Here is a 1,153,433-nt window from a genome sequence, read left to right as displayed (position 1 = left end):
CTATTGCCCTACCCTCACCGGGTATAAATCCAGTTAACTCCTCAGGCAATAATGGAACTGTTCTAGTCTGTCACAGCTGAAGAGCCAGTTCTAAATCTTTTCAAGTAAATTTTCCTCTTTTAAACTTGTGCTGTCTGAGCAGTTTTAAATATGACTACCCGAGCAAAGAAATTTCTCAAGCACAGTAGGTTTTAATTATGACAGCTTAAATTATTTGCTCAGGTAAATTAAAGACTTTGCTTTATTTCCAGATAGTTTTCTGACTCAGAACCATTTCTACTTTATCTGATAAATCCTTTGCATGGTGCTTTAGTGACATTTAGTTTTTTGTTTGTCATCATGAACCACTTCTCCAGAGCACTGCAGGAAATGCCCTCCTACTTGCTGTACACAGAAGCCCAAAGCATTAATCTTGTGCCTTTCAGCTAGAAATGGACCTTGAAAAATTAATTCCAGGGCATCTTGCCCCAGCAGTTTAGAGCAAATATAGAGCAGTGTGCTCCACTGGAGATTACCATGCTGGTGGTAGAACTGGTAGGAGAGACCTTCTGTCCACAGCTCACCTGCTTCTGTGAGCAGTCTGTGAACCTCCTGCAATTTATTGTATAATAATATTCTGAAATCCGATTTAAATAAGTTACAATAAATAATGATGCACACAGTAAGCCACTTGTCATAACTGCAAAGTACACACAGGCTTCCGAGTGGAAAAACGGGGACAGGATTATGAAGAAACCTCTAAATTCAGTGTTTGAGGAGAGTTAACACAAAATGGAAGGAGGGACTGTCTTGTGAATGGCTTGGAAGCATAAACAGCAGAGGAAAGGAGAATTTATGAAAAGACATAAAATTTAGAGAGGCTATGGAAGATGAGGAATGGTCATAACAAAATTATAAAAGCTACTGCATTTGGTGCTTTAAAATCAGATTTTACAAGGTAATAGGGAAGGAAGAAGAGGCAAAGTGCTGAAAGGAGCACTCTGACTCCTTAATCCTGAGGCTAGCTGAGCTTCACTTATGCATCTTAGCAGCAGTCACCTAGGCTGATCTAAATTACATTGATAGCAACAGCTCCCTGAAGACAAGAGTTATGCTCCCTGCGTTGCAAGGCTGACAAGAGGAGGAACAAAAGGTTTTGAAATGAATGTGAGGTTCACATAATTTAATTCAAATAGATTAGCCATTTGAGAAATGTTTCGCTCTCTCAAGGAGACTGGAAGTACTGGAACAAATTTCTGCTTTACTGCCACTTCCCTCAGTAGAATTTTATCAAGTTTAAATTTGGGCTGCACCAGATAGAGGGAGAGGCAGAGTTCTCACATTTTGCTCTGTGGTGGATCAGTGCTGAGTTACTTCAGGGCCTTTGCTGGAATAAAGGTTATTTCACTCTCCAATTTATGTGAAAATATTTTATAATCTATTTTTCCATCTTTTCCATTCTATTCTCTGAAGAATTGCTTAAAGATATTTTATCAGAATCTAAGAAAGCTTGCAGTAATCCAACCCAAGAATGAACAGTTCTATTTACAGGACTGGTACTTCTCAGCTGGCCACCCTTACTTTGCAGTAGCTTCATCTCTGTGAAGTCGAGGTGTATCTTTCCCTTCAGTGAACTGAATAAATAGGTGGTATCATTTCAGAAGAACCTGTGATGAGTTATCATCTTTCACTGCTAGAACAGCTTGCAGAGGAAATTTGATTTCTGTGGGAAGAAAGATAATTCAATATATTTAAATTTTCAAAAGACATACCATAGATACCAGGTCGAGGGAGGGGATTCTGCCCCTCTGCTCTGCCCTGCTGAGACCCCACCTGCAGTGTTGCCTCCAGCTCTGGGGTCCCCAGCACAGGAAGGACATCAGGCTATAAGAGTGACTCCAGAGGAGGCCACCAGGATGATTAGAGGGATGGAAAACCTCTGCTTTGAGGAAAAGCTGAGAGAATTTCGGGCTTTGGCTTCAGGGTGACCTAGTTGCAGCCTTCCAGTACCTACAAAGGGGCCTACAAGAAGGGTGGAGAGGGACTTTTTACAAGAGCATGTAGTGACAGAACAAGAGGGAATGGCTTCAAACTGAAAGAGAGTAGGTTTAGATTAGATATTAGAAAAAAACTCTTTACTGTGAGAGTGGTGAGACACTGGAACAGGTTGCCAGAGAAGCTGGGGATGCCCCATCCCTGGAAGTGTTCAAGGCAAGGTTGGATGGAGCTTTGGGCAACCTGGTCTAGTAAAGAGTGTCCCTGCTCATGGCAGGGGGGTTGGAACAAGTTGCTCTTTAAGGTCCCTTCCAACCCAAACCAGTCTGTGATTCTATGATTACAGTGAAAAATCAGTAAAATATGTCACATGGCCTTTATTAGATTAAAATTTATTTCTACCAAAACCAGATCATCTATTGTTTTCAAAGACAACTTCTTGAATACGTGTGGGAACAGTGAGTTCATGAAAAGTTACCAGAATTTTTTAAAAAAAATTATTATCGAGTGTAGAGTACACTGACATAAAAGAAATGATAGGATAAGAGAAATCTGAGAAGACCCTCGAAAAAGAGGGCAAATTGATTAATAAAATGTTTTCTGGCAGAATTGCAGAACTGGTGAAGAAGTTCCGGTTTAAATCAGATTTTACTGTTTACAAATTTCATGTGCTGTTTGAATAAAATGATGGAAAATTCTCCACTGACTCTTGGCTGGCAGTAGCAGCCAAAGCAGATGCAGAATGTTTTAAGCAGAAAGGAAGATCAGTGAAATTCTTCTTTCTGGTACTTTAATAAAATCTATAAAAATTGTATTAAATGTAAATAAGTGGATAATAACTTTCCATGTCTTTTGGAACTCTAAAAGAGTTGCTAAGTGGCCAAAGATTATATCCAAAAGCTAGTTTCAAAAGTGATACATACCAAAGTAAGCACATGATTGCATTTGTCCAAAAATTATGATTTTTCCCATTCATCAATTTTAAATTAGAAGAACATTTTAAGTAGTAAAATTTGACATTAAATCATGCCCTATGCACAATGATCCTATTTATTTAATTAGTAAAGTTTATGTTTCAAAGTTCTAATCAACAATCTCATAAATGTATTAGTTTTGGCAGGCAAATATGAATAAAAAATTCATCAAACACAAATCACACTTCTTCAGAGGTCAGCTCTGAGTAGTTCAGGCTATCAACACCAAGACAGAAGAAAAGAATGAAATGTGGAAATAGGTAGAAAAAGAATAGGGAGAATGTACTCAGACATTTTGGATACTTTTAAGTTACTATTAAGTGTATCTTACTATTATCTTACTATTAAGATACTATTCAGTGTATCTTACATGCTCCAGAAAAATGGTAAAATTACCTTAAGCAGGAATATGTAAGAGCTCTTAGGAATTCCAAAAGCCTGGAGAATTGTGACTGTAGCTCTTATATTTTAGAGGAAGAAAGTAAGATCATGAGAATTAGATTTTGCTCATCTTCAGTTTTCAGGAAATCATTGGAACAAATATTCAAGTAAACTAACCACATAGATGGAAGATAGGACGTGAATATGCACCAACACAGATTTATCAAGAGCAAATCATATTAAATCAATTTAGTTTCTTTCTGTCATAGCTTGTAAGAGTGGAGAAAAGAAATGCATTCCATGCACCTTGACTTCAGTAAGGCTTTTGATGCTGCTGCAGATTATATTCACTAGCAAGATAAGAAAATGCAACCAAACTGAAAGTACTAAAAAAACCAGCTGGAAAAGCACACTCAAGGGGCACCCAATGTTGTGCATTATCAAACTGGAATAATATACTGATAATTCCCAAAAAATTTGTTCTGAACCTTGTACTATTTTTTTAATGAGCCAACCAATAGAAGAGAATAGAAATATTTACTTTACAGATGCCACCCATTTTGGAAAAGTAGCAGTCCTTTATGAGATGGATTCAAACATAAAATGATTCTGATAGACGGGAGAAATCAGTCAAAAAAAGAGAACAAAACACAGTACAACTTTTTAAAAGTCTCCACTTGCATAGGCAGGGAATGAATTCTCACGTTGTGAATGGGCACCACCTCAAAATTACTCATTGTGCAGAAAAGACCTGTAGGAAAGGGAACGTATCGAAAACTCAGTGTGACAATGTCATTTTGTTTTCAGAAAGCCTGGCACACTACTGGGATATAAAATGTGAGTTTGTCAGTAAAACATGTGGCATAGCCTTTCTACCACACAGTTGTCTGCCCAGCTCTGGCACTACACTGGAATAAAAATTCAGACCTGTCAGTCAGTGATAGGAGAATAGCAGAAAGGCTGATCAGTGATCAAGAAAACATGGGTTAAAATTAAACACTGGAAGTTTTGGAGTTGTTAGAGAGGAAAAGGAGAGCTGAGGGAGCAAGTTAGTCTTCCTTTATATAAATGTTAGTCTGAAGGAAGGAAAAAGCTGTTCTGTAGTTCTCTCTACATATTATTATTACATGTATGAATTGATGTGTCAGTGCTGTTAGTCTTATTTCTGATATTTGTCAGAAAGTGGCATTTGTCATTGCAAAAGTCCTAAAACATATCTATGTTGGAAAGGTAGTGCTCACCATACATAAAAAGTACTTGCCCACTCTTAAAACGCTTAAAAGTGTTAATATAAAATATTCCTCTTTTTAACACCTGTAGTAATGAGGGACATGTAAAAAAAAAAGTTAGAAAAATAGATGCTGTCAAATACTCATAAGGTGCAAATGGAATTAGTTTAGTTGAAATTACACAACCTAATAAAATGCTAATTTAGAATTTTTCTACTGGAATAAAACTATATTAATGAGTACTAGTGCATGTTTGTTAAACTGTTCCATTCTAAGAGATTCATGCTATCAGAACTTGGACAACAGTTAAGTGAAGTGCCTGCTTACAAAATCTAATCATGCAAAAAACCTCCAGACTGGGATGCCAGTTTAGTAATGAAAATGGTACTGATCAGAAAAAGTGAAGATGTTACTCCTGCAAGGAGAAAATTAAAATAACCAGTAAAAGACCAGAAGAAATGCAGAGCAGATGACTGTGGGTGGTAAGGAATACTAGGAGGAAATCACAGGGGCAGAACGGGCCATTGAAGTTCCTCTGTTAAATAAAGTTACTTGCTCTGCAGTGACCAGTGGTTCTATAACTTCAGAACCTCAGAAATTTAGAGAACTGTGAGTTTGGCTCAACATCTCCCAAACTAAGCATTTAAACTAATGATCAAAACTCTACTTTCTTTCTAGAAAGCACTATTCTTCCTGATCGCACAAGCCTCTATTTGCAGAGATGGAAGAATGTGGCCCAAGAATCCACTGAATCATAAAATCAAGATTTCTGGGATTATGTGGTGCTCAAGGCATCTACTCCTGAAAAAATAAATACCCAGAGATAGACAGGTAGATATGCCATTTTTTGAAAGAAACTGCATTATGCAAAGTGATGATGCACAAATGAGAATTCCCACTATAACTCCAGCACAGAAAGCATGAAGACCTACCAAAAAGGATAGTACCTTGGTTATTTGTAATGCTCTGACTCTAATTTACAATTCAGAAAATCTTAGTTGTGAGCTTTTGGCTAACCTAATTTACGGACTTCTTGAAGTACTTCTAATCAGGAAGAAAGCATAACAATTTTTTAATCATGTTGACGTCTTCTAAAAACAACAAGGTAGAATTACATATTTAATGTTGTCATAAACTTAAATATTTTGCTAGATACTTATAGTACAATTTTAAAATGAAAAAATATATGGTAAAAATAACTAAATGAAAATTGGTAGTAGAGACATAAGGAAAATCCTTGTCAAAAATGTTAGAAGCTGATTCTGATAACTTCATTCACAACACCATAGATCAGGATCTGCCCCACTCAAGTAAGTGGGACTAGATTTAAGTGTAAAATCAGGAAGAATTATATTTGATAATGCCCTAAGTTATTAACTATTCTGTAATATTAGAGTAAATAGGGTGGGAACACATCTTTCACACCTGCTAATAGAACAATTGTGTTATCTCAGAGCCTTCTTGAAAATCACTGAAGATAATTATAATCTTCTGAACAGCTTTAGTGCACCTGGAGTTATGGTTTCAGGAAGGAGATGCATGAAAGACTAAGAATATGCACAAAAGTCAGAGTACTCTTACTGTGAGGGGAACATGGCTCTTGCACATTTTTCTGGACTCTCTTCCTTGCATTTGCATTCTAATGCATGTATTTCATCAACGTGCAATTGTAAACATACCCTTCAGAAAAATGACCTATTGATGGGTTCCCCAAAAAGCCTCTACTGCCTATAATGTGTAATTTAATTTCAGTTTCTATCTGAAATTAATTATAAGCACCGCGAAACATCATAGAGAATTGCATTCTCTGTTTCTTTTTTTAATTTTTTTTTACTAGAGGTAATAAATTCCTGCTGATTCTTTTTGAATTATGTTTATGTTTTTACTGATATGAAACTTTAACTGATAACACTAGTGAGGCAGCAATAAGCAATGTAAAATATACATGAATGCACTTATTCATGGTTTATGATTAACCATAAAAAACACTAGGATTTTGAAGAGCTTATCTTTTTCTAGCGTCCTTTATTGTGTCTCCAAGGCTTGGTATTTTATATATTAGTTAAAATATATGCTACTCTTACCATGAATGGAAATTAAAACTACAATTTATTTACGGGACACTTTTATAGCCACATATATGTGTACGGCTGGTCATAACCCTGTATGAGGCTGAACGAAAAAGATTTGACTGTAAAATATGTCACCCCTCATATCATAGGTTTTGCTGCAATACTGCATAGAATGCATAAAAACCAGTCACTTCCAAAGCCCATGATATTTCTAGTATATAGAGGAATACATTTTCCATCTGTAGAATTGCTTTCTTACTGCATCTTTTTCCAGCTCTGTGTTAAGGACTTGGACTTTAGAATATCAAACATGATATTTTACCAGCTTTTTTAATAGACTTTGTTACAACTCCATCTAGTCTCAGAGCTTTCTCTTCCACTTTCAGATAGCCCTAGGCTGAATGAAAAATCTAAAGTCAGGGTTTTGTCTCAGGCTGGGTAGCTTGACTTGGCATCCAATATCTGATATACTTCAACAATTGAGAAGACACAAGCTCCTAAGCTTTGAAGTTCAGTAATGCTTGAAAGAAAGCCCTGAGGCAAATACCAGAGTCAAAGAAGTTAAATCTGTTCTGGATAGGTGAGGCAATACCCCATAGCTACCAAGGGAGATTTAATTAATAAAAACATGCTAGCTCCCTGTCATTCTGCACCAGAATATCCTCTTGTGACCTCTGTCAAGAAATTTGATGTTAAACAACAATTCAAATTAAATCCTTTATTCAAGATATAACTTCTGTTTAGAAAAGAAGATTGGTTACTTTTGGAATTCAAAAAAACAATTATCCAAAGTAGAGTGAAAACAGTAGCAGCTGAATGCCTAAAAGACCTTTCAGATGTTGGGAGAAGAGACATAAGTCAGAAAAAGAAGAAAAAACATACCTCGTAAGTGTTCTGTCCTTTACAAAGCATATTGTTACTCTGCTTAGCCTCTTCAACTCAATGATCCATGAAGGCTAATGTAGTTTCCAATTTCTTGTAGAAATTGCTGAATTTCTGCTTGTCCATGACAAAACACTGCTCTTGGGGGAAAATAAATAAATAAATAACATATCAAATTTATCTACATGGATAATGTTGGAATAGAGTCAGTCATCCAAAAAGAAACTTCATCTGAAACATATCCATTAGGTACTTCTGTATCTCAGTGTCCCCAGTACCTCTGTTTTAGCACACAAGTCCATTGAGAAATATATCAAAATACGAAAACAGTTTTAATTTTTTCTTGCTCTCCAACTTCTTTGCTGCCTCTTGTTTATTCTTATCCCTTAAATTTATTTTTCTTCTTCCTTTGTCTTCTCAGTTTATCAGGCAACTTTATAACCTATTTAGTTTTGCTTGTCTATTCTCTTCTCTCAAAACTATTTATCTTTTTTGAGTGTTATGTAAATTCTTTCAAGAACCACATAATCAAATACATTTCATCACATACCAATGAGTGAAATTTCTGGAATATGATGAATAGTTACAAAGGACATTTATTACAGGAGCATCATTTACTTGGTTTGCTAAAGATATCGTCACATGTAGAAATATAAATTCTGAGTATTCTGCCTGCCCTCTTCTTTACCAGAGATAAATACACACCCTTTCAGCTCATGTCAATAACAACTTCAGCACTGGACATTTCTTTGGGTTTAATGACCCTTTCCAGGGTTGTGGATCGTTGGTTCCCAGGAGGTTGTTAATTCTCAGAAAAAGCTCTGTTCCTCTGTTTTTACTGCTTAAATATATTGTGTGTAGAAATGCTATATAACATAAATACTGGAAGCAAGTTACCAGCTGAGCAGAAAGTGGTATGGCTCAAATTGACTTTAGCTTATGCTAGATGGCAGTTGGATGTTAGCAAGTGCATCCACTGCTCGTCCTTAATTTAATCAAAATTTCAGGGTAAGAGACTGCCTTTTACTTTTCCTGTATAAAGGACCTAACGATGATTTGTCTTGAGAGCATCAAGGATGCACTTTTGAATCATAAAATGAATAAACCCTAACAACTTACATATTCCCTGTAATTTTTACCTCTCAAAAATTGCATTTTGGCGCTTTGAACTGAAAGTAGACATGCAGTTTTAACCAGGCACTGATTAAATTGAGTTATTAACCCCTCAATAACAGCGTTCATAATGAAAATATAGAGAGATCACTAAGTGTATTGCCTATTAAGAGCAAGATCTAAAATAAATTTTAGATTATTTGGGGAGGTGTTTGTTTGCTTTTAACATAGTGTTATTTTTCTTTCCTTTTATTTTGTAGGCAACTCTCTAAGTCTCATCTTTTTTAATAGGACAGTCAGAATTAAACCACTGCATTTATTATAGTCTGAGCTGGGTTTGGAGTTCAATGTGCAACATTTAATTAACAGGCGAAGCACAGTAGTAAAATAGACTCAGGTAGACTCCTAAAATTAAAAGAAAATAATTAAAGAGAAACTAACAATAACAACTCCATTAGAGTTTATTCTTACATATTTCTTTTGGAAAGACCATTTTTTTTTCAGTTTAAATCTCACTGGCTGTTAGTTTCTTCTTTCTTCAGAGTTGCTTTTGCAATATAATAATACAATTATCTTGCTTTTGCAAGATAATAAGAGAGTGCAGGAATGTCTTTGCTGTGGAGATCTCCAAGTTATTAACATAAAATTCATCCAGCTATTTTTGTCCTGCTTTTGTCCTGTCATGTTTTCATTAGCTTGCATGCAAGTTTTACAAAAAGTGAAGGAGCTTAAATTAAATCCTACAGGAAGCCAGAATGCCGAGTGAAAGGCTACAGTAACTTATTTTCATCTAGATTAGCACATTCTGTGCTAAATTTTGATCAGTTTACCTGCCTTTTAGACTGCTGATTCCCTTGTTAGAGAGTGATAATACACACAGACAACCATATCAGTCTTCTAGATACAAGCTATTGTAGTCCTTTGGCAGCTGAGTGACCAACCAGAATTGCTTTTCAAATCTGTGTGGATTGCTCAAGTGCTCAGTGAAGATGTATTGAAGTCCTCAGAGCTAGGTATTCCGCATAAATTGCTATGCCACACTTCCACAAGTCACTGTGAACTACACTGAGGATAATGGCCAATGCTAAGTTAGACCAGATGAAGAATCAGTTCTGAAAATACAGAGCAGTCAAAAATGAAGACATCTGTTTTTTGGTGGTCATGAGATACTCAACATTCTGCCACAAATAAGCATGTAACTGTTTCACAGGAAATTAATGCACATACAATGTGATATGAACATCTGATTAAGTAGTGTGTAGCTAGATTGATTTAATGTAAGATTGATTTAATGTAAGATCTTCAAGCAGCTTGTGTGTGACCTGAGGCATGCCTGGAGGCCTTAGACAGGAAAGCTCTTCAGTCATCCCATGTTCTGCTTCTGGGTGAGTGTCTGACTTCCTAAACCCCAGGTTCTCCATGGAGCAAAATGTGTAAGCCATATTGGGAAACCTAAACAAGGTTCAACGCTTCTGCTTCTCCAAAAATGCTAAATTCCATAGACTTTCCGAATGTTTTTGACAGATTTAAGGTCACATAATTCACAAGGACAATTTATTAGAAACATGGCAGGCCACCTCCCTCACCCTCTCCTAGTTATTTGAACAGTGGCTTAGTGGTTCGATTTCTCAGAATGCATGGACTCCTACATTCATTTTCATTCTCTAGGTGATAATATAGAAAAAAATAATTTCCTGAAAACTGCTCAAGTTACCAAGTGAGGTTTCAGGTTTGGAAAAGGTACACAGCTTCTCCTTTTGAAGCTGGCATCTCTTTCCTTATTGAATGAGGCATATTGGCTAAAACAAACCCTAGTTGCACAGCCTGATGGTTAAATCCTCTTTTCAGTAAGAAGGATGAAGATAATGATTAGCTCATCTCAACTCTGTATTTTAAATAAGAGGAATGAGTGTGCTGGGCAGTTTTTAAAGTTTTCAAGACTTAGAGGACGACTTGAGGGAAGAAAATCACAGACACATCTTTGCTTTCCATTTTCAGATTCTCATTCTCTCTCTACATAGAGACTAGGTACACAACTTTCAATATTAAGATATACCTTGAGATTAAGGTCCTGGCATATTTTCTTCAGTTGAGCTTAAAGTCTTCATTCTACTCCCATCCCCAACATATTCTATACCTCTGAGATTCTACTTGATCTAGTTTATAATGTTGTTTGGGTCTTTTTAGGGAACAAAATAGTTCATAACCACAGCAAAGTGAGGTAGGAAAAAAAAGGAGATTTGAGTGAAGAAGGACTGATTTTTTTCCCCTTCTACAAATTTACAGTATGAAAAATACAGTTCAAGTCAGTCTTTAGCAATTCATCCATTCAGTCCAACACAGAAAAAGAATTTATTACTGGATCAATTTTAGGGAGGGAGAGGAGATATGTGTGGGCATATATGTAATTTTTTAACCCAAAATTTAGTTCTGTGAAAATCATTTCTCAGCTTTACTTTGGTTTAAAAAATAATCACATTCTGTCAGGCTTTATTGCCATACATTACAATTATATATAGTCTTAAGTATACATAAAAACATTGCTATTGAAATGCACACAACTATTATTCAGATAAAAATCTTCCTTTTGAAAAATCACATTTTTAACAAATGCAATTTTCCAATAAGATATGCTTCTGGCCTTTGTTGCAATATTAGTAGACATTAATCCTTTTGGTAAACTGAATCATGACATTGGATTCAAAATCTTGAGGTTTTTCACACATATACAAAAGGATTTCCAGGTAAGTTCAAAATATACTTTGTCAGCCTCTAATAACAACAAAGAAAAATTGTAGTCAGCAATGAAAAATATTTCTGACTCAAGGAAGACTCGTAGCTTTTTCAGTTTATTACACTGTTACTGCTTTTGCCAGCATTCTTTCCTCTCCAATATTTTCCATTCTTTGTTAGAAAAATCTAATTCCCCTTAGACAAGTTTCCTAATTAAAAGTAATCTTTAGTGCAAACACAAAAAGGAGCTTTTCTGTAACTACCCTTTCCCTTTCTGAGGAAGAGAATAAATGTGGCGATGTACATTGTCTATCTACCTCATGTCTAGTGACAGAAACATTAATTCCAAGCACATTTTTATTTCAGCCACTTATTTGCACCCTGTTAGTGCATGAAGAGCAATATTTCTGTGGAGTTATGGTGACATCAAGTGGCTGCCTATACATTCCCAGCAAATATATCAATATACACTCCAGCCATTAGAGAAGAAGCCAACATAGGGAACTACCATTAGGTAACATTTAGAATATCTTATCTCTTTGATATATTAACTGAACTCCCAGTTCCATGTGATGGATTGAAATCTTAATTTTAGATGTATCATCAGGGGGTGTATCATTAAATGCTGTTAACAAAAATCAAACCATTGTATTTCATTCTTGAGATAGAGCTCAAAGGCAAGAGACTGACACTGAGATGAAAACCGGTGCCCAAAACCAAATCATCTAAACTGCTCTCTTTTACCCTGTGCTAAAACATACCTGAGTGACTCAGTGAGCCTCTGTGCAACCATTAGGAAAATGGAGAGGCTGATAATGATCTTCTGATAGGATTTTTGCGATTGAGTTAACGAGTTAATATCTACAGCTTTACTTGCATCTTCTGGTTCAACGACATGAGTATGAAGACGTCCATTTTAGGAGTCTCCAGTGAGTGCATTTTCTTCACCAGCTTGTTTTTACACTCACTTCCCTAACAGGGTGACTTCTCCATCGCCTTTCCTACAGTCAGCTCTTTCTTCTGTTCGCTGCCCTCATCCTCTCAAAACCAATGCAATCACTCTCCATTCTTCTTTAATGTCACATCAGAGTTTGTTTCCTGTTTCAAGGCTTACTTGACTCCACTTGTTTGGATGGCCTACGAGAGAGGTTAGCCAGGGAATAAAGGTTCAATATGAAGTCAATAAAAGATACTTTTACTATTGACCAGAGAGGAACTACAGAATTCAGGCTCATCACAATATTGCCAAAATGATAGCTGAGAAGCACAAAGGGAATATTGAATGGAGTTTGCTTGAATTTAAATGTACTGATACAAAATTACAAGTTAACTCACAGTTTAATAACAGTGCAGTATAATACAGTAGCTGTATAATACTGACTGAATAATACTGACTGAAGTTGTGGAAAAGATGACAGTTGGTTTCTTCAGTTTGAGGAAAACCTTTAATATTGACATCTTTCTTGACTAGTCCACATTTTTCAATGTATTATAATGGCTTCACCTTTGTAAGTGAACCATATTTACCTGAAAAGATTATTTATTGTGTAGAATATATAATGTGTGTGTATATATAGATAGATAGATATTTGTATGTATATATTTGTGGTGGTTGTTTGGTTTCTTGTTGTGTGATTCTCAGAATGCAAATTATTAGCTTTGGTACACCAAGCCTTATTTGCACAATTAAGATGCAAATTCAGTGTTAGCAAAGAAAGAAAAATTCAGGTTTGAAGTGTATATTCTTTAGTGGGGGCTCTCATAAAAATATTATGTATGAGAAGCAGTGTGGGATAAAAAATCACATGACTGCATTGCTCTGGAAGATATACAAAATAAAAAGCATTAATCAGTCTGCTCACAGGACTATTTAAAGCAGAAATCCCATTAAGTACTTAAATTGATTTATTTTTCCCTCCCCCAAAATAATAAAATAAAATCCTCAAGTGTCTATTAAATCAGACAATAAATAAGTGTAGGTAGGTAAAATCCTTGGGGAAAGGAAGGACCTTAAGGCCATCTGATTCATATTTCATACCTCTTCCATTTCTCCATCTTTTTTTCATCCTTGTTGAAATTCATACATACGCAATGTCATAAGCTACTGTTGGTTTGGATTCAATTTATTTTTCAGAAAAAAAAAATTAAGTGAACTGAGGCCAAAATAGTCTAGTGAAATAATTTTGATTTTCATTTATATTCACTGCCATGTCTCTCCACTGAAGTTAATGCATTTTCCCTGAAAGGTAATTCATTTCAATTTAAATCAATACAGCATCTTTGAACTAATGCCTTCCAGAGATGCCATGTTTGAACAAACAGTGGTATATTTGTGTAAATTGCAAATTTTATTGGTAATTGCACCAAAAAATAGGTGCACAGAAAAATACTTTTGCTTCTAAACAATACAAAGTATAAACACTAATAATTCATATTTTGTTTTCTTGTTTTGCTTTGGTAATCAAGGGTATTATGGACTTTGACATAAAGGAGGGAAAGGAAAAACTATTTATATATCTAAACATAAATGGGTCTAGTTTTTGTCTAAAAATGAATCAGTGCTTTCATGAAAGGATTGACTATTTTTTGAGATTTTTTTTTTTTCCTTACCTCTCAACATACCAGGGAAGACTGGTCCAGGGTGGTACAAGGAACATAAAAATCCACATTGTTTTAAATTTCCATTTCCTAACCCACACAACATAACCTCTCAGGTAACACTTAATGGGGGGGTGTACATATATGAGAAGAGAATGTTTTTACCTCTTAATTTCTTGTTTAGCTCAAGCCAGTAATGTGTGTGGTCAAACAAGAGACAAGAAAACCCCGATTTATAAATTATTTGACTGTCATTCTTGAGTTCCTCTTGTAAATAATCTGAAAGACTTCGAGCAGTGGTTTTCAGTCTGTAAAAATTACTATCCCCTTTGAGGGATCAAAGGGATTATAAAACACTGGAAAATGTCACATCAGTCGCCGATTGTTCAGTTCCTTCAAGGGAGTTGAGGAAAGCAGCAGCTGTGACTGCTGGCTGGAAAGGCTCCCACCAACCCGGGAACTGGGAATGACCTTGAATTGCTGGCAGTGGCTCAGATTCTTTATGACACTGTCCTTGAGAAAACTGAGGACTTCGCTGATAACGATATTTTGAAGTAGAATATGAACTGCAACAAGGGCTTAAAGCTGTTGGTGACAGTTTGATCCTGTTTAAACCAGTTGGTACCCGACTGATCCAGTCTGAACTCGTTGGAGCCAGTTTGATCCAGATTAAACCAGTTGGAATCGGTTTGATGTGGTTGGAACCAGTTTGAACCGTTTTGATGAGGTTGGAACCAGTCACAGCACCGAGCCTGTCAGAGTTCAAGAAGTGTTTGGACAATGCTTTCAGGTACATGATGTGATTCTTGGGGTCTCCTGCACAGGGCCAGGAGTTGGACTCGATGTGTCCCTTTCAACTCCACCTATTCTGTGATTGTATGATTCTATGATCTGGTTTTAACCACTTGGAAACTGTTTGACCCCATTTGAACCAGTTGGTGCTGGTCTGATCCAGTTTGAACCATCAACTTTACTTACCTAAGATGTTTCAAAAGAAGATCCCCCAGACTAATGTTAGGAAGTTAGCTGGTTAGCTCATCACGTGGGGCAATCACCCAAATTCTCAAGTATATATGTTTCCTCCTCCTTTTTTTTCATACTATTATCTCCCTTAACCCATCATGTGGTCCTCATCCTTTCCGGAGAAAGCGTGCAGAGGGATGCTGATGGGAGACATATTAAGAATTTTACTGTAAGCACTTTTTTTTCCCCCATTACTCTATTTTTACTATCTCGCTATCTTTCTGTGTCCCGTTCACTATATGGATAGGTATTGATCTTTAAATATAATACCTCTTTCTGTATGCTTTTGACAGCTTTTTCATTTATTAATTTTATTTTGTTTTATTTTTTTTAGAAGCCAGGAGTACTTAACACAGTTCTTCCTTGAGATATCATTAAAATATGCTAACTAAGGTAAATGTGTAAGAAGGAATGCAGACATTTCTAAAGGTTATGATCTATGACAACACTTCTTAGCTTTAAAGTTACTTTAATTGAATTAATTGTAGCATTGAAGAAACTGAAGAACAAAGACAGCCCTGACTCTGAATGTATTAAGGGGAAATACTTGACCTTTTCAATATGTTACATTTTGATTGTCAGTCAGATTGTTGGAGATCTCCTAATAATAGTTTCTTAATTTTTTTCTCCATGAAAAATAAGATAGGTGTGTCAGAAAACTGAAGTACAGCTGAGATAATTGGAAATATCCAAGTGTGAAGTGTTCAAGTATACGTGCACGCACTCTACCATAAGTCAGAGGATGCTAGCAATGGGTGTTTAATTCTGTTGGAAAAGGTTTTAGCAAAAAGGAAAAGCTAGACCAAGTTAAACTTAATTTGTCATATCAGAATCACAGAATCATAGGTTGGTCTGGTTTGGAAGAGACCTGAAATAAAGAATGTCTTGCTGCAATGTCCTGCCAAGGTCAGGGATACCCTTCACTAGACCAAGTCCCTCAAAGTCCCATTCAGCCTGACCTTGAACACTTCCAGGCATGGGGCATCCAGAACTTCTCTGGGCAACCTGTGCCAGTGTCTCACTCCCTTGCAGTAAAGAATTTCTTCCTGATATCTAATCTAAACCTACCCTCCTTCAGCTTAAAGCCATTTCTCCTTGTCCTGTCACTACATGCCCTTGGAAAAAGTCCCTCTCCATCTTTCTTGTAGGCCTCTTTTAGGTACTGAAAGGCTGCTATAATGCTAATTTCAAACTCATTTTGGTTTGCAGAATCTTAAAGAGACCTTTCTTCATAAGTTTTTTTCTCTGATAAAGACTGTTCACTACTATTGACATGAGAATAAAACCCATTTGTAATATAATGTAATTCAGGTTATTTATTGATAGACCTGTCTGAGAAATGGAGGTGCCTTTTAATTTTTTATTTCTTAGTACCTCTTTTAACTCAGTAAGATTTAATCGATTTTCTCAAAGGACCGGCAGGAATTTCACACGTCATGGGATTTACCTGAGGATATAAACTTCTCTTCTACCTCCTTCTTTACTTTCATAACTGGGTACATACTGTTCCTGTTCTTGTCTTGCATTTTGTTGTGTGCACTCTCTACAGCTCCATGACCCTGCCTTTATATGTTACTGGTTCCACAGTTACTTGATATTTTTGGGTCTCCTGGCTCCTCATTGTTCTGTGAATTATGTATCAAAAGTAAGGTAAAGGGCCCTTTCTCAGCCTAGGAGAGTTAGTACTTTCTCCCTTACAGTTTATGTAGCCTTACTACAGACTGAAGAGTTCAGGAATAGCTTCCCCAGTATGCCACAACTGCTAAGGAAAAAAAAATCCAGGTGGCAAACTGTCTTTTTAGCTGCTTCTCTTATTTAGCTCTCGCTGGAAAACTTTACTGCTAAAAAATTTTCCATTTCTCTCTCTTTAAATCAAAACAAAACAAAAGTAGGTACTGAGAGAGTTCCTGATGTTTACTTATTTATTGAAGAGTTTAAATTTCACTTTACATGCAAATCTTCCCTAAACCCTCTGAGGTTAGGATAGGTGCATTTATGCAGAGCCAATATCTCTTTCTGTAGTGTTGTAATTCTGTGCAAAATGAAAACAAAAATTATTTTCCATATACAGATTAGAGCATGCTTGGGGGCAAAAATCTGGGCTTGTTTTCTGCTGGTGAAGAATTTGTTTGTAGGCCACATAGGTACCATATTTCTGGGCTGCTGCTGCATCTCTAAACTCCCTGTAAATTGTCTATAACAAATACTCGGATTTTCAGCTTTGATATCTGATTTGTGCTTTCCCCATGAAAAGTTAAAAGGTCAGTAAGTGTTTTGAACTGGTTCAGCATAATTTAGTAATACTTCATTTCACATTGTCAAAACATTCAGAAAAAGCCCCCAAACATTCCCGTGACTGTATGGGGAGAATAAACATATTGTAAATAACTTCCTAACCTCATTTTAAATTGCCATTTTCTGGACTTCGGTTTTCTAAGTGGAAAAACACTTCACATTCAGCGCATCACCAGATCACTTCAACCTCTTTGAAAATGCATTTCAGGAACCTTGATGGATCTCTTGCTCAGCAATTGGCCTTGGGAAAGTATACACTTCATGGTAAGCCGAGTGCCACATACAGTAATCCGTCAGAAAGGGAACAGCAAATGTAATGGAAGGTTGAAACAGATCATTTAGCATTGTGACATTATTTGTGAATTTGGCACTATGAGAGAGATTTTTGTTGTGCATATGGTTGATGTTGATATGAGGTTATGAATGTGACTGGCTGTATCCCAGTGTCTGAAGAGTTTTGAAGCATAACTTGACCTGGATCTCTCTCTCTGCAACCTTTTAAGACTGGGACTGATAGCATCTCCTGCATAAGATGCTCCCCTGAAGTGAAGTTGAATGGTTATGATGAATTTCCGATCGCCTACAAAGCAATTTGGGAGGAACCCAGCCTCACTTTTATTAACCCCAGAGGTCTCCCCATTTGTTTGACTTTTCCAGTCTGTATCTTTCTTCAGCTGTCCAGCTAAATTGACAAAGCACAGAGTCCTGTTCCATATAGCATGTGTCTTTGCAGGAATCCCTTTAAAAGCTTTAGCACTTAGGAAAAATCAATAGCGCTTATGATATCTTGCAGGTCTCCCCTCTCCTGCACTCTAAATTCTCATCAGCCTGTTATTAACTGTTGGGAAAAGACAGTAAACATTGCATTTTAAAAGCACTCGTGTGGCATTTCACTTAAATAACGTTGCCTATCCTCCCTTAATGAATTTAGTGGAACTGTGTTGTTGGTATATTTAGAAAGAGAAAGAAGAACTGTGCAAAATGTACTGCAGGCACAGAGCCAAGTGTATCTATTATATAAAAATCCTCTATGTTCATTGAAGTAAAATGAGCTCATAGAAATACTGATATTTTAAATAACACTTTAAAATATGAATGGCCGTAAAGATAATCAATAATACTTTCCTACAAATATCCTTAAAAGAAGAAAAAAGAAAGCTTCACAAGATTAACCTGTGCAATATTGCAGAAAAGAAAATGTAGACATAAAAAAAGCAGTGAAAAGATGAAGAAACAATTACACAGTTGAACTGCACTAAGATAGGTATTTAGGAAACAAAACCACTGAATGCAGAAACACTTCAGTTTCAAGCATCTAGTCCCCAGGTGTTGTCTTATGGTTTATAGACCTGTGAAGTTACTGGGAAAGGGACCTAGAAGAATTGGACTTGGACTATGTTCCTTATGACAGGAACTAAAACCAAAGGGTTTTACATCAGGATAGTGAGTATGTTCACCTGCTATTCACACTTCAAAGTCTCTACTTGTTATGTACATCTGTTGCATTCCTATACAAATTATAAACATTTTTTAAATAGGGAAAAGGATGATACTTTTTCTTTTCTTTTTTTCCTTAATGTTGTGTCATATCAGTCAGAACCACAATGTAGAGTATATGGATCCCAGTTTCAATCACCTAATTTTCTCTAATAACCTCAACTTTTCATCACTAGAGAAACCCACCTAATTATCAGTTCTTTGGCCACTTCAGCAGTGCTCGTGCATCTGTTAAGGGAGAGTGGGGAATTCCCATTCTGCACCTCAAAGTTTTTTTCCTTAAAAAAGGAAAAACATTAAAGATGCTTTTATTCCAGAATGAGAGTGCAGACATATGTATGATTCTGTAGTCTAGTGATGATGACATTTCCTGGAAAGGGACAAGTTTTGATCATGCAATATTTCTGGATGTTTGTAATCATCCTTAATGATTAAACAGTCCTTGGAGATGAGTCTGTAAGCTGACTGCACATCTTCTTCCAGAGTTAGTCCTGTATGTCATGCTGAAGAGATATGATCACATAATGAATCTTTTTTCTTGATATATTTATTTTTCTGCTGCGATAAGAGTCATCCTTCCCAAACCAGTTTGGTGCTCAGATCATGTTTTGCCAATGTGAAGGGGAAAGGTTAAAACTCACTGGGCATAAATCCAAGGCTTCTGCAAGGTGATTGCTCTGTCTTCGCATGGTGGTGGAGAGGCCAGCCTGCCTCGACTGAGTTTTAAAGGAAAGCTTTTGTATGAGGCCCTATTTTAGTAAAAACACCTGTCAGAGTTACATGCATATCCTCAGAGGAGACAAGGAGGGGAAAGCCTAGATTTATGACCCATATTGTTCTTTTACTTGCAGCACAAGGTGACGTATAAAGCAAAAGTACGTTGAGATTCCTGTCTGTTCATACCTACAGTGACATTACACTTGATTGCTTTGTCAGTCACGCTGCTGCAAGACATATTCTGTACTCTCAACCCAGTCAGTGACATGAAAAATAAATAAAAAATAAAGGGAAATAAAAAAAGGGTCTTTTAAAACAGATTACAAATATTTACATTGGCATAAGTGAGAAATTTGAAGAAATGGCCCTCTATATGACAGAGAAAAGACATATTGAGCAGGCTTCACAAATGAAGAAGCTGTAAAGTGGAATGACACCTTTCATTTTATTTATAGCCTAGATCTGGCATGTTTACTATCAGATTGAAATACAGGGTGAGTTCTTCTGAATCTGCTTCTTGTGGAGCAATATCTTCTTTCCTCTGTCTCATATTACTTTTATCATCAATATCAGCAATCTTTTACCCCTTCTTAAACACAGAAATTAGTAACATTTCACGCCTACTCTGCGAAACTAGGGGTTTTTTTGGCATTTCCTATGCCAAAGAATGTAATGTGAAGCCTAGGCGAGAGAATTCTGGGCTTATAAATACAAGGAGCTTCGATCTTTCTCCTTTCAGTCACCTTTGCTGCCCTACAGAGAAGATGACTTCACGCTGACTTCAGCAGCTTTAAGATCTGTCTCTAGTTTGATCACATCATCTCATTTTTTCCTATGTACTCTATACAGTATATCACATCATGTTAAATTTTATCTATTCCATACTACCTTCTGAAGTAGGTGTGCCCACACTGTTCTCCTTCATTGCTCCAATGTGTCACACGGGTCTCTGGCATTCCTGACCATCTCAGTTTCAATTTCAGATCATTACAAGAGTACCTTAATAAAAACACATTGACTTGTTCTTCTTTATAGAGTTATTTGAATTGTAGGTACTCTAGGCAAATCTCTCCTGTGACAGAATACAAATATGCTAATATTTCTGAACCTGTGTAATAAATACAACCACTCAGCCAGCAGAACACAATTGGACATCAGAGAAGGCCTGACTTTAATCACTGGTATTCAATAGCCACAAAGTCACCTAAGGATTACTGTCATGACTTAGAAGAAAAAAAATAAAATAATTATTTAAAATACAAGGAAGCATTTTTGGGGGAGAATTATACCTTAAAAAGTAAATAAAGTGGATTGCAATATCTTAAACCATAGTACACTGTGGTTAATTAAGACAAAGAAATCTATCAGATAGATGCAAATTCTTCTATTTAGATATCAAAATCCCAGTATATGCTTAAAATCCATGCTCTGTTGTAGTGATTTTGATACTTCTATTGGATATCAAAAAGACTTCACTTTTCTTCCTGGAAGTAAACTTTGTATATGTCAAACAAGAAAAGAACAGACATCTTTTAAACTTTACATAAAAATTTCACTGTTTATGAATAGAGTTTTATTTCTTCTATCTTCAAATTATAAGCGTAATCCTCCTAGACTAAAAACCTCTCTTTTTACTACATAATTGAACCAGCTTGTCCTTCCTCTGTATCATCACATTGTATTTATGTCATCCCGCTACGTTTATTTTTTTATCCTTCTTTACCTTTTAGTATTTTAGAGACTATTATAAGGTAAAGTTGTCTTCAAAATTCATCTTCTACATGTACAAGGATCAGAATCGTTCTGTCAGTGTACCACGAAAAACCCTTTTTTACGATCCATAGATAAATGTCTCTCCAGATAGCAAACTATTCATCCCTCTTGAAACAACTTCTCCAAATTAACTTTAAATCAAAACACAGGATAGGTTTGTTTTGTACCCAGTACCCATACGAACACACAGTTTAACATGATGGGTAGTCTTTAGCATGATGCTCCAAAGGGCCACAGCAGACCTCGTTGATCAGGACGGTATCTACATTCGATACCGTACTGATGGAAGTCTATTCAATCTAAGGCGACTGAAGGCCCACACCAAGACCTTAAACCATCTTGTCCGGGAGCTGCTTTATGCTGATGACGCTGCCCTTGTTGCCCACACAGAAGCAGCCCTGCAGCGTTTAACATCCTGCTTTGCAGATGCTACTGAGCTCTTTGGGTTGGAAGTCAGCTTAAAGAAGACAGAGGTCCTCCATCAACCTGCACCTCAGGAAGTCCCCCATCATCCCCACATCACCATTGGCCAATCAGAGCTCAAATCAGTCCAACAGTTTAATTACCTTGGTAGCCTCATCTCCTCAGATGGTAAGATCGACGGAGAGATAGACAATAGGTTAGCTAAGGCATATAGTGCTTTTGGAAAACTCCACAAGAGAGTATGGCGTAATAAACACTTAAAGAAAAGCACCAAGATCAGTGTTTACAAAGCCATAGTGTTGTCTACTCTCCTATACGGCTCCGAATCATGGGTCATCTACCGCCACCACCTGCGTCTCCTAGAACGCTTCCATCAACGCTGCCTCCGTACAATCCTTAACATCCGCTGGTCAGATTATGTGACCAATACATCTGTACTAGAGCAAGCAGCTGTCACAAGTATTGAGGCCATGTTACTGAGAACGCAGCTGCGATGGGCAGGGCACGTCTCAAGGATGAAGGACCACCGCCTCCCTAAGATCCTGCTCTATGGTGAACTTGCCACTGGCTGCCGCATGAGAGGAGCCCCGAAGAAAAGATTCAAGGGCTCCCTGAAACAACATCTCAGCCTTGGCCATATTGATCACCATAACTGGTCTACTCTGGCCTCCAATCGGGAGGCCTGGAGACACGCCATCTATAACGCAGCTGTCTCCTCCGAGAACACATGCAGGATCACTCTCGAGGAAAAAAGGCAACGCAGAAAGAACCGTTTCTTGCAAAATACACCATCTAAGGAGTCTTTCTGCTGCGTCTTTTGCAATCGGATATGTCTGTCACGTATTGGCCTCATAAGCCACCAGCGTGCTTGCAGCAAATGTGGATAGTGCCTTCCCAAATCTTCGTTCGCGAAGCCTAGCCATGATATAAGTCTTTGTTTAAAGGGAACTGAAGTATATAGCTGAGGCATAACAGCAAAGATATTTGAGGGTAATTGGCCAGTGTCCAGTGATATCAACATGCCCTTCCTAGTTTTATGAGAGTAACAGTGAAAAAATAAGAAGTTGGAAAAACAAGAATGGGCTACTTTTTCATGTATAACATCAATTTCTCTGGTTTTATTGCATTCAGAGCATCTATAGGTTAAAGTCAAAGACTGTCAGTTTAAATTTTGTGCAAATGCACAAACTGATTTTAAAAAAAGCTTACTTTAAATCTGACAGGGGGACAGTAGGGTAGCTAATGAGTCACTGGAGAACATCATAAATTGTGACACAAGAGAGAGGGGGTAAGTCATGTATTGCTTTCCTTGATGTTGTGTTATAATACAAACATTTTACAAAGTACCTCACAGTCACGCTGAAACAAGCTGGTCTTCATCTTTTCCAATATAGAAGATGTGAATTCTCAAAATAGCTTTTCAGCAGGTTTTTTTGTATGCAATTTTATCCTGCACTGCAGGAACATCAACTTACCTCTCAGTGATGGACACTGCATTTCCTTTACAAATGCTCGGGTTAAACAGGAGTTACTAATCTTTGTTCATCCACAGGTCTTCTAATCAGACAAAGGACTGACAAAAAAACCCACCCAAACCCAATCAAAACAGAAACAGGAAAAGCTCCAAACAAACACACAACAGACAGAGAAACTAAATCCATTGGGAAAACCTTGTTTGTCATCATCTGCCACAGTTCTGCCCACTCTGATGGGTAATCATTTCACACAGTTTCTCCAGCTATCTTTGTCCTGTGGGAGAGATGACAGTGCTTTTCATCCAGTCTCCAAACTAGGAAAAATTGTGGTCAAATATTCACGACTGCCAACTTCAAAGCAATTTTTCCATGGCAACCATACCTCAAAAGGCTGGAACTGCAGAACTTGCCAATTAGCAACTCCAAAGGGGGCCATTAGCTCCTTCAAAAACATAACGGACACTGTCTTTAATCACCATTTGTTTTCAGCCTTACAGCAAGCACTCCATGAACACTAACCATGCAAGTGTAAGGCTGACTACTTAAAAAGAAGTTGATGTTGCATGAAAAGAACAACACACATCAAGCTACATTTTTTAATAAAGAACAATTATCCTCAGTAAATCATCACTTCTAATTTATTGTTGTTTAATTAAGCAAGTCGTATTTTCTCATTATTGCCAGTGGTAAACCATGCATAACAGCCACAGAATTTGATGTCAGTAGGAGTCCTTAGTTATACAAGTGCCATAAAGCAGGGAGTATCTGCATAAATATGGACCTGTAGAATGGACTGTCTATCTGTCTAAGGCTTCTGTTCGTAAAGAGAAGACATATCAAAGAAAATAAAAATATAAGATAGGGAACATAGAGAAATCAGGAATTTGGCTCCTTAGCTCATAAAATCTTTGACTCCATTGCAGTCTATGGAAAGTTATGTCATTATTAGCCATGAAGCTTAGATCTATATTTATTTAATCTATATTTATTTAAGATTTTTCTAGATATAAACAGTAAAACCCAAACCTTTGTAATTAAAAAACCCCGTCCTGTATTTTCATTAGCTCTTTTAAAGTAATTATTTCTCTATTCACATAAATGATGCGCCATGTCCTTTAGAGATCACACGTATTTCATCAATAGCAGCAAGAAAATCATGAACTTTACCCATTCATTTAAAAAAGATGTCATTTTTGAAGCCAAATTATACCCATTACCACTTGCACTGTATCACTGCTAACTAATTTATCACTGCTAACTAATTTATCACTTACCATTCTGTCATAAAACCCCAGTTATCCAGATCATCTGACGTTGCTGGCAGTGTTCATGTCACTTTGACATCTGGTGCATTTGAAAGGAATAGCTGTGCAAATTTTGAACTTGTAACCAACCTGGGGACCTCTCCATGCAGCAGAGGGGCATTTTCTTTTACACAAAATTGGGATCATTTTGGAAGAAATGAAGGACACAGGATGTCATATGAAACCTTCCCAAATGCCAGTGCATAAGCTGGCTGCTGGTTGGTTGTCTCATCACCATTGCAGGCTATGACACTCCACAGAGCTTTTATGCTGTTACTGACCCATGAGACTCTACAAAATAGCCCAGACTCCTTGTCAAAAGCATAAGAGACAGCAGGGCCAACTGAGCAAAGCCCTGAGTTGGAGTATGAGTCTTGACAGGTCAGGGGAGCAATGGAAGGAAAATAAGATCATATTTTAGCAATTTAAAGATGATTTTCACGCATATTTTCTTCTGTCCAGTAAAAGCCTAAGGAATGCATAACTGGTTTGCCAGAAATGCTGCTAATTGAAGTTTCTGGTACTCCTATTTGAATAATTCCAGTGTCTTAAAAAGAGGTTCCAGTGTCTTAAAAAGAGGTTCCAGTGTCTTAAAAAGAGGTTCAGCTGTTCTGAAACACTGAGGACCAAACCCAAATAAATGATGCTTCTTTTATTATCATGTCTAAGTAAGGCAGGAAGTTTCATTATGAGCACTTCTGAGATGTTGTTATGTTTGCATGTGCCTGTTCAGTGTCTGTATTACAATCATCTACATGCTTACTGCTTACACAAACACACAGAGGCACAAACACTCTGAAAGGAAGCTAATGCAATTTCATGGCATTCCAGTGGGATAGGCAGTGCACATTTTCTTGTTTATTCCTTACTATCATTTCACTGTTAGCTGCCTAGCTTTACAGAGGAAGAGATATTATTTCTAGTCCAGACGACGTTATGTTTTTAAAATTTATTTCCTACAAGCAAAGCCTGATGATGTGCCCTTTCTCTGAAGCTGACATCTGGTGCTGGAGATGTCAGTCTCAATGAAGTTCTTAAGTCATGTGAGCTACTCACTCTGAGAGAAGATTAAAGAAATGATCAATAAGAGAGAAGAAATAGATCAATTATATTCTTCTCTTCACTTCTTCTTTCTCCTCATGTTTGGGGTTTTTTTTTTGCATGTTCTTTCTTTGAAAGACCGGGTTGAAAAAGATGCAGTAATGAAATTTTTAAACAAAGAAAATACTATGTCATCTTTTTTTTGACACATACAAGATGTTTTTAAAAGTAGCAGTCGTGAAAAAAAACCAAACAACTCCTTGCAAAGCCGACAATGCCAAATTAATAACAGATGACATCTTTCTGTTGTTTGGTGTTTTTTTTCCTTTGTACTACATGAAAATCCACAGCAAAGGTATTTTCCCAAAGGTATGCTGCTGACATTACAAGTGATGATTATGGATGCCTTCACAGCACAGGTCTGTGTTGCCTTTGTAGGTCTGTTTTGTACATGATGTTGCTTCTCCTCTACTGTGGGTGTCCCTCATATCCCATGGGAGCTCTGAGCACATGAGTCCTGAGGAGCTGTGCACCAGCTACTGCAGAGACTGACAATATGTAGGTAGATAAGAGGAAATCTCTATTTACCACATCACCATCCACTGCTGATAACATTTCTGGTCCAGACCCAACCTTATCTTCGCTCTACTATGATATGGTTGAAACAAAGAGAGAGAAAAAATATTTTGAGAATTGCAATTTTGCCAAATGTACCCCTCCCCTCCAAAAAAACTTAGATCAAACTATTAACATTGTTATGTCAATACAGATAGGCATAGCCAGATGTGGGCATTTTTCAGCTATTCCTAGGAAAACAACTCCTGACTTGAAGCTCTTTGTTAGCGTTCCACTATAAAGCACAACCTTGACTAATGTGCCCTCACAGATTCAAGGTGCTTTTCCATTAAACATTTAAAGATTTGCTGGACCAGGACTAACAGTTCATCGTGTGAAGCATCTCCAAGGAATGCCCTTGGTCCAATCTCATGCATCTCGTGCTTTCTTTCACAATAGCTGTTCATGTCATTTGTACAAACTGGTAGATTTTCCCCATTGACATGGGAGCACAACTTGTTTGGTGGGATCTATAATCTGGTCCCAGAGGAAACACTTACCTGTTACTCATATAGCCTTGGTAAAGGTAATTAAAATCCACTGCAAACCTCTCACATGCTCTTTCTATCATCACACTCATTACTCTATCCAGAAAATATTCATTCAATACCCGTGATACGATGTTACACAGCACTACTGCTTAGCATCTATGACCACCAGTTTTTTTAAAAGGAAACTAAACAGAAATTAAATTAGCATGGTCCTATTCTATGTTTTTGCCAAGACAAATGCATCCCAAGAGTCATGTCCTACCGCTCTAGTCCCAATGAATATGTAACAATCATCTGCCTTCACAGTATTCCGGTTTTCCCTTTTCCTGTTCCTAACAAATGAGTACATATGTGTTGTATTTAGCAGTGTACTGTCTTTTCTATTTGTGCCCTTACACCTTATTTCTTTTAACATGGGTTTCATTTATAGCATAACTTTATAGCAGTTATATCAAGAACCAAATATTTCTAAAGCATTCACATCACTCATGTGAATTCCTTTACTATGAATCAATATCAGAATCAATCCCAGGCCATTTTGAGCTCACTCGCATCCTTTTATTTCCCTTCAGACACAGTGCCAATAATTCTATTAACTTTCTTGCATGAGCTGTGTGAATACACTATCACATTCAGCACCTCCTGCACCAAAAAGCTGAGTTTCAATGTCACAGTGTCACTAATCCTGTGTCAGAAATACCCTTGCTAGTAGCATTGTCAAACATCACAATTAAGACAGCAACATTTCCTGTAGCTGTATCCTTGACCTGGGGTCTCCTAGAACAATCTTTATTGGTCTTTTTTTTTTCCTTTCTTGCTTCTTTCTCCCCTTTCTCTTGTGCCATTCACGCTGCAAAGCTGACGCAGGTAAGGCCCTCTGTAGTGCTATTCTAAGAGGCCCCAAAAGCTGAGACTTTAGAAGCACTTTCCAAGTCATGAGCCCATCACTGGAGTTTAGAGCACATGTGTACCATGTTCAGCTTCATGGAGCAAGGAAAGATGAGGTGTCTTCAGGCTGTTGTTAAGGGCTCCCAGGCTCCAGTTTACACACAGTGTACAACAAAGTCACACCTTCCTTCCTTGGCAGCCTATTTGCCTTAAAAGGGACTTTTAGCCTGGGGATCATAGCTGTAAGCTATCCATTTCTGGTGTTCCAGTCCTTCAGGATTTCAGACTCAAATTTCCATGTATCACCTACGAGGGTTTAGTTGTCGCATTCAGAATGCTCTGAAACTTATCCTAAAAGCTTTCTCTCTGCAGTCTTTCCCCTGCCCCCCCTCTAAATTCTAGTCTTCAATTGCAACTCCATGCCTTCATTCCTTTCATGAAACAAATGGGGACTTCTAACTTGCAAATCATCTGTCACTCAGTTCCTTTCTTAAAATTGTGCCTTCACAAAGCCCTTATACATAAAATCACTCTCTGTGCTAGTGTAGTCTTTTCAATTTCCCTCAGAACTGATGTCTCTCTTTAAAATTGATTTCCTATGGAGGTGTTGTTTGGTTTTTTTTTTTTTTTGGTAGTTACATTTTTGACTTTTCAATGCCACACAGTTTTGTCTTGTCAGTATTCTTAATAACTGCTTACACATACCTAATCCTCTAGGTACTGACAGGTTGCTAAACCTCCCTTTTTGGACCGTTACCTTTGAAAGAGACAGGTATTTAAATAATTTATTTCAGTTGTTTCCCCTTTTAGTATAGCTATTATTCACTCAGTTACATGTGTATGTAACTGCAAAGGGCTATAACAAATGTTTGGGGTTTTTTTTAAGCATATAATGTTTTTGTCTCACTGATCTACCTTATCTGTACTACACATATCTCACTTCTTCCATGTGATATAGATAAAAATGTGAAAAATGCATGCAGTGTCAGTAATAATAAACTCACCTCCTCAGGATAAAGAGTATCATACATCCTTCACACCTGGAGGATACACTAGTAGAACATTGCCTAAACTATTGAAGCCATCAGTGTTGAAGAATAAACTGTATTTTCCTAGTTCTCTAGTTTTTTTTAACACAATATCTATTTTTAAACATTGTTATCATTTAAACGTGTATTTTTTCAAAGACCAGCAGGTGATTCAAAGAAAAGTCTTTCTTCTTCATCATTTGTCACACATTATCCCGGCACTTGTAATTTCACACACCTTAATCGCACACCTTAAAGCAAAAATTCCATCTTCACTGTGTCAGAGCTCATTATCAGCTGCTTTCTGATGGCCTCACACACTGCTACAGTCAATGCTCCCTCTTGGAACCATATCAATTGAACAAGAGCAGAAAATCCTACATAAAAATTATTATGTGCAGCTGTGAAAAATATACTTTTTTCCAAGTAAATGTTCTAACACAGATTTATAAGGGGCCTGCTTTGACTTTTATTAATTAATGACACTTGGCTGTTGTCATTCTCTACTGTTAATGGACAAGAAATACATAAGCACATTTCTGACACATTATACCATACCTGTCAGTAAATAAATATATATATATGACAGCAGCACTACGATATACATGAGGGCTAGTAAGGAAAAGTGTCTCTGAAGCTGCCTAAATTAAAACTTGAAGAAATAAAAATGGGATTTGGATTAACTGAAATATATTCATATCCTTACATGATATGGAAAAACCAAAGGTAGCCAATTACATGAAAATTTGCACATCAGTAAAGTATTATCTCATATTTCTACAGGATTATTGTAGCATTTTGCTGCTTTTTTTTTTCCATGTCTTTTGGTATAATATCCCAAGAATCTAAGCATTTCTGGAGTGGATTTTCCACTGATTTGCTTTATAAAAAGGTCCCAAATATTTTTCAGAAAATGAAAGTTTCATCATATACCCTTCCCCATCTTTGGTAGCAATAACAACACTGCATCATTACAACAGATTAAAAGTCCAGATAAAGAGGAAAAAATGAAACTTGGAGAAAACACAGGCTAAGCTATATTTTTAAGTTTGTTGTGAGAATGGTACTAAACTCCAAGTAGCCATGTACCAGCTTGATTTTCATAGCTTACCCCCTCACCTAGCTAGGATTTCATGGGTGCAAAGCAGAATTACTGTAGTTACTTTCCTTCCAGTATGAATGGATGAATCCAGGAGGGAGAACTGAGTCTATTTTGCAGAATTGCTCCAGAATTCTGCAGAACCATAGATTATTTTAGGTTTCAGGGAGCCTTTGACCATCTTCTGGTCAAATCCTCCCTTATGGTTACGAAGGTGGGGACATGTACACACTACAGGTGCGAGTGGAATGTGAATCAGAGCAGTGATATGCTCTGGTATTACACAGTTCTCTCCTTGAGAGTCCAGTTGTGAAAATATTACACAGTTAGAAAAGGTCTTTAGAACAGGTTAGAACATTTTTTGAGGAAAAAAACCCCCAAAAAATATGCGGCACTACTCATTCAGTCGATCCCTGGTGCAGACTATTATACTGCTGGTTTGATTTGCCACTACAGGCTGAAAAATTCATCAGTCGTCTTCCAGAGATATCACATCAGTTTCAGCTTTGATTGTGACAGCTTAATTTTAGCAAAGATGATGAACTCCTTTCACATTTTACCTGATTATTTTTTTAGACTGATGTAGAATCAGTTTCTTTCATCGGTCAGAACAAGGAAAAGTAAAATGACACAAAAAAAGAAAAAAATATTCTCTTTCAGATTTGAATTCATCCTTTGGCTAAATATGCAAAAGAATATCAATTTAAATATATACCACAGAATCACAGAATATGCAGAGTTGGAAGGGACCCACAAGAATCATCAAATACAATTCCTGGCCCTGTACAGAACCATCCCCAAGAGTCACCATGTTCCTGAGAGTGCCATCCAAACACTTCTTGAACTCAGGTTTGGCGCTGTGACCACTTCCCTGGAGAGTCTGTTTAGTGCCCAACCACCCTCTGGATGAAGAGCTGCCTTCTAATACCCAACCCAAACCTCCCCTGACACAACTTCAGGCTCCTATCACTGATACCCCCAGAGCACAGTGCCTGTCCCTCCTCTTCCTCTCACGAGGAAGTTGTAACTGCAGTGAGGTCTCCCCTCAGTCGCCTCTTCTCCAGGCTGAACACATCAAGTGCCCTCAGCTGCTCCTCAAGGCCCTTCAGTATCTTCGTTGCCCTCCTTTGGACACTCTCTAATGACTTGATATATTTCTTATATTGTGGTGACCAAAACTGCACACAATACTCAGGGTGAGGACACAGTGCAGAGCAGAGCGGGACAATCCCCTCCGTCGACTGATTGGCATACACATTTATTCTTTGACTTTTACAGTTTTCACAGAATATTCTCAGTTGGGAGGGACCCCCAAGGATCATCAAGTCCAGCTCTTAAATACTGGGATCCCAGCCTGTACTGGGATCAAACTCACAAACTTGGTGCTATTAGCACCGTGCTCTAACCACCTGAGCAAAAATCTTCATCTCTCAGTGATCCTGAACCCCTCACCTACCTTTTCTTCCATGCCTATAGATGTTCCTGACCGCTGAGGATTTACAGTGGATCTGTGGATTGTGGACAGCACAGGACAGTTTTTCTGTGTAGAAGACCTCTCTGATTCGTGAGATTCCCTACCCCTACACATTTGTGCATATTAAGATCTAGGGGGCACAGTGAGTAGTGAGAAGATGAGGATGTGAAGCTACTGAAGACCCAGAGCCTTCCATGATTCTTTTTATGAAATGGAAACAGGATTTGTGTATATTCACCTACCTCTTCCTGACATGAGATTAACCTTCCATAGCCTCAGGAATTCCTTGTAAGCATGAGATAGTAATAGAGGGAGCTTTTGGGGGAAAAAAAATTAAAAAGAAGAAAAGCCTGCTTTAAAGAAATGGACTCATTCTTTTTCAACATCTAAATATTAGGTCTAATCTCTTGCTGGGTGATTTTTATTTGTTTGTTTTCCTGAATCTTAATGCAATAATGTAGACTAATTTAAAAAGGAAGAAACAAACAGCTAAACCAAGGGATAATCTGGAAGATGCAGCATCACAAACAAAGAAAAGAAAACCACAACCAACAGAGCTATTATCTAGGAAGATCTTTTCTATTTGAAAGATTGTGAACTATAAAATGTATAATATTTTTTAGGAACCAGCTCAATTTTTTTTCCATGGTGTTCTCCTTTTCACTGCTGTGGTGGGGAACCAGCCCACCCTTATTTTCCCAACTCTGTGTTATGCCCTGCTGGTGAAACTGCACTAGGTAGTTTGCTATTCCTCTTAGAAATCTCTTGCACCTGCAGGCAGGGGTATTCACAAGTACAAGGCAGCTCTTTCCCTGACATGTGCTGAACCCGAAGGGTGTATAATGAAAAGCGTTAGCATTCTGCTTATGACAGAGAGTCCCTGGGAGTGACCTTCAAAAATGTGCAAACATGTAACTCGCTGGTATTACACAGCTCCCCTGGGACCGCCCTACCCAGAGTGCAGAGATTGCAACAGAGCTCCCAAAGCTGTTTTGCTTCGAACTGCAGCCTTGCAGGAACTCAGCTTTGGAGACCCACAGCCCACTCCCCGGAAGGCCTAATGGTCACCGTGAACCTTATGGGATGTAGCCTAAGGATTACTCTGCACTGAAGTGTTGCTGGCGTATTTGCCCGTTTCTTTCTGCCCCCAGAAAAATTCTGAATGGCCTAAAAATGCTGAGGATCACTGAGACTCAAGCTCTTCGTGCTGTGAGGTCTGCATTTTTTTTGTAGGGTTAACAGAGAGCACCCTTTCATGGAACAAAGCTTGACCTGGACAGCTATCAGCGGGCTCTTACTTTACTGAGGATCTGGCTGCATCCTGCAAACTGTGTGGTGCCAATGCATATAGAAGTCTCTGGGGAAGTTCACTCTGTGTTATATGGCCTATAAGTTGTTACATTACAGTTTCTTTGTCTGTCTTATCCTAAAACCATCAAGACTTTACCTTGTAAAATGCACTTAACATTTTCTAGAGATTCCCTAGATTGGGTAGGTCAGCAGGATGCCTTTGTTAATGTAGCAATCTACTTGTGCAACACCAATTTTTTCCATAACAATAGTTATTTTAGAGGGAGACATTTATTCCTTTTGTGTACATAAAAGTATTTTTAGGATACAGTACAAATGCTTCAATCTATTTTCTTTTGGAATGCAAACTTACTGAATATAATTCATTTATTAATGAAGCTACAACTGTGCAGACAGGGGTCTACTAAATTGAAACAGATGGAACCAACAGATTTAATATAACTGGCACTATCAGACTTGCTTGTTCAAAATGAATTAACACATAAGAGCAACTCCTTCATTTAATTTTCCAACATTTCACTTCCTATCTTATATAATTAAGTCTTTTGGGGGCTAGTGTGGTGGTGGGAGACAAGTAAAAAATCCATAACTCAGCTGTGGATTACATTGCCAACAATGGTATTTTCAGTAGTACAAAGTGCATGAAAAGAAAACACTTTTGCTTAGTACCTCAGATAAAAGGATACATGTTTCAGGACATATATTTTCTGCCTTATGAGAGAAAATAGAACATTACCAACTATTATTTAAGTATACCTGACTGGAGGAATGGGCACAAACAACACAGATGCCTGAGATACCACCAGTTTCCTTGTGTTCTGAACCCCAGCAGTTCAGCCTTGCTTGGTAGTGTAACTGTGGCTTCTTGATTTTGGAGAATTGAGCAAGTAGCTTCACACAGCCTCTGTGGTGCTAGTGCTGTACTCCATGTTCTGATAGACTAGAGAGACAAAAGCCTAGTTATAACTTTGAAGATTCAGAAATCTTCAGCCACACAGAATAAACTACAATATATCTCCCCATATAACTATAATAGTGTGCAATAGGTCCAAGAGAAAAAGAGAGAGCACACAATGCAGTACAAGAACAGTTTTTCTTTTAGATGTATGCACTTAGAAGACCCAGAATAAAAAGTGAGAAGCAAAATCTAAGTGAAAGAAAATTGTTTTCAGAAGCCCCAGGGTTCAGAATAGAGCTGTGGAAGACAACAAGTGAAACCTCATTTCAAATATGTTCAGATACAGGAAAAGGTCTGATCTGGGTCTCACTGAAAAATAGAAGAAAGAAAAAAATCACAGAAAAAAAGCATTTCCAAATGCAGATTTAGGAGTTTCAGCATTGCTTATATTCTGAAGAAAAAAAGAGGCACAAGGAGATTTACACAAAGGCCAGGATGTCCTTAGGGAAATCTCAGTGAAGGAAAACCATGGCACCTGGTAGTGAAACTTATTCTGCATATTAAATGAGGTCATGAAAAAGCAGTTGTGCCAGTGATCAAAGCCTCTCTGGAGAACTCAAGAAAAGACATCCAAATGAGGGAGCACAAGTACTGTCCAGACTAACTAAAATGTTAATGAAAAGACTGTTCCACGGTAGAGGTCAGATGTTCTGTAGGTGAAAACAAAAGAAATATGTCCTGGGGCGATTATTGATAGGAGCACATTCATCTTTGTAGATATTAATAGCGATGAGCAGAAGTTTCCAACTCACCTCAGCCTTAAAGGTAGATGATAACAGCATTGAAAGACCCTAATCTTCACTGGCACAGTCACTCAGAGATTGTATAGTGTGGCAAATGAAATAAAATAAAAAAAATCCAACAACTCCGCTTAGTTCATGAGACAGAATATAAGCCCTGTGAATGGCACTTTTTTTCAGCTAGGCCAACTCTCTTAATTGGATTTGGGTATGTATAAGAGCACACTTATTTTATACATATATTTGTGTGTGTGTGCGTGTATAAGTGCATATATATATATGTGTGTGTGAATGCTTTTTTTGGCAATCCATCTACCGAACTGGTTACATGAAGACAAGTACATGCAGCCTCAAGCAGACCTTGTACTTCTAAGCTTTGAAGTGTAATGTACATAATCAGTTTTTCGGGACAGTGACAGCATAACTTATGCAAAAAGAACAATCGAAGTATTTAGAACAAAAGTAGCAAAGCAGAAAATAATTCTAAGAATGAAAGTGTGTGACCATGGTGCAGAACTGAATTTTTTATTGATACGTATGTTTTTAAAGAAGTTAATTAGACAAGGTTCTAGATTGTGTATTTAAAGTGTTGAAATAAAATTAAAATTTTGATAAATATTCATCACATCCCTCAAAAAGTTGAGGTAGGGACTAGTTTTGTCAACTGACTGGTTGTAATTTAGAAAGTCTGAGGGCATCCTGTCTGTGTTCCCAGTTTCTGTGCCATTTAAAGTGATTTGCAGCTATGATGAAGTTAGATATACCTATGATTCTGAGGATAACAGAGATTTTTTTTTTCATGCTGCTTATGCAATAGGAAACTCTCTTTATCACCTTTCACCTAAGTTTAAATTAGTAAATAAATCACTGTTTGTTTTGAATCTTATCTTCATAAAGCTTTACTTGAATAATTAAACAAATAGTGTGACTAATGAGACCAGGTCTCATTAGTGGTAAGACCACCATTCAGGGCAAAAAAGCCTAAATAATTGCTGCAGCATAAAGTCTAGAATCTGTAAGAAGGATATTCTTGCAGCCTTCACTCTCTCTGGGGAATTGCTCATCATTTCCATTTTATTCAAGAAGAAATTGAAACAGAGAGTCCAAGCCATCTTTCAGAACAGATGTAAGCAGTAAGTTAGATGAATACTGCTTTCTTAGGAATTTAACAGAGGAATTCTCTGGCAGTGTTCCAAACACATGTTTTCTGTCACTCTGTCAGACTAGAAAACTGGGGGACTCCTGTGTAACCAGGACCAGAGAGAAGAGAAGAGTAAAAAGGGAATGAAGGCATAAGGACGAGTCAGGACAGCATCTAGACTGCACAGTGTGATCTGGAGCAGATTTAACTACCTGAAATTAAGAGTATCTTCCTGCAAGAGATTTCCTCACAGCTGAGCAGGGTGGCTCTGCAGCTTTAGTTAATCCCATGAATTGTGGAGTGAAGGAAATATCCCAACCCCTCCAACATTAACCAATTCTCACTGCTTTCAGCTCATAGCAGTGACATTCAAGATGTTCTAGATATTCAGGATCAAACCACTGACACCACACTCCATGTGAGTTTATCTTTATTAACAAGTGATGTGTGCACAATACCAGGCAGTCGTGGCACTATCCTGGGAGAAACTGAGCATTGAATATAATTACTTTCTGATTGACACAGGAGGCCTCTATTCCTGTTACAAGCAACTAGTTATCTCTGCCTGTATCCCATGGAGACATCCATGGTGGAAGAGCTCTTTTTCTGACAGTGTTTCATACTCTCAGTTTGAGAGGGGGGCGCTTGCAGTTTTCAAATAATCCTGGGAACATGCAGCATGTGTGCTCCTTATAAGAACTCCTACAGAAGCAACACCCTTTTGCATCCCTTAGGATGTTTTATTCATGAATTGTTTGTGCTCACACAGATTTAAAAGCTGGAAAAAGTATATAAGTTATAGACACTACACCAATGGCATTGGGTGGTAGTTTTCATTAGGAAAAAATCATATCCAAAACACTGCAAAACTATTTTAATTCTTGCAATAAAAAAATTAATAAAACCTGATTTTTTTTTGTAAGGTTTGGGGGTTTTTAATGTCTTGGATCAGAGTATGACAAGAAATCTAAAAAGCTTCGCTTTCTCCGAGTTTCACCCAAACAAGAATCTAATTGTTGGAATAGGTGCTGAGAAATTTGAACAAGTCATGACCAGCTCTGGAAACGACACCACGTGATTATAAATATTTGAATTATGTTTAGTATGACCATGTCTTCTTTCCCTTAATTTTTTTCTTTGGTAAAATAACAATAGAGCTGACAACTGATTGCCTACAAAGTTCTTTGTTTTAGCCACTAACAGACACAACCTGTGAGCTCCCATACTGAGAAGTCTCTAGGCAAATCTCCTGCCACCAAATGAACAGAAGAGAGGGAAGGAGAGAATAGCATGACCTACAGATACAGAGTTTAGTGTATACTAACAGGGAAGTTAGTCTATTATTGATTCCCTGAGAAATTGCAGAAAAAAGAATGAGAAACTTGATGTCATACTTACAGTTTCCAGTCTGACAATTAAATCAAGCAAGGGTTTCATTACTTTCAAAAATTATTGTATCCACATCCTCACTTGTATTTTTTGCAGAGAAAAAGCAAGACTTCATGTCCTCTGCTTCCACAAGCAAAAGATCAGGTGGCAAAGCTGAATGTTGTGTTTTAGTACATCTGAAAGACTCTTTACTAATAGGACCTGATAATAACTGAGCAAGTGATTAATTAAGAACTTTTGCTATCTTGCTAAATGTAAGCACTTATGTTGAAGCTCTAGTTTTACAACAAATTATGTTATAGATGTATTAAGCTCTCAAAGCAAGTCTTTTCTATCTGGCTTTTTTGTTCTTCCTTCAGAGCATAAATGTAATTACTTGAATCGTTTAATATAATTGCATCCTGAATGTATAATATCAGGCTTCATTCATACTACTGTAGCTCCTGGCATCTTCTTAATTAAATTAATAAAAACAAGCAGAGATATTATTGCATAGTAAATACCCAATATAATCGTTTCCTAATAGTGGAGAAATCACACATTCTTTTTTAATACAATAGTTCCATTACTCTAAAGAACATCAGTTTAGACCTCTGATGTACCATTTACACATTTTGACCAGAAGCGATTATCCAGTTAGTGCACTGTATACAACAAAAATTACTATGTTTCCCATGTACAAAAAGAGCATAATTTTCAAAACTAGATAATTCACATGTTCAAAGTCCTACTGAAGCTGTGAGAGAATAAGTTAAAAGAGGCAGATTAAATAGACTGTGCAGCTGTTGCTGTTGGACCAAGAATTCCTCTTTCCACATGAATGGCTTTATCACAGACTCTGGAGACATGTATCTCTCTCTGGCTCTCCAGGAAATTTTCTACTTCATCTGACCTATTTAAATCATAAGGAAATGTCCCTATGACTAAACACATGAATCTTTTTTATTTTTTTTCCTATAAAGATGTTTTATAAAAAATGGAACAAAAATCAGAAGGAAAGATAAAGAGTGGGACTTTGCAATGCCTGATAGCCTGACCACTAAAAGACTTTGATGAGAGCAGTGGATTCAAGATTCATCAAGTAGAAGAATATATTGATCAAGGTATTCCAGACTTAGGATGAGCAAATTAAATAGATTTCCATTTGCCTGCATTTTATGTCTAAGTTGAAAATAACACAAAAATAATTGCTTTCAAAACCAAAAGAAAAAAAAAATCTTTGACTTTAAGTTAGAGCAAAAATCCCACTGTTTTAAGTTAGAGTAAAAATCAATTGAGGTAAGAGTGCTAATTACAACTGATTTTCTCTTTTATACTGTTGGAGAAGCGGTCCCCAAAAGCTACTTCAATAGATTTAAGTACAATCCTACACTGTCACTCTCTGATGTCCTCCATAAATAGTGAATACAGCACAATAAGAGAGATATTTTTAGCTTTACGATAGGGATTCTGGACTTATTTATAATTGTAAAGAATGCCAATTAAAATTTAACTGTAAAGTCTTAATGTTAAAATAATACTTGTTTTAAGTATATAAATGTCACACTCTGAAGATACATTGTTTTGAAATTCAGAATGAAACAGCCACATTATACCTGTTCTATAGTTGAATGTTCAATTTCTTTACTGTAGCAGCACATTAATGCAGGGGTTTTTCCTAATATTATAAGTTGGTATGCATATAATTATGCACATGAGCTTGTAGGTATGTTTTTGTAAGCTCTGTTGGTTATTTTTATGTCAGGATAACTCACCTTGGCAGTCGTGGCTACTGGAAGGAGGGTACTAATAGACATCATGATCACAGTTCAGTCTGCATTGCAAAAGTTACTTTTTCACGGGTACTGGCTTCTGCTTAGGCAAGACAAATGTTCCTGATAGCAGCCCCAGTGATGACACCTGGCGTCTTATTAAACAAATGCAGTGACAACTAACTCTTCAAGCCTTACTAATGAGTGTATAAATGTGATTAATACGTCCAGTCACCCTCGTGCAAAACCTAATTTATATGTTTATTCATACGTCTTAGCTACTGTATTTATATATTTCTTGTATAGTTCTCAATAAATGCACAGACTCAGGACAATCTTTGGTTTGTATCAAACCATGACTTAAGTCTATAGTGGAAATAAGATTAGCAGGTATAATATTATGGAATGGGTCAAATACTTTACTGACTAACACCTGACGTTCACATCTCCAGGAGCAGGTGTAGTGCCTTCATAATACCCTTTCATACACAAAACATAATCTGCAGTTATATTCTGTCATTTCACTTCAACTTTCAGGATATTATCACGTAAGGTTTATCATTCTTCTTGCAAACATGTTATCTGCAAGTTAGTGTGGCTTTTTCAACAGCCTATCCATGGCAGGTAACAAAATTATTTGCCAGTCCACTGTCACAGAGGATATAAATAAAAGGAGATGCAAACAGTGTTCATTTCCCCCATGAGAAATGGTCTTTGAAGCAGATAGGCAAGGCAATGAATATTATTAAGGAATATGGTTCAACAGGTTGCTGTGGTAGATTATTTACCCTCAAAAGCTGTGAGTTACAGTGTCCTCCATGTCAGCAAACATTTACCGTGGACTTAACATGACCCAGGCCTAGCAGGCAGGGTTTATTCTGCTCTTTCTCCTCAGTAATTGTGATTAATTGTGTTCACATTCGAACAGAAACTGAAATTTTGCTGAATCTTGCCTACTTTTAGCTCAGAACTACCTGCACTACCTCTAATTCATTCTCTCTTCTTCCCTTTTTTTCATATTTTTTTTAGATAAACAATCATGCTAAGACCACTAAAGAAAGAATCTTTAAAAAAATCACATCATTAAGACTATTCAGGTATTCATGAAGTACTGAAATATGGATAATGACTTGAGTATGTCAGTAAAATGATCATCTGTCCCCAATTAATATTGATGCATTGCCATTGTGAAGGCTTTTAATGATCACATTACTAGGAAATTATTGCCGCTCATATAATTTGTCCTTATAATCATGTATTTATCATAGATACAAAAGACAAGTTCCCCAAGAGGACTATTAAAGCCCATATTCTGCTGATTCTTAATTGGTAGAGAAGAGAGTCTTTACACTTATGTGGGAACAACTGTCTTTTTATCAACACAAGTCTCTCTTTAATTACAGTATATCTGTACTACATATACCTTATGTTTTATGGGCTTGGGATGCTACAGCATTTCTGAAAAATATCTGTATAGGGTGGAATAGATAACCTGTTAGGCAGGAATCAGGCTGAATAACTTTCTGAAATTGTCCTTAGAGGGGAAAGTGATGAACTAAGAATATTAATAGCTTTTTTTCTCAGCCTACTTTTTAGACCAGCTCTATATGAGGCTATTCAATTACACATCACTTCCATAGCTCATGGCTACGGGGACTGGATCCCAAAATAATGCCACAGGTATCTGAATGCTGTGTTCAATACCCTAAATAGATTTCAGACCACTGAATTTTATAGGCTTAGAGATAAAATGGAGATACCATGGCTAATCACTAAATCTCACTCTGCAAAATTAGTTCCCTTGTCTCGTATAATTGCCTGTCTCCATAAATAGATTGCAACTGAATGTTGCATCTTCTGTCTAGTTATGTCTGTAAATTAATAATATACATGTCCACTCGGTATACTTTTTATTATGATTAAAAATCCTGGAGTCCAGAAGTTATAGTTTGTTGGCTAGTAGTAATTTAGAGAGTTATCTCAAGGATCCACTCCCCCTGCAATTACAAAATGTGTCAGACTTGAGGCCTACTAAATGTGAAATTCAGTGGGTCTGTTTCTGCACTCCTAGGACATGCACAGCCATCCATCTCAGAGGGTATTTTGTTTATGACTACAGTGCCACACACAGCTATAAACCAAGAACTTTGAATTGTGAAGCCATTGTTGCAGCTGCCCTTGGGGTTTTTTTGTTTTTTTTTTTTTAATTGTAAGAAAAAGTTACTGGTTAAATTCTGCTCAGATGGTTGTTCTACTTATTAAAATTAACATGAAGAGAATGTTCTCTATTAAGTATTCTAACTCTGAAATTTCCCTTGGATTCACGCTCACCGTGATTCACTGGGATCCTTTCTTACAGAGGAGGCAGCAAAGACTTTCAATGCAAACCTGAAAAGTGGATTAAGGCTGCAGTTTATTGAGAGACATACACACGTACCAGGGAGATGCGGGGAGAAACTTGGCAGGTCTCAGCAACATCTTGGGATGTTCCTCCTTGGCATGTCACAGCGGGTTAACATCACAGCCTCTTCAGCTTGGAGAGCCAGGAGAAGACACAGCTCTCCCTGCTCTACCTGGGGTTATTGGCAGGTGCCCATTGTCAGCAGTTGCCAGAAATTGGGCCCACTTGAACCAGCAGCGACAACTAATCTCCAGTTCTGCTTTACTAGCTATTTATGACAAGCCAAATGATAATCTTTGTATCTACTCTCTCCCTGCCCCTGACAAGATTGTCCAGACGGTGCTGTATAATGAGACTCTGTGCACCTCGCTCTGCAAGCTCTCTCATGAAATCACCAACTCTCCCTTAACTCTCTTAAAGATTGTTTGGAAGATTGACTGCATCTTTTTTTGCCTTGGGTTCTATGTTTTTATTATACAATGTTCAGCTTTCTTTTTTTTTTTTTTAATATAGTTCTTTATTATAAAAAATCCTTTTTTTATTATTATGTTTTTCCTTGGGGATTTTTTTTTTGTGTTTACCTCTAATTGTGTGTCTAGATTCCCCCAGGGAACTTGAGTGGGCTCTGTAATACAACATGTGTCCAGCTTTATAAGCTAAGATTATAGGTTTGTTCTGTATCATACTTCTAACTAAAATAAGGTACCTATATGCAAGTTTATACACACATATATATTAATTGCCAACTACCATCTCTTTCTTTCCCTCAAAACTTTTCGGGGGTTTTTTAGTGGCTTTTTTTTGTTTCTTTCATAAAAATAAAATGTATCTGTGCTGACAGAAATTGCAATCATCCTTTGTAAGAGAATCAAAATAGCTGATAGCCTAGTAAATCCCAATGAAATCACTTAAAGCTTAGCAGAAACCTAACCCCAGTCACTGCAATTATAATTCTAAGGCAAATTATAATTTCAAGGCAAAAAGCTTACATGATGCCTGAAGCTGGAGAATAGATTTTACCTTCTAAGTGGACGTATGAAAATATTCCTACATATTCTAAAGTACATTTGATTGAACAAAATCAGTAACTGGACGGATACATTTTCCTCTCTCTTTTTTTCCCATCTCTCTAAAAAAACCCAAAAAACCAAAGAAAAACCTAAAAACCAAATGCAAGCCAACTAAAAACAAATAAACAAATAGAACAAAACCTGAACAAAAACCCAACACTGTACTGAAAATGTATCTCCTCTGACTAAAAATGAAACTTTTAAACCTCAGGCAATTTTCAAAAAAGTGAATAAAACAAAGCACTAGAATTATGAAAATGAGGAAAAACAATGTGGTGTCACATTACTATCCGGAATAGGACAATCAGAATGTTTGTTTCACCAGAAAGATTTTAATTTTGAGTATATGAAACCAAGAATGTCATTCACAGACTTATCAAAAACAAGTTCTTACCCTCTGGTCACGGCATATCCTAGGTCATATGCTCCCAACCTTTGCTGCTGACATGATTATCCCACATAAATAGTTAAACTCCCAGGTGAGGATCTCAGTTGCAAGGTTAAGGAGTCATGCTAACCTATTTGCTCATGGGCTCAATTAACACATAGGTGTATTGTGTATCATGACCCACATCCAGTAGGAAATGCTGCAACTCTTTGAATTCTAAATACTCTGAGGTCTGTTTCTTATAACAGGTTTCTGAGGGCAAGAGATCTTGGGTCAAATCCTTGATCTAAATAAGATATGGCTTGTGTCCCTTTCCATGGGCTTTCTCAGAGACTTGCTTCTGTTGCACAGCCTGGGATGAACCTTTTTGTTGGAGCTGGAAAACATGTTAAGTATGCACTGTGTTAGAGGGGAAGCTTAATGTCTGGTATACTCTCCGTACAGATCAACCAGCAAGAGTCAAACCTTCTCTCCTGGGGAAATGAGTCCCTTTTCCACCCCTCTTGATATTGTCTCATTCTCACAGGAGCTGTAGATTCAGGTAAGTTTAGGCAATTGGAATTCCACCCATAAATTTCAAATTTTCATGTGCCAGGATATGCAGGTCTGTGACAGTCAAAACTCCTGCAGAACCTCAGTCTCCTGTCCGTGCTTTACCACTGTATTCCTCACAAACTTTTTCCATCTGGATAGCCCAGATGTTGTAAGTACCTTCTTAAATCATCACATAGAGAAGTGGAGGCTGTGTAAAGATGGGTATGAGGAGACAGTCCTCATTCACCTTGGTTTCCATAACGTGCCTGTTTACACAGAAGGGTTACCGTGTGTGTGGGAGGCTGGGGCAGCTTCAAGAGGCCTCAGAAGAGTATTTCAAATGCACTTAAGTGAGTTGATGCTTGGGGCAGAACCATCAGGAAGGAGCAGAGGAAGTGGTATTCACTCTCAGCAGTACTTTGGAGCTGTGATTATAACTGTAGTCTTTGTGTCCTTCCTCCTTCATGGAGGCCTGGAATAAATTGTATGAGTTTATATGCAACACTTAATGAAAACTGTGTTTCTTCCTTTTTTTTTTTTAATCTTTATTCCCCTCAGCCCCTGCTCTTCTTTTGCCATGTGTTGCTCTTCTTTTGCCATTCTCACAGATCTATGAAAAGAATATAGTCATCTCTTGTTTTGCCTGTGGCACAGCAATACAGGCATTTAAGTTCTACTGATCTCAGCACTAAAGGCATCACTATGCTTCTTGAGTCAGGTGGATCACTGACTGGATTTCACATCATGGACAAATAAACTGAGAGAAACAACAGCAACGATAAATGTTTTTTCATCTGTCTGTATGGCTGAAAACACAGCTTGACACCACTTTAACAAGTACAGAGTTGACTTGAGCTACAAATTTGAATTCACAGCTGCAGTTTTCCTAGGGTCCAAGATACACTGCATCAAAAGTTTTGATATTGCCCAATGTCTCAGAACCTTTCCATTCCCCTGAAGTGTCTGTAGTGACTAAGTAGCTTTTAACTGCATTTAAAAGGCAAATGTGTTAAATGATGTAGGGATTTATTTTTTTTTTCTTTTTAATGAAAGAAATGTGAAAATATCTCCTATAGTTGTTCTGACAGGTTGCATGCCAGTTTCAGCTAGATACAATTTAAGGCAGACAAGTTATAAACCCTGAAAAATGGGGTTTATAGTAGAAACAACTGACCCTGAACTTCAATGTCGTGTGCACAATGCTATAATAGCTGCCACTTGGCACTCACTTTCCATCTCTCACTTCAGTCAACAGATAAAAAAAAATATGCTGCTCATTTATTAGCTTGGAGGTTGGGCTGCCCATGCATGGAAATTTAGTTTCTCCTTCTCCTCTGGCTGCTGCATAACCTGCATCTAAGATTCAGCAATCAGAGAGATGTAAGCTTGACTTTGCTTCTTCTGAAGTCAAGGTGGCTGCATGTAAGATTGTCAATTTGCACATAAAGTCTTGTGGGCTTGGAAGGCTTCTTTAGGTTTGGCCAGCATTAGACAATTTGTTTCCAAGACCTTATTCAGCACTTCTTCAGTAAGAAAGCACCAGGTAAAGAAATATTACAGCAGTATTACTCAATATCTTGGTGGGGTAAGAGGTAGGATGCTTCAGTGGGAAACAACAATTTGCCAGAAGTGTTTGCCTAACTGGAATATCTTGGGAAAAAAACATATGACTATCTGTTTGTCCCACTTCTCCAGCTCTTGGGTTATGGGCAGCCACCTAATAAGCGGGGACAGCTCTCTTTCTGTCCTATCAGCAACCTGCCAAATTTCCCAGAAGGAGACATTAAAAACCATACAGCTTTTCTTCATCCCTTTCACTACCAAGACACAAGAGGTTTCCCAGCTGTTCTCCCTCTCCCTTCTCTGGCCTGTAGTGCCACATCTAGGGAAGGTGTAGGGCAAGGGGTACCCAGATTAAATTGCTGCTGTAGCTTGTGAGGAAGGAGAGGTGGGTTGTCCTGTGACTGCAAGAATGAAACTGCATTTTCCATTGATAACCCAAAGCAGATGAAGCTACAAAACTGGTGATCTCTTTGAAAGGGAACACACTACAAGTAGGGATACAAGTAGTACAGTGGGATGCTGCAGAACAGGCAGAAATAATTAATGAAGACTATAACAGAGACTGCGTAGATACAATTGATCTAATTAGGAAACAGAACTGATTGCTGGGGAGAGAAAAGCGGACAGGAGAGTTCCACCTCCACGGGCTTTCCTTTCTCTTAAATTAGGGTACTCCCATCAACTCATTACTAGTAATTTCAGAGATCTCAGAGCCTGAAAAGGTAAAAATTATGAACAAGGTGTTTTTATCTTATATTTCTGTAAGAAAAAAGAAAAGGTACTTGGGATAGGAATCTACAGAGAGTATTGATACTAGAGATAACAAAGGGAAGGATGCAAACTTGTATTAAGCTTGTTTCAGAACAGACGACACAAATAAAGTCCTAAAACTGGCTTTTAAAATTTAAAAGAGTAATCTGTAGTTCTGTGCACCTAGAGAAGATCTGTTTTTAATCAGATAGGCAAGGCAAATTCCCAAATAATACATCAGAGGAGTCCTTCTCATTAGGGGGTTGACCTTTTCCCAACTGATATTAGAAAAAGCTCTGTTATCTCCATACATTTATATACAAATACTGAAAATCTGTGAGCCTGCATCATTTTAAAAATGTACATGATTCTCTTCATATCTGTAGTATCATTTTTCACATGAAGTCAATACCTGACCCAAATGACACTGAACAAAGAAATTAAGAAAAAAGCCTCTATCTCAGCATGAACAGCCTAACTTTCAACATTCATCTCCAGTGCACTCTTGAAAAAAGGAGTCATTAAATGTTCCTTCCCATAAAGCAGAGGAATTAATAGCAGTTGGGTTTAAATACTGCTTACATTGTTTAGCAGACAGTCTTTTATAATGTCGAGTTAATGAGAATGCCAGTCAAGGAGGACTACTGTATGCTAAAACATGCAAATGAGACATTAGCATAGTGAAGTTGCTGTCATCTTTACATCCTGTGACTTGGTGCCAATCTGTGAGAACTTTTTCAGAAAATGGCCAGGTTTCAATGAAAAAGACAAACTTAAGTGATTTACTAAATTCACAGTGTTTGTTACTTCCATGACAGCTGAGGGAAGAAAGCAAAGCCAGAACATGCTCAAGCATAACTCTATTTTGTCTAATCTGCACCAAAAGCACAGTTCATGACATCTTGAACAGAATGTGATTGCAACCAAGTAATAATTAAATTTGAAAAGAACTACCCAGTGATCCCTGAAAGCCATGAATTACAGAAATAGCTTATAACTCTGCTTTTACAAGCACGTTTTGTTTGTACTTTAAGAGCTGATTTTTTTATTTTTATTTTTTAAATTTAATGTGGAGGGAAAGTGGCAGCAGCATAGCCAGACTCTGCAGCAAGGAGTCAGGAAAATCCCCCAAGCTTAGCAAAACCAGGGTTCTAGTGGAGCCCTGGATTTGATGGAGGTTGTGCAGTTTTAACTAGAAAATTCTTTCTCCAGGCTCTGCACAGAGGTATTTATAGTGCTGTCATATAATGATTAACCGTCAAAGATAAGTTTGCTCTGTGAACAGTAATTGGGATGCCTGATCCTCATCCTGCTACGCTGAACCTATATTTTTTAACTTAAAGACCTAGTCCTGGTTAGGTTTTCTGGGGTAGTGGAGGAGGGTTCTTGACAAGGAGGGATGTGAAGTGTGTGATTAGTCTGAAAAACTCTGTGGCTTCATGCTCTACAGGAAAATAACATTTCGTTCCAAAGGGCCTGATGTATAACAGTGGCAAAGCTACCTCTTCCCAAAAGTTCAAGACTTGTGAGGCTCTGGTTTACATCTTTGGAGCACCAGTATCCAAAGGATATTTGTGAAATACTATACAGCAATTTTTCACTTGGCCTGACCTGACACCTTTCTTGGGAAAATATTTTACATTCCAGAAAATTCAAATTTCCTTAGCTGATGTGGGGAGCTTGTCTGGGTGTTTGTTTTATTGTGGATTGAAAGCTCATAAGTTACTACCTTTTTTATTTGCATTTTCACCTTGAAAATCTGTTTCTGTCCCTGATATATCTACAATTATTTAAGGGGAATTATTTATTTTAATGCCACCTGAGTTCAGAATGATTCATGCTCTAATAAATATCAAAAGGTATCCTGATGACTATCTCATTACTGTAAAGAGTTTCATTATTATAAAAATTATTATTTTAATATTACCTCAAATGTAAGGTGCCTAAGGCATATGCCATGTACACATTGTATGCATTTAATTCTTTGACATAAATTTTAATTTAACAGCATTATACCATTCCCTGCTTCAGCCATACATTGTTCTGTTACCCTTGCTTTTTTAATATAATGGGAATTTTAGGAGTAATTTCATTTTTTTACAATATTGATGAAGAAAGACTGCTAAATCCTCAATGCATTCCTTTCTTTCCCCGTGGAAAATAAATTAAAAAGAAAAGGACACATTCTGTATATTATAATTCTGTTTACATTTCTGGTCTCATCAAGGTGGAAAAGAAGGTTTTCTTTCGTGCTTTTAAAGAAATTTGAGTCAATAACATGAAACATGGAAAGAATCAGAAGGGTTGCAGGGCCTCGTGTAAAAAGAGAGAGAGACTGTCCTTGGAATTTTCTTCCTTTTAACACGGACCAAAGTTTCGCTTCTACAATAACTGTAAATATATTTTATCAACTTGCAATATTTGTCAGTATAACAATTTCAGTTCTTCGCTCTTCCCTCATCATACTGGGGAGGCTACAACTTTCCCACAAGGTTTTAGTAAGACAGCGTTTGGGGTTCTGTGGGGTTTTTTTTAATATTGAAAGTAAGCAAAGCTTAGCCCAAGCTGCAATCCTTCAAAAACCAATAAGGAATGTGCCAAATAAATGCACAATGAAGAGAGAGGCTGAAAGGCTCAACCTTCCTCCTCCTGCTGCAAACCACAGCGGGACTGAAAAATAACTGGTAGCACTTGGCTTTCTTGCTCTCTCCTTTGCCCCTTCCTGAATGGGGACTCTCCCCAGGCCACTGAACCTCCTTGTCTTTACAGTTGCTGAGCGCTTTGCCCCCAGATCCTTTGGATGTTCAAGTGAGATGTATTTCCCGGATACTGGGAATCTGACTGATTGCCTGCTCTGAAAGACTAAAAGCAGTTTATTCCCACTGGGCTGAACTGGCTGCAGTAAAGCTTTTTCCTCTTCTTTAAAGCACTGGGAGGCCCTGCTGAATTAAAGAAAGTTTGTCATCTTGACATTAAAATGAAATGTAGAAGGTAGTGCGCTGCCAGTGCAGATTAAGAGTAAAATTTCAGACCCACAGAGGTAAAAAAAAACCCATGGGAGATCACTTAGGAGACCATTTTGCTTTCAGGGGGATGTTTCCCACATTATTGCCTGAATGGCACCCTGGGACACCACTGGATGATGCCTCGTTATAGATCATTGCCCTTGTGCCTGTAGGAGTACCTGTTAAATGACCAGTGAGTGAGAAAATTGTTTTAACCTCATTATGTGTCAAATTAATACAGTCATATCTTAAAACTTATTCTCTTATTTGTCTTCTATCCCTCTATTCTCCATGAACAATCCAAACCCCATTTCAAGTTCTGTGGGCATCTCACTGCCAGCGGCCTTTCTCCTGCTGCTGAAACTACTCAGTTCCATAAATTAGCACTGACTTGGAACAACACAGGAGCCTTCAGACTTCATTTGCAACATCTTTTCTAGGGTAGAATATCTATTTTATGTTAGCTATTTCAGTGTTTCTTTAACAGAGCATTTATTTATTATCTTTTGTGTTTGGGGTTTGTTTTTTTGTTTCATTTTTGTTTGTTTGTTTGTTTGTTTTTATTTATTTGTTTTTTTTAACTGCTGTTTCTGAGATTATTTGAGGGATGACCCTGTTTATGCTGTGTGTATACTTATTAGGAAATAAATTTTCAGCAGAAAAATTTTCTAGGAGTCAAGAATGTGAGATTCTAGAGTCTTCTTTTTCTTTGTGAAATGTGTTGCACCTGAGATGGGAGGCTCTAATTAGGTTTTCTCCCATTAGCACTAAAATATGACAGAGGTTTAGAGACTGTAGTTTGATTTTTAACAGAGCTAGGCTTGAAAAATGTATTACTTTGAAAATTGAAACCCTTGGACTCTTCTGGCTTGGGAAGCTATTGGAGGAACTTGGATAAAACCTTGGTGGGTTTTGGATAAATTCTTGGCAGCCAAAGCCGTGGGAAAGAAATCGGAAGTGTTCTTAACTACAGTGTTCCTATGCATTTACTTAACATTTAATTCAGAAGTATAGTGATGTAAAATTCACCAGGGAACTAACAAATATATGCATTACTACTGACTTGACAAATACGTATTTGTGAGGAACTGCTACATTTTCTAGGAAAGCTGGAATTTAAAGAATTTATTGTTTAAAACTTACTGTAGTCATTTAAAAAGCAGATGAGGTTAAAAGAGATTATGAGCTTTTGTGTTGTTTAGATAAAAGAGGTTCTATCATTTTAATAGAAGATGAAGTTAATGTTTTGAAAATTTTCCAACTTTATAATTAACTTGACTTACATATTCTTTCAGTAACATTTAAACAGTTGTTGTTTCCAGTCAAGTAGATGGTTTTGTATTGTAGCAGCTGAAAATGAGCAAACTAAAAGGTGTTAGTAGCATATTTCTGTCAGCCATGAATCACAGAATCATGGAATCAATAGAATCATAGAGGTTGGAAAGGACCTCTTAGATCATCAAGTCCAACCATTAACTTAGCACTGTCACCTCACCAAGCTTTGAAAGAGTTTTCTGTGCACCCGGTGGAGCAACAGTAGTGTGCCATGACACAAAAGGAGGTCTCCTTTTTGTCTTCAGAGCAACAAAAAGGAGCCCTCTCTATTCTGAGCTTTGTTAAAGGATGTGTGGAGCTTTTGGGCCACTGCAGCAGCCTGAGAGTTAGAATTTTGGCTTAGCTACATCAAATTCTAACAGAGCAGTAAGTATCCCGGTACCCAGGCATGAATGAATTAATGAATTCTTGAGTCAGAGGTTGTTTCTTTGTCCTGTGTAGGACTTCTATGAATCCATTCATTTTTTTAAAAAAAACAAAACCATATAGATTTTGTCATTGCAAAGTTTTTTGGTAAAGATACATTAGAGGTAGATAAGATTTGGGAAGAGAAATTCAGTGTTAAGACCACAAGGAAAACTCAGGTAATTATCTGTAAAATTTAATGAGTTTCATCAAGAGGCGACTGTATTTCCAGAGGTAGATTCAGGGTCAGGATATATGGGAAGGAAAAAATCCTTTCAGTTGAAACAGAATGCCCCAAGCCTGTCAGTTTTTAAGAGGCATTTGGAAAATGTCCTTAATAACATGCTTTAATTTTTTGTCAGTCTTGAAGTGGTCAGGCAGTTGGACAAAGTGATCATTAGATGGTCATTGTAGGTCATTTCCAGCTGAAATAGTCTTCCATTCTATTGTGTTGTTTTCTATTCTATAGCAGACGAGAGAAGGGAGAAAACGCAGATCTATTTTTGATCCTCAGGGAAGTGTTTCAGGCACAATTTTCTTTTCATTACTTCATTTAGTCAAGAAACAGTCATCCTCCCTTCTTCAGAGTAGCAAGGGGCATGACAGAGCCCCAGTGTCCTGGGGAAGGTTGTGACAGTGACTGCTGACCTGCAGGTTAACCGTGGATTAACAGCTGCACAGCTCCTCACTGTCATGAACAAAGCAACAATATGCCTGTGGCTGAAAGCTCACAGTCTTTCCAAATTAGTTAGAATGATCTGAAATTGCCATTAACAAGGGTGGGGGTATTGTCTTATTCCACACTAAAGTATTAATCCATTAATCTGTGCTATAGGAGCCAGAAGATTGAGATTGGCCATCAGTTATTTACAGACACTTGCCATATACTGATCATTAATGTATATTTATATGCATATTGAATTTTCTTAGAATTTTCTGAAAGGTTTTCATTTTTTTTTCGAAGAGTTTAGTATTGTGTCTTGTTCAGAAATGGTATTTTTGATAATTTGATTAATTGGTATTTTGTTGATTTTGATCACCCCTTGCCTAATGTTTCAGTTTTCAAAATAGTTTCCAGCTGTTTTCAAGGATCTTTGAAATAATCCTACACAGGATAACAAATAATAATAATAAGTGATGACTTCAAAAGAGGGAAAAATGCTAGCATAGCCTTTTTTCTTTGATTTCCATCACTGTGTTAAATAAAAGATATGAATTTTTTTGAGCCCATGGGCATTTAATTATTCAGCTGATAGTGGACTGTTATGGGAAAAGAAAAGCATGCCTACAGTCCTGTTCTTAATTCCACAGCCTACAGTGGAGGGATGCAGTCTGTAATTCATTTGTACAGTAAATATATATTCTTTAAGTAAGACATGATGCTTCAGTAAAACGAAGACAATTTCTGTAATAAAAGCTGAGGAGTTGAATCTGATTCAGGGAAACACAACCACAGCAGAGGAAATGAGGAGAGACTTAATTCCACTGACAGTTTTTGGAAGCTTTCTGTCTTTGGAGCACATGGGAAGACAGAATGCACTTGCAGGATCCACAGAACAGATGGAGAATCTCTGATTCAACTCGAATTAGATGAGTATTGGCTTTCAGAGAATTTCAGGTAATCCTATTTTATGTTTCTAGTTTTTACTTTGGGTGGGGTTTTGGCCTGGTTTTTGTTTCACAGAGGCAGTAATTGGTATTTTTTTTGTAACATGTTTTGAAGTTCTCGTTCTACACGAGTCCATATGAATCCAATGGAAAGATTTTTCTTTGCATTTTCTGGATGCAGAAGAAAGAACAATAAATGATTGGGAAAGTACAGGACCATGTCATAATTTCCATTTGTTTCTCTTTTATGTGTGTGAATGCAATTCTGAGACTTTCATTTTGATAAATAAAACTTGAGAGTGAGACTTTGCTGGTTAAGATAATGCTTTCCCAATACTTCTTTCTCTGTTATGTTCTTCGAGCTTTCTCCTACCTATACTTTGGAAGCCTGTAGCAATACAAAATAAATTTAGAACTTAATGGTAACAACTCCGTCTTTGAAGCAGCTTATTTAGTAGAAAGACCCTCTGCTCTGTGCAGCAACTATTGAGAAGTACCAAGAACTTTCACACAGCATGGTCAGATAGGTAGATTTTATCCTCTTTATGTCCCTTCATCTAATTTGAGCAGTCTGCATACCTTCTCAATAGCAGCTGTGTTTAGATATGCATAAAAACACCAGCCAGGTTTAAGAATAAGTGAATAAAATTCAAAATTGAGAAAATACTAGACCTCAGTTCTACAGTGCAAACTTACATTAAAAGAAACCTGTGCTGGGGATTAGAGGACCTGTGAGGTGAAACTGTGGTCTTGTTTCTTTGCTCATAGCAGAAGAATAAACTTACAAGCCTTGTCTGCCATTCCAGGTTCTGGAAGAAAGTATCCTACAGCGTATGCATATTCTGCTTATTTAGCTTTTTTTTTATACCCATCCACACACCATCATTTCAAGTGTTGTGTTTGCTGTCATATCTCACTCTTTAGTCCCTTGTTTCCCAAATATTTCTGATGCCCTTTCTCAATCAGCTGGCTGTAGTCTCAAGGTCTCAGTTATCTACATCAAGGAGTTTCTCTCAACACTGCAGTCAGGGTATCTCACTGTTAACTGGTCTAGATCCACTCTCTGCAATCCCCTATTTCTGCATCCTAGTCTTTTTGCCAGATTTGCCCACCCTTCTGCTTCTTATTCCTCCTTTCAGTTCCTCCCCAGTCAGGGGACTTCATCCTCACAGCCGAAAAGTTTCCAATAATTTTTTTAATTCCTCACCCTACAAATTCCAGATCATCACTGTCCTAGTCATCCTTTATTATCCTTCTCTCACCTTCTTTTCACAAACCCTACAGCTTTTTCTGTTCTCACTTCCAGTTAACTGCTGTTTTCTTCCTTTGCATGAACTATATATCTCCTCTCACTTTTTTCTATTTAATAATCACTCCCCATCATCCTGCAGTCACTATCTTGCCTGCCACAAGGGAAGGATCACTCAGAGGACAGAAGATACAAATGAGAACCTGAGCTTCTGCCTTCCATAACTCATAATGCACTTGACTGTCCCAGAAAATTACAGTTTGGACAATAAAACTCTGCATGAGACAGTGGAAAATATTTGCTCTTCTACATCAACATTCAGCACTTTTTATGGTACTAACAGCATGGAAAGGAAAACCTGCACAATTTTCCTTCAAAGAAGGAAAAATGTGAGTGCTGAAAGCCTGCTGCACTACACCTGCTGATCCATCCTGCATTTAATTTTCTTTCTATTCCTGCTCTCCTTGCCAGTGGGGAAGGCTAAATAATGTCAATGTCTTCTCAGTCATCCTCATCACAAATGATCGTTCAGTGTGGCCTGTGTTAATCATTCTCACCCATCTCCATCTCTCACTATTAGATTAATAGTTGCCAATTATGCATACTCTCCCCTGCACAGCTATTGTTTACACATCCTCTAATTCTCTTCATTAGACCAGTGAGTGGGCATAATTATGGTTATAAGTTATCCATCCATTTTCTCAAGGACAGTGAGAAATGTAGTAAAGCAAGAATTTGGTTCCATGATAACGTCTAGGACTAATAAAAAGGAAATTTAGGCTTCACAGAGCCTCATCACATCCAGTGAGAACATTTATCTCTTGCTCATCATGTGTGTTCAATATGCAAATTCATTGCAGTTTTAGAAATTGTAGAGACATACACAAAGAGAAGAGGTGCCTGCTGCTGCTGCCTTGATCCTCACCAGTTGCCATTTTAACAGGAAAAATATGTGAATGATAATAACTTTGCTTTTTAGCATGTAATAGCTATGGCAGATAATGAGTAGTGGCAAGGTGCTTAATCTTTCTCTCAGCATTTTTGAGAAAAGCTGGAGGGTAAAGGTGATAGAAAGGTCACAGAAGGGGCATGTTGTTTATTCACTGAGATGAGCAAACAGAAAACTCAATTACAGTTCAGCTAAAAATCTCAGTGAGTTTTAAGAGGCAGTTCTTTAAAAAATGAAAGATTGCATTCCATTTTCTTTCTGGTCCTTTAAGTAAATCACTGTCGTCATCTGCTCTATAATGTGACTCTGTTAAAGGTGTCTAACTTTCTCTTTTATTTTTTCTCCTTAAGAACAGAATAATTTCTTTATTCCTGAAAAGACACAAGTGTGGCTTGTCACAGACAGAGAAGAAGCAAAGCTCTCCTTTCTATAACAGAAACCTTCATAAGGCATCTATTCCAATAAATAAAAGCCAAAAAATTTGTTCAGTATCTCATTTATTAAAAAGACAGTAACAACAAACATTTGGTTCATATTTCTCATTAGCAGATATTCTCAAATAAAAATAATGAGGCATATTGAACAATTAGTTAGCAAGTGCAAATCTCTCCATAATTGCAATCCAAAATTTATTTACAAATAAGATGGCTTGCCCAGTCCAGGAAAAAAGGGTGAATATTTTGTAATTAATTATTTTTCATCTGGAGCTCCCATTTGATCAACATATAAAATCATAATCCAAATATAAATGGAACAGCATGTAATAACCCTTCTACAAAATGGGAAGAAAATTAACTGTTCATGTTAACTAATAAATTAGTGCTTCTTAAAGTCATCCCTCTTTCACATTTAAGAAAAATATCAATCTATTAACCTTACATGGTATTCAGATTTTATTCTTTAAAGAGTTTCAACGATCTGCTCCCATTTCCTGTCCAAATAACGACAGTGGCCCATATGCTTCCCCAGTAAGCCAAGTTCACCACTGAGCATTTGTGTGGTTTGACTCCTGGGAGGCCCTGTAGAACAGACACTAATTCTGGAGTTTAAATTTACTGGGAATTTTAGCAGCAACTTGTGCATTATGTAAAGGAATCATGGTGCAGTGGACAACACACTTGGAAAAGTGCTGTTAGGGAAGCATTATTCCAAAGGAATTAATGGTATTTAGATAGAATTTAGCTATCCCTCTAGATAGGGTCATATATAGGAGGATGGCCAGCTGTGGGCCTGAGGCCAATAATATTCATATCTGACCAATATTGTCTTGAATTTCTGCTGTTCTAGGCTGTATTAACCTCATTCATTGGTAGTTCAAACACAATTTTTTCCTCCTATACCTCTTTACCCTGCATAAACAGACTTAAAGTTTGGACTTTTGTGGCACTTTGCCTCTTGATCTGATGGTTTCCATGATTAGCTTCCACGACTACAAACAGTGCACTTGAAAAAGTAAAGCCTGGAATGGTTCACTGAAGCTGGACTACTTTGGGGGTGAAAAAGGAATTGAAATAAAATTACAAAGAAATAAAATGGCTGGAATATCTCCAGAATGCTGTCTATAGAGATTACAATCTGGTCTGCACAAAGGGATTCATAATTTCTTCTGTGATCTGTGGTCCAGACTTTCATTTAGAAAAGAATCAGAGAATTCTTAGAGTTCAAAGGGACCTCTGGAGACCATCTAGTCCAACCCCATTGCCTAGGCAGGATCACCTGGAGAAGGTTGAACTAGAACATGTCCAACTGGACTTTGAATGTCTCCAGAGAGGGAGACTCCAAAAAGATGCACAAGGATGGATCCCCATCAAGTCTCAGTCTGAAGATCTCATCTATTGGTGAAAGCAAAGATAGCTGCAGGACAAAGAAAAATATCATAACACCAAAAAAAAGTAATTTTTCCAAAGCAGTGAACTCCTGATATTTTTATTTAAATGAAAGTAGAGCACACAAATAAATTAGCTAAAGCCAAACACACTTGACATGCTCGACATAAGAGTGTTTCATTCTATGATCAAATAACTTGGATTGAATCTGATTATATGTGCAGAAGTTGTGTTGGAGACAAATGGTCCAAAAAGCATGGAACCAAAATATCCCATAAATTGATTTCTAATTCAAGAAGCAATAAGTACTGACCAGTTAAAGATCCTGGTTTGGATAGAACTGTGAGTTAAGTTCTGATGAGGTTTTTGCAAAGTGATATTTTAGGGTACGTAATATATGTGATAATACTTTCATAAATGCCCTGTTATTCTTTCCAGTTTATTTGGATTAGCAGAAACTCAAGTGACTTGCAGCTGAAAAAGGATGGCATTCAAAAGAGAAATGGTGTCTTGAAAATAAATCCAGGCCTTCTGGTTTGAAATGACAAGCTACGTTGTAATTATCTCAAAAGTGTCTCGAGGGTTTTTAGGATTTGTCCCTGAAATTGTGCATTCCATTCATGCAATTCCAGTGGAAATCTATATCAAGATATTACAGCTACAAACTCCCATTTAAATGTTATTTGGGGCAACAAGATCCACAGGGTTAATTAAGAAAGCATTATATAGTCCACTACTAAGGGATGGGCTAATGACTGCGGGCCAGAGGGGACAGAACCAGTTACACAAATATGGGACCTGAGAGGATGGTTTAATGGGGGCAGCAGTAAAGTGAGAGCAGAAAAATTTTACTACCCACTGATGGTCAATAGCTTTCTTAACACAACATCTGTGACAGCCTGCATGGCTGTGATCAGCAGCAGTCACCCTAGGTTAAAAATCTGACTGAATAAGAGTCCCAGAAATATTTTCACTCTAAAGCAAATAAGTTACTCTGAACATCTCTCCACAAGAAACTGCCTCTATTGTGTAAAAAAATCATTAATCAAATAATTCAGCTCAAATTATTCTTTGTACATGGAATGGAGTAAATGAAACTGTGCTGATTTCATAATCTGAGTATCATATCTACTAATGCAACTCCTGGACTGGAAGTAGGTTTTAAGACCATTCTTAGAGTTTGAAAAGTTGATGTTGAACTCCGATATCATCACTTAAGAAATTTTATTTTTTTTTTAATTTTATGCAAAAAGCGAGAGCATTCAATAATAGAAGGCTTAGCTTTGATGCAGAATGAGCAGGCTGTAATTTCACATAAATCCATTTTGACAAAATGAAAATGCAAAGCCCAAGAAACATTGAAAATACGTTTTCATCCAAAATAATTACAGTCATTGGCTTTTTTATGCCAGTAAGTACTGAAATTTGTCAGACTTGTATTTCTTGCAGACACAACAAATTTGAAAGTCAAAAGAGAGGACAAATGCTGCATCTGGAGTAACAATACTAGTAATGGTATACTCGGTACCTGTTACCATTTTTAGAGGAAGGAATTGTATCAAACAAAAAGCAGTGAGCCATAATAAGAAAGCAAAGCCTTTGATGAAACAGAGATTGAAGGATCAAGTATTGTAGTCAGCATGAGCATCATCACTCTTGCTGTCCGATCAAGTAGATATGGCACAACTCAAATTATACCAATTGCCTTATCCTGATGTGTTTTTCTGGTTCTTTTATTTTCAGTTAAAAGGATGGTGATTCAGATATCATTATCATACCAGTGTTCCTAAGAAATGTTTGTTTAGACAATTATTGGATTCTCAAATGATTTCTCAAGATCCGAGAGCTCTAGACATATGTGTATTTCTTTTTCTATATTACTTATTAAATTCCTCCTTACATACTCTAAACAGATCCCAGAATTTAATTTTTTTTCATTTTATACAGTATACTTGTAGTAAAGAGGAGAAATATTGAATTCAGTAGCATCATAACTCAAGAGAAAAATTATTCTCTCTCATTAAGCTATGCAACTTTATGAGAAAACAAATAATTCAGGAGCACCAAAATATGTTTCCTACACCTTTAAGGTTATGAACTTGTGGGTTCTTTCCCATAAGAAAATAAGCCTGGAATTGAGCTTTTCTTTCACTAAGGGTTAACACAGACCTTCTTACCTTTCTCCATCCATTTATTTTTTTCCAGAACTCATTAAAAATTACTATATTTTTAACATTTGCCACTCTCAAATTTCTTTTACATTGATGTGAGAGATACTGTAAGAAGAAGATCTCTACGTGTGTTCATAAATGCACACAAACATAAACACATGCAGTGTTCATTTTCTTAAGCTTTGTTTGTTTGAAAAGCAGAAAAAGAGGTAACTGAATTTCCCTTTTTTTAAAATAGTTCTTGAGGAAAGTGACAATAAAAACATGAATTGATGGTCTAGCTTTAACAGTTAAAACTTGCATCTAAATTTGTTTACTTAAAAATGTGACAATGTTGAGCTCAGTATAATCAAGGATCATAACTAGTTGCATCTGTGTGATGATGCACCACAAATATCACAAAGATACAAAAAAAATTACATATCTTCTATTCTTTTTAAATTATTGTCCCTGATCAACTACAGTTAAAGACATATTCAGCCTAAATCTCCTTCTCCAGCCCACAATATCACAACTAGTTAAACAGATACACAAACATACTTTGCAGATCATATACACAAATGAAGGAAAAAACAGAATTGGGACAGTGAAAAAAATAAAATAGAGAAGAATGCCAGAAAACTATCATGGATCACACCCTAAAATGCCTAATGGGTCCCCCCGAGGGTCTGTCATTGCAGTTAGGGGTGTTCTAGTGTTTCTCCTTACCTACCTCCTGCCCTACCCACTTATTTGTTTCAGATGTGCTACCATTAAAAACAGTTAGGATGTTTTGTGGGCTGATTTATTATTTATTTTAGCTGTGCTTTATGGACTACCAGGAAGGAATCAGTTATCTGTGTTACAGACAATGCCAAACGAGTGGGATTTCCCTCTCCAATGTCCCCCTATTAAAGCTGTGACCCCTGTGATCCCTCTACAGTTCAGCTTTTGGGATTGGTTTGTGAAGAAAGGAAAGGTTAAAGCAAACTTTTACCTTTCACACCTGCAAAGTTCAGCCAAAAGCACAAAGAACTCGCCAGAAGAAAAACGTTCAAGCTTTACCAGCTCTCCTGGTAAATTCCTGAGATGTGTAAACCATATAAAACTTTAAACAGCGTTAAAAATAATAACGAAGCATTGATCATGCTCTTTAACATGATGGAGCAAAGCAGCTGACAGGCCTAAAAGGGTCTAGATGACATCTAAATTTACCATGGACCTTATATACTGATGCTTGCTGACTGCCACAGTGACATCAGCACTGGAGAGCATAGCAGCAGGACTGGGGCAGTGGCATTGCAGCACCAGCTCTAGAAGTAAAGGCTTAAACATCCTGATGCATTTTTGTGGGAAGAGAGAATGGTATCCCAGTATAAGCACTAGCAAATATAATATATTAAACAAAACTGAGCCACTCTTTTTCTTGATTTCTAAAACAGGAGTCCAAATACTCTGTTGTTAAAATAGTGTATATTGTCCCATGTAAACCTTGAACCATCTCTGATTTCTGCTAATATTCTAAGTGAAATACCACTTTATATATTTTAAAGTACTTTTAGAGAGAAAAAACCCAAAAACAAACAAACCCCCCCCCCCCAAACAGAGCCAAAACAAATGCACAGATGTTTCCTCCTACAGAAGCAAACAGAGTCAAAATGTTTACTGGTATCTAGCACCTGATCTTACTCCTACTGAAGGAATATTGTCATTCACTTTTTGGACTATTGCTTTCAGTTAAGTCTAAAGATAGTCAAATGAGGCAGACATTCTTTATACCCGTTTCCTAATGAGTAAAGCAAAAATTTGAAAGATAAAGTGTAAAAGATTATAAAATAAAATAATCCCATTTTTTCAGTTAATTCCAGTGCAATATTAGGGTTCCAGGGATAGAAGGTTATCTACTTTATATCAGTAAACTCCTTAATTTTTATTTTTTTTTGGCTTCTATCATCCTCCTGCAATATATGTAGGAAACTTTAAAGATCCCTATAGTTCCACTGAAAAAAAAAAAAGTAATCTTTTCTGTGTGTTAAATACATGGAAAATAAATTATGCTGTTTACATTATCTGTATGACCACTATGCAGATAACCTATGGAACACCTTACTGAAACATGTGATCAAGTCTGTATTTTGTGTTTTATATTTCACTCCATGAATTTTACTAGCAAAGTAGAATTTAATGGAAAGTTCAAAGTCCCAAAGCCCAAACATGAAGTGGAGCTTACAGTCAGAAAGCTTAATCCAAATTCCATTGAAATGTGTGATTAACTCTCTTAGAAATCACCGAGTGTGATCACTGACCTATCACCCAGTTGCAAATAATAAACAGAACCCTTTAAAAGATGGATAGTCCCCTTAGCCAGTGGGCCAGAGATGTCCTCAGGTGGCTGGAAGCAGCACAGTTTTATTACTGCAGTGTTCTGCCCCAGATAACTGCACTTATTTGCCCTGGCTACCTCATTCTATCTGCTCACACAAAGATTCAAGTGATCCTATTTTTATGTCTTCCAGCCTTTGGGCTGTCTTATTCACAGATCCCTTCAGTAGCCCTGGCTTGCATGAAAACCTGCTATTTTAATGCTTCTTTCTGGGACCAACAGCTGAAAAATTCTTTCACTGGCTCACTCATAGCATTTCAGCATCGAAATAACAGTAGCAGAAAACATACATGTATTTCCTTAGATATCACTTGCAAACATCTGCAACTGAAAAGTAGGAGGGTTTTCAGCAGTTATATTTTTTTTTTGACCTTCCCTATTCCACCACAAATACTAGCAAAAGACTGTTTTGGACATCTAACAAAGAAAACTGCAATCCCAAGGTACCACGGTGGCAGTAACAAGTTGTTCCTGACCCTGGCTGTATTTCTTGTCATTATACCATTTTGGTGGGTGCAGCTGTTGAACTTCTTGCTCCAGAGGCACATTCTGCCTTCTGTACTTGTGATTTGTGTACATGACACAGCTGTTGGCAGACTGGAAGCATCCAGGGTTTGCACACAGATGATCCAGATAATATGTGAAGAAAGAACAGAGGCAGACATATAATATTGCACAAAGAGGAAATAACATAAACTTTCAGTAGCTGTGAGTTTGTCATACCCATTCCTTGGGTTGGAGAGGGAATATCTATAATTTTATATGTTTGTACAGCTCCTAGCAAAATGGGATGCTGTGCCATTTGGCCTCTAGATGGTACCAGAATATAAAGGTTTAATAATGTACTATTTTTTTGTCTCTGGAGTCCAACTTTTTAAAATCTCTCCAAGCCTAAAATTCTACAAGTCTGTGCCTTTTTTTTTTTTGGTAGAGTTCTCTATCCATCATTAATTCCTAGTTTACTATCAGTATATTCTCTTGCTTCAATTATGTTTGTTGGCTTGCTTTTTACGTGTGAACATATTTTAGTCTTATAAAAACAGTTCCTAACAGCCACATTTATACATTAAAGAGCTCAATTATCACAGTTAAAATTAATTGAATGTTAACACTTTAAACATTCATAAAGTAAACTAATTTCTTAATTTTATGGACTTTCTCACTGTGAGACACTCCCAAAAGCTCACAGAGTAAAAATTAAATAAAGAGCTCAATTAAATGGTACACAATTCTGGAATAAATGTTTTCATGCCAGCTTTATGCTTGTTCCATTTGACTCTTAAATCATCCTAACATTTTTATATTATCACTTTTGTCACATGGAGGCCATCTTAAAATTCTCAGTACCTCGTTCAGCTCATACTATTTCTGGTTCTGTTTCTTTTACTTTTATCTGATTCAGTGTGAAGCCTTTGTTTCCACCAGTAGCTTTCAGGGGCCTTTTGGGTCAGGCACGTTTACTCTTCTCATCTCTCGATAGCAACTACCTGAAAACCTGTACAGCTCTGTGGCCAATTTGCTTTCAGAGCCCACAAGCCCACGACAATCTTTAGCAAATGAGAGTGAGACTAAAGAAAAGTGAAGCAGTCAGCTTGATGTGTTAACTTTGTTTCAAACAGATAATCATCAAATAAATACATATTGTTTCGACTGCAATACAGTGACTGGCTGTCTTATTGTATTTTTTTTTTTTTTACCAGAACACATGTTAGGTGTTTTAATACATTTCACTTCCTCAGGTGGGTAGCTTGATAATATTTTTCCTCAGGGACAAAAAAGGAACTCGATCATCCTTGTAAATCTGACTTTACTTACCCACTTACTCTGAGTAAAGTAGGAAATGCACTGGAGCCAAAATGAAGTTAAAAGAACAATACTAAATGTCCTCATATTTAAAGGCTATATATTTGGGGAAAAAAATAATTTCAGGGTTTAGTTGTAAAATGTTCCTCTCTGTTGTTCAACTGTAAATCAGAAGGAACGCCACTGGTTTTAGTGCAGTCATTCCATGTTTATACTCTTGTAAATAAGAATAGCACCTAGCCTTCTGTCAAACTCTAGGTACAGATCTTCATCTCCCACATTTTTTTCCTGACCTGAGCAGGGCAGCCTGGAAAGACTTTCATGTCAGGCGGGTAATGTCTCATGCAAGTCTCCACTACAGCACCCATTCACTAAAGAAAAGTCAACACCTTTTCTTTTTCCTCTCTTTCTCTTCAGGACAGGAAACCCATCTCACTGCCAGTCAGGACTCTCAGAACTCCCCATTTCAACATACCCCTGCCTCTTCTTTAGAAAATCTTAGTTTAAAAGTCAAGAAATTTCCTTTAATTTGAAAGGTATGTTTTCCTCAGCAAAAAGCTCAGGCATGTCATATGCATTTGAAGACAATTATTATTTACACATAAATACTTAGATTTTCTTATCAGCTGCCTATTTTGCAATAAAGTCCAATAATACTTTAAAACAATATCATAATGTCAGATAAAAAAATTTTATGTATATTACCCTGGAAAAAGAAAAATAATTGCATAATATGTGCTCAATTTGCTAGTGAACAAAAGTGCTCATTTCTTTCTCCAGCTGTCAGATCAGTTCACTCCAGCTCACTGATCAGCTGATTCTTAATTGTGGAATGGTAAAGAGGCTGTTGGATGAAAGCTAAAGACAGCACATATCCTAGTTATCCTGGAGATCCTCTCTTGCTGTCATGAAGGTAAATCCAGATGGAAAGAACCCGACAGTGCCTGTAAGTGGGGTGTCTGAACACCTCACAGCCCAATCAGAGCTGTCACTATGATTACATGTCTAGGTGCTGAGCAAAACAGGGCTTGGGGGGGTGCTGGCAACGTGCACACAAAGTCCAGGCACTCACAGCTGGTGGGCACATTTTGGAATGTGTCTGACATCACACATTTGCACCTCAGGAGCAGTGACCTGCAAGGTGTGCTGTGACTCAGCACCTTGCACTGTGTGGTGCACATTTGCCTGTCCAAACTGAAGGGAATGTGGATATCCCATCCTGGATGTCTGGATGGTGTTCGATGGTCCACGAGAGAAGTTCACAAAAAACTCAGAACCTGCAATCTCGTTCAGCAGAGCTCACTTGTTAATCGTTTGTTTTAACTGCAGATTTACTGTCTCTACCTCTGAGGCTCCAGGAGCATAAATACAAATTAATGAAGGAATTCAGGTGCCCCAAATTGCCAATAGATAGAGAGGAGTAGAATTTTTAAATACAAATGTTTGAAGAATTTTAGACATATCTCATTGCTGTTATTACATCCTGGAAAATGTAGAACAATTTCAGGTGTTATTAGCTTTATTCCTCTGTGGAAGCAGTTTCACATTCATATTTTGATTACATTTACCACGAGGACCAAAAAATTATTTTGCTAATAACTTTTTTTTCTGTGTCTGTACCTTTTTCCCTGTGTAATTAGGCAGCTACTTTCTCACCTTTTCAGATGAAGCCCAAGGAGGAGGCTTGCTTAAAATTGCAACACCGAAAAATCAGAAGACATTCAAGAAAACCTTTCAAAGAAACAAAGGAACAGAACACTTATGTCAGGTAGGCACAAGGAACCATATCTGACAAATGTGGAGAGTGTACAGCATGTGATTTTTCAGTGTCTCTCTTTAGCACATGCTAGTGGCTGCAGAAAGAATCTGAAATAAGTATTTTGCCATGAAAAGACAGCAGTACACAAGCAAAAATAGTTGTATACATCACTTTGTTATTATTGTATTATTCTTTTTTTTTTTTTTGGTAATTTAAAGTGCTGTCTTTGGTTTCACATGTAAGATATTGATTGGACAAGAACACTGCACTGCTTTTGTCACTCAATAGTCATCCAAACGCAGATACCACAGATTCATTTTAGTGTTACATTTATGGACTGAGTAGCAATGTAAACTATACAATCCCAACGACTACGAGAAAGCCTAGGGCATTCCCTCCCTCCCCCACCTCAAATGAATGGTGCATTATAGATTTCTGAGAAAGAAACAAACAACCCAGGCAGGAATATAATTGGGCCAAGGAAATACTCGGCGGGTGCAGAAGAGTGATCACTCGGCAGATACACACGATAGCTCTGGTGATTGATACCGTGTCAAAGATCAGGAATAGGAGACATCAGAAAAGAAAACCTTTGGGTACTGTCATACTATAAAGAAGAGAGATACATGTAGGATTGATTGTGAATGGCTATCAAAGGTACGAGGGAGCCGTGGCTCAGAAGGTGACAGAACAGGGAGAGCAATGGGAAGCACACGTTGGTATAAAAGGTTTAGTTAGAGGAAAGACAGCTAAGAAAAATTATTCTAATGGTTTCTATATGTTCCTCTCTTTCTATGATCGACAGTGTATATGAAGTTCTTGTGCTGCATTTAACATTCAAAAGAAAAAGTCAATATTCATGTACAAAAAATTTTTAAAAATCAGGTCGTGATCATCCATATGATTATATTACTTGATTCAGAACATTATTTAAGGCTCTACAAAATCAGAAAACTAAGGTGTGAAAACAAACATGGGAGAAAAGGGTTGAAATTGCACATTTATACTTATAGACAACTCTGTTGTTAAAAGGTAGATGGCTTTGTTTTTTATTAGGTTACTTAAGAGATTTTCAGTTTATCTGATGGCTCCCTGGTCTCTGTAGGGAAGAAAAAACCCCTGAAAAATAAATAACAGGAAGTTAAAGAAGCACATCTCACTATTTATTTTGATTTTCTCACTCTCTTGAAACCATGCTGTATTCTTTTCTTCTCTGATCAAACAGCTTCCAAACATAATGAATAACACCTCTCAGTTGCAAGCAATGCTTCAACAGCAGATCAATATAGACACACAATAGAAGATAAAAGATTTGGTTTAGAAGTTGCTAAAGGATTAGTGATAAAATACATATATTAAACTCAATGAAAAATGCTACGATGCTGTCAATATATGTAGCATTATTTTCACAGCTGTTTTTGCCCTTGGACTAGTAGTAAAGACTTTCATTTATCAATTTGCATTTAATATGGCAGTTCACTTGAGTCCTAGCCATAACAAGCCAATTGACACAAACTCTCTGATATGGGCCAATACTGGCTCAGAAATCCCCATGAAGAATGCCTTGAGTCGCAGCTAGTGCCCAGGAGTCCCTCTCTCTGGGAAATCTGTGTGTTTTAAGTCATTGCTAGAAATAACCCTCTCCTAACTCCTCATTCATAACTATGCAGTTGTTCACATTAGCATCTTTTTATCATATGCTACCTTTTAAGAACCTGTAGTTAAATAGTGAGACAGAAATACCTCGCCCATATGGAAAGATTTTCTTTCTATGTTGGCCAGTAAATCATAGAAAAAAATCATGAAATATGTACATTTGTACTCGTGTTGCTTTTCATATACAGTGTTGACAGGCATGACTGAGTTGGAGTCTCACAGACTTCAGCGTTTTTGTAAAATTTACATTTGCTCTTGAAATCTATCAAAGGAAATTAAACTACAAAACTGACATTGAAAGGTATATCAGTGTGTTATAGATGACTGTGTATATTAGGACTGTTTAAAACATTCTGGCAGTTCCAGTGATAGCCCTTCTACCACTCCTGGATGGCGAGACACTCAGATGTGACTCTGAGAGGATTAGGGAGCATGGTTTCATCCAGTTCCACTTCTGTCCAGCTTTTGAAAGTTCACATTTAACAACTTTATTTATGCGATACAGGGTAGTTATTAACTGTTCTAGATTCAAGACAAGAATCCTATCTCATTTATAGCTCTTCAGGCTCCTGTGTGAGTACTTACATGAAGCAAGTGAGAATTGTTAAGATAAGAAAGGGCTCAGGCCCTCAAATGTAAGTTACAATCATGAAAATTATTTTATCCGATCCATCCTGGTTTTGATCACAGAGCAAGACTATAGCACTTTTACATCCCACAAGAAAATCTACTTTAGAGACCTATTCAAGATGAGTCCTTCACTTGTCACGATAACATGTACTACAACAACAACAAAACACCAAAACCATAAAAAATGAATGGCAAGAAAGATATGGCAATTAAAAAAAATACACTTCTATTAGGCAACAAAGATGACAATATTCATGTCCAAACCAATAGGACAAAATTTACATTTTCATTAGTAAAACTTCAAAAATCACTGGAATACAGAAATGATTTTACTCTTCTGTTTCATTCGCATGATGTGTATTTAGCATGACAGGAGATGGAAAGGTGAGGAAAAAGAGTACTGATATATTTTATGTATTGTACAGTGGCAAACCCCTGTTTTCTGGTTTAGAGACCTCATTGGTACATGTAGTTTCTCTGCCCCCCTCACTCCAGGTGAGAATACCTCTCCTTGGACTCTAATGCAGAATGGCAACCAACTATGTATGTGGAAAACAGTGAGAATAAGTCACAAGATCATGTTTTTATTGGTTTCTGTAAAAGAGCATGGAAATTGTATTTTTTTTCACAGAGTGTTTATCATTGCTAAAAATTGATCTAAGGACACTGTGGATATTACTACAGCCTTTATTAAGCACCAGCATTAGGACTGTGTTCAAGGTAGTAGCAAGAAGATCTCTGTGGGTCTAAGAATTATGTTGCTGAGATACGTGTATTGGGCACAATTTTTTATTGGCACAAAGGGAATCCAATTTCCAGGTTCATTACCCAAAACAACACAGAAATTTGAAACAAGAAAACATTTTAGTGCTTGAACTATAGATCAAACTATAATTCATAGTCCACATTCCCTCATGGATTGTGAGGATAAGAAGGGGAAGGAAAAAAGCAATTTTTCTGCCCACTTGATCGATGTTCTATTTGACCTCTGAAATGCCCTCTTGCCATAACCTTTTAAATACCATCTGCTCTTTTTGTGAAGAGTGTGATGGGAAGGAGTCACTTCCAGACAGCAATTGATTATAAAAGCATTAATCAAGCACATGGATTATCTGTAGCATGACATTGTGTGCTGTAGTTAAGCAATTTCACCTTAAATGTGATTGGAAAGGTTAATCCTGTTTCTCAAGACTAATTTAGACTTTGTATCAAATAAACTCAGGACATGGCAAAAACAGCTGCAGCAAACAGGAACTGAAAAATTGTCTGCTTCCATTAGGGAGTCTTGTAAACTTTGGCTCTGAGAATGGGTAAGCAGCAGGTCTGTAGGCATGTCCTTCAGTTTTTCCAAATCGAGTGGATTTTTCTCCCTCTTTCTGCAAGTCGAGGTAGATTTGTTTTTCCGTATTAAGTATTCTCAGTGAACATTACCCATTGAGTTCATTTCTACCACTGAAGGATTGCAAAGTCCTTTTGTGTCATGCATTTACCCTCAAGAGGTCTAACACAAACTTCCCACTGTGCCCAGGTGGGCAGATCACAGTGGAGGCAGACGTAAGGGGCTTGGAGAAGGCAGCATCCAGACCCAGATCCTAGGGCCCTGCTTTGGCTGCTCTTCCTCATTAACACTCCCCTTCACGTTTTTGGGTAGCATCAGAGAAGTTAGCTCATGTAGGTATGGCAATTGCTGATAGAGTATGCTGCAATAAATACGTGTCAAGTGTATTGTAAGGCTGAGGTAATTTATTTTTATCTAGGGCTCCAAACAGGCTGATTATACTATGAAAAATTAGGATATTCTGTTCTTTTCTCCCTATCTGTTGTCACTGTCTTCAGATAGTGCAATTTGCAATTAATAAAGTGATCTGTCATTGCTATTACAGTTAAAGTAATCACTAGGGAGCTTGGCAATGGTCACTTCAGACAGCTTGGGGAGGGGGGGAGTGAATGTCTGTGACAAGGGCCAGCAAAAAAGGCTTCAGTCCTGTCATACAGGTTTGAGGGAGTTGGATCACAGGTGAAACATGGATGCTCAAACTGCCATTGAAGTCTGAATTCGTATTCTGCTTGGATAATTTCCCTTCCTGCAGTGCTTTGCCGATTTCTTGTGCCCATCTATTGAAACTTATTGTGCTTCCCACAAAAGTCACTGGGTACAGAAGTGGTTTTCAGCCTCCTCTGTCCAGCAGACAATATTGAAAAATAAATTTACTGGGGGGAGTGTCTTGTTTTATTCTTCACATCTGCCTCCCATGTAATTGTTTAATTTCCTGTTTCTGCAGACAACATCAGGGCACTATGCAGCCTGTAAATTACGAACATGTATCACGGATGAAAGTCCTCACCTCAGAGACATAAATACCACAGATCAGAAGCAATAAAAGTCCAAAGAATAAATGCCAACACAGCACCAAGAGTGTCAATAACCTTTCTAAACAGAAGCCCTGTATCCCCATTACATTATCCTATATATAAACAAAAGTGATATAAAACTTCTTGTTGAGCAAGACTAAATGTTATAATGCTGCTCCCAAAGAGAAATGTGGAGTTCAGTGCCATTTACTGTTTCTGTTGATTGATTTTTTCCTAAATTGAAAACACTCTGATATAATAAAAAATAGAAGCTTTGTGCTCGTACACATAAAGCAGATCAGTTACTAGCACTTCAGGTTTCTCAGATGTGACAAGAAATCATGGTCCCAAAACACCCATTGCTGGAATTTCTCTCTATTTCTAGTCTCTTTTTCAATTTAAAAATAATCCATGTGCATGTTCAACCAGCAGAAATAAAGCACAGTTTGAACATCTCATCAGTGTCACCGCAGTCCTCCTCTCGAGAGCAAAACCCAGCGGCAGATGCAGTGGGGGGACTGACAGATACCTCATAATTCAGACATCTCCCTAGAATGCTCTGTAAGGTATAGGCTTCCTGACATTGTCCTGGCATACCACTACCATTCAGGCAATACCTGTTCTTCTGAAGAGTTTCCTTTGCAGACCCATGTTGTGTTTGGATACCAGAAAAGGTAAGAGAAGTGGTTGCAAGGGCTGGTGAACAACCAGGTTGGAAGCAGAAAGATCACCCACTTCTGACTCTACTGTGCTCATTTGTTCCTTTGTTTTTGTACTCCAGGTTTTCTTTCCAAATGGAGCAAAAAACCAAAACAAAACCCAACAATTAAACCGCCGAAACCAAACCAAACCAAACCAAAAACCACAGAAACCAGAAAAAACAAAACCAAAACCCAAACAACAAACAAACAAAAACCAAAAATCAAAACTAACCAACCAACCAAACAAACCCCCCCCCCCCAAATCCACTTTTGTGTTATTATGTAGATCTGTAGAAGGAAGAAACTCAAGCGTCGATTTTCTTCCAGATCAGATCTCAACTTGAGAACCAGTTGCAGGCAAAAGGACTGAAGATTCTTGTGAAATGGAATTAATTCAGGAGTCTGATTCATAAATGGTTTTGAGAAAGCCCATTGTTTTCAAGTTAGCTTTTATTAAAACTCCATTTAGGAGCCCAAATCCCTTCAAGAATAAAGAATATAAGATGCTGGATATTTTACTTGCTCTTTTTATGGTACAAATGACTACAAAACTTTGAGGGCAATAGCAGGAAATTTGTGTCCTCACACTGAGTGAAGTAGTATAGACAAGAACTTGACAATTGAAGTTCAGTGTCACTGCTTCCTGATCAGACCTGTCCACCAACTGAAAGATGCCCCAAATTCATCTGACTGATCTTTAGGCTTTAAATCAAGGTGCCTAAGATAGGAGTATCATCAGAGTAAAGCTGTGTGCCCTTGTACGCCCCAGCAGGTGTGATGCACCGTTCCAGCATCATTCATTCCTTTAGAAAAATCCATTTCAATACACCTTCCAGTGGTTAGTAATTTTTGAACTGTCTTGTATCCAGTATTGTTTGTCCTCTTGACCTTTCTAATTACTTATAAAGCAGTCTAATGATGTAACTCATGATCATGGGTGGAATAACTTTTTCTAAGGATATCAAAATCATTGGCTGCAGATCAAGACACTGTCTTCCCCAGAATATTTCCATGTCTTTAAATGTAATCAATCAAGACTTTAAATAGGAATAATGCATTTACTCTCACAAACATTATATTTTCATTTAAATATTTAAAATATTTATTTCAATTGATGTATAAAATATCATATGAACTCCTGCCTTCAAGCACTGTCTGCTTACAGGTACTGGCAGAAGACAGCAGACAGTCTGTAAGCACATCTGTCAGCAAGTGCTAACACATATCTGGCAACTGTAAGAGAAAGTGTGTGGGGGACATCTTCTTGCTTTTACTCCTTTTTTTTAGAGCACTTTCTGATGTCTTTTAGAACTGACGCAAGCAATACCAGAAAATGGTTCTTCATAATTTTTTCTTGCTCTTCAGAATACACTCTTCCCACAGAGAATATTTTCTTCAATTCCTCAACACAGGCTAACTGTATTGGCAAGTCCTGTAATTAGATCTCAGACAATAGCAGGAAAAGGGAGCCAGCAGAGCAGCAGAAATACCTCCAAAAAGGAGCATAATTAGAAACTTAAACTAAGGAACGATGAATATCTGCATGAGAGAACTACAAATTCATTCAAACAGTTTTCTACTGTTCATTTAACATCTATTACTGAAAATTAAACTGTGCAGGTCTCCGTTGTTGAAATTATTATTCTTCACTATTTTGGTTGTTGACGTGAGGAGTTTAAAAATGTTCACTTGCTGGTACAGTCTACTCTGTGGAGACTGTGTATGAAGGGACACAGGTAAATGTCAGAGGACAGTTAACAAAGCAAATTGTTACCTCCTATTTCTAGGTGTGGGTAATTTTTATTCTTTTAAATTTGACTATTAAGCTACGGGAAGGTAAAACAAGATAGACTGGGAGAATTATGCCAGATTGCAATGAGTTGAGGGGGGGAAAAGAAGAGACAAAAATTGTTGCCATCTCTCGCAAACATAATTTTGGATCTTATGCCAAAAATAATGCATTTAAATAAGTGCCTGTCAAGTAAGCAATGTTTATTCAGCCAGTTGAAATTAATGACTCTCAGATGCTTGCCATAAAATATGAAGCTGGTAATAGGAAAAAAGTACATGAAGTAGAGAAAAACGATCCTAAAATAATGTTTCAGGTTTCCGTAACCTGAGGGAGAGTTTACATACTAAAAGAGAAAAATATTAAACCAAGACCACTAATCCCACCTCTCTCTTCACTGCAGCATAAGTGTTAATTTCAGGCTTTCACTGACTTTAATGGACAGGAGTCTGTGGAGAATCCTGACCTTGAGCCAAGTCTGTCGTGTGGTCAAACTGACACTCGGTGAATAGCAGGGGAGACTCTTTGAACTGAATGAATTTGGGTCAATACTTAAAGCTATTTTATAACCTTGCTGTAAATCTTTTGACTGCTGATGTAGTGAAAACCTGCAACAGTTGCTTCTCTTTTCTTACACCTTGAGAGCTCCTCTAGTCCCCACACTTGGTCAGACATTTTTGCATCACTTCATGGCTACTTGTGGTAAACTCTTGCCTGAAACATTGCCTGGAAAAACATATTAGCAATTTAATCTAATAGGAAACTAGAGCCTTTTTGCTCATATAACATAAGCACTATGTAGTTGCCACCTGAAAGTCTAATGAGCTTTTGGTTTTTCACTTAAAATGTACGAATATAAGTTAATACAGTGGTAGACTGAGATGTTAGTTAACATCACCTCTGCTGTCTAACAGAGCCTCATCCAAGACCTGTCCCCTCGATGAGAAGAAATATATATACAGTTATCAAATGTGTACCTGTAATTTCTGGGGTTAATTTACATTCCAGCATAGCAATTTCGACTGACATGACATGGCAGGATTGGGATGCTACCAAGCTCCACTGCTCAGTAGAGCATTTGTCAGCTGGAACACCCTCTACTTAGGAGGTGAATGACAGCAAGCTTGGGAGGGAAGGGGGTATTTCACAGGCAGTCACAACAGGTAAAACCTTTCCTCCAGGTTTTCAGTAGGGTTGCCACCATACTAGTACTAATATTTCAGAAGAGAAGGCTTTTTTCATTTGCATCTCAACTGAAATACAATACAGAGGGGGTTGTTGGGGTTTTTCTTTTCTTTTTTTTTTTTTCTAACCAAAGGAGCTTTAAGATTGATACAGGGTGGAAGAAATGAAATGGAGAACATACCAGATAAAAATGCCAGAGGCCAAATCAAACAAATGTCTGCACTTGGCGCTTAGATATTACAGCAATAGAAATATTATAGATTTTTTCCAGCTCCAGGGACAGCTTATACATTTGCATTAAGTCTTTGGATATGATGTATAACAGCACACAGAGCAGAGAAGCACAGCTTTTCTGCTTACAGGAGAGTGCCTTGCTTTTTTTCTTTGAGTCCCTGTGATATTTGCACTCTCTGCCATGCAGTGGTCCCCAAGCTGGCACCAAGAGGATCAGAGAGCTGTTTTGGCCTGATAGATGCTGGGAGTACCCCAGGTCAGGACACAGGTCCTGTTCACTGCCAGATGTGAGTTCACTCACTGGGACAAGATAAGCAACCAAATTAAGCATGACTTCCCATTCCTGCTCCCCACCTCCTAACCCCAACCCTGTACAGGAGGTAGGCAGCACCACCCACCATCAGATTTGAAGGGTAGAGGTTTGGGTTTTGGTTAATTCCATTATGTTGGAGCACGCTAACCATGCTTCAGGAGCCTTAGATGTGCAACATGTGCGTTATGAGTCCCCAAACAGCTTCAGACTGCAAGGTATGCAACTTGACTCAGGTCACGCAGTCTTTGACTGTGCATACTAAGAGAAAGGCAGCTGCCCAGATATATTCTGTGGATCTAAAGTGGATTCGCATTTAGGTAAGATCTTCCTACCAGCATTTTAAAAGCATCTAGACCTATAAAGTTTATGCATACCGAGAGACTGTATCCCCTGAGGACAAAGTAGACTGGAGGGTTTGCAAATTTTAAGCTTAAAATTGCCCATTCTTGTCTACAGGCACTTATCAGGCTTAATTGCAATTCTGAGCACATTTTTCTTTCACTTACAAATCTATTTCAGTAAATTGCATTCATAACACCTTATTAAGATTAGTAAAAAAATCTCACACACCGCACCAAAAACTGAATTTTAAAGAAGCCCCCATCCCAAGTGTTTGGCTGAAAAAAAGTGGAAAAAAGATTGAGGTCATCAGCCAGAATACAAATCAGTTGTTGGCGTAGAAAATTATATGCTCTTGTGGCTTAGTGAAATAAGAAGTGATATATCTGAATATCTGAAAGAGTACTCTGAGCTTTTCCTGAGCTACCTAATAGTCAGACTTTCCTTTCTAACAATACCTTCTTTTTACAGGGACTAAAACGTTATTTAAACAATTATATGCTATTAAGTAAAAGATGAATTACAGAGAAAATTGCACCATTAGTAAAATTTAAGTTCTTAACTTCATGTAATAAAAGATGGTAACCTTTTTGTAATGGCATTTCAATTTACCATTTATTATAAAAGTCTAATTTGGAAGGTAAAATGAATTCTAGTTCCAGTCTTATTACTCTGGCTGTTACATTTCTATGAGAGTTACAATTCATAACACAGCTCCAGAAAAATTAAGGAAGACTATTTTAAAATAATGTAAGATCTTGGCTACAGCACTGAAATATATTAGAGATTATATTCTTGTTTAAAAAGCTAAGGAAATACATTTATACATAAAGAATACAGAGCAATGTTGATATTTTAAATGCATCTCCTATCAGTCTTGTTTTAATAGAATCACAGAGTGATCTGGGTCAGAAGGAACCTTAAAGATCATCCAGTTCCAATCCCCCTGCCATGGGCAGGAACACCTCCCACTAGACCAGGTTACTCAGAGCCCCATCCAACCTGGCCTTGAACACTTCCAGGGATGAAGCATCCACAACTACTCTGGACAAGCTGTTCCAGTGCCTCACCACTTTCATAGTAAAGAATTTCTTCCTAATATCTCATCAAAACCTGCCCTCTTTCGGTTTAAAGTTATTGCCCTTGGGAAAAAAAAAATCAAAGGCATGTAGTTCCTAAAGCTTGCCAGCGTACAGGCCTAACTGGGTGAAGTCACTGGGGCACTGTATCAAGCATCACCAAATTAATTGGTGAGAAATGAGGTTTGGGCCAAACAGCCAAAGGTGAAAAATTTGTAAAATAGGTAAACCCTTAATGTTACTTTTGCTGTATGCTTTGAGACTTTTATTCTACTCTTCTATGAAAAACTTTTTGCAACAATTGGTGAGTGCACCTATGTCATTGTGGCTTTCTTCCTCAGCCTCTAGACTGCCAGGACATGGAGAGGTGGCCTGCAGAAGGATCTGGGCTGGTTTTGCCTCAGTTGTGATGGATCCAAAGGCCATCTTGACTTACTGGGGATAAGAGGTGTATGACATGCCACTGCCACACCTACAGCTGCCCACAGCACATGGCAATGTGCTCAGTCAGCAATGCCCTCAGCTGCAGCAAGGAGCACACCAGACCTGGCTTGCAACCAGCTCTTAATCCCTACTTCACCTCTCTTTCTTCCTTCTGTCACTACGACATTCCAAAAGGGAAAAAATATTTTAAAATCTGATCTAAAATAACCAGGTTTCAGAATTCTAGTAAGAACGGGTTATTTCTAAATCCAGTGCATTGCTAGATTTCAGCAAGTTTGCAGAAATAGAGATGTGTTTTTTAAATTGACTCATATTTGTCTTTATTTTCACCATTACTTCCCTGTCTTGGTGGTGCACTTCCTGCATGTTTTATGATTTTCATGCTAATAGGACCACATAATTAAGGACAAATCTTTTATTTTAAAAATAACTAAAATTTCTCAATGCAAAACTTGGAAATCTTTTTTAGTCAGACAGAGAAGAAGGGACAATACCTGAAACACCTCAGTCCACCAGATGTTTCCCCATGAAACTGTCACCATGAAAAAGTTAACATGAGCACACAGAGGTACCTGAGACACCACAGCATGTAACAAGAGTTCTGGTACTAGAGCAAGTAATGACCTTTGGTATTTTAAAGCTATTTGATGGAGGGAGAGCATACACATACATGCTGTACCATCTTAAAAGGCTGACTTTTTAATGCTGACAGGTATTCCTTAGTGAAATTTCACAAAACAAGTTTAAAATCCAGCCAAAGAACATTTTGGAATAAAAGCCAGAAGTGTGGATTTTGCCCACCTGGGAACCCTCAGTTTCTTACGCTCCGCTTTGCTTCAGTGTTCACAGGAAACTCAAAATGTAGGAAACTAAATGTTGGTTATTTCTTTATAATATTACAAGTTGACTGGAGTTGAACTATCACCTCTATCCTGCCTACTATTGAAGAAAGCCTTAGCATCTGTCTTCTCCTCTTTTTGTTTAGCAAAAACACTTAGCAAATATAACCTTACAATACTGTAAGCAAATACTAAAAATGATTCATGGTGGTTTTTCACTGGCTTTGGGTTTTTTGTTTTGTTGGGTTTTTTTTTCCCCAGTGTTTTTGGATTTTGTTTGGATTTTTTTGTAGTTTGGGGGGTTTTGTCTGTTGTTGAGAGGTTTTTTTTTATTAAACACCTTGGACCGGTGCCCTGGGAATTATAATGTATGCTTAGACTACAGAATTCAGTCCACTGGTTGTTCAGCTTATATGGTTAGGCAAACAACTGTACAGGATCTCCTCTAACACCCTCTGAAATTCAAGAGAAAGCTCATCAGCTTTGCACAATGAAAAGCAATGATCTCTGCAATCACAGGTTATACTTGCAATCAATGGCTATACTTTACAGAATAATTTTCATTTTTATGAAGAGAGAGGAGTTCCTGATAATGGTGTGCCTATGCTGTTGTGGTGGGTTTTTTTTACAAGATACATATTCATCAGGTACCACCCTGATATTACTATCATTTGCTTACAAGGGCAAATGAATAATGCCAGCACCATTATTCCTTTTTGGACAATCCTCAGTGGTGCTCTATTCTGGTGCAAGTCATGATTTGAAACAACAAAACTAACTTTGTCTTTAGAGTAACAGAAGATATGTAAGAATGTAAAGATGGATTTGCCTCATCAGTGACTAGAAAGCTGTTTTGGGTTTGGGTTTTTTTAAATCTTTTTATTTTTAAATCTGAGTTTAATGTGGATAGGGATATTTCAGAATCTTATACAAACAGAGCATGACAGACTTCCTTATCCATCCTTCTTAACTTTCTAATAAACCAGAAAAAGGATGTTCATCCCCAAAGAATATTTTAAATAATTTTATTGATTAAATATGCTTAATTTTAATACAGCTGGCAACATTAGGCAGACACAGAAGTACATTTATTTTATCTAGTCAGTTGTAACTGAAAAAAGAGATTAAAAATTACTGAAGTGTTTTGCAGCAGCTGCGTGTCTTTAGAAAAGAAAGCAAAACCATGTTGTGTAAATATTCCGGCATATTTTAAAATAACCTGATTTCTAGTCATTTAAGAAATATAGATTATGTAGAGAAATTGTAGATCAACCAAGGTATTTTTAGCCATAAAACAAACATTTGTATGTATTTGGGTACTCAGGACAGGTTACAAAATGATAGGTCTGGAAAAGATGCCAACTTCTTCACTCACTGCTACTACCACTCTAGATTAGGAGGACAAAGTACAGTGCAGTCACACTCCAGTGACCAGATGCTCTGTTGATACCAGACATCCCAGACCACCTGTTTTCACATCCCTACACACACTTTAGTCTGTCATTCAAAATAGTCTTGTGCTGCAATTTGGCGTTGGATATGACTATTGCTCTGGCAGTGAGCCAGACCAAAGCACAACACACTCTATCTGTCAGTAAAATCCAAGCAAAACTATGCAAAGTGACAAAACCTACACTTCCATTTTTATGAGAAAATGTTTACAGAGAGACAGAGAGAAGGAAGAGGAAGATGACTGAAGGAAAATAAGTGAAATGGTTAAATTTCTGTTGTTAATGCATAATCCATTCCTGTTAGCATTTTAAATTTTCTAGTTCCTAAACATCTCAGCCACTCTGTCCCTCAGAATTCTCCAGATGATCCACAAAACACATGCTCATCACAATGCCATGAACATCCTACAAAACTGGAACAACACCAAGGGAGATACCAGCAGTCCCACTCTTTGCTAATACGATTCCTAGAGAGAAGAAAATCTATTACAGCCACTCCCCTCCTTTTTTTACATCAGATACATATTAAAGAAAATCTTTATAATATTGTAGCTTCCTGGAATATAAGTAGCATTTGGGCTTTTGCACTTTTGTCTGAGAAATTTCAGATAGTTATATGGATGGATGGATGGATGGATGGATGGATGGATGGATGGATGGATACAGAGCACAGTTGAGCAGCTTGAGAATAGTAAGTCTTACACACATAGAAGGCAGGGGTCTTTTGTCTAGGAGTTCTGCACCTCAGCAGAGGAGAAATTCCCCCAGTCTAGCAGCTCAGCTGCAACAGTGGTACCTAGAAATCCTGAAACAATGGAGAAATTTTTCTTTCCTTTTTTTTAAGCTACCCAGCTTTATACCCCTTCTAAGAGAATAGTGTCTCAACACTCCTTCAGGGAGAGCAGTAAGGTTAGGTTAAAACACTGCCAAATCCAGACATGGCCTAATCAGTCTGGCTTTAAATTCACTTATGAAGCTGTAGCATAAATGTCAGAGCTGTGCAGAAAAGTTGCACTTGCTGAAAATTCATGAGGCAGAAAAATTTTTGCTGACACATCAAGACCCAGAAGAGGATAATATAACCTTTTATAAAACCTTATTTCTCCTGGCATCTTCTGCTCTCCTGTTTTGTGAGAATACAGCCATTGCATATTCTGATGTTCTTATGCTTCCAGCAGTTTTCCTTGCTGGAGCTGTGTGATGCTGGGGTCATGGTCAGGCTGGACAAGCAAGTCCTGTCTCCTTGATTTGCCTGAAGCTGAGTGACCTGGCTCTGGTTATCAGAGGACACCAGCACTTTCACAGAAGGAATCTCCTGAGACAGGAAAGTCACTGTGTGTGTGTGCGTGTGCGTGTGCGTGTGCGTGTGCGTGTGCGTGTGTGTGTGTGTGTGTGTGTTTGTGTGTGCGTGTGTGTGTGTGTGTGTGTGTGTGTTTGTGTGCCTGGACAAACCCTCAGAAATGAGCTCGCCTTGTAGCAGTAGGAACGTTTTTTTTTAAACCCATGGACAACTGTTTACCCAGAAGATCAGGAAGTGGAAGAAACACTAGAAGAAAAATGAGAATACAGTAGCACAGGAAATTGCTGCAATGATTGTTTTCCCCTTAATTTTTTCATTTGCATCGAACAGGTTTGACTGCGACATTTAATATGTTCTTTGTGGAGTTTGGGAGCTTTCTGCTTCCTCTCTACATAGAAATAAGTGTTACCTTCTCTAAGGCATCATGGGCATTTTCGTTAAAAATAATTAATAGTGAAAGTATATGGGAAACTAAAAAACCAATAATTGCATAAATAAATTGTGTAACTTTATTCAGCAAAGCAAAAACATCTGCTTACTTTTGGCAATAGTTCACAAAATACATTATGAAGAATATTTTACACAGTTGAAAGACAGGCATTAAGGTTATTATAGAGCTGAATATCATATCTACTCATTTCTCCAGCAGAAACTGGCAGTCCCCTGAGGGAATGTCACCTGGAACACAGGGCTTCAAAGCTTCCTCTGTGAATTCCTGTGAGTCCTCTTGCTGTGGCTCATACACAGAAATACTGAACACACTCTTAGAGATATTGACTCCCTGGTTGAGGATTTTGATTTTTTTCTCAAAGGAATTAATTAGCATTTTAGCAAACATTTCACTTTACTGCAGTCAGCATTCTAGTACCTTATTGAAACCACCACTCTATATGAAAAGTTAAGGTATTTTTAAATTGAGAAAATGCTATCTATAAATGGAAATGGATGGTGATTTCTTTTTTTCATTGCTTTACTGCTCAGGAAAAAATTAATAATAAAGTTTTGAGATAATTTTTTCTCTCTTGGCTTTGTGAGTAAGAAGAAATCTAGATTATTCTATCCCCATGTTCCTCATTTTATCATCAAGATCTAGGATATAAAAAATTTGCTCAGAGATACTCTGTAAGATTTGCAGAGACTTCAGTCTATTGTTACCTACAGTTGTCTAGGTGTATGGGCTCCACTTGTAATCCATCTACAGCTCTACCTAGGAAAAGTCAGTAGTAAGTTGTTTAAGCATCCAGTGGTTTTGTTACTTAACATCTTCTTAGGTGACTCATGGCACTGTTTTCTTGCCTAGGCCTCAGCAAACCTTAAGAGTTTGCTTCCAAATCAATTCCCTGTCAGGTAAAAACAAAACAAAACAGAAAAGAAAAAGGCATTCAAACTCAGAGCTTCAAGGGACTGCTTTCATTTCTCCCTTCCCTTTGCTGTTAGGGGGATGGACTTGAGGGTCCAACCCTGCAGAACTGAGGCCAAGCAGCTGGTGAGTGTCTGCCAGTGTTCCTTCAAGAATCTGTTTCGCTTTGGATAAGACAATTACTATTTGCTGAGAGAAGAGAGGCTCTGATCTGGAAGTTCAGAGAAGATTAAGGGTTCCCAGCCCTTGCTCTCATCCATATGTGTGCAACACACATATTGCTGAAGCGACAGGTTCACCCTCTGAATATAAATTCAGGTCTGTCTCCCGAATCAAGGCTCTCCCAGACCTTCACATAGAGATTAGTGTCCATGACATTAAGCATTAGGGGCCAGTGTTACCTAATCTCAATGTTCTTCCTTTATTTCTGTCATTCAAATCTTTATTCCAAAGGAAAGGGAGGGGGAAGCTACTTGTCTTTTTTCCCAGATTTTCCTCATCTAGCCAAAAATTGTGGGAAAACCATTATGAACTACCTCTCAATGCTTTATTATTATTGCTCAAGGTATTATAATTTCAATTTCATGATGGTTTCTATCACCTTTGGCCTTGCGTGTCAAAAGAGTTTGCTTTAAAAGACTTTTTTGTTTGTTTGTTTTTACAAACATAGTTTTTATGGAATTTTAGGGGTAAGTTTGCAGTTTTTCAAAGAAGAAAAGCCAAAGTGTCCTGGCCATTTGCATTAATCGAAGTCACAATGAATAATGAGGAAAATAGAAATGTTAAAAAAGGTACCTCACTCCCAAGGTGAGACAAGCACCACATGGAACAGAACAGGCAGCTGAGAGTCAGGCTTTTGTTGAGTGCATGATGAGGATACTTAAACAATTACGGTTGCAGTCACAAGCATTATTCAATTTCATCTTAATGCTTGTTTTGTAATTTCTCGTGTTGTAATTCCCGTGAAGCAGTCACAGATCATAAAACTAATAGGTAGGGAAGAAAATGTTGTGGGTTGTCTAATAAGACTGGCTATCAAACTAATTATGAGTTGTTAGACAAGCTCTCTCAAGGCTTGTGCACAACATGTTTAACTGTAATCAGGGGGTAATAAAGTTCAGAGGTATTTCTATCAAAGAAGATGGCCTTCAAAATAGAGATGTGGGAGATTCTATTGAATACTTTAAATTAGATATAGATTAGTCACAAATCACTGAGAGAGCTTAACAAGAAATCAAAACCAACACCTTGAGTATGGAAGCTCCTTGTCAATACACAGCTCGCTAATGTGTGACATGATCAACACTTCAATATATTCCACTCCACTCATCCAATGATGCTTTGGATGAGCTGAGGTGATATGTTCACTCTCTGATACAGCACTCAAACACAACTAAGTACTCCAGCAAACATTATGCTACTAGAATTATTTTTTTAGTCACTTCTGTCACTCCAGACGATTACCAGTTAAAATATTTGCAGTAGGACTATTTACATTTTCTCTTATCATAGAAAAACAAATCACAGATGTGGTCTGATCTAAAGTTTACTTTAATGACTGTGGGATTTCTAATTGTCTTGAGGGCTTTGGATGCAACTATTTCTTCAGCTAATTATATATTGTCATTTAGATGGCATCATCATTCAAAATAAATTTTCCCCTCAGTTCACCTTAGCTAACTTTCCTATATTTCTTTTGCTCTCCAGCTGTATGACAAAATGATTCAGATCCACCCTTAAGCTTGCAGGACAGAATTCATTTGTGATACTCTCAGGCACATTGTATCACTCCTGGGGATGGTCTTGTGCAAGGCTAAGAGTTGGTCTAGGAGATCCTTGTGGGTCTCTTCCAACTCAGCATATTCTGTGATTCTGTGATTTTGTGATAGGAAATTTCTCTGATGATTTGAACGTATATGGCATCTTACATCTTTTGTTGTTGTTGTTGTTTGGTTTGTTGTTTGATTTGCTGGTTTTTTTTAACTTGGAGTGAAAAATAGAGAAACGCCACATCTATAAATTGTATGACTGTCTGAATCTCCAGTGTCAGGTCGGATTTTTATGTCTTCAGCAGATCCTACCTTCACAAGAAGTAAGCAATATAAGCTATATTCCTGCAAAGCATTTGAACATATATTTTACATAAAATAACCCAAATGTCCCGTTTAACATGGATGGAGTTAAGGTGAGCTTATTCACAAAGGTTTTTTCATATGTCAGCCTAGATTCTCCACCTTCTTCTGCGACATATTTTCCAGAAGGCTTTCTAGCAGAAACTGCAGCTTTAACTGAATCCAGACTCACAAAAAAACCCAGGAGTGTTCAGTAGCAGAGTTGTACATGGAAAAGGTCATTACTGCATCAATCACATTCGTCCCACACAGATTTCTCAGGTCTTATGTCCTCTTTTTCCTAGAACACACACCTAAACTCTTGTGTACTGCACCCTCTGCAGGATAAAATACACAGCATTTCAGAGGGAAGGGGAAAAAAGGAAATCTTACAGGGATAGTAGAGAGATTATTATCTGCCGTTGAAAATCTAATTGCTGGTTTAGGCAGTTAGTTTTCAATCATGTATTTGTTAAACAATAGGGTAGGTTCAAGCCATTCGAACAGATGTCAGATTGAAATATTGCTAAATGAATGGAACTGTGCTTTTTTGCTGTGCAAGAAGCAGGAGTCAGGCTGGCTGGTTGCTGAAGGAAAACTGAGAGACCTTTCTCAGTCTGTAATCAGTGTGCTGTCAACATATCACTAATCCAAACTGCACAATGCTAATTAAACTTACATCTTACATAGCATGCAAGCGATAAGTATATTTTAAATGGTACTCGCTATCTTTTTTCTGTAATTCTGACAGTTTTTAAGTGCCTCATGACTGACAGATTTCTGTAAGTATAAAATTGTGTATCAGAGGGGAATAGTAAGTAAAGCTAGAATTTCAAAGTGAATAAAATGTTCTTGACTGCTCTTAGTTTAGGGAACAGAGAAACACAACCCCAGTTCTGAATTTTTTAAGTTTTCTTAGGCAAAGTAAGAGTTCATGATTGATAAAAACAGGTTTAATTTAGAGATACACACAATTTAATAATACTTCAAAATGTGACATAGACTTGCATTGTCTGCTGAAGGATTAATTTGATTACTAGCACTTTGTCTTACACTTCAGTACAGTCTTGGACTCTTCAGGACAGTTCATTTTTCAGTGCTATTATTAAGAAAATGGTAAATAGGAACCAGTTACCTTTCTTCTAATCACCGGTGAATATTGCTTTCTGAGTTTCACTTCTAGCTAACTTGGTTTGTGAAAGGAATGAAACACCCTCTTGTAGCTTAGGCTTTCCAAGGTGATGAGCAAACTATCAGAAACATAGTCCAAGAATTACATCTTTTTTGAGAAAATACTTTTCTTTTTAGTAGGATGATTACATGACTGTCTCAGTTTTCAGTGTTCATCAAATCTGTTAATATATTACTAGTACAGGAACAGTAAGATTCCTTCATTGGCAGTGGCATTTTGAGGAACAGTTATTTAGGAACACTTCAGCCACTTGAATAGCAGAATGGCTACATAAACACAGTTTCTATTAAATTGGTGGAAATACCTTCCTAAACTAACTTTTGCTTTCTTATATTACAGTCTCTGTGGGAAAGCTTAGACTTTGTCTCACAAGTCAGAGTGAAATGCTCAGAGTTATGTTCCTTTGCATAAGACCTTCTGCATAAAAGAAGTAGGGTGCCAAATATTCATCTTCATCATTTTTCCTACTAAAAGATTGAAATCTGTAAGTAGTAGAGCAACAAAGAGGAAAATAACTTTTATGAAAGGCATCCTTCTGTAGAGTAATGGATAAATGGAGTGGGACAAATTTTTTTTCTGAGGCAGTTCCAATAAAGTTGGATGATTTACAGCAGGGATGAATTTGGTTCACTGTCTTCCATGCACTGATGAATTCTTTCAATGGGAGCTTCTCTTAGCAACTGTAACCACAGTCTGATGGCAGAGAATTGAGTCTATGATAAACTTACTATAGAATATAGTTGAAATGAAGTATTATACCTCTCCATACTAGCCTGTTATTATGGAGGTGCTTATCTGAAATTATCATGATGAGGCAGAGAGTTGAAAAAAAAAAGCCAATCTCATTTTTGGAAATGGAGAAGAAATCAATGAGGTAGTGCTTTTCATTTCTATTTCCATTAAGAGGCACCTGACCTTACTTGTCAGATCTTTAAAAGAGAGATTCTTAAGAAAGAATATATTCACTATACAATGTGAAAACACATTATTGCATAATGGTATCAGTTTGTAATAATTAAATAAAGAATGGCAATTATATTTCATTCTGAGAACATAACTTCAACTTTTGCATCAATCATTTCTTGTGAGAAAACTAAAAAATCCCAGTCTTGTCTTTTGGAGAGTGTTATTGATCACTGAAATTTACACACAAAAAAAAAAGCTATAGCAACCACATCCTGTCTTTGTCTTCCTATACCATTCAGCTTTGGATTTTTTTTTTCCTTTATTTTGGTTTAAAGCTCCTTCTGTGTTTCTTTTTGTCAATCTTAACATGCTTACTTAGGAGTTGGGATTTTCCCTCACAATGCTATAGTCTGTCACAATATACTTATAGTGTCTCTCTGTGCTGAACAGTTTTGTGACCAAATAAGGAGTAGAGTAACAAGAAAATAAAATGTCTCTCTAGTAATAAATATTGGATTACTAAGAGAACTCAAATATTTAAATATTTGAAGAAATCAACAATGGAAGAACCACTGTGGGGGTGGGGGTGGGGGGGGTGAGTGTGGGAGGTGAAAGCATACAATAAGAAAATAATCCAAATGTTTAAAAGGTTATTTGGCCTTTTAAAGGTATTATTCAGTGAAGAAGATGATAAAAAGGGATTATTTTCCTACCACTATTAATTACCTTTTCATCTTACTGTATTAATTATTCAGTCTCCATAAATTCCTGATCAAGACAAGGAAAAAAAACCCAAAACACCACAGCTTCCTCTTCAGGACAATTCAGAGAATGTTTTGACTTACTCTTTTCCATTCTCTCTTTACTGAGTGTAGAAAGCTTGAGGAAACTGGACAACTTGTTCATGTACCTCATGACAAAACTTAAGCATTCCCTGTGAAACTACTAAACTTCAAAATAGATTCATTTGCCCATTTCAGCAAGTGATATGATACAGTGATGGGCATATTAAAGAAGCAAACAGCAAAGCATTTTTCATGAATACCAACTACTCTGAAAAAAAAAATGCAATTGTCAAGAAGCAAAACTAGTTAAGATCATAATGGATCTTTCTCTGGGATGATGGTTACTTGGCACACAGCTTCATGCCTAAACCATAAAAATGTGTGTGCGTGTATAACTAGGTATGTGAATATGTAGAGTTAGGAAGATTTGACATGGCTGTCTCAGTCACAGCCTTCTCCCATACATGTTTCTGGTTTATATCTTAACTGGGAAAATACTCCCTTCAGTTGTGCTGGGCACTCAGCTTTTGCAATCCTGTCACACATTTTCTGGTGTAAAATACATGCCTCCTGTGATATCCAGCTTATAAAAATGAGCTGCAGGAATTTAGGAAACCCTCAACATTCTCTTGAACAAAGCAGGAGAGGAATACACTGAGCAGCTCTTAGATTTAAGTATCACCCAAAGGGTGCATAGATCATTTGTGTATAATGCAGGATGGCTGAATAATGGAGGATGTTACTCCTTTAAGGAGTAGTATTATTATTCCAGAATTTTCTCATGTATGAAGCTTTGCCAGGGTCATGCACGTCAGTTCTCCATTTAGCAGCTCAGGTAGGTGAGCATTTGCCTGCTTTTGGAGCTCAATATATGACCAGTCATTTTGTTCCAGATTAATTTAACACTTTGAACCAAAAAAACCCCAAAAATTCTTTCATATTACCTAGCATTTTGCTGAAACTTGGCCTTGTTAAAAAACAAACTCTTTGTAGGTACATTTTTAACTCTTGGCATGTATGTCACAAAAAAATGGAAAGGATGTTGAGATACTTCCAGATACCGTTCAGCACACCAGATGTAAGGGAAATTATAAGACAACTATAATTTTTTCTTCCTTTCCTTTCTCCTCATACTAAACTTTGGCCATTGATGTTTTACATTAGCCTAACATGTTTCTGTTTTATAAGAAAAGGATTTAAACCAATGATTATCAAATTACACTCACTGCCAAGTAATCTGCTGTTGATTTATCTGGGTTGTGGCTCATACAAGAACCAGATAAGGTCTAGTAAGATCAAGGTTAAGGTAAAGCAAACAAGTACTGCTGAAGCTAAGCAGACTCTCCTCGAAGCGTTTGGCCACTTTGCTACAGTGGTGACTTTTACAATCCATATTTTTGCAATCTCCCTTTCCCATTAGCTCAGATGGCCTGTCCAGTCAACTTTTCACTCTTTCGTCATGCAACACACATTCTCCATCCAGCTTCCCATTTGGAAAGTTGCTTTTTATCATTTTTATGCCAATGTTAATATTCTATAGTCATTAAATGTTTTGGTTAAAAAGGAAAGAAAAAAAAAAGAGGAAAAAAAGGGGAAAAAAAGAGAGGAAAAAAACGGGAAAAAAAGAGAGGAAAAACAACCTTACCACCACCACTGCTAAATGAAGAGCACAACATTATCCCATTGTCAATAGTGAACGACTTTACAAACTAACATAACTCCAAATAATAGATAAGATGAACCTGAACTGCCCTAATGTGATGCTTGCAAAGCTTGGAGCAGGGACTCCTGACAGCTCAGCCACCAACCTGTGACTCCAGGGGACTACTGGGAATCCCCAAAGGAAAGAACGATAACCCTTCTTCACTCCCCAGGATTAAATAATCCTAAAAGGCAACTAAGAAAAACGGTTGGTTCTGGAAATTCACTGGGGTGGCTTTACCTCTTATGTAAGAAAGGCAGCACAAGGTGAGGTTGCTGGAACTGTGTGCATTTTGTGCAGGTTTGCTCAGCAGCAGATCGGTTCTCCGGCCGTTAAATGTCAAGCACCTACACTATAAATTATTTCTCAATGTCTAAACAGAATTTCAGAGATATCCCCATCATTACATATGGATTTAGTGCTCAGCTTGTTCTGGTATGATTTAGGAACACCAGTTTTTGCCACTTGCCTCCTTCTGCAGATAACTAGAGTGAAGGAAAGAAAGAGAAGTTTCATGTAGAAAGAAATTGCTTGAAGGTCCTTAAAATAAATGATTTTTCGTGTTTTCAGGCTTTGAAGCAAAGGAGATTGTAAGCCTGTTTTGTAAAAATGTACACCAAAATCCTTTCCCTGTTGTCAGCTGCAATAACTTAGAATATTTCTCTTTTTTGCTTACATGGAAGTTTGTACTTAAAGGTAAAAAAAATATTTATTTTAATCCTAGAAGCCCAAAGATAGTGTATCTAAAAAAAGAGGGAAATTTTAAAATTTTTTTAAAGAGAAAAAATAATAGGATAAAGGGGAGCAGAAAAGCAAAAGAAATAAAATTGCATGAGTACGAAACTTATTTTGCAGTGCATTAGCAAACTGTTCCTGCTAGTTCTTGCACCCATTTAAAACCATGGAAAGAGTGGCCCTGCTAATGATGGTAATAGACCCAAAATAAAATTACAGCTAATTCATCTTCTAATAGAACACACTCTGAACTGTAGAAAAATCTGGTTTAGGTATCCAAGAAAAATAACTCTTCTCAGCATTTGATGATGTCTCTAAATTTCACTAATCCTGCAATATGAGTGATGTATGCATTCAATATCATGTATTTTCAATCTGTATTAGAGGAAGATTTTTAAGGAACATAATTTTTGTAAAGATCAAACATAAAAGAAAAAAATAATTGTTATTAATACATTAAATTAAGACGCTAGAAAAAAATACCTTTCACATTATTTGGAAAAAAAATTAAGAATTTTTCATCAACATCAATAAAAGAGATGACAAATTGGCAGACAAATGGAATTTAAATGACTCCGTACTCTCAAATACCAATCTTTCTACTCTTAGATTAAAAGAAAGATATGGGACTAAGGGTCTATTGATTTGAATTATTTTGGAGCAAGGGAGAAAAACAGATTCCAACCACAAATTTCCCATTGAGTGAAAGGCCAGTAACCTGTTGTCTTCTTTAATGATGAGCTCCAGCTTCAGCTTTTGTGACCAAAGCACTAATGAAAAAGGAAATGAGACCATCTCTGAAACAAATAAGGCTCAAATCATTTAAGCCCAAAACACTAAAGAATTAAGTGCTATAAGGAAACAAACATATAACCAAAGAAAATTTTTCAACTCTGTCATCATAAACTTTTTGAAAATACATTGGCAAGGTATGGTATTTGTTCAAAACATACATTTTTTTTTCCGGGTATTATTTTAGAGTCATAGAAAAAGAGGAGGATTTTAGGAGCTCTCAGTATTACCTGAAGAATAAGTGTCAGAAAGCAAAACTCATGATCTGCCGACTGTTGGAGATTTGTCTATCTAAATAAAAATTAAGAAAATAAAAATTGTAGTGTCTTCTATCTCTCTAAACAAGCTAGTCAGTACAGCTGCACAATTTGCCAAACATGGAGATCTGTCCTAGCAGTTTCAAACACATGGATGAAAAGGAAAAGTTAAGACTACATTGACAATTAAAATTCATGCAGTTTGTACACTGAAATGTTTGAGTTCTCCCCTAGTCCCTTCCATATCCCTATTTCCACATAGCTCTATTCTAATCCTATATTGTTATTGATTGATTATATTATTTTTCTTTTCCCCCTAGACAGTTTTAAAATATACACATCTTGATAGCTTAGATGCTTAATTTGGAAATTGATGCAGGAGACTCTTAGCCCCTCTCCAATTATATCTTGTGAAACAGACTCTCTGGAGATTTTCAATAAAATGTTCTTTCATTATCACTCAAATTACATCTTCACGTTTATTGACAATAATCCTGAAGAGGGTGAGTTTCTGCCATAAATCAACTTTCACCATCAGGAGTAAGGATTTCATGAAAACCCGCATTAAAAATGTACCACAGAAAGTATAGAATTTTATTTCTGCAGAATGCTATTGAGTAAATGACTATTATATTGCACAAATCACTGTTATAATATTGGGGGAAAATAGCCTCATTTACCATGAAACAGCATTCAAAAGCTGAAATGATAACCTTGTGGATTTAATGATGGGTTATTAGCCAAACATCGGTTCAGAAATTCATTTAGGGAATAAAAAAACCAAACAGACAAAAAAAAAAAAAAAGCCAGATTGTGAGCAGGATTTCAGCAGATATTTCTAGTGTTTGCTGTGATGGATGAGTATTCAGGGATTTACATTGCTTCAGTGATAGTATCCTGTTCAGTCTGGACACCTGGGGAAAGACACACATAGAGACAAATATATTTAGATGGTTTTTTTCTCCAATGAACTTCTGATTTTCACTACCTACTTCCAAGCCAGAATACTTTTAGGATGTGGTTGACAAGCTTCCATAATTTGCTCAGCTTCACTCAGACTCAGAGTGACTTGAATTCTTAAAATTAAAAATTAACATCTTAGCTAAAATTTTGAGGTTTTTTTAGTTCTCACTTGGCATTTAAGTAAAAACATTTAGCACAAGTAAGTGGCAATTTAGAAAATAGCAATTGCAAAAAAAACCCCAAACAAACAACTAAGAATAAAAAATTAATATAAAACCCCAGATATCTTAGCTAGGTAAGAAAGAAGTTGATTTCATATTTTGAAATCAAACTTGGCTAAATTTTCTATAAACAATCTGAAAAATCCAAACATTTTATCTGGTCCAGAGCTAACAGGGAAATAGAAATTTTTTCATTCAACTTAAGACTGTTTTTTTCTTTACATTTTTGCTCCTCAGACATCACATTAGAAATTCACACAACTCTCACTGTAGTGTCACATTTTTACACAAGTTAATTCCACGTTGCTGAAACAATGCAAGCTGGAGAAGAACTGGTCTTGAATTCAACATAAAATTATTCATTACTCATTATTATATAGAATAACCCCCTTCTTTATTTTGTCAATCCCACGATTTGTGTTTAAGTCTCTTAGTGATTTGGGCAGATACTTCGCATGAACAAAGAAGGTAATATTGTATGGGAAACTGTTGTGACCACAAGTGTTGTACCTCCAAGGTACTGGTGCCCGGCAACTGGTGGCCAGTTGTGTTCTCAATGGTCCCTTAGGGAATTTTCATTGCTACTTGGTTTACAAAAAGATGTTTAGCTCTAAATTCACCCAGTCATCTTTTTGTTTTCATGATAGACATGTCTTCCTCTCAGCTCCTGTAAAAAATAATGAATAATATTCTCTGATTTTACTGTGCAACTCACAGGGGAGTTTTTTATACTATTCATGAGGATTCACAAGTTTAGAGTTTGCAATCAGCAAAAGTTTTGGACTTCGTTTTAAGTACTTTTCCTTTTGTAAAAATGCATTGGATACACCCTGGAATAGCAGGAATCAGAAAGAAAATTAAAAAGCAACCAAATCCACTTTAAGAACAATTTGAGCTTTCAGGGCAGTCTTGCTAGACCCTACTGCTCAAATCTGGAATTCCAAATTCATGAGACTGGAAACACAAGATTAGAAAATTTCAACCTCTTTTTACTCTCAGGCCCAGTGATAAGCAGACAATAGCTGGGCACAGGATGAATGTCACCTATGCTAGTTCACAAAATACAGATGTATCCTAAACTCTTCGCAATTTTCTGAGGTTTACCTGCATTCAGCTATCTGGAATATTTTTTAAATATGCATAAGTGTCTTAAAGATGGCCCTCTCTTTCCTCTTAGCTAGCTTTCCTCCAACCATAATTTATGGTGTTATCAACCTGATTTACAGTGAGTTTCACTCTCTTTTGTTCTTGTCACTTGCAGTGGCACATGGATGCCTAAATTTAAAAGAGGGAAGGAGGGAGAATTTGTGTTAACAGGTAGGTAGGTGTTCACTCCTTGTTATGAAAATTTGTCTTCTCTACTCACCACCATTTGGCCAGGCCAGCTGTTCAGAGTTCAAATCCTAGCCCTCTACTCAGAAAAGAGGCTGTAGAGGACATACCTTACTGAACCCACCTGGACTGGTCAAGTCTGGGTTTCTCAAGACAAAGCCCAGAAAATTCATAGCCTAAATAGGAGGTGGTGCAACATATTTTGTCCCTCCCCGAACAAATGAAGATGAACTAAAAGGAGGAGAAGTAATATTGCGTGAGCTCTCTCATCTCACGAACATATATGCAGAAAAGATGGAAGTGGCTTCAGGTAACATCTGATCACATTTGTACAGTCCAACAAGGCTATGGGGTTCCACAGCCCTGAAGAACATCTGGCCCCAGAAGGAAGAGCACTCCTAAAAACTAAAATCACTTTATGTTCCATAAAATAAGTCAATGAATAGGCTAAAGGAAATAAAACTCATCAGCAGGAAGATGGGGTGAAACACTGTTAGGAGGATTTGAAGATGAAGTATCCAGGAGAGGAATCAATCCTCCTGGGAAACAGTAATTGTTTGTTCCTTTGCAATGCTGCTTTTCATTTATAGTTATTGAATATTGAGTACTGAACACTGATTGATCCCATTATTTCCCCCTATCTCCCCTCCTTAAAAAATATGTTTAGATCAGGCCATCAGGTTTGCAAGAGCAGGTATTCATGTGTCTGAGGAAACCAGGGGTTGGGATGTTCCCAGCACAGCAGAACCTTGTCTTTCCCTGGCTTTTCTTAAAGAAGAATGATTGGAGTGTCTCAGCATGTTGTAATGTGTGTGTCCAAGAGACCAAGCGCTCACAAAGTGGCTATAAATTGCCTCTTGGGATTGGCCTAAAAAATCTGGGGTTTCTATAATCTTCTTTGCACAGAACAGTTCTCAGCTGTACCTGATGTCAAAAAGATCAGTCCTTAGCATACAATCTTCAACTCTCCATTCTCACTCCAAAGTAATTTCTAGCATAAAATCAGCTTACAGTAACTAAAACCTAAGATGCAAGCTAGTAAAATATTTATAATCAATTTATTTCTCTTTAAAACACTTGACTGAGGAAAAGAAAATGAAATGAAGGAGAGTAACATTGGAGCAGCAAGATAATAAGCTTCAGACACCTCTTATTGTTGACATAATGGGATAATGTGGTAATTACATTAGTTCAAATACATGATACTTGAGTAGTGGAAGCATAATCTGACCTCTCAGGTTGAGCTACACAAATGTTACTTGACCCTTCTTTCCATGCATTTCCGTGCCTCTGGATATATGCTAAAAAAGAACCAAAGATAAACTGAGTTGTGCTGTGACACAGTTTCTTAATCAGATGTCATTTCCACACAGAACCAGGCTAGGAAAGACATGCAATTGATAAAATAACTAGATTTTCAGCATGTTATCCACTAGAGATTTGAAACTGGATGTTAAAAGCACTTTGAGCTGATGAACTTATCACAGTTTGCTAGTTTGTATCTTGATTAACTGGGTATTAAAAATCATTTTACTAAACTTGGAGAAGAAAAAACAAACAAACAAAACAGACTGTTTTATTGTGCAGGAACCAAATAAAGGGTCTAAGGTAACTAAGAATGCAGTCACATAATCCCAAATGTTTATTGAATGTGATTCACAAAGTATATAAAGAATACATCAAAAATAGGTAAAGCAGGGGACTGTGGGTCTAATAGTATTTCACTGGACTGTGCTAAATGCACTGGTTGCAACCTGCCTTTTTATAATGCTGTAAAATATTTCAATCTGTTTTAAGAGCATCATTAATAAAACACCTACGTGAATTCAACTGGAAAATACTGAATTACTCAGGGTTACAGTGTATGGTTCCTAGAAACCGTAATTTTAAAAGGCTTTGCATAAATTGAGCAGAACGAAGAGGTTATTGGACTACTATAACTGTGACAAAGCAAAGCACTCTTATTTTATGTCTACATTTAAGTGTGATTTTCATTTCATGCCTAATCTGAAGAACATATTAAATGCTATGGTATAGGTATATATGCAACTATGCTATTGTTCAGCTCATTTTTCTATAACTTGCTTGTTTTGTAACCTTGTGTGTTAGAAGAAGCAAACATATATTTAGATTAATTCTGAATAGGCTAGATTGTCTGTGTGAGGCTAGAAATAACACACAGTGTTGCTAAGCCAATCAGAAAGAGACTGATCAATAATGATATATTGATCAATTTTCATTCTGCTGCAACAACATCAGATTGAGTGATTATATCTACATCAACCATTTAGTATAACAGAAACAAAGTAGTAGTAAAAGGGCATAATTATAGAATCAATTTCTTCCTGCTTTGAAGCTAGTTTTCTCAGAAAAGGCTGCACTTTCCTAAAGCAAATTTCAAGATTAACATTCCAGGCTGTTTCATACAAAGTTTAAAGTTTTGATAGCATTAAAATATAGCTTACCAAAGGTCTTCTTTAAAATACATTTTTCATATACTTTCCCCAGAAGGAATCGAATGAAATTCTCTCACCTTTCAAACAGAGGATGTAAAGTAGTCATATACAAAACCATTCTTCAGCTGAGGATGCTGAATACTGTTATTATTTTTCATCCCTTTCTCACTTCTTGATTCAGGGTTTTCTAAGCTGACATTAGGTTTTCCTGCTATTTAGAGGACTCAGGAAAAATTAGAATTTAAAAAAAAAGAGAGAGAGAAAGAGGAAAAAAAATAACTTCTGAATACCTTTTTTTTTTTGTAGCCTATTATAAACCATACTAATTAAAATTCATTTGTGAGTATGCTAGGATTTACTGCTAACTCTTCAGTTTGGATCTATGTTGGTAAACTAGTGATCAGAATTATTAGACATTACTATTTTCTTCATTGTCCCCATACTTTTATGCAACCATTCCTTTCCTCTTCTTTCTATTTTTTTTCTACTTTTCTCCTATGTATATCAATTAAAAGTATCCACACTACCAACAAGGGAAATACTTTCTTATCAAAATCAGGGGCTGCATGGAAGAGAGTGACTCTGCACTGGTAGTTAGCAGAGCAGTCATTAAGAGGTCAGCAGACAAGGGAATGACTAGTCATGCTTTGTTTAATTCAGACTAAAATTGTCAAATTGTATTCTTGTTTGAATATTCCTAGTCTGTTGCTTTATGCATCTACCTAATGCAATCTTTCTGAGCCATTTTAATGGCACAGCTACTTTATTGCCAATAAAAATTATAATACAGCTGAGGAATGTTAAATATAGAGAATGAATCTCAGAGGTAAAGACCTGAGGTGACTAGTCAAGGATGTTTCTAGAGAATAATCCATTTTCTTTCTTCTCTTTCTTTGCTGGGTCCCTATATGACCAACAGCTTTGTTCAATTTACTTAAAAATCAGAAAAGGTTACTAAGCCTGGAGACCAGACTCCAGTAACAGAAATTCTTGAGTCATGAAGTTGGTACCTAGCCCACAAATAAAGCATAGTTAATATTAAGGATTTGGGATTAAGCAGAATAGAGTCACAAGGCTTCCTTAATTTTCTAAAGATATTAAGTGTATCAGAGATGGTATATTATTATTTGGTGATGGCTGATAGTTAAGGTCCTTTATATTGCCTAGTAAAATGGATTATTTTTTATTTCATTGTACAAAACAATATGAAGTTATGATAAACGTCTCTCCTTGTCTTTCAGAAGTGCTCCCCTGGAAACAGAGACCAAGATATTTTACAGACAAGAAGGTTTTTGCAAAGAAAGCAGAACAAAAATCTAGAAAACCGTTCAGTACCTGCAGTACTCTTGTGCTAGTGTACTTTTATTTCCTGATCCCAGTCTCTGCTACTCCAACCAGCAACATTTTGTGGATTTGCTTTTGAAAAAACAAACGTGTTATCATTCTTATTCTCCAATTTAATATTCTTCACTTTTCCCCCGATTTTAGAATTTGTTATGAGCTGGTTGACTTCACTGCAGTCTGTCTGAATGCAGCAATCCAGCCACATGCAGAGCATTGCAGAATTGGAGCCTAACAAAGAATGGTAAAACACAGTGTAAAATATAATGTGAAAGTCAATGTCTATGTAACAGAATAATTGCTCTCCACGTGTATGGACCAGAATTCAGCTATACCTGCTGAATACTAATACAGTGTGGGGTTTGGGGACATTATACTTGATTTCTTTGGCAGTGTATGCAGAACACAATGAACTGCTAAGCAAAAAATACAGATTGCACTTGTGGATCATATGCATTCCTATTATAAATTAATTTCTCTTCTTTTCTTCTAAAAACATCACCATGAATCTGTGTTCTGCCAAAAATTTTGTCAAAGCAAGTGTTTTTATTCAATCCTGTGCTTCACCAATGCCCCTAAACACCTTTCTCTCTTGCTTTTTATTCCAATCTGTACATGTTCCTGTGAAAAAAAAATCACCTTCCTATTTATACTCATGGGGTTTTTTTTCTTTCTTTTACAGTGTACAATTTCCCCAAAATATTGCAATATTTTGTGGTCTCTGTTAGATGGTGGGAGAGATGGACAAAACGTCTCTTTTGCAGTTGGATTTGATTGTGGAGTCTCTCAATCCTGTTGCATATAAGTCTTTAAGGAATTACAGCATTTTTATTCTCAGAAAGGCAACTCTATTGCCAGCACACCCTTGCCCAAGTTGTAATGGAAGAATAATCAAGTACATTTTTTTGCACTGTTCTTTTAACATCTTCCTACTTAAGCATGGGAGATTAGCTAACACTGACTTCTGGTTCTTTCTTTCTGAGATGAGCAAATAAAAGTCCCTGCTGTTGTCACTTCATCCCATCCTCCCATGATGGATCAATACTTCTCTGCCAGCCTGTCAGGGGAGGACAGCAGCAATCTGGACTTATATTATAGAGCTCTCAGGAGGGAGATGTTAGGAAAAAAAAAACAAAACAAAACCAGAGCTGCATACAACTGCTTGTCATGCCAGCTGTTAGACTCTAAAAATATAGAATTAAGAAAAATCCTTTAACGGAGGTAGATCACATATTCTGTTCACAGTTTTGCTATGTTTCCAAAAACTGTGGTTTACATGTGCAACATTTGCAGTGTTACAGAATGTCCCCAGTTAGTTCAAATTGAAATCAAAATCAGCTCCAAAATTTGGAATTTGGAAACTTCATTGGACCATAACTCCCTGCTCAATTACAAATTGTGAGAGTTTGAACGTGTCATGTGAACAAATAGCACTTTGGCATTTCCCCCAAGTAGCCAAGGCACTTCAGACTCCTTTCACAGTCTAGGCAGCCTTCTGCACCTAAAAAAGTACCCTGAACTACCCAGCATTTTGTGGACTCTGGGCACTAAACAGCAGCAGTAAATTTGCCAAGCACGAGTTACACAAAAAAAATATATCTAGAAAAAAAAGATATCTAGAAAGCACAGCCAACAGATTTAATGTCAGCCAAAAGTGAGCACAGCACATCCGCTAAAGTGCACTTACTGCAATTCTCTGTGTCCTAACCCAAACTCTTAACCTCCACAATAGGGTGGTCTGGCTGTCTTGGAAGTGAATCTTTCTTAAATTACAGATTGAAGATGTGAGAATTACAGTTTTTGTCTGCAGACCCTAACTATATAGTACAGCTACCAAGAGTAAAGTGAAATAAATAAATTGTTCTCAAACACAAATTGTTCCTTTAATTCTTGGTGCACCTCCTCAATTTCTAAAAGTAAGAGTCTGGCTCTGAGTTTTTAGATCTACAATTATCAAGGAGTCATAAGTATTAAACTCTTGTGGACAATCCTCCATCAAAAATATGTAGGTTCTCCTGTAACAAAGTAAGACTTTAAAAGTCAGGCAAAACTCCAAGAAAAAGGAAATTAATTAAATTTAATCTACTCCTAGCTGCAACTGATTCTTCATCTCAGGAAAATGGATTTGAAATATCAGAATTTTCACTAACAATATGTTTAAGTTCTTTAGAGTCTACATGTTGTCACATGTAACAAAAGTTCACAGAGGTTTTTTTCATGCTGCATTTCATAGCTGCATTTGTTAGTGCAAAAACTCATTAAAATTCCCTGTACATCTTATGGACAGCATGCAGACAGTATCAAAAAGAATAAATAAATCTATGAGAATTGAATAAGACCCGAGGAAGGAAAACGCTGATTCCGTAGTTGTAGAAAATTTATAAGTATCTGATATACAAATGTTTTCTATATTACTTAAACCCTCCGAAAGGCATAAAGACTGGTGCTCATATTTGCTGGTAAGTCAATCTTTCTTTCAGACATCAAGAGATGACCTCTTAAGACCCAAAGATTTATCAAGTCAGCAGTTTATTCCCTTAGGCCACCATCTTCAGCCTCTTCCTCTTCCAGTCACGTCGGTTGAAGGACTTTACAAACCCCCATGAGGAAATGGACTAATCTACTTCTTTCTAAAGGACAGGAATGATACCTATACTGACTGCACTTTATGGGATGAGAAAGCTAATAAAGGGAAGGAGACTACATTTATTGGTGAAAGATTCAGTGTGATGTTTGTATTATAAGAGACAGAGTTAGAGTGCTGTAGCTGTCAATCAGAAAAAGGAGTACTGTTGCCCAGCAGCAGCAACCACTACTTGGAAATTTTCGAGAAAATTCATCCATCTTTTTACTTTATGGGCGCAAAACTTCCCTGAGTTGGTATAAAAAATACAGGCCTTTAATCTTTCTTTTCTCTCTCCTGTATCAGTTGATTCTTTAACAGGTAAAATACACATGACAATTTAAAGATGTGGGGAAATTAGATGGAAATCCCCAATATTTTTTTTAATAATATGACTCTTATTCATTTGTATTGTATAATAGTCCATTTTTTTATTTTTTTTTGCTGTCTGTTTTAAAAAAATCACCTATTCAGTTCACATTGTTATTTGTAAATACTATCACTGTAGAAAGGAAAGGGCAACACAGGCACTGCAGTACCTTCATCAATATATATACAAAATCATTTCTTACATATTCAGATAACCTGGATAGGGAATTATATGAAAGGAAAAAAAAGACTGTCTCCTTTAGACAGTCACTAATTTCTAATAAGTGGATCCAAATGAACTTTCTACCCATTAATTGAGTGAAAAACTCTGTGTTATTCTTTTCAGGCAATTGTATAAGTAGATCTGTTGGTGGTCACAACTTCATGTGGATGTCTCTCTTATAAGGGCTCACTTCCTGTATTTTTTCATTTGCCATTTTTTTAAGAAATGCAAACAAAACTTATCTTCATTCCCCTTTCTTCATATTCCTCCACCATGAGATTTGTCTTTTTTAGTCATGGCAGAGAGCATCTAATTTTCAGGTTCAGAAGTGCTCCATTATCTACTCTGTTGGCTTGCTACTGTGCTGAAAAAGTGTTGCCATGGGGAAGGGTAGAGATCAACCTACAGGGCTCTGATAAGCAATCCTTTATTTTACAAAATTCTATGTACCCTGTCAGTTTAGGAATCTAACTTGAAAATACATAAATCAAACTGATGGGAATTAAAAAAAATTTGCCCCACCCAGTTCAGATTAATAAATAGGGGATCTTAAATAAATAATATTAATAATAAATAATTTCCTGCCTCATTCTCTGTTGCCAAGTTTAGAGAGAAGATATGACTATGTAAGATAGTTTAAACTGAGGAGTTCTTGGATGTGCTGCAGGGAACTCGGAGGGAGAGCAGATTCCTCATTGCCCAGGATGGACAATTTGACTGCATCAATTGAAATAAAGTGGCAATGATAGGCCAACACAACACAGAAACATGTTGCAAGGGAATCATGTTTAAAGGGTGCAGCAACACTTTAACAACTGAATTATGTTTCATGAATCATAATGGGACAAACTGGTAATGGTGCTATGTAAATAAACACATTTTCTTTCAGTTCTGGGATCTTCTATCCTTTACAGTCACAAGTTGCCAGATGCTTGGAAAATTGCATGGAAGGAAGCAACCACTCCAGAAACTTTCCATGGATCCAGGACATTTTGAAAGTCTCAGTGTGTCCCATTATTCAATAGAAACTTCATGAACTTCACAGCAGCCTTTTGCATTCCCACAGCATCTTAAACTGACTGAACTCGTCTGCTTGTTCCAACAGCTTTGCTGCGATATACTTGGGTTCCTGTTTCTCTGAAATTTCAGAGAACCCAATGAAGAACACATTCATGGCTTTCTACAGTAGGTTTGTCAATTAATGACAAGCAGATTAAATTAGAATGGCCAAAATGAAGCCTTACCAGACTGCTAAAAGGAGTGTTGTAGCTTAAAGAAAAGAAGTAAAAATATCCTAGCAATATGAAAAGCATTCATGCAGGCTATGTTCCAATTTCCCTACTGAAGTACTAGACGTAGCAGAAGATACTTATAAATACACAACATGCATATGGAACCCATACAAACCATCTGCAAGTCCCTGATTTTAATTAGTTTGCTGGCTACATAGAAAATCTGGAAATCTGACAGAAGTGTTTGGGTCACTCAAGTTAAAATTCAGGATTCACTCACAAACAGCTAAAACAGAGTTACTTGATGATAGGAATACAAAGTTTATTTGTTAAGTTGCTTTGTATGCTGGGGAGGTTTTAAAGCAAATTACTGTATACAAAGTTTGTTAAGTCATAAATTCTGGTATTGTTTGCTGTCTCAGAACCAGTACAAAATACATATTTTAGTTTAAACATCTGAGCAAAACATCTGTTACCTGTTGTTATATTTTGGACCTGGAACTCTGCCTCCTTTTCAACAGATCCTCACTACGTGCTTTACAGTCTGCAAGTGTCTTAAAAGTACACAGCAGATGCTGCTTAGTGTTGGACTGCATGACTTCCCATTGCCCAAGACAGCAAATCTTTTTTTAATTCATCACATAACATAAGGATGCTTCCATAATTGAGCCTTTAACACAACTAAGCCATCTAAAGAGACAGTCATGCCTCAGAAATGCCTTACAAAAGTTCTCTTTTCTCTGTTTTTTTCCATGAGAGCAGAGGTCGACAAAAAAATCTGTTTCTTCAATCCTCCCACTAAATAACTCTGTGAAACCCATTTCTGTGTGTCCACCATTGGCTATAATGAAATTGGCTGGATTAAGACTTTGAATACAATTTTGTCTGCATCACTCATGTAAGAACTGTGTTCACTCTGGTTTGCTTTCACCAGTGTTCTCAGTATAAGGTAGAATGAGAAGCTGACATTATCATTAATAATATTTTTTCCATTGTATGGTGATTTTGCAAAGGAAACTAAAATGTATATTCAGTTAATGAAATCCCTGGGTTTCATTAGGAAATCCAGGAAAATATTTCAAGACTTACACTGGCCCAAAAAGGTTAAATAAACGTTCCTGTAGTCATTTTCTGACTTTTCAAAGGACTGGCAACTACCAGCTGAGAGGTAAGAGGAAGCAGCCTCCTAAACTACATCTTTGTTGTAACTTTATCCTGTGTTCTGGTGTATTTATGTTAAAACCACTGTTTTTCAGGCTCCATTCTACTCTGTATCTACCTACCGCATCTACTCAAATGAAATCTTGCTTTTATGGTGACAGGGAAACAGTTGAGAACATTAAAATCCTTCTGCAGTATCCCATAAATGTACTGAAAATATAAAAAATGACCTGGAAACCAGATCCCAAGTCTTGCCTGGGAGTAGAGAAAGATCTGTTCTCACCAACCAGTGTCCTCTGAGGCATCACTCCAAGTCCCATCAGTGACTCACTATTGCCACAAAGTCACTGCAAGGTCCCACTCCCTCCATTGACTTCATCACGCTCATTAAGAACAGAAATTTTAAATCCAGCAAAGTAGTACATTGCTCTGCAGAGATTTCTGCCACAGACTTCAATGCAGAAATTCTGTTTCAGCAGGGCAAAGAAAAATAATACATGAAACAAAGCTACAACATCTTTTGCCTGATTTGCATTACACTTCCCTAAGCACTTGACTAAAGGACTGAGTCTGGAAGTGATTTTGTTTAGTACAAAAATACATATATTACACACTTATGAAAAAAAGATGACAGAAGATGAAAAAAAAAGCATGACAATCAGCCTGAATGCTTTCAACCTCCTTTCTCTTTGTAAATTGTTCATATAACTTAGAATGAAAATTAGTTCTGACTCTCTTAATGTGAATATGTAGACATTCAAAGGCCTATAAGCCGCTGATGAACTGTCAACATTTCAGACATTAAATTCTTGTTTTCGGTTTCTTAACAGCTTTGTACATTGCTTTTCAGCTAAAACTGGCAAGATAATATGTCTAATATAAATATCACTAAGATAAACTAAGCTGATTTAGCACCAAACTTCAAATTTGAAGTTACTGTACTTCCTTCATCCATCTAAACTGGGTGTCTACTCCTCTCCTACTCTGTCCTAGTGTAAAATTAAATAAATAGATTATCCTACCATCTTAGGTAGGAAATAAAAGCACTGAAAAAAACCCACAAAATAGTGACAACATGGAAATGTTGCTCTGTCTGATGCCAGACTGGTAACTGCTGTCTTCTTCTAAGGCTAAGTTAGACTAAATAGTTTAAACCACTGAACAATAGAAGTCAAGGGAAGATGACTTCCACCACGAGGAATCAGACACCAACAGAAGGCAGCTGAAATGGTGGCTTCTGCAGCCAAAACCTCTGTGGAGAACTGCATGGGAATTTGGCTAATGTGTTTAAAGTGGTTCTGGGGTCAAATGGAGAGTCCTCATACAGACATGAGTGCCACTTGCATGCAATGGTTAGGAAGATATTTTCTGAATTCTGTTTTGCTATGGTTTTTTTTTTCTTTTAATTTGTTTTGTGTTTTTTCTATTGGTTGGTTCGTGGTTTTTATCTCATAAGTTTTTTAAAATTAATTTTACTCCTGTAAATGCTGCATCTCTTTCCAAATGCCAGCCACTGTATCCAATCTAATTCACTTGTCCATCTCTCATACGCTTCCATTTTTGTCTTGCTGATTCCTCTTTTTCAGTGGCTTTCAGGGCTGGACTTATTTCTGTGGTTTTTGGGGATTACTGATTTTCTCTACCAGAGTCTTCCCTGCCAATGAAAATATAAGCTTCTTTGTACTTACAAATTCAACGTTATAAGCAAAAACTCTTTTTTTTTTTTCCACCTTTATGTCCACATTGGAAGTGGAAGTCTCAGCTTTGCTTCATTCCTGACTGCAGTCTCATAGAAGAGGTTTCAGAAAGCTTCCAAATTTGCATATCTGGAATTCCACATCTGTTGCAAGTCACTCTAAAGCCTCATAATTAACAATTCAGAGATTTGACTTCCTGGGTGGAACAGATAACCCAAAGTGTTTGCATTCCTTACAGGTATGCAGCAACTTTCCAAAATTTTTCTGTCTTTCAACTGTAGCTTATCAAACAAATGCCTCAACATATCAGCACCAGGATAAAGAAAACCTGATTTCTATCCTACTTAATACCGTTTCCATTCACTTTTGTGAGGGTTTTCTTAGGGGGAATTCCTTCCCCTCTTTCCCCTCGGTTTCCAATTATTGTGGAACTTCGCATTCTGGAGAGTTTGTCCTCTATTCTTCAGGCCTTTCCTCCAAATTCTTCAGTATTTTCGTTTATAAACCCGCTGTTCCACCTGCTTTTTGTTATTCATGTTTGTAAGCATTGATTTGTGGGGAATCATTGCATATAGGCAGAAAATTACTGAATATTTGACAAAGTAATATAAAGGGATTCAACCAGAAAGTAGTTCACACCTTCTCAACAGCAAGTTATCTTTTACTACCTGGTGGATTAGACTCTGCCTAGGAAATGGGAGTGGCCTTGCTGTCTTGGTTGAGAGTGAGCATTCAAGACAAACTATTCAGGTCTGGGTGGAACACAGCTGCACAGAAGCACCTCTTGTATAATTGGAAACACCCAAGAGAAGGTTTAGGAAGCAATTTCTTCCTGTTATTTGCTGTCTTTTAAGTGAGATGAATGTCCAATTCTAAAAGAATGGATTGACTCAGCATAAGTGACTACACCAATGTAGGGCACACTCAGGTTGCTGGCAAGTGTATTTTTAAAAGAGCTAAAAAGTTAAATCATATTACTGCTGAGACACTGCCTTACACAAGGGACAAAAATAGCGTGATTTTTTAACAGGTCCTAAGTGATTTAGGATAAAAACCCCCGTTGTCTTTTCATAGGATTTGCATTATTTGTGACTACAGTTTTGCAGGTATTCAAGTACCCAGTACCCAATAAAATCAAGAGATCACTTCAAGCTTTGAAAAATGCGTGATTTGAAACATGTTGAGTAGGTTCTTACCACTAATTCTAGATTCGTTATTTTTTAACAAATGTGTGTATACATTTTATGCAGAAATAAAGGACATGATAAGTTCATAAGTAAAATAGCTCTATTCATACAAACTACTATGGTCATGCCAATTAATCAGTCAAATGCTAGTGCAGTAAGAATTCCTGAAAAACCAGTGTTCTAAAAGTACTGAGGATGTTGTCTTATCTCTTCACTACCTGAAATTTGATTGCTTTGCTTTGGGAAGGAAGTTTATCAACATCTGTGTTATAGCTGACTTGAAATTGTTCTTAATGCTTTTCTAAGAAATGTATTGCTCTCATATCAGTATGTGCTAATTTCAGTTTCTGATATCCCTGGTATCATGGGATCTTAGCCCTCTGACTAAAATAGCTTTTTCTGAAAGTTTTTTTCTTTAAATTGTAAACAGGAAGAAAATTCTTTCTATATTCAACCTTTCATTCCTATTCAGGTGGCTGATTGACTTTGTTTACCTTAAACTAACAACTTTAATGATTTGACAAAAAAACAGTCAGAAATGCAAGGTCCAGGCACTTCTTACCATTTGCATTAGTTAACTGATAAAACATTAAGTTTTTCTTCAGGGTTCCAAAATGCCAATAAAGATGTCCTTCACCAAAAGGAGTACAGCTGAAATGGGATTCAGCTGGCATTCTGGTCAGAGAAGTTTTCCTTGGGGGCCTTTTCATTGCTTTAACACTAATCTGTGACAAAAAGGCCTTGTCAGATTCTTATTGCATTTAAGAAGCTTTTCGTGAGATTTGTATTGATTTGGAATAAGGCAACTGACAACATTGCAATAAATTTTTACTACTTAGTACTGATCAATATGGATTTTTTCAACCTTTCTCAAGAAAATTGCTTTCTATTGCTTCAGATATGGCCAAGCTGCTCCTAACTTAATTATATCTCATGCAACAGGTCATGCACTTTTTCTAGTTCTAGTTTCTGACATGAAACAATTTTTAATAGTCTAGGAAAATTTTTGTGTCTACAACAAAAAAAAAAACCAAAAGCCTGCTGTCCTAAAAAGACTATGTGAGTAGCAATATTTCGTTAAATGTGCACCATGCACACCAGATAAAATGCTTTTGCTGTACAAAAAAACCTTAATATTGTTACCACTACAAAGTCTAAACTACAACCTCTTCAAGGTCTTTCTCTAACCTGATTAGCAGCTAAAGGGCATGTGAGTGTGTTTTAGTTTACTCAACTGAGGATGCAACATTAGAGTTAACACTGCATTTTAACTCTATCTGGAGGGTCCCAGCTGTGTGTTAGAGTAAGCTCCATGTGTTTGGCACACAGTGATGTGGAGACCTCTGCCCACATAAATATCTGAGCCACAAGTAGTATTGAAGCATAGGCTGTCTCTGAGTGAGGCACGTGCGGAGCTATGAGCACAAGAATGAGAACTTCTGTGTTGAGGAGCTGATACCCATACTATCCATGCTTCAAGGGGTTTAGGATCTGATATCCATACCATCCATGCTTCGAAGGGTTTACTTTGGGCTGGTCCCACGGAGTTTATGTGTATTCAAGGGTGACAACTGCTTGCAGTGCATCCTTCAGCTTAGTCTCGTCATAAAAGAGGGCTGTTTGTACTCACCAAAGTGTCAATGCAAACCAAAGCCCAGACGCTTGGAAAGGGTATACCTTCCAAAAGTATGCTTTTGATCCATATGAAAATGCTGCTGATAGATATGTATGTAGGTTAATAAACAGCTTATTCAGGCACCACTAAGGTGCTAATGGACCAAGGGAATGAAGGAGGGATCTTGCCTTATGGATCAAAGTGCTTAAGTTGGCTGTTAGTGCCTGAGTATATGCAGCTCTGATAACGCTGAGGTGTCAAAACCATATTATTTAATGATAGTGACCTCCAGGCTTCTTCCTACAAATGCTCCTAAATTGTACATGTCTTCACCTTTAACAGCACAGTGATTTCCAGGATATGCCCCTCAAAATTCTAAAATCTTGAGAACAAAATGCAGGTAGTGAGTTACCTCATCTGTCCATGTTCCTTGATGAGCCAGATGCCTCACACAACACTAATTTGAGCTATCCACTGCAGAATGATTCTCAGTGGATATTTTTTTCTTCTTGAACTCTATTTAAAATGCAGTTAAGTTCTTTGGGGAGAAAATGGGGTATAACAAATATGCAACCAAATTAGAAACCACTAGCCTTTGTAAAAAATTAATCCAGCACAGCAAAATAAATATAGTTTCTTCTCCTCATGTGTGAAGAAAATAATAAACTACATAAAAAATAATAATACTATGTAAACTATCACAGAGCTTTGATATGCTCAGCAGGAATTGCCAAGTCTCATTGACTCATGAGAGAAATTTAGGCAGGTGAGTATTTGCAGGAAAACATAGAAAAATCCATTCACAGTCAGCATTTTAGCAAAACTCATGATAAATGAATCAACTAATGGAAAACCATTTTTATTTGCCCATCTTCAGTCACCTGTTACTATGCTTGAATAGACTGATTTTAGAGAGTAAAATTAGCTTCTTGCATTGTCTCAGCATCAGAGAATATCTGATCAAAGAACTTGTCTAATACTGGAGTTAATAATGAAAATATACAGAACTACACAGTACATCTTGTGACTTGTAGGCATCTATTTTCAATTCAAATTTAGAAAAAAAACCACAAAATGCTCTTTCTTCCTTTAGAAAACAGTATTTTGATTGAACACATTCAATATCTCCCTTGCATGAGAAATATCTGTAAAACAGTCCAATACTAATTATTAAAATTACAGTGACTTCAGTAACCACGGTTGTGTCACTGAGTGGTTTTCCATCTGTTTTCCGAACTATCCAGTTGCAACTAATATTATAATTTTAATTCAGATTGAAAGACCCTCAAGTCCCCCCTTCTCATCAGACAGATGTGGATATTTGCTTTGGCATGGCTGTAACCTATCCAGTTGTGAAATAAATGGATTATTTAAATTACTTTTGTTAGGTTTAAATAATCACAGTGGCAGTTGGGGCATGTGTAGTTCAAGCTACAACTCAGTAGCTTTTAAAGTGTCTGCCAGTTGTGAAGCAGTGCATGGCAGAGTTATCAGGCTGTCGTGAGGACCTCTTCTCTTGTTAACCTTGTAAAATCTATGAAACTGAATTGAGAAATCAAACAAAGTTACTACTTGAGATACAGTTTATATATGTACTCTATTATAGTTCTATTTCACTGAAGTCAAATAATTGAATTCTTAATCAGAGTTTCATTTCAGCGGTATATGAGATTCCAATTAAAATTGACTTTTGGGCAGTTCCTGGCTGAAAAGTGTAGCCGTTACCAAAAATCAAAAAAGACACCCACATTATTTTCATTTCTCTAAGAAAATAAGATGAATTCCTGAAAAAGTTTATGGTATGTCTCTTCACACAAACATGCATCTTGTAGGAGTACATGCAACAGCTTGCATGTCACAGTTCATGTTTTGATAAAAGAGGCTTTAGCTTCTACCAATATCTATCCAAACCTGAATCCGTGTGCATAATAATGCACACAAAAGATTGTGCCAAATGAAATGTGCTTACTGGACTGAAAGCATTAGTCAGTAAATAGTGAGGATTGAATTCATTATGTTGCTACTGCGTTAGCTATGAATTAAATATGAAAATTAGAAATAAAGAGAAACAGGGAAAAAAAAGGGGGAGGTAAGAAATAGAAGATGGTAAATGAGAGTAGTTGTTTTCATCTTCCCCAGTTTCTTACATTCCTTAATAAAATAGGCAGTTAAGCCAAGTTCATTACAGGGAGATGCTGTCCCTGAATACAGCCCTCTTGCTATTAAGAAAATAACCTGACTGCTACTGCTGTAATCAGAAAAAATGAGGAAGGTAGAACTGCCCCAGCAACAGGGATTTTTCCACATTATTCTGATTGCTATAAATAATAACCTGGTAGCTTCTGATAGCATTTAGCAGCTCTAAAGAAGCCACGGATGAAGGAGTAGCAGAAAGAAAACAAAAAGACCATCATCACAAGGATAACAAGTTCCCAAGCACAGACATTTCTCCCTGTCAGAACAATCTCCAGATGAATGTCTATTTCTAGTATTTTTCTTATGGAAAGCATGCAAAATAATTTAATTTACATTTTAAAACAGTGAAAATGAAAACTCAGTGAGTTGAACATACCCTTTTCTCCAATGTTTTGGTTCATTCACAAATTTCTCAGTGTTAAAAAAAAGGTGTTCTTTCTTTCAAAATTTTATACAAAGAAAGCTATCTTGAGTCAGCTTTTGTTGTAGAGCAGCCCTTGGCTACAGTTAGAGACAAAGCCTGGTATAACTTAGACAGAAGTTTAAAGTATTTTCAAATACTTCTTGCATGGTGATCTGACAAGGTAAAAAGCCTCCAAGAAAATGTTCTCAGGTTCTTCCATGTTTCATGAGAGATTTTTTTTCCCCCTAAGAGTCTCTCAGCATTGGATATTGCATGCAACTGACAGGTTAAGCAGGATAAACAACACTTGGAGCACTATCATCAGAAACTGGATTTATCAAATCTTTAAAGTATCATAAATCTGTGTCAAACAAAGTGAGATACCATCCCAAAGATATACATGTAAGCCTATATTTCTTCATATAAGTTGTTAAATAACTCTCTAAGACTCTAATCATAATGAAAAGAAAATATATTAACAGTCTGCCATTTTACCCACAGGCAAATCATAATGATATCCCCGCTAATTAAACCAAGATTCATTAAAGTGTTTCTCATTATCATTTGCAATATTTTATGATAATTATCTGCCTTTTATATAACAAATTAAATTAATGTTTTTAATAACACCTTTAACCTTAGCTTAGGTAATTTTAAATGACAACGTAATGAGCAGACTTTAATGCATATTTTAATTGCCCATCACATTAATTATTTTATAATGAAATAATTTGGGTAACTTATTCTCATTATTTGTTCTTTTTGCATTGCAATTAAACACTTGATATGCTTCATGAGCAATGTTAACACAGCCTTACATTAGTTCAGCTGCATTAGTGTGTTTATAAAATACCATCATTGAAGGATTTTACAAGTGATGTTTAGTATTTCTATTCCTCTTATGCTGCTCTGATTGAATTAGATTATGCTAGTGAAGCAAAAGAAAGGTTGAGTCCCATTTTACCATCAGGTAATAAGCTATGACATCATCTCAGCAAAATAGGAGCACCACCACCGATTAATAATGACACTGAAAAGCACAAGACTTGAGCAATAGGTGGTGCTGAGCAATAGGACAAGAGGCAAAAGGTGCACAGGAAGCTCCATCCGAACATGAGGAAGAACTTCTTTACTGTGGGGGTGGCACAGCATGGGAACAGATTGCCCAGAGAGGGTGTGGAGTCTCCCTGCCTGGAGATATTCAAAAGCTGTCTGGACACAATCCTAACACACTCTATGATGACCCTGCTTGAGCAGGGAGGTTGGACCAGATCACCCACTGTGGTCTCCCTTCCAATCTTACCCATTCTGTCATTCTGAGGCCCTTCTGTGACTTGGACCTAAATCATCTACTTTACAGACACCTGGTACCATCTGTGTGGGTCACTTACAGCTGAACCATTTAAATTCACAATCTCGGAAGAGCCTGTTCAAAACTGAGGTTTGCTGAGCCAGACGTGGCTCACAGAGCAGAAACCAGCAGTGTCTGACAGCACACTTTTCTCTCAGTGTCTCAGTGTTGAAGTGTCTTCCTCACTATCCCATCATCTGAGCACAGCAGCTTATCCAAAGCACATGGACCTTAACACTGTATTAGTCAGCTCGTAGTGCAAACTTCCTTTATTTCACTTACTCAAATATCTGTTGGCTGGTAAACAGGCAAATAGAAAATAATGCATTTTGTATTAATCACATTTATATCTTCACTTTTTAAGAAGAACGGCTTAAGGATGTAAACAGAAGAGAGATTAAAAGAAACCATTTCTTGCTGACAGATAACACAGTAGCTGTCACATTGGCAGAACTAAAATAACAGGATGGCAGCTGCAAACTGATCATGGAGAGCAGGGGAAGCACATAGTGCAAGCAAGTTCTAGGTAGTTTTCTTGGAATTTGCATGACACATAATAATAATAATGATAATAATAATAACAACATCATTTACTTATCAAAGGTACATTTCGGGTTTTTTTTCATGACCCCAGCTGAGTTGCTTAGCACAGCAGAACTGATATTATACTAATACACCCATTTTCGGAGTGCAATTCAACATATTCCTCACTTAAACTGGCATACAAATAAACTGAATTTTTACAAGTTCATTTAGATGAGTGCCAGATATTTCACTCACTAATTTTAGAAGTCAAAAAAATCAATGTTTTCATAGGTATATGATACGACAATGCTAAATTTCAAAGGAGTTGGGTAACTCAGATAACATAAATTCTCATTAGAGCTACTTCATTTCACACTGCACTGAAAGGCTTTCCCTTGTTGGGCCAATCTTTTTTATTGAATGGCTATTCCGCTAATATAGAAACGGTGTAGATTAAGTTTGCTCTGACTTTACCTCTTCAATATGGGGGGGTGACAAATGGCTTCTGCTTGACAGCATTCTTAATGTTACTGCTGCAGCAGGTGTCACCAAGCCGTTTCCTATTTTCTTAGCAGTTTCAAATCCCAAAATATTTACTGTAGAATTTTCTCAGAGCTGATTTATGGCACGCAACACACATAATTTCTCATAACAAGAAATTTCAGAAGAGAAGAAGGTGTGCTTACAAGTCTCTGTGAATATGACTTAGGTGATTAAAGGACTGTACTTGATAGAAGTACAATAGCTTCTCAATCACTGCAAAATGCATTTTGCAGCATTTCCAGAGTCTTAGAGCCCAGTCAAACACTTGACTGATGCTGGTATTTAAATGTGTCTAGACATAAGCTATAAGTACCTGGATAGACTTGACCATAACATATACTGATCTTCATTTCACATAAACCCGTCAGTTTTAGGGAAAAACATCCCCATGCTCACAACAAAGAACACAGGAATAAATAAGAGAGATCTTACAGAAAGCCTAGTTATTCACATGATCAGTGTAGAGAAAAGCAAACCATCTTCTCTTTCCCCCTTCATGCAGTTAGACAGAATGGCACATTGATTCAGCCCTTCCTGAGTGAAGGACTGTGCCACCACATGTTTAACACTGAAACAGGATCTTATTTTAGAACTGCTAAATGGGGTTGTGCATATCTTACAATTCAGGTGTGTCCTGCCACCTGAAAAGGGACAGAGCAGAAGTAGCTAGAATGCACTTAAAAGCACTGAAGTAAGATTTCTGCCTGCAAACAGAAAATCCCACACTGCATGGACTTGGAAATCACTAAGGCAGGAGCCTGCAGGACTTGTTAACACTCAATGGATGGGATTTATCTCGCTCATCTTCTGGTATCATTGTAGAGACAACTCCATCTGGGCTGAGGAACTGGTTCCCTTTTAATGTTAATGGAGAAAAGCAGACAACTTTCAGATATGGTGCTTTTGATCTGCTAAGATATTTAGTGCAGGATATGTGAGCAGGACTGGATAGTGATGGTGGTTCCTTTTCATTGATGAAAAAAAAAGTAGGTGGCTAGTGAGCTGTAGATATCTAAGTGTTAGAGTTACAAGCTAGGTAATTCCCACATGTGTTATCTGTTCTTGGATTTATGAAGATATGAATAAAACCTCTTCATCTCTCCTTACAACCTCAAACGTACAACATCAACATACCAGTTAGAAGGCTGGGTGTTTAAAGTTTGTGAAAGATGTGTCTGATGAACAGCAAGAGAAACTTAGAAGTGTGATATGAGGAAAAGAAGAATAAAGCAGTATTGCTACGAAGAATTCCTTTTGGGCACAAACTAATCTCACAAAGGATTCTCCCTCTCCCTCATAGGGTCATCCATAAAGATCTTACCCTTCTCGGGATTATAAGTGCCGAAGATTCCAAGACTTCTATGATCCCACCATCTCCTCTAGCTCCAACTTTACCTTGCACTCTGAATCATTAAAAATGTCAGATTTGAGACTTTTCTCCTTTGGCATAGAAAATACAAGCAGCACGTAAAACTGTCACTGTCATTTTCTTCCCTCATTTTTCAGAAATGAAGAGTGAAGCAAGGTTTTGAAAGAGATGTATAAATTCATTCAATATTTTTTTAACTTTTAAAAACAATAAGTAAAAGCAAGTCACTTGAAATCCTAACAGTCTTTTGAAAATCTTGGTATTGGCATGTTTCTTTAAATAAACAATTCTAAAAACACTTTCAGAATTATGTTTCCTTTAGGTTCCTAGAGGTAACTTTGTTCAGGTATCGTTACAAATTAGTATGTGGTTTGTGATTCTAAGCATTTCTGTATTATACATAACTGATTTCCAGAAAGAACACATACCTTTCTGTTTTAAATCCACATTTTCAGCATCTAAATTAAGCAACCAGAAGAGGATATGACACATAAGGACCCTTCAGAAATATGCAATATATTATCACCTGATGAGGACATTCATGAACTCCATTTGAAATACAATATTTTGTCCCATAGAAAAATAAAAGTGAGTACATGTATATGTATCTATATATGTGTGTATATAGATATATATATATATGCAGGTATTTACAGAAATTTCAGCATTGTAATATATTAATAAAATCAGTTATAAAATCTATTTACTCCACTGAGAGAAAATGAGAATATCAATATTTTTAAAGTATGATTAAAAACATAAACTTCTGATGCTGCTCTACATGGAAGAATAGATAAATCTAATAGGTAAAAGTATGCACACACTTTACATCAAATGCAAATGAACCTTCAAAAACAAAAAAAAAAGAAAAAGAAAATCACTATATAATTCTGCATATGTATATATATATATATTTAAAAAAAAAAGCATCTTGCAAAAGAGAACTTTCCAGTAGCCTGAAAACTAATGTCACCTCATAAGAATCCACTTGCACTCCAAGGAGTGGTACATATAGAACATTTAAAGGAATAAACCTTTCACAAGCCATAATTGCAAAGAAAGCTGAAGAAACATTGGCTACACCTATCACCTTTTTGTTTCCACTTAGGCAAATCCATTTTTCCATGAGAAAATTTAAAGTTGGATTATTTATGAAACATAAAGGAAAAAAAGGAAGCTGCAGCGAAAGATATTTAAAGCTGTCTGATGATACACACGTCCACCAAAATTACAAGCATCGTGGTGCCGAAAGGGCAGTGACAGTATGAGGCCCTGATCAATTGGATCTGAGAATTCATGTATTTTCCACCAGTCAAATCTAATATCGATGTCTCCAGCTCTGTACCAGCAGGTTTCATTATAACCTGATGTATGACAGTCACTCACAGAATGTGCCAAATTCAAACAAATTGTAACACCTTGTAACATTTGCTGATAGTCTGCAACTGGTACTCCTTCAAGTGCATTGAGCAATTTATTTTTAAGTTATTTACATATACTCTGTCAGCAGAACATTAAAAACCTCTGTTTTGATAATATAAGTGGACTCAGTTAAATCTGAGGCATAGTTTCAATACTGTTTTTATAATGGTGTTTGTAACAGACTGTTGCTAAACATGGTGATTTAAGAAAACCTCCTGCATAAAATAACTTCCAAATTTACCTTTTATCTAAAACTTTTGGAAAATTATGGTCTCCTACAAGACTAGAAGATTATCTCTGTCTTCCATCAAAAGCTACCACCAGAAGAATTGAGACATTCTTTTTTTGAATGCAAGTTCCATTTAGTAGATGACAAAAACAAAACAAAACACTAAAACTCAATATAAAGACTAAGATGTCCTTTACTATTCTGAAAATATATTCTTAAGTTACATGATAATGACACATTTTGCTGGTACTCATGAACACTGGACAAAAACAGAAACCTTTTCATCCTCTTGGAAGAGTATATGCTATTTTAAGGGTTTTGCAAGGGAGTTATAAGCCTATGAAAGTTGTGCTGCTTATGAGAATTAATATAAAGTATTATTTCTAATACAGAATTAGAGAGATGTACCTTCCAAAGCAAACAAGTGAGCGCACAAAAACATAGACACAAAGTAGTTGTAACAGTTGTTTCATTTCTGAACTGTTTATTTCTTTATTACTTTTCAATATTTTATTTTTTATGCCTTGCACTTTCATTGAAATCCTCCCCAAACACTTTACCCAGAAGTTACAAGAATTTCGACATCAAATTATTGGGTTTTAACCTTCTAGGTCAATGAAATATTTACTGCAGTTACATTTTACTCTAGGTATAATTTTACAGTATTTTACTAAAATTACAGAGGTGTATCAATGACCTACTAATGCTCACATTTGCAGTAAGTCATACTTTTATTAATATTTGGCCAGCCCTGGTTAATTTTAGCTGCTGGCAGCTTGGCACCTTACTTTTTAAAATTCACGGCTAAGTTCAAGTTTGCAAATAGTTCTGTGAGTGCTGTAACAAACAAAACCTGATTGCAATGACTTGTGTATTGTTGTTTGACATGACCATGGGAAAGGACACAGACTTCGATTGGAAACATTCTCATTTTTATTAAGTAAATGTTAAACAAAATCTCTTGTATGTGGAATGACACTGGATTTCATGGAAGAGTATTTAAACCTGGGATTTGTTCCATGTTCTAGTATGGAACTCAGGTACTTTTTCAGACACAGAAAGTAACTGATGTAGTCAGATTTAAGAAAAAAATCCCAAAGTTCTGAAATACATTCATTAGACATATAAATATAAAACTTAGAAACTTCAGTCTGTACCAAGCTTTCAATTAGTTGTTTTATTTTTATTATTATTTGATTGTCTAATTAATGCATTCATTTTAAAACTGAATTTAAATACGTGGTTATGTACACTTTTGCATGCATGCACTGACATATCTTCTTGTTTAGTTGTTTCTTTAATCTCACATGTACAGTAAGCTCTGCTGTTTTTCAGGGAATTGAAAGACATCTCTAATCTGTTGTGACTTCTAATAGAAGAGACTAATGAAGATATGCAACTTGGTAGATGTGGTTATATCCACAGCGTGGAAAAAGGGTAAATCCAATACTGGGCTGCAGTGATGGAAGGAGAAAAAAAATTGACACAGAAACTCATCAAAGAAAGAAATGCTTATCTGTGAATATTATATATTGTTAGCAAGTATCATGAGAAAACATATTAGCAATTTTCCGTGTAACACAATCCTTAATTACATAAGAAACATATTTTGTGCTACCCTGTGAGTGTCACCTTCTGAAAAGTCAGCGGTAAAATTCCTATTTAACAGTTTGAACTGGGGGAAAACCTCCTACAAACTATAAGTTGTACTGCTTCTTGCATTCTGTTCCACAAAAATCTGCTCCACCTCGATTTCTTTTCCCCTTGGATGATGACTTCAAAGAACATGAAGCAGGTTTCCTTTCCTTTCAAGACGTCCCAGGGAAGTGGTGAAACTTCATTGTAAAAGGTAGGTGTCTGGAACAGTAACAAAATATTTGTAGGGGTGCAGCATCTGAAGTTTAAGACCTCAAAAGTCTATTTGTTTTTCTGCTTTTGTGGAAATCAAAACATCCACAATCCTCCTTATCATTGATGTACAAGTTTAGGAATAATAATATATATATAACCTCACTCAGAAACTTCTTGGGTAATTTGCACAGTTCATCCAGAAAAAAAAAGTTTTCTTTCATCAGTCTCAGAGGAAGAATTATTACACTCATGAACCACACCAGGATAAAAAGATTTAATCTAATTAAATTTTCCTTTAATCCTAAATCTCCTCTCTCATGGAGATTTTATCAAGAGCTATTTTTCCTTCCTAGAAAAGATTCATTACTTGTACTCTAGTAACAACATTTTCTTTTCAACTTTGCATGTTTGAACCATAAATGAAAAGCACAGAGGAACTTTTTCCCCGTGTTTCAAGAGCTGCTATGCCGTCTGAGATGTCTCAATATACATAAAGCCCCACTTTCCAATCATAGATTTTGCTCTAATAAGACAAAACTAATATTAGCTGTAAATGTCTCAAGCTCAAATGGCAGGTTTTTTGTGACACCTCTACTTACACATGAAAAAAACCCCACCAAAAAAGTCATACACAGACCTTTATGTATCATTATTTAAAGCCATGAATAATTCCTCACTTCCTAAAAATTCTGAGTGTGGATTGCTTTTCCATGCTTTTGGAGCATGACCTTTTGTAAAACAGCAGCATTTTTAAATTTTGGCATAGCTTATGGAGCTTCTTCAGAGGGTCTGTTCCCCAGTGTCCAGCTCTCCTCTAGTCTGAACTGCAGCTCTAGTTTCAATTTTTTTATCGTTCAATCTTGTTGAAACTTTGAAACACTCCCAGCAGCTCTATTTAATTATCTGTATGCAAATAGGATCCATAAAACTAAGGTTGCTCTATATACATTTAAAATGTTGAGTGGGAATAATTGGGAGTTTTCTTTCTCCTATTTCTTCCTCCAGAGGAAGACTGTGCAACAGCACAGTCTGGAGTTCAAGGAACCTGACTTAACCATATGAAAACACTTTTCTGCTGTGAGGGTGGTTGAACACTGGAACAGGTTGTCCAGGGAGGTTGTGGGGTCTCCATCTCCAGAGATACTCAAAACCTGACCAGACACAACCCTCAACAATCTGCTCTGGCTGATCCCCTGATCCTGGTTGGACCAGATGATCTCCAGAGGTACCTTCCAAACTCATCTGTTCTGTACTTTTGTAATTACTGCAAAACAAGGGAGAAAAAAGGTTTTCTTTCTTTCATTTTACAAAAGAAAACAGGAGCAGTCACAGCTAGGGTGGGTGACATTTAAGAGTCACTGATGAGCTAACATATGTGCTTGAAAACACTGCATTTTGGTCTCAAAATAGTTTACCACTACAATAATTTCCAGGGGATATTTTAATTTACTTTTAAAGTGATGCTCTGCAACAGATGCATATATTCAAGTCAGCTGTCATGAAAATAAATTCCACTTAATCTTAAAAAGCAAAGAAGAGTCTCTGATGTTGTTGTTCCAGGGTTCACCATACTGAATGCTTTCCACTGAGATGACCTGGCCAAGCTGAGAGATAAGAGGGAAAGAACATCAGTATATTCTACTTCTGTTCTATGCATCATTTGCAGATGGCAATTCATTAAGATGTCCATGTAAAACATGAACAGTTATATGAGGCGGTTTTATTAGATGCCATGAATTTCCAAAATTCCTCTCTGGATCCAATGTTATTCTGTATTCTATTCACAGCAGGAAAAAAATCAAATTGAGAAGGAAAAGCAGATGCAGCATCGCCTTTGTTAGTTTTATACTTCAAAAACTCCTTAGGCATACTACATTTTTCACAGAGCAAATAGTTTTATTAACAACAGTAATCTCTTATTACTAGTTGAAGACACCCAATTTAACACACTTGTTATTTCTGACAGCAAGAGTTTTGAGCAGTAACCCTGAATGCCAAAAATGACTATCCATGCCACACATAAGAAAAAATTGTCATTGGAAGTGTCCTTTGGAAAAAAAAAATGGAAGAAGAAAAAAGCCTGCCTTTCATTCCCAATAACTACAATAACTATATTAAATATAACAATTAACCTGTTCTCTGGCAGATCTGCAACCATCATCATCTTTTCCAAATCTCACAACTGTGCATTTTAAGCTTCAAGATTAATGTATTCCGAGAACACACTGAAGAATAAAGGCATTTTGTGGCTGTCTGGTGTTAGGCATCCTCCCATCATCCTAAAGTGTAATCCCCTGGAGTGATTATGTGCGAATAATTTAGAAAAGTGCACAGTGCCTGAGGTTTATAGGCATAATGTAATCCAATATTTGTTCAGTGGTATGTCCACAGCGCTCCAGATAGACTGTAATGATCTTCCTGAAGGCACAGCAGATAGTTCACGTGCATATGGACCAATTTTTCACCTGAGAGCCATGTTTTTCTTTTCATAAAAACAAAGACTGCAGTATAACAACTATCGAACTTCTTTCCTAGTGTACATTAAAAATAAAAGACAGAAAAAAAAAATGTAACCCAATAAAAAAAAAAAAGAAAAAAGACCACAAATAAAAAAAAAATATCATGTCCAATTTCCAATGTCTGTAATGTCCGTAGCACTTAGGATCTTAAATGTCATTGACTTCTAGAAAGAGAGTTCAAGTGCTCAAGCCTCTTTCGGAAGTGTTATGTGACCTCCTAAGTCATGTAGGAGACGTGTTATGTATTTATTATCTTTCATTCTAAGCCGAAATTTGCACAATGGTGTGAATTATCACCATGCCACTAAAAATAGCTCATTTCTTTTCCTTTCTCCCCTAGATCCGTCTTTTGTGGAAGAGCACTTTTTTCCATATAAAACATATTTCCTTCAGAAACATCACTGAGAATCTCATCTTTACAGATGCCAGAAACACCAAATTAAATCTGAGTTGTTTATGGATCTGTGGAAAATAAACATTAAAGGACAACAGCAGAGTCAAAAAGCAAATTTATGTTTGTGAGGTTACACTTTAGAATGTTTGTGAAGACTGATATTTTTCCAGCTTTATTTAATGTCTACATCAAATTTTCTTTGTGTGAAATATTTTAGTTATTTTTACAATAAGTCTCCTGCCGAGACTTCATTTAAAAATGAAGTCCTATGTCAAAAAGCTGTACAGATGTTTGGTTGTTTTGGTTTGGGTTTTTTGATTTTTTTTTCCCTGTTGCTTCACTGTGCTCATTTCTTTTAACATATTTTCTTGCCCTTTAGTTGATCTCGAATGATTACTTTCACTTATAAATTTAAGGAAAAAGAACTAAAGTAAAATTTTACAATCAAAGTTAATGCTGAGGAAGAAGGAAGAAAAAGAAACCTCTTAAAATATTTTTCCATAGTTCTAGTTTATCAGAAACATGAGAATTATCTTCATAATTGTAAAAATGTCATTTTGTTAAGGCCAGGATATTTGATTCCATCCTACAGAAGAAAGTGAAATATGTAAGTGTAAGCCAGATGTCACATCCGTGGCCTTCTTGTGCTAAAGTAAATTTAGATCTGAATCTTAATTTTTTTTTTGAGAAATATTGGCAATTTTAGTCTAGATTGGTTATTATTGTTAATATTTCACTGTTTGTATTAGAGGATTGTGGTTGTAGGATCCTGTATCTTCCAGAGCCAGCTTCTATGTTCCAAGGTAAAGCAATATTCAAAGAAATTAAGTTAACTTCTTCCATTAAAAAATGGAGAGATAATCTGGATTCAGGTAAGGATTTTAATAGCAGCTCCCAATTTTGCATGTGATGATTTAGTGTTTTCTCTGGAGGCTCATATTTAGCTTTTCATATCATTTAGTATTTCTGATGAAAGTAGGACTTAAATTTCCCCCATCGTCATCTACTGAATTAGGATCAGTGCTGATTATTTATATTTGGATTATCTACAATAATCTTTCAGAAAGGAGACAAGATTTTAACAGGCTGGTTGATGTTTTCTCTGCATAATTATCTTCAAATTTTATTTAATACTGAAGCTCCACTATGACAAAATGCTTAAATTGATTTCTTCAGTATTGCTGCATACTTTCTACATTCATCTTAATAAAACTTTAGAAATGTTAATATAGGCTAATACATTTATAGATGCTCCCAAGGTGCTATTTACATGCTAAAATTGAGATACTGACTGTGCTTGTTTATTCCTATATATAGAGTATATATTCATCACAGTAAAATACTTACATTATATCAAAACAATTGTTCATATCAGAAGAGAATCAACTAAAAGATATATCTGGCCTTCCTTTTTCACACCGTGTAGTGCCTTCTGAAGTCGATTTTAACCCAATGTGCTAGTTTTAGCTGGGATAGAGCTAATTTTCTTCACAGTAGTTAGTAGAGGGCTTTTATTTTGGTTTTGTGCTGATGACAATAAAGATGTTTTTGTTATTGCTGAGCAAGGCTTGCACAGAGACAAGGCCTTTTCTGCCTTTCACACTGCTGTGCTGGCAAGGAGACTGGAGGTACATGGGAAACTGGGAGGAGACACAGCCAGGACAGGTGACCCCAACTGACCAAAGGGATATTCCAGATCATATGACATCATGCTCAGTATATAAAGTGGGAGGAAGAAGGAGGAAAAGGGGAGATGTTTGGAGTGATGGCATTTTTCTTCCCAAGTCATTCTTATGCGTGATGTTACACCCTGCTCTCCTGGAGATGGCTGAAGGAAAAAGCAAACCATTTTGTTTAGGGAAATACACCCTCATATTTCAAACACTTATTTCAAAATACGGTAGCTCTTGGCTGCATAATTTTATATTTTACTTATGTGTCTTTTTGTATTGAATATTTTATATTTATTGAATTTCTGTAAAGGACAAGAGTTACAAAAAGAAATGGAAAAATATTCTTTCTGAAAAACAAAAAATTATAAGGATTATTAATGCATCTCTAAGTTGAAGTTGTCTATTTCCACGTCACCTATTTTCAAATGTACTGTTTGTAATATTTAGAATCCATTTGTATGGTTTACTTTAAAAAAATCTTTGTTTTTTCTTTCTTGCTTTATCTGTCTGAGCAAACAGATGACAACATATTCCCTTTTCTCCTTCACATGAATTTAGTTTTTTCTTCTCTTCTTTTGATGGCCTTAAGCCATACTCTATTCAAAAGAGAATTTTTGAACTATCAGCTCATTCCTCTTCTCTTCTGTTAAGAGATTTTAATCAATACACGCAATTCCTTGTGTAACAATGGCACTTGCAGTTATAAAGGGAATCTCATGCTGGATTATCTACTTTTGCTTCAGAATCTGACCAGGGAGAAATAATTCCAGCCAGCAATGTTGGCTCCTGAATACCTTATTAACTTTGCTCACTATCGCTCTGCTCAGTAGTGTTACCAGGTTCAGTCCACCACACAGCTGAGCCTTGTGCAGCACAAAGAGAGAGAGAGAAACACCCTATTGCCCCACCTTGAAGCAACCTCCAAAGTCCCACACTGGCTCCTAAAAGTTGTCAGCACCCCAAACACACAGCCCCCAAGGTGAGGGGCTTTCATCCACAACTCCTCTATACCAACAAGGGTGGTGGGGGATTCTAAATGCTGGCCTTGAACGGGGAAGTCAGCTGCAGGTCAAATTGGCAATGATCCCTGACTTTGACATGACAAAAAGACACCTTTTCCTCCCCCCCGCCTCAAGCAAAGCACACATGGAAGAGGATAGAGCTCTGGAGATTTACCCCAGCCCATGACTTCTCAGTGGCACTGAATTCAAAGTTCAGATCCCAACCTGACTGTCTTGCTATGGACTTTAGTGATTGCAGGTTTGTGCCAATGTGCAGCATTGGTTGGTTTTGTAGGGGCTCTCTTAACATCCTACTGTCTTCAAAGAGAATCTGTGACCCCAAAAATCAGACCCACTAAAACGTCACTGCTCTGTGAAGAGAGTAGATAGGAAAATATAGAAGCGCCTTGGAGTGTACTTTCAAACCTTCTGATAAAGTCCACCCAGGAGCAGCTGTAAATGGACTGGATAAGATATATAAAGACAGAAGCTGTGTATCCCAGTCCATTCATTTACAGTTCCTAAGTGTTCAACAATAACCACTCCTTTTTCAAAGGTATGAGTAACGCCAGTTTTGAGCATGGATTTGTGAAAATATGGGTTGATCCTTCCCTTGAGAAATGTTTGCCTAAGAAAGCTTATTTAAAGACCATGTGGCAACACTTCAATCATTCTCTTATGCAAAGTAAATTGAGTTCAGAAAGCTAATTCCCCCTTTGTTTGGGTTACTTTTCAAAGCGCCTGTTACATTCTAAATACAAAACCTTGGATTCAATCCAACTTGCACCTTCTGGGCCTTGAATTACAAAGCAGTCAAACTCTAGCTTCCTTCAAAGGTCAGCTTATAACTCTGATTTTCAAGCAATGCAAAGGAGCACAGTGCACGCTAGAAAGACAAAATTAGGAAAAAAAACCAAAAGAGAACACAACAAAAAACTAAACCCATAACAAACAAACAAGCAACCCTTTGATCGATATCAGGCAGAAACAATTTTTCAACATTTTGCCACACAACATAACATTTCCAGAAACAGCAATTTGTTTTGAATTTTGTTTTTCTCTTGCCTCTTTTCTAAGCTGCTTTATCTGTGTGTTGCAGTAGCAGACAGACAGCTCTCGCAAGTGTCATACCATCACTCACAGGGAAGAAAAACCCTGGAAAACGTTTCAAAGTTTTGTTGTCTCAGACATAGAGAATACAAATCCATTAACTCTAATGTGGTTTGAGTAGCACACAGTAGGATAATACTTCATATGTTTTGGTAAGATCTATGAATGACTGCAACACATTGCTGTGTCTGCTTATATGTATTACAGGAACACATTATATCACAAGGATAAGAAATGTAAGGAAAAAGTATACATGAGAAAAACAACTCTTTTTTTTCCTAGAAGGTTTTCAGCAATACCTCAAATCTGTTTAGAAAAAGTAATTAATTAATGACATTTTTAAGCTTCAAAGTAAGATTGAGAGTTAAATCAGCTTCAATAGGTTTGCAGTAATTGTCATTATAACCATGAGAAGTGTAGAAATGAGCACTTACTATTCTGTGCACCTACACAACTTCTTTCTTTGTACAACACATTTTATTAAATCCTTGATTCAACCTTCTGATCTTTAGCATTATAAATCTTTGAGCAAGCTACAGGAGAAACTCAGGCAGAAATTTAATTAGCCAAGATGTTTAAACACAACATACAATAACACAGTTCAGAATTTGTAACAGCTTCGAACTTAAAAGGTAGAGCTCAGCAAAGACTGATTCTCTGTTTTCGTTGCTTTTAACAGAAAGCTAGCTGGGGTCTTGTTCATTTTATTCAATGGTAACATAATGTAATTGCAATATTTTAAAAAAAGGCATCTCAAAGTCAACAAAATACAAAGCTCTAACAAAGGAGAATTAAACATAGATCAGTCTGAAGAGGACCCAGGCCAATTTATAATTTATGTGTGGAGTAAATGAGCTGTAAACACACACAGACACACACACACTAAGTACTCCCAGGTCTAAGGAATGAACTTGATGATTTCTTGCTGTACTGCCTTTGCAGAAATTTCCTGTGTTCTTGCTCTCACAGTATGGGTATCACTTTTCATAGCCCAACAAACTTACGAAAATCTGGGCTGCAGTCCTGGCTGACACCCAGTCCCCAGCACACTCAGGTGTTGCAGCCCCTGTTCATCCCATGCACCCACCTGGTGCTCAGTGGCATCTGGAGTTCCACAGAATCCCCTGCCCTCCCCAGGGACTCCAGTGCCAGGCTGGCGCACAGCACTACCTTGGTGAGGAGAAAGAGTTTGGGTCACCCATCAGAGGAACAGACATAGAACAGCCTTTACTACCTTTCCCCCCTTGCCCCACATGCTTTTCTGCTGAAAACCTGTCTTAAACCCCACAACACAGGTTTTATTTTTCGAAAAGATGAGAGAGCTGGTGAGCATGATATTTACCATCCCTCCCATACCAAGAAAAAAACAGATTTTATGGTATGGTGCCTTATCAAATGGCTTCTTTTTTATTTTATTTTATTTTATTTTATTTTATTTTATTTTGCAGGGGGGAATAAAAGAAAAAAAAAAGGAAAAGAGTTCATGACTATAGAAACAGAGGCAGATATAAAACCAAAATCTTTGACATACATATACTAGACCCCATGCAGCTCTGTAATAGCAATTTTCTCTATTTCTGATTGTTCCTCTTTCCCTTGGTACTCAATCTGAAAGTCCAATTTGCCAGAATAATGTATCTGGTGTGAGAGACAATTTCTACGACTGAAGTAACTGTTCCTTAGCAACCAGAAATGCTCTAGGAACAGCTTTCATTTTCCCCCATACCCACTGAGATACAGAATAATTGTCGGAATAATTATAACACATTTGTGATGATTTACATAGTTTTTATATAATTATTTGTAGTACTAGTCAGTGAAAAGAAAGGGTTAATTTAGCACAGCCAAGATCCGCATGATTTATAGATAGCCACCAGAAATCAGAATGAATTACAGTTGGCCAAGCTTACAGATTTCAATCCCAGTAAACACATTGCTCTTTCTCATTTGTATCACTGTAACAGGGAGAGATATCCTTGACTTCTTCCTCTCTCCTCCTCCCCTTAGGTCACAGTGCTGTTGTGCCAGGTGCTGCAGACAGACATGCACGTCACCTGAAGACCTGACTATAGAAATACAGAAGCCATACAGAGCACCAGAAAAGGAGACTGTGGTCCTTCTCAGTTTACAAAGTGGGAAACCAAGAGAACAGAGCTGAGGTACCAGGGATTGGGAGCTCTTGGACACAAATGTAGCAGATGGTTTAGGAAGCTTCATAGTTTCAGTTCTCGCTGTTGGAGACAACCCATAATACAGTCCTTAGTCCCATGCTATAGCCAAGGTCATGCAGCTGAGGCTGTGTCTCCAGGACACTGCAAAATGATTTTAGTACAGGCTGCCACCCCCTCCAGTGCTCCAGTGGGAGGCATGTTCCCTTCCCCATCCCTTGCAGCCAGGTGGCTGCGTGGTAAGCTGCTTTGAAGGTCTGTCAGACTATTACAGCCAAAGAGAGCAAATGCACTGCCAGGTTGGCAAGGTGATCTAATGCACTGCATAACTAATACTGTCACAGAGGTGAGGCTGGAATGTCTCACGGGAAGGGAAGGGGAAGACAGGTGGGTCCACCCCTTTACGTGCCAGCTCAGTTTCATCATTTAGGCAGGTTATGAAGCTGTAGCTCTACAGAGGAGACCCTGTACCCTGAGTGCTGCAATGGCTGACTCATGGGTGTCTGCAAATACAAATCTGCCACATCAGCAGTTGAAACCCCTCTGAAATAAAATCATTTCAGGTGACGGAGTGGCCAGGCCTTCTGCATTCCCTCCTGTCATACAGTTTTTCAACACTAAAGCCAGTATAAAAAGAACACCTTACCACTAAACCATATTTCCACAGTTCCTTCCAATTAAAAAAAAAAATTGAAAAAGAGACGAGATTCAAATTAAAAACTTCATCAGCAGTCACAAAATTCACAAAATTTGCAGGACAGAGCAACAGCCATTAGCAATTCCCACAGTGAAGCTGTCAGTAACAGATGAAAAAAATATATTTCCTACTATGAAAACACTGAAGATACGTATTGCATTACTAACCTACAGTAGGGAAGAGTTGTTAAAATCCAGGAGAACTATGTACACAAAGCTGTTTTATTGTCAGAGCTCATAGTGAGGACCTCCTTACTATGACAGGAATTGTTCCTGATGCCAGTGTTTGCTTTCTCTTTTTTTTTTTTTTAGCCAGTGCAAATCTCCAGGATTAAACTAACATAAGGAATGCTCACCTTCAGCCTACAGGATATTTACTTTTTCAGGTGGATATGACAGCTTGTCATTCCACTGTCTGTGGAAGACAAAAGACTCCGACAGTGTCATTGCATCAGTATTATTTACTTAAAATTAGGTGCCTTTCACATGTTGACCGTTTCTGCCACCTTCTGCCTTCCAAACATTTCTGTTTTGATTGGATCCCAAAACAGTGTATTACTGCATTACAGTTTCCCTCTAGTTTGTGTGCCAAAATGGCCCTAGGCTCTGGTCTCCCAGGTAGCTGTAATATCCTTTTGTAAACCTTCCGTGAATGATTATGGTAAATCTTGCTTGCAGCAGTTTATGTTCCCTCTAGCACTTTTTCCACCCACCTGTCTGTGCTTTTCTTTTTCTTTCTGATTTTCAATTCCCTATTTTACCCTATACCCTACAGCCTAACAGGCTGTCATAATGCACTTCTTTTTCCCCTGCTGTGTCTCTCTATGTCAGTGAAACAGCATGATTTTCGAACCTCTCAAGATAAGTAATTTTTGTGCTAAAAACATCAATATAAGCATTTACAAAAATCAAAATTGCATAAGTAAAATCGTTTTAGAAATAGCTTAGGTGCTGCTATGCATCTCAATTGCATTTAAAAATGGAACTATTGTTCTTGCTTTCATTAAGCTCCTATAACAAAGCCAGTGTTTCAAATGCTGAAATAAAATTGATGCCCAAGTTAATATCAAGCTTTAAAGATATCATAAGTACTTCATGAGGCTAATAGTGTTTACTTATTTTAAAAGGACAAAATCTAAATTATTTCACTCAGCACAAATAGATACAAACTTAACACAATTGTGCCACTTGAAAACTGTTGTGCAAGTTCAGTGTTAAAAGCAAACATTTAAGACTTTGGGGGAAGATGGGCTAGAGACAGCAGACTACCCGTCTTGTGTATCCTGACTAATTCCAGTGAAATACAGGATCTTTTCAATGTTCGTGGTAACAGCAGACACAGCTCCACACCACAGCCGGGGGTACTGATCTCAGTCTTAAGAGAACTGCTGCTAAAATTGGCCCCAAATCCTAATATAGCTCAAACTTCTGATGTTCAGATTTAGTAAAAAAATAAAGGACACTGACCGCTTATTCAGTCACTGGCCTAATATTGTCTTCTGTACCTCAAAGCCTTTTACACAATTATAAGTGATGCGTGTACAGGAATTACTTTAATTACAAGAGAAAGCAATCATTTCTAGAATGGAATGCAGCAACTGCTTAACATCATGCACCATGTTGCTCCAAAACACTTTTAGCTGGAAAAGTGGAAATTATCATCCACACTCAAAAAATTATACGGATTATTTGGGTGTGTAGTGACTGGATTTTAGCTGGGAGTCCCAGATTAAACTGTGTCTTTTGAAACCATACATGGGAAAACAAGAATGATTCTCAAACTGAGAACTTAAGTAGTCAATAAATAAGAATTTGATTATTAGCTCCATATCATAGAAATCCAAAGTAACATTGACAGTGGGCTTTTGTTTTTGAAATGAGGACTTCATCTAATTTTCCTCCCTATTTTAAAAACTAGCTTCATAATATATATATGAAATTGTAACTTAAATAGCTAGAATATTTGCTTTCTGGGCACCTAACTTATTTTAGCTAGTCAAAGTTGACTGCTGACATCTCTTAATTTACCCTGTTGACATGGATTGCACACTATTATCACAAGCAAGGGAACCATCCTCGAAGACTTCACCTAAGCAGAACTTTAAACTAACAATGTTTTTGTTTTCTAAATATCTTTTTTTTTATGAACTAGTTCTGCCAGCTTGTCAGTTCTTCAAAAAAATTGAATTGTTGAAGTTTTTCTGTGGTCTTTCAAAAGTGAGTGATATAGTAAGCAGTTCACTACACTGGAAATTTCACCTTTGTATAGACTCCAGAACTGGGGTTTGCTTTCCTCCACTGGGCAAATATCCATTTGCCTTTCAAGAAAAAGCAATTTGAATGCTGGATTGTCAGTAGAAAACTGTATGCTTCCATTTCTTGGTCTTTCTATGGGAGCAAGAAGAGTATAATTTGAACTACTGTACAACCAGGGAATAAGGTTTGTGAAATCTGATCTTGAATTCCTTGCACTTTCGCAGTCTACATAATACATTTACTATCGCACCCAGTGGAGGAGGAGGTGACTGGGGAAATATCATCGGGTAAAACTTTTTCCATCAAGTTTTTACTCCAGATGCTTGGTCATGTTAATGGAAAATAGTCTTCCTCTCCTGAATATTATTAGGAGGGTGGTTTGTTTGATTTGGGTTTTTTCCCCTCCCCTAAAGTTCTCCCTATCTGATCTTTTGCTTTTCCTTTTTTTTTTTTTTTAGGTTTGTAGTCACACACAATTCATTCTTGTTCTTTCTTAAGAGTGCTGTATGTGGCTCTTTGGGGTTTTGTTTTGGTTGGCCTTTGCTGTGGTTTTATTTTCCCTCCCACAGGAAGAAGCCGTTATGTTGGCTGAAAGTCTCTTGCTGCCTCTGCGTCCCTATAGCAACAAAATTGCACTGTGAAAAGGTTTGTTTTCTTGTTTCCGTGTTTATTGTCAAACTATGGAAAAGTTTATCGCACAAATCTAAATATTATTAAAATATCGGACACTAGTAGGTTTAGTGTAGCATGAAATACCATTCAGCACTGCTAACTCACAGGCACTAATCAGCCAATAGAAAATAAGAAGGGAGCCACAAAATATTAATTTTTTCTTTCTACTTTTTTTTTTTTTTTGTTACAGCACAAGATCCAGTCCTGTGAACATACAAGATTAACACCTCCGGGGGAAAAAAAGCAACCCACAAGCTTAAAAATACAAAGTCAAATGCCCACAAAATTAGTGCATCCTCACAGTTCAGCTGGAAATTCTGGGTCTTAACAGCAAAAACTTAAACCCAGGTGCTTTGTTGCTTTCCATTCTGCTGCAAACATCATGGTTTCTTTAGTCTGGATTCCCTTGTGTTTCACTAGAATTATAGCTAGAGCTAGAAGCAGACAGAGAGTAAATAGGGAAAGATAACAGGTCCCAGCTGTTTCACACTACATGATCAGCAACACCAGCTGCACCAGGTAGTCCTAACAAAGTGCTAGTGGAACTTACTTTGAGGAGATGAGGTTTGGCGTTTCCTTGCTGTATTTCAAATGCAATCTTTCAAGAGATCAACACGAAAATGAAATCACAATATTCCTAAAGCTGTACTAAAATTGTCTTTTAATACAGTTTATTTTTTCAGCATTAATAAAAAAATTCTTGATTTTCTAAGGTAGTTGTTTTGCCTCATTATCTTACAGTTCTGTGTAAACTCCCATTTCCTTCTGTAAGTGGTTCATGGTGGTAGAACGTGGTCAAAAGGCCCATTAAAAAGACTGAAGTTTGTAAAGCTTAAACTGAGAAAATCTTTGTAGTTTAGCTCCTTGTTCACCTCCAAGAAAAAAATAAAGCTGCAAAGTATCCACAGGTATGACAAAATGAGCAGAGGAATGATACAGAAAGTTGCCATAAGAGTACTCCTAGTATCAAGAAAAAGACATATTTTTTCCCCCAACATAATTCTGAACAGATACCTCATCTTCCAGAACAGTAGGAACAGAAATATGAGGTTATGAAAGAGTTAGAACTGATTATTCTGAAGAAGCTGAAAACTTCACCAGTCCCTAGAGGTCAAATGCTACTTGTGAATATGTGGTATGAAAAAGAGCATGAATCATGGTTGTCTTGTTGGTTTTTTTTCTGATAAAATATATTGTATTTTTCTACTTGCTGGAGCAGGTGGACATGCCCAGAAGGAGCTGTGCCCAGTGAAAAGCCCACACAGGAGCAGGTTTATCCAGAAAGGGGGGATTGCAGCCTTCTCCAGTCCACTCTGGAGAAGGGGAAAACTGTGAGGAGGAAGGAGCAGTAGAGACATGATGTTACAGACTGACTGCAACCTTCATGATTCATCCCCCTTTGCCTCTCATGTTGGGGGAAGAGAAAGAAGAATTTGGGGATGAAGGAGTGAAGTTGACCCTGGGGAAAAAGGGGAATGGGAGAAAGCATTTGTGTAATCTTACTTTGTTTCTCACTATCTAATTCTCTTCTAATTCTCTGTTAATTAAATTAATTTTTCCCAAATAAAATCTAGTTTGTCCATGACAATAACTTGTAAGTGACCTTCTTGACTTTATCTTGACATCACCTTTTTCTTATTATTCTCTTCCCCTGTCCTGTTAAAGAAGAATGAGAGTCCAGCTGGATGGACGTCTGGCAGCCAGACTTGTGCAACCCACCACAGCACTATAACAGTTTGGGTGGTTGTATTATGGGTCAACTTTCATTATATGACTCTTTTCTAAAAGAGGCTATTTCTGTAGCCTTTATGTCTTTCACTTGGCTAAATCACTGCCCTGGCTGTGTGCACAGTGGAGCTTTATACATCTGAGTTTCTTCCTCATTTCCACTATTATCATAAGCAAAGTCTGGCACTGTGTATACTTCTTAAAAGACATACAGAAGATTGATGCCTAAATGAGAGTAGCAGTTCAACTAAATTATTGAATCATAAGCTAGATTTAATCAAATGACACTTTCTTTTAGTTGTTGTATTGGTTTCAAATGTTTCATTCATGAAGGCAGGAGGAAAGCCACCAATTTATGTGATGGAGACTCAATTTAACACTTCTTCCATAAAACTGAAGTTTATGAAGTTAGCTACATAAATCATTAGTGCTGGAAATCTGCTGAAATATCACATTGGAAATTGTCAGTACCTTAAAAGGCCTCCATCGTGTACTCCCATCCGTGGTAATACCAAATTGGATGGGATATAAATTTTTCTTCTGTGCAGTCAAACTTAAGCTTGACAACATCAACCATATATTCTACAGGTTCAGGCTGTTCCCAACAGTGTGCATTAAGGAAATGATTAAGGAAATGTCTCATAGCATTGGGACGCCAAAGCCAGAGAAGCAGAGTACAAAGCCAAAAGCTCTTGAAACATGGTGGCTCTACTATTGAAACAGAACAAAGCCAAACCCCACAAAGTGGTCATACTTCTTCATCCCAAGCAACAGACACCAGAATGGAAGAAAGAAAGAAGAAAAGAAATAAGGAAACTCCTGGCAAATGGCAGAATAAAGCCATAAGTCCTCAAATTTCTTGAGGCTCCAGTTACAATGGGCAGCATTATACAGATATGTTGAGCTCTCAGGGAAGAGAGCTCATCACCAGATTCCTCCCAGGAAGAGCTATAGGTAGTTCTAATTACCAAATGTCCACTCAACTTCTTTTCTGTTTTTTGTTGAGCTGTGATACTCATTGCTTTGTTTTCTTTCTCCAAATATACTGTATTTAAGAGTTTATCATGTTCTGCAATGCAGGAAATAAATGACAGAATATACAAAATGGAGTCAAGAACAATCCCAGGGATACAAAATTCAACAGAGCAAACATGTAGGAACTCCTAAATTATCATAAAAGCTATGAAATTTAACTCATTGAAAGTATCCAAGAGATAATTTATGCAATGAAGACTCAGACAACTCAGTAGAGGCACAAAGTAAAATCTTTGAGAATAGTTTCCAGGCGACAAAACTTGGCTACTCAGACTATTGCTAAACATTGGCACTTTGTGGCTATATGATATAATGTCTACATTAATTGGTCTAAGTGCATTCTCCCCTGACAAAGATAAGCTACTTCCCTTTTACACACAGCTTTGATTTTCCTCTTTAGCCACTCTGCCAACAGCTATCCATTTTCTATAAACATTGAGGCAGTCATGAGTAAGCTATGGCAATTTTTAGTTTTCACTCAATGATTTCCAGCGACATAAATATTCAGCTGGGTTTTCTCTCATTCAACCCAGCATTTGTAGTGAGGTTTCTATTTTTCTTTAAACCTAAATTAATCTAAAAAATCCACCTCACCTATCTATGATAGAATATTTTTTAAAACATAAAAGACGTAATTTAATTTTAATTTAATTCCATTACATTGACTACTTGTATGTTACCCTAGTGATAGCTGACTCCTTCTAAGAACTCAGACATATGTGTGAGTCATGGCTTCTGTTGCCTTAAGGGTTTTTTTGGTTTTTGATTTTTGATTTTTAATTTATAGGTTTTAGAAGTAATCACGTAGATTTCAGAAACAACTGGATTTATTCCCTCACCCTTTAGCACAGCAGTTATACCCGCACTCAACCCTCTTACCCCATTCCATATTTCCCATATCAGGTCCCCCTAAATTCCAGTAGCATATTTAGTCTTCTTTTCGAGGCAGACCATTTTGTTTAAGAACCTCTGCTCCCTGGCCTGGACCACCAGACATCACCCAGAACTTTGGACAAGCTCCAAGGACAATGTGCCCTGAAGAAGAGGATGATGATGAAAGAAGGGTCCCAAAATGACCCCAGACTCAATTCCCAAGGTGTGGGTAGGGGGGTGGAATGGGGCAAAGGCTGGGGGGTGGATAAATCAGGGATTGGATGGACATTATTATAAAATTGTAACACTGGGTCAGGGGGACCACGCGCGTGACTTGTAACCCCAATGCCTGAGAGGCATCATTAAAACCTTCCCTTCCCTTACCTCCAAATTAAGTTGCCCTGGAGTTTTTTTCCTTAGGCAACATTTCCCTTTACAGAAGCTGTGTTGACTCTCAAGCAATATTTTTCACCCTTAATGGCCTCTTCTCAAGGTTTCAGCTGTAAAGAGCTCTGACTTCTCTCTAGGAAGCCCCTCCACATTGTTTCAGCCTGGCTACTTTCTTTCACTCCAGCTGTTCCAGAGTGCTCATTCTAAAAAATGGTGTCCCTTATTGCTTTTCTGGTGAGACTTCTGCAAGCACAGTGCCTCAGGGATCAGCTCTCAGATATCTGCTTGTCTTCCCAATATCCGCAAGAGGGGCCTTCCAGGCTCACTGTTTGGTTCTGCAACATTCATTCTGCAGGTGTTCTCTTCGCCTTTGTAACATACCATCAAGGAATTCAAGAAACCATAATTGTATTTGAAGTAATAACATTTTATATCAAAATTTAAGTAGGACAAGAGTTGTTACTGTTTTAGAGACACAATCTGTGAGTGACACAATGAAGTCTTGCCACATCTGAGAGCTGCAAGGACCTTCTTGCAGGCTTAAAATTCCAAGCACGGATATATCACGCACTGTGTTTCCTTGGGCAGGAAAGGGTAGTGAGGAGGAAGACAGACTCACAAAATTAGGGGAGAAAAAGTGACAGAAAAGAAATCCTATGACCTGACAAAAAAGGAGCAGTGGGAAGCAGAGAGAAGTAGGAGGAGAAATGCTTTTCAATTAAAATAGCTGTTTGCAAGGGAATTTCCTAAGCATTTGACATTCAGGAAATATTAGTTCTTTCTAAAGTGTTTCAAAACACATTGGACATCACTGGATTTCTCCAGTTTACAAAAACCTGCCTGTTAAATGAAATAAGGAGTTCATGTAATTAAAGATATTTAAATAATAATAAGAAAATCAAATTGTCTCTGTTTTTTAAAAAAATTCAAATTAATATAAGAAAATTTGTGGTTTAGACCCACTAAAATAAAGTATTTGATTTATTACAAAAATCTATTCTTAAAATTGAGACTGGTTTTTTCAACTAGAGTCTTCTGTGGTGTTCAATTCTTGTTTTCTTTATAAACTAACTTTTATTATTTTAACGACTTTAGTTAGCAAATGTCCTCCTAAGAGCTGTGCTTCTTTATGCTCTGAGGTACTCTGATTATCTTGTATTCATAAACACACATAAGGATATGTGCAATTAGCAGAACTATTAGCATTGAATCTATTTTATGCCTCTGTGAATATCAGTAGAAAATAACATTGATTTTGTTTCATAAGTACAGTTGCATAAAATTATCTCTATATTTCTCTTAGAATGCTCATCAATACATACTGCATATTCTACAATTATACAAGTATACACTTTGAATTTATGTCAGAACAGAAGATATTAATTGATTCACACCACACCCTAGAAGCAATTTGGAATTGATGCTCATCATATTTCAAATGCACTACGGTTTCCAACTGTCATTAGTAGAAAGAACAACTCATGCATGAAAAATGCTCACAGAAAACTCTACATGGAACATGAAGATATAATTATACGTTCTCCACTCTGCAGCAAGCTCCTGCCTATCCATACAGCACATATTGCATGGTAATTTCAAATTATTCTTCTAGTTTTCTTATTACTTGCACATCAGTTTTGCATCAGCCTAGCTGTAGCTAAATCAGTGATGATGCATCAAATCTGTTCTTAGTTTCTAAACAAACTAAGCTTATTTTCTGGTTTCAGTTCAAGGCTAGTGCCTTTGCAAGAAGCGATATAAAGACCTAAATTTTGTGTTTTGCTCAATGGCTGTTATGGGTACACTGTGGTTCCCAAGGATCTGTTGGAGAATATGATAGAATAAAGAATAAAATTCCCATAACTCTTGGTTTTTGGGTTGGCTTTTTTTTCATGTTTCAGATCAACACTTTGCTCTGTTCCAGGTAAGTTTACTAAAATTGTTGTATCTGAGACAAAAACAGCTACAGATGGACTGAACTGTGAAAAACTGAGAAGGAGGCTCAGACATCCTTCATTTATCCTTAGCTTTAAAAGAAATATATGGACTTATCAACTGCTGCTTTGGTTTAGGCAAGACAACTAATTCCAGTTAGAATATAATGGAGAAAACTGGTTAGAAAACAATGAAGGTTTTGGGGTTTGTTTGTTTGTTAGTTTTAATGCAGTCCAGAAAAGGGGAGGATTCCTTCTTTTTCCTGTGCACAATAACTCAAATAAACCAGGCATTCATATCTCTGAATGTTCCCAAGACCCAGAGCATTCTTCAGGATTCATTAACAGCTGTGCAACTCTGGTATCAATATTTTGGTGGATTAGTGTTTTTCTTTCTCCATTATTAGAAGTAGAGTCATTATTCCTCTTCACTTCCTCCCATCTTTATGCAGTTATTCACTGATCCCAAGGTCACAAGGTGTCATGTAATTTAATTATTCTAAATTTGCTATTGTTTTATCACTGGAGTGCATTGCCCTTTATTCTTTCTATTCCAAGTGATGTGCCGTGCAGCAGATTTCCACCTAGACCCAAAACAGTAGCAAGATTTGACAATTTTTTTGAGGATTTCTCTGCTCAGCAACTGCATTCACATTGGAAAAATGGGACAACTTAAATAAATGAGAGAATAACAGTCCACAGCCAAAATTCCAACTACGCTGATTAAATGAAGCCCATGGTTAAAAATAGACCACTTTGGTTGTATTAAAAGAGATGGCAACCACTCAACACATTTCTGGAGTTAACTGTATAGAATTTAGATTAAGCTTGCTTTGGAGTTGGAAAGTCCCAGCACCACTATCTTGAGATTTAAGATATCAAGCATTTCCAATACTAGTATTTTCTGATGATTGCTTGTAGGGAACGGCAACATTTTGAAGCTGACCTTTTTCACAACTGTGAAGGACAACATATCTGTTTAATAAATCCCAAAGGTGGGAACCATCATTTTATGAAGTCCATCTAGGATAAGATAAAGGCCTGAGGTTATAACAAAGGCACCTTAATAGCTGGAGATGTGAATCATGCAGTCCACTTGCTATGGTCATAAAGATATAATTGAAAGATGTATCACTACCATCATCCTCCTTCAAACCATAAAGTCTTGTGAATTTATAATTGATCTAAATGAGACAGTTTAAAGATATTAAAAAAAAAAAAGCCTAACGATCATTTAGCTAAAGAACTTTTTGGTTTTGTTGTGCACCACAGATCTGATGGTGACTCTGGGCTGTACCTGTGTAGAAACCTGAACAGCTTGTTGCATTTGAGGTTTGTGAAATAGTGATTAATTCAGCAACACTTTTTAAATCATGTGGTACTATACCGCTTCAATAAATGTGAGACTGAGTTTAATATTTCTGCTCATTTTTGTGAAGAACTCAGAGTTAGCAAGTAGCCTGTGGGAAACTGATTTTCATAGTATTTATCACTGGCATAATAACACATCTACAGTTTATGATTCATACGACTTATCAGGTGCTGGATCATACTGACCCAAGAAAGACACAATGCACTTCTTTCCCCTGATAAAGTGGCAGCAGAACTAACCTTCTATGCCACAGGGTACCTTATACTCTATTTGTTAACACTGGAGGAATTAGTCAGTCATGAATGAGTAACTGCTGCTACTGATGGGATTTTTATTATATAGTTGACCATAGCACTGTGTTATTAGTACCAAATAAAAAAAACATTTAGGTGACAAGAGATGGTGTGATGGGTCCCCAGGAACATTCTGCAACGTCTGCTCTTGTCATCTGAGCTCCCATGTCGGTGTCTGGAAGAACAGCTGCCATCAGTATTCATTCCCCTTCCCTCAACTCTTTAAGGGAGTTTTTTTATATTTTTTCCCTTTTAACATCTTTGGGTCCATATCAACAGTTCTGTTAGTGAAAATATTAAAGAGCGAAGCATGAATGATAAATCTCACTTTTTGTGTTGCTATCAGCACATTCCCTTACACTTTTTCAATGTGTTCACAGAATAAAGAACTACAGGGAGAATTTTGAATAGTAAATTAAATCTAAAGAAGGATCATTGTGGAAAAAAGCCTATACCTGAAAAATGAGTCTTTCAGTACGGGGAGGACAGTTAAGGCAGTGACAGAGTCAGGAGACAAACAACCTAATTTTCTTCTGCCTTGTCTTATGACTAAATTTCCACTCAAACTACAAAGCCTGGAAGCTTCAGCAAAAGCAGCGACAGTTTAATGAGTAGCAGGTCAGATGCAGAAGATAAGTACAAGTCAGACACTACCTAAAGGAGGGGGTGGGGAGAAGGCAGAGAAAAATTAAAAAAAAGGAACTAGATTGTGTTTCAATATTGTACGGAAATTTCCAAGTCAGACATCCTCTGTTAAGTTTTGGTCATTCCCCTCATACTTTACTTTCTTCTAGCACAAGCAGTAGGGGGGAGGAAATGGATATATCTGTTTGAACAAGTAATCTGGTGCCTATTTCACTTCTGTTTCTGCTACTTTCATGTGCATGACTTATTGACTATATTGCACAGACAACAGAAGCTATAGAAGTGGCTTGCTGAATTCTTGATATATTGGTTTTATTACTTTAGTTGCTTTTTTTCCTCTGTATGGTGGAAATTCCAGAAGCTAGCATGGGATCCATCAAAACAAGGGGATTAAGTTCACTAATGTAGGCATGGGGACCAGAGTTAGTCATTTCAGCTTTCCTCAGTAGGCGAAAACTGCTACTTCAAGGCGTGATTCCTTACACCCCTAAGTAGGCAACAATCTTAGAATAAGAAATATCATCTAAAATTGTTTGTTTCTTCCTTGAGTATGAAGAAAGTCTGACATGACTGGCTCAGAGGTAGGTGCTGCATTGTAAATGGCTGAACTATCTCTACAAAGAAAATAACAATGTTTATTCTAGGATCAGGTCCTTGATCCTGAAAATTGGTTCTTCTTTTTTTTTTTTTTAGTAGATCTTGTTTTGTATTAGGCAGGCTATATATTCCCTTTTAATCTCTTGGTTCTATTGGACCTGCAATAACTTATGCACTCCATTAAGCACAATCTTCCTCCATAAGTACTCCTACAAGCTTTAGAAGAATTACTCTCTAAATACATGACTTTACAGTGTGAGCAACATTAACAAGACTACGTCAAAATTAAGGAATAGATTGTTTATATTATTCATTCAGGTGAACTCAATACTACACATATGTATTACTTTTGCAGTTGTCACCGTGAATATCCACACTACTCAAAATCAGACAAGAAAAGATGTAAAATTTAAAAAATGTATGGTTTCCTTTCTACCTTCGTGGGGTTAAGAAAATATTGTACAGTGGGATGACCTTCTGACTTCTAAATGAATATATTTAAGTGTCTTTTTAAATATGGAGAGATACTTTTTGACCTGGTGTTGTACTGCTCTATAATTACTTCCATCAGGAAAAGAATAATTAGAGCAGAAAAAAGCACAAAAACTAGAAGCCAGAATTTAAATGCTAAATAATGAAGGCCAACTATTAATTTATAGTTAGCGAACTAAACTGTCCCAATCCACATATTAATATTTCATATATATTTTGAAGAAATTAAGGAAACATTGAGCATGCATAAAATTTACAGCTAGCTATTAATATCAAAGCTCAGTATTTAATGCATAAATAAATCAATCTAGAAGTCTGGTTATGAGGCATAGGGAACATTTTTGATATTTTGAACATATAATGTGTTCAGTTACTGCTCAGGGATTAATTTAATTTTAAAAATGTAAAGAGCTTTTCTGTGGTGCCACCGAAGCAACAGAACAATTAATTTTTCCAGCCTTTCAGTTTTACATATAAGGTTGGGGAAGCAGGGAGTATGTTCTGTTGAGGTATATGACTAAATTTGAAATACCCCTTTTTGGCTAATCTATACTGCACCCATACATTTCCTAAAAACTTGCAAAAGAGAGGTTTGCTTATTCTAGCTGGATATTAGTGCATGCTTGGAATACAAAGATTTCTAAAGAAGCAAATTTCAAGGTGAATGGCAGGAACAGGGATGCATTTCCGGATAGAGAATGCAAGAAACAACAGAAAACCAGCATAAGGCCTGGTTTTGTCCAAATAGAATGTGTTGAGAAAAACTAGGTGAAGAAGGTGAAAAATGAGGGCACGGTGATCAATTCACACAGTAGAATTTCCTGCCAAGGAGGCTGTATAAGTGGATGGTAGTTTGCTGCTACAGGGGTTTATGTAGACCAGGAAATCACAGAGAACCCCAAACCTTGTAGATTTTCTGTAGTATTGTTCCAACTCTGATTTTCCAAGTTTGAATCTCCCCATTCGGGCAAGCAGTGTTTAGTGGAATGTGTCCCTGCCCATTTCAGGAGACTTAGAATTAGATGATCTTTAAGGTCCCTTTTAATCCAAACTATTCCATGATTATCTGATTCTATGACATTGATTATCTGTCACTGACTAATCACCAGTGAGTGTAAACTGCTGATGTAATGGCTGGTGACCAAATAGACTTTGAAGGCTTTTTCTGTGGAGTGTGGAAAGGATAGGAGGCAGGAAGATGTATCCAAAGAGAAGGGTGCTGCAGAAAGAATCACAATCCATCACCTATTCTGACATCTGTCCTGATGGCCTGTGTGTCCAGCTATAATGAAGAATCCAGATGGAGTGAGTATCCAAAGCAGGAGCTAAATTTTCAAAACTCTTGTGCTGCTCATGCGCAGCTTTTATTATTGACCTAGAATTCGGAGTAAATGAAAGGATAATGCTGATTTTACCTCCCTTAATAACTGGACCCAAAACCAGAGAGAAAAACAGCTTTATTTATCCATCTGTCTCCTTAATATCGTCTACATTTGATAGGTCGGAATTTCACTTTTGCTTCTGCTAATTAAGTAAATCTTTCCAAATTGTTTTTTACCCTGCCCAAAAACATGAGTTAGATTCATACAACTCCTTTTGGGAAAAAAAATTTAAGCACATCTTCAAGTCATGTGCCTTTCTCCAGCTTCCTTTTCAATCACTTCATTTTAATAGTTTTCACTTTTAATCTTTCACAAGACTAATGGTCTGCCTATCTGCATACTATAACATCAGTATTACAGTTCTTGTATGCTATTATTCCTCCCTAGCTGAGTCACCAGGTCACCAGGACCAAAGTGAGCTGAATGCTTGTGCACTTATCTCTACCACAAGTTCTCAGCATCAAAAAGAAACACTTAGATCCAAATAGAAGCCATTTTAACCAGACCAAATCTAGGGGTTGTCCACTTAAAATTCTCCCTCTCAGCTGAACTGGAGATTTTAATTTCAGTGGAAGAACTCCATATATGCCACAGATTCCCTTCTGCTCTAATCATTCAACTTTCCCTTTTTCAGCCCTCTTCAGTCCTGTCTTTACTCATGATGAACAGAAGTCATTTGGCTCTCCCAAGAGCCTCTTCAGTCTAATTTAAGGTCTTCATCAAAAGTTCATTGCCCAAAATAATTTAGCAATTGTCTCTATTATCCCACACACTCACAAATACATTCCAGGCCACACCAGACTTATAACAGTCTTGAAAATATTTCACATTTAATCATTTAAGTACTACGCTGAACAAGGAGCTCCATTACTAACTGTTCAGAGAAAAGGTCTTACCAATAAAAAGTAGGAGAGAGAATACACACCACAAAATAATTGTGCCTGTTAATTCAAAATTCTGAATGTGACATTTCAAAAAATATTTGTGGCTGCGGTGGTTGTGAATTGGAAGATACTTGTGATATTGACATTATAAAATTAAATTGTTTTGCATATTTTTTTTCTGTACTCAAAATGAGAATTCTAGCAAATCATTTCAGGTTAAAAAACCCAGTATCTATTTTTGTGTTGCATAAAGGACAGCACTCACACTAAAGACAACTTTTCTGTACTTTGGCTCAAACAATCATAAATAACAAGAATTCTGTAACAAATACGAATGTCATTTTACTTGAGCTTTTTTCATCTTTATTTGTTCCCAAACCTAAAGTAAGACAATGATTGATGGATGTGTGAAAACAATATTCCCACTCCCAGGGTTGCCCTTTAGCAATCTCTCTGTACTCTTGTGCCATTTCAAACAATCACAGACTCTGTTGAGATATTAAAGAAGATGTTTATTGTTGCCTTAAACCAAATGCAATATTTTAATTTAAAGTCTATGTTGATTCTCATTGTAATGGATAAAATTATAACAATTTATAGAAAATGCAGAACTCCAGCCTCACTTAATCCACAGAATCAGTTAGATTGGACTAGGAACTTACTTCTAATGCCCCATGTTATCATTTCTTTTTCTTTTTTGCCCTAAGCAGAGACCATGATGAGCTTGGAAAAACATGACAGGATAGGCAGAGCTTTGCTTTTTCCAAGAAAAAAACAGCCTAGTGGGAATTACGGCTTTTTAGATTCTTCATGTGGCCATGTGAAAAATATTTTTAACTTTTTTTTTTAATCATTCTATCTAGAAACAATGCTAAAAATAGGGAACTTTAATCATAACAGCAAGACTAGTTGTATCAGTGAGATAATTCGCCCTCATAAGACAGGATCAAGCTTTGATCACTGTAGTTGGAGGATGATTACATTATAAGCATCTACTGCAAATGAAAATGTCCTTTGCTGGAAGTTTAATTTTTTTTATATTATCTAAAATTACATTTAAAACCCAAATATTGTGTTTCTCATTCAGCTTCATGTCAAACTGACAGAAAAAAGTAGTTAAATTGTTAATTCAATTGCAATTATTTCTTTTCAGCTACAAATAGTTAAATTATTCAAAAATGTACTTTTTCTTTGTCACTAACTTTGAAATTACCTGTCTGGTAGTTATGAAAAGCAGCCAAAATATAAGAAGGGCTGCATGTAAGTGTGGATGACTTAAAGCCTACTTTTTCTCATAATATACTGCATGGCAAAGGTCTTTCCTATCTTGTAAGTTTTGCTGCCTGCATCACAGGAGCAGTTTAATGGCCCTTCTGTATTACAAACCACCCTGGATTATAAAATCTTCAACGGGACAAGAAAACAAACTAAACTTAAAACAGGAAAAGAAAATTCAATATTAGCAGGTCAACATTCATTTACATTTCTCAGAACAGCATCGAGCAATTGTAGAGGCTAATCAGAATCTGCTTATAAGAAATATATAGAAGTTTAAATGGTAAAAGACTGAAGGATCCAATATGTGACAAAGTCATGAAGAAATAGTAAAATGAACATTCTGATGTGATATTTTCAGTTCTTCAAGTATTTTGATTTTGTCACCTGTTCTACTTTTCACGGGCTTTTTCTCATTTATAAATTTAAGTTTATAAGGAAAGGACACTGAAAAAATACAAACAGAACTAATAAAAATAGCCTGAAGGGCAAAATACACAAATGGATGGAAAGAAGCCAAGCAGATCTGCAATATACTGACTGCTTTATACATTTCACCTTGGCTGAGTTCATGGTTTCCAAGGGAATTGATCCAAAGTTGTCTTCCTTAATAGTATTAGAAGAAAAATGTAAAACATACATTGTAAATAAAACTGTTGGTCTAAAATAACTTAGACAATTGCAAACAAAGGATGCTACGCTATATGTATTACTCTTCTGTTGTTTTAGATTCTCTCACTAAAAATAGTACCCTGTCTATTTACAAGAGGTGCAGCTTACATTTTCAAGGACAGTGCTGTAGAAGGTCTGAAGGGCCTTCTTTCTTTTCTGTTCCTCTACTGCCAGGCAGTAGTCGTAGGAGGAGAAACGGAGAATGTAATTCTCCTTGAAAACACACCAAGATTCACACTGTGAAGAAACAATTCTGCAATCCTGAATTATGAAACCATCATATGGCCTTGGAGCTGCCTGAGTTAGGAGGTAGCTCCCATTAGGGGCTGACAAAATGCCATCTTTGTCTCGGAGCAGCGGCGGAAGTGCAAGACGTAAATGTTCCTTTGCAGCAACCAGCCAAGCCGTCAGATCTGAGCAGGTCTGATTCTGCCCAGGACTGCAGAAGATGACAGATGGATGCAGAGGTGCTGCTCACCCAAAAAAGGCATCTCATGCACCTTTGGGAAGGTTTGGACAAACTACCTTCTCCCAGCAAAGGAGGCAAAGCCTGAGCTCCCAGTGTCATGTAGCGAGTCAATAACTACGCAATCCCAGTGGAGGCAGAAAACTGGAATGCTTTATTGGACTTACAGCTTGATATTTAAGGGGTTCAGGATCTACATATTCAACAGGGAGCATGCATATTCGTTCTATTACAATTGGGGGGGTTCACAAGGATGAGGTAAGGGAAAAAAACAGGTTGACAAATCTTGGGGTCTTACAAATAACCTCATGGGAAAAACCCATTTTATCTTAGGGCATTTTACAGGGGAGGAAGAGGTATTTGGGTCTACAGGATGCAAAGGGTCCAGAGAATACACATGCAAAGTGGGGGGAGCACAATGGGTTTTATGTAGAGGTCTGATGAGATCAGGATGTGGACTCTCTGGCTCGGGCAGGGCATGTCACACCCATGGTATCTTGTTTGCTTCTTACATCGAGGTTTTTTCCCCAACTTCATAGCCCATTCAAATCTCTCTCTGCAGATACCATGTTTTGGAATGCAACAGTGTCACTGTCCCAACATACCAAAAAGTAGGGTCATAGCCAACCTCAACAAAATGAATAACTTCAGAAGACCTAGTCCCAGTGGTGGGTATGTTTGAGCAGGTTTTCAAGATCAAGAGTTATATTTGAAAATGAGATTTCCACAGAAAATGAGATTTCCACAGAGAAAAGTACTCAGTTAATAACATGAGTTTTATTAAAAATAAAGGTCCTAATTCCTCAGTTCATCACTCCAGGATTACATTAATGAATTTCCATATCCAGTGAAAAACTCTTTAGGTTTGCACCATCCTAAACCCAGAGTAATAGAGTTTTTGCCCATTATGTGTGGGAAGTAAGTGAATAGGAGAACACTTTCAGTGGTGGAAGGCAAGGTTTGGGTGGGAGTGGAATCAGGGAGTCAGCCTTTCTACTTCGCCTTCTCCATCTTCCACTTTTGTATAGTACAACCACCTTCCTCTGTTTTAAATATTTTATAAACACTGTGTGAAATTAATTTGCTGATCAAGTGCCTAATGCAAATATCATTTTAATTGTCTGTAGGTTAAGTTGAATGAACTTGAATGAACAATTTTTCACAAAATGAAAGAAAGGAGGAACAGATGGAGAGTGTAATAATATCTAATTATTATTACTGATAAGATTGACATTCACTGAAATTTTATATTTTATGACTCAACTGTTTAAACAAGAAAATGTTAATGCAAATCAGTTAATGTTTTATTTTGAGGACTTAGAAAAACCACTGGCTTGTAAATCAGTTGTCAATGTTTAGCTTTGTAATGAAATATAACTTTTTTTTTAAGCTACAGCAGCTTCACTTACTGTACCAGAGCACTTTACTCTTCATCTACAATGTGGAAAGAAGAACTGCATGTTTACCGTCTTCATTGGTTTTATTCATAGCACTAAATTCAACATTTATGAGATTGAGCCATAACACACAATCCTACCATCAAGTCAGAAACAGCAGGGAACAGAGAGGAAAGGGTTCTTTACTGCACCAAATCCACAGCAGAAGGTTCTCTGAGCAGTGGAATTAGTGTCCATATGTACTTGTGAGTAGCTTTACAGATACATTGCTTTTGTTTTTCATTATAGCACAGGCCAAATAAAATTAAACTACTCCTGGAGTTGGTCAGACCAGGAAATGAAAAATGTTTCCATTAGATGCAAGGGAAGGCAAGATTAAGATAAAAGGTTTCATCCATTTTTGGCAGATGAAAGTGTGTAAGTGAACGTATAACTTTTATTTTGCCCTCATATATGGAAACTTCTAAGGGGTGAGCCCAAGAGCTGTTATTGCCTGTTGCCCACAACACATGTGAACATAATGAGGTTAAGGATAAAGGAAACCCTCAAAATCGCTAAAAGTGCTCTCAGAAACTTTCTCAAAAGAATATAGTTCTTACTGTAAATCTGCTGCAGGAGTCTTTCTGTTGCCTCTTTTCCATCTCTATGCAGTAAGACAGGAGCAGTTTAGGAGCAGTTAATGCCAGTATGTGTCAGCTCCTTCTCCTGGAAGCAGCCCATAAGATGCTGAGAATTGTTTTGGACCCTAATGGTTCCAGATTTAGCCAAATAATATTCAGTAATATTTTCTTCCAGATGTGCAATTATATGAACACATAATTCTGCACATCGATACTAAATAGGCAAAGGGAAGGGAAGGAGTCTTCTGACCTCAGCACACTTATGCAATAGTGATATTTCTCTAACTGGCAGGGACTGATCTTCACTCATCCTGCTGTAATCACAGGTTGATGCAAACCCAAAGAACTCATGTAGGTCTTTTCACTTGGATCGCCAATTCCAAAAGCCTAAAAAAAAAATTTTTTTGAGGATTGTTTGTGCACTCCAGTCATAAAAATTTGAAGCATGTGGTTTCTCTGACACCATAGATAAGCAGAGTGATAGAAATTACAGACATGGAAACATATATAAAAAAAAATTAGCAGGTTGTAACAGATTTTACTATTACCCAGTTTAAATTATCTAATGTAGTCAAATTACTTCCAGTGATATTTTGGCACTGCTTTACTCTCAGTTTTACTCAGACTCATGAAATAAAGATGAGTAGACTGAAGAAAATGTTAATTAAATAAAAATTCATTAGAAAAAGAGAAGGCATTCTAACCAGAAAATGGTGACAGAGAAGCAGTATATGGTGGTTTACATGGAAATTAATACGGCAAGGAACCATATATTTCTATCAAATTCCAAGTGCTCTGAAGTTTTTAGGCTTACACCGTTGACAGGATGGGAATCAACACCTTTTAGAAGCAAAGCACCAAAGGAAATATCCAACACACCATAAATAAAGGTTTAGCGACTTGACAAAGAAAATTGTGACATGGTTTCGTCTGTGCAGACAAGAAAATATCACCAGCAAAAAGCAGAGTCCAGATTCTGTCGTGGTTGTGGGCACGTGTGGATGCTGTTAAACGAGTAATTGTTTAAAAAAGTATAAAAAGCATTTAAAACAACTGGCAAGGAGGAGCATAAATACTTGCTTTATATTATTAGATAGAGCCAGGGATAAATACCAGTGTTAAAAGGAAAAAAGTTTCCAGTGAAAATGAGATGGCAAGAGACATTGCTAAAAAAAATCCTAATACTCCAAACAAACAAAACCCCAACCATTTCTCTTTGCTAAAAATACAGGTAGATATATATAAAAAAAAAGCCCAGAACATACATTAATTCTGACTGTTAAAAAGATGATTCATAATGTTTTCATATTGAGACATAACAGCTCAGAGGGACTGCTTACTGAAATACTGTAGGTAATAGAATAAGGGCTGGTAAATCATGGAAAAAAATCAAGTTATAATTATTTTAAAACAGCTGAGGTTCTAACTCTACCTAGAAATACACAGAACACACTAGTTTATATATTCAAAGGATCCCCACATACAGCAGCACACCTATGACATTCACAGAGCACTTTGTGTCATGCTTTGAAAGATGGGTCTCTTCGAGACTAACAGATGACAAAAGCAACTTAACTCAGATAAATGAAGAGTTCTGTTGACTTTGATGAGCCTTTATCATGGGTTTTTACACATCATGCAGTATGAGAAATGATAAGGAAAAGAGCAAACTGAAGCAAAGGTGTATATGTGTGTCTGTCATCAGCAAATTCAAGCCTGGAAACAACACCAGCGGGTGATTCCTAATGGAAATATCTCAGCTTCACGAGACAACTTTGAAAGTCTTTAACAAACAGGATTCTTAGTCAAAAATAATATATAGTGAATAAAAACAAATAAAAAATATAAAAACATCATAAGTTGAGGAAAGCAAAGCTTCCAGAATAAATGATCAGTCAGACAAATGAACTATGGATAACAGAGTGAAAAATATGGCACAGTAGAAAGCTACCATTACTTCAGAAGACACTGACAAGGCAACAAATATCAGGCCTGTGTTCATTCCAATAAAAGCAAATAAACTGTATTTTGACCAAAACTGAGTGATACAGCCTTACTGTCTATAGTTTGGAGTAGCATTATCACTCTCCTATGAATGAGACATAAACTTTCCCCATTAGAGAAGGAGTATTAAAGGGAAACATTTTATGTATTGCGGTTTACAGGAAGGGAATTTAATTGCAACATAAAAATCTTTTACACTTACACCACAATTTACCAACAGGTGCAGACAAACCTGTTTCATGTTGTTTCTTTGGTCAGGCATCACCACCTCCCTCAAGGGACAATGAACAAGTCCCATCTCTGTTTTCCCTCCCTGTTCAGTGCCTGTCAAGTATCGTGTGAATAAGCATATAAATGACTAATTTTCTTTTTATTTTCCATGGCATTTAAAACTCTGTTTGATCAGCATTAAAAAATCTTCTAACAGAAGTCAGGTTGAAGTTAATGACAATTAAGCTGTTTATTTTTGCACTAGGTTAGAAATATTACGCCATACTCTTTTGTGGAGTTTTCCAAAAGCATTATATGCCTTAGCTAACCTGTTGTCTATCTCTCCGTCGATCTTACCATCTGAGGAGATGAGGCTACCAAGGTAGTTAAACTGTTGGACTGATTTGAGCTCTGATTGTCTACTCTCCTATACGGCTCCGAATCATGGGTCATCTACCGCCACCACCTGCGTCTCCTAGAACGCTTCCATCAGTGCTGCCTCCGTACAATCCTTAACATCCGCTGGTCAGATTATGTGACCAATACATCTGTACTAGAGCAAGCAGCTGTCACTAGTATTGAGGCCATGTTACTGAGAACGCAGCTGCGATGGGCAGGGCACGTCTCCAGGATGAAGGACCACCGCCTCCCTAAGATCCTGCTCTGTGGTGAACTTGCCACTGGCTGCCGCATGAGAGGAGCCCCGAAGAAAAGATTCAAGGACTCCCTGAAACAACATCTCAGCCTTGGCCATATTGATCACCATAACTGGTCTACTCTGGCCTCCAATCGGGAGGCCTGGAGACACACCATCTATAACGCAGCTGTCTCCTTTGAGAACTCACGCAGGATCACTCTCGAGGAAAAAAGGCAACGCAGAAAGAACCGTATCTTGCAAAATACACCATCTAAGGAGTCTTTCTGCTGCGCCTTTTGCAATCGGATATGTCTGTCACGTATTGGCCTCATAAGCCACCAGCGTGCTTGCAGCAAATGTGGATAGCGCCTTCCCAAATCTTCGTTCGCGAAGCCTAGCCATGATGATGAGGTTAGAAATATGAGGTATGATCAAAGGCTACAATAAAGGCACTGTCCTTCAAATGTGAGTGATTTTCCTCCTTCACTAGTAATGAATGAGATATAAAGGGTTTTTTCTTGTTTGTTGTTAGTATTAAATTATTGCTAAAATTCTATTACTATCTATTACTAAGCAATTGTCAAAATGATCACAGAATTCCCACAGAATAACACAGATTACTGATATCACAGCCTTCAGAGAAACCATTCCTGCAGTCCTATTCAGCTTCAGTAGACGTGTGTGTGTGTCTGTTTATCCTTAAGGAGCATGGAGCAAAACTGCATCTGTTTCAATATAAATAAATATTTATTTTTATGCCAATTTTATACCTCTACCGCACTAAGTTAAGAAAAAGAAAAAAAAGAAAAGAAGACAGAAACAGGTGTTAAATGCTGCAAGAAGAATTTTTTGAGATTTCTCTAGGGTGAAAAAAAAATAATCCAAGAATGAGTTTTCCCATTTGTCCATGCATCAACAAAAACAGAAACTTCAAATGTCTCAAGAATACTGTTTAAACAGGTATGTTACGTAATTTTGAAGAAGTTATCTCTAGCATTACTACATGTGACATTTTCCCCCCAAAAAACTAATAACTTTTAAAGTGCTATTTAAATCTCTTATAACGGAAAGATAATTAATTAAAAAAATAATCTGAACATTATTCCGCTATCATTTACTGAAGATTTAGTGCAGTCTGATGGCCTTTGATACCCCACCATTTTTTAGATGGTTGTATTTTAAATCATTAACTTCTGTGAATATATTTGTTCATTAAGTCTACATAAGCAGCAAGACCACTACAAAAGATTCACCTGCTCTGAAGGGAGCAGAAGAAACAGCAGCAACCAGCAGCTCCACTGGGGTCTGGTTCTTTCACACCTGTGAGATAAAATAAACAGTGAGGAATCAAAGAGGCAAAAGACAGTCAATCTCTATTTCAGGCTTCCCATGTATTTGCACTAATTACTTGACTGAGCAACTCCTTCAGTCTGGCCCAATAAGCATTCAAATATTCATTGCAAAGAGGACTTAAGTGCCATAGTTTATTCTGTGGGCTGGGAAAACCAGGGAGGTAAATTTTCGTTTCCATTCAGCCTGAGAAGACTCACAGAATCCTACAATAGCCCGAGTTGGAAGGGACTCACTGGGATCATCAAAGTCCAACTCCTGGCCCTGCACAGGAGCTTTGAACCTCAGTTGTCCAAGTAACTTGGAGACGTTCTGGTACATTCTTTTCCTCCACTCTAGAACACAGAGAGATTCCTGAGTATGAATAAATATTACCTGTCCAGTTTAATGTTGACATTGCAGAGTGCAAATGTGTTTGTGAGAGACAATAAAGATTTTTACAGGAGAAGTGGGTGCAAATTCGAAGTTTTCTCATCAGATTTCCTATGCAACCCCTGGAAAGGTCCTTCAAAGCTCTCCTCTTCAGTGTGGAATATGAATCTGCAAAATATTCTGCCTGGAAGAAGTAGAAATTTTTTTTAAAAGCAAAGTAAAACAAAACACACAAAAGGAATAAGTATATTAAGAATTTGTCCAAATCTCCCTCCTTTATAAACAACCAATCTAAACAAAAACAAAGAGAAAAATAAGCAGCAGCATTCCACTAGACATTATCTTCAATATTCTTTTTCTTTCCCCCCATATAAGGAGACAATAATGAGAAAAAGCAGAAACACAGAACATTCAAAGATGAGAGAAAGAAGACAATATGTGAAAAAGGCCTGGGAAATATAATAAAATAACTAAAATAAAATAGTTTGGTGTAAGAAAGGTTAACCTAGAAATGTTACCAAAAGTACTCATAAAAGTAGATGGTGTCAAGATGGTCTCTAATAAAGAAACCTCTTCTGTTAATATCCACAGAAGGAACAGTAAATTAACTTAAACAAAAGGGAAGAATTTATAACTGATAGCAATTGCCCTTTTGTACAATACATTAATGATACCTCCTTTCATCTTTTTCCATAAAAATAATAAATAGGTTCAAACCACACCATACAAAGAGTCTGAGGTATAACTATCTCCTTTATGAAAGAACATGTGCCCTCTAGTAGAGAAAAAAAAGATGAATGTGACTAAAAGGAGTTCCAATGGAGAAAAATCATCATTGTCCTCTCTGAGATTTTTGCTATAACCTTGGAAACCAGTGATGCCCCTCTCTACCCTGGAAAATATAGACCTGAACTGATGGGAAGTGGCTGAAAAATGTCTCCACCCTAAATGGAGCCTCACAAAAAAAAATCTAAAATCTGGTTCTTCCTTCTCAAACCTGAGGGAAACATCACGATTGAGTTTGCTTAGAGCTGAATAGGAGTTTAAATATGGATTTTCTTAATGGCCATGAATTGTCACTCTTGAGTAACGTGAGTTTCATAAGCAGTATATGTAGTGAAGCTGAGTCAGTACGGTTACTAAGTTGTTTTAAAGGCCAAAGTTAGAATTGCCTGAGAGTGCCACTTTGAAATAAGAGTAATTTGGACAGCAATTTTAGTGAAGCTAAAGGTCAACCTAATTATTTTTTTTTTAAACTAATATTATTTTTTTAAAAATTAAATGGTCTAGAGACTTAATAGTTTTAATTACAATAAAATCATAACTTCATGGTAAAACATGGAGAAGGCAGGGTGCTTGTTATTTAAATCTAGAGAAAAAATCAAAGACATAAAATGCCTGCATGGGTCCATATGCCTTGGGTTCTGGGAGAGCTGATCCCTCTGTACATTTTGATGAGATGAAGTTCTCTTGTACACTGCAGTCTAGTACTTGCTTTTGATGCCTATTAAATACTGAAGTGGTTTTTTGAATACTTAGAAATTTTAAAATCCTCTGCAGCAGTGAGGGAAAAAAAGAAAATGTTTCACCACAGCAAGGAGAAAATTCCTTTTCTATAGTAATTGAGAGAGAGGCTGGGGCACTAAGAAGAGGGGTGGAAAAAAGCCCCTTTTTTTCATATCTTTTCTTATTTACTTTCAAACTACTTATAAAGATAGGAATATTTTTTTTTTATTTTATACCTCAAAATACAGTTATTCTGTGAGATAACAGCATGAATCTAACTTAGTGGCTATATTTTCAGTACTAAAACATGTTAAACTTTTATCTGCAAAGCCACTTTATGGTATAATTATTAACTGAGTTAAAGCTTGTTGTTATAAACGGATTTCTTCACCTTGTATACACATATGAATGGGACAAGAAAATGCAGAATATGACTTGCTGGACAGAGCAGAGAATAAAATAAAATAAAAAAAACCCAAAAGAGTGTTGTACCTCAAATTCCTGAACTGCTACTGGCATCAGACAGGAATCAGATCAATCCCATTTTCACTGACATGGTGAATTACAATCTCAAAATCTGATAGACACATTCAACCCAAATTCTTCCCCCTAATTTCATAGTCCTTCCTTTTTCTTGTCTTGATCTGACCTATTCCTGCATCCCCAATAAAATCTCCACCACATTTTCCAGCTGTGATATTATATTTTACTGTTCTGCACTTCCTTTGGGGCCCTTTCTTTTCTAATTATCACACTAAGTAGATCTGGCTTTCTTGCTCACAGCTTGATCACTTTTTTCATGTGTGATACCATCTGCCTAATAGGCTTTCTTATCTGGCTTGGGGGGGAGGGGGACTGCCATTGTAGATTCTGCTGTATATCCCTAGCGATTTTAATCCATGTTTTCTTATCATTAAAAAAAAAAAAAAGAAAACCAACAAAAAAAACCCTTCTCATTTTATAGCTGATTTTAGCAACAAGTTTTTTACTGACATGTAACAGAATATGCCTTTTCTGCATTATGTTCATATGAAGCTCATAGCCAGTTATAATTTTTTTCTATTCAAATGTGTACATTCAAATAGAGATAGTCATTACATGCATGCCCTAAAAGAAGAATCTTTCTTTTTTTCTGTCTACTGGTAGAGCAAAAATCTCACCTAGCACAAAACAGAGTTGATCTGATTGATCGTACAGATATTAATAATGCAATTACGAGAGCAGACCTAATAATTTTATGATGATTGTTTCTGTTAGACAAATTAATAATAGAAATGCTCCAAGAAATTAAATACTCAGCTGCCAGCGGGGAGCACACATGCCTGGGGCTGAATTGAGATGAGCTTGTACAATTCCACATCCCTTCTGGAAGGAGGATCCTGCTCTTTGTGTGCAACAATGCCCATGGCATAAGAGCCACAATATCACCATCTAATTTATTTACTGTGTGATTCATTGATTAATCATTTCTTTGCATTCCATGACACAGAATACTGCACAGAAGCATTTGCTAACGGACACAGAAACACCTCCTCCCCAGTACGACTGGGCTTCTGTGTCAAGAGAACTGTGGGAAAACTAGAGAGACAATAATAGCAGAACAAATTTGTTCTGCAAATTTTACTTTCACAGGGGATTGTCTTAGTGTTTGATTTTGTGAAATAAGTTATAATTGATTCTTGCAGGTAGAAGACAATATAATTCAGAATGTGACAGAAAACAGGAAAATAATGAACGGTATCCTTATTTTCTGAGGCTCACATTAAAAACCAGCACTTAGAACATGTTATCATACTTTTTCTCACACTTTATGAAATCCTGACCATCTCAGATTTCATGCCCAAGTACCTCTTGATTTCTAGAGGACCAAAAATGTATTCACAGTAAATCACTGATACACTGAAACCTTTGCATAAATGGCATCATGTTTATATAAAATCTGTGTTAAGAACGTGGCTGTGACCATCTAGCTTCAAACTGAGGAATCTTCACTTTTTTCAGTTGAATGTTCTATTTGTTGTTACACCATAAAACCTACTAGACAGAACATCAGATATACTTGTAACTTGACGGAATGCCAGTGACTTCACTGATTTTACCCCAGCAAGAATTTAGGCCTGAAGTTTTGGGACATATCAAAACACATATGCAAGGAAATGGCAGTTAAAATAATGCCAATTTATCACATCAATGGCCAAGCAGCAAAAGATTTTTGAAGCCTTCTCAGCAGGTCTGATAGATGAGATAAGGCATCCATAATTGTTCAAGTATCAGTTGTGTGGCATATGTCTCACAGATGCTTGCTTTGATTAAGGTCATAAAAGTTTAAGACTAACTCCTTACCTTTGACTGGTATGAATGTATAGAATCATCATTTCCTGTTTCAGTTGATGCTTTCATGTTGGAAGAAATCCATTTACCACACTTACCACTGCAACTAAGTCAAAGCTACCTTGTCCTCATTGCTATTTAAACCCAAATCAGCCACCCCAAATAGACACATGACAGACAGGATGATCTGCCAGTTCACACAGCACAGAGCTGGTGTAGGGGCCACACAAGAATATGATGAAGAATTTCTTCACCTGAAAGGGAAATGTAGTGGTATTCCAGTCACCTGGGTGCACTGCTGTTTCAGCTGAAATATGCTTCAGCGCACCACACAATTATTCAGCCATCTGCACAGTGCCAGTATAACACACAGGGAACTTGGATATAGCCACAAATACATTAATTGTACTGGTAAACCTTTTTCACAAATCAATACTGTTCCTCTACACTAACAAAGCAACAGAAGTCAGTAAATCTCAGTTATTCATTAGTTCTGAAATCAAAGGTTCCACACATAGCTCCATTTTCATTACTGTTGCTTTATTTGATATCTCTGTGGATATTGAATAGATTCTCACAAGTATTCTGATCCACTCAACTGAATTGTTTGACTTTTTACCCATGTTTCTCAAGAGACTGGAGTCTGACACAATTCCATATCTATTACCTGTAGGTTAGCCTGAGTACCTGTGAAAGACATTCCTTCATTTAGCTTTGACTTAGAGGAGCCTGTTAATTTTAGAACTGCACTGTGAGTAGGACATCTGGTAGGAGACAGTACAGCTGTTCAAATACTGGACACCCAGTTGTATATAACCTTATGGTCCAGTTGTATATAACCTTATGGTCGTGTCCACATCATTCTTAGATTTATCAACCATCACGCAAAAAATATTCCACTCAGTGAAAAAGAAACCAGCACTTTTCTGTCTCATCAGGAAGATTGGACTAAACTTTGACATGGGAAGATTGTAGCAGGCAGAGGTAAAATAAAGTTATAATGAAAGCATAAGAGAGAAAAAACTCCAAAAAAACCCCAAAAGTAGCTTAAAAAGTAACAATAAAAAAAAATTGGAAAAAAAATGCAGGAGCCAGATTATCAGCATCTAAAAAGATAGTATGCCTGAAATAACATTGATTTTTTCCACAAAATTAAAAAAAATAGGGAGGGAGGGAGAGAGGGTAAAAAAAAAATATAATATGGGGAGATTCTCATCACTCTACTACCTTACATGGAAATTCTACTATCTTTCAAAATACTGGTATCAGTACTGTTTTGTAAGAAAAAAGGAAAGTTTTCCCAGAAATGTCTTAATTTTAGAAGCTCTTCTGCTTTTCAGAATGATAGTTGTAACTATGGTAGTAGCAATAACTGGTAAATGAAGTGTAAAAGATAACACTGCTTCTTTCCTTTACACTTTTCTGTTAAGTTACAAATTATTCTGCTGTAGTTCCTCCCTTTTTTTTTTTGAGACACAAATAAATATTCCAGATTAAGAAAGCTGCAAATTGTGTGTCTCTTTTTTCTGATGATTACCTTTTAAATACAAGATTTTACTTTTCCTGATTGCCTTCCCGAACTGCCTGATAAGTTTTACATAGGGAAAACTCCTAGTCCCAACAAGGGAGAAGGCCAGAGAAAAATGTTCCATCTGAACTTGAAGAAAGCAATTTATTGCAAGAACCTACAGGCATTGTACCCTCTGATACAGAGCAGTTGCATCAGGTTCTAAAATCTTGAAGGATACCAGCTGAAAAGCTAAAATTAGTAACCTTTGAACCTACATTTCAGAGTATTTTTCTTAGGTCTTTTCCTAACCCAGGGAAAGATAGTCAGCTTCATTATTCAGGCTTAGAGAGGTGAAGTATTTAAGACAGCATTATTAAAACCACATAATCCATTCCAGCATTTCTAATTATCTTAATGATGATGGATGTGAAAGAAAAAATAATTAAAAACATTATAACTTCATGATATCTCTTTGTAACATTTTAAAAACATGTTTGACTTTTAACACTGTTAGTTTTGGTAGAAGAAATTAAGCGCTGACTTTCTTTTTTTATTTTTTTTTATTTTAAAATTTATTCACCCAGCTTAATGAGCTGTCCAATCTCGCAGAGTCCCAGAATCAGATCTCAAACAGCACTAGCAACCAAAAAAACCTGTGATGTGGACTGCAGGCCTCATATTAATAACTTAGACCCCTGAGTGAGTGTTTAGCAAGCATGGAAACCACCTGAAAGTGAGTGGGCACTCCCAGTGCAGGGTGATGCCACCTGCACCACCTCAGCCTGAACAGTGTGGTGTCTGTTGCTGCCAACACAGATCCAGAAATGTGGTAGCTCCTCTGAAGCTGAATATTCTCAGGAAGCCACCTCCGAGTGAATCAGAGCTGCTCACAAAAGCACACACCAAAAATGCTAAGCAGTGATCTCTGGTACCAAAAATATATCAGTGTATCATAATAATCAAGCCAAATGAAGCAGAAGTTTATGAAACAGGTGGGTTTATGTTTTAGGGGTTTTTGGGGGGAGAAGGAGGTTGCTGGCTTGTTTGGTTGCCTTGGTTTGCTTTGTCGTGTTGGGGGGTTTTATGCCAGGAAACATTAAAGCCAGGCTTTTTACACTTCTCAGACTGTGGTAACTCACTAGCTGCCACAGGCAGAACCTCATCCTAAATTTAAAGGGCAGTCTAAGGAGTTTCCTCCTTTCCCACTGAAATTCTATTCAAAGATGAAGTGGGGAAAGCTAATCAGGCCAAAGACAGGAATTCTACTTCTGTGTGAGCTGGGAGACACTGGTACCCTGAGCTACCCTATGCATTCAACATCACAGTGTCTTCTGAGACTACAGAGTCATTTCATCATTAAAACAGAGTAAAGGGGACAGAGAAGTCAGGACTTCTCCCCCTGTGTAAACCTCTGTGCTATAAAGTTACCTACCTACCCTCTTCCTAAATCCTGGAAGGTTTATCTAAATCTTATATCTAACTCTCAGGTCCTCTCCATCGTGAATGTTTTGCTGCTGTAACGCATATTAAGAAAAAATATCACTTATAAAATTTAACAACTAAAATAAAACTTGTTACTCCAATGAATATTGCTCTGCTGAGTGAAACAGCACATAGAGCTACGTGGAACACACCCAAGCACTTTTCTAGAGGAACTATAATAATCATCATATCTGTACCAGTGAAAGTTTGCTACAGAAACCTGCAGGTTTTAAAACCTGTCTTAGAGTCCGGAACACAGACTCTAACTGTAGTCCTGACATTACTTGTAAGCAGGTTGATGGTTGGACTCAGTCTTAGAGATCTTTTCCAACCTTAATGATTCTGTGATTCTATGATAACACCACAGTCCCCCTCCCAGGGGGAAATCTTGCATTACAAGTTAGACAGGCATCAGAAAAAATTTCACCAGTAAGCACAGAAGTGCTGTCATCTAAGAACTTTTCTAAGGAAAAAATTATAATTATTTAAAATAGAAGGAAAGAATGTAAAATTTGTTTATTCTGATCTTTGCCCATATTCAAACAGATTGTTGAGGAAAAAAAAGGCAACTAAAATATTGTTTTAATTCCATTCAGTTTCTTCAAAACATTCTATATATTGTAGGTACTTTGATCTGCTACAGGGACCCACTTGCCAGAATCTCCATCACACTCAAATGGTAGATGTGCAGTGTTACCATAGAAATGGGAGAGCACCACAGAAAAAAAGACAGATAATCATGTGTGTATCTTGAACGAAGACACAATATCTATGCATCCGAAAGCAGCATGCTGGGATCACTCCCTAAAATGATGATGGAGTTGCCTCTAAAATTGCTGTTCATGATATCTGCAGTGTTTACAGTGACTGACTCCAAGACAGAGTGCAAATAGGAAACAAAGGAAAACCTTCACTAAGACTCACTGCAGAGGATACACATGGATCAAGTGGGAAAAAGCAGCGTATGTATACTAAGCAAATTATAAGAGTAGAAAAAGAAAAAAAGAGACTAATTCAGAGAATGAGAAACTGAAAAAATTATGAGTGAAGTAAAAGTGAGAACTGAAGGGAGAGTGGAGGGTGAAAAACTTGACAACAGAAAACATAGAGAAAACAGACTCAAATGGGAAAGAAAAATGAGAAGCAGTGCAGGAAAGTGAACAGAAAGAGGAAAAGCAGAGATAAGAATAACAATGAGAAAACGCCTAGGAGAAAATAATGGAAAAAGAGGTATTGAGAAGAAAAACAGAGGAGGAAATGGTAAAATTTAAGAGGAATTGGAGCACCAGTTGACATTGAAGAAGCTACATATCCCTTAATTTGAAGACATAAACTCCAGATATATATTACTTTTTAAATATTAATAACAAAGCAATATTGTGTCTCACAGTAACATTTCTTTTTCAAAGTTCATTGATATTAATAACACAGTAAGGAGAGTTTACAAAATTTAACCACACTTTATTTCTGGAAAATGATCATTCATTTTTTTTGTAATATTTACCCATGTCTCTCAGTTTTATTATGTTTCCTCATTAGGGAAAAAAAAACAAACCAACAAACCACAAGCAAAATTTTGGCCTGAGATTAAAACCCTAAACCCCTGATAGGTACCTGGCCAGGTTTTTAGACTTTTGAGGGACTCTAGTAGGAGTTGACAGCAGAGTTCTGTTTGCTTGTTTACATGCTTAAATAAAGGACATAGATCTCTGTGGATGTTTGTTTCCTTTTTTCTTCAGTTCAGGTCTAAACCTTACATGGATAGTTCTTAGTGACGATAAAAGAGCACGTACAATTTTTACATACAAAACCAAATATGCTAGCTTAGCATTTTTGTTTCTGTTTAAGTTTAACATCTTTATAACTTTTAAACAATGGTATTTATTCTTACACTTTAAAAAATGAAGTTACCTATATTTTTGGAGAGAAAGAAAAGCTTAGAGTTATTTTAATATTTTTAGCTTGACAACTCTCTCAGTTCTTTTACCAGACTAGAGACTTTATCAGACCTTTTCAGAACTTTTGTATCTTTCTAATGTGTTTTATGATGAAATAGTATCATAAGAAGACTTTCTTAAAGAATTTAAATAATCTGAAACCGGAGACAGCATAAATTTACAAATGCTTCAAAAACAATAACAAAACCAAAATCAGTAATCAGTTTATTTGCTTTTACTTAATCCAACCTATTTACCTAAAAAACTAGAGATTTATGAAATTAAATAACCTTAGCTTCCCAAATTGAAAAAAAAAATAAATAAAACCCCACTTCTGTTATTTCTACAAAAAGATATTTCTGCTCCTCTGTAATGATGTATTCTTGTTTTGACACAACACAGTGTGAAAATTAAGTCCAGAATATCAGACAATGAAAAATTCAGGATTAAAGCATTGTGTACCTGAAGGCCTGACAAATGATAAATTAGGAAGGGAACCAATCTGTTAACTTTTCCCATGCTACACTCAGGGACAAATCTCTGAAGGCGCTTCCACTGTTGTCAAAGTTTCATTAAGACACAGAATCTTTCCCAGGGTTCTCCAGGTGCCAGTTTGATGGATGTGCACTACACTATCTGTTTCTGGGCACTGAAGTGGGTTGTAATACCTACTCTACAGCTGTCAGGTGTTTGTTAACTTTAGCATTTAAACAACAAAGACCACGTAAATACAGGCTAAAAATACAGAGTAAACAAAGGCATAAAGTTGTGCAAGAAAAACACCACCTGGAGAAGTCCATAAGTCTGGAAAATTAAGATTGCTGCAGGGAGAAATTAATTTTCTGTTCTCTTTCCACTGCACTTATAAGACTTTCAAACAGAGTTTCTGGAATGACTTTTTATAAGTTTTACACAGTTTTCAGAAAATTGAATTCATTTGCAGCCCAGACTTAATACTCTAAAGCATAAATTTACTATTGTCCCATTTTTATCTTGCTATAGTCTCATTATAAAACCAAAAATACGTATAATAAAAATGTTTTAAAACATTAGGCCTAACTGACAAGTCATTTTCCATAGGTATGAAAATAAATTGTCAGAAGGAAAATCAGCCTAAAAATACATAAATCTTTTTGTAATGTTAATTATCTTACTTGTAACATAGCCTCTGTCAAATTCCCAAAGAGAATATAGTTATAATGAAGGTTTGACCTTCTGCTTGTATAACCAAATATGCAATAGCAATATTCCTTTTCTCCCATACCTATCACTTTAATGTTTATAATTGAAAATACATTTATTCATTTAAAGAATATGGTTACATTATTAAAGTTTTAATTGAAAGCCTTATAGAAAGACAGTGCATCAGTAATGTAGTTGTCATTGCAATTCCTTGTGAATAGAATTCATTGCAATGCATAAATTAATTTGTAACCATTGTAACCAACAGCATCCCAATGAAATCACAAATATATTGAGCAGAATTAGCAACTCTGGAACACACAGCAGTTATGTTAGTAGCCTTGTTATGCAATTAACTTGTCAGTAGAAAGAAATTATATGAATATCTGAAGAGCCCTTAGTAGTCTGAAGTTTTAGTACTAGCAAGGTATATGAACAAGATTTACTCAGTTTGCATTTGAACAAGTTACTTTGCAGAATGATGATAACCTTTAAGATTTTAACCACCCACCAAATGTTTCAAAAATCTACTCACAGGACATGCTTGTGATCCATGCTAAGAAAATACATTTATTGGTTTCACATAACGATGTTTAGTGTATTGATCTATTTAAATGAAAGTGGTTAAACTCTACAAACTTAAATATAAACATATACATTCCAACTTTTGGGAAGGCAAATACAGACACTTCTGCTGAAAGATGAAACACTGATTTCCAAAGTATTCATCTTAAATACTCTGCTGCAAGTTCAAATTCTCAAGAAAATGGGAAACAGGATGAAAGGGGCCTTCTCCTGTATTAGGTGAGTACACCAGACATTTGCTTCTGCAGTTCTGCAGCAGAACTAATATTGCAGCAGAACTATTGTTGCAAGCAGTTAAAATTCCCAGCACATATTTTTTTCTGGTCTCATTGCTCTGAGAATTTGGAACCTGCTTTTAATTTCCCTCATAAATTCACATGTGCTGAGGTTATCCTTATTTGTCTTTTGACAAGTGTTATCTGTTAGCTGAGAGAAATTTCCCCCTGCTCCATGCTTGTCTTTTATACATTTAAACACTGCTTCTATTTTTCTAGATCCTTTCTTTGCCCCTATAAGCAAGGCTCCCACTTCCTCAATCATTCTAATACTCTTTCACTTAATCTTCCTGAACACAGGCAACAAGAATTACACAAGGTGCTGCAAGTGATACCTCTTCTGTCTCCCGTATAAAAGAGAAAAAAAGACTCTATTTATACTGGAAATAGTTCACTCAGTACAACTTCCACAACCAGGGAAACAACCTCCCCTTTGGTGCCAGTGGCTTTAATCCAGAGATAGGGATCTTTGATGGGGGTCTCAAAATGCTGGGCAAAACAATACCAGTCACTTCAGAAGATTTGGGGGACAAGCCCCTGAATCCTGTGCTGTTTTCTTCCTCTCCGATTTTTTTTCTGTCTTCTGAAACTGTAGAAAGAAACATTAATCTCATTCTTTCAAGTATGGGTTTTTTTTTTTTTCTATCACCCAGTACTTTGCTGTTGGTGAAGCTTCCCTGAGCCTGGAAAATGTCTGTATGCTGATTCTGTGCACTGTTCATTCTATATGTTTCATATCATGCTAATTCTGTGATTCTATCTGACTTCCTATGTATTCTGCTCTCAAGAGATTCAAAATAAAATTAGTTTCCCAAAAGTTAGTTAAATATCATGCTTGTCTTATTTTCTTAGTTCTTATTTATCTCTGATGCCACTCCACATCTTCCTTCTTTACAAATTTGATGGGACATGAGCACGTATTTTATTGTCTTCTAGTCTGGAGTAATTTTGGCAACATCTGTCCATCTTGCAGGCTTTCTGCTTTTACCTAAGGGAAGATGATGTTACACACAAGAGCTCTGTAAAGAACTGCACTGAAGAACTGTTACTTCTTCAAACATTTCTCCTGCATGAAGACTCTTCAGAATTCTGAGCTGAATGCACTTCCCCCCGAAATTCATATGAGGTAATATCAAATGCTATAAGCAAAAGAAGCCATATTTTCCTCCATTTATATACATACACATATAGATCTGTAAATATATATACGAATATTTGGAATACTAGAACCTTCAATTTTCATTCAGAAGCTTTTAGATTTGTTCCTTCTTTACAGTGATATCAGCTAAGGAAGATTTCTGTTTGGCATGCTGAAATTATTTTGACTTGAGAGACAAAAAGGGCTACACAGTTAACTACCTGTGGATTCATATTTGTATCACACTATTTTATTTAAAAGCAGGTGTTTTATAGCCCCTGGCTTCCAAAAATTCCTTCCTCCCAAGTATACTGAGCACTGGTTGGAAATTATGTTTGAGTTGACAGGTCTTTTCCTGGCACCAGAGGAAAGGGGACAGGGAGTGCCCTTATTCCTCCAGCCTCACTTGTCCCCTGCTTGCTGGAACAACTCTGAAAGGAGAAATGGGCAAGGGAACTCTAGGATAGATAAAACTGTCCATTTCCTGAGCAAATACTCTAAACATTATGAAATCTGATAAAGACTACTTTGCATGTATAAAACATGTGTTTATAAACACAACCACCCCATTTTCTTAACAGTGGTCTCATTTTAAAGGGAAATGTGATACATGGTTATAGCTGTGGATACTACATAAAGAAGGTCTTGGCTCAGGTGCCCATAAGGGAGGGTACACTGCACAATTTTTTTTTTAATTTTATTTTATTTTTAATATCTCAGATTATAGGGGTGGCAGGGATGGGCCATATGAGTAAAATAACACCTTAGATCACAAATAGTGACCCTGGCCAAGGACTTATTCTCTCTCTAGGATCCTCTTTCCAGCTGTGAACAGCAGATGTTACTCAAGGTGCCACCTGACTGTGGTGCCCAAGACCTACAGAGAGACCGACCCACCATGAATCTGTCTGGGCTAAACTTCTGGGTTGCTTAATCCTCAACCTCAGCTACCTTTTAAGGTAGATATTGCATCACTCAGCCAGTAGATCTCTGAATCTTTCAGTGCCTAGCACTGGGATGTGAGTGTTGGGGGATATTTTACCTTTAGCAAGTATTCACACACAAAAATGATCTATGCTTCATGAAATGTTCTCTTACTCATGAAAGAAAAAAGCTGCAGGGCAAAAAATGTTCTGCTTCTTTGAGAACTCACAAAGTGTGATTTTCTGGAGGTGATCATTTTTAGCAGAGCTGTAGCCACTGCACACACAGCAGAAAAATTTCCCTAGCCAAAGCTCAAGCTTTCTGCTATGTGAATCAATCTCTTTTGTCTTCTTTATTCTTTACTGTAAATATATATTTAAATGTGCTTTATCCATATCTCTAGTATTCCCCAACATTATTATCTTTGGATAGCCTCATTAGATGGTAGGAAAAAGGATGCCATACACACCATCATACTTTAAAAGAGACTCACATTTCCTTTGCAATTTACCCTGAGAGAAGGGTGGATAACAGCAGTGATATGAAAATTATGGCTACCTATTTTTCCTAATGATTAGTCACCACAAAAAAATTGCTTATAATCTGAGTCATAACTGGCCTTAAGAGTGAACGTAATGCTTCTGATTTGTAAAACATCTGATTTATGTCATTTATCCATGCCTCTCCTACTGTTTGTTTTCAAGCTTTTGTACATCTACCGTAAAATAATAAAATTAAATATCGTAAACCCTGCTTTGGAAGGCCATTCTCACAGCATCCTGAATAAATGATCTGAATCACATGCAGCATTTTATAATTCAGTAAGAGATGAAAAACAATAAAACTGATAGGAAAGCTAGGCATTCTAGGAATATTTTGTTCTATTACAGTCCATCATGGTGGTATTTTGCACATTGATGTTACTCAGTTTTAAAGGAGTGACGTTTTTATCTAGGCAGTAAGGTTCAGTCAATTTATGCCAGTAGATTTTTCTGCCTTCTTAAACAGGGGCAAAAGCTAGAATTTAAGCTCTGACTCAAGTATGTCAAACATAACGTGCTGCAGATTGAGTCTGCTGTAGGGAATTAGAAGATTTAAATTGTGATAAAATGGGATCGATTTCACTGGTTATAAAGAAGAAAAGTTACTTTCTGTAACAAAAATGAGAAGAAAGAGAGAGAGAAGAAATCACTTGGAGAATTGCTTTTCTTCTGACATGATCATTGGAGTCTTGGAAAAAGATTAGCAATTCTAAGAGTAGGACGTGGTGCTTTTGAGTTTCACAGACACTTTTTCTTCGTGTTTTACAGTTCTATACATGGAAGTCAAAGAGAAAAAACAATTAAGTAAAATACTGCCCTGTTGCATATATCCTGGGAAAACTATTTAGAAAACTGTGGTAAGTTGCTCTGAAATTTTGGCATTACTTATTTCATCAGGATAAGAACAATTGTATTTTGGAGAACATTTTAGCAAGACATTAGTTAATAACACTGGATTTGAAAGAGAATGGAAACGTGACGTTCCCTACTTTTTCCTATAGGTGATCCCTTTGCCAAGACTAATTCTCAGCATCTGTAAACTGCAGTCAGTTTGCTCAAAATATGTTACAAGTGTTAACATGAGGAACTCTGAGACCAAACACTCCTTTAAACATGTATTTAATCAATTACAGATTTAGCTTTGGACAATGTTATATTAAGCATTTACTGGAATAATATATGTGTTTGGAAATGGAAGTAGAAAGCTAAGGTTTACTCTGTGTTTACACTATTGCAGTTGATGATTAACGCACGCATTTAGTGTGCATAAAAATTAAGGGAAGAGGGGAATTTCTTTTACATATAAATACATAAATAAATTTGTAAATACATAAATAAATAAGAAAGAGAATTATAATAAAAAACACAAGTATAAGGAAATTTCTGATTACAAGGCTTACACTTATTCCTGTAGGTCCCTGATTTCATCACTATGATAGAGTTTGTTTACAAACTATTGAGTGTTTGAGAACAAACACAGAGTGGGGTTCATAGTGAAAAAAAGAAAAACTTCTATGTCCTTTTGGGTACATCTGTATGCACACAAATTTATAGAAATTTGTATATAAATAGAGACAAATATTGCTATGGCATTCAACAGCCTATTAAAAACAAAACTGATTTAAATATTATGTCTAGATTACCTTCTTAACATGCCTGACCCCACTGTCTGAGCCATGCAACCTGACTTGCACTGTGACCAGAGAAATTGTGTCAGCCATTCTCTGTACTGGAAAGCCAGTCCAAGTCTCACTGCTGTAACCCACATAAACATGTTCCTAATGTATTCCATGTATTATACGTTGTAAAACTATGTCATGTATCAGAACAAGATAGTAGATGTCGACACTGAAATGTCTGATAATTCTATAAACCTGTTCATAAATTAATTAGTAATAAGAAATAAAATAAAATAAAACAAAATGAAATAAAATAAACCAGAATAAAAATGCTAATAGCCACATTCATAACCACTTAGAAAAACCAGATCTGGAATAGATTTCTTATATTTTGGAGAAGACAAAGTCTATTGATTGTATACTAGAAAAGTAAAATCTAAGAAATTGCAAGCAAATTCTTGTTTACAGAAAAAATATGATAACTTCTTGCAATTACCTAATGGAGAATGTTAAAAAATGTTCTAAAACCCTCTAAAAATAGAGTATAAATGTTCAATAGATAAGAGAAGGAACCACCAAAAAAAGCTGGTGTATGAACCGCAGGAAGCTACAGTAGGTGTCTGAAGCAGTTGATGATTTTCAAAAGAACAAAGAGAATGTGAGGGGCTGTTAATAAGTCTTTCAGGAGAGCTGGACTTGAACCACATAGTGCTTGGTCTGCAAATACTGTGTTTAAAAATCAATCCTTTGCTTCACAGGAAGCCAATGTACTTTTGTCAAAATTAGAGCAACATGAACATCTGTCTTGGAGCCAGTTAACCATCTCACTGCCTGTACTTTTCTGGTGTTCCCTTTCCTCCCATAAGAGTAGGAGAGTAAAATTATACACATCTGCAGAAACCCAAAGGTTAATACATTTACAGCAGTGTGTCTGCGTGAACACACTTTAGAATCAGAGATAGAAAATTCAGGCAGTCGTCAGGGCAAGACAGAACTTGAGGATACAGGGCCTCAAATCAGAAACTGAAGCCTGTACAAAGTTAGAAGCAATAAAAAATGTTGAGGATAAGTGAGAAAAAAGCAACATGGGATGCCAATTCGCATCTTCAAGGTTACCTTTCAAAATATTTTAAATATGCTGTTAGGAAGCACTAACTACAAGATGTTAATGCCAGCACTGAACTTTTAATTTCTACCTTCGGTTAGATTTTCTTCCAAAGACAGGTTTTGAGAGAAAACTTTTTATTGTGTTTTGTTTGGTTTTTGTTTTTTTGTTTTTTTTTCCTATTCATAGAGACATTAATACTGTAGGAAAAAAAAAAAAAAAAAAAAAAAGAAAAGAAAAGACCTTCCTACCAGGAATATTTTTTCTTTCAAAATATTTTTAAACAGAACCATTACTTTCCAAATGATTAAATGCCCACTGCTACAACCATTGGTCAATGGATGAATCCATCTCTTCTTTGAACTCATGTGTGATTTGTACAGGGGAGTATGATCAGGTTCAGCTCTGCCTTCTGAATTCTGCTCTGGGGACCACCTGGCAAAAATCTTGAATTTGACTCATTCCTTCCAATGGCATTGCCACTTCCTTCCCTGGGGCAGGATTTTGCCCAAGCTATTTACAGAACCATTTTGATGCCATGCAAAAAATCTCATTACAAGAGGGAGAGAGGCATGCAAGTGAAATATTCCTACAGCAAAGTCTGTCACACTTGAGACTCAGTGGAGCAGCCCCATCATGAATATTGTGTAACAGTGGGCATCCAAGCAAAAGAGATGAGATGCTTCATCTCAAAAGCACATCAAATTCTTTTGCAGCAGTGCCTGGTACAAGCTAAAGTTTGCAACAAGCACTGCCACATCTACCAAAGGCATGTTTATTTACCATTGCCCAAGCCTTTGTAAATCACAAACACTTACATACCTGTTAGGGACCTTTCAATGCAGTGCTATGTGGCAGGTTTCATCTTGGGCTAGAAATAATAATATTTCAAGCTCTTAAGAGAAATTAGCCAGACCTTAAGAATAAAATCCTTGCATGAGAAAAAAAAAAAACAAACCAACCAACAAACCAACCAAACAAAAACAGAAAAAAAAAGACCCCTAAGAAAGAAGAATTACAGATACCAGCTGATTCAGCTGCCCCTTGAAACTAAGAATAGCCAAATAAAAGAACTTTATGGGCTTGCAAGCTCAAGATTAATCTAATGATCATTTTCAATTTCATTTCCTGTTTGCTGCTATTAAGTAGCTGGGTTGTTGTTCTTTTTCAAGAATGCGAAGAGAACAGTGAACCTGCATGTGGATTTTGGTATTTTGGGCAACCCTTTCCTCTTACTGGAGGGACTGAATTGCAAAGAGTGCACTGAAAACCACCTAACTCCATTTCTGCCCATACAGTACATTGATCACAGGTCTTTCTCACATGGAAATCACCTTCTGCTCTCTCTCCTATACACCAAATCTTTCTGAGTAAAAAAAGAAAGTCAATGAAACAAGGAAGGTGAAAATACAGACCCTTGCCTGCTTTAACATAATTATGTTTTCTTGTGGTAAGACACAGTACTTTCATTTCTTCCCTGGATAGTGGCTCATTAATCATTTTAGAGTACTCTTTCTAAGCTAAAATTCAGCCTTATAACACACCTTGTGGGAGAGTCCCAGGACACTAAATCTTGGTGCATTAAGGGTCAATAATAAATGATATTAATCCTCTACACATGAATAAAAGGCACTTTAATAAGTAGCGAAAACAATAAACAAGACTGAAAGGAATGTGATTATGACAACTTGTCATGGAATATTAAATAATGTAGCATTGATATAATTAAGGATCAGAGATAGGGATACATCAAAATAACTTATGCTAATTATTTCATTTGAGAGTTAAGAAATATTGCATATGTATCTAGACCCATATTTGTGTCCTTATTTACATATTTATAGCATTTTAACTATACTAGCACAATGGCTATTTCCATTTTGCTCCTTACAGAGCCTCCCTGCAGCGCTAATCAAATCCTGACATCTGACTCTAACACTAAGAGTTTTAAAATAATTAAGCACTTTAACCTAATGAACTTGCATTTTAATCCACTGTATTTGTTTAGAGAAAACCCAGGAGGCCAGTAATGAGATATGGAGTTTTACACTCATTTATAGTGAATGTTCAGCTTAAGCCCAGGTCAGGAGCAAGACAGATCTGAAACTTCATCTTCAGTCATAACACAGCAAAGCGATGGCAGAGCACATTATATGAGATTAGATTTTTCTTGCTCTAATAAAATGCATTAGTTGTTTCAATACAGTCTTGTGTAGAGCTCCCCAAACTAAAAACTCAATTGACTTAAACTGATGCTTGCAGCAGGCCAAATACTGAATGGAAATGAAGCCTGTGCAAGAATTTTATGACAGTGGCTGTGCCAGAAAAGGGTAAGCATGCAGCTGAAACAGGAAAGGGGAGCTTGCAACTGCCATTGGACATCAGTCCCAATGCCAGTTTTATCCACCCTGCATTCCTTTACCCAGAATGATAATGCCAAGGGCTCAAGGCAGGCTTCTGGCGTGCTCAGATCCGTGTCAGCAGGCAGGTAAAGAGATCCACAGGGAAACACATTATCTGGCTATTCACAGCAAGCCTCACCAAGGGAAGGACACACAAGCTGGCTATGTTTCCTCAGTTTCATAAAAGTTTACCTCTCAAAGAGGCTAAAAAATTCCAGGAAAGAGATAGTTTTATAGATTTACCATCCATGCCTACTTTTTTTTTTTTTTTTTTTTTTACTTTTACCCTGCATCCCACCAAAAAATTTAGGAATTTATATATTCTTATGTACCAGTGAAGCAAGCCAAGACTATCAAACAGGAAAGTAAGACGCTATCTGCTTTCCAAACAATTACTTCTCTGTATATGATTCAGAGAGAGGAGTTAAACCTTAGTCTTACAGGAGTGTCTCCTAGCCAAGAGGATTTGTTTATTCCTGTGTGACCACTCTGGAGATTTCCTGCGCAGAGTTCTTCTCTTTTTTTTTTTTTTTGCAACAATAAAACACTTTTCATCATCATGGCTCTGCAGCCTCTTGACACAGCAATGCATCAGACACTAAGATTGAAGACACTGGGGCTGCGGGGTGGGATGAATCCTGCAGGACATACTGAGACATCCCCATTGCTGAACACCCAACAGACTGACAGCTGGAGCATTTCCCCAGGCTATAGAAGGCTGGTTTAAGTTTCCGTGCTCCTTCAGAGTGTGCTTTGAGGTAGCTGGATTATCTCTGATGATATGGAAATGAAGACACCTAGTCATGAATGCACAGTGCAGCTTCTAAGCATTCAAAAGTAACAGGCTGTTTCCCTCTGCTAAGCATCATAGCAATATTCCTGTTACCTGTCCTGGTTTTCTAGTTTCTCCTTTTAGTTACATTCTCACCACACCTATGAAGAGTGGAAGATTTGGGAATTGCTGCATTTGGCAGCCTAATCTCTCAAGAAATTTCCAGATTTTTCTTGATAGTTTTTAAAAAAACACTAGCAAATGTTGTAGAGCGTATAGAGAAGATAGTGATACAAATGTGAACTGGCAACACCAAATGCCAAGTTATCCCTCTAGCAGCACACTACATGGTCAAAGGTGGGATGCAGTGGGAAATAGAAGAGACTCTACCAACAGGTGACCAAGCAACAAAAACAGTAGGGAATACCCAAATCATCAGGGATGGGGCTCTGCTTCCCTTCAAATAAAATAGGCTATTGATACAATATGCTTTTCATTTCTTTCAATACGTTTTCCTTTGATAATTTTGAAGGAAACATTATCGCACTGGAAAGGGCTTCAATGAAATAACAGTCAAAAGAACCTTTTTCATTCTGTTTGATAGATCATAGCAAAAAAAAAGTGAATTTAAGGCAGTTCATTGTACTAGTATTAAGTTGCTTTTAAGCTCTGAGATGAGACTCATTGTACTAGTATCAAGTTTCTTCAAAGTTTTGAGAAGAGACTCGTGGTATCTTTTGCTCTTCGTTTTCCTTTGTTCTTTATTTTTCTGAAGGATTAATACTTACTACATCACTTCCATATATTCGTGCTCAATACTTCATATGAGAACAGCTTGGTTTGTTTCTGTAAGTCTGCCTGGCTACAAGTCTGCTGTTAAACACTCACTTTAGGTTTGGAAAGCAAGGAGCAGAAAGATCCACAAAACCATTCACAAAATTAGCTGCAACAGGAGCAAACCAGAAAGTTAAATATTTGTACATATAACTTGAAAAGCCAATGTTAACTGTTTTTTTTATTGTTAATGCAATCACTGAGGTTTTGGTAGAAGAATTGTAGCCTACTGAGATCACTATATAGAGTCAAAGGCCTCTGATAAGAGCACTTATGTGGATTATCCATTTATACTCAAATAGGTTATCTAGAAGAAATATAATCAAAGAGCCCTCCAACCTGAGTTGCAGATTTAGCTCAGATGATTTTTTTTCCCCCACGCTTTTAAGTCCTTTTTTTTCTCATGTAATCTCAGCATTCTGGTTACCACCCACCATCACCATTGTCATGAGTTTTCAAGGCTAACCCAAGTCAGAAATTCAATGTGCATGTGAAAAACTGATGCTAAGAATCACACACCACTAAATGCACCCTTAAAGCATGCATTAATTTCAGAAAGAAATGAAATTACTATTTCTGTATTATATAATCATCTCATGTTTGCAATAAAAAAAATCAGGAAAAATGTGTTGTTTCTTCCTGACGTTTTTTAGTACAAACACAAGACGATTTCATGCTAAATATGAAAAATTGCATCCAAAACTTATGAAAACAAATATATATTCTGATGAAGCAGATGTGCTACTGGCATCTGGTATTTATGTATATATGTGTGTGAACATGTATGATTTTTTTTTTTGTTTAGGAGCTTTAAAATTGCAAAAATTGTAAGCTTGAAATTAATTTCCTTATGTCATCTCCAGTTGAAATAATTGAAATGCACAGATGAACATTGTTTTGTAACACTTCCTTCTTTGCAACAAATCATTCTACTAATGAAACAATGCTATTGTATATTGAATTTTACATTAAACATTGAATTAAGACAAGTCAGTTATATACATTATCAGAATAATTTCTGACATATTGTAGAGCAGGTAACATATTTAAAGTGTAGATGAAACTGAACTCCTTGTGGATTAATGATGTGGCAAACATTTATTCTTATTTGATGGTTATCCCAAGCAGCTCATACAGGTTGAGCTCCAGGTATTAGTCACAATTCAGGGGCAATGGACCTCCAGAAAAGCCAAATGCAACACATCCTTGTGACATTCTGCACTGAAGACCTGATGAAATATTAATCACTCAGGCTCCACATGCAAAATGTAACAAAAAAGAAAGTCAGAATAAGAAAAAAATAGCACAGCAGGGGTGCTGTATATTAACATCAACAAGCCACTTTGAAAGGCTAAAGCAAAATGCAGCAACCCTAGCCCCACATGTTTGTAATTTTAAAACTCTTGTCGCAGCTAAGTAATAGCATGGTCACAGCAGGAGACACCAAAATTAAAGGTAAAAGCTCTCCTAAGGGGTGAAGAGAAGACGTAATAGTGCCAAAACCGCACTTAGCTTTTTTTTTCCTTTTTGAAAGACAGAGAGAGCACAAAGCAGAAGAACTAGATTCATTACAAAGATTCATTTGATACAATTATTACTTCCTCTGTGACTCCTGAAAGCCTTTGACTATCATCTGCTGCTGCAGTGGTTGCCTGTGGTCTAGACATTTGGTCACTCATATGTACGTTGACTTTTACCAGAGCAGTGTTCTGCAAGTGTCACAGGTCTTCCCAGCTCAAGGAGTCTGTTAAAAGAAATTCTTCCAGAATCTATGATGATCTTCATTAAATGAAAAAAAAAAATTAAAAAAAGAAATAATGAAAGGAAATTAAAAAGGAACACAGTCGTTGTAGTTGTGAAAATATTTGTGCACAAGAGAAATTTTGCAATGTTTCCTAATGCTTTAAAAATTTTCTCTCATTACAAAAAAAAAACAAAAAAAAAGAGAGAAAAATAGTAATTTACACCTCGACTCTCTCTTCCAAATGTGCTTCTAACACAAAATATTGCAAGATCAGGTTAGCATCAATCTGACTTTGATTTCACTGATTACATAGTCCAGTGATTAAAATCCACATCTTGGATTTTCTGGAGCCTTGGATGTCAGGAAAAGCCTTCAAAATATCTTCAGAAGACACTCTTCATTTCACTACTTTCATTAAAAGTTTTATTAGATATTGCACAACTATTACATTATCTAACAGGCTTATATCACATTAGAAATTACGTATTCAATTTTATTATCTAGAATTTATATATATATACTTACATATAAAACTTTATACTCAATTTATATATTTAATTATACTTTTCTAGATAAAGGTGTCTCATGGCAGGGGGATAGGAACTAGATGATCTTTAAGGTCTCTTCCAGTATGGTAATTTTTTTCCCAAATACCAGCCTTGTTGGTTCATCAATAATAAGGATATAGTAAGTATTGTCCCATTGAGGCCATCAACTTATTCCTTATGACCACACAGTTTAGTCCACAGGCCTGTTTCTCATATTGTCTGAGTAGCATATTTGGATCAGATGCATGTCATTGTTCTCAAGTTTTATTTAGATTCTTAAACAACTTATGTACTTAGAAGATTTCAACCATTCAACGTCATCAGGATTTCCAGTAAGCATTATTATCTGTGAATCTGCCCTCTTAACAAAAGCCTACAGCAAATTTTTCTGGATGTGATCATCCACTGGTGAATTAGACGAGCCAGTGTGTTTTTTCCAGCTACAAAGCTACATGAGAATATTTGTACATTAATCCCTTGCTTAAATACTGATCCCAGTTATAGAAAACACCATCAAGTGAGAATTTTATAGCCACACATTGTCATACTGTGGTCATCAGTTCTCATCTTTGTGTCTTTACATAAAGAACCAACAAACAGAAGCAATTTCAGTTTAGGATTATTACTGGTGCTCATTGTTGCTCGGAAGGTCTTTACTTATTGTGAAACTCCAGCTACAGTAGTCAAGCTATCAGTGCTACAAACAGTGACACACAGACAGCTTTTCACACAAAACACGGATGGTTAATTGACCTTGCGGATTTCAAAAACTGTTATCAGATTGCAGATCAAACCCACTCACTGCTAATGAAATTTAAAACATATAAAGATTATCATTAATGTGAAGGAGGGAAAAAAGCAAACATGGATAGCACCTTTGTTAAATTATGCATTGGTTTAAACAAAATCAGGAAGGAAAAAAAATAGAAAGAAACAAGACAATTAAATCATAGAGGTTGATATTTTTTTCTATTGTGTGATTTCATATTGGTTGGTAAAGTATAATGTAGGAAGGGTGAGAGAAAAGGGGCACTGTGGCTGGACAAGTAATAATTGAGGAGCATTTTGGGGTGTCCAGTTAAATTGCTCACAACAGTGAAATTCCCCTTTTTCTCTGATGCAGCCTCAGTCGGTTCTGTAATAGCTGATTATGAAGCCTTGCTGCATCTCGTATTGGATTGATTTTTGTGCCAAATGCATGAATGAAATGGGAACTTTCAAAAGAGTGAGAGAATATCAGTTAGGGATCAGCCAAAAAAATCATTACAATTCCCTTTTTCTCTAAATTGAAACTCTTCTACAAACAGCACACCAAAGGCTCCTGCCATCTGACCTCCACCCTGTCAATACCAAAAGAGAGGTTTTGCAGGCTTCTTGTAGCCCAGTAGATGCAATGTTTTATACTTCCTAATGAAAGGACCCAGACTTTTTATTCACTTGACAACACAGGGCCACAGGACAAGCACGGGCTCATCCCAGAGCACCTAAGGCACAGTGCCAGGCTGCCATGGAATTTGCTGCTGGCAGGACAATGGTGACTTGCTGAGACTCCTGGTACCTTGTCCTGCTGAACTTTTGGGACCTGGAGGAAAAGAAGAAAAGCGGAAGAAAGAATGGTGGCTATTAGCAAATTTTTGCACAAAACTTTATAATCTATTATCAAAGAGATTTTTCTGCATTAACTAAATAATTTGGCTGCAGGCATTAATAGTATTGTTACTGGACTGAAGGTAACTGACTATATTGTCTTGATCAATCTCTTAAAATTTTAATTAGACTTATAATAAATTCCTACCTCTGCATATAAAGTGTTTTCTCTTTTGCCATAAGAAGATTCTCAAATTAACATCCTTTCCCACCTTTCAGTTTTGTTTTCAGTAGGTCTATTTACCATCATTTTTTTCATAGAGCACTGCACCTCCTCTTCCTTTTGCAAATGTCTGTCGTCTTTCCGGCTTAGAAGATTGAGAAAGAAATTCTCCTCAATCAGCTCATGCAAGACAACTGTACTGTTAGTGTTTATGAGATTAGGAGTGGCTGGAGATAACTTCTAAAAAATTATAAAAGGAAGAATTATTATGTGCTTTTATGATGACATGAATTTTTTGGAGTTCTTTGGGTTTGATTTTACATTTTTAAAAGGCAAATATTGGCCCATGCTGGAAATTCCATGTCATAAGGAAAAGATTCACTGTAATGAAACCTATTTTATAAACAAAGAAAAATATCCTAAATTTGTTAGTCCTGAAAACTAAAGCTTGCAGGAAAGAACTTTTTCAATTTATTTGCAAAGTTTAGTATTGTCATCAGCAAAAAAAAAATACAAAAAATAAATCCCGCCGCAAATAAAACATAAGTAACCCAGTTCTAGAATTGAACCAGAATTTGACTCATTAATTTACATTGATTAGGGGTAAAAATTAGCAGGGAGAATCATAATCCACTTATAAATTTATTACAGTACAAGTCTAGGTGGTAAATGGGATTTTGTGATGCTTTATCCCTACAGATTATGCAAACTTCACCACAGTCTGAGTGCTCTGAAACAGAGTAGGTTCAGTGAAATTAAAGATTGGCTGTTTTCCTTTGGCAAAGATTCTAGATCTTTTTTTCCCCAAATGTCATAAAATTACAACAGCAACTTACAAATTAAAAAAAAGGTTATAATTAAATATTACTCATACCCTTCTGTTTTTCTTAAAATACACTAAATTAATCCATTGTGCTCCTCATATTAAAATTACATATGTACCTAAGAGCATCTGCAAAGAAATTACCCATTTTATAAAGAACTCTATGAAGAGAAAATAGTACACAAATTCTTATAGGTACTTTTTTATGAAGTGATTTACACCTATATTTAAGTGCAAGTTTCTTATATATCCTATACATATAATATTACCTCTAATAATGGTTATGAATCTGTGTAGTTGTTTACCAGTTTCATAACCACCGTGTGTTCATATGATTGATTTTTAAGTACCAACTTTCTGATAAAGACTAAATAATGAACACAACACCTAAAGGTCTCTCAACTTAGAGGACATGGAGACCTCTTGATTAGGAATATGGGAAATTACACAAAAAAGAGTTTTAGATTGACCAAGGGTATGCAGCTGGGCAATGGTGCAATCAACCAGTAAGACAAATAAGATATGTTACTATGAGATAACAAATGCCCCACAGGTACTGGTAAATTCAGAAGCCTGGAATAAACAAAAATATCATTGCTACATGTAATAAATTCAGGTTTATGTTAAGAAAAATAGCAATATACAGAACTTTTTACTCCAGGAAAACACTGTTTTCCATTAGAATAGTCCTGGAAATGTAACAAGTAATATTTTTACTAACACCACCAAAATGGTAATCAAGCCAAGAGTATGCAAAAGAATTTTCTTCATTTTAATGTATAAAAGCTATCAGATCTTTGGTTTTGTGTAATAACTATTTGTTAAATTTGAATACTCAGCCTGGAGTAGGCCACTGTGCTTAAGAGCAACCAAGACACCATTTTTTAGCCATGAATTGCCACAGTGGGGAATCATGAATAATATTTTTTAAGTCAACAGGAATTTCTTTTCATTTAATTTCTCCATAAACCCAGAATGCACTATTTTCTCAGTTTCAGTTACCATCTAAAATTGGACGTTTCAGTAGAAGAAGTACATTTTATTGCGTAAACTGACCAAGGGGATATTCCACACCACATGCTGCCATGCTCAGCATATAAAGCTCAGAAATAAGAAGAAGGAAGGGAGAGATGTTCGGAGTGATGGTATTTGTCTTCTCAAGTCACCATTACACAAGCTGGAGCACGGCTCTCCTGGGGATGGCTGGACATCCACCTGCCCATGGGAAGCAGGGAATGAATTCCTTGTTTTGCTTTGCTTAGGCATGGGTTTTGCTTTCCCTGTTAAACTGTCCTTAATACAGCCTATGAGTTTCTGCACTTTTACACTCCTGATTTTCTCCCCCAGTCCAATGTGGGGCAAGTGAGGGAGCGGTTGGGTGGTACTTGTTTGCTGGTTGGGGTTGAATCACAACAGACAGGCTCCATGGTGGAGGGAGTGATGGCAAAACAATCTATCGGCCAAATCAAGTTTGCATGAGTAGAAAACAGATTAATTTATCTCTTTGAACTCCTGTCTACAGAACAAAGAGAGTGCTTGCTTGTTCTTTTTTTTTTTTTTAGGTAATTTGCATTTTCTCCAGAATCAAAGCAGCTTCTCCCTCTCATGTCACAGTACAAAAAGGCTGATCATCTGGAGACAATATACGTGTGAGACAGAATATATCGTTCACAAAGTGTTATTTTAATAATTCATTCTTGAGTTGTCAAAGGGAAGCCATGCTTTAGAAGTTCTTTCTTTGTGCACAGCTGTCAGTTTAAAACAGGTAACACTAGGTAGGAAGAAAAACAACCGCTGGGTGGGCTCTCCTGAGTACTGAAATTGGGCCTTTTTCTGGTTTTCTTGTCTATATCAGGAATTCACCTGCAGTCCACCAAGTGAAGAATTGTAATGGGCTACCCATGGAGGAGGTGGAGTCACTATCCTGGAAGTGTTCAAGAAATGACTGGAGGTAGCTCTGGTGTAGTCGATAAGTTGGTGTTCGGTCAAAGGTTGGACTTGAGGATCTTGGAGGCCTTTTTCAACTGTAGTGGTTCTATGATTGTAAGTCAGAACCAGATGAACAACAGCACATTTAAAAACAGACTGGTGGGTTCCCAGGGTTAAATCACAGCTTGGACGCTGCAGCCACAGCCATGAATTGCTGGTCGGGTCTGCGCCATCAATGCCCAGTGAGGGCCATTACTGCTTTCTCATTCTGGACCTAACTCACCAGGGTAGCTTGGGGCTCCTCAGAACCTCTTGGCCCAACAGCAAGTCCTTAATAAAAGTGGAAAAAGGGCAGACATCAGCCCACATGGATGTTGGGTCAACTGATGCTGCTGGCACCGGAGTCTGGAGCCACCCCAGAAAGCTTCTGGTTAGAAGCATCAATGAGACATTATGACCCACAGCCTTCCTCATGACTACTGCTTCTGATCATGTACTATAAGTGCTATAAAACTTGGTCCTCTCAGGGCAGCAAAGGAGGAATGCAAGAAAACAAGATACTTTTGATGTTTTTTTCCTGGGTAGGCAGACCATTGTTGACCATATTTGGGACATATTTAGCAGAAGGAAAAAGGAGCAAAACACAAGCTGAAACAGCTGTAGCTTTTATTGCATCAACTCAGTCCTACTGCATGGGGTAAATAAGGAATTTTATAAGAAAGGCTAATAAGCAGAAGGACTGGTGACATAAAATAGAACAGTTAACTGGCACAGCTTCCTCTCTTGAGCCATGGTTGTACTTCAATAATAAAACGAAACTGAAAAATAAAATAAGAATTGTAGTCTAGACCATGTGAGATCACATTCTAAAACATTTATAGAGAAATGTTTAATTTTTAAACATATAGGTCCTAGGTTACTGAGAAGAAATGGCAACATACAAAATTAGCAGATAAGGTATAAAAATGGCTGTTTCAGTGAATGGCTCTCTAGAAAATACTGTAGAGTAGTGACTAAGAAATAGTTTTCCACACCAGTACTTTACAGCTCATTGGAGAGCTTTATTATCAGTTATAAAAAAAAAAGATAAAAAAATTTAATTTTTTTATGTAATGATACATTTACATAAACTTAGCATTCACATTTTTATTTCCTATAAAATCATGTATTTTCTTATGAATATCTTAGATTCCTGGGACCAATGAAATGGCAATCAGAAATAAAAATGTTACAGATGCAAGGAAATTAATCTAAGTGGCACTGTATGGGGGGGAAAAAACCCAATAAATCAAAATTGTGACATCAGTTAAATTAGTCAATGCAAAAATAGAGAAACAAACAGTAAACAAAAAATTAATTTGGGACATGGGCTAAAGCACACTGAAGTCTATGGAAAGACTTCCTTTGACAATGGTCACTCAAGCACCTCATAGGGAGAATAGTGGGAATCTTATTCTGAGTATATCATTCAAAACTATTTCACTAAATTGAGTTTGAGTAAAATCACTAGGCATTATTCAAAAGAAAACACTGTTTGATTTAAGATAGACAAAACTTTTCTGAAATTCACTAATACTTGAACTATTAAAAACATATATACTGAAAGGTATTTAATAGTAAAGAGACATTAAGCTGCCTGACCTCTTATAGAAAACAGATTGTTTCCAATATTTACAAGTACGGCCTATTTCATGGAATTTTGCCAGCATTGAGAGGAAAAATTTCAACTTGGACCAAGTAGAGTCATTTAAGCAACTTACTTTTACTGGTTTTATATATTTGTTCCTGATTTACTACAAAGCCTTATGTACACAGCTGGAAGGGATTTTTTTGCCTATTTAAGGAATTGTAAACTACAAAAATACAGCTTTAAGTTTTAAGGTACATACAGGTTAAATCTGAAACTGGTCTGTTATTTTAAAAATCTGTATTAGTCAGAGAAAAAGTTTTACTTATTTGCTAGTCACTGAGGATTGATGAATTTTCATGCTGAATGGGGGAAGCAAAGGCAAGTATGAACATTCATCAGAAGACAAAATCTTCATTCAAGACCAAGGATCCAAGACCTGGCATTCCTCAAGGAATGCTAACTTGGCCTGTAATTGAAGTAGAAAAGTTGTCCTGTTTAGTTGTAACAAAATGCTGAAGTAAAGAAAACTTGTCAATTTTTACTGTTTGGAAATTTAATTATTTACACACCTAAAAGATTCCTATTCTAAATTCGCAGTTCCAATTTAGATCTAAAGGCTTCTCATCAGCAACACCAAATACAAGCTCCTAAAGAGCCTGAAAACTGGGAATATGTGCTTTGAAAGTCAATGTGTTGCATCCAGGTCTTTAAGGATAGTGTGATACAAGACTTCAGCTCCAAGGTAGATATAATACTTCAAAGAGTGAGATGAGATTTATATCCAGTACCCAAGGGCTCCTATCTTAGGCAAAAATCAATTGTCCTAAAACAAATGTCCTTATGTCCTGCAAAAATTAAATAAAGACATAAATAAGTGCATCTATTTTGTGTATCTATGAGAAAGTACTATAAAATAAATGGTTCTTTTTTCCACTGAAACATGGGAATGAACTCAGCAGTGTGGAATTTTGTTGTGGCAGCTCAGTCTCAGAAGGACGCTCACTCACTTTCCCCCAGTGGGATGGGGGAGAGAACAGGTTGTGTAATAGTGAGAAAACTCATGGTTGATATTAAGTCAGTTTAACAGGTAAAGCAAAAGCTGCACATGTAAGTGAAGCAAAACAAAGGATTCATTCCCTGCTTCCCACCAACCAGCAGGGGTTCAGCCATTCCTGGGAAAGCGGAGCTCCATCACACATAACGGTGACATGGAAAGACAAATCCCATCACTCCCAGTGCCCTTCTTCCTTCTCCTTCACCAGCTTTTATTGCTCAGCATGACTTTATATGGCATGGAATATCCCTTGGATCAGTTGGAGTCACCTGTGTCCCCTCCCAACTCCTGGTGCTTCCCCAGCCCACTCATCAGCTGGCACTACAAGAGCAGAGCAGGCCTCGACTCTGTGCAAACGCTGCTCAGCAGTAAATAAAACATCCCTGCGTTATCAACACTGCTTTCAACACAAATCTGAAACACAACCCCATACCAGCCACTGGGAAGAAAATTAACTCTATCCCAGCCAAAACCAGCACAACTTAAAACAAAAAATAAATCACGCTTCTAACATGTACCTTCTTAATTGTAATGAAATTTATTTTCCCCTATAACAACAACAGCAACAAGAAGAAGTTACAGAAAAACAGATGAGGAAATTAAATCCAAACATTGTGTTAAATATGATTAACGTTGTGACATAAACTGACAAAAGCCAGGAAATTGAAAGCTGAGGCTGACACTCTATCTATTACGCTCTCTGTTTTTCCACGGCGTGACTTAAAGCCAGAGTTACAGCCTTAACTTTAAATTTCCTGTCTTTTGTCAGTTTGTGTCACAACCTTCATCTTACTTAAACATAGGGTTTGTGCATTTAATTGTATATTGCCCTTTTATTGAAATGAGAATCAACAGTAAAATCAGAACCTTTTGAAAATAGTTTTGAAAAAAGCCCTGTATGAGTTTGAAGTTGTCCAAGTCTTGCATTTGACCTTTGCTCCTTATTTTCTTCAAATAAAAGTTAGCAGTAAATTTTAATTTCCTACTAAATTGTAAAAACAAACATCTTCTCTTTTCTAACAAAGATATTTCATTTATAAACCACATGTGATCAAAATAAATCTCTAGGAGAAAATAGAAAAATCTATTTCCATTGGAGAAACTATTTTTCTTTATCATGATTGTTATTTATTGCATCCGTAGATCCATCTCATACTAATAATTATATTTTCTGGTGTATGGCAAAAAGTTTATAGTAACTGTTTCTTTGGAATTAAACATATGACTGTAAATGCTCTGCATGGGCCTCAGATTCCTTGTATAAATAAGACAGTAACTTTCAAACAAAAATTATTACTGTAGCATCATTTGAAAACTGCAGAAGTAGGTGATATGTTCTAAATAACATCAGCAGTTTCAAAGCATTAAAGAAAAGCTCAAGAATGTTTGTATATATTCTATTTCCTTCAGAGAAATAGAAAAAGCAAAGCCAAATTAATTCCTAACATATATCTTGCTGCTTGTAACTTTCTATTTTATTCCCGAGGCTTACAGTTTTCCCATCTCTTTGTAGATATTAGGTTAACACACAGAGATGATAATTTAAAAGATAAAGAATACAACTTTGTTGAGCTACACTACAGATTACATTTACAATTGTTTGGTAGAGGTATATATATATTTTCTAATAAAAACTCCTAAAGATTTTAAGTATACTGAGGCAACCTAACCCTTATTTACTGGTAAAATATTTCACTGTTTTAAAAGTAGTATAAAGTAACAAAGTAATAATAATGTCTGTGTAAGAGAAGAAAATCAGTCAAAGGAATCTTATTAGTTTTAATTCAACCAGTGAATAGATAGGAAAGAGCATATTAGAAATCTCTTTCTGCAAGACAGTGACATCGTATATGAAGAAGCTAGATTATTTCATATATGATTAAAGGGACACATTTATCCAGTGAATTCACCGGAATTACACCAAGAATCTTCCTTTGGGAATAATTTTACCTGGTGATGCAGATCATTCTCTGGTATAAATCCCCCAGCTACTTTGACTTGATTTAATGAAGCTCCTTTATTCTATAGAGCTCATCTCTCTTCATTTAAAGGCAGGTCAAAGTGCCAAGTTTTGATGCAGATGACAAAAATCCCACCAAAAATTACCACCTTAGGTAACTGAAAAAATATATATTTTTTTTTTGACCCCCAAATGTAAGTAATTGAAAATCAAATGTGCAGAATTTTTGACTGTTCATCTCCTCTTGGTTTTATCTTCCAAAGTCCTATAGAATAAAATCATAGAATAGAATAGAGTCATAGGTTGGAAAATCATAGGTTGGAAAAGAGCTCTGAGGTCATCAAGTCCAACCCTTGATCCAACACCCCCGTGGTTACCAGACCATGGCACTAAGTGCCACATCCAGTCTCATCTTAAAAACCTCCAGGGACAGTGAATCCACCACCTCCCTGGGCAGCCCATTCCAATGCCTGATTACCCTCTCTGGAAAGAATTTCTTCCTAATATCCAACCTAAACCTCTCCTGGCACAGCTTAAGACCATGCCCTCTTGTCTTGCTGATAGTTGCCTGGGAGAAGAGACCAACCCCCACCGGCTACAACCTCCTGTCAGGGAGTTGTAGAGAGTAACGAGGTCTCCCCTGAGCCTTCTCTTCTCCAGGCTGAACAACCCCAGTTCCATCAGCCTCTCCTCACAGGACTTGTGCTCAAGTCCCTTCACCAGCCTTGCTGCTCTTCCCTGGACCTGCTCCAGCACCTCAATGTCCTTCCTGAACTGAGGGGCCCAGAACTGGACACAGCACTCCAGGTGTGGCCTCACCAGCACTGAGTACAGGGGAAGAATCACTTCCCTGGTCCTGCTGCCACACTGTTCCTGATCCAGGTCAGGATGCCATTGGCCTTCTTGGCCACCTGGGCACACTCTGGCTCATATTCAGTTTCCTGTCAATCCAAACTCCCAGGTCCCTCTCTGCCTGGCTGCTCTCCAGCCACTCTGTCTCCAGCCTGTAGCTCTGCATGGAGTTGTTGTGGCCAAAGTGCAGGACCCGGCACTTGACCTTGTTGAACCTCATCCCGTTGGAATCAGCCCAACTCTCCAGTCTGTCCAGGTCCCTCTGCAGAGCCCTCCTGCCTTCCAGCTGATCAACACACCCCCAACTTTGTGTCATCTGCAAATTTGCTAATGGTACACTCAATCCCCACGTCTAGATCATCAATAAAGACATTAAACAGAACTGGGCCCAACACTGAACCCTGGGGGACATCACTAGTGACCGGCTGCCAGCTGGATGCAGCACCGTTCACCACCACTCTCTGGGCCCGGCCCTCCAGTCAGTTCTTTGGTACATACCATAAGAAGACTCCAACTCTTTATCTGCTGCTCCATGGCATTTGAAATAATACCATTGTAGAAATAGATATGGGTACAGATGAAGCAAATGGCTCATTTCAGGCAGAAACCGCATTGTATGTGAACATGCTTTCTCCAGTCTGAAATGGAATTACCTTTGATTTTACATTAAGGACACAACTGATTTATATGTAAAACCTATGCTTCTTCTCCCTATGGGCTGCTGTTGGATAACTTGCTCTTTCACAATTTTTGCAAATCTTGCATGTGCAGTAAAGATTTTTTGGCAATAGTTTAGAGGCTTTCTCCCCCACAACTTCTTATGAACTCCATCTGGCCAGAATGAAAGAATCTAAGTTGAACAGTACATCAAATCCCCAAGTGATATACTCCTTAATCCATTGTTTCTCATAATGTTTCAAAGAATTATGTCTGAGTAAGGAAATTGAGGGCTTAGTAATACATTGGTAATTAACACAGCAGATGTTGTATAAGTCTAGGCTGCAACAGCATTTCTCTCTGAAAAGAAAATAAGTATATTAAACAACAATAGAGACATTTTAGTGGCACTATTTTAGGGATTTTTAAAACAGTTTAGTCTTATAAATGACTTATTTCATGTCTGAAATAAAAATATCCAGCAGTCCTCACAATCTGCTCTTTGCTTTTTTTTTTTTTTTTGCTTTTTCTTCTTTTTTTTCTTTTCTTATTTCATTTAAGTTCAAAACAAATCCATATTTACTGTGATTTATTGGGTAACACTGTAAGAAATGCAAGACAGTAACCTCAGGCAAACCATATGTAGTGAACAGGTTCCAGAGACACTTTATTGCTTTCTACCAGTGGTAGGTTAGCACTGGCAGCCTTCCTTCTGAATAGGTTACAACTGCTATCAGATACATCTGTTCAGCATTTTACTGCAAAGAGAATGTAATGCCAAAACAATGCTAAACCTCGATTGCCCATTTCCTGAGATTACTGCTCTCAAAAAGTTCGCATAAAGTTTTGGTCTCGGTAATTTTAACATCTGACAATATTTTAATTTCATACATTATCCATAAACTTCTGCAGAAAGTATAACTGTAATTAGGATAATCGCTGTCATCTGCCAGCAGAGAAAAGAGATTCCAGAAATAATTTATTTTTATTTTAATGTGGAAATCTTACTTTTCTATGCTCATCTAGCCTCTTAGATTTTTCTTGACAATTTTTTTATCCTTTTCTAATGGAGAAATCATTTTGATTTCATATTGTAAAGGTTAGCTATTTTCAATAACATTTTGACAGGCATTTCATTTTGCAATGGACAATTTTAATAAAGACTTTCTACTGTTTCCACAACACAAGCCTGTATAGCCTTATAACATACACTCAAGACAGTCCTCAGGTGCTGAGACAACCAAAAAAAAAAATCACCATACAGACAATCATAACATTAAAGTCAATCTCACTTAATTTGTCCTCGTCAATGTCATCCCATCTCTCTAGATGATCATGACAAGAAGAGACCACTCTGAGGCGTCATGGGGGTGATGCCCTGCACAGGACAAATCATTCAATCCTATTTAAGCACAAGGCTTCTCCAGCCTCCATGGTTTACTTACAGGTGACTAGTCTTAGTGTTATTATTGAACTATCCTTAGGCAGTCCATTGTTCTGCCCAAAATCGTAAAATCATAGAATGGCCTGAGTTGGAATTCAAAGATCATGTGGAACCCTCAAGTCCTACTCCACAGAGCTGCTCTCAGAGTTCTTCCCCCATTCTGTGCTGATGTTGCACTGGGACTTGTTGAACTTCATGATGTTTTCATGGGCTCACTTCTCAAGCTTGTCCAGGTCCCTGTGGATGGCATCCCATCCTTCAGGTGTGGCAACTGCACCACTTTGTGTCTTCTGCAAAACTTGCTGATGCCACTATGTGATTGATAAAGATATTAGGGAGCCCCAGTGCCAGGACAGAGCCCTGAGGGACACCACTTGTCACCAGCCTCAGTCTCAGCCTGGACATAGAGACATTGTCCATACTCTCTGGCTGTATCCACCCATCCAGTGTGCAAAATGCTTGAAAAATGAACAAAAAATAGATGAAGAATGATCAGAGCAACAATCTTACTTTTATATTCCTGTCCTAATTCTATGTCCAAACAGAAGTGAACTGGTGTCTGACATAGGTGAAAAACTACCTGTAGGTAAGGTTGAGTCATTTTTCAAAGCACAATGCACTAGTTTTAGCAGTGTTTTCAATGATACATTTAACATTGGAGAACAACTAGCTCCACTAATTTTTTATAAAGATGAAGAAGACTTTTATGTTTCCATCAGATATTGAACATGGCACTTACATTTTTATTTCATTATTCCTCCATACCAGATTTTCCTGGAAGGGTGGGAGACAAACACAAAATTTATATATTATTATAGGTATTTTTTACTACTACCACTTTCAATAGTCAAGACTGTGAGGTTTGATGACGGCATTTTTATGGGTTTCCAGAGATACAAGAAGGATCATAGTTATTGTTCTTGTAAATGCAACATCTTTTATTCCTATGAAAATTTCCAGTTCACTCTGTTGTATAGGAAATATTTTTTTGTGATCCAAAAATTCAACAGTTCCATAATATCTCCAATTAAGCATAAACTCTTCTCAAAAATATTCTGCTAGTCCAGATGTGTGTGTGATGATGTATATCTGCTAAAAAAGCTAACAGATTTTCCATAGTGTTTAGGAATGAAGCCGATAGACTACAACCCTTCAGACTCTGAAAAGCCAGGGGAATAACAATTTTACTTATATCCTGAAATGGAAAAAGGAATTGAACAAAACTTTCTCTTTTCCTGTTTCATCTGTATAATGTACACAGGAAGCCAAATCGTTTTAGTCTGAATTCTATGTTAAATGTATAAATTGCCGTCTTTCGTCTTCTTAATGCATAAAATTTCTCCAGAGTTTATCCAGAACTCATATATGAAGACAACTCATTTTTTAAATACATTACTTTTTGTTCTCTTCAGATATAATAGCATTTTTGAGTTAAACAATTTTCAGGTTTTAATTTCCATAAGCCCTTTGAGAAGCAAAATAGAAAAAAGCAAAATGGTGTATTTACTGTGATGTTTCAATAGTAGCAGTCAGTCAACTAAGCAAAGGACAGTGGTCCAGAAAGTTACAAAGGTCCTGGTGACAGAAGCTCCAATCACTATATATTAACCTAGTCTGATAAAATAGCTGAGGTGAATATTTGCTCTAAGTCAATCTCTGTTATGTGTTTAAAATATATTTTGTCTGACAACTAGAATTAAAACTGATTCAGTTGTCACAGCATTCAACAGTAACACTGTAGCTGATCTGTGTGAAATGAGGGGTTAGGGCACATTTCTTAGAGCAGATTTCTGCTGAATTACCGTGCATTGACAGACACTGGAGCAAACTCTGAGAATTCTTGCATTTCTTTATCACCATGACTATATTTCACCTCTGATTCCACCACCCAACACAATCAAAGCTGTAACTATCTTTTTTTCATCAAATAGATAAATATCAGTCTCATCAGTCTCTGAATCAAAGAAGTCAATAGCCATTTTACCACTGCCCCCGAAATGCTCAAGTTCAGTCTAATTCTTTTGCAGTTGAAGAAGCATCCAGGAAGGAATTTTTTGCTCTCCTGTGAGAAAATACTCATAAATTCTCCAACACTATAATTACTGGCAAAGTCATACAAAGCAATTAACATCTTCGGCTTCTTTCTAAATCAGTGCAACTCGAAGCTGATATTGAGGGAAACACATTAAGCAGGCACTCAAACCATAGAGAAATAATTTGTGCTTAAGCATATACTTTCAAGGTTTTTCTGAGTGTTTGATTTCTGCACATCTTGGCCTCAGAATTTAGCTGGGTCAGGACTTACAAAAATTTCACAGTCACTTTTGTACCACTCAACATGGCTCTTAATTGATGGCACTCACCTATGTTCTAGTCCAAAGCAGCTCACACTCGTAAAACTGGGATGAAAACCAGACCGTGCTCCACTCTGAGTTAATATAATTGTTCATAAGTGAAAGGATAGTGAACTGTCCTGCAGCCACACATCAGATGGTAGCAGTAAAACAAAGAGAGGTTACCATGATTCTGAGTCATGAAAGCCCAAAACAATGCTACAAGCAGTAGCCTAAATGAAACCAAGACAAAAGGCTTCACAATGCAACAAAAAATGGTACTAGAGTGGCTGAAACTACAGTAGTAACTCCTATGTTACTGCATATTAATTCGTTTCGAAAAAAAATAGATGTGTGATCTACTCGGGTTGCAAACTCTGAACAACGTACCTCTTCTGTTTGTGGGATATTTAGAAGAGGTTAAATCTTTTGCATCATGAACTGAAAAGCTTTCTCCAGCAGCAAATGACTATTTGGCAGTAGCACACTGTAAATTTTAGGTTTAAATGCCAGAATTGTTGAAAGTTCATTTTGTATGTTGAGGAAAGAAGTAGTAAATTCTATATATGAGCAGGCACGGACCTAGTCTGATTTACTGTGTATATTTATGATTTTCTTGTTTTCATAAACAGTGATTATCTTAATGTTAAGCAGAACACTTTATGAGTGAAAGACATCAACAGAAGCGAGTCTAGTCTAATCTCAGCCACTGGACAAGCTGTTAATAGATATTCAAATCTCAGTGCAGCTACATTTACTTTCCCCTGCTAAGTATAAACCTGTTTGGTATTCACTGCAGCTGGTGTTACTAGAATGATGCTAATGATAGTTTATCTGCTTCCCATTCCTTCATAGCTCAATTCCTATATTTAAATCAGACATGCCAAAAAGAAAATTACACAATATATCCCTGATCTAAAGTTAATCTTCAGTTTCGGCATCATCCACCTGAACGTGGAAAAATATCCCACCTTTTAGCAGAAGCAATTGCTGTCATAAACACTCATATAGATGCTTTCATTTTTTCTTCAGTCATTGACTTTTATTCTGCAACAAAAAATTTTTCTGTTTGTGCAAATAAGAGGTTGATTTTGTTGCTCTTTATTAGTAAAACTAACTTGTTGCCTTACACAGTATGTAACTTGCAGTAATTTGATTTTCATTAGTAATTTCAACAACTCTGAACCTTCCCATTAACTCTGGGACTACTAGGTATTTTTTGAAACTTGTCCCTTTGTTGCTTTCAGCTCAATTTCCGTACTTTCAACATTCTCTCTGTTCTAAAAAACCTGAAGGTTCTCACCTGCCTTAGTTCCCTGTCACTGACAGGGATCTTCCTGCAACAGAATCCCTCTCCAGCATCTCAACCAGCTCTACATCATGAAACAATAAACTAATCAGTCCAGGGTACCACCTGAACCATCCAAGTACACAGAAGTGCACGATGGAGGACTGGGCTTTGCAACTGGAAACTTCCTCCACTTCAAATCGTGCTAAACTTGGCACAGAAACTTAAATCTTCCACAGAACACCACTGCTTGAATCATTAGGCCAATATCCAAATGAATATAGCAACAACAACAATAAAAAAAGATTAATGTTCTCAATTAAAATAAATATATGGTTTTACAGTATCCTAATAAGTTTGTCCTGAAAAGTTCCAGCAAGGTTTTTGGATACCCACCCTGTTCCTGGGATCCAAGGTAATATGGTGAGCTGTAGAGGTGTTTCAGCTTTCTCAGAGCCAGCTGACTATGGCTGTTACAATGTGAAATATTTCTTGTATTGTTTTGTGCTGTACACTCCAGGAAGAATAATTTTGGACCCACAAAATTATCGTTAATCCTCTTCTCTATGAAATCCATCCAGATCTACCTGCCAGTCCCACACCTCCAATGCAAGCATAAATACTGAGAGATGAGTGAATCACTAGCACTGAACCACTGATATGACTTGGATCTTTATCATGATAATTTTAATTTATAAGAAAAATGCAACAAATCTCTTATTAAAACTCTAAAGATATCTCTCTACAACATAAAACCTACAAATTTGCCCTATCATGTAGCTAAATTAATATTATTTTTGCCTGTAACATTTCTAAAATTAAAAAAAAAAACACAAAGTTTATGCACTTCACAATTGTCATTTTTATGTAACCTTTGTGCATTCTGTTTCAGTTGCAATGTTGATTATATTCCAAACGCATAAGAAAGCTACAGTGCACAATTTATTTACAAAAGACAAGTATACAGAAATACATATTTATAGCATAGCAGATTGGCAAATTATTTTTCATTCAACTTGATGAAATTAATAGTATTTTGCAATGCAGTGAATAAAAATCATTAATTCACCATGATGATTGATTACTGTGAAAAAAGGAAAACAAATATACATTTGCATCTCTAACAGTAAATTTTCATGACAATTTTGCAAGGCTGTATTGTGCAGTAACATTAAAACGGTTTGTAGTAAATAACTTCCTACTCTTCCTATTAAATTAAGGTTGGGTGAAGCCAAATACTTTCTTGACTTACACTTATTGACATACTGGCTCACAAGGAGTTACTATTTTTTTCTGTTTATATCGCCATGTATATTCGTTATTTATCCACATTATGTGTTTCACTATTGCCAAAGGAATTTGCCTTCAACTGTAAAACTTGTGTTAAAAAAGAGAATTAGATGTGGATAGTAAGCCATAAAGAGAAAAGGAAATAAAAATTCACGTGTTGGTTAGGTAGCTCTGCTCAAGTAAACTTGAGTAAGACAGTTTTTCTAATACTAATTCCTATCAGGTTTTGTTTTTCTCTCAGATACCCACCTCTCTTCTCAACCATAGTATAGAACCTCATGTTTAGTGCAATATTCTTTGGTTTCATCTAGCAATGGAGAAAGACTACTTTTGCTCCACTTTAAATTTCTCCTTCTGTAAGTTCTGGTATTCCTTTGTGGGAAAAGTTGTTTAAAATTTTATTTTAAATATCCAACATTTTATAACCCCAATGAAATGATCAAAGTTGAATATGAAAAATCTCATGGAAAGCATGAATATATAACAAACAAAACACAAATAACACAAATTTATACAAGGATGTAGAGTATCAAACAGTTTATCACGAAAATGTATCCTTTGAATGACATTTGGAGTCTGGGATTCCAGCCAAAAAGAAAAGGCTTTTAGGTTATGTTGTTTCAAGATCAAAAGATCAAAAGTTTTTTATAATTTGTCAAGTAAGAGCCAACAGATTTACAGTGTGTTTTGTCCTGTCCTTTCAGCCTTCAAGAAAATATTAGGCTGGAAGACAACAGAAATAGTCAGGAAAAAAAAAAGTATAATGTAATAAATATATTAGAGATATAAAAATATTTTATAACATTTATTTTACTGAATGATTTTGTAGATTATAAGAAAATAGATAGCTCAAACAAACAGGGATGTCTTGATAATTTATTGTATGTCTATCCAGATAGGCATCTTTAGGAGTGCTAATGCAGTTAAGAATATGAGGGATAATTAATTTTATGTTGTACAACTTCGTTTCATCTTGAAAATGGTAACATGAAAGATAAAATGAGAAGTGCAGATGCATAAACCTCAGGTCTAATTTTATAGCTTCATTGAGCCGGACTTATGTATCCTTTGTACTTTCATACATTAGGTCACATGGTTATGGCTCAATGCAAATAAAATACAATTGGAATTTAGGACCCTTATTTTGTCTTATGCTTTCAAGATAACTCAGCAATCCATGCTGGCACAGATGAATGAGGACATAATGATTTCTGGGGCCTATTTGAACACAGCATTTGTTCCTTAGTAGACTGAGGAGTACTCTATTCAAGACTTATATTCCCTCACCCAACCTTTATATATATATATCTACCCAAGCTAAGTCTAACCTTCTGACTTCCAGGTTAGACTGCCTTGACAGTGGAGATATCACCAGCTAGCAAGATCCAACTTCTTTTCAGACATAATAAAAAGTTCAAGTCCTGCCCTAAAGCAAAAAAAAATAAAAATATTTAGTGGAGTAGCACAATGTTTAATAATTAGAACAACTTTCAAGGCAATAATAACAACTAGGCTAGAAAGGAAAAACTGAAACCTGTAAAGCAAGCAACTTTTTTATAAGTGTGCATGCTACAGTAGTTTTAAATGTCTTCTTTTGCTGGTTGCTATTGTTTTATTCTCAGACAGCTATAGATGAATTTATTAGCCAAGAAATACGCTTGTTGCTCGTGTACTTGATGACAAGGCTTAAGGCTGAAGGTGAGACTTAGCAGTGGGAAGCAACACAAGGGCTGGAGTTTGAACAAAGGAGAGCTGCCAGCCCAAGTAATCATCTATTCTGCACAGACCATGTGTACATCATTCCCATACCAGGAATGTTTCACATGGACAGCTCAGGAAAAAGTGGTGTGAGCTGATCTCCAATGTCTTGTTCTTTGTGCAAATTTTACGCTCATGTTGAAACACCATGAAACACAGATTTTCTTGCTTGTTAAGGTTATAAGCTCTCTGGTTTGAGGTGTAAATGATGGTCCATGGCAGTGGTCTAGGAAATGCTGACCCCTTCACAGACTACTCTGTTTCTGCTTTCTCTCTTACCTGCCCAAACTCTCCCAGGAGCTCAGAAGCAGAGATGGAATCTTCTGTATTTAGAATGCACATGGAGCAATAATGAGCGATATAGTACATATTTTGCATACTGTACTGGGATTTATTTCTTATGTATGCCTGTATATTTTAAAATAAGATACTGATATGAAAAACAAGTTTGCAATGAAGATAATAATTATGAGAGGTTTTTAAAGTTTAATCTTATACCGGTGGATTCGGAAAAGGATTTCTCTCTGCAGTATTGTCTTTACCTAGACAGCAGGCTCTAATTCTTCATGTGCTGTTGTCATTTATGTTAATGAAACCTCTTCTAGTACTTTTCTGTCTTAAATATTTGTATGCAGAACAAAACACCAACAAACCTGGAATTTTAATTTACTGATACACATTAGCTCCTTTGTGCCAGATGATGACATCAAGTCAGCCTACTAAAAGCACAGGATTTACTTACCCTGGTGTCTAGGATGTCAGAAAACGTATCTCAGATATTAGGGCATATTCTTAGTTCAATAATTTTGAAATGGCATGGTCATTTCATTACGCCTTAGGCTGGCAAAACCAAGGTTTGCAAAATGCACCTCTATGTTAAAAGATGTGGTGGAGTTATCAGACCTTCAGCCACATTTCTTAGAATTCTGTTGGAGCAAAAGTCTTTGCAAAAAACAATATGGCTTTGGCTGCACATTCACAGGTTGGGAATCTGAGAGTGAAAGGAAATGAGCTGCAGTGCTGGAGAGAAACTGAGGAGCATTAAAATGCGTGGATTCTGCTCAAAGCCCCTCTGCATTCTTTTATGTGCATAGGAGACCCCATGCCATGCTAGAATGTAGTGAATAAATATCTGTTTGTGAAACACACCTCTCATCACATAATAGAATACAAAGATAGAGATATAGATATAAATATCAGCTGATTTATTTAGCAAAGGAGGAGAAAATTGAAGGAAAAACCTCGTTAAAAAGAATAACATCCTGCCATTTCATTTAAACTTTGTTGTCTGACACTTCTGTTCTTTACTGGCCAAAAAGAAACAGAATTATTAAAGCCCTTTTAGATCCTGTTAGGATTTTTCAAATGTCATTCTAAAGGGTAAAAGGCAAGCAATGCTATTGACTAGTGAATGTGGTGCTCTGTGTCTTTGTTGCATAATCCATAGTCTTTTGGTTGCAGTTCCTCTGATATGTGCATTCAGTATAAATTCAGAGTATGTGATAGATATACTCTCTGCAGCTAAAAATAGCTACAGCCTGAATCAGAGAATCATTCTGCTTACTCTTTTTGTGTACAAGTGCATGAATCAAACCTCGTAGTAAAACAGACTGGTAGCAGATACTTCCTTTGCTTTCTGTGTATTCTACCTGTAAATGTAGAAAATACCTCCTCACACTAAAATTTAAAAAAAAAAAGTAACATTGGCATCATAAAGTTCTGTAAAGCTAAAAATAAATCACTGTTCTTCCACTAGTAATTGTTTGGGGTTTTTTTTATATATTTATTTCCTAATATTGGAATATGTACTTTGGGGACTGTAGGATTTTTTTTTTTTTAAAAATGGGACCAGTAAGAACTCTATAGAATTGCTTTTCCATCTCTAAGTCATGAACACACACACATAAAACATAAAACACTTCATATTTGACCTGGAAAGTCTGTGAAAGTAGTGACCAGCCTAATAGGTCTTCTCACTTCCTCTCTTATTAAGGTAATGTTCTCCTTTTTACTCCTTTGTTTTGCTTCTTTTTTCTTTTGTTTTGTTTTCCAAGGTTCAGTATGTCCAATATGCTTTTTTTGTGTCAAAACTTCTCAGAAGGTGCCAGAGATGCAAGATGCCTTCTTGGTCATATCCATGATAAGTTAATATCTATACCTACAACCTCATCAAATAGGTTGTATTAGTCGAGTGTCTTAAATTCTAACATAACTATGTATGTGAAACAGCTGTACAGTGTTTGAGGTTATCTATAGACCAAATTTGACTACACATTTCTCCTTTTAGAGCAAATTTGATAGAGAATAAGAAACTAGAAGGGATCTTTCATCAAGTTAGGGTCTGGCTCCTTTTTCCAGGTACTTAACTTTGTGAACAAAGTGATAAAAACATCCGTAAAGGGACTCTGAAACATAGGACCTAGCCAAAGAATAGTAACTAGGGAGCAGGAAAACGTGTGTCATGGATTGCAGAGGAAGCACTTGTAGACTTTAAGACTCAAAAAACAGGACCAATCTCAGAAAGTGAAGCTCTGTAAAAAGCACATGAAAACTAGTTTTATTTGTACAGATTCTAGACTTAATTCTACTGAGCTGGCAGCTTAAGGTATGACACCCTCCCTCCCAAAACAGCTGCTAATTTTCTTTGCTTTTCCCCTTCCCGATGCACAAGGTGGATTTCTTTTAGATAAAAATCCAGCATTTTGGAGGCTGATATGGATTGTCTCTGGCAGTACAGGTAGGATTTTCTCAATTAGGTGATTGAAGGTAGGTCCTTAATATCCTACCGTAATTTTTAAATCTGTTGGATAATTTTATTAAAATTGTATTTTGTCATGTCAGTATTATGCTTCACTGACTTACAAACCTAGGCAAGAGTGTTCCTATGGGTTTTTTTGGTTGGTTGGTTGGTTTTGTTTTGTACAGTTGCTAAAGTCTTGCCTTAAAATCATTATCTGAGGTGACAAAGAGTGAAAGGACAAGTCTTCAAATATACTTCAATTAGATCAGAGGAGATACTCACTTTAGAACATGAATATATCAAGTCATAACCATTTACTGAGATTCTTATGGTATTTTTAATCTCTACAGTCTAATAAAATTAAACCCTGCATTTCTGTTGGCACAAGACCCAGCAGTAAAAATAATACTGTACATTGAAGTGTCCTTCCTCCTTTTTGCAGATTATAAAAGGGGAAGAGAGGGAACCCTACTTCTTTAAAGGGAATTACAGAGTTTAAAAACCTAACTCAAATAAACCAGATCTCCAGAGCAGCAACTTCCTCTGGCTGTTTGTCAAAAACTTGAATATTTACACAAGGTCAAAATAGTGTGGTGGGAAGGGATTTACTCTTTTTTTCTCTATATTAGATTGGATGTTTAAATTCAAGGTCTAGACTTTTTCATTTACATCTGCAGTACCTCTGGCAAAGAAAACAACATGTTCTTTTTCACAGTGTATATGAACGTGTACATACTGTTACATTTCAATAAACTAGTGTTTACAAGCAGACAGTAAAATACTAAGAAAACAATGTTAATAACAGTCCAGATATCAGATTCTGTATTAAATCTTCAGTTATTAGAGCTTGCTGTGGAAACACAGCAGTTTAAGTGTTGAGTATTAAACAGTTCATGGTGTGCTATAAATTTCAGATGCATTTATATTATATAGTACTGTGCAAATCATAATCTGAAAGTCAGTTTCATTTGTGCAGTGTGTGCTTTAGTAGAAGAAAAACAGTTCAAGCATGTGTGTCTTCCATTTTTATAAGGATTCTAAAGGATTATTTAAGTTGAATGAAAAGCAGCTTCTAATGAAATTTGAGCTGTAGCATGAAGCAAGGATCACAAGCAATAGCTGAGCTGGCTAAGCACTTAGTAAAATTCTAACTTTCTCAGGTTTATGACCAATTTAAATATATTCTCAAACATTCCGTTGGTGGAGGGGCACACGGCTAAATTGCCTTATGGAGTGCTGGGAGCAATGCTATCACTTTACTTGGTTCTGTGTTAAGGGATTTGAGTTCAGTCAGTTCTCAGCTACTGATGACTTCAATCCATGATTACTTCAGCAAGCAACAGAGCTGCCTTTGATTTGGCCACAGGGAAGGAGCACCTTCCTTGGGTTTGCCTGCAAATGAAAAGCAGTGAGGAATCTGGAAAGAGAAGGGAAGGTGCAAAGGGAGGAGAACATTTGATTCACTACTTGCTCTTTGCTTCTCAAGAAGTCTCTCAGTTGAGATGGAAAGAGTGGATCCATCAAAACTCTAGTTTCCCTGGGAGGTACAAAGAGGACTAAGCCCTGTGCTGATATGGCTGGATGTTAAAGGAGCTTCATAAAGCAATTCTGGAATTGTTCTGCCCGTTGCAGAGATGGAGTGTAAAATGTACTTCTCTCTAGTAAATATAGAGCATTCCATCTTTTACTTTGACAAAATCTAATACTCTTCAAATTCTGGTGCATAAAAAATTGAATAAAAAATAACAGTAATAAAGAATATAAAGGGGAAAAAAAGAAAACATGGGGGAAAATGGAGAGGGGAAAAAAACAAACCAAACCAAACCAAACCAGAAGAACTGAGGGAAAAAGGAAAAACAGAAAACAAAACCCACTATGATTTTTTGTCAAAACATCATGAGCCAGTGCTAGAGGAAATGGAAAAGTTTTACCGAGATAAGTCAGCAACCAAATTTCCAGCCCCACACAAAAACATTTAGCATTTCTTGCGGCAAGATAGGAACTAACCAAACTGCTGACTGAAGTAATCAGGCAATAACCAATTTGTTTAGTTAGTTTAAACATATTTAGCAAAATACTGATTTAAAATTTACCAAGGTATAAATTAAATAGACTAACAGTGCTGGAATTGTCACAGTTTTGAAGCTCCCCAGAGGCAACAATCAGTCTGTGAGGAACGAGGGAGTAAAGAAAACCTGCAGTCATAGAGATTTGAGAGGACATAAAGGTACTTCTACAAATAAGGGATGGGACCAACTAGAGAAAAGCTGTGTTGGAGACTCCAGCAAATAAAAACTGATTTCTTAGAGGGTCCCCCTCCCCCCTTCTCCTCCAGGTCATCCCTACAGCCCCGCTGGGGCAGTCACACCTTGCAACACTTATGCTGTTAAAGGAGCACTGACACACAATTTTATTTAATCACATTCTCTTTCTTCTTTGGATAATGCCATTCTTATGCAACTTTTTACCAACATCCACCTTTATGAGTTATTCCTCAGCTAGTAATTAAAAAAAGAAAACAAACAACAACAACAACAAAGAAATTGGTTTATAATTTGTATCCTCATTCATTATTTTGAAAAAGGACGTGCCTTCCCACGGACAGGAGTTCTGAACCTTGCCTCAGGTACAGGATACGGCCAAAAGAATAGGATCCTGAATAAAAATATAGGTTGGCAGACTTTAGAAGTAGACTGGTTTATTTATTTTGAAATGGTATCCAGGGCTCTTTACAAGAAAAAATAATACAGCACTCGGTAGAGGATCCAGCCTGACTATTAGATCTGAAACAGATCACAGGAATATTTCTTTTATCCTGTACAAAACTTCTGACGTTTTGGGATTAACAGATACATTCTAGCAAACTGTGCTGTAGAGATTAACACCTTCTCACTCTTCTTTGCCACAGTTTACCAGTATCACAAGAGAGTCAGGAGAAACTCTCAGTGACAGAGTATTTGAGCTAAAACAATATACACGTTTTCTCCTGCTAGCGCTGTTGAGAGGCAGAAAGCTCTTGGGACAGAATTCAAACCTGGGGTTAAAACCCTAAACTGCAAAGGCAAGGTTTGACAGTGCTCATGAAGAGGAGTAAACACGTTGGTTCAAGAGAAGTTTTGCCATAAGGTAAAAGTATTGTGCATATTAAACATAGATCCAAATGTACAGCATTAACTTAACAAAGGGCTAGTTCCCATGAGTACAAGAGAATGCAACATCTTCTGATAACTACTCATCTAGCAACACTTGAGAGGTAACACAAGGGCTGACCCTTTGTTGAACTCACCCGACCGGGTTGTCAAAGTCACAAGGAAAATGAGAAGGCGAAGGACCTCGAACTGGTTCAAGAAGTCAATCCTTTTTTGGAGAACAAATGCAGTTCAGGAATTTACTCAAGAAATTGCACTCAGATAAAAATCACTCCAACAGTTTATAAAAAAACCCGAATTCCTGGGTTCCAAGGCAGGGTGAGGACAGACTCAAGCGAAATAATGAATGTAGAAGTTTTGGCTGTGCAAACTTAGTGGATAGTTAATGTATTGTGGTCCCACCATTAAACAATACTTTGATACACCTGTCTGGTCAGCATTTTTGGCACCAGCCATGAACTCCAAAAGCAACAGTGGGAGTTTAAACTGATCCAGGTGAAAAACTATAGGAATTACAGGTGGAATTGCATTGTCTGTCAGGATCAGTGACAGCCCAGACCTGATCCTACCTGAGCTATGATCAAAATTAGAACAAAAGTAAGAATAGCCCTGTAGAGAGAAATGCTGCGCAGTAAATATTGTTTTGATAGTACATTTTTTCATGGAGGATCACCTTTAATAACACCACAGATGCTATTCTTAAGTTATCCTTGCCTATTTAAGGCTTATTTATCTTACACAATATAATCTAGAAAAAATTACTTGCCAGAACAGCCTACACTACTCATGTCAAAATTCCTCATCGACATCACTGTTTATTATCCTAGTAAAACATGTTCTCAAGCAAGTCTGTTTTAGCCTGAAGATTAGGGCTGCTGATGGTCTTCATACTGGAGTTATCATCATTTTTTATCCTTGGGGAATACACAAAGTATCATATATTTCCATTATGCACTTGGTATATAAGTCTTTAAAATACACCTGCAAAGTGTAAAATGATTCCTATGTTCTCAAGCAGATTTATCACCCCAGCGATGGTAGATAACAAAACAAGTGGTTAAGGAGTCCAATTTTATTTAGATTCTTCTAATCCTACTTGGTTTTTTTTTCTCAACAGGCAACTACAACAGAGGTAGTAGATTTGTTTCCAACTAAATCACCTATAATAAAAGGTCACACACATTTATGATGCCAGGGGAGAAGTGTCTGAACTGAACGTTAGATACAACTGATTCTGATCTCATGTAATTAAAAATATACTAACTCCATTCTTGGAGAAATTCCTCTGCTGGATGGCTGTGTTTTGGAGTATTTCTGATAACTAACATGCTGTGACAGGCCAGGGAAACAAGGCTGACATTAGAGAAATACCATCCAAAGGCTTGGTATTTAAAATGGCTGGGCCAGACAGCAAAAAGGCTCCTCATCAGACTACAGAAAAACAAGAACAGACTGTTAGAAATGCTTTTGTCTCTGCTCCCATCCAAGGGCAATCTGATACCCAGAACTCTCTGTACCCAGCAAAGAATCTCAAAATGTCTTTTTCTGGGGAGAGTCTGGCTGAAGGTCCATGAAAGCCAGTGAAGATTTTGCCACTGACAATCTTATGCTTGGCTTATGCAGTCTTTTAACATCATCTAGGGTGCTTTCTTGATACCTGTATTGTTATGGCCAAAAATATTTATACACCTAAATATACTTGGAAACACAAAAATGCTTATAAGGACTGTATAGACATACCATGTCAAGAGGAAGTTCTGTGACATAGCTTATCTTTTGCATGCAAAGACTTGATTGCCGCTGGGCATTGGCAGGCACAGATCTCTGGAAGCTGCATCTCCTTCCTGCAGGAGGTAAGGCAGCACTGCACAGAATGACCTGGTGAATGATTAATTCTCCTGGGTCTACCGAGCCTCTTTCACAGGAGAAAAAAAGCAGCTTTAAACAAGGAAGAAACCTCTTTTAGTTCTTTTTCTGTGACAGTTGTTCTAGTAGGAAAATTAGGCAACACCCTTAAGAGAGCTATAAAAGTCTCCCACACAGAGGGAAATATAACACACAGAGGCTAGGCTGCAGTCTGTTCCAGTCCCACCATTATTTTTGTTTATCCAGTGAGAGTTCCATGTAAAAGGCAGCAGCAATCAAAAGACAAGGACACAGATCTCCCCCTTTCCTGTTTGAATTTCCTCCTTACTGGGACACGACACAAAGTCCTGCCCTTGACCTAGAGTTTGGTTCATCTCCTGAAAAGCCAAAAAAAAGGAAATTAAATCCTTTGAGAATTAGGAGAGCACTGAACCTGTCTTCTACTATATAGAAGACAGATGACTGCAGTGGAATTTCTCTATGATTTGCTGTGTGAAGAACCCAGTCATAGAGACATACATATATTATGCTTTGAGTAGGTCTGTCAGATAGGTCCTGTTGACAGCTTTCAGCACCAATAAGTTTTCTTTCTGAATAATCCCCAGTGCCCAGACCCCTCACCTGCTCAGGCTGAGCAAAAAGACCAGTGGCACTGAGGAAACTCCTTAGTGTTATGGAGCAAGGAAGTGGAAAGGTTTGGTACAGGTTGGTAATAGGGCACACAAAGTCCAATTTCACTTTTGCCACTGATTGTAACAGGGTATTGATTCAGTACTGGGATTACAAATGAAAGAGTGACTCACTTATAATTAATAGCAGTCTATTGTAGATATTGACTCTTAGCACTCTGTTGATGCAGTTATTATAAAATAAACACTTAAATCTAGCCTATGGATTCTGTAGGCTTAGGCTTGGACCAAATCTGTACTACTAAAGTCCCACCTTTAGCAGAGCAGATTGATATATATTTCCAGAAAATTAAAAAATTAAACTGGACTTTCAGCCATAAATCAAATCTCGTCCTTGGTAATGGACCTACTGGACAAGTTTACAGTTCAAATTCTTGAAACTTAAAAAAAAAACACTCCTAAACTCCCTTATCTAAAAGCTTTATAGGTTGTTAACTGCTTTGTAAATAAATCTCCAGTACCTGGATCATATTTTTTTTGCTATCATTTGGGACTGAAGACACTGCTAAACAGCACAGAGCTAATGAAAACACACCTGGCAAAGAGGACAAAATTCCCAGCTCCAGCAACAGACAGCGTTCCAGTACTGCAGTGCTGATGCACAAGTCCCTGACTCACCCCATTCAAAAACGATACCAAAGGTTCTGGCAGATCTTTTGTAGCAACTTACAGTGATTACTACAGTATAAAAGTGAACAACTGACTAAACACAGGAGCCAGTTGCTGACAGATGATAGGAATAATTTTTCAAGCAAATCTTTGAATAGTGAAGGCTTGGAATATAAACTGCCGAGCCTGATTTCGTTGACTGACAATTTTTGGTATTTGAGTAGGTAAAGAGCTGTGAAAATTCTTCACTTCATAAGCATTTCGAAAGTGGTTTCTGACATATAAACTTTTGGCAGCAATTTTCAAGGGGGTCATCTAAAATGACTGATATAGTAGTTAGTGTGATGCAGGCGTAGCACATTTAACAGTCACTGAGCTTCGAATATGACACAGTGTGATACTAATTGCAGCACTGCAAGCAAGGTATAAAGGAGTTGCTCAGAGTGCTTGACATATACTTTATGACTTTGAAAAAAGAAAGAGGCTTCAACTGGTAAAATCAGGACATGGTACAATACCTCCACTTCATTTTACAGATGAGAAAATGCCATGTACTAGCATGACCAAGACCATTGAAAAAGAAAAATAAGATAAATTCCAACTTATTTTAGCTTTTTTTAGATCCCAGGTCACATTTATTCTATTCTCAAATGTCACAAAATTATTACAGCATATTGTAGTTTAGGTTTTCCTACACATTATGAAATATGGAAGCTGAAGCAGTAAGGTTTGGGTTCTGGGACCAGCTCCCATGCCAAAAACTCAGTGGTGTGAAGAATTGCTTCTGTTGCATTTTGTTTTATTATAGCAATGTAAATGATTTATATTGGAAGAGACCTTGGCTCCATGGTTTTAATTCAGTTCCACTGATGGATTTTCACTTGAACTACTCAATGCACACAAACTTAGTGAGCTGGTTTTATGAAGAGTTTTGCAGCTACAGAAAGGCTAATTGGATTGAACCATGAAATTCTTCCTGGAAATATTCTTTCTGAAGGGAACCTGCTGAGCCTTCCAATCATGTTCTGTACAGTTATGCAAAGTCTGATCAAGAAAAACTACCTTAGGCTTTAAACCAATAGATGGAAAATATTTCAAAACTGACCTTTTCTTCTTTTACAAGGGTATTGCCAATGAGGTTTCCACAGCATGTCTATATTTTTAAAAACTTACAGTGAATTTTCTGAAAAATAATTTTTTTTAAAAAAAGAAATTAAGTACTTGCCCAGAGCAGGTTTTCAAGTTTGGTTTTTTTTTTCTCCTGTCTGCCTCCTAATGAATTTAGTCTTTAAGCCTCTGAGTTCTATTCTGATTTTTTTTTAAGCTTTTAGAGCAAACAATACCTCAAATCTCAGATTCATTAATCATTTTGAGGCCTGATATTCATTTAGACAGGCTGACAGATCTGGAGGATGTCATGGCGGGAGACAAAGTACACATTTTGCATCTTTCTGGTTTTGTCTTAATTCTTCATGCTTATGTTTACCTTTGGGTGTTTGAGGCTTAATAAAACTGTGAGCAATCATCTTTTCTGTTTATCTTTTGATTGTTTTATATAAACTACTTTCTTTCTGTGCTAAAATACCTGTTCAGTTCAGGGTTGGCCTGATCATTTATAGCATGTAGGATATGTGATTATCTTTCAACCAGAGGCTCTAATGCTTGAACCTGTGAAGCAGCAGCTCCAGTCCTTATTCTTTCTCGTGGACACTTCTATTTGCTCTGCTAGAAATCTCAGGGGTCGTGTTTAGTATTTGCTGTTCTGCATGACCCACATGTAGGTGGCACATGTACATCCATGTAATTCAGCTCCAGAGCCTGGCCCAAGGGTCAGGGAGCAAGACACTGTTCACATTGATAAAGTGGCAGCAGATCACAGCAGCATTGGAGTGCTGATATGACTTCAGTTTGCTATTAGGGGATTAAAGTCTTGCCCAGTGATAAATCAAGTGCAGCAACAGAGCAAAGTTGAACAGGAACTGCATCAAATGGCAAATTGCAGTGCAATAGGCAACTGAATTGGTTTGAAATGCTTATTGCTGGTGTGCATTTATAAAGAACCTTTAAGGTCTTTGCAAGGATTCATTGATTTTCAGCTTGAAATGCACAGTGTCCTAACCCTTCATGATGGCATTTTTTCCTGGAATTATGACATCTCTGAAGTGGTGAAGACTTAACAGAGCACAATCTTAACTCTGTCCTTTCAGTTAGTCCTCCTCAGAACAAGTTTCTCCAACATTTAATTTGGCCTATGAGCACTTCTTCATCCACAAGTTTGGAGACATGCCCCTGCTGCATCTCACTGTCCTGCCAGGGAGAGAGCCAGTTTGGCACCATCACTCTGCGTTTATGCCAATTATTACAAAATAAAAAAAAAAGACATAAACCAATAAAACATGCAGGGACCAAATGGAAGACTAGACCCTTGCCCAGAGAGTGAAGAATCAGGACCCTAAAACATGCCCCTGTGAGCTCTTGCATCGAAGTCCAAACTCAGCCAAGTCCTTGGTGGTCAAAGGGAGATTTCAGCCCCTCTTTTCAGCAGAAATTAGGAAACTGTGCTCTGTCCTCTCTGGCTGACAAGGGATCTCACCAACCACACGAGCAAGCAGGTTTTGTGTCTTAACAAAGCTTCCCACAACATGTAGGAGGTGCTGGATCTGGGGCCAGAGCAGTTCTGCAATGACCAGAGAGATGTTTCAGCCATTGCAGTCAAGGCACAAATGAACTTTGAGATGATTTCACTTGTCAGATAAAGGAAATATATCCAAATGTGCTTTATCAAGCACACGAATGTCTTTTTTATTCTTTAACACATTTATATCCATGACCTAGGTCTCAGCACATGTAAACCTGATTAGACTGGAATACTGCATGATAAATCATTTTTTAATGATGTTTCTGATCACAAACTGAGCCTATTTGTGCAATAATTGCAACAAAGAACACCCGATCATGTGTCAGGACACTGTGTAAACAAAATGTCCTCTCCCTCAAATTAAATCTCAAATGAGGGTACGGACAGAAGAGTAAAAACTGTGAGCTTTAAGGAATTATAAGTCATATATAAAGTTTCATACTCTTTTTCTACATACACTTTAATGATTATTTTCCAGTGCTGTGGAAGTTGCTAAAAAAATGTGGGTTTGTTCATTTTAATATGGAAAAGGATTTTTTTACACTCCAGGGTGATCCATTAGGTTAAGCTGTATTTTAATGATCTGATTTACTCAGAGTATTTGAAACACCACGAAGACTTGCCATCCATCCTATTAAGCCCAGCATCCAACATTAGTAGCAGAAGAACATGGATAAGCAAATCAAATGAAAGCTGTGAAGAAAGTTGCACAGAAGCTGCATAAATGAGATCTGTATATCTGAAAGGCTCACGGGAAGGATAAATTATTTCAAGACTGATTTAATGCAAAGACACAAGCTGAACAAGCTGAATGATTTTTCTCATTTTTCAGTTCTCTAAAATGAGGAACAATGTTGACTCATTAATTTACCTGAAGTGATAGACACATGGAAAAAAGTGAAAAAAATCAGCCAAGACGAATAAAAAAACCAGCCATTAATTCAATGCAGAGGAAGGGTAGACGGATGATGTTACTTTTGCCAGTAGTAACCAAAGTTAACAGCCTGGTCATAATATTTAAACTTAAATAATAAGCCCGCTTTAGTCATTTGGGTTTATTTTTCCTTTTATAAAAAGTAAGATATAAATTTTATGGACAGTAAGGGAGAGAAAATTAACTGAAGTAGTTCTGGAGCTGAAACCAATAAAAAATTGTACCGTGGGACACATTGAACAAATATGTCTATCAGCAAGTTTCTCTTACAAACCTAAGTGAGATTTGCAGTGTAGAGAGCCTGTAAGATTCTTCAGAAGGCAAGCTGGGGGTCTGTCATTGACACAACAGAAAGACAACAATGCTGTGGCAAACAAAGCTTTGGGTTTACTCAGAAACAAAGCCTGAGCCTACATCAACGACTTTGTACTCATTTCCAATCTCCACATAGCTCACAAAAAAGCCTCAAGTCTCGTATGTTGTAGAAAGATTCAATAATAAAACCATTAACGTTTTCAACTATTTTCAAATACATCTTTTGGGTCATAACACAGAGTTGGAAAAATAAGAAAAATTGGTTTCTTGCAGATTCTGGGAGAAGTAACAAAACCTTGGTAAGAATAGTAGAATCTAACACAAGTACAAATAAAAAGAAACAAGTTTCCAAGGCAGATTGACTTAGTGTGATCAATCATTATTTCATACACTTATCGTTACACCGAGATGTCTTTAGCTTTTTTTAATACTTGGGATAGAAAAGCATTTGAGCATTAGCATCCGCCTCAAATATCTAGAAAATAATCCTTACAACTCAATATATGCATTTAATATGTATTTTTGTATGCTTTTACAATACAATTGCTGCTTATTTCTTCATGAGAACTTCTGTGTTCTCTTCTGGTCCTATTTTTTTTTTAAGGTACAGCCTTCCCTGACCTTAATTTATTTAAGTCTGGGAAAGCATTAGCAAACAACCACCAAGTAACTTCTTATGTGAAACCACCATTTTTCTGTCTATATTTATGGTTGTTTCCACTGATAGACACAAAATTTTACTAACTGAGAGTTACCCAGTTGCATTTACCCAATTGAAGGTAAGTTATTTATACAAATTTACAGCATTGATTTCCAGATTATAAATTAGCATTTTAGGAATAGTAGGAATACTAGTAGTAGGAAAAGAAATAGTAGGAAAATACTTGAAGACATTGGTTTGAAATTTCTAGCTAGTCTTTTTCTTAGTGAATAGTCTGTTGGATATTGAACAAAGGAAATTATATCTTGAAATTACAATATCTACCATTTTAAAAAATTGAATGGTTTAAGATATTTTCCTTAAAAATGAACCCATTGTTTTCAGCAGCTTGAGAAACCACCCTTACTGTAAATTGGAAATGAGGATCAATAAATCCAAGCTACCAAACCCAGTCAAACCTTGACCACTTCCCAGAGTAGTGACAGAATTTCAGGTTGCTCTAGGACTCCTTATATGAGGCTAAAATTTTGAAAACTCTTGTGTGCCTGCCCCACCATCAAGCTTCCAGGGTTAAGTTTAAGAAATCAACCCCTGCACAGGCCACTGCTGCCCCCTCTTGCCACTTTTCCTGTCTGCTCATCTGCCCTGCTTGAGAGTTTCAGGGGTTGGACTTCTCAGTCACCACAGGAAGCATCAGAAACCAGCCTTCAATTATTCCATTAATTATGGACTGATGGGAGATGCAGTCTTTGCAGCAAGAGCTCACTCAAAGGTCCTCATCTGAAGCCTGGGAGCCACTAGGTGCCAAAATGGATTAAATCCTAAAAAAATTAACACCTTTCATTCCCCTAGTGCCCTTAGGAATAACAGGCTTGCTTCTCCTTTTCAACGGGAGTGCTTAACAAAACCCTATTTAGCTTAATTGACCAGCTAAACCTGATCCAGCAAAACTGTTCAGGAAACAGAAAAGAGAAAACCTATATGAAAGTTCCCTGCTAACGAAGCTTCCTTTCAACTATTTAAAATAACTAAATCATTTGTTTCAAGTACCGAATATAAAGAGTTGGTCTTTAACTAGCTAATGCATCAATAAAACAACATTCATTTTCTTGGTAGCTTCATCATTTTCAATAAAACTAAAGGTAATGACAAAAAGCACAGCTCTAGGCTCACTTGAATTGATAGACAATGAGAAAGAGAAATTCGACATGCTGTCTTTTTTTGGGGGGGGGGGGCAGTCAGCCAGGTCCCCAATTGATTGGTTTTTTGTTTACCTGGCAACAGATCAGTGTAAAGGCTGGGGGGACTAACTTTCTCTATCACCGACCAACCTGCCAAAAAAAGGAAGCAGTGTCATATCGCATCAATAGGTCAGCAACACTTTCTTTGTGGAAAACCAGATTTCCAATCCCACAAAACCACCCCAGGAGAATTCACTGACCAGATGCCATGTTTCGTCAGGAGTTACCACAAATGCCGTGCAACAGTCCCTAATCCAAAGTATTTAATCGATTTCAAAATCACTATCTATTAGATTTCTCTTTTCATAATAGAGAAATTTTTTCATAAAAGCCTTCATACTGCCTAGGCAACTAGTTTAATGCTATATTAGGATCTGTATCTTTAGTGACCCAGAGGGTTTGGGGCTTTTTTTCCCTGAGGTTTTTTGGTTCTGCATTGTGAATGCAGGCAAGTAGATAAAGGCACAGACATGCAATAATTATGTAGCATTTCATCCTGCTATTGATCTGTGCTCAAAACTCCTATTGATATGCAGGATCAGGCACATCTTTGCCAGATGGGATTTGTCCAGACTAACCCCTTGAAATTTCAGAGGGCTATGTAATGGCAACGCTCACCACCTTAATTGAAAAAGTAACACTGAAAATTCATTGTAAGCTCAGATTTGATCAAATCCTCAGCAAGACAGTCCAGGAAAGAATGATACAAGATTCCTGTGTACCATTATACATGATACCCTCTCCCCATCCTAACACAGGCAGAAGGATTACAGAGCACGGGCCACATGACACTGGCCTGACTCACCAAAACAAAGGAATATTTTATTTTCATGCCTATTTACTTTGTCTGCCTGTCAGCCTGTCAAACAGGAACCATCTGTGACTATAAGGAAAACCAGTCCCCTGATCAAAGCACTGAAATACAGTGAGCAGAGTAGTAGTAACATCAAAATGATGATTATGAAGGTCCCCATAATCTAACACGAACCACCTGTGAATTTTCTGGATTGAAATGAGAGTGGGAATAGTTCAGCAGGTGCCTTTAGGCTGAGAGGCCAGCACAGCTGAAAAAAGAATAATTGGTCCCTTTGAGTTAACATGACTCCAATCCTCTATTTAAACAGTACCGTCTTTTTGAGCATGCTCCACTACAGGTCCTGAGATTAGCCTTTCTGAGGTTGTTATGGTACTAGTCTGTTGTGGTGGCTGCAGTCCCGTGTTGTCATCAACATTCTTTTCTATTAAATCCCAAAGATGCCAGGAAATAGGAGCTTTTTTACCTTCCCATAGGTTTCTGCTGTGTCCAGAACATATATTTTGTGCTGAAACAAAAGAAATCGTTTCCCATACCAATGTACCAAATTACCATTCCTGGTGTACTGCTATTTTTCATTAGTAACACCAGCTGAAGTGTTCTGTAAATCAAATTATCCCAGTACTGTTTACATTTCCTTCTATAGCCCTCCTCCTGTCTTTTCAGTTACATCCTTTCCAGATTCCCTCTTTACTTCCTGCTATCCATGATGGCAATGAAAACCCCAATAACTTATTTCTGTGGATTATGATTAGTTTAAGTACGAACAGCATACCATTGATAACAAAGGAAAATCTATACGCCACTGATGTTCTTTAGCCCAGTAAAGAGAGAAAGAGGCACTCCAGGGTGCAGTTCCCTACCATATGATCCCTTTTGACTGCAATGCAGTTGTTTACATCGGCTGCACAGAACCAGACACAAAAACTGCAGACTCTGAATTCCTCCTCTGCACTGTTCTGTCCCAAGGGAAGAGCCAGGCCACGGGAAAGCCAAACAAGTGATGGGAGTCCCAAGGCCAGGATCACCTTCTACTAAGGCAGGACGAATAACCTGCACTTGTGAGGCTCTGTCTCCAGCAACCTGAGAGAATCAGTTCCTCCTTCTCATCACTTATTATGGGCCCAGGACAACAATGGCTTTTGCTCTACCAAAGGTCTGTATGGCGTCACTGCATCAATGCCATGTGTTTTCCATCCATATAATTAATAATTAAAATAAAATACCATCTGTTTAATAATAATTCTTCAGCAGAGGATCTGAGGGTTCTTTTTCTTAACTGTATTCATACCACTTTTGGCATACCTAAAAACATGTAAAGTCTGTGCATTGGGGGAGCACAAGTAAAGCAGGTACTCAGGTTGGAGGATATTTGAACATATTAAAAACACACGGTTCAGTGAAGATTCAGAAACATGAATTTGGAAATAGCACATCACACATCACCACAGATTTAGCTACATAATTCCTAGACTCACCCACCTCTTACAGAAACATCCTGTGCATTCGGTTTTGAGGATGGTTGAGGTTTCTCTGCTGTCTCTGCTTGGACAAAAAGTTCTTCTCTCCAGAGTAAAACAACTATTCAGTACCAGTGCCTTGGTAACTGCAGAAGAGTGTTTCAAGTCCTATTATTTAGTCTTTTTCTCAGCCATAATCAACTGTCCCAGAGCTCAAAAGACTAAGCACAACAGCAATGACACCAGTACAATGAGACCCATTCACAGCCACTAATGATGGTTGGTTTAACAAATAAACAGGAACTGGCTGACAGGTACCATTATACCACTTTATACCTTATTTATTTGTATAGTAAGCCCAGCAATAACATTTCTCTGGTAAAGTATAACCCAAAAAACCGCTTTTTTCCGGACAAAATAAACAAAACAAAGCAAACTCCTGCACACATTCATGACAAATGGTAAATGTCACTCTGAAAAGCCTGATATATGGAGAATAAACAAGCACTGAGGGTTTTTTTTCTGAACCAAACAGCCTGGAAAAGTAACATTGGCCTCTTCTTCTTGGATTCTCTAAACTACAATCTTAGACTCTTCTGTTATCACTTTACTTTCTAATTTTCAGATACACACAGAAATGTTTTCCTGGTTTTTCCTTTTCTCTTCGGAACTGAGAGCCTGTGTTGCAGAAAGCCCTGGGATCGTGATTTTTCAGAGATTGAATTGTCTTCCGTATTTAAAAAAGTGTTCAATCTGAAGCCAGGATTAAGGTCTCAGGCAGGGCAGGGTTCAAAGGATTCAGTGGCTGTGTATCACTCTGGGCTGGTTTTGTGCTGTTGCTAAGATTTTAGTTGCCAATAAGACAGCAGGTGTTCCTAGTTTTAACTCACAACTGGAAAAGGAGAAAAAAGAATGGGGGAAAGCAAACTTCTTAAATGGGATTGTTGGGTTAAAAAGAAAATTGACTTGGTTACACCCATGGGGAATTATAGATAGTGTATTTATAATGAAAATAGATTTGTCATGAATAACGCTCTCAAAGTTCATTTTTACAAATCTTAAAAATCTTCAGTGAGTTCTTTTTCCAAAAAAAAAAAAAAATCCCAGTATAAAATCTCAAAGATGTATTCATGGATACAAGAGAGATGCTATTTCATTCTCTCTAAAAGCTATTTCCTATCATCTTTCTTGAATACCTTTTTAACCAGTGTGGATCATGTCTGCACTCAGCAGTGACACGGAAACAGAGGCTAAAAGCTCTGGAATAAGAAACAGCCTGGGTTAGCAAATGGCACTGAAACTTATGTGACTGGAGAGTGCTCGAAAAACTCAAGCTCTAACATCAAAATTCCGTGCTGTGCTATTAACAGCCCAGGTCATTGCCAGCTCTGGCTCAGCTCTGAGGTGAAAACCTCACGTAGCAAGGCAAACAACACTCCAAAGACCTTGTAACACTGAGAGGTCAACTGGTCAGCACAGCCATAAAAGACGTCTGCTGACTTAGAAGTGCAATGCGCTGTTTTGGAAACAGGACTCTGCATCTTTTCCTCAGTCATGTATTTTAGTGGAACACTTCTGGTAATGGAGAGGCAATTGAAGGCCAAAATAATCAAGGGATCACCCTAATGTTTTTGAGATAATATCACTGTTTGCAATTGTTCTCTTTTAAGCAAAGACAGAGGGAGTGGGTTTTCACACCCAGGCTTTCTTTGCTGTCCATTACAGCCCTCCTGGACAGGTACAACTATGCCAGAAGAATAAAAACTGCAGACTGAGAAAGGACGAAGCTGACTTTCCTGATGAGCTGAACTGGATGTTCCTCAGCTGCAAGCTGCAATTACAGCCTTGCAGTATAAATTCCTCTATGTAATCTCCGCACAACACTAATTAAGTCAGGGGGTTTTGTTGTCTCTTTTTTCACATTATTTTCAAGATACACTCAGCATATTTAGCTTTTCTGAGTTTCTGAATGGTCATGAGACACAGGCCTGTGTGACACCAAGCACTGGAGAAGTTTAGAGCAGGCAGGGGAGAGCTCGATCAAGGAGCAGTACCAGAACATCTGCCTACATGAGCCTCAAGGCCAGTGGTCCCTCATTTTTGACCTTCTTGGTTTTTGCCTTCCCAGTATCTTTTTTTATAGAAGAACATTAACTGTAACTCCACAAAAATCCAAGCTGCTTCAGGAAAAAGTACCAAGAGCAACAAGAGGCACAGAAAAGGAATTTACACAGGAAGCAGGGAAAGGCTGATAATGGCATCTCAAGAAACAGATATTGAAGTTTATGTGCTATGGTAATCAGTACACTTAAGGATGAGTATAACTAAACAGAAACAGAAGAAATCTGTTTTATCTGTTGAAATCAGCCAATTAAAAAAAGGAGAGGGAAGCAAGACAGTTTTACATCTCAGTATCACTCTAATAAATCCTACTACAACCTCCAAAAAGAAATAATAAGATGCAATTTGTGCTTGGAATATAAGCATATAGTTGTGTGAAATATTCGCTGTATTAAAATTAATAGGAAACACCAAGGTCTGTATTTCACACAGTGTGCACAAAACAGATTTATACTACACAACCAGTGACCAAATGCACTCATGAATTTGCAGCCTTCCTGGGGGATTCTTTCTTTGCTATGGTATTAACCTTAGGTTTTTATTCCGTATTTGTAGAACATCATACGGTTTGTCATCACTACTTTGTGTACTCTTACAAGTCTGATTAAAATCTTGAAGAAGATGGCAAACATCAGAGAAATAAACAGGATAGAGCAGGTAGAACCTGAGGGAGGCTGAAGGGGTATAGAACCCGGGCTGCCAGTAAACAGCTTCACATTATTTCTACTGAAAAAGTGACCACTGACCCAAAGGCTGAAAAACTATAACTGGTTGATGAAAAGAGGCAATAATTAAGGAGTATCTACCTGCCCTTTATTCAGGAAAGGGACAAAGAATATGTTTCCTTGTCGTATACAGCATGTAACATTGTCCCGAATAATACTGATTGAAACTTTTTCATTGGTACTTATACCTTTTTTTTTAATTAGCTACTTGTCTAGAAACCTACCTTCTACTACTATAGCACTGCAACTTCTAGAGTCTTAAAAACTCTCATATGTTCTGATTCTTAAACATTATTATGCATCTGTTTCCACATTCCTTCTATCCAGTACATACAGGTGCAGTGCTTCTCATCCTCATGTACCTTTCCAGAACCTCTGAAAACCATTAAAGAAATGCTAGGAAAGAAAGAAAAACCTGCTTAAGAAAGATGGTAAATTTGCTTTTTAATCAAACACAGTTTACTTAGTGAGCAGGTAAAGTATGTAAGATGCTATTAGCTGTATAAGAAAAGGTTTATCTTAATATTTAGTATGTGTGTCCTTACCCTGTTCTAATTTCCATACTAGAAAGCTGAAGACTTCTGCTGCTGGTCATTAATTATTTACCTGTTATTAAGTGGAACACTGATACCCCATTCATTAGGTTACATAGGTGCAACTTCAGTACCAGTTTGTCTGCATAAATAAATAGATTATGTGTTTTGACATTCTTGCGTACTTTGCCTTCCTATCCCACAGCTGAGTGAAAGGCAGGAAAGGGCCCTGATCTCTCCCTGTCTGGAGAATACAAACAGATTGAGAAGTGCATCATCTGCATGTGTTACTGCAGCAGCCTTCCCTTTGTTGTCAAACTCAACTCAGATTCATTCCAAAATATCCAAGTCCAAACCTAATTTCTGGCAGGACCTACAGGATATAATATGTCTCCTTGGCATTCATTTGCTACAAGAAAGTCTCCAAAGGACAATGAATGACAGCCAAACTGATTAGCAGTTCCAGTGAGTGAAGGTCAGTAAGTGTAACATCTGCCTTGCTGGTGCTGGCCTACATATTCATGTGCAACATTCTGCTCATCCAGAGGTCACAAAAACTCACAGAATGAACAAGATCCCACTGGAACACTCTGCTTCCATAGGCATGCAGGCACATCATTTTTTTGCTCATTCAGTAAGTTGTTTTTCTTTTTTAACTTGACAGATTGAAGGAGCTACATCACTCAAAATTACTCTTTTTTTCAATTTGTTTTTTAAATTTGATAATGCAAAGATAAGGGGGAGGAGAACAGCAAGTATGGTGTGTATATATATATATATTTGTATATTTCTTCTACCTTTCACAGCACATGCTGATTCACTGAGAAAAATTGCTATAACTTCCAAAGCACCTTTCCTATTAAAAAAAAAAAAAAAAAAAAAGCAAAAAAGGCTGCCTCAAGCTTTTTTTGGATCATTATGTCATATAAATTAACATAGCTCTGTCATGGATTAATGCTGAATACCTGTCCCCTATGCTTATGAAAAATAAAATTTAAAAATGACAGTTGTAAGTCACACAATTGAGTAAACAATTTCTACAACAAATCTCAAATGCTTTTGAAACTGCACTGCTCCCCATGCCATGATCCAGGAGAATGATCTAGTCCCACCATGAAGGACCTGAAAAATTGCATTCCAAGAGTATTTTTTAAAAGTTTTAGCATGTATTGCACTACTTAATGAGTCCACATCCAGATTTTACAACTTGAAAAGATCATTTTGCATTCAAAGACACAAAATACCAATGAGCTTCAAAACACATTTTGCAAAGGTCAGACTCTTTCCTCTGGAAATTCGGAAACATAGGACACAGTGGGCATGAAATATTTTATAACAAAAAGAAACGAACAAAAATAGGTATTTCTTCAGCTGACAACCATTTTCATTTCAAAAACTGCTTTCATAGTTTGAGACAATCTTCCCGAAGTTTGTTTAAGATTTTATCTTTAATAGACCCTACAGAAGTCATTTAGTGCATCGGTACATTCAACACACCCTGAGTAAATTAGTTTTCAGGATTCAACAGCCCAGACATGGATTTCCATACAGCAGGTAGTGGAGCCAAAGTGTCCAAGTTAAAACTGCTCTGGAGGGGGTACATTTTCCAGCACAATCTTGGTAAAAATCCTCAGCACCCCAACACTGACAAGCAGCCCTTCAACACCATGAAAGATGATCGTTGCTAAAAACGGGAAGAACTACAGAGTTCTTATTACATGTGGTTTTTCTAACAGCTTTTCTCGAGTTATCACCACACGTTCTCATTCCATGTCATGCTTTCATGGTATTACTACTATACATCAAAATTAGGGAAAAAAAACTTCATCAACACAGGGCATAAAATGCTTTGGACTTTTGATGAAGACTCTAAAAGAGATAAGACAACATCGTATCTAACATCATTAGTTAACTTAAACTCTGCACTTAACAGCTAGAAACTTCTCATACTTAAATTTGTCACAGTGAAGAAACAGGAGGAGTACATCCAAGTGTAATTAGAGTATTACAAAAGCAGACTTTGAAAGGCATAAGCAGTAGAAGGCATTAATAGTTGTGTGAGGTGACTCCAGCAGCTAGGCTGGAGAAATCAGTTCCATAGAGATGGGTGAAAATTAATTTGAGTTGTGCCTGAGGCAACAAGAGAAAAAGTTACATTCCCTTTCTCAGTCCAATTTTATATTCCTGTAAGAAGCTGGTATTTTCTGGTTTTGTGTTATATTAGCTAAACACAATAGAATGAAGAGACATTAAAATGAGACACAGAGATAAGGTCACATCTCCATTCACTGCAAACAACGCAGAAAAAGTGTAGTGAGAGATATTCTTTCTATGCAGACAGTGTGAAAAAGAGAGTATTTTTCTTATTTGCCTACTACAATTTCACACATACCCCATACAGTTTCTGAGTCCTCTGACTGAAAATTAAGCATTGAAGTTTACTCATTAAACAGCTGTAGCTTTCCACTCACAGGGTCCTTAATGCACTATGTAAAGTTTCATGAAAATTTCAATGCAAGGGAAGATATTTCTGTTCTTCATTTACAGTAAATTAGAGGAACGGTCTGTTCCTTTGATCTTTACCCTTCAAATAAATAAATGAGCAGCTTTAATTAATTAGCAAATACTAAGTGTTTGTTATTAATGATCATTCTCTTGACATTGTCCTGGATTATATCAACAGTTTATTAGAGCAAAAAATTATGAAAGCCATGATTAATAGTTGTGTTTATTATAGTACATTCTAATTAGTCTACAGATAACGTGCTCCGCTGTTGTAGCTGCTTACATAAATATAGCATAAGAGAAAGATGCATAACGTAAATAAATTGAAGAATGCAATTGCAGGAGTCATCCTGGCTCCACAATATTTCAGGAATGCTCTATTTAGCAAGGATTACCCAGCTGGAATAGCAACAAAAGAAGAGAGGGTGACTACATCAGAGGAAGAGAGAGGAAGGAGGAGAGAAAAATGTTTTCAAGTAGAGCCAAAGAACAGAGTTGAGTGAAGGAAAGGAAGGAGGAACAGCTGCAAGAAGCAGAAAAATTTTACACAGTGTCCAAAACCTGCTGATTGTTCTGTCTTCTAACTGATGCCTACAACTCTACAGTCAATTAACTACACTTCCATTTGATGAATTTCCCTTGTTTCTATGCCAAATATTGTGGGTTTTGGGGGTTGGAAGTGAGTTTTCATAAAAAGTCCACATGAGATTTAAGCATGCCGGAGGGAAGATATTACACATGGCCCATTTTGTTAATCATTTCTGAGATAGGAAAAACGTAGCTTTGGTTTGATTCCCCTTTGCCCACTCTGTTGTGTGCAAAAGCACATTCTAGCTTAGGTTGACAGCTGACTTGCTAGAGACCAAAGACAGACTTTAGGTTACCCACAGGCACAGATAATACAGCTACTCAGAGAGCTGGCTGAACATCTTTTACTGAAAAATTTATTATACAGAAAATGGCTTCTCCATCAATTTTTACACTGAAAAAAAATTGCTTTCAACAAGCCTCTAAAAAGATAATTTTATATCACTGATAATCCATTGGAAAAAAAGGTATTTTATCTCTTTTCATATAAATCTTCATTTTCCAACATTGCTGAAAAAATGCAGCTTCTGAGTAACATGAGTAAAGGCATAGAAGATGTGCTCCTGAGCAATGGTCCATTGAAAAATGAAAAAGTAGATGAGTTCACCACTCTATTAAATAAGAAAGCCCTCTCCTTCTGCCTGAGAGAAATCAAGCAGTCATAGTCATCTGCCAGCTTTCAGAAAACAGTTCACTTCCGTTACTTGAAATTAGATTATTAAGTGTTTCTTTCCCGAATCATCACTTCAAGGACCAAACTCTATGTACTTCAGCTTCAAGATTTGTGTAACAGCTACTTGTCCTTTAAAACCAGCAAACTAAAAATATTTGTTTGGTCGCACATTTCTAGGACTGCAAACTTCACTTCAAAATTCCTTTTATAAAAGTTGCTATATGCTTCTTTTTATACTCCAGCCATTATTTTTTAATCATTGAAATGCATGGGGAGTGTAGGTAGCAGAGAGGAAATCTTGCTCTCTCCCAAGCCTTTGGGGCCAGGTATGCCTGCCAGCATGATGTTTGCCAAGCAAATATTGAGTCTTATTTGAGCACAGTTTTTGCTCTAAACTTCAAGACTCTCACTCACATGCTTAACTTAAAATATTTCAGAGGAATTGGGGAGATTGCTGGAAGTATATTTTTACCTGATAACTCATGACCAGCGTAGGAGTCAATGCAGGAATGAAGTGATGTATCAGATAAAGATATGCTGTGTACTCTTAGGAAATGGGTTTGGGTTTTTCAGTAAGTAATGTTTTCAGACTTGTAATCTCATATTTTTCCTAAGTTAACGTGTGGTAAAAAAACACACTTTGGCTTTCATCTAAATAATACATAAGGAAAAATGACTCTAAGCTAAGCATCTTATTAAATCTAAAAGTCATTGGTTGAGTCAGTGAATTATATGCAGTGAATTAGGCAGAACAAGGTATTTTTTATTATTTTTTTATTTTTATTACAACTTTTGAAGGAAACTATAAGGCCTTCATATTATGTGTCTGCTAATAATTACCAGTAATGTGATTAAATTCATGTTTAATGCTTATCTAAATTAGCTCATTAGCCTGTATGGGTGTTTCAAAACCTCCAAAGACTGAAAAATACTCAGTTTCCATTATAGTCCTGATACTGATCTCACAGACTGTGGCTACCATACTCATTACTCTCTGTATACATGGAATATCACTTGTTTTAAGCCAATTATTATGCAAATCCCAAGACCTTGCTTGCCACTCCTCAGTGACAATGTAACCTTGTTTGGCTTAAATAATCATTTGGGAGACATTTACACTGTGAATGAATATTACAGATCTTTTATAGCAAGGAACTATATTTTCTTTCATCAGATAGTAACAGGAAACCATAAACATCAATCAGAAGAATAATTTCAGTTTCCCTGCAAATAAATTCTGATGCCTCAATATCTTTTTCTGGACTATGTGGTACTAGATAAAAATAACAGACTTCTCTAAGTTAGTCTTGTTTATTCCTCCTATTTTTCTTATATTGAGAAACTTCTTACCATGGACTTATTTCAGTGATATTAAGTTGCCTCAACTTTGTTGCATTCCTTCCAACTCAAGAGAGTATAAAAATATAGTAAGAGAGAAATATTTTCAGAATCAATAGCTATAAAAAATAATTAACTGATAAAACAACTTATGTCTTGTAAAACCATAACAGATGCATAGTTATATACCAATATCAAATAAAACTTTTTTATAAAGATGTGCAAATAAATACCTATATAACTTTAAAATTATTATAGATATACCAAATATATTGATTTTATTTTCTCTATTTCTTTTAATATAACAGCTAGTTTTTTCATTCTGCATGACTTTTTGAAAAAGATCTGAATTTTATTCTCAATTTTCGTGGGAACAAAGTTCAATCTGTGTATGAAATCCAGTCTTAAAATCCAGACCGAAAAATTTTTACATTTTGTTTAGAGCAATTATTTAAAGCATAGATTATGATAATATACTATTTATCAACATACTATAGTATTCTTTTTTTTTTAGCATAATGCACATTGTAACTTCATTTCTTGGAACGTACTGTATAACCAAAAAAAAATAAAAACCCAACAACTTCATGGTATTCATTAAAACTACAAATTAAGGTATAATTAAGTGGATTCCTGCTGGCAAAGCACTGAAACAAATTGATAGAGGAAAGCTTTTTGCTCTAACTTCTCCTTAGTGAGGAAAACACTAACTGTATTAATAGTGCTGCATTAAAATATCGAGCTGTATAAAACTGCCATCATTCAGACCTGCTGGCACAGCAGTTTGTTATTAGATAAGCCTCTAAACTTTTATTTGCTCACTCTCCTCTCTAGCCCTTTCTACTCATTTCATGAACAAATTTAGTAACCAGTTCTGAAATCCATATTGAAGTAAAAAAAATTGCTAAATCTCTTCCTCTTTGCTATCAGTGGTTCCCACATTTCAATATTTTTTCTTCAGAATAGCTATTGTATGTTGCATCTATTCAATAGCCTGAATTGTTTCAGAGCCAAAATACAAAACCAAAAAAGACTGTAGTTAAGCAGAACAGATTCTGTTGTCTAGTAACCATTATACTTCCAGCCATTACAATTCTAACGTGATCCACATAACCATGGGGAAAACAAAAAAAAATCAATCAAAATTACTCCTCTATCTGATGAAGGCAATTCGTTTTCAATATCTGTAAATTTCAAATCCAGGACCATTCCCTGTCTATGAGAAACTTCTTTCCCAAGTGGGCATCAAAACCAAGGCCTCCTGTCCTTGCTGTGGAGGTCACTAGCACTTGAGGTAATTGAGAAAACCTCACCTTTGGCAATCAGGAGCAGCCTCTTAAGCTTCTCCGAAACACTTCAATTTAGATGCAGTGATTGTTTCAATAATTAGTGGAATTCACATCAGTATCTTCTTGTGCCTCCCTGTAATATGAAATTTTATAAAATGGAAAGACTGGAAACTTGTGGTACTTCCCTGGAAAAGATAATTTCTATCTTTCTCAGTAAAACATTCTCAAGCAGTACAGTATTCATGGAACCCAAACCTCTCCCCAGGGAAAAGAGTCCATCTATTTTATTTCCAGGTTCAATTTTCACTGCAAGCGACTTGGTTATGCCCTCTTTTTGCTATTTGTACAATGTAATCATTTATAAATTAGAAATAGCACATATACATCTTATCCTTCAAATAAATTATTCCAAGCCATTCCATTTGTATGTTTATGCATCCAGGAAAACACATAAATAAAAATAATGTATTCTACACATGATGAAAAGTATATTGGTCTCGCTCAAGCTTGCATTTGTATTTGGATGGAGTCATAGAATCACAGAATACTTTGGATTGGAAGGGACCTTTAAAGGTCATCACATCCAACCCCTCTGCAATGAGCAGGTACAGTTGCTCAGAGCCCCATCCATCCTGAACTTGAATGTTTCCAGGAATGAGGCATTAACCATCTCTTTGGGTAATCTGTGCCAGTTTTCTCACCTTCACTGTAAAAATTTTCTTCCTTATTTTGAGTCTAACTCAACCCTCTATCAGTTTGAAAACATTACATCTTGTCCTATTGCAAGAGGCCCTGCTAAAAAGTCTGTTCCCACCTTTCTTATAAGTCCCCTTCAAGCACTGAAAGGTCCCAGTGAGGTGTCCCCAGAGCCTTCTCTTCTCCAGGCTGAACAACGCCAGCTCTTTCAGCCTGTCTTCACAGGAGAGGTGTTCCAGCCCTCTGATCATCTTTCTGGCTCTCCTCTGGACTCATTCCAACACCTCCTTGTCCTTTTTATGCTGGGGGCCCCAGAGCTGGATGCAGCACTGAAGGTGAGGTCTTGTGAGAGCAGAGTAGGGGAGTAGAATCACCTTCCTACACCTGCTGGCCACACTGCTTTGGATGCAGCCCAGGATGTGGTTGGAAATAGAGAGGGAGGTACCTTTCACCTTTGCATCAATCAGCTTTCATAATGACAAACAGAAGTGTTACAATCCCACAAAGCAACCTCCAGCTGGGACCTTTCTGTCTGCCCTTGCCTCCTTCTATCAGGGATGATTTGCCCCAGAGACCCCTCATGATGCAGCAATTCAGAAACAGTCCAGTTCTTGCCCTGCATCTTCCCATCAGTTTTTGGGGCCAAGGTACCAAAGTAAGCATGAACACAACTAGAGATTATCTGCGAGAAAAGACTAACAGATTGTTTTGTAGGTTGAAGAAAAATTACAGCTACAACCAGATACCTAATTTTTCATTAATATATTATAGCACTTTTTAGAAAAAATTGTTTGGCTTCTTCTTGGCTGATGAACTTATACCATGGTGCCTGGAAAACTTCCTTAGCCTATGTGAGGGGGGGAAGTTGGCTCTTATATGTACTGGAAAGTCTATTTGGATTCAGTGTGGCATACAGAGATGCTCAATATATGCTGTAAAATACCAGGGAAGTACATGGAGGCACAGGTTGTTATTATAACAGAGAAAATATTTCAATTCATTTTAGAAAGTTGACACACAAAAAAATTTGAGTCTTTGTTCATTTGAAATGCTTTTTCCCCTCAAGAACTATACAACTTACATACAAAGAATTTCATAAATATTATTAATACAGTTTTAAGAAATCTTTAGATTTTTGTGATAAATATGAATCTTAATTTATTGTCCTCTCTGAAAGCAATGTACCTTTTGAAAAACTAGTTTCTAGATAGATTTAATTTCACTGTTCAAAAACGTTAATGATTTTTACCCTTAAAGATAAATACTTCTTCAAGAAAGATCTTAATAATATTTTCTGAAAATGATTTTTCGTATACACTGGTAATAAAAAATTAGTTAGCTTGACTTATTTCCTTATTTCTAAAATACTATATTTCTGTTGCCAGAACAGGATCGTAAGGAGATATATTTTAGAGGCTGACTCCTCTAGTTAGTTTTCCATTCCATCAGCGTTCATGTAAGGACCATTTGTACTGAGCTGCCAGAGAACACATCAAAGAACATTTCCTGCTGTTACCAGCAAGAATATTTATCTTATCACCTTACTGAAGCCTGGAGTTTACTTTTTGAAAGGAATATCTTGTTTTCACTTCTAAAGCTTAATCACCTGCTATACACTTTCACTACAAAATGAGACCTTAGGTTCACATTTCACTAATGAATATGCAGTACTTCATAGAAACTATTTTTTTGTCTAACCATGTGTTGTAAGTATATATACTTTAATTGTAGTGAAAGGTTTAAATTACTGTTAACTATGTCTGAAAATAACACTTTTCATTTGCTATTATTTTTTTAATCTGTCAGAACACTAATATGTTAAACATTAAGTAGTTTCCGATTTTATTCCAGGAGACAATTATATGTTTTATGCAAATAAGCAGATTTGGGGAGGAAACATGAATTTTTTTTATCTAAATCACAAGTGAGGAAATGTTAAGAAAATATTTGAATCATATATGAAAGAATACATAGAATATATAAACATGTAAGAACACCTTAATTTTGGATCCTTATACAGTTGTAACGTGTACATTTTTCTAAACATCATATAAAAGTTAGGAAAAATATTTATGCCTTTATGTAAAAAAGGGTTTGGTACAACTGACAAAATCATTAAGAAAAATGTTTACTCTGTTAACTGTTTCCACTTCTGCAAATGAAAACAAGACTGTAAAAGAAAACAAGAGAATTCAGAAGTGTCACACTATATCTGTGTGGCTGGTGGCTATTTGGCTCTGATCTGGTATGTATTAACAGATCCCAAAGACGTGCAGCTATTCATTTGAAATTCAAAATGTCTGCAGAACAGTACCACTCTGTAGGAAATACAATCTGTTATAATAAAATATTATTCAATAATGACTTTGATAGTTTAGGACAGTTGATTAATGAGCCCTCTGTCTAATAAAAAATAAATCGAATTTTGGTAATTATTCATTTACAGGAACTGTAAGAGACTCTGTGTGTGACTGTATCACCTAGCCCTTGTTTTGCAGGGAGAGGAATCAATGTTTTCATTTACTTATCACCCAGGTAGGGCATCTACCAGCAATTCTGATACCTCAGTAAAATTCATTTGTGTATCTATATGAATAACATCATGCACAATAAGCATGCACAATAACAGATGTGCCAAGAAAAAAACCCAAAAACAGTCTACTGTGGTAACTTTAGAAGAAATCATTTAATCTGTTTTGGCTCTTAGGATCTCACTATTCTGCCAGTACATGAGCAGGTTTTCTCTTTGATTTTCAAAATAAGTAACGGGATCTTCAGCTGAGAAAGGAGCACCTGCTGGATTGTGCTGTGCACTCCAGAGTGTTCAAAATATATGCATGGATAAAAGACTGCAGGCAAGCTCTGTCTAGCTATGTATCTGAAGTACAGATACAAGTATTTTCTTTTCCATCTGTAGAAGAGAAAGTACCACAATCTTACAGTGCACTTTATATGTTATCCTGCCACAAAGAGGCAACCTGCTGGGATTAATTGGAAATGCATAGGAAAGCTGCCTCAGCCTCATAGCACTGCTGAGCCTTGTCATCCTAATGCCAGCAAATGTGGAGATGCTACTGGCAATCCTCCACACTTAGCAAAAAAAAAAAAAAAAAGAAAAAAGAAAAAAAAATAGATACCCTTTGGATGCTGACAGTGTGATATGAAACAGAATAGCAGAAACAAGCCATACACTTCTGTCTCTTGCTTCAAACTTGCCAAGGTGTTGCTTACTTTGCAAGCAATATCACTTTACCTAGCAGAAACACCATAAATGGGATAAAAAGGAAACAACATTATATTTACCAGGATTTTCTTAAGTTATCTGCTTCTCCAAGGCACTTGAGAAATTACTATCCTAGTAAAGGAAAATGGAATAACAGCCTCATTTGCAAAAGTCACATTTTGCAAAACGTTCCACAGCCCTTTGGGTGATAAGAGAGAAAACTGGTTGTTGTAAACAAATAAAAAGTGGATTTGGGTGGGAGCTATCAGAAGAAAAACAGGATTGGCAGTGGGTGCGAAAAGATGGGAGAAAAGATTCATGGATCTGGTAAATACAGGAAATTGGGAGGGGAAAAAAAAGGTAGTAATTGAGAAAGCATAAGATTAGGTTCATGTCTGAAGTTTCAGACAATATTGGAAAGAAGGGGAATAAAAGGGCAGGAAAAAAGAGGGAGTAAAAAAGAGAGGTCTATCAAGGCAAGGAGACTGCAAAAATCTTGAACAAGGGCTGAGATGAAGAACTTTAGAGGGCAGACTGCAAGCTGAAGAGCAGAACAAGTGACCTTCTGATTTGCTCTTATAAACATGGGGCTGCAAAAGCCAGCAGGGAAGTGGTGGAAACAGAAGGAGGCTGGAATAGGCAAAGACAAGAAGTTTCATTTAGCAAGGGCGACAGAAATAGGTGGCCATGATAGCATAGCCCATTCAAGTGCTTGGGATGAAATCATGAACTTCACACATGTCTAAATTGCTACGCCCAGGATTTCTTTCTAGTTCCCAGGTTCATATGTGTAATCCAGGTGCATCCCAGCCAGCCACTGGACCCAAGTGGCATGGAAAAGAAAACCAGTGTGTATGGTTATGGCAGAATCCTTAGGATGCACAACACAGTCAGGATGGGGCAGCACAAGGATTGCTACCATGGGGTAAATCAAAGAGAGCAGCAGCCCTACCTCATCTTCCTGGCACAGAGATCCTAAGTAATACAGGATCCTGCATAGTATGAAATTGGTGTAGAGTATTCATGAAAGAAGAGTTACATAAAAGGGAAGAGGAGTGTAAAAATTATGAACACACCTAAGCTTGCAATTTTCTATGCAACACATTTTAGCTTTATTACAAGATTGAAATGTGCAACCACCAGAACATGCACTTAAAATGCTTCCAAGGGATGCTTATTGTAGCACTTGCCTAAAGCTATCAGCAAATATTTATGAAATGCACCAGCTGAGTGTGTCCAAGCATACCAGTAACAGTTTGTACACAAAAATGGGGAGCTGCTACTCTTACTCCTTATCCTGTTAGGGCTGGTAGAAAACATCCATATAATGACTTTAGTATGTTCCAGCTGTGGAGGTGAAATATGAAATGTCACTTCTTTTCTATTTGCTTTTTTAATAGACTCATGAAATTGAACCCCCTCCATAAAATTTAGTTTGTTGGTTTTGGTTTGTTGTTTTTGTTTTTTTTTTAAAAGGAGAAGTGTTGTGGTTTGACCCCAGCCAGAAACCAAGCACCACCCAGCCACTCTCTCACTCCCCCAGAGTTGGTTTGCAGGAAAGAACTGGAAGAATAGAAGTGAGAACACTCATGGGCTGAGATAAAGAGAGTTTAATAGGTAAGGCTAGAGCTCAGCAATGACAAAAACATCTCTGTATTATCAACACCATTTTCAGCACAAATCCAAAACACAACCCCCTCCCATACCAGCCACTGTGAAGAAAACTACCCCAGCTAAAACCAGAGCAGAAGTAGGAAAACCTAGACAACAGCTCATCACATGCTTAACAAAACCACTAGACTTCTAAGTGATAGTAGGTCAATATTAAAATATCTAGAAGTACCACAAATCTGTGTGAAATTGTCCATTATTCTGCATTAAAAGGACGGTGTGAATAGTGTACACTAAACAGTCTGAATTTAATAGTTAGTATAAGTGTTAACTCATCACAGTGATCCATCAGTTAGGAACAGACAATAAATGAAAACCAGAGAGCATCTAAAGGGAAAGGCAAGGCATATCAAACTAAAGAAAAGCAAAAAAAAATAAAATAAAAATAAAATAATAAAAAAACCGCACAAAATATAGGGTGCTTAATCACAAGAGTGCTTACCTAATCGAAGCATGTTTTTACAAAAACATTCTATGCAAATGCTATATATGTTTTAAATAACGGTGGTTTTTTCATTTGAGTTACGGTTTTTTTGTTTGGTTGGTTGTTTTTGGGGGTTTTGTGGTTTTTTTGGTAATCTTGCTTTATCTTCCTATCTTGCTATCAATAATGGGAATATTTTAACTAAGAGAGGTTGAGAAAAGGAAAAAAAAAAAAATAGAAGCCACTGCACCTTTCTTAGGATTGGGGCATTTATGATTGGAGGTTATATCTATGTATGCACACAAAGGGAAATGGATGAATAATTACCTCATGCAGATTGATGGAGTGCCATCTTGGAATTAGAGGAAAATACCACCTCCTTTCTATTCACACATTCTTGTTCACAACAACAATTCTAGCATGAATTAATGTCAAGCATAATGGGATGGGTCTCATGCAGAAATTTGTGTTCATATTTTCAGGATCAGATACTAAAACAAGCAGGTGCTTCTGAATAAGTTCTCACACTACTGTCAGAAGAATTAAAGGTGGCAAACAGACCTACTACACAGAAAGTCTAAAGAAGTCTCCCTTTATTTCAGAAAGGACAACACTGTAGATGAGAACAATACTGTCCCCATCAGTCACTCACTCCCAAGCTGCTTTCATGTATGTAACTGGTCAGAGACCAGTTCCCTTAGTTTCTGCACATGTAAAGGTCCAGAAATCAGAATAGAGTTTTATGTTAATTTTTTTCACCACCCCTTGTTCTTCAGTCAAGATTGTATGAATTCATCAAGAGATAAAGACTTTCCCCCTTGTTGCCTCTCTCATGAGCTTGTTTTATTTTGTTCTTCAGCTGAGAAACTTCCACTTGAACAAACTTTCCTCCTCTTTCTCACTATTGGTGACAACTGGACTATGCCAGCCCTGTGAATTTTCCCAGCACAAATTCCTTCTTCAGCAATTGTTTATAACATCAGTTGCCTCTTTTTTTATTGTTACTGTCTGGATTGGGTTTTTTTGATAAGTAGTTTATTATGAGTAGTTATGCCGTGTAGTAGGCAGAGCACGGTATCATGTAGACTCACGAACCCCACAGACTCTTTCAGAATTATTTAGCTGCAGATATCTATAGCCTGAATCATCTCAAAGTCTAATTTAAGCAAAGCAAAACCCAACAGTATAAAGAAGCAACAACTGTAATAACATATATCAGAAAGAGTGATCTTCCTTACTGTTATCAACAGATACAGACAGATGTAATAAATACCAAAATTTACATGGAGTGAAAGTTTTTTTTAATAGTGCTGAAGTATTACATTTTGGTTCATGGTTCATTTTGTTTAATTTTAAAACCAGGATTTAAAGATTATTTACATTAGATTTACCATAAAATTATTATATGATAAGTAACCTAAACATTTGTTTCTCATAGTAATGTAATATCAATATCAAACATTTTGATATTATTGACACATAATATATTAATATAAAAATAATTTTTTTTCCACTTCTCCTCCACCAACGAGTTTTCTTAGCATCTTACCTGCTTCTAATCCATATTTAAATCTTCTTCCCTTCCCTTTTTATTTCACATCAGGGACCACTCGGGGTAGTAACAAGTGCCTACTTCTCTCTGATTTCAGCTATTACAAATAAAAGTAGTATTTAACAGGTAAAAGCCTCAACTGGCTATTTTTGGTAAATTTAAATCTACTTTCAGTTTTCCAGCTAGTGCAAATACCACACATCAAACCAAAGATTGCACTTAATGTGAGAACAGTCACAGTCATTAACGACAACATTAAAAGATGCACAGAATTGAAGAGCCACTGTCTAAAAATTACTTTTACTTCAGTCTTAAGGTTTAAAAAAAATTTCTAAGTTAAAGGTGTTTGCAGAGCAAACGTGTATAAGATGTACTGCACACTGTGAGTGAGATCAAGCATTGGAGTCATGAAGCCCAATTCCCCAACACAAGACTCTGGTCAAAGTCAGCTCAGTAAATCAGGTCAGATTTTTATACTCTTCAGTCTTTACAAGCCGTAGGAGACTTGGGCCTTCCACTTTACATGACATAACTGGGCTGGATACACCTAGTCTATTATTATTCTTTTCCCCCTAACTCTGCAGCCAGTGCTCTATAAATCACGTCAAAACACTCCTTTTAAACTTATTACCTTTTGAAGTATTTTCCCTAGGTGTCCATCCAGCTTCATGCAAAAAGGTTTTGAAATTTTTAGCCTCATCTTTTCATGTGCTTAGTATTAATGTTTTTCAAGGTATAAGTTTCAGGAACCTGAGATTCAATCAAATGGTAGGCGAGAATGATTTTTCTCCTAGAGTGCAGAGGTAAAAACCAAACTGTTTTCCTATTCTTATCAATCTGTCTTCAAATCATGTCTTTGGTGAGAAATTTTGGGAGGAGAGGAAAGGGAATGCTTCCTGTCTAAAAAAACCATTTTCCACAGAGGAGCATTCCAATTTCTTTACCTCCTATACAATACATTTTTAATACTCAGTAGTACAGTCATTTAGATCAGTAAGAATTGTTCCTATACATAGTTCCCTTTATGTCATGAAAGTTTCTATGTTGGATAATTTAATAATACGACAAAAAATAAGAAATATTTCACCCTAAGTATAATCGATAGGATTAACTATATTAGTCTGCTATGAACACTTTTGACTGAAAGTATTCAAAACTGCTCATTTGAAAAAGAAAAGCTAATACATTTGAGGTGGAAATTGGCTAACATGAGACAGTATTACAAGTCTATAGAAACCCTCTGCCCCTGAAAATAAGGTGAGATAAGGAAAAAAATTAATTGAATCACTCTTAACAATGCAGTTTAATGACTCAGGTTATCTACTCCATTTTCCTCTGGGTATTCACTACTTCAAACCAGTTTTTTTCTATTCAGTAAGTGTTGAAGCAGGACATAACTTCTAGCCTTTTCCTAACATTTCATTTTGGTATAAGAAATCAGAGTGAATACGTATTAAAGATTCTCATCAAATCTATTTCCAAAGTTACAGGCTTCTTCAAGTTGTTAGTAAAGGAAAAAAAAAGCATTATAATCTTCTATGTTGCTGATTGGTGAGTTTTTGCTTTACATTTTCTGCATCTACGTTTATGAAACTTTTTTTAAGTGTATTTTTCTAATTAATTAATTTTCTATTATTATATTCACTTCTTTAACAATTATTAATAACATTTTTGAAGCTCCTTTGCTCCAGACACTATAAATAAATTAACCATTTTCAGAAGAATATAAAAGTTGATTGTATGCTTTCACACCTCAAGTGTACATCTTCAAAGTTACTTGACCAGAATGAAAAGAAACCTAAATTTGAAAGAATTTTTTACACTATATTTGAAAGAAATGTAATCAAAACCAGCTTTATTTCTTACCACTGACTGACTTTACTGCTGAATAGACTTGTGATTTCACTGTGTCATTAAAGCAGAATATTCACAGGTGTAAAGAACAATTGCTTCCCTGAACAATCTGCTTTCAATTCCTCACACAAGTCCTGTCTTTTCTGTTAATCACAAGACAAACTTTGGTCTATGATGCCCATATGTATTCAGATTAATGATTCAAAAACTTGACTTTATTTATCATTCACTTGGAAAGAAGAAAGTCAATGCAGATATAGAATTTGAATACCAAGAACAAAGAAAAAAAAGAAGAGTTAGTGATGATCACAGCTGGTAAAAAATATTGTGTTGGAAAGAAGAATATACATTTGAAAATTTCAAAAATTATGAGTACAAATTACATATAGAAGCAGAAGGATTACCAGAATACATTATTGGTTGAGAAAGACTACGACAGATTCCAGTTTGTATACATAAGTTGTTTTTTTTAATCATTTTAGAGACAGCTACAGGTGCATTGGAGGGCAGATGCTGTCTTACAAGGATGTTCTTTAATAGTTGCACTTTTAATAGTGCTTAAAAAGGTAGGTCAGTGTACTTACAAACAGAAAATGTTATCAGTGGCCCAAGATATTTTCTTCCCATGTTTTCCCACTTACCTTTGCTCTACTATGAGCAAAATGTGTATGCAGAAATTGTGATACCCAGCACAGCAAGAAGGTACAACTCAGAAGATGACACACCACCAATCACTATTGTGTTATGACCTAAATACATTATCTTTAAAATAATATCCTTATGAGTATGAGTAGAGTCATTTAAAAGTAGTTAGCCAAACATTTCATTTTCAAAATGTCTCTCAATAGCAAAGGTTTCATTCTCTGACAATTATAATTCTCAGTCTACTTTATTATCCCAAGACAGAGACCATATAATTAAATTAACTGTGACTTCGCAACTAATTTTCAGATTTTAAAAACCCATATGGTACCTTTCATGGGATATTTAATCTGTTCATTCATTAAAAACTTTGACCCCACAAGTATTTTCCTCAGTTCAATTAAAAATCTATTAGAATATTCGTCCATGCATCAGTGTCATGTAATCATCACCACTCGACACAAGCCAAACATGACAAGTGAGAACTGAGGAAACCTTAGTGTTAATTTCAATAACACAGTATGAAGTTTTTTATAGTGAACATTTTACTCTTTGTTTCTTTTTTTTTTTTCCCCAATTTCAAATGTTTATCATTATTTTCATCTTTCTGAGCACATACCTGTTCCAAACCCTCACTGGTGAGCACCAAAGCTTAACAAGCCTGTAAGAAAGCACAGGTCGAATGTTTGGAGCTAGACATTATGTTGGACTACAGAGGAAACATGGGTGAATGCCCCTATATGTGTTTACTTAATCACTTCGATTTGGTCCCTGTTTTACTCTTATCTGCCATTTTTAAACTGTCCAGAGGCTGACAACAGCAAGTCTGATGCTCTGTCTCTGTGTCTTCTTCCACGTCATCACTCCCTGGCCACTGTGCAAGAGCTACATGTGTTTGGTCTCATGTTACAAAAAAAGATAAATGTGGGTTTGTGGAGCAGTCCTCTCCTTATTCAAGATATATGTCAGTATTAACAATAAAACTAATGAACCCCCAACTCTTTTCCAGTATATATTGTATTCAAATATTGAGGTAGAAGCAATATTGCACAGTCACTTCGTTTTGAAAAGATTAAACCAGCTTGTCCAGAGATTAAGGACATCAACACAACAAACAGTGTAATTTTTGCCAAACAGGTGTATTTTATGCCTCACAGTGCCAGACTTCTGCAGATGCAGGGCAAGGAAGGATGTGTACACATAATGGGAACAGAAAGGAGCTCCAGCTGATGCCTCCAGACCAAGACAAATGAAGTCTCCACTTCCCAATGTACTGCAAGAGACAGAAAAGAGACCAATGCTTGTGGGAGGCACAGTGTGGGAGGGTGGCAAGCCTTGACCTTTTCTTTCTTTCCTCCTGCACCATCATATTTTGAGTTATTTCCTCCCTGTTGTTGTGACATATCATTATCAATCTTGGTTGATAATTTATGATTAGTTTTATAATAACCTTTCTTCCTCCTTCTCCTCACTTGTCTTTACTGCTTTTTGATACTTCCTTATTCATGCAGAGAGCAAGTTCTCAGGATCATTACCATCCTGCTTCCCTTCAAAAGAAGTTCCATTGTGCTGCTGCTCACAAGTTTCTGATTCAATATTGCCTTTTTTGCCTCTATTTTATTTTCACTTCAGGGGTCAAAAAGGGCTAATAGCCTTGAAGCTTCTCTTTTTTTTATGTGCAACATCTCAAAGCTCACTCAGCAAAAAAAAGAGTAAGATTTTATCTAATGACAGTATAAAACTTTTATGTCTCAGACTTAATCACATGCAAATAAAAAAAACCTTTTCCATTTCCTCAATCTATTGTAAACCTACTAACCAGATTTACATTTAGACAGTGAATGTCACTCAAGGTAAACCACACCATACCTGACATTTGTAATTCTAATCTAGGTAACATTTGGGGTATGTAAATTATTAGAAATTATGGAAAGGGATTTGAATGCTCTGTACACTTAACGAAAAACACTGCTTAAAGTGTTTCAAAAATAATTAACAATGATCAGCCATAGCAATTTCCAAAAATACTATTCCATTGATTTTATGATCATTTTAAGGAATTAATATGAAATTTAAAACATTTTCTTAGATTATTGTTGCTCTACTGCTAGATTGAATGAGACAGTTCTTTTCAGTCATTTTCTGTTCACTTTTCTGCAATAAATTTCAGTGGATTAATCTGAAAAGGTAAACAAGAAACATGCTTCAAAGACAAGGCTCAGCACACTGCAGTATTTGTTAGTTCTTTATAATACCTATAGAAAATGTCCATTTTTAAGGGTACTATAATACAAGAAAGTAGAATAGGGAAAGGAAAGGTTCTCTCTTCACCAATTTTATCCTGGAGAACTCCCTAGAAATACAGCAATTTCAAAATTGAGTTGAGCATTAATAGAAAACTTATAAAAATAACTGCAGATGATTCAACATCAATTATACTGTTGAATGGATGTGCTTGTGCTTGAAGTTGCACCATTCTGTGGCCTGTGTGAAAAGGGACTACAGAAAAAAAAGGCATTTTTCATAAAAGCTGATTTTTAATTTTCTGTTATTTTCAACCATATACATTTGAGAGTGCATAGAAAAGGTAAAGTCCAGCCAAGAAAAAAAATAATCAAGCAGATACAGGGAGTACCTGAAGAATATAGAGCTCCCTGTGAAGCAAATGCATGGTAACAGTTTTCTAGAGATGCTCTCCATAAGGTTTTTTTTTTTATTTCTAGTGTATGTAAACATTTATAAAGAGACTCTTATGAAAATTGGGCATCAGATTGAAAAGACAAATTTTAATAAATGAGATTGATAAAAACATCAGGTGAAATAACGTCTAACACATGGAAAACTTTCACTCAAATTTTAATCAGCACACTGCAAAAAACAAACAAACAAAAAGCCATAGTTTGCCCAAATAATATGCATAATACATGGACTAATTTTGGTTTTAATACAAGATATAATGTACTTATGAAGTACAAATGCACATTTTTGTATTACATAGAATTTATATTTAGTACAGCAGTGCTATTCAGCCGTTTAAAACTAAAATACTCAGAGGGGAAAAAAATAGCAAAGCCCACAAAAAGTTATTTCAACATCATCATATATTAACTCTTATTTCCCTACAAAAGTCACAAAACTGTAGTTTCTACTAGCAGCCAGACTCTTGTTTTTTCCCAGGGGGGATAAAAATACCTGATTTTAATTGTCTGCTAAAATCTTTCAAGGTTCTTGCTCTAAGTAATTTGAATGGCAATGTCCAGAATTCTGAAACATACCAGGATCTCTGCAAGTTGCATATATAATATGACCCAAAGAATTGACAAAATATAAATACTATAAACAATATATTATAAACAACATTATTGAGATAAACAGAGTATTATTTAGGGAAATAGTTGATAAACATTTCAGTAGAAGCTTCCTCATGAAATATGCCTGATTTGAATATATGGAAGTTTCAACATAAAGTGTTGAATTTTGGTTTCATCCGTTCTGATTTAGTAAAAGAAAATTTTCTTTGCACCAATAATGCCTCTTCAAGAAGGAAGTGAGGTGTCCTTGCAACGGATCAGTCAGTGAAAACATGATGTCTTTGAAAGGGTAAATCAAATGCGGATGCAGAGGAAATTCCCTGGTATGAAAACTCTTACCATCGAATAAGTCACAGGTAAATATTGAAAAGGAAAAAAAAAATCAGTAGAAAATAATTTGAGACCACAGAGTAAATGAATTTGAAATATTAGAAACAAAGGCAATATTAAAATAGAGCAAAATTGGAAGGTGGGGAGAACAAACCCACATTTAATTCTGGCAAATATCTGCAGCCAGGGAGGAGACATTGCCAGCTGGCTATCAGTTGTAAATGGAAATATGTTCTAACAACTGTTCTGGGTGGCATCATAGTGAAACAGTTTCTTCTGTCTTCTAAAACGGTGCCTATCTTGGGTAGAACCATATGTGCACATCCACAAAAATCTTACAGTTTCAGGGAAACTTACGTTTTAGGAAGGCTGGATAAAATGAAGAAAGAGTCATGAATTCAGGAAAGTACAGGCAGCCAGTGAAAACTGTGTGCTTGCAACAAACTGACCAGCTCTCACTTGAAAGGTTTCTGTGGAGATTCCAAAGTTTTCCACAGAATTTTACCAGAATAATATTCAACATGATGAGTCAGTTTCTAAACCTAAGCACATACGATGTGGACAAGGACAACTCTTCTGTTTTCAATATGGTTTCCAGCTAAGATTGTGTTCCAGAAAAGAGAAGCTTTCTTACCATTTTCAAGCATGGCACACTCCTGGGGAAAAAAAAAAAACCACGTGAGAACAAAAGTTTGACGTTACTGAAGAATAAAAAGAAAAACATACATCGGTAATTACTAGATTATGTACAACTCTGCAAGTAGGTAACACTCTAGAATTGTTCACGGATTTACTTTAAAACTGCATGTGGTACACAGCATATAATTTCTTTTTTTAGGTGATTTATACATTTCTAAACAGTTTTATTCAGAAGCATATTTTCAAAAGCATAGAAATACCTATAAACATCCTATTTTCTGAAGTCCATTGAAAGTGTGTTATTTAAATTCTCTAGTGGTTTTGATATTTGTCCTTCACTGCAGGATTGAGGTACCACAAAAAGCATTTGACTTTTTGATAAAGCATCTTTGAATAATCAGTATTCAAAGATATTCACCGGTGCATATTACTTTTTAAAACTGACAGACTTCTAAAAAGATATAAAAAACAAAAGTGAAGACCTGCAGGACAATCATAGTTATTTCCAGTTCTCAACTATTGTCAGACCTATTCACGGGCAACCTCCCTACTATTATTCTCTGCTTTCTTAAAGACACGCTGGAAATCACCACACTGAACCAGCAAGCTCCACTTTTTTGTAGGATTTGAAGTCATCATGATGCTGGTGCATGTAGGACAAAACTGTCTTTACTTTTTACAGGAGTCTGGGCTTGACATTCAAGAGGGCTCAACTGGTTTGGCTTCAGGGAAAGTAGCCCTTTGTAAACAGACTTGGCACACTGAATACTGAGCACTTACCAAATTCTGACCAATTTGCAAACATTGAACACTTGCAAATCTGCTTGTGCTGTTTAAAAAGAAATTCTGGTATAGAGGAAAGAGTTCACTGCTCCAGTTAAGGAAACAATTTTTTTGTGATCATGAATTGATAAAGTGTTCCCTGGGTCACCTCTCTCCAACCATAGCATCTGAAGAAGTTCTATTTCTGTCTCACCCTCAAATCTCTCTGCTTGTCATGTAGTTTCAGAAGCACGTTTGATATGAGCCACAGGACAATCTTAAGCAATTGTTGTTTCTTTTCCATAACACCTGCTTACGGCTGCCCCTGCTTATTAAATTGGAAGGGGAAAGCATAACAAAGGGGAGAATATTGCTGGCTTCCTTGTCCAGTTATGGAATTCACAGAAAAGCAGAGTAAGAGTTCAACATGGAAGTTCTTGCTACCCTCTATAAATATGAGATTGTTCAGCTAAGGAGAAAAAGAAAAGAGTTGCAAATTAATGATCTACTCTCAACTTTCCTATAATTTGCCCCAGCCCTTGATTACCCAAAGGGCCAAAGTAACATGTTCCATTTTGCAACTGCCCCTGTAAACCACAAAGAGGGGAAAAAAGAGGTATGTTATGTTTTTCTTCTATTTTTCAACATAAGCATTTTCCAGAGGTTACACAAAATGGAGGTATTAAGTTCTTGGATTTAACAGCAGTACAGTGTGTGTCTCTTCCTTTCTGCAAGAAACTGCAAATGTTCTCTGTCTACTTTATAACACCCAGTTTTCAGAAAAGGTGGGAAGCAGAATGTGATAAAGACAGCTAATAAGGTTTGACCTACTGTGAAAAAATATAAAAGGCTTTTGATGTTTTCAAGACAACACACAGTGAGATAAACAGTTTGAGGGTTGAGCTTCCACCTCAACACAGATTTAATAGCTTTGGAAAGTAATAGATGGTTAGAGACAAAGCTAACACAAATGGCTTTCTTCTGAATTCATACTTTTGATAAGGGTGCACGTACTTGCAAAATATACAAGACATTTAACTGCTAGAAATGCCTCTGCAGAACTAAAGATTTCCAAGTGACTTGTAGCTCTGACACACCTCTGCACTGGAATAGTCTTGCTTTTCATTTCATTTTCGCCTATCCCGCCCCTCAGCTGCTGACTCAGAAAGACATCACTACTTCAATTACACACTGGAGATGCTTTCAAGCCTCATCCCTTTTCCTTCATAGAGGTGAGAATAAGAAAAAAAACCTATTAAAAATGGAAGCTAAGGCTATTTTTTTTTCTGTAAGTTCAGGATGTTGGCCCTGGATATATTTATGTTTCAAGCCTTAGTCTGGACATCCCCTTCCCTCCCCACTCCCAGGAGATATGTATTAGTTTGCTGTATGCTTTGCTTGTTAGCAGGAAAGGAACTACCAGTTCTACCACTGTGATATCATCCAAGGCATGCAAGATATTTTTTTTTATATATATAGCATTCACCCAACTTATCTCCACTTCCCAGCCAGTCCAGGACACTAGCAGCAACCTTCATAGTCTCTCGTCTTAAAACAAAAAATATCTTTTTCCTCCAGTTTGTCTGGGTATTTTTTATACTTCTTTCTTGGACCATTTCCCAGGCTCGTGTATTCTCCCTACATTGCTTCAGTTAATTACTTATATTTGATGGCCACCGCTGCGGAGCACTATTACTTATTGCCACTTGTGAACTGCTATAATGTAGGGTGTTCGTCACTTACACCAAGGTCACAGCCAGCCCTGTTATCATTTGGTTGCATTCCCTATCCAGTAATATTGATGATGGTATAGCGTGAAGCATTTTCAGCTCGCACTGACTCCGTACGAGCGAGCGCCGTGTATTCACCTTACCTTCCTTCTGCTGAGTAAGCCTTTAGTTCTCAGCAGTGCAGTGCTGCAAATGTTAACTGTAAGTCATCTGGGGGAGCTGGGAAGCAGCATAAAAATTCAGTTGCTGCAGCTTTTGTAGCTTGGAAGGTGACATTGGTCATTTTTCCCCTCAAGCTTTTGCTGCTTACTGCTAATCTTTTCCATCTACTGGTCCTTGCAAGTGGGAGTAAAAATAAAGTGTCTCATTCTTTAATGACAAATATGACATAATCTTTTTTTAATTTAGAAGGACATTGCTACCTCTTACATTCTAGAAATTTACCTTCTTACATTTTCAGGGTCTTGATTACCAGCATTCTACTTTGGTCTATCAATAATATTAACAGCTCTGCTAACAGTTCATAGTTAAAAGTTTGAGAGATTTGACTCCAGATGGACTTAAAAGCTTCCACCTGCTTTCATCCTATCCTGCTGCTGTGCTTTAACAAGCCCTTATTAACCCTTGTATATATTTTTTTCTGCATCCCTCTGAGTTGCACACTGTCCCCAGTTCCTAAAAGCTGGCATTCTGCAGCCATTTGGTTGTATCATACATAGTCTCTTTCTCAAGAAGGATGATGAGTATACAAGGCTCCATATTTTTAGTTTCTTGATATTAGCAAGCTGGATAAGATCATTCAGAATGTTTCTGAACAAAGGAAAAAAAGGAGCCAACCTTCACTGAAGCTGCAGACACCATTCAGCTCAGCAGCATGCTGGCCAAGCAGATACCTTGTCTGGCTCTCAAGTACGACACCCCTGTCAGTGCTGTTGGACCAGTGACTGACACGGCTGTGGCACTGGGCCAGTCTCCAGGCTTCCTCATGCCTCACTTTTCCCATCTGAATATGGAAAAGACAGTAACTCGGAATTCCTGCTTTGCATTTTTTCCCCCCAGCAGCACTTAGGAAAAAAAAAAGCCAAAGCAACAAACCAAATCACCCCCACGAGAAGTTTCCATACAAAGTCGTAGCACATTACCTGTGTTCTCAGATGACTTCCCTTTTATTTAAGGTGTGAGGTCTTTAAACCAGGAATACATTTCAATTTGTTTCAAAAACCATTAGTGCAGTAGTCAAATAAAATATGCTAATCCACACTCTTAAGGTTTCAGGCTCTACAGACAGAAGAGCATTTTTCTGTCTTTAAACAAGGCTACACAAAAAATGTCAAAAGCAAAGACAGATATGAAATCAGGTTTTTCCAAATTGCAATCTAAGGCATAGGTCAGTAGCCTGTAAGTTTTATCTAGTAATTCAAGGTTTTTTATCCATATCCCAGAAGAGATTATGGCACAAAAAGTACAAAGTGAACTCAAACCAAGGGCACAGAGTTTATTTAGGAAGTAATATTGAAAAGTTCACGAGTATAAACAGCCAAAAATGATATTTAGTGTGTCTATGGTGATTCAGAAAAATCTCAACTTGCCTGAAGAACATTAGATAGACTTTAGAAAGTACTACTAGAAATACATTATTAAAAGTCAGTTTAAAATTTAGCTGGTACAAAGCTTTCCCCAAAATTCAACCACTGTTTAATTTAACACTCCACTTAGCTTGAATAGAAGCTCAAAATCAAAGTTATCTATATTAAAAATAATATTTGCTCATTATTCCGATCACTACAGCCAGATATTGTTGGATAATTTAATCTGTAATGGTAAAAAGTATCTATTTAATTAAGAAAGAAGGGAGAACAAAAAGACTAGAACCAATACATACTGGTGAGGAAGATAGGTCCAGGAATGAAAAATAAGACATTGTTTAGACTAGAGTGGTAGCAGGTAGAAAGGATTTGGGTTCAGCCTCTGAAGGACACTGACTTGGTCGATGTGTACCCCTGTATCTATTCAGATAAAAAAAACCAAAAAACAAAAAACAAAACAGCCACTGCAGCTGAAATATAAGTTAACTTCATAATCAGCAAACAGTTTGTGACAGATACAGTATATAGGCACATCTGTTCCATAAAGGAAATGGTCTTGAAAACCTTGGTCATTTTATTAAGTCAAATCTCACTCTTTTAAATAACTTAGGAAAGTTATATAATTCCCTACTATGTTATTTCCTGCATATATAATCAAGTAGACAAAAGGCAAAGTTTAGAATAATTCAGGCTGATTTAGAGCAGATCTGTCAACCCAGACAAACTTCCAGCTATGGCAGCACAGTGAGCAGTGTACTGAAGAAATACTATTGTATGTAAAACAGAATGTCATGTTGGCAAACCCTATAATCAGGAAAAAATATAATTTACACCTACAAGGGAGAATACTAGCCACAAAATAGCTAGGTTATAATTCTAAAAATTAACTAATTTGTTTTTTCCAATAACTACTTCTAATTAAATACTACCTTTTTTTAAGCAACAATAATGTACGAAAATGTTTTCAGACATTAGGCAGAGAGCAGAAATAGAATGACAGAACTCAGCCCAAAAATTGTATAGAACTGTATGTTTCTACAAAGTACAGGAAAAAATATTGGTTACATATTTGCCTAGCTCTAGACAAGAGCTCATTACAGTCTGATAACATGCTGGATTTTAAGCCCTTAGATAGTCTCAGTCTTATTCACAAAAACATTTAGATTTAGCATCTCAAATACCTAAAATGATCACAAGTATATGCTGGTAAATCTCCAATAAAGCACTACTTTGTCATCATGTCTGCTTAGAAAAAACATATTCCAGTTAAAAATTTCCTTTTATTAGATATTAAACATTCTATCAATATGAAAATATTAAGACTGACAAGTGGAACCACATCTGTAAACACTTATAGAAGTTGTTGTACATGGTTATTTGAAGATTGACTTGTTAATATGAGGGCTTTTTCTTATTAGCTGAGTTATCTTAGTGTACTCTATTTCCTCAACTGAGGTAAAAATGAAGACATTTCCCCCAAACTCCTAATGGTGAGTTTGAATGAATTCTAATACATTCTTAAGGTTAGGCTGAACTTGCCCTTTCTGTAATTTGTTTTCCAATCTTGTCAATTATGCATGCATTCTATCCATATCTTCAACCACTAAGCTTGCTTAGTTAAATAGAATTATTATTTAATGAACTTTTTTTATGTTTGATGCTTTATTTAATGAGACATGAGGTTATGAATTTACTCCTTGTTCTTTCCCTCTCACAAGACGACATTAGCAGAATATAATTGACCAGATCCTTAACCAATATAAATTAACTCCCTTGAATCAAAACCAGTTTGCAACAACTACATCAAGAGTCTCAACATGAAAGAAGCTTATCTAAAGCAAGGTGACACATTTAATTAGCCATAGTACAACTGTATGTGTATTATTGCATAAAATTAAGACCATTGCTCGCTCAAGTAAAAGAAAAAAAAAAAATCTAGAGATGGTGTTTTGCAGCATTAGATTTCATTCTATTCCTGATAAAGTAGTAACTCCCATCAGCTAACTCGATGTATAGGCTGCTTCCTAAAGACATGCATGAGTCACTGTCTGGAACTTATCCTTTTAAAGAAAATCATCAACACTTATAGAGAAAGCCATCTCTGTGAGTGTTTCCTTCCTCAAATTAAAGATAGCCAGCTTGGCAAATGCTCAGAGTTGGCTGTCAAAAGATTTGACAGACTTAATAGGGTTACAAACTGAATGCCAAAACAAAAATGGATTGGAAGATTACAGCAATCTCACTAACAAGAGTGGGACCAGACTAGTCGTACATTCTAGGAATACATTACAGAAACTAAAAATCATTTAAAATAGGTAATTAGAGGTAGGGCTATAAACAACATCAATCCCAAATATTTTTCTTTTAATTCCTTGTAGATCCTAATCTATCATTTCAGGGACAAAAAGGAACAGATATTACCGTTTTGACCTTAACCATCAAGAAGAATCTAAAGTGTTCCCAAAGAGATTCTGTTGCAGGTTGTCTCTGGCTTTAAGAAGGTTTGAAGGCAAACAAAACACCATGAGAGCAGAAGAGTTTATTTTGAGTGGCCCAAACTTCAAGAAAATTCTCACTCCTGGTAAATACTTGTCCACAACTGCTAGCTCTTTACCTGAATGTCCTTCAGACCACATGAAGGCAAACTGCTGTCAAGCTCTTTTATTCTCACCTGTTCAGCAACTCTAGTAAATCCATTTTCTCTAATTTGTTTTTGTTGATACTGTTAGTTTTTTCCCCCACTGCCTCTAAGAGTGGGACTTTCTATTTCTACTGCAAAATACCACCATCAGCAATATCTGTAACTATCTCTAGGAAAGTAAGTGTTGATGTCTCTCTTGGTTTTCTTCAAATGGTTGCTATTCCTCCAGGTGGCCTGATGTTTGTTTGCACTTACTATATAAAACTTGTTAATTTAGCATAGGGAAAAAAATATTAAAGCACAGAATTATAGACCTTGTGGCCCTTATTCTTCTCCTCTATAAATACTGGACTTCTGCTCGATTATGATGATCATGCCCCACTGGCAAGTGTAAAGCCCTGACCCTACTGTAGAGAATCAGTTCATAACCTTTTGCTTCCATGATTAAGATAGTCATCTTACTGAGAGAGGAAGATTGTAATTGCAACCCTACTCCAAGGACTGGTTTATGTGCTTTAGCTAATTTGTAATCACGCAGAAAGTAGATTACCAGCATCTCCATCACCTCCATCTCTGCTGCAGCCTGAGAGGTGTGTTTTGGGCTGAGCTGAGAGTTTTGCATGGACAAGAAGTGTGCTGGCCTGTAGCAGAAAATTTCCCTATGTCCAAGTGGCCTTGGCCCCACAGCTCTCACTGCACTCAAGCCCTGGGTAGCCCCAGGAAGTGTTCTAGGATCCAGGTGAGGCTGTTCCTCCCAAAGCCACTGCCACCTTCACCCTCCTTGTCAGCAGGCCCAGAGGAACAGCAGGCCAGCAGAGCCCATTTTTGATTCATTTTCCCTTCTCACACAGAGCTGTTTTGTCCCTTGGCCCTTATTCAGGAAAAAAAAAAATTAAAAATCTTAAAAAAATAAATGTCAATATATCATACACTGCTAGAAGAAGTGCTCTGGTGCTATTCAGATAGCTGAGCTCAGAACCCATGAAATATACTGATCTATTCACTTCTGCCAAAGCAGCACTGGTTTAGTGAAGTACATAAATAACAATTCTTAGGGATATTCAGCTAATAAAATTTATGTTCTTCAAGACTTTAGGAGCTAGAGGATTACTAATTCTAAAACTCACAGTACTGAAATTAAGCCCTTAATTTCACCTCTGTGCATGTTCAAGCATCTGTGTCCTTTTGTTAGGATTGTTCAGGAAATTTGGATTTCCTTAATGGGGATATACATTTTGGGTTTCACTGCCTTTATCTGACTAAGCTTACTAAATGATGATGTTAAGATTTTAGCTGCCCATGTAGAGTTGCAAGTATATTAAGCAAATTTTATACTCTAGAACATGTTAATAAAATGGCTTCCTAAATTCACTGGTTTTAAAGCAAAGCAATAATAGTTGTACTGAATTTTTGCTATTTCAGTTTGAATGGGGTGTCACATTTTAATATCTTATTTAGGATAATGATCCATGTTAGAAACAGATTCTCACTCAAGCTAAGACAAGATTTATGGAAAAAGAGCCTATATTAGGAAAAGAAAATAGACTTTTAGGCACACAAGCTCTTCAGATTTGAAACAGAGGATATTTCAAAGCTGCATACAAATTGCAAACAATTAAGTTTAACTGTATATATTAGTGAGATCATCTGAAAGAAAGATGTTTTCTGACTACAGAGCAGAAAACACTATAGAAGAGAAAAAGGTTGTTATCTTTCAGGGAGAAAATCCATACTGTCCATAACCATTAAATAGTAATTAAAGTAGCAAACAAAAGAAAGGAGATAGTAATCATGAAACGGAAAGACTGCATCAATGAAGCTGACAAGCAGCTCTGAGATTATCCACTACAACAAACTTAAAAAGGGTGTTATATCTCTATCCCTCCTACGGTGCTGTACTCAAACTGTCATTCTAAGGACATTAAAAAACCCTGAGGAGCCTCTTGTAGGACTCTTTTGTCCCTTTTAAATGACAAGCTTTAGCAGAAAACAGTCTGGAGTTTGCCCAGGCTAATTTCCATCTCCAAAAACACAGCAATTTTCCCAAGAAGATGAAAAAGAATTCAACAGATATATGATGACCGAAGAATTGTTACTTATTGAAACTATTACTATAAAATTTGCAGTAGTAGTTGTACTAATTAGTCATTATAAATTCATTTTTAACAATATAGGTAAACAATAGAAATAATATGAGGCATCCTCTTAAATACTGCCATATCTTCTGTACTTCAAATACTGTTGTGTTGCCACTCAGCTACCTAAAGGGGATTTTTAGCTGACTGGAGAGTGTTCTGGAAAAACACCTCCTACAGACAATTCTTTTTTACAAAAATGCAACACTTGAAAAGTTACAAACTGTGCTAGAAGAAGTTTCGATCTTAAAATATGTTTCCCAGAAACTTTTACCTTTCAAACAGCCCTGTTTATCATCAACACCCCCAAGTACATGATATGTATCATACGTAACCTGCTCACACCTCAGGAAAAAGCACAAATCTAGACACCCCACAGAAGATGCCTCTCACAGGGGAAAAAAAAAACAAACACTCCATACCTAGTCCACACCCTTTCCAAAATGCAGGGTACTTCATCCAAAGCACCAAACAGTGTTCCCCAGACAGCTGGCACGAAACAGTGACCTTGCAGAGACAGCTGATGAAGGGCACACACACCCAGGGAAGGGCATTTATCATGAGTCATCTCTGATTCCCATCTCCTCCCCACCAGGGAGGCTCCCAAAATGCCTGTAAAAGATGAACTAATTCACATGTGAACTGGAAACTGGAATTCATAACACTAGAGGATACTCACAATTATGTTCTCAATAGAAGAACTGCCTTCATGGAACATTGCAATTTCCCTCTGTTAACCAACAACATCCCAGAGATGGTAAGTTCGCTATCTCCCTTTCTTGCAAGTCAGGAAAAAAGGTAAAGACATGGTTAACACCTCCATACAGACACAGATGCCAATTATCTATCATCCCATGGTCTAAGTAACACAGCTAATTAAGTTGGAATAATTCTTTTCAATTGGTATTTAGTTTTAAAGATTGCTGTTTCTCTTTCAGACAGGAAGAGCACATATTCCTACAAGTTGCAGGTTATATTCCAGACTAAACTGGTTGGTCTAAGATGCTTCCTCCTGCCAAAATATTGTAGACCATAACAGCTACAGTAGCACTGCTACCGCAACCAAGTGCTACATAAATTTCAGAGACCTAATTGACCTGACAATGTTATACTTCAAAACACACAGCAGCAAGAGAGACATCTGTGAAAGCAATTTTAGACCAAAAGGGAAATAAAAGTAAATATAAACTGTGAGTCATAGTTACTATGCTAGTCTTGGGAGAATCAGATGGAAATGGATGAGAAGTAAAAAGAGAGAGCAAAACCAATTTCTTAAAGTAGGAAAGATACATCAACTAAAATTAAACTGTTCATGTGCTAAGCTTTCACTATCACAAGGAAGAAAAAAATAAATGATAGAAAGAAATAGGAGTGAATTAAAAGATAAAATTAGAGGACACAACAAACAAAAGCCCATAGAACTAAGATTTATGTCACTATACTCCTACGTTTTGTTGCATATCTCTGGTCGGAAATTAAAATGAAAGCTATTGCCTTAACTGATGAAAATTATTTATGAAATTTGTCTTTTGGGCCACAGAGATTTAAAGTCCTGGGCTTTGATAAAAGAAACTTCTATCTGGACCTGAAAATATGCAGGTCCTCTCAAAAAAAAAAAAAAAAAAAACAAACCAAAAAACCCTCACCAGTAATGCTTACATTTGCTAAGATTACTTTCTCTGTTGCTGTCTTTGCCCCTTTTCAAAGCATTACATATAGTTATAATCTCGTCAGTACCAGTTCTGCAATATTAAAAGAAAAATTCTCAGGACAGTAAATTTCTAAGCAGGACAGATTTAGACTAAATGAAGAGAGTTATACTCCCCTCATTCAGACCACTACCCCCATTAAGATCTCATTAGCCAGTCAATTGCCTCATCCTACTTAAAATATTAAAGAAATGAGTGGGTCATAAAATTCTCATAACCATTCATTTGTATCAGTGTATCTTTGCAAAAGTATACTTCATACCCTCCGATGAATAACAGACCCAACTTCCCTATGGATGTCATGGAGAATTCCATTAAAACAAGGTCATTTTCGTTCAAAATTGTAATTCTGTTGTCCGTCAGATTGGGTTATATAATATTTCTGGATCTTTCAGGTAACTGTATCTCAGGAAACAGAAGTATTTAATAGAAGGACAAGGGTAAAATGTCTCCAAACCCCAGCACCCTACCTTTACTCATAAATAAAGTGTAGAGCAGGTTCAGTGCAGATCCTGCTGTGCTACTGACCATAAGCAGTCTTAAAGAACTGACCTAAGCCCCCAAAACCTCACAACTGACAAATATATCTAGCATCTCTCTCTTATTTCCCTGTTCTGTCTTCCCTTATTTCTTCCCTATTTGGGGAAAATTCTAAGTTTTACAGCCAAAAATTTTAGCCTCAAGCACCTTGAGCGATGATCTGTTTTTTATAAAGGTGTATGTACCTAAAGACTTGCACATCAGTGGAGTGTTGAAAAGACATATTGAAAAGGGCTGATTCTATTTCAAATAGAATCACTGATGAAAATCAGTTCTCTGCCTGTAATTTAGGCAGAGCTCTGACAGCCTGACTAATCTACTCCAGATGCTTCAGAGGAAGGAACAAGGGATTCCTAACATATACACACAGTGGATTAGTAGTACAGTGGAAAAGGTAAAGTAGAGGCAGGACAAAAAAAAAATAATCAGCAATATGAATCATGCTTAGAAAAAATCAAACAGAAAAAATAAAAGTGGAGAGGCATTTTTTAAAAGTGAAGATAAGTACATGGAAATTCCTACCTTGTTTTAGAACTAAAAGGTCCCTTCTGGAAGCTTCTGCAAGTACTACAGAAAGCCAACCTAACACAGGAATATACACTGCAAACAAAACAACAAAATTTTAAGATTGTTTTTTATGCACACAAAAACTAGAACAGCATTATTATGGATGTTCTAAAATTGCTGAAAGGTATTTGTTCTATCTAAAAAAATAAAATGGAAAGAGAAAACTTAGTTACCATGACAGAAACATTTTAGACATCAAAACCCAAGAAATGTGTGTGTGTGTGTGGGTTAATCAAAAAGGATGCTAAGCAAATATCAGACTTATCGGATCTCTCTTAAAAGACCAGGATTTTTTGTTTGTGTGCTTGTTTTTCTTGATTTTTTTTTTCATGCCACAAGGTCAACACCACAATAAGCCTTCAGGATAAAAATATTTTAAGAACTGTTCTTGAACTGTCTGAAAGTGTCATCAACATGTCAAGGCAAAGGGCATTAACACCTTCCAAAGGTACTAGCAGGTGTTTCACAGTATTCCAATCACCTGTTGTTCAGCAGGGCAAGAGGCTCCAGAACAGAAATAAACCCAGTTATCCCATAGAAGAGGGAGGAGCCACCTTCCTGGAAGATCCTGCATATCACAGTCTTGTCCAGGTTTTAGCCTTCAAAAAAACCACCACAAAACAACCAAACAAAACCCCAATCACCATTCAGGGACAGTCTGGCCACCGATCAGTGAGTGGTGAGCAATCGTGCTGTGCATCACTCGTCTTGCTGGCATTTTATCTCTCTCCCCCTCTCCTTTGTATTCCTTTTATTACTATTATTATCATCAGTATTTTTATAAACTGTTCTTATGTCAACCCCCAAAGGTTTTTTGTTTTGGTTGGTTGGTTTTTCCCTGATTCTTCTCCTCATCCCAACAGCAGAGGGAAGGGAGGGAGCAAGTGACTGTGTGATACTTAGTTGCTGGCTGCGGTTAAACCTCTACAAGGCCTTAGTTCCCTCTTCTATGATTTTATCTTTTAATTAAATAGGATTCAAAATTATCCTTTAACAATAAGCATTAAAAACATTGAGAGCATTACAGAGTTAACAAAACCCAATGACTTTCAGCAAACATAGATTTTTCTGCTGCAAGTCTGTTATATGTCTAAAAATTGTTTGCAAAGCCTCAGCAAATAAGTCTGAGTATATCCTTATTCTTTTGCTCAAAATGAACTTTTTTTTCCCTGATCAATAGTAATTTAAATGTCATCCTTCCAAGAATAAAAATGCCAAGCTTGGCTCTCTATTTATTTCATGAGATAACCAATTTTCACTTTTAATCTGCAAACCAATCAAGTTTGTTTTTTCAGATTTTAGAATCACATGAAGAAGAAAGAGTGAAAGTATGTGCAAGAAAAATGAGAAAAGAAGGCCTGAATTTAAATTGAACTGACTCAAACAGAGCAAGTCAAGCCTGATGTGTTTAAGACATTACTTATAATTTAAAACCATTACAAAAATAACTTTTTTAAAAAAATACAATAGCGACCAGATAGATACAGTTCACCATGTTAAGCATTCCCTATAATTCTTTTTCCATTGGTAGTAAAACTGTTATAAGACAAAAGAAGGACTACAACACTTGCAGGATGCATATGTTAGAGAATACCCTATGAAAAGAAGATACCCCTTTCCTATTATACCCAAAAAGAGAGAGTTCATAGAAATGTTTGACTTATTATCATAATGGAACTGTATCTCAGAATTCTACCACAGTGCTGTGATCTAGTGAATAAATGTCAGGGTCTCATAAATGCAAACTTTATCCCTGGCTCTGCCTTTGATGAGTTCAGAAAAATCACTTAATCACCTTTCAATTCAGTTTCCCAGTGGAATAAAAAACCACCTTTTCTACAAGTTTTTTTGAGGCTTCTGGTAAAAGCTAGCTAAAAGTTATTAATTAACATTGCATATACAAAAATTACAAAAGTTGAGTGAAATTAATTGGACCAGTACAAATTTTCATATTTCCACCTTCTTTAAATCTGCAATTGCTTATTCTTTCCACCTTAGCACATGAGATGACTTTTATTCCTGAGCCTCTTGAAGGACACAGGCCACAGCCAGAAGCCAACTCAGACATAAGAGCCTCAGAAATGCTCTAAAACAGTGATGATCTCAAAGCAAAGAGATGTCATGAAAACTTCGTCAAAGCACGGGCTCACCACACCCCTATCCTGCACTCCCTGAAGGTCACCCAAGCCATCACATGCATCACAGCACACTCATAACTGTGCTGCTCCTTGAAAAATCATAGAATGGTTTGGGTTGGATGCAACCTTAAAGATCATGCAGTTCCAACACCCCCTGGCTTGGGCAGGGGCACCTTCCACTCGACCAGGTTGCTCAGAGCCCCATCCAACCCGGCCTTGAACAGTTCCAGGGACGAGGCATTCACCACTGCTCAGGGCAACCCGTTCCAGTGCCTCACCACCCTCACAGAGACCTTGTCTGCCATGTAAGCTATCAAGCAGTTTTTACACCTAATCCAGGACCTTTTTGTATCATTTTTGCATTTCTCTAGCCCTCTGCTTTGGAGCAACAAGGAGAAGAAATCTGGACCTCGCGTCTCTCTTCTTCCTACCCTCACCTTCACCTTTCAACTCTTTGCAGCACCTAAATATTAAAAGAGAGAGAAACCCACCACCAGCCACAACACCCTCGTCTGTGTGGGTGCTGGGACACTCATAGTCCTACCACAAAGATGACTCCTGGCAGTCCTGCTCTATATTTTACATCTTCCTCTCAAACACTTCACGGCATCACAGAAACGTGAGCGGACAGTGGCCGCAGGGACAGATGGAGGTGTTACAAGAATAACACAGACTCACATCGACAGTTAAGGTAACATAACAGGCAGGCAGAATGCTTTCCTAAAAGCATAATTTCCTCTATTTAACAAATAGGGGAGCAGAGCCACCAAGAAATAATTATCATTATCCAAATCTCACAGGGTAAAAAATGCAAATTTATAGGATAAAATCTTCAGGGTTTGCAGGTGTCTTATGGACAGTTTTGTCCCATAGCTTGTTCTGTTTGAATCTTATGGGCTACATTTAAATAATTTATACATATTATTTAGAAAAATCTTCAGTCATTACTGCAGCTGAAACAGAGAAAACATACAGATATCATGGTGGCCCATTAGATAGTCCATTAAAATTTACAAGTCCTGAATTCTAAAGCAGCCTAAGGTACTCTTACGCTGAAATATTACTTCCCCTCTTACAGCCTAAATATTTTCATATTTTTTTGCATTATAAAAATGTAAAATTAACATGAAAATATATAACAATTATGATATTCAAAGTACAAGAAAGTAAAAATCAATACTCAGCTATAACAAAATATATCTTGAAATTCTCATAATAAATATATTTTATATCAACTTATTATTTTTACTTGTGTTTCTAAACTATTTTTCTTCCAAAAAGCAATTATTTCTGACTGAAACACACAATATTCTTTTCTTTATTTACAACATTTGTGTTTTAAAACTATTATAATACAATAGTTATAGTATATAATACAAGTGAAAGGCACTTCAAATTAATAATTACAATTAACAACTTACTGATTTCTCCATTGTCAAAAGAAGGAAACCAAGCACTTGTTTTGGCTCCTACTGAGACCTCATTTCATGTATGTGGTTAACAATGTTTCCTGAAACCTTTTTAACAGGTTTCACCAAGAATGGTAAGGTTTACAAACCTGCAGAGAGATGTTTAGATAACAAGAACTGATGTTACCAATAGGTTCTCAATTCATTTTCTGTGCAACTGAAAAAAAAAATAATCACAAGAGCTCACAAAATATTATACTCCATGAAAAACAAAATACAACCAAAAAAACCAAATCAACTAACCAAACAAAAAAACCCCAAAATGACATGCTGTCCATGCCTAAATCTCATCTTTATAAAGAAAAGTTCACATAGACTCCAAAACAGTGCAGAGATTTATCAATCACTTTTAGATTAAAATTTTTATTTTTAAGTCGAAGGGGCAAAACAACTTTGAAAATGCTAAAATACTTGCATATAAATCAAAAGTTTATTATAATTGTCCAATATGTCATGCTCATTCAAAACTCTGACTCGCAAAAGATTTGATAAGAATTATTTCTAGAGGGGGTTAATGGAGGTAACAGGATTCAAATGTTGTCCAGGACACTGACAGGGTGTTCACCACAAGTTACCTTTGGAGCCATACTGGCCAGAAGCTCTGTTCTTTGCCCCAAAGTACAAACAACCTTTCTGCTTTGCATAATACTAGAGAGAACCATAGAGGTAGAACCAAAAAATGAGCTTTAGTGAGGAATTAGTCCAATATTCCTGAATTTAAACACTAGGAAACGCAGTTTTGTGTCTTTTTGTAATTTCTCCACAAAAATAGGAGATAAACAATATGCCAGATTATTGACAAAGAGGGTCCCAATACTCAATTTTAAACCTATCTTATTCAGAAACTAAAAACATTTTTTAGAATGGGTCGAAAGGCTATCACAAAATTAAAGCATGGAGCTCAATTTGGACATACAAAATACTATGGGGTAAAGCTTTTCTTTGAGAATTTTTTTTTTTAAGTTATGTGAAAAAAATCATAGCCAGGGTAAGAAGAGTCTAAATCTGGAGCATGTTTCTACTTTCATGCATAAATTTATGTGTTGTATCTGGTGAAACACTGGAACAAGCTGCAGGTGCCCCTGCTTGGACACATTCAAGGTCAGGCTGGATGAGGCTCTGAACAACCTGGTCCAGTTGAAGGAGCTCACAGGGGGAGTTAGACCAGATGATCTTTAAAGGTCCCTTCCAACCCAAACAATACCATGATTCTATGTTGCATTTTCCCAATAGTATTATTTAAAGGCAAAATTTAACTTGAGAGGGGATGAGGAAAGGGGTCTTTAAATGGAACAGAGAACTCTTCCTATTTCTTAACTCTAGAAACTGCATTTTAGAAAGCTCAAATTTCTTCTGGCTAAACAGCACATATGAATATCTCAGGATATATGGAAACAAAACACAGAGATTTTCTTAAAAAGGCAGAGAACCTAATAACAGCAACCAGCACATTCTGCACACATCTACCTCCATTTACTTTCTCAAAATTAATATCCTACATGATTTGTTATCTCATTTGTTTTCCTTTCTCCAATGAATTCAATTTATATTCCCGATACAAACACTGAAGCTACAAATATGTAGAAAAATGAGGGGTCACTGTTAGGTATGTTACACACTTCCCAAAAAATTTGGAGGTACAAGATCTGATAAACTTAAAATAAAGCCAGCATGAAACACTTGTGATTTGTTCCAGTTCACCAAGCACAAGATCACACTTAGTGATTCACCAGAATGACAGTTTCTATGAGCTCACTGATAGTAAAACATCTGCTGCCACAACACCTGGAATTTGTCCTACTTTGCCAACAGAAAACTAATGCAGCCCAGTCAATACCAAGGAAGCTTTCAAAAGAAGTAATTATACAATAAGCCAGGATTTCTGTACCTTTGACAGAAGTTAGTTCTTTCTAACCATGTGATTGGTAGATAGTGAAAATATATGAAAATATGCTTCCACACACCAAAAAAGTTTTGATAATTATAATGAAACATCACACTACAAAAAAGTGCTGCAAAATAAGGTTTTGTTTTGATATGTGATTTCTAAAAGGAGTTTCCCATTATTTTTTGTGAATAGATTGTTTCAGTCTTTCCACTATCCAAGGTTGCAACGGATGTAGCCTTCCATTGTACTAATTTTCTGGTTTTCTGTTATTTCTTTGAAACACAGGTGGTTTTCCTTAATAATTTAACTTCTAAGACTGAAAAAAATCCCCATCTCTCTTAAATCTAGTAGCATTTTTAAAGTAAAATTTAAATATTTGTCTCAAAGCAGACAGCATGCTATTCATTCCTTTAAATAAGCTTATGTTGGCAATAAAAATCCAGATAGAGAAGTGTAAATGGTGGTGTAATGCCTGAGGGAATATTGAATTCAGTTGTGAAACAATAAAATTTCTTTCCCTTGCGAGTCTGATTAAAGGCTTTTGGGTTTTGTACAATAGCCATGAGTAATGCATACAAGTGACTTTTTTACTGCCTGAGATTCTCCTCATGCACATCTCTTATTTCTTCAAGATAATTCAGACAATCAGCAAGGCAAAGACAATGGATCACATTGTTCTTAGTGTTAAACAGATAATCAATAGTCTAAAGAAATAAAATTAAATGCTTGAGCTTTATTAAACTTGGGAGACTGCTGGTGAGTAGCTGGAAAATAAAATGACATTAAAAGTCAATTAGCATAATCATTATAGCAAAATATTTGCTTTTAGTTCCACTACAATACTGAATTATAATGTAAAATAAGTGAGCCTGTAAACTCATTGTTACAGCCATGTGAGTATTATATATCCATTTAACACCAATAAGAATAAAAATTTGTAATGCAGATGCAGACTGAGGCAATCTACATGAAAATCCAATAGAAGTTTGGCCATATCAATGAACTGAAGAAAACAAAGCCCAGCTCATTATGCTGCTTTGTTTCAGTTGTTCTTTTATGTTCCAGAAATTCCTAGGTGATTAGAGGTTAGTATGTGCCATGTACTCCTGAGCCACACAAGTTATTAAGATATGCAAGTAGTCCATTAACATATATTAATTGGAACTGCTTACTGTGCACAAATAAACTATACAATTAAGCATTTTAACAGATTTAAGCAAAATGTTTTACACTACAGGCTTGAAACCCAAAGGCTGTGGATCTCAGATAATTCCCAAATACATTGCTTACACTTCTTTTTATAGTTGGTTATTGAAAAAATGTTAAAGTCACTGAAGTGAACAAGTCCTACTATGTTTAAGATTGGAATTCAATTTGAATTGAATCACTTGGAGTAAATTTATATACATATATATATATATATTTTAAAAAAGCAGCTGAAAAAGGCTTCACTTTATACACTTAAAGTACACCCAACTATATATTAAACCTTTAATAAGCTTCAGTCTTTGCAGGTTTATTTCTACTGTCTGTAAAATCAAAAACTGAAGTTTGAGAGTGACAAAGATGAATCTGTTTTGGGCAAGATTAAATGTGAAGTTCTTGTGCCAAATATGCTTTTGTATCTTCTTTGTGAATCTAGCTTTTCAAAACGTCTGGCTCTTCAAGAGATACTTCTATCCATATCCAGATATTTTACAATGCTACATAAATAACAGTACATACAATCCACATGAAAAATAGCTGTAGAGGTCTCTGGGGGGATCCTGGAAATTGGTGGCTATAGAGGATGCTGTGGTTCAGGAGCTGTTACAGCAACACAGAATCAAAGAATGGGTCAGGTTGGAAGGGATCACAGTGGGTCATCTGGTCCAACCTCTCTGCTCAAGCAAGGTCAGGATGCTGCTGCTGACAAGTGGTGGAAAATATTAACCTCCCCACTCAAAACTGAAGCAACTCTTTTAGCTAGATACATTAAAGTTTCCTTTTACAGAATAAAATGAAGTTTTAGATTTAAATTAGTGTGAATAAAATGCACCTTTCAAGAATTTGAAAAGGGACATAAAGAGAGCAAAACAGGTTTTAGTGTTCCACCAAACAATGGAAGTATCAGCACTGATAACAGGGGTCTCCAGTCATGCATCAAAATGGGACACCTGCTCTTGTAAAATTCATTGTAAAACTGTGAAAATTTGACTTTCCATAAAGGTTTTCCCTCTTCTGCCAAAATTTTTATTCAAATGGAGATTTCAAGTTCTATTGCGGGCCTTTGTTTAACAATTAATTCAAGGATTTCCGAGATGCTTTATTCAATCATTTCATCATCTCCAGCAACACTGACAGGTTAGGTTAGGTCAACCTGAACCTTGTAAAATAGGCAGATATGGTTTTCATTAAAATGAGAAAAGTTTTGGAAAAAAGCTTTCTTAATTTAAACATTAGAATTTACAGTATTGCTACTATACTTTTTTTTTTTTTTGTAATAGTGGATAGTGCAAATTTCTTTCTTTCTTTTAAAATTAAAGTATTTTAGCTTTGCTACCATAATTCTTGCTTACAGGTTTAAGTTAAGGCACAAGTGCTATATATAATTAATACTATTCTTGATGTCATATGCCCTTTTAGTTGACTTAACTTCCCTGGATTGGTGCAGAAGAGGGAGGGAAGTGAGCTAATAGTAACTTTTCCCAGACTTCTCACTGAGTGAATAGTCAAATCTTACTTTTACATATTTATATGGATGGAAGCTTTAAATTCATCAAGTGTGTAGGAATTATATTTTCATTACTTAAAAAATAAACATAAACATTATCGATCAAAATATTTCTCTTAACATCTTTCTCTGATGAGACTCTACTAATTCATCTTCAGTCATGGTCCTCCTACATCACAGCAGAGCTCTTGAAAATCACCTAATCTTGAGGCACTGCAGTGCTGTACTTATTCCCCATTCAGTAACTTGAAGACCTGTCTCAAAACAGAAAATTGCTATTTCCCCCCCCCCCAAATATTCACTGCAGAAGTCATCATCAGGATTAGCATTTTCATCATTTGTTGTATCTGTGGTTTTAAAAAGGAAACTCGTTTGTATCTCAGGTGTTACCATGGATTTCACATCATGCTCCATTTTTCTTCCTTGGTCTGGACATCATCATTCCTTACCTCCTCAGACTCTGGGATTCAGCTTGTCAGTGCTCCTCACTGCTCAGTTTTCCTGCTGAGGCCCAGAGAGATCGTGTTTAACTCTCACTAGTCATTATTCATCTCTTCAGTCTGTGCTCTTTCTCTGTTCTAGTTTGACCTCTGAAAGCAGTCAGTCCAATGGCCTCCCTGCCTGCCACAGCTCTCTCACTCTCATACACTGATGTTTGCCTTTTTTCTCCCCCCCCCCCTTCTATTTTTTTTTTTTTAAATTTTTTTTAACCCCTGCCTATTACTCCCTGCTTGGGATGCCTCCATTTCTTTCCTAAAAAATCATGGGCTGCTTTTACTCACTTCCAAACACACCCTGAAAATCTCCTCATATGCAAGCTGGAGTTTCAGTTCTTGACTTCTAAAGAGCTTCCTTCATCTTCCTAAATTGTCAAATCTCTCATCATCAGTATTAACTGTCAGTGGGAAAAGCACACATCATTTTTTTTTATAATGTCAGGGCTTAGACAATTTTCCTGCAAATCTTCACTGAAGAAAGAGTTGTGTATTTGTCTGGCTCATGAGCAGATAGGTCAGACTGCATCCTTGCTACTGGAAGCTCTACACGGCTAACACACACTTTACAGAAACAGAACATGGGATATAATTCCATAGTTATGAAATCTGCATGGTTCTCAGTTTTAGACAAGCTTACCTTATACAGTTTTCCAGAAGACTTCCAGGCAATGCATCTCTTTGCTTTTGGATCTCCTTGCTACACTAAGTGATTGGTTTTAAAGTTCAAACAACCAAAAGTGACAGAAAATAAAAGATAATCACTTATTATTCATTCAGATTCAGTTGTGTCTCACTTTCATACTATGTCTTCTACTCTCACTAAAAGCAAAAAGATGATATTCAAACAGAAAAATGGAGCAAGGAGAAATTTTTGTTTGTTTTCTAGAGATTACCATGAGAGGAAGGAAGAGAAGAACATCATCAGAATAAGAAACTATAGAGTAGTATCATTTCGATATATGCATTTTTTCTTTAAAATATAACTGAGGCTTGTTATTCACATTCTACCCATCCTCAAAAGCAACCAAACAACCCTAATTATGAAGAAGAATTAGTGAAACCAATCATCATTCTTCTACCGACAATCAACTGGTAAAAATAGCTTCAAATTTTGGCAAGCTGATAAAATATATCTTATGGACTCAATGAGCTAATGCCTTCACATAATTGGAAAACAAGGAGGCTTAACAAGGAGTATTTAATTGAAGAAAGAGGAGAAAACAGCAGCAGGAGAGTAAGCAGGGCAATGTAGAATAATTAAACATTTTCTGAAAGCCAGCTCTATTTCAAAAGTCACTTGTCTCACTAAGGAATATAAAAAGGAAAAGAGCATCGGGCTGCTTCTCTCCTCCCACACTAACACCCTCCTCAACACAGGCAACAGGAAAAACTCAGGATTCTACCTTGGTAAGCCTATTCTCAAACTGGTGCTGTTGGAAGAGCTGAACTGCCTTTCACACCACTCCAGGTCGAGTTCCTCTCCCTTTAGTGCTCCCTCTTTCCCTTTTTATGTGGTTTTCTCTGGTTAGCGATTGCAGCTCTGACAAGAGCTTGTGTTCCCTGGAAGGAGCACATAGGTGAGTGCTCCAGCTCCAAAAATCTGACAGGTTTTTTGGTACTCTCATGGGCTGTGCATGTCACTGTCTCTGATTATGTAAGAATAAATACACCCCTTAGAAACAACCAGTTGGCTCAGGTATGATTACATTTACAGGGTTTTCTCCACATGAAGAACCCTTTGGTTTTTTAAATCAATTATTAGAGCACCTATATGAAAAGCCATGAAATTCAAAGTAAATATTTCAACCCTGTGATGCACATTTTTTTCTTTCCAGGTGTCAAAAGAATGCTTTTTTTTGCCCTCTGTAGTTTTCATCTTGAAAATATCTATTACGAAATAATGACCAAATAAACAACAAAGACATATTTTTTAAGAATAATCTTAATATTATTTGTACATGTAATTTTGGGCTTTGCTTGTGCTTCGTATATCACCAAAATAGATATTTTGGCTCCATGTTACTACCCCCAAAAGCATAGTGAAAATACAAGAAACCTTTCTTCTTTTAGACTTATTCCTAAAACTGGAGGAAACTGAGAACACACTCTACAGCCCCCATTCACTTCTCCAAATGAAGTCTGGGCTCTCTTTCCAGAAACATTAATTATCATCCAATACACCAAATATGATACCCAGTAATAATATCTGATGCTTAAGCAATGTTTGTGCACCAAGCACTGTCCAAAAACTCACTCACGTTTGTAAGTATCAGTATCAAAAGAAGAGAGAAAAAGATGTGGAAAATAAATTCATCTAATCCAATCAGCTGACATAGATATAGAGACTGTTTGCTGATTTCAATTTCTGGTAACCTTAACTGCAAAAAAACAAATAAAAAATCTGTATTCTTGAGACTCCTTTAATAAAAAGCTGATAGGTAGAGAACATAACCAAAAATACAATTCTGAGCTTTGAAGAAACAGCCCGTGATTTTGTAGCCACAGCACAGCAAATATATTTCAGTGGGAGCAAAAAAAAATAAAAACAAATCAGAAAGAAAACAGAAACACATTTCAGTGGTTCAGTGTAAGATTTTTTTTTTAAATGAAATTTAAGGCTATGTTTTGGAATGGTTTGGCTTATGACTAAACCATACCAATTTGCTTTCAAATTGTTTCAGTGAGACATTTTAAGAGTGAGGCTTGTTTTCCCCCAACACAGCACTTCAGATCATCTTCAGAAGAAATCCAAATCACATTTTTTTAAAAAAGAAGAAAGTTTAATTCTTGGCTTTAATAGTCCCTCATTAGTTTGTTTTAAAGTGGATTTAGTGTTTCCTAGGAAACACCGTTTTTTCCAAGCTACAAGTCAGAGATGAAAATCAAGGAAGCATTAGAAAATAAATTGGAGGCCCTCACCAATTCTTCACAAACAAAAAAGTTAAATCTAAAAATGTAAGCAATTGTAAAAGACAAACAAAGGGAAAAATTCTTAGAGTTATACATGGTACAACTTACAAATAGTAACTTCATAAAAACTCTGTACAAGTGTAGAATTGCTCCCTATCAAACATTTGTTAAGTCGTTTGTGCAGAGATATTTGTGATAGTCACAAATATGCCAAATGAAGACATGTTTTTAATTTTTTTTTTGTTCCTATTTCATCACCTAACAAGCCTAGCTCATGGGAAGTCCTTCAAGACATCATATTGCTCATTTTCATCCTTTAAAACATATTCATAGCCCTTAGAAAATGAAATCCATTTACCATTTATTAGAACTCTTAACATAAAATAAATTAAAGAAATTTAGCTAAGTTGGTTCCATCTTCTAACCAGAATGAGCTTTTCCTTTCTTGCACAAAATAGCAAAGGATTCACCCCTCAAAGTTTCCAAATTCAACAAACTCTTGTATGCCAGAGTAACTTAAAGAAAAAAGGCTCATAAACTGCTTGCATCACCCATATACTTACCTGTCCATGGTCTCAGCCACAGCACTCTTTCCACAAGATCTTTCCCAGCCCATCCATCCTGTCTTTTCCCTCTCATGGGTCTCTCTTAAAGTTTCCCAAACAAAAACAAAACACCTGTGCACACCAGCAGTAACTTAATCAGCATTTTCCATCAGTGATTCATCTTAAGAGTCTGGTCAAGAACTGGCAGACCCTTTACTATCTTCTAGCTCTGGTTTTATTCATCCGGTGCAGCTAAAAATAAATTCCAGTTTTTGAAAGAAACAGAGTGTCCTGTAAAGGTAGCTTCCCACAACAAACTCCCATCCAAACCTGCCTTTCTATTGCCTAGAATAATGTCTTCCTATCTGCAAAAGCCCTTTAAAAAAACCCTAAAAATTCTCCTCTCTGATGTGTAAAGACTCTGGAGCTAATAAAAATTTAGGTTACATTCAAAAATTCATTTCTGTATGTAAGGAATGTATGATGAATCATGGCTGAGAAACCAAGACCAAAATGATACAGAAGCACTACAGCTGTACTAAGGAGATACAAAGGTAGTATTTCTGAATGTAAGCATTCAGTTAATTTTTTTTGGCTTTTCTAGAGTTCATGTGTTCAATAGGAAACCAGTGTTTCCCTAAAAAATATCTACTTTTTTTAGTTAAACACTCAATTCTCTCCACAAAGTATTGCCTTAACAAAATATTATTGACCAACAGCTAAACACATACATTGGTGGAGAAAGGACTGCCTTCTAAATTTATCATAGTTTTAATGAAAAACTTCTTTCTCTACTTCTGAGCAACAAGGATCTGAAACAAGATAGGGCTTTATAACCAGCAGTAAACTTGCTGACATAATTACTTTGTATTCTAGCCTCTTGGTACATGCACACACACAAAAAAACAAGCAAACCAAAAAAAAAAAAAAACCAACCAAAAACCAAACCCACAAAAGCTTCATCAACTTTTTAAGTGTTATATTGAGTTTCTGACAAATTCCCTTCTGCCCCACGTACACTTAGAGGCCTTTCAAATAGGATCAGGTGTGGCTGGGGTGAGTCATCCTTTACAAATCATTGATTATTGGGGTGCAGGAGCGCAAACAACACAGGCTGTTTACTCTCAGTCAGCAAGAAGCAAGTGTAAAAATAACAGAGAGAATATACCTGGAGTTGCCACCCTCTTCATATCCCCTATTGCTCCAGCAAGAATACAGATTTTACTGAAATACCACACCGGCTTTCTAGCAGTGGCAGGAGATCTCTCCACTCCTCCCTGCCCTTGGGGGAAATTAATCTTGAGGTTCAGACACCTGCAACAGTTCAAAATTTTATGTGTACCTGAAGCCTTGTGCCACTAGAATAGATATTGTGTATGCTTTCTGTGCTGTTATTTCAGTTTATATGGAAGCCAATATTATCTGCATCACATAAAACAGATTGCACTATTTGAGGTTTTGTGTTTGGATTTACCGTAATACACTTTAAATTGGAGGACAATTGTCAAGATTTCCTCTAATGTAGGAAGGTTGATTTGATGTCCAAGGAAGCACTTTTCCAAGTTCATATTTCAAACAAAAATGCAAGTTTTCATATTGCCATAGCTGTTATGGTCTATGGATGCGAGTGATACAAACTGCATTGAAGAGCTTGTACGTTTTACAGGCTCATCTTCTCACTCCTCAGCTGCACCAGTGGGTCCACTTTATCTTTCTGCGTTGACTCTCTTAAAACCAAATGTCATATAATCTAGAAATTATATCTTCCATAGATCTCACTCTTTTTTTTAGGCATGCTTTTTAAATTTTTTGTAGAAGCACCATCAAAACTGTTTTCAGAATGACCTTTTAGTTTTCTTTATCAGAAGGAAAAAGTATACAGAAAACTAAAGACACCAGTGTCTGAATCATTTTTCTTCAACCTTCTTTTTACTCCTTATTTGGCAATAGGAACAGTTTCTCTCTGACACTTTGCTTTCCTCTGATAAACACTTCTTAAGTTTTTATTCTCTCCTATAGTTTGTGGAATGTACTAACTCATTTAGCTTTTTCCTGACATTATCTTTCCCCTGCAGCCCTCACTAAGTGAATATATGTAGCTTTCCTATTTTTCACGTTTTCTTCAAGCTCATTTTAATGTTCAGTCTTTGTGCATGTTCAGCTACAGTATATGGGCTTAGTATTTGTTTTTTATATGTTTATTTGTTTGTTTATTATTAAGCTCTGAAAAAAACCCACTAAGCAGATAGCATATAGAATGACCTTTCAAAGGTCCAGCCCATTATACTAGGAGGACTTCAAAATCCAGTTTCACACTCAAATGTTGTTCTCAGAGATCATTCTACTCTTTTCCTTGCAAAGCTTCCCTACACTGAATTTCTACCTTCATCAGTATATTCTTTCTGATAGTCAGAAGGCATTTCTTGCTTTTATAAATGGGAAAGGTAAAAGGAAGGAGTCCCCACTTTTCAAGTTGTTTCATACAGAAGTGATGAAGTGACAGTAGTCTGTCAGACTTTTTTTCAAATAAACCAGCAAATACAGATAAACAAAGGATAAAAATTAACTGCAAGTATAGAAGTGAAAAGATTTAATGTAGGTACTACCTGCACTTGGGATAAAAACAGGACACGAGATCTGGTGAGGTCTCACACTGCTTTTGGGAGAGCACAGATTCTGCTCTCTCATTGGTACCCTCTAGCAGTACCTACATATTAGCAACATATACCTTGCTCACTTCAAATATGTTCAAACTTGTATGTTTTCTGATTAGTCTTGCCCCAGGAAAGGCAAAACAAGTTTGCCAAATATATGTAAGTTTTTGCATAAGACAAAGCATTAAAAATGTTAAAAAGAAAACCTAGACATAACTCTCTACAACTGGATGTACGAACTGCTTGCCATTAGTTTGCATTTTAATACCTGAGAAGTTCACTGAAGCTCATTATGAGCCTGTTTCTTCTCAAATCTTACTTAACTTTTAACAGAATCTGTGTTGTTACTAGTCAATATAAGTACATAAATTTTTTTCCATACTGAGTAATCATCACAAAGTGATTGTTCCCTATGTATTCAGACTACACCATGTGAATACTTCCATAGATAAAATAAGTATTATACTTGACTAGGACTTTGGATCAAGGGGTTCTTGCCATTGACTTTGGACCAGGTTATCCCAGGGTGCTCATACTACACATCAGCAAGTTATTTGCCTTTGTACACTAGATTTTACGTCATAAAAACATATGTGTTACCACTTCCCTTCCTGTATAGGAATGCATGCTTTGCTGGTTACTAGATATAAAAATGTAATGCTGATATATGACAGCCACAGTTTGCTTTACTACCACCTCGTGTCCACATAAACTCAGGTTATTTTCCAAGGGCAAGTTGGAAACCCACATGTGTCATCACATATACTGACCTTGGAAACTGTTCCAAGAGGAAACTCCTCCCAATCACCTTTGGCTGATAAGTATGTAAAACAAGGAGAGTCTTAAGAGATCTAGAAAATATTGAAATGTGCTTTATCAGTTATCTCACCATGTGTTAGCCATTTACCCGCTGCATGCATTATCATGATTATGTGTTATTGATGTTTACTCATATACTACAAAGGAATATCTGAACACATTATATACAGCCTTGCTTATGTTATGCAATGCACTATACATGTATAAATGCATAAATGCATACAATTAAGGAATATATAATTATACAGATATTATTATAATTATGACTGTACTCCAAAGAACTTTGGTTAGCATAATGTTTTATTTATTTGCTTGTCCTCCATCAAGCCATTAGCTAGTGATAATTGATCAAGCAATTGCATTTTAATTGTGGTAATAGAGCAGCTTTGTGATTTATTCCTCTTTGTTTTGTTTCACTACAGAGTAATCATCGTTTCTCAGATGTTTAACCACCCACCCAATTTATCTATTAAAACAGTTTCACAGCCATATTCCATTAATCTCTGTAGGCTCTACAATGGGCATGACAATTTCTCTCCTTCACAGAGTAATTTCTTAATTGTGACGGTGTTGATTATTGCCTCCTTCATTTACACTTACACTAATTTACCATTTTTTGTTAAATTTGCAGATGATATCAGTGATTTCACACGATTTTGTCAAATAAAACAGCCCAGAGCCTGGTATTTTTTTAAATTGATGTTAATCAGGAATCTCCTTAAGGTGATGATGGCAAATGTAATAGAAGAAATAAACTTCAAGAGGTATATCCTGAACTTTCAGGTAAACACAAGTTGTCCTAAGTAGCTCTGAAGAGAAACAAAAACAGAACAGTGAAACAATATTTGGTCAAAACTGCAAACAACTGCAACGTCTTCCTTTAAAACCTGTATTTACTAGTGCAACAGTCACCTGTTTTCAAAGTAACATAACTGTAACTTAAATTTCTTCTATTTAATAAGGAAAAATATATGTGTAGCTACAGTGATAACTGAAGATGTGCATTCATAGAAGAATTTTATTAATTGTTCCAGTGTACCTCTTCTGACAATGGAAATGCTATTGGTTTGGGATATATATCTTGTTATCTAAAGGATTAAATACCCAAACCAAAGCAGCAACAGAAGTCAAATAACAAATAGCTAGGCTTCTTGCTATGAGATGCAAGGCCTTAAAGGTGCAAGCTGTAAGGTAGATCTGAAATGCAGCACTGAAGACTTGATTTTGAACTCATCAGCATGTCTCTTGTCACAGGCTACTGATGCACAAAATGCTGATTTCCTCCTGTCCCCTCTGTTGCTCTGCTCCAAGGTGTGCCAAGTACTTCATTCAAAGAGTGATCCAGCTACTACTGTTGATTCTCAATATGCAAGAGTTGCTTAAACACTCTATTTTCTTCCATGTTTTCTTTTAAACTTATTTTGTCTCTTTCTATGTATATGCTTGGCGAAATAACGGCCTAGTGGCAAGCAACCTTGTGCTGCAAGTATGACTTTTCAATAATATTTGCAATAATATCTGTATTTACTTTGTTAGCTCCCAACTATACTGTAAGGACCTTGCCATATAATTAATACCCTACACACTGGACCTTTTGGAACAATGTCCCCTTGTTGCTGATTTCCATTCTTCTATGTAGGACAATTGGTCATGTTTAGACTTTCAACTGCATCATGCTTTGCAGTATATTGCAGGTTTTATTTCTAGATAATCTTCATACACTATTTAAAAGATTTCATTACATACACGGTTTTAGGCCTATTAATGTTAATTATCTAGATGTATGCTTACTATACAATATACATTATCTACAGACAGTAATACAAGTACTCTTGTTTATATGTAAGTGCTTATGTTTGCAGTTCTCAGTCATGTTGACCTATGTTGTCATTATCTCATGCTACTCTCCATGTAGCAGTTGATACATGAAAGCTGCGTCTGGGTTTTGTTCTTTTTACTGCCCTTTTCAAATGGGATATTTTCTCTAGTCAAATGATTCCTTACATACCAAAAAGGACCATTATTTTCTCTAGTCAAATGATTCCTTACATCCAAAAAGGGACCATATTTTAAATACCATAAATACCATAAATATCATAAATTGTATTCTGTAATGGAGAAAACTTATCCTGATAACTGTTGGGGGGGGTGTGTTCTACTTTTTTCTCTTTTTATTAGAAATAAGTTGCGTAATTTTAAAGAATGTTTGTTTACCCTCTTTTCACAGAGGAGCAGATGTGTCCTTGGAAAGCCTTAACTTGAGGGGGAAAAAAGCATAGGTAAGTGGAATTCAATGAATAATTGATTACTGTATCAACTAAATAATTATTAGGGAAGACGACAGATAATTTCGAAAGGGAAAGGAAAAAAAATAAAAAGGTTGTATGCAAATAAACCCCAGTTTTTAAAAAAATCAGGCACATTTCTCTCACCAGACCGCACAATAGCCCTGCAAGAGCAGCCACGAAAGGGGAGATGGCACGACAACCCTTCATAATGCGCCTTTCTCCCGCTCAAACGTTGCGACACGTATCACAATAGGCGAGGTAACGAATCAATTAAGGGGGACTCGGCCCCCGGGGCCGCCCCCGCCCCGTCCCCCAGCCCGAGCCCGCCCCGGAGCCGGAGCCGCCGCTCGGCTTTGTCGCTGCCCGGCGCCGGGGCTGTAGGACCCGGGGGGCGCCGCCGCCGCCAATCGCGGCCGCTGCCGGGCTCTATTTGTGTGCAATGCCTCCCGCCCCGCGCCCGGAGAGTAACACGGACAGCGCGGCCGAAAGAATTCCCCGCCGGAGAAGGATTTGATTTTTTTTTTTTTTTCCCCAGGGTCCTGATAACTGGGGAGAATCCGGTTTCATCCTCCCTTTTTACTCAAAAGTCTGCTGAGCGGCTTGTCGACTTCAGCGCTCTTCCTCTCTCTTCTCTCTCTCCCTCTCTCTCTCTCCATATAAATAACGCGGAGCCCTGTCCTCGCTCTATGCAAGGAAAGTTGGGAAGGACTGCCTGGATGATGGAACCGCTAGTTTTCTGAGAGCCTTCTGACCCCGGAGGGTGAGTCTCCCAAGTACCAGAGAAGCTGCCGGTGCCAGGGAGGTGGTGGCCTCTCCCCGCTCCGCCGCGCCCGGGCACCGGCACCGGGAAAAGGCAACAGTTTCCTGGAGGCGCCGGGAGAGGTCACCGCGGGAGAAGGGATGCGAGAGTCGCGAGCGCGCAGGGATAGCGGTCCAACAAGTTTCTGTGCGGGCACCGGCGGCGTGCGTACGGTCGGGAAAAGTTGCCGGGGGCTCCGCGGGATGCGATCCCCGCTCTTATCGCCGCCCTTGGGCTCGGGTGTTACCAACAAAGAAGTTTTGACCGCTGCGTTCCCTCGCCGTGCCCGCCGGCCCCGGGGCGATGTCGGAGTGCCTGTCCGGCTGTCCTGCCGCCGAGCGGGGCGGAGGCTGGGGAGTGATGCGGGATCCGCACCGCAACTTCTGGCGGGGCGGTCCCCGCAGCCGGGGCGAGCATCGCCGGCTTTGTTTTCGCCGCGCTTGCAGTAACCTCTTCCCTTCTGGCGGGGATGCCGCCGCCGGGGGAGCAGCACTGCGGGGGAAGCGCCCTCCTGTGCCCCCGCCGGCGCCCGATCCCCGGCGGGGCGGAGAGCGAAGTTCAACGGGAAGGGGGGGGGACGTGTCTGTGCGTTTCTGTGTGTGTGTATATATATAGGTGTACAAATACCTTCAGAAATGGCAAGCGCAGCGCGGGAGGGGGGGCTGTGACAGCGCGCCCTCCAGCCCTTGGCGGGGGGAGCGCCCCTCTACGCGGGGGCGCTGCGGCGCTCGGAGGGGGATGCGCAGCCCCGCACAATGGAGGGCCCCCAGCACGCCGGAGGAGGAGGAGGAGGAGGGAGGTCGTCTCCGGCTCCTCCGCTGCAGCAGCTGCTCCTGCTGCGGCAGTGCCGCAGCCCCGCGCCGCCCCCGCCCCGCGGGGTAGCGCCCCCGCGGAGGATGCTCGGCCCCACGGCCAGGGGGTACCGCGCCCCCTGAGGGGGGAATCGGGCGGACAACCCCGGCCACGACCCGCTCCTTCAGTGCAGGGTCGGCAGCAGGAGTGTTTCCGCACCTGAGTGTGAAGGTATTAAAAAAAAAAAAATTCAGGATGCAATTAAACTTACCTATAACACGATCAGAATCCGGTTGGTGTTTTTTTTTTTTTTTGTGTTTTTTTTTGTTGTTTTGGGGTTTTTTGTGGGTTTTTTGTAAAGTGGTAATTTTACAATTTTTTTTCTTATGTTTTCTGGAGCATATTAAAGTTAATTAATGATCGATGACTCAGAAAAAGGATTTAAATGGAGTTAAGGTGTTTTTCAATTTGAATTCACATTTTTATTACAAAAAGGAAATTTTTAGGTTGCTGATTGTTCTGAGTACATTGAAGAACTTTAGAGGCATTTCTTTTTGAGGTAAAAACGTTTTGTGGCATACCCATGCTTCTCAGACATGAGGGTAGAAGGGAGAGTTCTCTGACCATAGACCATTGTGTGTAGAGACATGCTGAGGTTCAACTGAAAGGCAAGAACTGGCATTTGAGTAGATTTCTTATTAAGCTGAAGTTCACCCTCTTCACTAAAGGAAAAAGAAGCCTTTGTTGGATGCAGTTTGCAGACAAAACAGGTTAAGAATGCCCTGTTATATTATGGAGTAATAAAGCTGATGTCCAAACATTATGTCTTATTTTACTACATGTTCCTTTTCTACATTCACTTTATATTTGTCTGCATGCATGTTTTCTACTTACATCTTGCACTGCTGTGCATTCCAGGGACATTACACTGGTATAAACGGGCTGTAAGAGTGCAGTAAGAGATGTAGCTTTTGGTGATTTGGGGCAAGGAAAGAAGGCAGAAAGCTAATAAAATTATTCCAGTACTTCTCAGAGTAGTTAATTGCTTTTCAGTCTTTCACCAAACGTGGCCAAACTTCTGAAAATTGTGTAGCAATTGTGTCCCAAGCCCCTAGAATAACAGATTCCTGCAAGCATTTTTGGTACCATGGCTGACACTTGCTTAGAAGCTGCACTGATTTCCATAAGAATGCTCATAAAAACAAAGGATGCCATTGTGGAAACGTGAAACAGCTTGTTTGTTGTTGAGTCACTTTTTAGTTAGTGAAAGGAAATTCAATCCTTTCCACTTGCTTTCCTTAGAAATATTGAATCCTCAGTATTAAATATTGACCAGTTGAATACTGGAGAAATGAGGAGGACTCAACCAGTTTTGGAATGAGGTATCTACAGGTGTCTTCATCAAGGCATAAACAAAGGTTTATTAGACATAGTCTCCCAATATGTTTTTAAAGAGAACTAGATTCTTAATAAGAGGGAAGGCTGTTTGAGTTCTGTTGCTTTCCTTTATCTTGTTTATTTTTGGGGAGGAAGGTTGTTCTTTTGTTTTGTTTTGTTTTTTCACTTTATGGACTTTTCATATTGTCTCTGCTGTAATTGGATTTGGACCACAATAAGCAACATAATCCCCATGGACCTTATACATTCAAAGTACTCCCTTCAAGTGACTTTTCAAGGCATTATGTGCACATCTGAACTTCACTCTAAGCAACAGAGTCACAGGTGTTAGTCACAGGACGCTCAGATTTTTTTGAGGAAACCATAGGAAATTTCAATGTATGCAGAGGAGCAAATGCAATGTGCTTTACTCATGTAAAATATTAAGTAGAACTGAGAGTTGAGAAGTCTGCCTTCTTCTGTCTGGATTTCCCTGACTTCTTTACAGTGGCGTATGGTTAGGTGTGAATTTAGCAGCCTTGTATAGTTCAACAGGTAAGTGTATAAAAAAGGAGAGAAAAGAAAAGAAGTCTGGAGGAAGGAAGGGATTCATATTTGCTTGACCTTTTATGTGAGAGGGATTCCATGGGCTGTGATGCTTCTGGGATGGAATCAGCTGGCAAGCAAACGAGTCCTTAGGTCAAAACTTAAAAATGAGCAGGAAACTGTGATTTTTGTTTGCCCAGATTTTACACTTGCCCATTTGAGTGTGTTCTGTGTCCTCAGAAACATGTAGCAATCTCGTGTTGCTTTGCTTAGAGCCAGACATGGACTTCCAGGTAGCAGGTTACAGAAGTTTTCTGTTAATGTGTTAAACCATCAGAGGCTACAAACCTGTGCTTGTGAAAAAAAGAGAGGAAGAATTTAATAGTGGGCCTAAACTTTACTTTTCCTACTTTTATATTTTCTTCAGATACCTTTTTCTGTGGTTTAGAATGCAAATTATATTTTTTTAACATCTATAATGTGTGTCCTTGTGCTAGTATATTTCTGTACGTTGTTGTTACCTACATCTTTTTTAAAATAAAAGATCAGGAACTTTACACATTTTGATCTCTTCTCTTGAGGAAAATACTAGAATAGTTGCATATAAATACTCAAATTTCTTGGTAACATTATCTGTGAACACTTGCACTAGGCAAGCCCTATGGAAATATATGTTCAACACTTGGTTCTAGACTCAGGAGGAGCTTATGGCCTAATGTTTTTTCCATCTCTTTCTGTGTTCCATAACACCATAACTCGACCAATTTGAGTGCATTTGCACATGTATTTGCCTGTATTATAGGGAAAGTGACCTCTTCAAGAAAAGTTTAGACACTTACAAATTTCTAGGTTCATCAAAGGGGGATACATCCTGCAACAGAAATATCAAGAGAATCATTGTGTGTCCTCCTCAGCAATTATAATAAGATAGCCTTTAAAAAAAATAAAATAAAAACCTGTAGAAAGGACAGGGAACATGAATAACCCTAGAGCCCTTGAAAGAATTATAAAGCAAGTACACATACCTTAAGCATGTAGGTTAAACAGTATCATTAGGTTTCATAAAACTCAAGTAATCCTTACCCAGCACACCATGGGACATAATGAAATGTTCCCTCCAATCTGCAAGAGACTTCATAGACTATCCTGTTTCACCTGTAATACTCTATCTGTCTAAACTGCCCGGTCCATAAATCTTTAATTCCCTATCCATCCTCTAATCATCAGTCCCATCAGCCCTCTCTCACCATTGCCAATTTATAGTCTGTCAAACACATCAATCCTTTGCCTCAATTAACTCTCTCTGTCCTCCAAACTTCTCATTAATCTGTCCTTGTCCACAGTGAGGTCCAAGTGTGTACCATCCTTCTGCCTCCCTCTGTGTGACTTCCATAAGGGCATTTTTGTTTGTTTGTTTACAGTCCTATATCATCCATCTTTCCTTAGCCATTTCCAGATCTGTGCTCCAGGCCTGTCAAGTCATGTTTTTATGCAGAAAATTTATTTCCCCAGGGGTCCTCTGGCTTTCCTCTTTGTCAGTAGTGAACACACTGAGCGTATTTGTCTTCTTTCCATACTCATCTCTTGTTCGTCAGAGTAAGTTGATCCTTACACCAACAAAATGAGTGTGGCAGGAGAGAGAAAATGAGTTGGCAGGCAACAGCAGTGTGAATTGATAACTTACTGGTTGTCCCCAGCTTAGGGGAGATATTGCTAATTCTGGCATGAGTTCTCAGTAATACAATTGGCTTCAGACAAGTATCATGTGGTTATAATGTTAAAAATTGGTCTAAGGAGTCAGAACCAGAGCCCAGAAAGTTTTATATTCAGTCAAGTGCTTGAGTTCTTAGGCCACAGACTTTTCTTATGTGCTATTTGGGCCCAAAAGTCATCCTTTTCTCCTTCCAGGATGGCACAGTTAGAATGGAAGATGTCACTTGCCTATCTTCCTTGAACCACAACATTGAATAGTTTAAGTTAGGGCTAAGGAGGTATCAGAGACCTGAATAGAATCATGAGACCTGAATTTCTGGCAAGAGTGTAGCTGGAATTGAGGTCCCTTACTTCCAAATGAAACAATCCCCTCACAATATATCATAGAGTGGCTGGAGAGCAGCCAGGCAGGAAGGGTCCTGGGAGTTTGGATTGACAGGAAGCTGAACATGAGCCAGCAGTGTGCCCAGGTGGCCAAGAAGGCCAATGGATCCTGGCCTGTATCAGGAACAGTGTGGCAGCAGGACCAGGGAAGTGATTCCTCCCCTGTACTCAGAGCTGGTGAGGCCACACCTGGAGTACTGTGTCCAGTTCTGGGCCCCTCAGTTCAGGAAGGATACTGAGAGGCTGGAACAGGTCCAGGGAAGAGCAACAAGGCTGGTGAAGGGACTGGAGCACAAGTCCTGTGAGGAGAGGCTGATGGAACTGGGGTTGTTCAGCCTGGAGAAGAGGAGGCTCAGGGGAGACCTCGTTACTCTCTACAACTCCCTGACAGGAGGTTGTAGCCAGGTGGGCGTCAGTCTCTTCTCCCAAGCAGCTATCAGCAAGACAAGAGGGCACAGTCTTAAGCTGTGCCAGAGGAGGTTTAGATTGGATATTAGGAAGAAATTCTTTCCAGAGAGGGTAATCAGGCATTGGAATGGGCTGCCCAGGGAAGTGGTGGGTTCTCCACCACTTTTGAGACTGGATGTGGCACTTAGTGCCGTGGTCTAGCAACTATGGCAGGGTTGGATTAAGGGTTGGATTTGATGATCTCAGAGGTCCCTTCCAACCCAGCTGATTCTATGATTCTATGCCATGGTTTTTTTTGTAGCTCATGCTGCCTGGATCTTCACCTGGCTCAGAGCACAGGGCTTCCTTTGACCAAGGAGTGTCACTGAGTTCAAAAGTACTTTCATCCTGATTCTTTGTTGCTGTGGGGTTAATCTAAGTTCCTTAGCTGAGGAAGTTTTGCGTCGTCCCCATCTCTCCTGAGAAATTTTCAGGCTGAAGAAAGAAAGACCTTAAGTAGCAATTAGAATGTAGCTTTTTCTATATCACTTCCTTCAATTTAGGGGAAATAATTCTGCATAAATTCCATTGCATGCTCTGGATTTCTCTCTCAGCCCCTGCATGACAGAAGAAATGGGGAGGCATGAAGAAAGAACTTAAATGTGCATCTTTTTTATTCCCCATAACAATAAATCTGTTCTCCTAAAAGTGGCATTCGAAAGAATTTGACTCATTTCTTAATTTAGGATTCACTTGCCAATGATGATGATTTTTTCACACTAGCAAGTTTGCTGTAAAGGTGACTCTATATTCAAAAAGAACCATATTTAACTATGTGATCTAATATATCACAGTTCGATGCTTCTAGTATTTTCTGTGCCTGTTTGACATCAGACATGATTGCCAATTAAATATTTGTTTTATTTTAATTTTTTTTTGGTTTTTTTTTTAGCTCCTTTCTTTCTAAAAGTAACTGTAGAAAGGTAATGTAAGACATTTAGTTAGTGCAAGACATTGGCTTATGTGCATACATGCATCAAGTTGCTGTATTCACACTTTTTAGTGTCCTGCGGTCCATTCTAGAAAAAACCCCAAGACTCAAGGAACTTTTTCAGTCTTCATTAAGATTTCTACACTCAAAATAAATTAGTGTCAGAAAGCACCAAAAAAACTGAATGTGAAAGGCAAAGTGATCCTCTAAAACAATAAACATGTAAGAACAGATCACCTCAATACAGGAGGAGATTCGATGCATGTGGTGCCGCCCCTGGCAAATATGGAAACCTAAACAAATTGCAGCAGTGTTTGTAACTTGCTCTTGTTCCAAGAATGCAAATACTTTGGAGTAGGATTTTACTCAGAACAGCTGGACAAAGGAGTTGTAAACTCATTTCGATTCCTTATAAAACTTTCCAAATGTACTATGCTTTTTCTAACTGCAATTCCTGCCACACCCAAATTAATATGTGAAAGTCAAATGCTTTTCTTTATTCTCATTTGTCACCAGTGGTAGCTGTGACTCAGTTACATTATTCTGCAAGTTTGTGCCTCAAATCCACCCCAGTTGTGTCAAGAATTTTGCTAGTGATAAATGCATTTAAGGATATGACTTGAATCTTTGAACCCATATGAGAGTTTTTATAGCTGACAACTGAAAAAAAAATCCCTTCTGTGTTAAAAATTGAACAGGAAAATTAAACAAATTGTCTGAAGGCAGACAGGACTGCAGACAGTTCTAACTGAAATATTTAAATAAAGTAAAGCCAACTTCAGTCCTCAGATAAGCCCCTGATGCAACTAAGTATTTTTGTCTAATAACCCTTCTGAATGTTTTTCAAAACAAGCAAAAAGCTGTTATTGAGAACATTTCCCCCATAAGGCCTAAGAAAAGTTAAATTGTATCACTGTTTCCCGTTTCGTGGCATTGTAATCAAGTTTGTCTGCCCACGCTGTCAAAATGAAGAGCTGAAAAAACTATTTCAAATAACTTTATAGATTGAGTGTGCTGTATATGGATGAAAGCAAGGCACGCTTTTGAACTATCTACATTCTGTTATGCAAAGATAGGAACACTTCCTCTTGGTGAAATAGGAGAGGAATGAGAGAATGGAAAGTATGGCAGAGGGAATTACAGGGTCCAGATATTCTTCATCTTGCATGGAGATCTGACATGGCAAGTTAATTTTATCTCTGTTTGCTGGAGTATGTTTTGGAGTAACCCACAGCCTGTGTGTGTTAGTAAACCTCATCTCAGAAAACAACCCTAGTAAGGAGAGGACCACCATATGAATAATATATATCTAAATAATGACAATGACTAGATGGTAAGCCAAACCAAGAGGCAGTCCCCTTCTAAGGGGAAATGAGTACATTTTCCAAAATTTTACAGCCGTGGTGGAATGAAGAATATTACATCATTTGGGTTGTGTTTGGCACATTACCCAAACCAGGATTTTAATTTTCTAGTTCCTCAACCATGTGTAGCATAAGTGGTATCGGTCTACCTTGAAGCATTATCTCAGCTGAAAAAGATCAAAAAATATTTTAATCAAAAGAACAGAGCTCTGTCCAAAACATTTCCACTTGAGGAATACGTATACATTTCAAGACTGAAAGTTTTGTAAGGTATACAGTGCAAAGTTTAGCTCTGGGACATGTTTTGACATAGTGAGGTTTTTTTCATCTTAAAAGTTCTGGTAACTAATAAAATGTACTAAGCATAAATGGCTAAGAGAAGGACAGACATTTTCATGCCTTGCCATACTTAAATATCATCTACATTCAGCCTTACTTGATTAGGGAGGGGTGTTATGTTTCTATGAGTAGCTTATGCAATTAAAATATTTTTGCTTGTGTTTGCATGTAGATAGTCAATGTGTGACTTCTGGTTTTGTTTTTAATTTCTCACATTATGTTCATAAAATGAACAACCTTCCTGATTGTAAACTTTATTTTTCAAATAAGTATTAATTCTTTCAAAATCTCTACTAGGAGGAATTTGAAATAGGTGGTCTGAGTGATTTTCTCTGGGGACTCCTCTCTCAATATCATTCCTTAAATTCATGTGTGACACAACCAACGTGCAACTACACAATAAATAGTCCATTCACATTGACAACATAGTTCACAACTGTATTTCTGTAAAAAAATGCATTTTAAATATTGTTAATTTAGATATTGCAACCTGTTTTTCAGGAAAGGCTATCTTTAATCTGCTAGACTAGATTTCTACTGCCATTAGAGTAAATCTCTTTTTTATTACCTGAGGTCACAGATATATATTTGTAAGGGAGAAGTGCCTACAGGCTCAAAGTGGCTCCCTAATTTTTCACTGATGCAAAGCAACCTCCCCTTGGTTATTTTGGGAAAAGTCATGATGGGTATGCGTTCACTTCACTTGATAAATAACTTCAAGTGCATATACAATAATTCTCTTGTACCTATTCCCATTGACTTTGTGCCAATGAAACAATTTCACTTTATGCAGCTCACAGCAATGAGCAGCACTTTAAAAGATGAAACCAGGTGAAACCGATCTTGATTTATGTCAAGATATGCAGAATACTGCAAAGCAAAATTCATTAATTTTAGTGTGATACTTTTTGTATGGCTGCACAGTTCATAATCTGCTGTTGCTCAAGTGCCCTCTGTGCCCAGCATCACCCAGCTCTGACTAATGAGACCACAAGTTCTGTGCTAATTGACAGAGATCAAAAGAGGCAGTGGCTGTAACCTTGCATTGATCCAGGGAGAGCCCAGCCATAGGTGGATGCGGATGATATTATTCCGAATGTTTTTTCTGACAACGGGAGCCAAATGTGAATCCTACAGCTCTTCTGCTCATCTGCTTATCATCACAGATCAAGACATTCAGAAGGGAAATCTGTATATTTTAGAAATAGCAGAATAATGCAAATTTCTTCTCACTGACCTCTGTATGACTCTGCAATGCATTTTTAATCCCATTCTACACGTCTTCTTATCCTGATGTCAGGAATAACCTATAATAAAGACAAGCACTAAATATTTATGGCACTTCGGTACAAGGCACTACTGCTGTTTTCTGCTAAGATGATCATAGATGACTCTAAAATTCTTTCTGAATTTATTCTTACTACAATATAACATGTTGCTTGGGAGAATGGTCCACACCCTCACACATCTCTGGGAAGGCAGAAAAATTTCAGCTGACCTCAGTTACTCAGATTTTCATTGATTTTTGGTTGAGCTACAATAAGGAGAAGCATGGAAGACTAAATATTTGGAATAATTAGGCAATATAAAATAGCACAGCACATTTTCTGCTGGGGCTACCATAAGCATATTGACCCTACTCTTTGCATCCCATCAAGTTCAAGGCTTCTATCTTAATATCCTGGGAGTTTAATGTCTTCTGTCAAGGACAAACAGAAATTTGTCAAGCTCTGTTGAAAATGTCTCTGTCTTTCTGGCCTGATAGAATGTGCTACAGTAAAACCTCTGTAAGAGACAAGACTTTCTAGGGGCATATGCTAAAGCATTATGAAAATGATTGCCTGAGGAATTAGGAACCAACATTTAACTGCACCTTCCTTTCTGAATACAGCACTCTTTGTTGCAGTCTTGTCTGTTTTCAGCCCGTCTCTCAATCACCAGTGAGAAATTCAATTGTGACAGCTGCTAGTCAAACCAGAAGACAGTAACACGCTGCTCTGCTTTGTGTTGTATATGTTACTTGTGTGGATGGCATTATAGAGGCTGTACATCAGGCTGAGCACTGTTGCAGAGGGGGAGGAGGAAAGGAATGCGTGGCAGGTTCCAGCTCTCCCTTGAACGTCCTCCTTTTCTGGTACAGCTATTCTCTGGCAGGTGAGATGGATGGGTTGGACTAAAGCCATGTCTCCTTGTAGCCTTGCTTGTCTGCGTAAGATACAGCTGCTCCCTTGTTTCCTTTGTGCTGCACTAAATAGTGACTGGACTTGACCCAACCAAAGTCTCTAAAAATAGTTTCAGTAGTGAATGACCTTAATCTTTTCATGGCAGTGAGTTGGCATATAGTTATATGCAGGTGAACAAATAGGAACTCTGATGTGGGGGCTTTGCAGTTCTTGAGTTTTCTTAGTGAAAAATTGAAGCTTTGAAATCTCTAGGTCAGTTCTATCTCAACTATATTTCAGGGAAAAACATGGAATTAGAAATATTAATATCATAGAAGAGAGGAGATAAGCAACTAATTGCTGCTCTGTTCCAGGTAACTTTATCCTTCTGTCAAAGGAAAACTTGGTCTAGAAATCTAAATATAATATGAAAGATATGATTTGTAACTAAGCCCACATCAGTTTTTCAGGATAAACAGGAAAAAAATAAGAAAATGAAATGTACCTCAGGTGAGATTCTTCCTTTTCATTTTTTTTTTTAATTTTTGTTGTTGTTACAAAACTTCCTGTTCCAGTTTTGCCTTTTCAGCACTTTCTGACAGCAGACCATCCTTCACGTAGGAATGAGTCTGTTATCATAGGTGGCACTGGGACACTAGTTGGAAATTCAGTTCCTGAGCCTGCTCCTCCCTCTAGTGGAACAGATACTCTTCTCATCAGTAATTCTGGAGAAAATTGATGGAAGTACATACCCTTGGCAATGGACGTTTCTTCTTCTCCACGACTTCTTAAAATGGCTCAAAAACTTGAATGGATAAGAACTGCTTCTGTAGGCAGCTAAAGCAACTTAAATGCTGCTCCACCTGGGCCACCTGCTGGTTGGAGCCATTGCTGGAGTGCAGGAATAAGGTGCCTGTTTTGCTCTGCTTTGTTCCAGAGTCTTTGGTGCCTGGGAATACTCTGGGGGTGTGACAGCTAATTATGTGTCTGTCACAGAGATGTGGCACCCTTCTCCAAGACTCTACTTCAACAGTAGTAGCTTTTTAATTGGTTTGTACAAATCATCTAGAGTAGAGTGACTGTAGTTCAGAAGTAAAATGCCCATATCCATCCTTTTCAGTGTGCTTCTAGATTAAAAAAACCAAACAAACGTAACAAAGCCAAAAAAACCCACCCAAAACAACAAGTTGTGTAGTTGTTTGTGTAGTGCTATGTAATTTAAAAAATATATTAAAAAGGAGCTCAGGAAATGCAATATCAAGTATTACATAACCCATTTTTCTATTAATGCTATATTTATTCAAACATAGCATTTCTGTTTGTTTAGCAATAAACTACTGATAAAAAATAGAGGAGATTTGCTATGAGAATGAAGAATGTACACCTGCTTTAGGTTCATATAATGAATGTAATATGGATTTAAAGAAAAAAACAAATCTGGGTGTACAGTTACGTTATTACCCACCAGCGATTTTCAATTGTTTCCATGAAAAGTGTTTGAATAATACATAAAGCATTTGAAGAGGTAGATCTGAAGGCCTATTACTTGCCTGGCTCAGCAGTGGCTGGCAAACACTCATTTGTGACGCTGAAGCCTCTTCCCACACCTTCATGGGTAATATCTGTCTACAGCTTTCCTTAGACAGATTTTCCTTAGACATTTCCTTAGCTGGAGACTAAAGGTTATCAAAGCATTAAAGACTCAAAAATGTCTGTGTAAGTTAATGCATTCAATAATACGCTGTATATTCCTAATACCACATGGTTTTGAAATGTTAGTATCTTTTTCAGCTAATTACACATTACAATTTTTTTATTATCTTACATAGGAGTAACACAGTAAATAAACACCAGCATGGTGGTTTCAACCTGTAACTAAAGAACCTAATTTTGGTTTTTTTAGGTCAGCAGGAGTACATTCACTAGAAATAGATCATCAAGAAACACCAAGGATCTAGATTCTCTAGATCAGCAAAACCAGTACAAACAGGAACAAAAAGTTTGGATGTTCCCAAATTTGGCTCACGTCTTTAAAATTTATTCTGAGCTTTTGAAATACAAACTTTTATGGCATGAACATAAAGATAATAAATAGGAAAGGTATTGCACAGTACTTTGTGAATGTCTCCTTAAGTATCTTTTTCTTTAAGTGGTATATGATTTATGGAGTCTGCCTGTGTGAATTGTACCTCCCACCAGTAGCTTCTCCACACAGAGAAAGGACAGCTTATTGCAGCTGTCAGCTAATGAAATGACTCCTGCAGTTCAAGTAGTTGCAGCTTTGGGCTGAAAACTGTGGTTCTGACATTTTTGGCAATGTACACTGATGTCCTGCGGCAGAGGGCTTTTGTTTTGCCGTGATGTACAACTACTGCAGTGTGCAAAGACCACGAGGACTGGAGCATCAGAAACCGTTTTATCATTAATCTGCTGTTACTGTTTTTGCTGAGAATCAGAAAGTCTGCCAAATTTGTGCAGAACATAATCTTTCAGCACGTGTGATTGCTTTCTTAAAATGTTACGCTTAAGAAAAAAAAAAATTAGTGAGAAGGAGCTGAGATTGCCTTTGCAGAGGGTAATCACATATCCATGTTGGAGCTTCGGCTGTCTGGGCACAGGAGGAAATATCTTCCATGTGATATTAGTACTTCTATTTGTAAGGCCTTTGGGTCAAGGGTTGTACCATCTTGAAGGTATGCTTCACCTAGATTTTTTTAAAATTAGCAAGTCCAAATGTCATGCAAATGAATGGATAAAGCAGCTGGAAATAGTCTTATTCATTATTGTAGAGTTTATGGCTGTGCATGTAACTCAAAAAGATCCCATGACAATCCTAGCATTTATACCTTATTTCTCTGAGTGTAAATGCACCTACAGACCTCTTATTGCAGTCTAACTGGAGGGCTGGTGAATAATCTCAGCATGGTTGAGCAGCAAATGTTGGAGGATAATTGGATCTGCAGGCTAAGACAGTATGAATGTGGAAGGTCTGGTAGAAAAGATTGATAGGCCGTTATTTTACATCGTGTTTGAGATCCACTTTTTGTTCATAATTTTATGTGGAAGATAAGTTGCCTTTAAAAGTTTCAAATTAAAAGTTTTGATTCAAATGAAATATTGAGGTTAATGTTCCCTAAATAATGCCTTTGTAGTCATAAGCTGGTGAGCAGAGCGTGCTGAAGAGACCATTCAATAAAGCTTATAAGCCTTTAATTAAATTGTGAAGCCATTTATGCAATGCTTTAAAAGTGGATCTTTGAATGTAAACTTGAGACATTAGGCTGAGGATACTCAAGCATTATATGTCCTACAGAAACAGCATACTTGCTTCTAGGAGTCTTTTCTCTCTCAAGTGAGATTATTGTATATTAAAACAAATTAAATGAATTATTGTATATTAAAAGAAAAGGGAAAAAATACAGCTGAAGAACTTGAGATGCATTCTGGCCTTTGTCATCGCTTTACAAAGCTGCTAGTGGTTTGTTGGTTATTTTTTTTTTTTTAGCAAGGATAACTTGGGGAAGTGCTGCTGCAGTAAGCCCTTAATAATATTATTATTAGCCCTTTGTCCCTTCTCTGTCCATTTAGTCTACTTTTGGTAAGAAATCTGTTCTTTTATTGTTGTTTATCTTAGGTGTCCTAACAGGTCAGGGTAGGATACATTCTGCTTTCTTCTTTGCAAAGTTATTTTGTTGAATATATGATAAAGCCAGAGTCTTTAAGATAAAACTTGTCTGAGAGGAGGGGACTCAATCACACTGTTCCTCAGGCTGGGCTTCACAGTGGTGTTGGCCAACATAGGTGGGGTCTAGTACCTGTAACTGCAATAAATTTACATTTTCCTCTTCTCACATGCTTCAAACAGGTGAAGACAAAATATTTGAGCAATTACAATGACAGTCATTCTCTGTAGCTAATCCTGGAATCTGCTATCTGACTCTTCAGTTCAATTTGCTAGAGAGATTGAGGTCTCGAAGATATCTAAGTTCCTACAAGTAGCAGAGGAGAAGAGAGAGACCCAAATTAATGTCCACATTAACACAGTATTTCTCTAATTTTTTAGTCCTACTGAATGACTGAGCAGCGTGTGCTTCTGGGCTAAGGAGAAGCAAACTGCACCAGATCAATTCCAGATCCTTTCCTAGTTTGTCCCTCTGAGCAACTTTGGCATGTGCTGGTGGGAAGCTGGGAAATGTGGAGTTGACCTCCATTTTCCAGAGTGACTGGAAGGAAGGGGAATGAATTGTAACTGGCATTGTTGTAATAGAACTAGAGAAGGGATTTAGGACCTGAGTCTCTAGGAAAGGAGGTTTCACAGCACAAGTTTGTCATTACAGTCATCCACAGGGCCTGCCTATTACATTTTCCAGAAGAAGCTGAATGGCACAATTTTCAAAGGGAGGGAAGACTGCAGTAGTTTTTGAAAATGTGAGAACATTCCCTAGATTTACTGTCTTGAAACAAATCCATGAATTGCTCTGTTCCTCACAAATGCAGCTACTAAATCTCTCCATTCCAATAAAAGAAGCCTTATGAAATAATTTTGGTTCTGGGTTTGATCAACTATGGGGGAGTGAATAAAATTAGAATTATTTAGCCTTTATTACCAGAAGAAAGGAGAATTAGTATGTCTTTAGCTGTTATCATTCATTCTTAGTATTTTAAATGAGTAGTGCAAAATACATAAAGGTGATTTTTTTACTTTAATAGACATATTTAACAGCTGGCTCTGAATCCTGTGCTGTAGCTGCAAATAAATGGCAAAAATTTTGAGCAGTCTGATGTAGAATATTATACTTCTTTTACCTGCCACAGAAACTTTTCTTTAAAAAAAAATAATAAAGTTTGAGTTGGAAGTATATACTTCGACCTCTATAATTATGGTCCGTACATTTCAATTCCTGGAGATTTCAGTATTGTTCCTTCCAGGTTTCAAAATAAAAAGCTCAAACTACTTCAAACTGTTGAAATCGTTAGTCATGAATAAGATTTAGAGAATATGAGAGAGGGAAAATGAGCTTGAACCTAACTTTGAATTCCCGAGGCAGTAACCTGGGATTCAGTTCTTAGTTTCAGTCTCACCCATTACTTACTAATTGGCACCAACGACTTTCTCCTTTCTGGGAATTTAATTAACCTGTGGCCGAAGAACTCCTGTTGAAAAATGTATAATCCATAATTCCCTACTGTTGTACAGCCTTTTCCTGTCATGGAAAAGGCCTAAGCAAGTTTGATACTGTTCCTCAGTGTTTCACTAATCTCTGCCACGTTAGTAATCGAAAGGTAATTCAAAAGGCCTGCAGTAAACTTACTTGAGTTCACAGAAAAAATTTGGTTTTCAGTGGGATGGTACTTGTCATTTTGCTTTCAGACTTCTCTAGCAACAACACCCCCCTCAGTGCATACACTTGTAGTACTCACTGATACTCCCAGTCTTTGGTAAAAGTGGCATCTGCAGGGTTATGGAATCTTCAGTCTAACGAAAAGCTAATAGTTGTGGTGGTTTTTTGATGTGGTTTTTTTTTTCCCTCCAAGTTAGAAGTAATTAGACTGCATTAGAAAATGATCCTGTAGAACTGATATGTTATACCCAAATTAAACGAGAGTCTCGAGACAAATACATGTACACAGAAATTGTAGCTGGATGGTTCAGTTCACTTACAAGCAAAATATGCCAGTGTGGGAAAAATCTGCCCAGTGTGGGCAATCCCTTAATAAACATCCTGCCCACTAATCAGTATGAGCAATATGTTCTTTTTTCTTTTTCCTGTATAGCATCTTTCATGTCTTGCCTACGCTTACCCACAACCATGGCAAAGAGTGTTACTGAGTCAGGTTGCCATCATCAAATCTGATACAAATCTGCATACCTCCATGTGGCAAAGGACAACAGTTGCAGATCCATTTCTTGGTCTGGAGGTTGAACTGAGCACTATTATGTGCAGTCCAACAGACCACGAAAAATTAAGCTCATATGGCTTTGAGCGTGATCGGAAGGAAAGTAATACTGTCACAGACGTGGAAGGATGTGTTACATGTTTGACAGAGGCTAAATTTTTAGATTTTGTTCATTTATGTACAAATTTTGAGAAAACTCAGTGTCACCAAAGACATAATGATAGTGACTGGCACCATGATTACCACGATGTAAATGCTCATTCCTTGTGCAAAGTGATTATAAATAACAGTTTGCTGATTTCCGTTATCTCTCTGGAAACAGATCAGTAAGGATGAACAGTTTTCATGAAAAGAGGTTGATAATTGCAAGTGCATTTCTCCACATATGAAGAAGTTGTCCTATTTCATTTTTTTTTTTCAGATGGTGTAGTCTTGACAACTGACTGCTGGAGCTCACAGAAATAATTGTAGAAAATGCGATAACAGGGAAAAAAAAGAGAAAAAAGACCCAGCAACCTAGATTAAAAATTAAAAGGTGTACCAGTCAACACTGGACATATAGAATGAATATATTAAGCAAATTTAATGCAAAAAAAAATTCAAAAAAACCAGTCTCAGCTCTTTCTGTGCTTCATAAACAATTGAAATAAAGTTTATCTCCGAGAACAAAAAATTTGAAAAGCTAGTATACCATAAGTGGAAAATCAAATTGACTTTGAGTTTATAATTATTGAAATATATAATTGTGTTCAGTGTGACAAAATGATGAACACTGTTTGTAACAGCAAAAACATATAATTTCTAACTTCTCAGTTGAAAGAAGTCACCCTCATTATATGCAAGTTAACAGCTGCTAATCAGAATACTGGGGTTTACATGAGGGATGTTGAAAGACATCATAGTTATTATAATTAGTGCTGAAAGAATAGAAAACAAATAAGTAATCCCATTATCTGTATTGACAGAAATGAAAAATCTTAGACTAAATTATTCCTGTTTTCCAAGTTTAAAATGAGTAAGTGTGGCAATCGATTACTTCTTTTGCATTCCCTCTGTTGTACCACCAGCCTTATTGATTGGTTTCAATTAATGTATGCCAACAAGTAAATTAACGTAGCACCTGAGGCAGAATTCTCTGGTGGTTCGTGTACACTGACTTCTTAGCATTCTTGCTGTTTTAACTCCTACTGAGCATATTGCTGGGAGCTACAATATTTTTCAGTCTGGACACGGACATTACCCATGGCTCTAATGACAGGTCATTTACAGCAAACCCATGTTTCACTGCAGAGATGTCTCTTTAAGTGACATCTTATCAATGGCAATTCAATTAGTCAGCCTTAAGACTTTGAGATATATCTCACACTGTGTCACACAACACTAGCTGCTTTGCATTTTAAATGTTAGCTTTTGTCATTGCTCTGCTGCTTTGGTATACATAAAAAGTGCATTTTCAGTACAATTCTTCATTCAGAACTTTGTGGAAAATATTTTCCCTGTTGAAAGCAACTGCCTTCATTCCCAACAATGCTGTCAGCTGAAGAGACTTGTGGACTTGTACTGTGGACAGGAGCTTTTCAAAGCTGGTACTCACCCTATCAACATATCCCACTTGTCATTGTTTGCTGTAAACATCAAATTATTCTGAGCATCTGAAGTATCAGAACATCTAAGTGCCTAAAATATTCGGCTACTGCAATATAAATTGGGATACATATATAAATACCATTGTGGACTACAGAGTCTGTAGTACAGGCAGAAATACAAGCTGTTTTAAGGTGGCTGAGTATCAGAGAATTCAAAGCCAGGTCCTGATTTTTCTGAGATAATTACTCAATAAAGACATCCTAGTAAGTCATGGCCTTACTCTGCAGCAGCCAACTGAACTCCTTAGGGATAAACCAAACTGTTTTCTATAAAAAGTGGCTATATGCTACAGTCTTTAAGAAGAAGGTGCTTTCTGGAGTGCCCCCTATAGCACAGTGGAATTACACTTTTCATTCTTCAAAGTAGAGTCCTTGATGTACTGAACATACACTACTGAGTATGCAAAAAAATAAAGCAAAGGAGATCTTTTCACAAGTTGTGTTGTGTAAAACCCTGAGCAACAGAGCACGCTTAAAAATGTAATACTTTTCAGTTACTAAGTACTCTAGATGCTTATTGGAAACTGTCTTTTGGGAAATAAGCAATACACCAGAGTTTAAAAAGAAATCCAAATATTTGCTGATTGTAATTGAGCAAAGGGTCTTCTAAACTAGCACAGTAATCTTGAATACCAGGCATTTTATCTCCCTAAATTGTGTCTTCTAACTTTGCTGTTGTGTGAGTGTGAATAAGTAAATACAGAACCCCTTCTTCCCCTATCCTTATATGAGAAAAATTATGTTTCTCAGTCTTTTCGGTAATAATAGAATGTTTTATGGGTCTGTACTTTCCTATTTCTAAATGAGTATTTTCACACATTCATCTTCAAGTTTATTGTGGTAGAATCAAAGAATCATGATTTAAAGCTAATTTTTCCATTGTTGCTGAGAAGTAAAGCACACTTCTTTTTTACATGGCAAAAGTATTGCTAAGGCAAATCAACTGGCATATTTGGCAAGACTGTAAGCTAAATGTACACACATAGTTTCCCTGATAAGCTACATGGCATTATAGAACATCAACTTGTTTAACATGCAACATTTATTTTACAAGTGCAACATCTAATTCAGTATTCAGAATTCCATGCTAATGAACAATTTTAACTAGTTTCAAATTATTGAGTTGCTATTTTGAGATCAAATTTTAATGGAGGAAAAAATTGTATGACAAGGTTCATTAAAAGATTTTAAAATTTAATTAGATTGAAGTTTAAAATAAAATACTGGGCGCATTAATCCTGATAGAGTTATGCTGGTTTGTAGTAAACAAAGAAAATGAACTCATAAAGAAAACAGATCAATTATATCCACCATTTTATGGTAGAATTGTTTTTGGGGTTTTGATGTTAGTAACACATATGTGTGTGGGCTGAGACATGTATATGTATTTTCAGGGCGCATCTTTGTTAGTGTGTTAGTTTGAATCAAGAGCATGCTTTTGAAATGCATATTTTTCTTTCTTTCTTATTGAGCTTTTGGTTGATGTCATGTGGAGCTTTTGCAGTGCCTCAACTTGATTCCTTTCAGATGAAACTAAGATTCAGATTTGGAAGATTTAGCACACTCCAGGAGTGTAACTAATGCACTCCAGCTGCAAATGGGCATTCAGTCCAGAGGGTCAGACTAGAGTTAATCTGAAATAAAAAGCCTTGAAAGGTGTATATTATGGACACGTGTTGTCAGCATCAACTGTTTCTCTCTACAGGGTTGCCACTATCCATCTATAAACCATCTGCCAACCTAGAAATGGTCTTTGAATTCTTCTATGTTCTTTATTTTATTTTTTTTGTTTTATTTATGATTCTCTGTAAAGGATAAGACACTGTTCCTACACCAGCATAGCAGGCACTGCTGTAGCCAAGAACAGAATGAGCCTATAGATGTATTCAGTGAGACAGCCAGTTATAACAGCTTCATTGCTATATTAGTATGTTGCAAACCTTCATGATCCCTCAGCAGAAGCTCACTTCTCTGGCCGGAGCTGTCTCTTGTCTCTGCCACTGGGTTTTAAAACCTTATCCTGAAGTTTGTACAGGTTATTATGCAAGTTGCTTTACAGTTCTGCTAAGATAGTGGATGTTGTTGGAGTATGTATGAGGTAACAGCCCTAAAGTTCACCCATATGAACTCAGTCCGTTGTATAATTTCCAATATGAATCATATTTTCTATTATTACACTGAGAAATGTTACAAATTTAAGGGCAGTTAGAAGTGTGAGTTGCTGTCTGTAGTACCTGCATTGAGAGCATTTCTGAGGTGTGGCAGGTTTTTCACATTTGCACATGCACAAAGTTTAAAACACAACTGTGCTTCCTTCCTGTCTCTCTAAAGCACTTGGTTTTGTTACCGCGCTGTTCAACAGTGCTTCACTTTTATTCATTTGATTAAAACTGGACCGCTGGGGAATATTAGCCCACATGACAAAATCATCATGTAATTTGGCAGAAGCACAGCGCAGTTGACAGAGCTTGCTTAGGGAGAGCCCCAGGACAGAGCTAGCAGAGGGAATAAATTCACCTTTGACCAGAAGAAAAAGCAATGCCTCTTGGATGGAGAATTAAAGCCTTGCTATAAAACGTTCCATCTGCTCCGACACCAAGCGTTCAAATGCTTGCCACAGGAGCATTGAAATCTGAGCTTTTAAGAAATGTATAATAAATTATACTGTTGCTTGTATCCTTAAAATGAAACTATTCAGCTACTCTCATATTCTGAAAAACCTGACTGCATGCTTAAATTGATCTGTGTAAAGGGTAACTTGGTGGGCCTCTGCAGTAGGAAAAAATATTTCTTATTACTTTGTCTGATTCTCTAATTAAAGTTGTAGGGGCACGTACTCCTCTAGTCTTGGATACCCAGTTCAGGATAAGGTAACCATTTAAAACAAAAATTTCACTATTTTCCATAAATAAGACTTTCTAAAAGACATAGCTACTACACAACTTTACTTTCTCAAGGATCATAAATATATTTAGTGACTTCCATTTGTCACGCTGTCTCATTTTGTAGTCAGTATTTTGGGGTAACATGACATTACAATGTTGTGACTTTCTACTTGGAATTTGTTTTGGTTTATTTTCTGAGCCAATTTATAGATATACTTGCTCAGGGTCTGGTTTTTGCATGGTTTTCCTCTCCTTTTCTTATTAATGGGGAAAATGAAAACCAGACAAGAAGGATGACACGGTCTTAAAAGGGAATACAGGATAAATCAGCAATGTATTGGCGGGAAGAATCAGCAGCCAGAGGCAGCCTAATGAGAAAAAACTACTCTCATACAATAGGAGGAAAGAAATTCTTCCTGCTGTTTTCTTTTTATATCTCTCTCTCTTGTCCAAATCATAGATGTTTAAATAACATGAGATCAGTTTCCTTCATTGCAGCTTTCTAGGATGTATTTTGCTTATAAACTCCATTTTGTGACTTTGAATTGTTTAAATGGAGCCATGAAAACTTCTGGCTCTTGGTCTTCTATAAGACCACTTAGAAAGGAAAACACTGATATGTCAGAACCATAAAGCTGAATATCTGGGGGTTTCTACTGAATGACTTAACCTGAATGAATCCCCACCTAATCTCTAAGTCATGACCTAAATGGATACATCTCAGGAGAAAGATGGTTTATGAAACAAAAGCCTCAGAACCAGAGCATGTACATTAAGACACGCGTGTTGTATTTCATGTTTAATTTAATCAAGATGTTCTATAGTGGTAATACAAGACAAAAATACACTAGTTTTTGCCAGAGAAGTTTCTGGAAGTGATGGTGTATATATGTCATTGTGTCTCGCAATAATATATATCACCAAGTTGCTTTTTTCAATGCTTATTGAACAAAAGAAAAGTTTTCCTAACAAAATAGTACATGAAATCTGATCGTGATTTGTGAAATTCTTTTACATCCGTCCATCCATCCATCCATCCATCCATCCATCCATCCATCCATCCATCCATCCATCCGAATAAGTAGCTGAGTAGTTGCCATAAACATTCACTGTAGTTAATGTAATACTGAATTTTTGAAACAAATCTGGAAATATTTTCAATTTAGACAGTAACTTCTGTCAGAAAATCAGTTAAATGCTGGAAAATGTTCACTTTGGAAAAAAAAATCACAGACTACAGCAAAAGATATAAAGAATTGGCTTATTTGTGCTAGAATATGAAAATGAAGACCCGTGTCTGTATTTCTAACAAAAAGAATTTTTCATCTAAATAGGGAAACTTATCAATAAGTATGCAAATAAGATGAAGCTGAGGAAAAAAATCCTTAAAAAAATCCCTTCAACTTTACCTTTGCAGTTTTTATCTAAATGGAGAATTTCTACCTTATCTGTAAGATCTAGCCTTCTTTGTTGTGTTTTGAAAAATAAAAATATATACAAATATTTTACCTTTTCCCCTTCTTTTTCCCTTATTCTTCATATTCAGCTAAACTGCTAATTTTCTTAATAAAGGATACCATTTTGGGCCATGTTCTGCCAAGCTGTGTTTTGCACAGCATTCTTTCTAGAACATTATTCTATGAACCATGGTGTCTGGACAAAAAGAAAAGCTTACATAATGAAAAAAATATACCCCAGGTAGAGAATACAATTTGCTGAAGATAGAAGAGACGTGAGCCATAGAAACTAAATATGTGTTGTTCTAAGTTGAATTCTGGTTAAGATTTTTAAAAATAATAATAAAAATTGTATGAAGAGGACCTGAATTTCTTGCACTTTCAGTTTTGGCAAGGAGGATGTGCCACAGCCATATCCTACAGCACTTTGCTGTAGGCTGGATAACCCACACCTGTATGACATCAAATAGTGCAGATTCTGTTTCTGGCATAAGCCAGAAGTAATTTGAGAGTGAATCAATTCTCTCTTAATGTGGGCCCCAACTGACTGCAAGAACATAAACATTGTCAAAGACAACTTGATAGGAATACATTGACAGGTTCCCAAATGTCTTAAAGAGGGAAGAAGGGGGAGAGAGGCAGCGATGAGGGAATGAGGGAAAGGGGGAAACCACATTTTTTAATTAACCTCCTCCTATATGTAGAACGTGTGTATTTGTACAGGTTATGGAAAATAATGTTGTTTCTCCAGAAGAATGACTTTGATCTTTAGTGGTTGTAATAAAGAAACACAGGTTTTGTAATTTTAAAAAAATTGTTTTAAGATGATCTAAGTGCTTGCAGAGGAGTCATCTAAGTAAGAAGAAAAAGAAGCCCTAATTTTGAGAGCAGACAAGTATAAATTACTCTTGACTGAGGCTACAAGTGCTAGGAAATTTTTAAAGTAGAAATGTAACTTACCCATGAAATTAATTTCTTTTACATTCAGCATGTAATTGATCTAGAAAGTAAGTAGCTGCTCTGGGATACTGCTCTTCATGATCATGAATTAACTATGAATGAAGTAAAACCCATCGTTTTATAGGTAATGAGGTATTACATACTGTTTTAAAACATGAGACAGAATCTGACAGTGGCCTCTGATCCTGATCTAAATGTTTGGTAGATAGACCTAGTTTTCCTTTAACATGCTCATGTAACTGAAAACTGTTGCAGGTTAAATGAGGACAAAAGAGGGTCCCACAAACATAGGTTTTGGTTTGTTTTCATCACAAATCTGTACAGTCTAATTTTTTGCAGAGAAAAACTGAGAAAAATTGTCAAGATTAAAAAAAATTATTTTAATATTTAGAACTTGAAGCTATTTTGCTTTGCATTAGCAATATGAAGTTTTATCCACATTGTATAATGGAGGTTATAAGTCCTCACAGGGTTTTTAAGCAATGTATTTGTTGATATCATCTTTTTCTGTTCGCATTAGGTCATGTCTCCTATTCAACAAATCAAATCACATGACTCTTGTGGCAGGCATGACCTGTGCATGTATCATGGTAATCAAACCCACTCCATAACCTCAAACCATATGAAAAGGAATTCAACATCAAGAGTCCCTTGTAGTAACAACTGTATTCCAGAAACTCTTCAGGGTTTTGCTAAATGTAGGGGAAGGCTTTGTTTGCTCCTATTTTTGAGCTATTGTTAGAGTTGATGGTCAGAAAAGACACATGAAATATACTGGATTTCACATTCTGTGTACAGATTGGGTTGGTCTTGGCTTTATTCACGTGCTGCTATGTCAGATATTTAAAAAAACAAACAAACTCTTAAACTTGCAAAGGTTCTGCAAAAAAACTTCAGTATGATATTTCATTTATCCTTCTCAATACCAACGAACAAAAAGCCAAATAACTCAGCTACCTCCCACCAAAATCTGACACTGGTATGGATAATAGTTTCCCTTAATTCAGTTGGCCCCATCTCTTAATCCTCATTGAAGTCAGTTGAAAGGCTTTGTCTTCCCAGTGGAGCATTTGTGGTTTAGTGACCCCTCCCAAGATAAAAGGTTTCCATCATTATGGGGCCCAGATTAAGGAATAAACCTGCTGTGTCTTAGTTCAGCTGGTCAAAAATCTATTACCGAATATTTATGTGGAGATGTTATTTTATGTCCTTACTGTCATTCATAAAAAAATTAAGTAATGTGGAAAAGATAGTAGCAGAGATGTCCTTTTTGACTATGAAACTCTGGAATAGTTTTCTGTGAAAGAGTCCTCATGTTTTCTCTCCAGTACAGAATATTTACAGTGCTAATAGAAATGTCTGAGTCGGGAATAGTTCCTCCTGGGTGTGTAGAATCTAAAACAGAACTTTTGGAGGTATGCCAAAGATTTGAGCACTCTATAGCAGTAGTTTTTATGAGCCACACAGCATTTAGATCAGGAGAGTATAAATAAAGATACAGTGAAACCAGTTCGAACGGCAATTTACCATATACTCAACTATAGTCATTCGAGCCAGCTAGTGCTGAAATTTATTTCCCTAAGAGTTTATTTTTTTAAGCATAGTGTGTTACTGTGATTTTGGAACAGACTCTTTCAAGTGCATGCAACTCGTGTGCTTGTTAGGCATTGCCAACAGGTTGGTCTCTTGGCTTCCCACATGGCTGTGGCTCATGGGATGGCTCCTCCTTTAGGCATTGCTTAGTTATGAATTAAACTGGAGACAATAAAAAATGTAGACCTGTTTATATTTCTTATTAAGCTTTGCTGCTGGAAGTGTTCAACAGAGATATTTGAAGTCAATGTATTGGCTAAATTCTGGCTGAGAGAATGATGGTTGTTCAAACTGGATCAAACACAACTTTCTTATTTTGCTATATTTTGCTGTATTGGATAGCATAGCAACTGGCATAACTGCTCTCAAAACAAGTTTTCAAAACAGTCTTTGTCTTCTGCAGATACTAATAAAATTTTACTTCTGTAAGGCTGATGTGAATTTTATTTTTGTCCTGTCACTTATTTTAGGATGGACTACTCAAAGGTTGTGGTGTATTAAATTCAACGTTTGACACACTTTTTATTTCATAGCTTCCTAGCTTCCTAGAGATCTGCTGCTCTTTTAAACAAGTTTAGTTAAATATTTGGCTTTTCTTTCCATCCAAACATTTGAACTGTGGAATGCAGTAAACTCCTACAGCTGCACAGCTACAAATTTCGGTGAAGCATGGTTGGCAGGCTTGGAAAGAAAATGAGCAAGATATGTTTTTCTGTACTGCAAAGTGACTGTCCTTAATTTCAGCTCTCTTAGTTTTGTCTGGCACTTCCTATGACAAAAAGGTCATCTCCAAGTTGCTTTGAGACACTTCACACAATCCACTGCAGCAACAGATGCAGTGTCAGTACAAGATGTATGAATTTGTGGATGCTAATGATACTTCAGATTAAAGTGTCCTTTCTGCTTTGTTCTTGAATTTCCTTTATCCCTTTCTGCCACTGATCTGCATGTGGAAGAGTTCCCATTATGACTACTCCACTTGTCTCCATGACAAATTAAGGTTGCTGGCTCATACTAGTTGAAAAAAAATCACTTTGAATTTAAAATAAATCCCTGACTTTGTTAGGCTCATTGGGTTTGGGAATTTAGGCTTTGACTCAGAAGTACTTAACAAGGAAAAAATTTAAAGCATGTCCTGTGTCCACAAGGTCACCAAAGCTACAGGTAGGTTGACTCCTGGTCTTGAAATGAAAATGGGGACTTTTGTCAACACAAGCCTTCTACTCTTTATTTTTGTGAGATCACACATTAATTTTGGTGAAATAAAATGCTAATTTTATGAGTCAGATTCAGTTTTGCTAAAGTGATTTAGAAATGTATGTCTACCGATCTTTATACTTCAGACACCATGGGTTTGAAGTATGATATTTCCTTTCCTTGACTTCATAAGTAATTTAGATTAACAAAATCCAGATGGTTTAGAGTTCTCAGTAGCTACAAGTTCAAGAAATTGTTTAACCTTTGAAAGGAAGACTCTATACTTTTTCAATTCTTCTTGAGTTTTATTCAGAACTTGACAGTTCAGGGGTTTTATTGTTAAGTTTCTCTTTTAAAAAGTCTGTTTTCTGTAAGATATCAGTGAGAGGGCATACTTGGAAGTAATGAGTATGTGCTTAAGGTGGAACACACAATATGAAAGTGCAGTTTTCAGTTCTTCCAGTGCAAGATTTCCTGAGGAAACCTAATCTTCTAAACATCAATTTCAGTATTTAAAAGTGTTTTAAGAATATATGTCATCCTTTGAAAAACAAAGTACACGTTTAAACCAGAAGGTGGCATTTTTATGTGTTGACTCTTCTGTAAGAGACATAGCAAATACTCCAGCTTTGACCCCAAATTCAGGCAGTTATCTTTCATATTTTTCGCTGAAAAATAATCTGCAGTGAGAAGGTAAACATTCTGGCTGATTTCTTCAAGCTATGATATATAAAAAGTCCCAGATGTTCTTGTGAGTTAATCCTCTCTATCTAGTAGGTGGATGTTGCATAATGTGTAAAGAACTGCTAGATGCATTTCTATCAAAAGCTATGTCAAGGAGCCATCTTCTATCTGTTTCACAAACCATACTGTTCTTCTCAATGTTCTTAGTAAAAAAATTTGTGACTTTATCATGGATAGGTATTATGTTTTGTTCAGTTTTTTGTTAGGTTTATTCTAGGATTGCTTCAATGCTGGTGTTATTAATATTTTGATAGGAAAATCAGCATCTGCTCAAAGCTCAAAAACTTTGACAATCATGTGTACTAAATTATCATAAGTTTGCTTCAAGTACCAGGAGTCAGAAGCAGAATTAGATTAGAAGAAACATGATTGTAACATCTGGGTTTCAAATCAGCTGAAAGTTGGGGGTTTTTGGTGTGGTTATTAACTATTCAGACTCTTTTGCTAGTTCTATCTAATGTGTGAAATGAGTGTTTCTCTAATAGGACCTCAAGGCTCATGTGTGAAGCTATTAAAATATTATTTCCATAAATAGCAAAAGTGTTTTGGCAGAAAATCAGTCACGAATATAGGTGTGGACATCTCTGGACTGCTGTGAATGGTATTTTCTCTCTGTGGCTTTATTTCTTAGGTCTTGTTTTAGGCAGCAGTCAGGACAGAACAGCACTGCTTGCCACAGTGACTGATGAATGATTGCACAGCTCTAATGGGACAAATAGAAAGAAGAAATGAAAGGGTAGAAAGACATCCCCTCATGCCTAGTTAGAGCAGTACCCCATACACTAATGTTATATTTTATGGTTATTTATCCCCTGGCACTATTTAACACCACCAATTTTGAAGATAAATGTAGTAAAAGCATTTTTATCCTGCTGCTATGAAAATGTGCTTTTAATAGATTTAGGTTTTCTCGGGTCATAGGAAAGAAATAGAAAGATTTTGCAGCTTTCTAAAGGACTTCATTATATATGGAGTTTAAAATGTCATAAAGCAGCTTGAAACACTATAGGGAGTCTGTGCAGTAATTGGAAAAATGTTTCATACTAATGTTTGGATTGCATTAGTGTGAGCTGTTGGCATACATTTTGTGACAATAAACATGTCTCTGCTTAATTGTAATTATAGCTTACAAAAAGGTTTAAAGAAAGAAAGTGAGAAAGGTACTTTGGTGAGTATGGATAATGACATTTTAATGCACTTAAGGCACCAGACAGCACTCCTAAAGACAAGCACTAGCTTGCATCCACTGTTGATAGATCAGCTTTACATATTTATTTAATAATATTTTGCAAGGATGGGGAGTTTGTTAGGATTCCTCTGTCCTATCCCTTCTCTTCACCAATTAGCAACTGGCATAGTTACCAATATGTATCTCTTCCTCAGATTAAATTGTTTTTAACAACACATGAGCAGATTCTACTGACCTGTCCCAAATTTTCATTGGTGCTGTTGTCTACATGTCATGCCTCCTACAGCAGGTTTAGTCAGCAGAACAAAAGACAGAAAGAATTACCCATCTTTAAAAAGTCACTTGAGAAAAAAAATATAGGTTTAGAATTTGTAGTAGCATCTCATACCTCCACAGTAGCTCATTGTGAATGCATAGCTGGGCTTTTGTGTGCAGATTTGGACCTTGTGGAAATACCCCAACATCTCCATATATTTAGAGTTTGAGTTTCAGGTAACTTTAGATCCCCTGAAATCTCTTAAGCTTAAATTCTGAGAGTTTATCCTTGATCTCTAGCGTGCCTAACACTTCCTTTTGGCACTTCTACTGTTAGTGCTTCGAGCTGGATCAAGCTGGATAAGATACTGGAAGTATCTTACCCTGTATTTGGATAGCTATATTTTAAATTTAGTGCTGGGCTTGCAGTTCCCCATCCTACCCCTGCCTTTCCCTTTTCATTTATAGATGACATGATGCACAAATACTGTGTTCAAAGTTTCTGCTCAAACAGCAGTCCTTCATTGAGCATGAACTGCTGATGAAGACCTTCCATGTAGTGGAACTTACATTATGTGAAGGGTTATCTGTGTGGAATCATTAGGACATGAAAAATATTGTTTTCATCCTATGTCTTTTTATATCTATTGCTTATTTAGCTGAATGCAGTATCAAATCCTCAGCCCCATCAGCTTTCAGAAGGTTTATTAATAGCTGATATTCTTGATGATAGGTTAAAATTTTCTAGATAAGAATCCAGAAATGTAGAAATGTATTTTTAAGCTGTGTTATATCACAGATGCCATAGCACAAGTAATTGAAAGTGATTTAGTGGGCAACATTAAATAATTACCAAATGGAATGATGTCGTAAAATGCATTATCAGTATGAGTAACAGGTAACTCAATCAAGCACAGAGCACAGGCAGTTCATCACAAATATGACATGAAAGTATCTATGTGGAATATGGTGCAGAGTTTTATAGATGAGCCAAACTAACCCTCTCAAGCAGCTTTAGAACAATGGATTTGCCTTGAAGCATTGAAATTGTTAGAATAAGTCATGAAACTGTAGTAAAAACTTCTTGTTCTGTTGAGCAATTCTGAGTAAATGGTTTTCATAAATTATTTCTTTTTCAAAGCTATAACTGTAGGAAATTTAACAAAGCACATGTTGTGACAGATGAGACAGTTGACCAAGCTCCACTAGGTGAAAACCTAAAAGCTTCTGCATTCCTGGTAACAATTTATGGTAGTTATGTTAAGTGCTTTAAAATGTTCTGGTTTTAATTCATCTTTTATGTGCATGGCATAAATACAGAGTTTTTTAAAAGATCTGGCCCTCAGTGAAATGTAATCAGTCTGACTGGATGTTTATGGATCTTTGATTTGCCTGTCCTCTGTCAAAGCTCTGGAGGTGGTAATGGAGAAGTGTCTTTGCCAGTGACTTAAGGTATTTTTCAAGAAGAGCAGCAAAACTGGAGAAAGGAGTGGTGTGCCTCTCCATGAACAGTCTTCCAGCTTTTCCTTTGGTGGTCATGACACTGCATTTTCTTTTGCTATATTGTGTTGAGGTTTTTGCTTAAAGAGGCACATTTTCATAATATGAAGTGCTTCCAGTCCGAGCTTCAAGTGGAAGACCACATACGTATGGAATCATTTTGGGAGCTACAGTCTTCAGAAAATACCCTGCAGGGGGACCAAGGAGATTCAGAGAATGGTTGAATACAACGTGAATACTCATCTGTGGCATGAAGAGCAGCAGAGAACAGGTTGGAGAACAGATCAGTAAAAGATACAGACTGGAAGTAGTCTAGCAGAGGATGCCAGTAGCCAATCCCCCATGTCAGGACAGACTGAGCCAAGCATCCTGATAAGAAGCTGAGAAATTCTGACATAGCTTCTTCTTGTCTCACTTGCTTCACCAGAAAGCTTTTTGATGTAGCCCCATGGTGGTATTGGTATCCCTGCACTAGCAGCAATCTCTTACTCTCTTTCCGGTGGCTCTTCCTGGCTGACCTACATCCCTGCGAAGAGGAGCACCCTGCAGGTGTGGTGCTCCTGGACATACCTGAAGCTCACCTTTAATAACTGTATAGAATTCAAGACACTAGGAAATATGGGTGAGAGCAAATACAAATAAATGGGGTGCTGTAAAACCCATCGCAAACCATTAAAACCTGTCTTGTACTACACCCCCGCATGTATTTATTGCCTATATCTTGAAGCAGATTTTGACCAAAAGAAATATCAGAAACTAGATCTAGTTTTGGAATAAGCATTTAATTCCTCTGTGTGGACTTTGCTCCATAGAAGGTGCCACCTTTGAATGACTAATTCCACCATCACAGCTCTTAAGATAATTGTTTATGGTTGGAGGGAATCTTAATTTTTTTTATGGTTGGAGGGAATCTTAATTTTTTCTCACTGAACGTGTTAGTACAGCTTGAGATAAGTATGTCTTACTTTTTGTGTCTCTAATATTTTATGGATTATATTAGTGGATAGAGACTGAAGCTTCTGTTAATAAGTCAGATAATTCCAATTTGTAACTGTTCTTCCTCCAACTTCTTTTCTGAAACTTCTGTCAGAAGCTTGGAAGAAAAGCTTAATTGCATTTATTTATCCTCTACAGGCCAAAGCATGTTGGCTCTGCAGCAAACAATAGCTGTCTGGCTGACTTCATTGAGGGTCCATGTCAATTCTTACTATAAAATATGATTTTCATGTACTACAAAGCCTTTTTAAGGCATCTGAGACCTGAGTATGGATGTACTAACACCAGTACTTCAAATAAACCCTTAAGGGATCATCCTCCTGACATGAGAAAATAAACTGCTTGATACATTCCATCTAAAAGTCTCTTGAATCACTGGGAAGTGAGTTCCCAAAAGGGAGGAAAGAATCAAGTAGTAAGATCCTACTAAATTCTGAGAAATACTGCCATCCCAATAAAATCCTTTGTAATAGTTGTATTTACTTGGAAATTGCTTGCTTATTTACCAGCATAATAAACCCCATTAAGCCCAACCCCCAAATTTAAAGTAAAGGGAAATGTTTTAGGACCTACATGCCCACTTTGGTTATTTATATAGAGAAAACATTGCCTTGCTAGATTAGTCACCTACAGGAGTCATAGCTTGGATGTTTTTGCTAATATTCAGATTAGGATTAGGGTTAGAAATATTCTAGAATAGAATTAGAATAAGGTTAGAAATCAGACACCATTGGGGAATACACGTAATGCTTGAATACAAAGAAGTTGCTATCCTTCCATAGTCCAGGACATCAGTTTGGTGTCATCTTTTCATGTGTCATACTTCTGTCACAAGACAAAATGGTGGATGAATGCAACTCTTCCACAGAAATATAGAGTAAGAACACTGTGTACTGACATTTTCCAGTGCCTCCAGCACACAGATCTATGGGTTTCAGTTACATGCTCTTTCCTTACCCCCTGCTTAGGTGAAGGTGAACAGACCACACAGGAATATTTAGACTTTGCCTTTTCTGAAAACTTCATTCATAGTGGTTATATGTTCTGCTTCACTGACGGTTTGTGGTAGGGCAATTGATTCAGGCTAATTGAATTCTGAAGGGAGGGAAAAGTAATCCTTGGACATCAATGTGAATTATTGAGAAATAGTGTAATGTACATGCTTATAATTTTCAGAGTATACAGTAAAGAACATATGGATTTTTAAAACAACAAAGGTAATTTAACATTTAAAATAATGGAGTTAAAAATCAGTGTGGAATTAAAAATAGTACCTTTTTCTTCCTCATTAGCAATCATGATTGTTTAATCAATAGTGGGCAGGAGAAGTGACACAAAAACCTGCATTGCTGCTGAAGCAGACAGGATATTGACATTTAAACAAATGCTTTAAACATACTGTGCTTACTCTTCTAGTTTAATATTAAAAGCTGGTGAGGGAGCCTGTCTTATTTTATCATTCATATTAATCTTGCACGCACAGCAAACTTCATGTGGTTCTTTTTTGCTGTTTTCTACATGAAAGAGAATCACAAACCTATCAAATCTTCCTTTTCTTTCAAGAGATTGATTGAAACCTCCGTAACATTTGGAACTTTGGAGATATTTCCATTGATCTCAGTTGCTATGAGAATGGATAATCGCCAGAATAACACAAAACAAGCAACCTGCCAGGATTTTTCATTCTAATAATTCATGTCTGAAACTTTGCAGCAGCACAGTTAGTAGACCATGTGTCTGCACTGATTTTTGGGAAGTGTGGCAGCGTTATACTGTATGGAAAGATGAACTAGTTGAGGTGTGCCATTGAGCTTTCAGAGGCATGGTTTGGGCTCTGTTATCCCTGCAGCTCTGGCAGCACAGCAGTTGCCACGGGCAAGCTGGAAGGTGGTGTACCTGACTTCCCTGGTGGCTTTTGGCTGTGATCTCAGCCACAGTGTTGCCCACATTCAGAGATCTGATAATTCTTTCAAAAAGGAAAAAAAGGAACCTATTTCTGTAGTCCTATCTATCCCTGACAAGGGGCTATCAGCTGCAAAACCACGAGCACCACTGCCCCTGCCTCTGCTAGAACCTCAACAAAAGACAATGGCAACTTTTGTTTGAATGTGAACACCTGATCTGTAAATTTGCTTTCAGGTGGGATGAGCACCTTGAATAACTTGTGTGCTGGAAAAATCTCCTCTGTGAGTCCCAAGTTACTGCGGGTGGGATAGGTAGTAAACTGCCAAGATTTGGTGCTGCTGCGTGTTGTCAAACACTAACATTTAGGTACCTCAAGGATTTTACCGTCAAAAACCCAGGTGTCAGTGGACTAGAGATGTCAAGATTTAGTTGTGCAGGTGTTTCAGGAATCTGATTTTTGAAGACATACATGAAGTCTTTTCATGGATTAACCACACTTGTTTTTCATTTTTCATTTGGCCCTAACTTCCTATTTCTGGTTTTTGGCAAAAACTGTGCAAGACCCTGACTTGACAGCACAAGAATTATCCTGTTATCTCAGTAGGGCTACTGAGAGCTGAGAATTGTATAATGTGTAGTTAGAACATGAAATATTTTCAGGGTAGTCAACTTTCAATGTGATTTGGGGATTACCAGTGTTGTATTTTGTGATTCTCTGTGATTTAATGAAATATTAAGGGTGAGGTTAACATGTTAGTTCTTTGTCCTTTTTTATTTCATAAGAATTATAATTCTTTGACTAATTTTTATGCTACAGTAAGTTCCTTGAAAGTTCAAATGGCCTTAGTGAAGGACATGCTGATGAGAAATTATGTTCTATCTTATCTCACCTGAAGTTATTTGAAAAGGTATCATACATTCATTATAGGGAGCTTTTTGGTTTTGATGCTTTGGAACCATGTGATTCATTGAACATTTTGTCTGTTTAGTGAAGATGGTGAGAGTATTTTTGTCTTTAATTTAATGTCAATTGCATTAAATCTGACTTTGACCAACTTGACAGAACCACTTAGAACTGAAAAGCACTTCATGTTAATTTATGTGAGTAAACATAATGGAAATACTTTTGAATCCCTACTTGTAAAATCACCATGTTCAACGGAACCCAGATTTTAATTGAGCACTGAAAAAATAGCTAAACAGAAGGAAAACAAAATTAAAGACTTCTAGAATTAGTTTTGTCTTTTTCTTTTAGCCATTTTCCTTTTTAAATGTTCCTATGTTATCACTTTTATCACTTTTAATTCTCCTTTGAGGGTGCGTTCCATAATCCCTTCCCTGGGAGATGAGCTGAGGGAGGAGGGCTGACTGGTGCGTTTGATGTCAATGTGTGCAGTTACTATGGTGCAAAATATGCAGGAAAGGTATCAATTCTCAGCTTGTAATTCACTCATCTTTTTAGGTTATAGGGCATGAACAGGGCCAACAATAACGAGCTGAAGTCTAGAAAAGAAGAATCTTCTGTGACATGATTCCCTCCTTCAGCACTTAACTCCAAACTAGCTATAAAAGTATTTAACATATTGGCGAGGTAAAACACTCTTAGCCCAGGGATATTTTACTTAATTTGTTGCCAGTTAACACAAACTTCTAATGAGCAGTTTGGGTATTGAGGAGAAAAAGAGAGCGTAAACAACCAAGCCCTGAAGCAAACATCGTTCCTCTCCCTGGTTCAGCCACGCGTGGAGCTCCTCCACAGCCCTTTCTGTCCTCCCAGGGGTCCAGCCCGCACTCCCTCCTTGGCAGGGCAGTTCATGACACCTCATCTGAGCAATCGAGGAGAAAGAGCAGCTTTGGAGTCTTCTGGAAACCTTGCTGTCAGGGACTGAAGTCCCCCAGCTAAGTCCACAAGGTGGTCTAGCCTACCAAGGCACGCGGGGCAAAGGAGTTGCCATGTGCAGTTAATGACAGAAATCTCTGCGGTTGACAGCTCATAAATATTTATAGGCAAGTGCTTCTGCCATCATTACATTTATTTTAAAATAAAGATCTCTGTGTGAAATTGAAACTTAATGTTTCATCGAACTTGTTTGCAGTGCAGGAGAAAAATGAGATTCTTACCTATTAAAATGATGGATTGCATCTCCTTAAAGGATGATTATAATTAGTTGAGTAAACATCTAGAAAGCAATGATCTGTAAAGATACTACTATCCAACTTTCACATACAGTGATGAAAGTAATGGAAATCACTGGTGTGCTGATTTACCAACCAAAATGATGGCTGTACATGACATCCTTAGTGCTATAAAATGCAATAAACCTCTTGCAAAGATGCTTCTTTTTTATAAGTTTGTGCTATGTTAGCCCAACCCATTAGGAATTAAAAATAGATAATTTTTAAGTTCTTCAACCACTTTTTAGGTGTTGTCTGTCATTCCCTATGAGAAGTTTGAATATTCTTTTCTGTCTGCATCAAACAAAGTAATCCAATCTGCTCTTGTGAGACCCCACCTGAAGCACTGTGTCCTGCTCTCGGGCCCCCAGTACAAGAAGGGCACGGACCTGTTGAAGTGATTCCAGAATAGGGCTATGAAGATGATCAGAGGGCTGGAGCACTCCCTACTATGAAGGCAAAGCTGGGGCTCTTCAGCCTGGAGAGGAGAAGGGACCTTTCAGGTCCCTTACAGCACCTGAAGGGAGCCTTCATCAAAGCTGAAGAGAGACTTTTTACAAGTGATGGAATAAGGGGGAATGGCTTTAAACTGAAAGAGGGTAGGTTTAGATTGGGTAGTAGGAAGAAATTTTTTACTGTCAGGGTGATGAGGCACTGGAACAGGTTCCCCAGGGAAGCTGTGGGTGTCCCAGCCCTGGCAGTGTTTAAGGCCAAGCTGGATGGGGCTTTGAGCAACTGGGTCTAGTGGAAGGTGTCCTTGCCCATTGCAGGGGGTGTTGAGGAATATATATTGTGTAGGTAGCTCTGTGTGCAGCTGCTGTTCAAGCTGCAGGTTGAGCTCTTGGTGGCAGGAGTCCAAAAGAAGAGAGATTTAGGCTTGTTTTCTGTAAGCCTGGGGGGGTTGATTTCTGAGGTGCAGCTGCTGGTGCAGTAGTGCATCCCTCTGTAAGTGTTGCCCCATGATTATCTGTATACTATGATGACTATGACACTCTATTAAATATAAAAACAATTTACATGTGGTGTATAGGTGTATTTGTTATAAGATCTGATTGTTGGGTAAATAAGGCAAGTTTTACACTGTTATTTCTTGCTGTAATTCTTACCTTGTGGAGGACGTTTTCTTGTGTGTTTGATAGATGGTTTGTTCAGGAGAGTTGTTCAGACATCAAAAATGATACTGTTCAGAATTTACTATCTTTGTATCTCAAAAGAGTTTACAAGTTCACACATGACATATGATATGTTTTTGTGCCTTAGGGAGGAATACATAAAACAGTACTGTATAAGAAATGAAGAAATAGAAAGGGAGTGAAGGGCAGACAAATGGGTTTCAAGAAAAGATCTGATGCTGGTATGAATATAGCAGTTCCTTTTGTTACAAATCAGGAATCTGGTTTATCTAAAAAGATAATTTTTACCAATTGACCGAAACTAGATTACAATATCAGTTTAGTTGAATGACTAATGTGTCAGTTTTTGAATAGTTATAGCTTATGACTGTTAATTTACCAATACAAGGTAAATCAATATGACCTCCATCTGAATGAAATTAAGAGTATCAACTAGAGTCTTGTATTGGTTTAACTATATGATTGTAGGTAAGCTGATGAAATTTGTGTGAACTAGACCATTTCTGGTTTGCATCTGTGCAGGACCGGCAAGATATGGTAAGGAAAAATAATGCTAGTTGTTAATTTGGAGTTTACTTTTAAACTATCCAAAAGGCTGTGCTTGTACTTGATTGGATTAGTGTTTATGTGGTATCAGGAGTTACCATCCAAGCTGTGGCTGGATGAGAGACAAATGTCAGTGGCAATACAAGCTGAAGAGTTCCCACTCACCTGCCCATCCTGTGTCAAACACCACCATTTCTCAGGTTACTGTGTTCCAAGCTATGAAGATAATTAAACTTCAGAAAGAAGTGCCTTTCTAAAGTGTTTTTAAAAGTGAGGAATTCTTTTTATGGCTTTACAGGTAATCAATATCAGTAAGCAATCCCAACTTTGGTCATTCTTAAAACCTAATGTTTTTTAATGCTCTGCCTGTCTATGTCTCTTTCTGGTAATCCAGTTCTTATCTCCTCTGGGCCAAGAGGCCACCCAGCTCTGGGATCAATTAGGGTCTTCCCTGAAACACATCCCTGTACCTCCAGAACAGCGCAGGAAGGTCCTGTGGGGAAGGACTGTAGTCCAAAGGGGGAGTTTTCTAGCCCCTGGTTAACTCACTCCCCCTTCAGCAGATGAGTGGACCCTGCCATTGCACTGAGGCTTCCTTTTGAATGATCTGTTTAAATTTTAAACTGCTTTCTGGAGTGTTCCCCCTGGGTCTTATAGGGAAAACTTTAATCTCATGGCTGTGCTGAGAGGCATGAAGGAGGTCCCGTGGTATTTCCTTCTGACAGAGAAATAGATGCTGCCTCACAAAACAAGTTTGCATTTTAGTCCCAAAGTCTCCAGGCAGTTCTTTCATAGCTTAGCTAACAGACATGGACAACATATTGAAAGAAACAACTTAAAACGAGCAAACAAAAAATATGAAAAGAGCTTGGTAGGCACTGGATTTCTGTTGCTGGCAACAAACTTTTCATAATTTATTTTTAAATCTACCCAATTATTTCAGACATTAATTTTGGATTTCCAGATTGAAAGACATTCACAAAGTAATTTAAGGCTTCTCGGTGAAAATTTACTGGGATGTACAGGCTGTCGTGGCTTTCAGTCAATAACCATTGCTTTAATAACATAGTAACCTGTTGACAAGAAAAATAGTGGAAATGTCTTTCTCTAAATCAGTCAAAGGGGATAAGCCCAGAGAAAGAGTAGAGACTAAATTCACCAAATCAATAGCTGCTGAAGTGTATCTGTCACCTTTGCTGTTTGGCAGGAAGTGTGGTTGAAACAGAAATAGTTATTGATGCATTTTCAAATTTTAAATGTTCAGTTACTTGAAGATACCTAATGAGAGCTTTTAAAGCACCTGATTACTGGTCCTGCCTTTAATGATCCCCCTTGAAAGTCAAAATCGATCTTGGACTTATTTTTTTTTCCACTGTGTGTATATCCACAAACTGATTTTTCCAAAGGAACTGAATTGACTTGCATAAGATAGTACAGGGAAGTCACAGGTGTGATGGTGTCTAGAGCTGCAAACAAGTGCCATGAGCACCAGTTAACCCTTCCTTTCTCTGGAGGGAAGAGCCCTGTCCATATGAAGCAGGTTAGTGCAGGCAGTGTGGTTCTGACTCTGGAATACAGCAGAGAAGGGGCAGAGACCAGGTCAAGGATGAAAGAATCTTTTATTATTGTATTTCCTTTGGTTTAACCACCTGCGATGGGTTCTTTTTTAACCATATCTGTGAATTGTACTGCTCTTGCAAATCACTGTACAGTCCTCTAACAGCTTTTGAGTGGTAGAATATTTAAACTAATTAAAAATAATTGGGGGGGGAAGACAATAAAAAGTGGAAGGTCTGGAAAACTGTAGGTCTTTTCTGTAGAGTAAGAATATGTTTCTCACTTAAAGTAAGGTGACATTCACTGTCTTTTGTGGAGTTCCATGGTTAAAGAGCTGATGTCTCTGATGTTTGCTGCCTCTCCCCACTCAAGGGGAGTGTTTGGAAGAGGAAGTCAACTAGGAAAGGTAGGAGGACAGCATTAGAGCATGTTGGTTACATAAAGGTGACCTGCAAATCAATTTGACGTTATTTGAGGACATGTTTAATGCCCCCAGTCATAACCAAGCTTTTAGCAGGTTATTATCCAGCCTTGCCTGGGTCACTGCCCTCTGTTCATAGACTGACATCACATCCATTCTGCTGGACCATGAGGCAAACTCATAGGTAAGTATCTTCAACTGAACTGCATAGTTTGTTAGGAAGAAATATAGGAAGAAATTCTTTACTGTGAGGGTGGTGAGGCACTGGAACAGGTTGCCCAGAGAAGCTGTGGAAGCTCAATCCCTGGAAGTGTTCAAGGCCAGGTTGGATAGGGCTCTGACAAGCCTGGTCTAGTGGAAGGTGTCCCTGCCCATGGCAGAGGGGTTGGAACTGGGCGAACTTTAAGGTCCCTTCCAATCCAAGCTAGTCTATGATTCTATGATTCTACATTTGATGCAGGGTTTGATCAGGGGGCTATACTGTATCATTTCATAGAGTCTTACTCACTGCTTTTTTTGTATGTGGCTGTGAAGGCTAAAGGAAGGTTGGAGTCACAGAAGTACAGAATATGTTGGGTTGGAAGGGACCTACAAGGATTATCGAGTCCAACTCTTGGCCCTGCATGGGACCAGCACCGAGAGTCACACCACATGCCTGAGAGTATTGTCCAAATTCTACTTGAGCTCTGTCAGACTTGGTGCTGTGACCACTGCCCTGGGGAGCCTGTTCAGTGCCCAGCCACCCTCTGGGTGAAGAACTTTTTTCTAACATGCAACCTAAACCTCCCCAACACAACTTCAGGCCATTCCCTCGGGTCTTGTCACTGGTCACCACAGAGGAGGGACCAGTGCCTGCCCCTCCCGAGGAAGTTGTAACTGCAGTGAGGTCTCCCCTCAGTCTCCTCTTCTGAATAGACCACGTGATCTCAACATTTTAATTGAAAGTACCAGTGTTGATAAAGGTACCACAGAGAACAAAGAAAAGTTCACAAATGTGTCTGCAGTGACTGTAAAGTATCTATACCTAACTCTAAAAACAGTCTATTCAGAAGTGTAGCTGAATCTATTAACATGCAAATATAATTGACTCTAGATGATAAATAAATAATATATCATAGTTTGATATATAGATTTAAGCTTGAGAGAAATGAGTTCTCAGATGTGACTCAAATGGTTATTTTATTAAATATATAGAGTCTTCATCCTTCTTTTTGCTGTTGCCAGATGAAAGTGTTGTAATGTTCTAGATATCTCTGGAACAGTATATCTATCAGGTATATATTTTTTTAAAGATGGAGTTCAAAAATTTTCCTTACAATTTTGCTGTAATTTTTCCATTATTAAAAACAGTGGTCCTCTGGTTACATCGTATCACTGTTATAGGAATTAAATTCAACACTGAAGTGTGACCAAATGTGAGCGTGAACCTCGTCGTCTTTCTCCGTTTCAATCTCAAATTCACACTGCACAAACTGCAATCAGGTGCAATACAGAATCCTTTTGATTATAAAGTAGCAGTACTTGGAAGTCCAAAACAAATGATTAGTTAAATTTCCAGCTTCCTGTTTCAGGGATAGGTCAATTAAATCTTTGCAAGTGAAAATATTTGACATACCAAAATACTAAATTTATGTAACCCATGAGCTGCTATGGATAATACACCTGTATAAACAAGCAGATGGAGAAATTCTGCTTATGATTTCTGAAACAACCCAGTACAGGAATCCATATAGCCTTATTATTAATCCTTATCATATATCTGCTTATGCATTAGCAGAAAAACTGAACTGTATTGGAATTTGCTGTGCCTCAAGCAAAGATTACTTCCACCTTCTTTGAAGGTGAATTGTCTGTCTCTCTAATCCATCAGAATAGGATGCTCTGTGCATCTGAATTATTAGCAAATGCACTGTCAAAATTGAAGTCTTTCTTTGCAAAGGTAATCTTTTAAATCCTAATGCTGGTAAGAACTGTAATTTCATATGGTGTTGGGGGTTTATATCTACACACAATCCCAGAAGAAATAATAGCCACACTTCTAAAAAATATACACTGGCCCAATAAACACTGATAAGGTGGGCATAGGAAATAGGATCAGCACTTTATGGAGAAGCAATAAATTATTCCGTGTAGAAAAATGTTAATATTAATTTGGATTTTTCAATTTGGTTGTAAAGTTATATTGAAACCCCTCTGTATGGATATTGAGGGGGAGAAATGCCCATTATGTGTCCTTAAATAGCAATTTGTTACATTTACATGTGCAGGGAATGGTGCTTTTGTACAATTTCTGAGTTCCATACATAAAATATGAAACTATTACAAAGATATAGCGGCCAGCTTTACAGAGTTGAATTGCCTTATAATTTTGAAATACAACAAAATGACCCAGGGCATACTATAAAAATCTTAATTTAGGAAAATGTCTATGTGAAAGTGATTTGATAGCAAATGGCAATTATTTTCTTCCGTACTGCTACAGCCAAACAGTTAGGAGATGGATTTTGTTTTCATTCTTAGCACAAAGTGTTTTAAAAAAAAAAAATCTCTTCTCAGTTGAAACCTTGTCTGCAGATTCCCAGCCTAGAGCAAGATTTTTACAGTCAAGCCTTAAATCCCTTGATGTATCTGTGTTTGTAATGGAAATGCTAACATAACCTTAGCCGTTACAGGGCAAACAATATTGCAATAATAAATAATGAACAAAGTGGTTTAATAATTTGAAGCAAATCATGTCATGGGCCTGGCAAGATTTTATGACTAAATTATATGGGCAGAAACCTATCAACAGACATGCTGCATAAATACCATAAATAGATGGACTAAGGATGTGTGTCCATGAAGCTGAAACCACAGTTTTCATGATCTAGGGGATAAAATGCAGTAAGAGACTGTAAGAAATTGTGAGGAAGCTTTAAGCAAATCAAAAACCAGAACAAATGATCAATGTGTCAGTTTTTAATCAATGGCTATTATCTCTAGTGCTAATGAGCTGTATGGTGCCTCACTAAATCTGTTGGGCTTCTGGATATGGATGTACTGGTTAATGATCCATTATGTGGCCTGTTGGTAAAACTTCTTCCCTTCTAATTGTATTTTTTTTTTCTTTTCAGTACCGTGCATAACCTGACAATGTTTTCCTCTTTATAGCTTAAGGAGCAATGGGAATTTCCCTGGAACAGTTCAGATCTTGTTCAGCCAGGCCAGCACCTTCTTTCTGACAGTTGCCTGTGCTCACTGTGTGCTTCTAAAATGATGCAACATCTCACAAAGTAGGAAAAGGCTGATGAACTTACTCCATCCTGATCTCTGATACCAGGAGTGAGTTTCTGGGGTTATAGGTTGAAGGACATCTGTTTTCCTTCAACAGGTTGATCCTCAGTTAACTCTTTTCTTTGGCAACATAGAATGAGGGCAATGACCACAGGCATACCCAAACTTATTTGGGTTTTAGAGCTGTAGAGAAGAGTGTCTTATGACCTGGAGTTAAAGAAGAGCAGGCAGGATGTGGGAAACAGTCCAGCTTGGTGCACTGTGGGTACAGAGCCTTCTGCCCGGAGCAGAGGAGTGGAGCAAAAGAACCATGAACCCACTGCACCAGCCCCATCTTAGTCAGAAATGCTCTCTGCTTAGGCAGTTTTTCCTAAGGGATAGTAAAATGAGCAGAAAAAAAAGACTCTGTGGTAGTTCAGTAAGAAGGAGGGTTTCTATAAATAAAATCTCTGTTTCATACTACAGTGGCTATGCAGCAGAAACCACAAAAAGGGGGGATAAGGCTGAGATTTTGGAGAGATTTTATTCTTTTTAGGTTTTTTCAAGCAAATCCAGTATTTTAGGTGGAGATTTAAGCAGTGAAAACCTGTGTTTATTTTTTTTCTGTGTGGGATTTGGTTTTTCCATCACAGCTGGAATTCAGAAATGCCCTGGTGGTGCTCAGCAGCTCTTTCCAAATTCCTAGCATGGTTTTCTTCTACTTGTGCCATACAGGCGGAAGTAAGTCATTATGCTTGTGTTAATGTATTCACTTTTGTGGCTCCCTGACACTTCTGCAGGTCACACCAATGGATTGTCAGGCTACTGTGCAGTCAGAACTGAGGGTGGTGAGAGAATAACTCAGCTCAGTCTATAAAGCTTAGGGTTAGGGCTATGGTAGGGCTTAGAATACCTGAAGTCCACCTGTGAAACAGGAGTCTTGCATCCAGAGAGATCATTAAATGTGTCCCTTAATCCATGGATTTGTCTGTTCCTTCAGTAATGTCTGTCTCCAATTGTAGCCCCTCAGGTAACAAGGCTCAATTTTAATTCAGACACCGAGACAGGAAATTCTGGTTGCTGCTCATTTCAGTACATGTAATTTTCTGGCCAAATCAGGTTTTAGAGATTCTAGTTTACTCATTTGTGACCAAAAGAGGCTGTATTGCCTTAATACATAAATGGAAATATATTGCTACTATTATCCTTCATTATTATTAATAATAATTAATAAAGTAATTACTGTTAATAATAACATGTCTTCATGCTTAGATGTTCTTTGAGAGATCGTCCTTTGTCTCTTTGCAAGGCAGCCAAATTAGGGCACTCTGATCTGCTACCATTTAATATTCCCCTCTTAACTCATCTACTTGCAGAAAAGCATGGCAGATGTTCTTTAAACTCTAGGGAAGGCTCTGTGAGCCTTTACCAGGAAATTTGTGCTCACACCCTGTCACAAGGCAGGAATGGGGCCTTTTTGCTGTCCCAGAGATATCATGCACAATGCTAAGAGTTCTTGGTATAGGGAAATACTTTCTCACAGTTTCACATCTTGATTTTGGTTGGGGCGGGGGGGGGGTGGGGAAGAGAGGGAGACACGGTCTGTAGCTGGAAATGCTAAAATTCATGTATATTCTTCAAACTTGTTATTCAGATTTAGGCAAGATAAAGGCAGAAAATTATCCTCTATTAAGATTCTGTACCTTGCACTGTATATTAACACTGTGGATTCAACTAAAATTTTCTGTCGTTATAGTTTAATGAGCTTTAATGATTTAGGATCCTGTTAAATCAAAACACAGTTTCTCCCCTTTCTCAGGTCATGGAAGTTCAAATCTATGAAGCCACGCTTGTTCTGTCTTATGAGGAACTCAAGGATAGCCCCACTTGCAAGACAATTTTAACAACGGACTGTTGGTTTTACAACTCACTGCCAAATTTGAAGACATGCACTGTTTAGGCCACACTGAAGGACTGCATTGTATCTTTATAGTTCTTTGTTACTAACTGGTTGCTGTTTCTGTTACCCATCATTGGTTTGTGCTCCAGTGTTTGACAGATTCTCTTACTGTTTTTCTTTTGTGAAGTTCTCGTGTGGTTTGGAGCATGATTATTTATGTTCTGTGCTGGAATATTATCTAAGGTTCTGTGCTGTTGTTAGAGATAACTTGTTCTGTGCTTTTCAGTGATGAATTCAGTGGAAGTGACTTTACCAAGGTCTTTTGCAGGAATTGGCAATCAGATTGCAATTCCTCCTCCCCTAAACCGTTCAGAAGCTCCTCTCCCCCAAACTATTTTCAGTAAATGAGATAATATTGCACAGGATACAGAAAGTGCTGCAGTTAACATTTTTCAGAGTGGGAAGGAGGATGATAATGTTGTTGTAGGAGAGGACAAAAATGGGAAACAAATGCAGAGCTATTAAATGGTCCTATTTCCCCAGATATAAAATTCATGCTTCGAGGTTTCTCTACGAGAGGTTTCAAATAGGAAAAGCACCCCATTCCAAGCTTGCACCTAAAGATAATAACACTTATATCAAGAACTTGATGCCAGAGATTCTGGAAAATCCTCCTTTTGTCTTTTTCTAATGAAGGACAGATACTTACATGCCCTTATAAAGTTCAATTCCTTGTACAACAGATACTAGCTACTTCTCTAACATCAATTAATGAAAATTTATGTTGAGCATTTTTTCAAATGTGCTATGAAGACATTGGAAAAATTATTTTTATTTTGTGGGATTTTTTTACCTATTTTCTGTCTCTGAATAATAACAATTCTACTCCCACCTCCTTATTTAAAAAAAAAAAAAAGATAAAAAGGAAAAGAAAAACAAAAGAATATTCTGTTGTAGTAGCAGAAATCAGATAGCCGAATTTGACACTTGGAAATGCTGTAATTTCGGCAGAAGAACAAAGACAGGCATTGGAAATGAGGTGTTATTTCCCTGTTCAGATACAGCTTTAAGTAAAGCTTGAGAATGCGAAGGTTGTTTGTGTGACATACCTTACAGAAACAAGTGATAAGAACTGTATTAATACCAAGATGTTCAACTCTCACACTGTAAAACTGTGCCTTTGCAACATACTTCCATTTAAAGTGTGCTGCATAAACCACAGTAATATGTCTTGCAAACTTTCAGAATAGCTTATCTGTAAAGTCAGCAGTGTTTGTAAACACCTGAGGGTGATGGACGTGGGTGAGGGGGGCAGGGTGTTGAGTAAAAGGTTGTTAGTGGGGAGAAAGGGACACTGAGGAAGAGCTGATTGCATTTGGAGGGGTCGTTGTGTCTGAAAGCTTAATGTGATGTTGTCCATGTTCCTGGGAAGGAGAAACCCTGTTATATGCTCCATCTGCTTATCTTCCAACTCTGGCTCTAAAAGTTGTGTACACCAACGCAGTCTGTAGCTCTGACAATCCATAACTGCTCTTTTTTTTAACCTGAGTCTCTTCCCCCTCAGTTCTTCCCACACTCAGCTGTTTCCAATAGTTTTTAATTTGGATTTCACACCTGTGAGGTCTGACATGTTTGATATCAGCTGGTCCTCTACGGCTGCCTATTTTTTTCCTGCCTTTACAACTCTTCCCTTCTCACCTCTTGCAGTCCACAGAAATCATCAGGTTTTATGTTGTGTTGTTTTTTATTTTGCTTTATCTCAGGAAAATACATTCTGTAGGAGGGAAAGTATCCTGGAAGGCTGGAGTAGCAGAGGTTAGAAGGTAGGTAGTGGAACAAAAGAAGAGGGAAATGATGAAGAAATTTGAGTGTCTTTTTTTGTGAATGAGCAATAATGGCTTAATATATTTTTTTTTATTCCTTGAACACTATTTGCTGAAGAATAGAAGCAAATTTGCAGGTTTTGTTTATCTTGGTAACACATTTATTTCAGTAATTGTTTGGGAAGTAGCTGGAATGAATATTATTTAATTGCAACCTGTTTGCCATGGAGGATAAAGACAGAGCCACAGTCAGCCAAGCTTTTTTTTTGTGTGTTTTGTGTTATGGGGGTTTTTTTTAGGGTAAGCATTGCAGTCTTTCTTTTTACCTTGTCAGTCACACATAATTAGTACTTTCTGTGCACAGAGAGTTTTCACTGTCATGTAGATTGATTGGAAAAAGGCACGTTCTCTAAGGCCTCTGTTGTTCTGATGAATTAAATAGTCTTGCTATTCAAGTTAGTAAGAGCAGACTTTGACACGTATTACATATGTATACTTTCCACAGTGTTTGGAAGGCTACTTTGACTTTCATGGGATTTGGATCTGACTCCTAATGCCTGCTATCATAAACATAAGTGATCCCTTACAATAAAACATTTGGCAGTATTTACCATCAGAAATGCCTCTTTTGCAGAATCTGTGCTATTTTCTGCCTTCTGCAGGCTATCACTCTAAATTTGTGTTTAATTGGCACCTACGCCCTATCGAAACTGGCGTTCCACCTTGTCTGTGGGCTGGGTGCCATGCTGACAGATGGACATCAGTGCTGGTATGCTCCAGCCAGTTTTTCACTGCTTGTAAGTCAGAGTGGCTACATTTTCCTTTGCAGGCAGTGAATTTGAAAATCTTTAAAAAGGCTTTCATGTCTAAGGTGGAAGGATGCACCAGTGTTTTCCATCTCCACAGCTGGGGAGTAGGAGAATGTATTGCGGTAGTATGAAGCAGATATTTAGCTGTGGTTAGCCAGAGCTGCTGTTCAGAGGGAGGATTATCTTCATCTCCACCCTCGATTAGCTCTCCACAGGGCACACTGTGACTTTTCAGTGACATTATTTCCATGGCTAAGCCAAGTTTCTTGCAGAATACCTCTGCTGAATACAGAAATCTGATCTGTCCTGTGTCCCATATGAGAGTCTGTCTATTACTTCTGCTCAGTAGAAGCTTTATAAAGACAGCTTTGGCAAAAAAGCATCATTCAAATGGCTATTTAACTCCTCAATGAAGAAGGTAAGATGTTCCAAAAAAAAGAAAAGAAATCAGTAATTATGTTGTCTTATTATTCTTCAGCATTTAATACACATTTCAATACTTCCTGTTCAGTGTTTCTTTTCTTTCTTCAGGCAATTAGCTGCTGAGATATAAACATAATAAAAGCTAAACTGTACAATAGAGGGGTTTTCATCCTTTTGCTAATGCAAGTACAGACTTTAAATCTCAACCTGAATGCTCTTTACAGATTGACAAGGGGCGCGTTATTCTAAGTCACTCCGTATTATGTGTGAAGAGTGCCCCAGCTGTGTCACTGCCGAGGTTAAAAGGTGTTAGTGCCTGCTTCTTTTAAATGAGCATAGTAAATGAAAGTGAACAATTAAGTAAGAAATTTGGCTTGCTATCTCTGCATGCTGGGTTTTATTGTGGTGTTGCCAGCTTCTCTGAATGAAAATACAAGAGCAAATTAAACAGCTTTATGAACTCGCAGGAGGAGCAGTTGTTCTAGTGGCTTTCATACAAATGTCTAATTAATTCTTGAAGTAACCCAAATTGTTCTTTTGTGATCTATGAATGGGAATTTGTGAGGAACCTGTGCAGATGAAACTAAGTGAAAGGAGAGCTAGGATTTAATGATTAGCTGGCAGTTTGCACTTGCTGGGGTCCAGAAAATTTTAGTTATCTTTCTCATTAATATTACATTACGAAGTTAATGAAACATTTGGGTGAATATGGTATAAGTAATAAGGCATTAATGTTATTTTTCAAGCAGTCAGTTATGCTAATGGGCATCTGTCATTTTTTTTAACCACTGCTTTTTTGAATTATTTCAAAAAATAATAAAGGTATATTGCAATTAAACCCCAAAATACAACAAAAAATCTACATTTGCCTAGTAGCAGTGGACCTAAACTATTTTGTTATCTGAAAGAGAATGTTACTTTAGGAGAAAAGTTTGCAAGTGTATAACTCCTGTTTCCTTCTTTTAAAAATTTTTAGGAAGTCTCAGTTTAAAATTCTTAAAAGGTTTGTTCTTTTTGTTTCACGCCAAGCCCATATGAAATGAAAAATTTCCTTAAAAATAGATGTAAAATATTGATTATTGATAGGCAAATACATACCATCTTCAAAGCATGTACAGAAATTACTGAAATATCAAAAATCATTTAATACTTACTTATAGTATTCCTGTTCACTACACCAATGCAGTGTTTTACTCCCCTGGAGAAAAACTAAACTAATATGGTATCAACCAACAGCACCTTCACAGGTAATACAAATCCAAACTCTCCTTTTTTGTAAGTGTATTTGATACATATATTTTAAACATTTGTATGCCAGAAGTGCTGTTCTGTTAAATATTTGAAAGTCAAAGTTAATTGATTTTAGGTAGCAGTTGACAAGGTCACTCCCTACTTCGTTTGGAACACAGCACTCCATGAATTAGATGTGTATGCTTTCAGTAACAGGGTTTTTTATGGTGGATGATGAAGTCAGGCAGTGGGCAAAAATTTAAACGGCCGAAAAAGCTTGGCCAAGGTGCATCAAAGTATCTTGTAATGTGCAGGCAGCTGTAGGTGTGAAAAAGCACCTGCACCTCTCCAGGAAGGACACTGAAAGGAGCTGTGCTTGGACAAGGGAGAGCTTGTATTCTTCATCCTCTGTTTAATATGTAATACCTTATGATTTGCCCCTACTGTATTTTTATTTAAACTTGGAAGTTCTTTTTTAACTTAGAATCTGGCCACTTTTTGAATTTGGGCCAGGTTTTACTGATTAAGCATGATTTATGTGCTTGAATTGTTTTACTTAACAGTACTGTTTTCTTTAAAGCTTACACCTGTGCTTGTCCTTGCAGTAACTTAGTTGAAGATTGAATTAAGCTCATCATAGATTTAAAACAGCTTCATTTAATTTGCTACTTTCATAGTGGAGATACAATTGAACTCCATGTTGTGTATTTTGATAGCTGAGAAATGTGGAACTGAGTTACATTTCCATAGACTGCAAAGCATTATCCATCTGATCACAAAACAGATTACATTTTCTTGTAAAAGCAAATCTCCCCACTTTACTGAGGTTTAAAATAAGCCCCTCAACTTGTGATTTTTGTTAAAACCTGTAGCAAAGAACTGCTTTGCATTTTCAAAAACAAACAAAAAGTGCTCTGGAATAATGACATAAAATAATACTCAGCCATTTGAAAGTAAACAAAAAGTCTTCATTAAAAAAAAGAAAAGGTTTGGGATCTCTGAGAGGGAAAAACCCTTGCTTCCACAGCATGTGTTGCATTGGTAAAGGTTGTGATCTAGAGAAGACATCTAAATATTGCCTGAATACAATAAAACCCTTAATGGATAAGTTAAGAGCGTCCTGTATCGTGATCTATAATAGTAGTCAGTAGTGAATTGGTAGGGACAGTGTTGTGTGCAGGAGATGGGCAATGTCTTGGTTTGATCAGAAGCTGCGTATTTAGGTCAGCTGAATTCATACCTGATACAGGTCTGGATCTAATGTGTGAAGTGAAGGTAACCTGTACCACAGCTGTAATTGTAACTCTAAAAGTTCTTGTTCTCTGACCCTAATGTATGTTTAGTCAGTAAATTCACAGTGTCATATGAAGGTCAGGATTTCATGTGTCTATGTGTATGATGTATAAAAGCTTACATCCCAGTGGAGCATTTTATTGAGAGACTTTCAAACTTATGTAAAAAGAAAATGAGACCTTAAACTGGAAGGAGTTACACAGAGTCTGCAAATTATATCTTAATACAAGAGCAGACTTGGCTTTTATATCAACCAACAACTCATGGACTTTGTATGGCCACTTGCCTGTTCATAGTGTTCCTCTGAAAAAAATCTGGAGGAAAAAGAGCGAAGTCTGTGTTTCCTGTTTCTTGTAAATCTGCAGTTAAAAATATGTATGAATAACCATATTTTATAATGAGTGACTCCAAGAACTGAAGATGTTGACAGCCTCGGGGATCCTTTATGGGTCATTATATTGCCCAGTTTGGTGTATTTGACTATATGGAAATTTTCTCAAGTTACAGAAGTGAGTGTCAGAAATATAAAATAGTGAAAAGCACTACTGGGCTCACTCACATGTTCTTACAAGGCATGAGCTGTGCTATTGGGATGTGCATTTGCAACTTATAAGGCAGTGAATAAGGCTGGCATGTTTAAGTTTCAAAAGAGAGTATGGTTCAACTCTCATACAGATAAATTAATAGGCATACATGTCTATTTTATATATACATATAATATCTAATATATGTATATATTTATTTAATAGAGGCAATAACTCTTTGTCAGATCATCATTCTAGCAATACCATTAAGTTTCTGAAAGGCCAGAGCAGAGTTGTGTGCTTTGAAACAGTCAATATTAGCTCAGTCACCCTTTGCCAAGTACAGCCATATGTGGTATAACTAATTCTGTGTAACCCCTTCAGCTTTCTGTCACAGTTATTGCTAATGCACTATATTATTTTCCTGGACCCGTGACTTGGCTCTGTCTCCCACAGGGCTGCAAGTGACAGCTCGGTAAAGACCCTTAATGCCTTCCATAGCTGCGTGTCAGCTGTAATGCACTGTTTTGCACCTTTGTTCAGCGATGGTGGTGGTGCTCCATAGCAACGTCGGCTTCCCAGCTGTGCGGGGGTCTGCCGTGGGGAGGTCTACTGGGAACTATTAGAGCCTATGGAAAATCTCCAGGAAGGATGCAAGGTGCGGTGCACACAAAGCACGGGGGAGAGAGAGGCTCTGCTGCTGCCTGTGCCTGAGCACCGTAATCACTGCTAAGCCCTCATGAATATGCTCAAGTGTTGCCAACAGCGTGCCTTTTGATAAAATACTCTTTCCTATTGATTGGAAACCAAGGACAAATATTAATTTATAATGTAATCAAAGGTATAGCCCAGAGTCGCTACTGTGCATGACAGCTGTGAGATTTGAGAAAAAGATTTCCTTATGTAAATGAAAGAGTGTTAATCTGCATACAAAGGGATTTTGGGACTAAATTCAGACCAACTGCTTCTGAAAATCCCTCAAATAGGAGAAGAACCCTACCCCCTTTCACTGCCTTTGAAATCTGCCCTATGCCCCACAGAAATATGCTAGTTTTCAAAAGAACAAAGGTAAAATTCAGTGAAAATCTCAGATTGGCATTCTGCCTGATTACGCTGAAATTACAAGATGGGGTTCTAATTAAAGCAAGTAACTTCTATGAATCAAGTCTTAAGACACAACCATGCTTGTTGTTCTTTACTTGCTGTTCATGTAGCTAAATAAGGCTCATTCACAAATCCATGCTCACCCTTTCTGAAAATTTTTAAACTGCAACTTAGCTGTAATAATGTGCTTTATAGTAATATAAGACTTCAGTGTAAGTAATTCAATTTAAATATTAACACTGAGAGTACCTTTCAGGCTTGTTTCTTTCTAAATTTGGGCTAGCCCTGATTGTATCAATGGAAGCTTTTCTTGAACAATGTTATGTGGAGTTTTATGACTGCAAAACTCCACAACCTGTTGGCTTGTGCTATTCATGTGATTCTCTCTCCCCCTCCCCTTCTCCATCAAGATTTTTGTTTTATATTAGCCAGTCCTGATGTTTGAAATCATATAAAAAATCAAGAAAGTGAAAACCCTGACATAGAAATACCAGGAAATACATCCACTGTAGAGCAGCCTGTAGTTAGATTGTTGGTGATTATAGGACTCTGCAGATGAGGACTTCAGAGTGTCTTCTTAATTTTAAATTTATATTTATGGTTTTAATTTCTTTCATTTTCTGTGCCTTTTTTTTCCCATTTTGCTAAGCTTATGTTATTTAATACAGAGAAGCTTGGGATTTTTCTTCTTCTCTAATTTTATGCTCACTTTAGGTTGTAACTCACAAGGGATACTGAGAGGAAACAGAGACTGAAGGCAAAATTACTTTTTTCTTGTTATTCTCAGTAACAATTAATCTATCCAGAAGGCTATAGCTTGTGATAACCAATGCAAACCAACTATTTTTTAGAAGAAGTCGTTTCCCATGGGAAACCCAAAAGTATCATAATCAATATCAATGCTTCCCTGCTTCCTAGCTGGCAGCTGTGGAGGCAGAGTGGTGCAGGGACACCTGCTTTACTATTTCCATTTATAGATCTGAGGCAGCATCAGTATAAAGTGCTTCAGCCTTCCCTTTGCACTGAAAGCAGCAGGAGGGTGATTAACAAAAACTGACCATAGATCCTGATCATCCAGTCTTTGGATCCACCTGCTACGGGAATAGATTTAGATTTGTGGTAGAAGCAGATGAACAAAGCATTTGAAAAGACCCAAACATAGAGGTTTCGTGCTTCTCACACAAAGCTTCACAAAATGCCAGGAATGGCATCCTAATACCTGTGGTCACACTGAGCAGCCCCCTGACCTGCCTGTGCCAGTGTACCAGCTTCTCCCTCCACCGTCCGTACTGCAGTCAACAAATAAAGGTTTTTCTGTCTATAAGGAGTGCCAAAATAACCAAATATTTTTTTGATTCATGGAATCTGCTTTTTCTGTTTGAGCACCACATTTATGAAACGCAAAGGAATTGCTTTTTTTTTGTGGTGCGCAGACCACGTCAGCAAATGCAAATGCTGCAATGGCCAAAATGGATTAAGACATTGATTAAATAAATTCAGGAAAAGAAAAAAACAAAAAATAAGAATAAAGATGCAGGTTTGACCTCAGACTTGGGAACCTCCTCAGCCAGGAACTGCTATAAGTTGGGCAGTCACACTAGAGCAGCAGCTCTGTGTACCTGTGCTATTCTTGTCCGTCCTTGTCCTCACTGACTGAGTTTCAAAGTACAAAGCTAGAAAAACATCTGGTTTGAAGCATTTTAACTGGTTTGTATTTTTATATATATATTTATTTTTTACTTCAGCTGTTTCTTCCCTCTTACTTTGCAGTTATATAGCTGCTGGTTTGCTATATGAACCAGTGCTATTTCAAGTATTGCTGTTAGTTTGCACAGGCATCAAAACTATCCCACTGAGCTTATAATTTCAGCATCTGGTGGCCTTTTCCTTTTCTGTTTATTACCTAGAGGATTTAAAACTTTCATCTGAGGCAAGGAGTTTGCTGAGTAGGAACAGTTGCAGAGCACAAGGTTAAATGCTTTGCTGAACTGGTATTCCATTTACTATATCCACACCCACAATTCTTCCTAGATTATTAGGGGAATAACTAACAGTTTTTAATATGTATCCCAATTTCAAAATTCCAGAACAACAGTAAATTTGCAGGATAATATTTCCTGTTCATGCAAAAGTCCCTGAGCAAGGGGTTATCCTCAGTTGTTTTCATATATTCTTAATGTTCTCCAATAACTCTGTGTTGTCAAGAAAAAGTTTGCAGGATCAAGTCCTTAGTTCAGTGTTTGGCCTGAAGTGTTCAGTGACCTTCTGCACCAGTAGTTTTGTTTTGCAAGGGCTAACATGAATTTTACTTATTTTGACATGTGCAGATTAAGGTGTTCTTTGCTTCATCACCCATGAGAAGTAGCATCCTGAGTGAAGGATATTGAGTCAGCAGGTTGAGAGACATTGGAGGTCTTAGTATCTACATAAATTTCACCACCATTTTGTCGGGTATTTTAGAATGCCAGAGCGAGGCATTAACATGAGACAGAGAGAGAAAGAAAACCCTTTTGTTGTGAAATATTCAGCCACTTCCATGTTTCTTTGTCTAGAACTGGCTACTATAAAGAACACCTTATAGTCTATTATTTCTTTGTGTAGGAATGTATAATAAATAGAAAACACTCTTCATCAGGTTTGACAAAAGCACCCTAAACCAGTCCAGAGTCTTGATGTTTGAGAATGATGAACTTGACCACAAGCAGTATTTGTGTGTAACACTAGTTTTATACTCATGTACTTGTAGAGTGGTTATGCTTTTATTTGCGAGGGGAGTTAGGAGAGTGGTTTTTTTATACTGCTGTTAAATCTTATCTTGTTTGCCTAAGCTGCTACATAACAGGGTTATTTTTAAATTATGGATTGGATTTTGATATGACCTTATCACTCAGCATACGGCAATACAGATGGAAAGTGAAGTCACAGATGAGTGACAATCAGGAAATGACTGGGAAAGAGCAAAGCCTTCAATATGCAGAGAATTGAGGAGAAAACCATCTGGTTTAACAGTTTTCTGATCGACTCCCTTGCAGGCTGCGTGTCAGATGTGGCTTCTAGATGTGTTGAGAGGAACAGTTTTATTTCCTTCCAGTTTTTAATCATACTGAAATGTTAACCAAGTGTCCACAAGTGGGAAGGAATCTGCCATCCCAAGTCAGTTATCTTCAGGTTAGACTTGCACTGTTAGACACTAACAGCTTGACCAAATAGTCAGTGGGGAGCAATAAGTGTGTCCAGAGGGTGACTTCCTCCTAAAATAGGTATTTAAAGTATCACATACCTGAAGGTACTTGTATTTCTTTAGTGGTTATAGACACTTAAATTAAGGTTGATTAAAAGCCACTCTTACCTGTCCTCAAAGAAATGTAGAAGATGGAGTTTAAGAGTATGTAATCCTATCTGAAAATAGAATACCTGTGAAATTGTTTTTCCAAGATGTGGGAAATGGTTAGCATTGGGGTTGTTTTTCTCAGGTTTTGTTGCTTGGTCTTTTTAGTTTTTTATTTCATGTGGGGGGGATGTTTGGTTTGGTTTTTGTTGTCGTTACCATTTGCTTTTTGTAGAGAGAAAGTATGTTTTCAAGAGTGGCAAATACAGCTGTGAACTTAAATTACTTTTAGGAAGCGGAATCTGCTTCAACAAAAGTACTTTTTACGATAAGCATGATGTTTTATTGAAATTAAAGTGTTTACTGAGGGTATGTATAGACTGGATTTGAATGACAAGTTTATAATATCTCAGCAATCTGAGAATTTGAGGCTGGAGCTCACAGATTGGGACTGGGATGTGGAAGAGGCAAGAACTTGCACTTTATATTCCTACATTCAAGGACCATTTTTGAGTACTCTTGAGGGTAAGAGGATAAACTTCATCAGAAAGCAGGGTCAATTGGTTTCTAACAGATGTTGGAAGTCCAAGAGCTATAGCAAAGTGAGATTGGTTTTATAATCTCATCAGTTTTGCTTACTAGCCAAGATTCTTGACATGAGAGTGCATTCTCAATGATCAGTCAGCTACTTTGTATTATTTGTTACTGCCTCCCAAATGCTGTATCCAAACTGCTTCCTTCACAGCTGCCAAAATCTCCTACTTCCCTCTACCACATCCTGTGATATATTTAAAGTACAGTATTCTGCAGCTTTGAGTGTATCCGAAATGTAAATGCTCTGTCAAATTAACAGCATGGAGTAATATCCAGTGGAATAATGCAAGGATTACCTACGGGTTTTTTTATTCCAGTTTGTTAGTTAGTAAGAATGCTTTCCATTTCAAGCATCTCATCAGCTTCAGCTTTCACTGTACTCCTGCAAAGCCATGTGCTGCCCGCTCATTTCATGTTAAACTTCTTACTGTAGAATAAATGGGTGCTGATTGTACCTGTTGCAGAATTCTTACTGTGTTGATTCTATAAATCAGCAGTCCCCATTTAATTTCCTTGCACTCTGTTCTTTGTTACTATCTTCTTTTCATACCCCTGTATTCCACAGATGAGATCTCTCTGCATACAATAGTTGTCTCACTATTCACCTCAAAGAAAAGGCAGTATATGTAATGCTCCTGAGAAATAGAAGTAAAAACTAAATGCAGCTCATTTCTGTCTTTCGCTTTTCCAAAGGAGTACAAACTATTACCACCCTCTCTGCAGAAAAGGGCCCCAAGCCTCCCACCATTCTCTTACCACCTTTGCAAAGGATGGACCTCAGCTGAGAACTGGCCTTACAGTGAACCTCATCCCCTGTGCTTTAATATGTGAGGCAGGTCAGTCTACTATCACAGGGTACAAGGTTGCTGAAGCAACCTATTACAGGTGGTTTCACTGCAATAAAAATCAATTTATTTTTACCACTTTAGAGCATCTCCAATTTATCCTTAATCTCTAACTTTCTTTCTGCACTATCTACTTTAATTTTCAGGTTGTTTTGCTTACTGAAACAAGGTAGCCTGAATAGTGCCAAGAAGAATTATCAGGTTCTGAAAGAGAATTGTAAATCATCCTGAAGGAGGAAAAATGGAAAGAAAGAGCAGAACTTAATCCTTATTATTTTTAATGTCATCATGCTCTTGTATACAGCAGCTAATAGACTTAGTTCACATTGGTTCATGCAATATATAGAAAACTGGCAATGAATGTGAAATAAATAAAAGATTGAGGGGAAATGTCACCTTAAATTCAATAAGTCAGATTCTCAGCTGGTGTAAAATGAAGCATTGTAGATTTCCACCATTTAAGGTCAGGCCTAATATATTCACAAAAGGCTTTCCTGTGTTGCTCTTTTATACAGCCATGTAACTTTCTAGTTGGCTCTTTATTTTTCTCTAAATTCATCCTCAATGGATGCACATTTAAAAAACTATTAAAGATCAGCAGTGGAACAGTATAAAAATTCAGTTCTTACAGTATGACTTTAAATGAATTCTTCGTGTCATGTTATTAATACTTTTTAAAAAGTCAAAAAAGAGAGCCCTTCAGAGCTGTGATTCTACCTTAACTTCATTCACTCAGGGAAATTTTGCACTGAAACTTTGTCTTGTAGTTCCACCTAGGAGGCCTCAGGCATGCCATGTGATCCATAGGTTTTTTTGGGATGGTTCCTCCCCTGTTAATTTTAAACAAATTGATAGGCCAGGCTCTTAGTATTGTAGACATTTAAATATCTCTCTCCCCCCCACCACCCCTCCCAGTGTGACAGTATAAGAACTGGAAACTTGTGGGGTTTTGATGTGCATGAAACACAAACTACAGAGAGCAGGTAATTAGGCATATTATACTAAAAAAAAAATATTAAAAGGTTATTTTTTTAAGTTGTGAACTGCAGGGCTGTACCTGTCTCCAAGTGATTACATGTGGAAATAAGACTGCTCCTTACTTTGCTGAATAAACTAGAGACTATTGTTAAAATGATCTTTAATGACCTTCTAAATCTTTACTTTAGTAGCCTTCTGCTATGAATAACGACTTTGACCTTCCCGACTTCTCTCATGGTATGAGGTGCTATCCAATATACCCAGGACCAGCAGGAGTCTATCCTTAAAGGAGCCCCACTGAGATGCTTTTTTTCCCCCCACACCCCTTCTTTTCCTTCTGCAGTTTAAAGTGGTAACAAGCTCTTCCCTGAAGCATCACTCCTCATGACAGTGGAGGATACTCCCCAGCTAGAGTGCTGGAAAACCTTTTGCAGGAGAATACCCCAAATTTCTTGAAGTTTTAAACTGATCTGTATACATAGTGCACATCTATTAAAAATAACTGTTTAAAATAAGTTTTGTAGTTTTTTACCACATGCAGGTTGCTATTAAGTTTTCAGAAATTAGTTCAGTGAGTCGTATCCAGTAATGTGGCACTTGATACTAAACTCTTATATTTTAGGGTACATTTCATTATTGTTAAGTTTTACGTCCTCTGAAGCTAAAAACCTCCCTTGTATTTCATCGTTTTTGAAATGGAATGATAAAATTTTAATCTAAATTTGAGATGGGAAATCTCAGCCATTGCTCCTGGAGGTGCATGCAGAGTGAGTCTTCACGAGGATCTTTTCAGAGAAACGTTCTTTAGAAAGTATTTATCTGGGTGCTAAATTATTAGGGTTTTCTTGCTTTGGGGTTTTTTTTGTTTGTTTGTTTTATACAGGTGACACTCTTTGCATTCCCATTAGTCAATTCTTCTGCAGCACAGATCAGTCTCTGAGACTCCCATTCAGAAGCCAACAGTAGATCTTCCTTTGTGTAATCTGTCTGCAGCAGGGCAGCTAAAGGCATATCCTAGGCAAAGAGGTTGTTCAATAATGTCAAATGAATCCCTGGAGCCCTGCTCTCTGTCATATTATTTTCTGCAAATGCTGACACAAATGAAGTGAAGCATTTATTTATATTCATATACCTATTATTATGGTAATAGAGTTGCTATTGTAGTATCAATATGAGAATTTAAATATGTGGGATGCAACTTTATGGCCCTTTTCTATGATCACCTCAGAATTTTTTCCCCAAAATTGAAATGGGAATTCAGATGGAGTTAAGAAATAGTCTAGGTTAGTTTCTGCACAAGTAAGGAAGGTAACAGTAAGAGAGATGACAATAGTTATACCTTAGGTGAGGGGTTATACTTAACTGCTTCCTGCATCTATATAAGTGAAATACATCCTGTAATATACAACTAGCTGTGTGCCTTCAAAGGATACCTTAGACTGCCAGTGTGTTGTGAGGCAGAAAGAGGATACAAGTTTTCTTCATTCCCCAGAGAAAAGTGAGTATCCATTGTAAGCTCCATTTATTGAAGTGCATTATTGCACTCATAAAATGCTTTTTGGTTATAGTTCAAACAGAGGAGAGACTAATTTAACCCTTACCTTGCAGAAACGTCCAAGCACTTAGAATTCCTGTTTAAATTAATGTTAAAATATAAGGTAACACCTTCACTTGCAAGAGAGTCCAGATTTAATTTTAATTGCCTGGTTGACTGGAAAACATGCATGGTTTGTGTGCCTCAGGTCAGATGCTTTGCTGAATCAGGTAAGTATATGTTTATATACATAGTTGTTATATATTGGTTGTGAACTTCTTTTTATACTTCTTTAAAAATCTGACTGTAAAAAAAATAGCAGAAGCCACTCTGTTAGTTGCTTTTGTAAAAATTGAAACAAATGAGAAAAGTATGTTTTAGAATTTCTAACTTACTATTGTATTACTATTTTATGCTAACTTCTATTTAGTCTTGCATATCCACGGAATTAGCTAAGCCAGGTCTTTTAAATATAGCTAACTGCAATTTTCTTTCCTTTGTCACCTTTCTACTTTCCTACTCATCCACTGCATTAAGAAGGATGGCATGAAAACATAGCTGTGATTTGGGGCTACTAAATGCTTGATTTCCTTTCTATTCTTTCTTAATGGCAGTTTATTTTAATGTTTCTTGCTCCTTGATGTTTGGCTCCCATTCACTCTTCATTGCATTGAGGATTAAGCTCTTGCTGCCTATTCCTCTCTTATGTTGTTTCTAGTTTTCTGCATCTTTCATGTTTAAATACATAGTCACTTTGACAGTTTTCTGTCATTTGATGGTGCAGGTTTGGTGTTTTTCATTCTAGTATATCTTTCTGTGATTTTTATAGTTCTACAACATCTGTTGCCTCAGGGTGTGTTCAGTGAAATCCTGCAGGAGTTTGTTGGGTCTTTAAGAAGTATCAGCTTGTTAATAAAGTTACAGGGCTTAGAAAGTAAGAAAGGGTGATATTTTTTGGATGATTTGTACATTCACTGTGGCATTTTGGCAGACACATTGATATAGAGTTTTCTTTGAGCTTAGTGCTTTTCTGTCAGGATGAACTCTACTTTTTCTTGTTCAGTCTCAGTGCTGGTAAACTTGGTGTATTTGGTGCAAGTGTGTGTATATGTGCATCCATAAAAATGTAGCATTATGTTTTATGTTCTTGTCTTCATCTTGACTTTTAGTCTTCAAGTAGTTTTCAACCTGTATGTCACCTATGTGGTATGAAGTATGTATTCTTTCCTTTTACCTTTTCCATTTTGTAATGGGTATCTGAAAGAGCAATCCTACAGGATAATAAAAAAAAATATGTAATTTTGACTGGGAAAAAAAGAAAAGGTGGGTAGGAAGAAAAGGAAAGAAAAAGTAAGATCTATTCAGTGGAAAGCAGAAGACTCAGGGGCCTTGTTAATGAGAGAATGAAAGATCATGAGAGAGAGAATATTTCACTCCTAGGTCACCAGTTCAAATGCAGACTAGCTTAATAGTGTAAGTTGTTACCATCTGACAGCTGTTCCATAACCCATAAGAAATGGGAAAACGGTCACAATCTAGTTTCTCTGCTTCTAGATATCTAAATGTTGACATCCTACAGACAGTCATAATTTGCACAGGGATATTAATCATTTGCTTTACCCTTGCAGACACTGAAGTGGAATATTACTATTCTGAAAGAAAAGAACACTTGGACTTTCCCATTCTTAAAATATTGCTCTGTGGGACAAAGTTGAAGGATATTTGAAAGCCACTGTGAGAAAGGGAGGTGCCACCTATCCCTGCCATTTGCAGTGTTGAGTTACTTGGTAAATGATTGGGGATAGCAAAGATGCATCAGCTCAACATAGACCTTTCTGTAAATAAGTTTTACTGCAAGTTTTTAATGAGTAAATACAGGGTAATAATCCCATAGATTAAAAATTAAAAATTTGCAGCATTAATATGTTTCCTTTGAACTCATAACCCTGAGGTGATGTCTGTTCCAAGCTTTAGCTTCTAAAATTCTTAGGTTACACCTTTGTGGGTATTAAAGTTGAGAACAACACACTCAAATAGGTGTAACATTTATACAAATACTGTGAATATATAGTAACAGATTATTGTATTTTTACTTTGCAATGCTTCAAATAGTAAAATATATATGTGTCTATATTATATATAGTATCAGTTGACCACAGAAGAACAATTACATTAGGATTTATAGGCTTAGATTTTAATAGGCAGAAAATTTCAGTACTTATTTGAAGGCAGTAAAGTTCCCTGGACTTGATTCTGGAAGGTTTAAAAAAATCTAACAAAAAAGGAAGATAATTCTCGGCCGTAAGTGAGAAAACGCTAGAAGACAGCATAAATTTATTTATTTTTCTTTCATTTTTCCATCCAACAAAGATCTGCATAAATATCAAAGTCAAATATTACCTGAATGGGGAAAAGCAAATCAAGGAACTAATTACACACATCACCAGTGTTACAGTTCTGGATCATTTTCTGATGTTTGATTTGGAAATAGAAGATTAAAATTCCCTTGTACAGGATTCTTTTTTAAACTAAAAAGTGAAAAATACTGTCATCTACTCATGTAATTTTTGTTAGGTGTCTTACTTAGAGGATGTGGGAACTTGAGTGTCTCTGTTCCATTCCTCAAGCAATCATAGGTATTAAATGGGTTAAGATTTGCTTGAACGCTTCACATTTATTTCAAATTAGTGTACTTCATCCGTTTCTCAATGACACAAGGCCACAAGCCTTGTTACTAGCACTGTCAAGCATCTGTACATCCTTTTTGACTTGTCTTGTAAGCATTCAGTGCTTTGTGAGGTTCATACTGGTACTCCAGGAGGAGTTTAATTTTCATCCACGTCAATTCATTTTGCTCTTTGGTGCATCTTATAAAGGCTCATCTGATTACTGCAAACCCAACCCAGGTGCTAGGAGTAGGGAGAGGTGATTTTGAAGAATTTCTGGCTGTTACAAAACATAAATGATGCATAGAACTGATGTGTTTGTAAGCAAAAATGACATGTCCTGTCTCAAATGGTAGAGCACATCTGAGCAGCTGCTCCTTATACGTAATTAGAAGCCAGATGTGGTAGAAAACTGGTCATTTAACAGTAGTTAACAACAGAAATTAAAAACTTCATTAAAATAAAGAACACAGCCAACACATTACCAGAACTTGGAAATTAGGGAGCATAAACTGGGTTTATCTCCACTGCCTTTCATTAACTACATTTCATTGTTTATATAAATGTCAACAGTTGTAGTCTCTTGGCATTTTCTTGAGCTATCATCATGAAGTATTTATTTTGAAGTAGCATGTTTTTCTGAATATAATGACAATTTTAGACGATCTCTCCTCCTCAAACACCTGGGATTTAACACTTTTGACATTTAGTTAACTTTTTTTTAGGGGTATATGCTTGGAAGGATCTCCTTGTTACTGTCTCTGGATCAAAAGACTAGAGAATTACTTGCCTTAAAAATGATTGCAGCTTCCAAACTGAATATACAAGCTAGATTCTCACTGTAGGTATGTAACAGATAGTTTCTTACAATTTGTTAGTGACCCAAGGCTCCCTTGCAAACAAGACCCAAAATGAAAATTGCTGATGAGCAGTGAGTAGCAGAAAGTCTCTTTTCCTCAGGTATTTCCACCTGAAGGTGAGAGACAAAGCAGACAAACAAAACCCCACATTAAAACTGCTTATTTAAAGTGACTCTCTGACTTCACTGTTGGTTAAGTTTTCAAGATGCAAGCTCAGTTCTTTATGATGTGATCAGTCTGATATATAGCCACCTGATGGAATTACAGATTTGTTGTTTACTGTACCTTGAAAACAGCACAAGGTGCTGCATGCTGTATGATTCTTAATTAATCCTTTTTCCCCTCCATTTTCATCACAAGTGCAATGTTTCTTTTTAGTCTTCAAACTTGTCAAAGAAAGAAAGCAGCAAACAAATTAATTTCAACCCTTTATGTGCAAAGTGAAGCAGTTTACAGGTACATCAGTTATTTTTAATAACTACCAGTTGGGGTAGAGGGTGTGTTTCAAGTGTGCTACTTCCAAGTTTATTTTGCAGAAGAGAAAAATTTTTTGCATGGGTCTGATGATTCATGTAGTGAAGATTAAATTGTTTCTTCTCTTTATCAAATGTAAGCCTGATATGATTTTATACTTCATTCTTGTTTTTGTCTAAAAACATTAGTAAGGGATTTGTACTGTTTATCATCATCTGATATTCCGACAGCCTTGTGTATACATGCATATATTCATATATAGAATGTGTTTTGGGAACAGGCATTAGTTAAACATTCTGAAGATAATAATTACCACCAACATCATGCAAAGTTGAAGAAAGTGATGACTTTGAAATATTTGTGCATTGAGGACACTAAGTAAAGCTGATTTTAAAATACATTTTAAATAACTTTCACCAGAATTATTCACTCTTTTTCCTTACTGTTTTCATACAATTTTTTTTCCTCATGTTAAAAAAGCCTTAGAAAGTAAAGGCAAGCCTCTTCTTCATTCTCTTTCTGAAAATATTTATATCCAAATGGCATGGCTATAACTGTAAATAAAATGTAGCTTTTGTGGGAAGATGTAGAGTCCTTTACATTTAATTAATTAATCAAGACTTAAAACGTAAGTTATGTTTTTCCACATATTCTTTTTTAATATAGACAGTAATAAAATGAGCAGTGCAATATGGGAAGTGGAGAAAATACTACTGCAGGCTAAATGTAAACCAGTGATTTGTAGGGCAAATAGAGCAATGGGGTTCCTAAGTCTTTTGAAGATGAATAATGGCTTGAAAAGAATACTGAGTCAATGTTAAGCAGCAAATGCTTTTTTTGAATAATCTATTTTATTAACCTAATGTCTGGCATCCATTCCATATCTAGGATTTTTATTTTTATTGTAAAAAGTTTGATTGCTGTAGTAATAGATGGTTACAGATTTTGATTTGTGTCTCATTGCAGCCTCCTTGCAGAATTAAGGATGATGGAAAAGGTGAATTGGTGGCTGTCACCAGCATAATAATGTTCCTGTGAGATCATTACTTACCTTTTTTTCTTTGGCAAACGTGTTATTTAGGCTTTTTGTGGGGAAATCAAGCATGTTCTTCCAGGTTTTTGTCTCTCCTTTCTCAGCTTAGGCATGACAGCTCTGCCTCTGAATGCAGCCTTGTCCCTCCAGAGTTTACAGGTGCCTACTCCAGCCTTCCCTACCTGCATTTTGGCAGCATGAGGGAGTGGTAGGTTGTCCTGAGCTCAGATGTGTTAATTAATTGTCTGGCCTGTGCAGGGGGGTTGTTTGGTGAGGAGAGATGCTGCTGCTGGCTGCCCTTCAGTGAGAGCACTAGTGAAGGTCTCTTCAGGTGCCCGTTTGCACCACATGGAAACACGGGAGTTTGTCTCTGAGACCCCCACCTCTGAAATTTGGTTACAGTTCATGGGCAGAGTCAACACCTGCTGTGGTCTTGGACTCAGAGTATATGGCATACAATTGCATAAGTCTTGTTTTGAAAGAAGCTGTGGTGGGGAGGTGGGGGAAGGAATCAGATTTATTCATATTGGTTTAGGCAGCTGTTACCAGAAAAAAAAGAAGTTTCTATTATATGTATATTATATTTACCTATTCAGGTATATTCTTGCTGTCATTTCCATGCCAACTGGGCATTTGGTTTAAACAAAAATGAAAGTTACATTCAGATGTATCTGCTTCCATGGGATTTGAGAGAAATTCTGTTTACAAGAAGTGAATCTCCATATATGTCTATGGAAAGCAAGCTGGGAGTGTTCTTTAGGTAAATGCTGTGTGATGTTTTAGAAATACGGAATCCTCTCCTGTGTATGAAGGTATCAGCATGCAGATAAGAGGCAAGTGTGAGAAGAATGTTTGTTTAATGCTCTGCAAATAAATTGAAATAAGCAAAGCAGGCACCACAGTGGGGTGGACTGAAAATCCAGTATTGTGTTATGCCCTCTATATAAAGTGGTCTCTGTACTTTTTAAAATGCTCTCTGTAAGAAATTACTGAAGACCAAACATATCCGAGGCACAAGCACGTAGTACACAGGTGTGGTGTTGTGATGGGTGCTCATTGCTGCAACCCTGTGCAGTCTAGAATAGAAGCCTACAAAAACAATGTCATGAAAATACTAATGGAACCAATGGCTTATAAAGGCAAGAACAATGTGAACAGAGAAAAAACCCCTGACAACCTTCATGCAAAGAGGAAACAGAAGTGGTACTTCTGGCTGTTGGTGCCATTTAGATGCCCAAAACCCCTTTTAACAGTACAAAAAAGCACATGTGCTGTGGAGATAACACAGCACACATAGTATTTGAAAAGTAAAAAAAAAGTGAAATTACCATGAAAACTGTGAATAATGAAGACATATTTGAGAAGAATGTGTATCTATTATGGTGCATTCCAAACTGAATGGGCAAAGGCAGAGATTGCAATATGTGGTTAAAACTACTGTCTAGGATATACTGGAAATTGAATAGAATTTTGTACCTTGAATAGCTGAAGGAAAGGTTTGTAAAAGAGCAGAAATTGCAAGCTGATAAGAAAAGCTGAGAACAGGGAAAAATTACAGTTTTTCACCTGCCCCAATTAAAGCATACAATGAATATTGCATTTCCTGATTGAAATTCAGGCTATTCTTTTTAATAGTTTGAGGCTTAATTTAATGGAAGCATTGGGTAGTGTAGATTGGATTGTGCTTCTCTCAATCTCTTTTCCTGCATTCAACTTTTCTTTCGTAATTTATGTACTTATAGATAAAACAAAGATGTGAGTTTATAGCTTGCTATTGATTAAACTCCTTTTCCAGTTGATTTAATTAGGTCCTTTGCTCCTTGAAAAACCTGATCTGAAGCTTAGATAGGGATACGTTGCTTCAGGCATTCAGGAGGAGGTGATGGAAGCAAGCAATGAACCCATTGTGAGTAGCTTGGCATGGGGAGCGGTGGGGGGAACTGGGCAGCAATCAATCAGTGCTTCTTGCCTTAATAGAAAACTCTCCAGTGCCCAAGTTACTATTGGGAACAGAGAGATGCAAATGAAAGCACAGATAACTGCAAAAATGCAGACTGATAAAGAGGGACATTCGGTAAATTCCATATGTATTTGTATCTGGTCCTTGCAGGTTATGGTGTTTTTTGTTGTGCTGGTGTTTTGGTTGTTTTCTTGTTAACGTGATTAAAAAGAGAAATAAGAGCAGGCTGGAGGACCTACCTTTCACCAAAGCATGATAAATGAGCTTTATGTACAGTTATTCTAAATGGATGCAAAGGCATTCCTAGGTGTGTCTGACCTATTGACCATATGGCAAGAGTGCTATAAAGCAAAATCTACTGATATTACAATAAAAATAATTTCTGATAGTAGTTATTTTTAGAGACATGACAAGTGATGAGAATACGTTACTCTGACTACTGCTTTCTAGCATCTCAGACCCTTTGTGGAGGCTGTCTCTCTCCTCTATTTAAAACATCCATTTTTCAACTCATTAGTATTCTTAATCTTTCAGGAACAAATATGAAACAGTCTTTGTACTCCCTAGCAATTTTTCCATGAGCTTAGTAGCAATAACTCCACATATGTACGGGAGATACAATCCTAGCTTTAAAATAGTAATTTCTTACTGCATATTTAAATCAAGTCGAAATAGGAAGACCAAAATAAGATGACTAAATTTCCTAAAATAATTTTAACAAGTTTCTTAGGTCAATAGACTGTGTACTTTCAACTTAACTCTGTTATTTCAAACCCCAGCTATCCCCATTAAAATGCTGAAATTTATACAAAAGGTTATAGATCTACTGAGGTCATGTAACAATTGCATGTACAGTACCAAAACTTTAGGAAGACTCAGGTAAAGCAATATGAAATTATTTAAGTGACTTCAGAGGAATTATATGTATTAATGCTGCAGTGTAGAATGCCTGTTGAGGAAGATAATCTTCTTTACTTAAGACACAGTAAAGTATATGCCTATTGTCCTTTGTTTCTCAGACAGAAGAACTCGAAAACTAAAAACTGCCAAGTATCTTCTTTTTGGTCAGGTGACAAGCAGAGAATCAGGATTAATGAGCTGCAACCATGAAGGAAAGGGAGATTGTTTTCCCATGTCTCTGTAGGTGGAACCTATGCACGTAAGATGAAGTAAGTTCAAACTTCAGTACTTGGCAGCCAGTTCAACTTCCTGCTCAAGGCAGGACTAACTTCAAAGTTCACGTTCTTGATACTTTGTTCTGTTTCATGGATATTAAAGATCTTGGCTTAATCCTGAGACAAGCTTTCAGAATTCAGTTGGCAGGAGGGAAAGGTTTGCTTGTTTCTGCTGCCCAGTACTATACTAGCAAGGTTCTACCCTTTTTACCAAAACATGCCATGCCCATGTAATAAACTGGGGCAGGGCAGAGGAAGGGAGAGAATTAGCCCATCTGTCTCACACTCCTTCAACAAAAACATGGTAGAGATGTGTCTAACAGGGGCAGGTAAGCCAAATCTTTCTGTGGGGACAGAGAGGTCCAGATCTCTATAACTATTTTTCGAGTCTTATTTCCCTCCTGTACTAAGCTCAAAAATGCATATACCAGCACAAAGCCCAGCAGAGGGGAGTGGATGGTGCTCCCTGGAAGAGGAAATACAAGCCCCTGGGCTGGACAACCCCAGCAACTCTAAATTGTGGCATAGCTGTAGCTGCATGTAGGGACTTTTAGCCCTTAACTGCCTCAACTCTTAACTACCTGGCAATCCCTACACACAGTAAACTCTGAACAAGTAAACAACAAGTATAAAGACCAATGATATGCATGCTGTGCCTTGGAATTCTCCCTACAAATGTCCAATAGGTAGCATTACAAAAAATTAAGTAATAATTTCCAGTTACTTATGTTTATGATATTAATTTCTTTTTCCATTGAATTATGAAGAGTTAACATGCAAATGGACAAGAGAAAGTCTTGCCAATACTAGCTCTCAAGTTGCATCTACAGTGCTGTTTTACTTACTCTGCGACTAGTTGTAGAATCTTATAAAATATCTCGAGATACTTTGGTGTCTTGGTTCTAATTTGCTACCCTTACCACCAGACAATTACCCAATCCTCAGTAAGGATTAATGATTTCAATAGGGGAATAGAGGTAAGTATATGAACATGATGAGGAGGAAAAATTGTTGATTCCTGACAGAGTTTGTAAGTAATTTGGTATTGTCAATGCCAACCACAACTAAAAAACAGGCTTGCTTTTTCTAGGAAGCTTTTAAAACTTTTTTCTAGAGTCATTTGCTGCAGCCTTTCCCCACCTTATGCCTTGAATTTTGCCCCAAATCACATTAAAAGCATTTCAAAAACATCTCAGAAGATAAATGTTGCATGTGGGTCTTCATTTTATTGCCAAAATACTCATGTTAGAACTCAACACCTTGTTTCCTTTTCAATTTAGAATGTCTAGAACAAGAATAATGTATTTTAGAGGTTAATTCAGGCATATATTTTGGAAAACAAACAGGATTTGTAAAATGAGCCAACATATCAATCACACTGCACTGTTACTGTAGTTTGTATTATGATCTGTACAGGTCTGATAGATGAATTCAGTACACTCCTAACTACTCTTGCTGCCTTTGTGGTACCAGTGGCATCACCCCTTCTTTTGTTCTGGGCACCTGGATCATCCTCACTCCATGGTACCCTATCACTGCCCTGTGTGGAATGGCACAAGCATCCTTAGACAAAACCCCCGTGGTTGTAGAGCAGTTACAGATGTGCTTTATGAAAATGTGCTTAAGATGCTGATGGGTGAATGTCTGTGATAGAGGGACCAGAGTTTACTTCAAATTCCACGTGGTGTAAGTGTGACCAGGCAACTTTGAGTGGAGTTTACCCAAAGCAGTGTGGATGTGAGCCACTCCAAGCCAGATGGCATTGGAAATAGGGATTGAAGCAGCTCAATACACGTGAAAAATTTGGGAACACTGCTGCTGTAGCAAATATTCCTTTAACAAGAACTAGGTATCACAGAAACTGAACTCTGCCATGGCTTTCCTATAAGAAAACGCTTCATAGAGGCATTGTTCTGTAGTATGACTTTGGGCTGTATTTCTCCACTTCTTATGTGTCTGGCTCGTAACAAATGTGGATAAAGCCTTCCCAAATCTTTGTCCGCGAAGCCCAGCCATGATGTGTCTGGCTCTTTCCCAGCTATTATCTCCAGGCAATTGTGGTCTTTTAGATGTAGCGATTCTTTTTAGGTCTCAAGGGGTTGAAGTTAGATTGTCTCTTCCCTCATCTTCTTTTAAATATGCAAGCAACTAATTGGCCATGTTTCTCTGCTCAGGAATTCCTTGCATTTTCATAAATTTGTTAGCACAGTATCTCTTTGCAGGCAAGAGGATAAATACGTTTAATTATACTGTTTTGACTTCTCTAGAGATAGAGCCTAAAACATTCATTTTCCCTTATTTTAACCCCTTCTGTCTCTTCAATAACATATTTTGAATATGGAGGCATACTTGCAGGTCTCCGTTTTAATTTTGATAGCTGGAAGATAATTAAATTTAATGGAAATGCATGTCCAAACAATGTGCAGAAAAGTCCGTGCTATTACTCCCACAGACTTGCAATCAAAGTTTGGGACCCAGTGGAAATAAGCTGGTGTTGTTACTGGCAGTATTTGTAGTGCTTTTTATTATGGTACAGGACAAAGTAACAAAGTTAGGTGCAGGGCTGGTTGTCCAGCAGCATTTGTGGCAACTACATTCACTGAAATGTAAAGCGAAAAATGTGAAGTAAGCTTCTCCAGACGTCTGGACAGATGTAAGAGTGTATGAAGTCTAGCAGGAGGAATCATCTTTGTAAGTGAGTTGTCAGTAGTGACATTCCCATGAGGAAAGATGTCTTGTGCTCATGGTTCCTCCTTCTGCCATGAGATGTAAGAAAAACATTCTTGGTCGTAATCATTCTCGATCTGTTGGTCACAAGTTCTCTTTCATAAGACACTAAGACATGCCTCTTAGAGTGGGGGTCATTTCACTGTCTTTTGCTGTCTGGGTCTCTTGATCACAACTTTCAGCAGAAGTGGAGCCTTGAGAGTTGCAGCCAAGATATAGTCAGCAGAATACCTGGCAAAGCAGTTCTGGTTGTATATTATCGTGACCTTAATCCTCAGGTCTCAGCTGAAATGCCATTTCAGCCAGCAACATTTAAAGGGAGAGGAGTACGTGCTGTCACACAAAAGATAATATCAGATGATTGATACTGGTGCTGGCCATTTTATTCCATCATTGAAATGTGCTGAATTAACACTTCTGCCAGAATTTTCTTAGTGCTTCATCCCTAAACATATCTCATGTGAATCATTTTTGGCTTCAGTACTAGAGGCTTTTTTGTACAGGAGGCTTAATAATACATATTAAAAAGGGCAATTCATATTTCTCAGATAACTAGAGTTTTGGATTCAGTGGTTTGTTTTTCTTTAGCTGTAGGCTGCAGGAATGCATGATTTAATAAAATTACTTGAGCATTCCTGTCTGAGCACTGATCATGATAGAATAATACAAATGATTGATGTTCTCTTTCTTTATGGTAAGCCAAAAGACCTGATCATGGTATCATAAAAAAAGGAATAGCATTTTATAGCAGCAATCAGAGTTGAATGAAAGCTAATGAATTAAAGGGGGAAGTTTTAGTACCTCTTTCAAGGAAAAAATTCCAAGTATTTTATGTGATGCATTTATATAGGCTTTAAGGTAAGGTTCTTTTTATAAAATAGATATGATAGTTTTTGTGTCACATTTAGTGTTTATCAAAAACATTGTAATAACAACAAAAAGAAAGCATCAGGGTTTACTAAATAAAAGGCTCTGATATTTTGATTAGAATTAAACATTCCTTTATTTTATAAATGTTAAATGAAATATAAATAAGAGAACATATGTACTTTCTGTTGTGGATAGAAAAGAGCTCTGCAATTTTTCTCGAGTAATTTAGTTATGCATAAAGCTTACCTGTGAAGGCTGTTAAATACCTTCTCCCTGGGGTTTGGTTTTGTTTTGTTGTGCTGTGCTCATTTGCATAGGTACGCCTTAAAAATCCATCCAGGAGGTAGAGATTTGTTATTAAGAATATCTGACGAGGTAGAGTTGGCATTTGGTCACGGTCTAAAGCCATGGTCATATAGTCATTTAGTTTGGCACAAGTGCCAGCAGAGGCAATTCCTCCCTTCCTCTTCCATAGTCATGGCTGCCTACTCTTATTATGTCCTCCGTGCTCCCTGTAGCATTTATGAAGCTAAACCATCGACTGAGTGAAAAACTTATCCAATAAAGGAAGTGTCTAGCTGGCTGGGTGCCTACAGGAATGATAACATCACTAAAACAGAGCAAACAGCTGGGCCTGGTCTTTTTTTATGGGGACAGAAACTGTAACACATTGAAGAACAAACCTAGTGATGGTGCTGGTTAGGGGCAGAGGGAACAGGACAGCCCAGCCAGTCCACCAAACTGGAGACACTGCTGTTGTAATTCTGATGTCATAGGTGATTTGTGTTAATTTGGACTCCAAGGACAAAAATTCCTATATATCTAAGCCTCTAAACCACACTGTTCTAGGAAGTCAATCCTCTTGCCCTTCCACTGCCCTAGGTAGGAAGTGGATGAATGCTGGCTGAGGGTCATGGCCCACTGACCATTCATCCTGTCACCACTTGCCATTTCAGCACAGCACAGGTCTGGGTGTCTTTCCTAGTCTGTGAATGTCCCTCTGTGACATTAAGCACGTGAAGTCAGAACAGGCTGTTGCAGCATCAGCAGGTAGTTCACTTTGATCTCTGAGTCAGTTATGAACCACTGTTGTTAATGCAGTCCTGCCTCAGGGCACACTGCAGGATCCACATGCATTGGCTCTGGCTAACAATGTGAAGTACTTTTCTCTACCTTAGAGAGTACTTTTCTCTACCTGTTTTGTCCATTTACTGTCAAAAACTTAGATTTCTAATGGCAAATTCAGCAAAATTATACTGTGATATATGGGAGATGGCAGTCTTGGGCAGAAACAATCAGGAAAGAATGGAAAAATGGTCTGTTTATTTATACCTACATATGTTTGGCTTTAAAATTCTAATGTCAAGTGTTTGATAATTTTCAACATAGTCTTGTGGATATAAAATTAAAAGTTATGTGTTTAATATATGTATAGATAGATTGTTCCCACTCTCATAGCACAACACACAAATGACGTGGATTAGAATGTAAAATCGTTGTAAGCAGAATGACAATGTGCCCTCAGCTATATGTTGTTTATATACATATACATGCTTTATATAAGTAGTTCCTTGTTTTGCTGCTATTGTAGCATTAAGCACCTTAACAGCTGGCATTAGTGAACTGCTTCTAAGAATTAGATATATACCATTTAAGAGGAAGTACACAGAGGATGTTTTATGCCAAAGGCATGAAGTGAAATGGAATTTTGCATATTTATTGGACAAAGTGGCAAAGCTGTATATAAAATAGATGGTTGCTGAAGACGCAGAATTTAAAGTGCTGAGACTGAAAATGAGGCAGAAAAGGACAAAATTAAGAAATCATACCCAAAAAATTGGTACATGGAACACAAGAAGGTGGCAGAAGGATTACGAGAGCGGGTGAGTGTGTAAAATTGTCCAATTTTCAAGGTTCTTAGGGGCTTATGTGCCATTTTCAGGAGGAAAATCTTTTGTAGATGGTCATATATCCAACAATAATCTGCATCTTGAGCTGCATGAATGCTTACAAAAATGACCTGTATCCATTTAGAATCCTAAATGGATTCAAGGATCTTTGGGTTTTAGACTATTTTATGCTTTTGGAATTTTTATCCATTGTGATGAAACCTAAATGGAGATAAAGCAAAAAAACTGCATTTAGAATGGGCTGAAAGGGAATGGTTGATACGATGTAATGGAGCTTGAGAATAAATGAATCAAAATGAGAACCAAGAGCTTAAGTGAGCATTTAGCTGTGCAGGGAAAAAGAAGAAAATTATCTTTAATGCGTAGAAGAAGCAGCAGAAAGATTTATTTATGATCTGGATTAGGAAGGCTAGGGAAAGGTGAAACAAAAATGACATTTTCATTACAGGCTTGAGTGATGGGGGGTTGGTGGTGATGCAGTGTTCGTGTGGGAAGACAGAGAGGTCAATTTTGGCCATGTTAAGCTGATGGCACATCAGCTAGGTGAGGTATCAGTGAGACAGCTTAGGTAGGAGATTAGGTAGAAGAAGAAAGGTCAGGAGTGGAGAGGTTAATCTGTGATTTGTCAATATAGCTACTTATGTATTCTGTGTAGTAAATACCTTTATTAAGCGTGTATCAGAATCGCAAAATAAACCCTCGAAAGCCATTGACAGTGACAAGATATTTTTAATAAAGGGTGCATTTACTGTAGGTGTCATGACTTGAAGACAGATCTGCTACCAGAAGAAGTTCTTCTTGTATCTCCTATTACTTATAACACTGGGTTTGATTTACGTTTGAATGGAGACAGTGATCCATTAGAAAAATTGCCTGAATGTTTGCCTAACAGATCAGATTGACTTTCATGTGTGGAATTTAGTGGCTTAGGCTCACAGTTAGACTGACAGGTTGCACTAAATAGAAGAGCAATAAAACTATATTGTGTCATTCCTGCAGTGTCTTCTTACTTCACTTCTTCTAATATTGTATTCTGAATCTGCTGTATCACACTGAACATACAGTTCAGTTTATTTAGTTTCAGTGTTCAGAGAAGATGTGTGTTTTTCTACATGATATATTCTATTTTATGGAAAACTAAAACAGGTGCTTTGCCAAGTACACAGTAAATAAACTGCTTAAAGAATGTGATGATGTAGTTGGCTTAATTTATATGTAAATGTGAGCAATGCTATTTTAGATTAGTGCAGCAAATTGCTAAAAGAGGAGTCTTGTAAATACTGGCTTTTGAAGATTGGAGTTTGAATATTTAAAGAGGAAAAGTTTTTTGCAGGGAAGTTTGATTTTATGAATATCATTTGAGGAATGTAGTTTGGGTTTTTTCTTACCAAAGGCTGGTGGCTTTCAAACATCTTTTCAGGAGCTTTAGATTTTCTTATTTTTCACTGTAATCAAACCTGCTGAAACTTCTATTCATGCACTATATCTTTATTTGACTTAGTTTTCCTTGCCCGCAGTGATCAAGTTGCATCTATTGCTTTGAAGAATGTCAGCAACTTGTCAGTCATGAATTATTTTGTATTTGGTTAAGGTTTGCCTGTGAGAGTATTTTTAAACTTATTTTACTGGGGTGGTGGGGGAAGCAGAGAATTATTTTCTGCAGGCATTCGAAAGAGTGACATTTTTCCAGGTGTACTGATGAAAGTGCTGTCTTCCAAAACATACATTAAAGATGTGTCCCAATGTGTATCTTTGTTGGTCCACTGAGGAGCATAACAGTGTACTTTAGCAGGCTCTTTCTTCCTGGCTTCAGTTTAACTTTCTTATTTGATTGAAGGCAGTCTTAACAAGAACTTTAAATGCCAGGAGAGGTAGTGTTCATTTTATGAAAACGAGATTTTGATTTGTCATCTGTTGCTGGTTCAGTTCATGGGTCTTGAGCTATTTGAGTACTCTAAATCAGCCGAGTATTTGTTGGTCCAGGAGACACCTTGAGGAACTGAGGAACAAATTTTCATGGCAGCATTGCCTCAGCCAAGAGGGGAAGACAGTGTTATGGAAGTTGTTACACGCATAACAACTATGTAGCAAAAGACATAAACTATTGTGCAAAGACCAGGATAGTTGCAGAATTCCTGCTTACAGACAGATCATCTCCTGGTTGTGGCGTTAGTAAGAGCTCAGTCAGCAAAGTCAGACCAAGTGTTAAGATGTTGATATCTGGGAAAAAGACATTAACAAAAGTATGCACACAGGGTGACATAAATGGTAAGAGTAGCAGGGAATATTTAAAGTATTTTGTTTCAGCAACCAAAATTCTTTAATTGCTTTGTGGTTAAAAGAAGCTCCACCGGTATTAATTTACCAGTTATGATCATATATTGTTAGAGGTTTCAATTTTGGTGCCTTGCTGTGCAAGGTACAGCCTTATACTATAAGTATGCTATTGCATACTCATTCTCTGGGAAAATATTATTAACTGTTACTTTTTTTCTAGGTTAAAAGTTTATGAATATTTTGTACTCTATAGAACGTGCTTTTTGTGTCATTCAACACATTTGCTTTTTGTCTACCAGTGTATACTGAAGATCTCCAAGGTAGGCTGAAAACAAATTAAGTATCCATTCATCAGGAAATGAATAGAAAGTGGCTTGTGATACGTGTTGGCGCAGATGAGAGCAAGGATTTAGAATAAATTTATTTCCCTCTTACGAACAGGAAAACAACTGGAGAAGGGTAGCTCTGAATCAGTTTAATGTGTGCAAGGAATGTGACTTTGAGGCGTGTTATGAACCTCTTCATCAATACTGATTAGTTCATCTGACTATATGATAAATCATATGCTCAAATTGTGAGCAAATTTACATTGCAGCCACATGAACATCTAATCCACTGCTTTCTTCTCTCTGGTTGTAGCATTAGTGTGCTTCAAAGAACCCATCTGCGTGGAGTTATCTGAAAGGAAAGGAGGGAATGGGTGGGTGTTGAAAAGCCAAACTAATGGAAATATTAGAACAAAATTATTATTTTAAACAGGGATGAATGAGTATCTTGAGTCATTTTTTACAGCATCTTTCTTTCAGTGAGTTAAGTTAAACTTGCCTTTTTTTGAGTCTTAGAGAAACAATATTGCCATCCAAAAGGGCCAGTAGCACAAATGAGCACATGCATAATTTTCTCTAACATCTAATTAACATTCTTCATTTTAGCTTCCGGTTCAGAGAGAGAGTATATGATCTTGTTGTCTTGCTTCACTGGTATCCTATTTCTAATAGCATAGGGCTTGTTAGAAAATGAATGCCACTTTATTTCAGGTATTTTCAAAGAGACAGCTGCATCAATGAAAGAAAATAAAGAATTTTCGAAAGTCAAAGACAGAAATGCTTCTCTCGAATAACTCTTAGCCTTTTTAAAATTATACTCCTCACAATGCTTGCATGGTAGTCAGTCCTCTAGTAGTTCCAAGTTACAAGAATGTTTTAAACAAAAATATGCAGAAATACAGGTGATTATTATGTCATGAATACACAATTTGTGAATACACAATTCAGCAGTTTTTTCTACACTTAACTAAAGACTAGTTTTGTTAGTATGGTTTACTGCTAGGAAATCAGTTGTCCACCTCTATAAATTTCCAGTTGTCTGTTTCAACTTAAACTCTTTTAGTCTCTGAAGGTTTAGGAGTTAGTATAGTTTAGTTATTCGGTCCATGTTTTCAAATTCCTGCTGATGCGACAGAATTCAGTGATTCAAGATGCTGTATTTTCTTGCCCGCATGAGACTGATTATACAGCAGTTCCTCTATTAGGAAAGGTCACACCAGTTATGTCAGGCACATCCATAACTTTTAAAATATGTTTATAGCTGGTGTCCCTTGTACTTACAGGGAGCGCGATACATGTGTGAGCATCTGATTGTGCATCTGACAGACACAAAATGTAGGAGGATCCAGGACAGGAACTGGAGACCTGTCAAAATACTAGCCAGTTAATCTGAACTTTTAGTGCATTAGATAATCTGATAAAATGAAATCTCTTTTGTTTGAGCTAAATGTTTTCTCTCAGGAAAGTGCATTGCATTGATAGGAGACAATATGAATTAAAATTATCGGTTTACTGTGCTGTTTGGGGAGCTGAAACTCCAGAATTTGTTATTGAGACACGTGCGTTTGTTTTCTCTTGTGTGTCAATGTTATTTCAAGTTCTGCATAGAAATAATAAGTTTGGATAGCCTTTCTGAGACATAAATCCTTCATTCTCTCTTCCATATCTGTTATGCTTTCCTGATCAGGACATTTTTAGGAGGTTTATCCTTTTTATTTACTTTTCTACAGTAGTACTTAGAAACAAAACTTAGAAAGCACACTGTTTTTACTTCATATATTGATGGACACTAACAGCTTCTGTGTTTCTAACAGACAGAATTAATGATCTGGGAGCATCATCACAAGGGAAGTTTTCCAGGGTGAGAATATTCAGTCTATCAGTTTAAATTCTCTGCTACTGTTGGCTCTATAACAGATAACTTCAGACCTTAAACTGTGTTCCAGAACTTATGAGTCTATAGACCCTGAGATGATTAAAAATATGCTGTAAAACTTTTTCTTAAGGGAGAAACCAAGGAGGAAATGGGGTGGGAGAAAAGGAGGATAATATTCTTTTTAGGAGTGATGGTTTTCAAATTACCATTTAGATTATGAAGGAAGCCTCTTTTGCATATCCTGCTCTTGATCAAATTAAGTGCAATTTCTAAATATATTTTGTCTGAGACTTCAATTCCATAGAAATATTAAAAATGAGTTTTCAGGTCTAACCTCAAATTCTCTTTCCTCCTGCTTCGAAGAACTCCTGGGAGGAGTTTGCTGGCGGTACCTTATCTTTTATAGGTTGTTGACAGCACATACATTACATAAATCCCTTCCACAAAGCATGCTCAGGGGATTATTAGGGTTTACAGAACAGCACTTTCTTGAATGTAGTCTGTGGTCCGCCAGCCCCTGTTGGCTGTTCTCCTTATAGGAGTCTGAAACAAAAATAGGAAGACCAGAAGGATCAGAAAGATTCATGTCCTGCTTCCACTAAACTTTCTCTCTGAAATAATCCCAGATCTCCACTTTCATTCCCTCCCATGTATTTTAAGGCCCATCACTGCACTGCTCTGCCTGTCTCTGCCCTGGTGACAGTGTAGAGTTCTGCATGGGCCCATTAGCCTGGCAGAAGTAAGGATTAAGTCCTCCCTACATTCCACTTAGGGCTGGAAGTGGTGACATGAGGATTTTTGCTCTTCACCTACAGATTTAAAGTCTTGGGAACTGAAGATATGCAATTACTTTAAATCTTTGTGTTTCTTATCACAGTGGATACTGATTTAAAAGCCAATGGGAACAAAATCAGTGAGATGGCCAAAGCTGAAGATGGCAAAAAGCTACTAGCTTTGGTTCCAGAAAGGCTAGGGGGCATTACTACCCTTCTCATAGGGAGAAGCTATTATGCCTGCTGGGACCTGGACAGAACAGGGGTTTCCAGCCAGTCCCTAGCATTGCCCTGCAATGACAGCTTGGTTGCTGGCTGCCCTGAACTACCGCTAAATGCCACAGTCGCCTCCAAGGAAGCAGAGGAAAGAGTTGCTATTAACAACCATAACGACCTTATCAGATCAGTCTCAGTTTCAAAGGGATCCTGCCACTCTTCCAGCAGCTTCATGAAAGCTGGCATCTTCTTCCTTTTCCCCAAGGAGTTAGCATTTCACACAGGTCTATTTAACCAAGAAGCAGACAAGGTTGAAAGTCCTTCTATTGTATAAGCTTCACCTTTACTGGCGACCCCAGAAGGACGAATGCGCTCTAGGGGAGAGCTGAGTATTCTTTGAATCCTGACATAAATTTCTGTCTCTGAGAAGGATTGTTGGTGGGGCAGGATCCGCAAATCCTTTCTAATTGCTCTTGTTCTTATCAAGGGCAAAAGGCAAGCTATTTTTCTTTCCCTTAAAGTTCAATCTCAAGAAGTAAAGAATTCTGACAAGCCTTTTGCTGCAGAAGCTGCAGCTCACAGTCCCAAAATGCTTATTGTTTTATAGCTTTGCAGTCAAAAGCATCCCGTTTTGCTTTGAGCACTGAGACTTTGTCTAGAATTCCCTTTTTTTTTTTTTATTTCATGGAGTTTTAAATTTTTGATAGATAAATCATCTAATGATAGAGAGAAGCCTAAGCAGTTTGAAGGCTAGAGGAACACAAAGCTTTCACCACGCACTGAAGTGGAGTCCAGGCTTTTTATTGCAGTGAGTGACTCACACTGCGGTCTCTCTTTGCTCAGTTGTAGCTGGCAGGAGAATTTATCCAGGAATTTTAATTCCATATTTAAACAGTTTCACAACAGTGGTTATGGCAAAGCTGTGACCTGAGGTCAAGCCTTAATTTTCAGACAAGGAAAACCCCAGGACCTTTTCCTGCGTGCCCCACTCAGTGTACACGCCTGACTGCTGGAACTTAAATGCTAGTGAAGTGTCAGCTCTTCTCAGACAGCTTTAATTCATGTTTATGTGCAATGTGAATAATGACTCACCCAGAAATGCTGTAACTTACTATCTGAGAATCTGAAAGGAACAGGTTTTAAAACTGCCCCTCTGTTCTTGACTGTGTGATCACTACTGTGAGATAGCAGAGTAAAGGCAACCAGCTTAGTTTAAATCTTTGTTGTAGAATTGTACAATTGTTTAGATTGGAAAAGACCACTAAGATCCTGGACTCCAACTGTTAACCCAGCACTGCCAAATTTACCACCAAACCATGACTCTGAGTGCCATATCTACATTTCTTTTAAATACCTCCAGTGACTCCACCATTCCCCTGGGCAGCCTGATCCCCCACACTGCTCAGTAGCCATTGACTCACCTCTCTGGTACACATACGGAACACCTTTTTGTGTCCTTACTTTTAATTAAGTGAGTGAGATTTACAGAATTACGTAGATCCATCTCTATTTCACTGCATTCACAAAAATCCAATCAATTCGCTCCAATGTGGGAGCAGAGTTAGGTCAAAAATGTGTACTTTTGAGATTACCACCCCAGATCTGTTGCATTTTTCAAAAAGCAAACACGTATTTCATAAAGCCTGAGGAATACATAATTTGGTCAACTTAATATTGTGGAAGCATTATCAGTAATCTTCTCCTTCCCATCTGTGATTCTGAACTCTGCACCATTACTTTGATATTTCGTGCTCTCCAATCCATTAACATTTCGGATATGTAGTAGGGGCCAAAGCTTCTCCAAGCACAAGAAATTCAGCAAGATTACAGGATTGGCTTTTACAATGTAGAGTTTAAACAGATTCACTGAAATCTGAGGTGCTACATACACCTGTGGGGGTTCTTTATTAGTGAAGGTAAAGTAAGGCTACTCTGTATTTTTAGAAAGGATAGCTGGATTACCAGTTTTTTTCAAGAAGGATGAGATAGCTGTCAGACTAGTAAGAATTTATAAATTTTCACCAGTGTTCAAAAACTAAGACTATAATTTTTTAAGATCACAATTGCAATATAAGTTACTGTAAAGCTAATTTCCTATACAGCATTATGTATCAACATGAGACAAGATTAGGCTGAGTAGTGTACAAATGCTTTCTGAAAAAATTAGTGGTTTTAAGGATTGGAGTAATTACCATTGTGGATTTTGGGATATAATTGTTCTGTAGTACCAAATCCTGTTTTATTTGAAAATATTTTACTTCTCTGATTAAATATTGGTTCTATTTATTATTTCAAAATTTTATGAATATTTTGTTTTCTCTGGGGACTTCCCATGCATTTTATCAGCTGAATAAATGAAGTAATTCACAAACCAAATGCCTCTTGCTCTCGATGGCTTTAAGGGACCTTGTCATTCCCTGTAGCCTTTTCTCAGGCCCAGCTGTGTGGCTCTGAAATCACTTGGCTGGTAATTAGGTATTTATCAGATTGTTTCTGAAAAGGGATGAGACAGTTATCTGACACAATTATCTCTGAAAATTGAATCCCTCTTTTCTGGTGCTGCTGAGGACATTCAAAGATACTGTGAATGTTTAAAGCTAAATGCCTTTGAAAAACCCTTGCTTTTTTAGATCAGGTGTAACAGTGGAGTGAAAATGCAAAGGAATTTTTTTTAACCTTTCAGACACCAGTTTTTCTTTCTATCAAATGCAGTTTCTTTTCCAAAGTGACTCTGTTGCGAAGTACTTTTGACAACAACCGCTTTACTTCTTTAAATGTCCACTATTTAACAGTGTTTGAACACTGACAGTATTTCTTACAAATCAAGAAATTATTAATTACATCAGGGCATTACTATTTTTTTTTTCCTGTTAAAAAAGTGATGAGTGTGTAGAAAAGCAATTTGGAAACATGGTATTTCATACTGGGAATTCTGCAACAGATATATACCCATTTTTTTTCCCAAACACTCTCTTGAAAGTCTTGGTAGTTGAGAGTTTTTGATTTAATATACCAAGGGACAAAAAGAGATAATGCATGAGTAATATAAGACATGAAAAGGTTTTTTCTTTACTTAGAGTATTTCTTGGTTGTATTTTTAAAAAGCACAAACCCTTTAACATTTGACTAGGGCTTAAAATTTGTCTATTGGGAAAACCCAGGACATATTCCACTGTTACTTAATTTTTCATAAATTTGGATTATTTTGAAAAGGTGACATTTCTTTTAAGAAGTTCAAACATCCTTAAGGGAACCTTTTTAAGTTTAAACTAAAGGTACTTAATTCTTGTATCACCTAAGTGCAAAAGGAGTTTGTAGAACTGAAAGATGGAAGCATCTGATATAATGGAGTAGAATACCTGTTTCTTCCTGACATTAACAAGTGGGAGACTTGTGACTTGAGAAAATTCCAGACTTGAAAAGCAGTGAGAAAATTATTTCATATCATACATGTTGCTTTCTTCTGAATAGATATAACCTAGTATTGATATTTGTAAGTCTTGTAATTTGGGTTCAGAATCGTGTTGAAGTTTTATTTCCTGGTTGTTGAATCACAATCCGAAAAGGAAAAATCTGAGTAAAACAAGGCAAAACATGTAAAAGATAGCAACCTCACAGATAATCCATAAATTTTATTATAATTTTTAATCTCATGACTATATGCAATTTCTTTGCAGATACCGTGCCTCAGTTAGTGATCCAGCTACTAACCAAGAATGCTTTTTTTTTTCTTTCCCCTCCCTGCTTTATACCTGTTTTTGTGTATGGTACCACATCCAAATCCATCTCTGAGTTCCACCCATTTTCCCTTATGGTTTTCTGTAGTGCTGTTACTAAAGGATTTGCTTTCCATTTGCTTGCCCTTATTAAGAGATGGTGTCTTATTACGCAAAAAAGGAGGCCCAGGGAATAGAATTTTGAAAAATATGAAACTGAATTTGAAAAAAGAAAGCTTCAAACAAATATTTCAAAAGTATGTTATTTTAGAGTTGCATGGAGTGAGTCAGCTGAAGCTTCTGCTGATGGTAGTTCTGTTCCTTTGACGGGCTTTTTTAATTATAGAGAAATTCTGTGTTCTACGAGCACGAATTATGCCAGGCTGCCTGACTGCATTTGGGAATAACAACCCAAAATGTTGCTTTTCTCTAGGTGTGAAGCACAAGTAAATTTTATTAGATTAGAGATATCTTTAAAGCTACATCCTCTCACACAGGCTCTCGTGTGTGTGTGTGTGTGTGTGTGTGTGTGTGTGTGTGTGTGTGCGCGCGCGCACACAGACTATCCTGCACTGTAAAGCTTTTGGCTAAGCCTTCAAGGCCTTTTCCCTCTCACTCTCTTGAATAGCTTATTAGAGTGATGATACAAATGTCTTCACTTCTCCATTCTCTTCCCACAGCTTTTAGCTATATCAGCAGTTTCAACAAAAAAGGCTAATTAACAGAATGAAATCACCTTCTGGATTTGAGGAAAGTTTTGTCCAATGAATTCACTGGTGACTGTTACCAATTACCTTTTGGCCTCTCATTGCTCCCCTGAGAGTCACTGAATATAAAACAGAGAACCAAATCTGCAGTACTGCGGGTCTGTGCAAAATAATAGTTTGCAAGTTAGAATTGATTTTTGCATTCCAGGGGAATAATCAGCCTGAACACAACAAGCACAGTGATGACAGGCGATGGCTTACAATACTGCACAGCATATTTAAGTGTTTGCCTGGCTGCATGTTCTGTTTCCCTGTGGGATCATAAGGTTATTCCCCAAAAAATGTCATCACAAACCCTCTCAATCCTCAGTCAACCTCATTTACATTTTTTTTTTGACATGAATTGAGGACTTTTCACAGCATGAATTATTATTTTAGTAATTATACTTTTTTTCCCCTATATCTTTTTTTTCTTTTAAACCCTAAAAGACATGCTGAGCATATTATCTCCATGCAGTCTGCCCCTGCCCCAGGATCATGTAGTGCTGCCAGCTTTTCTAGTCACACTGCACTACAGCTTCTGAGCATTTTATGACTAGTTTTCAGTGACAGGGGAGCCTTCCCTTATTCTGTGCTAGACACTTTATGTTATACTTCCCAAAACAGACTGGATTTCTGATTTTGGTGCTGTGATCCCCAAGCAAGGAAGTGGGATAATCACAGGGGAGGCAGGGAGGAGATCATCTAGTTCAATGTCCTGCTCAGAGCAGGGTCAGCCAGGGCAGGTTGCCTGGGATTGTGCTTTGTCAGGTTTTGCATATAAAGGATGGAGTCTCCACATTTCTCTGGGCTTACCTGTTCCACTGTCCATTCACCCTCACAGTAGAAAAGTTTTTTTTCTTATTTTTAAGTGGAATTTTCTGTGTTTCAATTTCTGCTTTTAGTCCTGTCAATGGGCACCACTGCCAAAAGCTTGGCTCTCTCTTTTTTATTCCATCACAGCAGGTATTTATCTATATGAATCAGATTCCCCTTAGACTTCTCTTCTGCTGGCTGAACAGTCCCAACCTCTCCCCAAATGACAGATGCTCCTACTCATTCATCATTTTTGTGCCCCTCTGCTGAATTTTCTCTCCTGTCAGTCTTGTACTGGAAAACTCAATACTGGACCTGGCACTCCAGGTATGACCTCACCACTGCTGAGGAGAGAGAGAGGAAGGAATCTCTCTCTCCACCTGCTGTCAGTGCTCTTCCCAGAATAGTCCAGGATACCTTTGGCCTTCTTTGCTGCAAGGGCATGTTGTTACTCAACATTTTGCCCAGCAGAAGCCCCGGGTCCCTCTTGACAGAGCTGCTTTCCAGCCAGTTGGCCTCTAGTGTGTGCTTGTGCCTCAGATTATTGCTCACCACGTGCAAGATTTGGGATTTACCTTTGTTAAACTGCATGAGCTTGTCCAACCTGCAGAGGTCCTTCTGGATAGCAGTATGACCATCTGGTGTATCAGTGATTCCACCCAGTTTTATGTCATCTGCAAACTTGCTGAGGTTGTACTTGTCTTACTGTCCAGGTAACTGGTAAAGATGTCAAACCAGTAGCAACCCCTGGGGTGTTACACAAGGGACTGGTCTCTAGCTAGACTTTGTGATGCTGATAACATTGCTTTAAACCTGACAGTTCAGCCAGTTTTCAGTCCACCTCACTCTCTGCTGTTCTAGCTTGTACTTCATCAGCTTCTTTATGAGAATCTAATGGAAGAAAGCGTCAAAGACCTTCTTATAGTCAAGATAAGAAACATCCAGTGGTCTCCCTTTACCTACCAAGCCAGTCATCTCATCATAGAAAGCTTTCAGGTTGGTTAAACGTGATTTCCTCTTTATAAAACCATGTTGACTACTCCTTATCACCTTCTTGTCTTTCCATGAGTATGGAGATGGTCTCCAGAATAGGTTCATCCATCACCTTCTCAGGGATGGAAATGATGCTCTTCCCTGGATCCTTCATCCAGGGGCAACACTTGTTTTCTTCTAGTTCTCGGGAACCTCTCCTGATCCTCACAACTTTTCAAAGCTAATCAGGGAGTCACTTTGCAGAGATGTTGGCCAGCTCCCTCAGCTCTCATGGGTGCATCCTGTCAGGTTCCAGGGACTGATGTGTATGTGTGTGTACAGGTTGTTTAAGTGCTTCCTAACCTGATCAGCCTCCACTGAGAGAAGTCTTTAGCATTAGTTCAGACTTCTCCTCTGGTTCCAGAGGCCTGGGATTCCTGAAGGCTGGTCTTTCCAACACAAGCTGAGATAAAAGAAGGCATCAAATACCTCAGTCTTTTTCACATCCTTTGTCATCAGGTCCTGCATCTCATTTTCCCTGGTCTTCTTTTTGGTGCTTATGTACTTGCAGAAGTTTGTCTTGCTGCCCTTCATAGACCTTGTCAGACTGACCTCCAGGTGGGTTTTGTTTTTCCCTAACCCCAGCCCTGCTTGCTCAGACAGTGCCTCTATTGCTCCTGACAGAGCAGGCTGCAAATACACAGAGCAGTAAGTGCTGGGTAACCTAATTTGAGTCCTTGACAGAGACCAGCAGTCTGGGGGTCAGGCAGGGGCAGGAGCCTGCAGAGCACTGTCAATTTGCTCGAGTGGCCCCAATTTCTGCCTGAAGAATAAGGCAAAATCTCCCTGCAGCATTTTCTTCCTTCTAGTCCTTTGTGTTTAGTCTTTGCACTGAGCTGATTTTTACATAGTGCTGTCTAATAACGAATGGATACTAAATCACCTTTCCTGCTGCAGGGGAGCCACGGTGTGAATGGCAGTGGTGGTAGAGGGAACATGGTACATAGACAGACTAAAGAATCTTGACACTTGGGGAATCTCCTAAGACTGATTGCTTGGGAAGTTTGCGATTCTGTTCTGATGGTGTAGAGTGATAACCATAAACCCTTAAAAGAAAGAGCCCTATCTGACCTGTTCTTTTTTTTTTTCTTTTGAGTCACATACTTTTATATGTATATTTCTGATTAAAAAAAAATGAAATTACTTTATACGTACCTGAAGAATATGTTTAAAAAATCAGACAGAGATAATACAATTCATAGGACAATTTTTTTTTCATTCTGTTTACACCCCTTAACACTCCACTTCATGCTACATACCTTGCATTGCACATTCATTGCATTGTAAATGTATTGCTTCCTTACATAGAAATCATGTTCTGTTGCTCACTTCCTCACTTATGCACTCCTTCCCGAGGAAAGCTTCTTTGTTCAAGTTGTCCATTAATCAAGATTAATCTCAGTTTGTATGGTCAGACATGAAGGAAACATTAGAGATGAGCAGAACTTCTGGTAGGGAGATTGTTTATGAGACCAAGGCTGTCTCTTTTGCCATGAGTTTGACTCCTCACACTGAGCTTTCATGTGCAGGCAGCATAGTGGAGGGAGTTTAAAGTTTAGGCTACAGTTCATGTCACATACCATATTTTGTGAGGCTTATAATGCTGTTTGGGTTTCTGCTGCAGTCTTCAAGTACAAGGGGATGAGTATGGATGCACCTTTTTTATTTGACTTGCTCTAGGTGAACTATTCCTATGGTACTGCTTAGGCTGTAAATATACCATACAGAAATCAAGTCAGTTAAAATCTGGGTAAGAATGTCTTACATATAAGTTTGTCATCTGCCAGCTTGGAAATGTAAATTGAGCACATTCAATGCATTATTCCTCTTATTAATAAGAATTATTTTACTCTTGGGTTTCTCACCACATTAAAAAAAAATTGCAAACCTCAGCTTAAAGTAAGTAAAGCGTAAATCTTCCATCATAACTATTAAAACTGACCTAACAGTTGGTGTTAGAAAAGCAACTGTCTGGGAATACTAAAAGATTAAATAAGGTGAGCTTCATGAATGTCTGCTAAAACATTCTGTCACTGAAAGGATTATAGTCCAGATCCATAGATGTATTATACTGATAACTACTCTGTTTAAATAGATTTATAATTTTTAAGCTGCTTTGATCTTAGTAGAATTGATTTACTTTATAACAGAAGAGGAACTAGCCAGACTTCTTTTCCCCTAGTTCATCAAACCCCTGTCATTTTTGATCCTAAATGGAAGCTGTTGAGACAATGTATGGCAGTGCTTCCTTCCCATCCTCCTGGAACTCCAAATAATAACAAAGACCGGATGTTTAAAGTAGTAGAGGGAAGTTCTTAATTTCAGTGAAATTAATGCATAGGAGAAGTAAGTTCAGAAGTATTTTCAGCCTAAACAGAGATGACCAGATAACTGGGTGTCCTGCTAGTAGACAGGACTGAAAGGATTGAAAGTATAGGAAGGACCATCCACTATCAGTAGGCCTAACAAAGCTTTTGAAAACTCTTGATTTCCAAATTAGTTAACATTGCTTCAAAAGGAACATTTTATTTTTTTTTTTTCTCCTTTCAGTGAAATTTTGCCAGTTCACTCCAAAATGGCCTTTGGGTACATGGCAAATCAAAATTCTGTCTACTCTTGTAGGTAAACCATCTTTTTTAGCATAATGTTTATCAAAGTGCATAGATATTGTAAAGGGAAGTTATTTTTCCAATAATTACCTAGTTTTGTGTCCTTTTTTTTCTACTCAATGCACTGTCAAAATCTAATCTTAGGAATCTGGTTACTGTTTCTAAGAGAAACATCAATAATTATCAAATTCAAAAAGAAAAAGAGATGAAAATAAAACCAGCACTGGTTTTGGTCTTGTCTCAGTGTCTTTGCTTTTGCACTGCCTATAGTGATAAATAGCACTATACTTTAAAAGTGGAAGAAAATTAGACCCTTTCCCTTCATTTACCATAGTGCTTCTTTCCCCTCTGGGTTTGTGCAGTTTAATTTCCCATTGATTCTTTAATGATTATAATGTCATAGAGAAGGCAGTGTTTGTCTTCATTGTGCACTCTGGATAACATGCCAGACCTGAACCTTTTGTTGCACGTTCTGGTGTAGGTCTGTGGTCATTTGACTTGGAGTTAAGTGAGGTCTCAGACCAGCTGAAGACTGTATGGTGAGTGCATCCTTCTTCTGTCACTGGCAACATCTAATTAGTGCCAGTCCTTATGCTGCAATATTAGTTTTGTAGGTCAGACATTGAAAGACTAATTGCAGAGAAGGGCTAAACACAAACCATGGGCTCAGTTATTGTAATCAAAAAGGTAAAGCTTATGACACTTGAGAAATTTGTATATGAATAGAAGTTCTAAATGCTTGTGGCAGGTATTTCACAGGCTTTTAGCACGTCCTAAGGGAAAGGACGTTTTAAATTCCCAGCCGAATCCCTTTGGTAGTGATAGATTTCTGTGGGTTTCCTCCATTGCAGTGTGGTACCAGAACTGTGGTACAGTGGCAGTAGGTGATGATAAGGAAGATCTTGTTTCTCTTTTGTTGAGCTCCACTTCTGTCTGAAAACCATTTTCCATTCTGATGACATCTCTTTCTGCTTTATCTTTCCTGTGATCAGTGCTACTCTTTCAGAAGCACTGTACCCCATATAGAGGATTAACATCCTATTCAGGATTGTTTTCAAGGAATATCTACAGGAATGGTTTTTAAATTGTAGACTGAAAAGATTTGTTTTCATATTAAAATTATCTGGCTTAATTAAAGCCATCTTCACTGAAAATTTCTGTAAGAATACTATTTTTAATAACACTGGAATAATTTCAGGTTTTAGAATTATTATATTTCAAACATAAGCCACAAGCAGAATTAGAGGGCAGAAAAGGTTTTAACAAAACCGCCAAGCAGTCATGATCTGAGCTCCACAGGGAGCTTTATCACATACAAAGAGATTAAAAAGAAGTCATAGTCTACTGATTAAGTAAATGGAAGAGAGAGGCATGGAAAGACAAAATGTTGGATTCATGCCTGGGATGCCTTCACAGAGAGCGTGAGTGCCATAAAGTATGTTGCTGGAATTCAACTCTCCCTTGCAACTTTATGATTGGGGTGCAACTTTATGATTGGGCTAAAGAGCAAAATTTATTTCTGATTAAAATAGAGTTGGATGGCGCAAAAAAAAGATAAAAATTAAAACTCTCTTCCCCCCCCCCCCGTTTTTTCTGAGGCCCAACTCCATCCCTTCATTCTCAACTCTTCCACCTCTGCTCCCCTACCTTTCACTGCAGTGCTGCAGTGGTGCAGGGGGATGGGGAATGGGAGGTTGTGGTTGGTCCATAACAGCTCCTCTATGCCTCTCCTCCTTCCCTGCTCCAGTGTGATTACTTCCCATGGGTTGCAATCCTTCAAGATAAATCTGCTCCTCTCTGGGCTGTAGTGTGGACACCTGCTCCAGTGTAGTCCTCTCCACGGGATGCAGGATATCCTTTTCTGGCACCTGGAGCAACTCTTATCCCTCCTCCTCCTTTTATCTCGGTGTTCCTTCTCCTCATATTGTAGTGACAAAGTAAAACTTTAAGTGAAAGTGTTATTTTTTTCATCGCATTTTGGTTTTTTCTTTAATGAAGCAAAATCAAAGGGCTGCCTCATCAGCTTGGCATTAGAAACAATATTCAATCTTGTATTTGCAGCAGAAAGTAAAGATGAAGAAACCATGGGAGTGTGAAACCAAAGTAGTAAATAGTTTTATTACATGTTAATAAATGTTGTATTACTGTACAGAGAAAGAGAGACTGATCTCCCAAAGACCTGAGCTTGCAAATCCTCATTTCATTCTTGGAGTCACATCATGAATAGTTTGGAGCAGCATGTAACACCTTGGCCATTAATTGCCATTAACTTTGCCATTAAGAGCTGTCAAGCTTTTTGCAACACAAGAGCAACCACACAAGTGATGGGGGAAATTAAAAGAATGGGAGTGGAAGGAACTTGGGGGTTCTGAGTGCAGTGCAGATGAAAAAAAAAAAAAAGAATATTTTGTGGGATTCAGGTAAGAGTAGTAGGAAATGGAGTATTATAATTTGTGGTTGTTAAGAAAACAGAAGCACAGGTGTAACACAAGAAGCAAATATAAAATGCAGCACGTGTAGGGGATTGAATCTGTTCATATTTAACTTATTTATGCAATTTTGAACATTCAAAAGTGTCATGTGACACTGAATGCTAGACACAAGTCTTCTATCTGTACTTATTAAATATGTATTAGGTTTACATCTGAAAATTCTCTGTCTCAACAGATTGAACAAGTGACTGGTGGCACTATAGTTTTCTTCGCTGTTCTGATTCTGTCTGCTGGCATTTAGTAATATAGGAGTCAGAATCCAAACTGGTTATCTCTGATTACATGTTCTTAACTACAAGAGGAAAAAGTACAAGGAGAGAGAATCTAAGAAGTGCAGTTTTAGTGTTATTAAGGTCTGATATAGTTACTTATTGCCAGAGTAGAGTTTGATCTGTCAGCACGTATCCCATGGTTTCCAGTTGTTGATTAGGGTCAGGCAGTTGTGCACATCTCATAACTTGACAGGCACTTAGAATAGTGTGTAATACACCAAATGTTTCTTAGAAACCTGTAAAGGAAAGGCATTTTGAACAGGCTGCTGTGTTGTGAACAAGGCCTGAGGAACAGGGAGGTTGTGGGATCTCCCTCTCTGGACACATTCAAAACCCACCTGGATGTGTTCCTGTGCCACCTGCTCCAGGTGACCCTGCCTTGCCAGAGGGGTTGGACTAGATGATCTCCAGAGGTCCCTTCCAACCCTAACAATTCTGTGATCTCTGGCAAAGTCGATACTGAATATTAATGTAGCTGAAGTGTGACAAAAAAAATCCAGCATGAGCAGAGATAACTTTTCAGCACTGGTGGAGTCGCGAATGCTTGTTAACCTACAGGTGTGGTGGTCAGAAAAATGAGTTTAAAAGTCATATTTTGATAAAAAATGTTTTGTTTTCTGATAATTTTTTTAATTCAAAATATTGTCCTCATAAGATTTCATTTTCCTGTCAGTTGGATGTATGTTTTTGGCCTTTAAGAACACAGAAACTCATTGGAAAGTTGTCTTAATTGTTAAAGTTATTAATGGGTAAAATTATCCCTAATACTTATTCAGTGAAACATCATGTCATAAGGGGACTGGTAGAAAGTTTTAACCCTGCTTTCATAGTAAAGCTGAATAGCATTAAAGTGTTTTCAACTTATGCAAGGGTTTAAGTATTTCCTTGCACTGAGATGAATTAAACATGCACTTAATTATCTTACTGAAGTGAAGCAATTTCTTTAGTAACTTAACCAAACAACATGCAGCACTTCAAAATACACATGTGCACTATGGGGCTCCTCGTGTCTCCCTTTAAAACATCTGTTTTGGGGTTGTCTACTCTGCAAGGATAGTTAATATTCTGGTTGTGGTTTACAACTGCTTGAGTGCTTGATAATTTAACATTATTTTAATAACTAAAGCTGTATTGAAACCAGCATACTTCATAGAGTTACAGTGGGCAAAAATATTTGGAACTACCTTAAATTTATCATTAATTCCTCTGTTCTTATTTCCATTGTGTGTTGCAGGTGACATTTACGTTAGCGCTGCCGAGCTGGTGTAATGCGAGGAAGGACACATCATGAAATGGAAACATTATCCTTTTTTGGTCATAGTAGCTGTATTCAGCCTTTCCAGATGCCATCAGTTACTGGGCCAGCTCATTCCAGGTAGGTACCTCTTGTTTAAACATGTGTTCATGTTTCTATGAGTCATGATGTGTGCAGGAGTATACCTGAAGTTCTCTCTTGGTGTGTTAATGTGTGTGTGTGTAGCTGAGAAATTTATGAGCAAATCTCCATATGTAACACACAGGATTTAATAATTCAGCTGTGTTGTTTATGCTACAATCAATTGCTTTATTGATTGCAAAGGAAATTATAGAAAAGGAATAGCATGAAAATATAAGTGCGAGAAGGTTAAGGCGACTATTAAAGCATTCCTTTGATTAGCACTTGGTGGAGGAAAGACAGTGCAGGAACAGACCTGAACATCAAAGGGAATTGGAAATCTATAGAGAACCTTCCTGAAGAAGGAGCAAAACAGCAGCAACTGTGAAATGCTGAAATTCAGTGTTTCAGTGAGGCCCTAGACACCAGGCATTGTCCTGGTGCTTGTGTGTGGCAATTGTTACTGGTGCAGAGAGGAGTTGCAGGTGTGCATAAAAATGGCAAGATACTATCCAGCTTTATAGAGAAGGTGGTGGTAAAACAGGCAGCCTGTATTGTTTCATCAAACAGTGGATTTTTGTTAAAGTAACACACAGGAAACAAAATGTGTTTTGTTGTGTTGTTTATTGGTTTTGGTTTTTTTAAGAATAAATCTGTAAAAACTTTAATATTTGTAAAGAAAAATCCAAACAACCTTTGATCCATGCTGCTAATGATGTACAACCTTTCAGGAAAACACAGTAACTACAGTGGGAAAACAAAAGCTACATGATGTTTTTTAGTGGTTGGTTTTTTCTACTTTGAATCTGAATAATAATGCAGAAGATTTCACTGGCTGACTTTCTGAGTTGAATATGTTGTGCATACAGAATTTTGTGGTTATGCAATTCTTTTCCATATATCTCTGGACAACTAGCTCAGATATAGACTACTGAATGAAAAGAGAAAGGAAAAGGTTTTCCTCATGGATTTGTTCACCTGTAATGAATGGTGGTTCACAGAAAATAAATTAAGGAAATGAATTGTTGTTTTTTTTTTTTTTCCCTGGCTTTGCTGGTTTCAAATGCAAAAAGACTCTAGAATAAAGGAAGATGTAAGTTAAAATTATCATTTTAAAAGTTTGACCTCAGACTTCAAACATAATCTCAAAGCAATTTACCTGTCACAAAGACATCTACTGCTCATTTTAAAAGGAACGCCTGCAGATCCAAATGTATTTGCGTGATAGCTACCTCCATCCACTTGCATTGGTTTCAATTTAGTCCTGGTTTTGTAGTCTCCACTAAAAAGACTGTTTGCATTGTATTACTTTTTCCATCAAATTAGTTTCAGAATAAAATCACAGGTGGCATTTTGATTTTTTTTGTCCCTGCTTTGTAATTTTCATCACAGACCTCAGACTTGAACCAAGAGATTACTGTACTTGGCCAGACATCAGCATGCTCAGCCTTGCTGGCAGGGTGCCAGGAGTGTGATTATCACAAAAGATCAAATAAAGCAGGATTATTTTTTTCCCTTTAAGCAGTTCATCCCATTCATTTTGCTCTTTTCATGTCTATTCCTTACAAAGGCACATCTCTTTTTGGTTTTTTTTTCAATTCACAGAAAGAGCAAAATACCTGTGCAAAATCTCAAACTTTTTCCTTAATTTAATGGGGGAAAAAGAAATAATGATTCTTTAGAATTCGGCTGTAGCCATAAAAAAATATCAATAGAGCAATAGGTAACAGCTTTTCCTGAGGATTGTTAAAAGCACTAAGCAACTAAAATGTCTGTCATCATAGTACCACTAAATTGTGTTATTTTATTTCAATAAAAAACGTGCTTTTAAAATAACAAATTTAATGGAATTATTTTTAGATCATGGTATTAGAAACCTTTAAAAAATGAAATTTTATGGTTTCAAACTTTCCATTTCCATCTTACCTAAAAATTGAAAATTGTTCCAGCTTACTGATGACACAGCTTGTCATGTGAAATTAAAGCTATCAGAAATGTGTTAAAGCTTCCCCTCAGAACTGGAATACTCAGCTTTGGTAAAATGTGATGGATTTTAATGGTGGCCCCATAACTTTGAAACATTTGTTGTAGTTTTTGCTGAATCTTTTCATGTATTCTTGTTGAGTCTCACTCTTTTGCATATGGGGTCCACAGGGAAGTACTGTCTCCCCCCTTTATTAAAATCACGGCTGAGCCTTTCATCTCATGTCATTACATCTTACCTCTAATTCACATATAAAATACACTCACAATTCCACTATGACTGTCTCCTGAGGCATAAAGTATCTCTGCCTTGGCACATCTTTATTTAATCAGGGATTGAACATTATCTGGGAAAGATGTGATTTTTTTTTTCTCCTTCTTTCCAGTTGCTCTGCATATTTAAAAACTGAAAAACTTGATAGCTGATTTTAAAGTGCACTGATCTAAGAAAACATGGCATTAACTAATGCCATATCATGTTTAGATGCATATGTCAAGGTCTGTGTTTTCAGTTAAGTCATTAGAATGTTTTAAAGTTACCAGTTTGTAAAAAACAAAACAAAAACCAACCAACCAACCAAAAAAAAATCCAAACCAAACAAAAAAACCTATAAGTTTAACCTACAGCAAAAGGTTTTAATAACTTAAACTAATTTTTTTTTTGTCTCTTTAACATCAGTAGAAGTGACTTGAAGCTTTCAAATTTGTGGTCTATTAATAAAGACAAAAGAGCAATCCTCATGGATTTGGCTGGGTTTGGGATCGGGTCCTTTAGCAGTGAGTGTTGTGGAAGTGCCCTCCATCTGAACTGGAGCAGATGCCACATATGTGGGATCTTGTCAATCCTTGAGCTTCACAGAGATATCTGGACAAGGTCAGTCTTGTAATAACATGGAATAGCAAATCTTGAATGCTCATGGTAGATCATTAATAGGGTTTAATTAGATTGTTAGAATTAATAGATTAATAGGATTTTCTGTAGATCTCTCAGAGAGGAGGATGAGGAGAAAGCCATTTCTAAACCCAGATTTTGGAGAAATTTTGATAGGAGCTTCTAGACCCCTATTTTCCACAAGTACCATGCACTGTTTCTCCAGGAAATACGTTTCCTTTAAGAGATGCAGATATGTAACAAAGCATGAGTATATAAAACATACATCATGAAAGATAAATTTGGAAAATGTGTGTCACTATTGTAAGTTTAAAAAAAAAAAAAATCAAAAACTGACTCTCTCTGGTAATCATAGAAGCTTACTGAAATCCTAAAGAGTAGCAGTTCAGGATTTAACTTCTTCTGGAGCAGAAAATAATGTTTTAAATTTTCTTTTCCTTAATACTTCTTGGCTTATTAATGAAATACTACAGGAAATAAGTTCACTCTCCTAGCTCCTTTGCCTTTTTTCAACAGGAGACAATTATTCATAGTGAAACTTCCATAAATTCAGATTGTCTTTCTGTCATTGCCTCTAAGATGCTATAGTATAAGATATCCTTTTGGAATCTTGAAAGTCTTACATTAGAGCTGTTGTCAAGTTAATCATAATTCAGTAACATAAGTAACTGAATTTTTTGTTATCATCTTTTTGTTTTTTTAAATCACTGTTAACTTTTCAGTACCCAAAACTTTGTGATCTGGCTAATGAAAACAAGAGTTGTAGTTTTAAGCTACTTGTCACATTGTTGAGTTTGTTCTCTAAATATGGTACTTGAGATTTATACATGTGATTGATACATTTTGACAAAAAATTCTGTATTCCTCTAGTTTCCCTGGAACCTGTGAAGGTACCTTGAATAAATGGTTCCTAGCCCTGGAAGATCTTAATTTGCTGCTTCATAGAGAAAAATCAGGGTCTTATCATGTGCATTCAGGCGTTCTTCTGTACTTTTTAAGTGCCTGAATGGATTGTCAATCAAATATTCAAATTAAATTTGTCAGTGATCTGAACAAGGCACTGAATAATTCAGATGAAGAATTTAGCTGGTTTTGTGGTTATGCAGCTCTTTTTCTGAGAATAATGTTTACAGAAAAAGAAATGTTCGGCCAAACCCAACGAACCCATGTTTTATCTATTAGCCATCTTTTGGCACAGATCCAGAGGCAAAGAGAACTGGAGGCTTAAATTTCATGTAAGCCCCTGATCATGAAGATGTAAAGTGAGAGTGAAGGCTTATTGAGCTAAGGAAATTAAGTGACCAGTGTCTCTTGGCACTTTTCGAGGGGTGGGGGATATGAATTTAAATTCCTCCAATTGGAAGGTAGTTGAGGAGAGTTTTCATCCTTTCTGAGGAAGTGATCTGACAGCCAAGCTCATGTTTATGACAGGCATGGCAAGGGGTTTTTAGTTATAATTTTGTATTACTTAAAAGTAAAACAATGTTTTTAATTATTTTATGATGAGCCAGTAAACCTTTCAGAGCCTGGTTTGTAGGTCACAGGGGAAATAAGGCCAAGGGCAGAAGCCAGAAAAACCCCCAAAACTTACATAAAGCTGTACCTTCTCAGATACAGAGCTATAAATCCCAGAGTAATGTTAACTCTGAAGAAGGAAGGACATGATTTAAGAGAGTCACATTTTTAAACATAGGTCCCCAAATTCCATGCAAATTCCACTTATTCTTTCCTTGACTCTGAGGCCAAATGAAGATAACTTTTATCTATTTTTGATTAAAGACATACGTATAAGTACAAGAGTGGAAGTGTGTAGCTCTGATGTAGAAACACTCATAGAATTATGGAAAAAATTATGTTAGAAGGCACATGGAAATCATTTAGTCTGCACTAGATGCACTATTCCATGTGCAAAGTTGTGAATGACAACTAGAGGGAACCAATCACCCCTTGACCCTCTGTTTGTGCTCTCACTAGAGCATCCCAGTATTTTGGTATCCTCCCCTAGGTCAAGGGCACACTGCCAGCTCAAATTCAGCTTAACAACCGTGGCCACAGATTCATCCTGTTGTGTCATTAACTTTCCATTATATAAGTTCTACTGTAGAAAAAAGAATCTCGGAAGATCTGCTCTGTTGACAGACTGCAGTGGCAAGAAATACCTTGTTTTGGTGCACGTTCTCTGGTAATTTTGTTTTCACAGGCTTTATGAAGTGTCACTCTCAGCCATAAATTACATTTTTGTGATCCTAATTTAATATAACAGTGACAAATGCATCTCTAGGTGATGTGCAGCAAGGGATGATGATTTAATGTTTCGTTTCCAGTTGTAAGTGCCACCAAGTTTGTAGACTGTGGTAGTCAAGGTCAAATTCAGAGAGAGTAGACAGACAGTAGGCCTTACTGGGGTCAAGGAACATGTGGAAAAATGTGCTTCTGTCATGCACATCCAATTAACTTGAAAGAGACAGAAACAATTGTCAATTCAGACCTGGGGAAAAAAAAAAAAAAAAAAAAGAAAAAATATAGACCAAACCAAACACCACTCCCATTTTAGCTAGATCCCTTCAAAGAAGGGACTCTGTTTAGATGGAGTAAATAAAATGAAAACTGAGAAATAGAAAAAATTGGCATCTGCGCTCTTGTAAAGACTGTGCTTGTGTTCATGTTCATGTCTGGCTCTTCCTTCTCTTCTATCCCTGCAATGTGCACAGACCATACTGAAACCTCTTATAGAGAGGAAGCAACACCAACTGAGATCATCTAATTTGACCACTGCTTTTTTTGTACACATGTGTATATGCATAATGACATACAGTTATCAGCTAGTAAGTCTTAAGACTGAAAAGTCATCTTGCCTCATGGACCATTCAGCTTTCTTTGAAAGGCAGACCAATATGTCATCCTTGCAAAATATTTTTAAAATACCCTATATCCTAATATTCATGAACCAGATCACATTATGTTATGATACAATGCATTTGTTATCAAGGAAACATTACTATGTTGCTATGGTATAATATTACCATGCCTAATTTCCATTATGACTGTACAAATGAGATTACTTAATAACACAAGAGATAATAATTTCTGTTAGAAGAAAATGGAAAGTGTGTAGTAAATCTCATATAATGTTTTCAGTTAATATACCTCCATAATCATCATGTACTTTTTTTAGTCACCCGTGCCTACTGGTAGAAGTAAAAGTAAATAGCTATTTTTTTATTAATTTAGGATATTGTGACCAAATTTTAAATATTTTCTGAGTCAATCAGATATATGCCAGCTGATTTTTACAGTTTTGTCGTTTACCCATCTTTTTGAATTTGATTGGAATCAACACATTTTCAAAGTACTCAGGTTGTTCACATTTGTGAGCTTTATGGCATGACCTTAGGCTTTCCCTGTTGGATGGTGGGTTTGGTTTTTTGTTTTGGTTTGGTTTTTTTGAGTGGTTTGCTTGCTTGTTTATTTTTTAATTGTTTTGGGGGTTTTTTTGTGATTGGGTTTTTCTCCAACTCCTCTCCTAGCCTGAGGTTTGTAATTGCTATTAGTAAAAATGTTGTGCCTGAAAAGAGGATGTATATTAAAAGGGGAAAAAAAAAATCCCAGCAGGTGCCTTGCCTTCCAGAGATTGTCACTGTGTACACCGAGGTCTTAATAAATAAAAAGATTGCCAGCTGTACTTCAATTCACAGCTTCTTTATTAGCCTTTAAAAAGAAATAAATAAAGCATGACGCTTTATTTAATTGTCTGAATAGATGGAGTCAAACCAAGAGGCACAGTCAGCTGCAAGACACTTAATGAAGAAATCCCTATTTTTAATCTAGCTGCAGAAGACACAACTCTTGTGCTTTGATGATCTGGCCTTTGTGATGAACCTGGCTGGAAAACCACATGTGCTGCACCGTCTTCCTAATTAAGTCATCAAAATGCACTGGAGCAAACGGAGTGACTTGCGTAGACCAGTATAAGTAATTTTAGTTCCTCTATTGCCACTTAATAGAAAGTGGCACTGTTCTAGATTATGACTGATAGAGGTGAGGTGCTACAGCTGCTGTCATTGTGCTTGTAGGTAGGTGCCTTTATAAGCTGTTCCTGTGTGTGTGTATGAAGGAACAGTTTTCTTTGTTTTTCTTTCTCTTCTCTTTTTGAAGATGTAATTTCAGAGGCGTTTCATCTGTATTTTCTTTTTCCTCAAGAAAGCCAGTGCTTGTGATTTTCTTTAAAATGTACCAGTATTCTATTTGATTTGGATGCACTGACAGAGCATCCACCAGAACTGATCTCAAAAGTAAGGATTTAGGAAGGCTGCCCACTAAAACAAATTTAAAGATAAACAAGAAGAAAAAATTTCAATCACAATCACGATTATACAAAAAAGTTTCAGCCTATATTACGAGGGTGTTATGAGTTTTTCTAATATGGCCACAGCTAAAGACCTTGTAAATGTGCAGACCAGATTCTGAAGTTTTTATTGGTAAAATTGTTCATAAATACTCATTCCTTGCTTCATGAATAGTTTTACTTGAAGCTCTTATCTTCTTGGAGACAAATATGCCAGCTATGAAAATGTTATAATCAGGTCTTGAGTGTCCATCATATGCATTATAAACTTAGATGGTAAAACTTTCCTAGTTTATATAGCTCTGTGACACTCCCAAGTTGATAGCAGGGTTGCTATCACATTTGCACACTGTAATCTAAGAATAATACATTTACCTAAATTCTTCTATAAAGGTTATGCTTCATGTGTTTATGAAGACACTGACATAAATGCTCCGTATATATTTGGAGATAATATAAATAGAATTTTCCCCAGAACTTATTCTGCCTATCTTAAAATTAATAAGAATAAATGGGTTTTTTACATAATTCATCAGTTATCCTGAGAATAATCTTCAGTTACAAAAGTAGAGCACAAAATGACAGTCTCTGTTGAATCTAATATTTATTTAGATGATCAATCTGTTAGAGCTTCAAAGCAATTTAATGTCTTTAACATCAATTATAAAACTAATTTCAGTCATATCAGTGAAAGAATGTAACAATTTACAAGGGTATTTTCACTTATGACTACTCAAGGGGTTACAGTAGACATATCTACACTTGCTAATTTATTTTCAGTGCTGTGAAATAGAGTGTCTAGAGATGCTTTATTAGATATTTTAATAAGTGTTGAACATATTTGCACAATTTCTGCCCTGACAAAGGGTGATTTATATGCACCTCTGTCTGCCTATGCAGAAAAAAATATTCTTTTTTTTCAGTCTACCGTCTTATTTTTGCATAAACTAAACAGGAAATTACTCCCTTTTGGCTAATCTGAATTTTAAATCAAAGTGGAATTTGTGAAAGCAAACAAGTCTTGTTTTAAGCTTATTTCTCAGCCTTAACTGCTGAGTTAAATTGACAGTAACCTTATTCTAAGTATTTATACTGTATTGATGATGACGTTATCAGTACCGTACTGTGTAAATAATTAGTTGCTGCATCTTCTTCATTCCACCATTTTTATAGCATTTCATAAATGTTTACAAAAATACTTTACGCTAAAAGTAGAGGTTTAAAAATCACGAGATTTTTTTTGATCCAGAAAGAAGCTTGTGTGTAGCCTATATTCAGAGGAGTTGATATTTTATATTCAATATATCCACACTATAAGGCTGCAGGTGCTGTGAGTTTCAGTGAGTTTCTATTTTTGTTAATACTTCTTAAATATTTTTCCTACATTAATTTTTGTATGCTAATGGTCAAAATAACGTCAAATATTCTATGTATGCTTCTGCTAAAGCAGTGAATTCTCCTTCCTCTGTAGCATGAAAACAAAAGAACACCTATTCTTTACAAATGTGTTTTGCTCCAGGCATTGTTACAGGCTACCAGGAAGATAAAAGAACCCTTAAAAGTGCTATGAAGCACATCTGGTTAGCCATTTGCTGTTAAGTTTCTTTGTTTAGATAGTTCTTTAATTACATTTTGGGTGTGTTTTTTATTTGTCGTTTTTTTTTTTTTTCCCCCCCCTCTCCCCAGCATTACTCTAAGGGAAAAATTTAATGATGTTATTTAGAACTTGTTTTTTAAATCAGATCACAAATTACTGAGGTTTTAAGCCTACTTCGTTTTGCAACAGAGCTGAGACGACCACCAAGGTCACACTTTTAATATATGAAAATAAAAAGGCAGTTAATGGTACACAACAAAAGGATGCTAGATTGTTGTTTCTTTTTTTTTTTTTTCTTCCTTTCTCTCTCCTGTCTTTACAAAATGAATCAGTTGTGCCCTTCAGGATTATATTCACTAACAGTACTCCCTACTCACGGTAAGATTAAACAATTTCCAGTTCTCTTTATATCCATCTGGCACTTAAAAATAGAGGTGAAAATTAAAGGTACTTTTCAAATATAATACCATTTCAGAAAACACACTTTGCTATATTCAGTAATGCTCAACTAAGATCATGGCACTGACCTAGCACAGAATTGATCTATTGCAATTTTTGAAAGTATTTTGAAGTACTTAATATGTAAGTACTTCTTCTTTGAATGCATGTTACCTACGATGTCTAGGACAGGTCAATACCTGAAATTTGATACACACTTATACCTCTTTGTTTGTTTTACCTGTAACACATTAACATGCTTTTTGAAAGCTGGTGTTGCCCGTGACCACTTCTAGTCCTCAGTTTCCACCATCTCTTCTTACCGTGCCTCTTAAGCACATCTTTACTTATGAATGAAAGCTGATTAGCTGGATTTTATCCGGCTATTAAATCAGGACTGAGCATTGTGGAAATTCAGAATTGGAGTTGGCAGCCTGTGGGTGTTCACAACTGCATCTTCCACTGAGGAAGATTGGGAAAAAGTTTGCAGATGTTTAAGTAAGAGCTGAATCACCTCTTGGTTGCATATGTTCATTTGTCTGTTTAATCTGGTCTCTCCTAACTTCTACACGGATTCATTATTTTCTATTCCTGTTGATTTACTTCCTATTTTTTACAATTTCATTTGCTTTTATCTGTTTTTTAAACATGTCAGAATTTTAGCCTTCAGTTTACAGTTTGTTTACAATTTACAATCTGAAATAGCTGTGTTTTGCATTACTGCAGACTTCAAGTTTACTTCAGCCACCTTTGCACAAATAAGCTAATGTGGTTTTAAATTTCAGCACTTTGGTGGCCTGTTTCTGAAATAGAACTTGTGGAGGGTTTCTGGTTTGAGGTTGGAGCTGTTGCAGGAGTAAATGCTTCTTAGGCATTAACTTTGTTTTAGCACTTGGGTTGAAGAAGGTAGTTTGGATTGGTCTCATAATTTAATCATGGCAACCTGATGTACAGATCACAACTGCTGTGTGAATTTAATTATTTAGTTTAAAATGTTCAAAATGTACAGACAATTCTGAATTTGAACTAAAATGCGTGAAACTTAGGAATGGGAAGAGGATGGTGATTACTGACTACCTGGTTTACTTTCCATCCCTTTAAAGCTTTTTTTTTATTATTATTTCAAAATTTCTCTGTCCTTGAAAGGGCTTGCTACACAGTGAGGTCAAAATGTTAACTTAGGTTTAGCTCTTTCCGGCATTCAGACAGCTTACCCAAATTGAGCTCCCTGCTGTCATGGCTAGATTACTTCTGGGACCTGAGCTAGCTTATTTAAAGCACCTTGACTTTACATTGCAGTCTCTGTTCTTTCACTGTCTTTATTTCATAGTGCTGCTTTTCTTGCAGGACTTTATGGTGTTTTATCCTATTTTAGACGTTTTCGAAGTTATAGTATAGCTTGTAAGTGAAATGGCTTCTAATTCCTCTTTTTTTTTTTTTTTTCCCCCAGAAATATTCCATTTTTAAGGGATTTTGTCTCCCATGGTTTTTGAAAGGCTGTGGAGGGGTTATTTTTAGACACTGTAAGAATAAGTTGTGTGTGCTTTAGCAGGAAAGTCTGAATCATCTAGTATTTCAAAAGAACATAGCACAGTGAGAAAAAGAATGGTCTGAGGTCAGTGGTATCTTATGAAGGTATTTAGTCAGTGTCAAGTCTGGCTTTGAGCTCTAGTTCGAAATATTTAACCTTTCTATTACTGCAGAAATTCCAATCAATCTGTGTTACAGTCACCTTGTGAGAAGTAATAGAAATCCCTTGATCAGCGTTTGCAGAACAATCTGTTTTGCTAATTCGGAAAGACTGACGGAACAGCGACACTAGAAATAAACCAACTAGTCTATCCTCTTTTCAGTAAAATACTAAAAGCATGTATGATATATATGGCTACAGTAATAACGTATTAAAATTCAAACCAGTATGTTTTTCCACAATTTTTCAATCTAAAGGAAGAGGAAAACTGCTGCATTCTAGGCCGGTTGTGGAAAATCCCTATTCTGATAGTTGATGACATAAGCATTCATGTAAATAATAAAGCATAAGCAATATTTTAATACTACAGTGACAAAGTAACAAATTCCATTAAAGGGCCACAGGACAATGGCAGTCACAATTAAAACTTATTAATGAATTGACTTCTGTCAAAACGAAGAGTGATGTGACTCATCTTTGTTTGAAGACTTTGTCTTGCTTCTTATTTTAATCTTTACTATGTCTTAAGTCTCATAAATGTACATCATGTTTCATTCCCAGCTGTAAAAGACTTGTTTGCAGATTTACGGGCTAAAAAGCCCGTTCATGTAAGTAAAATATGGGGTAGTGTCACATTTTTACACTTCTGCAATTATCTTTTAATTTCTTTTTTTTTTTTCTGTTCAGTTTAGTTCCAACCATACAGCAAAATTCTCCATCAATTGGAAAGTTTACTTCAGTCTTCAGTTGTGATAAAGCAATGAACTTAATTAATAGTTCCAATTAGTAGGACCTACCACTTGACTATCTTAATCATTTGCATGGCACTTTTCGATGTTTCCAGGTGAACCCAAATTCATATGTTTGTTTAATGTAGGAGAACTGCTTCAGGGTTGTTATTTTTTTCAATAAAAGGTCAGATAAAAGGATTCTCTTGACCTTATTAGTAAATGCTTGACATTTTGGAGCAAGAACTTAAAATTGGCAATGTGGCTTACGTGACATCTTTTTGTCACTTCTTAGAAAAGATAGTTCAAATGTGCTCCAATTGTCTATGCCCAGGAAATCTCATATTCACCAGCTGATGTTGTATTTGATATATTGATGGAATTTGAAAAAAGTCTTTCAGTGTTCTTAGATTGGGAAGTATTGGCAAGACTTCCTCTGTGATTATTGTTGCTGAAGAATAGGAGTTGGACTTAGCTAAAGTGATCAGAAAGACTACCCAATCTTTTGGGTTCTTAGGGTGATGCCAAAAAAATTTCCAAGAGGAAACTGCTGAATGGAAGAGCCAGTCTGGTGAAAATGATGTGGGAAAAATCAGAGGATGGTTCTATTAAGGAATTAGGAAAATGAGGTGATTATACTGTGGAATTTGACTTCCTAGGGGAAAAACCAGAGTAGGACAGGGACAGGAGGAAGAGGTATGAGAATAGAGAGGTACTGTTGTTATGCACTGTTATGGTAGGCACAGCCACCCTGAGAGCCTCAAATATTTGTAAACAAAAGATAATTGGCATTTTTGAGCAATATCTTAACCAAGAAATCTCATTGTGTTTTCTGGCTCAGTGCAAGGCTACAACACATTGCCTGGTTCCATCAAATATGCATATTTTTCATCTCTATGCTGACACCTGATGATCTTTATCCAGTTAAGTAGCATCACAGACACATATACTTAATGCTCTAGATACTTGCATCTGAACTGATCTTCTGTGCTCTAGATACTTTATACTCAATAAATGAGGCAAGTCAGAGTATAGTTGATGCATCCTAGGTGCATTTTGGTGGTTGCCCTCTGGAGCTGCCTGTTCTCTCTCTTAACTAAAGAGTATGGATTTACCTTTAGTCAGATAAATCCCATCCTTGGTGTCTGTTAATTCTCTTCTGACAGCTGGGCTACCTCTAGACTAAACAGGGGATATGCTCTTGTTTATCTTGTACCTATTCATCCTATAATTACCCAAATTGAGGATCAAGGCAAAGTGTACTCTGGGTGTCCTGTAGTCTGCACATTCCTATTTTCTTTCCAGGAAAACTAAAGCCTAGAATAAAGGCCCTTGATGCCTGAAGCACAGGTCAGGCTGAGGATGTACTTCTAGCCCCAGTAATTTTGTTGTAGCATAGAAGTCTTCATCAAATTTTAAATGTGAGACCTGTTTCATTGTCAAGCTGATAAGAGCCCTAAAGATAAATTACAGGAAAAGTACTTTTCCCAGCCTATTCTGACAGCAGCTCTAAGTTATGCAGAAGGCTTGTAGTGCTAGTGAGTGTAAGTTGTAGGGATTCACTGGCATTTCCAAAAGTAACCAAGGCTGTGGGAACACATGGTGTATTTCATGGCATCATTTGCTCTGAGAAATGAGGAATTTTGAAAGCCTTTGTGAAGTCTTCAGCACCCTCACATGCTTTCAAAAGGGACTCTGGCGTCTGCTGAAAAGCTTGAAGCACAACTCACAAACTTCAGCAACTGGGCCAGAGTATCTCAGACCTCAGAAGAGGAGAGGAAGTTATGACTAGTTTTAACTCTGGGCACGGTGCCTGAAAACTATCCAATCTCAGAAGACATAAAATCTCAACCATGTGAAGCCCAAGGAAATAAATTAGGGATTAGTTGTGAGGGTCTGAGTTCATTCCAGCTTATGTTAGGTGGGGACACCTAAGGTAGGGCATGCTTGTAGCCAAGGTGGAAGTGAGCTGAATTATTCCTTGATTACCTGTGTCTCACTGTTGATTACAGAAGGAAACAGTAATGATGCTGGTGAGCTCCTGATGTTGGATCAAATTTATCGAGTCCTTTTTTTTTCTTCTTCGAGATACTGACAAAACTTAACAAATAATACAGCTACAATCTTCAGGCTAAAAACCGAATTCGCATTTTCTATTGAGACAAGAAACAAGGATGATACTTAAGAAATATCCCAGCATTGTGAAGGAACCTTGACATCACTTGCTCTAGTGTAGGATACAGCAATTTTTTTCACACTCCTCAGATCATCAAGATTCTTCAGCTGTCAGGCTCTAAAGACAATTCTGAATTGCCTTATTCTATTTTTTTGTCCCAGAATGTGTATGTAGTGAAAGAGAGTTAGATTCAATTTCAAACTTATTTCTTCTTGTGACTGCTTTTCTCCTCTTCTGGGGATTAAAAAAAACCCTGTTTCTTAAGAATATAGTTTAAGGGAACAATATAGGAACCACCAGATAAAGTAATTTATTGACAGGCTTTGCCTTGAGTAATAAATAAAACAATGGTTCACAGTTTTAAAGATGTCAACATAATGAAATATTGCAGCTAGGTATTGTGACCAGTCTTCAGTCTATGCACTGAAAGAGATATTCTGCCATATGAATGAACTTTACATATACAGAAGAAAGGAATAGGAAGAAATTAAGGTTTTACATAGAATTATTTTGCTGACATTTCATAAATGGTGAATTTTGCTTTATAATTTTTCTTTAAATATCAAAAATTAAATACCACAAACCCATCTAAGACATCCCAGTTTTGCAGTAAGCCAACAAATTCATCAGTTTTGGGGTTGAAATCAACATCTGTTTTGAAAGTTGTTGGGCATTTTCTGTTACAAAATGCTATAATAATGAAGTAGTGAAATCCTTGGCAGAGGACAGGGGAATAGAACACTGCAGAACTGAGGACCAGGCTTTGCTGTCAGATTGTATGCATTTGCAAAAGTCGTAATTTAGTGGGAATCTTTTATGCATGGTAGTTAGAAAAGATAATCAGAATCTTTCATTTTCAAATGCCATTTTAAATTCTGTTTTGTGCTGCAGTTTTTTTAATCACACTGGCCTTCTAAGGTTGTTAAAGAATATACATAAAAATAGGTTTGGATATGCCTGGTCGTATCAAGACTTGCTTCAGGGAAGGACTTCAAAAAAAGGTATGAAAAAATGGGTTTTAGAATAATTAGAAGTAACATAACTAATTTAAGACTGTTTAATTGAACTAATTTAAATTTAAATTGAGAAAGAATACATAGGAAATACTTCATTTTACATGCTGCTTAGAAATTCAAATGTCAATCTATTCATTTCATAAGCATGAAAGTAAACCTTCATATTCCAACTTTACAAGCATATCCCAATTCCCTAATTTACAGCACATGCATTTGCATAATTTTACATATAGGTATTTTACTCCCACAACAGTGTTTCATTTCTTGATGTTGTCCTTTTTTAATCTTTCTCCTACACTCCAAACCAAACTTGAAAATGTTTAGATCTTTTCAAAATTACTCATGATTTCTCACATGAATTATCAAAGGTCTGTGATGTATATAAAACCCAGAGTGGCTCACTGAAGTGAAACGAAATGTGGAAATGTAATGTTATCTGTACTTGTTTCTATAAATATTTGGTGTTTTTTGGAGTTTATAAAAATATTCAGGGACTTACCCTGGAATTATTGTGGGACGAACAGAGATCACAGTCCCTTACAATAAATTGCTACTCATAAATTGAACTTCTGATTAATGACTCAACACGTTGATGATGGTGTTTTATTGCTGCTGCATTTTTACTCACTTTGTGAATTATAGATGTAGCTAGCGTCCAATGTTGCAAGCATAATAAAAATATACATATTATTATTGCTGTGCTTTTGATACTGTTTATTATACAGACTTCTGCATGAATGATTTTATTTCTCTGTTATTAAAAACCTCTTTAATTTGCACATGCAGAAGTCATTGCCCCAGCATGGTTCAGATGTAATTTCCATGTTAGGGCTATAATTCAGTGGACTTGTTTGCTGTAGCAGTGAGCATCCACACCTAAGGATAAGAAATGCCATATTACTTACTGATTTCTGAAAACTATATTGCACAATTGAACCATCAAATTTTAAACTCTCATCTGAATAAGGGAGCAATGATCTCAGTTTACATGCTGATAATGAAAAGGGGGTGGATGGTTTTTGCTACAGACAACCTACCATTTTTTTATCCCCAAAGTGCTATTTTCTGTAACAGTTTTTAGAGTTTTGAGTATTGTTTTTGAGGTGCTGAATTCTGCTTCTGCTTAGCTACTGTTAATAGCTTTGTAAGTCTGACATCTATACAGCTGCAGAAAGCCTATTGAGTAATATCTAATTGTTATTATTATTTTTATTTTTATTATTATGAGTAAATTTTGAGAGAGAAGAGCTTCCGTTCTGTGAAATGGCTGTGTCCAAGTCTTCAACACAGCATGTGTTGAAAGGAAGAGCAGATTACTCATACTATGGAGCCCTACTCTCTGAATTTAAGGGGACAAAGAGCACAAAAACATATATGCATTTTTGGGATTACTAGTTAAGGGAGATGGAAATTGCTGGATGAATAGCTGAGAGGTGTTTATCAAACTCATGTGTGAAACTAAAGAAATGCAGTAACAGAGAGGAGAGAGAATAAAAGATAGAGGTCTTAAAACTTGTACCCTTGTAGCAACATCTGTGGCATATGCTCACTAGCTGTTAAAGAGAGGATTTAGAGGCCAGTGAGCAGCTCCAGTATGAGAATTGCCCAAAGGCAAGAGAAAAGGAGAAAGGAGCCCCAGGAATAATACATTTACTTTCTAAGAGAAAAACTAAGTAAGAAGAACATTAACTAAAGGATTCATCTCTGCTCGGTGACATGCCTGGTGACATGAATTAACCTTGCATGTGCCACTCAGGGATAATATTTAGTGCTCACAGTGCAATTCAAACATGTCAGACAACCACTGAGTCTTTCTCAGAAGTCACTAAAGTCACTGTATCTTTTTAATATTTTCATATCAAAACATCAGTAGCTCAGGCTGTACTTTCAGATAAGTATGCAAGAAGATGTGCTTCTAACTGGATATCTCAGGAAACAATTTCATTAGTGAGTTTATCCAAATTTATCTGAATTTATCAAGTCAGAATAATAAATTGCGTACTGTCTCAATTATTGCAGTGATAAGGAGTAGAGAAGTTCAAAAAAAATATTTTAAAAAGCTAGGGGTTAGTATTTACTGTAGAACCTAAACAGCTGTAACACGAGGTCAGCTTGAAGAGAAGCAGGATGATGAATGGATATTACTATATTTTATCCCTATAAAAGAAGACCTATAAGTTTTGTGCCAGGATCTGGCACGGAGAAGCTTATCCTATAATCAAAGGATTATTACTTAGAAATAATAGATAAACTGATTTGTTGCAAGAAAGTCAGATATAATTTCAAAACACTTCCTTTTTTATTTTATTTCTCAAATGACAGATTGTGGTAACTGTATAGTGCAGTTTCAAATAAATGCTAGAGGAAAATAGACAATGGTCTGATGGTGACCAGCCTTGCAGGAAAATACATGTTAGGTTGCTTGTCACGTAGAGGGCTACAAGGATTAAGTTTCCTTTTGCTTGAAATTTTGAATTTTAGGGTGTTTTTTTAATTTGAAACCAATTTTTTGTAGTATTGAGCTACAAATACTCTTCTTCGTGCCGTTCACAAGCAGAGTAATAGGAATCCTTGTCAAATTAAGAGAAGTAGTAAGTGGTCTCTTACAAACATATAATAGATATTATGACCAAAGAACCTACTCTGTGTATTGCCACATATTTGTATTGGTAGTAAAACAATATATGCACACAGTTTTACGTTTGCAGAATAGGTGTTGATTGGAGGAGAGTACACAAATATATGATCCCATTCATTGTATTTTAAAATGATACCTTTTATATTATATTCTCTAAAACAATCATTTCTTTGCTTCTCCTTATTTTATGACCTTTCTTTGACATGCAGTGATATCCCATTTTTCTGGATTATACATTTTCTGTTCTTTGAGAAGCTCTTTACTTAGGTTAAATGGTATTTGAAAAATTTAACACCAGATGTAGGAACAAAACAAAACTCATGTTGACTGTATTAAAAATTGCCATTTTTTTAACCACGCAAAAATCACTTCTAACAGAGAGCTCACAGAAAATTGTTTATCACTTCTTAATACAGATCTCAGAAATAATGCAAAACGAGTTGATTTAGTACACTGTTCAGAGGTGCACAGATCACTGTTCTGATTACTGTGTTCTGAGCCACTCTTCTCAGGTCACTGAAAGAATCACTAGTATGCAGGAACATAGATGTCTTATAGGATTTTCCACATCTGGAGGATGAATGATGTTGGAATTATAATAATTTCATGCTGGGCTAATCTTCTCAAAGTCAGCATTGTGGCAAGGAAGTGTTGAAAGTTCATAAACAAGCTAACATCTTTTAACCTATCCTACCTGACAAATAAATATTCTCCTAGCCCTAATCTGGCTATGTTTTTTTAAGGAACAGAGTCAGCAATGAGGAAGACTTATGGGTCAGAAAGTGAGTAAAATAAGAATCCAGCCTAAGTGCAGCTCTCTATATACACTGTCACGTGTGTTAAATCCACTGTCTGCAGTGAAGAGCCTCACTAAATGTGAGATTCCATCTTTCCCAGCCAAGTTTCCATCAGCTTATACCAAGACTGACTTCCAGGGTAGCTCAGGGTTTTATGGCATGAGTCAGCAGGGCACTGCTGTGAGGTGGTGTTTGAGAACACTGTTTCCTGGGATTTTCATATAAATCACAATTTTATAAGCTGAAATTTCCTAATAGACTCTGAAACCAAAAGGAAACCTCAGTAAAGGGCTCAGTCTAAAAGATACTGAAATATGGGAGGAGCCCTTTTAGTTTTTATAGAACATAGTGGTGGAATGAAATTAGTTCAGATTGGGGACTTACCAGATGTAATTGAAAGTGTCAGTGGAGATAGTGCTTTCTACACTTACTTCCTTGTAAATACAACAAGGGATAAAGAAGGGGCAGGGAAGAATAAAGAAAGGTATTTTATCTGAATCCTTGCCAGCTGTGGAGGAAGCACAATTCAGTGGAAGAGTATAAAAAGCTGATTCAGAGAAGGTAGCAGCAAAGTGGTGGGTAGTAACAAAGTAATACTGATCACTCAAACTAAAAGAAGGAAAGACTTGGATATGGAAAAGGGATCTGTGAAAAATGAAAAGATACCATCAATAACTTTTATATATCTATTTCTGAAATTTTCACTGACACGTATTCTATATAGTTTTAGAAATATATTTTGTCACCAGTCTGAGGATTCAGAAGGTGTTTCATTATGATTCCCATTAATTCTACCCTGATACACATTTCTCACAGCCAGGTAACTGATTCCAATCTATAGACTAAGCTACCTAATTATTTTAGTTAAAAGTGAGTGAGATTTGGCATAGTTTGAAATGTTCCGCGATACAGCTTTAAAGTCTTATCCTTGTGTTCTTTCAGCTCACAGAATCAGCGTGAAGTCACCATATGAAAGGAAATCTCCTTCCAAAATATATTAATGCATTATTGATGTTACCTTAATATTCACATTTTCCCCCCGGAAGATATAAAACATGGTAAAATGACAAGACATTTATAGACAGTCTTTCTCCTCAAGTTAAATCCTATGTACATGTGTAACATAAATCAGAACATGGTACCCAGTACATGTTTTTGAGGTATCATTAAAGTAGCGAGTGTGTGTTGTGTGTATGTGTGTGTTCACACACGTGTGCCAACGCTGCTGGGCACCCAAGGGCTGGGTTGTTTTTTGTAGGGAACCAAGATGACAGTCTAGATGGGAGCCCCATGATATAACCAGCTTGTAGACAGTGTGGACTAACACAGGACTGTGGAATAGCTCATGTTAGAACAGCTTTGGGAGGTCACTGTTCAAAACAGGGTCAGTCACCAGGTCAGACCAGCCTGTTCATGGTCAGTCACCATGGTCAGAACCAACATGTTCATGTTCCAAGTGTCTGTCACTTGAAATGTCCAGACTGAGTTTGCACAGCCTGTCTGGAACACCTTCTCTGGTGCTTGACTGTCTTCATGGAGAAAAAGTTTTTCCTTGTATCCAGTCCAAAATTTTCTTTTCAATCTGTGTCTGTTGTCTCTCATTTTCCCTCCACTTTAAATCCTTATTAATGGATCCTGACTTAATTTGTCCATGATAAAGTAGGTTCATCTGTAATGTCAGAAAAAATGTTATCTAACATTTCCAATAGCAAGAAGAATCAATTGAATACCTTTAATGGTAATTCTTTTTAATATTTAATCAGAAACTTGTTACATGGCTTATTAAAATATAATTCTTGGTCACACACAGGCTTTCCAAAGTGGAGCTGTCATATAACAAAGATAATGGTATTTTTTTAGTGAGTAATCCATATTTTTAATTAAAGAAGACATGTACAGTATGTTTGGATGCCGGTCATATTGTGAAGTACTGAACTGTGTCAATTCTTGTTATTTTTTCATTAAAATCAAGAGAATGCAGAATTACTACTCAGCTACTATGACCCACTTTCTAATATTCATGCTGTGAAATTAATTGGGTGAAATACTACATCTTGCAGTTTACCTACTCTGGCCTATCTAATGTACAAGGTGGGGAAAGGTTGATGGGATAAGCTCTTTCATCTGTTCAGTTTAATTCTAGGACTTAAAAGGAGATTTCAAGTGAAAGACGAATGTACTCACTCACAGGATTGAGACTTGGTCTGTAAATGGAAAAGGAAATTTCTTTTATGGTTTTGCTACCATGACAAGGTGCATGTGTGTCTCATTGCATGTTTAATTATGGTAATTTTAATGTCTTTTTTAAAAAGTCAGTCTTTAAATAATTATTTGAGATTCAATATAGCTATGTTTAGTACATATTAGGCTGCTACTAGTTGTATTTCCTGTGATAGTTTATGAGCAGAGAAGAGACTTGATCTCCATACAAATATTTGTGCTAAATATTTGCGTTGTCTGTGCTCTTAGTCAGTGTCTGTAGTAATTCAAATTCCAGTTTTATGGCTGTATATTTAAGGAGCAATGAACGACTGCTGGCAAAATCTAGGAGATTAGCAAGAAAAGAGCCGAGAAGGTGAAATGTTTTCACGTATTCTTTTGGGGATGCACTCAGGTGTTCAAAATTACTGGTGTGGATAAAGCACCCGGGGAAATTCATAAAATTGCTGGGATGCATAATTTGTGTTTCTCTCTGCAGATGGGAGATGTATATATAAGATGTCATATTAGATTATTTTAAATGAACTGTCAAATGCGAGTTAGTTCGGTGCTTTCTGGTTTTAATGAGTTTTGAATAGCAAGCAAAGGAGACTATAATAGCAGAATAAGGAAAGCATTATAGAAAGTACTTCACAAATGACATTCACAACCAGTTTGTATACATACAAAAATACCTATGATAACTAAGAACCTCAAGTGCTAAATGGGGTGAAAAAAACCAATGGATTTAATGCATTTTGGAAGTATCTATTACACGTATGAAAAAATAGTATTCTCACATTCAAATAGAAGTGGGTTGTGTGTGTGTGTTGGTGTTTTTAAGTCACCTCATTGAACAGGGAAGATGTGTCTTATTCCAAGGCTTAATTAAGTCAGTGGGCTGGTATTCCATGTAGAGTACTACTATGAGAGGTAAGGTATGGAGACAGAAGGGTGGAATGGGCAGGTCTACAGCTTTACTGATCTCAGAGGGGGAAAAGAGAATAGCAGTGCAGCTAAAATGTACCTTTCTTCTGATTCTGATTGCAAGAGAGTTGAGAAGGATGGGAAGGAGAGCAAAAGAAAGGAGCAGCAGTACAGAACTTTGGATCTTTCCATGAAAGAATTTAATACCTGCAGTACATGTAAGCTAGTTAAGTGGATTACTTTGTAAGGAAGCAAACTCCCTTGCATACTATGTACTTGCTTGCAGGTAGCAATTATTTTCTGGGAATCCCAGGTACCTTCATTCTGGTGTTGGAATCTGCCTGAGTAGTAAAAAGAATCTCCTTTTTTATAACACAGCACTTCCTGTGAATACAAATCAATAAAAAGTCTCATGGGTGTCCAAGTAAAAGCCAAAGGGAGGAAAATCAATTTCTTAGTAGATTTATATTGTCAATATATTATGATGAAAGGGTCAGTCATATTACATGCGAGTATTTACATACACTTGAAGCCTGCTGCAAAATGATGCAAATTTTTTTAATAGCTAGGTATTGAAGCTGGAGTTATTCCCATGCTAAAAGTGTTGAGATTGAAAACAATTGATGTTGGGTGTAATTCTTCTGAAGAAATTGGCAAGACATTAAAGGAGGAAAAACAATTGATACAACACACGGCTCTTCATTGAGTAATTATCCCAATTCTTTAACATGGTGCTGTATTGCAGTTTGCACCAGTCATTTTTAGGCTCATTACTTCTGACATGGAGATTTCCTTTGTATGTATCTGATGGTTATAAAATATTTTGGGGTTTTATGTGTAGGTTTTTTGTTGTTTTCCCCCATAGTAGTTGTCAAAAAGTACACAAAATAAGGGTTAGGTTTGCTACATATCCCTGTGTGAGCAGTACCAACCCTCCTATCCGGAAGTTAGCTATTTGAGCTGGTTTTAGTTTTCTTGTAGAAGGCATCTGGACATGAGTGTAGAATGTTATATGATGATGCTGAAGAGATTTGAGCAGAAGAATGTAAAAAGGGATAAGGGAAAGAGCTGAAAAATAAAGGCAGAATTCTAGTCTCCAAGCAGAGTAAAGCCAGAAAATAGAAGTTAGGAATAAAATGCTGCTCTTGAGAGAGGAGGGAAGTCACCAGCAGGGTCACACATGTCTGAGTTGTTGAACATTTTCATTACTACTGAAAAAGAGGGTGTTTATGAGTAGACAGAATTTACTGATGACACCAAGTTTTTCAAGGTAATAGGAACAAAGGCTGACTATGATGAAGCGAAGAAAGATATTACTGTGTTAAGTAACTGCAGTAAAATAGCGGATGAAATGCAATCTAGATAAATATGAAGTGATGCACAGGGGAAATAAACGATTCCAACTTTGCATATATAATGATGGATTCTTAGCTATTATCACATGGAAATGAGCAAATGAGATTTCAGAGTTATGATTGATAGTTCTATGAACATGTCAGCTCAGTGCTCAATAACAGTCAAAAAAAAAGGAAAAGAAATGAGAGGTGTTATTAGGAAAGGAATGTAGAATAAGGTAAATAACATTGATATACATATATAAAAGTGTACTAATATTTTGAGTACTGTCTAAGGTTAGGTTTAGTCCTACCATCTCTAAAGGATGTAGTGGAGCTGGAAAATGGAGAAAAACAGGAGGTATGACAGAATAGAAAGACTGATTTATTGGCTTAGGACTGTTCAGCCCTTCAGAGAGATGGTTAAAAGTAGAACGGGTGTAGATTTAGAAAATATGATTGCAATAGAGAAACTGAGTTAGAAATGATTTCCCACTAGCTTCTCAGGTGCAAGAGCTGGAAACTTTCAGTAATATTTACAGGAGAAAAATTTGTGGGAAAAAAATAACAAAAAACCCTCAATGTCACCTTGTTCTTCTTCGATGTATCATTTAGTCAGCCTGGAGGACTCCTTACCACAAGATGCCATGTCAAAAATTGACTGGAAAAATTAATGGAAGAAAAAAGTGCTCTTCCATAGCAAATGCTACTTTTAGCAGTGAAACTCCATGACCTGATAATTGTTGGATGCAGGGAAAGCATATTAAGGAAGGAGCACTACACATTTGCCCAGTGATGCACTCCAGTGGGCATTGACTGATGTTGGGGGCAGGATCTAGATAGACCTTGGTGAGCCTTTTATATATAAGATAGGATTTTAGTTGAGACCTGTATAAAACAACCTTCCTCTTTATTTATGCTGCAGCTGTTTCTTCCACCCACTGCACAGCTAAATGTAAAGTTCTGGGCTTAGACTTTAAAAAGTGCCAGGTTTTTTACTGACAATAATGATTTTTGTTTTTCTGTTGCCAGGAACTAATATAAATAAAATTTGTCTTAGAGTATGTATTACAGTGATTTCTGTAAAACAGCAGTTATGCAGATTGCTGAGTCTACCTTTGCTGGTGGTATATAGCTAACTGGTTACCTGAATTTTTCTACTTTTTATCTCTGAAAAATTGAATGCTTAGAAAAAAAAAAATCATAAAACAATTATTAGAAGCTCCAAGCTTAAATGTTAGCTCTTATCATAACTAAGGCACTAAAATAATTGTGTTGCTCTTCAGAAGCACCGCCTTCCTGAGTATTTCAGAGCACTCAGACTTGCTAATGAAGTTAGAAATTTTAACCTTTCTAGAGCTCACTGTACAGATTTCTTTGAGTTTTCCCTTCCTTGTGTTCATGCAACCCATTCCCACACCAGTTCTGTTTTGCATTTATATTAACACATGCACTTGCATTTGATTCAGTTCAACTGAAGTCAATGGATATATTTCACTTTTAACTTCAGTTGAAGCAGAAATGAACCACAAGCAACAAACACGACAATACCTGCTTTTCAACTTGGGAATCAACCCTTTCCTTCTGTGATTGCTAATGTGGCACCTATAGATCTGCAGTTTGAAACTTAATAGTTTAGGAACTCTTCTGAGCTGGTACAGACTGCTAAGAGCAGAATTATAAAGCCGGTGGGTCTTTTTTTTTTGCATTTGTATTTCTCCCAGCCCAAAACTTAAAAATAAAACAACCAAAAAACACCCAACTTGTTTCTTAAACTAAATGTTTCTTTCTCTTGCTTTTAGTTGTAATTAATTTGTTTTAAGCAAGACTTATTGATTTAAAAAAAAAAAAAAAACAAACACAAAACCATAATCAAACAAAAAAATCACCATGTTCTTCTTTTATGTAGCATTTGGTCAGCCTGGAGGACTCCTTACTGCAAGGTGCCATGTCAAAAATTGATTGGAAAAACTAATGGAAAAAAAAGTGCTTTTCCATACTTTTAGCACTGCAAGCCCATGACCCGGTAATTGCTGGATATAGGTGAAGCATATTAAGGAAGGAGCACTATATCTTTGCTCAATAATGCACTCTTTGACTGGCAAGCAACATGCTTTTAAGACACAGCTAGTCTGTTCTTTAGTAGTTTTGTAGTGTATGCAACCATTTGACAAGTAAATTTATGTGTTTGAGTGCAGTGTCATCTTTATTGGAACACAATAGTGAGGTTGGAAGCAGATGAACCAAAAAGTTATTCAGGAGATCACAGGATAACAGAAATATTTTTTTTGTTTTCTCCATATTGTGCACACTAAGACAAACAGGAAAATGTGAGCAATAACATGATTTGGTATCTTTTATAACTCCTACAGAGAGTTTCTGACAACTGAAAGATCCCTAGTAAGGGCCTTTTTCCCATCCAAGGTATTCATTCTAGTCATACAGGACTAGGCCAATTTTGCTCAGCTTCATAGGATGGCCCAGAAGCAGCATGAGCCCCCTCACTACAGTTGGTCAGGATGTACCTGAGGAGTCCTTTACACAGTGTTATATAATACTGTGTATTGTCTCTTGTAGCTCTTTCACTCTTTCAGTGAATATATTAATGTACATCCTCTAATATCACTCTGTTCTGGAAAGATATTTGTGCACTGAACCCTCTCTGGGTGAGCTGAAGTCACAATTGATGGTGGTTCTCCCAGGTAGCTCCTGCCCAGGTGAGATTCTTAAGCCAGAGGCCACAGGGCTCGCAGAAAAGGTTCTCACAGAGGTTGGAGGCCTACTGATCTTTGAATAGCCAATACTCTGTTGTGACACAAACCTATGTTGTCTTGCTCCTGACTGAGCAGTCTTTGTGAGTTGAACTGAACTTCCTGGGCTTCCTGACTGGATGCTGCCCAGGACGTTTTTGGAAGTGTGATTCCAGAGTCCAAGGTAACTCAAAATCGGAAAAAAAAAGAGCTTAATTTCCTCCCCTCTTGGAAGAAAAAACAACAAATTTCAGTCACCTCAGTTCTACTTAGTATAGGTCCCTAGAATTTTTGTTGGGACGTACCTTCTACTGACTTTCATGTCAGACAGGTAGGGCTGTACAGTATTTTCTGACAGGCATATTTTGAAGATAAATTCGTAAAGCAGTAGTGAGATACCATAAGCATTGTGCTTCTCTTGGGCTGTGGTTACTCTACATTACCTCGGAATGGCTTCTTGATGAAAGTCTGTGTAGCATCTTCTTCAAGGCAAAGGAGGAGAGGTAAGTAAATAGATTTTGGCTTTATATGTCTGTAAGAAACTGAGGCTATGAACAGGGCAGAATTCTGTAAATCCAGTTGTAATGGTACCATTTGCTCACTGGCTTGCTGAGGCAGCTTGAATTTGGTTTTGTGTATCTTTTTTAAGAAGTGTTTCCTTGATAGACTTCTATATGTTGCATTTTAACTTTAAAATACATAACCTAGAACTCAAGTTAAAATTGTTCCTTCTACAAAAGCAAGCTAGCAAAAACCCTTCAGAGCAACAGGCAGACAAGACAGAACTGAGGTTTGTATTCAAAAGATATATTTTCCTTCTAATCATTAAATATCAATGCATCTCAGATACATTTCTCACCTTTCTGTCGTAAAATCAATGGGCAAGAAACACAAATCAATTTTAGACTCAGAAAATAAGTTGTCAGGACTTCAAGGATTAGTTTATCATTATCTGCAGTGTATTTTAGAATGAAGAACAGTGTTTGTGACCCACAATTTTATGTCCTTTTAAAAAGGGATATTATGTCATTCAGAATATCACACATCATTCAGAAGCAGGTTGTCAGATAGTATTTTACCAAAGGCAAATTTAAAACATCAGTGCATTTTAGGACCTTGCATGGCTTGTGTTTTAATTACTTTTATATTTATGTTTTTATATTTACTTTTTTTTTTAGGTTTTGTATTGTAGGAAAAGACTTACAAAATATCATATTACATTGTTATAAGATGCACTACTATCAGATGTTAGTATAATCTTCTAATTCTGTGGTGGTTGTAATCCAGAGTCTTCTGAAGTTATTGCAACCTGTTAAGTGGTTAGACCTTTTGTAATGTTGAACATCTTTTAAAATAGAAATTTAAGAGGCTTATTGTTTTAAAGTAAAATTACAGACACTCCCCACAACTCTTAGCATATTATTAGCATATTCTAGCTTTATAATGTTTTCAAGAATGACATTCAGGACTGATAGGAGACTGCTACCCTGAGAAATCATTTAGAACATTACATGTCAATGGGAGAATGCTCTTAGGTTCTGACAGTCAAAGCCCAGTTTAGGGTTTCACAAACTAGATATCCTGAAAAAGTGGCATGGCTGAGCCATTAGCTTTGTCCAGAGAACAGTCCCTGCAGTGCTCCATCCTTTGGAGAGTGAAACAGTTTGTTAGCACCAACAAGGCTTGCACCATGTTGAAGGACCCCAGTGGTGTGTTTAATTCACCATCTATTGTAGGCACACGAGAATCACGAATCCTTGGAAGATTTTATTGTTTTTTATAATTATCTGGTTCTTAAAAGAAGAAATCTTAACCTCAGAAATATTTAAAGTTCATCAAGATAGCACCTCTTAGAGATCTGTGTTAGTGTTTGCTACGTAATCTCTCAAAACTCATACCAGGCGTGAGCACCAGCTCTGTGCTCACATGTGAAGGTGCCCCTGGATTTCTGGCAGTGTTTTCTGATCACAGTCATTACCACAGCAAGTGGTGAACCACTCACACGTTTGCTGATCTCCGCAGGTGCAAAATGCTATTTTGTACCATCTTAGATTTCTTGTTAGAGGCAGGATGTGATAGAGTTTTGTGTCTCTGTCACCTGCCATGCTACAAGCAATGGGACAACCAGGGAAAAGCAACATTGCACCAGAGAAACTTCCAACTTCCACTGCCTTCTTAAGAAAATTAGTCCCATAATACCTAAAGGCAGCAAAACCATCAGCCAATGTTTAACTTCAAAGCTATTATTTCTTTTTCCTTTGGCATTGCTAAAAAGAAAAGAAATAACTGGATAGTTTTTTATTTAAAAAAGTTTCAAATAAACATTGTACATTTCAAATATGTTTTGACAGTTTCAGTATGATTCATCCTAGTGTTAACAATGCCAGTTACTTCACATTTTTATTTCATTTTATTGTATTTAAGATTTTTATATCAATTCTAATAAGATTAAATTCTTTTAATAAAATGGCTTTATTAACAATAATATTAAAAATTACTCAAATATTTTTATTATATATTATATATAGCACATCAGGGCTATCAATATGATATGTCATGTTAACATACAGTGGTGCAGCTCATAAAAGTTTTCCTAGAGGCTCTAAAGTAAAGAGTACCAGTTTTAAAATTTCTAAACTCTTCTGTTGAAGTGGGTTTACTGAAGGAGAGCTGAAAGAGGACCAGAGGATAGTTGGGATGTTTCTGGCCTTGATAGCCAGAACTCCTTTCTGCATAAGATTTGTTTCTGCAGCCCTATAGTCAGGAGAAATAGGTTTTCTTAGAACAGTGGACACAAGGTTAAGAAATCAGATCTTTCCTTTTGCGTGGACAGAAACCAGAAAAGATCTGTATCTAAATTAATTTTATTAAGTCACCATTTTAATTTTTTTCAGGAGTGGAATGAATAATTAAACAGCAATAAAAATATTTATTTAGAAGAAAAGTTTTAAGACTGTGTTATTTTGAGGACTATTTTCTGTATTACTGGCAAGTAGTACTGAACACTTCCTTGATGCTTAGATAATGTTTCCCAGAGGAAGTATCAGTAAATTCTCATGGGAAAAGCACTCAGTGCTGAGTCTTCTTTCCTTGGCCTTTGTGTAGCCTGCTTGTGCAGCAAAATTTTGATCATTTAATACTCCTATGTTATTTTCAGTTCTGTAAAACTGCTTAGTAATACACCTGAATGATAAGTATATGTGAGAATAAACACAGTAGTAACTAGAAAAGTTGGATACTACAGTCATTATCTATTTTTGCATCCCTAGAAAAGATCTTAAATATGTAACATGAAGAATACACTGTATTAAGCTCAGCAAAATGACCAGTGGAAAACCAGTTTATATAAATGTAGTGACCGAATGAACTATTTATTGATGTTCTTCCTTATGCTTCCTTATAGTGACATTTAAACTTAATTTTCTTAGGGAAGAGAAATGGATCTGTGAATTAGACAAAATCAGATTGATATCTCTGACATATAGTGCAGTACAGAGAGTACAAAGATCAAAAGTTGCCCATATACTGTAACTTTCAACTCTATTACAGGTATTTATCTTTGGCCTACAAAGAGTAAAAAGGAATTGATTTCACACTTATTAATTCACTGCTTATTTTTCAGCTCAACAGAAAGCTTTTTAATGAGTGAAAGGAAATCAATTGATAGCAGTTGCCTCTCTAGTCTAGGTTATCTAGCCATGGAAGTTAATCCAAGAAAATATAGCTGGACCTTTAAAAATAGGATGGGTGTACTTCATGAATTAGTCTGACACAATAAATGTATTTCATAATAGCTGCATATGATCATAGACTAATAAAACATGTTCCATGTTCATGTTCAAAGCCTGCAAAATATGCTGTTAAAGCAAACCAACGAACCTGTAGACTTCAGGAACTGCATCATGGTACTAAAGAAATTAAATTAATGACTCCTGAGACTCGATCAAGCTCTGAAATGGGTACATAGGTCTAATCACACAATTTTTAGAGTGAGAAATTGCGCATTCTGTGGTTGCTTCTCAACACTTCTGGATCAATGTGTCTTTTTGGACAATGTGTTGTAATTTTGCTGTGCATAAATTTTTCCATGTAATGGGGGTAAAACAGTCCCATTCATGTGAACTGCTCATAGACTTGTGAAATTTTCTTATTTTGAGACTAATTATGCTGGTTTCTTTCCAGTAACCTATTTTTCAGAAGTTCAAGACTTCACTTTCAAAAACAGTTATTGAGCAGAATTATTTTTCATTATAAATAATTAGTAAGATTTTCAGCACTCTTCAATATTTGGGTGATTTTAATTCTTGTTATAGAGTGCTGTAACCATGATTCACATTTCTGTTAGTCATCACACATAGCTTGTATCTGGATATGCAGTCTAAATTCTCTCTTGTTATATGAGCTTCAATATATGCATGTTTACATTTTTATGAATATATATTATATATACAATGTGCATATATTTGTAAATATGTGTATACAAGAAAATGTTTGTATTGTTAAACACAGATCCAGGTATGTATATATTTTAAACTGTATTCTGTGTTATTTAAGATGTTGAGGTGCATCACTGAAGTGCTCGAGAATATGGCAAAGGAAAGAAAAATGCTGTTTTAATCGAATGAGAAGTAATAATATGAATTGATGAAGCAACGTACAAGCAGATTGTGTCTGAATTATTGAGCTTGAAATATGATCAAAGATGGGAATTATTGAAAGCTAGTGTTTTAGAAGTGGAAATTCCTCTTTGACAAGGCAAGACAAGACTGCAATAACCTTGACTTAGACATGGAATCAGAATGATTAGAGCCAGTGCAAATTTCAGACTCATTCTCTGACAATAAATAAATAGAGATGTCTAGTCTCATTTCGATCACCTTCAGTAATGACCTTGAATGCATGCAAATGTGGAATTTGCTCAATGGGGACTCTGTGGCAACTCTTCGATTCAACTGTGAAATTAGAGTAGCTTGTACTTAAACTGGAATTTCACACCTGCTGAACTAGCAGTCTCTGACTTACAACAGGGAGGGAAGAAACCCTTTAAAAAGCCATGTTTTCATGTGTTTATTTGAAATCATATGTTTTTCCCAAGTTATAACAGGCTAAAAAAAATAAAAATTCAAAATCCACCTGACGTAACCTGAGGCGAAGTGACTTGTGGATTTTGTTTGAAAGTAATGCTTACTTTATTAGCTGATGTCACATGGTCTGGAATATCCCCTTGGTCACTTTGGGTCAGCTGACCTACTTGGGTCTCTTCCCAGGATCTTCCTAACTGAGGAGGGAATGTTACAGTGCTGATGCTGTGCTCAGCAGTAGCCAAAACACTGATGTGTTATCAACACCCTTCTTGCTGCCAGTGCAAAGCACAGCACTGTGAGGGCTCCTGTAGGGAAATGAATTGCAGCTCAGCCAGACACAATACAATTGTTGAAACAAGTATTGCAGTCTTTGTAGATGTTCTGTGAATAAGAACTTATTGAGCTCCTATGAGGAGAGGCTGAGGGAGCCGCGGTTGTTCAGCCTGGAGGAGAGGAGGCTCAGGGGAGAGCTCATCACTCTCTACGACTACCTGACAGGAGGTTCTAACCAGGTGGGGGTTGGTCTCTTCTCCCAGGCAACCAACAGTAGGACAAGAAGGCGGCATGGTCTTAAGCTGTGCCAGGGGAGGTTTAGGTTGAATATTAGGAAGAAATTCTTTCCAGAGGGGGTAATCAGACATTGGAATGGGCTGCCCAAGGAGGTGGTAGATTCACCGTCTCCCCGGAGGTTTTTAAGATGAGACTGGATGTGGCATCAGTGCCATGGTCTGGTAACCACAGTGGTAGCGGATCAAGGGTTGGACTTGATGATCTCAGAGATCTTTTCCAACCCATCTGATTCTATGATTCTGTGAAACACCTAAAGTGCTCTGGTTCTTAAAAAGGAAAAAACTTCAACAAAGTGTATGTTATGTATTAATACAATTGTTAGAATTACTAAAGTCGAGGATAATAGATGAAAGATACTTTATTTAATGGTTAGTTCACCATTTTTTTCCTTGACCTTGCTTTAGAGAGAATATTTTTTAGAGTTGAAAAAATACGCATTAGTTGAAGAGTGACACAGTGCCAATCCCACCCTTACCCAAATGCTTTCAAAAGTAAGACATTGGATATTGTCAGTGTACCGACAAACGGTGCTTTCACCACCAGAAATCTCAAATAGAATTCCATTTTATGAAGCAGAGTTTTTTTGTGAGGCAGGATTGGCAGTTTCTGATTATGTGCATCCCCTAGAATTGCAGCATCACAATGTTATTTCCTGTCTTGGCCACCAACTGAAAAGAGAGAACTGTTACATCCAAGTTCCACTGAACACATTGCCAGGGTCCTACCCATGAAGTTTTCTTACAAGGAAACTAAATTAGTAAGCATATAAACTGTGAATTATCAAAAAAATTAACTGAAAAAAAGTGGAATAATTTTTAATAGGATACTTGTTCTTTTTTAAAAAATTTAATGGTTAGCTATTTTAACTGGGTCCAACAAATTGTCCTAAGTCATGTGCACAGTTTTCTTCCATATGGATGTTGTGTAACATTTTGCGTGTTTTCGGTGAGCACATCTTATCGTTCAAAGACTTTTAATGAAATGAAATGTTTCTACATCTTTTCAAATTATGGCTGTGTAAAAACTATGTATGATACTACGCAGGGCAGAAGAATCTCCATTGCATCCCGAAATGTGTCGCTAAACGTAATTGAGTGAAAATATTGTACTGAGTTTATGTGGCAAGGTTTTGGGGATGGGGAGGCTACAAGGGTAGCCCTGTGAGAAGCTGTTAGAAGCTTCCATCATGTCCAACGGAGCCAAAGCCAGCCTTCTCCAAGAGGCTTCTCCTCTGCTGGCCAAGGCTGAGCCCATCAGTGACAGTGGTAGTGCCTCTGCAATAACGTATTTAAGAAAGGGGAATAAAACTGCAATAGAAACTGTAGCTGGAGAGAGGACTGAGGATATGTGAGAGAAATAGCTCCAAAGTCAGTGAAGAAGGAGGGGGAGAAGGTGCTCTGGGAGTAGAGATTCCCATGCAGCCCATGGCAAAGACCATCATGAGGCAGGATGTGCCCCTGCAGTCCCTGAAGGTCCTCAGTGGAGCAGATGGATGCCCAAAGGAGGCTGTGAACCCATGGGAAACCTGCACTGGGTCTGGCTCCTGGAAGGACCTGTGGACCCATGGAGAGGAGTAGCCCATGCTGGAGCAGATTTGCTGGCAGGACTTGTGAGACCATAGAGAACCCATGCAGATAGGCCAACTCCCAAAGGCAGTATTTGTTCCCTAAGCTGTATCTTCAACGTAAAACTTCATTACCAGTAAGATTTACTCCCTAATTTTCAGCAGAGCTCTCTAGTGATACCCAGAGGCAATGCTAGTGGTCTTATCGCTATCCCAAAAGCCTTTGGTTTTTGTTTAGGAGATTTCTTTCGTTCTAAAAAGCTGAAGCAAATGTAAAATGCTGGCAGAGTGGCTATGCTTAAATTTGATTCAACCATCATGGAAATTGTTTTTTCAGTAGTTATTATGCTTCTAAGAGGCGCAATTTCTGAAAATGAAAAGAAAAAAGATTGTAAAATGCATTGTTTTTCTGCGATTAGAGATCAGAGATCTCTTATTTTGCTTCCTGGAAAATTTTCCAGATGACACTGCACGTAGCAGGGGATAGAAATATAATCATTTGCATTTCACTAAAACCTTTTAGAGTACACTTTGTTTTAACAGATAGCATTTTAATTAATAGTGGAATATGTAACTATTGCAAGGTAAATGTGTTTTGGTGTAGTTGCACATAATCACAGGCCCTAGTTTAGAAAGTGCCTGAGGCAGATGCTTATCTTTAGACTGATGAGGTCTGTTAACTTTGATAAAACTAAACTTAAGCTCTAAGTGGTTTGCTGGAGTGGGGCCATAGACTGTAATTGAGTTGGATTTTTATCTTTAATCTTTCGTCCATTTGTTAAAATTTTTGATGAATTTTGTTCTTTTACACAGAATTATCTTTGTTTAATGCTACTAGTTTCCTAATGTAATTATCATCCAGGCTCCATTAATCATGTTTAAAGTACTTTCAGATATTCATGCATAATTTCTGCATGTTAATTTAACTTGGTTATTGGAATTTATTTAATGTCCTTAAATATCACAGGATACACATCTGTATGTGTGTCCTGGTTAATAGACTCATCTGATTCTCAACCATTAAGTACATTTTATTTGTATAAGGCTTAGCTAAAATGACCAGAGAGTCACTTTTGGCAGTGTTTTGCATTGTAACTGCAGTGCCCATACTCCATAAGGAAAGTCTACTGAAAGTTGCTGTTCGGAAAGTTTCCAAATTAACTACAGATAGGGGATGTTCAGTTTTTACTGTGAGCATTAGTTTACATCAGAATCTATTTCAGCAGTGCTGTTAGAGAGAAACCAATGAAAAGCAGATCAGAGAGAAGCTGGCATTTGAAAACAAAATATACTGTTTATGCATACGGTTGTTTTTGTAAACACAAAGATTTGTTACTGCCCTCTCAGTCTTAATTTTTCACGTGTTTGTTTTATAATCATTCTGTTGTTCTTTTCAGTTGGAATGTCAAAGTTTTCAGGCAAGGATCACATCAGATTCATGTGTGCTTGTATGGTATCAATCATAATGATTCTAATTAATGCCTACAATGCCTGCCCTTAAACAAATAATTATAATCACATAAGGAAATGAATACAGTTTACCAGTCTTAGGAGACAAGAGCATCCTGACAATTACTGCTGCTTCAAATGCATCATAATAGGCACTGATCTTTTCCCAATAAGCTAATTAATTATTAACGATTTTAATTATTAATTATTGCAAATTATTAATAATGTCAAATTTGCTGTACTCGTAGAATCAGAAACCAAAAAATTATTAACAACAATAATAATACACTTTGAAAAAAATTTTCATTATTTCATACTTTTTGCGTAGAAAATTTTCAGGAATTGAGAATATTTTTATTTAACTTAATGATCAGACTTTATCTCTGTTGTTTTTGATCATATTATATAGTTCTGTTATTTTCTGTCTAACCTATTCCTTCTAAATTTTCATTAGCCCTTTTATTCCTCTACTAGTACACTTGGCCGTGCTCCATATCCTTGCCGATTCACACTATTACACATTAATGTGATAACTATAGTTAATGATGAGTGATTAAAAACATCTTTCTAAGTACTGCAAATATTCTTCTAAATTGTCCTTTCGATGCCCTTTAAACATTCATTTGTTAGATTTTGCATTTTTAATGTGCTTCAGTTAGAGAGAGAGAGAGAGAGAGAGAGAGATGAGAAAAGTGGGCAAATTCCCTCCTTAGGCTACATGTTTTTTCACATCCAAAAATATGCAGGGAGGGAAACTGAAGGCCCAGTGCTCCATGGGTAAAGAAACCTAAGGGTATTGTGAAATTTAAGCATAGAGATGTGTGGATAGAATTCTTGTAGCTTTGAGTATTCCCTGTTTCACTAGTTATCTTCAGAAAAGCTTCTTATTTGAATTTCTTTTTCCTAGATGATTTAATGGGGAAACTGTACAGCATTTTGATAGACATGTACCTCTACTCAGATGAGAGTATATTCATTTAATAATACTTTTAGCATTCTATTTTCAGGCATTTTAATTCTAAATACAAAGACTGCGATTTGACCCACGTTACGTTTGTCTATTTCTATATAAAATGCCAAAGTAGAAGAGACATTTTATTGTTGCTTATAGTTCTCATGAATTACCACTGTGTCTGGGTGAACGGTTCATCCCATCAAATCTGAACCTAGCTAATAAAAACAAGATCGTTTTTGTTCAGCAGATGCTGGTGCCTTGGTATGTATTAGATTCAGACTTAACTGCTGAACTGTTCACCTCCTCTTAATCATTAATCAATTTAGTGACAGCTTAAACGTATGAGCAACTTTTTTATGACACTTGTATCATGTCTTTAATAGCTGAGATGAAATGTTTTAGTGTGATGCTTTCTGGAAAATGTGCTGTTCTGTATCTTCTATCTTCGTTTTATTTAATGCATGTGAGGGTATATGGTCAACCCTGAGTAATAGGATATTTAACTGTCAGCCCTCATAAGTCAACATTAAAGACACTATATGTCCAGTTTACTGCTAGATAATTTGCTGATGGAACAAAGCTGTTCTTGTTGGCTACGTGGGCAGAAATTACCAACAAATTGTGTACAGTGTATAAAAACTTAAAACTTCCTTTTGTGTTGGTTCCTACTGCTTTATGGTGAGAATGTAAATGGTTGGCCAACTTCACAGTTAAAGATCAGCACCACCTGGTTTATTGCTGGGGGTTGGGTGGGGTAGTATTATATGAACTTAGATTTGGATCCAGTTGATTGAAAAATATATATGTAATGTTGCAGAGCTAAAATATTATGTTTCTTTCTAAAAAAGCTAGACCTCTTGCTTGCTGCAAGAAGATTTCTGCCTTTGTGTGTGCATACGTCTATGCCGGTGTACTTGAGGGGGAGAGAGAGGCTTTGGAAAAAGTCTAAGAACTTTTTTAAAGGGTAACAGAGGTGTCATCCCCAAAAGAAAACAGGCATGAGCAGGAGCATTAGATGCAACTATGGCTTTGTTAAGTTTGTACTGAACTTAATATTGCTTCTGTAACTAAAGGATAAAACCAAAGAAACAGAAATAGGCAAAAATATGTCTTGATACAGGGGAAATATTAATTTATCATTATTTTTAATAAAGATTATGTGAATGGGATGATGTTTTGAACGTTAAAAAAGGATCTCAATTTCTAACAGAGCATACACAGCATTCTCTGTAGCGGTACCTGGGAAATGCTGCAGCCTGGAAAGGTCTCCAAATAAAACATTAATTTTAGTTTAAAATAAGGTCATAACATTATCTCTTCTATATTTTAAATAGAGGAAAAAAACCCATATCATTTCGATCCTTTTCTTCCAGCCAGGCCAAGTCAAGTAGACTCAAGTAAACATTGTGTGTGTATCGGAGAACCAAATTATATAGCAGAACTAAATTATATTGCACATAGCAAGATAAATATAACGGTTAAAAATTGCTAATACCTCTCAGGTGCTTGTCAAATAGTTTTATTGTTCTGTTCATTGTACAGAAAACACATAACAATGCCTCAAAAGTACTTTTTTTTGCATTTGTTCAGGCTCATCTATACAATTAATTTTTGACATAGCTACCCATGAGTGACAATCCCAACCACACACTCATAAAATCTGTGTACCAAGCCATGTCATCAACTACTCTTTCTGAAATACCAGTAGGTGTTCTAGGGATAGAAACGTGGTAAATTGAAGGGGCAATTGAAACAACTGGTAGTACTCAATGTTCGTGAGTTTTTGGATAAAGGCTGAATTTACTGCTTAGCTTTGAAGACAGCAGTTAATCTTATACTGCTCTTTCCCAGTTTGCTCATTGCAAAAGTATCTGAGTGATTCAGAAATACCCTTGAACTTATGTTCACATGACTCTAACCAGGCAAAAGAGATGCATTATCCTGATTTGAAAATGAGGAACTGAAATGCAGGGAGTAGATCAGAAATACCTACTTTATGTCCTCCACTAGGGATCCCTTGGACCTAATTTTGGTATCTTTTGAAGTGTTAAGAGCTCTGATCTCATTGTCTTCAGTTGCAGCTGTGAGCACAGGTATTCCATAGGGAGATGTAGGACTGTGTGTGAGCAATGGGCAAGTGTATGTATATCTGTGCAAATATACAGTGCCATCAGCCCTATTCATTACTAAAAGTTGTTGTCAGAGCAGCAAAGATGCTGCAGCATTCTGGAGGTTGTTACGGACACAATTATAAAATATGAATAACTAATTTTAAGAAATAATTTAAACATTTATTAAAATACAATATGCATGTGCACATAGATATATAAATATTATAAAATTAATAGTATTTCTTTCTTCAACAAAGGGAAAAAGATATTTTTCAATCTTATCCTCTAAAGGAAACAGCATCTGGTGCTGGCAATAAGCTAAAAACCTGAATATCTGAGCTCGGTTCTGAGAGAACAGCTTGTCTTTTTTCTATAACATGTATTGTTTTTCATGGTTTGTCTGTGAAGTGAGCACTCCTATGATGGTATCATTATTAGCATTTACTTTCATAGGATTTTGGTTAGAAAAAGGTGTGATATATTACTTTCTCCTCCATTTTTTAAGTTCATACTCACAAAAGGAGAAAAGAGGAAAAATGAAGCACATTAAGCATGGTGTTGCCAAGGCAACAAGTACTTGAGCCTCCAAGGTGAAGTGTGACTGAAATGTCTATGATGCCATTGCGTAGGGACATGTGGTCTCCTACAGTTAGAACTAAAATTAACTCTATTTAAAATTAAATTAAATTTAAAACTTACTTTTAATACCGTGACTATTAAGACAGTTTAGTTTCCAGCCAACAGCACTATAGAAACAATTGATTTCAGATATAGTGGCAAATATAGTCATCTGTGGACAAATGCTTAATCTGAGTTTTAAGGTATTTTGAGGAAGAGAGGAGGCTCTTTTTTGTTTTGGCTTGAGAAAACTGTTTAGGGACAAACATTGATATACATTAGGGAAAAGGCACTGAGAACTCAAGAAATGTGTGTAGACCTTCTGCTTCAGTAATACTTAAAATCATGGAAACATTTAGCTTGGAAAAGAACTTTTAAGATCATTGAGTCCAGCTGTAGACTGAAAATACCAGTTTCCAGGCAAATGTTGTCTTGTCCAATTTCTCTCTACAAGGCTATTTTCTGGGCACTTTTAGTGTGATGTTCAGCCAGTGCTGCTTCACAGCTGATTTATAGAATCATTGTTACAGTCACTATGGGCTATGTGAGGGTTCCCTGCCTAACCTGAAGCGTGGTTGCATCAGAATTGATATTTGGTTCTTTTATTCCCTCTTCACTAGGAAACTGTAATAACATTTATTATTAATATAAATAGTTAAAGCTCAAAGTATCACTCACATCCAGCACTGTCTATCCAAAGCTTTAAAAAATCATGAGATAGGCTGATAAAAAATGCCATTTATTTTCCTTTTCAATTATTTAAATTCTTTGTATTTGAGCTTCAATTTTTATCACTCCCTTCAGACAAATTAATAAATAAAGATTGAGAGCTTGACAGAATCATGTGACTCCAGAACCTGAGGATTTAAAGATAAAATGAAATGCTGTGCAGTTTCAGATCACTTCCTAACTTCATAAAAATAGGCCAGTTCTCTTCTTGCTGTTCACTGAGGCAGTTCTTGGCTGGAGCTTGTTCTATCATAAGAGATCCAGGTGTTAGTGTTTCACAAAGCACCTGAGGAATGACAGTAAGTAGTGGAATCAATCTCATTCCAAAAGATTATAGAGATCTAGGCTGATGCAGCCCTGACCAAATCTCAGGAAAAACCAAAAAACACATGCAAAATAGCTGGCTCTCTCAATTTGATCCAATTTTATCAAATTAAATGCATGGAGAGCTCTGTGTGACCTTTTCTTTAAAAAACTCTCTTCACACAGACCAAGCCTTAACAAGTGTTTTAGTCAAAGTTACAATGAGAAAAAGCTATTACTTTTTGAGGAATTACTTCTCCAAATGGAGTGAGTAATGTCTATCCTAGGATGGCAATTGATGTTTTAGAACAATATCTAAAGAGAAGGAGAGTTTGAGGAAGCAAATTTTATCTACTCAGTGTATTTTACTTGCAGACCTGCATTCACTATCCAATGTTACAGGGTACCTGTGAGACCGTAACCTTAATTTTTTGTGTAGGTTATTTTGGGGGAGAGAGTTTAACTAATGTGTGTTCTGCAGAAGAAAGAAAGAGACGGGAAAAAGTCCAAACTAACAATAGTTTAGGAACCATAATTGATAATTAAGAATCAGAACTGGTTTGGGATTCATTTTGCCATGAAGAAGATTATTAGTTTGCTGTCATCTGAAGACTGGGTTTGAAACCCTTCAGTAGAAAGAAATCTGTGATGCTGGGAAAAAAAGGGAACTTTAATGGAGAAAACAGAATAAACAGATAAAAATGATTATTCTGTTACTTACAAAGCCCACAAAGACTGATAACACAAATAGAGTTGTATAGTTTCTATACATAAAACCAATTCCAACATTGTTTATTCTAGAGGAGGTTATGTTTACTTAGGAAGCTTTGTTATAAGTCCCAGTATTATTCTACCCCAGATATTTTTTTAACTTAGGAAATATTGTTTTCTATTAGTGCTTTGTGGTGGAGAATACTCAGTGTGGTTGGACAAAATGGTCTTTGTTGGAGCTTTCATATGGTTTGACCCGTTTTGTGGAACAAGCTCAGCTCTTTCTGTCATCCATGGCACTTTCTAGTGGCTGTAGATTTGGTATAAACAATACTAGTTGCTCAAAAATTTTAAGTTGAATCTCATCAACTTTGTGATAATACACCAATATGAGAGTTTTTCTTTCTAGTAGTAGATATCGTGTTCATACCTTGCTAGACTAGATAGAACTTAATTTAGCATAATTGCCAATTTCTATTATAAACTGAACAGTTATTTTCTAATGAGGACCACAGAAAATTTTGTACAATCCTTTGAATTTTTAAACTGAGCTTTATCTTAAAACCTTAAAACTTTCTGCCAAACAGTTCCTAAAAATCTCTCAACTGAAAATTAGTTAACTTGCAAAAACTCATTCTTGTAAGCTGAATGAGACAGCTCTGCATAGAATAAGTACAGAGTTAAAATTCTCTCTCGTTCAAAGTCATGTTCTAAACACTTGTGATTTTTCAACTCTCTTGTAAATTTTATATTTGTTAATTTGCAGAGAGATATCGAGACAGCCGTAGACAAGGGTGTTTTTTTCCTCAATTGTCATCACCAAAAGCTGCCAAAGTAATGCACCTGAATTGCACATGTAGTCTGTTGCACTGTGATGTTCCTTTCCTCTGAATTTTCAAATGCAGATCTTGTTTTGTGTTGTGTAGTAACTCATAACCAATGCATTCTTTCTGTGACATAACAAAGAAGACAGGAATTGGAAAATTCAGTGAGTGTGGCCAATGTGCTTGTGTCTAGCAAATATGCTGATGCCCAAGCCAGGAACTCCTTAGATAGCTTTACCTAAGGTATTCTCATTTCTCCTCTTCCCTGTCTGCCCTGGTTGTCCATTTTAGGATCCTTTGGGGTCACACATTATGAACTGTACATCAAAGATTTCTACAGAACCAGATGAATTTGTTGGAACGGTGAACCTCACCTCCACGTGGGGCTTGAATAAGGGTGGGCAACTCCAGGCACACTGATTTGGTGTCTTGTTGTGTTGTCCTGTGGCTCTCAGCTCTGGCATTTGATGTTGCTTTCTGGGCAGCTGCTTTCCATGTCCTCTCTCGAGTCAAGTGTAATCCTGAGATGAGCTCAGTTGGTTAGAGCATGGTGACAAGAACACCAAGGTCAGGGTTTAGATCATGGGTTGATCCCTGTATGGGCAATTCATGTAAGATTTGGACTGGATGATCCTTGTGGGTCCCTTCAAACTCAGAATATTCTGTGGAATCTGTGGAAGTCCTCGGGAGAGGGACATGTACAGACTGTTCCCAGAAGGGTCAGCATCACTCCACTGCCCCATCCCTTGAACAGTGATAGAATAAGGAAATGCCATGGGAAGAGGAGAACTCAGTGATTAACTCCCATTCTTGGAAACAGAGGGGACAAAGAGATTAACTACCCTACCTTGATGGCAATCGTTCCTGCCTCTGCTTTGTTCCTACTTAGCAAGTAGAGAAAAAGGATGCTTTGCCCCAAATCAGAGCTGATTGCAATTGTCAAGGAGGTGCTCCCACTTCTCTTGAGATGGAGCTACTTAAAGAAGCAGTTTCCTCTGATAATTTCTTTACCAGTCTTCATCCTACATGTAAAACTATGTTTGTTATTTAGCTCACTATTGTACCAATCTGTTAGCATTAAAAATAGTATACATTTTCATCTTTCTTAAAATTTTCCCATGCAAAGGGAAAAAATTTAGTTTTTGCTCTAGCAGATATGATAGTCCTGGTTATATGTGATATACATACATAAACCTCAGCAGTAATACTTTTAAGTAGGTTTTCACTAGCAATTAAAACCCAAAAAAACATTCCCCGCCAAATAAATAAATCAAAATAAAACAAGCACAGGTGGCAGTAAAGCTTGTTTCCACATTGGAGTAAATGACAATTTGTGGGAATTTTTCTTTTTCCTCTGTGAAGCCTTCAAGACAGGCAATTCCTTAGCGTATTGCAGCAGCACGGAGTACAGATGTAAGGGAAAGCTAGGTGTCACTCAGTAAGGAATCCTGTTGGTATGATTGACACATAAAGCGAATTCTTTTGCCATTCTGATGTGTGCTCTCTTGTGGAGGGATATCTCTGATACAAACCATTGGAGTAAACCCTTTCTGTTGTCATTTGGTGAGATTTTTATTTTAATGAAAGCAATCGGGCTTGCGTGCAAATACTGGCCTTTGCTGTTTGATATGCGCAGAAATCCAATCAGATGCTTAATTAGATCTTAACATGAGTTCCAAGCAGCTGGCTAATTCCCTTGTTTCTGATTAAAGAAATTACAAAAATAAAATTTAACATTGCATTTACATACAGCTCTAAAAGGAAACACTTAACCGTAAGTTTTAGTCATTTAGGAAATTCATGTCTACTCAATGCTAGGGATCAAAGATTTTAGCATGATGAATTGTAGAGTGACAAGAGTTGTTGTTTTTTTTTTTTTTAAAAAGAAGAAATAGTAAATGGAATTTGTCAAATGTTCTGCTTGTTGAATATAGCAGAATTTAACTTGAAGGTGTGAGTCTGTAGGTGCAGGAAGTATTTTGTTTCATACCTCTTCTTTGTGAAAACACAGAAATTATGTTTGTTCACTAAACCATGGCTTCCCATGAGCTCAGAATACTATTTTTCAAACAAGGCTGTTCTGAGCACATGCATTAATTTGTTTAAAGTTTGTTGATTTGTTAACTGTCACAAAATAAAGTAGAATTTCATTTATTTTCTGTCTAGTTTAATCTTCAAGTAGGTTATTTTTAAATAATTTTAAATTCAATTTTTAGTCAGAAGTATAGTTATTCCAATGTCAGAAAGTGTTTGACATTTACCTATATCTTCAGCAGTGATAGTATAAAACTTCTCTGCCACAGTAAGAGATAAAGTCCTTTTAGCTGAAATTCTTGTGTCAATGCATGCACCAGAGGTGAAGCCAGTCTGGATGACTGCTAATATTGTCATTTAGGCCTAATTGAGATTCATTTTAACACATTAAAAGAACTATTGTTATACGTGGAGAATTCATATGGAAACTCTTCTTTGATATTTAAGTAAGAAATGTGTCAATTATGTAGAAATAGTAAGTCGAGGGTGCTACGGAAAGTGATAAGCAGTGAAATGAACTGTAAGCATGACTTGCTGACAGTTGGGTTTGAAGGAGTACCTCCTTTTTTTTGGCAATAAAGACTGAGAACCTGAAGAGGTTCTGGGACTATTCATACTGTTAAAAAAAAACAAATAGGACAAATTCAAGCCTGCTAAGAGAAGTGGAGTATAAAATAAATGAGAGGCTATTAAAAATATGCAGGGTTTTCTTATTCACAGGACTGGTGAATGACAGATATTGCATCCACATTTTACAGAGGTCTGTGTTTGAACCAGGGGACTACTGCCCTACCAAACATGTACTTCAGCCTAGTCTATTAGTGTAAGGGAAAACCTGGGAGACAACTACATGACAATTCTAAGCAGAAAAGGCTGTGTGAAAAAGAACAACTCTCCATACTTGATGTGTTGACTTTTTTACAAACACGTTAATAAATGAGCATATTAAGAAGATCATAAGTGACATTTTGTTTAGACTCTGCTGAGACTTCGAAGAGATCTCTTGCAACACAAGAAAAATATTGAATAGTCATGGGATGTGAGCTGTAAGTGTTGCATTGTATTATATCATAACAAAACCTGACTTAGATATAGAAGATAAAAATTGTGAATTGCACTGACGTTTTCCTGTTCCCCTGCACCCCCGATAAACAAACATACTAACCAAACAGACATATCCACTTTAGACCTTCTGAATTACACCATGCAAGAACAATGTACCAGATCAGTATAATGGTTTTTTTTCTGACCAGCAGCTTAAGGAAGAACTGTTGTAAAATATTTCCCCTCACGTGCAGATTAGGGAATCTCAGGTGAACAATTGTGCTGAATAATGATGTTTAATAGTCCTTAAAGGCTTTTACTTACACTAAGTGATCAGACCACATTGGACTGCAGTATTGTCAAGAGTCCACTTCTCTCTGACCAGGTTATTTTTGATACTCCACACTTGAAGGGTTTGATATTTAATATTAGATTTACTTATTTGACGTTATCTGATGTGACATGGGATTTTGATTTAGTACTGTGCTGCTGCAGTGCTTGTAATCAAATATAAGTACACTTCACAATTGCAAGGTGCAGCTGGATCCCAGTAAAATGCCTGGGCATTCCCAGCTGCTGAGAAGGAATATGTGGGTTCAAACCATCTGAAGCTCTTTGCTCTCTTTTAAGTTCTGTTTGTTAGTTCACTTCTGTAGTCTGTGTTGGGCTCCTTTGTTAACTTGCACCTCACCAGCTGATGTAGCCTAAAAGCTGCCCTCCAGACCCCTCTGTTGAGGTAAGCTCAGCTTTCTTTACCTCAGGACTGCACGGTCACTCCCGATGTCCCGTCACAAGCTTTGTGAGTACAAAGCCCTTGTCTGTCTCCTCAGAACCATATTCCACTGCAGGGCTTCATTCGTTGGTCACAGTTTTTACTTTTGATGTTCACAAGGTTTTGTGGCAATGAGGGTTCTGATTTAAGCCTACATTGGATGAAAAAGAGTTTATTTTTGTTATTATTAGGAAAAAAAGGTTGAAAGGCACAAAAATAAAATTTGGTTTCAGAAGTGATCGACAGCATCAAATAAAATGGTCAAACCTCAGAATCAAAACCACCTGAAAAATCCTAGGCTGCCTTATACCTCCTTATGCAAACTGCTGCTTGTCTCTCATCATTTTTGTTGCTCTTCCTGTATTATTTCTATTTGTGTTTTATAATACCTTTTGATTTGTATGTAGTACCCAAGATGTGAACCCACTATGGTTTTATACTGTGGCATAATAATGCTAAGCACTGGACCCAGATGGAGTCCCAACCACCTGCTGGATTTTGTTCCCTTGCCTGTGAGAACTGAGAGAGAAAAACCAAGTGGCATCCCCAGCAAATTGTTCTGTGCAAATCCTATACATGGCTGATCCATACAATGCTGTAAAAACAGTAAACTGTCACTGTACACATCTCATGAGACCTTGTTCTGCTTTCTGATTCTTATGTGCATCACTTTGTAACCTGGTCAAGACCCACAGCCTTTTGTTCCCATTTCACTGTATCACAATCTTCTACCTTGCAGCTCAGCCCACTTAGTACCCTTCTTAGTACAGAAATACTGAAGGAGAGCAGAAAGTGGAGGCTTTACTGCCTTTATTTGTAAATAAGAAAACAAATAAGATGGCACAGAAGCTAAAGTAACCTGTCTGCTAGTAATGAGAGAAACCCGCTCCAGGTAATGAATTTATGGGTTCATCATATCATCCACTATTAGGGAATCTTTCCCCGACCAAAACTTGTTAAATACATTCTCAGTGATCAATGGAAAGAGTGTTTAAGCTATTTAAAGATTTATGCAACAGAGGGGAGGTTTAGAATTACCAGTGAGAGACCAGGCTAACTGTGAGCTCTCGGTTCAGGCTGTGAGCCATGAAATGCTTCTTGAACTCTGCTGCTGGCAACCAGGCATGTTCTTATTTCAGGATAGAATGGACTCTTAATAAGGTAAGAGTGGGAAGGAGACAGATAATACTCTCTAGGGACTGCTGCAGGGTGTGTAGGCCCTGTAGTGTCTGAAAATGCTGAGAACTCTGTTGGAGCTGTTGGACTCTGTTAGCTGTTGGACTCTGCTAATCACTTGCATTATTTTCTTTACTGGTTTCATAAGGTCCTACTTTTTTCTTTTTGTCATATTAGATGACAAGCATGCTACAGGAACCTAGTGATTCCTGTCTGAGCTTCAGATTTACCTTGATTCCTTCTCTTGTGACTTCACTAAATTTTTTCTCATTTCTTTTTATCTGTTTAAATTATTTATTCTCACCCTTCTCTCCCCACACACATATTCTCTTGACTACTTTTTTGGAGGAGCATCTTGTGCAAGATCAGAAAAAAAGCCTTTTCTAGAAAGTGTTTGAGACATTCACTCAAGGTTTGGTTCATTTTGGAACCTGTTGCAAGATGAAGAGTGAGAAATATTATCTTTACAAGTTAAGTGCAGCATTTTAGGGTAACTGTATAAATTTAGCAGAAGCATATTAGCTTAATGAAACTGCAGTGTTTCAATAAAGTCAAAGTGTTTTAAATTTGAATTGTTCTATTCCATAATAGAATAGAACATAATAAAATGCTTGTAATAAAATGCTTATAAGCAGATTGTAAAACGTTGTATTGGAGTAGAGTCAAGAATTAGTGGGATTCAGATAGTAGCTGGACATTGAATAGACCGAGAGCATTAGTTGTTCAAACTCTGAAAACGAGCTTTTCTTATCTTTATCTGACTTCTGGTTACTACAATGAATCTTAAGCAAGAATGAAAAATAATTTCTGATTCATACTTATGGTACATTTCCTCACAGTCTTAATTTAAAATTACATTTAATTGGTGCTGATTTGTAGCAAGAGTGTTAACTGCATTAGGACTCCCAAGGGCACCACAGAGAATTTGTCTTCACTGTTTGTTAGGGTTTTTTTCCTAGAATATTTTTTCTAGGGTAAAGGTTTAATAATCAAAAAAGCAGTGCTCCAGGAACTATATCTACTATGGAACAGGGATTTCCAAATGTGTTTAAAGCTGCATTTTTTACTCACTTCACTGCTGATTTAGACAATGAAGCATTATTGGTTAGTTCTGTAGTTTCATTCCATTACTAGGAATAACATGTTGCTGTGCACACAAGCTACCATAGTGCATGTTAATTGTTAGTAATATACAACAGCTAAGAGTAACTATGTAGTTGTCATTTCTATGGAAAACTATTTGAGGAAAAAATAAAGCCACTAATGGTAGAGAGCCCTGAATGTTTTTTTAACACAGTCTTCAACTACATTCCTTATGATGAAGCCTTTCTCTGCATATTGCTTATTTTAAAACTAGACCTAAATATGATATCTAAAAATGAAATACTATATCTAAAGTACCAGACTGAAATCATTCTAGTGGGTTCTCTTGTGAGGAAACACATCAGAACAGGTCAGGCCATAGATGATGCTTTAGCGTAATTCTGGTTGCACTTCCATTATGAGTTCATTTTTCGCACAATTCTTAGAAGTCAAAAATGGATCTGTTTTAATAACTATCCTGTTGGAAGTAGGGCAACATTGTGCATGTATAGATCCTTTTTTATGTTCCATCAAAACTACATAGTTATATATTTTATATGCAAAGACACATATGCCTCATGATCAGGTTTATAAGATCTATAAGATTAATAAGGTAGAACAATCTCTTTGCAGCACTGTCAACTAAATTAACTGCTTATATGTCTGCTTTACTAGATTATCCTGTTTTAAAACACTTCTTATTGTTTCAGTGGTGAATTGGGCATTGTAGTGTTTGCGTGGTATTGAAAAATTCTTTATTTTAAAACAGAAAATATCATAATTTCCTGAAGAATCTGAGAATTGATTAATTGAACTTGTGTTACTTCCCAACAGAGCAAATACCTCAAAAACCAACCCAAAACCAAGTCCAAACAAAGAAATGAAATAAAAGTATTGGAATTTAGCACATGAAATTCTAGCCCCCTTATAAGTTAGCCCTGGAACTGACTTCAGAAGAGCTGTAATGTACAGAGAGCTTCAGCTCAGACAGACTCTGGGTGTGAGAGGAAAATGAAGACAGCGCAGTGAGTTGGGGTTACACCTGTGTTCACAAGCATGGAATCTCCCTTAATCAATGTAGGTATCTTTGTGTGCTTATGTTGAGGTTGCTACCAATTGAGGTGCTGCAATTACTATGTCCAAAAACATCCATTGTAGTGAATAACTCTGCCTCAGGTTCTGCAGGAAAGATGTTTTCATCCAATCAGCTTCAAAAGCATTTGCGCTTTGCGAGAGCAGGTGTGTTCAGGTAGTCTCAGAATCCTCAGTTAAATGAATTGATGGTTTATATTAAAAGCATTTCAATAATATCTTTTGATTTTTAGTTGTTTTTATGAAATGAAACTAGTTTAGATCCATTCTTGCAGATCAGAATGACAGAATATGGGTCAGATTGGAAGTGACCACAGTGGGTCATCTGGTTCAACCTCCCTGCTGGAGCACAGTTATCCCAGAGCACATTGCACAGGGTTGTGTCCTGTCAGCCCTTGAATAACTGGAGGGAGGCTCCACACCCTCTCTGGGCAATCTGCTCCAGTGCTTGGTCACCCACACGATAAAGAAGTTCTTTCACGTGTTCAAGTCATCCTATGGGTGAATAAGAAAGAATGAAACAATACTTCTTAATACTATCATTGTAAATATATGAGAAGAGGTTATATCTTCATTGATTTTCCTGGGGAAATTGTACTGGGTTTAGGGAGCACCATTCTTGGTTTCTTTGTGCTCTTCAGTATTTTAGAGATTTGAAGTGGCACCTGAATATAGTAAGAAGTAAAGGTGGACAAACTTTCAAAACTGTTCCATATACATATGGCAAACATCCTGTAATTCTGATAACTTAGTTTAGAATAATTCCATTGATTGTATTTTCATTTTAGAATTGCAGCAGTATACCACAGATGCTGCAACAAGGCAATGACACAACCCATTATTTTATGGGTCTACAAATTTACTTACTTAGTTTTTAAGACTACATAAAATTGAAAGGAAGAAAACATATGGCATATAATTATACTTAATTGTGGAATTTAGCTTGAAATGGAAACTGCTGAAATCATAATCCCATCCCTCTGAAAGCCATTGTTTAGGCCCCTGTCAGATAAGGGTTGTGTGTAGAAGATATGGAGGCAAATCTCATGCAGCATATCATCACTTCAGAGAGCTGACAAGTAGCCAAGAAGGCTGGAATGCTGCCAGCCAGGCTATATTTTGTTTCTGTATAGTTTATACTGCTGCCGTGATGCATGGTACTATCTTTTCATCTTGTTTCCTATATTTAAAGGAGTTCATTGAGGGGGGAGAAATCATAGTATTGCTGCTTTAGAAAGTGTGTTTTATTGTTACTGTAGAGGATAATTTTTAAAATGCTTGATTTTAGAAAGGACTCTTACCTCCTCCTGCCCCCAAAAGACTCAGAGCAACCTTACCAAAAGACTTGGGGTGAGCTGTGAAGTCTAAAATCTGAATGAAGTCCTCATTCTGCAGTTCTAGCAATTTTTGCTGCAGCCTTCACTGAGGCCCTGAAATGAAGTCCCAGATTATCTTTATTTTCTCTCTCCTTTCTTATGTTTAGCTTGTGTAGTTTATAGCTTTCCTTCAGTTACCAGTTTGCCTTACAGTCTCCCGCACCGACTCACCCAATATTAAAATTTTTATGCTTGCATAAGAAAGTATATTTTTCCGGCAGTCATTTCCATAATAAAAAGAGTATTAGGGCTACCAATTTGGCAGTATGTATTTTGTGTGATAGCAGAGACTGGCATGAAGTGGGAGTGGGTGAGTCTGTTTACCCAGCTCAACCTAATCTGCCTTCTAGTGATGACCCTTCTGTCTAGGGGGTCATGTAAACTCTCTTAGGCGATGTCTCTACAGATCCTTTGTGGGTGTGTGAATTTCAATGACATTTTGCATTAAGGATAAAATAAATACCAACAGGATGTTTTGCCAAGGGCTCGGTCAGCAGTCTTCAAAACTGATGGAATTAAATTAGAAAGAACAAGAGAGAGAAATGTCTTGAAATGTCTTCTCTTTCTCAAGAAAGAGAAAAATGAAAGATTCAGAAAAGCTGAAAAGTGTTTGTAGTATCACTTGGAGTACAGGTCTTTTGAGTGTAGAAATCAGTATTGAAAAAAAGGCCCACAATTTTGTACAAAGCATCTATTTTTGAAACTTTCTGCCTAGAAGAGATGTAAGGGAGGTAAGCATTAAGTGTATATCACTATAAAACCAGTAATATATTAGGAAATGATGAAAATTATGAAATATTTATCAAACTAACATTTTCATTTGGAAATATTTCAAAAATGGCCAGTCTTTTATATGGATGCTAAGAAGTAAGATAACTGCATTTAATACTCTGGAAAGTAATAAATATCTTAGAAATTAAAACACTGTAATAGGATGGTTTCAGGTAGTAAAAATGGCCAGGGAAATTAACATTAGGGGATCTGGCACGTATTGCATTTGACTAATGAATCACTTCCCTGGATTGGGTTTCTAGTCTAGAAGGCAAAGAAAATAAACACATCTAAGTCTGCCTTATTAGCTGATGTTTGTGAAGTAGTTGATGAATGAGGGGATGTAAATGTTAAGTGCTATTACCACAATAAGTAAGCTTGTTGTGATATTTGAATAGCAAGAGAATCTAAGCCTTCAGAGTTTTCTTGTTAATGAAATCTCAGTGAAGAATATGACATTTTATTATTTAAATGATTAGGACATCTTTAGGACTTAAAGGGTCAGGAGGAGTATGGACTCATTGACCCTATAGACAGAGATGAAGTATTCATCTCTCCTTTTTTTGCTGAAGGCACAGACATAAAACTCACTATCACAAAATATGATATACATAAGCAAGAGTTATCACAATTTCCATCTCCTAAACAATAATCTGGCCCTGAATCCAATCTGGTAAACTTCGTTCCTTAGATTTTTTTTTATAACAACATTCTACAAAGACATTGAAAAGTTTCAAAAGCTGTAACTGAACAGTTTGCATGGTGCAATACAATAAAGTAGCAGGCTCTCTGTGCTTTTTGTCTTGTATTTTGCTTGGTAACCATATGCAGGAAGGATGCAAGAAAGCTTGTGAAGGTTTATCTCCTTTAATCACAAGAAAAATACTTTCCATGAAGCTGTGCCATCACGTTCAGAATTCTCTCCAATTTTATTTTCCTGCAGGGGCATTCAGTGTCACAAGTAGTTGATGTAGCTATCAGCCCAATTTTTTTTTTTTTGTCTTGGGGTCCATTCTTTAAATATTCCAGAAGTCTGACTTGAATAGTTATTTCCAGATTGTTAAAAAACATGGTAATACTGCTTCCTAGTGGAAAATGAAAGAATATCTTGTTCTCATTTGTTGAAACTCTTTTTATCATTATGCATTTTATTCTTTGGATTTGGCACAATATTTAGAGTTTTTCTTCTTTCTATTATATAGTTATATATCAGTGTAGATTGACTTTGGTGAATTTGTTCTAGTAGATAACAGTATGTGTAAGAGAATATAAAAGCAGAATGCCTTACTGTCTTACAAGGGATCTTAACTGAAGGCTGCAGCATGCTGTTTGCAATCCAAAACAATAATTCACCTAAGCTCGTGGCCATAATCTCCCCTGAAGATGGGCAAGCAAAATATTCTTTTCCCTTACCTCAGCTGTGACTTATCTGTGTTGGAGAGCATCACCCACTTCTAAAAATATGTGTTCTAGGGAGGAAGATAAAATGTAAGTACCCCAGAATGCATGGAGATCCATTAAAAACAGTTTGACAGAGAGAAATGTTCTGTCAATGAGAGAGATGATTGCTTTTTGAAGCATTCATTGGGAAAGAAGTGACACCGTGCTCTGAACTCCCCAGGAGAACAAAGCTGGGAGTACCTTCAACGCATTAGTGGTGTTTGTCTGGTGGTACAGATGTTGGGCTGAGACTCAGGAGATCTGCAGACAGCTCTTGCTTCTGCCATCAGCTTCTTGCAAACAGTTGGGAATGCACCACCCAGACCCACAGTTCAGCACTGGCAAAATGGCAGTGTTATTTTTCTGTATCTCCCTGCTTTTGACTGCTTAGGGACAGACTCAATGCAATTGTTTGTGTTCAACTGCTGCTTGTATATTCCCACTCATTTTTAGTGAAATTTTGAAAGCAATAAGATGCTACTGAGTGTGTGAGTAGTGGATCTGCACTTCAGAGCAGAACAGGCATATGCAGTCTGTTTAAAGAACACCTGGATCTGGAGGTCCTAGTTCTTGGATCTGGGAACGAGACTCAATAGTTCAACAGTAAAGATTCTTCCTCATGTCCTTGCAAGGTGCATACCGTGTTTCAACCTTTATGTTATCTTTTTTCCCACTTAGAATCCCAAGTCCACTCAAAATCAAAGCAAGAGAAATTTTAGCAGAATCTATTTTCATGTTTGTTTTTATTTGAAGTAGTTCCGATGCTCTAAAACTGCTTTCCACTGTCAGCTGGTCTTCCAAGATTCCATGGCTCATGAACCTACCTACAATTGTAATGCCTCAATTTAGATGGTAAGAAAGAGAATTGGTAGTATCTCAGAATAGCTATGACCCCTTCTTAAATTGATAAGAAGGCCGGAACTTTCGATTATATGTCATTCACAATCATATTTTCTTGTTAGACATGCTTATTTGTTGATTCATTTTAGTAAAATAGCAGATAAAATACAATATGTCAAGTGAATGAAAATAGAGTCTGTTCTTAATGCACAAATATTTCCCTATAATATCTGCTGTTGTTAATAATGGTTATGTGTATTACTCCCCTGTGCATTAAAATGAAAATATATCCCTCTGTGTTTAGACAGATATATGTGCAGAAGCAGTGTTACCTAACATTTAGAATTTCATTATTGAAAATTAATTCATCCCAGAGTGCATCTAATTTCAGACATTTGGTTAATCAGTTCAAAATAACTGAGTGCACAGGCATTTGTGGGAATTTTATACATTTAATTGGCTACAAAAAATCTTGAAACTAGTCTGTACTGACTGATTTCAGCAAATGACCCACACATTTTCCTCTCCCAAGTTGAACTTTATTTATTTCACCAACTTTTACCAAAGTTATATGGTTACAAAATGCTGCACTCCTTACTTTCATGATAAAGCCCTTCACAGCAAATTTTAACTCACATAAAAATTGTCCCACTTAAGCGTGCAGGTGTTTTCAAAAGTCATTCCCCTGCAAACTTTGCTGGGGTGGTTAAGATATACGAGTAAGTCTCCACTGTGTTCTTTGGATTTCTGGATTAAGTCATGTCCCTCGAAGGGATTGGAGAGAGGACCATATCCCTGCACTCAGGGCGTGCCAGTCGCTGTGTTAGTGTGAACTACTATTGCTCCCATGCCCCCCCTGAGCAAAATATTGCTGCCTGCAGAGCTTTGGCTCTTGCCCTCCGTTGTGTCTTGGTGTTGTGTGTACCTGCCCCAGCCCCAGCACTGCTCGTGGTTTTAAGCCATTGTTTATCATGAGCAGCACTGGAGAACCTGACTGTTTGAATTCCCCTGTCAGAGTCTGACACACGAGGTTTTCCAGGGGATTTGAATTTTTATTGTGTTTATTTATAGAGATTGTTCTAGAAGTTTAAGTTGTCCTGAAATTTTTTATGAAGCTGAAGGCTGTAGGCAATTTCTGTAAGTACCAGTGACAAGGTGTTTCCTTTAAAAAAAAAAAAAAAAAAAAGTAAAGCTCCTGTAAGTTACTAGCAGGATCATTTCTCTCTTTTAAGTGAGAAATGGCTCTCAGCTTGCAATGGTAAATTACAGCTGAAGTTATTCTTTCAGTGTTCAGAAAAGCAAAATAAAAATAATATGAACTAGCTCATACACTGACTGATTCTGCTATGCTTTGATCAGCTTAAATAATATTTTATTTTCCAAGAGATCTTATTTAACTTGATGAAACGAAAAGATTTTTCTGTTTTCTGTTTATGCTTGCTGTTAGTGAGAATGACATGTTTTTGCCCATGATTGCAGTGTTAACTGTGCTCAGAAGTAATTCCATCTACTCGGGATCTTGCCCTAATCTGAATGAAAATACACAAAAATGCAGGAAAGCCAGGAAAAGCCAGTGATTTTGCTTTGCTCTCTGATTAACCAGGGACTGCATTATGCACAGCCCTTATTAATGAAGTGTTTTCTTTGAAATCAAAAATGTAACGTGTTTCTTTAACAAAATTCTGTAGCAATCATTGAGAAAATTGATGTAGGGTAACATGTCATTCATCAAAATATACTGAAGCTTAACAAGAACGTAGAAAAGTCTATGACAGGACCCATCTCTTTTGATGCCTCAAGTCCAAAATTACGGACAGGAAATGCATGACAATATAAGCACAGGGAAAGCCCACCTCCCAAAAATAGTACAAGGGATTTACCAGCCCAAGGTAGGATCTGAAACAGTCTTTAGAGGAGGTGGGTGTTGCTTTCAAGAAGAAGTATTCCAGAGGATACAACTCTGCCACCTGCTGCCACCTGCTATTGCTGCTCTTTATCTCTTGTGCTATAGCCAGAGAATAGTCTTCCTATTCTTGAGTAACCTCTTCATAAGTATTACTTTTTCTAATCCAATCAACATGCTAGAGAGCTGATATTTCCAACAATGAAAGAGGATGTTGTGCTCAGCCAAGTGTGAAGGCTCTTGAACTTAGCAGATGTATCTGTGTAAGTAAAAACTGGTGCAATCAACATGTTCCCAGCAGTTTTTGCTCTGGTGGTATATAGTCAGGGTCATATTTTGGTTCATCTGTATAATGCTCACACTCAAAAAGAAAATCTGCTTGTAGCCTTATTCTTTTTCAAATATATACATTTTTTTTTCTTCTTTTGATGCCGACTGAGTAATTGTGATACGGTAAAAACCTGGCGACTGCTTCAAAGAGCCTGGAGTCTGAGGTGAAAAATGAGTAGGTTTTTTTCTCATCGGGTAAAAAAAGAGCCTCTGGTTTCTGAAACAGCTGGGAGCAATGTGAGGTGCTGTGAAATTACCTTCACCACAGTGGTTGTGCAATGCTCTCGGCTGGTAAAGAAAGGGTTGAAAGAGAGCAGTGAGATGGATTCCTGGGTATATACGTGAAGATGTTGATACATAAGACGAGACTTAGGAAAGCAGGAAAATGATAGAAAAATTGAGCTATCCAAAAACCTACACGAATATGAAGGTTTTTGGGTCTCCCTGCCTTGCAGTGCTTCTACACTAGATTAACTGACTTCAGTTGATAAACAGCTAATTAATACCAGAGGGAAAAAAAAGGAAGAAATTATATTCTATATTTGTAATTTGAAATTTTGAGATTTTTGGCTAGAGATGAGAAAACAGTGTTTTTACCTCTTGTTCTGCTTTTAAAGTATATGAGGGCTAAACTTGCACTGCCTCATTAACCTGATCAATCTCAAACTCAAGACATAAAGGTTTGCATGGCTCCAGAGTGAACAACAAAGAAAGAAAATTCCTATTAGCTTCCTGTGGCATCCTTTTGAGCTGAAATACCCCTGTGCAGTGCCAAAGCATCTGTGAGGACAAGGCAAACAACCATGAATATTCTGGGGTGCAGTCATCTGATTTTCCCTTTTTCATCATGAAAAAAATGTTGTCTTTTCTCCACCATTTGGGAGCTCGTTCCTGTTTCTGGACATCTGGACTGCAGAGGGGGAGCAGGGGAAGGAGGGATGGCAGGAACAACAGATTCCTGGGAACGACAGGTTATTGCTGCTGCAGTGCCAGGGAGATAGAGGCCCATGGGACAGAGGAGGTGGCAGGACAGACATATTTTCACTTCAGTCCATTTGGGCTGAAATACCTGCTTAATTCCAGTTAAATGTACCATTTTAAGAATGAGGCAAAACTGGAACAAAACAGTGACATACATGGAGTGAGATTTTTTTCCTCTCTCTCTCTCCTCCTCTCCTTCTTGTCCTTCCCGTTACACATCTTTTATCCGCAGTTTACATGCTTGTATGTTGATTCTTAGGAGATGATACAATTTCATCCTCCCAAAGCAGCAATCCTCAGCCTATCATTCAGCATGAAGCCTGAAAGATTACATATATGATACTACAAGCCTGAGATAATGCAGCGTGAATTACATATTTGATTACAAATGGTAGCTAGGCTGTTACCCAAGCCATTCCTGATGCACATTCCTCCCTTGGCAGTGTCAGAGGCAGCTCTGAGTGAGGCAGGCAAGCTCTGAGCAGCTGCTCTGCCTTCCCTGGAGCAGCAGCTCAGCAGCCCTTCATGACCATTTGTTGCCTTAGTTTGTGACATTTCTGTGTGCATTCAGAGACCTCCTAAGGGGCTGCAGAGCGGACCTCTTCCAAAATCTGGAAGACTGAACCTTCCAAAGTGCAACTCTAGGAGTATGAAGAAATATAATGTGGCTAGGAGAAGGCTTAGTACAGGAGATGATGTCTGTGCACGTTGCTTGTTTTGTGATGCTCCCCAACATATCTAGGCTGCAAAGCGTGAATTGCTGTTCTACAAACCCTTTGGCTGCCACAGCAGGTGTTTCACTGTGCAAGAATCAAAGGCAGAGCTGCAGTGCAGCCTCAGTGAAATTTGTTGTCCCATCTGAAACATTGTCAGTGCTGTTAGCAGCAAATCACGTGTGAAACAGCTCTATGGAACTTCTCCGAGAGCTAACACGTGTTTTTATCCACTTACACAAAGTGTGAGCTGCTCCACTGGAGTGGTGCACTGGGATTCATCATAGACATAATGGGATACAGGAGTCTGTAAGCCTTATTGTGAACAAAATGGTATCTTCATAGTTTTCACTGGCAATACAACTGAATCTCACCTTGTTTTTATTAATTTGTTTACATGCATTTGCTTGTTTGGTGAGCCAGTTTGTGTGTTAATCTCTTAATTTCACAGAATCATGGAATGGCTTGCTTTGGAAGGGACCTTAAAGAACATCTCATTCCAACCCCCCTGCCATGGGCAGGGTCACCTTCCTCTATGCCAGGTTTCTCAGAGCCCCATCCAATCTGGCCTTGAACGTTTCCAGGGATGGTACATCCACAACTCCTCTGGGCAACCTGTTTCAGTGCCTCACCACCCTGACAGTAAAGAATTTATTCCTAATATCTCATCTAAACCTGCTCTTTTCCAGTTTGATTCCATTCCCCCTTGTCCTATCACTTACATGCTCTTGTAAAACATCCCTCTCCATCTTTCTTGTAAGCTCCCTTCACCTACTGGAAGGCCACAATTAGGTTCAATCCCTATGTGGGCCATTCACTTAAGAGCTGGACTTGAAGATCCTTGTGGGTCCCTTCCAACTCAGAATATCCTGTGATTCTGTGAATGTTTCAACTTCTGTCTCTGAAAATTCAGAGAAGCTGAGGTGCAGCCTTTTCAGAAGCTCAGCTCCAGCCTTGTTCTGCCATCTAGTGTTTAACGTAGCCACTTTCAGCTTCAGCGAAGTGATTTTGAAGTATATTTTTAGGGCAAAAGAAAACATTTAAGAAGAAAGTGGAAACCCACCATTTCTTAGCGTGAAAAAAAATGTAGCAAAAATGGGAGAAGACTCAATACAAGTGGCATTTTTTGCATTCTAATTAGAATTGCTCTTTAGGGAGTAAATGAACTGGTTAGCATCTAGGCTAACATTTTTCACTGGCAGAGCTGTAAAAGTTTGTGTTAGTCCCACAGTTTTGGATTCTCCTTTGTTTAGATAAGGCAAAATTTATTTTAAGAGTGAATCCAGCTGTTCCTTACAGTGTATCTGCTACTGTAAATAGTCACTGAATATTTTGGATAATTAGCTCTTAGACTTTTTTTTGGATTTTGTTTTTTTTTTCTCCCCAGACTATTTACTTTTAACTGTTTAACATCTAAATAATTAGTTGATTATATAGGCTTTTAAAACTAGAAGATAATCAGTTCTATTTCAGACCTTACAAGATGTTCTTTATCAGAGAGATTACTCGGATGGCACAGTAACTTATTTAACAGGGAGTTATAGTACAACACAATTTTCTATGTTGGTGAGATCCCACTTAAGCTCTGGAACAAAATACATATCAATTAAATACATTTTTTTTAATTGTACTTTGTTTACAGCTTATTTCATCTTCTGGTTAGTAAAGTTTCTAGTTAGGAAAGTGATTCTTACTGACATCTTCAGATGTTGCACAGACACTATTTTCCACCAGTATGTTTTACTTAATTGGCTGGTTGCTTTTATGTGCTGTGTTTTTTTCAGTTGTTTTTTTTTTTGAGGGGCTGTTTGTTTGTTTACAAACTTGTGTTAAATTTTAACAAGCAGTGTTATGACTGAGAAAAAACCCTAAATACACCTTTTCAAAAATGTAAAATAAAACAGTGAGCTCTTGAAGAGCAAGTCTGTATCATTTTACTATATGTCTGAGGAAAGGGGGAAAATGGGAAGAAGGGTGCCTTCACTTCTGCAGTAATAATACATTTGGATATGGCAAACTGAAGGAAAGGCATTTGCCTTGTAGGAAGCCAGAATATGATTTGTCTGGGAAAGTAAACTCTGCGGTGCCTTTCTAGGTCTCAGCTGAAGGCCATTTGCAGACTGCAAGTAAAACACATGCAAGAAATCATGGTCAAAGTTAAGACCATAAGAATGGAAATAGTGGAAATAGCTGAGAGTAGTATTATCCCAGCTGTGCTGAGAGGCAAAGAAAATGATGGGAGAAAAACTATGTTTTAAAGAGATACAGAGGGAAATTCCGGGGGGTGGGGAAATGATACAAAGCTATAAAAATACATAATTCAACATTTTATGCTTAATAAGGAACAGATTCCATGCTCCATTCCACACTCTTTCACTTCAGTGGAGTGACGCTACTTTTCAATTACTGGAAGACCTTTTCTTCATACCTAACTAGACTCATCTCCTATTTCAAAATCTAAAATTATCTCTTCATATGCTGCAATCCTATGAAAATTTACAGATGAAATAAAAATTCATAAAATAATTCCATAAAATGCCTGAAGACTGCATAGTTTGATGTGCATGATGGATGTTCCAAGATTCTCCTGGTCTTTCTTGTCCAATTTTAATACTATCTCTGATCAGCCTCTGGGCAGTGTCCTCTAAAAGCATAAAAGAGCTGAAAGGTGATAAAGAAAACATTATTATTACTATAGATCTGTTGATAACTCTGACAAACTTATGGATTAAAATATCCTGTTGTCATGTTGAGCAGTACAGTATAGCACTAATCTCCAGGAAAAGGATGGATCAGGAAATTGTACATTATATCTCTTCCGTGACACCAAGCTTTCACATTTCCTTCAGATGTGGAACCTTTCTGGTCTTTGTGGTAATTTGAAGAGTTAGGGACATAAAGAAAATCTGACCGTCCTTCCCTTTCAAAAGGTAAAAAAAAAAAAAAAAAGAGATCAGTAGAAGGTCGTGAAGTTCTTCTGAACGTTTCTCAGCACCTTTAAAATGTCAATAACGATACTTGATTTTGTCTGCTGTTTTGAAGAGAAGCAGGAAAATCATGTTTGCCTGCTTTTCTTTGTGTTCTTTAACATTTTGAAAATGGTAAGTTCATGTTTCAAACACTTTCTTTGTCCAAGCATACCACAAGTTTCCATATTTCTTCTCCTTTGGTACATGGAGTGTTTATCCTCAAAGAGCTTCAGCTACAGCCCCAACAGCCCATTAGAGAATGCAGAAGTGCAGTAGTTCACCTCTGAAATATAATCCCCAGACTTTCCATGGTTTTTTTGTGTTTCTTTTTTTTTCTACTCTCTGGAAAATATGATCCTGTCTGCTGCTATTTATATGTTGTATACTTATGAAGTAAAAAAAAAATGCTGCTTTGTTTTGCTTTCACTCAGATATGGCTCATAACCATAACAGCCAGCTTTATGTTTGTAGAATGGGATCTTTGCTCCTTTTTGCACCTTCAAATGTAAAATTTATTTGAGTTATAAAACATTCCATATTCAATCTTTTTATTTTCTGGTATGAAGCAACTTATGACCAAAAATAAAAATCTACTACATAGAAAGCAGAGCCAGACTGCTCATTTTTGGTGTGTTTGCAAGTTGTCTAAGAAAATTGCCTACTGCTGGTAGAGGAGGCCCTTATCCTGTAAGCCAGGTCTTTGTGAACTTATTCTTGCAACCAAATATCCCATGCAGTCTGAATTTTGTAACACTTAGCACCCAGTCTTGTCTTTAGTCCTTTCACAGTAACTTCTCAGCATCCAGCCGTATCCATATTCTTCCATATTCAGATAAATAGGATTATTTGGTTTTTTTACGTCAAAATCAACATACCTATTCAGAACTGTCAAGTATGTATACATTATTTATGCAGTAGTAAAAACTCTGTTGGATAAGTATGTTCAACTGTGTATTGACATGGCACAGCACAGCTCTGATGTTTTTCTAGTTGGCTGCAAACAATTTTTAAATTTAATGTGGAAATTTGCATCTCAAAAAGAAGAGCTAGTCTGTTTACCATGCAATAATCTCAAATCCTTTTTGGTTACACGTATGCATACTCTAGTGCTTTGTCATTTTGAATCAAAATTTTTAATGAATGCATCTTGATAGTTGTCCACACTCACACAAAAATTGAAAAATGATTGCATAACTGCAACTAATGAAGAAGAGGAAAAAGACACTGCAAAAAACTAATTTTCAATTTCCTTCTTGCAAAAGCCTTTAAGATGTTTTTATATCCATTTTAATAATGCTAAAATAACAGACTTTCATGCTCTTGTCCAGAGAAGGGGACCGTTTTCTCACTGTGAGAGAGGGCAAGTGCCCCTCATTAAGAGTGCACTTTTTTGGCATTGTGGCCTAGAGCAAAACACACGTGTGTTTAAGCAAACCTACAATCCATATTTTGCAGAAAACTTTAAGCAAACATGATGTAACTCTAAAGGGGTACAAGGTAAAAGAAGGGAGGGAATGTTATGCCTGCAGTTCAGAACAACAGAGCAGTTTGTCATGAAGCAGCAGACTAAGAGGAGCTATGCCAATAAGTAAAGCTTATCTGGCCCAGATTTTTTTCTCCCTCCTCACCCAACACGTGTCTTCAAGTGACTGTAGATGAGGAAGCATGGTGACTTTTTTTTTGGCATATTTTCTCTGTGCTTATTGTCTCTTTAGTGCCTCCTGGAACAGGTGACAATTTGAATTTGACCATTCATTTTCTGTGCCACACCAGCTTTTCTCCAACAGTGCTCAGGACATTTAAAGAACACTATGAAACCTGTGAAGTCATCAACTTGTGTTAGTTGACTCCCTCAAAATGAACAACTTATTTACTGCTATGAACTACCTGAGTTACCTCTTAGCTCTAGTAACACACATATCTATTGTTTCTTAAATGTTTGCACCTCAAGTTATGCTAATAATCATGTAGGGAGAAAAAAGCAGCAGGTTGTCCATGATTGTTTGGCATGGGAATGAACATGAAAGGGATGAGGGGAGGGCTGCCCAAGAATAAAGAGCAGACAACCACACCAGGAGTGGGTGTGATGGGAAGGAAAATGAGAAGGGGAAATAAAAGAAAATAAGGCAAAATTAATTTTTTTCTATTTCTTGTATAGAAATGGCTCTTTAAGAAGGTAAAAGGCAAGGCATCAGAAAATACTTGTAAGAAATTTATATCAGTTCCTTACCCTATTCTAGTCAATAGTAATTAAAGAGCCTTATTTCCCCCCCAGCACATTAGTTTTCAAAAACTGTAAGTTCAAAGTGCAAATAATTTTATTGGTTTTCAATCCTTGCAGTGATTTCATCATCGTATTCCAAGCATAATTGAGATGTACAATTTTACCTTGCATACTATATGCACATTTACCTATGTATGTAGGTATATGTATGTATATACCAATGGGTATATAACCCACTGGGCTGTAGCTGTGAAGGAATTCCTGCTGACATCTTCACAAGCTCAGATGCCTCTTTGGTTGATTCAAAACACTAAAATATAATATTCATTGCAAGTTACAGTTACAAGATGGTAAATAGTAAATAAACATAGCTCTGACTGCATTGTTTGGCTGTTGGTAAAAATGTATTTTTAAAATCAATTTGCCATAATTGGATTCTGTTTTGCATTCTTCCATGTGAGCAAGAAAATCCAATTAAGTCTATATTATTTTCAGAATGAAGCAAATATATTTATATATTTGACCTCCAAAGTGTCAGCAATGCATCTACTCAGCATTCAATCTCCATTACTCTATAAACAGCTAAAGTTTCATAATTTATAACATCAATGTTATTGACATCTTTTTCAATTGTCAGAAACATTTGTGATGTTAATTAAGAAAAACCTTTTTGACAAAATGCACAGCTTACAGACATTTCCACTTAGAGGTGCACTTTCTTTTAAAAGCATGCAATTAGCTAAATAATGAAAAGTCTTGCAGCTTGTTTTCCTAGAAATGCTATTGCCTTCATCAATAAGTGCACGAAAACAAAATATGCTCCTCTTGATGGAAACAAGGGTGTACTTCTTTTGTTAACAGCGTTTTCTGAAAGAATAGATCAGCAGATGCATGGATCAGTCAGTAAAAATAAAAAATATATCTCACACTGATTAAATATCTTATTTTGTTTGCTGATATTTCTTTTGGTATTATTTGTTCTCTGAAACTCTTCCACTGTCAACAGGCATTTCACAGATCAGTAGTCAGAAATGAGATTTTGATGTTCAACCCTAACACTGCTGCTAGACATTACATATTCTGTGTGAAGGTCAGGTTGCTGCTTACTCCTAATATCTACTTGGATATGCAACATACAGAATGTTTCTTGGTTTTGTGCTTGGGGGATGCTTCATGCTCCTCTCACCTGGATGTTGTTGCCTAAAGGACTCATTTTGATTTTAGTGAATTGAGGTGTAATGTGTTTCAAGATGCTTCACTTGAAGCATGTGGGCTCTGGTCAAATGCAATAAAACTAAGAAGGTTCTGTAAAGTTGTCTCTGCTCATAGTGTCTTTGTGGGTGGGTCCTTGCATGTGGTCTTGTTTCCAGTTCCCTTGGCAGCTCTGACTGGGATCCAGCTCCCACAGTCTCCCAAAAGCTGTTCCCTGCTGCCCAGAAGGTGCTTAGGTAGCTCTCGGCTCTGCTACCTGGTGGTAACCACTCGTTTATGACTTACTTGGAATTCCTATCCTTGAACTGAAACTAGTTCTTCATTAAAGGTTCTAGACCTATATTTAGGAAGAAAGAAAAGACTGAATCAGAATATGTTTCTGCTAGGACAGGCAATATATTCATGGCAGGCACAGAAATTTGAAATTTCACAAAAGACTGTTTTAGAATACTATGTATTCCTTTGGAATCTGCATCCCATTGGCTTTTAGTACCTACATGTTGCTCAGTAACTCCTGAGAGGAGACCTCATTGAAGGGTACAGTTTCCTCATGAGGGGGAGCAGATGGGCAGATACTGACCTCTTCTTTGGTGACCAGTGAGAGAACCCAAGGGAATGGCAGGAAGATGTGTCAGGGAAGGTTTAGGTAGGATAATAGGAAAAGGTTCTTCATCCAGAGGATGGTTGGGTACTGGAACAGGCTCCCCAGGGAAGTGGTCACAGCACAAAGCCTTCCTGAGTTCAGGAAGCATTTAGACAATGCTCTCAGGCACAGGGTGTGATTCTTGGGGCTGTCCTGTGCAGGGCCAGGAGCTGCGGGTCCTTGTGTGTCCCTTCCAACTCACAATATTCTGTGATTCTATGAACATGTAACAGGATAATCCAGATATTTTGGCCACATCTTGACTATGGCTGGTACAGTTTAGGCAAAAAGCAGAAACTTGAAGTGTTGTCCCAGTTCCTACCAGCAGCTGTGCCACCCCAGAGAGCTTCCTGCCAGCTGAATCTAGGCAGGCACAGGCAGCGATCTGGCATCATCTGAGCACAGATGCAACATTCCCCCTTTCCAAAGGCAAGGGGAGGTGGAGTGTGAATAGGAAATACTTCCTACAGATTTTGTGCCACCCATAAACAAGTAATATACATTAAAAAGAATAATAATAAGATATGAAAAGGTGTTAGCATCTAGGTCAGTTCTTCTTCTCGTTTCCTTGTTGATGTGGCAGAAATGCTCTTGGAGATCACAGACAAAGAATTTATTTATAAACCAATGCAAGAGAAGAGTGCAGAGATCAAAATGAGATCCAGAGAAATCCCCAGGCAAACTGAAGGAAAATGTTTGTATCTGTTCTTTATGAAATTGTTTCTAAAATACTGTGCTGGAACAAACAATTTATTTTAAATGTTTCTTTGAGCTGTGACTTTCTTCTGGGATGGAAAATTTCCTTGTATATTAAGCCCAAAAAATTCTGGAGTAAACCCAGTTGTATTTTTTACCCTGAGTTACTGCTTGTTTACTGTACCAGCAAGTAGGTTTGTTGGCTGACCCTTCCCTTCCCCTCCCACTTTGCTCTTGTACAGATGGCACTGATGGAGAGCTCCCTTCTCTTATCCATGCTGCTGATCGTCATCAACCCTGGTGGGCTGGAGCCCTGTGGTGGGTGGAGGGAATAGTAATATGTAGGCAGCTGGAAATAGGGTTATTACTTTATTTACTTCCTTATTTCATAGTCAATTTTTGTGCTTTGCTGGCTATTTTGGATGATTTTGCACATTCCAATCTCTTTAGATGGTCACAGCTCTTTGTCTTGTGTAACTCACTCGTTCCACAAGTTTGCTACAAATTGCATAGGTGCCTCATCAAAGTGATTAAAGCAACTCTTAAAGAACAGTATTGATTTAAAGCATTTAGGGATTTGGCTCACTCTTTAAAATTCATCAGTCTTAAAACAAAGGATAGAGGTCTTAAAATAGAGGCATGATGCTCGATGCATTTATTTTGAAAATGATGATGGAGAATGTAAAGCAGGAATTGGGGAGGCTGCCAAATCCAATTGGGAAAAACAGTCTGGGGAGAAGAGAAGGATATGAAAAGGCAGGGAGGGAGGCAGAGCAAAAGCCATAAATTTTTCATCATGAGGGATCATTCTAGCAGAGCTGACTCAGGGCTTCTCAACAATGTAGGCAAAAATAAATCTTCCTCTCCCAGCTGCTGTGGAGAAGAGCTTTGACAGAGTGCTGGCTGAAGAGCAAAGAGGAAAATTTTTAGCTTTATGCTGGCCATGCTAATAGCCATTAGGTAGGCAAAAGTGATAAGGCTAGCACCTTGTCCTGTGGGTGGAAAATTGAAAATGAGAGATGCATCCTTCCAGAAGAGTCTGCTACTGCCACTGGCCCTAACCTCCCCTTTGACTATGAGCTGGACTAGTTTTCCAGGACTGTGGCGTAGACTAACAATTCAGCAGCCCAGTTATCTGTCCTTTCCAGGCAGTGGGAGGGTTCACCTGGGGAAGCTTTTCCTATACCTTTCAGTGATGTCTTGATATGAGTGAATAATTTAAGTAAGCATACTTTATGTAAATAATTTTGTCAATATAACATTTGCATTCTGAGGCCTGTGTAAATAGCTGTCAAATGGTGGTGAACCCTGCTGTATTCTACCCAGGACCTCTTCTTTATCATGTTGTTCATAAGAGGTGTGACATGGTTACCTCAAGCTGTGATCATGGCTCCTGTTGCCCATCACGTTCCCTGGAAGTGTAAGAGTCAATGGGACAAAAGTGAAGAGCAGAAAATATAGAAACTGCAGATGGCTGTAAGAAAGGACAGAGAAATTATAAATCCTATGATTAAAGAGGTGTAACCTCCTTTTGTTACTGGGCTTTGGGTTAATTTTAATCCTTGGCTGTTGCTGGAGGCTAGTGCTCTAATTCAGAATCTACTGATTTTAATGACTTTGTGGAGATGTTGGGCCAAATGCTGATGATATTCCTTCTCCTTGTTGTATTCCGAATTGTGTTTGCTTGAAAACCGTTATTCTCATAGTTCAGTTTTAGAACAGAAAGAGGATGAAATGCTTTAGTATGTTGTAGTAACTCCTTCTTCGTATAGGCCTTGTGTTAAGATAATTAAAATAGCATTCAATATAACAAAATGTATTAGGTGTTGCTCTGCCAAGATGTTATTGCAAAGATGAGCTTTGTGTTAACAGAAGAACAAACAAAACAAGAGATCTGAAATTTTTACATTGATTTTAGTTGTAAAATTGCTATATGTGCACATTCACTATGAAGCAAAGTCAGCAGCAGGCTGAGGTACCACATAAATCTTATACTAGCTAGAAAGCAAAAAAGAAAGCAGTAGGACTAATGTAGTGGCCTCTCACTCCTTCCTACCTTCCAAGGGGTGTGTCAAATAAAGTTATTTTATTTGAGTTCTGGATATCAACCCCAAAATTTATCCACGAGAAAAGACTGTACATTTTCAGCATTAATTGTTGGGTTGTAGTATCTTTGGATATAATAGCATTGTATATGGGGAAGCTAGATTAAAAAAACATCTTGGGGAACAGTCCTGTGTTTAATTTGTTCTTTTTAAAATGCAATAACTCTTGAAGGTAAAATATTTTGAAGCATATTGATTTCTAGAGAGAAAAAAAAAAGGAAAAGCTATTTTAGAAGCTTTTTGAGACCTTTAGCCTTTGGAAGGTCTATTGAACACAAAGCTTTTTTCACCTACCTTTGTAAAGGAATACGGCTGCTAATCTAAATTTATCAGGATATGAAACATTGATCATGACCCATGAAATGTTTTATCCAACTGAAAGTACTTTGTATGCCCAGAATGACTTTCATTTTTTCCTCAAAGGGACTGTTTTCAGACTCTTTTTAATAGTCCTTGAGCTGAGTAGTGTGTTGGTAAAAGGGACTTGCAAATAACAACTTGTGTTTCTGCATTAATCAGCAACAGATAGAAACCAAAAAGCATTTGTGTTTGCTCTGTTTGAAAACCTGATTTTCAGAATATGTCAGATGCTAAGGATGTGTTTTAAGAGCAAATCAAATAGTGTTTTTATACATTTGACACAGTCATCTCTTCATTGCTTATTCAATTACTAATACAGTTATCAGTGAAAATTTATCAAGCCACACTGGAGTTACTTCTGTACTAAGTTGCACTGGTGAAATTCAAAACTGCTATGACTGTCATCGTCATTCTTGATTACGACAATATTAATCCTGACCATTGACTTGTTGAACATGATCTTAGAATCCCATCTTTTTCCTTTTCCATTCAAGTGCTGATAAGCTTTCTAAGATTTATCCTTTTCTTCTCATATAACTCATTAATTTATGAAGTTTATGTGTGGTAGTCTTTAGCATTTTTCACCTAAAGCTATGAGGAAATGAGGGAGATGGCAGGGATACTGGAGTTTAGGATCCTCTCCCCACAATGACTGCAGTATTGGATATTTCCTACATTTTTTCCCTGGAATATTTCACACCAAACATCTTCACCCCAAAATTTCTGCTTCTACAACTCTCTAATTCTCCTCTGCAGAAATAACCTGAAGGCAGGACAGCCCCACCATGAAGTTTTAATTGCATTGAAATCATAAAAACTTTGACCAAACAAGCCAGCAAGGCTGGTCAAGACCCAAACTGATAACATTGATTGGCCTGTGTCTGGATTGCACAGATACCAAAAGTTATTTTAGAGATTTTACTTAGTTCCCTGTCTATGTGCATCTGTGTATATGTTGCATGTGAAAGACTAGAATTCACATTTCTCTGGGGTTTTTTCAATGGATAAAACATTTTTGGTGCACTGATGATTTTCTGCTCTGCATGGATCATTTGTCAGAATCAATAGAAATATCAAGTACCTTGTCAGTGCCTTCATGACTCTGCACCTTTCCTAGATGATATGCCAGATAGAGAAGATGAAGATGTAATTGGCTAGGCAAGAAACCAGAAGAAACTATGTTTTGCTGTTTGAAATGAGAGCAGTTGCCATATGGATATCATCAGAGTTACTGGTGCTGTATTTGTGTCTGCTTTTGAGCAACAATATAAAAGCAGACACCTTAATATTTTGTTTTCATTTATCCTCAGTTTGGATGTTATGGTAATTGCTGCTAAAGTCTCCTGATCCATACCTTTCTGGTGTGGAGATCAGTTCTGCTCCATGATGCTCCTTCATGAATAAAGTCACAGGAGCTCATCGGGGCAGGGCTGTGTCAGTGCTGCTGTTCTGTGTTGAACACGTGAGCCTAATGCTTCCTGATGCACCTAGGTGGTTTGGGGTTTAAAGTCAGGGCCTTATTGACCTCAAACCACTAAAGCCTCAATTTACCCAGGTCATCTAGCTATAGTATTGCTCCACATCTCAATCAAGTCAAAGTTAAAATTGACGCTGTTGGCAAAAGCAATGGTTGTGTTCTCCCCAGTGCTCTCTGCCAGGCATCCCTTCTGCTTCCCTTGAGCCAGCATTAATGTTTGTGAAGCTGCATGATGAGTCAACTACAAGAATTGATCAGACCAGCCCTGATAAATAAAACCTTAAAAAAAAAAAATAAGAAAAGCTTTTCAAATTAGCCCTCATAAGCCCTGTGAAATACTTTTGTGTCTACATTAATATTACTGAGATCATATTTTGTTACATATTTAATGACAGAGAAGTCATACTGCATTAAAAATTGCAGAACCTATTTTCCTTTAACACACTTCTGTGAAGCAAGGGTCACTCAAGGAATTTACACCCAATAATCGTGTATAAGCATATATTAGAAGGCATATAATTTATGTGCAGAAAAACAAGCCTACACGTTCCAATACTGATAAAAGCACAGAACCAGATTTAAGGGATGTTTTAGATGAAATTCTGAGGTAAAAGTCGAAGAAATACAAGATTCTTCTTAAAAAACTGGGCTAGAAGAAATATGGAATAATCACTTGAGGATGCTAGCAAGTGGTTTGGGGCCTTATCAGTCAACGTAGCTCATTAATCATTGTTTTCCTAGAGCAGGCAGAAGCTGTAGCCAAAAACTGCAGATGGGAAAAAAGAGAGAGTTGCTAGAAAAAAAGCAAAACAAAGCTTGAAAACTTCCATTTGTCCAAATATTTATCAATGGCACTCAGGCCATTATTCAGTCTCCATAAAGGATCCCATATATTGAAAGAATTCAAACATCCTCTAATTTTAATTTTTTCTTTTTTTTGGTGAGATAATCCAGGGATACCAACCAGTAAAACTTTGAAGCTCCCCGCCTCCTGGATTGATTTCATCCAAGCAAATGAAGTAAAATGTTTAGTTTGTGCCAGCACTAGGAAAAGGGTCATGGGACAGGGTGAGCTGAAATGTATTAGCTAATCACAACCTCCCTTCATCCCCTTTTTCTAAACTAAATAAAACCTCGGTGGGTGAAGAATAAAGCAATCACACCAAATCCATCAGATCCTGCAGGCGTAGCAGTGACACCTTGCTGTCAGCAGTGTCAGAGACCGCTGATAACATTAACATGGACACCTGACCTTTGTCCACAGCTGATGGAAATCTTTGATCAAGGGTACAAGTGTTGTACTAAACTGACTCATGTCTGAAATCGAACTGAAATGGCAAGAAAACCCCCAAAACTCAAACAACAAAAACAACCACTTAGAGATATCCAAAGTTGCCCTAAATACAATGCCATGTAAATGTGTTAAATATAATTTGCCTTCTGTTAGGAGACATTCTAAAGGAATTAAAATATTCATATTTTTATATGAGCAGATTTTCACAGGGAAAATTGAGGTACTGTTCAATTGTTCAATTTTTAACTCTTTTGAAGTATCCTGACACTGTGTTAAACTGTCTTTGAAGTTCTTTATTCTTCTCTTTAGCTTCATTAAAATCTATTTTCTACTTTTCTGATGTTTGTTTAAATGTTTAATTCAGGCTTAATTTTCATCTTAGTTGACAGGGAAAATATTTGTCTCTTAAACATGTGTTGAAAAAATAGGAATAAATGTATTGTTCTTTGAATGTACTTTAATTACTCTGCATGTAAAAGAATGTGAGCAATTTGATAGTGAAATATGAAGCATCCAAGGGATACTATTTATGTCATATCTAATACAGGTAGTAGCAATCATAGGTGAGGTAAGCTTGAGTTTTTCAATAACAAACAGATAAAAAATCTAAAATATCATTTTGAATGATTGGCAAAAATTTTAACTTTGACAAAGACCTGAAATTATATATGAGATTTATTTTCTTTTCTTATTTTTCGACTAATATTCTAAGGCCATGCAATTTGCAGTGCATGAGCCTGATTTACTGGAGTTAATTACCTAGGTTTGCTTGTCAAGTGTAGCCATTTACAGAATATATTCAGTTTTATCATGATAAACTACTGACACTGTGAGTTTAATAAATCATTACATTCCAGGCATTAAAATATCACTGCAAAATCATAACAATAAATTCAAAGGAACTTGTACTTTATCACGGGTTCCACAAGAGGGCAACATGTACCAGGCATTTAACTACAAAGGTATTACTAAAATCCTTTCATTAGTCGACAGTCTTGGATGAAGTTCATTGATATTTTATTTATCATTCTCCTGTATGAATTTGTACCCTTATCTAAACCTTGCACATTGATAGGTGTTAATAGAAACCCATCCGATTTTATATGGTACTGAATGTGGGCGTCGTTATGTGTACTTATAATTAATTACAATTAAGGCTTAATATACAATTCATTTATCACTTGGACTGTCTTAACACAAGCATTCTGGTATTGGGAATGCCTTCGTGGCTAAAGGGAGCGTGCAGTGTTAGAGGTGTTGGAGCAGATTAATGACAACATTGGGAGGTTTCTTGAAGGAAAAAAACACCCAACAACACCATGTTATACAACTAAAAGATAGAACCTTGCAGAGTATGTAAAAAACCCCCAAATTTTAAAGGTGGAAGTGCTATTTTTGCCTGAAGAGCCCTTTTGCATTCTCTCAGTGTGTCAGGGGCCTGCACTTCTTATGTACACTGGATAGAACTTTTCTCTGCAAGTAGTCACAGTGACTTATATGGAATAAGGGTGTTCCAAGATAATCCAAACCAATTAAATCAGTCCAGCAAGACACTGACATCCGATCAATGGCATTGGCATAAAATTCCCTGTCTCCTAGGTTTCTTCAGACTCTCAAAGCTCATGTCTAAAGGGTGAGTGTTTTTATTTCTCTCCCTACAATGAATGAGCAAGTTAAGCATCTCAATTTTTTGAGCAAACATTTTTACAATAGTATAACTTCTGGTTTAGAGGAATTGATAAATTGATATTTCAGTGTCAAAATTGGCAGTATTGTTAAACATTATGGTCATAAAAAGTGACCAACACAGTAGGATGCTGAAACTCTGGAAAATAATTTCTTTAATGTATTTGAAATACTTCATTTTTCACAGACTTGTCTCTGCAGCCTGACTGTATGATGATGAACAATTTCTTGCAACTTAGAATGTCTGACACTTTACATCAGTACTTAGGAACAGAGGTTATAGCCATCATTGCCTTCACAGAGCACTCAAACTGACTGCTTCCTTCTTTATAGTAGTCTCACTGAAATGGGCAAAAATTTGCTGGAAAAATTAATTGTACCTATCCAAAGTCTCCAGGAACAGCAGACTTTACTACTTTTTATGTTTTATTTTGCTTTGAGTAATGCAAAAAAAAAAAAAAAAAAAGACTATATACCATTTGGTATGGGAACTCACAGCTTTAAGTCAGCCATGTGATATAAGAGCAAATGTATGTGAAGAGTGAATGCCCTCAGAGTACAGGAGATACAGAGATACCCAAGTAAGCCCATATATATTAAAAATACAGTCACAGAAGTTGTTTATATATGAATTAACTTGTGATGAGCTCTCTGCTGTCACAAATGATTGACTCCTGAAACCCAAGCCAGATAAAGACTGGCAGGTTTATCTCTCAGCTACACAGCCCTGACTGCAATGTAGACATGACTGGCTCTAGCATACCTGTTTTGCTGTATTTATCATGGTTGTCTAAGAGTCTTGATGTAATCTTTTTTTATTTTAGTGTATGTGTTATTTTTGGTTTGCTTTCTCCTGAAGTAGTGTGAATCAGAGACTCTAGAGGTTGTCTCAAGCAGCCCATACCTGCTTTTGCAGTCTCCTGGCCCATGAAGCAATTGCCTGGGTTTTGAAACTGTGTTCTGAGCAAAAGTGAGTGTTCTTCTGTCCTAAAGTCTTCCAGATGCACTTCAGCTGAATAAAAGACTCCTCTGCTTGCATCTTCTTTCCCACGTGGACAAGTTCTTGATGCTATTGCTTATCCCATCATTGCATATCAATATATCTTATATGAAAAAAAATAAATTAAAAATATACTTTATCTAATTTTACTAAGAATGAGAATATAGTCACCAGAATTCAAAATAGTTCTCTGAATCCAGCTCCCTTTCCTTGGTATCACAGCCATTTTTTACTTCTGTTTCTTTGATAATTGTCCTTTGTGCAGTGATGGATTAAGTATAAATGAGATTCAATTTATGTTTTCTCACTAAGCTGTTTTTCCAGATTCAAAAGTTGTCCTCTGCTTCTAATGAAAACAAGCTTTGTTGTCAAGCATCTCACCACTGATGCCCTTGATCAGCGCTAAAAAATTTCTAACACCACATTTGAAGCTGGATGATATGGAAAAACTGTATTAAGTTTGTTTTATTCTTACTTTGGAAGTTTTTGAAGTCATTACTGCTATAATTTGAACTACCAATAGAGAAAGTGTTTCTTCTAGTCCCCGTGAGAGGAAGTTTTGTCTCATTTTTCCACACATAGTTCTTTATATTCAAAGTGCCATCTTGAATAAGCATGGACTGAAACTAAAAACTCACTCCCTTTGTTTGACCCTGCAAAAGCTACACATCCAGAAAGCTGCTGGTCTTCTTGTGTAAAGAATGGTTGCTGGTATCACTGATGCCACTGTTTAGTCCTCATTGATAGGCTGTCACGATATGTAGTTCATGGAGAAATATCTTGTAATAAGTGCCTGGATGTATTTATTTCATTCTGGGGAGGAGGAGATGGGGGCAGAGTGGAGCACTGCTCCTGTGTCCTGCAGTATGGATGCAGCTCTCAGTGCATCACTCCAAGCCTTTCAAGGTTATGAATAGCCTGCAATATATTTTGCTGCACTAGGAAAAGATACGATCCTTTTATTTTTCTTATCTGGGAAACCTTTCCTGATGGCAGGTCAAGGGTGTCCCAAGAGTAATGCAATCTCCTGTGGAAATTTCAAAGAACACGATGATTATCTGCAATTGACTGAGGACATCTGTGCTGGCACACTGACACCCTCCCTAATTGATTATCCCAGATTTGCACAGCCACACTCAAACCCAGGGCCCCAGCTGAACAGATGCCATGGCTAACACCCCCTCACATTTCATCAAAAAGTTCCACAAGTGGTTTGTTGTCTGTCCGAGTGGAGACCGTGTAAGAACATTGATTGTACTTTATAAGCTTTTTCTTTCTGTAGTCGGGAAAATCCTTATGCAACTCGAGCTAGTAACCTGGGGGCATAACTAATTGGTTATTAGTAATACCTGTGGCAAAACTGTCCTTACCCCTGGCTGTGAGGTAGCAATTTTAAGATGCAGCTTTGTCCTGTAACTTAAAAGTGTTGTGGGTTCTGTGAGAGCAGTGCCTGGAAAGGTCCCTCGGCTGTTCCTCCGGGGACTTTAGTTCTTCAGTTCTCTGAAAGAAACAAAGCATTCACTAAAACCTTATACTGCATGATGATATTTGTATTTTTCAGTGGGATGGTCACTTTGACCTTGACCCCTCTGTAGGAATAATTCTCCCTTCTAGTCTCTTCAGGTGACCACATGCTTTGATTTTATATGAACAGTTAAAGCAAATTCTCATAGCCTCTAGTCAGTCCAGTCCCCTTCTATTGCTGACAGGTGTTTATCATCACTTCTGCCAGTAGTGAAAATGCTATCAGTCCTTAATATAACATATGGGATGCTTTTCAATGTATTTCCACAGCAATCTATCCAGCAGATGAAAATTAAGTGCGAGCGTATATTACAGTACATTTCTTAAAGTTTGCTCTTACATAAGTGGGAAGTCCATTGTAATAAGTTTTCTGTCTTTAATTTCAGTAGCAGGTTGAGTTTTATGGAAAGGAATAGCACTTAATCAGTTGTAAGTTTATGATTTTGGCAGATACAGATCATGTAGTTATGAACATTACAGAAAATATCTGCTAAAAGGAAATGAAAAACATGGAGTGAAAAATTGCAACTGTTCTTCCCCAACTTATGTAACTCACCTTGAATTTGGTGAGCTAAACAAAGGACTGAACTACTTTTTGGCTTGCCTTAATATCAGTTCTTGATATAAAGCTTGTCTGTAACACCTTTCAGGGTGCTTTCTGCGAAAATGATTGGGTGGATATCCACAGCACAGCAGTTCTTACTTTATACTTCACTGCAGGCTAAACTGAGTTTTACAGCTGCTTAATGTACTCTGATTTTCTGTCCTGTTTATTAGGATTTCTTTCAGGTGATACAAAGCCCACCATCTGGTGGAAGCCTCTGGTTAAAGTGGGGGTTTGTGGATTATTTCTGTATTTGCAATCAGGTCACTGCAGTGCAGATATGTTCATTCATTGATCACGGCTACTGAGCTCTCTGTTCTTGTTTCCACCTGTAGACTGACTGTATCATTATTTGGCAAAATCTGTCCGACTCACTCCATTTCAGTAATGGGTCAGAGCTAAAATGAATACAAGTTTAAATTTTTTTTCTTTCCATCGATGTAAAATGTACTATGAGAAGTCTGCCCACTTTGGCCATTTGATAGGTAATAGCCTTAGGTTGACCTGCTTTAAAATTAGAAAATAGTGCATAGAAATATCTGCAATAGCAAAGAAGCCTCTTACAACTTGCTTAACATTTCACTGTGATGGAAATATCTGTTCCATCTAATTTTTTCTGCTTTGGAGCAGATTAAGTTCTAGTTTGGCAGATATGATCTTGGATTTTCTCCTTGCTAACACGTTAATTCGTCTTGCAGCATATATGCTAGAGCACTTCCTGTGCTGAGCAACGCTCAGTTAATGGTTTAGTTCCACACATTTATTTCGATTTGGACTTTCTCATCGATTAGGAAGTTTTTTATGTTCAGTAATTACGTTTGACATTGGTGTGTGCTGATATAAAGCAGCTCGGAGGAACAAGAATGAAAGTTGCCTTCAAAAGATGGCCACTGGGGAGCTTCTGACCTTCCTCAGTTGCATTGCAAGAGAATGGGAAGGAAACTCCCACTTGTAAAACAGAAAATAAAAAGTTGGAGCATGACTTTCTGCTAAGCTACTTTGGAAAAGGCAGAAAATACTCTCCCGAGTGTTTTACTGTACTGTTGCTGCTTCAAAATGTCATTCAACCAATTGCTTACATAACTAAAGTGCTGGAGGTTTTTTGCCCAGAAAACAAAAAAAAATATTTTTCTGTGCTTATAGCATTAGCTAGTTGCAGCATTTCAGATTACAATAACTTTAGTTCAGCCTTGAGATTTTTGGTGCAGTCCTCCTCTGCTTGGAGGTTTTTCTTGTTGACCTTAATGCTGCAGAAACACACAGTTTGATAGCAGCTAATGTCCCTACTCCAAAAGCAGGTTGGTGTTATCTCTGAGGTTTTCTCATTATTTGTTCTGGAAGAGGCAAACAGATATTTCCTTTTCAGTTCTTAATGCATTGGGAATTGGCTAAGGTGCAAGGGTTTGGAGACAGTCATCATTATTCAGCCTCCCAAAAAAGTTCAGCTCAGAGTAAAAGGGCGAATGGCATATAATATCACATATAAATATAATAAGATCTACCAGTAATATTGTAACATTGGGGTTTTTTGCCTCTCGTCTATATTGTTATCACACAAAAAGGGAACAATAGCAACATTCATATCAACTGTTAAACGTGTGAATTGTTACCTGCCTTTGTTGCCTGTTCCAAGTGGGTGGTGTTCTGGGAGGGTGAAATTATCTGCCTGTTTTGACCCACTGTTAAGCAATCATGGTTGCCTCAACAGTCAGAATGTAAAACCTGAAGCGTCCTGCAAATATTGACCTTAAATTACAAGGATGAAAAGCACTTCAGTGGCAGCCAAAATATAGGTTGACCTCTGTATTTTAAGAGAAGCTGCCTTCCCTCACCTACTGGCCAGGGAACAGGAAGAGCCATCAGCAGGGGCAGATGCTTTGTTAGGGATGAGCATGCTATGGAATTGATCACTCACATTAAGAAGAAGTTCTTCATCTGATGGCAAAGCTGGAGGATGTTTTGTAGAATCATAGAATGGTTTCTGTTGGAAGAGATCTTAAAGATCATCCAGTTCCAACACACCTGCCATGGGCAGGGCCAACTCCCACTGGATCAAAACCCCATTTAACCTTGCCTTGAACACTTGCAGGGATGAGGGATCTACAGCTTCTCTGGGCAACCTGTTCCTGTTCCTCAACACCTTCACAGTAAAGAATTTCTTTCTTATATCCAGTCAAAACCTACTCTCTTTTAGTTTGAAGCTATTCCCCCTCATTCTGTCACTACAAGTCCTTGTAAAAAGTCCCTCTCCATCTTTCTTGTAGGCTCCCTTCAGGTACTGGAAGGCTGCAATTAGGTTATGCCAAAGCCTTCTCTTTTCCAGGCTGAACAATCCCAATTCTCTCAGCCTTTCCTCACAGGAGAGGTGCTCCAGCCCCTTGATCATCTTGGTGGCCTCTTCTGGACTCACTCCAATAGGTCGAGGTCCTTCCTGTGCTGGGGACCCCAGAGCTGTCTATTGATTCCATTGATATAAAATAGACATCAGATATAGTTGTTTTCTTTGAAATTACTAAATACAGTACTTGCATGTACATAAATGTGTATACATATTTGACGGAATTTGCTTTGAATAAGGTACTGACATTGAGCTAAATTGATAGTCTGGGTAAAATTAAGTATTTTAAGAAATTTTTTAAAATTAATACAGAGTGAAAGATTTAAAACCATTTGTTCAGCTATATGTATGAAAATGAGCTTAAAACTAAACTGTTTTAATTAACAATTGCTAACTAATAACATCTTGAGCTTTCCTCAAACCGCTGGTCAGTGAAAAAGCCACTTCAGCAATATCAAACAAAGGATTATCCCAGGGTGTACTGTAAATTGCATTAAGATATCAGAAGGAGTTCACCCAAGCAGCAATAGTTGCTGCATCCTTGACTGTAATCAGTAGAAATGAAGCAGTAGCTAAGATTATATTTGAATTTAGTCAGTCTGCAGCAGGAAAAAATCCTGTTAGTCATGCATTGATTTGGAATATTCAAGTTCAGTCTGTGTTGGTTTGGTTGAGAACTAATCCTGATTTAAATGTTAAGCTTCTGAGGGTTAGCTTAATTTAAAGATAAACCTTGTATAAGGTATTTACTACAAAGAACATGCACTATATTTGAGATACTGCTTAGCAGTTTAAAGAGCCAGAGGAATCTGAAGTTCTGAAGGCCATAGGAATGCTAGAGTTCCGTAACACTTTTTTTACATATTCTCTTTGTATATATGTCCCAGCTCTCTCAGGGTTTCCTTAATTATCCCAGCAGCCCTTAGCTGGTCCCTCTCCAGTATCTCCATGTCTCTTATACTGGAGAGCCCAGCATTGGACCCAGCACTCCATTCTTTGCAGAAAGGGCACGTTTATGGCTCATGTTCAGTTTGGTGTCCACCAGGATCCTCAAGTGCTTTTCTGCAAAGCTAGAAATATAGAATATTTGTAGAAATTCTGAGCAGACAGTTAGCTGATATATACTAGTGGAGGTCCATGGAATTCCTGGTTAATAAGGATGTCAGTGCATAATGACGAAGTCTGTAATTGCTTTGAAACCACTGTGTCCTTCTACCAGAAGTGAAAAGCTTTTATTTTGAATGTTACTTATGCAGTTATAAACTTCAATGTACATTTCATTTATAAAAGAAAAAAATACTGATAATTTGGTTAAAAATAAGTTTAAAAGTACTTCAAACAGTGATTTGACATTTTTGAAACCACATAAGTAGATTCTTCTTCTGTAAAAAGAACTTCACAGTTTGATTCCATTAGGTTTAAGTAGAATTATATAGAAATAAAAAAATATTTAAAATTCTATAATTTAGAAAAAATATACTTCCTTTGATTTGCATGGAAAAGTTCATGCCATCTGACATTTTCCTGGTGTCATTATCAGCATAATGGAATAAAAAGTATTCCTATTGTTCTATTTAGAAGGACAATATTCAGTGAACCATAAGAACCTAGTGAAAAATTAAAAGAATATTTAAGAAGTTGGAAGCATTCAAAGGACCATAAAAATGGCTAAATGCTGTAACCAAACCAGAAATTTTACTTATGTCAGTCAAGAACTTTTTAACTGTTGCTGTGGTAGTATTATTATATTTCTATGTTATATCAGACCAAAAGGCTGAGCATTAGTGATTCTGACCTTGGCGTTACTACTGAATTTGAAATGTGTAGTTCTTTTTCAAAGAAAAAAAACATGAAAATTGGGAATGACTTATGATCCTTGCAAATGAAACATTCAAGGCAGGATCATGCTTTAGCTAAGGATGTGCTTTAAATTCCATACTCTAGATTTCCTTACAGATTCTGGATGGACACAGCTGAATGTCTTCTTGGAAATCACCTTTTATGATATACAAATTTCCCTTGTTATACAGGAAAACATACTCAATACATACAAAAAATATAATATCTAGAAGCTTACTGCTTAGGTGGCATTAATGTACTCTATCTTTTTGAATAAAAAGAAATGGGCAGAAAGGAGTTAAGAATTTTTTTATTTCTGCTTATATGGTTTCATATTTCATAGTCTAGCCCAGCAGATTTAATGAAATTCAGAATGCTGACCAGATATCATAGAGAAACCCTACTGGGACTTGAAAATGAACAATAGCAAACGTAAACATAAAGTCTCCTTCAGATTCCAATGACAACACACCCATCACTTTCCATTTGCTTCTATTCTCAAGGAATCTAAGGCAAATAATACCCAATAATGGAAGATATGAATTAATAGCAAGCTGTCTAATTCTAGCATCCTCTAAAAATACCTTTATATGCAATAGTTTATATCACTCTACCTTGTCCATCTAGGTTCTGAAAAAAAAAAGGAATTAGTGGAAAAGATGCAGTGTATTGTAAATCTGTAATTTCATTTGATACGCGGAAAGTTTTTGCATAGACTCAACATTTTTTTGAAGGTAGGAAACTGAGCAGAAAAACAAAACCTCTACTGTTAATCACAGACCATTCTATGACAGTCAAGACAACAGAATGTGTTTATTTTGAGATTAGTGGTCTTCCCAACTGCAAAGACGGTTTTGTGCCTTAAACTGTCTATGGAACTCTTAAAAGACTCATTCCTGAATGCAGAAAATAATTAAATAAATATTGAAATAATTATTCAAGCTAGTGGAAGAATATTGTAGCACAAACTTGGAGATAGTGCCTTGAACATTGCATGGTCACCAAAATGAAAATTAGAGGTAGTATTTAGCAAAATCTTGGAAGACAAGGAAGTCACAAAGTGCACACTTGAAAAGTGTGATTAAAAACACTGTAAATGCTTCTGTGGTATCAAAAATGAGAAAGAGGAAGGTAAAAATTCTTTGTTTGTACTTTCTATTCAATTCTCCCGTTAGTCATCTCACCTTGTTTTCTTTGTTCTTATCCTCTGTTCTGCAGTTATTTATTAGCTCCTTTCTTCAAATGCCCTAAATCATCATCTTCTCTTACCTTTCTTTTTCCTTTTCTTGTTACTGTTGAGTCTGTGGTTGGATTTATAGACTACGTGCTGAATTTTGGAGTGAGCTTTCTGTTTCCACCTCCCAGATGGAAATCATAGCAGTTGCTTTGTGTAAGAGCCTGAAGACCTTTACCTGAGATATCCTCTTTGCTCCCTGGCCAGAGGGGCAGTTAAAGCATCTGATGACTCTTCATCAGGATCATGCTGGAGCTGTGACAGGGTACAGGGGGAATCTGTCATGCTGGTGTCAGGGACCACTTGGGTTTCATACCAACTTCTCCATTTGAAATTCTTCCTCAGGTAGCCCAAGAACATGGTTGACCTTCCCGTAGTGTTATAAAGCTCTCGAGTCAGTATTGCACAGAAGGTGGGAAGATCTGAGATACTGCAGTGTAAATGTCTGTGTAGGAGAAACGCTTGTTTCCCTTTTTTCCTCAAAATACGAGAGCTGGGAAAATCTTGGCCTGTGATACTTCCTTTCTGTTGGTCCTTTACTTTTAAAGATGTGCTATTTGTGTTCTATTAAAACATTGGCAGGAAAGCCTAGAATATGAAATAGAGGATAATGTTATTATTTCAGATAAAGCTGTGAAACTAAACATGTATTTGCATTACTCTGTATGCCAAGGCTCATTAACTTGCTAATTTTGCTTGAGTCTGTGAATGAAGTTGAGTTGTTGCTTCATAAAGAAAAAATTAACTCTTAGATATTTATTGTAACCATTAAATAGTCCAGAAAACTTTCTTACTGCCATTTTGTATAAAAAAGGTCTATTCTTTAAGGGCATTTAAGGAAAGGGGAACCAATACTTAGAGAAACAATATGCTTGACATGTTATGGAGAAAATAAAACGTGAAAATGGTATTCAGGTACAAAGTTTTCAACCTAAGCCTCAGGTCAGATAATTGTTAACTATATATTGATCTTCCAAGAAAGGATTTTAAGACAGAGCAGACTACATGAGGTAAGAGTCCTAGTTAAGTGCAAAGACCTTGTTAAGGTGATGCATTCTTGGTGCAGTTACTAACACATACTTTCAGATGGAAAGCAGAAAACATGTGTAACAAAATGCTAAGCTATACTATTTTACTTGTGCATTTCACTAACCTGATAAAGTTGTGAAAGTTCCTTTTCTCATCTTTTTTTAAATTGAAGGCAATATATCTGTATTGCCTGAGATAACTGGGCTTGAACCATTTCAGCTCCTGCTCCCCGTAAAAGCAGAACTCAGGTGTCAGCCAGTGCCTATCTAGTAAATGAATTTTTTTGCCGAGAGAGGCAGAATGTGAACAAACATATGAAGGGTGAAGATAATCCAGGGGTTTGGGCTGCAGTACAGACTAGAGTCCCGGGGTAACATGGTGTTACAGATACAATTCTGCCTTACTTTTTTTCCTTTCCATAAAGGGGAGGAAGAAAACTGGACTTTTGCACCAGGGAAACACGTAACACATTAAAGCCAAAGGTTCATTCTGAAAGCCAGACTCAAACACTCTGCGCAGGCAGAGACCTGAACAGCTGCGTCCTTCTTGGTGCCCTTCTTGGGGGGTTCCGTCTGTGCGAACACACAGCAGCAGTGAAGACTTTCACTGTTTTTGGAAACCATTGCTGGCTTCAGTTGAGTTGCGGAGGGGGGAAAGAAGAAAAAGCTCGCCCGAGAGAGCTGGGAGGTGGCTGTGCCTCTCCTGCTTGCCCTGCAACTGCTGCACAAACTGCCGTGCCATGCCCCTGTTTGCCCACTCCTGTTCCGCAAATTGCGGTGCCCAGTCCGTGTTTGCCCGATCCTGCTTCCCAAATTGCCGTGCCCCCTGCCTGCTTGCCAGCCCCGGGTCGCCGGCGCTCCGGGCTGGAGTACGGAATGGGTCAAAACCCGGACTGGATTTTTCTGGAGCACGGAATGGGGGAAAACCCGGACTGGATTTTTCTGGAGCACGGAATTGGGGAAAACCCGGACTGGATTTTTGCCAGGGTACGGAATGGGAAAAAAACAGGACTGGATTTTTTTTCTGGAGTACGGAATGGGCAAAAACCCGGACTGGATTTCAAAAAAAAAAAAAGTTAAAAAAAAAAAAGAGTTGGACTTGATGATCTCTGAGGTCTTTTCCAACCCGGCTGATTCTATGATTCTATGATTCTATGATATTATTGAAGAAAAATACAGGGTTTTTTTTAAAAAACAGACCTGATTTAGATCTGATAAACCAGTTGCATTGCAGGAATGGTCTTTGAGGAATGACCTCTTAATGATCGTGGATAGGGTCTATACAACTTCTACCAATAATATGTTTTGATGATTTTGTAAGAAAATAGCTTGAGACAGTTCTTTAAGTTTTGTGCACTGGAACAGATTCCTATTGCTAGATATTGCAGCTGACTAGGGGATAGAACCCAGCCCATCGACGAGGGATTTAAACAACTGTTGGGAGCACCAGTGACCCGGAGCGTGGCGAACAGGAATGGGCAAACAAGGACATGGCACGGCAGTTTGTGCAGCAGTTCGCCCAGGCAGGGCAAGCAGGAGGGGCACAGCCACCTCCCAGCTCTCTCAGGTGAGCTTTTTTTTCTTTTTCCCCCCTGCAACTCAACTAAAGCCAGCAATGGTTTCCCAAAAAAGTGAAAGCCATTGCAGCTGCTGTGTGTTCACATGGACAGAACCCCCCAAGAAGGACCCTCAGAAGGATGCAGCTGTTCAGGTCTCTGGCTGTACAGAGTGTTCAAGCCTGGCTTTAGTACCAGAGGACAGTGTGAGTGGCGTCTGTGTACGATGCGAGCAGATGAATGATTTACTGTGCCTGGTGGCAGAGCTCAAGGAAGAGGTAGAGAGGCTAAGAAGCATCAGGGAAAGTGAAAGGCAAATTGACTGGTGGAGTCACACCCTTTCAATCCCAAAGTCCAGCAGGAGATGGTGAAGCCCTGCCCCTCCTGCCATCAGGCAGATGGAGAAACTAAGTAGATGGGGGGAATGGAAACAGGTCCCTGATCAGAGAGGTCAAAGAATTCCCTCCCGCCTCCCATCAACCCCCACAGTGCCCTTAAAGAACAGGTATGAGGCCCTGGACCCAGAGAGTCAGGTAGAGGACAGTCAAGAGGAAGATCTGTCTGGAAGGTCTCCTGTTTGCACCCCGTCTACCAGAGGGATTACAACCACAGCTATAAAGAAAAAAAGAAGGGTAGTTGTAGTTGGTGACTCCCCTCTGAGGGAAACTGAGGGCCCTATGTGTTGACCAGACCCATCCCACAGGGAGGTCTGCTGCCTTCCCAGGGCCCAGGTGAGGGATATTAGTAGGAGACTCTCTGAGCTAATTCAGCCCTCAGATTATTATCCACTGTTGGTAGTCCAGGCTGGCAGTGATGACGTTAATGGAAGAAGTACCAGGGCAGTTAAAAAGGACTTCAAGGCACTGGGTTGATTAGTTAATGGGACAGGAGCACAGGTGATATTGACCTCAGTTCCTGCAGTAGCAAGAACTGAGCAGGACATTGGAATAAAACAATTTAGCATTTGGCTAAAGATCCAGCAATACTCACTTGAGCATCACTCCAGACTCATCTTGGAACGACAGTCCTGCCTGACGCAGCCATCCACATTCCCGGAGATCAGTGTGGGCTTCAGAGGTCTCTTTACACCTTTGCAACCAGCTGGCTGAAGAAACTGAGCTCATCTGATAGAGCAAGAGGAGAAGCTACAGAGCACAGAAGGGGACTAACAGTGGGAATAAAGGAGAAGAGTATTAAACGAATCTTTAAGAAATGAACGTCAGGCTTTATATTTTTACCCAATTAAACACATAAATTATAATCAATAAATACAAAAGATGCATTTACTGCTGGAATGTACTGCTGGGATCTACCATTTGTGGATTTTTTTTCCCCAGGACCCCTGTGAATGGGTATTTATTAATTCTTTCTTACAAAAGAACTGACAGTTCTTTTCTTACAAAAGAACTTGCAGTGAATGAGGAGGATTATGAACTAATTTCATATATCTTAGTGTACAGTAAAAATTAAGAAACATAGTCTAACAGACTTCCCCTTGCCTTACATAATGGGTAGTCTTTCAGTTCAGGATCTGAAATATATTTTATTACTTCTCTCCTAATTTTGTGTTTCCTTTTCTCTCCATTGCTGAAATGAACAATTAAAGACTGATTGTCCATCTAAATGCAGGTATAGAAAAATACAAACTGCATTACTTGGTTTTTCTTTGCTCAAAGAAGTAAAAGCAAAATGCATGTTTTACATGCTCATCCTATGGTTTCATAGATGAGGCAGAGTTGAGAAAACTTCATGTTTTGCAGCTTCCTACTCAATTTAATTAATCCTTCACACCACTATGAGTAAAGTAATGCATAATCCAATAGGATTTCATTTGTAATTTATCATCAATTATTGTCCTTCATTGTAGTGTTAAATAATACCAACCTCATTCAGTGTGTGAAATGAATCCCATTGATTCCTTTGTCTTTATAATTGAAAGGGACAGTCCCATCAGTTTCAATAGGGGTTATTTGTCCTCTAACACATCAAACAAGATTTAAAGCTGAAATATTGAAAAAAAGATTAAAAAAAAAATCCATGCCAAAACACAAATAAACCCAAAGGTAAAATTTATAAGGTCAGTGAAATAATAATATTAGGTTCAGCTGCGCAAGCATCCAGGAGACAGATAGCATATTAGCAGCTGGTACATGATTTCCCTGCAAAAATTGCAATAAAAGAAATGACGGTAACTTAAAATCAATGTTAATACAGAGAAGTATGACAATACACATTGCAGGCCAGCGTACCTTTCTGAAAAATGTACTTTCATAACTGTGGTATCAGTAGCTGTGCCAGTCACACCTGTGTCACGCTCTGATTTAGATCCCTGGGAATGCTGCAGCAGCAGAAGCATCACTATTCAATCGTGTTATTTTTGGCTTAGGAAGAGAATCTGCTTTTTAAGCAAGCAATCCAAGCCATAGATAAAAATCACTCCTCCCTAAATAAGTATTGGAATTGCCAAAGGAGCTTACAAATATGAGGCAACACATTAGCTGGTCAAGGAAGTTAACTTTTTATGCTGGAATAGGCATGAAAGTAGTACATTAATATCAGGACCTCTGCAGATGATCAAGAGTCATAGAAGACTGTAAATATATGAGCAACTATTTCTTTTATATTCAGAGGCTTGGGCTGTAGGGAATCAGCCTCATTGCTGACTACCTATGCCATGAGGAGCTCCCATACTCACCATGTGACCTCTACAGCTATTTTGTGATGTTCTGGCTCTTTTGCAGGTAGGGAACGCTAGGAATAGGATAATTTACTGCAGATAACATCTTTCCTGCAATAAAGTACAGCATTTTTTCCTGTTGAATCTGACACAGGCTGACCAACAGAAAGGAAATGCCCTGACCAATATAGGCCAATTTAAGAATTCATTTGGACAAATTACTAGATACTCTTTTATTCTATGAAATACCATCTTGAGAAATGTAATGGCAGTGGGATTACCCAAGATTTAAAAACAAAAACCCTGATCAAGACCACACACCTTTTTCCATGAGCAAAGATTTGCAAGGAAGTCTTTGTTATTCTGGTAGGCTTTATTTATTTCCTCTTCCCACTAGGACAAAAAATTAGAAAGTTAAATATGCAACCAGAATGTGTTTTTAAGGGGTAAAATTATACCTTTGACTGACATTGTGAGGTATTTATAACATTGGGAAGCAGCATTTCAAGGTTTTCTGCCACCTGCTTTGAAGACTGTAGTTCCTTTTTTCTTTTAATATTTCTTATGTAGTGATGACAGTACAGCAAACTGTCAGTCACAACCAGCTCATGCACATCCTGCTGTCAGTGTGAGTGTGGAGCACTGTGGAGATCTAATGGAGCAAGGGAACGGAAATCAGAAGGCAAAGTCATCCCTGTGTGACTTTGAAAAGTCACTTAGCCTTTTTAAACAGGAGCTGTCACAAGTGGACTCAACTGAACTCGTTCTCCTTTCTTGTGTCCAGGAAAATATCTCCGAGTGTTAATCAGCACTTCAACCTCTTGCACTTTTGTTTCAAGTCTTGAAATTCCCACCAGCTCCTAGCTCACACTAATAACATCAGAATTTTAAAGCTATTTTATTCTTCTGATTTTAAAGAAGAGCTTTCAGCTCTCTTGTAGAGAGTAAGCTTCCAGAGGAGCGTTTAAAAACTTCAGGAGTATGCATTTTAATGTCATAATCAGGAAATCAGAAAACAAATTAGAACACAAAATCTGAACTGTATTTGTTTGTTATTTGGGAGGTCTTGTTATTTAGTGTTATATTTTTGTAGACTAATTACAATGAGTTATATTTATTTTGACTGGCAAGTAAACATGTAATACAAAAATTCTGGAATTATTTATTAAGAAACATAGAAAGAGCTTGACTTCTGCATGTTGTAAAATAATTTTTATAACTTGGAAGTCCCTGAAAAGAAAAACCAAATTCTATTATGCCACTTATATGAGAATAAGCTTAAAAGAGGTTAATTGCACAGTGCTGACTCCAGGCCATCTATCATCATGTTGACATAACATTTTCTTCACTGGTGGGAACAATGATAGGGCGTACCAGCAATGTCATAAATTGACAAAATAGTCACTTTTTCATGTAGATGTATGCACTTGCAAAAATAATGCCTTGGGATTCCCAAGTTGTGACAATGTAGAAGGTTGTGATTAGAAAAAAGGGTGAGAAAGGACTTGAAATGTTCAAGTATATTTCATTGACATGAAATGCAGAACAAATTGTATTTAATAACTACCTTTTAAAATTATTTGTAATTAGTAAGGCATTTTGGCAGGTGTATTTTCCTTTTCATCTTCGAAATTTTACCTTAATTTTTTTGACAGGTTGGTCTCATAATGATTACAAAAGAAAAGGCAAAGCACCTAGGTCATCTGATCTTCAGTTAATTCTGTTAATTTCCTGGAAGAATAAGAAAGATTGATGTTCAGTATTACACAGTACCTAATTCAACAGAATTATTTTTAAACCTGGGAGTAGAACATCAAGACATATTTATTTTGCTTGAGGTACAACACTCTAAAATATAAGTATTATCAGGTCATATGTTAGTGTGTACAGTAAGGTGAGAAATCAAATCCAACTCCAGGACATGCCTTTAGCGTCTGAGAATTTAGTACAAGTGAGAGACATTTATCTTCTAATTATACAACTAAATGTGATCCAAAAAAAGAAAAGTGAATTTTCTATGGGGAAAGGTTGTTTCTTCACTGTTGAGGAAATCTTCTGATGTGCTTTAACTTCAGTCAGTCTGTGTTTGTAGACTCATTTCATTGTTGTAGTGGTGGGAGCGATGGAGAGAATGTTTATCCCAAATTGTGGATAACCAGCATCATTTGGACTCCACAATTGCAAGTGCAAAACGAATGGCATGGATGAAAACCATAATCATGCTGAAGCCAAATCATGGCTCAGCTCTCTCTGAGTGTCAGTTGCCTCTTTTCCCACATCCTTGAGAAGCACAAAGGCGGAAAGGACGTGATCAGGGGGCCACCCCATCCATGTTCCATTCCTGATGTGCAGTTCTACTCAGTGAATGCAAACCAACAGACCCTTCTGATTTATGCTGAAATAGCTGCAGGTATTTACCACACAGAGGAAGGCACATTCTCATCTAAGCATATTCTTAAGACATTTGGAGCTTTTTAATTCAAACCCAAAGCACCGATGTGACATCCCCAGTTGGAAATCTTCTATAACCAGAAGGTCCCAGAAAGCTATGGTGGTTTAAGTTTACCTTGATTTCAGTGTGACACCTTGCCTAACATGGGATTCATAGCAGTGAAATGCTGAGGTGCCAAAGCCAGGAGTATTTATGGGATTAATTTTGTATTGTGGAAAAGTGGTGCAGTTTGTCAGAGGCAAATCATTAGTAGAGCTGCCTTCAAAAGGAAACTATGATTCAACTCTGTTTTCTGTTGAAGGCAGCATCAAAAATCCCTGCTGCTTTTGGCAAATCAGTTAAATCTACATTGAGTGCCTCTGAAAATCCTATTTTAGGTGCTTTAGCCACAACTTAGCACTTCTGTTCAAACCCACCATCGCCAGCACCTTGTGTTCCAACTCCATTTGCAAGAGTGTTGAGTTAAACATTGTATCTTAATTTTATGCATGTGGGTTATTTGTGTGTGTGATGCTGTATCGTTTTGTCTTTCTAATCCTCCTGCTCTCTGCCAGAGGAACGAACAGACTCCAGTTTTTCACCACCATGTCCTCATAAGTTCTTTGTGAAAGTAGCATTATGGTGCAACACTGAGAGCTCTCTCAGCCTCTAAGATCTCTTTTAAGTTGTCATCCTGTGGATATGGGAGATTGGATCTTCTAAAAGGAACAGCCAATGCAGGCTGAAAAACTTACCCTTTCCAATTATTTTCTTCATTAACCGCAAACACTTTTCTCTCCACCACAATGTTCAAACCCCAGCTCCACTTCTGTTTTTCTAAAGTATTACTTTTCTCAACTCATTTACTTCATACCATTCATCAATCCATTCCCTCTATTACCTTGCAAACGCTGTAAGAATCAAGCTCACCCAGAAAAAAATGAATAGCATCTGTTGGGAGGTATTACTTGTCACTAGGGGGGAAAAAATCCCAAACTGCTAACAATTCCTTCTGCTGTGATTTTTTTTGGCTTACGATACAGGGAAACACTTTTAGGAAGCACTAGCTGTGGGCAGATATTTGGATGATAAACTAGGGAATGAAAGTAAGCTAACTAAAAAACACCAAGACGCTTCAAATTTGTGTCTAATACTAAAAGAGAAGCATGCAGCTATAGGTAAGTAGCAGTTTTGTTTTCAGTTCTGAATTCCTCCTAGAGCTCCTTTAGATATTTTTGCCCCTTAGAAAATTGTTTCAAAAAATGAAAAGGTAATGTGTTTGTGCAAACATACATTGCCTTGAAGATTTGTGCCAAAAGTGTACATTTGCTTGGAACTCCTGATTTTTTTTTTCAGTGTTCTTTTACATGCTCCTCATCAAGGCACAGAAGGCACAGAAACAATACTAAGCAAAAATAAGAAATATTCAAAGACACAGCTGAAGTTTGGACATTATATGCCTAAAAATGTTTTGTGAATGTAAGGAATTAATAAAACAAAAATTTTTTGAAAAAGAACATTTATTTAATAACTCTTATAAACAGTACCAGTTTACACGAAATTAAACAAAATTCAAATGGGAAAAATCATTAGGCAAAACCACACACACAGGCAGGCAGCCATAGAGGAGATGAGATGCAAATGTTAAACAAAGGTGCATCTCTACCAGTCTCTAAAACCATCCCAACAGCAGTAACAAAATCCTAGCTGAAGGTCTGCTGCTTGTTCTTTTTTCGTTTACTAGGCATTGCTGAATAGGGATTATGAATTCTGACCACAAATTTCAACATGCTTTTCTATTTTTCCTCTACCTCCCTGTGACACATTTTTTTTATCAGTACTGGAACATATTCTAGTGAGCTTGAAGTACCTGACAGCTAATAGGCAGGTTGAATAAATTGTTGCTGTGTGCCTGGGGGTCTACATTTCCCTGACTCTTTCTTTTTTCTTTTTTCCCTGTCCTCATTCCTCTCCTCCTCTCATTTCCCTGTCCTGTCAGCTGTTACAGAATTCCATCTTTAATGCATCATGTGCAATGTGTGCAAGACTCTGCATAGGCAGGGTCATCATTGTAATCAGATTTTACTCTTCTAGCAGCACATATCACAATAGCAACAATAATATTTTAAGATTCTTAGCAAGGGATTTTAGAGGCACAAAATCTGGAGGTCTTGTGCTGCCTAATACTGCATTCTTTTAGTATCACATTCACTTTAGGGTATGTGACGTTAGTAAACCAGGCGGTTGTGCCTTGGCTTTGTTCTGGGTTGTCCCTTTGATCACATAATGCTTTAAGAAGTCTATTTGCCAGCAAACAGGAGTTGTCTCTCTGACCTTAAAGAAGAATATTGTCCCTTCTCACTGCAGTAATGGCTTCTTTTTCCTACATGCCCAGAAGAATGGAGCTTAAGAACTGTATTCGTAGCGGATTACACTGTCAGGCAGTAGTTCTCTGCTTCATGTGTTATAGTTTTCTTCTTTTTTTTCTCTTTGAGTGAATATAATGTTGAGTTTGGGTTTGTCTTTGCTGTGGTATGATATATTCAAAACTGATAAAGATGTGGATGTGGTCATTAGAAGAATTTTCAGTTTATTCCTAATTATCACATCAGGACCTTTCAGAATTTGCATGATGGGTCACGTATCTGTAACTGAGTAACTCTCTGGCAAAGATTTGGATTCTTAATTACTCAGAGTTTCTACCCTTTCTGTTGAGATGGAGAAAGGGAAAAGTGAGAGAGAGGGTGTCCATGGCACTGAATTTTTTTAAAGGTCAGAAGCCTTTTGTGAAGCATGAGTAAGTGCAAAGACTCAGAAACTGGGCATAAACTTCTTGTCTGTACTGTCACTTGTTTGCTTTGACAGCCCAAAACCTGTGCAAGCAGCTTATGAATGTTTAAGTGGGGGTATCTGGTCTTATCTCCTTTCAGGCTCGATATACCCAGTCTGGGGGAAGGAGAACTCCCTCAGAGGTGTCAGGGAACTGTCATTCCTCCTCCAGAGCTTCCTGATCCCCAAGTGCATGTATGGGCGTGGGGGTGGTAGGACAGGCAAAGCTCAGCCCTGAATTTGGCTGATGGAAGTGCCTGACTGAAGCTGAGGAACCAAAAGGAGCCGTGGAATATCCCCTGTGTAGACTTAGAAACAAAAGACACGACAGTCATATGGCAAAGCAGTCGCTCCCCTCATCTTTCTGTCCTCATGAAGCTGGATAAGCTGCACATCAAGCAGCTCCAGACCTGCTCTCAGTACACCTTCATACTGAGACACTGGAGTGTGCACTGTGACATCTGTGAGTTCAGTTTAGGTGTCAGGCTGAAGAGATGGATGAAGAGGATGGGAAATAAACTGATAAACTTCCCTGTGGTAACCCATCTTCCCTTCTGCTTGCTGTGGACGGATATTAACTAGTTCACTACGTCCCTGAGCTGTATGTCGTAATGTAATTTCTGGAGAGCACAAAGATTAATTTCAGTGCTACTTCCATTTCATAATGAACTCTTAGAAAATACAATTTTGATGTTCCTGACTTCTATGATGTATCAATTCAAAACCTCATTTGTCTTGCCTGAATTTATTGTATGTACTAATCGAAGAGACATCTTTTATCAAGTGTGCTTTTATCACTTCACCATTGTCTTTGCCATTTTATTTTCTGTATTCTGTAAGTTACATTGAAAACAGAAATTTTCTTCCATAAGATAATTATATAGCATATTTTCAACACTTTTATTTCCTTTTTTGTACATTAAGTCAGCATGTACTTTGTGAGATCTGAGATTTTTTTTCAGGACTGACAGTATCAATCCACCTGAAGTTTCCATTTATAATCCACTGAGGACTATCTGTGGGCAGATGTACGTGCTTATCCTCTATCTTGTTTCTGGAGAAATATTCTAATTATTTACTACAGGACATACACTAAAATTGTTAGTAAGGGGCATTTTTATTTATGTATCTGCAAGTTTTACTGTAAGAATTAGTCCACTTAAGTCTTGCATCTTGATAGTTTCATGGATGAGGGTTAAATTTTAAAATTCTTAATGAAAGAGAACTTAAACATCAAAGGCAATATTTAATATAATTGTAGCAGGAATGTGTTTTGTTAGTATATTGTTTGTTGTAAACCTCAATAAATAAGAATTAGCACTTATTTAGGAACAATGAAGACTGTAGCACATTCTCCTGTATTAAATTAGTTGGAGGAGGAGGAGGATATCAGTAACAAGAACCATGAGTGAGGTTTCTACTGGAAAAATTCATTTAGAAAAAAATAGCAAAATCAGATTGAAGTGTGAGTAAATAATATTGCTTTGAAAAATCTATTGGTAAACAACGACATCAGATGCATTATTGTAAATTAGTTCAATATTAAATTGTCTGTAATTGTAGGTGGAACATACAGAAAATTTCTGGGGGGTGATGTAGTGAAATGTGCCTGACAATTATATACAGAAAACTGCATGTCATTTCCTTAGCATGCACACTAATGAGGAAAAAGCATTATAGGACTGTCTGACAATGTAAGAGAAACTACTTCACCACATTTATTAATCTTTTTAAAATTTTGCAGCTGTCTGTGATTCTTATAGAGTACAGAAAATGAATTAATCTAGCAAGTACTTAATTATTAACCATTGTTATAAATGTCATTGCACAAGTTTTAACTGCTTGAGTTCCTTTTTTGGATTTTTCTAAAATGATTGGATATTACATTAATCTCTAGCAGTCTTTAATAAAAGAAAAGAGGAACAATCTAAAACTTTAAAATATATTACATTCTTATTTTTGTACAGGCCTAAGGTTTGTCACAGCAAGTTTATGGTGTGTTTTTTTGAGGGAAGACTTGTTATACTTTAGGATTTTTATATTAATGCTCCAACATTATCTGGGATTTTAATTGTATGCATATTTTCCTGAATTTATAATTTCTGAGCAGAGCAGTGCTTTTCTTCTTCCCTAGTCATGTTATTTAAAGGCCTTTTTGAGACACACTTCTTTTCCTCAGAGTCTTTGGCAAAATTCTGTATAAGACAATGGAAAAACTTCCATTGACCTCTTCATGGCTAAATTGTCTCTAAGGGTGAAGTATTCTTAAAGGATGTATTTGAGACTGGCAGATACATAATTAGTTCATATGTGTGGAGTTTCTCAGCTTAGGACCATCTGGATTGTAGATCCTCTGCTTTCAAAATGTTTGTCTAATATGTTTTAAGCAAGAGAAGATTAGTTGAAGCTGAACAAAATTTCATTCAAAAGAAAAATAACTTCAGCCTGGTTCCATAGCATCCAAAGTTTGATGTATCTTATTTTGGAGTATTATCTTTGAAGTTCAAGGTTTATTATTACTGTATAACTCTCAAATTTCCTTAATTTAGAGATAATGCGAGAGAGAGTGAGGAAAAAGAATTTAGAATAGGATCCATATTTAAGATGGTTGGATTGATTTTGGTATTGAATGAAGTAGAAACAACTTAAAATACTCTACATGAGTGTTTTGTGATGCTTAAATCCTACTACCTTATTTAAAAAAAAAAATATTGGAGTTTTATTTTGTGCCTGAGAGCCATAAGATATCCTCAAATCTCCACTGCAGATCTGTGACATCTGGTTTTGGTTTTGTGTTTATGGGGAGAGGAGCAGCCCCATGGCTAATTGAAGACTTGCTGCTCTGTTTGGATGATCCAAACTCCACTGTGTGGCTGGGGGAAAAATGGATATAATTAGTCCAAAGTGATATTATTCACCATATATGGCATTCCAATAAAATTAAAACTGGAGAGTTGCATTGTAGAGCATAAACTGCTATTGATTAGTGTTAGCTGCAGTAACCTTGTTATGCATACTGAGAATTAGAGCCTAATACTAATGAAAAGCTTTGGCAATTTTACAATTCCTAATTGTAAAATTGTAAAATTGTAAAATTGTCCTTCTTCATAATTAAGCTAAGATTGCAAAATCAGGAATAAAAATCAATTCAGTGTATTGCATTTAATTTTTTTTTAAATAATAAATAAGCAAGAAAACTGTATACTCATTTCTCAGAAGATGTACAGTGAGCTTGCAGTCTCAGTGATGAAAAACTTTACTAGATTTTGTTGAAACTTTTGGACTGTCATTTTGTACAACATACAGTTGAGTTTTTTAAAGGCTGTAATAAATTTAATGTAGTCTTATTCCTATCTAAAGAATAGACTATACATACCTGTGCATTCTGCTTTATTTGTCAGGACTCATGACAAGGCAGTTATGTTATAGTTTAAGTAAATAATATTGCTTTTGAAAGTTTCTTGGTAAGCAAAGCTACAAACATTAAAGTCTTGTAAATTACTTCAATTTGATCATCTTTAATTATTAACTGTGATAATTATAACCATAAAGGCTGCTTCAGAAACAAGTTCTGATGTAGAACGTTTAGCAAAATTTTACTTGAGAGAATTCCTATAAAAAAGAGTAGTAAACAATAAATTTTTTCTTATGGATTTCAGCCAAATTAAATGCAAAAAAATGAACAGGTTTTGAGCAGTTATTTCAATTCAGGTATTTCAATTGTGAAGAGAAAAGGTTCTTTTAGCTTTAATGTTTTTTAACCTTTTGTAAATTAAAAAGAGGTGTTCATACAGGAGTGGCAAACAGTGCAACTGATCTTACTGGAGTGGAGATCACTGTTTTATGAGAGGAACTTGTTTTAGAAAGTCATTATATTTTAAGTTTCTTGGCTCTCAAACCTCACATTTTCTGTCTTTTTTTTGCCAAAGACCATTTGGAATAGCTTATCAGCTTCACAGCTTGAGCAAAGTTCCTGACAAAAATCTGACCAAAAATAAATCTTTTTTCTTTCTGCTGTTTTTTTCCTTGTGATTTTCATTTTGATTTAGAGTATTAAAACTTTTCTTCATTCTTCATTAATCCTTCTTACCACTTTACTTTTCAAATGCTGCCTTATGATTTTCCTCTCTACAGTTCTCTTCTGTGTGCTCAAAGAAATGTTCTCATGCTCCTCTTTTTTTAAGAGCAGTTGGAGGAATTCTTAAGATTCAAGAAGAATAAAAGAAAATATGGATGTTCTGCTGCCAGAACCAGAATTTTTGCATGGAGTACTATTTCAAGAGTAAAAAGTAGGAGGTTGGTTTTTTAGGAACCATCTGCTGGCACTGAAACACAGAATAAAAGATTTGGCTCCTGAAGCTATTCATACGTATTCTAGAAAATTTAAAAACCATTACCTCTCCCTTTCAAGAATGGTGAAAAATTCTAAAAACTACTGGAAAATGTTGGCTATTTCCAGGTTCATATGTTCCTATTTGACAAATTGTACCATTTGGCTAAGCATAAATTAGACTTTTATTCTAATGAGTCATGGTTTGCCAACAAAAAATAAAATAGGTTCTACAGTTGTGAAATGCTGATGTGGAGCTTCACAAGTTAGTTCAAGGCCAAATATTTATTCATCAACATATAGTGGTTCAAGTTCTAAAGCACAGGCTTCTCTCCCAGAATAAATTTTATCCAATCAATCAATACTTTTGCAAATACTAATTAATCAATTGTTCTGTATTGCACAAGAAAAAAATGTTCCCATGTACCAAAAGAATATTTATAGGTCTGGTGAATCTTCACCTTTGGAATTTGAACTTCCAGACCCAAGTCAGTATTTGATAGCAGAGGATTTAGGAAGTCTGCCCGAAGCCTTTCACGTCTCCACATTGTAGTGTGAAAAAATGTTTCACGGTAAGTAGGAATAATAATCTTCACAATGTCTACAGTCACCTGTCATAGCCTTCATTTCAGCTGGCTGCATACTTTGGATCCAAATGTTCTTAGATTTGTTTATTATGTAGATCGAATGCAAGTGAAAATTGTTATTTCTTCATGTTAAGATTCTGTTGTTTAAAATTAATCTGGCCATATTAGTGCCATTTACAATTACTAGTATTTGCATTAGCAACAGTTGATACAATGACATCTACAGTGTAAATTTTATTAAACAAAACATAAAAAAGTGTTTTAAAAATCAGTTCTCAGAATTGATTTCTTTCTAGACTTTCTTGGGAATTAACTTTCAAAAGCCAATATGATGAGCTTGATTTAGTCACAAAATAAAGTTCAGACATCTCCCTGTAGCTGCAAATTTATTAGACCTGTTTCATTACTCTGTTAAGTACTTTGGTTATAACTCCTGTTGATTTCCAGAAAAAGTGAGTTCCATCTTCCTACTCCTTTCAGTTGTTGTTTGGGGTTTTTTTACCCTCTTTTTCTTTTATACCATTTTCTAAACTGTGACATAGCAAGTTGCAGTTCCTAATTTCTGATCTACATTGGATTGTATTACATAAAGGCATGGTAAGCATGGTAGTACATGAAGCAATTGCATACGTCTCAGAATCGTGAATTTAAAATATATCTAATTCAAAACAAATCAAGCAGCAATGTGGATTACAAATACCAAGTTACTCTAGGGATTTCTGTGTTTACACTGCACAGTTTTGCTGTGTGCTGGCTCTTTAGATTCGGTAAATGGGCCTCACAGAGTGCAACTGCCAACTTATGTTGTAAGCAGAGAATTATGTCATGTGGTGTTAAGGCTAATAGACTAAATTCCAGATAAATGGTAATGGATCTACAGGTGGCCTTGCAGTGCCTGTTACAAAGTGTAGCAGTTGGTTAGAGGGGTAGCTATCACCTTACAAAACAAGGTGTTAGGCATTTGCTTCATTTTGTTCTCCACATCTATTTCCTTGCTATGATAAGTACAAATCCAAATATATATTGCATATATATATGTAAGGAAATACATACATCCAAGAAAAAGGCTTGAACTGCTCCAAAGAGAGGAAAAGAGCAAAATGTTAAAGAATCCCTACAAAGTTAGAGTGAAGAGGATGGGTTTGTTAATTCAGCTGAGGACAAAACTTTCCGTATAAAGATCCTCCAAATGTGTAGGTCTGATAAACCAATCAACTTTATGGTAAATGAAGAAATTATTTAGACAAACTGAATTGGCATAGCTGAAGTTATGCCACGTGGCTTTCCCAAGATGGGAAAGCACATGTGTGCTGTGTGAAGTGTAGAGGATGGAGAGGAGAAGAAAAGGGAAAAAAGATGGGGGAATGAAAGCAAGGGTGAGCGAAGGGAAAAGCTTTGTCTTGTTCTTAAAGGGTTTTCTTTCCCCTCTTTCCTTCTTTCCAGATGTTGTACTGTTATATGTGGGATTCAAATCTGCCCTGAGGTTTGCAAACCAAATGTGTTTGATTTCTGTGAAGATTGTTTACATCAGAGTTGATCGTGGCTTTTCTTTGACCGATTTTTTCTTTTCTTTACTCAAATTAATGAAGTCCCACTGCATAGCAAAAGCTAATGGTAGGTCTTGGAATACGGTGGGAGAAAAAAACACTTTCAGAGACAGTGGTTCCCTCCAAAACCAATGCAAATGTTAAAGATGTACAGTGAGTCTGAGATTCATTTGTGCAGTGGACATTGGGTGTGTATAAAATCCAAAAAACCATCTCTAGCCAGCCCTCTGACCTCATATTAGATATTTGGAGCCAAATTGCAGCAATCTGCAGCGGAGAGAAAGAAATGCAGAGTGGGAGTCAGCCAGGAACGCTTTCACCTACTTCCAGGGCCCCACAAAAAGTGATATTCAGGCTGTTTCCAGTATGAGCTTCCATCACACCATCCCTGCCACCGTGTCAGGCCGGAGCCTGTGCAGGTGCACACCCTGCCCAAGGACTGCCACTCACACTTGGCACTTACCCACCTCTTTCGTGGCGCTCTTGGTCTTTGTTTTTGCTATTGTCAAGTCTTTGCTATTGTCAAGGCTTCATTTTCTACAGACTGCAGTTTTAGTCTGCAGTGCAAAGGCACAATATACAAACGTGGTAGATTTCAGAGGTTAATTTTTGCTCTCTGCAAAAACCTTCCATGTTATACTACAGCACAAGAAAATATACTTGGATTATGTGATAATCTTTAATAGTAATATAATTTTTACACTTTAAAAAACTAGCCTTTTATCTGAAAATCTAACAGTATTTCTGTGACTGCTAGTATTTTAAAAAATCTGATTAAAATGCAGGAAAAAAAAAGAGCGTTTTTTTTAAAATCATTGTTTTACCAGCTTTATAAATTTGAAACTATTGTCTTAACTGGCCTGTCTGAGAAAGTCATGTTAACAGCTTTCATCTTTAAAATAGCTCCAAATGCACCTAGAATAGCTGTCAACAGAGCAGAGATCTGTGAAATAAATCAGACAACTGGTCCACATGTAAGTGAGAAGTGAATATGTTAACTTAGCTAACATAGAAAATCAAACAATTGGGGAAAAAAAAGGAAAGAGAAAGAGGATAATAGACTAGATTTACTAATTAGAGAAAAAAAATAGATTTTCAGTGAGAAGCAACACCTGCAGTCACTGAAACCATTTTATAGCATTCAGGTTGCATTCATTGCAATAAACAGGGATTTATACTGATAATTCTGAAAGGTGATAATCATCACTCTCATCTTATGAGAAAGTAAGATAATCAGTCTCTCATCTGCCTTTAATACAGTTGAAGGTCTTTTCATTTTATTTTGATTATTATTACTTATTTTTGCGTTATGCAGAACATTTTGTGTTATACAGAACATCCATCTTATCTATAGAAAAAAAAACAAACCCACTGGCAAATTATATTACTATAGCTCTGCCTCTCAAAAATTAATCTTTTCTATAGCATAATTTAGCTATGTTTCATCCTGGTACTGGTGAGGAGAATTTGGTTATTAGAGTCCCAGTTTTTGTTAAAACCACATCTTACATTTAAATATACAATTTTTTATTCCCATAAAAAACTTCTACCAGTAATTGAAAGGTGCATTTGCATTTTATGGGCACTTCAGTTTTTTCGAAGGAAAATGGATCAGGATTAGATGTCTCCAAGTTGTGATTTTATAATCTTTAAAACAGCTACTTGCATGTTTCCAGTGGTTTCCTTTTTATTTCACATGTGCATTTTCAATGATTTCCCAGAAGAATGCTTCTCTTTATGACAGATAAAAATAATAACAGCAACCCACATCTTAAGCAAACCTTATGGTGCCATACAAAAAAAATTCAATATTGGAAGCAATTACTAAGTATTATGAGGAAAGTATTGATTTTATTACTGAAGTTATTAATTTCAAGTAGCTCATATACTTAGGAATGTTTGTTTTCCTGTGTCTTAGTTATTATGATATCGTTCCAAACATCAATATTTTATACTAATGATTTTCTAGATTAGAAAGTGTGGAACTCATTAAAAACACATACCTTTGTTATTGGGCTGATTTCCATTAACACATCTGTGTATAGTAGGACAACATGAAACATAAAATGAAACGCTGCCCTGAATCAGCTAAGAAAGTATCTTTCAGTTTGAAATATAAACAAAAATCAGGCACAGTGGCCTGTGCCCCTAGCTTTACTGTATCCCAACCCATAGAAAAATGTGTTCAATATATTTGTGTTTTATTTCACTCGAATATAGAGTTTGCATGACTTTTTATACAGTAATTTTAGCCCCATGCTATTTATGACAGAGCATCTAATGGTGAAACACTTATTTCTATACATCTATTAAAGATACGATATTTTTAATTCCATCAGCCCAGGGCTTAAATTAGAATTTAAGGTAAATGTTTTCGTTTAGCTTATTGATTCTGTTCCAATTTAGGAGATTACCCTGTGGCTTTAATTCACCCAAAGAATCTCACTGGGGAGATTTTCAAAGGCACAGAAAAAAAGTCCACTAGACCGCTAACTTCCATTGACTTCTGAAGATTGTATTACTGCCTTCTCTCTGGATACATGGAAAACCCAGTTCCCATTGTTCTCTTAATGGGAAAGAGCATCCATCTTTCTCAAGTAGGCTTTGAAAATGTTGATCAAAGCAGAGGAGGCCAGATGCTCACAGTTTGCTATAGCTCTGCTATATTAAGGTCAGTGAATTATTTGCACCATTTGGGACACAAGCCATGTCATTGCAAAAATTATTATAATTTACTTAGTCTCCTAATAACAAAATTCAGCACTGAAGAATTAAGTTTTCCCTGACAACGTGGAAAACCAAAAAAGTTTAAAAAATCAATTAATTAACACCAATGCAATTGTCTGTTAAAGTTGTCCTTCAATTGGGACTTTTTTTTTTTATTAGCTTGGGAGACATTGACCTTCATTCTTGTTCTGAAGATCAGTATGGAAGCACTGGAGAGGAAATGCCCTCACATGCTTGGATAAAGATACTGTAATGCTTTTACTGCATTGCAATTTAGGTTTGAGTAGTGTTGGCAGATGCAGAAAAAGTGTAACCAGAGTCTTATACCTGCTTTTACACATTTTGCCAAAGTTCTTCTTCTCTGCCCATCTGCCAAAATAGTTCCCCATACTTCTGGCTCCACCTACTCTAGATAAAGTAGCTGATTTTATATTCCAGCATCATGCCCCACTCAAGAATGTGTAGAAAGCAACTTCTTTTCTTAAATGAACAGAATGAATACCGGGATATCTCCACCTTCTGGGATAAATTTTACAGAGTTTTATGTACTTGATAGGCTGGCTCCAATTTCTAGCTTTTTGAGCTGAGCTGTAGCACAGGGCCAGTGTACAAGTTGTATTGCATGTTTGTCTCATATTACCTGCTCAAAATTGGCAGCTGAGATAATACCACCCTTGCTTTGGTTTGTCACCATCAGTTATCTACTCATCTGAGCACAGTTCTCAGCTCAACTATCCTTGCCTTTCATCTCTTCCTCTTACCTCATCCTGGAGCAGGAGTTGGTTAACTGGAGATACAGGAGATGAGGAATGATAAGTGGAGGGTACACTGGAAAAAGAAAAGAGTAGTACGCTGAGATGGAAAATGAAGAAGTCAGAGCTTGCTAAAAAGGAAAATAAGGTTTCAGTAAAGAACCGTTAGCAGAAAGGGAAGAAGTTTTAAGAGTGTAGATAAGAGGAAAAAATGCAACAAGCTTTGTCTGTGACCTCACAATCATAAAATGTCCCGGCCTTCTCCGAAGGCTTTCTTGAAGCCCACTAGCATTATATTTAAAGTGTGTGAAAGAAAAGTAAATATAGAAATGCAAATTAGGCCTGACAGATTAGCCTAACAGCCATTTTTTTGAAAAGCAGAAGGCTGACGACAGTTTAGCAGTTTATTTTGAGAGCTGAGTAGGATGGCATATTTTTACATTAAACAATATTCACTTTAGTTTTCTTGTGTTTATTTTTGTCTGAACATATCCTTATAATTCTCCACCACTCAGTAAACAGTTCTACATTTGCCTGAATTAATAGGATAAATATTGCCAGTTTGTTAGAACAGATAATGATAAATGACTTGAATACATTAAATGTGTTTGGGACGTATTTAATCCATAAGTTTGATGTTACCAGCGCCAACATTATCTTATAAAATTTTACTATCAACATGATCTGGGAAGCGTCCTTGTGGTAATCTCATATGGCTCCTCATTTATGCTAACATAAAACACTCGCTATGTTGAAATATCAGCTCATGTAGAACTGTGAAGAACTGCTAGTTGTACAGTCACACAGGAAAATGCTAAATAACCATCAGAAGAAGGCATTCTCTGGCTCCTGGTTTGGGGTCACAGCAGTAAGAGACAGAGTGCCTTTAAAGGACTGAAGTGCCACGGTATGGGGGTCCTGAGAGCTCTTGAGATGTACTCAGGCTTTTTGCTGATTTAGTGCCAAAGCTAAGGAGGCATGTTGAGATGTGATGCTTTCATGAAAGCTTTAATGATTTCTTTACTAATGGTGTTTTGGGATTCAGAGTCTGCTGGTACTTTTTACCTTTAAGGAAGAAGTAGTTTTGTATTGTATAGAAGCAATTTGTGGCTGTAGAAGGAGAGGGTACAGGAAGGAACTGGACTTACTAGCCTGTGGTAGCATCAGCATCACTCAGACACCCCGGGGTGAGCTGGAGTTGGAGTGTCCTGCTCTTCTGGTCCTTAGCTATTTGGCCATTTTATTTTGGGGTTTTCTTTCACTTTTTTTTCCAGTAGAGGCTGTAGGTGGATAAACTCTCCTGGGATGCCATGGTATGAAGGACAAGATAGCCACCAGCTATTGAGACTACTTCTCAAATAACAGCCCTTCAGATACATTCTCCTATGTAGCCAGTTACAATTTCTGAGACGTCTAGGTTACTGACAAAGGATTATTCTTTTGCCCAAGTGCAAGTTTGGAGGTATCTCATGGGAACTCTGCATTCTTAACAACAAGAACAAAAAAACATCTCTATTATGTGTTCCTGGATCAGGTTTTCTTTCATTTGCTTCCAGATGGACTTAGAGTGTCTTCTGCAAACAAAGAAAAAAATATGTGTTATGAGATAAGAAAAAGGTAAAGTCTTAATTCTTGCTTTTGTCATACTATCTAGGCCAGCAATGGGGAATTTCTTGTAAAAGATATAATAGTTGCTGACTTAGCTTTACAGACTTTGTCTAATTCCTAGTCTTCTGCAGCCAGATGGAAAAAATAAGTGTAGTAAAATACTTTGATCTCTGTAAGTGTTTCAAAATCTCTTTGGAAAAAAAAAAATATCTGTGTTGCCTTGAGGGCATGAGAATAGATGGTAAATTGATAAGGTGCATGGGTAAGCAAAATCTATTTTTTCCCTCAAAAACTATATCTCTTATCCAATTTTCATTAGAAGGAACTTTATTTCTTATTAATGGTATATAATTAATGAGTGTGTATATAGAGAGTATAAGGCTGTTCACCCAAAGGTAACTTTATTCAAGATTTAATTATATGTATCAGAACTGCTTTTTAATTGTGCAAATCTTCCTCTCCTTTTGTGTTTGTGAGTTTATTAGCAGAAGCATGTATAAATAGATGCCTGTACATACACTTAAAGATTTGTATGTATGTCTTTTTAAGAACACTTCTGTTTTCCCCTACCACCAAAAACTTAAAAGGTACTAGCAAAATGTATAATGTTATGGTTGAGAATTTAAAGGCTCAAAAGTGAGGAAATTAAGAAACAAACATATGCCCTCATAGAAGAAATTACTTTTAAGACACAGTTGTGCTGGGCCATGAAGTCTTTAGGGGAGAGGTAATGTCAATTTATATGATTATACAGTGCTTAGTGCACTGTTGGTGTTCTGTAAGTAAACAGAAAAAATAACAGGTGTGTTAACAGGATGGTGAATTTGGCATATTTTTTTAAATTTTATGCATTTGGATGATTAAAAAAAGTACTGAGGCAACAGTAAAATTTTGTACACTCCATGAGCTGCAGAAAGTCTCAGGGTCTTTTGTTCAGTTGATGTATTAATTAGTTCTGTATTACAAGCAAAACAAAAAACCCTGCCAAGCTGATCTGGGAACTCGACCCTTTCCCCAAGCTTGCAGGGGTAAAATGGTGTGGAGGTCTGGTCCCCACACACGCTGCTGAATTATGTGTGTGTGCCCTTCACTTCACAGAATTACAATGTTTTCATGGCAAACATTGCTGCATCTGAGTTGATCTCCCTGGAGTTTTCAGAGTCGTAGGGGTTGCAAAATGAAACTTAGCTAATGTTTAGCTTTAATGAGTTCTGTAACTGTTGTCCTGTCATGCCTCAAAGTCTCTGCATGGCTGCTCACAGGGGCTCCATGATAGTCACCAGATTTAGTCTTTCTTCTAAAAAGGGAAACCGTTGCAGAAACGTGTCAAAGGCAATGTCAGAACTGTATGTGGCAGTTGTTTAAGTATAGATGTACTGCAGAAATAGAGACCTGCTTTGCTTTGCAAACTTGGTAAAGATGCCTTAAATTCAAGGACCCTAAAGGGCACCTTATTACCCTCCACAATAAGAGAGAGAGGGAGCAATAGATGCCCTTACTCGTGGGCTGACCCATTCCTAGTGTGACTTTCAGGAGAGGATGACTCACGAGCCCATGCTATGGTGCCCAGCCAAGCTCTGCCTTGTCAGTCTGTCCTCCTTCAGCACTAAAGCAGCACTTTGTGACTTCTGTGGTGAAAAAGCTTTCCCAGGTTATCAATTTCCAACACAATCAGTGGTGGGTTCTTCAGAAGCGACAGAGATTCCCTGTGTAAGGAATTGGCTTTGGGGAGTGGAGAAGGACTTCTGTGCACAAAAGGGCTGACCTCACAGCCTTGCAGGCTTCCAGTGGGAGAGGCTGTAGCTTTCATCATGTCTTTGTGAATGGATGCAGAAGAAAGTTGTTTCACACCCTCCCTGGAAGCCCGTGCCAAGATGCTGTAGAGAGCTCTGCTACCATTTAGAAGAAGGTGAAGGTGAAGTCTGTAATGCAGGGAGAGAGAAATCTAGGAAAAAAGTTCCACTTTTTATGAATAAAAAGATCTGTGGAAGATTCTTGATTCAAGGAAAGAACTGTGCAGCAAATTGCCAGTGACTTTTATCTATAGTGCAGTAAACCAGAATTTAAAGGGCTGAGTCATAATGAAAGACGAGGAGAAAAGAAATTAAATACGTCTGAAGATTTGAGAGAATGATGTATATTAAAGCTAGATAGGACCAGCATAACACAGGCCATAAATTCATTTTGTAATTTTATCTTCCAGTGCTTAACTTCTGACTGAGCTGTAACATATAAGTCAGGAAGGCATCCAGTCTTAGGTAAGGGGTCCACTGCATTTCTGAAAGAGTTGTCCACCTGGTTAATTCCAGAATTAATTATCTTGCTTTTGAGTAAGCTTTCAAACTGCTGAGGAACTCACGTGAGCAGAAATTATACAGCAGAAACTGAAACTAGTTAAATGAGCTATAAAACACTGAATCACGTAGGAGCAGGCCACCTTTTACTGGGCTTCACACCTCTGAGTGCTTAATCTGTTTGGTTTTACTTGCTATTACTCCACTGGGGAAGGTGGTAGATTGGCATTGTCTTGATGGCAGTAATTGCCCACTGTCCTGCCAACCAGCAACACTGTGCATGAGGCACTCTGTTAGATAGAGAAATATAAAAACGTTTTTGGTTATGGGTTTTTCCTGTCTGACTGCATCTTTTTGTGTGAATGAAAAATGGTCGCTCATGGGATGCTGCTTTGGGCATCCCTTCCCACCCATCAGGAACATGGCACAGCTTTTCTGAAGGCAACAGCTCCTTCTCCTGTGGCGAGATAAATGGATGTGACTTGTGCAAAATGCCCGTGCAGGGGTCTGTGTCCATAGAAGTCCTCTTCCATCAATCTTGTGAGATGAAAAGCCGTCTGGCCTACAGTTCTGAAGCTTTCCCTTAACTCTGTGCAACGTTGCCTGTTAGACAAAACAACTGCGGGGCTTGAGAGCTCAGCCGTCGGCAATCTGATGCACCAGTTTACTTTTGCATAGCACAAGGCTCAGTGAGGTTTGGATCTGGGACCAAATAAAGGATAACAAGCATTAACTACCAGGCAGAGCTTTCTTCTAGAGGCAGCTCAAATTTTTGGCTCAGATTAACTTTTATCATTCTGGAATTCCACACTTTGGTTTGTGTGTTTTTTTTTTTTCCCTTGAAAATCTTTATCTTCTGTCCTTCAAACAGTGCACAGCTGATTGCAAGATCACAAAGCCTTTTGGTTTTGGTGCTCAAAATTGCAGCTGTCATTTGAAAAGTCAATTTTTCTGCATTCAGAGTAAACTATACCATTCCACATTACTACTTGTGTGCTCCTAAAGGACCGCCTTGTACTAACTGAGGGGTTTTTTTCCGCTGCTGTATTTTGGTGCAGTGAACAATTTGGTACATTCAGGTGTCTTACATAACCAGTAACATGATGAGTCATCTTTAGAGAGTGCTTATTGACACGCTTCCCTTGCATGAGTTCAGATGGCGAAGGATGTGCAGTTAGGAAGTGCTTTAAAAAAGGACAATCTGAACCCTTTAACCATTTCTTTTCGTCCTGTGTGTTACCATAGGAGTTATTTTTGCTATGGGGCAAAGGCCTAACAGCATGAATAGGAGTGATGCTCCGTTGTTCATCACCCCATAGATGTGACTCCTGATGGATAAAATGATCACAAAGAAACCAAAGCTTTACATCAAGAATTTCCACTGAGACAAGGACATGGAGACTCTCTCCCTGCCCAGACACGGTGCTGGGTGACCCCTGGTCATCTGCACAGGGGAAACAGCCACACAGGGGCTTCTGGGCTCAGAGCAAAACTGGAGGCTGCTTGTAATGTGTTAACATGTGGGTGATTTGGCAGGTTCTTTATATCCTCTGCTGCAAATACTTTGCTTTTTGTACTGAACACAGTAAACTCAAGTTGAAGTAAGAGCACATCTCCCTTCCTAATTTCTCCAATTGGTCCAAATGAAGAAACTGAGAGTTCCTTTTAAAGGTTTCGTAGATAACCACTTTAATAGCCATTGAAACTTTCTGATACAGTATGTCTATGGTCATCTGAGGTCTGCCAGCTCTAGGTGAAAAAATTCCTTCTGGCCGTTTTTGGGGAAGTTTCCATCACTGGCATGAGAATGTCTAGAAGGGAATGGTTTCAGCTGGTCACACTCTAACTCGTTGTTGTGGAGTATTTCAATAGCAGTAATCCTTTTAAGCTCCTAAACAGCAGTGACTGTGAACACTGTAAATTAATCATTGTATTATTAAGACTGAAATAACTTACTTTCTCTCTCCTTTCTTGGTAATTGAAATTGTATCTAGAAATTTATTCCAGTACTTTATTCAAAAAAACACCTAATGCTGCAACTCATTCATATCCGTAGCATCTATGCAACAGATATCATGCAATGTATGAGGCAGGTCAGCTTGGAGAATGCTATTTCATTGCTATTCTATTAAGAAAATAAGTTTTACTGTTGTATAAGTAACAATTTTTAAGTATTCCTGAGACAGATGATGCTAAAGAACTAGATATTTTGCAGTTGCTTTTATTAAATATAAATGTAGACTTCGTGCAGATTAAAGCCTTCTGTCACCATGAGTGAAAAGCCCTCTGGTCTTATGATAGTGATTTTCGGCTCTCAGGATGAAGCTTTTCTGGGTCTTCACAAGTTGTGCGGAATGATTTCATAATTCTGGTGAAAGGGTTAGCAGATAATTTGTGTTCCATTTTTTCCTTGCGACCGTTTCAATCGCCGCAGGGAAGTTTGTGACCTGGCTCCCTGGTATGGACAGATAGAGGGTTAAATCTCTGCCAACAGCACTACTGGCTGTGCTGCAAGCACTGGAGTCTGCTTGCACTGGGCTCTGGGTTCCCAGAGGCTGGTGGGCTGCAGGGGGAAGGTTTGTCGAGTAGCACGGATTCTATACAAAATTTCTCAGAGCTCCTCTCACTGTCAGTGAACTGTTCCATTTATGCAGCATCTGCTGACAGAAACCTGTGTGGGAGGTGGTATTGTTTGTGTTATCTTCCCTAGAAATAGAAGACACTTATGCTGAATAAGAGACGGAGTTACTGAACAGCTTAAAGAAAAAAAAAGTTTCTTTTTTAAGTGTTTCTTTCTCGTCTTGGATACATTATATTTTTGCCTTTGCGTCCCCTCTGTGGGTAGGGGGGAAGCTTGACAAACTGGTTTTTTGTGGCCATTGATAAATGTAATGAGATTTGAGTGTCAACATGAAAATGTTCCGTGTCATCAGCTCTGTGAAACTGCAGTGAAATATGGAAGTGAGGGAGAAAAAACTCCTCCGTTTTCAGCTTGGCTGTGTCCCCTGCTAGGGTGCTGTGGGGAATGTTGATAAACACTGGGAAGGGCTGAGAGGTGGCAGAGGCAGGTGAGGAGCCGGTGGCTTCTGAGGGACCACAGAAAGCTGCCACTGCATCTCCTCGTGTGCGTCTGAGTGCCAGAGGCTCCTTGCTAGGGGAAGCCTTTACAACTCTTCTGTCTTTGCATTCCCTGGATGAAGGAAATAGGCGATGCAATGGAAATTCTGAATAAACATTTCTAGTAGGAATAATGTTTTACATCTCCCTCTGCCTCTGCTGAGTAAGTGCTGTTAGCTCCAATTATTCATTACTAAGGAAAGTCATCTAATTCATCTCTATCAGTACTCCAGGTAGAGGTGATTTTTTTTTTTAATTTTTTGTTACCTGGCATGGCTGTGCTGTCACTGCTGCTGCTGCTTGGGCTAGTAGACATAACTGCTGCTGTGGACATCGCGCCTAGAATAAAAGCGGGGTCAAGGTGGAGAGGTGAAAAGAATCGTGAGTAACCCAGGCTTTTCCTTCTCTTCTTCTCAGCTCTATGTTTGAAGAAATGTGTTAGGCCTCGTTTCTCTGTGTAATTCTTTCTCTCTGTGAGGTTGTTCTTTAATAATAGCCTTAAGGCCATATAATTTAAGTATTTAAATATGCATGTAAGAAAGCACGGGGCCACACCTTCAGTGCGCTCCACACATCTGCAGTACAGTCCTGTGTCTCACTGCAAGCTCTCGGAACTGCCTGTGCTGATTAACTCCTCTCTTTCCAGGAAGTTGTGAGATGTCCAGGCTGTACCTTTCCTATTTCCAGTCTGAACATTTTGCATGCTGTTTCAAATGTTGCCTTTGATAAAGGCAGCAAATTTCGCAGGTCTGCTCTTTGTGTGAAGGAACCTTGTAACCCCAGTGATTATACTGGGGAATTTTATGGATATAAATGGGTAACTGCAGTTTAAATTCTACAGATTTAGAAAGGGGGATGTAGTGTAGCATTGCAGCTTGTGCAGGGTTTATCAACGCTGCACTTAAAAAGAGAAAAGAACATTTACTTGTTAGAAAAGGAAAGTAGATGAGTCATCATAATATTTGGGAGCGAGACTTCCTACTGCATATACAGCTGCTTGACTTAAATAATCAGATGATTATTTTCATTTAAAGCGCAACTCAGTTCTCACTGACATTGTTTTTTATTCCTATCCAGCTATTTGTAAATAAACATGCCTGTGATGGGCAATATAGTATTATCATTATGTCTGTAAATCTTTGCAGTGGTTTTAGGTTTTGTTGTTTTGGTTTTGGGGGTTTTTTTGGTAGAAATACTTGTATTACCAAAAAAAAAAAAAAAGAGAAAAATATTGAAAGTGGAATTAAGGTTTTCTGTTTAATTCAACTAAATGTGGTGTGGTTGCTTGGAAAACTTATGTGATGGAAACCCCTAAAATAACCAGAACTTGGAGGGGTGGCTGTTGGTATCTTTGGGATAGGTATTATCTTGAAAGTACTGTTATCTGGAAGCTGATCTGCAGCTCGAGAAATATTTGTATTTCCTGAAATATGAACATACATATCAATAAATCTGCCACTTCACTCAGTCCCCAGATCAGAAGCACCAAGGAAAGAGGTGCTGGACTAAGTGGAACTGAGAACTGCCTCGTCCACCCACAAGTAATTTACACCTAAAAAATACACTGCCCAAAGTAGTAGGCCACTAATGTGTGCATAAATGATGTACAAAAATAACAACCTGTGGCTTATAAATATGTGAACATTATGACTAAAAGAGCCCTTTATTTTAATGGCTCTGGAAACTGAGGCACAACTGAAGTTCGTTACTTGAAGTCTTTCCACAGAATGTTTCTTGCACAGTAGTATTCTAAAAGAAGTATCTGTTTATATTTTATGAAAAAAATGCCATTTCCTGGAGTAAAAATCCTGTATATTGTCTTTTGATTAATTGACTTTCAGGTGTTTGGAAGTTTGTGATTCTGAGGATTTAGTCTGATTTTTTTTTCCTATGAAGAATTGAAATAGATAGAGACAGATTTTAATGTCTCTCAAAAGCATTAATGAAGTTAATCACTTTGGGATGACATTTAGGCATGATGAGTAAATTACACAAGTATTCAGGAATTTAAGAGCAACACATCTTTGAAAATTGTTTTGCGATTGTAACAGATCATTTCATGCCACCTGTAGTTAGCTATTAGACTTTATGGATTCAAATGACTTGCTTTCTTCTCTTAGGACAGGGTGCTCTCAAGCCAACCCATTAGCACACTGCTAGTATTTGGTTAAAGGAAGAATAGAATGTAAATTAGTCATTATATCATCTTGCTACTGTGTTACTTAACTGCTTAGAAAGATCAGTTGCCGAATGTGTTAAAAGTTACGGGTCTGAATCAGCTCTCCTTGAAATTAAGAGAAGATGTGTAGATTAGACTTCATTGTTCCTTTTCTTTAAATATTAGCAGCAGTCTTACTAAGAACAAGAGAGATTTTACAGGAATGCCATTTGCATTGTTACTATTTGACCTTGCTTTCCATGTTGTCAAAATTTCTGTACTAGCAGAATGCAGATACTATGCAGACCTGGATGCTATGAGAAGTAGATATATCCTTCCTGAGAAAGGAGAAAGCCAAAATGTTGTGTAATTATAATTGATGGATGATTTGTTGAGTGCTATTAATTTTGTATATTTGCCTGTAAGTTGACAAAGTACTTAAAGGTGGTCTCTTGCTGATTCATTTTTGCACATCATAGTTAAAATTCTAATAAAAAATTCTGAAAAGGCTTGTGATTGTGTAATGTATGTTTTTTATTTAATTGAGGTCACACTTATATTCCATAACCAAAGCCTAAAAATACGACTTTAAATGAAAGGGGACGTGGCTGTTTTCTATATCTCTTACCCAGAGTTTTCACTAAAGCCTTCAGATGTAGCAGTTTAGAAATGCTCTAAATGTAGAGAGATTTCAAAATAGTTTTACTCCAAGTTGTCTTCTAGAAGATAGAATAACTTTGCAGTTCTTTAGATTCTCTTTGATGCTCCTCCAAAAAAGATCATGATTTATTAAGAGGCATAAGGAGCTGCCTAGAAAAGCTGTTATGATCTGAGTCCTAGTGATGTTTCTCAAGGGCAGGTCCAAAGTGATCCAGCAAGGACCACAACAAAACTCTCATTTCCTTGAGTGGTATTTGCTTTATCTGAGCTCACACCTCCTTGGACGAAGCTTTGTTCATATCATTTCCACAGAAGGATCTTGGAGCTGGGTGATTTGTAGCCTGGTTCTGCCCCACCGCAGCTCCAGTGAGTGAAATCAGATTTGGGGAGAGTAGGGAGAAATGATCATTTCTGACAAACACAACAACTGCAACAAAAAAATAGTATGGAAGGAAAATAAGGGGATTTATTCCCATGTGAATTGGTACTTTTTGTTTTAACAGCTTTGGGATGAGACAAGGGGGGGAACAGCACATCTCTTAGACATAACATTAAAATGTTTAAATATATAAAGAATACCATTTCTTAATTGTTTAGACAATGATGTCTTCTACTGGCACTTGACTACTTTTTCGTATTCACTTCATTTTTAAGGAAGCCAACACTTATTGTTTGATGCCTGTATTTTACAACTTACATGGCTATGATTATAGGAAATAGCAGAAAGAGATCTCTCTGTTAATTTGATACTGAAGTGGCAAAGTATTAAGACTGTCTTACTATCTCTCAGAAAACTATATTATAGAGCAATATTGTGATTATTATTCCTATATTCTGCATATAGTGTTTACACTGAAGATTGCACAAGCATATTTTCTAACATTTATAACTTTGTGTATTTTTTGTTTTACTATAATTACGATGTAACTTTCTTACATTAGGAAAACTTAAAATTGTTAAATTTGTGAATAAAATATATTTTCTTGGTTTATTGGGAATAATATTGTAATATTTTGGTCAGGTTTTGGCTGTTGTGTAAAGATTGGAATTTAAAGTTGTCCCAGAGTGAATAGCTGTACCAGAAATGTGTCTTCCATATTTTTGGTAGAAATAGAATTACGATCTTTTAAGATTTTAAATGGCATTAAAACTAGTCTTTCTACTGTTTGATTCATTTTGTATTTCAGGCAAAGATATTGAGATCCACTTTATTGGCTTATTTACCGTGGTTGGTACTAGAAATATCAAATGCCATAGTCTTTGTTTAACCATTACTACTGTTAGGAATGTCACTAATATATCACTCACTAGTAAAGAAGAATGATACCTGTTCTTGCTGATTCTTTGGGGGTTGGCATGTGTATATATATGCAGAAATGTATACATACATACATAGTTAGAGGTAGGTACATAAAGAGCTACTTTATTAAAAGTTTTAACAATTTTCTGTTGTGGTGCTAAAACCTGTCAAAAAAATTTTAGTCATTTCTCAGTTAGTCCCAGTCCTGTGTTTTCCAAGCAGAGGGAATATGATGAAATTGTTAACATTTTTTTCTGCTAAAAATGTTGTATTTCTTTTCAGTGACTGGTTGATAGGTTGTAAATTTATTTTGGTATTTGATACTCATAATTTTTACCTATATTCCATTGATAAAGAAGCAAGGTCCTAGGTCTGTTATGATGCAAAATTTAGCTGTTTCTTTCCAAGTTTCCTCAGACTCGTCTCAATTTAGACGTGTTGCAGTGTGCATTGGGGTTAAATATTGCAAGTTATTCCGTGGTTTACATTTGACTATCAAATGAATATATACTTCAAATAACTTTCTAGCACTGTGAGCCTCGTATGTACATGCTGGGAGGAGGTGAAAAGCCCACACTCCCCAAGACGTCCCGGAGTGTCCATCCCTGCCGGGCACACCCCGTACCTCCTGCCTCACCTGGCAGAGAGGAGCATCCTCTGCTGGCACCACGAGGCCAGAAGTACTGGCTTTGTGGTGTGTGCCCAGCCCATGCACAGCTCTCACACAGTCTGGACGTGAGGGTGTCTTTGCACAGAGGACAGCAAGGTGTAATTAGTGTCATGTGCAGCCATCCCATGCTTTTTCCAGGAGGATTTTTAGAATGAGGTGCGCTACAACAGTTTAGGACAGATGGGTTGCTCTGCAGTCACCATCTCATTAGGCCTCAGGCAACACTGCTCAGGCACATCACTGTCCTTGTGCCCACATCTCCACGTGGCAGCAACCACTGGGATCCCCAGGAATAGAGCACTGGGAGCATGTCATCAGCAAGAGATTCATTTCTCTGCACAGATGAACTCTCTTGGTTTGATGTAAGAAAGTGTAAGGTAGATTGCTAAAAATTAGTGTTCTTCTAAAGAAACCTTATGTTACAGAAGAGAATAAAATATTTGTTCTTCTTGAACAGCTAGAGGAGTCTTTGATGTTCAAATCTGCTCTTTTGTTACAGTATTTAACCCTGATATGTACCAAAAAATTTAAATGTGTTAGTTTGCCTATTAATATTATCATTTTGCACTTCATTGGGAGCTTTAAACAGAATAGCAAAACAAAACCATTTAGTGATCTTTGGTGTCAAAGTGTAACCAGAAAGGTTTAACACAGCCTTTCCTAACCTTGAGGCCACTTTCAAAGCACTTTTTTTTTTTTTTGCTTTCAGGTAGTTGTATTTCTTATAAGAAATCTTACTTCACACACAATAAAATGTTTTATCACAGGAATTTTAATGTCCAGTAATTAAAAAGAACTTTGAACAGAGAAGATAGTGCCTTGAGATGCTGGAGCTTTTTTTCTCCTTAAGCAGATGTGGCTGATAAGTAACTCAGAGGAATGGTGAAAAGAGAGATTAGGAAAAGAAGGAGAGATGTTTTTAAAGAGAGAAAAAGAGGAGAGAATTGGAAGCAAACAAAAAGGTGACAAGGTGACAGTTAAATAGCTGAAGGCTGAAGGAAAATAAAGAGAAAGGAAAAGAAAGATAAGGAGAAAAGAAGAGAATCTGGAAGAGCATAAAGCAATTTCTGCTTGTTATCATTTAACTAATTTGCAGTTTCTCATGCCAGCTACTTAGTCTGTGATATTAACTTCAGTGTCTCACTTTCATCATACTGTCTGTAGCATCTAGGAAATAACTTCTTATGTCAAGAAATAAATTTACTTAGAAGTTTAATTTGTCTAAGTTATAAGGATAGAATTAACTGTTTTATTTTAAAATGCCTTTAGTAAGATTTTATGGTAGAAACTGAAGTGATATGACATTGATTCATAAAAGCATAGAGATTTTAGAGTAATTAAAATTTGGAACATTTGGTGCCCCAGAACTTTTGACCTTTAATAAATTTGAATGGAATTGAATTGAATTTCAGTGTACAGTGTCACATATGATAGATAGTCAATGAAGCTGCTGTGAGATTATATTTCTGTAACGCAGTCCACAATTTCAAGACCGCCCTTAAGTGATTTTCAAGTACTTATATGAAGAGGAAAAAAGCATAATTTTTTACTATTTGTTCTATTTTTATGTAAAATTATTTAATTATTAATTTATAGAAACTTTATTTGTCATTTATTATTTCTCAGTAATAATTTTTGAAAAGTGCCTTTTTTCTAACAAATGGTAGTTTACCATTTTTCTTTGTGGATCTTCCTGTGTCATTTTTTAAAACCAGCCTGTGTATATTCTCCTTTGAATATATGTGATGATAATTTATTTTAAATCACTCTGTAAAACATTATATGTATTTCGTAAGAGCTACAAGAGTAACTTTTTTTTTCTTTTTTATTTGTAACTCTTTATTTTAGCTATACTCTAAGGACAATGGAAGAGTTAACACAATTTTCTACATGAACTCTACTAAAATCCTCAGGACTGCATTCCCTTTTTCATTCTTATCTTAGATAGTTAGGCTCCCCAGTAATTCACTTCCCTCTACCTCTTTGCTTGGAGATACATGGAATCATTAGGCATAAGCATTCAAAGAGGAACATGAGGACCACCCAGTACCTAGATAAGCAGTTTATGGTGCTCCGAGACTGCTTTCCTGCCAAGAGCGCTCTTATTCCCTCCAAACATCTAAAAACATGATTAAGAAGCCCCAAGATACATAAAAGAACAGTAAGGAACTGACTCCCTCCTCTTAGGGTGATCTGAAAACCTTGTACTTGCACTCAGCTCCTCCATTTTCAGGCTGTTTCCCAACACAGGCAAGATTCAAATAGTCATTGCTCACCTCCAGGGCCGAGACCTGGAACTGTGTTGTGTCCCCCTGCTGATGAAACCCCTGAGATGTGAGTCACAGGTGCACTGTTTATGAACCAGGGGAGAAACATCTCCGAATCAAAGCCACTTTATCTATTTCCTTTTTCTCTTCAAAGGATGCTTTCCTTTTGATGGCCTTTCTCCTCTTCCTGTGAATCTGAAATCCCACTGTCAGCCTACTTTCCCACATCCAGCAAAAGGAAAGGAGACTCTTAATTCCTCCATATCCCCCAAGGGAATAGCAACTGGGACTAGAGCAACACTATGTTGTCTGGGCATGTAGTTGGGAGAATCTTTATCCCTTCATCTCATGCATCAGCTTCCCTTTTGCCTTTCCCTTGTGCCCTCTTTCTCTACCATACCCTTTCCTGGTTCTCCAGCTGTCATTTTTTAAGCTTTTTCAAGCTTTTCCAGTCTATTGCATCTTTTCCAGGACCTTCTGTGAGTGTTGCCAACCCATGTGACAGTAGCCCCTGGGCAGCCAGCATTCCCATGAAAATGAGTAACCTGATACTGCTGTGATCAGTGTTCTGGTCTATCCTTGGGATTCTACTTCACACCTCTTGGAGACCTGAGGACTTGACTGATGTTTCCATCATCAGAGTTACTTCATGTGGCTCTCTGAAGTACCTGCTGAATTTTAGCAAGATAAAAGCTTTGAGTTGCATGTTGAAGGATCAGAAAATCTGTCTGCCACTGCATTAAGTTGAAGTTGGAACACAGCAGGGTTTCAGGGCTACTCGTGTTGGCTGAGAGAGATGTTTTAACCAAAATAAAAAATTTTTCTTCTAATTTTATTTTTTTTTACAAAAGCCTTGAATTCCTAATCCTGAGTTGCAAATATGTGGGTCTATGGGGGGCTATTTTGTTTATGCAGATTCTGTAGGTGATGATGCTTGTCCATACCTGTCTCAAAGCTTCAAGAGTAAGATGGGCATCAGAATCCATTGACACCTTCAAGACTTTCTTAAATCAGTCTTTTGTTTATTTTATTTTTTTATATTAATATATTTTCCAGGAAAAAAATTATAAATTTAGTTGTTAGTTCATTGTATTTTTATAGGTAGTAAATATTTTTCTGATGTACCATTTGTTTGGTTTGCTATTTGTACATCCTTAAAAATGAACAGTTACCTGATTCATCACTGTCCCACTTCAGGTCTGCCCTCCAGTGAAAGAATTGCTTTATAATGATATTACACTGGACTACTGATGTTATAAATATGTCTCTCTTGTTACATATGGAAAAAAAATAATCCTTATGGCAATGAATACTTATAGAGATATTTATTTCTGTGTGAGGGATTGGTGAGTGACGATACCACAATCATGTCTAGATAATGGATATGCATTTCTGTAGAAACAGAACTCAGTGCTAATAAGAAGCATTTCTGCATTGTGAAAGGATGCACATAGGAAAAATAGTGAAATAAAACAATAAACATGAAGCTTGCTCTACACAGAGCACCTCCAGGGTAATATGTACTTTATGTTTCCTGGGCAATCTTTGGATTTTTGTGTTAAACTATAAAAGCACCAAATCAGACTCTTTCAAAAGTGAAAGTCATTGATAATTTCTTTCTTTTGCTATTTTTTTTTGCTGTGTTTCTTTCTTTTGCTATTCCAAAACTATAAGAGAACAAATTCAAGACAACCACGTTTTGGTCAATGCTGAAGAAGAATTTATGAGCTCAAGTTTATTTTCTAAATGGCTGTTTGTTCAGTCTCCCCACCAGTGATGTGATTTGCTTGTTTTTTGCAAACTCCCATTTAACCAGGTTTCCTCACAAATGATTCAGGAATGGCTGTTCTTTGTGTAATTAGCCATATTTGCATTCTTTTGAGAAATAAACCAGTTTGTTCTTTAGAAGTGTATGGCCAATATTTACAAGCAATATATTTATAAAAATCAGGATTACTTCTTTGATAATGAAAGAAGAGATGAGATCATTTATTTGCCATCACTAGTTTTACTTGGTACTGTGACACAAACTGACTTACTGCCATTTTTGTTCTGCAGAGTCCCTGGAACATCCTTGTGTTTTCACTAAAGATTGATTATGATATAAAACAAAAACAAAACAAAAAATTAGGAAGTTCACATACAGCAGAAATAATGAAACCTACAGAAGTGTGTCTCGCATTAGGTGGTTTTAGTATCTTTAAAGGCACGTGCATGCTTTTAATTCCTTCCTCTCCCATACCCTTTGTAGCAAGAACCTCTGTCCTTGGCACCAAGTTTTCTTGCTGAAAGGACACTCATGGAGTCTCTCTCTCCTACCCAACCTCCTGTTTTCACACTACATGTGAGATCCTGATGTGTCTGAGATATTCCATGAAACAGGGCTTAGTAGGAATTTGGGCGAAATAGAACAAAAGCCTTTTTCATTTATGTACCACATGCTTGAGAGGAGGTAGACACTGGCTACTCATAGCCTACTAAAAGTCTATATTTGAAAATTAATGTGAAAAATACATGAATTACAAAAATTAAATCCTGCATATGCTGTCTAGTAAATCTTTGTGTGACGACTTGAGCTGAAAAATGCAGCTGCTACAAATACATTTATTTGCTATTCTTTTACATGTGTTCAGAATCAATCAGTTTGCTACTCTCAATTATATGGCCTTTCATCAAGGTTTTTATATGTTTCAGCCTACCCAATGGGCTGAATTGTCAAGCTGGGAAATTACAGCTGTGGAATGTTTCCTCTGATATATTTGCAGCCCACAAAAAGCACTGGCTTTTGTTCTCTGCATTTTTTATTTGCATTTTCTCCTTTAACAGGCTTTGCTGAAAGGAGCTACCTTTTGGAGGTCTTACTCTCTTTCATACCCTCATCCTTGCTCTCCCAAAACAGATCTTGAGTCTCACATAGTGCACAGAGATGCCCTTTCATGTCTTGGGGCTACCTTGGGTATGTTTGGCTGGTGCAGGGCGAGAGAGACTCTAAGGAGTCAGTAGGAAGAAATGTCTCCCAGACCATTCTTTTTCTGTGTGAATTAGAGCTGAGGAGGCTTTGAGAATTTACCTAAATCCTTCGTTATGAAACCCATTTTTCTCTGAGAGATTTCTGCAACAGAAACACAACACACTACAGGAAAAGTAAGGTATTTAATGAGAAACAGATGGGGCCTGTGTATTGTTAATGGAGAAAGACTACTGTTTTGTGTAAAGAGAAGCCAACACATAAAACATCAGGAATAAAACCAGAGTAGGTTACAGGACATTGTAACAAGATGTTAATTTTATGCTTGGTGTTTAAGATATTACTTAAAATGTGTTTTTAACTTAGTCTGTCCAATATACAGTCTCTCTCTATGTCGTAATTAAAAAACCCACCAAAGCCAAAAAACTGAAGAAACTAATAATTATACATTCCAAATTTTTGTTGTTTCTAGTTTATTCGATAAAATTTTGCAAATATCCTCTCTTTCTTTCTTAACACCAGTTGTCCCTTTACAACAATATCCAAAGACAATATTTTTCTCACAATCAATTTCTGGTTACTTTAACATCTGTTGGTGTGATTTGTTAATGTTCAGGTACCAATAAAGATTTTTTTTCGTTTGTGTGTGTGTGTTCAGCAACATAAGAAGAATTTAACTACTTGTTTCCTTGAAAATAAATTCTCACTGACTTAGTTTTTCTTTTTTCTTAGAGACCATTGGGAATATTACAGTTTTACATGTCAGCCACTAATGGTTTTATATCCAATATTTGATTTAAAAATCACATGGCCCTGAATAGTAGTGTTTGTTTTTTTTTAGCAAAGCCTGCTTAGTTTCATATAACACTGTGACATTAATGTCTTCTTTTTAATGACTGTAAACATTTTAGTTTGTATTTTATATGCAGCACCTTTAAGCTTTAATTGGACATCTGATAGTCTATGTACATAAGCACCTCCCAGGTACTGTGGAAATTGTAGACTGAGAAGCAATGATGCTATTGTGCTGGTGGATGCAGACTTGAGCCTGTTTTGTCAGATTGTCTCCCAGGAGTGTCTGCTGTATTTCAGAAACCCTTTTCATATGAACTGTTAGAGAAATATGAAAATGATGAGGCAGGTGCCAAAGCAAGTCTTTGACATGCATTTTATCCCACACAGATTAGAAAGTTCACCCCCTTTCTTTTTTATTTTTAATCTTAAATATTAAAATCTCAGACCGTGAGTCTTGTAAGGTTAGATCTGTGACTTTTGATGTATGTTCAGTATATTATCATATGTTGTTAAGTACTCTCCATCATCCTGTTGCTGTAGATGCTTTGGTCTATCCCATATCTTACTTTTGAGGGATTCATCCTGTATCTAGAGAACAAGTGCAATTGATTTGTTTCCTGAGAGATTCTTTGAGAAGTTCTTCCCCTTTCCTTCTGCAGCTGCAGCACCTTCTGCTCTGTGAAAATGTGTATCATCAGAATGAACCAATTTTCCCTAACTCATTGTCACTACTTAATTTAACTATAGGAATCATCAGCCATCACCTAACCATGCTGCATCAAAAGGCAATTTGGAGTTAGTTCATCCTGGAATTCAGCCTTTTCTGATGGTATTTTATCAAAAGCATTTTGTCTGAAGTAGCTCCAGCCCAAGATATGTAATATAGCAACTTTGTAGTAATTGTAGTATCTAAAGATACTAATTGAGCCATTTTATTTGCATCACTACAAGGTGCTATAAGTAGTTCTGTATTTGCTGTCTTTACTTCATGGGTGAAGTCAATGATAGACAAAAAATGTATAAAAATTTTAAAAAGCCCCACAGAAAATTAGTAGTCTTACAGATTCTTGTCATGAGATTCTTGCTCATAAGAACATGGTGTTGCTAAAAAAAAAATGATAAATTGATATGTCAGTATATAGTGCAAAGACTATAAATGGGTATTCTCTTGTATGTGTTTTTGGCTCCAGATATATTTTATGATGGTTACTGACAGTGTTGCCATATGCTATGAGCAGCTAGAGAAATAGGGTCAATCCAGAAATATCTGGGCAGATATTTCTGCAGAAATATGCGGTCTTTTGAGGACATTGCAGCAGAGGTAGAAAGCAAATGTAACTCTGGATTAGCTTAAGCATTCCTTTATTGATAGAACTGCTTTGACATAGTTTCTGATGAGAGTTCTACATAACTGCATATATATATATATAGCAGCATGTTGTCTCCTGCTGTGCAAGAATGCTTTTCAATATCTAGTTCTTCTCACAGTATTAGAAACTCATGATGATGAAGATAAGCAAGAGAATAAAAATTTAAGTTATGGGTTCAAGACTTAAGCAGCTCTGCAAAATCTACAGCAGCTTTTTCATGATGGAGGAAAAATGTGTTTTCTCTGGGCTCTAGAAGAATCAAATGATTTAACATTTTGTTTGGAGTCCAAGAGACCAGATGTATAAGTCAATTAAGGTAGTAACTAAATAAGGGTGGTGTTTCTATAAAAGCTCAATTTAGCCAAGCTATCCCAAAGCTTCTCAGCAGAGGGTTTCCTTTGCAGGAGCCAGTAAAGGGAGCCTGGGGAAATTAAGCTCATTAGGGTAAAGTTTGCCTTTGGACCACTCAATGTGCAACAACATTTTTGTACAGCATGTCTCTGCTGTGGGCTTGGAGTCCTCAATAAAACAGAAAAGGCCCTAAGAGCCAAGAACGTATCTAGGAATACATAATTCCAAAGCAACCAGGAAAAAGTGTTCTCAGAGGCAGGGAAAATATGCAATAAAGCATGTTTCTTTGGGAACTGAATGCTTACAGTCAGATCAATGTCACTGACATGTGAATTTGAAGATTTCAATTACACAGTAGTGTACTGAGACCACCTTAGAAAATCTGAGTCTCCAGACTCTTATAAAAAGCCCTGCTCTGCATTTAAGTGATATTACTCACTAAGCAAGAATAAGGTATTACCAAACAGTAAATCAGGCTTAAGATGACACACAGCAGCCTCCATCACTTACAAAGAGAAGGAAATATTTTAAAAGGTAGAATGTGATGCTAAGTAGTCTGCCAAGTAGTACCTGCTCTATGGCTGAGTATTTACCAAAAGGAATGAATTCTTTTGTGACAGAGCTTGAAAACAAATTTATAGTACTTGTAAAGCATACACAGCAGCATACATGTCCCTCACCAGAAACATTTACTCAACACTTGGATAATTGTTACTTTCTCTAGAGAAAAGAAGTCCTAACCTATAAACTAGGTTTCCTTAGTACAAAGAGATGAGGCTCTGGAATAAAAAGCAGCAGAAAGAAACTTCTCATTAGTTGGTTAGAGAAGATCTGATACATAATATTTCCAAACATGCTATGTTAAATGTTAGGATTGAAGCCCTCCAGCTTAGCAAAAATTAGACAAATATAAATAACGTAATAATACACCTGAACAAAATCTTGAGATATCATCCTGTGCAGCTGTCTGGTTTTCTCAGCAGCTTCCACAGTGTACTTGATTTCTTTTTTTTTTTAACTGAGAACAATCTAGTTACATTTTATAGCAACTGACTTCTCCTATGAACAGGAAACGGGCACAACAACTCAGTTTCCACCATTATATCAGCACAACAGAAGACTGTTTTGTGAGCACTGGCAAGCTCAGTGCCACTGTTACCAATGCAACACTGATTCCAGGTTCTTCTGTGATGTGTTTTGGACCATTTGTAGGATTAGCTGGCCTCAGTGGAAGGCAGGATAGAAAGAAATATCTTGTTCAGCAGGGAAGAGTTAAGTTCTGCTTTAAGCAGTACCTTGTTCAACAACTTAGTTTCTATTTAGCAAAAGCCGCCTCATAACCACCCAAGTTTAGCCAATCTGAGCCCAGCTTTGCCTGATGTGACCCTTGATTCTACTGTTTGATTAGAGTGGAACTGTTACAGCTGAGAGTTTTGATCTTGAAGGTAAATAGAACCCAAAGGCCCAAGTCTTCTATATGAATACACAGAGATGGGGAACATAAAGCCAGCAATGACAGTGTGTTGCTGATTTGTAGAGCTCTTGGAAGACATGTTGCATTTGTACAGGTATAGTATTTTAAATAAAAATGCCAGTGCCTTGCAGCTGAACTATACCAATTTCAGAAGGTTAACCTTTGGAGCAAAATTATAAATTACTAAAGAATACACCAAAGCTGCCAAGTACATTGAACGTGATTTCATACTCAAATACTCAAAATGCTACTAATTTAATCGTTGATGAACATTCTCTGAAAACGCCAGAATTCAGATTAGAGATCCAGCATTTGGTTTATATTTGCATTATCCAACTGCCTTTGATCACACATCACTTTTTCTGCCCATGAATATTCATAAAGCTGTGCTCAAGCTCTTTGTTTGCCACTGTGTAGTTATTACAGTGCTTCAGAACAGCAGCTACAGACTCAGGCTGCAGTCCTGAAGTGGGGGAGTATTCAGAGAATAAGTTTTAATTAGATTTGGTTTTAAATGTACTCTTTTCTCAATCCCTTGTGTCAGTGTCAATGCCTGACAAAACCTCTGTGGCTTGTCCTACACCAGTTCTGTGTTTTTTAAAAAGTTCTGTAAACTTTTCTGCACTTCTTCAATCCTTTCATACCTTGTGCTACAGCATCTGTAAGAAACCTGTGGTAACCCAAGTGTTCTTACCCATTCAGAAAAATGCAGATGCCTAACTTAACAGTTCACACGTGCAGTTCAGTTATCTCTGCACCCTCACGCAGCACAGCCTTTGGATATAATTTCCAAGTTCAGGGAAAGAAGCATGTTTTCATAGAATAATAGAAACATTTAGGTTGGAAAGGGCCCTGAAGATCATTGTGTTCAACAGTATTTTGTATATTTAGTGTATAATTTCCGTATTTTCATACAGTAACAGAACCAGTAGCTTCCAGAGCTACCTGGGCACAAGTACTTGCTGAAATATATGGCCGTGGTAGATTTTATCTTCCAGACTACACCTGCTCCAGTTGTTCAAAGGAAACATACTTCTGTGCTTAGTAACACAGAAAAATAGTTCTTTCATTCAAAACAAATAAGGCCATTTTTGCTTAATTAAAACCACTCACTTTCATGTGGGATGGCAGAATGGAAAAATATCAAGATCGCTGTGGTGAAAGTTCTAAAAAGTTATTAGTTCTTGGAAAAAAAGGCACTAAAAGGGAGCAGTTGTTCAATTTTGCCAGATTTTATTTTGGTTGTTTTCAATAGTATTCATACTTTTCTGACAACTAACAAATTCATTTGAGAGTTAGAAAGTACAGAGATGAGACTAAAAGGAATATTGTGAACTATTAAAAAATATTTTTAAGAACTTTAAGATTATTGGAATAATATACTGTAGAATGCAATGCACATTTATTTCAATGAGATGCTTTCATTACTGTGAGAAAGCTTGGTTTTATTTTTGCTCTCAGCATTAGTGGCTTAACTTTGTAGTAAAATGCATATATAAAAGTCCAAAAAGTTCTTAATTCTCAAACTGTTAGTAGGAAAGCATTTCAGCTTGGACCCTAGCCATTCAAGCTACATTGCTGTCAGCTGCAATTGTTATTCTGGTGATTTGAAATCAACTCTTCATGCTCCACAGGTGTAAAGAAATTTTGCTTAATTTGCCAAATGTGCATACATGGGTTATGAGTTTGAATTTCAGAAGGATGATCAAAATAATGTAGAAAAGCTCCATTCGTGCATTAATTCTTTATAATGTCATTGTTCACATGTAGTATAAAGTTACAGTATAAATCTCACTTTGCACAGAATATTTATTTAGAGAGTTTCATTTTAATATCTGAGACAAAAAGCCTTCCATGTTCTTGCTGCAGAAAGCAGCTCCCCATGTTCTTCTCTCATGGGAAATGCTAGTAGTATATTTAGTGGGATGAGTATCAAAAGGTACTGATCTTAAACCTTGCCTTTTTTAGATAAGTTTTATGCACAATAGGATTCATATGATCATCAAATCCAAAAGAGAGGTGATGGAGAAAGGAATGGTTCAGGAATTTTTGTGCTTTGGGGTAGTCAGCTGTCTGTCTGTCTGGGTTCTGTGTTCTATGAAGGAAAATCAATGACTGCTGCTAATGTGGCTGAATGTTTTGATACACAGCTATAAATTGAGTCCATCAGTGGAGAGAAATAAGTGTAAGGATACCCTCAGAGTGCAGTAATAAACTCCTACTTGTCGTACTCAAAACTTGCATCTGATTTCAATAACTATAATATATATTGTCACAGATCTTTAAATTACTTTTACTGTCAAGAGTTCAATGGGGAAATGTGTTGTCAGGTGCCATTTAAAGTAAGGAGAGAGGATGTCTATCAGGAACATAACTATTTCTGGGCTAAGGCTGCTGCACATGAGATGACAAATGGCAGAGTAGATGGAGTGTACTTCAAGCTACAGAGTAAAAAGAGGCCCCTTCCTCAGCTGGCAGGAATGAATTTTAACAATGGTTTTGATTTATACCAGCTGTGGACCTGTCCCACCATTAGAGAAGAGTGGGAACAGAGACAACAGCACATCAGCAGCCTGGTCTTGCAGAATTAGACTTTGGAATGATGGAGGAGCTGAAGGTAAGTGTTACAAAATTGTTTTATAAAACAGAGAGATATCTTACTTATGTTATGAAAATACCATGTGTTGCTTTTTGGCTTGGTGGCTTTCCAGTCTGAACTCAGTTTGCTCTTGAGCAGGTTTTTTTTCTTGAATTCTGTAGCCCTGGTGGTGATGTTTAGCTGGTGAATATTGGCAATCTGGTCTGGAGGGGTTACTACTGAATTGCACTGGGACACAGATGAAACAATTTGAGATGGAGGAGGCCTTAATGTGTGTCCCCTTGCAGGGGCCAAGAGAAGAAAATAGTGGGAACACATTTCCCAGATAGTTTTCTCTGAGGAAATAAAAGCATTGTCATAGCCTTGAGTTGGTAACTTAAATTGTTGTGGGAATACAGAGCTAAAGTAACTTTTTCTTTTTTCATAGTTGATCTTTAATCCTTTTCTCTGTGTTGTTCAAACTTCTGTGGTTAAAGCTTTTCTTATGGACTGGTTTTGGAGTTTCCCTCCTTCCTCCTTTTTTTTTTAGTTGTTTTTTAATTTTACTACCATGTTACTTTGGTTACAGGGTTCTAGGCATGGTGAGGCTGACAGTTTAACACAGCACATGGCATATTTCTAGTTCTGATCTTGTCAATCTAGAGTGAAAACTTTTGTTGTTACCTAGTACCAAATATCAAAGCGAGAAAGCTCATTTCTCTTCCAAAGCTTCCCCCAGTGGTCCTTAGGAAAGTGGTGTCTAACAGGCTTTGAGTCTTGTTGATCTCGTTGAAATGAGTAAGGTTGCTGAAAAGCAATGCAACCCTTTTGATTACAAGGGATTGAAGTGTACTTGGTGATTTTTAACATCTGACAGATGACATTGAGGCCCTGTCTTCTGAGTAGGCTACACACGGCTCAGTGAAGAGCAAAGTTGTATCTTGCCATTAACTGTAAGGTGGGTAAACCATAATTACATTTATTTTCATTGTATGTAATTTCTGATCATTTTAAAATTCTATATAAATGCCATGAATAGTTGTAACAGAAGTTCTTAAGGGATAATGCATGGTGTATTAGGTTGCTAATATTGTGAAACTATGGGAACAGCAACTCTTACTGTACTGGAAAATCCTCCATTATGTTTCCTATAAAAACATTCTCAAAAGAAGTTAAAGGAGGTGGTTTCACAGAGCTGCTGTTTCTTCAGGTTTGCTATTTTCTAGCTAAACTAGGCATGTTTGCAGGTAATTGGTGTGGGTGTGAAGTTTCTACATGAAGATGACTAAGGATCTCTTTAGCAATTATCTCTCCTAACAACAATTTAGGATTACCCAACGGTATTTTGTATGTTGTTTTCTTTGTTTTGTTTTTAGTGTCAATATCTGCCCTCTCAAAAAGCATCTCTAAATGGTCGTCAGTTTTGTGAAGCATGAGATTGACCCTCCTACTTCTGAGGGGGGCCTTGTTCGTGACTAAGCCTTCATCCTTCATCACTTTCTGCTTGTGATGATACTGAATCCGCTTCAGTCTTAAGTTTGGAATCACAGCTGTTCTGCAGTGTGTGTGGTATAGTTACCACCTGGCTTGCTGGTTTTGTTTTTTCCTTTGTTCGGTTAGTTGGTTTGAGTTTGGTTTTGGGGTTTTTTTTGTGCTGTAATAGTGTTGTCACATGCAATGTCATGGTGTCACAGTGCGTGTTTTAGCACCAAGGGTTTGGGCACTGAAGTTAAAAATTACAGTTCTTAAATCGTATTTCTTACCACCTTGCAAAGCAAATCCTGGTATACTTACAGGGAACACTGCCCTTTAATTCTGACATATCTTTAGCGCTGTCGGAACCTTCTTCCTGGCTATCTGTAAGTCTCTACCTTTAATGTATCAACTAACATTCTCTGTAAAATATCCACACATGTAAAAAGTCTCTGTTGAAACTAAGTATCTGGTGGTCTTGCTCTGCGGCATTAGCTCTCCTGCGGGAGCACAGGTTCCTTGGCTTAAAGTAAATAAACAAAGGTAGACGTGCTATTCATAACATTAGCAAATATCACCGGCCTATCTACCAGTTTGCCTCAAGTAAAATGGGCGATGAGCGCTGTTTACATATTCTGCACCAGGGTGGTTGCTTTAAGGTCACTTTTGAATGCTACTTTTGTCTTTTGATCCCATTAGCAGTGTAATTAACTCACTTGAAGAGCTTCATCTGGTTGAGGGAGGGGATCTCCTTCCACTGATGACAATGGTCAGCAGGTTTACCTTGTTTTCCATTTGAAAGCTTACCTACTGGAAAGAGTCCATCAGAAACCTCTATTGAAATAACCCGTTTAAAGATCTCTTGGCTCGGGCAAACAAACTCTAGGAAGCTGTAAATCAAACATCAAGGCCCAGCTCTCTGTTGCAACATGAATATTACTAAGTTTTGAAGTTAGTTTTGTGGAACCTGAAACTAAAGAGACCAAGTGTTTCTGCAGCAGATAGTATCACTGAGCTATTCCAGGGGGAAACTGAGAGCTGTGAAGATATGGCTATTGTGGAGAAAGATAAGGACAGAAAGAGTTCGAGGACATACCTGAGACTTGCCTTGAGGGAAAGGCAGCGATGGAAGTTGCTAGCTCATAGTGGCTTTTAATGAACTTTGAAATATATTCTAGGCTATCCTGAGATGTATCTGTTCTATGATGGGGTGAAAGTATATGAAACAGTACCTGATATCCTCAGAAATGCTTTAAGAAATGCAATGCATTTCAACTATAACAATACTGGGGTTAATTGTCATTTTATGTATGCACAGAATTCACAGTTAAATTATATATATAGTTGCTGCAGAAGCTGTTAAGATAATATAGGCAGCACTTTTAAAGAACACTTTTTTTGGTCACTGCAGCAGCCTTTCACAAAACTTGATTTTGCTTTCTGTAGTACTGAATGCCAAGTGAATTCTTTGGGTGATAAAGACCCTTTCTGATGAGCTGTGAATGAAGGGCAAGATCCCTGGTCCTTAGCGGTCCCCTTACACTGTCTGATTGGTACAAGCAGCGGAAATTAAGGATTAGGGTAGGAATGTAGGCACAGAGGAGAGTGCTTCATCTAGCAGTTTCAGATATTCCAGATAAGATTAATAGGTACAAGACAGAGGTCTGGGGCATGTAGTCAAGGAGGTGCTGCTTACTGGGAAGTCCTTCAAGTTGCCTGAGCAAGGAACTGGGTGTAAGCTATTGCACCCTCTGAGCATGAATGTTGCATTCTTGCAGCTGTAACGTAGGGGTTATTTTCAATGAAACTGGAATAGGCAATTCATGCAGCAGCCTTCTTGAAGAGTTAAGTTTTAACTGTGATATAAACAAATTACTTGTTTCTTTATGACTGGATTATAACAATAAGAATGTAATGGTGGTCTCAAAACAGCTTCAGGCTATAGGCCTTCTTCCTCAACACATCTCCATTTTCTGCAGCTCGCTGTTTCCTCTGTGACTAAACTTGACTTCAAGTGAAACTACAGTCCTGGCAAACACTGAAGAACTGTGGAAGTTGTGCTCCCTGCTCCTTCGTGTTATTGCAGAAAGTCAACCGCTGGAACATGAGCTCACCACACTAAATTTCTCAGTTTTTCTTTTGTCTTTCCCAGACGGCTGAGTAATTGCCCGCTGTCTTAGGTATAGAGCCTTGTGAATGATTGTCTTGTTACTTGCCTGACAGATGCTAAACCTGCTATAAATTAAGTTGTCTCCTTGTTTTACCAGGCAAATGGGGCTGCATTTCTCAGTTAGTTGAGCTAACAGAGGAATGAGGTGGAATGTTCACTGGAACGTTAACTTGGTCCTGAGAGCCTTTAGGGACTGGGTTGGTTTTGGTTTGGTTTGGTTTGCCCCAATGATTTTGTGTGAAAGTTGATGCAGTCCAAGTTGTAAAATCATTCCAGATTTCTCTCTATCGTTGCTTACTAGATAGGCAGCCAAAGAATCAACATGAAATACCTGCCTTTTTGCAGGTTCCATCACTGACCTTTGGTGATTCAAGGCAGATTGTAGTGTACAACTGCTGGCTACATTTGGGGAAATTGGGTCAATATACTGTTCTCTGTAGGTACAGCCACCTCTGACAGGTATTTTCTTGCATGCCTGTGTACTTGGCTTTCATAAAACTGTTGAACAGCCAGAGTAGTTCCTAATGAAAACAGAGGCTGGATGCATCTGAATTGATGGTCTGCAACTTGCTCTCGTAAGTCTTCAAGCTACAATACTGAAACCACTGACTAAATGCTGTGAAACTCTTTTACGTTAATATTATCAAGTTGAGGTCCAATACTCAGCTTTTAATCATGACTCTAATGTCCTTTTTGTCTACAAAACAGTTGCACTCTGCAGAAGGCATTGATTAGGGTTCACCGTGAAACTATTCTTGTACATTTGCTGTTTCCTCAACTATGTTTTTTACCAAGCGTGTCATTATCCTTTCCACAACAGAACCTTCTGGAAAGGAGCAGAAGCTTCAGCAGGGAAATGGGGGGGGGGAGGGGAGCTTTTGTAATTTTAAATTTCTCACGGATTGCTCAGGGTAGCAAAACAATGAATGTTTCATTATTACCACAATAGATTAAAACATCTGCAATAAATAATGCTGATGGCTATTTGTGATGGCACAAAGTATTGTTTTTGTTCTCTTTCATAAAATTACAGCTCATTAACTGTCATAAAGCAAAGATACCATAAATAAAACAACTAGTAGTGTTTCATTTCCCAGAAATGTGAAAGCCTGCTGTTTGAGAACTTTGAAAAGTTTGTTTTCACAGCTGGAACAGGCAAGTATTGGAATATATTGGGGTCTGTCACTTTTGTGGTTGGAGAAATTATGAGAATTCAGACAATTCTGTTTGTCCTCTTTGCAAAGCTAATATTGATCTTGTCTTCCATCTGATCATGACGTACTTTTTATTTAGGCCACAGGACACTTGTATTGATCAGCAAGCGTGTGTGTACATGTATATATATTTAAATACAGAAATAATTAGAAAGGGGTTATTTCCAAAAAGTCATTGAAAAACTTAACGTAACTTTCACTATGCTACAAACCCTGGAGTAGTTGTCCAGATATCCCCACACTGAACCCCATAACTTGTATTTATAGCGGCGTTTTAAGAAAAGGCCTAATCTTAAATGAAAGTTGTTTATAATAATCCAATTGGTCCTTCATCAGAGATCACCTCATCTCACCTGAGATCTCAGCAGGTTTATGTGCTCTCAGTTTTCAATCTGTGAGAATAGACTGGTAGAGGCTCACTTACCTCACAGATGTGCAATGATATAACTCCAGATTTGTTTCCAATTTATTTACCATAGGCAGGCTTCTACGGGGAAACAAATCTGTTTGAAAAGTAAAATAATTAGAAACATACCCCGTTGTCTCAAGTTCTGAATGATAGTTCAAATTTCCAGACTCAAATTTTCTCCTGTTTGGCTTGGGATTTGTGACAGATCTAATTCTGTGGTAGTTATGGGATAGCTAGGAATTTTTTTTACTGGCCAAGACATGAGCCACGTTCATGTTGGAGCTGCAGACTGCACACATGCTGTGTCTCATTGTGGGCTGAAGTGTCCCACAGCTGTGCACTGCACAATAGGAAATCCTCTTCTGGATTTAACATTTCTCAACATTAAAGTTAAATTTGTATTTTGGCTACAGCCATCTGTATTTTGAAACAAGAGGCTACAGCACTCTTTGTTCCCGAGGCAATTTAGGATTAGATTAAAAAAACTTGTCTGGAAGTCTGAACCAAAGTGCTTACTTGCCTGCAGGATGTAATCCTCCAGTCCAAGGTCCAGCAGACACCAGATGACAGTTTTTTGGGGGGTTGTGGTGGATTTCTAATTTTTGGGGGGTGGGGCAGGAGGGCTGTGGGACAGTGAGGGAGAGGAGGGGATACTTTTTTCTTAATGTAGAAGAGTAGATACTTCTGCTACCCCAAGCAGATGCACTGTGGATTTCTCTTCCAAAGGAGAGTATAGAGGCTGGAAATTAGCAGGAACCCAAACAAGTTCTGAAAACAGTATCTTTAGAACTGCACAGAAGGAGGGAAAGAAACCAAACCCTGAGCACATTTAATAAAAAATTACCTTAAGCTCTGCAGGCGCTTTCTTAGCCAATCACTACGTATAGGATACTGATAATTTAGGGGAAGTATCAGTTCTGTACTGAAGTGCAAAAAGTTTCTTGGACATCTGTCTGAAAGAGTATACTTGGCTCTTTGATCTGATTTACTGATCAATCCTCATCTTAATATTTACTCTTTTTTTTTTTTTGAGACCATTGCAATATGGAAAGGTTTTTTAAATTAATTTGGAGTTATGTCCATCTTGCTGTTAAGATGCTCAGATGGGATTGGGAAGTTATAGGTATCATTTTTTCTTAACAAAGAATAAGCCCAAAGTGCCTTTAATAAATGAGGAAGCCTATTTGATAGATGCAGGCTGTCTGCCTTTGCTTCTGCTAATGATGGTGATAATCCCTTGAAATTTCACTTCAGGATGTGCTGCAAGAATATTGGACCCCTTTATTCTTCCTCTAGGGCACTGCCTTGATTTTTGGAAGTGTAGGAAACCTCCTCTTGTGTTCTTTTAAAAATGAGGCAAAATTTCAGTTTTGCTGCCACCCAAGGCAGAATGGAGCCCTCAGTATTGGTGAAATTAATCTTAGTAGGGGTTTATTTTGGTTTTGGGGTTTTTTTAATCAATTAGTAGTATGGCACATCCTTTTGATGCCATGTTTTCAAAGATAGATGTCTGTATGAGGAATTCAATACAGCTTTTGGAAAGAAAAGATTATAATATGCTTTGAAGTAGGAGATTTGACTAAATATTTCACCTTTAAATTGTAGGGAATAAAGGCTGGAATATCAGATGAGGGTCTATAGTCTCAGCAGCATACAGCTCTACTTCAGAAAAATGCAGTCTGTTATATGAAGAGGAATGACATATATGGGGATTGCAAAGGAGGGTGTAATTTTTGAAGGGGTTATTTGTAGGGGTTTGTTTCCTCCTTTCTCCTTTGCAATAATCAACTTCTTTCAGACTTGGGTACAAATTCTGGCTGTGCTGACCACACACACTCTCTGCAAACATACAGAGACAGTAAAAGCCCCATACACAGAAAAAACCCCCCTGTGTTGAAGATACAAGCTGCTGCAAGTGAATGTGAATACGTCAGTGCTGTGCAGCACAGCTGTAGGCAGCAGCAGTGGCCAGAGCCCTGGAAGCAGCCTGGTCCCACTGCAACTGGTCTGAGCAGGGACTTCTCGGCTACTTCCAGGCCTCCAGTGATTCAGCTGTTCAGAACTAGCCAAAATATTTCTGCACACAGATCAATAAGATAGAGTGCAGTGCAGATGTTCTGTGCTGTACGAAACTTGGCAAGACCGTGTGGAAGAGATTTTAGCGGTCTGAAACTTTTTTGAACACAAAGAGCATCTCTCTTGCTTCAGCAGTGTCACAGCCTTGTTAAGAATTTCTGGTTTCACAGATAGAAGCTGGATGCAGATTCATATCCATACTTACTTCAGCATTGGAACTGGGCTTATTACAAATTATTAATATCACTGATGAGCAACTTCATATCACATGAAACTGTTCACCAGTCTGTAACCCTAAAGAGTCCTTTGCCTTTAATTCCAGAAAGGCTGTGAAATATGGAAGTGTCTCTAGGCAGTTTATCTTTAAATAGCTTGTCACTGCAGTGCAGAACACGTGACTCTAAGGAGAATTTTTTTGCGTCTGTGCTGGTGTGGTGTGATACACCACAATCCCACTGGACCATAACTTAATTTACACCCTGAAATGTGCTAGACAACCTGCCCAAATCTGGGGGATCCAGGCACTGAGCTTTCTACCTATGCCTTGTCTCAACTATTCTGGAGTTATTTTTATCTTCTTCTATCCTAACAGATAGAAAGGGAGTAATCTCTAAAGGAACACTTGTTCCTACTGAGCAGTCTAAGTGACATCTGTGAACATGATATGCAGACGCAGCAGTTCGGCTCGCTTCAGAATCCGAGTGCTCACAACTAATTGCAGCTAAGGTTGACTGAGGACATTCAAAGCAGAAAGAGTATTTTGCATCATAAGGCTGTTGGATTTTTCTTTTATTCATGCAGTATCCTTAAAAAAACCTTTTGTGTGACACTTTGAAAAAACCCGTAGAGAAATCATATGGGATGCAAGAATGTGTCTGTGTGTACACACTTTTATTTATATATATATATATATATACACACACATATATATAATAAAAGTACCATTTGGCTTAGCAAAGATGCCTAAAGACACAGAGCTGAGAAGCTATACATGGCCATTCCTGGGGCTCCAGTTTGCACCTTAATAATCCTCAGAGCTGAGACTAGCAGACCAACTGTGCATCATGGACAGTGTTACATCTCTAATGATGATCACATATCTGGAATGATCTGCTAATGAGATCTTTATGATGTGTACAGGATACTACTCATGGCAACACTTCTATCTACACAAAAATGCAAACTAATGAACAAAGCAGTCTGAAATGCCAGGAGTAAAGAATTTCCTCAGTGACCTACAGATGGCAGACCAATATAACAGATGAGTGATATGCTTGAAGCCTGTTTCTCTGAATATTAGAAACATGGTGCACCCTATTTATGAAGGTTTTCATGGAGAAAGAAGCTTTAACTGGGTCACTATAAAATGTAACCAATTTTGCTCTTTCTTGCACTTACTCAGAGTATGTTCAAGGTCTTTTGCTTTGGGCTATGAATCTTGTTTAAAATTCAGTTCAAAAGCTCTTAACCAGAAACGTTTTAAGTGTTATTGTACTTACCTAAAGATGTTGATTATTGTGCCTAAATTTTGAAAGATAGACATGTACAGGAGCATGCATCGATTTGCTTGTATGTAGTTTATGCCTTCAAATTACTTCATTTTCTTAAGAATGTTGCACTTATTTCTGCTGACATCCTACTTATGTTTTGTGTAAATCTAGACTTTTTTTTTTCCTTTTTGAGATACCAATAGATAAAACTTATGGTTGAATTTTTTTAATCATTTAATAAAAAGCAAAAATTCCTTAAGAAGCTTTTGGTTCAGAAGGGAGGAAGAATCACAGACACAGTAAAGCTTTTGTTTTCTCTTCCTCTTCAGCACTGAGATTTAGTGGATGATTTGATACTCTTCTGCATCTTTAGCTCATAAAAGCTCCAATTCCAGAAGGGGGGTGGGTGGGGAGGGAAGGCATTTCCTTCACTTGGAGAAAAAGAAGTTACTGAGAGGAGAAAAAAAAAAAAGAAAATGTAACTTTTACCAACTTTGTTGTTCAGTGAATATCTAACAGAAAAGAGATCTTAAACTCTGTGCTCTTTCAAGTGGTTTTTTTATGTAAAACATCATTAAAAAGGAGTTGGGAGAGAAAAGCTGTTGCAGGTCATACCCTTTCCATATTGTTTTTAAAATGGCTAATGGATAGAAAATCAAACTTGCTGTAGTTCACTGTTTTAGCCCTCTTTTTTTTTATGACTGTAGATTGAAATAGGCATATTTAAAATATTGTGAAGTATGGAAGTGATTACAACCTGCCGCGTAAGGCACTACTCAGGAAATTGAAGAACAGGGGCTTAAAAGTAGTCCCCAAACAATGGGCTTAACAGACTCTCACAAAATACTTCTTCTTTTTTTTTTTTTAAACTAGAAAATACCAAGTGGCTGGAAAATATTTTGCTATATTCTTGAACTGTTTTCTATTATGGAAATCAAACCAGCCTTCATGACAGATTACTCTTCGGGCAAGGGGAAGGAATGCTGGCTGAGGCCGCACGCAGGTCTGTGGTCTCTGCTCTGCTGTGCTGTCACAGCTAAGCCTGCCTGAACTGTCTTCTAATCCACAAGTGTTATTCTGGCTGTTAAAAACCTAGTGAAGCAAAAACTTCTAAGGCTTATTCATTTGGGCAACATATATTGAATACACAACGTGGCAGAAAAATTGTATGTGGTCTTTCTGAGCTGCTCTTGTGCTGTGAAACCATGACAGACTGGAGTCATGGTCTGCTCTGGCATCTCTGCATTATCTGTCAGGCATATGTTGGAGTGGGAAAAGAATAAATTTCCCAGTATGTTAGCTTCACATGTGATGGGAGAGTGTCTGGTTGCATAATATCTGCTGCAAAGATGAAATGTGGAAGAGGCTGCAAAGGTTGCTGCTTAACTTGGCTATCTGTGAATGTAAGAGCCTTGCTACCTCTGTCATAAGACAACTGTTATTGGAGGAAAACTGTTTTGAAGATGTGCCTGTACTAGAAATCGACATAAGAATGCTGGGACAGCATGGGGTTGAGAATAATGATGCTTCATCCCTAATATCAGGTTGACCTGGATGCTGGTTAGGTTCCTTTTTGTTGGTTTCTTTTTTTTTTTCTTTCTTTCTTTTAAAACCTGGAAATTATATGCAATTGGAGGGAAGGGGGGGGAGATAATCTTGCTTTGAAAATGGTTTCTGTCATGACACTAAGCTTTGCTGTCTCCTGAGGTTTCTCAAACACCAAAGCAGCAAATGAGACTAAGTAATTAAATGCGAAAACTGATGAAAAAAGTTCTGGAAGTCTTTGGTGGCTCATGGGAAGGGGCTTCTGAATCAATGCTAAGGTGATGAACTGGCATCATACAAAGCAAGCAGCATGCTAAAACATTTTGTTTTAATGAATCTACAGCCTGTGACTTCCAGCCTCAGAACTGAGAATTCAGGTGGCTAAGATGGGACTTGTATTTTCTAAAAGCTTGAGAGGCAGTATGAGAAGAGACAGGGCTTCTGACCCATTTTCTTTCTTCTTCAGACTGTAGAAACTCTGCTTCGTCCACCCCGTACCAGTGTTACAGTATTTTTGGGGCAACAACTGTATAGTCCGAGTTGCTTTGAAAGGTAATACTTACAGTGTGCTTTTGGTATAATGTGACCTAACAGTTAGTTATGAAACAGGAGGTTAGGGAAGATTACAGGAACAGCTGTCTGCTTTATGCCACTCCCACGCGTTCCCCGAGCCAGACTAAGAGGACCTGACAAAGCGAGGCAGATTGCAGCCAAGGTCTTTTCTTTGTATGGGTCCATGTCTACATAAATAAGTCAAAATAGATTCAGCAGCACTGAATCATGCTTCTTCATAGTTTACTCTGACTAGATTACCATTACTCCAACATCTCTAGTTTGCAAGCAAAAATATGATCTGCTGCTGCCTTTCTCAAGCTACTCTAGGGAGACATTTCTCTGGGCATCTGTACAGGGAGAAATTGAACTAGGATCAGTTCTGTTATTTCTCTCCAAAACAGTAATTTATTTAGACTATGGGGAAAGTGCAAACCAGTTTCTTTTTCTTCTTTTTATGCCTTTGATTTTTTTTTTTCACATAACAGTAAGAATAAGCTCTGAGCCTGCAGTTTACTACATGCATATGGACAGCAGCACCTGCACAGAGCCACGCTGACTTGAGTGAGGCACCATGTAGGCACAGCAATCTGCCCACCCGTGAGTTGTAAATCTCAGAATGAGGAATTTAACTTGTTTATTTAGTGTTCTTGAAGGAGTAAGGCATCGGAAAGTGCCTGTAGGGCGTTAGCAGGTGCCATATGCATTTTCCCACACAATCCTGCCAATGCACAGCATTCCTGACCTATAACTCCCCTCTCTGTGCATATGGTGTGCAAGCTGATGACCATCCCTGAGTGTGCTGCTTGCATTGGGATAAGATTTAAGGAAGCCTTTCTGTGCCTACTCAAGTTTGTAGTCAGTGTTATGTTGCTAAAAAGCAAACGAATGGAATGCAATTTCCAAACCTCATTCTGGTTAAATGTAGTGATATTTGTTGGCATTTTCTTAGTTGGGCTTTTTGTTCTTACTGAAGTTCAGTTTATTGCCTGGATGTTTGTTTCAGAGGACAAGTTGCTATTTACAGCAAAATAGCAAGGAAGGTACCGAGCTGTAAGGGGAAAGCAGCACTGCTAGTGCACCTTGCAAGAAAACACAAGAAAGTGCATCCACCTCTTCTAGCCAAGCTGTGCAGACTCACAGGTGTATTATCCATCTTATTTGAGAGTCACAAGTCTGGCTTGCTTGGGTACTGCCATCAGAGGAGGTTCTACCCAAACAGCAGCTGATTTTACCCTGGGCCAGGCCTCACACATGCAGAAGAGTAGTCATGCCTTCTGCCCCACCTCTCTCCTCCCAAGTATCAAACTTGCATGAAAAAGTTTGTGATATTCTTTATTGTGTGCAGCTTACCTTCATTCTATCCTCAGGCTATCATCATTCTGCTTTGACTGCAAGTGAACTAGTTCTGCTTCAAAACATGTTTATTTTTTTTTAGTGTAAAGGTGTTAAAACAAAGATGTGCAATGTAACATGGGGCCCAAATAACTGTTGGAAGTTTTTCACTTACTTGAGTTTCCCTGTGTTTTTAGGTTTGTCTCGGGTTTGTCTCAGATTTGTTTCATTATTTAATCAGGATTAAAACTGCTTTCTGTTAATAATCAAGGGTATCAAAGAGGGCTGTATCAAGTTTCTGTGTTTTGAGAAGACTGCAAATAATTTTCAGGAGGCGGGTAATTAGATACATAGTCTTGTGTGTCTTTCAACTGAAATTTCAGAAGAGTTTGGTTATCTGAAGATGTGAAGGAGATAAAAGTATCAGTAGTCTATATCAAATAGACTGAATATGCAGTCATGAAAGAGTTAACATCTGTGGGGGGAAGCCTGTATTAAGGTTTTTTTTTTTAGTCAAGCAGCCCTGAGACTGACCAAAATGCTTTCAAACACTAACAGATCGAGTTTTATTATGACATAAACTAGACCACTCAAGTGTTTAAATAACTCAAAAGAGCTGGAATGTCCTTGGTAGGACAGAATAAAAAGACCAAGGGTTTAACAGTGACTGTCTCCCATGTGCCTGGCCTTGGTCCTGCTGTATTCTGGCTGTGCTCCCTGCTCCATTCCGGCCTGAGGATGGACACACTGCTGCCCAATTCCCTCAGCAATTGTTCTGTGGAGCAGCCAGCTGCAAGCTGTGTTCTGTAATTTAGTCTTCAATGCTCACTTTCTGCTTTGACTTTCAGGCACCAAATTCTACTGCAGTCTCGTTACAGAGAAATTCAAAGAAACTCTGACAAGTCTCTGGTACTGTAATTTTGAAGAACAGGATGTGCATCACTATAGTTGAGTAATTCCTTTGATGCTTCCCAATTATCCTTTAATATGCCTGTGATTTAATTTCCATTAAATGCCACTAGCAGATTAATCTCTCTTAAAATCCTGAACAGGCAAACAAATTACTGCCTTATTATCAAGCAATTTTAGCAAGGGTTGAACAGAACCTAAAGCAAGTTGATCTTGTTCTAAATCAAGGATACAACCTGATAGACAGGTTTATGTGTAAGGGCCTGAATACTTAAATATTTGCTTCTTTTTGCAAGTGTGCATTGTCCCTTGTCTGAATAAATAATTATCCCCTGTATCTGATAGGAGAATAGAAGATCACACATTGTGCAAAAGATTACCATGGCATATGCAGTATGTGTTTCTTTTTTAAACAGGTTTTTTTAGAGACCTATTTGACTTTGTTTTTTCTCCAAAACTGTTTTGGATACTCTTAATTATGCCCCAGTTGGTTGGCTGCAGAGTTTTACCATGTGATCCTGAATGTCTAAATCACTCTAGAATATCCTGGATTTTATTTTTTTTTCATAGATTCATATGCAGTGGTGTGTTTGGTTTGTGTTGGTCCTGCTGTTTTTTAGCCAGTATACTAAAGACTTTTTCAGAACAGTAGAATTTAGGGGAACATGATGATAAATTGTCTTGATATGTAGTTTCCAAAGTGCAAGAGTACACTTGATTAACACCAACAGTGACATCTTGAAGAAGCATTACTTCTGTGTAACAACTGCTGTTAAAGGGTGTTTTTCATGGGCATCTGTACAACAAACTGGAATAATGCACAGTAATTCTCTTGTTTCTGTTTCTCTCTTGCTGGTTTCTGTTGCAAGTGCTCTTATAGCTCTCTGTAATTCAATTCCACTTGAACTTTGTATGGTATTTTAAGGAAAATGAAACAGTTATGATCTTTACTTAAGTAAAATTCCTTCCTATTTTTAAACCATACTTCTACAGTTTAAATGTTTGTGTTATAGTCAAACAAGATTATAAGTTCTGTAATACTCAACTTTTTACTTGATGTTATTCTTTCCAAGGGCAATGTGCTTATCAAAGAGATGTTACTAGAGTGATAAGCATAATATCAGATTTAATGTTTCCTTTGTTTAAAATCAGTGCTCTGAGAGAGTAGAAACTGTGATCTGAAGAACTGCTGAACTCCATACCCCAAAAGAAACCAAGGCCTCTTTTATCATAGGGTCAGATCACATTCAAGAGTGGTAGACTTTGATACTTAAACCACTGGAGTCTTGTTCACAGTCATCTTGCTGCACTTCAGCTAATAACATTTATACTCTAATTTTTGTACCAGATGGAGGTAGTCTATATGCGTACATTAGAAAAGAAGTTAAAATGCAGTATGTGCTGCCATCATTCCTCACAGCAATAACTCCAGCAACAAAGACAGCTAGACCGGGATTTGGGAACATGTCTTGGAGATCCCCGTCAGTCCACTACGACTGCTCGTGTACAAAATGAAAAAAAGGATTTTGAGGAACGACTAATGGTGTTCCATGTCTAATGGGGATTTTTGCATGGCAGGACAGTAAAACATGTCATGTGTGATTGCATTTTATATTACTGTTTTTCCATTCAAATATTGTATTATAAGGAAGATATTTTTTATATTATAGAATAGATTTTAATGTGCTTGAATTCCTTATTCCTAGGACAGAAACCTGTTTGCAAGACTACTGCTGCATTTTATATGTAAACTTTAGTAACCACTAACAGAAACCTGAGGTGTCCTGACTCCTCCTCATACATCACCCTTGGCTTTAATCACCAACCCCAGACGTGTTTTTTTCTGGAGTACAGTCAGGAGTTTGGCAAGTTCTTTAAGACCCTCAGTGGTGTAGATCCCGCAGCTCACAGCGGGAGGCTGTGCTGCTCTGAGGTTCAGGAGGTCATTCCACTTGAGGAAGAAGTGCTCTTGCCTAATGGGCACTAAGGGCAGGATTCATCTTTTTCAAAGCAGTTGGAGAGAAGCACTCTGGGAGACGATTAGGGTTGTTTCCTCTGATTACAGAGGGAACCCAGGAGCACCATCTTCATAAGTTTTTCCAAGGAACTCTGATTCATGTCCACTGAAAAAAACCCTCTTTTTCCAGCTTGAATCTCAAGTGAATCAGGCTTTTCTCACGTTTGATCTCAAAATATGTACAATGAGTGAAACAGAGTTTTTCCCCGTACCTTGTCAGAATTTGTCTGGTTGTTTTTTTTTTTTTTTTTTTAACTGATTATTTCCTGTGCTTACAGTTGACAGGTCTTTGATATAAGTCTCTGGGTTTAATGATATTTACTGATCAACCACACACCTAATGCTTGGCTTTCTGCTTTATGGACAATGTTGTTCATGCCCATTATGACAGTTCCATATCTCTCTGGAAAATAAAGGGGCTCCTAAACGCTGAAAGCAATAGGTTTCTGCAGTGCATTTTATTAGTGATTGCTTATTACAGCTGGGTCTAGATGAGGGAAGACTACTTTTATTCTTTCTATTAGAAACACATTCATGATCTTTTAAGTGACTTGGCTGCACTTACTAATTTTAAAGAGAGCAGATGATACCATGTGTACAATTAGTTGCTCTTTGGTATAATCAATTAGCCCTTACAGGGGGAATTTTATCAATTTGAAGTTATTTGCAAGCAATACTTATGCAAGGGCTTCTAGTGTGAGGTTGTACACAAAGTCTGTCACACGCTATGTTTCTTTAGTTATTAACTTTTTTCCTTGAAATCTCTTAAAGGAACTAAGTAGGAAGTTAAAGCAATGCTGGACTGTACTTAGCGAAGCCAAATTTTCAAGCATAAAAAGCAGGCTTATAGCCAAGAAGGGATAGCTTAAGACAATTTCTGATGTTCCTCTTCAGAGCTGATATCATTATCTGAAAATGTCTTGCTTTGAGGGAAGGCTCAGGAAAATTTCTTAGCTACAGGCTGATGCCAAATGACATGGAATGTATCTGCAGAAAGTGGTCTGCAGCTTGGATTAAGAAAGTACAGGTGGCACATAGCCCAACTCGTGGCTTGATGTGAAGATACGTTATAGATTAGGCATTATGCAAAAGAAAAAAAAATCTTCCTTGTACTTAGCCCATGTGTGCACAGTTGATCAGAAGAGAAATTGTACTGTCCTATGAGGAAAGGTTTCCAATGTTGCTAGAAAGGGCTTATGAGAAGGGGAATGCTTTTTGGGGCTGTGACTGAGGCCAAAGTTTGGAAGAGACTCTTGGAGCATTCCAAGAGTGCATTCCAATTGAGAAACAAAACAGGATGTTGTTTTCTGGCCATTTTGAGCACATTAACTGGGTAACATGTTGGTTGGCATTAGTGGTTGTTCTCCAGGAAGAAATGTCTGTAAGATGCAGCTCTCCCTCTATGTATTTGAGCAACTGCCTATTGCTTCAGAGGAGATCATGGCCTTTGAACTTCCCCTGTAGCAGAGGAACTGCCAACCTTAGGTGTCCTGTACAACCTAAAACTGTACAGCACTGAAAGTTCTCTTTTATAGACCTATTCCTGAAAAGCATTTTTTTCCCCCCTTCCTGTAGATCCCAGTACATATTTACCTGTGCAGTTTCTGATGTGTAGAAAAGTAGCAAAAATCAGTGATGGTAGTAAGCACCTGTGTCTTGCCTTTCTTCTGCTTGTTCTGTGTTAACTTCCATGCTATCCTCAAATTTTACGGACACCAGTAATGAAAGGACTAGAGACTGAATATTCTTTCTGCTTCACAGATGTAGAAATGCTCCATCCTGATCTCTGCTGGTCTGCTGTTGGTCATTGTCTTCTATTTGTGATGAAGGACATCATAAACAATCTCGTTTTCTTGAGTTTAGGAACATTGGTATTGGTTTTATTTTTCTGCACAGGAAATTAGAACATGAAAATATATATAAAATAAGTTTGTATGTCTGTAAGAAAGTGTTACTTCAGGATAAAGGTTGTGCTAAAACCTAATCAAAATAGACATGTGGCTGTGCGCTAAAGGAAACAGACAAAAAAAATTCTTATAAAAAGCCAATGATTAGTTGATTCTTATCATATATAGATTTTGAAGGCAAAAATATATTTTTGCCAGAAAAAAATCATTATAAAACTTTCCTGCTGACTTTTTAAGGAACAAAATATAAATTAAAAAAAACAAAAACAAAAACAAAAAACACAGACACTTATTTCAATTAAAAAAAACCTCCAAAAATGTCCAGACTTTACCAGCATTAGAAATACTATACCAAGAGTATCCAAAATCATTCATTTGGAAAGAATAATTTTTTTTTTGATGAGCAAAACATCCAGAAGATGCACTGAGGAAAAATAATTTTTACATAACTTTGCTCTTGGGGCTTAAAGACAGCCCTAAATAATTATGCTTTGTTGTTTAGGTCATATTATCACTGCCATTGGAAATACTACCCATAGTGCACATTTGTGGTTTGGTTTTTCCATGATACAGATGTGAGGTTTTCTCATGAAAACAATTAAATGGAATTATTTAATTCCTGAATTTATTTTTTCTTAAGATGGCTTAATAGTTGAAGACTTATTATAATTATTACTTACATATTTAGTTTACATTAAATCAGCCTCTGTATGGGGTCAGGACATTAGGAAAAGGAAAATTTTGAGGTTTGGATGTTAATACTAGGGTTTTTTGTTTTGGAAGTAATTCAGCAGATAAAGATGGAATTTCTTGAATTCAATAGTGGAAGAAGGGTAGTGAATAGAATGCAATTTACCTTAATTCATTTGTCTATGGGGAAGTAACCTCTGTGAATAAAAATTACTGCTGATCATAAAGTAATCCCATGTATACAAGCAGATGTAAGACTTCTGATGTCTGTTACTGGTTAATGCATAAGCAGGCTCTGTAATTCCTTCCAGGTTTGTTATTGATTGAGGGTTGTTTCTTTCTGGAAGGGAAATTCACTCGTACAAAGTATTTTCAGTGTTTTAGAACTTGGTGGCCAAATGTTTTTCCCAATGCTAGTAAGGAGGATTTAGACTGGAAGGAATGGTACTTGTTTTACAAAGTAGAAGTTTGAAGGTGGCACCAGGAAGTCAGTAATATTAAGAATCCCAAATGCTAATTAAAATACTTCAAACCAGTATTTGTGGATGTTTTAAATATATCATATGGTTTGTTTACTAGCACTAATTTCTTCAGGTTCCTATCTATGGGCAAACATACTGAAACTTTCAGATTCTCTGTTTACCTCAAACTTTACACAGTTGCCCAGGAATTAAGAGGTTTAGGAACTGAAAATTTTGTGATTAACATCTGAATGGTTGACAGTAGGTGCATTGGAAATAAACTTCACTGAAAGCACCTTTAAGAAACACTGCTTTCAATAAAGCATTTTAGATAAATGTTAGTGCTAATAAGCTACAGGAAGTTTGAAACTCTCAAGTGGAGCAGTGTTGTAAGGGTCCAGTATAACTTGTTTTTTGTTTACTCCAAGAAAGGAGTGTTGGAGTGTTACAATCCCAGCAGACAGTATGGTGAAGAGCTTTGCATTTCAAATCTGTGTATTTCTTCCTGATGTATGATGGTGTTCCCTTCCCTGTGCGTCAACCAGGTAAAAGACTCCCTACCCTGTCAGTTCTGCAGTGAAAGACAGATACGTGTTTGTTTTGAGCTCTTTCTCAAATGGAGCTCAGCCTGTAACGAAGTGCTGGCCAGAGTGTGTCTGTGCAGGACTGGAAGGTGCAGCCTCCAGGTAGCTCAGTCTTTGAGAAGGCCAGGTGGTTGGTGTTAATGCCATTTACTGTTTGGTTTTTTTTTTTTTGAGAAGACTTAAGTCCAAGTCTTCATGATGGTGTAGTTTGTGGAGGGGGAGAACTGGCTGGGACCTGGGAAGAATCTGTACCAGCAAAAACTGAAGGCTTTTGAGGGGGACTAGAAAAAAGTCAAATGGAAAGGGGATAGAAAAATCTTGTGGAAAAAGATTAGGCACTGTGATACAAGATCCAGGCAGCTTTGCTGTTTGTCAAGCTCACTTGCTCGCCAAGCTTGTTTTAGTTGACTTGTCTCAAAACTTGGACTTGACTGGCATGCCAGGCTTAGTGCCTTCTTCTGAAACACCTGCAGCCCTGGTGCTTCTCTCCAGGTTCCAGGCAGCCTCAGGAAGGTCAGCTGCCTTCCTGAGGCCCGAATCCCAGTCTCTCTGTCTCCATCCCGTCTTTCTTCCTTGGAGCTCCTTTTCATACACCAGCTCTAGCTGTGGTTTTTCATACAACCTAAACCGGTGTTAGTTCTGTCTGACAAACATTTGATGACCATCTTTAGTAATGAAAACTTAAGTTTTGCTTCACTTGAGTGAGATGATTGCCTTGTCCAGTGTTGGTATTCCCCAATTTCCCCCCTTTGATGTCATTGATAATGAAGCTATGAAAAGTTTCTATTCTAAAATATCCTGATTGCAATACAATTACAAGAACTGGTTATTCACAGTGCATAAAATAGAAACCCAAGAGTCTCTGAGCATGTATTATTGATGGCATTACTGTATGTGAGAGAAATGCAGAAGTGAATTTTATCTGTGCTCCTTCATTTCTTCAAAGAAATGACTTAATCTGTGCCAGAAGTTGCCAAATTAAAGTAGTGTTTGCAATTGAACCCTCAGCAGTTAATCTGAGGACAAGTACAAATGAAAAGATAGAGCATCACTTTTTTGTTTATTGAAACAAAACCAATAAATAACTAAAATCTAGATTTCCCATGTGAAATGTTTTTAATTTTCAACTCTCAGCCACTTCTATTCTACTGCAACCAAGCACCGTCCAAGATATAACGTTTGTAAATTTAAAATATTTTAATTGTCTATAGCTCTTAATATGTGAGCATTTTTAATGGTATTATAATGGCTAATGTGTAACTTAGAAGTAATTACTCTTAAATGATTGGAAAACGCACACTAAAATTACAGCAGGTGTGTAGTGTTGTTTAGAAACTGACATTGTAAAATAAATCTGTTGCTTTTATTTGTTAAAATCTCTTGAAATACGGTTATGAAAACTGATTTATTGACTTGAAAAGGAAGAATTTTGGAATTACTGCCTATTTCTATTGTGATCTGTTGCTGGAGTACCCAAGTAGTTTGTACAAAGGCAAATTATCTACATTAAGAGATTCACAGAAAATGTGGAGTGAGGGTGTGATTATGTAAAGATGAGGTTTGAAATCTCACTTTCTTATGATTATAAAGAATTTAGAAGCACGCAAAGGAAAAAAATCTTGTTTTCAACAGCTCTCTTCTTCCTTGTGCTTTTGGTATTCATATAAATGAGTGTTGAGTTCTTGTTTTCTTTATCTCGAGGGGGCCAATGTGGAGAGAGATGTATTGATACCCTGCGTTCAGGTTGATCTGTGTGTGGTAAATGGCATCTGCTGTTGAGACGCTTCTGATGTGATATTGTTTTGTTTTTTCTTGCAGAAATCAGGTACTTTAAAGATCAAGGGCACGTACTGAAGTGTGCCCGTCGAAATGCACAAGCTCTAACACGATGTTTGCATGTTAATGACAGATCATTCAGAGATGGGAGGTCAGGAGTGAGGTGTGTCAGGCTGAGTGCAGGCCTGCTGCTGCACGTCCAGTGGTGAAAACACCAGTCTTTGTATTTGGAGCAAGCTGGGAGAGTTTGTGTATGCTCAGGTTTTATTGCTCAGCTAACAAACAATAACTCATTAAGCCGTGGTAGCTCTCTGTTGTGATCACCTGTTTGTCCCTAAGTGTAGTAATTGCTGTTCACACACGTACCTAAAATTCTCATCCAGGTTTTTACATGCATCTCAGCTAGCACAGCACATTTTCATTTATTTTATTTTTTTTGTCCCCAGTCTTTGACAAATACTCTCTTTCTCTGTTCAGGAGTGCCACGTTGACTTCAGTAAAGATTTGGATGCCCAATGACAACAAAAAGGAAAGGTTGAAGTGATAACTTTGAACATCATATTATAGCTAAATATGAGATATGAGGGCACAGAGATAGTCTATATAGTCTTTATCCTTAACCTCTCCATTTCAATGTATTCAGATGACTGATAGAAATGATTTTATAAAGCACTGTGGGTTTGTGTGGTTTGTGTTTGCTTTCCTTGTGATCCCTCATCCCCCACTCCTCTTCACACTACCGAACTTGTGACAAAAGCTATCGGCTCTTACACGGAGCGGAGTATGATGGACTTGTGGGTTTTGAGTATGTTCCTGAAGGTGTTCCTGTCTTCTTCCTGGGGCAGTAATCAGTCCTGCAGCCATAGCTCTTTAGTGTCTGATGTTTGAGAGGCCTTGATTTTTTTCTTTTCCGTAATGGATAATGGGATTCCATAAGACAAAGTCTCCTAAAAAAGCCACAGAAACCCATCATGGATAGGTTGTTGCTCTTGGGTTGGATTTTCTTTTCATCTGTTTGTTTTAATGTGATGCCAGGTGGGATCTTTCTGGCAGATATACAAATTAGAAAGAAGGAAGGAAAAAAAAAAAGATTGTCACAGTCAGAAGTAGGAGTACTGTCTATAACTATAAGAAAAATATTTGCTCTCCCCCCAAGTACATGCACATACTCCTCTCCCATAATAGGGACCTGATCCCTACATAACAAAGACAGTTGTTTCCTCACCTCTGTTGCACTCACCACTCCTTGATTTACTTATCCAAAACATGAAATATCTGTATTTTCATCACAGAAGCTTCTATGTATAGAGGTTAAAGTAAACTCAGTAATAACAAAAAACCCGCCAAAATCAAACAGATGAGTGTTATAACAATTACAGCATTGTACTGCTTCTAGTATTTTTATTGAAAAATCTTAAAATGGGACTGTAAATTGTGATAGGCATAGTAGTTTTTGAAAATGCATTGTGTACTTGAAAGCTTAGTTACATAGGGGGCGGTTAACTCTGAGAAAATCATAAAGTTGGGATTATTTTCTGATAGAACAACTACAGTGCCACAAAAATTGGCCAAAAATTGGCAGCAGTCAGAGTGAGAAAGTGTAAGTAATTGGGCATCATCTCATTTTGCTGGCTTGATTCTCTGTTTTGACAGATTATGTTGTTCAGGACGTAGTCGAGAAGTGTTTAGATTTTCTGATATTCTGCAGACGTAAGGAGGCACATGGAAGCCAAAGGGCTATGAAAAGTGCTTGATATTAGAACTTCACTAACATTTTTCACCTCTCTTGAGCTTGGTACTGTAGTGAGTTTCATCTTAAAGCATTATAGTACACTAAATATGCTATAGGTGTGGTTTTTCTAATATAGCAAAAACATATAGAAGAAGAAAACTTGCTACCTCCTTGTACATCCTTCAACTGATACGTGGAGGCTGTTTATTCAGGCATTTTTACACAGGAACCCAATAGTAAAATAAAATGGAGACATTCTCACCATGAGAGAGAGAGATTCATCCCAACAGCCTATTTCTGCAAATGCTATTAAATGGAATGTAACATCCAGATGTTGCCTCACGCGTTTAGCTCATGTGCCAAGCATTCCGTTAGTAATGTGATTCCACAAGAAACCATAGCACAAGAATAAAATAAAAACCATCAAGAGATGCTAAAAACTTGTTTAGTTTTCATTTCTGTTATAGCCTCTTCCTTCCTGCTGTCAATTCAAAATTCTTTTTTTCTGTGGTTCAGGACAGAATATATTCTTGCTGAGGAAACCCACCAGTACGGTGGGTTTCTAATTGGGTGACCTGGAATAATGGGGAGTTACCTTGGGAGTCAGGTTAAGTGTCTTCCAGTTTGACAAACACATTATCCAAATTTTTACCTTTAGTTGTATGATACTTTGAACATAAATATTTTAAAATATTAAATGCAAAGCACACTAGGAGGATAATGCATGATAACTGCAAAATCAAGGCTTGATCAGTGATCGCCTGTGTCTTATTACTAGTGGAGTTCTCCATCTGCTTGATGGCTTACTAGCAGTTAGGCTCCAAAGTTTGGCATGGGGCATCATTTCCCATTCTTCCCAAAGCCCTTAATGACATAAATTTGGAATGCACCTGGTTTACAAGGCATATGTAAAAGCCTGTGAAAGCTAAAAACTGTGACAGTTTGGAAGACTGAAAGGAATAAATAGAGAAAATGGAAATTCAGAATATATCTTCACATAAACTGGAAGTCAGGAATAAAGATGCAGTTATACCCTTAAGACCTGTATTACAGCAGACTTTTATTCCTGGTTGGAAGTGGCATAGTATAAATTTTTGTGCTTGGAGACTACATTTAGAAAAACAAAGTAACTTACCATAACAACAATGTGAGGATGATACCACAGTAAAAAACATCTGAGTTAATTGAGCAGTATATGAGGTAATTGTATCCTTGTACTAATTTTTGATAGTGATGCAGGAAAGTACTTTATTGAACTATGCAAAATATATTTATATTTCTGAAAAATTAATATATATTGTGCCCTACAATGCTGTTATATGTGTATTGTAGTTAATCTCTAATGCAGAACACCTATATATTTTGTGTATATATATAACAAAATTGTAGAGCACTGTGTCCTAAAAGGTCCCTCAAGTTTAACAATTAGAGTTTTGCAGGCCCTTTTTCCCCAAAAAAACCCCCTACATATCCCTTCTTTTCATTATCTCCCTAAAAGGAGGAAGTGTCAAAAATTAGGTTATCAATCTCTTTTGGAGGAGTCAGCTGAGTTCTGATGATGCAAGTTTAGGAGTGTGATATTTGACATGATTAACAAAATGCCTGTCTTACCCCCAGCTCTGGCATGGAAGCAAATTATATTCCCATGCTTGTCTGCAATTCTTAACCAGCAGAAAATTTTTGTTTCTCTTTTTATAACTTGCTATTAACAAATGGTTATCTAGGCCCAATGTATTTTCATTATGTAAGGAGCTGCACAAATAATGCAGTAAATTATGAGAAGAAAAGTCATAACCAGAAGACGATTGAGCTTTTATGCAATTCCTGGAAAGGAATTACATAGTCTTAAATTGCCTTTTCCACAAAGTGATTTGTGCATGAAGTTATCACAGAAGTCTTGCCACTCCAGATACATGTTTGAAATGAAGCTGTACTGCTGTGTCGTATGAAACAGTCATGGGCCTGTAGGGATGGGATTTTTTGTTTAGCTCAGGAAGGCATGGTTAAGAATTTACTACTTTGTGCCACTAATTTCTGCTTAATGAGTTGAATGAGTTACTAGAATTAATAGTTTGAAAGGCAGTTAATAGTTGGCTAAATAACAAAGGAGAGTTTGAGTTATAAAATATGCAGAAAAGTACACTGCCTTAAGAAGGAAAAGTAAACCACAAAGAGACAAAATCCTCCAATATTCCCATGCTTATTGATGAAGGTCAGACTTGTTCAAAGCAAGTACTTCCAATCTGATATAGTACTGTCATGTTGATATAAGGTATAATTTTGGTGATGAATAGAAATATACCATTATATAAGGATTAAATGCTGCAGTACTGCTGGGCACAATGGGTATATTGTATTGTCAATCAATCTTTTAGACACATTTCTTTTCCTAAATATTAAGAGAGAGTGAATCATAATATATCGTGTGCAAGATAAAATTGTTGCCTTAATGTTAATTTCCCTGTGTATTTAATCTCCCATTAAATTTGGATTTACATTTTTATTGGTTTGGACGTCATTATTTTTGTATGCTGTGGCATTGGTTTTTTAAATTGCAACTTTGTGCTTTCATGCATAGCCATTTTCATTTGAAAGGGTTATACTGAAAATGTGCTAAACAGAGCCAACTGTTATACAATGCTTTCCAAAGCTTTTTCCCAGGACTTAATGGCCAGCCCTCTCATTTGACCTGCAGTGAAACAAGTACCTCTCTTATCTAAGTATAGATCTCCCAAGTAGGAAATATTATATGGGAAAAGTAGTGTTCTGGGTTTGTTTTCTTTAAAAATCATTGTGATTTAACTTGTACTGAAGTCAAAGGCAAACTGTGTGGGTTTGCTAGGAAGGGATTGTTGCACATTTGAAACGAGCATCTGGCACGCATGCAGCCGTGCCATATGCAATCCTGGTGTCTTTAGAAGGTGAAAGGCCAGTGTAGTGGTAATTTTGCCCTCTTTGCACCAGATGTTAAAGCTCTGCAATGTCCCTCAGTGACCATTAGATCACTGGCAGCTGGGATTGGAGGTTTATGTTTAATTTATTATCACACTATTAATCTATCTGAGTGTCAGAACTCTCTCTTCCTCATCATTTCCAGGAGTCCTTATATTTTAAGGACAATTTAATTTGTCTGATGGTGGATCAGTTTTATTTTGGCTCTATATTTACATGAAGCCTGGCATCCATTTTTGGGGGGATAGTATTGAGAGGGGCAATACATAAATCTAACAAATCATTAGTGTTTAAAACCCACCTGAATTTGTTTTATGCGGCATGCTATGAATTAAAACACATTCCCATGACCACCTTTTGTGTTCAAAAAAAACAAACCAAACCAACAACAACCAAACAAAAACATGAAACAAATTAAAAACCCGATGTGCCACCCTTCTCTTCCATTGTAGATATTTTTCTCATTTACCAGTATATTTAGATTTAGTTGGTGTGTTTCTTTTACTCTGGGCTAGAGTTGGCTTATTTAGTTTTCCATTTGTGTTTTTATGTGGGCAGGGAAGAAAGGGAGAGGGAATGGTGTGGGAATGGAAGACATGATGACAGTAATGAGGGAAAGAGGCTTGGCATTTGCTAATGGTAATTCTTAGAATATTTTAAGCTAACTGTGGAGAGAAATTGACAGTACTGTTCTAATTTATTTTATCATCAAGATATTTTCTTGCTTCAGTAGTTCATAGGCAATTTGAATAGCTTATTGACTTAAAAGCTGTGGTCTTGACTTACCTTTTAGGGAAAAAAAGGGAAAAAAAAATCCATATATTTGATTGCTTTATTTCTTCCTCCCATTCCCTGCCTTCTGCTAATTATTTGTATCTTTGGGGAAAAAATGCCTTTTATAATTAATATTTTGCTCCATCAAGCGAAAACCTTTATCCAAATGGGATGTTCATTACAGTGCTAAAAGTGATGGTGGTGTCTGCAGGAATAAATTATTCTTTACTCCTGTTCTAGTTTCTGACATCCACGCCCCTCCCCCAGTCAGTGCCAAACCTGTAGACCAGCTATTATAGGAATAGGTGATGAGTGACTGACTGGATGCTCATCCCAGGAAGCCACACACAACTTCATTATGTTCTCAGCAAATCTCACCTGCTCTTCTAGCCATAAGAAATTCACTTTATTTTGCTTTGGATTGAGTATTCATGTGCCCAGCGTGCTGCCTGCAAAGATAGTTTTGAAAGCTTTTACTGGAAAAAGATCCAGTGCTCTTAGCTCTGGCAAATTTGTTCTTTATCAGCTTAGAGGCTCGTGGCTGGCAGCACTGAATGTAATTGGAGCTAGCAGTGGTTCCCAGGGGTCAGTCCTGGGTCCAGTCCTGTTCAACTCATTCCCCACTGACCTGGATGAAGGGACTGAAGGTACCTGCAGCCAGTTTGCTGATGATGGGAGGAGGGGCTGATAAACCAAAAGGCTGTGCTGACACTAAGCGAGTCCTGGGTAGGCTGGATAGTTGGACAGAGAGGAACATAGTGGAATTCAACAAAGGCAAATGCAGGGTCCTGCTCCTGCAGGAGAGCAGAAGAGTCACCTCAGGCACCAGCACTGGTTGAGGGATGACCTGCTGGAGAGCAGCTCTGTGGAGAAGAACCTGGGGGTCTTGGTGGACAGCAAGCTGTCTATGAGCCAGCATGCCCCTGTGGCCAAGAAGGCCCATGGTATTCTGGGATACATTAGGAAAAGCATTGCCAGTGGGCTGAGAGAGGTGATCCTGCCCCTCTACTCGGCCCAGAGTGCTGTGTCCAGTTCTGGAGGGCTGCAAAGGTGATTAGGGAACTGGAGCATCTCTCTTGTGGGGAAAGGCTGAGGGAGCTGGGGCTGTTTAGCCTGGAGAAGAGAAGACTGAGAGGGGATCTCATAGATGCAAACAAGTATCTCAAAGGCTGGTATCAAGAGGAAGAGGCAAACTCTTTTCAGTGGTGCCCAGTGACAAGAGGCAACAGGCACAAACTTGAAACACAGGGAAACACAGTTCCCTTTGAATATGAGGACAAGCTTTTTTTACTTTGTAGATGACAAAACACTGGAACAGGCTACTCAGAAATATTGTGGAGTTGTTTTCTCTGGGGGCAGTCAAAACCCATCTGGATGCTCTCCTGTGCAACCTGCTGTAGATGAACCTGCTTTAGCAGAGTCGTTGAACTTGAATCTTGAGAGGTCCCTCCCAACCCCAACCATTCTGTGATTCTGTGAACTACTGTTAGAGCATTAAGTGCTTGGGCATGGCACTGTCAGCTGATGCCGTGAAATTAAGAATTAATCTAAGACAGTACCAATGAAATTTCAACAGGATCAAAAGAAATGTGTGTGTGTATATATATATTTATATATATACATACAAACTAACAAAATACAGCATGAGTTCTGTTTTTTATTACTTAATTATAAACTTGTACTGTATTTTGTTAGTTGATAGAAATTAAAAAAAAATAATTCCCAATGATTTGTAATGCCTTTCTTTATTTACAGTTTATTAAATAAAACACAATAATACTTCCATGCAATTTTTTTTCCCTTTGATTAAGAGCAATAAGTATTACATAAAATTTGGGAAAAGTATTTTTCTCCTTTTATGAAACTAAATATAGTGAGGTCACAGTATCTTAAAATAGTGAGTTATTTAACTCTTAACGCTCAGAGCAACATTTTGAAAAATTGGTGATCTCATTATTCAAAATAGATTGGTGTTAATTTATAGTAAGCTGCATGCATGGAATTTGATAAATATTCTGTTTCTGCAAACATTATGACACATTCTTAATAGAGAGCAGAGATCAGGCAGAAATCTGCACAGATGCACAGTGATTCATGTTTATTCACTGGGGTAAAGATGCAAAGATTACCATGGTGTTCTGTGTGTTTAATACCTAATAAGTATTATGTTTGTGTAATTACTTGCAAAATAATTTCTAGAGATTTTAATGGTGATCACTTTAATGCAAATGATATTAAAATTTCTCCTAAATTAGCACTTGCAACTCACTTGCATCAGCGGCCAAATTTTAATTACTGTTTAACGTGTCTACAACCCCTGTAGTTCACGTACTCCTCTGCAGACACACCAGAAAACAGGATCTCTGCCTAATGAATCCTAGTAGTTGTTTTTGCTCTTACAACTGTATAAATTCCACTGAAAATAATGGAAATGTTTGTGTTACAATAAGTGGAAGATGAATTTGGCTTACTTAAGTGATGCTGTAGCTTTGAATCTTGTTCACTACTTGTGGTAAGGGGAAGCTTTAGACAAAAGTGAATGGCTAAAGTTTTCGTGTGAGCCTTAGAAGAAAAATGCTCATGGATCACAGCATATGGAAAAAAAAAAAGAAATAAAATGAAACTGTAGTTTTAAGTAAGATAGGCCCAGCCTCAAGTCCACTGCAATAAGATGACTTATTTTTCTTGCCTGTGGAGAGCACAACCAGCAGAGGCAGCAGTTTATGTGGCTGGTGTCAGCAGCTGAACTGCAGCTGGTGCTGAGCTACTGTGCCCTTTCCTGCACCAGCCCTGCCATGGCTTGAACTGGGCAGAGCTCTGGGTGTGGCTGGTTGGGCTCAGATCTCCAAAATGAGGTAGCTGCAGGTTCCTCACCCATCTGTGGAGGTGTGGGCTTGACAGCAGGGTTGTCCCTGCCAGGTTAAGGTGCTGCAGGAGGAGGTGAGCAGACTATGTAGCACCAGGGAAGAGGAAAGAGGGAGCACAAGGATCTCCACAGGGACTCTGTAGAAGGGTGTCTATATCCCCTCTGCACAGGAAAGAGGTAGATGGAGGCTGTTTGATTGAGCTGCAAATGGGGACTGCCACCAAGGCAAAGGCTGGAAGCTTGTGGCTTCCATCAGCAAGAGGATGGCTCTGTCTGTCCCCAGGGATCACCACCTGCAGAATGGGTTTGATGCCCTGGTGATAAACAAGGGGCTGGGGGAAACCCTCTGGGGAAGTATCACAGGTTCTGAGTCTGAACATTACATCCAGCAGGAGAGGAGGTGCCAAGAGACTGCAGTGGGAGACTCCCAATTGCAGGGGACAGGGGACCCATTTGCTAACTTGACCTACTGTCCAGGGAGGCTGGTGGCCCCAAGCTGGGATGTCGTGGAGGTTACCAAAACCAGTCTGGCCCTTGGATGGTTCCTTCTGCTTCTCTTGTGGGCATCTGCAATATTGCCAGGGAGATCTGGAGAGTGCATCAACAGCTGCTGTCACACACCTTCAGAAAAGATCAAAAAAACAATCTGGGCAACTACAGACCTCACTTCAGTCTCTAGGGAAATCACCGAGGAGAAATTTTAGGCCATGAAGGCAGTGGCTTGCAACAAATTGTGTGTGTGTATCCAGGGTAAATCCTGTCTGATTAAGCTTTGATACTAAAATAACTGAATTGAACATAATGACAAAGCATTGCATGTCACCTCAACTTTGGCAAGGGGTTCCCAGTGTTTTTTATTATTATTATTTAATATAGGGGGGAAAAAAAGAGAGCTAATGTCATAAAGTGAATATAACAGGGGTACCATCTATCTGCTATGACACCTGAAACTTCTAAAGACATAGTTATTTCTTTTAATAAAAATATTTTTATTCTAATTTTCTTTTCTTTAATGAAACTTGTGTATTAAGACTCTGGTTGTATTTTAGGACTTTCTATATAATATAATTTTTAGGTAACCTCTATTGAAACTTGAGAAACAGGAAGAAACAATAATAGGCTTGGAGTTAAGCTTTGAATAAAATTAGTTGTTTATTTCCATTCTTTTTACACAGACAGTGCGATGGTAGTTAAAAATTTCTCTTCCTTTCCTCCTGCTTAAGGTTTTCATACTAAAAAAAAAAAAAAAAAAATAAAAAAGGCTTTGGGAGCTATAGTAATGGAAACTTTGTAATTGGGATTTTTTTGTACTTGCAGCAGCACTTATTGTGTTATACAGAGGAGGAAAGAAAACTCAACAAATCTGTAGTTTTATAAAGAAAATCCAGACTTTTAAATTCAGACACATGTGGCCTTGATAATGAATCATGCACTAGTATTTGGATTTTCTTAAAAAACCCAAAATGGTCTGATATTGTCTCTTATCTTAACTTGGAGGTGGGTATCGATTAGCTCTGACTAATGGAAAATCTCACCAAAATGCTTATTTGTTCTTAGATTTGAGCAATAAGTTTTGCTTCTACAAGTGATGTTGTTCAGATACTCTGAGCTTTTATAATCCTTGGAACTTCATACTAAATTAGCTATATTTGGATAGATGAAAGTTACTATTGCTGTGATATAAAATACATTTAAAACAATCTGTTGTCACATAGGACTTGTCTCTTTATTTGCTAAGAACAAGAGACTTGCAGAGAATGAGGTTTAAAAACTGTAGTTCTTGTATAAAAGCTATGCTACTTACACATAGTACAGACAGGTCTTCTGTAAGAGGCCTGAGTTGTCGCTTTATTTAAATAAAATTCTGTGTTTTTGAGAATAGTAGAAGCTCTTGGAAATGCCTTTTTTAGCCAATGGATTTGTAAGCGTATTTATACAATGACAGCTTTTAAGTCCGTGTTTATAATGCTGAGTACTTTCAGCTTTCCACTGCAATTACAGCCAGTACATGAGAATCGTTGGGGGATTTAAGAAAAGGGAATTTGTAGTCCAAGTATTATAATTTGGATATGGAATAAATTTTAAAAGCACAATTGTAGCAGCATTTTTTTTTAAAATAAGTCTGAGATGTCTTTATTTTTCATTGGTATGTATAGTTATGAAAGTAAATAATGGGCTTTTGGTATAGAGCCCTAACTAATTCTGAGGAAATGTCTGTTATAATTGTTATCTCAATAAGAGGAAAAATCATGTTGATCTTTTAATATCACCCCAAAAGTTTGAAACAGAAGAAATATCAATTATTGCAATTTAGGAGAGGGAAAAGGCATTCGAATGGATGTGATTTCTCTTCTTTTTATCAATTACGTTTTGCAAAAATCTCAATATTAGGTTAAATCATTATATGCAAAAGTCTTTCACACATTCTAAGGTTATTAATGTATGCTCAAAATCCTGCAGTAGAGAGGTACCCCCCAGAACTGTAACGCTGATAATTTTTATTACCTTTAATGTTAAAGCAAGAAAAAATCCAGGAAAAAAACCCCAAACCAAACAAAAAACAAACAAACAAACAAACCCAAACAAACAAACAAAAAAAAACAACAAGGGGGGGGGGGAAACAACCAAACAGCAAACAACCAAAACAGCACATCACTTTTTTGTGCACCTTTCTGCTGCTCGTAGAGGACATGTGATTTTTTTTTTCCATTGTCATATGTCTTCAGTTTCAACATCTGTGAATTTTTTAATTTTTTTTTTTTACCCAAACCCTTCCTTTTTCCCCCCCCAATGTACAACTTACTGCTACGTATTTTAAGCCATATTACACTGTAATTGAGCAGTGTGATACAGTGTGAAATTGTCCATAAAACAGTTTTAAGGCTTCTCTTTTACCTCTTTCCCTTGCTTTCTGTGATCTGCCTCATTCTGAGGGCCAAGCAAACGTGCTGCATTGAGTCCTCCTGTCTCAGGAGAGTCAAGAGGAGCAAAGCACACCCGTGCAGGATGATGAAAAAGGCTCAGCAACACCCGCAGCTGCCAAACAGATGAACAGTTTTTAACGGAGCTGAGATTCACAATGAAATCTGGGCCCAGAACTAATCAGATCTAATTAAGACAGACACGTTATGGTCCAATACTGTTGACAAGGTCAGGGTTCCTGTAGCTCTAAATGAGGCATGTTATAATTATGATCTAATTGAAAAGCTGGGAGTGATACAGAACCTGTGCACTGCTGGGTCTGAAAGAAAAGTTGCATTTCAAGTCCTGTTGTGTACCTTATTAGATTGTTAATGCTCAATTAGGCAGCTGTGCATTTAAAGAAAAAAAAAAAAGCATGTGACAGTTGCACATGGCTCAAAAAAAACCTATATGAGTTTTCAATATTTTGGGGGATTTGATTCATGGAGATTTGCTAAATATCCAGGAATAAGATGTTTGTTTGTTAGCTTTGCTTCTCACAGCTTATCTTATATACAGCAAGGCAAAGGGCTCCTAGATGATATTATCATGAGGCAAAAATACTGTGAAGATTTTTCAAAGTGCAGTATGTGCATGCTTGAATCTGCAGTACGATATATGAAATTTGGAGGCCATATTTTCTAACTCTCATCTATCACTATCAAGCAATGAAAGTGCTATGGAGTAGCTTTTCATTCTAGAGATTGTGGTGCCTTCCTTTCTGTTTTAAGTATGAGGTGACATATGGTCTTGTAAATTATCGTGCCTTACCATGGATTGTGTCACAAGAAGTTTGCACAGTACTGGTCTCCCTTTTTTCTGGTGCAGAATTTATGGATTTGAGTTCCTTAATTTGTTTTTATAACACCATCTCTGCAATGAAAAGCTTTATTAGGAAACAGTTCTCACTCCACCTTGAGAAGTCATTCATACACATGCTAAGTGTACTGAAAATTGCTACTACTGTGGAGAGGTCTGGTTTGATCCAGCATGCTTTTGCATGTAGCGTGCACATGTGTGCATCAATAAAAGAGATTCTGAGCCTAAATCTGCACTGCTTACCATGTGTTACAGATGGAGATATCTGAATTTTTTCCCAATCTACAGGGAATTCCAATACCACAACATGTTTTTTGTCTAGATTTTCAGTACAGTTTTCAAAACTATTCCTAAAGAGTTCTCTTACTCTGCTTTTCACCCACATCAAATTTGAAAAGCCTGTGTAAGCTCTGCGAAGCCTTTTCAGTCTGCAAAGCAATGTGGCCATAACATTTGTGTGGTGTTGGAATAGCCTTGGCCAACAGCCAAATGCCCACCACTCGCTCCCTGTCGGGAACGGGACAGGGAGAACATCGGATGGGGCAGGTCATGTGTCAAGACAGACAGGAAGATGGCTTACCGGGTACTGTCACAGGCAAAATAGCCCTGGCTGTGGAAAATTAAGTGTATTGATAATGAAAAATAGAGTCAGAGGTTGAGAAACAAAGACAAAACTAAAAAAGGGTCTCTCCATGCCACACCTTCTTCCCAGGCTCAGCATCACACCTTGGCTCCCAAATTCTCAACCCTCAGCCCTGAGCAACAGGCAGTGGGTTGTAGAGAGAGTACCATCAGCATATAAAGGCTTCTCCTATGCTTCTTCCTTCTCACAGATTTCCCCTGCAACGGTGTGGGCCCTCCACAGCCCAAACTGAATCTCTGCTTGGGTGACATGGAGCATCTCCTTCATTGACTTTTGGCCTGTGTTGCTTCTCCTGTTTCTCACATTTTCCCTCACCCCTGGCTCCAGGCATTGCTCTGTCCTTCCTTACCCAGGCTTTCCCTGGGGCACTGTCATTGTGCCTGTGGGGCTCAGCTGTGCCCTGGGGTAGGTCAGCTGGAGTGGGCTGTGTCCAGCTGGAACAGGCTGTGTCCAGCACAGGGCAATCCCAGCCTCTCCTCACTGAGGCCACCCAGCAGCACTCCCCACATCATGTCAGCCCCTGGGCACCCACACCCAGTATACACTTTAAAACAAAACACTGAATGCCATGACTTGATTTTGTAGTAGTAGCCAACTAAATGCAGAGTTATATAAACTTCACGTCAATTTATAAAACCATCTCTGGCTAGATGCTTTTTCTCAGACTGACAGAAAGATAGGTGTCTTTGTGCATACCCATCTCCTGGCTTGTGCCTCCCTCAGGTAATCAGCAGAGTCAACTCAATGGCCAGCTAAGTGGCGGAGCAGGAAAAATGTTCACTACCTTAATGAAAGCTCTGTCTGCTTCTGACTCCTATGCAGTTCAAGCTAACTCTTTGATCTGCTGCCAGAAGGCTCTCAATTCTCTATCATCCTAGGGCTGCACAGCAGGCTTGCCCCCTCACTCAGGGGGGATTAGCCAACCTGGGAGACAGCAAATAATTATGTTGAATGTCTGGTGTGCTGATTGAGCAATACTCATAGCTGCCTGGGGCGGAGGGGGTAGTGAAAGAAAATCAACCCAAACCTCAAAAAAATCCGACTCAGAACTGTGCACAACTGCATTGATCCTATATGTTTTTCTGGAGGTTTTGGTTTGAATTTCAGAATATTCTGTGGCTGAGGAGATTAAGTGGCCAAACAACAAAAGCACAGCTTATTTATAGTTCTGGCTGTCCCTCGGCGGCATAGCCATCCCCACCCATCTGGACAGCGGGAGCTGGAGCATGCTGGAAGCAGGAAAAAGTTGTGTTAGAAGCAGCAGCTGTTTGGGTTTAGCCAACAAGCCCTTTGCTCCGATTTGCTGTTATGTGGTCAGTGCAAGTTGCCTCCACAGCAGCTCCAGGAGGCCGACAAAGGCAGCCCGAGTGAGGCTGGATCGACCAGCGACAGGCAGCTGCTTGTGGCTTTTCCCGTATCTCTGTCTGAGTAGGAATTATGTCCAGACCTGCAGGACACATGCTTGCTTCCATCTACTTAACACTCTGCCAGGTCTTTCTGCCAGTTCTGCGTGTGCTCTATCCTTCTTTTTTGTTCTTTTACAAACAATCACAGTAAAGGGACTTCAAGCTGAGTCTTTTTGAAGAAAGCATAACTTCTTCTTTCAGCTGGTTTGAAAAGGATCCCTGACACTGTTGTTATCCCTTTGGGTAACTCTTTGTGCTGATGACTCAAGAACACTGTAAATAACACTATTTAGAATAAAAAGTGCAGGCCTATTGCTTGGTTGTTGCCAAACAATGTCAGTAACTTTCATTCTTCTAAAAGGTCTCAAAGAATTTGTTCTTTACCTCTCCTGTCCAAAAATTATAAACACCATACAGTGATCAGGTGGATTTTTGACATTTATCTATTCCAAGAGTCTATGGAGAAGGGAACAGATAATGATGGGAGTCAGTGCTGTATAGTAAATGATGGAAAAAGAATGACTTTTAATTGAGAAAACTTATGTCTGTAAAAAACCGACATTTCACAGGAAGCTATTTGTAGAGTCAACATTCTTTTTAAAAGCACAATGAAAAATACACAGGCAGATGTACTATTTAAATAACCTCTTAGAGATTTGCATGACTGTTTATTTTACTTAGTATTTTTATAATACCTATTTGTTCAGACAATATTCATCTTCAGAATCAGAAATAAGCTGTTTTGCACCTCTGTAACTTCCAAAATGTTCTATATTTTTGTGCAAAATATCAAAAGTATATATTAACAAGTTAGAGAAAATACAGTTTTAAATCATATTTTCTACAGAATTTGACATTCCAAAATTATTAGCCAGTCTGTGAACTGCCATAATTTCCTTACGCTTTCTATAAAGAGAGAAGATGTCAGATAAAGATAGAAGAGGGTAAGAAAATACTCTTTGATTCCCCAGCTGAACAGATTTTAAGAGATGTTTCCAGTCCCATTTCTTAAAATTCATTCTAATTAATTGTGAACTGCAGCCACTGAAACCTTGATCGCTGTGTGAAGATATTTGCAGTTTTGTAGGTCTTCCTGGTTTTTTTGGTACCTATGTGAGTCAAGTTTCATGTGTCACTTGGAAAGAAAAAAATGGGTTTATATATATATATATATATATATATATTTGTGATTTTTTTAATGGAAAATTCACATTAATAACATATATCTTTGTGACTATGCCTACACAGATTAAGGCTGCCGTGAAACTCTTCCTATTGAGACTACGGTCTGGTGTATTTATCATCTACAGTAGTTCCTAATTATTTGGAATATATCATGTGTCAAGTGCTGATAAACTTCAACATTATATTCTTTTCCACATGAGTTGTCATCAATATTTCATATGGGCTGGCAGGATATAACATTTTCTCGTCTACTTTCCTTCCACTGGACTTTGTTTTGCCTCAGTGAATTACAGTGGGGAAAAAAAAAATATGTGTGAAGGAACTCAGCTGATATGGCAGACTTCTGAATGCTGGTTCTTCACTGGTATGGCTCTTTGCTCTGGGGGGTTTAGACTTTTATTTTCTCTATTGTTTGTTTTTAAACTAGGACTCTGTTCAAGTATTGGCTCTATCCCCAGTTTGTCCTGAGCATCTTCTCCGTATTGAGGACCCTCATGCCAAAAAAAAATATCTCTGGAGGCAACACAGTGTGCACAATATTTGATGTTGGCTCTGTGGCTGCAGAGTGGCTACAAGAGTAATGTGTGTTGGAAAGGAAAAGGTACTGAGTAATGGCTGAATAACGCTGCACATAAAAACTACAAATCAGGTCAAGGTTATACTTTTTTTGTAATTTCCCTCACAAGACAGTACCCAGAATCTTGTTAGATATACAAACAGGAAGCTGTTTAGTGTTCTTAATCTGTAGGAAAAGTGTGTTGGTTTTGGTCAAAACTCAAGGGCCTGAGAAGCAAAAAGAAGAGGGAATGGATCCTGCGTGTCCCATCTTGAGGTTTCTTTCATTAGGGCTCAGTGACTGGGAAAATTATATTTTTGGGGTTTAAGCCCAGGGTCATTTTCCCCACTTTGTATTTCGAGATTGCTTTTAGTTGTATCCAAGTAGCCCTATTTGTGGAGACACAGTAGAAACAAGAGACTATTCTGTTGGGAGACACTGGATTATAACTACATCGTAAACATCAGGAATTACAGTGGCCATACTAGGATGATGGGTCAAAACAAAATAGGAATATCAATGTGTTAGTTATAGACATGCATCTTTCTGTTTCTTTTTGCTCCAGAAAGCACTTTTAAGGTGTGAAAAATATAGGAAGAGTGTGTCTAATCACAGTTTCTTGGAAGTCTTATCAGCTCTCAAGGGAAGATTTGCAAAATAAGGAATGAAGGAGGGAAAAAAAAAAAAAAGAAAAAAAAGGAGTAGGGAGTTCCTGTCTTTCTTGAAGGAAAAGTGAGACCATGAATGTTGGTTGTGTTATTAGATGCTAGAGTGGCTTTCCAGGAGCTTGGGGAAGGTGCGTCTTAGGGAAACAACTGTTCTCCAAGCAGAGAGGAGAGAAAAGAGGATAGTGTGTCATGCAGGTGTGTGCTCCACCACCATGGCTGCCTGTCTCATCTCAACAGATAAAACATCCCTTACACGAACGGGTCTGGTGTAAAACCTATTATGTTATTTGTTAAAGCAAAGAACTATGCTGAAGACTTGAAGGGTCTCATTTAAGCAGAAGAAAATAAATTATTTGAAAATAAATTGAAGGAAATAATTTACCTTCTCAGTTCTAACGCTAGTCTTAACTACTTAAAAGAATACAGTACATCTTGTCGCAAGATTTATTGGTAAACAAATAATAATTTAAAAAAATCAGTCATGTTCTTAGTAACTGACATTCCCTGTCACAGATGGAGAACTATGCACAGTTTGAAGGAGAAAATGCTTCAGTGTTCAGTAATAATCTCTGAAAGCAAGCACAATGGAAATCACACATACCTGTCAATTTTTAATTAAACAATACTTGAATATTCTAATCACTCCAGTATTCTAATATTCGGATATATTTTGTTTAAATAGTTTCATTGGTATTTTGGTTTTATAATTCACCTAAATAAAAAAAGCAAACATACACTATTAACTTACTTTTTAGGAGTGTTACAGGAAATAAGTCCTGTAGAATTAAATGCAGAAAAAGAAAGGGAAGCACTTTGTACTGTCACTGCGTAGTGTTACCCAGATTAAGATGTCACCTTACCTGTTGTACAAGAATAAATATTTAAGGTCATTTCTTTCATTTGACCTGAATGTTTGGTGGGTGGTAATTTTTGTTTGTTGGGATTTTTTGCAGTGTTGTTTTTTGGTTTTTCCATTTTCTGAGTGTGTAGTTGGTTCAGCACCTTAATTTTCACCAAGGTACCTTCTGTTAGCTTGCAGCCCAGAAACCTGTAACCAGTTTGTGAATATGAATGCTTTATACTGGCATTATCTGCTATGCACAAGGCCTGTTTTCTCTTGTTCTTTTCATTTCACTAATCCCTTCTTCTGTTTAGCTACTCCAGTAGTTCAAGTAAAGCTGGAAAAACTACATGTTGATGCTCTGCTAGACTTTGCCCCAGTGCATCCAGCAACAGGATTTGTCTGCATGAGTATATATGTAATGGTATGAATTACTCCATAAAATAGATGGAGTTTGACATTTCTGTTTCTGAAGTTTAAGTCAGCTTAGGGACTTCAGATTTTAATGTCTCATTGTTCTCCACTCAAAAACAACTGTTTCCCTTATTTCTCTGTTCTGTGAAACAAGAAGAAAAAGTACTGACTGAATTCTGTAGTGTTATTGTTTGTATTGTGCATCGTGCAAGGGTTGGTATGTTTTACATAAAACTTGCTTTTTGAGCATTGCCTCTGGAGAAAACAAAGCACTAGGACACAGGAAAACAACCCAGTCTCCACAGATCTGTAACTATTGCATTGTCAACGAGTAAACACTTGATTCCTTGAGCATAAGCTGCAATTGCTGTACTTCTAGGCCACTTTCTGAAGGGAGAATTGTTATACTACTTATCAAAAAAAGTAGGCAACTCATAGCTTAACAGCTAATATACATATCAAGTATTTGTCTTCCTTTGTTGCTGCCTAGAATGCTTCATCAGTGGGAAGACATGACCTGTGACAGCCAAGCACAAAATGCATTCCCTTGAAATCAGTGCTGACACAAAAAGCTCAAAACGAAACTTCTGGAGAGATTTGTCTCACAATTCTGTGATTCTGAGTTTCTGAGGAATTTCTCTATGGATAAAAGTAAGGGAGCCACCTGTGCCCAGGAACAGCATTGTGATAACCACAAGGTACCTTCCATTTATGTAGTTGAATTGGTGCACTCAGGAAAAGAAAAGGAATGAGAAGAATTAGTACTCGTGGCTTATGAAAGATACCTTTAAGGGTTTTCAAAATGTTGAAGGCAAACCCCTTTCATACAGTTTTTGGCGATTGGAAAGCTGACTTCATGGAGCATGAAATGTAAATTCAGGGAAAGCATAAAAAGTAGTATATGGCTAGTGAAACAAACCTGACTTCGTTTGTATGGGTTGGATGTTTCCATCCCACCCCCTTTCTTTTGCTGGCAATCCTGAAGGAAAGCATGTAAATATTAAAGTAAGTTTACAAATTGTTATTACATATTTCGAAATAATGCTGTACCCTAATTGAATCCCCAGGGTTTACACCCTGAGATAAGTAGTTGGGTTATATATTGCCATCCCTAAATTTTTGAGGAAAAATTGGGGTGGTAAGACTTTAAATGACAATAGATTCTTCTTCTCTTTAGCTCAGCTTACTTTCCAGCATGTACATTCTGTTCCTCACCTTCCTCAGTCAGTGCAGTTGCTGAAAAAAAATTTAAAACAAAATTAAAAATCAAAATTTCAGTTGTTATTAGTATCTTCTATTGCCAGCAGTCTTCTTCTGTTTGTTTTATATTTTGCTTTTGTCCAGTTCCCGGTTCCCATAACTCCTATTTCACGTTAATTTACCTCCAAACCCCAAAGACTGTAGTAAAGTCTTTAATCTCCTTTAGCACGTTGAGGAGGGACACAATTGGATTGGCAATCATTAATGAAACATCTGTATGAAGTGCTGTATCTTGTTCCTCTGCCCTTGCTTTAGTCCTTTGATATATCTAGGTTTTCTTTTTCCTTTGGCAAAAGCCATCCTTTCCTCCTTTCCTTTTCCGAGGTATTTGCACTAATGCTGTTGCAGATTAGTCAACTAGCTTTTCAAATTATACCATTCCAGAACAAAGTCTCATCCCAAAAGCTGCAGAATGTGGAGGCATTCAGTGTGTCTTAGATGTATGTTTTTTTTTTGGGGGGGGGGCTTTTTGAAGCATTAGACTTTATCAGCACATTGTATGAAAATATCACTGTTGATGCCTTTTTTTTTTTGGCTTCAGTTGTCATTTTCAGCATAGCATTTACACACCACAGTAAAGTTGTCACCTGTCACTTTCAAATTTTAGACATAAAAACATTTTGTGGAGTTGCTTCCTTAAGTAAGCAACCTGCAATTTTCTTAAATGTGTCAATGTAGGCTTCACCTATATATCTTTTCAAATATATCTTTCCTTTTCAAACAGGAAGGCAACAAACAAAATGAAATTTTGACAACAGCAAACCATGGGAGTGGGGAGGCATTTTTACCTTGACATGTAAAATTCCTGAGGAAATGTCTAGTAAGAGTCTGTTAGTGCTCTGCCCTTTGAAATGGTTCTACCTGTTGATTCTCTGCAAAGGCATTGACTATTTCTCTCTCCTCCCCTGACCCCCTTTTCCAAGCTAGCCTAGCAAAAGACTTAATGTCATGAAGAGAATTTCCTTAAAAATAACTCCTTGTTAAATAACCCTGCCTGTGCTCTGCTACTTCATGGAACTCAAGCAGCAGGATCTCCAGAGTCAATTAAAGGCTGCCTGTGCTCATAAGGTAAAATTTAAAATGGAAAAAATTAGACTGTTTTGCTAGAGATTTTTTTTTTTTCTGCTGCTGCTTCAGAAGTAACAAATCCTGGATGATGAAAGATCGTCAAACATAAGCATCACTATTCTTACGTGTGCATACTTAGTGTCTCGGGAACACTGCTATATGATCCAGTCACATTCTGGTCTCAGAGACAAGTAGTTATTCCTTTGCTTATACCAATTTTTTTTGTGACTACACTAAATATTTGGTGGGATTATTCTCCTCATCTGCAGGAAAAAACTATGAAATCCTCAAGGAGTAATTTCCAGCCGCCTTGGCTTTGGTCTTATGAATACAGCTTTGATCCATGGACACTGTAATGTTGTGTGGAGTCTCCCATGAGAGTCCAGTATGTTAAAAAAGCAGATTTCAAATGTTTGTCCTGTCAGGCTGAGCAATCAGAACTAGATAAACTGTAATGGCTTCAAGTTTTTGGACAATATACACTCACTTGAACAGATTTCCTGTGCCTTGTCCTTTCATACATGGACTTCATTTCTACTCACCTCCCTTGTGCCTGACGACATCATAATATTTCTTCTTCAACCAAAACCAACCCAATAACAGTTACAAACTAATTATTCAAATAATGACAAGATAGGGACAGATAACCTCCTCCTTTGAATAACTGGATACCCAAGGCTCCATTTTTTACCATAACCATTAGGCTGTCTATGTTTCAGTGTAGCAAGGTGGTAAATAGATCAGTGTGTACTGAGATAGATTATTTCATATTTTTTTTCACCGCTGAGAGAACTGGTACTTTATTTACAAGTGGTGTTCATTTTTCATGTCACCGTTCCCACGAGAATTAACATAAATCAGACAAGCTCAAATGTTCTAATTTCAGTGTGGGACCAGCAGCTGTTTCCCAGAAGTTCAGACATGCAGGACTCAGTAAGTCACCAGTCAGACAGGCAAAGTCAGCTATATCCAGTTTCATGGCATGATATATCCATGCTACATGTGCCCATTAGAGATTATGATAACAAAAGGATTGTGCAGGGCTTCCGAGAAATTACGAGTTTAAGTAAACAGTTATGTAATTGTCCCTCTTGCACTCTGTAAATCATATTGGCATAAAAATGCAATCTGTGAGTGCCCAGGTCTTTGGAGGTATGCAGCAGTGAACTGGTGCAAATATGAGGCACTGAATAGCAGCAAGTTATACTCATTTTCTTTGCAGTGTTGAATATGTATATAGAAGCACATAAATTAATGCAGTGAGTGTTCTCAGTCTATATTATCTTAAAAAATAAGTTATTAGGGCAGCTGAGAAGAGGTAAACAGCTACTGCTTTAGTGTTCTGGCCTGTGATTGCTCTTACAGCATAATCCATGGAAAGGAGAAAAGCCCACTGCAAGGATGTCTTAGAAAGAGACTTCTTTATCCCCTTTGGAGGCAGATTTTCCTGGGTAGCCTTTTCTTTGCATTAGCTCTGATTTACTGGCCAGCAAGAAAGCAAAGCCAAAGGATGGTCCTTTATCACCTATTTTTTACTGATCAAAGATGTTGAGGTGATTTGTTTGATTGTTTACTGTGTTTGTTGTGTGGGCGCGTTCTGGGTCACGCAAGATTGGGGAGAACAGTAAGTTTAAAAAGGATAGTTGTGTCTTAAGTTGAACTTCTCAATTTAAGACTCAGTGCCTAGACCTGGGGGTGAAGTTGCAATTCTTATGAATTTCATAAGATTTTGTCTCTGATACAGGTTAATCTAGGATGTCTCTCCACCTTTGTATTACATGTCTGAGAATGGAGAAGGAACAGGTGAAAGAGAGTGGTAATCATCTCTGTCTTCCAGTTTCACTTCAACACAACTGAGATCAGACCCTAGGCTCACATGTGGCAAAGTGTATTCAGAATAAGATTTGTCAAAAATCTGCAGCATTTAAATGCTGTAATGTAAAGCATCATTTGATCTCAAATTATGACATTTTAAAATATCCTCAATCAACAACATTTATGAAAATTCAGTATTAGCTTAATATAATGAATACTTTGTTTTGCACAAAGTATTTTTTTTTTTAAACACTCTTCAGTGTCTGAGATCATTTTGGTAAGTTTATAGACGGTTTCACAGAGCACTAGTATGATGTAGTTGTTGATTTCTGGGTTTTGGGTTTTTTTTTCTTTTTCCATTTTGTTTTGCTGAAGACCTCCATTTACATCAGTGAGATCTCTGCTCTTGGATATAGAATATTTTATGGCAATTTGTCAGTGAAGGGCATTTCCAGCTTGAAAGGGGCCATCAAATGGCACCACTCTATTGAAGGCCAACATTAAGGTTCTGATTTAATGATGTGTGGGTTTGTTGTTTTGTTGGGGTTCTTTTGTTGTTGTTGTTGGTTTGTTTTTTGTTTGTTTGTTTGTTTTTTTTCCAAAGACTTGTATCTTGAATTATGTACAAATGATTAATTTAGCCATCCAATGACCTGGTCCTTGATGGCATCCAAGTTATTAGCATTTTTGTTCTGTAAGTGTAAGTATTACTTAAAGGGAGAAAAATCATTTCCAGACTCATTACTTCAAGGCTAATTGGAATTTACTGGAGATTTACTACATTAGGCCTGAAGGTTCCATTTGGCTATTTCATTAATATGACTGATCTTTCTTGTACATAAAGAAAGCATTATCTTACCTTATTTTATTGAATATTTTTCAACAGTCTAACTACAGAGGCTCTATCTCCTTGAAGTGTATGTTTGTGTAATCATCTCTTTTTTTCTTTTTTTCCTACTCTCTTATTTCACTTTTTTCCTATTCCAAAAGAAAATTAAGCAGGATGAGATTTGATTAATGTAGGAATAAGGAGGTTAGGCAGACTGCACTTCTGTTGACTTTTGTCTTTGTCCTAATAGAGATATATTGGGGTATTTTAAAATGGCAGGTTGGGTCTAAAGATTAATTTCCTTATGCTGTTGCTTAAATCTCTTCTCCTGGTCACAGAGAACTACTATAAAATATCTAGTAAACAATTTTGAATTATGCTTTCATGGAACGTGGAAATTTAAGTAGGTATTTTCATATAGGGAGAAAAAATATGCTTTAAAGCATATTCTGGGGTAGACAGCAATAATTATTCTATTGCAAACAGCATTAGTGTTATGCTCAGAATGGTAGAAAATATTGATAGTTCAGAATCAGATGATATTGCTAATCAGTTTAAATAAACAGAACCATAGATAAATTTGTGCAAAAAATAAAGATTTTTTTTTACTCATGTCTTTTTCTATAATACTTTTAAATGGTTACTAGAGATATTTAACAGGTAGTAGTACTGCCATTATGAAAGCACAAAGATAACATAATAGTAAAAAAAGGAGTCTCTGCTCAGTAGGTGGTACCGTGAGCTTCTCCAGCTTTGTCAGGTAAACCTGACTTGCACTACTGGAAAAGAAATTTCATAGAAACGTGACCAGGTACAGGATGTAGTCAGGCAAAGTCTTAAACCTGCCTGGGCTGTTTGGGACTAGGAATTGCAAGATTCACTGATCTGTCTCAAATTCATTATCTGTGTCAACAGGAAGGCCAAGTAGGATAGAAAGTGTGCTCTTGGTTCCTGTGCATTTGTTTTCACTGTCATAGGGGCAGGGGGAACAGTCAGCAGCCTCTTCCGGGTATTCTTTTATTAATTAAAATAAATTTAAAAATGTGCGCATCGCATTAGGAAAAGGATCTATTTATTTATTCTGAAATGCATCTGCACATTTTGTTCTCAGTGTTCCATAGGAATGGGCTTCCTGTAATCTCATAATGGGCTGTTCTCGCTGCCTTTAGTGTGACACACACACACACACACACACACATATGGCTGGGCTTCACGAACGAAGATTTGGGAAGGCACTATCCACGTTTGCTGCAGGCACGCTGGTGGCTTATGAGGCCAATACGTGACAGACATATCCGATTGCAAAAGGCACAGCAGAAAGACTCCTTAGATGGTGTAATCTGCAAGACACGGTTCTTTCTGCGTTGCCTTTTCTCGCTGCCTTTAGTGTGAACAATGGTATAAAATAATACCAAGTATCAGTACCCCGTTCTATGACGTCCTCGTGAGTGATGCAGAAATAACTGGTTGATTATTTATGGTAGGTTCAACAGCTATGTTTCTGCTTGAAAGAGAAAACAGTAACTTAAAAAAAAAATAAAAATTGAGTGAAGAACTGCTGATATGCACTTGAAGTGCAAATGTTAATATATTTGCAACACCAACTCAGGCAGAAGGTTGAAGGTCAGGCTCGGAGGGCAGCTGTGAACTTCTAAGGGAACCAGTTCAATAAAGCAAACCACAGTGCTGGGGGGCAGGGGAGATTTATTGCTAGACCAGTGGATTCTGCATCTGCTCTCTTTGGTTTCATATGGATCCAAAATCAGAGTTTGGGATTGCTTGTCATCACGTGACTTGCACTATTGAGGAACAATTCCCACCCGAGCTTGCTTCTTTCTGTCTTCTTCTGTAGGTAGATAATTTATCTTTTGTAAGGCACAGACACAGCAAGCACTGTGGGACTGTGATTTTTTTTTTTTTCCCCCAGGCAGAATAGTGTGTGTTTGTACCAGAAATGCTGATTTCTGTGCAAAATTGCTGATAGCATATTGAGGAATAACTCCTTGATGTAGCTGTAGCTGACACTGGAGTGAGGGAAGGAAGCTAATGCCACTGAGGAGCTTCCTGCATGTGTTGTCCACCTACCTGAGGAAAAAAGGGAGACTTGCTTCTCTCTTTACTTACTAGAAATGACCTCTAAATAGTAAGCAACCGAGCACCATTTAAGTAATTTTAGGGTTCTAACATATTTAGTAGATTGCTCTTTGCTGATTATAAATGTAGGTACCTTTTAATTAAAAAATTCCTCAGAATAGTAAAGACATATAACTTCTAAACAAAATGCTGGCTAAGTGGTATGACATATTTTGTGAACTGTAGCTCTAGAAACTTCTGTATGTTTTGAAAAGTAATTTTAAACAGAAAGAGAACTGCATTCAGAGTGCATTACAGATAATCACAGTTCATTAATTCTTATACACATATTTATTAGCAAAATTAGACTAGTATGTAAAAAACCCAACCCTTATTTCTCTTATAACCACTTAAAATAAGAAGTAAGCTATTTTTTCATTGTGATTTTTTTTTTCTAATAGAGTATGTTACAATGGCACTGCTCAGCTGCAACTTTATGTGTTAGAAGGAAAACTTACTGCAGTTGAGCACAATTGATACTTGAAAATATGCTTTGAATTAACTTGCCCTGTTTTTTGCTGGGGGTTTTTGCTTCCTCTTCTTTTCAAAGGCACAGTGCTGCTTGAAGATTGCTAAAATTTCTTGGGAATGTGCTCTAAGGATTTTTAGTTGTTTTTTTTTTAAGCATTCCCAGAAGATTGTTTTAAAGATATTTCCCTCCAGGGTTAGCAGGTGTGAGGATGAAATATCCAATGCCTTTCTGCAATATCAGGTTTAGAATTTCTTAAGGGACTGAGACTGCAACCAAGATGGTTAACAGTTTGCTAAACCCTTTAAAGCCTGGAAGTTAATGGGGAAAATGGAAGAGTGCCTGCTTGAGATTCAGCTTTTCTTTTCTAATTTTAAACTTTGGAAAAGCCTGGATCATGGCATGTTGGGCTGACTTGATGTTTGGGAAAGGCTGCTCAGTGAAGTAGTCCAACCTTTGCTCTTCAGCCTCTGTTCCTTCACTGAGCTGTTTCTGTAAAGTCAATCGAGGTCTGTCCTGTCTGTCCCACTGTCACTGTGATGGCATTTGATCACTTGGTTGCAAGGGCTGCACCACATCTGAGGTTCCACCAGCCCCCAAGGGCTCACTTTCTGCTTTATAGGGTGTTACAAGTGTCATTGCCTTATATCCTTTAGTGCACATCAGCAGTTCTTGTGCAATAGGCTGTTGCTTCAACAGGCAGCTGAAAATAGTATTGTTGATTTGTGTGCAAGTGAAGTAAAGACATGACAATACACAGTTGACCTTGTAAATTGTAAATTAAACCTCTTTATTCTCTTCTTTTAACTCTTCTCACTTATTATCAGAAAAATGACTACAACATCTAAAGGTACACAACAGTCTGGACTCAACTGTATAGGATTGACAAGGTCTATTTTTGTACTGTACTGAGTTCTAACAATGATGGGATTACCTGACTTAAACACAGCTGTGTTATGGAAAACTCACTAAATTAAAGGAGAGCTCTGCAAATTATATTTCATTTTTTTACCAAATATTTTAAGTGATTATCAAGTTGGGGTTTTTTCCATACAGAACCAACATCCTGATTTTACTTTTAAACAGACTGGTTTTCTCAAATACTTCAAGATACACTCTTCTAAATTCTGCTTGGTTTTCAAACCAAACAGAGAGCTATGTAATGATTGTATTGATCATCCCAGTACACAGACTCCTTCTTTATTCACTTCTGGTATCTCGGAGATGACATTGTGGCCAGCTGCCACTACATGTGGGGATAGTTTCTGTGACTTGGACACCTGTCAGCAGGAAACTGAAAACCACATGGAACACAAAACAGCTGCCATGTGTAATGATTTAATATTAACATTCAATAAGGAGCCAGGGCACGTTACTCATTTTGTATTGCACCACAAATAAACCATGTAGGTAAACCACTTGTGATATCCTTCAGCATTTGATATGCACTGCCAAATATTTAATAAATTATATTAAGACTACTTTGTGGACTCTGTGTTATTATATTTTAAACCTCTTTTACTGTCTGGCATTCTACAGAACTGTAGTTCTTCTCTAGTCCTGCATATTCAAGGACATGCTATAGTGCATGTCCAAGTGTGTCAGACTGGAACTGAGCCAGTGTCTTATCCATCAGCATTAAGAACATGACAGGGAGTTGTTCTGTTTCTGTGTGTATCCATAGACCAGAATGTTACTGCACAGTATTTCAGATCTACTTGTTTTCAGATAATTCTATTGTAAATGTTCTTAGAGTAGTTAAAACCAGCATTTCTAGTTTGACAGTAAATCTTTACCACCGCTCCTTGCTTTCACTAGTTTCATACTCAGTGGTATTCATTTTCCAAGTCTTAGGGCTGTATATTTGAAGAAGAAGCTGTTCTCAACTGTTTTCTTTACTGGTTTATCAATTTTTAAACACAGGATTTTTCATATGTCTTTGGAAGATGGAATAGTGCATCATGCTCAGAAATTTAATGTAACATGATAGTCATTAAAATAACATTTTCAATTAAAATTAAGAAACAGTAATATTATCAGCTTATCATGTGCTACGTTTCTTAAATTTTCTATATAGAGGGCAGTGCTTGGCGAAATTCTAGGAAAGAAATTGTACTACATGCTCAGTGACACAGCTCTTGCTTCCCTCACTACTCGTCTGGTAAATTTTTGACCACATCCTTGAGGGTTAAGTCAAGGGGGTGGAGCATGGCAAGCTAATTCACATCTTGTTTTAAAGCTATCTTCCACAGTTTGGCTTTGGGAACATTCCAAAATACATCCATTTGTACAGGTTGCCACAGATGATTTAGTGGTTAGGGAGGGTCATGCTTTATTTTGCTTTCTGTTTAATTTAATTTCTGCTTTTATAATTTATAGCAAAGAAATCCAAGAGGTCTGGTTAAAGCTCTTTTATTTTCTTCTGTGCAAATATTGACTAAAATAATTTTAATGATAAATCTAGTATTTAGACTTGACAGAACAAGCTGTGTATTACTAATCCCATCAAAAAGGGAAGTTGAAAGACTTGGAGAGAGGAAAGCAACGTCATATAAAGTTGGAAGTACACCAGTTCTGACCTCGCAGGAATGTGAAGGCCAGTGAACTTGATGGAATCTTTCACTGGTGCTTGTGCCATTTTATGAAAATTTGGTAGATAATGTTTTTTCTAATAGTCCACAAACATTTTTGTTTTGTTTCTTTGGAGTGTGTGAGATATTCCCCTAGTATACATCCAGCTACATGTTTTACTGTTTTACTTTGTCAAGCACACCATGTGAAAAGCAGCTGTTTATGGATTGTTAGTCCTGCTTCTGCTGTTTGCTATCTGGAAACAAAGTATAGGAGCTATTCAGCAGTGAATGTATTTATTTTTAAGAAACAGCTTCAATTCAAAATTCTATGGTGGAAAATTAGCTTTTTAAAGCCCTTGGGGTGCTGCTTTCTTTACTTTTGGGATTCACTGAGATGGTGTGGGCTACGTGTTTTGCTGAAATAATGTGGGCAATTTGAATGGTTCTGTTGATAAACCATGCAGGCTAATACATAAAGAAAGTTTCTATTTTTCTGGTTTTAGGACTTTTGCTTATATTCCCAGGCATGGCTCCTTAGGGAAGGGAAAGTGTTGACTCCTCAGTGATGTCATTTTTCACTTTGAAGGGTTACGCATTTTGAGGACGATAATAAATGTGTCCGAAGTGACAGAGCTGACATCTAGAAATCTGGAAGTGTGTTTGAATAAGCTATTCACAGTGCACAGCTAGGGTTTTGTTTGAATCTGTAACATGTTAGTTTTAGACTGACTCGTTTCTAATTCATTTTTGTACAGATTATACCTTCCTAAGCTTAATTACTATTCTTTTCCTAATGTGTCCCTGAAGAGCAGCTATTTTACTGCAATTACTGAAAATGAAAAGGGGAATAAAATTCAGTGACAGTAAACTAGGCTCCTCAATAGTACATATTCATTTTAGGGATCTGTTTTTTGCTGTTTTTCATTTTTCTCTGCTGAATGAGACAGGTCCCATATTATTATGAATTTAACAGTCAAACCACAGAACCAAATTCTTTCCTGTTAATATCTTAGCAACATAATTAGTAGATAGATGCTGTTGAATTAAAGTAATTTACTTTTTCGTTACAGTAGGCTTAAGATACTTTTCAAATACCAAACATTAAATAGGGTTTTTTGATGTAGATGCAGTCATTGTTTGTATCTCCTAAGGTGTCTCTCTTTTTTCTGAACAATCTGGAGTAGAATTATTAGCTGAAATTCTTAATGGTGCATTCATTAAAATAATATCTTCAATTAGTGGGAAATATCTGTATGGAATGCACATCTGTAACTTAATTAGTAAATTAAACTGGGGCTATACTGCATTACTACAGATTTTAGTCCAAATATTTGTGTTATACAATCCAAGCTCCTGAGGTAAAATCAAAGTGTGAGATTTGAGCTCCTGACCACAGGTAATGAGAAAGCTGATGAACTTCCAGCAAAAGGAGGTTTAATGTTAAAGTTTAGTCAGTCAGACTTGAGGTACCAGCAGAATATAGATGGTCCTTTAGGCTGCAAAAGAAAAATAGAAAAGTTTTTTTTTTCTTTTATGTGTACATACATAATTTCAAATGGCTGTAGCAGGGAAGTGATGCTCTAGTCAGGCTATAGCCTTGTTCTTTTTCCACCTATGATTGACAGTAAGTACAGTTTTTAAATGAGCTACATCTGTACCATGAGGTGGTGGGGGCAGGGAAGAAGGGTGCACGAAAAAAGTATAGTCAACCACAACTGCACAAAATGTCCAGTTCCCTTCCAGTTCTTCAGCTTCTTTCTCCTGACATCAAACTTCAGAACAGCTGGGTCTGGATTTCAATTTCCTTGTGCCAAATAACAGTTTTTTGTGTCAAAAATAGTCCCTATCTATATTAGCCCAGTCCTTGCCTGGAAAGCTTTTTGATCAGTACATTTTTTGCCTTCCTTATGTTTTCATTAATCTGGAGTAGTGTCCTCAAAGGCACTTGAAGATGGTGGTCAGAACTGCTGGAATATCCCCTTGTGAAGGTTCCACTTGTACTAAGAAAATTCTCAGATGGGATAAATCATTTGGTACAATTTCGTGTACAAAACAGTTTTCAAAGGATAGTATTCTTCTGGAGCAGGAGATGCCCAAGTTTAATTTCCTGCAAAATTGTTAACTAAACTGCATTAGTCTAGGTGATTCCTTAAACTATAGAAGTAACTGTTTAAATATGTCTAGTCAGGCAATTCAGCATTTTTAAAAGTAGTTTCTTGGAGGGTTTTTTGTGAGAGTTTATTATTAACCTAGAAACACTAGATAATTTATTTAGAATAAAATTAAGAGTTTCATGTCATGAATCTTAGATTGGTAGGTAACCTGGGAAGCTTCAGTGGTTGATGGAGTCTTGAATAGTTGAGTCTTGATGGAAGCCAAAATGCCAGCGTGTGGTGAGCCTGAGCATTCGCTTCCCTTGCCCAGAGGTGAGAATTGTCTTCTGGCATCTAAAGTGGTGGACCTAAGTCCAGCTTTGTGAGGGATGTGGAAAATGCTGGGTGTGTGTCAGATGAAAGGAAGAAAGACCTGCTCACCCAAACCACTAAGACACACTCTTCTCCTCAAGGTTTTCAGTTTGGTGCAGGTTCAGAGGGGAGAGAGAAAACCATCACAAATGTGCAAAGATCATATTGTGTGTTCACCCCAAATCTGATCAGAGACATTTAAGGTAATTTTATAGTCTCATTTCTCAATATTCCTCCATAGCAGGCAATGAAACAGATAATTTTGTTTAGGTTTGGAATGATTCTGTTCCCTCATTCATTAATGTTTGTCTAGGTTCTCATGTCCAATTTTTTTAAGACATATATATTGCTTATGCTGAGGATCCAAATTTCACACTTGTAAATATTACAGTTGAGAAGGCCCAGCTGATTTCAGAATCAATGAGGAGGAGTTACTGCAAAGTATATTGATGAGAACTGGTCATTCACTGATACCTCGTCCTCATTGCTGTCTCCTTGTTTGCTGCCTTACAGTCCCATTCACTTCTGAAAATCACCTACCTTAACTGCACTCTGATAATGCTCTCTCAGGGTGGAATTAGTATCACAGTGTTATGTGTTCTGTAATTTCCCATCCCATCTCACTTCCAATTTCTGCCTGAGACAACCCTGTAGAATTACAGTTTTAAGGTGTTCAAGAGCTTAGCATTCAATAATTTGATGTGATTTAAATGCCAAAGTTATATATGTATTTTCAAAAATGTATCTTATGCTCTTTGTAGTGTTAATGAAAGAATTCAAGCCATCGTGTCTTGGTGTCTATAGAGAGTGGGACTTGAAATTGCCATTCTGTGTAGTGCAGCCTGTAATAGTGGGTACTATATTTTAAAGTATATCAATGGAATACTTAAGCTATGAAAAAGAATGCAGTTTGAAGCTATTTACATTTGTGTGACAGCACTTATAATTTGTTTAACTTCTGCTGTTGTTCCATACAACCTGCATGTTGTATGAAACTTCTGTTTTCATATATTAGAAGCTAAGTATAATTTATTGAAGTAGACTGCCTCCAACTATGACAGATGAATTCATGTGACATAAGCACCTTAAAAAGGAAAATAAAAAAGATGAAAACAGTTGTATAGCTAATAGAAATAAAAATCAATATATAATAAAGGAAGAGGTATGCAGTATAAAAAAGCACAACGTCAGCACAAACCAGAAAAGACGTTGTAAACCTATGGATAGCTTTAGGATGTGGAATCAGCAATTCTGTGATGGATAAGTAGCTCAGACTGTGGTTATTCAACTCTTACAAGGTATTAAAAATACATGTTTGCAAAGGACTATGTAAATCTATGATATTTTATTAATAAGCTCTAATATTACACAAATGACAGGTCAGCAGCAAATTCTTATTATGATAGTGAATGTAAGCTTATTTATTTTATTGTTTGCTTGGGGTTTTGTTGGGGGTTTTTTGTTGTTTTTTTTTCTTTTAGAAAAATTAGCATTAGGTTAGCAGTGAATAAGGTTACTGTTATCTGTCATCACAGATGAGGCTTCTCACTTGCAAGTGCTGATGAGACTTAGACACATGACAGAAAAATGATTAGCTGGGTTTTCCATGGAGGCTGGGCAGGTATGAGCCCATGAGATCTGGCATGAACTCCAAGTAATATAATCCAAAGGGATACAGTACCAGAGCCATCAGCTATGGCAGTGTGGACACCAGGCACCACAAGTGGAGACTGAGACAAAAGCAGCAGAATTGCTGCCCCTGTTGGTCAAACCTCCTGGTTGGATTTTGACTTTGAGTAAGTTCACCTCAAGAAAACACTTGGGTTTTGACAGGCACTGGGGTTATGAATGTGGACAGATCATTTCAGAGTGCACAGACTGGATCTGGTTTGATGTCTTTTGCAGGAAGGGAGGAAGGGAGCTAGTGGTGAAGCTGAATATGGGAGTTAGCTTAACTGGAAAGCTTCCCCTTCCTACAGATAAATCCATGTTTTAAGTAACAGACTAGAGTAACTCAGTGAAGTATAAATGAAACACAAAGGCAGGATGGAGCTGAAGTGCAATGAATGCTTCCCACTCTCTAGCTCCTAAGCTTTTAAAGACTTCTCAGCTGTTTTCAGCTGTGTAGCTCAGGTTTGTTTTTTTCCTCTGCAGTTTTTAGGACTTTCAATCCCACTTGAGCTGTCAAATAACCCCCAGGTCATTTGAAGCTTTCCTGCCAAAATAGCCATCACACCAAAATCACACTGATCTAGAAAAGTGTATTTGACAATGAATAAATAATGAATTAGGGAAGAAAATCCTGAAAAACTGCTCTAGATTATGAAAGTAACAGATGATCATTCTGTGCAGATAGTCCTTGTGAAATGGTGTCCCCAGATTGACAGATTTAGGGTTTCTGGAGATGAGGAAATACAACATGTTATCCCCAACAAATGAAGGATACTACAAGAACCTTCCAAAAGAGAAATCATTTTGTATTTAAGGTACTGCTAAGCTTAGCCTGTCAATAACATTTTTGTCTGTTGGTCAATGATCCTGTAAGTTGTGAAAAATTCCTTAAGATGTTCTTTCATGCTTAAGTTGAAAAAGAAAAAATACTTTCCAACTCTTTACAGTGTAGTCTTTTTCAACTCTGTCATGGAAGTCTTCATTTTAGTAATATTGAATGTGGTTCTGTTCTGATTAATAAAAATCTGTAAAGAAGGAGCCTCTATTGAAAAGTACAGGGAAAGCAAACAGTCTTCTCTGTTTAATTGGAGAAATAAAATCCTTTTTTAAAAAGTCAGCTTCTGAACTTGGATTAATAATGCCTGTTTTTAAAAATAAATACAGGAAATAAATTATAATCACTTTATTGTAAACAATTATCAAAACCAAAGCCCATTAAAAAGCTCAGTCTGAAAGTAATGAACAGAAGTTATTTCTGGAATGTGGAAAAAACCCTGCATTTTTGTATAATGGATTTACATCTATCATTACATTTTCATTTTCTTATTTTTTTTTATCTCCTATTGAACAACTAAGCTTAAAACATGCACTTTACCTGAGTAATATTAGTGGGAGTAAGAACTGGTAAGTGAGTGATACTTGAGAACTCACTCCATTTGAAACTTTGTCTTAAATTAAGACAGAGGCAGTACCTTTAGTGTTTCTAGAAGCTGTCATTCTGGTGCAGTGTTGAATTTGGGATTGCAGTGGTGTTCTGTGCTGGTCTGGAGTTATGGATATATCCATTTTAACCTATAAAACCCCACGTTCTTTATACAGTCATCATCTCTTCCCCATACTGTTTCTGAAATGCAAGGGAAGGTATCAGGAATTTTCAGCAGCTTTCACCACTGTTTCCACACAGCTTCTGGGATATGATAAGCACAACTAGTGGGACTAATCAGACCTGTGTGCAGCCAAGAGGAAACCACACATGTGTGCTGTGGGGGTCAAAGGGAAGCCAAGAAGACAAAGTCCCTTTCCACTCCCAGCCCTTGTCCGGTCCCCGAAGAATCAAGAAGGAAGCCACAGCTGCGGGTCAGAGTTCCTAATGTGGTTTATGGCAAGGCAGACCAGCACTTATACAGGTGTAGTAAAGAGAGAGACATAAACTGTAAAGTATAAAAGCAAGTTTGTGACCCTTCAATGATGTCATTTTTAACATATTCCCTATGCAGTCCATCACCAAACACTCAGGTAGAATTCTGTGTGACGCTCTCTCAGTGTCTTTTTCATTACATTCTCAGCTCAGGTTCTATGTTTCGAATCCTCATAATGAACAGCAATGTGTTTAAACAGAAAACACAATTTACAGGTGATTTCTCTCTTCTGCCTGGGGCTGGGTGATTTGCATGGCTCTTAACTTTTAGAGCACTTGCACAATTTGCTTTACAGTGCAAACGAGTTCTTTTTGTGGCTTTACAGACTAAGGGCCATAAGGGAAAGGAATGCACATCAGGTGTGCATTCTATGAAGGTGGTTTGGTTTTTTTTTAATGCCAGTACTCAACAATTACAGTGAAGAATTTCAGTAGTTAAGAAGCCCAGCAGCTTCAGGAGCAAGCATATCCTTAAAAATGTAGCAGCTGTGGCAAGTCAACTCGAGAGACATGGTTGAGGCAATTGTGACTAGAGGTCTATAAAGAAAGAATTTTTTAAAAAGTAAAAAATTATTTCACTTAAATTACTTTGTTTACTTATTTTGTGGGCATGAAATAAAATCTTCCTCCACAACTGGTGGATTTGGTTTAATTAATATATGTACAGGCCTTTTCTTACTGTGGTAATAGCTTTGCAAATTATTATTTTTTTTTAATCAAAAGCATTTAAATAGAAATTTCAGCAACCCTTTGACTAGCATTAATAGTATGAATTTTAACTGGATTATTGAAACATAAAGGAAGATTGATACTGCAGTAATTTAAAAAATAGTACACAAGCAGCAGAACTTGTTCTAACATCAGATGATAGGAGTCTGCTCTATCCTGGAGTTCTGAATATCATTAAGAAATGCTGAGAATGGAATTTCCAAAGTGCATTTGAAGTAATACAATATTTATGATGATAAAGAATGTACCACTGGCTTCCCACATAATCCCTTGAGGCTCATTGACTGCATAATTAACATATGTATAAATTAGATTTCAGTAAAATTGGGTGACAATTTCTTTTTTCTTTTTTTTTTTTTTTTTTTTTTTAGCATAAGACAAAGATTCTACCAAGAGACAAGTAAGAAAACTTAGAAACACATAGTTGCCTCTTTTCTAGCTACATAAAAATGGCACACTATGTTGTGTAAAAGATGCAAAATTGGCAGTGGACTAAAGCTGCTCTTGTGTGGCTGATGGCTAAAAGCAGGAGATTGCTGACTGTGTGATAAAAAGCAATTGCTGCAGTCATTGATGGAGAGGTTTGAATATTGCACTGATTGATTGTTTGCCCCTGTGAACGTGTGGCATCCCATTAAAAAGCTTAATCATCAAAGTCAAAAGTCACTAACTTATATGGAATCTAACTTAAAATGTGGGACTTGCCAGTTAAAGTTAATTGTGCAGTAAGATTTGTGTATAGCCTTACATAAGGGCTTAAAAATTCCTTTCAGGACTGGGATTAGAGGAACCAAACCATCAATATGTCAAGTCACTATGTATTGCCTTCTCATCTGCATGACCTTTTGTCATGACACCACCATCCCACTAATCGGAGTCATTCACTGGTGCCAGCCAGAAGTGACACTGGTGGAACAGGCACTAGTTTTTAGAGGCAAAACCAGACACTTTAGAAAATAAATATAGTTATAGACTATCGGATATTTGAGCCTTTTGGCTTCTCTCCCCATATTACTTTTCTTATTGAAATCAACAGGAATTTTGGCAGTACCTTAAGAACAGTCAGGAGCTCCCTCTCAGTGCCTGATGCCTGAGTGAATGTGAGGGAATGAAGTCTTGGAAAGAAATGTTTAGCCTAAAAATTTAAGAATGGTGTTCAGTCATGAGGTCCAAGTGTACAAAATAGTTTCTCTGTGAGAAGCTTTTGGGATATGTGTCTATCAATTGCCCGTATGAAATAATCTTCTTGCAACATAAGAGGTATTAAATGAGGTGGTACTTTGTGGCTCATTGAGCAAAAAGTGAAATTTTCCATGGTGTTTAAATCCTGGCTGTCTAGAAAGTTTTAAGTTGTTTTTACCTGGTGGATCCTGAGACAGATACTTTTATAAACTTTAGTGCTACCTGATAATTGCTCTGTGTGAAATGAATTAAAATGCAAGATTATATTCTCATTTCTCACTATAATAAGCAATTATTGACTTCCATGTCCTTGGTGGAGTGTAAAGATTTATTAGCATCAGAAATTAATATTGATCAAGACGAAGATGGTGGGTCAATGAATATTAAATGAAGGTGTTTTCATGTTCTGGAGGTTAAACTAAGACTTTGCGAATTCTGTCATCAAGATTTTGGTTCTGGTTTCAGACATGCTGAAAATGTAGTTGCAGATGCAGGACTTGAGCTAACTCAAGATGGGCTTTCATTTGCAACATGATATTTCAAGCAGTTTGAAGACAGATGGAAATGATTATCAAAATCATACAAGCTGTTTTTAAAAAAAAGAGTGGGGGGGAAGGTTCTGGAGCTTTATTGTACGTAAAACGTTTGCCTACACTGCTCTGTCATTTCCTAGTCCTGACTGACATGATGGCAGATGTCCTGGTGGTGGATTATCTAATCACCATACATAAAAATAAATTGGATTTTTGTACCATAGATCTACAGACCCTGTTGAGTCTGCATCACCTTCAGGCGACATGAAAGTCTTTGCCAAGCTGGGAAGCTGTTAAGTTGCCATTGCCTCCCCAGATCGTGGTTTCTCTTATTTGTATGTTCCTTAGGCTGCCTCTGCCCATGTTTTTTTATTCTCTGGCTGTAGCCTATTTTACTGCAAATTCTAATCAAGACTAGGCCCCTGACCTAAATCCTTCATTTTAATGTAGATGAACAAAGCATCATTATGAAAACCAATTTTTTGTTTATTTATTTTTAAGACGGTAGGGTTTAGTTTAAAATATTTACTGGTATGAAATACCTTCATTGGTATACATATCTGTTTGGCTTGACATTTTGAAGTTTTAGTTGTGCACTTTGGCAAATGCTTTCAAGACTTACCTCTTGCAACCTCTTCTAACCTCTTGCAATAGCTTCTCTTCCATTACTGGATTTTGTGACTAAAGAAGATAGTATGGAAATTTTACTGAGTGTAGGAAAAAAAAAATTAAAAAAATCTATTGCATAAAATGGTGACCTTGAATGAAAATTCAGCTTGGTGCTTAGACCTAAAAAATGTCTTGGGTATCTTTGGATTCTTATTTTGTGAAAAAAGAGCTATTTTAATTTCTGCTTTCTAAAAATAAATTCTTTCAGCCTTAAAACTGACTACAAAGCTAGACAGTCAGTGATCTGCAGCCAGTCTGTGGCATGATAGCTATTTAAATATTCCCTATCGAAAGTATGGTGGATGCAATCTAAAATTTAAAGGTTGGCCAAGATACAATACTTACTGAAAGATAGAACTGGGCAGGGGACACAGACCCAAATCAATAGTTTAACTGCTGGCAGTTAAAACACAGGGTTTGTCTCCCGCTTCTGCTGTCAATAGAAGGATGAACAAGTTTTGTTTCTGCTACTGTTTTTCTGTGTGTTTCTCTCATATTTGTCTTGACTACCTAGATTTGGAGGTGGATCCTTCTCTTACGGAGTCCTCAGTACTCAGAAATGCAAAATATTACACGTAAAGGGTATTTATGTCTGTATTTAGATCGGTATATATCCATGAGAACAGGTCACTTCAGACTATCTGCTTAGAGCTAATGATTTCCAAAGGCCAATGAATTAGGCTGCTGCCCTTCAGACCACTTTGCAGTGTGTGCTGGGTACACGGAATGGAGGAGGATCAGAAGCATCATGAACGTTTCATGTTGGGAATGGGAAACGAAGTGTGTGGAGTGGGCATGTAAGATAGATCTGTGACAGAGGGTTTTATGAGTTACAGCAAGTTCTAGTTTCCTTGGATATTGTAATTCCTATGAGACTTGGGCAGATAAGTGCAGGATGAGAGGAGAGGAACATGGAGTGGAGTCTGTTTTTTTTCTCCCACTTCCCTTTCGCTGCTCCCACTGCCCTTTTCCAGATCTTTGGTACCTGCAATAGGACCAGCCCAGTAAGAAGTGGAAAGGGTAGGAGAAGAGTACATCCCATGATGAGGGATTTCATTGTGTGGTTAAATTATATCCTATTATTCATGGCTGTCTCCTGATCTGTGCCTGGGCTGTGTCCTTGGAGCAATTAGAAAGGTCACTGAGGTGTCTTTCTGTGGTCTCTTTTTTAGCATTCCCTGAAGTTAGGAGAGGAAGGAATAGTCTTTCTCTGGCTGGCACTTCTTGCTTATTTATCTTGATGCTTAGGTAACTACCGAAGAAAACTGGAGACAATAAGCAATGCATTTATTCCACTCGTTTGCAAGCTGAGGCTGTCTGAATTTGTGTTTCTACAAAATGAAATGAAGTTTATAATTTTATTTTTTTTTTAATAGCCAATGGTAGTATCTGGTCCTGCATGCCAGCCAGAAAATAGGGGAGGTTTCTGCAGCTGAGCCACCCTCCTGTTGTTGGACTGATTTTTTGAAGCAATGTAATGACATGCTGTCAGATGTATTAGGTTAATTTAAAACACAGTTTTGCCCCAGTAACATGCTGACTTAAGAGATGTATTTTGCTCAAAGTTATTAATTCTATGAGAATTCTCTATTTCAATGTCATGTCTAAAAATTAAAGTACCAAAACTGAGTGCAAACACATGGGTTTGAGATGACAGATTTGCCTTTAATGCTCAACTTTGTTCTGTCAAGAAAGTCCCTGATTTGTATTCGTTTCCTGTTTCCTTTCTTCATTCTGCATTTGGGTAAAAGCTTAAAAAGTCTCTTATTCTCTCTGACTTTCTTATCATAATTTCTCTTTGATCCTTTTTTTAGTTCCTTTTTTCCATTTTAACCTTTCTGTGGCTGTACATGTTGTTTAAAGCTGTTATTCTCTCCAAAAATCCCTTCCCTTTCCTCAAGATAATTTCTGTCCTTGAATAAAACTTTCAAAGTAGCTCAAGTCCCATATTGAGAAGATATAATTACTTAGAAGCCTTTTCTCTTTGAGAATCATTGAACTAAATATTAAGCTAATCACTTCAAGTGATTTATGTTCCAAACTCACTTTTGTAATCTTTAAAATTTTGCCTTAATTTTTTCCAGTTGTATCTAGTTATTTTCTCTATCTCTTACCATTTTTTTCTATATAGTATTCTGCTTTTTTCATATCCATTTTCTTTATTTGTCTCTCATGTTAACTTCCAGGATATTTTTGTATCTGTATCCTCTATTTTGTTTGTGGTTGTTTTTTTTTCTTTTTACCCACCGGCATATTCAGCCTTCCCTGACTTTTATCTGGTGTTTTCTTTCAAGTTTGTGCAAGAGCAATGGTGGTATCTTAACAAAGCAAGGGAGGAAAACAACTCCATGTAGCAGCCAAATGTAGTGTTTTATTCAGCTCCCTATATTCTGTTTGTAAGACAGCCTCTTCATATCCATCTTTCAGCTCATTTTCTTGAAATGCATGCTACACAAATGTCTCTTTAGGGAGAATTTGTGAATCTCAGCAAGGTAAGTTGACAGCTCCAGAAGAGAAAAATTTAATACCTTCATTAAGCATGGCTACAAGGCAAAGATAACTCTTTCATTTCTAGTGAATTCCCCAAGCACTTTCTTTCCTAAGTTATTCTTTCTGCAAAACCGTATGAAATTATGAGTCTTTTTTGCATTTACAGTAGCCTTCTACATGATAATTTACAGCTGAGTTTTTTTAACCTTTTTGTTCCTTCTACAGATTCCTTCTTAAACAGCTTTTACAATAGAAAAAGTTATTAAGAAATATGAATGAAATCTGACACTCCCTAAAATTTCATCTGTCTACAAAATTCGTAGTATGGATGTTTTTCCATGAAAAGAAAATTTTACATCTATCTAAACCAAAACATCCCAGGGAAGTAGTATAAATACAGGTTTGGTAAAGAGATAATTAACAAGTGTTTTTAACTCCCCAAAAAACTGAGAATGAAGTCTATGCATATTTTCTCTTCATGTGACTCTACAATATGTGATATTAATATCTTGCTATGACATTGATTTCAACTTAAAAAAGAGGCCACACCTTCTAGTATTTCACAGATTTATTGGTTTCACTTTGCCATTTCCAATGGGCACACACATATCTCAAATTAGGGCAAAGCAGTTTGCAGTTTTGTTTGAAAAGTGGTAAAATTGATGTGATTAAGTTATGTATTGTGAAATGTTTGTGGGTGAGAGATCTGTGTCTGAGGGCCATCTTGGGCAAGCCTTGAACATAAAAGTTTAAGTATATCCTAGCAAAGATGTGGTCCAATGAAAGAATTTCTTCAGATGGAGGCTGGGTAGCCTGGATCCCAGCTGTGAGTCTTTGAGCATCAGATAAAATAGATGGATAGTTGGATAAAGCAGGAATGAAGCTTCTTGGGAATGAACTAAAGTGCAAGTAGTTTTTAAGGGTTGTTTCCTTTCATAGATTTATAGAATAGTTTGAGTTGGAAGGGACCTTTTAAATGTCATCTAGACCAAACCGCTTGCATGCACCTGTCTTTCTGTAAACCTTCTCATAGTTGATTTTTAGAGTATAATTAATGAATGGCTTACTTTTGTCTACTGTAATACACCTTAGGTGTCAAGGCTGATTTCAGGTTAACTGACAAGCTAAAGGTATGATGTGACAAGTCTTAAAATCCAAGGACCTGGACAATTTTTGTATTCTGGTATTAGCAGCATAAGATACAAGCCAATGTTGGAAGCAGACTTCCTTCTCATGTGGTTTTGAGGGAGTTCTGAACTGGAAGGCAAACCACTGGTGTGGAGGAGGACTTCTTGTAGCTCCTTGAACTGCTTTTCAACACACAACTGCAGAAGCAGGGACAGCCTCCAGATCCTCTTTCAAGGATGTGTCTACTAAATTGGTCTGCATTAGATACTGAGTTACTTATGATTTCTGATGTCATCAGTTACTGAATTGATAAGATGAATTGCTAGGCGCCAAAGTTTTATTTCTAAAGCAGGGCAGTCAGGTAGAATTTTGGTAAGCCTTTAAATATACAACTTTATATGCATAAATTTAACAAGCTGAGTTAGTGACACTAAGAGTCGTTGCACCTGTTAGAAATTCTAGGTTTGTCACTACCTTAATTTCTCCTCACTATCAGAGATGCTCATATTTTCCATAAAAATGAAATGATAGAAAGGACTTTAAAAAACGTTACAGAAATCTTCTTCTAGATTTTTGAAATATCATTTTGCTCTATGCATGTCACATTTTTCTATTTCTTTATCACTATATGATAAAGGTATGCTGTTACCACTACTATTGCTGTGATGTCAGAATATCACAAAAATATTTTATTTTAGTACATTTTGAAATAATTGTGGACAGCTGCTAAGTAAAATATCCCTCCTTTTTTTCTCCTAAATGTCTCTTGGTCTGAAAATAAATTGGCAGAACTTGCTTATGTAGACATGTATATACATTTCAAATGTAAACATACCCAACATGATAAAAAATAAATGAAGGTAATACATTTTTAGCTGTAAAAAAGGTAAAATGCAGTATAAAATTGTGAAATCCTTCATTTCTTAAAACAAAATCTTAATTCCCATGGGGAAATATATCTTAATTTTTTCTCCAAGAGTAAGTTGTTTTACTAAAACATTAACAGAATTAATACCATCCCTTTTCCTTCCTTCCTCTGTCTGCCTCCCATCACGTCCTCCAATATGGAAGAATTTAGTAGTAGCTTAGCACATAAAAATACACCTAAATCAAAGATCTCAGGTGGTAATTAGAAACCCATCTCCTAATGAAAAAATTAAAAAAGGACATTGTGGAACTGTATCAACATCCCACTACAGTGCTGTGCCCTGTGGTAAAACAGGTATTGTGGCTGTTCTGAACCAAAGAACATCGAGCACAGTTTGTCTGTGACAGAGCTTTATTTCAAGTTCTACTTAAAATTCAGAGCTGTTTCTCAGATGTTACACGTCACAGCAACTGCTCCATGAACTACTGCATTTCTGTACATATTAGAGCCCCACTCCCAGGTTCTCCGAGTGCCTTGGCTGTTCAGTCAATACAAAGCACTGCAATTACAGTCAGTTTTACTTCTCCTGGATTTAGTTGCTTGGAAGAAGTCATCGCACATTGCCCTCACCAGCTTCCTCAGAGAACGTACATGCTTTGAAGCAGTGGTTCTTTTAACATCACAATTTTGTCGTTTCTTCTGTTCTCCGTTAATGAGTATTGGGAATTTACCTTTTTCCTACCATCCAGGCTCTTCAGCCTAGTTACAGATTATATGAATAGATTATTATTAATTTAATTTGATTTCATTCTTGTTTGTAGAACGTTAGTTTTGGAATAAAAGGAATAAATGTTTCTAGACATTCAGCTTTAAATTCTAATGAAAATGAAGCTGACAGAAGTTTTCTTTGTCCTGTTCTTGTTCTTTTTTAGATCATGTTAATCACTGGTTATCTAATTAATCTAAGCGTCATGAGTGATTTGAGGGGAAATCGTAGGGATTTTTTGTTGGATTTTTTTTGTTGGTTGGTTTTTATTAAGGAAATAAACTGAACAAGAAATTCAGAAATCCTAAATTCCAGGATGTAGAATCACATTGACACTCTCTCAGGTTATTATGGACTGGAAAAGCTTTCATTCTGCAGCTACATCTCGCATAACAACCTTTTGCCTGAATAGTAAAAGTATAAACAATTTCAAGCTGGACCTCTGGAAAAGAATCATCTGCAGCATCTCAGACCATTAGCAATGGATGCAATCATCTTAACAAACCATTAGGAAAAGAAGAAAGCTTTATTTCTGAGTCTCCTAAGTCTCTCAGTTTTGGCTGTGATTTTCATGGTCTCTGCATGGTGAATAAGTTCTTCTCTTTCAACTGCTCTCAGCTTCCTACTTCTTCAGCACTTTGACTGTTCTCTTGTTCCTGTACTGTGAGATACAGTGAACTGAAAAGTTTGGGAGTTTACCTGTACTGTTTTTCATTGTAGTGGTGTATGATTTATGACTCCTTTTATTCATCTCTTTAGGAGACAAGCACATTCTTCATCCTTGGCCCTACTTCTTACTCAAAACCTTGCTGGACAGTTTTTAAATTGAAAGTTTTACCTACGTTTTCTGCAGGCCTATCTAACGTCTTGCCAGTTAAACTAGTTTGACTGTACTTAAAATCTTAAATTACCATTGAAAACCAAAACATGCTGCAGAAGTGATGACACACTCTAGACACACACAGTTTCTAGTTTGAAACTGCTGTTCCAGATCACAGAACCAGGTGCTATTGAGATTGTTATGTGATTGCAGCACTAAGAGAACTAGCTCATGTACACCAGGTTGTTGTAGCTCAGTTGGACACTCCAGCTGACCCTGCTGACTCCTGTGTGATGCCTCCAGAGAGAGCTCAACAGATGAAGAAAGTGGTTTTTGTATGGTGCACACTTCTTTTAATGATGGAAATATGATTTAATCTAATTTCCTAGGAAGAGTTGTATTTGAAGCCCTGCTATCTTAATAAAGCAATTTGCAAAAGAAAATTTTGTTTAAAACTGGAATTTCACAGTTTTCTGTTTCTGGTGACTTAGTAAAATGTCAGGTTATTTTAATCTCTTCTAAAAAGAAAGGCTGCTGAAAGGGAAAAGAGTCTGGGGGTTTTTGTTTTGTTGGTTTGGGTTTTGTACTTATATTTGCAAAGAAACTTATGTGTCTGGCTCTAGTAGCAGCTTAAGATCAAAATAGCAGCATAACTGTTTGCTCTTGGAAGAAAAGCTGGAGTCTCATTTTGCAACTCTCACTGAGGCAAAAGGATCTGATCACATGAAGCTTTCCAGCAGGACAGCACGTTCCTAAATTCAATGTGTACTCTTGAGTCTACATATGTAGTGTTAAGAAAGCTTATTTCTTCAGTGAACATAGCTTTCCAGTTAAAATTCAGTCTTTATGCCCCTTTAGTGTTTGTACTTACATCTGGAGTACAAATTGTGTTCTTTTTTATCGATTTTGTGCTTTTACCTTTTACTCCATGAACATGCCATAAGGCTTACAAAAGATCCAGGGTGGCTTGTGAGCACTGTAGTACAAAGGACTGAAAGCTTTTTCTTTCCTTCCTCATGGAATTCAGGGTTGAAACTGAGGCATTTAAGTACAGTTGTTGAAAACCTTCTGTTGTGAGCAGAACTTGAAAAGAAAACAATACTGTAGCGAGTCACTTGTTCTTTTATTGCTTCTCCCTGTGCAACCTGCGTTTAGCTGTTTATTTTATGCTGATTAAACAGACTCCTTTCATTAACTGCACTTCCTTAGATATTGTTTCTTCTGCAAACAAGACAAGTGCCAAAAATAGTCATCTTTTGAGCTTTGTTCAACCTGAACTTTTGCTAAGCCATTCCCATGTGCTCTGTAAATAATAAATATAATGTGATTCCATTAGTCTAATCATTCTAGCACAGAAGGAGGATATTTAACCAAGTCAAAAGCACGTTTGCTAATGCATCCTAGAGAAGCATGAGCAGCTGGTTAGTGTGAGAAAGAAAAGTAACAAAATTACTAATTAAAAAAAAAAAGGGTGCATAGTTTTCAGACCACTTTTTTCCTATTCATTCTTTGCATTACCTTCCACTCTTTCCTAAGTTCTGAAAATATTTCTAGGTCGTGGGTTTGCTGTTTTTCTTTTTCAGGAGAAAATTTGCTGTCATTCAAGGTAACATTTTTTTTATGTGTGTGTTGTATTATTCAGGGTAATAGGATATTATGGTATGTGTGGGCTATGTGTGAAGTGGTGGGGAGATGCCCAGTTTTCCCCAGGAAAGGACTGATAGGGAAACTTATTAAAGCAGCCATGAGCTGTGTCTTGCAGAGCCATTTGGGTACTTCTGCACTACACTTCTTGCATCAGGTTTACTCCCAATGGCACCCCCCAGCTCTGCACTGATGGCCCACAGCACCAGGTGTCCCCTTGTCCCCCTGGTGTGAACCTGCCCTTCATGCTGAGTTTGGCCAAACCAGGCTCTGTCCACCCGGTGCCAGGGGCCAAGATGGGCTGAATTGATTCAGAAGGTTTGGTGCTGGTGTTGCCCTGCAGCTGCCTCCTTCTACAGGCTCATCCTGCAAGCATGGCTCCATGTACCAGGTGAGGGTGGCTGTCATACAGAGCTGGGTCAGGGTTTATAAGGGTGTGATATGAGGTAGGCATGAGTATCTAAAACTGTAGGATAGTTGTGTAAAACACATGTATATCACCACTGGGTCAGAACCAACTGCCCCTCTAATCAGTAATAAATGGTATATTAATAAGTTATGATATATTCGTTCTTGTTCAGTAATACCTTGCCTTGTGTTTTCCCACCACTGTGGCGGGGGAGTACAATTTAGGAAGGAAAGTAGTGTTATTTAGCATCTGAATTCCTTTCAGTCCTGGCAAACACTGAGCACACTGACCTTGATCCAGCTGATTATTTAAATACGTGCTGGTCCAGTGATTCTCCTTTCCTGCTTGTGAGACACATTGCCAAGCTCGAAATTAAAGAAAACAATACAGTTCCTTATTTCATTGTTGCTTTCCTCACCCTAACTGTTTCATCACTGGCAGAAAAAAACCCCTCCACATTCCAAGCCCTTTTACTCTCACTTCTGAATACCTGACTTCACATTTTTACAGTGAATTGAAGCATGGTAAGTTTTATTCCACACTGACTCTTAAACTGTGTTTGGATATAAAATTAGTGTGCACTTCCTGCAGTTTCTGCTGTTGTTATTGTAACTTTATCTCACAATTCATTGTGAGATACCTATTCTAGATAACCTATTCTAGATAGACATACCTATTCTAGATAACCCCATGTATTCTAATAGAGATGTTAATGTTTTTTTAACTAGTCTTCTGGATGAAAGGTCTATACTGTGCCATCTGCAGTTTACCTCATTTATTTCAAAGTGAGGGAGATTTATTTTAGGCTTTTCAGGTCTAAATTTAAAAAAAAAACATAATTCTTTATTTCTGATTAAATCAAAGTGAAACTGTCCCCTACAATAATATGTTTCATATAAGAAATTTTTTGGATTTTTGTTAGTTGAGTAAACCCAAAATTAGTCTCTGTAGGTCAATGTATTCTTGAAATCCTACTGAAACGCATCCAACAGAAACTCAAACACATCCAAGAAGCATTGAACCATCATTTATTCATTGTCCTGGCTCCATACTACAGTAAACAAGAGTTGCTCAAGTGTTTTGTATTTCCAGTAGTTCTAGAGCAAGAAATACTGGATTCTTAAAAATGCATGCAAGAAACTTTGCAAGCACCAGATGTGTCAGATAAGATGGCTGAAATCAATGGGAAGACTGCATAGCTTTACTTTGTCTTTAGCCATCCAATCAAACACAGAGATATAGTTCAGGAGAAATAAGATTAAGAATTTGAAAAATTAATGAAAGGCTTAGTTAACTTAAATCTCCTGTCAAGAGCAGTGACAGATTTACTTTAGCTTTTGAACAAACAGTGTTTAGGATAATCTGGAATTATTTAAAACTAATAGTACATTTTATTATCAAGCCATCTGGGGGAGAATAAATATTGCTGTTAAGTCATTAATGAAAATGAGTAAAACAGTTCATAAAAACTTAACTGCATATGTTTTTCTAGAGCCACTTTCTTTTTATATTTTCAATAATGGCCTTAGTAGCAGAAGTCCTAGCTGAGGGTAAATTAGATTTCAGAAATACCTTTTATTTTCATGAGTAACAAAGTTGGTATATAATTTGTAATCACTACATCACCAGTACTTAGAAGTGAACTCCAAGGCTTCTCCCCTCCTTTTTCCACTTTCTTTCCACTCTTTCTTGTCATCCTCATCAGTTTTTCTTTGCCTGCTTCTGGCCTGTTGGAGAAACTCAAGGGTGATGTCTGTGGAGCAAAGCTTGTCATTGCTGAAATGTCAGTCCAAGTGGATTTCTATACTGGCATTATCAAAAGTCCTAAAAATCTATCAGTAGAGTGGACTGTAGGAGCAGCAACAACAGGAGAAATCTGAGGGTGATCCTGTGAAGGCCAGGATGCTTTGAGAATGGAGCTGGTGCCCAGGGCTTGGATGTGGTACAATTTAGGTGTGGGGACTGGCAGAGCCCAGCACAGAGAAGGGGTGTGGGGGTCCCTTGCTTGGATTATTTTGGTCCATCTGCTCAGTCTCTGTTGAGTTGCTAAGGGAGCTGGGTAAATCACTTCTGCTCCTCATCTGTAATGTAAGGGATGACAGCATTTCTGTGGTGAGTGAATATAACCCAGATATGAAACACTGAAAGAGGCAAGCAGTATTGTTTTATCTGGGGGTTTAAGATGGAAAGAAGAAAATTCTGGACCTGATCTGAGGAAGGTTAGCCACGAAGACCAAAATTAGGAGGTGCCTTGCTCGTTCACGTCACTCCTACCCCTGTGATGCTCAAAAAGTATTCTTTAGGTCCATACAAAATATTCTCCTAGTGTTGAGGAAGCAGGCTTGATGACTGGAATGAAATTCATTGAGAATATTGCTGATATTCTAGACCAAGATGAGCATGCCTTGCTGTCATTTTCAACAAAGTTTGTTTCAAATTTATACAAATTTGTTTCAAATGTGTACACTTTAACACCTCAAAGATCACTGAAAAACTGAAAGGAAGTCTTTAGTTCTGTGATTTTGTATTTCTTCTGTAAATTCTGAAAATCTTTTATTTAATGTTCTTCGTGTAAGGCAAAATGTAGTATTTCCATTCGAATTACCGTATTTTTCTAGCACTGTATGAAAGTATATAAACAGACATGCTCTTATTCTAAAAAGATCTGAACAGACTGCTGAAGGTTTCCCTCCCATTTTACTTGTCTGATTTATAGCTGGAGTTGGCAGCAATGTCTATAGCTAAAGTTTCTTAACACTTTCTGTTACCACGTCTGTTTTCAATTGCTTATAATTTTGCCAGCTTCAGCTGCTTCCCAGTGCTTTTAGACCTTTTGGCTTGGCCAGTGGTTTTGAGCTTTTATGATACTGGTGAGTTACTTCAGAAGTTTTATGGACCTCATCCTGAGCTGATCTAAATTTGTGTAACTTGAACACTGGGCTTAGCTATACTTTCCTGGATATAATGCTACAGAAAGAAGCCCAGCTGGTTTTATTTATTTTTTAGAGAGTTGTGATGTGAATGAGAATAAGACAGACAGTAAGGAAAATGGGAGGAAGTTGGGCTGGAAACTCTACAGTCATGACATGTAGTAACTTCTTTCTATTATTCTGCCTTTTCATGTTGCACAAGCATGTGGATTCCATTTGACTGTAGCCAGCTCTGCCCTTCATCATGCTCAAATTTCTTGCTATTGCAAAAACAAGCCTGAGGGGGTTATCCTAAAGGAGGAAAACTTCAATAAGTAACCCAGTGAATTTTTTACTGAATTCCTACACGGAAGAGGTGGTTGAAAGGGTTGCCTGATTTATTTAAGAAGTCCTGCATTTGTGCTCCCCAAGACTGAGCTCCCCATTTGCTGTAGGAGCAGATCCTTTGGGATACCTGGATTCCTGGAGTTTATGTGCCATAACACAATGTCTGTATAAGGAGGTTCCCCTTCAGCATGGATGCCAGAGAATGGCAGCACTTAGTGGCAGATGCTAAAGTCTGATTCAGCAGAGAGGGTTGCTCCACTTCCCGTGGCTGCAGTAAGACTGCACATATAAAGGGGTTGACATGTTTAGTGCCTTAATGGCTAACACAGGATTTTTCTTAATTTTGTGAATAGAGAATGCTACTTTAATCAGGAGAATTTTGAGTCCCACAGTGGTGTTTTAGCTTTAGAAAGTGTACATAATCCATTCATTTTGATTTTTTTTTTCTTTATTCTCGTGATTTCAGCTTTTGGACTTCATCTTGTTTTCTTAACATCTTTTTGTTCTTTAGTGATCTTAAAACAGTAGTTAGTTATTGTCAGTCTGTACTTGCTCTATTGCAGTCACATACAGGTTAAAGCAGACAAAGTCTCAGTGTAGTATACTGTATTTATTTAATTTCCAGTACTTCACTGAAGGTGTCAGTGTTTTCAAGGAGACTCTAGTGTTGAAGTTGTGTCAGTCTTATTCAGTAAGTACTATGGCTAAAATACACATGCATCAAGTTGCAGAGGATACTTAATTAAATCCTTTATTAAGGTTCAGTTTACTTATCTGAGCTGTTAGTATTTAAGTCGCATATAGTTAGTAATGCAGGAGTGAAACCAAACTGTTGCATTTTTCTTTAGAAAAGGGCTGTGGGTGGGGGCTGAGAGAGGGTCTGAACCAGCAGCTTTTTGTTCCTGTCAGAAAAATCTGGTTTAGTTCGACTGTTTTAGACACATTATGTTCTGTAGGCTTAAGTAACTTACCAAGAAAATTTATCCAAAGGAAGAAAAAAAGACGTGCACAAAAACCCCAAGCAGATTATTTTGAGCCTGAGTCCACTGTTGAGTGGACCACCACTCACACTTATGGTGTCAGCACCTCTGTCCTGGCCTAGCCGAGGGCATGCGGCTCTGGGAGGAGAGGTGCTGTTTTCAGTCAGCGCTGCTGCTGCTTGGCAAACAGGTTTGAACGGAGCTATCAGGAAGAATTTCTGCTCATGAAACTGCTTCACAAAAGGTATTGATGGCTAGTGAGCTTGTTTAGACCAACAGGTCAATATTTTGATATTATCACTGCATTCAGCTGCTCACATTTGGCTCCCCAGGAGAGCCAGTACCAGAGCGAACTTTGCAAGTGCTGTAAGTTTGTAGAGGAAAAATGATCAAATTACCTGAGAGAGTTGCAGAGTTGTTTCTCAGGAGGCTCACTTTTTATCAATTTATAATAAATATAATGCCTAGATTTAAGACCTCCAGGATGTGTTTGATTTTAGTTGGGTTCTTGAATAGGCTATGTCTTTGGTTTGGTCTTTCAAAGGCTGTTGTAATTTTTCCAAACACACTTCTTCTTTCTCCTTTCACCATTAAGAGTTGTTTCCTTTCTCTTCCTTATCCTCTGATAAATTCCTGGCACTGGTTAATGATTGCATCTTTTCATAAAATAATCAAAGCCTCTTACTATGGGGGGGATGCAGAACTTCACACTATTGGGTTCAGGCAAGCTGAGCTAGTAGGATACAAGGTGGAGCAGCTTTATCATCACTTAATTTCTAGCTATTGAGGCCTCCTTTAAGACTAAATTTCAGTGTTCTGAATTGCTTAAATTAGTTTTCTTTTTCTATAAGTTAGTTTAAGAGGAACTTCAGAGCACAGTCACCTTCTCCTGGAACTTAGCTTTTCTGGCCATGACCTATTTCCTCTGACTCTAAAGGACTACAGCACACCTGGCAACTCCCTTCTGGGAGAGCAATCTGTAAAACTCCTTCTTCTGCCTAAGAGTCATGATGAAGGTGGACTCCAACTGAGCAACCTGGTCCATTTGAAGAGGTCCCTGAACACTGCAGGCAGGTTGGAACTAGATAACCTTTAAAAGCCAAGCCAAATAATTCTGTATCTGCACCTAGCAATCTTTTCTAGAGAGCTGAGTAGCATGCAACCTTCTGTTGCTGGTATATTCCATTTGCTGGTTCTCAGGCACTGAAATCAGGTAAATTAGGATGTAACTGGGCCACAAGGGTGTAGCTGATCAACCTGATGCTTGGTTGACCCCTTGGTAAACCAATGCAGTTCAGAGGGGAACAGAAAAGCAATAAATGGAGGAGGTAGCTAGTGGTGAGCCACATCAGCCTGATGTTAAGTCAGATCAGTACCAGAGTCACTGCGAGAGGCACAAGTGCTAATGTCTGGGAGAAAAAAGAGGGATAATCAGGAGGCACCAAAGGATTAGATGAACTGCCACTTACCTTTTAAGTCTTGACTGCAATGGCCCTGAATTTTATAGCCTTTTTATGCCAACACAGACATGCAGTGTGGATTGTGTGACCCACAGTCTGGCCTGTCTTATTCTTGCGAAAAGTCTCCTGGAAGAAATAGAATTTGAACAAGAATGCAAAATGACTCTTAACAGGCCATGAAGTGCTGACAGGCTGCTTCTAACACAAACAAAAGCTCAAACTGTCCAAAGCTCACACTTGATTTTGTATGTTTTTGGATTTCAACTCCCTCCAACATGTGTAGATGTCATACAAAATATTACACTTTCAGAATGTTTCAGGTCATCAGTCTGTTACTTGCAGGATTAAAAATCTGTCTTAAAAGATATTATGATCTGTCTGGAAGGCTGGTGAAAAAGTATCCTTCTCATAGTTGTTAATCTCCACATCTGCCCCTCCAGAATGCTTTCATGTGATCTGTCCCTGTTGTTTTTTAAGCTCATGTGACTGATGCTAGATAAAGATTATATAGATCAAATGGGAAAGAAGTATGATTATTTTACATACAATATAAAATTCAAAAAGCATACTTTCATCTACCCACTCTTTAAAAAAAAGGGGGGGGGGCAAGAAAGGTGTCAGACCTTACTTGGGGGATAATTATCTTCTCCTGCACAGTGAGTTATAGAAGAAACATTGAACTCATCAATATGAGAATATCCCCCCAAGTTATAATGTGGAAAAAAGTAGAGGGTTGAAACTAAGAACAAAGACTTGTCAGACTAAAATGAATACAGCTGTGTGTACAATTTTAATGCTGTTCATAAGGAATTACACTAAGACTTCTCCAAAAGGAATAGTGTGATCACCAAGGTGGACATTTCTGGAATTTAGAAATAGAGCAATAGAGGGGGTGGAGATGTGGGGTTTATTCAGTGAATTTGAACACCTTGTCCTTGTTTAGGTATGGTGTACTACTACTACTTGCATTTTGAACACTGAAACTCAGTTGGGCAAGGCTTTCTGTGAACCTCATGTCTGAGACTACAGCAGCTGTTGGGATGTTGGAAGGTGCACACACACTGCAAGCAGCCCTGCCCTAAAACCTCAGAGGAGTGTGGAAGCTATTAATTGATGCACTCAAGGTTTTAAAAGAAAAGCTTCTTCATCTCTGACTGTTTTTCCTGTGTTTTGGTAATATTAAGTGATTTCCTGAGCTACATCTGTGGTAAGAATACTTAGTAATTAAACGCATGCAAAGCATAGGAGAGATTCTGCTGGAGAAAATCACTTACAAATTTCTGTTAATTTTGCACACAATTAACATGGTGTGTTGGCCTTGCTTAGTACTGGTCAATATGATTGATGGATTTCTTTCTGGGCAGTCGATTTAGTTTATTGGGGACTTTAAACAGTGACTGATAGCTCTGTAAGTCAAAGAAAGAGTAATTTAAAGGACTATCAGAAAAAGTACTGAATATAAAATAACATTCTTTTGAGATTGAAGTGGTACTAAAAAGTTTCATGAAGGCAGTAAATCGTTGCACCTTTCTGAGAAAGAATGTATAGCCAGAAAGTTTCAAGTCTTATTTGAAAACCCATTTAGTTTGGGGGCTTTTTTTTTTGTGTTTGATATCTGTCAGGATATAAATAGCTTTGGGTTTTTTATTCCTAAACTATCAGTTAACATGTACCAGAATTTAAAATAAAGTTCAAATGTTACTACTAGAAACAGAGTGGTACATTTACCTGTCAGAAAACAAAATATATAATACCTGAGGACTTCTCTAAAAGCATTCACTTTTCACTGGGCAGAAGGTATTTTTAACAGTGAAAATGGTAGGAAAAACCCAGACTTCTATGGTTGTGGAATGCTGCTTTTGAACAGCTTCCTAAAAGTGCCTTGGTTGTGTGAGTTATAGACTAGTAAAGGCAGGAAGGCACCTTTAGGGTTTGCCTGGTCCAACCTCCTGCTCAGAGCAGGATCAACCAGAGCAGGTTGTTCAGGGCCATGTCCAGTTGGGTTTTGATTGTTTCTGGGGATGAAGATGAATTCTTCAGGATTTCCTATTGCTTACTTAAAATACACTCTGTTCTTGCTACTGGCTGTTGTAAATACTATTGTGAGTTTAGCTCTCCCCGGGTATTGTACATTGAATTCAGGTGACAAACTTAAACAGTTCTGCCTGGGAGCTACACACATAGTTCCACAAGTTTTTTGTTCCTTTGCACCTTGGCATTTTTGGGATCCTTGGCAGCCAGGATCTCTTTAGAGGCAGAATGATCCACGAGAGGAAATGATCCAGCATTTCTTTCTTTCCACTTTAGTCCGCAAACTGGGTTCGTACCCAATACCACATTTTGTATTACTGTATGGGCACATCTTCTGCCACATGTGGGATCTGATCCATCTAAAAAGAAACTCCTGTGTTTCTCTTTTAATTTTGTTTTGTGGGGTTTTGTGTTTGTGTGTTTGTGTTGTTTTGTTGGGGTTTTTTAAGGGATTGAGATTTAGTTCTCCATGGAAGCTGTTGAAAGCTTGAAGAGAAGTAACCAAGATGCCTTTGGTGGGCTGAAGCATCTCAAGAAAATTTGCCCTAAATACAAAGGCTAGTTAGGGGGCCTTTCATTCCTATGCCCTGCATTTTTTTTTATTATTATTTATATATTTTTGTCCTTTCTGTTTGTCAGTCTTGGTGTCCTTACAGTAATCGCCCCTGTGAAATACAGATGTAGCTGGATGAACCTTCATAGAATATCCTGAGTTGGAAGGGACCCACAAGGAACATAGAGTCCAACTCCTGGCCCTGCATGTGACAGTCCCAGGAGTCACACTGTGTGCCTGGGAGCATTGTCCAAACACTTCTTGAACTCTGGCAGGATTGGTGCCATGATCAGTTCCCTGGGGAGCTTATTCCAGTGCCCAGTCACCCTCTGGGTGAAGAAACTTTTTGTAATACCCAACCTATCCAAGTAGCACAGAGGAAGGGGGGCTGTAGTCAGTCTGTAACAGTTTCTCTCTGCAGCTCCCTCCTCCTCACGCTTTTCCCTTGCTCCAGGGTGGTTACTTTTAATGGACTCCCCTCCTTCAGGATGAAGTGCTCCTGAGTGTGCCCTTCATGGCCTGCAGCTCCCTTCAGGGAACACCCGCCTGCTGCAGTGTGGGGTTTTCCACAGGCTGCAGAGGGGATCCGTGGATACCTGCTCCACCATGATCTTTCCAAGGGCTGCAGGGAATCCCTGCTGGGACACCTGGAGGTGGAGCACCACCTCTGCCTCCTCAGGGCTGTTTCTCGCAATTTTCTCCTCACCACTGGGCAGGTTGTGCCCTCCCTCACCCAGGCTGTCCCTGAGGCAGCACCATCGTGGGTGTGGGGCTCAGCTGTGCCCTGTTGGGGGTCAGCTGGACCCAGCTGTGCCCACAGCCACAGCTGCCCCTCACAGAAGCTGCCCGGCAGCCCCCCAGTGTCAGCCCCTGAGCATCTGTGCTGAACACAAAATGTCACTAGTTCCACTGGAAATTTAAAAAGCGTAAGAGATTGTATGAAAAGACTTTGTTTACCTCTCCCCAGATTTTGGGGTTATGAAAGTGTGGAGGCCTACTGCCATTTTGTGAAAATGCAGTTAGCATCGCATAGCAGACAGATCCATTTGTGCTAATTAGGCAATTTTGTTACCTTAACTGATTAAATGTACCAATCTTTTTTTTTTTTTAATAAAAGCAGTGTTAGGATGTTGGTTTTTATATCAAAAGACAGCTAGCAGACATACAACAAATTAAAATAGTTTCCTTTCTTTAATTTCCTTAATAAGAAACAAAGATTTTTCTGCTCTGCTCAAGATGTGCCACACCATTCCCTGTGAATTTTCGTGGCTTGTGTTTTTGTGACACTTGGGATGGGGACAGTAATGGACTTTGTGGAAATTTTGGAGCAGGAATTTTTATCATTGACTTTAGGGCAGGTAAAAAGCCTATAGAAATAGTCGTGTGGTATTTTATGTGCACAGAGAATTTCCAAATAGTAAATGTCATTTTTCATCTTATTTCTACCTATTTGAAATAAATGTACAAATATGATAGTAAAAAGAATATATGTCAATTATGTTGGCATTGATACCTGCTAGCAATAAGTTCAAACACAGGAAGACAAAGCTGTTGGGTAGCTAGAAAGTAGAAAAATGTTATTACTCCCTTTTTCTACAAACTTGGCAGAATATGTGGCTCATTTGTCAGAGTTCCTGCTTGTCCTCCTTGGTGTGATGTTGCATTGCTCAAACAGTTGATCAGTGACCTGTACGAATCGATGGGCTGCCTCTTCAATACTTGACAGGGAGGTATGGATGGGTTGCATGCCATCAGTCGGTTTGTCTGTGCTGCTAATGAATATTCTTGACCACAAGACACCAATGATCAGAGAACAGGAGGCAGCCCAAGGCTGCTTTTCTGTCTTATGCCTTCTTTGTGTCTATCTTAAACTCTATCAGGTTTACATGCTGAAAGGAGTGGCAATGACAGGCTGATAATTTCTGATCTCCTCTAACATCAGTAAGTCCTGCAAGTATATGTGAAAAAAAGAGAGGTGGAGGAGGAAAAAAAGTGGACATCTGAGAGGAAGGCTTTGTGTTTGAGGTATTCCTTCTCTTACCTCCTTTGAATGTACTTACTTATATAGAAAACTGCTTTATTATACAGGAACCTTCTTGCCTTTTCCTGTTGTGTACAGGGTCCTAATGTAGTTCAGTGGGATCTGGATGTGCCTGTGTTTCCATGATAATTTAACTGTGGAAGGGCTGCTCTTCCAGATCATTAATCTACTAGTTTCAAAGCATCAGAGTGTGTCAAGGGCTCCACTTTCAGAAATAATGTATATTTATAAATCACTTTGAATTGGGTGAGTTTTGGCTCAGGGGACAAGGCTTGTTGGGGATTCTTCTTTACTTTATTAGACTAAGTGACACAGTTGGAAAATACAGATTCCTTGGCTCTCAGGCACCAAGGTCAGAAACAGCAAAATTCAAGCTAATCACAGAAGAGAAGAGTTGCTTCAAGCTTAACTTAATTATATTAGGGAATTAAAGAGAAAACTCTTGTTGGTACTTTTTAGAGCAGAGGTGAATGTGAGCAAGTGGAGACTTGATAAGGTCATAGAAAATCTTTAATGCTTTGTAAATGAAAAGTAATGAGAAGAGTGAAATGCTTTTAATAGCAAATCTCTTGCTGTCAGGAAGAATAGTTCTGAGACCAAAGGAGGTACAAAGGCTGACTTCGTCAGTCTCTAAAGACTCACACACTCCCATTCATCCCTGCAGCTTAACTCCCTGACCAATTTCTAGTATGTTTTTATTTAAAGTCAGTTCTACTTGCCTTATCCTCATTTATTCCTTAGTAAACTTTTAAACCATCCTGAAAATTTGTTATGCTTTCACCAGCTCTTCAAAGCAACAGGTTGATGCTGTGTGATCGAGGAGAAATCATTTAGACTAAAAAGTTAGTATTAGGAAAAATTATTATTGATAGAGGCTTCTTGTGAGTGCTCTACTACTTCTGTAGTTTTATAAATACATTTTGACAAAGAAAAGAAAAAACTATTTCATCATTTAGCATCTAAATTATGCAAAGATATGGTTTTTTCATAGAAAAACCCCCAGGAAAAAAATGTAACCTGTTTTAAATTAGTAAATCAAACAAAATACAGATGTATCTCTGCTTTGCCTTTTGCAAAAGGGAAAGGGAGCATCAAGTGGCTACAATTTTTTTAATTTGCATAGCTTGGTCATGTAAAGACATTAGTTATTTAAAGACTATTTCATTTATGTTATACTTATAATGAGCTTCATATAGGTGGTATGGACTAGAAATTTTTTATGGTAATTGATTAGGAATGGGATGAAAGAACAGGAGTACAACAGTACAATCTGGAAAGAAATTAAAAAAATACTGGAAGTTAAAAAGCAGTTGTTGATGACTCTACTCCCTTTTTAAAATTAATTTGACCAAAAAACTACATGCAACAAATATGAGACCTGACCAGGAGTTAATATGTACACTATAGGGCTGGGCAGAACTTTTGACATAACGATAGAGACTCCAAGGTAGAATTCTGATTGCTGAAAACTTTGACTTCTTAATAACACAGAATCCTAGCTTTGTGAGTAATGCAGATTTTAGGATGATTTTGCGTGTCACAGCATCATAGAATGCTTGAACACTTGCAGGGATGGGACATCTACCACCATCCTCAGTAACCTGTTCCAGGTTACTCTCATAGTAAAAAGTTTCTTCCTTATATCCAGACTAAATAAGACCCTCTTTTAGGTTAAAGTTATTACCCCTAGTTATTTCACTACAGGCCTTACTAAAAAGTGTGTCCCCATCTTTCTTGTGGAGAGGGGCTTGGCCGTATTTGTGGACAAAAAGCAGGGCACGGACCGGCAACGTTCAGTGGCAGCCCAGAAGACCAAGAGCAACCTGGGCTGCATCAAAGGCAGCCTAACCAGCAGGTCGAGGGAGGAGATTCTGTCCCTCTACTCTGCCCTGGAGAGACCTCACCTAGAGTGCTGCATCCAGCTCTTGGGTCCCCAGTACAAGAAAGGCCTTGACCTGTTGAAACCAGTCCAGAGAAGGGTCACTAAGTTGACCATGGAGCTGAGAAACCTCTTTATGAAGACACAGACAGAGTTGTTCAGCCCGGAGAGAAGACACTAGAGAGACCTTAGAACCTTAAGGAGGCCTACCAGAAGACTGGAGAGGAACTCTTCACAAGGGCATGTAGTGATAGGACAAGGGGAAATGGCCTTAAGATGAAGGAAGGTTGGTTTAGATGAGATGTTAGGGAGAAGTTCCTTACTATAAGGGTGGTAAGGCAATGGAACAGGTTGCACAGAGACATTGTGGACTCCCCATCATTGGAGGTGTTCGAGACCAGGCTGGATGGGGCTCTGAGTATCCTGGTTTAGCACAAGATGTCCCTACCCGTGGCAGAGGGGTTGGAACTAGATGATCTTTCAGGTCCCTTGCGACCCAAACAGTTCTGTTATTCTATGACTCTTATAAGCTTGACAGGTCAGAGTAAGGTCTCCTTGGAGCCTTCTGTTCTCTAGGCTGAAGAACCCAGGGTGTCTCAGCCTTCCATCACAGGAGAGGTGTTCTATTCCTCTGATCACTTTTGTGCCACTCCTCTGGACCTACTCTAATTGGTCCATGTCTGTCTTGGTCTGTGAACTCCAGAGCTGGACACATTACTCCAGGTGGGGTCTCACCAGGGCAGGGTGGAGGGACAAAGTCCTTCAGAAATTGTCCAGTAGACTGATAAAAAACACCCAGCAATTTTGGTGTCAAAATGAAAATCGTAAGAGCTCAGTAAAGGAATTCTTCCGTTGGTAAACACGCTGCGTGAAGGAACAATTATAGATAAGAAACTGTCAATTTCCATAAGCAGAATTTTTTTTCTTATATTCCTTGTCCATCATTTTAAAAGTTACTATCCAAAATTATCAAAGCATATGTGCTTCCTTGTGCTTACAGCAACTTAAGGAATAGATTTTCAAATGCGTTGTGTGCCACTAATCCAAAGAAAGCATGTTTCTACTTTTAAGCAGATACCAATTAAAGAAATAATTAGACGTGTGTGTATCTATAGAAAGAAAAGATAAAATTCCCTCCATTTAGTTATGTAGAGAAAAGAAGGCTTGTTTCTTGTTCTGACTTGAAGGCTCTAGACTCTACAGATGGCAGCATAGATTATATTTGATTTAGTCCAAAAGCAACATAAACTATTTATACAACAGAATTGTTTGGGTATTTTACACCTTGCCTAATAAATAATTTTAAAATCTCTTTCTTTCTCAGTTTACTTTTCTGCCCATATTCTCAAGGAGACAAGAAGTATGGAATCTCTGTAGGAACCAGAACTACTTCTAGTATTATTAGTGTTGTTTCATCTTTGCAGCAATATTAAGTTGCATAAATATATACCTCATATCAGCAGAGTTGATGGGAGAGATTGAGGGCAACATGAAATGCAGTCCTGACTCATCACCAGGAGATTTAATGTACAATTTCTTTGATTGTCTCCATAAAAAGTGGTAGTGCTATATTGTCATACACTTATTAGAAAAACGAACAACATGGCTCAAAAAAGTTGGGCAATTAATTAAATGATATGCTAGTTCATCTTGCAGGTCAGCCAGTCAGTTGTACCAAGAATTGCTTTGAAATCATGCATGCCTCCGCCTCAGACCTTTTGCCTCCCTAGAGAATTCCTCAGGTCTTACTCTGTCTCGCACTTCCTGCGGATGCCAGCCTAATGCTGGCTAATCCTGTTAGCATGGATAATAGATACAGTGATATCTGGAAATCCGAATCTGTATTCAGCAGTTCTAGGCACCAGCAAATTGAAATCTTTTTTGGCTTCTTGAAAAGGAGAGTAAAACATGATTCATGGTGAAAATTAGTGTCACGTGCTTTGATAATTCATACTTTACAAGGCAGAGGGATAACTACAGCTAGGATTTAAAGTTTTTTTCACCTGCCTGTAATACACTTTTGCTGTAGAGTTGAATTGTGCTTCAATGAGTTCCATGATTTTCAGTTTCCCATGTTCCTGTATGTTTAGTAGTCTACTTATTTAGTGCATTTTTCCTTTTGAATTTGATGTTTTCATGCAAATCTCTGTCAGAATGATGTAATTGCTAAGGATTGGTTTGATTTTTTTAAAAAATTTGTTTGAGAAGGTGGAAAAAGATTTCTTCAGTTTAAGCATGCTGAATCTTTCAGAAAATGCCCAGACAGTGCAAAAGCAATCCAAAAGTTTCAAATGAAACTTTCATAACTCAGAAAGTTTCAAATGAAATTATAATATAGAAGTACTCTCTTTCAAATGTATTAATATTGCTTATCACTTGTACTCCAGCTTATTGCACTCCAAACATATATATTTTTAATGACTTCATGCATTTTTTTTTCCTGAAGAAGTTTGAGATTAAAATTTTTTATATCCATATTCTATGTATTTCCTGGGATGATTGCTCAAAACCAGGATTTACAGTTGTGTAAATACCTGTAAGTGATGTCAGAGTTTCCTCAGATGCAAGTAATCCAATTGGTAAGGATGTGAACCACTAAGAGTCCCCAAAACAATGGCAAATGGACTCATGCTCCTAACAACAAAACAACTGTGTATTAGGTAGAGAATGTACAGGGCAAAAGCACATCCTTGGCTGCCTCTCAGCTGTTGCAAAGATTTTTCCGCTCTCCCTTCAAGGCAAGAAAAAAGATGTTTTTAAATTTCCTGTTAGCATTCCTTCTAGAAACTGGGATCTTTCCTTCTTGACAGGTGTCAACACGTCTCCAAAGATGAAGGTGGGGATCATACACCAAAAATCTAGCAGGATCAGGAGATCTGCTGTAATGACTACAAATAATACAAGAAAATATATTAGTTTAATTTGTGGAAGAATGGAAAGCATTCTTCCCTTTAAGCCTGATGTGAGAGAAAAAAAAATCCATGCTCTTAAACAAAATTAACCTCATTTAAATTGAATCAACTTTGTTTTTGAATCTGGAAGAATGAGGGATTAGGTCACATTGTTAAAGCAAGGATCTTTAAATAGAGTGAAGGCTTAAAAATGTTAAGGATTTTTTAAATATATTAAATATAAATGCAGAAATTTCTATCCCATGAGTGAGTGTTACATAGGTTTTTTTTACCACCTCTGTAAAAGTGAAAACTATTTCCTCTCTCTTTGTACTGCTTTTCAACCTTCACATTCAACAGAGAGGGAGAGAGGGTCGAGTTTATAAGGATGTTTTGTGGAAGGTCTTTTATTCTTGGCATCATGTCTCACTAATTATTAGTACAATACCACAAACATCTCCAAGGCTTTGTAAACCCTTTGGTACAGGCTATACATGTAGTAACCATTTCTGTACAAAGCCTTCATGTTATAAAGACATAAAAATGGAAGAAATTAAAAAGGAAGGAACTTAAGAAGAAGTAAAAATATTCCATTTGTAAATCACTAACGTTTACTGACAACGGTATTTGTTGAAGGTTTTCATGATGGCATTTTAATGGCAAAGTTTGTTTATTCTAAAGCCTGGTTCTCAGAGAGAACTTTTTTATTCTTTTACGTCCTCAAGGAGAAAATGTGAAATGTACAGGTTCACTTTTGTCATGACCAGGTCGGTTTGTATAAGACTACACAGCCTTAATAGGGATTCCCATTTAAAATAAAAGGAAACTAAGGAATATCAGTAGGTATTTACGTGAGGTCATTGCCAGAAAAGATCCTATAGCCAACTTTTCTTAGACTTGATGTTCACTGACATGCCAGTCTTTGGGGTTTCTCCAGCCACTGATCCATTTTTCTTAGCTTCCATAAAGGAACATGAATTCAGTCAAAAGTTCATAGTCTTTGTACAGTTTCTGGCCTTTAGCAGTTCTCTTCTCAATTTTTTTTTGTTCCACCTGTCTCCTTAGTCTGGAGAATGTTTGTAGGTTCTTTGAATTACATTAATATTTCTGAGATCACCTAAGGTAAGTGATGCTTATGTATTCCTCAGGAAACACTGATTTATCCTTCATAACAAAACAGAACAGTGTCCTCGCCCCAAAAGCACTTGTTTTTTGTGCTCAATATTTTCAGCAGGGCTGATTGCTGAAAAGATAGAGAGATGAATTATTCATTAAAAACTGATCTGCTCATTCAGATATCAAGGTTTTACAGGCTATGCTGCTACAGCATATCCTGGGAATACAAACTTCTCTCTTGACTCCCTCATTTATTGTTGATTCAATGAATTCAAGTTGCCTGTCTGCAAGCTACATCCCTTTCTGACCTGTTTATTTCTAGTCATTCAGTAAGAATAATTGTAAGTCTGAACCACAAAAACAATGTCCTTGATAGTGGTGCCTGATACTGTAGTGGGGCTTTTTTGTTTTCTAATAAAGTGTATCCTATGTGTAATGAATCCTAGGCTCCAACTGAAGAAATTGTTTTAAAGTATTTTTAAAGTTGTGTGGAACACAGTGCTGCTTAGGATGAAAATAATTATGTGTCTAAAGAGTTAGCTTTACAGGCTTGCTTTCCTAGATTGAGACCTCTGTTGAATCATAGTCCTATTTAGTCTACATTTTGAAATTCTTGTCCATTTCTCTTGTGAATACTTTGCTGTCTTGGTTGTTATGAATAGAGCTCTTTGTTTTCTATATCTGGAATTTAGTCTAAATAATGACCTCCAATGAAGTACTTCTGTAAGGTCACAAATGCCTCTCGGAGCCAAGCTAAAGTAAACATTCTAAATAATGATATTTTATTTTTTTATGGACCTAATATATCACTGACAAATAGTGAAAGTTCTCCAGTAAGGGAATGACAACTCGCCACCTTAGTTTCACTGACCTGCAGGCTGCTTTTTCGTCTGAAGAGTTTGTTTAATTGCAAAGGACGGAAATCTTGAGTACTCACATACAGCACATACGAGTAATTTAAAGCCAGTAAGTTGGATTCAGCAGAAGATGGTTAAAATAGGCTGATTCTGTACCAGTGAAAGTTCCTCCAGCTCTCAGTGTAGAGACGTTTCATTTTTAAGCACTCGCTTCTGATGCAGAGGATGATGGTCCTTGGTAGTCACACACTGAGATGCCTGAAGCAGACAACCTACTGTTTCCTTTAAGGAAAAATGATAAACCAAAATCCTGAAGAGTGTGTTATCTGATCCCACTATTAGGGAAGTCTGCAGCTGTTCATATTTTTTCCCTGCAGCACGTGTCACTGTGGCAAATGGAAAATATTTTCATCCTCTAGGATTACAGAGCTGCTGAAAAGCCATAAACAAAACATAACTAGAATTGTGCATGTAAGTGACAGTTAATGCAATCTCTGAGAAGAAGGTGAGAGAGAGAGGGGAAAAAAATCCAAGAGAGAGTTCATACTTTCTTATGTAACAATACACTTCCCAGAGAGTTCCAAAAGAAATTTTTACACTTATCAATGGAGAAATTATCAGTGTTATTGCACTTATCAGTGGAAATGTTTTGCTACCATTGTTCTTAAACTAAATACAAAAACATAAACCTGAGGAAAGCATTTTTTATAAAGAGATGCGTGTATGTATATATGCATTTAAAAGTAAAGCCCCCGTGAGTAAAATGGGGGCATCCATTCGAAGTCATCCACTTTAGAAAAGTCACACTGATGTTAAGGTTTCTGTTCCCAGGATATCTGACGTGCTTTCAGGCCTTATTGATAATGAAGGAGAGCGTATCAATACTCCCACTTTAAGATCTGATTCAGTAGCAAAGTGATTCTTTTCAAGGTCAGACAGAAAGTCCGTGTCTTAAATCTTGATTTCATCAGGCTAAGGCCCTAATCCTGGCAGTTCTACTCTCTTCTTTTGAGGACAAGGTGGCCTTAGCATTTTTCTGCTTTGCTCATCCTTTCTACATTCAAAACAGGATTGGCAGTTCACAGCAAGAGAAGAGGGTGATGCTGTTTATTCAGGCCCAGAGGAGACGACACGGCAAGTCCTCTGTGTTTCATACTGAAGATGCTGACAGGAATTATTGAATTTTATCCAAACCACCTCCCCTGTATCTATAGGAATACATGGGATCTTGTATCTATAGGATCTCCCATCTCCCTCAGTTTCCACAGTCATGGGTTTATTGGAGTGACATGGCAAAGCAGAAGCATGTAACCGATGTTTCCCAAACCTCACTTTTCTGGCATCCTGCTTTCTGTCACACACCAGCTGAGTGGGGTTTCTGGTGGACCCCAGTTTTGCAGCCTGTTCCTTTCGTGAAGCATTATTTTGACAGCCCTATACAACAGTGATATAGTTACTCCTGAATTAACTGCACCACATCTTGTGTGGGTGGTGCTGCATGCTTGGTCGCTTGCCTTGAGTGGGTCTTGTTCCTGCTGAAAAAGAAATACTTCATAACTTAAATAGAAAAGTGGTAGTTGCAGCATATATGTAAGAGGATGAATTCACTGGAGTGATGTCCTTAATTTTATAAAACACAGCAGTGCCAGAAACCACTCTTGTATCTAATTAGGGGTGACCTGATAATCCATTTTCTTCATTTGCAGTGTGTTTGAACAGAGAAAAACAGAGGTGTTTTAAAAAAAGGGGAGGAAGAAGGGAGGTTTTAGAAACCTACTTCTATTCTTGGTATCTATACCTACTCAGCTCCAGTGGGCTGCTTCCAGACAGCACTTCCTAAGGCAAAAGGAGTTGTACCAAATTTCCAAGTTGTACCACAACACGTAAAAGTGCATGTGATGTTTCTTACAACTACAAATGACCCTAACCCCAAAATACCATGATTTTAGATCTTTTTACATCAGTGATAATGCTGTTCACTATAAGTACTCTCAAAATAGAAAGATCTTTATAGAAGGAGTTATTTGTTAGCTAAATATGGTCTGCTAATTCACCTCTGTTGCTTTTTCAAGTATTCAGACTAATGTCTAGAAATAATTCCAGACATCCAGGCACTGAAACAAGAACAATATTTTAGGGTTTAACAAGGAAATTCAAAAGATATTAAAAAGAAGTGACATTGTTACTACTTAAAAAATAATCTGATGAATGTGATTTGGTAACCAGCTGTTCACCTCCTTACTGAGAGCACACAATAAAAATAACAAAAGTGGAAAAAGGATTTAAAATGCTCCTTTCCTGTTTAGGTGACAGGAAGGCCACAGCCAGCAGAGTCATTTACATCATGGACATCAAAAACATATGACATATTTTAGCATCAAATTTATCCATTGTATCGGATCCCATTTTCCAAAACGTACTGTTGAATTAATAACTTTGATTTACTAAGTGTGTTTTGGTGAACAAAAGCTATGAAGTTGATTTTCCCTTTCCAACTTTAATTCCACCACTAAGAAAACAGTGTCATAGGAGTACAAAACACCTGGGCATTCTTCATGAAGAGATCTTTACTTTTTTTGCTTTCCCTTTTGTCTGGGATTAACTCCTGGGAACATACTGCAAGGTGAACAGTGATTTTACAATGTTAATTCTAGGGCATTAGAGGAGTATAAATGTGCAGAAACCAGACAAAAAGGGGCATTCATATCTTAGAGTCTGGATGAAGTGAGGGAGCAGCTCTGCACTTACACTTAGTCCTTGGTGAAGATTCTGTTTCATTGGGTTTGGCTATCATGTAATTTGGAATTTCCCTTTCATTTAACTGGTGACAAAAGGTCATGATCTTTGTTCACACGCTGCTGCTGAACTGCTGTTGGCACATCCACAGCATAAAGAGTGAGTGCCAGGACTTGGCACTCTCAGGCCTAGCAATGCTTCCAGGTCCTGTGGTGTATTTGGGACTGCTGGGAAGTGCTAGATTTCACCTTTGACCCCAGAGCAGGCAAGGATTGCCATTGCAGGTACGAACTGCACCTTATCCTGCTAGTTTGTCCTTCATACATTGCCCTACCATACTGTAGATGTGCACCACATGCTAACTGCAGCGTGTAGTCAGAAAATTTCCGCTTAAAATTCCCAGCTGACTTCTGACAGTTGTAACATGTCCAGAAGGAGGTAGAACTAAACGTGTAACTTGTACAATTGACTTGTTTCAAGTGTGGCTTTTCTTTTCCACTCTGGAGTACAACTTCAGCGCTTGTGAGAGGAGCCACAGTGATGTGGTTCAGCTTGGAGACAGCTGGAGTGAGGATCCAAAGTGACCTCACGCTATCTGATGGAAACAACTGGCGGTGTCTTGAGACAGTTTGATGATGTCACTCCCCAGGGGACAAAAAAGTGCCAGACTTTAGAGTTGTTAAGCCTTCTGGAATAGCTGGCATGAAGTTTCATGATGTTGTGGTGCTGAATATTCTTATGGCTTCAAAGGCCATGCAATATCATTTATGTTGGGTATGAGCTACTATACAATGTGTGGTGCAAAAATATGTGAACAATCACAAAGTCTGTCTTTCCAGTATTCATTTATCTTTCATCCTTCTGTCTTGCAGTTTGAATGTTTTAATTGTACAACCCAAAAAGGATGACTTTTGAACGACACGTTATCACTTATTGATTTGAAATATAGGAACACACATAATTTTCAAAATGGAATGGCTGCATGACTGTTTGGCTAGCGTAAGGAATTACTCATTTAGAAGTTAATGTGAGCTAAGTTCAGTTTTACAAATGGAACAAATGGCTTGTAGGAGCAGGTGGCTGTTCACAGGAATTACTCCAGCAGGTCTAAGTTTATGAAGGAAGACTATCTTGTGCTCCGTTTTAGTTATGCCTATACAGTTTCACTACAGATGGCAGTAGCAGTTTCCCCAGCAAGGCCTTCTAAAGAGTTCACTGATTGACCATAAAACAATTGTTTTATGTCTTCCCCAAGGCACAAAAATCAGAACTGTGCCTAAGGAATTCTGGAATTCCTTTATAGTCACAGGAACACTGAGGCTGTACCGTAACATGTCTAAAATCCTGCTTTCCTGTAACTCAAGCTTAATTAGAAACTATCATCTAACTATATATAGTGTATATACATACACACATACACACACACACATAGTGTTTTGGTGTCAACTCTACTAAAATATGATCTTTAAACTTAATTAATTTCAGTTGTATTCTTTACGATTTATTATGACAATTATTTCTGCAGCTATTGTGTTCCTTTCCTAGAGACAACAAAAAATAGGGAGCAAAAGAAGTATTTTCTGTTATTGTAGTTAGTCAGGAAAACAAAGATTTTAAAAAGAACATTTTAAAAAGAGGTTTGCAAGGAAAATGTTGCGTTCTTAATAAGTTGTTGAAACCCACATTTTTTCACTTGACTTCCTTAATATTCAAGCCACTTCTTATGTAGAGGTTTTATATCAAAGGGAAAATAAGGAGAAACTGAGCAAGAAAAAGATTAAAAAATCACTCTGGAATGAGAAATAAATGCCAGTAAAGTTCATTTTGTGGCGTTGGAGGTGGGTGTGTTTCTTGTAGGGTTTGTTTGTTTGTTTTTCCATTTTGTGTTGGTTGGTTGGCATTTTTTGCCAGTACTTGGTAGACCCTTATTGCCTCTGAGATTTCTCTCTGTTCCCTTATCTCAGATTGCCCAGCAAGGTGGCTGTTGTTGGTAGAATTTGTATATTGGGGATTGTGGCTATTTCTTGGAAATACACACGCATGAAATTCTTCAGATAATTAATCACATCTATTCTGTGTCATTTCTGGCACACTTACAGAACCGTGACAGATCTGGCCAGATTTTGGCTCTCCCGTTGGGAAAATACAACTACTGTATGTCAAATCTTTCCAAATTAATGCATGTAAAATCCCTACTCTTGCTACAGTGGTAATAAGTCACATTCAAATGCTTTTTTGCTACCATTTTATTATGGATATTTAGTTAATAAACTAGTTACTTTGTTATTTTAAATTAGACAGTGCCCACAGTGATTGATGGAAAAGGGTTAATTTACACATGATAATACTCTAGACCTGGATTTCTAAGAATAAAAGTACATTTTTAGAGGTAATAGTAGAGTATCTGAACTTGAATGTTTTGTTTGTATGAGCATTGTGGACCAGATTTATCTAAGACTGTATAGGTCCCAAGTGATTATGTTATGTCAGTTGATATCTTTAGTCTGTGTGGTCACAAGTCGCCATCAAGATCTGAGCATTAAATTAGTGGAAAAAAAAGTAAATAAACTAATTATTTAGTTTGAAATTCAATTTTATTTTATTTATGTGATGTGCAAAGAAAAAAATGCTTTGTAGTTCAGTGCCATCTTGATCGTTTGTGAACTACAGCCCATCATCTATAATAGCTCCAGCTTTGAAAGACAGATCCCTGTACATGGGGACGGATACATGTCCCTGCATCCCTCTGATGCTTTCCAGAACTGAAAACTGTAGCTGACATTAAAGGCATTCTGTGGTAAAATTCTTGTAAATTTGACACCAGTGCTAGAAAGCAGCCCTGCAGCACCCACAGTTAACTGCTAAATTTCAGGCACCAGTGGAATGATGTAATTCCATGTCCACGAAATTACCCATGGCGTGTATTTCCCTCTTCTTGTGTTCAGGTACCTGTAGGAAAGTGGCTGCCCCCTGTCAGTATCTCAGAAAAATGAACTTGATGGAAGGTGGATCCAATGGTTAAGAACAAAACACCATCTAAGAGCACTGTAGCATCCAGAAAATTGATATGCTTGTTGCAAAGTGAAAAGGAGAAGCCAATCTAACAACCATTCGAGGACAGAGCTGATGGTTTTAAACTGAAGCATGTGGGGGACGTTTTATTTCCGAGCTCTTCTTGGAATCTTTATTCTGAAATAACATATGTAGGCAGTATGTAATTTCCTTCCTCTGTCTACCACCTCATTAATACAGGTTGGCAGGAGGAAAAGAAAAATGAAGAAGAATGTGCTACGTATGTAGTAAAAGGGGCTTTTGCGTTCTGTAAAAATAGGTTTCCTTTGGGTGTTTATTCTGTGTTATCACTACTGAGCAGTGAAAACAGTGCTTTCCTAAATACGTGGTGTTAGACTGTGACACCTATTTGAGCTGCCACAAAACCTACCAACTGACCTGTGACAGCCTGGCCTTCATATAAATACCAATTCCAGTTTCAAAACGCTAGTGAAGTGAAAACTAAAGGTTTTTTGTCCCTGTTTTAGGGGTGAAGTACATAGTCCATATGCATGTCCTGGCATTTCATGTACAAATTTGGTTAGTGGGTATAACAACAGATGGTTATTGGTGGGGGAAGATTTAATAATGCTGTGCTCACACCTAATATATCCACAACAGCTGTGCAGCAAAGTTGTGCTGCTCTGGGCCTCGTCCCCATAAGATGCATGAAGATCTTCTTTCTGAGGACTGGGAGTTGTCAAGTGTAGACCGTGGGGAGCTCATTTGCACAGGCTCCATAACTTGCAGCTGGAGACCTGGGGATTTTGGTCTATGTCAGGACATCTGCAGCAGGTTTACTTTTTATCTGCAAAGTAGCTGCCTTGGTTCACAGCTAAGGTCAGAAGTCTCTGAGGGGCTGCAAGGCTCACAAGGCCAGGAAGGTTGTGAAGATTTGACTCTGGCTTTGCCACTGTCATTGCTTTGGGCAATGGGTTATTCTCTCACCTGTACTTCCATGGATGAAACACAGGAACTCTCCTGAATTCAGAACGGAACTGAATTCAATGTCTACCTGCTTCTTTCGCACAGACCCCACAGTTTATCCATATGAGTCAAAACTAAAACTGTCAGAGCAAATGATGTCACGTTTCACGCAAAAAGCGTTGGTAAGATGGCTTGAGAAGGTTACAGGAATATTAGTGTCTTGTAGAAAAGGGAGCACCTCTCTTACTTTGCAGTCGCAGCTGAATTCCCCACTTGATTTGTAAGGTGTATGCCAATGGAATGTAGCTTTTCGATTTTATAATTAGTCTCTCTTTGCAACCTGTGTATGGAAACATTCATAATACTCCCTATTTGATCAAAGGCTTTGAAATTATCTTGCATCATCCATTTGTATAAAGTATGTTCCGTATTTATAGGGCATTAGAGTGACTGTAAGTTCTTCTAAGTTAATTTCAGGGATTTAGAGAGACAGAAAAGTGTTGCAGTTTCTATTTCTTTTAGGTCTTTTATGACCTAAACTGTTTTTCATCATGGAACCTCTTGCTAAAAGAGTTTTCTGAAAAGAAAACTGTGTTTACAAAGTAAACATTTTTTCTGGCAACAAGATTGTTTGCTGTCCAGGAAGCAAACACATTCTAGTTCATTACATATATTTTGAGTGTTTGAAAGGAAAATAAGTTTATACATTTTAAACGTGCAGCTCACAGACTTTCCGGCTGGAACCCACTTGGGAGCCATAACACATTTCCAGGACCTCCCCTAGTGAGACTCCTCAGATATCAGAGTAGTAGTGACTCATCGACTGCAGGAGAGGCAATTGAATTAAAACTTAAATATTTATGTGTCTGACTCACTCAAATTGCAAAACAAATACAGCACGATTGCTGGGTGAGATATCTGTGTTTCTCAATAAAAGTTGGAGCTGGTATTTCAAGAGCTGCAGTGGCCTGAATTTGGCTGTTGGCCCTTGTTTTCATACCACTTTTTTTTCTTAAGTGGTTTTTACAGCTTTAGAACAGTAGAAGTAAGGCCATTATAGCTTAGTTATTGAATATATCTGCAGTGCTTGATGGTAGTGACACAAATGGAACTTGGATGGCTCAGCGTGCTCTCTTGCACTCATAACTATTGCTTTTGGATGTTCTGAGGGTCTGAGGTAAAGGTAAATGAGGTAAATGTTACTGCAGTTCATCCTCCCATCTCTTCCCAGGGACAAAAACGACAGTCCCAGATGACGTGCAGTGAAGAACTGAGCAAAGGAAAAGATGCTGTAGCTACTGCTGCTACACTGTGTTTTTTCCAAGTCCAGAGATTGACAGTAACAGCCACCAGGTCAAATGTCTTCCTCTCCCCAGAGCAGCATCAAGATCTTTGCAAAAAAAAGTTGAACTTGATCCTCTGAATTTGTTTCTGAAGCTGGTCTTGCTAACCATGTACATCACAGGCGTTGGTACCCACACCCCACCACCCCTTCCCCCACCGTCAGGTGCCGGGTCCTGGACCCTTTCAGTCCTCCAGGTCACTCTGTTTGGAGAAGGTTATAATATATACCTAATTACCTTACAGCTAAGAAAAGCCTGAGCAGATCCTGCTTATTGAAAATTGAGCATGTGCTTGCTGCAGTCATAATTTGAACCTAACAATTTTATTACACGTTTTCTGGTCCAAAATCCTGATTTTACAGCTTGCCTTTGAGCAAGGGGTTCAGGCATTTTTCTGTCATCAGCAGGTCATGAGGTATTTCATGAGACCACAAATAAAGCTGTTGTTCTGCAAACACAAGTACAGCAAGTGTTTGCTTTTCTTTAGACAGCTTTCTGAACAACACAAAAGTGTGATGTGAAAATATAACGAAATGTTCTATTCGGTGTTCTATATTTAAAGAATATCTGATGTGCTACTGCCGACAATTATCAGTGCTTCATGTGTCATGTTCCAGTTGTCTTTTTTTTTCCCCGTAATATTCTTATTTACCCTTGATTCAGAAATATATCCTGCCACTCCTGTTTCAAGGTCTTAAACAAATTTGTAGCTTTGGCTTGAAAGATAGCATCAATATGTTCAGATTTAAATTATACATGAGAGATGAATTACCCAGATGCAACCCATAATATTGTCTCATTAGGCTCTTCTTCTGATGCTGAATCAGTCTGCTGTGCAATGTGTTGTTTATCTTTTTTCTTCTGGATACAGTAGAGATGATCCCACAAGTTAGATAAGATCAAATTAAGCTGAATTTTTGGCAAATCTTGGAATCTTTGATCAACTTCAGCTTCACAAATGCCTTGAATTAAATTTGACTGTTCGGCCCCATTCCTAGTTGTAGTGGTAACTGTGGCTTGGTATGGCACAGTTCTTAGCAAAAATTCACGTTTCAATATGATTTTGTGATTACAGGTGTGTGGGTTCTATAATTTACTAGAATAGTAAATTATAGAATAAAATTAATTAATTATAGAATAAATTAATAGTAAGGTATGAGACTTTTTTCACCGCACCAAAGCTTTTGGCTAACTTTGAGACAGCTATTTTTTAGTACATTGGGTACTTTTTTTCTTAAATTGTGCTTGTTGCAGGAGACAGGGGTAAGGTTTTAGCTGTAACAAAAGCTGGGAAGAGTCCATGCAGTGTAAAGAAGAAAAAAATAAACCTTGCTGCTGCCATCTCTGAAGGTCATAAAAATATTACGGATTTGAGGGAGATTGATCAGTTTACATAAGGGATTATGAAAAGTGGTTGCCTGTAATACCAGGGGACTCTACTCAATGACCTAAGATTTTTCTTCTGGTTTTTCTTTATTAAAATCCAGTCATAAGAGAGAAAACAAAACCATAATCACCGATGTGTTACGTTAGGTGCACAGTGCAAATTCTGCTGCTCAGCCACCAAATGCTGTGTTGCTGAAGCAAAGTGAACTGCATGAAACTGGGTGGAGGACAGGGCTGCGCATCAGATGCTGCCCAAGCTGAGAATCGTCCCTGCCAGTGTTTCCTGGATTCCCACTTGTGATTTGCACGTTGTAAAGAGTATATAACAGGTTACACCAGGAGGACCTAAGCTCTAATCCATGTAAAAATGCCAGTTTTTCCTTTGGGGCCTCTGACATCAATAACCCGAAAGATCATTCTGTCTGCTTGGCTACAATTCACAGGCGAATCAAGAGTGTGTTTTAGTCATAGTGTTGGAAGCTGCTTATAATGCTAATAAAAATAAAAAAAAAAAAAATCACTTGAGGGCAGCCTTCCTTGGGGCATTATATTTGTATGGTTTCAGTTCAATTTCCACATCATTTCAGCTTATTAAGAATAAATAACAAATATTATAACATCTATTTGTTCCAGGAGCTGGATCATTACCATTTCTTTAATAATTCTCTGCACTCTGGCAACTGTTTCACTATTTAGGTTAACAGTGCTGACAAATTTTACTGTTTTCATTTAAAAAATCTACCCACATTTTGTTGTAACTGTCCACTCAAAGGAAAATATTCTCAGGCGGTTTGAAATATTTGGGTTTTTTATGGTATTTCTAGATTATATTTGTATCAGCTCCACATGAATCTGATGAAGGCTACATTTGTTAAAAGCAGACTAAAACAGCAAAATGGTGGTGGTGGGTGAGGGTTATGCTGTTTTCTTTAAAGGCCAAGAAATTAAATTAAAGTAATATATTTTTAATATGCTTTTCAGAAGCATATCTGTGGCTTGAGTGCTTTCAAAGTGCTTTAGTGAAGCTTCTAAAGATCACCTAAAAGCTTTAATTATATTATTTTACATTCATTTTAATCATGTCATTATCATTCTTTAGTAGAACTGAAATCCTAATGTATGTGCTGTGAATTACTATATTCAGAATTAATATGAAGAGATCTATGCATAAGGAAGAGTACAGGTAATGCACCACGTTTTAAAAGTAGTATCAATTATTCACAGTGAGAAGAAGGGTAAACTTTAAGCCTTGTGTTTACTGGGCTCACGTGGGACTGTAACAACTTTTATTCTTTTGGCTGATTTAAACACTTGATATGAACACACCGTTTCTGAATTTAGGCAGACAAATTGAGCCAAATATTTTAAAATGCCTTATTGATTTCTGCTGCTGAAAAACCAAGACCCTGACTGCACCTGTGCACTCTAGCACAGACAAGCAGTTTTAGTCTTCTAAATGGGGTTGGATTCTTGTTTTCTGTAAAACTGTTTCAAGAAGTTATAATAGGGAATAAAATACTGCGTGCTACTAGTTTTATCCACACAAAGGTGTTATGCATAATCCACTCTTGGCAAAACTTATGCTTGTAAAGCTTTGCTTGGCATCATCATTTAATGGTCTTTCATTCTTAAATTCATCTTATTTTTTCAGTTGATTTTTAACACACTTTGTGTGAAATCTGTTCTAGGATTTCAAATGATACAAATGCCTTCACAGAAAATGATTTTTTTTCTTTCAGGATTACAGGTATGATGAACAAAAAATTACTTGTTTTGTCAACATATTGTTCTCTTAGGGTAAAAGAAGTTTTAAAAATGTGGGTGAATGGCAGGAAAAGGAAAAGCAGGTAGTCACAACAAAGGTACGACTAGGAACTCAAGTTAAAAAAAACCCAAAAAACAAAACAATTACAGCCACTGATGGGGATAGAAATAACCTCCCAAGGATCACCACAGACTTATCCGAGTTGATCTAATGAAAAAGATTCTCAGGGTGTGAAACAAAGGGTTAAGAAAATAGACCAAGGCAGAGAGACCAGTGCGAATTGTCTGTCACTTTTTACATTTCTTTTCTGTCCATGAAGTTTTCTCTCTTAAATGCTGAAGATTTTATTTGAATAAAACCTATTTTCTTGATTCTCTGTTCCACTTTGGGTACTAAACGTGAGACTGTTGTAGACCTATTCTCCCTGAAGATCTGGCCCTGAAGATCTGGCCCGTTCAATGTCCCCTCTTACCATTTAAGAAGTGAAAGAGAGCCCAACTGATGGAACACCACAGCTTCAAATTAATTGCTTTTTCATCTTTCCACAAAAAAAAAGTCGTGTGAGTTTTTGTAAGACAGCCTGGACATCAAGTCAGCATGGATATTAAAGTAGTTGTCCAGTATTACTTGTTTCATGTACAGCAGTTATTATCTATTTATTTATTTATTTACTTGTCTTAATGTTGTGATTTGGTTCAGGTTGTTAGGGAATTGCAGTGAATTATAAAAGCGTTCAATTACTTTACAGTGTCACGGTAGCAAAGCACTGAATGGTATTTTGGAAAAGCAATATTTTTAGCTTTGGTTGCTACTTTTCTTTTTCTGTTGGTTGATGCAGATGTTAGTAGTGTTTCAAGAGAGATAAAGGTGCTAGTGAGCATCTGAGAGCAGCGGAAGGTCTGAATTTTACACTGATTGCAGTGTTACTTCAGCTCCCTGACTCATGTAACACACTGTGGGAAACAGGCTAGTGCTTAGGCATTCAGGTGAAAGGACTGAACAGTTTCTGAACAGGAAGGAGCTTTTTTAGCACACAAGGATCCCGTGGATCATCAGCCTTCACCCAGGCACGGCAGGGGCAGATCCACAGCCAGCTCTTCCAGGCTCTGAATGACTCCTAAGCCAGACAGCTGCCATGAGACTGTCCACAACAAAAGCTGTCATTTCCTGTCAGCAGTCGCTGCCACTGTTCAGATTTTAGCTTGCCTTTTTTTTTTTTCCCCCAAGGTTCCAAACCCAACTGGAATCAGCTAAGTTCCTAAATGACTGATTTTTGAAACCACCATCCAGTCTCTGAAGAAGCCCAGTGGAAAATCGCTGGCGCAGAGCTTTTCGTCAGGAGATGTAAACAGCCACGTCAGTGAGAAGGCCAGGCAACAGAAAGAGGGACACACTGGACTGTTTTATAGGAATGTTGTAGTTAACCTGCACAAGGTGCCTTTGTATGAATGCCAGAGTGCACTAATCACACATCACTTCTTAAATGTGCTTCATAGACATCTCACTGCAGATGTGGGACAAAGAAGTTCCCTGCAAAGGAAAAATATTTTAGGTCTACCCATCTTATCCTCGGTTTCTTGCAATATCTATTTTTGGGTACGATTCTTTCTAGATTTCTTCCCTCTGAAATGACGAGTTGCTGCAGGTGCCCAGGCAGTGAGGGATGGATGTGCTGTGCCTGGCTCTGGCTGTGCTGAAGTCCCCATGTCCCAGCTCAGGTTGCTGTGCAAAGCCAGGCCCTTCAGGAGGTGAAAGCTGAACACGATACCTGTGCACATACAAATATTTTGGGTATAAATAATGGGCCCTGGGGTATTTAGTGGTCCCTCCACAAATACAAACCTCCACAACTGTGATCCTAATCATGGTGTAACTCTCACCTGTGAGCAGGCTATTGTGTTTGACATCTGTGAAAGCCTGTTTCCTACCTGAGCGCGCTGCCCTCTCCGTGAAGTGTACTAAATCTTCTCAGTGGGCAAAATAACCTTAACTGATAGAGACAACATAGTCTCGAGGCCACAAAGATCTATTATCATCAGTGCAACTAAACACTGAAGTCCTTGTCTTGTGAGTTAGCTCTAACATGTATGTTATTCCGTTGATTGTGGCGGTCTGTGACCAGATCCTATAAAAGTTCAGAAGCAGGAAATGTGCGTGCATGTAAGCATTCAGGGAATTAAACAGTTTACAGAAATGAATGTTAAATGTCAGCTGTATTCTGAATGCTGAGTAATGTAAGAATGGCACATCTTAGGAACATACTTAGATGTAGTACAGTGCAGAATAACATCCAGTTCCAAACTGCAGCAGTTCCTGCTGCCTCCAGAGTCGTCAAGGAGGTGTGGCAACCAGTAAGCCAGAGTTGCTGATCTGTGAGTTGCAGCTTGGGATATATTTCCTTGATTGCTATCATTGAGCATCCTCTAGAGAAATCTCTTTCAAAGTTAGAAATAGAAATCCTCCAGTGCTGCTCTGGGCACAAAAATTTTGCTTGTTACTATGCAACTTAACTGCTGCAGATTTTCTTTGCTTTTTGATGTAACCCATCTGAATTCAAAGACATTTTGTATAGTCAGTGAAGATACTCATTCCACCTTCTTTTTTTTTTTTTTTTTTTTTTTTTAAAAGGTATTCTTCCTTTGGTGACTCCTGCTTTGCTTTGCAGCAGCAGAGTCCTAAGAGATGGAAAGATTTGAGAATCATTTAATTTGAGAAAAAAGTCCTTGAAGGAAATTAATGAACAGATTGTACCCTGTGGCGTGGAATCACCTCAGCTGGAAAGTGCCATGTTAATGTTTTATTTTGGAAATCAATATTTTTTAGGCTTGCTTCTTGCTGTCAAGATTCACTTAGTTAATGACATACGAATGTATTCACATCAATGAAACGTTCATCTAAGTATTACAGGGAATGTGCTTGTAAAGGATTTTAAACTGCTTCACAGGGTACTGTAACATTTTCCTCTATGAGCTGCTCCTATATATAATACCTAATCTTGCTATCAAAGCAGTCCTGTAACAGAAAGGGTAACCCAAGCATAATTACCTCCTGATTAATCATCTCATTTGCATGTTTGCCACTCTAGTGCCTGTGGTGATATTATGGTAAACACAGATGGGTTCTCAGGTTCCCCTCACATTTAGGTTTTGGTGCAGCTGCATGTGAAACCAGTGGTGGGAATAGCAACACACATGGAGCTGCAGCCAGTCTGGAGAAACCTGAGCAGAGCAGTTTCACCTTTATTATGTGGAGCTGGAATTCCTTAGGGGTTATCTCCTTCCCCACACATATTTGGGATTTTTGTACTAATCTTGCCCTCCTGCATCACATCCTAAATGCATTTAACATGTGGCAGTGATTTCCACTTCAAATGTGTTTTTTGGGACTCATATTAGCAACAGTTGCTGAAATGTTAGGTGTGTCTCTGTGATGTGCAGTGTATTTGGTGTCTTTGTAATGTCTTTTCTTTTTAGTCTTTTCTCTTAAACAAAGAAGTTAACTCATTCTTCTAACCATAACTGGATTCTAAGAAGTCTTCTTGCATTTCTAATGCTGTCTAATAGATTAAGTATATTTTAGTTCTCTGAACATCCAGCACAGCCAGAAATCAGGGCTTGATGGAACCAGTTATCAGATTTACTATGGCTGGTCCTGTATTTCATCAGTCTCTAGCCACATTATAAAGAGATACCAGGAAATAATGTTGTGCTCCATGATTTAAGACTTGCTTACAGAGAGACAGACATCTGTATCCTTTTCAACTCTCTCCATCTCTTCTATCCCTCCCTAGATTAAGTTGGTTTGTAATTTGATGGTTTAGTTCCAGTGCTTGTCTGTCAAAAGCAGCCATATTCATCCAGTAGGCTGTAAAAGCAGGTGGTTAATATTATTGTCCAATACTGGAGAATAGTAGTCAGTCTTGATATAGATATCCTCAATTTTGTGTGGTTTAAAAAGAGGTTTTGCTAAGTATGTGCACATTGAATTCACAAGTTATTAGAAGTTAAGTTGTCTTTTGCCACAAAACAAAGTGTTTCTGGCAGGGGCATGTTGTTTGATTTATATATATATATATATACATATATATATATACATATATATATATATATATATACATATATATATATATATATATATATACATATATATATATTTAGGTTTTTCTTAAATATTTTAAGTATTTTACATTATTATTTTAAATGCATTGCAAATACTCTTAAACTCCTTGAAAACATTCCTCCTATATTATAACCAGGATAAAGCCATTTAGCCTCTCTTTGTAGTACAAAAAGCTGTATGGGTAAAATTGCATCTCAGCTATGGTGGAAGAAGTTATCAGTAATAAAAGTATGGCAGAGGTTTATTTATTTGTCTTTGAACTAATGGAAAATAAAGATTGTGGAGGAGGTAGGCACTTTGATTAGAAGCAGCTAGATCTACTGAAAAGGAGTGGAGTAACCTAGAGTAGAAATCCAAGGATTTTTACTGAGTAGATATCTGAGGTTCTTTTAAAAATGCACATAATGAAAGTTGTTGCCTTAAAGTTAGTGCAAAATTGAGTTAGATCGAGGTTTTGAAATAAACAGCATTTACACAAGTCTGAGAGAAATTAACAGTGAAAATACGGGATGAGGAGGGCAATGATGTGTACAGTATGAATAAAAACATTGTTAATATCACTCATTTTTCTCCATTATTTTTTATTTGGAATCTATTAATTTCATTTTTTTTCTTAATTTTAGAGCCACTGAAATCTGTTCCAAATTGTGTCCTTTACATTCTGATTGCTTAAATTTCTTAACTTTTTAACTGTGTTTCCAGATGCTATTAGCAGAATCCTTCAATTATCTACAGTGTAGCTGGTTCAGGGCTGGCTTTTCTATTTTCTCAAAAACTCTGGCCAGCGTGGGAAATTAAATTTAAAAAGCAGCTTGATTTACGGCAGCAGTGAATTTGCTTCCTGGACATATTCTCCAGGGCTCTGGCTACACTAGCACCAGGAAGTTTTACTTTGGGTTTCCCGGGAGTTAAACTAACTTGAAGCTTGTCATTAATTGAAATACACAAGAGATGAACTTCTAGAATGAAAAATCTTAAAATCAGAATACTACTCCTAATAATCAGCTCTTCTCATAAAAAAGGAGTTAGAATGTCATCTAGCATCTTCCTGCTTTTTATTCCTTTCCCTTTTTCTCAGTTTCTTTAAAAAGAACCTTCAAATCTTTTAGTTTTTAAGTTCTAAAAACCCTGTTAGTATAGAATTCTATTAGAATGAAAAACTCTAATAATAGTAGTATCTTTATATTGTATTTATATTAAGTAATATATAATATTCATCTAACTCCAATATAGGCTTTTTGAAATTATCATTTTCATTTATTGCTTTGCAAGAAAGAGCACTGGTGAATACCATTCATTGAAGTGAACATTTTTATGAAGTAAATGTATTTCCTTGGGCAGCAGAAGTGATCTCTGCAGAGTTCTGGAATATGATGTCTGGTGATATTGATGCCGTATATGTGCTCACGCCACATTAACAACATTTGAGGGTAAATGGATCTTTGGAACCTGCAGCACGAATGATGTGCAGCCCATGCTTTCAAATGCATAATTTCATAATGTAAGTCTTTGTTGGAAAGGAGTTCAGTTGGACTATTTTGCTACAACTACCAGCTGTTACTCATCAGGAATTTTGTCATACCAGGATCTGCTCTTGGACTATTTACCTGATTCACGTGTAGTTCATGGAACACCCATTGCCTTGTATTGACTTTCTGTCACTATTCATCTGACAGAATTTGAACCAGTAACCTACAGGTGATAGGCAATATATTCCTTAATTCTCAGAATGTTTGTATCCTGCCACTATTCTGTTCATATTTCAAGATTCAGAATAAATGAAATTTCAGCATATTTATAGTCCACAGTTCAATATAAAGATATGTTCTTTGCCAGAGTCTACAGGTCAGCCTGGAGGTATTTCCCAAATTTCTCCCTCTGAAGATCATTACACATATCTTTTAGATCATGTCTACACTTTTTCATACTAAAGGCTCCAGGTGACTTGAGTGACTTTTTTTCTATTTGGTGTCTGGAAATACTTTAAAAATAAGCAAGATTTTTAAAACCTGTATGTCTGTGCTCTACTGTGCTGACAGGTTCACATTCGAGCATGCAATTCCGTAGCATACTTCTCATAAGGCTTCCAGAGCCTCATCAACATCAGCTGGTAAAATTGCCATGTTCCTTCTATGCCAGCACAAGAATGAGAGTTTTTAAGGGAGGCATCTTTTGGGGTCTTTTAGCCCTTTGAAGGGTCAGGGGCTGGTTCTTCAGTATCTCTGTTCCAAACACCAGAGCAAGACTTAAAGATTTTAGCACGCTGTCACAGAACAGGTTTATATGTAAGAAAACTTAAAATCCTGAGTGATTCTAGAAATAACAGACATATTATAAACTGTAATAACAATTCTCAAGTAATAATATACCAGTTTCTAGGGTTCTTTAGTGTTTTATTAAGTTGGTGAAACACCAATGGTTTAGGACTGCTCCTTGTTTGTGGCTGTTTTGGTATGGTGAGGTTTTTTTAGCTTTGCAGTCTCTAAAAAACATGTACATACATCTTTATTGTCTTTCTAGAACTGCAAAATATAGAAGAGTCATTTGGATGAAATTAATAATGTAGTTTCAACAACAGACAATTCTCGTATCCTTATGAGATATATTTTTAAAAAAATATATTAAAAAAAATATTTTAAATATTTTGAAGACATTTTTTTCCTGCAAGTAATAAATGATGGAACTGTAACTTTTCTTTCCTGTGCTTCCTCCCTAGGATGTTAGATTGGACTGATGTAATTTAAGTGTTTTTTACTAGTTAGTTTAAACAAGAAGCTAAAAACAAACAGGTAAATGTAAAGGAACAGCCTGTGTCAAATCTCGAACCATTAACTGAAAATTCATTCACTCAAAACTCAAATATTTAGAATTTCTCTTTCCTGTTCTTATCTGAGGGATGAAAATAGGGGGTACCTCTACAGTGGGACATCTTGCATGTCATGTACAACTCACTATGCTTGACCTTCTTTAGGTTATGGGGTTTTTTGTTGGAAAGGTTGTAAACGTCTAGTAATATGTGGTTTAAGAGCTTGTTTACAAACCTAGGAATAAGATTTTTCCTTGGCCTCAAAGTGAAGACAAGGAAAAATTTCCTGAGAAAGCACAGAGATCGTTTTGTTAAGTAGCACCTTATCTGTACAAATTCATTCTACACAAAGTACTTAAGGAATGGTCCATCAAACAAAAGATCAGATGAAGCACAGACATCTTAAGTGCTGGCATTTTACACCCAAGGTGTTGAACTGTGAATGGTGATTTGCAGTTAAGTCAGAAAGAGTCTCACTGTTGGAATAATGAAAAAGCATATTTTTGTTTGTCTTTAGAAGCCACTCACCAATTTGTTCTATTTAGGAGAAAACTCTGAACGATTAAAGGCAGGGATTGGGCATCTCAGTGGTTTGCCTGCCGCGAGCTCCCTGTGCAGTTTCAGGCCACTGAGCTTCCCACTGGATACAGGACTGTTGAGGAAAAAAAAAGTGGAGTCTCTGATAACAGGTTGATATAAAAAGAATCTGACATAGTCATATTAGGATGGTTTATAGTGCAGCTCATTCTATTGCTGTTTTGTTCAGTAACAGTGACATGTGTTTTTTGGAATAACTCCACACAAGAACAGGAAAAGGTTCTTGAAATGAAGTAAGAAGAGAAATTATTTCTTCCTTAGGATGTTCATAAATAACGAATGTAGGTGTTTTCCTTTTTTTTAATGATGAACATAAGAGAGTGGCGTAAATCCCTGATTGTGTGATGCCTTTGCTACTTGCATTTCTCTACTCTGTCTGATGAATACAAGTTCTTACAAGGAAACTGAGACATTTCCATGTACAAAATTAGTAGCAGACAAAACTGCTCACATTCATGCATTGTCAGCATAATCACTCACATATCCCAATTCTAGAAATACCTCATGATGAGAGGGTCTCCACGACTTCTCTTTCTTCTGCCACCGCATAAAGTAACACAAGCTTAATTTTGAGCATGTGAAGTGAATGCTTTCTGATTATTCAGAATGCAGAGTAGTGTTTCTGCCAGGATGGTGAGTCTGCATGGTGGGGAATTTCAGCTGATGGCTATCTCAGAGTTGGTTGTATAAGCAGCCACATAAAACAGGGACAGGCATGGCATAAATGGATGGAAGGTTTTTTTACAAGAAACCATGAGCTGGTGGTCTAATATAATCTCTGTTGATTCCACAATGAGTAAATGTGGTAGTAATTTCTGTGTCTCAGTTGTTATATGAAATTAGTCTTTCTAAGATATGTATGGTTTGTATAAATGAGATGAGTAATACCACATTAAAAATTTGAATTGGTCTTGATGAATGCGTAAAGTGGTCTAGAATTCGCTGCTAGTTTCTTCTCTCTTACACACTTTCATATGAATATGTTCTTTTATAATGTTAGTGAATCTTTAATAAGGATGTGCCTCAGCAAATTCAGGTAGTTCCTAAAAGGATCTATATTGATACACAAGAATCACTGGATTTTTCTCCCTCTTCTTTTGTGTCACACATCTCACTTCTAGCTGTCTGCATTTTGAAATTGTTTCTGGTTTCTCACTGCAGAGTTCTGTTCTGATGGCCCTGTGATTCTTCCAAAGTAGATGCACAAAATCATGTTTAAACATGAAGATCTTTTTTATTTTGCCCAGTTTTCTGTTATACGGTTACCTATGTTTTTAATTCACGTTTATTTTACAAGTATTTACAGCATGTCAAGGGTGGTAGATCTGGTATAACTGTCCTGAATTCTACAAGGAATTAAATGCAGTTCTTGTTAATTTGTTTTGAATTTGGGTTGTTTGGTTTTTGTGGGGGTCTTTTGTTTTTTGGGTTTTTTGGGGTTTTTTTAATGCATTTAGAGCTTATTTTCTAGAAATAAACCTCTACATGCAGTTTTTCAGGACCATTTTATTCAAGACATTCATTCTGTAAAGAGAACTGAAAATGTATAGACATCATTACAGAAGCAGAAGTTAGATAAATGCAAACAAAAGTGAAGTAAGTGATGGGTGAAAAGCCAGTCACATTGTATGTGGGAGGATTAATCCTCCCTCAGTATCTCAGTGTTCTCCTTTGCATCATGTTTCTGGGTACAGGCATTGTTTCATATATATTTGACTTAAAAGTTTAGGTAAGCTTAAGGAAGACCTTCATATTATATTTTCTTCCTAAATTAGGATAGGAAAGGAAATAGAGCAAGACATTTTTCTACGTCCTGTAATAAAGTTTTCACAGCTGTGCTGTGATTGTTCACAGGCTAAAGCATTCCCTAAGGAGAAGTTCCAAATCCCATTTGAGATTAGTGGAAACCTTTGGATCCTACTCAAAGCAATAGAATAACATGTAATCTTTATCATAAAGTGTGGTAGCTGTTATTTCATCCTTCAGAATAACTTCTCTGCATCAGCGTGAGAGGACGAACAGCAAACAGACATTGCAGCAGCAGAGTCCAGCAGATCAAACACCTACCCAGTGTCCTCCAGAAAACTGATAAAACAGTTAGAGGAATTGTGTGCCTTCAGGTTATAAAAGGCTTTTGGCTTTGCGTGACCCCCAATTCAGACTTTATATTTGAAAAATAGAGCATATTGTACTAGTTTGTAGGAGAGGGTTTACAACAAATTCCAAAATCAGATCCCTAAAGTATGCATTTTTTCCAGTTTTCAAGCAGAAGTATTTCTGTGCTGTCACTCTGATTATTTTTTTAACAACTGCTTTTGAAACACCACTTAGGTGCAGAAAAAAAAAGAAAAAGGCCAAACCATCTGATGTACTTTGCCTTCTTTGTTGAAGTTCCACTGAGTCATTCTGAGATAAATGGAATTTTCTTCTTCAATCCAAAGCTTAATTATGGTAATTAGCCTGTGCAATTTGTAAAGTTTGGCAGTCAATTCAGCTCCTAATATGCATAAGCCTCTTTCTGTTACAAATTGAGTAGGTTTAATCAGTTTTAAAAGGACAGTGTCTCACTATGTCTGCATGGCACACTTAGATTTTCAGATTGGTTGTTATTCCAAACTCTGCTACATCATTAGCAGTTTTGATATTTTTAATATTCATGAAGCTTTCATTTTAACATTAATCCCCAGCATCTGTGATTATGATGGGTACTTTTGGGAGCTGTCTATTGTGTGTCTACTGAGAATGAAAAGCCCAGCAGTTCCTGGCAGTAAATTAACCCTCACAATGCCAGTTGGTGCTGAACTCCTTTTGAAATGTTGCCTTCTGCTATGTTCCTTTCTATTCAGATTTCACACTAAGCTCTGGTTCCCTCAGCAGACACAAGCTTCATTTCATCCTGACAGCCATCTGTGACACTAAGAATTTTTCCTTTTTTCATTCAAAGAATGTATCTTTCACTGTGTGCCTTTTCCCCCCCAGATTCAGTAGGGTAATCAAAAGGAGAGAAAAATAGAGTTCATAATGCAGATTTCTACCTTAAGGGAGAGAATGAAGGCATTAAAGAACATTTTTTTTTTTTTTAATTTAAGGAAGGGAGAAGGATGTGGGGTTTGTTTTTGGTTTTTTTTCTTGTTGTTCATAGGATTTTTGTTGTTTTTTTTGGTTTGGGGTTTTGGGGGTTTTTTGGTTTTTTTTTTTTTGTTGGTAATATTCGTGGTAGAATTTTCTTTAGCAGGAGAATTTTTGCTAAATTTCAAAATGTGGTCATACAAAGGTCTTTGGCTGTACAAATGAAGTCTGATGAATGGAGTACAGGCTCTGGGTACTGTTTCCCTCTCTGCTGCTGATTTGTGGCATAAAGCAAAGTAAACCTCTGTCAGTTTTGCTTCTTTTCTGATTTAGAACTGTAAGCATTTGGGGGCAGAAACCCTCTAGCATTTTGAGGTGCAGTATCATATCGCCTATTTTAGACATGCAATTTTAGCTGCCTATCTAGATGACAAGTACTTGATGAATGAGTGCAGACTCTTCCAGTTGTGGTTTTACTTGGGGTGCTTTATATCACTGTGGAGGAGCTTCCCACCATGGGGGGGTGTAGATGGCATCCAAATTAGGATGGCAGGAATAGATAGTGTAAAATATGTACGTTTCCCTTTCCTGGTGTGCAAAGCATGAAGATGCCAGCATGGGCAGGGCATAAAAGTCCAATAGAATAAGATAACATTATTTAAAGAATGTTTTTATGCACTATCATGATTATAGTAAGAATTCGTCACAGCTTGCCAGACTTTGTGCCAGACATGGGATTGAATATCCCAAAGAAGTTCTGATAAGTTTGGGACAGCTTTGGGTTCCTCTGTAGGATCTGTGGGAGCCCCTCTAACATGAATTGCCTAAAGACTGAAGTCTCTCTTGGCAAGCGTCACCTGCTCCTAATTGCCTTAGCAGACTCCCCTCCTGGGCTCTGCTACCTGATCACAGGAGTGCAGGGCTGTCAGGATTTGCTTTTTCTTCCATTGTTCCAAACCCTCTTTGTCTCAGGCTGCTCAAAGGCTCTGCCTGCCTGCTTCAGAATGAAATGAAATTTGTGTCTTAAAAATGTGTACAAGTAGGTGGCTTTTAGCACATTGTAAAGAAAGGTGAAGGATTCTTTTGTCTTTATGCATCAAGCTTTTTCCCTAAGGCTTCTTTGCTATTTACTAAAGACATATGGGTTTAATTACATAGTTTTGGAGAAATACAGTTGTGGGTAAGTTGCTACCCTCAAAGACAATTGGCCTGTCATTCGTAGCCCTGGGTTGGCCTTACTGCTGAAGCAGCTGTACAAAGTGTGAGGGGACTTGCCAGCACCTACTTCCAGCAATATGGGGAGCACAGAAAGAGCCGTGTCAGCAGTAAATGGAGTGAGAAAGTTGGGTGTGTACCGCAAAATTAATATCACCAGCTAGAAACGAGCCGCAGAAAGAGACTGTGGTGTCTTGATGATGACAAGTGTTTCTGATGCCCTAATGGGACAGTCCAGAATGTCTGGAGCATTAACAGAGACCAAAGCTGGGCACACACTGGTATGTTTAGTGCTGAATTGTGTGGCACTGCTTCAAAGCTAATCTGGGCATCCCAAAAAGCTTAAAAAATGCACTATCACTGACTTTTCTGTACTCCTTCAATGTTTCTATCAATTCTGGCAGCAGGACCATGCTGGTATTTGAGTGTCCATCAGCAGGTGTGCAGTAGATTGTATGTTCACAGTAACATGTTCTTGTGTCACAGATCTTAAGATTCCACCTTCTTCTCCCTTCTTGCATCACAACAGTGCAGAAGGCAGCCCTTCCCTTGGTACTGCTATTATTGTTTTCCTCCCAGCTGTACAGCCTTTTCAGAACACAGTTCTTAGCTCAGGTCTTATGTTTTTAAGTTTGACATATTTATGTATTCTCTTAGTAGTCGTGCTGTTTGTAATACCCTGGAAATGTCCTAAAGGTAGATGCAAGTGCAAGAAAGCCCCAAACCTTTTCTCTTTTCTTCACCTTACTCGTTGCATTGTGTTATGCCTGTGGCTTTTCTCTGGTGCTTTCTGGGAAGTACTGGATATTCTGCTCATGTTTATGGGCTTGCCCGGGCTCCCTGGTGTCTGGGAATACAGGAGAAGTGTTCAAAATCTTTTCTCACTGTCTGGACAACATTTTGAGAAAGGAAAGTGAACGTGCTGGGAAAGCTGCAGAGGTATTTCTCAAGCCCTATTTACCCAGCTCTGTGCCTTCCCCAGGATGCATTCTGCATGTGAGCATTATCTGTCCTGCTGGTGAGAGCGCAACTGGCCTCCTTCATGCAGCACCTGTCCCCCAGCTTGGGCATTCCCTTTCAACATGCCAGAGGCTGCCCTGAGCTTCCCCTGTGTGGGACATGTCTTGAAATCTGTCTCTTAAAAGTAAGAATACCCTGCTGCTCCCTGCGTCTTCACAAGTTATGTGGCACCTTTTTCACTCCCTTGGTAGAATACCTGTTAAGAAGTGTTTTCTACCAGTGTAAACTCAGATTCTGTAGTTATTTGATCCTAGGCACAGCAATCACAAATAACTTCAGGTACTGAGGATGGAATTTAACAGAGGTTCAGTTTTTGTTACAAAAAGAACAAGAGCTTTGCAGTCTAATAAATGAAAGAAAGGTGACGGCTGGAATTTGATTTAAGGAAGCAGGACTTTAAAACATAATTCCTTCTGTGTAATTTAATAGCCATTGAGGAAGTACTGGAATCTACAGTATGTGGTCTGTTAATCTAATTAATCTACCCTAAAGGTTAAGTCACACAACCGACAAGTATAAGTGGATTTTGATCAAGTTTTACTGGCCCTATAAAATATCAAATATATGAGGATGTCCAGATTTACTTGTGTTTGCATTGGAAGTACCTCAACTTTGTAAGGTCATGTACTGATGTACGTGCGCACACAATTTTTATTTAACTTTCTATTTCCAAACATAACATGCTGTGGATTTAAGAATTGCTCTTTATGATGCTGAGTGTCATTGAAAAAGTACAGCAAAAAAAAAAAGGGAAGGAGAAAACTGCTGTTCTTTGCCAGTAAAGGTGGGAGTTAAAATGAGCATTGAATGCTAAAGCCTGTTATTTTTAAGGATGTAAAAGGACCCCAGTTAGTCCTGTGTAGCATTTGGTGTTCCACAGGTTGTTATCCTTGGTTTGCATGTACTCTATCATCCTGAGAAACACTGAAATCAAAGACCAACCTTCTGTTCTTAATTTTTCTTCTGTTGAAACAGACTCCTGCGACAATGACTCTTCATGGGAAAGATTGGACAAAATTAATCTTTCTCCCAGAGTTTCAGATGAGACCAGATCAACCCATATCTTGCAGTAGTCTAAATCCTGGTCTGACCTAAGAGAAAACTAGTCAGGTTCTTAACCATGCCAAGTCCAAGTGAATTTTAATCTATGCAAATTTGTAGAGGAGTTTGGGTGACAGAGATTTTCCCAGTTTAACTCTGTGTTCTCTGTTCTGTCAAAACACAAATTCTGCCTCTCTCTCCATGGCTTTCAATAGGTTTTCTGCCTTCCTGCAAACAACATAAATACACAACATTAGTATAAGTATCAATGCACATCTCATTGAAGCTTCTCATTCATTTGACAGTACATCTGCTACTGTCACTGTCATCCTGGTGACAACGCTCAAGGAACCTACGCATGAAAGAGGAGTTCACAAGAAGGGGCAGACTGCTACAGGCTTTTGGGGATCTCTAGAGTTTTTGTTGCCTTCTCCTTCCCCCAAAGGTTTTGGTTATCTATGTTTAATACCAAATGTTCCTGGTGAGGCTGGTGCTCAGGTTTGTCACAGGAGTCAGTTGTGAGTGTGGGCACGTCGGCAGACACACTTTCCAGGAAACCTCTCAGATGTATCACCGGAGTTGTGTTCATTATAAAATGCTAATTCATTGCTTACCATAGGAGAAAATTATGTAATGAGGCTCTAGAGAACATAAATATTTAAACATGTTTTTAAATACATTCAAATATATGTGTATGGAGAGGGGAGGGGTTAGTGGGGGCAATATATTCAAATAAACATGTTCGATATTCTATTGTATAATATATCAACCCTGCAAATTCATACTAATTAGTATTTTGAGCTCTCATGGTGTTACTAAATCATTGGCAGCAGATGAATAAAATGTTTAGAAAACTTTTTTTATGATCTTATTGGTGCATTCACCCATGTCAATGACCAAAATTTATCTTGCTTTAGCAAATCAACAGATTTCTTTCTTCTGCTAAATGTTTTTGGCAACGCAGATGGAGAACACAGCAGTCAGGGCCCTGCTCAAAGGCACCAGATAACTGAATGGGTTACTTCCTACATTAAAACCAGCTTGTTGACTTGGCAAAGAGCCCTGGTCAAGTAATACAACCATTGCTGCTGCCATTTGTTAATTCTGCATAATTAAACACCAATTATACATAGTATTGTTTTCTAGCAGGCTCCTCAGCTGGCTTTTCTTTATTATGGTTCTGTGCCAGTTTCCTTCCTTATTACTAAAAAGGGCTTTTTATTTGTTATTGTAATTAGGAGGTTTAAAATACATCAATTTTTTTCTAAAGAGAGAATAGTAAATGATTATGGAAGTTGGCATATCATTTTACAGGAAAGACATTGCATATAATAGGTATTTTGATTTTTTTGTGTAATCTGAGGAATCTGCACTGTACTATTATAGGGCTCCCCAGAACAAGTCTATTAGTGAATTTGTAATAATAAATGAATGCATTTACAAAGCACTTTCAAAGTCTGTCTCTTTTAAGACACTGGGAAATTCAAATGTAGAACCAGTATTAATTTCATAGCACTTTTATCCTCATTTAGCAAGGCTGTTAACCACATGCCTAAGTCCTATTGAAATGAACCAAGTATGGGCTTAACTGGTGTTTTAAAGGATAAAGCTAAATGTCTGTTCAATGTTCTGCTACAGTTGGAATATTTTATGCATCTTATCATATTGCTCAGTATTTGGAGGCTGTGTAACAAGGGAGGTTGTTGACTGTCTTGGTGCTTTTAAACTGTGTTATGGTCAGTGATGAGGCTCCATTAGTAATGATGATGGAGAAATTTCAAGAAAGGTTTTGCCTGTGTTGCTGGGAACAGTGGAATGCGAGGAGCAGAAAGTTAGAGGCAGGTTTTACCCTTGTTTAGAGTTTCTATCTTTCCCTCAGTACTGAAGAAGGTATTTGTTGTGTAGACTCAATATTTTATTTTTCAGCTACTTAAGTTTATAAAAATAGCCTGGAAAATGCTTTTTTCCCCCCTTTCTTTATGATTGTTTATGTGATAATAATACTACCAAAGGGTACCATACAGCCAAAATAGACATGGGAACTCCCTAGAAACTGTGTCTTATACAACCCATACATTTTATTGTTAAAAAAAAAAAAAAAGAGAGAGAGAAACTTTCAGGCTTGATAATCATTAGAATTTAAAAGCTCAGGAGGGATGTTAACTGAGTCTATTACTCTTAATCCATGGACTGTTCAGCTGTCACACACACGTACTGAATCTGTATGCAACATCCTCATGAACTTTATTGAGAAGTGTTTCTATGACTCAGCAGCTGGAGCTCATTTCTCAGCCAATTTTTTTTTCTTCTTATCTCCTTGTGACTCAACTCTCATTATCTATCCTTCCTTTCCATTGAGTCCACAGAATTATTGACACCCCAAATAAAAATGCAGAGTTTTAAGCTTGACAGTTCTTCGTTCTTCCTTTACTGGATCACAAGTCAACTAAATTATAAAGAGGAGAAGACATAGTTTCCTGCTTATCCTGCAAAGTCATGAGGTCAATGGGACTTCCCACAGCACATTATAGAAAGCACAAAAGACTTTATAAGATGAGGATTTTGGTTCAAGTTACAGTTTTGTCAATGGAGCCATTTTGAGATGCAATTGTCAATAAAATCTCTTCTTAACTCTCTTTCAGGATAGGTCAGCTGTTTTGAATCATGCTGTTTTATGTGTGAAACATGTATTTCAGATTCCATAAACTCAGTAAAACAATACTGATTTGTCTTACTTGCTTTAAGGAACACTTTATTTTGGCATCTTCTTTGGACCTGTTATTGTCACAGCCCTTATTCTTCCTGTCTTAGGCAGCTTAATTAACCTTTCATAATAATTATGGTTTAAAAAGAAAAAATAGTGTGATTCCAGAATTTTTTTTCAAATTTATATCTAGACACAGCATTACTACATCAGACATGTCTTCATTTTGCAACTACATCTAACACAGCAGAATTTAACTAGTGAAACATTTTCACCGGAAAGCTTTCGGAAAGCTTCCTTTTAATCTTTTACACTGAAAGAAATGTTTTAGAGGACACCAGTGAGAATCTTGACAGGAAGAACCAGTGAGAACTGCAGTGAGAAAGAGGTAGAATAGTTATATTTTATTACTCAATGGCAATCCTTTAAAACAGCTCTAAGCTCTGGGATGTTATTTATTATTGATGTTACAGTAATGCCCTGAATATGGCAGGTGTTGAATTGTTTCCCTGACATGTAGTCAAACCTGTCCCAAGTTTTGAAATGTTAGTTTGTAGTCTAAAGAGCTGGGATTACACCTTAGTTCAACCTGCTGAAATACATAGATAACTTCTCTAATAGTTTGTGCCATTGATTTCTATAGTTTTGTTTAAAGAACACTCCCCAGTCACGGCACTAAGATTTTGCTTGAAGCAAAGTACCCACGTAAATCCTGGTTTGGATTAGAATAAGTGGGGAATACATGCATAAAAGTGGGTCACAGCAGCATAATGGATGCAGCTTGACTTATCTTGCCTAAATGCCAGTTTTTATTTATATTCACATGTATTTATTCATAATGTATTTATATATGCACATTCTGAGTGTATTTTGATATCCCATTGGTTAATTGTAGAAGGATGTGATAAGGTGCATTTATAGTGCACCTGGGACTTCTCCCCTGCAGCCCTGCTATTGAGGCAAATCTCCTGGTGTCACCACTAATAGTCTTCCCAGGATCAAAGGTTGAAGGTCACCTGGCTAACAAACCATGAAGGTTAGAAGCAGGAGCATCAAACCATGAGAAAGGATGGATCCTCAGCTTTGCTTGGGGAGAGCCATTAGCCTCAAGCCATGGAAAGTCCCACAACACCAGGCCTTAACAATGTGCTGGGTTTATGCCTGTAAAAGCCATTTCACACTGTAGCTGGAGTTTTTCAAGCTAAATATTTTTCTCTGCTTCGGGACTCAAAAATTATATAATTCTCCTTCTCTCTGATTTGAAAGGAAAAGGACAGGCAAAAATGTCAATATGTTATGAATAACTTGGGGAAAAAATGGAAGAGAATTTTACCACACAACAATGACACATGGACCCCTCCATATGGCATTTGTAGATGCCAAGATTTTTTTTGTCTGGACTTCTTTGTCTTGAGGATAACCTGGGCACGCTGCAGCTAGCCCAGCTTCATGTAGCAAAAATATTTAGGCCACATTATTTAATCATTCCAAATTAGATTTTCTTGATATATTTAAAATGTCACTAGTTCATTAAACTACAAAAGAGCAAGCTGTTGTGTCTTCTTCACCTAGACATGATCCCAGAAATCAGTTTGGTGGGTGACAAGCAGTGCTTCCATATAATAGAGAATAAAAAACACACTTATTTTGCAGTTCAATTCTTAATACAAATTAGCAGAACCTGAGCCAACAGTCTTAGAAGCTGCTAATAAGGTTTCTGCAAATGGGAGGTTTGCATGCAGTGAGACACTGGAAGAAAGAAAGTATATCCAGCTTGTAACATTTCAGAATCACGCTAAGTGGTATTGCAGAATGTCATGTTTAAATGCTGCGAGGGGCTCCTGTAGTACCTCAGAAATACCAGAAATAATTTTGACATTAATTTATTGTAATACAAAAACTAATCTGTTGGGATGTTGTGTTCATATTTGATAGGCACAGTTATATTTTGTAGCTTAGGTGTCTCATACTATAAAAGCTGAGTTTGTAAGATTAAGTTGTCACTTGATCATTTAAGAAACTTGAAGAAAGAACATTTTAAATGCTTAACATACTATTATCTCTCTTTCTGCCAAAGGAAATCCCTGTTGTTACTTCTAAGACATGAATGGTGTTATGTGAGAAATCATTATTTTACAAAATAGTGAATACCTATGCAGGCTCAGCAAAGTGCTGGCTTTCAGGAGTACTGGCGAATTTATGCTTACAAAAGCTATTTCTTTTATGGAGTATAGCAGTTGATGTTTCTGAAGATGTAACTACAATGAAAATAGAGTGCCCTCTTTGAAGTTTCCTATTAGTAAGATAAGAACTGGATTTACACAATTCTTAAACATTCAAAGTTAAGTGGTTAAGAAATGGCTTAGATAAATTTATGCTTTATAACTTGGCAAGCCTTCAGACTCTTATGAATCATTGTGGGTATTGTAACCTGTAGTAATGATAAAGACATTAAGACAAATTTCAATTTGCTGTGGACATATATATTGTATAATTCATTAGTCTTTTATTCCTAAGATTGTAAGATTGACAAAGAGAGGCTCAGGAATAGATCCACAGAGGTGTCTGGCATCTTAGTACCTGTCTGGATTTGAATACTATTGATCTGATTCTGGTAACTCAGCAAGAAAGTGACAGATTAAGATATTTGATTTCAAAAGTTAGCAGCTGAGATGGTTTCCAGGCTAGCAGTCTTTCTTTCAAGGTATCTGTCACTCCTTAAGATTTCCCCTTCTTTAAGCTGTCTTGATTCCAGGAGCCACAGCATTCTCTAAAATAACTTCAAATAACTTCTCCTTTGTTTTCTTCTCAAGCAATCAAACTGTTCCCAAGCAATCCCAAACTGTTTCCTGTAAATTAAAAGAACTTTTGTCAGCGTGACCTTATTTGCTGCAGCACATACAGAACCTTGCCTCAGCAATCAATTTTCTTACATGTGCACACTTACGACTGGCACTGGGGTTTACATTTTCCTTTGTTGGGAGAAGGACTTGGAAGAAGAAAGAAAAATAGAAGACAGCAATCGAAGTCTGCATTTTATATTTGATTTCATATTAGCCATGTGAACATAAACCTAGATTTTTAAAGATTGAATATAACTTTAAATGTATTTTTTAAAAGCAGACATTAAATGTGAGTCTTATTCAGAATGTCACAGATTAACTTTAAACACATTCAGAGGAAGTGAAAAATTTATCACATGCTTATTGATCCTTTCTTAAAATTGGAAATGCTTCTTTGTATGTAAATCAGCTAATTATTAATTGGTCTGGAAATGTTCGTGAAGGCAGGAGATGTCCCCATTTGGGTTTTATAATATCTTTGACTTGCTTGGTGCCTTTGGCTAGCTAGGCTAAAACTTTGAAAGTAGTCAACCTTGTACTATCAGGTAGCAGACTGAGAGCACCAAAATGCAGAGATCTTCAGGGTATTGGGATATTTACTGGTGTGTCCTTTTCTTCCTGTACAAGCTCCAGCGTTACAGGCTTTTAAACCTAGAGCTGGAAGCCTTGGTTGTGGAAATCTGAAGAGAGCAACTTTCTTCAGACAACTTGACTCTAAACACAATGGCATCTCCAATCTCCTGCTCTAAAATGGAGGTGATAACAATACCCTCCTCCAGCTTGCAAACTTTGGGGGAAAAAATATTAATTCACACTTGGAAAACATTCAGCCGTGGTGTCTGCAAATTTACTGGTTTTGAAGGAGTCTGATTCCTGATCAGCATTCAGTGTCTACATACATCCAACAGTTTGTACTTCAGTTGCTTGTTGACTACGTTATCATCTGTTCTCTGCACTGGGAGAACACTCGGATAGGGCCATGGAATTAATGACTTAAGATGTGCCTGGGAAGTTGTAGTAAGGTCGGTTGTGCAGCTTCACTTCCACAATTTCCAAGGTTTCAAGTTTGTGGCTTTGTGATCATAAGACTGTACAGGTTTTTTTACTTGCAAGGGTTTTTGGTTGGGAGTGCGGGGGGGGTGTCATATCATAACTGTGTATTATTTTGCCTAAACTAACTGGTCACAAGGTTTGTTGAAGGAACCTGTATCTGGCTGCACTCACTTCACTGAGGCTCAGGCAGCAGTCTGTGCTGTTTTCAATGCTTGTTCATTATCACTTTATTTCTGTCGTCTCTGGATGCCTGCAAAACATAAAGACAGAGAGGAATCAGACTTACAAGGGATGGCTCTCATCCCCTTAAAGTGATTCCTGAGAATATCAAAGGGACGAAAGTGAAACTCTGCGTTTTCACTCCTTCAGACTTTCTGCTTTTCTCCCCTCCCTGCCTGCCCCTTCCACGCTATAATTTCACCTCCTCCCCCACAGCAGCAGCTGTAGCTCAGCTCTGCCGGGCCCCTGGAAGCTCCCCCCGGAGGAACCTCCCTGACCTCCGCGGGCTCCAGCCCCAGCTGCAGCCGTCGGGGGCTCTTCCCAAGCCCAGGCTCTCCCTGGGGTTGAGCGCTGCATGAGACACCCACCGAGGGTTTTACCGAGTGTCCTTGCAATGAGAGATCCGGCTCTGTTTTCCTCAGATATCTGTTTTCAGGTTGTTTTTGGTTTTGGTTTTTTGTTGTGGTTTTTTTTTTTTTGGTTTGGTTTTTGGGTTTTTTTTCCCGGTGATGGAAATGCAAAAGAAATCGATTGTTTTCTTGAAAGAAGCCACAGACTGGATGAAGTGGGTGCTCTCTCTGCTCCCTCTCTTTTCTCTAAAGAGCTTAAATAAGATCGTAAGAGAACCTTACCCACCACCTTGCAGCTTCCTTTAACACGGTGACCTTGAAGCAGCTGAGGGAAGCCTTTGTGAACACGGTTTTCACAAAGATGTATCCTAAACTTTGTCTTATTTTCTGCTAACAGAACCCTAAGGCATTTGAAAAAAATGTTAGGGGTCTTTAGGCTTTATTGGGGAAAATTTTTGCTGTTGGGAAAGAAGGCTTTTAAATGAAGAAAATATACAAAAAGATTCCTGCAAAGGTCGAACTTTCTAAATACACATCAAATAAAAGAATAACTGATTGAATTGGTCTCCGAATGAAGGACAGATGATTACTTGAGCTGTTTAATTGAAAAATGAAAACCAGTTGCACAAGAAAGAATAGTTATATTTTGTAAGGGGAAGGTCAAAGAAAAATACCAACACTGCTTCCAGAAGTTTTAAAAGACATATTGTGTTGATAGGGTAATAGTTGTTATGTTGTGCTGTGTTTTGATCAAGTACTAGTTTATCTACTCTATACCTTTCTTCACAGATTGAAGCCAACTGCACAAAGTGCAGCACACCCTCTCTCCCCTTGGAAGAAAGATAATTTTTCTCTCTTTCATTGATCATCTTTCTTCAAAACAGATAAATATTATGGTGAGAATCATGTTCTCTGCTCTCGACTTTTCACTGAGAGCAATAAACAAAACACTGTAAGTTGCCTGTGAAATCAGGTGTATGCAGAAATGGGATATTCTTCCCTCACCTCATCTTCAGATACTGGTAGGCTGAAGAAACCGTATTCTCAGATACCTATTTCAAATTCTTCTCTGACTGAGCAAAGTTTCACAAGCAGCCCAGTACTCCTGAGTTTTGTGTAAAAGTGGCACTCAACATGTAAAAGATCCTCAGCTGATACAATTCTGTTGAAGTCCCTTTCAGTTCCCAGCAATCTACTACTTCCAGGGATCACCTAGTGCGTATTACGTGATATTTCCTGGTGTGATTATGTGATTGTGCCCTATAATTTAAGAACAGCAAATCCATTGTGGGATAATCATTCTTAACTGCAATTTCAAACATTTATCATTGAAATATTTTTTTTCTAAAATTAATATAGTTACTTTCACCTTGGTTGGATGATGTATATAAGAATGAACACAAAAGAGAATCAATATAGTCATTAACTGACTTGGCCATAGGATATGATAAATGAGGGGCCAGCTTAAATTCGACTAAATTTTCTTTGATACTATATCATCAGAAAACTCTTCATGTGCCCAAAGCATTTCTTATTAAGTGATTATTTTTCTAGTTATGAATAGCCTATATTTTCAATTATAAGAATCCAAACAGTGGAATTGGAGTCAGTCATTCATATTTACAAAATATGGAATTTGTGTCTGTGTTACAAATTCAGGTTATGAAATATATGTTGATAAATTCAGCTGAGTGGGATGAGGAAGGGCTTGGAGGTGTTTTACTCTAGTCTGAGTTTCCACAGAATAGGGTATCTGCTATCACAGAGTCAGCATCTTTTGGATATCCTGCTCTGGTGTTTCCTATTCCCTTGCTAATCTTAACTAACATCTTAAATAAAGATGGAAGGAGTCTCAAAGCTATGTCTGCACCAACGGGTGTGAGATGCAGTTACATATTGTCTACATATTAGGACAAGAGTTTGCTGTACACCAAATTCTGTCTTTTGGTTGTCTTGAGAAAGATACCTCTGGTGGGAGGCTTCAAGGAGAGCAGGGAAGGTTTTGTCTAGGACTTTGACTGGGATGACTGAGGGGGCAGGACCCCGAGACATGCTCAGCCTGAATCTAGTCAAACATAATTATGTTCAAGTTTCAAGCTGATGAGAAAAGTCTTAACAGTAGCTTACCTAGGGAGCCTCCTTAGGCATGAGTGCCAATCAGTGTAAAACTAGTTAACATTCAGCCAATGCTTATGGAAAACTTTATTTATTTATTTCAGTTTCTTACCCAGTTTCCTTTCATCACTGAACACAAAACTTTATTTACGTTGTATGTGTCAGTGGATACTTTTCTGAGACTAAATGCATTTTCAAAATCGTAGCCATTTGCTGTAACCATTTAGAAATATAAAAACTATAAGGAAAACATCTTAGATGGCTTTTAATTATATTCCTTCTAGTGACGAATGTTTCTGTTTTTATTGCTCAATGTTTTGTAGCTAAGAAAAAGTTCTAAAATATTTAAGTTTTAGGAGGTTTTCCTGAGGTACATTTGAAATAGTCTTCACCTCAGATGTAAGCTCTTTTTCAATGACTTGCTTAATGCTTCAGTTGTTTTCAGTTTTGAGCACTTATGTACACTTACAGCTTATTTATCTTCAGTGTTATACTTTCAAGATTATATCACAATTCCTTCATCACTCTACAGCTGTAGACCAACAGCAACACAAGATTTGGTAGAGTTAGATAAACTGTAAAGCTTGAGCAATGGGAATGATGTGGTAGGCTCAGTAGTTTCTTTTCTTTTAAATTCCCTCACTTTTCTAGGTTTTCTTTTTCTATTTAAAATATAAAATTGTTGTAATAAAACAATACCATTCTGTGTTGTTTTACTTTCTAACTAGTGTTCAGTGTCAGATCAGTCTCTAGCTGGATGTGTTATTTGATCCAATGTGTTACTCTCTTTTTTTCATATCTAGCGCCTTCTGAAATTACAGTGTTTTTCCAGGAATTTTCTGTAGTCTGGCCTCCTAAAATGAAATATGATTAATTGCCTTCAATGTGCTAAATATGCTTTTCTTTCTTTAGGTGGTTTTTGTATTGTATTTGTGATTTTGTATCATTCTCTTGTCTCCATTTCCCGTAATCTTTCATACCTATATTCCCACCAAAATGAATAAAATAAACTCGAAGCCTGCAAAAACATTAAACGGCTTCCCATTTTGTTCTGTCATGTGGTAGGAGTTTAGTATGCTATTTGAAATGATCTTGGATATACCTAGAAATATTTAGTGTCACAATATGCTGAAGTTCCAAACTAGCAAACATTTAGGCACGGCACACAGTCTTTTAAATTTAACAGTCGTAATGGTGAGTATTACTGAGTTGTGAACCACCAGGCTGTGCGCTCTTATCAGCAGCCTGTGGGAGCGTGCAGTGCTCAGATGGAAGCCAGGGCATCATCTTCCCTGCTGGAATTCCAGTGCTGGGCAGCAGTCACCGTAGCCGCGCAGGGATAAAGCGTCTCCTTCTGATTTTATCCAGTTTGACATGTTTAAATTTGCCGAGGATCTCTGCTAGAGGTGCTCGAGGGCCCCAACAATATGGAACCAATCACACTAGGAACACGTGATACGTATAATGTTGCTTCAGAAGTATTTTTTATTTCCTGCCCAAAGCAGCTGCACCAACGCATTAAATGAAGGTAGGACAAACAAACAGTCAGGGCTTGCTAAAGAAATTTTTCGTTTTTTTCAGGCCGTCACTCTTGCAGTGTTGTACTTTAGGTCAGAGGTATTAAAGCTGTGACCTAGTCAGCAATGACACAGTTGTGAAACTTTCTACACGTAAATCTGGCGCGATGAATTCTTAGTCATCTGTGCTTCCATTTTCAGTTCATTGCTGTCGTGATAAATGAGTACCTTATTATGAGCAGCCTAATTTCCTGGTCTCTAGCACTATGGGTTTTCTGGTTTTGCTTTTTAGGGGTGGCATAGCTGTTTCCTTCTATTTGCCATTTAGTTGTTCTGGATTTACCAATGCACACACTGAAGCTTTTGATAAGGTTATGTTTGTTGGGCAGTTTTCTCAAAGGTCTGGTTGGTTTTTGACCACAGATACGTGGTTTGGTCCATCTTTACCACTGTGCTGTCATGTTATCCATCAAAATTTTGATGTGGCTGCTTTTGTTATTTGCACCGGCATTGTTCTCATTTGTGTAGTTTAAAACATATAATTTTTCAGTGTCCATACCTTATTGCTCTGGGCTTTGTGCTTCCAGTTACAGCTCTAATTATTTCAGGGGTTCCTGTGGATCTATTGAAGGTCCTATTTTGTTTCAAAATCACTGCCTCTAGCTAGTAATTCCTACACTCAGCGTACACAATATTGCAAATTGACAATATTTAGAGAAATCTGTAGATCCTTGTAAACCCAAGTACCCCTTGCTGTGTTGTATGATTTCTTATCTGGTATTAATTTTGCAGAGCTGAATTTTGACAAGATAGAAGAATTATTGATTGTTCCCCTCCTTGGCTATTTAATTTCATCATTGTTCTATTTTGTCTGCAGTTTAAGTTCATAAACTTGGAGTAATTTTTGACCTTGTGCTTTCTTTTGAGGCTAACATTAATCACAGTGAGAAATGAGATTCCCAGCTGGAAGATGCTAAAGAACCATTAGGAACTATTAAATTAACTTACCACTATTTTATGAATCTTTCCCGGTTTAGACTGAGAATTATTAAGTTGATTGGGACATATGTGTATGTTTCATTATGAGCTAGATAGTAATTGCTAATTCTTTATTTGTGGCTCTTTCTCCCATTTCCCTGAAGTATTCACAGCTGTGCTAACAGAACCCTGCATACAGTCAATGGGAGCATTTTGCTGCTTTAACAAGAAAGGGCTTCAGCCTAATATCAAATTTTCCAGGCAAATGCTTACACGCTCCATCATTTGTTTTCATAAGGATATGTTTTTGAGCAGTGAGTAGTCAGCTCAGGTAAACAAAGCAAGGAGGAACACCTGTTGTACAACTTCTCTCTGAGGCACAAACTCAAAAACCTCCTTTGTAGATTACATTTCATTACGCCCCACAAAAGCAGTAGCTCTTCGGAAGAGCTTTACAAAGAGAACTCCTGTGATCTGATAACAAAAGACAAAGATTTTCCTGAAGTCCTTAACTCAGTGTGAATAAAAGAAGATATTCTTTGGATTTAAAAAAAAAAAAAAAGGGTTGCAAGTGAGAATCATTTAATACATTTGGAAGGTGAATAGGAAAGGGAGTTCTGGACAGACTCAACTTACTACCACTTTGCATGGATATATATTTGTGATTTGATGATGCTTGTAGCTTACTGTAAATTTATTCTTGGAGAGAAGTACTGATTGACATGGTATGTTTTTCAACTCCATGTCTTTTACAAGTCAGTGTGAATATTTGTTTACCTTCAAAGTCCCCTTTTCACTTCATTTCAAAATCATCCCTGTGCATTACCTACCAAATAACTTTGCTGGTAGGCCACAAAGATTTTAATTGTAAACTGCAACAGGGTTAAACCTTCATTTTTTTAATCCTTGAATCACCCCATAGGCTATAGCATGCTTTTGCTTTGTGCTGAGGACAGGTTAAACACAATGTGAGTGGTTTTAGGCATGAAAGGATGGGAACCTTTAGAGCCTGTCCTGTCTGCTGGTTTCTCTCTCATAGCCAAAGGGCTGGGTTTGTGGGAGGCAAAAAGAAAGGGAAAACAGAAAAGAGCAACAACCAGACACATTTCCTGGAGTAATCTGTGTGCTGAGGGTATCAGTAATCACAATGTGACTGAAGTCACTGTTAGAAGGTAGGAAATGTGTTGGCAACAGCAAAATGGTTCAAAATGTTGCACTTCTAAAAGGAGGCGGAGGCAACCCAACCCAGAACAGCTAGAAATGTAGCTAGGAGTGTCTTCTGAAACAAAAGGACCTGTGATTCTTGTGGTATCAGAGAGCGACTTCCTTGCTTAAATATCTGGTTTTTTAAGCTGACTTAATGTGCCAGTGCAGTCCCTTGCTGGACAGTGTATTAGGGCAATTATGTCTATTATTTCTATAAACAAGCATTGACATACATTGATTTAATATTATTCTTTGTGCTGAGCTCTGCAGATAGACTAGTAAAATGTAAATGACACAGCTGTGTTGCAGATATATCTTTGACAACTCAGAAGATGACTTTGCACATACAGAAAAGCAAGGGAATGAGGAAGGACTTTCTCAGCTCTTGAATTGTATACATCCCCTTCAATATTCATTTTTCTGGTAGTTTTAATTTTAAATCATGTCACTGTAAGGCTGTTGGTGTGTTGAATTACTTCCTGCATTTTCTTTGTTAGTCATTAATGAGGGAAATTCATCACCTTCCTAAAGTTCACCACTCAGCTGAATAAAATAATTAAGCATGGTAGAATTTTTTTGCTGTGTTCTATCTCTACAGTAAACAAAAAGTGAACCCAGTTTTTTGCTACTATTTTAGGGGCAGCTACTTGTAAAGCAGCTGCATAATTCAGCCTCAAAACCTACTTGTAGGGCTGAAATCGCAGGAGCAGCAGCTCCAGGGGTTAATGCCTGGAGGACTGGGTGTAGTCTCAGAGAGTTTATTAAAATAGTTAGGGGATTACTGCAAGAACTCCAGTGGAATTGGAGGATTGCATGGGAAACTTGCATAACCAGTTCTTCAACTGTAAATGGTATTAGTTGCTATTATTTAAATGTCTTGATAGTAGTTCCCACCATAATCAGAACTTTCTTGAGAAATGTGTAAGTTTACTTGGAAGAAAACAAAACAAGAGATCTTTTAAGAGAGAGGAAATTCCCTAAAGTAAGGTAAAATTCAGAGCTTGCACTAAAAAGAAAACACAAAATACTGATAAGAAATCTATGTCAGGTAGGTCTTATGCATGTGCCATATTGAACACAGTCAAGATGACCAGTGAGCACTTCAGAACAAGTCATTTATTTTTGTATTTTCTGGAGAAAAGTTGCTTGTTACCTCGGAGAAGAAAATTCTGTTATAAATCTTGTTGTCCCTCCTTTGAAAATGGCTTCTTGTCCTTAATTAATCATAGTGCCTTACACGGGCTAGTGATGGGTCTCTTATCTACCCCTGCAACTAAAGCAGCTGGGGCCACCACCTGTTAACTCACTTCCAGCACCATTTAATTAGCCTGAATGGCTGTTACCTTCGGGTTTATCTGGCAGGGAAAGAAATGAGAGCAGATGTAGAACAGGAGACATCTACAAGGGACAGCCCAAGGATCGCAAGGAAGAGCTGGGAGAAGTCAGGATGTGAGGGCAGGTGGACAGAAGGACAACAGGCAGGTTTGGGAGCATCAAAGTCTTACAGTGCATGTTTATGTGACCTCTGCTAAATACCAAGTTTTGAGAATTGAAGTGTTCAGTCAGTGATGTTGCTATGTAATTACATCCATGTGGCTTCCTGCATGACGGAGTCCACGTAAGACTTCGGCTTTAGAATTTGAAGGCGAGTGTTGCCGATCAAAAAACAAAAAGGGAACAAAAATAACAACAAACTCAACAATCACAGTTATGCTACTCATTTGCTGGGTCTGTGTTGAAGTTGCTAACACCTTGATTTTCTACCTACTTGATAAATAAAGTATTAATTAGAAAGATACAACAAGGTTGTTTACGGTTTTCACATAACTCAAAGTCCTCACTCATTTACTTTTTTTTGAGTTAAAGACTGTTATTGAATGGATTGTGAAAATAAAGGAAAGGAAGGGTGTTTAAATAGCACCCACTACTGAGGTTTTGTCAGGATTTCAGTCATATGCACTATTCTTTGAAGACAGAAAAAAAAATCTTCAAATCATTAAATAAAAGCTTTCTACTTCCTTGTTTTAGAACAATCCATTTCTATGGATGTTTTTGACACCATAAACTGTTCTTTGCTAGTCAGAAAAATGTCTTTTGTGTGTAATGAATAACATTTCTGTACCTGTGCATTTGTACCTTTTATTTTTAGAATACTAATTGAATTACTAGAGCATACTTGTTCAAACCATTAATAAAAAAAGCATTCTTTTGGATTTTTTTGTTATTTACTTGTACCAGTCCCTTACATAAGGACATTATGTAAGAGCAAATTCTTACCTTTTCCCCTTAGCTTAAATCTTTCTTAACTTTTTAAATGAGGCAGCTGAGCTGTGTAAATTTTTAATGAAGGACTTCTTATTACTTGTGGAGACTCTTAGCTGATGAAAATGGTCATAACTCCCTGAAGTTATCCAATTTAAACAAGTTAGCAGACTGACTGTGAAAGTCTCTGTAAAGGTGCTCTATGAAGTCTTTTGAAAAATAATAGAATATTTCCTTTGAGATGATATGAAACATTAGTAAGGCTATTCATCAGATTAACCAGCTTTATGCTACATAGGCTTCTGCTATAGAGCTGTGAGTGTTTACCAAGCTGTGATAGTCTTAAGGGTGGCCTAATTATTCCCAACTCTGTACATAGGTTTTTCCTTTTTGTTTCACATCTGAAGAATAGGTCTACATTCTTGAAAGCTTGTCTGTATTTTTCTAAATAAGCACCTAATTTTAGATAGTACTTCCCTGTACAAAAATTACTTCTCATAGATATATTAATTTGACTTTTAACAGTAGTTCTCCTTTAGGTACTATCCTTACTTATACTCTGATGGCATAAAATGTTTTGTCATTATGAATAACCAAATGAAGAAACAGAATTAAACCAAATATTCCTTAAGACATATTATAGTGTATTTCTACTGTAACGCCAATGAAAACCTAGACTAAATCAAAATAATGAAAAAAGCCCTGGCTACTAATTTAGTTCCTCATCTTAGGTTTAGATTTGATGCAGTCCCAGTTGGGCTTTTTTTTTGATGTCTCTTCCTGAATTTGTCTAGATCACTCAAAAGGAATCAATGGGAATTGATCCAATTTGTAGAACACAATTCTAATATTGATAGTAGTTTATATTCATTTGCTTCACCCTAATCTTTTATTAATGCTCATTTGCAAAATGCTGTTCATGCTGTTTCCTCCCAGTTTTGTACCCCTGTGCTGATGGTGATAATGAAATTGTGAGAAACATAACAAGAAATAATGAAGTTATAGATTTTGGAATAAAATAAGGTAACAGTTACTATTTTTGTAGTCAGACGTTTCTCAGTAGATGACTTGAATTTCAGGTAAATAATGACCTGTGTAGAAACTCAGATACATGAGATTCCTGCAGCAGTAAGAAGTTATGTCTGTTTAGCTCTTTTCAATTTTTCTTTGTGTCCACCAGGAGGATAGGCCAGGGCATCAATACTGAATCATTTGGGGACTTTTAAGGATGCATCATCAATAAAACCTGTCATGCAGACATATCTCCTGGTTCAAAAGAAGTGATAACTGATTGCATCACTTTGCTGTTACCAGAGGGGAAAAAAATTCACTGGTGACTTTTCTGTGAATAGTAGAGCCGTGGTTAAAAGCATGTTTTATACAATTTTTGGGGTTAGGGTTGTGCAACACTCTTGGATGTAAGTAGCTGCAAAAATAAGTGTGTCAGTCTGATCTGACGTGTTGTAGGAGCTAAGTGAACGAGTAACAATACTAAATATTTAGTATTTGGGTTTTGTCATTAATTTGAAGAGTTTAAAGATACATAAATTTAAGCATGAGTAGTGTTTAGTAGTTCCTGGTGCAGTCCAATAAAGTGGAATAACTTAGAGATTTCAGTAGAAATTTTATTGGAAAAGGCTCTCCACATTCACGTAAATCTTCGCTGCTCTCCAACTGCCGTTGGACCACCTAAATTTGTTCTGAATCTGTATGATTATGAAAATCCTGTTTCTGCTTTGAAGGTGTCATCTGTGCTTGGGCTGACTAAGCCTGAAAAAGTTCCACCAAAACGATGGACCACTCAGTGCTGGTTAAACTTGGCACTCTCTTAGCAAATCAAAGTAGATGTTCATTGGGTTTTTTTAACACCTTGAGGTACTTGCCCAACTTAATGAGTGGTGGCTCTGGAAACTTCCGTGGAAAGAAGGAGTGAGATTTTTCATCACGCTGAGGGGGTTCCTCCTCTCAAATGAGGCATCTCTCAAATACTTCTGTGAAAGAAAAGTGTAGTAGCAATTGTTAAAGGGGGGTGGTTTGCTCCTTATTTTCTCATCAGTAGTCAAGGCTTCACTTTTCAACTTCCTCTTCCAAAATAAACTCATTTGGGAAAAGGAGAGGACAACTCCATTTGACTTCTTCCTGAAGTTTTGCATAGTTACAGGCAATTTTTTGTTGAATTAAATGTTGGGGTTTGTTTTGTAGAAGTTGGGGGTTTTTTTGGTGTTGTTTTTTGGGCGTGTTTGGTTGGTTTTGTTGTTTAGGGTTTTTTTCCATAATGACTCAACCAATTACTTCCTAGGCGTCTTTTTAAAGCTTAAGGGTTTTTTTCCAATGAAAATGCTCTTTTTTTTTTTTTCTTTAGAGCAGCTAAGAGATAAGAGACCTTGGTTTGAATTCTTCTTGTCATCAAGTTGTCCAGCTGTATCTGAGAGCTGTTTGAGGGACATCTCTCTCTGTCACTTCTGTGAAACCTCTTACAGAGTGATTACGGCATTTCTTTGGGGGGTGAGGCACCAAGTTCAGCCTCTTCTTTGGCTCAGACTGAGGTGTAAATTTTTCAAACATCAGGTGAATTGTTCCTGGTTTTATAGTTTGTTTGTTTCACATTTTTTGGCACGGCAACTAGTTCAAAAACTGTAATGATGTAAAACCTTTTGTTATGTTTCAGAAAGCCAAGTTGAAAGTTGCCTGATTCTACAGCACTGTAGGCGAAGAAATATGTCATGTCTTAACATTCAGACCTTTAACCACCCATTCAACACAGTGAAATGTGCCATTTAAGTCAATAGTACTTACTTCTGTTAAGTTTTAACGGGGACTCCCAAGCAAAGCTGGAACTTGTGACAGAGTAGAAATTAAATTCAGCACAGCACAGAGTGCAACAGTACAAAATGTAGGACTTGGGTGCAGACTTATTACTCAGTGACATGGGTAGAATTCACCCACAGCAAGAACTGAACTTCAGTCATCATCATTAGGGAATCATTTTCAGCCAGAGATCATAATTAACATTAGTTGAATATCATTTTCCATATCAGGTGGAAAAGTAGCATTTCTCGAAGAAGGAGAGAGTGAATAATGTCTGTGTAGGTTTAGATTGCAAATAACAAGTGCATTGTCACTAAGAGATATCATGTAAATGCCAATAGTGTTAAAAAGAGACTAATGCTCTCATTTCCCTTCACTGAGGGGTTGAAGTCAAGATATTAATGCCAAAGTAACTGCAAGTAGTTGTAGGCTGGTTTTTAAAGCTGCTGCTTTCATATGCTGTTGGCTTTATTGAATGCAGAGCATTTCTGAACTGGAAACTGCTCCCGATTAAACTTCTAAGTGAGCTTTGCTAAAGGGCATTAGCATTGGTTGTTTTGTGAGGTGCTATGAGGAGGGTGGCCCATTGCTCAGGATACCATATCTGAGGGACTATCTTGGGTAAAAAAGTTCAATTTGTTATGCAATTATATTTTGTGGATGACACCAGACATTACAGTGACACATGGAACACTTCCAGTAGCTTTCAGTGCCTCTTCTTCCTACTTCATCATTATGAGTAGTATCTGGCTAAATCTCTGAGAAGGCAATCAATCTTTCAAAATGATGATCAGCAGGTTCATTGGCTGAAATCTCGGTCTGGGATTTCTGTAGTCGATTATAAACATTTTTGCCTAAAAAAAGTAGGTGCAGCCTCTACCATTTAATTTTGTAAAAAGCCCCATCCTTCTGTCCTTTAGTGCTGTAATTTAAAACTTTGACCCAATCAACCCTTGAATGCAAATGAGAGAGCAATCTGGAGAATCAGAGTGTTGATTCAGTCACTCTACAGCCATTTTCAGAGCAGATTTTAAAGATGTACGTGACATTGGCCATTAGTGAGCCAGTCAAGATGAATAGGCCAATAAATGACCATATTTCACTTCTTTCATCTGCCAAGATGAAACATCATCTTGGCGTTCAGCCGATTTTCTGTTGTTTGGTCTTTTATTTTCTTAATTTGCACGACACTATTTTGAAAGGCATGCTATCAATTCTTTAATTGACTTTTTTCAAGAAATATTTTTTGCCAGTAAGTCCCCTTGACTGGATTGGTCTTGAGGATTTTGGTTTTCTTTATGTTTTTCTTTTGTAATTCTTTAAAAAGATTTTGATTTGTAAGGATGTTGTCTCTGTAAGATTGTTTAAAAAACAAATGGAGAAAATGAATGTTTGGCATCACATTTTAAAAATAAGATTGACTGAGCTAGAAAATTAGGCATCTAGAAAAAAAATAAAAATCTACTTATTTTTTTTCTATTTTAGTTTCATACACAGTTGCTTTCGGTGTTTTGTGAAAGTTCAGAACGATTTTTAGCAGCATGTGGATTTTGTTGTAAAGGAACAGTTACTTTCAGTCATTACAGAAGTCCAGAATATGTCTGTGTGGGAGAGCAAAACATATCTTTCCTATTCAAGGTCTTTACAATAATTAATAATTATCTGACACCTGTGAACAGAGAAAAAGGAAATAAGCAGGCTATTGTTGCGGTAGTGATATCATTGCAAAGAGATTTGCTTCTTGCAGGTTTTTTCTGAACAAAATGTTAGTGTTTCTTTTTAGGTATTATCTGTTGGACAGTGCACTATCAAAAGTAAATAAAATAGGATGTAAGTTTAATAAACAGTTTTACATTAAAAGCAAAAATATGTAGTCATATTGACGACAAATTCCTTTGGGTTGTGTTGTTTTGTTTTCAGAGCAAATGGGATTTTCTTCTTTTTTTTTTTTTGCTTCAAATAATTTAGTTCATTATTATGAGTTATCTTCGGGGTGCTTTGTGGTGTTTTGATCAGCAGTTTATCTTGGGGTCTTAAAATGTGTTCATTTATGTGTTTAGCTGACCAACTGCCTTCCCTTTTTTGTTGTTGTTGTTTTTCTATGTGACATTAAAATGGAGTGTTTCCTTGCAATCATCTTTGAATGAGAAAATGCATCTTGCTCCCTATACAGCTTAACTGTTGCCTTTTCATGGAGGGTCTCTACCCCTTTCCCCTTCCCCATCTCCCCAAAGAGAGGTAGAGCAGCCCCCCTTCTGCTTGCCAAGACACAGCCACCCCCCCCTCCCGCCTCCTCCCCACAAAGAGGTGAAGTCCCCTGAGTCTGTAATTGCCAGGAGATGAAGCGATGATGGGGAGTGATCACAGTCAATAGCTTTGATTAACAATAAGGTGGAAAATTAGCAATGCTAGCACTCAGCTCCCCTGCCCGCCCGGCCCCATATGCTCCCCGCAGCCTGCGCTGGCTGGTGAGCAGGGTGGCCACTGTGCCTGGCGGGGTGCACAGGGACACTTGGAGTGGGCAGAGGGGGACGGCAGGGCAGCATTTTGGGGACCCCCGGGCGATGCTCCCGGACGCCTTTCCCTGGGCTCCCCCATGCAGGCGGGGGAAGGACGAGGTGTGCCGTGCGCTGGCACTGTGGCTCTTGCTGTCATGTGTGGATTTAATTGTGTCTGGACATGTTGTGATCAAAATGGCAACTACTGTTACTCCTGTGACCCCATCAGCAGCTCTGGTGTTGTTTCCGACAGACTCCGAAGACCTAGAGAGGGGGAACGACAGCGGGACACCACTCCCCACCTCTGATAATGGCGACAATTCCCTGGGCTACACAGGTAGAGTGCACCTTTCCAAAATATTCCTGACTACCTACTTCTGACACTTTCCACCTGCATCTGCCATTACCACCTGTACACATTTCTTTAATCATCTTTGCTAGCTGACTGTCTTTCACCATCACCTTAGAAGTTCAACACTGTTAATATTGTTGGGAAATATTGTTGTGCCTTTTAACTAACCAAGATGACTGTCCTTGTGTGTGTCAGTACTTTCCAATTATTTAAATGTTTAAAGTAAATTTCTCTTGTTGAAACAATGCACCCATTATTTTCCTTTGAACTGTATATATTACTACATGAGCCAATATATCTTCTCAGAGAAATTTTTCCAAAGACCACAGGGATTTTTCCATGTGTTTATTTAGGGAATTTTTTTGCTTTGTTTCTGTTGTAAACAAAAGTAAAATATATTGCAGCAGGAAAGAAAATCCAAGTGAGACTAAACTGTGATTGGATAAAAATCTGTTTTGTTGACTTCTGCTTTGCATAAACTAGAGAAATGTGTCTCTAGGCCAAATAAGAAAAGCCACAGATAAGCAGCACTATACGGAGTGTTGCAGCAGTGATCTCTGAGGGACCCAATTCTGTAACTCCTCTGCAGACTGAAATGTTACCCAGCTCCAGGAGTCACGCTACTGACCACAGCCTGGGCTCAGCGGCAGAGTCCTGGGTCTTCATGAACTACTGGAGGTCCAGAGTGAATCAGATATTCATAACTAAGACAGTCTTACAGGGTACAAGAAGAGGATTGGCAGGTGTAAGAGAGAGGGAGCAATTTCTTGTCTATTCATGAAACTTCAGGTCTCTTATATGCCACTTAGAATGATTGCAGCTTTCATCACCTGCCTCTCGCAATCATCTCTGCGTGTGGTTTAAAACCTCGACACATAATTCTATTCCAGTTTAAAATACTTTTTTTTTTTTCTGAAATGGTAAAAAAGCAGAGCAATACAATTTTCCCCTCAGTCAAGATGCTTTCTTAGGAAAACATAGCACGAGCTCCGCTCCATGAGGATTATTTAGACTTTTCTACCTTCTGAATATTCCTATTAATTTTTTTTCTAAATTCTCTCCTCCACTCTCCAAGTTTGGCACGTGTACGTCCACTGATGCATATGGGGTCATCATATTGACAGAATATAGCTTAAGGAATGCTTTTTTGATTCATTGTAAGTTGAATTTTTGCTCTCAGGAAACAGAGCTGGGAATCACGATCCCTAGGTCTTGTGTTTTTAAGAGCCACTAATTTACTTGGGACTACAAGTCATTCCTTTGTTAATAAAGTGGCTTAGTTTTACCTAGAGATGAGCAATCAGTTCCCCTCCAACCCCCTCGCCCATTCCTGGCTTGCATATTGTCCTCAACTGGCAGATTCCAGCACCCAACAGCCTCACACCTGCCCAGGAGGCAGGAGAGGGAGCCCTCCATGTGCCCTCCAAAAGCACCCTGAGCCACAAGAGCAACGTGGATAAGACTTTAGAGGGAGACCTCCTAATTTTTTCCTGTGTTTTGGAGCAGGGCTGGGGGCTTGGCACAGGACCTCCCGCGGCAAGGGCACTGGGTGGGCAATGGTGGGCAGAGGATGCAGGGGCTGCAGGCAGTGCTGCTCCACAACAGAGATTTTGTCATTTCCCCCCCCTTGCAGGGCCATTTTTAAGGCACATAAGGCAGTGTTTAAGACAGTAGCTCCCCTCTGAGCATGGGGACATGGGAGGATAACCCGAGCAGAGCGCAGACCCTTCTGCATGTGTCTGCCCATGAGGATCCTTCACCCTCATCGAGGTGCATGTGAGCATCTGGGCACTGTAGCCAAAGAAAGGCCTCTGTGGGGTGTTGCAGCTGTTTAACCTGCCTCTCAGAGACTAATGGGGTCATTTGAGAGGGCTGACAAAATCAAACCTGGTCTAGTAGTCCCCCAGAGGCTCTGATTCTTAACTCTAGGCCATATTTTAATAGGCGTTTTCCGAACAAGCACAAAAGTCAGGATCAAGTTAGAGGGAAACACAAGCTGAATAAAAATTAAAACCTAGGGGATGGCTGGTTCTTTTTAATTGGAAATTTTGTGCCTCTATTTGAATGAGCACTGAATGAAGGAAAGACCAAGTTCTTCATGTATAAAGATTTAATGATCCAGTATTTTTTCTCCACTATGTAACAGTAATCAGTTGCACTATGTGTGTATACACCTTAGTTTATATGGAAAAGCCATGTGTTATTTATTAAAATTAGTCCAACAGGTTTCTGTAGTAATCAGTAAGGTTGTTTAAAAATAACACTAATTGTAATATAATCTTTTAGGTAAAGTTACATTTTTTTCTAATCATGGGCCTAATGTGGAATTCCCGGATTTTACAGAATTATTCTTAGATCACTTTTGTCTTTTCTCTTACCTATAGAATTCCTTTCTCCGAATGGAAAGCCATTCCAGGAGATTGTTTATATGGAAAATTCTCTGATTCATTCCTACAATCACTCAGATTAAGTCCAAGATGTCTGTTCCCATGAGCAAAAATAAACAGCAGTTTATTTTTTAATTGTGTCTTTATCTTCAGGTAGTGTCTGAATGGACAAAACCCAAACAAGCTTGTAACTGCTGTCATACTATATGATCATACATTATTACTCATACAGAGAGCAGTTATGTAGGGCACATCTTCCTTCCAGTTCCATAGAAGTTAATCTGTGAGATATATAAGCAAAGCATTTACTTGTATCAGAAGTTTCAGGATTAAAGATTATAATTTTTTCCTTCATCTCTTTCTTTCCATATATGTTTTTCGTGGTGAATATATGCAGGAGTTTCATATTGTTCTTAAGTGGACGTATGTGACTTGTTGGGAGTGTTTCAGTGTGTTCTCCTAAAGCCCCTTTTTCAGAATTATTTATTCTCCTAAATCAGGAGAAATTTGACTATCCCATTCGGTTTTGTTGTCTCCATTGTGGATATGAGCCCTTAACTTGAGAAGTAGCCTTGTACCAAACAGTAAACACATCGATTTCAGGTGGAAAAGGAGATGCTAAACCAAAGTGTTTCAAGTATGAAGTTGCTGATAAATTTCAAGACTTCTATTACAGGAAAATTATGAACTTCTATTTGACATTTCATGATTCTTATTATGTCATAGGACTGAACTCTAGATTATTATTTTTTTTTAATCCCCCTAATCAATGTAGTAAACTGGCATCTTATAGATGTTGCACTTTTTCTAAATCATCAGGGTCTTATTATCAAAATAATTATTACTACTTATTAACTGTAGACCCAGCTGGGAAGACTTTATATGCATCTATATTAAAGATGATCACTTTCAAAGAGTATTTGTAATAGACATAAATAGGGACTGACTAAATAACAAATCAAGAAAGGAAGTTCAGCCACTGAGGATTGTTCCATATGCATGACACTGATATTAGACTGAAAGAGTTCATAGGATGAGTTTCTCTTGCATATTTAATACCTGAAAAATTCTAAAACAAAAAAACATATAAGAGCTGATGTGACCACATAGACATCATTTTAAACATGCTTAATCCAACTACATCTGTAGCTGGATTGATCCATCAAAGAATTTAGGGTTAAAAAAGCCTCAAAACCTTTTAACTGTAACTCTGTCACTTTAAAGAAATGATCCAGAAAGATTTCCTTTTCTACATCTTCACAAAAGACCATTCACAGGGTCAAGGCTAGAATGGAAAATAATTGCATAGTTAATATGTGTAATAGCAAAAATCTAAATAGCTTTCTTAACTATGTGCACAAAGAACAGGCTAAATCACAATGATAAAAGCTGATGATTTAGATACTTTGTGTTGTATTTACTTTGTCCTAAGGAAGACATCCAAAGCAGTTTCCTGAGGTGCTGTATAACTATGCTTGTTTCTCTTTCTAAAACTTTAAGGGGACTTTAGATGACTAGAAGTGCTATAGATACCTAAAAACAATTGCAAGTAATTTCACCTCTCCATCAATTTAAATCTATGAGTTCAAATGAGAATCACGTGACAGGAATGTGCACCTGAGAATACAAAAAAAAAAAAAAAGGAAAGGCAAAGGAAGGCAGTGGAATGGAAGATGCAAGTAGGAATTCAGGTTTAGGCTGTGGAGATGTCAGACCAAGCCTATTGTTTAGACATCTATTTTGGAGGGTAAAGAAGCCCTAAAATTACCGTGGTTTGTTTTTTTTTTAATCTAAGTCCTGGAGAAAAGTATAGGGACAAACAGAGATAGAAGGGAATTGAGGAAAAAGATCTAAGAGAGTTCAGATTGTATTACTGGAGATGGAGAATTTGGCAAAAAAGGTCATAGAAGGAAGAGCCTTAAATAAAATCCTGGTTTCCAAGAGAAAGACTTGTGATTAGTTGCCAAATGGAGCAGATGATGTGTTGAGTGATGTCCCCTAGTGCTGAAGGAGCTTTGAGAGCCACAACCCTGTAGCACGGAGTGAGGAAACCTGAAGAAGATCATAGGATAAAACTGTCTTGACTGAAGCTACTAAGCATACTTTTCTGTTTAATATTTACCTGTTAGAGTAGATTTTCAAGAAAATACTAAAGTAGTTAATATTTCCACATCAGATTTCACATGTGGTTTACCAGCCTGAATAGTAAAGTAAATGTTCACTCTTAGCTAATGGGCCTCTTTTTTTTCCTCCCCAAAACAGTGCAAGGGCAGTAAGTGTTAAGTATGAGCCTCAGCTATTTTCCACATAATCAGTGGCTGCAGAGTAATCTCTAAGATTGCATTGTGCTATGCTATTGAAGTGTGTGCATGCATGATATCCCAGGAAGTAGCACATTTCCTGTTAAATCAACTGTGACATAAATATTGGGGATCATTTAACAGATCACAGAGTATCACTTGTGCTACAGAGCCCAGAATGATGGCTTGTTAAATTAACACTCTATATTCAAACATTTGCAGGCAAGGATCACCACTCCTCATTAAGTAGATTCATGACTTTTTAAAGGGATATTTCCAAATACCTTTTTTTTCCTATTTTTCTCAAATGGCTCTTCCAGCATGCAAAGGTTCCCATCTGTGAGCTGAAGTTAGTCTTCAATTTTTTCACTCCTGATTTTAATAATGAAAATATTGTGGTGATGTTCTTTTCTATGATAGGAGATGTCCTCCCTTTTTCTCACATTACCTTTCTTTTTTACTACTATCTTGTTTTACTACTATGTCTTTACTACTATGTCTCCTCTGTGATCAGGAGAATTGTTTGTAGTGGATCACTGCTTGTCCCATGTGAAATAGAACAGCTTGCCCTCAGTGAGCATTTCAAGATATCAAGAGGAAATCTCTCTTCATTTCATGGCCATTTCTGAGACATTTCTTCCTTAAACCCAGTAATTTTACACAGGTTATGCTATGCATTATAAAGTGCTTGTTTTGAAAAGTGGTAGTTCAGAAAACACATTCAAAAAAATACTTCTTTGGCATCAAAGGTAAAAATCTACACTAAAATTCACACTGTGAAAAATGGAGGGTTTTTTTTTTTTTGAGATCAGTAAGGATAGTAAATGTGCATACAAATTTTATGGCTGAGAGGAAGAGGGGAGAGGAGAAAAAGCTATAATATGCAACAGGATGACAGGAATGTTGGAAAGAAAATTTGCTGTTTCTTCTAAATTACCATCTTTTGTTTAAGGATTAGTTAGAAAGAATGAGGAATATTGGGGAAAAGCACATGACAGACAGCAGTTTGGTTAATGGAGTGCAAAAAGTGTTGGATGAAGACTGAGTTTGCAGAGTGTGGATCTCTTTGATTTGGAGCAGGCTGTCATTTCCAATGCGAAACAGGTAGCTAGAGATCTCAAAAAACCACAGATATCTTATTTCCATACAAGAATCCCGGGTAAACTATTGGCATGTCTTATATTGCATTGAGTTCATCATGCCAACAACCTGTAGAGCAAAACAAACACTTGTCTGCACAGCAGAACCAAGAGACATCTGACAGAGCTGAACAAATCACTAGATCAGAGAGCAGCCACATTAATTTATTTGAAGTTACAGAATCCTTGTTGCTAGCGGTAATACACAGTAGACTTCAGCTTGACTTTTACATCTCAGGATACGTGCAAAGCTCGCAGTTAAGACCTTTTTCCCTAGTCTTTCTCTTTTTTAAAACTTACCAGCTGAGCAAGTGCGCTCTTGAGTCGCTGGGAGAATGAACAAAGAGCCCCATGATACCAATTTTACAAAGTTACTTCTTAGAGTACATCTGCACTCTAAATCCAGGAGCAGATGGATACTGTTATGCTTATTTAAAAAAGAAGAAAGAAAGAGAAAAAAAATCCCCTGCTCCTGTCTATCAGCAGTGTCTCTGTTCCCCATGTCAATCTAAACTGTCAGAAAGGTCCTTTCAGTTTTGTGCTTCTCTTTGCAAGCATTCTTCTGACACAAATACTGAGGATTTGTTCTTAATATGTATTCAAATATAGATGTAAATATAACACCAATCAATAGAATTGCCTGTCAATGATAGTGATGTTCAGGCAATAATAATTTAAGTAAAACTTACAGAAGCAGTATTGGAGCTCCCACTTACATAAATCTTGCACTGTCATTTTCTATGAAAAGTTCATGGAAAATCTCTTCCTGCAGTTACTATGTTATAGTTCAAGGCAGAGTTTTTATTAAAACAGGAAGCAATGGGAACATCCCAACTTTCTCAACTTGGTTAGTGAGTTTTCTTGTAGCCATCAGACCAATTCACAATGACACCCATCCCCTGCTTCCCTCCCCCACCAAAAAAAAAAAAAAAGGGAAAAAAAGCCACAATATTGTATGAAGAGTTTGTCTAACAATTACTTTAATAGTAGTAAATGCCCCTATATAGCTGAGAATTGGTCTAAACAACAGTATTTCAGGAAGATGAATTTGAGCTTGAGAAGATGCAGGAAAGGGCTATTAAAATAATCAGGGAATAGAAAACTTATTTTGACAGAAGTCTGAATGAAAGGGAGATGTGACTGCCATTTGTTGTCAGCCTTCTTTTTTTAGAGAACTAATAGAACAAAAAAAATTACCTACAGAGCATGTTGACTATTCAACTTGACAAAATTCAGTTATTGACAAAGAGCCTATCTTCAAACAGTGCTCAAAATGTGTGCTTTTATAATGGATGATCCTAAGCTTTTATTCATATGTTACCACTTGACAATAGATTAAGCAGTTATAAAATGGGCTCTGGGTAATTTAGGATAGAAATTTAGGATGTTAAACATCAGCAGGTTCAAGAGCAGTTTTCAGACAGGACTTTGAAATCTCTTTTCCAAAGATTTAAATTTGTGATAGGCTGTGATAGGCCATTCATGCTAGATTTGATTCCCCAGGATGAGCGTTCTAATCTTGAGTTCACGTGTTCCTAATTAATCGTGAGACAAGTAAAATCAAAACAAAATGCGTCTGCAGCATTTTATACTCTCTCTTTTCCATTTGGGCTGTCACAGACAGGAACCCCTGGAGTTGATGAGAGGCTTTCTGCTGAGGGCCTCCTAGCAAGAGCAAAGACAGAGCAAATTACCTTCAGACACTGCTGTCAGTTCAGTGAATTAAGTATGCAAAGCAATTTGTGAAGATGTTCAGAAGTGCAAATTTCTGCCAGTAGGTCAAAAGATTATGGATTATCACAGGATGAGCAAGGTAAGAGGAGATCACCCCCCATCTTCATCAGGGTGTGTTATACAAGTGAGTCTTTGGTTTTAGCCTGGCAAATTGTTTTATTTAAAGAAGCAGGAAGTTAGTAATGCACACAATTACATTAAATACATAGCTGTGAAATGCACTGTATAGATGACAACACTCATTTATTGTGTCTACAATAATTCACTTTCCTGAGTAGCACTGAAAAATAAAAATGTTGAAATGTATTTTCTATAATTTAGGTATTAGCATTGCTGATAATTTTTCAAAATAATCACCATGTAGGATCATGGATTTACAGGCTAATTCAGGTTGGAAGCAATGATTGGAGGTCTCTAGTCCAGCTTGCTGAAGAAGCAGGGGCGGATATGAGGTCAGACTAGGCTGCTGAGGGCTTGATCTACTTAGGTCTTGAAAAATTCCAAGGACAGAGCTGTTGCCCCTGGACAACCTGCTCCACTGCCTGCCTGTTCTCATAGGGAAAAAAAAAATTCTCCTATTCACTCTGAACTTCTTTTGTTTTGACTTAAGCTTGTTTCTTGCCCTGAGATGGACCACTGTGAAGAGCATGTCTCCACCTCCTCAGTGACCTCCCTGTCAGGACAGACAGGTGACTCAGTCCCCCTGTCACTGCCTCTTCCCCAGGCTGAACAAGCCCTGGCTCCTCAGCCTCCTGGGCAAGTGCTCCAGCCCTGACCATCCTGCATGACCCTCTGGTGAACTCATCCCAGTTTATCAATGACTTTCCTGTACTGGGAGGCACAAACCTGGGTCCAGTACTCCAGGTGACTGCTGAATAGAGGAGTATAATCCCTCTTTTTGAGGTACCACCTGTGTATCCACACAGCCCAGGATGCTGCTGGCCATCCCAGCTGCCAGGGCAGGCTGCTGGCTCATGCTCAGCCTGCTGCTGGCCCACAGCCCCAGGGCCTTCCCAACAGAGCTGCTCCCCAGCCTGGCTGACCCAGCCTGCATGGATGCAGGCGGTTCTTCCTTCCTTCCTTCCCACAGCAGGACTTTTCATTTGTCCTTGTTAAATTTCTTATGTTCCTTTTGGCCCATTCCTCTAGCCAGTCTGGCTCTGTCCAGGGGGACTGGTTCTCCCAGTTTTGTTTAGCCTGTGAGCATGAGGAAGGTGCCCTCCCTTCTCTTCTCCAGGGGACTGATAAGGACCTTGGGCAGGCCAGGTCCCAGGATAGACCTGGAGGTCCCTCTTGTTGTTCTCCTCTGGGTAGGCTGCAGCCCATCGACCATTAACTTTCGAGGTAATGTATCATAAAATTTTTACTCATGTGGTGGTTCACCCATCCAGACCATAATGTCCCTACTTGGATACAGGAATCTCGTGGGAGATAGTGGTGAACCCAATACATGGAAGTCTAAAAACACAAAGGATCTCTCAGTGGAGGATTTCCCATCAAAACTGATCTCCCCTGTTTGCACTGTTTATAATTGCAACTCCTGTCCCAGCATCACAGCTTCATACATTAACATCTATCAGAAGATCCACAGTTATTTTTATCAGATCCCTCTGGAAGTGCTACCAGCCATTTATTTCCAGCGCTTTGTGCGTGTATGTGATTCCTGTATGTTGCTTGTCCATAAACCGTAACAAGTTGAACCATCACCCAGAAGTGTTAAAACATTGTAGAGAGCTTTTTAGAGGGAACTGTATTGATTTTCAGTGACCCTTGTATAAGAAAGGAGATGTTTTTCTCTGGTACAATTTACTGGACAATATATTATTTATAGGGCTTTTGTCTAATCCTTCCTAAAAGGCAGTAAAAAAAGTACTACGAAAACTCACTGCTGCTTTCTTTATTGCAGAAAATCCAAAATTAATTTGCACTCCTAAATATAAGCAGAACCATATTTGTCTAACTATTAATATTTTGAAATAATCTCTTCCAAATCAGCAGCATTTTTACTAGATTTTCTGCCTTTTCTTAGGCTCCTCCTTTTATTTCCATCAGATGGAAATAAACAACATTCCAGTTGCTTCATCCTCCTCTTTTCCTTTTTTTTTTTTTTTTAATTAATTTTCCTGTTTTCATTGCTGATTTCTGAATATCCATCAGAAAAAGGAGTGCTGCAGTTTGGCTAAGCTTGAAATGGAATAACCAGCCCATTCGTACGCTCATAACTTATCTACTCAAAAAAAACCCTGTGCAAAAACTATTTTCTGCATTTATTTCTGTCTAATCTTTAGCAGAATAAATTCCTCTATCTTCTTTCTGGATTAGTGTAAACCCAAATACAAAATTCTGCTCTTTCTGTTAGGAACAAGTACCATCCAAGGAAAACCGAATTGTTTAAATTTTTGGATAGCAAAGTATAATTGCTTCAATTTCAGTAAAATATTTTTACTTGTGCTCTGGTATATAATGAGGCCTTTCATCATTTCAAACGTAGATTATTTTTCTTTAACTTTTTCTTAAAGCCAAATGGATAATGTTGCAGTAAGCTTTGATGGAAATCATAAGACAAAGGAAAAAGAAGGTTGAAGGGATCACAAACTTACTGATCAAGCGATTATAAAGTTACTGTTCTGGATTTTTTACAAAACCTCAAATGGCAAATTTAGCATAGAAGTCTGATGGGGGAGGAAAATGCCTGTTTCACTTGGAAAAACTACTGTGTAGTGTTGAAGTGCTACATAGAGTTTAGAGACCACTTTTGATGAACAGTAAGTGCATGACAGGAGGCTGAAAATGGCTTTGGGGCTATTTTTTCCTTCAAAAGTTTAGCTGCTTAATTATACCTCCCAGACTATTATAAGATGGATCAAATAGATAGTTTATTTGGGAAAGATACTGTAGAAATTTGTGGGAATACTGTGAATACTGTCGCACAGTATGCACTCTAATGATTTTCAGTTCTTGAACTTACAGTATCACGCATGAGTTAAGAGTTAACTGGATTTTTATTCAAAATTTAGATGCATACTTCTGGGTTTGTTAAGAATTCATTAATAAAATTGTATCCAGGACATGATCAAAACAATCATATAGTATGCAAAGAGAAACTAAATAAACCCTCTCTTAAAAAAATTAAATTTAAAAATAGAGCTGATATGGCTGTCACACTCAGCACTTTGTATACACACACACAAGTATTTGAGGGGCTTTGCAAGAATGTGTTGAAATTTGGAGGAAAAAAACAAAGATCTGAGTAATCACAATGTTTTGATTCCAGACAGTTCCTGATGGAAATTCTTCAAAATTCTAGATCTTTGAAGGGCATACTAGCCAGGCAAACAGCATAACCATCCCAAAGGGGGAAGAATTTATAACGAAGTGAGGAACATTTGGAGGAAATGTTTGTTTAGGTAAAGGAGGTGTGCTTTCTTCTTAACAGATGAGATTACATAGCTAACAGATGTGCAGTCATAATCCAGGCTTCACTTCAGCACATCACCATAGAGAGCCATTTTTTTAGCGTATTAGGAATAGATAGAATGACTCAAAAGTTCACTAAAGTTTGCAATAATATGTGGAGATCTCACAAGTGTGTACAAATACCTAAAGAGAGGGTGAAAGGAGGACAGAGCCAGGCTCCTTTACTGGTGCCCAGTGACAGAACCAGAGGCAATGGGCACAAATTGAAACACAGGAGGTTCCCTCTGAACATTAGGAGACACTTTTTTGCTGCAAGGATGACTGAACACAGGAACAGGCTTCCCAGGCAGGTTGTGGACTCCCCATTTTTGGAGATAATCAAAAGCCACCCAGACATGGTCCTGGAAAACCAGCTATAGGTGGCCCTGCTTGAGTAAGGGACCTGGACAAAATTACCTCCACATGTCCCTACCAGCCTCAACCAGTCTGTGATCCTATAATATAAGAACTTTAATCAATGTGCTTTTGCCATACAGGTGTGTTAGAATATGCTTCTATCGTTTATGTGCTTTATAAACCAATTAATTTATATCTAAATTCATTATAAGTCAATTATAGGCTTATTCACAGGTGTACACACAAGTATTTCAGGCTACTTTCTCTGTGTTTCTGAGCTTGCCAACATGCTGAATATTGATCCAAACCAAGACAGCTACAAATATTATCAAAAAAGTAGAGTCTCATAAGAGAACAGAATAGACAGAATAGATGATTTATTTTTTTAAAACCTACATGACAGTAAATATAATATCTAGTAAGAATAAACTTACTGAGATCTATTTCTTATATAGGTCTCTAAAAGTTCTCTGAAGAGTGAACACATCTAATTTTAAAATCTGAATAATTAATTCTTTTGTAATACCCAGATGGCACCTTTATGACTTTTCTTCTTCCTTGGTTGGAAAGTGTCCTTGTGTTAAGGTTAAGCTCTTTTTGTAGCTGCAGATGCTCTTCAAGTCTGCTGTCCAGAAGCTGAACTGAGATAAAGAAAAAGCGTCATGACACATTTATTTTGGCAGCCTGATCAAAGCAGGGACGGCTGTATTTAGGCAGACAAATGTATCAAAGTGATGCAGTTTGAAATGGCTGAGTTAGCATTCCTAAAGCTGTGTCCCTGTGATAGGCTCTGCAGTGGTGTTGGCAGGGCAGAGCAGCGCTGGGAAGTGTTTTACATCCGTCAGGACACAGCTTGAACCAAATATAATGAGAAATTATGATTCACTACAATCTCTTGCTGCCTATATTAATTTCCCTGTTGCCACAACACATCTGTTCACGGTAAGACTGACCCAATGCCCATCCAACTACAGTCAGTTTATGTCAGCAAGCAATGGATTCAGTAAATATTATCTATGGGAAGATTTTTAAACAATTGCTAAATGCTTAGTTCAGAGCACAAGTCCAACTAGAGCAACATAGGACATTAAGTCCTCTAGCTATTGAAATGTAGTTTCCTTCTTTCCCCTACCAAGATAGTAAAGAGTCCAGTCCTGTGAGGTATGGAGCATTTCTTAATTATATTTTTTGGTTTGCTTTTTTATTTGTCTTTTCCATTAGGGGTAGACAATATACTTTTCCAGAACTATGTTAGAGCACACAAATAATAGAAAAAGTGGATTTTACATATGTCTTTTATCAGTATGGTTAAACTGAAAGTCTTTCTCTTATATAAGAAGCTTTTTTAATAAATCAATAAGAGCCTCTTTTGAATTTGCTCTTTTGTATCTCAGTGGGGATTTTTTCACCTTTTACTAGATGAGAACAGTGGAATAAAAATTTATTCTGGATTCTTCTGAAATCACTTGATCCAAACATATGCATACAGTACAGAGTCATGTCAAGAACTTGGATTATATTGAGCCTCTCTTGTGAAATAAGGTGTAGTTTGGAATAAATGAAATTTCCATATAAGTGGAATCTTATTTGTAGTTAAGTGTTACATAGAAATCAGTGAGGGAAGCACTGTAAATACTCACTGGCCACTTGTCTCTTCTACTGTAATGAAACAACAATGGAGAGTTACAAGAGCTCAAGTGATTTGCCAATCTTTTCCCTGCAGAAGAGCTCCTTACAAATGATTTAGTTAGTATTTCCTGCTGAGTCAGTGAGTTTGGCTTCTTAGTGTCACTACAAGGAAGAAGGATGGAAGGAAAATGGACAGAAGGAAAATGAAAGTCTGAGAGTGAAACTGAGGAGGACTGGAATGGTTTGAATGTTTCCTGCACTTCTCTGTATTCTGTAGAAGTGTAATTAGTTGGTTATAAGCTACTAAGAGTCATGACACAACAAATATCGTACACAGACTTCTGGTTTCCATGTATTTATGTCTTTCTTTAAAAATAACACTGCACATTTCCTGGTTTAAGAGTTTATTTAGCGAGAGACTTGCCTATCCTCAACTTTCCTCCTGAGGCATAAAGGGACATAATCAATTTTCATGTCCTCCTGTGTCCCCTTGCCAGGTGTACTACTGCAGTCATAGAAAAGGTCTTCTCTACGTGTCCCCATGGACATAGAGTAGGAGAGGTGGGAAGGAGTGATGAGCAGATAAAGCACTGGGGTTATTTCCTTCTCCTCAAGCACCGTCTAACATACGTGCATTACCACACTAGGGGCTCTAAGCTCAGAGATTCTGTATTTTGGGGTAGAGGCCCAGAAATGCTGCCAGTAAGTGTGTAAATCTGGGCCTGGACCCTTGCTCTCGACCAAGGGGCTTTGTCCAACACAAGGTAATGGAGGAGGGCTGGCACAACACACTTACCCTCTTGCTTTTCCTGCTGTTGGGATGCACTTGCTATGTCTGGCCTTCCCCCAAGGTCCCTACCAGCCCTCATCCCTCTTTCCTCTCCTTTCTCTTCTGTGCTCATCAAACCTAGATTCAGAAGGAGCTCCATTAATAACAGATACAAGAGAGAGGAGAATAGGACCAGCACAAATTATGCTGCAGCAGATAAAGGGGGTAACTGGTCTCAGCTAAGTGACAACTCCCAGCCTCGATCTGTTTCTTGGGCTCTTAGGTCAGGATAAGGAATGCACTGCCCTATAACAGACTGATTGTCCAGAGAAATTGTAGATGCCTCCTCCCTGGAGGTGTTCAAGGCTGGATGGGACTTTGAGCAATGTGGTCTAGTGAAAGGTGTCCATGCCCATGGCAGGGGTGTTGAAACTAGATGGTCTTTAAGGTGCCTTCAAACCCAAAGCCTCTATGATTCTGTAAATGGGACTGATGGAGAAGCCACAGCTTGACCTGCATTGTTTGTAACATTCAGTGATGTTGCTCAAAGGAACTTCCTTTTTACTTAGCCAGAGGTGGCTACTTCTTTCCAATATATGTAAAACCTACCCAAACTCAAATATTTTAGTAGTATTTGAACATCCTTTGTTCCCAACATAGTTAAATAACAATTACAATTGAAAAAAATGCTGACAATTACAACTTCTCATGTCCTTCCTTTGTACAATTATTAGTAACATCTGATTCTGCTCTGTCTACATAATTTTTCTTATTGGTAAACTTCAGTATTTGTTAAGCAAACCCGAAATAGAGTTAAATAGAAAATTAATCTTACAAGCTTATATTAAAAGCTCCCAGGGTTGCGCTGATGATTGTTGATTCCGTTTGGAGAGACACCAAGGGTGTGAGTTTCCATATGAGTGGTTTCTTCCCTTTTCAACTCTATAGCTTAAGGCTCACTAATTATACTGGTTCTGGGACTACCCTAGCAACAGTATGCATCAGAACATATTTTAGATGGTCAGCACAGAAGAATCAGGTCAGAGACCTCCAGGGATTTAATCAAAAGGTTAGCAAACCTAGCAGCACACCTTGAGCACCAGCCACCGAGGCTAATGAGACCTCATTTAAATAATTTTTCAGGGAAATAGAAAATATAACCTTCTTTTGGGAAATGAAATCTTACTCTGATACATCTAGTAGTAGATCCTTTCCTGTATTTTACTTTTTTTACACATTTTCTTCTTTATTCTGGCGAGGATATTAGATTAATAGACCTACCTAAAATATGCTGCCGTTGGCACAGCAAACTCTACTTTCCTGGTACATTAATGAAAAAAAAATCTCCATAGCGCATACTTTTTTAAAAAAATTAAGTCTATTAATCTATCACATTGATATTAACATTAACTAGTAAATTAAAACAATAACCCACCTTATTTTCTCTTCCAAACCAATGAATTCTTGGACTAAGAACATTCATAAAATTATCTTAGTGAAGACTAAATATGTTATCTATGGTGTTAAGATGGTAACATTTCTACATTTCATTATCAGGATTGTTAAGTGAAAGGGATAATTATTATTTATCAATATATAAAAACTTACATGAAACAGTATTACATGCAATAATTTAATATCATTTAGTAAAAAAAGTATTTTTATTAGTCTTTATTTTATATACAATAAACAGACCCATCACATAAAATAGTCAGACTGAAGATAATCTTTCAGTGCTTTAGCACTAAAAAGTCTTTTAGCAAAACCTAAGGATGCAAAAAAATTAGGCCAGGCCAGTTTATCTTCAGTATCTCTACAATCAATACCTCTATAATTATTTTCTATGTGTGTTTTTTCTAATGTAAAGTACCTATGGCCAACACAAGTACCAATTTTAAATGTACTTTAACTCAACCTCGTCTGGCAGAGAAACTAAACATTCAAACAAAATATTCAAATAAAAAAGCCAAAAGGTGCCACAGAATAAAAGCAGTAAGCAGCAACTTTGTGTCATTCTGAAATTGTTTGTGTTTTCAATGTGTCCTTTCACATACAGGCGAGAATCAGAAGGGATTAGAAACAATTAAATTCCCTTTAAAGAATGATTGCCTAATGAAAGCCTGGGAATATAATACTAAAATAGTAGGAATTAACTGTACTGCTACACTCTAACTACATTTCACAGCTTTATGTTCCCCAAAGGTACCTGGTATACGTGTTGTGATCAGTCAACTTCTGATTTATTGACAGAAGTTCCTCATGGCTACCAAATCAAGCATACTACCCTTTTGTTCTACACTGTATGGCTCTCAGTGTGATATGATGGAAAATTCTAATTCACTAAAGAGATTTTACTGTAATGCCCGATATATATCAAAAATCTCTTTCAAAAAGCTATTCAGGATATTCTGAATTTTATGTAGTAGCTCCGTAGCATTAATTTTCTTAAACGATCTCCCTAGAGATTTTCATTGCATTCAAGTGAGTGGACTATTGAAGGGATTGTATTATTAGCTACCACTTAGAAAGTAAGAATACAAGGATTTCTCAGTAAAATTCCTGGGGCTTTCTTTTTTTACCAGGCGGTTGAAAAAATAGGGTGCTGAACACAGGGATGTATTTTTTTATGTCTTTGGGAAATGATTATGATTTGTATGAAATGCCAGTAGATGAAGCATTATTTTGGCAAAAGTTAATTACATAGGATCCAAATCTCATTAAAGACCCCCCTTTGGCATGGATAAATTTAGTTAAATTGTGCCTGTTGATCTTTGCCAAGTGCTGTCTTGAATTATTCCATACTAAAATGTTGCATGCATGTTACTAAATGGTGTGGTCCCATTTATATTAATTATTCCAACCTATAGAGTTACAAATGAATTCACAATTGTTTATGGAGATGTGGTTCAGTTCCAAGGTACCAGTAATTCAGGGGCTATTGCCTTTGATTACCAGTCCTTTACTCAGTACTGCTCAAAGGAAAGATTAAGCCTTACAAAGATTTATATGGATCCATGCCTAGAATTCCATACAGCTGTGGATTTGACCTCTGCCTAACTCCACACCCCTTCTTCAAATATATTCTATATCAAAACTAGTGTAAATAAATCTATCTGGATTTAAATCAATAGGAATTCTACTGAGATAGATGTGGAGATATAAGAGTAACTAATTGTCTTACTCATGGAGTGAACATCTCATTTACTCTGCAGTTACCAATTTTCAACACCTCTAGCAACCTCTGAGAGTAGAGAGGAATGAATGCCCAGCAATATGGTCAACTGATAAACAGTAACATTTTTGATTTAGATTCAATAAGATTTCTTCTCCTAAAATATAGGCTTTTGTTCCGAAAAAGAATAAAAATATGAAAGACAAATTATACATACTTAGGTAAATAACCTCTGTGTAAGATGAATAAGGTTTTAGAGTAGTTCATTTTCACATATTCTCTTTTCTACAAGACAGGTGCAGACACTATTGGTCCAAAACACAAAACAAATGAAGCTGTGTATTAAAACATGTAGACTTTCACAGATGAGTGCATTACAGAAATACATTTCCATTGATGATCTCTAAACGTAAACAGAAATCAATTATGAAATTAATATTTTTTCTTTGTATGTCAGGCTGAATGGATTTATATTTGGGTTGAGCATTGAAAGTGTTACAGTGGATGGAGAATGCCTGGCTATTTATATTAAAAATATTAGACAATGTTTTCATAGACAATCACACAAAATGGTAAGGCAAATACATGAAGTTTCCCAAATCACCTTTGTTTTTGGAACTCAGAGAATAGAACATTTCCTGATATTGCTACCATGCATCAGAATGAATCAATAGAAATTAAGAATAAGTTTCTCAAGTGAAACAAACCTCAGGAATCGTTTCCTGTCCTTATTGACTTCAACAAGCTACTGGCAACCTAATGATGATGTTTTACACAATATCACATTCGCAGCAAGGTATACAGTAAGGATCTTTACATTCTGGCTCTGGAATACTCTCTTGGGTTCTGGTTAAATAAGAATGAACTCCACAAGCAATGAATTACAAAGGTTCATAAAAAGGTTGTGTTTCATGATTTAATTCGATTACAGTGGTTTCCATTTTTTCTTGAATTTATGATCTGTATATTTCCAACTGAATAGGAAAGAGCCTCTGATATTCATACTTCTGAAGGAAAAGCCTCAGATGGCTTTTTTTAAATGATGGTTGCAAATGTTGCATATTGGAGTAAATATGAAAGGCTAATATTTATTAAAGGTTCGTTACATTTTGTTAAATGACAGCCAGTTTGTTTAGAAAGCACAGTTAAGTAATGAAAACAGAATAAATGCTCAGAAGCATAACACGCTGGAAGTCATGAGACCTCCCTAACACTGTTATGCACTTCAGCCTTTACTAGTAAATCTCTGTGGAAAAGCAAAGGAAGAGGGTCAGGGCTGCTTCTGTATAGAGCATAAACTATAATAATCAGACATTTTGGAGTCAAAAAAATCTTTAAGAAGACACATTAAGTAGCAAAGCAAAAAGTGAATGCAGAGTTGCTTCAAAGGTAGAGTAATACATAAAAATGACACAAATCTTTCAGATTTAAGAGGAAAAGCAGTCTTTATTTGTCTGCATTTTTACACTAAAAGAATGTCTGTGATCACAGTCCTGTTTTTAAAATTCGAATGTCAACTAAATTTGACAGAGTAGGAAATCCTGTTTTTTCTCCAAAAGGCAGGTCCCATTCAGTTTGGACTGCTTGACAAAAGAACAGATATGCAGGTGTAGGCTGCCTACAAGCACGAGTGGACTCTTGGCCAGCCAAAATCTCCTAGAGGGTGAATGGAAGACACAGGAGTGAGCTGAGATATTATGATGTGCAAGGAGGACTGTGGGAGAACTGATGACAAGGCCTTACACTGTGGACAACGTAGAGATCACAAGGAGAACGAGCACCAAATTGTGCCAATGTGGATGCTGGGAGAGGAGGCAGGAAAAAAATCCTTAGGAAACCAGATTTCACTGATCTGGTTGTTCAGGAAGCCATTTGTTCTCATGCCATGTGCTGTCATGTATTATTCATGGCCAGTGATACTCAGGCAATTACTACATAATTTGCAAAAAAAAGCTAAAATTATCACCGTTCTAAGGAAAATAACTTTCCCATTCTCAGTTTTAGGAACTTAATTTTTTTTTTTCCAGAAGCATTATGTTACTCTCTGCTGTGAAGCAAGTAAATAGACAAAATGTCAAGAGTAATCATAGAATCATAGAATATCCTAAGTTGGAAGGGGCCCACTAGGATGATCAAATTCTAACTCCTGGCCCTGCACAAGACAGCCCCAGGAATCACATCATGTACCAGAGAGCGTTGTCCAAATGCTTCTTGGTGATGTGACCACTTCCTTGAGGAGCCTGTTCCAGTGCCCAGTCATCCTCTGGGTGAAGAACCTTTTCCTAATATCCAACCTAAACCTCCTTTGACACAGCTTCAGGACATTCCTTCAGGTCCTGTCACTGGTCACCAGAGAGAAGAGATCAGTCAGTTCCTGACACTTCTCTTCCCCTCACGAGGAAGTTGTAACTGCAGAGAGGTCTCCCCTCAGTCTCCTCCAGGCTGAACAGACCAAGTGACCTCAGCTGCTCCTCATACAGCTGCCCCTCCAGACCCTTCATCATCTTTGTTTCCCTCCTTTGGACGCTCTCTAGTTGCTTTATATCTTTATATCTTCTTTGTATTGGCGGTGCCCAAAACTGCACACAGGACTCGGAGTGAGGCCACACCAGTGTGGAGCAGAGCAGGACACCTCCCTCAACCAGCTGACAATGCTGTGTCTGATGCAGCCCAGTAAAGCTTTCAGTAAAGTCCTGTTTCTTACTGGGAAGTAAATATATACATGTAGCTGAAATACCTCCAGGATACAGAACTGCTTTGCTACAGTGCAGTGGCACTTACACGGAAAACCCTCTTACCTTAAAGCACCAGGGAGTCAATTGTCCACATGTGATTTTCATTCCAGTTGCAGGGACTATCACAGTGTTTCCTCCTCTTTTTGACATATTTACAAACCTTGGCAGGCCTACCAAAAAAATTTTGGCTCATCCCACTGGATTCTTCTAGCTGAAGGATGAAAGGTGGTGATGGGATTGTCATTGTTACCCTTTTTACCTCTCAAGCTCTCTGCCAAGTCCAGGAATACTAGAAATCTCTCTATGAGCAGGTTCTTAAAATGTATTGACTTCAGAACTGAGTCAGTAATGGCAGTGGGGAAAATCAAGGTAAGGCAGACACTTCTCTTGTCCTAAGGGGGCATCACTGCCCTAACATATTGCATACAACACATACACTCTACCCACAAGAGAAGCCATCTGTCAGGATGGCTCAGTGCCTGCACACAGCTGATAAGATCTTTGTCCCTGCAGCATGGCTGCCAACAACAATAGACTTACTTTGGGAACCAGTGCAACCCTGTGAGTAACCTCTCATCACGTAGGAAGCCCTCCTCTCTATATCAATTGAAGCACTGGTACCACATGCTTCTTTTCAGTTGTTAACAGCTTCTAATTAGCAGTAGTCATACTCTGAACCTCATTTGTGAGATTGTATCTTGGCCAAGCATCCAGCACACTCAGAAATGGAACTGTTAGGAATAATGTCAAAATTGCCTTTTTAAGAGCGTCATATTGCACTTGGCTCAAAGTAAGCTTTTGGGTCTTACTGTAACATAAACTAAACATGATTTTCTTTTCCTGTGAGAAGAAAACTTTGAATATGAAGTTGAAAAACTGTGAAAAAATATATTAGTATTAAAAAAAAAATCTCAGTTTCAATTCTTTTGCATTGCTGTAGGCTGAGAATGGAGCAAGAGCCAATAAAAGGAAATAAGCCCTGACAGCAGGACCCTAGACTGCAAAGCTTCAGTTCCAGATGCAAGTCAGATTAAAAAGAAAAAAAAAATCAGTTGCACAGTGAAGAAGCTGCATCCCTTATATGAGGACAGAAAATCCTATTATTAAGCACTCTTCTTCAAGTGGATGTGGAGTACTGCCCATTAACTACCTCTGCTAAGCAATAGACAACCTACTTGATTGCCTTGAGCACACACCTGTCTTGACCAGCAGCAGTAATACTGGATTTCCGTGGTAGATTTGTTTTTAGAGCCTCTTTGAAGGTCCCAGCAGCACATGCACATCCGTGATCCTCGTTTGCAGTCCTCTTTGCATTTCAGCACCTCGCTTCACACTTCATACATCACAGATGGGGACTGGATGAGCAAGGTCAAAAAAGAGGCAGAAAGTCTGCAACTTGACTTAAGTAGAAGGCCTTGTTTTACACGAAGTACATGAAGGGAATTTTCTGTCTTCTTTCAGTATAAATGCAGAGCTCAGTCATGTTCCCAGTTTTTAAGGGTACACGTCTTTTTCCCATTTCTTTTTTAATGGTCACATTGGATCCTACTCTCCTCTCTGCTGGGGTAAATCTTATATTCTGAGGGGCTGAAATTTTTAAAAGTTCTTCCCAAAATCTCACTTGTAAATATATATTTCTGATTTTGATTTATTTGTCAGTATAGTAGTGATGGCTTCTAAACTGTATTCTCTGAGATTTTCAAAACTCGTTTCGATCACTAAGATGTTAGAGAAACAAATTTTGCTTGTCATTGCTTACTGTTACTCATTTACATAAAAAAAAAATCTAGTCTAACTGCCTAATTAGTCAACATAATATTAGAAACCTAACTTTGAAGAATGGATTTGAAGAATTTAAGAGGTTATAGGCCATGTCTACAGCTCTTCCTTGCTTGTATAATATCAGATGCAATAATGAAATCAGATTTTAGCTGTTACTAAATGCAGTAGCAGGAAGAAACTTTTTAAAAAGTTCTATATATTCTTCACAGAAACTGATATCAGTGTCTACCTGTCTATCTGATTTTTCCACTCTGCACAAGAGAACAGAGGAAAGAGAGAGAAAAGTAACAGATGCCACAGAGGCAGTGAGCGAGGTTGTCCTAGGATGAAGATCTTGAACCCATCCTCTCCTATGCTGACATCGGGGCTCTCTGCTCCTAGCTGAGATAGCCAGCATGCTTTGGGGCCAAAAGACTTTTACAATTTATAATTGCAAAACCTTGAGATAACCATGAGGAGAAGTACGTTGCACCATGATCACTCTATAGCAGTCTGGAGTTTCACTACATGATGAAGTAGCTGTTCAAGCCTGACTCCTATAGGATAAAGGAACTGGAAGTCTGGCTTGAGCACAAAATTCATGAAATAACGTTATCCCTAATGTGGGGGGGGAAATAGAGTTTATACAGGTGTTTAGTATACTCAGGAATGTATATATCCAAACTTCTTTTTCCATACACAAGAATCAATTTTAGCAAAGGGACTTTCCATTAACAAAGGGGCTAATCATCCCTTGCCAACTTAATTCCCCTTCTGTTCAATATTGTAGATAATATGAATCAAATAGGAACTTCCTAGTTCATGCCTGGCACAGAGAGACACTTTCACTCTTATAATTAAATCGGCTTTATATTCATCACACCCTTTTACAGCAAAATAGATATGGACTTGAAAAGTAGAACTAGAATCCTAGAATGTTTGAGAAACTTGGCATTTTGGAAGAGCAGTATAGGGATTAGAGCTCAAGTGAAACACTCCAGTCACTTACATAGAAGGTAAGAGCTGCATAATAAATACATTTAGGGCCCTTTGAAAAGAAGGAATGAAATTGGATTCCTATTTAACAGTAGACTCTCCCAAGAGCTCTGAGCAGTACTCTATTACTCATTTGCAAAAGCAATGAAAACATTAATTGACCTCTTGATTAGTATTTAAATAATAAATACCACAGTGGATTAATGCACTGGCCTTTTACCTCAAAGACATAGTTTAAAACTGACTTGACAAAAAAATCAATTTAATTACATGATACTAAAATTGCAAGTGCCAATAGGTGAGAGTTTCCATGCACACAAGGCCACACATCACATAATCATGCCAAATTGGAATTTATTCAGTGCTTTCTCTTTTTTCTTTTTTTTTTTTTTTTAATGAATGCATGCGTGGTGTGTGTTGAAAGAAAGCAGGCTGCCACCTGCCACAGAACTATCCCACAGAGCAGCTCCCATCCTTGGGAACTAAAATATTTGGTTTAAATGCTAGAAACATGAAAACTGACAAAGTTCCATTATCACATTCAGCTAATTAAAACAGATACATTCTGGAAATAAATGTTAAATGCTTTCTGCAAAGCTTATAATTTGTGGAATCATTGCACACATATTTTTGGAAAATAAACTCAGATTTTTTTGTTTTTTGGAAGATCTTTAAATGCAAACTTGATGTTAGCCAAGTCAATGGAGTCTAGAGGTACTTGTTTATATTAAATTAGTTAATGCAATGCTTTCCTTATGACTTTGACAGCTGGGAAATATAAACTGCTCTTAGTAGGCTTTTACACTAAGGAAATCTCATGAGGTCATCTGTTCCTTTGAGTTTTCTTGTATCTTAATCTGAAACTCTGAAAACAGTTGGCCAAAACAGATCAGGAGAAGAGTCTGTGTCCCTATTTGGGTAGGTCCCAGAAGATAAAACCTTACGGCAGGTTCTGACATTTAACATTTCCAATAATTCCATGTAGATGGGTGCTATGTTCTAGGGAAATTAGATTTGAACCCCCATACTGCGACTGCAATACAATTTTTGTCTTGGAACAGTTAATAAAAAGTAGTTTCCCCAAAACCATTCATTAAGTGTGTATAGGCTTGATTGTACTTATGTGAGTGTTTCAGTGTTAGTGAACTGGCTATAGAATTTAAAAACAACCCTAAATTTTGGAAATATAGGGCTTGGAAACTTGGAAATTTCTTAAACTTTGATTGTTAGATATGTCCAAAACCAGATTATTTTCTGAACATTTATGCACATCTATTTTTGATTAGGCTGAAATTTTCTTGCAATGTTATTTTAAACAAGATTGTGTTTTCATGTATTTTTAAAGGAAACTATCTGTCTCTAGAAGAATTCTCTAGCTTCTTAATGAAAACATGAAAATTTTAGTCAAAAAAATGCATTTTGACTATGTTTAAGCTACTTTTCATTGATGCTCTAGTATATGTGGTTTTATCTGATTTGATATGAAAATGAAAGCAAATCAGGTCTAAGTGTGCAGAGACACCTAACTGTAGTGAAAAAGAAAATAAGATCACTTCAATTTGATCAATCTTTGTCAAGAGATTGCTTTGCTTCACCATATTTGTATGAGAGAGCATTCAAATTTTGCCTCTTATGGAAACCCTGTTGAAAAATATAAGCACTAGGGATTTTCACATATTACAACAATGTGGTTCAGGCAACCAGAAACATACTGTGGCAAGGAGACCTCATGGTAATTCTGTTTGTAATAATTTTTCTCTTCTCCCATGGCTATTCATACTTAATTATCTTAAAGATTAGGAACTGTGTAGAGAAAGAATCATAACTGTTCATTTTGTAAAACACCTAAGAGCTTTTTAGGGCATCATTTTATAATGTCTTCTCACTTTGGAAGTCTTGCTAACAATCTTGGTCAGATATGGACTACTGAGAAACTAAGCAGTTTTTCTGTTCTCTTCCATGCCATAAAATGTGTATTCTGAAAAAGCTTTCATAAGTCCATGGATGCAAGTTGGGGTGGGGGTTTTTTGGTTGGTTTTGCTTGTTTGGGGTTTTTATTTTATTTAAAAGTAAGCAAAAAAGGGTCTATTTTGTTACTGACCTATTTTATACTTCATCACAAATCTTTCCTCATGCTCTGTATGTCATAGCCATTTGTTCTCTGGCAAATTCTTCCTTCAAATTGACCCAGAAGACGTAATCTAGCCATGAATGCTACACCTGCTTTATAAAATTCACTTAATGCTACTCATGAAAATGACTTACAGATACAAGGTATAAATTAGTGTTGAAATGCTGCATTTTAATGTTATTCCATTGACACTGCTTAGCATTAAGCCTCTAGTTAAGAGGCAGATGCCCTGTAATTTGAAAGGGTGAAGGGTCGATTCAAACCTAGCAAGTCCAAAAACCATGGGCACTGTAATTGCAAGTTATGTAGGTGCATAGCTGTGAGTGTCTGAATAATCTTAATTTGCATACAGGTAAATGGATTTTGTGCTGAAGTTCTGAAAATGTGACTAATCAGAAAATTTGACACTGAAGGCCCAGTTCACCAAAAGATCAATTCCCATGTACAACTTCAATCATGCAAATAAAACGAATCCATTCATACACTTGAGTATCTTGCTCATTTGGAAAGAGTTTTCTGGGCTGGACTGAAAATTCACTGATAAATTATCTGTTGACGTCAGTCACAGTTGTCTCAGACCACAATCTTTTAGAAAACTGCAAAATTACATCATCAACACCTGCATCAGTGCTATTTAGGTTAAGCTTACTAGATCTTATACCAACCAAAACTACCACTTAAATAATCTTAGTCATATTTTTGACAAACTTCGTAAGCCCTTTTATGTGTTTTAAAACCCGTGAGAGAGAGCATTAACAATGCAAAGGTTCATTTTTGACAGAGGCAGCGAAGCAGAGCTCATCACCAGTAGAAATGCAATCTTCTTTGGAAGTGGTAATCAGCCCGACACTTTTAAAGCAGCATAATGTGTTTTGGCAGCACATAAATGAGTAGCAATTGGAAACAATGATTCTCTGTTTGATCTCTTGCCAAATGATTCAGTGTTGTGGCTTAAAAGTCATACAGGTGTTCTTTTTCTCTTGTTGTTGTTGTGGGAACAAGAGACACATCATATTATTAGTGGTCTTGAATTTTCACAGCTTCATATGAAATGTTGTGTGTAGTTAAGAGATTATAAGAGGACTACGCCTTTATTAAAGGCAAAGAAGATATTTGGGTCAGTTGGCTTATAGGATAAAAATTGACTTACTGGAAGAAAAATCTGATGTATTTCCAGAGCTTGGTTCAGAACTGAATGGTAAAAACTTAAACAGCCTTTATGGCTCAGCTAATTTATTTTGGAAATGTATGTATTATCAAATCAATTTGCATGGGAAAATCTGTTAGGAATGACCAGATTTTAAACAGCTGATAAATGCTATGAATTACTTTTGTCTTAAATAAAAGCAGAGGTCATGACAGGATAAAATACACAAAACACCCAGGGCTGCAGCCTGCATAGCACCTCTGTGGCTAAATGAGCTTTCTGTATTAGCAATGCCCAGCATTTTGAATTGTCTGGGAAAGGTCTGCAGACAAAATGAGAGGGGTTGTGTATGTACGGTGAGTTTCCTTCATAGGTGTTCAATGTCTACCTTTTTGGACAGATCTGGGAACATTCTTATGTAGCACAGTAAGAACACAAAAAAAAATGCTGCAAAGAATTAATTATTTTGCTGTTAACCCTTCTCTGGGAAATTAGAAATGCTAACTATTCATCCTACTGAAGTCAACAGGATTTTTCCACTGATTTCAATGAGTCTGGGATCCCAGTCTTCATTCTAAACAGCACTTGTGTGTTCAAACTACAGAATGATCCACCCTGTATGCTTGATTATCATAATTTTATATCAAACAATATAATTATACATCCATAAAATGCCTATCACTATAACTTATATATGACATAGCTTTAAAAGGTAGATGAGTGAAACAAATGACTCCAGTCTAAAAGCGTATTTCAGAATCTCAAACAGATAGAAAGCCTGATAAACTTTCCTTTTGTGCCCATTTACTCTGCCTGTGACATAATTTCTCTAGTTTGGGATTTTAGATGCAAACCTGTAGGACAGAAGGAGTTCTATATTTTGCTTTTTTAATGTTTGTTACATCAGATAATATTGAAAAAAATGTGTGCAGGAGAGAGTCAAACAGTCTGTTCTGTGTTTCTTATGGGAAGACTAATAATAACCTTGGTTTGTTCAGCTTATTATTAAAGTAAGATCAAGGAGAAATTTAATCACAATGTGTTGCCATCCTCACTAAACAGCTCTTGATGTGGAATGTGGCAGCATAGAGCAGAACAGTGAATGGTGGTTAAAAAACAGACATCTGATTGAGAAAGAAGCAACACATTTTAACATAATAACTAAATATGCACTGAATTCCTCATCATTCCATTGCATTCAAATGCTTAGAACGTGAAGCCATGGCAGCGCAGTTCATTCTGTGTTGCAGGTTTTTAAGCACAGAAAAAGGCAAAAAACTAAATGGCTGTTTCACTTAGGTGGGGGTCGGCCTCTTCTCCCAGGCAACTAGTGACAGGACAAGACGACATAGCCTCAAGCTGCTGAGGTTCAGGTTGGACATCAGGAGGAATTGCTTCATGCAAAGGATTGTTAAACATTGGAATGGGCTGCCCAGGGAGGTGGTGGAGTCACCATCCCTGGGGCTGTTCAAGAAATGACTGGACGTGGCATTCAGTGCTGTGCTCTAGTTGACAGGGTGGTGATTGCTCAGCGGTTGGACTCAATGATATTGGAGAGTTTTTTCCAACATAAATGATTCTGTGATTCTGTTTTGCACAACTTAGATGGTTTCACGGTCTTTGGGCTTAAAATCCAGTCAGTGTTGCTGTGTTCATGTTAAGTTTAGTGATGTAGACTGTGCCAAAATGTTCCACAGGGAGCCTACACCTGGCTTGTACTTTCCTGCAGAATGCCCTGCAGAAGTGCTGAAAAGGCAGGGATATTTACTGGGATACCTCTTCCTGAGCCTTTACACTAGTCTCAGTCTGCTGGTGGTAACAACTGTATCTGCCTGAACTGGTTGGCCTTGCTCATACATCTTCTTCACCTTGCACCTTTGGTCTTCCCTCTCTTTCCCTTGCTTCTCCCTGCTGGAGGGTACCGAGGGAATGGCCCCCAGCGAGCTGCTGGCTCAGCTGTTCCTGCCAACGCTCCCGAATCAATGAGCAGAGGAGACATGAGAGTCACTGCTTCAGCTCCCATCACTCATTTTCACTGAACAGGTTAGGGAGCAACTGTGCAGGAACCTGACTTCCAGCTGGGAGGTGTCAGGCAGTGACTCGTGGATAAATCTTCTTCAGCTGACACAGCTTCGGCTGAAAGAAGATTTGTGCCTAAGCACCAAGTGTAAGCTGGATGAAAATCACCGTGTAAGTTAAACTGACTTGCTGCTGCCTCTCCTAAAGCAAACTAATGACACTTTCCTTCTGTCCTCCTATATCTTGCAGTGACCTGTTGTAGGCATTTTGTGCGCTCCCAGGTAGGTAAGCTGCAGTATAGTACCATAAATAATGAGACACCTCTGTGAGTGTACAATAATGTCAACACCCCTATTTATGAATAAATATGCTCAGGGATCAGCTGAGAGAGAACACACATGTGAGTGGAGAACACACACATTTTGTGCTTCTGAAGACAGTAGCTCCCAAGGGACAGAAAAAAATATTTGTCAACATTCTCAGGTAGCACAAAAGCTATACTTCTTTTTTCCCTGAACTTAGGTTATTTTCACTTCAACATACTTCCCAGAATGAAAAGGCTTTATTATTCATCTCTCTAAATGCAAATGCACATGAATGTAAATAGATGTAAAAATGAATTTGCATTATATATATGCATGCTAATTTTTCCAGGTTACAGCTGTCACCTTTTAGATGGGTACATTATTTAACTTATCTCCTTGGCATTCTTTTTAGAGCTTGCCTTTTCGTACCCTGGAAAAGAGTATTTCTTATGATAGAATAAATTGTCTTTAAGATTTTTTTTTTTGTTTAAACTTACAGCCAGATTAGTATTTCTGACTTTTCAGGAAATTCTAAAAGTTCTAATTCTAAACATATCAAATAAAATTTACAACTGAAAAGGCAAAAAAAAAAAGTTTCAGAATAAGTTTTTTTTTAAAGAAGAGCTATTAGGAAACCAGAACTTATATTTCAAGAAATCAGGATCTAGGATACCACTTGAGTATCAGCTTTCCCAGATCTAAGTAGCATAAATATTAGCAAAATCAACTGCTGGCCACATGTGTGTTATTGCTTTGAGTGAGACAAGGAAAGACAGCCAGGCAGAGATGTCAGCTTTTGAAAAATACATCTGTTTGCCAGTAAGTGAACCCAATTGATATCACATAGCTTTGTTTAACAACACTTTAGCCACCTGCCTTCCAAAGTGCATTGTCCCTGGTGATAAAACTCCCGTACACTTCAGTACAAACTGTGAATTTTCTCTAGCTTGCTCAGTTGCTGCTCCCTTCTGAAGAATTTATGGAGAAGTGCCTTGCCTGTTCCGCAGCCAGAGCTGCTGTGAGGCACAGAGGGAGGGGGGGACCCTCTGATTGTGGTGTCATTAGTGCCCTGGTGTTATTCTGGGCCCCTCAGTTCAGGAAGGATGTGGAGGTGATGGAGCAGGTCCAGAGAAGAGCAATGAGGCCGGTGAAGGGACTGGAGCACAAGTCCTGTGAGGAGAGGCTGAGGGAGCTGGGGTTGTTCAGCCTGGAGAAGAGGAGGCTCAGGGGAGACCTCCTCACTCTCTACAACTACCTGAGAGGAGGTTGTAGCCAGGTGGGGGTTGGTCTCTTCTCCCAGGCAACTCTCAGCAAGACAAGAGGACATGGCCTTAAGCTGTGCCAGGGGAGGTTTAGGTTAGATGTTAGGAAGAAATTCTTTACAGAAAGAGTAATCAACCATTGGAATGGGCTACCCAGGAAGTGGTGGATTCTCCATCCCTGGAGGTTTTTAAGATGAAACTGGATGTGGCATCAGTGCCATGGTCTGGGAACCACGGTGGGGTTGGATCAAGGTTGGACTTGATGATCTCAGAGGTCCCTTCCAACCCAGCTGGTTCTATGATTTGTGGCACTGGTGTTTGATGCTAGGACAGGCTGGAGTCACTACCTGCACAGGACCACGCTGGACTCTTGCACCTATGAGACAGCAGGGCAGCCACTGGTTTCCCAAGTCATTTTGAGTGGGAAGCTGGTATCTCCACGGATACAAAGTGCCATTAATTACCTGACTGGTAGTACTTTGAGGCAGCATGCCTGCCAAGTGAGTAAATTTTACACTTTCACATAACAAGCTTTATTTTTTTTCCTCACTACTACACTACTTACTAAAAAAAAGAATGGCACCTCTACTAAGCATATTGGAAGGATGGTAAAAAGGATTTGGAGAAGGAGAGATTTGCTGGGAGAAGTTTGGTCACAGTGTGGGGAAATGACTCCCTTTTCTCTGTTGGGACTTGTAGAAACGTGAGGAACAAAATAGTTTGGTGATTATAACAACTGAGAGGTGCAGTGGACGAGGGACATGAAGCCTTGCAGGGGGGTCTAGATAGATTGGAGCAGGGGGCAATGCTTAATGGGATGAAATTTAACAAGTCCAAATGCTGGATTCTTCACCTACAGGGGGGGGAACATCAGACACAAGTATAAATTAGGAGAGGGGTGACTGGAGAGCAGCTCTGCAGAAAGGGATCTGGTGGTGCTGATTGGTAAACCATGTCCTGGGGTGCATCTGTAGCATTGAATAAAAGGAAATAGTGTATTTAAATTTTTTTCTTAAAAAGTTGTCTAATATGACAGTTAGGGTTTAGTTTTTGTTCCCTCTTACTCCTCAGTCCCAGAGGCCAGATCCTGGACTAGATAGGCTGTGTTTAATAAGAATACAGACAATCTTACATTTTTGAAACATCAGAAATTACTTCCTGTTGGTGGGCAAAGGACCTGGCTTGAAAATGCCCCGAGAATTCTTCCTTTTTCCAATTATTGTATCTTAAAGCTTATACTGCTCCGGGTGCAACCTGGGCCAGGTTCAGATTATTGCCTAAAGTATTTGGAAGTAAAAGGTAAATTATTATGGAAATATGGAAAATTATCTTTTTAAAACCTGCAAAGATGATTGTGAAATCTCTGAAATTAAAGTAGCTCAGTCCTTTACAAAGTGTCACTGAGTACATTGCTTTTGTGATGACCCATTTGGGGCATTTGCAAAAGAAGCATCCCCACAGTGATAGAATATATTTTGTAGTACATGTATGTTATCAGGAAATCCTTTTGAATCATATGTACTAAAATAACTGTGTGTGGTTTTGTATTCATATGTACTGTGTGAGATATATATATATATAGATATATATATATATACTGTCTTGTCCATTTTCTCCAGGTTGGCTAAATCTCCCAGTTTTATATCATCAGTGTTTCTCAGTTTCCAATTTCTAGGCATAGAATAGCCAGAGTTATTGTAACATCATGAACCAACAGAGTCATTATAGTGAGGCCTGTACCACTACTTTTAAGAGTGGAGGTTATTCTTGCACAGGCATTAGAAAAACATGTAAATACAGAGTCTAGGGTGACAATTCTGCTCTGAAAAGGTAGCTTAGCAGCAAGATGGTTATAACTGAATGGTAACAAGGAGAGAAGATTGTAAATTCCAGGGTATGATATTGTATGGCATTCTCTGTTTTCTTACACCATGTCTGTCTTGTGTTGGTTTATCAACTGTAAGACACTAAGTTATTAAGACATAATTTCAGACTCTTATTGCCGTTTATATATTCGAAATGCTAAAATGGTTGAACTGCTTTCTTCTCCTTCAGAGAATTATCTTGTTCTTTTCATAAGAGAATGAATCTAAAATCAATAAAAACAGAGTATTTTACATGTTTATTTCCTGAAATCTCAAATTACAATATATGCAATAAAATGTAGTGAAGTCAGACAAAAGCAAAACATTATTGTGATCCAGTAGTAGCATTTCTTGAGTAATTATCAGTATTTTTCATTTATAAGACACATATCAACCAAAATTTCAACATAAAAAGCTAAATATGAGGTCTTCCAATGCAGAGATTAGTGTCATATGGAAGAAAATTTCGAAGCAACTGAAATCCATAGATTGTGGCACAAAAATGCAAACACCTTGAAAAAAATATATAGGTAGATTCTGGTTACTTAGGAATGCCTAAATAGCAACATACCTAAAAATGCCAGTTTAGGGGAAAATAGGATCATGCTTCTATCATCCTTTCTGGATAGAGGTTTTTTCTGCTTTCTACTGATCTCCCTCTAGTGGAATCCTGTAAGTCTGCATGAGACGAAACTTGAATTTTCTCTCCACTGTTTTTCAGACAACATAGCTTTAACACATGATGCATGTGCTACAAACATCTGTTTTCAGTAATCAAGCCAAATTCTGTCAGTTCCTTCAGGGAAAAGCAGTGTATGTAGTAAACACAAAGACTGGAATTACAAAGCCTTGAAGCAGGCCCATTAGAGAACAGCTCGGAATGTAATTTGTTTGCTTGCTAAATCCATTCCTTATGGATTGCAATTTTTTTTTTTCTTTTTTAAGATATTGGATTAATATATGGGCTATATTCTTCCTGGATATGACAACAGTGGAGAAGGAAAAGGGAAAAACAGAGAAACAGGTGCTTACAGAGAGTTTTTTATCCCTCACCCTTACTGGGTGAGCAGACTCTCAAGGGGGCAGGACGTAAAGTATGGCCTCACTTCCCCTAATCTCCACCCCAGCCTGCACTCTGTGTTTGGTATGCACAAGGAGTGCATTGCACCCCATAAATCAACGTCGTGCCAAATATGCTCTTTCCCTCACGCCCGTGTTTTGTGCCCTCAGACCAGCGGAGTTCTCTGCAGCAGGATATCTTCCAGCTCCTGCCGCAGGGTGCTGTTACTCAGCTGCCCCAGACTTTCCTTGGGTGGCAGGGAATGGGGTGCTGAGCTGCTCTGAAAGCATGCACTGGTGATTTCCATATGTAAATAACCAAGTTGCTTCTGCACATATTACATGGGACAGCATTAGAGAAGCAAACCTGTATTACAGATACTGTGGATAAGTAGATAAAAGGCAGTAATAAATACACACGTGCATTCATTCACTCGTGTATACCCTCAAATGCGAATTGCCAATCATTGTAAAGAAGACAAAGTGGTTGCAAGATAACAGAAGGTTATTCTTCTGATATCAACAGCATTAATCATATTTCACTGTGAAGTTACCATTAAAACATAACTTTGATTAATGATAGTGTCAGTGTATTTAATCAAGTGCAAGCAACACAGCACCGGTTGGCTGTGATTATTTCTCCCCTTGACCTCACCTAGCTGAGGAGGAATGTGAGTGATATCAGGGCCATTCCACTGGTGCAAGGAGATTCCAAGGCCCATCTTTGCCCAGGTGGCTTCTCAAAACTCGAGAGGGAAAAAGAGGAGCAAGACTGAAGTTTGAACCCACATCAAATGTTACAGTGATTAAGTATAGGCAAGGAGATCATATCTCTGGATCCCAACTAAAAGCAGTGTCTTCTTGTCCTAAACCTTGCACTTGCATATACTGAGGAACCATTACAAAGACTTGCCAGTTATTATAGATAAAGGTTAGGGAATGCTTTCAGGTACAAAAAACATTTTATCTGATCAATCTGAACATAAATTTCCCCCCCTGTACTTGGCACTGGTGAGGTCACACCTTGAATCCTGTGTTCAGTTTTGGGCTCCTCACTGCAAGAAGGACATTGAGGTGCAGGAGCATGTCCAGAGAAGGGCAAGGGTCTGGAGAAGAAGTCTGATGAGGAGCAGCTGAGGTGTTTAGCCTGGAGAAAAGGAGGTTCAAGTTTGACCTTATCACTCTCTACAACTACCTGAAAAGAGGTTGTAGCGAGGTGGGATCTCTCTCTTCTCCCAGGTAACAAGGACACGAGGAAATGGCCTCAAGTTGTGCCAGGGGAGATTTACATTGGATACTAGGAAAATTTTCTTCACTGAAAGATGACCAGGCATTGGAACAAGGTGCCCAGGGAAGCAGTGGAACTGCCATGCCTGGAAGTGTTCAAAAAAACATCTGGTTGTGATACTTGAGGGCGTGTTTTTGTGGTGAACATGGTGATGTTGGGTTAATAGTTGGACTCGAGGATCTTAGAGGTCTTTTCCAATCTAAACAATTCCATGATTCTGAAACATAACCTCCTGGTACACAATACCATGTTAGATCTGTGTGGCTGGACCGCAGCTCTGGCTTTGGCAGGGGTTTGAGCTCTCTTCCACAGTTGCCTTTTTTGTTGATGCAATGGAGCCTGACAGGTCTTGGAGGGTGTGTTACTACCAGCTACATGTAAACCCTCATGAACTGACTCTAGCAGTGGAACAAAACCAAATGGAATGGCTTTGCAAGTGAAAAAGTTTAGACTTCAAGTAGCACAGTCTCAGGGATAGAAGAAAAGGGAGAAGAAAGATTAGGAAGAAATGATGGGAAGAAGGAAAAAAAAGATGGAAAAGGACAGGTCAACTGCAGCACTTCTTGCTGTTTGTAAAGCAAATGGAGATGAAAATCCTGCACAGATTTATTTGAAAGACGGGAGAGAGGTCTTTACTTAAAGAGCTTGCAAACCATTGCAGTAGCTCCAAATCCACTTCTCCTTCTACCATACTCTATTTGATCTTGATGATTTGTTGATTTTTGTGTGCTCCCAGTAGTTGTTTTTTTGGCAATTGCAATTGGAAACGTTCTAGAGAGTTGTGGGCATGGCATTATGTCAGTGAGCAGGAAGGAACTGGAAGGATTTTACCTGTCTGTGGCAAAGATAACTAAAATGACTCCAAGGGCAGTTTGCCAGAATATTTTGACTGCACCTTTAAACTGGGCAGCTTGCACTGTTCTCTGTGCCAAACTAAAATTCTCTTGGTTTCTTTTTAGACAGCTTTTGAATCATGGTGAAGCCCAAAAAAAAGTCTCTAATAAGTGCTATTTTTTCCACTCACCACTAACACAAAAATGCTGAACAGACTGAAAGCAGGGAGATGGGAAGGGAGGAGGGATGAGTGAGGAGGATTTCCATTGTTCTGAGACCAATTACAGAGGTCTCAGCCCAAAAAAAGACTCTTTCAGAAAGTCACAAACAAATGAAAACAGAAGACTGTGATAAATCGTGGTACAGCTTTAACAGCCATGTATCTCTTGTTCCCCTTAAAGTTATAATAATAGGCAGATTGTAAGGGGCCATATCCCTCTGATAACTGTCAGTTCAATCAGTTTTTGAATACTTTGCATCTTCACTGTGTTAGATTGTTTTACTAGTAATGAATTATAGGGGTTTTCATTACACAAAAAAAAAAACCCTGCAAAAAAGATGCAACTTTAAAAAATAGATAGCACTTTAAAAAATAGATTTGTCTTTCTGATACCCTAATATAGTATTGAGAAAACATTCTTACAGCTTGGTGTTGGAAACAAAACCTAACATCAACTGGAAATAGGGCTTGTTCTCTTGAATATGAATTCATCCACCTCCTTCAATTTTGGAATCTTACCAGCCTCCTACCACATTCTGTTTGTTCCTTTTTATTTTGTTGTATATTCGTGCATCTTTCTGAGCATTACATCTCTTTTACTCCCTTAAACATGTTTGTTGAATGTTTTTCACATGGCATATCCTTCCTGAGTGTGTTTTCAGAAACCACCACATGGAAAACACTGTAGAACCTCCACTTTTTCGAGCACAAGAGGGAAAACAAACAGCTGATAATCATTAGGAAGTGGGAACTGAAGGCATATATGACATAAGTGTGTAAGCTAGCTTTCATTAAAAAATGTTTAAATGGTAACTGGAGCGGATAAATCTGTCCTGCAGATTATTTGGTGATACCTATCAGAGACGATCACAACATACAAGTTACAATGTGGTGTTTTCTTGACTATATCTCAAGGCAGTTTGGAAGACAGATTATGTCGCCACTCCGTTTCTGGTTGCCATTATTCATGCTTTTATTGAATTCCGTCTATTTCTGTTCTCATCATTGTTCAAAAATACTGGATTGTGCCACCACAGTTGGGAATCAGTATGGAGGAGCAAGCAAGTTCTAAAAAAGGAAAGCTTTTTGCTTTCACAAAAAAGCTTTGTTAATTAGTCCTACACAAGGAGGGAAATGACAAAACTCCATACTTTTCCATTTAAATGTTTGTAAAAGTGATTTTGTTTAAATTTCACTGAGTGTAGCAGGAAATGTTAAAGCTGAAAGAGGCCAGACAGAATATACTAATGTCCTTTGGGGTGGGAGTGAAAGAGGGAAAGGACCTGATGATTATATTTTCTTTATTTATACTCCTTCCATAGAAATCTGTGAATGTTTAAAGCTTGTAAAAGAAGTACTGATTTGACAGCCCTGAAGACAAAACTCTATTTTTTACATAGAGAGTCAGCACAACATAGGCGTTCACAGTAACAAACCCCTGCTCAATGCTGGTCTGGGGACAAAGGGAACAACTACAGAGCCAGGCCAACACCTACCCTAGATGCCCTTTGCATACACTTGGCTCACTATCTCAGAGCACCCTTACACCAGGATACATCTCACCTAACTTTTGGTATTTAATTTGAGGCAAACTATTTACTTACTCTAATGCAGGTAATAGCTAAAAAGAAGTCCTTCTAGAGCATAAGTGAAATTTCAAATGTGTTCTGCACTGGCAATAGAAAAAAACCTGCAGGACTCTTACACTCCTAACTTGGATTCTTCAGTTAGATGCCTAAAATTTGGTGGATGAATCTAGATCTTAGCATATCCATACAAGGAATTGGTGTTGAGTAGCATTCACATGCTAGTTCACAGTGCATTCATTTCCTCATATAGACAAGATACAGCTCACAAATGGGACTGCTGTTCATTAGGATAAATTAGTAAGATTCTGCTGCAGCTATACAAGATAATTTCTGGAAACTGTATTGCTCATTTTCTGTGCACAAAAATAATGCCTAAAGTACAAGACCTTAGCTTTTTTTCTATAGAAGCAGGGTTGAGTTTGTATGTGACTAGTCCTAAAAATGTTATTTATTTATTAGTGGAAATAATAATACTTATTTTGGCAACCAATATTGATCTAATAAAACACAGATGTGTGAATGTAGCTATATTTGCATTCATGCAGGTATCTGCAATTTATAGTCGCTTAGGGGCTCCCTGTATCCACAGAGAGCCACAGGCATTGGCTTCACGCTCAGCAAAGCCATGGAAGCTTTGCCATTTGGACTTCAGCTTCAGAGAGGGAAATGTGGACGTAGCTTTCATATAATTAATTTCCCTTTCTCTGCCTCTTCACTTTTCTGCTTGTTTCATGAGAATCCAGACTCAATCTCTTGTGGCCAACTAACTTTTCTTTTTAGGTCAGAACTTCAACTGCTAATATAAAGATTAATTTTCACTGTCAAAGCCTGGAAAATAGATTTTGCCCTAAGTCTTTGCTGCCCAAAGCAGCAATATGTGTCAAGCATTATGGCACATATCAATCTACCAACTTTATGTTCTGTCAGCCAATAAACATGACCTTACTCCAGCCACATTCATCCTCCTTTCATGAAATATTCACTTCTGCTCCACCCCAAGGCCTGTGAGTGCAGGTGACATAAAACCTACCTTTAGAAGCCTTGTGCCACTGATGATTTCTGTACCTATCACATCTTTTAGTGTTCATTTGCTCCAGATAGAGATAAGCCAACCCAGTGCCATAAGAGCACTTCAAAGCAAACTTAACTAGGTTTGTAGTTCTTTTTATCCCACGTGGAAGCCAAACAATAGGTATTTCCCACCTTTCTGCAGGTTCATCCTACAGATTTTGCATGGATTAGATAACCTACATTTGCCTGCAAAGTTTTGGAATAAATGTCATGTTTTTCATTAGTAGTTTATTGCATTAGATCATGTTTGCATGTTTCCTCTTGTCTTCAAAACCCAACATATTCTGTTTTGCTTTGTTCTGTTTTGTTTTGTTTGAGGTTGTGACTAATTAAATGCTGGCATCACTAACACTACTGCTATCTTAGCTATGTGTTTTGGAGTCATCCATGAAAGTCAGGAACATTCTGTAAGAATGTTATTTGGTTCAAAATACATTTAGGAAAAAGTTAATGAGAGCAACTGGCTTGTGCTTGACTTGAGACCACAATTTCTAGGGAAAATCTGGTCTGTTAGGCTAACTGCATAAAGAAATCGTTGAATATTGACCCTGTAGAACTTGGTTCAATTCCCTAGAAATTCTTGAGCAAAAAAAACCAGGACTGAGTTACTGGGTTTGTATGAAATTTTGGTTCTCAGCAAATGTTTGTTGCCAAACAAAACTCCATTGCCTGTAAAATCCCATGCATAGTTTATCTTTTTGCTAAATACCTGAATCTGTATCCCATGATTCTAGTATAAATTAGAAGGAAATGTTTTACACCTTTTTATTAATGATTTTTTTTTTCTTCTTATACCACATTATTTAATTGACTTCATTGACCATCTTGGGCCATTAAGTGTAAAGTGTGCAACAATTTACTAAAATAGGTCATGAATTTGGCTCATGACATACAGGTGTAAAGCTGGTGTCTCAGCATGAGTTCTCACCTTGCTGGCTAATCTCAGGAGGCATCAGGATCTGTTAAAGCAGGTTTACTTCACAGCAGAGCTTTCCACATAAAAAGTTAGTGGTGTATAAATGCTTCTAGATAGAGAAAGCCCCAAAGTACTAAAACCAGTTAATTTAATGCTTCCAGATTAACTACCACATGCATTTCTTGTGGTCTCAATCTGATCAGCCTGTTTTTGATTTGGTTATATGAGCAAGTTTCTCTGATTTCTCAAGAGACCCTAAAGTATATTCATTCACAAAGACAACAGCAAACCGGTGAGCTTCGAAACGTGCAGCTGCGTTTTGGGCTTGCATGTGCAAGAATCCTTTGCTTATGGTCCATTTATTATGTGATATGAAGTACTAATACACATGCAAAGAACAACTGTGCTTCTTTGTCCTATACTCCTGCTGCAAAAAGCAGCTAACTACAGCTTTTGAACGTGTCCTTTGCCCTGAGTATCTCATTAACGCTTCAACCTTAGTTGCGCTGTATCTATTTAATTTTTAATGCAAAAATTCAGAGTGAAGTAGAAAGGAAAGGGAAAGTGAAGAAGGATAAAAAGGAAACAAAAGGATATACAGAGACCAATATGGATATATGCACATGCAGATTTTATATGGTGTCTAGATACCTAGAGGGAAGGAGATAACAGTCAAACACAAATGTTCATGTAGCCTGTTGTGAGAGGAGTGACAAGTGCAGTCAATAGATTGATGCAGAGAGAAACATTCACAAAGCTTAAAGTGAAAATGTTTTATACTTTTTATGTCCACATACAAGTAATGTGCTATGTAACTAATAAAGGAAGCATTTTTGGTTGGACAGTGGAAAGCCATTGAGTTGATATGTCTATATGTAGGACGCCTTTAATTACCTCAGTTCATTCATTCCTCTAAAAGGTGTCTCTGATATTGTTTTATTGTTTTAGGGTTTATGTCTTTGTCCTTGCACTGTGCATCCAGTTTTATATATGGCATAATTTTTACAATTTTTTTCTCAGTCATAGCACAGTTTTCATCTGTAATAGATACTAAACAGCCAAAGGCCCAACTTACATACAATAAAACATTAATATTTTCTAAAAATACAAGTACTGGAACATGTCTGAAGATTATCATTTTATTCTACACTTCTTTCAGGAATTTCACTGACTTCAGGAATGTTAAACATCCTTGAATGTTAAAATATATGTCAGTGGTTTTGATTTGCATATGCTACTCATCCTTAGACAAATCAATAATAATTTTATTTTTTTTCTTTTTTGTATGAGTCAGTACATATGCACGGTGTATCTACACCTCATAGTAAGAAGGGGGGAAAAAGCTCTGAAAGCCCCACAGTTCATTAAAGATGCATCAGGCTTTATTATCATTCAAAAAAGAGGGAAAAAAAAAGAAAAATGGGTGAAGAGGCCATCCTCTGCAGCATGATAGAAGCTAGGCTCATATAAAACAAGCCAAAGAATTAGTTCCTTCAGCAAGGAATGACATGAAACTCTAGCCATGGTAGCTGTAAAAACAGTTAAAGGTCTTCTTTGTGCTCATTAGCACCACTGTGCTGGTATTCTGTGTTGGCAGCTTTTGGTTCTGCTGAGGCAATGCTAAAGAAAGTTGTTACCAGCCTATATTCTACAGTTCACAGGCTCTCAAAAAGGACACATTAAAACAGCTAGAATCCCCAGGGCAAGTGGGGAGATTAAGTAGCCCTCTCCCTCCACAGAAGCCCCTGCAGACAAAGCTTGGCATTGTGCATTCAGCACACTATCTCTTTCCAGTACTGAACTTTACCATTGTCCTCCCGGATCCGAGTTTACAAAGTGTTTGGGGGACTTTGCGTAACGGTTCACTGGCATCCCCATTGACAGCCCCCGAGTGTGGGAACTGCTTTAAAGGACATGATGCCCCCAAAATCATTGGCCTATTCTACTGGTCCTTAAGCAGACGCCAGTGGCAGTGTTTTAGTGTGTGTGTGTGTGTGTGTGTGTGTGTGTGTGTGTGTGTGTGTGTGTGTGTGTGTGTGTGGGGGAGGCTACTCGGAGTTTTCTTGGAGTCTCATCTTTCACGAGAATATAAATTCGGGCAGGCAAAGCAAACATGGATTATTTGTTTCCTAAAGGATCAGGCCTTTTCAGAAGTTTTAGCTGTTGCACTGTGCTACAGAAACTACCACTACCTTGTGTGCAAAGGCCACAAGGTGCCATGGAATACTTCTGGAGTTTTGGAGAGATGCTAAAAACGAACTGGGGAAGGGGGGTTAGTTATAGCAGCTATGAGGATTCATTATCTAACCTTTTTATTTCTGTTTGCTTCCACAGTGAAATTTTTTAAATTTCTTTTAGTTACTTTGAATAAAGAATAATAAGCAATTTCATCTGATGCTAAGGCCCATTCCTTTTGATACCTTTTTTTTGACTCAAGACTTAAAAACTTATGCGAGAAGCAAAGTTCCCGGAAAGACCAAATTTGGAAAGATTCAGCTGCATCTTGTATTTCATTTTCAGCTTTTATATTACAAACAGACTTAACAGATTTTTCTTTTCCAGACTCCACAAATGTCAGCATTGATGTCTGGAAAATGAAAGAGGCTCATTCTGGGTAAAAGCATGTTTAGAAGCAGAGTAAATTCTGGCGAGGGGCATGAGTTTTACCCTTCCCACAACTGCTTTCCTCTTTGTTCCCCAGCCAATCTGAGAAGCTCCACCAGCAGCTGAGGGTACAGAAATGTGAGCCAAGGTAGGGAAATGCAGAAGGGGCAGAGCATGGTTCCTAGGCAGAGAAGAAATTCTGATGGAGCAAGAGGGAATGGACATTGGCTTAAGGTTCTCTGAGGGAGGTAGAAAACTGAAGTAGAAAGGAGATGGTGGTAGAAGACAGTATGGAAGGGTAGGAAGCTGGAAGTCAGTGTTAAAAGCCCAAGCTGTGAGATGTCCTGCTCTTCAGATACCCATACATTCATATCTGTGCAGTGGTAGTATTAGGTCTAAGCTGGAGACAATCAGTGGTTCTGCATGGTTTGTGTTTAGAGTATGGTGGATGGAAAAAGACTGTGTGTTGACAGGGACATGGATTTTTACTGTGAAAAACACTGTGATCACAGTCTCATTAAATGAGATTCGTGTTTATGACTGAGAAAGGGAAGGAGAAAAAGGAAAGTGCAATAAGAGCTTAAATACTCAATGACTATGAAGACAAATTATGAGATCTCATATTTTACTTTGATAGCTGATTCTTTGAGATGAAAGAAAAGCAGGAATTCTGTATACCTGGACCTGGGTATATATTCTTCCTATTCTGTGTAGACAAAAAATAACATATACTGTAGAACATTAAAACTAGTATAAGTTCATTAAATTGACCAAGAACTCAAAGGGTGATGCTGAAAGAACTATAGAAATTTTGAAGCTGAAGTAGAGTAACACTCCAGTGTTACTTGCAAATATTTGTCTTTGCTCTGTCCTAAATTACTAGTTTTCCTAATCATCCTTTTGTGAGAATATGATGTATGGTAAGATTTGGGGATATCATAAGTAGAGAAGGATATCAGAATATCATTTAAGAAAAGCTGTACTGACCACAAGGACTATCAAAACTGAGGTGTGACCGAGCATGTGAAGAACAAGGTCATAAACTTGGGGACTTTAGATTATCCATCACAAATTTGAGAATTCACGACTGTGAAATGATAAAGGAAAAACACCTGAGTGTACAAATCAGTCACAAAATGACAACTGGTAAACAGTGATGCAGAAACAAAGTGGAGGGGGAAGTCTTGCTCCCTAAAGCATTCATCAGGGAAAGAGAAGGTAATGATCAAACATAAAGATGATGTTGGCACAATGCTAAGAAGGCATAAAGTGGCTATAAGTGCACTAATAAATTTGAAAAAGGCGTCTATGCATCAGAGGAGTAAAATTCTGGCACAGCTTTTCCTACAGGGATAGCTGGTGTACAATCAAATTCTTTGGCAGGAAAATTAATGTGTGAAATGAGAGTAACTGTTTAGGAAAACAATTTTTCCTCTGAAATGGTGACTTATTAAAATCAAAACATTTCAGATGAGCAAAAAAGATCGGCTAAAAAAGAGAAAATAAAACATAAATTGATTTAATAAGAGTAGAATTGAATGAGACACTTAAATTTTCGTTTTTTAAATGCTTTTCTTAGAACTTATTTCATGTTTTAGTAGTAAAGACAAAATTAGAGAATGTCCTCTTCAGCCACCAAATACTTCAGGATTTGTAATTTTTTTTTTTAATTATGTTCCTGAACAGGACAAAATATAGAGTTGCAAAGTTCCTTCTGAACCCATGAGTACAATTTCCATGCACCTCCAGTAATTCTGCTCAAAGCAGCAGGTTTGTGGATGGCCATTCTGCCAGAAGCAGTTAGAGTAGGGGGACTACTCTCTGGCCTCAATCCAGCTTGCCACAGATTCCCAGATGAATAGATGCTGTGGTATTTGGGGAAAAAAAAAGTAGTACATGGCTATTAAAAGCAGGCAATGCACTGGAGAGCACTAGCAGACTGTCTGCTCTGGGGGAGAGCTGACTCAAAGCAGCCATTTTAAGGCAGGTGGTGTTATTATGGACACAAGGAAAACCACTGAATGAATGCTTACTGTAGTATATTCTGAATCAAAGGGTCTGTTATAAGGCTCTCCAGGGATCTAGCCATTATGTCGATGATCTTAGCAAATTTTTAGTCTGCAAGTCCTGTGTAAACTCATAGATGCAGGACAATAATAAGAACTCTGTAATTTACCGGTAAACTACTCTTCAGAAGTTATTGTTTATTAGTATTAACAAATTAGCAGTATGAAAATTAACCTGGTCCTCTTCTGTAGTTACTTTGTCTTCTTTTGGACATGTTCCTCTGGGGATATATTTATTTATAGGCTCATAAATAAAAGCTTAAACTGGTATTAGTTAGAAAATATGTCACCTCTGATCTTGAGACTAATTGGTTTGTATGGACTCTGTTTAATTTGCATAATTTCCTCAGCGTGATGTCTTCAGTCTTCTTTCACTTTAAAGGGAAAAAAGTCTTTATTTCAATACTGAGAGTTTTTTTTAAAAATGAGCCTTCCAGTGCCTATAGGTTAGGTGTAAAGTTTCATCTTGTAAGAAATGGATGTATTTCTGTCACGTACGTTGAGATGTGGAGTTCAGGGGCTGAAAATGTTATTCATAGGCATGGATCCTTGTTAAATAAGCATTACCTTTGCTTTACTCCTTCCGCACTGGGGATGTACAGCAAAATGTACATTCTAGTCAGTCCTTACTTCCTCGTGGCAATTACTGGAGAAAACCTGACTGGAGAGCCTGTTTTATCCCACACTAACTCCCTGGCTGGTTTTCCCCATGCCAGATGAGAGGAAATCTCAGCTCCCTCCTTACAGCTGCCTAAACCTTTCATGTGCAGCATCTAAGAAAATAACTGACCAAACACTAACAAAATAGCCATTTGCTGTATTTCCCCTGTTTCTCAGCAGCCTGCAGCTGGTGTCAAAGAAGTTCTTGTAAGTTATCAATAGTTTCAGACCTGGTTTTGGCTAGGAGTAGGACTTAAAAGTTCTGCTTAGCAGTGGCACTTGTCATTTAAAGTAGCTTTAGAAGAACTAATACTCTAAATCTGAGATTTAGGAAGCAAAATGTACATAGCCCCAAATCCTCTGCCGCTTTTTATCACTTTGAAGTGTATTGACATGTTCTGGCACAAATAAAAGGCCATATATTTTCTTTCTAGGACTCACCACAAAATGGTGGTACAAATAAACGAGGGAGTGTAATTCTGTTCCACATGGAAGTGGAGAGAAATTGTGCAGTAGCACACCCATTTCCTTTACAAGGAAATAGTGACAAGAGTGACATTGCTTGTTAGCTAACCGAAACTTCGAGTTGAGCTCTGTTCTTAATATCAGCCACAGTTAAGTCTGTGAAGACCACAGTGCATATACACAAGAAATAAGAGGCTGAGAGTTGTTGAACCGCTCTCCCATGTCTTGTTAGCTCAAATGTGGAATATTGCTCTTGTTCTCTGTTGGAATATAAGCCACATGACCTGTTGTCATGCAGTCTTAATATGAACGTGCATTGGTTTACCTGAACGAATAAAACATGTATTAAACATGTAGTTATGTAAGTGGACTATTAGGCTTGTGTGCAAATTGCAATTCAATTTTGTATGTGTAGATGATGATGTAAAATTTGATTGGAATTTAAGAAGGTAAACGTTAATCTCTTAGGTCTAATCCCAGACTTTAAGCAATCGTTTTATTACTATCTGACACAATGTATTAAGCAACTGGGCAAAATTCTTTCTATTTATAGAACCTACCTGCTTCAGTGAGATTGTTAAAAAGCAGATTTAGAAACTACAGAATAGTATTAATTGAGAAGTAATACCACTGTAATTTTGGAATATGAATAGAAAGTGTAAAAGATCAGTGTACCAGAAGAAGCAAAAATGGCAGATTCCTCCTTTAGTTTCACCTCTCGTTAAGTGGAGGGTAAAACGTAAATTTATGCTACAGGTATTGCAAAGAAAGTGCTCACCCACACGGCTCTGCCTCAAGGATAAGTCTTTGAAAGGGCTTGGTTAAAAATGGCCAATATGCCATGAATTTGGAATTAAATTACATTGACATCACCTGAAATCAGCACCCTTAAAGTGAAATGATGCGGGAATACAACCAAACAGAAATTGGATGGATATACAGAAAATTACATATGCTTTGAATGCCTGGTGTTGGCTAATAGGTGTCTCACAATCCAGGGCTCTATGGCAAGTCAGGGCAGTTTTTAGAAACGTTCTGCAATTTGGTATAAAGACAGCTCAGTTTGCCAAGTCTCATGTAATCTGACCAGCATGTTGAGAATCAACAAAGCAGCAGCAAATCTCAGCATAAGGAAACTGAGAGTGAATAAATTAAATACTCACTTTACTCATGCATCGCCTCATGTTGCAGGCTGATTAGAGGTTAGGTTTGGCACTGATCTCAGGGGTTTTCCCCTCGAAAGGTGACAATGAAATCCAAATTTCTTGATTTTTTTTTTGTTTGTTTTGCTACTGTAAAACAGAAATCACATGACATAATAATTAATAATCCCCAAGTAGTATGGCATAAGATAACTACTGAAAAGTAGCTCCATGACAGATTTGTCACTGGGCTAGAACACATGCATGATGCTGCGATAAACACTCGAGAAAGCACTTGTTAAAACAGCCCTTATCCCTAAGGAATTTACAGCCTGGGAGACAGTGAGAGATAAGATAAAATGCACCTGGTAACCAAGAAGTGATGCTATTTACATTTTTCTTTTCTGTTTGCTTTCTTTTCCCAATGTTTCACCCTCTGTTTTATAATGAGGTGCTGGATTGGTTGATGTGACACTTGTGAGTCTCTACGAAGAGTTTGATTGAAGAAGACTGGTGGCTGGCACTGGGTTTGGGAAATCATCTTTCACGAGACAGGCAGCAGAGAGGAAAGTATAAAGATAGTGATGATTGGAGACAATTCTTAAGGCTCAGTCCCTGTCAAACACTGAACATTTTGACTCCTGTCAAAGAGAATGAAGAGGGGAGGATTATTTAAAAAGGCATAGGTACTCCTGTACATTCAGAGGATGATTTTTTTTTTTCCTATTCAGATATTTAATGCATAACCCAGTCCTCCTCTCACTAGTGCAGTCTTTTGATGAACAGCAAGTAACTGTCATAACACTGGAATAAGAACTCAAGTGGTGCTGCTGCTAAAGATTTTCATTTACCTTGATAGCATCCAGATATGAGGCCTTGTTTAAGTTCCCAAATGTCATTAGGTTTCTCAGGGTTAATGCTATGCTACTAGACTTACTGAAGCTATTCTAATCCTTTCCACTTCTCATTATACAGCATTGCTGTCACTTCTTCTCAGCTTCTGCATCTGCCTGTTCCCTGGTTTCCTTCAATGTATTCCACCTGAACTGTCTTCAGTATTACTTCTCCCATTTCCCCTCCCTCACTTTTCCCCTTATCTCCTTCTTGGTAGCATAATATCATCATGTGAAATTCATGGCCAGGTTTTCTGATGCCTTTTTCCCTCTCCTACTCCCTTCTCTCAGTGAGCACTTTGTTGTACCTTGCAACATTAGCCAAGTCAGGCCGTATCTTTTCCCATGTGTACTTTGCCACTCACAAAGTTTTTTAGTATCTCAACTGGACTATCTTTCTATTCTGCCATTAATTTTGTTGGTGATACTCAAAATAATAGGATTACAGCTCAGGGAAAGTACGTCATGTGAACCTCTGTGTTTTGAGTCAAAAAAGGTTTGATTTTGTCATCTGAATCAATTTGATTCCTGTTGTTCTCTCCCAGTTTAAAACTGTCTTTCCCAACGAAAAATGAAAATCCTATCTCTGGTTCTTCTGCCTCTCCTGCTAACAGCCTACTCCCATAAGAAATTGCAATAAGTTTAAATATATAGCACAGGCTACAATCTTGCAATAAATACCTAACAATTGTCATATGTGAATATACAGTGATAGTCAAGCGGGTGAGACTGTGATACCCATCTCAAAAATATTTACGGTATAGTTCAAGTGTAGTCTGCACAGTCTAATAATAACATGCTTTTAGGCTTGGTTACTGCAGCACAGTAGGTGGCAATGATTATGAAACAATTCAATTTAATGAATGTTATCCAGATGCATTATAGCTGTTAAAGTATTATATTTATGATAGTTTTGAAAAGGTATAATATCTATTACCAGTCTAAAACCTCCTAAACATGCCCTCAAACATGATTAGCAGTAATTTATCTGAACAGAACATGAACAGATAAGCACCTCAGTTGACATAGTTATACTCCCAGCAAAAAAGAATTTGATTAATATAAAGCACCTGCGCTGTTTAAATAATTTTAAAGATGGCAATTGTTTTCTTTGAGATTAAATCTATGTAGTATCAGTATATTATCTCTAGCCTGTGTGTCTAATAATCTCAAAACCAGAATAAAAAAAAAGTACAAAGGACAAAATTTGAAAGAAGAAACAGAAAGACAGCAACACGTTTGTTTTCACAACAGCACTTTCACCATTTATCTAAAAAGCTTTGGAAGAATTTACCCGTGGCTTTGAAAACAAGCAGTAATGATGAAACACTTGCTTGGGTGTTAATACCATAAAGAGATGTGAAAACAGATTAAAGCAAGAAGCAACTCCTTATCATCATCATCATCATCATCATCTTCGCATGTACTGTACAGAACATGGCAGAACACAGGAAACTCTACTGGTTTCCATACCCAGAATAACCAGATATATATATTCTTTGCTCTTCCTCTCTTCCTTTTCATCCTTCCTTTCTTCTTTCCTTTCTTCCTTCCTTTCTTTTTTTCACCTGCTTAGTGTCTAACATGTAGCATGTTTGGAGGATAAGACTCGATTTTGGTGCTGATATTTTACGTATATTCACAACAACTTCTCTGTCATCTTCACAAATTTCAAAGGAAAATGCATCTTCCAAATGAGCACGAGAAAAAGAACACATTGTCTCTGATTAAGGATCTCCTGCAATTCCAGGGTCATGGAAACAAAATGTCATCCTAGATATTTTCACTGGAAGAATGAGTAGTACCCTCATGTGGCCTATTTGTTTTATTAGACTGTTCATGCAATTTTGCTCATTGACAATACAATTTCTATAAGCCAAAAAGTGATGCAGGTTTATAGGAAAACATGAAAACATTTTTCCTGTTAATAGACTCTTATGATAATCAACATCAAGGACCCAGCCACCTTAAAGCAAGTTTAATTAAGCATTTTTTTCAAAGACAAATTAAGAGGGAGTTGAGACCTCTAACATAGACACTAGGATGAGATCTTAATTGCAGATAGAGCTCATTATGGTTTCCTTCTGAAATACAAGAATAAGCAAAAGACAAAGGGGACAAAGAGAGAAGTATAAACATTGTGTAAGACTCCATACAAGTCCTTTACTATGGCTTGAGCAATTTCCTCTTGTGCTGCAAAACTGATGGCCAGGAAAATAAAGTTGTGTTTGTGTGTTTGTCCTTGCCTAATAGTAGGAGAGTTTTAATGCTGTTACAGGAAACTTCAAAGCAATTAGTCTATCCCTTTCTAATAGACACTTCAGTTTCTAATTAATTTGTGTGTGCAAACAACTAGTTTAGAATTTTCTGTGAAAATAATCAAGGAAGCTGCCTGATTCAGATGGTTCAATCAGATAACCCGTGATTCAGCCAAACCACTCAAGTTCAGAGCTCTTAGTTAAAAGTTTCACTGCTTCTTCACAGACTTTGTCTGCAGCAAAGACTGCTAACTCAAAGTCGTGTGTTAAATAAATCTAAAAGTAGATATTGAAGATGCCTTTGTGTGAAAACCTTTTCCAAGCAGATCAAGGTCCTTCACTCGGGTATTACATGCAAAGACTGGATTTTTCTTGCCTAATTTCAGGCCATGTCTAAACCAATTTTGCAGTAAGAGAGCAGAAACAGGCACTTCCAAGAGGATAATTCATCAGCTCTAAGATAGATGTTAAGATCATCCACTAAAGAGCCTCCGGATTAGCCCATTTCTTGTATTGGTAGAAGGAATCAGGACTCGTTTTCAGACAGCTGACCTCTGAAACCCTATTCCAAATCAGGTACATGGAATTTTATAATGCAGAAAAGAAAATGCTCTGTGAATTTCCAGTTTGGTTTTAAGAAAAACTTTTGAAAAACATATTGAGTAAAAAAAAAAGTATCTTGGAATTTACTAATGGAGGTAATCACTGATATTTATGTCCATAGAAAAGAAATCTGGGTTCACCAGAATAGGCTGTACTCTGTGTGATGTTGCAAACTCACCAATAAACTCTCACTGGGACCCAGTGCTGTACTTTTACCCATCAGATAAGGTTGTAAATTGGAAGATTAATACACAATACTGTATAAAATGCAGGTTCTTTGCTTAATTCAGTTTCCTTCACTAGACTCTCTACTATCTGCAGAGTTCATTAATACACCATTTACATCTGCCTTTTTCCAATGCATGGAATAAGAAAAAGAAGCACCAAAAGTGGGGAGAATCACCTCTCTGAGAACAACTTTTATTCTCTATATATTCTAGTAATTTTTAGGAATAGTGATTATATTTGAAGAATCATGGCAACTTCTACATTATTTTTTATTTTAGGAAGCAAAAGTAGATTCTAATTTTAAGAATATATACATTTAAAGGGAGTTCTCCCTTTTACAGTAGAAGCTGTATGGTAAATCTAATACCACTGAAATTTTTGGTAATGCTAAATTTAGGTGATATGGTATAGTTTCATTTCGTACAAACATTTTCCTACTCAATGTCTTTTATTCTTCTCTCCCTGCCACCAAGTCCCACATCAAACCATTCCAATTTTACTGCAAAATAACAATTTGAAATAAATAGTGTCTCTCACTGTCATTCTCTTATTCATCTTCTCATGGGAGAATGAAAAATATTGTCCATCTTATGCCTATTCCCTTGATTTAACATGCAAATTCATAGCCTACCGACAAAGACTTCCTTGTCTGATAGTGTGACTCTAAGTTATTTAGTAAGTTGGAGAGTATATGCATTTTTATATAAAATATTCATTATCAATACTACTCAACAGTGTAAAACTGGGATAATGACATAGAAATATAAATCTCTGCTGATTTAACACCTTCCAAGAAAGTGATTCTTTGTATCTCAGTCTTAAAAATTCTGGAGCAGAAAGATCATACAATCTGACCACTATCAAATGTTATCTCATGTTACTTTATACTTCAAATAGTTCAATTTGACACCCTGTTTGGTTTACCCTTTGCTAAGATGGAGGTTTTACCCTGAAATGACCTCTTTGGCTTTGCAGTGAATTGTTTTAGTAAACAGATGGATCATTTGACTCAAAGATAAAAAACCCTAAAATATTCATTTAGGTCTGCAAATCATTTCTCTGAAGGAGAACATTAAATTCTAAGTGCCTGAGGCTTCAGACCTTTTCAGGAGTTGGAATTCTGCATGAAATTGGGTAGTTAGTGTCTTGCCTTTATTTTATGTGATTTATTCTTTGTACTCCATGAATATAGAGAGTACATACTAGAAAACTGTTAATTACTTATTTCATTGAAATATTTGAGGAGCTGTATTTGTTTCACTCTGCTGTCAGCTTTGCTGAGTAATGTGTGATTCTATTTAGTACAAGTCTGTGTTACATACTTCATTAAAGGATTTGTTTTCTAATCTTACTTGTAATCAACTGAAGACATTACTTCATTGAAAGATGAAAATTCCATTGACTTTTATAATTAGGAACATCAATATAATCAGCTTGTGTTGTAGCCTGTAAACCACAAACTAAAGGGGTGACAAAGGACTAATTCATTCCCATTTTTTGGATATGTGCTATCATGTTTTTGATCTATGTTCATTTTTGTCAACAGAAGAGAAAAGAATTTTTGCAAGCTGTGGTGTGATTATAGTTGCAGAGATAAATAAAACCTTTAAAATTCACTATAGTATATAAAATCTTAAAATACTGATGTTCATCTCCTAGATAATCTATTGTCTAGTATGAGTTGGATGATTTGTAACATTTATAATAAAATGAGACCACTTAAATAACAAGTGTAATCTTATAAAAGGCATTTAAATTTCATCCATTTGACCCCTGTACTGAGCCCGATAAGACACACTTCTATTTGCTTAAGGCTTCCAGAAAAGCACCTTATTATAATTTGCAGGGACCAAAAAATGAAGATTTCCCTTCTTCCCTTGACTCTTCAGTACTATAAGAGGTTGTTCATAATAATAATTTGTTTGTAAATATCAGTTCCAGAAGCTGATTTCAAAAGTAGAAATCTATTTCCTATGCCTTACTAAACATGTCAACTATTTGGCATAAATTCACCCCATTTATCTGTTGTTATTTTTTTTCCCTGAGGGTACAAATGCATTGTTTTCCAGGATATGACAGAAATAAGACTTTGACATAACTCCAGAACTCATGACCTCACAGAATTGTTGTGTTCCTATTTGGACAGGGCAGTGTTTCAAACAGCAAATGTCTGAAGGATGAGTGGACAGAACGTAAGCATTTTGGATCTTCTGGATTTTCTGGATCCAGTTTTTGGCTAGGGAATCTAAGTCAAAATTATGGGATTCTCACCTGCTTAGCAGTAGAGCACTGAAAGGTCTTTCTGTTTTCCTTTGTGCCTGTTGCTCTTGTGTGCTTGTTTGTGAGATGCAGGGAAGGTTGGTGTGCCCTCCCTGGAAAAGCTGAAGTTTGCTCTTTACCAAGGCAGGTTTTTTTATTGCTTATTCAGAACTGAGACCTATGTCCTATGTAGCATTGTGGCAAGCCTGGGAGCTTTTGAGGAGGATGGTACATGATTGCTATACTTTAATTGCATTGTTTAAGTTCTGCAACAACCTATGTTTGGATACCAAGATTCTAGAAATAAGTTGTCTCCTCTCTGTAAGATGGGTTCTTCACTGTGGATCTCAGTCTCTCTGCTATTGAAGTGAGAAATCAGTGTCAAATCAATAGGTTATCCTGAATCCAGTGGGTAATAAAAGAATAGACTCTTTCTTCATCGTGTCTTTTTTTTAGCCACTGGACACAATGCTAACCTCTTAAGAAGTAGTTACATATAACTGAGACTAACATTACATTAATAAAGTATTTAATAGAGAAAAGTAGAGATAAGAGCTGACTCATGAATGTTACTTTGCTAGACTACATTGGGCAATGTCTGCCAGAAAAGTAATACAACAAATTTCACACAGGCTAGCTAGGCACTACATTATTTCACTAATAGGAACTACTGATCTGTGTCCTGTAGTTAATATGAAGTTTCAAACATAAGTACAAACAAATGAAAATAAAAATAACTACAATCCTCATCAGAATAAAGCAGATTTCAAAGATAACTATATTATGCCATTTAAATGAGTCTTCACTCTTGTCTTCACTGTGGTTTAAATGCAATGGACAATCAGAGATATGGAAAATTATTAAAATGTTGGGGAAGAAAACAGATGGACTCCAGCTTTTCATACATATCTGGAAAGTGGCAGGCATGCCTCCCACACCTGCTCTCAGGCAGTGGGTTGTCACCTCAAGCTACTGCCAGCTCAGGGCCCGGCAGATCCAAGAACCTAAAATCCTCAAAGGATTAAACTAAATCTACACGATAGTCCTGAGTACTAATGTTTGCCTTTAACATGTTTATTACCACGTTGCATGTATTCAGCATTTGGATCCAATGCCATTGTGTCCCACAGCAGCAGATGGCAGCTTTTTGCCATCTGAAATGATGCTGTGACGCAACAGTAAGATGCCACCTATTGTATAACAATTTGTCCTGTGAAAACATTTTTGACCATTCAAACCCACGTTTGTGTTGCACTAAAATTCTCAGGGCTCTGACTATGAAACATACTGTGTGCTCAAACATGGAGGAGACAGGCTGATTTTGAACAAAAGCTCCAGCTCTCCAGAGAAATGCTTGTCCAAATTGTAATCAAGAAAATCCTTCATGTCCCCTGTTAATTGGTGATTCGCCCTGCATATCTGATGAGAAGATTTATGGCTTGAAGCAAAAAGCTCTTTCAAGGGATTCTTAATAAAGGGTTAAGGGTGGGAGTTTCAAGAATACCGAGGGGAATTCTTTCAGTGGCAGTTGAACATCCCCCTCTGCAAAGCACTTTTGAAAATCTCACTCATGTTTCCAAGATGCCAAATTCGGGCCAGGTTTATAATTTTTACTCTTTGCTCAGAGAGAACAGAAAGATAAAGATAAGAACACCCTAGACCTTATTTTTATCTGTATCCTATCTAATTAAGGCAATTTTAACCAAGCATACCTCAAGAGATATGGCACTTTAAAAGCCATTACTTGTTTAATCTTGCTGCATAGAAGATGTTTGTGTGTTTGATACTTATTCACAGAAGGTACTAATTAACTCCTTGGGAATGGGTAGCATCTCACTAAGATTTCTGTAAGGCAGTAGCAAGTTGGGCAGGAAAAAAGTCGTTTTTCAGTATTTCCTTCTTTTCATGTATTTATGCCATAAATGTACTGAAGCAGGATCCTCCAGTATATGTGTACTTAACTGTCTGAATTGTCATTCCCATTTTCTTAAAAGCTATTCAAATAACCAAAGGTACAGTGTAAATTCTAGTGCACGTATTCAGTTCCTTGCTTGAACAGTGTCTTCAGTCTGTGGTTATTGCCATGTGTTGGATGGGGAAATTGTAAGACAAGAGCTTTGAAATTCGATTTGAAACTCCGAAATCTAACATGACCATTCTGATAAGATTTTCACAGTCTTGATTTGCTAATGCAGCATCAACTTCTTGAGGTTAAATGAATGTCAGCTGATGCCCTTAACAGATTCTTTCTTCAGCTCTGGAATTTTTCACAGATTTTTGAGAATTTAACAAGTATTTTTTGCTTGAGAAGCCTTGAAAGGTCTTGGCAACTTTGTAAAAAGTTTATGTCAAATTTGGTACTGCTTAAGATCAACCTGGCTGTTTTTACATAGAAGTGTCTGATAGAGTATCACCAGCCTAGGGCACTGGTAGAAGTTTATGGTATTTGAGCCCTCGGTCTTTACACCATTTTTTTACCACTTCAAGTTAACTGCAATGGAAATCTAAAGTGTTTTTACCAGCTCAATACCAGCAGAGGGCATTACAGCATAGTTCACTAAAACCTGTCCTATTTTGGAATCAATCCAAATAAGAACAAAGTACATCGGAGGTGTGATAAGTACTTTACTGAAAGACATGTAGACTTTTTATTCATCACATTGAACTGATTGAGAGGATTTCCCCATTATAATGATAAAAATCACGTTTTTAAAACTTCATTCGCTTCATTAAATGCAAACACAAATCTTGCAACACAAGTAGTATTGCATACCAAAATGGGTCCCAAAAAGTAAGCGTGTATATTTTCTTAAAAGTACTGAAGCAAATTTAAAATTTCACAATTAAGTATAAAGTCGTTCATAACGAGAACCAACTGAATATGCTTGGATGAAATCCCTCCAACTTCTACTCAGGTTTTCCCTACCAGTTAAAAAGAGTTCCCTTGTCTAGTGCCACATTTTCATGGCAATATGCAAAATTTAATAGTGCAAACCCTCTCAATGCCAAGGAAATCTCCCCTGGCTGAAGGTTGTTACCTCTGTGTGAGACTATCAGTCTTGAATACAAAAAAGTGACAGTTTCTCAGCTCCATCATTATGAAGCAACATTTTAAAATGTCAGTTGAAGCTGAAACCAAAAATAAGTAATTTAATAAGTAATGCACAATTATTTGGAATAATTTTTTTCATGTTTGTGTTTAGGTGTAGGTTTTGATTTATGTTTTTGACACATAATGTTTGTGTCTCAGTGCTCTTATTTTACTTACCTACCTAAGAATTACAGCTATAGGGATCACACGTGGAAGGGGTAGATCCTCTTCTATTGTGCTCTGTAAGAGCTTTGCCTAAGACTTTCTTCGGTCTCAGTATTTATTTAGTCTCATTTTCCTGTCTGAACTACCATGCTGGTTCTGAGCCCTTACAGCACTAACATTTAAAAACCAATTTTTCTGTTCTTATTGCATTCTTCGAGGTTGGCTATGAGCCCATGCAGCTCTGACTGTGCAGTCCAGCTAAGAAGTATGTTGTTTGTCCAGCAGTACAGTTGAAAAGCAGATAAAAAAACTTGTCTATTTATATAAAAGAGAAGGGTGAGTTTTCAACTTTTTATTTGAAAGCAGATTGCTGCATTTTTTAGGCCTCCTCCAGTGCTCAGTGTGTAATTTACTCTTGCATTTCCTCTGCTAAGAGGTGACAGAAGAGGAAATTGAAAGTTGTGCACCTATTTGATGCTTGCTTAAGGTTGTGCTTTGTACTTGGGAAAATGCCATTACAGCGTAACAGGGGTGCTCCTCAGACCTGCCAGAGGCAGTCAGCACTTCACACAACCTTCCACGAACCCACTGCTTTTTTAAATGGTCTTTTATGCCAGGACAGTTTTTGGAGAGGAGCTGGCTTCAAATGAAACGACAGAATCTCCGGGAAGAAGAGGAGGAACGCGCTGACGACATGTCTACACAGCCAGGAGCAGATCCTGAAGTGCCTGCTCCCTGCACAGGGCAGAGCAGCCACAGAGCCGTGTTATTACAGTAATGAGCCTGAGCTAATAAGGCCTGTTGAGACACAACCCGTGTTAGCTCAGGCTTGGCACTATGGTGGAATATTTACTCAGCTTCTGGATTGGAGCTGGCTCGTGTCAGGCCGTCTCGGAGAGTGGGAGGAATAGTTGTGTTACTGGATGCTCCTAACTATGTAGACATACCCTGACAGATTTGTCCTTTGGGAGGTTTTAAGGAGAACACATGCAAGACCAGTTTTCTTTTTAATGAAATATTTAGCAGGGGCCCAAGGCTTTCCCTCTGGTTTGCTTTCCCTTTTCCCTCCCACCCCCGTTCCGAAGGCAGCCTGACCTTCTGTGCAAAAGGAGCTTTAAGTGCTATGTACCACATAAAGTACCAGCCTGGTACTGCTGCTGGAAGGAACTGCCTTAAAATAAAATAGCCTGGGTATACAAGACTCATTGACAGCATCCTCTCCCTCAGCAGCAATCCTTACTTGCCCTGCAGGTTCTGTACTTCTTTATCAGTGTCTGCTATCAAACTTCACTGCATACATCACCTGGGCACTTAACAGAATCTATTAGGACCTAGACCAACTGTTTTGAGAAAACAAAATAAATTAAGAAGAAAATCCCCAAATAACTCTATTTCCAAAAGAGGGAAGAAATTCTTCTGAGGGCCTGAAAGCATTTAATATCTAGCAGAATAAGATGCTTCTGATGAACAGAGCTCTGTTCTCTGTGTTGAGGTTGAGGGATTTAACTAATCTTTTTTCCTTCACTTCCTGCCTCAAAAAGTAGAGGTAGTTTGGTTTTACTCAAACACTTGAAATACATTTATGCTCTTTTCCTTTTCTCCTTCTTTTTTTTTTTTTTTTTGTAATTAAACTAAGTAATACATATTTTCACAGTTCTCTTGAAGGGTGGTTTTGAGAGCTTTTAATATGGGTAAGGATTGTGGGGGGTCTTTATACTTTTCCACCAAGAGTATTTTGCAGGGAACTTTAGATTCACTGTGTGTGTTCTGTATATGCAGAAAAGGCTAAGGATGTGCCAGCCATTATGCACAGAGGAAGGCAGATCCACTTGTTCATTAAAACAGACGTATTATGGCAGGGTACCAACAGCAGGGCCAGCAAACCATATTGCTAATGTAAGATTTTTGCTGCTGCTTCCAGTAGCGTACTGTGTCTGCTGACAGGTAGGGTGTACTTCTGACACCAAAAAATAAGCATACCATCATAGGGCAAAGACTTGCTCCTCTTCACATGCTGGTCACACAGCACACACTCAGAAATTTCAGGGGGTGTAATAAAATGCATGCTCTAGGCATGAAAACAGGATGTCTTTATCATTTGTAGTTCCATCCTTACTTTCTTCCCTTCCTCCACTCAAGGGCAGAATGCAATATTAAAATTATAGTAAGCATTTTTTTAATTAAAAGAGGTTAAATATATGGGATCTGATAGGCTTTCATCATGCAATTATAAACTGTATGCTGGTTATTTTAAATTTCAACATGCAATTGAAATGGTACTGGATGAGCTGGCTTGGGTATCTGCTTTGCATTTGACTGAGTTAATTCACTGCAGGTATTCGGTTCTTAAGTGGCGTCTGCTTTAAATATGTGCAGTAATTCAATCAAAGAAATAAGATGGATAGTTTATGTAATCCTTTTCATCTCTAGATTGCTAAGGTTAACCTTAACTATTCATGAATTATAAATGCGTGCAGCAATCTCAAATTAATACATGTAAAAAACCCTTCATTTTTGATGGCCTGTTGAAAACCATGGAATAGTTCCTTCTTTTAAAATATAATTGATGAAACCTACAGCCACAGTATATCATTTCTTCCACTTATTATTTGTAATCTTAAACAAAAGTTTTGTGCAACTCATTTAAAATGGTTGTCTGTGGTAATATTAAACCTTTCCTCTGATCCAGGAACAGAGGTAATTTTCTCTCCAAAATTTTGGATGCATCATTCTTACAGCCCTTTTCAGTGCCAACAGATTCTGTGACATGAATGGGAACCCAAAGGCAGATATTACAGAACAATAACGCTCTGTTGAAGCCTTCACAATTCCTGGAGTAATTAAATAAAGAAAAAAAGAATCCTTTCTCTTTCATTTGGTTAGTTCATTCAGTGCCATTTGGATGATTTGTGTTGTTAGCTCTCTTCCAGGCAGTCTGAACAATCCACTAGGTGACACCCTCATACTCTTCCTATGCTCTGTGTAGAGGCAAGGAGACAGTGAGTACTGAATGGCTCATTTGTTAAACATTTAAAGCAAATACTGAGATTTCAGGGACAGGTCTCTCTTTGTTTAGTAATATCAGAGATAACACTGGCTTTGTAATAAATACTGTGTTGTTTGTATATAAATTACATATTAAGCAGATTAGCATTTTTGTCATTAACAGGAACAAAACCACAAGGCAGAAGTTGTATGCAATATTTCCTATAATTATAATAATTTTTTAAAAACGTTTGAGCGTCTGCTGAGTAGACTGAATAGAAAATCCACCTTTAGCATTTTTTACTGGGGGAACAGAAGGGATATAGCTTAGCTTCAGTGATTTTTTTTTTTTCCCCTCAGTGCAGATGTGCCATGGCATCTTTGAATAGAAGGAGTCACCTAATAATGCCCCCAATAAAAAGGAGTATTAAAGGGTAAACTTCAGTGGAATGTTGCATGTTTATGCCAGTGGTGATTTTTTCTCGTAGTTCTTTATGTTGACAATGATGCTTTATAAATCCTTTGAAGAAAGCATCTCTTATCATGCTGTTTTTATACACCTAGTATAACGAGGCTTGAGCTTGGTTAGGATCTCTACCTATGAATTCATCATAGCAAATAAATTATTTCATTTTATTGCTAGTATTCCTTGCTTGACAATGACTCTGGTACTATTCTACGTATGTAGTGAAAGACACTGGAATTCTGAACTCACTAGTGGTGTAATTAGGAGTAACATCAAACTCATAAGACTTACATCCCAAAATTAATGTAAATGAAAGCAAAATCATGGTAAGGCCCTAGCAATCAAACACAGGAAAGTAATTTCTTTGAATAGCACATTTAAACAGTAACCAGACAGGTCAAGAAAGAGAGAAGTTGACTTATATGGGCATGGAAATCATAACATTTCTTTTTTGCTCATAAAAATTATCCCAATTAATTATACGGCAACTGTAGGTTTTCAAGCTTTTGCTATTCATGCACTGTTTTATATTCAGCTACACTTTACAGTGCTCCTTCTTCTAACAACTTCACTGCCTGTTTAGCTCTGATATAGAAAAATCTATTTTTTAACTAATGAAACTTGGAAAATACCACTGAAATGATGCACTGTTCTGGTGTCAGGTATGTTTATTGACTTCAGTTAGGATTCCTGCCATGGGTTAAGCCCATAAAATGCTTAGAGACAAACACGCAGAGATGTATAATTCTTTGTATTGTTCCATTTAATTTCAGCTCATTAGTGCTTACGCTTAGAAAAAATATTTCTAATAGTTTTTTAAGACAGTTTACTAAATAATCCAACAGATCAGCTTCCTGGTGTCCTAAAACAATCTGGAAGAAACAGTTTTTGAAACTTAGTTCTATCTATATATTCTCTGTGATGTCGATGGAAGCTTAATTGTGACATGTAGAATAACATTAGTGATTTGCTTATCCTCTCTGCCAGTCTCAGAAGGATAAAATGCGTGAGCTTATGCAGCCAGGAGTGTGTGGGATCACACAATGTACACGCACACACCCAGGTATTCCTGGCAGCCAGTCCCGGAGATCACCGGAAGGCTACACAGCAGTTTTAAGATCAGGAAGGTAAGAGTCATTTGAAGTTCAAAAAGGTTTGTGGAGAGAGAGGGCATTTGCCTCCGTAACACATCCAAGGCATTGTGTGCGTATCTCTGCCCTTACAGAGAAGCACCCGGGGATCTTTCGTACTTACAGAAATTCAGGTTCTTCTGGGTAACATAAAGTGAACAATCTCTCAAAGCTCATTGTCCCTCGAGTCAGAGACAGCACTGATTTCAGGCAGTTTGAGGGAAGAGTGCCATCTGCTGAATCACAACTATCACTTCTGTAGAACCTTTTCTCTTTTCTTGGTGGTTTCATGACCAAGTCCTGTGCCTCAAACACGGGCAGCGTGTGTAATTTCCTGCATGGGACTGGTTCTGTTCTCTCAGAAATTACATGTTTGTGTAAGTCTTATAAATGGTGTTACCTATTACAGAATTAACACGGCAAGTACATCTGCTTTTTAATACTCATATAAGAAGTGTTCCCCAGATCTGAAGAGGTAAATAAAAGCAATATTTCTTTTCCTAGAAACATTTTCTGACAGATATACATATATGAGCGTGTCTCACATATATGTATGTATGTCTCTGTATCAAGGACAATAAAGATGCTTGAATAGCACACATTTTGTAAGAACATCTGCAGAATTAAAGATGATGTCAATTACTTACAAGACATTCTGATGAAATTCTGTAGGCTTACAATTTGAAGAGATTCATTCAGCCGTGCAGCTGTTATATATTATTACAATCTAAATGAATTTTAAGGAAGATAATTAGAGCAGTATATACTCACTCCTAGCAATTTTTCTGAAGTAAGAAAGCACTGACAGCAAAACATTATGTTCTGAAGTATCTGAGACAGTACAAATTGAACAAGCCTTTGAAGCTCAACTGTACGTTCACTATAGGTGCCTAAAGTAGGATGACTCTACTTCTCAAAGGATAAAAATTTTCTTATAGTGATTGTAACAGTTGTAGATGCTCCTTAAAGATGGGATAATGTGGCACAAAAGCTTTAAATGTTTCACTTAGGCTCATCTCATGATGATATGGTAAGGTCACTCAAACTTCAGGTCTTTAATGCACTGCTGTATTTAGAATTTCTCTGCACCTGAATTTGAAATTAGCATCCAGCATACACAACACTTCAACATAGCATAAAATTTTACTGGCCCCTTCTTCTGAATTACTTAAGCAAAGGAGTGTGTGAATCTAGAAACCTACAATTGCACTAATGAACAGGAAACAGATTTATCTTGAATAGAGGAAACACCCTGGGAATTAGGAAAATGCTTTATTTACCTTCTGTACATATCATTTATACTTGTTGTCAGTTACAAAGTAAATGCATTAATTCACGTTGCTAGATAATACATATGTCATAGAAATGCATTAAAAATTATGTGTTTATAATTAAAGGCTGAAGAGGATACTGACAGTTTCATATAAAAAAAGGCTACATAAAAATGACACCTTACAAGTAAATAAATACATGTATATATAAAATATATATGTTTAGGTACATTCAGAGAATATGTACACTCACAGAATATGTAAACCTATTTATTCCCTATTGTGGGTTTGCTTTTTTAACAGAAGCAATCGATTAAAATATGTAATTTGGTACAATGTGAGTCTGTCAAGTATTGATACTACAGAAGGAATTAAAAAAACAGCCTTCAAAGTATTATCAGTAGTGGTGGTGTGTTCTCCTCCTGAAGGCTATTCAGTCTAGGCTTAAAAGAAAAGTAATCTGGCTATATACTAACTGGAACGGGTTACCTAAAGAGAGTACAAAATCCCAGTCATTAGAAATGGATAGTAATGGGATTACAAAATACTTGCTAGTGGGAGTCTACTTATATTTGACCGTATCTCAGAACGGGGAGGTGAAATAAATGAATTATCGACGCTCATTTTCAGCCCTGCACGTGACTCCTGTTTATTTAATTAATTAAAAGAGAACAACTCCAAATCTAATTTATTGAAATCTCAAACTTCTCACTAGGATTCAAGGATTATCTCAGACCTCTTCACTGTTTTAACTCCGGAGGTGCTAGTACATTTTTCTTTCATGAAGTACAGAACGATGCATGAGGTCCCTGAACAGGAAGATAAATTTTTGGCCAAGTACAACTTGAAGAAATCTGGTTGTGTCCAGAAGTATTCAATGTCATTGATTCTACAGTTAGGATTGCTTCTAAATGTGTTTGAAGTAGGACACTAATTTCTTTTTCTCTGTGAAAACTGACATCTAACTTTTGAGTGTTCTAATGTTTGGTGTATTATCATCACTTTTAGAGGAAAATCTTGCCAGTTTGGCTGCTGCTGATATAGATACACTGTGTGTATATATATATATATATATATATATATATATATATCTATATATCAACAGGAGCTTCCTTTCCCAATGTAAACCAGTTTTGCTTTACAGTATGGAAAATTTGACTTTACAGGCCTCACATAAAAGTGGACTAAAACAGATTTGGTGCAACCTATAGGACCTTTCTGTTGCTGGACTTTTTGGACAGTTTGCCCTACACCACCCTGAGGGAGGCAAAATGGGGCAAACACCAGTGTGAGTGGAGTAGCTGAGAGTACTCAAACCTGTTTGGCTGCTAACAGTGTGGGGTGCATATAAATCCTGTGACAGAAAGTACACGAAGGTTCCTTCCCTGGTGTTTTATTATCCCACTGCAAGAAAAGGCTAGCTTGCAATGGGGTTAATATATTCAACACGCTGCTGGGAAATGAAATTTCTTCTTACATCTCATTCAATCCTTCTACCTTAATGAATCAAACCTAGGAATAGCTGGAGCTTTGCTGTGAGGAGGTAGTGCTGCTTCCTCCAAGTCCACCTTCCCTTTTTCCCTTACAGTGTTAAGTCTTCTTGCCCAAACACCACCTTTTGTGGCACGGGATAAAGCTGTCACGACCATGTGGAGTTGCCTGTTAGAGCTGCTCTCGTACCATTTGTCTGTGCACCCAGGCGCGGCAGCAGGGATTTGAGGATGCTTCTCCTAAAGATTTGGTCCACGCCTGGAGCATAGCCAGGCCGCAGGATTCATCCGGCGAAGCGCTGCCTCCTCGCTCCGCCGGGAATGCCGGTGGAGATCCGCGCGGGGTTTTTTTGTGCGTTAGCTGGTTTTCGGCGGCGGTGGGTGGGGGAACCTGAACTTTTTTCTGTGCCCGGTGCTGCCCCCGCTCCCTCCCATCCCTCGGGGGCTGTGCTGTGCCCGGGGCACGGTGGGGACCGGGAGCCGCCCCGCGCGGTACCTCCGGCGGGGGCAGGGGCGGGAGGCGGCGCCGGGGCGATGCGGGGCGGGGCGGGGCGCGGTGCCGGGCCGGGCAGCGCCGCCCCGGGCGTGCGGGGGCCGTGTAGGTGCGGCTCCTTTAAGGTGTCCCGAGGCGGCACCAGACCTGCCGCGGCGGCAGCGCGGGGAGGAGGCGGAGGCGGCCGGGAGAGGGGGAAGGGGAAACCCGCGGCGGAGGTGGCGAGCGGCTCGACGTGACACCAGAAAGTTCAGGCGCAGCGGGCTCGGCCCCGCCTGACTAGTGCACCCCTGCCCCGGCGGCGGGGCAAGGCGAGGAGCCGCTCCTCCTCCTCTTCCTCCTCCTCCTCCCGTAGCCTCCGCAGCGAGGGCGGGCGGGTGGGGTGGGTGGCTTTGGGGGCGTTGGCCCGGGGAAGTTTTGCTCGCCCTCCTGTCTTTCTCTCCCCTTTCTTTCTTCTTCCCTTCCATCGCCCCTCTTGTGCCCTCCTCCGGCGCTGGGGAGGGGGGGCGAGCGTGGGATTCCCGCGTGGAGGAGGAGGGGGGGCGGCGGCGATGCTGGGCAGGGCTCGGGGCTGCCGCCGGGGCTCCCCTGCCCGCCGCCCCGCCTGACCGCGGCCGGGCTCCGCCGCGGCCCCCGACGCGCCCGCCTCCTTCCCCCGCCATGGGAGCGGGCGCTGCCGCCGCTCCGCCGCCGCGCCGTGCCCGCCGCTCGCCGGGCAAGCAGTGACTCGGCGGGGGCACCTCTCGGAGGGCGCTCCCCTGCCCTGCCCGCCCCTCTCCCCCCCGCGGAGCGCGGCCGTGGTCGCTCCGTGCCCGTCCCGCCTGCGCTCGCTCCACTACCGCCTCGTCCCCGGCGACCCGGAGCGGAGTCCGCGGCCGGAGCAGCAACTTGTGCGGCGGGAGGCGGCAGCGGACCTCGGCTGCGGGAACTCGAGGATCTTTTGTTTTCTCCTGTCGCTTTGGATAGTCCTGGGAAGTGTCAAGGCGCCGCCGAGGAAAGCCCGGGCCAGACGAGGGGAGGCCGGCCGGAGTTAGCGTGCGGCTGGAGCCCCGCGGAGCTGACAGCGCCGTGCCCGGAGGGGGCTCGTCCCGGGAGCCCGGCGGGATTAGGGAACCTCGCTTTGCGTTAAGCTTCTGTGGAATTACAACTGGGGGCTCTTCGTTTCTCCCCCCGCTCTTCTGGCATGAGACTGCTTGCAGGCGCCACCCGAGGACAATGATCGCGGAGTTTGCTCACTTTTACCTCTTTGGATTCATCTGTCTCACCTCAGGTAACCACCTCACTCAGGCGGGTCAGATGCGCGGCGATGGCCGCGCTCCCGCCGCCCCCCACCCGATCCCCCCCACCTCCACAGTTTGGCCCCTTCGCGACTCCCGGCCCCCTCCTTTCCTCGGGAACGAAGCTCTGTTTCCAGCTCGGTGGGTGTCCGGACCGCCTTTGCCCCGGGAGCTGCCGCCGGCCGCGGGGGCTGCCCGGGGACCGGGTGTGCGGGGATGCGCGGCGCTGGAGCCGTCTCCTCCCACCGCCGGCGGCTCCCGGGGGTCACTGGATGTAACCGCGGCTGATGCTGAGCCCCGGCCGTCAGGGGGCGGCGGGAAGCGGCCCCGTGGTCCTCCCGCGGCGGTGAGCTGGGACTCCCCCCGGGTACCGCGCTCCCTCCGCCGGGCGGTCCTTGAGCGCATCCCCTCTCCCGGCCCCCGGTTAATCCCGCGGGCGGGGGCCACGGCGGCCGGGGAGGGGTGAGGGGTGCTCGGAGATGGGATTTACTTCACCTTGGCGGTTAAAGTTTACCCACGTGTGTGAAGCGAAGCGCCAGTGGTCGCAGGGGAGATGGCCGAGGAGATAGGGGGGATTAGTGGTCATTAAGGCGCTGTTTGCGCGGGGCTTATGCGTGTTGGAGCATTTTATCGTGCCTGTAGATTACAGACAGGGTCGCACTAATAGGGTGTCGTGTATGGCAGGTTTGGCTCTGTGTGAGCCCCCGTGGTGTCTGAGAACGGTGCGGGGCGCCCGTGCGGGCGTGGGGGCTCCGGGGCTTTTCGGGTTTGTTTCTGCTCGAGTTTCGCGTTGCTCTCAGGAGGCCGTGTTTCTCTGCCTGCGGTATTCCTTCCCATTCTCATCAACGCCTTTTGTCACACGCTGAGTAAACCCTTGTGCCATAGTTAAGGTTAGTTTGAGCGCGAACTCTTCTGCCTTAATTGATTTTTATAAGTTTGCAGAGGACCCCTTTGAGCCATTAAAGTTATGGTGGCATGAGACATCTGGTCAGTGAATGAATGAATGAACTTTTTGAAAGACTTAAGTACACTGCCTGAAGCTTTAAGTCTTAATTATGTCACCAAATGCAATAACTTATGTCTGTTTCTAGATGATATCATAAATTTAACTATTACAGTTTTGCTGTTAGGTATTAGGTTTGCTTCTTGTGGCTTTGAATGTGGAAAGCTTTGCGTCTCTGAGTAACTCTTGACCCTGTTCACTTTTGACCCTGTCAGTCGTGCTGTCTTTAATTTGATTTTTCTCTGTATTGCCGCCTTCACCTAATGGAAGAAACAATTGGAACGGGGAAGAGCCTTTGCACCAATTTCCCCTTTCTAAATCTTTTATGCCAATCATCCCCACCTTGGAAAAGTCTTCTTAGACAGTGCACTCTGTAACTCAGTTCTGTATTGGGCTGTCTTAGACTCCCAGATAAGAAACAAATTTATTTATTTTTTAATTCTGTCATCTATTTTTCATATAAATGCTCAATAGAATAAGTTGCATAGAAGTTTGTTTTCAGTGGTTTTTTTCTTTTCCCCCAGGATGGGGATGCTCTCTCTAATAATGTTGATTCCAGCTGAGTTGGACAGGAAACAAAAGGGAGAAAGCCATGAATTTTTATGGAGATTTTTAATTTTGCCACATAAGCAAGCTCAGTAACAAAGATAAGAGATGAGCACCAGATAATAACTCTGTTCCAACTCCCTCACCAGAGGAATTTCTTTTTCCCCTCAACTAGAATGTGATCAAATAGTTAGTCTTGTGTCTGGAACAATGGAGATGCCAGAAACCTTTGGCAGGATGAAGTTTGAGGGCAGATGGCTGCAGTGCAGAAGGAAGGACAGGAGTCATCTACAGCAGTTTCCACACTGAAGTCCTTTGAGTTCTACTGACAGCTGATCTTGCAAATTGATTGATCCTTTCCTCTTGCACTGAAGGTTCTCGCTTCATTCACTTACACCCACCACTAAATCAATGGTTTGTGTAGCCACATTCTAAATGAGATGTTAGAAACTTCTACTGAGAGGTGGGAAGGTAATTGGGGGATGGGGAAGAGAAAAATTTTTAATAATAGAAAGGTGAGTTAAGTGTTTGTTGAAACAGTAATTGGTAAACCACTTAGATTTTAAAACCCCTAATTTTTACCCTAGTGTTGTCTTTGTGCAATTCTGTGAAGTACCCTCTTTCATGTAAGCCTGTGGTTAATAAATGTTGAGTAAATTTAAATTTGAATAGTGTTGAAAATTGGAATATAGAAGCTTTCCTCCCTTGTTCTCCCAGTGTAATTTCAATGCTTCTTTGCATAAAGAATAAAAATTGCTTTAAGGGATACTTCTCTGGTATACTTGTTTTCTTGAGTATTTACCTGCTCTCTGCCCTTTTTCCTTCATTCTGAGACAGACTTGGCTGCATAATCCATGGAGTTTTCATCTCTCCACCCCCCCAAGAAGCAGCAGTATCAAATTAATATGTTTGGAAAAGAAAAGCTTTCGGTTATCTGAAGGGCAACAGGCAGAACACTTTCTCTGGGAATGAGCGTCAAGGCTCTGGTTTTCCACATGGGTATTCGCTGCTCTAGCAATTCTCAAGGCTAAATATGTTACTATATGGTTTTTCGGATTTTTCTGATTCCCTCCATGGAAATCTTTATATTTTGACGAGGTATTTCATTGCATTGCTGATTCCCATCTGCTCAACGCCCACCCTTTCTCCCTTTCCTGTCTGTGTTATCCCTTACTAATTGCTGTACTTCAAATGGGATTGGTACGTTTGCTCAAGAGGCTTTTCATGCAGTATGAAGCAGGCAGTGCTGACAGCAGCAAGGCAGGCGTGTTTTCCAGTGATAGTTCTAGCCAGTGGAGGGCAAAATTGTCTCTTGTATTCCTTCATGGGAGAGTTACCTCCTGATGGTTAATACTTTTAAGGGTGTCAGTGGAGTGTCCCCAAAGCCCTTTCTAGGTGGCTGACCTACCTATTGGAGTAAATAAATCAGCCACATCTTTGACGTGTTTTGTTTGTTTGTCTCCAGAAGTTTGTACTTGTAAACTTCCCTTGTGAAGTGCTAGAGCATTTCAGGGAATGTTTCTACTGCTTTTTCATATTCTCTGTCTAATAGTAATGAACTACGAGAGATCTATGAAAATATTACACAGTGATTCAAAGGATTATGAAAGTCTAAGTGCATAATCTATAAAAGCAAGTAAATCACCCAAGAAAACATAAAAACTGTGTGTTTTTCACCTACCCCTAATGCATTGTGTGCTGTTCTAAGTAATTTTACTGTAAGAATGTTTAAGAAAGATTGAGCCAGCTGCTTAGAGCTGAAAGAAGCTGGCAGCGCTTGTACTGTGCTTGAGGACTTCAAGCTAGAAAAGAAATAACCATATGCTATAAAATTGATCATTCCTTACTTGTGAAAAGCACTCTTGAAGCATCCAGGTGTTTGATTAAAAACCACTTATCCTTGTGAGTACTGATAGTATCTGTGGAGATCAAACTCTTTTTTTTTTTTTTTTTTTTCCAATGTGCATTAATGTGGGTTTTGTTACCTTGCACCCAGTAAGAGATGCTTTTCTTTCATAGGGCTTGGCAATTAAGTTGGATACCTGTTTAAAACAGAAGAACACTCAAGCTGATTTTTGCTTGCTTCAGTCAGTGTTGGTTACCAAATGTTTTCTTGCTTCTGTGTCATATAGTCCAGTAGCATTGTCCTGGAGGAACTCAGTATTTTCAGTAGCGGGGTCATCTGTAATGTTTGGGGAATTCATGTGTAGGTCCATAAGACTTTATTAGAAAACATGAATTTACGTGAAGGATATTTCGGAATCTACAAGCTAAATGTTCTGATTGGATCTTCAGAGATAGATGGGCCATTACAAATAATATCAGAAACTAGTGACACTTAGGTAGCAGTGTTATTTAATGTCAAACAGCAACATGTGATATCTATGCCAAATGTTGCTTTAATATAAATTGCTTTGTAAGTGATGGCTAATGAAGTTCAACCCCAGGCTTTTGTGAGAAGTAAAAAGAGAAAATATTTAGATATTCAAGACAGACATCTATAGCCATACTTAAGAATCTGAGAACTTGTTCCCTCGCTCTCAAATAACGTTGGGTTTGGTTGGCACTTACATTTCCTAAATAACTGGGAAGAGTTTTGTTTCACAACGCTGAAGAAGTGTAATATTATGTCTCATTAGGGGATAGCTTTGCCTAATGAGCGTAATAATTTGCTGGGTCTGGCAGGTCCAGTCACTTACTCCACTTGTGCAATTTATTATTTCTGTCGTAGTTAAATGCGTTGTGTGAATAACGGGCACGTGGCTTGGTGTCACAGTAGCTGTTTGAGGTTCTTCTTCAAAATTTCTCTTTTGTAGTGAAGATCAGTGTAGTCAGTTCAGAAGTTATTGTTGTGAATTTGTTGGGTCTTGTGTATTTGAATAGTTAGTAATGAGTCATTTTGCTGTCAATAGTTGTTAATATTTTGAGGTTGTTTTGCGGCCAGGAAAGTAGTAGGAACCTTGCTCTTTCCAGGCAAACTAAAGGGCACTTAAGAATTTTATATGCTGAGGTCCTGACACATTTTATTTGTGTGCTTTCCTATATAATCTGGCTCGATGGTGATAACCTTCCTTAACTTTTCACATGAGTGCCTCTTCATAAAATTGTAAGTTAAATAGTGAAGTTACTGAAGTAGCAACTGAGGTGTATTTTAAGCCCAATAAATTGTGTAAACAAGGGAAGTAAAAGTATTTTCCTGTTAGTGATGAGAATCTTGACGAAGAGATGAGAGCAGAGCAACAAAGAAATATTCTTAAGTATCTTGAAAGCTAGAGGTACTTTTAAGGGCAGATAATTTCCTGGTTTTTACCTTCTCTAGGAGAAAGACAGGTATAGATGTGTGCACACCTTCTGTCTCAATAATATACTGATGCCTCTTGGCTTATTGTGTCAGGCTTACATCAGTGGTAGAGGCAGAAGGGCATTTTATGATAAGAAAGAAAATGTCTTATGAGCACAAATATTTTGTACTGCTGACATAGATGGCAGCCAGCTACATTGAATTTGCACAATTGAGACTATGGAAAATCTCAACAGGGGAAAAAGAGAAACAGCTGGGAAACTGATAATGAGTTCAGTTTTCAGTCAGATGTGCAGAGTTCTGTTATTTTGTTGTGTTACAGTGTTGGGGTCTGGTTTTTAAAGAGCTAAATCTTTCAGTATCCTGGTCATTAACTTGGGCCAGGTGCTGTAAGTTACCTTACCCTGAAGATGATGATAAGCTTAATTGAAATAAGATGGTGATGAATTTAAATCTGGGTGTCAGGATTTCTTTGTTAGTTGATCATCCATTAGAAAAAAACCGGTGCATTTGCCCAGGTTTATCCACAAAAATGATAAGATATTGTTCTAGAACACTTCTTAGGAGGTATGAGGGTAGACCTCTCAGACCAGGAATGTATATGATTTAATTGGTGTTAACAGCATAAAGTGAGACAGAGGGAGAGGTATTTATATGGGAGTATCCATTTCAGGTGTAAGTAGTAGGGGAGTTGTTCTACACTTCAACAAAACAATGAATAGAAGCTTTAGGAAAGTATATTCTATTTCTTTTCAGGCCTTTTGAAAACAAAGTAAGGAAACTATTTTTTGTGGAAAAGAGAAGGAGTATATGAACAACTAAGGAGGTTTAATACTGTCAAATGCTAAGAACTATTCTAGGGCTCTCTGAGACTTGTAAATATTTTCCATGCCTCTCTTGTTCTGAAGCTTAGGAAAGTTTCCGACTAAGACTGGTGTTTGTATGTGTGTGTCTGTGTATGACTGATTAAAATGAAATAGATAAATTGACAGTAATGTGATTTGTGGGTGGCAGCAGGCCAGTCTTTTTAATTAGAACTTGCTTGCCATCTGAGCAGCTGCAGCCAAGGGGAAGATGCAGAATGCTCTGCTCTCACCCGTGAACAGAGAAGTCATTTCGCCTTTGTCGAGGACAGAAAGGTTTATTGAATGATACAACCTTAAAGTGACCTTACCAAAAGGAAGCAAACTCTGTGCTGGGAAGGGGAATAAGAGAATCTTTTGCCTTCACTTCTATTTTGATGGGAAGTTCATTGTGCTTTCCAGAAGTAGAAACTTGGAAAATTAGAGAGGAGGATCTACCATTAGTAAGCAGAGAGTGCACTTGTAGATTTAAATAAACCATCAGTATGTTTTAAAAGTTTATAAAGCATCTTTGTGAAAACTGCTTTTCAGGTCCTCAAGCTCTCATAGTTTCTTTCAGCACCACTATCCAAAGAGCTACACAGAACTTGAGCACTTTTCCATCTAGCTTTTAGTGCAATGATGTCAACCTGTGCTGCAGGAGGGAAGATCCTCATGGTGTAACTTGGGAATGCATTTCATCTTCTGATGTACATGTTCAATACATGGATTTTGATAAAGGCAGTAGCATGTATGTCATCTCCAACCTCATTTTGAACACATTTGGGTTTTATCTTAAGGGATTTTTTTAATATATATATGTATGTATATATATATATATACTCTATACTGCTAGTGCATAAAACCATCAGATTTTTTAGAAAGGTATCTTAGGTATTCATCTTCTCAGTCAGAAGGCTGACTTATGCTTGTATTAGCATCTACACTTTGAACAAATAGTAAATTTGTTGCTGAAGAATTCTTCCTTACTTGACATTCATAGAAATTCCATAGCAAAGGATTGGATTCCGTATCTAAACAAGAGGGCAGTACCTCAATGAGTTTGCTCACTGGTGGTAGAATTAAATCCCAGAAAGTACTCCTGTTTACCTCTTATTTTCTGCCACCAGACTTTGTGCCTCTAGAAGGTTATGAATATGTTAAATATTTATATTTATTTACATTTAAGTAAATAACTGCAAATTAAATGAATAGGGTGTTTAATTTTAATAGAACTTACTAGAAATGCAGCTTAGAAAAAAATGGCTAGTTGAATCCATTAATTTTGAAATGGTATGAATATCTTTAATCAGGAAATTAGACTGTTTTCTGGACTGCTGCAGTCTTGAGGTACATATACTTTCTTTGAAGAAATGCTTAGTCAGATATGCAAAATTATTCAAGCTGCCCTTTTCTGTTGGGAAGTATTTGCTCAATATAGTATTGCATTACCTTAAGTCTAATGGTAATAGAGTGAATGATTAAAATAATATGAACACTCCTTACCGTAGGTTAAGGACCTGTGAATCTGACAAGCCTGTGCTGAGCTCTGGGCTTAAAAATCTTAAAACTTAATATTTTATTTTCTCCGCCTTGCATAGTGAATTGGCAGTTGAATAAGCTCAGTTGCAGAACAAACTGTCTCTCCAGACATGCAGTGTCTGGCAAGGACGGGTTTCTGACCAGTGAAGTCTGGAGTCATCCATGACAGGCTCCTGAGAGAACTGGATAGTCTGTGTAATTTTGATGTCACTCAGTTTTGTAGTCTTTGTCCTCTGCTCCTTCAACTGTCACGTGCACAAATCAGAATTGTGATTTCTTTAGTACTGTTAAACTGTTTCATGCCAGTATTGCATTAAAACTTGCTTGGCTGGCATTTTTGTGTGCTGTGAAATTTGCATATCCTCCGGCAAGATATTTATTTTACATTCTGGGTTAGTTATATTGCCTCCTATCTAATTGCTTAACTGCCTTTATGTTGAAGATTAGACATATAAGCAGTTGATGGTTATAAATTCATATATAGAAGACTTTTAATTTTACTGTTTGCTTCTACAGTAGCATAATAGGCATTAAGAGTTTTTTATCTTAGAAATTAGGATATAATACGTGGCCAAGGATTTAATGTAGGCCTAAAGATGGGCATGAGATCAACTTCTCTTTCTTCTGGAAGTAAATGGAGAAAGAAGTGGTGTTTTGATAGTGACCAGATGGACATGTTTTAAAGAGTGGCTTGACTTTGAGTAGACACTAAACCTCAAATTTTTGTAATCCAGGGCGTTGTGAATTGTTGAAGTTGGGAGCCTACAACCTGAGTTTAGAGCCACTTAAAATCAGTAGTGCCTTTTGAAACTCTTGATTCTAGTGTTTAAATTAAATTGCTAAAGTGTTTGACTTCAGTTGCAAACGTTTATGGATCACTATGGGTTCTTAGCCTGTCTGAAAATTGAGATTGTGGTGAACATTGACTTAAGAGCCAATTGACAGAAAAAAGCTGTATAGCTTTGAATTTGCCTGTGCCTCTTTAGCTCTGAGTAGGTGAGAAACCAGTCAAAAATGTGTTTGTGTGTGTATTCTTTTAGAACCTTCTAGGCTTCTCACTTTTACAGTGCGTTTTACTAACACTGGACAAAAGCAAACTTTTCAGCCCAGACATCTCCTGTTGGCCAAACAAGCCCGAGCATGTAAGCCCAAGATAAGGATAGCAGCTCCCAAGTCCAAAAATAAGTTGTGCCTGTATTTGTGGTGAAAGCATAATACAAGGTCATAAAATACTATTTTTGGATCAGAAATTGTTCAGCAATGTCGCTAAACCTTTTCTTCTCTCAAAAACCTCTTGGCACCTGGTATTAAAGTTGGCACTTGCCCTAGCTTTGTTATAGGAGGTCTCTTGGATGCTAGGCAGCTTCAGAACGGGGGTTTGCAAATTCTAAATGTTTCTCCCCTCACCTCCCACTCATAAAACATCTCTGTCAGTGCAACTTTCTGGTTTTGGAATAGAGCTAGTGCCCTAGGTACTGCAGTTGACACATACTTCATAATCAAAGTGTTTAGTGGTGGGAGGTGATAAAGGGGGGAAAAAATTAGAAGTAGTGAGGAAACGAGGAGAAAAGAAAACCGGATAAGTAAGGGTAGTAACAGATTATTTTACTTTTTGCTTGCCAAACGAGGAGTAGTCAGTGGAGAGGGTAGAGTTTGGGACTGTGATGCTGTCACAGCAGAATGTAGGAAAGAGAAGGTGTATAATGAACAGGTTTAACAAAAAAGTGTCTGATGTAACCACAGAATGGAATTTGTACTGTGCCACTGCTCAGGCATAAAAGTGATTGGCAGGAGGCCCTGTGCACAGAGTGAAATCCTGTCTTCACCAATGTGGAAAATTATGGTTTCAACTGCAAAAGGAAGTAAAGCTTGGAAGGAATTAGCATATCTCTAGCACCAAGTGGCATCTGGAACTGAATGGCTGGGTTAAATCATTCAGTAGTGATTAATGAGGCTCATTGCTTAGGTTGTACAGCCTTTAAAAATTAAAAGGAGTAATTTAAAACTAGATGCAAAGAGAAAGAAGAAACATTGCTGCCATTTACCTCTTGAATACAGAAGGTGGATGCTGCCTTTTGATACAAGGAGAAAACTGTCAAGTTCTGCTGTTAAGATTAGAAACTAAGAAATGAATTTCTGAATAATTGTTTTGAGGAACATCTTGGGATTTTTTTAAATGTGTTTTTTAAAATGTAAATTTCAAAGCAGTCAGGGCTTTGAAATGGGAAGGAGTGTGCAGGATGGGATTTTGCTGCTGGTGAATACTTGGCTTCTTAGAAAATAAAAAAAATAACTATTTCTGTTTTTCTCCCACTCATGAGTGTTAATCTACGTTGCCTACAGGGGAAGCAAAATATTGAAACATATAAAGTGAAACAAGATTAGAGACATACAGAGCATTCTAACTTTACTTGAGTGTGATTCTGGCAGTTGCTGAGCTGAATGGTAATGTAGCTTGGTATCATACCAGGAATAATGTTCAGAATGTTCAAAGGCTGTTATTCCGTGGGAGGGTTACAGTACTGATATAAACATACTTCTGTTTACTTCCAAGTTTTTAGTGGAGCGAATAGAGAAACCAGTGAAGTGTGTGTTGAAGTGTTAAGGGTTTATATTTTTTTTCAGATTTGCAGAAAGAAACAAACAGTGGCATCACTTATGATGCTTTTGCTTAAAATGGTTGACCTTTCTGCAACAAGTTCATGGGCATAGAAAATAAAAGGGAACTAGGCCCTTCTAGAATAAGGTATCTATTCCTCTGGAGTTTATCACTGCAAATACTAAAATAGAATTTCACTGCTTGGGACTTCAGTTCCCTGAACTGTGTTGCTGAAAAATCTCTGCTCACAACACTTTGGGCTTCTAGATTGGCAGGGGTTTTTTGTTGTTTATTGTCTGTCCTGCTTTTCTTTTAAAATCTTTCTGATTTTCTTTTTTGGGGAGGAGATGGTGATGTGTTAAGCAGAAAATAAGGAAGTAAGTTGTTTTGTTGGTTTGTTTTGTTTTGTTGGGGTTTTTTTTTGGTTTTTTTAAAGCTAAATGATTGCTTCTTTCTTATCACTTATGTGGTACCCATGACCATAATGTGGAAGAAGGCTATTTAATCATTTAATCCCCATTCTCACCCCAGTATTTCATATCAGATGGGGATTATTTTTTCCCCTACCTTTGCTGGGACAACCAGGCTAGGGAGGTTGACCTGGTGCTTTAATGTTGTGACCAGGAGGAGTGAATGTCATTTGCACAGGCAACTTTTGGGTTTTTCTGATTCTCTGGCTATAAGGTTTATTGATACTATGTTTGATTGTGACTAATAACTGTGAATTTTTTGTGGGGAAATTGTTTGCATGTCTATGAAGTCAATCATTATTCCAAAAAGATTGGGTTAGTGTCTGCACTGAGATTATCGTGTCTTCAGGACTGATATTTCTGTCTTTGACAGGAATTTGCATTTTATTTTACATCAACTTCCAGAAAGGCATTTACATTTTGTTACCTTATTGCAGGAAGGAAAGCAGCAACCTCTCAGCTAAAAATTCACATTGACCTACAGTCTAGTAATAATTAGAATTAAACAGAGGTAGTAATTTAACTCGGTCATTTCATCACAGTTCCTGTAGGCATGCAGCTGGTCATTTTGAATCTCGTAAAATGAAATTTTATTTTGCTCACCTTACGCAGGTCAAGTAAAAAGCCACATCAAGTTAATGAATCCCTTTCTTTGCAATGAACTGAACGTGGCATTTGTTTTTGTTCGGGCAGTCGTGAAATCACAGGGTGTTGGCGACAAGTCCATTATTGGCTCCATGCACTGTGTTTCTGAGGGTTTTTACTCCACCCAGCATATTATGTGTGCAGACTGTATCATACCCGTTAAAACTTGTTCTAAAATGAGGATTCCTTTTTTTTTTTTTTAAAGCAGTAATAAAGAGAAAATAAAAATAGCTCCCTCTTCTTTATTAGCATAAATGAAAGAGAAGCAGCAACTCATTCCTTTTGTGGCCTGAGGAAATAAAAGAAAATCTGGATGAGTTCTCAGCCCCTTAAAGTCAAAGGAAGTTTAACTATTGATTTTAATTTTTACCTTGTTTTGCTGAAACTCAAGTTGTGTGTCACTTTTATTCTACGTGTTGTTACTTAGGAAGCTTAATAATGGGAAAAAAGAGATGATTAAGAATGCCACTTCTTAAAAAATTAGAAAAAATTCAAGAGGAATCAGATTCTGCAATTTAGGATCCCTTTTTGTCATCGATTGCAAGGTTGAATTTATGGTGTGTTGTGTTGGTGCTGTTGGTGTCTTTCATGTGGTAGTCACTCATTTCCCTGAATACCCAAACTGGTTTTGTTGTAGCTTCTCATTTTTATCTGCTGTGTTTTGATTTTTGTTTGTGTGTGTGTCTAATAGCTTTTCCAAAACATTTCTGGCTTTGAATTTTCCTGTGCTGTATATTTTTGTGTGGCATTTAGGGAAGTATAATACATAAATCCAAGAGGTTTTTTCCATAGTTCTAATTTTTTTAGATAGCAAAAATACTAAACTGTTACTGTTGCTCAGTTTTGAAAATTATTACAATCTAGTTCCTACTAGCACTATATTTGAAGGGAACCATAATATATTCTAAACAAAGCCTTAAGCACAGATCACTTGTTTAAAGAACTTAAAATGATAACAAATGCATCAGCTTTTAGAACATGCTGTTTCGAAATCTCAATTTATTTTTTTTTCCCCAAGAAGTTTTAAATTACACAAAAAATAAAGCCAGACCTTCCTTAGTGACTAAAAGTACCAGGTGTCAGATAAATAGCATGTGCTGGAAAGCAAGAATTTCATCTGAGGAGACTTTAAATGCACTTATTTTCAACTTCCATGAGCTACAAGTCTAGTTTTGTTTTTCTTTTCAACTGGTCAATGCTAGGTACAGTTTTGTTATTTTGCTACTGATTTAAGACAGAGATACCTACATATTTTTCATCAGGCTTTTAAGGGCTCAAGTTTAAGTGGTAGATCATTATTCTGTGCATCAAAAGTGAAGGGTGATTAACTCTGTCTGGGTGCATGCAGTGTAATTTTAGAGGCTACAAATGTTGTTACAAGTCAGGTTAAGGTTTAAAGGTGAAAGTTTGGCTGAATGAGTTTTACAGCTTTAAGTTAATGTATGCAAACAAAGAAACTCTTGTTTTCTACCCATTTGTGTCTAATGAGCAAGTAGCTTGTGTGGTGCAGAAAAGAAAAGGAGAAGATTGTGCAGTTTGCCATAAAGTTAAAACTACATACTTTTTATTTCAATTTAGAAGTTCCATTAAATAGACCGAATCTAATACAACTTTTACTTAGGCTGTTCATCATCTAAATGTAAAGGGAAAGGATAATTGCTTTAAACTAAGTGATAATGATAAACTAAATGATAATGGCTTTAAAGTATTAAAGCTTTTAACTTTTAACATTAATGTATTTTTGCAGATTTCCTCATTTGCCATTAAATAATTCAAAGGACCTGTTGAGGTAACACTTAAAACTCCCCCAGTGTGTTTAAGCTTTTCTTCTAGAAAGTTCTAAAGTTGCATTGATAACTTGGCTTTTCACTCAGATCCCTATCTTAACCATATTCCTGAAACTGTAAGTTCAACAGTATGTGGGAAGAGAATGGCCATATTTTGAATGACAGGGAAGTTATACAGAAAGGCTGGAATTTCTTTTAAAGGCATCAGCCTGATTTATGACTTTAAAATAGTAAATAATGAGACAGGTAAGACCTGCTCTGTCCTTTGTCCATGTATTGCCTTCTCTCACTCTTAAAGATTTCTAAGAGCCAAGCAATTTGGAAGCTTTTTTGAACTTGTGATCGATTCTGTTTACATTGGATAAAAGCTAAATAGTGTGGATTTTTATAGGACTGCATAGCAGCACAAGAAACTGTTCAGCTGCATCTGAAGTGATCCAGCCTGATAGCAGTTCTGAGTGCAAAATCCAGGGTGCATAAGTGGAATAAAACAAAATGGAAGTGATTAACGGGAATAAAAATAAACAGCTTTTGGTCTCAGTAAATGATACCTTTAAAGCATGGCAGCTTTGTTGAACATAATTAAAGTTGTAAGAACTGGGGTGGGGTGAGTGGGCTCTATTCTCTGAGGTCATGGTGGAAAATACAGAGGTCAGGGTTTTACACTTAGTCTTATGTAAACAATGTCATGCCCTGGTAAATATAAGAATTGATTTAACTAGATTAAGCTAATTTATTAAAAAAAAAAAAAAAAAACAAAACACAAAAAAACCACAAAAAACAAAACTGAAAAAAACCCACCAAAACAAAAAACCTCACCAAAACAACAAACAAACAAAAAACCCAAAGGAAAAAAAAAACACCAAAGGTGCACTCATTTGATATCAAAATTTGAATGCAGCCTCTATATCCTCTTTTAACCATTTGATGGGGAAGGGTGAAGAGAAAAATGAGAAGTACAGGCTTCTATTTATGCTTGCTTCGGGTTGCCTGTTGCTCCTGAATGATTCTGTGGTGTTTGACTTTGCACAGTAACATCTCTGTAGGTTTCCCAAAGCCTATTCCTTGAAGTCTGTAGGTTCAAATTGACAATTCATAGAGATTTTTAGTTCTAGTTACATCCTTTGATTATTATTTTTTTTTTGCTGTGGAGTTCATGTGCTTGTTCTTCTTGGAATCTTGAACCATGGAGTCATAGAATAGTTTGGGTTGAAAGGGACCTTTTAAAAGGTCCTCTCATCCAACTCCCCCCTGCAGTGAGCAGGGATATATTCAACTAGATGAGATTGCTCAGAGCCCTGTCCAGTCTGACCTTGAATGTTGCTGTGTATCTCTGAGTATCTTAGATCTTTATTTAGTTCCAGTGGTTGTGGGGTTTGGTTGTTTTCTTCATTAGTGGTTTGGATTATGTATTCAGACCTACATTTATGCATGGTAGAGAAGAAACTCAAGGGTGTCTTAGCAGTTTTCCCTTCTGAATGACACGGATTTTGTCTTTTTTCTCCCTGCCTCATCTCTGACTCTGTTTGTGTAGAGCCTCCTTTCATTACAGTCAGAATGAACCACCAGCTCCAGGCAGGACGTGTCTCTGACTGTTAAAAGAAGGACGGCTGGCAAAACCCATAAGACTTGAATTGAAAACGGAGCTCTGTAACTTAGCCTGGCAAGCACAGGCACCACTCCCTCCCAGAAGCTTCCAGGGCAGTTGCTCAGGCTCTCGGAGGCTTTGTCTAGCCATCCACCAGCTGTGAGCTGGCTGGGGCTGCCCCCTTCCAAATGGCTGATTGTATGAGCTGTCACTTTGTCACTGCAGCGTAGGGGAGGCTGCAGGCTCTTGGAGAAGAGGAGGATGAGTGTTCAAACATAATGATTAAGTACGTGGAAGAAAAACTCTTCAGTTCCTGGCTCCAAGTGTCTCCAGGCAGCTCTTCCTCGGTGTGAAATGGTGCTTTAATGTAGGTCAGCTTTAACTGCTGTAAATGAGTGTAGTTCTACTGAAGTCAATGAGCCGCTGTTAATTTACTTCTCTTGAGAATCTGCCCAAGTGGATGAGCAACTGGCAAACTCAAAGGCGAGTGCTTATCCCGCAGGAGAAGTGCAAAACCAGTTAGGTGTTTTGTATTTGTTTTCTTCTCCCTCTCTTCTGGGGAAGGAGTTAACATGCCTACATCCCAGTGGTGTTTATTGCAAGTGGAATTTTACTCACAAAAGGAAAGTTTGTAGAACTGTTGCTGTTTTGGAAATAAAGTGTTAGTAGTTATTTCAGTTTCTCACTCTGGATTGTCTCTTTCACTAATAAAATGAGTGGGTATCACTTCAGAGCACAAAACTGTCAGTCAGAGTTAAGCATGACTGACGTAATTAGCAGCTTCTAGGGGAGGCTGAAGACTGCTTTTAGTGGACACTGCTGATGTTTGCCCTGACCTGTTCACAGAAGGAGGCATCATGTATCCCAGGGGTTGTGATATGTCTAGTGAAAATGAAATAAACACTGTTTTTGCCCAAAAAGCTTACTTTACTGTGTTGTAGTTGGTGTTTACCCGATGTTCCAGAAGGAATTAGATGTAGACTAGGAATACCTTTGATGTGAGGCTCGTGAGGATGCAGCTCTGTCCATTCAAAACTGCTTCATTGAAGACAGACTTGGGTCAGCCTGGTGCAAATCTACTACAGGGAATTGCAAGACTGGTAATGCTTGAAATTTTCTGTTGCTCCAAACGATCAAATGAAAATGGTGTCCATTTTAGCAAGCTAGATGACAAATTTGGTGGCTGAAGCCATGTCAGATAAACTATGCCACTGGAGTTTCCCAATCTAGTGCTGTCAAGTAATGTTGTCTCTAAGTCTGAGAGGGATCAGATGATTTTAGCACTGGACTGTGCACTACGTACAAATATGCAGATAAGAGGAAAAAACCTTAATTCCAGAGCATACTGCATACATATCTATTGGAAGAGTGTGCATTTAAGGAGGAATGTAGATGCCAGCTGACTCAGTTTTGTTGTTGTTGTCCTTAACAATTCATCTCTCCTCAGGGACTCTAAACTCTTCCAACTGATGAGATGATTTGGTTACCTAGTTTTAATGTTCTTCTAAGTGTTTGCCTGACTGGAAAATTATATTTTGTTCACTTTGAATTGTAGCTTTTTACTGCCCAGTACTTTGGTTCCTCCTGTAAGCTGAATATTGAAACTTCTTAGGTGAGGTGCTTTGCGTAGCAATTGCTCTGTATTTACCCTAGGTGCAACTGTGTAAAATGTTTACTCTTTAATGTGTATTTCCTATTTTTGTGATCACATAGCTCCAGGAATAAGGCAGCATTTTACTCTTTAAACTTTCATAAACGCATAATCAAGGAAGATTTGCAATAAGCAAGAGAATGTATGCAAAATGCTGCCTTTCGTATCAAGAGTAGAAGGAGCTTTGCTACTTTCTGCCTTCCACAGGTACTTCAAATGAAATGTTTAGCCTGGAATGTTTGGTATCAAGTGTCATCATCATGTTGGTTTTGATTTTGTTTTTCTTTTTTTTTGTGTGAATGATTTTGCTTTTCTTTTTTTGTCCCGGGTTGCATTCTGGTTGACAGTGTAAGACTAGTTGCTATTTGTAGCTGAGACTTGTAAGAGAATCTTTGAATTATCAGACATATAATCTTCCAGGTCTATGAATTCAGGGGATGTAAGGAAGGACATAGCCCAGTACAAAGACAGATTGTTCAGTATTTCTTTTTTAACAGCTCTGTAATGGTGCTTTTTATATATTGAAAAAAACTCTGAGGATTTTATGTGGTTTCGTGTTTAGGGTAACCTAAGCATGGTCTTAAATTCTCAAGGGTTGCAAACAGAGGTAAGTCAGGTCTCTATCCCATTTGTCTGCAATGAGCACACATATTCCAGCACAGGTACCTGTTTTATTTGGTATCTCCTTCACAGCATGGGAATTCCCTTGCCTTCTGTACATCCGCTGGACAGCAGCAGCAGTGGTGGTCCAAAGGTCTGCCCTGAGCCCTGTGCCTGCTGAGTAGGAAGTCATTTTCTAGGTCCTGATCAATGGGGATTTGAAGGCACTTAGATGTCAGCAGATTGGGAAGCAGTGTTTAACACAGCAAGCGTGATAGTAAGGGTGATGGAGGGTTGGAGTCACAGAGGTCCTCAGAGACATGTGATCTCCACTAATTAATCAGAAACAAGCCCTGTATGCAGGACTTCCTCAGCAGTTCCTTCCTTCCTTCCTGGTATGAAGTTCCTTAGCGTGGATGATGTTGTGGGTGGTAGCAACAGAGAATTTCTTGGTTTGACTTGGTTGGTTATGTGATTGCTCTGTCACTTAATGCTTGGCTTAGTTTTTTCTCTGTCTTTTGTAAGCAGTCTATTCCAGACGTCTTGCTTGCCCTGCCCTACTTATTTTAATTACAATTTAACTTTTCTTTGAACATGTTAAGGTATGTCTCTAAAATACATATGTGTTGTTGGTTTTTTTTGAAAGTCAGATATTATATAATGTATCTGGTATGTTTTGGAACGTGCATAGTTCCCCAGCAACTGTTAAGCAAAATTATGCCTTTCTGTATATTGTAGTGTAGGAAATTATTATTTTAGTCTTTAGGTAGGTACCAAGTTAATTATTTTATTTTTTTTAAATATGAAGTAATACCCCTGGGGAATAAAGTAGAATCAAAAGACATCTCTATTTAAGAAGTTGGGTTAAATGTTGTCAGTGTTAATACTGCAGTTCTGCTAACATTCGTACCCAGTGAAATGACTTGGCAGTCTTGAGGTCTAATACCCAGTTTCAGGGAAGGTGTTAAGACCAAACTCTTTTCCTTCTAAACTTTGTTTTCTATGTCATCACAGACCAGGTCAGAGCAGTAGAGGCCTCTTTGTTTCTGGATTGAGTTAAACTATAGGAAACCGTGTTCAAGGCCAGGCTGGTTGGGGCTCTGAGCAAGCTGGTACCAATGGAAGGTGTTGCTGCTCGTGGCGGGGAGCTTGGAACTTAGATGATCTTGAAGGTCTCTTCCAACCCAAACCACTGTTGGGAAAAGTATTAAAAGTTGTGCTAGTGCGTACCCCCTCCTGAAAGATTGCATGTAGATTTTCAGTTTTCATAAATATATGGCTCAGTTTCAGACATTAATATATCTGGCTTGTAAGCATATAGACTTAAAAACTTGGAACTTAAAAACATTCTCCTCATAAATCAGCAGAAATTTTGGGGGGGAAAGGTGAAAAGTGGTTTGGAGGTGTTTTGTTTTTTTCTGAATTGGAATCCAATTTAGGAGATCAAAATCTTTAAATAGGTTCTGTTGGAAACTGTACATTTAAAAAGACATTCACATAATGTATTCACCACTTCTTGCCATTGTGTTATGTGTGGGATATCAGCAGATCTGTAATGGAAGGACTTTGCTTTAATTAGCCGGAATCTGAAAATATTAATCAAGCAGAATTTTTCTTTGCTTTTGTTTTGCATTGACTGAATAAAGATGATTTTATGGGCTCTTTTGGTTTGACCTAGTGTAAATGGCCACCTGTCTAACCTAAGGTTCAGGTTGTTTTTGTGGTTGCTGTTGTGTTGTGATTTGGTGATTGTTGTTGTTTTGGGAGTTTTCTTTGGGTTTTTGTTTTAATGGGATTAAGAAATCGCCAACTAGGGTGCCATGAAAGCCATGGAAGAAGATCACAGCACCCAACCATCAGAAGCAATAGCAACCTGGGAAGCATTCAGCAGTTGAGCTAATTAATTCTTCTCTGTATTGGGCCTCTCTGATACATTGGCCACCCTTACTTGTGTGCATTCAATAAAAAGTAGGTGCTACTCTAGTTGTATTTGGGTTTTAAAGAAATACTTGTAGCATGAAGAAACTTGATAGAGAGTCTGAAGAACAAGATTTATTAAAATAACTTCATAGTGACATTTGAAATCATTTTACCTTTTTTGGAAGTAGCCTTGGAACAAGATTGCATTCAACAACATGAATGGAAAATCAGAGTGTAGCCAATATTATCTTACCATCATAAGGAAGTGATTTCAGTGTCACAGTTGAAGGAATGCTGTGTTAGGGATAAATATTTATGTGTCCTTTAACAATGAAGCACCAGTTCTGTTTGTTTTTCTGTGTATGTGCGACACATTAATATTAAAAAAAAAAAGGAAATAAAAATCCAACAGAATTCTCTATTTATCCTCACTACATTTATCTTTTATTAAGGATTATTGAGAAGTATTGGATATTCACTTCACTTAATCTTCCCTGCTGATGTCTGTCTATTACAGGAAACATGACATTTGTTACAAGTGCTCTTTCCATGATAAGGTTCAGATACTTAAAGATATAGTTGGGAATATGAGTTGGATTTGTTTGCCTGTGATAGGAGTGCTGACATAACATTAGTTTTAACAAAAGGCAGAACTACTACGAACAACAAAAATTATTGCTTTTATGTCTCAGTATTTCTTACTACCTTATTATTTTGGAATTGTGTGGGAAATGTCACACCTGCTTGGAATGTGTTGGTATTAACCGTAACTTTCAGTATAGTATTTGCAATTGAAATCTACAAAATTAAGCATTTTCTCAAAATAAAATAAAGCATTTTTCAATTTTGGGAGCAGCAGGAAGACAAGAATTCTCTAGATTACATTTAGTAATATGTTTCCTCTCACTTTATTAAGGCATCCTTACCACAGTGATAAAATCCTAACTATTTTGATTATATTTTTTCGTCTTTTTTGCTTTGAAAAGTCTTAAAGAGTAAACCTTGTAAGCAGAGGTTATATTAGTTTCTAAAGATAAGCTCTTTCTCTCCTTCCTTGCCTTCTATGAAATGAAAACTATTTGTCATATTTATCTATTCATGGGAATAGACTTCAAAGTTAAGTTTGTAGATTTGATAAATAAAATCATGCAAAAATCATGAAGTACTTGTTAAGAACAATCAAGTTAGAGGCTCCATACAGCAGTTTGTTTTGGTGCACTTGTATGTCAGTGTTTGTCAGAATTTAGAAATTATTTGGGGAATAGATAACTCATGCTAGATTAGTCTTGTATTAAGGTCCAACATAGTTCAGAGTAGGCAACTGAAGCTTTATAGTAATTTTGAATTTTGTAAGAAGGAAATAAATATTGCTCGATTATTTTAGTGTGTCCTGAACATAAAAATATATTGCTCTTAATAAATTTAAGTTATCAGAGTTTACTATATAGTAAGGAATGTTTCTTAAAGATAAAATTTCTTTCTTCTTGGGTGTACATGTGTTCTAACTGTGGAACTAGGTTAATTATTGGATCTTTAAGTCCCAAACTCAGATTCATTGTCCGAAGATAAAAACATCTCTTTCTTCCTTCCAAAATCTTTATCTTGCTTCACATTCCTTCTCTTGAGATAGGTGAAAGGATGTACTTGTTCTTCTAGATCACCAACTGCCTTGTTTTGTATTCCTGATACCTAGTTATGTAGTTTGAAATATGTTCATCCTTGCATGATGTACAAATATAAGTCTATTGGGTTTTGGTCATTGGTTGGTTTGGTTTTTTTTTTCTGTAGCATATTCATCCTTCTCATGAATAGCCAATAGTTTTGACAATTTTCAGCAACTCCTTTTAGACAGGCCTTTAATCCTCTACTACTGTCTGTCTCCTTCATTACAAATTCAAGTTTAGGCATGCTAGAGAAGAGGGGAATATTTTCGCTGAGAAAACAGCCTTAAAGAAAAACATGAAGTTTCTTCAAGTGTCATTAAAATAAGAAAGCTTATATATAATTAGAAGTAAAAAAGAGGTGTAACTCTCATGTGTGCATTTAAACAGCTTTTTACAATTTGGGAAGCTTTAGATACGAGAATGTTGTTTATAAAATATATTTTCTGCTCCATTAGAATAGAAAATGCCATTTTTAAAATCTATAATGACAAGCAATTCGTTACCCCTCACATCCACATTTCTTGAGCATTTTTGTTTCATTCCTTCTATATCTGTTAGAGACCAATTGGAGCATTGCTATGGTAATGCTACAGTTTCCTTAGGAAATGCCCCTCAATCCACATGCTCTCTTATTGCTCTACCTTGCTTGATTCTGCTCAGTGTGAGCAGAAGGCCACACTGCTCTAATTCCTTCTCTTTCCCTGAAGGAAATGCATGTCCAACAGCAGAAAAGTGAATTAATTAAAATTTAGTGTAGAATACTGGTTACAGAGCAGTATTGCTCTTGCCTTTTGTATTGTCAGCAGGAGCTGCCTTTTTGTTTGTGTGTGCATGTGTCTCTTTTCAGGTTGTGGTTCAGTAGAAAGCAAATTATTTTTTTACTGAAATTTAGTTTTATAAGATGAATTGATGAAAGTAACAGTGTAGTATTTTGTGAGTTTTTTTTATAGCTCTTGTCTTAGAGTATAGCAAGAGGTTTCTACCTTTTTTGGATTAAGATCCTATGTAAATGCAAAAAAAATCCTTGTACCTGACTCTCTATACCCCACTCTAAGTAATTTTAAGATGTAAAGATGGGGATGATTCCCTGCTGGTTCCATCCTATCAGACTGATCCTCTAAGAATAGCTTCATGGGGGGGGGGTGACAGGGGCTTGCAGTTTGCAGTTCAGGATCCATCCTCAAGGGAAGACCAAAAATGGACTTATTTTCTAATGACAGATAGTAGCAGAAAGGACTTTTTAGAACTTTGTGTCATTGCTATTTTCCATATTGTGTTTTCTCCATATATATGTATTGTTTGGTCAGATTTAGATCTTATAAGCAGGCTAAGGTCTTGCTGCCTTCTTTTACCTGAGCATGACTCCGTACTCACCTCCAGGAGCTATTGCCTGTCTTCAAGTGTCCTGTGGATTCTTTGAGAAAAGCTTTCCCTTCTAACGCAGTAACAAAGAGAGGGAAAATGCTCTTGAAGATACATTTGCTGTGCCAGTATGGGCATAGTAACAAGCAGTGCATCTTGTGTAATTAAAGCAGCAACTGTGTGACTCAGATTTTGTGCTAGGCAGGTGGAATGCTTTGTTGTGGGTAATTAAATTATAATTCTTCTGCTCTTAATTCTTGACCGTTTTCCAAGGAGTTTTCCGACCATGTGCATCACCTGTGATAAGACCAACCTTGCCTTTGTTTGGCTTATGCATTCCTTTTTACATGACTAACAGTTAAGATTATCAAAGTGTCTGTCCTCTCTGAAGATGAGTGTTCTGCGTTAAACATCTGCCTCCACTTCAAAGAACAGGATTCAACTACTGCCTCTTTCACTTGAATTTCTTACTGGAGAGATAAACTATGACAGTGGGATAGACTTGGACTTTTGGAATGTTCTAAATATTTCTGAGAATTAAAAGTACATCTTTGAGCTCCTTGCCACCAAAAGGACTGTTTAGGATTATTTCTACAGCCTTTTTTGATCAGTGAACCAACAGTGAGGAAGAGAGTAATCCTGGGAATATGTTTTTTTAAAGTATGTGCAATTTCTCGTAGAGTATAATAATGTGTATTTGTTGAACTTAAACAGATGGATACCATTTAATTGCTAATGTGTAATTCTGCATAAATACAAAATTGACTTTATTCCTAATGCATTTAGCTATTCTGTCAAATTCTAGTCTGATGAGGAGTGGCTGAGGCAGCTAGAGGTGTTTTAGTCTGAAGAAAAGGAGGTTCAGGAGGGATCTTATCACTCACAACTACCTGAAAGGAGGCTGTAGCCAGGTGGAGATTGGTCTCTTCTCTCAGGTAGCAAGTGGAAGGACAAGAAGAAACAGCCTCAAGCTGGGTCAGGGCAGGTTTAGACTGGGAAAAGTTTAGGAAAAGTTTCTTTGCAGAAAGGGTGCTCAGGCATTGGAACAGGCAGCTCAGGGTAGAGTCACCATCCCTGGAGGTATGTAAAAGATGTGCACATGTGGCATTTGGGGACATGGTTTAGTGGTGGACTTGGTAGTGCTAGTTGGACTTCATGTCCTTAAAGCTCTTTTTCAACCTGGATGATTCTGTGATTGTGTTAGGAGCATCAGCAACTGTGACCTCCAATTTTAAATGTTATGTCAGTGAGAAAACAGCACTGTGTGTTGTCAGTTCCTACACAAAAGCAAAGGTGCAGAAGGACTTTGACACAGGAAAGCCATCAGGTCTGAGCTTTTCACCTGGGAAGGGCAGTTGTCCCAGGTGGGGTTTTGTGAGTCTGTGTCTACCACAGTTTGTAAACCTGCAGCACGAACGGCAGAGCAGACTCTGCTGTTTACAGGAGCTGCTTTTATGTGATGTGTGCAAAAAAGTGTCTTGTCTTGGAAAGTCGAATAGACTTCTTAATGTACTTCTCTTTTGTTTATATTGAGTTTTTAAGTGGCTTTTTGTAAACCCCATCACCGTGCTGCTGCTGCCAAAGTGACTAATAGATCTATTGACACCATCTGTCTGAGGAATCCACAGCCGCTCTTCCAAGTCTGGTTTGGTTTTCAATAGAAAAGCATTCTTTACAGGAGGAACTATTTCTGTGTTCCTCTTTTCTCTTTTGCTCTCATTCCCCTCCCAAGGATCCTTAGTGGTGATTCATACTGGAATTTCCCCCAATTTCTCTTTCCTTTTGCACATCCAGTAAATTTCTCTGTTGATTCTCCAGTATTGTATGATTTGTTGGCAAGTTTTATCACAGTATAGAAGCTGTAGGGCAATCTGGACAGAAATAAAACATGAATAGCTCATTTTGCAGATAATTCTTTTAAATTGTTTTGTTCTTTTGGAAACTATTTGATGTATATAGATAATGTTTTTACAACTGAACTGATGATGCATTAACCAGATTTAATGGAGTGTCTTCTGAAATATTTCTGCTTCGTGGCAGAGAAACCAATTTTGCAAAGGGGAGTTAAATTGTACTTAAAACTTAGAATATCAATTTCTTTAAAAATTATTTTAGTTGAGTAGTATAAGGATGTGGGAGGGGAGGAAAGCACACGTGGTTGACATGAAGTGTTCCAGTAGTACCCAACACTGCTCACTCTTGCCAGTTTATGGTTGGCAAAAGCATCATGTTGCTCAAAGCAAATGATGTTCTTAATGGTGGTGATTTAGAGGGACATATATACACATTTTTATTAAAGTGCATACTTCTGTGAAGATGATGTTCTGAAGCATGGTGGTGCTTTATCCTGTGGCTCACTGAGCCCTTCACCAATATTTATGAAGTGAAAATAATATAGGACCGGTCTCCAGAGCAACAGTGGTCGCTTGTGCTTGCTGAAAGTTCTAGCAGGTCAGAGCAAAATTTGTGGTTTGTAAGTGAGGACCTAGTCGAGACTAGAGAGTGGTTCTGTCATGGGTTAATCTAAGGAGTTTTATTAAAAAGGTGAGGGGGCGCAAAAAAAAAAAAAAAAAAGAAAAAGTAGCAAGTTAGGTAAAGTTGGGCCAACCGTGGGCAATGGCAGTGAGATAATGATGCCGTTGTGAATGCTAGAGATTGGGAAGGGGAACTAACTTCTCTCAGGTAATGACTTTAGGTTTAATTGTTTCGTAGTGAACAAGTTTCTTGTGTTTGGTTGATGGGTGGTTGTTACTTTCATAATGTTTAACTTGGCTTAATATTAGCCAATCTGAGTCTTTAGGTTAGGAAGTCAATACTTTCTTGATTGAAGTGAGCCACCTGACCCATGTAATTTAATGCTAGTGAGAAATCTAAGTTCATCTGCTGACCTATTTTCCAAGGCTGTGATTTTTTGTTAACAAAAATGCAAATATAAAAAGAATTTAGTAGTACTGTGCTCAGCTCTATTCCAGAAGTATGTTCTAACCCTGTGAATGTCACTTGCAGTAAATTATTTGAAAATAGCTGTTGTTTGAGTCTATTGAGTTCAAGAATCACAGAGAAAGAACCAAACTATAAATGGTTTCTAGGGTTCCTGCACTGGTCTTCCTCTTGATGATGCTACAATATCCCGAGATTCTTGTTCTCTCGTCCTGGAGAATTGGTTGACTTGCTATTTCTGTAGGATTTCATGGGATTCTTTCATTTTGCTAGGTTTGAAGGACAGGGGAAAGCAGCTATACTCTAAATTTAGCTAAATTTACTCATTTATGGCACTAAAGTTTGCTATTGGACATGATGATGGGAGCAAAATGACATAATAGATGTCTCTGTAGTTCAGTCTTCCATCTTTTCCCCTTATTTGTTTAAGCAGACATGGTATTTAGGACATTTTTATGAAAGAAATGTATGGGTCACTCGGGTATCTCTCGGGCACTGCATTTGGTTCTGCAGACCTGAGCAGGTTCTGTAACAGTTATTTTGGGAGCACTTTGGGAAAGACAAGAAAAATGGTGGGGTTTGAAAATATAAAGATTTGGTATAGTGAATAAAAACCTTTTTCTCAGGTAACTTACAAGTCTGTATCATAAAGGAGTTGTTTTGTCAGGGGAAATAAATCTTATTTTGGTTAATAGAAGAGTTTTGTTTTTTGTGGTTTTTTTTTTTTTTTTTTTTTTTAGTTTCATATTCAGTTGTTTAGAACTAGTCTCAAGAATACTCCTACTTTTTAAAAATGGCTTTGTGTTGTTCAGTCGTGTGCTAGGATGACCCTGCTTGAGCAGGGAGCTTGGTCCAGGTGACCCATTCTGGTCCCTTCCAACCTGACCCATTCTAGGATTCTTTCACTACTATATAGTTTTTTATGACGGATGCATAACAATTTGACAAGTTCAACCACATTCCCTTTTCAAACTTTTTATCTTTTTTTTTTTCTCCTTCATGAAATGGTGTCTTGAACATACCTTCACATGCAAGACAGAAAAACCCCGTCATCTGGATGCAGCAATTTGTCAACCTTAGAATTAGAAAAGGAGCATGTGTAAGGAACATATAGGGTGTTTTTTAAAGGATTCCCTGTTGTATGTCTGTGTGAAGAAACCTTTCATCTTGAGAACAATACCTAACTTACAATGCCATCCCATCATATTTTGATTGAAAGCTCAACTTAAAAATGTATTTAGTTGGAGGAAATGAGCCAGCCAGCTTTACTGTTATAACTACGTTATGTTTTATTCTGGTAATGTGTACCTTTTATGATTTATAGAAATCTATAAGTTGTATGGCTTACTATTTAATTTAGAGTAGCTTCTGGTGAACATGTGCAGTCATATTGTCTGCAAAATTTCTTAAGGAAGTTTTTTTTATTATTATTATTTTTACAAATCACTTGGTCGGGAAGGGATACTAATTACTTCAAGTTTTTAACAATTTCTATATTCAGTTGCTGGAATTTGCCTTTTCCTTCTTCCCCTTGCATGAAATAATGCTTAGGACTAGATTCCTTTTTCCAGGACTGTGAAACTCTAATTCCTCTGGGTTATTGTCTTTAGTAGTGCGCTGTCTTATCTATGTTGGAAGCAATGCACTATTAGCAATGCACCACTTACCACTACAGTTCTTCTAACCCTGAAGACTTTTTTTCACCAGTAGTTATTAATAGTTATTAATAGAGTTCTGTCTCAGTGGAGAGCCAGCATGCTGTAGGGTGAGTGATAGGTATTTATAAGGAATAAATACTTATGAGGGGGTGGGAGGGAGTAGTATATTAGTGAAGGAGAGCAGGTAAATTGTTGCATAGAGAAGGGACTGCAATGAGCAATATTAATGAGCATGCAAAGCTTTAGGCATTTGCATTCCCAGCAGTGTTTTGTGGAGATGGCCTCTTCAGCATTACTTGTCTTTTTACTTCTCGTCCCCTGCTAATTCATTCTTGTCATTGTGAGAGCTTTTAACATAAAAGTAACGATTTTTAGTAATTCATTCCGGGCTTTGTGACAGCATTAACAGAAAAATGAGGGACTTTCTTCCTCCTCAAGTATGCCAAAAAAGGCCTTTTTCAAGGTCGGGGATGATCTCTGCTATGGCTTGATGATATATGCTTATATGAGTATTCTGTTTGCTCTTAAGCATTAAAGATATTTACTTAAACTGGGATGGAAGATATTTTTTGGATCTGTTGTTTTGATTCAGAATAGTGATTTCAAGTTTGTGTTTTGTTTTGGAGTTGGATTTGTGGGTATAAAAGAGGAAGACTATAGTCTGTATTGGCCCACCAAATTTCTGTGATTTTTCATGAAAGAAAATAATCCAGTTAAGGTGTGTAATTAATTGAGGCTGAAGAACTGCAGTTCTGTTTTAGTGGGGGTTTTTTTGTGTGTGTTTTGTGGTTTTGCGGGTTTGGTTTGGTTTTTTGTTTGGTTTTTTGTTCATTACAGGTGGAATTTTAAAGTATTATCAGCTGATACTTTATCAAGGTCAAGCAAAGAAAGGTCTCTTGTATTTAGTAAGTGAAGAATAGAGAACTGAATTTCATATCCCAGTTTCCTCAGGCCAGTTTTGTCTAAAGATGGGAACTATTAGTCTATAAGAAGGATGGGATGAGGTGCTTGACATAGTATGCTGCATGTGTATTTAAGCAAACACTTAAGGTACAGCTCCCTGTTTAATTGTTTACTTGATTGCTTCCAGTCACCATCACATAGTATTTTTGTGTTCTTAGAGCTGGAAACTTGTATGAATGTTGGTTAGTGCTCACTGAGGTAACCCATTTGATTTGGTGTGTATGTGGGCATACTCCTAACAGGTAGAGTTCTATGGTCAAGGGATTAAAAAAAACAAAAAAAAAAACCCAAAAAAACCCAACAAAAACCCCCCAACAATAAAACCTCTTGATGCTCTTTTCTAAGCAGTGTATTAAATTTTCAATTTTTAAAATCACCTTTATGGATTTAGGCACTCAAATGCCATTGAAATGCTCTGGGTCTTAGTGCCTTTTTATTGCCTAAATCTGTAAATGGATGATCTCAGGATAGGCCTGCAAGCATATTTATTTTTATTTCTAGTTCTGTTAATGTAATGAAAAAGGTACAGACAATGGTGACAATGACTTTAATTGCTAGGAACATGCTTGTATAGGGTCTGCTGCATTTTTGATACTAAGTGCACACTGAGACCTTTAGAGAAGGCTCTACATGTACTACATGAAACATTCAGTGTGTAATAATTTTTCTGTACCTGATTGAAACCCCATCTTCTCTCTACTGTGTTTTTCAAATTAACTTAGGAATTCTTGTTTGCTTCAACATTTTATCTTATGCTATCAATTTATGTCCAGTTAAGACGTTCTTCCATTTACAAGGTTTTAGTAGTTCAGCATTTGTCCAGAAGTTGGTCTTTGTTCATATAAATAGTACAAGGTGAAAGCTCCAGGAGCTGGGCTTTAACCTGATCCCCTGTGCCTTTCTTCATCAGTTAACAGATGACTTTCTGGAGATTTACAAGTACAAACATTGAACTTTTTTTCTCTCATAATGCTGCATGGTCAATTAAGAACTAATACAACAACTAGATGAAAAATTATCCTGTTTATGCAAGAGAGACTCAGAGGTTTTATTTTCATTCTTAAAGCTTTATATCCTGACTTATATTTGAGAAGTTTTCGTCTTTGGCTCAGATCAAAGTTTTCTGTCTTTTTAAACAGAATTCTGTGTTGAGTGGGCTTCTATAACATTGTTGCTAATTCATCACCATTTTTAATTAAAAAATATTAACAATGGTATGGTGCCTTGTTATTTTTGGAAAGCCTGTTTAATATGCCAAATATCTTTGCGTGGAAAATAAAGCTACATAACAAAACCGTTGTGAAATTGTAATGTTGGCTTGTAAGAACAGTTTGATTGCGCTGATTTTTGTGACATCGTTTGACTTTTACTGACAATTGAATACTAAATACTAAAAGAAAAAGAACCTATAACATGTTTACTGTTCAACAGTTAGGCTTTGTGAATCTGTGCTGTCAGGTCAGCTGTTTCTGCAGGGATGTTTTTGCTTTCTGGATATTCTGAAAAGTGCTTCTTGATCCTTTTAGTGTCACGGCATTGATTAAATGGTACTCAAACTGGCACTGAACCACCATTTGAGAGAAGAGAAGAAGAAAAAAAACTTGGGATCATTTTGATTAGATTAGATAACAGACTGTTTTCAGGTTTTGGTTTAGTTTCATTATTTATAACAGTATTTAAACAGTGCTATGCAGATTTTAGTCATCAGCACATTCCAGGAGCCCCAGGATTGCCTGTGCCCTGCTGTGTTGTCCCTCCAAGAGAATATCGGGGTGTTTTAAGTTCCCCATGAGACACTTCTTGTTGGTCTATTTTCTGGAGTTGAAATAAACACCCACGTTAAAGTTAGGATGCAGAAAGGACTTAGATGACTGAAGTGAAACACTGTCTACAGCTGCTGTTCTGAAACCTCCATCATCTTTCTCAATCCCAGGGAAGCCTGAATGCTGCCAGATAAATTCCCCCCTCCACTCCCCAGCTTTCTGTGCTCTTCTTTGTGGCTGCTACTCTCCCTATTGTCTGTCTCAGACCTACCAGACTGGGTTTCATAAAAAAGTTGTAATTGTTTTCTTCTAAAATTGTTTTTTTAACTACTTTATGTAAAATTGATCAATAGCCCTTGGAGCAGAAACCCCTCTATTTGCTGGACTTCTATGACTGCCGATACAACTGACCCTCTCACCACCTTTCTCAAATTTTTCTCTGAAACAAGTTTTCTTGTCTGGTTTTAAAAGAAAGAGCATAAACATCCTGAACACACCTGAAGTCTGTGAACTGCTTGTTCCAGGTGGAAGGAAGTGACTAATTTACCATTACTAAAGTGGCAAGGCATGAAAAAACAGGAGATTTGATTTTTGGCTTGGTTAGGCAGCTTCACACCAAGTAGGCTAATTCTGCATAATTTTCTGCTTAGAATGTTTAAAAAAATATTATTTCATATTGAGTCATTTTGTCTTTCCTCTGCACTCTGCAGAGGTTATATGTAGCTAATAGAAAATCTCAATTTTTATTTATATATATATATATAGAACGTATTTTTTTAATACTGTTGAATGCAAGCAGTTGGTGTTTATATATAAACAGGGTTATCATTAGAGAACATGGCTTCTCATCACATCACTCTTGAGCTAAAAGAAGAACTTTCGGTTCAATAGGACGCAATCTTTTCTGAGAGCTCTGTGCTCTCCCTGAAGCCAATGGTAAAAGATGGGATTTGGGCTGAAGTATTCTGGAGAGCTTTCTCTTGCCTTCTTCTAAGTCTTATGCACTACTTTCTTCTTTTTTTTTAATTAGATTATAATTTTCAAAGTTGATAAATTAACTCAGTTGCTGGTTTGATGGTAATGTTTCTCCATGATGATGGTGTGCTGTGTTGGCAGATGGATGCAAATAAAGACTTCCAAGCCTTTCCCCCGTGTTTCCTTCCTAAGTCATGATAGTGAGCTGTTTACCACTGCACTTGTGAAAAATCAACTACAGTTGAATCTGTCCTGTGTATCTTGTAATTTACTTATTTTATAATTTAATTCCGTTTATAAAATCCCATAGCTATTCCAGTGTGGTGTTCCCAATGTAGATATGCCAGGTTATAAATATTTTCAGCAACCACGAAATTATAGAATAATTTCAGAGTAGAAATCCTGTGTAATGTGGAGAGGACTGACAATTTGCAGTACAATCTCTTACAAAAAGACTTGTTCACTTTTAATAGACCATTTTTTAGCACTGCTTAGCTTTTTTCCTTAATCAAAACACTGGGGGAGAATTTCGTGTTTATTTAAAGTAAGAATTTAAAAGAAGGGCAGATTAATTGTCATTAAAAATTAGTTTAAACTGATCTATGTGCCATAATGCCTACTAATTAGTCATATAATGGTGTATTAGAAAAATAAAAAGATTGATATTAGAGATTTACCTGTAGAGGAGGAACAACTGATGCCCGTTTAATCAGTTTAAAGCTCTAACCATGCGTTTAATTCTCAGTCTTTGCATTGGGTACTGGTGAGCAGCTGTGAGCCTCAAGGCCTGGTGGTTCTGTCTAATTAGTCCCACTGAAGGCTTTTAGCCTATTCAGGAAGCCTTAATTTAGGGGTTTGTTTCAAACAGCTCTTTACATAAAGTGGAAAAGTCTGTATACTGGTTGCCTTTTAGCATTTAGAAACTCTGCTGTGCTTATGATACAAAGCCAGAAATTTAGCCTTGAAAACCCTATTGCAAAAAAAAAAAAGGGTGCTTAAAACCGTGGATAGTCCTTTGCAAGGATGAAAACAAACAAAACCTTTAGTTCCTTTTACCTACCTCTCAAATCATGTTTGATGGTCTGCCTGAGCTGTACCAGAGCTGGATGTAGCTACTTGAGCAGTGTAAGTTGTAGTGAGATTTATGTTGCATGTTGGCGGTAAAGGTCCCAGCCAACTTCCACCTCTCAGGAGGGACTCAGTAAGCTCTGCATGGAGTAACCACGGGAGGAGGGAGAGAGGGAGGCAGGGTGTGGAGGTGGGAATTAAAAGTAGTCCACTTGGCATGTTCTTCTCCCAATTTATTACAGCTTAGTGAACAGATAGCTTCCCTGCATAACAGAAGTACTACCATGATCCTGAGCAGTAGAAGCCTGAGATACTTGTACATGAGATGAAATTTCTTTTTTTATATAAGTAGCTTTTTTTTCCCATCAGCCTTTCTACATCCTTCTAAAATACAGTTTACTTTCTTGAAAGGGAAACTCTTATAATATAATCATACCTTAGAGTCTTACAGGCTAGAGAATAGTAGCTTTTCTCAGCTGATGGAGCATTCTTAATAGAATTCTCTGAATCTAGCTGCCTATTTTTATAGGTAGCTGCTGCTATTTTTCCAATTGCTTCTCTGTGCGGAGATATCTTAACTTGTGAATTAAGCCATGGGCAGAGAAATAATCTCTTCTTCTAGAACTACTGCTAAAGTTTGTTGTTGGGGTTTTTTGTGGTTTTGTTTGGTTTTTTTGGGTTTTTTGTTAGTTTTTTTTAAGATGGGTAATATTTCTAGGTGCACAGATTCCTCTAAGGTATATTAATTTCTGGCAATAACCTATTTTTCTTTAATGGTTGAACCTCCTCTCCTGTCACAGTGATTGCTGCTAGAAGTAATAATAAAAATAATGATTCCTTTCCCTTGTTTTCAAACAGCTATTCTCCTTAATAATTTTGAAGGCTTACCATGATTTGCACTTATATGTGTAAACCACACAAACTTCTGCCTGCTTGCCCATGGTGATGTTGTATTATGCATTATAATCTTCTCAAATCGTACAGTTCTGTTCTTCTAATTTTCACTTGCTGGTTTTTTTATATTTCTTGTGCAGGTCTGCAGAGCTCTAAAGGCCTGTGTCTCTTCCCTTGCTTGATTTTGATATTCACCTCTGCTTTTGACTCAGTCTCATGGTTGTGTAGCACCGTGTCTTTCTCTTATGTCTGCTTTCTCCTTCCTTTTTCCATTTTTGACCTCTGAATATTGATCTCTGTTTCTCTCTAAGCACTGATCCTTTCACCAAAAGCCTTTATAGTAGTAATTAAAAAGCTAGTTGTTAAGCTAGCTATTAAAAATAATTATAAATTAATTAAAATAATGAAAAATAGATGACTGACTTTTTTCATTTGATCAAATAATTGAATATTTAACTTTTTCTCATACTGCTAATAATGTTCTTCATTCCTTAAGTCTTATCAACAAACATAAGCTACTGACATTTTTGAACTTTTATTTCTATTATAAGCTTCAGTAGGCAGTCGGCAGCATTTTTGTTTATCTGTAAAGTTCTCACACTTAGCATGCTATGTGAGGTATAAACATTGTCTTCATTAATGTTCTGGATATGTCAGAATTTGCTTTTAAGGTTTAAAATTGACTGAGGTGGGCTACATTCCTCTAGGGATTTGTTACTAATCCTTAAAAAGACCATTTCAAATATTTTGTTTTCTTTAAAGTATAAATGACTTTAGACAATTATCCTTAAAATTGTGGTTCAGTACTTTGTCTTGAAGCAGTCAAACCTGCTGAAAAATGGTGCTATTTAAATATCTTCCTTGAGTGTGCCTATCATATAGGACATCTCAAAAGCTTTCTTTTATATGTTTTAATACCTTTCAGTCTGCTGGATGCTTAGGCTATTAGCCACAGATTTTCTGAAGAATTCAGTATGAATATTCAGGAAAATAATCTGTTAACATTGCTTTTTACTGTTTCTTTTCTCAGAACAACTTGATAAGGTGTGCTTTTTCTCCTGTTAATTTTATGTAGGGAGATGTTAAATATAGTTTTAATTCTTTGAGCTTTTTCTTTATTCACAGATTATGTTGTGGTATAAAATGAGACTGAAACAACTAAAAGACATGTTGCTGACTGTATTCTATATATATGTGTGTAACTGTGTATATAGTGTAAAATCTTCTATCAAGAAGCCATGCTGTTGAGAAAACTGAGAGGATAGTTCAGCAATCTTTTAGAGACTATAAAGTAAAAATGAAAGCCCCTTGTACTTTTCTCAGTTCCATTTACACCCACATGTTTAATTTGGGGGTGTCAAACTGGGAGCTGGGGCAGTGCCTCTCACAGCAGGTCCCATGGCCTTTTCTTTCACTCTTCCTGTGGATAACATCCAGCTTGTTGGCTGAAACTGTGAGATCAGGGAGAAACTTCAGTGAGCTTCTTGTTTGGGCTTCTCCACCGTGTAAAAGGGTGATGTTTCCTACTACAGTCACTTCAAAGTAGCTCTCTATGAGTCTTACTTTGGTTTTGGGATAACTGAGAACTTTCGCAGTGTGCATTAGCAGAGGAGGAGTTTAGGAGAGCTGAGCAATTCCCTGCATGGCTTTGTTTCTTGGCATCTCCCAGGGAGCCTTCCTTTTAACAGTATTCAGAGCTCAAAGTGTGAGGACTCTGGGTGCATATGTGTAGGTTATCAAGATGACTTAAGGTTTATATAGGAGTAAATACACAAACCTGGTAACTGGAACTTCTCTAGGCCCTGTTTTTAACCACTGTATAATATGAAAGTTTCACTGTGATTGCATTCAGGTTGTGGTACCATTTTCACTACAGCCAGAACTAAAATCTAGTTGGTAAGGTATAGGAGTGGCAGAGATGTTGGTTGATGTTTCTGATAATTTTTCATAATGTTTTCAGCAGCTGTGCTCTGGGAAATCAGACCATAAGATAATAATGATTATCCATCAGAGAGACAACTCATTGCATGGTAGTCTTCTGGGCACATACTTTCATACATTTAAGGATGTCCTGGGATGTGCCTTTCCATGTGTGATGCCGTACACCTGCAGTTGGATTCAATGTTAGCAGTGTAAAGTTATACTTTATGCAAAGGCGTAAGTAGAAACAGTTGTAAAACAAATGGACATGTGTAAGATCTCTGATTTTCAGTTTGAGTTTGGAATCCAGGGAAGTTTTGAAGAAACAAAAACCAAATCCTCCTGCCCTGGGCACTGGTGAGGCCACACCTCAAATCCTGTGGTCAGTCAAGAAAGACATTGAGGTGCTGGAGTGTGTCCAGAGAAGGGCAGAGGAGCTGGGGAAGGGTCTGGAGGGTAAGTCCTGTGAGGAGCAGCTGAGAGAGCTGGGGGTGTTTAGCCTGGAGAAAATGAGGTTCAGGAGGGACCTTATTTCCCTCTACAGCTACCTGAAAGGAGGTTGTAGCAAGATTAGGGTTCTCCAGGGGACTGGTGGCAGGACAAGAGGACATGGCCTGAAGCTGTGCCAGGGCAGGTTCAGTCAGGACATCAGGAGGAATTTCTTCACTGAAAGGATTATGGAGCTCTGGAATGGGCTGCCCAGGGAGGTGTGGTGGAGTCACCATCCCTGGAGGTGTTCAAGAATGACAGGGTGTGGCACTCAGTGCTCTCTCTGGTCTAGTTGACAAGGTGGTGGTCAGTCAAAGGTTGGACTTGATGATCTCAGAGGTCTTTTCCGACCTAAATGATTCTGTGACTTCCTGACCTGTTGAGGGACGAGAAATTCAAACACAGTTGAAGAGAAAACAGTAGAGTGTTTCTCAGAGAAAGATTAGAAAGTCTATTTTCATGGCATTGATAGGTAGAAGTTACAATATCATTTGTATGAGATGTACCAAAACTGGCACAGGCACAGCCTAGGTATGCTGTTGACTGTTTTAATACTGGGCTTGTGTAGTCAGAGAGTTGAGGAGTGTTCCTGATACAGCTGAGAAGAGAAAACCCCTGACCCTGTTGAGAATTGCTGTTTCTCTGGCTTCCCAATAGCCCTGTGGAAATGAGGATCCTCTTTCCCTTCTCTCAGCATCTCAGACATTTGAACGTGCAGTTGATCAACATCAAATTTGGTCTCACACTGAATCTGGAACTGGAAATTAGTTAGAAGTTGCTGTTCCTAAGCATGGTAGGAGGTGGAAGCAACCCATCTGAAATCCTATAAAGAGAATGTGTTATATTTGTTTTTGTGACTACATGATTTAAAAAAAATGTAATCCAAACCCCATGTATATCTTTAGGTCTATTTTTATGAATATGATCATCCAAAGGGATATTTTATGTTTTATTTGTTTGTGCATATATAAGCCTTGGAATAAAGTAACCTAGTGTGCTGTAATCACACCACAAATAGTTGAGATCTTTTACACTGATTACAGACAAACCTACAGATGAAGTAAAATTTTTCTACATCTGATTTATTAACATATAATACGTATAAATAAAATATATAGCATATATATACAGCGTAAAATATTAATGTAATAATAGTTTCTGTAATGTATCTACATAATGTTGAGTCCTGGGCATTGTCACTAAACTGGAAGTTCATTTGGTTCCTGCAGTGCAATTAAGAGTTTTCCATTGGTTTTGGTGCGGTTTCACTGTTTTTCTCCATGTTCTGTTTTTCTGTCGCAAATGGCAAACCAGTGGTTCACAGCCAATGAAGTACCCTTCCTGTCTGGCATAAAACGTGATCGAGGACAAAGATCAAAGATAGAACCTCTTCTTTGATTCCTAATCCTCCATCTCTCTCTCTCTGCTCAATAGAAAACCAAGCCCTGGAAATGACAATTCTTCTGTGACTCACACCAGCCCCTGTCCCAACACTTTCCCATTTTCTCTGCCTTTTCTTCTCGAGCTGCTGACAACAGATCAGAGCTGTCAGGCCTGCCTTCGTAGGGGATACAGTCTACCAGGGAAGAAGGACAGGGCAGCAATGATTGCTCTCAGATGTCTCAGATCTTCCTACTGTGTCCCAACTCCTCTGTTTAACCTGAGGTTATTTTTGGTATCTTTTTAGCTCTGGTGTCCACATATTTATCCAATTATCATCAAATCCTATCACTTTAATATAGTTCAAGTATCTCTTTCGGTAGTGGTCTTGCAGTTCTTTTTTACTTGAACTCTGCTTAATATTTACAGCTCTTCCATAATCTTTTCCCCCTCTTTTCCCTACGTTCCTGACAGCCATTCCAAGGTCTGTGCCGCTCTCACAATGTCTTTGTGTTCTGCAGTGTTTTTCTGACCCCACTGCTTCACTCCTCCTGCAGTTTGGTGTGGTCATTGTCAGCTTGTCACATCATAGAATCAGCTGGGTTGGAAGGGACCTCCAGAGATCATCAAGTCCAACCCTTGATCTACTACCACTGTGATTACTAGACTATGGCACTGATGCCACATCCAGTCTCATCTTAAAAACCTCCAGGGACGGTAAATCCACCACTTCCCTGGGCAGCCCATTCCAATGTCTGATTAACCTCTCTGTAAAGAATTTCTTCCTAATATCCAACCTAAACCTCCTCTGGCACAGCTTAAGACCATGTCCTCTTGTCTTACTGATGGTTGCCTGAGAGAAGAGACCAACCCCCACCTGGCTACAGCCTCCTCTCAGGTAGTTGTAGAGAGTGAGGAGGTCTCCCCTGAGCCTTCTCTTCTCCAGGCTGAACAGCCCCAGCTCCCTCAGCCTCTCCTCACAGGACTTGTGCTCCAGTCCTTTCACCAGCCTCATTGCTCTTCTCTGGACCTGCTCCAGCACCTCAATATCCTTCTTGAACTGAGGGGCCCAGAACTGGACACAGTACTCCAGGTGTGGCCTCACCAGTGCTGAGTACAGGGGAAGAATCACTTCCCTGGACCTGTTGGCCATACTGTTCCTGATCCAGGCCAGGATGCCAAACCTCCAAAGATGACCTGGCCTTCAGATACATCTCAGCCATTCTCAGACTTGTTGTGCAGTTCTTCTCAGCATCATCCCACTGTGGAAAACATCTCCCAACATTACTGCAACCATTTCAAAGACAAAATGAGTAACTAAGTAGGCTTTATTACTATTGTGTTTGTTTTTGAGTATAGTGCAATTGCTCACTGGGTCAGAGTTGATTTTGCATTATTAATGAAAGTACTTCTGTGATTTCATTAATGTTTTCCCTAAGGGAAAATAGTATTCCCAACTTATTCCCACACCGTTCCCAGTTTAGTGTGGGATGCTGTTGTTTTTATGAGTGAATTTTGGTTTCAAAAGTCAGTGCTCTAGGTACTGCTATCTGAGACTATTCCAGTACTTGCCAAAGTCAGATGAGATAAATGTCTTACCAGAAAACAGAACTGAGGGAAAGAAAAAATAAAAGTGACCAGTTTCTTACACTGGGAACATTAACTACTGCCTGAGGTTTTATGTAAATGTCAACCTCTTACAGAGTGCAATATAAATATTATTATTTTAAATTTATATTCTAGCTAATTTAATGAATAACCAGGTCAGGACTTATTTATGCTAAGTGCTGGACAAACCAGTAGCATGCATTCATGGAGCAAAGGTTGACTGTAAAGCTACATCTCTTGAAAATAAATGGTTCGTTCAAGAGCAATTTAGAAGATTTGTATTTAATTTTGGATTAAGAAACTAAAGCATGACTCTTACTGTTGCCACTTCGAGCTTCTTTGTTAAAAGTGATTATTTCAGAGAGCGAGAATCTCTTAGCATCTCCTGGGAAATATGTCTTTAGGTATTAAAACAGAGACTCAGTGTTAATATCTGTGCAATGCAGTATCTGACAATTTTTTTTCCCCATTCCCACCAGGCAGAGTGTTTAAATAACTATAAGATAATATACGTCTTTCCAGAAGACTTTTTGCTTAGAAATTTATGGCTTTTTTCTGGATGTCCAGACTTACTGCATAATAAGGAACAGAAACAAACCATTTACACCAATATGATATGATTTTTTTTTTAATTATTTTTCTCCCATGTTTATTTAGCTTATTGCCAATACTCCAGCTAACTCCTGTTCAGTTGACCAGGTCATGAATAGTGTGTAAATTGAATGTCTTTAGCTTCCAGTGTTTGGGTAAATCTCTCAGTGTAAGAGCCAGGCAAAAGATCAGTCTGGATTTGAGGCATTTTTAGTACAGCTCCCATTTAATCTCTTATTTCAAAGAGACAGACAGACGTGGCTTAAAACTCCAGGCACTCTGTCATTATTCTAGGGTTTTTTCCAGCTGTAAGTGAACAGTAAATTATTGGTTTCTGACGTCTCCTGATAGTGTGGTAGCTGTGACAGAAATGTAATTCATGGTGTCTTAACCTTGAAGTGTTTTTTGTTGCTGTCTTTTTAAGTGGGAAAAATGTTTTCTGAGTGCCTACAAATTTATTTTAAAAGCCATGGTCTGCATTTTATTTAAGACTTCATATTTAAAGTGCAACTTGCTTTACCCAAAAATATCCCTTAGTAGAAGAAATAATTAAAAAGAACATCTATTAATAAGTTCATCTCTCATTAGGATCAGAACAGTAGCAATTAAAGGAGAGAAACAAAAGAATTCCTTCATATGATGATGTAAACTGAAATAAGAACAACTTCTTTTTCAGGGAACATCACAGTGGTTTCATGATGGGACTGATCAGTTAGTGTTCAGGGCTTTTCAGTTACATCTTGCTCACCTGTGTGCGCTCAGAAAAAGATATGGGGCATTTACTCTTCCTTGGAAACACGTAGGGAAATTGCACCTTCTCCTGATCCAAGGTGGGAGCCTTGCTTGTCACATTTTATGGTCTCTATTGAAAAGAACTGGACCTGTTCCCAGATCAGTATTTGGAACCATTAAACGTCTCTTGAAATGCATTTCAATAAACCTGTAGTCCCGTGTGGGCATTAATCAACTGATGTGACAGTGCTGGTACGTTCCAGCTATTCATTTTTTCCTTAGTGTGCTGGTGAATGGTTGAGTTCATAAAGGATGGCATCCTTTTAAAGGAATTATAGGAATGTTCACAGTTGTGACTGGGCAAAGTAATGGCAGGATTTAGGTAAAAAGTGTAACTTTATATTTTTCTAGAATATATGTTCAATGCTCAGCTGTTAGAGAGGAACAGCTGTTGTAAATAAAAGTCTGTCAAACACCTACTTTCCTGAGTCCAAAGTGACACAGTGATCAATGTCATTCTCCAGTCAGTGTTCCAGAAATATCAGTTAAATGCAGTTTTTACTCTTTTGTTTTAAGTCAGGGTAGAAGTAAACAATGACATTTCTGTTCTGACACAATTGACTATTCTGAGGAAATCTAAATAGGCAGAGCGTTACTGTCTTTATTAATTGCTTCATGTTTTGGTTACGAAGGGAAGACTTCAACATCTGCAATGGAAATGTCAAAATAGTTGCTTCTTAATATGCAGTATTCTTGTAGGCTACAAAGCTCAGGAAGTCAGATGTTTATTGAAGCTGCACAAGGAAAGTATACAAAGATATATTACTAAAAACAGGGAGAAATTGAGAGAAAGAAAATCAATGGGACAAAATCTCTGTGGATCTTCCTTGTTCTATTGTTTTTCTTTGCAGATTATTTTTTGTCTGTGCAACCAGGCAAATCCAGTAGGTTAGGTTAGCTGCAGGTATTGAAGCAGAAAAGCCACTTTCAGAAAAATACTTTGATTTTTCCTTTAATTATTTTTCCCCTGTAGTATAATGTGATATTATTTTGTAGCGTGTGCTTGAAATAGTATTGAAAGTCTGCTTGGGATTGAGTCTTCCATGTTCAAAAAGGATAAACTCAAAGTAGAATTTAAAACAAGGAAAAGGTGAGCGAATCTTACAGGGGAGAAAACCAGATGAAATTGGTTTGTTGACTTCTAACAGCAGCAAGAACACAGAATCCAAGAGGATGGTAAAAAAGGAAAAGGTTGAAATCTGCATGTCAAAGGGATAAAATTCCAAGAAGTGTTTGGTGAGATCTGAACTGCAGGGCAATTGAAGCCAGAAAGAATGAGGTATTTACGATTTAGGGTATATTTAACCTGAAGATTAGAAAAAGATTTCTAACCACTGTATCAAGAGAGTTGTGGGACATCTTTCCAGTCAACATACTCAAATGCAAAAATATTCCCCCCCACTTGCTGAAAAGTTTCTGAAAGCAGTTAATGGTGAAGACGCTGGGGAATTGGGAAAGTTCTTATGTACTATTGTTTGCAAGGATCACCAAACACTGCTTTTAAACCTGTGGTTTTGTTTGTTAACATTTTACTAATAACTTTGGCAGCAGTTAAGCCACTTACTCAGATCTTACATAGCCTTTCAATACTTAGAGGAAAAAGAAAAAGAGAAGAGATCTTGTGCTTGAAAGTCAGTGTTAAATGTTATATCTGTGAAATGGAAAAGGAATGGAGCCAGGAGTGTACTGCCTCTTTGGAATTTGGCTAAAGACACAGTCTGTCATGGAGTATTTTATAAGCATTGTGATAAATTACAATTTAGATATATAGATCTTGAGAAATGAGGTTTTCCATATCCATCTGAGCTCAGGTTTAGATCGACTGTAGATATGGTTTTGATTTTTAACTGCCTTAGGCTGCATGGATCAAATTTGAGGTAGTTTGTTCCAATAGCACACAACTTTTTTGTTTTCCCCCTAAAGGAGAAAGTGTTTGTACGCAAGGAGTTACACAGTGCTTGAACCCTTAATATCAGTAGTTTTTGCATGAACTCATTCCCTACTGGTTTTTCAATAAGTTGTGTTTGTATGTGCTACCCACAGGAAGTTTTAAGGAGGGGACAAAGGCAAATCTTGCCTCTACGAGTTTGTTATTCATCTAATGTAAGTTTTCTTTGAACCCGCACATCTGTGTGTGTCAGCGTCTGAATTCTTGTAAAAATTGTTGTGGCACAGTCCAAGAAACTGGAAACATGACTTCATATAATTGTTCTTTAAAGTAGCAACATGAAATAATTAGTATGGCATGCTTTAATTGGTGGCATCCTATTGACTTTTTATGAAAGACTTGAATTATAATAAAGGCAAAGAACACAAGTTGGTTAGTTCCTCTAACCCAGTGCTGTCATCTTTAGGGGACAGAAAAGCAGCTCTGTTGTATATTTAATGGCAGATCCAGCATGTGATAGGTGTTCTGCTTCTATTTTTTTTATCAAATATCCTCTTGGGAAGGCTTTTTGACAGGAAAATTACAGGATTGGTGCCCACTCTAAGATTTATGTTGATAATTGAAGCTGCTTCTTCTCAATAAAACGAAAATGCAGCTTAAATAACCAGCTAGAAGAAAAGAAAGGTTAAAAAAAAAAAAGAAAAAGTATAGATGTGTAGAAAGATTATAACTTGGTTGTCAAGGCCATTATACCCTTCAGGCAGTTGTCAGTAAATCTGTGTTTAACGCTGACTAGGTGCCAGTCAACTAATCATACAACTTTTGTCCCTTTTTGCTTTAAGCAGCTTCATGTAATTTGCTAGAGAAATGGTACTTTACAAAATGCTAGGATTAAAAAAAAAGAATAAAATTAATGTACCTTTCTGTTATTTATCTCCTCCAATGTTAGCCAGCAAAGATAAAATGTATATGAGCATTCCTGGACCATCCTGAAGGAATTTCTCCTCCCTCCCCTACCCCTTTATGGTTTTGAGTCTCAGTTTTCAACGAAGTTTAGAGGTCAGTCTTTATATTTTCAGTCTGTACAGTACTTGAAGTTAGTGTAAAGCCACTTAAATGTCAGTGTGGAAAACGTGCATACAATACATCTGAAAGTGGTATTTCATTTATTTGTGGTCTGGGCCAGGCTGACAGAAACAATAGGAGGTTTGTACTATACTGTGTGCTGGTTGGCCAGCATTGTCTGTGAAAATGCAAACACCACACATACTAGCATATGTGAAAACTTTGTTTGTTTTTTTAAAACAGTTCTTAACTGCCTTTAAACATCTTACATTGAAATTGGCTTTTTATATTTCCAGAGTGACTTAGAGGGATTGATTTTTAGCTCTGTAATCCTTTCTTTCTGTGCCTTTCCTTGTGAGGTACATAGGAAGTGAGTAAAAATATAAACAAAATACGCTTTTTAATCCCTGTCAAGGCATTTTTACCTTGAAAAGAGATCTAAAATTGGTCAGCCCAGTTGTGAGGGCAGAAATATTGAATGAGGCTTTTCACAGAAATATTGAATGGGGCTTTTCACAGAAGCTGTGTGAGAATTCAGGATGAGTAGACACAAGTACAATTTGCAGTGGCTGGGATGCATTCTCAGGGCACATGGAAGTATATCAGAGGTTTCTTTAGATACTGCAACAGATCGGTGCTGATTTGCACCATTTTCTTTTCTTCTTTCACTGGGTTTGGCCTGGACCTGGACCTGTTGAAGGTCCAGCTCAAAATCTGGCTTTAGAGTGATGTGCAGGATTGTGTTGTGCAGTGCTGTGTAGCCAGCAAAAGGGTTTGTGACCTTCCTGGCTTCTGTTCCATCTACCCATATATTGGTTGCCATGTCTCAGGCATGTTGGAGGTAAAAGTAATTGCAAAATGTAATTACTTGTTTGATTTAGGTACCAAAAAAATCTTGCAATATGGTACTACACATATTTCCTAAAGATTAAGTTTATTGCTGTTTGAGTTAACTTTACAGGAGCATTATTGATCATTACATATAAACTATCTTCTTTGACTGCATGCAAAATGCCAACATGTTTCAGTGTAGTCAAGCCCTGCTACCAGAGATTTGTGAATGGGTGGTTAGTGCTAGCTGATTAGTGTAACGTTTAATTTGCATTGATTATCTTGAGGTGAAGAAAATAGGAAATAAAATTTGTACATTTGAGGATATTTTTATTATATATATATGTAAACGTGTGTGTGTGTATATATTACATGCACATATTTAGCATATATTGAAAACAGAAGTCCCTGGGACTCCCTTTTCCCTGTTTCCATATCAATTTATGGTCTATTAGCCTGCAAAGAATAGATCTTGCATTTCTTTTTGGTGCTTCACAGCTGTTCAAACCTCACGTTATTAATGTTAATAAAGAATCTTGGCATCCAAGATTTTAATAATCAGGATTTAGTGACCCAAGAGACTTAATTGTATCCATGGCAAAGTTGTGCTTCAAGAGAGAAATAAGGGGAACAGCAATTTGAATTTGAGTTTAACAGTTTAAAACTCTAAAATTTTGATACCTCTTTATTCCCTATTTGGAATTCTTGGGCACTGAATTGCTTGTCATATACTTCTGTGGTATATATCTATCCAGACAATCACAGGGTTTTTTTTGCATGCCAGTTTTTATCAGCTTGCATTTTGAATTAGTTTGAAACAGAATGCTTTTCTAGAAAAGTATCTTGTTTGCTTGTAACTCTTCTTTTATCCTGGATACCCTCATCTCACATTGGATCAGTTTTCTAGATTGGAGACAATAACGTTTTTATAATGTAAAATGTTCTCTGATTTACCCTGAGGCATAAGCAGCGCTCAGACAGTCTGTGCATTTGTACCTCTTATGGTACTGCTTAACAAGGGACTAAAAAGAGACAATAGTAGAAGCAAAATAAAGCAACTTTGTGGGTACTGGAAATGGTAGAGTTACTCTGTAGACATTGCATGAATTAATGGACTTTGCAAAAGGTTGAATGAGGTTGACTATGACTTTGGGTTATGGATTAGAGCAGTACCAGTTTTGCTGGTCAAGGTGGTCTGATGTCTGTAGAGTATCTGTAGGACTAGTTTTTCGTAATTCTAGATATGCATATGCATGGCTGTGTAAATCTGTATACATGACTAAATAAATAAATAAATTGATATGATTTAGGAATATGGCAGTTTACTTTGTTGCCTGAAGAAAACTCAGGGAGAAAAAAAAAGCCCGAGGCAACTTAGTATGGAGGTAAGGTAAAAAAAAGGATTTAATCATGCCTCTAAGGCATAGGGGTTACAAACCGTCTGTCTCAGGTGTTACAATTTATAATACTGTCCATCCAATCCCAGGTTTTTCCACCCACTGGCTTTTGCCCCAGTCCACCCCCTGCCCCACGCCTTGGGAATTGGGTCTGGGATCTTTTTGAGGCCCTTTTCTTCATCACTTCAACTTCCTTGGAGCACAAAGGGCACACGGTCACCCCGTTCTTGACTGTACCCTGCAGTTCAGGCTATGGATTAGATGTTCTCAGACAGAAGGCGGCTTACCTTGGAGAGAGACTGAACATTCTAATGGAATTTAGGAGAATTGATATGGGGAATTGGGGTGAGAGGGTTGGGGAATGTGTGTCTGCTGTGCTAAGGGTAAGGGAATAAATGCAGCTGCTTACAAAACCTACATTTTCTACATAACTACTTATAACTTATAACAATTAGAAAAATCAAAAAAATCAAAAGACTCTGAGACATCAACTTCACTAATACAGGTCCCCTGTTGAAAAATGCTTTTGGACATATTCACTTGGGAGAACCTTGTGCTTGATGAAGTGCGTAAAGATTTTCTTTTGTTCACTTCAGGATGTTAATAGCTGGTCTTAATAAATGCTGCTCTACGAGGTGATGGTTAAGTAGCTGTTTTGCAAAAGTACGGTGACCGTAGCTGGCAACAACTTCCTAAGAAAACTCTGCTTTTTTCTTTTTGTTTGTTTGTCTCGCAGGTTCCCGTCTTCGACAGGAGGACTTCCCGCCTCGAATCGTCGAACATCCTTCCGATCTCATCGTTTCCAAAGGAGAGCCGGCAACTTTAAACTGCAAAGCGGAGGGCAGGCCCACCCCCACCATCGAGTGGTACAAGGGGGGCGAGAGAGTGGAGACGGACAAGGATGACCCGCGCTCCCACCGCATGCTGCTGCCCAGCGGCTCTTTGTTCTTCCTGCGCATCGTCCACGGGCGCAAGAGCCGGCCGGACGAAGGGGTCTATGTGTGTGTGGCAAGGAATTACCTCGGGGAAGCTGTAAGTCATAATGCATCGCTGGAGGTGGCAAGTAAGTCCTTCTTTTTTCTTTCCCCTACTCCCCACTCTTTGGTAACAGCCTCTCGCTTTGATGTTATTCGAAGATAAAAATAAGTGTGAGCTGCCTCTGAGGCAGCGGCTTAAAAGCAATGAAGGAGTTACACGGTTAATTATTATTTATACAGAGGTAGGAAAGTGGAAAAAGAGTCAGAAGATGTATCATATCACTGTAGAAATTCAGACGGTTTTGTGCGTTCTCACTACTTTTATGCTTCCATGCAGTTATGATTGCACAATGTTTGTTAGATTTCATATACTCAATTTCAATTTATAGATGTTTTTTCCTCTCCAGAGAACCATGCAAACTGTAATGTGTAATAGGAGGCAGGCTAGGCAGGATTTTGTCTAAAAAGGGTACATTTGGAATTTTTCTTGCACAAATAAACACTAGAAAGAAGGATGACATTTAGAAACACAAAATGAATTTTTTTTTTCTCTAAAAGAGCTGGCCCACAAATTATCTCTCTAGTTTTAAGTATTTGGCCAGCGGAAGGTGCAGTCAAGTATCTTCACATCACCTTGTAATGCTTATCTCTTCCTGTATACCCTTTAAACTCTACTTTTCTTTTAGAGGAAGAGAGTGTGCATTTAAGTGTTTTAGGCATTCATATGGAGGGCCAAGTGTAGGTCAAAAAATATCAGTTTTGGGGTACTAAAGTATGAGAGGAAGCCTAACAATACAAAGTTAGGTATCTATTTTTAAGTTACTTTGATAGGCCTCCTTTGTAATGTGTAGCAATTCATCTGGTGACATGTTGAAGAGCTAGCACAGACCTGGGTGAGTCACTCGGAAAACACTGATCTCTGCTGACTAAATGAATCATGTTGCTATCTAGCTCTGATGAGGCTCCTATCTTTTAGATAAGTTAAGCACCACCGTCTGTGTATACCTTTAGAAGAAGGGCTAGGTTTTCATAATTCTCACATGAGGTAAAGGAAATAAACTATAAATTTGTGAATTTACGTGAACCCTTTTCCTAGTGTTGCTCACATTCAAGACAAACCCCAGGGACTTTCATAATTATACCACAAGGATCTCAAGCTTCACCTGTATTAGAGTAGATACATATGATTAAGATCTATGACCATGCTGTTTCCTTGTTAACCACTTCTAGTGATAAAACTAATCAGTGTTTGGGTAGCTGGAAGTATGCTTGTCCAGTAAATGTATAACCTGTTTAAATCATGTGCTGATTGGTTACTTCCAAACATTATACCTTGTATCTCGGAGGTGTAATTTTAAGTGGCCATTAATGTTTATGAGATTTTGATTTTTATCTGATGCTGTTGTTTCATTTTTCACACTTCTCGTTGGTTCTTAAAATGAGTTTTAATGCTCTGTGCTTATTCCATGGTCTTTTGGTTTGGGATGCACCTTGAAGTAATGTTTGAAATGCATGTAGTGTTTCTGTGTCTTCCACACCTTTTCATCAGAACCCAGAAAGCTGAGGTGGACTTCAGTGATTGGTGCACTGTGACATCAATGTACTGGTACACAGTTGCTAAACGTGTTTGTCACCCCTATCTCAAGTCGTCTTCATGTGATTATAATAGACAGTCTGACAGGGTCAGAATGCAAAATACTGATATCACCACAAATTTTTTTTAAGAGCTTCTGCCAACACTCAAGACCAAAAAAAAAAAATAATTCTTCTTAAAAGCACTTAAACCTACACCAATTAACAATAATGTAGCATTAAATTGTTAAGCCAACTCAAAATGGATCTCACGAACCCTTGTATCGAGAGCTAGTGTCAGAAAATAACCACCAAGAATGCTGTAAGGGCAAGAAAAAAAAATCACACTCTATATCTGGAAATAAGATTTGTAGGTATAATGGCATACAGTTTTAATTGTATACCAGGAGATCATAGACAAAGAATTTTAACAGAAAAGGTTAGTATTTTGGTAAAAAAGGTAGTGATGTGACAATGGAAAAGCACCGAACCGCTTTAAATAGCACAGAAGAGGTGAGGAACAAGGAAAGAGTTGAAGGCTGGTGGAATAAATTTGCATTAAATTAAAAAGCTCTGCACTGTAGCTGTGATGCTCTTGTCATTATGAACTGTAGCTGCATTCACAGTGGATTGCTGCAAATCAGCAAACTGTTTTGATTAATTTCTCGGTACACCTGGGCTGAGCAACACAGCATTTACATTTGTATACATGTAGCCATCCACAATTGCTGTTTTAGAAATCCTTACGTTATAGTTTAATTTTTGTGTGTTTACAGGGGAAAATTGCCTTTATTTGGTTTCTACTTTCCATGAAGTACAGAAGATCATTCAGAGTACTTGTCTATATGCTTTGATGCTGCAGTTTTAACCAAAACCCTTCTGTGAAACATAGGAAATAGCAGCATGTTTTACACATAGCTGGAAGAGGCAGCTCTTGTCTGCACCAGTTTGTTTCATAACATGATCGGGAACTTATCACTTCTCTTCCATCACCTCATTTAGTAACACCTTCAATTAGATGAAATTCCTTCACTGTTCAATGGATGTTGTAGACTTGACTTCAGATTCAGTTTAGTGCTAAAAGTAAATTTTCAGCTCTGTTACTCCTCCATGCAGTTCATTTTTATATTTTTTTAAGAGTTCCAGTGCTCATCTTTGAGATAATCCACAAAGAGAATTTGTTACCTATGTACTAAGGTGGACATCTTCCTTAAGTACACTGTGCATAGATTCCACAGTTGCAAAGGAGGAAAATGTAGTGAGATTTCAAAAGTATGTTGTGTTAGAAGCTGTTTTATCTCTTTTTAATACCCGTGTATTTTAAAGGGCTTTTAAAACAGATTTGATTGCTGCAAGGGGGGAGAGACTAAAATCATAAATCATAGAATTGCAGATAGTTTTCCCTCTGCTTTGTCACCTTCTAGTCCTTGACCTCTCTTTGGTGACTTGACTGATATTTGCATGTCATTTACTCCAAAGGATGCTGCTTTTTCTCCTATTGATATGTATTTCAGTAGTGAGAGTGTTAGTCCTTGGTTAATACCTTTGAACACGACCTAAATACAATTTATTATCAGCAAATTGAATTAAGTAAGTCTCTTACTCCATCTCTGCCTTTTGTATCCCTTCCAAAATGTTTGAAGATGCCATGTGTCTGCTCATAGCATTGGGGATTTGTTACATCTTTTCCATAATGTTATTTTATTTGGTATAAAAATATTTGTGCAGCTGCATTTCCTTAAGTTTCTGGGGTTATTTCTTTGAAACCATGCCCCATCCCCAAAAAACCCTTAAAAACAAAATGATCCTTTGGCTGGTGAAGAGTGGTATATTAAATCAACAAAACATATACTTGAACCCCCATGAACATATTCTGTTTGATTATGTTTCAGGGACTGTAACTTTCCCTAATCAAATAACTAGCCACTTGATTTTTCAGGAATTAAAATGTTTCAGGCACTTTAGAGACTGGTAAAACTATTCTCTGTTACACAGCCCTGTGCTAAGAAGCTTTGTAATTTAAAATTACATGACATTTTCTCTGTAATTCAGATCTGTAGGATCTTCATAAATGGGAAGGAGATAAATTTGCATAAGCAGGAACTCAGCAGAAAGGTGAATTACAAGTCAGTGAAATGAGAGATGTAACTCCTGTTTAATTGGGGGATTTATTTTTTTTTTTTTGTTGACTGATTTCATCTATTCTTTAAATGCCATTCCCACAAAATTTTTGAAATGGAGACTCTCTGTACCTGTTCAAAGTTAGTTTGCAGATGAATGAAGTTTGGATAGTGCAGCCCAGAAGGGTGTGTGATGGGATGATCAGATAACAGGCTGTAGTGTCCTCCAGACGGAGGCTGCTACAAGTCCATTTCCCTCCCTCTCCCTGACTTCCTGAACTCAGCCTTTTGATCACTGGAGACCTACTTAAATCAGCTCCATGTTTTGTTTCTGAGGAATGTAACTGGTTTTGGATTACTGCCTACCAGTGACACGTTCCCCAGTGGTGAGAGGTCCTGAAGAATGTGAAAAGGGCATGTCCTTGTCAAAACGAAACTGGGTAATTCTCTCCATAAATGTCAGCTTTTACAGGTGGGAGAAGAAAGTGGAACCATGCTTTTATCCTCAGAGTAAGGGCTGAAGACTGTTTTGGCTATCACATAAACATTTGGAAAACTAAGTCATTTTACTGAGTAGAGCAATAAAAGTTTTGAAAAGGTGCATTAGCAGACTGGAAGGTGGCTGCAGCTGCTTCATATATTTGAGTCTCTCAGGCTTATCTGGTGAATGGATGCACCCAGTTAAGAAAAAATTCGGTTACTGGTGTGTGATAGTTTGATTCAAGTGCTTTTTCTTTTTTTTTTTTCCAGTTACTCCTTTTTGAGGAAAATTGTATCTCTGGATCTTGTGGGTGTCTGTTATGTAGCAGTTTGTAGGAGCCTGTTCATGTCAAGAGCAGCAACAATAGCTGCAGGGTTATATTCATCTCCCTTTCTCTACTCTACAGTTTTTTCAGGACATTAGGAAAAAGTCAAATACAAATGAAGCTGGTTGTGTTTGCTAGTCAGTGACTTGGCAAATCTTTATTTCAAATAATATTTCTCTGAGACAAACTTATTTCTCTTTTGCCACCAAAGTTCTAGGGTAACTTTTAATAGGAGTGCTGTTGCTAATGCATCTTGAAACCTACCATTTATCAGTGATAGGTTTACCTTGAACCTGACTCTTTCAATGCTTGTTGCAGCTGCATAGTGAGTCTGGATTACTAGAAACTGCCTCTAAAGCATGTTTTACCAAAAATGTAGCATAATTTAGGAAAAATTTCTTTGCAGTTAGGTCAAAGTTGCATGCAGGTGTGCTCCTTTTTATAATGTAGGTATCTCTGCTTAAGGAAAACACGAACAGCTGTTTTAGCTACTTTACAAGGTTGTTATATTACTTGCTCAGCCATTACAGTCAGTTGAAGAACACTGAAAGTTTGAATGCCCCCCTGCCTAATTTTTGAAGATGCATAGTCTTATTTTACTCTAGATTTTCTGTTTGCCTTACTTACCAAGTTCGTGCTAACTGGAGAACTGAAGTAATTTGTTACTACTGCTAGAAGATCCCACTAAATGCTACTGCTAGGAAAGCTGGTTGTCCTAATGAGACTTCAGAGTGAATGAGAAAATGCAGAGAAACTAAAAACTGATTTCTTTGAAACTTACTGTCATATTTCAACATATGTGCGTGTGCACACTCAGGTGCTCTCCCTCTTAAGCATAGTAGTATTGGTTACCAAAGATATGAAATCTGAAGTTGCTCACTGAATTAGACTCTTCCCTTTTCTTTCCCCTCACCCTTTACCTTGTCATAATTAGTTTGCAAAGAAGGGTTATATTTATGACCAGGGAATTTGGCATGATTATTTCTCATGGAGCATTGTCATCGTTGTAACAGAATCTTCAGTACATACTAGAGACTGTTCTAGCTCTACAAATGCTTTTTTTGCAGTTTTAAAATTATTTAAAAGGTATAAAAATGGCATACAGTCAGTGTAGGTGTCTTATGGTTAAAAACACTTCCAGTTCCTTTGAATTACAATAAATAGATTCAACCATCCTGTGGAGAGGGTTGTTTCATCAGCCTCGTTACTTATTGTTGATAAAATGAAATATCCCCTTGTAGTGGTTTGGACTTTGTTTTCCCCCAGAGGATAAGAAAAGTGGTAGACCCCAAGGGGTGGAAACCCCTGGAAGTTTTGAATTTCTGTCCAATGAGCGCTCCTGCAAAAAATGTAAACATATCACAACCAGACCGGAAGAGAAGAGTTGTAGTTTGAGGAGGTTAGAAGAAGTGGCCATGTTGTGAAAGGCCACGAGGAAGGGGCTCTGAGCCCCTTGGGGCCTCTGAGGCCTCCCAGCCCCCGGCTGGGGGGACTGCAGAGACTTGGAACAGTGTTAGACTGGACTAAGTGTCTGTAGTTATGCTGGGAGATGTTTTCTCCATCGTGGGCAGTGGCCGTGGCAGTGGTCGGAGAAAGCAGCAGCCAGAACTGAACCGAAGAAGCAACAAAGACATGCAGCACCAGAGAAGGGACTCCTGGAAGGAGACCTGAGGGAAGGAGAGTCAGCAGCTGAGTTCTACAGAGTTCTTGGGGGTAAGAACTGATACCAGACCCCCAAAACTCCTTTGAGACCTCCTGGAAGGAGGAAGTTGATAGACTCTTACTTGAAAGAGCCTTGAAGTGCGACATGCACTGCAGAGAAGAACTGAGAAGCTCGGACGTCCTGAGAGCTCAGCCAGGACGGTGTGGGAGGTTGGCCTTGAGGCCCTCCCTTGCTGCAAGCTACAAAGAAGCTCGCAGCCTGAGACAGGGCACAGAGGCCCTGCAAGGAGCTTGAATCTCCTGAAGATACCAGACCGTCACGAAGACCCCCTGTGCTTCGTGATATGACGTGGTGATACGACCTTGTCTGGGGTGACGAAGCCCACGGAAGACCACTCGTTTGGAGAGACGAGTGGCCGAGGGGGATACCCCCCTCGTGTGTGCTGGCAGAGATCCAGCTATCAGCTGCTACAAGAAACAGAAGAGACAGAGAGAGCCTGCTGCCTTAGAAGATGCTGCTGCTTAGTGACTGCTACTCTGAAGAAGCTGCTGCCCTGAGAGACTGGAAGGGATCTGTCCTTCTTTCCCTCCTGGACTTTTATTTGGAGGGGAGAAGAGATCTGATCCATTGTAAATACTTATGTCATGGTAGAGATAGTTGTAGTCGTGTGTATAATGTATTGTAGTATTTATTTGTATAGTCATTGTAATATATTCCCTTTCCCCATTCTGAGTCTGGTTGTGTTTTGTCTGGAAAAAAACCCATCTCACATTGGGTTGAGATGTGGGAGGGGGGATGGAGCTAGGGAATTGGAATTTGGGCTATCTCAAACCATGACACCCCTGTTGTTCTGAAATTCCTCCGGCAGATGAAGAAAAGGTTGCTGTAGAATCTGAAGATCAGTGATGACTTTCCTGTACTTCATTTTCTTGTGTTATGTAGAATATGAGCTGCTCAATTATTTGCAAAATTGTCTCTCACTTTCCATTAATTTTAGGCAAGATATGGTCTCTCTAAGTTATTGTTTCTATTAGCTGCAAGATATGCAATACTGTTAAAATTCAAATGACTTGATTTGTATGAATGTTCTGTGTTTTAAATTACACCTTATGTGCAATCATTGGCATGTTAAAGAGAATGGGGCAAACAACAAGTTACTCCCTTCTTCAGTTGCATGACAATGAATAAAACATTTTGGATGCATATCAGAATTTCCATCGTTTGAGGCACCCATGTGTATGGCAAACATATGCTGTTTATGTTGCTTACAGTTTTATTTGGCAAAGTCTCACCAAAGTGAGGGCTTTGTTTCAAGTATGTGGTTGGTTTTAAGGTATCACAAAAGGTCTTTCTTTTTTGAGTCTTCTGCCTGCACTCATGAAACAAATGAATAAAGTAAGGAATGTGCCTTATCAGAGTTACTGGCTGTTCATACTGTAGAAAGGGTTACAAGGTTAATTTATGCATTCATGCATCATTTTATACAATGGTGTACAGATTTAAAACACAAAAAAATCCCTACAGATAACCAAAACACTGAGACTTGACTGGAAATGCCATAATTAAATATGATTCTACCTGGCAGTTTGGTATGGCAAAGCTCCATTTTGCAGTTATATATAAGTCTGTTATTAGAGGAAATTTGCATGTGTATTATCTAAAATGCAACTTGTACATATTTGGGAATATATAGGATTACTTCTTAAAAAGCAGGAGATTGTATAGTCTGCAGTTGTAAGATTAGTGTTTCAGGATTTTGGTGGTTCTGTGGAGATGTTTGGAGGCCTCTTTCAGACTGCATCTGAAGTGCTAAGATTTGCTATATTTTGGAAGCAGGCTGAGAGGACTTTTATTGAGGATATATGTCAACATATCTGAGCATTAAAGCTAATTCTGTGCTCAAGCAGTTCACAGGTCAGTGTTAGTGAATAACAGTGATGCTGAAACAACAAATGAAAGCTTTTTGTAAGTGCTGATATGCTGCAGTCAGGACTACTGTGAAAACAGAGCATGCAAATGAAAGATTCCTATTCAACACAGTTATCTAATCCTGCCAAGGTCAGGGCAAAATAATAGGCTACATGCACACTTTGTCTGGACCAAGAAAGCTGTTCTTACTTATCTGCGTCTTCCCAGAAACTATGTACAACAGAGGAATTTAGGAATAGAGTTCTTGATTGGTTGTGATAATGTGAGTATACTGATTTATTCTTAAGCTGATGAGTAATTTAGGATGTTACGGTGGCCATGCTGAGATGGATGATTAAGCAAAATCAGACACGTTATAGTCTTGCCAGAAATTGCTGTGCAGCTCAGCAAATTCGTAAATCAAGCAATGTGGTGGCAGTCTTTTTGTGGAATGGCAGCTCTGATGGGTAAAAAGTTATCTGAAGCCAAAGCTGGGGAAGTCGGTTTAAAATAAGGTGAAATATATTCCTTGCAGATTTAGGGTTATCTGTCACTAGTTTCAGAGAAAAAAGTAGAATTAAAATTGTTCAGGTTCTAGGACCCTACCTTTCCAAGCATGAGCCTGAGACAGATGTTTAAATCATGCTACTGAATCCAACCAATATAGTGAATTGATACCAAAGTTCTCCTTAGTTTTGCTGTTGCTGTTTAAAAGCCTGTGGAAGACAATTCAGGCTGATAACATCAACTATAAATAGGAATAAAGGCAGGTATCCTAATTGTATGAAGAAGGAAGAGGAGGTTTTCATACTGCAGTCTGTTTTCAGTCCCTGCTGCATGTTCTTCTTCCCTTCCCATGGGACAGAGCCTCAAGCAGAGTTCAGAGGGAGCACCTTCTTGGGAGTTATCATGTGAATTGGGACCATTGGCTGTCTCCTTCTTGAGAGGAAAAGTTTTCCTTTGGTGAGCTTCGTCTGGTCCAAGGAAGTCTTTATACGCTGTTTTCAACCAATAGATATCTATTATATTTTCCCCCTGTTTCTGCTTTAGACTCTTGATCTTTCTTCCCCCATAGGCAACCCTCCTCCACCATCCCCCAAGACATCTTGGTAGAACTAGATGAAGATCATTCCTATTTTTTCTAAGTGTTTACGTTTCCTAGATGATGATATAGGACATACGCCTGTAGGCAGAAGAATAAAGTCAGACAAATAAAATGCTAACTAGTAATCCTCATACCTTGGTTCTTATGCTTCTTCCCCCAATACTACATTTTTAAACATATTTATCTGAAGTACTGAGAGGCTTGATTTGGACTTAAAATTTGGAGATAAATTTGTATTGTGCCAATTCATTTTGTGTATGAATTTAGAATATTTGGCAAATACTCCATATTGCTGAAATATTTTGAATCATCATTCCCCAGACAACAAAAGTATCAACTGTGAAGAAATTGGTTTTTATTTTTCTTTTTTCTGTCATCCTATTAAAACCTTCCTTTAAGATCATACTGCTGACAAAGACAGATTTGCATCTTTGTGTCTGTGAGCTATTTTGATGAGAACTGTCTGACTTGACTTGCGTCCTGTATGTAAATTGATTTCAGCTGATTGCTTTGAATTTGAAAGAAATTTAATTTGAAAACTGCCCCGTTCCACTCCCTGAGGTAGTAGATGCTTCTCTACGTCATCTGTTAAGCAGTGCCTAGTCAGCATATGTCTCTCCTATTTGTTCCTCTCCTATTTAAAACTGTTTTCTCCAGAGAAAGAGAAATTCCCTTTAGACCAGGCAGACATCTGCTGACTCTCTCCTATGAGCAAAGCAACTGAAAAGGTATCTTGCCCGTGATTAAAAGAAATATGTCTGGAGGCTCTTAGTTTTTGTTCAATTAATCAAAGATTAAACACATGTGGACTCGCTAAACTGGGCTTCTTTGTGCTTCCCTGCTATCAGAAGTGATTGGAGAGGGGAGCTGTGGGTTAGAGCTGGCTAGGCTGGCATTTAATTTCTTACCTATATACATGCTATAATTCAGTTTCAGAAGTTCATAATAAAGTGAGGAAAAACACACACCAAAAAAGGGGTTTTTATTCATTTACAGCTTAGAAGTATTCCAGTTTAAGGGAAAAAAGAGGAAGAAGTGTCGTATTTTTTCCTAACACTTGTTTTTAAAAGAAAAAAAAAAAGAGTCTTAGGGTTATGTGACTTACCATTTTGGTTTCTGTAACCGTTTCCAGATGTAAAGGCATTATTGGTTGCTTTTGTTCCCTAATTCCTCTTAGTAAATGCTTTCTTGGCAGAAACTGTTAATGTTAAAAGTCTGGTGTTCAGCTTAAAGCCTTATCCTTACTCAACAATTATGCTACTGATAGACTATTTAGTAAAAACCTGCACGTTTTTCACTGATGTCAAAAAAGAACCAAACCTGACCTTAAAGTATACAAAATATGTAGACTAAAAATTCTGCAAGAGTAAGATGGCAATAATTAAGCAGATTCCTTGAATACCATGCTGTTCTTAAATTTTTCATCAGACACTAGCAAGTCTCTCTTGTAGACATCTTTATCTGAAGATAATTTGTTTGGCTCCAGTTTTATTAGTGGAATAAGTTCTTTGGTGTAGTCTGTGGTGAGGTTTTAAAACAGGAAAGGCTCCACTGATAATGTGACTTAACTGAGTTATTTTTTTAAATGGTGTCGTCTTCTTGATTGCTCCTTCTAATAACTATGGTTTTGGTTTATTACCAGGTCACATTTTCCTCAAAATATATGAAAACTTTCCTATGTACCACTTTCTGAATAAACACTAAATACAATGGAAAGGTCTGTCCTTTAGTAAATAGGCATCAAGCAGCATTTTTGGCAAAATACTTGATGTGATGGCAAAGCTTCCTTATAAAGTAAGATCTACTAGACTTATATTAATAATTATTGAAGGAGCAGACAATGAAGTATTCAAAACTGCCATCATGAAATTAGCTAATAAAATATAATACAAAATCTCCTTAAAAATCTCCTAGGCTGGCATTTAATTTTTTACCTATATACATGCTATAATTCAGTTTCAGAAGTTCATAATAAAGTGAGGAAAAAACACACCAAAAAAGGGGGTTTTACTCATTTACAGCTTAGAAGTATTCCAGTTTAAGGGAAAAAAAGAGGAAAAAGTGTCATATTTTTTCCTAACACTTGTTTTTAAAAGAAAAAAAAAGAGTCTTAGGGTCTATAGTGAAAAAGTCTATAGCTTTTTCACTCTTAGTGGACTGAAGCAATCCTTTGATATTAATAAAAGGTGCAATGGGAAGCACTCTGAATTACTTCATTTTAACATGCTAACTGAAGTAATTAGGTTTTTATACCCAAAATAGTCACAATATTTTCCAAAAAACAAAAAAAAGTCATAATGGTCAGCTCATTTTAGTAAATATTGTCTGTGTACAAAAGAAAGAGAATGAATGCATACTTTAATTCCAGCACCTTAGCATTGTTTTGGAATTTTAACCTTTGCAAGAATACTCTGAGAAGTCCTCACTCCTCTATTTATAAGGAGGTATTTCAAATAAAGTTCTTAAAAGCATTTTATAGATGGTTTAATGTGTCTGTATTTGGAAAGGAAGGTGGTCTTACTGTTGCTGTTTTCTAGGCAGAAAAGCTGAGGCAGGAAGAAATTAAATTTTGCTCTCAGGGTCACAAGAATATCTGTCAGCTCTGGAGACATTGGGAATTCTCGTTGTTCTATTTGTTCCTCACAAGACTGCTCTTCATCACTCTCTTTTAAGGACTATTTGAAATGTTTCGTAGCTGTTTTTAGCACTAATTGCAAATAACTTTGGAAACCCTTTGAAATGTTCCAAAAATTAGCCCTTTTGGGTGGTGCTGGGATAAAAATTGAGTTCTCTAACTTGTAATTTTCCATTTCCCTGGATTTATTTCTCTAGAGCCTGTATTGTTGATTCCCTGTGGTTATGGGCCTCCTTATTTTTTTTTTGTTTCTCCCTGCCAGCTGCTCATGGATCAGATGAATATATCAAGATGATTGTGTATTTAACCCTCTGTTGTCCACAGAGAGAAGGCCAAAAAGGATAAATGCTAATAATATGTAGGTGCTGTATAAGATGCTGGAAACAGAGAGACTTGTTTTTCTGCCTTCAGTTTACTGTGTTCCTGAGTCCTGGACTCAGGACTGCTCCTGCAGGAACAGATCAGTGTCACTGATTTTCATTTCACCCATGCTCAGGGAAAGCCTGTAAAGTCCAACTCAACCCTTTTGTTTTAATACAGAGAGGATGCAAAGAGAAGAGGATTTTGTGCCTAGACCAGGAACATCCAGACTATCTCTGCTCCAGCAGTGTGACCTGCCTTTGGAAAGATTGTAGCTCCCATGCAGGAATGGTCCTACCTTCCTCTCCTCAGTTTGTAGGGGTTCTTGGGGCAGCAGTTTACCCACAGTCTGCTCTGATCATTTAGTACGTTTAGCAAAGCTGCCCCTTAAAACCATGTTGCAAAAGGCGTGTGGGCTCAAGAGCCTGGTGTGGTTGTGGTCCCCCCTTTGGCTTAGCCCAGTCTGGGGGCAAACCCCGTGAAGGACCCAGCCTGCTCCAGCCCTGCCTCACATTAGATACTCTCTGGGGGCATCTTGGGAAGGTGGGGAAATGCTGGAACGGTTAAAATTCCACTGTTATCCCCTCAGCCATCACCCACGCTCTTTTGTTCCTCCCACTCCCTACTTGTCCTCTCTCCTTTTCTTTCTTTCCCTGCTCTCCTGTGGGCTAAGCAAATTGTTTAGCACAGTACCTGATGTGTAGTGTTGCTCTAGGCCATCGTGGGATCCAAGTAAAACCATCTTGTGGAGCCGGATTTAACCTTCAGGCTGTCAATTAGTTTTCCCTGTTCTAGAGGGAAAATCGCAGCTCAGGCATATTTCTGCTCTGTGTCAGGGAATAGATGCAGAGCTTGAAAGTAAAAAGGGTAGAAAATGGGAGCAGTAATTAGCAATTACAGCCCCTGGTTTTGTTCCCTCAGTATGCTGTCATCATTTAAACACTTTGTTACTCGAAAGGAGAAAGTAGGCTTAATCTTTTCCTGACTTCAGTTAGGACAGAAAAGAAACATGATTTAAACCAGTCTTCACAAAGGATTAGATGAGCGTGAGGAGAGCTGGTCCATGGAAGAGCATTGTAAACTAATGGTGAAAAACTGATTTACTTTTCTTCAAATTATCTGACTGCTTTGTAGAAAGAGTCAAGCAGTGACCCTTTTCTCTAAACACACACGCACAAACCCACTAGTTTAATAGATAGAGGTGGAAGGAGTAGACGTACATAGTTCAAAATGGATTTACACAATAATCATCAGTCACAACTTGCAGGATTTGCACATAAGACAAATAAGATAAACAAGATAAGAAAACAGATAAACAAGTTGTGGTGAAGCTAAGTCCACTCTCCATATTTGAGCTGAACTGCCATGCAAGTGTATGCTTTTACTGAAGGGCCTCATCATGTATCTGAACCTGAAAGTTGTAAGTTCAGAAGGTTTGCATTATGGGACCAAAGGCTGTAAATTAGATAGCCTAACAAGATTATTCCAAGATATGCTGGGAAATACAAGTAGAAGTAAAGTACAGGTGAATAATCTAGTGAGACCACTGTTGGAATGCTGAGTCTGCACACATACACAAAAGAGAATGCTGGAGATTTGAAATGGGCTCAGAAAGTTGCACAAACTGTTCCAAATTTGAAAAGCCTGGGATACATGAGACTTCTGCTCAACCTAGTATAGTTCTATTAAACCAAATGTTAAAAGGTAACTTGAGGCTACAAGTCAACTAATATTATATAGAACTTCCAATTAGTGCTGTAATTCCATGACCACAAATGCAGGGATTCTGTCTCTAAGAAGTCATATATATATATATATATATGCATGCTACTCTGTCCACAGTTACAGCTTGAAGAAGTTTTGTGCCTATGAAGTAAATCAGTAGGAAAAACATTGCTAGTTCTGTTGTAATTTAGCTTTCGCACTGCTCTGGGAACTTAAATCAGCACTGGAGTTTGTTTCATTATTGTCATTTATTTATTCTTCAATTAGGAACACAGTAAGGGAAGTCACAGGATAAATGGTCAGACTCTTTTTGTCTTCCTAAGTAACATTTGTGACTTGAAGAAATACGTAGTACAGAAATCACACAGTTCAGAAATCAGTGAATCCAAGTGAAGCAGGAGAAGGGACAGAATAGAACTGCAGTTGAAACTTCCAAAGCATAGCTTGTCAGAAAAGAGTAGTAGCTTTTAATATGCTTTTCCTTCATGGGAAATACGGATTCCTTGGGTCATATCTTACTGTAATAAGGAAATGTGCATTTTTAAGTTTTTGGGTTTGTGTTTCTTTTGTGGTTTAAACACTTACTTGAAATGTTCCTGTGTTGAAGTGAATTGATGATAACGCAAGGCTGGACGAGGCTCTGTGTGGTATCTTTAAAGTGGAGAGCAGCAAGTTTGATTTGTTCTGTGGTCTACATCCGAAGACGTTAACTATTCACCAGACTTTGGTTATTGTCTCTGTCTGTAATTCATCTTGATGGCATCTTGTAAAGCCATAGACCACCAAAAGAGCAGGAAACAGTTCAAAGTAGCTGGTTATGCACTAGTCTTCCTTAGCAGATTTTGTTTAAAAGTGTCTTGATGTGCGCATAGCAGATTTTTTTTTTTATCCCAGCCTTTGGGCACTCAGCTGTGTCAGATCTGCCAGCTGGGATTGTGTAAGAAAATGAAGCACCCTGCCCGGCGGCAGAAGGTGCCAGGCCCTCATGGCTCCGTTCCTCTTCCAGTTCTTCCCCTCCTCCCCCTTTTCTGGGAGCTCTTAAACTTCTATCTGTTTTCTGATAATGCTGTTTGTACCTGTGCTTTTAGTCCTTAATGAGCCATCGTTTGTCTTCTCTTCTGGATCTCATGCTTTTGGTGTTTGGCAGCCCTGCAGCCGCAGGGGCTTTAACCTGGGATGAGGGATCCCAGGGCAGGTGCAGCCATGGGAGAGTTGGGGAGGGGTGGAAGGCCAGGACTCTCACAGGATCAGCCTTGCCACAAGAAGCCAAGAAAGGTCTTTTTAGTGGATCTGTCCAAACTAGGTAAAATTGTTTTCCATCTGTTATTTCCAAGGATTTATATTTTTTTCAAATTCAGTAACTTCTTCCCCCCAAAAGCAAGCAGGGGGTTGCTCCCGATGGTGTGTGGTGTTGGCCCTGAGTTCGGGCATTGTGTTGGGGCTGAGACCTGAAGCACACAGGGGTACATTAGAAATAATGATCTCTTTATTTCTGACCTTAATTATTTGTGTTTCTGTCTTTAAATGATTGGGAGAGATAATAATTACTTCTCTTGAAGGGTATTACTTAGGCTAAGATGATTTGTTGAGATATATGGCTTAGTGTGTCTAATGCCTGATGATTATTTGCATCTGATTGTTCCCCCTATAGAGGTATTGGAGATTCTTCTGGTTGATGAGTGGAAATTGAATCTGAAATACGTGTGCACAGTGGTAATAAATAATCACAGGTAGGCTCTTCTGTGAGGATAGCAGAGTGTCAGACTTTGGAATGTGTGACCTTGCTTTTTTTGATTACAGGGGAAACAATTGAATGGAATATTAAAGTATGTCAGTGTTCATATATGTTCACTTGTCTGAAGTAATAAGTAGTTTAACATACCCTACATTTATTGTGTTGATCTTCTAAATCAGATACATACTAGCATTTTGCTTCTAATTTGTTTGTTTAATTAAACATATGTTTATGCATTATATAGGTTTTGTGTGCATCTGACTTGAAATAAAAATTCTGCACAGAATTATTTAGGCATTTTTTTCCAAAACTATTATTTAATACAGAGAGAAACTCGACCTTAAAAAATAAACTACAAAATGTATTTTCAATTGCTGCATGCAATAAAGATCTTTTATGAGCCTGTGCATTTTATTTTTGTATCTTAGATTTACAATATAATCTATAAAAGAAGTAATATGGCCACTATAAAAAGTTATGGCAGGCTTTGCAGCTGTATTTTTTAAGGCCCTGATTGGGAATGGTACAGGTTTCACTTTCTTGAGGAAATTCAAGATGTGCTTGGAATTGAGAGAGCTTCTCCAATAAGAATTGAGAAGGAGTAGTACTATACTAGGGCTAATTGGGGGTAAAAAAGCACTCTTTATGAAAGAGGATTTTATCCAAAATATGTTGGAAAGTACTTTTTATGGGTCGAAATAAAGTTAGTGCTGGCAGATGTTGTTCTTTGTTACAGTGGGGTGAAGTAGGCTTTTTGGTGATGGGAAGATAATTGTTTCTTTGTGACAGCAACAGAATATAAGGTAGGATGAATTTTTTTTTTTGGTAATGTAGTAAGCTTTTATCTAAATATTGTTCAGCAGTTCCAGTGGTGATTGTTAAGATGGTCAGATTGTTAAGATGGTCAAATTACACGAATGCTTTCTGAGCATGCTTTGCCATTTTGTTTAGCAAAATAGTAGTTGTAATAATTTTGAGCTAACTCGTAACCAGAGGTTCCTAGGCAGAGCATTACTGTTTCTCTTGCAGCTTTATTCTGGGGTAAGGATTAGTGGTGGTGTGAAATAAGACTTGTCAGCCAATAAAAGTCTCTGCACTTCATACTGCGTATGTCCTGGGGAAAGTTGGCTTTATGGTGTGATTGTGGGCACCTGAACTTGTTCATTACTGGAGCAGAGGCCAAATCTCTGCAGTTCTACATTGAGGGTTTGTAATGCATAGGAAGATTTTGGAGGGAGTGTAATGTGAAGTCTCTTTGGCTGCCATTTGACTATAGAAGTTACGACAACTTTAAGGAGGCAGGGAATCTTACTGTTCAAAATACCTGGATTCTGGTTGAAGATGGAGTAGAAAAAGGCTGTAGTTGAGGACAAAACTGATTTGTGTGCAGTCTGTCGGTGACACAGAAATGTTCTTCTGTTAGTGAGTGAAGGTTCATTTTGAATCCAGTAACTTTTCATTTATTCACTCACTTTCTGGTAGGCAGGAAACAGAACTAGCCTGGTTTTTTAAATCTCTTTAGTTAAGAATGGGAAACTCTAATGTGAAAGCTTTTAATGTATTTTAATGATGGGGAATATATTTGCCTTTTATCCATGGAATCCTGTACCTAGCTTCTACTTCAGCCTTGGACACGCTTACAGTAAATGAGCTGTTAATCTCTATCACTACTACTATTTTTCATTTCCTTTTGAAGACTTAGTTATCTTGAGAAACTCATCTGTCCTTAAATGAAGTCACTTTCGTTTGCTATTTTTCTTTCTTTACATATTTTTCTTCCTTTACATATTTTTCTTCCCCAAACCGGGGTTTATCTCTACATGAAGTGATCTGTATTAAATTAATCTGTATGAATAGACTGCTAGAAAGCCTGCAAACTACATCTTGGTTTGATATGAAATATGTGCCAAAGAAAAATAATTGAGCTAAGAAAGAAGACTGTGTCTATACCAAAGTTCAATCAAACTGCTGCAGATTCTAGCATATATCACTAGGATAATACTAATTACAGAGGCAGTATTGTGTCAGATCTCTGGGCTGTTTGTTACCCTGTGTGGGCTGTAACCATCTCTATTATGTGTCATGTTGACAGACAGTTTCCTGGAGCAGCAGATAGACCTGCTGCAAGTGCATTGCTCGGTTACTTAGCTTGTTTACTTGACTTTGTCAAGCTCAGTGTAATTTTTGATAGCATCAGTCAGCAATGGAGATGTTTTTCATTTTAGATGGTTAGCAAAAGCACTCTGGGTACTTTGCAGTCTGTGTTTTCAGAGTGATCAGCACTGGCTCAGTCTTTGATTTATGCACCATAAGTACAAAGGTCAATTCTGTAAATGAATTCATATCTCCAATAATTACACTACGTATTTTTAAAGTGTTATTTTTCCGTCTTTGAAGAATTACGTGTGCATTTGCAACCTTAACATTCAGGATGACAAACATTTGCACTTACGAACGTACAGCAGAAATTATTGTGTTGAAAACCTTGAATGTCTCTTCAAATTTTACTATAAAGCAAGCAATACCATGCAGTAATTTTCAGGTGTCCTTGCTGTCTTGAGAAGTGATGAATTCCTTAGTGTATTCAGATAAAACATAAAATATAGATTGGGGTGTATTGCTACCTATTTAAAAAGTAACACAACTTGGTTTTAGCTTTCAGGACTGTCCGTATCGTGTCGTCAGGTTTTATAATGGACAGTACTGCAAGGGTGGAACTGGCCTAAAAGAAATAAAAAAGGTTTTTAAAGGAATTATGTCTAAGAGTACTTAGGCCAGGAAGCCACCCTGTATTCCAGACTTGAATTATTGTGCTTTATGGCTGTGAACTAGTAGAGCTTTTCTGCCCTGGTCTCAGTAGAATATGTATCTAAAGAGACCTGTGGCCATATAGAAATACCTTTGCGTGGGACTTTTATACAACAAAGGAAGCACTTTACTGACTACTTTGAGGAAGAAGTGCCAGCTGAGTCTGTAATAACAAGTATTTGAGACAGGTTGGCCATTCTGCTGGTACAGCTTTACTGAGATTTGCAATTAACATCATAATGTTGCTTATTGTCGGATTTAAAAAAAAAAATTAAAATATTTTCAATGGCTTTTCAGTTTTCTTTCCAAGTAAAATCTTTTCAAAAATCTGTGGGAATGGCAACTAAGTTTCAGAATTAAAGAAGTGTTTACATGATTCCTATGTATAGTGGTTAAAAATTGAGAAATGCATTATTTTCCTTTAGATAATTTTCACGCTTCCTTTTGATATTTTCTTTGGAAAAAATGCCAAAATGTTATTTGATTACACACATTAATGATAAAAAAGAAAATTTATCCTGATGTACAAGTGTTCTAATTGTCCTTCAAATTAAAGCCTTGGAAAATTTAGGTTTGAATTGTAGCCCAGTGGAGTGTTGACATAGCACATTTCTAGAACTCATGCATTTTAATACTATTTTCCTTTTTGTAATCTTGATGCTCGCAATTGGAAAGGTAAATGAATAGGTCTCTTGGGCTACAAAGATAAGCACTCTGCTGGTAGCCTTTATTTCCTCACAGTAAAGACAATGAATCACATTAAAATATACAAAATTTCTTGTAAGTGAAATTATGTTGATACTACATATGAGGGTCCTAAACTTGAAAGATCCAGTGGAGTTTTACATAAATTTCTTCAAGATGCAGTGATTTTTTAGGGCTTATGACTTTGAGCAGGGATTTCAAGTTAAGAAACAGAAGAAATGTTGTTGGTATTTGAAAGTAGTACTCCTCTTTCCTGTTAATTTGCAATCACAGATTTCCAAGTTCATTTTAGTTAAAGATGAACTTAAAAGAGGGAAAAAAGCCCAGCAAGACCAAACTAATGTTTTCAGAAGGAAAGTACTGTTTTTTGTGGCAGTTTATGAAACCATTTCATACTTAATTCAAAGATACTCCATGAGGTCATGTCAGTTTTTTGTATACATCCAGCAATGTTCTGGTCCCTTTTAAAACACATTGAACCTACAATAAAAATGAAATTCATGGTAGAGAGCATTTCAGTTTTGTTTGTTTTATATTTGAAATAAACGAATGCTCTCACTGAGGCGTTTTAAGGAGATTGGTTGTATGAAAACTAGAGAAGGTGATTTATTTGAGTTTGTGAGAAGTGGCCTTGCAGGTTTATAACAAAGCTTTTTGGACATGGCTGAGTATTCAGTTTTCTAGCGTGCATGAAGGCCTTTTGCAGCAAGGTTCATTTATTAAGAATACTAGTTGAATTATTAAAGTTTTAGCAGAAAGTAAACCTAGAAGTAATTTACTAGTTTTGATATTTAAAGATGTACATTTAGTGGCCTTAGAATCACTATGGCTGGAAGGTTTCTCTGGAGAATGTGTAATCCAGCTCCCCCTTGTCAAAGGCTGTCACCTTTCAATCATATGAAAGGAGTTCAAAATAATGTCAATGCCAAACTATGCCTGAGTTATAAGGGAAAGTAATAGATTTCAGGTTGTCATAAATCTGGTGCAATAAAGCAGCTCTCTCAGCTGTTCCTTATAGCTTACTTTACTACTTTGTTTCTTGGGAGAGAAGCAAGAGATGCACTGAGGAAAGGTGGTATTGATCCAGCACAGGTCATTTTAAAGTTGCACTCTCGCAGACTTTTCTTAGTGCGTTTTTTTTTGTGCACAGAGTTGTGTGAGAGAAAGTGAAAATTCTGGTAAATGCAGTGAGAGGTTACCTTTTCTGTTAATTAAATAAAATTCTTTAAGAACATATTCAGTTTTTGTTCGAAACTTATAAAGAATATTTCAAAGACAAAAACCAGAGGAAAGTATAAACCACTTACGATTTTTTTTTTCTGCCTATGTTATGCTGGGCAACAGGGAAAAATACTTCATTTTCTCTATGAAGTCTTGCAAAAATATGGTTTGTAACCTTTCCCACAGTTTCAAAAATCATGTATTACAAGGAGGAAAATATTCTACTTTATTCTGGTTATAACATCTTTGGTTGACTTATTTATTTTTACTTTGTTTTCATATAAGATATCTGACATAACCTAATTCTCTTCTTATCTGTAAGAAAATTCTTCAGTCTGAAAACATCCATTATTCTGTGGCTAACTTTCCTCTAATGCCTTAATTTTGGCTTGGTTTTTGTTTAGTTGGTTGTTTCCTAGAATAGTATTAATTAGCATGTCAGAAGAACCCCAGAACTTATCAGCAAAGATGTTGAGAAAGTCGGGAAGACGTTAAGAAAACTTGCTTAGATGTTAATATGAATGATTAGTATGAATGATTTTGTCTCCATCTAAAATAAATAACCTGACTGTAGTTTGGAAAGGTTTATTTTAGTATTAATTTTATGTGAGGAAGCTCAGCTCTGGATGTCTGTGCACTTTGTTAAGGCTGCAGAGAAAACCTATCAGTAAGGGACTGGCTGCTGCTCTGGGTTGCTGTATCTCAGTCAAAACCCAAACTCAAACCTAGTGTAATCTATATAATAGTTTTAAAATATAAAAGGTAATTAAATACTTGAGAGACTGTATAGACTCAAAAAAGAGCCACAGCAGTAACAGGCTATTCCGTTTCAGATGCTTACTCTGCCTTTGTAAGTCTTCTCAAAGAGGAAAAAAAAAGATTTCTCACATGTAGAAGCAAGCAGCAGGCAGAGTCTATTTTGAGTGCACAGAAATTCCAGGACTGTGGAGTTTACTTCTCTAGATTGCAGCTGCTGAAGTATTAGACTGAGGTATCCCGGTCAACCAATTGCCATTGTTTCTGTGTGGCTCAGAAAGCTGGGAGTGGGAGGAAAACCTCATCCCTTTTCTCTGTATGTGCAGCTCACAGAGGTGGGGAGTTGGCTGGGTGTGACAGTAAGTGCTTTTCTGTCAAATGAAGTCAGATGTGCTCTTGTGGCTATGGTTTAGCCAAGTTGGGAGGTTTTGATCCCAGCTGTTTGCTTCTGTCCTTCCAGCCCTACTCAGAGGCAGGGTGAGTGCACGTGGAGCCACTGCCAAGACAACCTGTTTTGAGAAAACCTGATTTGAATTATGCTATTTCATAAAATTAAACCAAGGGAACCTTTAATTTTAAAACATCATGCAAGAGATGCACAACTTATTGACAAATTGCCTTAAAATATCTAATAATTTAATTATTTGAACTGTACAGAATTGTTTTGACACAGCTTAGTTAGGGAAAGGCTATGTGCTGGGTGATACTTAGCCTATGTTTAGGCTAACTTATTTCAACAGATACTTATCAGAGAGGACAGCTTCTGGTCAAGGAGTGTGAACATACAGACCAAGATCTCTCATCTTGCTGTCAGTCACATGCAGAGATATAGCATATTGCTGCCAGACTAACTATGTATTTGGTAAAGGTATGGAAAAAGGTATAGTCCTCCAGATTCTGTCATCTTTTGGTGACTTTTGCCTTCTTATACAGTTATTATGCCTATAATTGCTTTTTCTTGTTTGACCTTAACCTAATGATTGAATTTTCAGAATTCCACCTAGTGCTATTCCTTATTTTCACCTGGTATATTAACCTTAAGTAATGGCATCTGGTAGGAAACTGATGTTTCTTGCCTGGAATTGCACAACTGTGTTTGGTTACTGGAAACAAAAGTCTAATCAAACTGAAGCAATGAAATTTTGACTGCATGAAAGATTCATTCTTTCAGAGTGCTTAAACTAAAAAGAATTTATCGGTTCATAAGGCCATGCTCTTCAAAGAGAGTTTGTTTGAACCGACTGTTAATTTTTTATCTTTGTGTTGTTGTTGTTGTCAATTTATATTAATCCAGGACTGATTGCTGAGTGCAATTAAGTATTATAACCATTTTTCTGCAGGCTGTTGTGGTTAGAGTTACAGAAGCTGCTGTTTGAAGTTGAAGCAGAGCTGTGCCTTTGACACCCAAGTATTAACTCTGGCACAGGTGGCAGGAGCACAGGCAGGGGTGACAGTCTGCTGTGGTTGAGAAGTTCAATTAACAGTTGGTCAGGCTTAGAGAATTGATAGCTACATGATTAAGTTGTATATGATCCTTTTTACACACAGTCGAATAGGCTCAGAGCAAACATATGGTAATTAAGTTACATAATTCTGCATGTACCTGGACATAGAATAAAAATGAATAATGTATCTGAAGTTCAGATATGAAAACTATTTCAGTAGATTCACAAATTTTATTTTAAAATTTAATTTAGGGTTTTATATTTCCCTTAACAAGATGAGGCCGAATTTGAGGAGGTGAATTCATTTATATTTAAAGAAACACATCTTCAGAGCATTTGAAGGTTTATTAAAAGCAGCATGTGAATCCCAGTTGCTCTGTAGATCAGCACAAGAAAAACTTTGACTTGCTTCAGCTGGGGGTAAAATAAATCCTATAAGCTTCAGTAAAGTGGAAGCTAATTAAATTACTAGGTATTTTAAGGCAATTTGTCAATAAGTTGTGCAACTCTTGCATGATGTTTTAAAATTAAAGGTTCCCTTGGTTTAATTTTATGAAAATTTTGTGTTTTTCTAACCTGCAAATTTCTAATAAGGAATCATATGTCACAGTTGAAAATCAGGTTATTCTGTAGATTTGTGATTTTTGGGTGGGAAGTGGTATTTTTGGGGGGGTTTTTTTGGTGTTTACTCAGCAACTTAATGCTGAGTAAGTGCCGACAGAGAAGGCATTAGAGTATATATTATGAGTGAACGTGGTGAAATTTTATTGTTTGAAAAATTGAGAACTTTGAAATACTGAAAAGGCTAGCAGTGGATTTTTGACGTGTGTCATGTTTTTTTGGAAAAACCATGGGGATGGATACTTCAGTTTCTGCTGAAGTATCACGAATTTCACACTTGATCTAATAGAGTGAGTTGTAGGAGTGAGTGACCAGAGCTTTCACAGGAAATCTATGATCCTTTGCTTTCAGTGTGAATCTTTCATGTCTCTAGGCCTTTAATTTTTTTTAAAAACTGAAAGCAGCATAAGTGAATGCTTGATTCTGGGTCAAAACCGCAGGGCATTGTCTCAGGGCCCTGCAGTAACCAGCAGCTTAGACCATGATGCAAGAGCATTATACTAAATAATTATTTCAACGTTTTTTACAAAAATGTGTTCAAACAAACATCTGAACAGCTGCTGGGGCGAAGTATTCATGGGAATTGAGCAAGGCTGGAGAACTCCACAAATCTCTGAAGTTTCAGAGGCTCTCAGACATTGAGGTCCTTCATCCCACTCCTCGGTGATGTATTCCTGCCTCTCAGTCAGACATCCTTGCTATTCCTTGCAAATGATGCAGCTTTTAGCCACTAACATCTGGCTGACAGACAGCAGTCAGCTGTATTCCATGCCAGCGATTCTCAAGTGGGTTTTTTTCTTTGAGTTTGTTTTTTTTTTTTGGTTGGTTGGCTGGTTTTTTTTGTTTTGTTTTGGGTTTGGGGGGTTTTTTTGGGATTTTTTTGTGGTCTTCAACACAGAGAATGGCTGAAAGAGAATAAAAAGAGCCAGAATACTCGAATAAAATTTGCAGCTCCTATGGGATCTGAGGATTCGGGTTGAGTCTGCTTTTTTTTGGCAGTGCTGTGGTTGTGAAGGTGGCATTACACTGTAGATGATGCTTTTTATTCTTATTTCTTTGTAAACTCAGAATGTATTATAAAAGCAATGCCATAAGAGTTCAGAGTCAGTAGTCAAACATGAAACCACTCAGTTAATTTGCAAGAATCGTGTGTCCAAATCAAAGTTGTTGCTGAGATTCTAGTTATCTGCTCCTAAAAAAAAAAAAGTTCTGTTTATGTATTTGTGTCATAAATGGCATGTTCTACTGCCATTGTAAAACTTACTGGAACAGATTTATTTTTTTTTCCCTAGTTGTATAGAATGTGGGAAGACTTTTTTTTTCTTGTTTTGAAATCTACAGCAGTATTTATGATTTTGTAACACCACTATTTCATGTATTGCTTAAAAGGTAAGCAGGGCTTCTCACAGTATATAAAAGCTCTTTTGCCAGACTGTGACTTAAAACAATTCTTCCATTAAATTTTTTTTAAAATTTGAGTGTTTTTGAAATTCTTTTCCTCTCTTTGTGCCTGTATGCCTGTGAGCACATGGGTTTGCTTTCCATTGTTTGCCTAAAGCAGTGATGCAAGCTCAGCACGCTGTAGATTAAGGCTTCAGGGAGCTAAAGTAAGCGTGAAGTTCAGCCTCTACCTAAACATCACCACTGGGCTAATCTACAATTTAGACTGATCCATCACTAATATTTACAAGTAGGCAGAGTGCAGTTCAAAACTAAACAGCATATGGGTACAGTTATCCCTGTTAAAATGACCAACGTGCCTTGTATTGTGTATGGAAGATAACAGGGACAGGTGGTAATCTGTCTTTTCTGAGCAGAGACAGCTGGTATTTTCCTTGGGCTTCACTGGTGCTTTTCTGTATGGTCTCACCTACCAGCTGATATCTTGCTTGTTAGAACAATACCAAGTATGTATTAACCCTTTTATCTATTCCTATGTGATGTCCAAAGGGGGAAGTATCAGACTGCCTGTGCATAAGCTTGGTGATTTAAAATTTCTAAAATTTTCTAGTAATATACTTGCATGTTGCTTGTTCTGCTGGCCTTTTCACATGCATTGCTGTGGTGATATATATTAAGAGACAGTAAAATCTTAAGAGTTTATAATTTATATAGGTTTTTTGTTTTAAATGTCTCATGAAGTTTCACACTGAAGGAGTGCTTGAGAATGAACCTGCTTTCATTTAATTCAGGAGAATCTGAAAGGTCATATAGTAGAGAAATAAAATTGTTTTGTAAATTGACTTGCATTTACTTCCAGCCAGATTGCTTAATATTCAGGTATGTGTAACTTCTCCTTTCTGAACACACTAATTTGGTTCCCAGCTTGAGTATGATGCCTTCTTTTTTTTTTATTTCTGTAGAGAACAAATACTGATTACTTACAGTTGTTTTTTTTCTCTTAAATATTTAGTGATTGTCTGGGTTGTGGGGTAACCAGGTACTGGCACTCCATGAAAGGTAGCAGGCACCACTTCTCAGGGACTCAGCCTCTGCTTCTGGGCCCCGGCAAGTGGGAGCCAAATTCTCCCATGTGGCTGTGTTCAGTTAATTGATAAAATTAATCAGCAGTTAGATTATTCCATCACACCTGATGTTGTGCTTTGAGCCCCAGATGAGCCCTGGGAACGCTGAGCAAGGGGCAAGCAGTGTTATGGGACACAATGTGGATGGGTTGGGAGTGGGGAGGAATTGTCATCACAGAAGTGGTCTTTAAAGCCATGTCTGTGAGATCAGCTAATGCCAGTGCTGGTGGAAGGAAGGGAAAGAGGAACATCTTAGTGAAGGATGAGACAGGGTGATGTGAGAGGGGCTGGAAAGCCTGAGGGAAGCCAATGTTCAGACATCTTGTTTTTAGCTGGAGATAACAAAGAATTTAATGTCTTAATCTGAATGAACCACTAGTAGTGGTGCTTGTTGTTTTAGAAACCATCTTTATTCTTGATTTTTTATTTTTAATTTTTTTACTTAATAATAAAAATGAATGTAATAAACTTGGAGGGGGAAAAAACGACCCTAGATCTACCTAGACAGTAGAAGGGTTCTGTCCAGAAGAGGAACATGGGCTTTGTGCAGTGTAACCTAGGGAGTCCAAGCATAGTGCTTGTCAGGGCTTGAATTTTCTATGAAGGTTAGATGGATAAACACAGAAATTCTTTAAAAATTCCATTCAATTACCTTTAGAACTAGAAACTTTCATATTATTCAAGAAAGTGGCCTCAACGTTGTAAGTATTCACTAGCAGTCAAATGTAGTACCTTGCAAAAGAGTTGAAAAAGGTGTTTTGATGGCTTTCCTGGAATGAAATGATTACCTAGAGAGTCTGTAATAGAGGAGATGAAACGAAATTGCTTCAGAAAGTTAACAAAATTTGCCAGCATTTTGCCTGGTTAATTGTCATTTGGTAAGCTTTTTTATTTTCTTTTAAACTAAAGGTAGAAGAAACATTAAATGAAAGAACTGTTGAAAGTAACCTTCATTGTAAAAAAAAAAAAAAAAAAAAAAAAAAAAAAAACCAAACCCAAAAAAAACCAATCATTGTAGATAGTTTTCTCCTGAACAAGTTAAGTTAGAAAATGTCAACGCTGTTTTCGAGTTCAGGTATGGATTTCTGATTTTTCAAGTTAACCTTTTAAAGATATTATCCAAGACAGATTTTTATTTTTATTTATATGTATCTTTAGTATGACTCAGCCTGGAATGAAAAGAATATATATATGTATATGAAAAACATTATTTGATAAAATAAGAAGTAGTAAAGATTTTTGTGGGGAGGGTTTAATTCATGTCACCAGAGAGATATTTTTGTGTTTCAAAAATGCTCAAATTAAAATTCCAGCATAGAGTATTATTTAGAGTTGTTTTATAGTATTATTTTTGCGATTGCTAGTTGTTTGAAACATTGGTTTTGTTGCATGTGCATGTTTAGGCAGCACGTGGCCACACAGGGAGGCATGAGCAGAACTTTGTGGATCTCCTGTTCTAATGGATTTCACTTGACTTTAATTGGTTCCAGCTAGTTAATTGTAGGTGTCCTTGGAGAATGCCTTCCCCCCCCCCATTTGATTACTACTCACAGATCCACATTTAGCAGGTATTTCCTAATAAGAAAAATGTGCTGTTCTATCCATGTTTTTCACTCATACAGTGATGATCAGCTACAGTGATGAAAATTCTCCTTTTTCATTTCTAAAAGTTACATGAGAAACATGGTTTTTTCTGTCTAGGCTCCCAGGATAAACTCTGATTGATTTTAATGTGCAATATTTCATGAGCCAATGCACTTATGTGATGTTCAGTGCTGCTTAAAAGCTGGGGTTTGGCCTTAAAAGGGAGAGTATAATGAAAGCAGTGGTTCATGATTTAGTCTTTTATGCTTTGTTACTTGCAGAAAGTCAAGCTTGAAATTTAACTAATGAAGCACAGCAAACGAGTAAAAATAATAAAAAAAAGTATACAATTTTAAGGCCTCCAGATCTATCAGCTGTAGTGTGAGGAGTTAAAATACATTAGAAACAGAAAATTTCGGAAGTTGACTTGATGTATTGCTTAATTTTTTTTCCCTCTTATTTGAAATGTGTCTGGTTTTGTTGGTGTCTTGTTTTCATTTTTCATTTAAACTGGCAGTCTTCATTAGAAGTCTGAGCTTTGGGCCATTGTAGCTTCATTTTTGTTGCATAAAATTCACTGCACCTCAGAATTCAAGTGGCACAGAAAGTTATAACTGGAAGAACATATTGAAATCTGCAGTCTGACATTCTGGGCAGACTCACTGACAAGGGAGCAAAATGAAGGTGAAATTTATTTTGAATTGGTCATGTGTTAACTGATTTTCTTTTAATCGTTATTATTTGTTTATTTTTAAATGAATAAACAAAATAAACATCATTGACCCTATTTTATACCAGTCCAGATGAATAAGGAGATGGTCCCTGAGGATGTGACAATATATGGTGAGGATTTTGAGCACTGAGTTAATGAATGTAGCGAAAGTACACTTTTGAATATTGCTGTGTTTGGAAAGCTCCCTTTTTCTTGTACATGATGAATCTTTTGCACTGAAATCCAGAGGGTTATAGTTTATGAATTCAGTCATGAGAAAAGTGCCTAAATCTCTAAAAGGATGAAATTTCATGTGCTCCCTGTGCAGCATTTACTAGTTTCAGCAACGTTCCTGTGCCATGAAAGTTTTAGTGAATGGGTAGTCTAGATTCATGAAAGGACATCAATGTTTAAAGGAAGTTATACTCAGAATTTATGTCCAGAGGCCAGGAGTGCAATTATCAAAACATTTTGCTGTGAATCCTGTTCTGAGCTCCCTTTTTCTCTTCTGCAGTAAAATGGGAACTAAGGCACATGGCAGTAAAATCCAATGTGGAATTCAGGCTCTTCAAAAATAAGAAGTCCTTTTGTAAATCACAGATTTAATTTTATATGAGTGAAATGACTGTATGGTAATACTTCTCTTCTGAATCATTTAGCCATTATTCTGTCTGGGCATGAAAGAGGTCAAAATGAATAAAATTTGTGATTTGCCTGCAGTAGAACAAAGCTGTAGACTATTCCAAATAAGTTTTATACATGGACTCGTGATCTATGATACCTGACAAGTCATTAAGGCTTTCATGAGGTGTCTGCATCAGAGAAACGAAGACACAGTCAGTGACAAGCTTTATGTTTCTCTTTCCCATAACGAGTTACTTAATATATTCCATTTTAATTGTTATCTCGGAGTCAATCCTGATCTCACACTACAGCTACTGACAGGAATCATCAGTTATGTGCATGGTGTTTTGCAAAATTGCAAATTCACAATACATCTCTCTTCAGTGGCAGCAATGTTTAGCAGCTCATTAGCTTTTGGGCTATACCTTCTGGTCAGTAAATACTGGGAGAGGCAGACAGCGTGGTTGATTTGCAGACATCTATTAGTCAAGATGAACACTGCAGTACAACTGAAAGGAAACACAATAGAATAGCATTTAGAGTAGGCTTCCATTAGCTGGAAGATTAAAAAGATAATTAAAATGAGCTGAAAAAAGAAATAAAGTTGATTTTTCTGCTTAGTATTCTTGCTCAGAAAATATCCTTTACGGTCAAGTTTGATAGTTTTGGTTATAAATTCTTAAATGGTCCATTTCATCAATTTATATTTGAGCAAAAGCAAACATACAGCTAGAAACTGTGCTGCATGCTTCTTTCTAAATGGTGGAGTACTTGAAGGGAAACATAATATCAGAGAAGGGTCCCATGTGTAATATACTGGAGATACCAATATGTTGTCCCTGGTTACAGTTTCAGAGGTTTTGTTCAGATTTGATGACTTAATATTGCTTTGAAGAAGGTGGATTGGAATAGAATTGTACAGTACTGAAACAACACTATAGATATTTTCCACTGTTGAACAGATAACTTGAGAAGAGGCTTTGATAACTCACACAAATAGTAGGATCAGTAGGAGTTACTACTGCTACACAATTGGAAAGTGAAGGTCAGGTTGGAATGTTTTCACTAAAAATGTTGTAAAACTGTGTTAGTTCAGAAGAGATTAAGTGTAGAGGCTCAGGAGAATCTTGGCCCTGTCTGTAGATACCTGTTGGAAAGGAATGGATAAGAGGAAACCAAACTCTTCTCAGTAGTGCCCAGTGACAGGGGGAGAAACAAAAAAAACCCACAAAACTTATTTTGCTGCCTGGTATTTCTCTTGGCATACTGGTTATTCTGTTAAAAGTGACAAAACGTGATAAATCTCTCGTGGGATCATTGAATAGTTCTATGTGAGGTACAAGCATATTATCTTTTAAGTTCTCTTCTGATGTTCTTTTTACAAATATACATTTCTCGTTGATTTCTGTATTACACCTTTTTATTCTAGTTCATTCTTTCCCCTTTTACATGTTAATTTTATTGTGTTATGGTCACTGTATTAAGTAGCTCTCCATTATTGATGGTTTTGTGCTTGAGACCACGTCAGCAGTTGTTCCTTCGCATTTTTTCGAAGAATACCACTTTTTTTTTCAAGATTCTCTGCTCAACTCTTTGTAAAAAGATTTCTCTTCGTTTGGCTAAACAGTTGTTGCAAAGTATTATATATCTGACTTAAAATGGATGCACTTAAAATGTCTGTCTTGTATTCTGTGCTTCTGTAAAACCCAGAAGCCATCCAGTCCTACCTCATTACCCCAAAGCCCTGTCCAATCATACCTATATCATTATTAATGAATGGTCATCTGACCTGTTTTTGTAGACCTACATTTTAATGTTTACAGTCTGTAAACTTCCCAAGCAGTCAGTAATGCTTTGCAGTGTTCAGTGTTAGAAATCTGTACTTTTGCTGGAGCATCATATGAAGCTCTGATAAAATGGACCAGAAGGAGCTATAGAATATTTAAAATAAATTCTGGATAATCTTATTTTTTGCAGATGATGTTTGATTTTGTATGTGATAAAAATGTGGTGAGTAGGCAATTGAGTAAATGAAGGAGACACTCTCTCTTAGCACCTGTGATTTTGCATCATTCCTTTTGACTGGATATTCATTGTGTATTTCCAACAGAGACTAATAAAGATTCAAAAACTGCATTTATTTATAGGCAAGTTAAATATTCTTTTGTTCTGTTCAATTTGTCCATTTTAGGTAAGAAGTTGCACTCTAGCCATTGTGCCTGATTTATTGCTTTGAGGCCTGTGTGAAATGAATAAGTGAATATTCACTAATTTCTGGTGCCCAGGTGTTAAAGTTGTGCACTGAGTGCTGTAGTAATTTGCATTAATTGGCAAGCTGTCATCATTGAAACACCAAATACTTAAGCAATAATTTTGCAAAATGTTGAAGCTCATTCTTCTGTCGCTTGGAAATCAGAAAGTTTTAAGTATGTGAAACTTCCTAATAAGTATCCAAGTCTTTTGCTTAGCAGGATCAAATTGCCAAATGAGATCATGAAAACTAGCACTGAACCATTTTGCTGAGAAATTCCTCCTTTGCAATTATGGGTTCGACTGATTTTATTTTTTAATTGCACATAAAAAGAAATTTTGTTCTTTCCTGGCATTCTTCTGTCTTCCATTATGGATAAATAGAACAAAAGATACATAAGATTTCATTCAGAGTTTGATCCCTTCATATTTATTTAAAAGGAATTTTCAGTGATTTTATTCATATAGTGTACTCACTGATAGTCATCATCAAGTCTGACATGCTTTTAAAAATAAGTTGTAGCTATTCATGATAATATCAATGACATTGTGTGAAGTGCAATAAAATCTTGGAACTCTTGGTTTACAAATGTTATTAGGAAATTATCTCAGTGACTGCCACAGCATATCAAACTGCCTTTTTTTTGCCAGAAGAACCACCTCTAGCTAATGAATTCAATATTTTTTCAATTGACTTAACACTGATATTAAGCAAAAACTAAAAAGTAAACCATAATAAAACCTAGTATCACTCTACAGATTTCAGAGGTAATTAAGATCACTCTTTGCCTTCTTTTTTTTTTTTTGCAGCCTTTACTCTCTTATAAATATATTTTAATATAATGTTTTTAAGCTAGAAATATCTTCCCATCTTTTGCCTCCTGAATAATTGTAATTGCTACTTCACATAGAGGAGTGAAATAGTATGACTGATTTTGTGAGTAATCAGCTTTTCATAATGTCAATTTTGGGACAGTGTGAAAAAATATATGGAGATGGGTCTCGCTTTAAAATAGGGAGTACAAACCTAGTGATAATTATGTAGATCTCTTAGAAAAACAGTACTCTAAAATCTCAGTAAAAATATTTTGTTTCAGACTGGGTGGAGGTTTGAGGTTATCCAACGTGTACTGAAGCCAACAGAGGATAAGGAAAAGGAAACCAATTATTTGTACTAGTTTTATAAATCTCTCTTTATTGCCTAACCTTTTCAAACAAGAAATGGATTTATCCTCTGTGGAGACAGTAGTATAAATAATGTCATTCCCTGGCTAGAAATGGCTCTAAAATCCTTTGATCTGATATAGGGTTGCTTAATACTAAGTACATCCTGTTCTAGTATGTGCACTCTTAACTAGATTTTTTAAAAAAATCAGCTCTAAAAATTCTTGTCATTAAATATATCTTATTTAGACCTATTTAATATATATGACATGGTACAGTTAATAGGTGTATTTAATTTTTAATGATTCTTCTTTGATGTTTTGGACTTTTTCTGAAAACTAGATTTACTTTTTATTCTTCAGCTCGGTAAAAATATTAGAGAAGATCTCCAAGTGAAGGATGAACTAATAAGAAAAGTGTTTAGTCTATAAAAGTTGACCTGCTGACTGGAAAAAAGTTAATATTATCTGTGTTCTGTTCTTAAAATGTTTATAAACAAGCAGTATATTCGCCTTCTCTTGGACATGACCATCTACTGTTGCATTTATTTATTTATTATTAAACCCGTACTGGGGGAGGAAGATGCAGACAAGGCAAAAACTGGCATAATGAGAGAAAGAAAACAAGCATGAAAACGGCTGTCACAGAGGGGAAAATGGGCTATCACAGAAGTTATTAGAGGAGACACTTGATGTGGCCTAATTTACCAAAGGTAAGGGTGTGAAGAAATGGTGGCTCACATGTCTTCTACATATTAGAAGGCAGGACCCAATTCATGCCTGTCAGGCAAACATTTTACAGGTTTAAATAATTTCTGTGTGAGGTTGTTCCCCCCCCCCCCCCAAGCATTTTTGTTCACTGTCAGTTTGGTGGTATTTTGCCCACACACTCACTTGGGGAGGGGAAAAAAATAGTTGATTTGAACGGACAAATTTGCTTGCAATGGACGTTGCTGCACTAAAACCACCAGTGCTGTGCTACCCTGCTGAATTTTAATTAGTTTCTAGATGCTGGGCTGTTTCATCATTTCAAAAAACATCCTTTCACATTTTAGTCATTCAACAAAAGATTTTTCGCCTTGACCATGACCTCCAAATTTATTATTTTTTCGAGGTGTTGTGTTTAAGGTGAGGCCAGACTTCCTTTGTGTTCTGCTAAGATGTGCCACTGCGAGGTTGGGCTGTAATGAAGTGGAGCTGGTTGATCAGCTCTCCCTGACGGGCAGAGATCACTGTCACTGCTCATGGCTGTCAAATCACCACGAAGCTCTGGGTTTGAGCAGTTGTCAGAGGGAACTTCTGATTTTCCCTGCTGATTTAATGCCTCTGGGTCATGGAGATCTTGCTGCAATATTTACACTGGATATAGGTTCGTTGGTGCTAGAAAAACCTGAGATACATCTATGACATTACCTTAAATAGTTAAGTATTAAGCAATTTCCATAGACTTGCATAATTTAAAAATATCCTCTGCAGTTGTCAAAACTAAATGATAATGAAGTAGTTTTCCTCTTCGTTACATCAGATGAATAGAATTCTTCTTTGGGGGTTTGGTTGGTCTTGCAAGTCACATCTTTAAACTCAGGAACTGTCTGTATAAACCAAGAAAATTTGAGTAATTGGTGTTGTCATCTCTCATAATGTGTTTTTATTTTTGTTTTGTGTGTGTTTTTTAAAATTGTTCTTTTTTTTGCTTTAAAAAATCAGCTGGTAGGAGGAGAAGGAAACACTGTCTATCTTGTGAGATTTAAAAACAAACAACAAAAAAAGGATGATTATATGTAAAGTCAGGAGAAATCAGGAGAAATGTTTACATGGGTGACTGAGGGTAATTCAATAAAGTAGAGCAGTGTTCAGGAGGTGCAGGGGCCTATGGTTCATATCATTTTGCCTAATTATTTTGCATGTATTTTAGGAATGATACTTTGTCAAAGACTTGTTAAGAGCAGATATTTTGAAGATAAACTTGAAATTGATATCATTTTTGTAGTCTTCCAACAGCCAGTTAGAGAAGCAAGGAAAGCCACATATCTGTATTTTGTCTTTCCATTTAAATATGTTTGAAACACACTCAAATAAAACCAAAAAACCTCTTCTCACTTCTTTTGTAGAAGCTGCATCCTGGCTGGATTTCTGCACATTTAGGACTTGGACTCCTGAGGGGTTTATAAGTGTTACACAGTCACGCATATGCACTTGCTGAGCTTTGTTTACTTTTTAAAGTAGGTTTTGAAGCTGACTTAACTGAATAAGTTTAGTGCCCCGACTGAATATTTGTACTGATTTCAAACTGCTTATGTCAGCTTGGCTTATTTCTGTGTATTTACTGACACGTGTTAAAATATACAAGTCAGTGGTGGAGCCATTAAAACGTGTCAACATGAGAAGTTTGAACTGATTTATTAAAAGAGTCCAGCTCTGTATGTGGACCAAAATGCTGTTTCCTTAAGGATACTCTTCGGACAACTCCCTCGTGTGCCTGTTCTCTCCCCTCCTGCCCCTCAAATCTGTGCTGGTAGTACCAGAACTGAGAATGAAATAATGAATTCAAACATGTACCTGACAAGATACTTTTGTCCTAATGTTCAGGGAGGAAAATAAAAAAGTAATCCATTCATTAGCCAGCAAATGAATGAGTGTTTTTTTTCAGGATACATATCTGAACTCATTCTGTACGTGTTGGAGAACCTGCACAAGGAGGGCCTTGCAAGAAGGACCTTTTTTGGAATAAAATTAAATATTTTACTGTTTTATGAAGGCTTATGTGGTAATACTGATACAATTTCAAGAGCCACAGCTATGCAAAACTGCACTTTTGGAGTCCTTGTGGTTTAAAAGTGAAATTGCCATGTCTTCTTCTGGTTTGTGCGTTTTCCTGGAGCTCTGATCACACTTCTGGCCATGGAAGCCTAGAAATAATAGCCTTATACTTTTCAAATTCCCGCAGGCTTCTCTACTTGCTTCCAACATGGACTGTTTTTCTTGTGAACAGGAATTCTTTGTGCTGGCAGGATATGAGGCAAGGCCAGTAGCTACTCTCGTTCTGATTTTGAAAGATTATTTTTTTATGACTTAATTTATTTCTGTGTTTCTTAGACGTAGAAATGTTACAGTAGTGCTGATTTACAGACAGGGTTAGAAATCTTCCTGTACCTCTTACTCCTCTGAGTAGTATCAGTAAAATCCTCTGAATTGTTTTGTGACTGAAGCCTGCAGTGAGAGCTTTTGTAATGTTTCTCCCATGACAGCCCAGGTAATAAAGACTTAAGTTGCAGCTTTTGTGAATTACTGACATTGATTCAAGAATTAATAACAGTTCTGAAATTGGGAGGCTGCAATCACAGTGCTTTAAAGTTTGAGGATGGTAAAAAACTCCCATTTAAAAAAAAAAAGAAAATAAATAGAACTTAAATTTCTTTGTCCTTTAGTGAACTAAACCCATGCTTGTCTGTATAAATATATGTGCACTGTGACCAGCTGTGCTTCTCAGAGAACTCCTTTCCATGACAAACACTTGAGGCACAGGAAAAAATCAGTTGATGCCCATTTGAATACTTCATTTGCTTTTTACTTAGAAGTGTTTCATCAGGTCCTTTTTAAAGCTTCCACAGTCCTGAACTACTTAATTTCTTACTTACTTGAATAGAATTATTCTGCGTGTGGGTTCTTGTACTCTAAATAAAATTTGGGGAGGTGAGATGACCATGGATTTGATTTTAACACAGTATTGTGATAAGACAAATTCCTTCAATCAAAATGTTGTGAGAACACCACTTGACCCATGAAACATGTTATCAAACATTGTCTAAGTGTATGGATGGTTCAGTTTGACTTTTAAAGGACAATTTACTTGAAGATTTATAATGGTTGGAAGAGATCTTATGTATCAGTCAGTAACAATAGTTTTCATGTCTTCAAAGATTCCTCTAGGGCATAAACCCTGTTAACCAGACAACTCCACAGATGAGTGGGATTTATAGTATAAAGAGACACAAGATTTAAATTAAAGGAGTTTAAATTCAAATGTATACTTAATCCCATTTAGGAATTACAGCAAATTTATATTAAGAATTTTCTTTGAAGCCGAAGTTTGTAATTAATATATTCTTTTTACTCAAACGCTCAGGTAAAAAGTTCAGTTTCAGGGTTGTTGGGAGTTTTTTTAGCACTACTTCAGAATAAACATGGATTTTTTGTTTCATAGCATGTTGAGATTTTAGTTTTTAAATATAAACTGCTTCTCTGACAGCTCTCCAATGAAAGGTATTTCAGTGTCTCATGAACAAATTGTTTTGTCACCTTCAGGTATCTCTGAAATGTTGACGTGCATCTAGCTGTAAGTGAGAAAAAAGTAGGAGGTATTGGAATACTTTACCTCTCTGGGTGACAGATTATGTCTTACCTGTTGTTTTCTGGAAAAACAAGATACAAATGTTTGAGTCTATGTGGTTTGTTGATCTTTTCCTGAATTGTGTCTCTCACAAGAAGGTCTTTTTAGAACTTCAACTTGGAGGATCTTGGGCCTTTAGGCCCCAGGTTACCATTTCACATTGGGGTCACAGTGATGGTACTCAGCAGCTTCACAGAAATCCTCCTGTTGCTTGAGTGACAGGAGTTCTTTGATTTGGACACTTTTTCATCTGCCTTACAAAAAAAAGGGTCATTATAACAAATGCTTTTCTCAGCAGACTCAGTGGAGATCAAGAAGCACCCCGGAGTGTGCTGCCCTTGCACTTGTAATTGTGGACCCTCGAGTCCAGGATTCCCTTCAGTGGGTAAACACAGGGCATATTCCATGGGTACACGGGGTTTGCCTGGTTTGGTCTGGGTTATGGCACATTAGTTAGGAAAATTAACTCATCTGAGTTTGTTAATCACTGTCAAAACCATGCTGCAACTGTGAGGCAAACGCTGCACTCTGTAGGGTTAGTAGGAGCTGTGTATTATAATTGTGACCATTTGAATGGTGTCTAGTGATATTACTTTTCTAGACTCTTCCTGCAGTAAGTAAGTAAACAGCACGTCCATCCAGAGCTTCAGTCTTGAGCTTCCTGTCCTGCACCCTTAACTCCAACAGGGAGCTCTGTAACCAGCTAGGGATAGCAGACTAACTTAGCTAGATAAGTGAGGCAAACATCTTTTTATTTGAAGAACTTAGATTGAATTAGCTTGATTTCCTGTGGCTGGAGCTTTGATTTCTAAGTATTAGAAGAGATATAATAAATTTTATCCTTTGTTGTCATATTTCATCCTGTAATCTGGTTTTGAAAAGGACACTTGTTTTCAAATTGTTCCATAGCTAGCTAAACATTGGATTCTTGGCTCTTTATAATCCTCTTCATTCTTACCTTCTTTTTCCCTGAGAGTGCTGTCACTGGACTAAGTAATGTAAATTCTTTATGGTTGATTTCAAAGTCTGTGTACTTCATACATGATAGGCCTGAGACTTGCTCTGGTTTTCTTCCCTTTTTCTTTGTATTTTCCATCATTCAAAAACTAGAGTATTTAAATAAATGCCATAGTGAACAACTCCGTACAGATTTGCATCAACTGCAAATTGACTCGAATAATACTCTCTATATTTTGTCTCATTATAATTCTGATTTGTACATTCAGTTACACTGGAGTATTTTACGCTTGTGCCCTTTTCAGTTTATCTTTGAACAAAGTAAATACTATTATAGTTAATGAATTCTCATATAGAATACTTTATGATTTTACTAATGGCTGCCTGAAGCCTGGAATCCTCCTGGAATCACCACCAGTCTTCTTTTCGTCATGAAAGTTTTTCTTGTGAATATGTTGAACATTTTCCAGGCTTATGCCAGTTTTCCCCCTTTAGTTCATGGTTAAAGTGAACATGTTTTTTTAACCTCAGTGCAGAATATATTCCACCCACATGCCTGATTTGGTTCATACATTCCTTCAGAGTAGACGCTTTTCTGCTTTTATTCTTCAGTGCTTTTACTCTCCTTGATTCCACATCATTTGCAAATACAGTGATTACAGTCCTGCTTTCTTCCAGGGCTTTTGTAAGACCTAAATTTGCTGTTCCTCAAGGAGATAAATTTTTCTAATTTCTGTAACTTATGTTTATTATTATTGTTTTAATTGCTGTACCTTGTTTTATGCTTCCACTGACAAGCAGGTTAACATATTTAAAAACATATATGTATGTGTGTGTATATATTAAGATTTACAGATAAATTGCAGTGTAACTATTCATAGCCAAATTCTAGATATACTTTTTCACTTTTTCACTTTACTTTTTTAATTTGGGTAATTTTAGAAAATTCCCTGAAATTTAAATTGCTTTAATCTTTAATTCTGAGCGACGTCCCTTCTTTGGGGAATATTTTAAACCTTCAGGTCAGTTGAAGAACAATATTACATTAACTGGCCATTGCACTGAAACCTAGTGCTCAGATTAATGTTGTAATTACAGGAGTGTCAGTTAGTAGACTTTCAGTGCAATTAATAAAAAAAAAATCAGTGTATTGTGCTTTACGTATATTTGTGTTCACTAACAGTGTTTTTCCAAGTGAAACTTAGAAATAAAAAACAGAGAAGGTTTGGGGTTTTGTTTTTGTTCATTTTGTGGTTGTGGTTTTTTTGTGAAATATCTTAAAAGTGAGTTTTTAGATGAAAATGTATGGATTGGAAATGTTACTTTAGGCTCTGAAATTTGAAGCTGTTGCTTTAAGAAAAGTTTTCAGATTTTTTTTTAAAGCCATATTTATTTACAAAATATAACTAAGTGTTCCAATAAAGCTTTGTGAAAATAAAGGTGTTGTGAGTTCTAACTAAAGAAATGCAGAGCGCTTTACTTGGATGAAAACTTGGATCAGATGACGTGGAATTTAGGAAGAAGAGTACTTTTTTTTAATTTTTAATTTTATTTTAAAGACACTCAGTAGACGCTGAGGCAAATCCAGTTAGTGTAATATTAATAGCTTTAATGCTGTACAGCCAAATGCTACATCTGGTTTTGCAGTGGCTTTTTTTTTTTAGCAGCCGACAAAGGCACTGAAGACTCTGTGTGTGTGTTGTATTTAAAGCAGAATTATCAGAGGGGTTGTATCCTTTAAAGCAAAATACAAGCCAATGTGAAGACTCACTCCTTGACTGGAGATCACAAACCTAAATTTCCTAGAAATAGCAAAGTGCAATTGTCCACAGGCTGTGATTATATTTCGTTTGAGTTTTCAGACAGATCACAAGAAGATTTCCGTTTACACGGATTGCACAGATGGCACTTTGCAACATGCATATTTTGGGCTGGTGTCGGAGCCTTTTTGGTACACTTTTAATCTTGTGACCTTTGGCTATTATCAGGGTCTTTGTATTTTGAGTTGCAGTGATTTCCTTTTTCTTCCTGAAACAATTTATCATTGTTTCTTCTTTGTGCAGTGAATGTGTGTTAAGAATTCTGCCGTGTCATTTTTGTTTTCTTTGTTCACCTTACAGTAATTTGTATCTTACGCAAAAACACCTAAACGTGATAGTGCTGTGGTAGTATTTTTACTTCAAGAATTATCTGTATATCTCAACATAAAATTTAAATATTGACCGTCCTGTAATAACAGAGATGTCTGTTTGTTATTTCTAGCGTTAATGAGGAAAAACAAGAAATTAGAATTTTACATATGTGCATTTTTTTTTGGTCAGAGTGCTTTTTGTCCCTCTCCTTGAGGAATATGTAAAAGAACTGGATTTGTTGAGAAGGTACTACACTGTCATATGTCCACTGGGATATAACATATGACCAGAGAAAAGGTTTCAGGGTTAATTAAAACTGATAATTTCAGAGATTTCAGAGGTAGTTTTGGTTAAAGTTTTTTAAATAGAAATTCCCTAGTCAACGAAAGATGCTTTTGAAACTTTGTCTCAGGGTTAAATTAAAAGGGCTTACACAAGACTTCTAGAACCATAGAAGTATGAAAAGCTGGTTTTATTTTTCTCTGTATAAGGACCCACGGCTTTAAAACTCCCATGGCCTTCTGAGGGAGGTGTAGATATCTTAATTTATAGCCTCAGTTCCAGGCACTTCTGAATGACACTTAGGACATTATGTGTGTGTGTGTGTGTGTGTATACATGTGTATATATATATATATATAATGGCAGCATTCATGAGCTTTAATTTTCCAGATTCTCAGCAATTACACAAGTCTGCTAACCAGGAGGAGGCCTTCATTCCCTTGGGATGCTTGTGGATGCTCTGCTGAGGTGACAGCTGGCACTGCACTCCCCTCACGTGGCAGCCAAAGGGAGGTGGTTGGACTCAGCCTCCCACTGTCATGTCCCCCATCTCCTGTCTCTTGGGGGCAGCTTACAAAGTACCAACTTGTTCCATGTGGACTGCACTGTTGGACCTGGTGATAAATCACCAGTGAATAGCCAGCTCTGTACTTCTGTATTTAAATGGGTCCTGAACATTGATTGATGTGGCTCTTCAGTGGCAGAACAATGCTCGAGGCACATATGCACATGAAAAACTCTTCTAGTGCAGGAGATAGCTTTGTCCTGCCTGCTCCCCACCCTTCTCTTTAAATGATTCTCTTTCTGGGCTGGCCTGGACCTCAGCTAATTGATTCCCAGAACTTCAAGCAGGCTGTTTGGCCTCAACCTGAAGGGCAAACGAGAGCCTTTGGAAAGTCTGGCTCTCTGCTCTGGAGAGCTGTTGGCACGTGTTCCAGTCATGGTCCTCACAGCCACTAGGTCACCCACAGCCAGGGGTATCAAGCAGTGTTTCATACATACTCTGAGGACATCTCGTATGTGTGAATGGATGAACAGCTTCAGTTGGCAGATAAATAAATGCCCAAAACTAAATTTAGATAGAGCAAGTTGTTTTGGTTGGATTTTTTTTTTTTTTATGCCAGTTTTTATTTTAGGCTTGGAAAGTGTGTAGGGGTAAGGAATGGGGTTAACGTGAATTCAGTTGTTCTCTTGCCTTGTGACAGATTCCCGTTCCTAACTTGCAGTTCTTTGTGTATTCCTGCTTCTTTGAAAGCAGCCTCTGTGACAAACCTTGGAAAGTTGGGCCTTTCCTGCTCTTTGCAGGCACCTCAGTTCATTAGCCTCAATTAATCTTCCGAGCAATCCTGCACAATTCAGCCAATTAATGGAGGAAAGCCAACACAGAACAGGAGAGTATTGTTACTCTTTTTTAAAACTCTTCCGTGCTTTCCACTACCTTATTTGTAATTGTCTTCATATAGAATTTAAATATATGTAAAAACAGCTATAAAATGACAGCTCCTTCCTGAATATAAAATGATTGCTACAAAGAAGTGACTATCTAGTAAAATCAGCTGCTCTCTCCAACTTTTTGACAATATAGTCAGGATAGAGAGCCTTCTGTTCTTCAGAAGGCTGAGTATGTAGTACAAAAACTTTTTGCCTTACCAACGAACAGCTTAAATCCCTCCCTTTGCTAGTCTACTCCCAAATAATTGTTCCATATGACAGAAGGCTAAATAACGGAAAAGTATCTTTAAAAGAACACCATATGCTTAGAAATAGCTGCAGTCTAATGTAACTTTTCTGTGATCAGTAAAGTGCATGCTTGTTTCTGTTGTGGGTGTACTGGTAGTGTACTTCATGCAGTATTTGTACAGTACTCAATTTGTGTTTATTTTTGCATTTCCATCATATTTATAAGCAAAAATATTACTTATGGAATTAGTAACTGTATATGTGAATATTGTGTTTCTTTTCTATTTAGTCACTCTTGAGTCATATATTTATATTATTGTCTTGAATATACATCAATATTTTTTTGTCTCTACTTCCAGAAGAATTAACAATATCAAGATGTTTTATCTAGAACCCGAAGTTTCGCTGGATCCCAGAGTTTTCATTTCAGGGATGTGCTTTCACTCTTTAATTTCTGCTTCTAATGTTAATTTTGAATACAGAAAAATGCAACAGCTTCCTCTGTCCGTTTATCTTGTCCCCGAATTTAAAAGTCTTCAATGATATCTAGTTTAAATATGAAGTACACGAAGGAAAATTATTTGTATTTCTTTCCAAAAGTTTCTCAGAGATAAGTATTTTTTGTCACATGCAAGACAGTAAAAATAATGGGGTTTAATGTAACTTGTAACTCTAAACTCTGATTCCTTTTGCCTTCTCTTGTCTTCAGTATTCATCTGCTTTATTTGTGACTTTTTTTTTTTTGCCTTTTGGAAACCTACATTTTTTGTAGGACTGTCTTAATTTCCACTTCTGGGGAGCATTTTGGGGTTTGGTTTTTTTTTTTTTTTTACTTGTGATATCTTGACCGTGTCTTTAAATCTTCAAAGTAGAGACAAAGAAAAGTTAAGGTCAGATGTACCAATATTTGATTGATGTGCCCATTATAAAAATTCATCTTTTGTATTTATCTAGCAAAATGTTAATGTTCTAATTATGTTTTAATGTGAATTTGACATGATGGAATGCTGTAATTATGAAGTTTTGAAATAACCTGGTGGTTCTGTCTGAACTTGTATTTCGTTTCAAAGTCTTAAGTCCTGTTTTGTGCTTTGAAGTGCAGTAGTGGTGTTTGATGCAAGAGATGGCAATGTGCTGAATACATCTTGGTTTGGGAGGCTGGGACTCCACCTTAAATCCCCTGGCTTTTGGTATTTGGGAGCCTGTGTTATTTGGAATCAATCTTCCAAAGAATGTGGATGCTCTTCCAGAGAACTGTTTTGAGGGCAAAACCATCAGAGAAAGGTTCACTAAAAGAAATAGTGAGTTTTTGAATGTGATGAGCTCATGGCACTTCCTAAAGAAATGCTTCAAATAGAAACATATGCCAGTGTGGGAGAGATGACAGCAGTTTCCAAAATCAGACCCATTATAATATTTCTTCACTTTCACTTAAAAAGAGAACGAAGGGGCTGACTTAGAATATCCCAAGCCTCCTCTTGTCATTACCATCTGAACTCCTGTTACTCCATCCTCTCATGTGCCCTCTTCCACCTTCCACCTCTAATGTTGTTTGCTTGATGTATAAGAACTCCATTGGATATGGGATTTGGTTTTCTCTGGTTAAACTCTGCCAGCATAAACCAAAGGACACCTAAAAGGAGAGTGCTTATAGTGATGTTGACAAATACCCAGTGCAACAGGAGTGAAAAGGTTTGGGGTAAGGCCCCAGCATCAGCTGTCTGTGGCTTTTAGGGCCTCTGCTTTAAAGTAGGTCTGGTCCAGATGCTTGGCCTGAATGACCTAATCTCCTCCCCAGGAACTTGTCTTCTGTCTTAGCTTCAGCTAAAGAGAATCCAGTTTGCACACTGCAGGACTGCCATGTAATGCAAACTAAAATACCATGAGGAGGGGGATGTTTGGGAGTAATTTCAAAAGCAGACTGTCTAAATTGAAAAACTAATGTATGCACACTGAGACATCGCAGGGTGACAAATGCCTTATTAAGTAGCTGAGCAGTCCTTTTACTGCAGAAGGTGACCTAGACGAGGAAATCCATCCCTAATTGGCAAAATCAAGAAAAACAAAGGAGTTTGAATTTCATCTAGTCCTAGATTATATTTTTATTTGTTTGTTTAATGCATGCTCTTAATAGATCCCTGATCTAATATTATGTAAGGAATGAAATCTGTTACTAGGGAGACTGGTAGGAAGATTTTCCTGTCTACTTCTCTGTCATTGTATTCCGCTGCTTTCATTGTGCTCTTGTAATAAGAAAAATGGAAAAGACCTTAATGAAATCCATTTATCCAAGGTTGTAGTGATATTTTTTCCCTGTGTGGACTGCAGTGATGCAGTACTCTTGTGAAACATTCAGGGAGATTCCTTTTTACATGGATATTCTGGTAAGATATTTGTGTTGCAGCACAAGCTTGGTTTGGCATTCTATGAATAAAGTGGCCAAGTTGCACTGTGGTCAAAAATGAACTGTTGCTAAAGGAATCCCAAGGCTGTGTCTGAAACTGGATTTTCTGGAAATTAGTACATTATAGTGCCTCCCTGAGCTCTACATAATTAGCTCTCCACGTTTTCATATGTTCATCAATTTACATTCATTGAAGGATTTAGAAAATTGGATAAGATACAAAGTTAAAGCTTAAACCGATACTTACAAGTGAAAGTGTTTAAAAAAAAAAATCATGTAGACGCAGTGGCAGCTACTGGCTCCTGCCAAAAAAAGGATAATTTTGCTCCATTGCTGATTTCTGCACCCAGCCATAAGCTTCATGCCTCTCCTAATTAACTTCATGCTGGTGAGCAGATTGAGAATGGCTCTAGTCAGCGCTAAAAAAGCCTGGAAACATGCTGGTTTACAACCGTATGCAAAGTTGCTGGATTTTTTTTTTAAATCACTGCCAAAAGCCACAAGACATAGATGCATATGTTTCATGCTAATCACAAAATAATAAGGTAATTGATATTCAACAATTTAAAACAACAAACAGAGCACATACTCTAAATCTGACTGGCTGGTTTTAATTAAAGCTGTTGCCCACTGTTTGAGTGGAACCACAAAGGAAGTGGTGGGAACTTGGTTTTGAAAGAGAGGTCTTTTCCAAAATGTTGATAAAGCATTTAAATAACTCTTTATGTATGTCCAGGAAGGCAGCTGATGGTCTGTCCTCCTTTCTTTGTTGCTCATAGTAGATTTCGAAAGAAAAAACAAGGTTCTAGGAAGGTTAAACCATGAGAAGGCCTAGGAAGGGTTTTGTTTCTTTCTTTTAAATTAGCTAGTATTTTCTAGGGAACTCACTTCAGGATTTGTCCAGATTCATCCAGATTTTTTGAAAATTGATTACAGCTGTTCTAAAGGGTTATCTGTGAATCTGTCTCACTTTTTTTGAGTCTGCCACATCTGCATCACACAGAAGCTGAGGATAGAAACAGTAGTGGTGTTGATGGAAAAGTAGTAAGAAAATGAATAGGATTTACTAGAAGGGAACAGGGAAAAAGGTCCTAGCATCAAATAATAGACACAATTACTATTCAGAATCAGTTCTTAAGCTAAGGGGATTTTATGGAGGGGTTTTAGCTGCAGTTGTTGTCGGGTCTAGTAGTCAAAATACTAGGCTACTGTGAGATGTTGAAGTTTTTCTTGGTCTCAGTCAGCCCTTCTAGCAATTAAACTGGCAAATAATCATATAACATTTGAATGACATGTCTTCAATAACAGTTCACATTTCTAACAATTATTTAATTGAGAGAAATGGAAACTTTTATTGAATATGTGTCATTACTTTTCTGTGCTGCACAGTAACTTTTGATAAAATGTTTCCTTTCTGTTGTCTGGAAGACCACCAGGAATGTCTTGAATGATTCTGATGCATAAAACATCATTGTGCTTCATAGCTGAGCTGGTTTTGTTTGTTTATGTGGGGTTTTTTGTCTATGGGTGTTTCTCTGTTCTTTGTAGGTTTGGTTTTAAAGGAAGTGGGAGAGATTGGCTGTAGAACTACAACGAAGAACATTTCTCTTGTCTTCATTGCCTGGTCATCCTCCCCTGTGGTGGGAATTGCCTCATAAAACCTAAAATTTTAATACGTGAAATGGCAGTTGCAAAGCAATGCAATCAATGATTTATTAACTGGCTACTTCTGGGTAAATTGATAAGATTCTCTTTCATTGGAATAACAAGCGTGATAACATTTTTTAAGAAGCTCTGTTCAAGGAGGAGCTTGTGTAATTCCCCTTTTGGAAATGCTTTGGAAAGGAAGATTTTGTTCAGACAACTGCCAGATTAAGCAGTGGTCAGGAGCAAAAGGCTTAGGGGTCCAGCATGGGTGTGGAAAATACATTTTCTAAACTTTTCTTGTGTTTTGATAATCAGCATGTGAAAACGAAGAAAAACTCCATCTCTCCTTTTATCCTTTCAAATTAGAATATAAACGTTTAAAGATTGCGTGATTTCTGAGATGACTGTCAGAAAATGATTTTTGTTTCTGTTCTCTCACTCCCATTAAATGGGGAAGGATTTATTGTTTTGCTTAACTGAGGCATTTTTCTGGAGAAACTCTGAAAAAAAAATTGCCAACTTACTGAATTGGAAAATCTCAACCTGGGTTTTTTTTTTCCTTCTGGCTGGATCAACTGGCTTCGTTGTTGCAATATACTGGTACAAACTATTTCCTAAAGAAAAGAAATAACTATGAAGAATGGCAACTAAATACGTAAGTCCAGATGCAAATTCTTTCAAAACACAGTTTCTGACTGCCAGAAGCTAAACTCTGTGTATTAGGGGAAAAAAAAAAAATCTATTAAGCATCTACCACATACCACTAATGGAGACATAATAGTGGGGCAAAGCAGAACTTGAGCCTGGTCCTGCAAGGAAATATTTTATGTTCTGATGTTTTGTTGGTAGGGGCATTTTTCTGTAGAGTTTAATGGAGAAACAACAAAGAAAATTATAGTATGTGTCATTTTTTAAATATTCGAGTTCAAAAAGGGGCATAAAGAATAAAGCCTGGCGGCAAAGTGAAGTGACTTTACATAGTCTTTGAGGTTTCAGGCCCGCTGTTGCCTTGGGCTCTGTTTCATTACTTAGTGAGCCTGCTGGGTCCTTTGCATGTGCCATTTTTCCCAAGGGTGCAGAATCTCAGGAGTCTCAATACAGCATTGTCAGCTACTGCAGGAAACACAGTAGCTCTTCTTAAAGGAAGTTCGAAAGTAGTTATTTTAGACTCATGATTGAAAAGAGGTGGGGTACATTATTAAAACTGAGGGACTGGAGACTTTACTAGGGGCAATCTACAGAGAGAAGTGCTGAAACTCTCCCATGCTTCTGTTGTTGCTCATGAATTTCATTTCCTCTGGCTTTTTTTGCAAATGCTTGATAAATGAAGCTTAACTCTTCTTCCTTACACCAGATTGCCTTTGGGAGAAGGGAAAATATGGCAGTGCTGTTTTGCTGCTTTGTCCTTCACTCAAGTCCACGGCTGTGGTAAATAACCCAGCTCCAAAGTTTGCCATTCTGCAACCAGTATCTTGTGTCTGCATCTTCTGGGTGTGCTTGTAGCAGTTAAAGAGGCATCAAAGCTGTTGGTGGAGGAAGTAGAATCTGTCAGATTTGTTCCAGCTGTAAATGGTTCATTTATCTAGCTTCAAAACTTTTTTATTGCTGTATTTCTGAGAAAATAGTTATATGAAGTCATAAATATCAGGAAACTCAAGCTGGCAAAGATTAGAATGAGCAGTTCAGTGAGGATGAGTGCAAGGCTGAAAGTGTCAGTTAAAAAATGTGCTTGGCGGAGTCAGGACAAAAGAAATAATTAGATTTCAGCTCACCTTTGGATTATTTCTTTCTGTAAAAACTTTTGGATTTAAAATAATGACTTTGAACAGGTTTCTGAATAATCTGCTGGTTTGAATTAGTGGATATTTCAAGACCAGTTAAGATGTTTGGGGTTTTTTAACATAAAATCCAGAAACTACTGACTAAAAATTCTTCATTTACCAATAAACATCACATTATTTTTGAATCTGCATAACTGAAGATTATTACCTAAAAGATTGAAAAGATTTGCCTTTCAGTTATGTTGCTGGCAGAACTTAAGTTACATTTCCTCCCACGTATAAGCTCTCGGTGTCCTTCATAAATTTTTGCTCCATGATGTTAATTTTTATATGTGACCATGGAAAAGCAACAAATACAGGCTTCCTGGAGCCCAAAACCTTGTACAAATTCTATATTGCACTGTTAGATATTGTACAAATACATATGTTGTGTAGGAACTGTGTAGCTTGGATGTAGAAAATCCATGTGCACATAAAGAAAATAAGAGTTGAGTGTAGAACTTCCCATGTTTCTTTCTTTCTCTGCTGCACTCAGAGCAGACAAACTTTCATATGTTGCCCAGACTACAGTTTAACACTTGAATACTCCCACTGGCAGTAATCAGCATATGTCAAATGAATGTTGCTGGAGAGAAGTTCCTTGAAAGATCAGATTGCAGCTTTCTTAATATGTGTGTTATTTCTGAGCATTTGCAATTAGATATGTAGGATTTGCCATAGGCCCTTGATATTTCTTTCCTGTGTTGCTGACTCTGGCTGTCCAACTAAAATAATGTTTAAAATAATTAAGTTGTATTAGGTAGAAAAAAAACCCCAACCCAAACTTATTGCTGTGCTGGCTTTTTCAGGTATGTGTTAGAATTTTAGGGTGGTGTAGGTAAGTGTGAGGTATTTTAACATATGCAATATGGTAGGCAAAAGACAGGGAAGCAGAGTCTAGTGCCCAGTTTGTAGCAGTTCTTTGACTCACCAGTTTAGTAACACCTTGGGTCTGGCTTTCAGAACAGCCAGGAAAACTTTGCTTTCCCGATACAGAGCAAGGCATTTCTTCTAGCTGAGGTATTGAAAATGGAAGCAAAGTTGGTCTGCCTTTGCTATTTTAGATTTTATTTTATGATCATAAAATTGTAAAATAAAATCAACCATGCACAAAGTTGAATTTGTAAGAATCACAGTCATCCTGAAAGAATTTCTGCTGAAAAAAAAGTTGTGTTCCTTGTAGTTTAGAGCTTTGGGGAAAAGGTTCTGTAGCTTGCCCTTTATTTGATTTTATTATCCTCACTGGCTACTTTTGTGTCCTTGACTTAAATGTATATATGCACTGTTCCTCACAGTTTTCTCTGTGTAAACATTTGAAGAGCAAACAGCAGTATCTTGTAAAGGGTAAGTGGATTTTCTGAGGTGAATACCCTATAGGTAATGTGGACTTGAAAGAGCATTCCAGCAGAGCTCTGGCTTTTCCAAGGCTATCTCCAGTGCTCAGTTACCCTTAGCCTTGCTCAGAACCGTGGCATCAGTGTTTTGTTGAAACCATCGGAGAAGCAAATAAACCTTGCCTTTACTGGGATTAATTTACTGCAGCCTGAAGCAGCAAAGCAGTTCTGGCAAGAACTCACGAGCTGAGTGAGCAGCACCCTCACATCTGTTGACAGTGGGAGTTCACTGCAGAAGTCTCTGGGAAGACATGAGACTGTCCGGAATGGGAGGGGGAATATTAGTCACTGACAAGTGAGAGCTCTGAATCTGAACACTTCAAGTCAACTGTTTACATGGTGGAATATGGATATGGGATTTGTTGTCTTTGGTTTCTCCAGTAGTCACATAGCTCAGCTGGAAAACCAAAGATGGTTATGCTGGGAGAAGCCTGTCCAGTCTGACTTGGCCCCTTACAGAATATTCACATTGATTAAAATAAATTTACTGAAATTCTAATCAAAGCAAGTCTTTTCAGGGAAGTTAGTAAAGCCCTGATTTTTCAGAGCTGCTTTAAAACCTAGCTTAAGTAATTGAATAAATTATGTTTGGGGATTTGTTTTTCTTCTGGATGGCCAGCTGGATCTTACCAAATCACTTTAAAACATTATTCCTTGTAATCAGTCTTTGGTCCTCCACAGCAGTACTAGACTAAACAAGGCAGAGCATTGAAAATCAGAATTAGTTTCCATGATGTAATCATGTTGAATACTTCAACCCTTACTGACTTGAGTAATTTCCTTCTCCAACTTAATTATTGCACAACACTGATCATCTTTACTATTAAGCAGTGCCTTTAAAAGGTACTTGCATTTTATCTGAGCACTGCTAAAGGCCTGATCCAGTCTTGGCAATGCCGCTGCAAGATCCTGGAGACCTGCTGGTCCTTGATTATCTTGCACAATGTTGATGAAGCACTTTGAATTTTTCATATGGCATTCTCTTAACTCTAAGATTAGGGTAGCAGTGGGCATTACATTGAATATTTCCATAGTCTGAAAAAAAAAATATACTACTCCACAAAGATATTCAGACTTAGCTTTAAATTGAAAGATGTTTTCAGAATACAAATTTTAGTTGGTCGTAGATAAGATATAAATGTGTATTCAGTCAAGAAGCAGACTAGTTGCTTAATTGTGGTTAATGACCAATTTCACATTCTGATTTTATTTTAGTCAAGGGGAACTATCACCAGTCACTACAGAAACAGTTAAAAAAAATCAGCTAGAAAATAAAAGTATTAAATATTTTAAACAAATAGAACCCTTCTGTTTGTGAGCATTTGGTGAGCCAAAGAGAAAAAAGAATGTTTTGAATACATATTTCTGAGCGAGTTCATTGCTTAGGTGTACAAATTTCTGTCAAATCGTTGAATATGATATAAGCTGTTGAAACTTGTCAGAATTAGTGTTCAAAATAAAAGGATCTGATTTTCCTTTAAGGGTTTTGCTTGCGTGTTGTTACTAGCATTCATAAATTATCCTGTGATTAAGAAAAGCGACGTGAGAAACAGTTTTAAATTGATGGTGAAGCACATTAGTGGCTATTGTAATAGAGTATTGCTTTGTACATTTATCTCTTCTGTTTCTAAAATTGTGTGGTTCCAAATGGATCTTTGGTTTTGTGTGTAGTCAGACTTTTTATGTATTCCGTACAGCCTTTACTTATGTTTATACCTCATTTATTTTGTTTAAGAAGTACTTATGTGCTTTTATCACTTAGTTTTCTATTGTTGCTGCCAAATCCTGAAAAATTGGTCCCAGTGGTATGCTGCAACCATTAAATACCAGTTGGTTGCAGAATATCATTTGAACTTATTAAAATGTGATTCATCTGGTGCCAGGTTTATTCTCAAGCCTTGTGCTGGGCCAGGCATTATACATCAAGGGAAAAAAATGCAAACTCCCGTGGGTAGAGCTGGACAACTAAATTCTGTGAGCATAGTTAACTCTTGTCTGCACTAGATCCAGAAGGGTGCTGCTGTCCCTTTTCTCTTCCCTTACGTTTTTTCCTAAGTGGCCAGGGGAGAAGGCGCTAGAACACGTGAGCAAGCAGAACTTCTGTGGTCCTAATCCCCTAATTAGACTGTCTTGCACAGATGGTATTTAGATTCCTTTTTCTGTGTGGAGAAAGCATGTGGTAACAATATTCATGAATTTCTCGAAGATCAAACATGCTGTGTAGGTTTTGCTTGCATATTTCTTAACCTTGTGTTTGGGCCAGACCACAGGTTGGAAACAAATGTGAAATCGAACCTAAATACACAATGAAATTCTTACCAAATAATTTTACAGCATGCAAGAAATAATAAATGCATTGCACCACTCTAGTGGTATTTCTGACAAGGCAACAAGTTTTTTCATTGTCTTGGTCGAGAAGTAAAATTCAGTAAATTTTGCACTGTTACGCTCATCCCAGTTTTACATTCAAGAGTATATTACAAGGCAGGTATGTTTTACTTTTGTTTAGAACAATAAATTCTGATAAAGACATACTGAGTTTTCAACTCTATATAGCAGGTTAATTTCCTGCAGAATGATTTAAGCATTATGGACAACATTATATAATATATAATGTAGATGTCAGAGGGAGATGCATTATTGTAAAGCACTTGCATTGGGAAGTCATTTGAAGACAATTATTTTGTCTTATCACATAAATAGCCTCAATACTATATGTATATAAAAGAAATTGCGTACTTGCCTTAAAAATTACTCCACTGATGGCAGTGTTTTTCATTTTCTTTTGCATCACCCACAGAACCAAGGAATAACAAAGAAGTGAGGCATCATAAAAGCAGAGACTCGCTGTGGTTAAATCTTATATTAAACTTGCCAATTTTAGTGACAGTTCTGTCTGGCATTTATATAGTGCAATTGGAATCAAATTGCAGCTTTTAAATTTTCCAAGGTGGACTTTCAGTAAATGAAATGAGATTTTTCCACATTGTTTTGATAAAACACTGATTTACCATGTTTTGTTACTGTTGGTGAACATACTGAAAGTGTCAAAGAGATTCTCATAAGAACTTCAAAGGAATAAATAAAAGGGGAAAAAGAAGTGCAAGGAACATCCAGAGGGCAGAAGCAGAAGATAAGGAGAGGTAAAGAAAATTCAAGAAATAATGGTTATAACAAAATAATGAATCCAGTGCTAACATAATTTGAGAGAATGTTGTAAGTTTTGGTATTTTTTAACAGAAGAGAGTGGAGATTCTAGGTGAGCATAGTAATGATGCAGGTGGAGAAGAAGAGTAAGAGTAGCAAATTTCCTGTTCTACGTAAGAAAGATGAGTATTATCTCACATAACAGCGGGGCAGAAAGAACAGTCATAGTGTAGGGGTCAGGAAGAAAAGAAATGTGGACACCAGTCTATCTTTTCCATTTTTCCTCCTCCCATACAGGTTTAGATAATATGGTAAAAATAGCAGAAAGTTGAAGGCTATAAAGGGATCTCATGAACATGGGTAATACAATGATGTTCTAAACTTTTTAAACTGTGTGTAGAACTACAATGAGAATATATTAAAAATAAGTAAACTGCAGTTTAAATGGTCAGATTCACAGATAGAGTGTTTGTGGGTACCATTAAATCCTTTACACTCATAGGAATATATTTTAGAATCGTAGAATCATTTAGGTTATAAGAGACCCTTCAGGAGTTGAGCCATTAACCCAGCACCACCAAATCCACCACTAAACCATGTCCCTAAAGTCCCACATCTACTTATCTTTTAAGTACCTCCAGGGATGCCATGTTTTTCACCTAGTTGAAAAGTAAGCCTGGCAGAAAGCACTGACAGGAGTTGTTCTCTCTTCTTGAAAGATTGGCAGTGCTGGAGACTCCACTGTTTCCTAGGTGTAATACATTCTACTGCTTCATTATTTCATTCCCTAACATTTCATCTGAATTATCCTTGCTGTTATTTAAATGCTTTACTCCTTGTCCAGTCCACTAGGAGCACTGAAAATTGTCCTTTTTCTCTTTGTAGCAACCTTTGCATAATTGAAAACTGCTATCGTGGCCCTACATCACTTTTCTCTCAGCTAAAGAGAGATTTTGAAAGATTAGTATCACTTGCATAAATCTTATTTTCACAAGGCCTGTGCAGTGATTACGACAGCAAAAGCGAGAACATGTTTTCATGTGAATAAGTAAGCTTTCGAGAGCACAGCTCTGGTTTGGAATTGTGATCATATGGGAAGATGTGAGGAAACAATGAACTTTTGGTGAGGCAAAAAATGGCCCTGCAGCTCTGGTGGCAGCTGGGCCTTTGCTGTTTGCCCTGCCCACTAGTCCAACTGTGTTATTATCTCAGTCCTTCATACTGAGAAAACAGTGATTATCCCCTGGTGCCCTTTCACATTCTGTTTCTATTGCATAGAAAGCGTGCCCTCAGTGGTAACACTGTATTTGTGCCATGGCAGGGAGGTGCTGGAATGGGAAACGGGAGGTATCTCGCTCTCAGTTCGTTTCAGCTGCCAAAAAGGATGGTGAAAGAATGAAAAGATGGAGTTACAAAGAGAGATTTGGGGTGGAAAGTATTAAAACATGGATGCAAGTGTCCTCCTTAGGCTGATACTGAGTGCAGTGCATGCTGATACTGAGTACCACTGAACCAGGTATGGACTGTAACTGTCTTTCGTAGTAGGACCATTCAGTATCCCTCCAAAATATTCTGCTTGTGTGATATACCAGTGCTAAAAACATTCCAGTGGAAACAGTTTTGTTCTCAGTATAATGAGTTGATGAGTGGAAGTGCTAAGATGTTCTTAACTCTCTTTTAGGAGATAGGTAAGCGTTTTCAAACAGGTAAGTGAAAAAGTAGCAGAAGTTCTGGCACAGGAAAAACCAGACTATGCCACAATTGTTGCATTGTTGAGGGGACAAACACTTGTGTAACAAGCACACTGCACAAAGGTATTTTAACACATTTGAATGTAGCCACACTGGACAAGAGGAAGATCTCTTCGCTGTTTTAGAGATCAGGTATTGCCGATTCAGAAGCCTGTTGACAAGGCTTCTGCAATTTAGGTGTCTGATTTTTAACCTAAGTAAAGAACTATCAGGGCTGGATATGAGCATGAAAGGAACCTTGAAACTCATGAACTTTTCAAACCATTGTTCAGTGATCCCAGTGGTATTGAAATGTTTATAGAGTAGCCTGGGAAAAGGAGCCCTGGTGCAGGCGTGCTACTGCAGACAGAGCTTCAGTCGATGGACAAAGGAATACGGACAACCCAGAAATAAGATCTAACAGTTTAGCTAACCCATCTATTTCTCTTTTGACGGAAGAGAGACAGCAAAATTTGATCTCCCCAGAGGGAGATAATAGTGCAAAGGAGACAATAAATCCTTCTGAAAGTCACATTTACCTTAGTTCTCTTGAAAGGTGAATAAAATAAATCAGACATGTAAGAATAACACTCCTTGTGAAGCAGCTTCTCTTTTGTAAAGGAAGGAGAACATTCGGATAGAGGAAAATGAGACGAGGGAAGATATTTTGTAATTGAGTCTGATATTTAATGCAATGATTTTATGAGTAATTTAATGTTTAAATAATTTTTGAAGAAAGATGAAATGAGAAAAGAACTGCGGCTAAATATTTTAGTTCTGTGTCCTTTTTCCTCCAATACTGAATGATTTACAGGAAGATTGAAAGTTCAAAGGCAAATTAGATGGTGAAATGATAAAATCATCTACAGAAAAAGGAAACCATATCGGCTCTTGCTCAATACTGTGTAAATGAGCAAGAGGCGAAAAGTGTTTTCAGCCCTGTGCAATAGCAAGGAAAACTGCAAAGAAGCTGGTTTTAAAAGCAGTTTGAAAACTGTACAGCATCAGCAGAGATAGTTTCTGGTGGAAAAACTTTAAAATTTACTTTAAATGTGAGAAGGAATAGTTATCCTGCACACAATTTCAGTAATTCTCTCAGTATTCTAGACACTGAAAATGTTTGATTTGCAACAGCACAAGTTGGGACGTAATTCAACAAGTGGAAAGGCCAAGTTTGAAACCACTAAGTAGGTCAGAATTTTATGGAAAGTACAACATGTGTTGTGATCGTATCTTGTCGAGAGGCGACGTTGCATCCAAACCCTCCTCTGCTCCACAGCAGTGATAACGTGGAAGATTTGAATTTTATGTTTTCAAGAGTGAAGCAAACCCCAGAAGACCAGTCTCTGTTTAAATTAATCTGTGGTTTGTGGTAATGAGCCACTAATACGAATTTGTGTCTTTGTAAGCTGCTGGCCAGGATCTCCCTTAGAAAAGGCAGATCCAAGGTGCCTGTTGTAGTGATGGGGTTTAAGATTGTTTTCCTCAGTGTTTCTGTTACTTAATGACAGGGTGCTTTCTCTGCTGAACACGCTGACTTAAAACTTTATTCAGCATGATGGCTTTTCAGCATCCTACTCTGAATATGTTTTTACCCTGCCAGGGGTGGTGATGAAAACAGCTGCATTTCAGTGTTAGGGAAAGAGATTAACCCAGCATTGAAAACGTCTCACTTGCCATAATCCTTGTCTTTGAGGTTTTGTTTCAGTAGTGAATATGGTAGTGGCTGTATCAAACAGTATAGGACTGGGAGGGGAAGTGGGTGTATATAAGGTCATATGTTTTCAGTTATGGAAATTGTTTGGGATGGTAAAGTTTTTTAAAATTTAACAGGTGAATGTTTTATCATACTATATTCCCTCTCCCTGTTAATGACAGTATATTTTAAGGGAAAGACAGGTCATTAAATGACATTTTTTTCCTGATTTTAACTTGAAAACGTTTTCAACTTTGGTTTTATGTGATAGCTTGAGTGAGTTCTACAGATATTCATATTAGGACTTCACTCAGCAAAGAGGGTAAAACAAAATTAAATTCAGTATTGGCCAAAGCTTATAGCCCTGTGCTAAATGATGAACAGAAATGCCTTCTTTTGGGGTGAATAACAGAATTGTTGTATACAACCAATGATCTCATGAGGCAGAAGTGACTGAAAATTGTAAGGTCTGTGAGGGCACCAGAAGATGACTGATCATCTGATGACACTGAGCTTAAAATGTTGTTGTCAAGTAGATAAGGACACTTTTGTGCTGTTGTAGAAAGACTAGGCAAGACCCCATCTGATATACTGTATACAGCTTTTATCTCATGTGTTCCAGAGACATGAATTAAGACATGAAGTGATGCTAAGGAGATCTACAAGAATGACTTGGAGACTGATGAATTAGGGTTGTAAGAAGAGACTGTGAGAACAGCTTTGCTTGGCTTAGTGCAATTGAGAGCTTAAAAATCTATACTGTGTGAACAGTGTAGAAAAGTGTTTCCTTACAGTTAAAAGACCACATTTTACCTAAGAACAGATGGTTAGAAAATGATCTTAAATAAAAATTTTCAGAAGGGGTTTAATTATAACAGATGTGAGCATTTTGAAACAAGTTTTTCATTAGAGTTCTGAGGGCAAAAGGGTTGCTTTCTAAGACAGATATTAATAAATATATTATGAAGTTTGTATAGTTTGTATTGAAACTAAGGACTAGGCTCATCAATTCAGAACATCTCTGCTAATCGATTGTTGTTATGATTGTTGTAAGGATACACCTTTGAATAAAATTTAACAAGGAACATGTCTAAAAAATAAGAAACCTTTAAAAATTACTTTATTTATTTAAGTTGAATTTTCTTAAAGCATCCACAATGGAAAGCAAAACCTTGTATCCTTCAAATAAGGATACAAATAAGCAAAATAAGCAAAACAAAGTGTCCCTAATATAAGACACTTGGTGATTTTCATGGGAAGTGGACATCCTGTACTGGAAAGAGTAGCACTGTTGCCTTATAACATGCAGTTAACTATTGCTCCTTGTATATTTCTCCTTCCTGGATAATTACAGGTAGTGGAAGGCAGCAATGATGTACCAAACTTTTTTTGTGTGAATGGGTAGTGTCAATGACTGTCTCTGGCTGTAAAAGCTATGGTTAAAGTCACAAGTCAAATTCCATTGCAAATCTCTGCTTTTATTTCCTTGTGGATTTCTTCCTTGGACTGATATTTTTTTCTACTGCTTTTAACAAGGTTGCTATTTTTTTCTTTGCCTTGTAATAAGACCCTTTAAATTTTTAGAGTAGTATGCATTGAGACCCCAAATACATAGGTTATTTGACAATTTTTTTTTTTAATATAAACATTTCAACTTGAAAAAAGAGTAATTTCTTTGGCACTGTCATAGTCCTTCTGTGCCTTATTTTGTTGAGTAACTCTCAGATATTTATGATGCACGTTGTCAAGTAAATAAATCGAGCATTGTTTTTTCTATATATACTCAAGATAACAGTTAAAACATTTATTTCTGCTTTACATGTACTTATCTACTATGTCTGTCCAGTCAATCTTTGGTGTCCATCTTTTGAAAAAAACAAGATTTCAGGGGCCAAACATTTTCTTTGTTTCATGCTAATGGAAGTCTGGATAACTGTTTGAGTAACCTGGTCACCTCAGTCAGAAAGTTTAGTCACCTCTGTCAAATAAAGCACAAGATAAATTCTTTCTGCATTGATAGAACTTGTAGTAATAATGCCTTGTATACAGAACCATCCTGCAGATTCCAGGTGCTTTTAATTTTCTCTGTGTTGGCAAAAGGAAAATGATCCATTAATCAAAATATTTATTTATTTATTCTGTCTTACTAAACTGTAAATTTACCACGGATGGTTATAGCTGACTATATTACAGATGCACAGGAGTCTTAGTTAATTGATTAACTAAGTTAATAGGATAAACTAATAGTTTCTCTGATAAGAGAAGGCTTACTAAAATGGATACAATCCAACATACACATATTGTAGACATTAAAACCTCAAAATTGTTATATACAGGTAAAATTTGAGCTGATTTTTCCTATTAATCTCTGAATATTAAGTATAATTCACTTAGTACGGTTGCCTAGTTTCTTTGTAATCACCATTTTATAAAGTTTAGTTTAAAACTCTCTACTGATAGTTTAATGACTTCATCTGAGACAAAATATGGCCCCTGCATATTTCATCTCTTGAAATGCATCTACAGTTAGGTGTGTGCAGATTGCCTTCTGACATGCAGCATTTTCTAGTTGTGTTTCTCTTAAGCAAGTAATTCTGAGTCTTCTGAAGGTTTCAGTTCATGCACAAGGACTAAAATGGAAGAAGTACTCAGCTGTTCCTAACTTATTTCCTCCAAAGTGACGGAAGCCCACTGCTGAATTCAGAATTGTACTCAGTTGTTCATGTCACCAAATCTAGTTCAGTTGTATTTAATGATAAAGATATAAATATGAGTCAAGTTTTAGACAGAAAAAGTTTTGGTACCTGTGTTTTGTTTAGCTGGTTTCATTGGAAAAAACTTTCCTTCTCAGAAAGACTTATCTGCATCAGGTTTTTTGTTTGGAATTTTTAGCGTTTTTTCTTATTAAGAGCTCTGTTTCATAAATTCAGCTAAAGCTTTGGGTTCAAGATAGGGAAACTGTTACTTTATCTGCATATCAGGATAGTCCAGTATGAAGCAGTGGTAATGATAAACAGCTTCACTTAATGTTGAGACTGTCCCTTTGTATTTGTATTTACTCTTTTCATCTCACAAGTGCCATTCACTCATATTTTATATTTACTGTGGGCCTTTGCTTGGTTAATTATATGTCACAAGTGAGCTTCAGAAGCAGAGGTGAGTGACAGGGAATGCACCTGAGCAGAGAACTTTCTTCAAATATCTGTCTTTTTATTACCAATCTCGTTCCACTGAGTATTTTCCAAGGTATAATAGGATTTTTTTAATGCAATTGTTTAATTAAAATATTAAATGTCTTTTCTTATCTCTGATTCTATGACTCCTTTGGCTGTTGATGTGGGATGATCTGAGTTTCTTCTGCCTATATCCTAATGCTGTGTGTCTTTAGGTCGTAGACTATCTTGTATGAAACCAGCCAGGCAGTGTCATAACTTCATTTCTGAAGAGGAACAGCTTAGATTGTTGATTATTTAATGACAGTTCACAGTGCCTGGTGGTGTGCCTGGCTGACACCCAGCTACTACCATACCTTTGACATGTAGAGATGAAAGTCTAAATTAGACAAATCTTATAGGGAGATATAAAAAAGAATTAAGTTAAGTTGAAGTAAGTTTTGAAATACCTGATTTTTTTTCTCTACAAAGGTGGAGTCTGTGCCTAGGAAACACACAGAGATGGAGAGGACAGCTTATGGGTGATACCAGGGAGAATTAACTATTACTGAGGTTGTATAAAACATCATCTCAGAGCTGATGCCTTTTGCATCAGTAGCACAGTAGCACAGTGACGTGTTTAATGCCAGCTCAAAAAGCAGCATATTTGGGGTTTGTCTTGCACTTGTGAAGAACAAAAAACCAGAGCTGAAGGTAGTGCTGCAAGCTGACTTTGTCAGCTGCCTTACAAAGCATGACACAGTTTAGGGACAGAAGAAAAGAAGTGCTGTATTTTGATCATGTTAACTGGAGCTATTGGAAAGGCTTCTGGAAAGAGCAAACCTAGTACACAGAGTTAAGAGAGGAAACTTAACTGCAGGATACTTCCCATCTGATTGATAAATAACATTTAGGCTTACACATAAACAAATCTGGTTTTCAGTTGGCAGTTTGCTATAATTGCACAGCTTAATAGGGGCATTCTCAGAATAGTCCCATTGTCTGCCAGCACAGCATGGACTCTGCTGAGATGACAGGGGAAATCTCAGTTCTGTGGTACCACAGCAAGACTAAGTCAGATGTTTCCATTCCTGTCTGCTGGAACCAATTTTTGGCAGATTTGGCTTTTAGCATTTTAGTAGTGGCTTCCGAAGGCCTGGTATCTAATGTGGTGGCGAAGAGGGTGGTCTGGTTTAGGGGCTGCCTGCTTCATTATCTAGCTTCCTGACTGGTATCTTTTTAAGGGAGAGGGAATTGTTTTGTTGAATAGCTCATTGCCGGGAGGATTATGCATGAGAATTAAGAAAAGAAATCTTCCTAAGATCCAGGCCTTTTGTTACAGCTACTGATATGGAGCCTAAAATGAGTAGGATTGTTTGTGAGCAGTAACTGTAATAGAAAACACCTGGAAACGTTGAATGTGTCCCTGAGCATCCTGTTGATACATAAAGCATGAAATATCTAAAGGCACATGTAATTATTTTCTTTGTAGCTCAGTCATTTATAATAGAAGGAAAAGGGGAAAAACAAAGCCAAAACTTTCCTTCTCCTACCCATCCAGGTGAAAAGGCTGTAGACTTTGGAATTTTTGCTTAGCTGTTGGTTTCTCACTCCCTCAGTTCCTTCTTCCCTCCCACTTTGTGTTCTCCCCCTACCCCTTAAGGGATGGGAATAATATAGATATTCAGCCTAAAGAGGATGAAAGTTTTAGGGTCAAAAAGATAAAAAGAAGTTTTTGTGTTTGTGTGTTTATATATATATATATATATATATATATATATATATATATATAAATCTTATTTTCACTATTGCATTCCAGACTGTTTGTAAAAAGTGGATAGTAAAAGTTTGTCTATGTTCTTTTCAGAATACATGATTGTTTATTAAGAGAAGTAAGAACTTGCACAATAAGATCATTAAAATTACAGATAGAGCTTGTGTAAGCATCGTAGTGATTATTTATATAATTTAATGCATGCAGGTTACCTTTACAGATTTTGCTCTTATATCTTTCAAGAAATGAATAACTAATTTTAGACTGCTAATCATTTTAATGTACATAGTACTTCCATAGATAGTAAGGTGCCATTGTTCTGTTAGACAGACCTATTTGTGTTTTGAAGTTTTCCTAAATTGAAATGTTACAGACTGTGTTGTTTTTACTAAGTCTCGTTGTCCATATACTGCTTTTATGAACTCCTCTGAGTTTTGAGTCTGAGTACATCACACAAAGTGAGTGTGTAGATCCATTCTCTCAGAAAAATAGACTTGTCTTTCCAAATCTAGTTTGTAGATTGTGGAGCCAGTGTGTCAGAGGTGTGTTGGCAAGATTAACATGAAGTTTTTAACTTCAGTGATTACAAGGATGCTGTTTCCAGCATCACAAGGGCAAGCTTTGGTGGACAGTAGAGTTATACAGTTATCACTGGGGGCAGGGGATAAAACTGTAAAATTTGTATTAGTGTATGCAAGGTGGAGAATCTAGAGCTTGGATGTTAAATTCTGGTTTGATTTTGTAACTCCAGTAATTAGGTTGTTTGGTTGGTTTCTGTTTATCCCTGTAAATGAAGCATTTTTGATCGTTACATTTCTGAAAGAGTAATCACGGAATTTCACAAATGCTTTACAAAGGTGAGCTTTGGGATATTTAAAGGCAGTGGGCCTCCTGCTGTACATGTCCAGTGTGCCTTCAAAAATGCCTTAGTGGGCATTTAGATGAGTGGGCAATTATTTAAACTGGACAAAAATACTTGTGGAAAGTGTGTTGCCAACTAAAACACCATTACTACCTGTAGAAACATCTAGCTTCTTGTCACTCATAGGGCTCTCGGCCAGCACCTGACTGGCACTCTTCTTGGATGAAGTAGATAGGCTGTTACTCATTATTCAGCTGTAAAGACTTGCCTAGCAAGGAATTGGATAAAGTTTGGAAGCTGCTTTGGTATGAAGTAATTCCATGAGAATCCAATGTCTCCTCTTCCTGGCTAATGCATCACATTCAAATAGTGGATCAAGCACATGTACGTTTTGGTCCATGTCCGTGTCTCGCATGCTTCCCTCAACTTAATGACTTTTTTTTTTTCGGGTGAAAAACCCCACAAAGAAGCACTGTCAAACCCCCAAATCCAATATTTATGTAAAATAACGCAGGGAAGATGCAGCTGAATGTGCTCATTTTCCAGCACGTTCGGTACTTTTTGCGTGCTCACCGAGCGTGAGATGGAATTTTCAGCTGGCAATTTCAGATAGACTTTAGTCCTGCAGAACCCATTTTCTGGCAATTCAGAGTGTGTGCAGTGTCTGGTTGGGCAGGCTGGAGACACTGTATGTTGATGTGATGGGTTGTCACTCTGTTGGTTAATGAAGCACCTTGTTTGAGGCTGGGGGATGAAGGATGAGCCTTGTTACAGAGAATGTCTTTTGTGTGAGTATGTGTATGCCCATGCACCTGTGCATATACTCTGAAATTCAAAATAAGCTTTCTTCACCCCTGCTAAACTTGCCCTTTAAGCTTCTCATTCTTTCTGGGTTTGTTGGCCTCGTCCAAGGGGGAAACATCTTTGTCTTTTGAAGGATAAAGAAGTTACCTCAAGATTTTACTATGGTTTTTAGTGTTTATGTTTGTTATACAAATACGCTGGTTACCACAAAGCAGGGTAAGTTTATGTTAAGAGTTTGTGTCTGAAGAACCTCTGTGTTGTGTTTTGAATTGTGATAGCAGTATTATAATAATAAAAGGTTGATGGTATGGTGTTGTTGATGGTATGGTATGGTTGCCAAGAAGGGTTGGGTGAGATGATCCTTGAGTTCCCTTCCAACTTGATGTTATATTCTATGATTCTATGAAAATTGAAAAACTATAAGAAAGACGAAGCACATAACAGTTTGGATCACTTTTCCAGATTCTAATGATTATTCTGAAATATATATGATTTTTATTTCTTACTTAGAGAAGAGAGAATAATTCTACTGTGTTTGCTGCAACATTGGGATGACTAAGAGAACACTGAACCTGTCAAAATCTGTGCCATGGGCCTTTCGTGAAAGATATCTCTAAAATGTTGAATCAGATGTTTGCAATTTCATTTAATACAGTTAAATAACTTTCTTTTACTAAAGACAAATCTTGGTTAGTGTCATAGATTACTTTTTTCTTTTTCTAGTTGTTTTCTGTGGTATTTAAATTATTTTAAATCCCATTTCTACTAATTTTTAGTATTTCTACTAAAACACCAATGCAAGTACTATTGGCACAATTTACCTTATTTCTTACTTATTTCAGAGATCCAGTTCACGCAAATTTGTTTATTAATGAACCAATACCTTCTACTACAGATAAAGATTCAAGTTTGTTACTTAAATGTTTGTGTCAATAATGTCTGACTGTACTTTTGGAGGAAAATGGTGTTAGCACAGAAGTGCTGAGAACATGTGTTGTTATATCTACACCATGAGGAGTAATCAAAACCAGCACAAAAGAAATGTGATTGTTTTGTAGTTACAGTGTTAGATATTTTATACTTTTGAGCAAAAGGCGTTTTTTCACATACAGTACCAACGATTTTTTGGATGCATCTTATTTCAGTATCATTCTTCATGTTAGGGTAGCAAAAAGGTCGTCAGAAGTCTTTGCTGAGCAGAGGTGGTATCAATGATAGGTATTCTTTGTTTTGTCGATTTTTAAATGGGAAATAAAACCAGTTTGGAGATGGGACGAGATTTAATACATGGAAAAACCTGGAGGTTTATGTGTTGTGCTCTGGAATTCTGTCATACTGCCCTCTGGAAGTTCATATAAGATGTTTGACCAAGATCACAGGTTCAACCACTTGCTTGCAATGCTGGCACTCACCAGACTGTCTCTTACACCCTAGCAATACTTTAGAAAACATCTGCTTGTTAGACAGAAAAGGCAAATATTTCAAGTCTATTACTCTATTCTAAGCTTTGCTCCTTTCATCTAGAGGAAAAGCAATTTTTTTTCCAGGGTTTGGAAAGTACATTCTTTCAAGTCCAAAAGAATATTTTCTGAATTAAAATATTTGAAGAGGCATCAGTTTAGTCTCCTGCCAGCTGCAACAGACTCCTGCAGGCTCATCTGGAATGAACCAGAACAAAACTGCTTCCTTTTAGCCAGAACTTTACAAGTTTGCCTTGGTTTTGAACTAGACAGTGTTGTTTTGTTTTGGTTTTTTTGTTTGGTTGGTTTTTTGCTATAAACGGTCTCATTTCTGCTTGTGAACATTGCCAAAAAGACATCATTACTTAATATGCCAAGAGAGAGTTTTTGCACAAATGTATTTTAGCTTTTATCTTGCTTGACACCTTGCCATTTTTCCTTGGCTTGCTGAAATCGTCTTGGTTTCTCCTCCATTGGTATGCTTTTCCTTTCTTTGTTCATAGCTCTTGATGTACAGACCTCCTGAGAAGGCAGTCTAGAAAGGAGTTTCTTACTGCACCCATCCAGAAAATCTAAAACTGATTCAATACCTGTAATAATTAGAATAAAGCTATATGTGATGTATTGCTGCTTTCAAACCAAAAATAGTGTGAAATATGTTGTTTCTTTGTCTCTAACTAAGGACATACTTGATAAAATGACAGAATAGAAAATTTGCTGTTTAATAAGGCTTCCTCATGTCCTGTTTTCCTTCTTTGTTTTTATTCCTCAACCTCTATTTATACAAATCCAAAATGTCTTGAAAGTCTTCAGACAGGGATGGCAACTCTCATGAGAGCCATCACTGCTGCCTGTAGGAATCCTTTCCCTCCCACTCACCAGGCAGAGAAGTTTTCCTAAATGAAGGGTGACACTCCACTCTTCCAAGCAAGCCCTGCAGCCCTGGAGGAGAACAATTAGAGCACCTGAACTTAGCAGCTAATATACTTTTCCTGTGACAACTCTAGTCCAGCAGCTTTCCTTTAGTTTAGGATGAGAGTTGTTGCATTTGCAGCATTGGTGAAATACATATTTTCCCTTCTTCCCACTGGGGAACAACTGCGTTCAGAACTATTTCACATTTGTTTTTTCTCAGGGCTTTAGAGGAGGGATACTTTCAAATGCACAGGTGGAGGCTGCACTTTTCTGCCTGCTGGTTTCAGTAGAAGTTCCTCTTTTGTCCTAGAAAATCTTCATGTGTAACTGGCCACGTTTAGTTGGAAAATCTCTATTTTAATTAAACTAACAATTAGATTTTGAACATAGGCAACATGTTGTTAGCTGTGGAAGTCACAGTCATCTTTATGGGCTGCTTTCACATTGCTAGTTTTATTACACTAACTGTGAATATATTTAATTGCTGTGAATGTGTAACTGTTGTTCAGATATAGATCTCAAAGAATGATATAGATCTCAAAGGGCTTGCTTATTTGTACTTCCTGCTGTTTTCTCACTCCATATAAATTCCAGAAAAGCAAGAGATGCTGCCATATTAGAAAGTAGAATGTACTGCTTCCTATAGTGCAAAATGGGACAACTTTAATGGTTGGAAAATAGTTGCAAATCTTCGTTTCAAAGAGAGGATTCTTCAGGAAGAGATCAAAACTCGAGTTCCCCTTCTGCCTTCTAAGCAGTGCTTATTCTGTGCATTAGAAAGAGAGGGGATGGCTACTGCTATCTGGTTTTTTTTTTCCTCTGGGACCCTATTTCTGCACTTAGGATGAAGGAGGTTCGGTGGAGCCTGCAAGCCTGTTCAGTGCAAGTCACAATGTGAGGTGTGTAGTGGCAAATCATGTGTTGAAGGCTGTCTCCTGTAACAGCTTTCCTTTTAGACAGATGTTGTGCGTGAATGTGGGCAGTTGGTTACGTTTCAGCTGGACAAGACAATGAAGATAAGTCAGGTTGAGAATTTTTCATAATTTGCTGTGGAGGGGGAACAAACCCCAGAGTTCAAGCTCATTTTTTTTCTATTTTAAGTTGTATTATTAAAACTTGATTGGACAAAAGTGATGCAATAAAAGGGTGTTCAAAGGATAACGTGCTTTCTGTAATAAAAATGAGAGAGCAATAATGCATCTTTTAAAGAGGATTGAATATTTATTTATTCAGTTTAGTGACTTTGTTCAAATTAGCACTTGTTTGTTCTTCAGTTGTTGCACTTGGTAAGATACTGAAGTTTGTTTTACCTCTGGCAAACTGCTAAAGTACAAGCCATTTTTGGATTGAAAAACCAACAAAACAATCATCACATTTGAGTTCATGAGAAGGTAAGCTACTTACTGGCACACATGGCAAATGATGTTTGCCTTCTCAATCCCTATTTTCAATACTGTGGATTTATTAAGTATGCATGTTTGGAAGGATTTTACTTGGCATAGTATTTTTGCATCCAAGTAGTAGATTAACTGGAAAATGAGTCATTAAACATTATTAACATGTAATTTCTGCTAGGTAGAGACTAGGACGTAACACTGCGCTTCCCACGACAGCAGAAGTGAACCAAAGGAAGGATGATCTGCTGGGTTATGTTTGGAATAGTTTACTGTGGTGAATGGCAGTCTTGCTTTTCACATTACAGTAGCTTCTCATGAACTTTTGTCCTGATCTTTTCTATATTCTTCCTTATGAAGCCCTTACAAACCCTTGGTGACTGTATAACCAGTAGAACTGAATAAGTATTTTATAAAACTTATAATTATTACCCTTGCTTAGATTGATTACTTTGGCTTTCTCAGTTGAAGACAACAACCTAAGAAAATAATCTCTTTTACAGTCGTCAGTTGTTTGTGTTGGATAAATTTTGCCATTAATTTCCCCTCTGCTTTTGTTTGATTGCACTACTAAATCTTTTTTTTTTTTTTTTTTTCATTTTGATAAAGTAGAGTTGGTCAATTTAAATGTCTTTATTTTTGGAAAACGATGCCACATCTGGAGTTGTCCTCGGAGTAGCGTATTTCCTTGCCAGTATGATAAATGCATGGCCATGGAATTTCAGTGGAAAAAAGTTTATTATTTTCACTTCATGCTTCCTGTCAGTATAAACTTCTGAATGCAATAGATCAAGTGCACCTTTCAGGTATAAAGAAATATTGCTTAAGAAGCAAGTGTATGCAATGCTGTAGACTAAAAATTTTCATATATTTTTCACAGTCACTTATTATTTAAGTATTATTACCATGCCTGGTCTCATTCTCTTCAATCACTTGATATTTCTGAATGATAAGAATTTAGGAAACAAAGTTATTATAATTGTATGCAGCGAATAGATTGCATATAATCCACAGGAGTTGGTCTCTAACGCTATTTGGCTGAATATTATGAAATATTCACTGCTGGAGAACTCAAGAGTTAGCATCTGATTAGAAGGACCAAGTCTGAAAATATATTAAAAGCTGTTGAGTGTTTGATCTGTTACCACTTAGTAGGTCAAAGACGTTTAGGGGTCACTGCACTTCCACAGATAAAGACATCAGAGCAACCAGGGGGCTTGCATAAATTATTTTTTCTCCAGTAGCCCTGCTGGAGGATAAATAGGTTTGCTTTATGGGTTTTGTTTAACAGCGTTTAGGGCAGTTAGATGACTGAACTTCTTCCACTGATTATTCAGGGGCTCTTTTGGTGGTGGGCTTGTTTCTTTTTTTGGTATGAGCGTTCTCCCGAGTTACGGTGAATGAAAGGGATGTTTTGTTCTGTAAATCCTATTATGAACCTTGCCCTTTCCGCTTTCTCCATTTGGAAACATTTTGTGACATTTAATGAGCTTGAGCAACGGACAGAAGACGATTTAGACTTCTTGTACACATGCTGCTGGGCTTGTAACAGCAATGCAGACGAAAATGGAAGTATGTGATAAAGAAGTAGAGGGTTTGCCACAGGTCTTGACCAGATTTCCTTCCAGCCTATGGAGCGCGTGTGGCTTTAGTGTTTCCTGTCTGGAAGCAGCGGCAAAAAATTCTGGCATCTGTTTTATCCTAATTGCACTCAGTCACTCAGTTACATATGTAAAGCTATTGCACAGGAGTTAAATTCTGCATATATTCAGTGGTTATAGAAAAAGCAACCCATGCATCTTTCTCTCTTTGATTGGTGTCTTTTTTTTTTTTTTTTTAAGTGTCTTTCTGTCTGTCTTTCCCCAAAGCAAATACTTTCCATTCAGAACAGCCTGGTGTTATTTGTACAAAATGCCAGATTAAGGAGAGACACAAGCTATTAATAGGCTGGAACTGTTTACTGATATTTATGGCTTCTCAGATGCCATTTGTTATACCAGAGCAATCACAGCTGAAAGATCCGTGCAGGATGTACAGGGTGTAGCCTGATGTTGTGCCAGTTCAGCTTCTGCATGTCTGCCAGAAGAACGGCAGTGAGCTGTTGCCAAAATGCTAACAAGGGCCTGTGTGTGTGTATCTTTTCCTCTGAAATACTTTCTGAATCATCAATGATCCATGTGGCAGGCGCTGATTTCAGAATGCTTTGTTCATGCAAAATCCACTAAATCACAGTCTAAATTCCAAAGTCATACGCTCCATCATCCCTCACTGCTCTTTCATCATCTCAGCAAATGTAAATAGTGCAGCACTTCTTTCTAACCGGTTCCTGGATGGAGGAGGAGTCCTGCAGGCAATCATGGAGTAAGTCTTGAAATTTCTATGCGCATCCATGATTTGACTTTTGATATTTTGTGTAAAATCACTTATCTGTAAATGAAAACTTTTAATAGTGGGATAAATAGTTTTTACTCATTTTGAACCTTACAGTTTGGTAGGTCTTCCCTGGACAGAGAGGCCCCCTTCCCACAGTGTGCTTTTGTAGCAATTCCATTGTGCTTTTGTGCAATATAAAGGCACGTTCGGGTTCAGAAATGTACACCATTGTAAAAGGTCCTTGTGCAACATTATAACCTTATGAAATATGTTTTTACAGAAAATAATTACCAGTAATTAAAAACACAGCCTGATACTTTGCAGGCACATGTGGTGTTTTGCGCACATATTTGTTACGTGTTATTGCAAAGTCCACCCTGATGTGTCCTGCAGTGGAGATGTTGTGCAAGACTGGCTGGAGGAGCAGGGGTTTTTGACCACTTTTCAGTCTTTTATTTCTTTTTAGCCCAAAAAGGATGGTATCCCAGTGGGTGAAAGTTTTGCCTCATTAGTCCTTGGCAAAGTTCCACCAATCAGTTGTAGGACTGAAACAGCCTTCTAGGAAACATTATCGTGAATATTAAGCAAAATATTCACACTCCTATTCTTAGGATGTTAACTCTCTTGTTGTGTCTTCTGTCTCTCTTACTCTCTCTCATATATGCATATAAAAGAAAATATGTTGTCAACTGTCATGTGTTTACTGAAGTGTTTTTTGCCTGGTTTATTTTTTGCAAGTTAGGTCACTGTATGCTGCTGCTGGAATGACAACATATTAACTCTGAGATGATGAACTGCAGGACGGCTCCTTGGCAGTCATTGCTTGTTCTGAACTGTAATGCATTTTCTAGTCCTGGTATCCTTTGATGCTTCAGAAGTCCTGTTCTCTCTAAACTGACAGATACAGTGAATAAATTCTTGCAGTTTAATTAGAGATGAGAGCAGTGATCAAGTCCTTTTGGACAATAGCCATGACACACTTTAATGAAAGTGCTGCAACTTTCACTTAGCAGCCTCCTCAAATCACTACAAGCACTTGCTCTTCTACATATGAAAAACACAAGACTTACAGCTCAATTGCTGTTCCTCCGAGCTGCAAATTCTAAAAAAATTAAAATTTAGTACTCTCATGTTGGAGAGTGCTCACATATCTGAGTTATTTTCTACTATATTTGGTTTGATTTGGATTGGTTTTAAAATTTGACAGATTAATCACTTTAGTGTGCTTTTTAGGAAGGAAGAGACATTACTTATGTTTTATCTGTGATTGTCTCACAGCCAAAGATAAAATTAGTGATCAGTCTTGATTATCAAGAAGAGATATCTCTTCTGCTTTCTTCACCCCCTCTTCTGTCCCCTGTCTGCTGGAGGAAGTAGGTGATATAGTCCCATGGTTTCTTTCCACGGCTGTTTCCTCATTTCTAAACACATGTCCTGCCATTTTCTCTGCATCTTTTTAGTGGCCATCCCATTTCTGTGACATGATTTACTTTCCCTCTCACCTTGTGTTCCAATGAACCACTCTCTAGTTTGCCACGTCTTCCTTCCTCTCCATTTTTACCCGTTAAATCTTTGCCCCACAGTCTACAAACTCTTTATTTTAAAAAAGGTAAAAAATAATAAAAAACACTTCCCTTGCTGTGTTCATGTTATCCTAAGGACTTTGATTGATACTTCTTCTGAATAGAATTTCTGTTAGATGAGTATTTATAAATTAGATATTATTTAAAATTGCGTTTTTTAGTACTATACAAAATAGTTTTTAATAAATAAAATCCCTTAAATACCTTAATGTAATGCTACATACATAATTTTATTAAATTAAAATTGATGGGTTGGGTTATTTCAGAAGTCTGAAGCAAAGGCTATAATAACCTTTGCTAAACAATGCAGGTTCTATCTTATCTGATTGAATTGTGCAGATAATTATGAGAGATAGTCAGACTTGTTTTGCTGAAATATTCCTATAGTGTTTCTCTTGCCTTTCAGTGTTTACTTTAAGTGGTTATTCCAGTGTGGTTACGTTCACCTGTCTGCAGCACAGTACTTCACAGGGCCGAATTTCAGATGAGGTATAAAACAGTTTAGAAGAAACATCACATCCAAATTCACTTTTCTTTCTGCTTTTTCTTTGTACTGATTAGCAAAACAGTACTCATGTACTTCAAAGGAGTTTGACTTTAACTATTATATATTTAAATACCAGTGATGGTTCTATATGAATGCTAATTTTTTGTTAATTTAAATAGAATGACTAGTTTGATAACACAATATCACTGATGTCTTATGAATGTTTTAATGGATTTTACACAAGTCCTAATATTATAATAGCTTATATTATATTTTATATAAAGTTTATATTAGTTATGCATAATAAATGACCATGTTTATTTTGTTAAGGGCAATGTAATCACTTAACATATGGATCCATGTGAGATCCAGGGTTCTTGGCTATCAGTAGAAACCACCTGAATGGAAAAAGAGACTATTTTTCAAGGAAAGGTTGTCTGCCTTAGCCTTCTGGGCCAACTGCTGACACTGCTCTGTCATCTTATCAGCAACTCACTTTTTCAGGCTAAGAAATGGAAACACATATCTATTCTTTGACTGGTTTTCTTGTTTGCACTTAGAAGATGTGTGCCCATTCTGTAAATGTCAGAGCTGCAAAGAACCATTGGTCATCGCTTCTGTACACGGCCAAAAGCAGACATGGTGTCCATGTCTACGTTCTTGCCATCTGAAACCAAGAAAAGGGGTAATAGGCCTTTTAAATATTTTAAACAAAAAACTCCACTAAAAATAGCTTACTGATTTTACTTCTATTTAATTTTAAAAAGCAGAATACGTTCCATTATAATTTAATTCTATTTCAGGGTTTTAAGTATGTATTACAAACTCACAATACAGATCATGGCTTCTTTCTAAGGGAATTAAAAAGCAGCACTGGGACATGTTTCTAGTGCATAAATCTTTTTGGGACTGAGGTCTAAAAATATATACAAACGATGACAATGATAAATGCTTTTGAAATTGCAGGCAAGTTATGAAACAAGTGCAGGTCTACATGATTAAATTCATTGCTGATTGAAATTAATGATAGTTTTATTATCTCTAGTGAAAGCATGCGGTTTATTTATTTAGATGATGATAAACTTTTGGATGTAAATGAGTGAATAGAAAATGCTAATTTCCAGGCTTTCATCAAATAGCTGCAATCATTGTCAGAGGAGTGTTGAAAAGAGGGCAAATAAAATGACATACAAGACTTTTAAGAGTTGTATTTTCCAGGTTTGAAGTCGGGGACCTGAGCCATAGTACTTCCATTCATTTTGGTGACTTTTTGATCACTCGCAGATATATTCTTTGCTCAGAATTTGTTTCTCTTGAAAACATATGCAGGTTGTTCTGTTGTTAGTGTGCTGAAAATATTTACTCCATCATTTACAATCTTAACAATATTTTAAAAATATTCTTCACACAAAAAAACAGTGAAAATCACAGTTAAAAAGAGAGGGGAACATTCAGGGTGGTAATTAATGTAATTTAATTGGAAATTACTGAATCAGCTAAATATATTTTGAGTGGAAGAGAGTGTGTTGATAAATGATCTTTTCAACCTTCCTCAAAAGATAATAAACCACTTATCTTAAATAGAAATGTGGCACAGGTCTAAATGAGAACCTGGAACGGCTTCAAAGGTGGCTGCAAATTGGTAGTAAGCACTAAAAAGTTGGACTGCCTGCCAGAAGTGTCTCCTCTGCCAGCTTCTTGCACCAGATTAAAATCCTTCACCGATTTGCAGAAAGACCATTTGAACCATAGCAATAAGCTTTAGGCTCATGTTATATATAATTCAGAATATTTGTGAGTTAGTTGTAATATTTGTAAGAAATGCTTAGTTATGAAAGAAATAGACCTGTTTAATGTTCTAGCTTTTGGTGGAGAACTTGGGAAAAAAATCAGTTACAGAGGTTAGCCAGTAAGATTGTCTTGTATTTAGTTCTTCATGTGGCTTACTTTTAGAGATGACTTTTTAAAATGTATGGTATTTCAGATACAGTATTTCAGGATTCTGTGCTACCTGGAAATGGAACTAGGTCTCCCCATACTTAATATTGTAGGCTTTTCAGAGGAGGAGAAAAATAAATTGAGGTACTTAATGAAAAAATCCGTCTGACTACAATTATACCTTTGTCCTAGTGTCTGATTTGAAACTTTTTATTTTTCTGCCCTTAATGCACACATTTGGAGTGTGGTGATAAGGTCTAGGAAAGATTGACCTATCCCATTCACTTGCTATTGTAACCTGTTTAGGGTTAGCAGATTTTGTATGAACACAGGCAAAAATCTGATAAAGTCGCACCTTTATAATTGATTTTAATTGGAGTTTTTCTCCCTTAGACTGTTAAACTTCAGTCTATATCAGTTTATCAGAGAGACTGTTATTTTAATGAATTACCTTAGAGAACTAACATTGGGATCATCCACTTGGAGAACAGTCTGCTTGGTCTGACTAAAAAGGATGACTTCACAGGAAGATCTTCAAAACGTGGTAGATGACAGTCTGGAGGCTGTAACCTCATGCAAAGCCCAGAATCCTTGTTATACCAATTGTTAGGTTTGGAATCTGGCATTGATCAGATCCTTCTTCAGCACTTCACAGATTTGGGTTTAGCCAGTATTTAACTTTGGGGGTTAAGGTGAGATGAGAGGGAGCTTTCAACTGCTTTCCCGTGGCAAAGCCACATGAGAACTAAAGGGGGACAAAGCTTTGTGTCTGCTGTTCATCTCCATCTCCCAGTACATGACTTTTTTCCTCCCCAGTTTCAACTTTTTAGTCGAGGTTGCTTAGAATAACACCAGATTTTAGGTCGTGTTTCTCCACAAATAATGGGATTTCCTGACTTTCTTAATGCTCGGATTCATTTTCAGGCATTTGACTCGGCAGTAGTGTGGCATTAGCTTGATTGTGGACAGCGTTGCTGCTGCCCACAAGATTCTGTAAAAGTGATAGCAAAACTTCAAGATGTTTCTTAACTGCATAGAAAGAATGCTTGCAAACTAAGTGCTGTAGCTGATGGTGATGTTGCACTTTCAGTTATTATCCTGCTCGTATCTACCAAACAGGAAAGTAGTATGAATATTTTAAAACAATTACTTAAATTGTACAGGTGATATCTAAGAGCCAGATCTGCAAAATTTCAGCAGAATATTTGTTCTTAACCCATAAAAAGATTTCAAAAAAACTCTGGCGATTTGCTGGTCGCCTATGCTTTTATTAGCTGCCTATTTTTTTATTGTTGTGGGGACTTGCAGTTGTCAGTGTCCCAGCTAAGGTGAGCATCTCCTTTTGAGTTCATGTCTACAGCTGCTTGGGAAATGCAAACTAAAGGGTGCTGTGCTGTCTGAAAAGTTTCGTGTACAGGGTTATCTCCTTTATGTGGGATGGGCTCTAAAGCATGGCAGCGTTATCAATAATGACCCTCATTTTAGAAAGATAATAGCTGTAAAAGCCAATTTTCATTGGTAGTCTATTAGACTGCTTGCTCAGGAAGCAACACTGCAAGATGTAGGAGAGATGAGTTCGAGTCTCTTAGGAATCCCAAAGGAATATTGAAAGTAAGTCTTAACACTTCTTGAGCAAGTGCTCAAATTGCAAAGGCCTGATGTAAGAAAGTCAGAAATAGTTTTATATTTGAAGGTGAAAATTATAAAAACCATTAAAAAAATGCCCTGAATGTTCTAGTTCATGAACTCTTAAGTAGAGCTGTGCTTTTTTTCTTAACAGAAATGGTATGAACTCTTGTCTTTTTGCTGGTAGTCCCTTATGTAATATGTACTTCTGACCTAAAATTCAAGTGCATTCGTAATTAATAGGATCATTTTCTGAAAATTAGCTGATAATAATTTCTGAATTCTAATAATGGAATAAATTAAGTAGCATAATTTAAGACTAGTTTTTTCCATTGTTTCATCTAAGTTTCGCAGGTAGTTTTACCAAATTTTCTAAAGTTATAGTTTTTCTAGCATGTTTGACACTCCAACCCATGAATTGCACTTTCATGTATAATAATCTCATTTTTTCAGTTATTTTAAGCTTAGGAAGATTAGGTGCTTTATTTTTGAAACTTAACCTGTTCTTGAAAATAAGTAATCTAGTCATAGTAGTGTATTATATTAGTATAAATAGATATAAGTAAGGATTGAGAGTATAAAAGGGTATTTCTCACTATTTTATTTAGCAATACTTCCACTGAAGTCATGAGGATTTTGTTTTGATTCTAAATTCTTAGTACTCAGTATTGTTGTGGATGTTGGATATGAACTGTTGGATGTATCCCAAATGTCAGTTCTGAAGGAGGTAATGTAATTGTCTTGAAGCATTCCTAACTGAAAATACCACATTTAATGTTCAGTAGCCAAATGGAATTAGCTGCTGCTGCTACCCTTGATCTACAGAAGGGATATAAAACCCAGGTAGTAGTTATTTCTGGTAAGTCAGTGATCATTTTTTCAAACTGCTGTGATCATTGTTCAACTGCTGTAAATTTAAGGGATAGCATTTTAATGTCAGGTGTTCAGAGGAATTATTAAGGTTATGACATGTTAATATTCCAGCCTTTCGGATTAAAATACCTTTTCTGATATTTATTCCTCGTCTGAGATTTGAAGCTGTGTGTGGATGTTCGGCATGATGTATGAGATTGAAAAATTATTGAGGTTTTTTGTGAAGTACCAGCAGACCTGCTCATATTGATACAGGAAGTTTCTAAAGTCTGAAGAGAGAGAGTCCAAACATGGGGCCCAGTTGCTAGCTTGGAAAGAAATATACTTTTGAAGATTAGAAAGAAGTTTTAGGCCACCAATAGCTGAGTTAATTACATCCAGAGTACTACTGTAAATGAATTAATATTTACCTCCCGTGTCCACTTTATTCAGGAAGGTTGTGAGGTTTTTTTCCTGTTCCTTAAAATTGGAGGTTTTGTCTGAAAGCTGAAATCCATTTTCCAAATATAGGCTAATTAAAACCAGCAACACAAAAATGAATCACTTCCCTCACTGCTGAAACAAAAGCTTCAAGAATTTGCACCTGCACTTGGAAAGCATATAATAATTACCACTAATTTCTTCATGAACCTTATTTCTTGAGCATCTGCAATAAAAAGTACAAAATCATTTTGTACACACAAAGAATCTGCCTTTTTTTTTTTTTCCAAAAAGTACATAATTTAGTAACAGAAAAGGGAAAAAAGGCTAATTTCTGTTTATTTTAAAGCTTGCTTTATGGAGAAAAAACCATGATTGGATTTGTTTCAGACAAGACAGATTACAGGATATCTGAACAAAGCATTGCTTAAGATTTATGTGTATGGTACATAATTAAACATATGAGGTTTGTTTGTGTTATAGCAGTAGTTTATGCCATACCTGTTGCTCAGTGATGCTTAAATGAGGTTTACTGTGGAGAGGGACTTTTCATTTGTTTACTGTTTTAATTAATCATCATGAACCAAGAATGATGATTTTGTACGATTCCATTATCCATCCTGTGACATAAACCAACCTTGATCACATTACAGTTAACAAGCAGATTGTCAGTAAATAGTTGGGGATGTTTGGCTGGCTAAATGTGTACTTTCATGCATACTGACTTGCAGCTCTTAGTCCATATTGATTTCCAACTGCCTGTGTGATTTAGCTAACTTAATAGGACTGTAACTGCTTTGATCATATGCTTTTAGCTTTTTCACTGTTGGGAAAAAGAGAATTTATGAGTAAAGTCTTGAAGGATATCTTTTATCATAACCACTGATGAGTTTATTAAAAAAAAAAGGCATTTAAAACTAATTAGGGGTAATTTAAGATACAATAAAATGTTGTTAGTTTGGCTGATGGCAGAGGAATCATCAACATCATAAACTGTGTATTAGATGGCTGAAGAAAGAAAAAGTAGTTTTCTGTTAGATCTGATGCAGTATCATCATACCATCCTTCAAGTACAGCTGTTTAATTTCATTCTTCAAGTTTTCCTAAAATTTTAGCTATGTGGTATTCTTCTGGAAAAACTTCCATACAAAAATAATTTCTAATCTCCTTTAGAAGAACATATGTGTATTTTTGTGTTAAAAAAGCACACCACATTTGAAAAACATTCAGTACAAAATATTTCTGCTAGTTTTGGGGTTTTTTTTGAAGAGAGTGTTTATTTTTTGGACAGACATTTGGTTTCTGACTGCTGTGGGTTAATCCCAGCAGGCACCCAGCCACTTGCTCATTCCCGTCAGAGAGATGGGGGAGAAGATTCAGAAGGGTAAAAGGGAGAAAACTTGTAGGTTGAGATAAAGGCAATTCAATAAATAAAGCAAAAGCTGCAGAGGCAAGCTAAGCAAAATAAGGAATTCATTCACCACTTCCCATGGGCAGGCAGGTGTTCAGCCATTCCCAGGGGAGCAGGGCTCCATCATGCCTGACAGTGACTTGGGAAGACAAACGCCATCGCTCTGTCGTGTCCCTCACCTCACCTTCCTCCTCCTTCCCCTGGTTTTGTGTGCTGAGCACACCACCATATGGTGTGGGGTATCCCTGGGGTCAGCTGGGGTCAGCTGTCCTGGATGTATCCCCTCCCAACTCCTTGTGCATTCCCAGCCCGCTCGCTGGTGGGTCAGGCTGAGCAGCAGGAAACACTTTGGTGCTGTGTAAGCGCTGCTCAGCAGTGGCTGAAAGGTCCCCGTGTTATCAACACTCCTTTGGTCACAAATCCAAAACTCAGCCCCATTATCAGCTTCTGTGAAGAAAATGAACTCTGTCCCAGCCAAAACCACTGACTAAGGATACAGCACTACAGAAAGCAGATTCCCAAAGTTGCTCTGTTCATTTTTAAACACCTTAATTGAACTAATGTCATCATCATCATCACTATTATTACATGTTCAGTGGTTTGCATTGCTCTCAGCTGGGGAACTGAAACCTTTTTATAAACCAAGCCTGAAAATTTGAATTTGATTTTCTGGTTATCTGCTTCCCTCTGTACTCTAAAAAAGTTATTTTCTGTCCCAGGATCTGGATAAATTGAGTTTAAATAGATTTAAAAACTCTAAGAACAACTGCAACCATGATACTGTTTTGTTTTAAAACCAGTACTAGTTTGTAGGTAAATTACAAAATTACCAATGTTGTTGAAAATCCCTGTTTGTCTGTGTTGTCTCCCTCGTCCTCCAGCTTTCTCATGAAGGTCCTAGAGGGAATTTTATAAGTATCACACAATTGCTGTCAAACAGTGATCCTAAAAATCTCCAGTCCTTTCCAGTAAGGTTATTACTGCTGATTTTCTTTGGAAATGTGCTACATATCACACTTTCCTGTGATATCTGCCTTGGTCTGCATCTAATGGGATCAATTTTTCTTTTTCCCCACTAGCATTTTGCAAGAATCTTGTATAATTGTATCACATATATGCTGCTGTATTTCAATTAAATTCATTTGTGGGGTTAACATAAACAGATAACTGTCATTAAAAAAAAAAAAATAAGTTAGTGCTGACTCACACCAGTGGGAGTTTCATTCAGAGGTAGTAATTCAGCATGTAACAGAACCCAGCTTCCCCAAAATCAGCCTGCTTCAATTTCCAGAGCTGAAAGCTTAGCGTTTGATTAATTATTTTGGAGTTTTTTTCATTCTCTTTAAGGACTGGTTTTATTAATGCATTCTTCAAACTGAGACATAAAACATTATCGCTCTCTCGATCGCCGTAGTAAGTGTTGAGATCTGAGGGGACCAGCTGGAGCAGCTGTGTTCCCCCTTGAATCTGGAAGCTAAAAAACTTTCATCTCTGTTGCTGTCTCAGCTGCTGGTCTCGGGCTGTGGCCTTCCCATAACTCAAACCAATTTCAAAGCAATGTAAGTAACCTCGCCGGAATGCTTTTGGATAAACCGCAGGAAAATTGTGGGTTTTTTTTTTGTTTTGTTTTTGTTTTGTTTTGTTTGTTTGTTTGTTTTTTGTTGTTGTTGTTGTTTTATTATTATTATTATTTTCTAAATAGTGCCTGTCCATTTTAAATGAGTGTTTCCATTTTAAGGTAATCCATGCATAATGTCTGTTGTGAACTGAGAGACCCATCCTACAGCCAGGTTAGGAATCTTGTTGCTATTTTTCTTAAAGGAGGGGAAAAAAAGGCAGTGCCTCCAGCCGGGCAGATGGCATGTAAAGACTGAGCTTAAGAGTTTTGTTTAAATCTTTTTGATAGTTGCATATAAGAGTATGACCTTTGAATCAGGTTGCACACAGAATTGTATTTTGGACACGGTTGTGCTGTAAAGAGAAGAAAACCTTCCTGAAAGACGTACAAACACTTGTGAGTTACATTGACAGGATGGGCAGAAATGCATTAAACAAAAGCAAAGCAGTGGGAGGAGAGCTTTTGAGACCTCATGGTAAGACCATGTGCTTTACTCTCTTCTTGATGTTTCTGACCTCACAGAGAACCTCAGAATTTTTAACCTTTCTTGACTGACTCCAGTGAAGTGTAAAATAGTAATAGTGCTGGACTTTCCAGGAAGGGACAAATTCCTGCTGCTGACCTTCATCAAAACAGAGAATAGCATCTGTCTTTCCTTCTGAATCCTAAATCTCTGATTGCCAAGCTGGTGAAATACAGGAGAAAGGGTCTCTCTCCCCTGCAGTGTGGTGACAAAGTGGCTTACAGTCTTGCTAATAGGAATCTGTCAATGGGGAAGTGGCTGAGTGGGAACTAATCAGGATGCCAAGTCAGTAGCAAAAAAGTGTTGAAACTAATAAAACTTCAGTAGATCAAAAGAAATGATCAGCCAAGGCACTGCCCTTCTGAATGCATTCTCAAAGTAAACACTGGAAACCCCAGTTACAGAATTTTTTCCAGTAGAAGAACCAGTGATGACTCTCTGAATGTTATATGATTAAATGTTGCATGGTTTAATTTTACCTAATTATTTGCAGCAATTTAGCTTAAGATAAGATGAGTGTTTGAAAAGATCTGTGTGAATTAGCTCTCTACTTTCAGTGTAGACAATGAACATATTTCTGTCTCACAAAGGGCAGTTGGAGCTAGTCTGGATTCACTGAGACACTTCTACTTTCAAAATAAATTGTCTTCTAGCCTAGCCCTGAACTTTCCTCTCTTGGGCTCAGAGCACTGTTTTGTGATGGGATGATGAGGGAGGCAGTGCCATAGGACACAGGAGCTGGGTATCAGGAGGGTTTGCAGTGTAAAGATCCCACATCCTCCACGCAGGTTTGACCGGTATTGCTGCAGTCCTTGCCTCTCCTCCTGTAATTGCAGCTGCATCCCATTGCTGGTGCATCTTTCAGATGCATGCAATTTCTCTAAGCAGATAGCAAAAGCATGCTTGAGTGACAGACTGTCACTGCTGACTTTCACTTTCTGGCTATTGACCCAATTAGTAGTCTCATGGTGAATTCCAAATTAAATGGTATTTTACAGCGCTAGCACAGTCCTAGTAATCGCTTCCTTAGACCAACAGGGAAAGGCATCATCCTCTTAATTTCTGGTGTCAGGGGAACTTTTGAAGTTTATGGATGATGATTTCTGTCTCTCTCACATTTATGACTGGTAACAGAATGATTTATAGTTTATCATGTCATCTTTCTGTTCAGTGAGGGGCCGATACAGGAGAAGTATATTTTGGGAATGTAGAAAAATGGATGGATTTAAGCACAAGGTTTCATTACTATTCTTTGAACCTTCTAAATGATTTGACCTTTATCCATAAAGTGATCACTGTGGTCAACAAAGGCTAGTATTGATTTACAGCACAGCTAACCTGTCAGTTCTGAGCTCAGCCTTTGACCTTTTGTTTTGTTGCTGGAAAAATTATGGTAAATGCCTGAGTCATAGTGTTTAATAGTTTTTTTTCTATATGCAAAAGGCCAAAAGGCTCATTCTAAATAAATCAACCAGTTTAATAATCTAGGTGGCAGGAGAAAAGCAAATTGTCTGTAATTAAATAGTTCAGAAAGTCTGATTGCCAAAAGTATTTCTCAGAATTAAAGTTTTTTCTGGAGACAATAAATGTGCTTGTTTCACAATGGGTAGCTGCCTTCTCTTATCACGTGCATTCTTTTTTCTTTCTTGCTTGTCTTGCTTGTCTTTTAACTCACATCTGTTCTAAGTGGGGGGAAAAAAATGTAGACAACATCCTGATTGCTGCATTTTTCATGTTTTAAGCTTCCCCCCTTTTAATCTTGCTCACAAACACCACTGAGAGGGTCTGTTTCCTTCCCATTTCTCCTTCACAGATAAAGTAATGTTTGCCCTCTTCTTTGGAGCAAGGTATACCACTTCACAGCAGCTTTAACCTCAAACACATGAAAGATGCATATATTTTTTTTTAGCCAGGATGTCAGCTCGGGGAGATAGTGTTTACATTGTTCAGTAATACGACTTCTGTAAGTTAAATGTGCTGACTGACCATTTAATTGTGCAGATGGCTTCTTTGCTTTGCTTTGCTTTGTCTGTATTTGGTTTGTTTGAAATTGTTTGTAAAAGGCTGTTAATGGAACTAATGGGAATGAATTATAGTCCTAACCCTCCTCTCCCTGCTCTCCCCTCTCCCCCCCCCCAAAAAAAGGAAAATTAAAAAAGAGTAGTTTTGTACATTGAATACCAGTTGTTTATTTCTGGAAAGTAGGTTACAGTATTATTATTGGAGTTGTATGGAAATTTAGCATTATGCATGTAATAATCATCACAGTCTCAAAGCTTAGTATCTTTTAGTTTATGGTTTTATTCTAAAACATTCCGCATTTAGAAATGAAAAAATACTTTCATTAAAATGTGGATAAAATTTCCATCATTGCTATGCATCATTTAGAGCATGATTTAATGTTTTGAAGGGAAGAATGTAACTGGGTTTTAGAGAAGACAAAAGTCTTAACTGGTAGACTTCTGAACTAAATCATAGTTTCTCCTTCTGAAACCATAGATAACAGAACTATCCCATGTTCCTGCCAGACACCACTTAGAGTTTACATATGCCTCAATAGAAGTAAAAGAATTGACTATGAGGAAAAGCTCAGCAAGTCCACTTTGTTTCACTGGATTTTTTTGCATAGTTTACATGAAAAAACCCCCAGTGTTCTCTAGTTTCCCTTAAGCTTTATGGCAAACTCTTGTTATATGTCTTGTTATATGTACCTTCAGGAATATTCTTTTTATTAAAAATTACTCTGTCATTAATGCAGTGTTCTGAAATCTGGGCAATCTATCACCCCAACTCAGATTGCTCATCCATAGATGCAACCTATGAATCCTTGCAGCTTCATTTTTACTTAGGACTCAGTCTAGGTCTGTATGATAGGAGATTGGATATGCTTGCAGGAACACACAGCTGTATCAAAGAGTTTGTCAATACTAACCTTCTTTTAATGATCATTCATTTTGAATTCCAGATTCAAATTGATGCTTGGATCTTGTTTCCATGACTACAATTGCAGTTGTCTGAGATTGCTAATATTTGATGCCTGTTTATGTCAGCAGTTCATGTACTAGAAATATGTAGATAGGTGTAAATTAATATCAGTTTAGATTCTCCTTTATGCAAAGACTGGAACAGAATATCATGACAACCCAATATATAACTAGCAGGCATGGTACTAGAAGACAATGTGAGGATATGTAGCTCTGTTCAGTATTAATATACTGAAAGGAGTCATATCTAGCCTTGGCTGACTTGGTTAGGCAGGCAAACTCCCTCATTCTACTTACCCCAGGGAAAACAGATGCCAATGCAGAGGAAGAGCTTTAATAATAGCAGTAGATTTGCCATCTGTCACCTTGATGGGCAAATAATCAAGGATTAAAGATTTAACGCCTGAAAGGGATCTTTTTTTTTTTATTTTATTTTATTTTTTAATTTCTCTTCTGGATTTTGTATGTAAATCCCTATGAATGCTGTAGTGGAGTTTATTGTACTTACATTTTCCTATGGAGACTCACCTTCAACAATGTTCTTCTGAAATCCCACCTTTTGTAAGCAGCTTTGGAACACGTGTAGTTATCAAAGGGGTTCATCATGGAAGAGGTCTTGTTTGATTGCTTTGCAACTGGTTTTTTCCCCTCTTCGTTATTTCCCTGGAAGGAAAAGAAGAAAACAATTGAACGTTCACTAGTAGGTGTTGCTATGGAACGTGAGATCTGAAAGCACTGTTTCATGGAGTCTGTCACTCACTGGAATTAAGTGTAAAGGTACACTTAAAAGTAAACCCCAAACACCTCTTCCTGCTCCAGTTTTGTGTGACCTCTTCTTGTGATAAATTTTAGAAGTTTTAACACGCTGAAAGGTTAGACAATACATTTTGAATGTGGATATTAAAGATGGTTCCTGGTTTTGGGAGGGCCACTTGCCCTGGTATCATTTATTAACACTGCAATGAACATTTGCTGTAGTTTAATCATTTCAGTTGCTAAATGGAAAAGGAAAACAGGAGAAGACACTTTACACAGTGTGTGCTGTATATGAGACCAGGCACAGACAGGTAGGTCTGTGAGATGAGATCGTAGATGGGTAAAGAAAAAAAATCAGAAGAAATATAAGCTAATAATGAAAGAAGTACATGACAATGACAGCACATCAGCAGCCTAGCAATTTTTGAGTTCTGTGTAAGTATTGCAACAGGACAACTTCAATAAAACCCCTTTGTGACTTTGAGACTCTTGTGGGAAGCATTACTGTTACAGGGATGCTACTTAAAAATCACAGAGTTAATTGTGGGGAAAAAATGAACTAAAAGAACTATTGAGTAAACAGAGGTGAGATGTTAAGGGGCCTCAAAAGTTAAGGTTATCATGGAGGACAGCACTTGAGCTGTTTTCATAATAAAAATGCAAAAATGGTCTACTCGTGCACCCTTCAGTTGTGTGACTAAACTCAAGAGGCAATAAAGAGGGAGAAGCTTTCTAAATTGTCTGACTTCAATTGTGAAACAGGTTGTGGGACAATTTCCAGTCTCAATAATGAGGTTGAAATTTTTATTTCATATCTTCAGTGTCAGTTAAGAAGTAGTTTGTTTTTCTATGCCAGGGATGTGATGATATGCCATTGACACATGATGGTGATATGCCATCTGACAGTATATAACTAAATTAGTGTAAAAACCACAGAATCAATTTTCCTATCATGTTCTGTGTCTTTGTAACATGAAAACTTCCAAGTCACCTGTATAACTTTTTCACTTTGTTTTAGAGACGTGGAGACATGGAGAAAATGTCACAGAAGTGTAAGAAAGGTGTGTGTGTGTCTGTAGAACAGGAACAGTGTCCTTCTAACTGCAAGAAAACACATTGGTTCGCTATGCTGACAATTTTGACACTGTGCTTTTCCCAAGGGAGGCAGCACTGGGAGTTCTTTGCAATTCCATCAGGATGCCTGGGGAGAACAGAGTTTCTGGTGTTGCCTTCAGCCTTCTCATAAGCCTGACCCTTCAGTTAATGACTACTTTCTGGTCACCTGTGTAGTCAGCCAGGATCTTAGACTATTCCCTGATAGACAGCTGATCAAATGCATTTTATTTTTTTTGTTTATTAATGTTCTCTTTGGCTCTGCAGTTTTAGAATGCGTTCAGAGAGAGGCACTGAGCAGTAAACCTACAAATGTAGTTGGTAGCCTCTAGTCTAATGTTTTGAAAATATTTGTCACGTATAGAGTGAGAGTTTCCAAATAAAGTGGGAAGGGACTGCAAAAAGGTTTTGCTTTTCCAAATAGTGTGAAATATAAGCTGCCTGATAGAGTCCTGGTCATGTTACCTAATCAGTTCTCTGGACATTTCAGTGCTTCAGCAGTTTGGTCTTTTCAGTTCCTTGTGGTACAAAACCGTTTCTAAGAAACAGGAGTGTTTTGGCATAGCTGAAGCTGGTGAATTTGTTATTCCACTGTAGAAGTTAAAATTTACAGTACACGTGCAATGTTCACTTCTCCTTCTGCACTGTGAAATTTATTCCCCTAAAAGTTGATACCCTCACAGAGGATATCATCCCTCTTGCTCTTATGACAAACAGACCCTTTCTTTGCTTTAAATTTATTATTTACAAAGGGATTTACAACTTCTTAAGGTTGATGGCAAATGAAGTGAACCCGTGTTTTCAATTGTACAGTTGAATCATGGGATGAATACATTATAATTACACGAATTAATTTGATTCAGATGAAGACAGCATAAAAACTAGCTATTGTACCTGTTGTTGGCTTCCCTTGATTTTATCAAATAGCTTTGAGAATATTGCATTCAGAAGGGTGTAGCTGATTGTGAATTAGTCAGAATATTGCTACTTCCCTTAGAAAGAGCCACGATTCTATTTAGTAATACTGTATATAAGTGTGTGTCTTTGAAAACTGGGATTACAGGCCTCAGCTGAGATGTTCGTTGAGAGAACAAGTGAAGTCCTCTGGAGCTAGTAGCCCCATTTAGCCTAGAATTTTATTTTCTCTCCCTTTTTTTTTTTTTTTTTTTTTAATTACTGGGCTTTAAATTTACTATGTGCAGAAGAATTAAGGAGTGGGATTTTCAAAAGACTCAGCAGTGGCCTCATCTGTACTCAGTGAAGTCAGTGATAAAATACTCAAAGCTGGATTTTATAAGATTAAGCCGATTTACACCATCTGTGAATCTGGCCCCCATTAACTTCAGTGGTAGCAGATTTAACCAACATTGAGAGCTTTTGAAAACCCCATCCTAATTTGGTAGTAAATACTCTGACTGTATAAAGGGTAGATGTCAAAGAGGAGTGAAAAACAACAAAGCACCAGTCTAAGTTCCCACTGACCTTTTAATTATATCTTCTTTTCTGTCTTAGAGTTCTAATATATCATGTGCATGATGACCTGTAGATTTTTTATTTTCTACTACTGTTGTTTTGCTATATCCAGTCACTTGCAGTCTCAAATCAGAGGTTTACAAACAGGATTTATGTGTGTAGCCAGACACACAAAGAATAGATATTTGGGCTTTGTGGTGTACAGCAAAATTTCTCTCTGACAAAAGAAGTATAATGTTTGATTGCTTTATTTTTATTTCAGCAGTAGGTTGTATCACAGAACCACATAAACCTGTCTTGCTTTCTTTGTCTGTACATATGTCTGCATATTTTTCTGTGTGTATGTGTATATATTTTTATATATCTGTTGGACATAGCTCAGCTATTTTCGGATATTATCCATGTCTATTTATCTTTATCATCAACAAAGTCTGAATAAGATAATGCATGTTATAGCAGTACATGAATGATCAGTGGTATTGCATAAGAAATTTCATGAAAGTAATTTTATTTTTTTGGAATTATCCTAATTTGCTCACCTGAGAACTAAGATAAAAAGCCAAATGCTTAGTTTTGTTATGCTGTTGTAGAAATATTTGCTGAATTGATAAGCAGTCAAGTAATGTAGTTACTGTCTATTTCACCCTTTGTACTCAAATATTTTGTGTTTGGGGTGGTGTAAAGTACATATTTTGGGTTACTTTTTAACTTGCAAATATTCTGTATTAAATTCAGCAGGGAGGGTTTCCCACATGTTTGGAGTTGACCACTACCACTGCTAAAGCTTTCAGTTCGAGACAGACCACGAGCAAAAAGAACATTTCAACTTTTCATCAAGTCAGTGTGGCTGATACATTTCTGCGTCCAGGATTAGAATTCCTCTTGAGGTGTTTAGCATTGACCAGAGCAGTTAAAAAGCTGTCACCCACGGGTTCATGAAAAAATATCATGGTCATTGTTCTCCTGTTGTTGGGATCTGTGTTGCTTGCTCCACAGAGGAGGAAGTGTCTTGCTGCAGGGAGCCTTTGGAAAGCAGGCGGCATAAACAAACTCTCCATCAACACTTCAATTCTCAGAGTGGTAATTGAGGTTTTAGCAACAAGACTCTGCTTGACTGTAACCAGAGTCAAATAACTAAAACTAGTTTCAGCTCCTTGAACATTTACTCATTAAGGGACTTGGAAAATGAGCTCTGTGTTTGCTCAGATGAGTAATGAACATCTTTTTGCACCTTGAGCAAATTCAGTTCTTTTGGCTACTTACTGTATTTCTTTAATCTTGATTTTTTTTCAGCAAAAGCGTATCAAGCATGGTAAAATTGAAACTTCTTGAAACAGGCTTTTTTCAGATGCTTTGCTACTAAAATATAAAGTAATTTTACTGCTTTAATCTAACTTCATTGTATTTTTTAATAATACAAATTTCGAAGTCATGGCCATGGTAGAGATACTGCATATTTAAAAGTAATTTAAAAGTTAACTATAATATAGCATGAGATGCTGATACAATTTTTCATGTGTAGATAAAAAAGAAAGAAAGCAATCAGTGCTACTCCAGAGATATTTTTAAACTGATAGTTTTTCATGGGTTGTAAAGGAGTGTTTTAGTTCAACAGAAGAATTAAACTATATCTGTGATCTTAAGGGAATATTAATATTACAAGTATTAAACTTGACTGAAATAGTTTTCTCCTATTCTTATGTTCTACTATTAATGTAAATTGATTAATTATGGTTAAAAAGGAAATCTAGATTAGGAAAAAAACCACCTGTGAATAGCATCTACAGGGTGGGGCACAGTGCAGCAATGATTATATTGTAGGGCCTTAAAGTAATCTGTATTGTCATAGAGGTGACAGAATTATTCTTGTGGGCATACTACTGCAGAGATAAGACATACTCTTGCTTTCCAAACCTAAAGTGGCCTCTCTGGTGTTTTATGCTGTGGGTTTGACAGGACTATTTGATTCAGGGATAGTTTATGGATATCTCCTTCATGGTCTTTTGAAAAGACAGAGCCTGACATGCAAAAACCAAATAATAATTTCACTCAAATCTGATATTTCATTATTTTCCAGTCCTTTTATGATAAAATGTAGCCATCTCTATGTGTCCTGTTGCCTTACATTTTGAATGTAAGCAAGGTTTCAGTCCACAGTCTTCTGTAAATAGGCTTTGGAATGGATCTCACATTGAACATTGTAGCAGAAGATGCCCTTTTGAGGTCCAATTGTTAACTGATGCTAAAGATGTCAAAATGATAAGTCTAAACATTTAGAAAAAACCCAACACAACAATTGACTGTCCTGACTTACTGCATTAATTAAGAGAAATGGGAAATTGGGCTAGGTAGATGTGGGCTGTTGCATGTATAATTGCATCAGAAAGGACACAAATTTTCCTTGTCCAATCCTTTTCTCATTTCGTGTGCTCATTGAAACCATGAATAACACAAAACAGTCCATTAAACCCTAAATGTTTTTACTATTTTATTGGTTTGGTGTTTTTGAGATGTCAATAATACCTTACGTTTATTTGATTTTACCTTGCATTTGCTGTAGACTCTGTCACTCTCTGAAGGACCTGAGCTTCCTAGAACAACAGAGAAAGGGAGTGGGAAGATGAGTGGGTCAGAGATATTGTCTACCTTTCTCTGGTGGCTTTCCTGACATTAGAGTTGCACTCTGGTGTGCTCTGTCCTGGTACCTGGAGTTCTTCTGTTAAAACCCCAAATCTACAGGCAGTCAATGCAAAAATATGGTTCAAAAGGGAAAACCAGATTCTGATGATTGTTTCCTGATTCTTTTTTAACATACAGGTAGGTGCACATGTAACCTCACTTAAATTCTCTGTGTTCTGTGAGGCTCACAGAAGCCATGGGACTGTTGTGATTCATGTATGTCTGTGCTGATTGGTGAGCCAACTACTGCCTAAAAGCTTTGATTGCTCTTTCCTTGCTGGAAACACTGATTTAGGCTCTTCTGGCTCTTGCTGTTCATTTGCACAGAACTTGCAGGAGTGTAATTATCTGGGAGGCCATAGCTGATGTTAAATTTGGTTGAAAGTGACTGTATTCCACAAAGTTATTAGAACGAGACAGGTAAGCAGACAGGTAGGCAATCTATCCATATAAACCTTGCTGCTTTGGGGAAGCCGCTTCTGTTTAAAAGCATCACTCACACAACACTGAGTCTTTGAAATCTCATTATGTCCTGCAGGTATAATAGGTAGGAACTGTGTAGGAACTTGTTCTTACAGACAGCATCCTGTAGGGTGGAAGTATTGCCTGCAGCAGTGGCAATATTTTAAGTCTTCATTATTGAAAGTTCTGCCTTGTGTACGTTTTTGTAGTACCTTTACCATTGAAGCGTTTTAGAGTTATGCATAAGGCAAAATACAAGGAGCATTTCCCTTAGCCCCCTTACACAAAGGATGGTGTAGCAAGTATCAAACTTGACTTGGATATTCTTAGGAATATCATATATCATAGTCTTACGAATTATCATGTATTAGCAATAAAGAAAAAAATGCCCAGTGGAAGTGCGTTGGATTCAGATGCAAAGGAACTTCATGGGAATAGCCCTCTGAATCTGAGTAGGGCACTATGTTTGGCAAAAGTTTGTTTCTTCAGGTAGCCTTGACTGTGCTGTTCATATAAATATTGTTTATTTAGTCATATTTGTCTCGCTCTCATTATACCTCTGATATTTTAGGACTTTTTAATCGCTCACACGTACACAGATTCACATGCACACACAAATCTGAAATGGAAAGATTTATTCACTGTGATAATGACTAGTCATATGAAGAAAGTCTTTGGAATTCTCATCCCTGTCAGTCTGCTGCATACATCTCTCTCTGCATAAAACTTGTTAAACCTTTCAATATAGTGATTTTGCAAACTATTGTGAAACCTCTGAAATTAGCATTTAACATCTGTTAACTTGCTGACATATATTCAGGTTCATCCAGAATAAATTAAAAAATAAGTAAAAACTAAAAAAAAAAATCAGTCTTCTGTCTCCAGATGCTATCATGACAGATGAAACAAAGTTTGCTTGGAGTCATCGCAAAGAATTGTGGGGTGCAGTTCATGGAAGTTGGGACAGCCTCTATCAACAACTTGTTTATGAAAAAAAATATGGGTTTAGATAACTTTTTTGTTTCTTCAGTTTGTGATTCAAAGTAAAGATATGAAGACCAATTAAATATCACAGGAGTTACATTTTCTGCATTGCACAGTTCCAATGTTTAATTCGTTCTAGACAGCATTTTTGAATCATTCTTCTAATCCATACCTCCGAAAGGAACAAGCCTCAAGGGATTATTCTGTTGTCATCCTGACTGAAAGTTTTAACTTGAAGAATTAAAATTAAGCAAATCAAAAGCAGAGGTTTTGACACTTGAGGATGTCATCCAACATGCTTTTGGCTGTACAATATTTTTACTCTTCATATTTTGCATGTGAGTCCGACGAGACATGCTTTATAATAGGATGCAGGCCGTGATAACCTTTCTTCAACCATTCCCATCAGGTCTACTCCCAAATCTTACAACAGATATCTGTGTTCAAGTAAAGCTTCTCAGCAGTGTTTAACAAACTGAAACATCTCTGATATATTACCAGGTTACAGGAATGGAATTTTTACATAAACAGGGACTGTTATCATGTCTCCCTTTCGGTCTTATCCGTTCTTTAGAGCACTGTTGCTCCTTTTCCTCTGAAGACACATCTAGACTTTCAGGTTATCCTTTTCTGGTTTCTTTTTAACTCTATGTCTGACATCGTTTCTGGAGTGTGATGGCAAAGCTCAATCTCCAGCTAGAACCCTGCCAGACTAATTGATTAAAGTGTTTAAAGGGTTTCAGGAGACAACCGTAGTTTTTTTAATTAATTACAAAGTTGGATTAAATATTCCTATATTTAATGAATTCTTTAGTTTAGAGAACAGTATGGGGGAGAGATGAAAGGGACTGTTGCTTTTGTAAAGCTGATGGAAATTTTATGTTCATGTTGATCTTCTTTCTGCTATTCTTTTATGAAATATTACTCTTCAAATGTATTTTGTTGATTGCTAGGTTCCTAAGTTCACATGAGCATATCTAAACAATATGGATAATATAGCTGTTAAATATTGCCACCTGCTCAAGTCAGAGTTTGTGGAGAATTTATGATTAGTGGGCCGTGTACACCTGGGTCCATGAACACCTATGTAGTAAAATGTCTTTAGAAACAGAGATTCCTAAGCATTTCCTATGTTCTTCTTCATTTCCTCCATTGTCTGCTCCTAACGTTGCTCACTGTGTGATATGGGTTCTGCAGGGCTGTCCCATAGCTGTCCTACATGTGACATTGTTAGAAAAGGACACCTGCTGATATCCAAACCCATTTTAGCCAATAAAGAGACAATAAAGAGAAGCTTTTTTCCTGAACGTATTGAAACACAATCCAATGACTTCTTGTTATGCCCAGGTTGATGCAAGTTTCAAGACCAGAAGAATAGTGGAAGTGAGATGGAATTTTGGGGAAATTTGGGGGAGCTAGGTTTGCTAGCAGAATATGTCATTTAAATAAGGTGGCACCTAACCATCCCATTATCTCCTTTTACTTTCTTTTTTCTTTTTCTTTCCAAAAAGTAGTAAAATCAAATACCTTTTGTCTGTTAATTAATCATTCCTTTCTATTGCACCTGAATTCCTAATGAACACTTAAGCTTTCATAGCAGGGAATGTCTTTAACACAATTTTAAGATATATCACTGCACTGTTCCAAAATGTTTAATTTGACTGTCTGGGTAAATTGAAATACTGGAGATTAATACAGCATTAAAAATACAATGAAATGTGCATTTCCCAGTCGGTTAAATACAGGCAACTTGGAATTCTTAAGTTGGTACAATTAATCAGTTAGACATACTGCCTCTGTAATACTCAGGTTATATCATTTCCCAGTAGGATTTTTATGTTAAAAAATTATTACTTTATAATTTAACACTAAGTACTCCCTGTAGAAAAATTAGAGTGCTGTCTCGTAAGGTAAACAATGTAGATTACTGTTGTATAGGCTTAGTTCAGTCTTCTTTATATTTCTGCCATATTCATAAAATTGACTGTGAAGCATATGACACTGAATCACTTTTTTTAAAGTCCGTGGACAAAATTTTCCAAACAGTAATTTTTTTTTTTCCTCAGGGAACTTCTATTTCTGTTCACTAGAACCTGTCCACACAAAGTCATTGCTGGAGATTTAGTGAAAAGATTTTCCTTGATTTCTTCAGAAAGACAAAATGCTAACAATGTTTTCCAAGGTACCAAATTAAAGTATGTGGATTTTAGTGAAAGAGACATATTTCCATTATCTGACTGTAGTTAAAAATAAAGGTAAAGTAGCCTTTCATAAAGACATACAACTTTATACAACCTGTTTGGCTGTTTTGTATTTAGCTATAGTAAGAAAAACTGTAAACCAAACTTTTGACTATCTCCTTGTTATTGATTTTATTGTATCCTTTTTTTCCACTCCCATTAATCTATCTGTTCATATACACAATTTAGTAAATAGTCTACCTAGACACACTGTAAATAGAACTGCAAAGCGGATGAATGACCTCATTTTTAATCCTCATTACAATTTAATTTATTTTATTGGAGATGATTTCTGACCTTGATTTTTTTTTTTTTGACCATATATTTAAAGCCTTCTGATCTGGAGAACATTTAAAACATATATTTTACTTTATTAATTTATCATAGCGACAAGAAAAAGATATGTGTACCTTGAACCACTGGGTCAGTATAAAACTATGTTCCTGGAAATGAAATACTGTAATTAGAATTCCTTGGAGGCAATGTTTTCTTTTTAACTTGATGTTACAACTTCAAAGACTTTGTGACTTCAGCTGATAGTGGAGCAACTCCCTAAGGCAATCTCAGTTAGACAGCTCAGGGATGGCCATTCAGTAGGAGATAAGGGAGTCTGTGAAGTTAATGAGTAATTCTCCCATTTAAAAATGCACTGGGTTTTTATTCATCGATGGAAATTACAGTTTTGACATCTTAGTTAAAAGTTGAGTAGGAATAGGGAAATGGTGCTGGTAACATAAGAATGATCAGAGGTGATTATGTCATAGTACTGGCAAGTAAGAATTTTAAAATAAAGTGCTTTTCTTTCCAAAGGCTCGCAGAGTAGAGAAAGTCTTTAGATCATCCCATCACCAATGCAGTTACTTACCAAAGAAGTTGGTTTATTTGATTCTCTTGCTTTTATTTAAATGAGCCCATTTGGAGAATGACCATACTCCAACATACAGCTTTTGAGCTGCAAGAAGTCAGTGTGTCAGCAAGAGTGGGATGGTGTGCATGGCCTGCAGCCCCTTCCAGGTGTCCAAAGCCGTGTTTGACAGGGGCTGCCGGTGCTGAGAACAGTTTGGTTGGGGCTGCCAGTGCTGAGGACAGTGCTGGCATGTGAGTTGTTGATAAGCTGCCAAGTGCAGCCAGGCTTTTACTGGTGACATGTCCACACAGACTGGGCCAGAGCACAGGACTTGGGCACGTAGTCAAACCCTAATCCTTGTTCTCTCCCTTTATGATTCTTTTGTTCAGACAGCGGATTCCCTTTCTCTGTGCTCCAGTGTATATTTCAGAAGTTGATACGGTAAGAATTGGAGGCCAGAGATGGGAAGCAACAGGAAAAAAACTGCTGGACAGATAGGATGAAAAGGAGGGCATTTGGGCTGCTGTGTCTCAGCCAGAGATGAGCACCTATCAGTGCTACAGAGGCTGGCAAGGGGCATGGGAAGTTAACCTGGGAGAACAGGTTATCCTGAGCTGTTTGTTTCTGAGTGCTGCTGTTTGCATGGGCAGAGTCTCCTCTGAAGGAGCCTGCCTTTCCCTGCAAGACTGGTGTTGCTTATCCTGGCTCCACATCCTTCTGACAAATGAATAGGGATGAGCTGCCTGCCTACAGCTGCCAGCCTGTTGCCAGCCCACTAATAACAGGAACAGGAGTGGAGGGGGAGGGAAGGGTGTTGTAACCCCATGGACCTTGGGGCAGCCGTGTGCCCAGCACGTAGCGCTGAATCAGCCCAGCCCGGCTCGTCTCCAGTCTTGCACCATCTGGGGGGCTCCATGACCAGTGTGTAATAATGTATGTGAGTCCTGAGCTGCAGCTTAAAGTTCAAAGCTCGCAGTGTCTATTGATGTAAATAAGGCTACTGGACTTGTGCAGTCTAAGCAAACCCTCTCTTTTCTACCCTTGATACCCAGAGACAGTTTTCACGGTAGCTCCATTTCGTATTGTCTTGGTGAAGGAAAATGACAGTATATCTGCATACTTGTGCCTAACATTTCCTCTACTTGTGTAGTCCTATTATTTTCCATCATCGTACTACTGATACTTTGGGACATTTTAATAACTCATTAAATACACTCTTTAAAATACATGTTTATTGCTGCCCTTAAATTCCTGTCAGTTTGTTGAGATACTTTTCAGTTGTGTGGAATGTTCTCTCTGTAACGCACTCAGCCCTATATATAAAGAGGTTATAATCTTTGTATCATGTCACAGAAAATGTTTTCCATGCATTTATTAGAAATCTAGTTTCATTATGCTTGTGCTGATGGAAAAGAAAATCTGTACCAACAACTAAGTGTTTAAAGAGGTCAGAATCCCTTGGTCTTTAATAGTAGCAATATCACTCTTAGCTGTTCCACAGAATGGCAAACTAGTAAGCTGAGATGCTGTCTGAATGACACACTGACAAATCAAAAAAGTAACATGTATTCCTAATTTAAAAATACTGTAAATGAGTTTTTCTAATGAACTGGCATATCTTCTAGAGCACAGAAGACTGGCCATACATACATACACTACTACTACTAGAGTCAGAAGGGTGTTGTCATTCAAGAAAGGTAAATTACTCTGTTCATTTAGAAGAAAGAGACTGAAGTCTGTGTGCCTGCATCCTTTCTGTTCTTCTGACCCCTGAAAGCATGCATTGACTTCAAAATTCACAGAAATCAAATTAAGTGCTACTTAGGTTTAAAGTGCCTTTCATCTCACTACACATATAGACCAGAAATGGATCTCCTGAATAACACAGACCTCAGAATTTCACTCGGTCATTTCAACATCCAGCTTGCAATTTGTGGTTTAGTTAGGGCATATCTTTAAGACAGACATCCAGTCTTAATTAAAAGATTTAAAATGAGGGAGAATCTACCACATTCCTTCACTGTGGAGTGTTCTCTATTTTCTGGACTGAATATGTCCAATTACAGCTTTCACCAGCTGAACTTTATCTTTCTGTTTGCCAGATCATACTTTTTTTTTTTCCTAGAAATATTAATCTTTTTCAGTACTTAACTAGACAATAGTGGTTTATGTTTGTCACACTCCAAACATAATTAGGAGGATGTTTAAAAAATTCAGGCAGTGTAGTACATTTAATTCCTTTAAGTTGTTAATAGCTTGTGGTGCAGTTTCAGTATATTTCCTTTCATTTTCAATACTTCATAAATATATAAAAAGAATCAAAACATATGATTCCTTTATATATGTTCAGCATGAAAAAAACACTATAAACATACAGTGTAAGCTCGATTTCAGTTTTAAACAAAAAGGTTCATCTTAGAACAAAAAAAGCTTTTATTTTACAGGCTTTGTTGTGTGCTATTTCTTAATCTTATTTCTTCCTGAACTTTCATATGGTCTTACAAATCTGTCATGACAATATTTCCTACTGAGTTGCAGGTAAAGGGCAGGCAATACAAATGTAGGAAACACAGTTTAGTTCAATAGAAGGAATTGGATTTAGTATATAACAGCTTTGACATATAGCATGACTGGAATCCTCCAAGATGCAGTGCCCAGGCAAAATTTCATTAGCCAATCACTTGAGTACCTGAAAATTATTTTTTGTCAAGTATTATGTTCCTTCCACCTATCTTAGAAGTACTGATCAGATTTTTAAACTCATCTAGCCTGTCTTTTATTTTAAAATCTGATGAAAGATTGCAGGAATTTTCATGTCTGTTACAGTTACTTTAGAAAGGAAAAACATTTTTTCTTTTAATTAAGATAAACTCACAATAAAATCCCGTTAATGGCATTGCTCTGAGAAATACATCCACAGGCTGTTCTGGCAACAAGAGGTGGAGATGGAGAAATATGTCTCCTGACACAGACTTCTAAAAGTAATCTTCTGTTTTATGATTTTTAAAGAAAACAAGAAGTTTTAGCTTTGCTTCCTATGTTCATACGAAGAGTGTTGTATTTTTAAAATATACAATTACCTCCACCCCAGAAATTATTTAAAAATCTCCATTATCATTGCTCTGGCTGTAGCACAATCTCTAAGGATTACCATTTTAATGCTAATTCCAGAAGCAAATGGAGCCAGCTGACATGTGCAGTATCAAGAGAAGAAGGTCAGCATAGCAGCAAGAGACACAGGAAACAGCAGGAGACTGCATTATTACTCATTACATATATTACACTAGACCTTAGGGATTCCTGCTATGACCAGGACATTGTTATGCTTGATACTGCACAAATGCAGCAAGAGCAATCCATGGCTTGAGTGATCTCAAAATAGGAGCAAGGAAAACGTTCATTTAAATTATCCTTTTTTGTTTTAATTTTTTTTCTTCATTTGCACATGTTGAACCAAAACAAACTGTCATATATTCAGAAAAATGCAAGGTCTTTTGCTGTCCCCTGTGCTTTCTGGCTGTGACTCAGATATTTTAATTTGATGAGTGTCATTAGAGGAAGCATGGGACACTCAATGGTTTATGAATTTCCCCTGATGGTACACATTTCTGCATGTACTCATGTAAGTATATAGGCAGTAAAGAGCTTCTCAAACTCTATGGAATGCATGTGACTGCATGCTCAGTCAAATGAAATTACTTAAAGTGGAAATTATTTTATATTGCATTGATTTTTTTTTTTTTTTTTTTAGCCACCTCCACCCCCCCTAGTTGTCATTAGCCACAATTGTTGTTTTCACCTGGGGATTCATCATAATTCAGATCTGTCTGCTGTGCACACAAGGTCTGGCTTTCATAATGTTTAAGACTGGGAAGGATCAATAAACCATTTAGTCTCATTGGGACCTTGCATGTCACATCTGTTAAATTTCACCAAATTATCTGCATGCTAAGACTGGCAACTTTATATAAATAAATTTATTTTTTTTTTAAAACAGCCGAAAACAGCAGAGAGTAGAGCATTAGCAGTTTTGGAGGTCTGTGCAAAATGATTAGTTTGCTAAGATGATCTCAGCAGGTGTTCCATCATGCATACTGAAAAGGGACATGATTTGCTTCCTCCCTCCCTTCCTGTCAGTCAGACCTATGGAATGCATCCCATCTGAATATACGTGGGGGGATCACCGTGACTCCCCGTGGGCAAGCAGTGCACACAGGCTAGTATCTAGGGACAGTAATTCTTTGACAGTTGGTGACCAATATGTAAAATTTTAAAGGAATTAAGTGTTTTCCTTTCATTCCTTCTTTCCACCCCTCAGAAACAGAAAAATAATAATAAAATGTGAAAAATTTTATCAGTTAGACCGGAACATGTATGATCACTTTTACATAGTGATCTAGACTTGCTGGGAATCAAATTGGATTTCCTTGCAATCCTAAGTTCAGCCTGGAAAAATAGATTCCCTCTGAAGACTGAGGGCTACCTCTTTGTCTTGACCTTGGGGAACCAAAACTGGTTGGGTTTCCTTCTACCGCTGTGCAAAGGTGCAGCCGGTTCTCCCTTGTATTTGCAGTTATTCTTTATGTACAACCAGCGATTGTTGTATTGCTGCTGCTTTGTTTTGTTTTGTTTTTTCCCTTCTTTTTTGGTCACTGTATACCATTAGAAACGCATGTTTATGGCAGTTGTCTGCAAGCGTTGCTATACGGCCTGTTTTCCTTGATGTGGTTCTGGAAGCAGTGTAGCTATTTATTGGCTTAGAAGTTGGTCAAAGCCTGCGCTGCTGCTGAAGGGAACGGGCTGTTCTTACTTCAACCACAACCAGACATTCCCATTTCTCCCCCTGTGTTGGCTCTTGCACTCGAGTTGTAGCACGGTGAATCAAGTTTGCTCGTCTGACCCAAACCCACCGTGGAAAAAAATAAAAACCGCGCTTGTCTCGGTTTGAATCGACGAGCTGATCCAAGCCCCCGTGAGGAGCACTGCAGCTGCCTCCTGGGCAGAAGCAGAGAAATTTGTAACCCTTTTTACAGTGGTGGTGTAATGTTAGATTAGTCTCGCTTGTGACCAGATTGTCTCTCAGAGCAGTTCTGTGCCAAGGTTAGTCGGGCTCTGGCCTGGAGCCAAGGCTGCTGTGGCTGTGCTTCTTCCCCGGCCAACAGTAGTTTATTTGGGGGTTTGCAATCTATATTGTTTTAGTTGTGCTTCCAAACTTTAGTTTTTATTCTCTTATTACACAAGTTATGTTTTAATCTCCAAGGTGTTGTTTTCTACTCGTTGGTATAAAATACTTTTTGCTGAGTTGCAGTTGTTTAACCTGGTGGGTTATACTGTAGCAGTAGCCAAGTTTCTTTAACTCTTTAATTATTTATGTACTTACTAATCTCTGTCATCTGCTTGCTTGCAATAGAGATTTTATGTTTACATCATTGTTTCCAAAAAAAAAACCCCAAACCAACAAGAAACCTAACAAATCAAACCCACAACGTGAAACAGTTGGTAATAGCAGTGTACTAAGAATAGGTCCCTGGGGACCTTAAAGCACTTCTGCTTATTCTTTGTAAGCCAAAAAGTCATAAAAGAGAAAAAATATAATGCAAGTATTTAATAAAATCAAGTTCAGCTATTAAATTGGAAATTAAAACTTAGGATATCAACACAACAGAGACCACTAACACCATCACAAAAATATAACAGATTGATTTGCTAGTCCTGCTGGTTGACATTATTGATATTTGTAGGCCCTAACTACTTATTGTTGGAACAGTGAATTTACTTTACTTGTTTATAGTTTCCAAGGTTTGAGTGTTTCACGTTTTACTGTGTAATAGTATTTCCTTGGCTTTTCTTTTTCCTGTTTTTTGGGGGATGTTTTTTATAGTAAATGTCTTCCAATATTTTAAATTACTTTTAGATATACAGATAGATAAAAAAATTAGAAATTAAGCTGTAAAACTTAAAAATCTTTGTGCAGTAGCATGTCTAAAATGACTAACCAAGAGTCACTACATTTTTTTCTCAGTGGTCTCCATCTTTTTCTACTTCTCAGAAAATCAAATCTTCTGTTCCATGTATTGCATTCTACGTTTTTTCTGATTACCAATATGTATTTAAATTCAAACTCAGTATCTGTAAATATGAATTAATTATTGCAAAAAGACACTTCCACTATTTCTCTAAACAGAGCAGTTTGGATAAGTATACCAGAAAATGCTGCTTATTGGAGATAATTTGAAATTGAGTGCAATTTCACTCCAAGCCACAAAAGAGTACAAGCTTGATCTTGAGCTGTACAGCATCAAACAGAGTAGAAGTTATTTCATCATTTTGGTCATAAAATCTCAAAGAAACAGGTCTTCAAATAAACCCATTATAACTGAGAAGTTCTGCTGCTTCCATTCAGGTGATGCAGTTCCTAGAAAATTTAATTTAGCAGCAGCAAATTCTTTAATAATTTCCAGCTGACTGACTTTATCAAGGTAAATAGAAAATATGTTCCAGTTTTGTCCATTTCCTGCAAAATAATCTTATTGGCTTAAAGCCAAGTCAAAACACTCAGAGTAGCTTTTTGGCATGTGTCAAGCTTTACAGAGTGGCTCTGGGATTCCTGGTACCAGAAACATGAATAAGAGATGTAGGAGGAAGTTTTGGGTTGCTAGCAGCAAATAAGTAAAAAGCAAGACAACAGGATGAGATAATTTTTGTAGGCAAAGTCTAATACTTCAAAAAGGAATCAATGATCAGTGTATCTAGTAAAAGTGGTTTTGGCACAGCTGAGGTGAGGTACTTTCAGGCTTATTGTATTATAAGTCTTAGGCCATATTCTTAGCCTAAGCAAACAGAGGGAGCTTTACTGATTTCAGTTAAGCTGTCCATATTTACATAAGGTGAAGTTACAGCTTTCTAGGTCAAGTTAAATAGGAAGTCATTGCCTCTGTCCATACCTATTAGACAAAAGACATTTTTGAGTCTCTTAGATCATAAGCAGATCACAATGCACAAAGATGTATTGTACATATATAAGATACCAGGTAACTAGAGAGACGAAATGGGATCTGTTAAACAAATCTGCCTCAATTTGTCATGGCCGAATATGCTAAAAACTCTGGATGAAATTTTGGTTGGGTTTGGGTTTGTATGATCAACCCTGTGAAAAAACTCTGTTCAGTCTTATCCCAGATAGAGTGCTCAATTGAATCTTTGATTGTCAACAGATCTTTTTTTACAGTCATCACTTTAATATCTAGTTTAGCTCTAGATTAGGATAGTACATAGCTTGCAGAAAAAGGAATTAAAATAGCGCAGTGGGTAGTCTCCAGACTTTATGATTCTTTATGAATGCTGAGGCCCTCTTCCTGTGTTCTCCAAACCAGAAGAGTTAGAAGGCTCATCTGAGCCTTCAGCTCATCTGGTTGTCCTGCTTTCCCTCTTCTTCAACAATTTGTGTGACTGTGGACTCTGGCTCACCTGTGCTTCAGATGTCTGTAGAAAACATATGAAAGTGTTTTTCTAGCCGTAATATTCTTTTGAAGCCTCCAAGTACTGTAATAAGCAAGATCAGAGCAATACAATTGTTCTATTGCACATGGTGAGATTTGCATCCCCTGGATGAATATTGTGAAAATCCTTGTTGGCTCTAACTACATACTCAGGCATCAGTCTTCTGGGAAGCTCTTTTTCTAAGGACTGAATAACGCTCCTAGAATAGTATGTCCTTTCCTTTTTGTTCCCTTTTGGACACTATGAGGTGAGTATTTTCTTCCCATTTGTTCACCATGAGATTAATTCAATTGCACAGACTTACTAAGGTTTACCTGGAACTTTGGCACTTTAATTTCTACGAGGGGATTGGAAATGTGAGTATCTGGTTAAACATTGCAACAAAAGGTGCTTGGTCTTTTCAAATATCCCTTTACTCTTTTAATAGGAAATAGAGAATTGTGGTATATTCCATTACAGCCTTCTAATAGAATTTTGTACGAATTCTGTACCTTTTAATAACCCTCTTCAAGGTTATTGATACTAGCATTTCAAAAGTTTCTTTCTTCTTCATCCTTAGGATCAAATCTGAAGACAATAACCTGGTTGCAGTATGTCTCATTCATTGTCTTAATTCTTTCTCTCGTTAGAGTCGTATTTCTGAGATAGCACTGACCTCAGAACTACTTTTCAGTCCAAGACAGCTTCCAGACTGCCATTTTTTATTTCTTTTCTTTCTTTAAACATATGAAAATATTTTTGGCATTGGAGAATGTAGTTATCTTTCTAGTCTTTCTCAATATGAAGTTCAACACTGGGAAAACTTCTCTTTCTTTCTTTGGTGACTCCCTTCTGTTCTTAAGTTATCATTCAATGTTCCAACAGTTCTCTCTTAATGTGAACCTTTCGCTACCTCCAGCTCAGAGGAAAGTGGAACCATTCATTTTTGCTGTTCCTAAACTACAACTACAGAAAAAAATTAACTGGGCAAATAGTTACCAATACATGAAAAGGAGCTTTGGTTATACATTAGGGTCATATACCTGATTTTACAATTCAGTGCTAAAGCAACTAATTGCCATCACAGAGCACTGAATTTTTTGAGCCACTGAAAATCCAGTCTGTATGCACACCAGTGATTAATTTGTGTATCCTGTTAGGAAACTGTGGTATGTAGTTCTCAATGAGAGTTATCTTTAAGTGTTTTCAGCTGTATTCTTGTTCTAGTTGATATTCCTTTGGGGCAGAATGAGCAAGGCTGAATCTTTTTGTTACGTAATGTGCTGCAATTTTTAATCCCATGAAGGAATTCTTTGATTTGAAGAACGATGTCACCTGGTTAGGTAAAACCCAGAAGAGTTTAGCTGATTTCCAATCAGTATATAGTTCTACCCATTTAAGATACAAACTGTGGAGTTTTCTTGCTAATGACTCAGTGAGGTGCTACATATTTTCAAGGCTGAAGAGCCATATTTATCATGATTTTCCTAATCTGTGACTGACTGACATCTTCCATTGGTATTGACGCTGCTGAAGGAAATCTGTTCCCACCACCTGTGTCCTTAGAAAGGTGTCGTATTGCAGAAGGAAGAATGTCTGAGCTAAACCCCCAGTTTTAAATGAATATCTATTTTGCATAGGTAAACCTTTTTTTCCCCCCCATATCATTTCTGTGGTTGTTGTTACTGTAAATTGTCCTTACTTTTAAAAGTTTGTCTTTTAGAGATTATTCAAAGCATAACACTTGAGCCCAGTTTATACAGAGAGTCATACACAAATATATATAGCATTTTTAAATGCCTGTGTATCTTTCAGCATAATCTCTGTGTTTATAAACACATCTGAATCAGAACTGCTGTCCATTTCAGTAACCAATTTTGAGCTTAATGTATGTATTTTAATAGCAGCCATCTGGTTCTTTTGGAGCAGAATCCTGAAATGTACACAATCCAGTGGAACAGACAACTTTCCTGGTTTTTTATGTTGAGTTATCCTACTAGTTATGCTATTTTCACTTTGTAGTGTCCCCTACCTGTTGTGTAATGTAGGTCTAAAGAACTTAAAATTTATATTATTGACTGACCAGAATCTGCAGCTGGCAGCAGGTCTCTCTGGATATCTGTGAAGTCCATGGAAGTGGCCTTCATGCAGGTGTTTGTCCCAGCTCTCATTGGGAATGGAGCCCTGAACCATTCACATGAGCAGAGATTTCAGATTGCTTATCCCCCTGTGTCTCGCAGTTTATATGACTCAGTTGGGTCGTTGTATGTACTGTTGCTCAATAACAAAAGAAAATCATAAAAGATATTTAGAACATTTCTCTTTGTAGAATTGGCTGGACCACGGGTCCAGAGGAGGTTTTGGTTTTCTTATGTAACTTACGTAGTGGTTGCTGCTTTGTTCTATTTATATGTGTAGTTTCTAGAGGTGCATGATGTGTCTTTGGAGCGTTTCACTCGTTGGGATCAAGAGACATGGCTGATCAAGGGAGGTTGTTCTTCACAGTCAAGGGTGCTCTTATATGAGTTAAACAGGCAGTGTGTAAGACTTGCCTATTCAGCCTGTGTCGAACTCTGTCACAGGCTGGGGACTTGCTTTCTGCAGCATGTGAAAGACAGCTGTTTCTTCTCATCAAATGATTTTCTGTTCTTTACTTTTGTAGGGACCCTCCTGTGTACCTGTGACTCTCGTTGTCACACCGAGGTTACAGTTGACAGTGTGTTGTCCACAGAACAAACCATTCAAAAGCCCCAGACGGTGAAAAAAAGAAAATCCACTTACTTGTTTTTCTCCTCAGTGCATGAGTAACTGGTGTCCCCTTATTTGTACAGTCTGTCACATCTTCTGTTAGTGAGCTCGTCAGGATAGGAAGTGTCAGGATCATGGCACAGCTTCTTTGGACCTGCATCTATTCAGCTGTCAGAAGGCTGACATACACTCGTAGTCGAAGATGGTTTGAACCAATTAACAAATGGATCTTTAATTTGGAAAGGAAGGAGACAAATATAGTCCCTGTAATAAACATAATTATTTTTTTCTTCCATTAATGAGTTACCTTTGCATTAACTATAATTGTAATGGTCCATATCCAGGTACAAAATCACCCAAGTCTTTAAGAAGTGCTTGAGTACTTGATTATTACAGCTTTCAAAAGAAGTTCTTTATTAAAATCCATTGCCTTTTCTTTTTTTCCTTTTGTGTCTGTGTTTTTCAGACATCTTGTCAAGGCTTGCTGTTTCTTATGAGAATTGATGCTTAATGTGGAATCAGAGACATAACATCTGACCTGGAAAAAAAAAAGTTCTAACAAAGGGTTGAATCTTTGGTATTGAAGACATCGAAGTGAAAAGTAGCCTGATTAAAGACAGCAGTATTGAGGTTTTGCCATTAGACTAGAAAGGCTGAATTGTTACTAAAAGCCATGGAGAGGGGGACTCTGGAATTTGTGGTGAAAGGAAATTGAAAAGAAACAGAACATTTGGATTCATGTTTCATGAAATAATGTGTGTGACAGAATAGGAAGGCAGTCTGAGGGAAAATTGACATAATTTTTTCCTACAACTGGGAAAGGCCAGATAAATATGTCAGTGTTAACAAGTGAACTATTGTATATGTAGAGAAAAAGATTCAGAACAATTTGTAAATATTAATTTGCACTGGCCTTAGAAGAATATTTTATAATATACAAAAGTGTACTTTTTCTCTGTAGAACTTTTATGAGCCCATACTAATTACAGATCTTCCTTTGGGTTGCTTTAGTTTTATAGGACCAATTCTTTATTCAGCTTCACTTATCTTAATTATGAAGCTATAAAATTAAATATTTCCCACTGTATTTTGTTACAACCACAAGAAAAATAGGAAATGTTATAGTATTAAGTTTTCAGATAAAAAAGACTGTTATTGGTATCTTGAGTGTTAACTAAAAAGATAAAAAACCAAAACCAACAAAGACAGAATTGCAGATTTATTTTTTTTTACAACAAAAGAACAAAGCACATTCTTAATGTTGATGTACACAGAGTAATGGAGATTATGGGTTAGAAAAGTAAGAAGGAACAAAATCATGCTTTAATAATTGAAATAAGCTCTGCAAGTAAATAATTGGAATATAAAATAATTGTAAATAAACATGCATAGGAAAACTTATACTAAAAGAAAAAAAAAGTAATTAATTCCGTTTTAGCAGAAAGGAAAAGTTGGGAAGTGGTCACTGAACAGATATCCTGAAAATTACAGAAAGTAGCTACATCCTACAACCAAGTGTTCGCAGTAGCAGCATCAGGATTTTGAATTCTGTATTTCAGTAGAACAAATGCAAATTTGTCATCATTTCAGCCACTCTGTCACAACGACACAGTAACACTAATGTTTCGTAATTATATTGGTGGTAATTATCTGCACTACTTCTGTTCTTTTTTTGTGGTTATTGAACTGCTTTGTTTTGTGCAGTGTTTTCAGTAATTTATGAGAGAAATTAAGCACTTTATTGAGATACTTCTGTTCATGGCTTTTATTAACAGTGTGTTTCAGAGAATTTCTCAAGCCTGATGCTGACTGTGGGAACGTTCACATCAGCAGGAGGTTTCACATGCTGAAGTTGCACACATTTTAGATATCTAGAAATTGGATTTGTGTAAGAAGAGGAAGAGTTGGAAAGTTAATATATTTGTATACTTGACTTATTGCATAGATATTCTTTAACTTAATCCTTTCACACAGGTCATAATTGTTTTGACTTATCTCTAGACCATACAACATCATTTTTTTCTTTTCATCTACTTGTTTTCATCTCTGATTAAAGACAAGGCCTGTATTCAGATAAAATAAGAAGCATAGAGTTGAGGAATTACCTTAAAATAAACATGTGCAGGTAGGTAGGCAGGTATAGGAGCAAGAATTCTTGTTTTCCTATTTTCTCTGGCAGTCACTAGAGAGACTGCCATGGACAGAGAAGAGCCTGGTTCTCTTCCCCGAAGTTAGAGCCTGCAAAGCTTCTTGCTCTAAAATTATCTTCTGTGTCTTCTGCTGCTGTTTGCTCCAAAAAACCCTGCAGATAAGCATTGTAAATATTAACCTACCATCCTTGCAGATGACGTGGTGCTCTCTTATAACTTGGATGACGTAACATTATTACATTGTTAGTTTTATGTGGTTGGCCTTGGTGGCTGTAAAGCACAAGGATAAGCTGCTTGCCCATACACTTGTTTTATTTTCAGATCTGAAGTGCATTCCCGTGTGACACTTTCCTACTACTGTTTAGGAGAATGGAGATTTAAATGTTGCTACAGAGAGAGACAGAGGGGAGAAACAAAGGCACAGAAAATTAAAGTAACAACAGCACTGTATTGCAAAAGTTTTTTTTAAAAAATGTTATCATTTGTCAAGTAAATTCCATTGCTTGCACGATTAGCAACCTTGCTCTGAGGGCACAATGGAGGCAGTGCTGCTGTTCTTCATGGAATAATTTGTGGATACCAAAAAAACCTTTCTAGTACATCCTTGTCATTATGTAAAGAGGCAATATGCCTTTTCTCAAATAGGGAACAGAAAGGCTTCTGTAATTTTTGATGAACTTTGGGAGCCCTTTATAGAACATTAACAAATGTCTGATGGCTGGCGTGTTCTTATAAACAAGACTTTTTTTTTCCTTGTTCTTCTTGTGCTTTAGTCCATAAACTGTTGATATTTCCAGCCTCCCAGCCCAACTAACGCTCAAGAGGATACGTGTTTCTGCAGTCTACAAAGAGCTAGATATCACCAGTTACATCCAGGAATTTCCTTTTAAAAGTCTGTTAAATTTACCAGGAGTGTTTCTTGAACAACCTTAAGTAAGGCTGTGTTGGACTGAATTGGGGTTTTTTTATGCCAACATGTATTATTTTGAATGCCTGATCTTTCAAACCAACTGAAAACACACAGTTAACAGGGTAAGTATTAGCAACACACAGACTTTTTTCTCTCAGATTGAAGATGTTATCATAGGTAGGATTCACAATTTTAAGTCACTGAATTACAGAAGAATTATAAATACATTATAAATGGCCATCAAAGAGCTAGACATGTTGACATGAAAAGTATCTGAAAACCTTGGGAATTTTGTCTGTGCCTTTCTTTTCTTCCTTTTTATTCTAAGACTTAAGGGAACAGAGTGTAAACTCAATTAAGAACACCAAAAACCAGTTCCCATATTGCCTTTAAACATAGTATTGCCATTGATTCAGCTTGCTAGACTGCCCAACAGTCAGATCAATTCTGGGCTATCTTTTCACATAAAATAATCTCAGAGTTCAGTGTTCAACCTCACAAATGTTGTATTTTTGTTGTTGGAATGACTGGCAAAAATTTTCATCTCAGCAAAAACGTCTTTGAACTAGAGGGTCTGTTCAATATAGTCAGGTGTTCTCATCTGAAAAGCTCTTGCTGAGTCAAGGATCTACATAGTGGCATGTCGTGGTAAGACTACACAGGGAAGGAAAGCCTCATTGCTTTTCAGAGAATTTCATATCCTCCTGTTCACTTGGTACTTACCAGTAAATGCTCTTTCTGCAAGAGACCGAAAATACATTAATTTGACTATAGATTAAATTAAGTCAGCATTTGCAGTGTTTTTATTTCTATTTGATTTTCATTTGTTTGGGTTTTGTTTGGTTTTGGGTTTTTTTTAATGCTTTGGTTATAAACGGAATGTTGTTTTGAAAGCTAAATGTTGAACTTATTTAATATTATGTCAGAAAAATAGATATAAAGGACATGAAAGGTGTATAATCTCTGCCCCATGTATGTAACAGTTAAAGAATGCAATGACAAAAAAACAAAAACCTGAATAAATTCAGCTTTATAGAGAATTTTTCCTTCACTCCATACTTCAACCATTACATCCACACTTTTATTGAAAATACAAGCAAAGATTTGTTCTTGAGGGACTTCGTTCAGGTGTTGCTTGCAACCACAAAATGTATTAGCATTTTAACTGAATTCTTTTGCTTTAGTTGCTTATTCTGTATCCCTCATAGATGCTAACAGTTCAGATCTCCTGTGAATCATGACTAAACAAAACATTTGTATGTAGAGATTGACAGGAAATTTTGACCCAGTAGTAACTGTCTTCTGTAAAATTAGTTATCAGTGCTTTGTAAAATTTCAACTAGCTAAGCTGGTTTGTTTATTATTTTTGTTTCATTCTGATGTGCTTATTTACTGAGAGCTAAGAAAACCTGTCTTTCACTCATAATGTGATATTATTTCACCTTCTTTATTGGTAAGCTAATCTTCATTATCTCTCACATCATCCTTCTTCTTTCTTGAAGTTTGAAATGTTTATTCCCATATCTTCTCCTAACCTTTACGTTGGCCCCAACATTTAGCTTTGCAGTCTATATTTCTCAGCTTTCCACCCACAGAAGAATGCTTCCCTTGCAGAATTAAACAAATTGATAGGCAGTTGGAAAAGTAGAGTACATAACAGCAGATACTCCCTCAGTTGTGGAAATTCCTAGAATAATTTATTTAAGAAAAAAGCATTTATTCTGGGGGCATTAACATTGTGCTGTCTCATTGCATAAAACTTCTGTAAGTGACTGTTTACTGTGCCTAATGCCCTGAGTTACTGCAGCCAAGACCAAGGAATCAAATTAGGAAATCAATGGTTGTATTTTATAGATGTTCAAAGTTGAGTTCTTTTGCTCTGGTGAGTGTTAGAAGAGACAGCTTCATTGCTGTGCAGTAGCTTGATACCATATTTCATTATCTCATTTTAAAATGATACTCTACATCAAATCTGTGATTTCAGGAATGAAAGGGAAAAATGAGGCAGAAAAAAACTAAAGAGAACTGAAGGAGAAGGAAGGTCTTAGACATTGCTGTATGTGCAGCTGATTCTTTGCAGGAAGAGATGTTGTGAGGGAAGCCTTGACTGCGCTAAGTGAAAACAGCGTTGATTAGGAAGAAGTTGATGGCAGTTGATTGGAAGTGGACAGACTGAAAAAAATTGTCCCAAGCCAGTTTATAGCCTCAGCCACATCTGTTGCTGCTTTTTTATTGGAAATTTTCACATGAAAACCTGGTTTGCAAGCTGGAGTTTGGAATAACTTTTCTTTACGTTGGACCCTGACTTCCCTGCAGAAAAGCAATTAAAACCATATGTATCACTTTTTTTGGACGCAAACTTCCCTTTGTCCCACATAGACCTGGGAGCATTACGGGTAACATAAGAGCTGAACTATTAAAGTAGTTACAAAATAAAGTAACTTTTCCAATGCATTTTGCAGAATAATTTTTTCAGCAGATGCATTTACTTACATAGAGCTTTTTCCTTGCCTTTTTTTTATTTTTGTGTGTGTGTGTATGTTTCAGCAATTTAGAAATGTTGGTACCATGCTTCTCCTTTGGCATTGCTCGGAGCAGTTATTGACCTTAATAGGTTTTCATGTTTTTTTTTAAATGCCAATCTAAAATACAGGTTTGGTTATTTAACACCTACTGGGCGATTAGGCAAATGCAAACTGATTTGTGTGGCTACAAAAACCACATGAGTGGAAGCCAATCATATTGATTGCTTCAGCCAATTATACTTGTACAACACATGGTTATCCCATTTCATTCACTAATATGCAGTAAAGCAAGCTGGCAGCTAAGGGTTGTTATATGATGAAAGCCTCTTTACTTACCACTCTGATATCACTGCTGTGAAGGACAAGTCTTGTAACATATTTTAACAATCTTTTCAAGAATACAACTCGAAGTTACTGGGACGGGAAAAAAATGTTGGCACAATTAGCGTTGGGTTGAGAAGTAGCAGTTCCTGGCCAACTGAAATGTTTTAGATTAACTTTTGGATTCAGCAATATATTTTGAAAGGAAGACTGTTGACAAGGCTGCAAGTACTGTGAAGGGCTGTGGTGCGACAGGCTTGATGTGGAATGGAAGTTCTGTTTGTCTCTGAGATTTCTGTTAGCTTTGAAATTCATAGCTCTTCATGCCTCTGAAACTAAAACCAACCTGTAGTACCAGCTGTGGCCAGATGAAGAGTCAGGGACTTACTTAGTAATATATGGGTTTCCTCTCATTTCAGTGGGGATGCAAAACTAGGACTTTGCTGAACAAAATTGCAAAGGAATCCAGTCAGGATGCCTACAGTCATGGGGATTAATTCCTTTGTCTGTTGCCATTTAGACTCCCTCTTCTCTTCCACTGTAGGATTCACCATTTTATAAATCATTAAGTGATCATAAAATTATTTATAAATCATTTTCAGCTCATTTGACATACAGTACCCTCCTCCAAAAGGTCAAGCTTGTTGTTTATTGTCAGTGAAAAGGCTCTCTTTTTCTTCCCCTCCTTTAACTTCTAATAACATCCTTCTTTTCCATGCCATCTACTAGCTTTGTTTCCCTCTGAAATGACCAGCAAGAGTACTGCTAAAATTTATGTTGCTTAACCTCTTCTCTGTGAAAATGGCCAACAAAGCTAATATCCTGAGGCCCTTTCTGCGTGCTCTACCCTGGGTAAAATAGTGTGTTTTAATAATGCTTGCCAAAAGATAGGTAGGAGAGGGAGTGGAATCGCAAGGACTTAATTTGGAAGTAGCATCTCTGGAAAAGTTGATATTGAGAGTTGTTTAAAATCGTTAAATACGTATTTTATGCAGGGCTGCAAATACTTCTGGGGGGAGAGAAGAAAGAAAAAAGCAAAACCCAGCTTAAGATTCTCTTTTTGACATATTTTCTTAATGCTTTGTGTATGTGGAATATATTAAGTCTCCATTCCCCATCACTTCTCCATTATGAAATCTCAGTTCATTAAGTCTTATCTGCAGCCTTTGAATAGAATGCAGTCTTCCTTTTTTTAGTAGCAGGGCAGGTTATTCTTTATCAGCTGTTAGACCTTGCAGATGTTTCCCTTGTAGCCATGTATAAAATGGCTGATATGGCATGAATCGCCATATGACAAATAACCTTCAAATGCCAGAATCCTATTTTAGATTCCACTTCTCCTCCTAATCTCATACACATCTTCCTGTGATATGACAATTCAGGGTTATAGAAAAGATTGACTAATTAAAAAAATATTTTATTCGGTAAAAGGTGCAGCATTTTAATTAGACATGAAGGTAAGATTGATAGGATATGAACTGTTGCATTGTAACGCTCAAAAAAGGAAAAAACTGTGTAAGGAACTGTAAAGGAAGACTTGTTTGGATCTTCATGATGGAACTAGTATTTTCAGTGTTTGAAAACATGAAATGGCAAGTTGAACTGATAACATGTGCTGGTGCCACCTGTGCTCCACATTAAGAAGAATGGGCTCCTTACATTCTGGAAGTTTGATGTGTGCCATGTTCCGTGTTATTGCAGTGGCTTTGTGACTGGTGCTAAATTCCAAAGCTAGCAGGCAATTGATGGCACAGGAAAATGATAGGATGCATGCTTTTTGATCTAAATTGTGTGGAAGAGCTGCCTTTAAGAATCTGGTTCTGCTTTAGAGGTCTTTCTGTAACAGCAGCAAGAAAAATTATTCCGTATAAATATTTCTGGATTTATAAGTCAGGTATCTTGTCTTTTATTTTCTGACTCCCATTAAGGTATTTTTCTTCTAGGTTCTGTATCCTCATTACCAGCATAGGCTGATCATCAGCATAGGCTTACATTCATGAAGGTTGAGCAGATGCAAATCAGAAGAATGAAACAAAGATTAGACTCTTGGGCCCATTAGGATCCAAAGTCAGATCCATGTCAGTATTCCATAGCCACATTGACTTTTGGGGTTTAAAAAAAGAGAAAGTCTGCATGTGCAGGTGAATAATTCTTTTTAGTAGATGAAATCTAAAGCAAACTCCCATCTTTCAAGTATGCTGTTCCATATTTTCTTATCGAACTGCAACAATTTTCTCAGTTGTTGGCTTTGCCATCTAAGTAGGCACCTACATCTGCAAACTTGCTGGAAAGGTGAAGAAAATCTATCCATGTTGGAACACTACTTGAGAGAAGGAACAAGCCTCGGAGGGATCCTGAGCTCCAGAAAAAAGGCAACAAAGCTGCTGCTGACCTCTACAACTCATTTTAAAGCTTGGCCTTGTGCAAGATGCTAAGCAGAGTGCTGCTCGTTAAAATATGAGGAAGATGAAGGCAGCTGCTGTGCTGAGACTTGCACTACAGATTGACTCATTGCTGGAAAGGAACTGCAGAAAAATGGTGCCAGAAATCAGCTCGGAAACCAGAAGAGCATGTGAAAGGCAGGAGTTGAGAGAATGCTTATGAGTGTAGAGGTTTGGGGACTTGCTCCAAGAAGCACAGCAAAGAAATTGAGAGGACTGCAGAAGGCAGGTTAGCCCAGAAATGTCTGAACTGTCCATAGGAAAAGGCATCAGGAATCGCATGTATTGGGAAGGCTTCTATGAGGGAAAAGGGTTTTGCCAGAAGCCAGAAAAGTTTTTTTTTTTTTTCTTTTTTTCTTTTTTTTCTTTATAGTGAACTAAGCAGCCAAGCACTGGCAAGCTGTTGCAGAGTGTGCCAGGTCCTGAGGCAGATTAAAAAAAAAAAAAAAAAAAAAAAATCAGTTGTATTCACTTTGAGGTTTCACTGAGGAAACAGAACTTTTTTAGGTTTTGGGTTGATTTTGCTTTTTTAAACTGGAAACAAAGTGCAGTCATTATTTCTTCTTCAGGTAAGGGCTGAAGTAACATTTTGATGCCAAAAAACATTTGTGTGTGTTTTACTATAGAGAAATGCCTAGTAATAGTTTGACTATTCCTAATATTTTTTATGCATCAGTATACGAGAATGAAACCAACCAAAACAATTGGAGGCAGCTTTTTTCCTCTTCTTTCAGAGAAATTGTAGCAAGTATTGCTAAACTTTTCAGAGGGGTAGACAGCTGTCTTGCAAGGCAAACGTGGTGGTCCTGGCACTGTGATCTGGCTTTGTGTTCTCCGTTCCATGCAGTGGTAGATCAGTTTGTGTGCTGCAGTGGAGATGGAGTTTTATTGCTCTGACAGCAGTCTTAAACTAAAAACCACACCCAGAACACATCTGGGAGGACAAAGCCACCAGCTAATATTTACATGTTTCAAGGTGAGGGGTATATCTTTCTAAGAAATAATGTTTATGACTATCTGATCATGTTAATCTTTTTCTTATTTCACAACAAGATTATAGACGCAAGGAAGTATCGCAAGGTAAAAGAATAGGCATGTGCTTACAGAATTAGAATTTATATTGAAAAAAAACCAGCACAATTTTAATCCCAAACACTAAACAGGGTTGGGTACTAGTAATCTTTCTTGACAGGGAGCACTGATAACATCTCTCGAGCACACACAGTGAAGACCAACTTCACAGATCAACCTCCTTCCATGATTACCGGCTTCTAATTATATTCCTGATGTATCAGATAAACACTGGCAGCAAACAAGCCTTCGGAATTAGTCTGGGCACTCTACTTGTGTCTCTGCAAATTTGGTTGTATCACTAATTATGAGTTCTGTCTGTTGTTGAAAATGCAATTGAAATGTTAGTAGAGTCATCCTAGATGGAGCTAATTTTGATGTGTACATTTCATACCTGCATTTTCTGACTTCAGCTTGCCTCTACCTCCCCTTCCTAAGTAAAGGGAACGGTGAGTCCACACCTTGGAGGTCACATGTATTTTGCCAGGCAAAGCTCTTACTGCAGTCAGCTCCACTGAAGTACTTAAAATCTCATATATTGTAAGAAATGTTTGCTATTCAAATTCTTAATGATAATCCAGTTGTACCCCGAGCATTTGAGAAAGTACAAACGTGACTCCTTTTTCGGGGGAAAAAGGAGTAAAACTGAGAATGGTGATTCAAGCAGGGATGCGTTTACAGAGTTACACTGAGTTTAGACTCAGTTTAAGAGACCTTGTCTCAACGACTGGTTTATTCATTCAGATATGGAAAAATACTACCTGTTCTACCAAACAGAAATTATACCAGTAAAAGCACGTGGCCCATTTTTCTTTTGAAAAGAGCAAAGCTGTGCTTGGAAACTTCAGAGTGAGCTGAATATATTTCAGTGTAGATGACTAATCCTGGTCATAGCCACTAGGCCGGCGATCACCCAGGTTGTAGTAGACTTTAGCAATTTGTTTTCTGAACATTGAGAAATTGTGGTATTTAAGGGTATCTGTGCTTTACTGTAAATCCTAACAGTCTTTATTTTCAGGTTATAGGCTAGTACACTCAGTAGTGGATGCATTTTGCTCTTCATCTCCTTTAAGTTTTACCCAGATCACCCTTGCAGTGGTGATTTGAGTTTGAGTCTCACTCCATACAGAAAGGAGACTAACTACTAGGTTTTAGAAAGAAAGCCCATAAGCTGTTAAAATTTTGATTGTTGATTTTAAAAAAAAATTGTTATTATTTCTAGATCCACTATTTCAGTTGGGAAAGGGGGGGTTGGGTTATTTTAGTCAGCAGGAGATCAGCCACACAAGTAAAAGTAGCAGCCTGAACTCTCTCGTCTCGTGTGAAACTGGTCAGTGCACTGCAAAACCCTTGGTTGAGTATTGCAAAATGTAGTTGCACTTTTTTTTTCTTTTGCTGCTTTTATCATAGATTTAAGGGAATCTTTTTTTATTTCTGGAAGTAGTATAAATCCAGCTGCTAATACTGTCTTTAGCTGAACCATTCAAACTACAGAAGTTTAGTACAGGAAGCTTTCCTTGAGGAATACTTGAAAAGGAAATGTAGCTCCTGTGATGTACTGGAAACCAATATCATATTTGGCATAAATTCTTGAACATAAGATGTCTTGAGGGGGGTGGTTTATTAGAGCATTGGCTTTGGTTTCTTCTTGAGCTTTCTGAAGCAGGTGACAGAACTGTGGGGTGAAGGTTTGTATGCTGTGGACTTCTCTGGATTAAATGTCTCTCATGTAGTGGAAGAGAGGTTGATGGAGTTGGATTCTGTTGCCCCTCAAGATTCGTCACAGTTATATGTTACCAGGATGACACATGTCACAGTATAAATTCCAGATGGCTTTTGAAGATGGATGTAACAAAGTGTTTGCTAAGTGGCTCCCATAAGAGAGCCCAAACTACGTTCCATTGTCAGAAGCAATGAAAAGCTCATCTCTCTAGTTAAAACCACAGGGGTTTGTGGTGATACTTGTTTCCAAATGTCTCCGGGTTCTAAGTCATTTTGTTACAAAGATTTTCATATATATTTTGTCATTGATAGATTTTGGAATAGTTCAAGTACAATCATTGCATGAGAAGATATAAAAACATAATTTATATGAATGCAGTCAGAGAAAGGGGAAGTATGAGCACACCCAGATAAATTATATCAATATACTCAGAGACAGAAATCCTGGCTGTAGATTTAGAAGTCAGAGATAAAGCTTCTGTTGACTTCAGTTGGTAAGAATTCGACCCAGAGAAAATAAGAAACACGCCTTACACGAACTGATGTCAAGATGTATGTCCTCTGCCCCACAGAAAGAGGATATTTAAAATATTTATGTAAATATTTCAAAGAATTGCCAGTTTGAGCTTTGTTACAGGAACCTGCACGTGTGTTGACCTTATGTTTGTTTGTTTCATGGCAAACTCATGCAGCTGCTTTCCATAACCGTGTGCACATCTGCTGTTGCGAAGTCGTTTCTAGCCTGGTTTCCGAAGGAAATGAGTTTTATGTGATTACACTGTGTGTGTGTGCACACGTGCATCCACATGTGTGTGAGAGTTTCCCACAATCACAGATTTTTTAACTCCGTGGCCAATTTCAGCCTAATCTGAAGGGGTGAGACAGGGCCCAGTTTTTCAGACATCCCATTCCTACAAGTTTTCTGAACTGTGGGTGCCAAGGTAGGACAGCAAGAGAGTGAGGGACCTTGGAGGAAGGACTGTGCATGAGCTCAACAGTTGTGAGGCACCAGAGAACAGGGCTGTTGTTAAATGAACTAATTAGTGAAAGGGTACCTTGTTAGGTACTGGAGTAACTGCTTATGATATACAAATCTGCAAGGAATCAGGCTTCATTAATTTCACTGTTCACAAAACTATGTTTTCTAATGAATTGTCACTTTATTTAAAAAAAAAACAAACCACAAGCAAACAAAAAAACTGGTAATTTTTTTCAGTAGTAATAACTAGGCTATTTTATAGGAGAGGAAATTTTAGATTTAGGAGAGGAAGAAAGCATGAAGTGTTGGTGGTAGGTTTTATTGACAAGAGCTTCTGCCGGTCTTGGGTGTGAAAGCCGTAAGTTACTTCTGCAGTTCATCCCATGGAAAGGTGAATAAAATTGTTATGGTACATCAAAACACCGTGGATTTGCTATGAACCACGAAACTTGCATGGCAGAAAAGTCCAGCTCCAAAAAACTCCTGTGAATGTTGCGTTGATGCTATTTCTCATCTTCTCCCTCCTATAGAATAAATCTACCTGTGTGATAATAGAAAATTATAAGCAATAAATTGTCAAAATCTTTAAAAGTTGCCTAATATAGCTGTGATTGAGGTATACAAAAGGATATGTTTTAGACTGGCTGCATACCTCTGTGTATATATATATATATATATGTGTACATGCATATGTAGTGAGGGAGTGAAAAACATAGACCAGGAGAAGGATATTTCTTCTTGGAAAGGGAGTTTGTAGCTCACTAAATGCTAAAAAGCTTTTCTTTCCAGCCCTAATGGGCTGTGAAATATTATACTTTAAACCTGTCACTATTCCAGGACTGAATCTTTCTTGTCCTGTGCCTTAGGGAAACGTAATTTGGGAGTGTGTGTGTGGGGGTGTTTCAGGGATAGAGAGGTAAATGGGAAATCTGCAATGGAAAGAAGAAAGGAAAAATTTCCTGATGGAGGGGAAAGGGGGTTTTATTTTTATTTTTAAAAAAATCAGAGAAGTGCAAATGTTCAAAAGCTAGGAATGATAGAAATGGCCTTAGGGAAAATGGTTTAGTGGGAACAGAAGTATGGAACAGGTGAGTGGTCAATGGGGCATGATGAATTAAACTTAACACACAGTTACAGGATTAATTACAAGATTTTTAGGTGTAATACATGAATTTGCAATATAATTGCCTTTATAGCAATAAAAATATTATTTAGACATACTTTATCTAGGATATTATTGGTTCTACCAAGTAAAATGCTTAAATGTTTTTTGTGATTACGTTTACAAAAATAACCCAACCCCAACAATACTATGTAGAATTGTGAGAGAAAGAGAGACAGTTTCTGTGTGTCCACGCAAAAGTTCCTCAGAGGAGGGGCTCACACATGTGTTGTGATGTGGAAATATCCTTTTGAAAGCCATGAGGAAAAGTCACTTTAAAACATGTGATATCTTAGCTGGGATGCTTCACGATGGAAGCAGAGCATCCTTTGAATGTAGTTCAAGTAATGGAAAAGAAAGAATATGAGCAGCCCTGCATCTCTCATTTATCTCAACATCAGCAAATGGACACTTCATTTGATATCTTGACGTTTCTTTGTTTTTATATATTTGGCTGGTATATGTCAAGGACGACACAATGCAGTTTCTTTGAACTCTGCTGCTGAACATCTGTAAAAGTTTATTTGGCACATGGTAGTAATTTTCAGCTATGTGTATGGCAAAGATGTGTTTATATCTCTGTACAGAAGTTAAACTACATTTGTCTGAAACATGTCATTTATTCAGCATTTTTAAAAATTATGTATTGAGTTAAAAATGTAGTATTTAGAAGATTTTTTTTTTGTGTGCTTAAATGTACCTTTGAGCATAATGCTGAACAAAGACCCTACATTAGCTCTAGTATTTTGGATGAAGACATATATATGCATATATGTAATTCACATACACATATGTTGCATTCACCATAGACACTGAGAATCAATTTACTTTTACAAGTGTGATCTACAACAAAACCATTTCTGGTATAAGTGAGAATGTTTGGATTGCTAGCACAGAATGGAAGACAATGTAAATCCAGATTTTCTTCCAAAATTAAAATTTGTGACATTTTATTTTAATATAGCCTAATTGTAATCTCATGATCATATGACAGATGCTTTTATTGAAAATACATGTATACTTTCTTAAAGTCTACTCCTGTTCTGTCACTGGAATGAAAGCTTTTGCCTATGAGGGATGTGTGCTTTGGGATTCAGTCACTGCTTCAGCGGACTTGACATAAAATCCAGTGACTCTGAGAAGACTCAAGATTCATCAGAAAATACTGTGCTTAAACTGAGTGTAAAATGCATCACTTTTAATGCTTCATCCCTGTGGGGGAAAATACAGTGCAGGTCCTTGATGTCAGTGTTCTGAGAGTCCAGTATTTGCATTAGGAAATAATTCATATCTCCTAGTGGGAATAATTAACAGCTATCTGTAGATTGAGGAGTTTATACATAATTATTTATTTTAAAATATAGGAAATAGTCAATTTTAATTCCTGTAGTACTTGAGTACATGCTGTGGTGGAGCCCAGGTGTCTGCAGTCCCTGCTTGGAGACTGCCTCTGTTTATGGAGCAGGGAAGACACTGGAAATAACTCGAGAGTGGAAAAGGAGACCTGTGAGAGCAAATGATGGAAGAGGACACAGAGGTGCCTATGGGCAAGCTCAGATGTCAAACAGTGGCAGAGAGCAGGGATGAAACTCCTCTACTTAGAGGTTGGATTTAGTGTTTGGCAGTAAATCATAGAGTTATCAAATGGTTTTTGTGTAGAATGCTTAAAGATATGAATTTGATTTAGGTTGAAGCTTCAGTTCTGAATTTTGTGCCTTGAAAATCTTTTTACTTGTTGATGAAACCATTAACAGATCAATCTACTCTCTTTAAAACACTCTCTAATGCCACTCCTCAGACATTTCTTTAGAAATGAGGATTTGATCTGTGATCTGTTTTACAAATTTATCACCAATTTGGGTTGTACCTCGTGCTAATTTGTAATGCATAGCTAGTGGTGAAACACAGCACAAAAATGCTTGGTGCCTGCAGAAAGTCACCTGTGTCTCAATGTCAGGTGCACGAATGCAGAGTGTACTGTGTTATGTTTCTGTCGATGTTTACAGAAATAGCTACATTTTGCTGTAATCTGTTATGCATATTCGTATTTCATGTTAGAAAATTTGCAAGGACTTTACTGAAAACTCACAGATTTACCTTTTTAATTCCATATCGGAACCATCAGAAAATACTGTGCTTAAACTGAGTGTAAAATGCATCACTTTTAATGCTTCATCCCTGTGGGGGAAAATACGGTGCAGGTCCTTGATGTCAGTGTTCTGAGAGTCCAGTGTTTGCATTAGGAAATACTTCATATCTCCTAGTGGGAATAATTAAACTGGATTCCCGTGGTGTGAATAGATACCATAGCTTTTACTGTGCCTCATTTTCCATGTGTAATTGAGCAGCTTTGTAGTAAGAGAACAAAGGTTAGATGTATGCAAGTTTATCTGGATATAGGATTCAATTAGAGGAAACCCCAATTCCTTCTGCTTTTTCCAGGTTTTCTGAAGCTTATATGCAAAGGACATGCTAATTTCCTCTTTCAACACTACACTAACATTTGAGGGTGTTTTTTTTTATTTTAACCAGCATTTTTTGTCCTTGGATCCTAATCTGGAAACACAGATGTGACAAAAAGTGTAGTTAGAAAGAACTAGGAACATCTCACAATATTAAAAAAAAAATTCATGGCAGGTGATACTTGCTTACTTTTATGATCATTCAAGCTAATATATGGCACCACTGAAAATCTCCAGGGAGCAGAGGAGCCATGTCCTTTGTACAGAGAGGTTTAGTAGATTAACTGTTATTTTTCGGGAGACATTGTTGTTATTATTATATTAGGTGGCAAATGTTTTTGATGTTTCTAAAATAGCCTTTGAGGAGTTCCAACTTCCTCTGTGGTGATACAGTCAATAGAATAATGTGGTCTAAGCAGTGCTGTGTTCCAAATTATCTGCCTCTAATATCTGTCATTGATAAAAAAAAGTGGTTTGGGTTTTTTTGCTCTGGTTTCTTTTTTTTTTTTTTTTTGGTTGGTTGAGGTGGGGTTTTTTTTATTTTGTTTGTTTGTTTGTTTGGGGTTTTGTTTGGTTTTGGTTTTTGTTGGGTTTGGGTTTTTTTTGTTTGTTTGTTTGTTTTTTAAACCTAATGTCACTGGAGCTTACAATTTATGCAAATGAAAAATAAAGACACTGAACCTTTACGTATTGCTTTGAAAGAGCTTATCTTGCTTTAATTCTTATTTCACACCTCAAAGGCCTGGTTTATCTGACTGTAACAACGCTTCTGAACTTTCTTTATTTTAAAGACAACTAAACTGTGGAGAAAATTATGGGGCAATCAGGGGCTGTAAAATTTGCCAAAGCCAGATTAAAGCAGCACAAATGTAAGGACCCATGAAACAGTAAATCTGGTCACAACTAGGTACAGTAACTGAGTCTTGGCAATGTGGTTCTGCATTTATGGATGCAGAGAGATTGAGTGTGTGTGTCTCCCAAGCCTTTCTGGGCACAAGTGCATGTAGGCACCCTTTGTTGCTCTTCTCTCTCAAAGTGTTGGCCCTCTGCCTTGCTGTACCTTGCGTGCTCGGAACCCAACAGAGTCAGAACATCTAGAAAAAAAGATATCCGGGGAGCAGTTAATTTGTAATTTTGCCAAGTCATTTTTTTCAGATGAAAGGTACATGCGAAAAGATTGGATTTTCCCTTTTTCCCCGTCGTTCTCAGGTCAAGAGGCCACCACAGATGCGTAGGGCATGCGTTAGGTTTGGTTGCTGAGCTGAGCCTCAAGTGACTTTCTGTGAAACCAGGGAAGTGAAAACACCTTTCATATTCTTCGTGAACTTCATGAACTTTAACTGAGCGAAAGCAGGAAAGCTTTCAACTGCACAGTATTTTAGGTTTATGGTTTTGTTAGGTTGGGGTTGTTTTTCCTGTTTTCGTTTCATGAGAGTGATAGTGCTGGTGACATTCATAAAACCATTATAGCATTGCTTGTGGTACAAGCAGTTAGATGTGGTAACACCCTGAACCTTCTAGTGATATTTAGTGCATTCTGACTGAGGATGCTCACAGAGACAGGGTTTTTATTTAGGCTTCCTAGATACAGGTTTTGAGAGATATCACTGCTTCTGTTCTGTTTGGAAAGCGAGGCAGAGAGATGTGACTTGAGTTGTTCAGGGAGTCAGGAAAAGCCAAGTCAAACTAGCTGGATCCTCAGAGCACCAGTCCAGCACCCCAGGGAGCAGAGCCCATGGAGCAGAGCCCGTGGCTGCCCCAGAGCTTCTGCACTGGAAACCAGCAATGCAACCCTTTGTTTGACGTGGGGCACTGCAGGCCCTGCGGGATTTGCACACTAAGCCTTTGTGTGACAACACTCAAATCTCAGGCTTACAAACACAGGGGTGATGAGTGTGTTGTGAGTGTTTGGATAGATAAAACCAAAATGAACTGTTAAAATGGCTCCATTTTTTAACTGGTAAAAAAAAATGCTCAGCGAGACAAGATATTACCACAGCTAAGAACAGCTCTGAAAGGATGTCAAGATAGTGCTACTATCAACATTGAGCATTTGTGGTGATCCTTCAGAAAAAAAAAAATAAGCTGAGAAACAATTTTTCTTCGTTCTGTCCCCTGGGGACATGCTGACTAGTGATGACTTGTCTGGCTCAGCTATGTGTATTCTAATTCACTTTCTTTGCCAAGATCAGTCAACACTCATTAGAAGTAAACTTCAGCACTTACTTCAGATTCAGTAAATAGCTTTATTAGTTTAGGTGAAATGCTCTTAAGTCTTCAGCCTGACTCAGATGACACAGTAATCTGGGTGTAACAAGGAGAGAAACTACTCATAAATCCTTCTATTATTTCAGTGTCACTGAAATGGACTTGAGTTTTATAAATTACTGGTTTGGCTCTCCTTCTATGGAGATTTTGCTATTACAAACCCAAGATTTGCTCATTTTATCTAGATGTAAGCTTAATTTTAATTCAGAAAATTATTTGATCACTCAATTACACCTGGCTAATGCAAATCCAAGTGTAAACTGGAGTCTGAGTTTTTAAAAATCCTTAAGACTCTGTACTAGAATTAGTAAAATGAATTAATTCCTGGTGATAAAGTACTTCAACATGAAGGTTTATTGATAGAAACCATTGCACTGTTAAATACTATTATAGAAAACATTGCACTGTTAGAAGCACATTGCACTTGGCAGACATAAGAATGCATTTGTACTTGGGCTACAGGTTTCCGTAAGGATGCAGTTTATAACCACTTCAAAATTATAAGAGGCTAACACTAAAGGAAACAAAGTTTGGTGATTGGCATAACTTTAACAGTTTTTCTCTCCTCCATACTTTCGTTTAAAACAAGCATCCAACATTCCAGTGTCTTGCAATCAGTGAGTTTGTAGCAGTGTTACAGGATCAGAGCCACAGCCACAGGAGCAGTCATGGTAGTTAGCTGAGAAGTGTTCTCAGTACATAGGAGATGGCCTGTGCATGAGGTTTTTAGAATTATTTTTTATAAAACCAACAGCAAATCACCAAAGAAAAAAATCCCACAGTATGCTTGCAAGCAGGTTTGCTTGGAATCAAGTTCTTGGGTTAATGCTGGTGTAGTTGTTACAACCTCAAGGCCCCTTCTGAAATCAGAAGGACACGAAGCCACTGTCGGGATCTTGGGAGGTACCAAGTGGATCTCCTGTTTTTCAGGACTGCTGGCAAACAGATAGTGAGGATGTGTATACAAGCATGTGATGTGATTTTTAAGGACGTGGAACTGTTGATTCTTAGTTTGGAGATTCTGTGTGCGTAAAAGGGATGGAAGGCAACAAGAACCATTTCTTCAGCTTGTGGTCAGAATTGAATTGCTGGTGCGGATTCTGAGAAGATTCTGAATTTTTGTCTTGTCACTGAAAATTATCAATATTGAGGCAATTTGAAAACATAAAAGCCTATGGAAGAGTATAATGTGTGTAGTCCAGCTCTGTGAATATTTTGAACTGCTGTCCTCTTTCTTTGTGTCATCTCTTGTAGCTATTCCTGAACTGTAATGATCTAACTTGAATTTGAGCTAACACAATTACTTATAATTTTAAAATACAGCAATAGTTAGAGTACACATGATGTCGACAGGGCTTCAAGGAACTTGTTAACAAACGTAAATTTAATTTCAGCACACATAAATGGACCCAGGTATGGCAGCAGCCTCATTATCCAATAAAAATCAGTGATGTGAAGTCGTCATATATTTTGCCCCAGGAATCTGACAGCCATTTTCTCTGCAGCATTTGATAGTACGAGAGCAGATGTAAAGATGAGATTCCAATTATGGTACTTCTTATTTAAATCTGCATCTTTTATTAACCTCATGCACCCATTAGAACAGGTGAATGGAAATTATCAGATCTATATCACATAAATGCTTTTTATGTTATAAACAGATGATAGGAAATCTCACTTGTACAGTTTCAGTGTGATTTAAATCTATTTAATGACTGGTTTGCAGACTTTCATTTCAGAATTTAATGTGGTTATAAATATACAGTGAAACAGCTTGTTAATATTTTTTCAGGTTAACATATTGATAATGTGGTCAGGGAAAATGTCTGTCTGTGGCAAACAGGACATTAAGAACAGAAAGCTATGAATAAGTTGCATTTCTTAACATATGCGAATGGACTTGTGGCAATATGCAGGGGATGGAAGGATTTTCATTAACATAAACCCATTTTAGTTTCTGAAGGGCTCAGTGATCTAAATCCTCTCAGTATTTATCTACGTTTCAGTATTTACGTCTGGATCTAGGTCACGCTCTACATCTATTTGAGGTTTTCATACAGCCTTCATGTTTCTCATGTTTTATGATCTTTAGCTGCATTTTTTTCAGACAGGAATCTGGGACTAGAGAAAGCAAAGGCATGTTATCATTACAAAGGCAGTCTATGTGGTTCTGTTCCCAGGTTTGTGAGCACTGATGAGGTTTGTTACTTTAGGTGGCTGGGTTATGTGTCTTCAGCAGTTCCAGACCTGGAGCGGAATCCTCACATCATTAGTACCCCCCTGGTGGGGATGTAATAACTTGATTGTAGCTACTCCACAGTCTGTCTGCAGGAGACAGGTACACCCTGAGTGGCCTAGGTATGGTATGCAGGATATTTGCAGTGGAACAGGAATAGCATTTAGGTGATGTCCTAGCAGTCTGGTGTACTCAGTAGACAATAATCCTGCATCATCTATTTTTGACATTGCTGATTTTTTGCAAGCTTTTAGACAAAGTCATGAAATAAATTAACCTGAGTACTCTCATTTTGGTACAGATAAAGATATACTTCTTGATTAAACTTTGTATTTCTTGGAAGAACTGAAAGTTTGGTCCACCTTTGTGTCAGGAAGCATCATGTGAATACTGTTGAATTCCATAGTGTGCACACCCAACTGTTTCTGTGAACATGGCATCAAAAATACAGGCCATGTCATAGTCTTATTATAAGCTACAAGTACTACTTAGTAAATTAAATGCTGACATGTTTGCTAAAGGAAAGAATTTTGACAATATCACTGTAAAAAGCCATGATTTTTAACACCAAATACTTAAAGCAGCTTGAAGCCTAAATCTACTGCAAACTAAATTAATGCAGTAGCATGCCTAAGTTTTTGTGGAGAACACAAACAAGCACAGGATGGAGCTGGCAATACTAGGGTTTTATTGCTTATGTAAACCAAAGGCTAAGTGTTTGAGATATTGTTGAGAAAGAAAAATTAAACTTTTCTCCATCAATCAGCAAGAAGGAGATACGAACCTAATTGCTGACCTGTCAGGTGTGAGGGGTAACCTGTGTGTGCCACCACCAGCATATATACTGGGGGTGTCAGTGCTAATACCCTTTTCTTCTCAGTTTTGTTTGGGAGGCAATTTAAGTATTGTTATTATGACATTCCTGCAATTTAAACATATATTTGTTGAAGTTATTCAGTGATTCAAGTAAAATCAAAAGATAGTTCACAAATACTCTAAAGTTAATACTTTTTGCAGAAAAAATTTGGTTTCAGCTGTTCCCAGAGCTGTAGCCAGGGCAAAATGAAGAGAAACACACTGTCCAGTGCTTAGCTTAACCTAACATAAGGAGCTAAGCTCCTGCACCACAAACTGGGGTTTGGATTGGGGAAGGGGGTAAGACAATGCCACAGACTTTCTTTCGTTATGAGGAAGTGAAAAAATTGCTCTCTACGTTGTCCTTCTCTCTTCCATTCTCTTGGAGCAAATATTTGGAAGTGTAAGAGGATGGTAGATCTTGTAGTCATCACCTAAGTCTGTGGGTGTTAGGCTTTTACATAGAAATGAAATTATTCAGAATTCTGACTCTTTGTCGCTTGCTTATTCCAGAGATGGTCAGCATCTCAGGAACCTACCATGTGTGATGGATCCTTGACAGACTGGTTTAGAGAGAAACTACAGAGGATGCTGTATTTTTGTCTTAGTTGCCTGTAAAGCTGAAATACAAGGTAGAGGTGAACCCAGCCTGTAGTTATGGCTACATGCTCTGCAGAGGAAACAAGTGGGACTGATTCTCCTCCACTTAGGTAACACTGTGAAGTGCTCAAAAATAGTGAATTTGCTCTTTCCATCTACAGGTCTCAGTAAATATCTGTTTGTTGCTGTTAAACAGTTGTCAGATGTTTTCGATTGCTTTATTCTAAATGAGAATAAATAAAACACAGTCTTGAGGCTGATAGGAGGAACAGTTCCATCCCTATTCCTGGTTAGAGATCATACAGGAATATGCATACATAACAGTGCATATATTATTGCAATATAACTGCATATTCTGTTCTCTGTCAGTGTTCAGGAACCTTAGGGAAAGGCAGTTTCTGCAGTGCTTCTTCTGTCTAGACTAACACTGAGCAGATGGCTTGTGGCATGATTTGTAAAAAGACGCACAAAAAAATATGGCTGATTTTCAGTTGCAGTTTGTACCCATACATGGATGTTTATTCCCTTCCTGACACATGATATTTACAATGAATAGCAAAGCAGTTGCAGTAGTTATGGAATCATCAGAAGGAAGTGACTCGATCCTTGTGGGTTCCTTCCAACTCAGAATATTCTGGGATTCTGTGATCAGTAATGCCGTTAGAAACCAGTAATGAAAGGACTTGTAAAGAATGCCTACAAGATTTCCTACGGCAACTACACACCTTGCAAGATAGTCAGCTGAGAACCACGAAATGGATACTTAGAAAGTGCTGATTATTGGTTATTTCCAGTTGTTCCTCTTAATCCAGATGCATGAGCATCCTGTAAGAAAGGAGGCTGAGGGTAATTAATCCATACCCAGCCCCCAATTTCTTGATTACTTTGAGTCATCCTTCCTTCCATAATAGTAATGGAGCCCTTGAGATAGATGGTAGCAGCATGCCATCCAAGTGTGACAGCGATGCCTTTTGGTCTTTTTTATATCCATGTCGAATATGTTTTATTTTTGTCCAAGATAACTCAAACTAGGATGGAAATCTGCTTTAAGATATACAGTAATAAAGCACTGTTGCTTAAACTATGGAAGGCGGGCAGTGCTTTTCTCTGGCCTGTGCTTACCTCACCAGAATCAGTTGTGAAGCTATCTATGAGATGCAGGTTCTTGCATCCCTCAGAAAAGCAAAATTTTATGCGTGTAAGCCATTAACTTTTGTCCTCCCCGTTCACAAGTACAAAGGCTTTTGCTGATGAGGCACTGAAAGATAAGAAACAACTCGGTGCAGATCTGTTTCAGCCAGCTTCTGAATACACTAGTGGAAGATCTTGTTGCCGTGGGATTTAGGTGCTGAAAAAATCTCCCGGAGCAATTAATTAGGGGTGAGATAAGAAAGGGTTTATTTGCCAAGGCAGAAGATGTTACAAGACGCGCGCCCCCGTGCCCGAGAGGTTACATTTTATAATACCATCCATCCAATCCCAGATGTGTCCACCCTGTGGCCTTTACTCTGGACCGCCCCGGGGTCCACCCCCTTGAAATGGGTCTGGGGTGCATTTCGGGACCACCTACTTCATCACCTTCACCATCATCAGAGCACAAAGGGTACATAGTTACCTAATTCTTGACTTCATTCTGTGGTTTAGGCCTAGATATGCTGTTCTGTCAACTATCTAGGCCTTGCCTTGACAAAAGACTAAACATTTCTATTAGATTTGGGGCTATAAGTGATATAGGGAGGATAGAATGGGGTAAGAGGGTTAAGGAATGTATAAACAAGGGTGCTACAGGGAAAAGGATAAGGGACAAGGGACAAAGGAGGGAGGTTGCTGCTTTTAAAACCTACTTATAAAACTTACAAGTCCTACAAATATTAGAAAAATAAAAACCATTAGGGGCTTAAGGCATCAATCTTCATCCCAGATGTTTCTATTGGTAAAGGAAGGCAGTTTGGTTTTCCCTGCTGCCCAGAGGTAGGTCAGCAACCACCCCTCTTTTTCTGATGTACATTATGCTACTCATTTTGATAGAAATTACTTCTGTCGCTCATATAAAGAAATTCTGTAGTGGTCTAGCTTCAAACAGGTGCTGTTTAAGCTCTCCACCACCTTTGCCTGGTTCCATGTCTCCTTTTCTTGTTATGTGTCCCTGTAACATAGAAAAATATCAGTCACAGTATTGCCACAGCTGAAGACTGGTGCTGATATATATAATTGCCAAGGAATTGCTAGGCCTTCATAGTTTGTTTTGCTTTGTATTTGAGAATAAGCAGGGCAGTTTTGGAAATAACCTAAATGTTAAAAATCCTCAGCTATAGCAGCAATGATGCTCACTGATGGGTTTTGGGTACAGTGTAAAATAATTAATGGTAAGAAGCAAAAAAAGCCCACAATCTGGTAAAATCTCACTGAACAAACACACAGTGGAGAACAACTCCCAGAGGTACACAGAGCAAGGAGTACCTGTGGGGCGAGAAGAACAAGACAGAAGGGCGGCAAGGGGTTGTGAGATCTGGAAAACAGATTTCATGAATTGTCCCTTCTGTGGGAATGTTTTTGCAGAGGTCCCTGGTGAATACACTCACAATGACCTACCTTCATCACCTTAAAGTGCAATTTCTGGTTTCAGTGATGAGGATCAGTAAATGCAGCAGTAATAATGGTTGCAGGCAAACCTTTTTTTACCCTGTCAGTGGTGAGATTGCTTGTCTTTTGGCCTTGCATACAAGTGAAAAAAGATTGTCTCCAGTGATCTATCCTGCTTTGAAAACCTCTTCAAGAACTTTTAACTTAATAAGTATCGTAGTGTGCGTTCTTATAGTTTGCAAACATGGAACATTTGTTTTTCACGTGTTGATGCTTTCTTAAGACTTTCCCTTCCTTAAAACCTAATCTTTTCCTGTACTGTCGACAGAAGAATGTAATCTTCCGTTAGAAAAATCTGTTGAAAATTCCTGTTACATTTGTTTACGTGTGTGCGACGACTGTGTATAAACCAGTGCATCTTAAATAGGATTCATTATGAAACAGTAATTCTTTGTTTTCTTTCATTTTGTTTGGTCAACTGAAAAAGAACATCTGTACCATCATCCTCACTGCGATTTTCCACCCTGGCAATTACCCACATGAGCAAAGATCATGTGCTGTTTTAGAGAGCAGGATATGATTGTGCAGGGTTTCTGTTGATATGGGTAATTTAGTGGAAAAACTCTGATTAGACTAATCTTGCCAAAAGGTAGTAAGGGAGACATTAGATGGCTTACCTGTAATTTAGATTTCTTTTAAGCTAGTTACAAATTGATGGTTTTGTGTACCTAAAAAGACATTAGAAAAAGATGTATTATTCATAGCTACTGCTTCCTAATGGAAGTTAAAACTTTTTAAACGCATAATGCATTTTCACTAAGGAAAATACATCCAATATTTCTTAAATGTCAAATATATTTAAATATTAAAAAAAAATAGTTGAATTTTTGCTTCATTTAGCAATATATTTTAAAAATGCATTCAGCATTGTGAGTTGTTTTTAAAATGCATTATCCAGTTAGCAACTGTATAAAATATTTATCTGGCATGCTGACATAAAGATGCAAAAATCATTATAGTATAATTCTTTTCATAGAGGTCTTAAAGTGAGGTCAAGTTTCCATTCATTCATAGCCACAGTACAAGGTTACTAGAAGGTCAGCTCTTCTGAATAAATAGAGCAGTAGTTACAGTAGAAAACAATGAAAGCTGCTCAGTTGAATCCTTAAGTGCTTATTCTTTGTACAACTGCAAAGAATTACAGCAATTGTTGAATTGTATTATTTTGTGCGTTTCAAGCTAAAGAGTCTAATCCAAATATTGTTGCAACCATTGTGAGATTTAGTGCTTGGTAGGGCCTGATCCATCCTTTTAGGTGCTCTACCTTTTGTTTTCCAGGACCTTTGAGACAAATAAGTCTGAATCATCAGTAGCAAAGCTTGTTTGTGAAGCTAGAGATGCTTCTGCCATCAAAAGCGCTGAATCCACTCTCAAAAATTTTGTAGTTTGCTGTGATGTGTGTGACATTCAGCTGTTATCAACTGATTGGGGGCATAGACCCGTCCTGCCTTTGGTGAAACTTTCAAGTGCAAGGATATAAAGCCTCTGAAGAGGATTGGAAGGTTAGCCAGGTGCAGAAATCAAGCACAGGTGCAATCAGGAATAAAAACTGGAGAGCGAAATTAGAAAAGAACACAACATACAAACCTCTTCTTCCTCTTTGCTGGTGCTCTCCTGCAGGGGACTAAGGAAAATCTGACTTTTGGGGTCTGTTCCATTTGTCCATTGGAATTTATTCTCCCCAACAACTCCTCTTTTCAGGTAAGTCAAGCAAAAATGCTTCTGCCAGAAGGTAGAGACCAGAAAGTGCTTGAAGTGGAGACCATTGGTTCTTTGCTCATCCTCAACTTATCCCATTCATCTGTCTTTCCACCAGTCTCCCTCTGTGCTGAATGCTACCTGTGCCCAGAATTTTTCTTTCCTAGTAGTGGTGTTTTGAATGACAAGCTTTCTTGGTTTGGATCATGTGAGTCTTTCCCCAGTGCATTATATAGTCAGTCATGTTGTACTGTAGAATACTGTAGAACCTTTGACTACCTCAGCATTTTAGTATTTTACTGTTTCTTCTGTGGTCTCTCTATTGCAATAAAAAGCTACAAGTGACAATCAAGAGAGTGCACCATGCTTAGTTAAATTCGTATCTGAAAATTCTACTGACATTACCCAGTTCATAATCTGATCTAGGGAGCATGTCTGTTGTGGACTCTGGCTTTTGAAATGATTTTTTTTTAATTCCATTCTTCTCCAGTACCATTGTGTAGGGTTATTGAAATGCTTAGGGACCTGATTTTCCAAGATGCTCCTCAGCCAGATCTTCAATAGTTCACTGATTAATAGGTCTGAAAATCAGGCTCCTTGTGTGCATTCTGTTAAGCATTGACCTTCCATAAAAGACATAATGATGTCTTCCCCAGCCAGTCTTGCAGAACTGCCCCAAAAAAGGATTTTGCTGACTTAGTGAACTGTTCAAAATTTCTAATAATCTAAAAATGCATGTGTGTCTTGTGGGGTCACTTTATTCCTGCTGTTGTAGATAACAGTGGTAAACCTTTTGTTTTCCCTCTTTCACAGAAAGCTTTAATTTTGTAGTTTCTGAGTGTGGCACCAGTGTTTCCATTGCACTCTTTCTAATGACATTTAGGTCTTTTCCCTGACTGCCATAATTTAATTTATTGCTAGTATGTATACATGCATGAATAGTTCAGATTTCACTTCCTAGATAGTAATTAAATTCTGGCATTTAATTTCATTTGCTGTTGGGTTGTATGTTTTATAGTTTCTGACTGGCTTTTCCCTCAACAAAACGTTGCCAGCATGAAATAATTGGTATGGGAAAAGGCTGCACACATGGATTATGTATAAAGGGACTTAATTGATTAGCTTTGCAAAAGATCCAATCTTTGCCTGGTGTACATTTGCCCCAGTTCAGTCAATGATACCAAATTTCTATGGGTGGCTCAGCACGTCACAAAAATGCCTTCTCTTTTCTCATGAGGGTGGATGCTCAGCTATCCTGAGTACAGAGCTACTGGATTTCACTTTGTAATTCTTGAAATACATGGCAAAATCTCAAAGTTTTCAGAGTTTTGACTTTGGATGGTTCTTGGTGTTTGGTTTTTTTTTAATACTAAAGGTATTTTTTCTGTTCCTCTCTGCCTTAGTACAAGATGGTAAAATGCCAAATTAAATTACAACTGCTCTAGGATTATATAACAGTACTGTTTTAACTTTTCAATATAGTCTTTTCTGTATGTATTTCATTGTATAATATTCAAAATTCACTTTGCACTGTATGAAAAATTTAGGTGACAATTTAATGTAAAATATTGGTAATTTGTCAGTAACAGAGTAGAGGAAATTAAAAAAGTGGTTTGTGTGGTTAATAAAAATTATCAAGACGCTTCTAAAATAATTACTTCATAAAAATGCCCAAAGGGAAAGCTCTGCAAAACGTTTTTGCAGAAGGTTTTAAAATCAAAGAAGTATTTCTTCAATTTGGACTTGTCAAACGATTCACATAGTTACTGGGTTTTTTTCCCCTTTGTGCTTTGGCCCTACACTTGAGAAGAGAATTATGAATGTAAATAAATACAAATCAATAGGAACACTGTTTTATTATTTCACTGGGAATTTCTGTACAATTTGAGAGCAACTTGCTACAAGTTGAGCAGATGATTAAGGTTAACCTTGATCTTAAGCCAGCTAGGTTGGATTACATTCTATCAGCAAGGGATTTAAATTTACTCGGACACATTTTAATTGGCATTTATACAACGTGTACTCACAGATGCTGAATTCATTGAGAAATACTGAGTGCCATCTGTTTAACTCTGTTTCCTCTCTATTAAAGTATAATAAAATAAGGCCAGGCCCTTCTGGCTTGCTAATATATTTATCTTTCAGAATACAATATGTTAATTACTGCATCAATAATGTGTTATTCTGTGCTAGATATTAATTTCTGTGTTTAATTAAAACTAACCTTATTTTCTCTGCTCTTTTTCATAGCTGTTTCCTCTGTAAAAATGTCTTTAAAAATACTGGATGATTGTTTCCATGTTTGCTGAATGTAGGTGCAACTGCTATTGATTCACGTGGAAAAATAATTGAAGTTAGTAAATAACATCCAGCCCGTTTCTAAAGAATTTGGCTTCCCATAAAACATGATTGTTATTGATCGATCATGTTGCCTAAAGTAAGCAAGTATAAATTCTAGATACATTTTATTTTATGATGAACAATACATGCACATGTTAGTACATTACATTTATTTGGGAACACGACAAACAAAAGCTAATTTGATTATCTGGACAGTATGATTATATATATACACGTATATATATACGTACAAAAGTCTTCATGTACTAATTTCCAACCCCATATGGTAAACGTAACAAACAAATATTTTTTGATGGGTTTTGTTTTGGTTTTACCTGAACACTGTACTTGCACTTTAACCAGATTGAAGACCTTTTCCCCTGCTTTTGGCATTTAGAGGGAGAAGTGACAGATCTCTCCCTGACTGAAGAAAACTTTTAGGCATATCTTAAATGTATTGTTGCTCCAGAAACGCTGGGACACGCTTAAGCACTTTTCTAACTTGTGTTTCAGTATTTCTCTTTTATTTTTGCATTAATGTAACTCATGGAAGGCGTGAATTTTCATGGTGAGGAGTAGAAGATTCCTCTTTTTTAATTTAAAACTTAGAGGAGTTGTCTCCAAATTAGTTACCTTTTCTTTACATTCTTACAGTAGAAGGTGTTTAATGCAATAAGAGGTTTTCCAAATTGCTGTTGAGTTCATACTTCTACTTGTGTACATGCCAGTCTGTTTTTTAGCAGTGTTGCTTCCTGCATGAGAAATAAATGGGGTTTGATGATGAAATTTTGATACTAGTTTATCTGTTGCATTTCCATATTTTTCTACTTGATCTTAAATCAGCTTTTAGGGCAATTTGAATGTGTGTTACAGGAAAATGTAAAAGTTGCAGAGGGTAAGTCGATTAGAATGTAAAAGATAGAGCACAGGGAGTTAATGAGATGAAAGATGTATGGTAACATCTAACTATGAAATCACATACCTTCTATCTCCTTTTTTTTTTTTTTTTCCTATTTCTTGTCCCCTCTCGAGGTTTTCTTTGCAGGGTAAGCTGGCTGATATTTGAATGTTAATTGTTCAGGTTATACAGATAATTTGTGAAATTTTCCTGGTTTACCTGGGCAAGATATTTACCTTTGATAGTGCATTTGCGGAGCTGTCTTTATGTAAAGCTTGGTACAACAGTGCCTCAGCTTTCATCATTTCTCTGTGGTGGGTTATATTGAAATAATAGTAATTCCCTTGCATACTATGCAATTAGCCTTGCTAGATGATATTGGATCTACAGATTTAGTTTCAAAGGAAAGGTTAAGACACCATGAGTATCTTTTTCCTTTGAAGTATGCTGTTGAGATTTCATCTGGGGATGAAAGGGTGCTGACTTATAGGGCAGTGGGGGCTAAAAGAAGAATGCCCATCTCAAGTATGGGCAAATGAGATTGTTTCTATTCTCTGCAAATAGTGCCCTATAAAACACTGATTCTTCAAAGAGCTGAAGAGTTAATCAGATAGATGTTGATGGATATAGCAGGGTCAGTGTCCAATAAGACTTTAGGAAAAAAACCCCAATCCTTTCTGGCAAAAAAAAAAATCATATTAAATAGACATGCATGTAGTAGATATTTATTTTTTTACTCGTTACCAGCAGGGCTATAAGTGTATTCCCACTTGAAAAGTATCTTTTTAATTATCCATCTGTTTTTCCCTTACCTTTCATTATTCTGTCTGAATTGGTGGTTCTGTGTGCTTCAAATGGTATGTAGATTAATTTCAGTTCTGGAAGTCTTAAATTATTTATACTGTTTGGGAATAATGTGCATTCCCATTGTTTACAGCTGTGGTGTTTCTGATTATGCAGCATCGGTCTTGTTTTGCTGAGAGTGTCCTCTGTTGATTAACTCTCTAGATAGTTTGATAATGGGCTATATCCAAATGATGTATATACAAATCCCAGGTGTCTGCATGAACTTGGCAGGGTTTAGTGAGGTATTTGTTACTGATGCTTTTTTTTAGATGAATATATATAGTTACCCCTTTCCTCTTTAAAAATGTTTCCTCTGAGAGATTAGATAGTTTTGTCTGTCATACAGTTTTACATGTTACAATAGCAAAGGCCATGTGTACAGATTTATAGTGATAACAGAAGTTTGACACCATAATGGGTATAAATGCATTTCTTACTTCTGATAACTGGTAAAAGCACTTTATTTTTGCTGGTTACTCATGCTCTTAAGGATTCCCATTTTAGGCCAAGTACATTGATTCAATGTGTTTGTATATATGTAATATTATTTCTGTTAGCCCTCTTCCTCCTGGTTAGTTTTGTAATCACTACCCAAAGTCTAATAAATTCACATACACTGAAAAAAAACCTCGTTATGTGAACTTAAAACTTATCTGGCATTTCTAAGATTGTTATAGTTGATATTAATGAGGATTTTTTGTGATATCAGTTGTTCTTAGTCCTGCTGCATGTTCACTGTGTGTACAGCAAGTAGTTGCAAATAGTGCAAGCCAATAGAAGGGTATTTTTAGAGGGAAGCAGTTGGCCTGAGAAGTGTTGTCCACACTGTGGACATTTCATGAAGGCTTCAGTTTGGTCTGTTGCCTGAACATCCACTGGAACCTGGTGTTCATCTTCTGGTCTAGTTCCATCCATAACCCTTCAAATAATCAGACCCCGTCACAGGATACAAATCAAAGCCTGGTTGGTGGAGAAGATTTGGAGATCTCATTCACAGCACTGGGCTGCTCCAAACTCAAGTACTGACATTGCAAACATATCCACAGAGAAACTTCGTTTTGCTTTTGAGTTTGTTTTTTGCTCTGTTTGGAAGGAAAGTGAAGAGAAGCTGAATTTAATTTTTCATTTCTTTTGTGTGTTTGCTTGAAGCCTATATAAATATGCATACCAGAAACCTAACAAATTAATTGAAAATCTGATGTGCCTGGTACAGTTTCCTATGCTAACTAACTAGCTAGGGTGGGAAACCAGGAGTAGACTGCTGAAACCTATGTTCTTTTGCGCTAAAGATGCCAAAAATAATGAGTAGCAGTAAATAATCCCAGGAATGCCATTCACCAGTAAGTTTTAAAGTGTCTAACAATGAAAGTAATCAGCATCCCACTGGCAAGTCCTATAACACCAAAAACATATTGTCACAGTATATTGGAAAAACAAGTGTAAGGATTTTGGCAATCCAGCTACTGTTTTGAGATTGGGTTTTTTTCCCCTTAACTCAGTTGTTCCTGAATGAATTATTAGAAGATACTGGTAGCTTTTATCATACGAGATCAGTGGCTTCTAAATACCCTGTTTGGCAAAATTAATAACAATGTATTTACTTTTTTAAATTGTCCTGAAAATATATTTTTTTCTGCATCTACTGATAGTCTTGATCGAGTCTTATAATGTTTTCAAGCTTACTTTTTGTGCTTAAACATACAGAAAAGAACGAGGTCACTGAACCGACTTGAAAATTTATTCAGAGTTCGTGAAGAAATAGAAGAATCTTGGTCTCAATACCGCATTTGCTTTTTCTCTCTATAAGAATTCTTAATGGAAATATAAAGAATCTTGTGGTTTACCAGGACATTAACCTGTGTGGGCTGCTCAGGACCTCCACAGTTAAGGTTTGTAAGGGAAAGGGAAATCAAGCATAGGTATTTCTCCTAATGCTATGCCAGCTCGTATGGAATTAAAACAGAAGCTTGGTCTGTTAAATTTTGTCCAAACTTTCGTCATTAGTAAGTAGAAATACCAAAATGAGGAGCAAAAAAGACAACAGTCAAATTACTGAAAGACCATGTTACAGTTTCTTTACCCCAGTAATTTCCTGGGGAGTTATGAAGAAGTTACACTGTACTGCGGCCTCACAGGCTGAAAAACAAAGGCAAACCCAACATTTCCCCAAAATGCACTCGCTGCCTCGATCCATTTTGACCTTCACAGCCACTTCTGTTACGTTACTTTGTTTTGTCCCAGGTGCATTTTTAAGTTCCTATTCCAAACAGTCCAAGTTAACATTACAGTCACCCACTTTCCTTTTCCTTTGGTGGGGAGTGCAGATGCGTTGCCTCACATGCCACAAAGCCCCCACCAGCCCACGGTGCGTCAGAGCTTCACAGAGTTGGGCAGCGATGGATGCCAGCATCTCTTCTGTAGCTGTTATTAAAGATGCTATCTTTAGCTGCAAGACTGAAGTTATGCAGCTTAACGTTCTGTGTGTATTAAAGCATTAATGAAAATGCAGGGTAGAAAACAATGAATGCCACCTGATATAAAAGGAAGCGTTTAATCAAAATTAAAATCTCCAGTAATGAAATCTGCCTGGCTTTATGTGCATTTGTGTTCACGCTGAGCATTGCCCTCTGTTTCCTTTTGTTAATTCTGAATCAGACTTCTGGCTTCTGTCTTACCACATGGGGTGATCCAGAACTTCATGCACTCCTTCCTGCCAGCAATACAGCAGACTCTGCTAACAGGCAATGTTTCTCTGATTTTTACTCAGTAGCACTTATTGCACATTAAATACTAACATACTGATCAGTTGGCACGTTGCCTTTGACTGTCTCATTGGGATTGAAGCCAGAATAAGAGTCCAAATGCAGAAGTACTTTTCTGTATGATTTTACTGTCTTGCCATTTACAATAACATATAAATCTCCAAGAGCTGCAATTCACAGTTCCAGCTTGGTGAACTTGGTGTGTCCCTTTGCTTACAAAACCATTTTTCATTGTTGTAGCTTTTAACTGTGCTACTTTTTGTAATGCTCTTTGTAGAATTTTGCAGTATTTGAAGCCTTCAGATGTTTTCTAAATGATGAGCTATCGTTCTAAATCATGAAGATGTCTGTCTTGAGATTTCTCAAATTCTGAACAGTAAAAAAATTGAGTGTATGGTATTTTGCCATGCTTCTTTTTAGTGAGAAAGCAGAATGACTCATTTCTTAGAATATGCCTGAAATAGAACAAAGGTTTGCCTTGTGCCATTTGGGATCTAACTGAAAGCAGTTAATTGAATTAGATGAAGACTGTATTTCTGTATGACCTCTGTGTAAGTCTGTCTGCCATTTTCCCCTGAGGTGATTTCTTGCATTGTTTTCCAAAACTAGCAGAAGTAATTTGGAAAGTATATGATATTTGGTATAAATGTAATTTTGAAAAGGTTTATCCATGTCTATAATGGCAATCTCTTATCAATTTACATCTTAAGTCTTTTAGGATGGAAAAACCAATATAACATTATCCTAAGGATTATATATTCATGTATTTGGACATGCAGAGTATAATTAACAAAACATCTACTATCTAACTCAGGTATGTCCTGCTGTATAGCAGTCTGGAGAGAGGAAAAAAGAGAGTGGAAATCTGTGGTCTGCAGATCCTATCAAGACAATAAAATCATATAGAATAAGAGAACAACAGAACACAATAAAAATTTATGCAATAGTTCAGCAACGTTTTTGGGCAGCGTGGCCTTGCTGTAGTGTGTGGTGCCAACAAATGCTGTTGTTAGCTCTGCTGTTATTTAGAATTAGCCACTCAGCCATATAAAGTTTCTGCATCTTGCCCCTTCTGACTGATGGTTCAGGCTTGACCTCACTTGTAATGGGGGAATACAATTTTCCAGAATATTAAAGAAGCAACTTACCTCTTCAAGTGTGATAATGATACTGTATATTCTCTGATATTAAAATGTCATATTTTTCAACCACTTCAACAGCATAATGGGGATTTTTTCATGGAAATAGAGTCCTTTCAAAAAGCGTTGATGGTAGTGGTGCAGTTATAACACCCTGGGATTTGAATGCTAAGCAGAAGGACATGGATAAAATTGCTGTGTGGAGGCAGGACCCTGAGTGAAACGCTGACATAGTGCCTGTGCAGATTTAGGGCTATGCACACTGCAGAAACCTTATCACGGGCATGTAAATCTATTTCTTTGAAAATGTCTCTGAAAAGCTTTTTTCTTGAGAGTGAAAGGATGATTATTAGCAAATGTACAAGCATCAGCTATTTAAGTCTTTCCCGCACTACAGGAACAGTGCTACCACAATTTCATTGGCAAGTCTCTGTAGTAGTCACTTCTCTTTTAACAATACAGGTAAAGATAAATGAGGTTTCTTTAGATCTGGCTTACTGAGGGATTTTTCGCTTAAAAACTATGGGAAGAGAGTCAGTTTTACACAACTCAAGCCAGCATAACTTGCTATTTAAGAGCAACACCTTTTAAATCCGTTGCAGTCTGGCTCCATTTGCCAGTGCCATAATATCCTAGCTTTAACCTCTAGTTGAAAATTGGCTAAATGTTTGCTTTATGTCCTTACTACCTGTATTTCTTCCTTTATTTTTTTCCCCTGGAATCCTGAGTTACAGGACAGTGGCATTTCTGGGTTGGTTCTTGTCTTTTTTCGTAAAAGGGAACCCAATTCTGCTCATGAGATAAGGTTTGGTAAGTAGTTAAGGAAAACACTAGAATTTTGGTGAAGTGTCTTTTCACGTTTTTTCTTTCTTTTTTTGGTCCGTCTGTCTCTTCTTTCATTTCAGTTATCTCTTCATGCTTTAATTTGGAGGACCAAGACAAGATCTCGCTGCAGCCTCAATCTGCTTCTTTTTCTCCATTATAATCTGCTTTCTAGGAAGGCCCTTGCAGCCAACAGTTCATTGCAAACTGAACACCAGAACCTTGATTCAAAGTGTACAGAGAAAAATCTTTATTTACAGAATGCAGCCAAATCCTTGGATTTAAAGACGCAAACCCTTCTTCACCTAGGGAAAATTAATGTATGATGTCTGAAAGACGTAGTTCTTGGGTGAGCTGTGTTGTGTCTAAAACCCCTTGGTTTGTGTCCATAAATTTAGAAATACACTGTGTTAGTCATGCTGAAAATATTGTCTGTAATCCAGCATGATTCGAATAACCCCAAAACTCTAAATGAAATGAATACTACTACTACTAATATTAATGATGATGATGAAAAAAAACCAAAGCAAATGCCAGTAAATATTTAGGGTAAGCGAAAGGAAATTGTCTCTGCAGTCTGTACCATGGACTCTATCCTTCCAGGAGATAAATTCTTATTTACAGGTGGTAAATTCCTTATCCTAGAGTGTAATACGTGGAAGGCGTTGAGAGGGATCGCGTTTTCTACGCAGTCAGTCAAATTAATAATTAGGTCTCTTCTCCTTATCTGTTTTCAATTTTCAGTCAACCTAAGGGGTACTCTTGAGCTGCGTGCCTGAGGCATCACAGATCCTTCAGGGTTTAATTAGGTTTCCCAGTGCTGCAGCATGCTCTCTTAGGCCTGTCAGTTACCCTTCTCACAGGAGTTAAAATTAGTCTTTATATGACTTATCAGATTTGGTCATTTAATTGATTCCCAATTCATCATCTAATCCATTTGCAATTTCCTTCCCACACATGGAAATATTGTTGTGGGTTGACAGCTGTGTCTCCCAGTAAGATTCCTGGCAATACTTAAAGCCCAAATCTTAAACTAGTGAAATAAAATCGACATTGTGAGTGGTTTCCATAAATTTTTGTAATGATCATCAGTAACTTGCAGCCAATGGTTTTTACTTGGAAGTCTTTTTTTCTTGCAACCTGCTCCTTAAACATGAATTTCTTTCTATTGACAATTGTTTCTTAATAACAGTAACGAATGACAATAAATATGTTTATTTTAGAGTCTTTATGTGCAGTCATATGTTTATTGCCAAATGCCTAAATACTTAACTGCTTTTTCAGTGTAGTATATTGCTTGATTCAAACATATTACTTGTATTTGTCATCAACACCTTTTAAAAGATGTAATCTAGTAGGTGCAGCACTCTTTGATTTCCTTCTACATTAATGGATTAGAAGTGTGCTGCTCTTCTGTTTGCTGACGTGTATTGCTGAGTGTATTAGGGAATGACACTTTCCAGAGGTGGTAACTACTGACCCTAGTAGATATGAAGATCCCCTAATTTGATCATGCTGTATGGAATCATGGAATGGTTTAGGTTGAAAAAGACCTTTTAGATCGCCGAGTCCAACCATTAATCGAGCACTACCAAGTCCACCACTAAACCACGTCCCCAAGGGCCACATGTGCATATCTTTTAAATGTCTCCAGGGATGGTGGCTTTACCACTTCCTTGGGCAGCCTGTTCCAATGCCTGATCATCCTTTCAGCGAAGAAGTTTTTCCTGATATCCAATCTAAACTTCCCCTGGTGCAACTTGAGGCCGTTTCCTCTCGTCCTTGTCACTTGTTACCTGGGAGAAGAGACCAACCCTTACCTGGCTACAATGTCCTTTCTGTGTAGTTGTAGAGAGTGATAAGGTGCCCCCTGAGCCTCTTTTTCTCCAGGCTAAACACCCCCAGCTCCCTTAGCCTTTCCTCACAGGACTTGTGCTCCAGATCCTTCCCCAGCTCCATTGCCCTTCTCTGGACATGCTCCAGCACCTCAGTGTCTTTCTTGTAGTGAGGGGCCCAAAACTGGACGCAGGATTCGAGGTGTGGCCTCACCAGTGCCCAGTACAGGGGGACAGTCACTGCCCTGGTCCTGCTGACCACACTATTGCTGACACAGGCCAGGATACCTGGCCTTCTTGGCCACCTGGGCACACTGGATGGCTCATGTTCAACTGCTGTCAACCAGCACCCTGAGGTCCTTTTCTACCAGGCAGAGGAAAAGCAACCAATGAAAAATGTAAATCTTTAGAGAGCATCTGTTTTCAAACAACTTACAGGGTACAATAATGGAGAACACTACATTTTGTTAACACTTTAGAAATGTGATCTAATTTCACTGCTGCTGTTCGTATTACCTGTATTTAACTCTGTTTCAGCTAGTTTTGGATTGTGTCTTGGCTCTGTTTATCAGTGTTAAAACAAAGCTATGTTTCTTTGTTGCTTTGACTGTCAGTGCTCTTACTGGTGTCATCAACGAGGCTGTACTAATAATGTAAATACTAAATTGCATAGGTGTGTAACATGAACTTAATACTGCTTCCTGACACCTTCAATCTGTTAGCATTCTTATAGCAGAATGTGGTGTGAGATTCAGTAAAATCTTTGTTAGATCTGCATGTTTGATGAGAAATAGGCAATTTCCCACTGCTGGGAATTCTGTGTTACTGTGATGGGTAGTAGCAATACAGGTTTTCTGAACAACTCTTCTCAAAATTGTTTAAAGCATTTTATGTATACAATTCAGTCTCTATTTATCTCATTAATTCTTTTTTTCCCATTCATTCAAGTTAAATAATGCTATTCTTTAGCACTCTTTATTCTTCCAAATTTAAACTACTGTAAAATTTCTGTATATCTCTTGCAATGTCTACCAAAATCTTAAAAGTGCTTAAAAATAAATCTTTGACAATATGAAATGTTAGCACAAGAAAGAGCATAATAATAATAAAAGGCAGATCTTAAATTTTTGAAGTGTCTGAGAGAAAGGACTTTTTCAAATCTTTTCTTGCATTCATTAACCCTTCATCATGGAGGATGTGTTTATGAACCACCTGTTTAAACTAAATTAATTGGTCTCAGTGGTAGTAGAGTACAAAAAATACAGTTGTTTTTTTTGAGAGTTTTTGATGGTTGTTTCTTTTAACTAAAGGAGATCTTAAATAGAAGTATATGTGTGATGCTGTGAGCTCAGTTACATAGACTCAGGTCAAGTGCTGAACTAATTCCTGCTAACGCATATGAATACTAAGCAAAAAAATAACATTTGACTTTAAAGTACTTTTGTTTCTTCAGGCTTTGAAGTAGTGAGGTTTGCTAAAGGGCAGAGTTTGAAGTAGAGTAAGACAGCACTGTGTGAATACATTACATCGAATGTGTTGTCGCAAATGATTAGCCGAAGATTCAAACTTGATCTCTACTGTGATGATGTCAGGTCATGGTCATTGCTTTATGATCATTCTCTTTGCAATGAACAGTCTCTTCTGTCTGGGAGCCTGTTCAGTGTGAATTCTCAGACTGTGCAGTCAGGGATGTCCTGTGCTGTTTGAGAGCTGGCCATGTGTCTGGTGGTTCTAAAGTACTGAAGCTCAGAGAAGGCTGGAAATGTATTAGACATGGAGATGGTGAACTGATTGGCATCTGCTTGCCTGTGGAAGGCTTTTTGTCCAGCTGAGGAAGGGGTAGAAAGAGATCAAAGTGCTCCAAGGTAGGAAACATAAGAGAAATAGGAAGTGTGGAAGAGAGGAGCCCTGGGCAGGCTGGCTGTGTCTTCCTGCCTCTTGGAGGCCTTGTAGAGGTGTGACATCTTTGAAACATTCCATACAATTGCAGTCCAGTTGCTGGACTCAATCACTGCGTAAAATTATTGCCTGTATTACATGAGTGATCTTGTTAAATGTAATTTCTGACTATTTATAGCCCTACTCCTCCTGTTCCATTTTAATGACTATGTATTGTAGTTAACACCGGTGTTAACCTGATTTTAACACGTTCAGAAAGGAAAGGAAAGGATTTTTTTCAGGGAACAAGTTTTTCCCTTAACTTTATATGACTACATGGAGACTTTTAGGGAGGTTTCTTCTGAAAAGAATATTTCTCATTTGTAAATGATCAAGTTTTTTGGTCAAACCAGTTAACAGCTTAATAAGGTGTAAACTGTACCGTGCTAACACATATGTTGACTTAAATCTGATAATGCATGCAATTTTTTTTGTTTCTTTTTAACTTAATTAGGTGCTCCAACACTTTCCTGTTAGTGGCATGAATGTATTAAAAACTATATCCTGACATCTGTATAAATTTCATGCCAGGAAAGTCTTTAAACAAGGTACCATAATTCTGGCTGATGCTTAAGTTAGTTGTAATTAAAATTAAGCACCTGGTCTGAAGCCGTTTCCCAACTGACAACCATCTTATAATATATTTGAATGCCAAAAATGTCTGGTGTGTCTCACTAAATTTGAATTACAAGTTCAATGGGTAGTGGGATCATTGCTGGTCCTAAATTTCAGGAACAGTTCTGCTTTTGAATAACAGCTCAGTCCTGACTAAGAAATAATTAGTTTCTCTTTGATTACAGCTTCATGGGATTAGAGGATTTATATAACCACCTGAATCCTATTTCTGTTTTTCTAATCTTACAGCATTTTAAAGCAAGTTCTCATTTTTGTTGTTCGTTCGTCATATTTTATTAGTCAGATTAAGTATTAGGTGGAAACTTTGTTTGTAAATACTGCTGTTTTGTTGGGGAGGAAAAGGGGAGCATGGAAATACTTTTTATATATTTGCAGGAATTAAAATAATAGAATTGGTGGGTATTAAAAAAATTTAAGATCTGTTACATGGGAGTTTTAACAAAATTAGCCAAAAGACAGGACAGTGGGCCATTAAGGCTGCATTACTCAGCTTTAGCTCATTTGATGTTAGGATAGCTTTGTTTGCTGATGGAAACTTGCTCATTAGCTGAGGTCTGGTTGTTTTCTAAAGGAATGTGAGGAATTTATTTCACTTTTTTCCCTTTTTCCCCCATTTTTGAGGCACGTGCTGCTATTCAAAGAAAGATTCCACTGATCTGCATGATGAAAGAATGGAAATTGTTGGGATCTCTCCTGTTACCCAGTTGTGAGATACTTTGTCTCCCCAGTCTCTAGCAAGTAGACTTGCAAAATAGTGTGGGAGGGTGCAGGGGAGTCAGTGGGAAGCAAGTCTGCGTGATGTCTTTTATAAGATTTGAAGTGTATTATGGTTGCTTTGGTCTGACTAAGAAACTGCACCCCAAACACCTTCGTTTCCCTCTCTTCCTCTGTTCACTGGGTGACCATGGCAGTAAGATCTTGGCTGATTAGGGATCCCAGATGTATTCTGGTGCACTGCTTTGAACTGATCTAGCATGAAGTGTCCGTACTAGAATAGACCTGTAATCAAAATTTTCAGGAGATTTTCTTATTTCCAGATCTTGCATGATACCACCTGTTAAGGCATGATACCCAAAATGTGTCATGGTAAATGGTGTGTTCCTTAAATATTCATTCTTTTCAGGTATTGACTAGAACTGGTCTACTAAACTGGTTGGTTTATTTTTCCTTGTGTTTTCTTTACTGCTTTTAATCACAGTTATTTAAAGATAAACTGGAACAATAATCTTTCTTAATTATCTATGCTGTATATAGGCAAAAAACTCCTGCCTGCCTTCCTCCTATTTCACCCAGTAATGACTTCATACTCTTTTTTTAAAGTAACCAACAAAGAACTTAAGGAAAAAAAACAGTGGGTGCTGCGTTTGGCAAAGCCTTGCTTAGGGTTTACACAAAAAAAAAGTACTGTCTCTACTTACATGGCTTGTCAATAAAAATTTATCCTCAAGTGATTGCCAGTTTCCTTATTCTCTGAGAAAGGTTCTCCAGGGAAAGGAAAACTGTTTAGGTGACTGAATAGTACACGATATGAAGTGGTTGTGTGAGCAGTTGACTTTTAAGTGGAGTTACAAAAGTTGCTGTTGAACCTGATTAGTTCAGCATGTTCACACAGCAAGATCATAGAGTTGTCCTAGCTGTGCAATGACAGTGATAACAACCATTATTCATTGTATTTTAGAAAATATGAGGTGAAATGTCAACCTTTAACCATGGTCTGTCAGAAATAGGGAGGGTGGGGTGGGCAGAGAAGGGGTGGTATATATCTATGAAGATTCTACACAGAAATTCTATTAAAAAAGAAAAAAGCAAACAGCCTCTTACTGTATCTGTTTTCATTCCTGCTGCACATGTGTAGAAAGAGGTACCTGTGGTGAAATTTGACCGTTTGGTGACAGAAAGCATTTGCTGTACTGGATTGCAAAGTATACTTCCAATATATCTTCAAAAGGAAATGCATTCTCAATTTACAGTGAGCCTTGACTATGAAGGACAGAAAGGAAAAAATAAGGGTTTTTTTCAGTAAGGGATGAAAATTGTAGATTTATAACTTCATGCAAGATTGCCAGGGCCTGAGGCAAAAAAAAAAAAAAAACCAAACCAGAGCATGTATCTACTTTACAGCTGCAAAAATAATTACATGATGACTATCTGTGGAGTAATCTCTAATGGATTACATTTTGTTAGCATTTCATTATATAATGTTAGAACCAAAATAATTCATAGTAAATGGGAAAAAAAATACTTGTTTTGATGTATCTGTGGCCTGGACCTTTGATGTCCTCCTAAGGCATTCTATTAAGAACTGGTTAATTTGTGAGAGGTCTTGGTTTGCAGACAAGGTACGCTGCTTGTAAAGCTATTATAAGACTAAGGAGTGAAGAAATTACAGAAGTAATTTGTTTTTATTATGCAAGCACTGGACTTTGTTGCTTCAGAGGTGCTAAAGTCATCTGAGGTGCTTTCCTCTTAGATTTATGGTGTCTCTCAGACTTGAAAAGCATTATGGTTTATTAAGATCAGTTGATTTCATTTTTTTAAAACTTAAGGGTGCTTTTTTTGTGTGTCTCTTAGATTTATCCAAGTGATACAAACTTCAGCAATAAGAAGAGGCTTCTTACTCATGGTCAAAACACACCTTTTATTGTGTTGCAGTAGAACTGTGGTGTAGCAAATAAACTCTTCTGCACTTTCATGTGCTGTTGGCAAAGGCAACTGGATATATGGGCTTTTTTTCATAACTTAGGGCAACTTCTGTTCCTTCTTCTTTAATATTCTTTAGTTTGGAGAAGTACAAGAAAAGAAAAGTAGTAATATTATGACCAGTGGTTCGAAGCCAGATCAAGTCTCTAAAGTATTAAAGTAAATAGAAAAAAATCTTTGACTTCAGTAGAAGCAGTGTCAACTTAGCCACTTATGCTGTGTGATTCACTGTACCTGGGTGGCTTGAGGGTTGCTTGGAAACACCAGAAATTACATCTGGTTATTAATGCCATATTCAGTATAAATGGAATAAGGATATATAAAGTTTTCAGTGTATGTGAGTAGTATTTTAATGCTTCCATAACTAAAAATAATTTGAAGCATCCAATTTTGATGCATCAGTATATAGAGGAATATAGTAAGGAAGCTGTAAGAGAATGTGGGTTAAAGTTAATAAAGTCTTCTTGAAAGCAGAAGGGGAGCTAAAGGATTGGTCTTTTGGCTTACCTTTCTGAATAACTAAAAGTGACATCATTCTCCTCTTTGAAAACGTATTCTTTCCTCTAGATGTAACATAAATTGATGTTATAGCTGAAAATATTTTGAGTTTTCCCGAAGTTCATATTAGGAAAATATCCATGAGTTTTGCTTTTAAGAGAGACAAATTCTTTGTCCTTAGATGGAGCATGCTTTCTCAGGCTTTTGTATGGAAAGCAGTAGGTGCATGTTTTATTTGTTGTGTTGTTTCTTGGGCTGGTTTTGTTTTTAATGAACTGTCTACCCTAGATCTGTTTAAGAGACCTTGTCTGTCCAATAGAACATGTTCATCCAATAGCATCTCATTGTAGACTAGATGACCTCCAGAAGTCCCTTTCAACTGAAAATATCCTATAATTTCTTCATTAAATCCTATCATTCTGTTTTATTATTTTGTATTATTAAAGTGATACAGACATTTCACCCTTGATTATCCTTTTTCAGTGTATTGGTATCTCCTGATTCCAGGGCATCCAGAAATTTCAGTCATTGAACTGAAATATTTTAAATGTCAGTGCTTTAGTATGGAAAGGGATTAGTAAATTCTGATGATGTCTAGTGAGATCTCTACTATATTTAAGTCTTGTTGGTACAGAGATGTTCTTCATTACTTCCAGAAATTGTATTTTTTTTCCTATAATAGTGGCAAGATATTTTTTATTTATTGCTTTTGATTCCTATCTACACTTCTGTATCAATGTGGAACTTTCCCTGTTGTGTATTACATTCCAGTGAGCCAAGCTGGAGACAGGCCCTGTAGCTGGAGACTGTAGCTTGTGAATAGTAGGGGATAGAATGTAAAGAATGTAAAGAATGTGTACTTGAGAAGAAAAAATCAAAGACAGTCCTATTGATTATTGACAGGGCTATTTGCCAGTAATCTTCCAACACAAATAACTACAAATAATTTTTTTCTCCCCTCCTTCGTTTTGGATTAGATAGCATTGCAGAAATCAGGTGTGAGGAAAATGTGTATCATAGAATCATAGAATCATAGAATCGATTGGGTTGGAAAAGACCTCCGAGATCATTGAGTCCAACCCTTGTGCCTCTGGCCCAAAGTAGATGCCCCATTTGCCTTCTGACCATTTTCAAAGGTCTTAACAGCATGAAAGACCTTACAGAGAGGAATATTTTGGTGGTAGTGCTGTACCTGCCAATCCTTAAGCACAACCACATTCCTTAACAGCTGACAGTAAATCACACCTCACTTTGAAGCAGCGTTAACAACCAAACCTCTATTCAGTGGTGAATGTCCATATATCTGTGATCCATGGCTTGGGGGATGTATTTTTTTACTGCAGATTCTTGGCACTATTTGCTGTTGACACAAGACCATTGCAGGTAGCAAGAATGACAAACAGCTTTCTAAAAATCCTAAGAGTCCTTTGACTGCAATGTGCTTTCCCATTAAGTTATCCTTTTTCAGCGTGTATGGAGTAACAGCAGCGGAGAGAACTAGGATGTTGGATTTGTTATCATCTGAGTTATTTTTATATTAAACCTAATGCCACTTACTTGGCAAGACTTAGGAATGCCATTATTCTGTTAAACTGTGTCCCTGTGTAGTGGTCTGCACAGTATGATGTCTCCTCTCCCAAAAAGAAAAATAACCACAAAGCTATTGATAAAATTCATAGTGAGTGATTGGAGGAAACTAGAGTTTCCTAGGCCTGGGCTTGGCAAAATGATGAGAAAGAACAAATTCTAGTAATGTAGCAAAAATAAAAACCTACGTAGAGGTAGCAGTCTTGACTTCTTGCATTAAAGGATGTGGTCCTGGCTTAGGCTAAGTGATGGCTTCCAGAGATCAGTAAATTTGTTAATATTTCTCCTTGAAAAAGACACAAGCCAAATTGCAAAGATGAGTTTGCCTAAGGCTGGACAAACGTTTAGTGTCTTGTAGTGTCATCAGAGAACTGGGAGTTTTGGTTAGTGTATTCATTTTTGCCAAAAATTCAGGGATGGGTGCAATTCATAAGGCCAACGGCCATTCAGAGCCCCATCCAACCTGGCTTTGAACACTGCCACAGATGGGGCATCCACAGCCTCTCCGGGCAACTTGTTCCAGCACCTCACCACCTTCCCAGTAATGAGTTTCTTCCCAGTACTAAATCTGAACCTGCCCTCTTTCAGTTCAAAGCTATTTCCCCTTTTTCTATCACTATAAGCTTTTGTAAAAAGTCCCTCTCTAGCTTTCTTGTCACTTGGCTTGTATGTTGGAAGTTAAATAAGAGTTGCACATGGGTTTTCTGTGTAACTGTGTGCAAGTACCAGAGACCATCTGTAGATGCCAAATGATGTTCCTTAACTGATGTGTTCATTCATATAAAGTGCACTGACAACAGGCAGCATTAAAGGCCAAAACAAAACACTTTTCTGTACTGTTGGTATATTGTTGGGTAATTTTTTGCTTCGTTTTCTTTATTCTTTCAGTTCTACGGGATGACTTCAGACAAAATCCATCGGATGTAATGGTAGCTGTGGGTGAACCTGCAGTGATGGAATGTCAGCCCCCAAGAGGTCACCCAGAACCGACTATATCGTGGAAGAAAGATGGGACCCCTCTAGATGACAAAGATGAGAGAATTACAGTAAGTATAAAAAGTTCTGCAAACAACACAAAAATCAACCGATCTAAAATTACGAGGCTCTTGAGCATGTGGGCATCACGCTGTGCTGTACTTTAGAGGATGTGTTCTTTCCGTGCCTCACAGGCAAGGGCTAGTTTGCATTTAGCTTGGAATGTATCCTCTCATCTCATGCTACTTCATTGCAGGGTATGCATTTGTTTGTTAAAGAGGCCCATGCAAAACCTATGTTCTTCTCTTCCTCAGAGGGATTAGAAGCTTGTGGAAATGAAATTCATTATGTCCGTCACTGTCCTATAATTTTCTTACCTTTTATCCACCTACAAATTTCTGCAACCTATAATATCTGCCTTCTTTGGTTGGAAAGAGAAACAAGGAGTAGTCTCAGTGAGACCTTCTTTTGCAATTCCTTTGAAAATAATACATGCAGAAAAGTTGGGTGTTGCATGAGAAAGGCTGAAAAGGGGTTGAGGATATAGACACATTTCTTTACAGAGATGATGGCTTATCCTGCCATCTCCAATTAAGCTGTTTTCTAATTAGTGCTGTTGTCATACTCATTTGTATCTGTACTTGCTGAATGCAGTGCACGATTATTCAAGATAAAGCAGCATCTCAAGTCAGAAAACTATCCATTTTTTAGTGTTTGACATGTGAAACAATAAGCTAATGAACCTAAATGTCTTGCAGAAATGGCAGCAAAAAAGGGAGTTAAAAAACCATTTGTATGCTGCCAACGTGGTGATACAAAACATCTTCCCATATGGTGAGGAAATGTATCCTCTGAAAGCACACACATGTAGGATCCTGTTGGTACTGGAAGGTTTACAAGTGTAAAACAAGATCAGAGGCACATACCATTTATATGTCTCAATTATATACTGAAAGGAGGGAAATGTGTAATGGAAGTACACTTAAACCCCAGCGACCTGAGTAAAAAATTACCATTTTTGTTTGAGATTTAAATTTCCTGTTATTCCATTTGTTTTTTGCAAACAAGACAAAGCTCAGGCGTTCTGCAGTTGTGGCGTATGCATACATTTAAATTTTTAAGTACCCTACCAAACCTATACTGATTGCTGGCTATTAACTCAATTCTTCCAATCATACTTGCTAAGAACTCGCAATTTCCTTTTCAAATCTCCTTCCCACCGTGACAAGTCAATTGACCTGAGATAAAGAGAAGATTCCAGTACTACCTTCTTCTTTTTTTTTCCCCCAGGAAGTGCTTTCTAAACTTGCATTTTCTATTGCTATCATTTATTCTCTTGAAGGATTTTCAGGTGTTTCCTATTAAGTACATTTCTTTTGTTATACATGAAAACTGCTCTTCCAGCTGCTGGAACAAAGACATACCCACAACAAAAGTAACTATCACTGACTGGCAGTGCCACCTGTACTCTTAAAAACTGTTCTTAGGATGAAATAAAGCCCCTCAGTTTGCTTTTCTTTTCTGATGATCATATCAAGTACTCACCTACACATTATTCTTTTACCCTGACATCTGGTAGAGTTATGCTGTGTTACTAGTTTCTCCTCCTATTAAAAAAAGAAATGAAAAAGAGTTTTGATGCAGGTGCAGATATACACTTGTTTTATATACCCAAGTGAGTGTTTTCAGAGGTGTAAATTAGCAGTGCTGCCATAGCTCAGCTCAAGTGCATCCATTTATTTCATATTGTCTTAAGCAACACTATTAATATCATAGGTGCTTTCTTACACAGGTGAGAAACTGAAGCTACATTGTAATGCAGATTTGCATCCTCTTACAACTGGAGCAGGATCTTGCCAAGTGGATAAATATGCATTCAGATGTACCTCTTTACAGCTTTGCAGTAACCTTCTGTATTAGCTTGCTAGTGGCTGGGAGGGTACCGGAGATTGGGAGCTGGATTGGACGACTTGCTAAAGGGCAGATGGGGAAAAAAAATATTAATTTTGAAACCTGACTTGGAATTATTCCATTTCTGTTTGCTTATCTCCTTTAAGGCATTTCTATTTCAGTTTAGCAATAGGAACATAAAAGATTAAAAGGGTACAAAAGCTGAAATAAGGATGAATTGCTGGGGTTTAACTGACAGATTTAATTTTTTCTTTAAATCAACCTTTTGTTATTTTTTTCTCATTTTCTCATTTTTCTCATTTTCGTATTTAAAACATTTTCTCTGTATTTAAAACAAACACCTACATTCATTTGATGGTAAAATTTTAATTGACTGAGTGGCAGTAAATTTCTACAATACAATTTACAATTTTAAGCCATGAAATTACCAGATCGGGAAATGTGAAACTGTATGTGTTGGTGTTCAATACGAGTGTAATACCAGTGGGCCTTTAATCAATGAAAAAACTTGGATGGCTCCACTTCTAAAGCATCTCCAGTTGTTTTAATTCTTAAAGGCCTGTTGATCTTTGGCTCACTGCAGTTTTAAGAGTTCTCTGTCAAAGGCTGTTTGAAGCATTTCATATTAATGCTTTCCTTTCTAACAAGAGATTTAAAATAAACATTAAGATTGTACTTTTTTAAATAAGGAATGATGCTTGACATCTCTTTTTTGATTCATATATATACTTTCTTCAAAAAGATATGTCTATGAAGCGTAGACATCTTATTTTTAATATATGGAAGCTTTTTTCTCATCTGCAATAACACTTGACCTGTGAGTCAGCAGAACTGGACTTGACAGACTGAGTATTAAGGGGGCTAGAGAAACAGAGGTGGAAGCTTGGTTCCTGGTAGAGGGTTTAAAGCAAAATATGTGGATAAGTAGCAGATAAATAAGATACAAGTTAAGGCACGACTTCCTCGGGAATGCAATAAAAAGAAAATATTATTTTCTCCTGGGTAGGGTTAAGGAAATCAATATGTTTATATAGGTGAGATAATAAAAATCAAAGTAGTCTTTGCATGGTTTTGGTCCATTTGTAGGGCAAATAAATGTGCTTTGAGGAGAAATAAATGTTCATGTCTTTCAGGTTATAAACTAGTGAATGGAACAAATAAGAAGTGAGAGTTAGGGTATGGGCACAGCTATCTGAGATGGGGATTGTAGAAACAGGCCTTTTATTTAAGCACAGCTCTCCCAGTAGTGCTCAGTGTTAGCACAAGTGAGACTCAGTGTAGGCTCTTCAGTGCACACGTCTGCTCACTGCATCTGATGAAGAATTATCATCAAAAAGGTTTTTCTTCAGCTCTTGAATGTGTTGTCTGTAAACAGTTTTCTCAGTGCATTGGAGCTAAACATGATTTTTCTCATGTGTGCTCTTTACACCACAGTATGAAAGCATATGCTTGATGTGGCTAATCCCTCTCCATATATTACAAATGAAGCGGGAATGATAGTCTTGCCTGTGAAACAAATGCTTACCTTTCACTTAATTTATTGAATTGAAAAACAGTTATCATGAGGACAGAGCAGAACTAGTGTGATTTTGTGCTCATCTAGCTAATTTTTCTCCTGAGATTACTGTGGAATCAAGAACCCCTCCTGTAATATATACAGCTGAAAAAGAGTTCCTTATTGCAGTCCAGTGAATAGCTCTAATTTCTCACTGTGTGCAAGGTAAAGCTCAAATGTATTTTTTCAATTTCTGAAGTGATCTGTCTGCACTAGGAAAGGCTGTGTGATGCTCCTCTTGGAGCTGAGACGTGTTGGAGAAAGGAGATGCAAGGTTATGTCTGTGTGTGAGAGAGAAGGGAGCTCACCGGGGTGGGGAAATTCCTGGTTCTGTCTCCAACCCCTTGTGGTGTTTACACATTTGGCATCTGTGAAGTTTGTAGACCCACTTATTGCTCAGAGTGAGGATCTAGGCCAGGACTCCAGGCTTCTAGGTATCCTCACCAGGAACAGCTCTGCTCCCAGCCCCATCGGTCTAGCCATCGTTTTTGCATGGCAGCACAGTGTCATTAGGATGTAGCCACATGTGTCACCTTGGTGCCAAAAGCTGTGAGTTTGCGTTCCCTCGGGCTGAGGAGGAAGTGCAATCAGTGTAGTTTCTGCTGACTGCTGTAATCACTAGGTTTGGTCTGTCCAAATATATCATGCCTGGATACAGTCGTCGGGAGTGGCAGTGGCTGTGAGTACCATTAGCAATGACTTGCTCAGGCACTCACAGTAATCACAGTGAATATTGGTTGCTTGTAAGCCTGTGAATCCAGCGTGCCTTCATTCACTTCTCACCCATCTTCCTGTTGTACTCCAGAAACCTCCCACTACTTTTCAAATGGTGTTCCCACTGCCTTCCTCCCACACACCACTGTCATTAAACTTTGACCTCATTCCCCATCCGTTTCCTCCATCTCACCACGTGTGCTTGCATCCATCCAGCCTGTCTGGCTCTGTCATCTGATTAGTGGTATCTGCTCGTGTGGAGGTACCAATTTGGAGGCTTGGATAAGCAAACTCTCCTGCAGGATGCTGGGATGTAAAGGCATTCCTTGTCTGGCTCTGCTGTGGATGCAAATGGCTGGTGTGCCATGATTTGTGACGGCCGTGGCAGGGTCTGTCTGTGCTAGGCTTGCTCAGAGCCTCCCTCAAGGAGCTGCCTTACTGCTCTGTCTTCTTTGTGAATCCCAAATGCAATTACCTGTGTATAAGATGCTGACATCAGTAATCTAACCAAGATGGTGGGGGCTTTGAGCATATCTTTAGGCAAAAACTGGCAGTAATTACAGACTCTCAGGAGCGCGGAGCGTTCAAAGAGGATTTTGCAGATCTCCCATCTAGACAGGGCAACCTCTGTGTGCTTTTGGATCTGTCTCTCAATTTGTCTCGTATTTTAGCTGCAATGCCTGCATAATTGACTAAGCCTCAATAAAATCAGGATGCAGTCAGAGTGCCTGTAATTATCAATACTTTCCCAGGGGAGAATGCATAAGCTCCAGAGCAAACTGATGTTTGAGCCAGGTTTGGAGGTCAGAGTTTCACAGCTGCATCTGTTCCTGCCCCACGACGACTAGTAGCCCGTGCTTCAGAAAGCTGCCTAATTGTTCACATCAAGTCATAGTGTAGGTAGTAGAAAAAAAAAGCTAGACGTGAACATGAAATTTTAATAGGTAAAAATCTTTTACATATACATGAAAAAGGATGCTGGTACCTAAAGAAAAAGTCCTTTGTAATTGAATACAAAAAGCAACGCCTTTTCATTGAAACTCCAGTGCAGCACTGTGATTGCAATTTCCCCCTCTTTCGTATTAACTCTTATCTCTCATTTATCCTGAATCATCCTCATTTGATTTTTAAAAGAAAAAGCTTGAGAAACCATTTATCTTTCCTTGTTCAAGTTTCTTAGCTTTAAAGATCAAAGTTACAGGATGAATAATGCATACAGGTTTTATTCCTTTTGTGTGTGGCTGTCATGTGACATCAACAGTTTTGAATGACTTACACTCTTATTTTAGATAGGTTGTAACTTAAATTCTCAATTCCCATTTCGTTTCCCAGCCCTTAAATAGTATCACAAGTGCAAAGCATTTATTACATCTTACACAATGCTATTTTTACATGTGTGAGTGATGAAAATGTTTTTTAAAAAAATGTGGAAAAAAAAAGCCTCTGATCTTTTGCTGTGACAGGAAAACCTCCTAAATGTTACCATCCCGAGGAAGATGTTTTATTTATTTGCCCCAAATTTTTTGTTAATGAATTGTCAAAGAGAACTACATTCATTCTTCTTGGTGGAGACCAGTCATAGCCTCACTGTGAGTTGGCAAGTTTAAAACTACATAGGTGATCCCCATGTGACCTCGACCATGAGAAGAAAGAAAAAAGAAATGTAAGATACTACTGTGACTGTGAGTTAGAAAGGAAGAGAAAGGGTTGTTTCTATTGGAGGGAACAGTGGAAAAAGCAGAAACTAATTGCCTGTTTAGGATAGGGGTCTTTCTTTCCACAGTTAAATTGCAGTGGGAAAAATTGCAATGGGGAGGTGAATCAAGAGAAGGAAAACAAAAACTGATTGAATTTGTTGGTGTGTGCTGTGCGGAGTGACAGTCTTAACCCATTACAACAGCAATGCTCCTGACAGAAACCATACTGTTATGGTGCCACTCCAAATTAATTCAAGATGTTTATCCATATTTCTTTCTTCTTCATTTCTCTTTTCTGGCCTCCTCTCTTTTTCATTTATTTAGTGGTCGTTAATCTCTAAAATTCTTAATTTCCCAAAGTTATGTATTTTAGATACACAGCAAAAGAATGCATATTCCTGAAGATGTAATTCTAATGGTAACATTGTCTGTCCTATGGAGAGCTGCATGAAGGATCATGGCCTGAGTGCACAGCACACGAAGCAATGGGGGTGAGGGGAAGGTGGGGAGCAAGGACTTACAGTTCAGGGTTTTATTTCATTTTAATTGTTTTTCTTTTTTGGGGCAGATTAAAGGGCAAGCAGCAATTTCCTATATGCCCCTGGAGGGTTAGAAGGAGAAGTGTATTTTTATTTCTGATTCTCAATATGTATTTGCTGCCCCCCCAGCAATTTCCTTTCTTCTGAGTCCTTTTTCTTTATTCTGTCTCTTTTTCTCACTCCCTGGGAGGGTTGGCTTCCCACTTCACCTCTCTTTTTCCTTCATCTCCTGATCCCTACAATACTGTCTTCCTTGAGGATCAAGAGTAGTTTTTGTTAATGTTTTATATTTCTTCTGTTATTAATATTGTTTCCCCTGGTGACACAGCTGGAGCTGCTGTGAGTTAACTTGGCACCCCAAGGGGGAAAAAATGCTAAAGATTGTGAAAAATAATTTGGAACCACACAGCTGTCCCAGAGGATAGTGAGAATGGCTCTAAATCTTGCTGTTTCTCCCCCTTAGTTTTTCCAAAATGTGACATTGTTTTTCTGTGTTCACACTTAAAGCTCTGTTTCAGGGTCCCTGTTGCTCCTGCTGAAATCTCTCTGTTCTCCGGATTCCACAAATCTTTGTGTCTTCTGGATCATTTCTCCCTTGTTTTCTATCCTGATCTTGGCATGTACTTGTACTGTCCTCTGCCTTATCATCAGGACACCTTTCCCATCTCTCTCCTCAGTTCTGACTGCATGCCTGCCTCTTGCCCTGCCATGTCTAAACCAGTCAAGTTTCCATCTGCACAAGCACTCTGTTAAGACAAAGATTGCTCAGGGTATCTTCTGCTACACTGCTCCTTCCCTTTTTTTTAATTATCATAGGCTTATCCACGCTCTTTTCGTTGGTACATTAATCTTTCATTGGCATTTGTTGCATTATTTTGTACATTGTTTGTGGGGTTTTTGGCTGAGCCATGAAAAACATTACCTTCTCCTACAGAGGACCATGCTCATCTTGGAAGGCTGTAAAAAATCTAATAGTCTGGGCTAACATAAAGAGGAGAAAATATCAGACAGACTTTTATTTTTTTATTCATTTTCCTCTTTCGCTTCTTCCATCCTGCTTGGAGCCTTACCATACTCACTTCATTTTTCAGGCTTAGCTCTTTGAAACAAAACTTCTCATCTCCAGCACATCCACGAGCAGCTTCCAACCCTGACCACAACCGTTTAATAACGAGAGCTTGCATTTCTACGAGCAGGCACCGAAGTAAATGTGGGTTGAAAATCCTAACCTATTACAAGATTCTCCCCTCGCAGCTTTTATTTCGGGTTTGCCATTCTAAAGAGCACAGCTCTCCAGACTTTGTCAGGCAGATGTGAGCTCGTTCAGCTCGCTCTTTGAGCCGACCAGAAGCCATATGGCAGCGGTTAATGTGGCGCCGAGCCTGAGCTAATAAGCCCTGCTGAGAGACAGGCTCGGTCGCTCCAGCACGGCACGGGGCTAATGTGGCCACACAGCTTCTGCTGCACTGAGGGCGAGGGCAAAATGAGCCTTGCCTTGGCTTGGAGGCTCCACGTGCCAAACCAAATGGCTTGAAAATGCCCGTGTGGACATTCCCTTAGAATCAGCTGGGTTGGAAGGGACCACCGAGATCATCAAGTCCAACCCTTGATCCAACACCTCTGTGGTTACCAGACCATGGCACTAAGTGCCACGTCCAGTCTCATCTTAAAAACCTCCAGGGACAGAGAATCCACCACTTTCCTGGGCAGCCCATTCCAACACCTAATTACCCTCTCTGTAAAGAATTTCTTCCTAATATCTAACCTAAACCTCCCCTGGCACAGCTTGAGACCATGCCCTCTTGTCTTACTACTGGGAGAAGAGACCAACCCCCACCTGGCTACAACCTCCTTTCAGGGAGTTGTAGAGAGTGATGAGGTCTCCCCTGAGCCTTCTCTTCTCCAGGCTGAACAACCCCAGCTCCCTCAGTCTCTCCTCACAGGACTTGTGCTCCAGGCCCTTCACCAACCTTGTTGCTCTTCTCTAGACCTGCTCCAGCACCTCAACGTCCTTCCTGAACTGAGGGGCCCAGAACTGGACACAGTACTCCAGGTGTGGCCTCACCAGCGCTGAGTACAGGGGAAGAATCACTTCCCTGGACCTGCTGGCCACGCTGTTCCTGATCCAGACCAGGATGCCATTGGCCTTCTTGGCCACCTGGGCACACTGCTGGCTCATGTTCAGCTTCCTGTCAATCCAAACTCCCAGGTTCCTCTCTGCCTGGCTACTCTCAGCCACTCTGTCCCCAGTCTGTAGCGCTGCAGGGGGTTGTTGTGGCCAAAGTGGAGGACCCTTCTCCGTAGCTCAGCTGTCCCGAGTACTTGGTGGGCAAGATGCTTTCTCCGTCGGCGTGATGTTTGCTGCAAGAACATGGCAAGGAAAAAGCCTGTTAGTCTGAAGTATTTGGGTCATATTTAATGCCCAACATTGTTCTAGTTGGTTTAAATGTCTCATTATTAACCCTGAACCTTCTGTGCGAGTTTTCTGGGTAGGGTAAAATGTGCATTGGTTCATACTTGTTGTGATATGTCTTCTCAACAATCATCTCCAAAGGATAACATTGCTCTGTGGAATTAGGGGAAAGGGAAAGAGCATTGTAACACAGGGTAAAAGGGTGGCCCAGTGTCAAACATCTGTGGACTGAGGAGAACACCAGAGTCTGTGGGCTTGTGCTGGCTATCACAGAGACTAGATTTTGCATTTAAGACCAAGCTGACCTCCTGTGTTCCCAAGAACATACCTGGTAGTAGTGCAGTCTACTGTGTGAGGTTATCAGATTTATTGACTTTGTTCACAGTAACTGAAAGGGCTGGAATTAAAACTCATCATAATTCAGCATTAGATTGAATTAGATTAAAAGGCTCCCTGTGGTCATTAAACTGCTGGCTTTTTAAACCAGGTTATTGCTGATCATATTTGACCCTACAGACAACAGTATCTGTTCCTTCTAGTTTCTCTCACAACTTTCAAAAATGTTCTTTTGCATCAGTGATACCCTTTGCTTCAGCTGTTTTTGTCTTCTCACCACTTAAAAAGTTTGGCATGAGACATGCATAACTATGGTTTCTCACTATTGTTCCACCCAGCAGTTGTGAAAAGTACTTTAATGTGAAATAAGTATGTATTTTTCTACAGTCAGCTTTATTTTACACCGATTTCTACTTTCAATTATAAAAGTAAAGTGAAGAAGAATGGAGTTCTTTTGCAGATACTCTGTGGACTTTCTGGAATTTGAAAACTCCTCATTGAGTCAAAATTCATCATGGATTTCTTTTGTCCCTAGTCATGAACTGATGACCTAGATAGTAAAAGAAAATAAATGCCTGCAGCAAATAGAGTATGTGTTAGATATCTGAGTTTTGAGACATCTACAGGCCTAGACATTAGACTATCAGGATTTTCTTGTTAAAACAGCTTATTGAGAGTTTTGAACCTCTGGGACCATCTGAAATTATAGAAATGGTATCTGGGAAGCTTTTCCTTAAAACATAATAAAAAGCCAGGTGGTTGGTATCTCAGACTAGGTTACTTGAGCTATCCAGGGCGTGTAGGACTTTTATGATTTGGATGGTTAGGAGCAAAGGTGATTTATTATGCTGAGAAAGTAAATTCTTTGTTTTGTTTGGCTGACAGTCTCGTTGTTGGGGTTTTTTTGGATGGGCAAGAGAGATGAAAAAAGGATGTGGGAGGGAAATTATTTCTTCATTCATTTTATTCTCCTAATGAAAAAGAAACATTTTTGTTTGGTTAGTTTTTTTAAGCAGTCAGGAAAGGAGCCTTTGCTTATATTACAGACAATAAAGATGGAGATTGGGTTTAGAAAGTTAATTCTTCTCTTCCCCTCCCTTCATCAGCTGCAGGGAAATCTTACATATAGAGTGTGGACATCCTCCTCTAAGTTAAAAATCCATTTCTGGAAACACTGTTCTCCCCACTCCCTTAGGGACTGCTGTGCTGTATCCCTTCTCTGATTCCTCTGCATGACCAAAAACAATGACGAGCAAAGCAATATTGGAAACATCAGGCTTTCAGAGGCTTTTATGAATCTGTTACACCAGACATTAGGACTCACACAGGGAAGAGTGCAACCTGTGTACAGGCAGAAAACAGGTTTAGAGTAGAGTTCAGTCATGGGAGTTAGGATCCCTACAGGTCAAATGTGCAAAAAAGCAGCACGAATCCTCTGCGTTCTAAGGTTTTTTCATGCAGGCTCCTGGACCTGCGAACAGTTAACTTTATTTTTACTGTATTTATGTTTACTTTATAGTCATACAGAGAGATATTTCTATTAGTAAAGCATGAAAGGCCTTTGAATACACAAATATCCTACAGAAATCAAAGTATTATTTGTGGCAGGTCTGTACAGTGAAGCGGAGCAACCCAGCTCCTCACTGTTTTCAGTTTTCCCAACACTGAAACACTCTCCATCTGGGGGGATGGGAGAGGGGCTGGGGGGTGGAGAGAAGTACATTTTTGTTCTTGAAAATCTCTAGTGGACCTTATAAATTTGATTGTACTTGGCATTTTTGATATTCCTAGTCGCTTGCACACCACAGCAGCCACATGTTGTCACTTAAAATCTAAATATCGGATAACTGCTAACTGAGACTTTATTGTGTATCATGCTTATTTTAGGAATTACTTTTGTAAAGTAAAAATGACACTAACTCTAAAAACATGTTTAATAAAACCTCAACAATCTGTGTGCTGAGTTTGCACATATTATGTTCTCATAATCAAAAGAAAAATGTAGAATAAAAATAGTAGAGAAGAACAGTGCCCGGTTTTGGAGCCTTGAACAGATGTAAGTGATTAGAGCTTCTTGTTTGGTTTGCTTTGATTTTTTGGTCTACTTTTTGGAAGTTCTGTCAACTTCACTTTTGCTTATTTCACTTTGTTTGGATAGTTTTGCCTTACTGAGTTTCCTGTGATGCTTCTGGATATATGAAAAGTCTAGTCCAAATCACAGCACTTCAAAAATAATAGTTTTTCAGTTCTTGGGTTTCGTCAACCCAACAGAGTACTTCTCTCTCTCCAGGTAATAATATACTCACAATTACTTGCTGCCAAGTTTAGATATTCACCACGTGCAGTAGTGTGGGACTAGCACACACATTGTAGGGTGTTATTCCAGACTCCTGTGTAATATTATGCAGGACTAAGTCTGCCTTCTTATGGTTGTCCTCTTTAAAAATGAAAGAAAATAATGTAAAATAATGAAAAAAATGTAAAATAATTCTTGCTAATATTCATGCTACACTGAGCAATTAATTGATTTTTTTTTTCCTCCTGAAAAATCGTTGTCTAACAAGAATCTATTTGGCAAGTGGTCATATAAAGATCGTTCTTTTATTTAACATGGAAGTGTGGGTGGTTAGTTATACTTGGATCTGTTTATACTCATATTATTTTTTCTAACTCAGCAGCTTTGCTTTTGCCTCTGTCTGCTGCTGTTGTCAGTTGTCTGCTTGCCCCTGTGAGGCCTCCTGGTTCTGGCTGCATGGGGAAGAGTAAATTACACAGAGATAGAGGGGGGAAAGTGAATCACTTTAAGAGTGAATAAAACCCACTAATTTTGCAGGGAAAATAATGCTGTTAAAAAAAGTAAAACGCTTTCCTGATGTATGTCTTGGAATATTTCTAGTGCCACATGGAATTAATTGAATTTTGAAACTAGCCATGGAGATGTGTATGCTTAAGTAACTTTGCCTTCCCTCACAAAATGTGAAGTTTGGTTCCTTGAACAAGGTGAGGATAGATCTTTAAGGTTTTGGGGGGTTTGCATCATTGTTTTTCAAAGTGTCTATGCCATTCAGAATGTCTAGTTGTTGAAAGATGTTGACATGATGGCTTGGGCTTCTCTCCTCCATGCCGCACATTTCAAACTGCAGATCTTGCTCTCAAGATCTGAATATATGAAGTCTTAGGACTTCTTTGAACTCTGGTGCCCAGTTTGAGCGTTTGTCTTGGAGTAAGACCTGATGCAAATCAAATAGGAAAAAAATTGCTTGTTCAGGGTAAAGTGTTACCACAGAAGCTGCAGGTACCTGATTGAAGCAATTTCTTAGTGCCTAGTAGGTATTCCAGAAATGAGCAGTTCTGCTCTCTGGCAGACCTGTACACTGCATAGAATTAAAGATCTGGTTTTACCATAAGGCTATACAGTCATTGCAACATGACTTCTAGCAGTGTACTGCAAGAACATTTTCCTACAGAGAAAATTATTGTGCAGTAAAGGAAAGATTGCCTTGAGGTAGAAAGTCTGCAAGCTAAGCAAAGCAGATTGCTGGGCTGCTGCAATCTTCGTGTGGCATTTTGGGCAAGCCTTGAAGTTGTTCAGTTCTTCTTATTCAGCATTTCACGAGTTGTGGGACTGAATTCATACATGTAAAGCAGCCTGACACTATTGCAACAAAGCTGTGTTATGCCACTTAACCAAAGTGCAAAGTGTTATTACATCCTAAATCATAAAAAGGCTCTTTTTTTTGGCAGACAAAACAGTAGAGTCATATCTCTACTTTCATATTCAGGCCACATTCCAGTCTAGGTGCTTATGATGGTATAATACCTGCAGGATCTAGCCCAGCTACAAATACTCAGAGATTTTCTGTGATTTTACTGAAAACCTCTATTTATCATTCAAGTTATATGCTGAAGCGTTAAAGTGGTTTTAAGATTATTGTCCCTTGTATTCAAGGATCTCAAAGGTTTTTAATAAACTAGGAATGTTTATATAGTAGGTACTTTGCATGGCTATAATCCTGGGAAGTTTTCATTCACAATGACTATGGTTAATGTGTTTCACCAAAGTACACTTTGCACACATCCTGAACTCTCAGTGTGAAGTTCTGGCATTACTGAAATCACTGTAAGTATTATCACTGTCTTTCCTGAGACTGATGTTTCACCCTCTCCAAGAAAGTATATAGTGTAATTATAGCAAGAGAGAAGCCTCTTTTTGATGTGCTTTTTGTTGCTGGTTGTTACTGCTTCACTTCTTGTTTTTATTGGCTTATTTGTCATTAAGGTGACTTTCTGCTAAGAAAATTCACGTGTTATCTGTCTTGCCAGTATCTTTTGCATTGTCATTCTCAAATATTAGAAACTATGCAACTGGAGGTGACAGCTGTTACTCTTCTTTTGTCATCTAAAATTGAACGCTTTGGTGGTGTAAGAGGTCGTCTGTTGTATCTGTTATTCTTGAGGTTAATAAATGTAGGTGGTTGTAACAGGTTTTTCAGTAGGAGGAGAAACCTTAACTTTAACAATCCGAACATTTTAAGTAGGACATGGGCAGATAACTTTAAAAATTTGCAAAATCAAGAGCAGCTGGAGCAACCAGAATAAATCAACCTGTCAGCCTGCTTTGCTAGTTATTGCCAATTCAAAAAGAGAAGGTGATATTTGAAAATGTTCACTTGTAGGATTTCAGCTGTAGTGAAGCATGTTCTCCCTACTTTAGCCATCTTAAGAAAGGCCATTTCTTCCACTGCTATGAATAAACAGTTCAAGAAAAAGGCAGTTCTTCGTCTTTGTAACATATACATTTCTTAGACTGCAGTGTCAGTTTTACTGTGCTGCTCTGTCAATGGGTCTCAAATTCACCTTGAAGGATCACCCCCAGGGATGCCAGCTGAACCTTTGACCCTTCTTTTCTGACTGTCACCAAGGTTAACACATCATTACAGCTTGTGATGTCTGGAATACCTGTGCTTTTGGAGCCTTTATCAACCTACACTGTTTCATACAACTAAAACGGAAGTCTGTCTCTCGTTGCTTTTTCATAGGAAAATATTTATTGATTTTTGAGAATGAGTTGTATTCCTTCCTAATTTTGCATTAAAATAGATGTGAAATTTTAAAACTTACAAATTTATCTCTGTTTTTCCTAAATAACTAAAACAGCAACTATTGGCTATAGACAAAAGATGAGGAAGTATTTTCTATTAAAATTTGAAAATTGACAGATTCATGCCTGAACTGTTGCTTGCAGTACTACACTGCTACACGGTGCAAAAAAAATCATGGTGAGAGACAAAAGGATAACATTAAGTATTGGTTTTGTGGAATAAGTTCTAGCTACTGAGAGGTTAAGGGCCCTTTGCTAATTTGGAATTTTCTTACCGAGGTACCATGTTGGATAATTAACTGGTTATAATTAAAATGGAGTTTGGTTTGCTAACCTGAAAAATGGTATTTGCAAATACTTTTCTTGTCTGTGGCACTGATATGTAGCCAAGGGAATTCTTCTATAAGAGAAGCCCATTGACACAGATTTTCCACATATGTATTACAATATTAAAGGTTGGACTTGGTGGTCTTAACAATTCTATGATTCTAGATGTACTCTTAGTAGAGTTCTTTATTTTTTTCCAAGATGGTCCTCTGGTAAAACATGTAGGCCATTTGGCTGGCCAGACCTGCTTCTGGGTGCTGTTAATGGCCATCAGTTTTGTGTTCATGAAATAATGAAACCAACAGACATCAAAATCCATTAATTCTAGCTCCTGTATTGTTTCAAAGGACTTCCACGTTGCTGAATTGACACCACTAATGTTGAAAAGTCTTATAAGGTAAAGATGAGCTCTTTATTCTGGTACAGTGGAGAATACCAGTGGAATTTTTGTTTCTGCTGATAGAGGTTACTTTTAATCCCAAGCCGCCCACAGTCTAGTAGTTTTTACTTTTGTATTCGCTCCTTCTTACCTGTTACAAAATGCAGTCTTTAAAATAAGTCTGCAAACCTTACACCTAGGTACCTATCTGCAGGATTCAAATGATATGCAAATTCATTGTGTCTACGTTCAGCTGAGGGAGCTGAGATGATACTGGGACAAGGGTTGTATCGTTTTTTGTCGTCTCTATAAACACTTTGAATAGTCTTTTAGGTAGCAAGCCTTAAATCACTCCTTTCAGTTAGATTTATCTTTTAGGTAACAAGTCTTAAATCACTCCTTTCAATTAGATTTATGTCATTTTCCTTCTCTTAGGCTTGTCTGGAAACTTTTAATAGCATAACAATTAGGCTAACTCGAGTTAGGTGTGATCCAGTGGTTTTTCCCTGTGTAACTGTTTGAAGAGTAGTTGACAGTGCCACAAAAGAAGTTCCTGAAAAGGAAAAATATTGTTTATTTTTAACCACATGATTGTACAGAAAAAGAAACACTTCAAGCCTCTCTAATATCTATGTGCCTATCTGACTCATTTAGCATATGAAATTTCTTTCCAATGGAATTCCATATGTATACCTTCTTTCTTCCAAATCCCCACTTAATGAGCTTCTGGTCTTTTGCTCCTCAAGGAAGTGTGTGTCTCATTAAATCCCTCTTCCTGCTTTGGTTTTTGCCTCCTCTTATGTCTCAGGAACAGAGTTGCTGTTTGGGCTACAAGTATGTTGAAAAGTTACCATTAAGATCATAAACTAATACCTTTGTGGTAAATTTCCAGGCGATTCTGCTATGGAATCAATTTGCTGTGTGAGCAGAATGAGCCTAGATCAAAATCTAACACATTATTAAAGGCAACTTTAAATACAGCAAAGATGATATTTTAATATTCAATGCATCAAAAGGCTTGCATGTCAGCTTGTTCTTTGCAGGCATGTTTGAAACCATTAGTAGTCATATCAATAATACAGCATATATGCTTCAGTTCTTACAGGTCTTGAACAAAATTTTGAATCTAATAGGATCTTCCAGAACTTCATATTCAGATATTTAAGAATATTAAAGTATTTTTCTGAAATATAGTAGAAATATTCATGTTATATTCTACCAAACATTTCTTGCCAAATCTGGAAAATCTGGAAAAACATATAGTATTTCATTGCAATCCACTGAAAGTGAATCTCATCAAAGGACACAACTAGTTAAGATTTTATGGCACTTTGGTCAAATCTGGAACTATTTGAAAGGCAGAGAGAATCATCAGAACATTATTTTTCCCTCCTCTTTATCAAATATTCACTGAAATTATTACTTTTCTGGTCATGACTGACTTTCATTTTCACTGACTTTTTTTTTTCAAAAGTCAACAGTATGGCTGTCTTAGAAAAACTCTGTATGAAACACTATTAGAGACTATAGTCCCTAATAGTACAGTGCAAAGTACAATGCACACCTCATGAAGTCTTAGGTTAGCTGAATATTTCTTTTTTAATTTATCATACTGAAGGAGTTTTAGAACTTTTCCCCTTTATTTTCAGAGTTTGAAAACCACATTGAGTGTCTTCCACTAAAAATGAATTTTCAAGCGTAGCAAGTATCAATTATTTAGCTTTTCTGGACATAAGTGAAAACAGTGGATCTACGTCCTCTAAGGTGAACAAGGGTGATCTTTATTGGTAACAACGTTTTCTGTCAAGTTATACCTTGGTGCATATGTCAGGGTAATGATGTGACCTACTGTAATTTGTTTACATATTGCAGTAGTGGTTGATCCTGTTAATGTTTGTGTTGGAAAAGGAGACAAGAAGATTCAGGAAGCTTATTGATAACGTCTTTGGTTTGCATAAATGCTATCAACATGGTCCTTTAAATGCTGACTTCCATGCCTGTCCAATTTTCCCTGGCATTCTTTAGTGTGTTTTTGCATCCTTTTCCTTACAACACAGAGTCTAAAATATTTTTCCTATAAATATTTGTACATATTTGGGGCAGAGTGTCTCAGGAGTGGTGAGTTCAGACCTTGATGAGGCTTCAGCAGGTGGAAGCTCTTACATGTCCCATTTGTAAATGATCTCTGATGGGTCAGGATGGCACTTGGTGTATCCTGACAGGCTGTGGGCTGCAGGCAGCACCTTTGGTCAGCATTCGAGACCAGGTTTGGAAGTTGGAATTGCAAACTCAACTACCTGGATGTGTCAGTATGTCCATCTGATAGGCAGAAGTGCTGACTATCACACAGCTTCCCCAGCAGCAAAGGACTCCTAAATTTTGCCATCTGCTTTTGAAAAATTTGACCAGAATGTTACATAGATGAGCCTTTTAAATGCAAAAGTATAACCTTTTTTTATGTTTGTCATGCTAAGTAGCTGGCAAAGAAACAGTAATGTCTTTAAAAGTTGAGTGTTTGCTTCAGACTCAATATTTGGATTTGTATCTGTTTTGGAAGCATAGTTTAGGCTCTTTCTGTGTTCTTAGGGAAGAAAGTTTACTGTGGGAATGCATATGCAGGTTTTAACTTCCTGTCACTGTCATAAAAAAGCTAATTCATACCAAGCAAATGGAATCTGATCAGGTAGCACTTTAAGTTTTTTGTAAAGATTGCTTCTTATTCATTATGTGTTTTTTACGCTGCTCACACAGAGACGTCAGAGCTTCTTATTTATGTTAGGATAGAACTAATTTTAAAAAACGGCATGCACACAGACAGAAGATGGACTGAAATTACCAGAGATGGTAATTTCAATTTCTCTACCACTTCTGCAAGCCTGTTCCACCAGTAACAAACATCAGAAAACAGGAGACACTGATTTCCACAGAACCTGGCCAGCTAGGCTGTTGTTTGCTTTGCTTTGTAAATACAAATGGGGAAAGTCAAGCAACCAGTATTCCCAGTGTCCAGAACAGTTTTTCCTGCCTTCCAGCCACATTTCTCTCTCCACCTTTTTTCCATTGGTGCACTTTACCATACACTTTTAGAAACAACAAAAATTGTGCCAGGAGCTTAAACACCACTGTGGCATCTGAGAAGAATGGTAAGAAACTACTGCAAAGGAAGCAATTATCCCAGCAGGGCTCCAGAGCCCCCTGAATGGCTCGGGCAGCCCCCAGCCGTGAGCAGACAAGGCAAGGCCAGAGGCACCGCTTTCCAGGCTTCAGTCTCTTCATTCCTTCTGGCTTTTACAGGGCAAACACCTCCAGTTACACACTGAGCAATGGGTGGGTCGCTGCTCCAAAGGCAAGGGCCCAGTGGGAAGAGCCCAACTGGTAGGCAGCCTGTTCCTGCTGCCACTGGAGCCGTGTTTCCCAGTGTCCAGCTTTGTAGTAGCTCACAAACAACAACTGTGTGAGGGTATCATGGTTAAAGGATGTCAGTGGGAAACATGTGAGCATCAGGGAGCAGCGATCCCACTATGTATAGAGAACGGGAACAGTGTGTGCTTTGTTCTGCTTGACTGCAACCTGTGCTGGCTTATTTTATGAGGAAGAGAAACTCAAGGAGCTCCTGGCTTCACTGTCTGCTGCTAAAGATCAGCTTGTATTGTGTTCCCCTGTGGCATCAGAGGGCTGAACATTTGTGAACGGACCCGAGATCTGCGGGTCATTCATTGCCTGTTGAGTCTCTCTGGAGGATCCAAAGTTGAGCACAGAAGTAATGATGCTGGGCTGCTGTGTGAGCCAGGGCAATTGGGGGATTTGATCTTTACCTCTCTGTGCATACAATCTCCTTATTCTTTGTAAGTTTAAGTTCTAGCATCTTCCAAGCAGGAGCCTTTCTGTTGCTGTAATGACTAGCCCAGTCGATTTTTCAGTGTTCCTTCAACAAAAATGAAGGTTACACTCAGATTTGCTTGTGATTGCCTGTGACTGCAGGCTTTCACCTCAGTCCTGTAACACAAGGCTTGTGTGAAGACCACAGAAAATACAAGGAAATCTGTGATTTATGATTTGCATGTGCTGCAGTCACAAGAGCTGCAGTGATTGTTGACGGAAGGGTGAAATGTGGCAGATTAATATATGACTTTTGTGTTTAACTGTTCATGAAATATGATCATTGTGGTGCATGTTTTCTTTTTTTTGACAGTGTTACACAAATGCTGTGAAAGGTTTAATGTTTTCACAACTTTGTCTGACCAGTATAGTCCTTCTATAAAAGTTAGAGTTTTACTAAGCTTAGGCTCAGTCAGAGATAAATGCAGTAGAAACTTAACACAGATTTATATGCTCCTTTTGCAGCGTGGTCTCATTTCCATGGCATGTCATCTTGGTCAAAAGTCAGAGAATCAGTAGGGTTTTAGTTATGTTAGAAAACATTTTATATTTTTTCAAGGTTAGCTTTGCAGAATATTTGTTTATTCATAGTGTTTACTTGACAGGGCCAACACTCCTTTGGAAGTAAATTTGATTATAAAGTTTTGAAAGAAAATGTTTTGAACGAGAAGTCAAATATGTCTCAAAATTTAAAACTGTCAAAACACAAACTTGGAAATGTATGAAAGAATCCACTGCGTTTTTGTCACCTGTGACTAATTTTATTTTCTTAGTTTGGTTTTCTGTTTGTGTTCTCTGCCATAAAGAGCTCAGGTTTACCCCCAGAGGAACACAGAAATTCATTCCTCCCTTGGGAAGCTGCTGTGCCAGCTTCAGGGAGGAAAGCTTTCACAGGCAATTTAGTGCAGGAAGTGCAGCAGTCACGGGAAGGATCCGGGAGCCTGTGATTTGCATCCCCTTCAGCAAGGAGCCAGCAGTGGGCAGCCAGTCTCAGAGGGGATGTGCCTTCTCCTCAAGACAAGTGGGAGTCTGAGCCAAAACTGCTGCATCTCAGAAGGTCACTGAATGACTGAAGCCACAGCTGAAAATAATGATCTGCTGCACAGACCAAGCCAAGAGAAAAGTTTTGAATAATTCATTTCTATTTCTGTTCTCTGTTCTCAAACTGTGACCATTTTGTTGTTGTTTCACAGTTGTACTTTTAACTCTAGGAGAACCTTGGGTTTGCATGTTGAAAGCCTTTCGTTTTCTTGTGGGAGCTCATGGTAAAAGAAGAACCTATGAACTTCTACTTCAAATCTCTTGGTAACTCGAGTCCTGTCAGAACAGTTCCCTATAGAAGACCCTATATAATGAACTTGAAAAACCTCATATTTTAGAGCGGTCGCTGTGAGAGATCTGCACTCTGAAAAATATCTTTCTTCAGGTTACAAGTTTTGGTGAAGTTTTATCTATCCATGCTTCTAAGCTTTGAAGTTGAAAATTAGGACTCTGCTGTTGAAGACTTGGGCTCTGCACAGCTCCTCTCTCCTTAGTGAAAAGTAGGAAATTTCCTCTTGATGAAATGCACCCCATGATATACAGTTGTCTTAAATCCATGTCATTGTTCTGATAACATTAACCCCAGCCTTAGAAGACTAAGACAACATTGGTTAATGCCTACAATGACTGTTAGGAACTGAAATCCCCTCAAAATCACCATCAGAGTCCGTACCCCCCTGAAATGGTATGGTAGTTGTACGCCTCCCTCCACCCCTGGTGCCATCTGCAGGGTTCAGGAGTGCTCTGCACCGTGCAGAGTTGCTGCAGAGTTGGGTCTGGTCATGTAACTGGGCCCTTGGGCTCCCTGGAGAGCTGATACGAAACCACCCTTGGCTTTATCCATGGTGACTTTTTAACACAGCCCCTCAGAGTGACCTTGGCTTGTCTTTTGCAGTGTGGGCACTCTCAGTGGGAAATGGGCTGCTGAATTCCTCTGGAGATTTGGGTTATGTAGTTTCTTTTATGGTTACCAGGTAGGATTTTTTTATGTGTTTTAAAATGTGTGGTTTGTTAGTATTATTTTTCCATATTACATTTGTGATTATTTAGGTAACATAATTAAAAACTGAGAGATTTTGTGTGGCAAATGAACCCTGGCTGATCTGAGATTTTGTCCTTGGAGGTGTGTAAATAACACAGTAGTGGTGATGCTTAAAAGAAAATTCCTATGTAACTGATACCTCAAATCATCTGACTTGCTAAAGGGGAGAGAAATGAAGACATACCAGACGTTGAGTTCAGTTGAAGTTCACTTTTATTTCTGATTTCAATCACTGATTGTAGTGAAAGCTACCTGTGCATCCAGGGTAGACTCATACATGAGGTTTAAATTTACAGTTTTACAGAAATGCTGTAGTTGTCATTACAGACATGTCGTTCCTATGTTGGGCCTTCTTTGGGTGTTGCACAAAGATTGCTAGTTCCATATATTTTTTAGTAACCCATGGAATGTGACTTACGTGTTACCCATGAGTTGAGTTTAGTGTGGTTTTTTGTACTCAGTAAATAACACTGTGAAAAACAGTTTCTGAGGTGTTGTGTGTCTTTTTTTTTTTTTTTTTAGATCTTTGTAGAGCAGATTTAAGGCTATGAAGATAGTTGTCACATGCTTCAGTTATGGGATTTTAATCTTGGTTTGTAATAAGGAAGGAAGTATTACATAGTAAATGTTTTGTATTGTAGCTGTGAAAGCATTCCTGGGAAATATTTTCCTGGTTCATATATTGTCATATAAACATAACTGTCTGTTCAGAAATTAGTTCTGACTAATGTGAGCCAATACGGATTATTTTGAATTAAATCTTCCTTTGTGATTAACAAAAACCAAATGTTTGTAGAAAGTAAGTTTGGGATCATTACAATTTTAAAACTTTTGAAAATTGTATATGCTGGAGTATGGATTTTTCTTTTCTGAATTTGATTTATGACATTTTGCGTATATCTTGGCTGTTTCCGTGATCTTGTTGGGTGAAGTATCAAACACATATGGTAATTCTGATATTTGATGCCTTGTGATAATGGCAAGGGCTGAATAACTCTCAGCTGCCTCTGAAGTCACCAAGCAATTCAGGACACAGATAAACCTTAAGCCTTTGTAGATATCCATCATCTTGTGGTTACAACCATTAATAATGAGACCATAAAAGTGAGAAAGGGAGTCTTAGGAGCGGACTTGAATCTGATTCTGACTCTGATGTATCCTATCTGGATTGGCAGGGGTGCCAGAAGCAGCAGCTTGAGTCTATTGTCATTTTATCTACCTTAAAAGCTCTTTCTTTTTACATAAAGCAATCTTACTATGCATTTTGTACTGTCCTTTAGACTCTACCATACAGACCAACAAAACAGTCTTGCAATACTGATAGGCCTGAAGGTAGAGGGGAACAATTGACTTGCACTTTGTCATGACAGATTTACAGCACAGGAAGACCACTTGAAAGAATGTTTCAGACTACTTTCAAATAGAATTTTTTGTGTGTTTGATCTGGAGGAGGCAGCATGTACCTTCCTGGGGTCCCAGAGAATGGAACGGAAAGCAGGACAGACTCCTCTGTCTGAACTTTGAAGTTAAACAAGAACAAACTTTAATCATTGGTGAAGACCTGTTCCAAACATGTTTTGATGTCTAGCGTCTGATATTTAAGCGTGCTATAATAGATAGGGAAGACTGCATGGGATTCACAAAGCTTGGAACAAAATACAAATTTTTAAATAAAAATTTAAGATAGATAGTCATTTATACTCTTTTTTGTTCAACTTTGTTGAAACTGCAAAGTTGTCTTCTACTGCTGACATTCCATCCTTTACACTCCATGCTGCAAGTCATTTTATGGATATTTTGGGATGCTAGACCACATAAAGGAAGATGAGAAAACTCCTTGTTTCTTAACTAAGAGTTAAAACCTACATTTTACTTGGTGACACTATTAATTACAATTACCTGTACTCGCCTTGTTCTTTATTTTATTGTCATTTATAATTATCTGGTACGCTTTTAGAGCAAAGACTGTGTCTGATAGGTTAATATCACATGCCCATCACTCTCCATTTAAATAAAATGTGTTGTCATGTATGCTGTATTGTAAAAGACTGAAATAGATGAAATTTGTGGTATCACATATGCAGAAACCATGGCTATACAAACAGAGGCCAGTATTTCATTCTGTAGTCTAAATTTCATTTTCCTTTGGATTAAAGTTTGCTTTAGAATTATTTTGCAATAGAGCAGACTTCATTTCTTAAATAGAACTAAACTAGGAGCTAAAGGAAAGCTTAGAAAAAAAAGTCTGTCACCTTTATATTTGGACTTCCCAAGCATTTCTCTCATTGCTTCATTCTGTCTCATATTTCATAGCACATTTCTGTGAAAAGTAAATGAATCACCCACATATATAAAAATATTTCTTAACACAGACAGATGGATATGGATTTATACATACAGAAATTTACACTCATATACACAACACACATAGGTATATAAAATATGGTCTTAGAATAAGAATAAATGTGTGTACAGCTATACTGAATACTTGGTGGTATGTTGTAGAACCCTTGGGTAAGTTTTTATGGATTTGATTTATTGGCTGACTGAGTTGATTCATTATTTGTATATGATTTTTTGCTGCTGGGTGGCCATAATTTACAATTCTGGACCTAGTTAACTCTGTGGGTGCCTCGAGATTTCTCTATGAACATCTCCAACTATTGTTTAAAGAGATAAATGAAGTGGACTTGCTTGAATGAGCAATTTACTCATGAGGAGCAAAATGTGGTCAGGCAGGCAGGTCATAGATAATAGTTTTCAATAAGTCTTTGTAAGTCACCATACTATCATACGTTCTCTCAATGTGCAGATGATAATCCATACATGTCACAGGCAACTGAAGATCATCTGTGATCACAGCCTTTTTCTCTTATTAGAATTCAGTGCTATTCTTGTATTACCTCTACTTGCAAAGCCCTGATAGATCTGCTGGTAGGGACAGGACAGAACAAAACCCTGAAGAGGTGTGAAAAGTCAAAAAGTGGCTTGGCTTCATTTCGGTATAAATGAAACACAGCAGGCACTTTCAGAACTGGACTGAAAGCTTTGGCAGTTTAGCAGAGTGATTCTTTTCCCATGACACACAGTATTTACCAGAGTAGTGTAACAAAACTGTTTGCTCTATCTTGTTTACGGGGAAAAAAGGACTTATCTTTGTATTCAATATGGCAACAACTCTTCTGGAGTTTTGCAGTGTAATGGCACACTGCCTATCCCCTTTTCAAGCCGTTATACCATTTGCTGCTATAAAGTCCAGCTGATGTATTCTGGGGCAGGGGCAAAAATATGAGAAGAGCCAAAGCACTCAGATTAAAATGCCTTCATTAACTGTTAAGTATCCACAGACTGTAATTCGAATTTGCAGGATTTCAGATACTGTCCCCAAAAGTGATTTGAGTCTTTACTGCTCTAAATGCTGGATATGAACTGGACTTACTGAACTTAGTAAGACAAAGAAATGTAGCAGTGATTCTTTATGTGTTCCTACCAAATTTCACATGAATGTGTTTCATTGTGTCCTTTCTTGCTTAAAGCTGTTGGTCTACAGTCCATAGGTATTTCTGGGTTTTCCTGTTGTGAGGAAAAGTGGCAAACATTGCACACAGACAACGTCAGTTTGTCATAGCTGCAGTTTTCATTTGCATTGTCTCATTAATAAACAGAAGGGCTTGATCAATTTTACCAAGATGGTGGGTACTTAATTGTTACAATTTAATGAAAAACTTTAGTAGTTACCAACCACCCACCAGCGGAAGTTTGCTTTTTTCCTACCCATCTGTGGCTGCTCCAGTTACAGATGTGTAATTCCACATCCACTTGTGGTACATTTTATTGTAGCTGTGTAATTCATCACAATTCATGTGTCATAACCATCACTGTAGCTAAAGTTCTCAACATTTGTTACATTTTAAGAAAAACAACCAACGAAACAGAAGATCAGCGAAGGAAAACCCTTTGCAAATGCATTCAGAATTCCATCTTGGAAGCACAGCTTCCTCCAGTAGGCATGTCACATCTTAGGAAGTCTGCCTCAATATCCATGAGGGAATGTTTCCTCTCCCTCTTCTTACTTATCTAAATCTTAACTAACTTGGAAGAAAAGCAGCTTTCAATGATTTGTTAGTTGTTCATATGTTTCTGATTTAATGCTGCTTCTCTCCATCTATGCTTTGAAGAGAGTCTTGTGGTGATTCCTACAAGAAATTCCTAGGATAGCTCTTGCTGGAGGTTACAATTTCTGCAAGAAATACAGTTGTGTCATATTGTAATGGATTTGAATGGGATTTTATTAAGTGATAAAATAACAGAGAAGCAGGAATGCTACTGAATGTCAGTGGGACTTTGAGGACATATGAAAATCACTGCTTTCAGTTTACATGGGTTTGAAATCATCAGATGAGTTGGTAAATTCCTGTGATATGTAAATACATTTCTTTGTTAAATCCAGTGCATTCATTATTGATATACATGAAAAGTATATATTTCTGCATGTGTATTTGGATATGCAAACACCACAAGTGGAAATATTTCTAAAACTGTTTTTTAAAATTCCTTGCATAGATTAATTGGAAAATAAATCACTTTCTGTGATGTAGGGAGCTGTAAAACCGTAAATAATTATAGATAGACTTCTAGTTATATTTTACATTCTCTTCTCCTGCTTACCAGTTCAGGCAGTCAGCAATCTAAAAATCCACGTAGATTCTTGAAAAATGTGTATTTGCAGGTCACCTTTATTTTTTTCGTTCTTCATGCCTCAAATCCCCACCGAAATTTCGGCGTTAGTGGCTTCCTGGATGACAAAGGACATTTCTCTTCTGTTCTCAAGCAGCGAGTGCCAAAGGCAACGGGATGAAATTTGTATGCAACACTACCTACGTTACACGTGCACGTTCATTTATCTCAATAACTGACTGTCATCTCCGCGCACCCACATCTTACAATGATAATAAGAGCCCAGCGCTGCTCAAGATGTCAAATTTTCAGGGATAGATTTCTAGCTGCAGGCAACTCCAGCTAAATGCCTCATATTGAGAACACTCTCCTCCTTGTCACTGACCACATCAGACCCTTTCATGTAGCTACATATGTGGCTTTTATTTGTTGTGGACTTCCACCCCTGCCTTGAACTGCGGTGGTTTTCACAAGTGATTTGACTCTTAAGCATGTGTTCACTTCAAAACATAGTTAATGCAATTCAGTAACATTTTTGTGTGTTGAAGTAACGTATTCAGCTGCCTATACAAATTTTGCTGCGTTTCGGTGAACTTTGAAACTTGTTCAACCCTTTGGTCAACAAAATGAGAGAATAAATAGTTTTAAAGGAAGATCAGATATTTTCATAGGCGTTTAATAGGAATTTTTATATAACATAATAAGATTTGGAATCATAGAGGGTAAGTATGTTTTCTGATTTGGGGGTTATTTGTATTCCGTTATCTTCCAAAAGCTGAATCCAAAATTAAGAGCAGAACGTTATTCATTTCCCAGTAAGAATTTAATTGCTTCTGCCCATCTGCTTATCAGCCTTTAAAATTACTAATTTAAAGGTGAAAGAACTGAAGAATAAAGAATTTCCTTCACTTCCTTAAGAAATGAAAACCAAAACAAACACAAAATTCATAAATAATAATGAGCACAACCAGCAGTAGGATAGCGTACACATATTTCTTGTCAAGAAAAAGTAATTGCAGCACTTGATGTGAAAATGAGATTTGTGTCTAGTACTAACTTTTACTCTCCACCTGATTGTATCAGTACATGGGAAGGGATTGTGGGTTTTCTGACCAACAAGCATTTAACAGGCTGTTGAACAACCAGTATTACATTATGCAGAATGAAAAAAAAAGAGTAATAGGGGTCCAAATCTGAGAGGTCTTAAAATACTGATATAAAACTAAGAGGCATATTTTTTGTATAAGAGAAAGAAGTTGGGCTAATACTATTTTTTTTCACGTTTTTGTATGATTTGGAAAATCACTGGTGGTTCGTTTTGTTTCATTATCAGTAACAAAGTATTTTTCAAGTTAATATTATTAAGTCACTAATTCATATTAAGGTATTTTTATCATCTTTGATTTGTCCTAGATCAGAGGAGGAAAGCTTATGATCACATACACAAGAAAGAATGATGCCGGAAAATATGTTTGTGTTGGAACAAATATGGTTGGAGAACGTGAAAGTGAAGTTGCGGAGCTCACTGTTTTGGGTAAGAATTCCTCCTTTTAGACTTTGTTGATGAAAATATCCAATTTTAATTTTTCCTACAAAGCCTTTTATTAAAGGTCATTCTCATCTATTGAAAATGTAGAAAATGTTTTTAGTCACGGTTGTGTTCTAGCAAATAGGAGGCAGTTAATGGCTCTTCAGTCCACCTGGAACTATTTTTTCCATCAGAAGACACTTCCATACTTAGTTCTCAAACTGAAAATAATTCCAGTGTCTGCTGATTGGATCAGTATTGTATAATAATAGCAAAGCAAAAATGTTAAGAAGCAGAGGCTTAACTTTTCCATCTTGCTGAAGAAAATCAGCTGTATTCTAAGTTTCTATTTTAAATAATAGTTCTTTCCTTTGTAGTTGTGTGTACTGAGTACAACAAGTCTACTTATTCAAGTGGTCCTAATGATAGTTCCTCTCAGCATCAAAAAAGTACGTTTTCATTTAAGATAACTGAGCTTAGCTGAAAACTACATTTTTTGCTGCTATTGCAGAAACAAAGCTTTTACTCCAAATGCAATCTTAGAATTTTTCAGCATGGAAAAACTCCCTCATGTTCACTGCAGATGCATCTTTGGTAGTTTTCATTCAAAATATGTCCCATTTTACTTTAAAATAGGGGAGGCTTGAAGTAACTTAATTGTTTCTGGAAAATAAATAGATGTTTTATCACTACAGAGTGAGAATATCCAAGGCATGGTTCATAGCACAGTGGTTTCCATCACAGCACTGCTGCAGCCCTTTTTTTGTTGTTGTTGTTTTTCAGGATGCGATGCAATGACCTGAAGTTGTGTCAGGGGAGGTTTAGGTTGGATATTAGAAAAAGGTCCTTCACCCAGAGTGTGGTTGGAATATGCTCCTCAGGAAGGTAGTCACAGCACCAAGCCTGACAGAGTTCAAGAACTGTTTGGATGATACTCCCAAGCACTTGGTGTGACTCTTGGGAATGTCCTGTGCAGGGCTAAGAGTTGGACTCGATGATCCTTGTGGATCTCTTCCAATTCAGCATATTCTGTGATTCTGTGACTCTTCTTGTTGTTTGGTTTTTGATTTGGGGATTTTTTTTTAATTCATGTTTAATAGCTGTCCTGTCAGTCTTTGGCACTTTTATTTGTTTTAACTACTTTGTAGGAGTTAGGACTCAGGCAACTTGAAGATGTGTTCAGAGTTCTGTGGGAAACAGGGGTTTCCATAATAAAAAAAGAGTTTGTGTACCATCTTGAAGTTGTTCAAACTGAATATCCAAGCAAGATAGTGGTGTGTAACCCCTTAGAAGCCAAGGAAGACTTTCTGTGATCCACTGCACTGTTTTGGTTTTGTTTTACAAAGACTTCCAAAGCACTTCTGGTGGAAGTTTGTTGTCAAATAGACTTATAGAACTTCCAAACAAAATCTAAAATCGAAAGTAAGTTGTAGTTACATGGGTGAAGTCCTGGCACCAGGCTCCTATTTAACTGTACCAGTTAATAGCTCATCACTAGTCTACTACCAACCAGGGAATCATGGCATGGGCTATTTGGTAACCTAGGCTGAAAAAATAGTAGTCTTGCTAAACACCCATAAGAGGGAGGCACTGCAGAGGTCTGCCTGACTTTTTCTTTATCTCGTGTTCCCTTCAAACATATTTCTGATTTTCAGCCTGGGGAAACTAGTGAGGTTTTGTTTTCAAACAGGACAGTAAAGCTTTGAATGTCTTACCCGGTCTGTGTCTAGAAATCCTTAATACACCTTATTCTTTCAACTCAAGAGTTGGATACGCATGAAAAAGCACGAGAAATATGCTGACTTCATCTATTAAAATATTTCTACATAAATCTTCCATTTATGGGTTTTGGTTATTTAGAAGTTGAACTTTTGCTTTTAGGTCTCTGCTTTAGATCAGAGGGAGAATGCCAGAAACTGTAATATTAGACAGTTTCAAAGTGATCCTTGCTAAGCTTTCCTTGTATGTACCAAATAGTCGTGTGACAAAGATAGATACTGAAATCAGCGCTGATTTCCCTTATCCGTTTCTGCATTTGAATAAGAGTGTTATGAATGGGCAGACAAAAACTCGTGGAAGTCCATTAGTCTTCTTTTAGGAGACTGATCTAGAGAACAATGTGCCTCTTGTGGGTTTTGCAGTCAGACAGCAGTCCTGGACTTACCAGATCAGTCTTTTTTCTCTTGCATAATTAAGTTGAATATTTTTCCCCAAACTATTCTTGCGCTGAGGTTTAATCCTAAATGTTCTTTTCTTGCATTCAGGTTTCAGGTTTTTTCAGCACCTACAAGGAAGGGGCCAGGGCAGGGGGGGTTGTCTGTATTTGTGTCGTTTTAAATTCACAGCTACATTCTGTAGATCTCTGTTTTATTTCTCACATCTTGTATATGAACCCAGTCTAGAACTGACAGCCTAAAGAACAACTTGCTATTTAATTTAACGTTATTTCCTAATATTGCCAGCAAAGTTAAGTTTTCTACAGCATAAGTGTCCAGCTGGTCTAGACATCCTCGAGAGTAAAGGAAGCTTTTTTAATAGGGCTTTGTTCAGTTCACATTTCCACTTCAGTACTTTTTGAACCATTCACTAAGTTTTTATAAAGATACTGAATCTCTGTATCTTTATCTGCAAAGTCAGAGTAATATTTAGAACTGCCGTTTTCGAACACAAATGTGATGAGACATGAAGAGTATGGGCTTGTCTCTTTATCGTTCTGTCGGGTGCTTTTGTACTTCTGTGAGAAATTTGTGATGTATTTTTGGGTATTCGCACTTCCTGATGGTGCCAACGGCTTCAGACTCTTCCAGTTTCAAGGAGATGATATTTATATCTTTAATAAATGCAAGTCAGAACATGCAACTGCCTTCTCAACTCCCTCAGAGCTTTCACAGGTTTATAGGCAAAATGGTCATCTGCCTCAGGCAAAGGAACGTGCCAAGGGCTCTCCTGTTAAACCTTCCCTGCACTCTGCAGTTAAACCTTCCCAGTTCTTTTATGGACATACTGTTGTCATCTGGTGCTGCTTTTAGATGGGTAATCATTCCTGGAGTATCCCAGAAATTGTTTAAAACAGTTTTTTTCCTTGTGAGCGTGCAGACTTTATTACACTGCAGCCTGGTGTGGAACTATGAAAATATGAATAGCCCAGCACCATAAAACTTTGAACCCTGTTGCAGGTAGAAGAGTGTGTCGATACCTTTCCTGAAATTTGCAGCTAATATCTGGGATGCCAGAATAGCACAGCCTATAGTACTGAGATCCCATTTTGTTTCAGAAATTCTGAGGACAGATATGCAGCAATTAATCTAACTCTGGTGAGCCAGGACTTGGATCATCCATGTCCTACAATATAAGTTGGGGATAACAGCAATTTTTATGAACAAAAACTACAGAGAAGACATTCTGGGGGCTTTTTTTGGCTTGCTTTACTTTATATGTGTTAGTGAAAAAAAATGTTGTCTTTCTAACGTAGCATTGGAAGTTCTTGCATCGAACACTTGCTGCTGCTGACACCTGCAAACAGCTTCCTAGAGATGCTGTGCTGGGCCTTACTTAGCCTTCAAATTTAGAGGCTCCACTGAGACAAAACCTCCAGTGAGACAATGTTTGGTTTGTGCCTTCTGTCTCTTTGAAGCAGTGCAGCAGATGAGAGGTCATTTGAGTCATTGCAGCTTTCTATCTGAGGATGGATGTGTATTTAGATTTTGTGTTTAGATTGTGGTTTTCTTTAGCTGTGACAGGGATGTGTAAGAAGTAAGGAAGTCCCTGCTTGGATCCTGAGCCACTGTGGAGAGTGTCTGCCTCATGCTGAGGTCCACAGTGCTAGCCATCTGCAGGGCTACAGATCTTCTGCTTGGGGCTGTGAGTGAGAAAAGCTGCAGCAAAGGCACCTCCATCAGATTTGTCACTCTACTCCCCTCGCTCTGACAGCCACAGTTCAGTGACAATTGTGATTCAAACACAGAACTGCTGGATTAATCCTTTTTTTATTCCTTCTCTTTCCCTTTAGAGAGACCATCTTTTGTGAAGAGACCGAGCAATTTGGCAGTAACTGTGGATGACAGTGCGGAGTTTAAGTGCGAGGCAAGAGGTGACCCAGTCCCTACAGTAAGGTGGAGGAAAGATGATGGGGAGTTACCAAAAGCAAGGTACAATACAGGAGTTACCTTTTTATGACATCCAGCTTGGTGTATGATGTGGCCATTCAACATTTGACAGCCAAAATTTCTTTTTCATGAATAGAAAAGGCCTGTCTTGATCTAAGAAGACGTTTCTAATTACCACTGTGCTCTACTTAAAGTTAGAATTTATGTTGAAACTTAAGAACAGCCTCTTCTCAAGTTTTTGTTGCAACAACACGTGACAAAAAATAACCCAGTTCAGTCAGTAATATCAGATACACATTAATTCTTCACCTGAAGAGACTTTTGTGATTACTAAAAGTTTTGGAGATCGTATAACAAATAGTAGAATAGATTACAGCATCAAGAAGTATATATTGGAATTGCAATTGGTATAAAATGTAGTCTGGTAGTGTAGAAAGCTGCCTTGGTTGTACATGTTTTTGTTGCCAAGTTTCCAATTAACTAGTTTTTCTGACATTGCTTTAATTCAGGACAAAAAGTAAGATGCCTTATTAAAAATAAATACATTCTCTGATAGATAAATAGATGGATGGATAGATACATACATACAGACAGACAGACATACATACATACATGGATTAATTACTTATTTACTTACTTTGAAATTCTAATTATCAGTTTTAAAAACTATTGGGGGACTGGACTGAAAAAAGAAACCCTTTAACAGTTGGCTTCAGCCATCCAAATCCAGCTTCCTATTAGCCTAGTCTATAGCTTTAATAAAAACTACATAATTTTTAAGAGAAAAATCTATTTACCATAAAGAGAAACACATTGACTGCATTTATACAAAGAAGCGAAAAAGGTGATGAAAGGAGAGAAAGTGGTAAAAGGCCACATTGTTCTTAAAAAAAAAAAAAAATGAATTGTGATTTATCTTGACTTTCAAGCAATTCTGATCTTCTTGAGTACAATATTTTCTTTTCAACCATATTAAAAAAATCATTCAGGTGGAAAAATTGTAGGGAGAATAATAACTACTGTTGTATTTACTTGTTAAAAATATTTTAGCAATAAAAATGTTCTGTGTTAGGGCTTTGCAATTGTATTATGCTGATGAAATTCTGCTGTCAGTTAACTCATGTTGCAAGTAATATCAGAATAAAGCTTTCAAATATTTAGATGTATTTTGTTCTTTAAACTTTATTTTGCATTATCAATTTACATGTTTATACTTTTTTCCCTTATGGGAAATACAGCAATAAGAATATTTGAGAGCAAACCCACCAAACTTTTACCCTTTGCAGAAATTGTACAAAGTTCCATTATTCCTATTCATTGTTTATTACTATGTGTATTTGAAGATACGAAATCCGTGATGATCATACCTTGAAAATCCGGAAAGTTATGGCAGGAGACATGGGATCCTATACTTGTGTTGCAGAAAATATGGTTGGAAAAGCCGAAGCATCAGCGACTTTAACAGTTCAAGGTAAGAATGTTTCTTTGCAAAATACTAGAATAAAACTGACTTTTTTGCACAACAGCTTTATAGAGTTGCTGTAAACAAACTACTTGAGACCATACACAACTATTAAGAGTTGCAGCTTATGCAGGGACTCTCTGCTGTATTGTAAAAAAAAAGGTGGAAATACAAATTTGGCTTGAGTTGTGTTCTGAGGAAATGGAAACACTTCACATGTAGGATTTTTTTGTGAGCAGTCTTTACGGTACTGGGATGGGGATGTTTTGAATTTCAGTTCTTCAAGTTCAGAATCATGTCACTTGCAATCTTTGTATCTGAAACCCTAACAGAAAGAAGAAAGTCAATTTTTTCAATTAAATATAGTAAAGAAGCAGCGAATGATAAATCTGTTTGTGTATTTTTTAATGCAGTAACCCAGACCACTGGAATTCCTGTTGGTTTTTTCATTATAAAAGCGTATCATGGCACTACTGGCTCTTTGTAAGATAAAAATTCAGTGGAACTCAGTGAACTAATATGTATAAAAATCCTTCATTGCCTTTATATACACAATCCAGATGTTCACTATTCAGATAATCCCTCTCTTCCTTTCCTGGCTAGCAGACAGGCAATGATGTAATCCTAATGCTTTTTTTCTAGGCACTGATGGTTCTTCTGTCCTTTTCCCTGTTCAGTGGGAATTAGTCATTATGGAGTTCTGGGGAAGGATAGGCTTAAAAGTATTTTATTTGGTAACAGGCCTCTATTTTGACACATTTACTGTAACAGGAAAGGTCTTGTCCTTAACCTGCTTTCCTTTTTCCAACAGAAACATTTGGTGTCCCTCTGTTAGGAAAATAGGAATTCTTTTGTTGAAGTTCTCATAAAACCAAGAATTTTTAGATGTTGTGTTTTGTTAGTCACCATGATGTTTATACATCAAAACGGATACCTTATGTTTGTAAAATAACCAGTTCTTATGGTCAGTGTTGCAGAATAAAAGATGAACATGTGAGCACTAAGCACAGTTTATTTAAAAGAAAAAGACTGAATTATTTTTTAAGTGGTGATTTGTTCTGAAGATCATGTCTTGTATCAGCTGTTAAACCTGTAAAATTGTAGTACTAAGAAAATTTGCTTTATGACTGGTTGAGCAGTTATTTTTCTGGAAATAAGCAATTGGTAACACTAATCCATCATAGTCCTATTCAAAGTAAGAAGCAAACACATTCTTGTAATCCCATTTAGGTTAATGGTGCTATTAGAAATAAAATGACTTAAGTATGTAGATATTAGAGTCAAGTGAGATCTTTTTGATAATAAACTGGTATTTTTAAGGAACATGATCATAGCCTAAGTCCTGATTCAGCAAGATTCTAATTTTTTAAGTAGTTGTATTACACAGTAGATATTTATGTTATAACAGCTTTGCTCTGAGGATATTGTTATGGGATAATTTGTTTCCCAGTGTGAATGGATTACCTCCTGAGCCATTTGTCTGCACTAATGTCTTTGTAGAAGGGATTGATGTGAGAAACTGCAATGTGTAAGGCCAATTTGTAGTTAGTAATGTAGTAAATTATGATCAAAATCCATTTATTAGCGTATCCAAGAGACCGAGTTTTATGGGAAGAAAAAAGTACTCCTCTAGAAAATGTATTTTCCATTCAGAGTTTTTCACATTATTCCTTCTTTTTCTACCTTCTCCTCTTCTTCCCTCCTCTTCCCTTCTCTTCCCCTGTTTAAAATGCTTATTTTTTTTCCTAAAGGGTCATCTTCTTGACTTTGTTCCATCTAGAGAGGTAGTTTTGATCTTGTTTCAGTGCTAAGCTGACATTGTTCTGATCGCTTGTGGACACGCAGCTCTTTGAGGTTTTGTTTTTTGTGGGTTTTTTTGAAAGATCTTGTGGGGTTTTTTCCCTGGTGATTGAAGGAATCCAAATGACAAGTCTTTTTTGCACTTTTGGTAGTTGTCACGTGATCTGTTGACTGTGGAGTTTAGTAAATGTGTGTTCTGCTGTTATTTTTGTTACCTATTTGTAAACAGAGGGTTCTGCTGCAAATCACAGCCTCAGAAGTTACAGCTGCCACTGTGCAGTCTGGTTAAATTCATAAAAGGGCAATGAGAGGGTTGGGCTTGGTTTTTTGGGTCGTGTGGGTTAGGGTTTTTTGTCTTGGGTCTTTGTTTTGGGCTTTATTTCCTCTTCAGTAACTCGGCAACAGGCTGTGGTGTTTTCATGCCAGACTGTATGCCTGAGAAAGAATATGAGAGTTGTGAGTGGTGACCCCAGATGTGTGTCCATGTTAGGAAAGGGGCAGTTGTCACCTGTCAAGTGTCTGCACAGTGGAAGTGCTGCACTGCAATGGAACGTGGCACACAGCAGACTCCTGGGGCTTCTGGGGACGCTGCTCAGGCTCAGGGCTGGTAAACACTGCTAAGAAGAGGACATATCTCCTTCTCTACTCATCATTTTTTGGGCCTCAAGCACTGTAGTTGACCCGTGTATGCTCTGTCCCATGCAGGGTTATCTAGGGTGTTAAAAGGCGGAGTGTGCAGCACCAGAGCTAATTGAGATACCCAGGTGTCAGGGAGGTGTTGATGTAACACGGCCAATAACCAACCTGCTGTCTCAGCAGAGCTGCCCTGGGCCTGGCAGGGTCCTTTCCTCCAGCTTAGCTCTGGATGGAGCAGACACTGGAGTGCATTGTGCATGCCCTGCCGGGCTCCCTGTCTGGGGAATGCTGCACAGCTCTGCCTCAGAGCTGCTGAGTGGGCCCACACTGTGTCTCTGGACTAGGAACTCCCTCTCTCTCTCTCTAATAAACTCTTAACTGTAGAAAATACAAAAGAGAGGAGGGAGGGAACATAAATTCCATTTTAATGTTCTTCGTGCTCATCACAGATGCTCATTGTTGGAATCACTATTTTCAGACTCCTAACTTTGGGGATCGTGTTTCCTACATGAAGCACAGATGTTGCATTCTTATTGCAACTTCAGCCATGTTCTTAAACCAAATTTGGAGTTCTGTATTAACACGGAACTTTCAACCTTTCACTTAAGTCTTTTACTGTTACTGCTTAGAAGCATTTCCATCCCTGAAACTGTGAAGTTATCTTATTTTCTCCTTGGAAAATAAATGGTTAAGGAAATGTCATCCCGATGTTGTTTGCATTTCCTAAAATTAGAGAGGCTCAGTCTCCTGTTTTCATTTTGCAACAACATGTACTGCATCTATAAGGCATCCAGAGACATTGCTAAATACATGTGGAAGCATTTCATTCAGGAGATGATTAATTATTAAATAAATACCTCAGTCAGTACAAAAACCCTGGAAGCAGACCAGAGTACATTTTATTTTGCCAATACATTGTATTTTACCAGGTAGTTGATGTGCTCCAGAAAAGGGAAACAATGGCCCAAAGTCCATCTCTGGAACCAGTGGATTTCTCTCTTACTCTATCACTAAGCAAGTTAGATCTAGTTATTTATTTATATTGTATTTTATATATACAAAAAATGCTTTTCATGTTTTGTGGAGGTTTCTCTTACGTGATTTGCTTAGTTTTATGCCTTGAAGCAGGACTGTAGAAATAATGATATTATATATTTCATTATTACATATATAATTGAAGACAATGTTCCTAAGACAGACAAAATTACCAAAAATGCATACCTCATAACCTCAGTTCTAAAAGAGAATTAGTTTTACTATTAGTGCAAATAGAAGTAGGCTTCTTCTAGGGTGCAAATTCCACGTTTAACCATGAAAATGGTTTTAAGCAAATCTAAGAACCAAAGGTTTTATATATTTTCACCTGCTTCCATTTGCTTTGCTCCAATTTGCAGTACTTAATTAGGCTTTTTTAACAGCTAGTTTTATAATAAGTTTATAATTTATGGTGAAACGAGCTGTACTCTCTGCAACAAGTGTAAGTTATGGCTCCAGTGGAAGTCCTTCTATACAGTTGGTTAGGAACCACTGTAGCAGTGACAGGGTAGATACTTGTCAGCAGGAGTTAAGAGAAACAGGTCAAGGAGGTCGGCTGGCTTGAGGACTTCCCAAGAATCACCAGCACTGTGGCTGTTGGTGACTGTGGGTCGGCCACCAGCAGGTTGGTAGTGAACAACAACCTTTGAGTTGTTCTTAACTCTCCTTATTCAAGTAGTGACTCTGGAGGAGTGTGCAGTACTTGTTACAGTACCCTGCCTAATATACATCTAAACCTGCGGCAGCAGTGACTGAACTCTAAATGTAAATTTTTACCATTCAAAGGCACTAAATGCATTCAGTGTGTTGTCAGTTTGGCAGGAAAGAAGAAGAATTCCTGTGGAAATTACACTGGCCAATCCATATTTTACAGTGGTGATCTTGAATACCAAGCCTTTTTAGATTATGGTGTCTTTAATTTTAGGATTAAGAGAACTTGTCTGCAAGGTAGATAGTGAGAAGAACTTTAGATAAGTGACTTCTGGCTGTGATTTTGCTGTACTAGTCAACTGACAAGGAATTTTAATCTGAAAAGGTGGCACATGCTTCAGGTCTGGAATTTCCTCCTCCTTTCACCTCCTCTTTGTGTAAAGTAGCTTCAAGGCATGCAGTAAAAGACATCTAGTTGATAAGGCTTCTGGGAAGGGCTGAGAATACCACCCAGAATGAAAAGGAATAGGATTTGTTCTTTCATCTGTCTGATACCATAGAAATGTTTCCACTGTGTCAGGCTGCTGGTACACATTGGAAACTGGCTGTAAATGTAATTGTTTTATAGGCGTCTGAACTATCTACGTTAAAACAACCAAGACAAAATTCGGAATTTGATGGGATTACAGAAATGCTGTTGAGGTATAGGGTGGTTACTGTGCCTTGCAGCGAACGCCTCACAGCATCATATGGGAATTAACTACTGGAATTTTAAAACTAGGATTTGGATTAAAATCTGAACTTGTCTACATGGTCACTCTTTATGTCAGTACTTCTCCTTTTGGAAGAAATAATTTTAAGCCACATTGTGTCTTCAGTGCCATGAAAGAGGAAGGAAGAATAGTGACTGTCCAATGAACTTGAGGACTTTTTTAATTTATAAGCTTTCGGCAGGATGAATGAAGGAGGCCATCTCTTGTGATTTGTGTAGCTTGAAGAGCCCATTTCCCCCTTTAATGACTGCTGTAAACTGTGACAGTGCTTCAGATTTCTATCAAGGAACTGAGGAGTTTGACTGCCACCTATTTCTGCTGAAAGAATAGAAATCTTAGATGTTAGTCAGAAGGAACTGGGAAGACTCTCTTCTTCAGAGATTAGTGCCCTGCAGTTTTCTGTCCTACTGATGCAAGGGATGAACACAAAGATTCCTGAAGCATTTCTAAAATACAGATAAAAGAAAAATAAGTAAATATTTCAGCAAAATAATTTTTTTTAAAAATTATAGTTGCTTCGAATTGATGTAAAATATTTTAATAAATAACTGCCTCCATGGTTTCAGTGTTTTGAAATGGAGGTTGCTTTTCTTTTTACATAGAGTCTCACAACAGTTACAGGAAAATAACACATAAAAAATGTTGAGATTCCTTCCTTCAGTTTGATACTTTGAAACAGGAATTTGAGACAGATGTTTCCGAGCAAGTAAAACAGGAGTCCAAATAATTTGGAGAAATGTTTCTACAAAAATAAGTTGAAAATAGAGGCTTTCTCCTGCTGAAAGGGATTTGTTTACTATAAAGTTCTTAAAAATTCTACATTTTAATCACTTGCCGAAGAGAACTGAAGCAAGTAGATTTGTGTAGCATACTTCAACACTCAATTAAAAAGCAGCAAACAAAATCTGAAGTCTTTTTCCTAATGCCTGAAATTTCCTAAATCCCATGGCTAGGGAAAAAACAATTGGTTTTGTATCAGGTTTCACTGCTGCAGACTTTACTGTGTGACTGTTGTTACAAAGATAGCATTTCAATAATTCTGTCTTTGGAACAGACAAAATGGAATTTTACTACAAGTTGTTGAGTTTGCAGATTTTTGGTTTTATGAATAAATAGAGTGCAAGGAATAGTAATTTTAATTGGTTGTTCAATCAACAATACTTCTGCTATACATTCATTCTGAATAAACATAGGCTTTATTAAATATGTTAAACATCCATAAAAAGGCAATACACACTTTATTTTTGCCTTGTTTATAGCCTGGAAGTAATTTTAATAAAGACTGTACAGTGATTGTAGTACATTCTCTTACTTTTGTTAGTTTACATGCATCAGTAAAATCAGCCATCTCTGAATTGGTCTTAAGAAAACAAATTTAAAAGTGCTGACTTACAGTAACAGTGCATTCAAACATTGTTTTGATAAGCTGTTTCGAGTACCGTTTGTTACTATGAATTGTGTTTTGTTTGAACACTAAAATGCTTTATTGTTAGGTGCTGAATAACACTCAAGAACTGGTAATAAAGTATCTTGCAGTCTTTGTATGTGAACTAAATCGCCTTGTAGGCTCAGTATCAACATCTTTCAGTGCAAGAAAAAAATGGCTTCTTCAGGTTAAACTACTGAATATCAAATATGCTCACAGTGTTTTCTTCAAGAGGTATCTGCGTGCTCCTCTTGTCCCTATGACCACACGTTAATTCCCAAAGTTTGGGGTGATGTTTTTCTCCCGTTTCTGTAGGGACTAGGACAACAGGACTGAGATAGAAAAACAAAGCTGTCTGGAAGGTTGCTTGTCTTGTTCTCATAAATGCTCTGTGCTCTCTAAACCAGCAGTGAAGGGGATTCTGTTCTCTTCATCTTTCAGTGGCCGATGAGAGCCCACTTAGGACTTGCGCCTCCACGAATTAGACAGCAGCTGTTTCTTTTGACACAATTAAGGTAGCACATTGATACTTGGATCTCAGTACAGAGGAAGAAGTCACTTGAGAGTTCTGCTTTGGTCCAGCAAGGTCTGATGGCCTTTTCTGAACTTCTTCCTTCAGAGTTCCTTGGTGCTCAGAACTTTCTAGATTTTTTCCTCGAAGACTATAACCTAACTAAACACTAAACTGCAAAACATCTTTACTAGTCTGTCCTGCACAAGTTTTAATGTGTTGCATTTTTTTGCTACCTGAAATTAAAATGTGTTAATGTGTCACAGTTACCTTCCTGTTGACATTATGAAAGAGTAAGTTCAGGTATTAGTGTAGACTTAAGTTGTCTATGTGGGGGGTATGGCATCCTCGTGAGAAGAAATCCAGATTTCTTTTGAAATAGTATCTGTTTCAGTCGAGAGTATTCCTCCCTGAGTATTGCATGCCCAAAATAACATTTTTTAATGATCACAACTTACTGCACTGTAGAGATTTATTGTCCTTCCATTTTTAGTGTGTGCTTGGTTTCCATTGATCATGAGGCTTTGGCCACTTTTCACAAATAGCTTTAACTTGTTATAAGAAGGTTGCTATGGATTTCAGGTTCTTCTTTCCAAGAAGTAATCTGTGCTATCATAAACAGCTGGGAAAAAAATCCCACTCCGTTTCCTTTTCAGCTATACTATCTTTAACTGGAAGTCAAAAAATTTAGTAGGAAGCTCCTAAGATTTCTTCGAATAGTATCCAGCTCTCATAATCTTTTTGTACTTCTGCACGGCTTATTTAAAATTCAGCTTTTTTTCACTCTTTTAAAAGGCTTTAGTATAAACATTTGTAGCTACGACTACTTAGATTGCAGCAGTGCCTAAAATTACATCAGTAAAACACAGGGGAAGACAACTCTTTTCTGAAAAGAGAATCCTGGGAAACAACTTCACAGTTTACTGCATTACTCTAGTTTTTAAATAGATGGAATTAGACTTGTCAGAAGTATACTTTCTAAATTATGGTTGGTTTATAGCGTGGTTTAGGAGATTCAGAGCAAGGAAGGGGGCAGGGAGATTAGGAGAGGAACTTTTGGAAGATCTTAAATCCCTCTCTCCCTCTCTCTGTCTTCAACCCTCCATATTTCAGATATCTCTTGTCACCTCAAGGCAATGACTACAGGATTTATACGCATTTTAAACTGCATACTACATGTATTAACCTGAAAAGTGCTACCTTTTAAAATCACGTTGCAAAGTCTATTTCCACATTTTTATCTTAGAAATCTTCATTGACTCCTGCAGGAGGAGAGATTATAAACTACTTATTTTGTAGCTAGTATCAGCAAAATCAGTTGCAAATCAGAAATACCTCATGTGAGTACATTTCACACTCTGTTCTCTTCCCACAAATTTTTGCTGTAGGTTCCTCCCACACATGCATAGGCAAACACACACACACACTTGTGTAGCCCTTTTCACCTTGACTTTTTAAGTGTTCTAAAGGGAAGATTTCGTTATCCTGCTGTGAATCAGACTTTAAAATAATATAGTTCCATGGCTGTTACACAACTGAGAAGGACCCAGATTTTACTGCTCAGCCCCATCAGGGTTTAGGAGGGAAACACCTCTCAGCTTAAACTAAATCTCAAAATGGCCGGAAATCCAAAAGGAGTTGATGCCATTTGATTGCTCTTGAAACAAGAATAGCACCCAAGCAGGGCATTTTGTTAATGCACAAATCTTGTGCTGTTTAGCAGCAGAGGGTGGAGTTTAAGCCACCGAAGAGAGAAAAGAAGCTTAGTAACATTTTAATGCCAGTAACAAAACCAACAAGCTGTTGAAACAAATTGCTTGTTGCTCTTGCTGCAGAGCTGGGAACAGAAACCTTCCCGCTTGCTGCAGGGGAGAGAATCCTTGATTTTGAATCCGTGGCACTTTAGGCTCATCTCTAAAATTGTTTCTGGAGTTGGTGATGTTGAGCTACCATGCTGTGAGTGTTTAGGTAGGTGTTCTAAAGCCATGTCCTCGCCTCTATCTCTCCCTGGTATGTGTAGCAGCTCCAGATGCACTTGTATTTTCAAGGTTTTATTTGTGCTGTCAGCACCAAGGAGCAATACTTGCCTTTTTTCCCTCTCAGACCACTTTCTGCTGGAGCACACAAGCCTTCCTGAGTACACACACAAGCGCCTGCCCTTTTTCCCTGGGTTTCAAGTCAAGAGGCATAAGCTAAATCCAGCCAGCCAGGCATGTGCCATGTGCTGAGAATGAGTCATGGTCAGAATCAGCGTCATGGTGATGTGACTACCAGGTTTCCAGACTGCAGCTGTCTTGTTCCTGCTGATTGCAGTGCAGATGGATAAGTGCACAGGGAGGAGTGCAGCTGGCAGCCTGCTGGTCCCCAAGAGTGGCACTGTTTGTGTAGGGTGTAGTCCTCAGCCAGCCTGTTTCTAAGTTACTGCCCAGCACATGTGTCGTGGTTTAACCCCAGCCAGACACTAAGTACCACACAGCCCCTCACTTGCCCCCTCCACACCTTCCCTCCAAGTGGGATAGGCAGAAGAATCAAGAAAAAATACCCTCCTCTCCTCAAAAAAAAAAACCAACCCCCTGAACAACCCACCACCAAAAAAATCCACCAAAATTTGTGGATTGAGAAAAGAACACTTTATAAATTGAAACAAAGTAAAATATATTCCTACTAATAATACTAATGATAATAATAAGAAGAATAACTTTTATGAAGGAGAAATAATAAGTGATGCACAATACAATTGTTCACTGACTGATGGCCAACCTGTCAGCAATCAGCAGTCCCCAGCCAACTCCTTCCAGTTTATATATTGGATGTGATGTTCTACAGTACAGAATATCCCTTTGGCCAGTTCAGGTTATGTTCCCTCCCAGATTCTCATGAGCCTCCTTACTGGCAGAGCATGAGACACTGAGAAGTCCTTGACTTAGGGTAAGCCCTGCTTAGCAACAGCCAAAACATCAGTGTGTTATCAGCATTATTCTCATACTGAATCCAAAACTCAGCACTGCACCAGCTACTAAGAAAATTAACACTATCACAGCCGAAACCAGGACAACTTGGCAAGTTTTCAGTGTTCAGACAGAAGAGGGAATATGAATCAATTGTAAACAAAAATAAATAATTACAATTTTTTTAAAAAAATTATTGGGAAATCTATTGAGGAAAACAGCATCTCATTTGAGATTTTTCCCTTATTAACTTTTTTGTGCATGAGCCTGAAATGTTGTAATGGGTTTCTGGGTTTTCTAAAGGTGATCTTACCATCAAAACTGTTTTTCCAACTAATAAGTCAACTGATTTCTGTCTTAATTTCATTCTCTTAAAGTACCATTATAGAAAACAATTACTCTCTTTCTTTTCCAATCACTTAGATTTTTATCTTCTCAGGTTTGGTAAATTTGGAGTTGTTGTAGTCACTTGTTCCTATAAACCTAAGAAGTGCTTATCTGACACATCAACAGCAATCTAAAACAGAATTTTTCCCGTCGTCGTAAATATAATAAACCACAATCGCTCCCTTGGTGGGGGTTTGGAATTACAAGTCATCACTTTTGATTTGAAACATCAAAAATCTCATGTAAACATTTTGCCTCAACTTGCATGGCTGTGACATGTTTGGCGCCAGACTCCTGGACCTCTCCTCAGAAGTTTGTGCTGCACTGTGTCACACTTGGTGCTCTGGGACCATGCACTGTGAAAGCATTCATGGTGAGTGAGGGTGTCCCAGCCTGGTCCTACATCAATGTGAATTTTATCAGAAAATCGGGGAAAATATGAATTATTTATATATGCATTTAGACCTCAAGAAGTGACAGCTGAAAATAGAGAGACTGGTGAGGATGAAAAGTGATACACCCCAATTCTTTTGTGATGTACCTGGTGTTATTTTCCCGTATTTTTCACTGGCTGAAGCCAGGAGGCAGCTGAATGGCAGCATTTATATTTTTTTCAGAAAAAGAGATTCAGGCCTTTGTTTATTTCTCTGTAGAAAGTGATACTTCCCACAAATGACTGCAGAGAGATGTGCATATCGAGGACACTGAGTGTTTCAGGTTGCTTTGATAAGAACAAATAGCTTACAAATCACTGGATAGGAAATGGAACATGGCGCATTGTCTTAAACTATCTCCCTTAATAATAGTTTTTGCAAAACAGCAGCATAAATACCTGCTAGTCGTGTTGCCGAGAGGCATTCAATGGTGCTCATTCAGATAGTTTAAGGTAAAAAGTAGTTAATTAGATCTCAGAATTTAACAGGATTAACAGTTAAACATATTTTTGAACAGAAAATGTTGGCAGCTTTTTGCTCACTTTTTGTTTGGAATTAGGGAAAGATTTGGAAAGTTAAATTGTTCAGAATTTTTTTTTTTAAGGCACAAACAATCTGAGCTTGACTGCATTGCTAAACATACTGAGACTCTCACATTTCCTCTGCATGTAACTCTAGTACCCAAATTTACTGTGCCCACTCATTTCTGACAGAGATTATAAACAGTGGGTTTCTCACCCATTACTTTCATCCCAAGATGATAAACAGCTGAGTTTCAGCCCCTCTGTAGAACTGCAATGCTCCATGACAGATAATGCAGCTATCTCTGTACTACCCCTGCTCTGGAGTTTCTCCTCTCTCACTGTCCGGTCTGTATCTGCCCAATCCCCTTGGAAATGCCTGCTTCCCACTCTAACTTGACTCCGTTCTCCTACCAGTTTGTTTCTATTAGCACATTCAACCTCTGATAGTTTTCACTTGAACTGGGATTAACAGATCACAGAATTAATTGAAAGGAATCTAAATTTCATTGTGACTGCTGTTTCCTAGATGAGTCATAATGGCCAAAGATTTGTACAGAAGCTAAAGATTGTATATGAACTTGACTGTTGTATGTTATTATTGGCCTGAAGATTGGGATTGTTTCATTTCTCTGGTGTAGAGTTGTACTTTCTTGCTTCTTTTATAATTGTCTCTAGGAGTTTCAAGCACTCCTTGAAGACATGAAGATTTTTATTTAAAAAATCAAAAATGAAACACACTGAACTTAAATTAAAAGTATTCAATTTGTGTCAGTTAAATAGCAAGATATCTTCTGAGCACCTGGAAGGTATTCCTAAATAGTACTAGTCAGACCAATAATTAATGAGTATTTAATATGCAGAACAAAATACTGGTTGGTAATTAAGTACCACCTTGGATCTCAAGATCTCAAAAGCGCCTTCTTAGTCTAAATGAATGAAAATTTCTATAATTCTACTCTCTTTGGGATAAATAGTTACTACCACAGCTTTCAAGAATGGGATACTTTAAGTTTATAACTTGCCCAAATATCAGACCAAGAAATAGACACCACACTGTAATATTTTATTCCAAATATGAGGAAACCAATGAGTTACAGGCAAACCCTAGATCAGCATTTACAAACCTAAGCTCATCGCAGCAGTGCATGGTGGGAGGACAAGAGACAATTGATTTAAGTTGAAACAAGGCAGATCAAGGCTGGATGTGATGAGAAATTTCCTCACTGGGTGGACAGCCAAGTGGTGGAGCTGGTTGCCAGAGAGTCTGTGCGTTCTTATTCCTTGAAGTTTTTCAAGGCCTGACTGGATCAAGCCTTGGCTGACCTTGTAGCTGACCCTGCTTGAGCAGGACGTTGGACTAGAGACCTCTGAGGTTGCTTCCCACCTGATTCTCATACGAACCTACAATACTACATCTGTCAAATACAATAGTTGCTCCATTAACATCTGGCAACTATACTGGTCTGTAGTTTAAGTCCTAAACCTGTAAATTCCTACTCCCGTGAGTGCATTTAATGATACCGATAGTCCCAGTGAGGTTGATAGGATTGCTGGTAAGAATAAGGCATTAAAAGATCACATCACTAGTCTGGAAACAGCTTTTCTTTTGGTTTTTTGTTCAGTGACTGGACACATCTTCCCTGAAAAGCCCACATGTCAAGGAAGTTATACGAAAGGCAAAATTATTATTCCTTTGGTAGTTGTGGTTTTACATGCTAACTTCCTGTCTTTACAAACAGGTTATTCCTCCTAATTGCCATGTGAAAAGCCATGATTAACACAGGGAAAATTAATTTACTTTATAATTGAAAGTGCTGTCAACTAAAATATGCCATAATAGAGGAAAACCTCTTCTCTGTTTTAGTAACCTTAGATATCAATAGACTTCAAATCAGACTAAGAATGTGGTCTTTGTTGTAGATGTTGCTATTATTGTTGTTCTTTTAAACCACATGATATCCCTGTGACAGAATTGTTTAAATTTTTCTATGAAACTTCACCCTTTGCCCTTTCCACAGATTAGCAACCAATGCAAAGCCCTGTTTCTGCAGGGATTTATTTTCACATATCAGTATCCCCTCTGTTTTTACAGGTGGGCAAAAAAATATGTTCGTTTGACAGGGTTACTTTTGACCTACAGTAAGAAATGTCTAGTGAAAAGAGAAGTGGAAATTCAGCACTTAGATGTTAATTTAATTTGTGGAAATGTAATTGAGTAACCAAGACAGATTTCTGTCTGTTAGAGGTTTTCAGGTGAGTTTTCAGTAGAGGACTTGAGCAGCTCTGCACTGCTACCAAGAAGGCTGAAGTTTTCTCTTCTTGGCACTACTCAACTAATGGAAAATTGATAATTTAGAATTACTGCCTCCATGCAAGAATTGCATCCCATTATCTCTTATCAGGCTGCTTCATGTAGAATATGAGTTGTGTTTTGTGGAGAAGCATTTATAATTCCAGGTCAGACTATAACTGCAAGTTTAGTAAAGAGCTCTTCAGTTACAAAGGAACTGTTACTGGGTAATATGCTTACACACAAACAAGAGCAGCTAGGAGCTGGATCTTGGGGAAGAGCATGTTTCTCTCAGGAATTCATGTGTATCATTTTTTGGCCACTTCTCTTACGAATCACAGACTTGCAGATAATTTGAGCAGAGTAATGCACACTGATGTTCCTTTTGAGAAATACTGAACCCACACACCTAGAGAAGCCTAGTGCACATCCGGAATAGTGCCTTAAAATTGAAACTCAGATGTTTGAAAAATGGTAATTTCAACTTCCTCTGTTTGCAATCATTTCCTTAAAAAAAAAAGGGTCTCTAATATCGTAAAACTCAAATCTCTTTGATCTGGTTTTGGCACATTGAGTTGCAGCTTCTTGGCTTCAACATGTTCCAAATTCCAATATTATATCATATTGTGTTTCTGCTTCATTTTCATAATACACCTGGAGTCCCCTCTGTTCATTCAGCAGGAAGCCACTATTCCTCATGCCTAGTGAATGTTGGCAAATTTGATTATTGTTGGTTTCCTGAATGTGTTTATCAGAGGATGCTGTATTGAGGGTGCTTAGCTGCTTGATATGACAGTGTACCTTTACCCTTGCTGAACAACAGTTGTTTTACCTGCAACATAAAGAGCACCAAAGTGCAGAAGGGCTCACTATTTTTAATGTGCATTTAAAAAATTATATATTTTTGGACTTCTACTGTAATTATCTTACACCAACTACCCTTTTTTGAGTAACTTTTTTTTTTTTGTCAGTGTCTGTGTATATTTTCAAAATGCATTATTGTTAGGTTTTTATTTTCAATCTGTTCTTTCCATCAGTGATATGTGGTTGGAATGCTTTCTAACATGCCTTTCTTTTACAAGTCAAATTAGCCTGCCAGGATCTGTGCCATTTCGAAGTTTATGAAAATTTTCAGCTATGGTTGAAGGATAATTTAATGTTTGATAATTAACTGCTGACCATTTCCATTGGAAAATCTAATATTTTGCAATAAATGTCTGGGTTTGAATATTTTAATGAAATTGAGGTTTGGGGGGCAAAGAAAAGAGTTAAGAATCTTTTCAAATTAATTTTAATTGTGGTTTACTTTTAATTTACATTTAATAGCAAGCATTATGACCTTGACACGGCAGTCCTCTACTAAAGAGGTTCGTGTGTGGGCTAAATGCCTTAGCATATTATTAATTTTTTAATAAACTTTCTTTTGTACTTTCTGGTAACTTCAGAAAAAAATATTCCGTTTGTAAATGTTTGGATGCTTTAGAAAGGGTGTAAATGTCACTGTTCCATTTCAGCAACATTTCAGAGCAATATTTACTAGAGATTTTAAGTTATTTTGCCATGGAAAGCTCTTGATGCAGAGGAATAATGATAATGTAAAAAAAAAAATTTTACTCCGGGTTACACAACAGTTCATTAGAAAGGCTTGGAACAGAACCCAGACTGCCTGATCATTATTTCAGTCTATTACCCATTTTCCTCTACCACCTGCTTTAGGTATTTGAAAGACTGCTGCTTAAAAAGAAATTAAAAATATGTGGTTTAACATTTTAAACTTATTTTTCATATATCAGAATGTATATATGTGTTTTCTAAGGTCCTTACCAAGGATCTTTTTTTTCCTTTTTTTTTTTTTTTTTTAGTTTTGCTTTATTCTTTGCTTTGTTTCATGTCTATTCAATTTTATTTATTCCATGTTTTCTTTTTGTTTTGTTTTTGTTTTTAGTTGTGTCTGGTAAGTTGAAATTTTATTGGCCATCTTCTAGTCATCGTGTCACTGTGACGGGAACTTCTCCTCCCCTTCCCATCCATCCCCTTCCATGTCCTTCAACCAGTCAGCTCCCATCTTTTACTTGTTATTGACAAGACACATCGAACAGAATAAATTCTGCATGAAGTATGGGTAACTTAATGGCAAAGAGAAAGGTAATGGGTTGCAAACTTTCTGTCTGTTTTTATGTGATGTAAATGAGTCAAATCCTAATGTCTTCTTTCTTCGGTGACTGCATTAGTTGAACTTCAAAGTGTCCTATAAAAAATAATGTTTGGTTCAGAGGCCTCAAGGATAAAAGTTGTTCTTTCTTTACATGGATTATTATTTTGGCATCTTTTACAGTCTTATCATTACATACCACATGTGTGTGACCCAAGGTGTGAAATCAAACTGGCATTAAAAAAAATGCTTCCAGTACAGTTAACGTTGAATGGAATTTAATAACAGTTTCACTTAACCCTGCTTCAATTATTCTGACATTGAAGCTAATAAGACTTTTATTATTTACCTGAATGGGAATAGATTTAGAATAATACATATCTGGGTAATATGCATATATATTTAGAATAATATCCATACAAATACATACTTAGAATAATATCTAGAGAAACATGTGCATATTTACATTTTATAAATTCTACCATGCTTGCCTGTAAGACTAAATTCCCCCTTCTTTTTTGTATTCAGTAGTCCCTGAACAGTCGTCTACAAACAGAACCATTCAACTATTTCTCCAGTGGTCAGAAAAAATATCTCTTTATAGCTGTATCCATCCTCAAGTACAACAAAATCTAAAACCTTATAAATCCTCTGCACTACCACAGGATTTATGAACCTCAGATCCATTTTGTGCAACATTGTGTCACAGTCTAGTATAGAATCAACCAAGCCCTAAATTCAACTCGGTGCTAAATTTATTCTCGTTATTAGAATCTAAGAGAATAACAAAGGTGCTTCACCCTCATCTCCATTTTCCCCATCATACCTTACAACCCTGTGGCAAACCCCCAACCAGTTCACCTTCTGTTCTAAATGAAACCTGCTGTCATCTCAAAGTGTTCCCACATCTTTTTCCAAGGTACTGGTTGAGTGTTTCAGAGCTAAATGTTTTGAAGTCTGCTAATTACTGTAGGTCAATCTTACCTTCACTTTGCATAGTTTCTTATCTAAGGAAATGCTAGGGAAGGTAGCATTTGCATCCAAATGTACATAATATTATGTTATGCTTTAAAAATTCCTCTGAAAGATGGAGGGTAATAGGAAGAGTATATTCTGATGTGAACTCACTAGGGAGCAGAAACACAAGGCGTAGGGAACAGATAAATGCAAATCTTGGCCCACAGGAACACTGAAAGTGATTTTTTTTTTTAGAAAGGACTTGAGTGTTATTGAATTTATTCTAGATAAAGCCACAATAGCTTGATATTTGTAAAACTCATTATTATAAAGCATGTCTTTGAATTATATGTATTACATCGTTTCTAATGAAAAATCTTGTAAATACGTAAATCTTAGGAAGAAAAAATAGAAAAAACCAAACACCAAAAAGTGTTCGAGTTATTGAAGTCAGATACAAAACATCCCCTTTATTCTCAGTCCAAAGAAGAAGGAAAACATAATTAGTTTTCGACAGATGATCAGAAGAAATTGGAAATGAATAAGTAAATGGGCTTTCATTGAATGCACATTTTTTAAGAAATAAGAGTTAACAGCATATAAAACACACTAGATTTTTTTTCTGTGCTAGCACCACCAAGATATCTAATGCTGTCATCTATGCTGATATTTTTTTTTTGCTGTGACTGACATGATTTTCTGACATTCTGTTTACCACTGGATGAAGAGGTTGTTGAGGCCTGTACAAGTCAAACAGTTTGGACAGTGCTGGCAGTATTTATAACGTTAGGCTGAGCAGATGTTTCAAATTTACCTTCATTTGCATATATATTTTGTTTGAACATGCTCTTGCCTATGTAAATGAGGAAGACATTTAGCTCTGCTGTTCCTTTAAATTCATTCCTTTTCAGTGTTTGAACTGAAGATTTTAAGTGGTTATAATTTGTCAAATGGTATTTCTTGGGCTTTTAAGTTTTTTTGAGTCCACAACTACATCAAAAGTCTCTTATATAAGCAATTAAGGGCTTTTTCTCTCCTCAGTTTTCCTAAATCAAAGATGATGAATTTTGTACATGTAGGCCTGACTTTGTGGTTACTCAGCAGTCTTTCTTGCAGTCCTTAACAAAGTGTGTCCTCTGGGCCAGTCGTCCCTCGAAGGTTTCTCCATTCTGACTTGCAGCCCTATTCGTCCTTTAAAAAGCAAATTGTAACAGATTTGTTTGTATTGGTGACTGTTGCTCTGCAAGTTGTCTCATCAAGTTGGTGGGATTTATTTCCTTGTACACACGGTCAGCAGTAAAACCACATGTTGCACAGTTTTAATTGGGAGGTCCAGACACTAAAAAAATCATCTGAGCTATGCCAAGGCCGTTAGAGACCGATGTGTCTTTGTGCTGCCTCTCCTTATTAAAGAAACTTTTCTGGTTTGCACCACTTTAAGTCAGTAGGCTAATTGTTCTTTTGAATTGGTTGATAGCAGTGTGATTTATTTTTTGGTTTTTCGGTGCTTTCCTTTCAGAGCCTCCACAGTTTGTTGTAAAGCCTCGAGATCAGGTAGCTGCACTGGGGAGAACGGTGACTTTCCAGTGTGAAGCAACTGGGAACCCTCAGCCAGCCATCTTTTGGCGGAGAGAGGGAAGTCAGGTAAAACAGCCTTTCTCTCCCTTCTTCCTGTGGTGATTTCACATGAGAGAAAAATATTTCATTTATCCTTTTAAAGGTGTGGAAAACAGGTTTAGAGCTTGGAATTGTTGGATATTTATTCCTTTCTTCTAAGTCACGTACTTTCTGTGTGATGACAGCCCTACTAAGAGGGATGTCTTTGTTTTGCTGTCTCCCATTTTCTCCATGAGTGTAAAAAAATAAATCTATAAATCAACTAGAAACATTCCGTGTTTCACTGCTATGATAATCTAATTCATCCAACAGGGAGAACTTTTAGCATAAGTCATCTCCACCTCCATCTCTTAAAGTTTGTTGGAAACCCCCAAATACTCCCAGGTTTTCAGAAAGTTTCTCTCTGGGTTTGTGGTACAGCTGTTAGTTTACCATGTGTTTTTGAGTGTCTGGCAAACTAACCCATTTGCTGTATTGATCTGCATCACTGCATGGGTAGGACTCTAGTTATGGGCTGAGGAAATCTACTTTCCCACTCCATCAGTTGATTGACGGACCATACCTGAATAGGTCACTTTTTCTCCCAGGTTCCTTATTTGAATGAGCGGGAAAATTATTTCCAGCCTCTTTGTAAAGGATCTTGAAAGCCAGTGGGTGAAACACAATATAGCACAGCAAGAGAATCACAGTTTTCTTTCAGAGTCATCTTTTGAAGGAGGGATGTGACACAAAGTATTCTTTATTGGAAGGAAAGAAGGAATATGGGATTCTGGTTTTCCTGTGAATGAAGGAATGAATGGTGCAATAGCATATGACAGGGTTCTTTGTGTTACAAAACAATAGGTCAGAGAAATTGAGAACACTTAGAGATTGGCTTCTTTACTCCATTTGCAACATTTCTGTCTGAATACCTAAGTACAACTAGGCTACAAACCAAATTCAGATGATAATCTTCAATGGTATAAGTATACCAGAATATTATTATTATATTTTTGTATTAACTGGATCTTGTTTATTTATTTTTTTATTTTACCAAGTGTTGTCTAGAACATCATTTTTTTTGGCTCATTTTTGGCTCTGCTGAGTGATGACCACTTGTGATGATTGAAGGAACTGAAAGAGGAGGTCAACAAATAGGGTTTGCTAATACTGAAGTAGAGGAATGTTGTGTCCCATTCCTTTGGATGATTTTTGGAAATGCAAAATGTAATTAAACAAGAAAGAGAGTTAAAAAATAGCCTCTGTAACCTCTAAGTATTTCCATTCACAAATTTTTCAGACAGTATTAGAAATTTGGATTCAGTATTTGGTACAAAGGGCTTATATTATTTTGATTGCCATTCTGATTTTTGACCAGTGTTGGTAAATACTATGTACTTCATACCAAAACTATCTAAAAAGGCATAGAATTTACTTCTGTATCATAAGACTTTTCATAAAACACAAACACTATGATTAGCAAGAGCTAAAGAACATCAGTTAGAGCATGGTGCTTATAATGCCAAGGTTGTGGGTTCGGTCCCCATACAGACCATTCACTTAAGAGTTGGACTCAATGATTTTGTAGGTCCCTTCCAACTCCGAAAATTCTGTGAACTAAGCTCAGTATCTCTTTTTTTTAAAAAACTTCTCCATTCTTAGGAAGGCAGATGTTAAAATACAGATAAGTAAACCAACATCTGCATTTAAATGAAAGAAATCGAATGCCCTGGAGCAAGTTCTAAAAAAGAACATAAAAGCAAATTACTGAGGTTCACCACAGTTGCTTGCACCATTGTGGTATCTGTACATATCACATCTTCACTAGCGTCTGTTTAACTTTGTGCAACATCTGACATTAACCATAGAGGATGTTAGAACATTCCCAAAAATCTTACACAATTATGTGTGCATATCTGCACCTATTTTATCACGAAAGATCCTATAGAATATCACATTGTGGTATAGACATGCTTAAGACAGGAAGAACCGCAAGTTTTCTGTATAATGTAAAAAGATTGATTTGTTTAGATATATGAAAGTTAAGATTACTGATGTTTGAATTTGTTTAACCCTTTTTCCCCCTCCTCGTTTTCTTTCCTGTACATCTTGCAGAATCTGCTTTTCTCATACCAGCCCCCTCAGTCATCCAGCCGATTTTCAGTTTCCCAGACAGGAGACCTCACTATCACCAATGTCCAGAGATCTGATGTTGGGTACTATATCTGCCAGACTTTAAATGTTGCAGGAAGTATCATAACAAAAGCCTACTTGGAAGTTACAGACGGTAATCATGGATTCACTTTATCATTTCCAAGTTTTTGTTTTTGTTTTGAAGACAGCAGTGGAGTGATGTGACACTGCTTTGAAATCTGCTTTGTATAAATGTGGATTGCATGTGTCTTTGAACATAAAAATCCTATTTTGGCCGTCTCTGTCAGGGGTTTAAAATTCTGGATATTGTGTTACACTCTATTTCCATTTTGTATTTGGTAAGTACATTCAGTTTATGGATTTTTGTCAAATCTGTTAATGTTTATCTGACTTTTTTTTACCTTCCCCTACTACATTGAGTTTACTTTCAGATTACTTCCTGACTCGCTCTTTATCCCTGTTACTGTGTGTCCATTTGCTTAGCATCTCCCCTATTTTTTAATATTCCATTTTAGCAATGAAAAAAACTCAACCTGGTGATCAGCAGGATAACATACTCTCTTTTTAGGAGTAGTTGGGAAAAAAATTAGGATGAAAAAGCTACAGGGAGCATGACTACAAGCAGTACTGCATGCTAATGTGAGACCAGTTTCTAATTATGAGAAATACTCCATATTTTTAACAGCAAAGATACTCAGGGAAAATATTAATCTTAGCACTTATGGAGAAAGAGGATAAGTGCAGAGACTCTAAGAGGAGGGAAGCTGTTGTCTGAGAATAGTTTATATAAAATAGCCTTTTGCACTACAGAAAACATAGAAATAATGCAGTACTAGAAACATGCAGTGAACGTGGAGAATAAAATTTTTTATTTACACACCCTGAACTTAGATTGGAAGAATAGGACTACATCCTTTCTGGTTTCTCACAAGTGATAAGCCACATTTTGTGATCCTCTTTTATCCAATTTTTTCACTGGGGAGAAGGCTGTGGCAAAGTGAGAGATAAACTTAAAATAGAAAATTAAGAAAATGGAAGAGTTTTTTGGCTAGTGACCTATGTCATCTGAACTTGGAAAAAACCAGTTTAAATATATTTTCTTTACTCTATGCACTGGATTATAAGTCTGGATATATGGATATATGATATATATGGTAGGTAAATATATGATAGATATATAGAGAGATATGATTTTAAGGTATATGGATATCTGATATATCTGATATATGGATATTTGATGGGTAGTTGTTTTCTCTAGTGTCTTGGGACAGTAATTTTTTTGGTACTTTCATGAAAGTGAAGACAGGATATACTGAATGATACCTAGGTATTCTTAAAGATAATAGAAATTGCCATCAACTTCAGTGGCACTTAAATTAACTGTGAATTTCAGTGGCATTGGATTTCTCCTCTAGAGCACAGATGGGTCAGACTCTTGCCACTGGCAACTGCAAAGCTGATTACAAACATGTCAAAGTCAAATACGAATTTTAGATGGGCTTATTTTTGACTGTCTCTGCAGAGAAAGATACTAATGGCCTCACAGTGCAATGCAACAGGTTGAGACAAGAACTAAAGGATAAATTAAGCAGTTAAAAACAGAGTGTCATTCGAACATGCAAATGAAATTATGGGTGTTGGAATTTAGCCAAAAAAAGCAGTACTAACACTCTGTCTGTTGTTATGAAAAGTAATTTAGAAATATCTGATGTTCACAAATTATCAGAACTTCAGGTTTGTATTTCAGCTACCAAACCAGTTTTTAAGTTACGTGAGCCCCGTGACACTGCTGAACAGATTTATGTCATTTAAAGTTATGGCTATTTTCAGATCATCAGTCCATGTGATCTTGGATGGTACAGATACAACAGATCACTGAAACACAATAAGATAACTTTTACCTCTTTTTTTGGTAGACAATCATGTAGACAGTCATTCTTTACTGTGAATACTGAGACTGCTTTATACCTTTCTCTGTACAGTTATTAAATAACCCATGAAAGATGCATTAAAATTGATGTAAACACGCTGTGGGATTTTCTTTGTGGCTTTGAAGTCATGTTGACAGATTAAGTCATCACAGAACTAAAAGTCAGAAACTACTGGAAAAATATTTCTGAGTTGAAATTTCTTTAATATGGTAGTTCTATCCATTAGCTTTGTGTTTACTTTACCCCACTGCTGGACATCTCCCGATTAGGAAGCAGCACCAAGATGAGTTGCTGGAACGTGATGAATGTTTTTTTAAGTAGTACGCATTTGTAAGGTTATCCCCTGACAGCCCACGTCCTTTTTCTCTTGTCTTTAAATGCTGAAAGTATGAGTTCTGTTATGCAGGCCTGCCAAATGGTAGAAGATGAAAGAATTTGGGAAGTCCTTTCATTTTCCATTATCACTTTATAAAGAGATTGGAATAGAGAGTGCCTAGCGGATACCACAGTGAAATGTGCAATACTCTCTACGTTCTGAAAATCCTGTGTTGGGAATCATTTTAAATTTCCGTAGTTGTGCATCATTATAATGCACCCTGCCCTGAGTAATGCATGCCTCCAACTTTAATTACTTGTTTAATTATCTTTAGTTTGTTTCAAAGCCTCAAGCAACTGCTGTTGCTTAGATGATTAGAAAATTGCTTCCAGTTGCAGAAATCTCTTTCCTGTTGTTTCTCCTGGCAGTGATTGCAGACCGGCCTCCCCCTGTCATTCGACAGGGTCCTGTGAATCAGACCGTAGCTGTAGATGGTACTTTAGTGCTGAACTGTGTGGCCACAGGCACTTTAATGCCCACTATCCTCTGGAAAAAGGATGGAATCCTCGTTTCCACCCAGGACTCTCGCATCAAGCAGTTGGAGACGGGAGCGTTGCAGATCCGATATGCCAAGGTAGCTTGAAATGGCCAGTGGGTTTCCTTGTTGTTCATTTCATTTTGTTTTTTTTTCACCTCCAGGCACTTTAGATGTAGTAAATCCTGCATTTAGAATTAATGAGATGTTGCATAAATGTATGAAAATATGAAATGATACTTCGTGTTTTCAGATAGTTCATTCTTTACGCTTAACACCTGCCTAGGGCACGTTATTTCAGATTTCATAAGGAAAAATGCTTTTTAAAAGATATTAATTAAGGGAATTATTTCATACTTGAAACATGAAAGGGAAAGCAAAACTTGTATTTCAGTAAGACAAATCATTAAATTATTTGGGCTTTAGCACTAACGGATTAAAATTATCTAGTTAATTCAAATGTTTATAAAGAAAACCTTTGTTCAGCGTACAGTAGTAATAGAGCCATGTACACAGCTTTTTCAAAAGAGTTTTTAGTGCTTAAACATATTCACTCCTCAGTGTACCATAGTTTAAAATGGTTAACCACTTGTCAAATACTCCTCAGGGAGTTCTAGTACCTGGTCAGCACTGCTGCTGGTCATGCCTTGCACACTGTAAAATGTTTTAAAAATGTTCAATTTTCAAATGAATGGCTTATTCTCTGCCATCTTTTCTGTGTTTTGAAATGTAGTAATTTTTTGAAATTAGGCTGAATACATCACTTTACCATATTCCCTAGAGTTGCCCTGTTGCCAGTTACAAGTTAAACTGGCTTAGAGTTTGAACCTCTGATTTTTGATCACTTCTGTCCAACTCATCTGGTGAGGCTGGGACCTTAGGAGGATAGCATTTCTTTTGGGGGGGAAAAAAAGAAACTCTTATGAAATGTGATTAAGTCACATATGGACAAATAATCCAACATTCAAGACTGGATGAGAATAGCATATGGAGATTCCTTTTTGGGTCTGCTGTAGATTGAAATTTATACTAACACAGGGAACCCCATGTGTACCCTGTGGAATATTTAAGCTTTGATTTAAGGATGGCATGTTCTCCAGTGCTCAGTCCTGATAAATCCCCAGGCATTACTTATGTAGAGGGTTGACAGTTGCATGGGGTCTTGTCATCTGAGTTCCTTCTCAATTTATTTGTTAGGACCTCTGCAGAGTAAGGAATAAATGCTACAAAATCTGCTTTCACTTTGTTCATTACAGAATAGTCAACACTAAATTAGAATGTGCAGCTTTTCCAATTCTATTGTGACTGCTCAGAAATAAATACCCATTTTCCTTCTGCAGCGCACGAAATCATAACTTCTAATGGAAGAAGTTTGTAGTTCGAAGTTTTTGCAGCCTCTTATACATTCATCCATATTCATGGGGGTACATAGAGAGCTGTAATTACTTTTCTAGCCCACTGAGTGCCTGATTGTTTCAAATATTTATTCTGCTCTTTCCCCATTCAGCTGGGCGACACCGGCCGGTACACCTGCATCGCTTCAACCCCGAGTGGTGAAGCTACATGGAGTGCATACATCGAGGTCCAAGGTAAATCAATTAGGGTTCCTCTGCAAGGAGAGAATACATAAAGGAAAATCAGCAATTGAAATGCAGAAGTTATCTGACTCTGTCATAAATTGCCAGTGCAAATGTGAACAGCACTTAGCTTACAGCTGCGTCCTGTCCATATTCAGCATTTCTCTCTCTCCTTTGTCAGAGTTTGGAGTCCCAGTGCAGCCACCAAGACCCACTGACCCAAACTTGATTCCTAGTGCTCCGTCAAAACCCGAGGTTACAGATGTCAGCAGAAATACAGTGACATTGTCATGGCAACCTAATTTGAATTCAGGTGCAACACCAACCTCTTACATAATTGAGGCCTTCAGGTATACGAGTCTTGTGATCTTGCTCTATGTACCTTTGTGTTTAATATGTTATTAAAGAAGCACGTGCTAACCTGCTGGTGTATGTGTGTTTTATCCTTAGCCATGCATCTGGGAGCAGCTGGCAAACTGTAGCTGAAAATGTGAAAATGGAGAGTTTTGCAGTTAAAGGGCTAAAACCTAATGCAATTTATCTGTTCCTTGTGAGAGCAGCTAATGCATATGGACTAAGCGACCCAAGCCAAATATCTGATCCGGTGAAAACTCAAGGTAAGCTTTTGATACTGAACATTTTGTGTGTCCACAGCAGCTGTCACAAGTGGACTAAGCGATACGAGATGCAGGAGTTCTGGTAGCTTTTGACTGTCTGCCTGTCCTGGCTATAATGTGTACTATAGTAAACTACTGTGTTTAAAATTGCATTTCTCTATAACACAGACTCTGACAGCATGTTGCGTTGCCTAAGGGAACCCTAGTATCTCTTATCCAAAGATAGTTACATCTTGCAGAATAGCAGCTCCTGTTAGTAACAAAAGTAATCTCTGTTTTTCTGAGTTACCACACAAATCCTCAAATTCCATGGAAACATTATTACTATGTTCAGTGAATCAAATGAGGCTTAGGACTGAGACAGAGAGAGAAAAATTACGTAATCTAAGTTGATTTCTGCTGCGTTAGGAAAGAGAAAAGTTTAAAATTTGAAGGAATTTGACATCATGAGCCAGTAAAGAAGAGTTTTTGGCAGTACGTTAAAAGTATTTCAATAATACAACTGTTGGAAGTAAAATAGTAGGGAAGAGAGACAATGCTTACAGATAGCCAAATGAAAGAAAAGGCTGGGTATAAGTGGATGAAGGAGTCATCCACCAACTCCAGCTGTGACTGAAGTCCAGCTATGGACTGAATCCAACTGTAATATAAAATTAAAAATAGCTGTGTTCACTGTAGCAAATAAATGACACTTTGGATGATGTACAGGGAATAATACATTGCAACTTGGAAGCCTGCATTTTCCCAGTAGAAATACTTAGATTCTTAAGAAGGGAAAACTAGAAATACTCTTTTTCAAAGGAAAAGTGATACAGATCATACTTTTTTTGTTTGTTTGCTTTTCTACTCTTCCTACTCGCTGCAGAAACTGACCCATTGGCTTATTAAGAGTGTCTGTGTTACATATTTGTTTCTTTGTTTGCACAAGTAAGTACATGTTTGTTTTTGAAAGGAAGTTCTGTAGAGGAAACAAAGCATTTTCTTTTGGTGACTTCTCCTTTTTTCTGTAATTGGTCTGAAAGCAAGTCTTGCTGATCTCCCCTGGGGAGTGACCAGTTTCACATTGCTGTCTTTTGGTATTATGCGTTTCTCCTGATGGATGACAATTTCAGTGGATATATGTAGACAGCAGAGGGGTTGCACAGGTTCCTAAGTCTGTTACTAAGGAAAGATTTAGTAACCTTTTACTGATTCCTGATTCCTGGAAATAGAGCAACACATGTGGGCAGGCTGCAATGTTCTACAGGAGTCTGTTCTCCATGGAGTGTAGTGCAGTTTCATTCCTGAAGACGAGGTATTGTGTATGTCCCAAATCAGCTGATCACTGACCTGATTCTGAGAAACAGCAAATGTTCTGTTCACTCAACTGAATGGTTTATAGTAACGTGGAAAAGCTTTACTGTTCTCTGGGCACCTAGTAGAACTGAAAACCGGAGAACCACTCAAAACCTCAGTGAAAATAACAACCAGTACATGAAATCTTCTTCAACAGTAAGAAATACGGTCAAGTGTCAAGTTCTTCAAAGAAGTTCTGCTCTTCTTCAAATATCTTTTCAGTTTTGTTTAAGCTGTGGTCTAGCTAAAAAAGTTCAAAAATTTCCCAGTTCACTTTTGTCTAGAGGGTGGTATTGTCTTGCTATAATGCATGTCCAGTCCAGGAACCTAACTTACCTTCATCTTTGCACTTTACCAGCATTACCAACCACATGCTTGGGTGTTATCACTGACAGTCCCTGCCTTGGAAGCTTGGAGCTGAAACAAGGAAACACACACATCATTGTATAGCACAGATGTGCAAATGGCTGAGCCTGTGAATAGATTGATTCATATTGCTGATGACTCATCTTTTATGACTAGCGAAGATAGAACTAATTATTCCACTGACTTTCCTCTTACATTCTAAGCAGGGTGATGTTTAGGCAACACTCCAAACAGAAGCTTCTATCTTTAATGCTTTCAAACTTCGGGAGGAGGGAAATACTCTGATAAATGGACTGTTTGGCAGAACATACTACATGTAGAAAGCAGTGACTCATCGGAGAGTTTTTTTGTTTTGTTGTTTCGTTGTTATCAGTGTTGCTTGCTAAGAATCCAGATTTGTCACTCACAGACTGCACGCAAACCTCAGTTTGCTTTTTCTTAAACTTTGAAGAAATACCAGCTTCGTGTAAATATGTTGAGGAAACCGTATGATAAAAGTTCAGAGTGACATAGGCTTTGTGTGAATGGGAACTATATTTCTGGAAGGAAAGCAGGCTTCATGGCTTGTCCTGATGCAGCCTTACAATGGTTTTACTAATATTTAGTCAGGATTGAAAGCTGGTAAATGGAGAATATGACCACCATGCAAAAAGCATGTTTTACAACTGTTGCACTCACTGATGTAGAAGACACTTAGTAAATGTATCATCTCATCTTTCAAGATAGTCTGCACACCTGCAGTGACTTATTACAGTAGTTGTACATATATATATGCAGAAATTCTGTATACTTTAGCACTTCTTGAAAGCAGACAGCTATGGAAATTCCCAGGAAATTCCAATCTTCAGAGAAGAGAACCCTTGAAGATTTCCTGATGTTGCTTTCTCGCTAGAGGAGGTCAGGCAGGGAAGTAGTAGGACTGGAGCAAAGTTTATGTAATGCATTACTCTATATCTGGAATTAGATTAATTAAAAAAAAAAACAACAGTAAGAATTTCAAGTACTTTTTGTGAATTTCTCAGCCTGTGATTTTTAATGATACTCAGCGTGCTATTTCTTTAAAATTAAATGATCAAGGAGAGAGGTATGAAATCAATACAGAAACTCTGTCACTCTGCTGTCCATTGTATGTATCTATTTTAGATACAGTGTTAGTGCTGCCCTATAAATTTTATGCTTCTGACAGTCATCCATTTCAGTTAAATATGCTTTTCAAGGGCTCAACATGCAAAAAATATGTTTCCATTGTACCATTGCTTATTTTGAGAGGAATTTGTCCCTTCATTCATACAAATTACTCTTCTAGCTATAAGATGGACCAAGTATCAAAAGATGCAGACAGGACTCACCCAGGCTCTGCCTCCTGTTTACAGAAACCACTTGCCATCAGAGAAGCTGCAGCCATGTGACAAATTTTTCTTTTTCTTTGGTTGTTACATGATTATGTAGTTAAAACCAGCAAGTTTGCCAGGAATTTATCTGAAGATACAGCTTCTGGTTCTGCCATTCTTTACAGATTTCCTGATCTCTTGGAATTTGCAGAACATTTTTTCTTCCCAACAGGAAAGAATAAAGAAATGCTGCTTTTGCCATTTACCAAAGCCATCCTTTAGTATGGTGTGTCTTTTTTCTGCAGCATTTCCCTCATGTTTCTCTCTGAGGAAGTGCAGTGTATTGATTTGGTACCACCTCAGCACTGGTGATTTGCTCAGGAAAATATTTGATGTAGTTTTTTCTTACATGATTGGGTAGTACTTAGGGTAAACTTTGTAGGTGATAGCATCATATACTTTCTGATATATTCATTTGTATTTACGTGTACTTATTTTAACAATCATATCTACTTGTGAGAATGGAATCTTAAATTATTACAGATGTTCCACCAACAAGCCAAGGTGTGGATCACAAGCAGGTCCAGAGAGAGCTGGGTGACGTGGTATTACATCTGCACAACCCTACTATCCTTTCTTCCTCCTCAATTGAAGTTCATTGGACTGTGAGTATAAATCTGTGTTATGGTGGTGGTTACAGGTACTGCTGAATTGTCCTGCTTTGACTGCAGTGGAGTCACACTTCAGGAAGCCGTGTGGTTTTTATGCTTGCAGATCCTTTTTCTCTGGAATGAAGAGACTTGGGCTTTGCTTTCCTACTTCATTAAATTTTGTCCCGTTTTCCCCATCTATGTCCCCATAGAGAGTGCTGTTTACAACATGGTGCGAGTTTCAGAGTCCTCCTCTGGAAGCTAAAGGACTGATCAAAGGCCTCCTAAGTCATGTCATTTGAAGCCTTTGCACTGCTTTCAGGAGGGAGTGTATCAGTTCCCTAATGAGATAGCACGGGCACTTCCCTGTCTGTCAGTCACCAGTGCGGAGACATACTGCATAATTCTGTTTGAAAGTGTTACCTCCATCCTACAGACATACTGACAAACACACCCAAATCCATATAGCCTCATCTGAACCGATGCTTCCCTGCTGTCCAGGGAGTACATATGGTACAGAGAGAGGAGATGAAAAGGGCAGTGTCACATTGATGTGTGGTGGGAGGCAGCAGGAAGTTGGCCACGTGGAGGATATCACAGAGGAAATGAGGGAGTGAGGAAACAATGCTCTAGGAGTCCTGAAGCAAGGAGGATGGGAATATACATAAAAAAAGATTCAGGTAGACTTACAAGGCTGAGGCGTCAGTGTGAGAAAGGATTAAAAATGGCTCACTGTGAGAGACTTTTGGCAATCCAGAGCTAGAAATAAAGACAGAGAGCAACGTGGGAAACTGCAAATAGTGAACAATGAGGTAAGAAAATTTAATTCAAAGAAGAGCAGTTTTAAAATGAAATGCAGAATGAAGAAAAAATTGGGGATGTAATTATACCAGGTACAGGGGTAAAACCATAGAGAGTGAGCTTTGAGGTCTTTTTAGGACTTCCGCCTGAACATGTCAATATATTGACGGGGATAGTGTGGGTGAGCACAGGCTGCAGCCCCTGCCATGTCATGGCAGGGTTTTTTGAACAGGAGCAAAGGGATTTTTGACTTTGTAGAAGAACCGTAGCCCAAAGGAGTCCTGGTCCATGGCCAGGGCTTCTCAGTGCTGCAAGAATACCAGTAATATGTGCTGCACCATAATACAGTAATACTGTTGCACAGTAATTACACTCTCACCTGCAACATGACCACCTGCAGCAGGCAATCTCCTGTTTTAGCTAATAACATTAAAACATCTTCAAGGTTCCTAGCACGATTTTGCTTGACCTTTCCTTATAGAACAACCTTTTCCAGAAAGGCATTTTTTTGTCAGTCTCTGGGGTAGCCTGTGGCTTCTCTACAGTTTCAAAAATAAGCATTACCTCACTTTCAGCTAACACACAGATTCTCTATGTGATTATTAAAAATGAAATATGTTGCTTTTCGGAGTAAAATTGCAAGCACACAGTTTTTTAATATCACTGTATGAGACTTTTTGAAAACAGGGAAAGTCTGATGCACTTCAAAAATTTTTATTGTGCCTGTAATTGGACTTTCTTATCCACTAGAAATTTCAATTGGTAGTTAAAAGATAGTGTATGCTTCATGACAGATCACATGTACATGATAGCTTTCTGTTTCAGTTATAGCCAAACATATTGAATACACCCTTATTTACATTAAGATCTTTTTCTCCATACGGTTGATATGAAATTACTTTGGTCTAAAAAGCGCTCAGGAGCACTAAGCATCAGTTTGATCTATGTTTCCAAGTCTCATCCATGTTACCATACTGAGTTTTATGAGCCTCCCCAGAGCCCTCTTGGAACAACCCTTTCCTTCCATCAGAACATCCTCCTGATGAGGGGGTGGACATGGGGGAAGTGCCACAGCCATGGAGAAGGTGCCAGCTGGCTGTCCTTCCAATTCACTTTCTCCAAAGTGAGGCAGGCAGGAAGCAGTGCTCATTGCTTGGGTTTTGGGAAGCTTCGACATCTCAGGACAGTTGGCAGACTCTCTCTTTGATCTCCATATTCATCACGCTGAGCTGTGGCACTGTAGATCCCTCTTTCCCTGTGTGCCCCCTGCACTGCTGTGCAAATTCAGGTGGACAGAAGTCTGGCCTGTGCCGAGCTGTGTCACCCTGTGGATGCAAAGACTGTTTGTTTCGTGGAGCTGAGACATATTATACAACTCTGTTATCCGCCTGTAATGCCTCTCTAAATCCAGAGAAACCAGCACAGTTCTACCAGCATCAAACAGATTAATGCACTTGCGAGTCAGGCCTGTAATTTGCTGTAATGCAAGAAGCCTTTGTCTGCTGTGGCAGTGATGTTTACTTTGAGTAACACAAGCGGGTGGCCCAGGGACCGGGCACAGTGTCACGGGCATCATCCCTGGTTCCTGTCTGTTTATGGACGTGTTCTGTGTTCTGCTGTCTTGCCAGGTGGACCAGCAATCCCAGTACATTCAAGGATATAAAATTCTGTACCGGCCTACACCAGCATCCTATGGAGAGTCAGAGTGGTTAATCTTTGAAGTGAGGACTCCAACCAAAAACAGCGTTATCATTCCCGAGCTGAAGAAAGGCGTAAACTACGAAATCAAGGCCCGCCCTTTTTTTAATGAGTTTCAGGGAGCAGACAGTGAAGTGAAATTTGCAAAGACCCTGGAAGAAGGCAAGTAGGAGCCAGACTGTCTTCATCTTTCCTTTTTGAAGTAACAGTCTGGCCACCTTTCCTCTGATATGTTCATTATTTGATTTTGTTTGAAGTGCATGCTGTTTGAGAGCAGCAATCTGTGGCAGAGGAGGCTGTGTCGGACTGATCATTATGTGAATTGTTTGGTGACACAGAAGTAAATATTCAGAGCCAGGCACGAGAGACAGAGAGAGAGGGATGTGCAAAAATCCCCTCCAACACACAATGGGAAATGTGCTTCTTTATCTTCCCTGCAGTGTGCACTCCTCCCTGCTGAGTTCATGGGCTGGTCACAAGTGACTTCTGTTAGATTCAAGCACTTGCTAATCACTATCTTGAGTAGATAGCAGACACCACAGAAATCATCAAAGCGCTGCAGCTGAGGGAATGGAAACCATGCTTTTTAGAAGGCTTTTATATCTGGATCAATCAGTGAGACAAAGTGAAAAGATGAATGAAGGCAACAGATATAGTGGACTAAATTATGCATTTCCATCTCATACATGTGTTGAAAAGAGAAGGTTCATAAAGCTCTTCCTTTTTTTGCTGCACAGGCATAATGAGTATACAAGGTGGCCAGTGCCTTCAGTGCCTCTGCTAGGGTGTACAACCTTTCCCTTTCTGTCCTCCTTCCCCATTATAAATGCCCTGTAGCTCCAGTTTATTGCTGCAAGTGGTTCAAGAGGTGTGCATAGCTGCATTCATCCCAAGCATCAGCTAAGCATCCGATTTTTAGGAGGACTATTTCAAATGCAAACCATAAATTATTGTTATAAATGTGTTAATATTTGTGTTAACACATGCTGTCCTGATTTTAATAAGTTTCATATTATTCATTATTATTTACACACTAGAGGAAAATGAAGTTTAGATTTGGGTCAGTTTAGAGTCTTTATTTTTCAAAACTGTTGGTGCTGGGTAAGATGATTTGAGACCAATGATGAATTCAATGCTCAACTGTGACATTCAGGTAAAGGGTATCTGAGCTTGAAAAGTCTAGTGATGAGTGTGCCTTTTCCTGTCCTACACAGCAAGACTACTGCAGAACCCAGGAGCCTGATTGCAGTTTGACACACTTTCCTTCCGTATCATTTTACCCTGTAGTCAGGGCTGCCCTCATTGAAGGATGGGGCACAAAAGAGTGTGTTTGTATAGCCCAGAAACCATCTTCCTCTAAAACCCTCGCTTCTGAGTGTGACAAATATAACTGTTCAATCCTTCTTTCCAAACAAACAGCTCCTAGTGCTCCACCTCAGAGTGTTTCAGTAACTAAGAACGATGGGAACGGGACAGCAATCGTGGTCACCTGGCAGCCACCCCCGGAGGACAACCAGAACGGGATGGTTCAGGAATATAAGGTACTGTTGGCATGCCTCGGTCCCCTGGCAGAGCGACTAAGGCCAGGTAGTGAGGGATGGGCTGTTCGTGGGTGCTTGGCTCCATCTTCTGGTTACTCAGAGAAAATGGGATAGAAAATCACTGCTTTGACTCAAACTCCATATTTAGTAGTTCTGCCTAGGTGATGGAAAGGCAATTAAAACAGCCTCCATAAATCAAAGCAAAGGGTCAACACTCTTAATGAAAACAGATACATCCTTTGCCTTCATTAAAACTTGAGAAATGCACACTCAAGTAGAGGGGGAACCATACCTGTATGAGAACCATTTTGTGACTCTGAGGCATTGGCCAAGGTAGTAAATATAAACAGGCTTAATGAGTTGAAAAGCTTAGGGATAATAATTAACAGCGTTAAGATCTGAGTAAATTATGCGTAACTGTGTAGTTGAAACAAACGGAAAACTTCCAAGAGAAGAATGTGCTTGTATAATAATAAATCTGTTTAGTGTACAGAAATTTTTCTTTTCTTCCAAACACAGTTCTCATTATGCTATTTAACTTTTAACTATTTGAAAGTAGATCATAAATATTTATTATTTGATGTTCATTTGCAAACATAGACTGTATTTTCAGTTCAGATTTTTTTGTGATAATTTACATAGCAAAGTAAATGAAGCTTATTTTTCCTAAGCAAGCTACGGATGTTTTGAATGTCTGGTTGTGGATATCAAGTAAGCTTTGTAGCCATGGAGAGGCAGGAGCTTTGGTTTCAGCCTTCTGCAAATGAGTATGATTGAGAAAATCTTTCAAATGAGAACGTCTTGGCTACTTTTCAGGTTTAAACACAGTGCTATAAACATATATTCCTAGCCATCAAAACTCATTCTGATATTTCTTTTCCATGAGTAGAAATGGAAAAGGGAAGAGATTGCTAAGCGTCATGGTCAATTTAGAATAATAAAACCCTTTTCAGAACCTGGTCAACTGGTAAAAAAATCCGTTTATGGCTTAGCTTCAGATATATAATGTAATTGGAAAAAAAATACTTGTGAAGTTATTTCATTTAAAGACAGACCTTGAGCTGGAGAGATGGAATTATTTCCAACAAGAAACTACATGAGAGGAATGTTAAGGTTGCAAGGACACCACAATAAAAGTCAGGAAATTCCCATTTCTGAGTAGATATAATACCTACCCCACCTGCTAGCATTCTGAGGGAATAGGCTATCAGGTGGAGGAGCAAGCGTCCTGCAGTGCTTGTGTGGCAGTAGATGGCACACTGGCACATTTCACATCTACGTTTCTTGTGTTGATGCTCTTATTTTCCTTTGTGCTTTTCACCACGGACAGAAAACAGACAGAATGAATATATATGTCATTGCTCTTTAAGTTGCTACGTGTAACTACTGGTTTTGTCTAAAAACTAAATAAATGCAGAACTAGTTATTTAAGATTAAAAACTAATAACAAGAAAAAAAACCGAATTGAAGTCATGTGAAATTTTCTCTATTTTGTTTCTTTTTTTGGTTTTCTATCTTTTATGTTTTCTCCCAGAAAAAAAAAAAAAAGATATGTGTGGGAATTCATTATTTTCTCAGCAACTCGAATCAAAGGCAAGAGTATACCTACTTTAATTAAAGGATAAACTATATAGGAAGTATACCATCTTTAATTAAGTGTCAGTATCACAAACAAAAAGCCATAAATTCAAATTCACAGCAGAAATCATTTTTTCCTTTCTTACCATGAAGTTAGAAATTCTCTTGTTATACTAATTCTTTCTTCACTTATGTGAATTCATCCTTGTTTTGTAGCACTCTAAAAGTTCATTTTCACTTGCCTATTGAGCTAAACAATCAATATAGTATTGTACTGAACAACCTGATGTTTAACATAACATTACTGTTTCTTTTATCATGCATTTCTTCATGTACTTGAGTGCCTAAGAACAGAACTTTTTTTTTCTGACTTAGTAGTTCATAGTTACAAGCACATAATAAATTGTTGCCATTGTTTGCATATGCACCATTTTACAGGGTGGCAGTAACAATTTCTGTGAAAATTACTGCAGTCAAAATGTAGATTTAAATGTTTTCTTCGACACTTAATCGAGTTCCTTTTTACATAAGAGCATTTTCATGACCATCCTCTAGGATTTAAGGACAGTATTAGTTATAATTTTACTAGAAGTACTGACTGAAAAAGTCTCTATATAGTATCAGAATACAAACAGGAGATTCTCTTTGTGTGCTCTGATCTGCTCTGCAGCAGCACTTATGTATATCCTGTGCTGGGATTCGATTTCAAAGGGACTTAAAGTACATTTCACATCCTCACAGTGTCCCACTAGCCTTGTTTCAATCCTTGGCATTCAGAGAAGGAAAAAGGGTCTTACAGCATCCTGAAGGCGAGATAAAATTTCCAGTGTCCAGGCAGAAAGGGCTGTGGCAATTGTTTTACATGTGAAACTGTAGCTCACTCACCTGGCAGTCTCCACTGCAGCAGAATTGCACGAGGGATTTAAAGCAGCTATCTGGGTACTAAATCTTTTAGGAGCTCCATATGTCAAAAGCAAAATCTTCCCTCCTATGTACAATCAGCCCAGGCTCAGATGTACTGCTGTTCTCAGCCAGGTTTGCTTCTTTACAGATAAAGTACTGAATTTAACTAATTTAACTTTCTGGATAGATGTTCTTTGTAGAGCAATACATTTGTGGAAAGGGGACAGAACCGAAATCAACACAGCTTCATCTTTTTTTTAGCAGATGTAGATTGGCTGCTACTTCACTTTGAATTGTTCAACCATAATCTTAAAAAACATTTGCCACATCAGTGGTTCAGGCCCACAAGGATAAAAATATCATCTTGTTTCTCCCATATCATTTAATGTCACTGATATAATTTGCAAAGCTGTGATTTGAGGTCAGTAGACCTGTATCCTGGTCTAAATCTCAAAAAATGAGATCTGATGTCATGCTGTTGTCTCTCAATTAGAAGACAGAAAATCACTCAGTCTTTGCCTCTTGCTGCCATCTTTAAAAAAAAAAAAAAGATACCATTTGGATCCCAGCATGGCATCAGTTCTCTTGTGATGTCATGTGATGAAAGACTTGCTCCTGCACTTGAGTGATGAAAGCCTTGCTTGACAAATAATTCCTGAGCAAGAGAATGGCAAATTCATTTAACTGAATGCTCTTACTTAGCTGTTTATGTGAACAGTTCTTGGCTACGGGGCTTTCTTTTCTTGTTCTGTGCTACTAATGCTTTTAGTTTTATTAACACCAGTTGAACTGTGATTTATGACAAATGCATCAAATAATTGTAGTAGTTGGATCTGCTCTTTGGAACAAAAAGTACCTTTTCATTATTCGTAGAGTGCCTAGGACAGCAATCCATGACTGCAGATGTTGAAGTAGTGACAAAGTGTAAATTCCTTTATCCAGAAGAAGAGAATGTGTCATCTTTCCTTCTGCTTGTCCTTCGGTGCTGAACGTTGAACATTTATACATACCATGCTCTTACTTCCCCTCAGGTTTGGTGTCTTGGCAATGAAAGTCGATACCATATAAACAAGACAGTGGATGGTACCACCTTTTCCGTAGTCATCCCCTCCCTAGTTCCTGGTATTCGATACAGCGTGGAAGTGGCAGCGAGTACTGGGGCAGGACCTGGAGTGAAAAGCGATCCCCAGTTTATCCAGTTAGGTAAGCTTGCTGGTAATCCTACCTCTTGGTTTCCATGATTTCTGTTTGTTTGCTTTTGTCTTTTATGGCACCGGAAATACTTTCAAGACAAGTGAAATAGATAGCGTTACTTGATCCTTGGGATAGCAGGATTTGGCATTTCTGGTTTAAAACTTCCCTTAGAACTGCATTCTAAAGGTGGGGTTATAAAAACACATTTTTTTTAGTCTCCCAGTTCAGGAGTTTGGTTGTTGACTTTTCAAAGTGAATTTTCAGCCTTAAGACTGGTGTAATAAAACATGTAGGGGAGCATGAATCACTAAGTCTTGAGTCACTTTAGTTTAGGGATGTAATTTGTCTTGATCAGATTTTATCTTTATTGAAAAAAAAAAAACCAAGCATGCTAAAATTAGGCACAATAAATATCAACTCTGTGTGAGAGCTAGTAAATAACCTAAGCACAGGAAAAGGAGGTACCCAGATGATTTACAATAATCTTGACCTTCTAATTTCATTAACACCAAACATCTCTGTCATAAATGCACATCAGAGGTGTTGCTCCTGGAGCTTTCTGGGAGAAATGCGTCTTTGCTGTTGGTTACCTGAAGATTATTTAAAGTAGCTTTAATTATAGTCATATGCTGCTTTACTAGTATGCCTGTAGCAAAATACCTTATCCTTACAGTATATAGTTGTGAAAGCAAACTCAGCATGTTGCTTTGGGCTTTTTGTCCCTGTATCATTAGTAGATCTTCCTTCTTATTTCACTTGTATTTAAAAATCGATAATTAACAGCATGTGAAAACAAGGCAGAGCAACTAATATGGAATATTATATGTACATTTCCTTGGCTATTAAAGTGAAGTCTCTCTTTAACTTAGTTAAATTATGCAGGCATATGACTCCCAATTACATCGATAGAGATTTTACAACAAAATTACACACTGCTTCTATGATATTCCATTAATGTGGAATTAGTACAGGAAAACCCCATGGTTATTTGTTGGATTGCTCTTTCCTACAGCCGGCTACCATTCACAGCTTCCTACAGTCAGCTTTCCAGGCTTAAGTTCTGAAAATTCTGCATTAGTGAGGCTTATGAGGATAACCTCAAATGTTCAAAGCTAAAGATTTCATAACTGCTTTTTTTTTTCCCATTTCTCTGATGATAAGCAAATACTAAATGAAGGTGAATTTTGTAATGGAGCTTAATCACTTCGAGGTTTTGGTATGTGGAAAAAGAAACAAGTGAGACTGTCAGGATAAGATTTTTGCCTGCTCCTGGATTCCTGGCTTTTACTGGGTGCTGTGTTAGAAAACAAGAAGCAACCACACACCTCAAAAGGTGTTTAGATGTGCAAGTCTAGTAGAATACATGTATTTTCTTGTGGTTGGAGTTTGCTTTCATAGTGTTCACTGCTTACTTCTAATTAATGAAGTGACAGGGCCAGTTCTAGATATGCTGTAGTAGATCCCATAATTTGGTTGTTTCATGGCGAAGATCTGGAGACAGGAGTCTTGTGGACATCCATGCCATGGGAAGCATCACAAATAAATACCTAGACAGTGCTGCAGAAGGCTGCTGAAAATTAGTACTTAAATTTAAGGAGTAATATTCTTTGGTAACACAGATCAACCTAAAATCATCCAGGTAGAAGAGTGGCTGCAGTTTATCCGACTCTACTCTGTGATACAAGTTCCCTTAAGGAACAAGCTCCCTCAAGGAGTTGCATTCTTAGTTTTTAGAAGTGCTCCCAGTGTGGGGGTGGAACATTAGAGTTTTCTGGTAGCTTTCTGAAGAAAGGAAATTAATTTGTTGATGTCATCAATTGGCACTTTTCACCAGCAATAAATTACATGGTTCCAGAGAGAGGGAAGGGAGGCCAAGGAGGGGGAGGGAAGAGGACTAGAGATGCTGCTTTTAGAAGGTTTGAAGCTGTCCTCACTCCCTGTACCTACATGCTCTAGGAACTACATACTTGCCACCAACAGCTTCAGGTTTCTACATTTCTGGCACTGACCCCAACTATTCCTTTAGGAAGTCTTTTCCTGATATCTGAATTAGTACAATCTTTCCTTTTTTTAAAAAAAAAAAGTAAAATAAGAATTCCATGTGTGGAAACAATATACTATGTGATTTAGAGGTTCACTTTTTTTAAGGAACTTTTCATTAAAGTCTGACATTTCTCTCCGCATAATGTGTTTTTCTTACAAAAATGTGAGACTAGGTTGTGGTTGGCTCTGGAGCATCCAAATAAGGGGGTTTTGTCCTCAGTGTAGCCTCCTGTCTTGTACAGTGACCTCAGTTTGAGTCTGTGTGCTGTGTGGGGTGCTCCCCACAGATGAAACGTGCTTGGACAGAGTCTCAGCCAGATGTGTGACAGGAGGAAGCTTCACCTTTTGGAGGCTGCCTTCCAGAATGAGAGCAAGAGGGGAGGACAGGAGACATTGGATTCCCTGGGAGCTGAGGCGTGCAATCACAGTCCCATGCATCAGCTGAGCTGTGATAAATGACCTTGTGCACACACTTAACCTGTTACAAAGACAGGTACAAATTGTAAGCTCGAAGCTTTTTCATTTTCCATGTCTCAGCTGACATGAAGCAGCTCACTGAGCTGTGGTACCCCAGACTTCCCATACCACCAGGGACAAGACAACAATATGACTTGCTTGTTATTCATAAAATCACCTTCCAGTGTTTAAAATCATGAGATCAACTGAAAAATCATATGCCTTCTTAAAGCACACCCCACCACGAGGCTTCTGAATTTTCCTCTAGGCTTTTGAATGACCTTTTAAAACCTTCTGTGGAAATCCAAGGACCGGAAAACAATTTGTTTTAAAAGAAAATGTGCTATTTTACATAAAGAAAGACTGCAAGAGCTTTGTTGTTAGGGAAAAAAAGTTGTTATTTTTTGAGACCTAGACACAGCTTGCTATATTATGCTTATAATACTGTGCTGTGGAGAAACAAAATCATAGAATTTCAATAGACCTTTTTTGTCTTGTCACAACATGTAACTTGAAGGCATCATTTACAAAAATGCTTTATATAAAAAAATGAGAACTGGCACAACATTTTTTTGCTGATCTTCTAGGCTAACTTTTGCAAAGTGATAGGTTACTACCTATGGGAGCTTGGCATATTACCTATGCTTGTTGACAAATAAGTAGTGACATTGGAACATATTGCAGCACACTTTGTTTCCAGTACCAACTCTGAGAAGCCCTACAACTGTGGTTAATGTTACTCTCAAACACACAATTTGTATGAATATATGGTATGCAGCTATTTGTTATTAGATGTCTGCACAATTGCTGCACAATTAAAGGTTGAGCGTAATATTCAACCATTGGATGTCTCAAGTGTACAAAACACAAGAAAGTCTCATTGAATCTTTATTATTCTTATTGTTCCATTTAGGAGATGTGATTTGGGAACTAGCTAGCATGTCTGCAGGGCATTCTGTCAACCCCTTTTTTTGTTGATATTTTTGTTTGTGGCCTGAAAATGACTTGAAGAAAATAATCTTTTTTTTTTTCCATCTCAGCAAACCAGTTTGGTGCTGTCTCCTCCAACTGTATGTTATAAGATAGAAGTGCAAAAATATATTTTACCAGTTTTGGAAACATACATAACTAGAAAGGAGACAAAATAGCATATTCTTATGTTGGTAATATTTTACCAAATAATTTTCATATTGTATCATGGATATATATTTGAGAAGACACTTGGACAATATGTTACAGGTTCCAGGTGTTTTGCAAGTTTTTAATTGTGAGAATTAACAATGTTAACAGCACTTAGATATTTCTCCTTACTGTTTGTACATTTTGTGTACTGAATGAGACACGCATATGGAAAAGTACCATTCTATAGGTTGCACATGTGCAAGGGCAAGTTAAGATTCTTTGCACACCTGTGAACCTGGAATTTCCAGTCTTTTTTTGAATCTTTGGCATTCCAGTCTTAATTGTATATTAATCTTTAATTTATGCTTTAGGAACTTAACGATAGCTTTTATGGTATTATTATTTATATGAATATTTAACATTAGGGAATTAGAGGTTCCAGTTCTTCTCTGTGTAAATTCTAATTAGTTTTCATTGAAGTTTGAAACTTGGAGCTTCAAGACAGTCAAATCGAGTAGCTTATGAGCAATAGCCATAGCAACATTATCTGTGATTAAAAAGAATGCTCTTATCTTGGGGTAGAAGGCGGCATGAGTCACTGTGATAATATGCTGGTTTTAGGGAGTTGTGGGATCAGCCTGCTCCAACAACTCTGAGGCATTTTCAAGTACATTAAATGCTGTGGCTGCTGCTCTGGCAATAGGATGCACTTTGCTGTAGAATGTTTATATTCACTTATTATTTTGGCACATCTCCCTGAGGAGTGCAAGCAGCAACAGGAATGTTCATTATGAACCATTTATATTTCAGTCAAAGCTTCCAGAAATTTCCTGGGATGAAGAAAAAGTATGTGTTTTTTTTTGTTGTTGAAGAGCTTTTTTCATGACTGATCATTGAGGATTGCGGGCTGTTTTGGAGAGGGAAGGTGTCCTTCTCAAAGAAAGGCTTCCAAGATAAAGTTCCTGGAAATTTTTAGGGATAAGGAGTTCACTAGATTTCATTCCCTTTGCTTTATATTTAGCTTACTTTCTATTTTTGAATTATAAGAGAAGTAGGACATGGGTCAAATGGGACCTCTTGAAATCCCTTCCATCTCCTGTCTGATGCTGTGTGAATATAGACACATTTTTCTCTTCACCATGTGTGTGAATAAATACCAACTAATGGAACAGCTCTAACCATATACAATGTGCCATAAGCCTAGTTTCTTAAAAGTATGTATATTATTTTGCTTGCAATGACAAGTCAAATAATAGCATGAAATTAATGTTAATTAAAAATTAGAATAATAAACGTTCAAAGAGATTCTGCAGGATTTTATAGTCTTCAGACAGGCATTGAGTGAGCAATGCAAAATGTTTCTGTATGTAAAAGTACTGTCTTTCTGTATAGCTGAATGGTTGACATATTTAAAAAGCATTCTTATTTGTTTTTTGAGTTAGTGATTATTTTTTTTCTCCTGGATTTATTGTTTTAAATGTATATATTTTAAGGATTAGAGAAAAATATTTATTAGTCTTCCGAATTTATTCAGGACCATAGATTCTCCATAAATCTTTTGCTCTATTCCATTTCATTGTAGAAAGTAGTGTAGCTGTTTAAAAATGCAGAAATTATGCATTTTGAAAAGAGACTGATGATGCAAGTTTTCATATCTTAATATGGCCTCAGCTGCAGAGAGACAAAAGATGAGATAGAGAGTGACAGCTTTAATTCATTGGTCACAGTATACTTTATACATTTAAGCCCATCTGGCCACTTGTGTGGAACTTCACTTGGCTGTCTCCATAAAATCTGAAGCAACCCATCTTAACCTTGCACAAATAGGCATGAAATCCATAAACCCAGCAGACACAAAGGGTGTATTAGTAAGAAAAGAATGAGTCTGCCTGGTGAACTTTCAGGCTAGGCAGTGCACTTAGGATCACAGAAGATAAAGGGACCTGAAATATGAAATAAAATTTCCAATAAGGTGGCAGTCAGAGACAGGGGTGATTTCTCGGCAAAATAGATATATGACTTTAATGTTGCAAAGACTGGAATGTGGAATTCTTCACTGGAAGAAGCTTATTAATTTAACCATTTCCCATTCAAAAAGGTATCATTTTCCAGAGGAGGTTTGTCATTTGTATAATTTGCTGTGATTCAATCTCTTGTTTGTATTTCAATTTCTTATATATTGTTTCAGCTTATTTTGAAGTATTGCAAGATGTCATCGTAAAAAAAATTCTATTCACTGCTTACTTCCTAGGGAAAAGGTCTTGTTTTTAAGTAAATAGGTTTTCATTTCTTACATAGTTCACATTAATAGAATTAATAACAGCACCTTTCTCCATAAAACACTTATCTCTCATTCTGAATTTCATGTCACTACCAATAGTAAAAAACAACTATCTGTTGGATTTACACAGGAGTAAAAATGGGCATTTCAAAGACTAAGCTGTGGAATGTGTAAAGCAATATCCGCTCTGAGTAAAGGTTTCAAATTCTTGCCCTCACCCTGTGCAGTAATGAAATTTCCAGTAAGCACTCACTGTAGTGGTAAAGCACATCAGGAAAGCAGTATTTTGTCTTTTAGTTGCTTCGCTTTGGTTAGAAAGCCTTAGTCACTAACTGGATCTTCTTACTGCTGTTCCTAAAAGGTTCCTGCAAAAGTTCTGTACAGCAAGAGCAGAAAAGACCAAATCTTGCAGGTGTGGTCTCTATTTAAAAAAAAAAAAAAAATCATAGTGTGTGGAAAAATACATGTTCTTTATTTTGACATGGGATATTTAAGGATAAACTGATTTTGAAAAACACTGCCTGTTCAGTACTAATGAGGCTGCTTGGCTATTTTTGCCAATTTACTTTTTAGTTATCCTTTAGCTTTTACATCCTTGTCTAAGAGAGCAGGATTAGTTATTTTATACTTTTGCTTTTTTACATCCTTTTAAATATTCAGCCTTTTTTTAATTGAGGTCAAAGCGAGAGACTGCAAGACTGCAAAGAGTACAGTAAAGTGGTAATACAAGATTTAAGTAATCTGCCAGGAACTGCTAGATTAAGATGTATCAATACCAACCTTGTATGAATGTAGTTTGAATTTGTTATTCTGTGATTTTCAGTGGGTGTTTGAGGAGCTGATTTCTACCTATGGACAGAGCCTACTACTCATGATTCGAGCTTGAGCTTTTACTTATTGTGTTCTTTGCTTATTTTCTGAATAATTTTCTGAAGCTGATGTTTCTTTGCTAAAATAAAAAAAATTTAATACATAGCAGTCCAAAAGTTTGTAATTTATGAGCCTAATTTTCTATTTGGATGCCTGGTAGCCTGATTTTAGCAGATTTCATAAACAAACAAAAGTCAGTGATGTTGGAGGTACCTGTCTTGTATGGAAAACAAAGCATTTCTATCTAGACCTGTAAAAAGAGATTTTGAAGAGCAATCTTAAGGATTCTACCTTGAAAAACTGGACTACAGTTATGCTAGTTCTTTTCACGGTGCCTTTTACAGCTGTTCATTCAGATTAATTGGCTATTTTGGGTGTCACTGTTTCAGATTCTCATGGAAACCCTGTGTCTTCAGAAGATCAAGTCAGCTTAGCCCAGCAGATTTCTGATGTAGTAAAGCAGCCTGCCTTTATTGCTGGAATTGGTGCAGCCTGTTGGATTATCCTTATGGTCTTCAGCATCTGGTTGTATCGCCACAGGAAGAAGCGGAATGGACTCACCAGTACTTACGCTGGTATCAGAAAAGGTGCCGTATTATGTGTTTCAGTCTGCTGGCTGCTGAATGCCTGTTTGCTGCCTATTTACTTGGTCAGCACCCTCTTGTTCTTCCAAGACCCGAATCAGGAATTATCAGATTACTTCAATGTTTCCAGGAAGTGTGGATCAGGAGCCAATGCAGAAAGCAGCAATATTTACATAACGTGTGAAATCTGACTTTAAGGCATAAGTCTTTAGCAAAATACCTAGACTAGCTTTTCATAAAGAGGGGAGCAGAAGTGTAAAGATGGATTTAAGACTGGGAGCTTCCAATATACCCTTAGTGTCTGACACTGTACCATCTGGAAAGGAACCAGGTGGATGGTAGTTCCTTGACCCTCCTGTTCAGCCCTTTGCTTGCTGCTGAGAACTCTAACAGTGGTGTACATCACAGCAACGCTTTTGGTGTGGGTACTTGGATTTCCTTCTGCTCTGGGGCAATGTGGTGAAGGGGCTGTTTGCAGAGGCACAGCAGTCAAGTCTGCTTTCCAAGGCTCTTTTCATAAATGCTGTTGTGAGACCCTTCGCCGGGACTGAATTCTGGGGCTGTCACATCCTGCATCTGCATTTGGTTAGAACGGCAGCAGTGGGGCCAGCTTGAAGCATCCTCCATTTTCGTGTTATTTCATGTTATTGACACCTTTTATATCACATTGTCAGTGGACTCGCAGTGCTTTACAGTGTACTCTCTGACAAACAAAGCTAGAATCTCTACCTGTAAGATCTTCTGGAATAAAAACTGGATTCCTCCTGATTCAGTAATCTTTTGATTAAGCCCCAAAGTTGAAGTTGAATTCAATGGGCTGCAGCTCATTACATCTCAAAGCAGTACCTCGTAGGCACTCCTAGAGCGAGAGCTATAAAATTTGGAATGAATCAGAAAATGGGAGATCCTGCTTTTGGAGGAATAACAGGAAAATATTTGATACTTAGCAATGAAAAGATAGACCTAGGCTTAAAATGTGGACACATCTTAATGTATGAAAGGTGTCATGAGATTCCATTCTTTAGTCCCTTCAAGAGTGAATGCGTGACGGGCAAGAAAAATAGGCAAATCTAACACAAATGTTTTTAAACAGTAACTTTGTGTTGCTATGTAAAAGAAGCAGTGCTAAAAATAGCACATGAGTGAGTGGAAAGATGGAAATAATTCTGGAGTGTTGCAGAGTTGAGATGTCCTCCCTGCTAATTAAGTATCAATGCTCACCATAGACTTCAGGCACAGTGCTTGTAGTGGAGTTGTAACCACTGGAATCGGGAAGGAGTTCCACCTTTGATTGTGTTCTGCTGGGATTTCTTAGCTAGGACAGACTCCCACATTCTGCTGCATTGGCCTGTGCTGTTTTGTTTTACTAATAGCATGCTGCCATACTGCCTTTCTACAGTTCTATCAAACTAACATCACTGTGCTTTCAGCAGTACCTATGATTAAGCAAGAGGCATACAATTTGTCCTTAAAAATGGTTGCTTCAGTGACATCAGCTATTGTTCAAAACACCTTTTTTTTTTTTCCCAGTAGCTGTATAAATGTCTTTTGTGTAATTTGGTGGGGATTTAAATGAAACTGTACAGAAAAGTAGGGTCTGTATCTCCAATATCAAGTATTCTTCAAGAAAAAAAGCACTCTTTAGTGAAATATAGATTGTAAAGTAGTTTGCCACTCTGCAGGGCATCAAGTCACAACTGCAAGCCCAAACTTTCTTCAGTCTTGCATTTCTTTATTTATTTTTATATTTAGCTTCAGGCCTGACAGCTGTTAAAATACTTCACTACTCCCACACATACATATTGTACTAGCAGTCTTACACACTCAGAAGAGTTTATTAATAGAAGCTCTAAGAAATAAGTTGTTCTTTCGTGTGGTAACGATAAAAATTTCTTATAGTTGAACCTCTGTTCATCTGTTCCCGAGTTCCTTAAGAAACTAAACTAGGTTTAGTACTTAGCTCACAGAAGAGTAACAGGGTAGTAGTTTGAGATTTTTTTTTGTGTCCTGGTGATTGAAAATTAATTTTGATATCTTGATTCTCTTTTGAATAGCTGGGATTTAAATGCACCTTCTATTTTAATGAAAGCTTGTTACTATGGTTCTTTATTTTTGAATGTAGCTAAATTAAACTTGACCATGTGAAAATGCCTAGCCCAAAGAAAATACAATGGAATTCCCAAGATAAAGAACTTTGCTATAAATGCAGCCTGAAATGGGCAAATGCTCCAAGGTTTTCCTTTCTTTGCTTAGTGTCATATTACTGGAAATAAATTGGCTTGGTAAAAGGGGGAAATCTACAGCATATCCTAGATTATAACAACAAGACACTCTGCGCTCACCCCAACCATCAGAGTTACAGAAATTACATTAAGAAGTCATTCACTTAGCCAGAACCTTTTCTTTCTGTACCAGGTTTGCCAATCGAATTCTGTCTCAAGGCTATTTTAGTGAATATTTTCTTGTTTTTCTTACCTTTCTCATTGCTGTCATTAGATCGAAAAGGGCATCAGTGGTAGGGAAACTATACTGTCTTGTCAACAGGAGGGGGAGCATGTGCTAATAGGAAGAGCAAATGCTGGTGCTCTGTATTTGGATTAGAGACTCTATTGATCCAAAGAGGATTTATAGTAGCTATGAGAGAGAAGATTGTCAAGCAATGTCATTGTTCCGTCGTTAACCTTTCCCTCTTAAAGCCAAGGGTTGAAAGGTAGAAAGGTGTTACATCTAGGGAGATATTCTACTCTTTTTTTTTTTTGTGATTATTTATGAAAGAAAGAAATACTCTGTGTGAGGGTCTCATCTATGAAAACAAAAATTAATTGCTGCAATAGATTTTAGTGCCTTTATTACAGGGAGAGTTGGTGCCATTCTTGATTCAGAGACAGTAAAACAGTAGTTCTCTTTGTTCCTTTTTATGATTATTATTTCCTTACTGAATACTTAAGTGTGCCTATTAGTTCAGCGTAATGAGCATTTACTTAGTGAACTGCAGATAAGATTCAATAGGACCTTGATAAGGCTTTGTTAAGGAATTTGTCATTCTGCATTCTAAAATGATTAACAGTGTGGGGGTTTTGTTTGTGCTAGGATTTTCAGAAAAAAAACCTTAAAATACCAAACTGAGAGGGATTTGAAAGGCTAAACCACAATCAGGTCTCCCCAGGAGCACAATAGAATATCAAACTTTTCTTTTTCTTTTCAGAATAGTACCTGCAGAGACAAGCTTCTTTCTGAATTGCAATTTTAATTTTATTTTTATATCAATGTGACTGAACTACTGGGTTAGTTATATACATTTGTTTTGTGTTCAGCTGTCTGCTAGGTTTATACTAATGTGGTATGTTTCCCTTTCTCTCTTCAGCTTAATAACCAGTTTGTATTTTGTTTTGATTTTTCAGTCCCGTCTTTTACCTTCACACCAACAGGTATATATTTGCACTTTTCCCCCCTTCTTTGTTACTTAAGCATGTGTTTGTGGTACTGTTTCTCTTTTTCTGACATAACCAACCAGCCCAGCTGTTCTGAAGGGTTTCTTTAAACAATTCCATTAATGACAGCTATCATTATTTGTTCTCTAAGTAGCGTGTATTTGCTTCGTGGCTGACAGTTTTTTCTGTTTGTATGTACCATTTTGTAGCATTACCATTTCCTGCCAGCATGCCATTTTGTAGCATGTCAGCTTGTACAGCCTGGGCTGTCTTCGTGTGTATTGCAGTGGAGTAGTGTGGCCTCCAGCAACTAGAGATGAAAAAGATGGTTTTGATGGAGGAGGAATGACTTAGCAGAACCCAGATGCTGACTTGAAAGGGATTCAGTGGGATTATAGTTGGTGACACATTTGCTCCTTTTCTTTCCTCTGAATCTGCGTTAATCCAGTGACCTAGGAGTTGTCTACTTTAGAAGATACAGAAAATCAAAGTGTTATAGCTATTAGATTTTTTGCCTGCTGCCTTAAACCATATTTGTGCTATGAAATTTTAAAATAGTTATCCTGTTCTGCTTAAACAGAGGTGCATTTAAAATTCAGTGCACGTTTAAAATCATCTTCTATTTCCTTTTATTTGGAAGTGTGCAAATATGATCCAAATCAAACCACAGCCCACCAAAATCCATGAGAGCCTTTCTGTTCTGTAGAGCTGACCTTCAGTGGGTCCCACAGTCTGGCAGCTGAGCAGCTCATCCTCTGCAGGAGATACAATTCAACACATTCAGTACCCACTGGTATACTGCATTCCTTGTAGCTGCAGCCTGAGTGGACAAACAGGTTGTTTCTTCCTCCAGTGTTCTAAATCCTTTATTTTCACAAGAGGTCTGTGAGACTTGTAGGACATGGATATCCAGGCAGGGTAAAAACCTCCCACCCCCTCCTCTGCACACTCAGGTTGGCAGGGCATATTAGCTCATAATCAGCACTGGACTAATTTGGCCTCTGTGCAGCAGCTGAGTTACGTCCTTCAAGTTGAACTGCAGACGAAGCAAACTCATGTCTGTCTGTGCTCATCCCCACAGAGCAAATTGTTCTGGGTTAGATTCTTATCCACGGGCTTTTAATCAATCTGGATAGTACCTAGTTTCAGAACTTGTACTCTTTATTTTCAGTGGAGTTGCTTCCTGTTCAGCATGAGTCAGAGTGGCCGTTAGTATTTCTGAAGGCCTTTGAGATCCATGGTCCAGACTAATTCAAACTGTTATTATTTTGCTGTTACTTAATTGGCTTAACAGAGAGCTTATATTGCAGCCTCAGTTGTAGCACACTACTGTGGTTGGCAGGTTAGCTAACATGTATTTTCTGAGTTGAATCCTTAACATTAAAAAAAATATCTGGGCTCCTTAAGATATGTCAGAGCTCCAAAATAAATAGCCTTGAGATTTTTAAAGAAGAGATTGGGATAAACATAAAACACGTACAACATTAAAAGGAAAAAAAATTGTTTTTTTCAATCCACAATCTCAGTCATTTGTTCCTTTGACTTTAAATGGAACCAGACCCTCCTCTTTAGCATTAACTGTAGTAAAAGACTTACCTATAGGAATGCATCCTACATTTTAATCCTGTTACTGTGATTGCTGCCAGCATTTATCTCTCTCTTGCAGACTCCCAGTTTGGAGTTCTACTAAACATCAGAATTTGGCTGCTTGTTTTCAACACATTCCTAGTTGGAAAGTGTAGAATCCATCAGCATTTGCAGAGAGGAAATCTCCTTAACCCTTTGCCAAATCCAGTGCAAACCTGCAGAATTTATAGCACTGTTTCTTCTTGGATGTTTGCATCCTAAAAATGAACTTTTCAAACACCATGCTTCCTATGAAGGATATGCAATCTCTGCCAGCAAACAACTGCATGTGGACATCCACTTTGTTGATGCAGAATGTTTCTGAAACGCCAGCAACATCATTCCTTCTGATTTACAAAATATTCTTTCTGCCAGATGTTTTTTTTTTTTAGCAAGATTCACACATTTAAATTGTTAGATTAGAAAGTTTTGTTTATAAATCCCTCTGTAAAATGTTATAAAATGCGGAGCTTCTGTGGACTTTTAGAGTGTGCTTGTTCCCTGAGTGTAGGGCAATAACATTCAGAAAGTGAATGTATTTTTGCAGTAGCTTCAGCTGTAATGAGCCATTGTTTACACTGGAAGTAAGGTCTGTTATGGAATCATGATACCTCTTTAATCATGCCAGAATAATAAGGTAGGGCAAAGCTTTAACGTCTAGCCATTCATGAAATAAATATATGACCTAAATTCTTCCACAGAGTAACTCCACTGAAGTCAGCAGAGTTATGTTAAGGATAAGTTCAACCTGATGTATGGCTTCCTGCTTTCTTAAGCAATACATTGGTGTGTGTGCGTGTGTTTTTCAGAACAGAACTGAAATATAAAACCCTGTTGGGGCTAAGACTAGCAGTTAGCAAGGATCACAAATATTACGTATAAACTTTGGTTTGAAGCAATAGCTTGCAAAATGAGACTCAGAATTAATGTATAAACAATGCACATTTATTGTCTTAGGTAAAATGAAACAAAGGCAAATGTAATGCTGCTATTTCAGGAGTCTTATGATTTTAAAATTATTTCCTTTTTTTATCTTTAATTATTTCAGTAACGTATCAAAGAGGAGGAGAGGCCGTAAGCAGTGGAGGCAGGTAATTATGTCCTTTATTCTTAAAGGTATAAATCATGTGCATCTAAATTTAAGGATGCCAGAAGTACAATGGCCTTGTAAGTGATAGCAGAATAATCTCTTGCAAAGATATGTTTTAGTTCATTGTATTAATTTATGCATCGTAGCCATCTGTTTTTCTGTTTAGAAGGAGGGTAGATGGTTTGAATTTTTAGGTTGACTTCCAAAAAATTAGTCGAAATACTTTAAGCTTTGTTAGCCTGTAAAAACTGCATCTCAAAAAATGAGCAGCAGAGGGAGCACTTTAACTTTGAAATGAAGACCTGGCTTACCACCTGATTAAGGGAGTAAAAGTAATTAAGTCATGGCATTTATGAAGATTAAGAAATATAGCTGATTCACAAATACTGCAAAGAAAGAAAACATTTATTGGAAAAAATTGCTGAAGACATAAACGGCTTATAAAGTGACATTTTAAGAGAAAATCTTTCTTTGAATGCAAAATAGTTAAAGCATTGCTTACAAGAGACAGGGCACTGAAGGAGAGGGAAAAAGGTAGGTTTCAAATTTACAGCCCCCCACTCTGAGAACCTGGCCCATTCCAGATTGAAGATTTAACTAAAATACGTTCGCTGGTTTTACGTTATTACTTAATGAATGGCAGTGAACAAAACAGTAATTTATATTCCCTGCGTACAGGTGGAGTTTTCTCCAGGAAAAAAAATAAAGGTTTTAGAAAAAGGCAGGTCAAAGCAGTGGGGCTTTAGTAGCACACCATTTTTTTTTCTAGGTCACATTCAAACATGCCTTTTTATAAGCATCTCAGTTAAAGATTTGGCGGGATGCTGAAATAAATACTAAAATCTTGGAGACCAGCTGGGCAGCAAATTCCTGTATCAATTCCTGTTTCACAAGTGGCATCTTGTGGTTCCTAATTTGCAAGATCGTGCAAAAAAATTGGTAATTGTGAAGATTAGTCATAAAATAAAACATTTCCAGTCTAACTGAACGCTGTGCAGAGGTGAGGCTACTCAGCTCCTGCTGCAGCTGAACCTCACATGGTAAGGGCAGTTGCAGATATTTCTTGTCCAGCACTGGATGCTGCTGCTTTGTTGTGGCCATAAATGCATGAAAGGAAACCTCTAGAACAGTTACCCTGTGATTTTTTAATGGACAAATCTGTAAGTCACTGGGCTGCTGCCTTCACTCCAGGATAGTGAGAAAATAAGAGAGAACAGAGATGAACCCTCTCTTTCCCTGACAAGGTTGTTCAAAGAGATACACAGCCTTTGTGTTCTTTGTGCCACTGGGCTTTCTTGCTCTTCCCATAGCACAAGCTAGACAAAGCACAGTCATGTAGACTCATAGGACAAAACTGAACCCAGAAGTGTCTACATCATATACAGTCATTTTGGTAGGGCTAGAGAAGCAGCATCAATTTTACTGTCCTAGTTTTCAACAGCACTGCCATAATCTAGCAGTGTAGTTGATTCAAGGTGCTGACATCTATTCTGGGTTTGTACATTTGCATTTATAGCATTTACAGCGTGTAGGATGTATCTTATTTTGTAGAATATGAAACATACTTCTGCAATGTAAAAAAAAAAAAAAAAAAGTTATTTTTTGCACATGAAACCTTCTTCTGATTTCCAAACCTAAGGTTTTGACTTCCTTACTTTATATATGCAGTTTTTTGGAAAGGTTTAGCATTTTTGCCAAGTGCGATTACGTGAGCACGTTAAAGCATTTTTCAGAATTCAAAATGTCACAGTGATATATTTCAACATAATCCCCACTTCTGTGATGCTGAAAAAATACCCATTTCTGTAGCAATCCCTTTTCTAGACAGGATTTGAGTAATGGTAATTGTGGTGGATTGACTCCAGCCAGCATCTAGGCATCCACACAGCCACTTGCTTGGTCCACTGTTTCTCAGACCCAGTACAGCAGTTCAGGGATTCCAGGAATTTGTTGCCAAGGTTAAAGATCTTTGGAAATTTTACTCTCAAATCATCACCAGGCTATGGAGCTGTAACGCAAGCATCTCTTGCCTACAGTCCCACCTAAATGGCTCCATTTGGTAGAATCCTCATCTACTTATACACCTCACCCCAAATTTCTTACAGGACAGCAGGTGTGAATGCAAAGTAAATTTTAGAAACAAAGGATCTTTAACTCTCTATCCAAAAATCTAGTACGTGGGACTTTTAAAGCGCTGAAACATTCTGGAATGCTTTGTCTCCTCTGAAAGCCTTGAGGTGTGGTTTCATTGTAAGAGCAGAATGGCAGGGAAAAAAGCAGGATATTTCAAATCAGCTGGCCTGCTCACAGGCCTACAGAGCCCTATGTTTATTTCAGATTTTTTAAAAAAATACCTTTACTGTATGTGCACTGGCTGGTTTGTAAGCCTGACAGCAAGTCAAGCCTCATCACCTCCTATGTTAAATTGTCAGATGACATATGCAGTACAGAAAAATATATATACACATATGTATAGAACTTTTAAATGTCATTCTAAGACTATGACTTAAGCCTGCAGCACTGACAGACTCTATCCCCCACAACTAACTGCATACAGTTTACGTTCTCGACTTGCTGTTTAAGAGGATTAGCATATTTTATTTTTGAAGGTCATCGCATTTAATATTATGGAAGATAGTTTCTGCACTATTTTAAGTGAAAAGTTACCCATTAAATCCTGTGAGAAAGATACTGTGTTATTTATATATATCTATATATATATATAGATAGATATGACAGTGGGTAAAATTGTCTATTTTTAAAAGCACCTTAGTTATCAAAGGCAATTTTAAATCGTATCCGGATGCTATTTATGTGGGACTATAACATCCACTGCATTTTTAGTGTGAAAACTTCAGAGGCACCAAACATTCTACAGAACATTCATCAGAAATATGCAACACTCACTAGAGAAATTCAGCAACTTGGAAAACAAGAAATACTGTTTCTTTCTGCTGATGGCAGGAGTATGCTTTATTCCAAATGCAGGCAGTAAGCAGCATTCATATCTGGATTTTTTTAAGCTGTTAAGTATTTCCAGTTACTTTAAACTTTCTTAAGAGCTGCTGCTGTTCCACTCACATAAAGATTGAGAGAGTGGCTTCCTCATTAGCAAGGGTGTATCACCCACTCGGTATGGTTAGTGAGATCCAAATGCTCCCAACCACAGAGGTTTCTGTTACCTCCTGTTCCCTTTGATCCACTACAGTAATACTGTGTAATGGTGAAGAGAACTTGGCTCCATAAGTCACCAAGAATTGGGACTACTCACAGCCAAATTTGGCTCTTATTTATCCATATCCATCTTGCTTCCATGTGTGAATTTTTTGTTTGTTTGACTTGCCAATTCCCTTGCCTTTCTTAAAGAAAGGGTGAAGGGGCAGAAAAACAAAAATGCAATCTTCTAAGAAAAAGGATTTTAAAAGAATTTAAGACCAAAGTGACAGTTAAAGGTTACGCACCAATATACATGTGTCGTTCAGCAGAATGAACAGATGTTGTCCTTGGTTGTTCACTTTAGTGTTTTAGCAAGGACTAGGTTATATAAGAGACTAGAAACTGTTAAATAATTGATTCAAGCTGCGTTTTCCAATGCTCAAGCCTTTAGACACGTGATGTTATTTTGTAATATCTCACCTTTTGAGAAGAGTGTAACTGCAATGTGGAAATGCTTTTGTTTAATTTTTGAAATGACCAAGCTTTGTTTTTAAAGGCCAGGACTCCTAAACATCAGTGAACCAGCCACTCAGCCATGGCTAGCAGATACTTGGCCTAACACAGGGAACAATCACAATGACTGCTCCATCAACTGCTGCACCTCTGGCAATGGAAACAGTGATAGCAACCTCACGACGTACAGTCGACCAGGTTAGATATGTTTCTACCTTGCTAAGGAATCTTCTTTACAGAGTATATGCTTCTAATACCTGAGAAAGTGTACAGGTTTGTTTGCTTTTTATTTCCAGTGCATTTAGACTTAATAGAGTTTCTCCTCTGTGTCATGATTATGCTTTTGGTCCCTTTTTGCATCCTTTTTTGGTCCCCTCTGGATAGTTGTAGCAAGCTGTAGGCCGAAGGAATCCCTGAGAAGTTCAGTGCTACCAAAAGTCACATTGAACTGACATGTTTCGGCATCTGAAAAGGGCAGATAAGGTCATTTTGAGGTTGTTCTGTACTTCCTTGTTGATTGAATAGAGAAGGAGAAGTACTGAAATGACACAGGATTTTCCTTCTGGTTGGGATGTGATGGGAAGCAAGAAATAAAACATTGCTACAGTACTTGCAGCAAAGTCAGTCTACTTTGGCACATTCAGAACTTCCCTTGGAGAGCCATTCTGTATAAAAACTGGATAGCTGGTGTTCTGGTTAGGGTGTGTGCATAAAAAAGTTAACTTCACACCCTAAAAGAAATTGCAAAATGTTAGGTTAAATGGAAGTTCCTGGGAGGTTGGACAGACTCAGTGCACTTTAAAGAAAATCTCAAGAGTTCCATGGGAACATTGTTGGGGAAATATATCTTGAAGAGCTGATTGTTGCACATTTTGCTTTAAACAGACCTTAGATTCCTTTTATTTTAACCCAGTTTGTGTTACTGGTGAGGAATGAAATGAGTCTTTTCCACTACCACCATCTCTAGCTGCTTTTGGCTCACAGCATCTCCCAGCATTTCAGACAGGGAGTGTGATTACCTGTAGTGAAGTTGCGTAACTGCAAAGCAGCATTACCTCCTGTAATTAACGGGAAACCAGCTCTAATGGTTGGTAATTCATGGATGGTGGTAATGGTGATTCATCTCCTGCAATTATGCTGTCTGGCAGTGACCAGTGCCAGGTTCTTCAGATGAGAGATTTTGACATTAGAGACTTGGATCTCACTCTGCCTGAGGATATCACATCCACAACTACCTGTGTAAAAAGATTTCTGATACAGGGATGCTGCATTGTGGCAAGGACAGACATAGCAAATTCTAGTTATTGAAACTTAACACGTTCAGGAAAGGAAGAGAACGCACATTTTTGAGGGTTGCAAACTATTATGACGTCTTGTAATGAACTGCAGTGGATTCTTCCTCATTTTGGCTTTCATGTTAAGCTTGGTTGTGTTGCAAAGGGAATCCTTCCTCTCAAGTAGAACTTTTGAGCTTGGGGGTCAGAAAATGTGTTCATAATGGTCTCTTCTGTCCTGGAAAATCTGACAAGTGTTTTTAATTCTGTCAGCTTGGGCTTGGTTTATGCTCTGAAGCAGCAGCGATGGATATCCCCTCTGTAGCTGTGAATATGCTAAGTAGCTGCATTTTTAATTGCTTTTAAGTATAGCACTGTCTTCCAAGTCTACAGAATGGGAACAGATTGCTCCAAAAGTTAATGTTATAAAAAAACTCTTAACAGAATAAATTTTCTGTTATATAGGTAAATCAATTTTAAGTACTTTGTTTGAGGAAATCTAATGTGTCTTTGTAAAAAAAATGTACCTACTGCACATACTGTATTGATTATATTGCCTTACACACAAATCGGAGGTAGCTGCGAATGGAAGGAGGTAAAATGTAAAAGTGACTCTTATATTATAGAATATAATTCAGTAGGTGAAAGAAAAAGCAGAAATGAAAACATTTAAACAGTAGAAGTCAAGAAGTTGAAGACTGTGAAACAATAAATAACAGAAGCAATAAATAACATCTCACATAAGAAAGAAAAATATATCAAAATAAAGAAAAATACATCAAACCAGAAAAACCTCCAAGGAAACACAGGCTGGAGGGCATGAAGTGTACAGTGATAAGCTTTCTGTGGCGTGTTCTGATATTGTTCTTTAGTCACTGAAAATGTGGATCAGTGGTTTTTATCCTCAAGTAGTATTTTATATCTCTTTCTCAGGAATTATTCCTCAAAGATATGTATGTATTAGCGAATATTTTTGAAACTGAACATCCTCTGTGTTTACTGATTATTTCATTTAGAGTAATGGTAAAATCTTGAATTCTGTACGTAGTTTTACTTGGCATCCTCTCCAGTAAATTCATTGTGGCCACAGGTAATGGACTTCAGTCTTTGAATCAAATTCATTAGCATAAATACCACATCTTTTAAAAGAGCAAAAGTATATTCCTGGTGAGTGTTATGTAATTATTGATGAATTAATCAAGTGGAAAATGAGAATTTCTGCTTAAGGATCATTGAATGCTAGTTTCACTAAGCCTTCTGACTGCTGACCCACAGACTATTTTACTCCATTCAGTATTCTCCCAGTGGACTGGATGTGGAGAGCAAAAAATATGTGGATCTGCTGTCACACAGAGGCAAGAGAACGTGGAAAGACAGGGACACTGTTTCATGCAGGAATGTCCAGAGCATCAGCACATGTCTGATTTACTCTCTGCATCTCATGATGCAGTAAACTCTGAGAAGAATGAATTCACGCTGTCTTTTTGATGTATCTTTAGCATACAGGACACTGGTATTACTATGGTACTACGTATTTTGCAATATCCAGAGCAACTAAAAATTAGAAAAAGTTCCAGATTGCTTTCCTGGTTTTGTTTTTTTTTGTTTCAAGTCAAATATAAGACTGTACAAGGAAACAATGATCAAATAAAGGCTTGCTACTGGGTACCGAGTTACCTTTTACATTGTACTGTTTTTCTTTAATTCTGCTATGTGTAATCATTTTTCACTCTGTTTGATAAAAATCTGTGTGTCTTTATTTCTTATCACAAATATAAGAACATCTAAATGCTGTTGAGGTGTCATGAGGTGATTGTCACTGTTTAGTTATTCCCACTATTAAGTTTTGGTTAATTTTTCTCTGCAGTGCATATTATTTTCATCACAATTATTAATTGAATATCTATGCTGCTTTGAGAATAATGTCTAAAAATATGCATGTTTATATGGACCTTGTAGAAAAGCCCAGCAAGGTAAGTCATTGTAGATGCAATTCAGAAGGTCCTAATTTACAGTGAAACAAAACAGTAACCCTACTTTTGGAGCAGTACTTTATAAGGTAAATAATATTCTATAAATTATTTAGTAAATGACAGTATCTCTGCTTGAGTGTCTCTGCTTCATGGATGCAAGCCATATAGTTATGCACTAAAAAAGAAATTTTAAAGGGGGTGTCATTGAAAGTACAGTGTAAGCGAACAGAATGACCTTTTCTCTTTTCTCTCCTCTGTGGTTAGCCGATTGTATAGCAAATTACAACAATCAGCTGGACAACAAGCAGACAAACCTGATGTTGCCTGAGTCAACTGTGTATGGGGACGTGGACCTCAGCAACAAAATGAATGAGATGAAAACCTTCAATAGTCCAAATCTAAAGGACGGAAGATTTGTCAGCCAGCCTGGGCAGCCCACTCCTTATGCCACCACTCAACTCATCCAGTCAAATATCAGCAATAATGTTAACAATGGCAGCGGGGACACGAATGAGAAACACTGGAAACCCTCTGTTCAGCAAAAGCAAGAGGTTCCACCCATACAGTACAACATTATGGAGCAAAACAAATTAAACAAAGGTGAAGAGCTTTTAGCTTGTTTCTCCTCTTTAGGCATCAGAGGAGCTTTGACCTTCTGGTGCTGGGAGTCTGAAGCTTTCAGGTTCAGCAATTACAGGCTTCTGTGGTGCTTTTAGACTTCTGCCTCTTTAGATTTAGAAATCCGCAGCTAGCAGTGTCAGAAAGTTAATTAGCACCACAATAACCTTCAGATATTGAATTTATTGAAAAAAATAACAAGCTGTATCTTTAGAGAAGAGTTAAATAAAATACATTTCCTATGGATATGAGATTAATTTAAATTTAATAGTAGTTAAGGGATTGGTTAGGACAGAGGCCAGATATTTTATTCATAAGCCAGATGCATGGTAGTCACATTATATTCTACCTTAAATTTTAAATAGGTCAACCCACTCTTCCCAGTCGTGGATGGAGACTAATTAAATCTACATGTTCATGTAAACGAATGAAATTTTGCATATCAAACTCTGCAAAATTGTATTATGTTGTACACTGGGGACACAAATGGAGTGATCCAATTCGTTTTAGACATGTTCCTAGCAAGCCTTCGATTCTTGTATTGAGAGGCAATGCTACTGCACACAGGTTTGGAAACTAAATTCCTGTGTTACCCTGACTGAAGTCTGTGGATCCAGAAGCTAAAAATAAATTGATTTCAGTGTTAACGGGAAACATCAGAATGGGCTTTTGTGTCCTTGAGGGCATGTTTCTTTAATACACTGTTGTGGGAGTTGGAAGAAATAGGTATGTGATTTCTTGATAGTTCTCCAGGCTACCATGCAACCTCTTTTAATAACCTGATCTGCAAAACAGTATCCCTAGGAACTGGACCCATTCTAACTTGGAACTTTTTACATGGATTGTTGTAGCTCAAGTGATGGCACAGTGATAAGTGATCCAGTAAAAAGAAAACTTTCCTTACAGGAATGTTGGTTTCTCTACCGGACCCATCTACTCACAGAGGAGTCCAAAGGGCAATATAAAACATGACACCTTCCCTTGACATAAACATGCCAAAAGAAAATTCAGGGGTTTGGGCTCCTTACTAGAGGGTGAAAGCTGTATTTTTTGTAATTGTTTTCTTTCGTGGACTGTGTATTACGTATCTGCTTGGGAATTAAAACACGTTCGGTTTTTATGCGCTGGAAGACACTGCATCTTTCAAACTGTGTATATTACAGCTGCATATTCTCTAGCATATTGTAGTGTGGAAAGGCCCCCTTACAGCATTGTCTGCTGACAGTCCTATATACATGTTTCAGAGTGCTGATTTACTGTTTATCCTCTGTGTAAACATATGTGGTATGTAGGGCTTCAGCATGGTCTGTGGAATGCAACTAGGCTGAGAAACTATTACAGAATACACTCTGGCGTGGAATTTATCATTTTGCTCTTTTTCCCATGCTTACATTGTCACAAACATTTCTGCAGCAGATGGGGACAGAATTCTTAGTTTTGTTTATTTTTGTTTTGATTTGCTTTTTTATGTGTCAGTATTCTGATCTTGGTTTTCTCATTTCCTAAGTCAAAGCCATCTTGCTGCTGATTATACCTACAGCTTTTGTGATGGGAAATAACTGTTTTGATGAGTTACATGCCGGTGCTTCATTGTCACTATTTTATGTCCAGTGGTTCTGTTTGTGACGCAGTTTTATTTGCTGTATGAAGAGTAACTCAGCTCTTTTCTGTTCTCTGTAAATTACAATTCCTTTTTAGCGTGAGAGTATTGTTGTGCCAGATGAGTATTTTACTTCTGATAAATTTTTGCAGATCTGGTTGCCAAATCTAGATTTTTAAAGTAATATATATGTATCACGTGCTTTGGAACTGGAGAAGAAAGTATCAGTTGCAGCCATTAGCAGAAAAAGGCCCTGCCTGTAGAACCTGCATGATCCAGTATAAATAGAAATCTTCTCGGAGTCAACAGACCTGAAACAAAGATCTCTTCTGTTGCAAACTAAATTCAGTGGAGCTGCATTGTTGCTCCAGCAGATCGTTCAGCCTTGTCATAGAGGGCTGGCTCCTGTGTGGGTTTGTCACCTTTGAAATACAAAAAGTAGATACCACAGTCCATTGGTTGCCCTGCATGCATAAATTAGGCAGAGACCATGGAAAATCAATCAAGGTGACAGTGTATTTGTATGCAAAATGTTCACACAGGTCATGTGTGTGTATATATATGTATATCCATTGAAACTTAATTGTTGCAGAGGCTTTGTGAAAACCCTGTGCATAGGATTTCATTTCACTCCATTTTAGACATGGAGCTACTAAGTTCCTATGATTTTCCTTAAGCTTACAATTAGAGACAAATTAAAAATAAAACACGATCATAGGATGATTTTGCTTACGAAAAAAATGAATTTATTTCTTCCTCACTATTTTCAGGAGACCTTACTTTGTGTTCTAAAGCAGGTACATAGATGTGTTTCTGAAGGGTACCATTAATTATACTATTAAACTTGCAGATTATCGAGTAAATGACAACATTGCTCCAACTATTCCCTACAACCAGTCATACGACCAGAATACAGGTGGATCCTACAACAGCTCAGACAGAGGCAGTAGTACATCTGGTGAGTATCTACAGTGTTTTCCAAACCTTAGGCTTTGTGGTACTTGGTCACTGTAGCCGTGGTTAGCACTGTCTACTGGACTTAGAGAAGGAATGATGAGGAGGAACCTACTGACAGGAGAACAGCACAAAAACTGGCCCAAAAGGTTCTTATATTTCTGTTGCATCCTCATGATTGCTTAGTGTCACCTAAATGTTGGTTAAGTAATTGGTGGTCCAGAATTGTAAAAGTCATGAAATCAAGTAGAGGTTGGATTTCCTAATGTTAATACCCTACTTGTTAATGTTATGGTCTCCAGGTGGACAAGTCATAGAAATTTCTTTTCAACTGCCACAAAAAAAAGACTATTTTGGGTCTACGCACTCAAGACAACCTTATTCATGAACAGGCTCAAGATACCAGAGCATTTCACTGATGCCTAACAGAACTGCTTTAAGAAATTCTTAATTTTATAAATTAAACCCATGCATTCTTTTGAGCAAAAAAAATTCTATAGATTTCAGTCACTATGTCAGAATTATTCTTGTACATCATTCAGATGTAGGCAGCAGATAATTAAAGTTAAATTTTGTTTCTTATTGTTATCTCCTATACAAACTATCTAAAAATCCTTTGTGAAAATGTTGAAACAAAACAGCTTTTTGTGCTGGAGAATGCTGACCTGGGCACTGAAATTGTACTCTGTGCTTTGGAACCACAGATTATGGTTTAATTCAAAAGTTACTCTTTATCATTGTGGTATAACCTGTTCACTTTCAGGTTTGATTTCTAGTAGAGCTATATGAAATATTCAGAGCTAAACCAGAAACTATACATAGGCTTGGTTTGGTGCTTTACTGTAAGTCTGAGACTGTGTTTATTTACATCAAACCAATTAAAGAGTGAGTTATGGTCACAGTCACTTCTGCCCTGGACTTTACATCTACTAATCAAGACAGGGACTTTTCACATTCTGTTCTGCTGTTGCCTTTGATAGTCCAGTTCCCTCAGTCCTAACCTGTGCTCTGTCTTGACCGATTCTGACTGAGGAACAGCAGAGACATAAATATGCTGATGAACCTGCTGTGCCTCTGGATGACCTGAATTCCCAGTGGCTGGGGTGAGATAAGCACAGCTCCCAGTTCTCCCAGCTGCTCAGGGTGTCGTTCTGGGAGACAGCCTTTTGCCTGTTCCCAGGTCTACAACATCTGGATGTGGTGCTGACCCGGTGCTCAGTGATGTTAAGACTTGAAATTCAGCATGGAGCATCTCAGGAGTATGAAGCCATGCAAATTAAAAATGAGAAGGTGGTATTCTCCATGCTGATGCCTATTAAGGGTTATTCAGAAGTCTGACAATTTATAGTCCCATACCAAAGACTCCAGCAGGAATGAAGCAAGGTGACCAGAGTAATAAATCAATTGTGCTGAACCCAGTATATATCATGGTGCTTAGGGTAGAGAATGCAGATGATGGTCGCCTTGGGATAGTTAGGGTCTTGCTTAATGTACTGAGATACCAGAAAAATAATTGTACATACCCAAAACATGTCTCTTACTGTCTGTAAGAGTGGAAAATCTGAGACAGCAGAAGTGAGAAAAACAGGCTTCCTAAATCTCACTGCAACATATTTAATCATGTGCATAAGGCTTAACTGTGGGAATATAAAATCATGCTTCAGTTTAAAAGAGAAATGTGAAGGATTCTAAAGCATACTCAAAAACAGTCGCTTTATTTACAATAAAAGAGTAACATTAACAAAGGAGAATTAAAATATATACTAAGGAACAGTGGTTGAGTCAGTTCTCATCACAGCTGTGTCCAAACTTAAAATTCAAGACCACCTGAATAATTGGTCTATTCAAAGTTATTTGAATTTTAGAACTGTGTTGTTTTATTATGAGCTGTAATTTTCCAGTAATAGTAGTTGAAAACATTTGTGAAATACTTAATCAATCTTTCTTTTTTTTTTTCTTCTGTTATTTTAGTTCTTCCAGCAATTATTTTCAACTGCACCTGCCATTTAGACTAAAAGTAGTAATTTCATTGTACCTAAAATGTTTCAGTGGACAAGTACAAATTACATATATTCAGTGACTTAGTGCAACAGTGGAACTTTAATAGATCATATCTGTATAATATTGTATATTAGATTCTGGCAATTAAATAGTATAAAGGCACTTTGGAAAATATGTCTACAGCTCATTTGTTTTAGATGATAATCTATAATGTAATTAATAGAAGTAGGAAGCTCACTCTTAATGACATTGCTTGTAAAATTCATTTACAGTTTTATCGCATTTTGACTATTTATTGACAATTAAAGTTTTGTATCCCATGTGCTTTTTTCCATACTATGTAAAGTTTCTGATTAAATTCAACCATTTAAAATGTAGACTAGTTCTGCAAAGAAGCAACAAGTAGAAATTGGTGTAAAAAGCAGAAATAGAAATTTGCTCCAAACTTAGCACAAAAGTAAATTCCCAGAGAATACAAGAGCATCTGGGAGGGGCTACAGTTATTTTGTTTTTCATAGGTAGTGCTGAGGAGAGAGTTAAAAGCGTTACAAGTGTGTGCTGCTTTTTATTCACAGGGAGTCAAGGGCACAAGAAGGGTGCTCGGACCCCAAAGGCCCCCAAGCAGGCCGGGATGAACTGGGCAGATCTTCTTCCACCCCCTCCAGCACATCCACCCCCCCATAGCAATAGTGAAGATTACAGCCTTTCAGTGGATGAAAGGTAAGAAAGATGAAGACATCAACCGTTTCTCAACTTTAATCACTGGTTAATTGAACTGTAATTTGCCCTACAAGCCGGCAGTGAGACCTTCCTTCAGCACCATTCTGGTGCTGCTCATCTAGCTGTAGTGTGGCTATTTAGAGAGCACTTACTGACAGTGGTGTACATCCACTCAGTGCATCCTTACTAAGCTGTTTTCAAGAGCACGTAGAACAGTGGTTTGTTTCTGGGCTATTTATACATGTAACAAGATATGCTAATTACACAGTGCAAATTTAAGACCTTATTTTCTTAAAAAATTAATTTTAGCTATGACCAAGAAATTCCTTGTCCTGTCCCACCCGCAAGGATGTACCTGCAGCAGGATGAGCTAGAGGAAGAGGAAGAAGATGAGCGAGGTCCTACTCCACCTGTCCGAGGAGCAGCCTCCTCTCCAGCCGCTGTCTCCTATAGCCACCAGTCAACTGCCACTCTCACCCCCTCTCCCCAGGAAGAACTCCAGCCCATGTTACAGGACTGTCAGGAGGAGCTGGGACACACACAACACCAACCTGACCGGAGGTGTGTGAATGCAAATGTAGCGAGAGGGATGTGATGAGAGCCATCCTAGCCCCACTGAAAATTCCTGTTGAATTCAGTGAGGCCAAGATTTTCCCCTGGATGTTTATTCTGTGGATATTTAACTTCTAATCCAGGATGCTAGAACTATTTTAAGCTAAGAAATAGGTAATTAAGTTGCTTTATTATCATACCACGGAAAGAAATGCCGTATATCACTTTAGGGTGCGTACGGTGCTGACATAAGTTAAATTCACAGTCATCAGGATATTAAAGTGGTATCGTTAACACAGCTTACCATATAATTACAGTGCCATTGTTTCCAATAGATTTACTGCATTATTACCATAAAATAGCATGCATTATTTCACAGTAACTGTGCAATTAACTTGTCACCCATATGTATGAATATATATAAATATATAATTTATATAACCTATAGATTTTCCTCCTCTCATAAATCCTAATACAGGAAATTACGGCTTGCAAAATTTTCTTAACATTTCCATCTGCCCTTATTTAAAGGAATGACCGACATTAATAAAGATAGATATTTGTTGAGGGGAAATTTTGTTTCTTCTCTGAGTTGCTTTTAGTACAAACTATTTTGCATATACACTCTCACAGCTTCTCTTCCATAAAACAGTGAATTTTGAACGAGGCTTTTTATGTATGATGCTTACTTGTCTTGCTTTATTTAAAGCAGGCACAGCATTTCTGTCCCAAATTATGTCTCTTCTATTATTTTTTTCCTCCAGTGGTTTGCACACATTGTTTGTTATGACAAATATATAAACTCACCTGCAATATTCTAGCTATAGTTTCTATTTTTGGTGAAATCCAGGCCTATTATGATGAAATTAATTTGATTTTACTGAGTAGACTGTAGAACTTTGGTTTTATTAATGCGGCTTACTGGACATTTATGGATGTATTATCCAGAATGTCTATGTTCCAGAATGCTAGTTCATGTCTATGTTTCCCATTTTTAAAGTAAGCAGTAGTTATGAATCTTTTCTGAAAGGGCCTATATCTGCTTTTACTTTTGCTCTCCGCTTCTACTTGATCTGCCTTGGTTTGTTTTCTTTACTCTTCGTGTTAGCGCTTCTTGTGCTCTGTATTTTTCCTCTATCTTCTGAGTCTTTAAAATCACTCTTTTTATTAGGAGACCGCTAATAATATTTTCCTGTAATTTCCATTGGCCTTGGTATGTTGGTCCACAGAAGTGTTAAATTTGCCTTTTCTGTCTTTTTTCAAACATTGTTTCTTTTCTTTTTGCCGTATCCATCTCATCAGTTTTAAAATATTCATATCGTTCTATTTATTTGATTTGTAAGGCTTGGCTGACTGCCTGTTCCATCTAATGGCATTGATATGACCCATGGCTTCTGTGTAGGAGTTGGGTGTACTGTGCTCAACAGCTGTAGCCCATTCTGGAAAGGGGCAGTTCCATTTTGAATATGGTGTGACAATACTTTGGAATTAAGAATAGATTACAAGTGATGTCTCTCTGTATTAATTTCAAGAGTTTTGTAAATGGTGGTTTTATACTGAAAATAGTGTCTAACATACTGTTTGTCATACCTTTTATGAGCTTTACTTGTAGTTCTGCTGAATATTTTCTCAATTCCTGATCAGAACCAAGCACCTAGAATAGGATTCTGTTAGTGATGGTGTACTGTAATATTTCTCTGTCTGATCAGCTTGGTAGAAATATAGCAAACTGAAACAGAAATCCGTGCTCTAGAAGAGTCAACAAGGAGAGAAAAAACTCTAAAGATTTAGTGGGATAGCAGATGCTATCAATGTTAAAGAGAGAGTTGAGATAGGACAGTGTCCCTGTGAAAGTGAGAACCACTGCATCAGATAAAGTGGAAGAAGTATTGTTAATTCTGTATGCCCATGAACCAGCTGCTCTCAATTGGCCTGTCCTCAAAGATTGGCAGCCAAACTATATTTTCAAGAACCCTAATGTATTTTGTAAACAGGTGCCTGTCCTCTAATACTAAAACCTGGAGAATAGGAAGCCTGGCAAATATATCACAGGGACAATTGTCACAAGAGCTTTATATTAAGGCAGTAAAACTTTGTTGGGCAAGGTCTCTAGTCAAAGCAGGTAGAGATTCCCAGACATCAACAGCTTCTGGGATTTGAGTGGCGAAGTGGTGTTATTAGATGATTATTGGATATATATCCGTAAGTGACCTGTTCTTTATTCTGTCCAGTACTTAATACAGCAAGTGAAAAACAGTGTCTAGATGATGTAGTCCAGGGAGGTTCCAACTTGCTCTTGTCTTCCAAAATTAATATGTATTCCTACTTTTTTTTTTTTTTTTAAATTGCATGTCACACATGCAAAAGAAAATAATATTTTATGAGAGTCATCATTTCTCAATGAGATAATAAGACTGACAAAGGAAAGTTACCGTGGAAGTTTTCAAATTTTACTGCAGGCTGCAGTAAAAATTCCTGGTGAGCAAAGCTAACAGGACAACCATTATTGCAGAAAGTATGTTTTCCTGTCAGAGAAATGGCAGTTAAAGATCACGTCTGTGGCCCAGTGAAGAACTAATGACCATGTTGCTATCTAGGACCTCTGAGTGAAGTATTAACTAAACTTGAACATAGATCTAATGATATCTAATAGTTTACCTCTTTAAGCTGGACACACCATTACTGACAAATTAAGATCAAAATAAATTAACCTATAGCCTTGTATGCATTTTGGTATCCCTAACATCAAGAACTAGCATTACAGTAGAGATTTCTTTTTTTATTTTATCACCTAGACCAATTGAAAAAATAATGAAATAGCAATCTCTCTTTTCTGAGTCACTGGGGTGGGTAGAGGGAAGACAACTTTTACAGAGCAATTTGTTTGGATAGATGTATTTCTTGATGTCAATTGTTTAAGCTTATAGAGATATATGCAGACATTTCTTTTGCTCATACTCTCAAGGGTGCACAAGTAATTTTTTTAATGGTCATGTAATCTGTAACCACCTCTTTGCCTAGTTGTACATGTACTACCTTAGGGAAATTGAACAGCTTTATGCAAAATAAGCCCACTTTCATTAAAATCAGTGATAAAGGAGCCATATTCAGATGTCTTTGTGACATAACTGTCAATTCTGATTTACAGCAAAAATAAGAACTAAAAATCAAACAGTGCTGAACCTTCCAGATATAAATTCTGGTGATTTAAAGAGGCAGGTCAAGCTCGTTGGGAAATAAAAGAAGTGTTTTCATCAGTCTCCTATTGCCTCTGACTGTGTTAAGTGGCTTCAATTCTTCGCTTGTATTTTTGTGCAGACGTCAACCTGTGAGTCCTCCACCCCCTCCGAGGCCCATCTCCCCACCACATACCTATGGATACATCTCAGGGCCCTTGGTCTCTGACATGGATACCGACGCACCGGAGGAGGAAGAGGATGAGGCCGATATTGAGGTTGCCAAGATGCAAAACAGGAGGCTCCTTTTGCGCGGCCTCGAGCAGACCCCTGCCTCCAGCGTTGGGGATTTGGAGAGCTCTGTGACGGGGTCCATGATCAACGGCTGGGGTTCAGCCTCTGAAGAAGACAACATCTCGAGCGGGCGGTCCAGTGTCAGCTCCTCCGACGGATCGTTTTTTACCGATGCAGATTTTGCACAGGCTGTGGCAGCAGCTGCGGAATACGCTGGTCTGAAAGTAGCCAGGCGTCAAATGCAGGATGCAGCAGGAGGTGAGTTTGATGGGAGGAGGAAAAAAAGTGGCCGTTGTGAGCTCAATCTACCCACAGGCGCTTTCTGAATTCCTGTTCTTAGAATGTTCAGAAATTCAGGTGTGGAGGCTGTGCCTTAACACTTGTGGAAGAGTCAGGAAAAGTTTTTTGTGAAACAGTTCAAATAAATTGCTGACCTACGTTGTTTTTCATAAGTAGTTCCTAATCTTTTGGTCTTATTGATTACTGACAAACCTCAACCCTGCTGGTGGATTTGCACCCAGAAGTGAATGAGGGAAAAAAAACCAACAGAAAAAGGCTCACAGAATTCTATCATGTCCTAGTACAAGGCTCCCAGTGTTTTCAGTCACTCTTCATGAGATTTAATCCCTCTGTACTGAAATGTCCAATAAAGAGTAAACCTATTTTTTCAAATCCCCTGGATTTGAAAAAAAAATGTTTTTCTTTTGAGGAATCCTGTTCAGCCTCTTACTGCTGTATTATTGGGACAAGCTGGCTTTGTGTTGGTTTCATAATTTGACAGGTGTTATGAGTTGCAGTTTGGATTATAGATCATGCATGTGCAGCAAGGCCTTATGCATACGTTTTTTTCCTTTCTCCTGAATCACCACTGAACACATGAAATACAATATTTGAAATACAATATACTGGGTACTGATAGCACTGAATATATACAGGTAATCAGTAACCTGACTAGACGAAATGGGTATTGTTATAGTTCAGCTAAAAAATGAGACTACAGCAGGCTGGGATACAAATTTCATGTTTTGACAATCAGTCCTATTAAACTGCCAGACCTGGAGAAGAGTTACTCTGTCACAAGTATGTCCACTCTTGACTCCACAGATTTTCAACCTTCCTCCCATTTCTGATATCCTCTCCCAGTTAACAGTCCTTTGTTCCATTTCAACACAGCTGTTCATCATGAAGAGTGAGAGGGGAGGTAATTTAGTAATTCTGGATGAAATCCTGGCCGTTTCAAGTAGGTACCAAAACTCCCATTCATAGCCACATGGCCAGGATTTTATCCATTCTGTACACATAATTTCATATAAATCTAGGTGTAGGTTTATGTGTTTACTTAAAGGTCTTTTTATACCCATTTTCTAATAATTTTGCAACAGTTAAGTTCATGTTGTATAGTGATTTCACTATATTGATATTACCTCTGCCTCACTACACATCCTAAAGATGTGACACTGCTTATCTGCAAAAATAAGGTGTGATAAAATCCAGTCCTGCAGTTCCTGATAATTCACTCAAGGCAGCAGAGGGGCTTCTGTATCTGAGACCTCCTAGTGACTTGCTCTGCTTATGGCATCTGTGAACTCACGTGGCCCAAGCTAGGGGAGGTGAAAACTGTCTGGAAAGGGAAACATTTTGCTGTTTTCAGAAAGTTACAGAGTGGGAATGCTGCTTGTGTTTGCCTGCTGATGGAGTTCATGCTCCTGGGGCAGGAGCTACCAGCTACTAAGCAGCTGGATAATTTCTGTGCAACTAAGCCAACCTGCCTGCTAATGGCAAGTGCTCTGATTTAGTTACAGCTCACTCTAAAACTGGATGAATTTTACTATTGTTACAGCGGTGTCTTTTTAAGTTTCATATAACTTAGTAATTCTGGTGTTAAAAAAAGTGAAGGGTCTTAGGTAAGAAAAATAATACTGTTCTGTAACAATTTCCAGGCCGTAGACATTTCCATGCATCACACTGTCCTAGACCCACCAGCCCTGTATCTACCGACAGCAACATGAGTGCTGTTGTAATACAGAAGGTCCGACCTGCCAAAAAGCAAAAACACCAGCCAGGACATCTGCGCAGAGAAGTCTACACAGATGGTGAGTCCACTGAAACGGTTGAAAACGTCGGTGAACCTTTCTAAATACCCATTCAGCCCGTGTGTGTGAAATTTTTCCACAGAGATAGCGTTATGTTTCAGAATTCAGTGATTTGTGTTTCCTGTTGCTAAACACGCTGAACAGATTAATCATTTTAAATGCCAGAGTTCCTTAATACCGTACATTGATGCTTCCACTCCAGAGCCTTGCACCTGTTTTCTATAGTGTCCTAATCGGCTAATTACCGTCATTATTTAAGAGCCCAGATAGCATAAATAGTACAGTCATTGAGAATAATGTGTGGTTAGGATTAAAATCTTCATACATGTGACTGACTATCAAAACCTTCAGAATTTATCTTTTCCTGAAAAAAACACAATTCACAATCCCAGTGGTGGACAACACAAATCAATGAATTCTAATCCTGACCACGGCGTTGTTGCAAGCGGTTACTTCATGAGTAAAAGCAAATCCAATCGTCTTCTCTCATGCCTTCACACACAATATCAACTCTTGCTGAAAAGGTAGTGCTTGTATTCTCTTGGGAGAGTAGGAGGATAATGCAAACATTGTGATGTTTTCTAGAGAGAGCCTTTAATGAAAATGCCTCAGGTGGTGCAGCTTTTATTAAAGCACTACCTTCCAGTTTTATAAAACAACCCGCGGGCTTTGTTGGAAATTCATGTAAGATAAATTCTCCAAGACTTAACTCATCTTGTCAAGTTAGCTGGATTTGCTAACAGGGGAGGGTGTGGGGGTAGAGAAAAGAAAGGCATCTCTCCCCCACCTCCTCTGCAACAACAATCTGATTAGGACTTTCATTACCAGTCTGAAATTTTTCAAAGAGGGGCATCATTTGCCATTATCATATGAAAGCCTAATATTATAGATCCTTATCCAGGGTTACAAGAAGGGAGTTTTGAACCACTTCTCCCTGTGATTCGTGCCACTTGATGAAAAAATTTAATACAAAGCTCAAAGCACGATGAGCAGAAGTAATTTAGCAATGAGTAGTTGTCCGTGCTATTATCTGTACTTTATTCTGAGTATTTTCTCTCAGTAGCATCTATCTGATATTAGGCTGCGTTAAATACTGGCATGACACAGTGCACCTGGGCCTCTTGGCTTCTGCCCAGGCCCCTTCTGTCAGTGAAACTGAGCTGTTAGAATATTATCTGATTTCGAGAGGTTGTTACAGTGGTTTTGTGCGTTTGCTTCTGTGAAAGGACAACACAAGGTGTAAATCCCAAAACTGTACCAGAAACGTTATGTTTATGAGACTCTTGTAATGGCGTTTCACGAGATTTTATCAGCTTTTATTCTTTTGAAGAGAATGCTCTTCGCTAAATAATTGGCAGAGCATCAAACCTCAATCCTAACACAACAACTAGGATATCAGAAATAAAATCTGGACAGGAGTCTTATGTGGCCATTTGCTTCTAACACAGGGATAAATAAGAGGTGGGTCTTATTTGATGATGGGTTTTTGTAAAAGTAGTTATACAGAGCTAAATCATAGAGCATCATCATTAGATATTGCAATAGATTTGACAATCGTGATCAATATTTGTTTTGTGTTATGTAGCACCTGCTTACTTCAGCATATTTTCTAATTAGGAAAGAATTTCCACTAACCTCTTTAAAGTGCAATACAGTGTGGTCATTCAGGGAATAGCAAATTATGGCTTTAATTTCTGCAGATCCAATAAAACCCAGTTCAAAGGTTGAAGGGCTTGTTTGGATTTGATTTTTTTTTTAATTATTTTTTCCCCCTCAGTCTATTTACATGGGCATATTTGAAACCTTACTGTGGATTCTAACCATTCATTTTAATAGCCACATCTAGTATTATTGTGTCCTGTTAGAATTAGCTATAAAATAACATTTACTAATTGTTTTCCTTAAGTGGAGAAAAGCATGATGGATGCGTGAATGAAACATTTAAGCACCATTGACCTTTCCCAGATATACTTAGGTTTTTCCATTGGCTTAATGTCACAATATTATTTATCATCTTTATAAAGGAGTGCCTGATACAACGATTTTTTATTTCCTCACAGTGGGTGAACATACATGTGTTTTTAGTAGAGGCAAAAAAAAGCAGATATTCTGAATTCAAGCATTTGTTGGTTGCTAGAAGCATTCCATAACTACTGAAAGGAGAAAAATTCATTGTTTCATTACTTTCTCAGCCTTTAAAATGGAATTTTCTTTCACACATAAAGAATTTTCTGCTGTTCCCAAATTACCTGAATTAGTATTTGCCAGAAGTTTCATGAAATACCAGTGTCATGAAGAATTTAAATGATTAGTTGACAGAAAGGGTATATAAATAAATGTTTGTATGAATGATTGAAAATGCCAAGAGTATTATCAGCAGCAATATATGTAAGTCTTAAAAAATTCTTGGTTTTATTTTTTTCTTTGTACAGCAAGATTTGTGAAAGAGATTGGTATTTCTGAAGGTGTGTTTGTCACTAATGTACCGGTAAAAGGTCTACTATAGCAGAGGAGAGTGCTCTCTGATCTACTCTGCATTGTACAAGTAGTAACAGTTCTGTATTTTCTGTGAGCATTAGTTCAAATCAGTTGCTGCTTTATGTGAAACGGGAGTTCGGCTCAGTTGTTTTGTTCCTTGACAGTCATCCAGACACTGAAATGTTCTTCATATTTGTTGCTAAAAATCTTTGCTCAGTAGGTGGTAAGGATTAAAATGTATGAATTTTTAATTACTCTTCCTCTGGCCTTTTAAGAGAGCTTACTAAGAGAGCATTGCATGAACCAACTAGCAGACGGATCCTCCTTCTCAACCTTGTCTGACCTACTTACATATTTAATTTAAGAAACTAAACTTTAAAACAATACATTTGTCTTTTCTAAATATATATATATATAAAAGTCTCTTCTGAAGTGTCTTGAATTGATTTATCAGTAGTTACAAGCCCTCAGAATTGTAAGCATTTAGATAAAAAGGATAAAAGTACTTTGCCATTGTTTCGATTCATTGGGTCTTTCAATGGAAATTATACCATTGACAGTTCACATGAGATTTTAAATCTTGATTCATTTTTTTTTTTTTAATCTCTAAGTGACAAAAAATACTAAACATTTTCACAACTGACTGGTTGAGACTATAACTGAGTTATTTAGCTGTGTTACCAGTGACATGACATGAGGGCAGCTGAATTTCTCACAAAAGGCAATTGAACATCTGCCAGATATTCCTCGAATTTTCATTTGGAAATGTTAAGCCATTATCCATGCCAACACCATTTGTACTTTTGTCTCCCTCTGCCTATGCAGTACAAAAAAATCTACTCTGTACAAAAAACAATTCAGCAAGGTAGAAAATAAGTAGGAATGCATTTCTTACCTCTGCTAAAAATCAGCTTGTTACTGAATGATAATTCAATGGTAATGATACCTGCCCTTTTCTCAGTCCTTACTTCTGGGTCCATTGTGAGATATTTGATATCTTGTAAATACTGATTTTGGTACTGGAGGAGGTTTTGTGGAATGAAAACCATTTTGCTAATTATGTAAATGTACATTAAAAAAAAAGGCAACAACCCACTGCTTTTATGCATCATATTGGATTTTGCTGTATCTATTTGTTCATCTGATTATTGTGTACAATCTGAGCCATGCTTCTTGAAAGACAAAGCATGAAAATAACTTCAGTACATGAATAATAGTAGCTCAGATTAAGATGTGTCTAGGCATCTTAAATGCTCTTAAAGCTTTTTGTAAGTCAGGAGCAATATTCAGTTTTGCATGCCTGCACAAACATGCATTAGAAAAAATTCACTTTGTACCTTATAGAATCATAGAATGTCCTGGTTTGGAAGGGACCTTAAAGATCATCCAGTTCTAACCCCTCTGCTGCGGGCAGGGACACCTTCCACTAGATCGGGTTGCTCAGAGCCCCATCCAGCCTGACCTTGAGCACGTCCATGGATTTGCTCCAATATTGCATCAAATCTGTAACTCTGCTCTTTTCTTCAGGGTATGACTGTGGAGATCTACAGCCTGATAAGAGTTTAAAAGAGAGAGTTGCCTAATAAGGCTTCATTTGTCACTACTTACAATTCGTCTTTTTGTGCTTATTTGTGGTTTTTCCACTTTAGTGTCAAACTAACTTAGCAGATTATTTTTCCTCTGCTTATCCCATGGTTCCTGTATATGTTCTCATTTAGAAAATTATCATCACTCCTTTCAAAAGACATATCTGGAAGGTTTCTCCTGTAGACTGTGCTTTGAAATGGCATCCATTAATTGTTTGAGGTACATGGGAAGCAGTACAAGTAATACATAACATGAATTAAACATGTGAGCACAGCTGACCTTTAACAAATACTTCTGAGTTCCTGATATTGGTTTGATGTTGCTTTGTGATTTACTTTTTATTCCTTACAATGGAAGCTTCCATTTTGCTTTTAATAAGGAGTGTGCCAGTTTGTACTCGAGGAGGCAGATTGAATCTGGATTTTCTCTGTGATCTGAGCTGTTAAAATAAATACCACAGGGGTGTAATGGTGTTGACCTCTGAAAGGGGTTTTTTTTTTCCTCTGTAAAGGATTCTTCTCAGCAAGAAGTACTGTGTTATAATGAAGATTTTTATAGTTTCCCTGCAGGTTGCAAAAACGTTCTCAAAAGAGAATATCGCTTTTCTTTAGTTATTGCTGTACCATAGAGCTGCTGCCGGTTTATGAAACTTTTTACATCGACGCATCTTTCCTTTCCATAGTCAAGATTTAACACCACTTTGTTCATTGCCCTGTGCAGCTGGATAGAATTCTTGAATAAAGTAGTTTGTTCCAAGTTGTGTTTTATAGGCTACAGGAAAGATGCTGTTCCTTCCCTTTGGTATTCAGCCAGTGCCCTGCCGTGCCACACCTGTTGGACACTGGCTCCAGGGGTGGCTGAAAAGGCTGATGTTAAGTACCTACACTCCCTTTACATCGGCAGGCTCAGCAGAATGGCTCTTCAGTGCTCTGGTAACTTTATAACAGAGCCAGTGAATGGGGCATGTGAGACACAGGATATTGTGTGAACAGCTGTGGTTCCAGAAGCCTACACTTCTGGGTTTGAGTGTCTTCATCCACTTCTGAATCAGTGTATCCTCTTCTGAGAGAAGGCATATTGTGAGAACAAAGTTTTCCTTGGAAAGGAAAACATTGTTTGAATCTCCACAGCCTGATACAGACTTTATCTTATTTTTTAAATCTTGTCCAAATTCTGTAGTTGCTACAAGTCTGGAGCTGACATGGCCTTATGCACTGGGCTTTCAAGGAACATATTACACACTACTCTGAGGTCTCAGTCAGGCTTCACACAAATTTTAACATAGTTGTTGAACTGTAGAAGGTTATGTACTTCTCCAGACCAACACTTTTTGCAGCAGGTATTGACACTTAAGATCTCATGAACCTCTCTGTGGACCCTTGGGATCCAGAAATCCAAATTTGCATCTACAGGACTGGGCAGCCCACTGAAAGTGGTTTGGTTTGCTCTTTGGTGGCAGGACCTCACAGGGCTATTTTAGGAGAGGTAGTCTGAGTGCTACTCCGACGGCTGGAATTACAGCGTTACGTTGCTGAGGTTGTGTACTGAGCAGAGGTTACCTCTGTAAACCATGTCTAAACAGTTATGGATAACAAAAGAATGCAACATAATCAATTCTGTGCTTTTTTGCCAAAATATATTGTATTTCATATCTTACTGAGTCAGAAGTTGGGTCTCCATTTCAGTTTCCTCAGATAAACAAGTCCAGCCCATTGCCCAGAGATCTGCCTTTTTATGTTGCAGTCTATGATCTATATATTTCCCATTCCATAAATGAAATTATTTTCACAGAATCATAAAATACCCCTCAGTTGGAAGGGACCCACAAGGATCATCTGAATTGATATGTATATGTTAGATGCCTGTTTTTTCTTGTTCAGGAGTACTACCTATATTTTTGGCCCAATTTAGTTAAATTTCGGTTGAAAAATTCTCTTGAATAGACTGAGAAATAGCTGTATATATAGTGATGGTATCTGAAAAACACAGCTGCTCCAAGATTTTTCTGGAAGTAGAAAGAATGAATGCATGGTATTATAAAATGCTGAAGTTACATTTTTAATAGTGCCATTATTTTCTTTTTTAGCAATCTCACTTGAGAATATTAACCTCAGAAATGTCTATGTCATCTCACCTTTTTTAACCAGTTCTCGTATATCCATGTGAATTGTTCCTACAGCTTTGTTGTGAACTGCTTTTGTGTTGTTGCTTCCTTGCTTGACTTCTATATTTTTTCTTCACATTTTATATTCCACAGGGCACTGTTGAATCCTGACAAACAATTTGCACATTCTAGTTTTATGTCTTAATGCAGGAATAGACAAATATAACAGAGTAAAATATATGCATGCTTTATAAATAGTATTTTAAAATATTCAGAATTTTAGAACCCCTTAAGCTGTGCTAATTTAAGAAATTAAATTCTAAAGTCATGTGTGTCTTTTCTTTTTTTTTTGTTCTTCCTGAGAGCTTGTTACTTCATTGGCTGACTGTATTATTTTTTTTTTTTAATATCTCATGACATACCCACAGACATCAAGGATGTATATGTTAGTTTAACCTATTATTTTGAAAGAAAAATTCAATAATGAATATATAATATATAATTATATATAAATATCCTTATATATGTCAGCAGTGGATCTGATATACATTCTTAGACCCCAGCTAGCTTGCTTTAATGCTCACTACACCGAAGACCTTGAGCAATTATAGCACAAGCTGCTGTGCTCTTGAATGGACTTAGCAAAAATGATAAATATCAGCGATATCATGTCAGTATCCTTCATTCTGTGTTGATATTCATAACTGGCCTGTTAATATTCATGTGCTTAAAGCTTATTGCAGTTTCTGGTAAATTATTTTTAAGAAAATATTGTGATTTGAAAAGGCAGTGTAAGGTCTTACTTTGTGTTTTCAGAGGTCAAGCTTCAGAAAAGCAGTTTGAACAGTAACATAACATTTTTTGGAGTGGAGAGAGGAGGGCAGAGGGAGGGCTGAAAGTAAACAGGGCATCTGTTTCTTCAGTTCAGGTTAAATATTATGTCTTAATTTTGCTGGTGTATGATATCATCGTAATCATTATTCTCTTTCCACTCTGTAGACTTGCCACCTCCTCCTGTGCCGCCTCCGGCTATAAAATCACCAACGGCCCAGTCCAAATCCCAACTGGAGGTGCGGCCAGTCATGCTGCCAAAACTTGCCTCTATAGAGGCGAGGACAGACAGGTCTGCGGAAAGGAAAGGAGCCAGCTACAAGGGCAGGGACGGGATGGACGGGCGGCAGCACTCGGACGTGCGGACGAACTCGGGGGAGCGGAGAGAACCCCAGGAACAGCAGAGCGACGGCAAACTGCGAGGAAACAAAGCACCAAAACGAGACGGCACACCAGCAAAAACTCATCTTCTTCAAGGTTGTTTTACCTGCCCTGGGTTTACTGAAGTATTAGGTGCCGATCACAGGGAACAGGCTGCTGAAGTGAAGTTAGATCTGCTGAATTGCCACCGTTTGTTGTGATTACACGGTGTTAATTTAGGTCACACCACAGGTTCTTGTTAGGGTAAAATGGAAATACAAGCTTAAGAAAAGCAGATTTTCTATCTTGCTGTCCTTAGCCCCATCATGTGTTAAAGCTAATGCTGAGGAAGCCCAAACAGAAGTATTCCATGAGAGTTGTAAAGATCAGTGTCCTTGCTCCTACCTACACATTTATAGTCTAGTTGTATTTAATCTATCTAATTATTATCTGATTTATGAGAGAACTGAGTAAAATCAGATAGAGATCTGTAAGGCAGATACTTAACTTTTCTGCTGAAGAATCTGGCCTTGGCCTGTTTTGCCTATTTGCAAAGGAGAAAAGGGCCAGAATGATACCTGGTCCTGCTTAAAGCATAGGAAAGCCCTAGTAGTCAAGCACTAATTTTGGTATTTATAACTGACATGAGTTAGATCTAATCAAAGTAATCTCTTGTATATGGAATTTGGTAAGATTACTCATTAATGGAACATGATTAATGGGACTTACCAAGTGTTCACTAAGACTTTCAACACAGATTGATACAAATGCCTGGTCCTTGCTACCTGCAGGTATCCATGGGTAGTATCAGGGGTGATTGGGTAGTAAGTTGGTTCAGTGAACACATGAGTAAGAGTTTGGTTACAGTGGACTGCTATAGAGAAAAGTTATAAGGTTACCATAGAGGATGATGCTGAAATTTTGAAACATGACCACTAATTGTGGTTCAAACTCAGTACAGAAAATGCAGGGTCCAATATTTATATGGAATGAGTTCCTTGTATCATACATATATTGTCATTTCCTCCTACTCAGTCATATGGAAAATATATTACAAGGAGTGTTTTTTTCATTTTCCTGTAGAACATAGAGCAAGGATCCTAAATTGAAATGAAGTGGACAATAGTCATGAATTAATTTTTCTGGGGAGAATGTTATCGTGTAAATACTATGAATTTCCTCAAGAAAGCTTCTATAACGCTGTTATGGAAACAATGTATTTCATATTCCTTTCAGGCATCACTCCTGGGAATCATAAAAAGTAAAATAGATCAACTGCATGCAGAAATTTTAGGTTCACGGTATCTCTGGGCTTGTAACCATAACAATGTATGCATTTAATTATACAGAGGACATCCTGCCATATTCTAGACCAACGTTTCCAACATCAAATAATCCTAGAGATCCCAGCTCCTCCAGCTCTATGTCGTCAAGAGGATCAGGAGGCAGACAGAGGGCAGATCAAGTAAATCTAGCCCGAAGGAATGTTGCAGAAATGCAAGTACTGGGAGCGTATGAACAAGGAGAAGAGGAAGAAGAAGAAGAGATGGAGGTAACTGCAGTTTGTAATACTGAAGATGACAGAATAAGGCTATTTCCTGTGTTTAGACAGATGCCAAGAAAAAACACTTTTGAACTAGAAGTATTTCTGTTCAGAAAAATTAGTACATTTATCTATTAAAGTTATGCCCAACTCAAGAAAATAAACTTTAAGAATGTGTCAAAACCATAAAAACCAAATAATATATAGCACAATATAATTGTCAACACACTAAAACTTATGGAATAGAACTTGCAGAAATACATTATTTTAAAGTGCACTTTACCTTATCCAGATTATTTTGAAAGTGAAAATAAAGAACTAGAGCATCTAAGAACACCTTGACATCACCTTTCACAGTTTTTGATAGTTTATCATTCTGTATTTTTTTAGATATTGATAAATTAACTTTTTTCTTTTTTTTTTCTGCCTAATGATATTGATTCAATTTAAATCCTGATTGTAGAAAGGGTGACCAACATACGGTTACACTGCTGTGCGTAATTAAAAGTAATAATTATCATGTAAAGGTAGCAAATCTCTAAGAGGTACATAAAACAAATTTTAAAAAATAAAATTTAACATGTAGTAATTTATGTCCTCTTTTTTTTTTTTAATACAGGAAACAGAAAGCTGAAGACAGCGACATGTACTGTAACAGGCTTTTAAAATCTAATCAGAAAAAAAAAAATCACTTAAGATGCCTCAAGTCTGATGATGTTTGACGCCAGAAATAATGTTCAGTGCAATCAGAGTGTACAATTTTTCCTTTTTTTTCTTCATGCCATCAGATTGCTAGTTTTTTTTATTTTACTCTTTCTTTCTAAGCCCTCCTTACTAGGAACGGCCCCTGCCTGTTCCGTAACGCTAAAGCGCATCCCCTTCGCTGCCCGAGAAGGCAGGACAGCTGCTCTTCGTGGTACTTGGGCCAGCTGCTGCTTCTGGAGTAGAACAGAAGGGAATTCCAGAGCCTGGGATCCCGAGGTTTCTCCCCAGCGAGGCGGTGCTCAGTGCACTGCCGGTACACCGGTGAGCCAGTGATTAAAAAGATCCCCAAAGTGAACATCCTGCAGAGCATCCTTTGGTTCTCGGGGTTTCATCTGCAGTCAGGGCAAACGCTACCTTGCGATTCCAGTACAGACTGTGTGTCTTGTTTTCTGCCAGTCTCTTGCTAACCTTCTGCAGATGATACAGTTTGACGAATGCAAGTAAAATTAATTTGGGATGAGGTGGCTCTTATTGTAAATATGTACTCATTTTAAATCCCCTGTGGTACTTTGATTTGTCTTTCCATTTTCATCATTAAGTACATTCTTATTAAAAATGTCCTTTGGGATATAGGCAGGAGGTAAGCCAATGTGATTGCTGTTTGCCTAATCATAGCATGAGCAAGGTTATCTGAAACTTTTTCTAATTTTCAGTTTCAACAATGCTTATGGAAAGAAAATCAATGGACATTTTTAATAATGATTAGGTAATATCATCAACTGTTACTGGCCCAAATCTCAGACCTCTACTTGTGTCAATTCACCTTAAAGAAGAAGTGCCACTTAAAGAAGTTTTGTTTGATCTTGGCAATGAATTTTTTTGTAATGCACTGCTTATCTTTTTTTTTTTTTTTTTTTGGTTTTAAAAGCACAATCACTAGACTTTGTTTGTAAACCATTGTAACTATTAACCTTTTTTTTTGTCTTATTGAAAATGTTAAGCATTTGTTTGGGATATTTTTCATCTTTTTGTTAATGCTCTATGTTTGTATTTGGAATATTTGAATGATGACAGACGGTAAAGTAGCAAATGTAAATGTGGGCCATAATCAAAACACTTCTCACTTTTCCTGGACTTACAGAAAATTACCAATTTTTCTGTGGCCTCTCTCAACATTGGATTATCATTAAAGCTGAAATAGAGGCATTAGTTGCATTGAATTTGCCAAATGATGTCCTCTGTCTGTAGATTTTATGATCTTTTTTGTAATTATAAAATTTCTTTGTCATTGGTGCTAATGGAAAAATGTGTGTTTGTTTATTGACAGCTATCAGGACTAGCCCCAATGGAAAAAAAAAAAAAAAAAAGAAGAAAAAAAAAAGTGTTTTGGTGTTTACCGAGGACTGAAATTTTTCATTTAGCTAATTTTTAAAGAAAGGTTCCATAGAAAGGGTGTGCAGTACTAAAGGAAAAATCCATGTGATTAATGTTTTCATTATGTTCATGTAAGAAACCTCATATTTTAGCCATAATTTTGCATACTGAGGATCCAATAATCAGAAAAGTAATTTTTGTCACATTATTTATTAAAAATGTTCTCAAATACATTATCTTTCTTGCATAGTTTCTTGTGTTCCCTGAAACATAATTTTAGGGGCAACTCCCATCTTATTTCTATTGGTAAGAGTCAGAATCTGTTCCACTGAAATCATGCAGTTACAGTAGCATGAGCAAAGTGGGAGAGCTGGATGCAGCCTAAGATTTTACATAATTACAATTGATTGCCTTAAAGATCTGATTTCTGGGCGCTTCATGAACTGTGATAATGAAAGCTTCCCTTAGCCTGCCAGTTTCCAGAGAGAGCTGATGACGAAAATCTGTACCAACAAAGTCATTCACCTCAGGGGTGAGACACATTTGTTGCAAAGGCCAAATAAGTGGAGAGAGTGAATATTATGAGTTGTATGTTTGTTGGGACCTGCACGAATGCAAGTTTTCTTACCTGCCTGCTGCCCTCCTGGGCTGTAGCCATCCTGTGGTTGGCAGAGTCCTGCTGTGGATCACAGCCAGGCAGGTGATTGTCCCTTTTTGACTCTTGTGTTTTCAGAAGCCTGTACTCTTATTGATCACCCCGTTCTTGCTTTTCCTTATCCTATTCCCGTCATCCCAGTTAAAAAAAAAAAAAAAAAGAGAAAGAGAGAGGAAAAGAGAAAAAAGATAACCAGCACATTCCATTAAAAAAAAAAAACTACAAACAAAAAAGCCCCCCACTGTATCTTTTATTCAAAGAAACATTTTTGCCTCCTTTGACTGCCTTTCCCAAGAGTTTTAAAGAGGCTGTAGCTAGATCCTAAGGTGCTGCAGTGTACTGCAGCACCCCTGTCTTCCCACAGAACACTGTTGGAGCCTTGACAGCTTAATAAACCTCAAGTATAATTTTTATTTGTGATTGAAGCTTTGAAGCAGGTATTAAATAGAATAAGTTATGTGTAACCTTTCTGTGTTGCTTTTTTTGGTGATGTCTTCAGTCCTTGTGCCTGAATTCAGACCCCCCCTGTGTTAGAGCCAGTGTTATCCAGACAGGAGCCTGGAGCCTGGAATGTGCCACAGGAGATACACATCTGACCTGCACCTTTCCTTTGGAGGAAGAAGGGAGGAGAGGTTGTTTCATGGGCACAGCTGAATGTCTTTCCTGGCATCAGGAAACAGCCTCTTGGTTTGGGTTCAAGCTTGTTGCAACAGCAGGGTGTGGGGAACAAGGCGAAGCTCAAGGAAATGTCTCTGAGCACATCAACCCTTGGCACAGAAGCTTAAGCCACTGTGAAAGGTGTTGTATTGCATCACAGAACTGGGATCTGGTTGCAACTGTGGTGTGTAGACCTCTCTAAGGTGTATCTGCCCAGAAATACTGGTGCTGCATGCCTGAAATAACAGGTAAGGCACTCACTTCATTCTTTACTGGCACGGTGACAAACTGGAAACCACACACTGGATCCCCAGCCAATATCTGGAAGTCAGACTCCAGGTGAAGCTCTGACCTCAAACAGCGGTAAGTGGGAAATGTTGCCCTGTGAGGTTTTTTATGAAGTTGTTATGATTTTGTTGATGGTGTTCCCTAAGAAGTTATTTGGATTGTTTTGTCATTGCATTCACCTATGATGAGCAGAGTCTTGAGACAGTGTGTGGCAGAATTGTCAAGGATTCTTTGACCCACACTGGGTCCTCTGTGCACTGTGGTCATACCAAAACCAATACAATTAAGATAGAATATGATTTTAAAATTATAACTCTTGTTAATCAGTATTGAGACACACTTAACTTAGTCTTTGGCTTTCAGGTACAGTAAAACAAAGTCATTTGTGCATAGCTACATTACCTAAAGAATTATGAAGTAATTGAAAAGCCAACACAACAAAAGAAGTAGCAATGAGAAGTTTTGTTTGTGCTCTATACCTGAAGAAAACAAGTACCTTACTAGAAATCCATAACTTTTGTGTGCTGTGTTAATACAATGGGTGTAGATATTTTATTTTTTCTTGCTGTGTGTCCTGTGAAATCCTGTATGACTTCCTATTAAGTTTGACTTTATGCAAAGTAATATATCTTTCATATACTATGAAAGATGTCAAAAATAATATTTATAAAATTTTAGAAAATGCCTTGCCTATATTTGTAGCATTATTTATCAGTCTATTTTCCAATGAGTAATTAGTCTGAAGCATTAATGGTAAAGTGGTTTTATTTTAGGGTAATGTAAATATATATGCCCTAGATCTGTATTTGCAAAAAATTGTACAGGAGTAGGTTAGCTGTAACTGATCATGGAACCCAGGCAATATAATAAGCTTCAACTCCATATTTTAACTCCAAATATATTTAAACTCACTTCCTGTGTTCCAGAGCCAACTATTTGTTACAATACCCACCTAGTTAACTTACTGCTTTAGTTAGATTGTAATTTTACAGAATGTTTTGCTTTTGACATTCTCTTCTGTACCTATCCATAATCTTCTTCTTTCAGTAAACTTAAGGAACAGAGAACTTACATGGGAAAACTGTAGGATCTGCCTAACATGGCATCTGTTCTGCAATATGCTTTTTCAAAAGCTAACCTTCAACCTCTGGATTCACAGCTCCTAAAAGAATTTTTAACTATTAGCAACAGAACCAGCTATTAGAAATTAGAAGTATTATATCCCTTAAGTGAAGCTTACAAATTAATTAAAGAGTCTACTTACAAGTGGAGAAAATTATTTTATACATTGTTTTTGCTTGTATTACAGATGAAAATTCTTTGCAAGGAAAGTCGTACTGCTTACATATAAGAGAGGCATTATAGTATGTTTACTGTGTTCACGAAGATACTGGTATCTGCAAATGCAGATTTTCATGTGTGTTCATGTGTCTGAGATTAAGGTTGGGAACTAAGATTCTGTTCCAAACACTCAGATGAAAGGTGAACTTGTTCATGGATGTTTGAGGTCTACCCACACAAGTAACTCCAGTGTTGTCATGGACTTCATCCTACCTGGACATACCCTTCAACATCTTCATTTTGTATTGAACTAACTGCAGATTGAAGAATTTAAGTCACATGATGAATCTTTAAAATTGACAACAACTGTGGATCTCATTGTGAACTGTTTACCCAGGTTTGATTTTCTTCAGGGGTTTTTTTCATTGTGTGTGATGATTTCTCTGCTGCCTGTAAATATGTTCTTCATGAAAACCATTGCACTACTGTGCTGTCAGTGACAGTGAAACACTTGAAGATTAGGAACATTATTTCTTAAACTGCTACTTTCTTTTTATCAAGCCACTGAATTGTGGATCACAGAAACAGTCAAAAATTGGAGATGACACTGTGCAAACGAGGATCCTTTTACATTTTATGTCCATATTGAGGATGTGAAAAAATCCCATGCTATTCAGAAAGAGAAAAAGAGTTGGTGAAACTGGAATCCAGTCTCTATGAAAACCTATAAAGCAGGAAGACAGACTAGAGAGGGAGAATCAAGGGATATAAAGAGAAAAGAAAAATTGAGGAGCTGAGGAACCCAAGTCTCACTGAAGCTAATGGCAAAAATACTGTTGAAGTGAACTGTCCTGGAAGTAAATTACCTTCTTATGGAATGGCAAACAATAGCCATCACAGTGCAAAGAACACTGGAAGAAGAGTGAAATCTTTGCTGCATGCTTGTTTTGTTCAGGGTCCTTGCTAAATATACACCAAATGGCCTCATTTTAAGCTACCAGAAGAGAAAAGTGGAAGTTTAATTCACCTTGGTATTCAGCCTGCTTGTCACATGACATGATGAGAATGGGACCTACTCAGTTCTAGTCTCTCTATCTGGCATAAAGTGGAGCCAATTGCTCTTCAGATTTTTTTTTGGAGCATGACAATCAAAGCCATGATGATAAAAATGGTGTTTATTGATTATTTTTTTTCAGGCCTAAGATATTTTTAGCAAAGGCAACATCAGGAAATATAGAATAAAACTACTTAGTATCGACTTTTATTCTGTGGCTTCCCACAGTCTTAAAGCACAGATATAGTTCAAAGTCAGCAGCAAGGGATAACAGTAAAGAAACCCTTATGGGCTTTGATGCATAGAAGGACAAAAGCAAAACAAAGCAAAATAAATAAAATGTAAAAAAAAAAAACCTCCACCTTTCTTTCAGCAAATGGTACCTAATAAGATATTTGTAAAGCACTTGGATAGCATGAAAATAATGGCCAAGAACCTTTATTTATGCTATGTTAATTGTCACAGAATCAAAGATTTCATTATATTCCTGAAAAAGATGTTTATAAAAGAAATTTCAATCTACTGAGGCAAGTAAAGAGCAGTGCAGTTCCTCATCTCTCATAAAAGACTGAAAAAAGTGGAACTGAGAACTAGGTCCTGCCACAATCTTGTCAGCAGTGTGCTAAGTCTTTGCCCCACTGATCACTCATTAATTAAAATAGAAACAAAATGTTAATTTACATAGCCTTTGTTAATGGTATTACAAAAGTGGCAGCATTTGATGGCACAGACAGGTTAAAATTTACAAGCCATTGTAATCCCAAAGTCTGTATTTCTTGGGTACTAATTCCTGAAATAATTGTAGAGACAGCATAACAATGCAAGGTGCCAATGGAGTCCAGTCTTATAGGAAACACAACCCATTTAGGCAGATGTAAACAATTCATGAGTGGCAAATGGCTAGATAGATCGATCGATCTATTGATCTATTCCTGGAGCTAACTTCACTCTTATGTGATCCATTTAGGAGGGAAACATATATTATTATACTGCTGCTACTGTAGGTTGAATTCTTTGGCAGGACTTAGTAAGAATCATCATTAGCTTTATGTGCGCAAGATGTAAAGGAAAAGAATGTACATTTGTTCAGTAACCTAAACTTTTCTGCCCTTCTGTTCTTGCATTTTGACATTCTTTTCACTTGAATTTTACCCTTTTTCTACAAAAGTGTCACAGAGTGTACAGGATGCTAAAACCCTTTCTGTTTGTTGAGCACGTCTGTGCCTTTGGTGAGTACTTTGCAAATGCTTCTCCTCAGGGAGAATTTTTAATTTTTCCTTTAAAACTCTGCATAGTACTGTGAAACCAAAACCACATCTTCATTGTGAGCCTAATCCTTGAGAGCTCACTTTGGCTGTCCATAATAAAGGCAGGCAGTAATTCCAGGGCACATGCTACAAACACTCTATCCTGCCTATGTAGCACTTCTGGGAGTTTATCAGAATCACTAAGAAAGGCTGGCAGAGTGCTGATGTTCAGTTTCTGAAGTCTTGCAGTGTTTTCCTTTGTTCCACATTAATAAATGCCACAAATACAAGCTCAGCCTTCTGATGCGCTGGGAATGCAGCACCTCGTACAGTTCTTGCTTCCATCCGTTTGTGCATATTTACTTCTCCTCCAGCTTTCACAGGAATTTGTCCACTGTGCTCCAGGGAGAAGGTTGGGTGCAAATGAAGTTAGATGTAAGGTGACAGGGGCTGAAGAAATCGTTCTTTCCAGAATATTAGTCTCGGACTGTGAAAGAAGTTGGCTTGTCAAGACCAAAGACATTTGGTCTTCCTGTCACTCTGATCCAAGATGAGCTGATTGAGTGCGTAAGTGCTTGGAAAGGAGTTGGTCAGAAACTGATGTACTGAATGTACTGAATCTAAAATTTGAAGTTTAAAAGGGGAGGTGAAGAGAGGGTTTGAAACTGTGCTTAAAAGTATTTTGTGGTTTGTTTTGGTGGATTTTTTTGCCCTTGCTGGAGAACATGTAAAGACTGTTATGTTCCTACTTTATTGTATATGAAAGCTTAGGAGTAAAATAAAAAAATAACAGGTGAGATTGCCATTTTTGGCTACCACAGTAACCATCATAAAACTCTCAAATGAGAAATTTCAGCTACATCCATTTTTTACACGGCTGACAGATTAATAAGGCTGTGCCAACAAGATACCAATGAGCTCGTCTGAGCCCCATCTTAAGATGTAGGAAAAGAACCTTGAAGGAATATTCTCACTGAAATAACAAATGGGAGCTTAACTGTATTTCCTGCAGTAGAAGGGTGCTACAGACACTTAACTTTTGCAGCAGATATGCCTCAGAACAGTCTGAATCCCTGTGGCAATTAGAATTAAGATACAGTGGGATTAATTTAATGTCTGTCAAGCACTGAATATGAACGTTTCTGTATAAGCCATAAGTAGTAGTAGCACTTCTGTCAGTTTTGCCTTACAATCAGTCAGGATGTTTTCTCAATAGCTTTTGGAGAGCTTCTATTTAGTTACTTAACCAGTCCACTGAAGTGCAATAAATCTATACTACAGAAGGGAAAAGGAAAACAAAAAATTGATTTTTGTGGGTACTCTTTTTTGTTCCATGCTCACTGCTTGTAGGCTTGCTTTCTTGGATGCATGCACACTGTCACTATGTTTTGACATCATACTCACATTGGCAAAATGCAAATTCCAAGTGCCAGGAAAACACATATGTACTAATTTCAGTTGCTTTATACTTCTTGTTGATAGTAAACTATGAAGGATGTTAGTCCAGCTAACAATGGTAAAATTTTGTTGCTATCAGTGATATACTGACAGAGTTCTTAACAAAATATATGATTCAATTCATCATTTTTTAAAAATAATTCAGATATTACCATCAATTTGTATAAAGGATCAAAGGAAAACAGAGATGAAAAATAGAAATGGTATTTCCCTTAAGTGTTTTCTGGTTGCAATACTTCAACAATCAGAAGCAAACAGTTCTTCACAGATTCTGGTTATTGTCATCAAACCAATTTTGTGTTGATGAAACGTGGCATAATTTTTTTCCCAGAAATACTGAAACAAATATTGAAAAATGTTTCTATTAAATAGTTAGGAATCTCATTCAGAAGCCTTGTTTGGCAGATTTGTGAAGAACATCCAAAAAATACTATGAATATTTCTTCAAGCATTATAATGGGCAGCAAAGTGTCTTTATCACTTTTCCTTTCCTAAACCAGCTGCTTAGAAACTTCAGTTTTCTTCTAAGTTCAGATCATCATTCTTGTAGTTGAGTAAGATATAGCAGGATATTTTTCCACCCCTCTTAGTCTGCAAGTAGCGGAAATCTAAATTTTAAACAATGTTATATTATTAAACAATTTTCATTACAGCTGCCATAACAATGTCTAGATCTTGGCCTTTTCAAAACAGCAGAATGCTGCTCCCAGACCATCTCCCCATTTGTCTTTTCAGTTCAGGTGGTTGACTCCTCTGGACAAGGGCTCTGTGTGAGCAGAGCATTGAGTCTGGCATCACTGCCCTAATGTAAACACTACAATGTAATTAGTATTAAAATGTAAGGCCTAATGATATTGTGAGACTATTAGTGGAGCCCCTTGAGGATCAATTTTTGGGACAGTCTTATTTAATATTTTCATTAAAGTACTTGGCACAAAAGCAGGAGTCCGATAATGAAATGTGCTGATCGCGAAAGTTGTGAGCAGTTGTCGTTATGGAGGAGCAGTGGGTCACCTTCAGGGCTGGAGGATCAGAAAAAGCATGAAATCAAGCAGTTCACTATGCAAGGTCATGCTTTTAGGAATTAAAATGACTGTCCATTATATGCTGGAAATTCATCGGTTGTAAGCAACAGTGAGGAAGAAAAAGGCCTGACTGCATTTATTGACCATTGAAAGTTCTAGACACTCACAGTGAGATGATGTCAATAAAACCAAAGTAAAATAAATGCAGACTTGAGATATCTAATAAAATTTATTTCCAGTAAAAAGAGAGAGAAATGTAGATTTCGTTATCTCAGCACTTATAAAAACACAAATGGAATGCTCTATCCAAATCTAGTTGTTCATGGAGCTGATACTGTGGTGAAATTTACAGAAAATTAGAAGTATCTACACTCTGTAATCACGTATGTTCCTTGTAAACAGGAGGATTGTAGTTAAGAGATTTTCATTCGTGTCATAGTGCAACTTCTTGATAGGAGCTATCATGGAAAAACAGTTCTTTGACATGTTTATATGTGAAAAATCCAAAATAATATCTCTTTGGTCTCAGTGTAGTTGGTCTGAAATTTCAGTGAAAGCTAACTCTTCGGTAGCAACCTGTTGACAGCTGGACTCATCAGGAAAGTCATGAAAGAACAAGATGCAATTTTTCCTCTGACTTCTGAGGCTCTGCTTCTGAAACTGGGTGAAGTGATTCAGTATCACATTCACTTTCAGAGCAAGGCATTGAGGTTAATGCTTAAGTCAGGGGTTTCCATCTAAACCTTAATCTAAAGATAGAAAGAGAAAAGGGAACAGTTATCTTACTGGTTTTGGAGAGATGGCAGATTAGCAAGAGCTTGCGAAGCCTATGGTGGTCAACTTGGTTTCACAATTCTTACAATTAAATGGATAGACAGAAAATAATGAACTTCACTGCTGTAGTAACTGATATTTTTGTTAACCTGGTACTTTTTTTTATACAGTGTTACGCATTTCTTTGATAACTTTCTGTGTGACTGCAGAAGTGATTCAGTGTCCTGAAAGTATATCTTTTTTCACACAAGGTGCCAAGTGTGAAAATAAAAGAAATAATTTTCAAATAAATTATTTAGAAGCCTAGGATTTAGACCCTGAGCCCGTTTTACTACGTTCAAACATTTTAGTCCCCTTAGCATGATGGTTGTGCAATTTCTAGTGTCTCAGTGTAATTAGAGATAACCTCCTCCCCCAGTATTTCAGTGTAGCAATGTTGCTGCCACCATAGCTGAATCTCACATAGAAAGGGAAAGGAGATTTACAAGTCTATAATGGTTTTATTGATACTGAAGTATCTTACAGTGTCACTATATGGAAAAATGCCAGTACAATTGTAATCACAATAATTTATAGTATATCAACCAGTCTAAACTGAATATCCACTCTGTGACAAAAAAATGTGTAATTTGCATTTAAGGGGTTTTGAAAATTGTATCCACTGCCAAAATATTTATATATATATCCCTGAGTTTACCCCATTTGGTTAGAGTAGAGTGCTGCTAACCCCAAGGTTGTGTTTGGTCCCTGTATGGGCCGTTCACATGGAGTCAGTGATCCTTGTGAGTCCCTTCCAACTCAGAATATTCTGTGAAATTTGTGGTTTAAAAATTCATATGTATTTTCTTGACTCTCACGATCTCTCATATGGCTTTTTTCCAGTGATGAAAGCTGTGGCATGATTTTTCAGACAGAATGTACCTATGAACGCATCCAGGCACCCCCCCAGAAGACATTACTTCTCTTTATCCACCTCCTGAAATTGCTTTTCTTATCCAACTTGTAACATTGAAGGGGAATTACACACCAAAGGCTCTGGGGCAGATCTTTGGAAAAAGTACTTCTCCTGGCAAGTCTTGGAGTAATTGCCTCTCAGCAGCCTGAGCACAGTGTCTGGTTTGGCAGTCTGACCTTAAACTCTAACCTCTAGTTTTTTATTATCATTATTGTCATATCTGCTTCTCTGTCATTAAAAGACTTTCCAGTTTCACTTTATTCAACTGGGAGCTTTAAGCCCTCTGGCCCGTAATTCCCTTTTCTTTTTTTGGCATTTCTTTTTCTCAGTCCTTTCATGAAACTTCTCTGCCGAGTGACATGCCCTCTGTAAAACATAAACCATAATTACTCTAGGATTGCTCATACTTGGCATAAATACTGTACTTGCAAGTATGTGGCTTATAGCAACACATGTCACATTTAATTAAATTGCAAACTGCATCTTATGTTGTCCTTCAGGAGAAAGAAAAAAGGAAGCAAGAAGGCAAACTTGTCTGTGAGGATTTTTCATTGCAGCCACTGTGTTTAGGCAACAGCTTCCCATAAAAAGGGCGTCACGTGTGGATGGCACATACCTTTCTCTTTTTTACTTGCCAGGGTTAAATGCATGCTTTACAGGTACGACAGCCATACCTGCCTCTTTTTTCTTGTTGTGGTCTGCACCCCATGGGTGAGAGTCTTCTGACCCAACCACAGTGGTCTGCACCTGAGTTGGGACCTCAGTGCACCTTCCTGGTGTGACCCATTTCTTTCCAAGATACACATCTGAAGTAAGCCAGGTAACTGCCTCTTTCCCTTGATTGATGGCCTATGCCAGTAACCTGGGAGGGCCAGCTCAGATTTCAGTATTGGCACTGCTGATGCCTAAGTTTGGGTGTGATTCATTCCATCCCTGTCATCTTTACTTAAAAAAAAGATGCAAATGTTCTTTTTACCACTGAGATAACCATTTACGTTACACTGCGAGACACTTGTGTTTGAGCACCTCAAGTAGTTCCTTCAAAAGAACTCTTGATTTTATTTTATTTTTGGGGGTTGGTTATATTGCCTTCGTTCTTCTTAGGATAATAAGAATTGCTGTTCTAGAAAAAGGCAACAGAAGCATAAGCAGTAGTTTACTGAATGGTGAAAGTTGGACCTGTGTTACTTCTTCTAAGGCAATTTTTTTCTTGGAAAATGCTGAAATGAGTTATTTTGAATTTCTCATTTGCATCAGTTCTGTTTTGTCACTACATGTTAGCATGGCAGAAATGAAACATTATTGGTTTGAAAGATTTCAACACTCTTTGGGTCATTAGAGGGGTTTTTTAAACCCTGTCAGTGGAAAATTTGTGAAACACTAACCTTTGCTTCTTCTAGGGGATAAAAACAAACTCAAAAAGAATTCTGTTTTCTGTCTAACTGTGGATTTCTTTAGACACTGAAGCTTAAAAATGCTGGCTTAGGAAAGTCTACAATTTAAACCAAACCCTTCTGGCTTTATACAAATGCAAATACGACTGAAATCTTGATCTTGGTTGGCGGCCTTTAAGCAGAGTTTTCATTCAAAATCTAGGTCTGCATAGCTTCCAGAGTCTAATGATGTGAAGGCTGCTTGGATCTGTGTCTCTGTCTTTCAGGCTACCCTTCAGATTGAACTGAATCATAATCTATAGCAATGTATCAAGGACAACAGGGAGACAGTTTTAACAGCAAATCCACAAGAATGTAGTTTTATTTCTGAAGAAAAGCACTGTGGCACATCCTTTTTTTAGTCTCCTCAGTTGGAATTCAAATTTTAACATAATTTTTATTTTCTCATGGAAATACTTACGTACGGCTTTCTAAGAGTCCTTGTGAACTTGACAATTGTAAGATAAACGTTTATCAATTATATATAGCAGTGATATAGAGTGTAACTTTTTATGTATTTTTTAGTACTCTGAATATGTTTTCACTTGGAGCTGGAAAATGAAAACGTTACTGAATTGGAATCTCGTTCATAAATAATTTTGTCTCAGTTCTTACTGTCGCATCAAACTGATTATGTGAGAGGAGTTCATGAAGAGGTCACCAAAGGTACATAAAAATTAGAGGAGACTCTTCACTTACTTCTAGGACAGTGAAAATACTCTGGTATTTTAAGCACAGATGTCTCTCAATTCTTCACTCAGTGTGGCCAAACCATTCGTAATATTTTACTCTTCTGTTCTAAAAAACATTGGCTAAAATTCTATAAAACCTATAAATACATATAAACCTGGTACATAAGTGTATAAAATGCGATCCATAATAATTTAGCGCTTGCTATTTTTAAGAAGTCCAAAGCTTTGTTATAAATTGGACTTTTCAGGTGTTTTTTTCTTGGTGCTGTTTTCCTGTCCAAGTCCTGCAATTGGCATCTTGCTAATTCCTTATCATACCTGAAAACTGAAGGATTAGTGGCTGCTTTTTTTCTGTGCTGTTTTAATACTGTATTGTCTATTTTAAAGAGGCGTTTGACACAGAATATGGAAAGAACTATGTAATTGTTCAGCAGAACACATTTCCATTACAGCTGCATCTGGCTATGGTAGTTGACCATTACTTGAATATAAAAATTAATGCTTTGTCTAAACTAAAACATAGATGATTTCCCTACAAATTGCCAGTAGAGGTCTTTGATAAATAGTCACAGCACTTGAACACAAAATGACTTTGAACATCATGACAAGAGGAAAGCAAAATATTTGTTAATATATTTCAATAGTGTATAGGCATTTCATTTTAATTCTTGTTGGCTGTAGTATGTGGATTCTTTTAAAAACACTAACTCAGTAGTATTTACAGACCTAATGATATTCATCAGGCACTTTTACAGACATTTTATTTATTTCTTTTTTTTACGTTCCTGCCATGAACCTGTCTGCTAAATGTGTTGACATAATATTGTAGCTGAAAGCTACACAAGCAAGAAAGCAGTTGACTTGAAAAAAAATCTTCCCTGAATCTTTCTTCACATATATATATATATGACAACTAGTACTCATCACTTAATAAGTTCTCTTTGCTACCTGGATGCCTATGCCTTTATTTCACAAATATTCTGCTTTTCTGTTTTTTAATTATTTGATTTTTTTCTGGCTTTAATTTTTTTCTAAGTTGGTTATTTTCTTGCTGCTTTTGTCACTAGTCATCATTGTGGTTACTTAATTTATTGTTTCTGTATCTTCTAACAGGAACAGTGATTATTATTTATTACAGCGTGCAGTGAATGTTGCTTTGGTGTTTTCTGTTCTGGGTAGAAAGCTCACATTTTCTCTCTCTCACTCTCCCCCATGATCCTTGTATCGTAACTCCAAGTTCAATAACTGGGTGACAGTCCCTAGTTGTGTACATCTTATCTTAATAATTTCCTACGTTGAGGCCATAAAAACTAATGGAAAAGTCTGTTTACCAGTAGAATAATTCTGACAGAACAGATCTCAATTTGGATTCCAAGTAGCACACAGAAGTACTCCTCTCCCCTCACACCTTCATAATAGTAGCTCACATTGCAATCACAGCAGGGATTTACGATGATGATTTCTCTTTGACAGAAACAAGCCACAGAACTGGCATTAGGAGAGTAAGATACACTCTATAGTCCCCAATTCCAGTCACAGCATGGCAAACACTCAGCCTGTGCAAACCAAGTAATATTGATATCAGTATTAAAATAATCCTTTTAAATCAGACACATAACTAAATGACAAGTAATCTCTTGCTGCTGAGCTTACTCAGAGTCACTCAGATTTATACCTAGTGATGAATAAATATTGTGTATTAACCTAAAGTTATGCAAGCAGTACAAGCTTGTAGCTTCTCTACCACTCTTTGATCTCAGAATTTTTGGTCTTGTCTAGGTCTGTCTCTGTCTACAAATCTCTTCGGGTCAGAAACTCAGCTGCTCAGATATTGTCTGATGGCTTTGGTGTGGGATCACCCTGAGGCTGGAGTTACTGGAGCTAATAGCATTATCACATAGTTCAGGAAAAATATTCCCCTCCCAAATTATTTTAAACTATTAGACCTGTTATCCTGTGTACTTTCTCACTTGTATTAGTTACCTAGAATAGATACCAAAGCAGCCCTAGAAGACAATCGTCTACTTAGTTTCCGCAGAACTTGAGCTCCTGTGGATTATCATTCATTACTGGTGACAGCGATTATTGTTACATTTTGACATTGTAGTGGTTGTTTTGGGGTTTTTGGGGGGGTAGTTTTATTTTGGTGGCTTTTATTTTTTAATTTAGTGATCACGGGAACAAAGTTATTTCATTCTTAATGAATGCTTGAAGAATTTCTATGTCGCTTTTATTTGCTAGGCTTATGGCCCCTCTTAGGGGGCAGAATTCAACACAGGCAGAATTTTTTAGCTTATACACTGTTTTGAAGCTAAAATAGAGTCTAATAACACTAACATAGCTTGTTTAAAAATAAATGGATTTGGGCATTTTAAAATACAGAATTATTTCAAGCTGTCCTGTGAAAGTGTGATACCCTCAATAGAACACAGTGAATAACACAGAAGAAAAATCTAAGTATAATGCATCTTTTGAAGTCTGTGGAATTTGAGCCAAATTAATCTCTGGTAATACTGAATAGGAGGTTCCAGGTGAAAATGTTGGTAAAGGGTTAGCTGCATAAAATAAAGAAAGTGAGAACATTATTTATTGGGGTTTTGATGAAAATTCTATTTAATGCTGCGTTACATAATTACAAAATAGCCATGAGCTACTGTGTAATCTGATAGTCTGGAAGCTTTACAAATTATGAGTAATCAACACCATTCACGACACTGAACTCACCTGCAGTGATCACAGCTACAGCCTAGAACATCCCTGCTTAGTTAGCTCTGTAAATGTTTCTAGCTAACATTTTCTAATAGCAACAGGGTGCAGTAGTACAAGACTTGTGTACTGGTGCCCTAAGCCTGGTTTTACTGGATGTACTGGGCTTCTGTTCTGAGGTGAACAGGGCAGGGCTGAATGAAGGCAGCAGGGCACGCAACCCTGCTGCTTAATTATCATATCAGAAATGTGGGGGTAGCTGTATGGGGGGATTTAGCTGTGTGGGGTCCCATTAAAGTCAGCATCATGTGGCTGAATCCCCTTTATATCATTTCAGATATTTACCCTACAGCGAGCAAGTGGGTCTGATGATATGGTTGTACTGACTTGTGTTCACTCACTCTTGCTGTCTGGTAGTGCAGTTCTCTGTTTTCTGTGCCACAGTGTTATTTTAAGTGGCTGAAATTACTATACTATTAGCAGAACAATTGCACTGTCATAATTTTTGTTATGAATTCTCCCTTTCAAATTTCATAGCCCAGCTGTAAAAATTTGCTCCAGGTGCAGATTTGGTGTGTTGTACGAATTATGATCAAGTAATAATTTTATTTGTTCTACAGAAAAGTTGAGATGGGCATTTTCCTTAGGTGGATATACATTCATCTTGCAGGTGGTGATCAAGACAGAGGGGGTTTGTGTGTCTTCTCACTTTTTCCAACTTAACTCCCACTTGGGCACAAATGTGAGCTAAACCATTACAAGTTAATTTCCAGAAAGCTGAATGAACTGTAGAGGTCTCCAAAATATTTTGTAGCCCAGTTCCTTTTTGAACTCCTAGGGAAAGAGCTGTTACAGATTTAGCTAGCAAGATGTTTCTGTGCCCTTGAACATCTTTGCAGCAACATCAAAGAATCTTTTTGCACTTAACGGCAACAGTTTCTTCTCTGTTGAAAGGGAGGCCTGAATATATCCCACACCAAGCTAAAAAGGAAAGAGAAAGGAGGAAAAAGAGAATAAGAATGTGAAAGAGGAATGGAGAAGGGAAGGCAAAAGGGAAAGGGGAAAAGTCAGCGAAAGAGAGCAAGAGCAAGGGAAAAGGAGAAACTTTTCTAGTTTGAACATCTCACTGCAGTGTACTGAAGGAGGCAAAATCTAATCCAGTTAGCAGAGACCCTGTCACTTCTGGATTCTTCATTTAGGAGGCAATTACAGAAAATGTCCCAATGGGTCAATCTGCCTCGTGCAACTGCATGGCCTTGTTACTCTCCAGCCCTGCTCCCCTGGGTCACCTATGAGGGAAGAGTGAGGCAACCCCGGTACGAATTGCAGGGACAGGGTGGGATGTAGCACCTGTTTTCCACTGTTTCTTCTCCTGAGGTAAGAGGGAAGCAATGCCTGCTACTTCCAAAGGGAAAAAAAAAATAGGTTTCCACCCCTTTTTTTGAGGGGAGGAGTTTCTTTAGCTTCTTATATGCAGACTAATGCAGGGCTTAACTGCAGTCTGAGATGAACAAGTGGTCGTTTGGCACAGGAACAAGAAAATAGGGCTGAAGATCTGTTTAAGACTTTATTTAAGTTAAAGATCCAATCCTTCATTCAGGCAATTTCATTTTAAGATCTATCTTATGGAACAAATGAGGACTGGACTGACTGCAAACCACAAAACAAGGCTTTCAGAAAGGCCCATTTTTTTTTTTATTTTAAAACATTGGTCTGTATGGCTTTAAAAGCAGACCAGTTTTCCCTGCATTTCTGGAAGTCACACATTACTCAGTCTATTAAGCCACTGTAAGTATAGGTATGAGCATGTTTTTGTCACAGCATTTAATTTGTTTACTCATATTTATCAAACTTTTCACCACCTTAATATCATTTCTAGGAGCATATTAACACTAACTGCCTTGTAGCTGTATTTTCAGCTTCCATGCTGAGCAGAATCAGTTCTGCTTTCAGATAGAGCTTTTCCACGGTGATTGACAGGAATGGATGGCAAGCAAAATTCCAATTGAGTGCTTTAGGAGCCGTTAAAATGGCCATGCTGATTATTATTTTGAATTAATAATAATGCAAAGATTTTTGTTTCATTGCTGCACTGATGGGTGGGTTTTGGGTAGCTATCACCATATTGAAATCCTTCAGTGGTATGACCCTGTGTCTAGTGCTGAAAGATGTTTCCTTTCTCTGAGGGGCAGACGAGATAAGGGAGCTGAAAATATTTATGTGACTCATTATCCAATAGAAAAAAATTAATGTTTTGTAAAGCTAAAAATTTCCCCATAAGGGCTGGAAGCTTAGTGCAAATTTCTGTAGCATGGAAAATTTAAGGAGATTTGCCTGTTTGGTTTTTCAAGACAGATGAGCTAAACACTTTGAATCCCAAACAGTGAGCTCTACCTGGGGGGGTTTTCCCCTATTTGAATTAAGTAATGAGGATACAGTATTGTGAGGGTACAAACCCCAACAAATTAGACTAGTACAGTATGAGATATGCATTGTGGCTCTGAAGTGATGCAGTCATCCAAAGAGATCTCTGTCTCTTTCCAAGTGCTTTGGATTACAATTTTAATCCTCCAAATCATTAATTTGGGTGTTGGGTGTATAGTACTTAGAAGTGAGGTTATGACGGACAAGATTCTATCACATTTAGATATACCCAATTAAAATTAAAAAAAAAAAGGGAAATAAAGCTGTTTTACACTAAAAGATCACTATCTCTAGAAGTTCTCAAGTCAAGGAAAACCATAGGCATCTGTATTTTTTGCTTAGCTCAAGAAACAACTTTGTTGGCAGAGGTAGTACTTGAACAAAAGATGCAGTCAATAACACATTATTAACCTGCAGGAAAAGGGTCAGCTCTGTTGTCCCACCCTTTCTTAGATTAACCTAAGAAAAGCATACACATAGAGTACCATTTGCTAGTGAAGAAAACATCTGAGCTCTACTTTAGCTATCTATCATTGGGTCAGGAATGTTTTATACTTCTTTTTTCATGCAGAAAGCCAAGAAGCAAACAAACAATAGATCTGGAAAATAGAAAAACTAACCTTCCTGTGACCACAGACATTCTTAAAAATTGCAGTCAAATGTTATTGCCCCCATCAGAGAGAGAACAGAGATACTGTTGGCTTAATGACCCATAACCATATACTTATTTCACAGATATGTAGTTTCTAGCTCTCTGTTTGGCTGGAGAGATCTCATCTGAATAATGACTGCACAACTGTTTCTGCCAAACCACAGTGCTTCTGCATCTCCCCTCGCTCTGGCTTTTCCATGTGAGCATGTTCCCACTGGTACTGGCTTCCTCCTGATGTGCCCACCCCACCATCACTCCTCTGCTCCATCGCATCCATCATCGTGCCTGTCCCCTTCTTTTGCAGATATTTAATTATGGAAGAGGAGTAGTATGCTAGAGCTGTATAATGGAACAGGAGGGCACTTAACCTGTTCCCACACACACACACACACACACACACACACACACACAAAAAAAAGATTAAGTGATGTATTAAATAAAAGGGCACCGGGAAATTGTCAGAGCAGAAATGAAGTTAAAAATCCTCAGAGAGGATAAAGCAGAGGTTTGTTGCCAGGATATGGCTGGGGAATTTTGACGGTGGTAGAAAGTCAGAGCCACATAAATATTCAATAAGTAATGCAGAGATGAAAGAAAGAATAATGTTTTCAGTAGCTACTTATAAGCTTGGCTCTTAGCAAGTTTTCAGTCCAAAATGCAGCACTCGCCAATAGGCAGAGTAGGATGCTGAGTAGTTGCTTGGATGCAGTTTGAGGAATATAAAAAATAAGGAGTGCTGGATGTTGCCATCCCTTTTACCTACCCCAGAGCTCCCAGTATTGTCTTTGTGTCAAGAAAGCATGTTGTTTTTCTCCTAAAGAAACAGGCTTCCTTTGTAACACAAAGCTTGCAAAGATGTCCCTGTTATGAAAGGGAGAAGTTATTTTATGTTCTGTCTGGGAAAAAAAAAGAAGTCTTTCCTGAGCTCTGACACTGTGACAGCTAGCTGTCTCAGAGCTGGTATTTTAACCTTATTTCTTCCATTAATCGAGCAACAGCTACCCACAGGCTCATTTCACCTTTGGGTTGCACTTGTTTATAAGCTATTTATTTCAGTGACTTTTTGTCCTCCCTCTGCTTTCTCTCCCCTTTGCACTGCAGTTTGCTACTGTTGGCTTCTGGGCCAGAGAAAGTATCTGTGTCAAAAGATTAAATTGGTAGTCTCAGCTATCAATCTCAGCTACTCTGAGTTCCACTTTAGGAGATGATGTAGGATTCCTTGGTGCATGAATTGAAATGAACCTGAAGTAGGGCAGATATGTTGCCAGAAGAAAAACAAAGAAGCCCACATAAATGAGCAGAGTAACAATGAGAGATCAAATAATAGCTGTAAGGCTGGAAACCTAATCAGCCTCCAGAACATGTTGAATTTTCAGTCATCAATACATTACTAACAACTTTCAGTAGAGGTTGTTAAGAGAAAGGTTTTTGGGACACCGTAAGAGTGTGTGGTAGATGGCATAAGGAAGCCCTGCTGGAAGACATTTTGAAAGGCAACTGGGATTATTCTTCTTCCTCTGCTATCCTTATTCCTTTACATATTTAGTTTTTTCCATTTTCTTATCCTTTATACTGTGCTTTTCCTCCTTACTTTTCTTGCCAGTCATTATATTCCAGTGTTTTGTCTTTATAATAAGCCCAGTATGTCCTTTTTTACACATAAAATCATACTCAATACAAATTATTGTGAATTAGAAAATCAGCTACAGAGGTTTATAAGTCATTTAGATTCCAGACCTGCCAAGTCAAAGGGTCAACCAACCCTTTTCCCTTAGTTATACTGGTAGAGATGGGTGTTCATAACAAAATTAATAATAGCTTAGATTATAGCCCAAAGAGCATGCAAGGAGCTATTTCCACTCTAGAGCTGAATGTTTTTTTTTGTCTTTATCTGCATTATCAACACAATAACCCATGAATGCACAGAAACAGAAAAAAAGCAGCATAACAAGTAAGCCTCCTGGTCGGAATGGTATCCTTGTGCTGTTGTTGATCAGGAGTATTCTCCTGCCTGTGAGGCCAAGGAATGATTTGTGATTTGGACCCTGTCCCAGTGGATCAGCACTTGCTCGGTAAATCCCGGCGTGTCATTTGGGGCATTTACGGGATCGTGGGCTTTCCCACTGCGCCAGGCTGGCCACCGTCGCATGCCAAATCATGAAGCTCCAGCTGTGAAAATTATGGACTTAGTCAAACTGTCAATCCAGTCATGAAAAACAACTGCTGGTACAAGTAACCTTGGCAAATATTTGTTCTAAATGTGGTAATATTTGCGATCTGCAATAGGTGGATTTCTGTGGCAAGATACTCACTATGCCTCTTCTAGTGACACAGTATACTGCTCTATCAGTGTTTGGAAAACACCCATACTCAGCAGACACTGTGTGTGATGTGGTGCTCACATTTCTTGACAATTCTTGACTTCTGAGTTCAAAAAAACCCTTTCAGTGTGTGGTAGAATGAACACTGTTATTATGCTGAACTGAATGTACCATTTTTGTAATTGAAGCTCCACAAGAGTCCATGTTCTGTTTGAAATTCAACTTCAATTAACATATCATAGTTAATTTTCATGCTCTGTGAAGTTCTTAGTATTTTTCCTTTCTTACAGCTAAATTTAATTTAAATATATTCCAGATTTACCAGGATTTCATTTTTAATAAATACATTTATTTTTAAGAATGTGGGAGTGCAATCGTTTGCATATGCTTTTCTACTAATAGGAATATAGATGAAGAACCATGTTTTAAACAGAGAAAATGAAATAGAATAGCTACAGCATAACAATGTATAACCTAATGGAGTTCTCTTCTGGAGATTCTGGAGTCTCCTTTTAATATACCAGTGAGAAACACCAGGTTCAAGATTTTACATTCACTTTACTTAGCTAGCAAACTTTTTTTTAAACCAAATGTTACTTTACTTTTTTTCAAGAAAATTTCACAAAGCTTTTAATCCTTTTTAATTCGATGGATTTTATGTAAGGCTGAACTAAAAAAGCACAGTTTAATCTTCTGCTTTATACTTTCTTGATTTCTCTTTTTAAATCTCTTTCTTTCATATCCATAACACTGGAACTAAGAAAGTGAAAGACAAAGCAATCAAACATGTATGTTTCATTAATATAGTGGAAATTTTATACCTATGGAAAGCATTTTCAAATCAGTCATGATTTTTTATGCCTAATTATGTTCTTGATGCATCCTTCTTCCGGGGTTACAATCTACATCAATTTTAGTTTTGTCCTTTCAGACATGACTTACAGTGTTTACTGCATGTTCAGATTTTTATTTCTTTTCCTTTTTTATTTTCCTAATTCCAAGAGGTGTTCATATATTATGGCAAATATATGGAAGTTTTTAACAGCAGTCTGAAGAAATTAAAACTTCCTTTGTTCTGAATAGCAGAATGGTCAGTGAAAAAGATGTCATGATTGTAAGATTATTACACCTTGTAAGAAAGAATGTAACAGGGCCTCTCTACATGAGCTTACTCAGCTGAGATGTGTCAGGGCTGTATGGAAACAGTAAAGGGAGACATCAACTTTGAAAGACATAACTTTGGAATCAGACAAGCTTCAGCGCTCACTCTTAAATTCTTTCAGAGCAAAGAAAAAGAGTGTATTAAATTACAGTATCCTATGAAATTATTGCATTAATTTATTATTACAATATAGCAGAATGTGTCACATTAGATAAGCTGCTGGTGGATGACTAACATATACCCATTGAATTCAGGTTGTTCAAGACCTGGATGACAAGAAAAAGAATACAACTTGTCACGGCTGAGGGAATGGCTGGAATCATAGAGTTGTTTGGAAGTAGTGTGAATATTATACAAATCTGTGGAGAGCAGGGAGCCTTACTACTAAGCCATTCTGAAGACTTTTGCATTTGCTCACTATGGTTTCACTGATAAAGCCATGTCAAAATATTATGGTCGTGAACAACCTTTTTAACACCCTGGAAGCACTGTTTGTGTAGGAAAAACTGCTACATTTTTTCAGGCTCTTCATAGGTAGAATGGGACAACTGGGACCATACCTAGTCCATGTGTAATCTGTAATTATTACCTCGAATCTTTAGTCCATCTGGCAGGTTTTATTTTTTATACAGTAGATGGTTTTAATTATGAGTGAATATGTAGAGAAAGGCCAAACAAAGGCTTACAAAATCTTTGTGACTACACAGTATTTTCTGCTAAATGTGATTGTTTGGTTAGATTTTTTCCTAAGTATTCAAAACGTTGTGATTATGGAAATATCCCTCAGTCTTGCAATGTTTTAATTTTATAATGGGTTTTATAACCTTTTCATTCTCAAAATGGACGTTCCTACAATACAGTAAAAACAGGCACTAATCTACCAGAAATGAAACTGCCAGCAACAGTATCTGTCATATCAGAAAGTATTCTTTGTTAGTGCTGGAGCTGTGAGGGAAAAGGGAAGAAAACAAAGAGCTGAACACAGGCAGAGAAGGTCTTAACATTCCCTTAGTTATTATTCTGCGCAGAGCACGTTTATTTTAACATTGCTGTTGACCAGCATTCATTAGGTCATGATTGTAAAGCACATGGGTAACAGAAAATTAAAAGAGAACATTCCCCAAACTGCGACAAAGGTTTTGTTCTTGTAGGATTCACCCAATAACGACTGGAGTCTGGCAGTCCTGTGGAAGCTGGTGCAGGTTTAGTGCCTGATTCGTGCACAGCCCTGGTGCTGGGAGCGTTCTGCGGCACCGCAGCGATGGCAGCTGCACAGGCAAATGTTTTAGGTAAGCTTGAGTCACTAGGATCTCTAATTCCTCTCTCACAATCATGTGAAGCATTTTCTGGCCTTGATTATTTTAACTCATTGGTCTCTGATAAGGAAATAGCAGAGATCATCCCCTTCAGATATGCCTGTGGTTGTGTAACAGCAGGGACACCATTTGAATACAGACATAAGTCCAGCTTTGGGGTTTATGTCACACTTGACTCTGGGACTGGTTTCAAGCTCTCTCATAAAGCCAGGCATCTCCTCCTGTAATTTTTCCAACAATGGGCCAGTGCTGGTGGCAGCAGGCAGCACTGAATAACACAGATGGTGGCGCATCTGACAGTGCGGATTATTCTACAATAAAAAAAATGGTTGTCATTTTTATGCTTGCTATTATGAGGCCACCTGTATTCAGTCTGCTCTTGGGCAATAGGGAGTCATGGGAAGTATGAGTATGTTGTGCTGAGTGTTGCAAATGTCTGCACTCTGTGTGTATGTGTACAGAGAGCCAGATACATAGACACACGTAAACAGTGTGTGTACAGAGACACGTGTAGAGGCATGTGACAAAAAAGCATAATAGTTTTTTCCCATGGACAGCATAAAATTTTGAATTTTGACATTTGAAGGAGCATTTGATCATATTTATTGGTTCTTATGAGAGTTTTAAACCAGAGCGTCATTTTCTGAGAAAAAGAATTCTTTCTCTGTTCTGTTTGGGGAGGGACACTTATTTAATAATTGTGTTCAAAAAAAAAGGAATTGTTTGGTGTCTCACAGGATAAGAGAGATGCATAGCAGCTTGCAGCCATCAGCATGTTTGAATCCGTTTTCCATGCTAAGTAATTCTTGTAGACTGAACTAAGAAGCAGAAGTGCTATGCTTGGAATAATCAGACCACTGACACTGGTCCCCACCCTTATCCAGGTCTCTTCTCTATGAGAGGTTCATGAGAACAGCGTTCTGCTTTCTCTGATAGTTTCTGTCAAGAAATATTTTGACCCTGTGGACTTAGATATTTTTTCATCACATTAGTCTGTTAAGAAGGACTGGAGTCTGATGGTGTGTGTGATGTAATACTAAGTGAACAGTCATGATTCCAAAAAAGATTCTTGTCTGGTCCTAAAATAAGAATAAATAAATATTATTTTCTTAAAGAAAGGGAGTACATAAAAAGATCGGTGAGGAACAATCCAGAAAGAAGAAACATCATCATCATGGCTGGGCTTCGCGAACGAAGATTTGGGAAGGCTTTATCCACATTTGTTGCAGGCACGTTGGTGACTTATGAGGCCAATACGTGACAGACATATCCGATTGCAAAAGGCACAACAGAAAGACTCCTTAGATGGTGTATTCCACAAGACACGGTTCTTCCTGCGTTGCCTTTTCTCCTCGAGAGAGATCCTGCATGTGTTCTCAAAGGCTTCCGCAGCGTTATAGATGCTGTGTCTCCAGGCCTCCCGATTTGAGGCCAGAGTGGACCAATTATGGTGATCAATATGGCCAAGGCTGAGATGTTGTTTCAGGGAGTCCTTGAATCTTTTCTTCGGGGCTCCTCTCTTGCGGCAGCCAGTGGCAAGTTCACCATAGAGCAAGATCTTAGGAAGGCGGTGGTCCTTCATCCTGGAGACGTGCCCTGCCCATCACAGCTGTGTTCTCATCAGCATGGCCTCTACACTTGTGACTGCTGCTTGCTCAAGAACAGATGTATTGGTCACATAATCTGACCAGTGGATGTTTAAGATTGTACGGAGGCAGCGCTGATGGAAGCGTTCAAGGAGACGCAGGTGGTGGCGGTAGATGACCCATGATTCGGAACCATACAAGAGAGTAGACAACACTATGGCTTTGTAAACACTGATCTTGGTGCTTTTCTTCAAGTGTTTATTACGCCATACTCTTTTGTGGAGTTTTCCAAAAGCACGCTACGTTGCCGGAAAGGTACAGGGGTTGGGGGGACCGGGCTGGGGGCTGGGGCTGGCTCTCACGCAGGGTCGGAGGGCACGCTACGTGCCGCACGTGCTCTGCGTGCGCGGTTTAGTCTCAAGGTGCAGTCTCAGCATGAGAGGGGAGAGAGAAAGTGGGGGAGCCTTGCCAGCAGTTGCTACACACCTATGGAGGAGGATAGAGCAGCTTCGGAGCACACAGAGGTTTGCCGTTTCAGGTCGGGGGGGAAGGGGGAGGGGGGGTTCTGGGGAAGGGAGTGGGGAAGAGAGGGGAGGGGTATCGAGCGGGCCATGGGGGGCTTCTAATTGACAGAGGGGGAAGCAGGGCACTCCTGTATGAAATGTAACAGATGTGCAGTGCACCTGCAAATACCTGGTAACACAGTGGAGGAAGGACATGGTCAGGGAGAATAGTGGGGTTCCTTCAGAGTGATGGGGGTCCCAGCCAAGCTGGGGACTTGAAAAGCACCTCAGCCTTGGATGGGTACAAGGGCCAGAACACTTGGTCAGTTTGTTTTTCTGTTTGTTTTTGGCTCATCTGCTGCTACTGCCCAGGTTCAGCATGTTCCAGATAAGTTTGCTCTGCTCTGTTACGTCCTGTAAAGGGTGGGCAGGACAAAGGGCTGTTCCTGGATATCTCCTTATGACTGTATATAAATAGGTGATAGTAAAGCAGAAAATCAAAGACCTGCCCAAACCATTCTAACAGGAACGTAGCCTGTATGTCCCTGTGTGGTGTTGGGCTATGCTGGCGATGGTACATGCCTTCGGTAGGGCCGCCCATGCCAGAAAGAAGAAACACTGTAATCAAAAATCCCGTCATTCGACCCAGCTGCTTCTGTGGATGGACTACATTTAAAAGGCAATGCAAGGTAGGACTTCCAGTCCCTCTTCAAGAAAAAAATATCTACAATAATGGGAATTTTGACCCTCAAAACCAAAGCTTTTCTGGCGGACAACCTTGAATGTTTGCATTTTACGCAGGATCTGCAGGATAAGTCAGACCTCCTACCCATTGTACCCTTGCAAAGAAGACCGTCTTTTCTCTCAGTCCAGAGATGTTTTCTAGATTTCTTCAGTACAGAAAACCTCCCCATATTAACATCTAGGTCCTCAGCTGAGGGATCTTTGTTGTTTTTTAGAGCTCTGGATGGGTACCTGCTGTTGCTACCCATTGAATGTTTCTCAGTCTCTGTCCCACAGCAGGGTCAGATGACAGGTTGGTCCCGCTACAGCTGTGACACACAAAAGTGATGACCCCAGTGCAAACACGTTGATCTATTTGAGGTTTGGAGACACTGGTTCGTCTTTTTTATACTGGTAAACAGTTTTCACATCCTAAGCAGAGTAACAAGACCGTAGAGCTTTGTTTTTCAGACCTTTATCTGTTTTCCTGAAAAGAAAAGAACATCTCTGACCACAGTGATATAAAAAAAACCCTCTGAAAATCAAATGAAGGTCAAAAACATTTTAGTTTACAAACATTTCTGAAGATTATGAGGCTTTCACTGTGTCGTGGTTTCATTTTTAACCATTTATCTGCCTAAGTATAAAATCACAGCTACAGGATTCTCTAAATTCACATGTTTCTGAAAATTCAATAACAAGAAATCAATAGAGAGAAACAAGTACATGAATTAAGATTCAGCACACAAGCCTTTACTTGTGTATTGAACTCAGGGAGGGTGATAGTCACCTGCAGGAATTAATTTGTCAATTTGTAGGAACTAATATGTTGCAGGACAACATAACTGCTTCTTTCACCTTACACTTCATGGGAATGGCGTATTGTCCTCTTCACCTCAGGTCCTGGAAGCCCCCAAAAGGGAATGCCTTTTAGACCTTAAAAAATCTACCCTTAATATTTCAGTAAGTTGCAGAACTGTTTGAACTGCATCAGCAATGGCGCAGGTACGAAGCAACATTAAGGCTAAGCTTTCCACCTTAGAAATATTCATGAACATTGAACATCTATGGGGTCAAGAGATCATGGACAAGTTACTAAAATGTCTAATGTCAGGCAGGATAATCAGAGGGCTCACCCTATTCACTGTAGGTTTTATAAAACTATTTTTACCAGCTTAGGCCGTTAGCACGACTGTGTGAGATCTTCATTTGAAAGCCTTGTTAAAGGAATCAAAAGTGATGGACTCTGATAAGCATTTGCTGTATTTTTTTTCTATAGCAGAACAGGTTTGAGTAGATATTAGTAAATTATTTGAAAATTCCCATAAGACCTGGCTCAGTCACTGTCAACAGCACTGGGAGTCCTTCTTTTACTCTTTCGAATGTGAAACTTTGATTTGGTTCCAAACTATTTGTCTGGGGTATGGTTTGATGTATTTAGAATCTGTTATAGCATATGTAGGCATGACCAAACCTCAATAGAAAGCAAATGCTGGTTTGATGTAGAGTCTAGATGACTAGACAGAATGAGAGTTCATTACTAAGATTATGTAATCAGTAAAAGAAAATCCTCACACTGTATTTAAAAACTTGTTACAACTGCATTTAGTACTTCCTTTTCCCTGGACCCAGAATCACAGAATAGATTCTTTTCAGAATAAGATTTTATGTTCTCATGCCTGAATTGGATTCATTTCCCTAAAGCAAGTGTCATTTCCTTCTGCTGAAATTATTTGATTACGTTTATAGTGATATACATCAGGACTACAAAGGGATAGAGCTTTGTGTGCACAAACTGTGTTGTGTTCCAAAGTGTAAGTTCAGCTTACCTGGAAATGAACATATATCTAGCCTTTGAACTGGCCTAAATGGGTCTGAGTGTCAGTACATCAGCTGTAGCAGGCCAGAGAACAGGATGGGCCACCTTTCCTTTAGTTTCCCTGGTCTGTGCACTTATCTCCATGTTTTACCTCTACCTGTACCCATACCCAAGCTGGTTAGCTTAAAAGTAACTTGGAGATTGTGAAAAAATTCCTACTGTATCTTCATCTATTACGTAGTGTTTCTCTTTTTAAATATAAACCCACTAAAAGTCATCCATTCAAAGAAGTGTTAAGTGATCATTGTGCCTTCAGACATGGGCCTGTGTCTCTTTTCTCACACCAGACTCAAACCCGTTGAGATTACTCAGTCAAAACTGAACACAGTACATAATTTTGAAAGTTATAAATGCTGCAGAGCTGTTTGGAAATACGAGGCTGGGTGGAGAAGAGAAACTCTTTAATATCCTTGATTGAAAAAAAAAATACTACAGCATGAGCTCATACCTACCAGACACCAGAGAATCCACACAGGAGATGTTCATTTAAGCAGTTCCACTCACAGAGAAAAGCCTACATTGGAGTTTACATCATCCTAGACGTGAAAGTCAACAAAACTTAATCCAAGGAAACCAAGCCTCATTAGTTCTATTTTTCTTTTTCTTTTCCAGAACAGCAAACTTGGGTCAGGTTTTCTTGCTGCATTATTCTGTGAAAAGAGTAGTTAATAATGTATGAGATGGTAAAATAATAATTGAAGCAACATTAGTCCCACAATTGCAATAAATTAAAAATTTTACTTTTTTTTTTTCCAAATTTTTTTGGGATGTGTTTGATATGACCCTGTGTCGCAAGGCCGTATCTAGCTTATGTTTAAATTTAAAGCTTTAATCCTGTCTGTGTTTAGCTTTAAAACATCACAGACTAAATCTCCAAATCTTCTTATCTTCAAAATTATGTCAGTAGCTATGACAAAATGACATCTGTTTGGAAGCTGTAACAAGGATCCTGCATTACTTGACACAAGGCTCAGTCCTGTTACAGAGCAATGTCTGCCTCACCCCATACAAATGCAGCAAGTCCTCTGCTGTGTGTATGTGATTCAGCTGGCAACCATACTTAGTAACTGCTCAATAATTAGTATCTGCTGCTTCCATTCCAGTGAAAAATTTCAGTATTTCGTAGATTTACGTTGGTCAGAGGAATGTGAGACCTTTTTCCAGAAGTAGGGTGGGACAACACTTTTGTTTTTATCGTTTCCAGAACTTGAAGGCTGGAGAACTGAACGGCAAAACTGCCTGCTATCTCTCCTTGCTATTTATTGTGTGCATTTACTCTGTCAGAAACGCTCTGCTGCTGCAGTTAATGCTGAGCAGAGATTGATTGTGGGCTGTTGTTCCACAAGACATGGCTGAGGCAAATTAATAGCTCGTTGCTACTGAAAGGGAGTGGGGGTCTCATTCCCACCTTTCCTATTCCCCCTAGTAATCATGGCCCTGGGCTCTTGCTCTTTAACTTGTCTTGGGAATTAACCTCGTGGTTTCTTCAGATCCCCACCCCTCATCTATCTTTCTAAAGGGGTTACAGGATAGTGAGCAATCCCCACAAAAACCTGGATGGGTCTCTGGGGAAGGGGAAGAGCGGGAGCAGGATGAGTCCTTTCCCCTCATGGGAGCAATATGCTGTTGATGAGCTAAATTGTCCCCAGAGCTGTCTCCCCTTTGTTAATGGCACATTTGGCCAATAGTCCCTCCGAATCAGGGGGTGGGAGGTTTTTTGCAGAGCCTGGCTGCTCACTGCTGTGTAATCTAATACTCCAAACAGCACAACAGCCCCAGTGGTTCAGATCCCCAGCCAGGACCGACTTCCTACAGGTACAGCTTCCCATTCCTGCTTTCTGCTGCCAAACACAGTGATGTGAACTAGTGACAGCAAAAAGGATGGTGAGGTTACACAGACATGTTCCCCCCTACAAACCAGTAATGTTCCTGTAGCCTCTGAAATGCCACGTGTTGCTCCAGATACATCTGTGTTTCTCCACGGACTCCAGCAGTGCTATTTTTCTGGTCTCTCCAAGCCCCAAGGCCAAGCAGTTGTCAGCCTGTTGTGTCTGACAGAATGGCAGGAACACCAGCTCTGGTCTTCCCTATTATCTCCCACTGTGGAAAGGGATATTTGCTTTTGCCAAGTGCGTCTCTGAGACTGGGCCTCTGGTGCTAATTCCCAGGTGCTACTGCTGTCCGTGACCTTATGACTACTGTCTTTTTTGGGAATGAATGGAAGTTTCCTCACCTCCAAATCCCAGTGAGAGTTTGGTCTTGTACATCTGGAAGTCTCTAGTGCTTCTCACATAAGTGCAGACATTCTTATTTTATGATTTCTGTCAAACCAGATGTTATCAACTTGCAATCTATATTACACCAGTCCCAAACTGTAATCTAGCACTGCTAAATATGGAGAAAAGTCTGGCTTTAGAGTGGTTTTCCATGTTTCATATTTAGATTTTCAGCAGCTTATGTGAAAACATGTAATTTGCTAAAAATTACATAGTCATACCCACTATTTCAGAGATAGTGGGTAGCAAAATTAACTGTTGAACTGAAGTATTGTCTAGTAGGTCTGCCTGAAGAAAGTGAGTCTAAGTAGTCTAGAACAAGGATGTACTTTCTTACAACCAATATAAAAATGTCAACTACAACCTGCTAATTTTCTGCTAACAAAAGAGCTCCATTCATGAATCAGTTTTTGCTGTAAAACATCTTTTGCACTTTTGAGACGAACATAGAACTATGTAATCTTCTTTTTATTGTTTTCTTCTGCTTCAGTCCCTAACAGACTTCAGATTTTCTTTTAGACATCTTTATTTCCAATGCGTTACAATCATCTGACTTATCCTTTTCAGGAGAATTCATTTCATATTTCATGGTTTCACACTTTGTGCTACCTAGGTCATTCCTGACACTGGAGGTGTCAGGAGAAAAATCAATTTCAATTATCTGCCCTTGACCAGTTATCATTGTATGTAATAAACAAGCTTTTTATATATGTATATATTTTATTTTATTAAACTCCCCACATTTTACTTATTATGGAGGGCACTGAGACTTTTGATCCTTGTCTTTGCTTTCTGTTTCTTGAAGCTTTAAAAACAAGGAGAACTTGACCATTGACTTTAGCACCTAGTTCTTCGCATCCCTTTAATAATTTGTTGAGATATTTTCTGTACCTTTTTGATTATTTCTCCAGTGGCTTTATCACACCTTGCAAATTGTAGTGGACCAAGGACTGCCATGTTCTTAGCCCACAAAAGTATGGTTTTTTCTTTGAGATTATTCTGAGTTTTATCTTTTCTCATTCCTATTCAGGAATGTCATGCATAATCTGCTTTAATGGTCATGAACTCTGCCCTTGGTACATTTAACAAATTCCTTCTCTGTTGAAAAAATTAATGCAGCTCTTTCTTCTCACTAAGGGATATTGCCTTGGCATGTTCCTTTTGCAGCAGCCTGTGCAATCTTTTGCAGACTCCAGCCTTGCACAGCACATGAGATTCTTTTCATCAGATGTCTCATCTTGAAGCATTTTGGTTGACTTCTTTGATTTCTGAGTTCTTTCTATCAACTGTTCCTGATTGATTCAGTCAGAATAACTCTCTGCTTGGTCAAGTTGGGCCTTTTCTTCGGATGAAATTGTAGTTCCAGATTCAGTATGCTTCCCCAGGCTCCCTTTATTTTTTCCCAGTTCTACAATGACTTTTCAGATATTCAGGCATTCAAGTGCTTTTAAACAGAGAACAACATGGTGGGAAAAAAAAAGTCAGAACACAACTCATTTTACCTTTGCTTTATACTAAGTCTCTTTTTTTTCTTTCATAAGTGATTTCATGCTTAGTCTTTTTTGCCTGCATTAACTAGAAAAATGTTAAGAAAATTCAAGTATGTCACGAAAGTCATAGCAGTTACCACAAATAATATCACTCATTCCTCAGGAAAAAGAAAGTGCAACTTGAATAAAATCCTGCTAAAGCAAGGCTGTACAGACTTTTATGAGTTAAGGAGCTTTTCAGACAGATAAAGAATAAGACACTGGAGGGATAAAGCATAACAACTTGTTAGAAAAGATATTTTTGTAGCCAGTTGCTCAGGAGTCTTTGGAGTGGATACTGTCAATCATTACATAGTGGAGAGCAGCTGGTGAATGATTTTTTCAGGAAAATATCACCACAGAGAGAAAGTCTTTGCTGCCCTGCAACAAAGAGTGAGTCACCCAATCTTCCAAAGTATTATGGCATCATTTTGCAAGCTTTATAATTAACCTTTATTGTAAAGGGGGAAAATTGCATTTAAATTATTTCTATATGCAAGTACAAAGTTTGATATTATGGTTTACAGATGCCTGAATGCTTTCTTCATGCATAACATACACTCACTCTTGCTTCCAAAATATTGGAAGTCTGTAATTTCTAAATAATGTGGTACTCTAGGTATTGTTATGCAACTAATCAAAATGCATCATGAAGTTTTAGTCACTGAGTTTTGGTGTTCTGTAGTTGCAGTAATATTTTTCACTCATTTTGTCTATGCTAGTATGTACAAGAGATAGTTTGTCTTTCCTTCTGGATGTGGACTGAAGTACGTCCATGTGGACTGGATGCAAAACAGAAGCTCAGGAGGAAAAGCCCTGCCAAAATTAAAGGTATAAAGGGAGGTTTTCACGCAAATAGTTGTTTTTATTGAGGGTGCTCTCTTTCCATGAATGGCCTATTAATTCTCAAGGCCATCTGGGTTAGAATTCTTAAACTGAATTATGTTTTCATTCCTGGCCTCATTTTGTGTCTTTTCATCAACTTCTTTGTCTGATGGCTATTTTAAATAGGTTTTTAAGAATAGGATGGGTGGCAACAAAAGAATGTGTTTACTTTATCCATCATTGTGGCCTGATTCCACTATACTTACCCTCACTGAGGCATGCATTAGGTTTCAAGTGCCCCATTCATCCCAGTGAAAATAATTGCAGAGCAAAACAGACCAAATGTGAATGAGGATTCAAAGAATCCAGTTTGCAGTAATTATTGAAGCAAATAAATAAATTTTGTTTTGGTGACTTCTCCTCTAGTGCCTAATGGCTGGATATGAGCCCTATGGGGAATCATTGTGCTCTTGAATAAGAAGGGCGACTGCTGTATACCAGAAAAGATGTGACTTGGCAGAAAAAGCTGAGCTGATCAGAGAGGATGAGACCTTATGACACTGGAATTGAAATTTCTTCATGTGCTAGATCAAGCCAAAAGTATTGTCTCTGTTCAGTAACAGGAAATGTTTGCATAGTCAAAAGGTTTGAAGTAGTATTTGTGTTGTTTTTCCTAGAGGTATATATGGAAAAACTGGATAAACATGAAGTTTTGCTCTGGAAATTCTTAAGGAGGTTAGCTTTCTGCCCAGTAAGTTTTTAGTCAGAGACAGATAACATCTTTTATTAGAACTGATAGTACAGTTATCAGAGGACATAAGCTTTCTTGCACACATTTCAGGTTCAAAATAGAAACAGAAAACTTCAAATATAAGCTGACTTTAATTAGCTGAATCTCAGTTAGACCAGGAGACAAACAGTAGTAGGTCTGTTGGAAGTAGAGGGTATGTCAGTGCTGGGGAAGGGTGATAAGCTGGAGGAACAGAAGAGAATTGTTCAGACCTTCCAGAACTTAAGAAATTTGTAAGAGTGCAAGTGAGTATGAGACCAAGAAAGCTTTTTAGCTAATAACTGTAAGGGCTATGAAATTTACAATAGACTTACAAAAGTTTTAGTCCCCAGGTTCACGTCTGGAAATGTTTTACCCTTTTCTCTTGAGATCAGGGCTGGGAGATCACTGACAGAGTGGTTGCTTTGTGGGAAATACTCTCATTTGAGTCACTTGGGCTTTCTGTGCTTTAATAATCTCCCAGGAGTTCATTTTAGTGTGTTACTGTCTTGGTGAAGGCTTTTGGTGCCTTGGGAAATGCAGCTGTCAGACCTCAGGATCCTGATAGCTCTGTTTCAGGGGGATATTTGTTATGATTATTTTAAAGGTATGTCAGCAAGTTTGCCAAAATTTATGGTCTGGAATTATTCAGCACATGTCAGATTGTGACATCCTCCTCCTATACATAAACATGGTGAGACCCATGAAGAGCTTACAGTCTAAATAGCTGACACAGGCAAAACACTACACTAGTATAACTCAGTTTTCTTCTTCTCTCTTGAGTAAAATATGGTCTGTGCAGTGTAAGAGCAGGCACAGAAATAAAAGCTGGCTCTGAGTAAGGCAGCAGGCTGGTGTGGCGTGCTGTCTGTGTTCTGCAGATGCAGGACAGCCACTCTGTAATGTAGTAATTACTCAAGGGTGGCACTACATGACGTGGCTATGCTGCATCCAGAACCTCAGCTAAACTGTCCTTAGTCATAGGGTGTCCCTGAGCCGTCTCCCTGGGCTTGATTTACCGTTGTTGCACTCACCCTGCACTCCTACAAGGGAGCTCTTTGTCTTGGTAGCACTGATGGCCACTTTTCAATTAAATCCTTGAGCAAAGCGCTCTTCTAATGAGAAGTAATCAGCCCAGGAGAAAGTCACATCCACGTCTGATGTAAAATGGATTGTCTCCATCTGGTTTGGACTCTCCCCTGGTATTTTGTGTCTGACTTCTATTATCTGTGTCTGATTTAGAGGATAAACACCCTAGGGCAGTGTTTGCACAGTACCACATGCCATGACAGCACTCAATAAATTATAGGAGAAGGTGGTCACACAGGATTGTTCCCAGCTTCACATCCATGATCCCACTACCCATAGATCCCAAGCAGTGCAGAGGAGTTGTGTTTTCTGAGTGACACTGTTCTACACTTGATCAGATTTCTCTTAGAACTAGGATTTTTCTGCTGAGGGGCATGAAAACATATTCATTCATAATTTAATGAGGAGGTTTTTTGCTAGTTATTCATGCTTTAATAATTCAAATCTTTTCCAGACATTGAGACACCTAGGACAGTTGTAGCTAGCCAAACAATTAAAAAACCCAAACCCTAAGCAATTCCCTTATCCTACCTTAAAATGAAATGACTTCAAAATTACTTTTTCTCTTCCTCTTGATCTCTTACCCCCTTCACTTCCCATCTCTCTGCCCTTTCATTACACTCCTTTTTCTGTGCTCGTTCTCCCCCAAACCCAAGCTTCTCATGCAGTTTTTCCTCTTGTGTGACACAGAAGTATAGCCACAAATATTCACAATCGTCTCCTTCAACATTTGAAAGTGCTTAGGCATGACTTCAACACAAAAGAAGCTCTTAATTGGGTAGGTTATATTTTTAATTTTAGCTTATTCTAGCTCTCTCGCAGAAGCCTGATGTTTATGCTTTCTGCATTTTTATTGTTCTTCCTCAGGCACTAATGAAATACAAAATACTGTTGGTTTGAAAGGCAGCATTTATATTTAAGGGACAGGATGCACAAGGTCATCGAAGACTCTGTCCCATATAGTTATTTTCACCTTTCTTCCAACTGACCCATTGGGATTTATGGTATACTGTGTTGTTTATTTCCATTTCCCTAACAGGCATAAAACAAATACAGCAAGAAAACCTGATTTTTCTCACAACCTCTCCCCCCTCTAAAGTACAAACAACAACAAAAAATCTATCTGTATGGATATGTTAAACGTTTGCAAATTATTAGGCATGACGTCTAATGGGTGTGCTTCTTATCTTAAATGTATAGATTCCTTTAAATCCCTTCTTAAAATCTCAGCATTACTGAAATACTCATTCTCTGGTTTTCAGAGTCAGACTGAATGCTTTTCTACTTACTCTGCAGTTCCCATTAATGTTAACAGGCATATTTCTTTTTGCTTCCGTTGGAGATGACTTGATACACATGTGGGATCCTTTGATAACCTCTTAAAAAGACACCCTTCTGCTTTACATGCACTTTAGAGCTTTAATGAGCTCACGGTGCTTCTTTGTGTCTCTGTGGCCAAAATGTTATCTAATACTTCTTGTAAATAATACAAGATAGCTTTTTACTCTGTGAGTGACCTCTGTAGCATGTGCTAACAGTCAATTTGAATATATTTGCCCAAAGGCTGTTTTGCTGGAGTCAGGGGAAAGCATTAGGAAGCAAAGCAGAACCGCCATTCCCTCGCTTTTCCACAGCCCAGAAACAACTGTGTCTATTCAGCTACTGGGCAAGACAAAACCTGGGAGAAGGAAAGGTGAAAGAAGGAGGAGCCAATATCCTTATCTGTGCTTTCCAGTTCATTGGTCCAAAGCCGTGTAGGAGCAAGTCATTTCTCCTGGGGAGCCTCTGAGCAATCCCTATTGTGATAAAGGTTTTTTTTATACCTGCTTCAAAGGCCACTGCAAACACAGAACAGTGAATTGTAATGTGTCTGCATGTATATTTTTTCCTCCTTCTGTTTATAGATTCAATGTTTAAAACTCTGAGTCCTCAGCTCACATCTCATACTAACCAGGATTTTTGGGTAAATTTTCCATAAAAAGCGTGAAATCAGAGCTTTGGATTCCTTCTTCTAGCTGTGTTGTAGATGCGTGGGAAGTGTTAAACAACTGTTGAAATACAGCCTTATGTGTGGAGCTGTCTGATCTAAAGGTGTTCAAAGGAGTGGGCTGCGAGGCTTTTGAGCTCCAGCATGCACGTGCACATCCCACACTTTGGAATGGCTTTCCCTGTGAACAGTGGGGGCATCTGCCATCTGTGGATCACTTGAGCAGGATGGCTTTAGCAGTGGGACATGAGATGGGCTCATCTGTTCACCCTCTGGCTTTGGCCCCTGCACCAGTGGCGCCTCAGGAGCACTTGGAGAGCAGCCCTTGTGCCCTCGGCTTTGGCCGTCAGGCAGCAGCTCTGCAAGAGAGACAAAGGAATGGAAAGTAATGGGAAAAAGCCTCCCTTCCCTCCCTGAAGGCCTGCAAGCATGTTCCTGTGGTGGGATCCAGGTGGGAGAGGGTGCTCATCCTCCCTCTGTGCTCCTGAGCCTCCTGCTCCCAGGCCCCACCCTTGGCTGATGGCGAAGGTGGTAAAGCTGCCGGATCTGCTAAGTAAATATGAGTGCTCTGTTCTGTACAGTGGCACTGGTGGCTGCTTTACAAGTGTCAGCAATGGAACAGGTTGCTTTTGTAAATTAAATAAACCGGCAGAGGCATAATTCAGATCCAGGGTCTAATGGAGGAGACTAGAAAGGGTGACACCTGCTGTGCATCCCTTTGCATGCTTGTCACGGAAAGAGCACTAAACACATGCATGTGGCTTTGGATTCCTGCAGTTCTCAAGCTTTATTTGATGTCAGTGGGAAGTGTGAAAATCTAAAGTAACTGATCATCTGCATGTGTAGCATCTGAAAGCAGAGGAGCGAGCTTCTCTTCAGTTCTCCAAATATAGATTCTGTTTTGTTCCTTTTCACCACAGCTGGCCAGATAATTTGCACTTATCTTTTTTCCATTTTCTGTGCTTCTGGTAGTGTCTCTAAAAGACTTGAACCAACTGAATACTGAGGTTGTTAACTCCCAGCATCACTCAAATCCTCCTCCCTCTCTAACCTGTATAAAGATAGTATGACTATTATTTAGGACAGAATAAGGTTATTAAAACTATGTTCACTTTTTCTGATGCTTACAGCAAACCCATGTTTAATAAGTTCAATGTTAAAACTATGTTTTAGTAGTTGGTAAATTCTGGGGTTTAGGTTTTTTGTAGATCCTTGCATATTGAGGCGCGACATTACAATGAATATTAATTTTGATTGCATTGCACATGCCCGTCAATGACAAGACGAGATTAACTAAAACAATATTTTATTTCCTACTTTAATGGTGAGTACATAGTATTAATTATATTATTAAGCCAACTAGAAACTCTTGTACAAAGCTGTTTCAAGCCATTAGTTGCCCCGTTGTAATTGATGGATTACTGCATTACCATTTAATTTAGTATTGTTTTCAAGGCATTACATTCAGTTTCATTCAAGTTAATTGTACAGCCAAATAAGGAAAGAACTTTCTTCATGAACATGAGTGATGCAAGCACGGATTCTTCCTGATTTCGGATGTAACGGGATGTGATCCATATAGCAATTCTGTACAAGGCCCTCCAGTTAGCATTACCTTGTAATTTATGGCATCAAGAAATGAGGGAATGGACCAGAAGATTGCATGGTATTTGGATTCAACATTATGATAGTCTTCTCTGCAAATGGAAATTAACATCAATTATTCAAATCTAGTTATGCTTTCAACCCTCTTAATTGCAAAGTGTTTTCCATTCAGTGATCAAGCCCAATTCCCTAAACATAATAGCAATTATAACTGTGCATCCAGAGGAAAATATACTCTCTTTGGCCCAATTTTCAGCTCTGATATGACCTCTTTATGCTGCTTTTTGCACAGTGGGGTTGTTAAGCTGGAGCAACCATCCTCTTTGCATAGAACACATCCCAGGGCCGTTGAGGAGCTTGGACTATAATCTTCTTTACTGACCCAGCATAAAAACAGAGAAAGCATATTCGGTGGGATTCAGCTGCCTAGATTTAAGTATGTAGATAGAAGCCCTTAGGTACCTCAGACACCTTCACAAGGGTAGAGAATGTACTGTGGGACTGGGGAAGATCCATGGCAGCTGGAGGCAAGGCTGGAGGTAATACTCTAGGGCATCTAAAATAGCACAATGGTTACTTGCCTGAATTACCCTGGTTTAGCCTGGCAACTGGGACAGCTCTTCTGGGCTATGAAAGCCTAAATGTAAATTGTATTACTCTTGGAGCTGAAAATTGCTTCATGCACTGGATTGGATAAAGGCACAATGAAGCTTTTTTCTCCTTAGTGCAATTCCTATTTTTTCTTAAAGAACTTCAGGCCACTCTTGCCTCTGTTCCAGCTGGGTTTTGTTTGTTTGGTTGTTTTTTTGGTTTTTGGGGGGTTGTTGTTGTTTGTTTGGGGGTTTTGGTTGTTGTTTTGGGGGTTTTGTTTGTTTGTTTATTTGTAAGTTTGTTTGTTTTTGTGGCAGAAGTGATGACTCTGTTGCATTGTCTGAGTCCATAACTGGTTTAGGATTTGAAAGTACTGCACCCTTTATTGCAAATAAAGAATAATGCATACTGTGTGCCTTGAACTACAGTCAGATCTTTACTGAATGGACAATAAACAACAAGGCTTAATATAAAGTTCCATCCCTCTGGTTAACCACAATAAGAACTTGGTCCAAATGAGCCATATCACCTTCCCAGGCACCTTCCCTGATTATTTTTCTGTATAGAAAATAGAGAAATAGAGAATAGAAAGGCCAGGCAGCAGCTGGTAATACCTTTGGTGTAGAGAAAGTGTCCTGTCTTGATACTCGGGGACATCAAAAATCAATAATATCTACTGACAGGGAAGCAAACATTAACCCTTTTGAACTAAATATTTTGTTGAAATTGGTGTCCTCTGGATTATATTCATTAGAGATAGAAGCAGTTGATGGAATCAGATCATTCTCTGCTGAGTTCTCCTTTGATAAAAAAAATTCAAAAAAAGAGAAAAACTCTCAGTTTTCTGAATTCTTTAAGAATGAAATCTAAGTTTCATTGTTCTTGCTTATAGTTGATTATTTCTTACAAATATATCATCTAGAGCTCTATACAGTTTACCACTTGTGTTTTTGAGAAACAGATTATTTTCTTGCTGCCTTTTCCGTTTCCTGATTTGATGTTCTGGATTCATCTGACATCAAAAACAAAAAAATTCATTCAGTCATGACTGATTAGATTTCAGCCAGTACTGGTTGGCCTGCATTTGGGCAGTGATTCCTGCTTCAGCTCTCTCTGGCAGAAAAATTTGGTTTATATATTTGTTGTGAACAAAGGTGTGTTGCTTTTCCAATCATCTTCAACTAAACTATAGCTTCCTAGTAAAACAGTGCAGAGAGATGAATAGTCAGTGCCAGGGATGGGCTTCAGCCGAAAAGTGGGATCCTTATTTTGAAATTCTGGGGCTATGTATGCTTAGACAGGAGATTTTATTAGCTACAATCTACCCTTCTCAAAGAGAAAGACTGCTTGCTAATGGTATTAGAGGTTGGAACAAGGACCTGTCTTACCTCCAAAAACAATCTGTAGAGATTGGGAAAACTGCCATCGTTGGTGGCACTTTCTCCTTGTCTTTGAAAATGGTCCTTCACTTCCAGAGGATTAACCTGAGATCTATGAAACACCTCCTGCAATGTAAGCCTCATATTGAGGGATCAGGGAGGATTTCACTTGTGCCCAGAGGATTTATGTTTTGTTTCTCTGCAGAGGCATGATTTTCAAGCTTTGAAAGAACTGGAAATGCCGCTTGACAGAAGGAAGCCTGAATCTCATGCTGATGCTTGTGCAGAGTCTACTCCTTTTATGAAAGACTGCTGATCATATAGGCTGAAAGCTTTGTTTTACTCTATAGATACATATGATGGGCTATTCTGCTTATTATAATTGGAGTCTAGATGTAATGATAGACAGAGTGAGCTTACAGTTTAGTTTATCTCTTCTTGTAACTTAGCACAGGGTGTGTATATGTTCCTATATTACTGGTGTCTGGACAATGTTCTACAATAAATGAGATGCATTAACTGCAGTTATCAGACTGGTGTCCCAAAACCCAATACAGTATGATCTACAAATTTTAATAGGTGCCTTTTTTTACTCATTATTACTTTAGAATGAATGTCTCATTCAAGGGAAAAAGAAAATAAGGGAAAAACTGTGGCACAGAGAAATTATTCTAGTGGTGGTAGCACTCGGAAACATTTGCCATGGGCATTGATTAGAGCAGTTGTCATATATTTATGTCATGATATAATGGCATACTGTGGGCTATTCTTGTATGCGTTCTCATTCCAAGCTCGTTTGTCACTTGTCTGTGTAAATTCAACATCTTCCTCATCTGGGGGAGTTTATATATGTCCTTGCAGTTGGCTGTAAACAAATTGCAAGTGCTGCTTGGCAGGTGACAGATAGATCCAGTTGGTTAGGTGAGGCTGTTGCAGTCTCAGTGCAATATGAAAAATTTACACATTTGAGAAATTCCAGGCTGCTGCTTTCTGCCCTGCTATTTGGGATATGACAGCAGATGTTAGCTTTAAAAAGGAGAAGAATGAGATTCTGTGGGGGATTGAACTAGTTCGTTTCATTCTTATGAAAAAAAAAAAAAAAAAAAGCCCAGACACTTTGCTGGCTTGCTGCTGTAATTGGTTGCTTTGTGCACACCGTGTGAAGTGAGCCCGTATGTGGGGACTGGAGTTGCTACACTTTGCTGAGGCTGGTTTCTGATTTCCAGCATGTGACAGCCTCTGAGCCTTACATGGCAGCTGAGCAAAGGCCTCCATTGGGTACAGCTGGATCAGGGTGCTCACATCCCTCCCAGCCTGTCTGCAAACACATTCTGCCACAGAGCTCGCTGCAGCCCTGAGGCCTCAGCGTATCTCTGCCTTGGATGATGGAAAACTTTAATAACACGTACAAAATTAATTTGGACCTTCTCCTAACACGGGTCTTTGAAGTCAGTGGGAAGCACTGAGGGCTTTTGGCATAGCATCTCTTTATTTCTCTGTATTCAGCTACCATACCTACTGACTTCAGTTGATGTGAGTCACTGTTGATTCCATAAGTACCTCTTTTAATATGTAAAAGCCATATGTATTTGTTACTTCTTCTTGAGCAGCCTCTCACCTCTCAGTTGCGATGAGAGGTGCTATACAAATAGAATAAATTGGTAGTGCAGCTCTTTGTGCCTTGCTAAGATAAGGCTCCAGCCATATGGCTTAGTGCTGGGCACCAAGAAAGCAGCTGAGAGCTGGTGGGGTTGGGGAAGTTTGTTTGTTTGCTTCGCTGTGATTAGGCACTTCTTTTAATTATTTCTTTTTTTCTTCTGACCACTGAGAGATGAGACCTTGTGGTTCTGTATGTAATTGTGCTAGCCTTTATTCAGGAGAAATCATATGGTGGTCTATAAGAGCATAGGAAAGGCCCCTGGGGTTGTCAGGGGCAGCCACAGTCTGCCTTGTGTTATCTAATGACATTCACAGGTTTGCTGAATTCCCTTTTCAGTCAGGCTCCTTGTGCTGCCTATTACTTCTACTAGAAATGTGCTTTAAAACTTCACTCCCCTGGAAATCTCCAAATTTTCTGTGCAAACTTATTTCTGGCCATGTTTTCCTCCTCTTTGTTCATGTGCCAAAGACTACACTGTCATTTAGTGTAAATGGTTTTTCTTTTGAATGTTTATCTCTGTCTTCCCATAACACACACACACACATTTGCAAAATATACATATCTACTTACATGAACAGTAATTTTTTTTCTCTGAGCAGAACAAAGGAATCCCTATTAGTCCTCATATTAATCTAGACAATGTTCTTCTTTCTGTTTCAGTTTGAAGCTGTCTCCTTGAATGTACATGACTGGAACTACACAAAGTATCCCCATAACATTCTACATAAATTGCTGTCAAAACCTTATACAATAGAGTTAATGTTGCATCTCCCTATGGAAATATTTGGCTTACATTGTTATACAATCATATCAGCTTTTTTTAAAATAAGAAATGCACCGATGGTTCATGTTCGTCCTACTTATACATTTAATCAATTCATCTGGGTTATGTAGCTAGTATACATATATTTTCTTCTCAGTCATTTAGAAACCCTGATTGTGCATAGTAAGTTATAAACCAAGGTAGATGGAACAATAGAAAAATACGTATTCCAGTACACCGTAAATAGAGTTGCAGACTCCAGCACCTGGCCCCAGCAATTTTTTTCCCCAAAGACAAAGCGTGTAGAAAATGTATCTTCCAGCTGCTTTTTGAAAATGCAAATTGTAACTCAGGTTAACAGGTTAACCATTTAGAATACTATTGTATAGTCGACATGAACCAACCTAATTCTTACTTCATTAGTTGAAAAAAGAGTTATTAACTTCATTGTATATAATTTTGAAATATCATGCAGGTCAAAACAAAGAGCATTTTCATTAGTAATCACCCTGTGTCATCATTTCAGTGCAATATTCCAGAATATTTGAGCTACAGATGAAAAAGTATTAGGGATTTGCTTATAAATGTTATTGTATCAGAATCCATCTATTCTTAATAATATCATTTGTTCTATTCAATAATGTGTTTAATTGTCATTTTTATAAGAATGATTTACATCTTGCCTTTATTTTCCATGTTAACCTTTACCAAATATTATTCATAAACTTGGCAGTGTACATCTCATTGGAGTAAGTCACACCAATCTCTGTATTAATTTTTCCCCTTTACTTATATTAAATCTGTTAAAATAAGGTTTCATTATGATTTTGAATTATCATAAATATGCTTTGAAAAGACCCTTAAAACCTTCCATATTTGCATATCATTCTAGAAACGTGTTCTTAGCATGAAAAAACACACATAGACAAAGAAACCTGTAGTATCCCAAATCCTTTGTTTTAATACTCTGCTTGTAAGTTTGAAACCTCTGCAAATCAGCAATGTTTAATGTGCTGACCACTTCCTTTAGTGAGAAAGTGCATATCTGTGTGCATATATCTAGATAAATAAGGGTGGTTACCCAAAGGACTGGCTACGGATACATTATTTATTATGAGTTACTGATGATCTTATAGCTCATGAGTGACAGAACAAAACAGAATGACGAGTTGGTATGAAAGCTCATCAATAACTTGAAGTAATAAATAATGTATCTGCTGTCTACCAATTGAATATATTTTTTATGCATTATTAGTATTTTTCCATGTGTTTAATAATTATTTCGGAATGAGATAGGGAATTGCATCATCCAGATTCAAGAAAGTATTTAAAAAAAAATCTCATTTTATTCTGTGGCCCATGCCTGTTTTTGTTTAAATTATAGGGAGACATACTAGAGATATGCAACTAGTCTCAATGAATAATTTATTTGAATTTAACCTCCTTTTCTACTGTTGGAATATTCAAGCAATAGGTCACAACTTATTCTGATTCATATGTTATTAAAATTTTATTTGACAGATGTCTTTTTGAATTTTTATTTTATGTCTTGACGGTGATTATTTGAAAATGGAGCTATGTACTATAATTCTGCTGAAATAAATGGGACGCTTTTTATCTGATCCTTGATTAGGTGCAATTGGCCTCATGAATCCCACGGTACTTTGTTCCCTGGATGGATGAGAATACAAGCAATTCTTATGTGAGCATTTTATATACAGGCATAAAGGCTGATTTCTGCCAAGTCTCAAATACATAACTTTGAAGTTGCTTTGAAAGAATATATCGGTCAATTGAGAAAAGCTACTGCAGATACAGAATGAAATAACTTTCTCTAAAATTTCAAACATTTTTTCCTTTCAGGTTTTTAACTTAGTTCACCATTAAGGCTTCATATTTTGCGTAATTTTCCCTACTCTGTATGGTGTGATCTGTCTTGTTATTCTCCTGCCTGGTCCTGAGAGTATGATCTTCCAGTAGCTTCTTCTTCCACTGTGGAGTGAAGGTGAAATTAAGTGTTACAGGTAAGTCACAAAAACCAGTGCTACAGTACTTTGTCTGTTCTTGTTCCTCATGTGTTTTCTGTAAAGACAAATCGTTAAATTAACATCTAAGATTAATGTATAGTCCACAAATCCCTGCTAGACAGAAAGGTCCAGATGCCTTCCACCAAATTCCAGACACTTAACTGAGAATTTTACGTGAGCCTCAAGAGGTAAGCCTCACTCTCAAAGTGTTTATTTCATGATAACCACCAGTTTTGGTTCCCTTTTCAATCAATACAGAGAGAGACAGGAACTACACGGGGACAATTTGGATCACAAACACTCTGGGTTGTTCTTTAGATCATCTTGCTCGCTCTCATCACTGATTGTAGGTGAAGACCAGGAGGACAAATCCAGGATTTATCTGACTGAAATGTAGAGGGCACCAGTGAAATAGGCACTTCTAGACAAAGGTAGTTTTTATCCTAAAGTAGCACAATGGTGACTAGCTTAAGGGGAAATTTCTACATTGCTGATATCTGAATTTAGGTTAAATGGATCGATGCAGTGAGGTATTTTACATCACAGACTTTTTTTAACGCAGTGAAGTACGTGAGTTTGGACAGTAACAGTGAGGACCCAGTTCTGCCCGGAGAAGCAAAATTCACGTTTCCTCACTGGGGCAACTCTGCTACTTACCTCACTTCTGCTTGTTAAGGTTTTAATTACTTGTTGCAGGTCTGAAGTCCAGGCCAAATTTCTGATTTGATTTGAACTCAAAGCTCAGCAAAATGGCCCCATGCTGACTACCCGATCCAGGGTGTATCCTCTTGGTACATGATGATTCCCAGGCCATCTTGATAATCCCCTGCTGCACTGGGGCAGTTGTTCACAATTAATACGAAGTAATGCAAATGATCTCATAAAATTAATTTGGAAATATACCCCTTTTTCACAAGCTCCCACAAATGGTTTGAGAAGATGCATTTTTGGGAATGTTGGGAACAGGCAGCCTAATAATTTCATTTTATTTTCTGACAGAATAGTGTTTGTGGAATCTCAGAGGCAGAATCCCAGCTAGCATAATTTGCCGTCTCTCCCTTGGATTGCCGCTGTTTTATTGCACCTCAAGAGTCTGGCCCATGACTCTTGTTCCACTCTGACTTTTGTGATTCCTGTGTGCCCCATATATCCCTGTTTTATTAAACCATACTGAGGAGGAGGGGTAGCTTTCCTTTGTGCCACTCCAGAAATACAAAACAACTTAATTGGCCAGAGCAGGCAGGTTTACAGCTGCTTTATGTTGACAAAAAGGCACAGAGGAGCCAGGTAGTACTACTGAAATGAGGTCTGTACCTGATAGTGGCAAGATGTATAAAGGAGTGTGTGAATCATAAATACGTTTAGATTTGACAATGTCTTCTCGCGCTTGATTCTCTTATTCAGTGCAAGAAAAAAAAATATTTCTTTGGGGCAGAGTTCTGTTCTGAATTGACATTAGAGCTCTGCTCTCTGCTGTGTGATGCAGGCTGTTCCCACTCCATCACAAAGAGGGCTGGGAAGTCAGAGAGTCTGTAGTAAAACCCAGGTCAGTGTATTTTTGAGTTGTAACATGATGGTCAGTCCCCACAGTAGTTGAAGGAGCTGTTCTGCACGTTCTGAAGCACCTGAAACACTTGCAGACACTAAGAGCTCCTACTGGAAGCCCTGCTGTCTTTAAGGACCTTCTCCTTGGAGGAAGCCCTTTTAATTAGGTTTTGTTCCAGTTCTCAGACATTGCATTTCAGAATACTGAAAAGAAGAATTCTGAGAATCTGATGTGCACATGAGACTTCTATACTTTCTTTATTCATAGCACCGCTGAAACCCAAACAATTAAAAAAAAATGTTAGCAGCAAATAAACTAGCTGCATTATGGGAAGAACTTTCTGATCAGTCATAATTTATTTTTCATGACACTATTTATCTGATATTCCCTTCCTCCACTCCCCTCACCTAACCCTCAAAGGAAAAAGGGTGAAGGAGGGAGGATGGGAGGGAGTTCACAAGCAAATGAACCTCTGTGTTCTCAGAAGTCTGCAGTTACCGAGGTTACAAATCACATTAGTCCCCAAGCAACAAGGAGGATGCATATGCCATCAGCAGCAGTGGGGTTAATAAAAGTGTGTTCTTCTGTATCTAGCTTATTTTATAGATCTCTGTGCTTTTTCAAAATTTCTGTAATGAGCATGTTGTGCCTGTCAGGGGTTGGTTTTCTCAGTGAAACCTTCACAGTCACTTTCATCCCCAAAGTCTCAAACTTCTTGTCAAAACCTATAATTACCTCCCAGAGTCAAACCTGTCATTAATCATCTCAGAAAGACTTTTGCTAAGCCTTATCACTAAGAGTGCTGAAAATGAGTAGGGACCTCCTGTATCTGCCTCTTCTCTGGACTCTGTTGTCCTGTTCTGGGAAAACTGAGAATTAAATAAGCTTTGCTGAAATAACAAGGCTTTCAAACCATAACACTGTACAATGGGAAGGTAATCCAGATGTCCTTCTTCCTCTTTTACTCCTTCCTTTTTTTCATCAAAGGCAGACAGGTGCCTTCCATCCTTTGCAATAATAGAGCTATAACAATTAGAGGGGGCATAATGTGGGAAATATTTTTCCCAGTGTCTATATTTTACAGAGAAGATCCAGTCAAAAGGCTACAAAGAGGATTTTTTTTTTTCTGGTCAATTATAAAAAAATCAAGGCAAATGCCATGAGGTAGCCTGAATATTAACATCAAAATACATGCAGTTATTTGAATGAATATAAAAAGCAGAGCAACACCCTCTTGCCTATATCCCTAACCCCAGTGTATATACTGAATTAAAATTACTATGAAAATGAGAGATTCAAAGACAGTAATATTTTGGTATTGTAAGTTTTCACCTACTCCACGTGGATGATTTTCCAGCATAGGTAAAAGAACAATATGGACCATTAAAGCCATTTTCAGGGCATCTGCAAACTGAGAGCTCCATGGTCATGTCTACACCGCAATCATGATGTGAACAAAGGCCAGTGATAAAAAAGAAAAAGGAGCCTTGATGACTCTCCCTTACTACCTAGCATTTGTTTTTAGCACCTGACAAATGTAGTTGATTTAACTAGGGTGGATTAAAGGCAAAGTTCAGCCTTTTATTTTTTTCTGTCTGCTTTTTTTCCACTTTCCTTTTTTTTTTTTTTTTTTTCCTGGAAAAAGTGAACTAAGCTCCATGGAAGATGTTTATATTTAAGACATTTATCAGCATCTTTTTTCCCCAGTGTATTTGAAACTACTATCAACATTCTTGTTGATAAAACCAAAATAATGTGATGAGGTGTGATGGAGGAGCTGTGATAGAGCATGGATGGTCAAGCTCTGGAACAGGAAAAAAAAGGTTACCTGTCCATCTAGCCTCTGGTGCTCCTCTCCAGAGTCTGCTGTGCCTCTGTGCCTACATTAGAAGAGCTGACTTTGTTGTAAAGACACCAAATTGGTTTGGGTGCCCATTGTGAAGAAGTTGGTGTTCAAAGAAGCAAGTGAGTGCATTTATGATTCTTCTCTGTTTGTACGAATGCTGGTCTGGCATCCTCACAGCTGAGAGCAGCTCAAAGTCTCAGATGTGCCCTGTGTAGCTGGACAGCAGGCTCAGGACAATATGCTTTAGGCAAGACCTAGTTCCTCAAGAACCACAGTTTTAAATCTTTCCCCAGGTTTTCTGTACTCCAGTTTAATCAGTTACAGAGGAATGCAAAGGTAATCCATATATTCACCCTACCCTGCCTGGGATTTCCCAAGTAGGGGGTTCCCAATGCTGAAATTCTCCCAGTGTATTTCCAAGCTGTTCTTATCCCACTGAACACATGAGAATTTTAGAGTTTTAAAATATAAGGTAGTGCCATCAGTTTGGAACATCTGGGCCTTGATGTAAATGATCTCATAATTTCCTGAAATTCAGAACTCAGTTGAAGTTTTCTTTCCAAATTCATCGCTATCGCTGGATTCTAAGACATTAGTTAGAAAAATTGTATAAAAAACTTCACTGTCCAAGTGGCTGAAGATTTTGTAGCCATTTGTAGGTAGATGGACACTGTGGAAGTTCTGCCAGAATGGAGTTAACTTATTTGAATTTGGATAATCATTTAAGTGAGAACCATAAGATTAGTTGGAAAACGATTATTCAGCACAGGCCAAAGATTGTGAAGACAATGAGAAGGTTGATTACTGAGCTGAAAGAAATCCAGAGTCACAGGGTCACAGAATATTCTGAGCTGGAAGGGACCCACAAGCATCATTGAGTCCAGCTCTTAAGAGAATGGCCTGTATGGGGATCGACTGAGAAGGATGGACCTGCTACAGCCTGTTGTGATCTCTCAAATGAATAACACATGGCAAATGTACAAGCAGAAATATTTTAGAAATTCATGTGTCAAATTGTACCTGTTTAGAATAGCCCATGGGAAATATGCCACTGGAAATATTTTAAAAATTCATGTATAGAATTGTACCTGCAAACACGGAAGGGAGTATAAACATTTTTCTCTTTTTTGCTGATGGTAGGTGAAGTAAAAGAACAAAAAACCATTAATTTAGAGAAGAATCATGAATATGGTCAGGAGTCCCAGAGTACATAATTCCAAGTATTTTTAATGACCTCTGAAATTTTCCACATTTTGTGTTGAATCCTGCAAAAAGCCCCTTGATTTGGTGCAGGCTTTTCATCCTACTTATATAGGTAACCTCCTTGCAATTCCAGCTGTCTTTGTGTTCTTCCACTGTGTGAGACAGCTCTCAGTTACTGCCTTACTTCAGTGACTGGGATATTTTTCTCTCTTCATACCCCAACACCCTCACTCATGCATTGCACCCTGAGAGCTGCACCCCCATTTTTCAATGACTCTGGGACCTAAAATCTAATTAAACTGTCTTCTGATCTCTGTTTCTCTGTCTGTCTGATCTATCAACACCCATTTTCCTCTTGAAAGAGTAAACAGATATCCATTTCTACCAACATCAAGGAAGAATCATGAGTCTGTGACTACAAAATCTGTAATTCGACTAAGGAAGTCAGAGAGACTTTAGTATGGCTTTCAAATTAAATTCTGAAGCAGTAATTCAAATTCTTTTCTGCTGTGTATATGCATCTTGCCAATGTTTTTCTGTGCACTTATATTATGTTTTTATATTTTTTATACTTTATATATATATCTCATGGCTAGGCTTCGCGAATGAAGAGTTGGGAAGGCTCTAACCACATTTGTTAAATACATTTAAAAATAATTTTGCAAAGAAATATCTTATAATATGAAGAATGCAGAATCTGCCAAAGGGTTAAGTAAATTAAAGCAGTAGGTAAGTGAACTTGCTAGGCAGAACGTGATTTTGTGAAAAGAAATATTGTGGCTGACATAGAAATCTGTGTAGAAATTAGAGCCATGAAATGCTAAGTTGGTTCTAGGATGCTGCAGAGAGAGTTTACATCTCTAGGGTAGTTAAAACAAAATAACACAGAATCAGCAAATGTTTTTATACATTGGAGATTTCTAAAACAAGGCAGGATGTTTGATCCTGGCAGAGTTTTAATTACTCAGATGTTGATTTGGATGCCACTCAATACAAAAACAAAGAGGAGGAAAACATTTTGAGAGGTATTTCAGGGTTGCTTTCTTCCATGGATTATTGAAGTATTCAGATGGTTAGAGGCTATTTTGGAACAAGTCCTAGGAAAGATATCAAAGATGAGTAATAGGACTGAAGCAAAGAAACACCCAGACATCGCAATATCACGACTTCAAGATATTCTTGGAGGCTGGTGGAAGCAAAGTGAACATTCTGGACCACAGGAAAGTTGACTTTGAGAAAACATGAAATGCCCCAACAGGTTTTGGTTATTATTGTATTAGTCAAGACTTTATCATGCAGAGGGAGTCTAGTGACAACTCTAGGAAGTGTTTTAGAAACAGTTGGTGATGTAATTAAAATCCATCCTGGTTCAGTCTAGAGGGAAAGAAGGCAACAGATGCAAGTTTGTTTAAGTGGCAATGTAAAAATAATTATAAATAGAAGACTTCTTTAAAAATATATACAAAAAAAAGTGACGGGTGGATTGGGAAATCTCTTAAATAAGCATAAATAAGTCAAGAACATAATTAGCAGTACTGAATGTTCAATTTTAAAGGGTATTTCAACTAACAAAGGATTCTGCTGCTGTATTTACAATAAATGAAAAATACAATGGGAAAATGATCTACTTAAAATGGAGATTGGGGAGCCAAAAAAGAAAAACCACAACAGATTTTGAGAAGAGACAGGAGATGACAAACTGCTAAGGGTAAAGATTACATTTCCTAATTAACCGATTATCAACACTTAACATTGCACTGAATGAATTTTCCATTTTTTACAAACCTTTCCACACTAGCAAATAACTTTCACAGCCACGGTGATGCCAGCCATTGGGCAGGTTCCCACCTAACTGGAATTGTTTGCAGGAAGGGGATCTAGTGTTCCTGTAGAAAACAGGAACATGTCGAATAGTTTGGGATATGTGAGGAGGTGATAACCTGGTCACACTCACTAGGGAAGAGAGAAGATGCGTATTTGTGTCGTACAGAACCCAACCTGTGTGCCTGGGCTGCAAGCAGGCTTCCTTCCATCCTTCCTTCCATTCTTCCCTTCTCTCTTCTGTGCTCCTGCCACTGGCTGACTCGTACAGCCCAAGGGAAAAAAATCAGACCTTGGCTTGTAAAACACATGTATTACTTCAAATTATAAATTTTTCCAGCAGCTTCAAAAAGACTGCGCATCTTCTGAAGTTGAGAACAAGTTTGTATTCTTAAATGATTCAGGGCCATGGTCTTCATGATGTAGACCTGATCATAAAGGAAAATTTCTAGTGTCCTGAGGAAACAGAATTAGTAGAATGCAAATAATTCATAGCTATGAGAGTTCAAGAAAATGAAGAAAGAAATAGAAGAAGTCTTTGGGAAATTACTTTCCAGGTTCCTTGATGAGAGAACTAGAGACTTGCAAACATAATGTCATTAGTCTGAGATAGGTCTTTGACATCAATTATGGAAAAATATTAGCAAAAATGTGCAGGGTCATTGATGGAGCATGCTGTGGTACTTAATTTCTTTAGAGACAAGTTACATAAATTTATGAGAGTTTGATATTGCTTAATTCAATTCTCATTTACCCCCCATTTTTTTATTATGTAGTCTTGTCTGCATTCACTATAGAATGAATTGACATAATTTTATTTTTTAATGTATACCATTTTCACCTTGACAGTGATTAATTTCACGAAGGAATCATCTCAGTGAAGAAGGCAAAGATATTCTTATCCTTTTCCTTTGAAGACTGAGCCTGTTTCCACCATTTCATGAGGTGATGCTTCTAGATGTATGCTTTGGGCTTGCCCCTTCCTGAGTTCTGTCTGTGGCAGAGAGGTGAGATATCACCTTACTCTCTATGGTCCTTTATGGCTACCAACATGGGGCTTGAAGGGTTCAGGATAACAACAGATTTGCTTGGAATGTGCCTGATAGGATTTATAACTGTTATTGCCATTCAGCTGTTAATGGATGGCTCCTGTGCTTGCTCACTTGCCTGACTGTGTGTTAGAGCCTAGTGCTCATCAGTGCTGCTCTTTGCTTTCTCTGCTTGCTGCAGTGCTGTGCTGCTGATCACCTCACTCTGCTGTGCCTGGGAATGTTTTGATAACCGCAGTGGGGATGCACCTGGGCTGGCAAATGGCCAGGGCACTGCTGCTGCTCCAGTGCCATTGTACTGGACAGGCTGGAACACAGGTGTGAAATTAAGTTGAAGGGACTCCACTGTGTGGAAAAGACTCACTCCGGAGAAGTTTGTGAAGAACTGCAGTCTATGGGACAGGCTCACATTGGAGAAGTTCATGCAGAACTGTATCCCATGGGAGCAGGGGTGAGTGTGAGATTCCCCTGCAACCTTTGGTGAAGACCATGAGTCTCTGCAGCCCACAAGGACTCACAGTGGTGACTGTAATTACTGTAACAAGAACCCCTTGTTGCAGTCAGTCTGGGAACAAGGGCAGGAGTTCATTGCAATATATAAAACCAATTCCAAAAAGACGAGGGGTGGATATTGTCATGGATATACCTTTAAATTGTTATAATTCATGATTTGAGCTGCATGTTATAGGAATTGCTGTAGCAGGAGCCACCTGGACCCGTGGAGAACAAGTCTTACAAGAAGCAGTTGCCATGCAGCAGTGACCTTACCTGAGCTGGCTTTGGCACCCAATAACTCCACACAACACAATATCTCCCCTTTGGGGGTCCTGAGTCACCACCATAACAGATGGAGCCCCAAGTCATGGATAAATGAACTCGATGGGCGTTTTATGGACATTTTGTAGATGTGTTCCACAAACTGAAGGAATGACGTCTGTGTATGATATCAAAGCATGGGAAGGGGGGTGGTGGTTAACGAGGTTGTATTGAAGAGTGTGAGACCTGAGCATGATGCACGTGATGTGGAGTAAGGGGTGGATAATGTGTTGGTTTTTGCTGGGTAGAGTTGATTTTCTTCACAGTGGTTAGTGTGGGGCTGTGATTTGGGTTTGTGCTGAAAACAGTGTTAGTAGCGCAGAGGTTTTGTTATTGTTGAGCAGTTCTTGCACAGCATCAAGGCTATTTCTGCTTCTCACACCACCCCACCAGCATGTGGGCTGGGGGTGCACAAGAAACTGGAAGGGGACACAACTAGGACAGCTGACCCCAACTGACCCCAACCCCATACCATATGGTGTCATGCTCAGCGTCTAAGGCTGGAGGAAGAAGAAGGAAAGGGGATGATGTTCAGAGTTACGGTGTTTGCCTTCCCAAGTCACCATTATGTGTGACGGAGCCCGGTTTTCCTGGAGTTGGACAAACACCTGCCTGCCCATGGGAAATGGTGAATTAATTCCTTGTTTTGCTTTGCTTGCATGCATTGCTTTTTCTTTCCCTATTAAAGTGTCTTTATCTCAACCCACGAGGTTTCTCACTTTTATTCTTTCAATTCTCTCCCAGATCCTGCAGGTATCAGTGTGAGCAAGAGGCTGTGTGGTGCTTAGCTCCTGGCTGCATTTAAATGATGACACTGCCCCTCCTGTGTGGCTCTGCATGGCTACAGCTCAGCTCCTCATGTCAGATGCTGCTGAAACACATTGCTTCTGGCTTTGCCATATTACACATCACTTTTGAAAGCAGGACTGAAGCTATCAGTCAATTATTTTTCATCAAAGGTGATGATTTCACGGTTTTCACATCGCTCAAATTGTTTCTAGAAAATATCAGGCAAAGGGTTACTACTGAAGGACCATAATTAAGACCAGCCAAAGGGAAGTGTCCAAAAATACATCAAAATAATTCAGATTTTGAGGCAGATTTTACTTTTGGTCATCTTTATGATGCATTTCTCTTTTTCAGTTCTTTTCTTTCCTTCTCGTCAGAAATATTCCTAAACATCTGATGCTGTGGTTTACAATGGTCTTGGATGGGGAGGTTTCCCTGTCCACCGGGCAGCAGGATGGTACTGAGATTTCAGAAGACTTTTTCTTTCACCAGCACTCTCACATAAAGTACTGATTGCATTGCTGCTCAACAGGTGTAGAGTATTCGTGGTCAAGGACTGCTACACATGCAATAGTCACCTCAGAGCAGAGTGGCAGGGTTTCTCTTCCAGGTAGAAGGCAGATTGCTCTATACATACCATAGTGTCTGGAAAATCACATTTGTAGGCTATAAGCAAGTTATTTGCTACTCATATAAATATCTCACTCTTTATTTGTTCTACCTGATACCTCGTTCCATTCCTCTTACGTTGTGGCTCTTCTGAATGCAGCACTGGGTTTTGTGCTTGAGAAAGCAATATGGTTCAGGAACTCAAGTGACATATTGAGGTAATTCTGGAAATGCAGGGAGATGAATGAGTCAGTGATTTCACTTGCAAGAGCGATTTTTCTTAGTGTTGGAGCCTTGCTTTGCCATTGAGGACTGCACTGAGCAGTAGCTTACCTGTGGAGCTCATTGTTTTACTTGCTTTTCCAGTTCCATGTCCTGAGCTTTCTCCAGCTGTTTGCACACACTGACTCATACTTTCTGCAGTATATGGCTCACTGAGGATAGAAAAATCCTTTAATGATGATAAATAACTGCCTTACAAAAGCTTCATGACCCAGTTAGACACTGTACCTCACCCTGTCACATTACATCTAGTGTTGGTCGAGTCTCTGACTAAAATCCTTAAATAGTTGTGTTTTAGACATGAGTATGAATTATTGACTACCACACACTGAACTGAAAGGATTTGTGACACTAATCAAAAAACCAAGCAGAGAATATTGCTGAGAGATGTGAAAATGCTTCAGATATTTGGCCAGTTGTATTCCCATGCAGTGTCTTTAGCTTGAACCCCACCTAGTAATTGTCATCTCTGGGTATTATTAGTATGGGCTACCTCTTCCTCCATGTGACTGATGAACACTGGCCAGCTGTAACACTGGTCATGTTAGCATAGTTTGCTATTGGGAGCACATCTGTAAACAATGAAGATTTTAAAGAATGGTTGACAACAGGATCAGAAAATATGTTACTGGTCAAACAGATGAAAATATAGTCTAACTTATTTAGTTAGAACATCAAAAATAATATTTTCAATTAGCAACACTTTTACCTCTTCAGAAAATTTCATAATGGTGAATACGACCTTGATATCTCCCTGTGGCCCCAGTTTCTGAAGCTGCCACAAGCAGGCTGAAGTGCTTGCTTATGTGTGAGAGGAAATGGATGACAAATAGCAACAGCTATGGGAAATTGAAGACAAAAGTGACAAAAAAGGGGTTTTATTGTCTGATGGTCCTTGAATTTCTGACTGCAGGTAATGGCACTGGAAAAGATAAGCAAGCTATAGAAGCATCTCCATCGGGAAACTGGAATTGAAATGCTATTGTTTGGAATACAAGCTGCTGGCCAGGCTTCAGCTTGCTCACCATGTTCGGTTTCAGTGACCTTTTCTAACAAAGAGTAGTGCCCTGCTGAAGGTACAGAGCACAACATCAAGGATAATTCAAAATGATGGGAAGAAGATGTTCTTTATGGTATGTAATAAATAACAGGACTATGCCTGGATGGCTATACTGTGGATAGTTATATTTATGATCCCGTAGAAGTCCCTGACATGTGTGTTTGTGTTGTGCTTTTTAGGAGGAAGCAATTTTCTAACTGAATGGAAATTATTCTTACTGGGAAAGATTGAAGGAAAAATATAAATGAACCTTCCTCTTTTTATTTCTCTTTAGATAAAGCATCTTATAGCTGAATATTGCTAAGCTCCAAAAGGAGATTCATAGGTTTCAAGCTCCTGACCAAGGAAAGTCGTTAAACACATCGTTTAAGTTGAAGCACATGAATTGCATTTTGAATTCAGGAGGTTTACCTGAAGTTGTATATTTATTTAAGTGCATGGCTGCACTGGGACCAAAGCTGTGTAGGGAAGGATTTGTGACTTTCTGTTGTTGCTTTTACTGCAATGCAAATAGTAACGAGTAGTAGTAATTATTGTGCTGCTTTGCAGTCTTTATCAAAATAAAACTTTATGTAGCTTGTTGACTGCTTTGATTAAAAAGCATCTCTTTAGTATTTTATATCATATACATTTGTGTCATTCTTTCCAGGTTCTGAAGCAATTTTAAAACATTTCCTTGCAATTTCTTTTCTTTTGCTCTTAATGAGAATGTTGCATGTAGCGATAACTTCTTAGAACAACTAAAAGAGGAGATACCAAGCAGTAAAAATTAGCAATGGCAAAGATAAACAAAGACATTTAAAACTAACTGGTAGCTTCTACCTCAGAATTTAAGATTTGATAGGATTGGGCTTTTCCCCCCACTGTAAATGGCATTACCTCACATAACATATTTCAAGTATACAGAGCTGTATGTTGACATGAAACACCCAACTAAAGTTTGCTGTCCAATACTCAAAATTTAAAACAAAACAAAACAAAACAACCAAAACACCAAAAATTTATTAAGTAAAAGGCTCTCTGATTTTTGTCTCAGAAAGGTTGCTCATATAACATATGACATTTAGCAGTGTTTCACATGTCCAGAACTGATTAGCCATGTAATGCCTGCTCCATATAATTGATCTGACTTAGACAGACTAACCTACGAGAAGTTCACTCCAGGACCCCTAATCACATTTATTGCTCATATGCATGCAGTCTGCATCAGTTCTGAACTGCACTCACAGTGGGACTTCTGCATCCCAGAGTCAGTTCACACATGTATGATGACTGCTTGCCTAGGATTTTGTGTGAGCTACCATCTTGCAAAGAACTTAATAAAAAAATGATTAGCCAAAGGGGTTTATTGAATGGTAAAACCCGCAAGTTAACTCCCAGTGTTTTTACAGTAAACCTATTACAGCTATGTCCCTCAATTACTTACCAACAATTGCATGCTTATTTTGTTTCCCTGTGGAATGGCTTAGTGTAAAAAGCAGTGATATATTTCACAATAACTAATTATTGTCAATTAATAAAACAATTGGCAATTAAATCAAACGTGGTAATAATTTTGCATGGATGATCCTTCATATGTGTGGTGCAAGCAGGCATTCCCTTTTCTATGCCTCCATGGGTGAGACAGGCAATTACAGCAGCAGATATTTTTTGGGAAGGGAAATTTTATTTGTTTGGGTGAAATTTGGACTATGTACTTATCTAAATATAACAAAAAGGCACTCCACATAGCTTGCAAATGGAAGGGAAGCAAATTTTTGTCAGGATTGTGCACCTGGAAAAATTATGGAGGTGAGAACCATGAGATAAAACTGTGAGCTGCTGACAGCCTTAAAAATTGCCTAACTGAGAATGAGATTGTGAGGCACATCTAACTGTTGCTAGGACCTTGAAAGGACCGGCACTCAATCTTCTAATTCCATATTATGGAGTGAACCTGCAGTGTTTGTGACCTTGCAAAATCAGTTTGAGCCTAGCTGACTTTTAAAGCCTTAAATCAAGATCCTGCCAGAATGAGATGATTCTTGTAAGAATGATAACCCACAGATAAGGCAAAATGAAATCTAGTTGGCTCTTGAAATGACTTGGACAAACTCAGGCAATGGAAATGTCAATCACACGGCCTTCTGCCAAGGTTAAATCTCAACTTCCCCGTGATTCAACAGTCTGGACAACTTGGCAATTGTTTCCAACAGAAATACCATAGAAAAGCAAGACATTTCTGTTAACAGCTGGTGCGAGATGACTTGAAATAGGCTTTTTAGCTTTACTTGGGAGGTAAGTGTTAGAAAAAGGGGGAAAGTGATTGTTTCGGACAGCAACTGGTCTCCAGACATATGGATCCAAAATACTTTTCTGCTTGCTTATATATTTGAAATGTAGAGTCAAGTCAGAGGGCTGTATCTCCCTGGGATAAAGATACAGTAGACAAACACTCTAAATTGAACCTGTTCATTCAGGGTTCCAGGTAAATTGCCTTTTTTCAAATTCTTATCGTAAATTCCAAACATCAGCCACCTTTTGCTCACTGGCATTTTGTTCCATAATTCCTCATTGCTCATAAATTAGACATGCCAATTTTTAAAATGTGAAAACATGAGGACTTCTGTTGATTTACAAGGAGAGTATAGTAATAGATTACCATGCTGCTCACCCCAAGTTTATTCTCTATCCTAGTATTTCCAGAACAATGACATCTGTCACTTCTAAGTGTCAGTCAACATGTTTTCTTCCTTGTGTTCCTGACCATAGCTGGAAAGCTATAAGTAGAAACACCTTTCTCTTAAATTAAATGAAATTACAGTACAGAAAAAGTTTCTGGCTGGACTCCAAACTTAAATTTATTGAAACAGAATTGTCTTTCATTACAAGTAAAAGCAGAGAGGTACATAGGACTAATTTCCACTCCATGGCACCTAGTTTCAAATCATTTATTTATCTTTATGGGATAAGAAGGGTGGGTAACAGAAGTAAGCAATATGTTTATTAGGAAGTTTTAAATTCATGTTCCAGAGGTGAATTTAGTACTAGATACATTTCCACACTTAGTGGGGAATAAATTTCCCATGGTGAGGAAAATTGTCAACACAGGCAGTCCAGGTTCGTGTGATCTTCCCTTGCAGCTCTTTACAGAACTGGTTACATGTATTATAATATCCTGTAATTCCTAAGTGCAGAGGGGTTCATTAGTTCCTGATAAAGGTTTTTGCTTTCACCAGCCAGGCTCCTCTCACCATTACAGACCCAGGTTGTCCACCATACCCCACTGTTCTGTCTCTTCCCTGCCACTTCTACCATTTCTCTACCATACACCCTTTAATCTTTACAATACTCACACAAATGGAGTGCTTGAATTATTTGAGCCTTTCTTGGGTAACAACTGGCCAGCACGGATCTTTATTGTTCCCTTCCACGCCTCGACCAGGCATGTCACAGGACGCAACACCTGCCTAGAAATATGCTTCTCTCCCATTTCCTTCCTCCCCTGTAATTTCGTGCTGATGCCTGGTAGAATGTATTTCCCAGGGAATGCTTTAAAACCTTTTGCTTCTCTGCTTCCACTTTGCTAAATCTGTTCTAAGCAGGTCAAATCTGATAGATAGATGATGTTATAGGAGGAACTCTGCTGGAGTTTTCTGAAAGGCAGAATGTAGTGTAGATCTGTACGAAAATAGAAAATTCTGCAAGGCAGTTTTGCTGGGTTCAAAATCGTTTTGCCTGAAAAGTCCTTTTGAGTATCTGTACAAAGAACCCTGTTGGGCCATTTGATCTGGGATGAGAAGTAAAAGAGACTGTATGGATCAGTGGATTTGTTCTCTTTAGGAATTGAGAACTCTCCACAAAGCACCATGTTTTGTTTCTCCAGGTACCTGTAAACTGTTGTGTTTGATGTTTCCTTGTCCTTCCAAGCAGGTGAGGTTTTAATTTGTTTTCCAGGATTTTGAATATGTGTCATGCCTTTTGGAACAGCAAAGAACTGCAAAAGATTATTGATGTGCCTCAAAACTGAGCCATTCAGTATTTGAGAATAATACTTTCACCACTATCATGGAATCGGAGTAACATCTACTTTAGCAAGTTAGTTCTTTGTTTCACAACATTCATGCAAACCCTTGTTCCAGTTGGGCTGTATTGAAAAAGATACCAAATGTATTAAAAAAGGTTGGAATGCATCTCCTACAGGCTTTATGGAGAAAAAAAACAGGTTTCAAAGTGGTGAAACAGGTTTCAAAGTGGTGTTTCCAGCGTTTTCTTCCTTATCTGCTACCAGATGTTCTGTGCAACATGTGTGCTAAATTATACTGGTTGTGTTATTTCCTGTTTTAGATAACGGTGTGGAGTTAGGTCAGGATGGCCAACCTGCATCTTTTGCTCCCAGAGGTCATCTCTGGTCTCTCAGGTATGTGGGATGTGATAAATGGACCTCAATCATATGTTTTTAGTAAGAAGTTCACATGGCTAAAAGGATTGTCTGTCTCTTATTGGGTCGTAAGTTGTCTTGGTAAGGAGAACCTTATGCAAAAAACTTTCCATCTTTCCCCTGCAGGACAATATAAGACATGGACATGATGGCTGGCATTGCACATTGCCCCTGCCCCTCCTTCTAGGGAATAAAACATTGAGAATAGGATAGGAGATGCAAAGAGCAGGTATGATCTCCAAAGCATCCTGAATACGTGTTCTACATTTTCATGCATGCCAGGTTTTCTGGTGGAAAAAATGCACTCCTAAAAATATGGAATTAAATTCTTATTATTACATTTTGACTGACTATTTTCTGTGCCCTTTTTGAATTAATTCTGATCTGCTTAGTGAAAGTATAGTTGCAACAGTTATTGAAATGTATCATTTTTCAAACACTAGCTATTTCAGTAAATTAAAAATATTGATCATATGTCATTTTCAAAAAAGAAGAGCAAAAAGTAAAAATTAATATCTCTTCAGTTTCAAATACTTTAAACTAATATAAAAAGAAAAGATATTTTTTCTTTAGCACTGCTTCTAAATATTTGAAGCCATGAAACACTTATCAACACCCCTGGGAATATTCTCTGTAGCTGAATCAATCTTTTTCTCAAGTGCATTCCTGAAATTCAGTGTAAATTATCCTTTTCTTAATATCATTTTGCAACTCCTACACGTCTTCAATCTGCTTTTGAAGTATTTGTCATGAAGTTTCAGATAGAACCATTACTAGGGTTTCTTTTTCAATTATTGAAAACATCTTCCATTAGAACCTGCTTAATATGGGCTCCACTGGCTTTGGATTAGAACTTAAAGGACAAATTTGGTTTGAGCAAGTAAGTGGAGAGAATCAATGAAATTCTGTACAAAACTTTATTTTCTCATCTTTTTGTTTCTGAAAAGGTGGAGAGAATTTTTTTGTAAGCTCCTGGGTCAGTGTTCTTAGACAAACACTGACTCGTGCTCCAGCAGAGGATGTCAGTAAAGTACTGTAAACACCTATCCATTACATTTAAGCTGTTTTATCAAAACCCAGGTAAGTCTGTGTTTTGATGGAGTCTTAAAGCCATGTAAAGTTTAAAGCTCAAAATACTTTTCATTGAGCATGGAAGTAATCCAATATTAGGTTTCATAAAGACAAAGAATCTTTTATCTTGAAGTGTTGAGAACACCCTAAAAAAAAGTCTCATAGAGTTACAAATTCAGTAAGATAAATCGCAGTGTCTGTGCCATTGAAAATGAGTTCCCAGTTGAAATTCTAGCCATAAAATGGGATTGTTTAGAGCAGAAACAAAGGGAACTGATGACGATTATGGTTTTTCTCTCACCAAGAATAAACCTTTCTAGAATTCTCAAGTTTACAGTACATTCCTGAAGAAAATAATCAAACACTGGAAAAGGTTCAAATAAGAATAAAAAAAATTGTTAAAGAAAATGGATTGCTTTGAGAGATTCTACATGGTCTTTAATTTAACAAACAGATATTTAACTTCATCTCCTTTTTTCAGTGGGGAGAAAAAATTTGGTAAAGAACAAGGTCCCATGACTGAAAGCTATAAAAAGAAGGGATTGGATATTCAGTTTGAATATGAATGACAATTTGTCACTTGGAATACCACATATTGTTTGGAATTCCCTAAAAACTTACATCAGGAATTTAAGGGACATAACACTGTTCACATTTGGCTATTCAACTGAAAGTGGAGATCGATACAGTCCTCTGTATTGATTCACAGATAGATGTGATCCCAGATCTTTAATTAGAACGCTTTAAACATCTAATACTGAGCACAGCTTTTGTGGTTACCAACTTAAAAATAACAGCAAAGCAGAAAACAGAATGGAAAATAGAAACTCAATGTGTTTTCCCACCCAGCTTTTTCAATGTGACATTTGTCCTGGCAGGGCAATTTTTTACCTTTCAACTTTTCTTAGAAGTGGGTTGTGGTATTTTTAAAACTTTATCTTTCTCTACCTCTCTCCATCCCCCTCTTCCTCTTTATGCTTTTTTTTTTTAAACCAAAAAAAAAAAAAAAGATTCACTGCTTGTTTGTGCTCAGCAGTCTCAGCAGAAAAATGTGCCTTTAGCATTTTGCAGAATGATTGCAACAGCAGCATTGGAGGGATTGTGAGTAAATAATTGTTCACAGGCATGAGTGATGCGATGTTTAAGATTCAAACATTGGAGTGTATAATTCTAAAATCAAAGACGTAGAAATATTGATATATATAAAGAGATATACTGTGATGCATTTACAGTTTGTTTTCAAATGTACCTCAGCTACTTCAGGAAATCAAAATGTAGTGGTGGCTCTAAAGCAGAATGAAAAGTCTCCATACCATTCATATTACATATGAAGCAAATGCTATTATGAAAACTTCATTAATATGTAAATTGCAACATTTTGATTAGCACTTGCAGACCCCTTTTGTTAAGAAAAGAGACGGAAGGAGCTAACCAGATTGCAATAATTTACATAATAGCTCAGTGGTGGCAATGCCACCAAGAGAACCTAAGGAAGGTTATTATGACTTTTTTTTTAACAGCTTAACACAGTATTAAAACCAATTGTACAAAAGGAAGGACAATATTTTTCTTCAAATTGACAAACTCTTTCATGGAGTAGTAGGATATATTAAAGATAGGCTGGAGCTTATTTTAAAATAATAGGATATTCATTTGCTCAACAAAGGAATACAAAAATTTTGTGTCATTATGCAGTGGTTTGAAGCTAAATGAAGAGTAGCTTTTGTAACTTGTTTCTCTACAGTGATTTTGCACTGTGCTAGATCCTATCCTTTTGGAGACAATGCAAATTTGTGCATTGACTTCAACAGCCTCAGGATTTAGTTTTCAAGCTGGAATGTGTCAGTAGGACAGGTAAATCTCTCACTCAGGTGATCAAATCACAGCATCATAACCCTACAATATGGCATTTAAATGTCTAAATTTGGATAATGCATCCAGATATGCCCTTTGCTGGCAACATCTGTGAGTTTTATAGGTCTACCAGGCTTTGAGTTTCTTAAGCAATATAAGAAAGCTAATACATTATGGTTTTGCTTATTCCTTACACTTCAAATATTCAGAGCAATAAGTTAATGAAGCTTCTAAGTCTGAGAAATTTACTTCTTTTATTTGAGTTTCATCATTTGAAAGACGTTTGCATGTTTGGACACCTTAAAGGGTGTCCAAATAGCAGTTGTGTTCACTGGGTTCTTTGGGTCAAGAGACTCTGGAGCACCTGCAGTTGGCTTAAACAGCGTAGTTTTTTCAGTAGTAACCCAGAAGATGGTGAGTAACAGAAGAAAGAGAGAGAAAATCATGGGGATTCTGAGGACTTTCATATGCTTGCCAAAGTTCAGAGACCTTGGGGCAAAACAGGAAAAAGAAAAGAAGATATTTGAAAAGCAAAGTTCAACAGCTCTGCTTGGTGTTACTTGAAAGTATATTACAGGCATCATACCAGATTTATCAGAAAAAATAACTGTGATCTTTTAAAATTAGCGAGCTAGGTGGCACATTCTATTTGTTACAGTTCCATAGGGGCATTTTTGCCCCAGCTGACTTCCATAGAAAGTGTTTCATTATGATGTAACTAAAGCAAATATTGGTCTAAGAGTTAAGAATAACAATACGGCTTTTTGCATTAAAAGGATATTCTGTTACATTGGGAAAAGAGTTTCTGTGAAGCAGTGTGCCCACAGGGAACTTCAGAATTGGAACGGATGAACCTGCAGAGATTTTTTTTTTATTTGGCTTTGTTAAATCTTTAAAACATTTACAGAGATTTTTACTGTTTTTAGAACTCATTGTAAAAAGCATGAAACTTTTGTCAAACTTTGTAAAGGTATTCAAGATACAGTTAAAAAAATACACCCAAAATAACTTGTCATGCTTATAGGACTGGGCTTTCAGCTGGTGATAATCAGCCTTGCTCCATTAAATTCGGTAACCTTACACTGACTGTCTGGTGTTGCAGGCATCTACGGGAAGGAGTCTATCACAGAAACATCAGACTAGCTCCAACTAATGCAAAATGGTTTTGAGTTGATGGGTTAAGACTCATTTGCAACAGATAAGTATATAGGATGCATGGGAGTCAGTATGCATGAAGAAATTACCTAAAAAAGTTCCTAAATGGAGTTATTAGGTATTATTGAGCCTTTAAGACCAGTAAATTTTGACTTGTCTGTGAGTCATCAGTGTTTGTGAGATGAACTCCTGTCACGGTTTGACATAGCCCCAAAATGCAATTCCCTAGCTCCATTCCCCCTCCCACATCTCAACCCAATGTGAGATGGGTTTTTCCAGACAAAACACAACCAGACTCAGAAGTGGGGGAAAGGGAATATATTACAATGACTGTACAAATAAATACTATTATACACACGATCACAACTATCTCTACCATGACATATAGTATTTACAATGGATCACATCTCTTCTCCCCTCCAGATAAGAGTCCAGGAGGGAAAGAAGGACAGATCCCTTCCAGTCTCTCAGGACAGCAGCTTCTTCAGAGTAGCAGTCTGTCTCTCTCTCATGCATGCAGCTGTTGCTGGATCTCTACCAGCACTCAAGAGGGAGGTATCCAAGCTCCCTCGGCCCCTTGACGCAGGCAAAGGGGTCTTCCTCCGTGGGCTACGTCACCCCAGACAAGGTCGTTCCACCACGGTCATATCACGAGACGCAGGGGGGTCTTCGTGACGGTCTGGGCTCCTTGCAGGGCCTCTGTGCCCTGCTTCAAGATGGCTGCCACCTTGGCAGCAGTGCGAAGGGGGGAAGAACCAAGGTCGCCCCCCTTTGCATTCCTCTCCATCCCAGTCCAGCTTCCCAGGACGCTCTGAGCTTCTCAGCTCCTCTCTCTCTTTGGTGCTGCATGTCCAAAACTGCTCTCCAAAATAGGAGTCCATGTCCCTCTTCTCCAAGAGGGGTCTTAAGGGAGTTTGGGGGGTCTGGAATCAGTTCTTACCCCCAGAACTCTGTAACTCTGCTACTGACTTTCTTTTCCTCGGCTCTCCTTCCAGGAGTTCTTTCTCTGGTGCTGCATGTCTCTGTTGCTTCTTCGGTTCAGTTCTTATCTGTCCTGGCTCTCTGCCACCGTTTCTCCGGTCAGTGCCGGCTGCTGCTCTGCGCCCATGGAGAAAAACATCTCCCGGCATAACTACAGGCACTTAGCCCAGTTTTATGCTGTTCCAGGTCCCCATAGGCCCCCGCTGGGGCTGGGGGCCAAAGCCCCCCTGTGGGGCTCTGAGCCCCTTCCTCGTGGCTCTACAACATGGTCACCTCTTCTAACCACCAAAACTACAACTCTTCTCTTGCGGTCCTTGTGATATGTTTACATTTTCTGCAGGAGTGCCCATTGGACAGAACTTCAAAACTTCCAGGGGTTTCCACCCCTTGGGGGTTACCACTTTTCTTAGCCTCTGGGGGGAAAACAAGATCCAAACCACTACAACTCCTAACCAGATTAGTAGAATCTTTTCAATGGATAACACTGTGACCTTTTGGGTTTCAGATATGTTTCAGGGGGCATTTTTAGCCCCCATAAAAGTTATGAGCTGTTATATAATAAACCAGTCTTGATAATGGGCATTTGATCAATTTGTTTACAGAAAAACCAGCATCAAATTCCCTATTGTACCTCCTTGAAAGCAACAGTTCCTAAACAGATGAAAGGCTGAGGGAGAGTAGTGGCTGGTGATATAGGTGGGAGGTGACCAGACCTTTTAACTGCCTGGCCCAGGTTCTGTGATTTGGCTGAACTGTGCTTTGTGTAGGCTCAGAGGGGGAAATGTGACATTTCTGTTACCTTTATGCTTCTTCTTTCAGGACCCCCTGGGTGCCAGTTAAATCTGTGCCCTAAAACATTTATCCTCAAGTTTGTCTGTTGTATGACCAACAACCCACAGCTGCTGGGGCCAATCCAGCAAAAAGAAACTAGGAACTCCAACACACAGGAGACAAAACAACATCTCCTTTTCAGCTGCATTCATGTTGGCAAAGTGGATGCTTTAGGAGCTACTGAGCTGCTGTACATGCAAAGGGGTAAGGCTCTAATGAGGGACTGGGATGAATCAGACTTGCTAATCAGGTCTGCTGTCCACATAGCCAGAGCTGCTGCTTCATGATAGCATAAACATTTTCCCCAGCCATTATGTGTGTGTAACAGAAGTGGCTGGGATTGTGTTTGCATTTTCTTTGTAATAGGGCTAGAACTGTTTCAAAGGGAATTGCAGATCGTCCTACCTTCCCAGGCATACATTTGGTTCACAGAGTTGGTCTGCTGTGTGCAAGCTTGAATCCTTTCAAGGGTACTAAGCTGGATGTTCTCCTTCTGGTATGCACCAAATGTGCTCCAAGCCGTGTGGAGGACACAGGGGTGCAACGCAACGACTGTCTCACAGCAGCACAAGGGCATCCTATGTATGCCAGCCACGCGTGTGCCACTTGAAGATCTTCAGACCAGTGAGAGCCCCTGCAATGTTCAGAACAGCTCCTTTATGGTATGCTAAGGGACAGAAGACATATGCTCCTTCACATTTGCAGTCACTCTTTTTGTTCAAGATCCTTTCCTTAACTGCTTCATCTTTATTTTGCTGAGCCCTTTTTTTGTATTCTACCACTGTAGCTTCTTTCTTCCTGATCACCGTGAGCAGGAAATGGCAACACACCTCCCTTTGCTCTCACAGAAGCTGCAGAAACATACTCCAGTGACACTGACATCAGTCTGTGCCCTAAAGGCCCAAAACTTTTTCTGATGTCAGAATAACATTTTTCATTGTTAACAATCCAAGCAATCCACTAACCTTATGACAGCAATCACATGCACAATGACCAGCAAAGTGATACATTACATTCAAGAAGATGAAGTCCCTTTTATTGAAAACATGGCACAACTGTGTCTCTACTACAGACACTTCATACAGCTGGTCAGGTGAGAAAACTCAGATGGGCCAGTCAGACTTTTGGGTGCCCTGTGGCTCTTGGGCTCATACTGTGGGACATCCAGGGAAGCAGAAAGTTTTATGGAGCTGAAACAGATCCCTATTTCTGAGCCACACAGACGTCAACAAAGGAATATCTGGAGGCTCCCCATCACATCAGGACCCTGTTTGGACCCTTGTTTGGACTCTGCTTCAGATTTCATCCAGAGCAAGACAACTAGTTTTGTAATCAAGTTCATAGGGGGTGTATAAGAGAAAGCAGAGGGGATGAAAAGGAATATCCAAGGCTTTTGCTGGAGTTAGGATGTTAGTCACAGACCTGCATCAAGGTGATACATATCACTCTCACAGTCTGACTGTGAGGACTGTCGTGATTTTATCCACTCGAAGACCCCTTTGTGCATTGTTGAGCTGCTGTCTGTTAGAGACCAGGGTGATGGAGCCTCACAGAGCCATGGCTACTCTCTTGAATGCAAGTTGGAGCTTCCAGGACCTGTCTGGTGAAGGAGAATTAGCAATGTCATATCACAGCTAAGAGCTTCTGCTTTCTCCCTCCACAGCTCATTTCTAGACAACATTGCAGTCCCACCTCTCTGGCTGATTGAGCCATCCCAGTGCCTTGGATTAGCTGGTGATGAAGTGGTTTCTGTGGCTAGCTGTGACTTAACATGTCTTATTCCTCCCTCCTTCTGCAGGAGGATCCCTGTCTGCTCACTCCCAACATTGTCCCACAGTAGCACAAAGTTTTCATCTGCACTCACAAAGCCTTTGTTTGGACATTGAATGAACTCAGAATAAAAAAGGAGACTGGGAAGAAGGCACCAGAAATGAGCAGAAAGAGAGCATGTGAGACTTCTCAGACAACCATGGGGAGACCAGTGACATGCTTCAGTCTTCTGCATGAAAAAGACAAAAAGACCATGCAAGGCTTCCTGCAGTTGCCAATGTAGGGACCTACATCTAACAGAGCCAAGATTTTGGTGTTGCTTTACTGTGAACATTCTGTGTGGGTGGATTTGTGGCCCACAGAAGAAGTCTAATCTGGTCTGAAGTAAACCCCAAACCATATATGCTGCAAATGTAAGGGTGTCATCACCTGCCAGTCTAATAATCCACTCCTATTCCACCAAAATTCTTGAACTTGGCAACAAATGACTTGTTTCGAGTCCTTCGCTTTAGTGATCTTTTAGGGAGACCTGGCTAGTCCCAGAGGATTGCATGTGGAATGATCCCAGACTCACACCTGTAACACAGCTTTCTGTATCTCACCAACAGGCTCCTCTGGCCCGTCTTATATTCTATGCACAAAATTTGCCTGTTCCGTATTTTTCACATATCTATGCTAATTTTCAGGATGTACCTTCAAGTGGGATGCTTTTATTTTCTCAGATTCTGGCAGCACTGTTCTAAAATTCTCAGCAACAAGCTGAGCTGATACAACCTCCTCCAACTGGCCGTGAAGTCTCTCGCATTTGTGAACGTCCCTTCCCCCCCTCCCGGTTCTGGGGTGTTTTGAAGCATGATCCTCATGACCCCATTCTCTGATTCTGAGGTGTTTTAGCTATTTTAAGGAATTTTAATAATCTATACCTCTTTGCAACATGCCAGAGATGGCAGCCTTTTACATTTGTACTCTGCTAAGGTGACACTGCACGTAGTGCCTGCAGCCAGACATGCCAAGAGAATGCGCCAGGATACGAGACCTGTTGGTGACATAGGACAGGTCTCTGCAGCTGGAGAGAAACCTGGTGCAGACCTGTCTATAAAACCCACCAGAGCAGTGCCTGGACTGATCTAGCCATGGTACCATGCCTGGGTTTTAGCTGGTGAGAGAAGCTTAACTGTTCAGCCCCAGAAGGGATCCTGTGGGTGTGCAGGGGGGCTGGTCAGAGCAACAAGGCACTAAGATGAAACAAAGAGTAATCTGAATTGACAGTGGAAATTCCAACAACGTTTCTACTAGCTGTGATCCAGGCGGATTTATTTGAGACGTGCACATGGTGCAAATGCTGTGAGAATAAGAGTAAATTAAATGTGTTTAGTCAGCTCTTAATTTCTAATTTCATGTCCCTCTATATAGTTATTTTCATTAAGAAAATTCATTGTAATGTCAGCAATTAATGTCCTGAATTTCAGCCAACTTTATTTTCTGTTATTGAAGCATTCAATTGTTTCTTTTTTTCCCTCCTCACGCCACAGTACTGATACAGCAAGCAAGATATAATGAGAGGGTCTTAAATGTTTCTCTTTCAGTGCAGGAAATTAACTTTGGTCCTCTATTTTTATCATAAAACTTGAAAAAGCCTACCTATATTAATTGTAGGGTTGTTCCATATATAAATATAATGCAGGTTATGCTGTTGCAATATTATTTTCGACATCTCATACAGCTGTTGTACCATTCAGTCTTTTCAAATAGAGAGCGGTGCTCATGTGAAAACAAATTGTGGTGAATGACACTCAGAAAACGTTAATGTGTGTGAAGCAACTTAAAGCAATAACTGTGGCCTTGAACATACAGGCAATCATTCACTCAGACTACAAAGCAATCATTTTGTCCAAGAAGAGAGAAAAATAGGTTGGAGCAACAATTTGTTCCTAAAAAAATTGGAATCAGTTAATCAATTTGCAGTAAGTATCTGATTTATTTGTGCAATAACATGACTGACAATTTACAGCCTTTTCCAATAAATCTCAAAGCCATGATTTGCTGCAGCCATAAGCCATTTATTTTATAAAGATGACCTTTAATCTCTCTGATGATTGATTAATCAGTATATCATAAATAGAGTCGTGAGAGGTGAAGAAATATTTGCCTGATGATGACCAATCTTCTGTTCCTAAAGAGCTCTGCAGGTGTGTCCAGCACACAAAAAGCTTCATCAAAGACAGCAGAGGAGTGAAAGTGGTACGTGGTGTAGCACTAAAAAACCAATGGTATTGCTTAATAGGTGTTTATTAAAAAAAGCCACGATGATAAAAACAACCCTCCTGTTGTTTTACAATACATCCCAAATAAGAGGGAGATGGGTGATTAATCCCTGGGTAGAAAAGAGAATGGGCTGTGGCTGTGATTTCAGCATCCTCTTAACCTGCCCCACCTGGGGTGCTGAGTAGGTACTTTAGTCCATTTGGCAAACATTGTTTTCAGCTGTTCTACCTAAGGACTAAAGAGAGAGAGGGAGATTACTAGAGCTTCTGCTGCTTGTCTTTTCCTCCACTTTTGCTCCCTAGCCATGCACTTGGAAGAGTGAATAGCAGGTAAGTATTGCTTATCCTCCTGACTGTTTAGCTAAGTCTGCAGGGTTATTCCCCACTCCCTGGAGATGTGTTTTCGTGACATGGCTTCAGCTGATGTAATTGCTTTTGGTCTCTGAAAAGGGGCTCCCCTCTCCCACAAGTCCAGCTCTTCCCTGTCAGGCTGACGCTCCTCCTGTTTCTCCTTAGCATGATGTGGCACTCAGATGAATGTGCAGTAGCTGTTCCTAAAAGAAAGGGAAGTAAATACTTGGAGGGGGCAAAGGGGCAGTGGGGAAAGTGAATTTGTCTTCTCTCACTCAACAACTCCTGTGCCTGGAGACTGGGTGAATGTAAGATCCAGTACAAGGGAGGTATATGCTGTGGGTGAGCGGTAAGAGTCCTTTCCATGGAGGTGAGGATTCAGTTGGCTCTGTTGCAGGTCTGAAACTGTATCCACAGAGCCTCTAAAGTGCTGTTAATGTGATTCCTTTCCTCCTTGATTGCACCCTCCTTTGCCTTCTTTTCACGCAGTCAGCTGTATCAGCATGATGCCCTTGTCTTAATACAGAAGAGAAGACAGGAAGGAGCAAAAGGCTCTGGAGATGTTTTTGATTGTTTTACAGGCTTTAGCTTTAATAAAAAGTGAAAATGGGTGTTTTGGCTTTTTTCTGGTCAAAAACTTAGTTGCTTACTTACAAACTTTATGTTGCAGGTTTGTTCAAAATTAAATAAAAATACCTGCCACCTGGTTTTCCCTTGATTTGTAGAGCTGCATATGACTATGACAGAAGTAATATAGTGGGGAACCAGGACCATAGCATATTAAAATGCTATTGATGAGTGACAGTGGGGGAAAGCATGGTGATAGCTGGGGGGGTGGTCTGTGAGGTTGTTCCAGGGCACTCTCCTATTCCTACATTGCAATTTATTTACCTTGTGAGTAATATAAGTGGTAGATTTGATAATTCTTCCACCCCTTATTGCTGTCTGTATATGAGTAGTTTCTTAGAAGCAGTGGTGTAGAAAGGAAGGAGAAGGACTGTGAGCTGCTGAGCTGGGAAAAGGGCAGTCAGAATAAGGGGACCTGCCCCGAGGGAAAGCTGGGCACAGAGGAGCAGTAAAACCCAAACCATGACCTGACCCTTGCTTTCCTGTCCTTCAAAAAGCCCTGTAGGCCATTCAGACCTCTGCAACATCCACAGTGAGTCTGTAGGCTGGCTGATCATTTTTCTTTCCAATCTTACACTTCTGCTGCTCAGCTTTCACATGGGGCATACTGATTTTGATGGCACAATCTTCCCGGGTTCTGCTGGCTTTACGGAGGCTTATTTAGTAGTATTTGAGTCTTTGGGGAATGGCTCTCTGCAGCTTTCTGTGTGCAGTCCTAGTGAGCAGTTCTACTCAGCAATTCACTGGATCGGGTGCTCTGTTACAAGCTGGATGAAGTGACAGTATATCCTTTTTCTGCTCATAATTTTCACAGGCATTTAAAATCTGATTATTTTGCTAGTATATGTTACCCAGGGGAATCAAAAATATCTCTCACAGGGTTTTGGATTAAAAATGAATGCAAAACTTTGGTTAAAAGTCGCAGATGGTTTGATTGTTATGATTGGTGATGTTATATTTATTTTCCAAAAACATCTTCAACAATAGCTGTATGCCATTTAGCAATTTACTTGTGCTAGAAGACTGAATTTGAGCTGAAAAAACCCCTGAATTTCAAGCTTTGGGTTGACAAAATTCAGTATCCGAAACCTAGGAATGCAAGCAAGACTGGCTTGAAATACCGTGATTCTTGCAACTCCACCTCCTCTCCAACAGAGTGTGTGTTTCCAACATATAATTAACTCTGGATTTTGCCTCATTAAGCCTTTATTTTTAGTGAAAAGAAATAATATTATTGTCAGTCCCATCAAACAGACACTACCATAGGCTCAACAATGTCTTGGAGCAAAGCATTAAGGGAAGGTACTATTGCTTTATTTTGAGTCTTAGGAGGAAATCATCAAGTCATTGGGATTTTTTTAATGCATATATTAAGTTGGCTGGCAGAACATTTCAACAGGAATGCCAAGCCAGCCAAAAGGCCTAGCCTATAACCTCTAATCTTACAGAGCTGAACTCTATTATTTTCCATTAAAATTAGATATTACTGAGTTCTAACAGATGTCTTCAGCAGACACATTTTTATTATTGAAGAAGTTTAGGTAAATGGAAACTGAGCCCCAAATTTTATTTTGCAGATTATGGGACTACTGTGCTTTGTGGGTGAAGCTGGCATTTGAAACATGAATTATAAAAGCTCTTAGAAACCACACACGATAATTGATGTCTCAGCAGTTCTGCTGAATCACAATAAGAACACAGGCTGCCATGACAAAAAAAAAAACAGTTGCAACACACTGGCTCATTTTTTGCACAATGACTGACACTAGTTAGTGGGTCCATGTTGTGCATCTCCATGGAAGTATTTTAATTAACTCTTATGAGGAAGCAAGGAAGTGGGTAAGGGGAAAATCTTCCCAAAGACCTTTAATAAAAACCATCTGGAAGATGCTTGATGGGATATGAAACATCTTTATGAATATGGCCCAACACAGGTGTTTGAATAAAAAACGAGTGATTAAGACAATCTCTGTATTTGTGCTTTGTTCAACCAAAAAAAAAGGTCAGAAACCACAGGAAAACTTGTTTTGACAAAGCTGTTTAAGCTAGGATATTGCATTAGTATGAAATTATCCTCTTCAGCTTGCAATGTCTAATATAAATGTGAATATATCTTCTGCAGCATGTGGGTACAGTTCTCTGTGCCTCTAGCACTGGATTAGAGACCCTGGCTTCAAGAGTGCAGTGATATTCTTTTTCCAATTTAACAATACTATTCAAAGGCACTAGACAGTAAAATGAACTTAATAATTTCAATAATATTCCTCTCTCCCTGAAGGTACAAGGGGAATAGAGTCTTAGGTATATGGATCATGTTTGCTTTATGAACTTTTCAGGCAAGAGTTTGCTGTTTCTCCTTATTTTGCCTCAGGGCATGCTATTTCAATGATGGTAGAGGTAAAGGCATAATTAAAGAAAGGAGAGTCTTTTTAGTGTTCTGCTTCCCAAATGTGCTTCAGTCTGATAGCAATGGGAGTGAGAAATCTGGACTTTGTAAGTCCTGAATGATACTGTGAATGTTGTTGAAAATCAGCTTTTTCATTCTTTTAGAAATATTTCTGTTACTTTCATAAGCAATTTTAAATTACAAGACAGACTGTAAAATATGATCCTGTGCATGGTAGGTACTTCTCTCAGTAGTATTTAAAAATGGAGTAAAATAATAAAGCTTCCACAAAAAGGAAAAATATCTTGGTTATACTTTCAAAAGCCTGCTACTAGGGAGGTCAATAAAATAAGTTAGTGAGGTTATTTGTGAAGTAAATCAACACGAATGAGGTGGAGAACATTGCCCTAGGGAGGCAATTCTATCTTTTCTCCTGTAGTACCCTGAACCAATCAAGGATGCAGTCACTGCATGTGAACCTCTTATGTTACTCTGGTAGTGTAATTAAAATCATCATTTTGCACCTTGACACAATTAATTGTTGTTTTTAATTGCCATGGTAGATAGAACAGAAAAATAATGTATTTTCCATCCTCAATTATCTCTACTAAGGAAGCACTTTATGTAGAAGGATATACCACTTCTGTACTGCTTTAGAAAAACTGCGCCTCCAATATTTAAATTGAAAACTATTTCTGACTTGGAAGAGGTTGTAAAGGATGTGTTTATCAGGGAGCATATTTCAGTGTGCTTAAAATGGCTTTAGGAAACATTTATTCTCTGAGCAGTTTATGAGTGATGGCTTTGTAAACACAAATTAGATATAGTCTGCCTTATTTCTCTGTGTCTTGTACATGGTACCATACATTCATTGCTGGTGTTTTAAATAGACTTGACCTATAAATCCATAACCTGAAGAAATCACGGTGTGAAGAATGTACTCCCGAAAGCTTCCATGTTTGGGGTTTTTTTCCAGCTTTTTATTTATCCTCATGAAAGATTTTGTCTCTCCTTTTGAAATGTCCCGTTTATTAAAGACTGAGGTTTGATTTATGGTAGTGTTGTATTATTTTCTCCAAAAGAGGAAAGAACTTTTCAAAACTTAGAAGTGTTTTGTGCAGTACGTGCATTTTGTGACTGGGTAGAAAGTGAGACAAGGCAAAGGCACTGTGTTACCTTATGGATGCAAGAGGAGATACAGACTGTTGTTCCTTTGCCATCTGGAGCACAACAGAAGGGAACTAGGAGTAGCACTGCTCTTGTGGAGGGGATCAGCATTTGAAAACTTGCACTCTCTTGGCTATAAACTCCTTAATTACGCTGGGAGCTGTACATTGAAGGGTGTTTTGCACAAGGAAGTTGAAATTGGCTCCCAGCGAGTGAAGGAGATCTATGTCAAAGCCTTTGACTAAAAGAATTGATGATTTTTGTCTTCTGAAAAATTAATAGCTGGGTAGGCTCCCTGTTAGCAATCAAAGTCCTTGCCTTGCCTTTTCTGAACTAGGAAAACAGAGAAGACCTCTCAGCTCAGCTCCATTCAGAGGGAACACTCCTCTTCCTCTGCTGCTGCACCTTCCCCTGCCTTATTTCAGAGGGAATGATGAAGGAAGAGCAGTACAGAGAATAAAAAGGAACCAAGAGATGTAGAGGTGCTGCTGAACAGCGGAGTTAGAGCAGCTTGGGGTCCAAAGAGCTGAACTGTGATTGGAGACGGTGGGAAAACTGAGGCAGTGAAAGAGGACAGGTAGGTGACTAAAGGAAGGAGCTTGGGGGTGGTAGAGACTTACTGGGGCTGTGGGGGAGGATCCTAGAAGAGGTGATGTCTTCCAGTTCCTAAAATTGCAAAGGAGAAAACTGTCTTCCTTTTCAAATGCAGTCCCAGTCCTTCCCCTTCATAAACAAAGCTTATTTTTCTGCTTCCTCCTGTGGTAAAGAAATCAGTGTTGCTAGGAGCACCTCACTGAATTTGGAGACCTTGGGGAATGAGAAGGGTGTATAGCTTTTGGCAAAGTTGTCTCTGCTGTGGCCTGAGTGGGCCCCAGAAATACCAGACCAGTTGCTCTTCCTGTGTCTCTGCAGTGACAAAATACAGCTTGGCTGAAACTGTTTCATCTCTGCTCAGACCAAGCTGCCAATGCTCAGGTGCTTCTTTTCCAGTGGGTGTGGGTACTGAGATGCTTTCACTGGGTTTTGGTTAAGGCTTTCTTAATGCTTGAGTCCAAATTCATTCCATAGCCTGAATTTACATTATATTAATTGAAGAAAAAATTGGCCATTAGGGGAGACACTGGATATCTTTCTGCAGGGGGGAAAAACCCGGAGGGCCATTCTCATTGTGTAGAAGACATTATTAGCAGTTAAATAGCCTAATTCCTTTAGACTATTTGTAAATATTTTTTCTAGTTTTGATTGTTTTAATTTCAGTTTTAAAAAAGAGTATTTTTGTCAGGTAATAACTTAGAAATACTGGTGGGCAAGCACGGTATTGAATGAGATGTTTTAAACCTCTATTTTTATTAATCATTTAAAATTAAATAACAGCCCTCCTTTTTGCCATGCACTGAGATATGTTCTTTACATACAATTATTTCTACAGTCATATAATTAGTAGTTCAACAGTGCACATATACAAAGAGGAGGAGTTAAGGTTCAACATACAGCCCTAAATTTGTCATTTTCTGACTTTTCAGACCTTGACTCATCTTTTAAGGTGAGTTTCATGGGGAATATGCTTAAATTTTCTGTTTCATGACCTAGTTCCTTTGTTCTGAAGATTCAGTGCCGAGGTAAACTGTCAGGGCCCTGACAGCTGGCACCACAACAGAAATAGTGGATTTTTTTTTTTTTTTTAAGCTTCTCTCATAGATTAACTCCTCAAAGAGCTTGCACACTTGAATGGCAGACCCTTCCAGATTCCACTCCATCACAGTCAACACTTTGACTTTTGCTGAGCAGAGATTGCTCAGGACTCATTTGTTCTCTGCCACTTTTTTTTTTTTTTTAAATACATAAAGCTGAATTTCTACCCAGTTCTTTCTGAGAATGTGTTTTTCCTGGCTAGAAATCGGAAGAATTGTGATCCTGGCTGTTGTGGCCCCCTGGGTAGGAACCGTATCAGGGCAGCTGAAGATTTCAGTAGCTCTGAAACTCTGTAGGTTTAATTTGAATTGCTTTAAGATGATTGATGAATTGTTTTTCTGTGCCAGGGCTAATGGGAAGGAAGTAAAATTTTAGCTGTGCAATATTTTTGTGGATGTAATCATGAAGTGCATAACACATCCTCAGCTGCTGTGTGTTGTCATAGTATGGTAACGTTTCCACCTGCCCCTCAAACTGAGCAATTTGGGTGTGATGAGGTGCAAAAATCCAATGTGAGCAATGTAATCCTAAAAACTGAACAATAGGAGCTCCTACCTCAGCAAAGGTTGGGTACCATGGTAAATGTGCATTCTGTGGTAACACACTGGTTGTGATTTGTTTGAACTCTACAAGCTACCTTATTACTGAACTAGAGAAATAGCTCTTTGATCTTTTTACTTTTTAATTTTCCCTTTGTCCACCAGCTTTTCTCTCACCCTTTCAACCCAGCTAATGCTCTAACCAGGAATGAATACATTACTCTGCTGAAATTTGAACAGAAGGCTAATTCCTAATCAAAATAGGCACTAATTTCTTTCACTGCAAATTATCATCATTCATTGCAAATTTGCTCTCCTTGAACTATGCCAACATGTTGTACAAATTTCAGCACTTGGAGCCAGCTGCTTATATACATCAAATCAAACAATATACTGTTGGCTTTTTATTATTTCTGTTGCATACTTGCATGAAAAAAATTTTGTCAAAGACAATGAGTAATTATTACTGCTACTGTTACAATGAAAATAAATGTTTAAACTTTTATTTATTGGGTTCTTACATCAATAATGGATTATTCCATTAAAAAAAAAAAAAGAAAAAGGAAATCCACCTGAAAATGCTGAAAACCTAAACAACATGATACATTGTTTGTCTTTTTGTTGCTGAAACAGATTGTCCATAGGGAATACAAAGCTTTCAGGAAAAAGATACTGCTAAGGTACCAGTGGAGATTTTTATTCCAAAACCCAGTGGGTATTATTTTACAAGCATTGCATAGATGGCATTTGATATTATGAAAAAGACATACTGATCAGCCATCCTGTGAAACTGGGCCTCCCAGTTGGTATACTTACCTGTTTTATGTAGCTTTTGTGGTCTTCTAGGTACCATCACATGTATGTCTATACATGAAAACATATATACTATGTTTTCAAACACCTCTTCCCGGATACAATAGAATTTTATAACACCATCTGTTCAAAGGATGGATTTAATAGATTTATAATAGTGCCATCAGCCAAATAGCTTTGCAAATTGCAAATATGGTTAAAATATACACAAAAGATACAAACATTAAACAGAGCAATTATGGATTTCTTTTTGGTCTTGAAATGTGTGTAACTGGATACAATTCCTTTTTGCTGGTGCTGAGGTATGGTGCATATTTGTATGCAAACAGGGTCTGAACATTTTGTTAATCATGGGTTTTATTCTTTTGTTTGCTGGTTTCTCTTTCAAGATAGAAATCTCTAGTCTAATATACTGTTCCTTACATGCGAAAAACATTGATTATAGTGTAAATGAAATAATTGAAAATATAAAATGTGTGAAATCTAATTACCTGCTGCCAAAGTGTCTGCTCCAAGTAGTCTAGCACTGGGGCTGTTTTATTCACAGGACTTACCTTTTAGGAGGGAGAAACTGCAAAAAGGGGGGAATAATATATGCCAGAAGTTAAAAGCATCTTGGAGTGAGATACCTAAAACTGAACTTCTGCCCTCCTCTGTTTACACTATGTTAAAATTAATAAAATATTTTCCACTAGGAAATTCATACAATGCCTTTCATTTGTTTGCTATTCAGTCCTGGCTTTGGAAAGCTCCCAAACAAAGTATATAACATGTATACAGTTACCTGGAAATGTCAAAGTTTATTGGAAAAGGAGAAGGTGGTGGGATATTTCCTAAATTCAACCATGGATGCCAAATCTCAGAAAGGCAAGGCTGTATTTCACTTGACAATAAGATGATCTTAAATGCTATAATTAAAAACAAGAGTTACTTTCATTAAATACTGAACCCCCATTGTGCCGATTATAGTCATAATGCTTTGCATAATGCTTGTGAATCTATAATGCTTAAAGATACAAGATGAAACACACTGTAAAGGCAGCAAGGAAAAAACCATCACCAACCCCTAAATCATTAATTGAGTTTTTTTTCCTTTTATTGTGTTATAAGCTTTCTAGAAAACCAACAGGAAACTTCTAGTTACCTGTTCACCTATAATAAAGGTGCATATTTACAGTCTGAGGAGAACAAAAGCTTTTCACAAGCAATTTTCTTAGCCACAGATAAATTTTTCTGGAAGAAGGAATTGGAGATTTATTGGTGTTTTGGGGGGGTTTTTTCTGGTTTGGTAATGCTTTTTTGTTTTGTTTTGCTTACCCTGCCTTTATTTAAAATTCCTTTCTACATCTTTGGGTTAAGATGCTTGGTTTTAAGCTGAATTAAAATACTGTGTTACATTCATGTCTATGCAGTGATCACATACCTGGCAGATCAGGCTTCCTTTGTTGAGGTATTTCTTAACTGATGGTCACAATGGCTTTAGTTTCTTGTTCTTACATCATGTAAGAACATGACCAGGCATAGGGATTTAAGCCCAGGACACAAAGCACACAGGTGGTCCTTGGATGATGTGAAAATCCCTCTGGAATATCAATGGCTTGACCAAGAGAAGCCTTTGGATGCCAAGTGAATTTACAGTGGGTATAAGCCACTCTGCTTTGTGCTGTCAGCAGTCCTCATGCCAGTAAGTCCCAACACTGGAAGGTCACAAACAATTTCTCTGCTTGCCTTTGGGCTTTTGCCCAGCCAAGCTGCCATAAGAGACCCAAAGTATAATGTTTATAACTGTGGTGCACTTGACCCTGTCTGGATGGCAGGTGCCCACCAAAGCTGTCCTTTCAGTACCCTCCTCATTTAGACAAGAGAGAGAAAAAATAACAAAAGGCTTGTGGGCTGAGGTAGGAGCAGGGAGAGTTTGCTCATTTGTTATTGTCATGGGCTAAAAAGACTCAACTTGGGGCAATTAGTTCCATTTATTGCCAATCAAATCAGAGTAAGGTAATGAGAAATAAACCCAAATTTTAAAAATCACCTCCCCCCCCCCCCTTCCTCCTTCCCAGGCTCAGCTTCACTCTGTTTTCTCTGTTTGGTGCCCCACAGCAGTGCAGTAGGGACAAGGAATGGGGACTATGGTCAGTTCATCAGACATCGTCTCTTCTTTCACATGGGGAGGACTCCTCACACTCTTGTCCTGCTCCAGTGTGGGGTTCCTCCCAAGGGATACAGTTCTTCAGGAACAGGCTGCTCCATCATGGGTCTCTTCCATGAGGTCACAAGTACAGTGTGGGCTCCTCTCTCCATGGGGCCAGAGGTCCTGTCAGAAGCCTGCTCCAGCAGGGGCTTCCCATGGGATCACAGACTCTTTCAGGCATTCACCTGCTCTGGCATGGGGTCCTCCACAGGCTGCAAGTGGATCTGTGGATCTCCATGGGCTGCAGAGGCACAGCTGCCTCACGGGCTGCAGGGGAATCTTTGCTCCGGAACCTGGATCACCTCCTGCCTCTCCTTCTTCTTCATTGTCCTTAATGTTTGTAGGGCTGTTTAGCTCACATAACCTCATTCCTCTCTCTGTCTGAAGTTGCCCAGGGTGGTTCCCCCCCCCCCCTTCTTAGATATGTTATTCAGAGGCACCACCACCATCTCTGACGGCTTGGCCAGGAGTGGGTCTGTCCTGCAGCTGGCTGGGTTTGCTCTGTCAGACATAGGGGAGGCTTTTGGCAGCTTCTCACATAAGCCACTCCTGTAGCCCCCTCCCTGCCAAAACTTTACCCTGCAAACACAACACAACAATGAGTGGTTTGGAAGGTACCAGCAGAGTGAGAGCTCTTTCCTAAAGAACAGCGGTTTCACCGGCATAACAGTGCTGGAAGGAGCCTAGAGAATGCCTCATTTAGTGTGTCATGCTAAGTCTTGCACAGCCCTGAAGAGAAAAGGGAGGGAAATGACCATAACTTGTTCAGAAAACATCAAGAAAAGGTGATACATGAGGAAGAATATTGTGAAACTGAGCAAAAATCATTTCCAGCAGTGAGCTGGAAGTGACCACTCTAACAAACACTACAGCAGCATCGATTGCTGTGGCACCCAGTGAGCTGCAGATTTTCTTCCTGTCACAAATGAGAGGGGGAGAGGAGGCCCTGGGGCGGGAGAGGGAAAGCTGAAACCTGACTCACAGCTGTCGTATTTGTGTCCACAGCTGCCAACGTGCTGTCTGTTCTCATGTCTGATAAGATGAGCTTCCTTCCTTTGGCTTGCTCTCCAGTTTCTGCTGCTAGGAGGCCCATGGTCAGCTTGTCTTCCAGTAAGTTGCAGGATGAATCTTCCCATCATCCCTTCCATTGCCTTGCACTCTCCAGTCATTTCTCATTTTTAGGCATATACGCTTTTGGCTAATTTGCACTGCCTAAGGCACGAGCCCTTTGTGTTCTTTTTCTCTGTAATCAAAAAGAGCCTAAACCCAGAAGATGCCAAAAGACATCAGTTTCCCATGTAGGCAATGTAAGCTGAGTGTGCTCATCGCCTCCAAAGATGCTCAACACACTTTTAAGATGGGTCCCTGAGTACCTACTTATCCAAATCCAGCGCTCACAGGGCAAAGGGCTGCATTTCATTTTCATTGGTGATTAATGCTGTATTTCAAAATTGGTTTTCTCCAGCAGCAGTGAATTTTGAGACTGTAAGGAATGCACTGTGTCCTAAAATCAAACTCGCTGTGTTGGCTGGTCCAGATGAACTCCACAGAATTGCAAGCAGTCTAAACCAGTCTCATCAACAGAATCTATTAAAACTTTAGGAAACTGTTTTAGGCACCTTTTTGGGTTTACTCCCTGAATTTATTATGTATTTATTAGCATCTTCCACACATCCTTTACCTTCTCTTTGGATTTTACTAGGCACCATCAGCAGTGCTAGCCCAGAGTTGTCAATGTTTTAGAGCATATCAATGTTTAAATTCATTTTATAGGAAAGGAAGGTAACTTAATAATTTACATACAGCAACATGTGGACTGGTACATGTTGACAGTGGCTACAGTCTGTATACACAGCTGTGAGAGCAGTGGTGTTTTTGTGTATGTATCTCAATATCTGTGAATGAGAAAGTTCATAAATACTAGCAGCTTGTTTCATATACAGAGTATTTTGCAGGTGTGAGTGTGTTTGTAGAAATGTCTGTATGTATTTCTCATTGTGATATGATGATAATAGTTTTAGAATAGCAGCACTACGACTGCTGGGTAGTAGAATATGATAGCATGTTGGCTTATCTATGCTGCAAGTACACAAAGGAGGTGTTGCAGCATGCCAAAATTTAGTCAACAGGGGACCTCATTTTACTTCTCTGAGTTTCTAAATAAATTTTGAAAAATATAAAATACAATTCATGGAGTACATAAGAGAAGTGCCTACAAAGCATGGCAGATCTCAAGGAAATGTTGATGTTTTTAGTTCTGTCATCCATCACCATAATGAGTGCCAAAACTCCTTTGAAAATTAGCTGTCTGTGATTAGGCAGGTTTCAGAGTGCAGGTTGTTTCTGTATCTGATTCTGAAATATATTAATATGAATGTTATGCTAATTTGTCTACTTTTGACCTAGAGCTTATCTCAGAGATTCAAGAGGATATTGCCTCATTAACTATCTCTCTTGCAAAGTAAAACTACCTTCACCTTCTCACTTCATTAGACGGAATCGTTCCTTTTCTTTTTCTTTTAGGGAAGAGCGAATAAACAAGAGTCCTTCAAGATGCGTTGCTTGTTTCAACCTCAAGTATAGTTGTCTTGTGCATACATAATAGAGGTATTAAAATTAGTATTCAGCCCTAATTCTCTCCAGTCTATCTGATAGTGTTTTGATGAGTTTTGGAGTTTCCGTTCTGTCTGGGAATTTTAGTGATGAGGTAGGGGAGACAGACAGCAGCTTGGTTTTCATAAGCTTAGTTGACCTTGCAGGACACAGAAGCATAAAATGTTTATTGTGAAACTGAATAAATGTCCCTAACAGGCAATGAGTATGCATAAAGGAAAATAAAAACACAGACACCTTTCTAAATATCCCAGACTGACCAGGATTTCGTACTATTACATTTCTGCAGGACAATATCATCCCTCTCAAAATGTATAAGTCACATTTATTTTTAATACTGTAATTTTGACTTCTGCATTTTCCTGACGTTGCATGGAGGACACTTTCTCTCCCCAGTTAGTGGGACAATTTAGCTAGACTGTCCTCCCTCCCTAAAGTCCTCCCTCCTACCTGTGCCCACCTGCAGTTTGGGGTATATTTGCTGGAGAGGGTTGAAAAGTGGAATTTGCATCTATACTCAGGTCTAAATTGCCTAAAATTAGATCATGTTGAAATCAGAGATTCAGCTTTGAACCTTGCAATTTTTTATTTAAACATAAAATTAATATTAGAGAAATACAGAATATTTCACATATCCTCCCTGTCTACTTTTAACTCTTCTTTGAGTCTTACATTTGAATGCAAATTTAATTTAAGGAAAAAATGACAAGAAATCTCTTTTGGCATTTTACCACTACCATCAAATATAAGGAGTTCAAACAACCTCTCTAAAAGGCTTCCTTGTCTTTTCAGCCCCACTGCAGGTCTGTTCAACTATTGCACAACCAAATGGGTTCTTTTCTTTGACTGTCCAATACCCTCAGTCATCCCTCAGTCTTTCTCAAGGAAACTCTCTCTAGCACTGGAGGTGCACCCTAATTTTTAATTTATTTCTGGCAACAGCCACAGAAATCCAGGGACTCTGTGTGCAGCCCTGGTCCCTAAAGTCTGTAATGATTGCTTATATCATTTGATTTAGCCCAGTGAATAGCCCAAAGAAGATTAAAATATTTCCTTCTGCCTAGCTGAGATATACTGCTTTGCTGAAATATGTCCCTGACCTCTTCTGCTGATCTGTAATATGGAGTCTAATAGCCCTTATAACTGTTATCCTTCCTAGTGGAACTGCAAAGGCTGTACTTCTTCATACATTTCAAGTGGTTTGGTGTGACTTTTTATTTTTTTTTTCCTTTTAATCTCAGTAAAACACCTTCATGTAGTCTCCTGAGGGTAATGTCACATCTCTGTGCTCAAATTCCAGCATATATGGCTTTATTTTTTTCCTTCTTACAGCAGTGCAGCTAACACGACTTATTTCAGTAGGAATGACTCACAGACCTCTGCACCTGCCTTTAGCCAGGTGATGTTCTCAGGTTACAGAAATGTTCTACTGCTATCCAGGGAGAGGTGGGACCTTCCTGCTGGCCAATTCATCCTTCTGGGACAGTTCCAGAAAGCTTCAGGGGCAAACTTCTGTGGAAGGCTTTAAATGCATTTGGATATGTCCCTGAATTCCTTTGAACCAGTAGATTGAATACTTGCTGTTTCCAGTCCTGTAGTACTCAAACATCCTGGGGATGTTTTGGATCAGAAATGTGCATCATCCCCATTAGTAATACAAATTTCCAGTCCATACTTTAAAGATTGTATTTTGTCCTGTGATTGCTAATGTAAAATTCAGTCACTGGGAGATCTGTGTGGATACACCTGAGTGAAGGTGTGTTGCCCTGCTTTACCCTGAGAGCAAATCTAGACCTATGTAAAGCTACTGTATAGAAAGAATAATATTTTCTAAATCTATAAAACTTGGCCTTTATGAAGGAGTCAAGATACTGTAGCACAGTAAATGGTTGAAGGTCATTGAATGAATGATAAATATCATGCCATATAGAGAGTAGCAGAAACCCCTGATGGAACTGGAGCAGTGCTTATCTATGCAGACTACAATGATGTTGTTTATTTTTGGGATAAGAACTAAATTACTTGTATATCCTCTTGGCTATGCCTTCCTTCATATGCTCACATATTTCTCACGGCTTTTATGGCACAAAGTAGCAATACTAAGAGATAAGAATATATAAATCTTATTTGGGCCCACTGGAAAGTATTTGCACACTCTTTTTATTTTTTTAATTGCTAAGCGTTAAGATAACGTAAAGCAGAATTGCAAATACTTTCACAAATTAATAATTTCTTAAGGAAAACAACCAACGAGCAAACAAAACCAGAACAAAACACAATAAGTAGCAATGTAAAAGCCAAGGCTCAGTCCTGGCTTGGCAGCAGTCACGTAGTGTTTCAGTCTCAGATATTCCAGTGGAATCTGCCAGTGCAGCCAGGGGTAATATTTGCTAAAAAGTCAGTCAGATGTCAGCTTCAGCTTCTTAAAATTGCTGTATGTGCTGCTGAGAATGATGGCACAAATCCTATTCTTTCTTTGGTTATTTACAGTTCACAAATATTTCTGCTGTTTTAATGATCTGTCCACTCTATAATATTTGTGTTGCCATATTCTGGAATTCAGATTTTTTGAATGATACATCAATTAATTAGATGCTATTTTCAGGAGATTGGGGGGACAGAGGTGGTGATTGATGGAGGGAATCACTAGTGTTTCTCTTAGCAAAGTAACAATGCCTGGTACTTGTTATCCTCCTATTTCTTATTGCTGCTTTGCAATATGTTCTTAGGAGCAGATGTTATTTACTATAGAAACTTAAATGTCTTTATTGACAAATAGCAGGAGACAGACCCTCAGGAAGAGTGGTTTCATTAGCATGCAGCTTATACTATTTTTCAAGAATATGTTTGAGTCTTTACACTTTTTTTTTAACACTAAAGTGCTGATAGTAAATGACAGTGGGAATAAGTGCAGTTGGCAGGATAAAACCAATGGTTTAAAAAGCCTCAATCTGTTTTCCTGATCTGTTTTCACCATGTGTGATACACTCTTAAAAGCTATATGTTTTAAAAGATGGATGCAGTATTTATAGTAGCGATTTTTATATTTCCTTTTGCCAGGGAAGGGCAAAGAACTTAATTTTATATCACACAATTTACAAGTGAGGTATCACAATGTCCTTTTCCAAAGAAATGCTACTGGGTGAGGACAGAAGCTGTGTGGACGTGACTGCAGTGGTAACTGCTTCATTTTAAGTCCTCAGCTTCATTTTTAAGAGCCCCAGTTTGTGTAGACTTTATTGATGCAAAATGTCAGAAGAGAAAGAGAACAGAAAGACTGCCTAAAGGGTTTTCCTCCACCTGTGTGGGCAAGGAGCAAGAATTGCTTCCACATTTTTCCCTGAGAAGATTTCCATTGGCTACGGGCAGCAGAGGCAGTCCCAGGGGTGCAATGCACAGCTCGTCTGTGGCACACTCTGCTTTCCTCAGGTGGAATTCATCCCCCTCACCAGGGTGCTGAAGGGGTTATACTAGAGGGGCTGGGCTCACAGGCCATGGCTAACTTTATAGCACTGCGTTCATGTGTCTAACACATTTATTTTCCTCCTCATATTATTGAGCACCCCCTGATCCCCCTCTCCCCTATCTAGGAGAGCTGATGAATCAGCACAAGTTACTGCCAGGACCCTGTTCTGGCTGTGCAAAATCACACTGAGAAGCAAAAAACCCTGTTTTTCACTAGGAACAAATAATCCACCCTTAATGTGACCTGTGGGCTACTACCCATGAGCAGTTACTTGAGCATCTTCCAAACCAGTTCCTCTTCCTCTCTCTGACAGCCAAATGAAATAATCACCTTGTCTCTCCTTATTAGTTCCCAACCTAGTTTACTTCTTCCCGTGGGCTGCTAAGTATTCTCTCGCTCCTTCTTTCCCTTCTGTTCTCAGAGCTGCTTGCCTTCCTTTCCAGAATCTATAGTTCTCCTGAATGCACTACAGTAGCAGTCATTTATGTCAAAATTGGCATCTAATCCCTGTGTTAGTCTAAGAATTAAGCAGTGCAAAGAGATGAAAAAGGGGGAACATCGATGTAGTTTTGGAGCACTGTTACTGTAAGCATGTGGTACGTGTTTTGTGCCTATCTGCACACAGGGGGAAACAGTTTTTGGACTACACCATCACATAGTGACTTTGTACAATGCCTTAGTTGGAAAAGATGATCATAGAACAGATTCTATTCTAATTTTCTAAGTATTAAGAAAAATCAGAAGTGATTGAAATGAAACAGAGGTGAAGCTGGGTGATGCAGTAAAAATTAGTGTACAGCTCTTTTAGAGGAAAAGGGTATTTGGTACTAGGCTCTGTTTTCTGAATGTCTTGAGCAAATAACAGTGAGGCCAATTGGAAAGGAAGACTGTGAGTACTTTCAAGGATGATCTTTTCACACTGAAGATAAACTGGACTAGTAACCTGAGGACACTGGCCTGCTTACAGTGTGGGGTTTTTTTTAGTTCATTAACTTAAGGTTTAATGGTAAAATTTGAAAAGTCAAAAAAAAAAAAACCTGCTTTGCACACACCTTTGAAAGCATCTGCTGAAAAGAATTGCTTAGTTTTGTACAAAACAAGGAAATGTGCTTGCTTGCAATTGTGCATTCAGGCTACTCGAAGCTATGATTGTAAAGCTAAGGTGATATGCCCACTGTGAATTAAACAGTACTCACATCTGGTTACAGAGGAATAAAAAAATGATACACAGTTCAATTACATAAAATGGTAAATTAATTTACTTTACTAGGACAGGAAAATATAACAGAATTTTCTTTTGGTGTCGCCATGATGATAGTCAAAAAGATAGGTTCCTATTTGCTTATTCTATATTTGTAGGTTAAGAGGTAAAATATTGTCACATATAATGTTTATACCATCAGAGGTCTGACATACTGATTGTGAAAATCAATGAAAGATTGGTCACTGAACTTTGGATTATTTCTTAAATTTGTGAGAATCATGCCATTACTGATAATACTGAAGCTGGGAATTGGAAAACAAGCAACTTGATATTTTAGCGTAATTCATTAAAATGATAGTAAACTATATAACAAGACCTGTAAATACATCTATAGTCAAAAAAAATTGAGGCTTCTTGGCATGTAGTCTTAATATAGAATTAAATAGATGGTATTAAAGTCTGTAGCATTTCTTTATTTATCTTTTCCATTTTATCTCTTTTTTTTTTTTATAATGCTTGGAGAAGTCAAGGAGTTGTGATAATGTCAGCTCAAGTATAGGTTTGTAATTACAAAAGTAGGAATGGTTTTGTCACCGATATTTTATCAATCTAATATATTGAAATTGGGACACAGTCACATATTGATATTATAACAGTAAGATGTATCAGCTATGTTAACATATTTAGCTTAAGACACATTTACTCATATTGATGTTATGTCAGTATAATGTAATAACAGAGAAATTGATTGTGTCTTAATTTTGAGTTTTCCAGAGGATAGTGATTCTGTTCGATCCTGAGCTCATACCTCAGCTTTGAAATGTTTTTATACTTTTGTTTGAAATATAACATTTTCATCACTTGGGTGCTGAAATGTCCCTCTTTTTATGTGCAGAATAACAAGTTCCTCAATTTTGGGTGGCATTTTTGGCACAAAGTTTGTCCACTTCCATGTGAACACACTTGCCCTTTCTTTGATAATAACAAAAACTTCGTTACCCAAAACAGTGCTTCCTCAAAACAACAACAATGAATAACAATCTGTGAAAAAAAAATTAACATAAATCTGTGACTGGTTTCAAAACAATGGTTTTTCCCACTTATCTGATAATGGCTAAATATGTTCCTCTACTTTCTGTTCTGCTTTAATTCAGCCTACTAATTGTTCATTAATTCAAAATTCCTGGATTGTTTCTTGATAGTTCCTGATTTTAAAAAACCAAGTAATCCAAGCCTTTACTGCAGAATCACTTTCTGTGTGTATATATATTTGTGTCAAACAGGCACAAATGGTATTTCTTACACTTTTAGGCCCTCCCAGGGCAGGCAGGTAGATAACAGCATTCTGCTTGACAGCACAGAACTAACTGATACAATATAAATGAGTTCATTTAGATGTTACCATCCTCTTCTGTTACTGATTTGTTATGTTCCATCTGCTAATAATGGTATTTGTTTACAGCAAGTTTTTCGTTCATCTTTAGCCTATTAGTGTGTTTTGAGAATTTTTGGCATGTGGTCACTTCATCCAGAGGTCTCATGGCAACAGCTGGAACACGGGGAAAGTCTGAGCAGCCTGGAGATGGTTTCCAGACATTTCATTTCTGTCTCATAGATTGAAGTGGAAAAAATCTTTTTTTGTGGTCAGCCTTGAGAATATTTTTGATGGCAACTAATTTCTGAGTGTACAAGGACACAATAATATGGATAATGATGAATATCAAGTCTTTTTCAAGGACTGGCAGGCACTCTGCCTCATCAACACATCTACCAAGATCAGGATTGATAATATTAAAAAAACCCAGTCTATTTATGCAGAGATCTTGCCATTCTGAGATGAATGAACACAAATGAATAGAGAGCATTGTAAACATAGAACCATTGTGCTTCTGGTTGTGTGTACATTACATCTGAGATGGAATTTGATGTAGCTACTCAAATCAGTGCAAATGGGAGAAGGCCCTTTATGTACGGATGCAACATTTTACCCTGTCCTTAGGGCATGAATTCCACATTTTTCCTTTGTTTTTCAACTAAAAGGAATTCCAAATCTCTTCTATATTCATTCATCAGTGACTCTGCTATCCCAAAGTCTGTCTTTTAAAAATGGAAATCCATAGTTTACTAATCCTAGTTTAAATTGAATTCACTCGTGATCACCCCATTCAAGGTTATTTTCTGCAATCAGCTCTTCTGTCCTTGCCACTTAGCAAAACCTCATCTAAAAATAGCGCAGAATCATCTCTTGCTGACTCAGTAAGTATTTGGTGAAGTCTGTTTGCTATTATGTCCTGAAATACCTGCACTTTATAACTGTATTTAGGATTAATTAGTCTATACTAGTCACCCTGGTTTTTCTTGCTTCCACATTTTACTTTCTAGTGTGCATAACCTTTGACGTTTTTGCTATAATTAAGATATTTAGGATTAGATTTTGTACTTTTCTTGAAAATGATATGTTAAAACCAAGGTTTGATTGCTGATCTTACTGGTGAACTGTAATTTCCAGGCAGTTTTAGCCCTTTTTCCCTTTGGCAGCTTTGGAGACCCAGAAATTCCTCTCCAGGAGTCCACAGTTGCTGCTGTATTGTTCAGGAACTATAATCATGACATAGGTATCCTAAAAACTCAGAAATGGGCAAAAATCCAGCAAAAATCCAGTGTTTACTGACCTTAACCAATTAAAGCTAAATCCTACAAACCTTGATTCTGTTTCTTTAGCATCTGCTCTTCCATTTTATAATGGTATTTAGTTTTCCTGTTTCATTTTACAGCGTACACACCTGTTGTGTACCCTGCACACAAACAGCTCAGATGTAAATTACTGACCAACCACTTTCTGTCTTCTAGCTCATTGATACTCCTTTATTCATTGCTGAATCTCTATTTGCCTGTTATTTTTCTTTTGTACACTAAAACCAGCAAGCAATTTGCCTGGCTTTTTTCCTAACCTTCTTCTACCGCTACTTTGTTTCTTTTCACCATTTAAATCTCATTAAATGCTATTTAGGTGGATAATTTATTTTTTATTTGTTACTCGGCATTTGTGCAAAGGGGTTGGTATTTCAGATGGAGCCCAGGGCTCTTGGGACATGCATTTTGTAATGAGCAGCCTGCATGATTATATGCTAAGAACATACTAAAAATAAATCATTTGAATACATTTATAACTCAACCTTATTATGAGTATTTTTATTTCCTTCAGGCACATTCCCTTTCTTTTTCCAATTCAAGTTGAATCCAAACAGTTCCAACCAGTTCAATCCAGTTCCAACTGGTTTAAACCGAACTAAACCATATCTCATCAGTTCAAACCAGATAAAATCTGTTCAATCTGGATCTGACTGGATCAAACCGTTTCAAACTGAATCCAACCAGTTCAAAATGGTTAAACCTGGATCTAAATCAAACCAATCAAACCGGTTTCAACTGGTTCCAACCAGATCCAACTGATTGAATGGCTCATATTCAGATTTTTAGAGACCAAATGGTAGGGAGGGGGGTGTTAGGATCAATTTTGGGGGATTTGGAAAAAATTGGATGAATTTATGGTGTTTAGTTGGCTTTTGATAGGATTTTGAGATAGTTTAGTGGGGAATTGAACAAATTTTTGATGATGTGGGGGCATTGTCGATAGATTCGTGGTGAATTTGGGCACATTTTGGGGTGATTTGGTATAGCTTTTGGTGAATTTTGGAGAATTTTCAGGAATTTTCGCATTTTGGATGAATTTTTTGATATTTTTGGTGAACTCGTGTAATTCTGGAATAAATTTTGATTTATTTTAGGTGGATTTTGGTGGAATTTGGGGACATTTGGTGATTTTGAAGTAATTTGGAGTGTTTGGAGAGCATTTTATATGCATTTGGGGGAATTTGGGATAGATTTTCGGGGGTTGGGGGAAATTTTACATATTTTGTGTGGATTCAGAGTTGATTTGGGGGCATTTTGGTAGGAATTTGTTGGGAATGTTGAGTGCAATTTGGTGGATTTTTCTGGAATTCTTCGGATATTTTGTGATATCTTGATGTATTTTTGGATATTATTGGGAGATATTGTGTGGATTTTTGTGAATGTTGGGGCATTTTGGGTGTATTTTTCATCTATTTTGGGGTCTTCTGGTGTGATTTTGGACTGTTTTGGTGGAATTTTGTTGTGTTTTGATGGAATGTTGGGGAATTCAGGGATATTTTAGGATGTTTTGGTGTGATTTTGTGTGGATTTGGTGGCATTTGTGCTGAATCTTGGGCTGTTCTGATGGGATTTTGAGGACTTTTTGGCTATTTTGATGGAATTCTGGGCTATTTTGATGGAATTTTGTGAATTGCTGCCCCCACCTGTGAATACCCAGCCCATGTTATAGCAGCTGCTCCTGAGATTTTTCACTTTACCTCCAATTTAAAACAGAAAATGGATAAAGCTCCAATTACAAAATGAAGCAAACTGTGCTTATCTCGGGTTAAGCTGGGGCTTTCAAAAGACGTTCCCCCCAGTCTCTTGGAACTGAAGAGCAATAAAGCTCTGTAATGGTCTCTGTTCAACACCTTCAAAAATCCCAACTTTTCACATGGGATTGAACTGGAAGTGCAAGGAATGCCAAAAGATGGCTTCGTTCCCCAGGGTGTCACTCTGCCTTCTCAAACAGGGCCACACATGTTCCCAGGGCAGTGTCCTGGCTTGTCCATCCTCCTGCCATTGTTACTGCTCCTGGTTTGTGCCCAGTGAGGGAAAATTTACTAAAATCCAAATTCTCATTAGCTGGATAGAAAAATCACCCAGATATACCTGTGGGCCAAAGAGCTGGCTTTCTGGCTGCTGAGCACATGTTGCTCAGAGATTTACCCCACTCCTGAAAGAGGGACTGGGTTTGGAAATGAGATTTAGAATTCAAATTAGAAAGGAAGAATTCCTGGGGGGGAGGGGAATCCCCAACAAATGAAGACTATTTATTCATTACACTAAATGCTTTGCAAGTCTCAATGCCAAGGCCTGCTGCCAGCAGTGGTTCTCCATGAAGCACTCCAGATGTGCCCCCAGCTTGAGGCTTCTCTCAGCAGCATCTCCACATCATGAGCTGGAGAACAGCAAGATGAGCTGTGAGTCAATGGCTCTCCACTTATCCAGAGCTCCATGGCAAGCCTGGTGCAGTTTGCAAGCGAAAGTCAAATGTGGCCTCAGCCCTACAGGAGTCCAACCAGCATCACTGGAGATGCATCACTCACCCAGGAAGGCTCAGGCAGGGCAGTGGGAAGAGCAAACCTGCCTTAATAGATGCCTTCACAGGGCAAACAGCAAGCCAAGCTGGAACACTGTGCTGACCTTTACAAACCCAACTCTTTCCCCCCATCTCCTGCTCTCCAGAGAGGGACATTCATCCTTGTTTACCATCAGTGCTGCAGGAGAGGAAGTGGAAGGGCTCTGAGATCAGATGGCTGTGCTTGGCACTCATGGTCCTATCACCACTTCCATTTATAGAAGTGGAAGAATATAATAGAAATTTCTTTCATTTATAGAAATTGAAGAAATAATAAGAAAGTGAAGCTGGCCATAAGGATCCAGCCTCTTCCTAAAAACAGGCATCACTGGTAGCAGCTTTGTAGCTGCCAGTTCAAAGGCAAGACAGCACAGCCTTCGCTTTCTGGAGCTTCCTGAGGATATGTCAGACAAATATATGGAGGGGAGGCACCACAGGGCATCCCCACCCTGCAGCACAGAGCCCACCATGGTACCTGTGGAAAGGGATCCCACCAGAACCCTTGCTGCGGGCTGCTGGAGAATGCAGCGATGAGCGTCTGTTCCCCTGGATGAGAGAGGTTAATTACTGTGATCAAAAATATCCAGAGGGGAAAACGTTACACCAGATATTACCAATTAACCCATAAATCTAAACACGACAATTGCTGCAATTAATACAGTCCTACACTCACACTAATTACCAGTCTGTGGGAGGAGGCTGCGAGGGGGGGAGGAAGGAGCTTGCAGACCCGCTGAAGCAGCAGATCCCAGGCCCAGCTGGGGATGTTACAGTGGGTACCATCTGGAGTCATGCCAACATGGAAGTGTCAAAGGTGACCAGAGGTCTCAAAGGGGTCTCCTGCTTTGAAAGCTAGGCCAGGGTGTTCAGGGCCTTCACAAAATTTATTAAAACTTCAGCAAACCAAAACCACTCATAGTAGCATCATGGTATGTCCCCAGCTTGATGCAAAGGTAGTGTTCTGCAACACTGCCATCATGCAGGATTTAAACTGAGAGAGGGGCTGATCCCATTCCCAGCCTCACCCTCCTAATTTCAGGGGGCTACAGACTCCACCACGACCACACCAAGGGTGGTGGTGGAAGATATAAAGAGAAAAATGAGGCATTTAAACCACAAAGGTTTGTTGGTAGGGGTAGCTGAGCTTGTTCAAAGTGATGTAGTCATTGTATGTGAGCGGTGTGTCCAGACAGAACATTCAAACAACAAGGCTGAATATACTTTGTGCTCAGTGTTAAGGATAAATGAGTTCTCTGCTGTCAACTTGTCTTGTGTTGTAAAATCAAATCAGTGGTCAGTATTCCCAACATGCCTAAATACAGAAGAATTTTCAAACATACACGCACACACATATTTTATTCTTTACTTTTATGTTTCTATTTATTATCTTATTAATCTGGGATAGGAGGTTACAGAATTTTAATGGGACATAGATCCTAAGAAAAATGGGCTTAATCCATAAACAGACCTGTGTTCTGGAGCTCCCAATTTGGTGTTATGTGTGGGTATGTATTTTTACTGCAGTAAGCAAGGCTCATGTGACTTCATTCTACAAGGTTCATATGTCTATAAACAGTAATATATTAAGAAATGTAACTACGTAGAATCTTTTCACCTCCGATCTCCTTCTACAACAGGGTGATCCTGCTTAGTGGATGACAGAAAGTCTTTGGATGTTGTCAACCTGAACCTTACTAAAGCCTTTGACACTATGCCCCACAGCATTCTCCTGGAGCAGATGGAATTCCGTGGCTTGGACAGGTGCACTGATCACTGAATAAAAAACTGACTGAGTGGCTGGGCCCAGAGGGTGGTGGGGAATGGAATCATATCCAGATGCTGGCTGGTCACAAGTGGTGTTCCCCATGGCTGAGTATTGGAGACAGTCTGGTTTAACATGCTTATCAATGATCTGGATGAGGGGATAGAGTGTCCCCTCAGTCATTTTGCAGAAGACACAAAATTTGGCGGAAGCGTTGATCTGCTGGAGGGCAGGAAGTCTCTAACAGGGGGATCTGGACAGGCTGGATTGATGGGTCAAGGCCAACAATATGAGGTTCAACAAGGCCAAGTGCCAGGTCCTGCACTTGGGTCACAACAATCTCAGGCAGAGCTACAGGCCTGGGGAGGAGCAGCTGGAAAACTGCCCAGTGGAAAAGGACCTGGGGGTGCTGTTTGACAGTGGCTGAACATGAGCCAGTGTGTGTCCAGGTGGCCAATGAAACCCTGGCTTGTACCAACAATAATGTGGCCAGCAGGACTAGGGAGGTGATCACCGCCCTGTAATCGGCACTGGTGAGGCTGCACCTTGAGTCCTGTGCTCAGTCCTGGGCTCCTCAATGCTTTGAAAGACATTGAGGGGCTGGAGCAAGTCCAGAGAAGGACTCAAGCTGGGGAAGGGTCTGGAGCACAGGTCTGATGGGGAGTGGCTGAGATATCTGGGGTGTTTAACCTGGAGAAAAAGAAGGCTCAGGGGTCCTTATTACTCTGTACAGCTGCCTGAAAGGAATTTTTAGTGAAGCTGGGTTCGATCTCTTCTCCCAGGTGTCAAGCGACATGACAGGAGGAAATGGCCTCAAGTTGTACCATGGGAGGTTTCAATTGGATATTAGGAAAAAATTTCTTCACTGGAAGGGTGGTCAGACACTGGAACAGTCTACCCAGGGAAGGGAAAGTCACCACCTCTGGATGTACTCAGTAGATGTAAATGTGGTGCCTGGGGACATGTTCAGTGGTGGCCTTGACAGTGCTGGGTTAATGGTTGTTAGAGGTCTTTTCCAACCTAAATGATTTTAAGATTCTACAATTCTTCCTGTTCACTGACCTATGCCCAACTCTGTCACATCCTTCTGTTTTGAGAGATGAGATTCTTTGTTTCTAATCCTGGGGAAGTAGACCCAGGATCTCTCACCATCTATCACTGATGAAAATGTAAAAACAAAAAAAACCCCAAAACAATAAACTCTCCCCAAAAAACCATATAGATTGATTTTTAGAGTTGTTACTATGTAAACCTATTGCCTTTGTTCACCTTAAATTCTGGAGTATCTTTCCAAAACAGTTTTGTGAACCCATATGTTCTGATAAAGACTGTCACACCAGCTCAACTGCCTTATGAGACACCAGATTCTACACTGCAAGTGTGAATGCCCCACTGAAAAGAAGAAAAAATGACAGATTGGGAAAATTCAGAAATAAAACATGAAGACACAGGAAGGTGAGTTTCTAAAGTTTCACTCACAAAACTACTTGGTTTTTTTGTTTGCAAATTTAATAACATAGGACTGAGCTGTCAGAGTAAGATAGAGGAGACAAAATGAAGCACAAATTGTGCTGTCTGATTTACTCAAGTATTTCAGCTCTCCAGTGCTTCCAAGCAACCAAAGCCTCCAAACAAAACAAGTTGCTTTTGTTCTTCTGCTTTTGACTTAGCTAAGAAAAAGTGACTTCATGTTCAGTTGTACTGAAAATAATGAAATAAATGACAATGCCCTTCTCTGCTTTAAAACTTCAAAATATGTCTGTGAAATGAGACTTGCTTACAGCATTAGTCTAAACACAGGGGTATTTAAAGGGATATTATGTTGGATTTGGAGCTTCTTGATACAGGTTGGTTAGGTCCCTATTTCTTAGCATGTAACTAGCTGGGTGGGTGTGGGTGTATTGTAGAAAAAGAGGAAAACATGTGACAGTGTGGCTGTATTAAGGCAACCAATATATATAGATTGCTGCTTTCAAATCTTCTTAGCTAACCTTTTAGAAAAAAGCAATGCCACTCCCAAATCCTTAAATTATTCTGTACACAAGTGTTTCAGTGTCTTTCTTCAACTTATTTTTTTTTTAAATTAGGCTAACTATTGGATGTTTATTTGTGCATTTTATTTTTGCCTGATTTATTGTCCCACTTGCTTGCATTTGCAGGAAGATGAGTGCAGAGTTTTCACATGATTCTGTAGTCACTTCACACACTGTATCTGACAAGTCAGTGTTGGTCCACGGACCATAGGCAGAGTAACACCACGTGAGATTACCCAGGGAGCTTTTCACAGTGACAAATGATAATAAATAGAACCATAAACTGGAGTCAGAAACATGCTAAGAGCAACATATTTTAATAAGTTTGCATTTCTTCTGGTGTGATACCCACATATAAAAATTCTCCAGAGCTTACATTTAATGATACTTCCTCAAAGTATTTTTCCAATATGTGGTTGAGACTTCCAAAAACAGTGATTTTTTTTTTATATATATTTAATAGCTCTCAACAACCATCTCTTCTAATAATTTATTCAGTTGTCCTTTGAACCTTAAACACCCTTAAGCACCTTGGAACCTTAAGAACCTTAATCATCTTGGAACATGATGCTGCAGTGCTTGACCACATTGTATGAACAACATCTTCCTTTTTACCGTTTTGAACCTCCCAAGTTTCTTTGCTGTCCCCCCATTCTTGTACTACAAGAGACAGTAAGCAATCAGTCTTTATTAATCCAGTCCATGGAGCCACTCTGGTATTGCTCTTCTTGCTACTGACTTTTCAAAAATAATTTCCTTCTATTTTGTGACGTGTGGCACTGTTCATGCTAATATGCTGTATTTTTTTCTCTCTCTCAACCTCCACATTAGTTAGCCCTGCTCTGAGCAAGGTTATATGATACAGAAAAATGGGTTGGCCTCTAAATTCTCTTGATGCTATATTTTGAGTGGTAGTTCACTTTTTCTATGTTAAAGTTAAGCAGTATTTTATTGTATACTGGTATTATAGACATATTCACATATATATATACGCATATGTAAAACTGTACATGTTTCTGTAGGGACTCTGTGCACAACAGGCTAACTAGGTTGTATCTCCATCAGCTTTTCTGTTTGTTTGTTTCTAAGCAAATACTGTGATTGTATCCTTATGCTGCATTTTGGTTCAGTTTTCAGGAAATTTTCACGTATCCTTTTATGAGCTTTTCTCAAGTTTGTTGGTAATCAAGTGCTTTTAAGTGATTTATTTTTTACTGCCTATTTGAAATTATAAAGTATTCTTACATATCATCTCATATAGCTGGTGACACAGTAAGCTTGTGGAAAGAGTTTTACTTTGTTTTGTTTCAAGTGTTACTTCTTTCAGTCACAGAACCTTGTAATTTCACTGCTTTGTTGACTAATAAGTAGGTGTATAGAAAAAAATATCTTTTCTTTGAAAAAAATGACTACAGAAAGTAAATTAAGGGATTATAATGTTATCAGTAAAAAAAAAGTTCAACAATATCTAACTAGAATACATTGAAATCTCTGAGGGATAAATGATACACCTTTTATGGATTCCTTTTGCTACACCTCTTTATTAGTTCTGGAAGTATAAATAGCTAATCACATAAAAAATAAAGTACAAATTGGAGATAGTTGCACAGAAGGAAAGGACATACATATGCAACTTAGTCCTTAGCTATAAAGGTAAAATTTTCCGTTGAACCGGTCATCCTGCTAGTCATGTTTTGTTAGAAAAATATTTTGCCTATGGATGGTGTCATAGGTCACTGAATTTGTTTCTACAAGTGATCTTCCCCATGATAATGTGTGTGTATCGGACCTATTTATTGCTGGAACCATAGGCCTGAAGGCTCTCACAGAAACCCCTGTATGATGCTGTTTGTCATCAGTGACCACTTTCAAGTGGCCACATTCATTGCAGCTGGACTTTGTGTGACTTTTGGTTATAATGCATGTTTGCTTTGCAGAGGAATTCTATGAGTCCCTTTGGAAGTTGTTTCAACGTGTTCTGCTGTTTTGTAGATCATCCTCATTAGCAAGTATACTCAAGATGCAATGTGGGTTCAAGGACTGTTCATTCATTAACCTCAGTTTAGAAATTCAGGAGATAAATTCATGTGGATTCTTCAAGAGCTGATTACAGACTTCTGCTGATGCTTTTGTTGACAATGTTTTTGAGGCTAACTAGAGACAAGGAGAATAATTACTGTATTACAGTTTAAAAAATAGCAAAATTTAAAAAAGTAAGAAACACCAACTTTTGAGGGTTTTGTAAAACAGTTCAGTTTCTTATTGGTTTCCAGGCTGGAGATTCATCTTCTCTGCAGGTGTTGATATGTAATATACAGTTTCCACAATAGGAAATGAACAGAAAAAATATTTCTTTGGGTTTTTAAACCTCTTTCTTTTTCAGTAGCAATTTGCAATTTTGATGCTTGCGCAATATAATTTTATTCTTCTGTGCTTAACATTTAATCCTTCAAACGTGTTCAGCTATCTCTGGCTTTGCACAAGCACAACATAAATCTATAATTAATCAACATGTTTATATAGAAAACAAATCATATCACTTTCCTTCATGAAAGGTAAGGACAAAACAACAATAGCTGGAGATGCGTGTTCTTTGTGTTCTTTCAATACATTCTTTGTTGCGACTTCATTAAATGGAGCCGAGCATCAAAAGGAAAATAGCGTGAACTTTTAATCAAGAGTTTTAACAAAATCCTCAGAAGACATGAAACAGCAAATGATGAAACTGGAATCCAGTAAATGAGCATTTGGCTTACGAATTAGTTATTCCAAGATGAAAGGCTAAACACATTAAATAAGAACTATGCTAGCCAGGGACCTAAAATACCAGAAGGAGACTTAGACCTCTGACAGTTTATAGTATAAGGCATAAGTCTTTAAGTCCTCATGTCCACATCACATGATGGACAAACTCTAGGCCCAAAGCCTCTTCCCATTCTTTATGTGTTCTTGGGAATGAGGTTGAAAGACTTTTGTTGAATGTCATAGTGATTTCTTAAGTGGTCTCTGTGCCACTGAAATGGCCGTTCCACTTCCAACACACACACCACTTTACGGACTCTCCCAGCCACCCACATCTATGGTCTCTTCCAGCTTCCCACCCACATCTGCCCAGCAACTTGCCAAGAACAAGGACATAGAAGATGCACACACGCATACAAGGAGGAAGGAAGGGGAAGGAAGAAAAGGGGAAACAGAGATTTGTATCGGAGTGGGAATATATTCCTCTTACATTCCTCAATCAATGATAGCTAAAAATTTGAATTTAGTTTACTAGTGGTTTTGTAGCAAAATTAATATGTGTATGAAACCATTCAGCAGAATGGAGGAAACCTTCAGCTTGAGGTACTGCTGGCTGGTGGTGGTACAGTGATTATCCAGCGGAAGATGGCACACATCCATAGGGTAGTCTTGTAAAGTCACAGCAGATCTGTCTCCTTGAATTTTGAATAATTTTCACTAGCAAATGGCAGCAAACTCACACTATGTTAGTTTTGTGAGCGCCGTACTGCATGTTTGGACAATGCCCTTAATAACATACTTTAACTTCTGGAGCAGTCAGGCAGTTTTACTAATGATCACTGTAGTACTCTTCAAATGGAAAGTGTTCTATCCTACTCTAGTCTATTCTAAGATTTGGCTATGTTGGAGAAAGAAATAATGATATTCAAGCCACCTCAGAGCACCAGGTATTTGGGAAGCCACCAAGTAAGGCCGTCCTTGATCACAACTGTGCCCAGTGCTGGATTTTGTCAGGTCTGTAGAGCAGTAAGTACCTGCCTGCCTCCCCCCACCAAATCCACCCATTCCCGTGGAGAAGCTGTGGCTGCTGGGACAGTTGATCTGCTGCTGAAAGTTCACCTGACAGAGAGCACAGCTTTCCCCTGTGCAGACAGTCGGGGCAGCAATAGTGAGGGACACACATCAGCACAGAGGTGGTGATGAAGAGGCACGAGTGACTGCTCCAGGCCGCTGTGGGGAGGGCACTTGTGAGGTCTGGCCATGACAGGGATGCAAGGGAGGTGTGAGTTTTGAAAGGACAGCTCTTTGGAACAAGTCTGGAGACACAAAGTGCTTCAGCTGCTCCCTCTGGCTGAGGACCACGCTGTGCTGTCTGGCCCAGGAACCGAAGGATGCTTCCCCGGGGCCTCCCTAGAGAGGAGTGGATGTGACTTAATGCTTCAGTAAACACTCTGACTCTTCCCTGGGTTTGAAGTGGAGAATAAAGTTTAAAGTTTAGCATCTGTTAAAGCATTTTAAAAGCCTTAAAATTCACTTCAATGAGTGAGTGAGATCAAATTTATAACCCATCCTTTCCACTGGAATAAGTTTCTGCATTTTGTTTTCTTGCATCTGAAGAAGGAAGCCCTCAGGGTAAAAAGTTAGACGTCAGAAATATGCAGGGTTTAATAGTTGCAATAATAGGGCTTTTTCTTGAAGGATCTGAAATAGATGCATTTAACTTCCTGGAAAATAATTGCAGCCTTCAATTATGCAACAAACACCCTTTTAATTTAGCTCATGCAGTATTTTTGTTTGACTTTTTAAGTATAAATAGCTACACAGAGGATAGAGTTTGTAGGAAATGAAATTTGGTTCTGAAAACTCGAGGAATGGCAAATGACCTATTATTGGAGCAAACTCTCCTGTGCTGAAAAAAATAGGAATCCTATCAAAACTATTTACTAGCAGATGAAACTGCTGGCTTTTTGCAGGATTTTTAGCTTTCTCTTAGATGGGCAGGCTTTGGCTGTATTTAACACTTTGACTTTCTTTGGATAGGGTGGAACAGTTTATTAAATATTTGCTGTCTCATGCTCTTCCGTTTCTAATAAAATTTCACTAATGAGCAACAATGTTCTCCATCCAGATCTGCTAATGAGTCTTTCAGTGTGTAGTGACTGAAAGTAAGTCCTTCAGAAACAGGGCTTGTAAAGTGTTACTTGTATCAACATTATCCCCAAAGGGAGAGTAAATAAGTGTCTGCATTTTATCTTAAACCTAGAAATGTAGCAGGGTTTGATTGCTGTGTATGGTAAAACTGAAACTGAAAATAAGCAAATGGCTGATGTCAATATTTAAAAAAAAAAAGATGTGGTCTCATGAACTGAAGTTATTACTCAGAAGCCACCGAGATTTCTGTAGCATGGTAGGTTGGCTTGCAACAAAATGGGAAAGGGTAATTAGGATTATACTTTCTTAGTCTCTACCCCTGGACTAGTTTAATTTTCTAAAACTCTTATTTTCAGTGTAAGAATATCTACTCCTGGTTTTTAAAAGTGTTATCACCTTGTCTTTGTCTCCTGACAAAAATATTTGGGTTTAATTGTGGTCTAGGGAATTTAAACAAACAGAAGAACTGGCTATCTTTATTTTTTTTATGACCCTACAGGCTGTATATGCAGTGAATGAGTCAAAAACTCTACAATTAAGGTATAAAATTTAAGAAAGTGAGATTTAATATACTATCTTTAGAAGAAGTCATGTTACTTAACTGGATGGTTTTTGTATGTCTTGTCGTTCCTAAAAAAAGAGATTAATCAGATTATTTCCTGTATTGACTATGTTCTTAAATGGTTGCTATGACAATTGTCTTCCATTTTCCTCCTTGTAGGTTTATCTCTTTTTGTTTCTATAGAGGGAGTTTGCCAAGGTAAGAATTAAGAAGTTTTTCCTTCCCCCCCCCCCCATTTCAAGGATTACAAATTTTGAAGAAAAAACCCAAAAGTTACAGTCAAAGCCTTATCTTTCTAGTGTGTCTGTTCAGATTCTCCCTTTTAAGGTTTACAAAAGAAATATACAGGATTTAAGTCTTCACAAAAGGCTTATGCAATAATTTTTTGCTTAAGAGAAACTAAATGTTCTTGTCATCAATTAAACATTTAATGGCTATGAATTTTTTTTTTATGAACTTACTGTAGAAAATACCACATATACAGAGACCACAGTGCCTGTGCAGGATAGTTTAACTGACTGTCTTACACAGCTGCTGAGCAGGATTTTCAGTGGTGTGATTATGCAGAGAATCTTGCAGAAATCTATTTTTAAAAAGTGTTTGACAAAAAGAAAGTTGTAACTGGAAGGAAGAATAAAGCCTGGTTTTACACTTTGCTAAACCACATTTATTTGTTTCTTGTTCTGAAAGTACGGATACATTAAGATACGAAATTTTAATTTGTTTTCTCTGGAAGCTCTGGAAAAAAATTAATTAAATAATTTCGTAAGCACAATGACTTTAATAGGTTTGGAGTCATATTCTTAAGTGTTGGAAGGATGTGGTTCTGCAGAGTCTTTTTGAAGCTTTTCAGAGAAGGGTAAAAACAAGAAGAGGTTAAGTCTGTCCTTTCCTGTGTAAGTAGAGAAAGTGTGGCATCAGATTCACAATTCTGAAGAATGATAAAAAAGTTTTTTGTAACAACTCCTTCACTCTTTCTGTTTATAAATATCAGCTGTGTGTTTGTATCAGTCTTCTAATCTAACATTTTATGTGGTCTTTCAAACTCAGAATAAGCTAGCTGTTCTTGGTTCTGAAAATCTTCTTTACTGTTTTTCTTTGTGATCTTTACCTGACCTTCCTTAGCATCTTCACCTTCAGCTCCTTCTTCTTCCTGCAGAGAGCAAAGAAATATTGAAAAAGGAAGTAAAATAAATGCCACTAGACATCTAATACAAATAGATTGGAAAGTATGTCTAGTAAACTAAAATATTCTTACATTTATCTTAAATGCTTCGCTTAAGCTCTGTAGGCCCTGGTTCATTTACTACCTTTCCTTGGATTCGTTTTCATAATGTGCCTGGGAAATTTTTAGGGTAGGAACATAAGAATAGTCATACTGTATAATACTTCAGCTCAATGAGGTAGGATTTGACAGTGGCCTTTATTATACATGGATTGAAGCGTACAATAATGACATTACATGCAAAATTTCTTCTCAAACTCCAAAAGTTCATGGCTCAAGAACTACCTGTATTGGAGGTTATTTCTTTTCATATTAGGTAAGACAAATGCTTTCTCTCAAGAATTTAACTTGTAGGAGGCATCTGAATTTTAAGCATTCACATCATCCTTCTTCAGAGAGTTCCACAACTTCACGGGCAGACAATCCTTTATTTTGTGTTTTGCACTCAACACCTGCTAACTTTCCTAGTTCTTATGTAGGAAGTGATATTTCTTCAGAGTTCTTTTTATGCTATTCATGATTTTTATTGATCTCTATTACATCTTCTATTATTTTTAACTTTTCAAGCTCAGGAGTCCTAGTTGATTAAATCCCCTTGTAGAAACAATTTCATACCCTTCCCATCCTTGTTGTCCCTGCCTGAATCTTCATCACTTCCATGTTACTCTTCCCAGGTTGCAGAAATCAGACCTGTACACAATTTCGAATGGTGTGTGTATTACAGATTTATACAGGGGTGTAACAGTTTTGCTTTTTTTTTCTATTTGTTTTTTTACCCACTGCCAAGCAATCAGTCTAGAACTGCTATCCCTCCATGTTCTCATTCCCAAATAGGGACAGCCATCTTAGAGTCGATCATTTCATGTAGCTAGCTAGAATTATTTTTGTGCAACACTTTACATTTACCTATCTTGAACTTCAACTGCCATTACCATCAGCCACTGTCTCCTTTGGTAGGTCTTTTGGCTGCTTCTCTCATACTTAATCTGTGCCACCATCCTTAACAACTCAGTATCATCAAATTTGGTCATGCCCTTTTTCCAAACCACTTATGAATATTCTGAAAAGCAAAAGCACAGACCCCTATGGGCTTTTCCTTTGCTATGAAAACTTCCCATTTACTCATAGATTTTTCCTTTCTTTTGACCAATTATTTACCTATGGAAGTAACTTTTGTCTTACTTCATGATTGTATCTTTTCCTTAAGAGCCTATGGTATGAGCTTTTGTGAAATCCATTGAGATTAACATTACCAAGACCTCTATGCCTTTGACTCCTTCAAAAAAAAATCTAACAGTCTGTGAGTCTGGACTTCCCCTCCAAAGGGGGGAAGTCCATCTGTTCCTTCTACTCATTTTCCTGGTAGGTTTATCAATTTGATGTTTCATGTATGTCAGATCCTCAAACCTTTTGATTAGATTTTTGGCCCCATCCCAGTGGAAATGCACAGAAGTTATACACCACCATTAGTAGGTAAGGTATTTTATTCCCGAAATTCCAGCTAAATTGCTGTCTATAATTTGAGCCTAAAAATTTGTTGGTATTCATTTGATCTATTCAGTCCACAACCTATTCTATCTGCACCTTGATTTGAGTCAGATCTTCTGATGAGAGAGACAGAGACTGAGATCCAAATTCCAAAGCTAAAACCAGGAAAAACTAAATACCAAAAAATCATTTAATCTTTCTGCTCTCACCTTGTATTTTGCCAGTGCTGACCCCCAGATGTTCTTCACAGATTTCTGCTTTGATGTGTTTTAGGAAAGGATCTTTGATGATACGAAGGAACCAATGATTTTGTTGCTCTTAGAGATATTAAACATATGCTGCTTTACCTCAGTTCTTCATTATAAGGAGTCCTTTAATAGTTGTTTCTCTGGGAAAAAAAATATATGGCTTGCAGATATTTAGGAGAAAATGCAGGTTAGTAAAAAGTAAAAAAAGGAATGTTTCTTTATGTTCGTACAGCACTAACAATCTATGTGTCAATGGATTTGGATCGTCAAGAGTGCTGCAGGTTTTTCTCATACATGTTGTAGAATTTGCATCACAGATATTCATTTTGTGTTCAAATTGTTCTTCACATTGATCTTTTTCAGACAGGGCATTTGTTCTCAGACATTTGGCAAACCTAAAAGAAGCTTGGGACTCAGCTGGCAGAAGAATAAACTATAGTTATTTTCAGCAGAGTTTGGGGCATCTTCTAAGTTACAAATCATGCAAGTCCTAAAGCAATGTCTTACCAGTTTTGCTAGGTAATCATAATCTGCAGAGGACATATGGAGAGCACAGTTTGCTCACATGTTGGGTGGCCCTTCTCTTACCTTCCCAGGATGGGTGAGACCTATGAGGTAGCTACTATTGGCACCAAAGCAAGATAACACTGATGAATCAACGAATGTACACATTTCTATGAACACAGATAATTTTGCCATGCTGGAAACCATAGCATAGGATCACAGAACCATGGAATGACTTCGACTGGAAAGGACCTTTAAAAGTTATCCAGTCCAACCCCCCTCTCTTGGTAGTTCAGGTACAGAAGCAGATATAAGTCTTTTATTAAGATTGTATTGTATAGATAAGCAAAAGACACTATACATTTAGGAATGCAGCTTCTTACCTATATCATACAACTGTCCTGTTTTGCTGCTCCAAAGAAAGGCTAGATTTTTCTCACAGCTGCTTTCCACAATTGAAAGGCTCAGATTTTAGAGAACTGCTTTATTTTTCCTTTGCTGTAGTTAAATTACTTAAATTGACACCTTTCAGAATCTATTTCTCCTATATAAGTGTCCTCTGTGGTAGTTCTTTGTTTCTTGTGTGAGCATTATCCCAGATTTACTGTAGACATTGTAACAAAGAGTAGGCAGCTGTAGCTGTGCTTTTTTAATGTCAAACAATCTCTGTCAGCATGCCTGTTCTTCCTGTATAGATTATTTTAGTTTGTGTTTGGTTTTCTGTTCATAGTGGAGCCACAAGGGATATAACACTGCCCCACCTGCAATGTCTAAACCCTTACAGAGCTGAATTTCTCAATATGCCTGTAGAAAACCAAAACATGCAAATCCCATATTGGATGGCTAGCACAAATAAGGTTGGTTCCCACAGCACAGCTTTGAACAATTCTAAGTATTCCTGTCATGTTGCATTTTACATAACATTGCCATTATACATGGAATTCATTTAGACATCTCAGAGGTGAACATAATGGATGTCATGATGAGGAATTAAAAACCTTTAGGAACGTTTGCTGGCCCTAGTGAGATCAGAAATACAAAGAATCAATTAATAGCTCCGCCAGTCAGTCTATCATGCAGATCTCAGTAAGGGAGTTATATAAAGCATTTTTGCCCAGGTAATAATCACATCTTCTCCAGGATAGCCTGATAAAATTTTGTTTACATATTGCTTTTTAAATGAACTGCATATTTTACATGCTTGCTTTGTCGTTACATTCCTAACTAAATTTAAAAAACAAACAAACAAACAACAAAAAACCTACCCAACAACACAACAAAAAAAAATCCCCCACAGGATCACATTTGCTTCTAAAGCAAAGTTTTCCCAGTCTGCACCTGGCTCCTGGTAGGTTGGTGGGTTTGCACCTTTCCCCGGGCTCAGGCTTCTCCTGAGAAGCCAATGGGGGAGAAAGGGCAGGACTTCTGCTTTTCTAAAATTTGCTCCACGAAATTTGGAGTTCTTGTGATTTGTGAATCACAGCTCTTAAAATAGATGGAAATTACGCTTGCAGGAGAGGGAGCAGCTCCTGTTCCCATTCTACTTGCAGGCAAGTGGGATCCCAGACCTGGGATCTAACTTCCTGCAGAGCCAAGGCAGCAGGCAGCAGGAGCCCATTTTTCTGGGGAAAATGAGTTCCTTGTCCCTGCAGGAGACTGGACATTTCGCTGAGTGCTGATTTCAGCAGGAGCTGAGAAACAGAAGCAGCTACTTTCCACAGAGAGGAGAGACTGCTGTGCACTGGGGTAGTGAGAGCTGACTCCCAGGAGAGGCCCTTCCAAAACACCTGTAGGATGCCAGCTACAGCACTATCCCCCAAATGAGTGGTGGCACTGTGATGTAAAAAAAGCCCAAATCCAAAAAAAGATATTGTTTTCCTACTCATTACTGAGACTATCCACATAACGGCTTCCCAGAAACATGTTGTGCTCTACACTCTGCTTCACATGTTGTTTCTTGCTTAAAACCCATGGCAAGGTAATGATAAACCACACAAAAGAAGTCATGTGATGTGAGAGATTTACATTTCCAAAGTAAATTGTGACTTTTTTTATACACGTAGTGATTTCCTCAAAATATTCCATACAGATTTTTAAAGAAGTTAAGTTCTGTGCGTGGATATTCAGATGACTGTGCTGTCCTCCCTCTCTTCCTTTGGTCATGCATAAATGTTTCCACAGCTGAATAATATCTTGAAGTGATATACAGAAGCTTGACACCTGTTGTAACCTCTACTCTGATTCAGGTAGGTAGCCCTTCCAAATCGTGGCTTCTCAGCAGGGCAAGATAGCTCGGCAAGTCTTCCCGTGGCATTGAAAGCTGTAAGTACTGAAAGCTAAGCTGTGAAGCAGAGACTTTTCACAGGAGAGATGTTTTGTTATGTTTTGTATATTCTGGTGTACTGAACTAAATGGAACTCGAAATGGTGCCCTTGTAAATCATACCAGGACATTGATTCCTCCCTGTGCTGGCAGGTGGCACACTATAGTGGCACTGGTGGCTGGGTTGGCCACTTCCTGGTGCTGCAGGAATTCTACCCAGTGATGTTCACGTCACAGGTAAATAAAATCCGTGCAATAGAATGCCATTTTGGAATTAAACAGGAAGGTAAATTTAGATTTAAGCTGGAAAAAAAAATTCATGCTGCCTTGAGTGTGTAGATTTTTTTAGAGTGGGATTTTAAAAAAAAAAAAAAAGTAGGTCAGTATGCTCTGTAAATCTTGGTGCAGCTCCTCTATAGAACCTTTCAGAGTGGTCGTTTTTAAGGTGCTTTATCAGTTTTTCTACATTGGATGCTAATTTTCATCATTATCACTTAAAAGAATTCATAAACATTCACAGCAATCAATAGGAAAACTCATTTCAATTCCCATTCTTTGGCAAATTCTCATTTGCTAATGTAGGAAAGGGAAACATATATTTTAATCTTGTTTGTTGGCTTTCAGATAATCACCGTGGTAATATTTGCAGGAGACTTGTAAATCTTTATGTAATATTAGCAGTGGATTTTGTATGTTCTTTTGGTGGTTACTCTTGTGGATTTATATAAAAGCATCAATAGCTATTCTTCAGCCTTTTACTGAAAACTTTTTTTCCTGCTTTTTATTGTAGGTAAGAAAGATTGACCTAAATAATTCCTTCATAGGAGACTATAGAATGTGGGACATGCAGGGCCCATTGCAGCATTTCTTAGGTATTCTGAATTGATTGGAATGAGCCATTAAACCCTCAAACAGCAAAATAATTGGAGACACTCTCAGCCCAAATGACTAAAGTGGAAATCAACTCTAATGACGTGATCAAATGTCTTGCCAAAACCATCATAATAATAAATACTTCTGCTTTGAATGACATATTTTACTGTAAAATATTTTCAGTTAGAATATTCCAGTGGTGAGTCACCTAGATTCCACCTTAAAGCTTTCATTTTATCTTTCTCTATGTAGGTTATACAGTGAACAGCATTTGGATCAGAAGTCTCATTGTGCATATTAATCTGAGGGGGATATTTTCACTGTTCATACGTGGGGTTTGAGACAATGATTTAAAAAGGGATGGGATTTTTTTGGTATGTCCTCTATGGATAGTTAGTATAATTGCCATGAATTTGGCCAGGTGTGGCTAAATAATGTTTCAGGCAAAGAACTAAGAGCAAAGCTTTTTACACAATAATTTCCTGGGTAAGATTCAACAAAATGAAAACTCATCAGAAACCCTGCTGGGATTCCATCAGCAAGCATTTATTTGCAGTTGCTGTTACACCTACTTACACAGTAATAATATAGCAGTGAGTTAAGTCACTATGCCAATGCAAATTAGCTTTATTTTGAATCAAACACTAGATTTTAAAATGTATGATGAAACAGAAAAAAAAATCCCTGTAATGCCACTAGATGCCTGCAGAAAACTGACAGGACTCAAAAAAAAAAAAAAACACCTGCACATTTACTCTGGCCTCTTCTATTGCTGCTGTTTTGTATGCTGATATATCCCATAAGAGTACCTAGTCTATTTATAGTATGTGTCTGGAACATATGCTTTTCTCCTCTGCTATAACTAGATTTCCTTTAGCCGAAGCCTTGCCATCTGTGATTTTTTTTTTTTTCAGTAATGGTCCCGTATTTCAATCTGGGGAGAAATTGCCCAAAGTGGCCTTTTCTGTCTGGTTTTTAATACAATCTTTTCTCACCCTCAGAGGGACTGTGGTTTTCCTGAGATCTGTATGTCCTGCATGTGTTTGTTTTTGGTGATGCAATTGTTAATCTTGGAAAAGGATCTAACATTAAGAAATGAATTTCTTAGTGTCATGGACTGATTTCTGGTGCTTGACCCCGAACTATTTAAAAAAAAACACCAAACAACTTCCAGAATAAAATAAAAACTTATAAAAAGACTAAAAATAAAAGCTTTTGTGTACTGGGATTATCTGGGTATCGTGGGAGAATTCAGGTACCCAAATCTCACCGAAATTCAACCTCCCTTAGAATCCTTTGAAAATCTCAGATGTTGCCAGCAGGCACTCAGTGATCACAATGATGAAGCATGGGATTTTGAACCTGAACAGAATAATAAGAATTCAGATGTCGAGCTATGTAACAACAATAGAGATCTAAATTTTATCCTGTATTTCAATCTTCAACATGTTACAAATTTATTCATTCTTTTCCCTTAAGTGCTTTTCCTTTGTTTCCAGGAACTAAGCACAGATCTACCCTGGATTCTGCCAGCAAAGCTATTTCAGTCAAGGGTGTGAAGGCAAAGCTGTGGTGACAGAAGAGCAAGCAAGACACTTCTTCTGGCACTGAGGCCCCTGGCATCTTCTGTGAGCACACATGGAGGGTAACAAATGCTCAGGAAGCATCAAGCTCGCACATGGCTCAGTCAGCCTGAGAAAAGCCCCTCTGCAAAAGCAGAGGGAGGTGTTTACTGGTGTATTAGCAGGACCCTGTCATGCATCTGCATGAGTCTGCGCAGTAAAACCACGTAGCTCTGGCATCACTCCTGGATTCTGGAGCCTGTGTTGTCTGCTCCACAGACACTAGTTCATCCCAGGGCTTCTCTTGAGGGAATCTGGGTTTGTTCTTGTTGAATCACTCTTTGTCAGTACTTCTTTACTAGTTAATACAGGTGAGACTGTCAGATTTGGCCCCCTCTTCTCAAGTTTCCTAGGAGATCCTACACTCAGGCATTTCATTTTTTCTTATGGAATTATCCTGCTTTACTGATTTAAAAAAAAAAAACCACAAAAATTCCCAAAACAACAATAAAAAAATTCCAGGATGATGTTTTAGCAAGGGGTTGAACAAGATGATTTCATGAGGTTCCTTACAGACTCAATCAGGCTTTGATTCTGTGGCACATGCTCTCTATCTACCAACAAAGGTGTGTCTGTCAGGACAATAATACCAAAGCTGCTGTTCTGTCACTCTGGAGTGGTTTTGCTATTGCTGGCTGGATCAGCATAGGATTAGGCAGAGTTTGGATGCAAAGGCAACACAAGCATAGGATACAGAGTAACACCAACTCTCTTTGGCTTCAGAAGATGTGCAGAGATATTCACCTCCTGTTTTCATTTGTGGTGCTCCTCAAGCTATGACAGTTTGTCACTACTCATTTGTCAAGGTAAAGCTTTCAGATGCTAAGGAAGTTATTTGTTTACTGCTCTTTCAGTTCTACTAGGAAACTGCTACTGGCCTCGCTGCTGATTATTCACATCAAAGAATGCCAGATCTGGCCTTTAAACTATATCCAAAACTTACCCACAGAGAAATAATAGATCGATAGCTCAATAAATAGAAGGGTTTGCAGTGTATGTGTAGGCAGACTTTGATGTGACACAGGGCTGTTTCATCAGGAAACCAGCTGAACCACAGGATAATTTGTGTTCTGAGCCAGTTTCATTTTATGCTGTTTTAGGAGAGTTCTTGGTTCCATGGGAAAACCATTATCACCACCTCGTGACAACAATGCACTGGAACAGTTTTTTCTTGCTGGGGTTAAAAGTTTCCCTTATTTGGCAGACTGTGGTACAGCTTTTCCACTGTACACCAAGCTACTGAATACCAATTAACTGACCCAGTGTAGTATTACTGGCTAGTGATACTTGTAGCTTGTAGTCAGCAAACTGGATCCTATGTTAAATCTGGCAAGCCAACAGTGTCATTTTTAAGAAGCTGGAAATCCTGTTGCTGGGTCAAATTCTTCAAAGAAGCTGCATGCTTGGCTATCATTTAGCCTTTCCCCCAAGTGTACTACTCAAGCAACAGGGATATTTTTAGCACGGGAGATACACGATCGTAAACATTTTGACAGTAAGGAGAAAACGTTATTCAAAGATGTCTTTGACTCTAGTGGTGGTCTCCAAATTAGTTTTTCCAGGCTACTTTGTTTCTCACGGAAGGTATGCATGCTCCATAGAGCATGTGCCCATAAAAGGTGTGCTCCTGAGGGTCTTTCTGATGGTGTACTGTCACAAAATACCTATTCAGTAAAGCTACTATATGATTTCTTTCCTTAATCTTGCATTTTGTTGTATGCATTTTCAATATTCACTAAAACCCTGTTGTCATAACTGGTAAATAGCTGTTTTAAGTAAAACATTTATATTCAGCCCATTAAAATAGAGTAGTTTGACAACATTGTACATTCATCTGCTTTCATTGTATTGGGGGATGTGAGCTATAGAAATGCATCAGCACTCACATGCTGCTTTTCCACTAATGAATAGCCTTAAGGACAAAGTAGCTGGTGAGATTGGCAGCTGGATCTAAGCTTTCTGGAGATTATCACCAGCTGTTATAAAATAGCCAGCTTGGCAAAAAGCAAAAAAAAAGAAAAAAAAATCTTTTTCATGTTCATTGATCAAATATGAGTGGAGCAGTTCATCCCAGTATTGTTCCCAAGGAGTAGGAGTGACAGGAAAACTACTACCACAACTAGAAAACCAAAGGTAGAATGGACCAAGGTTGAGACAGTCCCTCCCAGGTAAGAAGCAAAGAGAAGGGTAAATCTGTACGGAAATTCTGCATCTCTACTGACTAGAGAAATATATTGTTGTAGATGATCATCTGATCTGATTCTGTTCACAGTTAAAGCCTTTACAAAATCTGGTAATGCTAACAAGGAAGTTTACAGGTGTACTAAGGTCAAAGTTAGTTATATTTGCAATAGCTGTGTTGGCTATCAAACAAGTGTGAGGTCCCTTTCTTAATGTAAAACACCTGGCTAAGAACCAAGGCTTGCAAAACAAACAAAAAACAGCAAGAAAAATAGGGGGGGAAATGAAAAAACATCAACAACAACCCAAGCTGCACTAAAAATCACATCAAAAACCAAATGGAATTTTTATTGAGTACATTCATCAAAATAAGAGCTACCTGTGGGGCTTTTTTTTTTTGCTTTCCCCCCCCCCCCCCCCATATTGTTTCACCTGTATGGCCAGCATATAAGATGTAGGGTAAAATCAAGCCAGGGTCACTGTCATCTGGATGGATGGGAAAAACCTTTATCTGACTGAACTCCTACATTGGTTCTGGTGTGGGGGCTTGTTGGCTGGCAGATTGCCAGTTCCTAAAATGAGAATTATGTGAAGGATGACAGTTGTAGGTTCCTGGGTTGAGGGGCTTCAAGGAATAGTAAAGCAGCAACCAATGTCAACTTTTGTTTTGCCTGTACAGGGAAACTAGAAAAGAACTTGTCTTGATCTAAAAAGCAAGTACACTTTGTTGTTAAGGTATATAGGGCAGTGGTCACATTAAAGAGCCAGGCACAAATTATCTCTAATCCAGAAGGCATATTTTCATGCTCCTGAGACAGATCTTGGCACCAAGATTAGAGGAATAGATTTTTATTGCTAGATTTGAACTAAAAAGCTCTGTATATCTGAAATACTAGATGTTTTTGTTATGTTTTCTCTATTTATTGCTCTTTCAAAAAAAATTAATGGTGGCATCTCCTCAGTAAATTTCTTGTCTGAAGGAGAATTCAAGGTGTGTGTTTCATTGTGGTGATGAACAGAGCATGTAAAAATCTAGCATAGCCATCTGAAAAGGAGTGTTCATTAACTATGGTTACATTGAATGTTTTAATCAGCACATGAGCTAATAGTTTGTCTTTAGAGTCCTATAGCCAATGAAATAGTAAAAAAAAGCAAGCTATCATAGAGTATTACTGCACATGTTCTGCTGACAAATGCCCTTTGCATATGATACTTCCAAATGATTTAGTGAGAATATGGTTCCTGCTACATTTTACTGCTTTGAAATACATTTTACCTTTCTTCCTTCACAAAAGATTATTTAGCTTTACAAAAGAAATAAACATTTGAAATAATTTCTTCGTGTGTGTGTAAGTGCAACAGTGGAAGTCGCAAATTATCAACAGGATGACACAAAGTAGCTGACATTCAGATGTCTTTTCCTGAGATGTTGCAGGTCTATACAAAGAAGGAATATTGGAAACATATATTTAGGATGACTAAATTTAACAGTACAATCCAGAGACAAACTACCCCTAGGTGATCTGCTTTTTATAAAATACATAAATATTTTTTGAGAATTAGTTGTAGAAACAATATGTCTTATTCCTCTTTTTCCCTTATGTAATAACATTGTGGTCCTGAGGGATGACAAGAAAAAATAGTTTCATTTACTAGGGCTTGAATTTTAGTGGTTTTAAATCTATAATTTTGTGACAGAATGGCACACCAATATTTTCTATTTGCGATTTATGTCCAAGACAACAAGAAAAAGTCTAGCAGCATTGCTGATACTATAGATCTTTCCATAGTTGTTTGCGTTTTGCTGTTCGTTCTTAATACTTTTCTCCCATAAATAATTGATTCTGTAACATTTACATATTGAAATGTGTAGAAATGTTTTCCTGAACAAGTGGTCAAGTCTATGCTCTAGAACAAAAAACTCTGGATATATATGTTGACACTGGCTGCAGATATGACTCATCACCCCATACAAACACTACAGAACAACCAATCCTGTATAAAGACCTTACAAGACAAGCACCTTCTGCAAGAAACACAGTGATTTAATTCTTATTTAATTCAAAGATGCAAGATCAGGCTCTTTGAAGTAATAATTTGAACATCCACTAGCCTTTCTGCATATACCTATCGTACACCCAAATCCAATGTTTAGATGTTGCAGACTGTTGTTGATTTTATTTCATAAGCCATGGAAGTATTTAGCCTGGGAGGATGGGAAAGGTGGTGTAAAGCTGTTTATTCATCATACCATGCTTGAGGGATGTTAGCTTGTACTTACCAAGCAAACTGCAGCTACAAAGGCAAGTGGTGCCATGCTTGGGAATTTTGAAATGGCAATGAGAACAGAGCACTGGGATCTTTATAAACCAGGAAGAGATATTTGAATGAACTGTTCTGCAACATCTTAATTTGCAATTTTTGAATTTCCCATTGCATCTAAATGTTTAAGAATCCTTTTGTGCTACACACTGTTCGGAAACTGAAAAATAGACAGGTAATACTTCAAAGAAATTATATGTAGCTCATATTCTATAACCTTTTTTTTTTATAAGTGGGTAAAATAAGCAGATACCATTTTTTCTGTGCTTTAGTAAGCATTCAACATATTCCTGTATAGAGAATATTGTATTGTTTATAGCTGCAATGCTAGTAGATTTTAGTGAAGTATTAGCTACAAGTGGAGGGAACCTCACTTGATATATATATCCCAGGAATCACTTTTAATGGTTTTATATATAAAGAATCCAAGAGAACCTCAGCATAACCTCCACAAAGAAAACTCTTATTGTTATGTTTCATCATTGAGAAATGTTTATGGGTCCCATAAGATTTCACTCAGATGTTTAAATAATTTGTGTAACCTTTTGGTCATGTAATTTATTTGATTTATCTGAAATGATTGTAGACTAGAAATTTCATCAGCTCTGCTTTGTTTGAGAGTTTTCTTAGAAAGCAATGGAAATAAAATAGTTATCAAATTATATTAGGCTTCAGATTATTGTAAGCAACTCCCACAACAACTAGACAAATTGTGGGTTTTCTCCTAATTTCATCCACATTGTGTTTGTCCTAGGTGCTTGGTATAATTTGATATGAAAAGACAGAGCAAGGATTTGCCTGAAAAAAAAGCATGTGTTTTTGAAGTTGAGGAAATTTGCAATTGCACCTGCATGAAAGCACAAGGGGATCACAGGGAGACACCTCTGGGAACCCCCATGTCACAGAGAGGCACAAATGCATCCATGTGCTCTCTCAGGTATGAGGACTACAGTCTGTTTCTCACAGCAGTTTTTTGCATACAATTTTGTTTCCCCTTTATGTTTGAATGAAAAACATCAGCATTAATATCCAGCCCAGTTACAGGCTAGATAGTATCAATAGTACCTTATGTATGTACTAACCAAGGACAACTTTAGTTAGCAAGCTATTGTATGCAGCCCTGAAAAAATTCTGAAAAGTTTCCTGTCTCTGTGCTGACACTTGAGGTGCCTGGTTATATTTTGAATATGGTATTGGCTGCTGTACCTCCTGTGGGTGTATTTTCTTCTCTCTTGGTGCATGTGTACAAAGTACTGAGCACTGAAACTATGGAGCCATGTAACTACAGAACTGGCAAAAACTGGTCTTCTCTGTCCTCAACTAGCCCCTTGGATGAGTTTTTTAGGATGTTTTGACTGATATGGGAGAAGAGAGGTCACTGATTAAAGGATTGTTTGGTAGTAATGACAGGGCTTGAACAAGTTAGAGGGACACCTTCCAAACAGCAGACCTAAATTGTACCCCTTCTTGTCAAGCCATCAAGGGAGTTTGCACAGCATATAACTCAGCTTTTCAGTTCAAAGGAGCACATACAAACAAAGGGTGGCCCCATTCACTGTTTCTTCAGAATTTCGTGTATGAAAAATGAGGACATTGTTGAAACAAAAGAATTTGGTTATTATTATTTTCAAAACAGGATACAAAGCAGAAGCAATCTCAGTAAAGTCAGAGGAGTTATTTTGATATAAAATAAGTGTGAGGAAGACTGAAGGCAGAACTGTCAAATTAGTTATCTTTATTCTCGTAGTGATAAAAGCTCATGACTACTCATTAGGTTTTGAAGAAAGACATTCCTAGTGAATTTATTAGTGAAAAGCAGGTACTTTAATTTGAGATCTTCCCTAAGCAAACATTTTTTGCCAAAATTCCTGAACAACTCAAAACTGAAAGGATTCATTCTGGTAATAATACACCAGCGTACCTGGCAATAATGATCATTTTTGGACTGTTGAGAGTTTACAAGGATCAATAGGACAAATTCTTCAAAAGAAGAAAGCACAGTTCAGCTATGATAAATTAAAGTCTTTTGCCTCTTTTAAGATGAATTATCACAAATAGGAGGAGAATATTAGATGGTGGTATTAAACTTCTATGTTACTTTTTGTTTTCTTTCACCAATAAGCACATTTTTTTGTCTTGAAGACCTATCCAACTGAGTTCTTTTGTGCTGTTTCCATTTCTTCCCAATCTCGTAGCATAGTCTTCCTTTGGTGGCTCTGCATGTAATAGAGACTTCCTATTCTGATGTAGGGCACAGAAGTAGTGAAAACTCTCCTACACACAGGATGCTTAAATTCTGCTGTAATGCTGTAGGAGGGAATAACTCATGGGGCCATGAACAGCTAGTAAAAAGAGAGTAAAATCTTGATATCCTCTCCTTTTTATTGGCCAGTGCAAAATACTATGTAGTGTCAGTACATAAGAGAGAAAAGCAAACCGATTACTTTAATTAAGCTGTCCTTAGAGGACAGCAGGTTGCTGTTCCTTGGTCAGCTCAGCTTTATCTTCCTGCCTGAATTGTGTCTGTACAGATCAGCACAAATCTGTTGAAAGTGAAGCCTGGTAACTAAAGTATGAGTTCAAACTCGATTCATCTTTGGTGCATCTGTTTCGTGGTAAGTGTTTTGATGAGTGGGAACGGGAAATGTTAACACCTTGTAAGATGATTTGCTATGTGAGAAAACTCCACTTCACAGCAAGATAAATAGCAACCCATCCAACTTTGCAACTGCCAAAGAAGTCTCCCAATAGCCTGGGGAGCAGAGAAGGTAGATTGAACTCCAGTATACCTAAAAATAATGCAGGAGAGCTGATGATTTGTCACAAAGCCTATGGATTACCAAAACTTTCATTCATGGCCAAAAAGCCTTGGAGATTGAAGTAGTTATAGTTATCTCTTAGAAGTACCTGTCAAAGACACTGAAGTCTATTTATCCTTTACTACATTTTAGGAACATCTTGAATTGTCATATTCCACCTGTTCTCACAACCACAATGTTTTTCGCTAATCAAAACCCATCAGATTTGTAGCCTCAAGGCACGATCAAGGTGTCAAACAGAATTTGATTTTTACCACTTTATATTCCTCTGAAGTGCAGATGACTCTGACTTGGCAGCAGTATTCCATGCAGAAGCAAATTCTTGGGGCTTCCAGGTACAATAAATGGTCCTCAGCGGAGAGTTTGTGTAATACATCTGGTTTTAACATGAATGAAATAAGCCAGAAAGGTTGTAGTTTGCAATCACAGTGTGTTTGATGAGAGAAGGCTAGGAGATACAAAACATAATTAATATAACAAAGAACAGTTCCATTTGGAATAAAATCTTTTTTTTTTGATAGTTAAATATATCCTCTTAAGTAGTACATGTGAAGCTCTTATTCAGCTGTCTGTAAATTTTATTTTGAAAAGTCATTTAAGCCTCACCTTTAGCAAAGTCAGTAAGCCACTTGACCAAGAGCCAAGAGTTTTTTGGCTTTGACTCTCAGAAGAGACTGCATATCTCTTCTAACAGTCTGTAGAAAATACCTGGGCTGTGATACCAGACACAGACTTTAACTTCTAGGAGTCTAGAAGAAGTCAAAGGCAAGGTATTCATTGACTAGAGCTTTTTCAAAGTAGACATGGACAAAATTTTCTGCATTTAAGGTTTTTGACAACACTTATTATTATAGACAATTTTGATGAAAATGACTGTTGTTGAATCTTTTATGCTTTCTATCTACTTAATACCTCTCATAAAACCTGCATTTTGAAATTTTTAAAATCCCCTGCAGTTCCCTGTCCATCAAATGTATATTTGCTCTACAGTTGATCTTACTTCTGCATGTATTCCGATTCATTAATTATACCTTTTTCTTGGCACCCAATTTCCAGAGGCTAAAATTTCATGAGAAGCTTTATTGTCAGCATATTACTTTTGTTCTCTTTGCTTGATATTTGTTGGTGCCATTTTCTACCTCCTTTAGGAGAAATACCAGAGGCGATATTTTGCTTCAGTTACTTGTTTATTTTTGAGCTACCTAAATATTTAGTCTTTACAGAAGAGAAAGAAATGTCTCCAAATAGTTTAATTGATAGCATAAATTCAGCTCAACAACCCTTATTCCTGTCCCTAGCATTTTGCCTGAATGTGTATTTTTGGCTATTGAAGCAGTTGAATTTCTACATTCCTCAGAGTTTTCCAGTATGAAGTGTCTAGATGTTAATGATAGAGCACTACAGGAATCTTTCTTCCAGAAGGTATATCCCTCAAACAGCTTTGAATCATACATTTTAATCTTTCTGGGTTCAGGTGGTCAGCAGGCTATCTATTTCAGCCCCCGTGCTTCATTATGTGAACATTAGAGTAGTGCTGGAAAAAGGTAGACCCCCAATGAATCTTATGAAAATATTGCAGTGTTCAAATACGTTATATTATTGGTATTAATAAGATGAAAAATTAGACAGTACAAAGCATGCAATGACATTTTTCAATTCACAAAAAGAAGCTTTCTTCAGAATATATCTAAAGGAAAATATGACAGCAGGGAAATAGATCTAAAGAGAGGTTTTTCAAGCTTGTGAACCAAAGAGTAACAGTAAAGAATGTAGAGTCTGGGTTAAAATACGTAGGTGAAATAGGTACATATTTCACATAAACAGAAGAAAAGTCTGCATCAAGGTTGCCAAATGATATGTTTTCATATGGAGATGGTCTGCTAAATGAAAGCCCATCATGTTACAGAGGTGCAAAGGAATCAAAGAATAATTGAAGCATTTCTATTTATGAAAGCACATAGCATTTCACTCTCTTTAGAAAAGGCTGAAGCCCTCTTTACTGGGAGGGATCATATTGCAACAAAGCAAAAAAATGACAGAGAACATAGGTCAGAAAATGGGACTACAGGCCATAAAAAGAAATTTTTTCAGTTTAGCACAGTGCATATAATACAAAGCTGAAGAAAATATGTATGGTACTTAACACAATATGGTTAATAATGAGCTTCTGGATATTTGTGTTGGATAGCAGTACTGGGGAAGGTGGTGGATAATTTCTCTCTGCCAGGGAAGGCAGAGAGGTTCTGACCCCTGTATTGGCAATTGAGTCACTCTTGAGGCTCTGAGACCTTTGCCATCTTAGCTCCAGGAAAGTGGCAAGGGGAGTGAGGCCAGATCTTCGGCAAATCATTTGTCTTTTGTAGTCATTAAATCCTGCTGTTAAAGGCAACTGCTGGAACAAGAAGGCAAAATCTTAGCATATTAGCAGAACAGCCACTGTTTCAATGGCAATAAGCAATAGCACCAAATCCTGGGTCACCAGCTTTCTTGTATTCTTCTATATGACAAAGGATGATGAAAATGTTTTCTTATAGAGTGCTCTACAATGAAAACTTTTTCTGGTTTGGCTAATTACATACATATTTCTTCACAATGCTTCTCTAACAGTGAAAGCCTTCATGTTGAAGCCACTATAGCATAATTTGAGAAACATATGTAAGCAATACTATCAGAAGTTCATTATTGTCAACAGGAGTTGTGAGTGCAGTACAATGTTTTGTTAGGGTATCTATTAGAGTGAATCATGCCTGACTTCAAACAATGAGGAGACTTCAAGTAAGCAGCATTTGTTCTTATACCAAATGTAGAGTTTCTCAAGATCCTTAAATAGCTTAGGAGGCAAAAATATACCTGTTGAGGTTTCAAAGCAGTTTAATCATATTTGTAAATGCTATTTGCTCATCTATATGGTTTGATATTAAAATTCTACTGCTCTTGTCTGAAAAGATACCAGCACTGTAGAACAGCCAGCACTCCCCAGTACATGTGAGGATAACTCTTAATCTCTTGTCTACCACTTCTGTCACTGCTGAATGTACTAGGAAAGAAGGAAAGACAAACATAAACAGCACAGAAGTTACCATAAAGAATCTTACACAAAGCTCAGGCCTCTAATTTTACTGTTCATATGGTACTCTTTTCTTGAATGGTGCAGTGAAGAAAATCCAGAAGAGAAGTCACAGCATGGGATAAAGTAGAGCAATATTTTAAGATATACTAATAGGACTGATTCAGCCAATGAATTGTACCAAATGGTGCAATTGCTCATATTTTAGTATCCTTGGGGAGAGTTTTACCAAAATAACTTCATTTAGTCCATAGAATAACTACGAAATCAGACTAACACAAAGGGCCTGCGCAAATAAGTTATCACAAGTCCTTTGCACTTCAGAGTGTACAGCAAGTACACACACACATACATCCCAACCACTGACTGGGCAAGAGACTGGACAAGAATAACAACTATTGACATCAGAAATTGGAAATCTCTCTTCTTCTGTTTACCTGCTATTGAGTGGTTATATGGCAATCCTGGCTGCAAACAGAGGAAGTGGGTGGTGGCTGCCAATCCAAATCATGTATTTTAGAAGTAGTCAGAAGACAGGGAGATAAATCTGCCCTGTTCCTGGGTCAGAGGAAAGAAAATTCTCTTGTAAAAGAGATGTTGTTGTTGTTATTGTTGTAGTTGGAGAAAGAGGCCTTGCCTCTAATAGAGAAGCTGTTAAGAAACAGGCTTGGAAACGGTGAGGAGGGAAACTGATTGTTTTTCTTTTTTCTTCTAGTTCTGGGGAAATAATTCTTTGTGAGAATTATTTTTTTTTAATGACTAATCTAAAAAGCATCTCACCTAAGAAATAATCACCTATTATATGTGATTCTTCTGAGCAGTTAAGGTATAATGTCACTTTTTTTTTTTTTTAAATTGAAATATGATGTTGTTAAAGTGCTGCTTAACAAAATTTACTGGTAATATTACTATTGCAATCATTTGAACAAGACAAAACCCAAAGTTGCCAAGACAAAAATCAGAATTTCCAAGAAACAAAATCGTAACGTATTGCAGTACTAAATTATCAATTATATTGGTCATTTACCAAAGGTTTGCAGTTGGTGTCTCAAGGAACAACCTCAAGAGGTGTCTTATCTCCAGGGGAGATCACCATCATGCAGCCAGGCTTCTTAGCCTGGCTAAGAACTTGAAGAAGGCTTGCTCAGACTGTCGTAATTATAGAATAAAGTGGTTGGCTTGTAGGCAAATTTCATGGAGTGGAAAAGGTATCCACGAGACTCCTTGTACGAACAACTTTCTTTGTTTCTTGATCAATGAGCCTGGGACAAGCCACCCGCTGTTCATGTGCTAATTGCATGATCAGCCTTCCAAGCTCATATGCACTGATGTTCACTGTGTCACTCTGCTCCTTTGAGGGTTTTCAAACAACCGATTGGAACAGGAGAAGTTCTTGGCCTGGTCACAGCTCAGGCCTTTGCTTCCTTTGGAGCTTGTACCAAACTAGTTTGGTTAAGGAGTTGAGTGCATCCATCACAGAAGATAATACTTTAATTGGTTGAGCCAAAGGACAGAAATATCAGTAGGAGGGGACATAATTTTTCTTCTGAATAATATACTCAGACCCAAAAGGTACAGCAAGAAATACTATAAACATGAAGGAAGTCAGTTAAAAGTTAGAACACACTGAGCTTTGTTGCCCTTTCTTAAACATGGTAACAGAAGGAAGGGATAAAAGAGCTTGAACACTGATATTATATTAAATAAATGCTCCATATGTCAAGTATAAAGTTGTAACAAAAAATGTTTGGATTTCGGTGACTTGGTAAAAAATCTTTATTTTGATTTATTCCCAGGCACTTTTCAATCCATCTGTGAACAATGAACCTTTAGTATTAAAAGGACACTACACAATGTGGTTTTTTCTTTATAACAGTGTAAAAGAATACAGAAGCATTTGGGGGAAAAAAATGAACTTAATCTTTGAGTGTTTTATCTGGCTCCACTCCAAAACAAATGAAGCACATGGAGGGCAGTTACTCTGGGGTGCTGAGAATAACTGTCAGGCTTAGAGTACTGAATGGTCTTTGTTCACCTCTTACAAGAAATAGTGAAGGGAGATTATATAGCGTATGTAGGATATACTTGTGTGTTATGTGGGTATATACATTGCTGGGTGTTCCAGGAGCACATTAAAAAGTGAGAGAAGCAGAAGGTGATATTGTCTTATTTTCCACTGAATGTTTCTAGTCAGCATTTGCTGGGGTACAAATTGGTGGTCACGTGTTGTTGGAGTCCTCATCTATTCCAATTACTTCTGTCTGAAGCTGATTTTGAAGCTGTTGCACACGGAAACATGAAGTAGCATCTGTAGCTTCCATGGTGGAAGGAGAAAAATTTCTAGCTCAGCCCAATGCTCATGTTTACTGTATAACTGAAGTTAAAATCTCTACATTAACATCGTTATGGATTTTGAAGCAGAAACAGGTTAGGAGGCTTTAAATGAAGGTTGTCTGCAAGGAGAATGGGGTCTTGTTCATGACAGCTCTACACCTCTTATTTCTTTCCATGATTTTTCTAGTTAACTACAGAGATCCCACAATGAGACCCAATGCTATTCTTCTGAAAGGGACTCTAATCTTATGACTTGATTTTTGTTTTCTTTTTATTTATTTTTGTTATTTACCTTGGTGTTGTTGGGCAAGGGTAATATGCTGAAGGCAGTAAAATGGAGTTGTGCTAGTGTGGCAACCCGTGTGTAATACATTGCTGTTTCTGCTCAGTAAAATGTATGTGCTTTGCTCTCTTTTTTAATGGCTTGTCCGTTAAAATGGCCTTAATATTCTTCATGGGTCTGATTTGAGATAGTTTTTAAAATCTAAATATAAGAAAATGTATTCCCTCCTTGATCTGCTTTAATGGAAGTTGTGCCTAGGGATGAGAGAACAATAGATCTTCGTGTGTCTGAGTGAGATTACTTCTTTGGAGATTCAGAAAGGTAATTTGTCTTTAAAATGATGTTGTTTAAAACCGCTTTGTTTGCTTCTTAAATGCAATAAGCCAGAGATGTCAGCTGAATGGAAGTAACCAGAATATTGGGAAAATACTCAGGTACTTGGAAATTATTTGTAGGAATCTTGGAATACGGGATTTACAGGCTTATGGTGTATGCAAAAAGAAAATCTTAGAGCTGTAAATTAAGCCAGACACAAAAAGCTGCTGTCTACTTTCAAGTGTTTATCTCCTGTGTCCTTCTAACATCTAGCAGTGACATAAATTCTTAAGACTGAAATGCAGCACCAGGGCTTAATTTTTCAGAGTGAATGTAGTTTAAATTACTTGCTGTAAAAGCAGGAAAACATAAAAATTAAGCAACTAGTTACCAGTAGTTACCAGGATGGATCTGCCCCAGTGCTCTCACTGCAATAAAGTATCAAGCTTAGAAGCCACCTTTTAGTCTGGCTCCTCCTCCTCTTCCTAGGAGGAACTGATGTTTGTTTTAACGTCTTAGAGGTATTCAGAGTCCTCCCTTTTTTGTTGTTTACTCTTTGTTTATTTGTCCCTCTACTGGGCACTGATGAGGCAGCACCTTCAATTCTGTGCTTGGTGTTGGGCCCCTCACTACAAGGACATCAAGATGCTGGAGCGAGTCCAGAGAAGGGGAACAGAGCTGGGGAAGGGTCTGGAGCACAAATCTTATGAGGAGTGGCTGAGGGACCTGGGGGTGTTTAGGCTGGAGAAAAGGAGGCTCAGTGGAGACTGTTGTTCTCTACAACTACCTGAAAGGAGGTTGTAGCCAGGTGGGGGTTGGTCTCTTCTTCCAGGTACAAGAGGAAATGACCTCTAGTTGTGCCAGCAGAGACATAGGTCAGATATTAGGGAAAACTGCTCAATAGAAAGGATTGTCAAGCATTGAAGAGGCTGCCCAGGGAAGTGTAGAGTAACCATCCTTGGAGGTATTTAAAAGATGCATGTATGTGGCACTTGGGGACATGGTTTAGTGGTGATTTGGCACTGTTAGACTTATGTTTGGACTCGGTGGTCTTAGAGTTCTATTCCAACCAAAGTGATTCTATGATTCCATACTTAACAAATATTCATTTTTTAGAGGATTGCTTGATTTGAACTTTGTATCCCAGCAGGAGTAGTCAAAGGAGATCTTAAGATGTCCTAAACTATCAGGTTTAAACCTAAGTGCCCACCTGCCTACTGCTCTGAGAAGGAAGTAACTTTTCTTTATTGATCAAAATCCTGTTGACTACAGCATTCAGTAACATGGGGTACCCATCAGCAGCTGTCCTGAATAAGATGTGGTGCACATGCATCAAAGAGTAAGCAGACCAAATATTACTGTTAAATAGGTAAAATATGTCTTGTGGTGAAAGAATTCAGTAAATGTCAATAAAATGCTGGTGGCCCTCATTATAAAATATTCTGTGTTAAATGAGTGATTTTTTTCATCAAAGACAATCTAAAAACCAAAATGGAAAGCTATTTACTTCCCCAGCTGTCTGCTTCCAAGAAATGTATTCAGCATAACTGTTTATTATAGTTCCCTCACAATACAAGATTATTGTACACACTTTTCCTACCTAGTGTTAAGTTCCAATTTCAGTTCTTTTGGCCCCTCCAGTTTTCAATGCTTATTTTTTTATATATTATTGTTATTCTATAACCTGTAGGGTGCAGTTAGTTTTATTCTCCAGATACTGTATCTCTAATCATTCCCCAGCCTAACCATTCTACACAAACCTTTTTTTCAGATCACTTCCCCTGAGAAGTAAAAATGTTGTTTATGGAAATATCAAGGGGAGAACATAAGGTCTATCATTATGTAAATAATTTCAGCCATGACATGGGAAATATTTTCAAAAGGAAAACATATCAATACCTGAATAGATTTTTGCAGGGGAAAAGATGTTTCTAACAGGAAGCTTTTAAAGCCTCAAGGTTGAGGTTGAGGGGGCAATGTTCCCGAAGCCCCATTTAGCAGCTGGTATAGAATAGGGCTTATTTCACATGCATGAAATCTACTGTTCATTCACCATATAATCGCTTTGCCGAGATGGAAAAATGGAGATGCAGATTCCAGCCTCGCTGAACTAAGTGTCACAGAGCCCTCTCTGCACGTGTGTGTCCTGCCTCTGTAAGCCCAGCCACTGCCTGTGCATGCACATCCTTTGTAGCTACAAACTGAGACATCAGACGGGAGAATGACATTTCCCTCTCACAGAAGTCTGTGCAAATGCTAAGGCCCATGGTACAGTACTTTCCAAGCAGGTGGTACAAGGATGCCAGCAGGAGCACATCCCAAAGGCATTTCTGCAGCACAGAATAACTCACTCAACCTGCTGGAGGCTTCTAAATGAAAGACGGAGACGCTCTGCTTTGGACAGCTGTTGCCACGGATTCTTATTTTTTGGGTTTGTTCCATTCCATTTTAACCATTTATCAGCATGGTCTGTTTCATTTACATAGTTGATGGTTCTGGAAACAAAAACCCTCAAACTAAATTCTTTCATTCATCTTAGCACCATTTTTCTGCTGAAAAAAAAAAGTGCTCAGAGAATGATGAATTACACCTCTTTTCTTCTACCCTACACTTCTGCTAATTTCTCGGTTTCCTCTGAGAACAGCAAGTGGTTACTGTATCGCTGACTTCTGGTCTTAAATTCACAGTTTCAAAGAGGTTCTGCTAATCTCATGTTTTTCTCAGCTATAGATATTTTGGATCTGTAGGTAAGCTCTGTCTACTAAATGGAATGCAATCCAGCAAAACTTACATTATACTGTACTAAACTAAACTTTTCTTGTCAGAACTCTGTTTATTAATAACACTTTTCTATGAACTGCATTTACAACTAAGTGTTGCAGCCATTCCCTGTGCAATAACAAAAAATTACTACCCCCTTTTTTTTTTTTTTCATTTGGCCATGTTTTCTCATGTCCAGTAGAAGAATTACAAAACTAGCCAGTTAAATCATGAGCCTTATTTTTCCAGCTTAATACTGGTATCCTTTTGCCTGGAGGATACATAATAGCTTTAATTATGCCCATTGTTTATTAAGGAAACAGCAGCACGACACCTAAAAAGCCCCTTTGCCTTGTAGTTAAAGGACAAAGTTCATGCAGTTGATGAAGGACTCCGCAGGTGTAAAACTTCAGTGCAGCTATTGCTCTGTTTTTACAGCTGTTGATCTTTCACACCACTCAAGCAGACCATGCTGTGCAGGAATTGATCTGTAGAAAATAACTGGGCACAGTGATCAGGTATCACTAACCTCGTCATTCTTCTACAGCATTTCAGGGTAGTGCTCATGTTTTCCTTCTACTTATCATAGATTAGGTACAAAAGGAATGAAATTGGTCTGGTTATTTCAGTTGAAAATGAATCTTAATGCCTGCTCTATATCCAGTTGTGGTTTGGTTGTTGTTTTGTTATTTGGGGTTTTTTTCTTCTTTTAATTTTTCTTATTATTATTCCAGTTGTGTAATTTTTATTTCTAAGAAAGTGAAATTCAGGCAATGATCTTAGAATATTTCATTCAAATCTTGATGAGGACACTGGAAAATCTCAGAAGAGAAACCTCTTTGAAATAATTAAGTCCAAATCTTTACATAGCCCTTATGAATATTGTGATAGAGTTAAGAATGAGATATTAGCAGCTCAGTTGCCTGTTTGGTAGACTTTTCTCACTAAAATGGTTTGTTACATCATTTAGTGGTGATGTTAAGGCCAAATGTAGAGTCTTCAAGTCAGTGAAGAACATTTTCAGCGGCAATAATGACTTTTGATAAGTCAAAAGGGACTAGAAATGAAATCTTATATGGAACCAGATCATTTTTATATGTGACAGTGTAAAAGTAAATGTGGGGTGCAGGGTTCCAAACCAGACTGGAAGTGGTTCTGAAGGAGAGGGAGAATGAGCCGGCTCACAAGAGGTTGTGAAGGTTACAGCCCCTACAGTCTCTTGGGGAGAATGGGCCAGCAGCTCTCCCAGATCTTGTGAGACGACTTCCATCACTCGGGATAAAACCTGAGCTGAGTCTTAATATAGGAATTAAAGCTGTTTCTCCAGAAGCTGAGGCTCCTTTCCACTGTCTCTAGCCATACAAAAGTCATTGTAGAAATGAGGGAGGGCTTTTTTCTGTAATATATTACCAATAATAAGCTACAGTTCATAATAAAGCATAGTAGCATCTCTGGTGTAAAATATTATCAGGCAACTGGGTGCATTCTAAAATTAGACCCTAATGCTGCCAAATCTCATATCTCTCTCTCTCCGGCTTTGGGATGTTATAAACATAATTTATAAATGTTGTAATTTTCACAGAGGGAAATAGTACACAGATGCACATCATCACTCTGAACTATCCAGAACATTTAAGCGTGGAGCTCCATTAAAAACACATTTTTCAGTGAATCACAAGGAAATTGTTCTCTGAACCGACCTATCTCTTACAAAATTGAATCAAATTAATAATGTAAGTAGTTCAATTTTTATGTTATTCCTTGTCCATTTTATTTTAAAGCAAGAATTAATTTTTCTTAGGGTATCCTTAAAGAATGAAAAATATTATCACAGAAAGGATGGAATTTACCTACCACCTTCAACAACCAAAGGTCTGGATTTTATGCTTTTACTTTTATTCATGCCCTAATATTTTATGTGACTTTCTAAACTATGTAATCTTGAATATGGAAACATCTCTACCCTAAGGGTGGTGGGCTGGTAGCTGAGCTTGAAATAAAACATAAATCTTTTTCTCTTTCCATAATGCACAGTATTCATGCTTCATAATATTGTTTGACACTTCTCCAGAAAAATGCAGCGTCCTGATGATGTGTCATGCTTCATTATGTTAGCAAGTTCTGCTCCTTGGAGTTAATCAAAAGGCCAGTGGAATTTTCTCACGTCTTTTTTGTGTGTGCCTCATGCAAATTTCTTTGCTGAAGGAAGGAATTTTATATCCCTCTGAAATTGCTTTTGGGAGCAACTCTATAAATAATGAAGAGCATGATAAGGTAAAAACTATGGGATGCAGCAGGAAGGTGGCCTAGTTCTCCAGTTGTTTACACAGGTGCTCTGCTGATGCAATCCTGTTGTCCTTGGGGGTCTTGTATCTGCCTTGGGACCAGGCTGATTTTCAGTTATGCTGCCAAAGGAGAACTCTGCAAATGATCTCTGCAACTGTGGTCCGTGTAGAAAGATTGCATGAATGCAGTTCCAGAGCAGAAGTAGTAATATGGTAGAAAAAAAGGACAAAGTAGTAGAATTATGCATGTACTGGTAGAGGAATATTATTTTATAACTTTAAGGCCATAACAGTGTATTCAAACTCCAATGTTCTTGGTTTTTTGGTGCTTTAGAACATCACAATTTCCCAGTAAGAAGGTTAGGGTTACATGTGTCACTGATGTTTGTGCATGTGCTTTTCTTATTCTGCTTCATATTTACAATGCATGTTTTTCCTTTAGTTAGTTCTGGAACCAAAACCCAGCTTTAATCAAATATAAAAAAATCCAGCAATGTATTTTTTATGTGAGGAAGGTCAGCTTCTGTTCTTTTGAAAGTTGAGAGGCTCTTCATTCAGCATAAATCAAATTCTATCTCATCTCACAAGTCCCATTGAACTTCTGATCTCTTTTCATTTTTTACTAAGAGGTGTGATTCTTTTTCAGGAGTAACGAGATCACCCTGCACTCTGACATCACCCTTTCTACCTTCCTCTTCCTGCAGCAACTGCCAGCAGAACTACCATTGTTTTGAGAGAGGAACTATCCCTTTACATAGTGCCTGTGGATGCTGCATAGGACAGGAAAAACTTTGCACCAAAAGATGCCAGAATCATAGAATGGTTTCGGTTGGCAGGGACCTTAAAGACTACGTAGCTCCAACTCCCCTGTCATGGACTAAACCAGGTTGTTCAGGGCCCCATCCGACCTGGTCTTGAAAACTTCAATCTATCTCAAACTCATTTGTATTTTCCTGTAAACCCAGTGAGTACAAATTTCCTTTTATGAAAACACTATTTGTTTTTCTTCTCATCTCTTTCAAATTATTTTTAATAGGAAGTCTTTTGTACATACATGCTCTGAGCATCTGAGTTAAACCCTCAATTCTACTTGGTTAATAAGCCTACCTGAGGCCTGATCAACCATTAGCTTAGGCTGAGACTGAAAATCTTAATAGCAACAAGTATCTGGAGAGAATTTGCCAATATCTGTACTGTTGCAAGTCACTCAGTCTCACAGCCTTGCCCCAAGCATCGGCCAGGAGGTGAATTTTGCAAGGTACCTTTAAGTTCACCCAATTCAAATAATTAGAAATTATTTTTCTATCAATCTCAGAAAGAGAAATGGACTTTTCTTCTAAAAGGGTAAAATAAATACATGTTGCCTTTCTAGTTCTTTTGTTTAATAACAACAAAACCAGCCACATGAAAAACCACGCTGAAAGTCAGAGTTTGTTATTTCTGCTTCTTCATCACCGAATTGAGTCAAACAGCAGAGCTCTGGCTCTAGCATTTGTCAGCTACCTGCTGCTCCAGAACAGCAGAGGGAGCACAAAACACTTTGTTTTCTTTTAATTGCTCGGTGATGGTGGGATTAACTTAAAAATGACAATCACAAAGGTTGTTAGAACCCATAGGGCTTCATCAAGTTGTGTATCTTTCTATCTGTCTGATCAGAATTGGTACTGACGGTGTCTCTCATCTCCCAGAAAATCACACACAATTTCCACGTACTGCTTGTTTTCATCAGGAAATCTGTCTAATAAGTTTGTATTGGGTTTGACTTTTATTTTTCAGCTGAACTTTAGATGCCACAATCTTTCATCACTACCCAAAGGTCCAAATAAGTGGTAAAATACTTAGGACTATGTGCAATTTTACACTTCAAAATAGACTATCTTGGCTGATGTAATTCTGGAGCAAAGTTAGCATCACAATCTTGTCAATTCAGGTTTTGTTTTATGCAGCTATGTGTGTGTTCTGCAGCTCTTGAAATATCTTCTTCCAGCTTCAGTGCCTGAGGCCACAAGTGTGCAGCACAGTTCTGTCTCCCAAAGAATGTCAAACATAATGAAAAAATGAACTTGCAAAAGAGCTGATTTTTTGTATGCCTTACTGCTTGATTCTCCTGCCTGCTCTTTTTGCTTTCCCCAGTTCTCCTAGGTTTTATTTTCTGCTTTTGGAACTGTGTCCAAGGCTTCCTCTGAATGAATTGCTTTTAAAAAGCTTCCTTATAATGAGGCTTGTCACACAGATGAATGGAGCATTGCTGAACTCTCACAATGTGGCACAGGCTGACTCAACCTTTCGATGCTCGCTCTCAGAATTAGCATTCTTGTCTAACAATGGTTTTCGCCCCTTCTCTTTCTGCTACTGAAGATTGTGACCTGATATATTCAAGAAATCACACTCACAAAAATGAATGGAAAGTATGAGGATTAAAGTGAAGGTTAACCTTACGGAATAGGAGAGCCTTAGAGTCGGGCTGTCTTCCTTATCCATTGGACCTAAGAATTATAGTTGAAGCAGAAGAGTGAGTGATCTTGCATTCAGTGCCAAAGGTGAAGGCAGCTTTCCTCACAACGGGCAAAGCCTGCATGCTTTAAGAGTAACTTCAGTGAAGCTACTCCATGGCTGAGGCAAATGGGGTTGGGATACTGATACAACTCTTCTTCTTCACCGAGCGGGACAGAAGCCCTCAACGTCTGTTGAACTCCTTGTGCCCCTTTAGACCTCTGAGCAGACAAATCGTGAGGGAAAAAGGATGTGAGGTACCTGCTTTGAACTGGTGGATGCTGGAAAAGTATAGGCTAGGCTTGAAAGCCTTTCTGCCAATTTGTTGAAGACAGTAGAAGTAATTAGAATAAAAGAGGGCAGCCTCTCTGCCTGGAGTTCTGGGAACTAAACAGTTCTCTCTGGAGCTCAGACCCAAATTACTGCTGCTGAGCAGCCCTAGGGGTTGTGTCTCCTTGTGTCTGCCCCAGAGTGCAGCTAATCTTGCAAGTAATGGAGAGTTTTTGAGGGCAGTCTTCTTCCCAAAGGCAACACAGTGAAGAAGAAAAAAGAATAAAAATTTATCTGAAATCCTGAATTTCCATTTTGCATATAATCTTAACCTTGAAAAGAAGGGAATGATGAGAGATAAGTGACACAAAGAGAAGAGGGGAATGGAAGGAGAAAAAGAAAAGGTCATCAAGACTCCAGCTCAGCATTACTACTGAAATGTCCAGTGGAATGGAAACTTGACTTCTTTTTTTTTTTTCTTTTTTTTTTTTTTTTGAGATAATCACAGTGACTTTTTATTTAAACCTTTAGAAATTATGTGTGACTCTCCATGTTGATCTGACAAACTTATATTTAGGCTTTCAGCCAGCTATAATGATGCTGAAAATGCCTAGTAGTCCCAGCTCAACTGAGTCTCTGATGTGTTGGATGGTATGCAGGATATCCTCTATGATCAGAGTGCAAAATCTGATGGCTACACAAATTCTTTTCATGTCTTGGCTTCTTCTGCTTAATATTTTGCAAAAGAAAACAGTCTAGAAACACTGTGTATGGCAGTCAACAGCACATTTCTTCCATGAAGTCTTAATCCCTGTTTTCACTGGTGACCTTGTACAACCTTTGAAAACCTCCATTGCTTCACTGATTAATCTGATGGACTGACAATTTTCTGCTTTCTATGCAAAAAATGCATAACACCTTGCTTGATTACAGATACAATTGCACAGAATTATTAGCATTATGGAGTAGAAATTATGAAAGTGCAATTTATGATCATCTGGCTCCCAGAAAATTGTTCTTTACTAAAGCAAGAGAATATATTTTGGAAGAAAAAATAAGATGCAGGAGCAGGGTAGCTGATGATCTCATATTCAATTCCACTTTAGGCAGAAACAAAGCATGTAAAATTTAGCCCAGAATGATTAACATTCCTGGGGTTATAAACTAACTGAAAACCAAAGGCTATGAAGGAAATTATTAGACAACCTTAATTAAAAACATAACTACCAGCTCTCCACATAATAAATGCACTCGATCTGAGTAAAAGAAAATGAAGTTAATGGTGAACAAACGTTTGAAATAAAAGGAAAATTTTACAACTTAGTCCTGGGCTGGGGGGGCCTTCCTCCCTCCTCTCCCCATGGTCCCTGCAGCCACATTTCAGCCAGTGGTGGTGGATAATCATGAAAATACTGAATTTGGGAAGGATGTACATACCCACCCTGTCACAAAGAGGAAAAATTAAAGCAGAAATACCAATTATCCATAAGTTAGATGAGGAAGGAGAAGGACAAGTGGCAGAAAGGCTGGACTCTCTGCCAGCTGGAGGAGGCAGATGAGAGGCCAGGCAGGGCAGGGAGCTGACCTGACACCCCTGTTTGGGAGTGAGCCAAGCCTGGCTGCAGCGGTGAGCAGGACCCTGACAGGGACCACTGGACAGGTCCAGCCTTAGAGAGGTTCAGGCTGGCTAAAGCAGAGGTCAGGCTGAACAAATTTGATTAACTTCTCCTCAAAAGGGACAATGACAGCTGACAGGAATGCCACAGCAGACGCACTCTCCTTGGATTTCAAGAAGCCTTTTGCCGTGTCATGGCTTCAAAGGATAGGTTTTAAAACTGGTGCTGCTGGCAAGATTTTACTAGTTATGTCAGCATCAGAGCAAAGCAGGCAGGTTGAAAGCTTATTTAGCTTTCGTGCTGATCACCTTGGCAGTGACCCTTTAAAATAAAAAATAGTTTCAAAATAGACTTTACACTGCTTGCAGCTGTCAGTACTGCCTATACTTACCCAAGCAGAGGAGGCTGGCTTCAGTCAGAAAGATGAGCTTGATAGCTTTAATTAATTCTTAATAAAAGAAAAATAAAACAGATGAAAGAAGCCAGCTCAAGAATTCAGAAGTAGTAAGCCAAAAATTTCATACTTATGGTCTAGGTCTTGTAAGCACAAGCATCAGAATAAATTTATTTCCGTGTGTGGAAGTCATTGGTCTTTGTCATTGTAATTAAAACCGTACTTGAAAGTATAACTATTTTCGTTGGGGGATGTTTTGCCTTCTTGTTTCAGCAAAAGTTGTACCACCACTTGCAGACAGGGAAAGTCTCAGGGTGCACATAAGTTATCAAAGCACAACAGCACTACTTGTTTTCCTGTCAAGGTGTTGGCTGTCCAAGCACATCCCACATTGGGACAGCATCTTGTAGCTGTTTTTATAGAATCATCAAATCATAAAAACATCAATGGGAAGCAACCATTGAAGGTCTTTTAGTCAAAACCCCAGCACAAATCAGGACTTTAGCCACTGTGGGATCAGGTCAGCTCTGTCTAGGTCTAACTGGGCTGTGAAAAACTAATTTGCAGATTTGACAGCCTCTCTGTGCAATGTGCTCCAGTGCTGCACAGATCCAGCTTTGTTGTTGTTTCTTTGGTTTGCATTTTTTTTTTAATATTTACCTATAATGCTTGATGAAGAGGGATCCCTGGAAACTAATTTAAAAGGAGGAAAACCTTTATAAAAACTAGACCCATTGTTTCCTAACTCAGAAGTGTGTTGAGGCTGGGTTGTCAGCACTGAGTAGAATTTGTTGCCTTTTGTTGACTTCATCCAGCCTATTATTGTTGAGGGTTTTTTGTTTTGCTTTCAGGGTTTTTTTTGCTACTTAATTATTACAGTGCATTGTCTTGGGGCTATTTGAGGCTGAAAAACAAGACTTTAATGATAAAATACAGAAGAAAAAGACAGGCTACTCTTGTCACTGTCAGTAAATAAATAGCATTAATTTGTCTTCATTACTGCCATGCATGGTGTAACACAAGAGTCTACCAGGTGGGAAGAGGTATAATATCTTTTAGCCACTCCATGAGTGCTAAGAATTAAGCTGAAACTTAAACTGAAAATTTTTCTTTGATCAGCAAAGAATCGTGACAGTCATTTTGTCTTCAGAAGCTCTTTGACATCCCTCCATTAGGATACTGAGAGAGAGCAGAATTGTCTGACCTGACCTGTCATCACCAGTTCTTGATGGGAGGTACCTCACTGCCATTTGTGCCTTTGGAAACTCCACCTTGTCTGTTCTCTGTAGTGGGATGTTGATTCCAGCTGGAGTTATATCTCTTCCCTGGTATATTTTTTAAAAATATGAAGTTTTAATTAGCACATAGTTATGTTTTAGAGTGCTTCAGAATATGTCATATCCTTAAAGGCTTTCAGCAAATGGATGTTTGGTTTCCCCCTCCCCACCTCAAAAATAAGTTATCCAAGCAATCTGTGCTAAGTGTTTTGAAAATAAGGGTTGAACACACACAACTAGATTATGTGGCAGTGTAAATCAGAACTGTGCAATTCATTTCAGTGATTTACATTATCTGAAGATCTGGACTATTAATTGTTGGAAACCTACCTTTTTAAAAGTAGTTTTTTAGTCACTGTGACATCTAACCATCTGGCTTCAGTTTCCCTCAGTATGCACTTTCAGGCATGAATACTAGGAAGCTTTTTTAAATATGCAGATTACCCAGGCAGCATGCAGGAGATGGTGATAGACACAGCTTCGTTTGCACAGCTTATTTCTTTGCAAAGTTGTCTTGGTTAAACTTCATATACCAGTCAGTAATGGATTGGATCTGCTGGTCTCTTTCCTATGGATTTTACTATTGTTGAAGATTTTAACTAATGGGATAAGGAAAAAAATGTCCTGGCTGGTTTGAACATCTACCACAGTAACCAGTTTCACTGTGAGGGCAAAAAGAGAGAGTATTTAGAGAGTGCCTATGAACTTGGCCACTTTGCTCTGGCACAGCTCTGTAAAACATAGGTGTGATCTGTTTTGGGAAGAATAGTGGATATTGAAGCAGTATCCACGCAAAGTGGACATTTGGAACTCTTTTGTTGGAATGTTGGGGTTGCCTCCTCAGGTTGGATGTGCTCACAGATTGCAGCTGTGGCGCCACTGGATCTTCATTGATCTGCCATTGCTCCATCTGATGAGGAGGTTGAATCTGCATCCTCACCCTGCAGAGCTGATAGTCCAGAGTACTATCACCAAGTCAAATGGGCAGGAGCTGTAGCTTGGGATCTGAATCCATGGAATGCTAGGCTACCTCTAACAGGCTGCCTCCAGGGTCAGAGCTCCTCAGTGCCAGCCTGAGATTCATAATATGCTCATAGAGCTCCTACACACGGGCTGTAATTTTCTTCACCATCAGAAAAAAGTCTCATTTATAAAGTGAGATCAAGTGTTTGAACACGGAGTTCTGTTCTCTCGAGGATATGATTTTACCCAGCACAATATTTCCTAAGGCAGCAAAGTTATTGACTGCAATACTTTATGTTGCTGCAGAAAGGATGCCTCTGTAAAATAAGCTGTAATTGTCACCCTGTTTTGTCATTATTGTATCTTCAGGTGTGGATTTAGAAGGGGCTACAGAACACAGAAGAACCTCAAAGAGCTTTGGACCAGTCCACTACTTTTTCCTTCAGTCCTGCTGAGATTTCTCCATTCAGTAGATGTGGAGACAATATGTGGTCCTGGAGAGGGGTATGTGCTCCCCACCTTTACAGTCCCAAGACATTGTCTCCTCACCCCTGAAGCAGGACTCTTGTCAACTGATGTCCCCTGTAGGAGAAGATACCCTAATATTTCTTAATGTTTAATGATGTCACCACTCATGTTGATAAAGTCTGAAGGCAACACATTTAACTTGTTTAGGAACTGAGGGATGATTTGCATATATCGCTAATTGAAAAAAAAAAAAGAAGGTATCTGCAAAGTTTTTTTGATAACCTCAGTTTTGTATTGTCTGCGACATCTCAGACTCAGCTATTTCGTCAAAGGTAATGGTTAATGGTTAAATGGTTAATTTTGAGTTCCTTAAGACCTTTCCTAGAAAATGCATTTCCTGGTGTCCCTGTAATTTTTCTCTCACCCCAATTTAAAACAGTTATTGAGTTTCAGCAGCTTAGACTCTTATACACGTTACTAATTCAGCGAGAGAGATGTATCTCTGTATGAAGAAAAATACCCTAGATCCTGTTAAGACCCTCCTCACCCCAAAACCTGTGGCAGTGTTGAGAAATCTCTGGTGTTGATGTGTGCAGCTGAATTTCCCAACTCAGCATGTGCATCTAACAAAACCCATCATCAACCAATTGGAAGTCTGATTTTCAAGGACCATTGAACACCAAACATTTCTAGGGAGCTGCAATTACAGAAACAATTGTGTTAAATAACTTTGGACTGATGGTGTGTGAACATTAGCCCTCCCAACTTTCCTTTTCTTATTTTGGTTGGAATCTGACAGTGCACAGGGTTATGTTAGGAATACTTTAGGGAGTGTTGATATGCTTCAGAAATTCTGGCATTTCTTCATCTCTCTGTGATTTATACATGTGTTTTATGACTCCATAGGCTGAACAGTGTCATATTTGCAGTTGTATTTGATGTTGAGAAGAAAAAGGGCAGGGTATGTTTTACTGAAGGTGAAGCATCTTAAACTCCCCTCACATAATTCCAATTCCACTTTCAGTCATAGCAGCGTAAGTCAGGAGGCACAGCATATTTCAGATTTCTGTAGTGCTGGACATATGTCAAATATATGAGGCAGTTTACCTAAGACAAATAACAGACTGTATCAGAAAACCCACCTTTGTTTATTAACCTTGTGAATTGTTCATTTTGCATTTTTAATTGATACAGTGGGAAGTGTTAACATTTATATTACAGGGAGACCAAAGGATTCAACTCCCCCTTTGGTGTCCTACAAAGCATGTGAACAACATTAAGTTTTTGGTCTGAGACTGGCCAATTGATACTGATGCCAAGGCAAGGATTGTGCACTCATGTGCCGTGCTGACCACCAACATCACCAGAGTGCTTGAGGTCACTGCACCCCGTTATTCAGAGTATCAACACGGGCTGAGGGAGGAGCAGATCAAGAGCAGCCAGAGGGAAGGACTTGGAGGTGCTGGGGGGTGAGAGGCTGGATATGACCCAGCCATGTGCACTGGGAGCCCAGAAACCCCCCGTGTCCTGGGCTGCATCCAAAGCAGTGTGGGCAGCAGGGGAGGGAGGGGATTCTGCCCCTCTGCTCTGCTCTGCTGAGACCCCACCTGCAGTGCTGCCTCCAGTTCTGGGGTCCCCAGCACAGGAAGGACATGGACCTGGGGGAGCAAGTCCACAGGAGGCCACCAAGATGATCAGAGGGATGGAGCACCTCACCTATGAGGAAAGGCTGAGAGAATTGGGGTTGTTCAGCCTGGAGAAGAGAAGGCTTCAGAGTGATCTAATCATGGTCTTTTCAGTACCTGAAGGGAGCCTCCAAGAATAGTGGAGAGAGACTTTTTACAAGTCATGTAATGACAGGACAAGGGGGAAAGGTTTCAGACTGAAAGAGGATAGGTTAAGATTGGATATAAGGAAGAAATTTCTTACTGTGAGGGCAGTGAGGCACTGGGACAGGTTGCCCAGAGAAGATGTGGATGAGCCGTCTCTGGAAGTGTTCAAGGACAAGTGGGATGGGGCTCTGAGCAACCTGGTCTAGTGAAAGGTGTCCCTGCCCTTGGCAGTGGGGTTGAAAAATGAGGACATTTAAGGTCCTTTCCAACTCAAACTGTTCTGTGATTCCATGACATTTTATATGAGTCTTGTTCTTGTCTCTGATAGCTCTCTGGATTAAATGCCACACGTTGATCATTTTTCACACATGGTGACTCTTTTCAAATGCAGGTGAAATAATTCAGTGGTCTCACTTAAATTCCCAGATAGGCCTGTACACGGTACACCATGTCTGTCCTTGCTGAGTGCACCTGAGTGAGATCAAAAAGCTGCTAGATGCTTGGTTGTCTTGCTATGCTTGCAGGTAACCCATCCCAGCTGTGTACCCAAGTGAAAATACAGTGCAAACATCGCCTCATCTCTGGAGGCAGCCAAATGATCCCTGGTTTAAAACTGCAAACTTGCTACCTGTAGTGAGCAGAGAAGAGACTTGAAATATTTGCTATGTAATAGGAATATTAAATGTAATCATTAAAAACAACTTTATAAACATAAGGTAATCCAGTAGCTTTAACAGGTACTTCTTCAATCCTATTCAAGCACAGTGGAAATGCAGACTAAATTGTGCAAACCAAACCTCCACAAAATGATACATAAATGTTGATGTATTGTGACAAGGTAGTTAACAAAGTGGAAGGATGAACACCTGTCTCCTGCATATGGATTGGCAGGTACAGTGAAGACTTGGAGTACAGGAAGGCTTATGAAGATGCTTGCAGAACACTGACAGCATAAAACGTCTCCCCAGCCTTATTTCTAAAACTGGGCTTTTTCCCACTGTTATTCTGAAAGCATGAACTGATTCAGGAGGACGAGGCAGTATTCTTGTATGCCTGTCTGGCAGCACAGAGTATTCCTATTCTGATCACAGAATGGAAATGATTATGATTTAAGGTGAATATTTCTAGAAGTCAGGATTGGAAGACCCAGGGGGAAAACAGCGAAGGAATGTAAAAAGTGAGGCTGTCATTCTAATAAGAAATATTTAGTTAATAAATAAATAAATATATTACATTTGGATATGTCGCATAGTAAATCATTACCTAAAACGAACAGGTGATAAAGAGGTGTTCTATGTTGTTTTATTGTATTTTTCCACCTCTGATACTGCAGAAAGAAATACTTATGCTTATGAAAATTTTTAAAAAAATAGAGAGAGAGAGATATTTTATGAAATTGCTCTCAAATTTGTTTGGAATTATATCCAGACATTTCAATAGAAAACAGAAAACAACTTCTTCCCTTTTTGACAGTGTTAATACTAATTCTACCTTTCATATGTGCATATAGTAGAAGCAAACTCCTGATGAGTCAAAGATTACATGAGGTCTTTGGGGCAAGAGATATTAAACTTAAAAAAATGGTAATTTACTGTTGGGCTGAATTTTTGTTCTCATTCTTGAATGTTATTGCATCCTTTAAAAAACTCATATGCGAAAGATTTGAAATTAGAGAACTTCTAAACTCAGAACAAATAATTTAAGTAATGTCCACAAGTACTGAAGAGATAATAAATAAATTTATACCCTTTGTCACATTTTTGCTGACCCTTTTCTCTTGAGTTCTCAGGTGCAACATGAGAGAGGGGAGGAGATTTTCTTGGTAACACGAACGCTGGAAAATTCTCCCTGGCAACATCAGCACTTCTCCTTCAGTTCATCTTCAGCTCATGGTGGAACAACAGCAAGGTGAGCTTGAGGGAAAACTTTCTAATTCTGCTCACTACAAATAAGATTTCAAAAGTTTGTTGTTCTTAAAGGCATGGGATCAAAGTAGTTGAGTGATGCTGGAAAATAAATCGAAAACTTTTCTAAATGTAAGTAGCTTAGGCTGTGAAATGCAACAGCCATTTAAACCCTTCTTTCCTCTCCCCATATACAGAATGAGAGCCATGCATGGCCAAACTGAGCTGCATGGGACTGCACAGGGTTCCCACTGCTGTGCTACAGGTCAAGCCACATGTAAATTGCTTTCCAGAGTACAATTATCCCTGATTCTGAGTGATAATAGATGCCTGTGAAGAACAATGGGAATTCAAACAGTACAAACGTATTTGTTTTCAAGTAGGTCATAGATGGGTTTATTTTTTTTTAATTTTTTTTTTTTTTCATGGTAGAAGAGCACAGGAATTTGGACCATCTAGGTGCTAGTTGCTACGGTAACCATAAAATCACATCCTCCAAAACCTTTCTATTTAATTATATACATCACTGACTAGCTAGTAGAGTAAATTTCATTTTTTTTTCTTCAAAACTCCAGATTGGAAAGGGAAAAAAGCCATGTTCATTGCAGTTTAACCTTTTCTTCACTGATATTTTGGGAAAAGAATTTTTTCCTTTTTACTGGCATTTTTAGCTGATGTTCCATCCAGTTTTATTGACATCATAAATTATTATATTGGTCTGTAGTGCTACACAGTTAAGGGTTAGAGGCTTGTCATTGTTTCTGTGTATTTATAGCCTAATTCTCCAGACTTCTCCTCCTTGATATACATGATTTGTTCCCAACCTGCATTCCACTGGGGTTGTATTTCACCTCTGGAAATACCTGCATTGTGCTGAAACCCATATCTACTTGAAGATTATGTGAAAAACACCACCTGTATACAGAAAACTGTATATATTGCCATTGAAAACAAAGCCAAGAGAGAAAAAGAGACTAAAATCAAAGCTAAGATTGATCAGATGCACTTTCTGAGTGGCTTTTGTGCACGAGGGTGAATGGCATTAGTAGCCAGACCAGTCTGTACCCAGGTAATTCAGATATCTCTTTTGTTCCTGAGGTATCTTCTTTATAAAACAGCAATAACTATAGCTAACTTTGATATCTAAGAAAGAAGGAAAAAATATTTTATTTAATTTCCCTACTTTCATAGATTTTATGACATATCCTTTTTTACCTTAGTAGAAGAGATACACGTCACTGTTTTGGATACAAAAATCATAATTTTCTTGCTTTTTTTTACAATATATGTAATACGTAAATTTAATGTTTTTCCCTTTTTAAAAAATTTCTTTAAAATATGTTGATTTAAAAAAGCAATGAGGAATGATCTCCATATAGATATTATATATTCATGTTCAATTAATATAATTCTTTGTTTATTTTTCTGATATTGCATTACTACATCTTAACAAAGTGAACCTTTTCATGTAAATATGAATATTTTCCTTAAAAAAACCCACCTGACCCCTCCCCTAAATTTGTTGTGTGAAGTCAAACTGCCCATACTTTTGGAGCTTTTCCAAGCAAGAGGTCACATCCTAATAATTATGTTTATTAGTCACAGTAGTATCAGAGTTACAATAAAAATTGCACATTGCAAATCATTTATTACTGCTTTGATAAGTAAGTAATGGAATTGGAAGGTGTGTTAGGATGATTCAAACAGGTAACCTCTCTGAAATCAAGATACAGAATCCCAAAATATCAGATGCTTTTAGCCAAGTAATTCATAAATACAGTGTTTGAGCTTTACAGAGTGACTTCCACCTAACCTGAATGATATCTTTAAGCCCAATTCATAATATTCTTTGTATTGGACAAAATAATTCAATATAAACATAATGAAAAAAAATCAGGTCAGGAAGTTTAATGCTACAGTGTTAGTGATATAACAAGAGGACATTATCAAAATTAGTACCAATGAGTTTATTTTTTGCCAGAAATTAGCCGGTTGCTGTGACTCACTGTTCTGCTTTCTAGTCACAAAGTAGATTTTATTCAAAAATAATAAGTGCTCTGAAATACGTGCTTGTGCAATTTGGTAAGCACTTAATGAGTTTATGAATTTGTGACAGATAAATGGATGGTTCTAAATAATTCTCAGCCCAGCATCATGCTTAGAGCTGCGGATGCCAATGATAGCAATTGAAATCTATTACGAAGTTGAGACAATCCTGAACTGTTTTTTCATTGTTATTCTGCTTCCAAACCAGAGGATTCTTGGGTAATTTGGGAAGATCCCTTCTCTATGTGTATGGTCTTACATATTATTTTTATCTCCTAAAATGACTCAACATCTTGGTGGAGATGTATCTTCTCACCTTTTTGAAACACCTGAGAAATGCGCTGAGGTATTGTGCATCCTGCAAGTGCTGCCAGTTTGTTGCAGCCAAGTTACAGACTAAGTTGAGTTTATTCTCACCTGTTTGCTACACTTAACATCTTCTAACATGGAAAATAAGAACATATAATACACAAGCAGGGATTTTATTGTTCTTCTAATCAAAGTCTTAGCAGATTGATCAGAGAATAGCCATTAGTCCATTGAATTGACACTTTTGTTTCAAATTACATATGATTGAGATTGGTATGCATAAAGAGTCGAATAGCTCCATGGATCTCTGGTATTACCATCATACTTCCACTGTGTTTCTGGGTCATAAGGTTCAGGCATTGGTTGAGGGCAGGAGAAAAGGATTACAATCAGTCATCAGCAGAATAGTTCTTTTTTGAGAGAACTTCAATGCCAATGTATGTTTCCTTCCTCCTCACTTTTGGGTTTGTCTGGAGTAATTTTATATGTTCTATAATATGATCTATGCTCTGCTGCTTCTTCCTCACTGGCTCACATTTCCACATTACTGTGTGTAGTACATTTAGCTTGTGTTAGAGACCTGGTCATTATTCTCTTTGTTATCCTTAAAGCTATCTTTACCCTGCTCACATGGTTGCATTCCTTTAATGACCATCAACTGATCATTCGTGACATGTTTATAGCCCTGTGGCCCCTGGTGTCATCCTGTGCCCATAGTTTCCCCTCTATTACCCCATGCCCACATTCCTCTACTGTTTGTTTTATTGCAGAGTGACAAATAGCTCATTCTGCACTGGGTACCTGCTTGCCATCACCCCATACAGTTGTTCGCAAGCTAAAACAAAGTAAGTAATAATCTTTGGATTATTAGATAATTGTTGTTACCACTAAACAAGACTAAATATGGCTCCACTTAGGCCAAAAGAAGTTCAGACAGAGTCTGATAGGTGTCAAATTCTGTGTTATTACCCTAGCACAAAGCCTTACTGGGCAACAAGGCTACAGACAGTCATAGTCCCAAAACCCTCGCTTTAAGGATCCATACAAGTTTGAGTGAAGTACCTCCCTGTTGGTTAGCAGTGAAACATCTATAACACAGAACACAGAACCAAATATCCTGTTTAGTTATAGATTTGCAATGATGGAATAGAGTTATAAAAAACAGAATAACAAACAACATTGCTCTGGCCATACTCAATGAAAATCATCTTAAATACTCCAGTTTCTCAGGCTCCTTTGTTAGTCTCAGCTCTCCCCAGGCTGGTACACTAGAGAGAGCTCTTAGATCTCAGTGTTTCCTCCTTGAACTGCTAATGTTGGTTAGAGAAGCCAATTGGAGCAGTTTCTTCTTTGGCCCACAATCAAAGGACCTGGCTTTTTTTCTCTCTTGTTTACCTACTCATTATTTTCCTGTGTGAGAGCACTGAGACATTATACGGTGCCAAGAGGATTATGTAATCACTTTCCCCCATCCTCCCTAAGTTTACTTGATTAACATTTTTATTGCATATCTTAATTAGTAGATTCCTTGCTTTGGGCTTCAGGCTGCTTTCCTCTCCTTACAGCCTCCTTCGAATATGTTGATTTAATATTAAAAATTCTCATTAAAAATGAAAAATTGTAATGGTTTTAAATATTTGGTTTGTTACAACTTTGTATGTAGAGTACCATAACGCAATAAAAGTTGAGAATTTGCTTCTGAGAATGAACATTCTTCCTCTACATTCCATTAGATTTCAAGAAACTCAGTTATATGGTCAAAAAATAAAAATAAAAATAAAAATTGGATATCCTTGATGTGAGGGATTTAGAAGCAGCTTTTGTTATTGGAAAAATATGGAGACATATACTTGCAAATATAAAGGGAAACAAAGGGAAATATTGATCCCTTTCTAACTCAAGAGTTGTAAATGTAGACCTTTCTTTGTGGGGGTCACTTGAGGAATTGATCTGGAAAACAGACTCAAACCAATTCCAAATCTGCAGAAAGCAAAGCTGAGGTGAGTGTGGTCTCTCCTTTTTAGCCAATAGTTCACTGATTATAGAACTTACTTGTAAATTATTTTTGCAGTTACTCAAGCACATGTTTCTACACTGGATGGTGTTTGCTGATCACCATATTGCAACATATTCTGATTTGTCATCTGTCTTACTGAATCCTTTGTACATTTTAAAAACCAATTATCTTTGATGGGGCAGGGACTTGAATCCTACCCTGACAACAGTGCTATCAGTATGTTGGTTGTCATTCTTGGGTCTCCTCCTTTGTCCCTCAAATATTTCACGATTTGGAAGACAAGGGAACAGCTTCCAAAGAATACTTCAGGATATTTGAGGGGACTGGATTAAGTTGGCCTCTGGCACCTGGTGAATTCTTAACACTCTGCCCTTGGTGAGATTCCTCATGATAGGGAGAGGAATGTCCTTCATGCCCAATATGTTGTTGCAAATTCCATCAGGTAACAGGTTGCTTACAAGTCATCTAGTGTAATGCAGTTCTTGTGGATCAGTCCTGTTGCTACCAGGGGCTTGTTAATGCAACGAACAGATGTATTTCCTGTTTTCTTTTTTCAATGTGCAGAAAATACACAGAATTCTTTACACTTGTACTGTCTAGTGAACTGAAAAGATCTTATTTCATGAGTTTTCCCTTTCTAGATATAACTGAGGAAGCGTCCTCTGCTTTCTGTGGAGGTATGCAGGAAGATTATGTCCTGGGATCTTTAGGTGTGTGTGAGAGAAACCCCTTGTGCCTCTTGTTTCTATGCTACAAACCAGGCAGCAACAAATATAATTTATCCCCAAATCACTTTAAGAGTAACTTCTCATATTGTTATGCCTTTAAAGGAACTCTGGGCTTGGCACATATATGAGGCTCTGCATATCTTTCACCCTAGGAACAATTTCTCCTTTGCAAAACTTTCTGGCTTGTTTTACATGCAAATGATCCCACAGGATGGAATGAGACCAAATGTTGCATTGGCCAAAATACGAGGTGATGAGTATAACTGGGACTTTATTTATTGTGTGACTTGGCAGTATGATATCTGAATTATCTATGCAGGCCTGTACAAGCCATATAAGAAAAGGAGCCTGTTAGCTGGATTCTGTGCCTAGAATTAATCATCCATATGTTATGTCCTCCTGCCCTCTCCACTCCTGTCCTCTCCTCCCCTTCCCTCCCCTCCCCTCATTTGTAATTGCTTTTAATACTGATTTTGGACCATGAAAAGTGAAAAATTCCTTTGTGTATGTATGTTCTCACATTAACTCAGAAAAACCTGCATTCAACAGATTCTGCAGAAGTGTTATATTGGGAAATAATATATTCACAGGAATAATAATACCATATATTAGTTCTAAATAATAAAAAACCCCCTCAATTCAATAAATTATTCAATTAAATCTTTTTTGTAAATGTAATTTTTGAACCTACTTTGTAAATAATAATATAGTACACACTAGAACTGATATCAATATACTGGTAAAACCAGTTATAGTCCTACAAAAATGCCAGCTTTTTCTATTAATTCATGAACTGCGTATTAAAATGTAATGGAACTCTTAGGTTTACCAAATTAGAAAGGAAGCAACTGGGAAACTAGCCCATAGCAACTTAAACACAGATTATACTTCAGCCTTTGCAGACAGCCACAGCACTTGAGGCTGAAAGAAGTTTTCTGATGTACTGCACAATTTTAGTCCCAACAGATAGTCTAAAAATAAAACTGTTGAAATATCTTACTACCTCCCAGAAAGTCTTGCAGATATTCCAGTAGCAGGGCTCAGGGTAAAGACATCCAGGCCTGGTCTCTAACCCAGTGATGACAATGATATTTCACATACTACTTTGATTACACTTTATGCTTGAAAGAATTTGGAAATACCAATAGAGTTCATCCACATTTCTACTGGAAAAGAATTACCAATGCAGATAACTCTTGACATTTTGAGTCATATACTTAAAAGCAAATTGTCTTATTATTATTTGAAAATAATAGTAGATTATTAGATGCTAATACATCTGATAAAGAGCATCACAGTGTGTCTCCAGTCCTTAGTGAGATATATTAGAAAAATAGGCATGGTAATAACTTTAGAAACTAGAACAAGTCTGTCCCTACAAACATAATTTTCCTTAGGGTAGACTGGCAAACTTCTCTGAAGTCACTGATCTTGCCAGTTAAAAAGATTTTAGCAGTAAGCTGAATGTCTGTATTCCACTTTTTAAACTTATTGTTTAACTAAACTTTTCCCAAGCATTTTGCTCAGTTTACCCAGTACTTTTTCCACTTTCAAACTTTAACTGAAAGAGAAAGCTCTCCACATAAATTACATCATCTGGAAGCTGTCTTCTAAATTCAGCTTTTGCTGCTACGTTTCCCTGAAAAGGGTTGTCACCTACACTGTAAATCCTTTTTAAGCCAAATCACTAAGTTCACTGAATGCACATAACTCCAATTAACTGCAGCCTGCTGGCTCAAAAGCAATTTGGTCTTTCATTAATTACTCAGGTAAACACAGGAAAAAGCTCTTTTAGTTTGCCTGAATTCACAGAACAAACAACCTCCCCCACCCCATCTTTGATGATCCAAGACAATCTTGTCTTTTGATGCTTATCATTTGGTTGTTCAATAAAATGTAATTAAAAACAAAAGCAACATCCCCCTATCAACAAACCCGAGTTGCAGCTAATTGTCAGGCTTTCAAACTGACTCTCACAGTGCAAATCCTATTGCACTTTAGGTCACAAGACTATTTGTTTAATCTCTTTCCTTGTGGACTGACTCTCCTCCCAGTGGGATTTCTGGAGGTGAAATTCAGTTACAGCGCTTGGAGGTTTTTTCCACTTGGCTTTGTATTGATCATATGCAAAATTGAAAAGATTATGCATGTTTTTATTCAAAGGTATAAATCAATTCTTCTAGAAATCCAGAACTATTTATGATGCCTAGCAAGCCATTTGATAATCCATTCTGCCTTTAAAGATGGAAAAGAAAAAAGCTAAACTGTTGATTTTTATTTGATTTCCCAAGTAAATCTAATATACTAGCCAATGGAAGACAACTCAAGTATCCAGTATCATCATGCCAGGGAGCCAATTTGAAGCTACCAAAGGCTTCAGAAACTAAACTGAGCAATGATGTGGGCATGCAAGAAGTAATTATAAAAATTAATGGACTGTTATTCATCTAGGGTTTTTTTTTAATGTTAATGAACAAATTAGTCTTGCATGTGAGTGTAGCACATCTGTTTGTGCCTACATACAGAGAAGTACATCCACATGTCACACAAGCTGGCTTGATTGCACTTTGCAGGACATATTTGTATACATTTTATCACCGTTTCTGTAAACAGCATTTTCTTTCAGTATGTTCCATGCTCTCTGCCTGGGTCCTAATGGAAGTGTTAATTAGAAGCGCAGTAGGGAAACAATTTATGCTTCTAAACATGTCTTGTGTATGGAGTTTGAGTAATGAGAAAAAACAGGCCGGAACATTTGTATGAACAGATACTAATTACGGTTTCTGAGTCTAAAATGGCTCACTGTTATTGCCAAGAGCACAGCATAGAATATGAAAAAGGCAGAAGAGATTTTAAATAATCAAAAAAAAGGGGCCAAAGTCCCAAATTTCCATAAAAGTAACTTTAGATGTAAACCTGAAGGTAGAATGATGGTTTGATTTCATAAAACCTCATTTTGCAGTCTTTAATTTGCTTCATGTTTAGTATCTGCTGAAGTCTCTGTTGGCTTACCATGATGAAATTCTTAGGTATCAGTGGCAGGATTTTACCTGATCATAATTCTTGTGTCTCAAATGTAGTTTGCATGTGTACCTTTCCACTGCCAAAAATCAGGCTCAGAAGTGCTCAGCAAAACCTTCTGCCCTGTCCTATATTCCTGGCATTAACTGAGAATCTATCAGGTTAACAGGATAGAACTTTGTATGATTAGCTGGAGAACTTACACTGACATGTTTACAGTGATGGATAATTAACTTTATAAACTGAGATGTGCCTAAACATGACAGTAAATTTGATTAATCACAATTTCAGAATCCCAGAAGGGGGAGAAAAAAGGAACAATAAGGAAAAAGGGGAAATATTGGAAATATAAATGGCAAAAAGTAAAGGACAGTAGAAAACAAAAGGCATTAGCATTGCATGTGGTTTCTTATTGCTTGCAAAACTGTAGAATATATACCAAGGCTAATGAAGAGAATGGTTTGATTATTTACCACCTGGTTTTATTTCTCTTTTTCCACTAGACTCCATATATCATACACAGTTGGAGTGGAACAGTAAGTATATAATTTTCTGCTGTTTAAGTACACTATTTGCTATAAATTGAAAACTTTCAGCTTGCATTAACTTTCCATACCGCCAGACAAAGTGATCAGCAGTTCAGTCATCCAGGAGCATGGTGAGCTACTTTGGAATGATATTTTCTATTTAGTTGTCTGGTGCCTGTAAACTGCCTTTATGGAGTGAGGTGATACAGGCTTTGCTCTCTCTCTCTTCAGAGGTGTAGTCAAATACATGATTTTTTACACCTAGAATACAGATTGCCTTTCATTTTCATATTACTGTGTTTTTGTAGGGTGCAGTTGGCACAATCAAAAAGCTCTATCTGAAAGTGAAATGAAATTTAAGAGGTAGATGCAGTGCATACATATATATAAATGTACATGCACATATATAATGCCAAAAGAATGCTAAATTTGTTATTAACTAACTCTACACGAAACTCTTTTCTGCTTAGGTATAGGAGTTGTGTTTTTCTAATCTGCTCACTGTCCCGTTAACTTGGAAATCAACGGTGAAATCATCAGCCAGATTTGGACCAAGTGAAAAATCTTCTAAGGCCCCACTAAGGACTTTGACATCTTGCTTGTAAGGGAACTAGATGAATATAAAACATAAAATATTGCATCTAGAATTCACAGTAGGTCTTTGAAGGGCAAGACACAAAATGAGATTAGGTTCCAGGAATACCTGATTTCATAGCAATACTTCAAAGGAGATATGAGTCCAGAAAATAGATTTCAAAATGGAGGGCAATGAAAGTGGCATTTCAGAGTTAAAGTCTGAAAAAACAGAGCAATCTTTGCTTGGAGCCACATTTACTGTCATTTCCTACTGAGAATACAGTTTGCCAGGTCGGGGCAATTCCCATAATGCTTCTGGGTTTTAAAGTGTTCTCTTTCATTTCCCAATGGTGGTGAAAGATAGCCAGCAGATGACAGAAACAGGTGGACACTGTCAACAGTAGCTTCTAAAAAACAGCTATCAAGCTGTGAGGTTTCAAGAAAGAAAGACAGGAGATGGGTGGATAAAAAAGGAAGATGAGAGGGTTAAATAGGAGAAAAGGTAAGTAAAGGAGGGAAAACACAGGAGAATAAATAGATCATGAAACATTGAATGCCAGAGTAAGCAAAAAGAATTTGTATCTTCTCCATTGTTCACTTGTTCCAGCTTCTGGCCTCCTAGTTTGGGGCTTTCACATAAATTTTTTTTTTTTTTTGGTGAATTATTAAAATGCAGAAACTCATCTCACCCCACTGTTGACGTTGATAAGGTAGAATGTTACACCAGCACTAGTCACCTGTTTCCCCTCTAGTCAGTGAAAAGAAATGGGCATTTTTAAGGCATGATTTATCTGACCTATTTTAACCACTTACATTAGCATGAGACAAATTGTGGCATGGAAGTTCTTGCATTTTTGCATTGCCTGGACCTTTCTCACATTACTGCTTCATGTACAAGCAGCTATAATAGATCAGATTACTTACCTCTTTTGTACCTTTGCATTTAAACAGTTTGGTGGTTTGTGATAGTTGACTGTGAGTAGCTGAGGGTTTTGACTCATTGTCAATATTTCTCAAAGTTAGTAGAGTCCCAGGTTATTTTTTATTCTTCCATTTTCTGGGTAAAATCAAGCATCAAAAATAGAGGTATGTTTCAGGTACGCTAAAACATTTTACACATTCTAAAGAAAACACTTTGGTTTTAACTTTTGTCAACTCTTGAAAATATTTTTACAGGACCTCTAAACCAGATTTTAAAAAATCAATTATTTTTGAAATTGAGGAGACATTCTATTGCCTTTTGAAATTTTATTTTGTTCTTTGAAATTCTTTGGCAAATTTGACTTAATTTTGGCTGGGCTTAAAAAGCACTTTTGGCTAGTTAAAGATTTGCAGGAAAAAGAAAACTGACCAGCTCTAATGCCCAGATTAATCACGTTTGGTGGTGTTGTTTTTTTTCCAAGCTCAATCCTCTTTTGCAAAAGTCTCAGTTGCAGGCCTGTGAAATGATTGCTCACCCTTGCTATGAGTCATGGCCAGGTACTGTGCCCCAATTTACCTGTGCAGTTGCTGGCAGATAGAATGAGTCTGGCTTCTGCATGGAGCCCAGACCTCTGCTAGGTGTGCTAATTAGGGTGCTAATTGCAGTAGGGGACAGGAGAACTGTAGGGAGGACCTGGGTGTTCAATGTTTGGGAGAAGCAGATTCAATGAGTTAATCTAAAGCAGCAAAGAACCTCGGCACCCAGCTGTCTCCTACACCTGCAGAACGGTTTGGATGGCTGCTAGGATATGCAACACCTGTAGCTGATGCTGAGAAGAGAGACAGACTAAAAATCCTTCCCTGAGAGGAGAGTAAAGGCCGTGTCAGCAGGAGCTCGGGTGAGAGGGGTGATGGCAGTGGGCTGGGAACAGCAGGGGGAATTCCCGAGTGTGGTCTGAGCACAGAGTAAGGAGGAAATGCTCCTGGCGTTAAACTAGGCAGAAAGAGGCTCCATATGACATAGCTCAGACAAAGATAAATACAGGTAAGTGACTCGTCTCCACTAGCAGCTGCCTGCTCAGAAAAACTAAGCAATCTTTATTTTCCACACGCCAGCTTGACAAGACAGGGTGTTTATTTTTATTTATTCTAATCCTAATATTCTTTGAGAAGTCACCTCTGTTTCTGTTCACATCTTTGCAAACAGGACTAAGATGTTTCCCCCCTCCTCCATGTTTTTGCCTATAACTGTGTCTGCCAGGTAAATACCATAATGACTCATTCTTTGTGTTAAGACTTGGGTTTCCCCAGTTTTGCTGGCACTCAAGTGTTATTAGCATAATGTATTTTTAGTGAACTCTGTCAGCAGAGCACTATATGGCTAATCAAGCACTCATTGGGGATAAATGGTAGACTTAATATTCTTATCAGGCTACTGGAGCTTAGAAGTTACCGACCCTTGTTCCACTTATATCAAAGCCACTTACAATGCTACCAGCTTGTAGCAAATTCATTTTCTGTTCATGTCTGATTGCCTATGATGGTGCCTAGAAACAGAAAACAGAAAATGGGAAGGAATGAGGGTCCCTGTTGCTCGAGGCCTTAATGCGATTGCAAGATATTGATCACATTGGATACTTCAACCTAATCCTCAGAGTTTCACCGGCTTTGCAAAAAATGTTTCTTATAAGCACATTTTCAATTACATTTCAACCTTAGTGATTCAGAAACACTATTCTTTAAGAGGATCTATTTAATATCGGTAATAGCTGCCAATTAAACTAGGGATTTTATTAATTTTCTCTAGTGTTTAATCTTGTCTGCTGTCCCTGTGAAGGCTGGACAGTTTAGGTCAAGGTAATGCCATGGATCAAACCCAGGAGCTCTGCCTCTAGTGCTCTGCCTTTTCTCTAGGAAAGGTCAGGACTGATTGCAGGGGCAGTGATGCCTGCCCAAGCACTGAAACTCACCCTGTGGTGCCTGCTGTGTCCTGACACATTTTTCCATTTCTTCCACAGTTTCCCCAGTCCTGCCACAGTTTTCCCATCTCTGCTGCATCTCTGGCTGTGTTCCTTCAGCCCCTCCACATCGGTGTCATTGGCCACATCGCATTTATTGATCTGTGTGTGGGGCAGTAGATTTGGCATGAGATTCAGTTTTCCTCCGAGAAGAGAAACCACAGCCAAAGGCAAAGCAAATAATTCTTTTTGATACTAAAAGGAAGAATGATAAAGGAAGGAACTGTGCAGGCTGACACATACATAGAGGTCCCTAAGAAACCAATTCTCTTGGGACAGCCATTAGAAATAGTATAGAAATGGGAAGAACAAGTGTCTCATTCTGTAATTTTGGTTTTATTTCTGGTTTGGCTTTTTTCCTGGTTTTTGGTTGGTTGGTTGGTTTTGCTGGAATTTGGTGAGTTTTGGATTTGTTTGTTTGTTTGTGTTTTTATTTGTTTTGATTTGGTTTCTATTATTTATGGGTATACAAAAGAAACCACAGTTTTCCACTGTTCTGTGATTTTAGGCCAACTAAAATTTGTTCAGAATTCTTATGTAGTGGGTTCAGAAAGTGTGTTGGCTTTTCCGGATGGGATTTGTGTTTGTGCATCTATGCGTGTGAGTGTCTGTGTATTTTTGGTCATACAAATGTGGGCACATGTGTTTGTGTTCCTTCATACGTGTCCATGTCTATTCATGACTCTGTGTGTCTGTCCACATGTGAGCACATATCTTTGTGTGCTTTCCAAAACTTGGGCTCTGTCCCTGCAGCTACTTGTGCTGGATAAGAACAGTTTATGTTGAAATACTAATAATCTCTGCTAATGTCTTGTCACCTACCCTCCACAATATGATTTAGCTGTGTTCCAAAGTCACTCTTTTTAAGTTTGCTATGCTTCAGTGAGATTTAAAATTATATATTTTGCGGAGAAAAAGGTTCTAGAAGCAAATATTTCAAATTGTGCCATAATGAAGATTTTTTCATGGGGCATTTCTAAAATCAGTTAATTGGTCACCAGGTGACTTAAGGTGGTTAACACAACAGCCTTCTTAAAGGCTAGAGGACACTATACACATTTCTGCTGCAGACTTTGGATGCTTCTCCTTTACCCTAAGCAAATCTGATATTACAAGACTGGCAAATTTTCAAATATTGATTGTGTTGCTGCTGAATGTAAGTTTGACTCTCCTACAGTAAAGTCATTCCTTTGAAGGATGGGAACAGCACAGCAGTTATTGTCCTGTTTATCCAGGGTAAACAGCTTTTATCCAGCATTATTGGCTGCCTCTAGTTATACAGTAATCAAATAAATGTCCTAGTGATCTGAAGGTAAAGATACTTTAGGAGAAGTCTTAAAGGTTTCTGAGATTAAATAAGAATTAAAGAGACAAAATTATATAGTTATAAAGTGCTCTGTCTCAGAGTTACTGCTTCATCTGATCTTTGTCTTGGTTTATGTAAGTGAAACAATTTCTATATGGTTTTCAATCTGATCTTATCTTGGAAGTGAACTAAACTACATAAAGCTCAGTTTAAATGAATATTTTAAGTTATCAGTGAATACTTCAAGTTTAATGTGATTTATTGAAGCCACAGTAAATGTATTTCATTTCTTTAGATCACTCTTTTTGAGTGATCTCAGCCAAACAAATAAGTAAAACTATTCCAAAGTACTCTGAACGGGATAAGCAAATTACAGATTCAGTTACCTTGAAATAACTGTGTGCATGCAACTATCCCAAACAAATAAGTAAGATAACTTACTCCTCACATTTGCTGTAGGGTAAACATTTACCAGCTGAAAACTTGAGACATTTCAATGGAGTATCAAAAACACTGTGAATGCCTGGTTTAGTTTACTGCACAGTAACTAACGTCTGTAGTTTCCCCTTTCCCCTTTCCCCTTTCCCCTTTCCCCTTTCCCCTTTCCCCTTTCCCCTTTCCCCTTTCCCCTTTCCCCTTTCCCCTTTCTCCTTTCATCTCTTCTGTTGAGATGCATAAGAAAAATGTATGCATAGAATGCATTCAAGAATCATTGTCTCAGGAAGTTAAAAAATATTTAGGACAGCTAGGGTGTTGTTCAGCTATTCTCTTTCATGAGTGTTGATCTTTTAGAAGCACTAATATTTCTCAAAGAAACCATTTCTCCTCTGATTGATTATGTGACATTTGGGAAACAAAGACAATAATTTCCTACAATTGTATCATGCCTTCCATCCAAATGATTCCTTAGCTTTTCACCAGTTATATACTGCATGATGGTACAAACAGCTACAAAAACAAGTGTCTAAGGTAAAGGACAGAAATAAACTCAGATATTTATACCTCCTTTTCAAAAGACAAAAGACTAAAGACAGCTTTGTATTTGTTTAAGCACCTGTGGCTCTTGTTGACTGTGATGCAAACAACTGTCACCTTTGGGAAAGGAATGAAGTTTTAGGTACATATAAAAAAACCTGCTCTCCAGTCCTGACTGAAGTCCTGTGGCTACTTAAAAGAGTCATGAAAGACTCACTAAATATATTTTTTAAAAAAGACTCTTAGTATGCTGGATCTTGTAGAGTGTTTTCCTAGAAGTAGGTGTTACCTCTCAGTTGTCCTTGCAGGAGGGGTACTGGCCTGTGCCTGTGAAGGGGAATTCCATCCCAGAGCCTGGTACCAGCAGGACCAGCCTGGCAGGAGACACCATTCCCCCTCCACGTCTTGGGCTGCAAGTCTCCCCCACCAGGGATCAACTGTACCTACAACTGTGAGGGGATTTCTTATCTTCAAAGCACTGCAACATCCTAAATTTATTTCTGGAGGTAAACTCTTTCAACTAGTCACATCTTCCCCAGCATATTTGCCAGAGGTGTATTGTTCCCTTTTATGGCAGCTGAAGTATTCAGAACTTAGCCAGAAGTAATTATCTTTCATCTTTAAAGCATTCATCATAAGTCTGTTTCCAAACCTTTCTTACCTTTCTTCTGAGAAGTTTGTTGCATTACATTTTTCACCCACTCTTTCCTTTCAGGTAGTATTAAAAAACCATTAAGATGTTTACCAATATTTCAAATGTAAAAAAATATGAAATGGGAAGCAACTGGGTTTAGTATATAATTTTTGTTATATACCAGCTTTTCTACAAAGGCTGCATATGATGATTTAAAGTGCGCTTGGCAGATTTGGTAACTAGGTGCTTGTGCTAAGGAGTCTTGCTTCATTTTCCAGGACTTCCATTTTTTTCTCATTAGCATGTACCACTGCAGGAAGATATCCTGTAATCCCCATGCAAGGAGAAACATGTTATTTCATCATAAGCACGTGAAAAAGGGGCAAACAAAGCCACTTGAACAGATATATTAAGTCTTTCCCTGTCATCCTCTAATCAGCAGTTTTCAGGAAGACAATGTTGTTTTACAAATTCTACACAGAGAAATATCTTTCAAAATGGTTGTCTTCTTCCATTTTCAATAATACAACTGCTCTTATCAACTTGCTTTCAGAGTTTATTTTAGAAGGACATCCAATTTTGCTATTTTACCTTAGATCACTGGGAGATAACCTTTGTGATTCTCTCCTGCAGAAGAGATTACACAACCTCTTTTGCTGATTGATGAACTTCTAGCTATTAAAAATTATGGCAAAATATGATTATATCAATGAGGACCACACTGCAGGAAGATAAAAGGATTTGGGTGAAGTAGTTTCAAGTGAGGTAGTGTGGCTACAAAAAACAGAAGGAAGATGTTATTTGGGCACATGTATGTATGCTCATACATGCACATTTCTGCAGATTGGAAGGAAAATGAAGAAAGTGATGGAAAGGTTAAAGCAGGTGTATGACAAGAAAATAAAGGTCAGTATTCGGGAATCTATATTTGTTCATACCCTCCTTCAGTGGAAAAAGAGGATTTTTTTGTTGTTGTTTTTGTTTTTAATATGACCGCTTAAAGAAATTTAGCATTTTATAATTTTATGACTAATAAAACAACATGAGCATTGCAAGATCAGTATATCATTTGACCTATGCTAAATCTGTGGTGTGGAGTATATGACACTTTTTGGTTTAGAGACTAGCTTTTAATGAACATGTTTATCTGTAAATCCTCAGAAAATTTGTTATTCATTCAAAATGAGTGGAAGGTTGATAGGAGAGAGTCTGTATGTCTGTGTATGATAAAGGGATTGAGTTCCAACTTTAGCTTACACATAAAACTTCAACTGGCACTTCCACAATGCATGTCCTGAATTCTGTTTGATGTGTATATCAATGTCCTTCAAATACCACAAGCTAAGAAAAACACTGCTAACTGCCAGGTTTTAAAATTGTCTAGTGCTGGCTGACTGATTAAAGCTACCTTGTCTATATGCTGCTATCATTTATGCTATTTAAAACTTAGTCCCGTTTTCGCTCCCTGTTTTCAGTGCTATTATCCACCTACCCTGTTTGACTGGGAAATAATCTGCATGAGAAATTCTTTTCATGGTGGATAGGTGGGTTGTTTTTTTTTTTTTTCAGCTATTGCTATGAGTATCAAGAAGATTTGGCAGTGGATTTTATTTGTGCTCGAGAGGATGATGGTTACGACTCTATTCGTATATTCTGTATATGTTTATTCTTGGTATTGTTTGCCAGACTTTATGTTCTGTAAATGGAAAATTTAAATAGCGACAAAGCATTTAAACAGAAAACTAAGGACTATAAAGAACCAAGTTGTAATCAAAGGAAGAATGTAAGGCCAGTTGCACAACTCTAATGGGTGGAAAATATTCTTTTATAGATGGAAAGAAGAGGACGTAAATTAGCATTTAAATATATACATTTAAGTAGCAAATATGGTGATGTTGCATAGGAACCTTTCTATTTAACAAGAAATCAGAGATTTTGACACTTGTCATGATATGGGAGGTTGGAATGTGCATTCATCACATTCCCCCCCTGCCAAACATCAAATTAGGCTTCAAGTATGGCTACATCTTGCATCTCTTAGGAGCCATCCCTCCAAATACGATCTTGCTATCTTAATAAAATAGGACAAATAGGCAGCCTGGTTAATACATTTGAAGTAATATCACATTGCACATGAAACATCACAGAGAGAAGCACAGTCTCACATGGGCAAGGACTCAATGGAAGTCTGTGTTTGTGGTCTTTAAGGGAGAATTTCAGCAGACTGAGGGAGTTGTTCATGTTAGGTTGTAGCAGCTGGTAGTTCTTTATAAGATATTAAAAGCTCTTACTATTCAATTAACCAAAGAGAAAATATTCTTGCATAACATATCTGGTAGATGTAAAAGGCAGGAAGTCCAATTCTTTAACAACTGTTTAATATTGAATTTGAACAACTGTTCAAATCATATTCTGGAATACTTTCGTGAGTTTAAGTAACTGAATTCCTTAAGATTCAAGATTTATGTCAGATTTACATAATTTACAAGATTCATAACAGATTTACAGTTATTTTTAGAGAAGGATTTAGTTCAGCATGTATTTGCAACTCCAGTGTTTGGTAGCATTCATCACAAACAAGGTTGTGCATATTTATCTTAGTTCTTGTGTTTGTTTTTTTGTTTTATAAAGTCACCATCAACAATATGTCAATCATGCACCCAAGGTGTTTGTCTCTTGGAAAAAATATGTGGTTTTGCCTTAATTTTATAAAATACTTGGAGAAATCTACAGATCAAAACAAATAATGAAGATCATTATGAAATAACAGTGGACCTCCAAAGTCCCATTGCTGTATGAAATCAATTGCAGCCTCCACAACAGCCCTTCACTGAAGGAAGTTCATTTTAAACTTACCTTCTGAGAACTTTTCATGTACTCAAACAGGCAAACTTCTGAGGGAAAAGGCATGAGATGAGGTTAACAAGAGAGGGAGTGAAAGTGGTCCGTGAATGGGCCTGTATGTTAGAAGGTTAGTCACAACACAGAAAATGTTAAAAAGCTGTCTGAAGTCCAAAGAAATGTTTCTTTTGCTCTGTGCAACTGATGAAAACCACATTAAAGCTTCAAACTTGATATGCAGCAACAGTAGAATGCATCTCTAAACATATGAAAGGCACTGGGCTGAAACTGGACAAAGCCTTTCATAAGTCTCACCTTTCAGTTTGTTCTCAAGGGGATTGCTGTTTCAGAAACTGAAAGATACTTTTCCATATTAAAAAGGCCTTTTTTAACTAGGCCTTGGTTTATTGTTGACTCATTCAAGTGGCACCCAATAGAGCAACTGCATTTTATTTGGAAACCCTCTTAGGGCTTAACAGTTTTGGCAGTATAACTTTCCTCTGGCTTTGGGAGATTTTTCTGCAGCTTTTTGCCATGTAAATGTGCCCACTGAGTGATTCAGTTAGAAATTTCCATGAGAATACACCCTGACAGCAAGAACCATAGCTATGCCCCAGCATGCAGGTTCTCACAGGATGGGCTGAAAAGCTTTCTGGGAATCACTTACCATGCAATCTGATTACTTAAACCTTTTCCTTTCTGCATTAAATTTTCAAGGTGAGCATTTGTTTCTAAGTATACCTTGTAGGTTTTAGCCCCTGGTAGTTTGAAGCCATTTTCCCACTGATATTGAGTTGCTTGATACACACTTAGGGCTCTTCCCATGTAGAACCTCAGTGACATTTTCTGTGCTGCTCATGATTGTCATACTTTGTTCTTAAACAGTAGGAAGTCTGTGGTTTTGTTTCCTCCAAGATACCAGCCTTACTAACATTTCTGTGTAGGTCTGAAAAGTTTCTTTTACAGTGTCTGGTACTTAACAGAGACCTATTTCTTCTAATTGACTGACTTTGCCATGCTTTCATGATGCTAAATGCTATGTAGCATCTTATGTAGTTTGAGAGTATACGTATTTTTAAAGTTAGTTGCAGTTTCACTTCCTTCTTGACGTCTGCTATCCTAGTTTTATCTTCCTGCATAGAGCTACTTTTATGAGCAAAGTTTTCATAGATGAGAGGTTTGGATACTGACTCCTTTGGGAACTGGCAGCTGTGGATATAATTGTGTGAGGAGCGATGGGGAGCTGGAAGAACTGACAGATTGAGCTGGGTGAGAACTGCTGAACTCAGGGGACAGAACTGAACATTCTGTTTGGGGTCAGAGTGGGTTGTCTGGAATGAGATAGAGAAATTTGTTTTGAAAACAACAGAAAAAGAAAAGGAGAAGTGGTTTTGTTGAGAATCCTTTGATTAGTAACTGTGGTGTTTGGGCTGGCAGAAATTCTTATGGAGGAGAATGACAGCTTTCTTCAGCATTTTGTAATTCAGAGGAAATAAGTGACATTGACTGGGCAGCAATTTGTTGGCTATGGTATATAAAATTACGAGGAAAATACTTTACTTTTGTTTTGCATGGGAATGGTATGCCAGCTGAAAACGGTCAGCACTGATTTCAGTTAGTATTCAGGTGAATCTAAACCACGCAAGTAAATATATATCTGGTTTTTTATTTGGTCTTCTAGAAAGCTGTACTTTTTCTGCCACTTCTGATGGTTTCCTGCTGCTTTGTTCCCTGTCAGGACTACTTAGCCAAATCCATATTAAGATGTGGCCTGTATTGTACCTAAATTGGATACTGACGTAATTCTGTGCACATATCTATGTTAAAAGTACATCAAAAGCTGCTGCCTAGCTTATGTGAGACTGAGAAGTTAATGGTAACAGTCTAGAATGCCAAAGAACACTCTGCAATATGAGAAGGAGGAGACCTGTATTTCTTTCAGCATCATTCAGGAATAACCCAAAGGTGTCTGGCTATTCTCAGAAGGTCAGAATTTAGATGTGTTTGGTTCAAGTGTTTCTCTTCTCAACCACTTTTTCACATCATTCATGTAAATCTTAAAACATTTTCAACCATGCATGAATGTTCTCTTTGTTACGGTTGCTGAAATCACTGCAGCAGTGTTCAACAAGGTAAAGCTTTCCTGAAAATAACTTGAAGTATATTTTCACTTAACCTTGTGGAAATCACAGTTTAACTCCTATATCCTTGAATTTCAAATTTTAACTCCAAGGCCTGAGTATATTCAGTCTGAACGCTTCTTCAGTCCTTTACAGAAGTGAAATTAGTGTTTGAATCTGGAATTAGACTCTGTGAGCAGTTCAGATATGTTTGGATTCTTTCCTTTTTTTGGGTAATGTCCACTTCTTCCCACACTCACTTTCAATGCTAATTTATGGCTAACCTGATTTCAATAAATGGTTTCCACACAAACATAATTAGTAGATGAGTGACATATTTATACTGATCAAGGTATCTGTCAAAATGTGTTGTCATGGTGACTGTAAGGCCAGAGAGCTTTGTGAGACAAAATTAGATACATTATAGTGTTTTTGAGAGTGGTCACAGATGCAACCCATGACATTGTGTATTTGCTTTATTTTTTTATTTTATTTTTTATGAGGGAGAATAAACCCTCCGCTGTGCTTCCAGGTGTAAAGCATAGAACAGGGATTGGAGGAAGCTTTGTCTAAAGCAAGTCATTCTCTTGCTGAGCTTTTAGTCTCAGAAACTGCCCAGTGCTGGAGAGGGGTTCCCTAGGACCCAGTCAAAGAGGGGCCACTGATATGTCAATTAATTTGTTTTTTTGAATATTAGTTGTACAGCTAAGGAGAAAGACCCTCATTTATGTTTGCTTCCAATATTAAAAAAATAAGAAAATATGTGAGACTTTCTATTGGAGAACTGTTTTACAAGAGTTGTTGGCAAACCACACAACTAATAAATAAGCAAAGAAAAAGAAACATACTGCTAATGGAAAGCTGTGCTACAAAATGTCATCAAAATGGTGCTTCAGCAATGATGAATTTTGCAGTACTAAGTCCAAGGACATAAATTTTGCTTTCAGCATCTACAGATTATTTGGAAGCTCTCATTTCCGTTGTGAATTTCGTATTCTGACTGCTGTCACTTCCATTTGATTGTTGTTCTTTTATTAAAAAAAATGATTTTTAAAATGGGCCTTATTTACTGTCTAGGTCATTAAGAAAAGTATCAGCTGTGTTTCACTGTAAGTGAAATATTCTCCTCTAGTGACAATAGTGACAATGAACAATTTTATTTTTTTTTAATAACAGAAGCTGCATTTCTGCGCATTGACTCCAGTAGGACATTGACAACATGGCTATGACAGGAAAGATTAAAGAGAAATTACCCTTCATGGGTTTTGCAATAATTCTCTTTATGACATTTATTTTGTTTAGCACTGTCCAGAGATGGTTAATCAGCTTGTTGTCCTGCCCTCTACATTCTCTTCCAGTGAATATTTGTCTTCAAACCAAGCCTCATCTCCAGTAGTAAATTACCCAATTCTGTGTAATTGCCTAGGGGTGTCCTTTATATTTTTTTTCTTTCTCTTCTGTCCAACAAGCCCCAAAGAAAAGAATTTAGTCCCTTCTCTCACTGATACCTGTGGCAGTACATTCCTGCCCCTATGATTTTCAGTGTAGGAAAAGAAGCCTAATTTGATGCTTTTCAGAGCAGCAAACTATTTAGCAGAAATTTATATATCTGATTTTCTGTTGCTCCAAGCAGAGGTATTTTGCATAATCACAATTTACTTTGGGTAGATCTTATATTGTAATAATACATTCAAAATGTCTTTTTTTTCCATAATTTCTAGAGGACAGTAATTTTTTAATACCACAGGTGAAGTTTAAAAGGAATAATATTGTACCTTTTAAGAGATAATTTTGTACTTGCAATTAAATTCACAATTACTCAACAGTTTGTGAGAAGTTACAGAGCAATGGTAAATTCACTGAGTAAACCTGCTAGGTTAATAAGTCATAAATGTAAATTCTTAGCTGGGTACTTTAGTGTGCTTTTATCATGGACTCACAGAACGAGTAAGATTGAAAGGGACCACTCTGGATCACCTGGTCCAACCTCCCTGCTCAAGCAGAGTCATCCCAGAGCACAAGACACAGGATTGTGTCCAGATGGCTCTTGAATATCTCCAGTGAGGGAGACTCCACAACCTCTCTGGGAAACTTGCACAGCAAAGAAATTCTTCCTCATGTTCAAGTGGAATTTCCTGTGCATCAGTTTCTGCCCGTTGCCTCTTACTATTTGCTCTATGAAAAATAAAATACTACAATTAAATACATCCCTGCTGAGATTACTTTGGGAAACCTTGGCCTGCTACAGAGTATTGTTGGTTCTTTGTTTTACAGTTTGAGTGCTGTTTGCCAAGTATGGTGGATGTGCCATGGGAAACTCACTGTACAGGAGGGTTAAAGAGGAAGAAGGTGAGGATAGCTTGATATGTGCATGAAAGGTGTTGGTTGCAACTAAGGATCATATTCACAAAAGAGTTCAAAGAGAGGCTTACAGTGGGGAGAAAAGCAAAGAGAACTTTTGGAAGAGAACAGAGTTATGTTCAGATCCCTCAGACCAGGGAAGTAGCAGGTGGAGCTGCCTACCTGCTTTTTGTATGCCCTTTCCATCTTTTATGTCATTTCTACTTCAGTAATATGTGGAGACCTTCAGATTAAGGTGCAGCCTCACTCTGCTATTTCCAGATGAGCTGCTGAACAACTTTTCTTGTAAATCTTGACACTGCAAAGCAATGTTTGCCCTGGCTTCTTGGAGACACAAACCTTAGTGATTTTAATGGAGTTGCTAGCCTAGAGAAATAGGTTTCAGGCACTGTATCTGGGGTCTAAAAGGTGGAGAGAAAGGACTGGGATGGAGAACAGCAGAAGAGAGGTAAAACAGCTTGCCTAAGTCATGCAGGGTATGTCTTCATTGCTATTTAAAAATAACAGCAGAAGTAAATACAAAAGTAAGAGCAACTTATACAAACAAACTAGATTGAACAATCTTCAAGCTAGCAAGCTTGGACAGTGATAACTTTACCTCTATTTCCCTCATATTCCTTTAAAATAAGAACGAGACAATACTTCTTGGCTTTTCATAATGAGAAGTCTAGTACCATCTGATGGCTATTATATGATTCAAATAATATTGCTTTGTCTGGGACAGCAATTATGAGAGATCATTGTATATTCAAGTTTAACTTTATGTGGCCTCAAGCAGCTTTCAGCAAAAGCAGCAGAATCTGTAAAGACAAATTCCACACCAGAAAGAGAGCAAACAAACAGAACACAGTGGTTCATATAACTGTGGCATCCTATTGCATTTTCATCAAAACTGAAAGAGCTACAGAGGAAAAAAAAGCCAAGGAAAGACAACTCTCATGAAAAATAAGAGGAACAATAAGAAAGCAGGCTGATAAAATGAAGTATTCTTCAAAATAAACTACAACACAGATATATATACAGCGGTCAGAAGAGATGCGACACACAGGCTTTTAAGAAACAGCCAAGGAATAACAAATGTGCAGTGTTTTGCCCTGAATAAATTAATTTGTCAGGAGCTTCAAGAGTTCTCAGGTTTGGTTTTTTGTTTCGTTTTGTTTTGGTTTTTGGAAAGAAGGCTATTTTCACAGAAAACACTGTGTGTGCATAACAAGTCATCTAAATCAATGTTGTACAGTGTCTTTAGGCAATTATTTTCTCTGCTATTTGTCAAAGGCAAGAAGTAAATTCCAGGCAGTTTTGAACTGCTATTTTGTTGTAATTATCTTTTCCTTTTGAAAAGATACTGTGATTTATGATGCAAAATCAGTGCTTCAGGTTTACTTTCTGGCATTCATTATATCAGAGAGAGAAACAATTAAAAACCAGGTACATAAGAGACATATATGCAAGAGTGTGCAGCCTGAAATTAATTTGAAGACTGAAGATTTATAAATGCACTTTGTGTACTTGAGGGTACTGCTAGATCTATTGGCTGCCATCTGAGTACGATGTATGCCTCCTCTAAAACTTCATTGTAAACTTTGCCAACATTGTTTGAACAGTCTTGCAACTCTGTGTGTCTGTGTGTACAGTGTCTGTGTGTGCACGGGCACGTCTGTGTGCTCTGTTCTCTGCCAGGGAGCAAGGCAGCAAATTCATAGGAGACAAGAAGGTTAATGGTGCTCCACAGTGTGGGGCTCAGGGGGAGCAACATTAATATTGCTGTCCAGAGATGTGAAAAAAAAATGCACAGTGATAAGAGTTATTAAAAGTAGTAGCTGAATCTGCTCTTAGGGTTATGTTTTCTGAGTTCCTCTGTTTGGAAGGAACCAGCTGTGTGATTTCCATCAGTAGCCCTTAAGAATTTTTAAAGCTTCTGGATTACTGCCAACATAAGTCCCACTGGAAATGCTGTAACTGTAACTGTCATCAGCATCCTAGCCTATAATATCCATACTAGTTTGCTTTTTCCACTTGACCCACCTCCTCTGTCATTCCTGGAACATGCCACCAATGTCAAGTTGCAGTCTTACAAAAATAAGGGAGTCTACAGACTTCTTTTCATTGCCTTTACTTGAATGCTAGAATATTCTCCAATTGGTGTTTAGAGATATGAAATTAGCCACGTGTCACTAATCTTTATTTTTAAAAAATGCTTTATTTCAGGAGAAGATTTTTTTGTACAGAGGTAAGAACAATGAATAGTTTGAAAACTACTTTTTTTTTTTTTTCTGAAGTGCTTGACATATTGTGAATGTGAGGAAATATTCACAAAGATTAGTTTTAGTCATTAAGAGGCTAAACTCTCTAGTTTCCAAACATCTTTCAGGGGCAGGTCAGAACAAATTAAAACAAGCCCTGTTTTGACTAAAAGAAGTATCCTCTCTCTCTTTTGCATTCTCACTCTCTTTTTCTTGCCATTGGATACAGAGCTATCCTAGAGAGCTCTAGTCTCCAAAAGTTGAAGATGACTTTGCTTCAAGTGGCGGAGTAGGACTAACAATTTCCAAATCTGACAGAATTATTTTATTGTTATATTTCTCTCTAACTTCACTGGGAGTACAGGTTGTGATGTTCTTTTTGATGATTTTTTCCATTCTTTTAAGAAGTACATTTTTCATTCCACCTTAACCATACACACTTCCACAATTTAGGAGAGAAACTTACTGTTTAAATATGCTAGTCAAAAATATCACAATACTTTTCCTCTGACAAGTATCCTGAAGATGTTTTGGATAATTTGGAGAACAGTCAAAAGGAACTACATGTGCATTTCAGAATATCATCTTGATTCCCTTCCATACAAATCATCACTAAAATAATTTTGCACATATCTGTACATCTTATCTTTAATTTCTGATGGGTGCAGTTGGTAGCCTGCACATTTCTGTACACTTGAATTCATTACTAATCAGTATATACTCACTGATTATACAAGCTGCTTTTCATAAACTCCAGGACAGCTTTGAGAGCTGATGACATCAAAATGAACCAAAGCATTTCATTTTGCTGTCAGCTGTCCCGCCACAGCTTGCTGTATCAGTGGTCTGTGCTTGTCTAAACTGGGCTCCTTTTTGTCTAAGTCTTAGCATTCTCTGATTTTTCTTATTTAAAAGAGTATCAGCAGTACTGGTCTGATTTAGTAAATTTGTGTCAGACCTTTGTCTTACTTTGTTATCATGTTGGATACAAGAAAAATACTCCTGAATCCAATTATATCAGACCTGCATAATGACAATATACAATTGGCATCTGCTTTTTAAAGCACTAAATGCAGGCAAAACAACTCACCTCCTTCTCATTTAATATTTGACTGACTGATTTCCTTATTCTGATCTTTGGTTAAGAGATGCTATGTTTCTTGTAGATGGATTTGCACACTGAAGAGATTATGTGCGTTGTAATTCAGATCAGTAATGTGTTGAATTGGTTTTTTGCACTATGTGACCAAGAATTTGAGGAGACTAGACTGCCATTCATAAGGTAGCACAGGTTTTCTTTCTATTGTTGGAACTTGTTACATAAAATTTATGTGTTTGAAATTAGTGTTTGTGCTAGATCTCCATCAGGAAAAGGCAGTAACTTTTGACATTACATCAATTCTAAAACTTTTTCTCTTCTTATGGTTTTTAAGCACAAATGACCAAGTTCACTTTATAAATATTTGATTGAGTACATTCTATATGGGAATATCAGCCATACAACTGGATGACATACAGATTATTAGTGAGCCCTATTCCCTATTCTCTATTCTTCTCATTTTATTTTTTGTTTTGTATTTTTAATGATCTTCCAATACTTGCAGTCCTTGTGGAACATGTCTAGATGAGTGTATTAACTCTGCTTTTGTTCATATTCCTCTCTTTCCTCTGCTCTGCTTTGAGTAAGAGAACACCACTTCAGGCACCACTTCATCCTTGTGCATATCTGTCTGCAACTCAGCCAACACCTCAGAAATCCTTTATCTTTCCATATTTTTTTTTTCTGACTGAAGATAGTTTTTACTCTATGTTGCTCTAGCTTGCTCTTTTCATAAACCTTTTTCACTTAGACTTTAGCTTGGGGCTTTGTCTTTCTCCTGTGTGTTGCCATGGATCATAAATGTCCATTTTGACATGGGCACTAACTTCTGCTTCAGAATGACTTCCTACAGGTTTGAATTTCTATTTAATATATGGTTCAAGGAAAAAAAATGGTAAAGAATTCCAACAAGTACTCTTAATTCCATTTTCTTTGGTAAGACATGCAGCTCTTCTTTCATGAGCATAATTGAATTCTAAACTATATTGTTTCACATCAGTAGAAAATTTCAGAGGAAGATAGTCCCAGGGGTCCCCTCCTAATAAAAATTTCTTTCAACTAAGGACTGATTAATCAAAGCCCTGAGAATATGAAAATATGGAAGTCCTTAGCACTGACAGACAGATTCCGGTTTTAATTATTTGGAAACCATTTTAATCTTTTATGAGTGGAGATATAGATGATAATTCAAGTAGAAAATAAAAACTGAAATACAGCCATGTTTATGCCACAATGAAAACTGAGCTTGGGTGTTATTTTCCAATGAAGTATAAATACACACAGACCTGTCTACACAAATGAGATTTCCCTTCAGTTTGTGTGTGTATGAGTCTTATATGGACACCTTTCCCTCTCTTTTCTTAATAGATAAGTAGTTCCAGTTCAAGATGGTACCATTTTATTGCATATCACAAATGTGAGGCATAAAAAAAGGCAAAGTGAATGCCATTCACTGAAATAATATTTACTTTGTCAGTTTGAATAACACCTGCACTTGCAGCTTCAATCTTTCTACCAGTGTTTGACCTCCATTTCCTCTCCCATCTCTACTGATTATGAGTTATTATTTAAGCTCTAAACACAAAAGTCTATTACTGCTTTTGACCTTGGTCATTCATGTATCTTCTATATCGAGGTCTCGCACTTACCTGTCCTCTCATAAATTAAACTGGATTTCATATTTATCAGCTAGTCAGAAATATAGCTACAGCACAACTGGCTCTTGACTTTTGACAGACATTAAATAATCCATAATGAAAAAGGCAAACCATTTATACAAAAGACAATATGAAATACGTTTAGTTATAGAAGGTCTCTGTTTTTCTGCCTTTACCTCTTGGATACCTTCCTATGAATTTGATGGAGGTTCTCTTCAACCAAGAAAATGTGTAACTTTTACAGAAGCAACATTTTAGTAAAAATATACAACTGCCAGGTAATCCTCAAAATTCAGGACCAGATCTATGCTATTGCAAGTAGGTTTTCCTGCTGTTAATATTTCTAGACTGGGAAGCACATTTCCAAAAAGCAGTCATCAGCTCTAGAGCTATGTCAAAAACTGTAGCTATTGTACCAACTGGAAAAGTCATGAAGCTATATGGCAGGAGGGCAAATGGAAAGAGGGAATAGGTCAGGGAAGTTTTCTAAACTTTGAGGATGAAGTGCAGGAAGATTTAAAAATGTCCATCTTCAAGGAGAGGATCATCCTAACAAAGACTGAGGAAGGTGACTGCTGTTTTGGGAGAGTATCAGAAGAAAGACAAGCTCTACAGAGGAAACTTCAGGCACATAAACCCAGATATTTTCAGTTAGGTCTGTACTCCATGTGTCTGCAGTCTCTCCTCCAGGTATCCAGTGGTTTGGGCATTAGGGTACAAGCCTCGGCACTGATTTGATCTCTCCCAGGCAGAGGAAGCTGTGTGTCTGAGTATTCTCTAGCTCTGTTGCAAAGTATGTGAGGGGCCCCATGAACAAAACTTCTTCACCTCCCTTTCCTCCCTGACTCCCAACTCCTGAAGTGGGAGAGAAACATCTAAGCAATATTAAGTAATGAGACCTGGAAATTGGCATTAGTCCCAAATTTTTGTATCAGACTTATACAAGTAGCTTTCCTTCTTAGTTTGTGAAGGAAGTTTGTATAGTTGATGGTTTCCCAGGGCAGCAGACAACTGTTCTGCTCTACTTGCAATGTGCAAGTGATGTACTCATAAAGGTTTATCCTGAAAAATGACCCATCTTCTTTTTGGAGTTACATAGAACAGGTTTGTAATGTTCATGTGAATGATTGAAAGCCATCTTTTGAGCATGCTAATGTGATTTCATACATTAAATTGTCTCTTAATAGCAGTAGAACTGTGTTTTCTGTCATCCAGGGCTTATACATTTGCTTTAATAATTATAAGAGCAGGCCATTTTCTAGATAATTGCAAACATTCCCAATTCACATTTAAGTTTATGCATAAGGGCATTATAGGTACTGTAAATTTTATGCTTTATGAAAGATACAGGGTTAGTCTGATACGTATCTTTTATGCCCAGCCATTGATTGATGTGCCAGAGACTGATAAATTGTGTCTGAGAAGTTTCACTGCAATCTGATTCCCATTCATTTGCATATGACTTCATTTTCTGAGCAGTGTGAGAGTGAAACTATTTCTCAGTAGCATTAAACTGACCTAAATCTGACATGGAGACATTAATTCTAGGAGTTGACAGAGCAGAAGTATATAAGCACCACTGATGGTAGTGAGAAGACTCAGGTATATCTGTGTGTGAAGCAACTAATTTTGTAGATAATGCAACAACAATGAAAAGAATATGGCATAATTTGGCTATTATAAAATTAGAAAATACTTTTAATCTTATTCTCTGAATTTTGATGCTATTTCCAGCTGTAAAGATGTGTTACACTGTGGTTTCTGAAGCACTAAGATGCTATGGTAAAAGTCAGATCAGAAAAATACACAGGGCAATTAACAGTTCTGATTTCAGAGAAGGATTGGTCAAGAGTGCAGTAAAAAAATCCTAGAAATACTTATTGGGCAAAAATGATAAAAGACATCTGTTTATGTGAACACTGTATCGAGCAGAACTCATGGGAAAAAAGAAAAATGTGATCATGCAACTTAGACTGTGTCATATAGTTTATGCCAAAGTACTTGAAATTTTCACCAGAAGTTTATATTATTTTTATTTTCTAAATTTTAAATGTATCACCCTAAAACCTTAAAAAAGTTTTAAAATTTTTTTTGCAACTTTTGAATTATTTAGTGGGGGAAAAAAATTGACAAAAACATCTTTCAGACATTTAGTTTTAGATCAGTTTGACTAGGTTGACTCCTGTAGTCAACAAAGAGATAGCAAAGAGATAACAAATGAGAGAATCCTCCAGAAGTTGTCTCAGTGCATTTATATCAGGCTTTGGTTTCTTTAGCAGCTAAAATTTTGTATGACTACTGAATGTCTTCAAACTGTACATTTAGAATGACTATTCATTTTAGTAGATTTTCTCTTTACTGGAAACAGCTCAGTGATGTCTGCCATGGTCCAAAATACTTATTAATACACAAAAACTCTTGAAAGGATAGCATCAATAATATAATAACACTTTATTTTGTGATACAATAATATGTAGATTATTATCTGAATAACTAGAAAGAAGTTAAAAGTTGGTATAAAAAGTGATGGAAACTAAATCACTTTAATAACAAGAAGGTCCTTATAACTTACTTATAATCTGTGCTGCAAATATTATCTTTAATAAATATATTATGAAATTGTTGTCAAATTTAATTATGAATATAAAAAAAAAGCCTCTGATCATGCTTATTGAATGTTATGAGGCTATGACTAGGCAGAGTTTGGGCAACTGCTTTAATTTCAGTGTAAGGACCAATTCCATGTTGTCCACTGTCATGATGAACGGGAAGTGAGTAAAATTTATTGCAGTAGCTTTATGTAAGGAAACTATCTTGAATCATATGAAATAACTATTCGTGCTCACCCCACTGCAGTTTCATTTGTAACATCATTTGGTTCTGTTCAGACAACTGCTTAAAGTGTAACTCATTCTCTTTGCTTGTTTAATTTTGATCTGTAACAAGCAGGCACCCCTCACCTTGCCAAACTGTGCACTGATTTACATATGTTCATGCTGCTGCAGCTCTGAATGAGAGAGAGCAGTATTTATTAACAAAGAACATATTTGTCCTTCCTCAAAATGCAGTGGCCAGTGAATTTTTATTTTTAATTCTTTTTTTTCTCACATTATAACCATACAATCCTTCTCGCTGGCTTTCAGCATGGTAAGTTTGACCAGATCACCTCTCCATAAGGAGAATTTCCAATTCTTTGTACTTATTACCTAGATGTTTAGCACCAATGAATAAGCAATTAATTTTCTTATTCTTTTCCACTTCTATAGAAATCGTGTGTATCACCACATTTGTCTTCCCTCCCTCCTACGTAGTTAGCAGGTGATGCTTAAGAAGAAAAACAGGAACTGTAGGACAGAAACCGTCAAGCACAACTTGTACTTGCAAAGCATAAATTATGGAGAGAATTAACATTTCTGATTTCAGAGAAGGATTGGTCAGAGTGCAGTAAATAAATCCTAGACACACATGTTGGGCAATAATGACAAAAGACATTTGATTATATGAACACTGTAGCAAGAAGAACTCATAGGGAAAAAAGAGCTGGTATCATTTTCCCAACCAGAAAAAGGTTCATTTAACACACTACCTATAAAGAGGACATTATTTTATTACAGAAATACGTGCTTGAAAGGTGAGTAGGAAAGTGTTGTCTCCAGTTTACACCTGGGGCAGGGAAAGGTGACAATAGTTGTCAGAGATCACAGTGTGTGTGACAGGGGGAGTCTTGCTTTTCTTTGATAGAGTACCCAAAGCTGTTAAGAAGAGTGAACCCCAGGAATTCAGTCATCTGATGGAAAAGGATACCAGAAATCCTTACTTTAAACTAGATAACACAGCTCAAATATCACATGCTGAAGACTTGCAGTAAAGTGCTCTGAAATGAGATGCAGACCGGAATTGTTACTAGGAAATATTCGGCAAGTGTATTTATGAGAATCATAAATAACTCACAAACAGGGAGGAGGGAGTGAAATTACCCAAATCAGCAATTTGTTATGAATTATTTGCTGGCTCTTAAAGGAGAATAACAAGGATCAGGGTCTCCTCCTGTCTCAACAGAAAGGTGAAGTGTGGTCAGTCAGCACAGACAGCCTGGGGGGCAGGAGCTGTAACAAGAGCAGAAGCTGTCAGAGAGTTATTCCAGCCTGGTTTCCTTGTGTGGGACATACAGAAATATCCAGAAAAATGGAAGAGGAAGGAAGTATAAAGGGAAAGGTGAAAACAAACAAGCTAGAGTAAAACTCATACTTAGACCAAAACCCTTGGAATTATTTTCAAATATTAGGAAGTGTTCTTTTGTGAATTTTTTGCATTTTTTTGCTGACAGTTTTAGCTTTAGTGTCCTTTCACTTCATGAACTCCAGAAGGGAATGCTCAATCTAAATACCATTTTGCCTCTTGCTTTTTGGGCAGCTGGGGTCAAATTCCTTCAAAATAAATGTTGGGGAAAGAGATGTTTCTTGTTGTATATCTTATGACAAGTCCTGTAAGTGTAGTGGCAAACTTTTGCTGGTGTCCAGACTATGTCCACTATCCTTGCCTAATCATTCAGCCCATCTGTACAAATCATTGTCTTACCCACTTTTTTCCTACAGAGCTAAGTTCAAATCTGTAGTCCGTTGATTTGGATATTTACCATATACCCTCTGCAGTGTTCCACTTCCACTCATTGGAGACCTGTGATCCTGAGGCTCAAGCAAGCTGCTATGTACTACAGCTAATTAAAAAAAAAGCAACAAACAAACCCACAAAACTAAAATACTAGAAGTTGATCATGACTCTATTTTTTTTTCTAATTTTCTCCTTGCATTAAAATAATTAAAAATATTTTCTTCAGTTACAGTCAGCTTCTGAAGGAGACTTCATTCTTGATATAAAATCAGCAAGAGGTGGAGGGTCCCCATTTTCACTGCTAACTTTCATTAATTTTTACCTTTTCTGCGAAAAATATATACTATATTTTTAAATTCTCAGTTTCAGCTTTCAGTCATCAATTATTTCTATACTTCTTTTTTTCCCCCCAGTAGATTAAAGAATCTTTTGTTCCCTGGTGTTTTTTTCCCTGTGCATATGGTTATAAACCATTATCAAATCACCTTTCAATCTTTTTTTTATAAGCTTTACAAAATGAGTGCTTTAAATTTCTCACTGTAAGTCATTAAGTCTCCAGCCATTAAATACTTTTTATGGCTCGTTTTAACACTCTCACCAACATCCTTTAAAATATGGAGACCAGACCAGCACAGGGTATTACAATAACAATCACACAGGGGTAAGCTCACCTCCCTCTACTTCTGTGTTTATACACTCATAGATGGCATTAACCCTTTTCCCACACTGCTGCAAAAAGCCTTTTGGAGTCATATATCTACTGTGACCCCTAAATTCTTTTCAGAGTCCCTGCTTCCCAAGGCAAGCTACTCCATTCTCTAGGCTTAACTTGTGCTTCTCAGTCTGTTATCTGGCATTTGGTGAGACAGAATGAAACATATTTTGATTGAAGGGTACCCATTTGCCAAGTAGAGTAGCTCCTGCAGTCATCTTTTTTTCCCATGCCATCAGTCCTCACCTCTTCTGCAAGATTATCAGAAGTGATTTTTTATGCATTTCCACGTAGTTGCTGTAAATGTTTTCAAAGTTTGCTGCTAAGATTTTTCTCAAGTCTCAGGCAATACAAGCAGGGAGAGGATGGCACCACAGGCTGAGCGTGAGGTTTGTTTCAGACATATACAAGGTATATTCTTACAAATGCCTCCAAACACACCCTCCAAATGGCTCTGCTTTCCACTCAGCTAAATGAAGAAAGACAGAACAATACTACTGGAGGAAAAGAGGCACAGAGAAATCAGTGGGTTAGCTCACATTTAGCTTAAATGTGAGGAAAGGAATTTCCATTTCTATGCCTTACTATTTGTATTTCTTGCCTAACCATCCACAGTGTGTCTAGAATTTTTGTCTCTTCATGTGTTTTCCCTTCTCAGACATGAAAAAAAGAAAACCAACCCAAAACAAAACAAAAAACATAGAACTCCCCCAAACAAACAAATAACAACAACAAAAAAAATTGCCATTGATTTGTTTATCTATCTGTTTTTCTAAAGGGGATATGTTACCTGAGTCAGAATTTCCAGTCAATAGGAGCTGTATGCTTAAATTCTGTAAGTCGTTCAGTAGACTGTTTAAATAAGCAACTAGTAGTTGACTCCTTCTGCCTTTAAAAGAACATGTTTTTGCATTGTCTTTCAGAAGAATTTGGATGCATTCGCTAGTGGTCGCTTTCTGGCAGTTGTGGAGTGTTTTTGTGTGTTTGAGTTCTCTGGTCCACAGTAAAACAAACTAGTTTGAATGTAAGGCTGTCAGCAGGCATGTGGATGTTCAAATGTTGCCTGTGCCAGTGTCAGAGGTGTCTTCACAGAGAATGAGTGTAAAGGTTGTGAGATGAAACATCTGACTGGAAGCCGAGTCTGCTGGGAGATTTATGGACAAAAACTAGAAAAATTCCTGGAGAGGATGAATCATTCAGGCCAGGAAAGGGGTAGGTTAACCTCTGAGAGGAGGTCCTAGGGGAAGAAAGGCAAATCTGTCTAAATGATGGGGCAGATATCCCAATGGGATTAGAGTGCCAGGCTCAGAAACAAAGAGGCTAAGATTAGATTTGGTGCTTATGTTTTCCCCCTCCAGTATTGACTTCATTAAAACTGCAGGAACTGATTCAGTGTGTGGAAGTTACACGACCTTGAGGTCACACAATAAGCTTGTTTCATAAGTCATACTCAGCTTCCATCTCTGCTTTCTCATTCACTTTCTCTCTTGCTCTCCCCTTTCGCATGCACTTTGTAGCCTCCAGTCCTGGACTTTTCCTTCCAGACCTTTATCACATCTCACTGTCCTCATCTCTCAGACTTGTCCCACCATCACTAACCATCACTAACCCTACAGGCCCACACTCTTCTCCTGTTGCACCCTAAAAACCACGGTCCTTTCCACCCAAGGCTGCCATTCCAGTCTCTGTCTCTCCCTGTTTGACCCTAGGATCCTTCCTCTCATGCTACTGCTACACTATATCTCCTGTGTATTTGGTTGGATCTGGGAAGTTTCTTACTGCATCCCTCTGAAGTCCTTATCAGGATGTCACAGAGAACATCAGACTCCCAGATTTTGGGCATCTGCTGGACCTGGCATGACCTGAAGCATCTTGGAAGACAATTGTAGGGAAAGTCATTTTTATCCCTAGCTGGAACATTGCCGGTGTAAATGGTATCCTTTGGGAATATATAGCTGTTAAAACATTTAACAGATCACTGCCAAGCATGCACAAACAGTGCTTTCCCAAAGATGTAATGAGTTTGAGTAGACTTTTGCAGGTAAGATAAATCTCTGACAAAGGCCACCCTATCTATCTAATTTCCAGTTCCAAATGATGAGAATGCTAGTGTTTTTCAAATAACATATTTTCTTTTTCTGAAAAAAACCCCTATGGCTTTAGAACACCTGTGCTTTGCCTTATGCAGAAAAGTTAAGTAAAAGTTTCTTAAAAGAGTGATAAAATCAACTTGCCTAACTTGATCTGACTTTGCAATAACAATTTTGGTACAAGACAGAAACACCCCCCAACATTTTGGGGTAAAATGAGTCCCATCTTTTATTTTATATAGCTTTCAATGTAACTAGCTCTTTGAAATATGCAGGGAGTCAGAATTAACACACTTGGCTGCTGAAGAAAAAATAAATCCACCACATAAATCAATGGTATTTTCAATAACATCTCTGAATGCCGACAAATCACAGGTCCATGGCATCCTCCCTAACCCAGTGGTGCAACATTGTTCCAGCACTATCTCCAAGGGTCACTGATTCAAATTTCCTGCTTTTCTTAGAGCTCTTCTACCCAAACAGCTCCAAGGCCTATTTAGTTTATGATACATGATTTTAACTTCCAAATCTCTATCTATATCATGTATAACTTCACCCTTTCATGAAGACTGCATTTTGTTCTCCTGGATTTATCATTGTTCTATAACTATGTTTTAACTGCATTTCTAATCTGTTAAATCATATCTACTGCAAATACAATTTGTATTGATCTAGAATTCAATTTTTCTTAATTTGGTTTCTTATAGTATTGGATGAAAACATTTGCACATGCAATTTAGTATGTGTTACAAAAGGATGAGCTACCAAGTCTGATATTTCTTTTGTTGAATAGATAAAATTTTATTTTATTCTCTTAAATTATCCTCATGATAAAAAAATCTGTATTACAAAGGAGTGTTAAAGAATTAGTTGTGGATGCCATCCTTTCTGCAGTTATGCCATTGTTTCCCTCTCAATCTATTTATATAGAGTGTTTACAGATAGCTTTAACTTTAAATATTTAGAGGCTTGATATAACTGTTCTGATTTTTCACCCTGAATCTTTATGAAGTAATGCCTAAATTTCATTGTATGGCAAGTGATACAACACATAAACTCTGAGAAATCCCAGCTGTAAATCTTTGCATCAGGCTAGCCATGGAAAAAGCAGTAAATCCATAATAAATATATGGATTCCAAAGTGTGTGTTCTGAGCTGGCAGACTTACATGAGAAAACACTGTTTGACCTTTTTATTTCTGTTAACTACATTTGTCTTTGTGATCATTACACCAAACTTGTAGTAAGAAATTAAGTTTCTCCAGGTTGTGCACATGACAGTTATAAATCATTAGAGTTTAGGAAGTCCCCCAAGTAATAAGTGTACATTAAAATAATCACTTAAGAAACACTGGACATGGAAATGGTGAATTTTCTAAAGCCCACTTGGATAACCAAACAGCATGAGAGCAAATGGAAAAATCTAAGGTGTGCCTTGGTCTCGGGTATGGTCTGTGAAAGATCTATGGTGGACCACTGATCTAAATTTTTAAAAGTAAGTAGTTTCCAGGGTTGTGAAGGAAGAGATTTCTACGGTAAAGAATAGCCCTCAATTTGTCACCTTGGAGAGCAGTTTGAAAGCTGATTCATTCACTCTGCTGTTTGCTAAGACAAAATTTAAGTCAAATAAAATTTTAACAATAGCAAAATATATAGATCTCCCCCTATAATTAACATGTACTTGAACAGATAGGTTTTCTGTAACTAAATTTAACTCTGCACAGTCAGTAAGTAGAATATATGCACGCTACATAAAGATCTTTTTTCAAAATTCTGTGACCAAGTTGTTCTAAGGGTTCAAATTTTCAGTATTCAGTTAAAATTTTCATTTTTCTTGACCTGCAGCATATAAGCAATGTAGACCCCATTATTTAATTTTGATGAACACAAACCCAGTGCAATGTATAAGAACAGAAATGTGCTCCATGAATCCAAAGTAATAAAAAGCATACTAAAAAAGGAATAACAGTGACTGTATCTTCTAATCAAACTTCCATGTATCAGAATTTTGAAGGTTTATTGCAATAAACCTGGAGCTTGCAGCAACAGTGTCTAAAGTTTGTTTCTCCTGAGATTTAGCTACATCACATTTCCTCTATGGATAAAGAAGTCTAGTATCTGAAGGACAACTCAATTTTCTCCCCTATTGCAATTAACTGAAACTGAGGCCATCAAAACTTGTGAGTCAACAACTTTCACCACAATTTCCTGACATGTTTTAATATGCACCTGGCTATCTTGGTCCTTTGGACCATTCCAGCTTTTTAGGGATCATTGGAACAACATAGTTCCTTTGGCTCATACCATTTTCATCGGGTTTTTCAGTTTAATATTAAGGGCCAGACTCTCACCATCTCTATAGCAACTTAGGATACCCTATAGACAAAGTTTACTGCCAGGTTTCCTGTCAAGTTTGACTCTTCAGCAACTCTGTGCAGCTGGGGTGGTGAGAAGTTGCCAGATTGCAGGAAATAATTATAGTAAAATTTCACAAGAAATGCAAATATGTAAACCAAAGCTAATTAAAATAGAGAAATGATCATAGTAATTTACCCTTACAGAACTCACACAGTATGGACTTCAAATGGGAAAATAAGTGCATCCAGGTGATGGTGATGACACAGTATATCTAACTCCATGGTAACCCTCCTTTTCTCTGCATTTCATTTGAATTCTACCTAAACACTGATAGACTTTGTGCTTCAGGAGTCCTTACAGAAAATTAAAGTCCCAAATCCTCGCTATAGGTTTTTTGTCATCTTGGGGGTTTTTTGAGCAGATTAAGGAGAAAATTAGCACCTCAATTCTTTCACAAACAACTGTGAAAAATTCTGGGCTGATCTGAACTTGTTTGAAGTCCAGTTTTTCCTTTCACCTATCAAATAAGGACATTAAATATCTCTGCCCTTACCCAGGTTGCTGTGCTTCGTTCCTAATCTAAACTCACTAATCCAGCAGAAATCAATCCACATGCTGTTCCTCCTGTTTAGTGACTTAAACTGACTCACAGAGTGGTCCATAAGTGGCAAAAGTTAACTGGCATGACCCTATAGCCTCAGGGCATTGTGGAAGAGGACTTTTCTGCCTTCTGGTGGCAGTAAACCCTGAGATCACATCTGCTCAATAATAGGGGTTTGCACAAAGAACACAGAACCTTTTTGACAAACTGACTGTAGAAAGAGCTCCACAGCCACTACTTAGCTTTTCATATGAAAGTTGTGTGGTATTTTTAGGAAGAATACAGCAGTGCTCCAGAAATATTTTGGGTCTAACAAAGAAACTATCTCGGTTTTGACCTCTGGAGCTCCCTGTGCTCTTAAAATTAAGTGGGTTATCTAAGAATTTGTGAGGTCTAACACCATCAGAAGTGATCCTGCTCATCCTATAGCTGGAGTAGAAACCCAGTGTAACTAGTCAACAGCAAAATATAAGTTACAGGACGTGACACTCCTACACAAGGTGACTGGTTCCTCACATCTCTGCCTCTTAACACATGAGGGTAGTGCAGGCAGTACACTGTGAAGAACTTCTCCAGTAAAGAAGTGAAAAGTTTCAATGAGATAAAATGCTGTCATGAAAGAAGAATGCTTTAAATACCCTACTAATGAGGGATAAAATCACAGAATTAAATTATACAGGCTTCAGATAGCAGTGTTTTTTAGTAAGGATCAAAAAAAAAAAAGGAAGAAAAGCAAAAAAAGAGAAATGTTGTGACTTGGCTCAAAAGAACATATTGAATGAACTTTTTTTATTAGTCCATCTGTCTTTGCAAGTGATATTTAGTAGTTAAGTGAATGGTGAAAGACACAAGGTCTACAAGGAAAGACTTAAAAAATAACGAGAGGGGGAACAAAGCTCCACTTAAAAGTCCACTTAGCTGTCTACAGATTAAGATTTGATTGCAGTAGCTGGGATCTGCCCTAAGCAAAGTATAGCCCCAAGCATAAAACCTTGAATGAGGTGAGGAAGCAATATATCTTTTATTATTACATTAATGTGGAGGAAATAAGTTCACATATTTAAATGTTAAAACTGCATAGAATTGTTTGAGACTTTGGAACCACATGCATTGTAAAGATCTTGTGAATTAACACAATTCAGTATTCTAAGAATCATTTCTGAGGTCCTGGTTGGATTCATAGATCTTTATTTAAACTCATAATCAGGTAAGTTTGTTCTGAATTGTCTGTTTACACATACAGTCTACGGTCTCCTGGCTCTGTTTTTTCCCTTCTTGCTTAGAGAAATAGACTAATAGAAAGTTTATCTTATTTAAATCAACAAGTTTTGTGCATTATTTTTATCAGAATAGTCAGCAAAGAACTACAATAACTTTCTGTAGCCTGATTTCTGACATGCAAATATTGAGAATTCATGTTTATTTAATTGCAGAGAAAGGAATGTTTTGTCATTTTTCTCCAGGAAAGCAAGAACCGACACAGAAATGCGACAGGCTATAAATTTGATAAGATGTCTTGTACTGCAATTTTTTATTTATCCTCATGGGACTCTTTGAGCTTTCCCAGATCTACCTTTACCACAGAACTGCCTGATGGTCTTCATCAGCTCTTAAAAACAGAATTGTTACAAATGAGAGCTTACAGTGGCAGCCCTGGTTTATTTTATGCAATGCTGCCACATAATAATTGTATTACATAAGTTTGGCAGCATTTCACAGCTGCACTAAGTCATGCTAATGGGTGGTATCCAGTTGCTAATGTTGAAAACTGCTTCTACACGGAAGCTGATTGAATAGGTTTGCTCACTAGCAAAGGCTCACTCATTTCTTTCACTTTTTACAGAGAGGCCTGACATTATCCAATTTGTATGTCTGATAAAAAGACATATAAAGAGCTTTCAATAAAGGGTGGATAAAGTGGTATGGAATGAAATCTGAGTGTTCACTGAAAAAAAACCAAAAACCAACAACAAAACAAAAACCCCCACAAATGAAATTTTCCATATGCATTATTTTTTCTAATCAGGAGACCAGACAAAAAAGGCTTCTCAAGTTACAAATTTAAAGTACTTCCAGACTGATTTGATACCTCTGAGACTTTGCCAAACTTTGTTAATCTTACAAGCCTGTCTCCCATGCAGTTATGTAAAGCTCAGCTGAGGACAGAGTGGTTAAGCTGAGACTTAATGAAGAGCTCAGGCACTTCAGGAAGCAGAGGTTGTACAATACAGTAACCAACAGGTTGTAGGGTCCAGGGTGGTCCAACTTAGAGCTCGTGCCAAGTGTGCTTGTGGGAATCCTCAGGAAACAGATGTTACTGCCAGATTCTGTCTCTGAAAGGAAATCTGGGCTCAATAAGTAGCTTCAGTGAGTCAAAGGTGTCTGTGCATGAAGATGGTGAAAGCTCAGGCACTGAGAGAATTTCAAGCTCTTATAACCCACCATCTAGGCATCTGGATGGCTCAGGAAGAACGTGGCAAGCACAGAAGAGTTAAACACTTGACTGAACATACTGTGTGCAAATCTTACTGTAATAGTTCAGCTCGTCATATGAGACCAGATCACCTGACAGTAATACAAGAAAGAAAACAAAAGACCTGAGCAAACCTGAAATATTTAAAAAAAATAATTAAAAAATCGCATCCGTCTGTTATGAATCTAATCATGTAAGTGATTACTCCCTGTTTTTGTTTTCCCAAGGCTGTGTCTTTCTAAACTGAAAGAGTTAGGAATCCTGTGTTGCATTTCCAGGTCTGGAACCCACAATACTTTTCAGAGCATCCTTCGTGGTAGATTACAGGCAAGCTTGAGAGGGCCTAACTTGTGACACAGAAGTTTTGCCACCTCTCATGGTTTTGTGTCAAACACAGCTCATTTAATGTGGGACAGGCAGGAGAAGAGTGAGCATAATATTGCTTCTTGAAAGAGCTTCTCATTGCTTCTTGGGGAGCGTGAGGTTTCAGCCAAGGGATCAGGGCACTGAAAGATGAAACACAGGCCACAGTCTTTGCCTGAAGCAGTAATTCTGATTATTATTAGATAAAATAAGTCACTGGAATAGGAATGGAAATCCAAGCCTCCTCTCTTTCCACAAGAATATTTAAACCTTCATGATGGATTGGAATTTAAAATCATCCTTGAACTCGCTGACCACTTCCTGGCATACCCTGCTTTAGTACGCTGTATTTTGTACCTACTCTTTGACAAGAAAGTCATTTGCCTGAGAACTACCTTTGGAATATTCAGCTTTATGTTGTCATAGCTTCTGCCTGCAGTACTATCAAGTCTGTGCAAGGTCCCATGCATCACTCAGTCTTACAGCATTTTATTGACAGTGCAGGAGAGCTACAAGAGGAATTTTAAAAACCATTTGCTGTTTTGATAAAACAAAATATCTAAATATGACGTATTATACAAAGCAGACAACACCTTACAGCTTCACAGTAAAATGAAAATGAAATCTATATAACTGTGATCAATGTGAAAATATCATTCACTTACAATTCTAAAGTAAAAAGAATAAAAAGAGCTTGTTAGGCTATGGTCTACAGATAAGAACCAAGCTGAGAAAGTGAAGCTCAAATGTCTGAGACTTTTAGTTAAGAAATAAAGACTACACAAATATAGAAACTTTTAACACACCAGAATATTCTCAAGGTTGAATTAAAATATTGTTCACCTTTCAGCACTGTATAAAAGACACTGTTAAAATAAATGGTGCTAATTTAGCATGAGTATAAAATGACCTGATTGACAGCTGTGGGGAATTTTGTTCAGAAAACAGTACTAGAAAGGCAAATTTCCCTACATTGTCATCATCAATGTACCTTACCTAAGAAAAGCTATCATAGGGGTAATTACTGCGTCAAACCTGCTTGTATTTTTTATCTTTTTTCGGTCACATGGCTTCTGTCTCACTTGGGTTTAGATGGATACTGTCAAGCTCGTTGCATCTAGCCCAGCAAGCAGGCATTGTATCACACTGGGCAGAATATTTTGTGGAGTGTGACAGACCCCAGACCAAATATCAACATTTTTGTCACTCTGTGAGTGGATCTGTGCACTGTCAAGAGGTGCATGGCAGGCGCATGGCAGGTAGCAAAGCAGCTGGTGTGGACAGACATCCCTATGCCCATGCCCTGCCCACATCTGTGCCTGTGCCCACGCTCATGCCTTGCCTATGCCCCAGTTGTGCATTTTGGTCTCAGCCCTACTCCAGAGCTGTGCCTGGGGTTTTCTCAGCCTAGAGGTGCCCTGGGGCCTCCCTTGGGTTGAGGTGTTGATGCAGGGAACCTGGTTTGTATATTCTGAGCCTGCACCACCGTGAGAGCCGTGGTACAGTAAATTGGGGTGATCCCTAAATTTGTTCCCTGAAAAGCATGCTCCTGGTACAAGCTGGAGGGCTGACTGTGATGGCTCCTCCATACCACTTCAGCTACAGATCTCACTGGCTGAAATTAACTGCAGGTGCAAAAAAAACCCATAGAAGCCAAGAACTGGCCCAGAGGGTAAACTTTGATTTAAATATTTTGTTTGCATTTGTATTGGGTGCAGGTGTCAAGGAGTGGTCTCTGTGAAGAGGGGCTGGATCTGCTCCATGCCAGACACAGCTGGTTCCAGCCAGCTCCATCTGACCCTCTCCAGGGCATGGCTGAATCCCAGAGTCACATATAAAAGGAGAGGCTGAAAGTGCCAAATGGAGACAGGAAGAGGGAACAAACAGAGAAATAGAAGAGGCAAGGTCAGAGGAGAAGGAGGAAGGAGAAGGTATTCCCTGGCACCAGAGCAGGCATCCACCTCAGCCTGTGCAGAACTTCATGTCATAGTATGTGGCCGTTCCCAGAGGAGCTGCCACCATGGAGAGCCCACGCTGGGGCAGAGGGAAGATGTGAGAAGGAAGGAGCTGCAGAGAGAAACTGCTGAGTGCCAACTGCGACCCCCCGAGCTGCCCTGCACTGCTCAGGTGGTGGAGTCTGGAGAGAAGGTGGGAAGTTAACCCTGGAAAAAAGAGGACTGTGTAATTTTTAAAGTCTGTGTAATTTTTTTTTTCAATTAAATTTTTACTTTGATTGACAATAATTTTGTTTCATTTTCCCCAGCTTGAATCTGTCCACAAAGGTAACTGATAAATGATGTTCCTGTCCTTATGTGAACACGGGAACATTCTTGTTCTTGTTTTTCCTGTTTTCTTCCCCTACCACACTGAGAGACATGAGTAGTTGAGCAGGTGGGTGGAATTTTGGTTGTCAGTCAAGGCTAACCCACCACAGATTTATTTTTTTTAAATGAAAACTACTCTTAAATATCTACTTTTCTTTTTTCTTTTTTCTTTTTTTTTTCTGTTTTTGCTTTGGGGCATTTGCAAATATTCAAATAATTCCAGCTAAAAGATTACTACTCTTAGTTTGGGATATTTTGCGCTTGAATAAAAGCATTCCCAAAAATTGAACCTGATGGATAAAAGAGAAAGTTCTTCAAAGAAATCAAGTTAAATTAAGTTACTGAAAATGTTTTGTTAAGCTTTGGATGAGCCCCTTGGGGAAATTTCTAAGCAGAGCTTGTGATGCCTCCATCTTCTCTACAGGTTAAAAGAAAATTTAGAATTGAAGTTAATGCTCTTTGAACCTAAAATCAATACAAACTAGGAATAACACGGCAGTGAAAAAGTGATTTTAATTCCAAACAGAAAGCAGAATGCATCCCTGGTCATTTTAGATTTAGAAAAATTAATTAACTTTGACACAACTACAAGTGAGCTGGCTCATTGCACGTCTTTCGAAGTCCAGGACAATCTTCTTAACAATCTGCTTATTTTAATTGGAGTAAATGGAGAAATACATTTGAAAATGTCAGAATCGCAATCGATATAATTGACCAGAAAGGGGTAACAGCTTTGTTACTCCTTTATGCAGCCAATGAAATACTCTATTTTCATGAGACTATCCCAGAGAGGTTTGAATTTAAAATTATAAAGAATACGTTCAGCAGCCTACAGAAAGTGAGATGGAATCCCATTCAATTCACAGAGTTCTCACTGCAGATAGAAGTTTTGATGATAGACTTTGAAAAAAATAAGGTTCTTGTCCCAGTGAGACATGAACTGATCTCAATTACCTTAAAGCTAATTAGTGTTAAGGATGCTGAAAGTTAATAGTTTCTGCTGGAGTACCGTGGCTTACCTATATTTCTCTGCTACTTGAAAATGTTTTTGCATGTTCTTTATACTGAAGATTAATCTCGTAAAAATTCATGCTTTGATGAGGAATGGGAATACAGGATGAAGACACATGAATGACTCTGACAGTCATGCAGTGAGTTTGAGTATAGATCAGAAGAAAACTGTTTCAAAATGAAAACTAAAGTTTTGGGGTTTTTTCAGCATATCACCAAGTTTGATGGAGATCTTACTTGGTTTTTCTATGTAAACTACAATTCCATCATATATTTTTTTAATCAGATTTTGCTTTTATTTTTAATAGCCCACATTAATAATATCTGTTTTGGGAACAACACTTGTGCTCAAAGTAAAATTACTGATGTTAATTAAGCTGGACTCCTTAATGTCTTCTTTGTCATCAAGTGCATTGGTTTCTTTGACTAAAAATGTGCTATCTTTTGACGCTGGATGAGCTAAAAACTCAAAATAAAAATAAAAAGTGACCAGCAGCAGGGAAAGAAAATTCCGTGATACAAATGTCCTTTGGTTCTTTTCATATGAGCTGTTCATCAATATTTGGTGCCTTTTTACTCATTTCTGCTTCTATGAGAAGGTAACATTAATTATAATAATCATGTTTCTTTGAAACAAATCTCATTTTACAAAAACATCAAAAAATGCAGAAATGTCACCAGAACTGACTAGGTTTTTTGTGCCTTTTTTTTGTGTGTGTGTGTGTGTGTTTGTTTGTTTTTTTTTTTAGGGATAGGTTTTCAGCAGTACAGTATCCAG

The 1,153,433-nt window shown here is 37.7% G+C and overlaps 1 protein-coding gene and 1 long non-coding RNA gene across 8 annotated transcripts; one reads left to right on the top strand and one right to left on the bottom strand.

The window, feature by feature from the left end:
- The first annotated feature begins 259,704 nt into the window (after positions 1-259,704).
- On the top strand, positions 259,705-970,873 carry ROBO1 (roundabout guidance receptor 1). Of its 6 annotated transcripts, none has more exons than XM_032679895.1 (32): positions 259,705-259,990; positions 349,839-349,979; positions 602,052-602,135; positions 710,316-710,642; positions 857,788-857,945; positions 884,899-885,019; positions 889,023-889,161; positions 890,463-890,590; positions 905,942-905,950; positions 908,625-908,749; positions 910,817-910,988; positions 913,531-913,736; positions 915,145-915,226; positions 915,396-915,564; positions 915,665-915,831; positions 919,407-919,528; positions 921,943-922,174; positions 923,432-923,553; positions 927,066-927,237; positions 934,390-934,587; positions 937,986-938,012; positions 940,690-940,732; positions 944,444-944,598; positions 947,912-948,247; positions 950,716-950,823; positions 953,396-953,540; positions 953,889-954,101; positions 957,411-957,820; positions 959,503-959,655; positions 966,824-967,132; positions 968,365-968,567; positions 969,178-970,873. In XM_032679895.1, the coding sequence occupies exons 2-32, from the start codon at positions 349,892-349,894 to the stop codon at positions 969,190-969,192; spliced, it is 4,938 nt and encodes a 1,645-aa protein (XP_032535786.1). In that variant the 5' UTR covers positions 259,705-259,990; positions 349,839-349,891; the 3' UTR covers positions 969,193-970,873. The 6 variants fall into 6 exon arrangements, with proteins under 6 accessions (XP_032535786.1, XP_032535783.1, XP_032535784.1 ...); XM_032679892.1 differs by having other exon boundaries at positions 953,850-954,101; XM_032679893.1 differs by lacking the exon at positions 905,942-905,950 and having other exon boundaries at positions 953,850-954,101.
- LOC116782860 lies at positions 719,239-736,422 on the bottom strand. Of its 2 annotated transcripts, XR_004355383.1 has the most exons (5): positions 736,332-736,422; positions 728,810-728,907; positions 725,036-725,101; positions 723,419-723,516; positions 719,239-719,341 (listed from the first exon to the last, which is right to left on the bottom strand). It is a non-coding gene; the product is annotated as an uncharacterized LOC116782860 (long non-coding RNA). The 2 variants fall into 2 exon arrangements; XR_004355382.1 differs by lacking the exon at positions 725,036-725,101.
- Positions 970,874-1,153,433: the final 182,560 nt, after the last annotated feature.

Source organism: Chiroxiphia lanceolata, chromosome 2, assembly GCF_009829145.1.
Source record: "Chiroxiphia lanceolata isolate bChiLan1 chromosome 2, bChiLan1.pri, whole genome shotgun sequence".
Taxonomy (NCBI): domain Eukaryota; kingdom Metazoa; phylum Chordata; class Aves; order Passeriformes; family Pipridae; genus Chiroxiphia; species Chiroxiphia lanceolata.
Note: the sequence above shows the minus strand (reverse complement) of the source record. Positions and strands in the feature narration are given on the sequence as shown.

Excerpts from the sequence above, each read along its gene's own strand:
- ROBO1 (XM_032679892.1), top strand. The coding sequence starts at position 349,892 with ATGAAATGGAAACATTATCCTTTTTTGGTCATAGTAGCTGTATTCAGC. Across the intron at positions 944,599-947,911 it reads CACGACGTACAGTCGACCAG|CCGATTGTATAGCAAATTAC; the intron begins GTTAGATATGTT and ends CTCTGTGGTTAG. Across the intron at positions 954,102-957,410 it reads CAACACCAACCTGACCGGAG|ACGTCAACCTGTGAGTCCTC; the intron begins GTGTGTGAATGC and ends ATTTTTGTGCAG.